Genomic DNA, 887,217 nt, shown 5'->3' with positions numbered 1-887,217 from the left:
TACTAGTACACCAAGCCCACTAATGCATTAGGTCATTGAGGAGACTTTTCAAAGTGTCTTCAACCAGCCTGGTGCAATATCCAAATCTCTAAAGAAGCCGGACGCAGGATTTTAATCAGGACCAAGATTAAAACATTACTACAATTTTCTTTCAGGGTTTTCTTTTCATGTTAAACCTCTCCCTGTCACAATTTTGCACCCCCAGAAATCTTGTGCCCTAAACTATAGCCTAGTCAGCCTATTGGATAATCAGACCCTGAGTATATAATGTTGGATTGAGCAGTATTTTAGGAGCAAAGTGTAAGTGCATACAGGAGATGTTCCTGCGGTGTTAGTGGGTTGGACTTTGTAGCGATATTTTAACTATCTCCACCCCATGTCCAGCCAGCCAAACAAATCCCAGAAAAAGTGCAGAGAGTTATAATGGCGACAGTTCCAAAAAGCAGAATGTAATCAGTCACCTGCGCAAGACGGACATATAGATGCATTTGCGCAAACAAAAATATACTGTATGGTTGGCGCTTCTGGTAAATGACCCGTACTGAATCTGACATGCCCATTTATATGCCCTATATCTACTGCACATGTATCACACATGGATAAATACAATGTACAAACTATGACAACGATTTATATAGAATCCTCTCTTCTATCTTACACTCCGTGGCTGAGTCTCGTCGTCCTGGTTGCTCTCTGTGATGTTTCCAATGAGACTCGGGAGAAGAGATTATTTTGTCTACGTCTGCAAGTTTCACGGTTGACACAACTCATCCATGTTTATCAGGCTCTCGGTGGTGGAAAAAAACACACACACACACACATGGCACGGAGACCTCTGGGAGCCACCGACGGCCAGATTGTTATTATATAGCGAATTTACCCAGCGGTAAAGTAATGGTGCAGAGTCAGCAGATATGAGAGGGTAGAAACTCAACAATGGTGTCTTTAAGAATGCTGTGTTCAGCATTATCAGTGTTTTATCATAGCCCTGTGGACCAACTTTACAGACCCCAGGGTGAAAGGACAAACTGACCGTCATAGGGAGATAGAATTATGTTACGTATTCCTCTTTTTTCCCGTCTTATGGGCAGTATTCACCTGACGATTAGATCGCTTCAAAAGAATGATTAGTGGGCAGTGTTGGCACAATCATTGCCATCTGTATGTACGCACAGAAGGTGGGCATAAAGCAGGAGACACTGGATAGACAGAGCCACGCGTTTTTGAGTTTGGACACGTGTAAACTGCGCAGCAGCAGGCGTAAGTTCTCGCGAACTGCAGACTTTTTTTTTATTGAAACAAGTAACTTTATTTGTATAAAGGTACAAAAAACACAAGATACATTGCATTCAGGTGTACGCAGTACACAGTGAAACATAATCATTCATACATTTTAGTACAATGAAGGCATAACCGTACAAGATATGACATCCTGCACTAACTATACAAACTTAAACAATATAACATTTCAAACAAGCAATGGATGTGAGGGGACGGTAGGTGAGAGGAGCGGGGCGTCCCAGGCCCAAAGCTTTATTGAGGGCAGAGACAAATATAGGGAAGGATGCATAAATAAGGCAAGATATTCAATAACATTTCAAACAGTGATGGGGGAATGGGTTGGAGGGGGTAAGGGAGGGGAAACACAAGTCCCAGGTTTTAATGATAAAAAAAAAACTCACGTAGGGGGAGAAAGAGAAGAGGGAGACACCAATCAATCATCCTCCCTCTTACTCAGGACTGTCAATGGTGTTATAGTCTCTTATCAGGCTGTGGATCAGCCTGCGACAGTCCTGGATGGTCATCTTCTCCCTTTTCAAGATGAGGCGATTCCAGACATGCCAAATAGTGTTCTTATAGCAGTTCATAAGGCGCCAGGCCTCCTGGATTGCCCCAATAGTGTGGGTCCCAGGAAATAATCCATAAAATACCGAATGGTATGAAAGGCAAGTCCTGAGCACACTGTCCTTATGTTCATGTTCCAGGGCATCCAACAATGCCAGTGCAGTGGGGCAGTCCCAAAAAATACGCTGTGCTGTTTCCCTTCTGGTGATGCAGAATGGGCAGTGAACATATCTGCCCAGGTTCCGGGAGCGCATGAATGTCCTGAGACGCAAACCCCCCTGGATGGCCATCCATGCAATGTCTTTGTGTCTATTAGTCAGCCTCTTAGAGGCCACATTCTCCCAGACGTGTTTGGCTATAGCAGCAGGGAGTCCTGGAACAGACTCCATAATGTCTTTCGCTCTGATGATCTTGTGGATAGTTTTTGGCTTCCACAAGTCTGGTTTAAGTCCCTCCAGATGGTTCTCCCTCACAAATTGTCCAACATCCAGGTAAGACCAAGGTGTAGTCCAGTTGTAAGGGAAAGAGCTGTCCCACTTGTCCCAACCAAGGTTCCTCCAAAAAAGGCAGGAGGAAAAAGCTAGACATGGACTTCCCAGCAGGGCAAATGTCCTTCTCAATAACAGTTCTGTAGATGCAGTTACAGACAAAAGAAGGCCCACAGGCTGGTGGGGATATCCGGGATCCCTTTCCCACCTTTGAGGGGCTCCTTGTCAGTGGCGGATCCAGGGGGGGGGCGATCGCCCCCCCCTAGCAGACACTTGCTGCCGACGGCTGCACAGTATGTGCAGGTCCGTCCAGTCGTGACAGGCAGGGACAGTGTGCTGCCCGGCTGCTCTGACAATCAGAGCAGCCCAGAGGACTCTGAGGCTCCACAAGCCAATTTTCTGTCTCACAGTAGCGAGTCTCTCTTCCCAACACTTTAGGGCCACCTCCTCTCCACCAAACCAGACTCCAAGAATCTTGATGAAGTCCGGCTTGATTGTGAAGGGGATTCCAGCGGAGGATGACATTTGCCACTCCCCGAAGAGCATCGCCTATGACTTCCTGCAGTTGACCTTTATCCTTGAAGCTCGGCTGAAGTTCTCGCAGGTCTGGACAAGTACTGTCATCGAACTGAAGACGTTAGTTGAGTGGAACAGTCAAACTTCTGCTAGATGGGGGCAGGGGGAAAAGTCAGCTGACAAAAAATGTATTGAGCTAGAATTATTCTTTCAACTTTTATTGACATATTAATTATAAGTTTTTTTGTGCACAAATAGACTGTTATAGCAACCAATCAGGTTGTAGAGCGGCCCGTACACAGCTGGGCACATGCAGCTCTGGTGGTATCAGGCTGCCCATCGCTGAGTATAAACCATTGATGGCAACTCACCGGACAGGATCTTAACATACTGTATTTTCTAGACCAAGGGCTAGATATACTAAGCTGCGGGTTTGAAAAAGTGGGGATGTTGCCTATAGCAACCAATCAGATTCTAGCTTTCATTTATTTAGTGCATTCTACAAAATGACAGCTAGAATCTGATTGGTTGCAATAGGCAACATCCCCACTTTTTTCAAACCTGCAGCTTAGTAAATCTAGCCCCAAGTCTTTAACTAAATATGCTACATTTATCTAGATATATTACATTCACTGCCGCCCTCTTGCGTGAAATAGCCCTACGCATGCTCTAGAACGGGACCTAAGCCAGTGAAAGCAATTGCATGCAGACGTAGGCGATGTACAGTAAGGGCGTGCTAATGCAAATGCTGCTGATTGAAATCAGAGCATCTATTAGGTTTGTTTCTTTCAGTCGTATCATTTGCACCAGCTGCGGGACAGGGATACGTGCCACTAGATAGCGCAGAGCGTGTATTTGCAAGTTAGAGAAATTATAAAAATGCATTTTATATACAGTATGCTTTAAGAACATCCTGATTTATGTATTTATTGTAAAAAAAAATGTATTGATGATTACAGTATTAAGAGTTGTAAATTTATTTTATAAAAAGTATTTTTTTCATGCGTTCTGATGTGCATATCCTGCACTGTGTTCTGTCTGCATTGTATTGCTAGAACGTACTTATACCAGATTCAAATGGCACCATATCTTGAGATTCACCTGTATTTGAATACGGCCCACGTACCTACAAGGTACATGTGGGTTTTTTTCAAAGCAAGTTCCGTTCAGGTCACGCCCGAAGACTAATCAGGCTCATTAAGTTCTAGAACATATTCTTGATTGTGGTTCCTTAGCAACACCTCAAAGATGTTAAACTGGGTACACACCTATGTAATCTTACTTCAGATATCTGTGACGATTTCAACAAACACTGAAAGTCCCGATGAGCAGAAGATTCCTGTGTACACACCTACACGATTTACCTTCAGATCTGTGATCTTCATCTGTCATAACCATTTGCTGAAAGATCCTGACTCTGTACACTGTACAGATATCTTCATCTATTTATTTATATAGCGCTACTAATTCCGCAGCGCTGTACAGAGAACTCATTCACATTAATCCCTGCCCCATTGGAGCTTACAATCCAAATCCCTAACATACATACACACTGTCCAAGACATACTAAGGGCATGTTTTTGGAGTGTGGGAGGCAACCAGAGCACCCGGAGGAAACCCACGCAAACACAGGCAGAACATACAAACTCCACACAGATAAGGCCATGGTCGGGAATTGAACTAATGACCCCAGTGCTGTGTGGCAGAAGTGCTAACCACTAAGCCACCATGCTGCCCGATATCTGCCTACACTTCTGGTCGTGAGTGCGTACACACTGCCACATTTACCAGACATCGTTCCATCGCTGATCGTGATTTTTAGGAAGTTTACAAAACCAAATCAAATGATACAATGTGCTCTGCTATGATAAAACATGATGGTAAGAGCGCACACACTAATGCGATATCTGAACAAATGGACTTTCTTGTGTCATCTGTACGATCATTGCATCAGTGTGTATCCAGCTTTAAACAAAGTGATCTATATTTACTAGTCAGAGACCCCATTCTGAATTAAGCCACATTACTTTTTCTTGTATTACTTTCTTCTGTAATACATTTTAACAGACTTGTGTCTTTTATTAAGAAAAAATCGTCCCAGTCTTATTGAATGCAAGCTATTTTTCTCTGATGTCAGCTATCTTATGGAGGCTTAAGCTAGCACTCGAACTGTAGTAGAACCGCCCACAGATACTTATTCTATAGTGACAGGAACTGTACTTACAGTAAGTTTTACAAACACCAAACAGTGGTTGTGGTTTTTGCATATAACTAGAAGCCCAGGATACACATTTCATCATTTCCTGATGTTGATCTAAATTTGTTTCAGTTTTTAGTCAAGTTTTCTTTCAAGCAAATATCATTAAATCTATAGGGGAAATGATGAATGTGTGAATAAGTGCTTTACTCAGCCCAGTACAAGATCCATGCGTTGAGCAATTCCTTCCATCTACCAGTAGAGGTCAGCACATTGTAAGATATCATCTAATTCCTTCCTGCCATCTTCAGTGTAAGGCTTTGTGCACATTGAAGTTTTGTCTAATGTAACATCCCCGCTAGTGTTGCATCATTATCTTTACAATCTCTACAAGAGAAATTAACAGACTTATAAAATCCGGGCATGTCCAATCCTTTAATGGGGCTGACGCACACTGAATAATCAGTAATATACATTTTCCCTCTCTCTGAGCAGGAGAAGTCTATACATGTATATAAATGGGTTCTGAGTTCTGGGCATTAAATTACATTTCAATAAACAAAGCAAAAAATAATTCCTGTTAGCAGCTAAATCCATGATGCTGATAGTTAGTGGTCTGAACTGCAATTAACATTTTGAAATGGTTTTTTTTTGCATTTCCAAATGGTTTAATTACACTTCCTTTAGGAGGAAATTCTCATCATTTATAAAAGAAAATACATATTTCTGTTCTAAATTAAATTTGTCTGGTGTCTGCGTATTTACTTTGTTCCAGCTTAAAGTGGACGTATTTCCTTATTAAAATTCTCCCAGTATTTCATACTTTAGTGTCTTTTCTGACCATACCCTGCAAAGCTTACAGCTAAAACTTGAAAAAAAAACTATATCCAAGTAACTGAAAGATGTATTTTCCAGCTTTAAAGGACAACGAAAAATTTAAATAGAAGTTGGTCGAATATAAAAAATTTAAAATTTACTATGAAGTAACTTAAATGAATAGTCGACCCCCCAGACCCGCTATATACCTAGAGGACTCATCCCATTAATTCGCTAGAACAGGGGTGTATAGTAAACCTGATGGTGGCAACTTCTGCTGTACTGTGACGTGACTTTTTTTGCACCAGTTCTAATGGGGAAGGGCACATAAATCTGCAGAACAAGATGGGGGTGTCTGTGGGGGTGCAGCCCTTGGCACCTTCTGACGGGAGGAGCTGGGCGTGCCAGGGGCATTTCCTCCAAACTGTGGGAGCGGTACATGAACACACGCCTGCCAAGGAGAGATTTTGTTTTGCTAGAAGAAAATATTTAAATGAGATCTAAGTAATGCAGGAGGTACATTATGGGGGCATTTCCTGATATGTGGGGTCCGCACACCTTCCAGATATAGTTCAGCAGCATAAGACGTGACACAAATAATACAGACAGCCCTGATGTCTCCTCACTGTTATGATCAATTAAGATATAGTTGTCTTTTAGGAGCCCCATAAATATAATATATATATATATATATATATATATATATATATAGTGATCTTTATTCATTACTTGCCTCATCGCGGTGACTGTGAAATGTAAATATTGACTTTGAGTCTCAGTAACCAGCTGTAATAAACTCGTTCATTTATCAGACATACAATGTTACTAATTGTACTACTTCTCTTTTTCCCTGTGCTGGGTGGAATTCTCGCTGGTTCCTCTTATTTTATATACCTGCATAAACGGCACGGTGACAAATCTTTTGTGGTGTATGCGGTTCTCAATATCTTCTCTTATTTTACATGAATGGACATTAGCACAGTTGTTTTTTTGCATAAAAGTATGCATTTCTGTACTCCGCATGCACAACATAAAACCCCTCCTACTAAAAAAGCAGCAATCCCACAGAGACTTGTTTTCTTTAAATAGCAAGATAAGTACCTTTTAGACTTGCATTATTTTTCTTAGCTGTCCTTCTATAAATCATTATCTCCTTTTCAAATTCTCTCTGGATGTTGCAAAATATGGTTGCCAGTAACACAGACACAGGCTCACAGCTCTCAGCGTGGCACGTGATGGCAGAGGGGTGAGAAGAAGGATGCCACAGGCCAAACAGAGCTCAGAGGGGTGTTCCAAAGTCTCTCTCTTCACTAACTTATGTGCCATATGACTGTGGTTACCATGGTAATCCAGAATCATAAATCAATAACAGCAGCCTGAAGAAAGCAACCAAAGAACAATGGTTAATATCAACATTCTACATATAGCCCTGCACACTGATTTATGTTACAAAAACGCCTAACTTTTTCATGGGATTACAACTTTAATTCATTAGTGTGACGGTTATATTATATGAAGTCACAGCAATCTATTTACATTACTTAACTGATATTTCCAATTTGATTCTTAAAGGGGTAAACAACAGACGCTTATAATATATTACATGAGAAATGTGAATTTCACATCGTCAGATGCGTCCGTCTGAACACACATGCACATGACTGCACATTTTCATAGGTGTACCTGCTCTTGCTTACGCTTTCGGCACAAATTCCACCAGCGTTACAGGAGCACCCGGAGGAAACCCACACAAACACAGGGAGAACATACAAACTTAATCATTGTTTGTGATGTTTGTTTCATACAAAAAGGTTTCGGTGGGAGCTGAAGGTGTGTTTGGGTCAGTAAAGAATAAATCCGTGCCTTTATACAAGCAATGCGAGCTTGGCAGTTAATCGGTTAAAGGCACAGAAGCCAAAGGAGCCGGGAACGGAGGGTTCTTTCCATTACGCAGATATCTATTTGGGATCACAACACGTGGGGAGGTTTTGTTCGCTCTGTTATACGAGTGACTCAGGATTACTCTTCATCGTCTGTGATTACGCAGCTCAATGTTAGCTTCCCTTATCTCTGTTACCGGTCCATACATTGATGCAGCAGATTACATGAATGTACAATGTACATGCATCCCGCTCGTTGCGTGACCACTACACATGTAGTTATTCACTTTGCTCTCCTTAATAAATCAGGCCCCAAGTGGAGGGGGAGGGAAGGGGGGAATTAGGGAATGCCTACCACTTCAGAGAATCTAGGGAAACCCCAGGGATGTGACACTCCACCAATAGGAACCCGGCCACCACTCCCAGCATGATGTGACCATGTCCGCTTTCAGACTTCCTGTCCCTAAGAGCTTACTGCAAATCTGGGAGGTTTGGGATCAGTATCTCTACCGCAGATGCACACGCACCAACACCAGCGACCAAACGGTATGTTTTTTGGCCCTTGTGAATAAATCCGAGTGCCCAGAGGAGACCCACACCAACGTATTTGAATACAAGTAAATGTAATCATAGCGAAACGCGTCTCTCTGCTTTGTACAGAGATGCTCATAGTGCTGGCACCAGAACCTCCCAACAACAAATGGAGATTCCGGAGTGTACGGCGCAGTGCACCCCACTGAGCCCACTCTCTGGGGCTTTGGGGGTGAAGCTGGAGGGGAGTTAAGTGCCCCCATCACCTCTGTTTGTTAAATGTTGTGTTCAGGCAACTTGGGCCCCAAGCAGGCAGAGAATAAACATATTGGACAATATATTCCGACTTTATGCATATTATGTCTACATTGAGCGTACTTTTAATTCCAGCATACGACCTGTTCATATAACGATACTCCAGCTGGGTGCCCTGTAAGTTCTCCCTCTTGCTTCATTTCAGTTGTGACGGTTAAATGTGTGTGATGGGCAGCGACAGACATGGGAGACGGTGACTCAGACGCCCTTGAGCACGATGTGAATTAGTGACACATCAGTAACATTTATGTGTCTTACAATTCACTGTGTTCCGGTCAGATGATATCTATGTGTACATTACTTAGGGACTCAGCGCTGGTCGCTGCAGCTTCTCAGCAAAAAAAAAACCTTAAATACTGTGGACATGAATCCAGACTACAGACCTGAGGCACAAAAAACTAATGGCATTAATTGTACTGTGATTATACATGTTCCACGTTCATAATTGTCATCTGTCCCTGTTTTCTCTATCCAATATCTATCGATGTATCTAGGAGTGTGAGACTTAATCCTAACCTTTAATTTGGTTTTCATAAACACACCCGACGTTCAAAGAATATTTCAAACTGGACTAATTCTATAGAGACAAAATCTGTCTAACTCCAATGGGTAGAAAGCTCATTGCACCACTGACGCTAATGTCTGGTATAGACTACAGGGTTGTATTTATTAACCTTAGAAAGCTTATTGCACATTACAACTCAATCTGCTCTTTTATTTTGCCGTGTGACTACAAAACACACCATTTTTACTAGTTATCGGATCTAGACCAGCTCTCCATGGAGTCCAAATGTAGAGTTCACTTTACTGTTTATTCTTCAAATACTTCTTGGAAAAATTACCCAGCCACTGGAACAGACTTCTTACCCCGAAGCTACCAGCACTTATCACCTAAGATCTACTTCCAGAAGTCGGCTAACGGTTCCTATGTTCAGTAAGGATTCTGGACACACCGTCTTCTCTTTACTGGACTCCCCATTACAGGAACAACCTACCTAATTCACTTTCAAAACCTCTGTAATTTAGCTTGGCATGTTTACAAAGTGTAACAACTCTTTGTTTGTCATTAGGAGAGAGCAGAGCATATTTATGGGGCCGTTGCCTGGTTTGCGAGTAGAAGCAGAGCACTTTGTCTGGTGCACGAAGGGAGCGGGAAGGGGTTAGAGGCGTTCCAGTGCATACTGCAACATTAGTATCCAATAGCGCATATATATTGTTTGGATGTAACCTGCATGCAACTTGCAATTAAAAAAAAAGAGCACTGAACGTGAGCGTACTTCCAACCATATTTAAATCCAAGCGGATCTCGAGACCGTTTCCACTTAAATCTGAATGGTAGTACGTTCTGCCTAAATTTTAATTGCCGCATGGACACAGATAGAACAGACTGCAGTATACATACAAACGTCTATTCACTAAAAGGTCACCTCAGAAAACATAAAAAAAATAATATAGCATAAACTAGTGGTGGGATTCAAATAAATTAACAACCGGTTCTCTGCCCTCTAAGTCCTATAATATAACCCGGGAGCCGTGGGCTTCATACATTTTAGGTTAATGTCATGCCTATTTTTTGTGATTTTTCTCCAATGCTCATACTAATTTGTTTTGCACAAACATTTAATATTCTGTTGCTATTTACTGTTGAAATGATTCATCTTATGCTGCTTCCTAATCTGTGCCATAACCAAGGGCGATGTAATTAAACATCTAGTCCTAAATGATATAAAGAACTTGGTGAAAGACACAGCCAGAGAGAAGAACAGTGTATTTAGCAAAGGAAAGCAATATGTTGTATACATCAGACTTTGACCATCGTGGGGCTTAGAGTCCAACAAAACCCTTCTTCATCCTAATATCAGCTCAGTGCTCTCTCCGGTCATGCAGAAACCTTTCCACATGATTGGTCCATGATACAAACTGCAGAGTCAGGAATTCTTAGTCAACACCACCCAAGACTCAAGGTGCATCGTGCACTCCCATTGGTGGAAAGTAGGGAGTGTTTGCCTCCTTGAAGCCGGACCATTTAGTCTTTCAACTGTGTTCTATTATAAAACGAACACTGGAGCCAGGTACAGAGTGTAAAATATTTATAATATCATCTGCAGGGTGTGCAGATAACACAGCACACTGTGCAAAAATAAATCAGATTTCTGTAAAAAAAATATTTATACATGTTTACAGTAACAATAACCGTGCACATTAATTAATATCTTAAGAGAGTCCTTGGCCTGTGGTACTAGGTTTTGTCTTCTGTCACCATTGTAGCATCTACAAACTGCACTCCCCTTCAGCATTGCGCTCCGGGCGGTTGCCCCTTTCGCACGGCGCTGGCTACGTTCCTGGTACCTAGACCCGTATTCAACAAGAGATATTTCTTCAGATTGTAGATGAATACGGATGTGCGTGTGCCCGAAATACGCGCATTTTTAAAAAAACAAACAAGCAAAAACAAAGTACATTCATCTTGCGTTCAATAATGAATCAGGACCAGAAAGTACGAAGCGAATGAAGTGCAAATAAATATGTATCCATGCGTGTGATCGTTTTTTCCATACTTTATATTAACATTGTGTTTTTCCACTATAAAAAGCCACAGCTGATAAACAGATAACTGATCTGTAGAACACATTTTATAATACATTGTATCATATTTTTTTTTTATGTGTCTCTATCTGTAACTTTTTTGTTTCACCATTGTCTCATTTACACTATAATGTTCTTTTGTAACTGTACTGCATGATAACAGGTGTTAGGGGAGATTTTATTGCAAACAGTAAATTATTTATTACAATAAGTTAAAGCAAAGATCTATAAGTACAAATGTTTTTGGATTTCTTCCTAATGAACATGGAGGAATTATGCAGGACCCTACAAGGGGGTCTTGGCCATTTACAGCGAGCTCCAAAGGACGGTTTAATTCTATGCTCAAGGGCTCAGCAAGGACACAGGGATCATTCTGCAGTTTGTGAAAACCCACTTAGCACCTAGAAGCGGAATGTTACACAGTTTGTCTAATAAATCAGATGTGTGGTACGATTGTAGCCTTGCGGTATAAGAATGTCGCACCAGGCAGGAATCACAGCCAAACACAAAACATCACTTTCTATGGAGAAGGGGTCACTTCTAACAGTGCAAACTGCAGCACGAAGGAGCTTTCTTGACGTCACGCGGTTAATTTGGCACAAACGATTTTACGGGTATGCTCGTTGATTTTCAGGTCGAGATCGCTCCGTCTGTTGGCAGGAATTGGCCGGATCAGGGACAGTCCATGCAAGATGGTGATTAGGTGCATGAGTGTGTCTTGTTTTCCACTTATAAACAGGATTTTATATTTATTTAAATGAGCTGGCAGGGTGGAGAAAACAAATTTAGGAAGGGGACCTCTGATGTACAGGTAGAAGCAGAGCTTAATCCTCCCCACCCAAGGACTTGAATTCAGAAACCTAATTTTGTCCTTTTACTCTCAATCAGATACATACTGATGTGAATGAGTTCTCTGTACAGCGCTGCGTAATTAGTGGCGCTATATAAATAAATGATGATGATGATTCTGCATATTTCTGTTGCACTTTTGACTTTTACATATACATTAGTGAATGTTCCACAATTTATGTCCTTTTTTATATTGATTCACTATCTATTTTTTTTTTTTACATTCTACATTATATCAGTAAACTGAGAAAATGACAGAACTATTCGGCTGATGTGGGTTGTGGGACTTCTATCTACCTGATTTCAGAAAACAAGTGAGAGAATCAACGTTGTAACCAGAGATTGTGAGTCCGCAACGCCATTCAAAGGCAGATCCAGAAATGTCCATGTTAAACAAACGAAAGTAGCTATAGAATCACCACCTCTGGCATGTTTTACAATTTATCATCTTACATCATATATAAGGTTATAATCATCGATACACATACATAAACCCTGATGTAATGATGTTGTCTTCAGGGGTCATATAATGAATTGATTGTAGCCCGTCTGTGTGCAATTAAAGTGTTTCAACTGATTTCAGTTTAAATACACCCGTCTGTGTGAGATGGTTATTGGATTTCCAAATAAGAACTTCATCATGAAGATCAAAGAACATTTCAATCAAATCCAGGAAAAGGTGATTAAACATGGTAGAAGATATTTAGTACCGCACTCAGCAATCCACATTATCAAGGAGAGTTTGTTTAGAACAGTCTTTTGACACGGAGTACTCATTCGAGAAGGGCGCTGGTTAGAGAATCCACCAAGAGATCTACAACAACTCTAACAGAGTTTTCGATGGCAGAGGTGGGAGAAACTGTTCATGGGACAATGAAAGTCTGTAGACCTCTGTAGGAGAAAACTCCTATGAAGTCTCGCAGTAAAAAGCAGATGGGGACCCTCATACCAAGACGAGAAATATTCTGTTGCCTGATGAAACCAACACTGAACATTTTGGCCTCAATGCCGGGTGCTATGATTGCCGCAAGAAGCATGGTAGCGGGAGCATAACGCTTTGCGGATGATTCTTTGATACAAAGTAAGATACAGACAAATCTTTAAATAAAACCTACTACAGTCTGCAAGGTACTTAGGACAGAAGGGCAACGACCCAAAGCATACTGCAAAATCAACAATTTTGCAGGATCAAATACAACAACAACAAAAAACAAATGGAGTGGCTCAAACATAGCTCAGACCTCAATCACAGTCAGCATCTACGTAATGATTAGAAAACACTTTTTTCCCATTGAACTTGATTGAGCTTGAGCGATACTGCAATAAGGAATCGGCCATAATTTCGGTGTCCAGATACACAAAGCTGGTAGGGACCCAATAGACTCACAGCCGTGATTGCAGCTAAAGGAGCCTCTACCAAGTTATAAAACAATCATGTAAGAGAACAAATCATGAAAAATGTCAGAGGAGCTAAATGTTGCTGTATACTATATACTGTATACAGAAGGGGGGGCATACATTATACAGCCCAGCGCTGCATTCTCTCATGTCATGAGAAATACTTTGTATACATATTTCCTGGAGAGTGGGATGAATCATATTACTGTCTCAAGGATACCATATTTGCAGCAATTTTCTGTGCGCTTTCAGTGCCGCGGTGCATGGGTGAGTCCGCTAGATGCCTCACACATACATGTATTTCCAGAGACTGGCCAAGAGATGAGTTAACTCTTACAGCTCAGGGACGGCGGACTTTGCGACATTTCTCAATAAGAGATTTTTTAACTCCCTGATAAGCGGTGATTAAAAAAATAAAAATAAAATAAATCATTATCGTTGCTTTTTCATAATTAGACCCCTTAGAATGTAAGCCCTTGTGGGACAGGGTCTAATGTGAATGATTTAATATTCTTTGTACAATGCTGTGTTATATCATCATCATCATTTATATAGCGCCACTAATTCCGCAGCGCTGTACAGAGAACTCACTCACATCAGTCCCTGCCCCATTGGGGCTTACAGTCTAAATTCCCTAACAAACATACACAGGCACAGACTAGGGTTAATTTGTTAGCATCCAATTAACCTACCAGTATGTTTTTGGAGTGTGGGAGGAAACCGGAGCACCCAGAGGAAACCCACACAAACACGGGGAGAACATACAAACTCCAATATGGTGGAGCTGTATGAATAAGCGATGGTGAATTTGAATATAATGCAGACTGTTTTCTATGCTCTCTCACAACCGGCCAGGAGACAGTAAAGGAGGAGACGTTCACAAATAGTGACTCTGTGCAGGAATTGTTAATATATTGACTAATCTGGCAGATATGTCTGGAATGTGGAGAGAACAGCAGATCCAAATCCTATTACGCTAGACTCACCGTAATACTATTCCCACAGGACAAGGCTAGTTGTAAAATGTATTTTATCAGCATTGTGAATACTGATATGTCTGAATGAAGCATCTCACAGTATTCGTCCATCACTGGGATCTCACACAGCAAAACAAGCCAGGTACGATCACAGTAGTGGCACTGGGATTATCGCAAAAAGAGAGATCACTAGGGAGGGATTTTTTGGGGAAGGAGAACCACTTAAATGCCACACGTGGACAGCAGGTTAGATAGTCAGGTGTTGCCCTTAAAGTTCTATATCTGTGGTGGGTAACATAACATTTGTAGTAACCTGACAAGTATATCCCACAGGATAGAGGCATATTGGAATAGTGATCTGAAAGTCCAGACTCTTTGTAAATGGCAACAGAAGGACACAATTTAGGGAAAAGTTTTACTGTATTCAGTGTTCACAGAATAACTTCTGTTTATCTATAACGCCTCACAAGGACCATTACTTAGAAAAAAGAAAACACAAGGTCACAGGCAACACATTAAACTCACATTACCAAACAGCCATCCCCAACTCTGCAGGAATCAGTTATATGTAACTATGAATACATCAGGTACGGTGGGATAATCTTATGTCTGTTGTAACTCTACACTGCAAATATTACAAGAACGGAGCATCTCTAGAACAGACTATGTGTGACTGCGCTCACTGTGTGACATCATCATCCAATCACACACTAACCTGCTACATAGACTATGTGTGACTGCGCTCACTGTGTGACATCATCATCCAATCACACACTAACCTGCTACATAGACTATGTGTGACTGCGCTCACTGTGTGACATCACCATCCAATCACACACTAACCTGCTACATAGACTATGTGTGACTGCGCTCACTGTGTGACATCATCATCCAATCACACACTAACCTGCTACATAGACTGTGTGACTGCGCTCACTGTGTGACATCATCATCCAATCACACACTAACCTGCTACATAGACTATGTGTGACTGCGCTCACTGTGTGACATCATCATCCAATCACACACTAACCTGCTACATAGACTGTTTGACTGTGCTCACTGTGTGACATCATCATCCAATCACACACCAACCTGCTACATAGACTGTGTGACTGCGCTCACTGTGTGACATCATCATCCAATCACACACCAACCTGCTACATAGACTGTGTGACTGCGCTCACTCTGTGACATCACCATCCAATCACACACTAACCTGCTACATAGACTGTGTGACTGCGCTCACTGTGTGACATCACCATCCAATCACACACTAACCTGCTACATAGACTGTGTGACTGCGCTCACTGTGTGACATCATCATCCAATCACACACCAACCTGCTACATAGACTGTGTGACTGCACTCACTGTGTGACATCATCATCCAATCACACACCAACCTGCTACATAGACTGTGTGACTGCGCTCACTGTGTGACATCATCATCCAATCACACTCTATCCTGCTACATAGACTGTGTGACTGCGCTGTGACATCACCATCCAATCACACACTAACCTGCTACATAGACTGTGTGACTGCGCTGTGACATCACCATCCAATCACACACTAACCTGCTACATAGACTGTGTGACTGCACTCACTGTGTGACATCATCATCCAATCACACACCAACCTGCTACATAGACTGTGTGACTGCGCTCACTGTGTGACATCATCATCCAATCACACACTAACCTGCTACATAGACTGTGTGACTGCGCTCACTGTGTGACATCACCATCCAATCACACACTAACCTGCTACATAGACTGTGTGACTGCGCTGTGACATCACCATCCAATCACACACTAACCTGCTACATAGACTGTGTGATTCAGGAAGACATGGTCACTAGATCACACAGGCCGGTGCTGCCTGATTCCCATTGCTGTTCTGCACCATTATCACAGTTGGTACAATCATATGTCGGTGTATTTGATGCTTTTGCTGACATCACTTTCTTTCTGTTATTTAACAAGCATTTACCGCGCCCCATCTTCAAGTTTAAGCCTGGCTCCTAACCGCCCTGTCCTGGTATGTACAGGAGGAGAAAGCTGAAAGATGGACATTTTAAAAGTGAGATAATTTATGGATTAAATCAAGTGCATAAAAACATCACCACAGGGCACATTTTAAATAAGGAACAGTTGACACCTAGTTGTCTGCAGCTCCATGTCTCAACTGGCAAAGTGTTTATTGTATTAAACAAGGGAATATACGTTAATTAGTCTCTGTGAGTCTAGGCAGGAGCCACTCGGGGGGAATGAAAAGAAACTGGTGACGTTCTGAGTGCGGAATGATGGAGGTCAGGAAGAGTGACAACAACTGACCTAGAGCTATTCATTTCTATCTTTCATGGTTAAGAATTTACAATGAAAGGTTTCAAAGTGTACACTCACTGAAGGCAGCCATTCTGTCAGCTGTTATTCATGGGAGTGCAGCCTATCCAGTCACTACGAACCAGTGACATCACTGAGTGCAACCTATCCAGTCACTAGGAACCAGTGACATCACTGAGTGCAACCTATCCAGTCACTACGAACCAGTGACATCACTGAGAGCGCAGCCTATCCAGTCACTACGAACCAGTGACATCACTGAGTGCAACCTATCCAGTCATTAGGAACCAGTGACATCACTGAGAGTGCAGCCTATCCAGTCACTAGGAGCCAGTGACATCACTGAGAGTGCAGCCTATCCAGTCACTAGGAACCAGTGACATCACTGAGAGCGCAGCCTATCCAGTCACTACGAACCAGTGACATCACTGAGTGCAACCTATCCAGTCACTAGGAACCAGTGACATCACTGAGTGCAACCTATCCAGTCACTAGGAACCAGTGACATCACTGAGAGCGCAGCCTATCCAGTCAATACGAACCAGTGACATCACTGAGTGCAACCTATCCAGTCACTAGGAACCAGTGACATCACTGAGTGCAACCTATCCAGTCACTAGGAACCAGTGACATCACTGAGAGCGCAGCCTATCCAGTCAATACGAACCAGTGACATCACTGAGTGCAACCTATCCAGTCACTAGGAACCAGTGACATCACTGAGTGCAACCTATCCAGTCACTAGGAACCAGTGACATCACTGAGAGCGCAGACTATCCAGTCACTAGGAACCAGTGACATCACTGAGTGCAACCTATCCAGTCACTAGGAACCAGTGACATCACTGAGTGCAACCTATCCAGTCACTAGGAACCAGTGACATCACTGAGTGCAACCTATCCAGTCCCTAGGAACCAGTGACATCACTGAGAATGCAGCCTATCCAGTCACTAGGAACAAGTGACATCACTGAGAATGCAGCCTATCCAGTGACTAGGAACCAGTGACATCACTGAGAGTGCAGCCTATCCAGTCACTAGGAACCAGTGACATCACTGAGAATGCAGCCTATCCAGTCACTAGGAACCAATGACATCACTGAGAATGCAGCCTATCCAGTGACTAGGAACCAATGACATCACTGAGAATGCAGCCTATCCAGTCACTAGGAACCAGTGACATCACTGAGAATGCAGCCTATCCATTCACAAGGAACCAGTGACATCACTGAGGGTGCAGCCTATCCATTCACTAGGAACCAGTAACATCACTGAGAGTGCAGCCTATCCAGTCACTAGGAACCAGTGACATCACTGAGAATGCAGCCTATCCAGTCACTAGGAACCAGTGACATCACTGAGAATGCAGCCTATCCAGTCACTAGGAACCAGTGACATCACTGAGAATGCAGCCTATCCAGTCACTAGGAACCAGTGACATCACTGAGAGTGCAACCTATCCAGTCCCTAGGAACCAGTGACATCACTGAGAATGCAGCCTATCCAGTCACTAGGAACAAGTGACATCACTGAGAATGCAGCCTATCCAGTGACTAGGAACCAGTGACATCACTGAGAGTGCAGCCTATCCAGTCACTAGGAACCAGTGACATCACTGAGAATGCAGCCTATCCAGTCACTAGGAACCAATGACATCACTGAGAATGCAGCCTATCCAGTGACTAGGAACCAGTGACATCACTGAGAGTGCAGCCTATCCATTCACTAGGAACCAATGACATCACTGAGAATGCAGCCTATCCAGTCACTAGGAACCAGTGACATCACTGAGAGTGCAGCCTATCCATTCACTAGGAACCAGTAACATCACTGAGAGTGCAGCCTATCCAGTCACTAGGAACCAGTGACATCACTGAGAATGCAGCCTATCCAGTCACTAGGAACCAGTGACATCACTGAGAATGCAGCCTATCCAGTCACTAGGAACCAGTGACATCACTGAGAATGCAGCCTATCCAGTCACTAGGAACCAGTGACATCACTGAGAATGCAGCCTATCCAGTCACTAGGAACCAGTGACATCACTGAGAATGCAGCCTATCCAGTCACTAGGAACCAGTGACATCACTGAGAGTGCAACCTATCCAGTCACTAGGAGCCAGTGACATCACTGAGAGTGCAGCCTATCCAGTCACTAGGAACCAGTGTCATCACCTTTGCCATCTTGGCCTACAAATCCATATATTTCCCCGTAACACTAGACACAATTGAACACATACAGGCGCATGACGTCACACAAGCGCATTTGCGCCGCCATCTTGCACTTTGGCGGTTTGTAAATAACCCTTATTGCCTGCCAAACCTTCCATATTCTGTCTTCGTCCAGTCACCGATTCATATAAGCTCAGGGACAAAAACTGCAACACAATAAGTCCATTAAAACGCTGCTGGATTTCCTTAGTTAACTGACTGCCCTGAGCTTGAAAAGACTTTTATTGCTCAAGCGGTGAATTAGTTAACGAAAAGTCAATGTTTTCTGGTTTCCCTTATATTTCATTTCCTGCAATGTTATTATTATTTTTTTAAGCAAAAGAATTTGTTATTTTTCCTGTTTCTTTGAAATCCATTTTCTGTTCTAGACAAACGAGCTGATATTTCACAATGTCGCTGTGAACGATTCTTGTGGCTGTACTGAAAACAAAGCTACAGTTATGAAAACCAAATGGTCCCAAAGACTTCTGTAAAATGTTACAAAAAGACAGTAATGTGATCTTCATAGCCGTATAATATACCGGGATATAATTCTCAGTCACATAGAACATAAAAAGAGCAAAAACTGTGATTTACATCAAGAGTATGAAACACAATAAGCGATACTGACCAGCTGTTCATATATGTAGTATAAAATCAGATCCTGCATACAGAACAGACGTCATATTGTACAGTCATGGCCAAAAGTTTTGAGATTGACTCAAATATTATTTTTCACAAAGTCTGCTGCCTCAGATGTTATGATGGCAATTTGCATATAATCCACAATGTCATGAAGAGTGATCAGATGAATTGTATTTAATTTCAAAGTCCCTCTTTGCTGTGACAATGAACTTTATCCCAAAAACAATATTTCCACTGCATTTCAGCCCTGCCACAAAAGGACTAGCTGACATCAGGTCACCGATTCTCTCGTTAACACAGGTGAGAGTGATGACAAAGACAAGGCTGGAGAGCACTCTGTCATGCTGATTGAGTTAGAACAACAGACTGGATGCTTTAAAAGGAGGGAAGTGCTTGAAATCATTGTTCTTCCTCTTAACCATGGTTATCTGCAAGGAAACATGTACAGTCATCATTGCTTTGCACAAAAATGGCTTCACAGGCAAAGGTATTGCTGCTAGTAAGATTCCACCAAATGCAACCATTTATCGGATCATCAAGAACTTCAAGGAGAGAGGTTCAATAGTTGTGAAGAAGGCTTCAGGGCGCCAAAGAACATCCGGCAAGCGCCAGGACCATCTCCTAAAATTGATTCAGCTGCAGGATCGGGGCACCACCAGTGCAGAGCTTGCTCAGGAATTGAAGCAGGCAGGTGTGAGTGCATCTGCACGAACAGTGAGGTGAAGACTTTTGGAGGATGACCTGGTGTCAAGAAGGCCAGCAAAGAAGCCACTTCTGTCCAGGAAAAAAACATTAGGGAGAGACTGATATTCTGCAAAAGTTACAGGGATTGGACTGCTGAGGACTGAGGTAAAGTAATTTTATCTGCTGAATCCCCTTTCAGATTGTTTGGGGCACCTGGAAAAACGTTTGTCTGGAGAAGGAAAGGTGAGCGCTACCATCAGTCCTGTGTCATGCCAACAGTAACGCATCCTGAGACCATTCATGTGTGGGGTTGCTTCTCAGCCAAGGGAGTGGGCTCACTCACAATTTTGCCTAAGGACACAGCCATGAATAAAGAATGGTACCAAAACATCCTCCAAGAGCAACTTCTCCCAACCATCCAAGAACAGTTTGGTGATGAACAATGCCTTTCCCAGCATGACGGAGCACCTTGCCATAAGGCAAAAGTGATAACTAAGTGGCTCAGGGATCAAAACATCGAAATTTTGGGTCCATGGCCAGGAAACTCCCCAGACCTTAATCTCACTGAGAACTTGTGGTCAATCCTCAATAGGCGGGTGGTCAAACATAAACCCACAAATTCTAACAAACTCCAAGCATTGATTAGACAAGAATGGGCGGCCATCAGTCAGTATGTGGCCCAGAAGTTGATAGACAGCTGCCAGGGCGAATTGCAGAGGTCTTCAAAAAGAATGGTCAACTGCAAATATTGACCCTCTGCATAAACTTAATGTAAATGTCAAGAAAAGCATTTGACACTTATGATATGGTTGTAATTTTACTTCAGTATAACATAGTAACATCTGACAAAAAGGTCTAAAAACACTGAAGCAGCAAACTGTGTGAAAACCAATATTTGTGTCAGTCTCAAAACTACATCACACTAATTACATCTTTACCAATCTGACACAGGTACCTGATCTATATACACATCCTGTTATCCTCAGTATCTCCATCCTATAACATCACCCAACACTACATCACACTAATTACATCATTACCAATCTGACACAGATACCTGATCTATATACACATCCTGTTATCCTCAGTATCTCCATCCTATAACACCACCCAACACTACATCACACTAATTACATCATTACCAATCTGACACAGGTACCTGAGCTATATACACATCCTGTTATCCTCAGTATCTCCATCCTATAACACCACCCAACACTACATCACACTAATTACATCATTACCAATCTGACACAGGTGCCTGAGCTATATACACATCCTGTTATAATCAGTATCTCCATCCTATAACATCACCCAACACTACATCACACTAATTACATCATTACCAATCTGACACAGGTACCTGAGCTATATACACATCCTGTTATCCTCAGTATCTCCATCCTATAACACCACCCAACACTACATCACACTAATTACATCATTACCAATCTGACACAGGTACCTGATCTATATACACATCCTGTTATCCTCAGTATCTCCATCCTATAACATCACCCAATACTACATCACACTAATTACATCATTACCAATCTGACACAGGTACCTGAGCTATATACACACATCCTGTTATCCTCAGTATCTCCATCCTATAACACCACCCAACACTACATCACACTAATTACATCTATACCATTCTGACACAGGTACCTGATCTATATACACATCCTGTTATCCTCAGTATCTCCATCCTATAACACCACCCAACACCACATCACACTAATTACATCATTACCAATCTGACACAGGTACCTGAGCTATATACACATCCTGTTATCCTCAGTATCTCCATCCTATAACACCACCCAACACCACATCACACTAATTACATCATTACCAATCTGACACAGGTACCTGAGCTATATACACATCCTGTTATCCTCAGTATCTCCATCCTATAACACCACCCAACACTACATCACACTAATTACATCATTACCAATCTGACACAGGTACCTGATCTATATACACATCCTGTTATCCTCAGTATCTCCATCCTATAACACCACCCAACACCACATCACACTAATTACATCATTACCAATCTGACACAGGTACCTGAGCTATATACACATCCTGTTATCCTCAGTATCTCCATCCTATAACATCACCCAACACTACATCACACTAATTACACCATTACCAATCTGACACAGGTACCTGATCTATATACACATCCTGTTATCCTCAGTATCTCCATCCTATAACACCACCCAACACTACATCACACTAATTACATCATTACCAATCTGACACAGGTACCTGATCTATATACACATCCTGTTATCCTCAGTATCTCCATCCTATAACACCACCCAACACTACATCACACTAATTACATCATTCATTACCAATCTGACACAGGTACCTGAGCTATATACACATCCTGTTATCCTCAGTATCTCCATCCTATAACATCACCTAATACTACATCACACTAATTACATCATTACCAATCTGACACAGGTACCTGAGCTATATACACATCCTGTTATCCTCAGTATCTCCATCCTATAACATCACCTAATACTACATCACACTAATTACATCATTACCAATCTGACACAGGTACCTGAGCTATATACACATCCTGTTATCCTCAGTATCTCCATCCTATAACACCACCCAACATTACATCACACTAATTACATCATTACCAATCTGACACAGGTACCTGAGCTATATACACATCCTGTTATCCTCAGTATCTCCATCCTATAACACCACCCAACACTATATCACACTAATTACACCATTACCAATCTGACACAGGTACCTGAGCTATATACACATCCTGTTATCCTCAGTATCTCCATCCTATAACATCACCCAACATTACATCACACTAATTACATCATTACCAATCTGACACAGGTACCTGAGCTATATACACATCCTGTTATCCTCAGTATCTCCATCCTATAACACCACCCAACACTATATCACACTAATTACACCATTACCAATCTGACACAGGTACCTGAGCTATATACACATCCTGTTATCCTCAGTATCTCCATCATATAACATCACCTAATACTACATCACACTAATTACATCATTACCAATCTGACACAGGTACCTGATCTATATACACATCCTGTTATCCTCAGTATCTCCATCCTATAACATCACCCAACACTACATCACACTAATTACATCATTACCAATCTGACACAGGTACCTGATCTATATACACATCCTGTTATCCTCAGTATCTCCATCCTATAACACCACCCAACACTACATCACACTAATTACATCATTACCAATCTGACACAGGTACCTGAGCTATATACACATCCTGTTATCCTCAGTATCTCCATCCTATAACACCACCCAACACCTCATCACACTAATTACATCTTTACCAATCTGACACAGGTACCTGAGCTATATACACATCCTGTTATCCTCAGTATCTCCATCCTATAACACCACCCAACACTACATCACACTAATTACATCATTACCAATCTGACACAGGTACCTGATCTATATACACATCATGTTATCCTCAGTATCTCCATCCTATAGCACCACCCAACACTACATCACACTAATTACATCATTACCAATCTGACACAGGTACCTGATCTATATACACATCATGTTATCCTCAGTATCTCCATCCTATAACACCACCCAACACTATATCACACTAATTACATCATTACCAATCTGACACAGATACCTGAGCTATATACACATCCTGTTATCCTCAGTATCTCCATCCTATAACATCACCCAACACTACATCACACTAATTACATCATTACCAATCTGACACAGGTACCTGATCTATATACACATCCTGTTATCCTCAGTATCTCCATCCTATAGCACCACCCAACACTACATCACACTAATTACATCATTACCAATCTGACACAGGTACCTGAGCTATATACACATCCTGTTATCCTCAGTATCTCCATCCTATAACATCACCCAACACTACATCACACTAATTACATCTATACCAATCTGACACAGGTACCTGATCTATATACACATCCTGTTATCCTCAGTATCTCCATCCTATAACACCACCCAACACTACATCACACTAAATACATCATTACCAATCTGACACAGGTACCTGATCTATATACACATTCCTGTTATCCTCAGTATCTCCATCCTATAACACCACCCAACACTACATCATACTAATTACATCATTACCAAACTGACACAGGTACCTGAGCTATATACACATCCTGTTATCCTCAGTATCTCCATCCTATAACACCACCCAACACTACATCACACTAATTACATCATTACCAATCTGACACAGGTACCTGATCTATATACACATCCTGTTATCCTCAGTATCTCCATCCTATAACATCACCCAACACTACATCACACTAATTACATCATTACCAATCTGACACAGGTACCTGAGCTATATACACATCCTGTTATCCTCAGTATCTCCATCCTATAACACCACCCAACACTACATCACACTAATTACATCATTACCAATCTGACCCAGGTACCTGATCTATATACACATCCTGTTATCCTCAGTATCTCTATCCTATAACATCACCCAACACTACATCACACTAATTACATCATTACCAATCTGACACAGGTACCTGAGCTATATACACATCCTGTTATCCTCAGTATCTCCATCCTATAACATCACCCAACACTACATCACACTAATTACATCATTACCAATCTGACACAGGTACCTGATCTATATACACATCCTGTTATCCTCAGTATCTCTATCCTATAACATCACCCAACACTACATCACACTAATTACATCATTACCAATCTGACACAGGTACCTGAGCTATATACACATCCTGTTATCCTCAGTATCTCCATCCTATAACATCACCCAACACTACATCACACTAATTACATCATTACCAATCTGACACAGGTACCTGAGCTATATACACATCCTGTTATCCTCAGTATCTCCATCCTATAACACCACCCAACACTACATCACACTAATTACATCATTACCAATCTGACACAGGTACCTGATCTATATACACATCCTGTTATCCTCAGTATCTCCATCCTATAACATCACCCAACACTACATCACACTAATTACATCATTACCAATCTGACACAGGTACCTGAGCTATATACACATCCTGTTATCCTCAGTATCTCCATCCTATAACACCACCCAACACTACATCATACTAATTACATCATTACCAATCTGACACAGGTACCTGATCTATATACACATCCTGTTATCCTCAGTATCTCCATCCTATAACATCACCCAACACTACATCACACTAATTACATCATTACCAATCTGACACAGGTACCTGATCTATATACACATCCTGTTATCCTCAGTATCTCCATCCTATAACACCACCCAACACTACATCACACTAATTACATCATTACCAATCTGACACAGGTACCTGATCTATATACACATCATGTTATCCTCAGTATCTTCATCCTATAACACCACCCAACACTATATCACACTAATTACATCATTACCAATCTGACACAGATACCTGAGCTATATACACATCCTGTTATCCTCAGTATCTCCATCCTATAACATCACCCAACACTACATCACACTAATTACATCATTACCAATCTGACACAGGTACCTGATCTATATACACATCCTGTTATCCTCAGTATCTCCATCCTATAACATCACCCAACACTACATCACACTAATTACATCATTACCAATCTGACACAGGTACCTGAGCTATATACACATCCTGTTATCCTCAGTATCTCCATCCTATAACATCACCCAACACTACATCACACTAATTACATCATTACCCATCTGACACAGGTACCTGATCTATATACACATCCTGTTATCCTCAGTATCTCCATCCTATAACATCACCCAACACTACATCACACTAATTACATCATTACCAATCTGACACAGGTACCTGAGCTATATACACATCCTGTTATCCTCAGTATCTCCATCCTATAACACCACCCAACACTACATCACACTAATTACATCATTACCAATCTGACACAGGTACCTGAGCTATATACACATCCTGTTATCCTCAGTATCTCCATCCTATAACACCACCCAACACTACATCATACTAATTACATCATTACCAATCTGACACAGGTACCTGATCTATATACACATCCTGTTATCCTCAGTATCTCCATCCTATAACACCACCCAACACTACATCACACTAATTACATCATTACCAATCTGACACAGGTACCTGATCTATATACACATCCTGTTATCCTCAGTATCTCCATCCTATAACACCACCCAACACTACATCACACTAATTACATCATTACCCATCTGACACAGGTACCTGATCTATATACACATCCTGTTATCCTCAGTATCTCCATCCTATAACACCACCCAACACTACATCACACTAATTACATCATTACCAATCTGACACAGGTACCTGATCTATATACACATCCTGTTATCCTCAGTATCTCCATCCTATAACACCACCCAACACTACATCACACTAATTACATCATTACCAATCTGACACAGGTACCTGATCTATATATACATCCTGTTATCCTCAGTATCTCCATCCTATAACACCACCCAACACTACATCACACTAATTACATCATTACCAATCTGACACAGGTACCTGATCTATATACACATCCTGTTATCCTCAGTATCTCCATCCTATAACACCACCCAACACTACATCACACTAATTACATCATTACCAATCTGACACAGGTACCTGAGCTATATACACATCCTGTTATCCTCAGTATCTCCATCCTATAACACCACCCAACACTACATCACACTAATTACATCATTACCAATCTGACACAGGTACCTGAGCTATATACACATCCTGTTATCCTCAGTATCTCCATCCTATAACACCACCCAACACTACATCACACTAATTACATCATTACCAATCTGACACAGGTACCTGATCTATATACACATCCTGTTATCCTCAGTATCTCCATCCTATAACACCACCCAACACTACATAACACTAATTACATCATTACCAATCTGACACAGGTACCTGATCTATATACACATCCTGTTATCCTCAGTATCTCCATCCTATAACACCACCCAACACTACATAACACTAATTACATCATTACCAATCTGACACAGGTACCTGATCTATATATACATCCTGTTATCCTCAGTATCTCCATCCTATAACACCACCCAACACTACATCACACTAATTACATCATTACCAATCTGACACAGGTACCTGATCTATATACACATCCTGTTATCCTCAGTATCTCCATCCTATAACACCACCCAACACTACATCACACTAATTACATCATTACCAATCTGACACAGGTACCTGAGCTATATACACATCCTGTTATCCTCAGTATCTCCATCCTATAACACCACCCCAACACTACATCACACTAATTACATCATTACCAATCTGGACACAGGTACCTGAGCTATATACACATCCTGTTATCCTCAGTATCTCCATCCTATAACACCACCCAACACTACATCACACTAATTACATCATTACCAATCTGACACAGGTACCTGATCTATATACACATCCCTGTTATCCTCAGTATCTCCATCCTATAACACCACCCCAACACTACATAACACTAATTACATCATTACCAATCTTGACACAGGTACCTGAGCTATATACACATCCTGTTATCCTCAGTATCTCCATCCTAATAACACCACCCAAACACTACATCATACTAATTACATCATTACCAAACTGACACAGGTACCTGATCTATATACACATCCTGTTATCCTCAGTATCTCCATCCTATAACACCACCCAACACTACATCACACTAATTACATCATTACCAATCTGACACAGGTACCTGATCTATATACACATCCTGTTATCCTCAGTATCTCCATCCTATAACACCACCCAACACTACATCATACTAATTACATCATTACCAATCTGACACAGGTACCTGATCTATATACACATCCTGTTATCCTCAGTATCTCCATCCTATAACACCACCCAACACTACATCACACTAATTACATCATTACCAATCTGACACAGGTACCTGATCTATATACACATCCTGTTATCCTCAGTATCTCCATCCTATAAACACCACCCAACACTACATCACACTAATTACATCATTACCAATCTGACACAGGTACCTGAGCTATATACACATCCTGTTATCCTCAGTATCTCCATCCTATAACATCACCTAACACTACATCACACTAATTACATCATTACCAATCTGACACAGGTACCTGAGCTATATACACATCCTGTTATCCTCAGTATCTCCTTCCTATAACATCACCCAACACTACATCACACTAATTACATCATTACCAATCTGACACAGGTACCTGAGCTATATACACATCCTGTTATCCTCAGTATCTCCATCCTATAACACCACCCAAACACTACATCACACTAATTACATCATTACCAATCTGACACAGATACCTGATCTAGATATACACATCCTGTTATCCTCAGTATCTCCATCCTATAACACCACCCAACACTACATCACACTAATTACATCATTACCAACTGACACAGGTACCTGATCTATATACACACATCCTGTTATCCTCAGTATCTCCATCCTATAACACCACCCCAACATTACATCACACTAATTACATCATTACCAATCTGACCACAGGTACCTGATCTATATACACATCCTGTTATCCTCAGTATCTCCATCCTATAACATCACCTAACACTACATCACACTAATTACATCATTACCAATCTGATACAGGTACCTGATCTATATACACATCCTGTTATCCTCAGTATCTCCATCCTATAACACCACCCAACACTACATCATACTAATTACATCATTACCAATCTGACACAGGTACCTGATCTATATAACACATCCTGTTATCCTCAGTATCTCCATCCTATAACCACCACCCAACACTACATCACACTATATTACATCATTACCAATCTGACACAGGTACCTGATCTATATACACATCCTGTTATCCTCAGTATCTCCATCCTATAACACCACCCCAACACTACATCACACTAATTACATCATTACCAATCTGACACAGGTACCTGAGCTATATACACATCCTGTTATCCTCAGGTATCTCCATCCTATAACATCACCTAACACTACATCACACTAATTACATCATTACCAATCTGACACAGGTACCTGAGCTATATACACATCCTGTTATCCTCAGTATCTCCTTCCTATAACATCACCCAACACTACATCACACTAATTACATCATTACCAATCTGACACAGGTACCTGAGCTATATACACATCCTGTTATCCTCAGTATCTCCATCCTATAACACCACCCAACACTACATCACACTAATTACATCATTACCAATCTGACACAGATACCTGATCTATATACACATCCTGTTATCCTCAGTATCTCCATCCTATAACACCACCCAACACTACATCACACTAATTACATCATTACCAAACTGACACAGGTACCTGATCTATATACACATCCTGTTATCCTCAGTATCTCCATCCTATAACACCACCCAACATTACATCACACTAATTACATCATTACCAATCTGACACAGGTACCTGATCTATATACACATCCTGTTATCCTCAGTATCTCCATCCTATAACACCACCCAACACTACATCATACTAATTACATCATTACCAATCTGGACACAGGTACCTGATCTATATACTCATCCTGTTATCCTCAGTATCTCCATCCTATAACACCACCCAACACTACATCATACTAATTACATCATTACCAATCTGACACAGGTACCTGATCTATATACACATCCTGTTATCCTCAGTATCTCCATCCTATAACACCACCCAACACTACATCATACTAATTACATCATTACCAAACTGACACAGGTACCTGATCTATATACACATCATGTTATCCTCAGTATCTCCATCCTATAACACCACCCAACACTACATCACACTAATTACATCATTACCAATCTGACACAGGTACCTGATCTATATACACATCCTGTTATCCTCAGTATCTCCATCCTATAACACCACCCAACACTACATCACACTAATTACATCATTACCAATCTGACACAGGTACCTGATCTATATACACATCCTGTTATCCTCAGTATCTCCATCCTATAACACCACCCAACACTACATCACACTAATTACATCATTACCAATCTGACACAGGTACCTGATCTATATACACATCCTGTTATCCTCAGTATCTCCATCCTATAACATCACCCAACACTACATCACACTAATTACATCATTACCAATCTGACACAGGTACCTGATCTATATACACATCCTGTTATCCTCAGTATCTCCATCCTATAACATCACCTAACACTACATCACACTAATTACATCATTACCAATCTGACACAGGTACCTGATCTATATACACATCCTGTTATCCTCAGTATCTCCATCCTATAACATCACCCAACACTACATCACACTAATTACATCATTACCAATCTGACACAGGTACCTGAGCTATATACACATCCTGTTATCCTCAGTATCTCCATCCTATAACACCACCCAACACTACATCACACTAATTACATCATTACCAATCTGACACAGGTACCTGATCTATATACACATCCTGTTATCCTCAGTATCTCCATCCTATAACACCACCCAACACTACATCACACTAATTACATCATTACCCATCTGACACAGGTACCTGATCTATATACACATCCTGTTATCCTCAGTATCTCCATCCTATAACACCACCCAACACTACATCACACTAATTACATCATTACCAATCTGACACAGGTACCTGAGCTATATACACATCCTGTTATCCTCAGTATCTCCATCCTATAACATCACCCAACACTACATCACACTAATTACATCATTACCAATCTGACACAGGTACCTGAGCTATATACACATCCTGTTATCCTCAGTATCTCCATCCTATAACATCACCCAACACTACATCACACTAATTACATCATTACCAATCTGACACAGGTACCTGATCTATATACACATCCTGTTATCCTCAGTATCTCCATCCTATAACACCACCCAACACTACATCACACTAATTACATCATTACCAATCTGACACAGGTACCTGAGCTATATACACATCCTGTTATCCTCAGTATCTCCATCCTATAACATCACCCAACACTACATCACACTAATTACATCTATACCAATCTGACACAGGTACCTGATCTATATACACATCCTGTTATCCTCAGTATCTCCATCCTATAACACCACCCAACACTACATCACACTAATTACATCATTACCAATCTGACACAGGTACCTGATCTATATACACATTCCTGTTATCCTCAGTATCTCCATCCTATAACACCACCCAACACTACATCATACTAATTACATCATTACCAAACTGACACAGGTACCTGAGCTATATACACATCCTGTTATCCTCAGTATCTCCATCCTATAACATCACCCAACACTACATCACACTAATTACATATATACCAATCTGACACAGGTACCTGATCTATATACACATCCTGTTATCCTCAGTATCTCCATCCTATAACATCACCCAACACTACATCACACTAATTACATCATTACCAATCTGACACAGGTACCTGAGCTATATACACATCCTGTTATCCTCAGTATCTCCATCCTATAACACCACCCAACACTACATCACACTAATTACATCATTACCAATCTGACACAGGTACCTGATCTATATACACATCCTGTTATCCTCAGTATCTCCATCCTATAACATCACCCAACACTACATCACACTAATTACATCATTACCAATCTGACACAGGTACCTGAGCTATATACACATCCTGTTATCCTCAGTATCTCCATCCTATAACATCACCCAACACTACATCACACTAATTACATCATTACCAATCTGACACAGGTACCTGAGCTATATACACATCCTGTTATCCTCAGTATCTCCATCCTATAACACCACCCAACACTACATCACACTAATTACATCATTACCAATCTGACACAGGTACCTGATCTATATACACATCCTGTTATCCTCAGTATCTCCTTCCTATAACATCACCCAACACTACATCACACTAATTACATCATTACCAATCTGACACAGGTACCTGACCTATATACACATCCTGTTATCCTCAGTATCTCCATCCTATAACATCACCCAATACTACATCACACTAATTACATCATTACCAATCTGACACAGGTACCTGAGCTATATACAAACATCCTGTTATCCTCAGTATCTCCATCCTATAACACCACCCCAACACTACATCACACTAATTACATCTATACCATTCTGACACAGGTACCTGATCTATATACACATCCTGTTATCCTCAGTATCTCATCCTATAACACCACCCAACACTACAACACACTAATTACATCATTACCAATCTGACACAGATACCTGATCTATATACACATCCTGTTATCCTCAGTATCTCCATCCTATAACACCACCCAACACCACATCACACTAATTACATCATTACCAATCTGACACAGGTGCCTGAGCTATATACACATCCTGTTATCCTCAGTATCTCCATCCTATAACACCACCCAACACCACATCACACTAATTACATCATTACCAATCTGACACAGATACCTGATCTATATACACATCCTGTTATAATCAGTATCTCCATCCTATAACATCATCCAACACTACATCACACTAATTACATCATTACCAAACTGACACAGGTACCTGATCTATATACACATCCTGTTATCCTCAGTATCTCCATCCTATAACACCACCCAACATTACATCACACTAATTACATCATTACCAATCTGACACAGGTACCTGATCTATATACACATCCTGTTATCCTCAGTATCTCCATCCTATAACACCACCCAACACTACATCATACTAATTACATCATTACCAATCTGACACAGGTACCTGATCTATATACACATCCTGTTATCCTCAGTATCTCCATCCTATAACACCACCCAACACTACATCATACTAATTACATCATTACCAATCTGACACAGGTACCTGATCTATATACACATCCTGTTATCCTCAGTATCTCCATCCTATAACACCACCCAACACTACATCATACTAATTACATCATTACCAAACTGACACAGGTACCTGATCTATATACACATCATGTTATCCTCAGTATCTCCATCCTATAACACCACCCAACACTACATCACACTAATTACATCATTACCAATCTGACACAGGTACCTGATCTATATACACATCCTGTTATCCTCAGTATCTCCATCCTATAACACCACCCAACACTACATCACACTAATTACATCATTACCAATCTGACACAGGTACCTGATCTATATACACATCCTGTTATCCTCAGTATCTCCATCCTATAACACCACCCAACACTACATCACACTAATTACATCATTACCAATCTGACACAGGTACCTGATCTATATACACATCCTGTTATCCTCAGTATCTCCATCCTATAACATCACCCAACACTACATCACACTAATTACATCATTACCAATCTGACACAGGTACCTGATCTATATACACATCCTGTTATCCTCAGTATCTCCATCCTATAACATCACCTAACACTACATCACACTAATTACATCATTACCAATCTGACACAGGTACCTGATCTATATACACATCCTGTTATCCTCAGTATCTCCATCCTATAACATCACCCAACACTACATCACACTAATTACATCATTACCAATCTGACACAGGTACCTGAGCTATATACACATCCTGTTATCCTCAGTATCTCCATCCTATAACACCACCCAACACTACATCACACTAATTACATCATTACCAATCTGACACAGGTACCTGATCTATATACACATCCTGTTATCCTCAGTATCTCCATCCTATAACACCACCCAACACTACATCACACTAATTACATCATTACCCATCTGACACAGGTACCTGATCTATATACACATCCTGTTATCCTCAGTATCTCCATCCTATAACACCACCCAACACTACATCACACTAATTACATCATTACCAATCTGACACAGGTACCTGAGCTATATACACATCCTGTTATCCTCAGTATCTCCATCCTATAACATCACCCAACACTACATCACACTAATTACATCATTACCAATCTGACACAGGTACCTGAGCTATATACACATCCTGTTATCCTCAGTATCTCCATCCTATAACATCACCCAACACTACATCACACTAATTACATCATTACCAATCTGACACAGGTACCTGATCTATATACACATCCTGTTATCCTCAGTATCTCCATCCTATAACACCACCCAACACTACATCACACTAATTACATCATTACCAATCTGACACAGGTACCTGAGCTATATACACATCCTGTTATCCTCAGTATCTCCATCCTATAACATCACCCAACACTACATCACACTAATTACATCTATACCAATCTGACACAGGTACCTGATCTATATACACATCCTGTTATCCTCAGTATCTCCATCCTATAACACCACCCAACACTACATCACACTAATTACATCATTACCAATCTGACACAGGTACCTGATCTATATACACATTCCTGTTATCCTCAGTATCTCCATCCTATAACACCACCCAACACTACATCATACTAATTACATCATTACCAAACTGACACAGGTACCTGAGCTATATACACATCCTGTTATCCTCAGTATCTCCATCCTATAACATCACCCAACACTACATCACACTAATTACATATATACCAATCTGACACAGGTACCTGATCTATATACACATCCTGTTATCCTCAGTATCTCCATCCTATAACATCACCCAACACTACATCACACTAATTACATCATTACCAATCTGACACAGGTACCTGAGCTATATACACATCCTGTTATCCTCAGTATCTCCATCCTATAACACCACCCAACACTACATCACACTAATTACATCATTACCAATCTGACACAGGTACCTGATCTATATACACATCCTGTTATCCTCAGTATCTCCATCCTATAACATCACCCAACACTACATCACACTAATTACATCATTACCAATCTGACACAGGTACCTGAGCTATATACACATCCTGTTATCCTCAGTATCTCCATCCTATAACATCACCCAACACTACATCACACTAATTACATCATTACCAATCTGACACAGGTACCTGAGCTATATACACATCCTGTTATCCTCAGTATCTCCATCCTATAACACCACCCAACACTACATCACACTAATTACATCATTACCAATCTGACACAGGTACCTGATCTATATACACATCCTGTTATCCTCAGTATCTCCTTCCTATAACATCACCCAACACTACATCACACTAATTACATCATTACCAATCTGACACAGGTACCTGACCTATATACACATCCTGTTATCCTCAGTATCTCCATCCTATAACATCACCCAATACTACATCACACTAATTACATCATTACCAATCTGACACAGGTACCTGAGCTATATACAAACATCCTGTTATCCTCAGTATCTCCATCCTATAACACCACCCAACACTACATCACACTAATTACATCTATACCATTCTGACACAGGTACCTGATCTATATACACATCCTGTTATCCTCAGTATCTCATCCTATAACACCACCCAACACTACAACACACTAATTACATCATTACCAATCTGACACAGATACCTGATCTATATACACATCCTGTTATCCTCAGTATCTCCATCCTATAACACCACCCAACACCACATCACACTAATTACATCATTACCAATCTGACACAGGTGCCTGAGCTATATACACATCCTGTTATCCTCAGTATCTCCATCCTATAACACCACCCAACACCACATCACACTAATTACATCATTACCAATCTGACACAGATACCTGATCTATATACACATCCTGTTATAATCAGTATCTCCATCCTATAACATCATCCAACACTACATCACACTAATTACATCATTACCAATCTGACACAGGTACCTGATCTATATACACATCCTGTTATCCTCAGTATCTCCATCCTATAACACCACCCAACACTACATCACACTAATTACATCATTACCAATCTGACACAGGTACCTGAGCTATATACACATCCTGTTATCCTCAGTATCTCCATCCTATAACACCACCCAACACTACATCACACTAATTACATCATTACCAATCTGACACAGATACCTGATCTATATACACATCCTGTTATCCTCAGTATCTCCATCCTATAACACCACCCAACACTACATCACACTAATTACATCATTACCAATCTGACACAGATACCTGATCTATATACACATCCTGTTATAATCAGTATCTCCATCCTATAACATCACCCAACACTACATCACACTAATTACATCATTACCAATCTGACACAGGTACCTGATCTATATACACATCCTGTTATCCTCAGTATCTCCATCCTATAACACCACCCAACACCACATCACACTAATTACATCATTACCAATCTGACACAGATACCTGATCTATATACACATCCTGTTATAATCAGTATCTCCATCCTATAACATCACCCAACACTACATCACACTAATTACATCATTACCAATCTGACACAGGTACCTGATCTATATACACATCCTGTTATCCTCAGTATCTCCATCCTATAACACCACCCAACACTACATCACACTAATTAAATCATTACCAATCTGACACAGATACCTGATCTATATACACATCCTGTTATAATCAGTATCTCCATCCTATAACATCACCCAACACTACATCACACTAATTACATCATTACCAATCTGACACAGGTACCTGATCTATATACACATCCTGTTATCCTCAGTATCTCCATCCTATAACACCACCCAACACCACATCACACTAATTACATCATTACCAATCTGACACAGATACCTGATCTATATACACATCCTGTTATAATCAGTATCTCCATCCTATAACATCACCCAACACCACATTACACTAATTACATCATTACCAATCTGACACAGGTACCTGATCTATATACACATCCTGTTATCCTCAGTATCTCCATCCTATAACACCACCCAACACTACATCACACTAATTACATCTTTACCAATCTGACACAGGTACCTGATCTATATACACATCCTGTTATCCTCAGTATCTCCATCCTATAACACCACCCAACACTACATCACACTAATTACATCATTACCAATCTGACACAGGTACCTGATCTATATACACATCCTGTTATCCTCAGTATCTCCATCCTATAACACCACTCAACACTACATCACACTAATTACATCATTCATTACCAATCTGACACAGGTACCTGAGCTATATACACATCCTGTTATCCTCAGTATCTCCATCCTATAACACCACTCAACACTACATCACACTAATTACATCATTCATTACCAATCTGACACAGGTACCTGAGCTATATACACATCCTGTTATCCTCAGTATCTCCATCCTATAACATCACCCAACACTACATCACACTAATTACATCATTACCAATCTGACACAGGTACCTGATCTATATACACATCCTGTTATCCTCAGTATCTCCATCCCATAACATCACCCAACACTACATCACACTAATTACATCATTACCAATCTGACACAGGTACCTGATCTATATACACATCCTGTTATCCTCATTATCTCCATCCTATAACACCACCCAACACTACATCGTACTAATTACATCATTACCAATCTGACACAGGTACCTGATCTATATACACATCCTGTTATCCTCAGTATCTCCATCCTATAACATCACCCAACACTACATCACACTAATTACATCATTACCAATTTGACACAGGTACCTGATCTATATACACATCCTGTTATCCTCAGTATCTCCATCCTATACCATCACCCAACACTACATCATACTAATTACATCATTACCAATCTGACACAGGTACCTGATCTATATACACATCCTGTTATCCTCAGTATCTCCATCCTATAACATCACCCAACATTACATCACACTAATTACATCTATACCAATCTGACACAGGTACCTGAGCTATATACACATCCTGTTATCCTCAGTATCTCCATCCTATAACACCACCCAACACTACATCACACTAATTACATCATTCATTACCAATCTGACACAGATACCTGATCTATATACACATCCTGTTATCCTCAGTATCTCCATCCTATAACACCACCTAATACTACATCACACTAATTACATCATTACCAATCTGACACAGGTACCTGATCTATATACACATCCTGTTATCCTCAGTATCTCCATCCTATAACATCACCCAACACTACATCACACTAATTACACCATTACCAATCTGACACAGGTACCTGATCTATATACACATCATGTTATCCTCAGTATCTTCATCCTATAACACCACCCAACACTACATCACACTAATTACATCATTACCAATCTGACACAGGTACCTGATCTATATACACATCCTGTTATCCTCAGTATCTCCATCCTATAACATCACCTAACACTACATCACACTAATTACATCATTACCAATCTGACACAGGTACCTGATCTATATACACATCCTGTTATCCTCAGTATCTCCATCCTATAACATCACCCAACACTACATCACACTAATTACATCATTACCAATCTGACACAGGTACCTGAGCTATATACACATCCTGTTATCCTCAGTATCTCCATCCTATAACACCACCCAACATTACATCACACTAATTACATCATTACCAATCTGACACAGGTACCTGATCTATATACACATCCTGTTATCCTCAGTATCTCCATCCTATAACATCACCCAACGCTACATCACACTAATTACATCATTACCAATCTGACACAGGTACCTGAGCTATATACACATCCTGTTATCCTCAGTATCTCCATCCTATAACATCACCCAACGCTACATCACACTAATTACATCATTACCAATCTGACACAGGTACCTGATCTATATACACATCCTGTTATCCTCAGTATCTCCATCGTATAACATCACCCAACACTACATCACACTAATTACATCATTACCCATCTGACACAGGTACCTGAGCTATATACACATCCTGTTATCCTCAGTATCTCCATCCTATATCACCACCCAACACTACATCACACTAATTACATATTTACCAATCTGACACAGGTACCTGATCTATATACACATTACTGTTATCCTCAGTATCTCCATCCTATAACATCACCTAACACTACATCACACTAATTACATCATTACCAATCTGACACAGGTACCTGATCTATATACACATCCTGTTATCCTCAGTATCTCCATCCTATAACACCACCCAACACTACATCACACTAATTACATCATTACCAATCTGACACAGGTACCTGATCTATATACACATCCTGTTATCCTCAGTATCTCCATCCTATAACACCACCCAACACTACATCACACTAATTACATCATTACCAATCTGACACAGGTACCTGATCTATATACACATCCTGTTATCCTCAGTATCTCCATCCTATAACACCACCCAACACTACATCACACTAATTACATCATTACCAATCTGACACAGGTACCTGAGCTATATACACATCCTGTTATCCTCAGTATCTCCATCCTATAACACCACCCAACACTACATCACACTAATTACATCATTACCAATCTGACACAGGTACCTGATCTATATACACATTACTGTTATCCTCAGTATCTCCATCCTATAACATCACCTAACACTACATCACACTAATTACATCATTACCAATCTGACACAGATACCTGATCTATATACACATCCTGTTATCCTCATTATCTCCATCCTATACCATCACCCAACACTACATCACACTAATTACATCATTACCAATCTGACACAGGTACCTGAGCTATATACACATCATGTTATCCTCAGTATCTCCATCCTATAACATCACCCAACACTACATCACACTAATTACATCATTACCAATCTGACACAGGTACCTGATCTATATACACATCCTGTTATCCTCAGTATCTCCATCCTATACCATCACCCAACACTACATCATACTAATTACATCATTACCAATCTGACACAGGTACCTGATCTATATACACATCCTGTTATCCTCAGTATCTCCATCCTATAACATCACCCAACACTACATCACACTAATTACATCATTACCAATCTGACACAGGTACCTGAGCTATATACACATCCTGTTATCCTCAGTATCTCCATCCTATAACATCACCCAACACTACATCACACTAATTACATCATTACCAATCTGACACAGGTACCTGATCTATATACACATCCTGTTATCCTCAGTATCTCATCCTATAACATCACCCAACACTATATCACACTAATTACATCATTACCAATCTGACACAGATACCTGATCTATATACACATCCTGTTATCCTCAGTATCTCCATCCTATAACATCACCCAACACTACATCACACTAATTACATCATTACCAATCTGACACAGGTACCTGAGCTATATACACATCCTGTTATCCTCAGTATCTCCATCCTATAACACCACCCAACACTACATCACACTAATTACATCATTACCAATCTGACACAGGTACCTGAGCTATATACACATCCTGTTATCCTCAGTATCTCCATCCTATAACATCACCCAACATTACATCACACTAATTACATCTATACCAATCTGACACAGGTACCTGAGCTATATACACATCATGTTATCCTCAGTATCTCCATCCTATAACATCACCCAACACTACATCACACTAATTACATCATTACCAATCTGACACAGGTACCTGATCTATATACACATCCTGTTATCCTCATTATCTCCATCCTATACCATCACCCAACACTACATCATACTAATTACATCATTACCAATCTGACACAGGTACCTGATCTATATACACATCCTGTTATCCTCAGTATCTCCATCCTATACCATCACCCAACACTACATCATACTAATTACATCATTACCAATCTGACACAGGTACCTGATCTATATACACATTCCTGTTATCCTCAGTATCTCCATCCCATAACATCACCCAACACTATATTACACTAATTACATCATTACCAATCTGACACAGGTACCTGATCTATATACACATCCTGTTATCCTCAGTATCTCCATCCTATAACATCACCCAACACTACATCACACTAATTACATCATTACCAATCTGACACAGGTACCTGAGCTATATACACATCCTGTTATCCTCAGTATCTCCATCCTATAACATCACCCAACATTACATCACACTAATTACATCTATACCAATCTGACACAGGTACCTGATCTATATACACATCCTGTTATCCTCAGTATCTCCATCCTATAACATCACCCAACACTACATCACACTAATTACATCATTACCAATCTGACACAGGTACCTGAGCTATATACACATCCTGTTATCCTCAGTATCTCCATCCTATAACATCACCCAACACTACATCACACTAATTACATCTATACCAATCTGACACAGGTACCTGAGCTATATACACATCCTGTTATCCTCAGTATCTCCATCCCATAACATCACCCAACACTATATTACACTAATTACATCATTACCAATCTGACACAGGTACCTGATCTATATACACATCCTGTTATCCTCAGTATCTCCATCCTATAACACCACCCAACACTACATCACACTAATTACATCATTACCAATCTGACACAGGTACCTGATTTATATACACATCCTGTTATCCTCAGTATCTTCATCCTATATCACCACCCAACACTACATCACACTAATTACATATTTACCAATCTGACACAGGTACCTGATCTATATACACATTACTGTTATCCTCAGTATCTCCATCCTATAACATCACCCAACACTACATCACACTAATTACATCATTACCAATCTGACACAGGTACCTGATCTATATACACATCCTGTTATCCTCAGTATCTCCATCCTATAACACCACCCAACACTACATCATACTAAATACATCATTACCAATCTGACACAGGTACCTGAGCTATATACACATCATGTTATCCTCAGTATCTTCATCCTATAACACCACCCAACACTACATCACACTAATTACATCATTACCAATCTGACACAGATACCTGAGCTATATACACATCCTGTTATCCTCAGTATCTCCATCCTATAACATCACCCAACACTACATCACACTAATTACATCATTACCAATCTGACACAGGTACCTGATCTATATACACATCCTGTTATCCTCAGTATCTCCATCCTATAACACCACCCAACACTACATCATACTAATTACATCATTACCAAACTGACACAGGTACCTGATCTATATACACATCCTGTTATCCTCAGTATCTCCATCCTATAACACCACCCAACATTACATCACACTAATTACATCATTACCAATCTGACACAGGTACCTGATCTATATATACACATCCTGTTATCCTCAGTATCTCCATCCTATAACACCACCCAACACTACATCACACTAATTACATCATTACCAATCTGATACAGGTACCTGAGCTATATACACATCCTGTTATAATCAGTATCTCCATCCTATAACACCACCCAACACTACATCACACTAATTACATCATTACCAATCTGACACAGGTACCTGAGCTATATACACATCCTGTTATCCTCAGTATCTCCATCCTATAACATCACCCAACACTACATCACACTAATTACATCATTACCAATCTGACACAGGTACCTGATCTATATACACATCCTGTTATCCTCAGTATCTCCATCCTATAACATCACCCAACACTACATCACACTAATTACATCATTACCAATCTGACACAGGTACCTGAGCTATATACACATCCTGTTATCCTCAGTATCTCCATCCTATAACACCACCCAACACTACATAACACTAATTACATCATTACCAATCTGACACAGGTACCTGATCTATATACACATCCTGTTATCCTCAGTATCTCCATCCTATAACACCACCCAACACTACATCACACTAATTACATCTATACCATTCTGACACAGGTACCTGATCTATATACACATCCTGTTATCCTCAGTATCTCATCCTATAACACCACCCAACACTACAACACACTAATTACATCATTACCAATCTGACACAGATACCTGATCTATATACACATCCTGTTATCCTCAGTATCTCCATCCTATAACACCACCCAACACCACATCACACTAATTACATCATTACCAATCTGACACAGGTGCCTGAGCTATATACACATCCTGTTATAATCAGTATCTCCATCCTATAACATCACCCAACACTACATCACACTAATTACATCATTACTGTGAGAGATATACATTTTATGAACTTCTTAAAGTAATGCATTTTGTATAATTACTGATGAAAGAATAGTCTTTTCTCTACGAACTTTGCCTCACATTCTTATCTTTTCTTCAACATGTCTCTTCTCAAGAATGTGCACATCCAGCAAGTTTGGCACCAGGAGCCCACGACCCCCACTTGAGGCCTACGTGACTGTGATAAGACATCTGCTCTACATCATGCCCACAAACTGCTGACATGGACAAGTTGCCTTGAGAAACCTTGCATTCCTTATCTCTCTTTTTCTGTGAAACTATGTATAAATAAAACTACTCTGACTTAGGGCTGGTCAGAACCAGATACATTTTCAGCCTAACATCTGAAGTTGTCTGTTTTCTCTATCGATCGATACCCACAAGGTATAGCAGCTGGAGTTCAGGAGAAAGGACCCGTTTAGGTCATCTCTGACAGTTTCAGTGGGGGCTCGCCGCCGGGATCTCCAATACATCAGACCTCCCGACAACGGGGTTCTCCCTTTCCAGACAGACAGACGTTAATCCAGCTGGTGAGCAAAAAGCTTTATTTTTGCTCTTAGAGCTGTCTCTGTGGAGGGGGAATTATCCCAGCTCGAGGGTACTGCAGTCTGATTGACGGAGATCCCTGAACTCTGGCAACAGATACTATTAAGAGTATCAAGGTACTTGTGTGTAATCTGTCTTGTATTGTTACATGTATTGATATATTGTCTTCTCTATGCCATACACCTGATACATATATGCACATGAATAACACCACAGAACTCAGTCAGATCACACAGTTGACCCTGCAAATAATCTTGATTGTATACGTGATTGTGTTTTTTTGTTGGATTTTAGTAAAAGTAGTCAGGAACATTCAGAAAGGCAGACCAGCTGCAACCTTGTTGTAAAGCAAGACAGGAACAAATAAAAGTTTTCTCATTCAAAATATATTGGACCATAAGGTAATCCCAGTGTGGGAAATAAAGGGTCCAAGACAGGAGAGAAATCCGAAAAGTACGGGGATCTAGACCCCATAAAGTATATGCGAAAGCATAAAGGCAAGGATTTCATAAAAGGGATGAGAAAACTGTTCAAAGCTGCAGGGGTGTCTGAGAACGGTACATTAAAAGTTCCATTTTTGAAACAACTAATTAAAGACAATGAGAAAGCACTGAAAGAAAAAGGTTATTTTGACAGATGTGTTGCATGGTGTAAAATGTCAGAAGAATTAGAGAATGACAATGATTGCTGTGATATGTTACAGTTAACAAATTTAAGTGACACTGATGAAATAGAAAATGTATCACAAGCTAAATGATATAATGACTAAAACAATGAATCAAGTAGGTTGTGTACTAAAAATGTATGTTTAAATGCTGCGCAGCTGAAGAGTGAGATGTGCCCCTCCCTTATTCTGTGTAAAAGATTTCAGTGTGTTGAGATAAGAAGCACTCTGTGTTTTTTTGTTATCTGACAATGTATGTAACATTGATAAAATGGTTCTTCCAAGTATGTTTCTATTTTTCAATAGGAAAATATGTCCTGAGTGCTGATTAATATTAGCATGTTGAAGCTAATGTGTATTTAATCTAATGCTGGGACTTGTAGTTCCACAGCAGTAGGCTGGAAGATAGCAGTTAATTTTTCTTTCTCTGTATGTGAGTTTTATCTCCTTCTTACTGTGTGTGAGAGAGATCCGTGTTTGTCTGTCTTGACCGTTTTACAAGAGACATGTTTCAAGGTTGAAAAAGCTGTACAGTTGTAAATGTAATGTTTTTGAAGAGATGCAAAAGAAGTTTTAAAGTCTTTGGTCCGTCACAAGACTGTAAATAATGTACAATATCACTATTACTGGTTTCAGAACAAAGTTGGCTGGGGTCCAACAAGCCGTTTCTATATTTGAACAAAGTAATTTTTTTTATTTTTTTTTTGAGAAAAATAGCTTTCTCTTTAATGAAGTTGAGAATTGTGGGAGTGAGCTTTACATGGAGAGATATTACAAGCTGTTTTTATCTGTGTAAAATGGCGCTGATAAATGTTCTCAGAAATCAGGAGGGTTTGTTATGCCCATAAAGAAATGTTACAAGATAAAATGTTGTCTATGAGCGAGAATTGTGAATATATATTTGTACTTTACACATGGAAATCACAGAATCTGGAAATATGTGTGAATATTTGGTTTACAAAGAGATGATGAGAAAGGAGTGGCTTTGAACACTCGACCAGGTCTCGTCACTTTGACATTCCCTGTTTGTGATATTGGGGACTGCCTCTTTGAGGAAATCAGTTTTTCATTGCATGGAACGCATAGCGTCACAGTTAAGCTACAAAGAGAAACTTTTAAGCAAGTGTCGTATTAGCAGCTGTTCAACGTGAATTAATAACAGTTACTGTAATTACTAGTGAATAAATGTTAATCTTTATGCAAAGGTTTTTTTCTTCACAGATCTCCAGAAAAAAAGACCATTTAGGCAATCCAGATTGCATTGATCCAACTTCCAATGAATAGAAGTTGCAATATGTTTTGGTCAACAGCTGAACAAAAAGCAGCTTTTGAGCTAATCAAAGATTTAATCACAAGCGCCCCAGCCCTTGGGCTCCCCAACTATGAGCTTCCCTTTAATTTGTTCTGCCATGAACAAAAAGGATATGCCCATGGGGTGTTAACGCAGGACCATGGGGGCAAACAAAGACCACTAGCATACTACTCCCAGAAGCTAGATTCTGTCATAATAGGAGCCCCAACATGTATAAAAGCAGTAGCAGCAGCCGCTTTATTGTTACAAAAAGTTGCAGACATAGTGCTGGATCACCCTCTCACCATTCAGGTACCACACTCAGTCATGGAAATACTGAATCAAGCCAGAACAAAACACATCTCAGTGGCTAGATTAACTAAATATGAAGTAGCACTACTGACACCCTCAAACGTTACACTAAAAAGATGCACAGTTTTAAATCCAGCAACATTGTTCCCAAGTTGCATGGATATAAAAGAGGGGAGTAACAGTAGAGATACTACAGACACAGACAGTAACACTATAGATACCGCAGACAGTATAGAAAGTGATGCTGAAGACACACAATATAGAGAGTGTTGAGACTGTGACAAAGCAGGAAACACAACTAAAAAAATTTTCTCTGTGATCATGACTGTCTAGCCTTAATGGATCTGGAAACTAAACCTCCCGGGGATGTTAAAGAGACATCTTTTAGCAACCCTGATTTACTCCTGTTTGTAGATGGGTCTAGGTACTATGAGGAGGGCTCTCCCAAAACAGGTTATGCAGTTACAACAGAAACAGACATTGTACTCCAGCAACCCCTCCCACCAAGTCAATCTGCACAACAAGCTGAATTAGAAGCACTTATAAGTGCATGTCAGTATGCAGAAGGGAGAACAGCTAACATTTACTCTGACTCCAGATATGCCTTTGGGGTTGCACATGACTATCGAAGTATTTGGAAGAACAGACACTTTATGGCCTCTAACGGTAAACCCATTAAAAATGCAGAAATCATTTTGAGGTTGTTTGCTGCATTAGAACTGCCCAAGGAAGTGGCAGTCATAAAGGTAAAAGCACACACCAGAGAGCAGACTATGGAAGTAAGAGGAAACAGACTAGCAGACCAGGCTGCAAGAGCTGCAGCAGACTTACCGCTAGTACAACACTATTTAGTGTCCACAACACCCTCCACCCTCCCTATAGATCTGGAAATGCTAAAAATCCTACAAAAGCAAGCAGCAGTATCTGAAAGAGAGGAGTGGAAAAAGAGGGGGGCGGAACACATAGAGGGCATATGGGCCACAACAGACAGACACTGTCTCCCTAGAGTCCTTTTTCCTACACTGGCTGCTCTAGTGCATGGGCCTTCCCATGTCTCAAAAGACGCAATAATTAACTCGGTATTCAGACACTGGATCGCGCCAGGCTTCAGCACAGCTGCCAGTAATCTGGTAAAGGCCTGCGCCATCTGTAACACACACAACCCTGGTCACACAGTAACAGTACCTCCCAGGGTGACACTGGCTGCAATGCCTTCCCCTCGCCCTATACTCAGTCAGGACAACACCTAATAAGAAACACAGGCTAAGCCCCTATGAAATACTGTTTGGGGGGCCGCCAAAGACAGGGTGTTATTTTCCACAATCTCTAGTGAAACACCAAGGTGAACTGACTAGTTATGTGAAAGAACTACAGAAGTCCCTCACTAACATACATTCTCGAGTTTTCTCTTCAATCCCAGATCCAGAGGATTGCACTGGAACACATGCCCTGGTGCCAGGAGATTACGTCTTCGTAAAAAGACACGTGAGGAGGTCTCTGGAACCACGATTTGAGGGGCCATATCAAGTTCTGTTGACTACACCCACTTCTGTGAAACTTGAAGGAAAGGATCCTTGGATCCACGCCAGCCACTGCAAAAAGGCTACGGTGACCCAGGAAAAACCATGAAGGGGAGTAAGGTCCTTTAAAATATTGTTTCAATAAGGGAATAGAATCCAATAGGGCTATAAATGAGTCAATATGGACCCCATATGGCCAAATACGCATTAGTTACCAAAATAAGAGTTTCCCTTTAGGGTCCGTCCCTAAATCACGCTGTCAAGTTATAGTGAATTTCACCCAATCTTATTTATCACACTGTAATTCTGAATGCAACCAAACAGTGAAGATGAAACCCGGAAAAGGTACTATTTTTTCAAAGAGCCAGGAGTGTATAAAATGTCAATATGATAGATATAATCTCACCTGGAACGGCACACTGCCTGCCTTTGACAATGACAGAGCAGAAAATGACACTTCATGTCACTTAGGACAACAGGTATCTACATATTGCCTGTTTTATGATATCCCCTACCTTTTACCAGATGATGTTTATTATGTGTGTGGACGCAATGCCTACAGGTGGCTCCCCCCAAATTCCATAGGGGTATGCTACTTGGCCAGATTGGTTCCTGAATTCTATGTCATGACCCATGATGACCTCAGAGGAGTATTCAGGAATAAAAAGGACCATAGGCTTGAGAAAAGGGAAATTAAGACAATAGATACTGAACACATCCCTCTCATAGCAAAGTCCAAAGGGCACAATGTGGGCATTGGATTTGGTAACATCATTTCAATAGGAACAATGGGGTACATGGCAAACTATAATATGATATTAAAGGTTGCAGGACTTTTAGATAACATAACAGAAATTTATGACAAATCCTTTAGGTATGTTGGAAAGGAACTGCAGGCGATGAAAACCCAGTTAATACAACATCAACTTGTATTAGACTACATCACTGCTCAGTCAGGAGGGTACTGTTTAACCCTAGAAACAGAATACGGAATACATTGTTGTAACTTTGTAACAAATGACACTGATAATCCAGAAGAAGTAATAGACAGGTACATGACAGAAGCTAAAGAAATGAAGGAGAATTTCAGGAAAGAGAATTTTGACCCCGATACGGTTAATGATGGCTGGTGGACATCAGCCTTCTCATGGTTAAATCCTAGCAATTGGGGCAAAGGTATTTTCGCATGGATTTCAGGCATTTTAATATGGATAGCTAAGATATTCGCTTTATTGTTGTTGCTATATGTCATTTTTAAACTAAGCTTATGTTTTTTCCAATGCTGTTTGAAAAGGTGCAAAAATGATCTCACGCTGAATAAAAAGTCTTTTAAAAGACATGTAAAGCCCAAACCGGTATCAGAGGTTTATCTTGTCCTCTCTGAGCTTTAAGGCTCTTTTGTACTCTCCCCCCCTCAGTCTTTCCCATTTTCTTTTTTTATTATTTTTAAGAATTAGGTGTACATGAACCATAGACCTGATTGAATGTATCTTTACCATCCTCTAAGGGCCTATTAGAGGTTCCATTGAATTGAATGAAGTAGGTCGGGTGCAGGAGTGCTTCATGCACACCAAAAGGATAGGCAGGGTAATTATAAAAATGATAAAAAGAGGGGTTTATGTGAGAGATATACATTTTATGAACTTCTTAAAGTAATGCATTTTGTATAATTACTGATGAAAGAATAGTCTTTTCTCTACGAACTTTGCCTCACATTCTTATCTTTTCTTCAACATGTCTCTTCTCAAGAATGTGCACATCCAGCAAGTTTGGCACCAGGAGCCCACGACCCCCACTTGAGGCCTACGTGACTGTGATAAGACATCTGCTCTACATCATGCCCACAAACTGCTGACATGGACAAGTTGCCTTGAGAAACCTTGCATTCCTTATCTCTCTTTTTCTGTGAAACTATGTATAAATAAAACTACTCTGACTTAGGGCTGGTCAGAACCAGATACATTTTCAGCCTAACATCTGAAGTTGTCTGTTTTCTCTATCGATCGATACCCACAAGGTATAGCAGCTGGAGTTCAGGAGAAAGGACCCGTTTAGGTCATCTCTGACATTACCAATCTGACACAGGTACCTGATCTATATACACATCCTGTTATCCTCAGTATCTCCATCCTATAACACCACCCAACACTACATCACACTAATTACATCATTACCAATCTGACACAGATACCTGAGCTATATACACATCCTGTTATCCTCAGTATCTCCATCCTATAACATCACCCAACACTACATCACACTAATTACATCATTACCAATCTGACACAGGTACCTGATCTATATACACATCCTGTTATCCTCAGTATCTCCATCCTATAACACCACCCAACACTACATCATACTAATTACATCATTACCAAACTGACACAGGTACCTGATCTATATACACATCCTGTTATCCTCAGTATCTCCATCCTATAACACCACCCAACATTACATCACACTAATTACATCATTACCAATCTGACACAGGTACCTGATCTATATATACACATCCTGTTATCCTCAGTATCTCCATCCTATAACACCACCCAACACTACATCACACTAATTACATCATTACCAATCTGACACAGGTACCTGATCTATATACACATCCTGTTATCCTCAGTATCTCCATCCCATAACATCACCCAACACTACATCACACTAATTACATCATTACCAATCTGATACAGGTACCTGAGCTATATACACATCCTGTTATAATCAGTATCTCCATCCTATAACACCACCCAACACTACATCACGCTAATTACATCATTACCAATCTGACACAGGTACCTGAGCTATATACACATCCTGTTATCCTCAGTATCTCCATCCTATAACATCACCCAACACTACATCACACTAATTACATCATTACCAATCTGACACAGGTACCTGATCTATATACACATCCTGTTATCCTCAGTATCTCCATCCTATAACATCACCCAACACTACATCACACTAATTACATCATTACCAATCTGACACAGGTACCTGAGCTATATACACATCCTGTTATCCTCAGTATCTCCATCCTATAACACCACCCAACACTACATAACACTAATTACATCATTACCAATCTGACACAGGTACCTGATCTATATACACATCCTGTTATCCTCAGTATCTCCATCCTATAACACCACCCAACACTACATCACACTAATTACATCTATACCATTCTGACACAGGTACCTGATCTATATACACATCCTGTTATCCTCAGTATCTCATCCTATAACACCACCCAACACTACAACACACTAATTACATCATTACCAATCTGACACAGATACCTGATCTATATACACATCCTGTTATCCTCAGTATCTCCATCCTATAACACCACCCAACACCACATCACACTAATTACATCATTACCAATCTGACACAGGTGCCTGAGCTATATACACATCCTGTTATAATCAGTATCTCCATCCTATAACATCACCCAACACTACATCACACTAATTACATCATTACCAATCTGACACAGGTACCTGATCTATATACACATCCTGTTATCCTCAGTATCTCCATCCTATAACACCCCCCAACACTACATCACACTAATTACATCATTACCAATCTGACCCAGGTACCTGAGCTATATACACATCCTGTTATCCTCAGTATCTCCATCCTATAACACCACCCAACACTACATCACACTAATTACATCATTACCAATCTGACACAGATACCTGATCTATATACACATCCTGTTATCCTCAGTATCTCCATCCTATAACACCACCCAACACTACATCACACTAATTACATCATTACCAATCTGACACAGATACCTGATCTATATACACATCCTGTTATAATCAGTATCTCCATCCTATAACATCACCCAACACTACATCACACTAATTACATCATTACCAATCTGACACAGGTACCTGATCTATATACACATCCTGTTATCCTCAGTATCTCCATCCTATAACACCACCCAACACTACATCACACTAATTACATCATTACCAATCTGACACAGGTACCTGATCTATATACACATCCTGTTATCCTCAGTATCTCTATCCTATAACATCACCTAACACTACATCACACTAATTACATCATTACCAATCTGACACAGGTACCTGAGCTATATACACATCCTGTTATCCTCAGTATCTCCATCCTATAACATCACCTAACACTACATCACACTAATTACATCATTACCAATCTGACACAGGTACCTGAGCTATATACACATCCTGTTATCCTCAGTATCTCCATCCTATAACATCACCCAACACTACATCACACTAATTACATCATTACCCATCTGACACAGGTACCTGATCTATATACACATCCTGTTATCCTCAGTATCTCCATCCTATAACACCACCCAACACTACATCACACTAATTACACCATTACCAATCTGACACAGGTACCTGATCTATATACACATCCTGTTATCCTCAGTATCTCCATCCTATAACACCACCCAACACTACATCACACTAATTACACCATTACCAATCTGACACAGGTACCTGAGCTATATACACATCCTGTTATCCTCAGTATCTCCATCCTATAACACCACCCAACACTACATCACACTAATTACATCATTACCAATCTGACACAGGTACCTGATCTATATACACATCCTGTTATCCTCAGTATCTCCATCCTATAACACCACCCAACACTACATCACACTAATTACACCATTACCAATCTGACACAGGTACCTGAGCTATATACACATCCTGTTATCCTCAGTATCTCCATCCTATAACACCACCCAACACTACATCACACTAATTACATCATTACCAATCTGACACAGGTACCTGATCTATATACACATCCTGTTATCCTCAGTATCTCATCCTATAACACCACCCAACACTACATCATACTAATTACATCATTACCAATCTGACACAGGTACCTGATCTATATACACATCCTGTTATCCTCAGTATCTCCATCCTATAACACCCCCCAACACTACATCACACTAATTACATCATTACCAATCTGACCCAGGTACCTGAGCTATATACACATCCTGTTATCCTCAGTATCTCCATCCTATAACACCACCCAACACTACATCACACTAATTACATCATTACCAATCTGACACAGATACCTGATCTATATACACATCCTGTTATCCTCAGTATCTCCATCCTATAACACCACCCAACACTACATCACACTAATTACATCATTACCAATCTGACACAGATACCTGATCTATATACACATCCTGTTATAATCAGTATCTCATCCTATAACACCACCCAACATTACATGACACTAATTACATCATTACCAATCTGACACAGGTACCTGATCTATATACACATCCTGTTATAATCAGTATCTCCATCCTATAACACCACCCAACACTACATCACACTAATTACATCATTACCAATCTGACACAGGTACCTGATCTATATACACATCCTGTTATCCTCAGTATCTCTATCCTATAACATCACCTAACACTACATCACACTAATTACATCATTACCAATCTGACACAGGTACCTGAGCTACATACACATCCTGTTATCCTCAGTATCTCCATCCTATAACATCACCCAACACTATATCACACTAATTACATCATTACCAATCTGACACAGGTACCTGATCTATATACACATCCTGTTATCCTCAGTATCTCCATCCTATAACATCACCCAACACTACATCACACTAATTACATCATTACCCATCTGACACAGGTACCTGATCTATATACACATCCTGTTATCCTCAGTATCTCCATCCTATAACACCACCCAACACTACATCACACTAATTACACCATTACCAATCTGACACAGGTACCTGATCTATATACACATCCTGTTATCCTCAGTATCTCCATCCTATAACACCACCCAACACTACATCACACTAATTACACCATTACCAATCTGACACAGGTACCTGAGCTATATACACATCCTGTTATCCTCAGTATCTCCATCCTATAACATCACCCAACACTACATCACACTAATTACATCATTACCAATCTGACACAGGTACCTGATCTATATACACATCCTGTTATCCTCAGTATCTCCATCCTATACCATCACCCAACACTACATCATACTAATTACATCATTACCAATCTGACACAGGTACCTGATCTATATACACATCCTGTTATCCTCAGTATCTCCATCCTATAACATCACCCAACATTACATCACACTAATTACATCTATACCAATCTGACACAGGTACCTGAGCTATATACACATCCTGTTATCCTCAGTATCTCCATCCTATAACACCACCCAACACTACATCACACTAATTACATCATTCATTACCAATCTGACACAGATACCTGATCTATATACACATCCTGTTATCCTCAGTATCTCCATCCTATAACACCACCTAATACTACATCACACTAATTACATCATTACCAATCTGACACAGGTACCTGATCTATATACACATCCTGTTATCCTCAGTATCTCCATCCTATAACATCACCCAACACTACATCACACTAATTACACCATTACCAATCTGACACAGGTACCTGATCTATATACACATCATGTTATCCTCAGTATCTTCATCCTATAACACCACCCAACACTACATCACACTAATTACATCATTACCAATCTGACACAGGTACCTGAGCTATATACACATCCTGTTATCCTCAGTATCTCCATCCTATAACATCACCCAACGCTACATCACACTAATTACATCATTACCAATCTGACACAGGTACCTGATCTATATACACATTACTGTTATCCTCAGTATCTCCATCCTATAACATCACCCAACACTACATCACACTAATTACATCATTACCAATCTGACACAGGTACCTGATCTATATACACATCCTGTTATCCTCAGTATCTCCATCCTATAACACCACCCAACACTACATCATACTAATTACATCATTACCAATCTGACACAGGTACCTGATCTATATACACATCATGTTATCCTCAGTATCTTCATCCTATAACACCACCCAACACTACATCACACTAATTACATCATTACCAATCTGACACAGGTACCTGAGCTATATACACATCCTGTTATCCTCAGTATCTCCATCCTATAACATCACCCAACGCTACATCACACTAATTACATCATTACCAATCTGACACAGGTACCTGATCTATATACACATTACTGTTATCCTCAGTATCTCCATCCTATAACATCACCCAACACTACATCACACTAATTACATCATTACCAATCTGACACAGGTACCTGATCTATATACACATCCTGTTATCCTCAGTATCTCCATCCTATAACACCACCCAACACTACATCATACTAATTACATCATTACCAATCTGACACAGGTACCTGATCTATATACACATCCTGTTATCCTCAGTATCTCCATCCTATAACACCACCCAACACTACATCACACTAATTACATCATTACCAATCTGACACAGGTACCTGAGCTATATACACATCATGTTATCCTCAGTATCTTCATCCTATAACATCACCCAACACTACATCACACTAATTACATCATTACCAATCTGACACAGGTACCTGAGCTATATACACATCCTGTTATCCTCAGTATCTCCATCCTATAACATCACCCAACACTACATCACACTAATTACATCATTACCAATCTGATACAGGTACCTGAGCTATATACACATCCTGTTATCCTCAGTATCTCCATCCTATAACATCACCCAACACTACATCACACTAATTACATCATTACCAATCTGACACAGGTACCTGATCTATATACACATCCTGTTATCCTCAGTATCTCCATCCTATAACACCACCCAACACTACATCACACTAATTACATCATTACCAATCTGACACAGGTACCTGATCTATATACACATCATGTTATCCTCAGTATCTTCATCCTATAACACCACCCAACACTATATCACACTAATTACATCATTACCAATCTGACACAGATACCTGAGCTATATACACATCCTGTTATCCTCAGTATCTCCATCCTATAACATCACCCAACACTACATCACACTAATTACATCATTACCAATCTGACACAGGTACCTGATCTATATACACATCCTGTTATCCTCAGTATCTCCATCCTATAACACCACCCAACACTACATCACACTAATTACATCATTACCAATCTGACACAGGTACCTGATCTATATACACATCCTGTTATCCTCAGTATCTCCATCCTATAACACCACCCAACACTACATCATACTAATTACATCATTACCAATCTGATACAGGTACCTGATCTATATACACATCCTGTTATCCTCAGTATCTCCATCCTATAACACCACCCAACACTACATCACACTAATTACATCATTACCAATCTGACACAGGTACCTGATCTATATACACATCCTGTTATCCTCAGTATCTCCATCCTATAACACCACCCAACACTACATCATACTAATTACATCATTACCAATCTGATACAGGTACCTGATCTATATACACATCCTGTTATCCTCAGTATCTCCATCCTATAACACCACCCAACACTACATCATACTAATTACATCATTACCAATCTGACACAGGTACCTGATCTATATACACATCCTGTTATCCTCAGTATCTCCATCCTATAACACCACCCAACACTACATCACACTAATTACATCATTACCAATCTGACACAGGTACCTGAGCTATATACACATCATGTTATCCTCAGTATCTTCATCCTATAACATCACCCAACACTACATCACACTAATTACATCATTACCAATCTGACACAGGTACCTGAGCTATATACACATCCTGTTATCCTCAGTATCTCCATCCTATAACATCACCCAACACTACATCACACTAATTACATCATTACCAATCTGACACAGGTACCTGATCTATATACACATCCTGTTATCCTCAGTATCTCCATCCTATAACACCACCCAACACTACATCACACTAATTACATCATTACCAATCTGACACAGGTACCTGATCTATATACACATCCTGTTATCCTCAGTATCTCCATCCTATAACACCACCCAACACTACATCACACTAATTACATCATTACCAATCTGACACAGGTACCTGATCTATATACACATCCTGTTATCCTCAGTATCTCCATCCTATAACATCACCCAACACTACATCACACTAATTACATCATTACCAATCTGACACAGGTACCTGATCTATATACACATCCTGTTATCCTCAGTATCTCCATCCTATAACACCACCCAACACTACATCACACTAATTACATCATTACCAATCTGACACAGGTACCTGATCTATATACACATCATGTTATCCTCAGTATCTTCATCCTATAACACCACCCAACACTATATCACACTAATTACATCATTACCAATCTGACACAGATACCTGAGCTATATACACATCCTGTTATCCTCAGTATCTCCATCCTATAACATCACCCAACACTACATCACACTAATTACATCATTACCAATCTGACACAGGTACCTGATCTATATACACATCCTGTTATCCTCAGTATCTCCATCCTATAACACCACCCAACACTACATCACACTAATTACATCATTACCAATCTGACACAGGTACCTGATCTATATACACATCCTGTTATCCTCAGTATCTCCATCCTATAACACCACCCAACACTACATTATACTAATTACATCATTACCAATCTGACACAGGTACCTGATCTATATACACATCCTGTTATCCTCAGTATCTCCATCCTATAACATCACCCAACACTACATCACACTAATTACATCATTACCAATCTGACACAGGTACCTGAGCTATATACACACATCCTGTTATCCTCAGTATCTCCATCCTATAACATCACCCAACACTACATCACACTAATTACATCATTACCAATCTGACACAGGTACCTGATCTATATACACATCCTGTTATCCTCAGTATCTCCATCCTATAACACCACCCAACACTACATCACACTAATTACATCATTACCAATCTGACACAGGTACCTGATCTATATACACATCCTGTTCTCCTCAGTATCTCCATCCTATAACACCACCCAACACTACATCACACTAATTACATCATTACCAATCTGACACAGGTACCTGATCTATATACACATCCTGTTATCCTCAGTATCTCCATCCTATAACACCACCCAACACTACATCATACTAATTACATCATTACCAATCTGACACAGGTACCTGATCTATATACACATCCTGTTATCCTCAGTATCTCCATCCTATAACACCACCCAACACTACATCATACTAATTACATCATTACCCATCTGACACAGGTACCTGATCTATATACACATCCTGTTATCCTCAGTATCTCCATCCTATAACACCACCCAACACTACATCATACTAATTACATCATTACCAATCTGACACAGGTACCTGAGCTATATACACATCCTGTTATCCTCAGTATCTCCATCCTATAACATCACCCAACACTACATCACACTAATTACATCATTACCAATCTGACACAGGTACCTGATCTATATACACATTCCTGTTATCCTCAGTATCTCCATCCTATAACATCACCCAACACTACATCACACTAATTACATCATTACCAATCTGACACAGGTACCTGATCTATATACACATCCTGTTATCCTCAGTATCTCCATCCTATAACATCACCCAACACTACATCACACTAATTACATCATTACCAATCTGATACAGGTACCTGAGCTATATACACATCCTGTTATCCTCAGTATCTCCATCCTATAACATCACCCAACACTACATCACACTAATTACATCATTACCAATCTGACACAGGTACCTGATCTATATACACATCCTGTTATCCTCAGTATCTCCATCCTATAACACCACCCAACACTACATCACACTAATTACATCATTACCAATCTGACACAGGTACCTGATCTATATACACATCCTGTTATCCTCAGTATCTCCATCCTATAACACCACCCAACACTACATCACACTAATTACATCATTACCAATCTGACACAGGTACCTGATCTATATACACATCATGTTATCCTCAGTATCTCCATCCTATAACATCACCCAACACTACATCACACTAATTACATCATTACCAATCTGACACAGGTGCCTGAGCTATATACACATCCTGTTATCCTCAGTATCTTCATCCTATAACACCACCCAACACTATATCACACTAATTACATCATTACCAATCTGACACAGATACCTGAGCTATATACACATCCTGTTATCCTCAGTATCTCCATCCTATAACATCACCCAACACTACATCACACTAATTACATCATTACCAATCTGACACAGGTACCTGATCTATATACACATCCTGTTATCCTCAGTATCTCCATCCTATAACACCACCCAACACTACATCACACTAATTACATCATTACCAATCTGACACAGGTACCTGATCTATATACACATCCTGTTATCCTCAGTATCTCCATCCTATAACACCACCCAACACTACATCATACTAATTACATCATTACCAATCTGATACAGGTACCTGATCTATATACACATCCTGTTATCCTCAGTATCTCCATCCTATAACACCACCCAACACTACATCACACTAATTACATCATTACCAATCTGACACAGGTACCTGATCTATATACACATCCTGTTATCCTCAGTATCTCCATCCTATAACACCACCCAACACTACATCATACTAATTACATCATTACCAATCTGATACAGGTACCTGATCTATATACACATCCTGTTATCCTCAGTATCTCCATCCTATAACACCACCCAACACTACATCATACTAATTACATCATTACCAATCTGACACAGGTACCTGATCTATATACACATCCTGTTATCCTCAGTATCTCCATCCTATAACACCACCCAACACTACATCACACTAATTACATCATTACCAATCTGACACAGGTACCTGAGCTATATACACATCATGTTATCCTCAGTATCTTCATCCTATAACATCACCCAACACTACATCACACTAATTACATCATTACCAATCTGACACAGGTACCTGATCTATATACACATCCTGTTATCCTCAGTATCTCCATCCTATAACACCACCCAACACTACATCACACTAATTACATCATTACCAATCTGACACAGGTACCTGATCTATATACACATCCTGTTATCCTCAGTATCTCCATCCTATAACACCGCCCAACACTACATCACACTAATTACATCATTACCAATCTGACACAGGTACCTGATCTATATACACATCATGTTATCCTCAGTATCTTCATCCTATAACACCACCCAACACTATATCACACTAATTACATCATTACCAATCTGACACAGATACCTGAGCTATATACACATCCTGTTATCCTCAGTATCTCCATCCTATAACATCACCCAACACTACATCACACTAATTACATCATTACCAATCTGACACAGGTACCTGATCTATATACACATCCTGTTATCCTCAGTATCTCCATCCTATAACACCACCCAACACTACATCACACTAATTACATCATTACCAATCTGACACAGGTACCTGATCTATATACACATCCTGTTATCCTCAGTATCTCCATCCTATAACACCACCCAACACTACATTATACTAATTACATCATTACCAATCTGACACAGGTACCTGATCTATATACACATCCTGTTATCCTCAGTATCTCCATCCTATAACATCACCCAACACTACATCACACTAATTACATCATTACCAATCTGACACAGGTACCTGAGCTATATACACACATCCTGTTATCCTCAGTATCTCCATCCTATAACACCACCCAACACTACATCACACTAATTACATCATTACCAATCTGACACAGGTACCTGATCTATATACACATCCTGTTCTCCTCAGTATCTCCATCCTATAACACCACCCAACACTACATCACACTAATTACATCATTACCAATCTGACACAGGTACCTGATCTATATACACATCCTGTTATCCTCAGTATCTCCATCCTATAACACCACCCAACACTACATCATACTAATTACATCATTACCAATCTGACACAGGTACCTGATCTATATACACATCCTGTTATCCTCAGTATCTCCATCCTATAACACCACCCAACACTACATCATACTAATTACATCATTACCCATCTGACACAGGTACCTGATCTATATACACATCCTGTTATCCTCAGTATCTCCATCCTATAACACCACCCAACACTACATCATACTAATTACATCATTACCAATCTGACACAGGTACCTGAGCTATATACACATCCTGTTATCCTCAGTATCTCCATCCTATAACATCACCCAACACTACATCACACTAATTACATCATTACCAATCTGACACAGGTACCTGATCTATATACACATTCCTGTTATCCTCAGTATCTCCATCCTATAACATCACCCAACACTACATCACACTAATTACATCATTACCAATCTGACACAGGTACCTGATCTATATACACATCCTGTTATCCTCAGTATCTCCATCCTATAACACCACCCAACACTACATCACACTAATTACATCATTACCAATCTGACACAGGTACCTGAGCTATATACACATCCTGTTATCCTCAGTATCTCCATCCTATAACACCACCCAACACTACATCACACTAATTACATCATTACCAATCTAACGCAGAGATGCCAACTGATCAGTTTAATAAGGGACACATGAATAACACAGGTCAGATCTGTCCTTTATCAGCTGTAGACAAAGCCCTTGTTTAGGCTGCACTAGGAGACAGGACAATAATCTATTCAATGGAAGCCACATGGTTAAATATTGTGGTTACTTCAATAGTACCAAAATATTCTGTTTGCATTTATTGGACAGGGGACATTCTTAAAAGTCAACGTCTGATTGGCTTCTGGTTCGGGGTGGATTTTATTCATTTTACATGGACAAGAGTCTGCAGGGCGATTATAACCACATGTGTGTTTTTCACATTACATTTGTAGGGAAGATCCTATTAGTTTAGTGGTATTGCACAATGTCATCGTATAATAAGACACAGTCCTGTTTCCTGATACCTCTGCTGACTGGATGACTAAACAATATACAGATTATACAGGAGGTCGCCCCAATTCCCATACAAAGCTACCAGAAAGGACACAAGGAGGCAGCCATGTTTCAGCTGAACCAACCCTCAGGTCTCAGTGATGTCTCTAACTCCTGGTGAATATATCGATCAGCCCACAGAATGGCCCTCACCACTGGGTGTAGGAAATAACAAGTTAAGGATTCTTTTAGCATCAAATTGATAACAATTGGTTTGGGCTGTGAGGATTCATCCTACTCAACCAAACTAAAATTAACACACAGTAGGAATGGACAAAACCATGTTACAATACAAGGGGTGCACACTAGTTTATTATTTTGCACAGAAGTTAAATACTGGCTGCATTTGTCATGTAGCACACAAATACTTGATAGCTTTATTTTTACACTGAAATTTAAAGTTGATCTAGGACATGCCCAACTCTAAAACTGTCCCCACATTTTAATTATCTCCCCTCTCCAATGCAACAAGGTTTTGCCCAGGTGCAAATTTACTCATTTGTTTTGCTTTCATCAATGAATCAAGCCCACTGTGTCAGTAAATATTAGAAATAAACTACAGTCACGCACCAGGCTCTCGGGTCCTGTTAGTTACCCTCTCGCTGTCTTTCCAAGCTGTCCCTGTAGTCCACAGGCTCTGCTGGTCTTAGATCTCTCTGCAGGTTCCACTCCAGAGATCCCTCCCAAACTAGTACATGGGTGCTGCCATCTTGGATCTAGTCACCTGATCCAGCTAAGCCAGTCAGAGGGCTGCTTCGGCCCAGCTGATCGCAGTCTCCAATCAGGTAACAACAACTAATATAAAAAGACTTCCTGGAGCCTTCACCTGTTGCCAGTGCAACGTTAAATCTTCAAATGCCAACATGGTGCCCAGCAGGCTGCAGTCTTTTCTGTTGTTCCAGCTCAGACAGTGCAGTCTGCATTCTGGCTCCGGTCCGGCTCCTGCCTGGGCTCCTCTGATAGTCTAATCACCATCTGTACCAGTCCTTTCACTTACATGCAAAGGAACTTAATAGGGCCACCCAGCTTTGTGCACATAGTCACCAGTCCAGCTCCAGTGACACAACCCAGTCTGGGCACAGACAGATCCTCAGGGGGTGATAACTACAATAAACTAATGTAATCAGTGAGGGCAATCGTGGTGGCTTAGTAAGTACTAAGCACGGTGGCTCAGTGGTTAGAACCTCTGCCTCACAGCACTGGGGTCATGAGTTTGATTCCTGACCAGGGACTTATCTGTGTGGAGTTTGTATGTTCTCCCCGTGTTTGAGTTATAAGTCTGCATGTGTGTGTGTTAGGGAATTTAGACTGTAAGCTCCAGTGGGGCAGGAACCGACGTGAATAACAAATATTTTTTGTAAAGTGATGTGGAGATAGTGGAGCTATATAAATAAATCAACTTGGAATTGTCCAAGCCGCTGGCCCTCATAGTTGTAAATTGGTGAAGCCCAGCGCTGGACTTTTCCCCCCCCTTTTGTCTCTCTTGTCCCACAGGTAAATCTCCTCCTCGGTTAATAGTCATTCATAGGCAAACCGAGGGAGGGGGGTTTTCTAGTGCCCGGAAACCCCCCTCCAAGCCTGGGGCACTGTAAAATTGAGGTGGCTGGACCCTGCCCCCGTTTCACACGGCTCTGCTTGAAAAGGGAGAGCTGCGTGCACCTAACAGTAGTGCAGGCAGCATTGCCCATGTATATTATAGGAAGAGTTGGAGAGCAGCTAAGCACTGTCTAATATTATAGCAACGTCCCCATGCATGCTGGTCACGCCCACTGGTGGCGTGGTGTGGAAACCCCCCTCTGCAAATACTACGTTTGCCCCTGTCATTTTAGATTTAATTTCAAAGACGTTTCAGCATTAATGCAGTTATAATATATCTCACCTCTTTGTCTTTTTTACCCAGTTTGTTTATTAGTGTACTGTGTTTGTCCCCAATTGTAAAGCGCTACGGAATATGTTGGCGCTATATAAACAAATGACGATGAAAATGATGGTTCATTGAGGCTGCACGACAACGAGAACTGAAATACCTGCTGAGCTGACAATCTATTTTTGAAAATTCAAACTAGGTGCGCCCATTGTTCCCACTTCTAAGGTAGTTCCATAGCGTTTAATGGTTCCTCTGACCTGAACTAGGGGTGTCTAAGGAGACTGTCTATACAATAATATTATGTTATGGATGTTTAGATACTGTCAGGAAGAGCAGACGATAACCCAACTAATATGTCCCATGAAAAATACTAAAAATAATTCTCGCATCAGGAACTTCCCAGAATTTGTTTCCCTTTTTAGTTTCCCAAACAATGGAACAAGACAAGGAGGAGATTTAGACTCTGGTTAAATGATCAAGGGCGTCTACGGAACGAAAAGGGACTTCAACATTCAGAAACTCCATCAACACAGGATTTCTAACATTCTGAACCTATAACTCTCCAGGTGTTGTGAGACTACAAGCCCCAGCATGCCGTGCCAGCTATCGGCTGGTATCTACTGGCAAAGCATGCTGGGGCTTGTAGCTTCACAACACCTAGAGAGTCACCAGCTCACAATGCTAAAAATCCTGTGTTGATGGAGTTGGAGAGCCACAGGCTGACCAAGCCTGATTTAGATGGCTGTAAAGGTGGAATTTATAGATGGAAAAAACAGGAGAAACCGGCAGGTTTTTGGGCATACTTATGTACAGTTTGTAAACTGCGCAATTTACTAAAGGCTGAACCGCACCGCAAATCGCATTATTTCAGATCTGAAACTGCAATACTTATTTTTATACATGGAAAGCATTCAAATTATGCAATGTATTAAGCTGTGGTTTGCAAAACCGCACAGAAAACTCAGACGCTGTTTGCGCTCTTGTCTGTCAGTCAGCTGGTAAAAACACTGAATGCAATGTGTATTTAAATACCCCTCCCTAGCAGTCTCTGTAAACATAGGCAGGTGTAGTGTGATCGATTTATGGCACAGAGGGGACATGTTTATTAGTTGTGTGTAGATATTGTTGCCTATATAATATACATACTGTAATATATTGTATATAGATCTTTACTGCTGTATACGTCTTCCATAGTTGGCTTTATGCAATAGTTCTGTTGTTTGCAATGCGTTCTCTTACCTTCAAGGGATTTGTTTTCATCTGCTCTGTGAAATCAGTGTCTTTACTGAAAATGACTGTTCTGCTAATTGTGAAACCAATCCCTCATTTCTGCAGCTGATTTCTCTTTAGCTGCTGCACAATTGTGTCCATATTTCACTCGGCAGGTTAGTACATCCAGCGGTTTGGCTCTGAAAACCGCATGTAATATGTGTCAGTTTGCGAATCGTGCGCAAAACTGCACATTAGCCATTTTCACCTGAAGCGTCCGACGCTAAAAAACAAACAAATCGCTCTGATCAAGTAGAGAGTGTTACGAGCCGCGGCTCGCTTCCTGTCGGTCCCAACGTCCCGGCCGTCACCATGACGACCGAGACGTCATTTCCTTCCAACTCCCGACCGTTGCCAAGGCAACGGTCGGACGCTTCCTCAGCGCCGTGTCCTGGCAGCCAGGCGCGCATGCGCTCTAGGGACAATCAGGCAGATTTAGCCTGTGGCTGAATTAGCAGGCATTAGCCTGCAGGTGTGGATTTCAGGGCTAAGCCCTGATTGGTCTTGCTAGGTGCTGGCAATTAGCCTACAAGTGTGGCCATGTCTAGGGGCAGGTTCTGATTGGTTGTGGGTTGTATTTAAAGCAATGAGGTCTGCTGCCTCATTGCCGGTTATAGCTTCTGTGCTCCAGTCTGCTGACCTGCTTGTTCCAGTTCCTGTTTCCTGTATCTACGTTTGACTTCCCGTGTATGACCCTTGGATTCGTATTTGACTTCGCTTGTGTTTCCTGTGACCCTGATCCTTGGCTCGTTTACCCGTTCTGCTACTTTGCCTGTGACCTCTGACCTCAGCTTGTTCATTGTTACTGTTACCTGCTGTCGACCTTTGACCTCTGCCTGGACCTGACTCTTCTTGCCTGGGTTCTCCCCAGCCGGTACACGCTTCACGACCCTCTGTCAGTCTGCGGCCCAGTCTGTCCCCACCATCAGGGGCTCCAGTGAACACCTGACTGGTAGAGTAGATTCCGGGTTGTGTTGTGCCGGCTGGAGGGGTTCCTAACAGAGAGTACGATTTTGAAGACAAGGCTGTGTAGTTCATAGCTGCAGAACAGTCTTTCAAAGTTGTGTCCCTCAGATTCTCTTTATCGTATCTGTTATAAGACATATATTGTATCTCATGAAAATTAATAATATGTTCTGTTCAGTAGAGGGTGGGATTAAATTACTAACAGGGCTGCATTAACCAATCAGAAACATGCTTTCATTGTATAAGTTGCAGCAGACAGACAACATCTACCGTCTGATTGGTTATTTTATTATTATTATTAATTTTTATTTATAGGGCGCCACAAAGTATCCGTAGCGCCGTACAAGGACAAACAATGGCACAGTACAAGGTGAAACAGCACAGTACAAGTAACAGTGAGCACTATAACTCTGGGGGCTCAGGCACAGCATGAAAGAGAGGGAGGGAGGGGAAAAGTGAGTATAGGCAGGTAACTATGGCCCAAGAGGGTGGGCACGGATGACAGGTTGAGAGTCACTGAGGGGATCGGAGAGAAGCGAGAGGAGACAGAGGGCAGAGGGTTGCTGTGGTTTGCGGAAAATTTTTGAATGGCAATATCAATGAGTTGTAAAAAGTGTTGGAGAACAGTTTTGGATGAGCGTAGGAACGCACGGGTGTCCCCAACTGTTCCTCTCATCAACTCACATCATTGCTCACACAGCTCTAATACCAATTGTGCTCAGAATCAGGATAATAATGATTCACATTTTTTTTGCGGATGCCTGTCTAATGTTGACATATTTTTTTATGACAGATATGCTGCATTTCTTTTTGACAATGGCTGAATATTATTTTTTACTAATATAAATTCCCACTGTCATAGGCTTAGCATATAGCAACCAATCAGATTCTAGCTGTCATTTTGTAGAATGTACTAAATAAATGATAACTAGAATCTGATTGGTTGCTATAGGCAACATCTCCACTTTTTCAAACCCGCAGTTTAGTAAATCTAGTCCTTGGTCTCCGATTGGTGGGTGGGTTTACATCTGTGATAATTTGTCTTCTGTTGTGTTTGCCGGGTGGTAATCGCAGATTGTATTGAGCGAACAATCGTGTTTAAAGATCATTATGATGCAGTGGATTGAAAATGCACTTTTATTAATTGCTTGACGGACCAAAATTAGACGCTGGCATCTCCGTCTGTTTATTCATTTTATAACTGTCACGTTCTCCTGGTTTACCCTGAATATCAGTTACTATAAAATCTATCTAGATAAACCCTTATTGTATGGAGACAGTTCTTCACTCACTTTTATTGCAGTTACTATCCCCAGTTTCCTGATCAGCTCTTCTCTCAGTAATCTCGTTCTCAGCCTTGGGGTATAAACAGACTTGTGACGTGGTATTGGGTGTTAGACATTTCTCAGTCACAGTCACCATAGAACCATCATGACCACAGCCAGTTTAACTGGATATAGAACTTTCTATACCTAAATACATCGCTGATTACATGGTGCTATATCCTACGGGCAAAAGATCTAAGAATCTGTGACGTAAATCTTTTTTAGGCATTTACGTTAGGCTGGGTACACACTACAGGGTTTTCAGCGGAATATTGGGCCAGTCACACGATAAATGATCGTCCAGCCAGATATGGCATTAGTGCGGCGGTTCCCAAACTGTGCTCCGCGGCTCCCAGGGATGCCGCGGCGCTGTCACTGGGGTGCCGTGGGCCAGACCTAGAAAAAAAAGAAAACAGGAACTTACCAATCAGCCGGGCCCCAGCAGCCTCCTCTCTCCTGCAGCTGTCACTGAATATCGACGTCAGTGACAGCTGCGGGAGAGAGGAGGCTGCTGGGGCCCGGCGCCGCGCGGATTGGGAAGTTTCTGTTTTCTTTCTTCTTTCTGTGGCTGGCGCCTGGCGCGGGGAAGAGTGTGAGAGGGATCGTAGCAGAGGAGGGGGACAGAATGATGGCAGAGGAGGGGGACAGAATGATGGCAGAGGAGGGGGACAGAATGATGGCAAAGCAGGGGGACAGAATGATGGCAAAGCAGGGGGACAGAATGATGGCAGAGGAGGGGGACAGAATGATGGCAGAGGAGGGGGACAGAGGGCAGAGGAGGGGGGACAGCGTGAGAGAGGGCAGAGGAGGGGGACAGCGTGACAGAGGGGGCAACGTGAGAGAGGGCAGTGTGCCTGGATGCAGAGGGGGCAGTGTGCCTGGATGCAGAGGGGGCAGTGTGCCTGGATGCAGAGGGGGCAGCAGTGTGCCTGGATGCAGAGGGGGCAGTGTCCCTGGATGCAGAGGGGGCAGTGTGTCTGGATGCAGAGGGGGCAGTGTGCCTGGGTGCAGAGGGGGCAGTGTGCCTGGGTGCAGAGGGGGCAGTGTGCCTGGGTGCAGAGGGGGCAGTGTGCCTGGATGCAGAGGGGGCAGTGTCCCTGGATGCAGAGGGGGCAGTGTGTCTGGATGCAGAGGGGCATTTTTGCATACAACTAAATAAGTATTTCTGTCGTGACCTAAATACTTATTACAATATTTTGACCCAACTACTTCTAAAACAGGACTGCTCAGTAATTATTTTGGAGGGGTGCCTTGAAAAAATTTGGAGACTCTAAGGGTGCCGCGAACTGAAAAAGTTTGGGAACCACTGCATTAATGTGTACGCTGCAAAAATGAACGATCATCCTTTCAAAGCTCATCGTATCGTTTCATTTGATTTTAAAACTGAACTAAAAATCTTGTTCAACGATTGAATGATGTTGTTTCAATCCTGCAGTGTGTACGCACTCAGGAGCGGCAGTGTCCATAGATCTCTATGGAGTGTGCAGAGTCACCATCTTTTCAGCAGATGGTTATGACAGATGAAGAGCACAGATCTGCCGGTAAATCGTGTTTAGTGTATAGACGTGAAACAGCTGCTGATCCGGTCCTCATTTTTTTTTTTCAGTCATTGGTAAAAATGTTAAGGATATCGCATCAGGAGAAATTGTCTGTAGCGTGTACCCAGCCTTACACTAAGGTGTCAGCTCTTGTTGTCATCATTTCTAGGTCAGAGATGTGTGCTCCCACGGCTCATATACAGGGGATGCACGTTTTATGGGTTTTTTCAAATCAATGGAAAAAGGCAACTAAAACTTTGAACAGAGGATTAAATACTTGAAAAGGATCCAGGATTGTTTTTATACCTTATCTTTGATTTATCTGGGAGCGAACTATATCTACGATCGGGTCCCCCCCGCACTCAGCGAATTACGTCTTATTGGCTACTCACACAATAGAGAGGTGTGGCTGGTTACGTGTGATATGCCCACCATATAGTAACACTGCGCTGTTACCAGAAGGGGGCAGTATACACCAATACAATAAAAGTGTGTGCAATAGAACTGGGTGGGACAGTCTTTTTAACAGAAACATAATACACATTCCCACACAAAATACTGACAATATCTTCATTAGTTTTAGTGGTCAACTTTATTTAGGGGAAAAGAAACAAAAACATTAAAAAAGAAAAAAAAAAAAAAAAAAAAAGCACAGAAAATCCAATATTATATAACACTACATCCAACGCTAACAAGAATACTGCAAAGGCCTCAAATATCATTTCTCATCTCTAAACAAATCATTAATACCGTTTCTTCTAGGTAGTACACATAACAACTGCCAGCCTTTAGTTTCTCTAGTAAAAATAACAAGTAACACACAGAAACAGATTGGTGGCCGTGAGGTGTTTCCTCTGGAGTGTTGATGAGACTGGCGCAGTCGGAGTAGATGTATCAGTGCTTCCAGCAGTTTGTGTTACAGCGATACTGATTTTACTTTAATATCAGCAGGAATAAATTGATTGTATAGTAGAAGATGGAGAGGTTTGATTTTAATGATTTGTCCTGTCATTGTAATTTTGCATAATGAGCTCCAACGTTTAATTCATATTCCCCAGATGACAATAAGATGATGTCAATCCAAATGCTGCTCATTTTCTGCTTTCAAATAAAGTACTTATACAAGTGGTTATATCATATCTACCTGTGTGCAGGAGAATCCAGCCCACCCATATGAAGTGTAACCCTCCTCCCTCCGGTACTCACTACAACAGACCCTGGCAGTCTGACTGTAGAGATCTGCAAACCATGGTACATTTTGGAAACAGTATGTATAGAATAAAGAGCACTGGTCAGCGATGACCTGGTTCTTACATATTGCGTTAAGGTTCAGCATGTAATGCACACTTTAATACAGCATTGATGTGCAATTTATCAATTGGGGATATGAATTAAAACGAAGAGAGGGGAGTTCCCCTTTAAGTCGGACATTTAAACGATTTGACTTTCCCTCTGGTTACAGTGAGGATACTGGTTAGCACATAAAGGAATGATAACTAGGAGACTCTATATTCTATTCAGTGCCTCTGTTCCCTCTAATCAGAGTGATCTGTTAATTACACTGTTTATTAGGAAAAAGCCATTCAGCAGAGTTGTCCTGAACGGTAGATTCTCAATGCAACCTTTCAGGGTATAATGTTGAGCATCTTCTATCCATTTGGCCCTATTTCGGTTTAATGGCCTCAGATTGTGAACCGTTTGGGTAGATTATCATGTGGTATTCAGTACTGATATCTGCGATCTTGGCGATAGTTTTATTCAGAAGCAATATGGCGGAACGCCAGCAAGACACAATGGTCTGATTCGCTGCCGATTGGGTGTGTGTGGTTAGTCTTACTGGGAACGTGGTGTTTAATGAATACCCTTTATCAATTAACAGTCATCTAATTAGTCATTGTCTGAGCCGATCGCCGTAAATCCAGCCCCATCTGAACCAGGAAAGTTCTGCAGACTGTGGATCGCTGATACATACAGATAAGGGAGTGTTTTCATTGCGGAGAGAGCATAAGACAGTAGAACGCACAGCTATCAACAGCAATGTAATGGCAAGGGCTAGGCTAATGATATACTGAAGGGAAATGTCATTACTTAGGGCTTTGTCGTTAGGCAGATACATTTTAAAATACAAAAACAAACAAAGGGGTAAGAAAACAACCCTAATAAATACATATAGTTAGGTTATTCTTGTTTAGTAAACTCATTAATGAAACTATTGAATGTACGCTGTCCGATAAACCCAAAATCAAACAAACATTTTAGTAAAACAACTAAAATTAACTTCCACGACCTAAGTTAAAACAATCAATTTTCAAATGGCAGCGAGTAAAATTCAAGTTATAAACATCTAGTGTTCCATATACTAGACCAATAGTGGCTGTTCTGTCCTCTTAGCCGACCACAGAGGCTATACCCATACGAACTGTATTATAATAATAATTACCACTAATAGAACTGGAATCTGCGCTAAGCAACTCGATAGACGGGTTTAAGACTACAGACATATATAGAAATAAATAAAAAAAAATAATTCTATAAGATTTAAGTAAATAAGTAAAATTAAATTAGTACAGTAGCAAAAATATGGAACAGAGCATTATAAAATTCTAAACATATACTGTACTGCTTATATACTGCATCGGAGAGGACAAGACGGAATTGCAGCTGGTTTGTAATCTTGGGATGAAACGTTATCGATGGAGGATAATAGTCCGGATTGTTTACGCAGTTGCAGAACAGAGAGGACTATAAACACGGGAAAATGGACTACTGTGTCTCCGGTTTGGCTAGTATACGGAATATATCAGTATTACAGGTCCTTGAACCACAAAATAACATTTTTAAAAATAGGAAAATGAAAATAGTAGTCAGATTTTCTAAAGCAGTTTGAATATCAGCTATGCCAGAGTATAAGTGCTATGTGGATTAAAGGAAGATTTGTTTTTTCTCTCTAATGACTTTAGAACAAAATGTAAAACTTTTGCAAACAAGAATAAACTTTGTGTTGTAGTGAAAAGTTTGGTCCAGAGGGCAATGTCAGTCTTCTGGAAAGTGATAGGTGTAGCCCAAAAAGTCCCTTTATAAGTGTAAGAAACAGCAGTTCTGGTTATTTCAAAAGAGGAAATTTTGACTTCCAGTTGCAAAGGCTCTTGGTCAACGGTGCTAAGGTTCAATGTCTTGTAGGTCCAAGTAACTGTGGGTAAAACGTCCACAAGAGAGCGAGAGCGTCATAGAGAAGTATCTGAGAGACGTCAGCTTGATTCTGCCGTAGGTGGAAGGAACTGGGGAGTCGTTATGCCCCAAGACACCGCTGTGGCTTCTTGTTTTGGAAACCGAGGTAACTAGACTCGAGTTTTATCCAAGACGAAACAAAATAAACAGCGACTGTAAAAAATGCCGCTGACAGCTCAGCCCGATCACAGGCCGGGTGGAAATTCTTAGTCGTCTGTTGGTTGGAAAAAAGAACCTGCACCTATGTATAGTGCAGCTGGTTTGTAGTCTGTGTTTGGGGTATAGTTGCTCCCACAGTAATCAGGGGAAGGGGGGGGGGGGGGCTGATGGTTCGTTTGCATCTGACAGAAACGCTTTTAATATTTATTGGTTTTCATTGTGCGCGCTGGGAGAGACAGGGCTTTGCTGCAGCTTTAGGACTCCTGAGGAACGACTTCCATCATCTTCTGGAGAAGAGCAGTCGTAGAGTCTACATGGAGGCAAGACGAAGAATGGTTAGTCTCGGCCAAGAGGAAAGAAACAGGTCACGTGTACAGCAGAGGCAGGCAACACGTGGCTCTCCAGCCCCTCGGGACTACAAGTCCCAGCATGCACTACCAGCCAGGTCACCCACACCCAAAGAGCCCACGTTGCTTAAGTCTGTGATAATTAAAAGGACTTGCTACGACATCGTAGCCATCAGTTGCCAGAAACGCTGTTACAATATGGCAGTTTTTACAACCCGCGGATGGACCGGCATGGACGGATCACGGTCTGCTGCACCAGAGCTTGTCATATTCATCATGTGATCACTATTCGTCAGCCCTCGGCTTCTGGTTAACACATTGCCGGACAAGGCACCAGGGTCAGGTGTCGGGCACGGACCAGCAGACCGTTAAACTAAGAGTGATCCGTGGTAAAGGGGACGGGACTATAAACTGATTTACATACATAAATAGCAGCATTCGTTCATGATTAATAAACAAAAATAGGTTTCCCGGTTCTGAGATCATATCTCACATTACATGCAAGTTTTTATGAAAAGGTCCCTTGAAGCTCATGTATAATGAGATAATAGGCAAATATACTCACATATACCATCCTGAATCCACAGGGGTTTCTTCTGCCACCGCACCCCAAAGAAATACACCGGGACCCCCGACAAGATTATGATGAAGCCGATCCCGCACTCAACGGGGGTCATGTAGAACGACACAACGATAAGGAAGATACAAGCCAAGATGAAGAAGATGGGGAGCAGGAGGTTCAACTAGGAGAGAGAAGAGGGGGCGTCATGTAGAACTTTTATATATTCAGTAATACAGATATACACACAGCACAAAGCCAAACGTTCACCTAGGTGTATCCTTATCTTATACATGTCAGATCTTGACCTATACACTCAGGCCATGCAAGTGTCCTAATCCTTGGTTTCTATTCCTGGATGTCTACCGGGTGTGACTTCAGGCTTGAGGCTGTGAGATGCTCCGTATTCTCAGCAGGTGAACGTCTGCAGGAAACTCCTGAACAATGGTCCATGGAAGAGGCCACGGAACTGAAGCCACGGCCCCCGAGACCAGCCTACGGTTAAGAGGAAAGGCTTTGTTGCCTAAACTAACTCATAACATCAACATGGGACCGGCAGGAAACGCGGACTTTGAAAACTGGTTCTCGCCGAGATCAAACAGATCACAGGATGCCCGGGAGACTTGTGAAGCAAATCTCCAGCACCTGTCTCGGGCCTCCGATCCGGAGTTCACTCGGGTCATGAGGGTTTGATGAACCTGTTGCCCTCTGACAACCAAACCACAGAGGGACGGTCGCCAGTTCGATACTAATAGAAGTCTAATGCTGATTATAACGCACTCACAGATGGGATCCAAGCTATGGATTTAGAGAGCGATAGACCCCAATTTCTAGTAGGGCGGGAGCCCCTTCATCATTTATTCTCATTAATATTTACAATCTCATTATGTCAATAACTGCTGCCTCAATGGTGACATATCCATGAGTAACTACATTAAATAATAATCAAAAAGACAAACAATTGTCTTATATAATATGTTTTTGCTTCTTTCCCTCTGGCAGGGAAATTCTTTCAGAAAATGTTTATCATACTTCAGTCTAACCTTAGACTTGTGCTGTAATTATGTCTCAGATTCATATGGTGACTTTGTACAATTCGTGGCTTAGAAAAGTCTTCATACAAAATTAATCTTTCAGCTTTGCCACTGATCCCTACACGACAACGCAGAGACTGTTCTCATGTGTGTAACGGCAAGATTGCACCATTGTTAAAAACGTACTTAAGTAATGCATACTGACATTGCGTAGATGGAATACGCCTGTGTGAGCGAGGTTACATATTGCTTGGCTTCGTAGATAAGCAAGAACAGATTTGAAGCAAAATATCCATTGATGGCAGAGAAATAAAACATTAATTAAAGGACAGAAGACTATCTAGAGCACACACTAAGCACAGAACAGGAATGTATTACGCTCCTCAGTTCACTGAGGTTCTCTGAAGCTCCTCTAATAAGAGTGTTCGAGCGCTCTGCAATGAATGGAGGTCTCAGAGAGCATCGTCGTTCTGCGCTTCTCTGGCCGGAAAACGCAGAGTTCTAAAATCTCCGATCTCAAGTGTCACAAAGCAATAAAACAGCTCTATCTGCAAGTAATCATGACAGCTACATGTTGTGTTGTATAATCAGCTTCCTCGATCTCTAGCATCTCAGTATAACACGCGGAAAGATCTGAGCTTCTGACATTTTATTACTGCTCAGAAGAATCCACGTTAGCCGACTCCCTCACAATACAACACAGCCTGCCCCCCAGCTAAAATTACTGTCTGCGTGAAGCTTTAATGCGATTTAATGGCCTGGTAATCTTTTATAGATGCAATTCTATATAAGCGTTCAAGTCCGTACAGGCTCGTCCGTCGCTGCCAGTCAGACAAGCTGCACGGTATTAGGATACTAAGCGCTATGGCTAATGTCCCATTAAAAAGGCCAATTGAACTTGCTCACACACACAATAATATGTTAGTGAAAGTTGTTTATCCTCGATAAATGACCACTAGAAACTAGGGATGTGCACCGGCGACTTTTGGTGTCTCGTGTTTTGGATCCGGATTTTCGCGATGTTTTGGGTTCGGATTTGTTTCGCAAAACACCTGCCGAAAGGTTTTGGTTCGAATTTAAGGTTTTGGATTCTGATTTTTTTTGAAAAAAGCATAAAAACTTCAAAAATCAAGTTTTTGGGCTTATTTTAACTCACACGCTATTATTAACCTCAATAACATTCAATAACAATCATTTACACTAATTTACAGTGTATTCTGAACACCTCACAATATAGTTATTAGTCCAAAACGTTGCAACGAGGTATCTTTCTGGACTGCGTAGTGGAGTTGTCCCCACAATATAATAAGAAAACCATCAACTGGTCTGAATCGCACCGAATAATGTACCTGGACTGCGTAGAGGAGTGGTCACCACAATATAATTTAAAAACCCTGAACTTGTATGATTCGCACCAAACAAGTATCTGGACTGCGTAGTGGGGTGGCCCCGGTACCCAATTTGATACCGGGGTCACAATACCTCCTCCAAGTTCCAAGTCAAGTGTTTATAACATCTTAACACTACACTAATTCTAGCACGTCAAAACCTCTTGTTTTAAATAATGACAGGGCATTTAACTTTTGATTTAATTTATGGAATTTGTTGGCATTTTCTTTTACTTTTTGAACATGGCAAACGACTGTTGAATGGTCACATAATGCCCAAAAAATAGTTGCAAGATGGAATTGTCCTTGGGCCCTCCCACCCACCCTTATGTTGTTGAAATAGGACATGCACACTTTAACAAACCAATCATTTCAGCGACAGGGCCTACCAAACAACTGTGGCTGAAATGATTGGTTTGTTTGGGCCCCCACACCAAAAAAAACAATTCATCTCTCCCTGTACAAACTAAACAGGCTCTACTGAGGAAAGATGAGGAAAGATGTCGTCCTCATCCTCAACCTCCGATTCCTCTCCCCCTACAGTGTGTACTTCCTCCTCCTCACACATCATCAATTCATCCCCGCTGGACTCCACAACCACAGGTCCCTCTGTACTATCTGGAGTGCAGTGCTGTACTTGATTGAGGAATTGATAATTCATTTTTATGAACATCATTTTTTCCAACGTTCTGAGGAAGCAACCTCCTTCGCCGCTCACTGACCAGGTTCCCCGCTGCACTAAAAACTCTTTCCGAGTACACACTGGAGGGGGGACAACTCAGGTAAAATAGAGCCAGTTTGTACAGGGGCTTCCAAACTGCCTTTTTTTCCTGCCAGTAACAATATGGACTGTCTGACATGTCTATTTGGATGGTGTCAGCAAAGTAATCCTCCACCATTTTTTCTATTGTGACAGCATCCAATGCAGCGACAGTAGACATGTCTGCAATGGTTGGCAGGTCCTTCAGTCCGGACCAGATGTTATCAGCATCCCCGCCAGTGGCTCTTTTAGGAAAACTGAGCTTTTTCCTCGCAGCTTTATCCAGCAAATTTTTGTTTTCCATTATAAGTAGCACAAGAGAGCGTACCCACACTCGGCAAAGCCTTTAAAAATTATATGCGGCACAGGAGAGTACCACTGGACTTATACTGCTGAATCAGTGAACTTTGTAATATTGCAGTACCAATGGACTTATACTGCAGAATCAGTGAACGTTGTAATATTGCAGTACCAATGGACTTATACTGCAGGATTGTTTTTGGATATTTTTTTTAATAATTATTTTATTTTTTATAACTTTTTTTAAAAATTTTTATAACTTTGGAATAATGGGGAAATAACAATGCCCATAGAGAGCACAGGACACAGCACCACTGGACTGAACAGGACACAGCACAGGACCCAGCAGCACCACTGAACTCAGAAGGACAGAGCACAGGACACAGCACCACTGGACTGAGCACAGCACAGCACAGCACAGGATATAGCAGGACAGAGGACCACCTAACACAACCTCCCTCTACCCTGATCAATGCCTGAGTGAAGATGGCAGCGGCCAGCGGGAAATTTATAGAATCCGAGTATCGCGAGATCCGACAACGGGATTATGACTCGGAGCCTCGCTTTCAGTTTTGCAATTGGCGGGAATACCCGGATCTGTCTCGGATCCGTCTCGGATCGGCAAGGTTCGGGTGGGCTCGGATTTCAGATATCCGAGCCCGCTCATCCCTACTAGAAACATGACAATCTGCTAGACACTTCCCCAACTACATTAGGTAACATCGTCACCCTCATTACATCCTCCTCGGAAGGAGTGAGCTCTCGTTTTTAGCCCTGGAGCGCTTAATAGACTCTGGCATCTTTGTGAAGAACTTTTGGGACTTTCTATAGAGGTATTTTTTCTTTTATTCATCTACATTGCCCACGGCATTTGACCTTGCTGGAATTTTTATTATTATTATTTTTATAATTATTATTTTTATAATTTTTTATTATTATTATTATTATTATTATGTTTTATAATTTTTATTATTGTTATTATTTTCGCATTGCTTTTTGTTTCATCTGTTGGAGTTTTTCTTTTCCTTGCTACATATCTTTTGGAACAATTTTGAGACATTTCAATATTTATCGCTGTATATTTTTCCCCTTTTTTTGCTTGATATTTGGAACCTATTTACTGCTCCTTTTTTTTTTTATTCAGTTTTTTAATAAACCCTCCTGGTTTCTATAGAGTGTCTGACTGGTTTAATTATTCATTTATTTCTGGTATATAGTTGTACCTCATTAGAAATCCTAATGTTATGGGTACTGGGATTAGGCATCCCTCCCACTCTCTAGCGCCGTGGGTCACTATCGTTTTCTATTAGTTTCCTTTTGGGGAGTTTGGAATTCGCCCCGTTCCGACCCACCTTGGCAGTTTTACACTTCTTTAGAGCAGCGCTGTTGTCCCATTATTTTTCTATTATCATTTATTTAGTACATACTACAAAATGACAGCTGGAATCTGATTGGTTGCTATAGTCAACATCTCCACTTTTCAAACCCGCCCGGAAAACTCTCAGCTTGATACATTTACTCCATATATCGTGGTCAGTTAACAAATAAAAGTAGACGCACATTCAGACGTCTTGTACTCTGTTACGGATAGAGGATTACACAAACACAGACGTAAATGTTACTATTTGTTCTTTCACATTAAATACATTTTAAGTTTACATTTATTGGTCCTATAAATCCTTCTGTCCCTCGTCTCTTACCTTGATGGGTCGTTCCAGTTCTGGTTTCTTGTACCGGAGCCACATCATCCCGATGATAGCCAGCCCCACGCACAGCCAGTTGAAGAAACTGAAGAAATTGATGACGGAAAAGATGTCGTTGGAGAAGGCGTAGAGGAGCGTCATGGCGCACTGTGGGGGGGGAATCAGAGACAAGCACTCAGCAAACGCCACGTAACGCGGTCTCGGCTGTGTTACTCTAAACATAATCCTGTTGTATTATGGGAACTTTTATGTAGGGTGATGTCTATGAATTGCCCGACATTCTTTTTATATCTGATGAACGTTCTAACGTCTTATACAGAGGTCATACCCCCGTCTTCCTCTCCATATTAAGATTATTTAGTGTTAATTTTACATTTAGTTTACCGAGCAGCGTTGTTCACATGGGGAGCAGCTGACTCGCTGGGTCTTGTGTTCAGACGACACTGGAGACCGTAGGCTGAGAAACTGAATAACTTCAGGCAGGAAAGAGATCACAAGCCGCACTCAGTGTGTGGGAGAATCTCCTTTATCACTAGCGCTGGAAAAAGTTACTATTAAGGGACAATTTTCTACTCGTCTGTGTGATATCTGTAGTGCTCCGAGTTCAGGACCTATGGATGTGTCTACACGTCAGCCGCATGCTGCATTGAACAGGTCTACTTGTCTGCAGAGGGACCTAGCTGGGGTTTAATAAGAGAATATTCAAAGATACCGGTCAGGGTGTTTTAAGGTTGCCCCCGTTCCCAAACCCCTGGCAGGCAGCTCTTACAGCTACACCAAATATTCTGGAAATCAGTTATACGTTAATTCTGCTAAGTTTAAATACTATTTTTACATATTCTTTATTTATGATTTGTTTAGTAGATAACAAAAGTCAATAATAATAATACAAATTTTTAACCATTAGGAGACTGCACAAAGTTCTCAGTATCATCACTAATTAGCTGATAGTGTTACTATGAAAACACATGATCCGGCCACACACTGAGCAGCAGGATCCGTCTCTGAATTGGCCACAAGTGCGGGTAGACAAATTGGAGAGATCCAGCTGGTCATCGCTCAGACACATACACGGATAACATGGGGGGGGTATTAGTGTGGTAGATTGGATGTCCCATATGACCCGTATCAACCGTCTGGGTCAGAATGTAACTAGCAGCTACTGGCACCTACCGTGAATATAAGAGACGGCATTGGAGTCATCAGCCTGGGGTGGATCATTGACAGGAGAGAGGGGAGATGACCTTCTCTGGACCCTACAAAAAACAGTCTGGGGGGGGACAAATAGCATTACCCTCGGGTTAGTTTGCAAAATATGTTTAACGAAGAAGAAAAGCACAAAATGCAGCTCAGAACCGTGATTGCCGACATGTTTTACTAAAATAATCCACATCTGGAGAGGTTCTATGGCAGGTTGAGGTGAGAATTACCAGCACATGAAGATAACCCGATTATAGATTTGTTGATAACACTCACTGTACAAACTTCAGATACATTACATTAGGGTCTGCTCATGGGAGGGAGACAATTTCATACCTCCCAGGCGCTTGGTATAGAAAGATGTGTATATATGTGAACTAAATAGGCATATACTGCTTCAGTCCCAATGTGGTAACAATGTATCAAGCAGGTGATTAATTACCAGTTCCTGTTCTGTTCTCCTCGAGATCCGTAATGAATTTTTATGAACTCTCCCCCTCTGGCTGTAGCACTAGTTGTCTATGGTTATACAGCACAGAAGTCATAAGAGACTGTTTCTCTACTTGGCCTTTTGCCCGTACTCGGTCATATGCCGCTGGTTCTGTTTTGTTTTCTTGTTGCTTTTAACATTACTTTCTGGCCAGAAGCGCTCCTAATTGTTTATTATATAACCTTATAATGCAAATGTAATCACCTGCTTGATACATTGTTACCACATTGAGACTGAAGCAGTATATGCCTATTTAGTTCACATATATATACGCATCTTTCTATACAAGCACCTGGGAGGTTTTCTTTTTGCACCTACAATGACCACAACAGCATGCAACGAGGAAGGTAATTTAAATATATATTTGTGAATGTTACAAGGTGCATTTTTCATGTTAGAGCAGTAAATAGATCAGGTCTTACAGCCTTTAAAGCAGCACATTATATTGATGCACAACTAGACGAGTAGGTACATAGAAATCACAATAAAAACTCAAAACGACAAGTTACCTGGAAGACGTAAAGAGCGAACCATTGACAGATCCAAAGCACGATAGCCCCACAAACACTGGGATGATCCAAGCCATGACCCCTAAGTGATAGTTCCCAAAATCCTGGTGGAAGAAACATCAATGTTGGCTCAGAGAGAGGGGCAACGTCTTACAAAAGAAACTGGAGGACTTTTATTTTACTTCTAAAAGTTGCTTCCTCCATGCTGCCATAACTGCACTCACGTGACTATCTATACATTAGTAAAGATTGAGGACTGGCTACTGCTACAAAACATGAGCTGCAAACATCACATAATACAACAACTTGCTACAAACACTGATCAATGCACGGCCCCTCCTGAATGATGCCGTCAGTAAACAGATCCATTCTGAGAGGTCAGGAAGGAATTAATCCGTACAGTTCACCTTCTACTACCATAGAATCAAAAACAAAGTCTTAGGTTTCCTTGCCCTTTAAAAATGACAAATCTTTAATACAGATGAGATTTAAGAGAATTCTTGAAAGAGGAAATGCGAATAAAGTACGATACAAATTACAGCTACGTGTAAAAGTATTTATGCAAAGTCTACATGAAAGAACTTGTGTTGAATGTGTCTTTATTATTGGTTGGTAATCCGCCGCGGCGGTCCACAGCGCCGGGCAGTATTGTATTCAGGTAGTGTACTGGCGAGATGTGGAATCATTTACACGTTTACAGCAGTCACTGACATCACTGTAACTATGGCTGAAATAAGTCCCTTACCACGGCCACGGCCTCCGAGCTCAGCATCTGCTCTGGCGTAAGGGTGGTGAAGTACGCCAGGTTGGTCAGGACGTAAACCAACGTTACGATGGGCAGAGAAATGATGATGGCGCGAGGTAGGTTCCTGCGGACAAGGAAAGTTATATGAGGAGATCTGTGTAACTTCTATAACGCTCATCTCCGTGCCCTGAGATCTACAGGGATTTTAGGGAACCTCTGTGTGACAGAACTTGCTGGGTATTGTAGTTCTTCTTGTAAAGGAAACCTGCTCCAAGCACCTGCATAAGTATTCAGGTTACGCTCTCTGAAGAACTAATGTCACTATTCCAAATTTACCGTGTGCAGACGCTGGTTCCCCAACTGTAATGAAAGTGTTTACTCAAGGTCTGTTTGCGTAAGGATTATACCAATGCCAAGCTCGATGGGCATAAATGTGGGCACCTTGGATGGGAGCCCGAACACTCGTATGAGCTAACCCTTAAATGATATACTTAGCTACATTTATTTTAGTGTTATTTTTATTTTCTACAAATGTTCAGTAAAACTAGGGTAATATGTTTTGTTATTCTTCACAGAAAATGTATTTATTTTATTGCTGCAGATTTTAATACAAACGGGAGATGACAGATTCAATCTAACATGAAGCATTATCCATAGATGACAGTAGAACAGTGCCACCTAGTGGCCAATTTATCAGGAAGATTAGTAATATGCTTTCTAGGCAATAACAAGTGAAAAATACTATTTATGTAAGTTAATATCCCTTTAATAACTGGGGGAATTATAGAAAGAACGGGTGTTACAGGTTTCCGCTGGACCCTGCATCAGGAGAGTGAGAGCTGGCAGTTTACTTACTTGTAAGGTTCGATCATTTCTTCGGTGACGAAGTTCAAGTAATTCCTGCAGACAGGGAGGAGAGGGGTCTGTTAGTAACAAACGATTTCTATGCTCTGCCTATAGAACATGTAACACCCGAGAGGGGTGAGCAACCACACATTTAGTCTAATCCACTCAAGACGTCCTATTGTTTGACTATTGTCCTGTGGAGGAAGATCTATTGACCGGCAGGGTATGCTGGGACTTGTAGTTCCACAAGTACTGGATAGCCACAGAGATCTCAGATAACACATAACATTTGTACACACAATTTCAATTATCCTTATGAAACCACAAAAAATATTTATGAAATTCTTGCAGGGAATTTAAGGAAAACTGTTGTTTCATTGTTTTTTTCCACAGTATTTAGGAAAAAAAAAAATGACAAACAAATAGTATTAACTACATTAAAAATTAGGGTTATTGACTAAAACATTGAGAAATTGATCATGTGACCTACATCAACCAATCAGAAATGGGCTTGCACTGTCTAACCAGCCGATCAATCGAAGCTCACTGCTGATTGGCTGATGTGGTTACTGCATATTTGTACTACTGACTAATGTGTATTATCAAGGTACGATGTCCTTACCATCCGCCGTAAGCGAAAAGCCCGCTATACAGAGCCAGGACCCACTTCCCCACATCTTTACTGGTGTTGTCAAAGGCATGCTCTGGGCTCAGACTGGGGACGTCTTCTGTAGAAATATAAACATCCGGGGAAATTAATAACATACCTTTAATTCAAGCATCAATTGACACATGGGAAGGACCCCTGGTTTCCTCAGAAAGAAGCAACATACTAATCGTATATATCTTTTCTAACTAAGTTACAGCCATTGGAATAACCCTTCAATAAGCATTAAAAATGCATACACAAATAATTCATATATTCATGTAAAACTCATATATTCATGTAAAACTGGCCACACAGAGCTTTACTTGTAATGAGTTAATTTCTCAGAATCTCGTCACCGACCTTCCGAATCGAGACCAAAATTATGAATTTCAGACTATTATCAGCATCTAAGCCGTACAGTGTATTATAAAGTATACAACACTGTACAGGGACACACATCTCATAACTGTCCTTGAATTTCTGCGGTAGCTGGACGGCCAAATACGATTCTCATGGTCAGGCTCTTCATAGAGCGGAAGAGCTCAGGAGTCAGAGATTAATATATCGTCGGCATCTGAACCTCACTTGGTCGGAATTCTGGTCAGCGAGGGGTTAACAGCGGCAACGATATTACATTCTGTGCAGACTATGAAAGAGGTCTGCAATGTTCCTATATTTAAACAAGTATTTGAGTGTTTTACCACCTGCATAAAATAATTGTGAATAATGCAATTCCAAAATCATCCTACCTAAAGCAGAGAGATGGAAAGAGCTAAAATAAAACATCTATTAAACATATCCATTACTATTGGAATGTTGCAACTTCCCTTTAATTACAAAGTGTCTACATAGATGTTGGTGTTATACACAGCTGTACGACGGACCACCTACAACATATTAATATACTGCTAGAGATGTAGTAGATAATACTATACTATGTCTGGGGGTACATAATACTATACCGTGTCTGGGGGTGTAACGCACAGCATTGTGGGACAAACGGCATTTTATTGCCCTGTGATCAGTGTCAGAGACCCGGAGCCGGCTCCTAATTACTGGCTGCGGAGCACAGCCTGGGCCTCAATCATCTGACCGGCTGCTGGTGTCGCCAGGTGAAGCCTAATCTGCTGCATGGCCTGTACCATGTGCTCTACCCCCTCCCTCGCCAACGGGGAAACACCAGTACCACCGACCAGTTAACCCTTACTTACTGGGAACAAGCTGCGGTCTCTTTGTCGGTGGGGGGTTTCCACACCACGCCGCCAGTGGGCGTGGCCAGCATGAATGTGGGCGTGGCTATAATATTAGACAGTGCTTGGCTGCTCTCCAACTCTTCCTATCCCCATAATATACATAGGCAATGCTGCGTGCACTACTGTTAGGTGCACACAGCTCTCTCTTTTCAAGCAGAAGCGGGGGAAGCGGGAGCAGGGTCCAGTCACCTCAATTATACAGTGCACAAAGCTTGGAGGGGGGTTTCCAGGCACTAGGAAACCCCCCCCCCCCCTCGGTTTGCCTATGTGGGGGCGGCACATTATATAAGGCCTCCCATGTGGAAATCAGTTTTATGCTTCACCTTCCAGACAGAATATCTCTGTCTGCAGCTAAACAACCAAAGGACTCTGAACCTCAAACATTATCAAATATGAAACACGAAGATCTGTAATAAACTTTGTCTCTGTCCTAAGCTGAACTTACGGTTACTAGTTACGCTTTTAAGAAACGGAGAACTTATTAATTAACAAGTCGTCCGAGGGGAAAAAACAGCTTAAAGGAAAACTACCCTCATCATGTTGTGTCAAATGAAACGTAATGAAGTTTATTTAAGTAGAATACGTCTGCTGACGTCTTACACATGACGGACCAGGGATGCCTTAATTGCCGGAATTCGTGGTCGGTCATCGGTTATGTAACGTCAGTGGGTATCCACATGAAGATCACTGACCCTCATCTCCGTAAGCGCTCGGTTCCCATTACTGTGAAACGTCAGGACCTCGGCGCTCAGAGAGGTGACAAAACGGCCACAAATATGAGCACGGGGAGGACAAACATTGAAGGATGAAACTAAGGGGTATATTTACTAACCTGCGGGTTTGAAAAAGTGGAGATGTTGCCTTTAGCAACCAATCAGACTCTAGCTGTCATTTTGTAGAATGTACTAAATAAATGACAGCTAGAATCTGATTGGTTGCTATAGGCAACATCTCCACTTTTTCAAACCCGCAGTTTAGTAAATCTAGCCCTAAATGTGATTCAAACTCAACAAAGTTTGATGGACTGTGATGTTCTCAATTGAATGCACTTTTGTATTTTCTTTCATCTGCTGTATGTACCCCTATACCTTTTATTACAATAAATTACACCAAAAAAACTCAGCAAGATTAGCACTGTGGCTCAGTGGTTAGCACTTCTGCCTTACAGCCCTGGGGTCATGAGTTTGATTCCCAACCATGGCCTTATCTATGTGGGGTTTTTATGTTCTCCCTGTATTTGCGTGAGTTTCCTCCGGCTGCTCCAGTTTCCTCCCACACTCCAAAAACATACTAGTAGGTTAATTGTCTGCTATCAAATTGACCCTAGTCTGTGTGTGTGTGTGTGTGTGTGTGTGTGTGTATGTTAGGGAATTTAGACTGTAAGCTCCAATGGGGCAGGGACTGATGTGAGTGAGTTCTCTGTACAGCGCTGCGGAATTAGTAGCGCTATATAAATACCTGATGATGATGAGATATATATATATATATATATATATATATATATATATATATATATATATATATATATATATATATATATATATATATATATATATATATATGGCTTTATATGTTCTGCATTGTATGTTTCCACCTTATTGGTCACAGGAATTAAATGATGCAGACGTCCTCATTTAACAGGAGCTGATATTGTTGGGGTTAAGGGAGGATGACTTTCTGCTCACGCACTTCTGGGAGAGATAAGAAGTCTTTAGACTTTGGAAGTCTGTTACCATATGGGGATCTGATAAGAGGACACCTCCTGCTGTTCACAGCTGACATGTTGTGTATCTGCCTCTACAGTGTGATTAATCGGCTGACTGTGTATAATACAGCCGGACAGACCACTCCTGGGGGTAAGTATACCAAGCTGTGAGCTTTCGGCCATTTTGGAGATGTTGCCTATAGCGACCAATCAGATTCTAGTGATCATTTATTTAGTACATTCTACAAACGGACAGCTAGAATCTGATTGGTTGCTAAAGGCAACATCCCCACTTTTCAAACCTGCTGAAAACTCGCAGCTTGATACATTTACCCCAGAAGAGGATAAAGGACCAATAATCATAAAATAGGCCTAAATGAGCTACTGATAATAGTCACAAATATATACTTGAAAACGTTGCAGGATCTTTCCAGAACTGAAGATAATGTGATGGTGGAGGGAGATATTTTCCTGTACACAGCTGACATCCTGTACAGTATTCCCACTGGGGAGGGGGGGGCACTGCCAGTCTCTCCAAGGCATGAAGTGTTTGATAACAGAGAACAACAGCTCGGCAAATGTAAATACAATGTGAAATATCTCAAGTTCTGACAAGGTACGAAATCTTTTACCTATATTTCTGTCAGCGCTATTCATGTCTCTTTTATACAAGGTAACTTTTATACTAGGTTTAGTGGCCCTTTAATTTAAAGTACAAATTGAGCTTATACATGTTGTGAAACATTTGCAATAGGAATGTAACAATTGCAGTAGTATATAAATATCTGATGATGATGACTGGAGATAAGATGTTCCACAGATAAGATGTTATCTGTGTACACAGTTTATATAACCTTGTTATCTGCCACTCAGTAAGCTATTGATCTCTATTATCCCCTAATTTAGGCTCAGAAAAGGTTAATTCAGTATCATGCAACAAACTTCCTGACACGACGTCTGATCTACATCGGAAAAATAACTCCTCTAATACTTGTAGTTTTCTCATCATTCCTGAATCCCTTTATCCCAGATATATTAAGCTTTTTGTATCATAGAGATTTCTCTCCTTCCAATATCAAACCGCTCCAGTCATTTGCAATTCAAATCGCAGTAAAACGAGTCCCCTTAGTGACCCAGTTACACCATTATATCATTAGACATAGATCCGAGGTTTTATAAGTTAAACCTGAAACTAGATCCCCTGAGATGAGCGGGATCAACCACCTGCCCATTCATTAACATTTATTTATATAGTCCCACAATACCCTGCAGCACTTTCCAATCAGGAACAGACACAGTGACAAAACAAGACTGGGTACTGATAGAGGGGGCTCGGCTTGCAAGCTTACAATCGGATCCTTTCATTAGTTTACCAGGATCAGACCACACATGCTCTAAACCAGGCCTGTCCAACCTGCGGCCCTCCAGGTGTTGTGAAACTACAAGTCCCAGCATGCCCTTCCAGCTATCAACTGGTTGTCTACTGGCAAAGCATGCTGGGGCTTGTAGTTTCACAACACCTGGAGGGCCGCAGGTTGGACAGGCCTGCTCTAAACCAAGTGTTTCTCAAATCCAGTCCTCAGGGAGCCCCAACAGTGCAGGTTTTCCATATCTCCCTGCTGGAGCACAGGTGTAATCGTTACTGACTGATACAATGTAACAGACCCACAGGTGATTAGTGACTGATACAATGTAACAGGTCCACAGGTGGTTAGTGACTGATACAATATAACAGATCCACAGGTGGTTAGTGACTGATACAATGTAACAGATCCACAGGTGGTTAGTGACTGATACAATGTAACAGATCCACAGGTGGTTAGTGACTGATACAATGTAACAGATCCACAGGTGGTTAGTGACTGATACAATGTAATAGATCCAAAAATCGGATTCAATGTGTAAAATAATTGGAATTATTATGTATGCTTTTTCAATATTGAAAAATAGGGACATTTTGATGGAACGAGATTTTTTTTTGAAAATTTGAGACTGTCCCTGAAATTTAGGGATGGCTGGCAAACAGCCACACTGACATCACAGCTACTACCCTAGAGGTTTGACACATCCACCAGTTACACCCATTTCATCACAAATGATTGACATAAGAAGGGTTATTGTTACATCATAGTAATAACTTGCCTATATAAGAAATATTTCTGGGCACCAAACAGCATTTAGGACCATGCGAACGTGGTGCGGGAACATGCGGAAGTGGTGCGCGGGGGGAGCCCGTGCAGAGGTGGTGCGCGGGGGGGAGCCCGTGCAGAGGTGGTGCGCGGGGAGAGCCCGTGCAGAGGTGGTGCGCGGGGGGGAGCCTGTGCAGAGGTGGTGCGCGGGGGGGGAGCCCGTGCAGAGGTGGTGCGCGGGGGGAGCCCGTGCAGAGGTGGTGCGCGGGGGGGAGCCCGTGCAGAGGTGGAGCGCGGGGGGAGCCCGTGCAGAGGTGGTGCGCGGGGGGGAGCCCGTGCAGAGGTGGGGCGCGGGGGGGAGCCCGTGCAGAGGTGGTGCGCTGGGGGGAGCCCGTGCAGAGGTGGTGCGCTGGGGGTTGTGTGCAAGGGATACCGTGCGGAGGTGAGCACGAAGTTGTGCGACTGTCAGTGAATGGAGACATGAAAGGTGTGTGAAAGGTTAATAACAATGGTTGAAGCCTTGGCGTGGCGTTACTGCTCACATGGAGGATATCCATGTGCTGGAACATCAGTATAGCTGTATGTACCCGGAGGTGGCTCACGCAGCATCAAATAGTTACTAGATTCAGGGCAGACTCAGATGTAGGCAACTATACATTGCTTGCAAAACAGCAGAGAACAAAAGCACTCAATATATAACAGAATTTACTTCTATCACTAAAAACACAACATTAAGGAAAAAAATAACACATAGAACTATATCTGTATGCCTCCAACAATGACCATGTGGCCCTCCGTACAGGGGCCAAACAATAATCTGCAGAGGAGAATTGCAGAGCACATCAGAAACCGAGCCCAGGAAGCACAAACACAGCGGATTAGAAGACTTCTCTGCTGAGCTCTTTGCCCCATGACCTGGGGGAGTGACCTGGGTGTAGTGGGAGAGAACAGTGAGAGCTGTGTGTGACTCTCAGTGAGAGGAGACATTACAGCTGTGTGAAGGGTCAGTGACAATGGTTGAAGCCTTGACCTGGCGTAACTTTCCTTTTCTGTTTTAACACCAATTTGTCTCCACTGATGTCTTATCCTCTCTCTGTTTTCAGTGTCCAACCTTTACTTTATGTCTCTCTTATCTGTATTCCGCGTTTCTCCCCCCTTCTCTTACTCCTTTCTCTGTGCAGCTGCTCAGACCCTCTCCTGTTATCTGTGCTGCAGATGTACTTAGGTATTGCCCCCTCTCAGCCGTTTTGTTTTTCTACCCTTCCCCACCCTGCTCCTTTTCCCCCACTTCTCCTTCATGCCCCTACTCGATCTTCCCCAGCTTCATTCATTTTCCCGCGCTCCCACCTTTGTCTGGCTCCGCTTCCCCGCCGATGGAGCCATCTCCGATCCCCCTTCTGGTCAGCAGCGCCGGCTGACACTTGTTAGTATCCGGCGGCGGTATGCCCAGTGCCGGCCGCTGGGATGGATTTGTCCCCCCCGTCCCTTTTACTTACCCAGCACATGACTATATATCCTGCGCCTGGCCCCGCATCCCGGCATAGAACATATTATTTACCTTTAAATAATAGATGACCAATAACTGAGGCCATCTGCTGATATAAATAGCATTTTCAAAGTGGAACAGAAATAACCCACATGTGTAAAGCAGCCGGTCATACATGTGACATGGGTGTTCTACAGACTGATTTACAACAGTTTTGTAATGTCAGCCTTTGCTGACAGCTTCCAGTATAATCTGCCTGGAGTTGGACGATAGTGTAATGTATGTACGGAGAGAAGATCTAATAATGATGGAGATTGTTTTGCTGTGTGGACAGTTTGTTCATTTACATTTGTGTGTGTGCTGGTGTGGATACGTCATGTGTGTCTACATTTACTACTGCAGAAATAGTGCAAATACATAGTACATGGGGTGTGTATAGACAGATGGATAACAGTAATAACTGGTGGCACAGATAGACTTCATTAAGCCTTTAGAAGAACGTTCTGAAAGAACACACAAGCGCTTTCTTTAGCACTTGCTTCGTAGGGTTTAATCGCCCTTAGTTTTGCATTAACCACACGGTGAACACAGCGCTGAGTAAACACATCACAGCTGCAGGAACGCTCCTGTGTGTACGAGCCCTTCAACAACTCGTGGCTTAACCACGGCTGCTGAACTTCACCATCTAGAGCAGAACGTTCGGAGAGCTTCTGGCTCCCACTCTCTGATCTAGAACGTGGATCATGGGTGGGATTATTTCTACAAGCGATGGCGGCACATTTCTGTACATGGAAGTCATTTCTACACTATACATGGAGTAAGTCCGGTGTAAATCACAGACCTAGACTGTAGAAACCTTGTTTTATATACTTCTTGCACATTGCGGTGTGATAAATGGGGCAGCAGATCTGCACGGAGAGGCGCAGTACAACACACAACCAGCACTGCAAGATAAACTGCAATAAAAAACTAATTAACATTCTGGAGGGAGAGTTATAAACACAGGGTAATTCAATTTAGTTGCAATGCTGTCACCAGATCAGGTTGCTGAGTGACCGGATCTGTGGCCAATTTGGCTGAAAGACACCCTCCCCCTCCCCTCGGCCAATCCCACCAGCACCCTCTCCAAGATGTGCCAAAAATATAAGCTCAGCCCACCGCCTGCGTGTGACTTCTGAGTACACGATATAATAGTATAATGTGTTCTAATTTGTATTTTGGTTACTTGCGAGACAATCCTGAGCTCTGAGTAATTAGATAAACATTCTGGCTGAGTTTAATCAGACTTTGAAGCGGGAAACAAACGAGCGCAGACAGCAGACAGGTTGCTTTAGGTACAAATGACTGGGATTTGGAGGTAATCCTCTTAGGGTGAGATTTTCTGATGAGGCAAGCAGCGGCCTTATCATATTAATTCCAGCCGAGGCGTTCAACTCTTGTGACGGCTGCTGGCTGCGCGGTGACGGGGAGAGGGGGGCGACTAACGCGGCGGGGGGGAGGGGGGCGGGGGAGCGACACGCGTGCTTCACAGCTGCCCAGGAGTAATGACATAAATCCACCAAAACTAATGATTGCTAATAGTAGCAACCTAATCCCTACCTCCTAAACTGAACATTTACCCTGGATTCAATTATTTTATTTTTATATAAAACTTCACTACATTTGGGTATAAATTATAATGTAGAAAGTTCGTTTTATTTCTCTTTATGTTGATATTTATGGTAACTGCCAGATTCCTTGCTCTACAGAGGTTAAAGGCTAATTCCACCAAAATTGAAAGTTCAGCTCTCTCCTCCCTGGTCGCCCAGATTCTTTCCAGAGCAGCAGAGGTTAATCTACTGATAACACGTGGCCTCCGAGAGATGGAGGAACAGAGGACCCAGTAGACAACTGGGACGCCAGAGGCCAGATAAGTAAACTTGGAGAACCAGAGTTTACTTAAGGACACTGCATACAAAACTGAATTTTCAACCATATACAGATCAATGCCCCAGAGGCCAACACAACATATTTAGAGGGTCTTTAATCCTAAAATATAAGTCATAGGAAAATCACCCCCTCGCCACAGCTTGAAATGGATTATTAATAATCTTGAATAAAAGATACTGGGCCTTACGCCGTGTAAAATGACTGATGTGCAAATGTCTTCCAGCGAGTCTGCCGAGAAGCAGTCCAATATTTGCGGAGGGGTAGAAATTTGAACCAGCTGATTAGGAAAGGTGGCCAGAATCCCCAGCAAAAGCTGCTGCAGGGGGTCCCACACAAGTACTCGCCCTTGAACCCCACAGATACCAATCTAACCCTGTGCGCCATTCACCGATCCAACTGGGGTCATTTAAAGGGACTGCGAAAATCAGCGCTGAGATCCAATTACTACATAGGTTCTATTTGTTCCAACTAGAATCCTTCTGGAGAACTTGTTTGTCATTACGAACATGAAGGAGGCTGCCTTACCGCTTTCTAAGATAAAATTAAATATTAACCATAGATTACAACGGGAAAGGTGAATTTGGTCCCATTTACTAACACTGCACTTACCTACAAAATATGTACCAAATAAAAAGCAACCGATCACGATGTGAGTGAGTTCTCTGTACAGCGCTGCGGAATTAGTGGCACTATATAAATAAATAGATGATGAGGATGATGTAACTCGCAATAGATGGATGAAAGCTAATTGCCGATTGGCTGCTGTGGTTCAATGTAAACTCTGCTAAACTAAGCAGATGAACGCTAATACTTAAACAAATACATGGGAGTACCGACGTTTAACAGAAAGGGATCACGCAGAGAAGTATCCCTGACAGCTGCCTGCTTTGTGCTGAAGAGCTGCCACCTGTAGCGTTAGATCCATACATTGTGACCAGGCGTAGTTACATAACGCACATCATGATAAAGTCAGGAAGGAACTTGCTCACCTCTACCCAGCTGCACGAATCCCAGGATGATAATCAGACACAAAGCGAGCAGCTTCGCGGCAGCAAAGGCGTCCTGTACCCGCGTGGCAGCTTTCACGCTGTAGCAGTTTATCGCCGTCAGTAGCACTGAAAGACAGAGACGTATAATAAGCACAAGTGGGAAAGACAATACCCAGCTGTATAACAGATGGAGAGAGAACTCAGCAACAAAATAAAGGTAAAATCATGCACTTGGGTCTCAAAAACCCCAAAAGGTTAAATATAATATTAACAGTTCTATAATGGAAACTACCGAGAAGGAAAGGGATCTAGGAGTCACTATTTCAGGTGACTTAAAGGCAGGTAAGTGATGTAACAAAGCAATGAGGAAGGTAAGTCAGATGCTTGGTTGTATAGGGAGAGGAATCAGTAGCAGAAAGAAATAATAATACCACTGTATAGGTCATTGGTACGGCCTCATCTAGAATACTGTGTTCAGTTCTGGAGGCCAGAAGGATATAAATACATTACAGGCAACTAAAATGGTGCATGGCCTACAGCCCAAAACTTACCAGGAAAGACTAAAAGATCTTAATATGTACAGTTTGGAGCAGAGAAGCGAACGGGGGACATGATAGAAACTTTCATATATATCCAGGGTTATAACAAGGTGCAGGAGGGAAACATTCTACAAAGGAAGAGAAGTATTAGAACACGAGGACATGTACTGACACTGGGGGGAAGAGAAGTATTAGAACACGAGGACATGTACTGACACTGGGGGGAAGAGAAGTATTAGAACACGAGGACATGTACTGACACTGGGGGGAAGAGAAGTATTAGAACACGAGGACATGTACTGACACTGGGGGGAAGAGAAGTATTAGAACACGAGGACATGTACTGACACTGGGGGGGAAGAGAAGTATTAGAACACGAGGACATGTACTGACACTGGGGGGAAGAGAAGTATTAGAACATGAGGACATGTACTGACACTGGGGGGAAGAGAAGTATTAGAACACGAGGACATGCACTGACACTGGGGGGAAGAGAAGTATTAGAACACGAGGACATGCACTGACACTGGGGGAAGAGAAGTATTAGAACAGGAGGACATGTACTGACACTGGGGGGAAGAGAAGTATTAGAACACGAGGACATTACTGACACTGGGGGGAAGAGAAGTATTAGAACACGAGGACATGTACTGACACTGGGGGGAAGAGAAGTATTAGAACACGAGGACATGTACTGACACTGGGGGGAAGAGAAGTATTAGAACACGAGGACATGTACTGACACTGGGGGGAAGAGAAGTATTAGTACACGAGGACATGCACTGACACTGGGGGGAAGAGAAGTATTAGAACACGAGGACATGTACTGACACTGGGGGGAAGAGAAGTATTAGAACACGAGGACATGTACTGACACTGGGGGGAAGAGAAGTATTAGAACACGAGGACATGCACTGACACTGGGGGGAAGAGAAGTATTAGAACACGAGGACATGTACTGACACTGGGGGGAAGAGAAGTATTAGAACACGAGGACATGTACTGACACTGGGGGGAAGAGAAGTATTAGAACACGAGGACATGCACTGACACTGGGGGGAAGAGAAGTATTAGAACACGAGGACATGTACTGACACTGGGGGGAAGAGAAGTATTAGAACACGAGGACATGTACTGACACTGGGGGGGAAGAGAAGTATTAGAACACGAGGACATGTACTGACACTGGGGGGAAGAGAAGTATTAGAACATGAGGACATGTACTGACACTGGGGGGAAGAGAAGTATTAGAACACGAGGACATGCACTGACACTGGGGGGAAGAGAAGTATTAGAACACGAGGACATGCACTGACACTGGGGGAAGAGAAGTATTAGAACAGGAGGACATGTACTGACACTGGGGGGAAGAGAAGTATTAGAACATGAGGACATGTACTGACACTGGGGGGGAAGAGAAGTATTAGAACACGAGGACATGTACTGACACTGGGGGGGAAGAGAAGTATTAGAACACGAGGACATGTACTGACACTGGGGGGGAAGAGAAGTATTAGAACACGAGGACATGCACTGACACTGGGGGGAAGAGAAGTATTAGAACACGAGGACATGCACTGACACTGGGGGGAAGAGAAGTATTAGAACACGAGGACATGCACTGACACTGGAGGGAAGAGAAGTATTAGAACACGAGGACATGCACTGACACTGGGGGGAAGAGAAGTATTAGAACACGAGGACATGCACTGACACTGGGGGGAAGAGAAGTATTAGAACACGAGGACATGCACTGACACTGGGGGGAAGAGAAGTATTAGAACACGAGGACATGTACTGACACTGGGGGGAAGAGAAGTATTAGAACACGAGGACATGTACTGACACTGGGGGGAAGAGAAGTATTAGAACACGAGGACATGTACTGACACTGGGGGGAAGAGAAGTATTAGAACACGAGGACATGTACTGACACTGGGGGGAAGAGAAGTATTAGAACACGAGGACATGTACTGACACTGGGGGGAAGAGAAGTATTAGAACACGAGGACATGTACTGACACTGGAGGGAAGAGAAGTATTAGAACACGAGGACATGTACTGACACTGGGGGAAGAGAAGTATTAGTACACGAGGACATGCACTGACACTGGGGGGAAGAGAAGTATTAGAACACGAGGACATGTACTGACACTGGGGGGAAGAGAAGTATTAGAACACGAGGACATGCACTGACACTGGGGGAAGAGAAGTATTAGAACACGAGGACATGCACTGACACTGGGGGGGAAGAGAAGTATTAGTACACGAGGACATGCACTGACACTGGGGGAAAGAGAAGTATTAGAACACGAGGACATGTACTGACACTGGGGGGAAGAGAAGTATTAGAACACGAGGACATGCACTGACACTGGGGGAAGAGAAGTATTAGAACACGAGGACATGCACTGACACTGGGGGGAAGAGAAGTATTAGTACACGAGGACATGCACTGACACTGGGGGGAAGAGAAGTATTAGAACACGAGGACATGTACTGACACTGGGGGGAAGAGAAGTATTAGAACACGAGGACATGTACTGACACTGGGGGGAAGAGAAGTATTAGAACACGAGGACATGCACTGACACTGGGGGGAAGAGAAGTATTAGAACACGAGGACATGTACTGACACTGGGGGGAAGAGAAGTATTAGAACACGAGGACATGTACTGACACTGGGGGGGAAGAGAAGTATTAGAACACGAGGACATGTACTGACACTGGGGGGAAGAGAAGTATTAGAACACGAGGACATGTACTGACACTGGGGGGAAGAGAAGTATTAGAACACGAGGACATGTACTGACACTGGGGGGAAGAGAAGTATTAGAACACGAGGACATGCACTGACACTGGAGGGAAGAGAAGTATTAGAACACGAGGACATGCACTGACACTGGGGGGAAGAGAAGTATTAGAACACGAGGACATGCACTGACACTGGGGGGAAGAGAAGTATTAGAACACGAGGACATGTACTGACACTGGAGGGAAGAGAAGTATTAGAACACGAGGACATGTACTGACACTGGAGGGAAGAGAAGTATTAGAACACGAGGACATGTACTGACACTGGAGGGAAGAGAAGTATTAGAACACGAGGACATGCACTGACACTGGGGGGAAGAGAAGTATTAGAACACGAGGACATGCACTGACACTGGGGGGAAGAGAAGTATTAGAACACGAGGACATGCACTGACACTGGGGGGAAGAGAAGTATTAGAACACGAGGACATGCACTGACACTGGGGGGAAGAGAAGTATTAGAACATGAGGACATGTACTGACACTGGGGAAAGAGAAGTATTAGAACACGAGGACATGTACTGACACTGGGGGGGAAGAGAAGTATTAGAACACGAGGACATGTACTGACACTGGGGGGGGAAGAGAAGTATTAGAACACGAGGACATGCACTGACACTGGGGGGAAGAGAAGTATTAGAACATGAGGACATGTACTGACACTGGGGAAAGAGAAGTATTAGAACACGAGGACATGTACTGACACTGGGGGGAAGAGAAGTATTAGAACACGAGGACATGCACTGACACTGGGGGGGAAGAGAAGTATTAGAACATGAGGACATGCACGGACACTGGGGGGAAGAGAAGTATTAGAACACGAGGACATGTACTGACACTGGGGAAAGAGAAGTATTAGAACACGAGGACATATACTGACACTGGGGGGAAGTAGGTTCAGAGGAAATGTGAGGACAAACTACTTCACAGAAAGGGTAGTGGATAAGTGGAATAGCCTCCATCAGAGGTGGTAGAGGATAATACAGTAGAGCAAATTAAACATGCTTGGGATAGACATAATGATATCCTTACAAAGAACTAAGGATCAAATAGGGTTTAAATTACCATTGCTCAATAAATAAATGGACAGACTAGATGGGCCAAGTGGTTCTTATCTGCCGTCAAATTCTATGTTTCAATAAGAGGAAAACACGAGCTGTACAAAATTCCGCGCTCTGTACCGCTACCGGCAATGAATACATCAAAGCAAAACATGTTCAATTAGACGGACAAATGTATTATAACTATATAGTGAAAGTATGTACATAATAACACAGCTGTGTGACACACTTTGGGAGATAAACCAACATTATACACTGCAGTCTGTCCTTACTCTTCGTTCTGGTGAAATCAGTGGCCTAGTGGTTAGCACTTCTGCCTCACAGCACTGGGGTCATGAGTTCAATTCCTGAACATGACCTTATCTGTTTGGAGTTTGTATGTTCTCCCTGTGTTTGCGTGGGTTTCCTCCGGGTGCTCCGGTTTCCTCCCACACTCCAAAAACATACTAGTAGGTTAATTGGCTTCTATCAAAATTGACCCTAGTCTCTCCCTCTCTGTCTGTCTGTGTGTTAGGGAATTTAGACTGTAAGCTCCAATGGGCAGGGACTGATGTGAGTGAGTTCTCTGTACAGCGCTGCGGAATTAGTGGCGCTATATAAATAAATGATGATGATGATGATGATGATGATGAACTGTGATACCTGACGATCTGCTATTAATGTTACTGCAAGTCAGTCAACTAAGACTAGCAGCCAATATCTTATGGAAGAAAAGTCTCGTGTGCAAAGGACAAATGTCTCCCTCTGTGGCGATGAAACCATATTTCAATTATCTTCAATAATAGTGATAGTTATTTAACAGCCTATTACAACAAATATCTTATATTTAGTGTCACTTTTCTCTCGGCAGTGACAAACTTGCAGGATAAACATTTTTAATGACTGTATGTCTGGTACAGAATAATCTTCGCACTATGAAAAGAAATTCCGGTTAATTGCACAGCCCCCCTCAATCCTGGCAGTAAGGACCTTATATTCCTCCTATGGTCTAGAGTCTAATAATGCAACTCTCCAGCCCACCCACCCTAGTTTTCTTATTATGCTACGGAGCGATTGGCCCAATCTGATTGCAACAAAGGTTCCATTGTGCAATCTGGCAGGTACGGTGCTACATATTGCCAGCAATTCATTCCTGCACAAACTAGCATTGGGCATTCAGCAGAGCACCATACATGGGTACGGAGCTTCGTGCGATAGTCCCCTGGTGTTCCCTATCTCAGACTACCAGATGCAACACTGAGAAAACTCTACTATAATTCATGCAAATAAAAAGATTGTATTTTTGGATTCCCGTATTCTATTCTGTTGTTACAGGGAAGTTATTTAACATGTTCCTGTCGCCTACACACAGTGGATGTTTTGGGTCTGGAACCAACATTGATCAGTTCACGTCACAGTAAATTCACGAATTGATAGGCGGAATATTGGCTCAGCACACAGATGAGCAGCTTCCCGTTAATAATCCTGTTCACATAACAGTAACCCCTTCACTGCTAGAACTCCAGACACACACTGAGCTTGTGATGCTATTGCAGCGAGAATTATAAGCCGCATTTCGCATGCGGCCCACCTATAGTGTGGAATATGAGCGGTGTAAGGTTTACCCTGCTTATGTCATACACAACCTGGAACTGTTCAGCAAGTGACTCACTGGAAGTTACTGTGAATCTCCCCCACCATGTAAAAGAATAGATTGGCCCCATTCCATGTTTACATCCTTTACAGCGTCCTGCATTAGTCACCTAATACGTACACTACGGTAATATCTACTTCTAGTGTCAATACAGAGCTGCTTCTCTGTGTCCCAAGTGTTCCAGAAAGCACAATGTGTACTGACGACACACAGAATGAACACACACAGTAACAAGCAATGAACACGGACAGTTACGCGGGAGGAACGCGGACAGTTACGCGGGAGGAACGCGGACAGCTACGCGAGCACCTGACTCAGCGGAACACTCGGTAAAAGGAATCCATGATCTTACAACCATCATCTTCATCATTTATTTATATAGCGCCAACATATTCCGTAGCGCTTTCTAGCTCCTTCTGCCAGCGCTGATAACGCACTCAGTACTCGGGGTCTGAAGAAGCAGCTCCTACATGCAAACAACAAAAATAAATCAACAGTAGCCGTCGTCTGTCACATGCAAACGTCATAAAGCCAAATACTATCAGGGCCCTGCCTGGCTTTCCCAGGTCTCATGCGGGGGCCCTATAGTCACGGAATACGAGGAGGGGGGAGACGCTGTACAACATGTAACACCTGATCCCTCTGCATGTGTGTGCGTGTAGTACTGTCTGCTCTCTGCCTCTTGTCAGGATAATAATACTGACATCCGCTGACATCGCTGCCTCGTTCCAGACTTATGACATTATTATACAGTACCGCTTGTTATACCGTAAGGAGATATCATCTCTCTTCCTGCTACCAAGTGCATCAGGAGCCTCAGGGGATTCTATCTCCGGAAATACCACATATCAGAGCACACGTCACATAGATTCTCACTTTCTCACAAAGGAGAAGTGTTACCACAGCTCTAATTACACATATAACTGGCGATGAATAAACAAGAGTTAATTAGCAAAACATTTCTATGGACCAGGGTTTCTAAGGTTAATGTTACAGCATATTCATGCTATTTGCATCATGTAATTAAAGTGTATCTCCCTCCCCCAAACTCACTGGAAGCAGCCATGTTGTGGGCGGGACCACTATTTATGAGACTGCAGCCTATCCAGTCACTAGGAGCCAGTGACATCACTGAGAGTACAGCCTATCCAGTCACTAGGAACCAGTGACATCACTGAGAGTGCAGCCTATCCAGTGACTAGGAGCCAGTGACATCACTGAGAGTGCAGCCTATCCAGTCACTAGGAACCAGTGATATCACTGAGACTGCAGCCTATCCAGTGACTAGGAGCCAGTGACATCACTGAGAGTGCAGTCTATCCAGTCACTAGGAACCAGTGACATCACTGAGAATGCAGCCTATCCAGTCACTAGGAACCAGTGACATCACTGAGAGTGCAGTCTATCCAGTCACTAGGAACCAGTGACATCACTGAGAGTGCAGCCTATCCAGTCACTAGGAACCAGTGACATCACTGAGACTGCAGCCTATCCAGTCACTAGGAACCAGTGACATCACTGAGACTGCAGCCTATCCAGTCACTAGGAACCAGTGACATCATAGACTGCAGCCTATCCAGTCACTAGGAACCAGTGACATCAGTGAGAGTGCAGCCTATCCAGTCACTAGGAACCAGTGACATCACTGAGAGTGCAGCCTATCCAGTCACTAGGATCCAGTGACATCACTGAGACTGCAGCCTATCCAGTCACTAGGAACCAGTGACATCACTGAGACTGTAGCCTATCCAGTCACTAGGAACCAGTGACATCATAGACTGCAGCCTATCCAGTCACTAGGAACCAGTGACATCAGTGAGAGTGCAGCCTATCCAGTCACTAGGAACCAGTGACATCACTGAGAATGCAGCCTATCCAGTCACTAGGAACCAGTGACATCACTGAGAGTGCAGCCTATCCAGTCACTAGGAACCAGTGACATCACTGAGAATGCAGCCTATCCAGTCACTAGGAACCAGTGACATCACTGAGAGTGCAGCCTATCCAGTCACTAGGAACCAGTGACATCACTGAGAGTAAAGCCTATCCAGTCACTAGGAACCAGTGATATCACTGAGAGTGCAGCCTATCCAGTCACTACGAACCAGTGACATTACGGAGGTATACGCTCCTAAAAAATTCATAGGATGCATTCTTATTGATATAAGTCCAGACCACAAAATGGCAGTCCCTTGTGTTCAAGTCACAATTGTCTTTATAATTTATTAATTCAAATATATCCTACTGAATTTTTTCATATAATCCTCATTGTCCCTGAATAAAAAACAATGATAAGGAACCCTACCAATTGGAATATATGTATATCTACACTGAGAACCTCCTGGATTCCAGTTCACAATCCGTCTTTTCCCAACTACTGATCCTTCTCGCTCTCCCGGAGTTGTCCTTCTCAGAAATACACCCTATCCCTTCCCCCCACACCCCCTCCCATCTACCCTGCTTCCCCTTTTGTCCCCATTCTCATCTTTTTATTCATTTAGAATTCTTTGCATCAACCGACCAAATGCTGCTGCATCCACCGGACACCGTATTCCTGCTGTACCAACAATGAATGTTTCTTGCAGTCACCAAGATATATGAGAAATCAACTGTGACAATGTATCTCCGTAGATTGCACTAAATGCTCCCAACAATCAGTATTATTTAAAAATGAATAATAAGTATTGCGGTGAATAATGCACCATAACGTCAGCGCTGAACAAGGCAGAGAACGGCCATTATCCAGGACGTATTAGGAATCATTTGACCGAGTCGTGTGTAGTTTAAGGTCCAGATGCTGAGAGCAGTCAGACAATTCTCCAGTCTGCCCGACCCGGGTCCCTGCTGTGATAATATGGTCACAAGACCACCTCAGCGCGTCCAATGATCACCCGAAAATCAGCCCCAGGCTGGCCTCAGATTCTCAGGCAGAAATCGTTCTTCAGTATAGACAACGTAGGTTACAGTCCTGAGATCTGCTCAGCCCAACATAACGTCCAATCCCCTTGTGCTGAGCCTGCTAGATCCAGTCAGTGATTCCTTTCAGTGAACCTCTATAAGTGTTTTACATAGGTCAATAGTTCTCTATAGCTCTAGATGAAAGCAGCAGTGTTATTACTGAACATTACACACAGAACCCCGACGCCTCGAGGAGCCACGGCCAACATTTCATCCCAGCTTTGGAATTATCAATAGAAAAGGAACCATGAGCTGCAAAGTAAACAAGATTTTCAAAGGATCTATTCTTCTTAATAATGTCGTGTCTTAAACCCGTTCACCCGATTACTGTATCTCTTCATCCCTATAGTTTTAAGCTGATGCCCTAAAGTCACGATGAACAAATCAGGACTGAGCATCGATACCTAAGTTACAATGCACCCTGAATTGTATTACATTTTACCTAGAATATTTAAACATCATTATTTGGTACAGGTTTGATTGAGATGGGCAGTACGGTGGCTCAGTGGTTAGCACTTCTGCCTTACAGCACTGGGTCATGAGTTCAATTGGCGATCATGACCTTATCTGTGAGAAGTTTGTATGTTCTCCCCGTGTTTGCGTGGGTTTCCTCCGGGTGCTCCGGTTTCCTCCAACACTCCAAAAACATACTGGTAGGTTAATTGGCTGCTAACAAATTGACCCTAGTCTGTCTGTGTGTGTTAGGGAATTTAGACTGTAAGCTCCAATGGGGAAGGGACTGATGTGAAGGAGTTCTCTGTACAGCGCTGCGGAATTAGTGGCGCTATATAAATAAATGGTGATGATGATGAAGTGCGGCTCTTGTGCGAGACATCGGTTTTATAGCGACCATAAGCTACAGCTGTAACAGTCGTTGCCGATCCCATATAAAACCATGATATTTGTTGTACAACTAAACTAGCTACTATCTGTGCACGTTAGTCCGAACATCAAAACTTGCAAACTTGATCTGTAACTCAGAGGTATAGTGGGAAATATAACTGTATGTAATTTCCTGCATGGATGGTACTCCCATCTCCGGCAGTGTCATCTATCACGTTAGGAGAGGACTGAAGTCACTCAGACACAAATACCCAAGAGATCGCCTTGTGATATTTGCAGCAGCTGACGCTGGTGATCAGTCACACAGACAATTAATTCATTTACATTTCTTTACTGAAGATCCTGTAACAGGATTTTTAAATAGTATGTACAAAAAAATACCGATATTATGCTTTCTACTAACTATAGAATTTATTTTATTTCCCCGTTCCTGGTAACCCTCTGAGTGCCAGTGGCACTATATGCAAACACCATGAAAGTAGCAGTTTCTGCAGACTTTTTGCGTCTGTCTAAACAAGATAAAACCCTTACACAAGAGCTAGTTGAGGTCACGTCAACAGTCACTTCCTATCTGTAACACACAGTCACCTCGGCAAATCCATATTTAAAGACGCCGATGTGTTTTACACAGGGAGGACGACTGGACGTCTCTCTGGCTTTAGAGCATCCTAATTGTGTTCTAGCGGTGAAGGGGTTAACGCCATCTGTCGCCCCTCGCGGCACAGGTCCCGATGTCTCAGACGTTAAATCGTCTATTGTTTTGTTTTTGAAAGTCCCTGGGTTCTCCAAGCGATTTAATGCTGTGTGAAGCGTATACCCTTAACTAACCGTCTGTGACAAATAATAGGAAGGGGCCTAAGGGTTTAGTCCCAGAGCGTGCCCTGTAATCCTGGATTTGTGTTACTGCGAGGCCAGGCTGGGTTGTGTGCTCTATATATACAGAAGCCGGTATCCCAGACTGAACCGGTTTGGGTAGCAATGTGTAGTGTGGGAAGCTGATGTAATTCTACTGAGCCGAGGGGCGGAGGTACCAGGGTATACAATGAATGGGAGGTGGGGCCCGTCCCAGCAGAGACATGTGCTATAGTAATGCCGGATATTTCGAAAAAAGAGATGATGCAAGCCACAAGCAGAGGACGGCGTGGCTCACGGTGCAACGATGTCTGCAACTCCTCAGAAGGACAAAGGAAGCCATTCAAGCAGGAAATAAATGTTGAAATATCTGTACAATTCAAGATGACTTGAGAGGAACATTATAACACACATTGCAGTTGCTTGGGGCAGCAATCTTGTGTGGAACAGCAAGTCCCAGCAGGCTGAGACTTGTAGTTCCACAACGGCAAAATATGCACCGGTTTCCTACCTCTGCTCTAGAGGGCCGTATCCTTTGTCCCTCACACTAGCCAAGGGTCCCTAGAAATTGCACCCAAATGTTGGTGACTGTATTCTCAGCCTCTATTTAATTCATTTTATCCATTGTTAATTGACATTTTGGGTGAGAGTTCTCCGCAAGTTTCAAATTGCGCCGGGAAGGACATCCTCAATCCCCCCTGTATTCATTTAAGTAAAAAATCTAAAGGTCACTTCTCAAAAAACGTGTAATGAATAGGATGTCCTTTCTGGAAAATGTATATCATATAGTGACAACTACACACAAATAAATGCGTATATACACCAGTCAACCACAACATTAAAGCCACTGACAAGTGAAGTGAATAACATTGATTATCTGGTTACAATGGCACCTGTCAAGGGGTGGGATATATTAGTCAGACACACAGACAGACCACCAGCACAGTACATATGATATATTAGTATATACAGGTGTATATTAGTATATAGCAGAGGTGTCCAAGTTCAGTCCTCAAGGGCTACCAACAGGTCATGTTTTCAGGATTTCTGTCTGTAGAAACAGGTGGGATAATTACTGTCCCAGCCAAATAGATTAACGCACCTGTGTGTGAGTGAAGAAATCCTGAAAACATGATCTGTTGGTAGTCCTAGAGGACTGAACTTGGGACACCTCTGGTATACAGGTATATATTAGTGTATATATAGCTGAATATAAAGGTATATAGTGGCAGACATATGATATATTAGTATATATAATTAATATATATTGGTACAACATTGTGCCATACTCACAGACACAGAGGCAGGCCACCAGCACAGTACATATATTACTATATATAGGTGTATATAGGTACATATATCCCATAGATTGTAAGCTTGCGAGCAGGGCCTTCTCACCTCTTTGTCTGTTTTACCCAATTTGTTTATTAGTTTTTTATGTTTGTCCCCAATTGTAACGCGCTACGGAATATGTTGGCGCTATATAAATAAATGATGATGATATAGGTATATATTAGTATATATAGGTGTATATTGGTATATACAGTGCCATACTTACAGACACAGAGGCAGGCCACCAGCACAGTACATATATTACTATATATAGGTGTATATTGGTACATATAGGTATATATTAGTATATATAGGTGTATATTGGTACATATAGGTATATATAGGTATATATTAGTATATATTAGTACATAGTGCTATACATTACTCACAGACACAGAGACAGGCCACCAGTACAGTATTATTATTAGTATATATAGGTGTATATTGGTACATATAGGTATATATTAGTACATAGTGTCATACTCACAGACACACAGACAGGCCACCAGTACAGTACATATATTAGTATATATATGTGTATATTGGTACATATAAGTATATATAGGTGTATATTGGTACATATAGGTATATATTAGTACATAGTGCCATACATTACTCACAGACACAGAGACAGGCCACCAGCACAGTACATATATTAGTATATTGGTACATATAGGTATATATTAGTATATATAGGTATATATTAGTACATAGTGCCATACATTACTCACAGACACAGAGACAGGCCACCAGTACAGTATATATATTAGTATATATAGGTGTATATTGGTACATATAGGTATATATTAGTACATAGTGCCATACATTACTCACAGACACAGAGACAGGCCACCAGCTTGGCAGCATCATCTGGCACAGGGCAGGTGGGGAAGATGGGCTTCAGCAGGTAGGTGGCGAAGACCAGGGCCACGATGTACTGTGATGACGGCCGGATAATCAGCAGCTCCACCCAGAGCTTGAGGAAGGCGGGCAGCGGGCCGTACACCTCCAGCACATAGGCGTAGTCCCCCCCGGACTTGGAGATGGTAGTGCCCAGCTCAGCATAGCACAGAGCGCCCACGATAGAGAAGAGGCCGCACACGGCCCATACCAAGAGCGACAGCCCGGGGGAGCCCGCCTCCCGCAGCACGCCGGTCGGGGTGACGAAGATGCCGGAGCCGATGATGGTGCCCACGATGATGGCCACCCCGTTCACCAGGGTGATGGAGCGCTTCAGCTCCACAGCCTCCTCCTGCGGGGCGGCGCTGCCATTCTCCCGGAGCATCTTCTCACTGGCCTCTTCCTCCGGGGCCCCCGGGGGCCCGGGCTGCCTGCGCTTCAGGCTGCCACCAGACATGGCTGTCCTGCTAGTGTACCCAGTAGTGTGTGGGTGCTGCCCCTAGTGCGGGTCCCTCTGTTAGTGAGATAGACAGAGTGCCCACCCCCTGTCCTGTGGTCCCTGTACTGGGGGTGCCCAATGTGTCCAGGTGGGTGCTGGTCCTTACACTGGAGGGTGCTGTGCCCAGGTGCCCAAGTGGGTGCTGGTCCCTACCCTACCTTATGGGTTTAACAGGGTGCTGATCCCTGTAGTGGCTGAATGCTCTGCCCAGCTGCCCAATGTGTCTAAGATGGTGCTGGTCCCTTCAGTGGGTGCTGGTCCTTACACAGTCCCACTGCCCTATGTGTCTAACAGGATGCTGGTCCTTCAGTGGGTGCTATGTCCTCCCCTCTCTGGTGCTGGGCAGTCAGTGAGTGCTGTGCCCTCTTATGTCCCTGGTGCTGTGTGCTGTGCCCTCCTCTGTCCCTGGTGCTGGGTGCTGTGCCCTCCTATCTCCCTGGTGCTGGGTGCTGTGCCCTCCTATCTCCCTGGTGCTGGGTGCTGTACCCTACTATCTCCCTGGTGCTGGGTGCTGTGCCCTCCTATCTCCCTGGTGCTGGGTGCTGTACCCTACTATCTCCCTGGTGCTGGGTGCTGTGCCCTCCTGTGTTCCTGGTCCTGGGTGATGGGCCCTCCTATCTCTCTAGTGCTGGGTGCTGTGCCCTCCTGTGGTCCTGTGCCCTCCTATCTCCCCGGTGCTGGGTGCTGTGCCCTCCTATCTCCCCGGTGCTGGCTGACACGTGAGTCGGTATCTTCTCCCTCCACGTGGTCCCTTGTTCTGCAGTCCCTGGGTGCTGTGGTCCCCGCTGTCCCCCCAGACAGCTGCAGTCAGCTCTCTCCGCCCTTGTACAGCTCCTGGGAGTGATGCTCAGAGAGCTGCTGTCCCCGGGTCACTCTCTTATATATCTGACACCCTCCTCACCAGCCGCACCGGTTTTATTCCCGTCCTTCTACAGACGTCACGAGAAATATATATATTAATGATGATGCAACGGAGAGCAGGGCGCCCCCTGCTGGCAGCTGCCAACAGTGCCCACTTAAGGAATTCCTGCAGCTATTTGCACTGAGGATAACAGGTGCAGCTACTCAGAGCTCACCTGGATTAATGTACACAATGATTATCACTTTATTACCATATATTACCATGGACAGCAGCCCCTGGTTATATGCAATGTAGTGTGTCTGGAGCAGCAGGGTTTACCTCTCAGTATGAGGGCTGGAAACAGATGGACAATAGGGCAGGGTGATAACAAAGTGGTTCACTGTTTATACAAAGGTTGGAGTTGGATTAGGTCGGACATCTACAAACATTCATATCTTAATAACCTGTGATTATGCTGGAGCCTGGTTTACAAAGGGTACAGAGTAGTCATTGTAGACAGGCGCCACCTGCTGGTGCAGAGTGATAGCACCTCTGCATAACCCTGTTTACCTACAGTAAGGATTCGTGGGACATAAAATAGAAATATCCTACAGATTGAATATTATGCGTTTTATAGACGGTCAAGCCAAAAATCTGTTGCTACTCATCATACCGGTCATTTTGTTCTTTGCATTAATTTAATTTAAGCAACTAATGCAGATCACATTATTTTGTGCAGATAATGCGATGGTAGTGTAGAAATAAATGACATCAAGCTTTAATAGAGCATCGGACCACAATGTGTACGAGTCTACTACTGTCTGGTATTGTGTAGGAGATGCAGCACCTTTATTCCCCAATGGATTTCTTCCCCCATGCTGAGCAGGGTGCCTGTTATAATGTGACTAGCCAGAGTCTGGTGTTGGTTGCCAATCTTTGCAGAGGTAGCCCACACCATTAGATTTAACACCATTCAATTGCCAGAATGGGAACCGATAACAATAAAAAAAAATGCAATGTGCGACATTGGAAATGTAGCAACATTATATAATGTCAACCTGGGGCGAGGAATTGTGCCACTAACAATGTTTCTATGTAACAGTAATTTTCATCCAGTTTCATGTGTCCAAAATCCATAGAAACTCGATAGTACATCTCTGTGTATCCAGAATTTGGAGTGGGCCCCTTGGCTCAGCTTGTTCCCCTGCAGAATATTACCAAACCCTCTGCTGGACATCATGTCACACACTAGAATCACATCCACGCTGACAGGGACACTTTGGGGATTGTTATAGCAACAGACCCAAGTAGACCTCAACAAGGTAACTAGTGTGCAACTACAAGTCCCAGCATGCTTTGTTAGCTCATACACCCTTGCTGTAGAAAGACACACCTCTCCATCATGGCCTGCATGCTGGCACTTGTAGTTCCACAGCACCTGAATCCTCTTAAGTAACATCTACAAGTTAAAATGTCTCATAGATTGTAAGCTTGTGAGCAGGGCCTTCTCACCCCTTTGTCTGTTTTACCCAGTTTGTTTATTAGTTTACTATGTTTGTCCCCAATTGTAAAGCGTTACGGAATATGTTGGCGCTATATAAAGAAATGATGATGGATGTCATTGCTGTGTCTGGCTTCTATGAATACTTGTTGTTTCACTACAAGTAATGTGAGAAACCACTTCAAAGATGACAGCCCTGGGCCATTTCCAACCGCAAACAAAATGAGCAAAGATTTTCTTCCCTAACTGACAAATGGAGAATATTTTTTTTTTTAAATAAATAAAAAAAAAATGCAATTTTGTCAACAGAGAAAGAGTTCAACAGTTTTGCCCCCAGGTCTGACGATGGAGAATACCCCCTCCACTGTGAGAAAGGGGGGGCGCAATAGATCTTTGTTTTTTTTATCTATTTTATGAGCAAAACCAGAAATTCCCCCTTTGTTGATGGGGTAATGACAGGAACATTTTGTATTATATCCATTGGGAAAAGCCAACAATGTAGAATTGCTTTTGCTAAACCTGCACATTTTATATGGCTCTTAATGCCAACCAGGCACAGTGGGACGTGTAGTTCAACCTATGATGGCACCTTTTAAGACTCTGGTAAAAAGCCACAATAAAACACAAACTAAATATTTCTACATAATTTTTAATATATTTACTTTGTTTCTCAAAGTGCTAAATAAGACAATTTTTTTTTATATTAAATTCTTTATTTGACGACAGTATGAACGTTAAAACCAGCAGCACAACATTAGAATCTGCAACATCGCTTACATATAAATGACAGAGAGAATACATACATGAAAACAAGGGAAAAATACAAAAGATTTAAGGCATTCTACTAAGTCATGTGATAAGGACATCTGCGAATAGAGGTGTGGGAACACTAGCTCCCACACGTGGCCCCTGAATGTCTGGAGCCACTGTGACCCCAATATAACATGTCATCTCTTTCTTTACAACAGCGGAAGCAGAACGGACTATGTACCAGTTACAGGAGGCTTGGATCAGGATCTCTACTGAAAGGGCCACATATCTGCAAGGGGCCCTGGTGTAGATTTTGCACCAGGGATAAGAGGCCTTCAGGTACAGCACTGTGTGAACCCCAAGTTCTCAGAAGATACACAGACTGACATGTAACAGACACAACAATTTAGCCGTTTTCTTTAATATTCCATGTAATTTTTCCAGCAATTTTAGTCCTAAATATTTGCAAAGTAATTAAACAAGAGACCTCTATGGACAATCTCATATTCATATGTTGTACAGAACAAGTTGAACACTATTAAAGTTAGATGTATTTATACAGCGCTATTGTTTACACAGCACTTTACAAGAGACAATACAGGGAAATATGGTACAATAAGTCAGACAATAGGAGGGGCGGTCCCTGGGCCCAAGAGCTTACATTCTAATTGCAAGTCAGGATACATACAGCGATGGAAGGTGGAGGACTAAGAGTAGTAGATTCCATTAAGTATTTTCAACAATGAAATGCCCAGAAAAGAATGCAATAAATGGCAGCGTAAACATTACTATTGTTATGGCAGACATTAGAAGCAGTCAGTGTTGTGTAACCACTGAGGTACAGCAGAGAACGAGTGATCGGACGATGGCCAGTACAGCACAAGACCATCATTTCCCTCTACACCCACTGACATATTTGGGAGAGGTCAGTTACTGAATGAAAGGGGTTTCTTGTGGTCAGAACGGACATTCAGGTTTTGTTGAGTGGACTCCTACTAAAAGACAGGTTTGGCAAGAGCACAGAGGCAATATTAAGAGGCGACCATTGGCCGGGCACCCACACAGGTTCTCTCGCTAACAAGCCGTCCTTTTAAACCGATTATATGGGAAACACTTCACATCAATGTGGGGATTCTTGTACAGATCGTAATCTAGAAGGTTCAGCTGCAGGAATTTCAGATGAGGGGATTGGACAGTTTCAAGCTAGATCTGTCCTATGGGTCTGCCCAAATAAAAAAAAAATATATATATTAGAAACTCGTAAAGGCTGCAATGTGAAAGAGATGGTTTCAAACTTCAAAATAACAAATATCTCCGTGGAATTTTGCAGATAATGCTAGGACTTGTGGTTTCACAGGTTGCTTAAACACAGTGTAGTTTGCAATTTCCTAGCGATAATTGGACAATCCCCCCCCAACACTGCAATTAAGCGGGGTGCAAACAGCATCTTTCTATTATTTGAATCCAGCTCACACTGGATGTTTTAAACGGCCCAGTAATACCCTGAACAGGATCAGCATTCCAAGATCACAAAAGAAGTTTTGGAGTTTATTTATTACATATGGGGGTTTCTGGATATTTTACCAACCAGGGGCAAATCTTTCCATAACGAAAAACATTTGCTCCCTATAGCAGTTTACATTTAGAAACAAGAAAAAAACACCACCAGATTTCTGCAGAGAGGAAAGTGGCGTTCTTATAAAATACATTTAGGAACGTTGTGCAAAGAATTGCTGTCTCCAGAAATTAAAGTCATTGGACTTTGCAGGAACTTCAGTATGGTAGAGAACAGTGGAGTTTAAAAAAAAAAATAAAAAAAATATACAATGAACAGCTCCCATCTCAGAGTGCATTCAGTACTAGGCACAGACAGATAACCGCTAGATACAAAGACACAGCTACAATCTGCGTTCTGCCTCTAGGTAATCTCATATACCCAATCCGCCTAATCAAATATTTGCCACTACCCTTTAGAACAGTCTATTCTCCTCCCGTAAACAATCTCACAAAGCTCATTATATAAACAGCAGAATTTGGCTGCACCTGAATGCATTCCCTACCAGCTATGAATTTAATACTACACATCTGGACTTTTTTCCCAGGCATTTATAATCTATAAAACATTAACCCCTAAACACTTAGCCCTGTCCATCCAGGACACGCAAGACTAAGTTTGTTGGCTCTAAAGTGCATGCCAGTATGCCAATCATTGCATGCCAGTATGCCAATCGCTGCAATAATTACAGTGCTAATTGGATTATAAATGACTTGACGATTCAGTAACGTCCAATTGCACTTTGTGGCGTCGACCTACATACAGCAGAGAGCAGAGATTAGGCCACAATACCGTCCCCTCTAATTACCTCTAGATATATGAAAAGATTCTGTTTCCCACAAAGCCAGAGGAAGCACAGTTAATCCACACAGAAAATACTCAATGGCTGGATTGTTACAGGAAACAAATAGGTCGGATTGTTTTATGTACAGGAATCCGAATCTCATCCCCACGGATTTGTGTCGTACACCAGGAGCTGAGAGAACGTTTCAACTACAAACCTACATTAAGAGAGACCGGTGCAGAAAGAGCTACTAGACCCAGCATTTATCATGTCACAAAGCTCCCCCTCTATGTACGGCTTTTAGTGGCACTAACGATGGGGACGCCAAGAGCCAAAAATAACAGGCAAAAAGGAAAATAGTTTGCAGAAAGACGACAAGCAAAGAGATAAGAGATTTACATAACTTTGAATTTTATACAAAACTTTTGGTTCATTTAGTTATTAGTATACCAAGATCACTCCTTGTGAATCTGGATTGGGGAATATAATAATAAATTTTCTTTAATTTAGTAATTTATTTTATTTTTTATTTAGTGGGAGAAGGTTATAACATCCAAATCATGTTTATTTTGGGGCATGATTTTTTACTGTGTCAGAAGAGGGGTCTAATTAGTAATAACCTTCCATAAATAAACTGAAAATGTGCAGGATTGAGGCTAAATATACAAGCTATTCCCATGTCGTACAGTGCAACGTATATATCGTTACATAACATGATTCTTAGATTTCCTACTAGCGATACAAAAACACACATCTCCACAAAAGAAGCTTTCAAAAGATAGTTCATGTATATATTTAAAAAAACTAATTGAGAAGAGTGTACACCTTAAATGTAAGTCACAATTTCACCCAAACAAAATTTAAAGACCTAAATGTACTAATCTATGTGTATTAGGCCAACATCAAAGGCAAACAGTTAATGATTTGTTTGAATATAAACACTACGTGTGCTATAGAAATGCCAGACCTAGTGCAGTAAAATTATGTAATCATAACACCTTTTCCTATACATTAAATCATATATACCAACTTCAACTCAACAACCCAGATGCTGGCAGCTTATAAAGACAACAGCATAATTAAGGACATTTAAAAAAAAAAAAAATATCCATTTACATTGAACACTAAGTACATGTTACCTACACAGAGGCTGCCATATTGTAGACTGAACCAATAAATTCACAAGGAACAAGTGACATCACTGGGGAACAAGTGTATTTACTTCATGGCTCAGTGAAGAATACGGACTCCGACAAAATGGCCGACTAATGACAAACATACAGACGTGTTGGGTACAAATGTGTTTCAAGTGAAAACCGCTGTCAAGAATCATCGTGGAGATACTACTCTAAAGCTTTCGTGTTCTTCCCCTGCCATTCAACCACAAACAAACTCTACGAAATAACACAGAGTAAAGTGAAGTGTGATTTATATACCAGATATACAGTTATAAGCAGATGGGTGACCAGGAACCATCTCCTATACACACACAGGATATACAGTTATACGTTAAACTACAAATCAAGGATATGTAGGTTTATGTATTGTAAAAGTTATCCTAATGCTAAACTCTCTACAAGTGATTATATATATATATATATATATATATATATATATCTCTTTTCTGTTATAAGTAAACTGCCACAGACGCGCGAGACTGAAAATACTGCGCTATATTCAACTGCGAAATTATAACAGAGGCAGCATGCTTTGCAATTTACGAAGAGTAACAGTATGAACAGGACATGTTCAGCAATACTCACTATACAACTAAATCCGCCTGTGTCCTCCCCATCAGCCTGAGAAGATTCCAATTACACCAAGTATGTTTCTCATCAATTAACAATAATCAATTGCAGCCATCACCACACAGCACTTTGCTTACAAAGTATAAACAGGACATGAGAGTTGTTGCGTGCGAGCTTAGAACAAAAGAGGCGTATTCTCCGTGAATTAAGGCAACGTGGAAGAGGCCAGATATTGGATTAAGCCCCAGTACTGTAAAACGTCATTCTGTATTACACCCATTACAAATGGTCCACATCCACCATACTTTACGATTCTGGATTGTGCTAGTAAGTATGTAGTCTAAAGCACCTCTAGAAGACACAGACAAATAGAGGAGTCTTATTGAGGTAGGAACAGGGTCAAGGAACCTCCACAAATGCTAAAAACTAAAGGTTGGGTCAATGAGAATCATGTGACCTGGTAATGTATAATATGCTCTGGGTTTAAGGCCCCTTATAAAGCAGTAAGGACACTTAAACCAGTTAGTTTACAGAAACAAACGACATATTATACTGTATATTGTGCGTATATGACGTATTCTAAAGAAACAAATTATGATCCCGGTCTGGATTTCTGAAGCAGATATCTGGTTCTATGGGAACACTGAACTCTATGGTCATACACAGTATCACTATATATTGTTCAGAACGGGCAGATATTTCCACGCACACTGGCGTTTTCAGGACATTACACAAGAGGATATGGCCGCCGTTTCAGCGCCTGATCTCTGGCGCAGTGCGCAGTTATCCAGCTTGCCGCTTCTGCGAGGTATCCCCGTCAGCCTTTTTGAAATCGGACAACTTGAGCGCCGGCTGGAAGGTCGAATGGACAGTGCGGTTCATCAGCGGCTGGAGGGGACGGAAGTTGTCCACCATGTTTTTCTCTTCTTCCCCCACTGCAGTGTAGAGTAGACTGCGAAATACCGCCAGCTGCAAAGGTAAGCGGGAGAGTTATTGGCGGGGTAACGTCATAGGTACCGGCTCTGTGCTTCTTATACAAAGAACACTTTCTGCTTTTATAACAGAGGAAGGGAGGGGACACTATTTTAAAAACGTAAAAAAGAAAATATTTGCTATCCATATTAATTGACTACATTTTGGGATAACGTTCCATTATTGCCCCCAACATAGTGTTACAAGATGATATGAAGGTCTTGACCTTTGTTATTTTTATTAGAAAATAGAATTAGAATTCCGCTTTTGGCGGACTGGTCAATAATTAAATAGACTCCACAGACAAGTAATGGGTTTGACCCTTTACCGGAAGCAGAGAACCTCATGACCCAAAATTGTTAATGGACCTTAGTCCTCCAGCAACAAGAGCTACGGCTGGGCGTTTTAGTTTGGTGGTTGCTGTACGGAGAACACTTTTAATTAGTAAGAGGCGGTGTGGACCTTTATTATTGGGGTATAGCAGGCTACAAATCCCAGTGACAATGACGGTGTTTAACAGGAGGGAGAACGGGATTTAAAGATCAGCCACAGAGCAAATATTGACATGACAGTGTCACATTTTGAGGGGTGAGGGGTCAGGTCACGGTGTCACAATGTTCTCTAGACATGGAATGTTACAAATCACCTGACTGTGGTCAACTTCAATCGGTTTCTTCATTATAATCCAGGTCACAGACTCGGTCAGGGGTGGGGTGGTCAAAGAGCCGGAGTAAGTCCAGTAATCGCTGCAGGTCGGCAGAAGGCAGGACGGGTCGAAATAGTTGAATCCTGTAAGAGAATCCTTAAAACACAACACAAGAAATATCAACTGTAGAAGTAATTTAAAACAAACAAAACTGCACATTTTTTTTTTTTTTAGTTTTTGGTAATAAAACAATGTGCTACCGCGTTACAATACAACAGATGGCGACTACCTGGACCTACTAACTGGAGACAGAACTTAGCCTCAAAATGAGACACTGAGGTTCCAACACACATTAGAAAAACAATTATGTGAATAAATCATCCTCTGCTAAAATGAGGAGACTTGTTGCTGTGAGCTGAAGTCATTTCTTAAATTCTGTTGTATTATATTATTACCTTTGCACCTATTAATGTGTGTAGCCAGAGCTCCCCCCAGTGGCCGAATCATGAACAACCCATCTTCATGTACAGACTTTCCCTTTATTTAAGTATAAAACTATCTTCCACCCTTCAAGCAGAACCTCTTTCAACAAATGCAGATATGTAGTTGGCACTGTCTGGTTGGAGCGGACTAGCCCATTCAGCACTCGGCCATCAGTGTAGGGGGAGGGGAGGGGGGGGCACACCCCCTTCAAAATATTTAGTTAAGCCAGTGAAAGTTAATTGAACACTGCTCACTCACATCTTAGAGACAGAAAAACTTCCCTCAAGTAGGGAGATAAAAATAAAAAAAATACAAAAAACAAAAACTCAGAGGGATTTTAGAAAATAAAACTAATCACCAGCTGACCAGAGAAAGTAAAAATCCATTTTTGTATAAGTGTAGAAATTTCTCAGAATAATCCTCCTTACAGCTCACTGCTTGTTTGAAAAGTGGAACAAGCTTAGACTTTAAAAGCCCATGGTGGCGCTCTATCGCCCTCTCCTGGCCAAACATGTCAATAGACTTCCCAAAATATTTTGCTAGCGACAGATACTCTAAATCTAATGTCACTTTAGTAAATATTTACCTTATATCGGACCGTAGGCAATATGTGTACCAAATTCTGCAGTTGCTGATGGTGTTTCCCGAGCTGTAGAAAGACATCATGTTGAGTCAGAGAACAAGCTAGACCAAGTGCAAACATCACATAGGTAGGAATAAAAGACTAATTAATTACCTTTAAAAATATACCAATAACGGCCAAACCATTTCCTTCCATAATGGCTTCCTCGAACGAACGATATTTGGAGCAGTTCCAATGTACCAGATGGAGCTGAAATATTATAAAGTTTGTAAATTATTTGAAAGGGGGGAAAAAAAAATAAACAAAAACAAAGCCCTTGTTGATAAAGGAACAATGGATCTTTCATGTCTTTGTGGATTTAATGTTCAATCTCTGAATTACATCAAGTAAACTCAGCCTTGTAAAATAATTCTTTACAAGTTGATTGTTAAAAAGGCACCAAGAAGTTTACTCTGGTTATATTTGCATAATAAACTTCAGTGTCCATGTATCTTGCTCAATAATGAGCCACTAAACCTCAAAATTCGATACGTTCAGATATAAACTATGAAAGTAAAATACACTGTTCAGCTCTTTCAGAAAGCTTTATTCTGACTCCCCATTACATTATTAATTCTTTAGAACAGGAGATATCGAGTTGCTGGTTCCCTGTGTAGTAATCAAGCAACCCACACAGTGCATTTATACAAAGCAAGTCTACAAAGCGGTCAGTCATCATGAGTCTGCTCTGTTATAGAAGCCCCCTTCATCTTCACCTGGCCAAATGCTGCAGGGAGGGTGCCAGAGACCATGGCAGACTTATTTAACTATAAACACTCCAGCTGCCAAGTATATTTATTCAGCTCAGTAATAGACTTTCATTGCAACAAAGTCTAGAGTTTGCCCCATCACCACCATCACTAGATCACTTCCGTGCGAACAGCCCACGCAACAGCAGGACCATGCTTACTGTCATCTTTAAAGACTTCCTCCGACAGCTTTAAATCCATTGGCTCAGAGCGATCATGTGATCTCAGCACCACATGAAATTGTGCCCTCGTCAGCATCTTATTTAAATAAGGTCCAAGACATCTATGAATTTTATATTTAGCGGTTTGTAACACACCCACCCACAATGCCACCTACATAATATATACAATATGTGCATAGGATTTTTTTTATTTATTTATTTTTGCTTTCAACTTAATAAAAACAGGACATAAATAATCTCACAAGGTTTAGCGGAGGCTGCCAGTAACTGACCTCTGCAGGATACACTTTGCTGTCCACGGTGTGCTCCGACCCCCAGTCATTGTTCACCCCCCAGTGGAAATGAAACTGCTTCAGTCTGTATGGGTTTTCCAGGGGACCCCCACTCACCACTGAAAGAAGAAGAGCAGAACATCAGAGGGGACAGACGTCATACATACGGTGCAGCGAGTTTATTATATGGCAGCAGATTACACAGCGCTGTACAGAGAATGTTTAATCACTGACATCGGTCCCTGTGGAGCTTACAATCTAAACTCTATAACACACAGACTAGAGTCAGGTATTTACCGTCCTACATCACATTAAAGGTACAGACACACTGGAGTTCCAGTTAAACATTATGTTGCATTTTTTTTATTTTTTTGAGCAATGCTTGTTCCATTTCCGCTTTCCAATGTAAAAGCGGATATTAAACAGGGCATATATTATATATTATGCTTTTCTTTCACTAGCGCGTTCAAATATCTTACATGGCACCAGGTATATACCCTAAAGGGTTTCTCCACCGAGATAAAGTAAGAATCAAAATAGAGTACCTGGGAAAAGTGCAGAGATTATAGAGGTAACGGGCAGTGCGGGAATCCAGACAGTTATTATTACTACTAATTAGACAAACACAATTCTGACCCACTGTGTTAGGTGCCCACACATCACATGTGTGAAGGACGCAGGGGTATTCCACCTCCAAATATTACCATTGGACTTTTCATAGGGTAATGTCATTGGATTTAAAATCAACTTCATTCAAAATAAATAACACATCACTGAGAATTGCATCCAGCAGTTGTACAGACAGATTGAACAAGGAGATACTGAAAGTTACATCCAGAATACAGAACACGAGACAGCACGGTGGCGAAGTGGTTAGCACTTCTGCCTCACAGCGCTGGGGTCATGAGTTTAATTCCCGACCATGGCCTTATCTGTGAGGAGTTTGTATGTTCTCCCTGTGTTTGCGTGGGTTTCCTCCAGGTGCTCCGGTTTCCTCCCACACTACAAAAACATACTGGTAGGTTAATTGGCTGCTATTAAATTAAATTGACACTAGTCTGTCTGCGTGTGTGTGTGTTAGGGATTTAGACTGTAAGCTCCAATGGGGCAGGAACAGATGTGAATGAGTTCTCTGTACAGCTCTGCGGAATCAGTGGCGCTATATAAATAAATGGTGATGATGATACTGTGCGGCTGTTCTCCTTGTGGATCTCTGAATCAGATATTGTGGGTCAGAACAAAACTTCAACAAACCTAAATAAATATCGGATCTAATAATCATTTATTTTGTGACTGGCACGATAATCGGTTGAAAAACCTGTAGTGTGTACCCAGCTTTACCCAAGCTCTAAACAATTGCGGTTGCAGTTCTGAGAATTTAATTTATCAGCGGCGAATGGTGTGAATACAATCTCCGTGTCTGCCAATTGATTACGGAGCCGCTGATAACTTAGTAATAGCTGCCACACTTAGATTACATGTAAGCAGCTTATTCAAGCACACTTAGCAGTCTGGTAAATAAGAGATGAAGTGTAAATATTAGCACACCAAGTCCGGAGCAGGTTCTGTAATACATTTATTCACAGGTGGGATGGATTCAAAAGAAAATTAGAGAATTCTGTAGATTTAAATAAAATTTACACAGGGCAGGATTCCAGTTCAGGAACGAGTCAATGCTGTGTTTGTATTAGTCGTTTCTCTCCAGGCACTGAATAAGCTGAACTAGGAGGTAAAGGCAGGTGTTGCAATGCCCCCGGGGGGTGTTGCATCACGTTCCGGAGAGAGATGAGCAGGACGCGGATCACGCGCTGTTCACGTTCTCATCAGATAAGATTCTAAACCACAAGTAATTATCCCAGACAAATAAGAATAAAGGGTTTTTGGTGGTGCTTTTGGACCCCCAGCAGACCCCAATTGTGAAAAGTTATTATAAAATATATTGTGCCTATAAGGAAATGCTACTAAAAATATTTAAATAAATATACAAATAAATAATTAACAACATTTGAATTGTTTTTAAACTTTATTGCAACTCTCTGTGAACGGTGAACGCAGCATGAAACAGCACATGGGCTGTCACACATTAGGAAAAGTTCAAATATTTCTAAAAGGAGTAAATATAACTTAAAAACTTTTTTTTTGTTACATATTTAGAGTCCGTATTCCACTGACATCACAATCCCTCCACACTCTAGAATGTATATACTACAAAATAGTTACTTTCAATTAATCCACTTCAAGCCACTAAGGATCTAGACCAGTGATGGGCAACAGGCAGCCCCCCGAGCCTTCATCTGTGGCTCCCCGAGCCTTCATCTGTGGCCCCCAGCTCCGTCCTGCTTCACTGTCAGATGTGTTTGTTATAGATTGTAACATGCTGCTGATATGTTATTACAGATAGGCGTCTCCTATGATTAAATGTATTGTTTTGTCTTATTATTAGGATTAGGGGTAATGTGTGGCCCTTCTGATGGTTAGAGGGCCACCCGTGCTGCCCCTGAACCCAGTCCTCATGTACTCCTAACAGTGCAGTTTCCAGGCGCCCAGTGATCTAATTATACCACCTGTGTATCTGTTACATTGTATCAGTCAGTAATGACTACACCTGTGGGTCTGTTACATTGTATCAGTCAGTAATAACTACACCTGTGCTCCAGCAAGGAGATATGGATAACATGCAGTGTTATGGGGCCCGGAGAACTCCCTAACCAAAATGTGACCCAGCTGCTCCAGTACATAAAGACAAACAAGCACAGAAATGTTACATATGTGTAAAGTAATAATATTTCTGGAACATTTAGCTACGTATTCTTTACATGCTGTTGAATCAGGGCTTCTTTTCGACAGGTCAGTATTTGTAAGAAGGTCATTAAAAGGTTTTGCTCAGGGCAGAAGGGGTGGAATGCAATGCCTAAAAATCAAAATTAGAGCTGCTCATTAGGAAGTCAAAGTGACCTGAATTAGTTTGGGAGCTGAAAGGAAATGCAAAAATAGGAGAGTAGCCAGTGATGTAGGATTGCGTGAAAATTAAGCAAATTTGAATGCAAAAATTACAGATGAGGCGAGAGAAGAAACATTTATTGTCTTAATAATATAGTGCTATAGTGTGGGCAGCAAGGTGCTCAGTGGTTAGCACTTCTGCCTTACAGCACTGGGGTCATGAGTTCGATTCCCGACCACGGCCTTATCTGTGTGGAGTTTGTATGTTCTCCCCGTGTTTGCGTGGGTTTCCTCCGGGTGCTCCGGTTTCCTCCCACACTCCAAAAACATACTGGTAGGTTAATTGGCTGCTTTTAAAATTGCCCTTAGTCTCTCTCGGTGTGTGTGTGTGTGTGTGTGTGTGTGTGTGTGTGTGTGTGTGTGTGTGTGTGTGTGTGTTAGGTATTTAGATTGTAAGCTCCAATGGGGCAGGGACTGATGTGAATAAGTTCTCTGTACAGCGCTGCGGAATTAGTGGCGCTATATAAATAGCTGATGATGAGGATAGTGCTATAGGCCCTAGATAACATATCAGATGTTTGCTTTTATGTTCGAAAAGGACCTAGAAAGATATCAGAGTCTGATTGGTAACTATAGGTTAGGTTGGACTATTTTAGTGAATAAGTATCTTAATTAGTGTTGGAGATTAATATGGCAACAAGCTTTACTTTCCTCTAGTTTGAGAGCATTAGAGAACCTTGGGGCTCGGATAGTTTTCTACACTTTGATTCTTAGGTGATAACGTCTCAACAAAACATCTGACCTGACTTATCAGTGGAGTCATCGTACTCTACAAAGAAGGAGTATCCATTGTTCCAGACGTGAAGACACGTATTTGGGTCATATTGGGTGCTGATGGGTGCAAGCTCAGGGTGGTAAACACTGTCACGCACACGGATGTTGATAGGAGACTGGCGGGATCCTCCAGGTATATCTAGAGGTCCTTTCCACAAAGGGTGCACTGGAGAAATAAGGAAAACATGGAATAAGCAAAATATTAGCAGAGAAAGAAGAGACTAACATTAGCAATATAGATAAGGAGCAGTGAAACATTTATATATTTAATATTATGGATATATTTTTATACACCACCAAATTGCACTGAATATAAGAATATATGAAGGCATAAATATATGGAACATGTTATGCAGCAAAGTCATTTACCATAAGAATTTACTTTCTACCAAATATCCAGATAATATGTGCCACGTGTTGCAATCTGATTGGATGCAAATTGCACAGATCCCGCTGGATTCCAATAAAAACTGTCAATACCAGATGTCCATAACACTGGTGGGTGTGCTGACATAATCACAAATGCATTTATAGGGGAGAATGTCCAAAGTGGTTTACATACTGTCAGATCAGATCCTGTCTTACAGCATCCAATCTGACTTTGATTGGCCAATATGCTCCAAAATTTCCAAATTTAAAGACAGAATCTGCACATACGGCTAGTGTTAAGTTTCTGCAAAACATTCTAACAAACAGTACATCACCCATGGTAATAAACCCCAATTGCAGGAATTATCTCAGACACAATCTCTTGTGTAACATGAAGCAGCATAAGGAGCTTCATACAAGCCTGCAGGGAGGTGTGTATATACTTCAGGCAATAAGGTGATAAACACACAGTTATGTTTTACAAGCGTTGCAGCAATAACACAATTTAAATGTTTTTCAAATAAAATATATAGGTGAAAGTTTGAGAGCAGATAAGGGCACCTGTACTAGATGAACTCATTGGAGAAAAACAACTTTGACTGCGGTTGTTTGTAACAAGAATTTTGTGGATCTGCTGAACAGTCACAAACACAGTACAAGACAGGCCTGGGGCGTGTAATCAACCAATCCTGAATATGTTTGTGTTACATTGTCTCATGCAGCAAGGGCTGGGGATACAAGATAAAGCTATAGACATAAACCTCATTTAGATATACCTGGCACCATATATATTCCTTTTGTAAACTGATCTAGAGATAGGCTGGTTATGTGACCAACAAACCCTGTACACTGACTGCATTAGTGTGATTATAATAACCTACTGACTTTGTGCTTCACCAGCAGAATAAAGACTGAATGTTACTATTCCATGCATGCTAGATGTTCAGCGTATCCTGTGTTACAAGTAACGTGTTCTGATTCTGTCAGTCCCAGGTATGAACAGTCCAATCTCCATAGTTATAGAATGAATGGATAGTAAATAGTGTTGTATACAGTAACCAGAATTATACTTTTCTGGGTTATAAGATTGAATGAATATTTTATACATGAATATTCAGTGCTACAAGAGAGACTGCAAAGTAATAGAACAGATTGATCCATAAAGCAACAAATAATATATAGTATCAACCATGAAGGCGGAGCTGTATAACACATTATATAATATACAAAAAGTGCAATGTACACACACACACAAACACACAAGATAGACCTTATACAGCCTACATCCATAATCATGAATAGATCAACACAGTACAAAGCATATCTGAGATTCAGCAGGTATAACATCATGAGCAGCACTTGTTCCATATTGCAGATTCCTTGTTGAAATATACTGCATAAAACACTATGCAAGTGTCTAAAAGAACTTTCAGCATGACAGGAGACATGTATGATAACCACAGTACTGTCAGCATGCAAAGTGTGTGTGTGTGTGTGTGTGTGTGTGTGTGTGTGTGTGTGTATGTGTGTGTGTGTGTGTATATATATATATATATACGCAGCTTGTAGGAGCATGCAGAGTGTAATATATAAAATATAAATAAATAAATATATATATATATATATATATATATATATATATATATATGTATAGTATAATATAATATAATGGAGAGGTCACTCACGGTCCACGTTCCGCAGCTTGTAGGAGCAGGCAGTGATATTACACATCCGGGCGGGCACAGATATAGGGGGTCTGGGTTTTGAGTCCCGGCCCGGCCACCTGGGGCCCAGCACCGCCGGTAGGAGCCTGCTGCACCGGGTGAGCACCATGACCACCGGGTACCTGCGCCCGTATAATGCGCCCGTGTGAGGGCTCCACAACAACAACACCCGCTGCCTGACCACACCCAGCGCCCCCACCCTCCCACCGTGCGGCCAATCACAATCACCAGTGGATGCGAGGCCTGGAACGCACACTTCCGGGTTCTGTCACTTCCTAGCAGAATATCAGCCAATCAGCGTTCGTTTACCTAAAACCATGACTGTAGCATGTTATTCCTGTGTTACACTGATCCACAGGGGGCCCAGCAATAACAACAGTAAATCAAGTCCAACATTTCCAATAAAGTGTTTATATCCATTATTATGTCATCCAGATCACAGTGTGATAATATTCTGCTCCTGCTTTTCTGATTGCTACAGCTACCCAACTGGCCTAATTGTAATTAAAGGTGTTTACAAACAGTTCAGAACCTGTCAAATTTAATATAGTTTTCCTAGTGGGATCTCTGCAGCTACAGTATATACACTTACTGTGCCATGCATAGTGTTCTAGAACAAAAATGTAAAAAAAATGGATTGAAATGATGAGAAAGAAAGAATGTACTTTTGTGGAAAAAAAGTGAATGGCTAGCTTGTTCGCTTTGGTATAAAGGAGATATATATATAGGACAGGATGAAAGAAATGTCAGTTATTTGGTATAATATGGTAAAATGTAAATACTATCCACAAGACCAAGGGGTAAATGTATCAAGCTGAGAGTTTTCCGGCGGCTTTGAAAAGTGGGGATGTTGCCTATAGCAACCAATCAGATTCTAGCTATCATTTTGTAGAATGTACTAAATAAATGACAGCTAGAACATACTTGCCAACTCTCCCGGAAAGTCCGGGAGACTCCCGAAATTCGGGTCAGTCTCCCGGGCTCCCGGGGGAGATGGCATTTCTCCCGCATCCCGGATTTTACAGAGAATCGCGTCCTTGACGAGATTCTCGGTGAATCACGCCATTTTGGAGGGCGGGAGGGGGCAGGACGAGGCCAATTGCGTCATCTAAAGCTCCTCCTCTCTAGGGCAGTGTCCAGATTACATCTAATGCAGATCAAAAAGCTTTGTTTACTCAATTTAGGACTAACATTGCTTTAATCAACAAGAGCTCCACAAATAATGACCTATTGGGCATACCTGTTCCGTCTGTCAATCCATATGTACTCAAACAGGCCCCACCCACCATGGAGATTACTACGAATCTGAAAATGTGGAACCTTTGTGGAGATGAACTACACCCATACATGTTGTCTTTTATAACCTCCCCTGCGAGAGATCCCAGGGAGGGTCAGGTGACAAATGCAGGACGGGACTTTGGAACGCCATGGCGAATTGTGTCATTAAGCCCTGCCACTGCCGGGATCCGGGAGGAGGCCTACTCCTGGAGACCTGGAGGACTCCCTGAAATTCTGGGAGAGTAGGTAAGTAGGGCCACACCTAGTGATGAGCATTATAAATGCAATCCACCTCTATACCATGAATACCGACTGTGCTGTGTATTATATGAGGAAGGCAGTTTGCATGGTGGTCACTAACAGCATGGTACAAGACTGGCTGCTCTGTGCAGAGCAGTGTGACTTGCAGACTTTTCCATGTCAGGATACAGATCAGGGGCAGAACAGTATATTGCTGGACCCCTTGCAAAATTTGGACAAGGGCCCAGCATTGCTGCTCAAGCCTCCTAAAGTCTTTTACTAAGCATGCACGTATTTCGGTGCATATTGCCACGACTTGTCAGTCCTCGTTCCAGCACCGTCTCAGTCACGCTGCTGCCCGGCATTTCCGGGTGTTGGCTCACGTGACGGCAGCTTGGAGCCGGTTTTTCCAAACTTGCTCGGCTATTTAAACAGCGCTGTCACGGGCACTAGGAGTCTTTACCCAGGGATCACCAGGTGATAGGCTTACCAGAGCAGTATAGGTGGTAATATGGTACTCTGGTAGCAGGGTGATCACGGAACAGGAAATAGCAGATGATGAGATGCTCAGGAAAGTCTATGACTAGCAGCACTGGCAATATGGAGGTAGTAATACACGAGGAACTGTATGGACAAAGGACACGTGAAGGTAGTCAGTGGTCTGCGGTAGCAAGTTGTACCACTGCTATAGAGAGGAGGAATGTCCAACAGAAACGAGGAGGTGATGAGAGTCAGCGGTCTGCGGATAGCAAGTTGTACCGCTGTCTGAGTGAAGGAATGGAATCCAAGTGGAGGTATCCGGGAAATCAGTGGTCTGCGTTAGCAAGTTGTACCACTGCTATGTGAGAGGATACTGGAGCAGGTGAAACTGGAAACAGGGGTCAGTGGTCTGCCACTAGCAAGTTGTACCACTGAATATATATGTGAGGAGGTGCACGGGGAGAGACTGCAACACAATATATACACGGGCACCTTGACTTTGATCCACAGTAATATGCACAATATAAATGTATAAATGACTGAACAACACTGCCAATATAGAAAGTCTCTTGAAGTAATCCAGCATGAGATAACACAGTCAATGATGGCAATAGACTCAGCGGATAGTACACTCCAGAGGAGAATCAACTCAGTCCAGCAAGGTATGCAATACACAGCACAGTCAATGGGAAGTATGCATACCGTGGTTCAGGAGAAGGCAGTCAGACAGAAGTGCAGAGATACCTGAACGGCAGGAGGCCGGCAGGATGCAAAGTCCCTGGATGGGTGAAGCGGTGGTCTAGCAGGTGCAGCGCACAGGTAGGTAGACCAGCAGGGAACCCAGGAAGGCGTGGAGAGCGGATCAGCAGTAGATGGATGCGTAGCGCTGAGAAGTAACAGCAGCGGGTCTCTGCGGGAACACGGAGGTAGCCAATAGCAACCAGCAGGTGCAGTAACGATGGGACACCAGAGCAGAGTTGAACTGGAACAGTTGATCACGGAGAGTAGCGGGTAGCAATAGTGGCAGCAGACTCAAGGAAACACGGGAGAGTAGACAAGGGCTGAAGACTGCAGCGCACAGAGGCGGCGGATAGGAATCAGCTAAACAGTCACGATGAAACACAGACGGGTTGCAGGTTGAAGACTGTAGTGCACGGAGGCAGCGGATAGGAATCAGCTAGCAGTCACGATGATGAAACACAGACGAGTTGCAGGTTGAAGACTGTAGTGCACGGAGGCAGCGGATAGAAATCAGCCAAACAGTCACGATGATGAAACACAGACGAGTTGCAGGTTGAAGCCTGTAGTGCACGGAGGCAGCGGATAGGAATCAGCTGGCAGTCACAATCATGAACAGGTGAGTGGCTGTGAATGAAAAGACTGTAGTGCACGGAGGCAGCGGATAGGCATCAGCTAACAGTCCCAATGATACATGGTAGAGTTGAAGTGATTAGAAGACTGTAGTGCACGGAGGCAGCAGATAGGCATCAGCTAACAGTCCCAATGATACATGGTAGAGTTGAAGTGATTAGAAGACTGTAGTGCACGGAGGCAGCGGATAGGAATCAGCTCACAGTCACGATGATACAGTAGATGGTAGAAGTGGTATGGGAACCACAGTAGTAGAAGTGGTTTGGAAACCACAGAGGTAGAAGTGGTTTGGAAACCACAGGAATCAGCTGGGCTGAATAACGAGGAAACACAGGAACACCTTCAGAGACTCATGGGGAATGAGACTCCAAGATCAGGCAACGTGGTGTTGACCACAGGTGCTTAATATAGGGAGGTTGCCTGATCTGCCAATTGAGTTAAAGGGACATACACTGAAGTATAGGAAAGGGCTGCGCATGCGCAGTCCCTCAGGATGGAGGACGACCACGGTTCCTAAATGTCCGGGAAGAAGCACTCACAGTCCGGTGAGTGACAGTACCCCCCCTTTTAAAGGTGGGCACAGAACGCCTGGAACCGGGCTTGTCCGGATTTTTGGAATAAAACTTCTTCAGAAGGGCAGGAGCATTAAGATCTTCAGCTTTGATCCATGAACGCTCTTCAGGACCAAAGCCCTTCCAATGAACGAGGAAACGGAGGACTCCTCGCGAAATTTTTGCATCCAATACCTCAGTAATCTCGAAATCCTCCTCCTGATGAACTTGAACTGGCTGCGGTGCTGAGGGAGGAGTCGAGAAACGGTTGATAATGAGAGGTTTGAGCAAGGACACATGGAAGGCATTGGAAATCCGAAGATTCTTAGGAAGAAGAAGTTTAACACATACTGGATTGATAACTTGAATGATCCTATATGGACCAATAAAACGAGGGGCGAATTTCATAGATGGAACCTTCAAACGAATATTTTTGGTAGATAACCAGACACGATCTCCAATTTTTAGTGGTGGAATAGCCCGCCTCTTCTTATCTGCGAAAGACTTATATTTGTTAGATGTCTTCTTTAAACAGGTTTTGACCTGAGACCAGATATTTTTGAAGGTCTGACAAGCAGTCTCCACAGCAGGAACTTGGGTGGGAGGGAGGGCAGGAAATTCCGGAAAAGACGGATGGTGACCGTGAACCACCAGCACTTGACTTTTTGAAGATGACTCCTGAGATCCATCTTCAACGTCCGATGACGTCACGAACGCCCGATGAGGAGGAAGGCGTTCAGACTGAACCTTATCACACAGATCCGTAGATGAAGGATCCTGTGGAGGAGGACCTGGTGGAATAGACGAATGCTGTCTTTTGAATGAAACCACTTGAGAGAGACAACGATGATGACATTCAGCTCCCCAAGATGTAACTTGAGAAGTGCGCCAATCAATCTGGGGAGAATGACATTGAAGCCATGGAAGGCCTAAGACAATCGGACTTGTCGTAACAGGAAGAATTAAAAACGAAATCTCCTCATGGTGTAGCCCACCAATCTGAAGCGTTACTGGAGACGTACTCTGGGTGATGAGACCATTGATGAGACGTGATCCATCCATAGCAGTCACAGTAATGGGTGTTTTCAAAGTAATCACTGGTAGGGACCATTGATTCACTAGAAATTTAGAAATGAAATTTCCTGCTGCTCCAGAATCAATCAATGCCTGTGACTCAAATGATTTGGTAGCAAAGGAAATCGTAACATCAAAAGCGCAGGCTTTTACTTTCGTAGAAGATGGAGAGGACTCCAGGAACCCTAACCTTATCTCCCCAGTATTGGTTAGAGCCCGGCATTTCCTGGGACAAGAATTGAGCATATGCGTAGAATCGGCACAATAGATACAAAGTCTATTCTTTATTCTTCGGTCCCTCTCCTCTAAAGTTAATTTGGAGCGACCTATCTCCATGGGTATCCCCGGAGATGAAGCTGGGTGAAATTGAGGATTTGAGAGAAGAGGTGTTTTAACCGAAGTTGTTTTCTCAGGTTCTCTTTCACGAAACCTCAGGTCTACCCGATGGCAAAGAGAGATCAAATCTTCTAAAGAGGAGGGTAGTTCTTGTGAAGTCAGTGCGTTTTTAATTTTATCGGAAAGCCCCTGCCAGAAGGCGGCAACTAGTGCTTCAGTGTTCCACTGAAGTTCAGAGGCTAAGATCCTAAATCGAATGACGTACTGAGCCACAGTGCGAGATCCTTGGCGAAGACGGAGAATGTTAGATGCAGCGGAAATAACACGACCTGGTTCATCGAATACACTTCGGAACGTGGAAATAAACTCGGCACTATCCTGTAACAATGGATCGTTTCTTTCCCACAGAGGGGAAGCCCATGCAAGAGCTTGTCCAGAAAACAATGAAATAAGATAGGCCACTCTGGAACGATGGGTAGAAAAATTTTGAGGTTGGAGTTCAAAATGGACTGAGCATTGAGTAAGAAAACCCCTACAAGTTTTGGGGTCTCCATCGTATTTTGACGGAGTAGGCAGGTGACGCGTGGAAGCTGTAAACACCTGGGATGGCACTGGGGAAACGGAGGAAGGCACAGGAGCATCAACAGTAGTTGTGGCATCTTGCACAGACGGTCTTTGGGAGGCTAACGCCTGGTAACACCGCAGTAAATGCCGTTGGCGAACTTCCTGTTGCTCAATACGGGTAACCAGATGCCGCAGCATCTCTTTGGCTGTAGGTTCCGTATCTGGGTCTGTCATGGCCTGATCTTACTGTCACGGGCACTAGGAGTCTTTACCCAGGGATCACCAGGTGATAGGCTTACCAGAGCAGTATAGGTGGTAATATGGTACTCTGGTAGCAGGGTGATCACGGAACAGGAAATAGCAGATGATGAGATGCTCAGGAAAGTCTATGACTAGCAGCACTGGCAATATGGAGGTAGTAATACACGAGGAACTGTATGGACAAAGGACACGTGAAGGTAGTCAGTGGTCTGCGGTAGCAAGTTGTACCACTGCTATAGAGAGGAGGAATGTCCAACAGAAACGAGGAGGTGATGAGAGTCAGCGGTCTGCGGATAGCAAGTTGTACCGCTGTCTGAGTGAAGGAATGGAATCCAAGTGGAGGTATCCGGGAAATCAGTGGTCTGCGTTAGCAAGTTGTACCACTGCTATGTGAGAGGATACTGGAGCAGGTGAAACTGGAAACAGGGGTCAGTGGTCTGCCACTAGCAAGTTGTACCACTGAATATATATGTGAGGAGGTGCACGGGGAGAGACTGCAACACAATATATACACGGGCACCTTGACTTTGATCCACAGTAATATGCACAATATAAATGTATAAATGACTGAACAACACTGCCAATATAGAAAGTCTCTTGAAGTAATCCAGCATGAGATAACACAGTCAATGATGGCAATAGACTCAGCGGATAGTACACTCCAGAGGAGAACCAACACAGTCCAGCAAGGTATGCAATACACAGCACAGTCAATGGGAAGTATGCATACCGTGGTTCAGGAGAAGGCAGTCAGACAGAAGTGCAGAGATACCTGAACGGCAGGAGGCCGGCAGGATGCAAAGTCCCTGGATGGGTGAAGCGGTGGTCTAGCAGGTGCAGCGCACAGGTAGGTAGACCAGCAGGGAACCCAGGAAGGCGTGGAGAGCGGATCAGCAGTAGATGGATGCGTAGCGCTGAGAAGTAACAGCAGCGGGTCTCTGCGGGAACACGGAGGTAGCCAATAGCAACCAGCAGGTGCAGTAACGATGGGACACCAGAGCAGAGTTGAACTGGAACAGTTGATCACGGAGAGTAGCGGGTAGCAATAGTGGCAGCAGACTCAAGGAAACACGGGAGAGTAGACAAGGGCTGAAGACTGCAGCGCACAGAGGCGGCGGATAGGAATCAGCTAAACAGTCACGATGAAACACAGACGGGTTGCAGGTTGAAGACTGTAGTGCACGGAGGCAGCGGATAGGAATCAGCTAGCAGTCACGATGATGAAACACAGACGAGTTGCAGGTTGAAGACTGTAGTGCACGGAGGCAGCGGATAGAAATCAGCCAAACAGTCACGATGATGAAACACAGACGAGTTGCAGGTTGAAGCCTGTAGTGCACGGAGGCAGCGGATAGGAATCAGCTGGCAGTCACAATCATGAACAGGTGAGTGGCTGTGAATGAAAAGACTGTAGTGCACGGAGGCAGCGGATAGGCATCAGCTAACAGTCCCAATGATACATGGTAGAGTTGAAGTGATTAGAAGACTGTAGTGCACGGAGGCAGCAGATAGGCATCAGCTAACAGTCCCAATGATACATGGTAGAGTTGAAGTGATTAGAAGACTGTAGTGCACGGAGGCAGCGGATAGGAATCAGCTCACAGTCACGATGATACAGTAGATGGTAGAAGTGGTATGGGAACCACAGTAGTAGAAGTGGTTTGGAAACCACAGAGGTAGAAGTGGTTTGGAAACCACAGGAATCAGCTGGGCTGAATAACGAGGAAACACAGGAACACCTTCAGAGACTCATGGGGAATGAGACTCCAAGATCAGGCAACGTGGTGTTGACCACAGGTGCTTAATATAGGGAGGTTGCCTGATCTGCCAATTGAGTTAAAGGGACATACACTGAAGTATAGGAAAGGGCTGCGCATGCGCAGTCCCTCAGGATGGAGGACGACCACGGTTCCTAAATGTCCGGGAAGAAGCACTCACAGTCCGGTGAGTGACAAGCGCTCTCACACTCGTCCAGTGTCAGAGCTACTTAGTTGCCAGCTCCTGACCCCTGGTTTTGATTCCTGTGTCTGATCCAGTCCCCTTCCTTTGGATACGCTTCTGATTGTCTACTGTGTGCCAAACCTCTGCCTGCTGACCACGCTTCTGATTGTTTTACCATGTACTGATCCAGACTTCCAGCTAACTCCGCTCCTATATATCGCTAGTGCCCAGTCTCAGTCTGCACCTGTACCGCTTTGGCTTGGATGACCCTTCTTCCATTCCTCCATCTCCAGTGTACTCCACTAGTACGGTTCCTTTCTCCTGAGTACTATTCCTCGGGGCAACCCAGAGGTCCGTGACCTGCGAGTTCCCAGCAGCAAAGTCCTTCCTGCCTTGCGGCAGTTCTTTGTGAATACCGGGGAACTCGTTAGACTCCGCACCTCTGGGCCTACTAGCGTCAACCAGGGTTAGTACCTGAGTCCTTATCTTCGTGGACTGGTCCGTAATACATATGCAGTAAACCCCTGTAGCGGCTGAAACCAGGGCAGCCAAGAGAAATTTCGGGTCCCTGATACAGAAACTTCTTGGAGCCCATTCCATAGCCACAAAGGGGATGGAGCCACACCAAGTTGATGATTCCTCCTGCTTCACAGGCAAGCCAGGGCCCCGAAACTTTGTAACTGCTCCCCCTCTCTCTGGGTACCCCTAGCTGCAAGCCCTGCAGAATTCTTAGTTGCCCACTAATATAGACTATATATAGGTATAATAGTTTGCTGCATGCTGAAATGATAAAGTATATTGTCTAGTGTTTCCTTATCCTTCCCTCCCCCACCCAATCAGGTCTGTGCCTGGGTAGGATTCGGCTGGTATAGAGAGAAAGTTATTGTCTGCCTACGGTGGTGGATGCTGTGAATTTCTCTATTTGGAAAGAGCAGCCTATGCTGTAACTCTATTACCTCTTTACCCACCAGGCGATTCACGTCTGAGTCACACCATGAAAACATCCTGATTCCCCCCCCCCTCTTTCACTCCACTCAGAACTCGATGTTCATAGCGGCCCTTTGTTTTCATGTGAAAATGTGCCAAAAATAGCTATAAAAAAAACACACACCCAAAACTAACCTGCCCGGCTGTGCTTCCCATGGTAACCAACCCAAATCCAGCCAGCGATTCTGTGAGATGTACACACCCAAACAGGGCAACTGCTTGGAAATGGTGTACAGTTATGTGACCACATCTATTTTACGTAACTTTATTATGTCTCGGATCTTCATTTTCAAAGTTGTAGCTTCTGTTATGTCCGCATGTAATATTCTCACTTGTTATTTCCACATGTACTAATATAATATCAACTTTAGCCACACACTGTTAGCTGGCCTCAGAAGTTAAAGAGACACAAATCTTGCATATTTTTCATTCAAATTCTATTTCTTGTCTAAGGAGATCCTGATATCCTGGCGTGTTTTGCCTTTGCTAACTTTTTGCATTCTCTCCAGAACCTTTTCCAAATTTATAATGTGACAAGTGGGTGTGGTCTGTGTCTTGGGTTTGAACGAAGAGATCAGAAGATCAAAAAAGTGGTTTCTTACCAAAACCTAAAGATGTTAATTGTATAATTAAAAATTAGGTTAAAGAAATATGCAAAAATGTACTTATAGTCTTTGAAACTCATAATATGACATTCCTACTGGTTGTTCCGTGTTCATCTTAAGTCAGGTTAGAAAGAGAAATATTACTGACAGATGAATTCCTGCAGGTGAGCAGCGAACAGGACCCACGGTAGCAGGTCTGGGAGGTCACGGATTAGGTAAACATTAAAGGCTGCGCTATAGAGTAACATACACAATTCATACACAGGTGAACTTTCTCCTACTTTCCTCGAAACTCGCTGTCCTGAGAGGTCAGAATTGTCAAAAGCAAAGTTTAGTGGGTACATTAAATCACCATCTTAGGGTGTCAGTTTAAAGCTTTGTATTCATCAATAAATAAAATATATATCTAAAGCAGAGACCAAAATGAGTACAATTTGTTACGCATTGAGGTTGTAGATGTGTTGATCCAGAAGAAGGCATAGCAAAACCTTCAGAAGCATCTGCCAACTTGCCCTCATAGAGGGGCAAAGGTATTCCTTCCTGATCCCACACAGGGCAATTCCAGGATCAACCACTCCAAGTGCATCATTTTTATAACTATTGATACCAATCCTTACATAAGAAAGGCTCAGTCAGAGAGCAGAGCCATTGTACCCGCTCGTCCATGGCACGTGCAGGCGCTCCCCTGGCAAAGCAAATTTGGAGAAGAGCGGGGGACTGTGGAACGCACTGCACGGAGAGTGTGCGCACTTTACAAATAAATGAGAGAATGGAGCGTTAGTTTGCGTCCATGCTGTGTAGGAAACACAGGCTCCATGGGGGTAAGGTGGAGTCACTGGGCAGACCAACACAAACCCAGCCCCTCTTCTCCAAAGCAAACATCCCCAATTTATCACGTCTTTCATTATAATTTATATAATTAGTTAGGTCCATGAGCCCAAGTTGTCCTAGATCTTTCATTACATTTAGGATGTAACAGGTTTAACAAGTGATTTATATGAAAGAAACTTGTATTTGCTTTTTGTGCATCTCCAGTCAGGATTGGCCCAGCCCCCCCCCTCCCTTCATGCCACATGGACGTTAGAATAGACACAGAATGAGTTTTAAGTGCCCTCTATACCATGGGATATTAGGCGATTGCCTAGAATTGACTAATGGTTGCACTGGCCCTCTCTATGTTATGCTCCATTCTACGCATTCCAAGAAGCGGACTCTCAGCTTATAAGATTACCTAAGTCCCACTTGTATCTGATTTAATGTATAAGTAGCACAGCTATAACCACAGCCCAAAAAGGGGCGGCAATGTAGGATCTATGAGCATACTTGCCAACTCTAACTGAATGTCAGGGAGACTCCCTGAAATAGGGGGAATCTCCCTCACTCCCTGAAGAGTCTGGCATTCTCCCTGATGCTGAGCCAGTACAACACGTGGTTGGCTTCGGCATGATGACACAGTTCAGAAATTGTGTCCTTTGTCCATGTATTGATGTTCATGGAGGTGGCCATTTTCATGGAGACCAAGATTTAATCAAAGACTGACAGGTAAGAAAACATGACTTCAGTAATGGAGACAGAAATGTAAAAGACACTTCAGTCTCTAGAGATTCATTAGCTGCTTTTATTTAACGCATAGTTGCCTACTCTCTCGGAACGTCCGGGAGACTCCCGCATTTCTGGAGACCTCCCGGGCTCCCGGGAGAGCAGGGCAACCTCCCGGTTCTTGCCCCCGCAATAGATAAATGGTGGTGGGGGGGAGGGCTTAATGACACAACTATCGCATCATCTTAGCCCCACCCCCTGCTGTAATTGTCCAACATTATGACAAACATTTAGGGGGTGGGGCCAAAATGATGTGATTTGTCAAGCCCCGCCCCCACACGCCCACCTCCCTGAAGCCAACGAGGAAAAGTTGGCAAAAAAACACACAAAATTAGGTACTTTTCTACTCATTAACACTTCGTCAGAGTCTGAAAAAAGTCCACATATTTAATATCAGTGGTTGTAAATTCAATTAAATTGTGTAAACAAAGGGCGAAAATGTTTTCCTAGTTTTACATGTCTTCCCTTGCAAATAAGAAAGAGATCAGTTCCAATATGCTGCCATAATAAAGCATTATATGCAAACACACATGCAGCATAAAAGAAATAAAGGTTATTTCTATTAAAACTGATGCATTCCAAAAAAGTTACATTATGTCAGCTCACGAGTAGGTGAAAAACCTCCAGTCACCAAGTGGTTAATTGTAACTTCCTGTTTGAACCTGAGCCATCCCGCAGTGCAATCATATTCTGCTACTGTTTTTTTCCACTGAAATAACTTGGGCTGGATTAATTAATTCATTCAAGTTGTTTTTAAAGTGTACTCATCAGGTGTAACGTATGCAATTTTCTTGCCCTGTCTATTAACATGTTTTTGAGGTATATTATGTAAAAAGCTATTTTTATGCATTTTTTTCACACAGGGATGGCCAAATTTTTCCAAACAAATTTCTCTAGACCTGTGCTAATATATTGTATATTGTATAACCCACATGTTTGGTGCAGTTTAAGCCAATTATATCAGCCCTGTTTATTGCAACTGGATAATAAGTACAGGACATCATTGCAATAAACATACTTGCCAACTTTTCCTCGTTGGCTTCAGGGATCTCGGTGGAGGTGGGTTAGCGGGGGCGGGGCTTGACAAATCACATCATTTTGGCCCCACCCACCTAAAAGATTGTCACAACTTTGGCGAATTACAGCAGGGAATGGGGCTAAGATGACGCAATATTTGCGTCATTAACGCCCCCCCGCCACTTATCCATTGCGGAGGCGAGAACGAGGAGGTTGCCCTGCTTTCCCGGGAGGTCTCCCAGAAATGCAGGAGTCTCCCGGACATTCCGGGAGAGTATGCAACTATGTGTTAAAGAAAAGCAGCTAATGAATCTCTAGAGACTGAAGTGTCTTTTACATTTCTGTCTCCATTACTGAAGTCCTGTTGTCTTACCTGTCAGTCTTTGATTAAATCTTGGTCTCCATGAAAATAGCCACCTCCATAGGCAGCAATACATGGACATAGGACACAATTTCTTAACTGTGTCATCATGCCACAGATGGCGAAGCCAACCACGTCTTGTACTGGCTCAGCACCAGGGAGAATGCCAAACTCTTCAGGGAGTGAGGGAGATCACCCCTATTTCAGGGAGTCTCCCTGACATTCAGGGAGAGTTGGCAAGTATGGCATTAAAAGGCTGGTAGTTATTATGTAAGATGCAAAATAAACATGAATAAAAAGACACAATATTAGATTAGACAATATAGTAATAGAATATAATATAATATAACATAATAACACCATTATGCTGTGTGTTTGTTCTGAACAGTAATGGAAATAATTTCATTAGTTGGGATGGGTTTGTTTTATACATTTGTTTAATTTACAAATTTTGTATATAATATAAGAACAACAAAAAAATGTAACTTCTGCAGCAACAGAAAAAGGAGAGGAAAAAAAATTGTTTCTTTCGTTGTACAAATGAATAATGAAGACAAAGTCATCAGTTCAAATCAATGCTAATGTAGAAAACTGGTGTTACGGATGAACTTAATCGGAATGTTAAACATCCTCAGTCACAACATTGTATATCTCATTTGTTGCTGGGTGAGAGCACATGGTGGGTATGAATACACCAAAAATGTTACCTCTCTTTCGCTCAACTTTATGGTAGACATTTTGCACAGCTTCCCATTGGCCAGACACCCACCCAATCACGAGTCCAGCTACTGAAACTTCCTGGTGGGTCCATAATCTGTCCGTCTGTATTTTGCGAAATCTATTATTAACTTCCGCAAACAGAATAAGAGATGCTGAAATCATTTTGAAAACTGTTCTAAAACTAGTTAGTTGAATCTATGCAACAGTTCGAAAAACCTGCAAGAATTGGTCAAACCTTTGCAAATTTGAAAGATTTGACCACAGCAAGTTCAAGGCTGTTCAAAAAGTCTTGTACCTCTTCTAATATTCATTATAATCATGTTCGGCATATATAGAAGATGAATGCATTTAAATTCAGTTCTGGGGGAAATGAGAGGTTGAACCCTGAAAGAATTGGCCTAAAAAATTAACTGCAAAAAAATTGAGGTGTAGAACCGTCCCCCAATTGAGTTGCAAACAGGTTCAGCATCCTTAAGCGCAGGTGCTTCACTTATATGATGCTGCCTAGGAAGCCATTGATTCCTGCACACAGTAGACAGCGCACACCCCAAGTGCTCTTACACGCCATGAACAACACTGTGTCAGCTCATGAGACCAGGAAAGAGGCATTCTCACTGGCAGCAGGCAAGTACTCCGTGTGTGCACCAGATTCCATGGGACTGGACCACGTGAGCCACAAAACACCCGTCTGCCCCTAGCCTAGAACGTTGGCATCAGACAGGGGTTCAGTGTGCAATCTCTCCAAGTGAGATGGCTGTAAGGGTGAATAGGATCACGCAGCTACTTTGTGTACTTTATGTAATGCAAAATGTTTAACTGTGCGAGTTAAGAAGATTTGTTTTTTCATTTTTTTTAGTTTTTTTCCTTTTAGGTTCTTTTTAATGAAAGGGAACATTTACACACAAATATTCAGTAAACACTATGAGTCATAAAAGCCTACCAATGAGTCACAGCGAGAGAGATGGAACTTTATTAGGAATCCCAGCTATTTATAGAGAACCTGCACTTATTCCACGGATTTAAATACTTTTTCATGCTTATTTGAACACCGGGGGGCACCGGCTGAGTAAGTGGAATAACCTTACTGTTATATAATGCAAATGTGCAGAATATTTACAGAATACAAGTAACTGTTATTAGGGTTTATTTCAACCTTAATGGTGGTGACACACGGGACAATACTACCGCTTGGCCAGAACAACAAGTAACAGGATCAGCGTCCAGGTTGCCCTAGGGCGGCCGCCGGGCACAGGGGCGTAGCTGCTGGACCTGCCAGTGTGGTTCAGATGGTGATAGCGCACATCATCTTTCACCCACAATTACCAACATGTCCAATAACGATCCCATCAGATTATCAGGCTCATGCCAGGACCGCGGCCTCTCAAACATCAGTCCTCTTGCCCCTTATTGCAGCAACTGTGGGCAGCGCAGAATCTTGCAATTAACAGAATTTTAGGTAATGGTGTAAATGAACTTCATTTGCATGATGCGATTCTTGCGCCTGTGAATACGACTTTTTGTAGACGATATTTAAATATTGGACAGATAAGAAAACAAAAAAAATCATAGACTAACAAAACATCGAGTAAACGCCAAATAATTAAAGTTTGAATTTGCTGATAGCAAGGTTTACAAATAAGAATATTTAGCAGACACATGTTGGAGGCTGTAATGTATAACGAATGTCTCTCTGACTGCAGGCCAGTGGGTCATTAGAAATCCCGGGAACGGCCAGTGGTCAGAACGTTGGTATTAGTGGGATTCCCTGTAGGACGAGCAGAGGCATGCAAGGAACAGGTGGGCAACGAAGCGTTGGTGTTTGAAGGCTATGTTGATAGTAGGTGAAGGAAAGTCGTAGGACGATAGGATGAATTTATAGTAGAGTAGGTCAGCTTTGGAGCCGTGTCGGAGGACTTTTGCAGGTAGCGGGTCCGTTCGTTGTAACATGGTTGAAGTTTGTAACGCCAGAGACTGTTAATCGAGTCTGGAGCGTGGATTTTCTAGGGCTGACGTTCTTGTGGACGAGGCAGCCTGATCAGCGCAAGATAACGAAATGTAGGAGAAGCTTTAGTGAAGATGAGAAGTGGATCGCGTTGAGAGCATTTAAGAGTCGCTGTGTGATGTGGATTTTGATCCCGAGGAGGGTGGGGGGGGGGGGGGCATGAGGTAAGGTGAGACTGAAGGACAGGTCAATGAGCAGGAAGGCCAAGTTAGAGATGGACTATAATCTGGAGAGGACAGGGTCTACAGAGTGACCATCTATTGGGGGAAAGTCTACTGCAGCCTTACCTACTGACATGTAGTTGAGGCATGTTGTTTGTTTGGTATTACTCAAATAACTGTGACTTCCAAACCACAAAGTAAAATTGCAGCACAAAAAGCGCTTTAATTTTAATGTGACGCATTTCGCATCTTTCTGTTGCACTTCTGCAGGAAATCGCATTTCGCGAGGCACTTTCACCAATGTATTAAAAAGCTTCCAGCACACAAAAGTGACCCATGTGATAAACACAACCTATGTCCCCTCACTCTTTACAATAATCTAAGTCATAAGTGAGGCTAAACCGAGCAGTGATTAAGGGGGACAATGGAGAAGGTGACATACATAACGGGCATGTCCTAGAGTAGGTTGGACTCTATAGTGCCGTTCATTCCTCACTGCACATTATCAGGGAGATCTGTAAATCTGCCAATAAATAAATATTTATCTCCCAATAAATATGAGGATTTCTAAGTCATTACTTCTCACTTAACATATATGCATTTCCAAATATGTAATGTTATAGTATCATTTTTTTTTTACACTTTATGTAGGAATCCAACACAGAACTTTAAGGACTGAAGTCTTTTACTCTCTGATAAACATATTCTCCTATCTCAGAACTCTGCAGTCACATTACAAGTTTTATTTATTTTCTCTTGCAATAAAATGTTAGTATTACAATATTTAGAAATCATATGTATAACTACAGTTAATTTTTTAACAAACCATATGCAATATAAGCGTTAAGCCTATCCATGGGTAGCAGCAGAGACGCCCAGGGCTGCAGATGGTTGGTGAGGAGGGATGCTCAGGTATAGGAGTACTCACGGTTTGCACCCTTGTGCTGGAGTGAACAGGCTGCCAGGCTGCAGTGTCTGACTTGAAGCTTCCTTTGAGCGAGATGGGCACATTTAACCAGCTGCCTGGTGAGTGCCAGTATAGATCTACCCCTCATCCTTCATACAATGTGCAGGCTGGGTGATGTAGATCTGGGCTGCTTTGCACACTAACACCGGCTGTGCCTGCAGAGGATGATGCTCAGGTTCAGCAGGGACAGAGATGTGCTTTATATATACAGATGCTGCTGCCTGTCTGTTTGTTCAGGACATAAGAGTTAATATTCCACTGGGACCTCCCCATTGGCTGTAAGTTTGTGTGGGCGGGGCCAACAAACTGGCATTGAGCTGTGGCTGGCATTAGGTACAGGGTATGAATATAAATGGGAACTGTACTCTGACTATTCTCACTTTTAACATTTCACATCTAATAGTGTGAGGAGATGATCAAATAGCTTTTGCACTACATTTTTTAATCCTATTAAATGCTGAGATTTGATGTTTTGTTTTTTTTTACTATTTATTTTTTCTCTCCTACCTGCTTCTGTCTAACAGAAAGGCAGTGGTTCCTCTTTTCTTCTTTATTTTTTTTTTGCCAAAATCAGAATGCAACTGCTAGGGTCACTAAAATGCAACCTACTATGCAAACAGAAGTGACCTCTGGTTACAGTTCAATTCCCTGTATTTTAAACACACCTTTTTTAATAAAGCTTAACTGTAAATATGTAATTCCTGGGGGTAATGCTGCCGATTCACACGCTGTCAGTTGGATTGTAGACCCCTTTAAATGTGAATTTGCTGTTGTACCAGAAGAGCCTCAAGGGTTGGCAGAGGCACTTCTTGAGCTTCGATGCAATAATGAAGCACATATTGCATTTGAAAACAAAGCAGATCTGTCATATTTTTGGATGTCAACAGCTGCAAAGACATCAAAATAGCACATGTGGATGCAGTCAAAAAGTTGCCGCCTTTTGCAACAACCTACCCTTGCAAACAAGGATTTTCCATTCTGGCAAACATAAAAACAAAGCAGAGAAATTGATTGGACGCTGAAGACTGTATCCAAATTGCTCTGACATCAAAATGCCCCAATATTGATGCTCTTGTATCAAAAATGAAGCAACATCATTTCTCCAAAACCTGAAGTTTTGAAGTTGAAGCTTTCAAAGAAATGTTGAATAGAGTCAATCAAATTTTAAATTCCAATAATTAAAAATATATGATTTCCTTCCTTTGAAATCAAGGGGGTAACGTCGGCGTATCTAAATATATTTTTGGGTAAAAGGTAAAAAAAGTTCCCCGACCCCTGGTGTAGAAGGAAATTGAGTACTGTGCAGTGGTGCAAGCATACAGAATAATAACATATACAGAGAATTATACAGAGAATTGCATTTAGCACACAGATAATGAGATTACATGATAAGAGAAGTGGGACCAAGGCATTTGTAAGGGAGATAAACAGCAAAACGCTCCAGGGAAAGATTTTCTAAAGATTTGTTTTACTTTTCCTGGAAAAGTAGGGACAGCTAATCCCTTCTGTTTCCCATCATTCCCATACAGTAGACCTCTAAAGCAAGAGTTTCACTGCCAGCGCCCTAATGGCCAATCTGTGTTCTCCATTCCAAACCTGTCTCATTAGCTTGTAGTCTAGATGCACAAAGAGCTGGAGAAATAAAAAAAAATCTGTGTTTATTAGAAGTAATATTAACAGCTGTAATGTGACCGTGAACTTACTTACTCCTGTTTGCCAAAGAATCAAACTTTACCCTGTGATGACTTTTTATTTTTATCAGGAGATTCTTCAGCATTAACTAGGTCGGGCTGTTTTCTTCTAATAAGTAATAAGAGGACAGTGATTCACTTGTCCCCATTGGGTGAAGATTTCCCCCGTATTAGTCAGATAGATCTGGTAAGTACGTCTCTGAGGTCTCCTCTAAGAGCGGGGGTGCCTGACTAAGCACCATAGTTTGGAATTGGGGACCCTATCCTTATGGAGGACATACATGCACTGATACTGGCATAACTTCAGCACTTATATGATGGCAAAACCATCAGCATAACGAACACTATCCAATCCAATAGCTCTCTCTCTCTCTCTCTCTCTCTCTCTATATATATATATATTAGAGATGTTCACTGTTTTGGTTTTGGATCTGAAATCGTGTTTTGGTTTTAGTCTTGGATCACGATTTTTTCTAAAATCCCTATTATCATTAACCTCAATAACACTAAATTCAAGTCATTTGCAGTTAATTTCAGCAATGACAATTAGCAATGGAGCTCTCCTGAATGTCACTGGAGACTTTGAAGAACACTGCTACCCCTCCTCTTTCTTTTCTATCTATGACGCTGCTCAACTGCTCTACAGACTGCTAAGAACTGTGCTACCCCTTCTGTGTCCCTCTGTGAAATGGCGCTGGATCGCCGTGGAGGGCGGTACTTATAGAATCCAAAGCTTGCAAGATCCGAGATTCGATGACATAACAATGACTTTTACCTCGTTTTCAATTACGAGGGCGCGCGAGAGAGACGGCTTGGTACTTGGATCTGCTAAGTTCGGGTGTGTTCGGTTCTCGGGGAACCTGAGCCTGAGCATCACTAATATATATATATATATATGTTATATTATACTCATGACCGTTATACCAGCGTACCATAGCTCAGCCCTCCTAGTCCAACAGACTGGTTACTTGTTGCCGGGTCCAGGAACAGATATGTACAGCCGCTTGGGGTATCTGTCCTACCTATGGCTATTTTATCTGATAATTTGGTAGCAGAAACGTATTCGAGGTTAACGCCGTGCCAGGGGCTTGGTGCCAAATTTTAGGCCGGGTGGTGAGACTGGGTTCAGCAGCCTGTTTGGAACAATATAAAGGGAAAAAAATGCAGGGGGCCCAGTGACCCAGCCCAGGTAGCCCAATATGGGACCGGCCCGGGGGGGAAAGGGCAGATGTCCCCTGCACCCCAGCCTAGCCAGTTCCCGCACTGGGGACTAATGACAGCATTTCTTCTTCTGATTGGACAAATGGCCTGACGTGCTGTCACACATAGTAACCACCAGTTTCTTTTACTAGCACTTACTGGTGTAGGAACAGGCAGGGCGGCCAAGAGGATTTTTAGGCCCCCGGTGCAGCAACTTCTTGTGGCTCCTTCCTCAGTCACCGAGGGGGCGCTAGTGGCTCCTCCCACTACACAGGCAGGCCAGGACCCCAGGACCCCCCCCCCCCCTCTCTGAGCTCCAGGTGTGGAAGTGTTGGCACCGACACAGCCACTTGGCAGTTGCAGCGGGCTCCCTGAATCTGGGGCACCGTGTGATGACATAACAGTAACATCTACTAAACAGACTGCGCTTCCGGGGCCTCAGATTTTTCGAAGGAGACCCAAAGACCTTTAGCTCCGTCTTTCACTAGACTGACAAAAGCCCAGTTAACATCCTCATGTGGCAATCGTGTAGCCTTCTACTTTTCAATTTCCCAGTTCGGCCAAAAACAAACAAACATAAAATGCTCTCCTTGGGCACCTGTCTGTAGCAATATTGAAGGCCCCATCTGAGCCGGATTGTGGGTGGGCAAAATGACTGCTCGGACCAATAGCTTCCTTGGGGTGGTCCACGTCGTAGGCAAACCGAGGAAGGGGGGGGGGGGTTTCCTAGTGCCTGGAACCCCCCCCCCCCATCCAAACCTGGGGCACTGTATAATTGAGGTGGCTGGACCCTGCCCCCGCTTCACACGACTCTGCTTGAAAAGGGAGAGCTGTGTGCACCTAACAGTAGTGCAGGCAGCATTGCCCATGTATATTATGGGGATAGGAAGAGTTGGAGAGCAGCCAAGTACTGTCTAAAATTATAGCCACGCCCCCATGCATGCTGGTCACGCCCACTGGCGGCGTGGTGTGGAAACTCCCCCTCTACAAATCCTGCGTTTGCCCCTGCACGTGGTAGTACCAGCTGTAGCCAAGGCTTAGCCTAGAAGGGGCTCCCAAAAAGCAGATGTGCCGGGGCCCGAGGTTGCTCCTCATCCATGTGGAGGGTAAAATATTATCAGCTTATTATTACTAAGCAGCTGTGTGATTATACCATGCGTGTGACCGCACCCAGAACACGCAGATTGGTATGTTGGATACTAAAACTCCCAGTCATAGCAACAAGCATTTTTTTTTTGTACTTGGCAACCAAAATAATACAAGGTGTGGGAGCTATAGGCCCGTGATTTAATGCTGTGACGCACAGTCGTCCTAGCTTTCTGTTTCCAAATAATGTAAGGCTCATAATAACTTTATATGTAAATATTGTGAGATAGCTGGAGATGATCAGAGCTGTGACAGGCGTCCCATGGAATGTGTCCTGCAGGGCACGGAAAGAGGAATTTAGGGCCAGAGTACAGCAACTTCTTGGGGCTACTTCCATAGCTGTCGAAGGGGGCGTGGGCTCACCAGATTGAAAGCTCCTCCCACTACACAACGACAAAACACCTAGGCAGGTAGTTTGTACCCCTCCCCCCCCATCTCAGCGCCCCTGGGGTCCTGCTAGAAGCTTGGTCCCCTCCATAACGAGGTCTGGGCACAAGTATATACATTTCAATGTAGATCAATTAAACTTATACTTCCATCAGCTATCTGTAAACTGTAATACAGACATGTAATATTTTAGGTGTTGCTGTTGTGTGTCATAGGCAAACCGAAGGGGGGTTCCTAGTGCCCGGAAACCCCCCTCCAAGCCTGGGGCACTGTATAATTGAGGTGGCTGGACCCTGCCCCCGCTTCACACAGCTCTGCTTTGAAAGGGAGAGCTGCGTGCACCTAACAGTAGTACACGCAGCATTGCCCATGTATATTATGGGGATAGGAAGAGTTGGAGAGCAGCCAAGCACTGTCTAATATTATAGCCACGCCCCCATGCATGCTGGCCACGCCCACTGGTGGCCTGGTGTGGAAACCCCCCCCTCTACAAATCCTGCGTTTGCCCCTGTGTGTGGTCTGGTTTTCTGATTTAGAAGCACGGAAGTCGTCTCCTGGACCGAATCAGGAACCTTTCCATGACAGAAGTCACCAAATCATGTACATTTAGGATACCATCGCTGCAAAGGCTCAACATGGAGCGACCCAGTTGACCACTGCGGACATTTAGTTACCCTGAAAAACAATAACTCTGTACCGATATCACTAATATTCTATCCAAAATCAAGGGCTTTGAAGAATAAAGAATGCACCCAAAAAAATGCCATTTTGTGCTGTATAAATATTTGAATAAGTAAATCTGTCTGGAAAGAGAATTTCCATTTAGAAACAGTAATGTAACCACTGACGTTTTCCCTTTAAAGTCATCCTTCATTTCATTTGTTTTGAAGTTGATTCTGAAGCACATGATTGATTGCACAATGGGAATTGTAGTATCATATGTTTGCTAATAGGACAGAAAGTTCTTGTATCTGATATTGGGAATCAGCAACAACTTGTGTAATTTCATGTACCTGTGATTCTCCAGCAGCTGCTAAACTCCATGGGGCTGATTTATTAACAAACGCAAAACTCAATGTTGCTTTTTAAAAAAAAACGTACGTACCTCGGGCATACACACATCTGAATTCTACAAGGAGCGGACGTGAAGGTACGTCTGGTGATGACTACGGGTCTAGGTCCGCTCTGCTCTAACAGACAATACACTGCAGGATACGTCCAATACTATGTGGAATATAAAGCCATAAAAGAACGCACAGGAAAAAAACAACTATTCATTTAATGTCACTTGTCAATAATATAATCATTAATGATTAGTCATTAAAAAACATTAAAATAATAATTATTTTTTTTACATAAAATATTTATCAGGATGTTATTAATGTCTATTGGACAAAAATGCTTTTTTTTATAGCTGTCCTGATTGCAAACACATGTTCTAGCTGCATCAGTATCACTCGGCCTATACTCCGGACCTGTAGCTGGAACAAGAGATATGGCCAGGGCCGGTGCTAGGGTTTGCGGCGCCCTAGGCAAAATTTTGCCGCCGCCGCGCCCCCCGTGCCCGCACCCCCGCCCCCCCCCCCCCCCCCAGAACACACTAAATAAAAAAAGAATTCGATTTTTTCTTACCTTATCTTCCTCTAGCTGCATGCTGAGAGGGGAGGGGAGGGGGACGTCTGGAACAACTTCAGAGGCGCCGCCGGACAGACTAACACATGATCACTGACGTCAGTCAGTGATCATGTGTGAGATGCACTGCAGACATTTAAAAACAGCGGCGGCACCCCGCCGCCGCTGCACTACGTTCCCGAGCCGCTGAACCGCTGACTAGATTAGAAAATCTAGTCAGCGGCGCCCTGCAGGTCCCGGCGCTCTAGGCAACTGCCTAAGGTTGCCTAATGGGAGCGCCGGGCCTGGATATGGCAAAAAATCACCTACCTTAGAGATGCCCAAAGCTTGAATCTAACACTGCTGCGTGCGTTCAAGCTTGGCACCCCCTTACTGTACACTGACTACATGCATATGCCCATTTCCCACCCCATTTCGCCCATGAAATCGTAGGCTGTAGTAAGTATCCATTGCGCTTGAAGGTGAATTGGACACCTCTGCGTTCACTGGCGCAGTTCTGGGCATGCGCAGAGTAATTGTGTGCAAAATACGCAACGTATCCCCAGTTACATTGCTTAACGAATCAGGCCCCATGTGTCAGAGTATGCTGAGGATTGTAGTCCTACATACATTTTATATTCTGTTCACGTTATATAACTCCTTTACTCTGGCTGCACATTGTTTTGGATCTCACTGTTGTGTCTAATTGGTCCGCGCCACCCACTCTCTTACTGTGCGGTGTGAGTAGATACAACCACAAACTCGAAGTGTGTCTTGTTTGCAGGTAGGGGGAAAAAAACTTAGAAGCGCACTTTGGAAGCGTGTAAATGTCTCATCAGAACACTACCTCCAACCACTAGAGTCACCCTTTCATGAAACAAAGATTTTCTATTTATCTTCTAAAATACTGCTCAGTTTATCCTGATGTTTTTCTTAAATAATCATGAGAAAGAAAGGACATTGGGGAGGGTGGGGGGTAAATGTATCAAGCTGTGAGTAATTGGCATGTTTGAAAAGTGGAGATGTTGCCTATAGCAACCAATCAGATTCTAGGTATCACTTAGTAGAATGTACTAAATAAATGATTACTAGAATCCCGTTTGGTTGCTATAGGCAACATCTACACTTTTCAAACCCGCCGGAAAATCGCAGCTTGATACATTTACCCCTGGGGCTTTTTATTGCATTTATTGCATAATGCAAAGTGATATTGGGTGAACCGTTCAATGGGATCTTCCATCTCTACTTACGCTGTCTGGCTGCCATCACTTGGCCCACATATATATGTGGATTTCCAGAAAATCGGGCGCACTTAAGTAGGTCAGTGACAAAGAGCATTTGTGGTTCTGCAATTTTCCATGGTCGTAAATGAGTCTTATCTTTACTCTATGAATGAATACATTTCTGTCTGTCTTCCAGAGTCCAGCCGGACCTTATCTAATCCCAGCTCTTACATGGGCAGCTGGTTAATTTTTATCTAGTGTATCTCACCTGGTCCCGTGTCTGGAGAAGAGAACATAGGACGATACGATGAGGAACGAGCTGGCAAACACAAGTGACAGGCCTGCGTAATAGATGCCCGTGTGGCATTTCACCAAAAACAACAAGGGGTAGCACAAGGACAAGTCCTCACACCACACAAATCACGCTTTACTCGTCCACGTTGGTATAACGCCCAGTAACAAAAAAATACAAAGAAAATCAGTTAAAACGGCAATTTTGTAACATTACCCAATAGGTCTAAACCATTTCTCAAACGGATGTAATTAATAAGAAAAACCTGTAAAAAAAATATGTTGGGGGACGTTTAAGAACAAACAATAAAATAAAACTTGAATGAAAAGTGAAGTTAATTAAAAATACTATAATCATGAATCATATTTCTCTTTCCTTCACTTTTGCAAATGTCCCACATTGGTCATATCATTTATGCTTCATGGGCTTCTGCTAGAAGACCGGGTGATTTCACATTCACAGTACAGTAAGTTGGACATATTGCAGGACTGAGTTTGGGAGATTGATTCCTAATGTTGGCATATATGAGAAGTAGATACTAATGTACACAAATCCATTTATGATGAATGAACACACATATACTATTAACATGTAACATATTTTGTAACGGTAGCAACTTCTGTATCTAAAATGCTGGATGGATTTGCTATTAAATGTCTTGCCATCTAGTGGCTAAAACATATAATAAAATTATCATTGAATACTCTGCTATGTTTGGATTTTAAGGCTGCAAACTATTGTCACCTTAAAGCTGAAATCCAATGAAAAAATTATATCTGTTTATTTTAACATAAATCACTTTCGTTGAAAGACATACTAAGGCCTGACAAGGAGGCTCAGGAGCTACGCTGGGAGGAGGAGATGGCTGAGACCTTGGACCCCGAGGAGTGGACGGAGATTCGTGAGGCAGTTGCCAAATCCTCTATCTGTACGCAGATAAAGGAAAATTCTTACAAACTCCTATTCCACTGGTATATAGTCCCATCCAAATTGAAAACAATCTATCCGACAACCTCTGACCTCTGCTGGCACAACTGTGGCCAGCGTGGCTCCCTGTCCCATATCTGGTGGAGCTGCCCAAAAATCATCCCCTTCTGGAAGGAGGTAGCTGACCTTATTCACAAAATAACTAATTTAAGATCCCCATTCCATCTATCTTGTTTTCTCCTCCCTCGACTACCCCCTGATACCCACAAAATAATGTGGCTACTCCCGGGCCATATTCTGACAGCAGCCAGATGCTTAATAGCCAAGAAATGGAAGCAGTCAGAGAGTCCTTCTATTTTGGAATTAATTCAGAGTGTTTGGTATACATATAACCTAGAGCACATGACTAGTGTAGTTAACGATCGCCCTTACAAATTTCTCTCCACTTGGCATAGAGGGCAGGATTATTTCACCGCTACACATTCCGCTTCTTAAAATATGAAAACATAGACATTTCAATAACTCTTTGAGCTGAGTCTCGCTAGGACCTATTTTCCCCTCCTTTTCCTCTATTCTTCCCGCTATTAACATACCCCCCCCCCCCTACTACTCCCCTGCTCCTCTCTGTTTTCAAATTCTGAAGTTTTCTCCTCCTCTCCCCTCTCCGCCTTCCCTTTATGGTACTCTGGAGACTCCATAACTATTATACTTTTGATTCACGTCTGTCTTGATGTTATTGCCCTCGTGGTCCACTCACCCCGGCAGTGGTTCCTAGTTGTATTATATACTCTTGTTGTTAAATTTGTTATGAGTTGTATTATTATAACATGTGCTGTAACGTTTATATTTGACAAAAATTGAATAAAATATATTTAAAAAAAAAAAAAAAGACATACTAAGTTGTTAATTATTTCTTAGTGTTTTCCTTTTAAGCTGCTAGTAATAATTTAGTTTACTACATAGTATGATATTACTATGGCAACCACAGTCACACGACATATGAAGAATTAAGCAGAGAGGCTTTGCGCTGCTACTCTTCTCAGGATGAACATTTATAGCACAATATTCCCCCCCACACGTGCTAAACAAAGCTAAATGCATATTAAACTGATGTATATTACCAAATTAGAAAGTGTGGCAAATTAGACCACACTGTCAATCCATATGCACCATATCCTGAGTCAGCCTGACTACGTCAATTTACTTGTCACAACTCTGTAGGACTACAGAAATAGAGACAAAAATGTTGAATTGCCAACACATAGGTGAGCAGGTGCAGGAATATCTGTCCACCTTGCCAGTGGGACCACACTTCACAGCCTCCTACAGCATACTTGCCAACATTTTTTTTTCTTTTTCCGGGAGATGCCGGCTGGGACGTGGGCGTGTAGGGGGCGGGGCTGCGAAATCGCGTCATTTTGGCCCCGCCCCCGTGACGAAATGACGCAAATCGCGTCATTTTACAGTGGGGGCGGGGCTAAACGCCGCGATTCCGGGTGAATCGCGGCGTTTAAACTAAATTTTTCCCCCTTCCTATCAGGGAGATTGCCACACTCGTCCGGGAGACTCTCGCAAAATGCGGGAGTCTCCCGGACAATCCGGGAGAGTTGGCAAGTATGTCCTACAGTCAGAACAAAAGTAAAAACTTTCTGGAGTCCAGGGAAGTCAGTTGTGCCTCTCCTACCTAAATTGGTACAGTTGGGCGGTATAATATATAATATATACATATGCCAAGACTTGTTTTCCATGCAGTAGGTCCTGTTGTATCTACTTCTCCAATGTCATAATTATCACCCCCCCCCCCCCCAAGCTGATACACACGTATGAGCATATTTCTTTAGAATTCGGTGTAAGGGAACAGAGTGCAGCTAAAGCACTACAAATACGCTCCACAAGAAAGTCCACCTGTATGTTCCTCTAAAGGACCCCTACAACTATAACACAAACTGCCCCATACAAGCTGGTGGCACTGATGTTCAGTAGGTTTACTGACAGGAAGTGAATGTGCATAGGAAAAATATCTTTCTGACTGTTCACAGCTTCATCTCCAATGTCATGAGTTCTGCTAAGCTCTTGGAACATTGACATGAATACAGGTGGAAGTTAACAGTGAGAGTAAGTCAGGGCCATCTTAACAACATTATGGGCCCCCAGGCAAAGCAGTGCATGGGGGCCCCTAGATATAGATATATAGATGTATACAGATATAGATATAGATAGAGATATATAGATGTATACAGATATAGATATAGATAGTGATATATAGATGTATACAGATATAGATATAGAGATAGATAGATGTACTTGCTCAGTGACCCTTGTAGGTTTTTTTGCAGGTTTTTTTCTTTTGCAGGATTATTTATTCTCATTAAGAGCCGTGCCTATGGGGCCCCCTTGCCCGCGGGGCCCCCGGGCAGCTGCCCATCGTGCCCAATGGAAAAGATGGCCCTGGAACAAGTGTACTTTCAGTGTGACTTGTAATGCTGCCACAGCTGGAGGGCCAGAGACTGTATTAGTTAGTTCTAGATGACACAATATTACAGGTCCTTATATAATCAGTCCCTGTGTACAGAAATCGTCGTCAACAGCTACAAGGAGATAAAGGGAATTTCTCACCATTACGCTGTATAGGAGCTGCACTGCTCCGCTGCGACCGGCAGAGGGCGCTGACTCCCCGCGCGGGCGCAGTGGTGAGACTGGGCGCGCGAGCGCAGTGGTGTGACTGGTCGCGCGAGCGCAGTGGTGTGACTGGCCGCGCAGGCGCAGTGTGGTGACTGGGCGCGCGGGCGCAGTGGTGTGACTGGCCGCGCAGGCGCAGTGGTGTGACTGGTCGCGCGAGCGCAGTGGTGTGACTGGGCGCGCGAGCGCAGTGGTGTGACTGGGCGCGCGAGCGCAGTGGTGTGACTGGGCGCGCAGGCGCGGTGCTGTGACTGGGTGCGCAGGCGCGGTGCTGTGACTGGTCGCGCGAGCGCAGTGCTGTGACTGGTCGCGCGGGCGCGGTGCTGTGACTGGTCGCGCGAGCGCAGTGGTGTGACTGGCCGCGCAGGCGCAGTGTGGTGACTGGGCGCGCGGGCGCAGTGGTGTGACTGGCCGCGCAGGCGCAGTGTGGTGACTGGGCGCGCAGGCGCAGTGCTGTGACTGGTCGCGCAGGCGCAGTGTGCAGCAGCGGCTGTGAGGAGGAGAGGTGCCGGGGATTCTCTCGCGAGGACGGACGCCATTATCGCCAACAAAACACCACGAGAACTCGCCCCCAAAACGGTAACTGGGAACCTGCGGCCTCGCCGCACCCGAGCTGCCGGGTCACAGGGCTCCGGGGGCCTCACCCGACCTCTCCCCCCGGCCCCCGCCGGCCCACAGGCTGCACGAGAGACCGGGGAGGGAGGCGGGAAACCGGCCTGAGGCGAAGTGTCCGTGTGAGGGGTCTGTGTACCTCAGCGGCCGGGCTGGGCCTGTGTGTGGGGTGTCTGCTGAGGTGGAAGCCTGGTACCCTGTGTGTATATGTATATAATATATAGTGTGTGTGTGTGTATATATATATATATATATATATATATATATATATATATATATATATATAATCTTTATAATTTTACGTCTAGTGCACTGCTTTTCCCAGGGGTTATATATAATCTCTTGTATATTTTATATATGTATATTTATATATATATATATATATATATATATATATATATATATATATATATATATATATATGGGAGGGGCAGTGCTCTAGACACACAGGATAAAGGATATATACATAATATATCCTTCACTATCATCTAGTTTTGTAGCTCTGTTGAAGATTCTCATATAATGATTTTGTTGCCTCACAATATACTCAAGTGTTTTAAAAAATAATTGTGTGTGTGTGTGTGTGTGTATATATATATATATATATTAGTGCACTCATCTAGGGCATGCTCTTATCTGTAACCTTATGTCTATATATTTAGTTTCTTTGTATGATTGTATCTCCCTCACAAACACTCTCTTTGACCCCCCCCTCCTCCAATAACATACTGGTAGGTCAATTGTCTGCTGGCAAAAAAATGAATCCTAATCTGTGTGTGTTAGGAATGTTGGACTGTAAACTGCAATGGGGAGCTGCGGAATTGGTGACGCTGTATAAATAAATGATATCACTTGTCTAGTTTTGTTGCTCTGCTGAAGTCAGCAGCTCTTCATTCATAATTGTTTTGTTGCTGCCGTCATACATACAGTTGTGAATTTTTTTATTAGCATAATAAAATAGTTGTTTTATTTAACAGGTCTTTGCAGGTTCTAACTAAGAATTGACCATTTTTTGACAGTTGTGTAGGTGTAAATATTATCATATTTATAGATGGCAATTGTCTCTTGGATTTCATCTTATGTTTTTATTTTCTTTGCAACTTTCATGGATACACTGTATAGAAAGTTGTTATTAAGTAGTCAAGCCTTTGTTTTGATATTGTTACACCTCCCTAAGTCATCATTTACAATGTTTACAATTTGCTTTATAATATATACAAAATGGGGAGCAGGGGATATGCATTACATTGGGGCTTGGCTGTTGCCAGTAGACAGCACATCTAATAAAATACTTCTGCTTTCATTTTTGTTAAGTCATTTGCATTGAGGTCATCCATTGACCGGCTGCTGAATTCTGCATTATTTTGGCCACCCTGATTTAAATGGTCTGCAGCATTACTAAATATTATTGCATATATTTGCATAGAGTCCCTGTGAATATTTTCTTTTCAGTTCAACTTTAACATTTTGCTATTTGAAGTCACTGATGCTTCTTGATGAACTTTTTTTTCATGAGATACTATGTCCGTTGCATGCGATTGATTGGTCTGCTTGCCATTTAACCTTGTGAATCCTGAAAACAGAGTAGTTCTTGAGGATTGGGTTTGAATACCTCTGGTGAAAATGTTTACACACCAAAGTTTCTTAGTTCCCAGTAATGTGTAAATTATTTACAAGCCACTTGTTATACAAATTAAGATTTTGAAGAGACCGTATCTGATTCAGTTATCAGTTTCATTATTTTCAAATAAACGTATCCTTTGTTGAGGACCTGGGAGGTACAGTCAACACAGTGCTGATATAGTCACAATAACACTACATTATACAATGCTTTTTTTTAGCTCCATGATGGCAGAGCCAGGGCTGTCTTTCCCATTGGGCACAATGGGCAGGTGCCCGGGAGCCCTGCAGCCCAGGGGGGCCCGTCGGAGGCAGCATAAAAAAAAACCTGGGGAAAAAAAAGGACAATACTTACCTTGCGGTCAGCTGGCGATCCGGCTCCCTCCATGGCCTCCTTCGTACGGTGCTCGCAGTGCATGTCGGGTGTGACATCATCACGCCCGACCGACATCCGTTGCGGAGCGCGACGGAGGAGGAGACCATGGAGGGAGCCGGATCGCCAGCTGACCGCAAGGTAAGTATTGTCTTTTTTTTTTTCCAGGGTTTCTCTTTTTTTTTTGCTGTCACCGGCGTGCCCCCTGGGCTGCAGGGCCCATATATATAATAATTTTTTATATATATGTATATATAGGGGCCCTGGTGCACTGCTGTGCCCGGGGCCCCAAGATTTTGTTAAGAGGGCCCTGGGCAGAGGCACTTCCCACATCTTTAGGACTGTGGTCTAATGACATCTTATGCAGGTAAAAAAAAGCAGACAATAGTCATTTGAATTCCTGTGGTGTCACTGGCCCTGCTGGTAGTTGACAGAAAATGTAGATGCCTATATAAAGTCACTTAATAGAGTTTTGGGCTCACCAATTGCGACTACTATCCACCATGGCGTTGTCTACCGATGTCTAGAGTTGTACAGGAGAAATACAGCATTGTTCTTGCACAAGAAAGTCACTCCACTGACGCCTGCTTGGCGGCTGTGGAAAACACAGCAGATCTGGTGACTGGAAAGGCTGTGACTTCTGTGTAAATGTCGTGCTTAGCAATTATTATCTTTTATTTATAAGATGCCACAAAAGGTCAGCAGAGCTGTACAGAGAGCATAGGATGAAACTGAATGGCACACAGGGCAAAAACAAAACAAAGTGCAATTAAATTATCGACCCAGCTGAGAAGAGGTGTACTGGGCAGAGAGGTATGAGTAAATTCCAGAGTACTAGAAAAGGGATGGTGGAGGGCGGGTGCGCACCAAAGCAAGCTGAACCTGTGCCCAGAAATGTGGGTGCAGCTGACCGGAACAGAGCGTGTGGTGGAGATGCAAAGACAAAGGGGAAGAGGATATAAAGGGAAGCAGCCTAGTTTTGAGACGCAAAAATGAGTCTGGGCTGTCGAAGTGTCAAGAGGAGGAGGATAAGAGGGCGCTTATCGTGGGAGCTTTTAGTTCAAATTTTTGGTTGTCCACACATGCTTTGTGGATGGGGACATTGTCATCCAGGAATACACCCCTTACTCCTTCAGTAAAGAAATGCAGGAACGTGGTGTTGAAGCCGATCTCTTGTTATCATTAATTAGTGATTAGCATTATTGCTTTCTAAGGAAATGACTGCATCCACACGGAGTCAGGAAAAGGGTCTCCACAACATTATGGAGCCCCCAAAACTCTTCTCTTTTGGAAAGACGTGATCGGCTGTAGAGTTCCTCAGATTGGCACCATACATAAACTTGTTGAGTACATGGTGAAGGATGATTCATCTGATTATATCACTTTTTTTCTGTGACTTAGTAGTCCATTGCCTGTGGTCTTCATCACTAAATGTGCTTTGCCAGGTATTATAATGAGCTGTTTATGCACTATAATCCAACAGTGATATCATGCTCTGTGACATTCTTGTCAGACGGTTTTTGTTAAAATTGATTGCGCTTACCACAGGTTAAGACTTGTAGTCAATTGATCTGCAGCTGTTTTCCTGTACTGACTTGAACTTTGAATTAATTTGTGGCTATTACAGTCCTGGACTATCATCATCACTATTTTTTAATATAGCACCACAAATTCTGCAGCGCTGTACAGAGAACTCATTCACATCAGTCCCTGCCCCGTTGGAGCTTACAGTCTAAATTCCCTAATATAGACAAACACTCACACACAGACAGAGAGGGAGAGACTAGGGTCAATTTTAATAGCAGCCAATTAAACTACCAGTATGTTTTTGGAGTGTGGGAGGAAACCGAAGCACCCAGAGGAAACCCACACAAACACAGGGAGAACATACAAACTCCACACAGATAAAGCCATGGTCGGGAATTGAACCCAATGGCCCCAGTGCTGTGAGGCAGAAGTGCTAACCACTGAGCCACTGTGCTGCTATGACTATGCTCTTCAGCCCACTGTTGCACTTTGGTTTTTTCCTCTCAGAGGTCAATTCTAATGTTATCTTCAGACTCTTATTAGTCATGAAACATTTGCAAGTTGAGTTATGTTGGACACTGCAATGTCTGTCCAACATGTCCCAAAAATGACTGCTCTTTTGAAGTCACTGAGTACATGTAAAATCATGGACTCATGCTAGCTGTAATTATAGGGAATCTGGACAGTCTAGTAACTCTATACATGACCCTGACCATGCTGGGATTTATTTTGTATAATGTATGAGCATTCATGGATCCCTCACTTTTTTTATGAATGATGTCCCTCCTTTATCCAGGTCTTCGTTTTTTTGGTCAACTGCCAGCAATTTACACTGTACAGCTCAGGGATGTTGTAACACAAAACCATGCCTATATTGGTAGAAAAGCACCTCTCCTGAGGCGGTGAAAGAGAGAATGGTGAACACATTTATTTCGGCATATGATCACAGGCATGCCATCTGGCAAGATGAGGGCTTGTACAAAAGTGACGGCCTGCACCCATCTTCAAGGGAACCAGAATACTAAGTGAGCAGTTTAGAAGCTTCATCAGGAACTATTTAAACTAGCAAAGCGAGGCAGTAAGTGAAATAGGAATAAAGTAATCTGTTCCCCAACCCAAGGGGTATCGTTTCTGCATTTTAATGGAACAGGAAACAGCAACCGAAGACCCTGCAGAGAAAAAAAACAAATGAACATAGCTAGGAATAGGAGATATACAAACAAAGCCCTTAGTGCTGTTTGCGCTAATGCTTGGAGCTTAGGAAATAACATCCCAGAACTAATTGCGATTATTGCAAGAGATGATCTGGATATTGTGGCTACTACAGAGTCATAGTGCAATGAAAACCATGACCGGGCTTTACCGGGATATCCTTTATTTAGGAAGGACAGAGTGGGAAGAATTGGAGAATTGATAGTAATGTATGTAGGAAAAAAAGCCTAAATACTACTTTAATTCAAAGTATTGAAGAAAAAACTGAGGCCCTTTTGGGTGGCAATAGAAACGGGCGAAGGCTATTCTTCGTACTGGGGTGATCCATAGACCACCAGGCCAGGAAGAGGAACTGGACAGGGCATTACTAAAATGGCATTAAAAGGAGAAGTAATAGTCAAGGGAGACTTTAATCTACCCAATGTGAACTGGTAGCAAGTTCCACTAGACTTAGGGCCATTCGGAATTCCTTTCAGGGAGCATCCCTCAAGCAATTGGTGAGGGGGCCCACTCACAAAGACGCAATATTAGACTTAATACTTACAAAGGGTGACAGAATATATGACGCAAATGCGGGTGAGAAGCTAGGAACCAGTGACCATCAAGCAGTGTGGTTAAATATAAATACAGAGACTGACATATATCACAGAAAAACAAAGGTGTTAGATTTTAGGAAGGTTGACTCTGTAGAAGTGGGAAAGTGTGTACGAGACTCCTTGGCAGAGTGAAGGATAGGTGGGAAAATGAGAATGTGCAATACTAAAAACAGACCTTTGTATCAAAAGGGTTAGGAAAAGCAGAAGGAAAGGGAAGCCAGTGTAGTTTGCAAAAGAATTAGTAAGTACTGTGAGAGCAAAAATGATGGAATTTAGGAAATATAAGCAGATTCAGAATAATGAAGATATGTTGGACGGAAGGAGGCTAAGAGGGTAATCAGACGTGCAAAGGCACAAGCTGAAGAGAATATGGCCCAGTCAGCAGGTAAAGGAGGCATAACTTTTATTTTAGGTATATAAGTGAAAAGAGAAAAACAAAAGGACTAATAATAAGACTGAAGACAGGTTGTGTGAGAGTCTTCTTGAGGGAGACAAGAAAAAAAACAGATCATCTTAATAATAATTATTTTGCTCAGTGTTCACTACAGTAAGTGAGGGTGAAAGATCTGCACTTGACTTGCAAGTTTATTAATAAAAATGAGGTAGATACAAGTACATTTACAGAGAAGGTCCTTACAGAGCTCTCAAAACTGAAAGCAGATAAATCTATGGGGCCAGATGGGATACATCCAAGCATACTAAAAGAGCTTAAATGGGTGCTGGTAACACCATTAACAGAATTATTCACCCAGTCACTAGCTAATTTCAGAGGACTGGAATGCAGTCCCACTGCACAAAAGGGGAGGCAAGCAGCTACCGACCAGTGAGCCTTACATCAGTAGTAGGGTAATTGATGGAAACACTCTTAAAGGAAAGAGTTGAGGAATATCTCAAATCCTGCAATTTACAGGATCCCAAACAGCATGGATTTACTGGAGAGTGAACGTGTCAAACAAATCTTATTGACTTTTTGGACTGGATGACTAAAGTATTATATGTAGCTTATCTAGACTTTACTAAGGCTTTTGACTCAGTCCCACATCGCAGACTGTTAAATAAACTTGAAAGCTTGAGATTGGATTTTAGGATGGTTGAATGGTTAAGATCTTGGCTGCAGGATAGAAAGCATAGTGTCGTAGTAAATGGAGTACATTCACAGGAGGGAAAGGTTACCAGTGGAGTACCCCAGTCATCCCAGTTATTTCATGTATATTATTCAGCACTGAGTTAACCTGCCTTTCATATATATTGATTTCAAATAGTATCTTTATTTGTTCTTGAAGACTACTAGTGGTGACATGGTTTCAGTGTTGTTCAATGGGTTTCTGTTGCAGAAGTGATTTTTGGAAAATGTTGGGGGCCGCCATGTTGATGAAAGGAGATACTGTACATTTTAATTAACCGTTCCCTCTTTAAACTTCTCGTCAACATCTGAGAGCCAGGAATATTCTCTTAATAAAATTGCATTAATACGTACAATGCTCTCACTTTATACCTGCAGCATAAACATAGGCCAAAACTAACGTGATATAAAGCAGTGGTGGCCAACTAGTCAGAAACCAAGAGACAAAAAATATCTACTGCAAACATGTGCATGCATACTATACACACATACATTGAAATTGTAACTTACAATATCTTAAGCAAAAAAAATAAAATATCCAGCATTGCCAAAATGTTAAGAATAATCATAAAATCAGCACAAATCATTTCTGCTGTGTGCAGCAGAGGAGGGTTTAAAGGGCTTCCTATAGTCTCTTCATAGTAGTTCACTTTGCTACTGTATCCACGATCCTTTAGACCAGGCCTGTCCAACCTGCGGCCCTCCAGATGTTGTGAAACTACAAGTCCCAGCATGCCCTTCCAGCTATCAACTGGTTGTCTACCTACAAAGCATGCTGGGACTTGTAGTTTCACAACATCTGGAGGGCCGCAGGTTGGACAGGCCTGCTTTAGACCTCTTAATGTGCCCCTCTGACCATTTTACATGCCCATTGGAACTCCCACATGCAATCAGATCTCCCCACATGCCCCATAAATGCCCATCAGATATTCCCTGATGCTCTTCAGACCTCCCCAGTTGCCCCTTGCATGCCCATCATATCTACCCACATTCCTCATACATGCCATAATACATCCTCACATACCCATTGCATGCCCCTTAAATGCCCATCAACCTCCAATGTCATTAGATCTAACCAAATATCCCATACATGCCAAGCAAACCTCCCCACATATCTACAGACCTACACACATTCCATCAGATCTCCTTACACCCCCGTCAGCCTCTTCACCAGTTATCAGATCTCGAATGCCCTTACTGGCTCGAGCAGAGGAAGGAGGAAGAGCACACTTCACTGTCTTCCTCCTTTCCTGATTGGGTTGTCGCTGACTGAGAGCAGCCACTTTTTGTGACCTCTGAATAATGCAGGGAGGTCACAAGACGTGGCTGCTCTCAGTGGAGAAGCTGAATGTTTTCCGATAGGCCACCGCTGATATAAAAGGTCCATAAAATGGATGTCAAACATATCTATAATATAAATGTCTAGTGGCGTGTGTTAGTCTGTCTGTGTGTGTGTGAAAAAAAATAAAACCAAGCTGCAGCGCCACCTGCTGGGCGGAGTTATACACTGACCTACTAAATTCTTAGTGTGTGTGGGGAAAAAAATTCAGAAAGGGCTGAAATTTGGTATACTAAGATGTTTTTAATTTGTTAATTTAATTTGTTAATTGTTAAGTGTTTATAAAGATTTTAAAAAAATATATATATATTTTTTGAAGGAGAAGTGACAGTTGGGAGTGGTTGGTGGTTGCCGGGGGTGACAGTGGGGAGTAGTTGGTGGTTGAGGCCTGGGCTAGGGCCCAAATGCATGACAAGAACCTTTTTAACACCTTAAGTAGCTTGATTTGACTAGAATGCATGAGTATCATGCACGGGTTAACTTGTTAAAGTATATTTGTGCAGAGAATATACCTGGTGATGGCGGGGTGTTAGAAAGAGGGAGCACTGTATTCCTTCTATGTTATCTCCTTCCTAACATTGCCCACTTTATAGTACCTGTTTTGGTTCGTGAATGTGCGTGTAATATTTGGCTAATGTATCGGGGAATGTTATGAATCCGTACAATAACAAAAGGCAAATACTTTTATTTAAAGTATGGTGCTGGAAGTTACCACCTGTGCAGACACCGCTGAGTCTTGTGTGTCTTTATTTCTTTTACATTTGTATTATATTGGGTCAGCATAGTCCGAGCTGTGTGGCGCTCACAGTCCAGCATCTCTCATGGCTGTGTTTAGATACATCACTCCGTATAGTGAGCGGACTGAAGTACACAAGCCTTGAGCAGACACTGATGGATAACTAATGCCTTGCACGCACAATACCTGTCTCCTGCCTTAACACCTGTGAGTTTTTTTTGTTTTTTTTTACTATACATTCTAGTAATATAAAGGTTAATGCCAAACCGAGCACATCTGCACAGCTTAGTTTTAATATAAATTCTTGTTATGTAAAAGCTGAAGCGTCACTGTGTACAGCAAATTCCTACACTGAAATCTAATGGCATGAATGAAAACCTTCATTCCCTCTCAGGTCGTAAAGTAATATAAAACCTGTTTATTTTATCTGACTCTGGAAGATTTGATGAGGATCCAAGTTCATAGAGAGCACCTGCGCTGTCTCCCGTACACATCATTTTGTATCTGGCGGTGCTAAGTGTATGACTTATTGCATTGCAGGGCTTAGAGTGTGATCTGTGTCTGATTAGACAGGAGGCCCACTCATACACTGGGATTTCAGCTGGAATATTTGCCTGGAAGTCATCTGCCATCATGGGATCCCAGAATAACCAAGGGATGTACATCTCGGTGAAAGTGTAATCCTCCATTTCTTAAGATGTTATTCTGAGCTAATCTTGAATCGACTGCCCAAAAATGCTTTAAAAATGAAGTAACACCCAGTTATAACTGCCAATGCCCCCCCTTTTCAAGAAAAAAAACATTTCCCCCTTATTTTTAAAATGTAGCATATGCTATTATATTGCCAAACTGAAATAAAAGCGCTGAGATCTCAGAGAAGTGCTGTTTGTTTTGGACGGAGGTTGACCTCTGCAATGTTGCGTTTGGCCAGCTCTCTCTAGTAGCTTAATATTTAGATTGAAAACAATTACCAAAAGAATTCCTAGATCGTTTTATGAAGCCTGCGGATGCTTCAAGTTTGGATCCTGCTCGTTTTGCAGAAGATTGAAAGATATATTCAACAAAATTCTGGTGGCTACATCCATTCTAATTTGATAACTGCGATTGGCAATCGGAGGGATTTAAGATTGATGTCGTACAGTTTTCCTTGGTTCCATGGTGATTATCATTGATATGAACAATACCCCCTGGGTCTCAATGTGAACTTATTTTTCTGCGGATTTGCATATATCCATATGGATGAGTTGCAAAGTTTGAGGTGAAATTAATTTTCCCCGGAATGCATCCCTCCAAATGCACCCCATGGGAAAGTTATACTTATGGCTCAAGTTGTGTTCAGTTTGGGGAAAACCCTCGAAACTGTTACATAAGCAGGTTGGACAAGCTTCAGGTAGTCACAAAATATCTATTCTTTGTGAAAGCATCTAGTTTATCGTCTAGCCTTGTTTGAAAGTGTATTCCTTACTGTCCATAGTGTGATATCCTCAGTCACGTGAGGGAGTCTGTTCTGAAGATCCTGTACCGACCTGATTCTCTCTTGTGGCTGGAGAAGCGCGTTTCACCTTTAGTGTATAATGCAGTGTCCCAAATTACAGTGAAAACATTCATTTTCTTTCAAGTATGAAATGATTCCAGTGTGCAATCATCATATCTATGTTAGAAAACATTGTGAATAGGTCATTTTATATGTTTATAAATATGTGATTTAGTTAATCATTGTCCTGTAGTTTAATTGGTAGTGTGAGCATGATTACAGACTTTACTCATTAAGTTCCTGTGAGGACGGCACGTCCTAGTGGGTTCTTTGAAATCACCTGGGCAGAGTGGTTTTCCATAGATGATAATACAGACAGGTGGATATACAATCACCAGGTAGATGCTATTCCTTGCGGGAACAGCATACATATGTGATGGAAGCGCAGTTCCTTGTCGCTAATCCTCCCAATACAGTCAAAATACACAGGTTAAATACCCTTAATTATTACCCCAGTGATTGAGCTAATGGTGGGTGGATTAGGGTGGTAATGACTATGTGATAGGTGGGGGATTGATAATGCTGACCCCTTAGTATCCCCATACTGATTGGGGACCGTTGGTTCCCTGGGGAGAAGATGCCTTGGTGTCTAATCCAGGGTACTAGTATACAATGACCTTGTTGCCCAGATGACACATTTGATAGTATTATAGTTGCATACGCTAATTATTTAATCCAGACATATTGGTCTGTTGTATTCCTGATAACACTCCTCCTCTTGTATAGCAAATAGCATAAATATACATGACGTAAAATAACATACGTCAACAAACACATAGGAACAACAAATGACAATAAACTGTAAAGCTGCGAGATGATGACAGCTCAGAGTACGCAGGAGAGGGGCGATGGATCGCCAGTGTCTGTCCTCTTTAGTCATCAGAGTCCAGAACTCGCACAGTTCCCTTATACGCTGATTTGCTTTTATTGCCCATCGCTGTTTATAGTATTCTGTGTCATTGTTGCACAACCCATTGGCAGGGACCCTAATTTGGGCTCTCACATTCTGTTTCCTATGTCCACTGATGGTCAGATAGGCAATAGATTATATTGACATACTGACACCTGGGGTCCCAGCTAAGAAAAGGTTGGGCACCACAGTAAAATGTATAGAAAGTCACAATTCTTCCTTCATCTCATTCCTGTTTTATCCATATTTATCCTTTTTCCGTCCTCTGCTGCAGATAAACACTGAACACTACACAATACAATCAACATGCAGTGTGCTGGTCCGCTGTGTAATTAACAAGTGCTAATTCTTTCCCTAGTGAAGAACTTATTCTGCCAGGATTATTTATTTTTTTCTTAAGCTTCCAAGTATAATCTTCTACCAGATGATAATTATTGCAATAAAGGTATAAAGGGGTTGAGTGAACCAGTCACATTTGATCTTGCACTGTTTTATTTTAGGCAACGTTTCTATCCACGCCAAGCAATCAAATCTGTTCCCTGGATTCTCTGTATAAACGACTGTGGCGCGTCTCATGTATACAGCACCATTGAGAGCGCCACACTCCCACAGCCTGGGGTAGCAGCGTTCGGCTCTGTTTATAACATGCATTCAATAGGGAATTATTTATCTTACTGTTTGGAACTTTTCAAAAAGTACCTCTGTTGAGCCGCACCCACAAGGGAAACATGTTTTGTTATGTTTTCACTGAGACCTCTATAAACAGTTTATATTGTGAATATAAATCTAGCAGTGGATTACAATTTATTTTCTCCATCCCAACTGGCACCGTAACATTAAAAAGTTTAGTAGTCATAAAAGTTTCCACCGATTGAAGAAATGTAGAATTGGAACGGTGGTGTTTTTCAACATTGTAAAAAGATATTTTTGTTATCTTCATCCTAACTCAATGGAAGGAAAACTGGCGGCATATTTATGTTCAAATTCATGCATGTAGGCAACACTATATTCAGACAATAGTACACGTTTATCTTATACTCATCGGGAAGAACATTAAAACAAATCAGTAAATATCAATTGCATTGTTTCATTACATTTAGTTTTATACCCCATTTAAAATGTTTGTTTACTATGTGTGGGTTATTCGTTTTGGGTTTATTAATCCGTCCCGCCTCTAGTTGACCGCCATGCAGATGTCAGGGCCGTAGATCCCTTTCAGTGTCGCCATCCTGTTACTGTGCGTGCATCCACTAAGGTCTAACCAGTATTCATAAGAATATACCAATCCATTCACCATGTGACATAATTGAGAAATATGTCATCTGGATCCAAAGACTGGTGACCACTCTGCATACAAGGGCAACTAGGGATTTTATTAGAATTGTCACATATTTGTTTCAAAGCTCCTGTACCACGTGGAGCTCATTAGTTCTGTCACAAGGGCTCTGGCGGATACTGAAGATGTGAGATCGTGCGGAGGGGAGGGTGAGCAGGTGACACAATCACTAACATTTGAAAGTTGCGAATGAAAATGTTCATCACTTTAGGTGGTAATGCAGCTTTAATGCATTCTCCCTTCCCCGCCATCCCTCCTTACTACTTCATAGTGAACTGATAGGGTTCGTTCTTATTAGTGATGTCACTGGTTCCTAGTGAATGGATAGGCTATATTCTCAGTGATGTCACTGGTCCCTAGTGACTGGATGGGCTGGACTCTCAGTGATGTCACTGGTTCCTAGTGAATGGATAGGCTATATTCTCAGTGATGTCACTGGTTCCTAGTGAATGGATAGGCTGCACTCTCAGTGATGTCACTGGCTCCTAGTGAATGGATAGGCTATATTCTCAGTGATGTCACTGGTTCCTAGTGAATGGATAGGCTATATTCTCAGTGATGTCAGTGGTTCCTAGTGAATGGATAGGCTATATTCTCATTGATGTCACTGGTTCCTAGTGACTGGATAGGCTATATTCTCAGTGATGTTATTGGTACCTATGAATGGATAGGCTGCATTCTCGGTAATGTTACTAGTACCTATGAATGGATAGGCTATATTCTCAGTGATATCACTGGTTCCTAGTAAATGGATAGGCTGCAGTCTCGGTGAGGAAACTCCTGAAGTACAAAGTACACTATGCTGCAGAACATGCGTCTAATTCTCCGTGAAAGAGAGTAAAAGGTACAAGTGTTTGTCAAAGCTTTGAGCAAGCATGATTTTACCGCATCAGTGGGAACGAGCCTTAAGGTCTTCATAGAAAACAAGACATAGTTGCCAGAGCAAATGCTGAATTCTGTGGACAGGCGATGGTCTCAAAATTTCAGTATTGCTATTTCTTTTCACGCATGCTATGCACTACTCTCTCATTCCCTTATTTACTTACACATATCTGCCGGCAAAATAAGTTATTTATGAAATAGTACTTTATGCTACTGATCATAGTTGCTAAATTGTCATTTTAAATACAGTCCTTCAGCCGAAATACTATTGAGAGATGTTCATGTGCTGCAAAGGGTGGGCAAAACGGTCAGGGCGATAGAGGTGGGGCACTTCTCTTTGCTGTCTCTTAGAAGTTTTTGGATCTTTCAGACGCCATTTCAGTATTAGTCTGACAGGGAAGCTTGTTTTTTTGCATTGGAGATGAAATTAAGTACAGAATACAGGATTGACGTAACTTTATATTCTTTCTCATTTTTATGCACAAATGAGTTGGAGTTAAAGGGCCATTTAGATGTGTGTCCCGGCATCTACTATTTTAGCCTGTTAGTGGACCTGTGCATACGCCTCTTAGTGCATTTCAGATTCATATAAATAAATGCCTTGTGGGAATGTCTGTAGATTTGCCACATATATCATTTCGCAAAAGAGTTAATGGCTGAATAATTGCTGTGGAGACAAAAATTTCTCTACCTTGATTTATTCCTGCGGGCGATATTTGTATTAATTTGTGAGCTGCAGCTGCTGATAATTGGTCAGGAAATTATGATTTTTGGTAGAGTGTCAGTGTGCATTACCTGGGTGTGGATGATATCCATGAAAACTATCCTTGTTGGCGGAATGAATGTATTTCAAACAGAGCCTGCAAGCTCTGATGCTAATTACACAAGAGTGGAGAATCTGTCCCTGAGGTTCATCTGATAGCAGCTGTATCTCCAGAAAAACACATTTTTGCCTTCCCCGTTCCCCCTTTGTATCTGAGTCTATTCACCTCATTTGCTGGTCTCTACAGAGTTACTACCGTAAACAAAATGCTGCTTAATCCTCCAATTAGGTTTATAATTAGATAATCGCTTGCCAAGTAAAACATAAGGAATTTATTTTGTTTTCTTGTTCTAGCCTATTGTCGCACCTGGCGCTGTAGCACGTTTGCATTTTAACAATGTTAAGAGGAGAGAGACCAGTGTCAGTACCAAGAGACATTTATTCTAGGTTGAACGGGATGTAATTTGTGCAGATGTGCTTTTCAACTATTGATCATTTCATAATATAAAACCGTTGTTAGATTCTGCCCCCGATGTTTGGTGGAAGTTGTAGGTAAAGGACATAGTCATTGTGATAGAGGCTTTTTACAGAAGGGGCCTTTAATAACATTACGCAATCATGTCCTATAACCAATGTCAACCAACCAATCAGGTAGGCTACACATTACTCTGAAGACTTACACACCATCCCAAAACACCTTCATTTGTTCCAAAATTCCACCACATGCCATTCGAATCCCCCACTTGCCAGACAAAGTCCCCCTATATCGCCTCAGATCCCACATGCACTCAAATACTCCGCCACATGCCCCCCTCATTATTATTATATTTGCTTTGTAAGTCACCATAGTGTGTCTCACCGGTATGTCTCACTGTTCTTATTCCTGGTTTAGTATCAGGAGCTGCTTAACCGTGTGATCCAACTGGCCCCTGTCTGATAGAGCATTGAGCGGTTCTCAGAATTCTTGTTCCAATAATGTTACAAGGTTCTCAAAAAAACTACAGAACCCAAACAAAGCTTAATTGTCTCAGATTGTGAATTTTTACCCAAAAATCCAGCCAACGTCAAAGGAGGGCAGCAGTTCAATCTCATATGCACCAGAAGTGATATCAGCTTTAGATCGATGACCAAGCAGTTTTGTACCTTGAATAAAACAGAAAAGCCAATTGTGAGGCTAAAGGTCTTACCCTGTCATTGGTTGTCTGTAGCTCGAGGAAGAAAACTGCAACTTGGTCTGTATCGCTGTCTCCTCTGCGTTGCGCTGGATTTCTGCTCTGGAGTATGGATGGGTTCTTGTCAATGATGGTCTCCTCTAGAGTGTTGTGGGAATAAATTCTTTATTAAAACATATTCCAAAGTGGTACAATTCCACCATAAAATCATGTTTTAAAAGAGTATAGAGACTCATGTACCAAAGTTCACAGACTTGTTCCAAATGGGACCGGTGCCTGAAAGAAATGTTATTGTTGCGGTGCATTCCACCTTACTTCTGGCTCATAGTCTGGTTCAATATAGTGCTTCTACGGCTTCAACGCGTTTCAGCCGTGGATCGTCCTTCCTCAGGTAGTAAAAGGGTGTAGTGGGGAAAACAGGACATACAAGGTAGACAAAATAAATGCAAATTCCGGCAGTTTTTCTAAGGTGGACGTGACAAGATTGAATGTGAGGACGGAGTGACTGGGAGGAGGGGAAGATAATCAGCTCTGTTTTGGACATACTGAGCTTTAAGTAGCGTTGGGACATCCATGTGGAAATAGCAAATAGGTAGTTAGTTACATAATATGGTATAGAATGGGAGAGGTCAAGGGTGGAGAGACAGGTTTGGTGTGGTCAGCATAGAGGTGGCACTAGAGGCTGAATAAGTTAATTTGTTCCCTACGTGAAGAGGTGTACAGTGAGAAAATCAGAGAGACAAGAACAGTATTGTGGGACCCCAACAGATAGTGGGAGGGGAGGATGTACCAAAGGTAGAGATATTAAAGTAGCGGCTTGATAGGTAGTAAGTGAACCAGGAAAGAATTGTATCGTGCAGGCCAAAGGAGTGACGGATGTGTAGGAGAAGATGGTGGTCAACAGTGCTGAAAGGGGCAGAGAGGTCCAGGAGGAATTGTGCCAGTGGACCACTTTATCCCATCAGGAAGATTGCTATGGGATTTGTTAGTAGTTCTCATGTGTGCTGTAATCTTGTGTTGCTTTCATGATGCTGAATCGTCAGAAACAACACAGATAATAGCTGAATAATTTTATATATTATACACAGACAACAGGATGGCTAAATGTGCATTTCTTACGTCTAGACATTTCAGGTTTATGGCAATATAACTCGTATATTTGCATATATTCACACAACAAGATGCAGTAACATTTATGATGGATGGACCTGTCCTGTCTTACATCTCCTAATCATGTGTCTTGGAAACAATACTTGGAATTTCATGCTCATGGTTTTCTTTTAGGCACAAAACTGCAGAAACTTTTATATTTAACAAGTCCAGAGAACATACAGTTATGTACATAATAGAACTTAATGTCATAAAATGTTCTAGTCATAAAATTGAGGTACATTAAGTCCCACATAAAAGTAGTTGTAAAGATATTAAACAAGAGTCAATAAATGTTTCATTTACTTTAAATTGCACCTCACATTAGTAGTTTCTCATGTGGGGGACACATTTTACATCCTATTGTTATCTAGAATGGATGGGTAAGCTGACGTTGGCTTTCCATGTAAGATGTTATACTGAAATCCCATATATTAATAGTGCTGCATTAGATGGAGCGATCTATGACAAGTAAAATGTTTTGTTGCATTGTAACAAGTTACCAAGATTACTATCCTGTAATACTAGCATAAACAATGAATGATAAACTGACACAAAATGTGTTTAGAAAAAATATTTACTTAACTTTAAAAAATAAGGGTGGCACAAATAATTCATTTCCAGGATTAGAACACCAGTTTCCCCTATTAGAACAGGCACTATCTGAGCACTACAGCCAGCAGTGTGTGTTACACACATTTTACATTATTATTGTAAAGTATTACAATGCCTCCACCTGGCTAATTTTTAATGTCACCCGCTGGCAAAAATTTCAGGGGAGAACACTGATATGTGTGCGTTATAGTTTATGGATATAGCAAATATGTTAAGGGGGGCACTGGTCGCCACCGAAACTGAAAGAAAAAGAGGACACACTTCCCAATTATACGCACAGTTCCTTGTCCCTATCTTTCCCTTTTAAGAGGTGAAACAAATAATTAGAATAGGGACCCTAAGCATTTCAATGGAGATTACTACTTAGATTCTCTGGGAAGGGAAGCAGCATCAAGAGCCAAGAGTCAGGCCACTTATGAACGTAGGGAGTCTTTTTAGGAGAAAGGAGTTGGTGCAAGAGGTATGGGGTTATAAGTAAAGCCAAGGAGCCCAAACCTGGTGAAATTTATCATCCTTATCATGTAGGTGGTATGTAATCTGTTCCATCCGGGCAATGAACCAAATATAAGATCGCAGGGCCGCCAGAGTGGGGGGTTCAGGTTGTTTCCAAGACTTAGCTACTAGGCATCGCGCGTACTGGAATAATTTTAGCTGACAAGCAATGTGGTCCCTAGCTGCAATAGTCAGTTCTTATACACAGAACAGGCCAAAGTCTAATGATATCCTAAAAAACAATAAACCATTGTATCCCACCATGTTAATTTATGTAATGCAGGGGTGTTATGTGCATTATTATCCTGATATTCATATTACATTGTTCTTTTCTGAGACTATTTAATGTCTTGCAAACACCCTGTGTAAATGATTATTCATTTCTTGTATGTATTGTCTTGTGTGTTTATCAGAGGCAGTAGCAAATTATTAGGCCGCTTCAGTTACTTCTTTTCACACCATGAGATTAGCTGAACATCTGTTAGCTCTGCCCAGTGCAAATATAGAACATGTTCACAAGCACTTAATGGTGGCAGACTGTGATCAATTATAGCAGGTTCAGTGTCTGCCGAGACTAGATCTGTCATCCCTGTCCTCACTGATTGGTGTGCAGGCTGTACAGCCCGCCTGTAGGCAGCTCCTTCACTGTAATATCAACTAAGTGGACCTGTCGCCTACACTGGAGGCAGCCTGACAATTCACCGGGAGCTGGTGTCATTACTGAGGGATTAGACACTTTGTGGACATAGGTTAGAATTTGCCAAACGTGTTGAAGCAAAAATTACAGAATACAAATTATTATTATTATTATTATTATTAATTTTTATTTATAGGGCGCCACAAAGTATCCGTAGCGCCGTACAAGGACAAACAATGGCACAGTACAAGGTGAAACAGCACAGTACAAGTAACAGTGAGCACTATAACTCTGGGGGCTCAGGCACAGCATGAAAGAGAGGGAGGGAGGGGAAAAGTGAGTACAGGCAGGTAACTATGGCCCAAGAGGGTGGGCACGGATGACAGGTTGAGAGTCACTGAGGGGAGCGGAGAGAAGCGAGAGGAGACAGAGGGCAGAGGGACTGAGAGGAGGTGAGCTGAGTAGCTGGAGAGCGCAGTTAAAAGTGATGGAAACAGAAGGTAGGAGAGCCCTGCTCAAAGGAGCGAACAATCTAAAGGGAGGGGAAGACAGACAGACACATGGATGAGACGGAGAGACGGGAGGAAGGGGGAGAAGGGAAGAAGGGATGAGAGAGAGAGGTAGCCGACCGGTGGGAGTTTAGGCATGAGACTGGAAGGCTTTAAGGAAAAGGTGGGTTTTTAATGTTCGTTTGAAAGAGGACAGATTAGGGGAAGTTCTGATGGAGCGGGGGAGCTTGTTCCAATGGAGGGGAGCGGCGCGGGAGAAGTCTTGGATACGTGCGTGAGAGGAGGTAATCAGAGGGGAAGAGAGGCGACGATCGTTGGACGATCGCAGTGAGCGGGAGGGAGTGTGAATAGAGATAAGGTTAGAGATGTAGGGAGCAGTGGAGTTGGCGAGGGCCTTGTAAGTCAGAGTGAGGAGCTTGAAAAGGATTCTGTAGGGGAAGGGGAGCCAGTGAAGGGCTTGGTAGAGTGGGGATACAGAGGTGGAACGGCGAGAGAGGAAAATAAGCCTAGCAGCGGCGTTAAGTACAGATCTAAGGGGAGCGAGATGGGAGAGGGGGAGGCTGATAAGGAGAAGGTTGCAGTAGTCCAAGCGGGAGATAATCAGAGAGTGGACGAGAGATTTGGTGGCATCCTGGGAGAGGAAGGGCCGAATGCGGGCAATGTTGCGAAGCTGGAAACGGCAAGATTTGGCGAGAGAGTGAATGTGAGGGGCAAAGGAGAGAGAGGAGTCGAGGATGACACCTAGGCAGCGGAGTTGGGGAACAGGGGAGATAGATGAGTTGTCAACAGTGATGGAGAGGTCAGAGGGGAAGGAGGTACGAGAGGGAGGAAAGACAATGAGTTCAGTTTTAGCAAGATTGAGAGGTCGAGGAGAATCAGGAGGGAGTAGTGGCCCATGGCTTTAGCCGAGAGGAGATCGTTCGTAACTTGAGCCAGGGCAGTTTCAGTGGAATGGAGGGGGCGGAAGCCTGATTGGAGAGGGTCAAGGAGGGAGTGTTCAGAGAGGTAGGTGGAGAGACGGTTGCAGACAAGTCTCTCGAGTATTTTGGAGGCAAATGGAAGAAGGGAAATGGGGCGGTAATTAGAGAGTGAGGTGGGGTCAAGATTGGGTTTCTTGAGAATGGGTGAGACGAGAGCATGTTTAAAGGCGGAGGGGAAGATGCCGGTGGAGAGGGACAGATTAAAGAGGTGAGCGAGGTGGGAGCAGGTGGAGGTGGAAAGGGAGCGAAGAAGGTGAGAAGGGATGGGGTCCTGGGGGCAGGTAGAAGAGGGGGAAGAAGAAATGAGAGAGTGGACTTCCTCACCTGAGGTGGGGCGGAAGGAGAGAAGGAGTTGGTGGCTGGAGGGAGAGGGGGGGAGAGTGGAGGGGGGAGGAAGGGCGAGAGGGGGGGTGGCGGAAGAGTGGGTGGAGGAGGAGATTTCAAGTCTGATGGCCGCAATTTTAGAGGAGAAAAAGGAGGTGAAGTCAGTGGCAGATAAGGAGGGGGGGAGGTGGGGGGGACAGGAGAGTGTTAAAGGTAGCGAAGAGGCGGCGGGGGTTGGAGGACTGGGAGGAGATGAGGGATTTAAAGAAGGATTGCTTAGCGAGCGAGAGGGCAGAGCTGTAGGAGGAAAGGATAAACTTGAAGTGGAGGAAATCAGCCAGGGAGCGAGATTTTCTCCAGTGGCGTTCGGCAGTACGAGAGCATTTTTGGAGGAAACGGGTAAGTTTGGAGTGCCAGGGTTGGGGATTGGAGCAGCGAAGGTGGATGGGCTGGGCAGGGGCAACCGCATCAAGGGCGGAGGAGAGGGTTTGGTTATAGAGGGAGGCCGCCTGATTAGGGCAGGACAGGGTGGAAAGGGGAGAGAGGAGAGTTTCGAGAGAAGAGGATAGAATAGCAGGATCAAGGGTGTCGAGATCGCGCCTGGACCGGGTAGATTTGGGTGAGGGTTTACAAATGATTTTTAGTACGTATACGGGGAAGACGTTCCTGCGGTATTAGCTTAGATTATTCACATGTAAATGATGCTTCCTATCAGTTGAGTTTTGTAACCTATAAACTAAAAGGCTTTTGTATATGTTTGCAAGTTGCATGTAAGCGTCTGAGGTACGTCTGTCACACGGTCGCATCTGCTGCTCATTCAGACGTGGACGTATGATCAGCTCTGAATACTATGTACATACATCTGTGTGTGAGCTTTATCAATCACAAGTTACTCTAATGTTCCACTGTGAATCAGGCCCTCAATGCTTAGTACAATAGTAGGCCAAATATCAACAATATCCTCAAAATGGCTTCACCTGCTCTGTATTTGAAGGATCTGCTTTAATGTATGGGATATTGCTTCTCATTTGGTCTTTGTACTTGACTTGTGTACTTGTCTATGGAGGGAAGTTTGCAGAATTAGAGGAAACATAAAGTGTTTGTAAAAACAGACCTGGGAGTGTGGAGAGTAGACGGATTGGGTGTGGGAAGGGGCGGACAGTCGTAGGCCTTATAAAATAAGAGTGTGACGACGCTGATATGGCCAGTTGCAGAATGGGGTTTCTCTTAAGTACGCATATTTTCAGTCATTTAAATTACAGCAGCTGCAGTGCAGGTATAAGTGCCGACTAATAGTAATGACGGACATGGCATACTCTTTGGAAAAGTACTATCTATACATGCCAGTAACTAGCATAAAACATGAGTATACAGGTAAGAGAGACCATAGATCAGGCTGGGCAACCTATGGCTCTCCGGGTGTTGTAAAACTGCAAGTCCCAGCATGCCCTGCCAGCTATCAGCTGGCTATCTACTGGCAAAGCATGCTGGGAATTATAGTTTCACAACACCTGAAGAACCATAGGTTGCTCTGGCCTGCTATAGACCATAAAAAAGCATTGTACATTATGAATTAATAACATCTTGATTTATGTACTTAATGTCAAATAAAGATGATATAAAATATATATTTTTAAACCAACCATATTTTTAATGATTATACTTTTTCGAGTTAATTTATTTTAGAATAAAAAAATGTTTTTGTACGTGACCTTATAGCGCACATACGCTTGTGCCTATACTGCAACTGTTCTGTCTGTTAATATACAGCAAGTAACGTTTAGACAGAAGCGTACTTACACCCAGATTCAAATGGAAACCATCTTGACATCCGCTTACATTTGAATATGATCAGAACTACACTCAAGTTCTGTGCCCTTTGTAATTCGCAGTTTGCGTGCAAGTTAAATTCCTGTTTGAATCACGAATGGTTGTATGCAAGTTTTATTTTATTTTTAGCTGTGAATTAAGCTTTGAATTGCTGCAGTTTGATTGGATTATTATAACTTTAACAACAAATATATTACTATAACCATGTGCAAAAGAGCAATAATATGTGTGTGAAAGAAAATATTAATAAGACAAGTAAGTAAATCTATCATTAAGATTTTAATTCCTGCAGTACTCGTTTTGTTCCACTAGGTGGTGCTGCAGCAGCATCTCTTACACTTCAGAATACTACAAACAGTTTATGCCTGGTCATGGCATTCCAATGAAGCACGTAGACTGAATATGAAAGGAGATTTCCCCAGTATCAGAGCATTTGCTAGTAATTATCCTAGAACAATAAATAGGTAAAATTCCAGAACATTTTTTAATGACCCTAGTTATTTCCTCCTGAGAGGATATTTTATATATTTTTGTAGAAATGATATTGTTTTCTTCACACTAATTAGTATGACATCATCCACAGCTGAGACGACTGCCAGTCCTCCTCCTTAGGGAGTCATTATGACCCTGCCACATGTGCATTTATGAACCCGGCGATTTGGTTGTTTGGATTATTTTTGTATTGGCCTTCCAAAAACCTATGTTTTTGATGACTGAAAAAAAAAAGAAGCATCGAACACTCAATTAAAAATATGAATAATATTAATTACGATGGTGTGGAAGATTGCTGTCTCAACACAATAGCTGTTTAAAAGTGTTTTTTTTTAAAGCAGAATTATCCTTTACAGTTAACCGATGTCATTTATTTTATTGTAGTGGGAGAAATGTATTCATATTTCTCACTGAATGCAGACAACGAGATGCGTTTCTGACCTCAGTGATAGCACAGGCTTTTGTACGGTCTTCCTCTAATGTTTGCCTTTGTTCCATTCTCCCATCCTCCTTGACCAGTTTAAATGATCCATTATGACTTTATTTTGTTGGCATGTACATACTTGTCTGCACGGTTTACTAAATACACTGCTTCATCTTTCTTCCTTCTCTATGGTTCTATAAATCATCAAGATAACTTGTTTATCTGATACAGCTGTCCTACGCTCTCTGCATAATTGTATCCAGAGAGGAACTGTCCCATCCCAGGACAACACATATATGAACATTATTTACTTAGTATGTCATTTCTTTATATCTTTGGCCACAGAATGGCCTGTATCTCTAAGAATAGACATCTCACTCGCTAGGTTTTGTGATCTAAATTGTCATGCTAGCTGCGTCATTACATGCTACAGAAAACCTTTTCTTTACCAATTCACAAGATTAATTTCAAAGTAAAAATTTAAATCTTATGGAGTTTTATGTTCTACTTGGACAGTATTGTCTGAGAGGTGATTATTTGTTCCCATCAAGAGGCTACGTTTGATGAACGTGGGGAAATGGGCAAGTTAAGTATTGCAGTTGGAAGACCTTATTTAATGCTTCTAACATAGATTTTTAATACGGGTTTGGTCTAGAACTTATTCAACGCATGTTGTGTCTGCATGTTCGGTTTCCAGAGGAAATGTCATGTGTTCAGCATCAATTTCATGTTGTCCAAACCAGGGTCTGTCTTTGAGATGCTCTACAAGCTCAGACTAACCGCAAATCTTTGGTGGCTATTGATTTAGTGAAATCTCTTACTTGTTACATTTATTAGAACAGACCTTTTTTCTTTATTATAATTTAATCTCTAATGTGGAATAAACCGAGAAAAACAGTTTGCGTGTCTGCTTTCAGTTATGTAACGATGTATAAGTGGTATCTGGACAGTGTCCGTTGAATAGAGCACCGTTCAGTGAGTTAGGGGGGCTGACTATGTCACCTGGGAGCACATCAGTCACTGAAGCAGTGTCCCTGCCTGCGCCATAATGCCTTAGCCCTCTGACATCTGTTATCTGTTACACTTAGTCTCTATTACCTGATGTTCTTGTGCAATTATTCCAGTAAATTGTACAGCTTGGCATAAAAATTTCCCCTTAGATCAGCATTAAACATGCCATTAACTGTTAAAGTTGTGTGATCTTGTGTGAAATAGGGGTCAGTGTAAAATTAACAACAAAACGCCGTTCTGGGGACAGATAATGACATCTATATAAAGTTACAGAGGTTGTAGCTCATCAGATATGTCTGGGAATGTTTTTTTTTCTCTATAAATGTAAAAATTCTGATTGATATTGTTATATAATTGAAGACAAATTAATACAAATAAGCTAGATGTTTACATGTTATGTTCAGAGCTAAAACACTGTACAATGTGTAACCCCCGTTTCACTTTCCATTGTAGATCTGTGTAAGTGAGGTGGAACATTCTCCCTCTGTCCGTACAGCAAAAACTTCCCACAACTTGCAGTCCATGAGGAAACGGCTGCTGAGGTGGGTTCAAAGGCGAGCGCTCATTTATACAAGTTTCAATATGTTTATCCCTATGAAGTCCACTTTACTGATGTCCATGTGTTTAAGTCCACTAGTTTGGAGCATTCTTGTTTCCTAGAAGATCTTAATCCTACGTAAACCTGTGAAGCTTTCGGCTGCAGTGCGCTCCTCTCTACACAATTCTCTTTATAGGTAGGACAGTCTTTAGGGAATGGACGGGATTGCTGGCCTAGGGAGGTTTTGTAAAGTGTAATAATTTAGCAACTCTCAAATGTCCATCCAATCAGGCACCTCATTGACTGCACACCCCCATCTCTGTTGTCTGAATTTTAGAAGGGGGTCAATGCACCAGTGTTGATGGCTTTTCCTGTTGGATAACCCCCACTAAAATACTATTGGGAGGAAAAGAAAGATAACTTAAAAGGAAAATTGTTGAGAAAGTAGATAAAATTGTGACGATCTCTGTAATGGTCCATAGTGTATTTAATAGCCATATAACAGACACATCCACATCCAAACGTGGTAACCTTTTTCAAGTGCACTTTTGTACCCTTGTCTCATCTGAATCAAACATCCTTCACCAAGCGTCACATGATTGAATTCCCAGTACTAATGAATGGATATTACTTGTTAGTGATAACTTCCATTAAACATAAATATACAATATACAGTTTACATTTATCTTAAGTTTGTTCTTACCACTGTAACATAATTGCTTATGATTGAATCAGTTATGATATTGTTCCATGAGGCCTACAATAATTCATAATAATCCTACCACAATTAGTAGGATCGTTATCGGGCATGCTGGTAACTGCAGTCGAAAGGTGATCGCTCTCCGGCTGTGTGTGGGGTCACTTTTCGACCTCCAGTGAAATGTCCCGAGCCCCAATTGCCCTGTATGTGGACAGTAATCTTTCCATTCCTTGCCTTTTTTCACGACAGACTTTGATTCCGAATTTCTGTAACAGTTTTAAAGGGACATTGACATAAAAGTAACAAATCGACTTCCATCACATTTTACTGTGCTGTAATCTTACACAGAAATATTACATTCTAGCTCTGCTTTAGAAACGTAATATGTTTTAAACAGCTGAGTTCAGTTTGCGTATTAAAAGTAATTACGTCTGCCAGCATTTAAATCAAATAATTTTAGAAGACAAATGGAGACATTTACTGAATTTGTTTTCTAAACCGCACTATAAAGATGATACTAACGTCTGGCTGCTATAGTATTTACTGCTGAAGTGAAAAGTGAAGTCAGATACCATTCATTGGAAAGATACACAATGCTCTGATATGCAGTCATGTGACCAGTGCGGCCATCGTCTTCTCCATCTCATATGATGGACTGACGCTGCGATCATCCTAATCCGTCCTGACACCATACAACACAATTCTTATCCTCTGTGCTGATCAATACTCGGAGAATTCAATTCTTTCTTGGCATCTCATGTCAAGCTTGTAAGGAGGGGTAGGCTGTATTTTTGTTCTTAGACATTTTTATTTTGGGGTCTGTGAAAGAAACAGATTGTACCATTTTATAATCGAATTTCTAATTTGTGCATTTTTGTGAAGAAACAAAGCGATCGTTGTGATAGAAACATTAGTCATTTGAGGTTCAGCCCTTGGCTTGGGATTTGGCTCTTTGCTGTGTGTGCTAGACAGCTGTTCAGGAGTTGAGTCAGTCGGTGGACCCTAGCAGCACGCCGAAATCTCTTTACAGGAGTGAGAGATCAGAGCCAGGTCTCGCTGTTCCTGTGTTGTCGCTATATGCCAGCTTCTTACTCCAATTGTATCTTATGAGCCGCAATCTAACTGCGTCTAACTGCTGCCAACTACTAAGTAGATTGGAGGTTTGATTTGTAAACCTATAATCTGCTTTTTGACATGGCGTGCAAGTAAAACTGGATTATTTCTTTGAGACTATTAAGCAAAAGTTAGCACCAAGGTAACAGTATTATAATAAGACGGACCTAACACTCCTTCCTTTTTATGTCATTTCACATTTATAAGTGTGGTTTATTTTCTCTTATAGTTTCAGTAAATGTTCAGTAAAACTTCTGGCCGTCTTTTATTGTTCTCAGTGAGCCCCCACATATACCGTTAGTAGGATGAGTGGAAGAAGAAGACATGCGGCTTGTTTGGCTGATGATAAACACACCTACGCCTGATGTCTAAGGCTGGATACCACACTATACAGATTCTCTCCCGATGTGATGTCCTTAACGAATTTTCCAACAATTTAAAAAAAATAAATAAAAAAAAATGTCCCGATCAGCAGCCGATTCCTGTAAACACTAAACACATTTTGCATGATTTACCTTCAGATCTGTGCTCTTCATCTGTTATAACCATCGGCTGAAAAGATTGTGACTCTGCACACTCCATAGAGATCTATGGACACTGCTGCTTGTGTGTGCATCACATGAAACCATACGATGAGCTTTGGAATGATGATCATTCATTGTTACAGTGTGCACACTAATGCGATATCAGGCCGAATGGTTGTATATTGGGTGATTGACCCGGTAAATGGCTGAAAATACTGTAGTGTGTATCTAGCCTAAGAGATTTGCCAATCACTCTTCATCACATCTGATCAAAATCTATCCCAAATGGATCATAGTGTCTTCAGGCCGAGTCAGACCTAACAGTTTGGCCAAAATGCATCTGCCTTAATCTGATGATTCACCGATCAGTCTAACGCTTGTTATGTCACTGTGCAGAGCAGTGATAGGCAACCTCCATACACTTCAGGGACCTCTAACCTTCTAAAGGACCGCTCATTACCCTTCATCTCAGTAACAAGTTAAAACAATACATTTAATCAAAGGAAGAGACAGCTATCTGCAATATATCAGCTGCATTGTACACAAGTGTTACAAGCTGTAACAAACATATCTGACAATAAAGCGGGAAGGAGCTGGGGGTCGTAGGTGACCCTAGGCCGCCTGATGCCCATCACTGGTGTAGAGGCAGCTTCAGACCTTGTATTATACGTATGTATGCATAGGTTATATAGCCACAAAAGTGTACGCAGTTGCCTTGGAAGATTATAAGTTGCAAAGTAAGAAGTGTATAATGTAATGGAATTTGCTTGATAACCACAAGAGAAAATTTGTGTTCCCTTTTCCTGTTTAAATATTATATATGAAATCATACACACACTTTATAGAGGACTCTTCAAGTACACATTTAACTATTTATTTATTTTCTTCATTGGATCATGTTTCATTTTCCAAAATACCAGGTATAAAAAATAAGAAAGGAGGGATAAAAGGTGCCAGTGAGAGGGGATGTTAATGTAGGTATGGATAACAACAGTAATAGACAATACATTGATTACACAGTCACAGTCCAGAGTCAAACAAAGGGGACACATTCCCTTTTAGATCTAATAAATCACTTTATAAAGCAACCAGTTGTGGTTCTCCTGTGTAATTGGAGATTTGCAGCTGATTGTGCTGTACGCAAAATCAAACCAGTAGATTTAAGCCGTATTCTTTCTGTGTGTCATTGTAGGGCCACCCAGGACAGCGAATTGTTCTCGAGTACACGAATGTCGATGATGTCAGGACAGGAGTTGGCGGACGTTGTTCAGATAGCGGTTGAAGATCTACACCCCGACCATCACCCTGGTGAGTATTTTGTGCGCAGTGTCCAGAATCTATAGGTCTCCCGAGCTGCACATACATGACACACGGGCTTAGTCATTAGAGATAAGTTCCAGCAAGTTACATACATACTCAGGATATAACAACAAATAGCGAACAGGCTCTTTAATGACACTATTGTTTTGCTGCAGGAACGGTGGATCTCATTTTACGGCTGCTTAGTGACTGTTGCCCTGTGCTGTATTCAGCAGGAGGTAAATGCTTTGGGTGTGAGCCTCTAGCAGAGCCCTATAGATCACTGAGGATCTTGTCCCTATAAGTGGGACCGACTCCCTGATAGACAGGAAATGCAACTGCGTCCTCGTCCCGTCCAGCGTTTGAAACGACGCCAACTATTCAGTCAGACACATTATGAGCCATACAAGGACCTGCATTTGTTTCCAAACGTTTACCACCTGTTAGGTGTCAAACTTGTGAACCCCACGTTTATACTATATTCAAGGCTGGCCATTCATTATATGGTATTAGTAGATGGAGCTCTTTAAATATGAGTCACTTTATATGGAACTATAGAAGAACACGCTTCTGAATAAGCTTTTAAGGTTGTCATGCTCGGCTTTATTGCATTTTGTAGCGAATGCAATCATACATGTGTCACGCCTACATGTCATTCTGTGACGGTCCACATGTCGGTTGTCGTATGTGGTTCTACAACAATAGGTACTATAAAACCACCAAATGAAGAATATTGTCTGTTGTGTTTATGGGAGATTCACAATCTGTGCTGAGAGATCCTTATACAAGAATGATATATATATGTGTGTGTGTGTGTGTATATGTATATATATATATGTATATATATATATATATATATATCTATCATTGTATCAAGCAGCCTGGAATTACTGTCATTCTCCACTCTGCAGGTTCCATGGAAATTGTTTTTATAACTTGGTCAAATATGTAAAGATATTCCTAAATATTCACACACATAGATGTAACATTTCCCATAGGATACTAGGACTTATACCGCTCTGCCACGTAGGCTGATCCGATCAGTAAATTTATGGACAAAAGAAAACAATGCTTCCCTATAAATCATATTTTTATCTTGAATATCTTTGCTTCTGATAAGCATCAGATAACGTATGCGCCTATAGGGGAATGTTATTAGATCCTTCACATGAAACAAACGGCCTCTTACATTTATCAGCCATTTAATATATTGCATGAGAGCAGACTGCATGAGCTTTTGTATTGAGCACCAAGATTCAAATTGTTATTGTTCTCCTAATTTATTTTTATTGGGCAATAAAATGTTGTATAGATCGCTGGATGTTTATTAGCTGCTATCCTGCGTTTTATTTGTAAGTTAATTAATCGTACTGCTCGCTGTACTCTGCTGCGCACTACGTAGCCTATAAATGAACTTGTTTCATTCCCGGTCCTGTGTTTAAGATGTCTTAAAGATTTGTGAAGTGGGATCTTATCTCTCTTTCAATTCCATTATAAAATACACATTATCTGCTCGTGCAGCTGGGACTGGGAATCCGCACATACGGGAGGAGAGGTTGGCGCTATAAAATGGTATAATCATTCCCTACAGTGTATGGGGCGCCCCTGTTTTTGTTTGCGAGAGAGATTATAATTGGTGTCTTAGATTATGATCCTGTTACTATAACACTTGGCCTGCCCTTATCTGCCTCCTGGCTGCACTGCTGGTAGGCGCTCTATTGGGTGCATTACCCGGCAGCTCCAGTAGAGGCCGCTCATAGAGTTAATAGGAAATGATATCCTTCATTGTTAATAGTTACAAGGCTGTTAATATCGTGGCCCTCCAAGGCTTCTGTGTGGTCCCCCAGCTTCCTAGAAAACCTATCCAATGACGAAAAGGTTTAAGGAGATTTTCAGTAGGATGTGAACTCTTCGTTCTCCTATTGTAACGCTTATAATTTACACTGTGAGTGTGTTATTTCATTTATAATCATATACTTGAGGTTACAGTAAGATCTGTGACTAAACAAAATAAAAACACTTATTGTTGTTATTTTTATTATTATCTTTTATTTATAAGGCACCACAGGGGTCTGCAGCTCCGTACAATTGAGGTTTTAACAAACAACAGAGTTACATAAATAGAAACAAAGTTACATAATTATAACCCACAAAATGACGTAAGTACATGAAGAAAATACTAGGAGAGAGGACTCTGTTCATCAGAGCTTACATTCTAGAAGGGAGGGGCGGACACGAGGGTGAAACTGAGTGGTGGAGCCACTAATGTATTCTCTACAGACCGATCAGTTAACTCCTCAGCAGCCGGCTTCCATTCACGTCTCTTGCACTGCTGCCTTCACGTCATCCAATGTCTGTTCTTGATCTACAGTTATGACTGACAGTTTCTCTGTGTCTTTGTTTAAGCTAGCTCAGTGGCTGAAGCCCAAATGTGGAGTCACTTGAGGGATGAGACACTTGGACGATGCGTCGATCTAGTGCTGAAGAATTTATTCTTTCTAGGTTTTACAAATTGTTTACTCGTTGCTCTCCCAGCAGAGGAGCGGCGTTGCAGAGAGCCAGAAGAATGCGCTATCGCGTGCCACCACCCCACCCATTCTGTCTCATCTATAACAAGGGCGTGTTGGGTCGCAGGGTCACTGAGTGGACAACGCAGCTGACCCACTCATTGTCCTGGATGATAAACTCCAGTCCTGCTCACACTTTCATTTTATATTTCTGTTTTTCTTTTCTTTTTTTTTTTTCCTCACAGTTGTTCTAGAGAATCATGAAATGACTGAGGAAGACATGGTCCCTTCACTGAAACGACAGCGGATAGAAATCAACTGTCAGGACCCATCCATTAAGGTTGTAGCTTTTGCCATTTCTTTCCTTGGCTCATGCTTTGATATTGATACCCTGTGATGTAACGAATCAGTGATACTGGGGGGATAACAAAGCCAGGTCATTGTCACACTTTATGGAGAGCTGCTACATGTTGTCCTGCAAGTATGGACTTATATTAACCCTATGACTAGGGTCATTACAGACTAATGTGAGAATAACATTAGCACATGGTTCATATCTATTATCCTCATAGATTTGTAGGGTGCCTTAGTGCTCCACAGCGCCATACAGTGGCGAAGACAGGGACATATAAGGTAGACAATCTAAATACAGACGTGAAAACAAAGGGTATGGAAGGCCCTGCTCATGAGCTTACAATGTTAATGTAGAGAGCACAGCTGAAACAAGAGACTGTTATTAAAGTACCACTAAACCTGACATTTAAGTTTCTTTATTAAAAAAAAAAAAGAATTTACTACTAAAAAAACAAGCCCATAAAGATGCCAAAGGTTTTGGGAGCTGATCTGAATATAATTTCTACCACAGATATTTAGTTGTCCAGTTATGTAGTTGCCTATATACATTACTATGATGTCAGCCTGATAGTAGATGAACCTGTTGGTGGTGATACTAATGCTGGGTTCACACCAGCTCTAAAATAATCCGATCACTGTCGTACACGTTGCTTAGTCCCTTCAGGAGATGGCTGCTATTGGTCTGTGTGTGGTCATCTCCCAAGTGCATTTACAAGCACATCAGAACCGAGCCGGCCAAAGGGTCCAGCTGGCCAGATTGTGTCCCGTTTGGCTACCAACATGTGGATAATTGTAACTCTGATCCTGACGGTTGCACAGAGTGTGGCTGCAGGAGATACACTCAGTCTCAGTGCTATAACCGCATTGGGAAAAGTAGTTAATTACTTTAATTATGTGTTTGTACCAATTTCGTGCAAGTACCATGGACAGGATCCGGGAATAATGTAATTTATCTGTATTATCCAAGTAATGGCGCTTTACTGTGTATCAGTGTGACGGATGGTGGATTGTAGCGAAAGAGTTCTGGAATCTTAGCTTCTATCTATCATGTGTACAGAATTAACCCCCCCACTATTTTTTTTTCTCTGTGCATGCTGGGTATTCTGTTGGATCCTCTGAAATGGTGCAGTACAGTAATCTACCAAACAAGTTATAGTTTTAGGATAAGCGGCTCTTAGAGTACCTGTCACCTACACACAACTGAACATTACACAGATATCTGCAAATACAGCATATAGCACTATACATAGTGTTCTCTACACTGACCTTTGTACATGTCTGCATGACGTTATCCACCCACTGGGCAGCTATGAATATTGATGAGAGAACTGTAACAGCCCACTAACTGGCAGGAGCGTGCTCACTGTGCTCCTGAGAAGCCTCCTGTGACACCAGCAAGCTGCCAGCTCGCAGTTCATTGGCTCAAAACAGTCACATGAGATCAGGAAATCCTGCCTACACCAATAGCTAATTTAAATAAAGCCCAATGTGTGGTAGTAACTGTACTTTGCAGTTAGGCTTTTACTCTGCCTGTACTATTCTTGTTGGGTTTTTTTTGTTTTTTTTTTAAGCTGCATTACAGAAAACAAATGCAGAAAAATAAAATTTTGCAACTTAAAACGTACCTGTTTTCCACCACAAGATGGCAAACTTGTCATTCCTTAAGGTTATTGCACAAAATTATATTTTAATGCAGATTATTTCTACGCAAGGTCAGAGATGAAATTCCTCCCTTTACCTATATGTGTCTGTCAGCGAGTCTGTAAAGAATGAAACTGAATTATGGCCCAGCTTTATTTCCTAGCAGGATATATTTCTTAAAATTCGACGTCTGAGTTATATGGGGGTCTATTGTAATAAAGGGTTTGATTTTTAAGGCCTTGCAGGACGCATAATGTGAGTTACACTAATAAATATTCGTCATCTGACCAGTTAAACTTTCAGTTTCAAACCCAGAGAGAATCACTATTTTTCAGTATAATATACTCATTGCTGTTTTACAAGGACAGGGTCGTGAAATTTCTTATTTTAAATGTTTGTTTAGTCACAACTTTCAGAGATGTACTGCTCAGTAATATGTTGTCCTTTAATTCTCCATTTGTAACGGTGCTATTGTTTTTATTGTTGCTTTAGTGGCATGTCACTGTTCTGCACAAAGTAGTTGATTATATTATCAATAAGTAACAATATCCGCTATTAAGTAACTAATAAGTAACTATTATTGCAATGGATACCAGATAATGTCTATATTTAGAAGCATAAAACATAACCCAATTGATTTTTAATTTTCACAGAGTATCTGATCTCAGTGGGAACCTGTGCTCTAATTTTGCCCTTTGCCCTTCTTCTGTACAGTCATTCCTGTTCTCCATCAACCAGACGATATGTCTGCGGCTCGACAGCATTGAGTCCAAGCTGCAGGTTCTAGAGGCCACATGTAAGTCCCTGGAGGAGAAGCTGGATCTCATCATGAACAAGCAGCCAAACCCCATCCAAGTCCCCATGGTGGCCGGGTCCCCGCTCGGAGCCACTCAGACGTGGAACAAAGTGCGATGGTAGGAGAACAATGCATTGTGTAGATAACGGCCGCAGCATTTGTATTGTTACTGGATGTGTTTCAACTTAAGTTTATGAGTTTAATTCTAGTGTGTATCTATCGATTTAGAACTCGAGCCCATTAAATTTCTGAAGGACATTTAGTCTGGTTGTACGCCATGTTACACAGAAATACCTTTGTGTTTTTTTAGATCATCTTTTGTTTGCTACGTTACACCGTAGTCTTGGGAGCCAGCAGGAAGTACTGTAACCTGAATTTCTTAATACCGTTGTCAGATGACTTTTATTTATTGCTCTGTACATACCTTCTAGTGACTTCTATTAAATGCATTTCTCTTGAGCTCCTTCTGCGCTTCTCCACAAAGCCTTTAAATCATCTCAGCAGAGTTGCCCAAGAATATGACAGAATTGTTCTCTTGTTACAATTGTATTCAATACGTACAGCAGAACTGTGCTGTTTCCAAGGGTAACAAACATAAAACCTTTGCCTGGCCGATAAAAAGGCTGCTGAAAAACACAGAAGAGAGGGAGAAAGAAACAAATGCTGGTGGTTTAGAATGGAAACAGACACTCTCCCTGGAGATGGTTTTTTATGTCTTATCTTCTGCTACAATTTTACTAATTTTGTGCAAGTAAAAATGTCTCCTGGGTGGGTGCTTCCTACACCCCCCGCTCCCCGGCCTCCTGCATACAGAGGATCTGTGACTGATGAACATTTACTTCAATGAGAAAAATTAGATTTGGTTTTGACATACAGCCCCTGTTACCTGTCCAATCTGCTTACTAATTCCCACCTACTTCCCTCCCATACCTGCCCCCCCCCCCCCCCATGTCTCCACCTAGCTACCTGGTATCTCATTTCTTCTCTTTTCTCAACAGCTATACCAAAATTGACATTTCTCATTAACTTATCCCTTTCCATTGCTACCTTCCCATCTTTTCATCAGACCCATCATTAAAAAGGTAAAAACCCTCCTCGGTCCCTTTCATCCCCCTCTCCAGCCAACACCAGTTCTCTCTCGCGTCTCCCCATCTCATCTAAAGTGTTTGAAAAACATGTTCGGTTGGAGTTGTTGACCGTTCTTTTAATTCCCTACTGGACTCTCTACAATCCGGTTTTTGATCTCCATAGAACCGAGGCTTCCTAATTTAGCCAATGACCTTACTGCTTAATCCAAAGTCACTACCTCATACTTTCACTGCTCCATCTATCTTCAGCCTTTGGTAGTCACTCTCCGCTGCCCCAAACTTGCTCTTTGGTAGTCTAAGGTCTGGCAGTATCTCCATATCCTCATCCTACTACTCAGGCTAGTGTCTCCCATTCTATCTCTTCCTCCCCCTCCTCCTCTTTCTGTCTGTGTACCACAGGGCACTGTCCTTAAAGCCCTTCTCTTCTTCATCTGTTTGTTTTTAGTCACCTTATTCACTACTTCTGGATGACTCTCAAATCTATGTGTAAGTTCTACTGAATAATGTACCTGTCGACCTTCCTTCATTCATGTCCTCTACATGCTTAAATCTGAGCATGGATAAGAGTAACCTTAAAACTTTTCCTCCTCCTCAATCTGTTACTTTCACTTACAAAACAATCACTGCAGATAATATTTCGGTCTCTCCTGTCCCCCAAGCTTGCTGCTTAGAGCTAATTGTTTAGCTCCGCACTCTCACATTTTGCTCTCCAGGTGCTACCTCGGTCTGTCAGATTCTACTCTGGCCTCCCTATCATGCACAGTACACAGTTCAGACTCCTAGGGGTAAATGTATTAACCTGCAAGTTTTGCCTTTAAAACCATTGCCGCTTTAAATTTCTACTTGCTAAATTTGCAGGTTAATACATTTACCCCCTGGTCGTATTCTACAAAGCCCTCAACAAACGTACCTCATCTTTTCTAATAGCCAGGTAGTGCCCCAAGTGTTACCTCCGCTTTATACATGACTCAATTCTCTCTTCCTTTCTGAGCACTAAGAGTTTCAACATTAATAGTTTTTATTAACTGTTTTAAGGTATGGGGTAGGGGAAGACAGGGGGGGGGGTTTACATAGTGGGGAGCAGACAGAACAATAAGCATCAAGCTATAAACATAATTTCTCAGATACAGAGCTGTACTAAGGGTGCCGGAGTTGACGTGGGTATGGAGCCATTAGGGAGGTGGGAAGGGTAAGGCAGCCAGGGCAGGGGTGAGGGAGTCAGTTGTCCATGGAGCACATAAGATCCCAGCCCCTTCCATCAGTTGTGAACTCGTGCCAAGGCAGCACTCAGAGCCTTTACCTGCTCCATCATCTCTTCAGACAACCATAAACCTGGCCATATAATATATTGCTCCGCTCTCCTGCCTGATCTCTCACAATGTTTCGCGTCCCACAGTCTGATTTGCAACTTTACATTTTTCCCACTTCTTTTCTCATTTCCTTTCCTTTAGATTGCAAGCTCTTAGAGCAAGGTTCTCATTCGTATTATCTTGTCTTGTGTATATTTTAAAGTCATGTAATTGCTATAATGCACTGTATTTATTACTCTGTGAAAGATGTTAGTGATTTAATGAGTAGTAATACTAGTTCTACACCAGGGATTCTCACAAAAAAAATATATTTAAAGTTATTGTTTGTTAGTTGTCTTGTTGTCCCACAAGTCTTTATGAATATGTGTTCATGCCTGAACACTGCCCAATAAAACTCTCCAGAGCCATTCACTTATCTTCCCATGTACTATATAGTTATTTAACCCTACTGCGCAAAGAGCAAGTTTATTTTGAGCCCCCCACTAGACTACCTGACCAGTCAGAGTACCGGTTATAGGGTCTTCACCGTTCATCCAATTATCAACATTTATTTATATAGCACGTTCAATTCTGCAGCACTGTACAGCAAATATTTGTTATTCGCATCAGTCCCTGTCCCATTGGAGCTTATAGACTAAAGTCCCTAACGCACACACAGACTAGGGTTAATTTTGGAGATTAATGTATTTGTATCATGGTTTTGGAGTGTGGGAGTAAACTGGAGCACCTGGAGGAAATCCACGTAAACATGGGGAAGAACATACAAACTCCACACGGGAAATGAACTCATGACTGCAGTGCTGTGAGGCAGAATTACTAGCCACTGAGCCACCGTGCTGCCTAATGTATTTTTGCAGACATCTCTCCTAGGAGGATTCTAGAATTATAGGGTAATGCGCATTCCAAGTTATTGTTACTATCGGTGAAAAAAAGCAGGACAGAGAACGCCAGAGCGAACGTATTTGAATTTAGGCCAAAATTGTCCTGTGTTCTCCCAGCTGCTCCTATTCCCCATGCGTTGTGCACAGTGTTCCATCCTTTACACATCTATGGTTACTTTCTGGTTAGCAAGTCTTCCAATGTACTGACATACGCCTGCATGGAGTGCGTTGTGACACACTGGACTCCCTACTCTCGCTGTACATTGGATCTTTCTGCTTGAAAATAGATATAGTCAATGATTGTTAAGATCCCCCTCCACTGGAGCGGCACTGCAGATACCTTGTGGCTCCTTATAAATAAAACTTCATAATATTAATTATAATAATAATAAGATGCTTTTTGGTTACCAGTGTATGATAGAGGACGAGGGTGAATGATCGTTTGGGAGGGATTCTCTGTAGCAGGTAGGGACATAAACTGAATGCACGAGACAGACATGTAATTCCTGCCCCTATACTGCAAAAACACTTTTTTAGGATGACTCCTCCTTTGTGGAGTTTTTAGGGTTTAAATGTGCACAATAGACTTACGTTTTTAAATAAACCAACTACCTTATATCTAACCTTTGGTTAGATACACTCTATATATGATTAGAGGTTATATGTACAAAATCTAGGTCTCTTTGTGGCATCTAACCCGCAAGAAAAGGGACTTCTGGTGATTATTAATCAGTGTAACAATTGTCTCTTCCTGTAGCCAAGGAAACTGTGAGCGGATCTGTCCTAAGGCCACAGCACTCGCTTAAATCCAGTTTATATTTCTCCGTCGTTTCCTTTAAGTGTTGCAGACTGAAAATCAGCCGTCATTGAAGAAGAAGCTTCTTAGAAAGATAATCCACTAGAATACTCTGTAAATTGGTCAGTCTAAGCAAATGCAAGGGAATCCGGGTAGTTGTTATAATTGCGCTTTTGTGGGTGTTATGGTGTATTGTCAGCTGTGTTTTGATGTGAGATTCAGATGCACTTTTACATCCTGCCAATTGTTAGCCCCTGAGCTCCTGGTAAACTGATCCTTTCAATACATTATATCCGAGTCACAGATGTGTAGTTATTTTCTTATTTAATTCTGATCAGAATCAGGATGAATCATTGTTCTTGAGGAAAAAAACCCTTAAGTCGCAGATGGTTGTGATTGAACTGCTCAATGGACTTTGTCATAAGGGAGACATGTTGGGTCCAGGTGGTAGGTGGAAAATTAAACACTTTATTAGATTATTCTGTTGTACCAGAAGGGAATAGGCAGCCAGGCATTGTTTCTGTTAGCTCAGTGCATTGTGGGTGAACGTTTAAGGCCTTGCCAGGCCAGGCTTGTTAATTTCTATATAGCCGCGACGTCCAAGTTCTTTCTATTTTCCTTGGTGGCTCTTGTGACAAGTAAGCGTCTTGGCTGCTATGTGCATGATCGTCTAGCTTAATGCATGCATGTTATTTTCCCTTGGTCAGTTTGGAGTCTAAGTTTTGCCTGGTGACCTCCCACGCAAGCAAACTGCCTAGTCGAACCTGTGTTTAATCTGCAGAATGACCGTGCGCACGTTGACGTGGAGATGCTCACGAGCTGTGTTTGAAGTTTTACAAGTTCGTGGCTAAGCTCAGCAAGACAGCTCCAGCTTTTTTTTTTTACGAGCAGAAGACATCAGTGCAGGATTTGCTGGGAAATAGATGAAATAATGGCTTTTCATCGACTGATTTTTCCAGGAGGTTCATGTTTTCAATGATACTCCAGCTATTGTTCGCTCCCTGGCTCCAGATTAATTTTTTTCCCCCCAGAATCTTTTCCATGGGTTCAATTCTTTAGAGCCTGGTGTTGGTTATTGTGTGTGTGTGTGTGTGTGTGTGTGTGTGTGTGTGTGTGTGTGTGTGTGTGTGTCAGAGAACGTTATACATAAACTATAACCACATTAAAGAAGAGTTAAAACTAAAACACTCCAGTATAAAACTTCATCTTGTAACATGAACAACCCAAGGCTTTGGTACCGGTGCAGAATGTGAAATATTTATTGTTGTATGTGCCAGATAGCCTCATGAATGCAAGGGGTGGGGCTTCTTCATGGGGTGGGGCTTCTCCATTCAGGTGTTCTGCTGCAAATTAAAGGCTAAAGCTATTTGCATAGCATTTTTTTTCTATCATTCTGCCTGTAAGTGTTTTTGTTTAATATATTATCTTTACCAGAGAATGTATATAGTGTTTTATCTTAACCTCTACCCTCTTCGGTGGGCCTACCACAATGCCTCCTCTGTCTACGGCCGGAACCCTTTTCCTTGTCATCTTACCGACATCATCGAATTTGAAAGAGTGGAGTGAATATGTATCATATGATACATAATGTACCATAGACAGAATACTCACTGCTGTTGACCTACCGAAGATGCCGGAAGTCTTCAGTCTGGTAATTGCTGTATAGAGTCTGTTAGACAGTGTATATAGAAAACACAGATTGGGTAAGAGCTATATTTGCAATATTAACTCCTGGGGTCTATTTTGCACCTTTTTACCCCCTAATAGAAATAAATGCCAGAAAACTGGAGTTAATTTGACAATTCTATATGTCAATGTTCAGGAGTTCATCAGACATAAAATTATCATGAGGGGAAATATATTTACGATACACAGCAGACCTCCTGACAGTAATATCAATGTTACAGTCTCGCTCATGTCCTGCGTTATTACGGCAGGTTGTGCTGGTGCTTCTATGTATGCTCTCTATGATACCCACGACGATGACCCAAAATACCTTACATTTTGTGAAGTGGAAGAAATCCCTCTAGATAATTGTGGTGGAGACAGGATAACTTCCCTCCGATTTATACATTGGATACTTTTATTTTCCCTCCTGGTTCTAATGACTTTGATTTTAATGTGTTCAGACCGGAATCCTTTTACATTGCCTGTGGAAGGCTCGCTTTACACATTATTGACTTTATAGTCTTCTCTTTTTGTATAGTAATATATTATTTACATATTAGAAACATTTATATATGAGTTAAATTACTTCAATGTTTTTATTTTCTACAAATGAGAGTCAATTTGTGCTGAAACTGTGGAAAGCTGAAGAGGAGGAGAGGGAGAAGAATCCACAGAAAGTGACCCGGTGCTGCAAAGGAGTGTGTCTATATATCTATATCCTGGCTATGCTTATATGGAGAGAATTGTGTCCTCAATCTATATAGTGTTCATCCAGGATGCCCTATCAATTTGCACACTTGATATAGTGTGCGTGTGTAAAAGTCTCTCTGATGAAATGCGTTGGAGATATATATATATATATATATATATATATATATATATATAGTTACCAACGTGTTTCGTCAGAGGGGTGGCTTGGTACTGGGTGCTCTGAATTTGGATAAAACAGAATTCTGACCCTAGCTCTCTCATAAATTACCGCCCCATCTCCCAGCTCACATGCCCCTCCAAGCTTCTCGAGATTATTGCCTACACACGACTCACACACTTTCTTACAGCAAACAACCTATTGGATCCTCTTCAGTCAGGCTTTCAGTCAGGCTTTCGCTCTCAACACTCCACAGAGACTGCGCTGACCAAAGTTGTCAATGATTTGATCACAGGAAAAAATAATAACCAATACTCTCTTCTAATTCTCCTGGATCTCTCTGCTGCATTTGACACTGTTGACCACTCTCTCCTCATACAAACGCTGCAATCCCTAGGTCTTGAAGGCACTGTCCTATCCTGGTTCTCATCCTACCTATCTAATCGCTCTTTCAGTGTTAATTTCTCTGGATCCACCTCTGCTCCGCTTCCTTTATCAGTTGGAGTTCCACAAGGCTCAGTCCTAGGTCCTCTGCTATTCTCTATCTACACCACTTCTCTTGGAAAACTAATAAGCTCCTTTGGATTTCAGTATCATCTCTATGCGCATGATACACAAATTTATCTATCCTCTCCTGATCTTTCACCATCTGTGTTGTCTCGCGTTACTGACTGTCTTTCTGCCATTTCATCTTGGATGTCTTCTCGCCAACTCAAACTCAATCTTTCAAAAACTGAATTAATAATATTCCCACCCAAGAACAGAAGCTTCCTGCCTGACATTTCTATTTCTGTCAATAACATGACCATAAATCCCAACCCGCAAGCTCGTTGCCTAGGTGTAATCCTTGATTCACAACTGTCGTTTATTCCCCACATCAACTCTATATCTAAATCATGTTACATACACCTAAAGAACATTTCCAGAATACGCACATATCTGACACAAGACACCGCAAAAACATTAATTCATGCACTCATCATCTCCCGCATCGACTATTGCACTTCCCTCCTTACTGGTCTTCCCAAAGTCAGACTTGAACCCCTACAATCTATTTTGCACGCAGCGGCTAGACTGATTTTCCTTACTAACCGTTATTCCTCTGCTGAGCCACTCTTGTCAGTCTCTACATTGGCTGCCTGTATTTCAACGAATCCAATATAAAATTCTTCTACTAACATACAAGGCCATCAACAAGATTGCACCGACATACATTTCCTCACTTGTCTCGAAATATCTCCCTACTCGACACCTCCGTTCTGTACAAGATCTACGTCTCTCCTCCACTCTCATCACATCCTCCCATTCTCGGTTACAGGATTTTTTCTGGGCTGCACCTACTTTGTGGAATTCCCTCCCACGCACAATAAGACTTTCCTCTAGTCTTCAAACCTTCAAGCGTTCACTGAAAACCCACCTCTTCAGACAAGGTTATGATATTCCTCAACCATCATCTTAATTTCCCTAGATTACCCTATTACCATCCTCTACACAGCTAACGCAAGACAACAACCTTCTGACCAACATTGCAACACACACAGCCCACTCAGTACTTTTACCTTTGCAGTCTGGCTGGTCCAGTGTGCAATATGATGTAGCACATGCCCTTGTGTTTCTAACTCCCATTGTCCTATAGATTGTAAGCTTTCGATCAGGGTTCTCTTACCTCTCTGTCTGTATGTATTACCCAGTATTGTCTTATTAATGTTTGTTCCCAATTGTAAAGCGTTACGGAATTTGCTGGCGCTATATAAATAAATGTTGATGATGATAGTACGACATTATCAATCTGTTTACAGAGACCTTTGAATCATCTGCAATGAAAAGTTATAGATTGCACAGCCACTCAGAGGAAAAGGGGTGTGTGCTCATCGACCAATCATTTTAGACAGACATCCTTCTACTGACTGGTTTCATGTGTGAATTTAGTGTGCACTGCTCACTAGTGTGTTACTAAATTCTTAAAGTTATGTTGGTCAGTGTCGAGTGATGTATGTGAGTGGTCAGATTGATTTGTATGTCCCGGTGATATATTATGTGACAGCTTACTTGGATATGTCAATCAGATCTGTTGTGCCTCTTCGCCACCATCAGCTCCTAGTGAATTGGCAGACTGTCTTTTCAGTGCCCCGCTGGTCTCACTGGTCCTTACTGAATTGATATGCTGTAAGTTATTGCCACCGGTGTGTATGATTGATGGGTGAGCGTTAAGATAGAGTCAGCCGTGGTGCCACTTGTCCCTGCAGTAAAAGAGTAGATGGCTTTTTGGGGGGAGGATGGGACCCTTCCATAAGTGGCTGCCTCAAAAATATCCTCACACTTTGCTGTATTGGTTATTGACACTGCCGGGACCTAATTTGCATTCCCTAAATCTCAGAATGACATCTACCATGTTTTGGTCAGGATTGTCATGCAAAGAATGTACATTGTGTTGGAAACATTAGTCAGTGGTGTGAAAATAAATATTCATGATGACAGAGAGCAGACTGCATGGGATTCATTGTCATTTCACTGCCGCTCCCTCGAATTACCGATAATGAGCAACTTTATACAGCTTCTAGAGCTAACTGGAGCAAACCATGGCTTTCCTGCATTTGTGGTATTACAATGCTCAGCTGGGCCTGCAAACCTATGGGCAGACTTGTGCTTACACAGCTGTAAGTTGCCCAGCTCTGATCTAGATAAACATGTGTCCCACCTAGCAGGATGGCAGAGATGACTTTGATCTGGATGCCGGTCCTGAAACTTATTAGCTCTTTGTAAACAATAAAATAAATTTTCTAGCAGTAAGAGCAGTTTTTTCCTTTCTGTCTTAGTAGTTTTATTCAAGAGCTGAGTGACAATCCAGGGCCCATAAAATGAAATGTGTTCCCCTGCCACAGCGCGATCTAGTGACTAAACGCCATTGTGTCCTCCCAGGGAACAGCTGGCATTGTCCCCCGTAGTACAGGCCTAAGTGTTGCAGACAATTTATTTGGCAGTAATAACGGAAGATAAAACCGCAGGGGAAAAATTTCTTTTACTTAAAGATGCTTTCGGCTCTAATAAAGCTCGTAGAGGAGAGACTGGTAAAGTGTAATGCGTTACACTTCACAGACTATCTTGGGAAGCCAATTTCTACTGGGCTCGGGCCAACAGCACAGCTCAGTGAAATACTTGGCTTTGCTAATTTATTTAGATTTTCACAATCCCATCAGACTTCAGAGAGAACTCGGCCGTGATCTAATAGACATCCACTCTGCTTGATTATTTGTCATGTTGTTTAAGCATAGAGGTGTTGATATGGCGAATTGCATGTTCTTGTACCCTTGATAATAGTTTGTTTGGCTCTGCATTTGAGGACGCTTTTAGGATGTCAAAAGTGATGACCATTGGTAGGTAGACTGCTGGAGCGGTTATTGATCTTTGTCCCACTCCTTGAAACCAGTTGTCCAAAAACAGCTGGAACCTTGTTCTCCTACACCCTAGTATATACAGCGATGACGTGTTGTCATTATCAGCTATTTATATAGGGTCACTAATTCCGTAGCGCTGTACAGAGAACTCACATCAGTCCCTGCCTCATTGGAGCTTACACTCTAAATTCCCCAACAAACGTACAAAGCGGGAGAGACTAAAGTCAATTTTTTAGCAGCCAATTAACCTACCAGTATGTCTTTGGAGTGTGGGAGGAAACCAGAGCACTAGGAGGAAACCCACGCAAACACGGGGAGAACATACAAACTCCACACAGATAAGGCCATGGTCAGGAATTGAATTCATAACCCCAGTGCTGTGAGGCAGAAGTGCTAACCACTGAGCCACCGTGCTCCCAGTTATGACCAAATCACAGTCTTAATTGTGAGTTAAAAGGTACATTTTATTTATAAGTTGCCTTTTAGTGGATCTTTTGTTTAATAAACATACCCCACGTGTTTAGATAATAGGGCAGTTCCCTTTTCTTTTCTGGGCTCCGCACTAAACTGAGAATAGATTCGGACACAGCTAGCTCTTGGTGTTGGGGGAATGTGTTCTTGTATGGCTGTATTTGCTGCATATAAGGACCCTATGTCATTAACGAAAACATCAGTAAAGGTGGAGATATCCTGTATATTTAGTAACCGACAAACATATTTTGCTTGTTGTTCTCTTACAATTGTGGATTCTATGATTTGTTTTTCTTAATAGTTCTAAAGGTTCTGCTTTGTAAATACAAGTCACTCCCTATGTTTTCCATAGATCTAATGGTTATGCATGTGTAGCCCATCCGCCTGCCGCCAGTTGCATGTCACTGGCATCAAAAGACACTCACGTTGTACTCCAGGCAAGCTAAATGTGGTTTACTGCACATTAACCAACTAAGTAAAACAAATATCTCTACAAAGACAGTAAAGTTAAAAGTCCCTTTATAAAAAAAAAAAAAAACTCCCAAAAAAATCAACAATTAACATTTGCTTTTTACATCCTAAAACAGTTAGAGGACAAAGCGTACATTAGTAGATTGATTATAGGGATGTATGCTCCATTTAGAAGATTGTTTTCTCTACGTGTTCAGTGAAACTTGTGATTCTGTGCATTTATCTGCGTATGTATTGGTCTGACCTTGTCGGTAGTCTGTTATTTGCCTGTTCTTCTGATGTAAAATAAAATCTAAAGCAGAGATCAGTGGCCAATTGTTGTAGAACGAACAGTCCCGACAGCAGCCATTAACCCATCTTTTATTGGAGCAAATATCCCCTTTAAATGACATACTAATTCCATTCCAGACCTATTCTGTCCGACGTTCTGGAAGTTCACATTGTCCAGGACTTGGTCGTGTTTGTGAGGAAGATGATTGAGTGTCTCATGTGACGGAAACAACTGAGATCCCCCTGTCTGTCTTTTCCTTGCTTGGGTTGTACGAGAGATTATGATCCAGTAGGAAAATGCATAGCAAAATAACTATTGTAATTAGGTTTATTGTAAGTATAAGTATTGTAATTTAGGTATATGTAATACCTAATCCAGTCCCTTATGGTATTCCGCCCAAAACATTTAATGTTAAAATTAACATTTTCCCAATTATTCAAAAGATATAAACGCAATGTATAGAAGGGGAAATATACAGATTAAAGTAACTGATTCATCCTCCAAAATTTTGTAATTTCAGATGTCATACAGTAAACCAATATGCCACAAAGAAATTCCATTGAGCTTAAAATTAGCAAGTAATATTTCTTATTCTGTTAAATATGCAATTACTATTCTATGCCACTGCCCTTTTATTCCTGTTTGCATGATCAGCATATACGTAAGGGAATAGATCAGTTATTGATTTTAACCTACATTGTTTCACTTTTATACAATTAATTTATTGATTTTGGATAATTCATAAAATGATATTTTAAGTTTCTCCTACCTCATTTTGGATACTGCACAATTAAGGGCCACATAAGTCGACTCTGAGGTCCAGAAGTTACGTCCAGCTGAGGTGTAAAGAAACGTTTTGATAATATTGATCGACTCATCTTTTATGCGTCACATTACGTTACGTGCAACTTAAGATACATATATTCATGGTCACATTTTTGCAGCCAAACTTTAACGTTTATTTTCAGCCTGCATATTTACATCCTACATTAAATGAGGCCCTGGTGTGGGGCACTTTACTTAGTTTGTCATTGGCTGGTTCCACCTTCCCCAACAATTTTGGTATATTTGTAAGTGTAATATTTGGCATTGTTATGTACTGTACTGCAAACATTTGCAGACAATTTAGGCTTCAGAAGGCTGTATCTTGTGGTTTTCAGTAGGGTTACTGTACAGGAAGGTGCGCAGCGAAAAATGATTTCTCAACAAGTGCGTTCTTATTTCATATTTATACCTTCAGGTCACAGCATGCTTTATATATTTCTGAATGCTGCAAATGTCTCTTATATCAGATTTTAGGATATTTGGTCCTTTTAAGGCCACACACATGAATGACGCACCTTCCTGGCTGTTACCATGTTATGGATTGTAAACATACATGGGAACAATTATTTAAATTGCTCTCCTTAAGAGGATACGTTCTGTACTATCAGACATCAAGACTGCATAATTGTCCTTTACTACCTTGTCCCATATGTGAACTTTTGCTCTAGATCGTTTTATAATGCTATAGGATTTTTATTATTGCAGTGGGAGGGGGGAGCTGAGGATGATTGAGTGACTCTTAGACGAGTCTTGGAGGATGACGGCACACCTCTTAGCCAGATTTCACATTTACTCTGACCGCCACCTCCGTGGTTGTGACCTTTTTTCTGTGTTCTGTTATTGTCCAATAAATGTTTGGTTTCTGACTTATTCAAATTCCTCGTCCCTTTCTGCCAGTTTGCGTATTCCAAGCTTTAAGATTATCTCCGTCAGTGGGTGTGGATGGACTGCAGGGGAAGTTTTGCCTGTGAGTCAGAGAGATATGGCCATTTGCAATCTTTGTGCGTTTATATTAAACAAACAACATGTTATATCTGAGTAAGATTGTGCTGGCAGGAACACAATGTGTAGACCCAACAAACATGCAATTCCTAGAAAATGAAAGGCACGTTCGTCCTTTTTTCTTTCTACGTTTTTGTAATTTACTGATGGTCTAATAGAAATGTTATGAGATGGATGTCTAATATAATAATTTTCATGTTACCAAGCTTTTGTATAAGGTTACAAGCCCTGCTTTTTACCTTGTACTAGAGCATCATTGTTGTAGTCTCCACTCCTAGTCTTCTCATGACGTCCTCCTGCTAATTGTATGTATTTGTAACACAATAGTCTGTGGTGTGGTCCAATATAATGGAATAAGAGCGTGCAAAGGGAAGACCAAAACTATCCTGTAGGTCGTGACGCAGTCTGTACAGAGGGGTAAAGTAACTTTATATCTAATGTATTAATCTCCATCTACAAACTTCAAGGTTTAAGTCCAATGTAGAACAGGAGATTCTTAATCTAACGAAAACTTGTTCATTATTAAAACGTTGTTAAGACTCAAATCATCCCACGTTATAGGTTTACCCCGGTATAGTGGGATGTTTCACATTCTGTTTTGTAAGCAGATATGAAATATAATCTGTATGGCACTTTGTAATATGTAGGCACTATATAAAATACAGGTTAATAATAGGAACGTAATATGGTTTTCTTTGTTGCAAATGTCTAAATAATTGTTTCGGTGGTTGGAAGATTTAATTATCGGTTAGCAAGTTCCTCATTGCTTGACCATGAAATCTGAAACCCCAACAACTGTGTATAAAAGAGGGAAAGACTAATTGTTCTCTCTGAGGTCTGCAGTGAGTAAGACTGGAAAAAGGGGTGGGGTTTGGATCCATCAGAGGAGGAGCCAGGAGGAGAGGAGCAGGCTCCTCGCTCATTCCCTGTCTCTGTCATGGTTAGCGCCATCCAGTGGTGAAGTTGGGTATGAAGGAGTAAAACCTCTTAGTAGCTAAAACATTTACATTTTCCTCTCCCCCGTACAGCTCTATAGGGGCTTTACATAACGAAAAGGGGTTAACTGTCCACTATAGCAGCGGCATTAAACCATTGATACATAGGTATGAATGGTATTACTGTGCATTCAGTTATCTACACAGTAAACATACTATATCAAAGCTTGGGTAAACTTTATATACATATTTTGTGATCTTATTTATTTATTTTTATTTTAGATTTACCTTTTAATATTATATCAACATATATTTTACATGTTTTAAACCAGGAATTCCTATTACTGGTTGTGGCCCACAGAAAGTTCAATGTTATTGTGTTCTACCAGATAGTTAACTAATGATTCATAGGGGCGTATTCAATTGTCGGCGGAAACGCCGAAAATCCAGTGGTCCGCGCACGATTACCGTTATTACGGTAATCGTGCGCGGAAAAACAGTTAATACAGTAATTTACTCACTGGATTTTACCATATTAACTGTAATAGTTTTAACGCCGCAGGACTTTTTAACAATTGAATACGCCCCATAGGATGTTAAATAGTTTAGTAGTTTTCTAGAAAATGTTTTTAACTACAGTATTACAGTATATTAAGCTAAAATATAGAGTTTTACTTACCTGTGCTGTCGCGTTTCTCCGCCGCTGCCTTCAGTGACCTAGAGCTGCTCTGTTATAGGCTGGTCTAGTTCAGTGTTTTCTGTCACTCTCCCACGTAATATGAGACATCAGCGATTTACAGAGCCGTAATGCTGGACCCATGACCTCAGCAAGATGCAGCACCCCAGATAAATGCAGCATCATATTTTGCCTTGGAATAGTGAACTACACTCAATACTAAATTTGATGCAAAGAGTCATTGTCTGTATACATGTTTATACAGGTTTCATATTGCCTCTAACCATGGCTGTCCAAATATCTATACAAATCTAATTAGAAAGGTGCACATTTTGCCGCTGTAGACTTTCCCCGTGTGTTTATTGTCTCTTTAGTAGAAAAGAAAACCTGAATGAATACAGTAATAGTATTGCAATGTGTTATCCAGTTGCAGAGTTGAATAGCCACAAGGCATTCCTTCTCTGCTGAAGAGATTTAAAGGGCATTTTAGGTCATTTCTTGTGAACACTAAAACTCTCCATGCTGCAGAATTTGCAATTCTCTGATATCTCTGGCATTTTCCTCGAAGCACTGTGATTTCCTCCTTTCAATTGGTAGAGGAACGATTGTTGCTATATGGAGAATGGATTTTAGCACGGCTGTTTTTTCTTCCAGTAAAGGTCAGGAAGGGTCAGAGCTTATTCTGTTGGTGAGTTTTACAGGACTATTTTCACTTTAAGCAGGATTAACTGGATCATTTGCAAAATTGGGTATGAAATTTTCTCCCAATCACAGGAAAGAGTTTCACATGTTTCATTTTAATAAAGACCCTATTTCGCCAGACTTACCTTTTACCAGAACAATTTAATTTGGTGTTTTATATTCGCTTCTTAGCTCCGAGCCATTTCTGTTTACTAATGTGTTAGCATGAACAATAAAGGCTTAAAAAATACTTTTTAATGAAAAAACGTTTTAATGTTTTTCTCTCGCTAGAGGGTGTTAAGACCTAAAGAAACACATTTACAGGTAATGTGTGGTAGTTTTAATATGTTGCTATTTTAAAGCAAATATCAATACTAAAGCTATGCTATCTTACATGATGACTAAACCCCAAACCTAAGTTTTTTGTGCACAATCAGGTAAAGTATGCTAAAAAATGAAATGTCACGTTCCTGCCTTCTCCGAATCCTCCGATTTTTATGGGTCACCCAAGGTCTCCATTGGTCCAAGCAGGAAATTAATTCTCCTGCTTTAAGTGGGATTAGTTTAAATCGCTAGCAGTGTTGTCAAAGCTCCACCCCTCTACGGGCCTATTCACCTGAATAAGAAGTGGACAAGGCTGTGAGCTGTTTCAATAAAGCTTGTTGTAAGCAGGCGACATGATCTCCTACCTGGATGTTAGAGACTAATTTGCACTAAACTACAGCAATCAACCAGCAATTAGCTTCCATCTGCTTACAGCAAATTAGACAATGAAAGAAAATAGCTGATTGGTTGATGTGGTTAGTGGAAATTTGCATCTAAATGTAGCGTTGCTAAATGACCGTTATCGGGTTTTCTTGAACCATTAGTGATTGTGTGGGACAACAAATGACACTTATCCAACTTATATTGGTTCATGGTGGATAAACAGGCTGATGGGTAACTCTGTAAGACTTTGCACTGAACATAGACTGACCTGACAACAGGTTAAAAATATAATCTGTAACTTGATTTTTCTTCTCTATTTCCCATTGAAATAAGTTATTTTTATGTTAACTGGACAAGTAAAATCAGCTTACATAGTTTGTAATGAATTGCCTACAGTGTAAAGAGAGGTAATAAAGATTCTGTAGCACTTTTGCTGATATGTTTATGCACCACAAAAGGAGCTAGATAATTAATGCCTTTATCTTCTTGTGACATTTGCCTGGAAAAGTGTGCAATGAATTCACAGCGTGGCTGTTCTTTGCCATCCTGCTGTAGTTGTGCGACATTGTGTGTGGCGGAGGGAGTGTTGTTGCTCTGTGTGCATTGTCTGTAGAACCACTCAGAATGCACTCTCTGTACATACCCTAGGTTAGTAGTGTAATGGCCATTTCCCAATCACCTCTTACACTTTGCAATATCTATCTTTTCCTACTCTGTAAGAATTATACCCCGAGTGTTCTGATCATGCTATGGGGGGGAGGGGGGGGGGGCTACATGTCGGCTTGGTCACCAGTGTGACTCGCAGTGTACTGTCCAGCTGTACATTGTCCATAAATACTGTGTTTAGATATTGTAGCAGACTGGTAACACTAAAACCAATGTAATGCAACTGTAACAAGTTGTTAGAGATCATAGGAATCCAATATACTGTAGCAGCAAGGTAGTTGTAGCCTTAGGTGGCTTCTGAAAATACTCAAAATTATTTCTAGGGGGCATTATCCATCATTTGACACTTATTTTGTGCAGAGGTGGTATGTTTGTCATGTGAATTTTTCATATCTCATATATGACCATTTTTAGGAGGCCTGTGACCACCCAAATGTTGGTTGTTCCCTCCCCTAACTATCTACTTCCACACAATATAAAAGTATTAGGGACATAGATATTGTCGCATGATCAGGCCATTTCCTGGGGTAAACGGCAGCACTTCCCATGCAGCAACGAAGTAATGTCACACCAGTCCAGGGACTCGGTGCAAGTAGCTGCAGCTAGTTTTATTTAGCAGCATAAAACACACAAAACATAACTTAAATCCTAGCCTGTCCAGCTATAACTAACTTAGTTGAGAATTCCCACACCTAATGTCCCCATACACAAACGCACACACAAAATAACAGTACTTACAGGTAACAATGGCAGTGCCTCTCAGCAGACCTCTGTCCTGTTCCCCAGGTAGTGAGAGAACAGCCTCACAGTGTTTTATATACACCTCACACATGCAGCTCCTAATTAGCCAGCAATTGGCTACCAGGTTGGAAGACCTGAAATGGGCCTATTAATGGAGCCCGCCCTTCTTTCCATTCATAACCGCAGGGACCTTGACACCGAATTACTGATATAGATATAGATAGATATATATATATATATATATATATATATATATATATATATGTATGTATATATATATATATATATATATATATACATACGATATATATATGTATATACATTAATATTATATGTGTGCTACTTCTGTCTCCATGCCGTCAATGGAACTACAACTCCCAGCACACACACTGCTGGCCAGGGTCATGTCCTAAAGAATATCTGACTCGCTTGTTAGATCAGTATCCTTGCAAACGGCAACCGCTTTTAATTAGCCTCATCAAGAATATTTTGCCAAGGCATTTGTATTTTTGCTTGCGCCGTAAAAAATGTATTAAACAATAACAGTAACTTTTTCTTGGCTCCAAAATGCCCATTTCTGACTAAAACAACGATTTTTAGGCATCTCAACTTCTCTTTTGTCATCTGTCAGACTGTAAAATACTATTAATCAGCAAATTTTCTCAATTTAATAAAAAAAATCTGATATGAATCATCTCTCTGGAGCCTGAACGTGTTTGAGGAAGAAAAGAATTTAAACATCGGCAGATGGATGCGTTTGGAGAGACTTTGCTATGGGTTGAATGTGTTTGAGCAGTATGTAATGTTCTATAAAATATGTAGGTTGCACGAGGGGATGGGTGAAATTAGGTCAGGAATAATCTGATACCTGGAATCCAAAATCTGAAACACGAGCGGAGAGAGGTGTTTTCCAGAAATGTCGGGGCCCCCTGTTTGAGCAGACGTGACTTCACAGGATTTTCATATTGCTAGTATAAGCATTTACACTACAGGGTTTAATAGATCATTACATATGTCAATAGTATAGTATAACATAAGCATTTGGTATGTATTGTTACACTAGTCAGAACTTTGGGATAATGAGCATGTAGAGTAGCCTGGAGCTATTTTAAATAAACAGGATTTTAGATGGTGGGAGATCCACTTATTGATTGCAGTTGCAGATCTGTACCTTGGGTCAAGGGGTTAACTCATGTACCAGATTAAAAGGAAATTGTTCTTGTGGTGCAGCATAAGTTTCTGTAGCTGTTTCAGTTCCATTGTGCCTTCACATTCCTTCATTGTTATACCATGATGTTACATATCACAAGATACATTTGTATGTTGTCCCTGTGTTTGCGTGGGTTTCCTCCGGGTGCTCCGGTTTCCTCCCACACTCCAAAAACATACTAGTAGGTTAATTGGTTGCTATCAAAATTGACCCTAGTCTCCCTCTCTGTCTGTCTGTGTCTGTGTGTCTGTGTGTGAGTGTGTGTCTATATTAGGGAATTTAGATTGTAAGCTCCAATGGGGCAGGGACAGATGTGAATGAGTTCTCTGTACAGCGCTGCGGAATCAGTGGCGCTATATAAATTGATGATGATACATTGATCTGACATCCGGATATTGCTTATCTTTTGTTTAAATTTAAGTATTTAGTGTTCCAGTTTCACAAATTAACCTTCCACAATCATTGAATCTACAGGATTTTGTCTCGTTTTTTAAAGTTTACTAACATCATTTTTTATTTGCCTGAGCTTGACATGTAATATGTTTTTTATGCATAAGGAATGATTTTATATTGGTGGATAGTTCTAACATTATGTGCAGTAGGAGACTTACGTCTAGTTGTTGACTCTCTACGGCCTGTATTGCATTTTAAGAAACAGTCTATTAGTAGTAACATCATGGAATTTTGCATTCGACTGAATATGTTGTCCTGAAATTCCTTTGTCTTATTCGCAGCGTTGTAATAGTAAATGTTGTTAATAATGTTAGTGAATCTTAGGCGTAGACTGATAAGTTGTCATAAAGCATCTGGCCGAGATTTGACCTGGTGAATGTCACATCTAAAGCCAATTGTGGTAACAAATGATTAAGTTCTTACAATAGGTTTCTGGTTGTTATATATCCCTCGAGCATTTATAAATAGTAATAATAGCCAAGAAAAAGTGCCGTTCTAACAGCAAATCGCTGTTTTATTATCAGGAAATTTGATAAGTGCCAAGTTGCAAATAATTTCATAGCTTCATTGAGCGTATTAAATGTTCACATTTGGGGAACGTAGTTTTATGATATCCAGTATTTGTAAAACGTTCTCAAAACACGGTTTTATTTGGGGAACCCTTTCGTTTTGTCCATTGAATATTGCCATTTAAGATACAGAATTACGAGCGCCCCAATGATCGTTCCTCTGCGCACGAAAGGTGGGGATCATTTGCCAGGAAGAGAGTTGGGTGTTCTTATGATGTAGGTGTTTTGTAGGCTGTGGCGTCCTAAATCGTTCTCCGTGGACTCGCTGGATAAGCTGTCTTTATGTCGTTCCCTTATACATCTCCTACTTCCCGGAGCCAGAAACACATTGCAATATTCAGCATCAGTCAGGAAATATGTTTTTAATTTGTCTGGAGTGCGTTGTGATCAGTACGGTTCCAGCGTTTTACCTCATCATTGTGATTCCATACGTTTAATCATGGTTCAGAATTAACCACATGAGTGCCAGGTTATACTGGAGCATTTGCCGAGTGATATACTATAGTCACTAGGATCTATCCAAAATTGTGTACTTGGGTTATCTATGCACTCTTGAGATAGATAGATAGATAGATATATATATATATATATATATATATATATATATATATATATATATATATATATATATATATATATATATATAAATGGGACAATGTATCTCCTTCTGTGGATTATATGGATATTAGATGGTCACCTTATAAGGTCTGTGATCATACTATAAAGATCACAGAAGTCCATGTGACTATAATAACTTACAGTAGGGGACACATTGTCCCTTATCATACACAAGCTTTCTTATTGATCACCAGTTCTAAGCTATGACATCAGAACTCCCTGATTTATACAGATATTTATTTACAGGAGTTAATAATGCAAACAATCTTAGTTGATGCACTGAAAGTGATAAACAATTCCTTGTGGCGCCTAACAAATAAATGATGATAATATAAGCCATAAAAAATCAAAAATTCAAATAGCTCCTTTCTTCTAAACATCCACATTCAAAATGGAATAATCTAGGATCAAAAAACATTGGTAGAAAGGGTGCTCATAGTGTAGTAATTAGTGTACAATCAATGAAACTGTTCAATGAAAGCAGAGCACATTTTTCAAATAAAGATAAAGCTTATCTGTCAAATGCTCGATAAACGTATGTTTTGGACAACATTTCCTGGCCTGGTCAGATTCCAGGCATCGTTAATCCACCCAGCCCCCCAAACACGCAAATGTTTCTCATTGTGACATGGATTCACTCCTACAATAGATAACACAATTGTAATGTAATATAAATACAAGATCAGATACTAAGACTTGCAAGCATAACATGAAGTTGTCCTGTTTATTAGGATGGATAATGAGATCCCTGTCCAGCCTGCAGAACATAATACATCATACTGTGCGCTGGTCTGTTCTGCATTACAGATTGCTGCTGACCGGCTATCACACGTAAAATTCAGGCACTGTTATTGTGAGTGACAGGCTCTTAGTACTTGGCGTGGAGTATTGTTATTTTCTAGGCTCCTTTTTAAAATAAACAGGCTGATTTTAGATGAAAACATATTGCACTCCTCTTTCCAATCTGCATTTTCTGTGCATGCTTCACTTGGGGAGAATGTGGGAAGTCTCCTTATAGCCAACTCAGCGAAGGGGCCAGAAGTGGCGAGGGTTGAAGTGAGTCGATGTCTATTTAGGCAATTAGTTACAGTGAGAGCACTCCAGAGGTGTGCACATGCCAGTGGGACAGAAAAGTGTTAGTCTTGTGCATGACTTGCATTCAGTGTAATCTCTGCTATCTACATTATCACTCTTGGCACTCGTATTGTTGACCTTCCGTCATCCTCCTTTTCTTGCAAATATCACTTTGGGACGGTCAATAAGTGACGTATAGAAAAGACCTCACCTAAGTGCCAGCCCTGAGATTCAGAGAGCTCTTGCTGACACTTCCAGGATTGTTGACATGGTTAATGTCACTAATTGTCTATAATGAAAACCCTGTTTGCATAACCTTTGCCTGTGTGAGTTAGGAGTAGGAACCGAGCTTGGTTGCAGCTGCCTGCAGAATAACACACTCAGGAAAAGTCATTGCCATGCACCGTGACACTGTCCAGGCGTACTTCTTCATTCAACTTTCCGCCACCACCTAGCCAAGCAATCCTACGGAGGGCTGGTGTTCCTGTAAATCACGCTTTAAAAAGCAGAGTCTTCGCATAAAGTCTTTAAAGAGATCTGCAAATCGCACCCCCCCCCCCCCCCCCCTTCCCCTGCAATATTCGCCAGGGACCTGCTAGCTCTCCTGTAGCGGAAGGGGTTACTTGTAATCTCTCGGATGGAAAAATGACGTTTTCAGGTTCTCTCACATATCAGTTCCCAGCCCCTTGGTTGCCAAAGGACCCTCAACACTTCTTATTGCTTCCTCAGAGACACTAATAAACAGCTAATAATTATTAATCAAAAATGAACGCTGGAAGTGTGACACTTCTTTAAAGAATTAAAGGGAAACTTCTTAGCTGAGCCAGAGCAGGCACATTGGGCTTTAGTGTTATGGGAATGAGCAGGAGGGGGGGGGGGAGGTTCACACAGGGTCAGGGGCCACTGAGTTTCCTGGATAAGACACAAAAAATGATTTTACCTCTCCAGCACAGCCCAGGATACAAAATTTGTCATTTTATAAATGTCTACTGTGACCATGCCAGCGTTAAAACAACTCGCCTCAAAGGGGAGCTAACCACAACAGAATTTGTTTAAACAGCTTTCTTATTGGTTGGTGAAGTTTGTCTAACAGCGGTTAATCACCTCTAAATATTCGTCAGCCGGATCAAAGCCTCTCTGTGTACAGTTCCAGCTCGCGGGATCGCTGTCCGTCGTGCAGAGACCGTGGTATAGATGCCTTTTTGTAGCTAAACACGAGAACAGAAAGTTTAGCTCTGTGCTTTAATAAACTCCGCCACTTCTCCTATTTTCAAATGCTGAAAATTCTTAGCAAGTTTATAAATGTTTTGTAAGTGTGAATTATCTAGGGAGCGTGGTTGGTACACTGAGCTCTATAAACTTATGATTCTCTTAACTTAAAATAAATGTGATGTTTTTATTGCACAGCAATACTTTATATCCTATTTTAATCAGTCCATTCTTTTTTGTGTACCTGTTAAATGTCCTGTATAACCTTTAAGTATCAGGCAAAACTGCAATTACTTTACAAAGCAAAATGTAAATGGAACGGACTGTGAGTTGGAGATCATATAATTGCGTGCTTGTTGCTTTAATTCTGTGATGAAGATAAATATTATTACAGTGTATAATGTGTGTATGGCCAACGACACACACAATGAATGTGGAGCAATGCATTGTGGACCCCTGTTACATACATACTGGATGCCTAGTGCACTTCTTCAGCACAATAGATACAATATGCATTGGGGTAGCGGTCACATCAGAGTTCAACTGCCTCTACAGTAGTCATAATAGTGAGGGGGCATCTGGACTGTCTGTATTCATCATCATTTATTTATATAGCGCCAGCAAGTTGCATAGTACTTTGCAATTGGGAACAAACACCGTAATAAAACAATACTGGGTAATACAGACAGAGAGAGAGAGGTACGAACTCCCTGCTTGCAAACTTACAATCTGTATTATATGTGTTAATTTTGTACAATTTTGAAGAATTGGGCAAGATCTGACTAGAAATGGGCATCTCTGTAGATGCAATATCGTAAGGATCAAAATGCGTCTATATATAGTATAGTACGTATAGAACGATCCCCGATATCCGCCAGCTCAGGGATGGGGCACAATGTAACTCTACACAAAGCAAAGAATGCCCCGAAAGATTAGCCTGGTCAGACACATGGTGGCAGACTGTTGCTGGAGCCTCCAATGTGATTGCCCTGATAACTGGCATAATAGAAAATCTCACAAACAGTGTTTTATTATGCATACATTGTAATTATCCAAGTTGGCTTAGCTTTATCTGTTGTTATACCAATTAAAATGCCATTATGTATTTCATGTGTTACTTTTGTTTGATTTAAGACAATTTCAAGGTGACTTGTGTAAGTAGGTTCTGCATGAACATTACTTTTTTTTTTTTTTTTTGCATTCTTATGTTTTTCAATGGGGTACCAAATATCTCAAAGCTTAGAGCCAATCTAGCAAACTGATGTCATATTCAGAATCAGCACCACAAAGTTACCCCAAATCACCAGTGTTATCAGTCTGTAGATTAATAAAGAAATTGCAATCGGGCAGTTATTTCCAATAGGTATTATAAACCCAGTGGATGTTATACACAGTGCTATGAATACTGAAAGGAAGTCAGAATGTGACCATGTATATGATGAGAGTGAGTCCATGTAAATGTATCCTTGTCCAATGAGCAGGTTCCAGGTGATAAAACATTTCATAAATGTTAGTTGGGTTGCAATACCAATTCGAAAACAAATTAAACTTAATAGAATACTGGAGATAGGGCGGGCGACACATTTGCTTTTTATTCACTTTGTTGCAACTTCAATATAAATAATTCCCCACATTTTTTGGCCCTTTTGGGTACATTGTTTTTGCCGTGTCAGGAGGTATAAGCAGACTAATGAGTTTTTCTGAAAATCCTAAGTCTGCTGAAGAAAACAAGGTATAATTTGTGTCGGTAATGCATAAACAAATTACTGATGCTGGCATCTGAACAGTCCCAAGAAGTGCCAAATTAAACTCTGCACAGGGGTGAGAAAAGCCTCAGAGGGGAAGGAGTTAATCTTTTTATGCAGACAAATTCTGCATTTCTAGGTACATATAAAACTGGCAATGATTTTGTAGAGAAATAAACACAGCCTATAAAATAAGGGTTTATTATTCCAAAAATACCAGAACAACCTTACATGGTATCGATCAAATATATTGTGAGTCTGTTATAAAATGTAATAATTTTAACATCTTACTTTTCTAATAGTAACATTTCCCGATATTGACCACAGGCCACACACATTTCTGGCCATAGAGCCTGTTAGTGCTGACTTGGTTATATTTAATGCCTTTTGGTGCTCAGTGGTAGTTAGCACCGTGAGTGATGAAAGGAATGTAGCCTTGGAAGCGGGCTGTGCTGGTGGGTTCAGTACCTCGCCAGCCCACTCCCGGCCCTCTCCTGCGGGAAACGGAAAGCCTTTGCTAGGCTTCTTTTGCAGGTTTAGTCGTAAACTGCTCTAGGTTTTCCTTTAGTAATCTTATATGAACAGGCCATAAATAATCGCTGACAAAGCAGCGTCTGGAAAAAAACTTTACCAATAAATCTGATTCTATTCTGGGAATTTTCTGATCCCTACCTGTTTTTGATTTTAATTAAATGATCTAGTTGCTTTCATGTGTGATGTCAGAAGCAATATCTATTTATTTATGTACAGAGATGAATAAAATGAGAATTTTAAGGGTAGTTTTGGAGCGATTTACAGTCTACCTGCTTAGTGCTGGTCTCATGCAACCTGATGTGGTGTGCTCAGATCCTAAATCCCATCAAGGTCTGATCATGTTGGCACGCTTGTGAATATGGTTGTTGTGTGATCCTGTCACTCAGCCTGAGCACTAAATGGACTGATCTGTTCAGTTCACGAGCGTGTGGCTAAACTAGGAATAGATCCTGGCGCTCGGTGCTAGGATCTGCGTAGCCTGGATACTCCTATGTCTGAGTGTTTCCTTGTTCAAATTTTAAAGTTTCCTCCTTCAAAAACTTCAATTCATTGACTTGTAGATGCCCGTCTCCAGCCCTCCAGCCCTTTGACCTGTCTAACACTTATGTCCTCCTACCTGGGGATGTTGGACTCTATATTAAGCATAGTTGGAACATATAACCGCTATTTCTGGTCACTTCTAACAAGTTGCATGATCCACTTCAGCAATCACCTATCTAAAGATAAACACATTTGTATAAGTCAGAAAGTGAGTTTTATATATACTTATTATTCAGGGATGGGTTATATCTGTGGTGTGTCTCTGACTTTGTGAAGATATTTCTTCTGTACATAGCAAACCTACTCTGCTGGAGACCACAAGAGAGGCACGATCTGGAGTCTTAAATGGAATACAAAAGAATCCTCTTAATGACCTGTTAGTGGAGGAATGAAAATACAGTTTATATAAAATTAGGGACGAAAGCCTCTGTTTCTGTTCCCAATTACAGGAGGAATTTCACATCCCCTCCAACGATTTCTATAAATATTTGCAATTGCGACATTGGATGAATGGGCTGACCCAACGCCAATGTCCTCTTAGATCGCCCCCGGCGCTGATACCTGCTAAATAAACTAAGAGCGATGGTAAAGGTGCTATCGCCTTCTGGTATTAACACTTGACCCACATGTCAGACCTACCCAAGACATCCTCCCATTCTAAATTAGATCTCCAACAGTCTTTATCCCCCTGAACAGTGGGATGTTATATATAACCATCTACAAAAAATGTCCAAATGTACTAATCGTCTGGAAATGTTAGTGAAGTTATTATAGAGACTATACCTTACGTCATCTAGGTTACACACAATATAACCTGCACACTCCAAAGTTTGCTGATGCAACTGTGGAGAAGTGGGAGACATTGTTCATGTATTTTTGACAAGTCTTCTTATTCAGTTGCTATGGGCAGAGGTCTTTGCTTTAGGATACAAAGTCACTGAGATATCCTTAGCAGTGTTTTTCCCAGCATCTATTTGCCGGCTGCCCCATCCGGCTGTTTTTATTTGCCACCTGGCTCTTGGACCCTAAGATAGTCCTAATATAATAGAATAAACCATTGTTTCTCCTATTAGAACAGGCACTATGTGAGCACTACAGCCAGCAATGTGTGTTAGACCACTGACCACCAGTCTGACCCGTCCTGACAGATGTGGGCAACATCTTTCAATATTATTGCAAAGTATTACACTGCTCCCACCCGGCTTTCAAAATGTCTTGTGGAGAACACTGCTTAACTTCCCCATGGCGATTGGCCCTCTATCACTTATTTCTGGAACAGACTGAAGCATTATAGGTACATATGGGGAGAAATCCTAATCGCTACCAGAGCGGCAGTAGTCCAACTGTGGAAAAACCTTCCCCTCACACAATCCAAAAAATTGTCACCAAAATTCAGTTTTGTTTTGAAATGAGATGACAGGACGGCAGCATCCCCCCCTCTGATTAAATGGTATAATTGACATGAGGTTTTTTCTAAAATTATTTTTATTGGGGTATTTAAATGGTAAGGGAAGGTTACAGAACAAAGGAAGGGAATGGGAAGGGGTACATAGTGGGGAGCAGACACAACACAAGCTTAATACAGTCAGAATTGTAAGTTGCATTAACAGATAAAGATTAATAAATCAGTCAAAACTTCCGGCAGATAAATACGTTACATACTCTAGGGCCAAACGGTTGTGTGTCCTTATGGCACAGCTTGGGAAGACTGTACATGAGGATTCAAGATCGCAGTGGTCAACCTGACTGCAGGGCCAAGCATCTCAACCCCTCCCCCCTCTGTAGCAAATTTATGCCAGGACATCCGCTTAACTAATGGTGAGGACAGGACCTCGTGTGTCTCCATCTCGTAGCTGAAATGGATTTTAGCTACAATTTTGTTGATGGAGGGAGGGGAGGATTGTTTCCACTGCTGAGCAATGGCCGCTCTAGCAGCAATCATGATATATCTATGATGTTGCGGTACCTGATCGTGGAATAGTTAGAGAAGGGCAATGAGTGGAGACGGAGAAAGGTTTACCGACGTGACCTTTTCTGCGAGAAAAACTTCAATCCAAATCGGTTGAATTATTGGGCAGAACCAAAAGACATGAAAAAATATCACCCACCTCTCCGCAACCACGCCAGCAATGCTGAGAGTGAGAGGGCCATGTTTATTGAGGCGGGCAGGGGTTAAGTAAGTCCTATACAGGAGCTTCATAAACATTTTCAGGTGGTTTGTGCATTTAGACATTTTGGCTAAATTATTATAAATGCAGTCCCATTGAGACGGGGAAAGAGCTAAATCTAAGTCAGATTCCCATTTTGCTTGGGAAGTATGTTTAGTCGTAATAGAGAGAGTGGAAAGGTAGGTATACCAAAATGTGATGTCTCTTTGCTATTGGCTCTAGTCAATTTGGAATAGAGAAGATTATTATTATTATCTTTGACTTATAAGGCGCCACAAAGGGTCCGCAGCGCCGTACATTACATATACAGAAAACAGAACCAAGATACAACATGATACACAAATATATACAAACACAGGTGACAGGGTAAAGCAAATCAGATTATATCTGACAGATAGTGAAAGGGATGGTAGAAATCGGCAAGAAGAAGGCCGAAGATTAATAAAACAGGGAAAACAGGGCTAGCGAAGCAGGACAAGAGGTACAGGGGGTGAAGGAACAGTAGAAGGAGCACACAAGGAAAGAGGGCCCTGCTCATGAGAGCTAACAACCTAAAGGGAAGGGGGAGACACATAAAGGGTGGTACTAACTAGGGGAGAGAGCCAGGACAAGAAAGTTAGGAGGACCCATAGACTTGAATAAAGAAAGGGCACGCTTGAAGCCTTTGACAGTAGATGCTAACCTGATGGAACGTGGAAGATCGTTCCACAGCAGGGGAGCAGCCCGGGCAAAGTCCTGAAGACGAGAGTGAGAGGAGGTGATACGTTAAGTAGTGAGGCGGCGGTCATAGGCAGAGCCGAGGGGGCGGGTAGGAGTGTAAGTAGAGATGGGGGGGGGGGGGGGGGGTTTACCGGGCATGACTTACGCAGAAGGTCAGTGATCCAATGCTGCAGCCGCAGGTACTTGTAAAAATCTCTGGCGGGGAGGTCAAAACTATCCTGCAGCTGTGCAAAGAAGCAAAAACCCTCCACCCCAAACAAATGTGCCAAGGAGCAAAAACTCAGAAACTCAGATCCAATTAGAGAGATCGAGGTCGGGGATAAGTGAATCAACACTGGAGAGAGAGATATTACTAGTGGGGGATGTAAAGTCTGGAGAGGATCCCACTGTCCTATCCCAAACTTTTAGAGCGTCTTGGATAGAGGAAGGGGGCTGGGGGTCTCATAGAGGGAGCTTAATTAGATCAGCTGTAGGGAAGGAGGTGTAAAGGGCACGCACCAGATCAACCCGGGGTTTGTGTTTAGCCGAAAGGGCCCAGTCCCGCATCTGAGAAATGATACCAGCCTCTTGATATTTTACTAAATTGGGTAACGCAAGCCCACCTTGCTTTCTGGGCAAAGCCATACGTGTGAAAGACAAACAAGAGGGCTTACCCCTCCAGATGTACTTAATCATACGGGAGGGCAACGAATCTAGATTTTTCTTGAAGAGCAGGTATGGAATTGTTCTAAAGATGTACATAAGCTTGGGGAGTAGCATCAATTTGAAAGCTGCCTTCCTGCCCAGCCAGGAGATCTCACAGCCCATCCAGGTAGTTGATAGTAAGTTGGGCAATCAAAGGCAGGTAATTTAAATCAAATATATCAGAAATGTTGGCCAGGATGTGAAGAGTGAGTGTTCCTTCCACGTGTATTTAAATTGGGCCTTCAAACGCGTCAAGGAATCTAAAGGGGGGTTAAGAGGAAGAGCTTCCGTTTTTTTTAGTATTTAGTAGTATTTTGGTATTTTATTTATAAAAGGACGCCCGACTATATTTATTAAGCATCTTGTGTAAATTTGGTAATGAGGTCTCCAGACTAGACAGAAGGAGCAGCACATCATTTGCAAACAGACAAAGGCCATGGTCAGTTCCCTGCAAGCATCTGAGCGACGTATCCGTTCTGCCAAAGGTTCGCCAATATATAAATGAGAGGGGATAAAGGGCAACCCTGTCTAGTACCATTAGAAATGGCAAATTTTTCAGAGAGGAACCCATTGCTGAACACTTTGGCAGAAGGGCCATCATATAATGCCAGTATCGCCTTCAAAATGCTACCAGTAAAACCAAATTTCAGCAGGACCTGTCGCATATACCCCCAAAGGAGTCTGTCAAATGCCTTCTCTGCGTCCAGAGAAAGCATCAACAGTTCATCTCGAGACCTAGAAATATACTCCACAGCATCCAGAACTCTTCTTGTGTTGTTGGAGGCCTGGCGCCCCGTGACGAAGCCCATTTGATCAGGATGGACCAGGTCAGGTATCAGAGGTCCAAGCCTATTAGCGATCATCTTAGGAAAGATCTTCAGGTCGGTATTAAGAAGAACAATCGGCCTATAATTACGGCAGTCAGCTGTGTCTTTGCCAGGTTTCGGGATAGTCACTACTTGGGCTTCTAACATCTCCTCCGGGAACTGACCACAGTCAGTTGCAGTGTTATATAGATCAACCAATATAGGAACAATATCTTTACCATGGGGTGCTAAAGGATTGTATGGCGTCTGCATTTAATGACGGGAGGATAATCTGCTGCAGGAAGTCTTGGATAAGGATAGGAGTGGGTTGAGAAATGTTAGTATGTTAGTCATTGCCAAGATTATAAAGGCCCTCATAGTATTTAGAAAAAAGATTAGTGATATCACAAGGGTTTGAGATCTTTAAACCCTCTGAGTTGGAAAGGTTCGGGATCCTGTTTCTAGCCTGTTGTCCCCTCAACTTCCTAGTCAACATCCTTCTTGCTTTATTGCCTGTGGTGTAGAATTTATGTTGGTGGCGGGAGAGTGCCGCCTGAGTACCACAAAAGTAATTTTTGTAGTTGTTGTTTAACTTGGGTCAATTCTAATTTCAGTGCTGGCGAGGGAGATGCTTTATTGCCGGTTTCCAATGTAGACAGCTTGGGTTCAAGCTGCTGTTGGAGGAATGTATGTGCCCTGAACGGGCATGAGTTTGTTACAGACTGAGAGGGCTCCCTGCTCCTTCACCCACCAGATTCTGTGGATACCCAACCACTTAGTTTGGTTGAATTGCCTCTCCATCTTTAGCTGTTTATTTTGTGTATGTTTTGCTAAACGTGATGTAGAGATCAGATTTGCATTGTCTGATCCCCACTATGTATCTCTTCCCTCTCCTTTTTTTTTTTCTTCTTTTGTACCCCCCCCCCCTCCCCCCGAGTGCAAAACCTTCAAATAAAAACTATTGATGTTAAAATAATATATAACATATAACTGTTTTTTTTGTTAAATACGCAGATGAGGTACACTTTCCATTCTGATCTTTTTTCAATCCGTAAAAAATGGAGTTGTTACTTCACAAATATTACAGTTTTAATCTCACAGAGCAGAAAGACATTTTCAGTGCATTCGCCCCCTAAAAATTCCATTCAATGCACTTATTGCGTATATGTATTCATTCGCAATCTCGCCTCCTGTAATCCAGCGCTTCCCCTTTTAGCCGTCTACTACCACAAATTCTTGTCCGTTTACTATGTCTCTAAGGTTATGAATTGAAGTTCCTCCGTGATGTTCAGATTTCGCATATTTGACACAAACCAGAGCTTTAAGTTTCCTGGTAACCTTATTACCTCACAATTACATTTATTTGGGGTGACACCGCCCAGTTTTGTTTAGAACGGTGGGATAAGTGAGAACGATACAGTGAAATAAAACAGATCTTAGTCACATGTTCACTTGTGGGGAATCTTTCTGGCTTCTTCAATAGAAAATGAAAAGTAAACATGGCCGCCAAATCCCGCAGGTCAGGTGGACCAAATAGAAAGGTGAATTGTTGCTGGCAGTCATGCTCGGCTTGATGGCTGTAACTTGTAGGTTCCATGAGCCAATGTTTCTTTCTGTACCTGCTTTCCTAATGCGCTGGCTGCCTCTCCTGTGTGCAGTGTAATCACAGGGATGTGTTCCTCGATTATTATGTAAATGTTATCTTTTCTGTACTCTGCAGCTGTCCCTGTAGTGGAATATGCCGCTTATCTCCTTCAGCAGATGGATATAACAAGTCCACAAACTGCTCCATTCACAAGGGAGATGTTTCAATAAAAAGATGGGTCTGCAGCTTACTGAGAGAATGCAAAACTTAATAGAGATTTAATATGTTCATTTGCTTCATCTAATTACTCCAGTATCTGGCCAAGAGTAACAGACAGTGAAGTATTCCAGTGCAGCTACGAGGCCTATTATGTGAAATGACAGTTCCTGGAAGGAAGGGATTAGGCCTTTTGAATATAGTGGATTTATGTAGAACCAATGAATGCAACATACATTCAGGTGAATATGATAAGCTGCTTGTCCGTCTAGAGCAATGTCTTCCTTGCGCTCTGAGCGAGGTAGTCTCTTCCTGGCACAATAGAGACCCGCTGTTCTAGTGCGCACCAATGGCCGTGGTTTTGCCGTCCCTTGACGCACCTTCATAGAGTTTTCAGTTCAAGTAAAGAAGAAAAAACTAAAACTAAACTTGTCAAATGAGCTAAGGATCTGTTGTCAATAAAAACTGATCTTCAGCTTACCTCTGTGGCTCAGCTTAGTGCTTTTTCCACCTTGTGTGCCAGTGTTTTTATGTGGAACAAAATACACTGTAATACTCTGTGGTGAGCTCTTGGAAATTCAAGCCTGACCAGTTCCCCTGTAAAGATGTTTGTTTTGGGGCAGCGTTCGGAGCGCAGGAATATCGGGACATATGCTAAACTCTGCTGCAAAGTGATAAGACAAGAGTGTAAAAATCCGGGAATGGACACAACTTTCGTGTTGCTGGATCGCTCTAATTTTACCTCATTTAATGCAGAATGGCAAATTCCACTCATAGACCGTTAACACAATAAGTTGTATCAAGACCTTCCAAGTCCAGTATTCCTAAACTCTTGTTGGCAGCGGAGGCAATGACTGGCCCCTTTGGCTTGGAGAAAAGACTTGACTAACATTCGCTTGGTCAGGAGACAAAACAATAAGGAATATTATGACTGGTAGATTTGAAGCCAATGATTATTTCCCCCTCAAGCCAGTAGTGAGCCCACAAGGCAGCAGAGACCATTCTGAAAATTTGTGCAAATGTAAATAGTGCTGTTGTGTATGACAGCCAATCAGACGGTTGCTTTAATTTTATAAATGAGTGAGAAAAATAACAGTTGCAATATGGTTGCTGTGGGCTACAACACCTGTTATAAAGCTTGGTGCAAAGATGTGTAAAAGTGTCCCTCGTTATGTCTTTATGTAGGTCTGTCAGATATGGACAGGGCAAACCTACAAATGTAATCTCCTTTCTCTCTCCCATAGTGTTGTACCTCAGACAACCGTAATCCTGAATAATGAGAGACAGAACTCTGTAGTGGCCAAGCTGGAGGGTCACGAAGAGTCAATAAACAGGACAACAGAAAGTCTGGAAAACATGCTCAATAGGTAACGTGTTTATGTGCTTCCATTGTATCTCTGTCTGTTATATGTGTTTGTCACAAGACTGTAATCATATAGTACCTCCAGGGGATGAGTGATCACTACGAGGTGCTGACATCACCATACTTTATATACACGTGTCTCACAGATGAGGACTAAAATGTATCCCAGTGATTTGTACCCGTCGCTTTGTTACAGTACAAATTTCCAAGAAATAGGCATTTATCTGACAGATGCAGCAGTTCAATCTGAGGCTTTTGTTTCCCAAATGCTGCTTTTCCCAGACACACAGACTCATCACGGAGCATTTTCTATAACACTTTTCAGCACTCTTCATAGCAGCTGATGAACAATTTAAATAGATTTTTGTTTGCTGCAGATTACCTCATGTATAATGAACTCCTCTGTATATTGTGTTGCTCTTGAATTACTGTGAGAAGCCTGTGTGGCATATTAGCTGGTTCATTTCTGAACCACTGGTCGCTATGGATGTAATGCCAGGGTCTGCAGTCTGACAGGGGAGATGTTGTCAGGTGTTAGGCTCATCTAAAATATTTAAAACGTATTGTCGTTACTATGCAGTCATGTTATATTTGTTCTCTATAGACTTTTCTCATCTCTTTCATAATTCTTTTTCACTGTCTCGTATTTCACACCTGAATTCCTGTATTGTAGGGATGGGCGACCTGATAGACTTCAGGGGCTGCGTGGCGCAGCTCTCTAACCTTTTTATTAATGAAATTATAGGTAATGTGCGGCCCTTTTGAAAGTTGGAGCACCGCACACACTGACCCACTAGACCCTGAATCCTGGCATTGTCTTTCGGTATGTGCCATCCCATCATTATAAAGCATTGCAGAATACGCTGGTGCTTTATAAACGATTGATAAAATGAACTCTCTCACATTGTGCAGACAGGTTTGGCCATAAAGACCAGTAAGAGACAGAGACAAGAATATTGTTTGATTGTGTTTCAGCGCTGTCACCGGACGGAGACACAACACCATTGTGGTCAAGGTGCCAGGCCCAGATGACAGCCACAACGACGATGACAGTGGATCTGAAGCCAGTGACACATTGTCTAACAGTGGTCACTCAGGGAACTCCAGCGTGGGGAACAATGTGACTCTCATCACACTTAACGCCGAAGGTAAGTTCTGTACCACCTGTTACACTAGGAATGAGTCCGTGTGAGATCTGTAGCTCAGGAGACACTGATCAGACTCAAGCCGCATCAACCTCTACATCATAAACATTGAGACAAGTTACTATGTGTGTTCTCAGGCTCCATCCATGACTCATTACACAGCCAGAGAGCTGCCTGTGCCTCATTACACAGCCAGAGAGCTGCCAGTGCCTCATTACACAGCCAGAGAGCTGCCCGTGCCTCATTACACAGTCAGAGAGCTGCCAGTGCCTCATTACACAGCCAGAGAGCTGCCCGTGCCTCATTACACAGCCAGAGAGCTGCCCGTGCCTCATTGCACAGCCAGAGAGCTGCCCGTGCCTCATTGACCAGCCAGAGAGCTGCCCGTGCCTCATTGCACAGCCAGAGAGCTGCCCGTGCCTCATTACACAGCCAGAGAGCTGCCCGTGCCTCATTGCACAGCCAGAGAGCTGCCGGTGCCTCATTACACAGCCAGAGAGCTGCCGGTGCCTCATTACACAGCCAGAGGGCTGCCGGTGCCTCATTACACAGCCAGAGGGCTGCCGGTGCCTCATTACACAGCCAGAGAGCTGCCGGTGCCTCATTACACAGCCAGAGAGCTGCCTGTGCCTCATTACACAGCCAGAGAGCTGCCTGTGCCTCATTACACAGCCAGAGGGCTGCCTGTGCCTCATTACACAGCCAGAGGGCTGCCGGTGCCTCATTATACAGCCAGAGGGCTGCCCGTGCCTCATTATACAGCCAGAGGGCTGCCCGTGCCTCATTATACATTATTGAGGTGCTCAGTTGAATCTGTTGGTTGCTATGCAGAGAAAAGGGAGTGAAGTGGTCTCTGAGCTGACATGAAGTGTGATCGCCTCGAGTTGCTTTAAAAATATCTCTTTTGCAATGATAACAAAGTCAATATTTAGTTGATTTGATCATTCCATTATTTGCCAAAATACTTTTCCTTACGTTAAATTAAGTTACTTTTTTTGCTTACAAAAAAAATAATCTGTTTTAAATAAAATAAAGTTGAGAGGTAAAAATGCCAGGTTTTATAATATGTCCTTTACACACGTACTTAACCCCTCTGGTGCTAAGCAGTGATATGATTGGTTGCTGGAGAACCGATAGGCTGCATTGCCATGACTGTTGGATCAGTCCATACAATGGCTGCCTCCACTGTTTGTATTACATCTAATTTCCCAGGCATTCGGCGCTCACTAATACTACGGTTTCAGCTGTCTCTTGTTTGTATGTTAATATTGTGGGCGTGCGTTTGATGATTGCGGATGGGTTTCTCCGGTCGGATGAAGGGCTTCGATCCAGCTTTCCCAACTTGTATACAGGGCGTCCAAGCCGCAGTTGGCTGCTCTGTGGTCGGGTATGGTTTCTGTCAGAAGAGACAAGAATGCGATGTTTGAGTGATTGGCCTTGGGCAGCTGCGAGCACACTGTAAACATGGCAGCCCGCGCAGCGCTCCCTCGCTCCATACAAGTTCATGTTGAATATACACTGATGGTTTGAAGTCTAAATGCCTGAAAGTTTATACCCACTGGCTGGAAGTGTGAATACGAATGGTGGTTACTGGAAGTTTTCGAGAACAAGCCCAGGGGCTGGTTGTATAGCTAATCATGCCAGGACGTTGGCACAAGTTACTCTTCTGAAAACAAACACTTACGTTGGCAACGCTGCGCTTCTCTCCGTGCAGGAAACTCACATCAGGACGTTATTCTTGTTTGCTGCTATGTCAGCTGCTTACTGGTTTTAATTCATTTGTTTTATGGAAAACGTGTGAGACGGGGCTGAGAGTTTCAACTATATAGTATAATTCCAATTAAATAGAACATTCCTTAGCAATGAATTTCTGAGGATCCCAATGTTTCCTCTCTTTTCCACTTTCATATATTTTGGACATCATCCATTGTGCAATAAAGTAGACAGGACGCTAAATATTGGGAGTTTTCATGAGGTTTGTAAAAATAAAAAATGGAACAAAATATCATATGTGAAAGTTGTTTAACCTGTGGAAACACAGCTCACACGTGTGTGTCTCCTGTTGTAGATTGCACGTTACTAGTGCTATAAACCACCTTTTTCAAATAGAATTTGCAGTCTGACAATTGCTTTCTGCAAATAATTTCCACAACTGGAAGATATTACTCGTCCCTGGTGTCCCTAGAAAAAAACAATAGCGTGACCTAGAATTGGTGAGAAAGTTTGTGTTCTGTGATGTATCTGCCTGGTCCTGCGATATAAATATACACGTTCATCTCAAAATTTTCGGCAATGTCAAATTACTTATTACAATCCAAATACCGTGTGTCGGGTCAAGCACAGTTCAAACGATTCAGATTTTTTGGGTATTAATCATTATATTAATGTTGTGTTTCTCGGAAAAAAGGAATCCAAAGGTAATATTGAAATATGAAATAGATTAGTAAGTTTCCACTTCCTCGAAGTGCTTGTCACCAAGGACATCTCAGACCCCATAAGACATTATCTGCCAGCACCAGGTTTTCAGGTACGGAGCTGAACTTGGATGCATTTGCAGAGTCTGTCGCTGTATTAGGAAAAAGACAGCCGTCACTTTGCAACTTTTGTGGTGAAACTCCAGTCCCAGCGCTTAGGGCCTTTTCCATTTGGATGACTTTGATGTCTCGCAAAGATTGTTTCAATAAAGAATAGGAAATTCCAGTTAGATTAACAGTCTCTTGTCATTTACAGTCCTGTGGATGCCCAGTGCACAGACCTTCCTAGTGTTTGTTATTCTTTAGAAGCTGTGCAATGTTCTCATAGGGAAAACAGCCACTCTGTGTTTTCATTTGACAAAGGAAGCACGTTCTGACAAAGGGCTCAAAAGGTCAGACATGTGATTGTTTTTTTATGAAGTGTAAAATCAGTGTTGTGAATACTTTACTAAAGCCACGGCTGTCACATTGTAATCTGGCTTGTCACACTTGCGCTATGGAGAGTTTTAGTGAAATTTAGTAGTTGACAAAATGACTTAAAAGTGGACACTACGTATGTTTAGCAGCTAAAAATAAAGATTTGTCTATTTTGACTGTATAAAAACTAAAAGCCCCCCCCCCCCCCCCCCCCACACACACACACACACACTTTACTGGTTCTTGAATCGCACAGCTGACAGAATGGGGTGTGGCCGTGTCGAGATGGAAGCATGACCAAGTCACATTGGGACTGTGGATACACCCCTGAGGCCAATCCTTTACCCTCCTACCCTCCAAACACCAACTCATTGCCGTGCGCACTAGTGGCAGATGAATAGAACTTTAACAGTTCCTTCTCATTCATCTCCCTGATGTTATAATGGTGATATCAATCTTTAATGTGTATCCATCTGCAGATTCTAAAATTCATTGTACAGCCTGAAAAAAGTGGTAATTGTGTTGTACAGTTATGACCGCACGTGGTATTCATTAGAAAAAAAGCTATCATCATCATCAGTGATTTATATAGTGCCACTAATTCCGCAGCTCTGTACAGAGAACTCACTCACATCAGTGCCTGCCCCATTGGAGCTTACAGTCTAAATTCCCTAACATACACACACACAGAGACTATACATCAAAGCCCCTCCCTCTCTTTCTTGTACTTCCTGCTCATAAGCTCATTATTTGCTGTTAGTGTGGGCTCATGTGATCATTCAGATCCAATCAGGTGCCTGTCACAATTCCTACAGTTTGACGTTTCCAGGAAGTTTCTCAGGAGTAGAGTGAGCTTTCTTATACATGGGATGTTTACACTATCATAAATGGCCAGGAGATGGCTAACTTTGTGCATATATGTTATAAGGTCAATACTGAAGGAAGTATACAGCTGTAACACACCAAAACACATAATAAACACATAACAAAGACCCACCAGCATCACCACTTCCACCCAGTGAAATATTATGTACTCCTGAATTTTCCATTTCGCATGCTGCGTGCCTCAGTGACATCACTGGCTCCTTGTGACTGGATAGGCTGCATTGTCAGTGATGTCACTGGCTCCTAGTGATTGGGTAGACTGCATTCTCAGTGATGTCACTGGCTCCTAGTGACTGGATAGGCTGCGTGCCAAAGTGATGTCACTGGTTCCTAGTGACTGGATAGGCTGCACTCTCAGTGATGTCACTGGTTCCTAGTGACTGGATAGGCTGCATTCTCAGTGATGTCACTGGCTCCTAGTGACTGGATAGGCTGCGTGCCTCAGTGATGTCACTGGTTCCTAGTGACTGGAAAGGCTGCGTGCCTCAGTGATGTCACTGGCTCCTAGTTACTGGATAGGCTGCATTCTTAGTGATGTCACTGGTTCCTAGTGATTTGGTACGCTGCACTTTTGTGATTATTGATTCGGTCAGTAATATGGTCCTACTGTGTCCACTTTACATCCTCTTATTCCATTTACTATGCTTCTTCTTTTAATTGTAACTCTCTCCGCTCCTCCTCTATGAATAGGAAGTTTTTAATGCAGTGAAAATATTTAGTATGGTCTGTTCTGTGTGCATGGTTACTTGGCACGTTCTCCAGCTCGAACAGATGTTTCCAGTCTTTTATGTGCTCGCTTCATATGTAAATATCGAGAAGACTGCCAATCCATTAATATTTGTTGGGAATGGCTTCCTTCGGATGCTTGTAACTCTCGGCTATGAAATATCTATTTGGGACTGATGGAGACTATGAGCAATTACTTCTCTCCCTTCTCTGTAATTAAGTGAGGCCGTGGTCAGCTACAACAAACAGAACCGGAGCTAGACACTCGCATTGGATTAGGCAATACACAGTTCATTTTTCAGTCTCTGCATTTAAATCTTGTAAGATTTATTGCTGTAAATAAAACAAAAACAACAACAACAAATCTTAATGTGTCACTTGTTTCAATTAGCGTTTCCTGCCCAGTGTCACCCAGACACTGGGCAGGAAACCGAGGAGATTATTCCGTTTTAAGTCCATGCGAGGTGGTTAAATTGTGCAATTGAAGGAGATTATCGCATACTACAGAGCAATTGCTCGTATAGCAGAGTACATATGAATAATTGGTTTACAAAATAAACAAATTCTGCAGGATTAATATCTTATTTAAAAAACACCTGTGTTGCCTAGATGTCTTCAAACATTGTATTTCCCCACTAGGCCACCCTTAAATCACCCACCTCCCCAAAACGCCCTTTAAATTACTGACACTCCAATTGAACCTCCCAACTTTCGTTTCCTTAAATCAGCACTGTTCTGTCAAAATTTGGGATGGTTGAATGGTATGGCCTATGGTAAAGGGCAAGTAAAGCCAGTATTTGAAGTTACTATTTATGGAAAACTGTGTATTACTGAGCTGACTACTTACTACACATGAAATAACTGGAGATCGGTTCATACACAGGAGCAGTGATGTCACAGGTGCTCAAATGACTGCATTCTCATTTTTTTTTTGTTTTTTTGTTTTTTTTAACCTCCTCCCCAGCGTGTCTTTTTCTTTTTGGAGTGGAGATACTCTTGTTGTCTTTGAATAATATTATTTTATGGATTGGAAGCCCTTAAATAATTTGTATAACTTCCTCCATTCTTCTAAGAACTTGAATGTAATCATGTTTAACCACTTGACTATTATTTCTATTGCGCTACATGATTGACATTACCTGACTAGCAAGACGTTTAGCATGTGTAAGGAACACAGGAGGGTCCACTATCTGGGTGTAATTGAGCACTCTTCTTCTTTAAATGTTATGTTTGTTTTTAATATAATTTCATTGTAATAGTATGATATGAGAAGAGATACAACAAGCTGAATTGCTATAAAATTGAAACAAAAGACTAATACTTAAAGGGTTTTTACTAAGAATCATCCACATATTTGGATCTTCAGACTATCAAATGTCGTCTTTGCCCAGGATAAAATCTCCACACGGACAGACACTTGTACAGCCAGATTATGAAAACCTGGCATTTTTGTCCTTACGGCAAAAATGTGGTTCCTACAGGGCTTAGTGCATGGTCCCCCCATCAGACTGTGTTTTCTGCCTGTTCAGTTCCACATCTGATAGATCTGTCATTTTGGAGCTGTTTGTACTGCAGATTGTGGCCAGGTCTAGTGACTCCCAGACTCTGCAAAATCGGTCCAATATCCTGATATAATCAGCGATATAGCAGCGTGTATTACCACCTTAATTGGTCACTTGACCTGACAACATTTTCAGAGGCTTCTGCAACTAAGACCATCGTCTTTATTAATAAATGCAAGTTGTATATAAAGTATTATAGGTATAACCCATTGTTTGTATGCTTGTATTGATTGGGCCTTTACTCACTTTCTGATTTTAATTTTGCAGAGCGAGTTTCCTGTATACAAACAAGAGTTTCGCTTTTATTACAATCTTTAGTGCTGATTTGATATTACATCTTTATTGGACGAGTGCAGGTGGAATCTATTATTTGTTCTCCTCCTCTATTTACGCCTATTGTTATAAATTGGTTGAGCAAATTCCCTCTTCTGTTTGTGGAGTTCAGAGTGGTCTGACTCTTAAGAGTTAGTGTAGTCTTGAGAAACACCGATTTTTTTCTTTTCTGTCTTTGGAGAAGTTTCACTCTTTGGATAGTAACTTATAGTCACCTCGAAGTGTTCTGTTGTTCTGTCTCCTTCTGTCAAACAGTAGCCTTTTATCTGATCCCTATTTCCTGTGACTGCATATAGAAAACAGACACAAGTCCGGTGGGCCGTTCCCAGATTTATATCACCGCTTCTCCATAGGTTGCTGGAATAACTGTCGGTGACATGGTTCATCCCTGCATGCAATGTGGGGAACAGAGGTTAAAGTTTATCACACTCCAGGGACATTCTCTGGCTAAACCATTTAACAGACTAAACATATGTACTGTGACTGTGCTCCCTTATGGTCTTGTCTGCAGTCGTTTTTAGAGCAGGTGCTATATTAATGATTATTTCAGCCAATTATCAGCGAATGATTAATGAATGCTGTCACTAAGTAACGCTAGAATGGTAGGAAACAAACGTCCCTGTTTTAAGTTCCTCTCTTCCTGTTTTTGCCTGCAACATATTAATGTCCTGGACAGTATATCGAATCATTTGCCAAAGCAATTTGCAGCCTGTTGCACCCCGTGAAGCAAATTACATCATTTTGGTTCCTAATTTTATCAGTTCCTGCCCTGGGGCAGCCGTATGAATGCAACGCTAAGTAATCCCAGGTGTATCTGGCTTGATTGTGTGTTTAATTGAGAACTGTAATATACACAAATGTGATCCCGTTGTACAGTCTGAGTGCCTGTCTGTCTCATAATGTCATGAAATAAAATATACCCTGCGACTGAACCGGTGTATATCTTTACACATTTTTTTTCGTGACATCCAGCTGTGATTCACGTTTTTAGATTGACATGTTAAGTGTCAGTAGTTCCATTAAACATCCATCTACAAGTATCGCCCCCACGTCAGTGTCATCGTTGCTGCCTGGGGTTATCGTCTGAGACATTTTATGGCTGATTCCATTCTCAATGTATAATAATCATATTTGGAACGCTGCTGCTCGTCTGCTCATCCAGATGTTGACTTTCTGCATTTTTTCCCTTTATTGGAAGCCTGCTCTAATTCCTGCCCAATATACATGCAATGTTTATAGGAGTTGTAAATAGTTGATCTCAGAGGAAAAACTAAGAAAAAATAAAAAATTATAGGGTGGAATAAACAATTTACAGCCATAAACACCGCTTTCCAGGCCCCTGATCCAAACAACATACTAATAATAGAGGCATGTAACGTGGACCCTTCAGTCCTAAGAATGCAGCCTATCGCTGGTGACATGACCGAGGCGTGAGGTATGTGCTACATTGGGACTGCAACTTTTACTAAGCGCATTGTACTTCGCTCACAAAGCTCAGCTATGCTCTCTGCATTAGCTGCAGTCGTACACATGCTGCAACAACAAAAATGAACAGAAAAATTGCTGTATTTATTAAAAGTTGTAGGAGGGTGTGTACTAATGACACATCTGAAGATGGACCATAAATGTACACACTCCGCCCACAGTTGTGCTAAACCCCACCCATTTTCATCACTTAAGAGATCTGCGATTTGGAAAAGCTACTTATAACGTTAGCATCTATATAATAAAAAGGTTTGTATATGTGTATGTATATATATATATATATAGGTGGGGTTGATTCTCCAAATTGTTTGTTCCAACTACCCTGCCGAGTTCCTTCAAAAACTGTGTGCCAGTATATCTAGAAGAATTGTTGTCGTTCTGAAGGCAAAGGGTGATCACGCCAAATAATGGATGATTTCATATATTGTGTGTGTGTGTGTATATATATATATATATATATATATATATATATATATATATATATATATATATTTTTATATAGTGCCCACATATTATACAGAGCATATTTATTCATTCTTATCAGTCCCTGCCCCAGTGGAGCTTACAATCTAAGATCAACATCATACAAAGACTCACACATTAAGTGTAAATTCAGAATCCAGTGAACCTGCCGGTATGTTTTTGTTTTATTCTAAGGAACATACAAACTTAAAAAAAAAAAAATGGTTTTGATTGTGAATAGAACCACATCAATGCTAACCACTGTGCCACCCGTAAATATTCATATTGCATTAACATTGGCTGTGTAGCTGAGTGCAAGCTATTGTTTTCCGTTATCAGCCACTAGAGGCTGACTGCAGTTTTCTCCAGTGGGATTATTGGCAGAGAATCTGATATGTGTAGAAAAGTATCTTTCTCCAATAGCAACTTTACCTCTTATATTTCTTTTTCCGGTAAACTTCTGAAACGTTTACTTCTATATTTGTGAATGTGATTAGTTGATGTTGGTGGACGGTTCATTAATTTGTCATCCACACAGTTATGCAGCACGAAGGGAACCTGCCCTTTCTCTTCTACAAGAGAGCAGGAGGGTAACTGGGAAAAGAGAATTTGTTTGCACTTAATACTTCATGATCATTACCAAGTTAAAGAATTGAATCCCCACAAGTATCTATGGACTGACCCAGCGTCCGCTGTGAATAGTAGATAAAACTGAGCTTTTTAAGGATAAATCGCCACAGAAGACCAAATACGTGATATCACAGTTTCCTCTCTGATCACTTCTGTGTATTTAGTAACAACACGTAGCGAATTCTCAGCTGGAATTGTGTCCGCACCTTTAGCAAAAAATAACACTGTCTACATTTTTTTAGTATTTAAATATTGTTTTCCCTCAAATAGTCTTTTATTAATATACAAGTCTTAAAGTCTAATTGTTTTGTTGGTAACATCAGTTTTTATTGTCAATTGTGGTGGCAAGTAAAAGAGACAGCATTGGGGGACAATAATATTTATTACATTTTCTAAAAGTATAGTATAGACAGATAAGTATAAGCTGGATGGCATGTGAGCCTCTGTATGTAGTCACTGTGTGTGTCTCTACACTGGTCACAGCGATACCTGGAAACCACATGTTCCAATGAAAGTCCAGAGACTTGCTAAATGCGATTCCCACCTAAGAATCATATGTAACCTCTGTGGAGTAGTTGCCAGGAGCAATGGGCTCATTCACACGTCCACTTAGACCCACACTATGAAATTATATTGTTACACATCCGCAAAGCTACTAATCTTATTTTATACTGAGATTTATATATACATATGATAACGTTGAGCCTGGTCACACAGTCACTTTATCTTCAATTTTGCTGTTTTATTTTGCCTTCTTGTCCCCGTGCCCCTTTTTCCTGTCTTCATATTATAAAGCCCTACAAAGAAGATGCTAAACTAAGCCAATACCACAGGTAATTGCACGAAACACCCAGGAAAGTGATTCACAGGTGTGTCCGTCCCAATAAAGTCCTTGGCTTTAAGCAGGTACATGCAGCTCTCTGCAAATTCCTCCCTTATGGGAAAGTGAATGTTTCCAGGAAGAAATGTTTATTTTATTGTCTTTATGGGATTCGTTTGTCCTTCTTTTGAAACAGATGTTTGTTCTTTTATTTATAATTGTATGTCTGCGGTTGTCTTTATTATATCCTCCTGTACTACCCTGCACCTCGCCGCTGGGGTGTTTTACCCACTCCCAATGCTGTATAATCATTTAGCTTTGAAGGGAAAATACAATCTATATTAGTAGAATTTGTCGTCACGCAATAAAACACATAGGTATAAAACACGTATAATCTCACCTGCATCTTTACTGGAAGTGGGCACACCGCTTTACCAGGGAAACACCAGGTGCCTTTAGGCCTTGTCTTGCTGCGCAATCACCTAAACTACTGGCTCTCTGTGGACATTGTGAAACAGCCATTGCAGTGTTCTGTAACAGGGTTACATTGATATAGGGCCTAGCAGGTGAGATCATTTTACCCCTCTTACCGTAACCCCCTTATTCCGTAAATCCCCGTCCCACTGGCCAGGCAGAAAGTGGATCTTGGAGTCCGCGCGTTAAGCGTCACTTTTTTTTGGCTGTACAGATGTCTGTCCACTTAGAGTCCACAGCAGCAGACAGCTGACCTCCAGATACATGAATACAACATAACAAATACACAGTAATTTAATAATAATTAAGCATAATAGCAGATGTTTGGTCAAAGCCCAAGTATGAGTAATGCTTGAGCAATTACAGGTGGCACAAAATCAAGTATGAATTCCATGTGAATGAGTAAAGAATCGTCGTAGGACACCACAGGGGCAAACAAAGTAAATAGACATGAGACAGGATAGAACGGACCCTGCCTGTGAGAGTTACATTCTAGAGGGAGGGGATAGTGAGACGCAGCAAATTGGACAGAAGTGAACGTGGTGGGAGGAGGAAGTGAATGGAGTGGAAATTGGCATCTAGGAGGGGGGGTGGGTGTAGGCCAGCATGAAGAGGTGAGTTTATATTTTAGGTTGGGGGGGGGGGGGTCTGTTGGGGTGAGACATGGAGTTCTAGAGATGAAGAGCAGCTCAGGAGAAGTCTTGGAGACGGGAGTGAGAGGAGGATGTAAGAGGACAGGGGAGGTGTAGGTCGGAGGCGGAGTGGAAGAGCTGGAGCGTTAGTGAGAGTAAAATATACATGTATATGTAAGTAGTGCCCTAAACAGTACAGTGCTACTAGTGGTAACAAAATAAGTATGGTTATACGCAGGCACCTTCTGCATGGTGCTGCCTGTACTTCACTTCTGCACAAATTATATTTGCTATGGAATTTTACAATACAAATTTAATAATGGAAAATAAAACCCTTATTTAAAGGGTGCAATAACTGACTTAGGGGCTCAGTGATAACTATTTTTTACCTTAATTTTATTTGGCATACTGACCTTTTATACGTGTCTAACACGGACTACTGAACCCAGAATAAAAGTCACTGCAGAGGAGAGCGTTTGCATCTACTATTATCATAGTTATTATCATAAGCTATAAGGCATTATGAAGTACAATCTATGTCATTGGTACACCCTTTTAGTGGTCTATGAGCCATGTCGGATTTTGCCATTGGAGGAGGGATAGGTGTGTGGCGATATTGCAGTAACTTCTAGGAATCGGCGTGCCTGAAAGGGTGTTTGTGCCTTATTAGTAATACTTTTCCTAGGTAGGAATGCGTCACTTGGAAAACCAATCTCTGGCAGCACAACCGATTAAACGATACAACTATAAAAAAAACAACATACTTTTCAAAAACGAATTAGACAGACATTCTCATACAGCTAAGTAAATGCATTTTTCCTTTGTCTCCATTAATACTTGTAATAATGCAGTAATATATACAGGGGGAGATTCAATTCTAAGAATCGCGTCCTTAGATTTTTGTTTTAGTGAAAGTACTGCTCACTTTTGCTTGCGCCCCATAGAGGTGCGAGCAAAAGTAAGCATTACTTTTTACCGTATAAATGGTAATAAAGTGCGGCCGCGACGTTCACAGCCAATTGAATCTGCCCCACATTGTTTTATATTGTTTTTTTATATATGGGGAGAGTCCCCTAGTGTACAAATGGACATTGAAAATGCTTGTGTGGCTTTAACAAGCTATAACTGTTGAACAAAGCATCTCTTAGACACGGGAATACCCCTATTTTTCACAACCACAAGAGTCCTGCAGAGCGTTTATTGATTTTTACAATGATGACGGGCAACACATTTTTCCCAATATGATTTGATACTGCTTCATTCTCTGTACGCTAGAGTGTTCTCTCAGCGTCCAGCAGGGGGAGCTGTAAATCACTTTTTCAGTTGAAATCTTCACATCTGCATAATTTCCCTTTGAAAATCACAGCTGCTTCTAAGGGGATTTGTTCCCCACTTAGAAAAGTTATAATTAGTTGATCCCCTAAGAATTTTGAATTATAATCAGTTTTATTATTGTTTATAAGCAAGGAATGTGTATGCGAAGGTTCAGTTTCAGTGTAAACAGAGTGAAGGCGAGGATCTGTCTGGCTGAGGGTTGTTCTGTATTCCTGAAATGTGGAGCGTCTCCTAGTTTGTCATTTCCAAATATACAGGACTCCTCTCTTGACCTCTCCTTCAGTTAGTAATACTCAGAACAAGACTTTCTCTTAACTGAGAATGTTTGTTTTTTTTCCCCTCTTAATTTTAATAAAATCTGTTTTTAATTGCTGTCATTCTTAGCGCCATCACACATCCTATCTGTAATAATTGATAGACTACGCTGCTGCAAAATTTCCTATTTAGAGCTTTTTTTCTAAAACCAAAAACCAACTGCTGTGCCCATCTGTCTTTCTCTATGTACCCAAAAAGCAAGCAGCACAGATTAGAATGGCAGTTTCAGTGTTAAAATATTATTAACATTATAACATTATAAAACTGCACAGAAAATCACGTATCCCATAACTCCTAGAAATCAATCTGGTCAGTGTAGTGTAAGTTAAATTATTGAAATTGACCAGATTTCCGAATGGAGCGCAACGTACACTGCTTGTATGTCTGCCTACATTGGCCAGTCTGCCTACATTGTCCACGCGGGCAGCAGTGATACTTGTACATATGTATTTGTGAATGTAATTAGTAACTTTTATATAAATCAATTTGTAGTTTAGGTGTAGTTGCCCTTGAATAACTATTTGTGCTATTGCACATGAATTTGTGCTTTATGTCAGGATTCTGCGTGTCGGTGGGAAATGTCTATGATTGTTGCAGCCTAGTATCTTGTGTAGTTCCTGATAATTTATCTTCAGCGACACAGTATTCTGTTACACTGCGCTAGCTCACATTATAACTAGAAATGCCAAGTAATTGGATGCATGAGCTCCTTGTCATTTCTCCAAGCACTGCATTACCAGCGAGCACGTCAATGCGGCATTCCACACAGTTCTGTAGTCTGGCCCTCTGCTCCAGATATCTTTTATATATACAGACTACAGCGTATGTAAATATAATATTCTAAACCAGTTGTTTAAAGATGTAATTAGAATATATATATATATATATATATATATATATATATATATATATATATATATATATATATATATATATATATATATATATATCTATATACATATCTGTGTGTGTGAGTGTGTATGTATATATATATATATATATATATATATATATATATATATATATATATATATGTGTGTGTGTATATATATATATATATATATATATATATATATATATATATATATATATATATATATATATATATATTATTGATACATTGTCTCATCTAAATGTGACCTAAAGCTTTGTGTGTAAAACTTGTGAAAGATTTATTATAACTGCTGCTTTCATGCTGCACTGGCCTGGATAACTTCAATAGCTGTGTGCGTTTATACAGAGAGGTTAATACTATAACTGTGTACATTTATCTTATTGCTCAATAGTTTATTTTGAGTTTAGACACTACATTGTCTTCTCTAAAAGTAATTTGTCAGATGTTTCTCTAATCTTACCACCGCTAGGCAGTCTTTATACAATGTGTTTATTACCAGATTAAGATGTTTAAACTCAACTTGAAACATTTATTATTGAAGCGCTAACTCATAATTGCAGTTGTAAAAGACACAAGATTTTATTGTTTCGTTAGTGAAGTTCTTTGCGCACATCAGAGGAGTTCAGTGTGCCTGTCATTTAGCCGGAGTGCCAGTAGTTACCCATCCCACCGCCGTGTGGTTTCTATCATGATTATAGTGCACGTAGAGCCAAGGAGAGTGCAAGAACTTTTCTGACAAAATGTATTTATAAATACAAGAGGAATGTTCCCAGTAACTTAGAGTGGAATTAAATGTGATAAATATTTTTCTATGTTGTGGAAGAGAGAGAGCTGTATAGTAATATTGTAAGAAACAGCAACTGTGAAAAAAATTAAGAAGCACCTTATTAGAAGCCATGGAAGTTGTTGCTCAAAACCCCTTGACATATTTTGTTTTGCATATCTTGTCAGTGGGATTTGTTTACTATTATTTCCGGTGCAAATTTTGTACTAAACCCTAGTAACCAATCAGTCACTTGCTATCCTTGTTCTGACTTGTACGAACGGATCACAACTAATTGCTGTGGTACGGTGTAAATTTTGCACTTAAGTGCAGTGTTTGTGAATGAGCAGTAAATAAGCTGCTCTGCTGGCAGTAGTTTATGTTAAGGCAGATTTTAGAAGTGTGACAGACAGTGGTCTATCTCTCATCCTCAGCAGTAAGGAGGAGTGTCTTCAGCCTCTCCCGAAATGTCCGACAGGAAGATCAGAGATATCCTTCTGGGTCATGGCAGAGACTGGGCTTTGTGTACGATGCCTTGAATCTCTGTATTAAACAGCCGGGGGGGCCTCCTCCTGCAATTACCACCTGACCCCCCCCCCCTGGCACAGGAGGGGAAGGTATAGCAGTTAATGAGTATGGTCTTATAGTCTTTGATTGCATATAGTCTTCAGATGCAGCTGAATTCAGTAAATGGTCAATCAACCAAACATGCCCCTATGTCAGGTACGTTCCCCCCCCCCCCCCCCCCCTTCCGTAACCTGAAGGTAAGAGGAGGCTCATGCTGAATTGAATTGCGGCAGCAGTCTATAGCTTTTCAATAAAGCTCTATGAGAGTGTTATGGATACATTGAATCAGGATGTGGAGAGCGCAGATGTTGGTATTGTTTTTCAGTCCATTGAACTGTATTGCTTCCTGAGACATGATTTATGCTGTAATAATGAATCTACGTTTAGTGTCTTTCGCCCAGAATAGCTGCGTCCACTCTCCGCTCTGGGGAAGGATAAATAATATGCAGGATGCGCCCACTAAGTGATCTTTCTGGCCGCGTCCACTTCTACTTGCTTACAATAAGTTAGGAATAACAGATGTTGTGTGTGGAAGATACCCAGCAAGGGCCCTGTCTGCTCTTCAGGTTAAACCATAGTCTGAGCCTTAATGCACGTCGTACTCTCTCTATGCATGGACATAGACATGTGTTAATGGGAAACACTGCTCAGAATACATTTAAAGTGCGTTTAAGACGTTTGCACTTTTCCTAGAAAAGTTACTTGGTTTTATTTGTGTTTTTCGGGTTTTTGTTTAGTTCCCTGGACACCCCCACCCCCTTCATACTGCTGCAGAGCCTCACGACCAACATTGTCCTATATCCCTTCTGATATAAAGATATATGAATGCTTATGCTGGCAGCATGTTTGCCGCACTGCCGCCACCTGTAAGATGACCATAAACCAGGAACGCTCCCCTCCGCCCTGTGCTGCTGTAGGTCCAGGCTATAATGTAATGAACCTCTGGACATTGCATGGAAAGTTTTACAATGTAACTGTATGATGTCATTATCCCCATAAACATTGTTGCAGTCACGTTCACCACGATATGCATCCCCTGTAACGTATATATGTATTAGCTCACATAGATAAAACGTTGTTATCACCATCTAACTAGCCCCGTGATAGAGGAACGGCAGCCAAAACATTTCACATCCTAATTCTGTTCCCACATATCAAAATCATGTTTTACTAAACTTAAATAATAATGTAAGAATAACCACTGAGCTTTCCAGGGGGACAAAGGTTAATGTAGATCCGTCACATCACATATAACTATGAATTATTAATCATGGTAACCCTCACTTTGCAATAAGCTCCTTCCTTCAAACTTGGTGACTTTAAGAACAGATTGCAGTGATGCATCTACATATAGTGATGGAAGGGACAGTTTGTCAGAGACTATTACTGATAATGAGAGGCTCCCATGTGTTCTATACTGGGCGCTCTGCAGATCTGAGCTCCGGATGCTAAGCTTTGCTTAGTGGAGTTAGCACCTTCTCTCTACTAAACAGTTACCTGGCAACATAGCAAACCAACACCCCAAGTCATGGGCTGGCTTCAGGCAGGATTTGGGAAAGATCTTCGTAAAACCGATGACCCCTTGGAAAAAATGTGTTTGTAGCATGTGAAATTCTCCGGATTGCAGCTGGTGCACTGTGAAATGGATGTTAGCAGATGTATTTTCCCCTTTGCTTTAAATTTTTGTTTTTCTTTTGTTTTTTGCATTTAAGCTTTAGTGGACAATTGGTGAGTGGAGAGCTTAAAGTGGATTACCAGTGTTATAGGTGCGTTTAACTAGGGTCAAAGCATCTATTGTACCAGTTTTTAAGTAGTATGGGACAGAATTATTAATAACCAATCAGATCAATGAAATGCTCACAGCAACAAATAGCGTTTCCTGAAGATTAAGTTGACAGTGATCCCATACGGAGAGCAGGATCCAGGATTCTGTGCTGTGTTAGCAAAATTAACTACTAAAATTCACTTTTGTATGCAACCTCTTTCATGACTACATAGAATCATCTTATGGATCTGCCCAAGGAGAATGCTCTCATGGGGGAGTAAATTAGATATTGTTTCTCAGATAAATGTGCTTTTGTCCCCATAGAGTAATGCTTTTTTAGGTAGGTCACATAGATCAGCCGTAATCACAATAAATTTGACAAACTCTGCGTGATGAGGTTCTAAGACCCTCAGGACTGATGACATTCCTACAAATATAACTGAAGTGTTTTATCTGAATGCACCAAGAACACATGAAAAACACATATTTCTAGGTTTCAGATGTTGGAATGCTTTTCGTTAGTCATTAACCTTTTAGTGTCTTAAAAAAAAATAAAAAAGTAAAACTGTGATTTAGTGGGGCAATGTGAATACGGGTTTTCAGGCATTTGCATGTTTTGTACAACCAGTGTGCAATAATGCTGCACTGAGAAATTACAGCACATGAAAGTAGTTCTATACATGTAGGGTCTGAGTCATTAAGGAAAGCAAAGCATAGAAAAGGAGTAACTTTGCACCTGGGCAAAACCATGTTGCATTGGAGGGGGGAGGTAAATTTAAAATGTGAGGACAGATTTATAGTTGGGGTAGGGCATGTCCTAGATCAAAAATAGCCAGTATTTAACTTATAAGCAAAATAATAAACTAATGTACACCCCTTGCACTGTAACATGGTTTGTCCCGTAGAACATTCACTCCTTTTTTTGCCTTACTTTCCTTAATGACTCAGGCCCGTAGTCTATTTGACATGTTTGTTTTATTTGGTTTTAGTGGGTACATAGACGTGAACCAATACCATAGATGGGTCCAGTGAACGGTTTCCACCTGGGGACATGGCTGTTTAACATGCTATAAACAACATTTGAAGCCCTTTCTCAGAAAAACCCTTAGAGAAACGTGCAGTGTTGTATGGAGTGTGTTGTATAATATAAAATGCTGGTTGTATAGACCTGCACGAGCGTGCTAAAAGTGAGGAATCCCAACGTTTGAGTGATTGACACTTGTAATGTGATCTATCAGCGATCTCTTGGGCTGTAAGCAGCAGAGGCGGCCAGTGAGTGAATCCCTCGCAGCTACGAGCCCTGCCCTCACAAAGATATTCCGATTATTTCGTACAAATCCTCGCCTCTGGCTTCTGCTATTGTTCTGGGCCCTTATATTATTTGAAAATATTAAAATACATATATTTATGTACACAATGTAGCACGTGCATTGCCTTTGCTACAATCATTACAAAAGCAAAGCTCTCCTAGTAGCAGACATGTTGAATCCTTGCATGTTGGAGTAATTCAATGGCTCTTCCTCCCCCCATTGAAAGTTTAATGTATCATAGAACTAAGATTCCCGAAACTGAAGATATTATATATTTGTCAAAGGGCTGGTTTAAGTTTGAAGCAAATCCAGATACTGGGTGCAACATTTTTGTGCTGCAGGGAGGATATTTAAATGCACAACCTGATATAGAGGTGTGAGGGGGGCATAACCTAGCCCATCTCAGCACGGTGGCACAGTGGTTAACATTGCTGGCTCAGTGCTGAGGTCATGGGTCAGACTCCAACCAGGGCCCTATCTGTGTGGCTTTCTCCCTGTATATATTGTATATATGTTTATGTAGATGAGTACAGATGGAGGTGGCTATTGGTTATGACACATGTACAGATGCATCTAAGAACGTCAAGCATAGTCTAGGATCCATATAATCTATCAAGTTTAATTTTACTGACCCTTGGATATAATTGTTTGTACAATTAATATTGACTTGGAAAATACAGAGAATAAGAATAATGACAATTGCATTCAGTATGTAGAGGAATTAACCTGGTAAAACTAAGTAAAGGCAGAAAAGTGGGGACATTTATACGCACAGACCTGTAAATCATGGCACTGGAAGTTAGGGACAGTTGGACACGATGACGGCACAGTTCCGTCTGCAATGTCTGTGTGTCTGGTACTCGGGAATGTGTACGAACGCTGCTCCACAGGCGGACACAGAGCAACAAATCACATTGTATCTGTCATTTTTGCTTTGTTTTTACATTTTCTTTGTTTGTGTCATGCAAAAATAAATACATCTCTCTTTTGACACATACATGACAATGACATTATTTTAAGATAGAGAATAGTAAAGAACACAGACTTGTATTATCGTTGTGCTCTGTTTAGTAGGTAGATGAGACAGTTGTGTATTGTAGGGAATCATGGGGTGGGGTGTGGGGGGACGTGGGGGGAGATTCATCAGGATCAATGTCCAACTGGAAGTCAGTGGTTGGTTACTTAGGACTGGAAGTCAGTGGTTGGTTACTTAGGACTGGAAGTCAGTGGTTGGTTACTTAGGACTGGAAGTCAGTGGTTGGTTACTTAGGACTGGAAGTCAGTGGTTGGTTACTTAGGACTGGAAGTCAGTGGTTGGTTACTTAGGAACGGGAGTTGTTTTTATGGTAAAAAACTGTGATTCCTAGGTTTCCTGGAATTCCCTAATAATATTGTTAGGAAGATTTGTAAGGTATAATAATACAAAGTTTTCCATTGAGATGATATGCTATATACGGATAACCACTGAGGTCGGAGGATCCTTTTGTGTCCAGAACTTGGCAATTTGAAATCTGGCAGCGTTGATAATGTTTATAAGAAGTCTATATATTGTCTGGTGGGAAAAATAATTGTCTCACCAGGTATTCTGATGTATATGATGAGTGCAGAGTTATTTGGGATCTGATAGAGGGACTTAATCTGGGATGAAGGGGGGTGGATAGAGTGTAGAGTGTGATAGTAGTTTGTAAATGATAAAATTACTTGACCCAAATCATGATGTAAGTAGCCGTTTATAACTTGGATTTTCGTATTTCTGAGCTCTTTCAGCTTGTTGTCATATAACTTCTGATTGAGCATAAAGTGTTTTCTGTGTCTCTGATAGGTTGACGTTCAGTTCCAGCTTTGATGAAATGTTTAGTTTCTTCTGAGAGTCTATCTCTATGGTCTTAATGTAACTTATTGATCTATCGTGTTAATTTGTTCTGTTACTGAGATTGGAGGTGTCGCTAATCGTGCATGTTATTGTCTCCTTCCTATACAGTAGCCAGGGGGTCATCTGAGGTGGAATTATTCTGGAATTACTCCATTAGGGTATTGCCTATAGATTAATTGGGGCATTATTCTCCTGGAAGGGGGGCTGATTGGTCAGTTAGGAAGTTGGTGGTGACTGGTGTGCCCAGGAAATACAGTCTGAAGTTAATTTGGACATCTGACAGTCTATGAAAATCACATTAACTCGGAGTATGAGTGAGTGTCGGAGTAACAGGAGAACTGTTTTTGTTGTTGTTGGGTGTTTATATAAAGAAGTGGTTGGTGGTTTATTACATATATTAGTGTGATTGTCTGTGGCTATAATAACATATTTTTTTGAGTTTTTGAAGTTCCTGGAGGTATATAGAGAAGAATGAGGTCTTACTAAAGTCTGTCCGAGTTCACCTAACAGAAAGAGGAGTTGTCGTTTGGTGTCCTAATCAACGTGCTCTCTTTCTAGAGGGAAGTTAGTTATTTACCCACTAACCGAGGGGGCTACCCTGTTGAGTTTATTATTATTATTATTATTAAGCTGAATAATAGAACTGTGTATACGTTTAGTAACCGTAGAGTGGAGACAAATCTGATCTCCTGTTTCTGAAATGTGGTAAAAGCAAGATCTCAAGATTTTGAGTTTACTTGAAGTTTGTATCTGACTACAAGATGATCTGTAGTTAAATATGCTGATCTATGAGGATAGTAAGAGTGGTGGTCGGCAGGGGGAGATACAGTTTAGTTCTCAGTTATGAGAAGAAAGTAGTAGCTGGCTATAATAGTGATATTTTGAGGTCGCAAAAAGACCCTAAAATGTGGTCAAGGCAGAGAATTTGTTTTAAACAAATAATACTTATTTGGAAAGGTGCTGTCTATCTAATGCTATATCATATCATCTAGTAAAATACAAGTAAAAACTAGAACATATGTGAGATTCACATTGTAGCTGAAGGATTTAAAGTATATCGCCTATAATGAAATTAATGTGGTATTTTTGTGATACTAAAACAAACATTTTAAACTTTAGTCACCCTTATAATATAATGGTTGTTTAGAAAAACCCCGCTGAGATGTGAGAAACAATAAAACATAATTTTTTTTCCTGTAAGTGTAAAAACAGGGGGGTGGGGGGGTTGTAACATTGAACATTAACACTGTAGGGTGAGAGATATAGGAACTTTCAGGACTACAGGGTGATACCTAGTCTACTAGTTCAGGTTATCACCAGAAAGGAAGCAGCAACCTCAAATCCCCAGGACACAGAGCCAACGTATGTCCATGGGTCTTCAGTGTCTGCTGACTCACAGTGCTGGGGTCATGGGTTTGATTCGTGCCAGGGTCCTATCTGTGTGGGTCCTTGTAATGTGATTGCTGTTTGGGGGAGGAAGGTATTTGTTAATGTTGTGGTGTTGTCACTAAAGCTGGGTGCACACTACACTGTTTTCGTCCAATAATCGGCTCAAACTGCAGACATACGACCGCTCGTTCAAAAGTCGGGTCAGTGTGTGCAGTGACACGATGGTTGAAAGTCTGCCCAAATGGACGATTGTCGCCTCATTTGGTTGGTCGTACCGTTTAATATTTTCGTTCCAATCTCGTTTCCGCTGTGTAGTGTGTACAAACTTCCGACCGATCCACAACAGTGAGTACAAAATTACAGTCATTGCTCACGACAACATGGCTGTAAAAAGTCGCTAACGGGACGTCCGCTCTTCCCTTTCTCGTCCTAAACAAGGCTAGTGTGTATGCAGTCCATGGACCGAGCGATCGGACCATCGATCACATGTAAAATTGCTTGGCATAAAAAGTGGGTCGAAATTTCTGTAGTGTGTACCCAGCTTAAGGGAGGTTGTTTGAGGCCTCTGATTGTTTTGCAGATTAGAAAATAAATGTTACAACCCATTTTCCCTTTGCATCAATTTTTGTAAATGTCCAAAAGGAGATGCAATTCAACAATGTTTTGGAGCCATAAGTCATTCCTTGATCTTATAGATTGATGTTTGGTTCTGACAGTTGTAGAATTGCAGTTTTAGCTGCTGTGATATTGTCCATAGTGGGTGAATCTGTACTGATTTGAGTATTAAAAAAAAATAGTTTAATCCCAAAGGTTTTCTCTGATCTGCCTCCTAAATCCGTGTAAACGGATAAAGATATAAAACAAAGTCTGCTGTAGCATACCTTGCACCTAACAGGGTATTTTATTGATTGACTGAAGCCATTGGGTAGCAACGGTGATAAGGCATTTACAGGAATATGGCAGCATGCAATAAGCAACTGCTGAATGATTATCTGAGTAAACAGAGGTTTTTTTTGTAATACATTGTAGTTCACCCTAGTTCACCCTTCTTCATCACATATCAAATTAGTTTTATCTGGGTTACATTCTGTTCTTGGATCAATGACGTTCTCCCACTAATATTGATAAATGCAACTAGTATGAAACATAGAGGTCTTGTACAGGTCACCCCCCTCGGCATCAAATCATTTCTTTTTTGAGGACGGAGAGGGTTGTTCCAATGCTTTTATACTAATTTTTTGGTTTAGCTGATACAGGAACCTGTGAATCTCCAACTTTGACTAATAAATAACCTACAAATATAAGTGTCATTGGCTCTGCAGCGATTTCTGTACACATTTAAGATGTTTTCGGGCCAAATATCCATACGGGGATTTGCAGAATGGATGGATTTATGATTGTAATATTGTAGTCGGGAGCCAGCATCCTGTAACGTGATTGTCGGACAGCTGTATAGCCAGATGGATGCTTTAGGGAATCTTATCACAATCATTTAGAAACATGTTCCTTGTGATCCCCTCCTTTACCAGTTACATGACACGTCCTTTGTACCTCCTGAGAATGGCAGGATTGTTATAGGGGCATCAAAACAAGTCCTGTAGTGTGAAAGCAACATGCGTTTTACAGATCTCTCATTGCTGCATCAAACTAGAGTAACTGCTGTACCGGAGGTAGGGTCTGTTGTACTTGGCCAGGCGACTTTCATTAACAAAATGGCATTGTTCTTTTTAGATGTGTTCTCCAGCTTCATAAGACATTCATGCATTGGGTTATAAATGCTCTCTTGAAACTTAATACATCATTTTCTGGCTTCCTTTGCTGTTCCTTGATATCATTTGGTCAGAGCTGACTTGTGATATTCAAGGAACCTGGAAGACAGAAAGGGGCGTATTTAGGTTCTGCGATTGCGGTAATGCGACGGAACGGGGCTCGAATGTAATCCGAGAGGTATCGTATTACCTTCGGTGATGCGCGTTACTGCAATACGGAACCTAATTGAATATGCCCCTAAGATACTGATAAAAAACAGAAGGAAGATTCGGCAGGGATTGTAAATGCCACTAAATTAATCTTATGATGGAAAATAACTTGAAATGACCCATAAACCTAAAGTTCTTGTTGCTTTATATGAAAGACGTTCCATACCTTGACAGAACTTGATATTTCTGATATTGCATTTGCCAAGCAGCCGAGTACAAGCTCCTGTCACCCATTTTCTGTTTGCAGTGTCCTTCTGTGGTGTTACTGTCAGGAAGTCTCCGTTCAATACAGTTATTGATGGAATAAGTTGGATGCTTTATATACAATTCCGGCTAACATTTTAGCTATAGCACTGGTGGTGAAGGTTAAGTTTCCTGTATATTGTATTAATCGTCGTTATAAATCATTGAGGATTTGACCTTTGCAATTGATGTAAAGACACCGGTGACAGCTACTATCAATGCTGCGAAATTAATCACTGTAGGGAAAAAGCCAACGGATTTCAGCGATTAATCTTGGGTCCCAAGGCACTTGGCGCTCACATTTTCCTACCGTTATATGTTTATTGTCTCTTGAGCTTGTAGCTGAGGGGTTCATTGCTGCTTTGAAATGTCATGTGATATATTGAGGCAGTTTGTCCCAAAATTTTAATAAAAAAAAAAAAAAAAAGAGGGAAGAAATGCCATAAATCTGATGATATAGGTAAGGTTTTTCTGGGTTTTTTTGATGTGTGCATTTGTGAAGTGTCCGTTTTATCCAATCCTATAACACATATATATTAAGCAGGTTGACGTTCTCTAATTTCAAGACCTTTAGCGGGCTCTCTTTCTGTATTTATTCTTCTAAAATCAGACAGATTCCTCGTGCCGATCATTTTAGATGAAAATCATTTGGAAATATAATTTCCATGGGTATGTTACACTGACCTTATCCTGACTCGGCTCAGCAGTCTATTAGGAACATTTTGATGGAAACAAATTGCAGATAGTCCACTATGGGAGCGGCCAGGGGGGCAGATGCCCCCAGCCAGCCCCTGAATATGTTATATAATTGCAGATACTCTAATGAGGTCAAATTATTTCCATCATCTCACATATTTATTTAATCCAGGTGAATTGTCGCCCAGTGACTGCATCTCATGGACTTGGAATAAATACATATAGGCAGGGCCTGGCTAAGGTTTCACCCTCCATGCCACGCTAATAAGCTGTAGGCAAAAACAAATTTGTCCTTAATTTAAAATCCGGCTTCCTTCACCTTCTTTCCTTTTTGAAACTCCGCTCCACTTTTTATACAGGTCACAGCGATTTGTGTCACTTATTTAATTTCATCAATAGCAAAACTGTATAGTGGAACGGGGGTGGGGGGGTGGACTGCACCTGTCACCATCTCCTACTCGCTTACCCTCAAGCACCCGCCTGAGGATGGCTCATTGTCTTCACCTCCCCCCCCCTCTCCCCCCACGGGAATATTATAGCGTTGCAATTTCTTTTATTTCTTCTTTTTACTTTGGGGGACTATAATTCTCTTTTATTTTAAAATCAATTTCAGTCTACGCCTCTCTGTCACAATTTTGCTCCCCTCTTGCACCCTAGGCTGCAGCCTAGTCAGCCTATTGGATAATCAGACCCTGCATATAGGTACAAATCAATGTCCGGAGATTATTAACTGTTCCAGCCAGGGACAGATTGTTGGCAGCGATCCTAGAGGAAACCTGCCCTGTATTGTTGGTGGGTTTTCAGTTACTTTCATGTTAATGTCTGAATCGTTCTCCGAAGCCAGGAAAGATTTATTATAATGTCTTTTATTACGCCTCATCCTATACATGTGCATGCACTTTTTCCAATTGCTAGAAGTAATCTCACTGCTCCATTTTCTCATATTCATTTTCCCTACATTTAGTGGCATTTCCTATAGATTCATAATAAGTGTTCATAGGTACAAAGAGTTTAATAAATCCATATTTTTTTTGTACTGCGGTACCGTGTGTGTGTGTGTGTGTATGTATCTCTATATGTATGTGTGTGTATATATATATATATATATATATATATATATATATATATATATATATATATATATAATGCCTACACATGGATGACTGTCCATGGAATGGGATCTGTACAGTAACATGAAATGTATAACTAGAGGGGGGGGTATAATATTTCCGTATCTCAGCCATTACAGCAAGGTCTGTGTACAGTATGGTGGGAACTATTGCCATTGGCAAAACACAAACTACTATACAGTACTGAACATTTCTACTAGCGCTTAACAAAAGAAATTGCTACACTATGAGCACACAAATGATGTGGGAACAGTTTTTAAATTTCACTTTTGAAAATCAGAGGAATAGGCCAATTAGGAAATCAGGGGACTGTGAAAAAATGTCACATCAGGGGTTCTGAAATAGGGGCTTTGACTGTATTTGTAACATCTTCTATGAATTATACTCAACGTTCAGAACCAAAGATATATATGTTACACAGACATCCAGCATAACCAAACATAACATAAGGCCCTGCACCATACATAACCGATATGGAGAATTACGCACAGTATATGCAATAGGAACAGATGCTGGGAATGACTATACAAGAAAAGTAGTACAACTTTGCATTTCATATACCACATATTGAACTAGGTAAAATAAACTGCATAGGGTCAGACTGTAGTTTTTATTTAAAGTGCTTGTCTGGCCCAGGGATTTATCAGACGTAGTGCTTCTCCTCCACTTCTCTCACTTCCAGTATAGAATCAGGAGAGTTCAGGGATTATCTGTCAGTGTCTATAAGAGCGCACGCTGGAAGCGTGAGAATGTGTTTGACATTCACAGTGACCAACTTCTTCAAAATGCAAACAGTGTGTAGACATATGGAAATGTTATCATCCGCTCTGATGGCAAAATCCATTATGAGAATTCCTCGCGTAGTTCTGGGCTGAAACTGGACCCATTTTCTGATAGGACATGCTGTTCCTGGCTGATTGCTCTTCCACATTGTTATCCCCGCACTGCTTCTATAATCCCCGTATTATAGTTACTGTACGCTTAGAGTTTACTAAGTGTGCAGCAACCGTATACCTGCGCCCAGGGGTCTCATTTCAGCGTAACTCGTCCATCTACCTCCACTGGCAGTGTAAAATGTCATTGTATTTCCTTTTCTCCCCATTATTGTGTGTCTGTACTGCTGTTCATTGTAAGCTGACATCTTTAAATACTACTGACACCGAGCACAAAGTATATATCTCCATACACATTTCCTACGTTGTCAGTGTGGAGTGATATTCATGTTTACTACTACTTTTTTTATATTTTAGATATTTCTTCATTTTTTGTTATTTTTCATAGCGATCTTTCCCTCTACAAATGTTAAATTAATAATATGGTTTGTGGTTATAATACTGTGCACAATTACAGGCAGCAGCCAACTCTTCTGACACATTACATAACATATCTGTGCCAACTTCAGACTTCTGTGTACAGATACATAATATACAAAGGAGACCTTGTAGCCCACCCAGTTAGTGACCGTTCTCCCATGGGACACGGGATCGGGGAGTTGCTTCTGAATATCGGGACTGTGATCTGGGTTAATTTTGACTAATCTCTTTTTTTTTTTTTTAACTAGAAAAACAGGTTTGGACCACAATGATTGGTATTAGTTGCTATAGCACAGAACTTACAATATGGGTCTAAATGTACAGGGTGCCAGTGTAGTGTTGTTGGTGACCCCACAAACACACAGACACTCCCATAGGTTGCAGAAAAACATAATGGGTTAGAATAACCTTGGCCCTCCTTGCCCACCAGCCCCTAGGCAGAATCCGAGCTTACTTATTGGATGAGGTTTAGGGCTGTACTAATGTGCTGATAATGTGACATAGTGAGGGGATTCCACACTTCAGCAGGGATGTTCTCAGCCGAGAAAAATGTTAAGGTATTTAATTCTATGTATATAGTGCATATGTGTGCTAATATAGATAATATATATATATGTGTATGTATGTATGTATGTGTGTGTGTATATGTATGTATATATATATATATATATATATATATATATATATATATATATATATATCTCTACATCTATATATGTGTGTATGTGTGATAATATATATATAGATAATATATGTATGTATGTGTGTATGTATGTATATATATCTATCTATATATGTGTGTATGTGTGTGTGTGTGTGTGTGTATATATATATATCTATCTATATATGTGTGTATGTGTGTGTGTATATATATATATTTATATATATCTATATATGTGTGTATGTGTGTGTGTATATGTGTATATGTGTGTATATATATATATATATATATATATATATATATATATATATATCTATATCTGATCATGATCAGTCTTATGGAATTTCACTTTGTTTTATGGAATGAATGCAATCAATAAAACATTGAGTTGGTAAATCTACATATTCACACCAGATAATAGGCTTTTATATCCATGTTGTTTTACTGATATACAGTGGCTATATATGAGCCCTGAATCATAAACCACCTTTACCCAATTGTTATATAGCGGAATATTGTATGTAACATACTTGCCCTTCAAACAATTTCGGTAGGTTCTGATTGTTAATTATCCAAAGATCATCACAACCCTTTAAATGTGCCAATATCTGCATGTACCAATTTATATACATAGTGAGCTGTAACCAGAGGCTTGGACAACGTGACCTGTGATTCCTCATTAACCTTCGTTGAGTGAATGCGCAATGTAAATTGTTTATAGTTTTTAAAATAAAATGTACAAGTGAATCATATGACACCAGTGACTGGGGCTTGCAGGCTCAGAATTGCGAATGTGATTTTTCCCTTATCCATAACTCTTACAAATTGGATAGGATGCACAGGATGGGATGATTAAGGATATGGGCAATGGAATAAGGACGACTTTACAGGTTCTTTGCTTTCTTGGCCTCGAAGTCAGAAAAAGGGAATAGTCTGGATGCACTTCAGTCAGTGACAGATTATTAATGTGTGAGATAAAACTGTGTCAGCCACAGCGCTTAATAAATAAAAAACGCAAGTTATTTCCTTGTGATTCTGTTTCCAGATCCCTTTTTTTTCTTCTTGCGATTCACATTTATCTCCAGCCAAAACTTTATATGTCCGAGGAAGCAGCGGATGATGAGCCCAGGGACGTGTGCTGTGCAGAAATACATTGGCTGAGTCAGTCTTACTAGCATTCATAAAGTATATCGGTAAATGGATTTGTATCACCCACCTTTCAGGTCAGACATTCTGAGGGTGTTGGCGTTTTCTGAATTAGTCAACTGTAATGTCTTTATATTTTCCTATAATCTTTTGTTAGGAATGTAAAGTGATAATGATCACATTCAGAATTAGAGCCGCTAAGTGCAAGATCAAGTGTTAAAAAGTGTAACATTCTTAAATGTTCCTCGACAATGGCAGTCTTTATAGTCAACGCATAGCATACTCAGAGGAGACAGCCATATTGTGTGCTGAACCAATATTCATGATAATGTAGCTAGGAATAAGAGACATTACTGAGAATGCAGCCTATCCAGTCACTAGTAACCAGTGACATCACTGAGAATGCAGCCTATCCAGTCAGTAGGAACCAGTGACATCACTGAGAGTGCAGCCTATCCAGTCACTAGGAACCAGTGACATCACTGAGAGTGCAGCCTATCCATTCACCAGGAACCAGTGATCTCATTAGTTCCAAGTGAATTAATAGGTTGACATTTGGATGTATATACGGTGTATAGGCAACTTTCTGTTATCAACTTCGTTGGCTGAATAGGACCCATTCCCTTATATACAGCAGCTAATTGACTTATGGGAGTGCCTACAGTGGTTTCTCAATGTGCGTGTGTGGAGGGGCAGTGGAGAAGAAAGTTATGAACCAGTGAGGGAGTGGGTGGTCATAAAGCACAGAGGTTTTACCAAAAGCATCTCCATTCTCACTTTTGCAAGCTGTAAGAAATCTCCCGTTCTCATGGTAGGTATGAGAAATCACTAGTTCTATAGACACTCTTAGGGAGCAGAGCTGTCGGCCATCATTCTACTTCACAACGGAGAACAACGAGTGACTCTTAAGTCTTCACTGCAGCTGCGATGACTCTCGTTTGTGGCTTTGGCCAAATGAATGACATGTCTGTTTTGTCTGTATATTTGGAGTTATGAGGCCGCCGGCAACACTGGAACGTTTCCCCCAGTCGTGGAAAGGCAGATGGAAGGCCTCTCTCCAAGGTTATGCAAGACTGAGTTAAAAAACCCCAAACATTAATCTTGGTTGGATAAAAAGCGTAAATTATTATTTTTGTGCTTTTTTAGCCCACTAATGAAGGTGGGTTTCTTAACAGGCCTTGGAGTAGAGGGTGGCATCCTGTGGCTTTCCAGCTCAGAGTTCTGGGTCTTGTGGTTCCACCGCAGGAGAACCTTAGACGGGGTTATCTTCTCATTGAATGAAGGAAATATTTCATCCATGTGTAGAGAAATTGAGACAAATTCATGTGAAGAACCTTTTTTGATCTGAGATTAGATAAGTAGGGAGCATCTGTGGTTTGTGTCCAGCAGAGGTTGCCCTGGCGCTCTGGCACAGACAGACATTTAGGAACCCTGCTACCGTTCACATCCAGCACGGCTGACACTGGGCCTATTTAGATAAAGATACATTTTTTAGATGCTGCGTCAGGTTCTCAAGTTCATTAAGTCTGAATACTCTCAGAGAGCTCCTGGCCTCACTGAACTTTTGTAACAGTAATAAAAAAACATCTCTGTAAAGCCAGTGGAAGTCCTTTTTTTTTCTCTCTTAAATAAATCCTTAATTCACTCACAAATCAGCCAAAGATATTATTTAATTGCTCCAGAGACTGGGTTTATTTTTCTTAGCCAGGAACGAGTTGTTTTGATAATATTAATGCAACTCTGTGTCTTAGTAACTCTGCTACCAGGAGTTTTCTTATTCTCTGCTGAGCCCGAATAGCACCCAGATTTGTAGTACAAATAAACAGAACGGCTTCAATAATAAAACACGTTGATTCCTGGAATATTTTTCTAGGCAGGTGGTTCGTCTTTCTCCAAGAGATGATTGACTGAGAACTGTCAGAAATTAGTGAAATCCCCTCTTTATTTGGGAAAGGAGCTCAAGATCAAAGAATATCTACAGCACACAAACCAGATTAAGGACACAATCAACCATTTGCTCTTGTAAAATATTAATTTGAGAGGATGAAATAAGTCTCAATGTTGGAAAATGTAGCATGACCTACTCAGAAGAAAACATCTTTGTATTAGGTATATACCCCAGATCACTTCAGCCATAGATGTGTTTGACAAACCCTCCCAGCAATCTATCCATGCAGCCAGAGGTGGGGAACTAGTTACATTGTATAAATGTTTGGAACCCTCTGTTAGCTCCAAACATTATTAATGTGATGCAATTATGTGTTCCCTAACAGTTTTTTGTATGTATTTCCTCTGGACCCAAGAAATAACATATAACTGAACATATGTGACATTTTCCTGGTTGTTACAGTTGTATAGTTCCTTTTGTATTCACCTGTTTTCATGTCTGCATGTAGGTGTCCATCATCTGGGCAGGAATGATACAATAGGGGGCATTTTTAACAATAAAACGTCAGCAAAAATAACTAGGCAGCCAACCGAAGACCTGATGTAATTCTTTATATATTCGATGTAATAGATGGCCTTTAAATATGTGCACTTCAATTTTATGGAGGTTAATATAAATTGTTTTCCCCAAATGGGTGAAAAGTGTAGAAAACTTCTAATCGTTGTTGATATTCCAGTATTATTTTGTGTAATTACGTTGTGGTACCTGAGACGCGTCTCCATTATGTGTATGCTCTCTGCTAGTCTCCTCCTGTGAGACTCACTTGTCAGCTGCTCAGCTTCAAACTCATTATCTCCTCTTATCCTTCCAAGTTCATTTTCATTATCCCAGAGCCGACTTTGAAGTGAAAAGATGCAATAACATCCAACATGGAGAGCAGTTCACAGAAAGATCTTATTACTTTATCAGAGGAATTCCACTGGGATTTTACTTTGTATGTCTACATTAATAACATAACTCAATTAATCACCATTACTGTTATTATACAATACCTAACAAAACATACCACAAGTCTTTGTAATGCATGACATTGTGGCAGACCCCCAAAGTCCGTGCGCAGGAGGGCGTTGCGTTCGTATAACACAATACTCCAGACCTCATTACTTAAGATGAGCAGATACGTTATCTGATTGTGTTCTACACCTAGGAATTCATAGCCCCAGTGATGGATAGAGCACATAGAACTGCTGTGCTAATATTTTAATGAATATATTAGTATGGCGGCTGAATTCAACCATTAGGAAACAAAAGTGAAGTCAAGAAAGTTTCTATCGAGCAGTACAAAAGTAGCTGGTCCCAAGTTTAGAATGGCACACAGGGGCCCTATCACCAGCACGGGGCCCCAGGTCACGGAGCGCTGTCTGCTGATGCTTAGCTTAGAAATCAATCCACGTAATCCTCTTAAATAATTGTTTCACTTTACAATTCCCATAATGGAGTCATAAAACTGAATTGTTCTGGCAATTGTGTTCATGTTCTAACATCTCTTTATTAAAAGCTTTTAAGCATTGAAAAGATTCAGTTTCATTTGTAAAATATTCTCTCTATCATCCTAAAATACCCCCCTACCCCCACACACAGTATGCATTTTCTACTACTAGTATAATAAACATTTATCACAATTACTGTCACTGGTCTCTAGAGATGTATCAGAGGTGATGTCCCAGGACATCTTTTCTGTGCTGGCTCGCACATAAAGGGATGCCTCTGATATATGTAATTACTGTCCATGACCCTGCAAAACAAATTCAGCCTCTAGCTTGAAGCGCAAGGAATACAGATCATAGAGAATATGGGTGCTAGAAGAACGTAAATCAACAATAGATAAAGTGCACTTGTGGTATTAGGAAAATGTATCAATAATATTATTATTATGGTATATTGAGCCGTCCTCTCACCATGTGGTTGCCTTGGTTACACCTCTTGGTGATTAAGTGCTGGTAGAAATACCAGGCCTTGAAACCATCATATAAAATAAACACAGCAGGTATTTGGGCAGAAGTATATCATATTTGGACCTTCGGCAGCCCCGGGCCAAACAAGAGGCCAGGAAAATAAGCAGTAGGTGAGAGGACTGCCGGAAGTACCCATCACTAATTATAACATCTCCTAATATCACACATGCGCTTGATCTATTGCTGGTTCATTTTATGTCTTCAGCGCCCAATCCCATTATTTTCTTATGAAAGATTACATTTTTTTTCATAATTTATTTTTTTTTTTTAAAACAAGCTGAGTTTTCTCAACACTTTGACATCTCAGTCTTCTGGGCCTCATCTTAACGCTTCTTTTCAGACAAGCGTTGACGGCAGAGTTACATTACTTGTCACTGCACCAGCTCATGGGAACTCTTCATATATTTATCTTTTAGATGCTTCCGTTAACAGCTCTGTTTGCACATGGAGCTGCCGCAGTGACTATGACTGACTGAGTACGATCTTTAGATTGCTTGACGTTGTTTCACACTACAATTGTGCAGCGCATGCTGGGATTGTTCTATAAGTCAGAGACGAGCTTGTTATTTAATCCGTCCATCTGTTCCATTCATGACTATCCTGAAATAAACTTTCTTAATCGAAAGATATAACCACATGGGAGGAAGACTGTGATCTATTCTCCAGAGGATTCCTCTCCTTACGGAGTTCAATTTCCTTGTGACTGCAACAAAGTCTTTGGATTGGTCTAACTTTCTCCACCTGTATTGTTCCAGTTCCAGATGTTTATCAGTCTGGATGGAAGGATCTAATTGCACAGTACAACCTTGGGACACATACAACGTGTGTACTATGATGAGAGCGGACGGGAGGTTGTTTGGGTGTAACCAAGGAAGTGCTGTAAACTCTCAGCTGTGGTGTGACTCAAGCTATTACCGCACCAGCTTCCAAACAGTGTTCTGTGTATGGTTTCAGCGAATGTTCATTTTTATCTGCACAGACACCTGGTGGTTACTGGATGTGGCCCTAAGGATTAATCTTTGTATATGTTTGGGGAAATAAAATAGGCCTTTAACTCAGACTGTTTAGCTTAGCTGCTGATGTATGGATTGGATTTGTGTGATCAAAATTCACATATATTTAGACAGATAGAGAATATACAGTGAAGCAAGGTACAGCTTTTATTTCACTAGAGAGAAATATTTCACTCAAACGTTGGCCCTAATGTTCAGGTGAATCCAGAAGACAGATGAAGGAGTTAAGATGTTGCCTTTACAGGGTTAGTGAATGAATTGTTCATGAAAGGTTTACAAGATAAAGAGTTTCACAGAATTGTCTGTATCTTAGATGTTATTGTACTGAAATAATCATGTGTAACCTTCTCTCCTATAGAAAGCTTAGGAAGATGACTGCTGTCCCGCTGGTTTTAGGTGTATTACACTTGGGTTTTTCAGGCCACCAATGTCCGTGTGTACCTGTTTTTAAACGGTCACTGTTTGGAAATTGCTATATGCACTTAGTTCTATTCCATGGAGGAGTTGCACAAAATACATGAGGGTCTCTGTACCCAGTGCACTGCATTACTTTATTCATGGACAGCTTAAGGAACATGCATGGGAGGTGTATGCGAGTTTAGCTGCTGATTTGATGACCACAGAGCTGCAGTCATCCAGCAGATGAACACACCTTTGTTGTCCTAAATTGGACGACCCTATGTGGGTGTGCCTAATGTCTGGATGTGCTAATCCAAGTAATCGCTCATCAGGCTGTTAGATTACTATGTGTGATTGTGAGCGGAAGTGTTTCATTAAAGTTTTTTATTTAAATAGATATTTATTCTGTTACTTTGTTGATCTTTGTCTATTATGCAGTTACAATAGGGTAATCAGAGTTACCACCAGCTGTCCAGACTGAGTAGTACAGAGATATGTTATAGATAGAAGGGAGACGTTCTGTCTTTAATTATAGATCAAAACAATGCTGATCATATTAAAGAAGTGGTAATGTTGTTCTTTTTTATAAATGACATAAAACATTTCCAGCTGTAAATGTTATATTGCGCATCCCAGCAAGGGTTAGCAGCCTCTAGTACCTAGGCTACCTTTGGAACTTATGTAGAGCTGATGTCTCCCCCCTTCAACTCTATATTTGGTGGCACAGAATATTTACAGGGTTCCTTTAATAAATTAAAGAGTACTTCCACCACTTCTTATTATTGGTTGCGTCCCATGTCGCCCCTGAAATACAATTGATGATCTGCTGATTATCACCCCCTGCTGAACTCCCCACCATTGTAGAGGTGATCTGACCAAAGATCTATACAATATGAATGAACAGTAGTTCCAGACCTCCGTTGGCAATGTGCTTAGCCCAGCGGTACTGACGCCCAAAAGAATCTTCCGGAGAGGGTTCTTTGGTGTCCAGATGTTTGTAGACCCATCAGAGACGAGGGCAGACACTGCCGGATGCCATATGAATGGTGTATTCATGTACGATGGGTGCGGCAATGACTGTACAACTGGCTGCGCTCTTAGTGTAATTCTTACTCCACATTATGAAAACTGTGAGTTCCTCTTACTTTTATATTGTTCCAGCTCTGCCTTCATTGCTCAGGAATCTGGGATGACGGGACGTTTTATTACAGCAGTAAGTTTGTTTTTAGGGATGGCATACATACCGAACACCAGTGACTATTTTAAGTTCTCTTCCTCTCAGAATTTGCTAGTTTTACAGTAGCAATAGGAGATGAACCAAAAATAAGCCGCAAGTTCCATCAACATCGCTGTGTAGTGTTTATCCCCAGATCAAACCGTCTGTTTACTCTTCAGCTTCATTCTTTCCATTTTTAAGGGAGTAGTAATTTTCCAACTGGATAACTGGATGGAAAAGTCAGGCGCTGCTCTGTCCATAACCAGGTAGGCTGCTGACATTGGCCCCGGCTGGCTCCTCACCCAGAACCCATTAGCGGGATATGTTTGAAGCATTTGGAATGATTCATTGCCCCATGTGAGAGACAGACCCGAGGCTCAGAATTCTAAATTACATGGTTTTCAAATAGAATTGCTTTGGACACAATTATTTTGTCAAAATATATATATTTGTCTGTCTTCAGCTTTTCCATTTTAAACAAATAAGATATATGAAGTTATAATTTAGTTCATCCTGCCACAAAGGCATACACAGCTTTTTATTTTACTTATTAGGTTAGACCAAATATGTCTGAGTAGCAAAACAAAGTATTAATATGATTCAGTTTTAATAGAGGAAATATTCAGTTTAGGGATATGTATGGTTTAATGTTTTGTGGAGGGAAAAACAGTGTATTAAATTTGTGTCCATGGTCTATGAATAAGTGAAATATTCCAATCAATTATAAAATGTACCTGACCTTTACAATTAAGGTAAACTCATATCAACAATTATCTATAGTATACCCTAACAAAAGGCTTTATATTTTGGCATGGGGGTCCAGAGCTTGCGGCCACACCCCTGGCAGACCTGGGATGTCTTTAGCACCCGGTACATTTAGAAGCTCAACAGGGGGATTGATCCCAGATTTGTCAGAGTACTGCAAAAGAACTTTTACATTTATGTTACATAGTTTCAGGACTTGTATTTTTTTTCCTGCCTGGAAAAGTGCAACATTGTAACACATCCATTGTGATACGGCCTTTAGTTTGAATTAAACTTGGAAGAACTTTTGATTTGTTGGTGATTTGTAGTGTAACCTGTACATTCCTTGAATATCAGCGTAGCTCTGTTTACTCATTTATCCAGTTATTCAGAATCTCATTGCCTTACTTCTATGTAAGTCTATTCCACATCTCAAATGACTAAATTGGATCCATAAATAAACTGCTTGTTGGTAGCAGTGTATGATGAGACGTAAGACTGTCCTAGTGTGTGAACTGTTTATGTAGATCAGACTTAAAATACCAGTAAAGAATTTCTGATATTACATTTAGTTTTCTCTCAGTATATCCTGCACAGATCTGCCTGTTTGGTGACCTCATCACCGGCAGCCTACAGTCAGCCGCTTGAATATATAAGCTTAATGTAGAGAACAATTTAACCCTTAAATCAAATCTTTTCAGTTCCACTTTAAGTAGCGTATATTTCTGTGAGGCCACATTGGCGGCCTAGCAACTCCGACTGACATTCCTCCTGGGAGTAACGCTGAAGTCTGAACTTTCAAACCATTAATTCCCTGCTCTGTTTTACGTTACTCTTGATTGGCTCCGCTAAAATAAATACCACATGATTTTCTGAATTGCAAAATTAGATTACTGTTCTAGTGTAGCTCTCAGTTGTTCTGTCAAATTACTAAAACTTCTAACATTTTAACTTTACGTCCATGATGTGTTTGTCCGTTTTATATCTCGAACCTGTCAACTTGACATTGATATCCATTAATCCAAATCTGGTGAAACCTGTTTAAATCTTTACTGATGTTGCTGACTTCAGATGCGAGGACTTACTTTGCCACAAGAGGGTGCCACTGAGATCTTTAGATGGAGAACTAGCCAGACTTCCACTATCAAGAAAGAATTTGATTAATAAATTATAATGTACGGTTCAAAGGCCACTAGCCCTAAATACAAGTTTATCCTTTACTGCTAGGGTCTTGCCATAGTCATTGATATATTAATAAGGAAACCCTATGTCACAACAGAAGTTAAGATGTTAGTATTTCTGTGTAATGGCATTGGTTATTGTCTGTAGCCATTTACAAGTGGTTCCCAATAGTTTCCTTATATATAATACTGGCTACAAGTTCCTACATACACACTTATAACAATCTTCAATAAAATTGTGTGTCATTTTCGTTTTGTAGTGTTTGTTTGCTTTCTACCATTCACGGGAGAGTGGGATTGTGGCAAAAATTGGCCATGACCTCGAAAATGATGGTAGCGCCTACCCAAGTTGTCCTGTGTGAGATGATTGGCCAGGTTTCAGGTGTTTAGCTTTCCGTGTATTTCATGCTAATTCCCCCTCACCTGTATGTATCAGTGTGTAGAAGGCTCCTCTGTGTATGTCTAGCATCGTATTGTCACATACGGGTCTCTCAGCAGCTGCAGATCTGGCTTCATTTACAATGTGCTCCTTAGAATATGCACAGATCTGTATATAATGAGTCACCAACTGTCATTCATTAGCTTCATTTAGTCAGAGGACATTGAATTAACAGGAAAAGAACAATTACAATTTTTTATTTTTTTTCACATTCCTCTCATTCTTGTGTCTATTTTCAGACAATGTGTGTCAGACTCAGAGAAAATGTTTCTATTTCCATGTATCTTATTACAGCTTTTATTAATATAGACCATGACATATATGTTCCTAGCTGAAAGCTATAAGTGATACCATACATTAATTGTTTTCCAAAGGAGCAACATCAGCTCAATGTAAAATTACCTTATACTCTATAACACCACCATAAACTCTGCATGCACAATATATAACGCTACCTCTATACACTGCACTACGCCCTTATACACACAATATAACGCTACCTCTATACACTGCACTACGCCCCTACACACACAATATAACGCTACCTCTATACACTGCACTACGCCCTTATACACACAATATAACGCTACCTCTATACACTGCACTACGCCCCTACACACACAATATAACGCTACCTCTATACACTGCACTACGCCCCTACACACACAATATAACGCTACCTCTACACACTGCACTACCCCCCTATACACACAATATAACGCTACCTCTACATACTGCACTACGCCCCTATACACACAATATAACGCTACCTCTATACACTGCACTACGTCTCTACACACTCAATATAACGCTACCTCTATACACTGCACTATGCTCCTACACACACAATATACCTCTACACACTGCACTACGCCCCTACATACACAATATAACGCTACCTCTATACACTGCACTACGTCCCTACACACACAATATAACGCTACCTCTATACACTACACTACGTCTCTACACACACAATATAACACCACTATAAACACTGTGCCAAGTCCCTGTATAAACAATATAACGCTCCCTCTATATGCTGCACATACACTTTATAATGTGTGAAATCAGTCATTTATGCTACACATTTTCACATATGCTAAAATTGAGTTAAAAAAATTACACATTTAATATATATCCCTATAATTAACAATATTAGTTTTATGATTTTTTCCTATGACTAGTTTTTCTGCAGCTTCCCTCAGGACTCAGCGGTAAGCTGCGTTCATAGCATGACCAGGGGTAACAGCATCACATACATTGTATAGGTGTTTGCAGATGGTCCGGCTGTGTCATGTGAGGCAGCCAATGGGTATCGCAATAAAAATATATTGTCCCCTTCACAACAGAGTAAGTGGTCAGTCATCATGCCTTGTGCCTCGATTTATACTCATACATCAGAAATTATGGGTAAACGTACTGGAGGTTTGTTGTGTAACACGTTTCATCTCTCCCTTTAGAGGATTACCCGACGGGCACCTGGCTGGGGGACGAGAATAATGCCGAGATGCGAGTGAGATGTCCGATCACAGCAGCCGACATGCTGCATATCAGCACCAACTGCCGGACAGCGGAGAAGATGGCCCTGACTCTGCTCGATTACCTCTTCCACCGGGAAGTACAGGCCGTCTCCAACCTGTCTGGCCAGGGGAAGCATGGGAAGAAGCAGCTCGATCCCTTGATGATTTATGGTATAAGATGTAAGTGGGATGAATGTAATTTCACTGTCACTTGTCCATAATGTTTCTGGATCTCTCCATTTCTGTAAAGGTTTAATAATATTAACACAATGGAAGTTATACCACTATCAGTCAGGTGTGCACAAGGCCACGGAAGTAATATGACGGTCAAGCAGATGTGCACAAGGCCACGGAAGTAATATTACAGTCAGGCAGATGTGTACAAGACCACAGAAGTAATATCAGTCAGGCAGGTGTGTACTAGGCCACGGAAGTTATATCACGGTCAGGCAGGTGTGCACAAGGCCACGGAAGTTATATCACGGTCAGGCAGGTGTGCACAAGGCCACGAAAGTACTTGGTTTTCTTGAAAACTCCTTCTCTATACAACAATAACATTCTTTTTCAATGCTCATTAATTGTATCAGAAGTATGAAGACACGTATGTAGACTGTTTGTGCTCAGGATCATTAATCCCTCTGAAATCAGGAAATGGGTCATTCAACAGAAGTAAACTCCTCCTTTTTGCCTGGTTGCTCCAAGCATCAGATTCTCGGTGCAGCTTGTTAGGATGGAGCTCTCTTGGGAGAAGCCCCTTCATTCCCGGATGTCATCTCTGGTATAGGAGCCTCTAATGCCAACACCTGGAAATTCACTTTAGCAATCAGAAGTTTAGACAACTTGTCATTTGTTTAATTCAGGAAACTCTACAGTCAAGTTAATGTAAATGAGATCACCGACAAATGTGACGATAGATTGAGCTTAAATAGCCTTGTTATACTCAGTGTTGACTGACTCATGTCTTTCTGTAAGCCGCACCCTACTATGTAACTTAAATCTCTAGTAGACATCTCTGTGTTCACATAGGCTCTATTCTCTAATATAGGTCAGAGTGCTGAGAATACAGTATGTTCTCGTCTCCTTTCATCTCCTGTGATTTCCCATCGCGCAGTTTTCCGCAGGTCTCTTACTGGGTGCGCTGTACCAGTAACAGCGTGTGTGGGAGTCAGCCTGGGTCAGTGCGGGGTCTGGGTCAGTGGGACTTGCCCCTCGGCTCTGTCTATTCTCAGTTTAAGGCTCTTGGGCTTCATGTGGGTTGGAGATTGTAAACAGCCTTAAGTGTGAGGAAGGGTCTCAACCTCCCTCATTTATGACTAATGATTTCCCACCCTGTGCCATTTTATTGTATTGGAGATCTCTTAAAGGAGCTTTAAGTACTTAGTTGTATGAATACAGAATGTTGCTGCGTGTTTAATTTAAAGGCGCAGTCCCCAGCTGTCTTTGTTTCTTTCAAGGAATTTTATTTCCCTGCATAAATATAACCATATTCTGTCCAAGTGGAATAGACAATGTGCTGATTCCAACTGTTTGTGTATGTAACACAAGCAAACAATGGAATAATGAAAACAAACAAATTGCTTTCTGGCATAAACAGTATGTGCGCAATCAAGACATGTTTCTTGGTCCTTCCTATAACGTGGGAGAGTTACACTGCCCACCAGATATATTCTGATCTTTCACATTCTCCCTGTAAGACACACACGGTGACCAAAGAAACTCTCCCTCGTCTTTGTCCTTTCGTTTCTCTCATCTCCTCCCAGAGCCCTCCTGTCAGTCTTACTGTACAATGACTTGAGTGCATGTCTCGGTACGGGGTCAGTGCATTACATCATTGGGGTTGTCACATGAACTCTTGGGAGGCTTAGCCAATTCAGGCATAGAAGACAGAGGCCCAGAGAGATAACACTGCTGGCTGTACAGTTATAGAAAATAATTTCATTTAAAGCTCTGGGGGTAAATGTACCAAGTTCCGATTTCTGCAAGTCACTCGAAATGGGTGACTTTGCAGGGGAAATTTAAAGCGGCGATGGCTTGTGAAGACAAACTTGCCTTTACAAGCCATCGTTGCTTTAAATTTCCCCTGCAAAGTCGTTGATTTCCGGCAACTTGCAGAAATCGAAATTGATACATTTACCCCCTGGTGTATATCTCTCTATAGAAGGTTGATATTGCGTTGTAATATGATGCAAACATTATATATGTGAATTCATGTGATGCAAAAATCAAACAAGGATACCTCTTGTATACACCAGAGCTCTAAATTAACGGTCACATTTTAGGATAATTTAAAAAAGCTAATTTCTTGCAACATCTGCACTGCAAAAATTTTGAGATGTGAGCGTCCCTTTAAATCTATTCATGAAAGATTTTCCGTCGTAGCGTTTGCCTGCAGCCTCCCCTTGCATAAATATTTCCATAGCACATCTTCAGCAATTTTCTGAGAGTTCATTAACACAGTAACAAAACGTTTTTAACAGTGGTGCTAGGGATATGCATTTTATGATGCTTGGAAGGATACTGTAGACACAGAGGGGAAATAAAGGGTGGTGTGTGTGTTTCCCCTTCCACAAAAATGGTGCAAGTTATGTGGAATTCCGCTGGACTTAATTCCATCGTAGAAATGAAGATCGAGAGAGAGACCGTTTGAGTCAAAACAGAGCTAGATGACAGCTGCCAGGTTTGGTGAAAGGAGAACCCGGAAACGCAGAACATTGGCTGGTTCTGGGGTGTTTTGATCCGCGTGGTATCAGTATCTCAACACCACATTGAAATAACAGTGTTTGCATAAGCCCAAAGCCTCCCATGTACAACTGCCTTGTCAGCAGGGTTGCATTTGATTTCGACTGCGAGAGATCTCAGTAGCTAATAAAAACACTTCGTTATGAGTTTACTTTGGTGTTCTGTGGTGCTCTGAAAACACTGAGTAGGCATAAATGTAAGTGCAGGCTGGAAACACACTTATTAACTGCAAGGGATGAAATGAGTGAGCCCCCCCCCTTCATCCCAGAAAACCACAGACCAATCCATGGAACCTTCTGTGTTTACAAGTCTTTGTTAAATTAATAGGCTTCTCAACCAACGGGGGTAATTGATAGCATATTAAATGATCTAACTCTTGAAGGAATCCTTTCCGGTCCAGGGTTTCAAGGCAGGAACGCTGCTGATGGGGCACTTCCACTTTCAAGCAAGTTGTTTGCTTTAAATCTTGCTCCTTGATACATATGAGGTTTAGGTTAGAATATTCAGCAATGTCTGGTCTCCTGTGGAGTAATGTCATTTTGTTCAGTTGCTCAGGGTATCAGACACTTCTAGGATTGTCCTTTTATTTACACATAGATTGGCCATAATCATCATCATTTATTTATGTGCATATTCCGCTTTACAATTTGGACAAACACAGTAATAAAACAATACTGTGTACTACAGACAGACAGAGAGGTGTAGGAGGGCCTTGCCTGCAAGCTTACGATCTAATGGCCAGTAGTATTACTGTAAAGCCTGTGATCATGCTTATGGATCCGTAAAGTTAATGCGCACCTCTGGGTTTACACGGAGCCCCCTGTAAAACTACACTACTACCTAGAGAGGGAACTAACTATAATGGTTCCTCCCCAGAGCCCATGGGGGGGAAACCCGTATATCCCCAGGCTCCGAGCTTAGGCTCACAGCCCTGGCTGAAAGTAATGACTGACGTTTTGGAAGGGGGTGTGAGTGGAGCAACCAATGAAAATCCACATTCACGGATATCGAGGCTTCTCATGAGTCCTCCCACTCTCAGCCCCGTTCTGCAGCTTTTTTTTTTCTTTTTTAAATAGTCAAGAAAAATATTCGATAAAGGATATTTTCTTTTACAGACCCACTGCCATTTATACAGGAATCTGTTGAGAAGTCGAGGCCCTCTCTTGTCATGTTAATCCATTCTTATAGGCTCTGACAGCTGTTCCGCTGTGCCATACGCGGTGAGGTTGCGTCCTCTGTACCTGAGCTCAGAACACTTTTAAAATCCCTGCCCCAGTGGCCAAAATATCATGGAGAATTATGGAATGCTGGCAGTAATATCTCTTAGATGGAGGGAAAAGTACCCCCTAAACACAGTGGCAGAAGTAATGGTTCATTTACGCCAAACATAGGTTCCTCCACTGTGCCAAGGACACTGATAAAGTATGTGCAAAGGTTATTCTGGATAATATCTCTTAGAATGTGAAAAAGTGCTTACACAGTAATTCTGACTATACGTTTGTGTCCTGCTGAATCAATCATGTCAGATTATCAGCCTGGGGAGCCATACTATTAAACTTCACACCTTTCTTTATGTACGATTTGTCATTCTGACATTATTAGACAGACACATATAAAATGTACATTTTTGGAATTGCTTTCTTCACCGAAAACTGGTTTCAATTCTGCACCATGATTATCACATGCGATTCTGCAGCTGACAGGTTTTATGGGGTTTTATTGTAGTTATTCTGTACCCGGCAGGGATGTATGGGCATAGTGGGAGTCCGTAGGGTGGGTTATAGATTATCCTGATTTGTTGAGTTTGAGTTAGGTGGGGGGTTTTATAGCCCGTTATAGGCCATATGCAGCCGTTATTCCTCCTTTTCTTTTCCTCTCTGTAGGGAGTTGCAGGGTGGCATCCCTGTCTGGTGGGGGTTGCAGCGGTGCTGTCCCTTGTCTGGAGGGGGTTGCAGGGGTGCTGTCCCTTGTCTGGTGGGGGTTGCAGGGGTGCTGTCCCTTGTCTGGAGGGGGTTGCAGGGGTGCTGTCCCTTGTCTGGTGGGGGTTGCAGGGGTGCTTCCCTTGTCTGGAGGGGGTTTCAGGGGTGCTGTCCCTTGTCTGGAGGGGATTGCAGGGGTGCTGTCCCTTGTCTGGGAGGGGGTTGCAGGGGTGCCGTCCCTTGTCTGGAGGGGGTTGCAGCGGTGCCATTCCTTGTCTGGTGGGGGTTGCATGGGTGCTGTCATTTGTCTGGTGGGGGTTGCATGGGTGCTGTCATTTGTCTGGAGGGGGTTGCAGGGGTGCCATCTCTGTCTGGTGGGGATTGCATGGGTGTGCCATCCCTGTGTGGAGGGGATTGCAGTGTTGCCGTCCCTTGTCTGGAGGTGGTTGCAGTTGTGCCGTCCCTTGTCTGGAGGGGGTTGCAGGGGTGCCATCTCTGTCTGTTGGGGGTTGCAGGGGTGCTGTCCCCACCTGGAGGGGGTTGCAGGGGTGCTGTCCCCGTCTGGAGGGGGTTGCAGGGGTGCTTTCCCCGTCTGGAGGGGGTTGCAGGGGTGCCATCCTTTGTCTGAAGGGGTTGCAGGGGTGCTATCTATATGTGGAGGGCTTGCAGCGGTGCTATCCCTGTCTGGAGGGGGTTGCAGGGGTGCTATCCCTGTCTGGAGGGGGTTTCAGGGGTGCTATTCCTGTCTGCAGCTTTTTGGTTTGATATTTTTCTCTACCATTTTGTCTCATTCTTCTCTAATCTCTTCCCACCTACTCTATTCTACTATAGCGGCAGAATGTTTTGTTTTGGACATATTACACAGTGTGTTTTCTATTGTACCAATCAGATTCTAGCTGATATCTTGGTCATGCAGTTTAGAAAATAAAAGCAAAAAGTGATTGATTGCTAAGAGCCACATAGCAGTTTTCCTGTGCACTAATGTTATTAGGAGACCACTAATAATGTTTACACATGACAAGTTGCACAAAAATCAATTATAACAATAAATATATGACTTATTGTCGGAGCCTACTTATAGATCTACAGCTTTGTTATGCAGATGACTGGGGCGCTGTAAAGTAAAGTGCATCTAGTATGTCCATGGAGACCCTTTATCTATGGTGGGCCAGACATACACAGTGCTCTGTATATAAATCGAACAGCCTCAGGTTTCTGTAGATGAAAAATTTGCAGGATAGGTAAGTGCTAAATACACTGCTAATGAATATATCTAGCAAACAACGAATTAGGATGGGAGTTATATTTATCTTATCTTCAAAGTTACAGTGGCAGGGACTTCTAACCACTAGAATTTCTGCTCCATCTGTCTCCTGTTGGAGCAGCATCCTCTATATTCATATAGTTATTGTTTCCTGCCCAGGGTTCACTGACAGTGCTGTCGCCCCTCTCAGCTGTCAGTCTGATATTGACTGGGGTAGAGAGGACCCCTTTAAAAAGGTGCTAAGAGAGGACTTCCTGTAAATATCAAGACGGTCCCTTATATTTTTTTCCACCAAGCCGCATATGTCACAAGTTTATATCACAACTACTCTGTCTAGTTAGTGTTTACAATTGACATTTTCAGGCACACATCACTTGGGTTCATGTCTGTGATATCTGTGTGTTCCCATGATTGCTCTTGCGATGTGCATGTGTGTTTTTCATGCCTTGATTTTAGTGCAATGATTGATATGTACACAAGTCTTTTTGTATGTGCTTTTCATGTGTCGAGCAGGTGATTCATTGAATTGAGTGGAATCTGGTAATTAGCCCTTTCCAGCTCTTGTATGACATCAATGCATGTAGAGTCACCGCTGTATGAAACTTCATGTGTTCAGGGTTTCAGTATGAAGTAGTAAGTGGGGTACCAGAGTGTCTGCTGGAAATATAAGTACTTTCTGTAGTGTTTGATCAAACATTGCTAACGTAAGACCTGGCTGTAACCCGGGTGACTGTGGACGTTCATTGTCCATTCTCTACTTATTGCTATATTGTTATATATGGTTTATATGTAATATGAGGCGTTATTGTGTTCTCCAAGTGATTGTTTATCCAATGAGCACAATGGTTATTGTTAGACCAGCGCTCTCTCCCTATTACTCACTCTAACACAGCAGCTCCATGCAGCCTCTTTTTTAGATATTCTTTCACATTAAACTGGCAAATGCAGACAAATCTCTCCTTAATTGAGAACATCCGATGCCAGGCATTGCACATAAATTTGCCAGTAGGAATTTTTTCCAAATGAAAGTTTGTTTACCTTCACAGTTTTGACATAGAGTATCGGTTACACCGCAGAGGAATTGCAGTTTATATCCCAATGATGAGAATGTCTGCGCTGGTCACTCAGAATGTGCTATTGATGCTTAGTCTATGCAGCTACAAATGGCTAATTACTGCAACCATAGTGAAGCCTTCTTGTACAGGAATTGCATTGTGCCAGGACTGTGTTTCCACAAGGATTATATCTGTCACAGTCATCCGCCTAACATCTGAAGTATTTGCAGACTTAAAGACAGATCTTGAAGCTGACTTTGGTCAGGGGACACTGACAGCAGCTCTCCAGCCTATCTCACTTATCAAGCCATAAACTGTGTCAGAGAGGGCTGTTTCCTGCTGGATGTTATATGTGTACAGAAAAGTCTGCTTTATAGACTGTTGGTAACAGAATGCTTGCTAATAAAATAATTTTTATAAAAATGATGGATAAGATATGTATGTTTCTTTTAAGTTTATTTTATTCAGGGCTTAAAATAGCCTTTTGGAGAGAACTAATGACCACAAACTTCCTTGAACAAAAAATAACAAGTTACCTTCTGATTGCAGGAAAGTGGAAATGTCTTTCCATGTATCAAGCAACTATTTATCTGTTTATTTCAATTTACAGTTTCTATCCTCTCCCCAAAACTGTGGTGCCTCATACCACTGTTTTATCATTACAACAGTATTAGTGATGGCAGTAGAAGCCCGACTGCCAGGGATTTGGTGAATGTGATTTGGGAAGTTTCAGGTAGTTTTAAAACCTGTATAAGTCCTGTTGGTCTGTCGGCTGTCCTAGGGATCACAGGCCTGGTTGTACCTCTGATTGCTGTCCAACCTGTGTTTATCTCACTGGTAATGTCAGATGTTCCCTAAGTTTATAAGTGATGATACTTTTGACAATCCATTAAATATCTTTCGTACATTAGCAGTTCAGAAGGTCCTCAGAGACCATGAAGTAGATGTTTGAAATAAGGATTTTCTGGCTCATGTTTGAGACAGGAGACCCTGGATGGATATTTGCATTAGACCCCCTAATAACCAAATGTTTTTCAACTCAATTGATTATATTCTACATTCCCTTGTCAAGGAGGGACTGCACACAGAATTGATGTCTCGGTTGACATGTGTTTCTTGGGGAACATGTAGCCCCTGACAGACATGGACTGAATAGTGTATAAGCGGCACCAGTTAGTGATCACATTGCAGTCATCCTTTGTGGCTGAATCTAAGGGAGAGAATCGCATGCCTATCGTGTGATTGGACACCCAGCCTTGCTTTGCCTGATGTCCTGGGTAGGCCGAGGTGCTGAGTTTTACTTTTCAAGACATTAACATCTACATACATCATACAGCAGAAGTGGGACATCAGATTCTCTTCCCAGGGGGAGGCAAATCACTGTATTATATCACACAGTAGCAGCTGCAGGGATATGTGTTCTTAACACCAAGAGAAAAAGGAAATATCCATAGTAAAAATCTTTTTTTTAATTCAATTTATTGGATTAAACTACTCACTGTCAATCACAGCTCTCTTGATTTCAGTTTATTAAGCTGCGGTTCACTGGGGATAGCAATAAAATACCCGTGAGCGATCTTGAATTGAGGGACCTCAGCCAATATAAATTAAATGTAGTATTTCTAACAAAACTTCTGGACAGCGGCCAAGGCAATTTGCAATTCACAAGAGCTTCTTGTACAAAAGACTGCATTTTCGGTGTCTTCCTACTATCCTTCCCACCAAAGGTGTTGTTTTCCCTACTGGGAACGATTCTTATTTTGATAGGCACTAACAAATGAATGCACTTGAATCCAAGCCCACTTTAGAAAGCCAGAGAAACAGAGTCTTTTTTTCTGCGGAGTTCATCTGTGAGGCAGGTGGGTGGGGGTCACTGTCAGCAGGCCATGCTGTGTACACACTTCAGCCAAATTGCATAGTGAACATGTGGTATACTAGTTTCCTCTTTTTTTTTTGTTGTTGTTATTTGACCAGCGATAAGCTCCTCTGAGCTGGGGCTCTGTGCTTGTTTTACCATGTGTTAATGTTGTAATACCTGTGTACATTATATCCTAGTGGTAATAAAGTCTGTGTTCATGGGCCCACTGCAGGCCAGGTTTTCCGGATGATATATGATGAGCGCAGGTGGAGTTATACGTTACTTAGTCGTTGTTGCTACTTCTGCTGGAGCTTTTGCAGAAGATTTATGAACCATTAATCATATTGAATATTTTTTTGCCTTGTTGAGTCTTTAGTAATTATATATACTTGAATACACAGCAAAATTAGGCAACTTTTGACTCTCAAACTGTTGTAGAACTAGTAGTCCCAGCATAACCCATCAGCCCCATGTCCATTAAAGGCGTGCTTGCCTACTTTTCTGGGAGATGCCTAAGAGAGGATTGAGAAGAAGAGGATGACGCCATTAAGGCAAATCATTTGATTACGCTAATTTCATCATGTCCTTGCCCACTTGGTGTTCGCTGACGTGGATGGGCAGGTAATCGCTTTCCCAGGAGTCGGGAGGTCTCACCCTAATCAGGTAGTCTTCCGGACATTCTAAGGACATAGGTATCTGTCCGTATCTTACAGGAGCGTTACACCTGCCTGCCACAGACGCAGATTGCTTATTTTTCACTTTGATAGGTTAGGAGAGACTAGAAGATTGGGGAGGGAGGTGTCTGGTGTGAAGCTGCTCACAACCAGTCACAGCATTTAAATGGCTGTCAATCAATCAGGATGTCTGTCACATGCTGATTGGGACAGTTAGTAATAGTTGAAGAGGTTATAGCCTACTTTGGATATACCCCTTCCCCTTTCTGTTATTCTAGGTTCCCATAAACGCTGTGATTGGCTGCAGATTGCAATGTTTATGGGCATCAAAATAAAACCAGTCCCAATTAACATCTCATGAGAATCTTCCATTTGTCAACCAGAAGACTTCTGTAATGCATCTGAAGGTCTCCACTGCAATTCCCAGCACACCCGCCCAGCTATCGGCCCTGCACCAACACCTGGAGAAATACAGGTTGTCAGGCCTGGTACATGTGATCTCCATCTGACTTCTTTAAATGGTTCTCTTAGGATTACGTTATCCTGTGCTTGGAAAGACCGTCTAGATCTTCTCACGTATGGTCACTGAAAGAGCGTGGAAATAGCTACATCATATAACATTATGTCACCATTCTAGTGATATTTCCACCCTTATGCACAGCCTTTGTTCACTGTTAAATACAACTAAATTTGGCATTTACCTTCATTTATGCGGTATTGGCTAATGGGGCCGGCCACCTACAGAGCAAGGAGATCTCTGTGTAGGAAGTGCTGTTAGATGTTGCAATTATTGACGTCTGAGGAAGAGACATTTTCTTGAAAACAGATTCATTACAGCATATGGAAATATGCTTATACAAGTCTTTCATATTCATGTCTCAAACGTTTTTTTGGGGGAATCTGCAGAATAAATCGAGTGCTGGCATAGAAGCTTCTGGTATTTTGACAGCATGGGCTTTCTCTTAAATTCTAAATGCAAATATAAGTCTACAAGTCTACAAATACAGCAAAAACGAGAGATTTATTTACTTTACAGCTTTGTTTAGCCAGGATTTTATGCGGTTCTCTCTCCTCAGCTCTCCCTGTTCATTACCCAGATTTTTTATATCATCTGTTTCATTAAGGTCTATTCCACTAATGCAACATTGCACAGTAGCTGAGATTTTGTTTGTGACATTGTGTCTGCTTTCTATGGGCCTGAGTCATTAAGGAAAGTAAGACCAAAACAAAGAGGAGTACATGTTCTCCAGGACAAACCATGTTACAATGCAAGGGGTGCAAATTAGTTTATTATTTTGCATATAAGTTAAATACTGGCTGTTTTTTCATGTAGGACACAAATACTGATAGCTTTATTTTTACACTGAAATGTAAAGTTCATCTAGGACATGTCCTACCCCAACTATAACTCTGTCCCCACATTTTATATTTACCTCCCCCTCCAATGCAACATGGTTTTGCCCAGGTGCAAAGTTTCTGCTTTTTTATGCCTTGCTCTCCTAATGACTCAGGCCCTATGTGACCAAGATGGTTTATTTTTGGTCATGTCATGGGTGGATCAGAGTGTTCCATGTACATAATTATATTTAGATGACTGACACAGTGTAGATACGGTATACCAGCATGGTGCATATGTGATTATGATATTTCTGTTTTTAATATGGGTTGCAACAGGACAAACCTGGAGTCATTTTCTTTTTTTTCCGAGGTATCTAGGAGCTTTCCAGATGGTCTTTGGGATGAGGGGGGGCGTCTCTGAATCTGGGATTTCAGCTGTAAGCAGCCAGTTACAGGTGCATTGCCTGCATTTGTAAATCCTGAATATCATTAAATGATTAAAATTATAATACCGGGAACATGAAAAGAACACACTTATTTCCTGAGCGCAACACGCAAACAGGTGTCAGTCACATCTCGGATGAAGTCAGAGACATTTCTGCACCCTGTCGGCACCCACAAGTATTCGTTGCAATAGCACAAAGTGACACCTGTATATTTGAACTGCACCAGCTAATAGTAAAAGTACTGTGTCTTTATCTACAAAGTAATTGAATGTGTTGTTGAAACTTTCCATTGTTTCCTACATATATACCTTTTGGCTGTGTTTTGTTTATTTTCTTTTTAGAAATTAAGGGAGAAAAGGAATTGAATGGCTCATTCCCTTATCTCACTGCACTTGAGTTATATGCAGAATGTATGTGCATTGGTTTGAGATGTACAAAAAGGCTGAAGAATCAGATTGTCCCTGTACCTGCCCAGCTTATCTCTCATGCAGCAAACACTACGCTGCACTGGTCTTAATGTTGAATGTAAATGGGGACAGCGCAGGTTAGAGATAATGATCCACAGACAACCTCTAATTATAAGTGATGTGCATGAGCTCAGTATAACCACAGGCAAAGCGCCTTCATCCATAGATGTCTCTGTTTGCCTGCACCAAAAACTAGAATTGAAGTCTCACTGGACAGGTAAACTGTGCCTGAATAACCCTGAGTATGCGCCATATAAAATAGAAAATATTTGCTGTGAATAATATATGGCTTTACATTTTAGGAGCAGTTTCTCTCTGCAGTGATCTGGGTTGCAGCAGAGTTCTTCCCTTTCATTTTCTTTAGGTTTTAGCTTTTCCAGGCTAATGCCAATTGTGACACCCTGGCGTTGCTCACAGGTATTAAGACTTGTCCCATATGCTGTTGCCATTCTGTCCCAAGTTTCTCAGGAGTGGTTATTATAACAGGGTGTCTGTTGTAATGTTCCATTATTCTGAAAACTGCTCCAATGTGCTGACCGGCCAAAGCTGAAAGTCAGAGCCCGCCAAAAAGAGGCCGCGAGGGGATGAGGTTAAAGGAGAATTGTGACAGGCATATGGGAAAATCAGCAGATCAAACACATGTGTCTCACCCACCGTCCTCCTCTTTCCTCACCCTATTTGTCTTCCACACAGCAAGACGTGCGACAGGACATAGCACACGGTATCCTGATCAACCGGCTGGTACATGCATGCGGATAGGAAGTCGGTCACTGCTCCTCAAATGCAGGTGTTATGCCTGAACTAGGGCCTTGAAGCTGAAAAGAATGATGGGCGTTTCCTGCGTGTTTGACTGATCTCACTATTCTACAAGGACGATGTGACAACAGACCATAAATCGCACTGTGCGCTGGGGCTGCAGCTTGCTCGTTAATCTGACTTTTGTTATATTAGGTGCTGTCGTTATATGAACCTCATTCAGGTTCTCATCCAGCTGGACAGTTCAGTACAGTGTGGGTGATTTTCCCCAAGGTTCTTATACAGAGAGATATCCCTATACCCAGTTTAGAAACCCAAGTCACCCACTGGAGAGAACTTGTCATTAGCAGTGTCAGAGCCTCTGTGAGCTCAGGATAAAATGCTTTTGCTGACTTGATGTCTGTAACAATCTGGCCAATCAGGTGCTGCCTTTTTTCTTGCACCATCATAGTTACAGACAGTGAGATGCTAAAACTTCTATTAGGATTGGTGTCTTATACCCGAGTCACTTCTTTGTATCCACGGTAGCGAGTGTAAACTGTTTTTGAGGTAATCAATTACAATTGGTTATATTAGTTCTGCAAGTTCTTTACCCAGTTTAATGTAATACACAGTATGAGACCTTTTCCTTTCTTTAACTACTCATTGCAAGAATTGCTTCACACGTTCATTATCATGCATTGCAGTCTACTCATCCTCTATGATTTATTGCAGGTATATACTTTCTGTGCCACAGTGGTAGGATTGACTTTTGCGCTTGGTGTTGTGTGCAGGCGCTACGTATATATGGTGGCCCTCCACCTAGTAATAAGGTAGATACAGTAACTTTCCACCATTGAGAGCTGAGTAGAACTGGTACGCGTTGCTGTTGGAGGACTCTAGTGCGGCTGCTTCTGTTCCTCTGTTTTTGGTCCAGTATGGTGTCCTGAGTGGAGTGGAGGGCAATCATTTTTTAGTTCCGGACGGGATAGTGGAATAGATATTAGGAGTTAAGTGACAAGAAAAAAATGAAGGAGTGTATTGGTGAGTGAGAGTTGGAGAAATTGGGTTATGTGGCTGTGGGGTGATGGGGTGAGATGTACTGGTCAGTGGAAGAGAAGTTAATGTGAAAGGTAAGGGGGAAAGGATGACGCGGACAGGGGGGAAATAAGAGGTAAAGCAGGATAAGACAAATTATACAGTGCATTAGTGTATTTGGTCAGTATTAAAAAAATAAATAGGGACACAAATTCTAAGGGGAGGGGGGGTTCTTTTAACTTTGTACTGTCAAAAATATAGGACAGTTGGCAGCTATGTTCTGGATGTTAGTTTTGGCCTAGTAGAGTGATCAGTATTTTATTGTAAGGTTTTACTTGTAACCCCATCCTGTTACTCTATTTACATGCCATGAATCGCTTTCTACAATAACATATGATTTCTATATAAGTGTTTCCTAAACTCTCCTCGTGAATCAGCAGAGATCTTCATGCTGATGACTGAGTCAACCACTGGTTCAAACCTTCTGAATCTCTCACCAAGCGCTTAGTCAGGATTATCCCAAAAATATGGCCTGTCAGTGGGATCCATAGTACAGATCTGTGAACGATAGCAGAAGTACGTTTCACAGTTCCCCTTAAATCATGAGTCGCGGAATTTCCATCACATTTTTCTGTTGCAGTTGCAGAACTCTCCAGATATATCTTTTCACCATTACTTTTTAAATGCAAGCCCCTTGGTTCAGGCAGCGAGTCGCACACTGGTCATTAGTCAGACAGAGAGATGTTTGATTTAACATTGGTGTAAGAAGACTCCAAAAAAAGTCTAGATTCTTAATGCTGCTAATCGTCACGTATATCAGCGTACTGGAATTCAGATAGCCGGAGGGGTTAATTCGCCTTCATTCCCTTAGGAAGACGCCTTAGAATTACAACTGTTAGGTGAAATGTCCTATTTAGGCTTCTTTCAAGAACCTTCATTTACAAAGCCACAAGGTCCCTCGGAAGAGCAGAAACTCTTGTTGGTGATTCATAACTTTGTTTTTCTTGGCGGACGACTTGACTGTTACTTGCCATCCAGATGGATTTCTGAGATGCTCTGGAAAGGGCTTATGTAACAGGATGTCTAGGGAGTATTTTAAAAAATATGTAACTGTATAAATATGAAACTGCGTGTGCACACACGTCTATTTATCTCTAGGTGCCTTAGTAAATGTCTATTTATCTGCGATTCAAAAAACCACTTATCCTCTATTAAAAGAGAATTCTGCACAGGCCTCCCCTGGCCCCTTTTAGAATGAGGAAATAATTTCTTCAGAAAACTTAGACGTTCGCCCTGTTCGTTCTGTACCTGACATTCATTCACCGACGGCAGTGCCCATCGTTTTCCCTTTCAAGTGGTTTTAGTGCTTGTGCCAATGCAGTTTGACATGTTCGGTATACTATTAAGAAACAAATTATCAAAAGCAAATCCTCTCGCTAAAAGTCTCTTCTGTATGAAGCTTAATATTGGAATACTTACCAATGTATTCATCTTTATACTTTTACCTTTAAATAAAATAATCACAAATAAAAGTTCATTGCAGCATAATTTTCTTTTTGGTCCCTAAATTACTCTGTATGACCATAATACTACTACTTTGTTTCAAAATGTATCATGCCTGCCAATAACAAACCAGATCTGTTCAAATGATAATGGTTCCAGTGAAGACATGTCTATGTATGTCCCATTCAGGAGCTAGAAATAACTGTATGGTCCGCCTGTCCCATCCACTTTTAGCTCTCTTAAGTCACACCTATCCACTGAGATGTGCCCCTTCCCAAAACTGCACTAATTACATCATTACCAATCTGACACAGGTACCTGAGCTATATACACATCCTGTTATCCTCAGTATCTCCATCCTATAACACCACCCAACACTATATCACACTAATTACATCATTACCCATCTGACACAGGTACCTGAGCTATATACACATCCTGTTATCCTCAGTATCTCCATCCTATAACATCACCCAACACTACATCACACTAATTACATCATTACCAATCTGACACAGGTACCTGATCTATATACACATCCTGTTATCCTCAGTATCTCCATCCTATAACATCACCCAACACTACATCACACTAATTACATCATTACCAATCTGACACAGGTGCCTGATCTATATACACATCCTGTTATCCTCAGTATCTCCATCCTATAACATCACCCAACACTACATCACACTAATTACATCATTAACAAATCTGACACAGGTACCTGAGCTATATACACATCCTGTTATCCTCAGTATCTTCATCCTATAACACCACCCAACACTACATCACACTAATTACATCATTACCAATCTAACACAGGTACCTGATCTATATACACATCCTGTTATCCTCAGTATCTCCATCCTATAACACCACCCAACACTACATCACACTAATTACATCATTACCAATCTAACACAGGTACCTGATCTATATACACATCCTGTTATCCTCAGTATCTCCATCCTATAACACCACCCAATACTACATCACACTAATTACATCATTACCAATCTGACACAGGTACCTGAGCTATATACACATCCTGTTATCCTCAGTATCTCCATCCTATAACATCACCCAACACTACATCACACTAATTACATCATTACCAATCTGACACAGGTACCTGATCTATATACACATCCTGTTATCCTTAGTATCTCCATCCTATAACATTACCCAACACTACATCACACTAATTACATCATTACCAATCCGACACAGGTACCTGATCTATATACACATCCTGTTATCCTCAGTATCTCCATCCTATAACACCACCCAACACTACATCACACTAATTACATCATTACCAATCTGACACAGGTACCTGATCTATATACACATCCTGTTATCCTCAGTATCTCCATCCTATAACACCACCCAACACTACATCACACTAATTACATCATTACCAATCTGACACAGGTACCTGATCTATATACACATCCTGTTATCCTCAGTATCTCCATCCTATAACACCACCCAACACTACATCACACTAATTACATCATTACCAATCCGACACAGGTACCTGATCTATATACACATCCTGTTATCCTCAGTATCTCCATCCTATAACATCACCCAACACTACATCACACTAATTACATCATTACCAATCTGACACAGGTACCTGATCTATATACACATCCTGTTATCCTTAGTATCTCCATCCTATAACATTACCCAACACTACATCACACTAATTACATCATTACCAATCCGACACAGGTACCTGATCTATATACACATCCTGTTATCCTCAGTATCTCCATCCTATAACACCACCCAACACTATATCACACTAATTACATCATTACCAATCTGACACAGGTACCTGATCTATATACACATCCTGTTATCCTCAGTATCTCCATCCTATAACACCACCCAATACTACATCACACTAATTACATCATTACCAATCTGACACAGGTACCTGATCTATATACACATCCTGTTATCCTCAGTATCTCCATCCTATAACACCACCCAACACTACATCACACTAATTACATCATTACCAATCTGACAGAGGTACCTGATCTATATACACATCCTGTTATCCTCAGTATCTCCATCCTATAACATCACCCAACACTACATCACACTAATTACATCATTACCAATCTGACACAGGTACCTGATCTATATACACATCCTGTTATCCTCAGTATCTCCATCCTATAACATCACCCAACACTACATCACACTAATTACATCATTACCAATCTGACACAGGTACCTGATCTATATACACATCCTGTTATCCTCAGTATTTCCTGAAATTTTTTATATCTATGAATATTACAAGTATCTCTATTGCAAGGAACAATTTGCATTTTATATTTAATGGTCCTTTAAGAGTTATTACAGTCATCACCTCCAGAGTATCATTTTGCATGTACTTATTCTCTAAGTTTTATTTTTAATTTCATTTTAGATGTAAAAAATAACATCAGGCATCTAAACATAATTAAATGACACAGCTTGAATTCTAATTCACCACCAGACAGAAATGATACCTTGGGGCTTACAACGCCATTCTGCAATAAAACGGCAAATAACATTTGCTAATGCTGGCAGTAGCAGAAACAGTTCATCACAACCACACCTTGTTTCATGGCTCTACCGTCTATAGCTTGGCACCTGCAGACGGCTGGGCTTGGCGCACTCACTTGCTTAGCTTGATATAGGCTGTGGAAAGGATTAGCAGTAGAAGATGGGATCTGTGGATCCTGCTTGTGTGTATATAGAGTCTTAGTAACTTCACGCTGCGCCAGTCAGTCCGCTGGTGATAAATCATTAAGATGTATTGTACTAAAAAGGAAATGTGCTCTGTCTATCCTGGTTTATTTTGACTTTATTCCTTTATAAATATCTGCTTAACATATGATTTTAGTTCCTTGTGGAGTTTGTATGTTCTTCCCATACTTGCAAACTTAACCTGTATGTGTGCGTGTGTCTGTGTGGTAGGGAGTATTAATTGTAAGCTCCACTTAGGCGGGGATTGATGTGAATGACTAAATATTCTCTGTAAAGCGCTGCGTAATATGTGAGCGCTATATGAATATCTGGTAATAAATAAGTAAAATAAATGTTCTGTGCACAGAGCTGTATTTTGAGTGGGGGTTGACATACTGACCCTGCTCCTTCCACTATATGACTCTGTCTGTGGTCACATGCATCTCCTGATATACTCTGTGCTGCTGGGGCCCCTGTTCCTTCCACTATATAACTCTGTCTGTGGCTTCCTGCTGCCTCCATTCCCCTCCTCACATCATGTCACTGCCCCTGTCACATGCAGCCCTGTCCTCACTAACACATTACTCATCTCCTGATATACTCTGTGCTGCTGGGGGACCCTGCTCCTTCCACTATATAACTCTCAGTCTGTGTCTTCCTGCTGTCTCCATTCCCCTCCTCACATCATGTCACTGCCCCTGTCACATGCAGCCCTGTCCTCACTAACGCATTACTCGTCTCCTGATCTACTCTGTGCGGCTGGGGGACCCTGCTCCTTCCACTATATATCTCTCAGTCTGTGGCTTCCTGCTGTCTCCATTCCCCTCCTCACATCATGTCACTGCCCCTGTCACATGCAGCCTTGTCCTCACTAACGCATTACTCATCTCCTGATCTACTCTGTGCGGCTGGGGGACCCTGCTCCTTCCACTATATAATTCTCAGTCTGTGACTTCTTGGATACCTCTCTTCCTCTGCTCATAGCATGACACTGCCACTGTCACATGCAGCCCTGTTGTAACTACTGCTGGCCATTACCACTGTGATATTGCAGCCAATGTCAAGTAATAGCTAAGTTGTAAATGTATGGTGCAAAAAATGAAGCCATTGTCCGATACTCTATTGCAGTATTATCAGTTATATCTGTAAAAGCAATTAGAAGATGACTGTTTATAACCTCTATGGTATAGTCTAATGTATGGGAAAGGGACCTCTATGGTAACTTACACCGCCCCCCCATGAAAAGACATCTTGTCCACCAATAGTAATCTAAAAAAGTGTCTCTCTGTTTTTAAAATGAATTTGTTCAATGAAAAATTAATTTTAATATCCAGTCTCAAGAGTTGTAGATAACAGTCTAGTGCCCTCTCAATTTACCAACATGGCCTGTAAATGGCTGATTGATTGATTGATTGGTTGGATCATTAGGGGGTATTGCATTAGCTTTGAAACTTTACAAGTCGATATTAAGCTAAATTATTGGTGATATTGGCAATATTGCTGTGTGCGTGGCCTTATTTGTACGTGGTTCTAGTCATCAGTTGTTTTTTTATTTCTAATGCCAAGTGTGTTATATTCAGTACATTTCACTCATGATTAATGAGACTAGAATCTGACAGGCCTTATTTTGGAGATGGGCCTGGAGATCTTGCTGTACTTTCTCTTGTTTCCTTGTTGTTGCTGCTCTCGGTCGGTCTCTGAGGCCATCAGAGGTTGCCTTCTCCCACAGGAAGCCCTTGGTTACAGCTGACTTTTCTCCAATACCATTGGTGAGAGTTGAGTGATAATTAAAAAGCGAGAGTGTTCTTAATGACATCAATTTCTGCTAATTATTTACAGATCTCCCTGTTCATTTGATATGTTGAGGCATGACATGTTTGTCACATTTCACATGTGTGTAAACTTTGAGGTTTGATTCTCAACCAAATGACTGTTTGAAGCGATCTTTCCAGAGCAGAAGATTCATATGTTTTGTGTTATAACTTTGGATCTGGATATCGCATTAACAGTAAAACTTTTATTTGTGCTGGAGTCGCCTCTATTTTCTCCGTTTGCAAATACTGTACACACGTATAATTAGTTCTGCAAGAGATATTCTCCCCTTTTAGATGTTGTGTGTGTGACTAATAGTGTTGGACCTCACAGGAGATCTTGATGGATTTTATCGGTATTCTACCATATAAATGCAAATAATCCATCACTTAGGTTTTACCTATTGAACTATCGCTCTCCCTGTCTTTTTACCCTATAGTTGTTTACTTATTTCTCTTTTGTTAGGTGAACGGTGGAGTTCACAATTTGGAACATCCCCTCTCTTCTTTAAATGATGTAGATCTTGGTAGATCGTTTCCGTTGACTGGACGAGGTTTCACCTAGGAATCCTTTCTAGTCAGTGAAAAATGAATTATCTCTACCTTTCTAGTCATTACATGTTATAAGGTCTCTGGTAAAGTTCCACACTAGATGCTTGCTTGGATTGTATGTGTAAACTGCCCTTATAGAAGCTTCAGTGTATGCCACAAGAATATATATTTAATAACCATGGTATAGCAGTGTTATATTCATTGATATTTCTTTATTCGTGGCATAGACAAGTTAGCGTCGCTTCAGGGGCTGGTTCACATCCATGTAAGTAAGTTTTCATGCATCCTGAACATAGGATTACTTCCTTATCACTCAGTAAAGGTGTATTCATTATATCACATGAACATTTCAGGATCTGAATATAACGTAATGGAGATTATCATGACAGCGTTCAGCAAATTATGTAACTGCTGATATGTTGATACTCTATATTCCATATGTGAGAGTTTAGCATTGTCATTGAGGGAGCTCGGTATTGATGATTTATGTACATGTAAGAAAAGAAGCTGAAGGAATGGTCATTTAGGTACAAGGCATTATTTGGCAACTATACAGCCTGCTTTATGTTTCCCCGTCATTGTTTTGTTTTTATAAAAGGACAGTGGGATAATTAACGCTTATATATTTCTAATACACACTTCTCTATCTAGCTGTACAATAAAGATGAAAATTATTTCCTTTTGTCCTCATGTTAACTGTATTAGTTTGTTTATAACCTAAGATTAATAGAGATTCTCAATGGAAAATGTAGAAGGCCGTTATCTTGGGGGCTAGCAAGTTTGGAAAGTGAAAATCCTTCGATTAAATCCCAGTTGTGACCATATAAAATTCTGTGCGGTTTTGTCAATTTCACACTGATATATTCACATCCCCTCCATACGGCTGTTTAGTAAATGTCCCCATATCAGCTATTGGATGTTCTCCATAGGAGACCGCAATGGGAGCAGCCATATTTTGGCTGTCACACAACAGAGTATTGCTTTACAGTTTCCGCCAGTATGTAGGCCCCCGAGGCTGTTCATTGTGTCTGTCTGTCTAGATCATGCCAGGGAAGGCTACCGGGACGTATCATAAGAGGGGGGTTCCTCTAAATCACACTGCAATGGTTTATGGCCCCCAGGGTTAGCAGCGATATTGTGGGCAGCATGGTCTCTTTGGTATGAAACCCGTGCAGTGGTAAACGTGCCAGTAAGGAGATCGGCCAAGAGCTGAGAAGCTACATTTTCCTTTTAATAAGCACATTTTTTTTTCTTCTCAATTTTTCCATTTATTTTTATAACCATTAAACATTTAAGTCCTGTTTATTTGAGAGTAGTAATTCAGCAGTAAAATGAGGGATTAAGGTGAGCACGAACATTCACGCAGATCCACTTTGTTTATCTTTTTAATTACCAGCCATAACTGGGCATAGCGCATCTTGAATACGGTACGATTTCTCAGAGAGCATCTCCGCACGCTTGAGGTTTTATTTTTCCATTTCCCGTAGAGCTTTGCAGTTAAAAATAAGTATAATGACCATTATTAATTGTCATTACATGACACACCATAGTGGAAGACAATGCTAGTTGTTTTTATTGTCTTTGTTTTCTTTGTGTTGTCATTGTTTTATTGCTCTTTTTCCGGTGTCCTGCCAGGCCTGTCCTTGCCCTGGTATCTGCTCTGCCAAGTCACTTTGTTTCGCAGACTTTAGATGGTAACGAGGTCATTTCATCACTGGGCGCTTTGCTGTCTATCTGGGACCACTGAATGAATCCGTTTCGGTTTGTGTAATTAGTCTCACAGGGTACAGTTGTCTGATCCCCTTACATTTCATTATTGTCCATTATTTCCAATCAGGTTTCTTGATTTCTTCATAGTCTCATTAATTGGCTTATTGTTTACAAGCAGGGTCACCCAGTGCTATGGGGGGTCTGATTTGTAATGTGTAGCAGTTTTTATATATCAGCAAATTATTTGGTAACTAGACAAAAAATGCTATTTAGAAAATAATATTTGTTGCCGTCTCGCGTGGTTGTTATGTCTTGTTGTCACGAGGTTTCCTTCCAGCAGGCAAGCAATTGTTTAAAACCAAAAAATGATGTTTTCAATATCTGTCTCCTTGTCGCATTGTCGCTATAAGGTCTAATAGGTTACTTTATCAGTACTAAATAACTACGTAAGATTTGGAAGCTTTACTTTGAGAGCTGTGTAAGAAATTCACCAACAAACAAAAAAAAAAGAAACAAACAAACTTATTTTTTTAAATAAATATATATATATATATATATATATATATATATATATATATATATATATATATATATATATATATATATTTATGTCACATTTGTTTTCTTTCAAAGCTTTTCACTTACGCCTCTATTATCACAAAAATTTTCTTCTCTGATTTAAAAGTGGTATTTTATTGTCTGCTCCTAAGCTCTTATGTCCCTCATATCGTCTGCTCTTGTTGATGTCCATGTTTCACCCTGATGCATTTGTGTCTTCGCTGACCTGTGTGCTTCCTACGTATTCCTGATTGTATAGCTGGGTCGCAGCGCAATCCAAGCAGTGGAACTTGTGTAACAGAACAAAATGTTTGGTGGTCTACAACTGGGAATTATCACTCCCCTCCTCTCCATGCTGATCTATACATCTATCTACTCTTGCTGGAAGCTAGACAAGAAGCGATAGAAGGATGTTACATGGATGTTGCTTATCTTACAGATAATCTTCATGCTTCGTTTTAATATGAGAGTTTAAACTTGGAAATATCACTGAAACTTTTGGAGATGTTATTTTTTGATTAGGAGGATGGGTGCAGTAGTTTTAGGAATGTTGCTGTTGTGATGTATATACTGCATATTCCTACAGAACACGGTACACAGGCTTCAGTAATGGGGTCCACTTTTTCGTTTAGATTGACTGCTAAATCTGTCACATTTGAAAATAATATACAGAGACCCTTTTCTGGGGGGAGAGAACAGATAAGTTTGTCACATGTGGTGCTGTTTAATTGTGTTTAGGACTGTATAAATCCCACCATGACGTACCCACTGAGCGTATCTAGTAGGTCAGTTTTTTTCCATTGAAATATTTCAATGTAGTGCCTATACCTGATTTTCTGAACCATTTTATAACATGTATTCCCATAAGACAGTAATAAAGTCTCTTCATTTATACTAAATACTCCCTAATCAGTGTAAAATGATTCTGAATAACCCCTAATATGGGGATATGTATACAAAGCTGCTCTGTCCTCTGACTGTTAGATTTATGTCTTATTATTTACTGATAAATGTATTGTCATTTTGAGTTATATTTAACAAATGGAAGTGCTCATTAAATCTGTCTGATGTATCTCTTGGGGTACACGTACCAGAGGGTGAGAACGTTGGGTCTAGGGATGAACAGTTAGAACTGCATGCCATATACAGAATAAGGGAAAGTGTTCTACACAATGGTTCAATACATTGTCCAGGATAAAACATATGAGGTATCAGGCGTAAAATTAAATGTCACAAATAGTAAACATTCCTGTAGCAAATGTCATGTATATGTCATGTTCCTATACTATTGAATTAACAAATATGATAAGCCAGGTCCAGTGTAAGCTGAAACCTCTGTTTTTCTCCCCCAGTAACCTCCGTAACATAAATGAAATTGTAGAATTATAGTACATGACGCTTTTACTGGAACTCGGCGGTTTCTGCTGATAGACGGTACTGTCAACGTGGCAGCCTTTGTCCAAAGGAGCCTTTTAGGCGGCCAGTGGTTCTTCTTTCTTTGATTACATTCGGTCTACCAGCGTGTGGGGTGTAAGACAAACGGCCAACACTGAGAGACACTGGCTAGCGCTCGGACAATAAGCCAATGTTTGGTTGTTTAATATTTCCACATCCATCTATTGGGTAATGGGATGACTTATAATCTCTCACAGACCAACACAGTTTTATATTTCCATCTCTGTAGAGCATGTCGAACAATGTGTGTTAAACAATAAACTGCTGCTTTGTTTACAGCTGGAAGCATCTCTCAGGAGACCTAATAATTATGTCCCAATCCACCTTTTAAACTTCCTCCTTTCTACATAAATCAGACTGACCTTTTCCTGCATGTCCCCTTCTTGTCCTGAAATAAGGCCAACACAGCGTTGAGTAATGCAACTAAACCTATTGACTGATGCTGAGATAGAAGTTTATAGTATTTACTGATGTCTGATTGTGATGCAGTGCAGAACTCTGGCAATATTTATAGGCTTTGCAGAAATACAGTACAGTCATTTCCCTTCACTCAGATCTTAAATACGGAATCTTTATTTTCAGTGTAACTTGCAGAGTTTTGTTTGATTTTTTAAATGGGGAACTGATCTATACCTGTTCCTGTTAGTATAGTGTTTGACAAGTAATTCATTTCATTTCAGTTATGCAATCAGACAAATCCTGCGCAATGTTTCTGTAGATCAGTTACTAATATAGATACTAGGTTTGTAATAGCAGAATAAATATTGTTTTTCTTGCATTTATATTGCATACTTTTGTGGGTGTATTTAATGTGGTTTTTTTTAGCTCATGCGCCCTATTTTCTTATTGGCTTTTAGAAGTCTCTGATATCAGGGTACATAGTTTTCGTAGTCTCTTACCCACAGCAACCAATCAGAGATTAGCTGAGTCTTTGTCGGGGCGGGTGGACAAAATAATGTGAAATGTTGGAGTCACTGAAACATACATAAAGCCATGAGAGCCTATATGGAATACCTCATACCCCAATACCCCAAACAGCCTGACTTTAGGCACCAGGCCTATGGCTCATGGAGTATGTCTAACTCTGGACTGGAAAGCTGCAAATGCTGTAATAATTGCTCCCCTGCTGTCACATCAGCAATCTGCTCTCTCTGCACTGATGTGTAAGTTGGTATTTTCACATAGCTGCCGTCCCTGGCACTCAGTAATGTGTAATACTTCAACGTTCTCTACCGTCAGAGATGTCATCAGCGAGGGGTTAATACAGAAATGAGAACAGGCTTCGCTGGCAGGAGGAGGGTTTGGCTGGATGTATATCTCCATTAGATGAGAACAGATCCGTGTCCTTTCCAGGCTTTTCTCATGTTAGTGAAGGTTTCGGCTTTGTATAATTCACACGGCCTGTTTCTTATAATGCAAAGTTCAGAATCAACCCAGAGCTATTTAATGATTTCGTCACTGGAAACTGGAGATAATTGTGCCTCATTAAGGGATTGTAATGGAAGATGATCTGGGGTACAAATGAAATCTTTGATCCATTATCCATGTGCAAAATGAAGGTTTAATGAGTGAAACGTGCGCAGCTAATCTTGCGATGTTATGGCCCATAAAGCATTTATATATGTTGTCCTGATCCTTGTTAGAGCTGCTGAGGCTTTTTCTATTAATTTACCTCCCCGGTGGGATTTGTGGAATGGCTGCACTTTACCATGAAATGAAAGGGACACGCTTGTTTTGGGGTAGTAAAACCACTTGGAGACCAGTTAGCAGCTTAGAGCATTTTCCAGACTGTTACATAACCAGCGTCTGGAGAGGATGAGCTGCATTAATCCTCTCATTGTTTATATTTGTCATGTAGTTAAGGTTGCACTATTTGTGTTATCCCGGTTTCCATCTCATTAGAAGAAGTGTAGTTAAAGGCCGCGTTATAGGAGCCGCCTCTGACTGCGGTGGTTACACCAGCATTTTATGGTGCATGGTAAGTTCTGGTTACTCTGTACCTGGCAGGTCAGGGATGGTTATAGTACAGCCTTAATCTCTGCGATTATGGCTTCCGATACACAGGAAGTGAGAGAGTTCCTTTCCTCGTTATCTGTCATTAGCGTCTGTAAGGAGATATACAGAATTAGGCCTGAGCAATGGAACACAACACATTGTAATGATTGGAAATATAAAATATGAACACATCTGTATATGGAAAGTATTCATATTTGGTCAGAATCTTTGCTGCGTCTCTGGGTTGTTGTTTTTTTTACATTGGTTTATAAATACATTTTATTATATAGATAACAAACCATACAATACATAGACTATGACTAAGATTTCTTGGTTTTGTTGCATATGACACATTTATATATTTTTTGTTTGCAACAAACCGCACTAGTTTGTATCGCAGCTTATTATTGTCACTGCAATCCCCCTGTAGTATATGCAAAATTAATTGTGACTTAAATAGCTTACCCCATTCTGTTCATGCCCTTAGAAGTGTTTTCTGCAACTCTGCTGCAGTGCATTGTAACTACTATCCTCTCTACCATGTGACTCTGCTGCAGTGCATTGTTACATTGTAACTACTATCCTCTCTACCATGTGACTCTGCTGCAGTACATTGTTACATTGTAACCACTATCATCTCAGCCATGTGACTCTGCTGCAGTGCATTGTTACATTGTAACCACTATCATCCCTACCATGTGACTCTGCTGCAGTGCATTGTTACATTGTAACCACTATCATCTCTACCATGTGACTCGGCTGCAGTACATTGTTACATTGTAACCACTATCATCTCTACCATGTGACTCTGCTGCAGTGCATTGTAACTACTATCATCCCTACCATGTGACTCTGCTGCAGTACATTGTTACATTGTAACCACTATCATCTCTACCATGTGACTCGGCTGCAGTACATTGTAACTACTATCATCCCTACCATGTGACTCTGCTGCAGTACATTGTTACATTGTAACCACTATCATCTCTACCATGTGACTCGGCTGCAGTACATTGTAACTACTATCATCCTTACCCTGCAACTCTACTGCAGTACATTGTTACATTGTAACCACTATCATCTCTACCATGTGACTCTGCTGCAGTACATTGTTACATTTTAAGAACTATCATCTCTACCAAGAGACTCTGCTGCAGTACATTGTCACATTGTAACCACTATCATCCCTACCCTGTGACTCGGCTGCAGTACATTGTTACATTAAATCCACTATCGACTTTCTCCCATTCCATTTTGAATGTTGCACAGGAAGACTAATACCGGTTCTTAATGTAAAGGTTGATCTCACAGGTAAAGGGAGCACATAACGTTCCCAGTCTTCCCATGATAGGATTAAGCTGTAGTTTACCTAGAATTTATATGGACCTTTCAGATCAACAGTTATGTTTATCTATGAATTAATGTAGTGATTAAGTTTTGACCGTGTTACAGAAGACAGGTTATCTCAGTATCTGTGCTTCTCTTCTGATGTTCTTCTATCCAGCAAGTAGTTATTCTGCTGATTAATACTCAGTATACAGATGCTCGTTGTATCCCTCTTTATGTACGGTTACAGAAGGTATTTTACACCTAAAGGTGCGTGCACTATCTTTGCGCTCTGGCTGACATTGCAATGAGAAACGCTTCCAATAAACTGCAGAGTTCAGTGGGCTGAATACGCTTCACACATTTTATTGAACTGAAATGCAATTGAATTGTTCCCTTCTGTGTTCACATTTGTTCTGAAAGAGTTGGCAGCTTCCTATATTTAATGTGGCACCCCAGGATCTCAGCTCGTACCAAAATAACCCATTTAACATATGAAATCTCTCAAGCTTGCAAAAATGCAAACTTAAGATTTAAGAATATGTGTATAGCCTGCCAAAGAGTGAGCCGTCAAGTAATAGTTTATTACAACTCTACAAGTTCAAGATTTCACGGCTACACGCCCTTGTGGTGGTGAAATGGTGTGGTACGAGCGCAGCCAAATCTTCTACTATAGGAACTCGCAAATTCTTTTATCATTTCTGCTTTTTTAACGCAGCTCTTATGTGTTATTGCAGTTTCCCATATATCCGATTTATTGTAACGGTGAGCAATATGAAATGTCTCAATTGTGATCAATCACAAAATTACTCATACAAATGTGTCCCAATCCTTACAGCAAATAGCTGAGAATGCATCTTGTTACTCCATTCTTAATCTTAAAACTTAAAAATAATATTGACTCGGGCCCAAGGGGGATCTCACTTCATTTTGGTTACAAATGTCCTTTGTTCATCCTGTTATGATTTATTATATTTCTGGGACAACATGAAGCAAAACTATCAGAAATCTCTGCTGTAAACTGTACAAGTGTTAGTATAACTCAAAGCAAAATCCTCTCTCTTTCCATTGGGTACATGGGAGAAGCCTGTGTGGCTTGTACAGCTGTACGTTACCCTTTTATTATCCACAAGTGATACACCTTTATGTATAACTCCATGTAAACAGTATTTGTAGAATTAGAGTTCAGCGAGTTCTGATGGCCTCACTTATAATCGGTGAGTTCTGATGGCCTCACTTATAATCGGTGAGTTCTGATGGCCTCCCTTATAATCGGTGAGTTCTGACGGCCTCCCTTATAATCGGTGAGTTCTGACGGCCTCCCTTATAATCGGTGAGTTCTGACGGCCTCCCTTATAATCGGTGAGTTCTGATGGCCTCACTTATAATCGGTGAGTTCTGATGGCCTCCCTTATAATCGGTGAGTTCTGACGGCCTCCCTTATAATCGGTGAGTTCTGACGGCCTCACTTATAATCGGTGAGTTCTGATGGCCTCACTTATAATCGGTGAGTTCTGATGGCCTCACTTATAATCGGTGAGTTCTGATGGCCTCCCTTATAATCGGTGAGTTCTAATGGCCTCACTTATAATCGGTGAGTTCTGACGGCCTCCCTTATAATCGGTGAGTTCTGATGGCCTCACTTATAATCGATGAGTTCTGATGGCCTCCCTTATAATCTGCGAGTATTGATGGCCTCACTTATAATCGGTGAGTTCTGATGGCCTCCCTTATAATCGGCAAGTTCTGATGGCCTCACTTATAATCAGTCATTTCCCCAAGTAAAGTTTTTTCTAAGGTCACAACAAGGTGTTGCTGTTAAACAAACTTTCTTTGGAAAGTGTGTGCGAGAGCAGTTCACCATTACCATTATATTAGTTTTGTACAGAGACGTTAGAAAATATAATATCATATTTATTACAGACATCAGCAATTGGAAATGTTCTGGAAATTGTATTTTAAATGACTATTTTTTGCTTTGCTCAAAGTATGCAAATAATTCTCATATTTCCTGTTTTGCTTCTTTTCTATGATGTCTTATTTGGGTGTTTTTGCGATGTTATGTTGAATCAGAGTTGGATGTATCTGCACTTTGTGCCTATTTGCATAACCCCGCCCTTTCAAGCACCTGCTATGAACCTACAGATTGATTGAGCTACTTCCACTTCTATATTGTTTGTTTGAGAAACATGTCATCAGTAGCTGATGGGAAGTGCTGGTGCTATATTAACATTTGCAGGAGTTTGGGGTACCTCCTGGTTATTCAGCTTTCAATTTAAAAACACATATATGTATGGCCCAAAAATTGGGACTCTCATTGATTAGAGTTAGGACCACCCCATTAGCAGAAGCGCCTGGAAGTGGCAGGTGGCTTTCCATACGTTTGCAAATGTGTGCAACTGAGATTTTTGCATTTTTGCAATTTTATGCTGGTTATAGCAGTGTGCTGGGGGAATTTTCTTTGTATTTTTACCTGCACTGTGCCAGCACTTGGGGGAACGTTCCCAAACTCTGTTAGAGAAATGTATGTATGCTATATCATAAAAATGTATCTTGATTAATAAAGATCCTTTTATCTCCTTTTTCAACCAGGTCACCTTTTCCACAAATTCAGGATCACAGAATCTGACTGGTATAGAATCAAACAGAGCATTGATTCCAAGTGTCGCACAGCCTGGCGCAGGAAACAGCGCGGGCAAAGCTTGGCAGTGAAAAGCTTTTCCCGAAGAACTCCCTCAAACTCTTCATACAGCACCACAGGTAAGTCCCCGCCAGGTGGTGTACCTTTCAGCCAGTGGATGAATGAGGCAGGGTTCCTCGCAGCCAGTGGATGAATGAGGCGGGGTTCCTCGCAGCCAGTAGATGAATGAGGCGGGGTTCCTCGCAGCCAGTGGGTGAATGATGGGGAGGTACCTCGCAGCCAGTGGATGAATGAGGCGGGTACCTCGCAGCCAGTGGATGAATGAGGCGGGTACCTCGCAGCCAGTGGATGAATGAGGCGGGTACCTCGCAGCCAGTGGATGAATGAGGCGGGTACCTCGCAGCCAGTGGATGAATGAGGCGGGTACCTCGCAGCCAGTGGATGAATGAGGAGGGGTTCCTCGCAGCCAGTGGGTGAATGATGGGGAGGTACCTCGCAGCCAGTGGATGAATGAGGCGGGTACCTCGCAGCCAGTGGATGAATGAGGCGGGTACCTCGAAGCCAGTGGATGAATGAGGCGGGTACCTCGCAGCCAGTGGATGAATGAGGCGGGTACCTCGCAGCCAGTGGATGAATGAGGCGGGTACCTCGCAGCCAGTGGATGAATGAGGCGGGTACCTCGCAGCCAGTGGATGAATGAGGAGGGGTTCCTCGCAGCCAGTGGGTGAATGATGGGGAGGTACCTCGCAGCCAGTGGATGAATGAGGCGGGTACCTCGCAGCCAGTGGATGAATGAGGCGGGTACCTCGAAGCCAGTGGATGAATGAGGCGGGTACCTCGCAGCCAGTGGATGAATGAGGCGGGTACCTCGCAGCCAGTGGATGAATGAGGCGGGTACCTCGCAGCCAGTGGATGAATGAGGCGGGTACCTCGCAGCCAGTGGATGAATGAGGCGGGTACCTCGCAGCCAGTGGATGAATGAGGAGGGGTTCCTCGCAGCCAGTGGGTGAATGATGGGGAGGTACCTCGCAGCCAGTGGATGAATGAGGCGGGTACCTCGCAGCCAGTGGATGAATGAGGCGGGTACCTCGCAGCCAGTGGATGAATGAGGAGGGGTTCCTCGCAGCCAGTGGATGAATGATGGGGGGGCTCAGATAAGATTTTCCACTTTTAGTGTTGATATTCTCCTGCTAAATGCTTGATTTTGCTTAAATGTGTATATATTAGTCTGCTTTATACTGTGCCCTAGCAAATGGTACAAGTTATTGCCGGTGGCATGAGTTTGCCAGCTGCTGGTGGTTTAGCTCCCAGATATAACTGAAGAAGAGCCCTGAATGTTACATGGCACAGAAAGTCTTTGGGCCGTAACAGAACATGATGGTTGAATTGTTTTCACTTTGTGTGAACAGGGTGGGACTTGGTGTTTAGCCATTATGATTTAGGTTTGTTGGTTAGTGGTTGAGAGTATTGTTTGCTTGCAGGCGGTGTAATAAACTTGGAATTTAGAGCGTGTGTGTCTGATATTAGCGCTGATAGTGGATGACCGTGTATATATAGCGCTGACAGTGGATGACCATGTATATATAGCGCTGACAGTGGATGACCGTGTATATATGGCATTATGGTAGTTTCCACTTTCAATAAATTTCAACTCTCCACAGTGAGTGTGTAAAAGCATGTGGCAGATTATATTAGGGGGATTGGGGCATTGGCGTAGGTCATTGTGTTAAAAAGAACCTGTCATGTTGAATGTTTATTTTACAAAGTGGTTTGTGAACTTGTTCCCCAGTAGTGGGGGAGTGACCACCGCTGCATGGGGTGAGGCTGGTACAGGGTCTGGGGGGTGAGGTTTGCTGTGTATATTGATATAATCATATTCAGTGGCAGATCCATAGGTGGCAATCGGGACAGTCGTTCCCCGCCTAGCAGCACTCTACATACCTTTGCAATTTTAGCTCAAAACATTTTGCTTTTCAGTCACTGAGCAGCGGTTCCTCTGCAGTGTTTATTTATTAAAAAAAAAAAAAAAATCCAGTTTGAGGCTGTAGTACAGAAGTGCCAAGTCATCTTCTGTATGTTTACAACTACTGTGATGCCTTGCGCTGCTTCAGAACCAAGGTGTAGCATGCAATTCTATTGGTTGGAGATAAAGGAGACGGGAGCTTGCACTGTACAATGTTCTCCTGATTACTGTGATTGGGCAGACTGAACACGATCTTGTCCGTATCCTATCGCCAGCCATATGAGTGGGTGCCACTGACTGCAGGCGGGTGTGACTTACTTAGTAGGTGTGTCTATTGCTTTCTAAAACAGAGATACTCAGCCAAATATATAAATATGTATCTGTGTGTATATCGTTGGAATAGTGCAATAATCTGAAGATCTCTAAAGAGACTTTAAACTTCAAATTATTAGTATAGCTATAAAGGGGACAAGGCTGTACAGAGTTTTTAGCTGTATACAGTTGTCACAGACGACTGACCTGTGCACCCGGCAGAGCACAGTGGCCAGCGCAGATGGCGCGGCAATTCTGAATTGAAAGGTAAGCGTGTATGGCCAGTCACTTGTATGGTTGGAAATCTTGGCTTTCCCGATGTTTGCATAGGGCATTCCTGGCTCCTGCCTGAGTTTTATAAGCAGAGTTGTGGAAGAGCTGTACATCTTATATTAAAAGCAGCATTTTGGAGACTCTCCCAGATAAAAGGGGATCAGAATTTATTCCCCGTACTGGTCTTTTGGCTGCTCATTATAAGTAACCACTGTATCTTCTGCACTGGGAGCCAAAATCTGATTGCAATGGAAAAATTCAATTCTCCAAATGTGACTTCATTCCAATAGCCTGAAATGAAAATACATTAAATATTATAATTATAATCTTCTTCCCGCGCATATGATCAGAGTCCTCTAGTTATCCCAGTTATGGTTACAGAGTGAATGTGTTTTGGGGTTTTTGTTTTTTTGGCAAAGGGAGTCCCGACCTTTCCTGCACCAATGTGCACTGCTCGCATTGCCAATCCTTGTAGATTGTCAGCTCTGCCGTTTGTGCCAGTTTGTAATTGTAAGTTAGATATATTTCCCATTTGTGCAGCCGTACAGACATTGCCTGGCACTTTCCAAATAAATCATAATAATACTTAAAATAATACATATCTTTGTGGGCTTTGGCGCTGTGGTGGGTTCTGTATTTACAGTAGTATTGGGATTGTCTCTTTAATGATCTTGATTTTGGCAAATGGCCTGCTACCAGTATTACATAAATACAATCTTACGTTAGTGTTTTTCTCTCTGTTTTTTTTTTTTTTTACTGCTATGAAATCACTGTGTCTCCATATTAGCTCTACACAGCAGTTTGGTCTCAGCTGGTGGTATAACTTTCAAGGGGTCCACCATCAAAATTCTTGTGGCCCCCCTACAACCTGCTAAGCAGGGCCCCTGTGTGTCCCATTCCTATTTCTGGTGATTACAATATAGTTCTCCAGTGTCTTTTATACAAATCAGAAGACATTCTGGTGAATAGTCTGTAAAAAAAAAAAAATAAAAAAAAAATTCCTCCCTCTTGTTCCACCCAGATAGTGGTCCATTGGCTGTTGGAAGTTTGCAAATCTCTGGGAGTAAAGCTACAAGGATAACAGCTGCAGCTTCATAATGTAGGATTAGTCCAAAACTACATAGCAGCTTTGTATGAGCTAAGCATGTTGTGTTACCCAATTACATATCAGAATGTTTAATACATCTTATTATAGAAATATTTATCTACCAGTATACTGCTGCCCACTCTGAGAGACATGACCCGTCAGCCTCCAGGAAGCCGGCCATCCCACTACTAGAAGCCTACTGAGTCTGTTTCCTCCCCTATCTGTCTACATAGTCAATGGCTTTACGCAGGGACTGCTTGCAAAGTTAAGAGATAACATTGATAATTTTTGCTAAAAAAGTAATTTTTAATGGGAATCACAAGAACGATGAACTTCTTCCCTGACACCTTTGATCTTTGCGCTGTTAGCTACATAGACAGTCGGACAGAGGGGCCGCTGGCGGCTTCGTCCCATTTACACACCAGCTGAAAACTGTGATGTTGGTCTTTAAAAATCTCTAAAACAAACAAGAGTTTTCGTTTGTGAACCATCAGTTCTGATCCTGCTGTGACATAATATATGATGTCTATTTTTGTGAGCTGATTTGGCTCAGACTGAGAGCTGAAAATCATCTTAACGGCTCCCCGGGGCCATTTTTAGGCCCCGATGTCTGCCAAGCACCCACCGCGTCCAGAGCTGCAGACTGTACACATCTCCCTCCCCTCAGCTCTCACTCGAAACATCCCAGATATGTGTTCATTCTGAGAACTGCACCAGCATCCAGGTATTCCGGGCGTCCCTTGCTAAGTACCTGGAATACTGAAATAAAGATCTGGCTTCTGATGATTGAACTTACAGCTGCTTCCTTTTGTGTATGAACATCTGCAAAACAAACTATGTCTTAGAGACAATCTTTCTTAGCACAATTCTGTCACCATGTAGATTAATCTTGTTGCTCTTTAACTCTCTGTACTATTGGCTGAAATCAACATGGTTCTGTATAGATATTGCAGAGTCGGTTGCAGTGAGTGGTGCTCTGTAACTAAAGGTGTTAGGACAATATGAATTGTTGGATGTTTTACTTATTTTGCAGGGGCTTGAAGGCGGAATCTGCCGATAGCGCCTATATGAGGTCTGTGATCCACGAGCTGCAAACACATAATACATTAAAGAACTGTTCACTTCTAACAAAATTATATTTTATTACAAAAATTATATTTTTATTTAAGAAAAACACTGTTTAAGTTATTCAGTGATAAATTAACAGTCTGTCATGACAGACTTATACAGAGTGTGATTTTGGCAGTCTCCTATTGTCACTTTAGACCTTATTGGCTGCATATTATGGTGTGGGTGGTCCCGTTGATCCTGGTCATTATCTGATTTGGCGAGACGTTCATTTTGTTTGGACAGTGACTGCATGTGAAGCTACGTTGTCTACGTTCATTGGTAACCTGAGCACCAAGCAGCTGGTTGCTTGGTGTAGTTGTGCAATATGGGAAATAATACTTTAATCTGAATAATAATGGGAGTAAGCAAAATGCAACCCTGGGCTCACTGATGGCAATGCGTGGCTCAGTGGTTAGCACTTCTGCTTCACAGCACTGGGATCATGTGTTCGATTCATGACCATGATTTTATCTGTGAGGAGTTTGTATATTCTGGGTTTCCTCCGGGTGCTCCGGTTTCCTCCCACACCCCAAAAATTCATACTAGTAGGTTAATTGGCTGCTATCAAATTGACCTTAGTCTCTGTCTGTCTGTGTGTGTGTTAGGGAATTTAGACTGTAAGCTCCAATGGGGCAGGGACTGATGTGAGTGAGTTCTCTGTACAGCGCTGCAGAATTAGTGGCGCTATATAAATAAATGGTAATGATGCTGCAACATCTGGCAATTGGCCCAATTTCCCGATGTCCAAAAATAATGTTATCAAGATCTGTTGGAGCTTTGTCGGTCATGTTTGGTGGCCCACGGTTTGACACTCGAGCAGGGTAGACTGTGGATGGTGTGAAGCAAAATCACCATACTCATGTCGTAGCTGTTCCAGCAATAATGTAGTTTATTAAGCTGATAAGCATGTAAGTTTATTGTCTTACTCAAACTTAATTTAATGGATTTGATCACTGGTGCTTCCATACCTTCATTGTGTCCTCACACGTTACAGTCCACTTGTTGGACTTGACCAATGTGAGCAATTTATCCATATAAGGGAATTTCTGAAGTTCTCTGATCTGCAGAACTAAACAGCTATGTATTGTGATCTGCACCTGCTCTTTCAGATCAAATGCTTACCGAAATTACATCGTGGTGGGCGTCATTGTTCTGGTATTCCGTCAAAGCACAGGATGGGCAGCAGAGGAGGCCAGATTGCAACATGTGTGTGAACCTTCTGTCAATCATTACTGGTCACCTGGATCCCTACACTCGTTCCCACACAAAATCTTGATTATCTATTTTTATTAATCTGTACGCTGTATATTTTGTTTTTTGGACATCACTACTGTTAATGAGAGAGTTGGAAACCTAGAAGCTTTTGAGCTCTGATGCAACCTGGACTCTGTATTCCCATCTGAATATCTTGTGTCAGACCGAGATCATCTCCAATAAATCTTAAGTGGATTAAGCATCTAATGGAAACTAGTCACTGTTTATGAACTTGGAAGGCACTGACAACAGCTTTTTGCTGAATCTAGAATTTCACTCAACAGTTGTGATGTGCAAAATAGATAAGTTCCAATGAACACAGGATAATACGCTTCCTCTGTGGGATTTCCAGAGACTGACAGGGCCAGTATGGTCATTTTTACAGTAACCTCCTGAATATTGCAGCACATTCGATGTGTTTAATATGCATGTAAAGTAAGAGCTCCCACATTATACTATCAGGCCTCGTGCTCTAATGTCCATGTGACCTTTGTACTGAACGCTTAAATCGTAAAGAGGATTTTGTTTATGGCCATAGAAGATGTGATATCCTTAACAATTTTACCAAGGCTTAAAGAAAGATAAAGTCCAATCAGCAGCCGATTCCTATGTACACACTATACACGGTTTACACCATTTACCTCATCTGTCACAACCATCGGCTAAAAAGATGGTGACTGCACAATCCATAGAGATCTATGGGCACTGCTGGTCCTGAGTGCGTTCACACTGCAGAATTTGCCCAGCTTAGTTCCATCATTTATAGAGATTTTTAGTTCAGTTTAAAAATCAAATGAAACGATACGATGGGCTTTGGAACAATAATCGTTCATCGTTGCAGTGTACACACTAATGCGATATCGGGCCATTCGGTGGTTTATCGGGTGATTGGCCCGATAGTAGGCTGAAAACACCGTACTGTGTACCCAGCGTTCCTAAACAAGTTTAATTATACCATTAAGGTCTCTTTATCATATGTTGTTGTTTTGTTTAGGTAGCAGCTGGTAGAGAAAATGAGCCATTCACATTGATTCCTGAACTAGAAAAACAAATGACCAGACACTGAAAACTGCCAAACCACATTAGAGTAGCCAGGTTATAGATCACTAACACTGCTGTGTTTTGTAGGCTATTTATGGAATGAATTATGCCTTGATTTTACATTTGGCTGAGCATTTGAAAGGCGATATTGAAAAAAGGAGAAAGGGCCAATCTTTGTTTTGATTCAGCACTAGACCACTAAGCCCAAAAAGTGAAATTTTCGTACATGATGAATGATGGTAAAATGTTGTTCACACTCATCACAAACACAAAACATTGCAGCTTGCAGGAAATGCCAGAGGATACTCAGCAGAAAGTGTAATTAACAAAGAATAAACTTGTTGTGACATAACTGGCCACGTCCATGTGTTTAAATGAGTCTATCAGTGCATATAGTATTTATCTTACCCAGGAGACTGCAACCAATCACTCAGGTCAATGAAGCTTTAGGATTTTCTGCGCTGTCCCTTCCCCCTGCCAGAGTGACGCAAATAATTCTATACAAAGGCTTCGTACGTTATTTTATAGCATTTAACTGCATTCTCATAACCTCGAGCGTCAATTTTTATGTTGCCAGAGCATTCAGAAATATTAACACTTGGTAACAATACAATGGATTTCTATGGGAACGCTCATTAAGTACAGACTGCATGAAAGATTTGCGACTCCTTAATGAACACGTCAAACACTCTGTTAAAAGCACCGACTGTTCCATTTCAACACAAATTAATGAAACCGCATGCAAACTATACTTTAGATGGTATTACACCGCGGACAAACTCTATTAAATGTTCCTTTATTCCAACCCAAGCTGCGGGTGGAGCTGTTGCCATACTGGCACACTTTTTCATGTATGGTGGACTTGCCCCTGTATTGTCCCATTCTGGGATAAAGTAGTATTTATTCTTAACTCACTGTTTGAACATTCAGTCCCCAAAAGACCCATGGACCTTCCCTCCCTCCAGATGTGAGCGACCAAATTATAAGATTGATCTCTCCCATCCTCGCAGCTGCTAAATCCCTAATTTAATAAAAACTGTAAATACCCCTGGCCCTCTTACCATCAGGGCTCTTATGAACCTTATTTGGCACAATGCAAGAATGGAAAGTATCAGATACATTCTTGTATATGAGGGAAAGTCTCAACCGTTCATCCTCTTTGAAGACGCCCTCCCCACTTTAACCATCCAAGCCTTTCCCCGAGCCCTCTAATGGTCCTCCACGAGGTGTCTTTACTGACTTTATAAACTATGAGGTTTGGCATCCCATTCCTTTTCTATGATCGTCTTGGTGATTTCTGTATATTTTTATATTTGCACTTAAAGTTATTTTGTTTTCTGTTTGTCTATTAATTATACCTGTTATGTACCTAGTCTCTCACCCCCCCACACCCGCCCCCTTTTTCCCCTCACCCACTCTTTTACGTAAAAGACAAAAAGCAAAGAAATTCTGTTATTATCCAATATAGTTTAGCGTGATTGTTTATATCAATTTCCTTTATAAATATTTATTTTTTAAAAAAATGCGGACAAAGTAAAAGTTATTGTCCATCCTTCAACTACTGTTCTCTTTCAACACTAATATTCGGGCCCTTAAGCAGCTTTATTTTATTTTGTATGTGTTCACTTTCAACAAAGGAATGGGACACACGCATGCAGCTTAAGCTATTTCAGGTTTAATATTTGTCTGAGGAAATTCAACTTATGTATATTGATGCCCAGTAGTGAGTTAATTTGCTCTTTTAAAAATGTAATACAGATACAACAAAAATGTACATTTATCTATTCCCACCCACCAACAGAAGTTACCTACCTGACACTTCTATTTCTGTTGACATCATGACCATAAATCCCACCCCACAAACTCGCTGCCTAGGTGTGATCCTTGACTTAGAACTATCCTTTGTTCCCCACATTGACTTTCTATCTAAATCATGTTACATACATGTAAAAAACATTTCCAGAATACATACTGTACGTATATCTCACCAGACACGACAGAAACTCTTAATTCATGCACTCACCATCTCCCGCATTGACTATTTCAATTCCCTCCTTACTGGTCTTCCCCTAAACAGACTCAAACCCCTACAATCTATTTTGCACGCAGCGACCAGACTGATTTTCCTTGCAAATCGTTCTTCCTCTGTGAGCCACTCTGTCAGTCTCTACATCGGTCGTCTGTTGTTTTACAGAATCCAATATAAAATTCTTCTACTAACCTACAAGGCCATCAACAAAACTGCACCGACATACATTTCCTCACTTATCTCAAAATATCTCCCAACTCGACACCTCCATTCTGCACAAGATCTGGGACTCTCTCCCACTCTCATCTCATCCTCCTATTCCCGGTTACAGGACTTTTCTCGAGCTGCACCCACTTTGTGGAATTCCCTCCCTCGCACAGTAAGACTTTCCTCTGATCTACAAACCTTCAAGTGTTCTCTGAAAACCCACTTCTTCAGACAAGCTTATTATATTCCTCAGCTGCCCTCTAACCTACCTTCGTTACCCTGTTACCACCCTTTGCACAATTCACACATAACCCTCTGACCCCTGACCAACATTGCTGTGTGACTGGATCACATAGCATGCAAATCACTTTTTACTTTTGTAATCCGGCTGGCCCAATATGCAACATGTAGTTTTAACCTCATGTATCCGACTCCTGTTGACTTACAGATTGTAAGCTTGTGAGCAGGGCCCTCTTACCTTTGTCTGTTTTACCCAGTATTTTTTATTAATGTGTTTCTCCCCAATTGTATAGCTCCATGGAATTTGCTGGCACTATTATAAATAAATGATGATGATGATGGCTGAGTGCAACAATGGAACTAATTTAGGGTAAATATAATTTGATGGTTTTATATCCCCGAAAGCCTTTGAGACTATATACCAGTTTCAGCGTAGAAAAGAATGTGTTTGAGTCAGGAACTGAAAACGCTAATTAGACCCTTATGTACAGCACAGATGTTGATTCTTACTCAGCTCAGTGTTCTGCGTCTTGTAGACATCATAAATAGCAATATCCAGATTTTCCAAAAATGTACTTCTTTTTTTTTTTATAATTGTTTTGATTCTCCCTTCCCCCCTCTCTTTTAGTACAATTATGTGGCTACTTCTGTTCCTCTGTCTTCATTGACGTTCTACAAATACTCATTTGACAATTACCTTTTTGGATTTTACTAATGTGAAACATACATTTTATTTTTAAATTTTTTTAAAAATGGCAAAAATTTTGGAAAGTGCAATTGAGTGTTTCCTCTGCACAACTGTTCCAAATGACTAATTATTTATTTGGTTGAACCTTTGCTGACTTCTATCCACTGGTCACCGGAGGGGTCAAAACAGTGGATCACAGAAATAACTACATGACCTAATAAATGTGATTTGAAACGCTGACAGCAGCATTGTAAATCAGGGTTAGAAGAGAGAGTCAGTGTGAGGTGCAGTTAGAAATCGGAGCTGTACACCGTATACCTAGGCGGGGGCTCATCCCAGGTCATTAATAGGTCAAGCTTTATTTGAACCGAACATGGCTGACTAGTCAGCAGAGATTTTTCTTTTTATTACCTTTCAGCTTCATTTACAGCAGAGTCAAATAGAAGATGGAATTGGCATGTACAAACACTGGCTAGTCGTTAGAATAGATTGGTACAATATGTTTTCAGCTTTTGATTGGCAAAGGTTTTTTCTGTAATATTTTTCTACGCGTTTGACCCGTCAAGCCACATTAGTTCTGAAATTCCATTTACAGGAGAGAAAAAATATATAACATTTTTATTTTTTTAGTAGGCAAGATTATTTTTTTTGTGGGCTGTTTAGATTTGATAGGCAGATATATATTGAATTCTTTTTTGAGGTATTGAAATTGTAAAATACAGATTTTGTTTTTGATCTATTTCACTAAATTCAAATTGTTTAGTTTTTCATAAGAATTATTCAGTTAAGCACTCAGTAATTAAACTAGCAAACACCTCACTCTCTCTATGTCTGTGTGTTAATGTGTATGTATATATGTATATATATGTATATATATATATATATATATATATATATATATATGTATACAAGTTAACCCGTGCATGATACTCATGCATTCTAGTCAAATCAAGCTACTTAAGGTGTTAAAAAGGTTCTTGTCATGCATTTGGGCCTAGCCCAGGCCTCCTCAGGGGAAGAGCGTTACTTCCCGACGCAAGCGCCCTTTTTTTAACGTGGTTTTGTCCACATGTCACCACCTCATCATTTTTCTCCATCACCTCATCCTTCATCGCCACATCCTTCATCAAGCTACTTAAGGTGTTAAAAACTCCCCACTGTCACCCCCGACAACCACCAACCACTCCCAACTGTCACTTCTCCTTCAAGAAATATATAGGTCAGTGTATAACTCTGCCCAGCAGGTGGCGCTGCAGCTTGTTTTTTTTTTTTTCCCACACACGCCACTAGGCATTTATATAGTAGATATATGTGTGTATATGTATATATATATATATATGTATATATGTATGTATGTGTGTGTGTATATATAGCCGAGTTCAACTCAATAATATATTTGGGAGACAGGCGTTAAAAGCTAATAAGGTACGTCAGTGCAGATATATTACAAGTTAACGTCGTTTACCATGCAGGTTTGAATAATTTTGCATTACATAAAGTCTTATTGCAGAGTATCATCTAGAGAGAATCCGCTAAATAACTACACCCATACTCTCTATCTTGTACTTATTGGTTTGTTGCATTCAGCAAACCAGCCTGGTGGATTCATACACACATGCACTGGGACAACAACAGTGATGTCACAGGAGCTTAACTGACTGAGATTCTTGCTTTTTACCCAGTTAAATTCCATTAGGACTCTGTCCTAAAAATGTGGGATGTTGTTGCAGTTGAAATAGGATGAATTGCTCAATCCCACCTTACTGTTGAGCAGAATTACAATGGAATGTCAGGGAAACACTGAAAGGCGCATTTGACCATCTTACTTCATAAAGTAATGTTCAGTTTCTTAGATTGTTTTTTTATCTTTAAGGCACAGATAAGTGAGGAATGTGGTTATGTTGCCATTGGCTGTAGAAAGGCATTTGAACGGGATTTTGTTAAGATACAAATTCTATCTTCCGGTATTACCTCGGCTGGTTTCCACCATTGGTTAGGTGAAGGAATAAAACACACAAGGAGCATTAATTTCACAAAGCGTAAATGATCCCGCACCAGGCAATTGGAACAGATTGTTGGGATCACAGAGAAGTTGCATCTCAGTATTTCCTCTGGCACGATGAGTTGGAAACATCACATTTGGTTGTGCAAGAGACTGACCGCTGTAGTTTCTACCGCTCTCCTAACAGCCAGCTTCTAATCTTCTCAGCATATGTGTTCTGTTTTATTTTTCTTTTCTCGAAGGCGGTGTTGCTTGGCCTTGTCAAAATTTGTTAGCTGTCAGCCTTTGTTACGGTGGTGAAGTCTTGCTGCTGATGCAACACGTAACGTTTTGGTTTCATCTTGTCCCTAGAAGGATTGCGAAGGTCATTTTGAACTTTGTTGCAAATTTTAGGTGCATCAAAGCTTCTCACTTATACGTCGGCAGTTGTTAAAAACTCCAGATTTGATCTACGCTGTAACACTATCTTCCATCATGCCAAATCCTTATTCCAAGCCTGCATAACAAATTATTTTGATTGTTTAACTCTGTTGACATTTTCCCTTGGGATCCTTTGTAGTGGCCGTAGCTCATGGTTTTTATATTACTGATCCTATCTGTGTGTTGTAGACTTTCGGTAAGCACCCCTTACTGTGTGTGTGCGAGTGCTGTAATTCAGTGTATCTCCTAACAGAAGTAGGTGAATGAAAACCACTGGCTTGTAAATACTAATAAGGTGTAACAGTGCAGATATGTTGCAAGTGGATTGATCATTTAAATCCCTTGGCATTTAGTAAAGCCTTATTGCAGAGTGTAGATATCATTAACTCATCATTTTAGAGAGAATCGGCTAAATAACTATGCCACGCCCTCTGACCTGTACTTCTTGATTTGTTATATTGAGCAAAATGCAAACTGACTTTGTTGAAGAACCTGTAAGACTTTGACACTTTCTCCATTAGACTCAACTAGTCAGTGAAATATCTTCACTCATAGCCTTGAGGACGTTCATTGAGCGTGTCTGCCACTGTATGGTATGATTACAGTCTCCGTAACACTCATGAATATTTTGTATACTCATAATAACATGAAAAAGATTATGTGGCTGTAACATACAGGGCCATACATCTCAACATCACAAACATTGAAGCAAATTTTTTCATGAACTTTCCATTTTTAAAAACATTTTGTGTTTGTCACAGACAGCACTCAACTGAGCCTGCATGATGTATGTGACAAGGGGTTAATCGCTACAAGACCACCTAGTCTGTTTAAAAATGGTTAAAAAAGTCCTTATTATGCTTCATTCTTAATTAATCCAAAACTTCCACCACCAATTTTTTTTGTCAAAGGTTCCACTTTGAGGCGTTCTTCAGTTACTCCTCTAACTTAATGTAATCACTTACAGTATATCCGACTAGAATTCAGCTTAATTTAACTAGTATCATCATTGGCCAAACAATCCTTTGTATTTCAGTTATGAAACGTTTAATAAACAAGCTGTCTTTCATATGTATTCATTAAGAACACAAAGGCAGAACGTTAGTAAATTAAATTTAATGTCACATATGGTGACAATGCTTAAGCTATATAAAAATTAAGATTACAAAATGACACACAGTAATATAAGATTATGAAAGCGAGTTTCTTATAAAATAAAAAGGAGAAATACAGAAATAGAATAAAACAATTTCCTGATGGAGGCCGCAGGAACATTGACCTGTTCCCTAACACAGATTGGCTGCTAGGAATATTACAATCTCTTTATAGTTTTGCAGGAGAGTTTAAAAACATTTATTTCTTGCCCAAACCCCCCTTTTCTGTGAGGTCACTCAGAAAGGCAATGTATTGCCTGTATAATAAAGTGTTACTAAGCTACTAGTTGTGCATGGTATTTATTAGAGAGATTTTATTAGTGTAATAGGGCAGATATTTACACCTGGGTGTGAATCACAGTATATAGAGAATAGACAAAAATTCTTATACAGGTCATAAGTTTTCTCATGTACATAACAGAATTATAATAATACATGCAATTAAGAGTATACATTTACCTACATGTAGACATGAAACATCACTATAAAATTTTGGTTATTTGGGACCATACTCTTTTGTTTCCCAGACAATTAGACTTTTCTGTTCAACATACTAAGTATATGTCTGCAAGGCTAGTAAACCCCTTTGTTATTACACATACTCCATTGTTATATTTTTAATCCCTGATATACATGCACAGAGAGACTTCACAGGTACTCCTCTCTTGTGGAGTGAGCATTTATATTTATTGTATATTATTTCAGTTACTCCTGCCTACGTCATAATTCACGTCAATTCCTATTTATGTTGCTCCTAATATATATATTATTCTGCATTCTTCTATAGTGATCTACGGATGATGCTTAGTTTTACACTACTTAGAAATAATTCATATTAATGTGCAAATATACAGAGTAACCAGATTGCTCTGTAGGGTCATTTTGTTGACTTGTTTTCCATTCTATAGGCACAGATATAGTCTATTATATATAGCTGTAATTGTGATGTGTAGGTTATCTTTAAATGCACACAAATCCTGTTTGCTTTTATTTTCCCGTTCACTTATGTAATGTAAATGGTAAGATAAATGCATAACACTAATTCTTGTGACATAGCTTTATGTAACCTCTATAAAGTGTTACTAAGCCTACTAACTGTGCATGGCATTTATTAGAGAGATTTTATTGTTGTATTTGTTCCGTAAATAATCCCTTTATATCCTTCTGGTGTCGTCCTGTCAGCCTAGTTCAAGTGTGATAATCCTCCCACAAAGCAACAGTTTTAGCATGTTTGATTTGTAGGGATAGGGTGAGTGGGATATATCCGCATCATCAGGGGAGGGGTTTAATGCCATGTACATTATATGCACATGAAATGGAAGAGTCAGGTTCAGCAGGAATTCTAGTACATGGCCCCTGATATTGTGTATTGGCAGAGAATTAAATAACAAAGGTAATTACAATCTGCTAGGAAAATCCATATTTGATGTTTTAAAGATAGTATTGATTTTATGCAGAGCCAGTGGGACCAGTTTTAAAGTGCATCTGTCACCTACACTCTGGGGAAGTAGCCATTTCTGGGCAGATTCGATCTTTATGAGGATGCAGCCTATCCATTCACTAGGTACATCACTCATTCCAGAATGCTCCCACATGATCTCTACTTGCTCCAAAATTCCACCACATGCCCCCCAAACCTCCCCCCACATGCTTCTGACATGCCCCACACACCAGCCCACAATACTTACCTGCAGAGCCAGCAGAGGAGGAAGGGAGAGCACATGGTGCAGAAATGTGCTGCACTAACTCCTCCTCCTCCGATTGGCTGTGCTGCAGTGTGCAGGTCACATGACATGGAAGCCGGCTGCTCCCATTCAGACTTGTTCTCTGCAACGTTATGAAGCAGAGGATAAGTCAGAGCGGGGGCATAGAGCTGGGGGCCACTAGTGACTGCTCGCCTGTAGCCCACCACTAGGGTATTAGGACACTTCAGATTACATTTTTTTTCTTCTAGATTCTTTTCTGCTACTTTTGATAAATGAAAGAGAGACGTGTCTTTAACTGGGTTTCACATGTAAAACTGCAGTACATTTTTTCAATCCAGAGATGTGCTGCCGTGATTGTCTCTTCTGTTCTATTAATGACCAAATTGCACCAGGAATAATCTTTATTCAACTTTTTTGTGGAAATTTATAGTAGTTACAAATCCCTTTGTTCAAATCACTAAATGAAATTACAGCTACTAATAGTAACATTTCTAAATATTTAATCAAGAGATATTTGCAGAGTTTGGATTAGAGCCAGATTCTCCAACCATACTTCCTATGATCTGCCAATTGTCTGTAATTTGTGCATTTGCTCTGTAGCACATCGAGAGACATATTGTGTTTCATTTGTCTCAAATATATAAGGGAGCTAGACAAGAAAACTCATACCGAAATTCATTCTTCGGAGGCATGCTAAATTCTCAAATATTTTTCATTTTAGGAATAAGTTCAGATGAACAGGGCTTTAAATAATGATTGATTCAAGGTGTGTGTGAGGTGCTGTGATATGGAAAAAGGCCCAAGGGATTGGCCCCTGGGGTAAGGAATGTTTATAATAATGGTTAAAGGGGGGGAGTGACAAGTTACACCTTATAGTCAAGTCGGAGCACGCCGGGGAATATGTAGCTGTGTATGTACTATAGAGAGAGCAAGGAAAAATGCTTTCATTTAGTGTTTGCGAGGAGTGAATTGAGAACAGATTGAGGTAGGGTTTTCAGCATCCAAAAAAGTCACTTGTAATAACTAGGAGGGTCATCTGCTTAATGGCCGGAATAATATGAACCAGCAAGTCATTCTATATAGCGTGTGCTTCCAAATCCTCTGCTGTACAATGTGGAGATCAGTACGGATTCAAAAGGAGATGACAAATATCTGTTATATTTTTTGTGGGAGTTATGTCAAATAAATCATTGTTTTATTAGTTGTTTTGTCCAATGTTGCAGCATCAACAGTTTGTCTGATTCTTTAAATTCCTGGGCAATTTCATGGCAGTCTTCATCCTTGTTGTATAGGGAGGCCCGGTATAGATACACAGTGATGGGCTTACCAGTATGATTACACGTGTATTATGTGATGCACAAGGAAATAATTCACTACTAGGCCCATTCGTGTATAATGTTCAGATAAAGGAGAGAGCCTGCTTGGTCCAGCAGTCCTGTCTGATGCCTAACACCTTAACAAAAATCTCAGGCTCTTTCTTTCTGTCCTGATGTTGGTGAAAGATAGAGAAACAGTGGAACTACTTAGTCTGTTCAGTTTACTTATTGATGGATTATTTTCTGGACTGAGCTGTGTTTGTCCAACAACATTAAACTACTCTTAGGAATTTCGTTTCAGTATCTGCAACTCTCCCCATATGTTATAGCGTTTTCCGCTGTCCCCTTTTTTCTGGAATTTAACTTAATCTTGAAAATACTCCACTGATGAAACCAGTCATTGGCACATCCTGCCCATGAGAACGGCTGAAGGACCAATTGGACACAGATCCAAACATTTGTCAAGTCTAGTAGACTCATTGGTCTATTTCCTTAACTATATTCTTTAGAGGCCAACGTCGTCCTATAAACCTATATGCGTTTTTGGGCACTTTAAAAAAAATACAGAGGCTGGGCTATCAGCTGATCATATTCAAGCCGTCTCCAGTAGGACCATGAACACTGTTGTCCTGCGATACTATGAATAAATAAGACAAGGGATCCTGGAAACAGCAAACAAGGGATAGGTGCCGACTATTATCTGAGGACTGTTATAACCTTCCGGGATCCGGCTTCATCCCGATTTCTGTTTATTTGTGAATGGAGATATAATAAAAGTGATACAACGTATGTTCAGCTGGCCACTGAAACGAGCCAATGAATAAACCGGGTGAGAGTTGAAGCGCTCACTCTCCGTACTCGCACTGTCTGCCAGCGATTCTCGCTCATATCAACATTGTACAGAGCCAGAGAGTTTAAATTATGTCCACTTGCTGAACTGCTGACCTATCCTTCCTTGCTCTTTATGTTTGTGTTTATTTTTATGGAAAGAAATGTTTAAAAATGAATAAATTTTACTTTCGCCTGGCCAGAGAATTTTTGGAGACGATCATCTTGTTGGACGTCTGTGAAGATGTTATCGGACTACGCAAATAAGTCCATAGATAACGGATTTCTTTTCATCTTACTTTATAAATATATTTAGCAGATGGTGTGGAACTGATATCAAAACAGTTCAAATATTTATTTTAAAACCGTCACATATAGTCTTCTATAATGGGGGCTGTATACTAAGTACTGACATGATATTCTCGGCTCTTTCTATCCTGGGCACTGGCATGGTGATAGATCGGTGCTCCGAGCTAGGCGGAGACGGAGAGAGCATTGTGGTTACTGGTATAAGACTATATAGTGGCTTCGTGCTGCATATGGTAGCATGGATTGGGTAGCCATGCTTGGACTGAAAGATATAATGTATATTGAATGCAGTATTGCCATTTACACCTTCAGTGCCATGGGGCACATTGGATAACAGGATCACAGCAGGGGGGAAATGAAAGTGACTGCCCTGGTAGCCAAATATAAATTGCGTCTGGGACGTTTGGATGTGTGTCTAAGGGATAGCACCAGTGAGCCTTAGTCACTGATACCAGGACGATAATGGCATTCAGTGCGCAGTTGAAATTGAAGACCAAACAGTGCCCCATCCTCTACGACACATGACATATTTATTCTTCTTTACTATTTTTGTGGTTCATTAAGTTTCCCATCCCTCCCCCCATCCTGTGTGTTATGATGACATCTCTGGCTGATGGATTTATGACTGTTTTGTAAATATAGTAATATTTGCATCCTATCCATGCCTGTCCTGGTAGCAGCTGCCTTGTATAAGAACAACGATATGTCCGTGCACATCTGTATAGACAACTGGCAGACCGCTAACACAGGCTCTTTTGTACAGTTCACCATCTCCAGAGTGACACAGAGGAAGAGGACCTCATTATAACCAGCCTCCAGCGCAGCCTCTTTCTCGGGGCACAGTTTGTTATGAGAGCTCTGTCTGGGGAAAAGCAGATTAGACCATGATAAAATGTTACGGGCCAGTGACCTTTCTGTCCTCTCAACTAATTTGGTATTAAGGTTGAGTGACTAAAATCTGTGTTTGGTAGACGGCTAGAAATGACAGTTGTATAACCAAGGAGAATCACATCTGTCTGTGTTCACTACCACTGACTGTGAACAGCTGTGAGTGTCAGTGAACATCCTCCCCTACTAATGCCACCCACTAAGTGCTGGAGGTTTATGGGCATTGCCCCAGCTAACGAGAGTACCTGTTTAACTCCGTCAGTGCTGTGCCATAAGCGTGAGAGATCGGTCATTGATAGCAGATCTTGCTGAACCTGCCAGTCTAGACACAGAAGGAAAACTTTGCATCTGTTACACTTTATAGATGCTTCCTAAGACTATGAGACTGAATACATACTGCCTTTTGCAACGTACTTTTTATTGCATGTTAAAATGCATATAAACTGTATTGCTTTTAATGTGGTTTTTTTCTTATTAATATGCGTTTAGTTTAGAATGTTTAATCGGTTTTTTTTGTGGTTTTTTTTTAAACATGTATCTGTGGCAAAACAGGAAGTTATTTTTTTCAAGCCCATATTATGTATAAATACTTCTTAACCACATCTCATTGTGTGCACGGGACTTGGACACACTGAAAGGGAACAAGAAGCATTCAAAAAACGCATAGCAGCGCTGTGCAAGTAAAACGCACATAAAAATGCAAGTATCTACTGACAAAAGAACGAAACGCGTTGAGCATATGGCCTTGCCCATTGTCGCTGTCCACTACTTTAACTACACACGCTCCCACCGGCCGCAGCTCATACATTTATTGGAAGAGCTGCGATGCTGCAAACATCTGAATGGACTCATCCATAATTAGCTAACGCGTTTTAGTGTGCTCCATTTTCACCATCATTCATTAGGTTCATTATTTTCACATCCATTCAGAAACACATAATAAAAGCAGAGTTATAACACAAGAGTGTACATAGCCTTAATGTTCCCCTTCGCAAAACTGGATTATTGAGGATAAAAGGCGAAAAAATGTAAAGATGAAGTTGAAAGTTCATAACTGACAAATGTGGATGTTGTTGACCTGTTGTTTTTGGGTAGGTTCTGTTTTTATTCAAAGCTATGTATGTTTTCTGCTTCGCTTTGTAGACGGTGTGCAAAATACGGTGTCGTCCTCCAGCGACCTGCAGCAAACTCCGCCCCAGGCGCTGCACTATGCGCTGGCCAACGCTCAGCAGGTGCAGATTCATCAGATCGGAGAGGATGGTCAGGTCCAGGTGGTAGGTTCATACTATCTCTTTCTTCGTAATAAGTATCACTTCCACTCTGCCACCACCAATACCAAGATCTTAATCATTATTACCAATAATATATCAGAATCGTGTCTAGGAAAGGATGCTGTGAGCATCCAATAGATTACTAGATACATTTCTCTACTACTCCGTAGGTTTTATTATGGGGAGGGGACTTTTTTCGTGCTCTCTTTAGCTCCATACGGCCTACTTGAAGGCTTGGGCCCTTTTTTAGTAACACACAGGTTGTTTGTTCAAATTTATCTATATTCAAGTGGGGAAAATGGGGCTAATTCCCCCAAAATACAGTATATTTACAGTCTCTGAAACAAAATCCTTACTAGGTACACAAAACAAGTCCTGAGTACACACACTGTGAATTCAGAGATATCCTTCCAATAAAGGGAAAGTTATTTCCTTTGGAGATGGATTTTTCCCAGAGAATGTAAGATTATCTCCAAGAAATACCTCTGCCTGCTTTCAGCCAATTAAAGTAAGAGTAAAGACATATAATTTCACAGATGATAGCTGGAACTTGGAGCAGAGACACATTGATTTAAGTGTTGTCGGCTTATCACAGAATCTCTTGTGTACGAGTGAAATGAATAAAGTGATATTTATGAGATCAGAGCGTCTCCTTTCAGACAGGTTGGGTTCTTAGTTTCACCAAACAAATCCGCCCCCTTTCTTTATACACCGTCCCATTAGCTGAAGTGAACTTTATCACAAAGAAAATAAAACCGTCTCTACCTATCAATTATGTGATGGATCCAGAGACTCCCTGTATACACGTGATGGCACGCTATAATACTGAGACAAGGACCGCAGCTTGGGAAAGTGTGGTATTGTCAGAGGGAATATAATTATATATTCATGTTTTCATGCTTGCATTTGAAAAACACACAGGGAAAATATGGGTAACGTATCTTTAAATAGAACTCTTTAGGACCAAGTGCAAAGTTGTATTCAACGTCTGACACATAGATTAAAGATTTGATAATTATATCTGTTTATTCATTTTTTTGCGCTGAACCAATAATAATCATGAGAATGCAGCAATTCGCTAGGAATTGGTGACATCACTCAGGTGATGAATGTTAATGATCTGTAAAATAAGATGAATGTAATTGCATTTTAAACGTATTCCATTAGAATGGCACAGACAGTTTTTATTGTGCATTTAAAATGCCCCTATCCCATCTGTAAAAACCGGCCACAGCAGTCTAAGGGTTAATTCCCGCCAGTCTCCTCCAGGCTGTGGGGAACGGAAGGCAAAATGTCTTTTATCAAGTCTGAATGAAGCACGGGTTGGAGATTTTCCTCGGAGTCCCTATTGTCAGTTTGATAAGTTCAGTCTGTTTTGTTTTGCTTCTTATGAATAGGATAACTTCCTTCCAAAGGAAATGAAGCTGTTTGATATAGAGGGAGCTGTGTTTCTTTGAAATTCACAGGCAATTGTTCTTGTTATAAAAAATAAATAAAAGAAGTTAAAAAGTCAGAAGGCTTTTTGGCCGAATTCCAAATTGAGCATCTTTAATCTCTCCTCTATAGAGCATTTTTATTCCTCCCAAACGAGGTCAGTGAGAAGATGAGAATTGTGATTGATAAGCAACCCAATTGTTGTAGCGTTCCAGTTACTGCAGTGCGCGGGTCATATAGTGTCACTGAAACGCGTGGGGTAGTTGTACTGAGATCTTTACTTAGAGACAAATATTATAACACAAAATTTTGTATTTCTCACCGCCTGCTTGCAAGACACTGGCCTCTACAAATAATTGTTTTTCCCAAAGAAATACATGTTCTCTTTCCAGTGCTCATCTATTGCCTATGGTTTATTATGTCCTCTTTCCTCTATTTGTTACAGGGACATCTGCACATAGCACAGGTGCCACAAGGAGAGCAGGTTCAGATCACGCAGGACAGCGAGGTAATTTATTTTCCGTTCTGACACATGACTGTAAGAGAAATTACTGCAATGCTCAAACTTTGTCCTAATTAGCAGAATCCGATTAGAGAGATTTCGTTACTGCGCGGAGTTCTGGGAAATGGCCGGGCTTACAGGACATCTGCAACTCACCCCTCGCCAGCTAGGCCTGGACAGCTTGTGTAGCTGTGCGGCAGGCTTAGGGCAAGCTGCAGAACTACAAGTCCAAGCATTTTTCAGGGTATAGAAAAGCCGTAGGTTGCCAAAGCCTGCCATAACATAGTGGGTGTTACAGAGCTTCTGATATCCAAAGTACTTCCTGCAGATCTAAAGACGCAGTGAGTGTCAGCTCTACTGTCCACAAGGATCTATAGTTGCTCTTTGTTACTGTGCTGGCTGTAAATGTAAAAAAAAAAAATAGTAGTGATTAATGTCATCATCTCATCTGCTCTCCGCAGTGCCAGTCCTTAAAACACACATGGAAGGAGAGTAAGGCTGCCATTTTGATCTCTTGGCGTTGAATGGCGTGCGGTTGGCCGCTGGTCCTGCATTATGAGCACGGCTACATACCAAGCGCTTTGCTGTAACCATCAGAATTTATTTGGGTTTCTGACATTGGGTGAAAACTGATGACATTTCAGGAAAATTAAATATTTTGGCTCCTGTGGTTTTGAAAGACCTGTTTCATATCTCGGCAGACTCACAATTGTTAGGTCAGTTTCCAGCAAGCTGTAGACTCGCTTGTACGTTTATATTTGTATGATTTGTTCCTTTTTAAGTAGGATTTCTACGGCTGAGTTTGCAGTGTGAGGACAATGGGACAGAAGGTGTTACATAGTTGAGTGGTTTTTGGAACGCCAATATATATTGTTAGTTGGCAGCTTACATCTAACCCACTCTGTAGCTGTTCAAATTGCTGCTATGGAATTAAAGGCATAGTACAGGGAAAACATGCAGTGTTTGCCGTGTTATACACACTTTATAACCGTGCACTTAGAGTCCTCATAATCTCACTTTAATCTGGTGATAACATGAGATAGTTTGCGATCTGCTCAGCCCCACAGACCACGTTAGTTTCCTGAAATCTAAAATATATCTAGCTGGCATTGTTGTCAGGGAAAATGTTCCCGTGGCCCTCAGTGAATTTAAAGATGCAGAGAAATATAATGATAATTTGGCATCACCCAAAGGCCCGATTTCTCCACCCCAGATTGGGTGCGATGCAGGCTGTCTCTCCTCTATTGCAGACCAGTGATTGACTGTTGAAGGTCAGTGGCAGAGCAGCGTCCGGCGTCGCTTTTAGTGACACCCCTGTATCTTCAGTGGTTCCCATGTCATGGCACAAGCTTGTTCCGTAGATGCTTTAGAACAGATAAAATTTCATGGGTCCATGCTTCAGGACCCCAGGTGTAGATCAGAGGTGTTAGGGTCCCAGGAAAATTTCACACTGACCATTAGTGTCCAACAGTAATTGCACTCTGACATTTGTGGTCTCAGCTAAGAAATAAAGTTTGACAGGAGTTTTTCTTTCTTCTCTTAAAGCCGCGTCTGCTGTAGCTCTTAGCTTTCATTTGCATAGAATTCCACTGGCATTAGATAGAAAAGCCTCCAGAAAAGCTGATGTGGGGGCTGTAAATAATTTCTCACTCCCTGTGGCTTACTAAAGCTCCTTCTACTGATCAGTCCATATATACTGTTCTAGTAACCAATAGGAAGCAGTACACACTGTTAACCATTCACAATTTTTTTTTGCTTACTATGACAGCAGCCATGATCTGATCCCTAGAGGGAGCTTCAGTAAGCCAAAGGAGGTAAACAGTTGTGGGCAGCCCCGCTGCTGCTGGATGGAGCTTTAACAGGGGAGGCCCTGGGTAACAATGGAGCCCAGAAGAGAGAGAATCCCACCAAATGTTTACTCTTGGAGGCATCATTTAATTAATAATTGTACTTTATGAAAACCCTTTGTAGGTAATAGTTATCACCTTTAGTCCATGTGTAATGGTTAGAGAAGAAGCTTTGTACCCAGGCTCCTATATATAGTATATGAAAGTCTTCAGTGCATACAGAGATCACATTAGAAAAACCATGGAGCTATACAAGCTGTTTCATGAAGTCTCAGCTCTCACTCGGAGAGCTAATGTCACTAAAGATAGATGAATCTGATTGAAGATCTGGGACCATTAGGGAAGCCAAGATCATTGCCAGTGATGAGAGTAAAGCAGATGATGTCTCTCTTGGGTTTTTTTTTCTCTTCTTCTATGCTTAAAACTAACAAATGTACATTTAGATATCAGGCCCTATAGTGATCTGCTGAAAGGAGGATAGATCTCTGTACATCTTAAAATTCTTTCTGAGTTCTCACAATAATCAACCATTTACACAAATGACAAAAATCCCCCAGTTAAACGTACAGGATTCAGAAACTCTGCAAGTACCAAGCACTGGCTGTGGTTAAGTCTTTTAAACACTGGCGCACATGACGGCATGTTTTATTGGCAACAAATGGCAGACGTACCAAGAATTTTCTGTGTTAATAGACTTCCTAAAGTAAACTGACATAAGCGTCTGTGTGAATAGTTGTTGTACCCCTGTGAGCGAGCAGGTCGGTAATTCCCTGGCTGACATCTCTGTGTTTTGTTTTCTAGGGTAATTTGCAGATCCATCAAGTCCACGTGGGTCAGGATGGACAGGTAATCGTTGTAATGATAATTACCGTCTACTGTGCGCTGTTTGTTGTAGGCAGACTGAACTCATCACACAAAACTCACAAACCAAACAAAAATACCTTGTATGTCACAGAGCTGCTTATAATGATGCCTCTGATATTCATAGCAAACGTCAGTGGTGAAATACTTTTGTTTTTCCGTTTATTATGACAACATTAATGTGAGTAAACTCAGTGTTTATGGGACCAGCAAATTGTTGCACAATCCCAAACTAACTCTCCCTGGTCCTGGAGAAAGACGTAGTGACGTGAGTAATATTCCATTCTGTGTCATTTGTCTGGATTCAGAGGATACAAATATGATTGTAATGAAATACAGTTGTCTCTGGATCATCGCCTTCTGTTCCCTAGTAAAACACAGGTCAGCTATAAACTGACTTCTTGGTCCTACTCCAGGATTGATGGGTCCTCTCCTCTCACTTGTTCCTTTCTTAATGCGGATTCTTACTGTGGAATTTTTTTTATTTAAGGTGGTGTTCTACCGGATGCTTATATTTATTGCTTTGTAAAACCCCTTCCTCATACCTAAGACTACATCCAGACAGACATAAAACAGGCCTGAAATTATATATTATAGAGATACAGGTGTTCCTCATTCTTAATTGGCTGCTGACAAAAATTAACCCTTGTCTGTCTGTGTGTTGGGGAATTTAGACTGTAAGCTCCAGTGGGGCAGGGAGTGATGTGAATGACAGATATTCTCTGTACAGCGCTGCGGTATTGGCGCTATATAAATAAATGAGGATGTTTCTTCATCAAAAAGTAAATCTCCTACAGCGGTATTTATTTTTTCCTTCTGATCTTTTCAGCCATGTATGTATCATGAAAATTTGTTTATTTTCTTTGCTTTGACATGGCAGCTCTGTACATTTTTGTGATGTGTCCAACAGCAACTAGTGTAAAGGCCATAGTGATAGGCACAGAAGGAAGACATAAAGCAATGTACACAGTAGAGAAATGTATTTCCCTGTAGGTGGAAGTCATATGTACTGTGAGCACACGTCTGTGTACCGCTGACCAGCGCTTTGTTCTGTTGCGGACAAGCAGCGATTCCTTGTGGCATCTGCAGATTACACGTCTGATGGAGAATGTTCCTGTCACATCGTAAATCCGAGCTGTCCAGGAAGATAACTGATTTGTCTGCCAATGTCTTCTAGCCTGAAGTAACAGTGTATTTTAGAAAGAATAGCCCCAGTTATCAGATAGAAAACATGTATTTTATTTTGTGTCTCCCTTTGAAGTGAGAATGTGAACTCAGACCCCAGGAACATGGTGTTTTGGGAGTTTACTCTGTTCCGTCACTAGATTCAGTTTCAGACAATAAAACACAGAGGGGTTGACTTACTAAGTGGCAGTGTGGTCAGAGCGTGCGCCATGCAGTTACCGCCATTCTTATTTGTGGCTTGGTGCAGACACCGCGCGGCTCCGGAAGGAGAGTCCCGGCGTCATGCAATAAAGAGGTTTATTCCTGTTTTAGATTGTATGTATTACTGTAAACAGTATTGTGTCACTAAAACTTGGACAGTCATAGTTCATAGCGGTGCCTGATGGTGGTAAGACAAGAAGAGGACACTCAGCAACAATACCAGTTGTGCTTGTTATGTTCTGGGAGGGGGGTCTGTATTGTAAAACTAGCACAGAACTGGCTCTGTGTTTTCTAATGGCCCCAGAACAAGGTTGGCACAGGAATGATCTTTGTGTTTTATAGTAATAATTATACAGCTAGATGCTATCAGTATTGACGTACATTGTAACCAGGATTATTAAACCTCACTTTTGTTTAAGGCTGGTTCACCCCCGTTCCTGCACATATTGTGAGATGACGACTAGAGCGATTGTATTACAGGTGTCGCACTGGTCTGTGACTACAATCAGAAGACAGATATTGGACGGCTTCTACAGCATAAATAACATAAGTGAGAAGGTCGGACAATATCTCTTTAACAGAGTCTGTGTCTGATTTAAAAATAGCAACCTGTGTTGTGAGTCTTCTGAGCAGCCTTTATGTGCACGGGGCTTTGATGTCAGAATAAAACCACAAAACCCGCTGTTGTTTTAAGTTTGGCAGTATGATTAGATTCAGCACTCAATTGCTTTTCCAGCAAAAAATAACAACAAAAAAAAAACCACCCGTTTAGAAAGAAAACGTTTTCCTTGTGCATTGTATGGATGAATTTTTTTTTTTGCTGGAATTTCTCTAGTCTCCGATTCCCAAGATCATTCATTAGTTGCAGGTTGCAGCTGGAGGCCTTTTCTAAGCATAGATGAATTAATACTCTGCAATATACGAGGGGCGTAATAGTTTTAGAAGGATGCCCCGATCCATTTCTGAATTCACAGAACGTCAGACTGTAAGAAAAGAATGATGTTATTTTGTAGTCATTACCAATATAGTTTTCTGTGTTGTAAAATTGGCAAATATATGAAAGAGATTTCTTAGAGATATTATAAAAAGTAATAAAAATGCAAATAATACATTGCTAGGAAATGATGCACAACTACAGACGAGCCACACAAAATAGGCCCCCTTCAATTTTGTTCCGATAAGTAGACTTGATGCATGTTCCAGGCATCCACTACCGCCCCCTCCCCTCACCCACTTTGGTTTAACTGGCCTCTTGCTGAGACGCTTCTATTTTCAAGTACCATTTAGGTCTTTAAAGTTTGCACATTTTCTCCCTCTATATTCTGTTATGTAACTTATCCATATTAAAAGGTAACAACCCCCTATTGGGCCCCTCTCCCCTCATATATGCCTGCAGTGTGGATTGTTCCCCAGCCTCCTCTTATGTGTAATGAGCCACCGGTCCAGTCGTGTAAAATCTCAGAGAAGCCTGTTAAAATCTGCTTTACTGTAGGTGTGTTCTATATGCAGCACCTGATTGGCTGGAGCTGCCCAATCAGGCGCAGCATACACTGCACACACACCATCCTAGCTACGTCAGCTGATATTCCCCACTTCCATACAGGGGTCTGGGGGTCCAGCCAAGGGACTGCATGGAGAGGAGGGGGATTATCTATGAGTGTTGTCCAAATATTATTATTATTATTATTATAATCATTTATTTGTTAGGCGCCACAAGGTAATCTGTTTAAGAATCTTTCTCATTTTTATAGTTTCCTAAATAATCTGTTGTGTAATATGCTGGAGAGGTGATCCCTTAGAGCTAAATGTAGATCTCTGCTCCCATCTGTTCAGTTTTCCTGGTAACATAAAGCTGATCTAATCAGGACTTGTGTTGGGTGATCTTAAACCTTCAAATATGCACATCTCTGTAAATGTTTCTTTTCCATTTAACAAGATTACAGATTAATCACAAGAAACATTATGACAGCTAATTTTGCATTGCTCCGTCTATTTAGTGGAAAAAAGCCACTGTATAGGCTCTCTCTGAATATAGAATTTGTGTACTTTCTCTGAACAGTAGAGGGCAGTAGAAGGTAGATCCACAGTCATTCTGCTAAGGGATTGTATGACTGTCCCATGCTGTCACAATTTATTTACATATAATACAGTCTACATTTCTCATCTCAGTCAGTTTTGCAGATTATCGGCTCATCTAATATCTCCACTTTTGCAACTAAAAATTGTAGCTGCAGAGTCCATAATAAGTGAAACTTTACATTCCTGTCGCAGCAATAATACAGCAGCTGTGAGGAAAACCAATGTTGCTAAGTCTGTATATTCATATATAAAATAAAGACCTTTTTTTATGCCGTAACATGTAGTGTTTGGCCTGTATCTATTTCTTATATCACACCCTTGTTACGGCACCAGCATTTAGTGAATTACGTAGTTGAAATGGGAACAGATATTGAGAGAGATGGACATAGATGATAGAGCAGGGAGAAGGAGACGATGCGATGGACATAGATGATAGAGCAGGGAGAAGGAGACGATGCGATGGACATAGATGATAGAGCAGGGAGAAGGAGACGATACCATGGACATAAATGATAGAGCAGGGAGAAGGAGACGATGCCATGGACATAGATGATAGAGCAGGGAGAAGGGGACGATACCATGGACATAGATGATAGAGCAGGGAGAAGGAGACGATGCGATGGACATAGATGAAGGGATCATAATGCCAGGAGAGGGAGTGAGATGATAAGGTGGGCAGGGTGGTCATGGATGATGGTATAATAAAGTGGGGAGAAGTTCTGGTGTAAAATAGGCATAGATGGGTGGAAAATAGAACAAGAGGGGGCGTGGAGTGATGAGGTGCGGCCATTTATGATAGGATGATAGAGTGGTCTGAAATGATACGATGGACATAGATGATTGTATCATAAAGCCAGGAGAGGTTGTGCGGTTATAAGGTGGCCATGGATAAAGGGAAGATCTGATATAAGATGGGCATAGATGATTGAGTGATAGAATTGGGAGAAGATATAATGGACGCATGTGGAGAACTAGAAGAGTGATAAGATATATGGAGAACTAGGATGGAGAACTAGAAGAGTGATAAGATATATGGAGAACTAGGATGGAGAACTAGAAGAGTGATGAGATATATGGAGAACTAGGATGGAGAACTAGAAGAGTGATGAGATATATGGAGAACTAGGATGGAGAACTAGAAGAGTGATGAGATATATGGAAACTAGGATGGAGAACTAGAAGAGTGAGGTTAGATGATTGGGTTGATGGAGTTCAAATACCGGTTACAATAAAGTGGGTGTAGTCAATGGAATGAGGAAAATATGAGCGAGGGGTTACGATGATATGATGGACATCCATGAAGAAACAGTAAGTGGGGTGAAATAAGATGGGTTTAATAGAGGATAGGATGAGACGCTACGAGAATTGGGTGATATAAAATGATAGTAGGAGTTCTCATCTAATAAAATGAGGGACATGGGAGGGAGGCAGATATTAGTACCTTACGTACAGAGTGATGTCATCTCTGTAAGTGAATTATTGGAGGACAGTTCTTTAGCAGTATGTGCTACTCTACATAAATCTGGTGAATTTCAGGGATCATGTTTTGCTTTGAGTTTGTGTATTTTTATCTTTCCATGGTAAGCCATTATCAACCAAAGGTTTATTTTTGTCCCCATGTTCCCCTTTAATTTCTGAATCCCTGAACTCTCAGACCAGCTGGGAATAGATCTGACAGGGCAGCTCCTCACATTCTGCACATCTGCTTTGAATAAGCGACACAGGGAAACAAACAGGATTGTTACAAAAAAAAAAGAGAGAGAAAATTAAAAAGTAAACATCGTACAGCTGGAAATCCAACGCTAGTACCTTTGTTTTGGGAAAGGGAAACAGATAATTTAGGATCATTTGTAACTGGATTGTATTTTAACAAGGCTTGCGGAGATGTTCCAGAGTTAATCATTGAGGAAGCAATAAACCATCTAATGACTCCGACAGACCTTTGTCTCAATATCCTAATTGTTTTAATGAGCCAGAATTCACAAATCACAGAATATTATTTAGGTGAAAGATGGACAATATTTAACTAATTGTAAGATAAACTTATAATGTAAGAATTATTAATTATATTCACAAATATATAAACAAATCTATATTCAGGGCCTTGTCAGAGTTGATTTTATGTAAAGGCCAACTCTACAATGGACCACTTCCCAATAGAGGAAAATAATAAACACAAATTAAATTTTATATAAATAATCAGCTTTGTGGACGTTGAAGGTCAGCCATGGGAACATTGGGAATGGGGGGCTGCTGTAATACTCACTATAATATAATATAACGAAGTGTTGGCGTGTGTAAAGCAGAGGTCCAGGGACAGGTGCACTAAACTGAACCTCGAGGTGTACCACAGAAATGTTCTCAGATTCAGCCACTTGTTAGGTGAACCATTGTCTCTAGACGAGCGAAACAGTCATAGGAAGAAAGTTTTGGTGCTTTCTCCAATTCCTCGTCTGAACCGAATGTCCTCAGTGAGTACAAATTGGATGAGCGATGCCCGTTATGTATCCCGTGTGGGGGCATGATACCAGTCACTAGTATTTCTGTGTAACTTGCATGTCCTGCTGCTACTATATAACATATACAAACTGTCTGCCTGTCTTCTATGGTCACTGTGCTCTGTACACTTGTGGCGCTATGTGAATGATCATAAATTATTACAAACACGTGTTCCAAGGTATTGCGCATTGTGTGATATAGGAGAGAGGTCTGTGAAGTTGTTTCTGTAGACCAGACTGAGGCAGCCCCACTGTATTGATACATACTTATAGAATTCTAATTAACCTGTGATTTAATTCCTACAACCTTCGGAAAAGCAAAGGGTGCAAAACTAAAAGCGACTTTTATAGCAAGATTTTTTTTCTACTTTTTTTTGTTTTTGTAAAGTTTAGAACCCCTTCCACTGATGGGTAGTATATAAATGTCTTCATGGGCGGTACTGGGATGTCTGGTGAGAATGTGTCAGTGATGCACAGTGGTAACGACATGGGTGGGCGGAGTGATGGCGCTGTTTGTGTTCAGTTACTATGGTAATTAAGGAGCGGCAGGTAGGAAAATGCAGAAGTTCGTCCAGTAAAAACAATCTATCTATACATCTTACATATATCACCATTGATGAGAAACACCGCTGGCAGTAGCTGCATATTGATTTGTGTGTGCACCTTGCTATACATCAGCATTATGACATCTCCATCATTCCTGGCACAGAGCCTGAGTTGTTGGGATGAGTATGGGATTAGGAAGGAGATAAGGTGGTTTGAGGGTTGGAGCCTTCTGTCTTTAGAACATTATTAACCTTTAATGTCGTGTCTGAACTTATAGTAGCATTATGTACAGCTGGAGCCAGCTTGGCTAGGACAGACGTGATAATGACTGTACATCAGTTTGTGCCTCTGTTGTAGTTTTTCCCACTTGTGTGCTCCATAAAATGTAATTTTTTCCAGTGGTGATGGTCTTCATGTTATGTATTTACCCCCCTCAGTGCCAGGTAGTGGTACCTCTAGTTCAGTGATGATAACAGGCAGTCCTACTTATGGCCCTCTGCCACTTCACCCTCGACCCCCAGCTCCTTCCTGCTTCATTGTCATATGTTTGTTATAGATTGTGTACAATGCAGCTGATATATTATTAGCAGGGCCGGATTAAGGGAATGGAGGCCCCCATTCTCCCGTGAGTCTCCCCCTCCCCCCAAGTGCTTACCTTCTCCTATCACTGTTGTCTTTACTGCGGAGATCTCGTGACACTCTCACAAGATCTCCTCAGTATGGAGATTACTGAGCGCCGCGGAAGGACAACAGTGACAGAGCTCAGTCCCCAGACCGATCGATAATGCTGCTGAGTTCTGTCAAGGGCCCCCCTGGATGCCCGAGGCCCCTGGGCTGTAGCCCAGTTAGACTTCGGGTTAATCCGGCCCTGATTATTAGATGTCTCTTTCTTTGATTATATGTATTGTTTTATCTTATTACAGAAATAAAGGGTAGTGTTCGGCCCTTTGACGGTTAGAGGGCCGCCATGCGGCTGCCTATCCCTGATCTAGGTAGTGTTATTAGCCATGCAGCATATGTCTGTAATCCCTTTATATACATAGATTTATTTGGGGTCCTCTCTCTCCTCTCCCACCTGCTCTCTTATGGCACAGCCATTGTTGGATGTCTAAGGGCCCCGAGGGAGCCCTGGATGCAGACAGTAGAGAATAGCAGTGATACACACCAGTTAGAGATGAGGCTGGATAAATGGGTATCGGGTACAGTTTATTTATAATTACTTCCCAAATAGTGCGGCTAAACACTGCAAATACAATAAATATATAAAACATCTTAATACTTGTTGAGTATGATGAGGACACTTGTGCTTGAACATAAAGACAAATAAAATAAGGTTTAAAAACAGCTAAATACTAGAGAGTAGAAGCATCACAACAATGCAGGAAGCATAATTAAAATAGTTTTTCTGCTAGTTAAATGAATGGATATATGTAAAGTTTTGTTACATTTCCTTTCACGCAGTGCTTTTTCCATTGGGATTTGCACAAACCTCTAAAAGAAGAAAGGTCCCTCTATCCCTGGACCCACTGGAGCATCACCCAGGGTATCACATCTATAGCTCCCATGAAAAGGGGGGGTCTCAGATGAGAGCCATAACACCTCTCCGTGAGGGCCAGCTGCAAAGGGACACAAAAAAAATAAATTAAGCTGAAAAGACAGTGAGAGTAAATGAAATCATATACATGGCATGCTGACCGACACCCTGGGCCGTAAGACCAATGTAAAGAGGGGTCCCCACTCCTAGGGCTGTCCTACCAGATGGTATAAGAACCGGTGCAGACTCAGGAGCTCTCCACGCTCACATGTGGCTGAACTTTCCCGTCTTATAGGATGGAATGTTCATGTTTAGAAAATTAATCTCTTTTGATCAATTAAAAGTCCTGTCAGTCGCATAGCACAGAGCCAAGCTCCCTGCTACATTTATACAAATCATCATCTCTGTAAAAGAGAGTTTATTAATATATCCTGCTAAAAAAAAAAAATGAAAGAAACTCATGTCAGCGAGTGGCGATGATTTAAGGCAGAGGTTTTGGTACTTACATTCCATAAATATGAGGAGAACTGTGAAGGAAAACAAATCGTGTTCTGCACTGCGGAGAAGGATAGATAAGCCTTGTCCCAACCATGTCTTGTTCCAGCGACATCAGGAATGCCAAAATGTGCCCGTAATTTAAATATACTTGAGATCTGGAACTTAAGCAGCAAATCTACTAAACTATGTGTATTGGTTGCTGTGGGGTACAGCACCTTTCTTTTGTACACCAGTTTTCATGAATGCCCCCTCCTCTGTGAAGCCTTGACCTTCTCCCTTCATCCCCACCCGACAGGTTCATTACTCTTGTTCCCTTTCCATCTCCACTCAGCACAGCACAGATTTCCTTGACGATTAATGGCTTAGATACTTTATTCTTGTTATCTTTTGCATTTCTTTTATGTATGTTTTATTTTATTCTTTACTTCTTTATACATGTTAGTTTATCCCCCTACATCTGCATATACTTCCCATCCAATACGTACATCTGTGTACAGGAAGATTATCATTTTATGTTCGTGATGCCTTCATTTATATATAACATGCGATTATCAAACTGTTGTATGGAGAACTACAGATGGCACGTTTGTGTCATTATCTGCAAGATTATGTGATGATTTGTATATTTCATATATCTTCTGTTGTTTTCTTAAGTACTTTATACAATAAAAAAAAGGGTTTTAAAAAACCCAAAACATTATAATTAATCACAATTAAATAAATTTAAATAAATAATAATGTAATTTAACAGTCAAGTCTACAGTCGTGGCTAAAAGTTTTGAGAATGACACAAGTATTGGTTTTCACACAGTTTGCTGCTTCAGTATTTTTAGGCCTTTTTGACAGATGTTACTATGATATACTGAAATAAAATTACAAGCATTTCATAAATGTCAAAGGTTTTTATTGACAATTACATTAAGTTTATGCAAAGAGTCAATATTTGCAGTGTTGACCCTTCTTTTTGAAGATCTCTGCAATTCGCTCTGGCAGCTGTCAATCAACTTCTGGGCCACATACTGACTGGCCGCCCATTTTTGCCTAATCAATGCTTGGAGTTTGTCAGAATTTGTGGGTTTTTGTTTGTCCACCCAGCTCTTGTGGATTGACCACAAGTTCTCAATGGGATTAAGATCTGGGGAGTTTTCTGGCCATGGACCCAAAATTTTGATATTTTGATCCCCGAGCCACTTAGTTATCACTTTTGCCTTATAGCAGGATGCTCCATCACCCTGGAAAAGGCAATGTTCATCACCAAACTGTTCTTGGATGGTTGGGAGAATTTGCTCTTGGAGGATGTTTTGGTACCATTCACTAATTTTTACCATTCACTAATTTTGGTACCATTCAATTTTGGTGTTCTTAGGCAAAATTGTGAGTGAGCCCACGCATGAATGGTCTCAGGATGCTTTACTGTTGGCATGACACAGGACTGATGGTAGCGCTCACCTTTCCTTCTCCGGACAAGCGTTTTTCCAGATGCCCCAAACAATCTGAAAGGGGAATCATCACAGATAATGACTTTACCCCAGTCCTCAGCAGTCCAATCCCTGTACCTTTAGCAGAATATCAGTCTGTCCCTGATGTTTTTTCAGGAGGAAAGTGGCTTCTTTGCTGGCCTTCTTGACACCAGGCCATCCTCCAAAAGTCTTCACCTCACTTTGCATGCAGATGCACTTAAACCTGCCTGTTGCCATTCCTGAGCAAGCTCTGCACTTGTGGGAGTGGGCTCACTCACAATTTTGCCTAAGAACACAGTAATGAATAACGAATGACATCAAAACATCCTCCAAGGGCAAATTCTCCCAACCATCCAAGAACAGTTTGGTGACAAACAATGCCTTTTCCAGCATGATGGAGCACCTTGCCATAAGGCAAAAGTGATAACTAAGTGGCTCGGGGATCAAAACATCGACATTTTGGGTCCATGGCCAGGAAACTCCCCAGACCTTAATCCCATTGAGAACTTGTGGTCAATCCTCAAGAGGCAGGTGGTCCAAAAAAACAACAGAATTTCTGACAATCTCCAAGCACTGATTAGACAAGAATGGGCGGCCATCAGTCAGTATGTGGCCCAGAAGTTGATTGACAGCTGCCAGGGCGAATTGCAGAGGTCTTCAAAAAGAAGGGTCAACACTGCAAGTATTGACTCTTTGCATAAACTTAATGTAATTGTCAATAAAAGCCTTTGACACTTATGAAATGTTTGTAATTTTACTTCAGTATATCATAGTAACATCTGACAAAAAGGTCTTAAAACACTGAAGCAGAAAACTGTGTGAAAACCAATACTTGTCATTCTCAAAACTTTTGGCCATGACTGTATAATAATGTTAAACAGTCGACATAATGTGGTCTGCACTAGAATTCAGCGATTCACTAGTAACTTGTGACATCCCCGGGACATAAGATCACATGGGATGTCAGTAGTGATGTCACTAGTTCCTAGTAAATTGGTAGACTTCATTCTTATGGACATTGTTTCAGCCATTTCTCTTCATTTTATTTACCAATGAGCTATGGTTTAAAGAGATAAAGAACATGTAAATTATTTTGGGACAGCTCAGTGGTTAGCACTTCTGCCTCACAGCGCTGTGGTAATGAATTGAATTCCCGACCATGGTCTTATCTGTGTGGAGTTAGTATGTTCTCCCCGTGTTTGCGTGGGTTTCCTCTCACACTCCAAAAACATATTAGTAGGTTTATTGGCTGTTATCACATTGACCCGTGTGTCTGTGTGTGTGTATCTTAGGGAATTTAGACTGCAAGCCCCAATGGGGCAGGGACTGTGAGTGAGTTCTCTGTACAGCGCTCGGAATTAGTGGCGCTATATAAATAAATGATGAATATTTGGTCACCGAAAAATATTTACTCACACAATTAGAGAGACTGGAATTTCTTTCAAAGGGGGTTCTCAAACCAGTTTTTCGAATTCTGTAGATAGACTAAAACATTTGAGCTAAATTCTAGCAAGGTGAACAGATTGAACCATATTCAAATCTAAAAAGGTTACATTGTGTGTTATATTTCCTCAAACAGGAAACTGTTTATAGTTTATTGTAACATATTTTGTTCTCATTGTGAACGAGAGCTCCGAACTCAAAGCCTAATCGACCTGGCCCAAGGACCACAGTCATACCACAAACAACTTAACTGGCCAAATTTGATCAAATTTCGAACTGGTTTGAATCATTTGAGCATCTCTGTTCACAATTACCTCAAATGTAAAAAAATCGTCAGTTTGGTTTTACATTTATTTAGCAGTTTGTCCTGTGGGAGGCGCTGTGTGTGTCTTTACTGGTAACTTACGTGATTTACCTGAGTTACTGGTACTGTGCCTTCTGCTGTACCGTGTTTCTAGGAATAGGTATTGCATGTGCCCTGCACTGTAGTGAGTTATTGTCCATCTTTACCATGTGGAATCTCACACTCACACAGCGCTCTGCATATCACTGGCCGTTCTGTCAGAGCTGATGGTTTCTTGGCACCATTTCTATATCTGTCTTCTTTTTATCGCTGAAATTAAATGTGTGCTTGTAGACCAAGCCATGATGGATGTATTCTGCCAGCTGGTCTTTATATTGGGGATAGCACTGACCTGTGTGATGTAGAACCTGCTCCTGGGATGAGCAGCACTCATGTATGTAATGCCTATCACAAATGCAGCACAATGCAGACAGCCCGAGGTAGAGAGAGGGGAATAACGCATAAAGCAGGGGTCAGCCTCTTCCAACCTGTAAAATGACTGCAGTTACGTTCCTTCAATGCCCAGACTCTCCGTAACGGAACTGTCACTGTTACTGGATGTGTTATTCTTTCCTGTCGGCTGCTTCTCCTCCTGACCTCCCTAGTTTGCACCTGAGATGTCTTTTGTAATTTAGAGTATTTTTCCATTTTCTCTCACTCCCCTGGTCCTGGTGAAACCACATATCATTCAGAGGGTCCCTGCAGATCTCTTACAAAGTTTAGCCATCTTTCTTCTCATGTCTGCTCTCAGAAGCTTTCAGCAATGTGACAAAAATACATTGTGAGTGATTACAGATGACGAATACAGCACCACTGCTGATGTGTAATCACTGCTTAATTACACTGAAGAAATGAATAGAATTGTAGCTTTCACTAAACATATTACCTTCTTTTTGGAGTCTTTGTACCATTTAACTGATAATTTTTACTGTCTTGGATACAACATAGTTCAGCTCTGCCGTGTGTCTTTAAACAACTCTGCTTACATACAAAGATTTTGAGAAGAATGGCAGAAAGATTATTCAATATGTTTCATCAGATTTGTTCGAGGGGCTGAACATATAAAAATCAAATCGAAAGTCATCTTGAAGTGTAATTAAGGGAACATGTTTACTTGTTTAAACTCTGTAGATTGTTGAGAAAGTAAGGTATTTAGAATAATCTAAACCCATGTGTTGAATGCAGCATAATAGATTGAAAAGAAACCTTGCTTATATATAAGGTACATTTCACTTTTGTAAAAAAAATTGTTATAATGATGTGCAGATGGATTCCAATTTCTTTTATTCCTTGTGTTGCTGTGATGGCGTTTTAAAGAACCCTCAGTTCTGATTGGTTTGTACAGCTTCCTGGGTGTGTCACGGATGAAGGAAACATCAATACGATTACAATGAACCAGTGGTGATGTCACATGATGTCTCTTCTGAGCCAGTAGTGATGTCACTTTGCGAGATGCATAATCCTGTTGTTGCTGAGCAGTGCATGCTGGGAGTTGTACATGTAAATATGGAGAAGTATGAAATTTAAGTGGGCAAGAGAAAATGTTGTCTCACACTCCTATTACTACTGTGTATAACTATAATTTGCTTAAAGAAACTGATGTTTTCAGAGATTTTTTTTTTGCTTTACGTAAATGCTCAATCCCATCTGTGGGTCGTCCGTTACTGTTTGTTACCTGATGCCCCACATTGACGTCGGGACATGTTTGAGTCAGGTGAGAAACCAGACACAGAGATATTAGGTTTCCAGAATGTCTTACCGTCAGCCTCTCTGTCATCCCTAGATTGTAGGTGTATGGGAATGAGAGTTTGTGCCGTGTTTCAGAGCTAGTTTCCCCTCTTCCACTGCTTGGCGTGAGCCGTCCGCCCCGGGGATCTCGCAGTGCAGCCAACGTGTGTAATCAGGGTTGTCCTACATTCCATGTTCTGGAGGATGTCGGCAGGTGCTCACTCTGTAGTGTTCCGCACAAAATGATTTAACATTCATGATTAAAGAGAGCGTGGAATCCCTCTATGCAGTCTGTGATTAAGTTGTCTTTCACTTCTTATGTTTCACTGAGTGCTTCATCAGACAAGTGTGTTTTTGTATGTCTGTTGTGGAGATGACTATCGCTGTGTAATTGTAGAACTTCTCAAATCAAAACACTTGAGGCGCATATCAGAATTAATACATGGCTGAGAATACAATAGAGATGAACTTTAGAAATGCATCCAACCTCTAATTCATAGGCCTCATTACGTATACAGGCGTCCCCCTCTACATTGGTTAGGAAGGGGGGCACAGCGAGTACTCAGACTGCTAAATTCTCACAAAGTAGTTGACACACTGACAAGAAGAATTATTTTTCTTGAAAAGTGTGTGCTATATGGTCCAAACCATTCATGTGAGCTGTAAAAAGCAACTCCCTGCAGGCTCAGAGAGAGGGGAGACAGATGTAACATCATTGTGATCACCAATGAAACAGACTGGAGATTGTCAGCCATCTAGAATACTGGGTAGGATGCTATTAAAAATGCAATAGTGAGAAATATGTACAGAAAACTCAAGTTAGATGTGTGAACTATGTTTTCTTGCATCAGTTTGCCTGGAAGATCACATTACTATTTTGTGCTGCTGGGGACCCTGCTCCTTCCACTATATAACTCACAGTCTGTGACCTCCTGCTGCCTCCATTCCCCTCCTCACATCATGTCACTGCCCCTGTTACATACAGCACTATCCTTACTAACGTAATCATGGACTGATTGGTTACAGGTTGTTCTGTGCATGTTGCACAGAACATAGTCAAGTGCATACAAACAACATTTGTCACAAAGTGTTGGTTTAGTTATCTTGGAGATTCATACAATGTAATGCATCAGACACTGATGGCAGCGTACCCTAAAAGCCACCTGCACAAAGGCTTAGAATTGGAGCTGAATTTGGATACGTCAGCAGACTCAGAGGCGACTGCTCAGATAAAGAGATGATTTAGCTAAAAACGCTCTATCAAGCTTTAAAATAGAATTAGGACCAAATGCGTTTCGTTGCCCAGTGCCACCATGTCAGGAGCACAGTGAGATCTTTCAAGTTTTGTTTTCTTTCCTGAAGCTGTAGTTTTCCTTTAAAGGGATGAAATTCTCCCCAGCAGTCTTTACCCTCACACAATGGAGATACTATTCGAAAAGACAAAACTGTGTTATGACTCATTGCTTTCACCACATGAGAGCGGCAGAGTGAGGTCTCAGTTTCCACGTGTGACGTCACAGAGTGGACATACCAGAACCATGCTCTGTCTGTGCTGCGGGCCATGTAACATTCCTCTGCCTGGCACTGCCCAGTGGTAGGAGTTAAACCACGTCGCCCACACACCAGTACTGGAATAGAAGGAATCTTTCCCGGAGAGAGATTCTGCGTCTGGTTTGCGTGTCTGGTGATGTGTCCAGTAATTTCATTAAATGCCTTCAATGAGGCACTCTGAGGCTGACAGACTAATAATAATACATTTATCACAGGGTTAAATAATGGTAGACATGGAGTGTGGCTCCATAATATACCTGACTGCAGATATTCAGTAAACATATAAGTCCTGTATGGGAGAAGTATTCACTCTCCCAGTTATTATAAGTCTATTGTTTGTGAGATCTCGCTACACAAGCTGTGATATAGCACATGATATATGAACTGAGAGGTTAAGCTAAATTGTGACTCTGCGATTATTAATATTTGTCCAATTCAGACTGGTCCTAGTACCCATCGCTCCGTGCATTAATCAGGTCCTAGTACCCATCGCTCCGTGCATTAATCAGGTCCTAGTACCCATCGCTCCGTGCATTAATCAGGTCCTAGTACACATCGCTCCGTGCATTAATCAGGTCCTAGTACCCATCGCTCCGTGCATTAATCAGGTCCTAGTACCTATCGCTCCGTGCATTAATCAGGTCCTAGTTCCCATCGCCCCATGCATTAATCAGGTCCTAGTACCCATCGCTCCGTGCATTAATCTGGTCCTAGTACACATCGCTCCGTGCATTATTCAGGTCCTAGTACCCATCGCACATGGTGATGAGGGGCCTGATTCATTAAGGATCTTAAATAAAGAAGTATCTTATTTCAGTTTCCTGGACAAAACCATGTTACAATGCAAGGGGTGAAAACTATTTTTCTGTTTTGCACATAAGTTAAATACTGACTGTTTTCATGTAGCACACAAATACTTGATAGATAATTATTTGTACACTGAAATTTAAAGTTGATATTTGTGTGCTACATGAAAAAAGTCAGTATTTAACTTATGTACAAAACAGAAAACTAGTTTTCACCCCTTGTATTGTAACATGGTTTTGTCCAGGAAACTGAAATAAGATACTTCTTAATTTAAGATCCTTAATGAATCAGGCCCGAGGTCATTGGATTATCTGATTTATACAATTGGATTCTGATTGTTTTAGAATGGGACTACACATTGTACAACAATTGAGGAGATTGGTTTAATTGACCAAATATACATGCAGTTGTCAATGCATGCAGAATGAGAACTGTTATTGAAAATTACATTCTGCATGTAGAACAAGAGAAGTGGTACTATGCAGTTGTCTTTGAATTCATTCTTGTATATCTTGCCGAGCAAATCTTGTTAAACAACCAGGTCCTGTGCAATCTATACTTTTATAAGACTGTATACAGGATAACAAGCCATATTAATAGCTCTATAGAATATACACACGATGGATTGCAGTGATGGGTCAGAAGTGCAGTATGACCGCTATGATTATATCTTCATCTATAAAACGTATGAATCATTGGTAGACTCCGTGTGTCTGACACACAGGTGCTTCTGGTACAAGGAACAGGAGTACAATTTATTACAAATTGTAGTGTCAGCTCCTACTGTAACATTCATCCTGTAATACATTAAGCAGCTCTGAAGTTATGTAACTTATTTCCATCTGCAAATGAATTCCTCCTCGTCCATGAATCTGATGGCAAGCTCTTGCTCTAACAGTATACACGTTAGTGGGGGATTAACTGTTTTAGTTGTATTACCCCCGCCACCGTTCTGGTGGCACTCCGCGGTACATCACTGAATCGAATCCTAAGGGGGAGATTAAATTTGGAGCGAGGCGTTTCCGGATCCTTGCTCATTTGAGTGTAGATTTCTACCAGAATTGCTGGCAATGTGCACAGCCAGACACTGCCGGCAATTGTATCTCACCCTAAGCATCCAGTTCCTGGCATAGAATCACCGACATGGTACTGGCAGCTTTTATTGTTTATACTGCCTGCTATGGACAGGAAAATCGCATGTATGCGCCAGGCACCTGGGGGCAGAGATGGACAGCTGTGCAAAGGGCCCCGCATGTCCCTCCCAGGAGCGTTATAGAGCAAGTTTTCTATAAACTGTTCCCTATTCCTCTAATGTACATTTTAGTGCTAGTGTTACACATCCAGATTAATCTCCTCAATACAGGAAGTTAATTTATAAGGGGACGGTAACGTGTTCATCATGTAGATGTATCCAGGCTCTGTGACCAGGCAGTAAGCAGTGTTTTAGATTAGCAGAGAGGGAGCAGGCACAGGGCCACAGACATGGTAAATTACAGTCCTGACACTACAGGGACTGCACAGGAGAGATCGCAGTGGTCAGGAATTCCTCCACTAATCTCCCACATCCCACTATCAGACCGTGCAGAAGAAATTAGTTTGACTGAAGCATGATCACTCTGGGAGGCTGATACTGAACACCAAATAATGGAAACTATTTTCAAGAATTTAAAGGGGTGGTAACGCTGTACGTCGCCCTTTCCCCTCTAACATTTCATATAGCAAAGAGGGTCATGGTTTTCCTGTCTGTGTCAGTGTCATGTGTAACATGATCTCACTCGTGTACAGTACTGAACAAGACAGGATAGTAAAGTAATGTGTGGAGAGAGCAATGTTTTAGTAGAGTATTATTTATCTGGCGATCTTAGGTTTTTAGACGCTGACACTGAATTATGTTGTTACTGTTAGTAGTTACTGGACGTGATTATTGTTCTTATGATGCACTGTACATACACATCCCAATCTCCTGCCTGCCCCCAGTTCTTCACTAAGTCCAGGTCACCCGCATATTGTCATACAGTAATGTATTTACATCATGCAGAATCACTGTTGTAAAATCCCACCCCAAAACACCATGTTGTTGTCTGCCCACCCCTGCTACTCACACAGAGAGATTTGGGCCTTTATGTGCTTTACTGTCGCTTTGTACAATCATCCAGCTAAAATAATTACCTTTGTTACTATTATCTCTGTGAGACCAATCTGTTATAGACAAGTTATATAAAGTATGCCGGGGAAGACTAAGGATTGCAATGTGCTGCAGCGTATGCTCGTGCTTTATAAATAATAAAAATATGTGAACTCGGTCTGGTCCAGAACGGGTATAAAGTTCAACTGCAAACAAGCAAATACAGGAGACGTCCATACAATATACGCCGACACAACATTAAAACCACCTGCCTAATATTGTGTAGGTCCCCTTGTGGCAGTAAAACTGCTCTTACGCGTCGAGACATGGACTCCACAAGACCTCTGACGATGTCCTGTGGTATCTCCCACCAAGACGTTAGCAGCAGATCCTTTAAGTCCTGTAAGTTGTGAGGCGAGGCCTCCGTGGCTCGGACTTGTTTTTCCAGCACATCTCACAGATGTTCGATCGAATGGAGATCGGGGGAATTTAGGGGCCAAGTCAACACCTTGATTTCTTTGTCATGTTCCTCAAACTATTCCTGAACAATTGTTGCAGTGGGGCAGGGAGCATTATTCTGCTGAAAGAGGTCACTGCCATCAGGGAATACCGCTGCCATGACGGGGTGTACTTGGTCTGCAACAATGTTTAGGTCGGTGGTACGTGTCAAAGTAACATCCACATGACTGTCAGGACCCCAGGTTTCCCAGCACAACATTGCCCAGAGAATCACACTGCCTCCGCCGGCTTGTCTTATTCCCATAGTGCATCCTGGTGCCATCTCTTCCCCAGGTAAACAACACACACACGGCCGACCACATGAAGTAAAAAAAAAACGTGATTCATCAGACCAGGCCACCTTCATCCATTGCTCCATGGTCCAGTTCTGGAGTTCACGTGCCCACTGTAGGCGCTTTCATCAGTGGACAGGGGTCAGCGTGGGCACTCTAACTGGTCTGCAGCTACGCAACCCCATACACAGCAAGCTGCGATGCACTGTTTGTTCTGATACCTTTATATCATTGCCAGCAGTAACTTTTTTCAGCAGTTTGTGCTACTGTAGCTGTTATGTGGAATTGGACCAGACGGGTTAGCCTTCGCTCCCCACGCACGTCACTGAGCCTTGGGTGCCCATGGCCGTGTCACCACTTCAGTGGTTGTTCTTCTTTGAACCACTTTTTGTAAGTACTAACAACTGCATCCTGGCAACACCCTACAAGACCTGCCATTTTGGTGATGCTCTGACCCAGTCGTCTAATCATTACAATTTGGCTCTTATCAATGCCGCTCAGATCTTTATGGTTGTCCATTTGTCCAGCTTCCAACACATTAACTTCAAGAACTGACTGTTCACTTGCTGCCTAATATATCCCACCCCTTAACTTCACTTGTCAGTGGTTTTAATGTTGTGGCTGATTGGTGTATAAACGTACAGTGGTGGAACCATGTTGGAGGGTTTCGATTTGGTTTCTTGGTGGCAGAATCGGAGACTGAGATTTATATGGTTCCAATAGATAAGGATGGTGGTGACATATTTGGCTCACCTAACCTGCCCACTTTCCACTCTGCTAAAACATTTCAGGGAATATTAGATCCAGTCTTATATATTTACACAAGTCTGTCTCATTGTTCTATTTGTGAAGTCTGTCAGTCACCTTTGTATAAAGTCACTTCCATGAAATGCTCTTTCCTTTCATCCTGCCAGAGGGATAATAAAGCTGCTCTCTGATATGAATACATATAGAAGTCTGTATTAATAAACTGAATAATATACATGAAATAAGTGTAGGTTTTATATATTGCTGAGTATGTCCATCGTGCCTTTTTCACACCTCTGCAGTTGGCTGCCATGTTTGGAGGAAGGAGCTTCTGTGTTGTAGCAAAACCAGAGTGACTGACATAATGACAGTCTTGCTTTAGAGAGAGGCTCATTATGAATTGATTGAGTAATACACAGGGCAGGGCCAGTGAGCCCAGTTCCTATGTCCCCACAACGTGAGAGGGGCTTCAGCTGTCCGTACTGGGTGGGGATGGGGATATTACACAGCTGCAGTGGAAAATTGCAGTGTAGAACATATATTTTATCATTGTGGTTCATACGTGAAAATTTCTGTTTAATTTCTGGTACATATTGGCATTTTGCAGAGTACATTGTACTCCATGACCAGGAATACACTAAAATTCAGATTCATTTTGACTAACATTTCTGGGCCTGGTGCAGAGTTGAGGTGTACAGTAGGAGTACAGTAGCAGTGCGTTCACAGAATTGGGAGCTGATGGAGACCTGAACACAGATGCAGCTATGCCTTGTACAGCCGTATTATTTACATGCAATGATGATGACAGTCGCCAGCGCTGGCTTAATCGCTTCTGATTGTGGTTTACTTTCAATCATTTATAAGAAGGAAGGTTGGTGTATAAGGCAGCAAAACCTGGTTGTTTGTATGTGGTGTAAGTACCAGGCACAGAGACTACGGGTGCAGAGGTGGGCGCATTTCAAGATGCAGATGATTCAGTGGGTGGAATGAAAGCCGCTATTTTTTCATGTACATTTTTGGGCCATAAGTTACGCCCATGTTGCGCTCACCTTGCATTAGATTCTTTAACTACAATGTTTTTACAGAACCCTTTCTTCCCAACCACATACAAATTGCAGAATCATGGGGCACTGACTTCTGTGTTCATTGATACAGGGGGGTCTCTGCAAAGTATCATTTTGCCAGCAGCAGAGGAGAGGGGAAACCCTTCACTAAAACTGTAGAAATCCTGAACAATTAGGGACCCAGAACTGTTTCACGATGGTCTGCAGTAGATCTCATCTCTACAAACCGTGGCTGGATATTTTCTCCCTTTATCCTGTCCCCCCAAGTTCTCTTCTTACCATAATCTCGCTCATACCCGTGTCTCTTCCCTCACCCAAGCTAATATACAGTCTGTCAGCTGGCCTTTGAAGTGTCCTTGTAGTTATTCCTCAAAGCAATGACAGTCACATGATAAATAAAGAGACTGATGGTCTATATCCTGGTCTCTCTCTCTAGGAGACAATACTCTTGTTGTCTCGATGGTATTGAGTCTACAACTGTATCTTTTTTTCTATTAAAACCTAGGCTCAGAGAAAATACTTTTGCACATCTGGGACCAGATTCCTCTTCTGCTCTAAATTATTTTTGTTTCCTAATCGCCAAAGGAAGAAGTTAAAATTAAACTTGAGAGGAAAAAAAAATCAGAAATGGGAGCTGTAATTTATGAGCTTGCAATATGTCTTTTGACTTAAACGTTCTCCACATCACACTTAGCAGACTCCTCGCCCCACGTTGCTCTCCAGGTTTTTACGAGCGCTGGAATTATCGTTGTAGGATACACAGTTTCGTCCGGTTGGTTGTATCTTTTTCAGATTCTTGCTCGGAAAGTTACACAGACAGAATCCTGTTTTTACTGACCATACGGCTTTTTGCCCTATGATAAATGTCTTTTATATCCATATATACCCAGAAGATGCTGACTTCATATATATAAGTAAACAGTTGAATATAGAAGAAACTGTACAGCTGTGACACAGTACATGCAACACGTTCATATTAGCTGCTATATTTATATAGTGTCTGCTTAATGTGTTGTGTGTAGGTGACGACATGGGGGAGGCCGGGAGCCCTGTAATATGATGTTATCTTGTGTCCCCATCATTATAGAAACATACATACATAACCGTATTTATTCTCCTCACAGGAGGTACAATGAAGAACAACACTTTCACGCGACCTCTTCTAGTTTTATCATATTATCTGTCTAGCGCCATCTCATCCAGCAATGACCCCACTGTCTCTCTCCATTATACCCCTCACTTCTCTGTGCTCTCACCCTAAACACAGAGTACTATGTGCCCTATGCGTCACTTCCCTTGTTTTCCACTAGACTCTTGTGATCAGGGCTGTCACTTTGTCTCTGGTTATGTTCCCAATGTTTTCTATCACACTCCGTACAGCACACTGACATATGTTGGTGCTTTATAAATAATGTCAGTATTGCTGAAACTCCGTTCTTGGTGGCATCTTCCTATTTAGCACCAAGGACTCAATAACAGGAACCAGATTAGGTATTTGATTGTATCAATGTAGCATCACTGGGCTCGGTAGTTCATGCTGAGAGGGGAAAAATGACATTTCCCATCATTCCCTGTTCTCTATGCATGTGTATACACTGGGGGAGAGGCTGGGGTAATACTGAGGATGGGGCAGAAAATACCACAGCGACCATTTGGGCAAAGCCAGAAAAAAACCATTTTATTTGTTCTCTGATGTTTAATAACTACATGTGCAGCCACTGATTATTGTCACATTCTGCACTCCCATAGCCCAGCTTCTGCTGCGGGATCCAGCTATTTCTGGATTCTAGACTTGTTTTCTGTGATCTCTGGCTACTGACACTCACATCTTGCTCTAAGACATTGTATCAGGCTTCCAAGTGTTAGGTATGTTTCCAGGCATGTGCTGACCGCTGTATTTCTGCAGACTTTGCTCTTTTCCTCGCTGCTTCCATCCTCTGACTGTTCCCTGTACACACGCTGGGGAAGCCACATGCAGGTACATATGATTTGTATTGTAGCTGAGCAGCTCCCGTCAGCCTTGATCAATGACTCTTCATATAAAGGCAGCCTTCTGCCTGTCAGCACTCCCAGAAGGAAGAAGTGACTCCTCAGAGCTCCATCTGCAGAAAACTGGCCAAAGGATAATTAACAAGATCGCTACGCTTTATCCCACCAAAATGTCACCTAGGGGTAAATGTATCATGGTCCGTTTTTTTCAACTCGCCGGAAATCGGCGAGTTTACAGTTAAAATTTAAAGAGGCGCTGGCTTGCAAACTGGCCTTTACAAGCCAGCGACGCTTTAAATTGTAGCTGTAAACTCGCCGATTTCAGGCGACTTGAAAAAACCGGACCATGATACATTTACCCCCTAGTGCAATATAAGCCCTTTATGAAACATTAAGCTTGCAGTCATCTCCCTGCTTGAGCGCAATTGAAGCAACAAGTGCTTGTTCAGACGAGAGCTTTCAGAAAACGGAGGATGTAACACGAGACAAGAAAATCGCTGTGAGAATGCTGCATTCACCGTAGCCCCGCACAGACTCGCAGCGTCTTACCTGTTAAGCATTTTGGTCTGGTCAAAAAAATCACACTTGTCTATCATTAGCACACTAAAAAGAACTGTTCGCACCCCATAGGAGACCATTTCTTCTAACTTACTTTCTGATGGCTAACAACCATGACCCATTCTCCACAACTGAATATTTGCTGGTTTTCTGGTTGATGCCTCCATTCCAGCTCTGTCACAGGTAATTAATAAGGAGTAAACTGGCTTTACTCAATCTATCAAATGTTGTTTACTGCCTGCTGCCATATGTCTGTAAATGTCCGTCTCGCTTCTAGTCCCTGACTTGGATCATTGAATAAACCACTCTCTTAAGAACAGAGCTTTTGCAATATGATGGAAATTTCTTCATTCTCAGTGTAGACATTACTATGTGGTCCTCTTATTATACACTTACATTTACCCAAGTTGCTATAAATTAAGACCATTGTAAGAGTTCAGCAGTATCAGACAATGTCCTGGAACATGATGCCTGCAGGAGCGCAGAGTCCCCCGCTACCAGGCTGTACCAAGTGATGGATGCGTCTGACCCGTGTTGTGAAAGGCTTCAGCGCTACAGCTGGGCGAGAAACATGATCTTCTCCTTCTCTGATAGCGGCAGCCTGAGTGCGATGAGTGAGGAGAAGTTACTGCAGGTGGAGAGTTAAGGAATGTTAAAACACAGATCTCATCTGAATATAATATGACACGATGTGGCTGAGCTGCTCCTGTAGGTCCTCGGTGTGAGAGATTACATCCACCAGGAGCCACATTACCCGGAGGATTCCTCTGACTAAGCACTGCAAGGACTGAAAGCATTAACGATATTACAAGACAGTGAGACAGTCGTGGAGGGCCACAGCATTTATATCCAGCCTGTAGTGAGGGGCCACATTAGCTGCATTTATATCCAGCCTGTAGTGAGGGGCCACAGTAGCTGCATTTATATCCAGCCTGTAGTGAGGGGCCACAGTAGCTGCATTTTTATCCAGTCTGTAGTGAGGGGCTCCTGTGGCCCCCTGGATAATGGCGCCAGATCTGCTGCTCTGTTTCTATGCAGTAGTGAAAGTTACAGGATTGGTATAAAGTGTCTACTTACTGTGGCGTAAGTCACATTTTACGCCATCTGTAATAAATCCGTATTACCCGCATAAAGTAGTAAACATTTCTCAGGGTTGGAAACCCCTTTCACCAATTGCGAAGCAGCAGTGTAAAACATCCCAGATAAATAGAGAAAAAATAACATCTGAGCTCATCAGTGCGGGCAAGCATGACATATGAGTAGATGAAATATGTGGAACCATTTGTCATGTTATTTCACATATAATATGCCATAACCAGACTTCTCTTTGCTGTCATTACACAGTAACAGAACAAGTAAAGCAATAACACTACACATAGGGGATAACAGCCTGAGGGGACACTCTCCAAAATCAGAAAAAGAGTTCAAAGGTCTCCTTTAAGTATCTGTCTATTTATGCATTAGCTTGTTAAGACAGGCTTGTCTTCAAAACATTTATTTAGATTAATTTATTCCTCTCAGGCCTTTTTTTTCAGTTTATAACCTATGGTAATTACTGCAGTCATTCTCAAAACAAAAGTAATTTATGTGATAACGATCGGTCTCCGGCACTCGCTAAGCAAAACATTTACTTACGTGCTGCCGATTGGCTGGGGGTAATCCCCAGGACTTCCTGAGCTGAGTGTGTTCTCTGAGAGCCTTCACATTTCCATCCAGCCCATTCAATACGGTCATTCTTAGTCTCTTCTCTGCTGGATCAGTCGTCCACTCTGCAAACACCAAACCACAGGCATGTTCTTGTCTACCCCAGGATGCCTTGTAAAACAATGGCGTCTTTTCTAAATTGTTTCCAGGAGAAAGTTAGGACAAAACACCGAATGACACATTTTTTTCATGCTAAGAGGTTTAGTACCTGATGTGGAATTATTAATGATGTAAGTAACAGAAGGACTGTGCTGTGAGGGCATATAGTGTGCTGTCTGCTCAGAAATACCTAGTACAACGTTTCTCTAAAAATAGATGGTTTTGTGTTTATTTCACGGAAATTTCCGTAGATATGAAATGTGCACAGGATTATTTTATAAAGTATCTTTGCAGTGAACCCAGTGCAAAATGTTCAAATAAAGACTAAGATGTAGATAAGATGGATTTTCATATGCTCGTGATCAATATTTCAATCGATACACACTAACACACATATATATATATATATATATTAGTGCACAGCAGGTGCTTGGATGGGTGGTGTTATCCAGAAGGGAAATAAATCAGAGAGAAGTCGCCCAGCGCACTGCTGTGAACAGGAAGATCATAGGCAGACAGTACAGTATGATGACACATTTGTCCCCTTCATCATACAAGGTGTCAGTCTCATGGTTGCCCAGAACAACAGTGTATCACAATATCTCCTGCTGGTGATTGGATGATTTACAAAGTCCTTTTATGGAGAAATGCTCAGGTGGGTGGGTACATCCTACTGTGCCTATAATCAATATAGTGATGTATTTAACTAAAAACTAATATAAAGAAATACCTCTGAAAAAGTTAATTCTGACTAAGGAGACTTCACAGATAACTAGCGGCAGTTTGCAGATCAGTGGAGGCGATCGCATATGAGAATGGCGTTTACATGTCTTTCCCTCTTAAATTGCTTATAGCATTCGCTGACTTGTTGTCCTACCTTGATAAGCAGCAAAATAGGTTAAAGCAGTGGTTCCTAAACAGTGCACTGTGGCTCCCTGGGGTGCCACAGCCATCTCACAGGGCCGGTGGTAAATAAAAAAGCGGGGGCTACTTGGTAAGTATTTAGACTTAGGGTCTCCATAATTTTTTCAAGGCACCACTAAGGGTGCCTCCAGCTGGAGGGTTTGGGGTCCACCGAGATATTCTGCCAGTGTGATTATGTCTCTGTAAATGTTCCTGTCATGCTACATATTATAGGTTTGTGAATCATCACATTAAGGCAACCCTCGCCTTCTGAGATGTCTCTGATGAGGCATAACAAAATGTACTAGAAAATTATTCCATGTGAATGGTTATTGCATTTTATCATTTAAAAAGTAAAATCAGACATATGTTAAAACATATGTCTGTTAGAGGAAAGTTATGGTCTAGGGTTAGGTTTGGATTAGAACCATGTCTATAGTTAGTTCTGTTAGTGCTTTATTTAAGGTTAGGCTTAGTTTTCATCTTAGGCTATATTTAGGTTTGACTGTCTAGGATTTGGTTTGGTTTATGGCTGTATCTAGTTAGTATTGGATTAGACCTATGTGTAGGGTTAGTATTGAATTAGAACTAGGGGCCTGATTCATTAAGGATCTTAAATGAAGAGGTATCTTATTTCAGTCTCCTGGACAAAACCATGATACAATGCAAGGGGTGCAAACTAGTTTTCTGTTTTGCACATAAGTTAAATACTGACTGTTTTTCATGTAAATACTTGATAGTTTATTTGTACACTGAAATTTAAAGTTCATATTTGTGTGCTACATGAAAAAACAGTCAGTAAAACAGAATGCTAATTTGCACCCCTTGCATTGTAACATGGTTTTGTCTAGGATACTGAAATAAGATACCTCTTCATTTAAGATCCTTAATGAATCAGGCCCTAGATCTATGGTTGGGCTTGCATTAGAGCTTTATCCAAAGTTCTGTTTGGTTCTAGTTTTAAGCTATGTCTAATGCTTGCATTGGATTAGGGCCGTGTCTAGTGTTAGGTTTGGGCAAGGGTTAGGCTTGGGATAGTGTTAGGCTAGGTTGTTTCTAAGAAAAGGCTTGTCTTATCGCTAGAAATAGGCTTGAATTAGGATTTGAGGGTTTGGGCTATATCTAGTGTTGCGGTTGGATTTTGTTTTGGCCTTTGTCTAGAATTGATTTTGGATTAGGTTTTGGGCTATGTCCAGGGTTTAGGCTTGATTAGGATTTGGGCTATGGCTAAAGTTGAGGTCGGATTATGGTTTGGGCTGTGGCTTGGGGTTGAGGTTGGATTATGGTTTGGGCTGTGGTTTGGGGTTGAAGTTGGTTTATGGTTTGGGCTATGTCTAGAGTTGAGTTTGGATTACATTTTGGGCTATATCTAGGCTTGAGGTTGGATTACAGTTTGGGCTAGTTGGATTAGGATTTGCGCTATATCTAGAGTTAGACTTGAATTAAGGATAGGATAAGGCTTTGATTAGGGCTTTGGGATGTGTCTAGGATTAGGGCTCAGTCTGAATGGGTAAAATCTGATGTAAGATCAGGTTTAGGATTTAGGCTAATGTTAAGAGAATGTCAGTGTTAGTGTTTAGATGACAAAGTTTGAGTCTAGTATGTAGTTAAATATAGTTACATAATAACACCTCCATGGAATATCAGTTTAAAACATGACAACAAGATTGCCTGAGAGCGACAGACATGAGACATAAGGAGATTGACCACCCGCTTGTAATATCCCCTTCCCCATGGACAGGTCACAAAATCCGGCAGTTTCACCATATTAGGGGTTTGTGGTGATTTTGAAAAGCGCAGATTGATTTTTACATAATAATCAGCCCTCGTTAACCGATTTGAGTTAGATTAAAATATTCTTCATTGCAGCAAATTATTCATTGTTCCTGTGTTAATATCATTGTTCACTTTAATATCTGTTTTTGTTTTGCTCTTCTCTAAAAGCTCAGCAATAATTGTAATTGGTGGTAATAGGATTTCAGCATTCCGTGTTGTCTCTCTGAGATCCTTTCGCACATCTGTGTATAATGTGTTTTCAGTGTGGGGGACAGACTGTACGGATCATGTGTGGCATGTTTATGAATCTAATGCTTTTGAATAACGTTAAATATAAACTATGACCACAGCCTCACTTAATCGGTTTAGATAATGTATCTGTGTAGTAGTGAATCCATCTTTACTTCTCGCATGTTTCCATACATTGATATAGCAGCTTTGTTAGAAGTACCATCGTTGTTGGTGTCGTAACACACAAAGGAAAATACAATATTTTAGTGTTTATGGGTGAAAGCACTCTCCCCCTTCCGTTGTCAGAACAGATCTGTTTACTCATTAAATAAATTCATCCTGTATAGTGCATCTCCTACTCCCAAACGGACACATCCAGATGGTGTAAATGGGCGTCCAATTTCTGTGCAGTACTCTGGCTCACACACCAGTGCGACTTAAAGGAGAAATTCAGTTGTCTTGCAATTTCTGAGGACGACACATTCCAAACTAATAAAACGGTGGGTCCTGTTCTCCCGTACCACCTCAATTCCAGAGAGGACCCCAGCAGTGTTCATACTCCAGGTTTTCATCTTGTTTTATATTTGTTATATAGATTGATAGACTCTTGTAAAGAGATTTAGTCATGAGCGTGTGAGGCGAGTGTAGACAATTCTCTCGAGAAGCTTGGAGGGGCTGAGGAATGGCACCGTAATTTAAAAGTGTGTTTGGGTCAGTATTGTGTGTTTTGTTCAGAATAGGAGTAATTACTGCGTGCTTGAATAATGACAGAAAGATACCAGTAGAGAGATTACAGATGTCAGTGAGACGTGGGATGAGCACAGGATACAGGGATCTACTGATTTGTCAGGGTATAGGATCAAGAGGACAGGAGGTAGAGTAGGAAGAAGAGTCAATAATTCATCTTCATTTGTGGGATCAAATGAAGAGATGGTGTCAGAGGGTGCTGGCAGGAAATTGAACTGATTGCTTGTTGAGGAAGATGATACCATTTCAAGATGGATCAATCTAGACTGCATTGACTAAGGCTGGTTACACACTACAGAAAATTTCTCCTGATACAATATCGTTAACGATTTTACCAACTGATCAGCAGCCGATTCCTGTGTACACAGTAAACATGTTTTACACCATTTACCTTCAGACCTGTGCTCTTCATCTGTCATAACCATCGGCTGAAAAGATTGTGACTCCATAGAGATCTATGGACACTGCTGATCCTGAGTACATACACACTGCAGGATTGGAAAAACATTGTTCCATTGTTTATAGAGATTTTTAGTTTGGTTTAAAAATCATATGAAACAATACAATGTGCTTACACACTAATGCGATTTTGGGCCAAACAGTCGTTTATCGTGTGATTAGCCCTATATTGACTGAAAACCCTGTAGTGTGTACCCCAGCTTCAAATTTGTCAATGATTTGATCACTTCGAAATCTAAAGGCCATTACTCTCTTCTAATTCTCCTGAATCTCTCTGCTGCATCTGATACTGTTGACCACTCTCTTCTCATACAAACACTACAATCCCCAGGTCTTCAAGACACTGTCCTATCCTGGTTCTCATCCTACCTATCTAATTGCTCTTTCAGTATCTTTAGATCCACCTCCGCTCCGCTTCACTTATCAGTTTCTTTATCTATACAATTTCTCTTGGAAAACTAATAAGCTCCTGGATTTCTGTATCATCTTCATGCAGATCATACCAAAATGTATCTATTCCCTCCTGATCTCTCACCATTTGTGTTGGCCCGCATTACTGACCGTCCTTTTGCCATTTCATCTTGGATGTCTGCTTGCCAACTCAAACTCAGTCTTTCAAAAGCAGTTAATATTAATAAGCATTTTAATGTAAAATATTCATACTTAGGTATTCATACCTAAGGTCATACAAACTTATATTTATATCTTTCTTCCATTTAAGTCATGTGATCAAAACTGACCAATAACCTTAGTCCTCCATATCAAACTTGATTACTGCTGGCCAGAAACTTGCAATGCCCAATCTACTATAAGTATGAATATTTTTAATTATAATGTAAGATATTAATAAAATGCTTTTACATGTGTCTAGATCATTATATTATTGAACAATATGGAAGTTGTTTAATACAATAAGAGAAACATCTATGTGGTTTAAAAGATGGTTCTAGTTTCTGATGAGACCTGTTGTATATATATATATATTTGATGACTGACACTTTGTCATTACTCCTGGTGGTTGTAATGTAGGTTGTTAAAATTATTGATGAAATCTTGCAACTACTAGTGACAGAGATTGATAATCCCCCATGATGATTGGCTCTAGAATCACATGTAACATGAATGGCAATGATGGGCTACTAGCGATCACATGTCTCCATAGGGGTACATGATTGGTTAGATTTAACCATGTGACATTGTTTACAAAACGGACAGAGGATAGTCTGCTTTTAAGGTGTGAAATATTATTGCCGATTTCGACTAAATTGTAAGATGAAATATAAAACTATCTGTTAATTGCTAATATATGTGAAATGCTAGAATGAAAGATATTTTTACTGTTATGGAACCTGATCATTACTCTTATTACTTCTGTTGTTGCTAGCAAATTCTGCTTTGTATTTGTGTAACTTACTCTGAGGGTATATAAGATGCCTTTCTAGATTAGAGCCATTACCTCTGATGAAACCGCCCTGTAAGAGGCGGAGAAACGCGTCAGTTGACGCTAATGTGTGCAGGTTTTTAAACTAGTCTTAGCTCCAGTATTAAATTATCCTGAATACCATCTACCCGTAATTGTTCCATATTGGGAGTCCTGGCCTCCATTACATTTGGGGATGCCCCTTGAGGATATAAGGTACAGAGTGATTATAATTCTTCTATAATCAAGTTAATTTACTTTCAAAATGACTTTATTAGTTGCCTAAAATGGATTTGATCAAGTGTACCTAATTGCTTCTGAACTTATTCTGTTTTGCTGTGTAATCATGCAAATTATATGAAACATAGGGGGGAATTAGCAGCGTTAGAAACGCAGCCAACGCATCATTACTGTTAATACAGTCATTTAAACCCGGAAATCAGCGACAAACATTACCGTACTAACAGTAATAATGTACAGGCACACGTTACTTTCAGCAGTAAGACGGCAGATAAAAACCGCTTGGCCCATCTAGTCTGCCCATTTTTTTTTATTAACCTCAAACCCTATTAGATCCTTAGTTGTTAGGATATACTTATGTCTACTGTATCAGCCTCTACCACCTCTGATGGGATTCTATTCCACTTATCCACTACCCTTTCTGTGAAGTAGTTTTTCCTCACATTCCCTCTGAACCTACGTCCTCCTAGTGTCAGTGCATGTCCTCGTGTTCTAATACTTCTCATCCATTGAAGAATGTTCCCTCCTGTACATTATTCTAAACCTTCATATACTTGAAAGTTTTTATCTTGTCTCCTCTTTCCCTTTTCAGCTCCAAACTATACATATTAAGATTGTTTAGTCTTTCTGGGTAAGTGTCGTGATCATAGAGGAATTACGGTTAAAAGGATTAACCTATCACATAATTGTGGGGAATAAGGCTTAAATCATAACTGCAGTGATTATTTGATATATCAACTAAATCCATTGATAAATTGAGCTACTATGATGTAAAATGTGAAGTCAGAAGTACTGTCGTATGTTTATTTGATGGCTCTGCACATCCCGTTGTTAGAAGATAGCAGTGTCACCTGTGGCAGCTTGAAAGGCCCTTGCAGTGAGCTATATCCTGACAGAAGTTAGGTTTTGGACACCTGAATAGACTTTTTTGAGTCGTTCACAGCTTGACATCCTTGCAGAAAAAGACAGCATTCTAAGGCTGCCTATACAGGTATATAGAAATATGAACTTCAAAGAAAATGTCTTTGTGTTTTGAGTAATCTGTGTGCCATTCCATACTGAGGAGCAGAAATTACACCAGGGTTGTGAATTATACTTACTAGAAGTACCCGGAAACAGCTGTAATCACATGTCTTTGGGAAAGGGATGTCCCATTGTTGTAATTCAAACATGTTTGGTATCTAAATGTGCGAGAGATTATGACTGGTTTATTGAAGGGGGAGTTATGTCTCTGGGATATATTTGTGAAGAGTTACCAAAGGTAAAAACTTTGGGAATATTTGTGAGCAAACTATAGTGACACCCAGGGGACACTATTCTGTCCCCTTATTAGCATCAACATTGCCCCTGTAAAGGCCGTCACATTTCATTTGCTTAAAAAACCTGTATTGTGAATGAGGCAAATTGTCAGTTTCTTGGGGATCAATCTAATTGAAGCACTGACCATATTTTCTGCCTACCCCGAGGCATACAGATTATTATATGTAAATAATGCTCTGTACTTTCATCCCATTTGTTTTTTATAACTGTTTGCAATTTTTTATTTTATGTCAAATCTTTAATTGTTTTTAATTATCTGTAAGCATTGTATCTTTGGTATATTAAATCTAACAATTTAATAGTTCTGTCCTTATTGCTCTAAACAAAATCATTGCTTGTGTAGAAGAGAGAGATTGCTTGGCTGGGTTAACTCTTTAGATACCAGAGTGTAAAGGGTTAACTGTTTAGCTACCAGAGCACCGTGTGTGCGCAATTGGATAATTAAGTCATAGGTTTGCTACAGGCCTTATATGTAGCTGGTGGCAGTTTGCCGAGAGGTGTGGAAGCGGGTTTCTGTGTTGGGAAAGGGACCAGTAAATCTATAGCCTTAGATAAAGTGGTGAGTGTGAGATTTGGACTGGTATCCTGTGTGTTCCCTTACAGTAAGCTTCAAAGTCAGGAGTGCGCAGAGGGCGGTTTGTGACTGGTAAAGGTAGGATAGGTTTTCCTGACAAAATAGAGGTGATATATTGTCTAACTGTAAATATATGATAAGATATTAAATTAGGGTGTAGCCAGAGAGGCTCTGACAGTAAGTTTTGTGCTGTAGGCCATGCACCATTTTAGTTGCCCTTCTTTGTAGTGTACAGTCTCTAATATATTTTTATTCTTCTGGAGATATGGCCTCCAGAACTGAACACAGTATTCTAGATGAGGCCGTATCAATGACCTATACAGTGGCATTATTACTAGGGTGGGCTCTCCCATTGTCCCATAGATAGTTAGCTTGCTTGTTAAGATGTGTTTCTTACTCAATTGCCCTGGAATTGCAGGAGTGGTTTTTAGGGCTGGGGGTAGGGACAGACTAGCGCTTCAGACATATGGCTTGGAGAATGTGATACACAGTGTCATGACTATGCCCCCTTTTTGGAGGTATGCACTCGATGCACTAATTCTTATATTGCGCTTCTATTATTGTTGTTGTCCGGTTTTAGAGATGCTCTGACCCAGTGGTGTAACCATCACAATTTGGTCCTTGTCAGAGTCGCTCAGATCCTTACGTTGCACATTTTTCCTGCTTCCAACACATCAACTTCAAGAACTAACTGTTCACTTGCTGCCTAATATATCCCACCTCTTGTCAGGTGCCATTGTAATGAGACAATCAATGTTATTTACTTCACTTGTAAGTGGTTTTAGCTAGTGCATATATACTTTACTGTCTTTTTAAGCGTCTCACAAGCAGGCACAAGTTCTTACTTTTCTCAGCACAAAGTGTTGACTCATCAGTAAATAGACAACATGCAAGTAAAGCAAATGAACATGTGTATTCCTTTAGGAGAAAATGAGTGATGTTCATAAACCCATGTTAAATGAAATACCCACCATTTCAGCTCTATTTTTTCCTTTAATAAATAATCTGTCTACCAGATTTTATTCATTAGACGGCAAAACCTCAAAACAATCCAAGACAGAAGGATTGCTCAAGCTCAGAGACCGTAACCTTGTCTGGTCACCATTTCTGTGTGACATGATGTGGTGACTTGTGGAGAATTTCCATCTCGGGTTTGTATACGTTATATACTGACAGAGAAGTATACGTCTCCTTATCTGTGCTCTGCTGGTTCCCTGGTGCTAGAATTAGGACTGTACCATCCATAATCTAAACCATAATAAATAACTGCAGTTATTTGTTCTTGTCTGACCAATGACGTATCAGCTGGATGTACAGATGTATGTGTGCTAGTAATACAGGAGACTGGTGATGTATTTATTGTAGTGCATATCTGATTTCTGATACTAAATTACTTATATCAATATTTGTACATGGTAATGACGAGACAATGTAGTCACAGCCACAGAATAATAAAATGTGATTTCTTTGCATGTATCATTCCTTATACTAACTGCTGCTGTATATGAGTCTTGTGTACTTTAAAAGACAAATATTGTCATTTTATAATTATTAGATTTACTGACGAGGCAAATACCAGTAATTTAGACTATTTTGTCAAGAAGATTGGCATATTTCAAATGAATTCCTGCAAGCTCCCCTGAACTTGCTACCCGAGACATCTACACCCCTGGATTGTATACTCAAATGTAATTGTCAGGGATACTTCGTCCCTGGTGCTGCCCCCTACTGTAGACACAGAGATTGCCCTCAGCCTGCGGTCACCTGAGGCACGGTGCTCACCTTGCTGTGCGGTCAGCACTTGTCCCAGTAATGATCACAGTCTATGAGAATAGTCCTTCTGTATTTATACCTCATCAGATCCACTGTACAGCCCAGACATCCATCTTCAGCCACGGCAGCAGCTAAATCCGACAGGTTAAGGGTCATATGGATAAATGTAAAGAAGTGTCAGAGCCGCCCCAGTTCTCCATCATTATCTGTAAGTGCTGAAGTAGATGTACTCGTAACGTTTCTCTCCTGATCATTATTCATTCTGCTTTGGATGAATGTGCGGATTTCATGGCATTAGTGGGACTTCCTGCCGTCCTGTAAGAAAACACTTTGTGTAAATGTTTGGCGACTGCTCTGTAGATTTACCAGCGCAGCCTTCTCCGTTCTGGATGGATTGTTCCCTTTCAGATCAGTTCAGTATGTGCGGTTCTGAGGGGCACGCCATTAGTTAAACAATATGTCAGCCCCCAGCACATTGCTTATAGGGTCAATAAATCACTATAGCATGATAAATTGTGAGTAGAACCAGGAAGTCATGGCTGGTTTATTTGAGAACATAATTTTTTCCCTTATTTGTGTATACAGCAGTAATCATACTATGGATCCTATTAATGAATGGCCACATATCCCCCTGTTAGTTGTCATCCCTTATAGCAACGATAAGGGATGATATTATGTGGACATTTACTAAAAAATCATCCTGGGACAGCGCATCCAACAAGAGGCTGTTCCAGCGATGACTGGTTAGTTAATGGAGGGGAAGATTCCTCTCCTGCGAGGGCAGAATGGAATTAGCCATCTGGGTCTAGCTCTGAAAAGGTGAAAGATATCTATATTATCTCCTGCGCTTGGCTTTTTTAGGCTTAATAAATAGGCCCCTATATAACTGTTGTCCACATATTTATATCACTGAGTTTCTTCCTAGTGTAATGTGAAATAAAGTATCAGCCATAAATGAAAGTGGCTGCACTTTCAAAGCAAATAATAGAGCATATTGGAACACTAGTTTGACTTTAACCATACCTCCCAACTGTCCAGATTCCAGTGGACTGTCCCACCTGACTTAGATCGTCCCGATAAGTGAGGAGAATGGTTTTGCTATGGACAGCAAAGTATCTTTTAGTTGCACTAGTTATAATCATTTGCCACTAATATTTGGAACCGTACAACAGGGAGTCACTGTCTCCATAGCAACACTACTTCCGGCCTTTTGCAACAGATGTTTAGTGATGCAAATGCCCTTTTACCAATATGGCCGGTTATGTAATTTCGGTGCGGCTATCGTACTGTCCAATCTCGTCTCTGTGGTAGTTGTTGGGTTGCATTGGAATTTGTGTTGTCTGAGGACCCGAAAATCACGTCTCTTTCTCATTCCCTTGTAAGCTGGTGGCAAGATGGCGGCAACCGCGGACTGCGATGTGATAATGGAGAGAAGCGCGGATGAGCTGGAGAGTTATATGGGACAGTGGGTGTGTGGCACACTGAGGCAGAGCAGGAGAAGTGGATGGGATTAATCACATGTGATGGGGTCATTTCTGGAGCATAGAGGAAGGGGGAGGACAGCATGATTGCTTGAGGCCTGGCTTACAGTCTATCACCCACAATGTGACATCTACCAGTTACTACCGGCAGGCCTGTTATCTGATGTATCATGTCATGCTTGCCTCCAATAATGCAGGACTGATATTGGAACAGCCTCATTCTGTTGTAATATTGCCAGCTGGCAACTATGTCAGTAAACAGGGTAAAATATATTGTTTCTAGACATCACGTAGACATTAGTAATGTAATCAGTCATATATTACATGCTTGATGACATACCTCCCACTTCTCCCGATTTTGGAGGGACATTTCGATTTGCGTGCCACAAAAAGGCTTAACGGGAAAGTGGGTGGGCGGAGATTAGGCTGAACTGGGGCTTGACTTATTGTGTCCCGATTTCGGGACTTTAAATGTTGAGAGGTACGCTTTAACAAGTTATAACATTTGAGAAAGTCTCGGACGTTATTGTTGTTATGCTGTCATATTATACAGCACTGTACAGAGAATGTTTCATTATTCCCATCAGTCAATTTATGGACTGGGAGGAAACTGGAGCATCGAGTTAAACCTGTATGAAGATCTCTGTAATGTGTATTTGTGAGGGTCCTACAATGTCATTGTCAGGAGTGTTAGCCGCCCTCTGAGCATACAGCCGGCACATAGGACGAGTAAACACCACACTGACTGTCTGCAATATTGGGCTCGGCACAGTTCGTACTAGGACAGCTTTGTGTGAACTTGACCTGCAGTTAGTAATCCGTCTGGGACCAGACATTTACACTGATAAGTAAAGTATATTTTTGGAAGACTTTTAATGCATTGTAATCAGTTAATTTGAGGTTGACAAGCAGGATAAAGGATTATGTCCATGTTTGTTTGCAGTATGACTATATATAAGATGAATGTCACCCTGGGCAGCGGCCTGTGCCAGGCTCGGTAGCATTCTGCACCCTGAGAAAGGGCCATACTTTACCATAAGTGTTTCACAGCATGAATATTCCCCATTACTCACTGTAGGAAAGTCCCAGCACACATGGGCGTTCTGATGAGTAAATACAATACCAGCTCCAGGACACATCAAACAGACAGCAGAGAACCAATAGATTTTCCCCATGTGTTTGTCCCCTTGCCAGTCATAGTGATTTCTCTGCATTGTAGACAAACACAGAACTGCTTCTCATACAGAAGCCACGTAACCGGAAAACCGCACTGCTAAGTGGTATCCTAATGTCCTATGTAGTCGGTACACTTATTGTGTAATGTGGTACAGCAATCAGACTGATAAATGTCAGGTTACAGCATGTAATAGTCTTCCTGTTTCTTGAAGGTATCAGGGTTTACGATTTGTATATAAACAAATATTTGTCTTTTAATTAGGTTATTTACCTGTTCTAGATCTTCAGCAGCTTATTTCAGCCATTGACAGCTGAGCTCAGTGTTGTAGCTGATAGTCTCTGATTCCTGGAGCAAAACCTGAGCCAGGTCCTGCACATGCAGATATTGGAGAATTTATAACTGCTGACCAGGTCGCTTCCTCAGAACCGTCCATCCCTAAAATGCAGGACCCCCAGATCCCTTACCCTTGCTACACCCCCGAGCATACGAGACTGAGGGGGATATTCATGTGTCTCTGGAACAGTCCACAGAAACAAATCACCTCTATGTGCAGACTGAAACCTCCGCTCGTATTCCCTCACGTCCCATAGAGGTGCGCAGAAAGTAGGTGGTTATTACTGTAACTGGCGGAAGTATGCGCATCCGAACATTGAGGCGATGTTCAGCAGCACCTCGTGTGGACTGAATCTCTACCTTTATAGTCTACCAAAAGCTGGAATTACAGCCTATTACCCCTGGCTACTTATAATTGTATGTGGCAGTTATCACATTCTGCCTTTGTCACATCTTCCTGTCTCTCCGACACTAGGATGAGGATCTGTTAGACTCACTGAGGCACATTTACAGAGCCGCCAGCTATTTGCGCGTTAGGCAAAGTGTAAATGAAAAGGTCATGTGACAAATCGGAAGCTGTACACTCATACGCGTCAATGACAACAGGGTTTATGTTCGGTTGTCTTATATTTGTTGCGTGCGTTACTTTTCCACGTCATGTGCCCACGTGAATAAAACACTTGCATCAATGAAGTGACGTATATATTAACTGAATTGTGTCACGTTGGCTGGGAATTGCTTCAGAAAATGTCTATTCAATGTTTACCGCCTTAAAGTGCTGTTGTAAAGACACATATCAGAAGTCGCTGATGTTTGTGAATACATTGCAGAGTGTCAGAAAAAATAATCATAAATACAAGAGCTGCAGAAAGACACATGGTTAATGTCACTCACTGGATTCAGCAAGTTGTGGTTGGTGTGTGACGCAGGGATTGTCTGACATCAGCATTAAACCCAGGTAGACACATATTCTGCTCATCACAGGCTATAGTTACATTTAGTTTCTAGAGTCAGTAAGTGTCTGCAACCGTCAGTACTCAGTGTACATCACACATCATGGTATTAACACTGGTCATGACCACATACACATCATATACAACATGCACTATTGGAAGAAAGACAGCAGTCATCAGACCATAAGTGTTCTTTTCTATATGTGCTTGATGGCCAAGTGAAATTGTATAGATACTACTTACATAAATCTGTATTTACTGTGCAGAGAGCACATAGGCTTAGCTATTAATATTGAGGTTTATTTATACCCCTTGAAACAATTATTATACCCGACAAAAGCCCTACAGAATATGTCTGCAGTCTTAATCATTGTGTTTGTTTTGGACGGAGTTCTTCAAAGGGCTTAGTCAGAACATTCACTTGTTTATCGCTTGTTGCCAAAAAGCTGGAAACATTGGCTAAGAACTCGGAGTTATAATTAAGCTCTGCAACTTTCACATTTGTTTCCAGTACTTTGGTGCAGGATTTCTTCACCAAATAATAAGCCTCAGTATTTTCTAGCCCATCTTAAAATTAGTTTAAAAAATCCATTGCCGTGCCCATGGTTTTATGTTATCTGTGAGTGAAACCGCCAATTTCTCCACTGATTAATGCAGTAAATACTGACTGACTGAATGGTCAGTATGGTTATTCTGAAGGTAATCTTATGGAAATAAATACAAGTTTCAGATGTCTTATAGAGTGTTGGGAATATGAACATATGTTGTTGGTCTTCAGCAAAAAAGATTCTGAATATATTTTGAAGCCAGTTTATGAAAGAAGTAGTGTTAGAGCAGAAGTCAGCGACTGATGGCTTTATGAACTCCTATATTTGTCCTGAAACAGACTTCCAGTGTCTCTATTATTTAAGGAACGCGTCCTATAACCAGGGATAGGTCCACATATAGGTTAGAGTGGGTGCAGGTCTCTAGTACACAGGCCCTACAGGACAGGCCTCTGCCTTCACCACCCAACTCCATGCAGTACACTGGACCTAGCATGTACTATACCTATCACCTAGGTCCTACTGTAGTGGCCCTGGTTTACTGGTCTATCACTATGCGTAACTGTGATCCCCAGTGAAATATAGGATAGAATGGTTGAATGAATAACACCCATACATATATATACCCAATAACCTTGTTTTTAAACTCCATATAATGTTGCTCCAGCTTAGGAAGAGATACCGGAGATGTATTACGGATAAGCTTCCTCCACATACAAGAGGAGGAATGGATATCTTGCCATAATGTACCTATAGGATGGTGCCTCTTTGTACTTTTGTATATATTACCATTTATTCCCCCTCTTCTTATGCTGGTAAATAGTAACACAATAAAAAATTCCATTTATAGAAGAACATTAAAGTACATTATAAAAGTAAGAAATGATAATGTCTTAAAAGGGGAGAGAGTGACCATAAAACATCTATTTCCTTGGGAAAGCACAGAACAAAATACTTTTGTAAGCACTGAAACTGGAGAAAATTGGACTTTTACATTCTAAATGAAGACTTTGTAATTAAATATGGTGTGAAATGTTATCATTGTTGTTTTCAGACTTTTGTAAGAATGATTTTGATTCCTCACAGAATACCCCGTGTGTATTTATACCTTCAACATCCACAAATCTTCCTTCCTTGAGCTGGGAAAGTACAGTTTATACAAACATCATTGTGTGTATTTTGATAAATAACACTTTTAATGTAGGTAACAAATACAGCCAGTGCCAGCGGGCACAGAAGGTTTGGCTCCCTATGTACTTGAACAAAATTATCCAATTAGTAAAATTTCAGGGTTATTCGTTCCCACTAAGTTACCGGAGGCAGGATATCAAACTCATGAATACGGCTGAGCATACAAAGTGCAGCTACTTGTATTACTATACAAAGCACGGAACGTGGCTTTTTCCCGATAACCATTATCTATTACCTGTCTAGCTTCCAAGTCAAATGCCCTCTTCTCCCAAAAATATGATTATTCCAGACACTGCAATTAGCTGCATCCCAAGAGTGATAAATAAGATGATCCCAAGTCAAAAAAATGCTACATATTTGCAAACTTTTGTAATGCTGCATTATAGCTTAATTTTGATTAATGGAATATTGAAGTTAATTTTCCATCTTCTAGTAAGAAGAGAACAGGCTTTCTCAAGTTTAGTGACAGTGAAATTTGTTGCATAAATAGAAATGGAAATTGACTAACTACTGTAGAGAACTGATGGACGTGGAGGGCTTAAGGGATTATGTTCAGGATTTGTACTTTTTTCTTAAGTTCCTAATGTAGAGCAGATGCTTGTGTGGAGGTGAGATCAGCGATATTGTTCTTGATTAGTTGTTTGTCTGGAGTGAGGGTACGGAACCTCGCAGTTTATAGAGGAATATTGTGGATCTCCTGACTAAGCACATACATCGGAGCCACAACATTTATTCCAGGATGAGTCACATTCTGAAGGTATTTTTAGTGCTTTTAAAAAATAACATTCAGGAATTTGGGGAAAAGTGGTCATTTTTCATCATCTCAGTGGCCATTTGTGAATGTCAGGGGACGACCATGGTGGGAAGTGGAGAAAATGAGTAATGCTTTAGTGTAGAGTATGAGCCATAGCTCAACCTTGCGGCTATTGAATTGCACGTTTTCTGGGCAACATAAGGTTTCTGGTGTTCTACCGGTTGGGGTGCTTTTGTATTAAAGTACAAGCAAGATATTCTATTAATCAGATGCCTTTTCTGAGCATATTGTTACTTAAATATCTTTGCGGGTGGTTCTGTAGTGGGTAAACTGTTACACCTATTTTTCGTGAGACAAGTATCTCATACTAATAAAGAAGTATGGATTATACTCTAATATCCTAAATTAAGCCCATTCCAGAAAATATATTACCTGGCAGAGACTAGGGGTTTGCAGCAGACATCAGGGTCTCTCCTTGTTCCTGACAGTCATTTCTCAAAATAGGAACCTTGTCGGCTGCCAACAACGCTGTGACAGCGGGAGCGCAGGGGGATTGTGTGAATGCCAGAGTCTAGGTAAGTAATCTTATCAGAAGAAGGTTTTCCTGCCACAATACTCTGCAGAAGTACAATGCAGACACATAGCACAGTTGTTCCTGAATCCTTCTCCTGTGGGGAAGGAACTGAAGAAGGGAGTTTAGGGTTAAGAGTCACAAAGGGTAGTTAGGAGCAGGGGAGGATTTGGTAATTTTACCTTAATAACCCAAGGTGGGAGATCCATCACTGTTCTCTGCAGTTCCTTGCGATTAAATGACCCGTGCAAAATTGTCTGCAAACCAGTGTAATGAAATATCTATAGACCACAATGGAAAAATCGCCACCCAGCTGCCTGGTAGTCAAATAAATAGTGAAATATTTCTGTTAGAAAAGCATTTCTCAACATACATTACATCACATTTACTGTCTGAAGCATAACTATATGTTTGTTAATAATATGGCCGATTGAACATATGGACAGTCATAGCTCTGTCATTTGGTTGCTGTGGTTAAGACATTTTAGCCATGAGACCCAACAATAAACAGCCTTACAAGAGACATCTCAGTACAGTCTTACACCTTAATCCCATACAGCTGCACGGACCTGCAGACCGCTGGTTCACTTTGCACACTCTTGTCCTGACGAAATATGTTTTTTAGTCCATACAATGGCAAATGATTTACTTTTGTGTTTTCTTTAATCCATGATGACAGTCCTGTTTTATTGAACAATTCCCAGGTGTTACTGAAAAATGTTATTTATTTCTGGTGGCTGACAAGGACTGTACGGTATCAAACCAGAAGATTATTGCCTGAAGTGCTCATTCCCACTGCATTGCTGACCGAGCAACGAGTAAAGACTCTGGGCCTGATTCATTAAGGTACTTAAATTAAGAAGTTTCTTATTTAAGTCTCCTGGACAAAACCATGTTACAATGCAAGGGGTGCAGATTAGTATTCTGTTTTGCACATAAGTTAAATACTGACTGTTTTTTCATGTAGCACACAAATACTTGATAGCTTATTTGTACACTGAAATTTAAAGTTGATATTTGTGTGCTACATGAAAAAACAGTCAGTATTTAACTTATGTGCAAAACAGAATACTAATCTGCACCCCTTGCATTGTAACATGGTTTTTTGTCCAGGAGACTTAAATAAGAAACTTCTTAATTTAAGTACCTTAATGAATCAGGTCCTCTAATTGGAGATTACATTGTGGTTTCCAGTTTGTGTAAAAGAGAATTCACGTGTTTGGGATACTGGACATATCTCGCGATCTCGGGATCTATAAAAACCTTTTCCCAGGGGTAGGAAAAATAATATAAAATTCAGGGGCCAACCACTCCTATCTCTGAGTCCGCAGGATCATTTAAGGAGCCGAGGAAGCTGTGTATTCATTGAAATAAATGGAAATGACTCAAAATATCAGTAGTAATTTTATCATTGGGATATCTCCAGCGCTGCCCAATCTTGTATATGAAGCAGTCTGCACAATGATTACATGAGAGCCATTGGAGACCCCTCTGTAAGAGGGTAGAAGCTCATTCACAACGTCCTAGACCAGTACTTATAACTATAATAAGAGGTGACTGGTATTTTGTTGTAATAGTAGTTCAGACTTTAGTTATAGAAACAGAAAAATCCTTGTCTTGAAATCAGACCCTATTCACACATCATTTTTACATCACTTGGGCAGCGATGGGTCAGTTAAACGCAGGGACTTCATACCGGTAACGCTATAAACCAATACCATGCACTATATCTAATTTTTCGTATAGTTTTGTTCGCTGTCTTCTTCCAAAGCAGTTTAGTAGCACGTTTAAGTCTTGCTATATGACAGAAGTTTAATATATTCTTCAGGAGTTGGTGAATTTGGCCACTGGAGTAATACCCGTAAATCCCTGAAAGTGGATATTTCATTCCGTGCACTTTTATCATCTCTCACACATTCTCTCCTTTCATTTAATCTTCCAGTTCTGACATCTCCAGAGCTACGGATGGTATTTTCAGCTGAAATTGCCACATATATCATCATCCAGAGCCTTCGCCAACAAAATGCTCAGCATGACTGTAATTGGAATCTGTAATGTTAAGAAGAGTGATTGTAAATAGTGACCTCGGGGTCCTGTGAGTCATTTATACCATAACATGATCACTTTTACTTGTAATGTGTCCCAATGTATCACCTATATCTGACTCTGGGCTCTCTGGGACTTGTAGTTCCACAAATGCTGACATGTAACAGATACTGAAGAATAAGTCTTGCAGCCTTGATGCAGTGTAGGAGCCTGGCACTGTGGCCAGCTAGGACCTTGCTGTGTTATAGTCAGACATCGGGTTGATCTTATGTGGGAATGGTGATTCCCGGCTTCCAGTACTTGTCACTTTAATTGGGTATTATGCAGGTCTGGACTGAGTGTTCAATGTAATGCCAGGTTTTACATTGTGGTGTATACTGTGTACAGCAGCCAATGCTGGCGGGTACAAGAGAGTCAATGAGAGGTGTCTGGCTCTACGACGTCTCCATTGTCTCTGTAACACAACAGGGAGTCTGGCTCTTGATTCACAAGTAAAGGGCCCCAGATAATTTGTAAAATATAATTTCTAATTATTGAGAACCACAATTCTTCTAACATGACAGACGCTCACCCAGTCAGCAGACACACGGTTAAAAGCAAACACCAAGGACTTGTGGTTAGAGACTTGTAGCTGTACTGCAATGGTTCATTATTTATTATATTTATTATATGACTTGATGATTTTACATTACCCAACCAAGTTGTGTAAGTTTCTTTGGCTCTGTAATGTAACGCTGCACAAGAGGGACCAGAGAGAACCGTATTACTAGTGGCGTGTTACAGTTATTGGTCCGGTCTATCGGTCCCGCAACCAGTCAGTCTGTGCTTCCCGCTGTCTTCTAGATCTCCTGAGTGCTGTCACTGAAAGTGTTAAAGGCTTTTTATTCCCTTTGACCACTCTTGTGTGGAGTTGAGGTTCGTTAAAGCTGTGAAAGACTTCTCCGTTCCCCGTTAATGATCTAGCTGGGAATAGTCATTTGACCTTCTCTCTAGACACAGCTCTGTGGCCAGCTGGATCTCACAGGCTTCTCTGTCTGGCCTTGGATTGAGTTTGACGTCTTCCTGTTTTAATAGGAGATTGCCTTTCTTCATCTGGAGAAGTCTGTGATGAAACAAATGTTATGTCATCTCATGTGCCATTCAGTGGATGTAACAGCAAATGACAGCTTCAGGTTTTGTTGATGTGAGATATTCAGACATAATATCATGTTTTCACTGAGCAAAATGAATGTACTCCCAGTGCTGTAAATGTTTTTCAAAGGTTAAAACAGATCTAACCTCCGAGACAAGCTTATAACATTCCTCAACCGCCCTCTTAACCTCCGTAGGTTACCCTATTAGTACCCTCTACACAGTTCACACAAGACTACATCCCTCTGACCCCCTGACCAACACTGCTGTGTAACTGAGCAAATAGCCCACTAGGCACTCTGTAACTCTGCAATCTGACTGGCCCAGTATGCACTATGCAGCTCTTACCCTCATGTATCCCCCTCCAATTGTACGATGGCATGCAGTGCCCTCTTATGTCTGCATTACCCGGTATTGTTCTATTACTGTGTTTGTTCCCAATTGTAAAGCGCTACAGAATATGCCGGCACTATATAAATGCTCTGTGCGCAGAGCTTTGTATAAAAGTTTTATTTTACTGGAAGGCCAACTTAGACTCTTCAATGTACACGCCAACCGTTACATGTTGCATGAGCTGCAATTGTATGTTAATTGCAATCAGTGCTTAAAAAAATGTATACATGCTGTATAAGTTGTACGTGATTGGGGAACAGACAACACCATCACCAGAGGATAAATAGCATTACCCCATACAACCTGATAATAGTGCTCCAGTCACATACATACAGTGGAGGCAACCATTGGCATATCAGTGTAACACACCCTAGTGACAGTTCTGAGGTTTTTCCATATATGTGGATGTCATTAAAGGACTTGTTATATAACGTCATCTTGGTTTAGTAGTAATGACATCTCCATGTAAGGCTGCATTTGTGTCTACAGCTTCATATAAAACTTTAATTGGCGGTATAAAACCCTAAAGGGACTGTTAAGTTGCATTAGTGCACACTAGTCCACTGTCTGCTAAGTCTGTGTCGTTCCTCATTTGCATACAGTGCCACTGGCATCAGGGAGGAGCTAGCAACAAAGGAGTGGAGAAGACAATGTAATGGTGATCGTTCCTGGAAGGGATGTGTATATATATATATATATATATATATATATATATATATATATATATATATATATATATATATATATATATGAAACCCAATAAAAATTGCTGAGAGCAGCCAATACCCTTCTTATATGATGAATTAGAGAGTGCTCCCGGCTCTGTGAACGGTGATGAGCTACAGACCCAAATTGAATTAAACTATCTAAACTATGGATGTTTTAGGTTTCCTATTAAAAATATTGTTGGTTTTTCATGTACAAATTTGATTTTTGAAACTAACACCAACAGACAAAACTTAAAACCGCAATATGTGAATCTCCTCATCAGTCTAAGGAACAAGAAATATACAATATGGGGACCTGTGTCAGACAATCACAATATAGTTACACCAGAAACCCGCTGTGCTCCTGACAATGAGTTGACGAGAATGATGTTATTAATGAAAATTTACTTTTCATCTCACAGCTGTGTAACCTTTAGTTTGTCTATGCCTAGCGTTGAGTTATTGTTAGCTGGTTATAAACAGTTTTTTGCCACTCTGTAACCGGACATACGAGAAAATTAATCTGATTAACGGCGTCACTATCAGCAGAGCCAGAATCACGTTCAGCTGGAGGATATTCTATATAGCTCTTCCTCCTTATACCGTCATCTAAACTTGGGTTCCAGCGAGGGTGACATCTCATATAATACTGTTACTAAGCAAGGTGGTATCTATAATATAAAAGCCTAGTGGCGTGTGTTAGTCTGTGTGTGAAAAAAAAAAACAAGCTGCAGCGCCACCTGCTGGGCGGAGTTGTACACTGACCTACTAAATTCTTAGTGTGTGTGTAAAAAGAAAAAAATCAGAAAGGGCTGAAATTTGGTATACTAAGATGTTTTTTTATTTGTTAATTGTTATAAGCGTTTATAAAGATTTTACAAAAATATATATATATTTCTTGAAGGAGAAGTGACAGTTGGGAGAGGTTGGTGGTTGCCGGGGGTGACAGTTGGGAGTGGTTGGTGGTTGCCGGGGGTGACAGAGCGAGAGGAGTGTGATACTCAGGACCGCTGAAAAAGATCCCTGTGTCTGAATAGACATCTGGATAGATGTGGCGATAAAGATGAAAGATGAGGTGATGGAGAAAAATGATGAGGTGGTGACATGTGGACAAAACCACGTTAAAAAAGGGCGCTTGCGTCGGGAAGTAACGCTCTTCCCCTGAGGAGGCCTGGGCTAGGCCCAAATGCATGACAAGAACCTTTTTAACACCTTAAGTAGCTTGTTTTGACTAGAATGCATGAGTATCATGCATGGGTTAACTTGTTGGTATATAAGTATCTACAATTAAGAATTACTTCCTTGTTTTGATGTCCAGTAAAGTAATTGCTAGGCGATGGTCATCAAATGGTATAGGCCAAGGGTATGATCATGTTATAGGTCTGTGATGTATTATTTTCTACAAAATAACCTTTAAATCTGTGTTTGGTATAAAAAGTCAAGATGTTTAATGGCTTGTTAATAGATTGAAAACACATTTAGAAGATATTCTGCATACATACGCTATAATTTAAACAAACTAATCTTCTTATCAAAATGATTGGTTTAGAATTTTGGATAACCGCCAAGTAATCTATTATAATATATATGTGTTAGTGATCTGAGTGGGAGCCATTCTCATACATAGACAGTCATTTAAACATAGGTTGTATTTATTACACTATTTAGTATTAATGCCAGAAACCCGTCCCTGTGACATCAGTACCTCTTACTGCTGGATTGTGACCCTGCTCGATGCAGCATTGTGTAGGAGAGCTTTCATTTAGTAGTTTCATGTTTAAGTGTTACACAGCTTACTACCAGTAAATAAATATACATTTTCATGATTCTTCCTATAGTTGCAGGGGCAAACGCAGGATTCGATGAGGGGGGTTTCAACGCCACGATACCAGTGGGCGTGACCAGCATGTAGGGGCGTGGCTACAAACACACATCGGGTCAAACACACAAACATGTAAATTGTCCCATACACAGACAAGCACAGACTCACATATACACAAACACGTAGACGTGTAAACTGTCATATACACGGTTAAGCACAGACACACACATACACAAACACACAGGATCAAACACAGATATGTAAACTGCCATATAGACAGACTCACACATACACAAACACACACAGGATCAAACACACATACATGTAAGCTGTCATATACACAGACACATACACACATTCTTACCTTCTGCTGCTGCCTCCTGCATTACACCCATGCTGGCTGTGTGGGAGGAAGGGGCGGGGCCAAACTGCCGGCAGAGAGCTGTGCTCACACAGCAGGGGACTGACTGGGAGACGATCCTCCTAAGCTACAAGCAGTAGTGGCTGGTCCCGGGAGAGGGGCCAGCCACTGTAAGCGTACAGCATCCCAGGTAGGACAGGGGTTTCTGGGGACTAGGAAACCCCCCTGGGTGCGCCCCTGAGTTGCTTTAACCCAATCTGTTACCCTACAGAGTGATGGGCTATTCTCCTGGTTGTACCTCTATGTGTAGGTCATGTAAGGCGGTGGTCTCAGGGACCACGTCCCCTCACAGAATCACTAGTGAAATAATTAGTCCCAATTTCAGTAATGAAGACACATCTCACCATGATCCAGCTAGGACTAAATATGAGAAACACTGATAAAAGTAAGATGGAGATTTTGGGACAAAAAAAAAAGGAGGTTAAAATTTTAATGAATGGAGCCTGTCTTGGGTCTCTCATATTGCCAGCACTGATGGATTCAGTGTAACCTGCATCTGAAATATCAGACACTATTACAGTGGCTCTATTAGTGCTGACAGACAGGGGAGATCTGAGACAGCTCGATGGGAAATCTCCGATGTTACTATTGGGTAATGGCCAATCCCTGTTTTCCCAATGAGATTTACATAGCGTTCCTGGAACCTGAGGCAGTCATGGACTCAGTGTATGGGGCCACGTACAATTAGCTTCTTCCATAGCGATGACTGTAAATGCAGGAAGGGGCTATGATATCTGCCATCACTTAGGTCCCTCCTAGTGATAAATTGCTCGGTCTCTCAGCTCTACATCAGGTCTGCTAGTAAGCAAGAAGGGATTACAGACAACGGCTACTTTATATGTAAAACCTATTTAATTATGTACTAACACCATACAAGCACAATTTACTCTTCTTGGTCACAGGACTAGCTGCTGCTTGAGTATGAATGAGACGGAAAGATAACCAGACACAAAGATGGCAGCCAGCTCTGTTGCTATAAAAATTGTTCCAGGCAGAATGTTCCCTGAGATGTTCCAAGACCAAGAATCCTGAGCACTTGTATACTGGGATCTAACCTGCGGCCAACGTCCCCTATAGCAGCACAGAGCTTCTGGTCGTCCTTAACCCCTCTTGGCCGTAACGCTTTACAGAGCATATTACCGTGAAGGGGTTACATTAATACTGAACTAGTTGGGTTGTGCTGAAGGCCAGGAAGCCATGGAATACAATAAAACCCACAGTTAGATGTTTTGGGCTTCATTATATTGTGTTTGGCTGTGACCAGCTGGGAGGGACAGGAGTGAATTTGACAAAATTCTACTTCTGTCTTTAGTCATTTCCTCCTTAACAAGAGATGGCAACTTCTGTTCCACTGAAAGTAATCGCGCAGCTTTCTGACAGACTGATGTCTGGCATGTTTCACCTATTTCCACAGCTCTGGATATATCAGAGTAGTGTGACGTGTTAATAGTGGAGGAAAAACAGTTATACAATTACTGTAGAACTACCTATATTATACAAAGCTGGGACTGTTCCATGTATAGACAATATTGCGGAAATTGAGGATCCATTTGAGGAAAAAAACAAACAAAACAATGCTGGAAGCAAAATTGTGATATTTTTTTGAGATATAAATGACCGACAGACCCACGTGACATAGGCTGCAGAATATATCTTCCTTACATGGGATTCCACATACATGTGTCCTGACTACAGCAACCTCCTCCACTCTCTGACACTTCCGCTCTGTGTCAGAGCCTCCAATGACCACCTATATACCCCTCAGAATGAAATTAAAAAACCTTTATTTACAAAAACCCCAATCACTCGACTCTTCCTCTCTCACCTCTCCTCATTTACGGAACTTCAAACCTCATCATAATCAAAATGTTCTATCAATCCACCTCTAACATTTTATAACACAAATCAAATTGATAAAAATTTAACCGTGTCAGGTCCAGAGACATTAGGGCTGCAGACTTTATAAAAACATCTTTTCATATTACTTAATACAAGTTCCCAATGACCTGATAATTATGTTTATTTTACCAGTGATACATTTAATTTATAAAAAGCACAAGGCAATCAGATGTTTAATGATAAACTAGAGTCACAGACATTATATGGGACTCTGTAAAAGACCATACAGAAATAGGTAACTCCAGCCGCACCTCAGTCCTGCAGGGTCCACAATCTACACATATCCCAAGATCTGAGATATTATCGTTTCTCCATTGTCACCCGGACCAGGGGCACAGAAAGAGAACACTCGTACTGTCCTCACGTCTAATTCACAGCTTCTCTATGCAGCATATACACATTCTCTTGTAACATATAACTGATATTTAGCCAGGCAGCCAGCCGATGATCGTCCGTAACCTCACCCCACACTAGTACAATTCATCAATATGTAACTGCTGAAAGTAATTATGTTCAGAGAATGGTAAAAGTTACTTGGAAACTTAGAGGGACTATAACTCAGTTACAGATATGTTTGTTTTAACTAAATTCAATTACTGTTGGTATTTGGCTTGATGGGCAATCCCAACGTGGGGATAAGAGACAATTTGCAGTGACTAATCTGCACCGTTTTGTACTCTCAGACTTATTAATTGATTCAGCTCTTTATGATGATAAATGAGTGGATGTCTGCTGTCTGTGCAGTGTATCCACATGTTATTTCTGAGTAATAGCCCATTATATTATACCTGGAATATAGAGGTCTGGTGAGTCATTCATTGTATATACAGCAGCTGCTGCTTTCACATTGTATTATATAATAGTACATATAAAGTGTGATTTAGTAATATTCAGATCCTGTGTAGATTTCTGTAGCTTTGCAGACTGAAGTTGATACATGTTTATATTTGCTCTTAGCGCTGACATAATTCAGCAGCCACAGGTTTAGGAATAAATATCCTGAGTACTGATATCCTGTTTGAGAATAACATCATCTATAATTTGGTGTTCTTCCATTGACATTTAAATGCTTCGTTTTGAATTTCCTCTATATTAATTGCGTTGCTATTTGTAAAATTTTTGTGACTGTTTTACTAATTGCTGATACAAAATAAGACTCTTTGCGCATGGATCTTTCCACAGCCTCATTGCAGTTGGCTATTAGTGGTTGGCTCCCCAGTAACCGTCTTGTCCAGTCAGAATATGATCAGGATCAATTGGATTTTGCTGAGGTTCACTGGAAAGTACAGTTGTGTGATGGTTATACGGCTATGCCTTTATAAGCCAGCGGTCCCTGTATAACCTATATATGTGGCCCTATCGGTCACAGATTTGGTTTTGGTCTTATTGCCAGACATCAAGATTGGTTCACGTGTGGTCAGTGTAAATGATAATTGTGGTTATATTTCACAATCAGCAAAATAATGCGGTAAGTGATTTATATCTGTCTGAATTGTTTCTATGAGACCAGATACAAGATTCATTCCCTATTCACTGTATAAGAAGAGTAAAGTGATAGTCAGCGAGCCTCAGGCAGCAGTGCGGAGTGTGTCCAGCTGGGTGGTCTATCCCCGTCCCAGTCACGCTAGGGTTAAACCTAATAATACAGATAAACCCTTTATACATCTCACTGGTGTAATACACGCACAGATTGTGTCTGTAAATATTTATACACAGGAAGACTGGTAGATATACAGTATTTCCTGTTATCTGCCACATTCAGGCAATTCATTTTTAATGTCCTAACCACTTAGTAGTCAGACATGGATAATACCAACATTGTCCCTCTAATTGCTGAAGATGACTGTAATAAAACACCTCCAGTAGTTATTATTCCCTTCCACGTTCCCAGCTTCGCTCCATTTATACTTCTACGTAATAGTATATTTAATGAGATGACTTTCTTATAATAGACTCACATCACATGCAGACTCTAGAGCTTACTGTGAAGAAAAGATATATAGAAATATATATAGAAACCAAGACCTTACAGTGAGCTGGTCTGCAGTAAAGAGGGGTGGCAGCGTGTGAGGCAATGTGGGCACCACCAAATAGCCTGAACGCTTAACGCCTGGTATATGACATTTCTACAAATTGTACTTGGACCCAAATATAAATTTTTCAGTAATTTCAGATGTTCATTTAGCTAACAGAGTAAGAGAGATCTTAAATAGGTAAAAAAAAAAAAAAAAAAAGGTGAGATTTCAAAACATGACATGTCCGTTAATCTGCTGTGACATCACTAGCCCTACCGCTGTGTATGTGTCCATCATCCACACATACTCATGGACCATACAGAGAAGCACATCCCTCCTAACATGGCAGCCTTAGCCATACGTAGTCACATACTTAGTTATGTATACACATGTGTATTATTAAGCTCATTATCTCTGCCATCAAAATGGATTTATGTGATTCAGGATTAGGGACGCAGATCAGTCTATGCGCTATTATACAACATTCACTGCACCCTGTATTTGTTGTGGCAATGAGTTAAGTTTTAGTTCAGATAAAATCTGGGAGATGGATCCTATAAAGAGAACAGAAACAGAGTTAGAGAGAAGGTATTTTATCAGGCTGTTGGCTTGGTAATAATAATAAACAGATTAAAAAGACTGTCATTTTGTAGGAGATCAGAAGCAGTTGTGAGGCTGTGTCTTGGTGGTCTATAGTCAGGGCTGAAGAGGAAATCTCTCATTTCATATCATTTGTGTTTGTGTCCCCATGTTTTGGGAAAGGTTTGGATTCTCCATAGAGGGTGGTGCAGTGTGCCCTCCATCCTGTGGGAATTAAAGCTGCCGTTGGCCCCTGGTGATTCTCAAGCAATGTGCTCGTCTCCACATATTGATCTTAGGATTCCTTAATATTCCATGTGGGGCATCTGAGCTTAAATGTTAATTATAACACATCTGTTGTCCAGCGTGTCTCAGTATTATGCAGCAAGTTATTTGCTCCAAGTACTTTGCAGTAAAGTGTACGTTAATTAGAATGAATATATAGCGAGTCGCACGTTGAATGGGAGAAAGGTCATTGGGCTCCCTTACTGGCGAGTTCTACAGGCTGACTGCACCACTGCACCCATGCAATATGTCCTCCTTATAGACACACTGTGGTATCTCATCCTCGGGTATCTGTGTGGATGATTTTCAGTTTCAAATCACTACATCCCCTTAATGTATTAATGTCTATGTATATCTGCATATATGTGGTCTGGAAGCTGACCGTACAGAACAGATCCAGAGTGGGACAACGCTCTGTCCATTCTATAGTGGTTATCTGTCCTGGTGACAAATTCTCCACTGAGTATCCTTTCTCCCTATACTGTGACACTAGGCGTGATATTGGGTGGTCTAGACACGTGAACCTCTGTATAAGAAGTTTCAATACTCAGTATTCAGCGCTTATGTGACCCCATAGTATTTTAGTGAACATAATGCGTGGTCTGACTTTGTGCTGAGATTTTAATTGAAAAATGAAGATTTCATGCAGCGCACAGCTCCCCAATATAATGTAATTCATAGATTTATAGAATTTTTGTTATCAACGGGAATTGTTACTTTTGTTACCATTTATTCAATGAAAACACCAAGAGGAGGAAGCCATGTGTGAGATAGTAAGTGCACCCTCACTGCCTCTATATCTCTAAAGAAGGTCATGTGACCCAGGTGCTGCCGCCAGGTGGTGGCGGTCATCATGTGACCACCAGGCAATGCTGCCACCGGTATATAACAGCAGAACATTTGTCAGTCCAGTCTGCAGCGTTCGGGTCGTGTTACCACCACAAGGAAAAAAGACGTCTGGTCACAGAGAAACAGTTGCTGCTCCTCAGTCTGAGAGGGTTATACGGCCATTTACGTTCTACTGCGAGAAACATTCTTTACAAATGCAGAACATTGAAGAAACGTCCCGGAAAATACACCCAAAGATCAGACCATGTGATGCTCCGAGAAAACACAAAGAATCCAAATAAATATCATCCACGGAACAGCACAGTACATGTTAGAGCATCATTTTACCATCAGAAAAATACTGTGTGGGTTTGATGGAAGAATATCCAGATAGACTTCTCTACAAAGTAATGAAACACAAGACCTCTGGACAGATGAACCCTCACACCAGCTGTCTAGCACTGTAGTGGATGCGGTAACGTTTTGCAGCCACAGGACATGGATATCTTGCAAATCACAAACTTATATTTTTTATTTTAAGCAAAGTATTGTAGAGGAAATTGTGAGGACTTCTGTCTGACACCTGAAGCTTCACTGAAACTGGATTGTCTCGGTAGTCTGTTTTCTTGATCTGATTTGGGATCCTTGGGTCTTGCTGAAACAGGAGTGTAACAGAAACTGGAGGCCTTGATTCCAGATGAACTTAACTCCATTCCAGATGAACCCTTGCACCAGAGTTCAGAACTGGAATCCACCGTAGCAACACTCTAGAGCTGTTTTTGGAACACAAACTGGCACCTGTAACGAGGCACACAGACCTGGAACCCCCACACAAATACACAGAACTGGAAATGAACCCTAGAGACTCAGAATCAGCCCCAGCTACAGGACTGGAGATACCAGCAAATACCCCAAGCACTACAGAATAAGCACTAGATGATGCAAAGTTTTTACTGAGGTATTAGCACTCTTGATAAATGCAGAATTCTTGCAGGAAGATAAGCAGTTTGGCAAAGGCAAGGTATTTGCAGAAAGTTGGGCACTTTGGGAAGTACAGGATGCCTTGCAGAAAGATGTTCGCTTAGAAATGCAGAGTAATCAGTAACAGTGCTGGAAACAACTGGAGCCAAGAAGTGTCCTCAGGAGAGAAAGTGTGGTGTTCTGGCAGTGAGCAGGTTTAAATTAGAGATGAGCGGGCTCGGATTCCGCTAATCCGAGCCCACCCGAACAGTGCGGATCCGAACGGGATCCGAGCACTGTTCGGATATTTATGGCGGGTTAAAAATTGAAAACGAGGCTCTGTCGTCCAAGTCTCGCGTCGAATCTCGCGAGGAGTGGGAGGGAGGGCCCAGAACAATTCCATCTTGTACCTCTTTTTTTGGCATTATGTGCTCAAGCTACCTCGGTGCAACCTTTTGGCCTAAAAACAATATTGTGAGGTGTTCAGAATAGACTGGAAATTAGTGGAAATGATTGTTATTGAATGTTATTGAGGTTAATAATAGCGTAGGAGTGAAAAAAAACCCCACAAAACTGGTTTTTAGCACTTTTTATGTTTTTTTCAAAATAAATCCGAATCCAAAACCTTAAATCCGAACCAAAACCTTTCGTCAGGTGTTTTGCGAAACAAATCCGAACCCAAAACCAAGCAAATCCGAATCCAAAACACGAGACACCAAAAGTGGCAGGTGCACATCCCTAGTTTAAATAGGGTTTTCCTAATAGCTATTGGTTGCACAGATCATGTGATCACCGCTGCTGAAATCTGGTTGGGCTGGAAAGATCACCTGACGGAATCCAAGATGGTCATGTCCATGCAGCAGAATAAACAGTAGGTGTTTTGTTTTTAATTAAGAAGTGGTGCTCAGGAATGCGGCAAGTGACCAGGAGAGACCCGGATAGCTGTGATATGACAGTGAAAGACATGGTAAGTGCAACTAAGACCTCAATGTGTGACATGGATCATCCAACAGGACAAAATCCTCAACTCACTGGCACATCTACAACTGAACCTCTCTATCTCTCTAATCCATCTCTCATATCTTTCTATCGCATATCTAGCTCTCTGGAAATCCTTATTATTTGTAGTATAGGAATAAATGGACCAGCACAGTCTAGAACATATTTAACTGTAAACAATAACAATGTGTCTGATGCTTTATTAGATTTCCGGTGGCTGTGGGCGGAACATGAATCCGTCCCAAACATCCTTATCTTGAAGTTACTGATGTAACGAGTCGTTAAAGAGCTTTAAATCATTAAAGTTTTGTGGGATGAACAATAGCTGCTGTTCAGAAACATGTTCCCATCGCTTGCAGATGTGTAATAAACGCATGGCAAGCTGGATGGTAATTGTTTAACAGCAGGATGTAATTGTTAGCAATTTATTTAAATAAGCTTATCTGGAATTCTAATTAAACATTCCCAGCTTTTAACGCGTAAGTATTTGAAGCGCAGTCAGACTTTTTATTACAAGATGTTGTCCTTATATGATATAAAATGAATGCAAAACGACATGACTGGCAGCACAGTGGCTCAGTGGTTAGCACTTCTGCCTCACAGCACTGAGGTCATGAGTTCAATTCCCGACCCATGGCCTTATCTGTGAGGAGTTTGTATGTTCTCCCTGTGTTTGCGTGGGTTTCCTCCGGGTGCTCCGGTTTCCTCCCACACTCCAAAAACATACTGGTATGTTAATTGGCTACTATCAAATTGACCCTAGTCTCTCTCTGTCTGTGTGTATGTTAGGGGAATTTAGACTGTAAGCTGCAATGGGGCAGGGACTGATGTGAGTGAGTTCTCTGTACAGCGCTGCGGAATCAGTGGCGCTATATAAATAAATGATGATGATGATACTCTGATACCAGCTAATACACGGCGTATAATTTATAGCACCAAATAGTTATGTAGCTTGAGGCTCCTTTTTATATCCCAGTTTCTATAAGATATGAGCAGGGCCACAATGATTAACGGCAACTGTTAATATTAAACAAAGTTGTAAAATGTCTGCACTTACTGGGAGAAGGAGAATACTTCCATGTGTGAGGATGGTTTGATAATGTCAGCTGTGAAACAGTGATACAGACTCCCATTAATGTTTCTCTATATATCAGTGGATGAAACCATTGGGGATGTTTATTATATCTATATGCCTTAATGAACATGCAAAAGAATAAATCAGTACACTTTCTTACTATTGGTCATATATGGGTTTGATTTAACTAATGGGGGAAATAGGCAATTGAGGAGAACATGAGCCCGCCAGTATATTTACTAGTTATGTGACCGGGATGAGGGTAGTGGCGTTATCTGTCACCCACCATGGAGAGATAATCACAAAGTACACCTTACAAAGCTGCCTTCGACACCGTGGACCACCCCCTCCTCGTTCGGTCTTCAGTATCACCTATATACTGATGATATTCAACTCTACATTTCTTCTCCTGATCTTTCCTCCTCCCTCCTCTCTCGTGTAACTGACTGCCTCTCAGCCATCTCCTCCTGGATGTCCTCACGCTTTCTTAAAATTAACATCTCCAAAACTGAACTCATTGTCTTTCTCCCACCCAGACTCCCTTCCCACCATGACCTCTCTATCGTTGTTAACAACTCCACTATCTCCTCTGTCACTCAACTCCGCTGCCTGGGAGTCACTCTTGACTCCTCTCTCTCTTTTGCCCCCCACATTCAATCCCTTGCCCAAGCCTGTCGCTTCCAACTCCGTAACATTGCCCGCATCCGTCCCTTCCTCTCTCAAGATGCCACCAAAACTATCATCCATGCTCTCATCATCTCCCGCCTCGACTACTGCAACCTCCTCCTTACTGGCCTCCCGGCTCCCACCTCGCCCCCCTCCGCTCTATACTCAATGCGGCTGCGAGACTCATCTTCCTCTCACGCCGCTCCTCCTCTGCCTCCCCTCTCTGTCTTTCCTTACACTGAAAAGGATTCTGTAGGGGAAGGGGAGCCAAACTCCTTACCACCACTTACAAGGCTCTCTCTCCCAGTCTACTGCCCCTTATATCTCTAACCTCCTCTCCATTCATACTCCCGCCTGCTCCCTGCGCTCGGCCAATGATCGCCGCCTCTCCTCCACTCTGATCACCTCTTCCCACTCTAGAATCCAAGACTTCTCGCGTGCTGCCCCCCTTCACTGGAACGACCTCCCTCGCTCCATCCGTCTCTCACCCAATCTCTGCTCCTTCAAGCGGGCACTTAAAACTCACCTGTTCCTTAAGGCCTACCAACCATCCACTTAACCTCTCATCTCTTCTGTTTCTCCCCTGGCCCCTTTTTTCTCTCCCCTTTGCTTCACTTGCTCCCTTCTGTGCCTGATTTGTTTACCCTCCCTTAGGATGTAAGCTCGTATGAGCAGGGCCCCTCTCCCCTCCTGTCTCCTCACCTGTTCTTCCGCTCTGTCTCTACTGTATCTGCCTGCCCGGAGTCCCTGAAGTACTGGTACTTTTTGTTTATTGTTCTGTACTGTTTTACCCTGTATAGTCCACTGTTGGTACCGTGTACGGCGCTGCGGAAACCTTGTGGCGCCTTACAAATAAAAGATAATAATAATAATACAGGAGGGGTATCTGAGGGTCTCCTCTTTCATAGAAGGAGGGGGCATAAGGTGGTTTATCCAGGTGATTTAAATCTTCCATATGTCACAAACAGCCCAAACTATAGGTCCTAACCTGGCTCCATCAGAGCTGTGATCTCATCCCAAACTATAACATTACCATGAAACCCTGATGCAGAGTAATCTGTACTACTGATCACTTACTATTCTTTCATATGACCATGTGCTACATTTTGGGTAGGGATACAAGTTACCCTTCATATGCTCGAAAGGGGCGACAGGACCTCTAATGGGCTATGTCCCCAAGGTCAACTAAAACCATTTCTAGTAAGTCTGTGGATGGATGTGAGACTGAGGTTTTTGAAACCCCAATATCTCCAGGTCAATGTGCAAACTTCAAATATTCCCCTTTACACCAAAAGCATGGAGCACCCGACATAGATGTGTCTGTCATAGCCCTCTTCATATGTGATACCAGAGACGTGTCCTGAATCAGTGATAGCCGCACAAGAGGAGTCTAGATGTGGCCTCACTTTAGGGCCTCATGTATATGCTGTATGTGTGTCAGTGACGGGATAAGATGTGGGTGTCATCGCCCTCTTTCTGGAAACAATGACAATGTAACGACCTCTCACGACAAGCTGCTGTCCATTTATATCAGGATTTGTAATACATAACAAACTCAAATATTTACAGTGCAATAAACTTCCATATTCTACGTATAAATACAGAGGATTATGTATGTCCGGCGGTGCAGCTGTTCCTCCATTGGGTTAACTTGCCCCTACATCACCAATTTTGTCTTTCCCGTCATTAATAGCAATCATTTTCTCACCCGCTCTGACTGCTCTCTCAGCAGGAAGGTGAAGCACATTATTTAGATATTTTTATATCTGGAACATAAAGTCGAACGTCCTGGCAGCAGTTTGTGCGTGTGGAATGTGGAAGGCTCCTAAGCGGTTAAGTAGGGTTTGGATGGGATTATCATTATGTTATAGAAAACAATCCCTATTTTCTTTCTTTCTCAGACGTCCAGTTGACCTCCCTGGGACACATCCAGCACTAAACTGCTCAATTTGAAATACATAAAAACTTATGACGGAAAATCATTTACTGGTTAAGAGTTTGTTATTGAATAACAAGTTTCACATGATTTCCTGATAACTGCTAGAACCTGGAAATAAGATTTTCTCAATAACTTATGTGCACATACAGTAGTGTTAGATGTGTCGCCTCTATGTACATTACAACTCCCCTAACCCATTCCCACACACAGATTATAACGCCCCTGTTCTTCTCCCCAATAATACATCTTAAAAGTTGTCAACATTTTGAAATAATTTCTAGACGCTTTTCTGTGTCACAGTAATCACTGAAACACTGTAATTCCGTCATGTTGACTGGTTTTCAGTATGACATTCTGTCTATGTAATCTAGTTTTCCTTACCCTGTCCTATGGTTATCCATGCTGTAATACCCTCTGCTGATCATATCATCATCATTATCATTTATATAGCACCAGCAGATTCCGTAGTGCTTTACAATTGAGAACAAACCGTAATAAAACAATACTGGGTAATACCATAGATACAGAGAGGTAAGAGGGCCTTGCTCACAATCTATCGTATGGCTGTTCCCACAGGATGTGCCATTTAGACTGAAAAGCTTTCTACTTACAGTGGCGCCTATCACTACAGTTGTAGAACAGATGTTTTATTTGATAATTATCTATAGATTCCCAAACCATTCTCATCTGTACGGATTCCAGTTGCTATCAGGGGCATGCTGGACTGGGGGGCATCTGCCCCCCGGGGCCGGTTCCACACTCTGCTACCTTGGGCTGGGTCACCTGCATTTTTTTTCCCTTTAAAATGTACCTAATATGCTGCTGAGTTGAGTCTTGCCCCTCAGGCTAAAATGTGCCAGCCCTCCCCTGGTTGTTATCCATGACCTGCACACAGGACAGGAAGCTTCTTGTACACACTGAGCTATAGCAGATCACGGCTGCCCCCCCTCCCCCCGCTTTACACTTATCTCTGAAGTTCCTCTTTGGAGGGGTTGGGAAGTGACTTTGAAAGGACGTCTTTGTAGATGAGACTTGTCACCACTTTGGAACAGATTTGAGAGGGATGTTTAAGGGACAAAGTGAAGCTTTCTACATCCAAAACAAATGTCACTGCAAAGGCCAGTGCACTGGTTGGATAAACGGACACCACACACAGCCATTACACATACTCAGAGCTAATACCAAGGGTTACGGCAGGTTCAAAACGGCAGCACTATAAGGAGGTGACGTAGTTATTCCTCATCTAACGGCAGCTAGCACTCCATGCTCTCATTCTACGCTACAAAAGGGAGCTGTATTATTATCATTCAGCGATCTAATCTTTGTGCAGCTTTTACAAACTCTACATAGTACCAGGCATTACAAACTTAAACCATTGTGAAACGCTGAAGAGGGTCTGTTCATCAGAGCTTACAATCTAAGAAAGAGAGAGGGCACCAGAATGGTGCTTTAAACCCGTAAGAATTGAGGTGGGGTATTTCTAATAAGGTGTCAAAATAGATTGTGGAGATTACGTCTAATGGCAATGTCCTGTTGCTTACAGAGATGGCATCTAACTAGCTTATTGCCCCGTTAATAAAACAAGTGGCTGTGTACCGAGTGAATATCATAGTTAGGTTTATCCGTAGAGGGTCCTGGGGATTCTGTATCAACATCAGCAGGGTCCTCATTCTCACTATTGGTAATGGTAAGGATCCTGTATGGATAAGCTCAATATTCACTTGTTATTGTTACATGATTATTTACTACACTAGAAGGCGCCTGTCCTTTCTCCCTGGTTTACAGACTGGTGTATCCGAGTGCTGCTGCCACCATAATAAATTAAGAGAGTGTTGAGGTTGTATTTTATTTATTTTGTACATGTATGTGTTCTATATTACATTATATATTATATTTTATTCTATATTACTGCACAGATTCAGTGTTTGAGTTTTAGAACAGTACGTTTTACATTGTTAAAAGAAAATCTTATTTTACGCTTTTGGTTGGTTTGTTATTAGGAAATGATTTGTATAGTGTTTCCTTTTCCTTCTATACAAGAACTAGTGATTGGTATATTAACATTTAAATAGATTAACATCCCAGCTGCATAAGTTGAAGCTCAGCAGGTTCATGGAGGAGAAAGCTGTTACTTGACATTGATCCATCAAGAACGCCGGAGTTCTAGAGTCTGTTCCTGGGAAAATCTTATTTGGAAGCAGAATGCAACAGGAAATTCTTCTTGACTTCTCTTACTATGCACAGACATTTCATTGTGCTTTAAATTGAGATTATTTTAGTCTTTTCTATAACACAGATGCATCTTTACTGCAGTCTTCAATTCTCGCTGGAATCTTTATATTTATATTCTGTGTATCTTTGGCTCCTTCCATTCCCGGTGGGCTCCAGAGCTCAGCCGCAGAGCTTGACTTCTAGGCAGCCATTTTGTACCTTGGGGATCATTCGACGTGTGAGGGAATTCTTTTCACATTTATTGAGGAAGAAGAGCATAAATTGGGGACTTTGCACTTCTGTCACTGACGTTTTCCCGAGCCTCGTTCCAGACGGAGACGTTCTTGCTTCATGGAGTTTGATTTCATTGTGGCATGTAATGCTCTGGTCCCATACACCTACGATGCCCGCGAGCCTGGCAGCCTGGCGCAGTGTGTTATGTAGCTGGCCGTAGCACGACTGACAAACAGATGTGCTTCCCTCACTTTTTTTTTCTTTGTCTTTGGAAGGTATGCACCAGATTCACAATTTCTCTGGTGGGCAGTAAAGTGAGTAACAGCGCTGGCAGCAGTGTGGGGAAAACAGATGTGTACTCGAAGAAAGCAATCATCTTAGCTCAGAGCTTTCATTGAAGTCTGCTTTAAATTCACACCCCATATTACTCTCCTATTGTCTGCAGAAGAAAAAGAAAACTGCAAAACTAAGGGGAAAAAAACCCCAACGCAGTGAGTGGAAAGCCTGGTGTGTCTCGCACTAACTGCATATTCTCGTCTGAAAGGAGAGAACTTTGGCTGGCCCAGACTCTTGGCTTTTACTGCTGCAGATCAGGAGTCCAGTTCTAACTGTTTGGACTCTCAAACCTCAAGCCAATAGCAGCTGGGAGCTCTGCAGACGGGTCATACTGAGGAAGAGAGGCCAGGAAAAAAATGCCTTATTATTTTGAAATTATGTTGTAGGAACAACTTTATGATAGCTTGAATCACATCCAAGCGCTGCTTGGAGCAGTATGGGAGAGTAAGATTTAGGGGCTCACTCGAGTTTTTAAAAGGAAGAAGTGTCCGGACTTTGCCCACCAGCGTATGCTGTAGACTAACGCACTATGGTATCTGGACTGTTTATTAAACATAATGTGATCAGATCGTGTCTCATACCTACAGTGTTGCTTCTTATACGGTCATCAACCCCATAGTGATCATTAAAACCATTTACACACAAGAATGGCAGGACATGCTGCCTCCTATAATCACTGTGTGTCCTATACATCCTTTCATCTATGAGCAGATCTAGAAAACATGCGCTGTTTTATAAATAGAGGGCACATTTTCTGGTAATATAAATGTCTAGAGAGGGCTTTATGTGATAAATGAATGCACTGGAAAGGTTACGTAATATCTGGTGTTCTGTGCTACAGTCATTTGTACATCTGCTGACTGATATTAGCTGGTGACATGCACATAACAGGGGCTTACATTTTACGACATGAGACGGAGACATCAGAGGGAGCAGCTGTACGGGGACAGCGCAGATGTCCAGTCATCTCCCTCGTGCAGCTGAGGAACCGTCCGCTGATTATACTTAATGTGTCTTTGTGTATTTACCACTAATTCCAGTAGCAGGGAAAGGACGGGACAGCTTTCTGTAGTGCTCCTAGTGAGGATTTGGTGCTTGTTGCTTTGGATGAGGCCTGTACTGTACGGTGTCCATCCTATTCTCAGTAATAGACTTTATTTGAAAGATAATGGTATAGAGGACAGTTCTGATACTTGTTCACAGTGTTCCGCAGTATTATCTGTGCAGTAATGCTGGTGTGCTATGTGTGTTATAGGGGGTGATTCAGGACAGTTTTTGTTTGGTATTCTGCCATTTTTATCATTATTTAGCCACCGTAATGTTCAGGTTTATGTCTGATCTCTCATTTTATTGGAATGTTAATAAGGACAGACATCACAGATAGACATCTTACTAATAGTCCCAATTGTAGGACCGTAACCCATTTTACAATGTTGTGAGGTAACAATTAAGGGTCTTCTAGCCATGTGTTTTATTGGGGAAATTGTAGCACCTGCTTGTATGCAAAATAATAACATGTTACTTGAACTGTTTCTACTGTTGTGTATAGGGGCAGTTTCCTTACATCTGCCAATGTTTTATATTTACATTACATAGTAATCTCTCCTTAGGCATAGCGGGACTGAAGGCACATTCTCCTTTAGTCACTGTAACATTGTTCTTTCCTTTCAGTGTTTACTCCTTTTCATTTGTCCGTCACAGAGGTTCTGGGGCTCGTACAGATTGAGTAAAATAACAGTGATTATTTCCCCACCTTTCCTCTCCAAGTCCCCCCACCCAGTCTGTAAGACACATATTCTGCGATCACTATCTGATTAATGACAGCAGTCTGGCAGGGTAGAGTAGAATATAGGATAAAACAAGTTTGTTTACATATGGAGAGGAAAGTCCCTGCAAGCTGGAAGGATAGTTACTAATGTTCTATTCCTATGAGTGACACATTTATAATGTTGTGTCACTCTACATAGTGACTGACCAAGGCTAGGATACCTGTGCTGTGTGACGGATCATAGTGACTGACCAAGGCTAGGATACCTGTGCTGTGTGACGGATCATAGTGACTGACCAAGGCTAGGATACCTGTGCTGTGTGACGGATCATAGTGACTGACCAAGGCTAGGATACCTGTGCTGTGTGACGGATCATAGTGACTGACCAAGGCTAGGATACCTGTGCTGTGTGACGGATCATAGTGACTGACCAAGGCTAGGATACCTGTGCTGTGTGACGGATCATAGTGACTGACCAAGGCTAGGATACCTGTGCTGTGTGACGGATCATAGTGACTGACCAAGGCTAGGATACCTGTGCTGTGTGACGGATCATAGTGACTGACCAAGGCTAGGATACCTGTGCTGTGTGACGGATCATAGTGACTGACCAAGGCTAGGATACATGTGCTGTGTGACGGATCAGACCTACTGAAGTCAGGATATATATATTTAAAAACTTCTACACTCCCTCAACAAGGGGCCAATCTGTATGTATTACACTGGGTCCTAAAACCCACACAAACTGCCAGTCTGTTGACAATATAGGCTCCTGAAATAGTTTTAGAGGGAAACTAACAGAAAATACCAGTTTACTGTAGAGATAAAATGGGAGAATGATGTAGTTATAAGATGAACTTGTAGAATGTAAAGTTAAGCCGGCGTATCTTGTCAAAATGTACCCAATTACGCAGGGCCCTGACCGCGTGTAGTGTACGATGTAGCAGATGGTGTAAAAACACTACAATTGTGCACTACTTGCCATTATTATTAGTATTTATTTATATAATGTTTGAGTTGTAATGATGGATTACGAATGCATGGACACATAGATGTAACCCCTCTGCCCTCACCGCATTAAGCACCTTCCACTAAGCTGTGCTATGCTCCAGAGAGTCCAATACAGGAGAGACAAACCATCATCATATCCCTGACTTACTAGTGTAAACACATGGTTAAACAAAACTTTCAAATTATTATATTTTTTGGGGGAGGTGGGAATAATGTGCCTGTGGGGACTTGGGATCTCTGTAACTTAGCCATCTGAATTCCTCTTGGTAAATGGCCATGAGATTGAAATTTCCCACCAGCTGAGACATTGCGATTAGTCATCTACAAGTAGCTGAATGTGACTCATTCCTTCAGTTATCTGCATACGAGGACGGAGAGGTTACACATCTCCCGACTTCCTGCTCTAGAAGACATCTCACAGCCTTTTATCATGCAGGGAAATATTATTATTTTGTGTTGTTTTTATTCAATGAGTCATTTGTTCTGCAGATCAGTACACTGATGGGAAGTTGATATCAAAGCAAATGTACTACATACAATACTGAGTGTCTAAACTGTCAGTGGATTGATAGGGCATGTTTTGACTGGTGCCTCCATTAGTTTATGAGAGGTTATTTATGAGAATCACAAAAAATAATTCCACTAGACGCACAAAAGGATGAATAGATAAAAAAAAAAAAGACTTAATTAGGAAAAAAGCTGCTGCAAAACAGCAACACCATTCTTATTAAACTATTATATTGGGCTATTCCAGTCCACAGTTGCTCATTGAAGGATCTAATTTATTTTTGCTATTGAGATGTGCACAATTTTTATGTGGAGTCTATCATAATTCTTGTCAAAAAGATGTCCTTTTATGCATCTCGTGAATCGGATATACTAATGAGAATCGCTCTACCAATGTCTCGATAGACAAGGACTATACTGTTTATTTTCCTGGTTAATCAATTTTTTGGGCCCATACATTTTATACTCAGGTTTCCAATATATTCTTGCTGCCCTTGATTCTATTTATTCTTTTGATAGGACATATGCTTGATACATTGTTTTAGGGTTTTTTTCTTGCTTATGTTCATTTTTATTGCATTTGTGGTATTTTTATGCTTCAGTTTGTGTCATCATTATTATCACCGTTTATATAGCACCACTAATTCTGCAGCGTTGTACAGAGAACTCATTCACATCAGTCCATGCCCCATTGGAGCTTACAGTCTAAATGTCCTAACATGCACACACACACACACACACACTGGGGTCAATTTGATAGCAGCCAATTAACCTACTCGTAAGTTTTTGGAGTGTGGGAGGAAACCCACGCAAACACGGGGAGAACATACAAACTCCTCACAGATAAGGTCATGGTCGGGAATTGAACTCATGACCCCAGTGCTGTGAGGCCGAAGTGCTAACCACTGAGGCATCATACTTATTTTTTTATCAATGGTGTTACATGAGTCATCTTCTTTGACTGTTCGGGATTATTTTATTTTATCTATGAGAATACCATATGATATCCTAAATTGTCAGACAGACATTCTTATGAGCTGCAGTACCACCTCCAGCCAGTAGTCTTCACATTTCTTTGTTTCTCATTAGGGGCAGGTTGCTGTGTAGATCAGAACTAAGTATGGCTGAGTGCTGCTTGTATTTTCTTCTTTACAAAGTGTCCTCCGATCAAGGGGACAGAGAAACCTAGAAAGGCTAAATGGCCCATGACCCACCATATTGGTACCCGTGGTCCAGTGTAGACTGTGCAACTGTGGTCCTTTAAAGCATTTTTGTGGCCTATAGCTTCCACACATCCTCAGAGATTCTGCTGTGTGATGTATTGTTTAATTATTCATCACACTCAAGGGAATACTCACCGGGTACTGAGCACTTGCCACTTATGTATGTGTACAGCATCTGTGTGTCCTGATATATACATCTTTATTTGCTCCGGAGCTTACAGTCTAGTATAGTCACATATTTTATACCATACAGCATATTTTGTGGAGATGAGGGGGCTGCGAGTCCTACAAAAAGACCCTCGGACTTGAACCCTGGAGCCTCCTGGTTAGTAGAAGGTAGAAAGGCAGCACAATATAGGGTTTATATTGGTCTGTGTACAAGATATTATGCTGGTGTGAGGAATTACAACAACGAGCACAGATTCTATCTGTCCCAGTTCCCATGATGTAATGTTAACAATCATGTTGTATTTTCTGGAGCATGTACATGTTATCACACATCATAAGGATCTAACAATAGGAAATAAAAAATGTCGGCTCAGAAACGCACATGAAGTTTGTATTAATTTTAATCCAAAGTTCAGATAGAAACTATAATTCAGCAGTTACAAGACCCGCACGGCCTGAGAATGGAGAGTGCATTGAGTCTGGGTACTTTACCTGTATATTCGGTGGCAGATGTCCCTGTTTGTGAATAGACGGGAGACTGCTGCAGGGCTCAGTGACCACTATGTGCAGTCTGTATCACTAGTCACACTCACGCTGGGGGACCTTCACCACCATTAGCCCTTTAACTCTTCTACTTAAAGCCCTCTGTGAGTCTCATAGACCCGCCCAACAGTATTTATCAATGGATCTACTTGTATCGATAAGGGAACATTATTATATGTATTTCTAGTAGGTAAGCCCCCCTTGTGCTGGGATCTCTTCAGCCGACCCCAGTGACCATTGCTTTATTACTGGTATAAGAGCTGCCTCTAAACCTTCAGGACCAAAGTTCTCTACCAAGATGGAATATTGACCCATTTGCCTATATCAACAACTGGAAAGTCTCCCTGTCTGCCAGACCTTTTGTTTAGCCAAATATGTAGAATCCGCATGTGCCAGGAACTTATATACAGCACGTTTTACACCCAAACACCGCAGAAAGATGAAAGTGTCATTGGTTTACAGTAGATATTAACTCACAAGAGATAAGCTGTGGAAGCTGGGACCCCAATCTCACAATGCAAAAGACTACGCTGACTTTATACACCAATCAGCCACAACATTAAATCTACCTGGATAATGTCGTGTAGGTCCCCTCATGTTGATGAAACATCTCTGATCCATCGAGGCATGGGCTCAACAAGACCTCTGAAGGTGTTCTGTGGTAACTGACACCAAGACATTAGTAGCAGATCCTAAATCTACACTTGAAAATGATAATGTTTTATTTCATTAACATTTATTACATAGCACCAGCATGTTCTGTATTGCATTACAATTGGGAACAAATACAGTAATAAAACAATACTGGATAATACAGACAGACAGAGAGGTAAGGGGGGGGCCAGCTCGCAAACTTACAGTCTTTCTAACAAACATGCCCTTGAGTTTCTTGATGCCAGAATGGGGCATATAAGGCACTTTTAGTTCCCTGGCTCTCCATAATCTTTCTGTATGCAGCTTGTTAAGGGATGAGGCTAGATGATGTCATCACGTATGTCGGCCAAATTAGCTGTAGGAAACGGGTAAGTATACTTTAAGTACTTTGAACCTCTGTGTGCTAAAGATGAATCCCACCCACTCAAAGGAGTTAATTTAGCACAAAGCCCTGCGTTTCATCACTGAGTCTTTACGCGTTTTTGGAAGAGCTGCCATTGGATCTTTTCTGAAACAAGCTTCAGAAATCACTGAAACTGAGGACTCCTGTTAGTATTACTGTGTCTAAGAGCATATACTTAAACTACATTACAGAAGCCTACAACTACTTTCAATGATCTTTCTATATTCTACTTCCCATCTCAACAAGTCTCTGAGCCTCCTACTGTTCTGGTTGTCGGTCTTCATTCATCCTTTAAGTATTGCCCCCAATCCTAAATTAGTATTTAGTATTAGTAGTTGGAAAAGGGAGATTATATGAGAACAGTTCAGTAATAAGACAGAAACTAGTCACAGAAGGGGGAACTATAATGGTACATGGGCTGCACAATACAACATATCAGGACAGTCTCCAGGAGCCTACAGCTTACAGGATTATATGATAGAAACATTCAAATACATCAAAGGTATTAATAGAGATGTGAAGGGCAGTGCGGTTATAATTGGAGGGTTTTTAGGACACTTTGAGGCATATTCAATTGTGCACTATTACCACTACTAACTAACTACCATCAGTACGGTAATCTTTAAGGCTGGTTTCTGCCGTGAGCAGAAATCAGGGTTAAAATTACCATATTAACGGTAATATAATGAAAGCCGCATTGAACGCAGCCAAATTGAATTCTCCTCTTTGAGACTGGCACCCAGAGACAAGTAAAGGGTTGTATTTGTATGGCCCCTCTATAGCAAATGTACTAGTTACCTGATGCAGCGATGCCCATCAAGGAATCCAGCTGTATGTAGGTTAGTTCATGTTAGCATGTTTGTCTGTATCTAGATCTACGCAACGGATATGTCAATCTTTCTATGCACTGCTTCATCATCTGAGTGTTGGGGTGTTGTGTCTTATTTAAGTTATATAAAAGAGAAATAACTAAATATAAGCATTTTTGGAGGAACGAGGAAGCATGATATATTTGTAGTCCTTCGATATGTCTTTACTGTATGCTTACTGCCAACAGTAGTAGTTTTATGTGTTCGTTCAGGCCAGACCCCTTTGCCAGGTTTGTGTATGTGGGCTGTGACATCACACTGTGTATGATCCCTTAGATTGTACGCTCCTTTGAGCAGGGTCCTCTCTCCTCCTGTCTTCACCACTTTTAACTCTGCTCTCCAGATAGGTCGCCCTCCTCCTCGAGGACCCTCGTCCCATTGTCCCCTCTCGCTCCCTCCTCCCCCCTCTGGGGGTCTCCCTGCCACCCTTGCCCTCCCTCTTGGACTCTGTCTTAGAAGGACCTTCCCCTCTCCCCTCCTCCCTAGCTATGGTTTGAGCTCACTGAGTTACTGTGCTGTCTCACCTCGTATTATAATGTCGTTTGTCCCTGTACGGCGCTACGGACACCTAGTGGTGCCCTATAAATAAAAATGAATAATAATACTGGCCTACTCTTTGGGCCCTCCCCCTCCGGGATCTTAAAAAGGACAGGTGCTCCACTTTCAGAACGGCATGGCGGCTCGCCCCTTCACTGTGTGGGAGAGGGAAGGACTGCCGTCAGTTGGGCAGCTGCTGGACAGGATTGGGAGAAGGCCACTCCGCCACGCGGAGGCATTGGAGCTGTTTCCATTTTTGGGCCTGTGCGGTCTTTCCTTCATTCAGGTCCAGCACTATGTCCGAGGGGTGATATCACTCTTCACAGCAGTGGATTGGGATAACCCTCTTGATACTTTATTATTAAAAGTATCCTCCAAGAGAGGAGCAATTTCATCCAACTATGCTTTTCTGAGAACCATAATAGATCACACTAAAATAAAATCGGGCCTAAGTGGTTGGTTGCGTCATTTCCCCCAATTAACAGAACAGATGTTGCTGAAGGGATTAGCCACCTCGATAAAGCTTTTCCCGGCTTCTACATATGCAGAAATGTTCCTCAACATATTTCACAGGGGTTACCTCTCACCACATCGCCGAAATAGTATTGGTCTCTCAGCTGACTCTAGATGTCCTAAATGTGGTGAAACCCAGGCAGATCTCTTTCATTGTCTATGGGCATGTTCTATTATCAAGGCTTTCTGGACCCGGGTATGGAGGTTTGCAACTACAGACTTAATTAACTATTTGCCATTCACTCCTGATTGGGCAATACTGGGTATTTTACCTTCTGATACGCGAACATCTACAGGAGGCAGAAAGTTGCATATGGCAATATCTGCTGCGGCTAGGAAATCGATTCTCCATATGTGGATCCAGAACTCCCCTCCAACACTTGAGCTATTTAAAGAAAAAATGTACTTTCTCCTGAGAATGGATTGGCTGGAAGCTTCTCTTCAGAAAAGTACCCTAACTCGCAAATTTTTTGAGACTTGGGAAAGCTATATTAATATCCTTCCCTCCCAATTACGTAACCAACTATATGAATGCTTTCACCAGACACTGTGGTATGAAACAAGAGTATTCCTTCAAGACCCCCCAATTTTCGTGGGGGATGATGGGGCGGGCCTGTCATCTTCCTCTGGTCCCTTCGCACCTTGATGGTGGATAGGGGAAGGGGAAATTGTAATGTCATGTCTGCTCTTTTTATTGAGAGATGATGGCGTATTTATTTTCACCACTAATATTACCATTACTGCAATTTTGCTTTGTCTTATATTTCAAAGTGATAATATATTAATATCGGACACACCTATTTTAGAATGTTTGTATTATGGTCGTCAAACCTCCTCAAGTGTTATCCAAGGAAAAAATGTAATAATACCCATGTACATTTATATTGACTGTATTTACAATGGAATGTTTCTCTTCTTTTGTGAAATGAACAGTATTACATAATTGATGTCTGAATGTCTTCAATAAAATTGTTTTGAAAAAAAAAAAGGACCGGTACCCACCTCAACTGCACAATGACCACGTTGCGATGGCAGTGCAAGTGCCTAATGACGCAAATCGAATCATAAAGGTCCCCATCCTCTTTGTAAGAAGGAGATGCGGGATCTGGGAGGGTGGCCTCCTATGTAGGTTCTGGGTGAGTAGGTAAGTGCTGTGTATTTATGCACTACAGGAGATAGTAGGAACATTTATATAGCTTATTTAGTACGAAGTTTGCACATAAGCAAAGTAATAAGGTGCTGCCTAGTTTATCCCATTGTAACATGGTCTAGAGATTCCTACGTCTCAGCTCTCGCACCCCTGGTGCTATTATATGTGTACTCGTTCTCTGGTCGTGGGCAGGCCTCTGGCAGTGCTACAGCCCATTATGGCAGAGCACTTGGAAAAAGAATGAAGCTTTGTTTAAAAGGAACATTACACTTTGACTTTGAAGCTGCATATGGTTTAAATACAGCACACCACAACATACCGCAGCTCCAGATAAATACCCTTCAGCAGCTAACCACAGTAGCCTACTTAGTAACGTGGGTATTAACTCCTGTGTCCCTGCCACATTCCTTTATCACATTTGTTATCATAAGAAGGCGTAATGGAAAATGCAGCAGCTTGTCTGTCTGTCATTCTCACACAGTGCAGTCAGATGATAGAGCAGTACGTCACTACACTATACTCTGCTCCTAGTGGTGCAAAATAAAATAACAGTTTCAATTTCAAGCAATTCATGGAATACTTTTTAATAGATTTTTTTTTTGCCAGGGTTTTGTATTTTTTTTTAACTATAATAAAACATGTATTATTTTCCTGGTCAAGAAAATCTTGTAATTGAAAGTTGCCTCTTTTACAAACCAGGTTTACAGTCAACAAAGTACTTTGTTATCCAAACGTCGTGTCCAATCAGTGTCGGACTGGCCCACAGGACTACCGGTAGGCCCCTCTGCCTTACGGCCACACCCCCTTCTAGAAGTGGGCGGAGCCCATTCAGCTCACATGTTCGGTATCCCTGCTGCCCTCCCCGGCGTCCATGCTGCTATGTGTACAGAGTTCATCTCGTCTGCTTGTTATAAACCTTTGTAATCATTCTCACTGCCGGCCTGGTGTGGAGAGTTCCCCAATCACCATCCTGATATCACACGTAATACACGCAGTATGTGTGCCCAGATCCTGCCAGTGTGTTAGACAGAGGAGCGTGTGCCTGCTGGGAGACCTGGACCAGGGATTCTTGTCAGATATTTCCAGATAAGGTTTGACCACAGGGAACAGTTCCCCCTACGCACATCAGACTTCTTGTCAGTAAGTGTGTTACACACAAACTGTCTGAGCGTGAGCGGAATAATAAAGGGAATACTCGTAGAATATTTAGCTTAAACCAGGAATTAATGAATGGCTGCTGAACATACGTATCCTGTCATCCAGCCGGCAGCCACGTTCTGGATCAAAGGGGGGGGTCAGCTCACCTGGTGATCGGCGTCCCTGCTGCTACAGATGACTGGCTGCAGTCATCTTTCAAATGCGATCGCAGCTGCGATCATGTGACCTGCCCCCTCCTCCTCCTGTCAGCTGACTGTCTTATGCTCCCGCCGCCGCTGAAGGACTAAGGAGCAGAGGCTGCATCAATCAAAATATGGGTAAGTAGATTTTCTTATTTTTATTTAATATTATTGGATATGTCTTTTAATTTCCTCCAAATTCCAGGACTTTCACTTGACACAGAATTATCTTATATATATATCCTCCATCTGTTCTCTAGCTACTGGGTAAGCAGAGGCTTACTGCAGAGAATAAATATATATATATATATATATATATATATATATATATATATTAGTGTGTGCGCGAATTGAGAGAGCACTATTCCATGGCATATGTGAATTGGGGGGCACTATTGAGGGTATAATTTGAATTGGGGACACTATTGTGGGCATAATATGAATTGGGGACAGTATTACGTGGCACATGTGAATTTCGGGTACTACTGTGTGGCATAATATTGTTTGGAGCACTACTGTGTGGAGTAACATTGTTTGGGGCACTACTGTGTGGCATATTATTGTTTTAGGGGCACTACTATGTGGCATAGGGAGGCTGCCTATCTATACTAAACTATAGTGAGGGGGGGCTGCCTATGCTAAACTATAATTAGAGGGGGCTGCCTTTGCTAAACTATAGGGAGGGGGGCTGTACAGAGAACACTATAGGGAGGGGTTGATGGGACCTTTAATTTAATGCTGGGGTGGTTTGGGTCTATAATTGAATGCAGGGCTGAGTGTGGGGAGGAGGGCTATCTATTAAATGTGAATATTAATATTTAATGTGGGAAATGGATGTATTAAACGTAAATGCTATTAATTTCTTGCTGGGGCTGTTTGGAGGGAGGGTAATAGGTTTATTTATTAAATGGGAATAGTATTAATTTAATGTTGGGGTCGGTTGGAGGGAAATAGATCTATTTAACAAATGTGAGTACTATTACTTTAATGTTGGGCTGGAGAGAGGCCTATTTATTAAATGTGGGTGCTGTTGATTTAATAGCGGGGATGGTTGGTGTTTTCTAAATGTATCCATTATTTTTTCCAAATAGGACCCTCAACATTCCAGGATACAGACAAGCCGCAACTAAAGAAACCAAAAGCCACAGGTGGTAAAAGTGACAACAACAGGTAGGACAGTCTGTCAAATGTTCTGAGTCTAGTGCAAGCTTAGCTAACCTGTGGCACTCCAAGTGTTGTGAAACTACAAGTTCCAGCATACCCTTCCAGCAATAAGCTGCTATATATTGGCAAAGCATGCTGGGGCTTGTAGTTTCACAACACCTGGAGTGCCACAGGTTAGCCAAGCCTGGTTTACTGGAACAATCCCAATTTTTGGTGACTGTTCTACCCAATCTAAGGGGCAGGTCAAGACTGTGTACTCTATATACACACTGCATTCTTTATATACTAAACTATGGTACTAGCTGTCCTTCGTGAGCTGACCACTCCCCCTCTAGTGTCTGGTCCCGCCTCTATGATGGCCGGCCACACCCCCACTGGTGGGCCCCTAGCGTTGCAGTCCCCCGGTGGGCCCTTTATGCCCCAGTCCGACACTGTGTCCAATTATATTTCAGGAGAAAAGAAAGCAATGTTAGGGGCCCATATAAGAGACGCAAGGGCGTGGCCAACTCATGGGGCGTTGGACTAGCATTTAACAGCAGCACTTAATACATAATACTGTACACCCGGGCGACCCAGAGCCACATCGAGTCAGGGTGTACATTTACACCCCGGTACACCACAGTGTTATTTTTCCTATTGTAGTCCGTACTGATTGCATTTATATTCTTTTTTTTTACCTTACGCTTTCACACTCTGACCACATCCCTAATTCACACATCCTATATCTATATATACCCCCCCTGTGTCCAGTCATGTTATGTTCACCCCTAAATGTGTCCAGTTATGTTATATACACCCCTCCTCCATGTCCAGTTATATTAATTACCCAACACCCCGTATCCAGTCATGTTATATACTCCCCCCGTATCCAGTCATGTTAATCCCCTCCCCCCCGTGTTACCACATTTTGGGTAAATTTTCTGCTGCAGCGGAATCGTCCCTGTGTGCAGGACACCACATGTCTGTAGGCCATTATACTGCAGAGTCTTTCTGAGCCTAACATGGCTGATCAGAGATTACATACAGAGTAAGGGAACACTCTGACGTGTAGTGACCGCAGATCATTGCTGGCGGCTGCTCATTACACACTTTCCATACAGCGTTCCTTTGTGTCAGTGGAAACAACCCAAAGGCAAAAAAACAGTCAAAAATTTTATAGTTCTTTCTAGAGGTAAATTCATATCCACCACGGGAGAAACTAAACCGCATGATTTACAATCATTTGTTTTCATTTTTATGTTGGGGCAGAAAATGTTTTCACTAAAGTCTCTGCAATCTGAAAAGTTTTTGAATTCTTCAGATAAGTTATTGATGCCAACCTAGAAGTATTTACTCTCCCCCTGGGTGGTCTCCTAGCTGTCCGCTGTATACTGCATGACATCACAATCACTTTGTACATGGTTACATATCTTGCATTAATACATTATAAATTACATATTTTTTACATATTTATATTTATTTTGCTAGAAATATCTTACCAAGTGATTGTAAAAGTAAACAAACAACTAAAGTTAAAATGCAACATTCAGAAGTATAAATGCAAATATAGGAGTGTGAGGATGGGAGAAGCCGCGTTATGCGCACATTAGAGCGGTAGCTGAATGTGGAACCGCCGTCTAGCCATACATCCATTTTGCATTTGAACCAATAATCATTTCATTAGTGACATCATTGAGGAAGGAGGCACAACGTGCCTCAGGACTCCGTATTGTCACTAACAATTAGTAAAATGATAGTCTGCAGTCTCCCTGGTTCAGTCACAGAATGATCCAGTGTGTATAGTCGGTCAGTGCAATTTAAATTCTTCTACATACATATGTGTGTTAGTATAAGATTAACCCCCGAAGCCCCCAGCTTTTTCCTGCTTTATTGTCAGATGTTTGTTATAGCGTAACAAACATATATAGCGTATGTTTTTATAGTCTACCACGTGTGTAAAATGCTGCTGATATGTGATTACAGATGCCTCTTCCATTGATTATTTGTATCATTATAACTTATTACTGAGATGAAGGGTGATTTGTGGCCCTTAGAGGGTGTAGAAGTTGCCCATCACTGATCTAAACAATGTGTATATATCATACTTGTCTACTCTCCCGTAATTTCCAGGAGGCTCCCGGACTTCCGTAAGAGTAAGCAAACCCCCCGGACCCTGTAAAATGCAGAAATTCACGGGGGAGGCTTAATTTTGGCATTATAGTGACGCAATGACGATGTCACGCCCCCACCCTCTGTACATGATCTGTACTCCGATCTCCCGGAGTACAGATTTAAAAAGTAGGCAAGTGAGATATATATATATATATATATATATATATATATATATATATATATATATATATATATATATATATATATATATATATAAAAGCAGTGGAGGTAACGTCGTCTCTCCACTTCTTAAAAAGTACTTTGTCAAGAAGAAGACTAATTAATTGTTAAAATGACAAATTGTTATTAAACTCCCAGCAAAACATTCTCCACATTCTTATTGAAGTCTATATTCTGTGGTGAGAGCTCAGATGTCATTCTCAGCCTCTTTCCTGTGGTGTCTGCATTTATATACTCTACCTGTGGCACACTACTCTACTGAACTCTAACCTGATCATATATCCTGCCAAATAAGAGCTTTAGTAGTATCTGTGTATAATTTGGCATTAGTCCAAAAACCTCTATTTAATATGTTTTGTACCTACTTTTTTACATTATCAACATTTATTTATATAGCGCCAGCAAATTCCGTAGCGCTGTACAATTGGGAACAAACATTAATAATACAATACTGGGTAATACATACAGACATAGAGGTACAAGGGCCGTGCTCGCAAGCTTACAATCTATGGGACAATGGTTTGATACACAAGGGCATGTGCTACATCATATTGCATATTTGTCCAGCTAGAGTGCAAAGGTTACAAAGTATTTATTGGGCTGTGTGATCAGTCACACAACTGTGTTGGTCAGAGGGTTGTTGTCTTGTGTTAGATGTGTAGAGGGAGGTAATAGGGTAACCTAGGGAGATTAAGATGCTCAATTATACATCATATATAATTTGTTCTTCACCAACATGTTCAGTAAATAAATATCACTGTAGAGAGTATACTCTACAGATATAGGCGCAGTCTATTTTACCTGTTACCACCGGACAGACGGATCAGTTTACGATGGTTTTATAAAGTGATGCTAAGGCTGCAGCATTTATATGACATTGAGAGAGTCTTAAACTGCAGATTATAGATAAATCTATTCCACAAGCTGGCGTCTGGTGAGATGCTCTGCAGAATATAGCAATAAGTGGTAAAATATACACTAATCGCGTTCCAGCACTGCCTGGGCTGCAGGGATGAAGAGTAATATAAAGCTGGTGCTAACAGGAATGAGAATGTACACTATAATGTATATAAATATATATCAGATAGTTGCAGATAAGGTATTTTTCCTTATGCTGTTTACATCAGTGCTTGGCTGGGACATGGAGATACTTTGCAGGTCTTTGGGCATCCAAAACAATATATATTTGTCCTCCTGGATGAGGAGTAGTAACCTGGGTTCATGGATGGTATTATACTGTACAACACATGGCTATGTATCAATGTGTGATGAGTATGTGTGGAGATACCCCATGGAGATTGTGGTCAACATTGGAGGAGGAAAGTTGCAAACTCTGCCCACTTCCATCTGATAACCAATGTACGGGGCCACTGCTGGAAAGGGATAGGAGGTTGGAAATTCCTTTCCTGTTATCCCTCTTCATTCCTCATTACTGGAACGGTGAACCGCCCATTCTGAAGAGCATCACATTTCAGATTCACACTTCTTTCCCCTTTGTGCTATTCCGCAGAGTTGTTGTTTCCACAACCAGTAAAACCTTCTCAGTTCTAGAATAAGTCAACGGTTAAGTATCAGATATCGTCAGAGTTGTCCACTTTGATGTAAGCAGGAACAGGCCTGTGTATTGTCTACTCTTGGCCTGGAGTCTCCAGCACATTACTACTCTGTCCTGGGTTTTCTCTAAAAAAAATAAGAAGTCATAAAAAGACAATTTAAAGGAATCTATGACCGTATGACCTCATTTCTACAACTCGCATATCTTTCTGATCTCTCAATTTACAAGGAGAGGGCATCCCTTAATCCAGAAGACATTTACTACTTCTATTCCCTGTACCAACAAGCATCTGCTCTTCAGATCCACCATTTAATATCTTGTTGCCAAAGCATTCATCCCTAAACTAATCCAAATTTTATGGAATAAAATATCTACCCGCTAATTAAAAAAATAGATGGAATAGTTATGTAAATATATAAAAAAAACATTTCCAGCATGTCTAGAAAATCATTCTCTGATTTCAGATGCATTGAATAAGTTATGGTCTGAGTTCACCTTTCAGATCAGTTTATAATTTTTAGCATTTACTTAAACCATCACAGATTTCAGCTTCCTTAATGGTTATGTTAGGGACAGTGCACTTGAGTGTGTCATGGATAGATAAATATATAATGTAAAATGTGTAGTTCATAATCTTTATGGGAGTTGGGTCACTCTCTCCGTCTGGAAAGAATGTGTAAATAGGTGTCATAAATCTAATTTATAGGAGTGGGATTTATGTTGAGAGAGCGGCAAGGGCTTTGAGACTGAGTAATGCAACTTGGGTTAATATTGTTCTTTTTGCTTTGCTAGCAAAAGTGAAGCCGAGTGACAGATGTGTGTGAACATCTGCATTTCAATTAAAAGCAGCACTCAGTGAGTCATCAAAGACTAGCTTTAATTTTTGCCTGTAGGTCTAATCCAGACTCCCCCCCCCCCCCCCCCCCCCCCCCAACTCCCTAATATTTAATTACAGAATAACATAAAAATCCTTCCTTGGGCCGTCACCATTGTCTTCACGGTCTGAGTTAAATCAGTTATCTGTTTATTAAAGATGAGCTTGGTTGGAATGTCCCAAAATCCTCTGGAAGGGGTGTGGGCTAGGAGGGGGACGGTAACACTATTGGGAGAGACTGCGGGGGACTCATCTGCACAAATGGAACATGTCTACTTTGTCAGATTTTGGTGAAATAAAAACAACCTTGAGGGAAGTTGATTTACAGTTTTCTGTTAATAGTATTTGAGGTTTTGTCAACATGACGTCAAATAGACAAAATAGCGTTGGTCAGACTCAGTGCGATGGAATACAGAGCACAGAGGACTAGTGTGTACCGATCTCACAGATCCCCTGCTGTCTGACATCAGGTGCACAATGCACATATAATTATTTCATGCTTACAGCATCCTCTGCTTGTTTTCTTGGGCAACGCCATCATCTGTTTCATTCTTAGTATCATTTACTCAAAATAAAAATCTATAGAAGGTTTATACACTGAACTGTATAGTGCTCAACAATCACGCGCTAAATCTCAGCAATAAAGAGGTTGGTCGCTGTCCAGGGCCGGCTTTTGCCAGAACAAGAGCTGTAAAAGATGCAAGTCCTTTGAAATAAAAATTATCTAATAGAAAACACAGACAGTCAGAGCACTCTTAAAATATTCTGCACTCATAGAACACATATGTCACCAATCAAAGCAAAGCCATGACTTCATGAGCAAGAACCACTTTATGTAGCATGTATTCATCTAAATGGGCTCGCCTAGCACTGGCCCCTCTGCGACCTTTCATCTCCGCCGCCAGAAAGCGTGGAACTCAATACTGACATAGTAAGGTACTGGCCATGGCTAGGTATGATATCAGTAACATTGGATCTGTGGCACAAAATTATTTATTTTTCTTCCTTTGGGGGGGGGTTCTTTTTGCTTGTAATGTATGGAGACAGAAGCCGGCGCCGAACAATCTGTCAGGTGGCGTATATCAGAATACAGTCTGTTGACTTACTGACAGCGTGTGACATCACAAAGTTACTCCTTCTTCTTCTCTACAGCAGGTATTTCACAGAGAGTTGTCACAACAGAGTTAGGAGGTAGTAGAAGTGCTGGTTGCATGTTGGTTCCATCATAGTGACGTTGGAAGGTGCAAAAGCTCAGATTTTCATTTTATCAGATTTAAATTATACAGGTCAACCAAGATTCCCAGCTCACATGTGTGGAATAAAACATTGTGTAATGTTATTTTGGAAAAGGATGATTGAAAGCTTAGCCTAAGTTACATTATAAGATTCAGCTTGGGTACAAAGGGCACCAAGAACAACTAGGTAAACTCAGCATTTCATCTCTGGTTGGTGCAATGTCTCAGAATAGGGGACCGTGGGTCATTCACCTCCAAGTAGTCCCAATATTGTGACTACCGCCACCAGGAAGGGACACCTTGTATGAAGGCGCTCGGTGATACAGAAATGTAATTAGATTAACTGTCTGCAGAATTTTGCTGTGTGCAGTTTTACAAGGACTTGTGGTGCATTCAAATGATTTATATCCACAGTTTGAACATATGCAAAAATTATAGTGGACAATTGCTCAGTGTGATGGAACGCTCCTAGAAACACCGTTATAGAAAGGTGTTGGTTACCATTACTCCAACTCTTCACACTCTGCATATAGAACGCCCTTATCTCCTTGCTGGACTTCTAGCTCATGACAGCTTCCTCCTATTAGACTCACTCAATGTCTAACCCTTGTGTGTGGGAATATGTACCGTTACCTCCTCTCAGCATGTCCCAGAGGTAGTTGGGATACATTTTGCATCCCACCACTTTGCATTCTAATTCCCCCTATGACTGAATCCACAGCACCCACCACATACAGTACCACAATTATTACACACCCACCTCCTCCCTTCTTTCAGTTTTTATTTTCCATTTCTCTTATTTTGCACACAGGTTACCTAAACAGTATCACTTGTTAAGACTGAACCCCCCTCAATCTCTGAAGGCGACATTAAGAGACACAGGCTAGACTTCCCGACCTAAACGTGAGCTCTGCATTGAAAAAAACATCTAATTAAAATCCGCTTCCCCTCCTTGTGATTTATTTCAGGTCAGGGGGTCAGTTCAGATGAATAGTTTATACAAAGGTTCACCATGCCCGTGATGTATAGATGTGACCGTTTATCTGTGTGCTGGGATTTGCTACAGAAATGGGTTAAATATTATTAATGAGAGGTTTCCCAGACAGATACGATGACAGCTTATAGGCTTCACTATTTAGCTCCCTCAGGGAGTAACAAATTTCACTGTCTTATTAATCTGCTTCCTCTTCATTCCTTCCCCACCAAGTCACACTGACCTTCTATGTGAAATCCTTTCTTGCTTCACATGTTGGGTTCTTGCTATTAAGGTTTTGAATAAAGACTCATGAAAATACAGACGTCACTGGCAGATAACTACTTAAATAGAGTGTATAGAGGGATTCTTATTTACGTGCTTGACATATTTTCGTCTTCACTGCTGTTAATAATGACCAAACTGCATGTACCAGTGATGAAATGGCTTTTCTATGTGTAAATGGGGACACCTATCCCAGCCCTGCTTCATTAAACCCTCTGCCCCCAGTGCTCATCTTGCTCTATCCTTGCGGTATATTGGCTGCAGGCGGGGTCACGGAGGCTGCATGCACTGGACACCTGCAGCATAACATGCTCTGACTCTGCCTCCTCTATGGATGCTAGTGGCTGCTGTCACTAAGATGCACCAGGACATGGAAATAGAGGGGAAGTGTGACTAAGTAGCATTTTAAAGCCATGTCGGAGAACGTCATGTCTGAGTAAACTTCTTTGATGTTTTTTTCAAGCTGTTTGTGGGACTGAGGGGGTTATGTTACCTATATTGTGAGATGCCTAGACTTGTTTCAGATTAGTAATGTGTAGTGATAGTAATTTCAGAACACACTGTATGTTTACATTCAACATGCAACCAATGGTGGATTATAATAAGGACAGTCAGGGCAGCCTGGGGGACAGAGCAGTGTAATCTGCAGGTACTATGTGTGACATTCAGTGCTGTGAATTAAATAGAGGTTTACCCATTATAGGATTTAGCAAGATAGTCCCCCATTCTAGGTTCGAGTTTCTCCTAAATAAAGCTTAGTAATCTGTGTGTGGAATGAGAATTGCTAGATTGCTGTCCTAGGCCCAGTCCAGTCTTCATCCCACCATGGTATGTAACAGAATAAGATGTCATCTCCACAGCCTGTGCTGGGATCTTTGTCATTTATTTATATAGCACCAGCAAATTGGGAACAAACAGTAATAAAACCAGTGTTCTCTCCAGCACCTATTTCCCGGCTGTTTTTACCTGCCATCCGGCTCTTGGGAGTCCTATTATAATATGTGTGTGTTACACCACTGACCACCAGTCTGATCACCCTGGCTGATGTGGGCAGTAACCTCCAACATTTTATAATATTATTGCAAGGTATTACAACTGCCCTCACCCGGCTACTTCTTAATACCATCCGGCTTGCAAAATTTAGTGGGGAGAACACTGTAAATACTGGGTAATACAGGCAGACAGATAAGTAAGAGAGTCCTGCTCGCAAGCTTACACTCTATGGGACAATAGCTTATATTGTGTCTAGGTATAACTAGGTAAATATTTTTTTATTATTGCTTGGTATATTATAACCTTGTATATATGTGAAGCAAGTAATGCTGGATGATGTTCCTCAGGACACAAACACAGTGGGTATTTCACATGTTAGGAAAATCTCTCCAGACGGAATAATGACTGAGAAAAAAATATGCTGCAGAAGTGTGTGTATAAAATGAGTATACAGACCGAACATAACACAACAATTGTTGGTGAAAGGAAAGGTGGAACCCTTCAGACAATCTTGTTGTGTTCATATGGTCAACCGCCAACTAGGGGCGGAGAAATGCGTTAGAAATCTTCACTTCCGGATTATAGTGTTGCCTACATGCCGGCTGATTCACATAGGAGTAAGAAAAACTGAATCCTTTACTGTTTCCATGGGCTACAATCAGTTAAGTGACTCCAGACTAAGCACAAATTAGTGAATTTTTATCCCTCCCCCTCTGGCTTATCATAACACCTATGTCATCCTCTGAACAGAGGTTGTAATGGGATTAGACTACTAACACTCTGTGTCTTTCAAGTCTATCCACTAAGGATGCTATCCTGTAATCAATCACTTATGCTGGATTTACACAATTTCTCAAAGCAGTGCAGTACACATATATGCTTATATTGGATCTAATCAGACTTTTTCATCAGTATCGTTCTAATTGTTTATCAAAAAAACGTTTTTTGAGGAGTATACTGAGGAGTAAAGATATATATATATATATATATTGTGGCAAGAGCCCGCTACTGCAGAAGCACACGTGTAAAACTTCTTCCTTTTTATGGTTCTTTATTGTCAGGATGGTAATAATGTTTTGACACCGTATACTTGCACAGCAATTATGGAGACCCTCAACGCTTACTATACATAGTCCAGCTCTCTGTCCAGATCAGCCAGCTAGCCCAGCATTGATCTCCCTGAACAATGAAACAAGCAGGGTTTTATACCCGACACTCCTCCCACAATCCTAGCTTGATGGACAGGTGACACACCCACCTTCTCTTTAAAAGGATACCCCCCATCCCTGGCTCTGTTTAGACTATCAGACCCACCCTGTCTGTTTGCTGAGAGGAAGCAGCTTTTAAATCATGTAAGTAAACCAATTTTAAACTACACATATGTTTTTACCTGGTTTAATCTCCACCTAGGTACATAACTGTGCCAATGTTTTACTCTACTTCCCTGCTTTCTCTGCATATTGCCAGCTAAATGCCTCCTTTTGTTACAATATGTGTATATATATATATATATATATATATATATATACATATATATATATATATATATATATACATATATATATATATATATATATATACATATATACACACACACACACACACACACACACACACACACTTATCTGTCTGGCACCTCTAAAAGAAGGAATGAAAGGAAATGTTTGGCCAATTGGTTGAGCTCATGTGATTCAATATAATGCCCGCTTCATATATATACACCGGTGTAGTGATTTTTACAGCTATTTATCTGTGGATTGTATTGTGTATTTATTTATTTTTTATTATATTTGTTTATATATTTAAAATATTTTTTTTTAAGAATTGAATAAATAGCATCAACTATACCATCGCTTTCATCTCTAAATTATGGTCAGAAAAGAGGTTAAGGAGAGTTAGAAACATGAGAGGAGATTGAGCATGTGAAGAAATAATAGTAAGGTGAGTCTAATTAAAGGTCAAGGAGGGCAAAACATCTGAGATTGTGAGACAGGATGAGGATCATTATAGATCTAAAGCTGGGTACACACTACAGAATTTTCCACCAACTTTTTATGCCGAGCGATTTTACATGTGATCGATGTTCCGATCGCTCGGTCCATGGACTGCATACACACTAGCCTTGTTTAGGACGATAAAGGGAAGAGAGGACGTCCCTTTAGCGACTTTTTACAGCCATGTTGTCGTGAGCAATGACTGTAATTTCATACTCACTGTTGTGGATCGGTCGGAAGGTTATATACACTACACAGCGGAAACGAGATTGGAACGAAAATATTAAACGGTACGACCAACCAAATGAGGCGACAATCGTCCATTTGGGCAGACTTTCGACCATCGTGTCACTGCACACACTGACCCGACTTTTGAACGAGCGGAAGTATGTCGGCTGATTGAGCCGATTATTGGATGAAAACTGTGTAGTGTGCACCTAGCTTAAAGGTGAGAATAAGGAACATGTAAGAGGTCAGAAAGGATGAGGAATGATCAAAGCCTTGAGGTGAGAGTGAGGTATTGGTAAGAGAAGGCTAAAAGCCATGAGGAATGAACTACGTTTGAAGGTCATGGAGGAATGAGAGACATTGGCTGCCTGTTTTTCAACGAATCCAATATAAAATTCTTCTATTAACATACAAGGCTGTCAACAAAATTGCACCAACATACATCTCCTCACTTGTCTCAAAATCGCTCAACACCTCCGTTCTGCGTCTCCCATTCTCGGTTACAGGACTTTTTTCGGGCTGCACCCACCCTGTGGAATTCCCTTCCTCAAATAAGACTTTCCTCTAGTCTTCAAATCTTCAAGCGTTCCCTGAAAACCCACCTCTTCAGACAAGCTTATTATATTCCTCAACCGCCCTCTAACCTCCCTACGGTACCCTATTACCACCCTCTACACAGCTAACACAAAACAACAAACCTCTGATCAACATTGCTGTGTCACTGATCACACAGCCCACTAAATACTTTTTACCTTTACATTCTAGCTGGACAAATATTCAATATGATGTAGCAGTTACCCCTGTGTATCAAACCATTGTCCCATAGACTGTAAGCTTGTGAGCTGGGCCCTCTTACCTCTCTGTATGTCTGTATTACCCAGTATTGTTTTTACTGTTTGTTCCCAACTGTAAAGCGCTACGGAATTTGCTGGCGCTATATAAATAAATGTTGATGATGATGACAGAGTGAGATAATATAATATAAGTAATATAAGGTCAGATAGCATCAGGCTATCGCTAGGTGTAAAAGTGTGAGTGAGGCATCAGTAATATAAGGTCAGATAGCATCAGGATAACGCTAGGTGTAAAAGTGTGAGTGAGGCATCAGTAAGAGAATGTTAGAAAGGATGAACGATCATATTATAATATACATTTGCTGCACCCAAGTCTCAATAGTAAAATTATTTTCGATATAGCTAGCTTATGCTTTCATATTTTAAAGAACATATTAACCATGTTATAGTTCTCATTATTAAGTGCAGATTTATATACATAATGCCGAACAGTTTTTAATGCATTGACATAGTGGGTGTAACACCTGTACTAACTCCAGTGTAAACTATTACACTACATATTCCTGAGCACTCTGAGGTTAATCTGTCGCTTTCTCAATAAATTCTCACATCTGACTCTTATAAGAGTGCTGGGAGGTTTTTGCTCAATCGTTTATATTAGAAATGTGTTTGAAGCTTGTTCGTGCCTTTGTTTTCCATTAAAAGCACATCAGTAACAGTAATGAAAGTCAATCATCTATTAAGGCTAATTTCATTAGAAGTAAAACCATGTATACCTCACATTTGTTCTGAAATCTTCTATTCTACAACCCAGTTTTCCTATGTCGCACCTTTACCCTTCAGTTCTAAATTCTGTGCCTGGCTTATCATTGATGACTCTTAGAGTTGGGATCTCTAAAATACTGTAAATCACATAAAACTGAGACAAGTTTCAGCAATACAAAGGTGATTGATGTTGAAGACGCATCAAGTTTGAAGGAAACTTGGAACTAACTCCACCTTCTACTTGTGTGAGGGAAACAGCCAGCAGAACACCTTCTACCAACAGATCTGATCTACCAATACTAAGACAGTCATCAAACTGACACACAATCGGCTTTCATGTGATGCCGAGCTGGCTAATTGTAAAAAGATGCTACAATCTCCATCAGATGCTTCATTTAAACCACGATCTCTCACAAATGTAATCTCAGCCAGAGTCTTTTTCCTCACATTTGGTAACCTGGCAAAAGACATGACAGAATATTTTCTGCATCTCATTTATCTATGATGGGAGTCTTTCCACATAATTTGGCAAATCAGACCTGGTGTACTCTGCAACCTCTACATGACCTGTTAATGAAATCCTTAGAAAAAATGCAAGTGTAACTTGTTGTGTGATCGTTAATCATTGGGAGAACTGGATGAACTAGTAGCACATTGCAGACAAATGTTCCTTGGTTACTGCCTGAGTGATATTTGCAGTGCGACGTTATATGCTGGAACACCTCAAGCTGTTATAAATAAGTTTTCTAAACAAACTCTTGGGGAAAAATAGCAGCAACATTTACTCCTCATCATCCAGATATCCCACCCCTCAACCTCTGAGTCACTGGACTGTACCTCCATTGTAGAATGTAAGGATGATTCAGCATCTGTAGCCAGACTGCTGAGTGTGACTCACTGCAGCTATCAGACCAATGTTCCAGGATGGTGCGGTTTGTGTACGAGACTCTGAAGTGTTACATTCTACATTATAAAGAATGCGTTTCTGGCCCACACCGCCAGATAATCCAATTCATCAATGGACTGGGCGTTATAGGTAACTGCTTAATTTGACTCTGGCAGTCAGCTTTGGCAAGCCACCACTCTCCACCCATTATTCCATTAGTCCATTTCCAGTTATTGGTGAGGAGATCGAATTACAGAGGTATTGGCAGTGGACCCAGAGAATTTTACTATTTTATAAAATGAAAGTCTTATCTGTGCACCGTTTCCAAATATCTTTCCTGAATCTGAGGAACAGTCAGCAATTTGTATATATCTCTAGTAATCTGCATATAAACTTTAACTTTCCTGACTTTAATTCTCTAAACTGGTTAAAAGTCTGATTGTTGCGTCATCTGCTCTTTAACTGTGACCATATGCCATATCCGTTAAATGCTGATCTATTGAGTATTTCCAGTCTGTATCATTATGAGCAAATCATAATTAGGAATATGCTACGCCATTATAACCACTAACCAAATGGAAACCATACATGAAATTGGTGGTGAACATCAGTTGATTGTAGTCTGTATTGCTATTTTAAAGTATACAGGAAGCATGTACATGTTTCCATTTTTATAAACAATGAGGCGGGGTTCTGATTGGTTTATTGCATCCATGTGACTATCCCTTCCTAGAGCATTGTTACAAACAAATAACCCAATATATCTGCCACAACAATGTAAGATACCCTAGAAACTACAGGTTGGCTATAGGTCCATGTCTTCTATGAGGCCGTCTGATAAACCTGGTGTTGTGGGAACAGCAGATATGCTCATAAAATGCTGGGCTTTTATGTTCATGTTGTTGAATAAAATTGTTTTAAAGCCTACTGGATACATGTTTATTATAGTTTACTGCAGGAATGAGTCACTAGAACGCCCCGATCAGTCCTCACAGCGCTGGCCACCTCTGTGTCCTACTAATTGTTGTCTTCATTTGGCAAATTATCTCCAGAGATAAAACCTGGGATTTTCCATGAGAAATATTTTTTTTTAGGATAATAGCAATGTTTAAATGGTTTAGTTTAGTAGCTGCAGAAATCGTTTTGTAATTACACATTTTACTGGCTAGTGGGATGAGAGAAATGTTATACTTTCACAGGACTTGAAGGGGGATTTCATCCTTTGTCTTCTTTCTGTGCTTTCAGCCAGGTCTTTATATCAGCTGCACTATGCCCTTTGCTTCGGATACAGTTGTATCCAAACCCCAGCTCTGTGTTATATCCAAGATTAACAGCTGTCTGATTATAGAAGATGTGGCCCAAAAGTACAAACTGGGAAAATAAAGTCATGTATTTAGTACAAATTACAATCGATAAGTGAAAGTCATTGGGAGGGAAGGGAGAACCCCTGAATTTTGTATATTTCCTGGTTTGTACAACAGAACATGCTGTTTCTGCTCTTAAGCAAAACTGTATTGAGCATTGAAAGCCAGAGTCCTGTGCACACAACATACAAAGAGCAGAGCTTATATGTAGCTACATGTAATGTCCGTAGCCGCCCTCTTATAACAGGAGCGCTCCCCACCTGGCTACCGCTCTACTAAAAGACTAGACCTAATTTTATATAAAATATATACAAGTGCTGCAACTAATTACTGTGCATATTGCATTTTCTCTTAATCAGAGAGTGGTCAGACCCTTCTATTAGCCACAAAAACATGTTAGTAACTGACAGAATATAAATTAAAAAGAATTTTGGCTTTAAGAGCTTCATCTTCCTGGACTATAATTTAAAGGATTAATGTTAATCTTGGAATGGGAAAGTTGACATAATTCTTTGTCAAACATTTGCTGAGCTTGATGCTTGGATGGAAATTAAACACTGATTTAGTTTGTTTTTAGGATGCCTGAAAAAGCAGATTCCAGTGGACTAAACAATGTTTTATTATTTCATCATCGTCACCTATACATAGTACTGCCAGTATACTCAGCATAGTTTGTCTGTAGGAGCGGTTGTTGATTAGAAGTTGGGTCCCAGCAAGCCTGGAGACTAGAAGTGATCCCTGGGCCTGATCTAGCCATTCCGTGTTATCCCCTGTGTTCTGTAAATGTGGACACTTCTGTTGGGGTTCACAGTTGAGGCTCACAGCTGCATTTTACAGGAGGTTTCATGGTTTGGCACAAAGTACCATGAGGTGCCGGGATATGTGTAAAATCACTTGCACATGTCTAATATTGTGTGAGGAGCCACAGAGAATATGCGTCATATCCAACAAGCCATAAATGAACATATAAAATATGAATTAATAAAGAGTCTCCAACAGTGTGGCCAGCTGGAAGCCGCCTTAATGCCGAGTACACCTGGAAGACAAAGAATCTGCCTCCATTGACATGTGACACCCCCCCCCCCATCCCCCATTAGATGCCATTAAAGGCTTTCAGGACACTCCCTCCCAAAGCTTGGTAATGTTAATAAGCCCTAAATCTGCTTCTTGTTTGATATAATAGAAGCATCAAGAGAACAAACTCTGCAGCTAAAGCTTCATTGTAAAGGAAAAGAAATGGGCGTCTTGCTCTGAGTGTTCTCATGTGATGTCTGCATTTTGCATTTATTTAATCAAATCTTAGATGACGTCTGCTATGTACGGTAATAGAAGTCATATGCACAATATGATTGGTTTTATACATCGGGGCCATAGACCTGTGTCCAGGTAACACAGATTCTGGATCAGTTGTCTGTTTACCATTTGTTAGGATGAAGTTATAACAGCTGGGGGGAGGGGTAATTTTATCTGTTATTGGCAGGCAGGACTAAGTCATCATCTTGTTCCATTTGGCTTTATTCACTTCCAAGCAATTTTATGTCCTGGTTCCATTGTGTAACACTAACTAGACAGCTCACGCTTGTACTATTCCTCCTCACATAGTGATTCATTCTTTTCTAAAGCTTGTACATGTCACATAGCTCTGCAGTTCTTTCCCTGAGTCAGTCACGACCAGGAAAAGACCCCTCCGATTGGCTCATGTTTGTACGGGAAAGTTTAGACTTTTTAAATATTTTGGTTTCATAAATGGCTGAGGTTCTATTGGGTTAAGAATGAAATGCTACATTGAGACCTGAATAAACATCACAGTATACAAATCTAGAGATTCAACTATTAGTAACACAGCCATGGTGTCTGTGGTAATGGTGATGAGAATCTACATATTACCTTCATTTTCTATACAACTGCAGAGTTGCCCTGTTTCTTATTAGTGCCAGGATCTGTTTTAATGTTCTCCACATTCTGCCACATTTCCTGCCCCTTTATTCACCCATATACTGTATATGTAGATAAAAAAATGACTTCATAAAATACACTTTCTGTACTTCTCTCTGTAAACAAAAGATACTGTAACTAATGATATTTAATTTGGTCATCCTGTAGAAGCTCCTGACCTGACCACACAAAACAATCAAGTTCTTGGAGGGACCATAGAGATTGCGGGATGTCCACTATTTGCTACGTAACGGGCAACACAATTTGAAGGGTTTTATATCTATATATAGTGCCTAGTACAGAGCTGATTTATTCTTATTTTTGAGCAGTGTTTTACTAAGGACATATGGGGTATAGATTTAAATATCAATTAAGTTAGAATGTTTATTGTATTACATCAGTGTGGTTTGTGTGCACCCTGTGACCTGCACACATCAATCAGCCAACAATTTGGTACAGTTGTACCAATATCAGCATGAAGAGAAGACATGGGGGGGTGGTGTTTGGCTTGGAAAGGTGCAGCATGCCGAGTCGCTACTGAACATTCCTAGCGCTAGTATTAATATAAGATAAACACATATGGAACTAGCAGACTTTTCATACTGACTTAATACAAATGTTTCAACTGTCTATTCTTAGGGGGGAATTGAATTGACCCGCATTGCGGTAATAGTGGTCATTATTACCATTAGTACGGTAATTTCGACGCTGACTTTTGCTCACAGCTCTGGGAGCAGGTCAATTGACCCCCCTTAGAGTGAGGTTTTTTTTATATAATGCTGCTTTTTAATATGCTGTAGGTATTTCTAGCTCTTATGGGGTTAAGGACATTTTTTGTTCCCTTTCTAGACCTTACCGGACTCTACACGTTATGCAACGTAATTGCAGTTTTCATCAGATATTTTCGCAGTTTTCCATACATATTTCATCTTATTTGCCATTAAATTTGGTGACATGTATATCAGACGGAGGAGACCGCAGTATATGTGACCATGTTATCGCTCACTTTCTCTATCTGGATCTGTGACTAGAGACGATGTTGGTGGCACGGCAAGGGTTAGGCTTTGCCCTTCTGTATACACAATGCCACTCAATATTTCCTGGCCATTTCAGAAAGTACAGTGGTTGTCTACTCCGGAATTCCACCCCTGTAATCATTACTGTGGTATGCTTACTTGGCTGGCATTGAGTATACAATGCTTTTCTGGAGTCTCTCCCAAATCTCAGTTTTACCTCTTCACTGCTGCAATGTACAAGAGGTCAGAGAGACAAACCTGGGTGTCCAGATCATTGTACAACAGCGGTCAGTGATCCATCCCAATAACTGTTATAGGACAGTGATGGTGTATTGTGGTGCGAATGACTTCACCAAATATCTCTTACTCGTTCTAGGTACTTCAAGGAGCCCAACTCATTGCCGTTGCCTCTGCTGACCCAACGTCTGGCGTGGTTGATGGTTCTCCCCTTCAGGCTAATGACATCCAGGTCCAGTATGTTCAGCTTGCACCAGTTACTGAGCCGTCGGCAGCAGCGCAGGTAAGGACTATGCAAAAAGGTCATTAAAAGCTGCAGTAGCAAAAATATACATATTTTGTGCTACTTTTTGAATTTCTGGTATATTAACCTAGGATCGCCATGTAGTAATGTACTGGTCTGCACATATAGAGGTCAGCATGGCACCTCTGTACCTACATATATAACAAACACATCCTATGGCTCAGACAGCCACTGTTGTTACATCACACATGCAGGACTCTTTCACCCATTGGATCATTTAAATAGAAAAATGTATCTGAAAAATCCTTTAAGACATTGATTCTTGCAATCAGAAGAAACTAGATAGTTTTCCTTGAAGACAGCATATGAGCTAGCATATAAATGATCTTTCCACCATTCATTTATGCTGTACAGACAATGATCAAAAGGTCTATAAAGTTATATGACGACGAAAGAAGAAAATTTCAGAGGGGTTTTATGAAGTTTTGGAAACACATCAGACGGTCTTAGAAGAGGAAGTCGCAGTTTAGCAAATTGCCCAAGAATTTAAAAACAAAGTTTTAACTAATGTGAAGTACTTGGAATTTGAAAGTTTTTTTAAAAAAACCCCAGTTGTTATTTCTCAGAGGCATCATTCCTGAGGAACGGAGCATTGAGCGAGCGATATATATATATCTCCTGCTGTTATGATATAGAATAACCCAGCTCAGTGCTCCAGCCCAGCAGGAATTGCTCATAAAGGTTTTATCAATGCCAGCAATGACTTGTATTAAGCCAAGAGCTAAAATCTTGGTTTTCATTATTCAATTCCCTAAAAAATGATTCTACAAAAAAAAAAAAAAAAGTCATAAATTTTTTACATTTACATACCTGAATTAACGGCATTAATAATTAATTAATTAACCTTGTCAACCAGTCATTAATGTATTTATTTTTTTGGCTTGACCCACTAATTTTATGCTGTACCTGCCTAAATCTATATGCATACTATACATACATGCCGAATAAACCCTGTGCAATATTCAAAATTTGCTCATAGGATTATTTAATGCCTGAGGGTGAGTATATTTAGTGCATAGGGATGAATGGTGATGTGCTTTGCTCAGTGGTCTAATGTGAAAATCTGCCACACGAACAGCCACATACATTAGAGCATCGCTGCTGATTCTAAGCTATATTTGCAGAGTCATGATCACACTGTGTGAAGATGCTGTAAGGATTGGTGTAAATGAGGGACATTTATCTGTCTTTCAAACACGTCATTCTCCCCTCAGTGAAAGCAGCAGTAATTGAGCTGAGCATAGGGTCATTCATTCTAGGTACTCTTATTTCACAAGACTCTTTAGAAGACCATCTCGGACCATATTTCTCCAGCATCCAATTGGGGGACACTGGAGTCATTGGGGTATGGAGGTGCAGCCACGAGCGTGGGCACCTTTAAAATTTGAATATGGCTCTAGCTCCTCCCTCTCCATACCAAACAGATTCCGGAGCTTCAGTTTTTTTCCAAGTGCCAATCAGGTGGTGTTTTATTTTTCTGTCAGCTGCATAAGCAGCATCGTTTTTACTTTTATTTAATATTTATTTCATTTTATTTTTAAATTTAATTCGAGACTGCTGCTTTTGTCTGGAGGGTGCTGGGCGCAGAGGTGCCTCTGGTTATTGGAGCCTGCCACTTTAGGTAGGTGGAGTTCCCTGGTCTCTGTACCTGACCTCAAGCCACCGACAGACCACGCACCTGAGGTAGTGCTCAGAGGTACGGTCTCTCTCCCTGCTTGAAGGGAGAAAGTAAGGAAAGCTGCAGTTGGCTCCACTATGGGGTTCTGCGGCATTAGAGTGCTAGACGCCCGGTTTTCATAGGGGCCAGGTGGGGGCAAGTAGTGAGTGAGCTCCCCCTAGGCCCTTTCGCTGGGAGTGAAGCACACCCAAAGCAGTAAACATCGTCAGTCCAGCTTTCATTTTCTATACCACTGGTGTCGTGAGTTATAGATTTGGGGGTTGTTCTCCGAGTTAGGTTTTACTGGGCTTGGTTCTGTATATTAGGTTCCCTTTCTTTATTTTGATTGTGTTCTGATTTTGTATTCTAACTTTGCTTTTCTACCATCTCTGGGATGGTGGCTTTTGTAAAGATATTTACATGTTTTAGATGCCATGATAAATTGCCTCTGGGACAATCAGACATGGATGCCCTATGTGCAGCTTGCCAGTTTGGGGATCAGGTGCTGTGTATGCCCTGAGTGTTCTGGTACCGTTGTGGCTGAACTGGCCTGGGCTAAACTTTTGGCCAACTCCACTGCTTACTCAGCTGACCCACTTTTGTGAGGGGAGCGTTTCTCAGGCTCCTCAGGTTCTGAGGTCGTTCCTTTGGTCACACTGACCCAGGCTCCTCTATCTCAGAAGGAGGATGTGTGGGAGTAAAATCTAGCGACTTTGGTTGTTGATGTTGGAATGTGCTCCTTCTACCACCTCTCGAAAGTGCAGAAGTCTGGTTTTACCCAAGCCTGGGAATGAGTCTGATTCTGACTGTTCCTCCTAGGAGGGAGTTAACTGGATGTTCAGGTTTAGTGAATTCTTTATATGTTGAGGAAGATCCATCTAGCCAACAAGGGATGTATAAGCTGATATGGGCTGTGCGCCAAGTATTGGACATCCAAGACACAGAAGTTCTGGATGTTTCAAAACTGCCCTATTTAAAAGGATGACAGAAAACCTGTCTCTTTTACCCTTCTTCTACCCAGCTAGATGACTTGCTTGGCGAGGCATGGACTACAAGTTCCTGTGGTCCCGTAAGCTACTGAGCTGTTATCCTCTTCTTCACTAAGCAGACTCTAGAATATTTTCCATTGTCTCTTATTTTGTTCTGGTTAATACTTCCAACGGCTAGGATTCACTCCTTTTGTTTCACAGGAAAAATAAGGAGTTGCTACACCACAGTGCAGCCTTCTGTCCCTAGGGGAGGTATGCAGAGGGGAAGACAGGATTGGGCTGCTAAGGTATTCAGACAAGCCATCTGCATGACAGGCATTTTGCCAACCCGGAGGACTACTGTGGTGGTGGGATACAAGATCGATTTCCTCAAATCCCCAACCAAGGTGGTTCTTCACCACGGGGCTTTCTGCTGACAAGACAAAGTGCCCTGCTCTGCAGGAAGTCATTCAATTATCCAATTTCCTTAGATGGTGTTTTTTTTGCAGTGTATAGTATAGTCTCTTTTGGCTCACAAATAGACTTCTGTACATTTTTGCATGAGAGTACTTACGCAAGATAGTATCGACTTTCGAAGTGGTCCAGTTTCCACAGTCTTACATGAGGCAGTTCCAGATACAACTAATGTCAAAGTGGACAAAATCACACCTTTGTCTTTCCAGCCAGGAGTTCTTTCCCAAAGGGTGCATCACTCGCTCCTTTGGTGGCTGCGGAGGGAGAACCTCATTGTGGACTGTAATGACTGTGGACACCAGCCTTTGGGATTTCACTCTTCACACCCACTCTCAGGGTCTTTGGACCCTAGAAGAGTAAAGATTGCTAATAAATGTGAGTTTACTAGACAACGCAGCGCAATTGTTGCTGGGAAGGGCAGTGAATATACAGTTGGACAGTGTCACAACTGTGGCATACCTCAACCACTAGGGAAGTAACAAATGTCCTCTCTCCATGTGAGAGACCAGCAAGATCTTGCACTGGGTGGAACAAAATGTTCAGGCCATCATGGCTGCCTTCAACCCGGAGGGTAGAAACCTGGGAGGCAGACTTTTCACCCAGGGATATGTTCTGGTCACCCAGTTGTCTTTTCACCAGATTGTGGACAGGTGAAGTCACCTAGACATTAACATGATGGAGTCTCAGTTAAACCACATGGTGAAGTTATTTTGTTCCAAGGGCAAGAAACTCAAGGCCTCCCCACCCTTTGTAAGAATGCTTTCACATATCTTGAAGATGAGAGAGGCAGGTCTGGTCATTCTTATGGCTCCAGATTTGCCGCAAAGATTCTTGTACTCAGACATTCTCATCATGTCGGTAGGTCCATAGTGGAGTTTGCCTCTTAGACCAGACCTACTTATTCAAAGGCTGTTTCTGCTCCAAAGTTTAGAGCAGCTAGCTTTAACTGCATGGCTGCTGAAGCCATGAATCTTAAAGCTAAAGGTTTGCCTGACAGTGTAGTGTGTGCATGCTTTTTTTTTTACCTCTCCTCTTAGGTTGTTTTTTGTCTTCTTACAGGACTGGTCATGCTTGGTTGAAGCTTAGCTCCCTGAAAGTACATGTGTCTGCTCTCTCCCTCTTCTTTAAAAGGACGCTGGGTTTTAAAAAAAAAATTCTGACTTGAAAAACTTTTTTCCTTTTAGAAATTTCAGAGCTGGCAGGTATGTCCTGCAATTCTAGTGCGGTCTGTTGGATCAGCCTAAGGTGGTCTCCAGATGTCACCTTGAAAAGATATTGGGGTATATTTACTAAACTGCGGGTTTGAAAAAGTGGAGGTGTTGCCTATAGCACCAATCAGATTCTAGCTATCATTTATTAGAATGTACTAAATAAATGATAGCTAGAATCTGATTGGTTGCTATGGGCAACATCTCCACTTTTTATTTATTTAGGATAATAAAAAAGAGGATTTTTGTACTTACGTTAAATCCGTTTCTCTGATTCCGTCTGGGGGACACTGCTACCATGGGTTGTGGAGGGGAGCACAGGAGTTGGCACCTAGTTAGTTAACTTTAGGAACTGCAGAGACCCCTCCCCTCTACGATCCCCCCGCCTCTTCCTCTCAGTTAATTAAAAAGCCCCAAGGAGAAAAGGCCAATCAACCAAGAGCACACAGAAGAAAAGCAGAAGGGATAGATCGCAGAGGAATCAGAGAAACGGATTTAACGTAAGTACAAAAACCCTCTTTTCTCTTTCATCCAGTCTGGGGGACACCGCTACCATGGGGACGTTTTATAGCAGCCCCCTAAGGTTGGGACCGATCTGAAAGCCTGTAAAGCACTACGGGCAAAACACATTAAACTGATAGAATTTAGTAAAAGTATAGACAGAGGACCAGGTGGCTGCCCTGCAAAGTTGGTCCTCATAAACCCCATTTCTCGCTGCCCAAGACGCCCCCACCGACCGGGTGGAATGGGCCGTATGTGTCTCTGGCACATGATGTAAACCTGTCTAATAGTTTCCTTAATCCATCTCGCAATTGACTGCTTAGAGGCTGGCCAGCCTCTTTTATGGGAATCGAAAAGGACAAACGGAATCAGTACACCTAATTTGGGAAGTTCTTTTAACATAAATACGGAGAGCACTAACCACATATAGGTACTCCATATACTCTTGATCAGATTGAGAATCTCCTGATTCAAATGAAAAGCCAAAACAACCTTCGGAACAAAGGAAGGGATAGTTCTTAATACCGCTCTGTCCTCGTGGAACACCAAATATTGTTCTCGACAGGACAGAGCTCCCAACTCTGTAAAACTCTGCGAGCAGATGCAATAGCTAAAAGGAAAACCACTTTCCAAGTCAAAAACCTAAAATCCGCTGAAAGTAAGGGTTCAAAAGGTGCTGTAGGCGGAGCGTAAGGAGGCTGGATATGCAAGACCCCGTGAAGAAAGGTCTTGATGTCTGGCATATACTCTAACTTCAGGTGAAAGAAAACTGAAAGGGCAGATACCTGTACCCTTAAGGAACCTAAGTGCCTTAAGACCATCCTGAAGAAAAGCCAGTAGTCGAGAAGGACGAAAAGAGGACGTATGACAAGACCTCTTTCCTCTTTCCGCACCATCTGATATATAGGCTCACCAAATTCGATGATATATGTGAGCCGAAACTGGTTTACAAGCTCGCAACAGAGTGTTCACTACACTAGGGGAGAAACCCCCTAGACCTCCACAGCCTGGCTTCAACAGCCATGCCGTTTAATTCAGCTGAGGTAAATCCTGGTGATGAAAGGGACACTGAAGGAGAAGATCCTGTCTTTGCGGAAGACGAAGTTCTCGCCCTACGACTATAGAGATTATGTCCGCATACGACACTTGACGTGGCCATGCAGGTGCTACCAGTATTACCGGCGGATCTCCCTGCCTCACTCATGAGTACTCGAGGAATCATGGGAATTAGAGGAAACAGATAACCCAATCTGAAGTCCCATGACACTGTCATGACGTCTACTGCTATTGCCAAGGGGTCTCTTGCCCTTGCGCAGAACCTGGGAACCTTTCTGTTGTGCCTTGAGGCCATAAGATCCGGCAGACCCCACCTCTGAACTAGAGACTGAAGACTTCCGGATGGAGGGACCATTCTACTGGCATTATCGCATGGCGACTGAGATAATCGGCTTCCCAGTTCTTTATCCCTGGGATGAACACTGTCGAGATTGCTGGAACGTTGTGTTCCGCCCAGGAGAATATCTGAGCTGATACCCGCATTGCAGCTGCACTTCTCGTTCTTCCCTGTCTGTTGACATATGCCACAGCCATAGCATTGTCGGACTGGATCACCCTGAGGAAGGGTCCAGACCAGTGAAGGACCAAAAAGATGGCCATCAACTCCAGCGTGTTGATGAAAAGGGAGGACTCTAGACTGACCACAGGCCCTGGAGCCGGAGATGAAGAACGACGGCTCCCCAACCTTTCACCTGGCGTCTGTGGTGACTATGATCCATGACCATGGAGCAAAGGACCTGCCCACCGACAGATGATCCTGAACCAGCCACCACTGAAGCAAATTCCTGGCATCCAGAGACAGGGAGATCCTCTGGCGATCCTTGTGTAGGTGATATCCTGACCATTTTGTTAAAAGGTTCCACTGAAAACACCGGGAATGAGCACGACTGTAAGGGATCGTCTTGAAGAAGGCCACCATCTTCCCCAGGAGATGCATGCACAAATGCATCGAAGGGCTGGGAGAGGACAAGACCTGAGATGTTATTTTCTGTACAGACCAGATCTTCTCTTCTGGCAGAAACATGTTCTGCTGCTTGGTGTCCATGATGAGTCCCAGGAAGATTATGCGCTGCTGCGGAACCACCTGGGATTTCTTTAAGTTTATTAACCAGCCTCATGGCTCTCGAGGAAACTGATGGTGAGAGACAAGTGCTGTTCTAGGCGAACCTCTGAGGAGGATTTTATGAGAAGTTCATCTAAGTAAGGCACAACCTGAACTCCCCTGGAATGAAGACAAGTTGCCATTACCGACATGATCTTTGTGAAAACCCTTGGAGCCGAAGGGAAGAGCCTGAAACTGATAGTGAGAGACCCCCAGAGTGAATCTCAGGAGAGACCGATACCTCCACGTTCCCATCTGGAGAGGTCATGTGTATTTTATGTCTAGTGAAGCCATAAACTGATCCCTTTCCAGGCCATTTATTACTGACCTCAGAGACTCCATCCGAAATTTGTCCACCCTTAGGTGTGCATTTAGGTTTTTTAGATTCAAGATGGGTCGAAAAGATCCGCCTGGCTTCTTGACAAGAAAAAGGTTTGAGTAGAAGCCCTTCTTTTTCTGGTCTTCTGGGACCCTGCAAATGACTTTTGCTGAAAGAAGAGAAGCGACGCAATTCTGCATCGCCTGCCTTATTTCTGGATCTCGGGGTAGTGGGGTTACAAAGAAACGACGTGGAGCAGGATCCAAGAGATCTAAGATATACCTCCTTGTCATAATGCCCCGAATCCAAGGATTTTGAGAGGACGCTGTCCACTGTTCCTGAAAAAGAGACAAGCGCCCCCCCCCCCCCCCCCTATCGCCACCTCCTGGCAAGGAGAGTGGCAGTCAGGATGCAGGCTTCTCCTGAGTCTTGGAGGCCTGACGCCTAGCGGAGAAAGAGGACCTACCTCTGACTGAGAGGTTTTTAGAATTTGGCTGTCTGCCTTTGGATGACTGACCTCTGAGAAAGGAGCTCCTGCGAAAGGGCTGCCTAAAGGAGCAGAAACGTGGGGGACGGGCTTGGCCTGTGCTCACTGGCAAAATGGCGCTCTTGCCACCTGTTGCCTGTGAAATCATACTTTCTAGCTCTGGCTCAAACAAACCTGATGCTGAAAAGAGAAGGGTTTCCAAGGATTTTTTAGATTCTGAAGGTCCTTCTTGCTGAAATAGCCGAAGCTTGAATGGAGGAAGAAACCAAAGCTGCATTCTGAGCCGCCTCGTAAAGATACCCAGATGCCTCTTTTAAATGTAAAGCCAGGGTAAACAATTCTGAATTTTGCAAACCCTCAGCCAGCAGTTCTGCCCAGGCTTCCATGGCTCTAGCGACCCAAGCCAAAGCAAAATTGATCCTAAAGGAAGAACCCGCTGCCACAAATATAGACTTCAGCTGTGATTCAATTCTGCAGTCAGTGGGATCCTGCAGAACTGCAGTGCCCGGGACCGGCAGGGTAGTGTGTCGAGCTAAGCGGGCTACAGGAGTATCCATCTTGAGTATTCCTTCCCAGTGAGCCAAATTCTCTTCCTGTAATGGATATAAGGAGGAGAATATCTTAGGAATAGAAAACCATTTATCAGGTTGCTTCCAGCCTCCCTCAGCAATATCTCTCCGCTCTACCGAAGGAGGAAAAAGAATAACTCTCTTTCTGGCCTTCTTAAAGAGAGTCCTGTCCATAGGGCTAGGATTCTCTACCTCAGGGAGGTCCAAAGCCTGCCTCACCGCTAATACCAAGTCATCAATGCCCTGATATCTAGTGGCCTCTTCCGGGTCAGACATCTGAACCTAGTCAGGATCAAAATTTGTGTCCCCTTCATCTGAAAAACCCTCCGTAAACCACTTTCTTTTGAGAGAACCCAAATTTGGGGATTCAAATAACTAGTTTAGTCTGTCTAAACCCTTCATTAATGATGAGGACCATGCTGGCTCTATAGAGACAGGGGCCTGGACCGTCATCAAAGAAGAAAGGCCCTCAATAGCAGCACCAGAAGCAGCCGCCACCGCAGGGACCCCCGAAACTGTAAGGGCATTATCTGATACTGAAGGAAGAACTGCCAAGCTTGTCAGTAACTAAGATTCAGTGAGAAGCTGGGCTAGGGAGGAAACAGACTGTGTCAGAGAAGCTACCCAGGCCGGTTCCTCTGACAGAGGGGCTGAAGTCTGCTGGGTTTGCGAAGAGGGGGACCCACTTTCGCAATCAGAGCAAAGCGCCAAGGGGTCCTTCTGTCCACATGGTAATTTAACCTTTAACATTTAGAGCAGGTAAAATACTTTGCCACAGGCCCCTTCCCTTTATCTGACATTTTATAAAGGAAAGAACCACCATGTTCCCATGAAGATGCCTCTGTTCCCGGGCTTCCTTTGGCGCCAAAAGACCGGACTGCACCAAGTAGATATAAGAGCAGGGGAGCTCTATAGTCTTAGTTCCCCCTCTTCCTCTCTCTATCTGTTCTCCTTTTTATTTTTTCATGAAAATATATAATATATATCTATCTATCTATATCTATATATCAGAGTATTGGAGACCTCCGATATTTTGGAGGTCTCCTGCAGCAGAAGGACCCCGTTCTCCCCCTCCTCTTCTTGAGGGGGGAACTTAGTCTGCCCCTTCTCCTCACTCACTCCAAACATGGCGCCCGGATGATGATCCGATAACCGGCGCTCTATGCCTGCAGTGGCCGGTTATCGGCGCTACCACTGCATCACTAGCCTAAAAAAATAGCCCAACTCCTTGGGCATCTAAAACAAACTGAGATAAAGAGGCGGTGGGATTGCAGAGGGGAGGGGTCTCTCAGCAGTTCCTAAAGTTAACTAGCTAGGTTCCAACTCATGTGCTCCCCTCCACAACCCATGGTAGCAGTGTGCCCCAGACTGGATGAAAGAGAAATGTATTTATTCTAAACAGTTTAGTAAATATACCCCATAGTATTTCTGGCCTTGGATCAAGAGGAAAGGGACTTTCTTCAGTCTCTGGATGTCATCAGTGCATTGAGGACCTATGTTAATAGGACTCGTGATATTTGCAAGACAGAGAGTCCTTTAAAAGTGCCTGCACCTCCAGCGTCTCCTGTGTCCCACAATGGATAACGAGAAAAGGTTCTAACTAACAATCCTCCATTTTTTAGTATACGGTCCATCACCTGTTTTGTTTTTGTGTACAGGTGTCCTTAAACACTTTGTTCATCACATGTAATCCTTCCATAAGATAATTAGTACTTGAATACAACATTGCAGTGATTGCAAATTCTAGGTGTAAAGCTGCACATACACAACTAACGTTTTCTATTTTGTGCGACACTGCAGTACATTCGTTAGTTCCATAAGTTTCCTCATATGTTGTGAGCAGATGAAAGTATCTTAGAATGGCCACAGGTTAATAAAACTTATTTATTTCAACATAAACCTGTAGGTGGTTACCTGAATCCTGTAATAGTAGGTTTAGGTTCACTTACATGAAAGCTTAATGTACAACTGTTTATGACTAGTCCACATTTTCTTGAAAAAGACAATTGTTACTCATAGAGGACACTGTATAATACCCATATTTCCTTCTGATGTTTATTATGCAGGCAGTGGAACCTCTGCAGTCCGCTCTGCAGCCAGAAATGCACATTGAACACGAAGCAATTCAGATCCAATAGCAACTGCAGCTATAAACGTGTACCCGCAGACAGCAGCATGGTGGGACAACGGCTTAGATCATGTGACTCATTGGCTTCCACTGGTAATCTCACAGGACCAGACTGCAATGGATGAGACCAGCAGTGTGGATTGGAAGCAGAAATCATAACATTAAACCGTTTGTACTCTCTGATATGCTATTTTTTTATCCTGTACTATTTGTATCTAAAAGAACAATTCTATCTTTATTAACAACAGGTGTGATTTCTTTTTTTGTTAATATAGATTTGTTTTCATGCTTTGTTGTGCAGAAGAGTTGTTCTGAACATGCTGTAAATGGATTCACAATAGGGCAATAACAGAGTAAGAAATCTGCCTTTCTGAGACACTTCAGTGGCCACTTATTCATTATTTCAATTCTAGGTTATTTGTTCCGACCACAAACATGGCTGCCTCCCCTGGGTGCAGACTGTGGGGATGTGTAACATTCACAAACTTCCATGAAAAGTTTCCATACCTCGAATGGCCTTCAGATATTTGAATCTATATAAATCCAAATAACTGGTTTACTCCAAGCCAGGATGTCTTCTATAATTCTCAGTGAATGGTAGCAATCCCTTTAATAACTTAAGTACTCACAAGTTCCCTTATTTTAATTTTACAAACCTGGAAGTCACTGTTAGCTGACGCAATGGATGCACATGAATTTTAGGTTTAGTTAAGTGGTAGAGAAGAACTGGAGAGTGCAGTATTTGTCTAGTATATGTATTAGGGTATTTTCCAAACTATCTGCCGAAGTAATCCAATAGTTCTGCTTTAATGTTTGTGTCAGAACAAAACATCTGTGCAGCAAACACTGTGAAAATGGTAAATTTGGAACCAGATAATTACAATATTTATAAAGTTTCAAGCAATGTAATGCTCTGTAATGTATTGATTATTTGAATTTGCTGATAATGACCCTTTATAAGAATATACACTGTTTCCATATAACTTGTGGTTGATGAAACATTGTTAGCAACTTCGATTGGACATTTCTGAGCAGCCTCAATAAATGTGTATTTATCAGCAATATGGGCGCACAGTAATTTCTCTCCACCCGCCAGCAGTGGACAGGTTAATAGAAAGGATGGACATGACGGACTCCTTCTTGTCTGTGGAGGTGAAGCCTTCGGGGGGTTTTGTTTATAAATACGAGCGGCCTCTGTGGTTTAAGACACCACCTCATGGCTGGCTGAAGGCACAAGATGGAGCCAGCTGGCACCAGAGAATTTCAATTTTAGAATGACCACAGGCGCCTTGTTGTGAAACATGAATGCACATGGCACCTTCAGCAACAGTACAATATAAACTGATCTTACTACTACCTGTCCTTGTCACCAGTCATGTATATAGCTGGCTCACATTAACCCCTTCTAACCTCATACTTCTGTTTATTGCTAAGTTTCCACACAATAGAACATAATCAGAAAATCACTATATGAAGGATTTTGCAGGATTGCCTCACTTAGTACAGCAGAGTTTGAATATATTGTATACATATAGATGCATTTGGCTTCTCAATGTCAAATACATGTAGGGCTGATGGAAATGTACAGACAGATAAAAGAAACTGCATCACATTTCACTGCTTGAAATAGCAAAACTGACCCTGTGGGTCTAGTTCTGATGAAGGAAATAAGCCAAGGTGGATATTACAGTTAGTGAAAATAAATGTACTTGTTCCACAGACTCAGAACTGAAAGTGACTGATATAGAAGACTAGAATCACTGTAACATGGCGGATAAGATGTAGAGTCGGGTAGCTGGATGCGGCTCAGGGTTATACAAACCTGAACTTGGCAGCTGGTATAAACGGAGAACCACTTGTGGGCCCTGGCTGCCCTAAAGTAAAGTCCAAGCCACTGAGTTACATGGACCCTGACTGCAGTTACATTAGTTATATTGTCACTATTACATAGTGCCAATGACACGATGCATAGAACCTGGCAGAATAGTTCTGTCTTTCTGCTCCTAACATTGTGACTGTACACCAATCAGCCAAAACATTAAAACCACTGACAAGTGAAGGGGATAACATTGATTATCTTGTTACAATGGCACCTGTCAGTTCTTGAAGTTGATGTATTGAAAGCATGAAAAGCATAAGGGTCAGAGAGACTTTGACAAGAGCCAAATTGTGATGGCTAGACGACTAGGTCAGAGCATCTCCAAAACGGCATGTCTTGTGGGGTATTCCCGGTATGCATCGGTTAGTACGTACCAAAAGTAGTCGAAGGAAGGACAAGTGAACTGGCAACAGGGCCATGGGCACCCAAGGCTACTTCATGCGCGTGGGGGAGCGAAGACTAGTCCATTTGGTCCAATCCCACAGAAGAGCTACAGTAGGACAAATTGCTGATAAAGTTAGTGCTGGCTACGATAGAAAGGTGCCGGAACACTGACTGATCTGCAGTTACGCAGCGAGCTGCGATGCACGTACTCTGAGTGCCCATGCTGTCCACCGGTGAAAGTGCCTACAATGAGCACATGAGCCCCTGAACTGGACCATGGTGCAGAACATGATCTGGTCTGATTGCGTTTTCTTTTAAATCATGTGGACGGCCGGGTGCTGTTATGTACTTTACCTGGGGAAGAGATGGCACCAGGATGCACTATGGGAAAAAGACAAACCGGCGGAGGCAGTGTTATGTTCTGGGCAATATTCTGCTGGCAAAACTTGGGTCCTGGTATTCATGATGATGTTAGTTTGACACGTACCACCTTGTTGCAGACCAAGTACACCCATTCATGGCAATGGTATTCCCTGATGACAGTGGCCTCTTTCTGCAGGATAATGCGCTCTCCCACACTACAAAAAATGTTCAGGAATGGTTTGAGGAACATGACAAAGAGATCAAGGTATTGACTTGGCCTCCAAATTCCCCAGATCTCAATCTGATCGAGCATCTGTGAGATGTGCTGGAAAACAAGTCCGAGCCATGGAAGCCCCACCTCACAACTTACAGGACATAAAGGATCTGCTGCTAACGTCTTGGTGCCAGATACCACAGGACACCTTCAGAGGTCTTTCCATACCTCAACTGATCAGAGCTGCTTTGGCAGCACGAGGGGGACCTACACAATATTAGGCAGGTGGTTTCAATGTTGTAGCTGATCGATATAGAGGACACTATAATCCATTACTGCATGCATTATCTCATGCTGCCACGTGTGTATAATATTATATGTATAATGCTCAGCGAGATTGAGGAGTGACTGGGGAATGAGAGCTGTGACAGGACCAAATATTTAACATACATGACGTGTGTCCCTGATGTGCTTCTACTTCCCAGTGTGCCTGAGGCGAACAAGGGAGCCAGGCTGTCTATCATGTTCAGATTCAAGTGTGCCCGAGTTCACAGAGACAAAATGGGGAAATTGCACAGATCAAGAGAGGGGTAAAAGGGTGTGAAGTCAGAGAAGGGTACTGCTAGCATGAACTGCACGTGAGTCATGTGTTGTGAGCTGTCAGATACCCAAGACACTGGAGGGCATATTTACTAAACTGCGGGTTTGAAAAGGCGGAGATGTTGCCTATAGCAACCAATCAGATTCTAGCTATCATTTATTTAGTACATTTTCATAAATGATAGCTAGAATCTGATTGGTTGCTTTAGGCAACACCTCCACTTTTTCAAACCCGCAGTTTAGTAAATATACCCCATAGACTTCATTTATCTGTGTCCTAAATGTAGGAGAGACCAAGGAAACAGTGTGTGAACACGCTAATGTGGAGGCTTCAGCGTGGCACATCCTCAGCCAAGTGTTACTTTCTACAGAGTACTACTGCCATATGATGTAATGAGATGTGAAGTATTTGTAACTGTTCAATAGCTTAATGCAACTAAGTGATGTATGCTGCATATGACAAGAGACTGTAAATAAGAGACTGTATATAAATAAATTGTTACCGTTTATCTAATAAAATGACCTGGTGCCCATTCTTTTCATAAGAGGTAACAGTGCTAAATCCGCCGCATTACACCTCTTCTACTGTTAGCAAACCTGCAGTGGCTACATATAAATACACACACATCCGTCTTCCCTCCCATGTAACTGACTGCCCAATATGTGCATGAAATGCAGCCAGCAAAGGAGCTACTAGAGCGGGAACAGGTAAGGCCACACATTTAAGTGACTGCATTGAGTATGGCAGTGTGTGCGGATATATCTGCATCAGGAATATCCACATAGCACAACTGTTGCCCAGAGCCCTGTGCTCGAAGAAAGATGTAGATAAAGCAGGAATGAGATACAGCCGAGAACAACATTGGCTCTCACCAGCGACTGAGCAATCACTGTGTGCCGCCTTCTGCCGTGTGTGAGCTCTGCAGCCAAGAATGGGAGGAGTAATGGCATCATTAAGGGTATACATATGTTATATACAGATTTGTGTTTGTTTTCAAATAACAATTCCCTTCAAAGGAATTGGACAACACCCACTATGTTCTTAAAAGAATCAAAGTCTTGTCCTAGAATAATTGGTGGTTAAATGGATAGATTGGAGATATTGAGCTATCAGACTACCATATTTGGAGCAGAGCGTCACCATATAGAAACTCTTTTATTGAAAGCCAAAAGTATTCGGTAAAAAAAAAAAAAAGTCAGAACAATAAAGGGGGAAAATCTTAAAAACAAAGAAATGAGGAGGGGGGAGGGGGGTTCTTGTACTCCCGCTATACAACATAGACCAATGGAGGAAGAAACATCCACCAGGCACAGTAAGATGTACTAAAATAAGCGTAACTTGATCTAGATATAATAACCTCTAAAGGTCAGCCAGCTGAACGCTGCATTTCTATCTAGTGCAACCAAGGCGACATCATCCATTGACATATAGAAAATCTAGTCTATTAAACCAAACCTTACCCGACGGGGGCCATGTGTATATTTAGGGATTACAGATAATCGAACTCTGCTCAAAAATGAGGGTGACTGAGGATCTCTGCACAGGGAGCATCACAAGAGGCCACATACTAATTATATTAATGACTAACATGTACGTGCCCTCGCGCTGTCTCCGCTCCTCCATATACTCCAGTGGTTCCAGCATAATAGTAATGCGGTAATACATAAAATGGCAGAGTGACAACACATTTGTAAAAACTAAAGTGTAATGAAATAAAAAACTCATCTATATATAGTTGTTTAACCACCATTGTGCTGTAAGTGACAAACTGCTTGTGTACCATAACACAGGGTAGCTGTAATGCAAACACACACACAGGTGCAACTATGTAAGTGGTGTCTCTTATAAAAGAAAAATAAACCTTATTACAAATATATTCTTTCATACAGAGTATAATTCCATTCCTCCACCCACCTTGCAGAGCCTGTGAAGAGGACAGCGGATGCTACGCATATGTAAGACACACACACACACACACACACACACACACACACATATAAACAGCTGGCTGGAATGTCAGACTCTTGTTTACAGAGAGAATAATACAGGGAACAGCTCCTTCAAGTTAATATTTCAAAGTTGGCAACAATGTTTTACAGTTCTGTAATTGTAGCAGAACTGCAATCATATTCCAACCACCAAAAAGAGGAAGCGTATAAATATACCTAATCATATATTCTGTACAGGCCACGGAGGGGGCTACAGAATCAGTCCTTGTGTTGTGAGGGATGGAAATCCTGAGTAATGTGATTGTCATCGTTTATCAAGGCTTTTCTGTTGATTTATGATTATCCATACCCGTAAAAATATTCCACTATTTATATTTGGTTGAAGCTGTTACTCTTCCTTGATATCAACGCAATATACTGTACAGTTACCTATTTTTGAATGCATAATAGATACAGGTCATTATCTACCAATGAATATGTGTTTTTCTCTCTTAGCAATTTCCTGTGATTATGTATATAAGTTTAACTCTTTAGAACCTATAATTGACAATAAAGATAAAACATTTGATATATTTTATAGATTTTTTAATTCAGTTAGGTATATGAAGTTTGTATGTCCAACGAAAATGTCCGGTTTAAAGCCTAAATACATTTCAATATTTGCAGTTGACCCTTCTTTTTGAAGACCTGTGCAATTCGCCCTGGCAGCTGTCAATCAACTTCTGGGCCACATACTGACTGATGGCCGCCCATTCTTGAATAATCAATGCTTGGAGTTTGTCAGAATTTGTGGGTCTTGAGGATTGACCACAAGTTCTCAATCGGATTAAGATCTGTGGAGTTTCCTAGCCATGGAGCCAAAATTTTGATGTTTTGATCCCTAAGCCACTTAATTATCCCTTTTGCCTGAAAAAGGCAATGTTCATCACCAAACTGTTCTTGGATGGTTGGGAGAAATTTCTCTTGGAGACCATTCTTTATTCATGGCTGTGTTCTTAGGCAAAATTGTGAGTGAGCCCACTCCCATGGCTGAGAAGCAACCCCACACATGAATGGTCTCAGGATGCTTTACTGTTGGCATGACACAGGACTGATGGTAGAGCTCACCTTTCCTTCTCCGGACAAGCGTTTTTCCAAATACCCCAAACAATCAGAAAGGGGATTCATCAGAGAAAATTACTTTACTCCAGTCCTCAGTAGTCCAATCCCTGTACCTTTTGCAGAATATCAGTCTGTCCCTGATGTTTTTCCTGGAGAGAAGTGGCTTTATTGCTGGCTTTCTTGACACCAGGCCATCCTCCAAAAGTCTTCACCTCACTGTGCATGCAGATGCACTCACACCTGCCTGCTGCCATTCCTGAGCAAGCTCTGCACTGGTGGGAGTGGGCTCACGTCCTTCTCTTACTCAATATGCTAACAAAACTCTTATCCCCTGTCATGACTACTGCAACCTCCTGCTATTTGGCATTCCTGACACCCATATATCCACACCTCAATCCATCCTAAATGCTGCTGCAAGACTGATCTTCCTCCCTCACTCATTGCTCCAAATCTGCTGCACCACTTTGGAGGACACAAGGAGCCAGTGTAGGGAATTGCAGACTCAAATTCAAATTACTCACCCTTACATTCAAAGCCTAGGGTAACCTAGGGAGATTAAGATGGTGGTTGAGGAATATCATAAGCTTGTCTGAAGAGGTGGGTTTTCAGAGAACGCTTGAAGGTTTGAAGACTAAAGTCTTACTGTACGAGGGAGGGAATTCCACAAAGTGGGTGCGAGGGAGGGAATTCCACAAAGTGGGTGCAGTCCGGACAAGGTCCTGTAACCAAGAATGGGAGGATGTGATGAGAGTGGAAGAGAGACGTAGATCTTGTGCAGAACGGGGGTGTCGAGTTGGGAGATATTTTGAGACAAGTGAGGAAATGTATGTCGGTGCAATTTTGTTGACAGCCTTGTATGTTAGTAGAAGATTTTTATATTGGATTCGTTGAAATACAGGCAGCCAATGTAGAGACTGACAGAGTGGCTCAGCAGAGGAAGAATGATTTGCAAGGAAAATCAATCTAGCACTTAACCTTGTGTATCAAATCATTGTCCCATAGATTGTAAGCTTGCAAGAAGGGCCCTCTTACCTCTCTGTATGCATGTATTACCCAGTATTGTTTTATTACTGTTTGTTCCCAATTGTAAAGCGCTACGGAATCTGCTGGCACTATATAAATGATGATGATGATGATGTTTATTCCATTTCTCTAGTCTACTTAGATCATCAGTCATTTGTTCTACCTCTCATGCTGTGTCTACCTGTTGCATATCTTTGTGTCATCTGCAAAAAGGCATACTTTCCCTTCAGTACCATTTACAATGTCACCAAAAAGATAATAAAAAGCACTGGTCCAAGTACAGATCCTTGGAGTAATCCTTTGGTAACATTTCCCTCCGGTGTATGCACTCCATATACTATAACTCTTTTTCTGTCATGCAACTACGATCTTATCCATTCAACCATGTTAGAATCCAATCCCAAGCATTCCCGTTTACTTAACAGTCTGCAATGTGGGAAACTGTCAAAATCCTTACTAAAGTCCAGATAAGCTACATCTAATGGCATATTAGGATAAGGAAACTCTGCTCCGTCTCATTAACTTCTCTTAGAAGAGAGGTTAGCATCTCCTACTGGCTCGGAGAGCTAACAAAGAGAAGGGGTTGTCCCTCTCCTGGGTGTCTCCACTAACCCTAAAAATTCAAGTCGCCTTATACCAAATATACAGAGAACATTCACAAATCTGTAAGGAAAAGTTTCTGGCACTTATTAGAACAGAGGACATATATTGTGATGAATGGGGGAAGAGATTTATCCTATACACATCAGACTTCCTGTCAGTAATGACATTGTACACAGCCCCTTTTAGTCGATGATGGCGGACAACAGTGACCAATATCTTGCACTCAACTGATTAGCAAATATAAATAAAATGCCAAGTCTTGGCTAGGTATCTATATGATATATGTTTGTGAATGTTATCAATCATTATTAATATTTACTTATATTCCATAGCACATTATAATTGGATTATCAATAGTTTTTTATGTAAGGTAACCTGGAGTTTTGATGTATTAGTCCTTTAATATTTTACTTTAAATGGAATCCTACATTCTTTATTTATTTCGAGATAGGTACACAGTATTACATAGTTTAATATTTATTAACAATTACTTCCATTATGTTTCTTCATAAAACCTTTTAACCTGTGAACATTTTTAATCAGCCTTTGTCCTGGTTATGATCAGATTTTGGCATCTGTGAGATTGATTTGGCTTTGACCTCTGTATGCGTAATATTTCTGTAGAAAAAACAGACTCAGATTCTTGGTCCCACAGAACCAGTTCTAGAAGCCAAGACACGATGCAGAGAATGAGACTACATCTGCTGAGAAAAATGCTACTTATCTACCACTAACTTAATTTATCCTAAACCCCATGTTATTTTGTCAACCATCACCATAACTCATATAGGGTTTCTGGTATATTTGGAGACCTCTTTGAATAAAAGTACACGTTTGCTTTGTTTGTCTTCCTAGTCCCTCCTATAATCCCACGTAAATCTATATAGTCCACAAGCATTAAGACGTGATAGACTGAGTCTCTCGCCTTCTGCAGCTTCACTTTACCACAAGGATATGTGTTTGGAGGTTATAGTATAAGGGGAAGAATCAGTATTTTGTTGTCACTCACTAATCCCTGATCTGTATCAATACGGGACAGTATCTGTGTTACTAATGTGCCATTATGTAACACATACAAAGCTGTCCTTGGCTGACGGGTAATGGAGGAACAGACACGTCAGAACCTTCGCCACCAATGGCTGGTATCCTAACTATATATATTTATACAAGTTAACCCGTGCATGATACTCATGCATTCTAATCAAATCAAGCTACTTAAGGTGTTAAAAAGGTTATTGTCATGCATTTGGGCCATAGCCCAGGCCTCCTCAGGGTAAGAGCGTTACTTCCCGATGTAAGCGCCCTTTTTTAACGTGGTTTTGTCCACATGTCACCACCTCATCATTCTTCTTCATCACCTCATCCTTCATTTTCATCGCCACATCTATCCAGATGTCTATCCAGACACAGGGATCTCTCTCAGCGGTCCTGAGTATCACACTCCTCTCGCTCTGTCACCCCCGGCAACCACCAACCACTCCCCACTGTCACCCCCGGCAACCACCAACCACTCCCAACTGTCACTTCTCCTTCAAGAAATATATATATATATATATATTTTAAATCTTTATAAACACTTTTAACAATTAACAAATTAAAAACATCTTAGTATACCAAATTTCAGCCCTTTCTGAATTTTTTTTTCCACACACACTAAGAATTTAGTATGTCAGTGTATAACTCCGCCCAGCAGGTGGCGCTGCAGCTTGGTTTTATTTTTTACACACACACACACACAGACTAATATAAATGCTTAGTGGCGTGTGTTATAGATATTATAATATGCACCCAAGTGTATAAATGCCAATGCACATGACAATGGTATGCTGTATATGAATACTGCTTTGTATAGCTTACAAGAAAATACAGTTGTTACATAAACTATCATCAATGTCTATTTAGCGCTACTAGTTTACACAGCACAGAGAATATTTAACAAATGGACCAGTCCCTGCTCCACTGGAGCTTACAGTCTAAATTCTATGCCACACAAACATACTGGTAGGTTAGTTAGGTCCTGACAAAATAAACCCAATGTATTTTTGTACTATGGGAAAACAGACAAACTGCACAGATAGGGTCCTGGGCAGGATCTGCCCCATGCTGTGGACCAGCAATACTAATCACTGTGCTACTGTTCTGCACCTGTTCTATTACACAATGCTGTCTGTAAAATGATCCCTTCAGATGTACAAACAAATAACATATTATAACACAAAATACAAAGTAAAGATGGCCTGCTCAAACGAGGACAATCTAAGAGGCTGTTAGTGGGTATTTATGTTATTGGACACAGCTACTGTGCTACTTCCTGGTTCTGGGCTCTTGGTGATTACAAGTACAGCGCTACTTCCTGGCTCTGCTCAATTGATAATTACAGGTAGAGCGTTAGTTCCTGGTTCTAGGCTGTTAGTGATTAGATACTTGCCTACTTTTTAAATTTGTACTCAGGGAGATCCTGGAGTACAGATCATGTGACAAAGGGCAGGAGGGGGCGTGACAACGTCGTTACGTCACTATAGCCCCACTCCAAGTATAAAATGCAAAAATTCAAGGTATTCAACAGCGGGGCTGGACTTAATGACGCAATTAAGCCCTGACCCCCGCTATTTAATGCCGTATATTTCAGGGAGGTTTGCCTACTCTTCCAGGAGAACTCCTCAAAATTCGGGAGCCTCCTGGAAATTCCGGTAGAGTAGGCAAGTATGGGTGATTACAGGTACTGCAATACTCCATGGATCTAGGCAGTTGGTGATTACAGGTACTGTGCTACTTCCTGGTTCTAGGAGTCTAGTGATTACAGGTACTGTGCTACTTCCTGGTTCTAGGAGTCTGGTGATTACAGGTACTGTGCTAGTTCCTGGATCTAGGAGTCTAGTGATTACAGGTACTGTGCTACTTCCTGGTTCTAGGAGTCTGGTGATTACAGGTACTGTGCTAGTTCCTGGATCTAGGCAATTGGTGATTACAGGTACTGTGCTACTTCCTGGTTCTAGGAGTCTAGTGATTACAGGTACTGTGCTGGTTCTAGGAGTCTGGTGATTACAGGTACTGTGCTACTTCCTGGTTCTAGGAGTCTGGTGATTACAGGTACTGTGCTACTTCCTGGTTCTAGGAGTCTGGTGATTACAGGTACTGTGCTACTTCCTGGTTCTAGTTAGCTGCTGATTAAAAGCACTGAGCTAGTTCCAGGATCTGGGCAGTTGGTCATTACATATACTTGCCTACTCTCTGGGGGCTAATTAATTTGGGGAGTCCTTCTGGACTCCCAGAAGAGCAGACAATCCCCCGGATTTGTATCATTAAGCCCCACCACTAAACAAAATGCGTCAGGGTGAGGGACTACGTCGACATGATAACGTCACCATGCCACATCCCACTTCTGCCAGCTGACCGCCCTTCCCCTCCCCACGGAGGGGAGAAAGCAAAACATGGCAAGTGGGTATTATGCAATGTTTGAAAGGGAAAGCTTTGCACTACCTGCTGGAGATGTGCAGTTCTGAACTTTCTCAGCATGTTTTGCACCAGTTTCAGTATCACTAAATATCTGTGGAAGACAATCAGTCTCTGAGAACTTTGACTTCATTTAAACCACTGTTGCCACGAATCAGAAAGCTACACAATGTCACACTGCCTGGGACATGCATCTAGTCACAGAGATTCAGAACTTGTAACTGCAGGATTGTTAGAGATTCCAGCCAGTGTGCAGACACTACTTATCGTCACTGAGAAGAGGATGGGAAAAAATAAGATGTAAGATAAGGTGCTGATGGAGGGTTTGGAGAAGCTGTTTTTTATTTCTATTTAAGCGGTACCCACTCACCTTATCCACCAAAGCTGTAGTGACTGAATATTACTGTGCTGCACAAGTCCCTTGACCTGGGGGGATTTCAGACAATTTTTATTTCTTGTCCATTATGTCAGGTGAGATATGTCACCAAACATAGATCAAGGAGATAGAAGGTTTCCAGGGAAAATGCAATGTCAGTCAGGAAGACTAAGACAACTAAGCTACAAAAAGGTGCAAGTGTCAGGTGGCTGCAATTGGCTTCTAGGCTTGTGTGTCTGAGCTACTGGAGAAATCTTATGTTCCAGATCTCTGGTGATCCTGTGATCCGGGTGTTATAATGGCCCAGTAATGAGCGTGTGCTTCCATGCATAGCGTGTCAGTGCAGACAGACAGCATTCTATGGGATTCTACTATCATCCAATATATGTCATGTCCCAGAATCCTCTGTACCCGCCGGTTCATAGACCTGTGTTTGTGATGGCCTGATATTTTATTTCCTGCTACTTGTCATCTTGTGAAGTGTTTTAAATTATAACTCATTGGATTTTGTAAATGAGGTTGGAGGAATTAAGAAACATTCCTAAAACACGTCAGAAGTGGTTAGTAAATGCTGGCAGGGATGCTGTCATATGCTAGGAATGTTCCATGGCATTTGCACGCTGCAGAGAAAGCAGCAGCGCCTTCTATGATACTGCAGATATGTCGTCCTTGTGTTTATGGATTGCCATTTCTGCTGGAATATTATGAGAGCTTGAGCGTAATAAGCCAGATAATTCATGAATATATGCATAATATTACTGAGCCATACTGACAAATGCACATGACAGGAAGAGATATCTGTAGAATAAACAGTATTAATGTTAATATATAAATAATGCACATGATGTAGAATGTAGAGACCAGAATGATTAATGTGCACCAAATGTACAGAACATGATTTTTATCACATATGTAATGGAAAGAATGGTTAGCATGTGCATAGTGTATAAGATAGGACAATTATCATAGTTAGAATATACAAGATAGGATTCATGCATAGAATGTATAGGACAAGATGATTATCATGTATAGACTGTAGGTACAGAGTGGCATTGTGTACAAAAATATATGGGAGAGAATGTTTTGTGTACATATAATGTGTAGGACTGAATGGTTAGTGTGCGTAGAATGTACAAGATTGTTTGGTTAGCATGCATGACAGGATTGTTTACATGAGTAGTGTGTACAGGACAGGATCTATTGTTTGTGTAGAATGTGTAGGGCAGGATGGTTAGTATTCATAGAGTGTACAGGACAGAATGATTACAGTGTGTGTATGGGGTAGGATGGTTTGTGAGTGGAGAATGCATAGAATAGGATGTTTAGCAGAAGCAGAATGTACAGGGCAGAATGGTTAGTGCGCAGAATGTATAGGAAAGTATAATTAGCATGCGTAGAATGTACAGAAAAGAATGCTTCGTAAGTATATAATATATACATACAGGATGGTTAGTAAATTTATATATACAGCCAAGTTGGGTAGCATTCATAGAGTGTACAGGACATAATTGTTATCATGCATAAAATGTACAGGACATGATGATTATTGTACAGAGACTGTATGGTACAGAGTGGTTATTGTGGGTAATAATATATGGGAGAGATTGTTTTGTGTACATATAATGTGTAGTATAAATGTACAGCCAGGATGGTTATTATTCATAGAGTGTCTTGGACACGATGATTATCATACGTGGAATATAGGACAGGATTGTTATCATGTATTGAATTATCTATAAGTTATGGTAAGATAGGGTAATATCCTTGCCTTACATTAGCATATCAATGTTGATCCCCTTATAAACATTCCTTTGGCCCGCTCTAGTACATCACACTAGGTCATTCCCCTGGGAACCAATAGTTTACGTAATACAGAAGGGTACGAGTAGCTCCACCAAAAACTAAAAATATGGTTTTGGGTTGAGTTCAATTATAAAAAACAAGATTGTACTTGTACCATGAATGTGTCATTCTCTGGAGACTCCAATAGCTCTAATGGTCCCACACTGTACATCTTTCTTCCCTTCCCCATCCCATGTGAATTTACCATTCATGCAAATGTACAGTTGATAGGTCAGGGACATCAACACATTTGGCTCCTGATCTTTCCCGTCTACTAAACCGTTACAGAAGCTGCGACGGACATGTACCCAGTCACAGTAGTATAGGGATTCTGCTGTATTGGGCAAATGGTGTTGGTCCTGAGGGTGGTACTCTGGTAAGTGGGAGTACATAAGTCTTAATTCAACAAGAATAACTCATAAGACATAATTTAGCATACAATTCAGTTATTATGAATACTGGAAAATACAAAGTAAGTAATAAAACTGAGAAGAAACTGTTTTCTGGCCTTCATTGCAGTCAAGTAGTTAGTATTCAATTCATCATAAACAATTATTTTTTACAATTATTGGACTGGAACACTGGATAAACAAAAACTATAGGATTTTTTCATTTTTAAAAGATGGATAATTAAATGTGAAGCCATGTATAATTGTGCTAGTGAATGTGTCAATGAATATATCTGCTGGGACAATGAGCTCATTCTGGATGTGTAAATGTTGTTGATTTTACAGTTATTGAACCTGGAGTTAATAAAATGTAGTTTAGTGAAAGAATACCAGCTTTAGGTCCTCCAGAGCTTGTTTAAACCTTCACGTTTAATAGACAGAAGCCAGGAAAAACCCACAGGAGACGGTGAGAACGTGGCTTCAATTTATTGAAAGTGATACGAGCGGTGATTTTCCAGACTTTGAAAAATGTCTTAGTCAGCTATTTTCCATAGAAATAACATCTCATATGCTGGGGATCTGGGTGACACAGGGCAGTAGCACCAGGGTATTTAAAGGTACTACTCACCTCCAAACAGAAGAGACAGCCATTTTCTGGGCTGAACCAATATTCATTAGCATGCTATCTATCAGATAACTACTGACATCACTGAGATGATGCCTCAGGGATGGCACTAGTAGTGGCTGGCTCCACTTACTAACGGATATAGTAAAAGCAGACTGCGGATGTTGTAGTGTCTTCCTATTGGTCCTCTAAGTGATCTCACAGTGAGTGCTGAGACTTGTCTACAACTTGTCTGAACTGGATACAAAGTTGCAAATTACACCCCAAATCAGACCATGTTAATGGAGGACCAAGGTGATATCACCCGGAATAGGTTTCGTGCCCATCCGCGGCCGCTGACGGTTTCGTGCCCATCCGCGGCCGCTGACCGTTCCGTGCCCATCCCCGGCCGCTGACCGTTCCGTGCCCATTCGTTCTGCCAGTTTGGAGGCAATAAGAAACCTCCTCTCATCCCACCAACCCTCCTGGCAAATTAATCTCCACTGCGCAACTGTCATTTACAATTCGAGTTTGTGAAAAATGAGCAACAGACTTTTATTTAATCCATATTTAAGTGGGAGAAATGTGAAATATTTAAACTATATGCAGCACGGAATCTCTCGTTAGCAGCTAATGAGTTGTTTAATCATTATGAATAGAAAGTTGTGGATCATTAATACTGCTGGTGAAATTATAGCTATTATAAACTGGACCCTTATTAGCGAATACTAGTCACCAACATGAGCTATGCAATGCTCATCTAATTTACTCTACAATATTTAATGGCCATTATGTGCGTAGCAGTAAGAAATAAATATAACATGCTAATGAATACAATTTGCTGGGCAGAGCTAAATAGAGTATACTGGGTGCTGCTAGGCTGGGCAGTACATGTATTGCATCCTTTTTCAATACTTATTTGTGTTTCGCAAAAAATGTGTATGGGGCACATTGGACGTCACTGAGTCCTCCTCTTACAATACATTTACATTGCAGAAAAATGTTTTCCCCAAATGTCAGTCAATATAGGATGGGTATGAGGAAGCACAATTAAAACTGTCAAAAATCTGTATGCGCTGAGAAAATATATACAGTATTCAGTTACAACATTATATAGAAAAAACAATGCACAGGACAAGCTTGATGTAAGGCAGAGGAAATCTGAGCCCGGATCCGTCTCTTAGTTGGATGCAATGTGTTATCTTATGGACATCATGTGGTTTATATTATACTTAATTAAATACTCTTTCATGTTACTAAAGCTTTATTCCATCACACAATTAAGGGTGGGGTGTCTCCCGTTTCTTTAGCTTCTTGACATTTTGCGGAATTTAAAATATGAGAATTAAGGCGTTTGTTGTGTTTATTCACTCTTTCAATGGATTAAAGGTCCCAGATTGTCTAATTCCATTGTCTGTAACTAAATTATTACATTAGCCATGTGTTGCATGACAAAAATGTATCTCAGCCCTCTTTTTAATCTTTAATGGAAAAAAAGTCATTATCCTTCATGGGGAAACATAAAGAATAATCAAGTTTCTCAATATATTCCAGATTTCTGGGCACAACCTACACTCTAAGTGGAAGCTGGAAAATATAGAATTACTTAGCTAATAATATCTCTAACAGCATGGTATTACTATAATCACACTGAGTAGCATATATATACACACACACACACACACACACACCATAATGCAGGTGCATGAAAACAGTTATATGAACTCTGTACTATAAAATCTAGAATAAACTGTGCATGCGCCTCTACCACGCCCAAGGGCCCTTATTCAATATAACAATTCAAACTATATGCTGCTCTATTTAAAAATATGTATGGGTAGATGGGAGGAAGCTGAGCAAAGAGGAGACAGTCACAACTACAAAATACGCAAATTCCAGGAATGAGGTCACTTAGGCATCAACACCTTGATTAAAATGTGCACTATCTGTAGCACAAAGAACCTCATGTTTATTCTAGAAGTTATATTATAGAATTTCTATCATATCTCCTAACTTTGGCCTCCTGGGAAAGAACCTCTTTCCCATCCCCAAGAAGCACCCTTGAATTGCCACGCACCAGAAGCAGGTGTACACAGCACCCACTCATCGGCACGGCAACAATATAATCTTGCCCCAAAAAGAACAATTCCTTTAGACATATCAGTCTCTGCCTCGCTGGAACTTGCTTTCTAATTTGCCTATCACACACAAACATGGGCAAATTTAAGTCAGAAATCAATTAAGACACCTTTATATTTGTATAATGCTACGCACTGTTCCACCATAAAATGACTTTGCAGCATCAGAGCCCGACATGTTGCTGATAAATACATTTTAAAACCGTTAAATATCACACCAATGTCCCTTTAAACAAACTTAAACCCCATAGAATGTTTGGAATAGCGAAAGTTTAACTGTAATTAAACAGCCAAAAGTACTCCCAAGTATAACACCAGACCTGGAATGATTTGCTTGAATCTCTCTCTGATTTATCTACAATCTCTCCGTCTATGTATCAACTAGAAAATTAAGCAATTATGGAGAACAGTTACTGTTCCATATGTATCAACAAAGAACACTGAACAGATTTCCAAAATATTTTTTCCTGACCCATAAGGGACGCATATGTGTGTGAACGGGATTATTCAGCCATATTTCTGTGTCAGTGGCAATGAATACATGTAAGTTACAGAATAAAGACATATATACATAAATCGATAAAAAAAAAAACAGACAGGTCCATCACGTTTGCAAACAAAATTATCAGCATAAATAATGCAGTAATATTGACGTTCCAGTTGTTTTTTTTGTAAAATAACATATAGGTAAGATTTAAATAAAAGATCTGACTTACCTGATTTCTGCTATGTAGCAGTCAGCCCCCCTTCTCCTGACATGTAAATGATGCTTTAGTTCCTATCCTCTTCACTTCAAGACTGCACAGGAGACAAGTTCTCCAAATTCTTAAAAAGAAACAAGGAAAGTATAAGAAATTATTATTTTAAACTACTATTAAAGAGATTAATACATTATTTCCAATCATGCATTTTTTTATTTTAAAAAAAATAAAATCAGAAACCCAAGTAAGAAAACCTTCACTGAATGTGAATCACAAAAAATTAGTTGTTTTACACTTACAAATATTTGTATTGTGACGCTGACATGAGGCCTAGTTATAGAGTATAGTGTTAGAATAGAAACTCCAGGAGGCGAATAACAGGATTTATAGTGTATTCATCCCAGATGTAGTAGTGAATAAAAATACCTGGGAATAATTTCATCATGGTAGGATGTGCATAGTTTTCACAACCGAATTATAAAGGATATATAGAATTTGGTTTGTGGAGGTTTTCTACTTTAATATCAGCCTGTACCTAAGATACTTGAGTTTAAGCCAAGAGACACATTGGCTGAGATAATATTTCTCGGCGTCTGAAACACTCAGGTTGCCTAACCTGGTAGATCTAAGGAGAGAACAGAGCTTAATCCCAGGTTTATTGCTGCCCTTTACCAGATTTCTCATAGAATTTAGGAGCAATAACATCACAAACTATGCGAACTCTTAAAAATGAAGGGAAAAATCTTCTTAGCAAGCTCTTGCTGTATGTAAGTGGAATTAGAAGCATGCACTGGATTCTAACAAAAGGTTTACAGTTGACCTATCTGCCAATAGCCAGAAATCTTACCCCCAGGGTATATAGAAGGCCACTTTTAAGCTACCTCTGTTTCACGTTGAAATTGGTAATATATTACCAGCCTCACCCCAACACACCACCTATGCACTACAATCTGGTGGTGCACACTATAGGATTTCAGCAAACATAAAAGATGTCAACTCGCTCCCTTCACTTTCAAGACTTTAAATTTGCCCTATAGAACGTTTGCTCTGTAATCAAAAACTTACATCCCCTGAAATAACTTCAACCATCAGCCAACAAAAGAAACATGGCTCACACAATCAGACAAGTCCTCCCCTACAGTCCATTCACATGGTGGTCTCCACTTCACCCACACCTCCAGGCCTGGAAGCAGAGGAGAGGTGGGAGTTGGTCTCCTCCTTCCCCCCGTGGTGCACGTTCAAAGTTCTCCCACCTGTTCTATCACTTACGGTTCCAACATCAGTAGTCCATACTATCTGAACTCCCTCCTATTCTCTAGGCATGTGATCTATCTTGATCACCCCACCCCAGCAGTTCTTTGAAATTCCCACCATCATCTTGGGTGATATCCTCAAACGCAGAAATATCAACTTCGTCTTCATTTTCAACAAATTTCTACCTCTCTTCAACAACTTTGAACTCCCTGATTTCTATATTCTCCTGCCCATATCTGGCTGTACCATCTTAGTCACACCCCAGCAGTGGCTTTTCATCAAGTGGCTCCAGCTCCTCTTTCTTCTCAGCGTGGAACATGACCTCAGCCATGGCACACAAACTCAACTCAACCTGTCTGCTCTGTCTCTCATCCCCTGCTCATGCTGCCATTACAGGCCTTTTGCCAGGTTGACACACTGTGTGCCATTCCCATCCTAATACAACAACACTTTCCCCTAGCCTCCAAATCTGCAAATGTTCCCTGAAAAATCTCTTCCGACAAGCTTATCAAATTCCCCAAAATCCTATTGAACCTCGCTAGGCTATTCTACCTGTACCACTATACTACATAGTTCACTCAAAATATACATTTATCCTCTATCAACACTTGTGCAAAGCATTGATCCAAAACCATCACTGCTCTGTGACTGGATAATATAGACCTTACGAAGCACGTTTTCCTATTGCAATCTGGCTGGACCAGTATTCAATCTGCAACACTGAACCTCGTGTATCAAACCCCTGTATTGTCCTATAGATTGTAAACTTGTAAGGAGGGCATCCTGTCTAATACCCAAGCGTACGTTATTAATGTGTTTGATTACAACTTTAAAGCTCTGCAGAATATGTTGGCGCTATATAAATGTCAATAATAACAAAACCCACTTCTCCCAGATGGCGTTGCAAAGGGTTGTTCCTGGTTCTATGGTGAAAATGGGGACATATGTAAATAGGATTGGTAACCGGGCTCTATAAGGTGACTCCAGAACATGTTTGCCCAAATAAAGGCTAATTTCAGTAATCCCAAATAAACTAAGAAAAACTAAGTGAATTTAGAATTCCTTCTGGCTCAGGCAAACCCTCGCCCACATCACAAGCAGAGCGTGTACAATGTAAGGACAGACATTTACCCTGGCACATGGTTAATAGGACTAACATGTAAGATAAAGCAATGTAATAAGTATCCATATTCAGCAGTGGGAACAACATCATGTACATTATCGGGGAGAGAATACTTAAATGATTATGGGCCACTGATTTCACAATATAGATAAGTAATTTAACACTTGTGGAAACAGCCAGATTGCTTATTCAGCTCACTTGGTGCCTGTTTCATGGACAGAATCAATTTAAGGAAATCTGGAATTAGCATTCAGTTCAAAAATACATCCATCGTGTATAGGGTATGTACCGTCTATGGGGTATGTTCCGTCTATGGGGTCTGGAATATGTATGGGGTCTGTAATGTCTATGGGGTCTGTACCGTCTATGGGGTCTGTAATGTGTATGCGGTCTGTACCGTCTATGGAGTCTGGAATGTGTATGGGGTCTGGAATGTGTATGGGGTCTGTACCGTCTATGGGGTCTGGAATGTTTATGGGATCTGTACCGTCTATGGGGTCTGGAACGTGTATGAGACTCAATATGTGTCTCTTTAAAAGCTGCAAGGCAGTCAAAGCTTGCATCGAGACATGGCATGTAGGTATTTCTGTAGCGGTCATCCTGGTTATCTCTTTATCTGGTGCTTGCTGAGGCAGGGCTACTCTCAGTCTGTGTCTTTCTTGTGTACCTCTAATCCCCTCTCCCACCATGGCACTGTCCTGTAGAATGTAGACCTCATCAATGTATCACAGGTGATTGTCTTTTCTTACTACACATTCTGATTCTCTGATCGGCTACAGGTTGTTCTATCCTCACCCACTACAAAATGGAGGAAATCCCAGGCAAGGAGTTGAAGAGTGAATACAAAAAAGATGCTCATACCCTAGTCACACGCACCATAACAATGTATAACTGTATAAAAATGCATGCAAGTGTTTGATGGGATGAGCAGGATTTCATTCATTGAAGTAAAGGCCTTCTCAGTGTTTAAAAATGTAACATCCCTGTGAATACACAGGGATGTGTAATACTGACATGAAAATGATTATACTAGGCGCTGACATCCTAATATAACGCAGTAAAAGTAAGGGATGGATGAAGAACCATCAGTACTACTAGTAATACAATTTAAACATCACAGTTTGCCTTGGAAAAGTGACAAAATTAGATTGTACCATTAGGTGTAATTTGGCTAAACAAAGGGACAATTTAAACATGTGATAAAACCATCTCAATCTCCTGCTTTAACTACTGCAACCTCCTCCTCCATTCCCCTCACCCATTAATCCTTGCTTCAGTCTGTCCTAAATGCCACACTATTAATGAGATTCTTCTCTCTGTGTTACACAGCCACCCCACCACTCTGCAAATACAATTCAAAATACTCATCCTCGCCTACAAAGCCCAGCACACCACCACTTCATACAAGTGAAATCTCACCTTGAAATACTCTCTCTTTCTCACCCGTCTACCTCTGACCTACATCTCACCTCTGATACCCACCTCTCACTCCAACCTACAAGACTTTTCTCTTGCCACTACCCACCTATGGAATTCCCTACCACTCCTAGATTCTCCCCAGCCTTCAAACATTTAAATGTGCTCTAGAGAACCCACTTCATTACTTGTGCCTACACTGATACCACTTATAATACTACTCCAGCTGGAACACACTCCCTGCTGTCCCAATCTCCACTCAAAACCACACTTGCTCCTCTTGTCTCAGCTGTGCCCTTTACCCACTTGATTGTAAACTCCCTCACGAGCAGGGCCCACTCTAACCTATATATTCCCATCTGTATTTATTTTGTCTACATTGTAACATCCCTGTTGTACGTATGCTCTCCGACTCACAGGGAAGAATCCCAGATCAAGAGTAAGTTGTTCTGCACATCAATTTTGGGAAACAATACTAGAGATGTTCTGCAAGATCTGTGCACTAAATAAACCTGCTGGAGTTGATTGATCCAAGGTCCACACACATCTACAGTTTACATTATATATAACTCAGTCAATTCCATGTTTATGTCTCTGCAATTGGCACCATGTGGTTGGCTGGCTCCACAAATTTGCATTACGCATTTCTGAAAATTTGCAACACATTTTAATGAAATGGTGTTTAATATACTTGTAAACAAGTGGTTTTGGAGTGTATTATTTCAGTTAAATTGTTTGTAGCTCTGCATTGGTATCATAGTTTATATTATGACAGCTCACAGGACACTGCCTGACAGGGCATACTAGCCAGCTCCAGCATGACCATGCAGTCAATGGCTGCCAAGCTTGCTGAGACATATAGTTCCACAATAATTTGCAATATAATGTTACCTCCTGGCCCACACTGCACCAGGGGTGCTGGAAACAGCTCCAGTGTTATTAAAGTAGGGGCATGTTGTCTTACATAATCATCAGGGCCGATAGTAGTCCTACAGGACGGGCAAAATCTACACCACCTAGGCATATCTGGAGATGCTTAGAAGTCTAGCTAGGACACATCTCTAGAGGTCTTGCACACTGTTACTGTACTGAAGTTGGTCACTTACACCCCAAATCTGTCTCTCCAGACACAAGGGGCTGCAAGTGAAAAGTATGTACTACATTAAATTCAGGTGTTTTATTTCTGTACATGCACAATGCCACAAAGTGCATTGTTACACAGCACAAATACACTTGCATCTGGAAATCACCATCAATAATACACCATCAATTATAACAACACTGAATACTGAACATTAAACAAAAAGAAATAGCTCAGCTGGATGGTACCCAGATGAGGGCTCTGTAACCATAAGCCACCCTCCCTGGTGGGTGTAAAGCTGAATCGCAGCTGAGGATGATGACTCACACTGACAAGGAGCAGACAGGTAGGATTAATGTAAGAATCAGACACCTCTTTACAGTGAACAATGCTCTACGCGTTTCATTCACGCAGAACTCTTGCTCTATGGGTTTCATCCACACACAACTACTGCTCTACGCATTTCATCCACTTAGGAATCCATCAAGGATAGGGTTAAATACTCAAAACGGTGCATGTCCAATATAACCAATTCAAATTGTATTTAATAATTAAAGCCTCGTATTTGGCACCTGTATGCATACCTCCCAACTGTCCCAATTTAGATGGGACAGTCTCGGTGTAAGATGATGTTGATTTATTTTGGGAGGGGAGTTGGGGACAACCTTTTGCTAGATATGCCCCAAGCATGTTCAAGCCCCTTTTTGTTTGACGCTGTCCCAGGACTAACGGCAGGAGGTATGCTTTAAGCCATACAGTGCATATGCCAAGTGTGAACAGAAAGAAGACAGTCGATCATCAGATCCATTCCTACCATATTCCCTTTCAAAACACAGAGCGCATTGTTTTTAAGAAATCCAAAATGTTAAAAGATTTATCATCCTTTAATTGTTTAAGAGCTTAAAATACAGGTTCTAACATACATACAATGTGACAAGCGCTGGGACAGCCTATAATAATAATTTCAATTAGAATGAATTGTACCCCATGTAGAGGGACTAAGACCAATTCGCAATCAATATTTATTTATACAGCATACAATGCACAGGATAAAATTACAATAAAAGTGTCACTAAATAGAGACATGGTACACCGCTTAAAGATGACTACACCATATAATACTGTTATGATCCCTAATAGAGACAGATATATGTATATATCTCTCATCCTTCGGAATAAATACAGTGAGGACCAGATTCCTGCAAAATCTATACGGTGTCAACAAGTAGAATCACTTCCTGAACACTTGGTGATATCATCACATAAAAATGAATAATATAGATACGTATAAAACCAGGGGAGAAGTAAAAGTTTTCTAAAAAAACAAATACATGAAAAAAATAAAGATAAAAATATTAAAATACAGGTTCTGTCTGGCTATCATGTTAAAAACCTATCTGGATATTTTAAATGTAAGCAGTACAGTAACTGTAAATATAATCATGGAGTAAATAAGATATTTACTAATACTAAATATTAAAACATGTAATATTAAGTTGTTTGCTAACTGTTTAGTAAATAAGTAACTGATGTACATTTCCACTTTATATGAATATAACAGGGAGCTCCCAAATAAAGGACATTTATACAAAGTGGAGTAACTAAAGCACACTTGCAAATATCCAATTTTTATTAGGATTTGGACATTCTCACTGTACTTTACTGTGGTTTCTTGTGTTTTTATATTGTAGTTATATTTAGGTTTCCATAAGGTTCATTTGAATATTTGTCATTTTAATAAATGTATTTGCTTTTAGATTTACTATATGCTCTAGTTCCATAAGTTCTTTTTCTCTTTAGTTGTGTAGGGTGTGTGCGTTTATGAGTTTACTAGGGTACATGTATATTATATAGGCTTTAGGACCTGTTTTCATCTGGCTGCACCCCTGCTTCACACATAGGAATACTGTAGAGGATGGAGTAGTCTATTTGGCATTGTTGTTGTAGCGCTGTTGTTTGTCATCTTTAACTGGAGTTACTGCAAACCAAATACTTTTCTGTATAAATTTAGCATTATACAAACCAAGCCCATTAGACACATTAATTATTTAAGACTACAAAGGCAAAATGTTATTAAATGTGATTTAATTTGACAAAAACATCAATGCTTGAATAAAATGGTGAAAACTAAAATAAATATGTGATAAATAAATTAACATTTTTAGAAATGCAAAATAGTTTCTTAAAATTAAACAGAAAGAAAAGACAGAACAGAAGAACTACACTCACATACTTTATCACATAGTCTGATGTCTGGGGATTAGGTAGAAAGAAGGAGATACTCAGTAGCAGACTGATTCCCAACAAATGACAATTTCTAAAATCATTTCAATACTTTATAAACATTATTCTTTGCCCAAACCTTTGTGACCTCACTTAGAGTTATGCTGATATGCCAATGTTTGAGAACCGATTTAGCATCCTTTTGTCCAAGAACAGTTCTAATAATGATTTTTAAAAATATTTCCTCTAACTCCCTTCTGGCAGATAGTAAATATATGGCATTTATTCCACTAGATAAGGTTAGCCTCCAGATGCTATCAGGGCATTCAAACAACTGAAATCTGCATTTTCCTCATTTCCTATTTTACGTCAACCGGACTGTCAGCTTCCTTTTTTACTACAAGCGGGCGCATTCTCCTACGGTACTGGAGCTGTTTTGCCTCATCGGGAGTCCTTGGGGAAACTTCACCCCTGTGATTTCTTCTCCCGTAATTACTGCCTGCTAAAAAAAATGATGGAACTAGAGATAAAGTGCTGCTGGCGATCAAACTGTCTCTTTCCGAGTGCCGGCATCTTCTGGAGGGGGCCCTATTCGGTTCCTTAGATGGTATGTATATATCTTTGAAACATTTTTATCAATAAAGTGCTGACATATTATTCAGCAATGTACATTGAGTGGATCAGAACACAAATTACATTCAATGGCATGAACCAGAAAATATAAATGGTCCTGTCCAAATGAGCATAAAATCCAAGAATTATGGGAAACACTTGGTACATAAAAAAGAGCAATAACAATTGAAACTGACATTGGGAGAAAGTGGGCGTGGCTATTGTAAGGCAGCAGCATTTATCAGCCGCTAATAATAAAGCAGCCATTGGCAACTGGCATTCTGGTGCAGCACTGTTGGAACAAGGAGAGACAGCAGAATTCATAGTCACAAAACATGATCCTTTCACTGTAGAATTTTAAAAAGTCAGCAGTTGTCCTTCACCATTTATCTTAGTTGACCCTCCTTCCTCTTCTAGTTCTAGATAAGGCTTTTGCTTCCATGCGGCGAGGGCACTCTTGTGGTTATCCGCCCGCTTGAAGTAGCTGTTGTTTTTCTTTACTGCTTGCTGCAGGAGCTGTAAACAGAGCCAGGACACTTGTTCCCCATGTTCGACAGCAGCTGTTGCCATAAAGGAGGCAACGGAGATCACCAAAGGAGGAAAAGAGATGGCAAGAGCAATGACTGGGCCTGTCAGGAACTATATTGTCATTTCCCACTGCCTTCACACATTATGTTACTTTCAGCGGTTATAAGTTTGTACAGAGGTCTTCTCTAACATGTATTATGAAAATAATTGCTTTGATTGATTTTGTTTTCCATAAGGATTATACACTGAACTTGGAGTGACCCAAATAGATATTTTTGCAAATCTTTTCCTTGGAACTCTTAACTGGGAAATAAAAAAGTACTGATTGCTCTTCTGTGATAACAGCGCACATCTTAGTAAATAATGAGGATAAAGTGAGAGAAAGCAGGCCTCAGAAGAATTTCTGTTTCATTCATAAAATTACAATCATACCTGATTTGCTTACACAGAGTGATTTGCTGGAAACCACTTTGACTAAACTAACTTCAGATTTTAGGATATAGATCATGACAGCAGTACCACATTATTTCATAATTAACCTGATTATGATATAATTATCACAGACAGACAGTGATGGAGGTGAGAAATCAAAACCCACACAAAGTGCAGTGTATAAGCAGGAATGTGCAAAAACTGGTTTCTGTAAGAATTCCATTAAGGACTGCATATGTTCAGGGAGTAATGGGTCAAGATAAATCAAATTTGGTTACCTATGAAAAGATCTTTTAGATATATCTTTATGTATCTGTCAAAGTAGGGCTATAACACAGTGTTCTCCAGATCTTGCCGGAGGCTAGTAAACTATTCGTACAAAAAGTAAAGGCTATATCTGAAAAATGAGCTATCAGTGTCTGAGTCATATATTAATTGGCTGAAATGTTCACGTCCAGTAAAAAGATATAAAGAAATTCTTGCACATCTGGTTTGTAATATATAACTGACTATGCTGTTGACCTAAGGGTAGTGACCAGACTATCTATTCTGCATGAACTCTGGTGACGCTTACACCACTTATCTTTAATTGTAGTTGAGTCAGACAAATAAAGTTTTGTTTTGTTTGGGTTTCTTTCCACATTTTTATACTTTACAAACAAAAACGCACATATAGTAAATATAGTTATAAATGAGCTGCAACACCAGACAGCATGGTAATGGTCTCATAATGACCCCCCTATTATTATTATTATAGGGCAGGACAAAGGGGTCAGTCAAGTACAGAGGAGCGGCACATGACAACGCTGTACAAGAAACAAGGGCTTAATACATTTCTTATCAGTGATGACCAAGCATCACACAGTATGTGCAATCATCATAAAACAAACATTATGTAGGATCATCAACCTCCCGTTCCAAAATCATATTTGTCTATTACTGTCTGACGGAAATCTACTCCTCCAGCAGCTCTGATAAGTTTTTGGTCTGTGGAGGACCATGCAGGCATACAAGATCATAGATAAGTTACTAACATGATATAAGTGGGGTCAAATCTATAGAACAGTGAGATAAGTCTTCTGCCATCATTATTGGCCTTCTGTAAATTAATTTCCATTCTGGGAGAAGGGCGCCTGATACAGGTTAATAAAGTTGCAAAACAAAATTAGATCTAGGCCGCCTCAACAACCACAGCAGCCCCAAACAAATCGAATGGGACACCACCAAACCACTAAATCAATTCAAACATACAATGGTTTGTACAATGGCGGTCAGTAATTTGTCATACAAGGTGCAAACTAAATGTCAGAAAACACATAGGAAAATTCCTCATAGACACATGTAATATATATCATGAAGTGAATCAAAATAGCTCCATAAAATCTTTAAAGTACTCCCATGTCATATATCCTGAAAGGATAGGTGTCTTATGATCCGCCCTAGGTGTTATGCTTACATCAACAGGCAGATAACAGTCAACTTCAATAAAGGGTCTTTACATTCTTTCTTCTCTTGTATCCTCTTTCTTCTTATATTGATCAATCAACCACATCTCTATATCATATATCCAGATGGTCTCCCATCCAAATATTGACCAGATCCAATCCTGCATAGCTGCCAAGATCAGTCAAGATTAGGTTTATTCAGGGTAATGTGGCTAACTTTTTTTCTTGTATCCTCTTTCTTCTTACTTCCAAATATTCATTCATAGAATAGGAGAAAACAGAGAACAAAGGCTGAATCAGGATCTCTCCTTTCAGCCGCATATAACAAAAGAATCCAATATTTTCTAGATCCAATCTTGCTTGGATAGTGGCTCCAGGGTATTGGTGATCAGAAGGCAGTTCAACATATACCAAACAAAAACCAACGCGTTTCGATTTAAGCATAGACATTTACTAAACTGCGGTTTAAAAAAGTGGAGATGTTGCATAGATTCTAGCTGTCATTTTGTAGAATGTACTAAATAAATGATAACTAGAATCTGATTGGTTAGTATAGGCAACATCTCCACTTTTTCAAAACTCGCAGTTTAGTAAATCTACCCCAATGTGTCTTTAAAAATATGAAACCACTTGCAAAAACTTTACAGACTTTAGGGAATTTAATCAACATTTATAAGCTATCCATCTTCCAAGCCAATTTCCCTTGGGGCAGATTATACAAATTGTATGTAAGTTTATATTCTGAAACTTTGTCCTTTTTATTTTTAAATCTGTTTTGCCATATATTTTGTCATCTTTATTAAATATTTTTATTCCTTGTAAGCATTGTACTTTATGTATATTAAATCTAAAATTTCTGTCCTTATTGTTCTACATGAATTCACTACCTGCTTAGAAGAGGTTGACTGCTTGGCTGTGTTAACCCTTTAAACACCAGTGTGGGAAGAGTTAACTGTTTTTGCTATCAGAGTACAGAGTATGCGCAATTGAGTAATTAAGCCATAGGCGTTCTAGGGGCCTTATACGTAGATGGTGGCAGAACCTAAGTGTGGAAGAGGTGTGGAAGTGGGAAGTCTGTGTTGGGGAAGGGACCAGTTAAATCTGTAACCTAACGGACAGGTGAGCTCAAGGATTAAGCTGGAATCCTGTGTGCCCCCTTACAAGTCATGAGTGCGCAGAGTGCGTTTCATGACAAGTACAAAGGTAGTTGGGAGAGGATCCCTGATGAAATAGTGGTGATATATTGTGTGAATATTTGATAAGATATTAAACAAGGGAGCTGTTCAAGGCGGCAATATCGCTGACACTGACCCTGAACAACAGATTAAATATGCACAGGTGAGTTAAAGAAATCCTGAAAACATGAACTGATGGTAGCGCTTGAGGACGGAGTTTGGGCAGTTCTGCTCTAGGTGGTGCCTATTTCAATCTTTAGAAATCCAAAGACAAAGCGCTGCAAAGGGCGATATAGAATCTCAGTGTCTGTTATAAATCTGAACAAGTTGCCTGGCTACCAAGCAGCAAGCTTTTCCTCAGCTGCCACTAGGCAACACAATCATCTAGTAAAACACAAAGCATGACAAAAATGTCCTGGAGTATATATTCTTAGCTCTCGCGCTGGATCTCTGTGATTCACGCCTCCACTCTCCCTGTTGGCAGAGAATCCTGCGCTGGCAGGCTGCCCACATATAGCTTATACAGATTTGCTTCTGTGTTTGTACACATGTAATGTTAGCACACACATCACCTACCAAATGGGTTGGTTCATTCCAAGGTCACTGGCTTAGCAGATACCCAGTAGACACAGGGTATAGCACCCTGTGAGTTTGTGTAAGTGTGACAAGCATACAGCTCTCATCCAGAGTGCTGTGTAATCAGTATGAATTGCTGGGGGATCGGATAAGAAAGTTGTGAATATTTTCATCACAGCATGAAGCGATTAAATACACTGGAGGAACGAGAGGTATAAAGCATCTCACAAATTACTGGCACAGTCCCTGAGATCATCAGATGCTTTGAAAAAAAGATGCGTCTGGCTATCATCTTGTAAATTATATTATGCATTTTATCCACATATAAATCGTAACATTATCCGTTGAAACAGTTCCCACCTGTAGCAATTATGATAGTCTTTTAGTGACATATTGTGCTTCAAATTGTGTTTATTTGTTGCAGTTGTGCAATAGTGGAAGTATCAGCAACCTTTAATGTTATGCACCAAATGTTCAATGGGAAAGTGGCACTTTATTATCATATCGGGTAGGGTGGTCTATGCATAAAACTCGTTTATAGCACCATGATAATTTAGTGAACAGCGATAGATTTCCTCTGTCGCCTCTCTACCCTTATCCAAAAAACAATATCCACTTGCTGCTTTTATGAGAACCCAAACCTCCCATATAATACACACGTTGTTAAGGAAAACTGAAGCAGTTCCAGATAAGTACTGCTTATACAGATACAATACATATCAGACAATAATATGGCTTATGTGCTATCTTTATAATCAGACACCAACATTCACTACTTATAAAGATCTCATTACTTACTGCTAGTGTTACCTGCTACATACAGAGTGTACTCTGTTGTTAAAGAAACACCCTTTACTACAACATATGATTGCAAAAAGCTTTACCAAAAACACAATTAATAGGACACTGTCAGTTATCAGTAACGGTGCACAAAGGGATTCTTCTTAACGAGCAACAAACCAAATTAGAAACTTGGTAGGTGCTGCTTGCCTTTGACAAAACTCATTCCTCCTAATTTTTTATTTTCATTTTTTTTTTAATAACATCATCCCTCTAACAGTATAACCAGTATCTTCCTTATTTTACAGGCACAAGTGCAGTATTGTATATGGGATAAGGCATACCTCCCAACTGTCCCGGTTTCAGCGCGACAGTCTCTATTCTCTGTCTCGCAGTCCTGCCCAGGAACATATTTGTCCTGTGGGTGGGAATGCTGGGAAAAGGGAGGTAAGTAATGGACAGCCCAGTGCAGCCCTCTGGGGAAGGGGGATGGTCATTCCCCCTGGTCCGCTGCCGGGGACAGACATGTTGGGAGGTGTATAATGTCATCCATACTGTAAATTACAATAGATGTTAAATACTACAGTATAGTTCACAGTACAGTATAATAAGCGCAGTATAGTATGCTGTATAGTACAGTTCACAGTGCAAAATAGTAAGTAGTACAGTGTAGGAAGCTGCACAGTACAGTAAGTACAGTGTTAGTACTGTATAGTTCACAGTACAGTATAGTTAGTACAGTGTAGGAAACAGTAAAGTATAGTTCACAGTGCAGTACAGTAAGTACAGTGTAAGTAGTACTGTATGGTTCACAGTGCAGTATAGTAAGTACAGTGTAAGTAGTACTGTATAGTTCACAGTGCAGTATAGTAAGCAGTACAGTATGGTTCACAGTGCAGTATAGTAAGTACGGTGTAGGAAACAGTAAAGTATAGTAAGCAGTGCAGTATATTAAGAACAGTATAGTAAACAGTACAGAAAGCCTAAGCATTTCATATCTTTTGTTCCTGCTAATTTGGGTTGATAGATAACCTAACCAAAAAGGGAATTTTGGGTCAAATAATATGACTAATGAAGGTGGTAGATTGCTGATTAATGCTTCAGATTTTGATGCAGAACCCTAATAAATGCACAAACTCTTCTAGTAATGAGGCTTGACAAGCAGGCTAAAGGCTTCGTTAGGAGTAGACTGTCAGCATATTGATAGCGCTTATAAACCCCTTTGCCAATTTTAATTCATACCTGCCTGCTTTTTTGTTGGGGGTTGACAATGTAATTTACATCATAACGGCCCTGCTTCTTGCTATGCAATGACATGGTCACGCCATGATAACACAAATCGCATCATCAGGACCCGTCTGGAGAGTCCCATTAAGGCAAATCGCATCGCCCTGTCTCTCTTTACAAGTAGAACAAGTGTGATCTGGGAGGTTGGTCTTCTTTCCCGGGAGTCCAGGAGACCTCTCCAAAATTAGTTCTGGGCGAGTAGGCAAGCATGATTTAGTTCAATATGCTAATGGCTTCAATGGCTGCGGCGGAGGCAAAAAGTAATTGGATAAAGGGCAGCCCTGACATAAACTATTATTTACCTGGATATTTGAAAGTCTCAAAGGTTTTAATTAAACTTTGGCTGTAGGGGAACATAGGGGGGGGGGGGGGGGATTCAACTGAGAGGTTCTGTCCCTCACAAGATGAGGCTCCATGGGATGTTACAGTACTAAAAGCCACAAAAATCATAGATGTTTTACTTACAATAACACAAGGAAGTGCTCACATCATGCAAGGCTTCAACAAGACTGAATTGAAATCTCCCCATTGTGCTTTAGCCCATGGCTGAAGACAGACATACTTTCTCTAGCGTACAAAATAAATATTGCCGCCTGAGGGTAAAGCTCCATCTATATCAAGTATAAGTTCTTGTTATACAGATGTGGATCGTTCTGGTGTTTTTTGGAACCTTTCTATGTGGTATAAATCCCACCTGGTCAGGATGTATCAAATTATATAAAACATTATTTAATCTGAAGGCCAACATTTTTGCTAATATTTTGACGTCAATGATCAAAACGAAAACTGGGTGATCATTGGCAGGGGACTCACTCGTTGGTTTTAGGGGTAACCAATATATTTGTTGTAGGAATTTTGGCAGGAGACAATGTTCCTGCAGTAGGGCATTCATTTTTTGCAAGAAAGAGGCAAGAGTCCAACCAAAACTTTATAATACTGGACTGTTAAACCATCAGGGCTTGGTACATTCTAGACTGTAAAACTAGCAATTGCAGAAAAACACCTCTTTCTCTGTAATCAATTGTCTGAGTGTTTCCTCAGTTGATTCATTTAAATTTGTCAATTTAATTATGTTCGGAAAGGTTAATAAACTTTATTGTGAGGGCTTTGTTTGTTGGATAATTGTACATAAAACTTGGCAAATTCAGTCAAAACAGACTCTGCAATGTTATTCTCCTGTTGAGATTTTAGCGAGACTGTGAATGAAATAAAATATAACTCCCTTGACAAATGCATGGCCAGCAGCATCTGCTCTATTCGCTTTAGAGAAGAATTTAGCTACAGTACACTCACGTTTTTGTAAGAAATGTCATTGTTGTTTTAGCTTGTTTAACGTAAACCAACTGTACAGGGTAGGTAAAGGGGGTTTCTGGAATACCTGGGACCTCTAGGAATGTTTTAGTAGATAACCCAGTCTTGAAGCCATCTATTAAGAACTGCCTCCACCTGAATCAGAAAGCCTCCTATGACTGCCTTCTAGATGGCGCAATGACTGCATTACCAAACCCATGAACACCAAGAAGGTGAAGACATGATGAAGCAATTGGCATCACTGTACCCTTTATCCTGCCCATTTGATGGCACAATAGGTGTAATAAAGTCTCTTTTTCACACCCAGTATCTGCAGCTCCTGAAAGTGAGATATACAAAGAATCAGGTATGATAATGTTGTGGATCTGCTACCTGACCAGCAGGTGGTGCTATACATTACCAGAGATGCATTACTAACTATAGAATGATGGACCATTAGGAAACTAGTCATAGTTAAAGAGCACTTTCATCATCATTGTTTATTTGTAATTTGCTACAAAACCCTGAAATGCCAGACAGTTGGTATAACAAATCATGCAAATAAACTGAACAGGTAGAAAGATAGAGAAGAAGGTGCAGATTGAGCCCTAATTGTGAGAACTTAAATTCTACAGAGAGAGGGCAATGCTGAGACAATTGGAGCTAGCAGGATTGGAGTGACTATTTAGTGGGAGTATAGCTGGTAATACACCCTCATGGAATAGTATCAGGTGGGGGTACAATAGGCTATAGTGAAGAGGTGGATTTTGTGAGGTGATGTTTGAAAGACTGAAGTTTGGGAGAAAGTCTGGTCAGGAAGGGTATGGAGTTCTATAAGTGAGCATCAGCACGGGAGAAGTCTTGGAGGTGGAAGTGAAGTGATAATCAGAAAGGTGACAAGGAGCTGGCCAGGGGCAAATCAAAGAAAGAGAGAGGGTGTGTATCTGGTGAGAAAATCAGAGATGTATGAGGGGAAGCTGTTGGTGAGGACTTTGCAAATGCCTTCACTGGATCTTTATAACCACCAGAATGCTTTTCAAGCTGCTCACACTCATCTTCAGAGTGGTGCAGAGTATGTGCAGTGACGAGAGAGAGAGAGATCAGCTTTGTTGCGGCATTAAGGACAGATTGTAGCATGGACAGCCGGATAACGGGAAGGCCAAATGGGAGAAGGCTGCAATAGTCAAGGTGGGAGATGATGAGAGAATGGATAAGAGTTTTGGTAACAGCAACACTGCGACTAGAGTGGGGTAGTGACACTGGGGGTGGGAAAGATGATGAGCTCAGTTTTGGACATGTAGCGTAGGGACAAGATGGGATGCAGTTGGACCTACAGGATAGAAAAATAAGGGGAGTAGAGGTAAACTGGTTGTCACATAGAGGCACATTATCTATAGTGATCTATAAGGAGATCTGTGTAGCCAGTAATACATTTTAAACATTAAATATTAAGTGGCTCATTTGCATATCTTTGTCTTGCGTCTCCCTATGCCGTTCCTGGAGAGGCAGAATGGGTGCAGGCAGGGACAGGCCAGCGTACACTAAGGGAATGTAACTGCGACCTATCTGGGCGTGGCGATTTGCTTGCGAGTGCTGGAACAACAATACGCAATGTTGATGGCAATCTGGGTGTTTTTGATTGGCTGATTACATTTTGAACCCTCTGGTTGGACTTGACTCATTACCGTTGTGGCCACATTATATCAAGTTAGGGCTCTTACTGCATTACTTGACATTTCCATTTAGACGACTGCAGGAAAGAAGATTCACAATTGATTTTTTAAAAGAAAAAACAAGATGTTTGTATTTAATTTAACTTGCATTTAACATTTGATATTGAAAATGTGAGTTTTGCATTTATTAGTAACTGGCAAGACACTGTTCTCTGTTGTGTATATGACACATCATTACGTTGTTATATTGTGTACTAATAGGGTGATGCTGCTGTAGCACTGTTAGGCCACATATCTGGGGTATATATACACATAGATTTATAGTTGGACACATCTTTAGAAGATCTGAATTATTTTTCTAATTCTCCAATTATAATTCTGTTTCTTTCAATCTGCCATATAAAATCCTAATTTCTGTATCCTTCTCATCTTGGGCTTTTTATAGTGACTCTGAGGGCTAGATTTACTAAGCTGCGGGTTTGAAAAAGTGGGGATGTTGCCTATAGCAACCAATCAGATTCTAGCTTTCATTTATTTAGTACCTTCTACAAAATGATAGCTAGAATCTGATTGGTTGCTATAGGCAACATCCCCACTTTTTCAAACCCGCAGCTTAGTAAATCTAGCCCTAAGACATCTTACACTTCAGCAATCTGAATAATGATTCCTGAAAGTCTCCTCTAACATCTCCAGAGGAAATAAAAGCACAGCTGCCCTGAAGGAGTTTTGAGTTAGGCTGGGTACACACTGGAGCATTTTCATCCAATAATCGGGCAAATAAGTCGACATATGACCATTCAGTCAGAAGACAGGTCAGTGTATATAGTGACACGATGGTCGAAAGTAGTTCCAAAGTGTCGATTGTCGGCTCATTTGGTTGGCCGTACTGTTTAATATTTTCTGACCGATCACGTAGTGTGTATGTACTCATATCATAATCTCCATAGAGTTTACAGAGTCGGGCTCTTTTCAGCCGATGCTAGCGATGAATGTCCCGGTGAATTAATGTAGAGAGTGCTGTAGAAATTATCAATGATTTGTTCATTCTGAGATAGAATGTTTAATTTCAGAGAAACAGAAGCTAACAAAATTCTATAAGACATGTGGATAGCTATAACAAGTTGGTTTTAACCAGAGTGACAAGAATGATTGAATAAATATTGTGCTGCCATTCTCTGAAGTCTAGAGGACCAGATGAAATGCACAGATCTGAAGGTAAATGGTGTCAGCATGTATGGATGAATCGCCAGACTGATTGGACCTTCAGTCGTAGGTACAATCATTTGAGGTAAGACATCGGTCGGAAAATTCTTCAGTCTGTACCTAGCTGTAGTGTTTGAGACAACCTGCTGTTGGACCTGGTATAGCTGAATGTACCCCCTTCATACCGTCCTCTTCAGGAGTCATAAGACACGTGTGATCATGTAGGTTGTAAAGATGGCACGGTTTGGAAGAATACATTCAGGTGGCGAGCACAGTGTTCTTTAGTCTGTACCATCATTTCTAATTTGTGCAGAAGGATTTCCAATGTCTGTTATGACACAGCAGTAGGAGTAACAGAATCATCAAGTATTATCTGGTGGCGCGGAGTTCCCTGTTCAGACGGCCATCCTGGTAGCCTGCATGGCCACGCCCCCTTCGTTCCATAATATGATTGGCGAACTCCTCTGATTTCTCATACTCATAATTTGTAGCAAAGTCTCCTAGGTACGTAGAATGAAATCCATCAATTCTGTGTTCATCAGGAATTACAGCAGTCCCTGCTGTAATTATTTATGGATATTAGAAGCCACCTCAGAGAGTTGCAACCTGCATAAAAAAACTTTTTGTTTTCTATACATTATTTCTGAGTTACAATATATTTAGTCATAATTTGTTATTAGGAGCTCATAAGTCAACACAAGTGTATTGGACTGGTCTGAAGATGACTGTTATAGGCCTGTGAGTGCAGACAACACCCCTATGTGCTGCGGAAGTCATCTGATCATTCAATCCTGGAACCTAAGGGCTGGATCTCAGCCAATATAGCCACCCACATGAGTAATACCGGCGCTTGGTGCGAAGATCAAGCATCAGGGCCGGAGTGTTAAAGGACACCTTAAGCGTGAATGTGAACAACAGTTTGCTACACTTCTTCCTTTAAGCTTTCTGCGTCATCCTCATAGCTGTTTAGACACTGATATGCACCTTTTTGCTATATAGACGGAGAGGGAGGAAGTTCCCCTATCTCCCTTCACAATGTAGTCCCAAATGAAAATATACATTTTGGGGTTTTGATGTTCTGAGTTCTACAAAAGAGGACATTTTGGTAACTGGCTGTATAGTAATAGATAAAGATAGAGGGACAGAATATAAGTGTTACAACTTTGTATTTCATGTATACAAAATGAAAGAATGTAAGTTAAGTATTCCATAAAATGATATTTGTTATTTTGCATAAATTACGTCAGTCACTTCCTTGTTACACCAGATGCACAAGTATATTTTGGTGCATTCCATGCATGTTGGGAAATGAGACAAATAGAATACTATCGCAGTGGGATGATATATGCCATGCAGGTGAGTCTGTGAATGGTGATGTGAAAGCCAACCTGATTGGCACAATATTGACTGGTTAATGTTGTATCAATTAAAGAATACATTATACTTATATTTTAGTGAGGTAAATAAGTGTCCACAATTCTGATCTTTTCAGAATTCAACTGGAAGGGGTCAAAAGTTGATTAGTGACAGCTGAACAAACTTTATTTTTAAGTTTAATAAAGGTCAATGAGATAGGTCAAGCAAATTAAGGTGAAGTAAGATTTACGATGTCACCACATATGCTTTAAACAATGTGGATGTATATTGATCTTTATCTAAAGATAGCCAATGTCAATTAAAAACTTGTTAACCATAATAGGAAACTGTAAAATAAGAGTAAATGACATTACACTGTGTAACAAATGTTAAAAAGTATAAAAGCTTGTACTTGTCTAAACAAGGCCACACTTGTCTCTGCTTGAGAAGTGCCCACATCTGATGTGAATACAATACGGATTACATATTTATTTCAGAAGACTGCCAGACTTTGTGCCTTATCAATAGTATCTGCACTATTTCCATCCCTTTCAACAGACATTTCACCAGACTAATAAATTACTAGGATCTGGACCACATGAACTAACGCACTAACGCACTAACACATTTGTGTTTGATATTAGAGATTATGGTAGAACCAACAGCTCCTAGTGAGTTACATTTCGGCATGATGTATCAGAGGGCAGTATGTTCCCTCTGGATAGTCACATATCTCCCACCATTCGTTAAACAAGTTAGATGCATGACCTTTATTTCATATAGAGGTTTGTTTGACACCATAATCTTCCTGCATCAGTGTGATAGGAGTCTGACATCTCTACTATGTGCTCCCACTATATAACTCACAGTCTGTGGCGTCCTGTATTAATGTGCAGGAGCCTCACATCCCTATTCTGTGCTGCTGGTGACCCTGCTCCTTCCACTATATAACTCTCAGTCTGTGGCTTCCTGCTGTCTCCATTCCCCTCATCACATCATGTCACTGCCCGTGTCACATGCAGCCCTGTACTCACTAACACATCACTCATCTCCTGATATACTCTGTGCTGCTGGAGACCCTGCTCCTTCCACTATATAACTCTCAGTCTGTGGCTTCCTGCTGCCTCCATTCCCCTCATCACATCATGTCACTGCCCGTGTCACATGCAGCCCTGTCCTCACTAACACATCACTCATCTCCTGATATACTCTGTGCTGCTGGAGACCCTGCTCCTTCCACTATATAACTCTCAGTCTGTGGCTTCCTGCTGCCTCCATTCCCCTCATCACATCATGTCACTGCCCGTGTCACATGCAGCCCTATTTTGGGCAGAACGAAGCACTGACACAAATAATATTATGCCAAGGATACTATATACCATATATAGTATATATACTATATGTAAGTAGCACATACACAGAAGCTAGTGCAGGAATCTATTTATAAAGAAATATACATTACACCCCAATAGAGGAACATTTCAAGATGAGGCACAAGATGATTTCAGACCAAAAGATGGGAGATATGCAGCAAGTTCCCATAATAAAACGGCAATGGGTGTAAAAACTGATGGTATATCCAAAATGTTGAGAAACTACTTAACAGAAATGTAAGGATATAAAGATATGAATAATTCATTGTGATTTTAAGATGCAGAGTGGGTGCAAAATGGGCGCAATTTACCCTCATACAAATAGCGTGTTTATGCCCATATGCTGAGCTGTATCCATGTGAAGATCTGTGCAGGTCGGCACCAGTAGAATATACGCCAGGTTATGTCGAGCACAAGTTACAGTCACATCACATTTGCATCCATGTGCAACAAAAAGATTCACTATTAGGCATCAATAAAACTCAAAGTCCCCTTTAGTAGAGCAGAAAAAACTCCCCAGCTCATGTATGTAAAAAAATATATTGCTTAAACTCGAACACAAAACCATAATATATGCCCATGCCACAAAGACTGCACCAATCAGCAGCACAATCACAAACAGCAAACTGTAAGCAGCTCGCTAGTGCCAGAGACCGTCATCACCATCATCATCCGCTATTTGCACTGGTCCCTGACCACCTTCTCAGCGATGTATTCACATCTTTTACCCAGTCTGCATCCGTTCATAATTTCATCAACGTGCCCTTTATGCACTTGGCCTACGTTAGCGTGCCCCACTTCTTCAGGCACCGGCTGGTGTAACTGCCCGAATCAAGCATATTTGCATGGGCAAATATATGTGTACCCACTTTCTGGACATGTCCTGAGCAATTTCACGCAACATACTCACTTCTCCATCAGCGGCAGAGTCTTCACTACTAATGGGAAAATTCATCCATAAGTGGGAATAATAGCTCAAAATGGACAAGTAATATGCTCAATATGCTCACCCTGTCTGCCCTCCGATCATCGCTTACTGCTAGGCAGGGGGTCGTCAAAGTAGCTCTCGTGCTACAGGTTCACACAGTCGCCTCCCATGGACACAGGTTATTGTATCTATAGAAGAGCATGTATCCCCATATAATCTTCCCAATGTATCCACGACTGTTAGGACAAACAACTCTTATGAGTTATGTAGAGTAACATTACTGAAAACGTTCCCAATGTAGGCACTTTCAGCGGTGAATAGGGGTCAGCATGGGCTGTCTGACCGTTCTGAGGCTACGCAGCCACAAACACAGCAAGCTGCAATGCACTGTGTGTTCGGACACCTTTTCATCATAGGCAGCATTAACTTTTTTAGCAATTTGTGCTAGAGAAGCTCCCCACGCGTATCAATAAGCCTTGGACGCCCATGACCCTGTCCTCGGTTCACCAGTTGTCCTTCCTTGGAACAATTATGGTAGGTACTATCCACTGCATACCAGGAACACCCAACAAGGCCTTCAGTTTTGGAGATACTCTGACCCAGTCGCATAGCCATCACAACTTGCGCCCTTGACAAAGTCGCTCAGATCCTTACGTGTGCCAATTTTTCCTGTTTCCAACACATAACTTCAAAAACTGACTGTTCACTTGCTACCTAATATGTCCCACCCCATGACAGGTGCCATAACCAGATAATCAATGTTATTTACTTTACTTGTCAGTGGTTGTAATGTTGTGGCTGATTGGTATATGTAATGTATTTCTGGGTTAAAAGTTACATGTTACAAACTACAGCTGCATTACCACCACGTAGACTAGAGAGGATTAGAATCTGAAGCTGGCCATCTAATATAGTCTTCAGGGTGATTGGTTTTAAATCTCAGTAACAGAGGTGAAAAACAAAAAAATGAAAGTAGAGATTATCATAGGCTGAGGGTTCCCCTCATAATGTCACTCGGTGTCTGCAGCCTCTCCATTCCCTGCAGCCGAGGTTCAGCAGGATGAGGGTTAAGTGTCTGTGAGGGGGTGGAGAAGGGAATCCCAGGCTGGAACTTGAGACTGTTCAGCTGAGAAAGAAGGTTTCAGATGTAATGATGCAGCCCAGCACACAGTGTCTCTGGATGAGAAAGTCAGTCACAGTCTGAGCGGAATCTCCACATTTCCTATAGGGAAGACCTATAGCCATGCTTGTCACTCTGGCCTGCAGGGTAAGTGCACAGTGCCTTGATGGGCACATCCTGTTCATTGTACCTGGTGGGCACAGACTGCATGAGTGCTCTAGCATTACTCCGTTTAGAAGCAGAGCAGTTGCCTGCAGGGCTGTAATGCTACCCTTACATACCTACCTGTAGAGGTGATGCTAGCGATCACAGGGCTATTTTGGCTGTGTCTCTTGTTAGGGTATGTCTTTTCTCATTTACGAAAACTGCAGTTATCGGTTGTCAGAATGCCAAAGTGATTTTTCTGCTGTGCTAACGTGTTACTTGCTGCAGAAGGCAGGAAATGGTGTTAGTGCATGTACCTGGTAATCGGCTGACAACTTTTTAATGTCAATTGACAAAGCTTTCTGTGTACAAAGGTAGAACGCGTGCATGCTCCAATAGTGTTCTCATTCAGAACGTCATGAGTTGCTGAGAACCTGCAAACTGTCATCTATCTTAGGGAGTCACAGACATCTCTCCCAAGAGTGTGTATAAAGATTTTACTGCAAGAGACATATTTGTATATATGCTGGCTGGAAATCATTGTAAAAGAACTTAAACATATGTATGTTTATTTTGTACTTAAGACAGTTTTTGCAATGCTCATTTAGCAAATGATTGGGGAGAAGTTGACATCACAATTGCATATTTGAAATGTGAATTTAACTCGCAGGCAATTTTACGCCTAGCTTGTACTTACGCTGCGATCTGCCATCTCTATGCATCAACGAGAGGTGTGAAATGTTGTACTTCTGCATGAGAATGAATGGTATTGCGGTTCAGACTCTATGTGTTTATATAGTAGTACTGACATTGTGATGCAATGTGACACAGGATCTGATCCAGCTATATGAGGTTACTGCCCTGACCGTAGTCTCTGGGTGAGAAAAGAAGATGCTACATTTAGCATGAACTCTGTAATGGAAGTGTTAGGCTGTCAAGACAGAGCTTAGATAACTGCGGCTGAATAGGACGTGTTTACTTATTGACGACTCTTATAATAAACTCGATACACAAATATTCCCCAATTCAAAGAGCCCATAACTAAGAACTAATTCCGCCAGGCTGTATTTATAGTCTCTTGATTAATACAACAAGTACAACCACTTGATAGTATGTACTCTTTACATTGACTTTAAGTATAAACTGAGTCCGGTCAATGAGTCTTTCTCCTACGTTCTTTTATACATACGGAAAAAAATGTAATATAAATACAAGGTTTCACCTGCATAAATTATAGTGTCTTGATCTATTGGACTGTAAGCTCTTCTGCAGAATGCGATATGTATAAAAATTCACACTCCATGTAGCCACTGGCACCGATTTCTGTGCGACGCATGAGGCGTGAATTTTTTTTTAGCAACTGTTAATGCCATTCCCTCGGAGTTTAGCAAAATAAAAACACAAGGCAGATTTTTGGCACAGAGGGCTAGTTATTAATGGCGCTAACATGTTGGGTTATTACTTCCACCTGCTGCCCACTCTGATTTTCCTACTTCCTCTCCAGAGACAGCTCGCACATGGCGGTCTACAGATAACAGAAGGGAGATTCTTAAATACAGATCACTTTATCTGAAAGAAGTAATTACATAGGGGATATTAACGAGTTTGATCCAAGTAGCTTTCTTCTTCCCAATACATACAGTAAGTGTGCTCATATTAGTCTGTTTATATATTTAGTGGAGCTTTTGCTATAAATTAGTGCCTTTGCAGATAATTATGACTTTTTCCCCCAATTTTTTATGGTGCCAAACAAAATCCATGCTAAAAACAAAAGTAGTGATTTATAGTAGATCTAAATATCCATGAATTAGAACAGATTGTAAGCTCTGTAGGTCAGGGCCAATATGAGTCTGATAGTCATTCAAGTTGACAGCATCAATATTTCATACTGGCTGTATATCTGGAAACATTGACCAGGTTTGGAAGATTCTTAAATGCATTTGCCTTGATTGTTTAAACAACAACATAAATCTATTCTGCTGGTATCCAGGTCCCCTATGACAGACAGAATGATATTTCTGATAAGGGAGTAAAGGAATGTGAAAATGCTTCATTACTTTTGTAGGCCGATAAAGTCTAAAAGTATTACAAGTACCCTTTAATTATGTTTCATAACTCTCAATAACTTCTGACCGGACAGATAAACTCTCTGACTGTTGTGTAATAGAGAAAGTGAATTCACAGTGTATTATAAAGTCGCTGCGCAGGCAATGGATTAAGGGTTTATATTCTGTGCAACCCAGAGCAAATGTGTAGGTTATAGTATAGGTCAGTGATGGCTAACCTGTGACACTCCAGGTGTTGTGAAACTACAAGTCCCAGCATACTCTGCCAGCTATCAGCTAGTTATCTACTGGCAAAGCATGCTGGGGCTTGTAGATTCACAACACCTGGAGTGTCACAGGTTAGCCATCACTGGTATAGGTATATAAGGATATAGAGATGCCACTTTATGGAGTACCACTATCCAGAACCCCTTCAAGAAAGACAGCAAAGCATCACCTTTAAACTGGCTAATGGAACAAAGTATCTACAGATGTCCCGCTAACTTCATCTCCCGTTCATCGTAAATAAAATTAGAACCATCGGTTTGCTGTTATTTGTCATATTAATGGGACATCTACAGCTAAAGGTTTGTACCAGCTGTGAACAGAGTGAGTTTAACCTGTGACAAAGGCCTTGAATCCTTAAGCAACGTGTATGCCAATATATATGCCGTATTTTGAGCAAAATCACTCTGCGCATGCCCAGAAACAAACCGAACGCAGCAACGTCTAATTCATCTTCGAGCGCAAAGGACCCTTACTAAAGCCTATGATTTCAGGGGCGGAACGGTGAGGGGAATGGGCGTATGCACATAGTCAGTGTACAGTAAGGGCGTGCCTAGCTCAAGCGCCAAGCGCACGCAGCAGCCTTAGATTCAAGCTTTGGGCATCTCTAAGGTACATGGTTTTCAGTTGTATCACTTGCTCCAGCTACAGGTCTAGTGTAAGTGCTGACTGCTGTATAAAGATTTAAATAAATTGAATTTAAAAAAAAGAACTGGAAATGAATATTGTCCCCAATAAAGGATCATGCAACAGACCAGAATTATTTCTTCCTATGACCTGGATGGTGAAAAAAAATTCCTGTAATGTGTCAGGGATTGAATCCTGACCGTCACTCTGCAACTTTACGGATGTTTCTCCACACCCTATAGAGGTGCCCTGGAATATCAGTGGTGCTCACCGCCATGATGTCCTGCAGCTCATTGCAGGAAATTGTTCCTATTCTGTATGTATACACGGCCGCACAATACCGCTTCTCATGTTGTGTATGTCAGTTGTAATACTTGTCATCTGTTCTTATTCTGTATGTATGGACAGCCGCACAATACCGCTTCTCATGTCCTGTATGTCGGTTGTAATACTTGTCATCTGTTCTTATTCTGTATGTACGGACAGCCGCACAGTACCGCTTCTCATAATGTGTATGTCAGTTGTAATACTGGTCATCTGTTCTTATTCTGTATGTACGGACAGCCGCACAGTACTGCTTCTCATGTCCTGTATGTCGTTTGTAATACTTGTCATCTGTTCTTATTCTGTATGTATACACGGCCGCACAGTACTGCTTCTCATGTTGTGTATGTCAGTTGTAATACTGGTCATCTGTTCTTATTCTGTATGTACGGACAGCCACACAGTACTGCTTCTCATGTCCTGTATGTCGTTTGTAATACTTGTCATCTGTTCTTATTCTGTATGTACGGACAGCCGCACAGTACCGCTTCTCATAATGTGTATGTCAGTTGTAATACTGGTCATCTGTTCTTATTCTGTATGTACGGACAGCCGCACAGTACTGCTTCTCATGTCCTGTATGTCGTTTGTAATACTTGTCATCTGTTCTTATTCTGTATGTATACACGGCCGCACAGTACTGCTTCTCATGTTGTGTATGTCAGTTGTAATACTGGTCATCTGTTCTTATTCTGTATGTACGGACAGCCACACAGTACTGCTTCTCATGTCCTGTATGTCGTTTGTAATACTTGTCATCTGTTCTTATTCTGTATGTACGGACAGCCGCACAGTACTGCTTCTCATGTTGTGTATGTCAGTTGTAATACTGGTCATCTGTTCTTATTCTGTATGTACGGACAGCCACACAGTACTGCTTCTCATGTTGTGTATGTCAGTTGTAATACTGGTCATCTGTTCTTATTCTGTATGTACGGACAGCCGCACAGTACTGCTTCTCATGTTGTGTATGTCAGTTGTAATACTGGTCATCTGTTCTTATTCTGTATGTACGGACAGCCGCACAGTACTGCTTCTCATGTCGTGTATGTCAGTTGTAATACTGGTCATCTGTTCTTATTCTGTATGTACGGACAGCCGCACAGTACTGCTTCTCATGTCCTGTATGTCAGTTGTAATACTTGTCATCTGTTCTTATTCTGTATGTACGGACAGCCGCACAGTACCGCTTCTCATGTCGTGTATGTCAGTTGTAATACTGGTCATCTGTTCTTATTCTGTATGTACGGACAGCCGCACAGTACCGCTTCTCATGTCGTGTATGTCAGTTGTAATACTGGTCATCTGTTCTTATTCTGTATGTACGGACAGCCGCACAGTACTGCTTCTCATAATGTGTATGTCAGTTGTAATACTGGTCATCTGTTCTTATTCTGTATGTACGGACAGCCGCACAGTACCGCTTCTCATGTCCTGTATGTCAGTTGTAATACCTGTCATCTGTTCTTATTCTGTATGTACGGACAGCCGCACAGTACTGCTTCTCATGTCCTGTATGTCAGTTGTAATACCTGTCATCTGTTCTTATTCTGTATGTACGGACAGCCGCACAATACCGCTTCTCATGTCGTGTATGTCAGTTGTAATACTGGTCATCTGTTCTTATTCTGTATGTACGGACAGCCGCACAGTACTGCTTCTCATGTCCTGTATGTCAGTTGTAATACTTGTCATCTGTTCTTATTCTGTATGTACGGACAGCCGCACAATACCGCTTCTCATGTTGTGTATGTCGGTTGTAATACTTGTCATCTGTTCTTATTCTGTATGTACGGACAGCCGCACAGTACTGCTTCTCATAATGTGTATGTCAGTTGTAATACTTGTCATCTGTTCTTATTCTGTATGTACGGACAGCCGCACAGTACTGCTTCTCATGTCGTGTATGTCAGTTGTAATACTGGTCATCTGTTCTTATTCTGTATGTACGGACAGCCACACATAACCGCTTTTCATGTCGTGTATGTCAGTTGTAATACTTGTCATCTGTTCTTATTCTGTATGTACGGACAGCCGCACAGTACTGCTTCTCATGTTGTGTATGTCGGTTGTAATCTTGTCATCTGTTCTTATTCTGTATGTACGGACAGCCGCACAGTACTGCTTCTCATGTTGTGTATGTCGGTTGTAATCTTGTCATCTGTTCTTATTCTGTATGTACGGACAGCCGCACAGTACTGCTTCTCATGTTGTGTATGTCGGTTGTAATCTTGTCATCTGTTCTTATTCTGTATGTACGGACAGCCGCACAGTACTGCTTCTCATGTTGTGTATGTCGTTTGTAATACTTGTCATCTGTTCTTATTCTGTATGTACGGACAGCCGCACAGTACTGCTTCTCATGTCGTGTATGTCAGTTGTAATACTGGTCATCTGTTCTTATTCTGTATGTACGGACAGCCACACATAACCGCTTTTCATGTCGTGTATGTCAGTTGTAATACTTGTCATCTGTTCTTATTCTGTATGTACGGACAGCCGCACAGTACTGCTTCTCATGTTGTGTATGTCGGTTGTAATCTTGTCATCTGTTCTTATTCTGTATGTACGGACAGCCGCACAGTACTGCTTCTCATGTTGTGTATGTCGGTTGTAATCTTGTCATCTGTTCTTATTCTGTATGTACGGACAGCCGCACAGTACTGCTTCTCATGTTGTGTATGTCGGTTGTAATCTTGTCATCTGTTCTTATTCTGTATGTACGGACAGCCGCACAGTACTGCTTCTCATGTTGTGTATGTCGTTTGTAATACTTGTCATCTGTTCTTATTCTGTATGTACGGACAGCCGCACAGTACTGCTTCTCATGTTGTGTATGTCAGTTGTAATACTGGTCATCTGTTCTTATTCTGTATGTACGGACAGCCACACAGTACTGCTTCTCATGTTGTGTATGTCAGTTGTAATACTGGTCATCTGTTCTTATTCTGTATGTACGGACAGCCGCACAGTACTGCTTCTCATGTTGTGTATGTCAGTTGTAATACTGGTCATCTGTTCTTATTCTGTATGTACGGACAGCCGCACAGTACTGCTTCTCATGTCGTGTATGTCAGTTGTAATACTGGTCATCTGTTCTTATTCTGTATGTACGGACAGCCGCACAGTACTGCTTCTCATGTCCTGTATGTCAGTTGTAATACTTGTCATCTGTTCTTATTCTGTATGTACGGACAGCCGCACAGTACCGCTTCTCATGTCGTGTATGTCAGTTGTAATACTGGTCATCTGTTCTTATTCTGTATGTACGGACAGCCGCACAGTACCGCTTCTCATGTCGTGTATGTCAGTTGTAATACTGGTCATCTGTTCTTATTCTGTATGTACGGACAGCCGCACAGTACTGCTTCTCATAATGTGTATGTCAGTTGTAATACTGGTCATCTGTTCTTATTCTGTATGTACGGACAGCCGCACAGTACCGCTTCTCATGTCCTGTATGTCAGTTGTAATACCTGTCATCTGTTCTTATTCTGTATGTACGGACAGCCGCACAGTACTGCTTCTCATGTCCTGTATGTCAGTTGTAATACCTGTCATCTGTTCTTATTCTGTATGTACGGACAGCCGCACAATACCGCTTCTCATGTCGTGTATGTCAGTTGTAATACTGGTCATCTGTTCTTATTCTGTATGTACGGACAGCCGCACAGTACTGCTTCTCATGTCCTGTATGTCAGTTGTAATACTTGTCATCTGTTCTTATTCTGTATGTACGGACAGCCGCACAATACCGCTTCTCATGTTGTGTATGTCGGTTGTAATACTTGTCATCTGTTCTTATTCTGTATGTACGGACAGCCGCACAGTACTGCTTCTCATAATGTGTATGTCAGTTGTAATACTTGTCATCTGTTCTTATTCTGTATGTACGGACAGCCGCACAGTACTGCTTCTCATGTCGTGTATGTCAGTTGTAATACTGGTCATCTGTTCTTATTCTGTATGTACGGACAGCCACACATAACCGCTTTTCATGTCGTGTATGTCAGTTGTAATACTTGTCATCTGTTCTTATTCTGTATGTACGGACAGCCGCACAGTACTGCTTCTCATGTTGTGTATGTCGGTTGTAATCTTGTCATCTGTTCTTATTCTGTATGTACGGACAGCCGCACAGTACTGCTTCTCATGTTGTGTATGTCGGTTGTAATCTTGTCATCTGTTCTTATTCTGTATGTACGGACAGCCGCACAGTACTGCTTCTCATGTTGTGTATGTCAGTTGTAATACTGGTCATCTGTTCTTATTCTGTTTACTGTAGCAGGTTATACTATTTGGAGGAGACTATGTAAAATACAAAATACATGCATCATATTAATGCATCATCTTTAGTGTGTGCAGACGCACCTGCCTGGCAGCAAAGTGCTGGTATCTCTAGTATTACAATATCCCCAAAAATTGACATGATCTGTTTATTTATTGCAATATGTAACCTCATTCTCAATATGTAACAATAAGAAATGGAAATGTGTTACTATGAAACCAAATCAACTTATAACAAAAATACTGGACGGTGTGTGTGTGTGGTAGGGAATTTACACAGTAAGCTCCAATGGGGCAGGGACTGATGTGAGTGACAAATATTCTCTGTACAACGCAGTGGAATATGGTGGCGCTATATAAATTAATAATAATAATAATAATAATAATAATAAATAAGTAAGCAACCTGTGGCCTCGCAGCTGCTGCTGAAAGAGAGCCTCGGATTTACTTCCTGCAGCTCGGTAAACCTCCGCCAAAACTCTTCACACGATCTCCCTAAACAGAACTGGTATCCAGCTGTAACACTGATGACTTTCAATATAGAAATGCAGGTGCACAAACACAATACTAAGCTATCCTGCATCCCTGTAATATAATGACTAACATCACCAGTCTGGCGGCTTTGGTATGATCCATCTGTAATAAATGTGTATACTGTTGTCAATATTCCTGTTTGTAGAGTTATGAATATTTGGGGTGTCAACTGCTGATAATCAGTTGTATAGTATATTATTAAAGGTCAGTTTCCCCTAAGTCAATACACTAATTTTATGCACCTACTTGATGAGAGAATGTCCAAGGGACAAGTGCGGGGGGCCGTGATGATGCAAATTCAAGTCATCACACAGGGGTAGCAGGGAACGATGGCGATAACCCCAATATCAAGGCCTGCCTACTTCACAAGAAAGTGAAGCATGATCTGGGAGGGGGCCTACCCTCCCGGGAGTTAGGGGTTCCAGGAGAGTAGGCAAGTATAATGACTAAACAATGTCTGCTGTAAATCAAAAAGCTCAAATACCAAAGCTTTATTTGCATGCTCAGTTCATTCTTAATGTCCAGTTATTCACTTTCATATTTCCTGGTTAAATCTGTTGACATACATGTGTGTGAATCCACCAATCTGTATAGAGCATAAGAGACTGTTAGCCAGTCTCTAAGACATTTGGTGATTTACACTTCTGTGCACCAAAGTCCTCCCCATTCTAGTGATGTAAGATAGAGAAACTCCACCCTCTGCTCAGCTAATCGCAAAGATGTGGGTCTGAGCATTCCGCACAGATAAATTTATTTCAAGCATACTGTTTATTTCTACCATACAAAGGTTTTAATATTTAGTAATGTCCAATATTGAGCGTACTTGCTCTTTAACCATTCACATATTTATCAAGCAACTTAAAAAATAAAAACGAATCTGGATATGTTTAGGTTTCTGGCCACATGGTTTTGCCACACATGAAGTCTAAGTATTTAAAGGATTTAATGTGCAATTGAGACGTGAGGAGTTTAAATTTTATGAACAGGTCCGCGTGTTGTTAAGAATGAAGCCTCCTTGTGCCATAAATTTTCAGTACGCCAATGTCGGTTCATTCACCTTTAGACCATATAGACATATGCAGGCCACCTGATATCTACTCGATTGGTCTACAATTTGAACTTTGTTTTGCTATTATATCCGGTTACGGAAGACCTGTTTTACTTCTATACAAATTATCACCAGGTTAAGCGGAGGTTTTATGATGTATATTGCACACACGGTTCAGTATACTCTGCCAAAATGTTTTACTCTTTGGGGATGTATACATTCAGCATTACGGACCCTATGCATTGCATTCATTTACATGGGGTTTGGGAATGAAGTTACAGGGGGAATGTGAATTCTGATCTCTTGATTCTCTGTTGCAACACTGCATGATTTATTGTGGTTTGGGGAAATATATAAAATGTAAGATCTCTTACTTGGTGAGCTGTGTGAAATACTGCGGTAACCTAAATATCATACATTTACCTTTTTTTTTTTACATCTGCAACTATGCTGTGTTTATGAGGTTTGTTTTAAATAACCACGCTTACATCGGTGCACAAAGTATTCCTTAGTTTAGAACATCTGCAATATTCTGCATAACATGTTACTACATATTTTTGACATGAATACGTGTCATTTGCTTTGATACACTGATCTGACAGATGATGCAATACTGTGCTGCACAATTTGTTGAATTGCTGTATCTTTTGTTGTATACATGATATTGTGAATCCTTTTCATTTTTGTCTTAAGAAATAGTTTCCCAAAAATGCTCATTATCTCTGAAATGTAAGACTTGTTTAGTTAAATGACTAGTAAACCCTTGTGCAATGCTGCAACTGAACACAGCTCTGTTTATAACAAGAGTACAAATTGTTATGTTGATATTAAAACAATTTGGAGATCTTACTTTAAAGCAATATTCCCACTTAGTCAGTCAGTTTACCCTATAGTAAATCTCCAGGAACTGCATGCACAAACAGTTTTGGTGGTAAACATCTTTTAAGTTCACTACTTTAAAATGACTACAGTGAGAGCGTGAGCAAGAGGACCAATAAGAAGCTGCAAAATATGTGATAGTGGTTTTCTTATTAGTCCGCGTGGTCACACCCACAACCCACAGCTTCATACAGTCTGCAGATTCTGAAAGGACGGAACTCTGGGAAAAGCGGTAGCATGAAGCAGCCCCCATGGTTCTAGTGAGGCTCATTTTTTTTTTTACCCTACCTGGGAGAGCAGATTTATATAGTGTTTTGCACAATCTATTATCCACAGTGCAGAATCATTTGTATACAAAAAAAAATGTTATTAATTTATCTTGATTATGCACTGTGCAGAGACAAGGTAGACAGCGTGTTGCTGAAGGGTGCATTTATTGTTGGGTTTGTGTTATACCAGAGACCAGACTGTCCTCATTAAACCACAATCATCAGCCAACTAGATGGCATTTCTCATTGTCTAACATACAATAGATCAGAGTGGTTGTTGTGTGCTTCTTCACACTTTCTGTGTGTTAGTAGATGCCCTCTATTGTTAGGACATGGGGTTCTGATCCTAAAAGCTTGTTATAAAAGTTATGATTTAGAAATGTTACAAAGCACAGTACTTCTTCACATTGGATCCACCTGTTTTGAGTGGTAAGAGGACTTTTGCAGTGAAGCTGGAAACCTGCACTTGGGATTCAACTGTCACAAAAAAAAAAAAATATAGAAAAAAAATACAGAAAAAAATAAATAGAAAATAAGTGAAAAACATGCTTAATGTGCATAGTGAAACATTTTTTCTTCGCTGACCACCAGCTATCACTAGCCTGAGATGGTGATAGCGATAGGACAGTGGCTTTGGTAATAGCCAACACCGTCCTGGGGGCTTTGGTAATAAAGAATGAAGACATTACTATGTGATACTGTAACTTTGCGTGGTCACCTGTGCAAGAAACCAGGAGTATCGCAGTACAAAGGACCTTATCCAGAAAGGCAGCTTCATTTACCACAACTTATAACTAGACAAATGGACGCTGCTGACTTTTTCCTGTTTGGTATCTGACTCATGTTAATGTGCAATTAATCTTCGCCGAATGGCTCAAAATTCCTAAAACAAATCCTGCTGGCAGGGTGCAAGTTATGATTATTTAAAAGCTGGTCCAAGCAAAACGGCTGAATGTTTGTGTCTAGGAGTGCCAGGGATGATGGTCAAGAAGCGACGTCCCGTTGGGTCCATTTTACGTAACCCCGTTTGACAACCCGTCTGTTTTATCTTGGCTGTTACTGGGACAAGACGTTGAGAGGTTTCTGGCAGAACACAGACACCCATAAAAGTGCCAACTGTCTCTCATATTAGGGAGCCTGCTGGAATATGACTTAATGCTGGATTACCGCAACTCTCCTGCACCCTTCAACATGTACCATAAAGAAGCCAATCAAGTTTGTACATTGGGATGCCAATATCAACAGTGTAACATCATAGTGCTAGAATAACACCCTAAGTAACAGGAGGTGTTAATGTATTATTGGTCCATCAGATATGTTTGTCATTAGTGAATGCAACTTAAACATTGTATGGCAGTGTACTATCCAATATTCCCTACCCATCATTTATTTATCCCAGAGTAATATGAGATCTATTCCACCTTTGCAACGGGAATCCCTAACATATAAATACAGTGACAGAAAGCCATACCAGAACACCCCCCTCCTCTTATGAGAGCACTCCACAAGTATGACTAAAGATTCATGCTGACGTCAGTATGATGTAGACCCATGATGGCTAACCTAGAGGATTCCTCTACTTTTTTTAATCCTATAATACAATATTTATATATAATCACACAGCTCTGCATACCCTGTAGGCTCACCAGAAATGGAGTCTTTTTTCTATTAATAAAAACACTACATAAGATTGCTTGTGGCCAGTATCTGGTTACACCCTGTAGCCCAATGAGATTATATATACATATATATATTTCTTTTTTATTTCTTGAAATAACACGCGACCCGAGGAAGGCTACACTTTTTTCCGATTTTTGACACACCAAGCTGAAAAGGGTTAGCCATCACTGATGTAGACATAATATTTTAACGATTGAGCTCAGGATATTGGAGATGAGGTTTTGCATCTACGGATCAACATAATGTAAAACACAATGTTCATTTTAAAATCATCTCTCTTTGTAGTAAACTTACATTGCTGCTCCTCTATGCAATTACCCATGATGTAATGATCTCTCCTATAAAAGCAATTCTGATAAAAGTCCAGCAGTCATACCAGAGCTGTCACTTGTAATTTATATCGATCTTCCCGGGGAGGAATAGAGGAGTTTCCTCACATCACAGACCCCAATGAGAGAGGCAAGCAAGACTGTACAAGAATAAATACTCTAAGAATTTCCCAGTAAACTGCCTGCTCTGCTTATATCATATATGTTCCTTTCTACAGTATACATTTAAACATTTGCTTTCAGGCGATTTGTTCATGGATTAGTATAGAGTAGGTGCAGCTTAAAAATATGTAGTGCAGCCTTTTCTCACAACTGATGTCTTGATGGAAGAATTGTAGTTTTTATTTTGTCATTTCTTGTGGCGTATGTTTTATGGTTTTCTATTCTAACACTGTTTGATGGTCTGGTGGGGAAATAATGACTACCTCACACATTATATGACTGCATCCTAGCTGGAAAACACAGATTACTGCACGCCAACAGCTGTATAATCAGGATTTGTCAAGGTCCAGTGCAGTCAGATGTTCTGCACCAGAGTCCAGTGGGATCAGAGATTACCCGTTGCAGCACTGCTGAGTGAGCTGTCACACAATGTGACACTGATGGGCAACATAAAAAGGTCTGCACACGACCCATAATATCAGTACTAAAGAAACCAGCCCCCAAAATGATCTTCACACCTCAACATTACTCAACCCCAAATAAACCCACATCCCTCTCAGACCTACCTAGTGTCACTCAGACATTCAACTAGCCATAAAGTGCCCCAGGTGCCCTCAGATCCCACATGTACTCCTTCAGACTACCCCACATGTCACTTAAATCCCCAACATGCCACTCAGACCTCCACAAATGCCCTCTTTCACTGGGAGTACCAGTGACCACCCTCTATTACCCTAGTAACCTAACTGATGAAATCAGTCATTTCAATTACTTTTATTAAAGTGCTTAAAATTTGCTTACAGTCCTCTGTGCTGAGGCCAGAGCCTGTTAATATTGAATGATTAAAGTAGCAAAACAACATCAGACATATTGCAATATAATTATTTAATCTTTAAACCTTACAATAAATAATTAAAAAGGATATATATCATCACCATTTATTTATATAGTGCCACCAATTCCGCAGCGCTGTACAGAGAACATTTTTGCTGTAGCTTACAGTCTAAATTCATACATACAACATATACACACACATACAACATATACACACACACACGGGTTAATTTTGTGAGTAGCCAATTAACCTACCAGTATGTTTTTGGACTGTGGAAGGAAACCAGAGCACCAAAGCGAAAACCACTCAAGCACAGGGAGAACATACAAACACACAGATAAGGCCCTGGTCGGGAATCGAACTCATGACCCCTGTGAGACAGAAGTGTTAACCACTGAGCCACCGTACTGCTAAGAAACAACGATTTTGGGAGTAACAGATACGAAAATATTGATTTAGACAATAGCAGGTGACCTTTAGGAGGAACGTTGCTCTCTCGCTATATCTATATCTATCTATCTATCTATATATATATATATATATATATATATATATATATATATATATCCTTTAATAAATGTTTGCTCAGCAATAGTTAAACTATTAATACAAGAGTAGAAGTGTTTGTAAGTGGAAACTTCCTGGAGGAGAGAGCAAAACCCCCACTTCATACTTTCCAGCAAGGTTCTTGGAAGGCCTAGCAGGCATATCGCACTGCAGGAATGTCTGTCTACTGGAGACAATGAGAACGGATTTTGTGTCACTGTCCATTTTGCTTAAGTTTGGATCCATTAAGTGCCTCCATCTCTTGTTCTAACTGGCCCAGATAAATGGCTCTTTATTGGTTACAATGAATCAGCTGAATGCAGGAGCTCTGTGTCACAGCGACACAGACAAAATTAATCAGTTGTACCTTCTCCTAGATACAGATTATGCAGCGTATTCTATTTCCAGACACAGAATCCAGCACACTGTTCCCCCGGGAGGTTTGGAAAGAGCTGTGTTTTGTTGAACTGGACTTGGGGAGATATTGACAGTAAAAAGAAAGTTTACAGCTGTCTTAGTGTTTCTACTACAGGTCTTGTTCTTTACAGGAATAATCTGATAAGAGGGCAGATATGGGTGAGTAGACCTTGTAAATGAGTTGATTAACTATGCAAATCATTTGCCAAAGCTGGCAACACGAGCTGTAACATTGCCAGCGACTCCTGTCCCCACAGTATTGCAGCATGTGCGGCCCCCAAACGAGCATAATGTCTGTCTATCATCCATCTGGATCATTACTGGGTGTTCCTGTGTGACCTGAACACGTGTGGGGTGACTCTGTGACAGACAGCACTGAGACCGAGTGTGGGGTTGTATTGTGCTGTGACAATTGTGAGTTAGGGTCTGCCTACTCTTCTAATGGTACCCGGCGATTGTGTCAATCAACCTGTCACTCCATGGTCCAACCGCTGGACAAGAGGGCAACAGTCAGAAGCTTAAAAACATCTAGACGGCTGTCTGTCATGTGTGTGCAGGGATAATTTACTTGTACATTCACCAATAGGTGGCGTGTGCTGGATGAACACAGAAGCAGTGGATGTTTATAATAGACTATGGTGCTTTTTATTACAATAAATAACAAGTGCCTATATATTTCGCACAGAGACACAATGCCAACAGACCATCAGCATATCAGCGCAGGTCGACCTGAATCCGTGTCAGCTGGTGAAATTTCATTCAATGTAATAAATACATTTTGTTTCTGTGTTCATCCAGTACATTCCCCCTTCTATCTCTGGTGGTGTACAGGAGAAACACTCTGCAGCATTGTAAGACTCTACCCTGACAGAGCTGCAGCGGGCCTGTGAGAATCATTATTGGATATACTGTGAAATATTTGTCTTTGAAAGCTTTGATCTTTCGTTCTGTGAGATTTTTGTGTATTTTATTATTATTGTCTATTTATATAGCACCACTAAATTATGCAGCACTATACAGAAAATATTTCCCATATGTTTTCCTGCAGTCTTGCTGAACGCAGACAAGTTATTTTAACTCTGTAAACAGACTCTCCTAATTGGTGTGACATCACTAAGCAGGATAAAACCACTAAATCAGAGAAGAGAACACATCAAGGTACAGGGATCACCTCCAACATTTACAGGTACTTTCCGTGTGTATGGAAGCCAGGTCTAGTATCTAGCAGCCAGTTTAAGCACATGTTGTATATAATACTAAATTTAACAAAATAAATTGCATTTGTAACAACGCTCATCTTGCATATTTTATTAAAGCAGCCCTGTATAAGGATATGTTATTGTCTGGACATTAAGGTTTTAATTTTTGGCACCTTGGTAAAACCATGTTTCACTGCAGAGTGTGGTAAATGTAAAATGTGCGGCCAGATGTAGAGCTATGGGAAAGGTCCTAGCTCAACTCTAATTGCATTGTTAAAATAAAGTTACCCAGTGTTTATGTGCTTCATGCAAAATAGCATTTGCACCCCCTTGCATTGCAGCATGGTTTGTCCAGGTACAAACTTGTACCATTTAGTTGGATTTGTTCCTAACTCTAAATGAGCCCCTAAGTGCCAAAAAGAGGAAATATCTGCAACACTTGAAAAGCAAATTAAAAAAAACAACCCAGTTTTTCCATCATTCCATTTGTGCATGTGAATGTGTTTGATATAATCCATCTTAGCTGCACTGAGCCCAGTCTAAAATCCTCATCATACTTTTAATAACTAGATGCAGAATATCAAATATTTTTATCTGTGTTCACTTGTGGGTGGAATGGGCTTAATAGTTCAGGCAGGTGGCCAGGATCCTGAGCACAAACTACACTTCTGCTGCTCTCTAGTGAGTTTCCAGGCTACTTCACCAGTCATCTAGAAGTCACTGGAGTCTGATCACTTCACTGAACTGCCCCTTGTGATTGCATGACACTGTATGTCTCGGTGCATATACCTCAGTGTGTGTGGTCATCCAGTCCTTGGAGCCTGTATGATATGTCCTGTAATACCCTCCTTGCTACAAGTGGGTGCTCACCCCTACACTAGTGTTGCCCTCCCTTACTTCTTATCACCAACGTAGAAATGTCAAATAGCTATCCTGGTATATAAAATAAATTCTACCCTCATATCTGGGCAGCACGGTGGCATAGTGGTTAGCACTTCTGCCTTACAGCACTGGGGTCATGAGTTCAATTCCCGACCATGGCCTTTTCTGTGAGGAGTTTGTATGTTCTTCCCGTGTTTGCGTGGGTTTCCTCCGGGTGCTCTGGTTTCCTCCCACACTTCAAAAACATACTGGTAGGTTAATTGGCTACTAATAAAAATTGACCCTAGTCTGTCTGTGTGTCTGTGTTTGTTTGTCTGTCTGTTTGTGTGTGTGTTAGGGAATTTAGACTGTAAGCCCCAATGGGACAGGGACTGATGTGAGTGAGTTCTCTGTACAGCGCTGCGGAATTAGTGGTGCTATATAAATAAATGGTGATGATGATATCTGAGAGTTGCCTTGTCAAAAGCCAAGCAAGGAATCTAACATTGGCCACTAGGGGCAGTGTTCCACATTCTTGCATGGTTAATATTTAATTTTATTTTATCAAGTAATTAGTATAGCAGTAAATGTAAGTATGGGGAGAAACTAGGATGTGTGTGTGTGTGGTGACTTATGTCCAAATATTTACTGAACTTAAAATGCATTTACACAAGAACCCCTCTATCTCCCTACTGATATTCTGGGGACCCATGCTATCTATGTACACTATTGTAGAACATTTGCTGTAGAACTGCGTAGACACTGACGTGAATTACTGGATGGTAGGGACACTTGTGAAGTAAATGAGGACAGCTAAATCACACAGACAGTGGGGGAGGGGTCTCAGGAAATATTGTATTACACTGGGGAATGGGAGTTATGTAAAGGTTACTGATGAAAGGGTCATCATATTTATTATCCTTATTATACTGCTACAGATGTTGGGGGTAAATAAAGCCAACTTTCAAAGGAAGACTGAAATTACTTGGCTTGGACGGTGTAAATAAATTATGGATTTATTCAGAAAATGTCTGCAATTACCCAATACTCCCAGGAGCAATGGACAAGTGTCCTTCATCCTGTTCATGCTCAATATGGGAGGATGATTTTAGTTTCTCCATAACAATCAGAGTGGAGGGAAAAAATCTCAGGTATAACATTGTAATTAGTAGGGCGCCCACCATACTGATCATTTCATCAAATGTGACATAATTAAACATCTGGCAAACACAACAAAACAAAGCTACTTACAGAGCAATAAAGCTACTCTGTTACATTCATAGATATGAAAATTGTGTGACTGAGCAGAGTCTTTAATATATTTGCCATGCTCTCTTATCACTCCTATACAGCAAGCTGCCATGTTAGGAGGGAGGGGCATGCAGTGTTTGAGTGACAGCACATGGGGGCGGGGCCAGCTATGTTAATTCAAATGCTTGCAGAATTATTACACCTATAAGAAGGCCCATCGGTACATGATCCTAAAGATGTGGGAGGAGCTTCACATGTCTGTAATGGAGTGGGGGGAGGTAAAATGTATAGGTTGACTCCATTATAATCTTGTTAATTTATATTGTCTTAACAATACTGATTGACCTGTTTGTTTTTTTTTACAAACTTTGAGACTGTTACGCGAATTAAATCCTCATGTCCGCTGACAGAGCCTGAAACATTAAGGCAGGCAAGACAAACATATTTTGCGTTGTCTTTAAAGCGCGTATGTATTGGGCATAAGCACGTGCTAAATTTTCTGACAGTCATGAAAGCCTGGATGCAGCTTATCCCAATTTCTCCAGCCACCAGTTGCATATTTATAGTATGTACATATTTCACCTCCGCACTACAGTAAACATTGCATGCACCCAGCATGTAGACAGTGTCACCCTCCAGTACAGGATTGTAAATGATCCCTATCCTCGTGCATCTATTGGTATTCAGAAAAGAGGACAACAAATATTTGAATGAAATGTTAGCAGTAATACATATTTTCATAAATTGTAAGCGTGCTAGCAGGGCCTTCTTACCTCTCTGCCTGTTTACCTAGTATTGTTTTATTACTGTATTTGTTCCCAAATGTAAGGCACTATGGAATAGATATACTGCCCTATGTCATATGAACAGATATACTGCCCAATGTCATCTTTACTCAACATTTCCAAACCTAATTGTTTTAAAGAAAATAGAGATAAGTGTCCCATTCTTACTCAACATATGAGACTACTAATACGCCATCCAATCAGAAGCCTTGACAAGAGCAAATGAAAGTTCCTGTCATCTAAACCCTCATCAAAGTTCTAACTGGAAAACAAGATCAAAAGTCCATGAAGAAAAGAGCTCAGTTGACAATAACAGAAGATCTATTCACTGATGGAGAAAACCATGGACATCAGAGGGAATAGCTGCATATTCCTCCCAAAAAACAGTTCATTTTAGAGAATAACTTTAAGTTGATTATGGATGATTATAAACAACCTACAGTAAATGTGTGAGCAATTTTAAGAGATCCACATGATGACCTATAATGTTTCAGGCATGTAACCTATTTAGGACCTGCAGATTCCCACGGAGTTGTGTATTCTCAAATCAATACTTATTTGGTTATTGCAGATTTTCGATGTCTTCATGTGGGCGTTACCTTTGTTCTTGTACAAGAAATCCCACCAGGCCTGTAAACATCAAGATCTCTGGGTTCTTCCAGAGTCTCTCTGAATTACTGGGAACCCTCCAAGCTCCTTGGATACTTTAAATTAACTGGTATCTAAACAGTGTTGTCTATCAATGGCAGCCTTCCCTTTGATCATCTTTGTACCAGGACTGTTCCAATGAATCCTAAGCCAGGGGAAACAAGCGGCTTCTTATTAAATCTCCATTACTATTTATGGAAAAAGAGAGAACTTTTTTTACTTTAACCAATTTTAAAGGTTCTCTCTGTCTTAAAGTTTATTCCTGAATTGTTGCGTCTCCAAACACTGGTCATTTTCTAATAAATTCTAGATAAAATGGTGATTTCTGGGTTGTAAGACTTGCAGCCTGAGCCATTTGTTCATCTGTTTAAGCTGGGAGCCAAGGACTGGATTGCATTATTTGGGAAGAGCAGGAGGTTAATAAACACGGCAGGGTTTAGTATTTAACCAATTCTTCTCCATAGGGAATGCGCACAGCTCTCGCCATCAAACCTAACCGTGACATTATGCAGATAAATACCCTTACTGGCTTTTCACATGAATTATAATCCACTTGGAGGCTCCCAACATGATGTTACAAGAACTTATACTTTATTGCTGGCTGTAACTTCTCCTCGTTACAATGTATTATTCACTGAGGCTACAAGGCCCATTTCAACCTTAGAAACATTTTAATTACAGCAAAACTTAAACCTGAGTCAGAGAATATAAATCTTACTCTACTCAGTGTATTGTATAGAATTCTTTTGTGTTTAACTAAATCTCTTTACAGCAATACTAAGAGCCCTAGAGACCGGAGAGACTCTCGTTTATGCTTTATCTGTCATCTACGTTTACCGGTGAGATTTCTGATTTATCATAGGCTTTCCAGCTGTTGTGGAACTGGACATCCCAGCATGCCCTGCCAGCCAGAACCATTTATTTCTCTTCAGTCCGAGGCAAGTTTTAGAAAAGATCTTGGAGAATTTTTATGCACCAAATGGATGTACAATCTCAGGGTTTCTTGGCAGACAATAAGGCTCATTTACCGAAGTGCAAACCTGAAGCGCAGAAGCCGTTTGTTGACATCACGCACCTACTTCTATGCAGATGTACCTGTCTTTAAGGGGTAATCAATCCCAGATGGCGAGATCTATGGGGGTGCAAATATTTGCACCTTCTGATGAGATGCGTTATACAGATCGGGGACACTCCTTGCTAAGCAAGGATTAGGCACTCTCATCTCTACTTATATACCAACAAGTAAAAATTAGATTTTGTTTTACAGGATGAGATTATTTTAGAAGAGAGCGCTTTTCGGGGGGATGCACAGTTTTTATTTTTTATACTCCGCAGAAGGCCTTTTATGTGCTGAAGACTGGGGCTCATACAGACTTTTATTACACTTTTCCAAGAAAGGGCAAATGTTGACCAATGTACTAAAAAAAACAAATTAAAAAAACATTTAAACAAACAAAAGTGTGAATAAAAGGCAGGTCCAATGTCCAGTAGTACATTAAAGGGGGAGTATTGGGGAAGTTTAATTGAGGGTGGCCCTAAAGTGGGAGACAAACTTTGAAATTCATTTACTCCACCATGAAAATTTTCAAACATATCCAAAAACACCCAAAAGCTAGAGGCGGACAGATTTACTGTTAGTCGTTCCAAGGAACCAATAGTGGGGGTATGCCTTGAAATGTGCTCAACAATTAGCAGTTCTTGCGTGTTTAGCTTTTAGTATCGGATTATAATTACATTTTTAAAGAGATATAATAGGCCATTAAGATAAATTTTGAAAAACAAGTCCCTACCCTAACTTGCATGTTTGTTAGATAGATACCCCAGTAGAGTGTATCTAACAGTAATCTGTTGAAAACAAAGAGTCTGCTTTCTTCAGGGTACACAAAAGCCCATTACCAGTGCTGTGTCACCTCTCAGACATCAGAGGGTTTGAATTTCCCTGCACAGATATCTGGTGACAGATGCTCTCTCTATAATCAATAATTCTAGAGCAATCAGGTAAAATAAATAATTGGTGATTTAGATATACTCACCTGCTAAAGTAGAAATGTTCTTATTAATTCTGGCACCACGGCAGTTTTAATATAGGGACAAAATTGGCCTTGTGCCCATCATTAGACTTGCAATTAATGGAGGCTGGATGGTGACATTCTACAAGAGCTTGTATCTCAAACCCCAGATGTCCTAGAAAGACAAGAGACCCCCACATGACCAGTGTGACCCAAAGATATTCTTGGTCAGGTTGAAAAAAAACAATGTAATATTTTAATCACAATCCAAAACAGTCATAACGGTAAATCTACAACAAGCTTCAGAACTTTCTAACAGATCTCTGATCTTTAATTACTAGATAATAAAGGTTTAAAAAAAACCCTGAAGCATCAACTGTACCAGTGTTAATTTCGTTTGACGATTCTATATGAAGGAAACCTTCTCCCCTGGGTCACAGTTTCCCCTTGTGTGAGTATGGGGTATTTGCCCTAGGGCCACTTACTGTATGAACAAGTCAATGACTCCACACTAGAAACACACATGTCTAGAAGTCTATATAGTGATCCGAGCACAGGGGATAATTTAGTGCCCAAGCTGGAAAACCTCTTGTATGTTCTACAGTCCACCTCTGGCTTCAGAGACCACCTACTCATATAGAATGTTTAATGTGTTCCAGACACACATGCTGTTCTGCATCTCATGTCAATCAACCGTCTCCCAGAACACGCGCGTCCCAGGTGCCGTGCCGTCAGCGGAATAGCAGTCTGGGAGAGGCATAGACAATGAAAACCAGGATGGAGAGGACGCTAATGTTTATCTTTTTATAATAACTTTCCACACAGATGTATTTGCATTTCGTTCACACCAGGCCAGATGTGACCCATTTGTTAACATGGACTTCAAAACTAATCCAAAAACAAGGAGAGTATGAAAACCAGGCAAAATCCCATCTAATTCCTATATGGAGGAATAAGCCCTAATGTATAACACGCTTTAGTTTGTATGGAGGAGGAAAGAAAGCAGCTGATCCATAAGGGGTTCAGACCCCGTTTAAAGCAGGATATGCATAAACGTTCGTGTGATCTGCATGTATTAATCATAAGCATCCTGCATAACACCAAGGGTCCGCTATCCCAAACATAACCACAGTATTGGCTGTCAGTTCTGTCAACTCACAGATGAGGCTACTGCTTTGTGGGCTGAATCAATATTCAGTCTATTTAAATAGCTGCATCCATTTAAAGCAGTTGCATTACCTTACCTAAACAAGGTGCCCTCAAGATCCTACCCAAATATAAATTATTTTATACCCTTTCAAATTGGGATCCACAAACTATAACATAATGATTGTTATTATTTATTTATAAGATGCCACAAAGGTCCAGAGCTCTGCCCAATGGAGTAGAACAGAGTAGGCGATGGGAACAAGCTGGGAGCAGACCAACGTGAGACGAGACTGTGAGCAGGGACATAGATGCAGCATGCAGAGAGTGAGACACAGAGCTGACTGACGAGGGTGCACAGGATAAGGCTAGGCAGGAAACAAGAAGATAAAGGGCCCCGCTCACAAGATCATTCCCATGACCCTCACACCCGTGTTGTGTAGCAGATGATTAGACTGCACGTGGGTAATTAATTAGTGGAAAAAGTGTCATTGTCCAGGCACTCATAATTGATAAGACGATTATAGTGGATGTGTCCCTTCTCTTACATATGTTAAGTTCCCATTGATCTCCTCATCTACAGGAGCCAGCTATATCCCACTGTCCTGTTCTGTGCTCAGTTCCAATATTTTAGTAAAGGGACAAGATTTGGTGGAATATTTTGGTGCACAAAGTGCTGCTATTATTCTTGGCTCCTACAAATTCATAAAACGCTTTCTTTGTGATGTTGTTCTTACTGCATTTTTTTTTTACATACAGGACTTTTTTTTCCCTCTGACTTTTGATCCTTTGTCCTCCGGTTTTTGGTCCATGAGCTTATAAATGGTTTGTTTGAATTCAGTTTCTTTTTTTGGAGTGTTTGTACTTTTTTTTTGGGCTCCTGATTTCCGTTAACCTATTTAATGCAAGTTGAGCATTATGGGGATAAGCACTGTCCATGTCCATATAATCCTTATGATACTTATTATAAAACAAAGAAATGTATTGGGGAATACAGTTAAAGTGCTGCTTTACAAAGATGATTATATGTGTTCCGCTACACATGATCATACTTTATTGCCACCTCTCACTGCAGTGAGTGGACATATTGGGCAGAACCTGCTCACCTACATTGTATAAGACAACATAACATCTATTAAAGTGCTATGGAGTATGCTGGCCATACATAAATACATGTTAATGATAATCTATTAGAATAGATGAAGTGTTTTAGCCATCTGGGCATCCTGGGCATCCTCTGAATGGGCTCTCAGAGTGCACACATCTTCACGTAGGGCAACGACTATTCATGTGCGCAAAAACATTGTATACAGCCTGCCCTCCAAGCAGTCTGGCTCTACACAATAGGAGTGCAATATTGGAGAGTGTTTGGGATTTTTTTGTACTTTTTTATTTTGAACTTACTCTCCATGGAGAATGATCAACATATAAATATATTTTGTTGCACATTTTTACCTAGCTAAATCTGTCACATCTAGAAGCGTTTAAGGTGCCCCTAAGTTTATCAACTAGCTAAAGGCTTGAAACAGCACTGAAGAAAGGGATTTAAGAGACATTTTACTAAATCATCACATATGAAAAAATGTATGTTATACTTGTACTAAATAAACAAGAGTATGCAAATGTATTTTTGCTCAGAAGAAGCATTCTACAATGTGCCCCTTAAGAGGAACATTTAGTTCCCTTTTTCTAAAAGAACAATAAGGTAGCTCCCATTGAAGTTAATAAACCAATCATTTAAAAAAATATATATATACAGAAAGTAGCAGGGTTTATTTTTCCTATAATCATCTTACACGCGGACATGGCAGACGGATCTACCAAGGAAACCACAAAGTATCAGAGTGTGACTTCAAAACTGACCGTTGGACATATGTTCCTGCTTGACTGCGGGTTAATTACAAGATCTAATTTGGCTCACCCACCTGCACAAGACTATCTATAAGGAGGATCGCTGTTGGGGGATCGCAGGAATGCAGGGACATGTCATCCTAGGACACAGATCAGACAATGAATGGAGTGAGGTTTACACAACAGAAGTATTGTATTGGCCAGCAGTTAGTACAGTGTCTCGGAAAGATTGTTATTCCAGACCTCGTTGGGGTTAAGATAAGCATCTGTTCCATAACAGTTGTGGCCTTATTAAATGTTTTTCGGACATCTTTCAATGTCCTGAATCCTCTCAGAACGTGTTTATTTTGAAATGCTTTATACATTGTTACTGAATACATTGCTGTGTGAAGTACTGAACTTATTGTTTGTCATTTTGGAACATTTAGAGAAAAAAAAGATAAAATAGTATGCAAAAAACAACATTATATGCAATGCAAATATATATATATATATATATATACATACATACATACACACACATACATATACATACAAACAAACAAACAGGCTGAATTTAGTAAAATGCGATTTCTGTTATTTACGGTTTATAGATATTGAAGTGTGCAGAAAACATGTAGCTCACTGTGACCTTCTACAAATCCGCCAGCGCTTTTAATATCAAGCAAATATAATATGTAGCTGTCAAATAAAAAAAAAAACATTTCACACCTTATACTGAGAATAGGATGAAGCCGCCAGCAACAGGTTATTCTCATCCTAATACAAAACCACATTGGTGTGAACCCAAAGCAAAAAAAAGGGAGTGAGCATCGTTTACTAATGCTGAGGCTGACTCCTTTCTCTAATTTGCATAAAGTGCCCATGACATGGTGGGATGGGGATAAGGAGAGGTAGTAAAAACCTAATGTTAAATACCTAGAAACCTATCTGGGAGTAATTGATGACACGCTACTAAGATATCATCATCATTTATTTATATAGTGCCAGCAAATTCTGTAGCGCTTTACATTTGCTAGGTAATACATACAGACAGAGAGGTAACAGCGCCCTGCTCGCAAGTTTACACTCTATGGGACAATGGGAGTTTGATACATGAGGGTAAGTGCTACATATTGCATATTGGTCCAGCAGGATTGCAAAGGTAGAAAACCCTTAGTGAGCTAAATGATCCAGTCACACAGCAATGCTGGTCAGAGGCTTGTTGTCTTGAGTGAACTCTGTAGAGGTGGTAATAGAGTAATCTAGGCAGGTTAAGAGGGTGATTTAAGAATTTAATAAACTTGCCTGAAGAGGTGGGTTTTCAGAGAACGCTTGAAGGTTTGATGACTAGAGGAAAGTCTTACTGTGTGAGGGAGGGAATTCCAGTGCAAAAAAAAGTCCTGTAACCGGGAATGGGAGCTGGTAAAGACAGTGGATGAGAGACGCAGATCTTGTGCAGAACGGAGGTGTCGAGTTGGGAGATATTTTGAGACAAGTGAGGAGATGTATGTTGGTGCAGTTTTGTTGATGGTTATGTATGTTAGTAGAAGTATTTTATATTGAATTTGGTAATGAACAGGCAACCAATGTAGAGACTGAGACTGGCTCAGCAGAGGAAAGTCAATCTAGCTGCTGTATTACACTCTAATGAGAGGGCTATATTAAATGTACATTGGACAAATTTCCATAGACGACAATAGTACACATAATATATACAATGCTCTTTCTTCTTAATGACACTCCATCCCATATGGAACATAGGTAACAGGGGAAGGGGCTTAATTGTAACAGCTGCAGGGATTAATGGTTTGTACGAGAATGGTGTGCAGTATAACAAGAGATCCTTTCTGATGCCTCAGCTCCCATGCTTCTCCAGACTTACAACGAGGATGCTCATGTAATATGTTTTGTCTATATGTAGGGATGTCAGCTGGAAGTTGATTGGACAAGCCGTTTTTACTTAAATTTATCCAGGACTAGCCTTTTCTATTTAAATATATCCTGGCTGTGACCCGAGTGAAACTTGCGAGCTGAGGAACTTTCTGGGGTGTTTGCTAAACTGAAGGGTTTCTGAGCGTGGGACCCCCACTTAATCAACTATTTAGGGAGAGAGGTTTAGGGAAAAGTTTTTCCATGGAATTAACTTTTACAATAGTTTATAATTGTCGTCGTGCACAAAAGCCTCATTTTTGTCTAATGCATAGTATTGTGTAACCGATCTTCTGATGTTGCCCTCTGTATTCTGTATGGTTCAAACCTCACAGTTGGAAGATATTACTAGCATATTATGTAAATGTGATCCATTGAGAGTGACTGCCAAGATAAACACAATAATTAGATGATTAATTCCCAGCTGGGAAGAAGGTTAAATAATACCACCAGACGGTGTTTTCTTATTACAGGGCGTCTCTCTAATACTTTTTATAGGATTCTTATAAATGATTTACCTTTTTTGATGGTGCATATTCGTTTTAGGGGGAATTATCCAAAATCATTCTTGTTTTTCATAGAGGTGAAATAAACATAGATTAAGATTATGGAGAGAAACTGAAATATTTTATTCTGTGATTATTCAGCACTTTCTGGACTGTGCTGTTCTGTCATGAGTCGCCTCGGCGCTCCACATAGGTGCCGGAGACGGTCGCCTTGTTGTACACGCTCACCGTCTCGTTGCCTAGCAACGGGATGTACTTCCGGGGTATTGGCGGCGCAGCGCACGCATGCGCTGTGCCTCGCGTACTGTTGCTAGGCAGCAGGACGCCATCTCTCACTGTCTGTCGGCGATCAGCTGCGTCTGATCGCCGGAAACCCCTGCTTTCAATCAGAGTGCATCTGCATGTATTTAAACCATACTCTGGTGCCATTAGGGTGCCAGACTATTGGTTCACTCTACTCCAGCATCTCTGTTTGTTCTTCCGGTTGCCTGTGATGTGGATTCCGTTTTGTACTGCGCTGCCTGTTCTGATCCCTGGCCCCCTCCTGATTACTCTCCTGTTTATCTTTGTTGTACAGCGGTACCGTTGGCTCTGATTCAGACTGTCTGACTATTTTGTCGTCATCACTGCACTGGTGACTGTTTGGGAGAACCGCGACCTGCGCACCTCATGCAGCGAAGCCCAAACCTCCTTGCGGGGGTCCCTGGTGAACACCGGGGGTGCGTTAGACTCCGCGCCTCCCAGTTTAGTAGTGCTAATACCAGTCAGTGGTAATTCCTGTGTCGAATACGTGACATGTTCACATCGAAATACACACTGCAATATGACGTTGCACCCAAACGTTGTCAAAATCTTTGTGCACTCTTACACTATTGGGAGGATACTTTATAGCTATGATCCAGAGTACAGGATAGTTTGGAGGAAAGGCCCTATGTTTATTACACCAGACATATGAAGATATCCCCTCCACCTAACACTTTGTTTCTGTCCTAAATACACAACTGGTTGTAAAGTGCCATGTTGACATTTACAAATGTTACATTGTTGATGTATTAGTCCTATATTCCCCTGAGTGAAACCTGGTTGTTTACCACTTACCACAAAAAATACAAAAAAGTGTTTTTCTTTTCAGTTTCTCTACAGTCCATCCTCAGTTAACCTGTCCCGAAGTCCATCTCCACATTACGTTTCTCTGTTTACATAAAGTCATTAACAATATCAGCAGCCATAATGATTCATCTGGTGATGCCAACTGAAATGACAGCTGTATCTTGAAATGGGACATCGCCCCCTAGTGAAGTTGTCACAAAACTGGTGGAAGAGCTAATGTTTTGGTATAATGTCATTTTACAAGGCACCTGTTGTTTACACACAGTGGATAGGGCCACTTTATATTGGTTCACCCTACAAACACCCATGAGAAAAGAGCTTATTAACTCACTGAGAAACAAATGTCACTGGTTCCTAGTTGCATGTTCATGAAAACTGGTTCAGCCCACAGAACAGCCCCTTCGTTATGTGTGGGAAAACGGTGCACTATTATTAGTGTGCGGTAACATGGTCCAGTCTGGTGACAGATGTTGTGTTTATACTGGGAACACTAAGACCCTTCAAGCTATGTGAAGTCTCAGCATTCTGAAATACAAAAGTAATTTCCGTCAACAGCAGAAAATCAGAAAAAGTGTTAATTTTGAAAACATTTCTATAAAATGTCTCCATGTGTCTACAATAATAGGCTGAGCATTCATTATATTTTCTGCTCCCAGGGTTCATGTGTTGACGACAGAGGAAAATCCACCAAATACGACGTTTTAAGGGTATTCGTCAAGTTAACGCTCATCTGAATTATAACACACAGACATATTCTTGCAAAAGATCTAAATCTTATGGCTGGACAACAGAATAAGCCTATGACCTCACTGTCATTCATTAGGCCCAGCTGGTTATTACTTTGTTACAGTAATGTCTAATCAGGCTTTAATTACAGAAACAGAGCCGAAGTTTTAAAACTTTGATGTCACCATTAATTCTGGGATGACGCTACAGTTTGGAGTCGCGGGCCAGTTTTTATTGCTTAAGAAGTTCTCTCAAAGAGCCAAACTGGCCGGGAACTGATTCTTCTCAATGTGAATTTCCTGAGACAATTTTTTACTGCATTCCACCGAACACCACATAAATATTGTTGCATGATATAAGTGGTACTAACACCTCACAGAATTTGCTGGACTGAACAGCCCCACCAGATCCGTGTGGTTTTATTGTACCCACCTTAAGGCCCATTTGTGAATGGCAAAAAATAGACCTATACTATGTTCTTTTTCTCTTCACAACTCAATGTGATTTCTGGATGGCCAGATCTACAGTGCTCTGAAAGTCATGTGTAAGGCTGGAACAGGCACAGCACAATTCTATAGACAGGGTTCCATCCGACAACACACAGTGATTGTTACTTTTATGAGATAGAATGTAGTGCATATTATATGATATAAAATGTCTGTTCACATTGTGCCGCAACAACACTGCGGCACAATGGTACATAACAGGGCCGGTCTCTTTCCTGTAGAGGAAGAAAGGAGACCACATTGGGCAGAGCCCATGACCCTACTCCTCTGATCTCAGGTGTGCTGCTAGCACTACATGACTGCACACCTGTATTGTACGTGGTGTGGACAAGGTCATGTGATGTGGAACTTTGCTCTGTTTTATTATCTGTCAATCTTCATTTGTGGTCCAGGCTCTTACTCAACGAGAGCTGATGCCACAGTTGTAGATCAGCAGAACATAAAGCAAAGAATAAGAGCTGGGGTAGGCTGGAAACAAAACAGAGAAAAAAGGCCAATGGGTTATAAAGCTGGAAGCCGGGATGTTTGGAGGGTGACATCTGGGACTACGGCCGCCTGTTACACATCACCAATGTAGATACAACAATGATAAAGCTGTGCAGGTGTGTCCCATCTCCACGTGTAGCACAGTGATAAGCGACAGCTTCACAGTGATAATGCTGCTTCCTCATTTACAATGGTCAGTCATTCTCCACATCTCTGTTTTACCTACATGATGGACAAGGATGGCATATGCTACATAACAGCTTCACTAACCCGAAGCAGTGAGATTGGCGAGAGGGAAATGTATCCTATATACTGATCTTACAAAAACTCTAAAGTACAATAAAAAAATAAAGGATATGTTCTGAAAGACATGTCAGTAAGAAATATGGATAACAGTGCTTTATATGAATACATTTTCCGGACCACACATCATTGTAGAATACAAAATCATAACAAGAAGAGATAAAATGCCACAAGACAGATACAATCTCTTAGTTTGTCCATGGCTGCAGAGATAAATGAATGGGGCAGGTATTCGGGGCAGCTGTGCTGTAGTCCCAGCCAGGAAGTGAGCCAAGCATCCAAGTGAGGGTCCGGACATGGCCGTTGGGTTGGGCTAACAAGACAGGGATTTAAAAGGCAACTATCGCCTGTGTTGGGTATCTCAGAGTGAGGACCTCCAGTAGGATTCCCTACAATAATGCCACCAGCACGGCCTGGCATAGCCTACTGCTGGAATTGGCATTTTCAGGGGCCCCCACGCTTTTTGTCTCCTCCCCGATTTTAGCAATACCAGCATAGACAGGCAGCACTAGCGTTGATTTAGTTGTTTTGTGGGGGGCCATTCACTGTTTTTGTTTTAATTATTTATTTTTCTGGCTTATGGATTTAAGCGTATCTTACTGAAATCTAGGCATTCTGCATAATATGCAGGGTCACACGTACCTCAAGAATCTTAATGAATAGAAAGTACAGTCCATCTTTTATATGGACGCAATTTACGCTTACGTTTTGAAAGTTATGACGTTCAACTCTACATAAGACTCTAAGGGGTATATTTACTAAACTGCGGGTTTGAAAAAGTGGAGATGTTGCCTATAGCAACCAATCAGATTCTAGCTGTCATTTTGCAGAATGTACTAAATAAATGACAGCTAGAATCTGATTGGTTGCTATAGGCAACATCTCCACTTTTTCAAACCCGCAGTTTAGTAAATCTAGCCCTAAGTGTACACAGTTTGGATAAGCACATATTATTCCTCTTTTATTTCATCTGAAAGGTTCAGGCTCTGTGTGACTGTTATATTTACAAAATGTAAACGTTTGTGATATAAACTGTTCCTTTGATTATGTCTTTAGGTTTAATATGTTAAAAGTGCCTTGAACAAGCTTTTGCCAATACAACATAAACACTGTAACTTGTATGTTTAAAGTTCTGAGTGTGCTGCAATCTAACCTAATCTACAAATGGGAGGAAATCATTCATTAACATACAAACTCTCTTTGAGGCTAGCAGGGATGTTTCTGCTTATAGTCTGGGTTATGTCATTAGAGAAAGAATCATTTAATGCACATAAAAAATTTGGCAAAAGTACAATTTCAACTTTATAGCAGGGTCAAAAAAAATCCATGGTATATGATGTCACTATGTATGGTAAGTATATTAACCACACATCTGAGGCATGTTCCCCTCCATTCAATCCTTCCTCCCACATCCAAAGCATCTATCACATGTAATTGCAAGCCAAAGGTTGAAGAGCCAGACCAGACAGTTGTTAGAACATGTTTACGATACGAAGGACATCACTGCCAGAAAGAAAACAGGGAATGGGACTTATTACATATGAATGGTTCTGCTATGTTAGCTGTTTCTCTGTCTTTGCTGTGATAAGTAATTCTAAATAACAAAGCATGCATACCTTAGGACAAACAAGGCAGCCTATACACACACAAATTATAAACACTGAACTCAATGAGTGTACATTGTTTTAGGGTTTATTGCAGTATGGAAATTACTTTTACACACTATAGAATATCTCTATCTCTTCTAGTCCCAGCCATATTTTCTTTTCTGTAAACCTTTCCCGAAGCCTATTTCTATGCACATCAAAACTTGGTAAAGTAACGAGATACAATGAAACAAGGATCGATCAGACAGTATATAGTGTAGGAAGAGATTTGACAGCCGGACAAGAGCACGGTGGGTGGTCAGAATATTGTTTCCCATCTGCTGTCAAATTCTGCGTTTCTCAGATGTTTCACATCCTCCATCGTTTCAGGTAAATCCATGAGAAAGATGGAGCTTGGAAATGTGCAGGGCGTATATCACAAGCTTGGTATGTGCTGTCTGAATTCTTCCTTCATGGGTACTTACTTTGTACAGCTGTAGAATTACACATCGCTTCAATTCTTTGACTAGATTTTGGCACAAATGTTTCAACTTTCGTATGAGGACTATAGCTTGTAGCTGTGTATTATGATAGTTTCCTCTCTTACATGTAGAATGGTAACCTTCCAACTGAATGTAACAATTACTTATTACTCGTACTATCTAAATCTTCACCTTTAACCTCAACCTCCTCTCCAGCTTGGGACAATAGCCCCCCAGACTTTTACCTTCAATCTTAGACCTTCAGCAACAGCCCTACCCTTTCCTCTCAAACTTGGACAACGTTAACCTTATTTTATGACCTGTATGACCTTTATCTTCGCATAAAACCTTAATAAATTGTGATCTGTAAAACATTAGCGACAACCTTTGGCCGGCTATTCTGGTGACACATGCCATGATATTGCAGGAATCAGTCATTAAGCTTGTTAACACTATGTTACTACATAAAGATATCCAATCAAAATCATTAGAAGATGCCCACTATCAGCTGGTGTTTGCGATCCTCTTTTGATTGCACTTACAGGTCTCAGTGAAGTTGGAAAAGAGACATCTGCTTGGTCCATGTGACAAATGTCTGATCTTATTCAATTTGGCCACCTACATGTATTGCCAAACTGGACAGTAATTTTGTCACTCAGTTCTTGGGCGGAGGGGCAAGACTGCAACATGACGTTTTCCCTTGGCTGAGACCCTATGTTGGCTGCTTTTGAAGGCAGAGCGGGGACCAAGGAGGACGGTCAGACTGACTTACACTCAAATATTTGCTACAGAGGCCGGCAATGTACTGTTCTTCCCCTGGAGCTTGCCTTTGAAGTATTGCAAATAAAATAGAAAACAATTCCTAAAGAAATCACAAATGTATCCACTTAATTCAATCTCATTAGCCAACGGGAGTCTATTGAGTGTGTTAAACTCAAGAAAACAGTCACTTAAAACATCTCACCACCGGAGCCCACTGAAAAGGTCCCGCTTCTAGCGGAAGCCATGTACATGTGGTCTCTTCAATGAATCAATGAAAGACACAGAAGGAATAAGATGAAAGCAGTAAGATCACCGCCCTTGGGCTGATTAGTGCCTCACACTTCGTGCCTGACAAGTTTTATTGCAAATCCTGCCAATTTCTTCCGAGGCCTTTACCACTTTGACAGATTCCTATAAATCTGTTGATGTACAGAGCACCAAGTGGTAGATTTTTGGATGAATTTGCTGGGACACAAACTCCTGGGAAGATTGGTATCCATCTTTTATGTTCTCAGTTTGTAAATAATCTGTAGAACGATGGACGTCAAAGCATTGGTAAATGCCTTACAGCCCTCTCAGACTGAGGAGCAGCAACGATTGATTCTCTGAGACCATTAAATGTCTTTTCTCCTTCTCATGGTGGTAACACACCCTAAACACTACAGACCGGACTGACACAGATTCCGCTGTTATATACTGGTGGCAGCACTTCCTGGCGGTCACATAATGACCGCCACCTGAGTCACATGACCTTCTTTACAGATATAGAAGCAGTAAGGGTGCACTTACTATCTCAAACATGGCTTCCTCCTGTTGTCTTATTTTATTTAATAAATGATAAAAAAAAAAGTTAAATCGGTTATGTGTTATTTGGCCCATGATATTAGAATGATCACAATTTAGGACTTGGTGATGCCTAGATGATTGTTAATTATGTCCTGATATGTAAAAACAGATTTGAAAGAGGATGTACTTTCTTTTTCATGTGACTGTACATTGTAATAAAATTATTTAATTTTCCAGCTCTGGGTAATCACAAATTTTCTAATAAACTCCTTGTGGCTCCCTAATTTTTGGAATGATCAAAGCAATAATGTTTACTTGGTTATAACGAATACTTGTATTGTGCTGATAGCAACAATGTGCAATTAAAAATCAAATGAACATTAGACCACAGTTATTCTCCAATCTAAGAGGCATCATAGACTTGGCTATAGAAGCGCCAAGTCCCTCCACAGTGAATAACATATGTACTCCTTCCACAGATATTATATCAGTTACTTGTGTATAATACAGCAATGTTCTCTGGGGCTTGAGATGCTCACTGAGGAAACAAGTACAATTAGCTGCAGAAGGCATCACTTAGTTACTCAGAGAAAAATGACATAAAACTAATCGGGGTGCACTATTTGCTGCAAAACAAAAAAGAAAAGTAAAAATGCTAAATGTAAACCAAACTGTTCTAATAATTGATAATGTAAAAACAGACAGATAGGTGTGATACACAGTCACTTCAACGCACAAGGTACTGCCACCGGAAAACCAATCCTGGCACTGCAAATACAAATGACAACACGCATGGTGAGAGGAGTGAAGTGTTAATCTAAGCAACCCACAGAAATACTACTTCAGAACCACCCCTAGTTCATTCCAATTGTTCAATTTTTCTCCTAAAATAGAAGACCAGAATACTGGACGGAAAACCATAATTTACTGAAAAGTACAATATTTATTTTTAGTAGGGAAATTTTAAATTAAAATCGGTTATTGAGGGAACAGTAGATATAACTTTTTCTATATATAATATATGATAGATATCTTTAAACATATCTACTATACTGTTAACATATAAAAGCTGTAATCTAACTCACGCTCAGCTTCCATGGCGATAAACTGTTACACATAAATCGCCACAATAGTAACATTTTGATAAATACGTCTCAGTGTGAAACTAAAGGCACTCTGCCGAAAAGAATAGGCAAATACTCTAAATAGTAACAAAACAAAGCAAAATTTTCCATTGAAATAAATTAAAATTTCCAATTACATTTCCTATTCCAGGACTTTTAAAATCATCATCATCATCACCATTTATTTATATAGCGCCACTAATTCCGCAGCGCTGTACAGATAACTCACTCACATCAGTCCCTGCCTCTAAAATGACAGTTTTCCTTCATCCCACAAATTGCTGGAGGAGCAGATGTCCCAAGTTCACATGTGCTGCGCAGAACCTTCTGCTACATGTATGGGGTGACCTCAGTTACACAAACACTCCCTGTAAATTACGTCCAGATCAACTGTTCTCTTTGATCAGCTGCAGATCAGTTAATCTCCTGATATAAATATGTTCAGCAGTCATTGGTCTTTTCTTTCCATGTCTTGGATTGAAATAAATCAGGCCATTAGATTATAAATAAGAGAGAGAGGAGAAGGTGAAATGATCAGGATTCAGTCTGTATGCAAGTATTACTGGGATCTACTACCTCCTCTCTGGGCATTACGTACGTGATCTGAATTACTGGGATGAATCCACAGAGGTAACAGGGATCTGCAAGTAAGACCGAGTTATCCACAAGGTTACTGGTGCCGGGAACTGGTAACAGCTGTAAAGTGAATGCTTCAACTAGAAATATTGTTTTATATGCTCACCTCTACTATGATATCAAACTGTATCACTGTATGCACAATTATCTCTAATAATAATAAGGATAATAATCTCTTGTTCTGTATGCTGGATATAATCCTCAGTAGCCTGTCATTTTAATCAGTACTGAAATAAATGTAATTTGCTGCTATAGAGTTCTGCACATTTATAATTTTGAGCTACATTAGTAAATTAACCCTATATTACTTTTTACCATAATGCTGCCAGTCAGTTAATTGTGAATGTATTATACTTACTCATGTGATCACTGTTTTGACTGTTTGTCTTGACCAATTAAAATAAAGAGTACAGAAATACAGCTGCCAAACAATAGGCTTATCTGTAGCTTACAAGCTAATAAAACAATAATTAAAAGTAGACTAAAATAACACATTACATTAACTTTCTATCCTCCTAAACAATGGTTTTATGGTCACAGATTTTGGTGGTAGACTTTGATAAATAACCCCTAATAACTTTAAACTGATACGCCAGAGGACTGTAAAAACACTGAGATCCTTCAGAGAAGATTTACAGAACCCTGTTTGCCTGATTTGTGATTTAAAGGACAGGAGAGCTGAGACTCACAGCTTCTAAATCAGAAAGTGTCATTATTTTTCATCACCTCTGAGGTTAAAACTTAACTTCCTACTGACCTTTCCCTGTACAGAGCAATTACAGTGTATATATTGATATATGTGTATATTTACTCACATGTAAACATGTGATTACACAAATAATCATTTAACAGGGTTGTTTCAAGACTCGTGTTTACGGAGATGTGAAAAAAAGGTTAAATGTTAAGACCAGCCAATATCAAACATGCCAACTTTCAAAACTTCTCCCCCGGAAGTCATGTGACAGGAGGTAAGAGGGGCGTGGTGATGTTGCTGCGTCGCCATAGTCCCGCCCCCACTATAAAATGCCGAAATTCACGGCACTTAATAGTGGGGGCGAGCTTAATAATGCAAATAAGCCCACCCTGCCATTAAATGTCATGAATTTTGGCGAATCCGGGAGGTTTGCCTACTCTTCCAGGTGCCTCCTGGGAATTCCGGGAGAGTAGGCAAGTATCACACAGATCTGTGTAGAATGGATCCATGCAGTATGAACTTGTAAATACACAGAGTGTCTCATTCAATAGAAGGGTAGGGATTTTTCTGCCATTTTAACAGGCTTCTGCAATTGTACAGAAATTATTTTCTGCAACTAAAATTAATTGATTGGTAGATTGCAGGTGCTACAACTTAAATACATATGTGCGCATATACATCTGTTATCAGGATGCTCTCTGAATTGTACGGCGGTCAGTAGTATGCTCTCTGTATTGTATGGCTATCACTTGGATGCTCTCTGTATTGTATGGCTAGCACTTGGATGCTCTCTGTATTGTAACAAATTCTAGGATGCTCTCTGTATTGGATGGCGGTCACTTGGATGCTCTCTGTATTGTATGGCAGTCACTTGGATGCTCTCTGTATTGTATGGCTAGCACTTGGATGCTCTCTGTATTGTATGGCAGTCACTTGGATGCTCTCTGTATTGTATGGCAGTCACTTGGATGCTCTCTGTAATGTAACAAATTCTAGGATGCTCTCTGTATTGGATGGCGGTCACTTGGATGCTCTCTGTATTGTATGGCAGTCACTTGGATGTTCTCTGTATTGTATAGCAGTCACTTGGATGCTCTCTGTATTGTATGGCTATCACTTGGATGCTCTCTGTATTTTATGGCAATCACTTGGATGCTCTCTGTATTGTAACAAACTCTAGGATGCTCTCTGTATTGGATGGTGGTCACTTGGATGCTCTCTGTATTTTATGACAATCACTTGGATGCTCTCTGTATTGTAACAAATTCTAGGATGCTCTCTGTATTGGATGGCGGTCACTTGGATGCTCTCTGTATTGTATGGCAGTCACTTGGATGCTCTCTGTATTATATGGCTAGCACTTGGATGCTCTCTGTATTGTATGGCAGTCACTTGGATGCTCTCTGTAATGTAACAAATTCTAGGATGCTCTCTGTATTGGATGACGGTCACTTGGATGCTCTCTGTATTGTATGGCAGTCACTTGGATGCTCTCTGTATTGTATGGCAGTCACTTGGATGCTCTATGTATTGTATGGCAATCACTTGGATGCTCTCTGTATTGTAACAAACTCTAGGATGCTCTCTGTATTGGATGGTGGTCACTTGGATGCTCTCTGTATTTTATGACAATCACTTGGATGCTCTCTGTATTGTAACAAACTCTAGGATGCTCTCTGTATTGTATGGCTATCACTTGGATGCTCTCTGTATTTTATGGCAATCACTTGGATGCTCTCTGTATTGTAACAAATTCTAGGATGCTCTCTGTATTGGATGGCGGTCACTTGGATGCTCTCTGTATTGTATGGCGGTCACTTGGATGCTCTCTGTATTGTATGGCAGTCACTTGGATGCTCTCTGTATTGTATGGCTATCACTTGGATGCTCTCTGTATTTTATGGCAATCACTTGGATGCTCTCTGTATTGTAACAAACTCTAGGATGCTCTCTGTATTGGATGGTGGTCACTTGGATGCTCTCTGTATTGTATGGCTATCACTTGGATGCTTTCTGTATTTTATGGCAATCACTTGGATGCTCTCTGTATTGTAACAAACTCTAGGATGCTCTCTGTATTGGATGGTGGTCACTTGGATGCTCTCTGTATTGTATGGCTATCACTTGGATGCTCTCTGTATTGTATGGCTATCACTTGGATGCTCTCTGTATTGTATGGCCATCACTTGGATGCTCTCTGCATTGTATGGCCATCACTTGGATGCTCTCTGCATTGTATGGCCATCACTTGGATGCTCTCTGCATTGTATGGCTATCACTTGGATGCTCTCTGTAATGTATCGCAGACTCTAGAATGCTCTCTGTATTGTATTTCTATCACTGAGTATTCTCTATAATGTATATTAGCTGTTACTGTCAGGTATCACTGTACTGGCCAAATGGTCATGCAAAACACAATAATACCTGCTTTGTCCTACTTATTACTAATATTTACTTATATAGCACCTGCATATTCCGTGGCGCTTTACAATGGGCAACAAACACAGTTATAAATGATCCAGTCACACAGCAATGTTGCTCAGGGGTCAGAAGATTGATTTGAGTATAGAAAAAATACATGCAAGTGACCTGTGTAGAGGGTGGTAATATGGAACCCTAGGGAGGTTGGTTGTGGAATTTTTAAGCTTGACTGAAGAGGTAGGTTTTCACAGAACTCTTGAAGGTTTGACGACCAGAGGAAAGTCTTGTCGTGGGAGGGAGGGAATTCCACAAAGTGGGTGCAGCCCAAAAAAAAGTCCTTTAAGTGGAAATGGGAGCAGGTAATGAATGTGGGTCACAGACGCAGCTCTTGTGCAGAATGGATGTGTTGAGTTGGGAGATATTTTGAGACAAGTGAAGAGATGTATGTTGGTGCAATTTTGTTGATGGCCTTGTGAAAGTATTTTATATTGGATTCAGAAAAAAAACAGGCAACCAATGTAGAGACTGACAAAGTGTCTTGTGTGAGATGTATGTGCATTCTGGAAATGTTTTTTAGATGTATGTAACATAATTTAGCCATAGTCAAGAATCACACTTAGACAGCAAACTGGTGGAGTGAAAATTATTGTCATGTTACCCACAGAAATAGAAATGCCAGGTAGGTAACTTCTGCTGGTGAGTGGGATTATTATAAGATCTGTTTTTGAAAAGACACTCCGTAACGCGGACAACCACAGATAGTAAGAGATCCGGAGAGAATATATAAATTTGGGTATCATCCGCATTGTGATGACCTTGAAATGCAGGAGCTTATTAGTTTTCCTAGAGAAATTGTATGGATAAAGAGAGCAGAGGGCCTAGGACTGAGCCTTGTGGTACTCTAACTGGTAAAGGAAGCAGAGAAGTGTTTGATCGCTCTTTCAGTGTTCGTTCTTCTGGATCAGACAGGTAGGATGAGAACCAGGATAGAACAGTGTCCCGAAGACCTAGGGATTGAAGTGCTATTTACAATACATTTCACATGGCACATTCAAGTATTTTAATTTAATTCAAACAAAAAAACATTTGTAGTATTGTTGATGTTAGTGTTTACAGGTAGTTAAACACAAATATATTTGATTTTTTTTTTTTTTATAGTGAAAGCCACCTCTGTCCCCAAGGAAAGGTGCAGTGTTCATTGGTAGGGTGGAACTTCTTCTTGGAGTAAAGAACATGCTCACCACGATGGGCCACTCTAAGGTGTTTGGTTAGCACACAGTTATTCCAAGCCACATTGGTGATAGACGAAGCCAATGCAACACACAATGGTAGGCGGAGCTAAAACACAAGTAGGAAAGCCCTGCACTAGTGGGTGGAGTCTAAGTCTCACATAAACTGAAATCGAAATCTAAAGAATGCAATTTGGTGTGCATACACAGTATGGAAATGTGTACATTTAAGTCACAAAATTTGCTTTACTCTAATAGAGGCATTAAAGGAACTGAAGCGGTTTGGATAAGTCAGTGACCAATCATTGACCACTCACGCTCCTCAGTGTATGAAAAGCATTACACTGGCAGGGGAAGCTAAAGGTGATTGGATAAGTCAGTGACCAATCATTGACCACTCACGCTCCTCAGTGTATGAAAAGCATTACACTGGCAGGGGAAGCTAAAGGTGATTGGGTAAGTAACTGACCAATCACCGACTGACCACTCCTCTTCGTCAGTGATTGAGGAGCAGAAGTGAGTGGAAGCACTGGAACATTATAGAGGGCGGTGTAGTAAGCCCCAGAACTGTCCCCCCTACTTCTTGCGGTCATAGGCGAGGTGCTCACAAGCAAGCCATCATATGACACAATACACAGATTGATAAGAGGAAACTAAAATGATTCATACAGCCTAATGTAGCAGAAGACAAGTCTAATTGTTGATCTGGCATCCGACCACAAACCCTGATTTCACGTTGCTGTTTGAACTCGTCAGAAACTACATGAATTGCAGCCAAGAAATAAATCCCCCCTTTATGAGGCTCTCGAATGACATAGGGAGAAAGTCAAATGCTTGAGAAGGAACGTTAGGGGCGATTAATACAAAATCTTCTTCTATGGCAGATTCTCACCAGCAATGTGGAGGTTAATAGTGATATTCTGCTCCGTACTCTGCCACCTGAACGCAGTCATTAGGATAAAGTGACTTCAGCTGCACAATGACAAGTAGCGCGTCTTGGAATTCTGTTTTTAATTGATCGTAAAGCTGGCCTGATAAAAAGTATGGCTCTGTGTCTGATTTGTAATCTTTGGCAATGAATGAATTAGAGGGCGGGGAAAGAAGATATTTCCAAAAAACGGCTCACAAGGAATTTATTTTAACTCTCTCCTTGCCTAAGACCAGAAATCCGTCATCAGTGTCAAAACGATCACAACCAGCTGCTGAGATGATAATTTCACTGAGAAATGCTTTTGGTACTAAAGGCAGCTAACAATGACATCTACAATGCCAAACCTAATAATTAGGTAGGGGCGGTGTACACAACCTGTGGCTCCCCAGCTGTTGTGAAACCACAAGTGTCTGGCAGGCAGGGCATGCTGGATCTTGCAGTTCCACAACAGTTCGTTAACCACAGGTTTCCCAAGCCTGCTCTAGGGTAGGGATGACCAACTTCCAGGAGTTGCTGAGCTTCTGGTTTGCGAAGCATTATAGGAAATTTAGTTTAAGAACAGATGTAGTGTCAAAAGGTCTGATGTAGATTTGATTTAAAGTTACAAAAAGCAGGTTTTGGTTTTTTTCATTGATTACTTTCTCTTACTTGTCCTTTTAAAGAAAAGGACCCTTGTCTGGATGCCACATACATGATGTATTCTCCAAGCATGATGCCTGGATCATATTTACATTTAATGGGGCAGGAGCATCACGGCGCTGTGTATGTCATTCTCTCCATTCTTATTTTATCCGTAAAACAGCACATGAGCTCACAATACGATGGCACAGGAGCAATAAATATTCCTCTTGAGACTATCAATTGTCTTCAGAGAAATGAGGGGCTTTGCGTCAGGTTGTACTTCCGCTAAATGTATCAATAACCCACTGTCTGCATTGTAAAAAAAATAAGATTTCTGCTAATAGATGGTCCACAGTTATTCAGCAATTACTGAAGGATAAAAATCAGGGAATATCTTATAGCTAGTATTAAATGAACGCTAATAACACTGACACAATATGAGTGTTTGTTCTTCCCTTGAGAAAAGACACATCTGTTTCCCAGAATAAATGTTAAAGGTGGCAAATCATTTCATTTCTTTTCACAGTTTAAGCAGATTTCTGATGTATTAAGATCATGGTCTGTTCCACATCGATAGAAATACACTGACTCTGGGTGGGTGTGTGTGATGGCTATGGTGCCCTCTGCTGTTCAGAGTGAAAATAACACAATGACTGGACAGCTATTTTTGAACTTCTGTTCATACTTATTGGAGGGCAGTTGCATAGATGCCACTGATGAGTTATTGCTTAAGGTATAGGAATGTAATGGAAAAAGCTCAGATGAAGGCTCTGACCTATTTTCTAACTAATTTTGTGGTTAAATAGGATGCTGAAAAGTTTTATTGTCGTTCTAACACATTAGATCTAAAATAAATGTAGAATTTGAAATAATTAAGTTCAGAATATAGCAGCAAGGTATTAACTGCTGGCAGGCCATTACAATTACTTTGTATGTATATATAGTAGGGCTGTGCTCGGTTTCTTGAAAACAGAACCCACCAGAACTTCGGGGATCCGAGTACTGAGCGGAGTTGGCTCAGTGCTTTTGCGCTAATTCGGATTCCAAAACGAGGCAAAACGTCATTGTGACGTCGTCGGATCTCCCGATTTTTGGAATCTATAAATACCGCCCTCCAAGGCGATCTAGCGCCATTTGAGAGAGGGATACAGAAGGGGTAGGATAGAGTGGCAAAGAGAAGAGCTCCATTGCTGAAATACTAATCTACAAGTTCTTGCAGGCTTTTTTTCTGAATTTGCACTAATAAGTGTAGGGTCTAATATACACCCAAATAGAAGAGCTGCGTTGGTAATTTGGTCATTGCTGAAATACAAATCTACAAGTGTAGGGTGTTATCCAAATTGATTCACAGCAGTACACATAAGAGCAGGACCAGCAAGCAGCTGCTGCCACCAGTCCTGATGATAGTTATCCCTGTACGTCATCTGGTAAAGCCTATGTAAAAGTACATAGTCTTTTGAAGTCAGGGAAAAAACAAACAAAAAAACACCTTTTACCATGTTGAAGAAAAAAAAAGAGCTGTAATCCAGGAAAAGTTAACTGCCGATAAAAATTTTTTACCAATATGCCATTCATTGTTCTCTGCAGTCCTTCCTTTGTTCTTGTCTTACTCTGCTTTTTCAGCCCATATCTAACTCGACCACTCTGGCCCACTTCTGGTCCCCATTGCGGTCTTCACCTCGGCGCTAATTGCCCTTACCCTCTTCTTGCCCCTTCTCTCATTCCCAGTCCCCCCTGTCTCTCACCATGCCGTCCCGCTCCTTTCCTATACCCATCCTCTCCCCTAGCCCCTTTCTCTCGCCCAACTCTCACCCTCCCCTGATAATCTCATCCGCATCTCCCCTCTTCCCTCCCTCCCTTTCTCTTGTGCCCTCTGGAACTCCAGGTCCATCTGCAACAAACTTTCCTCCATCCATGACCTCTTCATTTCCAACTCTCTTAATCTTCTTGCCATCACTGAAACCTGGCTTACTTCTTCTGATACCGTTTCACCCGCCGCTCTCTCCTACGTGGGCCTCTCCTTCACCCACTCCACCAGACCAGACGAGCGTCCACGAGGGGGAGTGGGCCTCCTCCTATCCCCTAACTGCACTTTTCGTGTCATTCCTACTTTACCTTCCCTCTCCTTCTCCTCCTTTGAAGAACACTTAATCTGTCTCTTCTCCCCCATCCACCTCCGTGTCTCCGTTATCTACCGTCCCCCAGGCCCCTCCTCCCTTTTCCTTGACAACTTTGCTGCCTGGCTCCCCCACTACCTTTCATCTGACCTTCCCTCCATCATACTTGGCGACTTTAATATCCCTATTGACAACTGTTCTGACCCCGCCACCATTAAACTTCTCGCCCTTTCCTCCTCCCTAGTCCTTACTCAGTGGACCTCTTCCCCCACCCACTGTCTTGGTCACTCCCTTGACCTTGTCTTCTCTCATCTCTCTGACTTCTCCAACTCTCCCTTCCCACTATCTGACCACCACCTCCTCTCCTTCACTCTGTCCTCCTCCCCTGCTCCTGCCTCGCCCCAAATCCACCCTCACTAGACCTAACCTGGATGCTATTAACCCCACCTCCTTCTCCTCCTCTCGAAACTCTCCTTTCACCCCTTCCCTCCCTGGCCTATCCCGACCAGGCCTCCAATCTCTACAATCACTCCCTCACCACTGCCCTGGACGCTGTTGCCCCGGCCTCTTCTATTCACCGACGCCGCATTATTCCCCAACCCTGGCACTCAAAACTCACCCGCTTCCTCCAAAGATGCTCTCGCACTGCTGAACGCCTCTGGAGGAAATCTCGCTCCCTGGCTGACTTCCTCCAGTTTAAATTCATACTCTCTTCTTTCTCCTCTGCCCTCTCCCTCGCTAAACAATCCTTCTTTAAGTCCCTCAATTCTTCTCAGTCCTCCAATCCCCGCCGCCTCTTTGCCACCTTCAGCTCCCTCCTCTTGCTTCCCCCCCCCTGTTCCGCCTTCCCTCTTCGCTTCTGACTTCGCCACTTTCTTCTCTTCCAAAATTGAGGCCATCAGACAGAACATCTCCTCCTCCCCTTCTTCCGCCACCCTCATCGCTTCACCTCCCCCCATCAACCAACTCTGGTGCTCCTTCAGCCCTACAACAGGTGAAGAAGTTCGCTCCCTTATTCTTTCCTCTCCACCCTCTACCTGCCCTCTCGATCCCATCCCATCCCCTTCCACCTCCTTCGCTCTCTCTCCCCAACGGCCTGCTCTTACCTAGCACACCTTTTCAACCTATCACTCTCCTCTGGTGTAGTACACTCCTCTTTTAAACACGCTCTTATCTCTCCTATCCTCAAAAAACCCAATCTTGACCCCACCTCTCTTGCTAATTATCGCCCTCTCTCTCTTCTCCCCTATGCCTCCAAATTACTTGAGCGGATTGTCTGCAGCCGCCTAACCAGGCACCTCGCGGACAATTCCCTCCTTGACCCTCTCCAATCTGGCTACCGACCCCTCCATTCTACCGAAACTGCCCTGGTCAAGGTTACTAATGATCTCCTATCAGCCAAATCCAAGGGTCACTTCTCCGTACTCATCCTCCTTGACCTCTCTGCAGCCTTTGACACCGTGAACCACCCCCTCCTGCTGCAAACTCTTCTCTCTCTCGGCCTCTCTGGTTCTGTCCATGCCTGGTTCGCCTCATACCTCGCTAATCGCTCTTTCTCTGTATCCACGTCTGGTTCTTCCTCCTCCCCCTACCCTCTCCCCGTAGGAGTCCCGTAGGTGTCCCGCAGGGCTCTGTTCTTGGCCCTCTACTCTTCCTCCCTTGGTGCTCTCATCTCCTCCTTCGGTCTTCAGTATCACCTTTATGCTGACGACATTCAACTCTATATCTCCTCTCCTGATCTTTCCTCCACCCTCCTCGCTCGGGTATCCGACTGCCTCTCCGCCATCTCCTCCTGGATGTCCGAGCGCTTTCTCAAAATCAATATCTCTAAAACTGAACTCATTGTCTTTCCTCTGCCCAGACTCCCATCCCACTATGACCTCTCTATTGTCGTGAATAACACCACCATCTCCTCTGTCACCCAACTTCGCTGCCTGGGTGTCACCCTCGACTCCTCTCTCTCTTTTGCCCCCCACATTCATTCCCTTGCCCAAGCCTGTCGATTCCAACTACACAACATCGCCCGCATCCGTCCTTTTCTCTCTCAGGATGCCACCAAAACTATCATCCACGCAATCATCATCTCCCGCCTCGATTATTGTAAACTCCTCCTCACGGGCCTCCCTCACTCCCGTCTCTCCCCCATCCGCTCTATACTCAATGCGGCCGCAAGACTCATCTTCCTCTCACGCCGCTCCTCCTCTGCCTCGCCTTACACTGGCTCCCCTTCCCCTACAGAATCCTTTTCAAACTCCTCATCACCACTTACAAGGCTCTCTCCAACTCTACTGCCCCTTATATCTCTAACCTCCTTTCCATTCACACTGCTCCCCGCTCCCTGCGCTTGGCCAACGACCGCCGCCACTCCTCTTCCCACTCCAGAATCCCAAGACTTTTCCCGTGCAGCCCCCCTTCTCTGGAACGACCTACCTCATTCCATCCGTCTCTCTCCTACTCTGTGCTCCTTCAAACGTGCACTCAAAACTCACCTCTTCCTCAAAGCCTACCAACCATCTACTTAACCCCCATCTCCTCCCTATAGCTCGTCCTCCCTTCTCTCCTCTTGCCTCAACTGGCTCCTCTTGTGCCTGGTCTGTTTACCCTCCCTTAGGATGTAAACTCGTATGAGCAGGGCAGGGCCCCTTCCCTTCCTGTCTCCATACCTGTTCTTCCACTCCGTCTTTACTGCATATGACTAGCCGGAGTTTCTGAAGCGTTGGTACTTTTTGTTCATTGTTCTGTATGGTTTCACCCTGTATAGTCTAATGTTAGTACTGTGTGCGGCGCTGCGGATACCTTGTGGCGCCTAACAAATAAATGATAATAATAATAATAATAATAATAATAATAATAATAATAACTCTACACACGCAGTGTGTTTGTGTCGTTGCTCTGTCGCTTAACATACAGCCAGCTCGCTGCAGTATTTGGCTGAAAGTGTATGAAAAGCATATTATGACCTGTGAGATGGTAAAAATTGAATGGAAATCACTGGAATTTAGTATTAGTAAGGTTAATAATAATTTAGGTACAAAATAATACCGAAATTATGTGATTTTACCCCAAAAAATTGAATTTTGTAAAAAATAGCTAAACAAAACCAAAACCCGCTAGGGCGGTTTTGGCAAAACCAAAACACGGGGGTCAGTGAGCATCTCTAATATATAGTCTGTAGCACAGAACAGGAATGGATTACATGGAATGGCAGACACAGATTAATACAAAGTGTAGGGGAGGCCTCACAAGAGCTTACAATCTAGATGGAGAATAAGTAACACACCTGCTCCACAATGCTGAAGGATTGAGAGCATGTTCACTTTTTATGACTTTTTGTTAATTCTGTTAAATCTTTCATACTAATCGCTGAAATAAATGGCAGGTTCTACAACTGCTCTTCATTCCTTGGAATATTGAGGGGGAACTCTACCCTCAGAGAAATTGGTCTTCTTGGCAGATTTATTTTTCACATAACAAAAGATGTTACATTTGTTTCCACTGCAAAGACCTGGAGGATTGTAATATCCAGGGGCAACAAACATAGACAAATCTGTCCGAAAGAGAAGCCGGACTGAAAGTAGTGTTCCCCTTTAAGCAAGAGCTAGCAGTCAAATCAAATTCAAAGCCAGCATCCCATGACAATCCTGCAAGTCATCTTGCTGCCTATTCTGGGATGCTCAATGAAAATAAAGTCATATCAGACATTAGTCAATGAAAAACAGATTATGTCATCATAAAGTAAGTTATTGGGGTTAATGCTACCTTAATATAAATGACTATGGATAGTAGAATTCACCTTGGATTTCTGTGAGCTGTACAGAAGCACATAGCCTACAACTTTGTGCTTTTATATGGTCTCAAACCATGACTTCTAATATCCATATAGTTTAGAGTAGGGGATGGATTATGCCACATCTATGTAGGCATTCAAACAAGCAAAGGACTACTGCAGAAACCATTTATACTGTATTTCTATGTATGGAAATCTCATGTAGCAAACATAATACTACAGCTTAATAGTGAAATTAATGGACACTTACATAATAATGTGATGAAAAGAAAATTGACAGAGAACGGCACCCACCGCGGACCTGCCCCACATACATCTATCTAGAAACAGTCCCGATCTGATGTCTTATCTGAGACACAGAAAGTAGCTGGGAGAAACACATTGTTGCATTGGTGATTAATATTTATATAGAACAGTGAAGTTGGCTGGCGTTCTGGCTTGATTCTCTGCCGTCCCTTAGCATAAATAAATTATGCAGGTTTGAGCTGCTGTTAATTTTGGCTGCCAATCAAATCAGCTTTAAATAGACAAAAACAACCTTTATTTTGCTTGGTAATGAGAGGGAGCCTTGCGGCACAGACAGAGTTAAGCAGTACAATGGAGGTGTTTAATAAATAAAAACTGAGTGCTGGATCTGGAACCGATTTATACCAACTAACATGGAGGTCTTTTGATTAGAGACACAGATTCCTGGAAGTGACCAAGGACCAATCTTCCCTCTACCAGGAACTGTGGGGTGTTGGTGCATTTATAATGATCATTTGCTGAGCTTAATTCCTAGGAGTTAGTTTAAGATGATTGGAGATAGAGATTCCCCCCCCCCCCCACCAGCTGACGGGAACCTAATACTTGTTGCATCATAATGGCATAGTATGATAGTTTTTGAGATAGGACTTAAATAATTACCTCACCTAAAATGATTTCAAGACAGACACTAGAATTAAAATGAAGTTAAGAGGAAGATTAGCACATTCTAATCACACATGGGCTATAAAAATGTCCCCCCCCCCCTCCTTTTCTAACGTCTAACATTTTATTTTCTTACATCAGGGAATGTAAAGCATTTATTCTGGAGCTTTCACCACTGAGCAACACAAAATATGTAAGATCAAATAATAACCCCCACTCCCCTCCCCCCCTGTGTGAATGCTTATAGTACTGTTAGATGCAATCACATCGTCTCTACAGCTTTGCAAATCTGGGTAGTGCCATTTCCAACCATTCTTCATTGCAATACTGCTTAACCTGAATCACACTGTATGCTCCCATCACCATGCTTTGCAACAGGCATAGTGATCTGGGGATAATGTGCAATGTGAGGCTTGCATCAAATAGAACACATAGCATTGAGGACAAAATATTCAATCTTGGTCTCATCGAACTATAGAATCTTCCTTCACCTGCAACTCTAGACAAGCTTTCAGTTTTCTTTAACATTGCTTTTCTTTTTGCACTTTCCCATAAAAAGCAGATTTGTGGGGGAGGAGAGAGAGGGGGTTGTTACACTGATCTTTATGATGAAACTCTTGTTTGGAAATATTGTGTCTCACAGACAGGTGTATGTATTGTAAGATTAACTAAAACACTTTGGTGGGCTCCAATCAATGTGTGACCTCTGAATATGGCTACTTGCACCAGTCTATTTAGTTGTATCTTAGCAGAAGGGCTAATACTTAAGCAATCAATTATTGTTTGCCTTCATGTGTAAGTAAGAAAAAGCTGTGGTAAGTGTATTAACGTTAATATTGTAAATTTAACCTGACTCTCAGGGAGCCGCGAGTAAAAAGCTGTCATTGAAATTACTGTATTAACGGCAATTACGTGCACTATTACCATAATATCGGCAATAGGGCGCAGGCCATGTTACTTTTTACAGTAACACGGCCAATTGAATTCCCCCTCCTTAGAGTCATTCTGTGTATTTGACATTACAGAGCATTTTGTGTAAATCAGATTTGCAGAATAAATACATTTTGACACCATGATGAAAGAAAATAAAGTGTGAAAAATGGCAAAAAAAAGTGAATACTTTTTATAACGACTGTATATACAGTTGTATGCAGAAGTCTGAGCACTATGGACATAAAGGCAATTTTCACTGCATCGGCCAAAAGTTTAGCAGATAGGTAAAAACAGAGCAGTCAATGGACATTTTTTGCAAAAGTTTGGGCACCCAATCAGTCAATGCTTAGTAATCCCTTCTTCAGCTGAATCACAGCTTGCAAAAGTTTCTTGTACAAATACAAAAGTGGAAGCTGCTCAAATCAATTTTCAAAAAAAATAAAAAAAAAAAGTTTCTTGTAGCCAGCTAAGAAACGTATATACCCGCTTTATACATTTTTGCCTACCCTTCCATGCAGAACACTTGGAGGTCAGAGACATTGTAAGGCTTTCTTGCATGTGCTGCATGTCTGAGGTCCCCCCACAGTCAGTCTTTTAATAATATTCAAGTATGGGAACTGTGAAGGACATTTCAAAACCTAAATCTTCGATTTCTTTGTTGGCTCTAGGACATTGGCTTCTATGATTGGTTGATATTTTATGGAATCAATTTTTTCCACAACCTGACCAATATTTCATGGCCCAAAAATTAATTTATTGCTCATTAGTCCATACTACTCTGTTCCAAAAAGACTTTGACTTCTACAATGAGGTCATAGGGAAAGTTTCCTTCGCACAACTCTTCCATGCAGATCATGTTTGTGTAAGTCACTCTGTGGACCTATGAACCATTACTTTGTTGTCAGCTAAACTTTTCTACAAGTCCTTTGCAATGATTTGTGGGGTTTACTTTGCATTTCTGACCAGTTTATGAGCAGTTCTATCAGACTTCTCTTGGTCTTCCAGATCTTGTCTGGACTTTACAACTATCCATAACCTCAGTTTCTTAATGATGCTTCTAACAGTAGAAATTCCAAGCTGGAAGAATTTATACATCTTTTTATAGCCTTCCCCAGCATTGTAACAGTCAAATATCTTCATGTTCAAGTCATCAGTCGGCAGCTTAGAGTAGACCATGGTTATGAGAGTAAACACAACATCCTGAGAGGTTAGAAGAGTCAGAGTATTTATTCAAGTCTGGAATTGTCTTCGCCTGGCTTAATTTAAGTCCCAAAGAGTAAAACAAGTTTTAAGGCCGTAAAAAAAAAATAATATATATATATGAATGATATGACTGGAAAGGTGAACAAACCTTTGCACATGACACATTCACTGTTTTCATTTCAATCAATCTATTAACTTCAACAAATAAGTAATAATTGTGCATTAAAATGTGAAGAAAAAAGTCATGGTTAAGGTTGTATTCTGCAGAGGTTGTGTTAACCTAGCTTCCCTCAGAGATTCGATACACAAGCAATTTGACAGGGGTGCTCAAACTTTTGCATACAACAGTATAATATGTCAGTATTTATCTTTGACCCATGAGATTTTATGTAAAACAACTTGTTAAAAAGTCAAGATCCCTTTTTCTAAAGACGGGTCTTCTGCCACCTGTAGTAATAATGATAACATGCAAGGGAAGAAGCTTTCACCAATCCAGACTTCATTACTTACAGTGGCTACCCTGCTATCCAGCTTGTATCCAATCAGAAGTCACGGTGAGAAAATTATAAATCAAACTGCTCTGAAACGCTCTCAGTCCCACATATAGCACTAGCAGTTTTGTGCTAGAAAGAACTATATATGTCAAACGTAATTATCCATTGCCCAGCCATAAATAAAGCAAATATAAGATGGATATTAAATAACAAACAGACTTGATGCTGAGGAGACATACTTTACTCATAGAAGACTAAAAGTAAGAGTAGGGGACGTATTATATAAATGGAGTGATTAATTGGTAATATCATACAGAAGATATACTTCACTAAGACTATTCAGTAAAGCTGGGTCTGTATACACCACTTTATTTTAAATGTGAAGCTTCTAAACAGTACAGTTCACAAGCCCAACCGGTTTCAATAAGAAGATCATCTACAGTGAACGGAAAATGTTTAACGTCATTTCATGAGTGGAAACATCTGTGCTTTTTATATATGTTTTCATATTGTGATAGACCAATATTACATTAGACATTAACATTTAAAATAGTTCTTAACTTTGTGTGACCTGTCTGTGATTTGCCAAATACTTTGAGGGGCCCTTTCTAGCAGTCAATCCTAACATTGCGGCAGCAATATTTAGCAGTTATTTTGTTAGAGAGATGCCTGATGTAACTTTAGGCATAACATATGAGTACTTCAGATCTGGGCAATAATGACAGTCTGAAATCCAAACTGTTTCATTTTCTATTATACACTTGCAGCAAATCACTCTTGTTTGTGTTACAGTGTGTCAATTTGTATACTCAGTTGAGAACAACACATATTAGCGACACTCTGCACAATGCAGTTGTACATTTGTGTTGATTGATCTCAGGTTGTTTGTATTAGTCTGAGTAAATGTGACAAATGGTGAGAAGAGACATCTGCAGTCTGTTTGACTGCTAGGAAACATGTTGGTACCGCTAGAAGAACATTCACACTTATACATGCTCATGGTGTATGAAGACCTATCCACTGTCACTTCAAGTGTATATGATTTGTTCGGACATCTATTATTGGTACATCAATTACAGATCACACTTCACACTTTTAGATGGTAGAATTATGTGATGTGTATGAAATGCAACAGATGGAATGATGCCGATTTAGACACGTTTCACGCACTTTTTATTTTAGCTAGGTCTTTCATCTGTATATTGCCAACATTATAATTCTCTGATTGGCTACAGAGTGTTCTAAAACTGTGAATGTTTCAGTGGTGTGATTGGCTACAGGTGTGCTCAGCCCTGTCCATGTTCTAAATTGCATTTTTTTTTATGGGCACAGGTTGTTCTAACACTGTGAAGGTTCTAATGCTCTGATTGGCTACAGGTTGTTCTAACACTGTGAAGGTTCTAATGCTCTGATTGGCTACAGGTTGGTCCAACACTGTGAAGGTTCTAATGCTCTGATTGGCTACAGGTTGGTCCAACACTGTGAAGGTTCTAATGCTCTGATTGGCTACAGGTTGGTCCAACACTGTGAAGGTTCTAATGCTCTCATTGGCTACAGGTTGGTCCAACAGTGTGAAGGTTCTAATGCTCTCATTGGCTACAGGTTGGTCCAACAGTGTGAAGGTTATTAGTCCCCTCCTGGGACTACTCACTCCCTTCTGGGACTATTAACTAATTGAATTAAAACAAGAGTTTCTGCTTAAAAATGGAAGTTATTCACTTTGAAAAGATTGGATACTTTCAGCCTGCACATGAAATACGTTCAGTGTACATTGTGCAGGCAGCATTTGTGCAACAGATGGCAAACATCTGGTTCGTTTTCTTAATGAAAATATATATATATATATATATATATATATATATATATATATATATATATACACATACACACAAACTACACACTTGTTCCCTATTTTTCAAAAGGATCAACTTCTTCCTGTACATTCAATAAAATCATATATGATAAGTTTTCTTGTACACGCTCAGTGTATCCTTTTATATTTTAATACTTTTCAATGTGTGTGGGGAAAGTGTTGTTTAATGGTTTATGCCTATTATAAACACTCAAAAAAATCTGTTAATAGTATCCACATTCTGTGTCCTGTAGATCCTGCTGAATGTACTTTTTTGCCTAACTGAAATTCTTATGGTGGAATCTGCTTATTAGTTTCATATCATGCCTGCAGGAGAAAATCAGTCCTGACAGCTTGTAGCTAATATCTATTCTGTTTGCCAATCAAAATGATCACATTAACCTTTAATCTGCTTCTCTTAAGCGCTGTATAACAGTGTTCTATGAAACTTTAGCTAATATGATTTACAGAAGTATAGAGATGGGAAGGAACCCTACCCTTTATATAGATCTAGTAATTAAGGCTTGGACAATTATTGACAACCAAACTTACAGCTATAGATGAACCTCAGATTACCAAAATTGTTTGATTTACCATAGCTGCATTTGTGGGCCCACGTAATAAACTATTTGGTCACTTGTAAAAAGATGGTAATTTTCTTTCTTTCCAGGATCTGAATGATACTTTTTGGATACAGAATACCATTTTAAAGTATTTAAAAATGTGACACAATATTCAAGCACAAATCAATTAATAGGTAGAACTGTAAAATTTGACTAGGGTTGAGAAAGTGTCCAGGAAATCATTCTCCAAGAAATAAGTGTTCACATTTTATAAAACTCTGTACCATGGACCAGGCAGGTTTCCTGCCGCCCTTTCACAATACCCAAGGATTAAGCTCTCTGTTAATACATATACAATATAACCAAAGCCAAGTGATGATATATGTGATGAAAGTGGTTATGAACCTTCTTTCATCTGTAGTTCGGCAGTAACCAGCACTAGGGATGAGTTTACCTATATTATATAAAATCTATTACATGCCAGCTATAGAGAGACTTATGAGGAGATGCAGATAAAGTTATACTTGGAGTTTACTTAGAGGGCCTCTAAGACCTCGTGAAGCCAACAGTGTGTCCAACTAGTAAACAATACCCTGACCTTCTACTAATTAACCTAAACTGTTTGAGCCTATTCTATATATAGTCATGGCCAAAAGTGTTGAGAATTATTATTTTATTATTATCATTTATTTATTAGGCGCCACAAGGTACTCGCAGCGCCGCACACAGTACTAACAGTAGACTATACAGGGTTAAACCATACAGCACAATGAACAAAAAGTACCAATACTTCAGAAACTCCGGCTAGTCATATGCAGTAAAGACGGAGCGGAAGAACAGGTATGGAGACAGAAGGGGAGGGGGCCCTGCTCATACGAGCTTACATCCTAAGGGAGGGTAAACAGACCAGGCACAAGAGGAGCCAGTTGAGGCAAGAGGAGAGAAGGGAAGAGGAGAGAAGGGAGGACGAGCAAAGGGAGGAGATGGGGGTTAAGTAGATGATTGGTAGGCTTTGAAGGAAGAGGTGAGTTTTGAGTGCACGTTTGAAGTGGTGGTGAGGAGTTTGAAAAGGATTCTGTAGGGGAAGGGGAGCCAGTGTAAGGCAAGGCAGAGAGGGGAGGCAGAGAGGGGAGGCAGAGGAGGAGCGGTGTGAGAGGAAGACGAGTCTTGCGGCCGCATTGAGTATAGAGCGGAGGGGGGAGAGACGGGAGTGGGGGAGGCCAGTGAGGAGGAGGTTACAATAATCAAGGCGGGAGATGATGATTGCGTGGATGATAGTTTTGATGGTATCCTGAGAGAAAAGGACGGATGCGGGCGATGTTGCGTAGTTGGAAGCGACAGGCTTGGGCAAGGGAATGAATGTGGGGGGCAAAAGAGAGAGAGGAGTCGAGGTTGACACCCAGGCAGCGAAGTTGGGTGACAGACGAGATGGTGGTGTTGTTGACGACAATAGAGAGGTCATCGTGGGATGGGAGTCTGGGCGGAGAAAAGACAATGAGTTCAGTTTTAGAGATATTGATTTTGAGAAAGCGCTCGGACATCCAGGAGGAGATGGCGGAGAGGCAGTCGGATACCCGAGCGAGGAGGGTGGAGGAAAGATCACGAGAGGAGATATAGAGTTGAATGTCGTCAGCATAAAGGGGATACTGAAGACCGATTGAGGAGATGAGAGCACCAAGGGAGGAAGTGTAGAGCAAAAAGAGTAGAGGGCCAAGAACAAAGCCCTGCGGGACTCCTACGGGGAGAGGGTAGGGGGAGGAGGAAGAACCAGACGTGGATACAGAGAAGGAGCGATTAGCGAGGTACGAGGCGAACCAAGCATGGACAGTACCAGAGAGGCCGAGAGAGAGAAGAGTTTGCAGCAGGAGGGGGTGGTCCACGGTGTCAAAGGCTGCAGAGAGGTCAAGGAGAATGATAGGAGATCATTAGTAACCTTGACCAGGGCAGTTTCGGTAGAATGGAGGGGTCGGTAGCCAGATTAGAGAGGGTCAAGGAGGGAATTGTCCGCGAGGTGCCTGGTTAGGCGGCTGCAGACAATCCGCTCAAGTAATTTGGAGGCAAAGGGGAGAAGAGAGAGAGGGCGATAATTAGCAAGAGAGGTGGGGTCAAGATTGGGTTTTTTGAGGATAGGAGAGATAAGAGCGTGTTTAAAAGAGGAGGGTACTACACCAGAGGAGAGTGATAGGTTGAAAAGGTGTGCTAGGTAAGAGCAGGCCGTTGGGGAGAGAGAGCGAAGAAGGTGGGAGAGGATGGGATCGAGAGGGCAGGTAGAGGGTGGAGAGGAAAGAATAAGGGAGCGAACTTCTTCACCTGTTGTAGGGCTGAAGGAGCACTAGAGTTGGTTGATGGGGGGAGGTGAAGCGATGAGGGTGGCGGGAGAAGGGGAGGAGGAGATGTTCTGTCTGATGGCCTCAATTTTGGAAGAGAAGAAAGTGGCGAAGTCAGAAGCGGAGAGGGAAGGCGGGACAGAGGGGGAGGGAGGGGGAGAGGAGGGAGCTGAAGGTTGCAAAGAGGCGGCGGGGATTGGAGGACTGAGAAGAAATGAGGGACTTAGAGAAGGATTGTTTAGCGAGGGAGAGGGCAGAGGAGAAAGAAGAGCGTATGAATTTAAAGTGGAGGAAGTCAGCCAGGGAGCGAGATTTCCTCCAGAGGCGTTCAGCAGTGCGAGAGCATCTTTGGAGGAAGCGGGTGAGTTTTGAGTGCCAGGGTTGGGGAATAATGCGGCGTCGGCGGATAGAAGAGGCCGGGGCAACAGAGAATGACACAAATATTGGTTTTCACAAAGTTTGCTGCTTCTGTGTTTTTAAACCTTTTTGTCAGATGTTGCAATGGTATACTGAAGTAAAATTACAAGCATTTCATAAGTGTCAAAGGCTTTTATTGACAATTACATTAAGTTTATGCAAAGAGTCAATATTTGCAGTGTTGACCCTTCTTTTTGAAGACCTCTGCAATTTGCCCTGGCATGCTGTCAATCAACTTCTGGGCCACATACTGATGGCCGCCCATTCTTGCCTAATAAACTTAATGTCATTGTCAATAAAAGCCTTCGACACTTTTGAAATGTTTGTAATTTTATTTCAGTATACCATAGCAACATCTGACAAAAAGGTCTAAAAACACAGAAGCAGCAAACTTTGTGAAAACCATTATTTATGTCACTCTCAAAATTTACTGTACTATGCAATGTGTGTAGATAGAGGTTTGTCGTCTTAGATGCCGATGTTAATAAAGTTTCTCTATTTTAAAAAGCATAAATAAAATCTTTACGGAGATCTCTGCTATCTATGGCCTGATAGATCCTTTCCTTGGCAGGCCGGACCACACCTGTCCTCCCACCAGGAGGAACATAGTGACAGTCGGGGTCAGTGCTCTACTCCTGGGAATATATTACCATAGAGTGCACATACTTTCTCTCTATATACTGTCACCCCAGTATAAACAGGATCGTAGTGGCCACAAGAGTCCATCCTGGTTCGATCCCTGTAGACAGTTTGACACAGAAAAATTTACTCTCTCCCTCTAATGTCTCAAAATCATCAACCATATTTGTGTATACTGTAGACTGTTTTCATTATCTCTGGGCCATATCAGGATTTACCATTGAACACTAAGGGCCTGATTCATTAAGGCATGCAAAACAAACGTATTTAACAAGGAGCGGATGTGAAGATACGTCTGTTGATTAATACTGGTTTAGGTCTGCTCTGCTCTAACAGACAATACACTGCAGGATAAGACCAATGCATATGTGGAATATAAAGTCCCAAAAGAATGCACAGAAAAAAAAAATATTAATGTCATCTGTTAAAAATATAGTCATTAATAACAAAACATTAAAAAATAAAAAACGGTTTGTGTTATTTTTCCGTTTTTCCCCAGTAAATATGTTTATGCTATGAAAGTCTACTATACTTAAAATGCGTTTTTATAGTTGCTCCTGATTGCAAACACATGTTCTAGCTGTATACACAGCCGTCATTACTAGTAACTGGCACTTGCACCAGACCTGTAGCTGGAGTAAGAGATGCGACAGAAAAAAAACATACCTGAGAGAAGCCTAAAGCTGCATCGGGCATTACGGCGTGCGCTCGAGCCCGCTTCTGACCTCCCCTCTGGATCGCCCTTCTGTACTGCACTATCATTTGGCTTTTGATCCAGACCATACAACCATTCCTGTCTCTCCCGCTGCCCTGATTACCAACTGGGAGAACCGATACCTGCGCACCTCACGCAACCAAGCCCATACCTCCTTGCGGGGGTGTCTGGTGAATATCGGGGATGTGTTAGCCTCCACGCCTCACTGAGTAGTTGCGCCAATATCAGGCAGTGGCATCCTCTAAAAAGTCATTATCGGGACATATGCAAAATATGGAACATATCGGCATTTACGTTCCTTACCTAATCAGGCCCTACATGTGTTAAGATAGCTGCAATATTATCTTCATATCACACCTTTCAACTAGAAAGGGCTACAAACCTTACAGGTAGGAGATTAATAACAAATATTAGTGATAACAGTGCTGTTAACACAGCACACCCCCAAGGTTCACTTGAGGGCTCCAGATGAAATTTTGGTTTAGTGAAACTTCATTAACTAACCAAACCCCATTTCCGAGTTTATTTCCTCTCCACCGCAGCGCATAACATATGTGCATCTCTTTTAATTGCATCCTTTGGAAACAATTTGTTTCTGTAACAAGGGTGGCTCTGTGGTCCCAAGCATTTCTCAATGTGTGAGGCTCATTCTTTAGCAGAGACACGAGTTGCGCCTCTAGAAAACGAGAGCTACAATGAGTTTTGAGCTGGTAAGAGCTGATGTGAACTTCAGATTAAATAGACTGATTCATTGCACAATGTTGATGAAACAAATGACACAGGGTGAAGGTTAAGATAAAATAGCAAAACAATAGCAACAATCAATTAAAACTGAATTGTAAAAGTGATACAATGTATTTGATTTGTTAGATCCTCACCCATAACAATGATACGGACTCCACTCTCTCCATGATTGAAATGGGGGGAGTAGGAATGATTTCACCCTTACAGTTTCTCAATGCTCTTCAATAATATATAGCACATAAAGAAAAAGCTCTGTGGCAGATCAGTAACCAGGGAAAACCTTGTCCATCTTTTTGAATCATTTAATAATGTTTCTATATTGCCATTCATTAGTCAAATGTAGTCCTGCAAAACAATATTACTCCACTACAGCTATGTCTTAGCTGTGGATGTTCCAGACACGTTATCCTCGCTGATATAGCGTTCCAGCCGAGAACAACATGTGGATGTCATTTAAATGATATGGAATATTATGACAGCAAGATAAAGAAGCTTTAGTATAAATATACAGGTTTGCAGGCTTAGAAGATAATGTTTTATTTATGTATCTTATAGCGCCAATGTTGTAAGTGAAATGTAAAAAAAAAAAAAGAAAAAGAAAAATAGCTTTATGACATAACGTCACCACTGAACGTAAAACATAAGAAGGTATAAAACAAACGAGTGGCATACAAAACATGCAAGAGGAATAACACAGGACACACAGGTGAATGAGGCTGGAGCAGACAAGAAGACAGGAGGAGACAGGGCCATGCTCGTGAGAGTTTACAAACTAATGGGAAGGGGTGGCACTGAAACAAGGGGGGGGAACACATAGTGAGTCAGGCTGGGTCAGCGATGATGGAATTGGGTGGGGAACTGGTAGGTATTTTTTAAAGAATGTTTAAAACTTTGGAGTTCGTAGGAGGATCTGAATGAGTGTGTGGAAGTGTATTCCATTAGTGGGAGCAGCGGTCTTGGAGGCGGGAGAGCGATGTGGACCACAGTATGAAGTTGAGGTGCTACTGCCTGGATGAGAGGAGAGGACAGGATTGAAAGTGATGAGGTTGGAGGTGTAAGGGGAGAGTGGCTGAGGGCTTTGTAGGTGAGGTGAGGAGTTTACATTGGATTGTGTAGGTAATAGGGAGCCAGTGAAGGTGTTCAGCTGTATAACTGAAACCATATTGCATGGTAAAGCCAAACGATACTGATTTTAACTACAGATAAATACATTTCTCAATGTTAATAAATTATGTAAGTATGTTTCAGTGAATATTAAAAAATAAGGTGACAAATGATGAATCAGGTATATTTAAAGAGAATTGGAGCCCATGTATGGCATTAAACAGATATAAGATGAGCAGACTTGAATGATAATAGGAAAAACACATTATATAAAAATGCAGAGCTTGCACATCATAGCACACATCGTTTACAGTCCGCATAGCCAGATAATGTATGACGGAAGCGACCTTCTAACCCAGGAAACAGACAGAATTACCGCCTACATGGGCTGTGTTGATGCAGTGAGGTTTTGGAGATTCCGCGGATCTCTACTAATCTGACTTGTGGCCCTCGAGAGAAAACCACGGCCACGTGTGAGGCCTCAAAGAAATATCATTTTGCTTGTTCCTACTTTATAACCAGGGGGATAAGATCTTCATAGCTGACATAACATAGGACTGAGAAACACACTATTCCACTCAATCACAATGATTTATGAACACTGTTTAGGTGGCCTCTCGTAACATTACAACCCACAATGGTACATTGACATCGCCTGTGGTTCAGTAACAGCAGCAGATAGTCCTACATTGGTGTCTGCAGTGGACATTTGACGGAGACGCAACTTATTCCAGACTATAGAAACATTTGTCTGTGAAATGCTAGTTTGTAAATGAACAATCCTTTTTTTAAACTTAACAAATATTTCTGAATACCTTCGTCAAAAACATAATGCTGACAATGTATGGAATTCAGTAGATACATCCATGAGATCTCGTTCAGATAAAACAGAACTCTCATTTCTGGCTGCAATTATCATTTTTTGCTATTTAAAAAAAAACCTGCACACAACCCATTCAAACAGTAAATAACACAAATGTCCTATTAGTGAGGGACATGTAATAATATAAACTAGCTGTTCTTCATCTACCATTTTATAGTGAGATGTGTTTTCATGGAACCTTTAGGTAATTTTTGTCTGCCACAAGCACATCTTTTCCATTCAATCTCCAGGTGTAGGGTGTCCCCTTTTTTGAAATTAGTGGACTCAGCCCTTGCAAAAGATGTAGTCGATAACAAAACATTGTTTCTTTAAAACAATCATTGAAGTTTGTTTTCAGCAGCATTTTCTTACTAAGGACATTATTGTGTATTAAATTTATGATTTTAGGTTGCCAAAATAATGGAAACTCCCACAACTTGCTCGAGTCTCACTGTCCTCACTTGTCTCTCATTGTCGATTCTATAAACCAGCGCTGCGGAATTAATGGCGCTATATAAATGAATGATGATGATGATATACCGCTACTGGCTTACCTGCATTATACAAGAAATTTGTAGTCATACTTGCCTACACTCCCGAAATTTCTGGGAGACTCCTGAATTTTAGAAAGTCCTCCTGGACTCCCCAGGGTATGCCACCATCAAGGATTCTGCTTCAATTTCCTCTGAAGTGGGCAGGGCCTTGATAATGACATTCACATCATCATGGCCCGACCCGTGCTGGGAAATGAAGCGGGCAACACCGCTATGTTGCAGGGGTGGGGGCTGTGATAGCGCAAATTTCACTGCCATGTCCCCCACACCTTCCCTCCAGGATTTCCCTAAGAGGACGTCCAACAAGTAGACAAGTATGGTTGTAGTTCTTATTGCTAAATACTAACTGGAATATGACTTGTAACCAGGAAAGTTTAATTATGCCAGGATACAAAACACACTTTTATCAAAAGTGGAAACTGGTAACGTAATAGCAGACTGATAATGTAATGGGAATAGTCCATAGGAAGCTACAAATCCTCCAGGAAGCAAGCTATGTGGAGACAGCCTAGGATGAGTAAACATATGGCTATTAATGTGTGTATGGATGGTAACCCCCGCCGCCTCTCCAACACGAGGAATGACTCACATTCACCTTAAATTACAATAAAGTAGTAACTTTATCACCTCTTGGCTCTGAAATGCTTCAACTGCAGAACAGTCTGTGCCTATAAAATGTATGTTCATTGCTAAGTAGTCATTATTATTAGCTGTACTGTTTGTAGGATGGAATGACTGGAAGCCAGTTACTGCGGATCACCACTTGGCAGACACCATCAATGTCCCGGCTAGAGATGTACTCTATTTATTCAGTGATTAAAATGATTTGTGCATTGTACAGTTTTGTAGCATTTTCTGTAACAATATTATCTAACATGATTCTATTTAACTATGTATCAAATGTTAACCACAAGTCACATTCCCCTCAAACACTACAGACATTAATACAACTCACCCGGGAGGGTGCACATATATGCTCTGTATATTGTGAGAATATGTAGATCTTAGTTACATATCTTTATGTCAAACACAAAATAACGCTACATGTTTGCGCGTGGCGTGCGTCCAACTATAAATCAGGCTCCGGGTGTAAAGAATTATCAATCCAACAACAAAGTGTGATTTATGTGACAACATATTACTAGGTATGCAGAACACATTTTTTCCGATTTATCACTTTTTTCTATCCTGACCAAGTGTACAGTATAAATACTTTTATTCTGTATGTTGCATGTCATTCTCAATATATTTTATTCTCTACATCATCATTTATTTATATAGCGCCACTAATTCTGCAGAGCTGCACAGAGAACTCACTCACATCAGTCCCTGCCCCATTGGAGCTTACGGTCTAAATTCCCTAACACACATACATACACACACACACAGACTAGGGTCAATTTGAAGCAGCCAATTAACCTACTAGTATATTTTTGGAGTGTGGGAGGAAACCGGAGCACCCGGAGGAAACCCACACAAACACGGGGAGAACATACAAACTCCTCACAGATGAGGCCATGGTTGGGAATTGAACTCATGTGCTGTAAGGCAGAAGTGCTAACCACTTAGCCACCGTACACTTTATAAATAAATATTATTTGGGCAGCATGGTGGCTCAGTGGATAGCACATCTGCCTCACAGCACTGATTTCAATTCCCAACCAAGGCCTATCGGTGTGGAGTTTGTATGTTCTCCGCGTGTGTGCTTAGGATTCCTCCCAAACTTCAAAAACTTACAAGTAGGTTAAGTGGCTGCTGACAAAACTAACCCTGAAAAATGGTGATTATGATCATGATGACTTAGAGCATTTAAAAACCAGAAGACAATATAACTATTTTCAGTAATTTGCCATGCTGGTTATTGTAGTGCACGTGGTCTGCGTAAGACAATGTATGTTGGGTTTACATGCACCAGCTCAGCAGCAACATGTACCCAGAAATTTAAAAATGTCGACAAACAGTGCACATGAGCTGGGACACAATGCCTGCTGAAATAAAGGAACATTATAAAAGTATATATTACTTTTAGGATACATTTATTTCTTTTATATAGATGGAAAATGGAGGAATCATGAGAAATGCAGGCTATGTGGATAGAAAGAAAATGTTTATATAGGGCTCACCCTTATGTCTGAGAAGCAAGCAGCCCGGGATTATGGTCTTCTCCTAGGAGTATGTATAAAGGACACAGGGGGTTAAACAGAACCCTTGTTCACGCTGTATTTCTGTGCTGTGAATTATATAAGACACAATTGTAGAAATGACAAACTGACATGCCAGACACAATAGAAAATCACATAATTGGGGTCAATCTCCCTTCACATGTGCTGGATCGCCTTGGTCTCTGCTGGATTAGAAACTGAGGGTGAAAGTTGAAATCTATTTACTTTCCAGAGTTTGCCTTTGAAGATGCAGCTTTACGTCATTTTACGAGCAGTTTATTTCATGTTCAAGAGCCAAAAAAGCTGTGTGATCTGGTTGAGCAGCTTCTTGTCTCTAATCTCCATCTATTTTTAGATGTGATAAACCTCACCAGGGGTGAGAAGCACTCCTGGGGGACATGCATTTTTATCACTCCACTTTAAACTAGTTTTTCCTTTTATTCCAGACACCATCCCTGGACCGCTGGCGCCTCCTGCCTACCTGGACTAACAGTTACCAGGTAAGGAAACAGCAGTTATTTTAATCAAGCCTTCCCCCAGCTGAGTTTACAGACTGGAAACTGTCTATGCCTTCCTATATTTCATCATTTATACTGGTATGACAATAGTCTGCTGGGTAATCTAATGGTCTCTTCCATATTGATGATATAATATGACAATGATAGAACTGTATCAATATTCATGGTGGTTTATACAATGATACTTGACGGAGGATGTTAGAAACTGCATGCACATTCCAGGTGCCCATCCTACAGTTGGCACAGCTGGCATTGTTTGCTAAAAAGGAGTAATAAGCAGACACTTACTAGTTGTGATCTGTGCGGCTGCATTAGGAGTATAGGTGGGCTGGGACATCACTACCTCCAGAGTAGCACATCAGCCCAGAAAAGCAGAGCAGGCGCCTCTGGAGCGGATGGACACATATCGCTTGGTCTCCTCTTACACTTTGCAATGAGGCCTGGAGACTGCGTATTATACCCTCGTATGTGCGAAAACGTTTGCGTACTTTGACTGACACTTCCATGAGCACAGGAACGACCTGGACAGCTGGTCAATATTACAAACCAACTGCATTGTACAGGACAAAACTAACTCCTCTGCGCTGGTCCATATTTACTTATATCATGTCTGATTGGTTGCTATGGGAACAAATGCAACAAATTTGATAAATGCCTCCCAATATTTTCCAGCCGAAACGCAGGTACTCAGTGCTGGACTGTAGTTACATTGTATGTGCTAATGTTCTGTCATAAGCTACCTTAGGAAGAGGGGTTGGGGGGTGATTAAAGACAAAAAAGTGTAATTCTCATAATTCAAAAATGCATAATATAATTGTTGCTGACTTTTATTTGCCCATTTTATAATGGACTACAGAACAATCTTCAGAGCACTGCAGCCAATATAATGTTGAAGTGCATTATCACATCATGACTACACTGTAAGACAAAAAGTGTTTTTTAGATAAATATATATAAAATGTATATGAATCACAAATCAGGATGCTACTAATGTCTACTGCACATAAAATGCATTTTTACATGTTCTAGCTGTATACACAGCCGTCATCACTAAGCACTTACGATGTCCAAAGCATGAATCCGACACTGTTGCGTGCGCTCAAGCTTGGTACGCCTTTAATATACATCGACTACGTGCATATGCCCCCTCTCCCATTACGCCCATAAAATCGCAGGCTGTAGAAAGTGTCCATTGTATTCGAAGATGAATTGGATGCACTTGCGTTCACTGACATACAGTCCGTTTTGGGGCATGAGCAGCGCAATTTAACGCAAAATTCGGCACATACTGGCATTTATGTTCCTTAATGAATCAGGCCCAATCTGTTCACATTTTATAAACTCCTTTAGGACTATAAGAAACATATGAACCCAACTAACCTTGAAATGGTTAAATATGTGAGGTTACTGTAAGTGCTCCTGACACCTAAACAAAAAATATACTTCTGGAAAATGGGTCAAAGTTGGTCCATCCAATCACAGCAAGTTCACTGTACCCCGATTGAAGCTGGAAATGCAGCTCCCTCACACGGGTGGTCTGACAACTGGCAAGACCCTCGCCAGCTATTTCTGGGAAGATGACATCACAGAGTTTCCCCTCCCTGCGTTTCTGGTATTGTCTCTGGACCCAGATTCCGTGGCGTGGCAGCTCTGCAAATGGATGTTATTCCTTCTTTTCCAGAATTCAGACCTAGTGTCTGGGAACCAGACCTGATGCTACATAATGATACGGCTGTTCTCAGAAGTGGAGCAGCTAAACAAGCCTTTGAAGTTGAGAATTGGTTGGCCTAATGGTGCTGATAGATTATTTCCAAGTTAACTGTTATTTATTCTCATACTGGAGTTTCCATAATTATACATGAAGCTTTTCAACTAATTGAGTAAAAATACACAGTATATATAAAATAACTGCAGTCCTGCAAGTCTGAGTGGTTACACTGCAGGACATGTGTAAGGCATTAGTATAGAATGTATTATATTGTAGTTACACAGATAGCTAATGCTCATCCTTGTGCATTGCAGATAGCTGAGTAGATTGGTGACCAGCAGGAGACAATCACAACTGTTTATTGTCACCTCATTTTAGTATAGGTTTAAATTTAACTGTGCTCCTAACAATATACAGGCCTGATTCATTAAGGAAAGGAAAGCAAATTCTTTTACCTTGGCAAAACCATGTTGCATTGTAGGGGGAGGTAAATTTAAAATGTGGGAATAGATTTATAATTGGGGCAGGGGATGTCCTAGATCACCTTCAAATGTCAGTGTAAAAATAAAGCTATCAAGTATCTGTGCCCTACATGAAAAAAAACAGCCAGTATTTCCCTTATGTGCAAAATAATAAACTAATTTGCACCCTTCAAATTGCAACATGGTTTTGCCAAGGTGCAAAGTTACTCATTAATTTTGCTTTACTTTCCTTAATGAATCAGGCCCTACCTTTGTAAACTCTGAAAGGTATGGTGTATGTAAAAAGAATATGGGGACTGATATAGAATTACAAAGTCAGCAATATTGGATTTACATATGGGATAATGCACGCCCTACTGCAAAATATTAGAAGACACCAAGGAGTTCTGTAACCATATACAAGTATAAGACTGTAGGTTGTGGTGACCCTGTATAACCAAAAGAATTTGTTATCCCGTATAGAACAAATGAACACTCAAACAACGACATCGGAACTAGGAATTATAAGTGGCTTGTTGTTTGTGCAGATATAATTTCCAGATGATGGATTAATGGGCTTGTGCTCCTGTATACCAACCTCTCCAAAAGCAGTTACACCAACTGCCACTTGCATATACTGACGAGAAACAACCAATGCTTTCATTGTCTGCTCAGATTGCATATTCCAACAATAAATACAGCTGCCATAGTTCGTCTACTAAACAATAATAAGGACTATTGGCTGCTTGAGTTTACAAAATGAAAAACAATCCAATGCAGCCAATGGCGACGCTGATTGTATGTAATTAGCACATGCTAATACCAATAAGCTGAACAGCTCATGACCTGGATGTGACTGTAGTAATCATGGTCAGACAGTTCTCTGCCTTGTATGCTGGGCAGCGGAATGATGCTCTGCATTGTATAAAGGTCATCGAATAATTGTATATATTCAATCACTATAATAGGACTATGCACATTGTACTGGCCATCAAATTGAGCTCCTGACAGTTATTGGTTAGGCTCAGGATGCTAATATTGTGACCAGGTGGATTTCTGTATTTTATATTGGTTGCTACATGGGGGACATACATTGTATACTGGTCATGATGTATTTGATTTTAGCTCTTTGAAATAGCAATTTTTCAAAAAGTTCACTGGCTGTGCATTCAAGGCTGTGTCCACAACATGCCAAGTCATGCCCACAACCTAGCAAGCCATACCCATAAATCATAGAAAGATAAAGGTTCCGCCTAGAGGTTGGTAGCTCTACATACGACATTTAATCTAACAGACTCAAAAATTAACCAAAGTGGACATTTGGGCAAATAGAACTGTAACAGAATGTAACCAAAGAGGACGGCTGATAAAGCTTAGGTGAAAGAGCTGCAAGAAGAAGTTAGTTAATCTACCAGAGCAGTGCTACCAACGCTCCACTCTATACCATGTTAGTCTCAAAGATCTGCAATGGATCTGTAATACACAGTAGTTGTGGGGTTAAATGCCTAAAGTGCAGCTGCCTGGGAGACAGAGTTTCTTCCTCTCCTGCTTGACACCCACATGCAGTTATCGAATTGCTTTAGCTGGAAATAAACTTAACAAGTGTCAGAATGTCCAGGAGCTGCGGTATGTCCTACAAACAATGTTTCCTCGCAAAGCGTGCCGTACACACTCGCTCTGTGTATCACTGCTTTGGCTACAGTCAGTGATGCATTATCCAATGAGTCAAACATTTCACTCCACAGAGCCAGTTCCCAGTGTCAGCCTAATGGCCTGGAACCATAAGAACAAGGCCGTGGAAAATGGAATTTTTTACATGGAGAGTCTTCGGATCGGGCCTATTTATTTCGGAGGGGTTCATTGCAATTTCAGGAACAATCAGGAATGTAATGGACGCTTACAGAGTATATTTCGTTTACAGAATAGCTATAATATTGATAAAAATGCTTTGTCATTCAATCAAAGAAGCCAATTGTTATTATTATCGCAGAAACTAAATTCAATTAGTGAAAAGTAAGACGGACAGAACAAATAGTCTATATGAATGCTGCATACATGCAGGTTTAACTATGCAAACGTGCAGCATGTGTATAAACTCACTGCAGCCCATGTAATTGCCCTTATGGTTGGAAATCAACGCCTTGAGCAAAATTTGTGGGGGGATCCGGAAATGACACCTCACCATCCTGGGCCCCGATTATGGCTTCACTGAGCATGCGCTGAACACTTGTGATCCTGCTCTGCTAATTTGAGAACAAAGCGAGGAGGGTTCAGGGGTCTTTGGGAGGCTGACTAGCCAAACCCCTATTATAGTGATTATCCCCAGGCTCCACTCCCTGCAGTGACTGTAGTTCTGCCTCTAGTGTGAGAATTGACAGGGCTACTATAGTAACCCGGTATAAAATAATGCATATCAAAAATTTACAGAAGAGTTTGAGTATCATCGGTACTATATGTCTCATCTAGACAGTAAGCCATCCTCTCTACCCTGTGTCTCACGTCTGCATCTCCTTTGTCCTCATCCTGAAACGCACTTGTTCTATTTCTATGTTAGATTTGTATGTTGCAGGATGTGCAATGGACTGTCTAGTGATGCAGAGTTTTGTGGCAATGATGATGATGATTCCATGTTTGTAAGATATTAAGACAAATGAAAGTAATATATCACTAATGTACTTTTAATGCACTGCTAGAGGCTGACACAGGAACTGCTCATCATACTTGGCTACATTGTGGCTAGTTCACATGCACGCTGTTTACTGTATGCGTACATAGCAAAATGAGCAGCACATCTTTCAGCTAATTGCATTGCAGCAAGAGTATTTCATGTGTGAAGTTTTACGACGGAATAGAGTGAGACAAACACAGACATTCCATGGTTACTACTGGGTCTTACATTTTGTAGCTGAATAATGTATTTTGTAGTATACTGTCATGATTATAACCTAATGGATAATTAGGACACGAACATATTAATGTGGTCATGATCATTCCTAAAAATTAAGTTGCTTTAGATAACATGGTTTCCAGCAAATCTCTGTGTATATCTTTTGATGTATGATTCAGAGGCCTGATTTATGTCACCTGGCTTTGATTGTTCATTCTGAGATGCCTAGTGAACAGACAACTATGTGTTTATTGCCCAGTCCACAGATCCTATATGCTTGAAAGGGATAATTCCAAGTTCAGTGTATAATCCTTATATGTAAATATAATTCACCAAAGCAATCATTTCCATTGTCTATATTTGAGAATACCTCTATATAAATTTTAAACCACTGGAACTAGCAACATGAAATGTGTCTATGAAACATACCCACCCCATTAGAAACCTAGAAGGATAATGTATCGCCCCAATTAATCTGCATAATATAATCCCCTTTCATATGCATGCTATCATTTATATGCCACCAACATTGCAGCACTGTACAAAGAATATTTTTAATTCACATTAGTCCCTGCCCCATTGGAGCTAACAGTCTAAATTCTCTAACACACACACACACACACAGACGTAAGTTAATTGGTTGCTGACAAAATTAACCCTAAAGTATGTTTTTTGGAGTGTAAGAGGAAACAGGAGCCTGGTCGGGAATCAAATTCATGAACCTAGCAATGTGAGGCAGAAATGCGAACCACTGAGCCACCATGCTATGTGGAAAATCATACAATCATGCCATGATTAGGGATAGTAATATTTCTGCTATGGTCCAGAAGAGATATAATATATGAAAAAACTATATACACCAACGGCGCTGTGGAGTAGCAAATATAAACGTGTGATCTAATGATCTAATAAACATTCTACAATCAAATTATATGCATGGTGGAATTTATCTGCAAAAGGAATTGGTCACTCAAACACTGAAAAAACACTACTAGAATTGTTTATGTACTAAAGGCCATAAGACTGTTGTAAAACGAATTAGTACACATCTTGCTGTGATGTAACAAAGAAGTCTCCCTCCCTTATTGCAAAAAAGAGCAATCTTTAAAAAGTGATGAAATTATTTTAGAAATGGTATGTTTTGGGGGTCAGTCCACTATTGAAAATTGTACAAATCTTTTAGCTTTTCCACAGGTAGCAGATTACATAACTATAATTGTTCTGTTTCTTATTTGTTTAATTTTATTATTTTATTTATTTTGCTTTTATTTTCAAGAAAACAGTTTTGCATTTATATTTCTGTGTGCTATGTCCATTTTATACAATAAACATTGTGACTTTTGTCATATTAAATCATGTTTAATAACGCTCTGTCTTTGTGATCTTAAAGAATTCACATGTCAGAGAGGCTTGCTTTTTATAATCCTACATTTATGCAGGGAATTGTTTGGTGCACAGTAGTTCTCATTGAATTATGTTATGATTCCATTTTGGAGATCTGTCTGGGAATAACTGAAGACTTCCTAAAAGTGTCATCTACTTAACTAAATTGTAGTAGTGGCAGGACTTTGTATTTAATAGGGAGAGTGAAATATACTTTTGGGGCATTTTAGCAGGTGGTTTAGTATTAATTAACCATTTCACAACCACAAGTCATACATGTCGAGGTGGGACTTGTCGTGACACACATTTTCTATTTTGTGGCACAAAACATTTGCTAGCACACATTCATTTTGTAACACCTGAAGTTTTATTTTATTGCACAAAATTAATTTCTTAAAATCAAAACATCAATTTTGTGCATGAAAGATAGTTTCTTAAAAAAAATACTTGTAACACAGATTTATGTTGTAGCACAACAACTAATTATGTGTAATTATGTATAGGTTTACTCTTAATGACATAAACAAAGTAAAAATAATAACATGCACACATTTTTCTTTAAATTGTGAAGCTTTTATACCCTTGCTATGATTTTATATATATATGAATACTGCCCTAAGATATATGGGGTGATTACAAATGTGATAAGAAAGCTGTCTGTAAGATATGCACAGGATGATTCATTTGTGATAGGTGGTCTATCCAAATCCTGGTTTATTAAATGCATCATTGTTAATAAATACAATTTCTTGCCAGTCTTGTGCTCCTTTATTGTCGGACAATTAGGACTTTTATCCCAGCTGCTGGGACTGAAGGGAGGTGTGTGTCCTTCACTACAGCGAGAGGGTGAAATGTGCTCCAACGACTGGTGCGAGTGGAAATGCAGGGGTGGCTTTAGGGGACAGAGGTTGGGGTATCCAAGCGGCAGCATTCTGAGATGGTTACTGGCTAACAGAGCTTGCTGGGATATGAGCACTTAAGCAATGGCTACCTCGAACCCCACTGCCCACGGTGGTCAGGAGCAGCTCCTATGTAGTTTAGCGATGGCGCTGTTTTTTTTTTTTTAGATGGGAGAGGTCACACTTTTTTAAAGGCCCGAATCTCCTAGGGAATACAGTCCCATGCTCGGGCTAGAACACATTATGATAGGGAGATCTCCCCCATTAGCATTAACCACACCGGCCAACTATAAGCACTGACGTTTGTTACTATTTTGGGATTATAGGACAGGGTGACGATCTTTTTTTTTTTTTTTAATCAAACAACGACATACCAAAATATACTTAAATAAATAGATTTGTTTAATTTCAATTTTAACATTACAACAAAAAAGGGAAAAAGAAAAACTGTTGCTATACCATAATATCTAGTACACACCTCAGAGAAAAGCACATATCAAGAAATAGCCATCTAAAATTATTTACGGTTAACACAAAGAATTGTCCAATACGAAGGCCGAAATTGGTGTTATAGAAAGATTAGTATTATACAGAATGCACTTTTGTGCATAGAATATTCCTGATGCAAGGGAGGTATTATGAAAGGAGGGAGATCTGTAGTGAACGGTAATGTTACAAACCCAGAAATTCGCATATTGAAGAAAAATAAAATCTGCACAGTAGAAAAACAAGAGAAGATGCAGAGGGCTGTAAATCCTGAACATCATGACCTGGGCTTTGTGTTTGCGGCAGCACTGTAACTAAGCTGGTAGCAGCAGGGAACTGCAATTGTTCTGTATCATACTGCCACTGGGCAATATGTATCAGTAGAGGATAGGTAACTGAACATGAAAAAGGGGAATTTTTTAATTAATGAATCTGTTGTCTAAAATAGGAAGTTTATGGTACCATCCAATATTGTGCTGAAAGCTTGCAGACCCCCACCCTCCCAAAAAAAAAGCAAAGTATTTAGCTGCAGTGAGGGCATCCGGACATCCTTGGCTCTATTTTAAAGGTTTGAGGTCAATAAAGTGTATATATCCGACCAATTGTATGTGAATTCACACCGTCATATAGCCTGAATTTAAGCATCGTCTTAGCCATATATATTTTTTTACCTCCTGTTGTTATAATGTAAGACAGCAAAATATCCTCATAGATCATAGATCTTACTGAATGCTTGGACATGTTAGAATCTTTCTTAGAATTTCTTGAGGACATGAACAAAATAAAACCACTTGTCTGCAGACCAAAAAGATTTAAATACCCCTTCTAGCTATAAACATAAAAAAATTTCTTTGAGGTATGCTGTAAAAATCAACTTCTCATTTATTTACAGACCAGTGTTTTGGTTTGTTCTCCCTACGGAAAAACCTCTTGTTCAGCCTGCTGATTATATCCTGGCATCAGTAGACCTACAGTCCCTAATTTTGCAGCTACAATCCATCTTTTGCACCCATAATCAGCCTGTACCTCTTTCTAGACTGTCAATCTTTTGGGTCTGCTATAAATCTGAAGCAAACCCTTAAATGTTTGACAGATGTATTTTTAGCCCATATGTTTATAATAATATATCTACCATGTATTAGTCTATCTTTTAGAGTGTTGAGAAATATGTATAATATACAGTATATAACGTTGTCATGTAGAACATTGGTATCAAAGGCTCTGCCAACTTGCAAATAGTATGTGAACACGAGGAAAAGTGCCCTCAGGTGTTTCTCTTTGACCACTCCAGAGGTTGAGAAGACTGATACCTCCAACTGTTCTGGTACTTGTAGATATACTTTCCCACACTTTCCTTTGAAAATCCATCTCTATTCTAGAGGTGACCTTATTCCCAATAACACTATTCACACTAATACACCCTCACAACTGTCCCAATATCCACTCTGAGCCACACTCGCTCCTCTTGTTTCAGCTGTGCCCTCTTCCAGTTAGTATGTAAGCTCTTTAATTAGCAGGGCCCTTCATACCCTTTATTTTCATGCCTGCGTTTATTTTGTCCACCTTGTATGTCTCTGTTTTATGCATGCATTGTCTTCCCAACTGTACGGCGCTGTGGAGCACTGTGGCTCCTTACAAAATCTATAATAATAATAATACACATTCAAACAATTTTGAATTACACAGATCTAGAACCTGTAGGCAACCACGTCATTAGAACATTTATTATTATTATTATTATTAACATGTATATATATATATATATATATATATATATATATATATATATATATATATATATAACGCCAGCATATTTGTTAATGCTTTACAATTGGGAACAACAAAGTAATAAAATGAGAACTGGAGATTACAGACAGACCGGGAGAGAGATAAGAGGGCCTTGCTCACAAGCTTACAGTCTAGAGTGATCTGTGTAAAGGGTTGTAATAGGGTACTCTAGGGAGGTTAAGGGGATGGTTGAGGATAGGCTAGCCTGAAGAGGTGGGTTGTCAGAGAAAGCTTGTCTTGTGAGTTAGGTAATATATGCTAGAACAACCTGTATCCAAACAAAGTATTAAAACATTCAAAGATAATCATCATCAACATCATCATCCATTTATATAGTGCAGCTAATTCTGCAGCTCTCTACAGAGAACTCATTCACATCAGTCCCTGGCCCATTGGAGCTTACAATCTAAATCACCTAACAGACACACACATAGAACAAGATAGACTAAGGTCAATATAAAAGCAGCCAATTAATCTGCCAGTATGTTTTTGGAGTGTGGGAGGAAACCAGAGCACCTGGAGGAAACCCACGCAAACATGAGGAGAACATACAGACTCCACACAGATGATCTAGACCAACAAGTCTTTGTAGCCAATCAGAGCAGGATAAGGTTCACAGGTGCAAACCAGCATGTAGTCAATCTAAGCATGGACTAATTGATCTAAAAGCTAGAGCCAGCACTTTAGAATTAGACAATTGGCATGTATGGAACAGCGCTCATTACACAAAGTACTGCAATAACAGAGAAAACTTTATGCACAGAATGATTACATTGCATTGTCTGACTATCCATTGTGCAGTAACATGATGCCACGCATCTGTCCTCCGTGTGAAGGGGTTAAAGCGAGATGTGTTCTGTTTTGGTAGCGAGTAGTCTCCACAGTGGGTGATTTTACTATTTGCTTTGGCCAGTACTGAACCCAGTCTGTATTTTTTTCCTGCTGAATGAAAGCATCTTGTGGTTTTGTGAAAAACTTTCATCTTTGCTCTTTCAGGGTTGGGGGCTCACAAATCACAATTTCCTGCAGTGATTTTGTCTTTTTTGTTATTACTGTCTATATTTCAGCTCTTTGATAGCAACATTAAACTGTACACAAGCAGCTGTGGAGAAGAAACCACTGCTAGTATTATGAGGTTCTTATGAAACGTTATACAAATGTGGCCCCTACAAATAGTGAAGTCATGATGTCACAAATGTCAGCTTATAACTGATGTAATCACTTCGCTCCAGTTATATATGAGATAAAGCACCCCCCTGATGTAAACTACAGGGCTAGTCCTCTAGATTGTAAGCTCACGTGAGCAGGAGCCTCTCTACCTTTTGTCTGCACCTTCACTGCCATTATTGTCCTTGTTATCTTTCTGTGTATAATTTGTTGTTTCTGTAAGTTATTATACGGACTGTCCAATGCTGCAGAGTTTTGTAGATTCTTATAAATAAACGATGATGATGATGATGCTTCGCTTTATCTATCAAGGATAGAGAAAATGCAAGTCATGGGGAAACCCAAGTACCACCTCAATCCTTCTTTTATGATCACTATCCTAACAAAACACAATGAGTGCAAAAATGCATTCTTATTTCAATAAAGCATTTGTTTAAATGTCAATTAATCATCATCATCACCATTTATTTATATAGCGCCACTGATTCCGCAGCGCTGTACAGAGAACTCGCTCACATCAGTTCCTGCCCCATTGGAGCTTACAGTCTAAATTCCCTAACACACACACACACACACACACACACACACACACACACAGAGACTAGGGTCAATTTTGATAGCAGCCAATTAACCTACCAGTATGTTTTTGGAGTGTGGGAGGAAACCGGAGCACCCGGAGGAAACCCACGCAAACATGGGGAGAACATACAAACTACTCACAGATAAGGCCATGGTCGGGAATTGAACTCATGACCCAGTGCTGTGAGGCAGAGGTGCTAACCACTTAGCCACCGTGCTGTCCAATTAATTAAAAATATTATATCTATTTTTTAAAAAAAAAAAAAATTATTAGTGGGACTGAAAGCGCAAGTCTGGTCCTTCAGTTCCACTGATCATGCGAAAACAAACTAGCCAGGAAATGCTTACACATATCTTCTAAGACAGGCCCAGCGGAGGGGTAAGTTAAGCCTTACCCATACTTGCCGACTCTCCCGGAATGTCATGGAGATTCCCGAATTCCGGGTAGGTCTCTTGGATTCCCAGAAGAGCAGGCCATTCTCCTGCATCCTGCCCACTTCCTGGTGAACTGGGAAGGTTGAAAGACTCCATGACGTGATCAACGGTGAATTATGCAACTTTATCCCTACCCTCCGCGGCAATTTGCCGCTTTAAGGGGCGTATTCAATTGTTAGCGTTAACGCTAACAAACGAGCGCTCAAAAAATCTTACCGTTAATACGGTAATTACTTGCGGAATTTCAGCTCGCTGCTCCCTGAGCGGCGAGCTGAAATTCCGCGAGTAAAAAAACGTATTAACGGTTTTCGCGCGCAATATTACCGTATAAACGGTATAATTTTTTGAGTGCTCGTTTGTTAGCGTTAACGCTAACAATTGAATACGCCCCTAAGCGTCATTGCATCGCGTGACCAAAATGATGTGATTCCATGGGCCCCGCCCCTTTCCATCATCACATTTTAGCTCCTCTCCGAGATCTCTCTTACCCCTACCGCCCAGTATCACTGAGACAGCAGAGCATCGCTCAGCTGCCCCAGCGATATTTTATTAAAGAATTGCGGCAACAAGTGATTTTCAATTCAATCATTTGATAAAAAGGCCAGACACTGAGGAAATAGTGGCGGCAACAAAATGTATGGATATAAGAATGTATGTATTTCATACAATGCTGCTTTTTCATTTCAGAACCGTTATATGTTGGCTTCTCTCTAGACGATAGATATAATAATTAAAATGACAGAATTTGGTTAAAAGTAAACATCGTCTAGTAGATTATGTAAGGGTGGAAACAACAGCATAAGTTCATTTTGGTTTATAAAATTATGATAATAATAATAATAATAATAATAATAATAATATAATGTCCTCTACATCAGGCCTGTGTACTTTGAGATGAATGATCTTTATGCGGAATCACGTGCACTCATGTATAAAGACCATTATAATCACTTTATTACTACTGCTGGAATAAGAATTATTACCTGGAATTCCATCAGTACATTATCCTAATGGCAGAATCTTGACTTGGGGTTCCCGATCCATTGTCACAGGGCCATAGAGTTAGTGGAGAATGTGATAGACCATTTTATTACCTGGAGAATAATTGCCATGTGCCTGGTTACAGGGTCAGGGCTCACATTTCAGTGTCCACTTTCATCACTCTGTAATTCATGTTTCAGAGACCCTTCCCCAGGCTTAATGTGATTTTATAGACAGGATTTAAAGGCTGGGGTCAGGAGGACAAGCTCTGGGTTGTGCAAGTGATTATTTAACCTTTTATGCCCAATATTCCGCAACCATATTAACTACAGTAAAGAAGGACTATGTTTTATCATCATATTGTCTTCTGTGAGGATATTAAACATTTTATGAACCTTCTGCCACTTTACAGTCTGCAATGTATCTAGATTGTGGATCGCACCAGTCACATCTAACCTGATAATAGCCTGTATTATAGAGACAGATGTTTAAAAAGACAAGTAAAGCCACTGCCAGACATTATTAGCTGCAAGGTGGGTGTGGACATGATGCCCCGTCCAATTGATGTTGTCATCATCATCATTTATTTATATAGCGCCACTAATTCCGCAGCGCTGTACAGAGAACTCACGTTAGTCCCTGCCCCATTGGGGTTTACAGTCAGAATTCCCTAACACACACACACAGACAAGCAGACTAGAGTCAATTTGATAGCAGCCAATTAACCTACCAGTATGTTTTTGGATTGTGGGAGGAAACCCATGCAAACACAGGAAGTACATACAAACTCCTCACAGATAAGGCCATGGTTGGAAAAGGAACTCATGACCCAAGTGCTGTGAGGAAGAAGTGCTAACCACTGAGCCACTGTGCTACATCAAGACCTGTCCACCTCATATTTTCTCTTGGAAGCAAGGAAGGAAAAGTAGAAAGTATGCATTAATATATGCCAAGGCTGTATTACTGAGGTGACTAATATATATGCAATAACTGGTGTGATATACTTAACTAAATAAGTCTACAATGGGAGGTATGTTCTGTATAATGGTTTTCTTTATGGGTGAGGGTGTGATGGCGGTCTAGCACGTTCTAAACGATGGACACGCACCCACAGGGGGCAACCACTCCCCAAATGTGGTGTGACTCCTCCTTTTTGTATGCACCCACCACTTCCTGACTTTGGACTAGGACCATTATTGAGAGGTCTGTAGGAGGAAGGTAACAGAACCAGGCAGCTAGCCATTCTTTGAAGAAATGCAAACACAGGGATGGAGCCAATGATGTCACACAACTTAATCTCAGCATTGTTAGGGCACAGTCCTCGAGATGTGGTGAGGCTTCAGCTGTCGTCAGTGGAGGTGTGAAGTTATGCTGTACTTTAATATAGAGATGCTGTACTTTAATATAGAGATGCGGTGGAATTTCAGGGTAGCGTTGAACCATATATTTACCTCCATGGTTCATATCTAAAAATGTCAATGCTGGAATTTAGTGACCCTTTAAACACATCTGTATTTGTAAAATATTTCACTACTGTATTAGCGCTATATGTATACTAGATACTTGACCCAGACATATAAGGAATCTGCTTATTTCTTACAATTCTTCTGTTAAAAAACAAAGCCAAAACAAAAAAAACTTGACAGTCAGCACAGTCAGGAATAATATCATAGCACACTCCATCTCCTGCAGCAAATGATTCGTCAAACTATACAGGAGCGTGCACTAACTTTATTGTTTTTTGTTTAATCTCTCTTTATTGAGTAAAAAATAGTAGTGATCCTCATTTTATAATAAGTAGAATAAGTATAACAATACAAACAACACTTTCACAGCATGAGTAAAGTAACCATAACAGGAGAAGGGCATCTGGTTTTTTTCTTTGTTTTTAATTTTCAATATCTAATTATGTCCCAAATATTTTTTCTTACAGTGTAGTAAAAGCCTCAAATGGATGTGTATAAAAATAATGACTTTGGGACATGATGCAAGTTGTAATTTATATGTAACATTGAAGTTGTTCATCTTTTTTTAGTTGAAATTAGGAAACGTAGTTTATGTATCATGCGGTTTCTATGATAAAGTGTTTTTTTATTTCTTCTTTACTGGATTAACGCCAGTTATGTAAATCAGTTCTGTCCAAGTATTTATATTAAGAGGCCCAAGAGGGCTGCATATCACTGCGGGGTCCTGGGCCAAATGCTATTAAATGAAAAAATATGTCTTAAATAGAGTTTATAGGAGACTGTCAAGCATGGTGGGGGCCACAATAAAAGTCTTGAAATGCCCCATCCGTAGTTTGACAGCTGTGATATAAATCAACAGACAATAATAATTCTATACTTTGCCCCCTCCAACTTCTTACCTTGTGTGGAGCAGAGACAGCATGTTTTATCAGAATGTGGTGCCTGGATGTGACATCATAACCTGACACTGCACTCCTAGTCCATTACTAACATGGAGGAGCAGCAGTCACAGAAAGGTACCGACTACTGCTCCTCCTTGTCAGTGATGGGCGCTACAGTGACAATAGAGACACTGACCCTCAAGGTTCGCCCAGTGGTAGCACCAGCCCTGCTTGTCAACATATTATAGTACTTGTTACTTTGGTTGTTGTACATGTCCTGATATTCACTGATTTAATTTGATAGGTGTGCTCATTACTATGCAGGGTCACCTGGGGACCTGGAAACAACACCCAGCACCCTCCCCTCTAATCCTAGAATGGTTCTCCGGATTTGCTAGATGAAACACCAGCCTTTGTTTGGCATTGCCATGCTTGTGGAAAGACATGTGGTTTTTCTTCTGTTTAAATTCATTTAATTGGGTCTCATAATTTTGTGGAACTTCAAACATCTTGTAATTCCAAGTTGTTTATTTTAAATGCAGTCAAAATAAAGTGTTGTCGCTGAACAAACAGTAATGAAGACCTGGAGCCACTGATTAAATACAATCACTACATAATTGATATTTCTCCACACAAGTATTTGATGGGAAGGAAACGACTTTTTTCCAGACTATTATACCGCATTATTTCCACAATGTACATACTGGAATAATATATGTTATATATACTCCTCGGTTGGAGATGCTTTAATTATTGACTTCTATGCGCCAATCTAATGCCAAGTGGATTATCAAATTATCCAATTGTGCTACTGTGCAAATGCCTAAGAATTTGGGGCAGTTTAACTAAATAGTGGTTATGGAAAGAAAAAAATCAACAACTTATTTTTACATTTTGTAGTACAAATAAAACTGTACCAAATCATAGGAGACAGTAGCCTTTCAGTATAATGTAAGATGCACGGACTACCAAAGACTGAGAAACCTGCTGAACACTTTGCTTTTAACTGGACTGTAATTAGGGCTGTGCGAGAGGGGCGACCGCCCAAGGTACAACGCTGAGGGGGTGGGGGGTGCAGTTTAGGAATAGATTAGGTTAATGTGATTAAAATTGATGGCAAGGGGGCCTCAGTTTTCCATCTCGACCCAGGTGTTAAAAATTTAAATTACGGCTCTGGGTTTTAAGCCCCCTACCAGCTCCTTCAGACCTTACGCAGAGGAAGTGTGCTTGGAATATCCGCTGTACAGCACTTGTAAAACTGTGCACCAAGGCTGCGGTTTGTCCACATCAGGTGGTCTAAGATTGCTCGGTTTTGGGACAGCGTGGTCCTATTTATCAGCAACATTATTAGAATCCCAATTCCTAAATGTCCCAGGTCCTTCCATCTCGGTTCTGGAGTATTAGATAAACATAACATACAAATCCTCAATGCGGCCAGATGCTTGGTTGCTAGCCACTGGAAGCATCCAAAACCCCTTTCACAATAACAGCTCTTCAACAAAATCTGGGATCTGGCAATCATGGAGAAAACCTTGGCATACTTACATAATAAGTCTCACAAATACACCCAAGTCTGAAAAAAGGCCATCCTCTGAGAGAGACCCCAAGACTTTTCAGACCTCTTAGTATTACCACATCTTAGCGTTGGCTCTGTCGGCGACCATTCACGTAAACTAATCTGACTAAGTCGTGTTGTGTAAGCGAGTGCTTCTGCTTTCCATGACGCAATTTCGCTGGGGTCATTGTATTAGCCTCAATTCCCCTCCCGTCACCCTTCCCACATCACTCCTTTACACATCCTGTTATAGTTTATATTTTATTTAACAAATCCGGTCATACGCACAGGCCCTTGTTATATCATTTGCTGTTATATTCTGTAAAGATGGGTCTCCCATTTTGTACAATTTGATCAGCTTACAGCTTATTTATTTACCTTTACATTTGATACCATCATTGTAACTTGCAATTGTTATTGTTTTTGATAAATATTAATAAAGTTCTTCAAAAAACAAATGGTATGCAGTGCATAAAAAGTGGGAAATAGCTTGATATCCCCCCTCAACCTGCTACCATCCTCCGCCCCCCCTGCTTCTCTTCTACCTCTTGCTTTGCTTTCTTTTTCTTTTCTTCTTTTGGCGGCCTGCCACACCGCTTCCTAATCTATCTTGCCCACTTTTCTCTGACTATCCTCTCTTTTCTGTCTCTTCTTTCTTCTATTCTTATAGTTAAAACTTGGTCAATATCAAAACTCTATTTATTATGATATACAATGATTGTATTAGTCCCTGAACATGCATAACCTGATTGTAACAGATTTTGTCTTGGACTGATGCTCATTATTGACCTTCTCAAAAATAAAACTTTAAAAAAAAAAAGTGGGAAATAATACCTGGAATATGTAAGTGTAATATGATTGGACATTTGACCACAATTTCCAAATGCAGCAACACTGCACTTAAGGGGTTGTTCTGCCTCTTTACATAACCTGGACATGGTAAGGTGAATGGCATTTGTACTGGGATTATTGCCAGTCTGCCTATAGCTCTTTCCATGGTTGCTTTTATGGAGTAGGAAGCTGTAACTCTGCAAGTTATTAAGGTACATTAACCAGCTCAGCCACAGACCCAGATTACATCATTGCAACCAAATAACTCTGTGTCATCTGAATTTCAGCACCCACCAACACTTTATCCCAAACGCCCACCAGCTCCACAGGACCTCAGAATAGGAACATATGGTTATCCAATCATAGCGTGTCTGTGTTTGAGACAGACAGCCACTCCTGGGTTGGGAAACAATTAAGCAGAGCCAGATTATAACTGGAACTGATTCATGGACGCTGAGTGTTTTTGCTGGGTTTAAAGTGTTAGGGAAAGCCACAGATCTAGAATTATAAAATTTCTAGCTCAATTGTTTATACAAAACAAATATCTCCATGCAATAATTCACAGTATGTGCAATAAATCACTAGTGGAAACATGCAGGGCTCAATACGTCTGTCTGACACTAACCTGCATCAACCAGAATAAGACAATAGTGAAAACCAAAAACAGACTCCACAGACAAAAAAAAACCAAACAAAACCAAAAACACAACAAAAAAAGCACCGAACCTGTTACAGCTTCCAAGGTTTCTAAACCGCCTTATCTGATCAAACAGGAAGACATACAGTATTATTATTATTACCATTTATTTATATAGCGCCACTAATTCCGCAGCGCTGTACAGAGAACTCATTCACATCAGTCCCTGCCCCCATTGGGGCTTACAGCCTAAATTCCCTAACACACACACACACACACACACAGACAAAGACTGGGGTCATTTTGTTAGCAGCCAATTAACCTACTAGTATGTTTTTGGAGTGTGGGAGCAAACCGGAGCACCCGGAGGAAACCCTTGCAAACATGGGGAGAACATACAAACTCCTCACAGATAAGGCCATGATTGGGAATTTAACTCATGACCCCAGTGCTGTAAGGCAGAAGTGCTAACCACTTAGCAATACAGTACTGTAATTCAGCAACAGCCATCCATTCCTGGTGTCAAATAAAATATTAAAATTTAAATTTAAAACAAAAATGTATTTATCTGGTAATGTTGACATAAACTAATTAAAAAACTGTTGCTATTTCTTGCATTCCAAACACTCATTTGTTGCAATCAAAAAAGTGAGGTTTTATGTGAGAATGAAGTCATTCTTAGAGGGTATACTGCATGCAGTCATATGCGGAATCAGCCGCACTATATAAATAGCTGATGATGATGATGTGAAATTCCTACACATTCTGTGTGCGTACTTCTGATTAGTTTGTATGTTCACAAACCATGTGTGTGATTGATTGTCTTTCACACCATTTGTCATCCCAACTCATTAAATGCCTTCTGAAGTCATTACAACCCTCCATAATAAAATGAAAAAAGTAAGCGCATTCAGAAATTCCAGCCAGCCAATAGCATCTTAACGACTGTCTGGAACCAGCTTAGAGGACATTGGGCAATTTGCATCCTCTCTGTTCAATTACTTTCAAGGCCTGAAATAGCAAATGTAGCTGAACACATTAGTCAGTCAAATAAACTCTGGCAGCTATTTATTATGATAGAGAAGATGGTGAATATTACGAACGTTGTCTTCATCATGGATTCATACCTTGAATTCTTCAAGGGTAACTAAAAATATTTCTGTCATTATGTAGGAGTCAATGAGAAAGGGGAAGTAAGTATTCAATAAATATATTATTAAACAAGCATTCACTGCCTGCCCGAACCATTGTGGATTGTGGCAAGACTCAAAAACTAAACAAGCTTAGGCCACATCCCATTCAGCAATGGTTAATATGAATAGGATTGGTATGCCTATATCACATTGTGCCTCGTGCCTCAATAATGTAACTAAGCCAACGCACAAATGGCTGCTCCCCTGTACACATTACTAACACTATGACACACCTGAAAGTCTGCAGCACTGTGCTCCTAGTTCCCTGCTAGTAGGGAACACACATCCCCCGTCACTGAGTGTAATGTTAATCTAAGAGCATGGTCCAGGCTGATCCACGTGCAACATAATAGAACGAATCCAGAACCACTTAAAGCAGTGATAGGAAACAGGCGACCCTCCGAGCCTTCACCCGTGGCCCTCAGCTATTTTCTGCTTTATTGTCAGATTTGTTTGTTATTGCGTGTAACGTGTGTAAAATGCGGCGCCTCTTTCTGTGATTAAAGGTATTAGTTTAATTAATTACTGCTATTAAAAGTCATGTGTAGCCCTTTTAAAGGACAGAGGGTCCCAGATGTGTATCGGGCTGGGTTAAAGGAACAGGGGCTGGATTACTCCTTGCCAACCTGTGAGTGTAAAATTGTAAACTGAAAGCAAAAATGGCGTAAAAAAAAATAACAACATCTTCACTTTTTTTAAGTGTATAAACATGAACAATACATATCATTGTCCTGCATTGTTCCTATAAGATGCCTAAACCAGTTTTGCTCCTGTGACCTACATATAAAATCTAACACTCTAATCTGCCCCTGATTGAGCCCAGCATCCCAAGTCAAAATTGACTAACAAAGAGGTGTTGCAGCAGCTACACACCACCCCGAAACAAACAGGAGCCAGTGAAGGAGCCTTGAGGTTGCATCAACTGTTCTCCTACAACTGGGGGCAAAATGATGGTGCGCATCTGACATAGTGGAACCCCAAGGCCATCTATAGCCCCCCTGACTGTATGCAAGCCCATCCTGTCCTGTACACCAAACCAAAACAAGCTCTATGAAAGCCAACACATAAAGCCCCCCCCCCCCCTTCCACCCACAGGCAGAATAAAAACCAAAACCCCAGCACAATTTGCCATAAAAAGCAAAATAAGCAAAAAGGCACCATCATCTTTCCAAGCTGTTCACAGGCGGTGTCCATGGACTGTGTTTTCTATGGCGCGATAAGGAATGTAAAACAATAAACAAACTGTAAGTTGGAAACATCTAGACACTAAAACAGGTTTTTATGGTCATTCTTCTCTCCCCAATGTTTTAGCTACGTACAGTTAGAATTTTATGGCATTTTGCCTGAAACTCTGTTAACTGTTCTCAAAAACTAAATTGCCCAAACCTTTATGTATTTATAAAAGTAGCAATGCCAAAAACATTCTCATTCTGAGAGTTTCTAGGAAAGAATGATCAGATGAACCTGCAAGAGTATGGTCCGCCTGCGAACCCCCGCAGAGTCTTTACTTGAAAGGGCATAAAGGTGGAATTAACAATAAAAACATAACTGCAAAGGAAAGTCACAAGTGGCAGAAATGAAGAGAAGTTAACAGGGATTTTGTGCGGACAGTCACCTAAATATGAACCCAATTATATTTTGGGTAGCACTAAAACGGAGAGTCACATTTCCATTTTGAATCCATCTATTGGCTGCTAGTTACAGTTGTGCAGGGGAAAGGAGAGCTGAGCGGAAGCTGATCCAGCAAGAGACGAGAAGCAAAGGTAGAGTGGTAGGAAGGGTATTGAAAGCAAGGTGTGGCTCATACGTTAATTAAGCAAACAACATCCCAGCGTGGTTGGAGTCATGTATAAAATGCTGGATTGCCCTGCCCAACATAGCTAAACTGTCTCGTGAAAGTAACGCAACCTGCGCACTATTACCGATAGTACAGTAATTCTATCTCAGATTTCTGCTTACAGGTCAGAGCTGCGAGCGAAAATCAGCGTTGAAATTACCGTACTGATGGTACTAATGCGCACTATTACCGTAGTAACAGTAATAAGTGCACGGGCCACGTTACTTTCACGAGTAACGCAGTGAATTGAATTACCCCCACAGAGCGAGTGATGTTATTGTATAAGTTGGGCTGGATATTCAGCACAAACAGGCAGATCAGGGAAGAGCAATAACTACAGGTTTAATAGGCTTTGCCTGACATTTTTCTGGTTGTCCCTCTGCCAAGAAACGATCCGTGAAGGACACTAACCCCTCACCACAGACCAGAAACTGGTTTGGACAGCAAAAGTTGAATGTTGCCGAGTGGGGCGTCTCTTCTTCTGCTAGCCATTAAACAGTTAACGCCAGACTTTCATCTTAATTGCCTTCTAATGGTGAAATTTATATGAATCAAGCACATTGTCTGCAGCTAACAGAGGTGACCTGTTGAGTTATGTTCACTAGGCTGTACTCATGGAACAGCATGCTGAGAAATAACCACATAGTGAACCCAGCAAATATATTTTCATCCATTCTAAAGAGTCCAAGGGTCAAGTCTCCAACTTAAAAGCACTTGTCTCACAAACTGAACGCATGTTCTCCTCCAAAGGCTAAAAAAATGCCACCCGCCAGTTTAAATTACAGTAAAATCTGAGACTAGGTTTCCGACTATTAATTATGCGGGTGATAGTGGGTCCAGTCATTGGTAGCCGCACACATCTGGAGGAGCTAGGTTTGTTATTGGTAAATAAAGCACGTCTGTCGAGGAGATGATTGAAGGTCTGGCCAACTGATTATCATCTCAGCAATGAAAGGGGAGGATGACCTCACATTACACAGCACATTTTCTTTGAAACAAATAATATACATCGTGGATCAGGCATCTAAACAGTTGTTTCTAATAAACGATCTCTCCTGAGAAGCCCTGAGTCCATCACTGAGTCCCCGGGGTTAATCCTCTCATCTAAACTACATCTATTGTGAGTGGATTGAGATCTCATGTGGTAATAATATCAGTTATGTAAAACTAATGGCCTCATCAAACTTCTTTGATCTCCATGAGCTAAGTAAACAAATAACCGTTTATCCAAGTCGCTATGCCAAGAATTATTGAGCCTAAAGCAACGTTGTGATACTTGTATGAGGGGGGCGCAGAGAGAAGATATTATAAAAAGGCCACGTCTGCAGCAACCAATCCAAGGATGGCACTGCCGAGTTACATCCTCCATGTTATTTGGTTTATTAGAAATGTGGGTGCTAAATTTAAAAAATCATTTGGTCCAAAATAAAACAAGCAAGGAGACATACATCAATATATCCAATGAAAAATATTTTCATTTCATTTTCAGGATGGTAGAACAATCCTGAGTCTGAAAATGTCCCTTCGGATTATGTAGCGGTTGACACAGAATTAAACTAATAACAGGAGGAATTTTTCTAATAGTGGAGGAAGCAGAAAGTTTAGATAAACTGTCCTAATAAATTAACTCCATATTCTAAAAAAAAATAAAATAAGAATATTACTTTCTCATCTGGCTGATAAACTGGAGATTATTATGCAGTTACCTCACAATGTGCATATCAGTACATGCATAGGCACCTTGAACAGTATACTATACGCTTGTATCTATAGGCCTTGTATGTACATTATGTGAATACAACTTTGCAGCGAACAAAAGTGTTTGTTAAAGAGGTTTCCCTCCTTCAGGTGGACTTTATTAGCTTGTACAAGTCCTGCTGTAATGTTTACTGATTACAGCATCATTCTGCAACGTTTACTTAATACAGTGCTTTTAACCAAGTCTATAACAAGTTTATCAAATTCAGAGAAAACAACTGTGTCCTTCCGAACAACATAAATTAAACAACTTTCCATGATCATATAAACACATGGCTAAGAAGCACAGGAACCTAGATACACAAGACAATTCATTTAGTGAAAGTTTAAGGTAGACAGGTACACACTAATACAATAGTCATCTGAAGTGGACAACTTGTCTAATGGCTCTGTTTAATTGATATATTGTATCTCATATTATGTGCAACTCTGTAAAGTTTAGTATCCTTTTACCTAACATGAAGCAGTTCTTGTAATAAGAAGAGTACCCCCTCCCACCATACAGCAGGGCTGTACAGAGAACTCACATCAATGCAGTTAGACATCAGGAAATATATTGTATTTATCTGCCTGCATACCTCTGTCCATGGTACTGATAAGATTGATAGGACATGGGGTCCCCCCTTCCTGTTATTGTAGAAAGGACAATAGGTAAATGTGGACCACATTCGGCCCCAATGTTACCATACAAAGGACAACAGATATATTTATATGAAATATAATTATGTGCGGGGTGTTAAGGTGTCCCATTAAGAATATTGGTATAATAAAAGTAAGTTTAACATCAAGTAAACCTGCTCTTTGTCAACTGTATAAAGCTAGTCAAAAGAAATTAAATTAAAGTGCTGATGGCCACACAGAAGAACACACTGCTAAATCAGTAAAAAGGTGACAAAAAGTTCCTTCGATACATTAGTGAAAGGTAACAATATGAAGGCTAATAGCTGAAGGTGGTGGACACATGGAAGGGAACCAAAAAATTGCAGACTTTAAATATTTACTGTTTAAAATTCAAAGTAGTCACCCTGAGGGGAGAGATGTAACTTACTGTACTATAGACCCACATATAATTACTACAGAAGAGCTGTCACTGGAACTCCTCAGACTAGAAGTAGACAAGTGTATAGGTCCAGAGGTTATATATGTAAGAGCAGTAACTGAGAACAGTGCTGACCGCGCCATTTACCAGTCACTGCTGATAGGTGTAATTCCAGGTGACTGGGGAATGGTAAATGTTCTTCTACTACACACAGGAATCTGGTAACTACAGACCTGTGGGTCTCGTGTCAGCTGCAGGGAAATTAATGGACTTGCGTTTTAAAAAATAAATAGTATCTATTTAGAGACAGAAAAACCACCAAGTGAGCATGGATTTGCTGCTGGAAGATCATGTCTTGCAAATCTGGCAGATTTTTGGCTCATTAACGTAACTCAGAGCGGGGTGGATCTGCTATCTGATAGCATATTTAGATTTTTCAAATATTATTGTATCCCATAAATATTAATGTATCGCACAAAAAAAAAAATCAGAAACTGAAAAGCTAAACATTTACCCACTGACAATTAAACCTGCATCCAATTGCGTTTGTGAAGCACACAACTGCATGTAAAAGTAAACCCATTTTGTGTGTCTGTACCTATTTGCATTCATACCAATGTCTCAGTGCTTTTGCGTTGTGCGTTCAAAGCATGTCATTGCACTTGAAAAAGTCCATTTATTTATTTGGGAGTGCATTGTGTACAATGTATGGGGCCAAGAAGAGCGCTTATACCAAGATTGTGCTGTATTTTTCCAATTCATGTCAATGGGCAATTAATTTCAATGGATGTGTGTGCTACATGTAGTAACACAGTTAAAATGAATAGGTATTTAAAATAAAAGGACCACTGACATTAATAGGACTTCATAGCATTGTTAAATGTTTTTTCCCCACATCAAATATATTTATTAAGTCTCTATGGATGTGTTCCTGCCAGCCAATCACACCGTGGCTCGCATGGGAAAGTCTGTGAGTGATTGAGTGGCTAATGAGAGCCAGGGTGAATTCAGTACAAAGTCATTCTGTTGCCTGGTCCATGGTCGTCTGCTCTAATTTCAATTGGATAACAAATAAAGAATATTCCACTAGATAATAGATTACCAGTTAAAGAGATTCCTTTGAAATAAAATTTTTAGTTTTTTAATAAAAAAAAAAAAAAAGATCAGTGAACAAGGGTTTGGCCAGTTTTTCATTAAATTAATCTCTATCATATAAATGCGTGTATGTGTGTGTGTTTTATTTGCCTTTTTTTTACTGCTTTAGTTATTGGAACAGGGTTTTAGGGACCCCTTACTCTTATCATGGAATCACTGATGTGGTAAAGTTGCTACTTCAGAAGTCTCAAAAATCCTCATTACACCAGACTCTTAAACTTCCTAGAGGACTAGAAAGAGAGACGGTGCTTTTCAGCATGGAGATGTGGTCTATGGGGTGGTGGTGAAGGGGCAACTACATTGCCCTGTTTTTTTTATTTATTGTACAAAATGCCTGCTGTTAATTTCAATAGCCAATTAATTTCAAAGGGGTTTCTACATTTAGCCACACAATGGAAAAACCCAAATGAAATGAATGGGCTACTGAATTCAATGGGAATAAAAGCTCCAGAAAACTTGCATGTGAAACCTATATCAAATGCATTCACAAACTCATAGCTTTTATATGCCATTACACAAATACAAGGAAACTGGTTCATGGTCAGGGACTGGCTGGGGGAGATGGGGGGGACATCTTCCCCCCAGGCGAGTCCCATAGTGGGCTACCTTGCTGTGTCACCTGCATTATTTAATAGACTGCTGAGTCAAGTCTTGCCCCCCCCCCCCCCCCAGGCTAAAATTTGCCAGCCCTCCCCTATTCATGATATCATGATAACTATATTTAGCACTCCAAAGAATGTTAATATAATATTTGGAATCTATCTTTCCACTTACTCAGCTCAAGACAAAATCAGAAGAAGAGTCACAGAAACAAGTACTATCCTGTAGTTGGGAGAAAGTAGACCTAGTACAGCTTGTTGTGACCTATCTAGATAAGACTTCTGTCCCCCCCCCCCCCTATTCATCTAATCTGGGCAGCCAGTGGACAGATATTGGTTCAAATCAAATGCACATAGTAGAAGACATTCCAACAACAAATGGAACCATCTCTTCGAATCCAGAAAACAGAATGCAAACACAGACTGATGACCCACATGCTGAAGAGACTGAGTTTACAGACTGTGAAGAGATACTGGTGCCCGGGTGGAGGGCCTCGCTCTCTGACATCAGCAATTTAGATGACATTGAATCCTTGTCTGTTCGTCAGTAAAAGGAGATTTTGGTCTGAAACCTTGTAAATTAAGGCGAGCTCAGGGAGGACAGAAACGTCCCGTGGAGCAGATAGCAATACAAGACAATCATTCTATAAAATATAAATATATAAACTAGGACCCCTGAGTTACGGTTTGACAGGTGTACCACCCCAGTCAAACTCCCCACTTGCCACTGTCCTCGAAGCGTTAGGGCTTCCAGTCTTTGTTGTACATACACTTGTGGCATTGTTGTGGGACATCTGCTGAGTTCCTGGTTCATGGTGAAAGCAGAGTGATACAGTGAGTGGGAACAAAGAAGGAGGAGAGGCGAAACAGGTCTGTGTACGTAGGAATTGGTAAAGATCTGGAGGGAAGATCAGGACAGGCTATAGGAGGAGTACAAAGTACATGAGGGAGAGAGAGCAATGGAGCATAGTATTGGATGACAAATTGGATAAGGTGAGATGAAAGAGAGAAACAGATATGTAATGTGGTCAGATCAGAGGACTAATGGAATAGATAGGAAGCTATGGCACTAGCTAAAGAGCAAGTTCAGACATCAGAGCTCATTTACCACTGGGTTAAATATTGAACCTGAATTGTTCATACATAACGGTCTGTTCCATCATTTGACCAGTGATGGGCAACGTGAAAGAGGTGGAGGGCTGCATGTGTGGCCCTCCAGTCTTCAAGGGCACCGCACAGAAGAAGGATAGAGAGCACCGTGCACTCCTTCCTCCTCCTCCAGGTATGCCGTGTGATGCGAAAGTCGGCTGCCCTTTATCTGATAAGCAGCCGTCAGTTTGACTGCAGGTGAAGGCTCAACTGGGCCGATGTTGTCATTGCTTAGTAGGATGGGGCTTCTCTGTCTCATATCACTCAAGGACAGTTCAGAAACCTCCTAGGTAACAGAAGTCTTCTGACAAAAATGATGAAAGTACTTTGCTCTTCTTGTTCACACAGTTGTATAAAAGTACAAAATTTATACTGAAAGATTCCCTAAATGGCGGTCTTCTTAAATTCAACCTTAAACTCTCAGATGGTTTTACATCCTTATCTATTCCCTTAGCTCTAGGTAATTTCCATGCAGTTTCATTTTGTATATTTACATTACAAATGCTTCCCAACCAAGGAAGATAAATTATAGGTTCCATACTGCATGCATGGTCACAACCATTTCTGGAATATCTCTTGATTTAAATGGTCTCTCTCCTCCAGGTCACTGGGTTTAGTGTCCGATTTCCTCAACACACAAAGTGTTCCACAGTGACCTTTGCAGCGGGCAAGGCATTCAGCAAGAGGTGGACACAAGCAATAAGATCTTTAAGAATGTCTCGTTCATCCTAAAATATTTCCCTGTAGCTTTTGGCATGCTGGAATGGCCCAACACAACTGCATGCCTTTATAAACACTAATAAAAAACACTCTAAAAAGCCAACTGGCAAACTCCTTCCATTCAGAGAGTCTAGAATCCACAGCCTGATGCCTCATTTATCACCGGGAATTAATAAAATCTGCTTCAGAAAAAAAAAGCGAGAGAGAGTTAGAGAGAGAGAGGGACTTATTTAGAAGGAAACCAACACATGTCCAAAATAAATCATGGTGACAAACCTAGCTTATGAGCTACTTGAGAGGCCGCTGCATATACAGCAGCCTTAGACTTGTGCTGGGTATATAAACACACTGTGTGCCAGGATGCCACGGTGCCAGAGCTGGATCCTGTTACATATTTTGCATCTACATTTAAACTGTGTTTAGTGATGCTGTCACAACTTTGAATGTGTAGAAGAAACATTCTGCACAGTACACTGAGGCTCACAAACATTCCACACTGGAACATTTAACACTTTTTTATTGCTTAATGTGACACTTTAAATACCTTACTGTATTGTTTGGTATTAGTTTACTTAACCTCCTGCAGGAAACAGACAGGGTTATATCTATCAAGCATGCTGAAAAGGAACTGGCCGCACTGTGGAAAGTGTAGTATGCTTTATTATATTTTTTTAAATGATTTTTAAAGTGCATCTGATAAGAGTCAGAGCACCAATTGTATTTATTCATCAGAAATAGAAAATAAGGGACAAGCAGGAGATGGGAGGGTCTAAAACAACCTGCAGCTAATCAGAACATTTAAATATTGACAGCAAGACAGAGAATTGTAGCTAAGACAACTCATGTGTGGCCATGTGTAGACAAGTTTAAAGTGGTAGGAGCTAGGCCAACATGTAGCCAATCCAAAATCTTAACATTAACAGCAGTCCTTAGTAATGATGTGAGCATCCTTTTACACTGGATTGTGGTGTCAAACACAACTGTAACTAGCATAAAATATCTTAGTTTGAAACCAAGATCATACACCCCACACATTCTTGGATAGTGCTGTTATCATTTACTTATAAAGTGACAGTATCAAGCATCTGTGTGCCAGATAAAAAACAGGCAGTATTTAACTTATGTGCAAAATAATAAACTAATTTGCACACCTTGCATTATAACATGGTTTGTCCAAAAGAACATTTACTCCTTTTTTTTGCCTTACCCTCCTTACTGACTCAGGCCCAAGGAGCTTACAAACCTCAAAAAAGGACATAGGTCTGTGACAAATACCCTGCAACACAAACACAATACTATAGACTTACCCTGGCCCCAGCTTCAGTGAGGCCACACGGACCAGTCTGCATTCTATACGTTGTACATTGCGGGACCGGCTTATAACCTGGATCTTCTTATTATCCCTGCGGCTGCGAGAAATAATTGTATCTGATGCCTCAGTAAGCTTCACATTGAACTGTCCTATGTTTTGACTATAAAAGATGACTTGAGATTTTTTGTTTGTATTTTAAACTGAAAAAGGAAATAAGATAAAGAGTGAGGCCCCTTATGTTTTCACTTTTACTTTTCCCTATTGCAACTGGATTTCTTTAGAACTTACTTATGAAGATCTGCAGATTCTAAGGGAAGTCTGTGCCTGCAAATCATTTGTTGCAGGGACTGTGTTGCTGATAAATAAGGAATATATCTATATAAAATGGAGTTATGTGCTTACTTTCCGCTCTCATAAATTAGACTGAATAGATTGGAGGTGTCTTGCGCTGTGAGCTGCACCGCCATCAATGCCACGGTCCAGCTCCAGCTGTGATCAGGGGTGTTGTGAGGGGGAATGGGGGTGGGGGATGGGTACTAATTTCAGGGCCCCACACAGTCAGGCAATTTTTATTTTTTTTCCCACCCGCGGGTAGCGCATGCACACAGGATTTTTTTTTTGGGGGGGTTGGGATGTTAAGAGGGAGGGGAGGGAAGGAGCGAGTTGACAGAAGTCAGCAGCTCCCCAGTCCCTGGACAGTGACCTCAAACACTGTCCCAACAGCCTGAAGAGGAAGGAGGAGGAGCTCCAGCTCTGCACCAGCTCAGCTGACGTAAGTATGATGTGTCTGGTGGGGCTTATGATACTTGTGTCTGCGGGGCTTATGATACTTGTGTCTGCGGGGCTTATGATGTGTGAGGGGTGATTATAATGTGTGTGGGGGATTATGATTTGTGTGTGTGTGTGTGGGGGGGTTATCGTGTGTTTGGGAGAGTTGAAATGTGTGTGTGGGGGGGGCTTATGATGAGTGTGAGGGAGCTATACGTCTAAGGGGGCATATGTGTTTAGGGTGGTTGAAATGGGACTGTAGGGGTGGCAAGATGTGGCTGTGGGGCTGGCGTGTTAAATGTTATGTTTTATTATAAAGTGTGTATTAAATACTGCATGCTAAAAATTAAGGGGTGCTCAAAAAACCATAAAAAAATAAACATTATATATATACACATATACATACATACACACACACGCATATATACATATACCTATATACACAAATATATATATATATATGCATTGCGAGACATAGAGGGAGATTCAAGGTGTCTCAGGAACGTCCACAAGACACCCCGCTATGGAGATTTTTACAGTAATTGCCGGCAATATGTGAAGCAATGTTCACGTGTCATATTGTTACTTTATGAATAATTTAGTTTGAAGTTATATAATTTTCGCTCATCATTATTGAATTTATGTATAAAGGTTTTTGAGCGCCTCTTATACTACGTGATCTGTGCTGTGTTCACTATTTTCCATATTTCCTATTCCTATACATTTTCCAAACAGGTCCCAACATTCCAGAATCCATAAAAGAATCCAGTACCAGGTTGTGACTGCTAAGCACTTTCACTGCGGTCCTTCTCTGGCGCGCTGTAGTCTCCTTACTGAGGAGATCTCGCGAGTCTCACTCTCACGAGATCTCCTCAGTAAAGAGCATACCGCGCGCCGGAGAAGGTAGGGTAACGGGCAGCTCGGATCACGGGGGGGCGCGGGCAGCTCGGATCAAAGGGGGGGGGCCCTCACGGGGGAATGGAGGCCCCCTTAGCCCAGGGGCCTCCATTCCCTTAATCCGGCCCTGCCCAGCCCATGTTGGCCACACCCTAGTCATGTGACCACACCCCCTTCAATGGCGCCGCCGCTGCACATCCCTCTTCCTGCTATGTGTTGAGGAGGCCCCAGAAAGTTGCTGTACTGGGGCCCCAAATTCCTCTTGGCAGCCCTGGCTGCGACGGGACCTCCACCATATCTGGTGAAGGCAGGCAGGGCATAAAGCTGCCAGTTCATCCAACAGTGGACAACACCCATCCAAATTCCAATACAAGTTATTAACCTGCAGTCTTTGTGCATGTTATAGAACCTCAACAGACACTGTAAGATTCCTGTGTCCGCTGACTGACCTATTCTGATATGTAATGTCCATTTCACTTTCATCCAGGACTTCAATCGAACTGGATGTTATATCTGGCCCTGCAACTGCAGTGATAAATGTACTGTACCTTCCTGAGTGAGGTTTCATACCATTATTCTATATTTTTTCTTTGCAGGAGATGTGGGTCTGGGACAGCTGTAACTTATTTAGAACCTTGGAATGTCAACATTTTAATATGACACAGAGGGCAATGCATCCCTAATATCTTGTATAGACGTTGTGGAATGTGCTCTGACACTTTTAATAACCGCACTGATCATTTCAGATATTTTCTCACCGTTTCCTTTATTGTTTTCTCAAGTTGAACAAATTTTACAATTTTTTTTCAGTAAAAGACATATCAACACTTCTGCAGGTAAAATGCAAAACTGGAGGTAACATACACCAAAGCACGAAGGGGAATTGTTCCCCACACTCACACTTGTACAATGGTTACTATAATGTCATGATGATGAAGAGGGCTGACTGACACATAATACACTACTAGAAACACCAGATACCACTAAAATAATCAACAATATTCATGGCCAATGCTACATGCTAGTAAAAAAAAAAGCAGAGAAAGAATTATCCATATCCATCTATATGACCAATCCAAAAGGAGAAAATGTAGAAGTACAGATATACAATGCATGAAACAGTGCATGGAGTTGTCTTAACTGCAGGACATTGGAGCATATTTGTAAAAACTGGTGCTCAGTAAAAAGGTGTTATAACAGCCGGGAAGTTTGATTTCCTTTACTAATTTGAAGTAGAAAAGACATGGAAATTGGAAAGGTTGCTATGGGCTACAGCATTGTTTTCATAAAATCTCCCCAACGGTCTTTCAGATGCTGTGTGACCATGGGTGGTCTCAGGCAATAAACAATTCACCATCGAGATTGGAGTCATGGTTAGTTCATGTGGTTTTAGATGCATGATAACGTCCACACTCAGAAGGCAAAAAGCAGTAAGATTCTCAGATTCTTTTAGTCTCTAACCATGGAGTATAAGTCTTACACCAGCAACACTATATGTCTGTATCCAATGTGTTACAGAATATTTTAAGCAGTAAAAGGCGGACATGTCCTCTGTGTGGCAGGTGTGACGTACTTACTTGGTGCATCTTCCCACACACACAGATCACCTGGTGCAGTCCCCTAGTGATCTCCTCCTTCGCTCCATGAATGAGATGCAGCTGGAGCAGATCTCCTCCTTCTCAAACCTGACATATTTTAATTTCCAGCCCCAGTGTCAGCTGCTAGCCATCTCAGTGGTTTTCTGGTGGGAACAAACATTTGCTGCAGATTAAGTGAAGTCTGGGTCCCATATGCATAACTCTCTCTAGATCATCTCCCCGGGAACAGCGTGCATCATCGCTTCTTCATGTAAACACAGCGATGGCTGAACTCAGAGGAGCGGGTTATGATATGATTCCAACACCCAGCAGATAGAGTATTCTCTGTAGAGACTCAGCTAGGAAAATACTGCAAGAAGGACACACAGATGCAGCAGTTGTAGCTGCCAGAGACATCAAAGCAAGTGTCTGATATGTTCTTATACAAGTCAATTGTACAGTGCCCTCTCTTTAATCCGCCAACTTAAAACACAGACCAAAACTGGCACCACAGTGAGGGTACAGAGAAAGTACCTGGTGGTAAGTGAGGGAGGGGTTATATAATAAGTACATACATGCCAATTTTCAAAACTCCTCCCCTGGGATCTCCCGGGGGAGGAGTCATGTGACTGTGGGTAGGAGGGGGCGTGGTGACGTTGTTGCGTCACCATAGACCATAGCCACACCCCCGACATTAAATGCCGTGAATTTCGACGAATCCGGGAGGTTTGCCTACTCGTCCGGGAGTCCAGGAGGACTCCACGAAATTCAGGAGCCTTCCGGGAATTCCAGGAGAGTAGGTAAGTATGAATAAGTAATAAAATGGTCTGACATTAATAAACTTTATGGATGAAATGGATCAATTTGTTACTGCTTTATAATACTCTCCAACAACTTTCACTACACAGCTGTATTTGTCGGATTTAGTTCTCTTTTTACCAAAGCCTTTATCTCTTTCAGACATTGTTATTATACATTTATACAGCGCCAACAATAGACAACACTTTCAGAGAGTTTAATCATTTACATCTGTTCCAAGGGGGTTTATAGTCTAAAGTCTTTACAACACAATCACCCTCTAGGGTCAGTCTCCTCAGAACACCCTTCCAGTATGTTTCTGGATGCTGGGAGGAAACCCACAGGAACACAGGGACAACATATAAACTCCACAAATAGTACACTGGTCAGATTGGAACTCATGGCAGGGCTGTGAAACTGCAATGCTAACCACTGTGCAGCCCCCAAGAGTTCTTTACCCTGTCCTTGGATACAACCAAAATAGTGCTCTATGGATACAACTGTATGCAATGCAGAGAGCTGAGCAGAGCCCTCATATCCACGGGGAACAAGCAAACAACTCTGCCTGGTACGGACTGAAGATATAATGCTGGAGAAGCATGTGTATGCAGATAAAGTCATTCTTCTGTCCTTCTAGTTGATCTGGAATTACACTGGCCTCTCCTATGGCAACAAGGATCCGCTGGCCCCAGATAAAAAATATTTATCTAAAATAAATACCACCTAAATCCCCTGTTTCCGTCTTTATCTTATTCCTACATACTTTGGCTTCTTTATGACTTTTGTCCTGAATGAAAGAAAGATGAATCCAATAGTGAAAAAAAAAAACCAAAGCCCTGTGACAAGAAACAGGACCAACGTTATGTATGAAGAGTGAGATTGGCTGGAGCGTGAGAAAACTGCTCTGATTGGCTACTCACGTCCACATCCCTGCGGGCTATGATTGAACTTCACCTATAGTGTATCGTCATGAGGCCACATTCTGTAAATAGTGTATGGATGTTAAGGGTTCACAAATGCATCGTATAGATGCGCAGACGAGTTTGTGCAAAGTGCAAAAGAGGATGCACACTTTATGCCATGTTTGGCTCTCTGATAAATTATGCCAGCCTTTAAAATACATGTACACATTTAAAAAAATTATACATTTATTGGACCTGTAACCTGATTTTATGCATTAATGTGCTTTTTCAGTAATATATTTGGCCTTTAGATGGGAAAAATAAGTTAAGTAATTGTTTATTTTGGTATTCAGAGAAGAAGCAAACATTGTAGATTATACAGATTCCCGGAAGCACCTGGCAGTCATGCAGCCTTCATTTACATGTGTCCATAGACAAGTGCCTGCTATGTCTGCTGGAAAGTCTGCTTTGTACACACACGTGTGCGGGCAACACAGATTTGTTGCCTTCTAAATCATATTTTTATTCCACTGTGTCACTGGCAAAATTAGGAAAATAAAAAAAATGTAAATGCCAACCAAAGCTGTAAATCCTGCTGTAACATAGGATGCTCCGTGTAAAGGATGTCACATTAACACAAATATGCTGCCCTGGCTCGCAGCTTTCATGCGGTGGTCTGTAGATTTACTCACTGTAACCAAAAGGATTTCTGTAACTAAAATGCTACAAACAAATGCAAAGATTTAAAATACGTAAGAAAAATAACATTGTATGGGTGACGCTGTGTCAATCCCCCAGCGTATTAGACAATCCCTAAACTTTCGCTCCCTAGGGGACCACCTTGGTTCACCGAGTGGTTGCATCGGCCAAGGGTGCATAAGAAGGTTTTATACTGTATAGGAAAGTTGACAGGAAAGCAGAGAGAGAATAGAATGAAGGGGTAACTGTAGGATGAACTCATCCGTCCAGCTTCATGTAGATCAGACTGCAGAGGCCAGTGAGAAGGGACACAGCTGTCTATGTATCTGGATGCACACATGGCAGTACAAGGAGCTACTTGCAGTTCTCTATTCACACATCTTTAATTACATTCTCTAGGTCCTGGTTTATGAGACAGTGCTATTAAGGTACTGTATCTGTCTTCTGTTTTGAAAAGTCCTTGAATGTATTATATATATCAGTTAGCTCTAGTTAGCTCATTACAGCTCACTTGACATTACTGCTTGATCTATGTAAGCACCACTATAAAACAGTTCTCCTACAGTACGTTCATATTAACATTGAAAGTAAACATAATGAGAATGCATTGTTGTATCTTCCTGGCTTCCTCCTGTGTGTCTCACAGCAACAATTTATCATCCAGACACAGCACATTGTTCTTGCTGCTCTGAGGATACCGTTGTATCAAATGCACAGAACAGAGGACGTATCCAAGGACATCGCTCTATTTGGGTGACATAAAAGACTCCTGTACCTAACCAGTTTAGCAGTAATGCTATTAATGTCCATTAAGGCAAATAATGAAAACAGAAAGTCCAGAGGGCAGACCTAAAGACTATGCAGTCGCCGTACATAAGAAGTGACGTTGGCGTGATGTATCAGACCTTAGTACAATCCTGCAGCCTCAGTATTCCCCGCTCGCACACGGATGCACTGTGTCTGACAGACAGATGCTGCTTACAGGGCATGACCTGCAGTAAAAGCAGAATAGGATATTGCAGCTTGGAGACTTCCGATTCCCATGGAATGACAAGGACTCTCCAATTTATATCCCAAGGACTATAAACCACATTCAGATGTCCAACACTTGGAAGATGAGGCTAATGTCTTTCCCACCTGGCTGGACAGAGGGCAGACATTCATCTAGTCATTTTCAATGTGCTATTCTATGGTCAAAGGGACACTGCCATCAAATTGTGTATAATTCATCCTTCTGTTTCATCAATGAGGACGGAATATTGATCATCTGTTTTCTGTATGTAACTTACTTTTGCCCAAAACAATACACTACAATACATTACTGTTTTTAATGTTGCATCAAATATCTCTGCGCTGCAGATAGTATTGCTGAAGCTTCTCTTCCTTTTTTTTTAGACTGCACTTGATCGCTTCAGATAAGGGAAGCTGCCATTTTGTAGGCGGGGCCAGGCACAGCGTAATCTAACAATTTACTATGAACCAGAGTCTAAGGAATATTTGGTCATGAAATGTCTCAGTGACAACAAGAGTTTCTGGTAAAATTGCATCCTCTTAAATAATGGATCAACCCACAAAATGGCGGCCTACACTGTGTGTAGGTGAGACGGACACTACAGAGGACAAGTTGGATGTGGCCCAACAAATTGAGGGGTGTCTAAATTCTCACATTAGGAATGTTGACAAGTCTGGGGCGAGTGTTGCACAACGCTTGTGTACAGACAAAGGCGACTTTTCTCTTTCTAGAGAATGGGATTCTTAAAACAAAAATCCCACACTTGGATATACTATTATAGCTTTATGTATGGGAGGGCACTATTTTCCCTTCCACGGTTAACGTTTGTCAACGGAATTCCCACGTCCTCAACACCTTCTCTGCTACAGCTTCCCTTACACTATCAGCCAGCAGGCAGAGCGATCGCCAAGATTAAACCTATAACATGCCAGGAGTATGATTTAAAACTACATAGAACTATAAGTGCACAAGAAATTTACATAGCATCATACAACCGATGGTGATAACAACTATATCAATATATGTGCAGTTATATAGGGGAATGTTTAAGACACAATATTAAATACAACATATGTAAGCCATTTTACTTGTCACACAAATAATTATAGGGGATTGAAAATAAAATAAATGTTAAAACAGAGCAATTAAGCAGATGGAGAAGTCTTTGTTGAAGCACATGGCTCATATTAATGACCAAGGTACACCACTTAAGATTTACCAATGTCACATCTTTCCAACGAAAAACAGTAAGCTTGTGACATGTTGTGATATTCTGAGTCATGACACTAAAGTGGTTGGAAACATTTAATGCAGCCTGGACATAGGGGGGGGGGGGCACAATTAAAGGGCCGCTAAATACCAAAATTACAATGTTCATATATTAAACATGAAAGTAAAATACATTGTTATCTGTTACCCTGACATTCCCTTAAAACATGTTTAATTTAGTACTACCTCTCCATTCCATTACAGGCAGCTGAAAGTACGGCACCACAGAAGCCGTTCAGCAATTCGGTTGTACCCGTCTAGTGAAAGTTAATGAAAACAAGTGTCTGGATGCAGTTTAGTGCAAATTTTGCACCAAAAAGTAATGTCAGTAAATGAGACCAAAGTGCCCTAATGGGATATCATACAGGTAAAAAAAAACTAAAATGCAAAAAAATAAATTAAACAAACCCTGAAATTTCAGTCCGTTAAGCTGTGACATCTCTGGCCCTCCACTGTGTGTGCATTCATTGATACAAACAGTATATTTCATCTGTATTTAATATCCGTGTACGTAGAGAGGAAGCACAGCTTGTAATGCATGTCTGATAAATGTAACCATATATATGAACAGCTAAAGGTTTACAAAGGCAGGGTATACTGGAACTTGTAGTTCCACAACAATTGGAGAACACCCAAGTGGTACAATTTCAGACACACATCTGGCTACCTTTTAGATCCAGGCTTGAGTTTCTAAGATTCAACATATTTTGTTTTGTGTCTGGGTTTTACATGGTCTCAAATGCCAGTATAGTAACTGACAAAATGTAAGCTTTTCAAAGAAAGGACATTATGACCAAAATGTGTATTAAACTGTATACTAGTTACAAAAATACATATACAGTCATCAGTTGGAAATGTGCATCAACCGATTATTATCACTCTATGTGCTCTATACTACAGAGGAAGAACAATACATAAAACTGTACATAAGGAGATGATTTAAGAACAACAAACAAGAGTGTAAATCAGCAAGTACAGCAGGAAAATGTGCATTAACAGATTATGTTGGAACCACGAATGTCAAACCACGTCAAAAATCCCAAATTCAATACCATTGCTACTAGTGTTATTGGGACAAATGGTAACTTTTAATATAATAAAACCAGTTGCGGGAGATCTATAACAATGTGTTTAATAAATCTGTTTGACATTACTTTTTACAAGCACCAGGCTTTATAAAGGTCCCTCTCTCCATATAAACATGGTGTATACAGCCTTTAAACACTTTGCAATAGAGGCCTTTTTAATTTACAGGCTAGATATTCCCAGAGGACCTTTACTATTCTACAGGCAATTTAGCAGAAAAGTGTTTCCCATAGCAATAAGAAGCATTCATTTTCTCCACTAGAAATGAGAGAGAGAATCGTATTTGTTGCTATGGGCAACACCACTGTTACCCCCAGAAAAGTTCTCTTAGGAGTTCTAGAAGTTGAATGAAAAACTGATTGATAAACCTCATGGTTACTTCTGTAGCTAATGTAACTGGTGGAAATAAATGGATATTAGAGAAAAGATCATTTCACAGAGAGCTGATTTATTTATTTTTTATTTCATTTTTGTTAATGACCATGTTTTAATCTTATGAGTCTGCTTGTGTTTAAAGGTATATAAATGAGCAGTCTGTCATTATTAATGTGCTCTCTATCCATCTTGACATCCTGTGTTGCCCTGTGTGGTAGGAGCACAGCTCTGCATGCCTGCAGACCAGGTATTTTCTGAGATTCCCAGTACGCCTGATTTACTGTGGTCTAACCATTCACGGGTAATAAACACCGCACAGGAGAGGAGAACATAAGGGGGCAGGGGGGAGATTATCTGATGTGTAGGTGAAATTATAAAACATGCGGGAAGTTTATGAGAAATGATTGTTCAGAATCTGCTATCATATTATGTCACATTATTATCGCTCTATGTGCTCTATACTACAGAGGAAGAATAATGCATAACTGTACATAAGGAGATGATTTAAGAACAACAAACACGAGTGTAAATCAGCAAGTACAGGAGAAAAACAGAGTACAATACAGCATTTACAGACATTAATGGATGGCGCGGCGGGTTCTGAAACTAATTTACTCCCCCAGCACGAACAAGGCACTTATCTCAGAATTGAATTCTCCCCCTCGCACACTAAGAAAATGAAGGGAAAACCCAATAGTATTAATAGAAAGGATCCTTCAACATCACAAAATGTCTTAGAAGATTGAATTGCTTTTCAAAAACTGCAGTGGTGATGTTAGAATAAACTGGAGAAACAAGAATTAAAAGTATAATTAATAGGCCTGGAAGATTCCACACATTCCCCCTATCTCCAAAATGATCTCTAAAGTCCAATTGAGCTGTGACATGTAAATCATAGGGGTCCCGCACTCCTACTCTGCCACAACCCCTCACATGAAGTGGTTTCCGTGGCAGGAATATATCATAGTTGCCTACTCTCCCGGAATTTCTGGGAGTCCTCCGGGATTCCCGGGAGAGCAGGTCAACCTCCTGGATCATAATAATCTAAATATTAATGTGACAGGGGCGGGACTTAGAACGCAAATCATGCGTCATTGTGGCCCCGCCCTCTGCTACAATTGGTTAGAATGGGTGATTGCTGTTTAGAGGACGGGGCCAGATAACGCGACAAACAGAACACTGCCCAACTCCATCTTATCTCCCGGAGCTCTCCTTGCGATTGTTGGCAAGTATGGAAAATATTTTGAGCCACCCTATCATCTTCATTCCTGTTCTACGCAAGAAGCCCTCTCGCAGTAAAATCTACCTTTCTCCTCGATGTTGTGTTCCAGTCAGATTGGTCACTTTGACATGTTTCCTGTTTTTGACTGTATTGTATACTCACATTGTAATGTTTGAGTTTTTACGTGCATTGTACCCCCTTTCCCTCCTCCCTATTTTCTTTTTCCTTTGTGTACCCCTGACAATTAAAATTCTCAATAAAAATCATTGTTGGGGAAAAAAAAAAAAAGTATAACTAATAGACTTAAACAAATTACTTAGAATCAAGTTAATATAAAGGATGACTGAAACAAGTATAACACTTGCAGACAAAATAGAGAGTATGCAGTAAGAATCAGAGAACACTAATGCAACCTAAAAAGTCTGTTGTAATAAGAGGTCATTTCTGCATATGCATCCACAGAAACACAATGGCTTCACTGTGATATATGGATCTGTTAGGCTTAAACAGTTCTTGCTGCATATGTAGCTCATAACAAATCTTAAACATCCATTTCAGAAAATGGGGAAAAAATGTAATGTAATCTTCTTTGGTATTTAATGATTTATCGATGTTTGAAATTGTTTTATGATGTATAAGGAATCCTATACTTCTAATGCATGCCTACATATTTTCCTATTATGTGCTGAAAACGCAGCGCTTTATTAAAGAAAGCCCTATTGAGGTTTGAGGAGACTCTGACCAGATTAACTTTCTGCTGTTATATAATGCTCTTATAAAGAACCTGCACTGTTATTATAAACTGTTCCGTATGTGATGCCCTGAATCTTGATTCTGTTCCGTGATACAATTGCAGGCTGCACATTTTATAACTGGGAGACCATTAAAAAGCAGAGGACAGCGTGTGACACACTAGACATGGCGGCCATGTTTCAATCCACTAATCGGAGTATTTTTCATACTTCACAGACTACAATTATTACAATAATTATATAATAACCCTCATCTCTTTCCCCTTTCCAGTATGATGAAAATAAAGAGCCTTTTGCATATTATAACAAAATGGACAGCATATAAGGAGTCAGAAATAATCACTTAGGTTATTTCAGGTTTATTAATGAGCTCTATAATACATAGACAGTTACATATAGTTGGCTCTCAGTCACGCTAACTCATGATGACTTCACGTGAGTTGTGATAAAGTTGGATCACTGTCTACACCCAAGTAAGACACCCCAGGCTGGTGATTTCTCAGACAAGAGGATGTAAATGGAGGGGGGTAGCTGTAAATAAATAGTGAGCTCGGCAGGACACTGGGCCTCTATCTATAAATCATCTGATTCCAGGGCAGTACAGAATAACAGTCGGGCAGTGAGACATTGTTTCCACACACACAGAATCGCGCCTCCACATGTGCAGAGGTAACGAATATCTCCCTGGTGTCGCCTAATCCCATCGCTGTACAAGGAACTTTTCTCCTTTCCCGGACATCCTTTTAATAAAGCATTGTAACAAACCAGTCCTGTGTTTCCACCAATGTAATAAAATACCACCGATCTGCATTGGTTATTTCTCTAATCTCACCACTGAGAAGTTACCATTGTACATCAATATAGTGGCTTATTTGAAGGCGATTTGAAACGATCAGTAACACATGAAAAATATAACAAAACATCATGCTAGTCTTTGGTGTGGTCACTTTATTAGGAATAAAAGGCTCATACTAGGGAGGAGGGTGTTATATTTTATCATAGGTCCATACAGCGGCAGAACTAGCGAGCTGTGGGGCCCACCACCCTCTGTATATGCGGTGCAGTTGGCCCTATTAACTCCATGGACCACGGTCCATGGCACCTGCCACGGTAGTTCCACCACTGAACCCATAGTCCCCACCCCCCCCCCCCAGTTAGCTTAGTGTTGAGACAAGTAATGTGTAAATGGTAAGGACATGTATGTAACATGCACAGTAAAGAGCATATAGTTGATGTGCATGGTATGGGCACAGTGTGTACACAGCACATGGTATGGCACAAAGTTAATGACTAATCACTAAAACTGTGCAAGAGAACCAACATAGAACCACTTAGCACCTCTAGTCTGTTTTTTAACCTATGGTGACCTGATGGGATTCTATTCAACTTACCCACTACCCTTTCTGTCAAGTAGCTATTCCTCAGATTTCCTCTGAACCTCCTTCCCCCCAGTGTCAGTACATGTCCTTGTGTTCTAATACTTCTCTTCCTTTGTAGAATGTTGTTTAGGACGATAAAGGGAAGAGCGGACGTCTCTTTAGCGACTTTTTACAGCCATGTTGTCGTGAGCAATGACTGTAATTTCGTACTCACTGTTGTGGATCGGTCAGAAGTTTATATACACTACACAACGGAAACGAGATTGGAACGAAAATATTAAACGGTGCGACCAACCAAATGAGGCGACAATCGTCCATTTGGCCAGACTTTTCGACCATCGTGTCACTGCACACACTGACCCGACTTTTGAACGAGTGGTCGTATGTCGGCCGATTTAGCTGATTATTGGATGTAAACTGTGTAGTGTGTACCCAGCTTTACATTGTTTAGCTGCCTTTACGTTACCTGAAATAGTGACAATAAACACATACAATAACCAGAGCAGTTAAACCACTCCTACCAAAATTAATCCTCAGACTATTAAAAACTTCACTATTTTGCTAGTTTCCAACTCTACGTAGCAACACTGCACATTCCTGTCCCTGCGAGGTCAGCGTGAACGTACCTTGCACTTTATATAGGGATCACTGATCCCTTTCACAACTTTTATCCATGCTGAGAAGTGTATAAACTGCTCCTTGGCACAACACCTTCCTATATGCAACGTGCATTACTGACATTTTTTGCTAATACTATTTTTCATACTGATTTTGTACTGGTCTATTAACATCCTTTTTTTTTTAGTTACAATGTTGTAACCAGCTCCCTGACAGCTATATTCCCATTGCCAAGTATTTATTTTGTTTGTACACCAACGCTGAATTAATGTAAATGTATCTTGTAGTAAATAGAACGGAGAGATGTTCTTGTAATGTAATACTACATCTGTAGAACAATGCGGTCATGGAGGGGCAGCTCTGTACTGGATTACAACTTCCAAAGTGTTGAGCTTAATCTGCCTGAATTAGATAACGGACTCAGCATTCTGGCAGAGATGAGCTGCACCTGTGCCTTGGCCCTGATTCAGACTTGATATTTCTGTACAGCTATGAACAGGAACTGGAGCCAAACTCTCTTCTTTTTGATCTACTTCCATCTTCCCTTTGGCTGGAGGCAGGAGGGGGAGAAGCATGCGTTACGAGTGTGTATGTGTGAGGAGCCTGCATAACACAGCTCGGGGCTCCATTGGTCAGGGTTTAGGTATAAGGGGCTGGGAAAGACTTCATCAATGCTCCTTTCCAGCATAGAATGTAATATATATGTTACTGGCCTTCAGGGCTGAATGCACTAAGCCATTATTGAAAGCACTTTTTTTCTTATCTTCCAACTTGGCACCGTGCAAAACAGACAATTCCCAGAATTAACAGTTTGATGGCTCATGTGTGATCAATCGCAGCTCTGAAACTACAAAAGCTTGTGGGAATTACAGCCCTATATACTCTCTCTGATATTAATCTACTTGGTCAGGTGCTTCAATAAATCTACACAAGCAATTCTGTTCATTCACTAAAAAAAACAAAAAAAACACTTTAAAAAAGTAAAGAAATTGTAAATTAAAATATATTACTGTACTGTCAATCATTGAGACATTGACTCATTACTGATTTGTGCGTGGTCTGCAAGCTGTTTCACAGAAATTATCATCATCAAAAATCTATCAGTTTTTGCAATCACCAGGCTTTGAAATGCACCAGTCATGGACACAGATTGTCATGTAAAGATCTTTGCTTCCTGGCTTAGAAAATCAACTGGTGGTTCTAGTCCAGCACATACACAATGTGAATAGATGTTTAGCTCTGTGTAGCATAAGAAGTTCTACTTTGAAGAAGAAGAAGAGGAAAATTTTCTTTTTAAAACTATATTGTTGTCAGCAGCAGGACTTCCTGTTATATGGCAATCATATTGGTTAAAGTCCAAACAATCACATACTACAACCTATGGGAATGGGCTGGTGAAGGACTATGAGAGGGTCAATAGAGGTCATTTCTGTATTGTGACTGACTGTCCACTGAAAACCCAGCAGGGTCAGTAACAAAGGAGGGAATGGTGATTGGTTGGTTGGGAAGGCTGATATAACTGCTGCAATAAAAGTTAAATGAAGTATTATGATTTTCCATAGATAACTGTAAAAGTATTACATTTGTAAAATATTTTTGTTGGGTGTTAAATGCTCGGGAGTAATTTTATTAAGGATGGACATTTATCCGGTGCCTGGCAGAGAACAGTTACCTAGCAACTATTTACTGAGAGACAGAAGTATCAGCTTTAATGTGATGGTAAAATATTATAAAAGGTATACGTGTCTTCTAAAATATTTTCACCGACCTCTGAAACAATAAATCAAACACGAAAAGCCAGTAGTCACCTAATAGACTAAATAAAAGCAATCTAGGTCCAAGAGGACAGTTCTTAATTGAAAATGACTCAGGGAACCCAATTGACATAACCATTTCACATCCAATCAAAGCCGGGCTCTTCAGTGACCCCAGGGCCATCACAATAATTGCATCAATCTGTTATTTCGTACAGGGACTTGTCTTCCTCCTTAAAGTAAAAATGTATTCTTTTACAACTTTGCAGTTCTTCATTTAAAATGCGGCACTGTTAGATAAAATAGAATATACTTCTGGGTTTATAATCCCTGGAAGGTGATGAATCACGGCAGACTTGGTGCTCTCTCTAGTGGTCTCTGTGCTGGGAGTTGTGCAGAGGTTAAATAAAGTATTGCATTCAAATTGAAAACACACTTTGACTTACAGATAAGATGATCCATCTAAATGTTCTGGCTGTAAACATTTTCCTTCAAACTCCTCCATGGCAGATTATCTGAAACCACATGAAACAGAGATTCAGAGCAGCGCTGCGTACTTCCATCAGTCTTGTGCGGCCTGTGTGTCTCCTGGCAGGAGCTTCAGCCACATTTCAGTCCTCACGGTTATAACACAGGATGCGACACTTTGTGCAGAAAGCCCGATAGAGAAAAAATGATTCCGGCTGGTCCAGAATATTTATTCCAGGCATGGCACAATGCGCATTAATAACTGAATAGCAATACTTCAATGATCTGCTAAAATCTGGTTGTGCACAACTACAGTTCTGCAAGGTGAAGCCAGTAATCATTTCATGGTTATGGTGAAGCTATGACACCAGCATGTGACAGCACCACAATTTACAGAGCAAATAAAGACACTATTCAACATACAAGTGTATGAAAGGCTGTGTATTACAGAGCAGAGGACTTTATATTAAATAAATGGGTGTCTCTGCAAAAATGCACTGAGCAGGTTGGTAAATTCAGAGTCAACAATGTTACAGCATCTTAAACTAAATTTATAAAACGCACTCACCAAATCCATTCAAACAAAACTTGGGCACAAAAAAAGGGGCGACCACATATTCCAAAACAATGCAAATGTTCCTTATGTTCCAAATATTATTAGAACATTGTAGATGAAACAGAACAACGTAAAATACAATATGAAATGCAGAGAATGCGGCTTTAATATACTGAAATAAATGGTAAATTGGCCACTTGGTACCACTCTTCCTGGATCCGGCCAGTTCCTAATATAATCAGAACTGCAGCACAACGTGTGACAGAAAATGTTTAATCATTCACATCAGTTGCTGCCCCACAGGAGCTTACAATCTATATTCCCTATCACGCATACACTAAAGGTTAATTTTGTCAGAAGCCAATTAGCCTACCAGTATCCCTTTAAAGTGAACAATGAAATCAATCAGGCTATTTAAAGTCACTCTCCATTCCTGTTCTCCAGTGTATGCAAAAATAAAGCCTGTTTATTTTCCACATTCTTCAACCTCACAATTATTACTGGAAGAAATGCATCTTGATTACATATCTGGTATTATTAGTGCTATATTAAACCTTGCTTCTTAACAGAGCTGAAGGGTATTCCAGGCTTTAACCAAACATTGTATTTACCTCTAAATGTCGGAAAACCCCAATTTGGGGGTTTACTGGCCAATTAAGTATTTTAGTTCAGCAAAGTTAAGGGGATTCTCAATTCTTGCTATAGTTGTTTAATGAAGAAAAAAAAAAGTACTATACACACAGCATCTGTGAATATTTGGAATATTTATATACTTAAGTACATCACCTCATCTTTCTTTGACATATTGGTATGTACAAAGGCTGTAACACTCTCTCCTCCCTCATCATCACTGGACCTGTTTATGCGAGTCTCTGCTCACACTTATTTTTATGTGGACATAATAAACCTGATTCATTAAGGAAAGGAAAGTGAAAAAAATAAGTAACTTTTCACCATGGCAAAACCATGTTGCATTGGAGGGGGAGGTAAATTTAAAATGTAATGGCAGATTTATAGTTGGGGTAAGGCATGTTCTAGATCAACTTTAAATTTCAGTGTACAAATAAAGCTATCAAGTATTTGTGTGCTACATGAACAAACAGCCAGAATATATCGAAAGTGCAAAAAAATAAACTAATTTGCACCCCTTGCATTGTGACATGGTTTTGTCCAGGAGAAAACCTTACTCATTTTATTGCCTTACTTTCCTTAAGGATCCAGGCGCAATGTGTCTTGATAATGATATCAGCTGCAAGATTTCCTTCTTTGCTTTCAGAGTTGTCAGAATTTAACTAGCGTTGTTTCTTTATTAAATTAAAGTTACAATTCACATTGGAAGGAAGGTGAATGAAAAGTTTAACGTGTAGATTTTGATTAGATTCGTTACAGAATCTCATACAAATGAGTGATTATACTACACATGCTACAATCAGATTGCATCAGGAGGCACATTTTTTTTAATCCAATCACAATTTCATGAAAACTGTGTTTATATATACACTAAAGCTGGGTCCACAGTACAGTGATTTCATGCAATTATCCTGCAGATCACATGATAAACAACAATTTGGTCAGGTATTGCAGATATTGTCTGTGCTCCCACCATCAGTGTAAGTTATTGTAAAACACCTTTACCATCTAGAGCCATTCCTTCTGACACACACACATATATTTTTAATGCACTATTTCGTATTTTGGTCATTGAGAGCTGATTTAGCCACTGAATAGCAAACAAAGATCCACTGAGTCCACAGGGAATGTGTTTATTTTGATGAATGGATTTTGATGTACCGGGGGACTGGAATGTTACCCACAGTCTGTCTCCAGTTTATTCTGTCGAACAATCATCTTAGTGTTTTATTTTCAGACCAGGCACAAATGAAAACCGTATTGCTGTTTTAGGGTATGTACACACGGGTGTCAGTGTCGATCTAAACTAAGCACATTGGTACACTTGTACTAAGGCACATTCACATGTGTGTTAATGATGCGTTTGTAATGCATGTAATCAGCATTTCTTTGCATGTATTGTACTTTAAATTAAATGCGTCCTAAGCATATATTTATTTGTTCACATTGTAAATACACAGAAAATGTTTGAGGCCAAAATACACCAAGGGGCATATTCAATTAGGTTTCAGGTTCTCAGTAACGAGCGTTACCATGGAAAGTGCGCAGTATTGACGGTAATATGGTACCGCAATAACACGGCTTTACCTACGCAACCTTATTGCGGTACCGTGGATTGCCTCCGCGGTCCGTTCCGGCGCGTTACCGCACACCGGAAACCTAATTGAATATGCCCCCAAGTGTTCACCTGTATTTGTAAAACCTGCATGTTACACCAGGGAATAGGACCGCGCTCCTTTGAAACGCAGAGCAATTAATTTAGAACAAGCGTAAAAATATCTCCATCCTTATGGACATACCTTTCAGACAAGTCAGCTAATATGTATTTCAACTGTATAAGGAACGATTGACAATGGCAAAAACCTTGCGTCCTTAGAGTCAATTGCAAAGTAATCGTTGTGCCCTATTGCCACTATTTAATCCGGGTTTAACATTGTGAGACACTATAGGAGTAATTTACTGAGCAGTGGTTTTACCAAACCACAGGTTTTCATTTTATTTGTGAACTGTGAGATTTACTGAAAGCCAAAACGCACATCAACTCGCGTGCATCAAAACTGCCAGGTCTCAAACTGCATTTATCAAGAAAGTGTTTGTGGCAGTTTGAGGCACTTAAAGTGCCAGAATGCATTTGTGCCTATGTGCATGCTGGCACTTGTAGTGCCACAAGAGCTTGCACTGTAAATGCTGCCCCCATAATAAATAACAGATTATAAACAACATGCGGTTTAGGGGTTTGATAACTGTTACACAGCCTAAGAGCGATGATGGATTCTGCAGACTGAATCTGAATTCTGCATCCCATGTGTGGTCGTCTGCTTAGTCCCCATATATCAGTTACTGAACTACAAATACCTGCATTCTCTGCAAGCAACTTGTGACGGATGCTTTAAAGTAGGCTTCAGTTGGCTACACAAACATCTGTTATAGAACAAGTTACTGCATTTCTGTGCAGTCACACCAATGTAGAAGAGACATACAATCCTTTAAATGTAATCATATTGTAAATCACAACATGAGAGATTGCTTTACACACATTACAATTTATATTTGACAGAGCTGAAAGACTTTCAGTGCATGTATGAAGTTGTAGGATAATTTGACTTTAATCATACAATTAGGTTTCGTTCAGCAGGCAGAACCCTGGTTTATACGGGCGGTTAATGAGCTTATGGAAGAATTTATCACGCAAATTTCCACACGGAAGAGGAAGTGAGAAAACTGCGCTGAACTTTGCAAGCCATGGCGACCAACGTTGGCAATCACAGGTCAACACCATTTGCCATATTATGGAGCATTCAGATCTGACCCATGGCTTCCACTGCACATCAGAGGCACCAGGATCAGTGATCTCAATGTCTATGTGACATTCAGGATGGTCGTCTGTGCAAACCCTTACACAACACTCTTTTTGTAGCAGCATCAATCCAAGCATTTTATGATTACAATTTTCCACCCAATCCAATCAACCCAGATGTCCATTTCCCACTGAATCATTAGATAGAACAATGCTGGACAACAAAGAAGTGCATACAACACCACCATCATCCGGCACTTGCAGTACTACAAATTCCACAAGAGCAAATCACAGGTTGTTTTAGTCTGCTTTAAAATAAACATTTACTTGGACTAAAGAGAGGACAGGAGCCATTAGTATCAGTAAAACCAAAATGATGTGTATTTTCAAAATAAATCATTGTGCGTACCCAATCCATCTAAAACTACCTGAAACAATAAACAGAAATCTATCAGAATCTGAAAACTCAATGACATTGAATAATAAATAAAAGTGTCATTTAATTTTAGATTCACAGTTTATGACAGTGCTCTGCTTTGTGATAACTTGTTATTTGATGCTAAATTTAGTGAGCTGTAAGGAGCAACTTCCTGGTTTATTTGAATGACCCTCTCAGTTTGCTGTGTAACAGGGTTGCATTGGTACAGGGACCAAGCCCTCCTTATGCACTAAAACTATTATGCCACTGAATGCAACAGTGAAAAGAGTTCAGAAACAATCCACAGGAAAGCCTATATGTAAATCAAATACATGGGTTTTGTGTCACATGTTATGAATGACAGCAAATAACATATTTGCTAATTGTAGCACTGAAAGTAATCTGCAATGCTTCTTATACTGGGATTTGTAGATTCAGCCAGTATTGTGTGTCCTGGCCATCAGTCTGGATGGTGTTAGGATGAAGGACAGGTGGTAAGCTGCAGAGGTGGTATAGCTTTGGGCTTCCACAGTTGCTGTGACTTGTTTCCTGCAATTGGCTGCTTCCCATTATTTTCTGTCCATCACTATAAGACAGTATCATAAGAGGCGCACACTGTCATGTTCAGAGAAACGCCATTAGGAAAATGTTCTAAGAAAGGTCTTTCCAAGTACTGACACTTTACAGACAGTGCTATTGTGAAATATCACTTCTCGCACACCTGACACTCCTGAAGGGAAAACCGCTGCTCTGTATTTATGCCGGAAGAGAAAAACACATACTATGGAAGACAATGAAAAGTGAATTCTAATAGTAGACTGAAAGGTGAAAAGATGTTAGATCAGTGAGGACATGAATACAGTCTGCATTTCTCTTGACTAAAAGACTTGGGGCCTGATTTATATCTGGCATAACATTTTAAAATTTACCTCCCCGTCCAATTCAACATGGTTTCGCCAAGGTGCAAAGTTACTACTATTTTTGCTTTACTTTCCATAATTAATCAGACCCCTGATTCCTAAATGTGACCTACTATTCCCCTCTATTGTATGGTGTAAGATAAGAGCGCATTTATTTTTCTAAATAATAGTCTGGAACCCTCATCAGCTCTGGTGGACCTCCATTTTGGGACTTGAGTGGTCTACCTCTGCTGTAGGCCAGAAGTAAAACAAAAATAAAAAACTGAAAGAAAAGTAACCCAGTTTACCACAGCCATGATCCATTCAGCTAGCACAAGCACCTTGGATTTACAAAAACATGAACAGTCATGTCAAAAAGTACATTGTTAGGGAGGGAAGGGGGTAGGGGTTAGGTTTATTATGACTATGATTGTTACCAACTTAATAAAAACTTGTAAATTATCAAAAGCTATCTGACAGCTGTTTTTCATATACACAGTATCACAGTACTCGACACTGTGGGTAAGATTTAGCTGTATTTGCTTTCAGTGAGTGCTGATGCGTTATTCGTGTGAACATCCAAATGGCTTTGGCATAATTACCCTCTCTCCCAGTGTCCGGGAGACTGCCGAATTCCAGGTAGGTCTCCTGGACTCCTGGGAGAACAGGCAATTGTCCCGCATCCTGTCTGCCTCGACTCTCAAAGGTGGGATTTGTGGCGATTCATGTCATTTTCGCCCTGCTCCCAGCAAAAAAAAAAAAAAAAAAAAAAAAGGTGTTGGGGGTCATGGGGCAGGGACAAAATTATGCAATTTACCATACCCCGCCCTCTCCCTACGGTATCTCCCAGAGGGCAACACAACAAAGCTGGTAAGTATGGCTTTTGGCCCAGGGAACAAGAATATCATAAAAACATTCTGATCAAAAGCATTTTCAATGTGGTTTATAGGCGTTCACATTTGGTCAATATATGTAGTACAAAGTGTGTTTACAGATATCTACCCCATTCTTGTTTTTTACTAATTTGCTAAACTTTTATTTTCTCCATTTTATTCAGTCATTTGCAAATAATCTCTATGTAAATGTTATAACTGGACAGCATGCAGAGAAATAAATAAAGTCACATCATATTGTGAAAATTTTTCTTTTTCAAATGTAGTATTTACGTACATGATCTGTAGTCATACCTGAACTTAAGAACACACACACACTTTACAGCTGCGTTGCATTATTCACAAGATTTCTGCAAGTCTGTAAAATATGTTTTTTTTTTCCCCTACAGCCGTAAGGTGTTTTTCACTGCTGTATATGGATAGCTCTAGCTGCTGGCCAAATACATTCTATAGATAATTAGGCAACTGCAGCTACTGCTGAAAGAGTGACATGGCTTCTGAGAAAATCATAAAGCCAAAGTATAAGAATGTGAATCTCATTACCCAGTTTCCTGGCTGCATTGCCTTCTGGGAAATCTGGGTCCTGAGATGTTCATTTCTGCAGTCAGATAATGTATTGCAGGATCAGCAGTGTAAAGGATCACTAACATAGACAATGCTGCTTTCAGTGTTTGTACTCAGAGCATCACAAGGTCACAAACGTTTTGCTTATAGGACAAACACTAGAAAATGTTCCTGAATAAGGCAGGGTACACAATACAAAATATGCCCCCATGCGATATCCTTAACGATTTTACCAATTATTTATTAAAAAAAAAAAAAGTCTTAAATCAGCCTGCCACTTCATGTGTACACGGTTCACACGATTTACCTTCAGACCTGTGCTCTTCATCTGTCATAACCATCTGCTGAAAAGATCATGACTCTGCACAATCCATAGAGATCTATGGACATTGCCTGTTGTAAGTGTGTACACAATGCAGAACCGAAAAGACATTGTTCCACTGTTGAACGAAAATTTGAGTAGTTTAAAAATCAAATGAAACAATATGATGTGCTATGGAACGATAATCGTTCATTGTTGCAGTGTACACACTAATGCGATATCTAGCCAAAGATTAGTTTATCGCTTCATCGGTCCGATAATCGGCAGAAAATACTGTAGTGTGTGCCCAGCCTTACTAATATCACAACTATTTCAGGATTCATTGTTTCCAGACAGATTTCTCCAGGCCTCTCCTCAGCACAATCTGTACTGACCAGCAGACTTCAGGGGATCCCACAGACAGGGGAGGGAGGGAGTCTGATCTCATATCCAAAAATGCAGACGTTGCCAAATATATCCCCTAAATAATACTGCGGTCTTTGGTTTTACAAACCACACTCCGTACTGAACATCCATTTAACCGTTTGCTGCTGACTGCCAATAATCTCTTCTACAGTCACATTTGTATGACATCACATTGGGTATTAGCCATAGGACTGAGCTACAAGAGGTTTCTTAAAGTGGACCTGCCACCTACATACAATAAGAGAGATGTTATTCAGACTATGAGCCAGTAACATCCTGGCAGCATGAAGCCCTGGTAAGTAGAGGCCTGCAAAATGACGTTGTGCCCTATGTCTGACTGATGTCACTGGCTGTACTCTCATGAATATTGCTTCAGTCTAAGATAAGCAGGTGACCGATGCACTGTAATTATCATCCATATCATCAAGAAAAACTAACAATATCACCAAAAGAGACTTACAACTCTCTCCTTCAATCCACACATAAAACCACTGCAGTAAAATAGTCAAGTTGTATTAAAAGTATATAATGGTGGTAATTAATAGAGAAGTCCAACCACACCATTTCCCTTCTAGTCCGGCTCCAAATAGCTAAACTGCAGGGGTCAGATGTCCAAGACCTGCGCCTTATGGGAGAACCTCTCCCTTTGCCGCAATAAAATTATTAGCAGCTGCAATAAATCACATAAATGTCCCCCGCCACTATCTCCTCTATGCTCAGATATGACGCACGGCAGGGAATCATTTGTTTCCAAACTCACGTGGCTGAACCACAAATATGATCGATCAAATTCTCTGCATCCTGCTGACTTATTTATAGATCAAGAGGGACCACCTCTGCTTTCTGTCCGCCAACCTCAGACGCTGTGCCAGTGGGATGCCAGCCAAAATACAAAAGGGGAAAGCCTCAACTGTACAGCAAGTGAAGTCACTGTTCATATGGCTCACATTAACCCCCTCACTGCCGGGATAGCGTGCTGTAGGGTCAAAGCAAAAAAAATTGGTAGAATACTGAGGGGCTACAGATAAAGGATGTGTTATAAAGCAGTACATTATTATAAGATATCCACTACTGATGTCAATTGCACAGGGCATATACGTCAGAATATGAAATAACTACTGTGTACACTTTCCATTTTTAATGCTTGACAGAATAGAAATACAAGCAGCATTTTTCCAAACACATTCCCGAGTGCTAATTTTAGGAGAGGGGAAATGAGTGTGAGCAGCCTCCTTAGCAGACAGAAGTAAAAGTGTTCAAATGGTTATTTAGTTCTGAACTAACTTCTGTTTGATCGTCGGCTTTCCAAGAAAATAGAAGATCGTGTTCATAGTTGCATTCCAGAAGGAAGCAGTGGGAAAAGGGAATCTGACTGCTACGTTTCCATCACACCAAAAGCAGAAATTATTCATGACGGAATGAAAAGGAGCAATTTATTCAAACGCTGCTGTTTTGTCGCTCTCAGGAAGAGTTAATGTAGCGGAATAAGTCTCGTGTTTCAGAGGTGTTACCAGAGGGTTAAGGGGCGACTCCAGCAATATCCAACTTGAAATATTACCAACTCTTAGCATATGGATCCTATAGAAAGGAACAACATACGGACATGTAATAACAGTGCAAATAGCACAGATGTGCTGAACACCAAAAGCAACTAATCAGATATTTAACTTAATCAACGAATTGCTCGTTTGCCGTCTTATACAGCACAATATTTTCTAGTTGATGTCTAACAGCTGTAGATGGGAGATTAAAAATAAAAAAAATCACATAAATGATATATGAATAGGAGAGCAACTTGGAAACCGTGTATAATGCATAATTCTGTAAAAGACAATAATATACATGTAGTCAATGTAACAAGCTGCTTCAGTTCTTTGTAAGAAAGCATAATGGATGCTCCCTGTCTGCATATCCTGTTTTCCTTTCATAAAACCTAAGTATGCTACTACCCCAAAGAATTACATTAAAAGAAAACCAGCAAATTCGCTGTAATGTGCTGCGAAAAGATGAACAATGGTTGAACAGTACAATTTACTAAGGTTGCACAACATATTTTGCCGAAATTCTTTTAGACGTTCCCAGCTGCGCACAAGCAGCAAGTTTCTGCCACTGAACTAGACCACCAAAGACCAGATCAATAAGCAATATGACCATAGTGTGGCTCAGTGGTTAGCACTTCTGCCTCAAAGCACTGGGGTCATGAGTTCGATTCCTGACCAGGGAATGGCTTTCGTATGTTCTCCCAAGTGGGTTTCCTCCAGTTACCTTCCACACTACAAAAATATATCAGTACTCTAACCGCCTACTGACAACATGAACCCTCGTCTATCTGTGTGTGCTAGGGAATATAGACTGGAAGCTCCAACGGAGCAGGGAATGATGTGAATGAAATAGTCTCTGCACAGCGCTACAGAATTGGCTGCCCTATATAAATGACGATTATGACCACAGCCAAACTAAATTGATCTGGTCAGGCATAATGCTGGAGAGCCCACAACATAATTCTATACACTGCTGAGAATGCATGTAATGAAGAAGGTCTTTATTCAACCATGAAGTCTAATCTAATAGTATTGGATTTCTATCAGATAAAGTTACCATTTTCGGTGCATACATAGTACAATGGCTGGTCAAATAAACAAACCAAACATGTACCAGTGTGTGGTCAACTTTTACTGACCAAATAAACTCACTTGTTTCCCTGAAGTCCCACCAAGCGCTACTGTGCCTCTTTCCTGTTTGACTTTTGCTGACCCCCGCTAGAATACTCCACAGACCAATACGTCCTTGGCCTTTGTCCCCCTTTGCTAGAAGCAGTGCACATATGACTATGCACAGTACATGTTGCTGACTCTTTCTGTCCATCATAAATGTCAGATTAATTATTTTTGTAAGGACAAAATGAAAGGACAGTTTAAATTCTCAGAAGAAATGTGTTTAACTTGATGTTTGCAGAAAGGACCTCTTTACTGTATGTATATTCAAGAAGAAGTTGATTTATTTTTCCAGAATTAACATGAATCAAGAAGGAAGGGGCAGCAGACTGTCAAGTTCTAACTGTAGCACAGAGCGCTCGGCCCTCTGACTGATTGACATACTTAAATGGCTATTCGGAAAGACTTCCACTTGTATATTTACTTAGTAGTTCCTAAAATTAAATTTGTTATTCCACTAAGAATTTAATGCAATTTACCTCCAAACAAGGCAATATTTACACAAGCTGATTTCAAATTCATATCCAGTTATGTGAAATATACAATTTTTCTAAACCGTTCACTGTTCAGAGCTTGGTGACACTCTCGTGGTTTGCTTAAACAAACTTTCGTGCTTCAGAACACGGTTGCAATTCATCAAATAGCTATAGTTTGAAGATAGTTTCCATGAGCTTCAAATCTGAAGCTGACACAAAGTGCTATCTTATAGAATTTGTGGTTCGACATCTATTTGGTGTAACAGTCCCACTAATTGGATCTGTACAGTGTAAACCTCAGCTATAGCCACATGTGTGAATAATATGGGAATGATCATGAATTCCTCAAATTCTATGGATACCGCTTTTTAACTGTTGCACCCATGCCTTTGAATAGTATTGTCACTTTTACCGTTATGTTATTCAGACAATTCTATGATGTCCTTGGCTTGATCTAAGGACAGTTCTGCTAGCTTTCTATGTATGTTGCTTCAAGCATATCGCATGCCATTCAACCCCTACCAGTTCTTGAGGAAAATCACCTTTGTCGGTGTCAGTGCCAGGGACTGAGGAACAGGGAGGCTGAACTGGGCCAATGAAGATATTATAGGAGACAAGTGCCCTTTGTTAGCAGGTGGTCTTATTAAAGATTGTTATGGAGCTGGCCTTTCGACAAAGAGTAATTGCATCATAGAGCATGTCCCTACCTGTTAGACAAACACTGAGCCCTGTTCATAATACCAAACGGCTCTGATATCCATACTGCACATACATCCAAAACCTCTAATAAGTATTCCCCAGGTGAGCATAGCTTATACAGAACTGCCAATCACAGCTCCCTCTGACAAGCAACGCACCTGTGGCATAATGAGGGCAGCTAGAGCTCATCAATAGATACTTTCAGGGAACTAGAGACGCTGTAGTGAGTGTGTCTAATGACATTCATATAATGTGCAAATATGATACTGAATTCGACATTTATATGTTCCTGCAAATATATTCAAATTAAATGAACTGATCCACACTTTATATTAGGTGTTCTTGGGCAAGTTCTAAAACAACAGTTATTTAAATATTCTCGTAGAAACAGAGACTCATAAACCTATAAATGCAACAACACCTCACAGCCACTTGTTGGATTAGATAATGTTTCATTATAGAACCATGTACAAAGTGCGTAATGTTCTGGGACAAGTGACTGTGCTTTTGGTTGGGGCTGTGTAAACCGGAGGTATGGCTTATGCAGCATAGAAGCATATTTTTTCCTGGATAAATGTTGGCAGGTATGGTATAATAAATACAAGTATAATAGATGAAGAAGCTATAACTGGCCATATATTGCCGAATTGATGTTAAAATACACCACAGATCACCAAATGTAGACATTAAAAACCTATTAAATATTTTAGTTGTCACAGGATGAACTGAGAGATTGGTTTTGTATTTGTAACTAAACTGAATGGTTAGTTGGGGGAGGAGGGTGATTTGTTAGCTTTAAGAATAAAGGGTGTTAATTGAACTTGCTTCATATAAATTACTACTTATCGGCAAACTATCTGCAAGGTGCGCGACCATTTATAATGCTAATGGCTGTAGTTGCACTTTAAAGATATTTAGCACGTCCAAGCAAGGGAGGAGGAGAAGCAAGAAACACCCAGATTCTCTCGATGGGAGTTTCACCAAGAGATCTGATATTTCGATACATTGTATGTGATTTTTGTTTTTCTTTTCTTATTCATCAATAGAGATGTTGTTGGATAGTATCTATCTATATCTATATATGAAAGTAGTTCTGGGAAAGAGAAGTAATGGCAGAATCACTGGATGGATCTCACAATGAATTAGATGCCATTTCTACAAGGAATGGTATCAATAGTTATAATGAGCTGGGGTGATTGATCCAGACAAGAAGGAATATTATCCCCCCACCTCCTCTTTTACCTCCTCTGGATGTAGAAATTATAATCGGTTCTGATGGTTTTGACTCTTTCTACAACCTTACTATGTAGTTCCTATAGAAAAAATATACTTAAAATAAATTATATAAATTTAGTAATGCATGGTCCATCTGGGCACATATGATTACTTTATATTTAATGGATTTGTTTATATTGTAATTAAGAGGCTCCGATGATTTTGAAACAAAAACATAGTATTTTAAGGCGTTGGATGTTTGTCATTTCTGTCACCTTATCTGCATAGGTTCAAGCAATAACATGTTTGATATTTTTGTATATGATTGTTTTATAAAATAATCCTGCTGTGACTTTAGACTAAATATGGCATAAATAGGCTGTTATTGGGCGGTAAAAAGGGTGCATAATGCCAGTTTATTCCCCTAAACGATTCATAAACATTTCCTGATATTATCCCATGGCCTTCAGGGCAAATAACAAACACATGGCAGCTGCCCAGTTGGCACAGCACCACCTCGCACACAGGCAATCTACCCATAGCTGCGTTCTGCTATACTAGCGTCTACTAGAGCCGAATGCAGCTCAGAAACAGATTAGTTATGAGGATCACAGGGGTCATTGTCCTGGAACGTCTGGGAAACGCGGAAAAGAATAGTCGTATCTTACACTATGGGATTTGTGACCCTCAAAGAGATCAGTGATCCCAGTTCTGTCCGCGCTGTATTCTGCGCTGTTCACAGATCATGTGCACTGAAAGCGTAGATGATACAATATCTTTGCCTTCTACAGGTTATGGTTCATTTATCAGGATTGGTCCATAAATTGCAGCGAGGAAACATACAAAAATCTTCAAACATATTTAATTATTTTACTGCCACTGGGTCCAGCGTTTCAACATCCTGCCAAGCCAGCCACTGCTGCTAAACTGGACTTGTCATCTACATATTTTGGAGGCCATTAATGAATAGCAAATCATTTGTGACACAGAACAAAATCATCTTTGGATCAGCCTTGCGCCTTTGTTTAGGCAAGTATGCATGGATCTCCTACAACTCACGTGGGTTTGGCAGTGGTTGCGGAGGAGGCTTCCACAGAAGGCGTTAGGTGGAAATATGGCTGAGTATGGAGCAGGGAACATCCAAAAACAGCCACTACACATAATGTAACCAAGATTGTGGCAACTATAAGAACACAACAGCATGTACCAATTGCTGCATTGCAAGACCTAGTGGTGCCCTTCTCCCAGTATTATACACATTCAGGAGCCATTCAGTGGAGTGTAATCCGAGTGTGCTGGGTGCCTCGCTTACAGGATACTTCCAAGCAACACAGCTAAGATTAAATTAACAAAAGCATTAAAGCCACCTACGAGGGTCTCACAGGAAGGAGCCGTGGGCTGTGTGAAATCGACAGAAGTCACGCACTGCAGGACCATCTCATGCGGTGTCTGATGTCTGCGTGTATTCAGGAAATCTGGCTTATAACCAAAGCACACAACTCATTCTAAATGAAATAGTAATCTGTAATGCTGAGAGCCGAACCTGTTACTTCTTCTCCTTCCTCCTTCAGCACCTCACTCTGCCACTGTGCTGCCTACACAGACATGTATATATGCGGCAATAACAAAGCATATTTGTTTGCCTCTGGTATAGTGGCAGAGAAGCAGTGGAAATTTCCCCCTAAGGATGTTAGTTGACACTGGAAAGATAAATAGCATCACTCATTTTGACAGGTAATATGTACGCGTGTGTGTAAATGTTTGTGCGCGCCTCCGTGTATGTTTGTGTATCTGTTTGCGCACAAATCTACAACCCAATCAGTGTACATGTGTTTATGTACTGAGCGGTTGATGTGTATCTATTAGCATATAGATGTGAGTGTGGCTCTGTTTCTGGATGTGTATGCAGATTCATATTCAACCCTGGACCAATGTGTGCACCTATTCATTCTTCTCTGTGTATTTATTTAAAGGCGATCTTTACGGATCAGATTCACATGCACAGGAGTGAGGCTTGTGACGCGAGTTAATGTATGGGAGGCTTGTTAGTGCACTGTGATACTTCAGAAGGGCTGTTTTCACATGTGTTAAAATCAATATTTCATCAAAGTATTAAATAACAATATTATCACTTATGGATATTTTCTGTTTTCACCCAGCTGTATTTTTCTGCTATGATTAATGGAACTCTTTATGGTTACTGGTGAAAACATCCGATGACATCACCAGCAATTGTGATCGTCTCTGCTTCTCTAAGAGTAACAACATGCATTCATTGTGAAATGCATCTTCAGGCCACTTGCATCTATTCAATTATACAAGCAATATTTACTATATATTTACAAAATTGTTCATGTCTGCAGAGAGCAGAAGTGCGTCATCAATAAGGGCATGGAAAAGAATAAAAAATATCTTATTATATAAATACATGGAAGACTAAAAGCCAAAAAGAAATAACAAAGTAGTTTGCAAAAGCTGCAGGAGGGCATGTACCGGCCAATAAATTAAAACTACAAACACCTTTAAATCCTGTGGGTGGTGTATGATACCATAGACATATTCCTAGGCGTTATATCTCACTGAATTCAAAGGGACATTTCCTGATATGAGACAACTAAAAGTGCCACTCAACATACCCAGGATCTGGATGAAAAATGTAAAATCTCCAGTGACCAATATAAACTACATTAACAGGCCATAGATTGTAGAAACATAAAAATATTTGCCCATCTAGTTTTCCTTTTTCACTTAGGAAAGATCTGCATTTGTCCCCTTAAATTCCATTATTGCACTCAACTGCTATGTTGGAAGTTTATTCCATGCATCGAATATTCTTTCGCAAACAAAAACCAGATTACTAGTAGATCCATACCTCCCAACACTTTCTCTAATCATCACATACGTGCCGTTGCAAGCCTGCAGAGTGCCTCCAAAAAGTGGGCCTGGGCACGTTGAGGAATGCCACATCCTCGGAAGCGCTAGGCTGCCTCAACTACCACCCCTAAATATACACAATGTCACACCTCCCAATAGTCAAGACAAAAGATGTGTCACAGGGGCTACTGTCCCGTCACCTGGAGCAGAATACAACACATCACCCACAAGCTCTGCATATCTGTCTTGGACAGAAGATACATTGTTTCTTTATCTCCAACAAAATCACCTGACTAAATAAAAACATAAGAAGATATTGGAGGTCACTATTTCTTAAATATCTGACATGAATTATTGGGATGAAGAGGAGCAAAGTACAGAATCGATATCCAAAGAGTGGTCAGGGAAGCCAGAGGTCAGAAGTCGAGCAGCAGCAGCAGAACAGGAATCGGAATCCAAGAGAATAGTCACAATCAAAGCTGAGTCAGGAACCAAGGAATAACCAGATGCTGAGAACTGAGAGAAGGTAAGCAGGTACTGGACACGGGAACAAAGAGAAGTACTGGAGCAGAGTGAGACCCTAATAGTGTACATAGAACATACAACATAAAAAACAATTTTGAGCCATGTACCATCATCATTACTATGTCTACTTTTAAAAGAATTTTTTGGTTTAAAGATTGAGGTAATAGTAAGAATTTTACAACAACAAAAAAGAAGAGGTGCACAAATGCCAGCAAAAAATGCACCCGGTCCAGTGAATAAACAATGTTACTTTAACAACATAAAATGAGACACTTGTTATGATTGGCTGAGAAATTTGAAGCTTTATTTAATGCACTAAACGTGAAAATGTTAATTCACTGGATCTGTTGGACCTCAGAAATAATATGCTTTGTTCCAGGAGGACACTGGGAATGATAGGTTGTTGGCTTTGCTTCTTAATCAACCATTTTTGGCCAACCAGTCTTTCCCAGACAAGGGTCTTGGGCTTTGATGTAGGGAGGAGACGTTTCTGAGAACTTCTTCTTGCATTCCATTGTTGATTTTTAAGGATCAGATTAAATAAATAACTTTGAAATTGAAACAACTGTATGGAACAAATCTGTCATTTCATTTCCAAAGTGCCCGAAGAGGAGTAACATGGCTGTAAGTTTTCTTGGAGGGGTTGATACTTATTGCCGTGATCTCCCAGCTGAGGCAATGCATGTGTCATCACAGTGAGTGGTTTCATATTTCAGCTTGGTTTGTGGGAATGGACACTATTATTTAACACTGCGAGGCCTTTAAGGAGTCACGTCAGAAAACAAACAGCGTATAATGAAATACGTCTTCTCTTCCATGCTGTATTTAAAACAGGCTTTATTGTTTTTCTCTTGGCTTTGTGGTCAAGTTTAAAGTGTGAGCTGCAGCAAATGTAATTTCAATTCCATCATGGTGGTGTCACTGACAACAGGAGTCATTCCTAGTCCCAGCAGATTGATGGTGAAGTGGACAACATTCTGCTGAGTAGCTGGAAAAATAAAATAAACCTGTTCCCCTTAGGATACATGAGTAATAGGGAATGTGCATTGTCCCTGAGTGATCCGAAGAGTCATGTAATGTATATCATGTATTGTATAACATAAAAGAGGTACATTAATTGAGTAATGGAACAGCAAAGCCATTGAAGTCAGCGCTGGCTGAAACATTCAGGATTTTCAAAACAATTTGAACAATCTTTTTTTATACTAGGCTGACGAGTATCTACTACAAGTAGGGGGCACAAATACAGTTTATTCTATAATGATATTAGGGTACATTACTAAGCTTGCATTTAGGTGAACAACAGTAACCAATCAGCAATTAGCCTTCATCTATCTAGCGCATGTTAAGTCACTGAAAGCAAATGTCTGTTTGGTTATTATGGTTAAACATCAATTTTTGTACCAAATGTCAGAGTTAAGCCCTATTATATTATACACACTCACTCCATAGTAGAGCTTTCCTCTAATACATCAAGGTCATAAGTTATCCTTTAAATCTGGTATTTGGCTCTAGTAAAAATGTGATTACAATTCCGGTTTCCACATAAAGGGACTGAGTCATTTCTCTATGTAGCCCTTAGGGTTTCCCAACAAATGAAGACTGCAAGATCCCTCATAACAAAGCTATTTAACTCAACTGGTCAACTCATAGATTCCAACAGTCCAGAATTTGACAGGACAATCCAGATGTGAGGGCTCTGTTCCGCTATCCGGCTGGGAGGAATTCAGTTCGGCATGGCAGAGCTGCGATGCATGGGTGCAGAGCTGCGATGCATGGGTGCAGCGCGCATGGAAATGAAAGGTGTTGGAAAGGGAGGAGACAACGGGGAAATCTAGCACTTCAAAAGTGCTAGACACAACCCCCACGGTGTGGTAACTCCCCCATCGTGACATGGTCACTGCCCCATTGTGATGGTGATTGCAACTTTTTGGACTTTAGCTACAGCCTGTCTGGTCAATGGATAAATACAAATACATGGTAAAGGAAACACACTTTTTCATACACCACACCCTTAGGTGGTGATTACTATCAAGAACATTTCTGTACTCTGATTTATTAATGACAAAGTTTAGCTACAGGTTAAATCCAGGATAACTCTATTATCTCTAACATCTACTACAGTCTCACCACCCCATCTAACTAACAACCACCATGGCATGTCAGGGAAATTGTCTATGTGGGTGTATAATGGCATTTTGAATTCCTTGACATCTGGTGAGTTAGGTGTCATGGCAGCGCGAGTAGTATTTGCACGTACAGTTTGCATCCCGGGACAGATGTTATGATGAAGCGAGAGGAAGTGATAAGAAGTTAGCGGTGATCAAAAGACACGACAAGGAACTTGAAGTTCATTTACACCATTCTAGATACCTTTAGCTGGTGAAGAAAAAAATCTAGATGCTGGGTGAAAGGGGGTTCAAGAACTGGTAGAAATTAGTAAATAGTGTAAAAAGTGTAATTGTTTCTAAAAATGCAGTTTACTTTTAGAAAACATATTTCACATTAGCTGAGATCTAAAATGACATGTTAGTAAATGAGCTTGAATCCTTTCTCTGCTGTACTGAATGACCGGTTATTTGTGCTTATGTTACACTGGGTATTGTGCCATAACACAGCCAGGAAGCGTCAGATTTCAGGGAAGTGTCACTTCCCCCTTCCGCTAAGTACAGGTTGGGGTGGTGCTGGAAAAACTATATGATGCTAATGGGCAATATGTTGGGTCACAGGGCACCAGTATCATGTGGCCGCCTTCAGCTATTTTGGAAACCCAATGCTCCTTTCATAATAATAGTCTCATGAATATTCAATAGAACATTTGGATATGATTAGAGAGACTTCCAAGCTTTATGAATAAATGTGAAGCAATGGAACGGATTCCACTTTCATAACTGCCTGGTTCTTCTGGGATACAGGGTTCTCTGTCCTTGCCCTATACTATCTCACTCTCTCTCTCTCTATACATATATATACATATCATCATCAACATCATCCTTTAAACTATATATATATATATATATATATATATATATATATATATATATATATATATATATATATATATATATAAACACTTTACACATACTACCAGCTGGTGAATGGTAATGTGCCATAACTTAATATTACACCCACAAGATGTAATGTAGCAAGGCATCACTAATCAGAGAGTGGACTATATTTCGATTGATGCTGTGCGGTACCTTATAATAGCCAATAACTGGCACTGCGACTATCTGTCCATCATTTTACAGTTAGAAATATTACATTAAAGTTATTGCTACCAAAAGTGGTTCTACAAGGTAATGAATCTGGGGATGTGCCTACATTATCACATGTGGCTTCATTCATCACGTTAGCTTATGTTTTGTTGAATATATTACGCCAAGTAAAATCTGTTGTGTGTCATTTGCCACATGAAATTAGATGTATACAATTTTAGGACTAGATGATTTTTAGTTGTGTCCTGATATGTTAAAACAGATTTGAAATAAAAAAAAAAAAAAAAAAAAGATTATTTTATTTTTCACTTAACTGTGAAAACCAGTACACAGACATTGGACTGTATTCAGTTCATAGATAGCTACTGTGCAATTATTCAAACATGCAGAACAAAAGACGTACCATCTGTGCAGCGGTCCATGAGTATAGAACATAGACAGACACAGAGGGGCTGATTCAATTAGGCGCGAGGTTACGGCTATGTTTAGGTATGTGTTATTGGCAATTACGGTAATTAAAACTCTATGGGGGGAATACTATTTGCCGTGATGTTTCTCGGAACATCGCGGCTGCGCATTTTTTCCGGTACTGCAGCATCGCGGATGTCTCCTCGCTCCCTGCAATGTTGCGGAGTGCCTTCACGACCTTTTCAGTGGCACTCCGTGCATAATTAAATCCCCACCCCCATGGGGCATATTCAATTAGGAGGAGGTACATTGCGGCTGCGCACATTTGCAGGTACTATGGTATCTCAATATTGCAGATTTCTCCTTGCACCTCTATGGGGGTGAAGAGACATCCACGTTGTTACATCGATGCAGAATGCCATTCCGGCGGCAATCCGCGGCTAACTGAATATGCTCCTATTGGGTACGAGCAAAAAATGAGCAAAGATCTTATCCACAGAATCATAAGGAAACACCAGCCCACTGTCCACAAGAGAAGTCCAGACGAACGGAATAAGAACAGATAGTATTAAGCAATGTATACAGGACACAAGAAATGCCACAGGGCAGAATAATGATAAAATACACAGATACTGAAAAATATATATGCCATACAAATCTTACATTACTTTATAAAGTACAGAGTGATTGAAGTACATAAGGGAGATATAAATATTTGTAAACTAAAGAGAAGATTTATTTACAGAGAAACTATCCATTCTATGATTCATACATTGCAGATCAGTCATAAGTAGAAATTGCCAAACTATGCCACAAAACATCCTCCTCCCCCATTGATTCAAGCCAGGAGACCCCTTTCACCACCAGTCAACCTCTAGCAGTTTTCCACACTGGTTGTGTCGGATTGGCTGGATAATCATTTGATTTTTTTTTTGCAGGATTAGGAATTCCGCCGCCAATAAGAGCAGAATCTCTACATGTGTCCAATCTGTAATTGTACAAAAACATGTAATAATAAGGGGCTGGATGTCTGCCAGCTCTGCATGTAAATGAGCCATCTAATAAGGCCATGGAATGCAGTTAAATGTTTTAAACAGATGGGGAAATGGGCACAATGAAAAGGTAAAGCACTGCTATCTGTTGTGAGCTATGGATTCCAAATTGCCATTAAAAAAGATAAAGTGCAGAATGAGCGTAATGTTTGAATCTGAAAAACAATTAAATTAATATGTAATGTGTTTTAAAAATAGGAGCCGTGGAATCACAAGACTAACCATCTAAATCTGAGCAAGGGATACCTGAAGCCTGTGGAGGGAATTGTAGAATAGAAGACTTATATTATTGCAATTTAAGAGCCATTACTTAATGACATAGAGCTAGGATAATTAATGCATTACCATAGTGGGTATTTTAGGGTGATCACCCATTAGATATTTATGTAAAATTATTGTGTTCTACCACTGAAGTCACGAGAGAAGAGTGCAAATTAGAACATCACTTCTCTTTCCATTTGTATAAACCCACCAGTGTGCAACCCACACAGAGCAATATAATGTTTCATGCCACATAAACTTCTTATCAATATCAGGATATAAATGTTCAAATATAATTTTCTGCTAAATAAACTGGCTTTATTTCCTTTTTAAGGATCCTCACATAAAGAGAGTAAAAAATCCAGACATGAAAGACACAATAGGACAAACGCAGACTCATAATACTGAGGAGGTTAAAGTGACTCACGCTATATAAGCTGGAAATCATGTAGTAAAGTTTCCCTAACTAGGAAAAAATTAAACCAATCAAAAGGTCTATAAATCAGAGCTTCTGTCCCCTGCCTGGGGACTGGGCTTGGCACAAAGTGCATTAGGGGCTCTCTGCAAATCTCAATGCAATAAATTTATTTCACGGGTATGCCATAAAAATAAAGCACTCACAGCATTATTAGTAGATGGGTTAGTGGGTTACATTCTTTTATTTCTTTTATATTACAATATCAGTAGAGTTTTTCAAGGCTAACAGATTCCTCCACTGGAGAGAATTCCTTTTGTTTCACTGATGGAATAAGACAATAAAGCATACACTGGGGTAAGGGTAAGCTACCAATAGGGGTAAGGGTAAGCTACCAATAGGGGCAAGGACAGAATATATTTTTTATAGAGCCTCAATGTAAAATATGTTGATTAATGAAGCAGAAGGATGATTGACAGCTCTTCTCCAAGTATATTCTCGAAACACAATATGTGGAGATTAATTGCCAGAAAGAAAATAAATATAAACTAATCCTAGGGACTGTAAAACGGCTCTGGCAAATGCCTACAGCCAAATCCTGGCTAGCCCAACTCCTGGCTCTTCCAATTTGCCTACATACAAAGTGAGGGTGGATGGGAGGTTTACTTGAGCAGTGATAAACATAAAGCTCTGAGATTGCCTCTGGACATATATTTCTCATACATTCCTCTTACAATTCCCATAGCCTTGTGTCAACTCATATTTAGTCCCAGCCAAGTATGAGCAACGAATATGATTAGAGCACTTGTCACTCATTAACCCTCAGTTCAGTTACCCACACAGTTTCAGGACATTCAACAAGGGATTAGGCGGAAAGTCTAGGAACTTAATAAGGCATATAAAAGGTCTACAATAATAGTGAACCTAATTTGAACAATATTATAATATTTGTTGTTGTATTCAGTCCAGAGTAAAGTTTCATGTACTTGTGCCATCTGGACAACAAATGTGCCTTTTGCATGAGATGTTAATATTGATTTGGATTGTTTAAGATATGAGTAACACAATTAAACATGTATAAATTAGGAATAACAATTTATGCAGGAGATCTGAGGGGTAGGGGTTATGTACATGGGTAGAGAACAGGTAGAAAGATAAAGGAAGTTTTAATAACTTTATTGCTATCTGAATATATTCTATTAGAGTTGTACACAGGAATCATCATTGGGCCTTGTCCTTTTCAAATCCAGGAGCATGCAGAGAAAGCACAGGAGCAAAAGCCAAGGTCGGGGGGGAAGGAGGGCAGACCGTTCAGCATGATTGCAAGCAAGCCAGGTCAATACACAAAGCAGCAGAATACCAGACAATAGCTGAAGCACTAGAAACATAGACAACCACATCAATGCTCTGGGGTGATGAGTGATTTTCATGGAGGTGTTTAGTCCACTAATTACCTGATCATTAGCAGCTGAGACTTGATAGAGAAGCAGAGAGCAGGCTCCTAAGGAAGACACCTCAGCACTTAAGAGATTTTCCTAGTGCAAGAATAACGGGCATACTCGGATAGTATATTATAGTAATATGATTAAATTTAGAATGCTCAAGGGCACCGGCAGTCCAGATAAGATCATGACACTTCTTTTCACCATCAAGAGATATCTTCTGTGCATTATGTGATGACATCTAGGGCTAGATTTACTAAGCTGCGGGTTTGAAAAAGTGGGGATGTTGCCTATAGCAACCAATCAGATTCTAGCTTTCATTTATTTAGTGCTCTCTACAAAATGCCAGCTAAAATCTGATTGGTTGCTATAGGCAACATCCCCACTTTTTCAACCCCGCAGCTTAGTAAATATAGCCCCTAGACTTTAATGAGAAAGGAGTTATCCTTTATTGCTACATAGTATTCTTAGGGGCTTTCCTGGAACTCTAGATTATGATATCCAGACAGGCATGTGAAAATTATTGGGGTTTTTAAGTTTCATGTGGGGCATGCTGGGGTTAGTGGGAACATTTTGTGGTAAATGGGAGGTCCGAGTAGTATGTGAGAGCATTTTGTGACAAGTGGGGATCTGAGGGTATATGAGGTAATTTTGGAGCGACCAAGTGGGTCTGATGGGCATTTTAGAAGAAGAGATGGGTGTGTGGAGGTTATTTTGTGTCTCTTTTTTTAATTTATTTTTTATTATTCGGATTAAAGGGTAATGTGCAGCCCTTTTGACGACTAGAGGGCCACATAAGAAGCCCTTGAAGTGTATTAGACTGCCTATAACAGTGCCAGTATACACAGTTCATTGGTTTACAACATTAAATGCTCCCCTATTTCTGAGCACCAAGTGATCAGATCCCTCAAACTGGGTCACCCCAATGTGAGGGCAAACTGGATGCAAACCTGTTCACTTGGTGCTTGGGTAGATAACCAGATCTGCAGCTGTATGGGCCCAGGGGCGTATCCAGGGGGAAAAGGGCGATTGGGGCCATCAAGTTTGAGATGCAGATCCCTAAGAGGGCACAATTAGATCTATATATGTTTATTTTAGCCAATATGTGTGTTGATAAAAGTAGGCTTTGGTAGGCTTATCTACTTGAATAATGGCTAAAAGTCAGGCTCAGATATAATGAAATATAGGTTTACATATGAAAAAATAAATGTAATAAATCAAATCAAACCCAAGCAAATAAAGTAAAACAATGCAACTGCAATAAAAATGTAAATAACAAAATCTTGACACATGCAGGCATATATTGTACGTCAATGTTATAGCTCTTTTAGGATTCTGTGTTTGTATAGAGCCACTTAAGACTGTGGCACCACTCTTATCCTAGAAATCCCTATTTTTTCCATATGTAAACTTATATCTGATTATTTATATACCCTCATTTGAGCCTGTATTAACGGTAATAGTGAGCAGGTCACGTTTTTAAATTCCCCCCTATGTGATCTTATGGATTCTTGTGATAGGGACATATTAATTGGTCAGTCCTTTGTAGGGTCTCACAGACATGATCATGTGTTCATTCCCCAAAGACCTTACACATACGTATGACAGAGATATATTACTGGGTAAATCCTGTGTTTATTATCTATGCAAAAGAAGCCTTTATATGTCCTGAAAGATCGTCATAATTCACTAGGCCAGATTATGAAATAAAAACAATATTCCTGACAAAAACCGAGGAATCATGAAACTATAAAAATAGATCTGACCTTGAAGAGGTTAATGAGTAATGATTGCCTGAAATAAAGTAAAAATAATCACTTAGTTTTGCTCATTTACTTTGTGCAGAAATATACAAAATGATATTACTATTCAAAATCTATAGGCTCACGATGCATGCCTCTACAGGCTCATGGCTATATGCGCATATATCTATAAGCCAACGTGTCTATAGGCTCACAACGCACGTGTCTATAGGGGACTGCAGGCTAGGAAGTCTCTTAATGTCATGTTTCACCATATTTATCATAAGATCTGCCAATTTATTGCAATATATGTTGGTTCTGCCATTTAGCTTTGGGGCATCCATTGCAACAGGAACAACATTTCCACTACCAACATATAGAGGGTTTACTCTATGAGGGCTCTTAGACTGTGGAGTTCACTGCTAAGAGGGTAATGATGACACAATTACAGGATGGGTTTAAGAATGGATTGGTATTCAAAATAAACTACTGTTGACTAACAACCAAAGAGGGATTGTCCTTCCAGACGTTACAGCATTTACACGCTCAGCGCTATTCAGGTATGTCTCGTACTGGCTTCTGTGATAGGAACACTTTACTAACAAGACACTAGAAGAGAAATCTCTTGCTTCTTTCTCACCAGATACCAAAATCACATACTCTCAAACAATTGTTACAAAGCGTTCTTTTGAAGGACACATGTAAGGCATGGATCCAGATAAAGAAAACATTCAAAAGAAATCACAAACTCACAAGACAATTCTGGAAACTCTGAATTTAGAAAAGTCTATAAAACATGAATTTCCTAAACTGAAAAAATAAAAGGTATTACAGCGTTAAAAGAAGTGTTCAACCCAGGAGGCAGGTTATATAGCTTCCAACAATTAAAAAATAAATTTTATTTTTTTTGTCTGCTATGTCTGTGTTTACTATGTTGTAAATTGGCGTAGTGCATTTGGCTCTATAAGTAGCTAGTTTAAATTCATTGGGCCCCATTCATTATGGAAAGTAAGGAAAAAAAAGTATGTTTTCTCCTGGGCAAAACCATGTTACAATGCAAGGGGTGCATATTAGTTTATTATTTTGTACATAAGTTAAATACTGGCTGTTATTTTCATGTAGCACACAAATACTTGATAGTTTATTTGTAAACTTAAATTTAAAGTTGATCTAGGACATGCCCTACCTCAACTATAAATCTGCCATCACATTTTACACTTACCCCCTCCCCCTCCAACGCATCATGGTTTTGCCAAGGTGCAAAGTTACTGACATTTTTGTTTTTGCTTTACGTTCCTTAATGAATCAGGTCAATAAAACAATAAAAAATTGTATCTAAAGTTTTCAAGTAAAATATTCTTAGGTGTCACGACTAGTATAGCGTACCTGCTATCGTTGGCACTACTCGGAGGAAGGTGCGGAGTCTAACGTGCCCCTGGTGTTCACCAGGGACCCCCGCAAGGAGGTATGGGCTTAGCTGCAGGAAACACGCAGGTCGCGGTCCTTCCACGAGTCAGATAGCGAAGTACGAGAGGAATGTCAGACAGGCCAGGTCGGCAACGGTGCGGGCAATGCAGGTACACAAGGAGAATCCGAAGGGGTAGTGAGTCAAGCCGGGTCGATAACGTTCTGACAGCGAGGTACAAAAGGGAGATCCAAAAGGGTAGTTAAGGCAATCCGGGTCACAATGGTCACAGGCAAACGGCAATAAACTGGAGGAAGGAAAAGGTCAGGAAACAGATAATCACAGGAACACTGGAACGCTGGAGGACAGGAAAGGACCTGAAACTCTGGCACAGGAAGTTGGGTCAGAGAGGCTTAAATAGTGCTGCTAGCCAATGCCTTCAGCACTAGTAGTGCTGTCATACTCCAGCGCCGTAGCGCTAGTCATTCTTTAGCGCCGTAGCGCTATCTTCATGCAGCGTCCAGTTGCCTAGCAACGGGAACGCTTTCAAGTCTGTAGCTGGCCGGCCGGGCGGAAGAGGAAGTGACGCGTCTGGTTGCTAGGCAACCAGAAGTGCTATGCAGACGGGCGGGCGGCCGCCGAGCGGCGCCTGACATTAGGGGAGGTATTCAATTGTCAGCGAGTTTTTTTTTGACCTCGTTAAGTCATTTTAACGCAGTTTTTTTTTTTATCATTTTCAAGTGGGTTAACTTTACCATTGCGATTCATTTCCATTTTTAACGCTCAGATTTTTTCCATGAAACAGTCTTCTCGCACTCCAGTAGGTCTATTGAAAGCATAGGGTGTGCAAGAGGCAGCCGCGTTAAAAGCTATTCAATTGTTTTTTAACACAGCGTATTAAACAGGAAAATATGCTGTTTTATCTCGCACCTCCTTGGGGTGTGTTAAAAATAAAAAAAACTCTGAAAAGTATTTAAATTCATGTAATAATGTTGAAAAAAGTTAAACTTATGTTTATCACTAATGCCTAACTTGTGTAAGTTGATATTCTTGTGAAAAAATAATGAAATAAAACAAGCATAAAAAAAATGTAAAAAATAAAATCACTAATTAATTATATTTATGTATTTTTTTGGTACAAATATGAATGAGCAATGTGTTTTGATATGGTATAGATTATTCTATAGTAAAAAATAGTTCAATTAAAAAATGCCAAAGAAAGTACTGTAATGTAGATATTATCAATGTGTAATGCAATCTAATGTATGGAAATGTATGCAAAACTTTTTTTGGGTTATACATGACCACGTTAAAACTTCCCTTCACTCCCCTAAAAACTCGCGAACACAATATTTAACGCGCAGGGGGCAGCGTTCCTTCTTTTTCAATTGAATTGCACGAGTCTTCCTGCTGCGCTAACTCAAAACGGTCACTATTGCTGGCAAAAACCCGCAGGAGTTTTTTTTTTTTTTTTTTTACGCTGCTGGGGGAGGGTGGGGGGTTTGAACTCGCTGACAATTGAATACCCCCCTTAATAACAATGCTATTTTTATTTCCATGTAAGACATTTTGAAAGGTGAATAAAGATGTACTATTGTTTTTGGTTAAATCTCTGCTGTTTTCAGTATATTTTTGTTTTCCATATAAATCAAATAGCCTGTAAGTGACGAAGAGAGGGAAAGGCATAAAAATTAAAAACTCAATATTAAATATTGTTATTGTATTTCAATATTTATTGCACGGAAAAAGAGTTATATTATATAGATATCTCTAACTATAGAGGAAGAGTGCGAGAGAGAGAGAATAATAGATTTGTGTCAATAATTACAATGAACACATTAAGTGGGTTGGGTGATGGATCCAGGTAATTAACTTTGATTCACAGTATTTCAAACTGACTTCAAGTCACTTCTAAAGGTGGCCATAGACCAGGCAGATCTGGCTGCTCAACCTGTGTATCCAAATGAGACAGATGATAAAGATGATGACCACACACTGTCAAAGTGCTGTCCACATCCAACCACATTTACCGTCAATACTGATAGAGATCAGATTGGATGATAGGATTTATGGCCAATCAGGTCTAAGATTACCTATCTGATTATCGGAATCAGAAAATGTATGGGCACTTTTGAATCTTATATTTTTCACTGGTGACAACACCTGTTGTGGCCAGTGACTTACAGTTTACTTGCCAAGAGGTACCAAAGTGGTAATTCAAGCCTTTCTAATCAGTAGTACAGAATGTCTTTACATCCGAATATTAATAGTCATAGAGCTTCTCCTAAAAGGATTCTTTTAACGAGACTCCCTTATTTCCAGTGTTGGTCTAATGCTCTACAGTGCTATAATTCATATTAACTGCAAATTGAATGACCAAAGAACAAACAAATAAAATCTAAATATAAGGCACTACTGGAATTTTTTGCTTGAAAATATATGTTTCATCTGGGCAGGGGTGTCTTAGAATAGTGGTGATATGGACTTATCGACCTCCCACATCTGATTATGTAACCCAACAGGGAATCTGGGCAGAACGGCTGCTGTAAACCAGCAGATTGATAGACATATTTTTAAAGCTTGCTACAAAAACAAGATTGTGGAAGGCCGGGACTATGGAAAATGACTCAGAGCACAGTGAGGCAGTATCAGCTATGAGATATTCTGTGTGTCTGGTTACTACTTGAAGTCCAAGAATGCTGTGGTTTCATGGCAAGGATTAGACCCTGCTAACATCATGTCTTTGAGGGAAGCCTGGCCAGAGGACCGGATCGTGTGCGGTTCCGGCAGAGCTCTACTTCTACTGTGGAAAATCAGGGGCAAGCAGTTTTCCTTGAAGCACATTGAAACGGATGCCACCCTCCATGGCACTTGGGCCAAAAAAAAAACTGCAATGAACTCTGGCAAGAGACAACCTCTTTATTTTTAGGATTCATTTTCACTGGGGTTTGGAGGTCTGAATTAAGCACAGTCAACATTTTAAATAACTCGGAACAATGGGATTTTCATATCGTTCTGCTGTGAGCTCAGTTTGCCGAATGTATACCGCACATAACAGAGTGTAGTCAGGTCTACTTGTACAGAAATATATTTCAAAACCAACAGAAAAAAATGAACATGAGTTAAGTCTAAGGGTAAAAAGACTTAGGGGTTAATTTATTAAGCTGCGGGTGTGAAAGAGTGGTGATGTTGCCTATAGAAACCAATCAGATTCTAGCTATCATTTATTCAGGACATTCTACAAAATGACAGCTAGGATCTGATTGGTTGCTGTAGGCAACATCTCCACTTTTTTAAACCCGCAGCTTAGTAAATATACCCCTCAGACTAGCCAATAATCTGATGATCGACGATATTACCCAAATTGTCAACATTTAGATAAGTTGTTAAACATTAAACTCAACAGCAATGCTAATGGTAGCAAGCAATGTTTTTGACTACCTCTTATGAACCCCTTTCCATTGTGCTGGGACCACCATTGTAAAGGGGGGCAGGGTTCTTATCAAGCAGATGGAATATTGTAGAGACACCACTTTAATAAGCAGTTATATGTCAGGCAAAATGCTCTAGTAACTGAAAAGCCTGAGGTGTAAAGTAACAAGACTGATCTTTTTCTTCTTCCTCCAGATGATTGTGCAACAGACACTGTGAAGCGCAACCTGAATTGTCTTCCCTACTCCCGACCACCAAAGCACAGACATGGCTGCGAATAGGTTGTGACCAGGGTAAGTTGTCTAACGTTGTTCCTGTGACTTTCCTCCAGGAATCCAGATTTTCACCAGAAACTGGAAGAAAATGCATGTTTTCTGGCTAAATCATTAGAAATGGTGTACTTGTGTTTGTGTAATTGGAATGTGATAGTGTTACAATGAAAGCAGTAGGAGAAGTATTACATACCGCTTAGGATACGTACTTATAGGTGGTTATCAAGAATTTAAACAATGGATGTAGCAAGCACTCAACTTCCTTCTCTGTGTCCGAGGAATAGAGAGTGTTTAAAGTATTTGCAAAAACCGACAGAGCAAATAAGTTGACCAATAGATTACTATTACTGACCTCGTGATGAATGTGTTGAATCTCAGAACAACGTACCCTAAGCATCTCTATAACCACGCGTGAGCATGTAGCCTTAACCTCCTATTGCTAGGACACTCTGCTGAATTTGTTTTATATTACAAAAGGGAGACTGTGAAGAGGGCTCCTAACTGCCACTAAATTACATAACTTACTTGTCCTTCATAAATCCATTTGTCGAAATATGCAGGAAATATTAATTTGAGCTTTTACTATGATATAATTTTCCAAATAGGGATATAGAAGAACAAAACAAACAATAAACCAGGTGGATTACCACCTATAATTGCAAATAATCACTTTTGCCTACAGAATCACTAAACTCTACTAGTGCCCAAACACCTTGCAATTCATATGCTCAGTCTGACTGTTGCATGACAATAACAGTAAATAAATTTATGCAGAAATGGAGGCTCAGGTTCCGCATGGTACAACTGCATCGTAAGACAAACATGGGCACCTAAACTTTATGATCAAACAATGATACACATACACATGTGGCAAAAGGTTTGAATTTTGATTATGCAAAATAATTGCTTTGGGGCCTTTTGTCAAGCAATCACCAGCTTTATTTAAAATAACAGGAGGGTTGTTTATCTCGGTCCACGGTCTAGCAATGTAAGCTTCTTCTGGCACTGAATGGGTTATTATAACTTTATTTGATGTTGGGAGAGCCTCACAGAATGATATAATATCTTACAGCTGGTTAATGGAGGAGTGGGGAGTACTTATCAAAGCGTTTGATGTTGCTTCTCAGAGGAAGAGAAGGCATTAATTGTGGAACAAATAAACCTGTTTCTATTAATGTGGAAGGCTGTTTCCAGGAAGGGGCTGAGTGCTGCATGTTTATAGCTACATGTGGTCAGTGTACCCCTTCAGCAGCAGCATGATATTGTTTTTACACTGCAGGACAGTGCTTTACAGGGCCGGGCTGTCTCAGGTAGAAGCTGCCTTCTCTATTCTCGCTCATTTATCATAACTCCGTTATGTAGATTAAAGTCTTTGGACAAATTCCTTTCTATAACAAAGTTACATAAACGACAAATGTAAAGTAAAGGCCCTCTAATTTGTTCAGTATGTTCAATGCAATCCCAACACATGTTTGTGAGATAACCTGTGAACCCTGCAAAGTGCCGGAGAGGGGAACAGTCTGCACTCAAATACTATGTCTATGCTAATATCAATAGTTCTACATCATATAACCAGATTTTTCCATAGTTGTATCTTTCATTCTAGCTCTGTGGAAATTGAATAGTTCAGAAAAAGTAACTGAATAGCCTGAAAGTAATAATGGTGCTGGATTTGATATGGAAGATTACCTAAACAGATATATGATAGAAATCATAGGAGAGTACACACTATAATGTGCCGTCACATTAGACTGACGCAACTAGTACATGCAAATTAACACCCTATGAAATGGTAACATAGATGCAGTGAGACAGTAGTAGAAACACAGAAAGAGATGAGCACCATTATGGAGTGTTGAAAACAAAGAGTTGCAGTGAAAGTTGCAATTAGTTCTTGTTGGATAATTCCCATAATATGAGACTATGGGCCTGATTCATTAAGGAACATAAATGTCTGTACGTGCTGTATTTTGTGTAAAATTGCTCTGTGCATGCCCAGAAATGGACTATACATCAGTGCATGTAATTTGCCACTAGTTGCACCAATGTTGTCAAAACACTTTGCATAGCGTTCCTGCTGAATACAGGCTTCTATGACCCAAACCAAAAACTGTATAAATTGCTAAAAAATTTATTCTAATACTCAACTTTTTGGTTTCATTTTGTGTCATTTTAATATGGTGCACATCTGGACTGGCTTCATCAATGTTTCAGATGCCCCCTACCTCTATCTAACTCCATATTATAATATCCACCATGCTTTAATTACAGCAGGCAGCGCTATCCAGAATTGTGACACAGATAACTGGAGATACCATTAGCGTCTCCTGCCCATGACTTTAACTTTCAGCTGCTTCACTTCCAGTTACCACTTACTCTTTGATCTATCTAAAGATGGCCGCACATAGGCCATAAGCAATCGCCTTCTAATCACACTTATAAGCATGTCTAATAATGAATTATCATCATATGGTTTAGCCACGCACGCTGTGATATCAGGACAATTGTGTATATGCCCAGCTTAAGAGTCGCTATATTGTCGCCTGGCATGTCCCTTACCCATTTAACCCCGCCCGCTTCAGTCTTACTAAATGCCACAGCAAAACTTCCTCTCTCACTGCTATACATCCGCCACGCATCCCTACAAAACGCTACATTGGCTCCCATATCCTTCTGCATACAATTCAATATACTTGCCCTCATCTACACAACCCCTTCATACATCACATATGTTGTCATCTCAAAGTACTCTCCCTCACTCCCTCTTATATCTACCACTGACCTGCACCTCTCCTCCTCTCTGGTAACCACCTCCCACATAGTGGCTGCTCTACTGGCACTCACAGTAATTCCGCAAGTAGTAGTAATAATAATAATAATAATAATAATCATCATCAGTTTGGTAGAATGGAAAGAGGCTAGAATGCTGCTATGCTCTCCCACCAAAAACTCACCGACTGCTTGGTGGTGGATCCTTTGCACCTGCTATAGGGTAGGTGCAAATACTGATGATGATAACTAGTTGTAAACCAGGCACATATGATGCTGATGCGGACTCGTCTCTGCATATGAGTGGGAATACAATATTCATTTTATTATTAATTTACTCTCATTTTGTGCCCAATTCAGCATCATCTGTGGTCATACAGTGAAACAAATAGAAGACAACAAATAGAGTCAGGAGAATTTAATTCTTAATTAGAAGATCTATGAATCACAGGACAATGTCAGAAAGAATTTCTAAGTATGGTTTATATTTTTTATTTTTGGCATTCTCTCTTTAAAATGTGATTTTTTTTGCCTCATTGAGTAGTTCTACCTCTCTGCCATTAAATATTCCCATAAAACTGTCCAGCTGGGGATGGGGGATTACCATTCTAGCAGTCCCTGCACTCTGACCCAACAACTAATTTATTGAGAGTACTATGCAAGGAATTGGAGTGTTCTTCTTATAAATCATCCAGTTAATATGAAAAGATATGTCAAGTTTTACTATTCAAGTTAAGCACAGTCTAAGGCAGGGGCATAACTAGGAATGAAGAGGTTTCATAGCAACATTTGGAAGGGGCCCCAATCTCTCTTCATCTCTCTACACAACACTGCTCTGTGACATCCACGGTTATTAGGATATATAGATGCAGGAATTTTGCACTTATGGTGCCTGCTATGTATATACATGCACAGCATAAAAGTGTTCCTAACGCCACTGTATAGGGGAATGCTAAGGGCCCTGTACCGGCAACATAGGCTGATTTGGCATCTCAAACATAAAATCAGCTTAAAGATTTATTGAGTGGATAAATCTTAGTGAGGGTCACGTCAGTACCATGTGACCCACAGCAATCTAACCGAGTCATTACAAACTGAATGTGCAGTTTTCCCTCTACACCTGTGGCCACAGATTCAATTCCGTCATATTGTAATGGGCGAGGCGAGACCTGAGCCAAAGGGGAGAATTCATTTCCCTACCTGAAAAGAGGTCCTAGGTGTGTAATGCCTTTACCGGATACATTCCATCAGAAAACACTTTAATCGGCTCAAATATGAGGAGCCAGTTTCTGGAGCTCCGACATATGGATCAAACAAATGTGAACCTCTATTGATAGAACACATCCTCCCTTTAGAACGCAAGCGCTTACGGGCAGGATCCTCTACCCTATGTCTCATGTCTGTCCACACTCTGTCCTCAGTCACGTCCCTGCTTTGTCTTAATTCTGAATTGCTTCTTTATGCCATGCAATCTTCTCTGATAATAGCATCCATGCATTTATTATACTGCTTATCTGTTTCATTGTTCTCATCTGTATGTATTTATGTCATTTTGTTGTATGTTCTATGTACGATGCTGCGGAAGCCTTGTGGAATCTTATAAACAAAAGATAATAATAATAATGGTAATTGAAGAGGGAGGAGCTAAGGAAGAAAGTACAGAATAAGTATTTGCTAGAAGACTCAAAAACTCAAGTTTTAGTGGCGTTCAATAGGTGACGCAGAATGCTACTTGCTACCCTGGAACCGCGGGTCCCCCAATGCTAAGATATGCTAATAAATGCCTCTTTTTTTGGGTACCAAATACCTGTAATATTGCTGTGAATGTCCATTCCCTATAACTTCCTATTCATTCAAAAACATTACATGGTATTGGGGCACCACAGTGGCTCAGTGGTTAGCACTTCTGCCTCACAGCACTGGGGTCATGAACTCAATTCCCGACCATGGCCTTGTCTGTGAGGAGTTTGTATGTTCTCCCCGTGTTTGCGTGGGTTTCCTCCGGGTGCTCCGTTTTCTTCCCACACTCCAAAAACATACTGGTAGGTTAATTGGCTGCCAACAAATTGACCCTAGCCTGTGTGTGTGTTAGGGAATTTAGACTGTAAGCTCCAATGGGGCAGGGACTGATGTGAGTGAGTTCTCTGCACAGCGCTGTGGAATTAGTGGCGCTATATAAATAAATGGTGATGATGATGATGGTATTTGGTAACCAACTGAACTAAATGAAACACTGGACCCCAGGAAAGAGACAATTTATTTTACTAACTTAGCACAGTATAACATTTTGGATGTATTCTTTAAATTTGAAATAATATACATAGCACACATACATTATATCAAGATTTATATGTAGGTTACTCTTATCATTAAGTCTCCATAACGCTTATTGTCAGTTGGAGCCGTCTTCCAACAATGTAAGCCACATTTTCCTAGAAAGGGGGATGATAACATCGTAGTGTAATAGTACTAGTGACGATATGCCTATAAAGGGGAGGAATGTTGGCACACTGCTCAAATTAGGAGGCTGTTTTTGAAATCACTGATCAATGTGATCAAAATATAGAGTCCCAGAGAGACTAATAGAGCAGAGTTACAAAGTGTTAAACCTTCTGTATCCTCCCTGGTTTAGTGGTGGAGCCATCCTGCACTAATCTTCAGGGGCTACCAATCAGTGTGTCTGCAGGAATTATTGTGATGTGTGTGTAAGTGTTCCAAGCCTGCTAAGCACCTCTGCACTTTCCAGCCACTGTTAATATTGCAGATGGCTCTCAGGGGATTTGGTGTTGGGAACATACAGATAACAGCATAATAGCTTTTTCCAAGTAACAGAGGCTGTTCCTTTATAAATGAACCTTCTAGGAAATCCTCTCCCTGCGCTGTGCGCTGTGTATTCTTTAACAATATGATTTCGTTTAGGTATGGCATGCCTCAGTCTCATTTCATTTATAAGCTGCTAGAGTGAAGCATGGACCATAAGTAATTGGAAAGCAACGTCTAGACTCAAAACAAGTAGATGAACAGATTACATATTCCCCGTCCTCTGGAATATTTTAGGATCGGCATTTGAGAGCATCAAAAGTTCTTGTAACAATGATAATGACAAAATGATCAATGGGAAGGGGCACAAATTGGGTCATTAATGTGCCCTCCTCTGTATGGGGGGTGGAGCTAGAGCAGGGATATGTCAAGCTCATTGCCTCTGAAATGTGGCCCCTTCCCCTGGACTCGTGTATATCACCTGTCTTAGTGGGTTGTTATAATATATTGTTATATTATTGGAGGTTTTATGTTTTTATTTGTGTGTTGGACAAACGTTAGAATACCTATTGCATGCAGTGACTGCACGCTACTTCTTTCCCATTACTTCTACGTGTCTCACACTTCCCTAATGCAATGCTCCCTGTAAATAATCATTGCTCCTGTAGTCAGCAGAATAAGACAACGTCACCCTCTGAGTAGTTGTGATCATTGTGATTTCCTCTTAGCGGAAACAATTGGAAGCAACGAGTTAGAAGATTAATCTACAGGAAATTCCTTCCTGGAAGGTTGCATTGAATATCTGCTGTTCAGAGCAATCCTGCACAATGGACTTGTCCTGTCAAGTTCAATTGTTAACATTATCATCTCCAAGCTGATTATAGAGTCAAACGGTCAGAGATCTATGTGGTGCCCTACATGTCTTATTTTGGTTGGGGGTACACATTTTCGGGGCAGAATATTCCGACACAGAGAAGTCCTCCAAACAAAAGACGAATCTGTAAAAAAAAACAATGTCAAGAAAAGCAGACTTACCTATATACCGAAGTTGCAGGTGTCCGATTGGCACAGGATGCTGACCGCAAGTGAGTCTGACTACTGAGGTGTCCGTCAGGAGCCTTTAACGTTATTGCAATTTCTTTTCCTTTTAATTTAAAGCGGCAATGTTTGGTCAAGTGTTTCAACACTTAACCTGCGGAGTTTGACATTGCCGCTTTGAATTAATATATAGAAGTCGCACTGACGTTAAAGGCTCCTGACCGGACTTCTCTGTGTCGTTATGGTGGTAATCATAAAAACCATTACCATCGCTTATTTTTACATGAACGTTTAAAAGGGGTAAGTTTGGAATGCTGTAAAAGCATACTGCCTAGTACAGATCATGTGACAGAGGGCAGGAGGGGGCGTAATTGCAGCATTAAGTCACTATAGCCCCGCCCCTACCATAAAATACAGAAATTCAAGGTATTGAATAGTGGGGGGGGTCTTAATGACACAATTAAGCCCTGCCCCCGCTATACAATGCCAGGAATTTCTGCATTTTACAGGGGCCGGGAGGTTTGCCTACTCTTCCTGGAGTCTGGGAGGACTCCCCAAAATTCGGGAAGAGTAGGCAAGTATGTGTAAAAGTAAAGACGGCAAGTAAACAATAGTACATTCGCTCTAGCAGTTTAAGGAATTAATGACTAATTCCACCTAAAATACATAAACTTACTCACCTACACTCTATCAATAGCATCCAGCAGTCCTGTCTAAGAGATCCTCATATGAATGAGAAAATCACAGCAGAGGAGATTTTACAACCCTGTGTTAGTGTGAAAATTGCCTACCCAAGCAGGGGAGATACGATATGAATACCATCATATGTTCTTATGCTTTAGCTATAAAACAGATATCCAGTCCTCTTGCCTTCTTCTGTATGCTTGGTCCAATTTCCAGGATCTCTTATACGGTATATACAAATGTACAGTACAACATCTCTTGTGAGCATCTCTTTTCAATAAAGTAAATGTATAGAAAGGAGAGTGTTATGCAAAAGTGGCTCATCTTCTGCACCTGCTACAGGGCAGGTGCACATGCACGCGTATGATGAGGACTTGCTGTAAACTAGGTGCATATGCTGTGGACACATCTCGGTGTGTAAGCCTTAGTAAAAAAAATACATTATACAGGAGCTGGGTCCTCGCATTGCCCCCTTAATTGCAGTAATGTAACCGTTGCCATTTTAAGTGACGTACAGCACAGTGCCAGCTTCATCAGCTGTCTGCGTTTATAGGAACATTGCCGGAAATGTTGTGTGTAACTATTTGAGTCAGTCTGCATTTTTGTCAGAATTACAGCGTTCTGCATTTTGATGTCGCTGTAATTGATGCCTCAATTTCGGTAGTCGCAATAATGACTACCACCAGTTCTACCAGAAGTGACAACGAAGCCCATGTGGCCACAATGTGCTCACACTGATTTTATGTCAGTTTATGGGTACCGAGTAAAAGCGATACAGCAAATTGTAGGAATTGTTCTTTATAGTTGTGCAAACTGAGTTAATTCTGGTCACCACCCGGATGTCAGACTATTCTTCCATATCAATTACTTCACCTAACACATCTTACCCCTTTAACATATAGCTCTCTCTGGATGTTGATGCTAACTGTAGGGTTTGATATACAGCCAGTATAAAATCTTCTATTACTGCAAAGACCGAAAGTTTCAAAGAATGTTTCATTAGAAAATTTGTGACAGAGGTTTGGGGGAGGGACTCAATTCTGCACAAAGGGCCTCCATAAAGGTTGTAAGGACACTCTATGGTGATGCAACAATGCAGACTTGTCCTTGCACTTCACGGAGGTTGCGCAGGAAAATCTACAATGTTAGGGCGCCATAATACTGGGAAATGTGTGCAGCTGAAGATCTCGGTAGCACATCTCACCAGATTAAACTTTTATTTTAACCTAGGCTATTCTTCCTATCCAAGAGAATAAGTACCTATCCCATTCTCCAAATATATACAGATGGCTCTAAGCAATGGTGTAAAACTGTAAATACTTAGGCCTTTGGTGGTCCATGAAAAATGAGTTGTCACAAGTTTGTGTGTGTTTACAATACCCATGGCTTATGACTTAGCGTGATTGATTAGGAAGATGGACCATATGGTTTTCGGCAAACAGATTAGGTAGGGAGATTAAAGAGTTCAATAGAGATAATAAAATATTGTCTGCAAGTAATAAAAGCTTACACTATCTATCCTTAGTGGAAATGCCTACAATATCTGGGTTCTTGATTATCTTAAGAGTCAGGGGATTGAATTGAGATAATGAAAAGTAAGGAAGATAATGGTAACCTTAACGAGTAATATTCTTTATAAAAATGGTTACATGTTCCAGGAAGTTTTAAGGTAGATGTAGGTTTTGTATATAAGGCTGATATTACTCGATAGTATGAACCGGAAATACCTAGTGCTTGGAAAGAAACTAGCACAATTCTGTCAAAGGTTCTCTTTGCATCTAAAGGTAAAAAAGCAAGAGGGGGCTTACAAGTTTTGGCTATGTGGATCAAGTTATTAGAATGCATAGGATGAAACATACTTTGTCAGGGGCTATGAGAAATGGTAGGAAAGGGATCAAACTATGTGCTAATATTTTACTACAAATCTTGAGATCCGAGGGAGGTGTAAATTGGTGCACAAATGTAGGTACCGTATATACTCGAATATAAGCCGAGTTTTTCAGCACATTTTTTGTGCTGAAAAAGCCCCCCCTCGGCTTATACTCGAGTGATGCTCGGGGTGAGCAGCATCCCTAATGGGGAGAGAAGGTGCCGTATTGAGCGCAATACAGGCTGCAGCATAGTGGGCAAGGTGGGTGATGCAGGTGCGGCCTGTGCAGAGTGACCTCTGACATCACGTCACACTGCGCAGAGCCATCTAGCCTGGCACACTGGAGTCACTTTCCCATTCAGACGAAGTAAACTGCTACGCATGCGCAGCGGTTCTCCCGGGTCCCGTTGCAGACTGCTGTTCCTGATTGTCTGCGTCTTGGGCTCCGGCTGCTGCTGGGAAATGTCCACCTTTCACTGCAACTTCCGCAACTCTTACGGCTTCCAGATAGACCCAAAAGGCGAGTGCAGTGCCTGGGAAGCATCATCCTCCAGTCCCCAGAATGGAGCGCTTACTTATACGGGGTGGCGGGGGGGGGGGGGGGGGGGGGTTTAAACAAACTTTATTCATTCACACTTTTCAATTGCAAATTATGAATCCAAATAAAACAGATAATGGTAGAATTCTGTAAGCGGTCATGGAGGCATTTATCAGGTTTAGAGAACTTGTAGCACCTGTTGTACAAGTTTCAGCCTGTGGCAGCTGCTTATGGTCCAGAAGAACTGGAGAGCTGAAGGTTGCCCAAACCTGGAACATAGGCTGCAGCTCATTGATTAGCAAATTGGTATAATAATGGTGTACCAGGTAGCCATTAGCCTAATGTGGTGCAATATTTATTGGGGGCACTTATGTGTGGCATAAAATTAATTGTAGTTGCAGCATTTCCAACCCTAGGCTTATACTTGAGTCAATAAGTTTTCCCAGTTTTTTTAGGTAAAATTAGATGCCTCGGCTTATATTCGGGTCGATTTATACTCGAGTATATACGGTACTTCCAGTACCATGAATTAAACACATTTGGAAGGTGATAAAAGTATGTGCTGACATTCTTTATTGTACACTTCTGTGAAGCCTTTGGGACCTATGGTGTTATTATAATGTAGTAAAGATTATCTTCTGCTGGATTGTTCAGAGATTATAATTGTTCTTGTGCGATATGTGGAAGGGAACAAGAGCACAAACAGTGATTGGTAATACTGTGAAGAGACAGACTTGATGGATTCAGCACTATGCTTGATATCTTCTGTGGGTTTTAATGGAACAAAATCCAAATATATCATTTCTCAGTGTATTGTGGCGAGTTGTTTCTCTTTCACTATTGTTGTTAATTTGCTTCTTGTAACTGCCTTATGTGCTTCCAATACCCCAAAGTATGATGCGTCAGGGTTTAGCTTGATTAATTTCAGCTTTACCAGAAGATATATTTAAAAGCATTCATGTAATTCCAGGTATAAGGGAGCCTATTGATTACTGGGGTTTTAATGGTCCAAATATGTTGTGGTACAAATATCTGTCACATGGGATATTATAGAAAACTATCTATGCAGGAGTAGGTGTTACGTACATGAGAATTGTATACACAATATCTTGTGTCAGAGCTTGTGTGTCTCCATATGTCAACTAAGCATTTAGCACTAATAATCGCTTGATGTGAGGATTTGTGGTGAAGGGTTGGATTTAAGGACCATCAAGTATTGTAGGACTTGTAGAAGATTTGTCCCAGGGTGGATTGAATGGGACATTAAAGTCACCTGCTATTACTGTACAATCTTGAAAACTATGTTAAATGAGCCTTAACAAAGGTCATAAATATTTTCTATATTATATTGAGAGTTCCAAAGTGAATGGGGAAATGACTTGCTCTATCGCAATGTATAGATAGGATTTGGAAAGGGTTATGTCTAAGTATGAATATGGCTGCCACTCATCTTTTCAATAAAAATAAATCTGAGCATACAGTTAGTTGGACAATCTTGGCTCTTGCTCTGCCTGAAGATAAGTCTCTTGAAAGAATACAAAATCACAGAGGAATAAAAATAACTATTTAGGGCTAAACGGTGTTTGTTAGGGGGAATTGAATCCTTTGATATTTTAAAGGTACATTCCAAGTTCCTTTTAAGTTTGTATTAATGAGATTTTTGTATGTCAAAATTGGTGTGTAAAACATGATAGTATGCACCCTGAGGATTTGGAGGGGAGGATATAAAGGAATAAAAAAACAGTTAAAAAAAGTATTTTAAGAAGATTTAGGAAGACATTGAAGTTCAGGTACGATTGGTTTAATAGTGTATTTTACTCTGACTGGAAAACCCAGGGGCGGTGGATCCGGAATACTAACCAGGCACAAGGAATGTGATGGGTGACGCTCCTCTGAGACAGATAATAATCAGTGGTCATCAGATATGATGTGATGACAGGTAGAGAATTCCTGATGTCCATGATGAGAACTCAAAGACTTGCCTCCTAATCAAGGTGTAATTGCACAGTTGCTTTGTGCTATAGACAGTCCCTATCTCTGGCCATCTGTTACTACCTATATCTAAAAGCCCAACCAAGTCTCAGCACAAGATGATTTTACAAAGACTTACATCACATGCTGGGGGCAATATTTTCCCTTTGCACAGTAAACTTTCGGTTGGTAATTCAATTGAAAGACATTACAGTCAGCATTTCTTTCCCTGTCTAAATGACTGATAACAGAAAACAATCGATTGCAATTAGCTGCATGGTACATGTATATAAAAGAATCACATATCTTGTGTTCATATATCAAGTTCCATCACATTCTGTGCACTTTATATATATATATATATATATATATATATTTATTTGTGAATATTGTTAATAGCCCTTTTATAATCTAGCTGCTATTTCAGCTTTGATGCTCCTTTAAGTGGTTATTTAAGTGGATTTTGACCCTTTCAAGAATAAAAGGTCTGGGAAAAGCGATTGTCTCACAGTTTCCCACCATCTGGTGTTAACGGTGACAGTTAAAGAACAAAATAAACATGTCATTAACAGGAAAGGGTCACCCTAATTTTCAGACACTATGGGGTTCCCATTTCCAAATGGATTATCTATTTATGCCCTGTTAGGAAGGTTACGTGTTCCTAGTGTGTTTGGCAAAAAGCCATTCTCTATCTTTATTCTTCTACACAACTCCCCGATTCAAATTATTACTGGAAAATCACAGAACAAGATTAAAAAAGACAACTAGATATAGAAACAAAACAATGATATATAGTTACATTATTAGTGAGGTCCAAGTTCAACCTCTGTGTTCTGTGTTGATCGAGAGGTAGTCATAACAAAATCCTAAGTGAGAGAGCTCACAGTGGGGGGGAAACAGATCCCTCAAATACCACGGATCAATCACCCCAAAGATACCATCTAAAACTTATAGCTAGAGATACTGTTTCTAGTGAAACCAATTCAATGTCAAGTCCAATTATCAAGCTATCCAACACCACCTCCTTTGGTCCATTGTCTGGCTACCATTAGACCAGTATACATTTACATAATTCTAAAGAAAAATTATCACCGTATAACACTATATAGCAGGGACAGTGATAATCCCTGCCACAGCATGGTTCTAAGGTAGATATGTCTCTGCAGGGTTTTAGGTGGTAGCGTGATCTCAGCAACATAGGGCTTTGTTCAACTATTTTCACCCAAGTCAACAGAATATAAAAATCTGATGCAAATCTGAGTGTGGCTTTGGCAGAACAGGATTTCTTTTGTACCAGTTAAACTTTTCAAATGTTGGGTGTGTATGAATAACTGATCGCTGGTAACACAGACCACTACGATCTGTAGTCACAAATCTTCATATGCTACTGGATGCACAGAAATTGAGCCTAGCTAAAATTTCTGTAAGCTGCTGTACATATTTTCAATATTTAATTATAAAACCTGAATTAAGGAATGTTGTTAGAATGTTACCGCCTAGTATAAAAATGGGCACCATCACTGAAAGCACAAACAATCTCCAAACAACTCTTCCTGATCTTTTTAACTGATCCTGCAATAAATGTCCAGCAGAAGAGTAACAGTGATAGGTGATCTATGGAACGGACATTGGGCTCTTTATTAGAAATGACACATGGTAACAGACATCCTCTCTCTGGTTGGTGAGAAGCGGCTCTGAATATTTTCCAAGCTGCAGGGAATTTGCTCATCGGGAGCTGCTGGTTTTCTTAGTCACTCGATACCAACATAATCAAACACTTCTCTTATTCTGCAACTATCATTAACCTTAACCCCCTGTACAGATTTCTAGAGGATGCAGTAAGCAAAGCTTGTGCAGGCTGCTCGCTATATTAAATCACAGAGAAATGATGGACAGGGTTTTATTTACTCATATGAAAGTGAATGCATTCAAACAGACTAAGAGCCATAGATGTGAAGACAAATGACTGCAGTTAAAGGCATATGTCCATAATTGCTCTATGATCTATGACTCTGCTTTAATATTAGTACTTCTAAAAAAGTTCAGTGAAAATTACAGCGGAGGTCACAGTAAATACTATTACTGTAATTGAAGTACAAACTTGAAAATATCTAGATCAGGCTTGTCCAACCCGTGGCCCACGGGCCGTATGAGGGCTTGATTTCCAAGTAACGCTAACTTCATTTCCGAGTAAGTTTAATATGTTAACTATGTTTTCTATATTTTTTTGGATGATCAGCTATCGTCAGTGTATTTATGTGTGGCCCAAACCAACTCGTTGTCTTCCAATGTGGCCCAGGGAAGCTAACAGGTTGGACACCCCTGATCTAGATGATCTCCCTATAGCATGTGTGATGTCACCAACAAAGTCAGATCCTGGTTTAATAGGGATCATTGTCAGCTGGAAGTTCAGGTTATACCAACTAGCTTACCTTAGGACATACCTTACCACAGTGTTGGCTAACCTGTGACACTCCAGGTGTTGTGAAACTACAAGTCCCAGCATGCTTTGCTAATACATAGCAGCTTATTGCTGGAAGGGTATGCTGGGACTTGTAGTTTCACAATACCTGGAGAGTCACAGGTTAGCCAACACTGCCTTAGGAGCACATAGGATGCAGAGGGAAACTGACGCAAGGGAAGGACACCTAGCCAAGCAATCTGTTCATCATATTCAGCCCAGCATACATTACCCTGTTACGCCTTCAGGCAGAATATGGAACATATGGCCACTTTATCATCTGCCTGACACAGGTACAGCGAATTTCCCACTGACTAAGTCCTGCTCATCTGTCTACAACTTGATATTTTCTTATTGAGTCACAACTGATGAAAATGCTTACTGGCAAGAACCAGATGTGCATCTGATAAGCTTCCATCTCTCTGGAATCATCTCTTATTAAGCTGAGCTATTAACCTCTTCTAAATTTAGTCTTCCCTGATACTAATTTAAGATGACGTTTAAGGCAGCAGAGGTCAGGTATTTATGAAGGGTAATTGGATTTGTAGGAGAAGCAGCACATTTCTTGGTCTAAAACAGGTTCAAAACCTGTGCTCAAAGTCAGAGGGTGTATTGGGCAGCATTAGGTGTTCTTGGCATTAGTAGGTCTTTACAAATATACAAAGCGATCACACATTGATAATTAGCAGCATGTTGTGAATACCAAAAAGAGACCAATGAACCGTATAGTCACCGCTACTATAGCTGCTTCTACCAAGTGCTGGATGTGGTCAAACGTGGTGGTCTGTCTGTCTAGCCATGCCCCCCCTCCCCCCACAACAAATGGGTTTGGAGGGTCTCCATGCAGGTTCATGGGGCAAGCTCTCATGTTACTGCTTAGTTTGCAGGTATCGTTACTGCTAGAAATGTAGGTAACATCTCAGGTATACGGCGTCTCAACCGCCCTTTTGAGTTTCTCCTGCGAACGGTACCAGCAAAATTCAGTATTTGAATGTTTAAGCTCCAAGTCTGTACAAGCTCTGGAACTGCCCTTCGCTTTATCAGGGTGGGCTCTAGCCTTGTCCTGTGACCTATTTTACAGTTTTTATTTTCAGCTGCAATGTCTTCTGCTGAAATCTTTGTGTCCTGTATTTATCCTACTCCATGTCTTCCCAGTTAACAAGTATCGATAATACAGGGCTATGAGAAAAATACCTACATTTAGTGGTAAATGAATGCTAATAATGAGTTCATATGAATCTACATACTCTCCACTAGCTTCCTGTATTCTTGAGCAGCGCACTAGATTACAATATATACGTTATAAAACTTGATTGGTAGTAATCCAATAAATGATCATAGTAAACAATCTGGCAATGTTTTGATACTTTTAGCATAAATGTAATCTTTTCAGCATTAGAAGCAATAATAACAGGGAACCCCCAAGGGGTGGCTCTTAATAGTTTCTCCAGTTTGACACTGGAGCTTTTGAACAATCACACTTTGTACTGTGAAAGTAACCACCTCCTCATTTCCTCTTGGACCCCTGCTGGCTTCTAGCTGAGCAACAGTAACCCTATCTCTCCAGAGCGAGAATTACGTACATTTCCCTGGGATATAACTGAAAGGAGGAGGAAGAGGTAGAATAATGATGGAGAATTCATCTTCATAATGATAATCTTGAATTCCGCACAGTTCATGAATATCTTCCTCTCTGTTCTGTAGAACACATTGCTTGAACCTATTTACAGGGAGGAACACAGGGCTAAGCATGTTCTTTTCTATATCCGTGTTATTAGTATGTGCGACCATTCAGTTAGACCAGAAGGCACGTATGCCTCCCAAGGCCAGTCACTCCCCCAAATGGTCCCTACATCATCCTGATGACACTGTAACATAGTAGATTATAACAGACCCTAAACACAAAGTGCGCCCATCCCGTGGATCCCATTAGAATACTCTTGTTGCCCAGAACCCAAACTAGGTACATTTCAGTAACAACTATCTTCATTTAAATATATCAAACACAAAAATCATCACTTGATATAATATAAATTTTGCAATTGCAAATAAACATAGAAATACTGTAAATTTATGAATAAATAAACTAGGGATACATGGTTATCATATAATAGAGTCCTTATGTTTTTATGTCAGAAGCTCTCTACAAAACTTAGTAAGAGAAGTACTAGTATAGAAGTTTCAATACCCCATTATGGTATTTTCATTTGCATAATACTAAATATTTAATTCTTGTATTATGAAATGACATCAGCAATGACTGACTTTATAGTAGCACAATCAAAGAGCGCTAGAGGAAAGAATTAATGGCACACTGACCAAGTGAAGTCTTTTATTGAACATAATAGATAAGTTACAGGGATATAACAAGCAGATATTCCAGTTATGAGATCGAGCAATGTGTATGAGTAATGATTGATTCAATGATACTGGCACTGCATCTATGATCCCTTTGAAGTAATAAGGTTTGGAGGCATGGTCCATTTGTTAATGAATTTGTTGTCTGACACTGATTAGAGGCTGGGATTAGGAGGAATGAGGTGGGACTAACAAATGAAGGCATTGCTAAACTACAGCACTCAAGATAGCAGCAGCGTGATGATTTAATGCTACAATTAATGACCTGATGTCAGAACCACCACATAGGGGATAGCTGCTCTGCTAACCATAAGCAAGTACATGCGTGTGGAGATATCTTGCCAGGCACATATTACACATGATTCTGCCAATCATGTTATGGGCCCTTACAAAACGTAGATGCATGATGATAATGGTGTCCAAAGAAACATTTTTTTACTCTATGGGATAACTTCTTTTTCAAATTTTCAGATGACAATGTCCAGTGTCTAGCCACCATCATTACACTAAGACTAATGTGCAGCCACCTTGAGTGGGCGTGAATTGCACAATTGTGGCGGTGAAAAGTTTAAAGGGAAATGATGCCCGATATGAAGTTGATACAAAATGGAAATTCAATTTACAGCTTTCACAGAGGTACATGTAAACTGCTCCTAGCCACAGGCTGGAATGTAGGCCTATGACCTGCTGGTCCACACAATACATCTCTGTACACAGTAAGTTCTGATAAAACCTTCAGATGTACACATATTTGTTGAATAGAATTTTTAGTTATACTTCAATGATTACAAAAGTGCACAGTATAAAATAATTAAAAAAAAACAGTTATTCTCAGTGAAATGGGCACAAGTGCTGGGCATATAATTTAGTATAAATCCCTATAATATTCTGGTCAAAGATGTCTGGTAAATATTCAATATTTATGAACAGATATAGCGCTTTTATCTGATCAATCTCTGCATAAAACACATGAGCAGCTCTAAACCGACAGCCTGATTATCAGACCTTGGGGCTTGGAATCTGGAATGCCGATCAGGATGACATTGGCTGGGTCACGGGGTGATACAATGAGCAGTATGTGTGCAGCTAGTAGCTCCTAGGATGGAGGGAATGAGGTATTCTGTAGCGGCCGCAGGCTCCTCAGCTACTGTTACAATTACTCTACTGGAAATTCCACAAAGTGACAGCAAAAGGAGTATAAGATATTACACAATAAAAAAACCTTTTATGGACTTAGTTGGTCCCTTTATGGAAGGGACCAACTAAGAAATATCTGTAAGGCTGACAACATGTAATACACCCACAGTAATTTAATCCATTATCTTTGAAATACATAAGTAACTTCCATTATGTGATAAGCAACTGAAGAGAACATTGATATTGTCAGGAGCGTGGTGGGGCATGTATGCACCACCGTGCCCCGCCCTCCCCCTGCCAGGGGTATATGTATTGATATTAAACTGAAGGAAAACCAATATAGCATTTCATAAAAGTGGTTGGATAGGAAAACTATACTGACAGATAAATTGGTGCATTGTACAGCAGCTCGCGCTCTCTCTCTAACCCCCCCTTAAAAATCCTGCATTTGCCCCTGTAGTGATACAGTGGGAGTCATATTGGAAAGTTCGACAGTCATGGTGAGGAATTAATGTCAAGGTTTGTTTCTGCTCTTTGATGTGAAGAAGATGGATCTTTGACTGTTCTTGTCACATGTCAGCAGGATTTGAAGAGCACCCTCCCACACAACGGATGTTTCCTGACGTGTCTAATCCATACCAGGAACACTTTTAATGCCTATCCCTCATGGCTGAGATATTATGTAAATAAAGATTTAGAGCATACATGTGACCACTCACGGAAACATGAGGTTGAGACGCTTCGCTCGTACTGGGAGAGGCAGACAATGAGAGATGAGACGTCTAAGCAGCTGGTTCTAGCATTTTACTATATTTATGTACGTTTGTTAGACATTAAAAGCACGAGATGGAAAAATAACAGGCAATTTGCCGTGAAGCTTGTATCAAGAAGAATGATTATGAGGTTTCTTGAAAGCCCTTGATCTGTCTGAAGCAGTGGAAGACGATTGTTTATGGTCGGAGTTTTATTTTGATTCAGGAAATTATACAAAAGATCTATACGCTGGCAATTCATAGCATCTGTGCCTCACAGAGGCTTATGCTCCCATTGTTTAGGTATTCTGAGTGTTCATGGAAGGAATGGATAGGAAACAAACAAGTCAGGCCTGTCATTTGGGTGGCACACTGGTTTTAATATGGAAAGGTTATATGGTGTATTGAGCAGGACAGAACTGCTTTTAGAAAACTGTAGATAGCGGTGATGGTGTCGGAGCGGGAAATGGTATTGTATTTCTGGTGATAATAGCAAGCTATTACACCCTCAGCAAAAATGTACTACTCCAATTAGTTCAACTGTGTAAATTCAATTCAACCACGAATAGAGTAATGTAAAACTTACAAATCAACAAAGCCTTTATTTGTGTATTCCAGATAACACATTTATCAGAACACAACTGATATTTAATAGAAATGTTCGTCTATCAATTATTTATATTTCATAATGAATAGAACTGTAGTTAGTGCAATACTACTATTTCCTCCATACTTGGCTCCTCGCTGTGCTGTCTTTTACTTTGATTTTAATATCACCAGTCCAATATTCACAATGGCCAAATAAGATCTAAATAACTCATATACATACAACTCCGCTACTAAGGCAGTAAAACATAATAATGTACAGGGTGGGTGCTGTTAATATTACAGGAGACAAGCAGACAGTTTTGGGAGCAAGTGGAAGAGATTATCCATGGAGATAAATATGTCAGATCCAAAAGACAAGTGAGATCGGAGGAGTTTGGACATTTGAGAGTCAGCTGTTTCTGCCACTTCCCTCATCCGACAGCCATAATGTTCCCAAATGCCACCTAAGAAGATGTACGCTGTAATCACATTTACCATCCGCATGAGGTATTGCTAGATTTTACAGAAGATCTACTACACGAAAACTCTAACAATTAACTTGTATCCATCACATACAGCATATGCATATAATCCAATTACATACAGTCTACATACAAGTAAATCCACACTTCTACCCTCTTACTCCATCTGATCTGTAACATCATTAAAGAGTCGGAGCTGCCTTATTAGTGGTTATATAAGACATAGTGTACCCCCAGATTACAACAAAACATTGTAAGTTACAGAGAAGTGGCGTGCTATGATCCTGCACAAAGCTCCAGCTCAAATGTTAAAAAAAACATCAGTGAACTTTAAAATGACTTCTAATATACATGTACAGTAGTTGGCATGTTTGCATACTCTTTTACTACACTATACTAACACACTTTGCAATACCCAAGGGCTATTGCAAGAAGAAGTTACTTTCAGTGGAGCTTACAGATTTAACACATAAAGACATGATTATTGTATTTCTTAATTAAACATCCTATTAGGCTGCTTTGCAGCTCAATACACACTCTGGTAGAATGTACTTAATGGTTCCCTTATAGCCCCAGTTTGACAAAGCTCCATAGCAAACTTGGGACTACCCCCACCAGGGCAGAAATTCCTAGACATCAAGTGCTCCAAATCTCCTGCGAAAAATGATATTTGCGCTGGGTAAATAAAGCAGCCAGGTATGGTGTCTATTTTACAAAACTTACCATTGTCGTAAACTTTCTCTCTTAGAAAACACTGTGCTATTTTATGCTACTTTGCACAATTAATCTTTCTGAAAAATTGTTTTTCACCTTTTGATTTAACCTCCCTTTGCTCTGAAACTACACAGAATGAACTAAAAGTTCCTATATGCATGAATTAATTGCTTAGTTAATGGTCGTAGCTAACTGCTTGAAGAGGGTTATGGTGGGATTACACAGCAAATAACAATCACCTGTGTACATCACGCCATAGAAAACAAGCTACTACATTATCGGCAATCACTAATAAGCAATCACCAGCAACCAAGCAACTGAGAGTCATTCATATAATTTAGCCCTAAGCGGCAACTGGATCATTTAAGTGACGCTGTGTACAAATCATGACTGCCTACTACAGTTTAAGCTCCTGTGTAATGATGTCATGGCATCAATGCTCACCATCTAGACAGGCTATTATACATATATTCATGTGTATTTTATCGACTCCCCACATTTCTGAGCCTGTAGAAAAATCTGGGTGGAAAGTCTTAATGAGCAGTTTCCATGGGACTCGCAGAATAAGAAAAACTGCTGATTCTGCACAGTTAATGAATAAAGGAAAAAACCCCAAAACATGTCTAAACAAAACGGATAAGTACAGATTTGCCTTTGGTACTGATATGAGAAGTTTCCTCAATGCTTGTGGTTCTTTACCAATGTTAACATTGTATAACTACAGAAGAGGGAAAATCACAGGAAAATCTCGCAATAACACTCTGCTGCTTTAAGACAAGCGTCTGAGTGTAAGAATCACACGATCACTGGTCTATGGAGAACACATCAACCTGACTTGACAATAATTGTCCTGTAGCCCATATACATGTAAGCAATCATGTTCTAAGCTCATTTACAATGTAGAAGATATTGCTGTAATACAATGAAAGCTTACATCCATCATAACTTCTAATCCTCATAAAACACTCATCAAACTCAACTGCCATTCTACAAGTTCATGTATGTGTCAGGAAGACACTGACTCCCCCCTGTATAGGTTGAAATTCCCCCTGATCTTATTGAATAGCGAATGATGCATCACACAACGAGGCACTAGAGGTGTCTCTTGGCCATCCTCAGAATAACAGTGTTACCTTGACTAACACTGTATACTCTTGCATGCATGCCGGGGCAAGTTGTCTGGAGGCCCGGGGCTTGGAGAAACTTGAGCAGGTGTGCTTATAAACAGTGACCTGAGAAGTAGATATTCATAAAATGGGAAAACTGTAGCTCTGGGCTATTAGAATACTTAGTGTTCATAGCAGCCTCATTGAGGATAGAAGCACTCTGGCTCTTTGCCACTGATAACATTACCCCATCCTAAATAAACCTTTTTTTGACCTTTAAGTGTGAAAAGTTACATACAGCACCGAGAACATCTAAGATAGGTTCAGGATTGTTCCTAATGCTCCCATTGTTCAGAAAGGAATGGCAGGTTTCTGTTTTAGAAGCCTAAAACAGTTGTTATTATTATTATTATTATTATTATTAATAATAATAACAACAACAACAATCACACTTGGATGTAAAATCACAGTAAATTTTAAATGAGGTTAAAGTTTAAAAACACCCCAAAATGTTAGTAACATAAGAGAAAAACACATAAAGAATCTGCAATTCAAAACACTGCATTAGTCTAATAAAATATGTAATATGTCTACACAGAACGAACCTTCCAAGAAAATTACATCTGTACAAACAAATAACGTTAACTTGAGAAGAAAAAATCTTCTTATCTCATAAAACATAGCCAGACATTTGTACTGTATGTACAGGATTTGGGATTACTTAAACATAAATTGTAGCATAGTATTCAGTAACTGAAGCAACACATAAGTAATGTGGTGTAAAATGTGGGAAAGAGGTAGTGTAAGAATCAGAGAAATGAGCCCATTGATATGAATTCCAGGAAAGCGTAAAATCAGGGAATGTAACAATGGAATAATATGAAAAGAGTGCAGATAATGAAAAGAGGAGGACGAGCATGTGTATTCCCTTTAGGAAATGGACCACTAAATCACTGTGTGTTTATGAGACACTGGTCTTCATAATGGACAATGCAGATACTACTAGCACATTATTAGAAACATTACTGTACAATGGAAAATGTAACATCACATTTTCAGGAAAGTTTTAACTATGCCAAACTAAAAGGAGAAAACTTTAACCATAATAAACATTGGGGTAAGAATGTTACAGCTGACGTTCTGTCCATAGCATCAGTTGGTGATTATTTTTATCACATTTCTCTATTTCTTTGGGATATATTTTACATCTGTGCCTGGAATGCATGGAGGAGAATAGCATTATCACTGCTTCATTCATGTATTGTACAACTTTCGTTCATGTAATGGGTGTGTCAGTCATTTTTTCTGTGTGTTTTAATCCCCAAATCTCTCCAGAAATAAGTAAATTAAAATTCTATGGTACGTACACCCTCATTTTGGTTTCATCTCTTTCATGTTCTGTACAGACTTGTCTACCTTGGATTTTTTTTACCTCTTGCCAACTAAAATTGGAGTTTAAATCTTGTGCTGCCAGAGATAAACCCTCACTGCGTTCCTGGGCAATTGCCACCAGGATTTCCCTCAAGGTCTATATTACAGAAAGAACTAAAAATAGATAGATTGGGAATACAGATTATGATGGTTTAAGGTTTTCTAGTCTTCTGGCAAAGATCCGAAATGTGAGCGAAAGCAGAGTATAACCTTAATGGGGTGAAGATTGATACTCACTTGTCCCATCAACATTTGCCAGAACTGCTGATTAATAGTGCTTTCCTTTTACTTATGCGCTATGGAAACTATGTGTTACAATTCTTCTTTGTTTCTTAATGTACTTATTGCTGTAGGGCTTACCATACAATCAGGCACTCTGTCGGCCACTGAGCTGCTTCTTGGGCAAGTTGTTTCATGCTAGCTGTAATCGGCCAAATAACAGGTTTTGCAGGACTCATCCTTATTGACGGCCAAGCATCTTCCCAGTTTGATTAGGACGCTATACTTATGAAAGAATATAGCACCTGCTGTAATCAAACAAACTTGCTGGGAAAACTGTTTAAAGTGTCGCTTGTATGAAAAATGCAACACGTTCTACTTTTCCTTCACTGGTTTGTTTTATGATGATACTCAGGATGGATGTAGAATTGGGGAGATACTCTTAAAGCTCTCCATGTATGCAAAGATTTGGATGCCTATTCTGGCTACATGTCTGGGACCAAAACAACTAGTAAAACAATGACCACAATCTGCCGTATGTTCAGTCATAGGTCGACCGCAGTAACTGGACCCTGTGAAGTCAGTCCCTCAGATACCTGGTGGGCAAACGGTCCTATCACACTGCTTTCAGGCTGATTGGCAGGATCTACATACTATGGACTCAATTGCGGAATCATCTCAGCCTGATTTCTACATTAAAAACATGCAATGACATGTCTGCATATTAGAGGACTACTTTTAATGTATGTAATGACAAACTTAAATATTAATTTTGCATATTTCTAGCATTACAATACATGACTACTTTTAGCCTTGTAAATATTTACAAAAAAAAGGTGTGAGATGTAGGTGACAGTTTTCACAGTGGGAAAACGTGGCACAGTCATCTGTCAAGAAGCTGCAACATTCCCAAAGGGGCAGGACTGCAAATCAATATGCAAATGAGCACTGCCGAGAATATAAAACACCTAATCACTACATCAACTGCCAAGAGTAAAACAGGTATATTAAAATATGGGTACTATGTTTGTGTGCTACAAAGACACAGCGTCCTCCATTTAGTAATACTAGAAAGATTTATACTTATCCGTTCGTATTGGTTCATAGTTTTGTTTCCGTAAGTCTATAAACGGAGCAGAATAGCCTCAAAGAGCTGAAGAAAAACTCAATATATATTGTGACCAATATATTTACATGCCCGATATACTGTATTATGAGAGAGAAAATAGTCGTGTGTGGAGTTCCCACATAAATCGCATAAAATTGAGGCCAAATTCACAAGAAATGCACTCAGTCAGGTGCATGATAATGACTAAATTAATAAATAGGCAAATCGTTCTAAACAAAAACAACTCTCTCTGTAAACCACACCAAGGTGCTCCACAAATGTGCTATACTCTCCATACAAAACATAATATGGCATGACGTCACATGCCCGATACTGCACCATCAGTTGGTAAATGACCCCATATGTCTGAGACATGTCCAGTCACACATCAACAGACAGGAGAAAGACATGTCTACATCCAGAATAACTGAATGGTGACTGATCAATGTGTCATACAATCTGCAGTTCAGTCTCGGGTAAGAAGCACCTGTTTGACTGACTGTACAGTAATCGCAGAATGTGTCTTAAACGTTATTCCCAACAGTCCAAATGTAGTTGAGAAACACTGAGCGCACTGTTTGAAGGAACATTCAACAAGTTTCTCCCAGAATATACCACTGGGGTCTTTATTTTATTACACTCATTTAGAAGAGTTCACCCTTTGGTCTCAAAGCACTTGACAGATGCATGGAATTAATCCTTCTATTTAGCCCGTCATTTTACATACACAGATGTAAGTCTATTGGGAACTTGAGATAAGAAGCACGAAAATTCCAGGACTTGTTATTCACGAAAACACAAAACTTTCTAGATGAATATTTTAGGCCCACACAAGCCCCCTTAACAACATCTCATCTGTCTTTTTACTTTCAGACCAATGTGAATAAGACAGCTTCTTACAGTTAATTTGGTTTGAAAACCTTGTGAACAGTACACCCAATTGCCCCCCTGATTTTACACCTGTACACCTATATAACCAGATCAGAAGCCGTGTAACCACAAGTGTAGCCAAATTACACCAATCTTGTTCTTCAGGCACCGTACCAAATGGTCAGATCCTATGTCTGCCTGCTGCTGCCTTCATCACCAGGTAGAACAATAATCTCAAACTTCCTGCATAGCCGGTCACTGATCAACCCAGTATTTTACCATAATCCTAAAAAGACTGGATTTTGATCCAGTATAATGATCACACAGTTTAAGATTTGATCGGATTAAAGTCTGTATATGAAGGTTTGGTAGCACCTCGTATTGCCCCACAAAACAACAGACCCTGACCAAACACTGAATCTGTCCCTGAAACGTCTATACTGAGGAAAGTTTATGACAAGCCCCAAATCTACTTCCCTTTGAAATAGAGGATGCAGCGAACTCTGAACCTGCACGAAATAAAACAGAGTCTGTATAAAAATCCTATATTCAGTCACAGTTTTTGACATTCGTTTTTTTATTGGAAAATTTTCTGGTCTCCATATGTCTGCCATTTGACAGGGAGAGGTGTGTGTGGGGAGGTCTGGATCATATCTATTCAGGAATGTGACATTACTATTTTTTAAAATAATAATTAAAAAAATATCTGTTTTGGGGCCCATATGTATTTGCTGACTTGCACAAACCTGCAGCATTAAGTCTCATTTGAATTTGTAGCACTGCATAGGTCTGGCAGCACATCTGAGGTCCTTTATAACTGGTAGGTCATATTCTGCCAGTCTGTGTTTGTGAACAGAGAAAGAAATACTGTACGCATGTTCACATACACAAAAACTTACAGAAGAAAGATTTTCAGTCACATTGTTCATTTTAAATCACAATTTACATATATGACAATCCCATTTATTGTAAAAGAAGGAAGCAGTAGCCAATCAGAGCAAGGGATTGTCTGACCAATCAGTGTGAGGGGGTGTAGTAAGTCTCTAAAATGGACTTGCCAAGGGTAGATATACAAATGAACTGGCACCATAGAGTGTGCTCACTTTGACTATTTCTTAGCATTTGCACTAATAATAGTTGTATTTCTTGTAACCTGTGCAAATTATCTTTCAGTGACCCTCCCCCCCACTAGGGATTTCTTAGTGACTGCAGCCATTTTTCCTGGGCAGGTAAAATGGTGTATTTCCCACCTCAATGAGGGAAGAAAACTGAAACCAAGGGAAATATACAACTGTGAATCCTATCGCCCTATTTCTCTTAACGCAAATGCTAAAACATTAGCAAACACATATAGATATATAAAGCTGATGCAGGGGAACCTGGGACGACCGGGGGCCCCCTTTAAAACTCTAGCCAGGCTGTGCTTTATAAATGCAACCTGGTCACCAGATTTCATTGACACCTGACATACCATATGCCCAAACAAGCCAAGGTGCTTCCAGCTGCATAGGATGGGATAATTCATGCAGTGTAGACCAAGTATAACCAAGTTAAGAAACAATGGGAAGATGACTTAGGTACACTGGGGGAAAAGGAGTGAGAAGAAATATTAAACTCCTCACAAAATGACCTATAAATCCAAGGACTCCACTAGTACAGTGTCAGTATTTACATAGTGTCTAGCACACAACAGATAAACTACATCAAATGAAAAATATACCCAGCTCAATGCGTAACAGAAGCCTTATTGAAACCCATATCCTAATAGATTACATTCAGGATTGCCTATATATTTAAATATATTGGTGGGAGATCACTCATTTTTAGGCCAGGGGTGTAAACGCTTGCTCTATCTAACTGGATGAGTTTGGCGGATTGGAGGTGTGAAGGTGGCACACGTTTCATGCAGTTACCCATTTTACAGATAGGCGCACAAGCCTTTTCCTCCCCACAAAAAGACGTGTTGGAAACTCAGTCTCATCCCTATACCTTTAATGGGGCGCATTTTACATGTTCAAGTTTCCATTCTGGGCGCAATTCTAGGTACAATTTGATCAACAGAAAAAACATTTAATCACAAGCTATCAAAGACCGTCCTGATGTCCCCTCACATTAAGTTATGACCTAAATGAAATCAAACAGAGTAGGACTAGAAGAGACATAAAACTTGAAACTAATGAATGCGCTGGTCCCAGGTTGGACTTAGTAGGGACGTTTCGAGTACCTGCAAATATAGTGGCAGCGTATTATCGGGAACAGAGCATTCGGCACAAAAAAAAAGCAAGTTCTCTGGTTTGTAAACAACTCTTACTGTGTCCCATTCTTTATCTCATACAAGTGATTGTCAGCTCTTGATGACTCTTAGCTAATTTTCTTAAACATATATTGCTACAGACAGTGAATAATGATCATCATCATCACCATTTATTTATATAGCGCCACTAATTCCGCAGCGCTGTACAGAACTCACTCACATCAATCCCTGCCCCATTGAGGCTTACAGTCTAAATTCCCTAACACACACACACACACACAGAAAGACCAGGGTCAATTTGTTAGCAGCCAATTAACCTACCAGTATGTTTTTGGAGTGTGGGAGGAAACCGGAGCACCCGGAGGAAACCCACGCAAACACGTGGAGAACATACTAACTCCTCAGAGATAAGATCAATGATCTCTATGAAAATCAAATATCTTTAGTTCTGCCAAGTTCTCAGACACATATTTGTGCATGTTACAAACAGCTTCCTCATATAAAGCAAATGTGATGGTCTATAAGGGTATCGCTCCCCCTAAATATAAGTGCCACAGTTACTGCAAGTGGGGCTCATTATGGATTGTGTTTCAGTCTGCTGGGGCTTTTTCCTGGACCTAGCACATGGACACCAGATCAGACATTTGTGTGAGAGTCATTTTTTGTATCATAAGGTTCTCCTTTAGTGATAAAAGCCAAGCCAAGGGCTGACACATTTTGATTTAATTACATGATTAAACAGAAAAGTTCTCTCTGCCAGTAAAGCAGTAAAACGGATTGAGGTTTATACATTCATGAGTCTAGCCGGTTGCCTAGAGAAGAGAACACAGGAATAACCCCAGAGAGAGACAAGAACTACAGATTCATGACAACTTTATACATTCTCAAAACATAAATGAGTTCTATTAACAGATAATAATCTTTCTTCTAATATGTTACATTAAATACCATTCTACATAATATAGAATGAGCAGATCTGGCACGACCAATCTTTACCCCTTCCTGCACCTCATACACGCCTGTCCATCATAAGGAAAAAAAACAATAAGCTCTCCAGCTATGAAATAGTATATTTCTAGCAATGTCAGGCCAATAACCTGGAGCTAAGCATTAAATGCATCAAACGCGTTGGTCCACGAACAACATAGGAGCCTAAAACCTCACGTCATTTTCACGTGTTGCACTGTCGTTTTTAACACTGGTAAAACACAGAATAACAGGTACAAAAATGGAAACCATTGTTTCCAATCAACCTGTACCCACTTACAGAGTTTACCTCAAGTGAATCATGGGGAAGCCCAGGCAATCTCCAATGACCTGCTTGTTAAACAAGTTGGACATGTGGGTTACAAACACAAAAACAAACATCAGTGGTTATGAGCCCTTAAAGGGGAAGTAATATTGCACTTGTTATTTAAAGCCCATTTTTGTAGGCTCTCCCTTACATCTTTCCTGCAAGCTTATGCCTCTGCTCTGCATGGTATTAGTAGGCAGGCTTATTCTGAGAGGGAAGGCTTATAATACAATTGCTGCTCTCCAGGAGGGATAATTCTATTATAATGCAATAGTCCTCATTTAGAATCCGGTGCAAATCCAGCAAATTTGCACCTGCACAAACCATGTTGCAAGGTAAAGAGCGCAAATGCAATGTGTTTTACGCAGGAGAAAAGAGGGAAAGGGAAAAGACTGCCACTTTTTTTTTTTTAAACATTTTTATTGAAGACATTCAGACATCAATTATGTAATACTGTTCATTTCACAAAAGAAGAGAAACATTCTATTGTAAATACAGTCAATATAAATGTACATGGGTATTATTACATTTTTTCCTTGGATAACACTTGAGGAGATTTGACGACCATAATACAAACATTCTAAAATAGGTGTGTCCGATATTAATATATTATCGCTTTGAAATATAAGACAAAGCAAAATTGCAGTAATGGTAACATTAGTGGTGAAAATAAATACGCCATCATCTCTCAATAAAAGGAGCAGACATGACATTACAATTTCCCCTCCCCCTATCCACCATCAGGGTGCGAAGGGACCAGAGGAAGATGACAGGCCCGCCCCATCATCCCCCACGAAAATTGGGGGGTCTTGAAGGAATACTCTTGTTTCATACCACAGTGTCTGGTGAAAGCATTCATATAGTTGGTTGCGTAATTGGGAGGGAAGGATATTAATATAGCTTTCCCAAGTCTCAAAAAATTTGCGAGTTAGGGTAAGACTGCCACTTTTGACTATCACACACAAATATATTTGGCCAGCATTATTACACTATGAAGATTTTCAGCCCCTCCCAACTTTTAATCTGTCTACACATTTTAGAATTATTTACATTTGCCCCCACCTGCAGTGCAATATGCTATGCCAAGCTGCAAAAGTGTCTCCCCTCTTAGTCTATACTGGCCAAAGCAGATTGGTCACCTTGCTTGCTATACTGTGCCAGTACTATTATCCATATAATCATAAAATAAGAGCAGATTTAATGCCTTTTGTACTGCAAGCACGGTACAGAAGCTGTGGTGGAACAATTGTGGGTGCAGCCGATACGGGGCCCAAAGCACGCACACCTACCCTAGACTCCCAGCACTCCCCAAGGGCCCTTCTTGGCTATAAAAATAGCAGAGCTCAGTCCGCTTCTGATCAGTGCAGTCTCTGGACTGCACATGCTCAGAAGCCCCCTCTTTTCAGAGCAGAGTGTGGGGGCCAGGAAGCTACATCGGCATCACTGGGCTCCTACATAAGTTTTGTAATGGGGCCCGGCAATGCACTGTTCCACCCCTGAATAGAAGCAAACATCATCTCACTATAATAGACCCCTGAATAATTAAGGAAATTAAAAATATGACAGGTTTGTGGTATCTGAAAAAGGTTCATAGACTATCTACTACATATTGCGTGCAATATCCTAAGTAAAACTCTGTCCTAAAAGGCATTCAGTGTATTTGGAGGCGTCTCTGATTTCTTGTGCTGCCCCACTACCCCTACATACTTGAGCTGGCAGAGATTGGTGCATTTTCCTCAGTCCTGCAGACCTGATCTTTTCTCCAACAGGCAGCGCACTATCCATCCATGGCACAACCCCAGCTGAGTGTGCACCATGGAGCTGAGCAGCATGTAGCCAGGACACGGGCTGAACATAAGACACCAGGGAAACAACTTTTTAAAGTACATTTTTAATGCATTTTATGTGCAATTTAACGTAAGTTTATGTTGTGATCTAATTATTTTAAAAAGTGCGTAGTTATTATATTAAAGCTAGAGGTAGAGAAAATAATGTAAAATTCAGACTCCAGTCAATTAAATTTAGGATTTTTTAAGTAGCCATTGGGATCAGAAATGACTCCCATATGTTAGGTGGCAGCAGTAATATTTTAGGAGAGATGTTTGTAATAAAATGCTTATTTGGAAGGTGTCTGGTTGTGGCCCTCAGTCCCTCCTTTCTCTAGACCCATCTAATAGGGAGTGAGGAATTATGACGGTAGGGTCGACCTGCCCTGAGCTACCTCTGTTCTTCTCAGTGCTGCACCTGGGAGTCATTAATAAATGACTTCCAGTAATTGCAGAAGAGTCATCTGAAATCCCTGCTACACGCCTTTTTGCAATTATGGAGTTGTTAATGTTTGGGAGTTTGAGCTTTTTCCTAACCACTTGCAGCTAAAACCCAAAAAAACAAACAGTTTTGGAAATGATAAAGTACTTAGGCACAAGCTTGAGTCAAATAATAATATGGTATTTATGCTTTTTTGGCCTTCTAAATGATGATTTTAGAGCCAACAGAGGGGCTTAGATCAAACTTGAATTCCATGATGTTATAGCAGCCTGTGCTGTGCCGTCCAAGAGTTAATGGCTGATTTAATTGGAAAAGCCTTCAAAGTCAATGACAGACCCTGAAGGGAGCTGGAAGGAGCATGCTAACGAGGTGATGTCACCAGCAGACACTGCACAGTCTCCTCTAGCTGTGTATAGCACCAGCACAGGTGTGCGTACAGCCTTCTCCTTGGAGAGACTAGTAGCTGCGGACTGTCACTCCGGAGCTGATCCCTTGCTCTCTGCTGTATTTTTTCCATGCTTTCGCTTCCAATAGGATATTATTTTTTACATTCTACAAATAATGTCACGGTCTCTGGCTGGAGTGTGAAAGCTGGGAGGTTCCTGTGACATGAGACATCCTCCAGTGTAAGAAGTGAGGTGATGTTGCACACGTTCCCTGCAGACTTAACCAGCTCTCTTACACAAAGAAAGGAAAGACATGGCAAAAAAGAGGCACTCAGAATCTATAAGTGGAATAGCAAATAATGAAATAAAACATAACCTTTATTATCTGTAAAATATAGTGTGTTTCTCCTGATGAGAGAAAACTAGCGAAATATTAAAAACCGAAACATACAAAGTGAATTAAAATTGCAGATTAACTGCAGACGCTCTGTGGCCGTCTAAATTATTGTAAAGTATATAGGACAATTAATCTTCATATATATAGTACAATCTAGTACATTTGTCCACTAAATCATTTGTTGTTATATATTAAGGAGCTACTCATCCTTAGTATATCAGATAATTCCAATATCTTGCTCTGAGAAATTATATTTCTTATATTCTTTATGTTATAATAGAATTCAAGATAATTGGATTAATCCTTAGGAGTTTCAATTGGTTTAATATATAGTCTGATAGATACAGTTAATACTCAAGTTTTGCAATAATATCTCAATTTTCAAATTTAAAACACAGATCTATCCCATTATTTTGTCTTCCAGGCTTAATGAAATATTTCTCCAAAATTATGGTCTTTATTTGGTGTTTTTTTTTATAGTTTCATTCATCATCTGTGAAAATTGTACACCAGAGTCTAGTTTCTAATAGCCAAATGTCAATCCAACCTTAATACACAGGGCTAAATCCTTTTAGTAATGCCAGAGTTCAAATACTCCCCAGCCTGAATATACCAAGGTTTGGTTTCTCCATTTACAACCTATCAGGTTTATAGGATTAGCAATGTAATCAGCACAGTCAGCTGTCAGCTGTAGTGCACTATTATACAGCACAGAGAGACTGCTGGTTAACCCAGGGGGGTGGTGAACCCTGAAATGCATTGTCTAAATTTTGAAAATTATAGGATAGTTCTTTCATTTGTAGCCTGTTGTCTTAATATAATTAGCCATCTAAATAGGACTGGTGATCTGCCTGTCAGCTATTGTTACAGCTTCTACTGCACAGAGATAGATTCTAAGTACTGGTTAGATCTAAGAGTTCCCCAGTCTAGGCTGAGAGAAGATGATCAGTGTCATTATTGGAACATTAGTAGTAGACTCTTTAATCATATAGGACAGGTACACAGAGCAAACGCTTTCACTAGATAAGCTTTATCAAGGCAAACCAGCGCTTCATTATTGTAGCTGTTAAATAGAGCAGTAACCCCACCCTCATAATGACATCACATTCATGGAGCCAATCCTGATGCTTTGTCTCCAATAATGATAGACAGTGTGTTAATCCAATCCTGGGGCCACAGGACTAGTCAGATCCGCCCATCGTATCCCACTATTGGTCAGAAAGAACATATATATCCACACAGAACATAAATCAACTTGCAGGGTAAGTAGCATTTGTGTACAAAGTGAAGAAGTGCATAGGGACACATCAAATTTATCAGGAATAGTATGAATATAGCCCAAGATGGAGTAAAAAATAATACCTCTATTGATACAGATATTTCTTATGGTTATTAATACTAAGATATGATACTTCATTTATCTGCTATTTCTGATAAATTCGATGTGTCCCTATGCACTTCTTCACTTTGTACACAAATACTACTTACCCTGCAAGTTGATTTATGTTCTGTGTGGATATATATCAACATAGTTCTTTCTGACCAATAGTGGGATACGATGGGCGGATCTGACTAGTCCTGTGGCCCCAGGATTGGATTAACACACTGTCTATCATTATTGGAGACAAAGCATCAGGATTGGCTCCATGAATGTGATGTCATTATGAGGGTGGGGTTACTGCTCTATTTAACAGCTACAATAATGACGCTCTGGTTTGCCTTGATAAAGCTTATCTAGTGAAAGCGTTTGCGCTGTGTACCTGTCCTATATGATTAAAGAGTCTACTACTAATGTTCCAATAATGACACAGATCATCTTCTCTCAGCCTAGACTGGGGAACTCTTAGATCTAGCCAGTACTTAGAATCTATCTCTGTGCAGTAGAAGCTGTAACAATAGCTGACAGGCAGATCACCAGTCCTATTTAGATGGCTAATTATATTAAGACAACAGGCTACAAATGAAAGAACTATCCTATCAGTTTCTAAATTTAGACAATGCATTTCAGGGTTCACCACCCCCCTGGGTTAACCAGCAGTCTCTCTGTGCTGCATAATAGTGCACTACAGCTGACAGCTGACTGTGCTGATTACATTGCTAATCCTATAAACCTGATAGGTTGTAAATGGAGAAACCAAACCTTGGTATATTCAGGCTGGGGAGTATTTGAACTCTGGCATTACTAAAAGGATTTAGCCCTGTTTATTAAGGGATTAACATTTGGCTATTAGAAACTAGACTCTGGTGTACAATTTTCACAGATGATGAATGAAACTATAAAAAAAAACACCAAATAAAGACCATAATTTTGGAGAAATATTTCATTAAGCCTGGAAGACAAAATAATGGGATAGATTTGGGTTCTAAATTTGAACATTTAGATATTATTGCAAAACTTGAGTATTAACTGTATCTATCAGACTATATATTAAACCAATTGAAACTCCTAAGGATTAATCCAATTATCTTGAATTCTATTATAACATAAAGAATATAAAAAATATAATTTCTCACAGCAAGATATTGGAATTATCTGATATACTGAGGATGAGTAGCTCCTTATTATATAACAACAAATGATTTAGTGGACAAATGTACTAGATTGTAGTATATATATATATATATATATATATAAGATTAATTGACCTATATACTTTGCAATAATTTGGACAGGACCACAGAGCGTCTGCAGTTAATCTGCAATTTTAATTCACTTTGTATGTTTTGGTTTTTAATATTTCGCTAGTTTTCTCATCAGGAGAAGCACACTATATTTTACAGATAATAATGAAGGTTATGTTTTATTTCATTATTTGCCTTTCCACTTATAGATTCTGAGTGCTCTTTTTTTGCCAAGTCTTTCCTTTCTTTGTGTAGGAGTATTCTTACAGTGTTAGGGTGCACCACTCAGCAGTTCCTCTATAATTAAGTACTCTGGGATATGAGGTGGTATATTCATCCACTCATATAGGGATCTATAATTGATGATATACCTTGTGCGGTATGATCTTCTCCTTTTTACCCAGCTCTCTGCCAGTTTAATGAAACAACGACTCACAATGATAGAAATAGGGAATGAGGGAGCTGTACTTTAAGGGAACATCACCATTTCAAAGCACTAATGCAGAGGAAGGAAACCTATTGTCCTCCGTGTGTTGTGGTACTATAAGTTCCAGCATACCCTAATGATCACGTTCCACAACATCTGGAGAGTTATAGGTACACAACCATGCAGAAAAGCCCTAATTTAGTTCTGTCATGTCTGATCAATGCTTCAATGCCTTCCATTTTCTAGGATATTTGGCCACTTGGGGCGCTGTTCCATTGGAATGTAAGCTTAATATTTCAATTAGGTCAGCTAAGAAAGTATCACTTGGACCCTGTATGTTGTTAAGTGCAAAAAGGAGAGAGATTATGTTCCTTGTACAGAGTGATTGACATAAACATATGCATGGAAAATAAAGCACACTTATACATAGGCTGTAGCTGTGCTGCCATTTTCAAGAATTTAGCTTATAGACACAGAATAACGTCGCTTGCAGGTTATGTACAGTCTAAATTGGCGGCACCATCTTCTTATCAGGCATGAGCAACGTAAACAAATAGAACAATAGGTTTTTAAGGAAAATAAACTCTATATCTGAGCATATTGGCATAAATCATTCTGTCACTTTGTGAGTGCTGCTATAGTTGCTTAGATTAAACACTATGTCAATCATAGTAAAATATTGGTTAGATACCATATCCTGTGCCGGTATGTTTCAGAAGTACGAGGCGCGATTTGTTGCTGTGTTTATACACACACACTAAGAACTAAGACTGCAGGCAGATTAACATTGTAAATGGGTTATTGTGCTGAATTTCTACTTTATTTAGAGCTCCCGGCAGAAAATGGCATTTAGATGGAAACGTGCTGATTCCTATCAGAGAGTCTCCACTGCTGTCTGAGACCGCTTATGCTAAAAGTTCCCTAAATGAGAGCTAATCGGTGTAAACCAAAGAGTCCTGATGCGTCTGGATAAGTGAGATGAATTTGTGGTGTATGGGCAGCTGACAAGCATACAGCTTTTTCCTTAACCCTTTATTTAGCTGTGCCTTCTAATTTTCTGGAGATAATGAGCAGTAAATGGTGCTGATGTCAATCTACTGTGTTTTGCAAGCTCTGCTCTCTGTCTGTATATTTTAGGATTTGCAATAACAAGGTAATAGGGTAAGTGATGGATGAACTGAAACAGTAATGTGTGAATTGGGAATCCCTGCTTTGTTTTATGTACTGGGAGAGATTAGATGTGGGCTGAGCCTGCCGAAACACAGAGTGACAATTTGGTTATTATTGTCCAAATTCATCCAACACTGTTACATACCTGGGCTCTTTTTGTATGAATAATACCACTGGAACATATTTAATATGGCAGAATAGAAATGTGAATGGCAGATTATCCCTGTAAGCGAATCCAAGGTCATTGGCTGGCTGACCAGGAAGAAGAGTATGCTGGAGGCAATATGCAATTTGATCATTCATCCTAACCATCCAGTGACGGTATCTGTGTAAATGGCTCTGCAAGTTTGTGGTGAAATTGCCCACAGATATTTTTGTTTGGCACTTGCCTGTGTCCATATATAGGCAACATTAAGCTAGGTGTAATAGTCTATTTCAGGCCGGGCCAACCTGCGGCTCCAGGTATTGTGAAATTACAAGTACAGCATGCTCTGCCAGCAGATAGCAAGATGATAGCTGGCAAGGTATGCTGGGACTTGTAGTTTCACAATACATGGGGAGCCACAGGTTGTACAGGACTGGTCTATATTGTCACATGAGCTTGAAGCAAATTGGAGCTTCTCACTGAAAGTCACAGCTGAGGACTGCAACAGAACCTCTGGAGACACATTAAATGGGAAAAGTTTGTATCATTCACTTCGGACATTTCTTTCCACTCCTCACTCAGGCCTGGGCTTCATTTACATAAACAGGCATTACTCACAGCAGAACACCTAAAAACCATAAGCAAAATATAGCTTGATAAGGCTCACTGATTATCTGGAATCTTAGCCAATTGGACCAATATCATTGCATGAGGCCCCAAAACAAATCTGCATGTTTCAGAAAAATCTGATTGAGAGCCAATCAGATCATTACAAGGATACATGTAAATCTGGTCAGCGGATGGGTGACCAGTAGGGGTGCGGAGAGTAGAAATGTGTAGTAAAGAGGTAACAATAGAGAGTGACTGCAAGTATAATGTCAGTCCTGGCTGAAGAACAGAGTTGCCGCTCTCCAGTGTCACCTCCCACCTGCATTACAGCTGTAAACAATCTTTAGTGGTCTAGAGCATGACTGACAGGAGTAAAGGGCATGTGCCATTTTTCCAATTTACATATTGGGAGTACTTTACTGGGTTGGACGGGATCTCTTGAGGGTAAAAGCTTTTTTCACTTGATTAAGTGCCATAAACATTAGTGTTAATAAATAAAATTCCCATGATGTCCTGATTAAAGAGATCTGTTCTGAAAACCCCCAAAAAGAAAGACAATATGTTTCACCGTCTCTATAACTCGCCAACATTGCTTTGCCCACTTGAGTTGTCGTTTCCAAATTTCCCACAGTTTGGCTCAAGTAAGTGAATAAACGATCCGGTCAGCCAGGCAACAGGAGTTGTGCAAACAGCTGCTTTGCCGACTGTGACGTGCCAGTGCTGCTTAGTGCTACCTAAAAACTCAGACCGCAACCAAAATCCCAAAAAATGGTCAAGAGAATGGCAGCTGCTAACAAATCCAGAGATTTGAAACTGTGAGTTACAGTGGTGCCTGTATAATTAACAAGTATCAACATTACTTCAGTTCCTCGCTAAATATCCTTTGTAGTTAATACGTTGGTCTGAAAACTGAGAGGGGAACTGATTATGTAGCAAGGAAGATGCTTCTTTAATACTTTGGCTTCTTCTGTTACTTAAAAAAAAGTTTATTTTTCCTTCTCTACCAACTTTACTGAGCCAAATTATAAAGAACGTTAAGTGTGAAATGAACCATGTGAACATCAGTTGTTCTTAAATATTCCTATTTGAGTATTGCCCCAACACTACAATTAACCTGCCAGACTGACATGACCTTGGCAACTGTAAAACCCAAAAGCCTTTTATGTAATGTGAGTTTAACTTATGAGCATCAAGTCATGGTAGAGAAGTGCAGCTGTGTTTCATGAGGTGTTTAATTTAATGATAATTACTACAACAAAAAAGGTAATTTCAATTCAGAGTGTAATGTTAATGGAGTCAATGTTAAATGTGGCAAGTAAAACAGCTTTGCAACACTGTATTTTGGGGGAAATATGACGTCTTATTGTCTCTACAGAGCGTAATGTTTGCTCAACACATAGGGGCTGAGAGATGGATGTAAAACAGAAGTAACTTACTCTTACAAAATAGAGAACAGAAAATGAGCGTCTTTCCACCCATATAAAGAGCAGAACGCATCACGAGATGTGTCCGCCTCTATCAGCAGCACATTCTCCTGGTTTACATTAAGTCTTCAGCAACAGCGCCTAGTTTCACCTGCACTATAGCTGAAGCTAAATAGTTGGTATGTCTATTAAATAACTCGCCTTTATTTATTGGTATTACAAATTTAATGTTTGTCCCCTTCAATATACCCCCTATTTGCACTAATACATGGCTGTAGTCTTGTTTTCCACTGGTGGAAGGCATGGAGTAAATCAATTTCTGTCACTTGTTTCAACATATCTGTCATTTTCTTCTTTACAGCATCAACTGACTCAAAATTTGTCCCTTTAAGCACTGATTTAACTGTTGGGAAAAGATAAAAAAATCGCAAGGTGCTAAATCGGGCGAATTTGGAATTTCAAGTGTAGTAATGTGTTTGTCTGTCAAAAACTGCTTCACAGAAAGTGCTGTGTGATCAGGCGCATTGTCCTGGTGAGGAAAGAAACCATTTTTCCACAGTTGCGGCCGTTTCTTTCTGACTCTTTCCCTCAGCTTTTGCAAAACTTCCTTATACTAATGCTGATTAACTGTTCTGCCTTCTGGAACCCATTGCTAAATCTTTTGTGCCACACAGACACACGCGCATGAGACAGGCCGTCATTCCCATAGATCATAGTAAGCATTTGAAAACATTCGGTTGGTGTTTTGTGCAATTTTACTAAAAATTTCAAATTGACACGTTCAGCTTTTAAACTTAGCATTTTTTCGGCACTCTACAGAAAACACAACCAAACTAAATGGCGACTCACTGAACGTCATAGAGTGTTGCAGCTTGTCATGCAGGTTTAGACCGGTTCAAGGTTACTACATATGCAGTTATAACCGCTTCTGACTGCTTTCTTTACTAGGTGGAATCACCATCTCGTTATTTAATAGATATACCTCGTATATGCATGTTTCTACAGGTCTGCAAGAGCCGCATTTAGTGCACTCGGCCTACAATTGCACACCCCGTCCCTCCTCTCCAGGCACATGCGGGTGTAAGTGCCAGAAACACTGCACAGGAGCAGATGCTTGTCTTCACTTTCTGACGGTGTGCAGATCAAATTCACACAAGATACCCACAAGCGTATGCCCCACTGTCCATCAACTCCATATTCTGAAGTTGATGGACAGTGGATAATGTCCACTAGATTATTCAAATATCTAGGCCTAGAGTTGAAGAAGAAGGAAGCAATAGAGGAATGAACCACACTGTTTAATAAAAGAAATTATTTCTTCATATTTGAAATAATTCTTATTTTCTGTACCTTGCAAGGTCATATTCATTGGAGAGGACTACTTCAAAGGGAAGAAAAGTATATACTAACCCAGTTTAGTAAACATGGCATGATGGGGATTGTAGTGCTCCACGTTCTGCTGGCCTAGTATTGGGGGTAATAGGTTTGGAAACAGAGTAGCAGCAATGTATACAGCAAGAAGCACCAACCTAAAAGTACATCATATGGATTCCAATACAGATTTAGAAAAGAATATATTCTGTATAAATAGATATAGATGACATCTTGTACTGTCCAGCTGGAAGTTCTCATCAGCGTTGCCAACACTTGACACATATTTTTACTGACAAATGTAAAAAACTTTATTGACTTTCAATCATTTTTTCACAAACAATTTGCTCAAGTTACTCTACCTGGACAAAAAAGGAGGTAACAGAAGGGATACAAGAGGTTCTGAGCTTTGGTGTGATGAGTATTATGCGTTATTTAGTATTGATCTCTATTTTTTCTTCCTGACAAATACTTTCTTATTATTCATTACATTTACTGACTGTTCGCAACCATGGTACTCACTCTAGTTAAAATTATTTTAAGGGGGCAATTACCGCACAATTACCGTTACTACGGTAATATCAATGCTGATTTTTGCTTGCACATCCCTGAGCTGCGAGCAGAAATCTGTGTTAAAATTACTGTAGCAACGGTAATTAAGCGCGGACCGTGTTGTTCTAAAGAATTAAAAATGTAAGAATCATTGCATAGTTATGTCTTCTATAAATGTGTTCCAGTCCCATATATTGTAAAGATCAAAGAATATTTCTACATCATATCAACGGATAATACTAAAAGACTGTAATATCTGCTAAAGTTAAAGTTCAAGACCTTGTATTATTTATAGGCTTGTAATAGGAAAGATCTAGCTACATGAAAAATAATGAAGATGATGTTTCTCATACGTAGGATGACGTTGTGGAGTGAATGTAGTGAGGGGTTTACAAATCTGGGGAACCTTTCAATCTATCATCATCATCATCATCATTTATTTATATAGCGCCACTGATTCCGCAGCACTGTACAGAGAACTCATTCACATCAGTCCCTGCCCGTTGGAGCTTACAGTCTAAATTCCCTAACAAACACACACAGACAGACAGAGAGACTAGGGTCAAATTTATTTATTTTTTTTTTTTTTATAGCAGCCAATTGACCTACCAGTATGCTTTTTGGAGTGTGGGAGGAAACCGGAGCACCCGGAGGAAACCCACGCAAACACAGGGAGAACATACAAACTCCACACAGATAAGGCCATGGTCGGGAATTGAACTCATGACCCCAGCGCTGTGAGGCAAAGGTGCTAACCACTTCGCCACCGTGCTGCCTATGTATTAAATTATGTAAAAAATTCACTTTAGTTTTTCAATATATATTGAGTATAATCATAGCAGACAGCTCTTATCTCATAACCTGGAAACTGCAGTTAATGCCACCTCCGGGGTCTTTCTGATCAGTTATAACTTTAGTTCACTGTTTAGCTCCCTCCACCTGCCAGAGTCGGAAATATATCTCTGCATCCCAAAGTGCAGGAGGACCTTCCTAGACTTTTTAGTTAGTTGAGATTAGAGTTCAAAATGGCAAGTGTCTGGTCTATTGCCAATTACAATTTTGAAGCCTAAGCTATAGAGGGGGGGGAGGGGGGTGGGTGGGATTAACTGATAGGATCAGGACTTTCTCCAGGACTTGGCCAGGGGCTGCTCCTGGCACCCTTGATCTTGGAAGACTGAGGTGGAGAAAAGCCCGGATTTACCATGACACTTTTAGGATGGAAATTTTTCAACTACTATACTGTTAGAAAACACTGGCATCCATAACGCTGTGTCTGTTGTGAGGAGTCAAAGTGCATCGCTACACAGTGGGCGGAGGAGATATTCCTGTGTTACATCAGATGCAAACTGTGATCCATAATACTTCCCAGGCACTTGCCCACATGTGAAGCACAAGTAAAAGCTCAGAGACTCATTAGGCAATTAATTAAACATCATTACAGAAAGTAAGGTCTATGGATGCAGTGTGATATTACAGAAAGTACGGTCTATGGATGCAGTATGATATTATAGAAAGTAAGGTCTATGGATGCAGTGTAATATTATAGAAAGTAGGGTCTATGGATGCAGTGTAATATTATAGAAAGTAAGGTCTATGGATGCAGTGTGATATTACAGAAAGTACGGTCTATGGATGCAGTGTGATATTACAGAAAGTAAGGTCTATGGATGCAGTATGATATTACAGAAAGTACGGTCTATGGATGCAGTGTGATAATACAGAAAGTAAGGTCTATGGATGCAGTATGATATTACAGAAAGTAAGGTCTATGGATGCAGTGTGATATTACAGAAAGTACGGTCTATGGAGCAGTATGATATTACAGAAAGTATGGTCTATGGAGCAGTATGATAATAAAGAAAGTAAGGTCTATGGATGCAGTGTAATATTATAGAAAGTAAGGTCTATGGATGCAGTATTATGTTACAGAAAGTAAGGTCTATGGATGCAGTGTGATAATACAGAAAGTACAGTGTATAGATTCAATGTGATATTACAGAAAGTACAGTACAGCTATTGTTTCTGTTTGTAAGCAGCGGAGATACACTGCTTCTAAAACGCTGCCACTTTGTAACAAATATTTTTCTTATACCCTACCCTTAAACACATAACGAAAAGAGTTTGATAACAAATGTATTGTTTCTGTGCTACCTGTGATTTAGGAAAGTCCCTATTGATGTTTTCAGTAAAGAATGTTATTTTATAATAACTATCAGATTGAGCCCCTGGTCACTGTACCCTTGATGTTCTAAATACATTGCTCCAGCTGTCAGCTCTGAGATGAGATACATCATCTCCTCTGACATTCTCCTTCTGGCCTAATCTGTACTTCAGAAGAAAAGACCCTTCACATGTCAGCTTTCAACCAAAGGTGAATCCAAGGTGAGCACCTGACCTTGTCCCGATGGCCACTCTCAAAGTTTCTATCTTCATAGTATCAAGGTGCCATCTACACACCGTGGCCATTTCGTGGGCTGAAACAATAGTCACAAAGTTCATGAAGTTTCTCAGCGAGGACGAAGTTCCAGTAAACTGACAGGCTACGTTCTCATGGATAATGGCTGCCTCCAATTTCTGTAGGTGACAGTTCATTTTAACAGCTTCTTTTGAGAAAGTTAAGCTGAGGAGGGGTTAACGAGGCATGCAGAATGATATACTACCGCAACATAAAAACTCACAGCCTGTCGGACAGCAGCATTCACATATATCTGTCATACTAAACTTGTATCCCCATCAAGTTAGAACACGCCTTGCTGTGGGTTCAGCTACAGCACCTGAAAGTGAACCAAGATTGATAGGGAGAGAACTAAGATGATCTAGTTTAGATAAGTCACAGCCGCTGGTTACTGAAGGCAGAGCTGGGAATGAGCGGTCTCCCTATGTGCATGTTTCACATCTGAGATACAGGTGTAAGATGAAGGGTACCTGCACATGGAGCTGGTTATTCTCTTGTGTGAGAGAAAACAGCACGGGTGCTGTGTGATCCTGATAAGCTGTTTAACCCTTCACAGCTAATCTAACGCAGGGGTAGAATATGTCATTAAATCAATGACTAGGGGGCTTATTAGAACTGTTCCAATGAAAATTAAACAAGATTTCTGGTGATCAATGCGGTTTGCTGCTAGAGAACAATATCGCCATCTGCATGACACATGGGATACTGCAGCTGGATAAATCAGATTCATCATCAGCTGTATCTGGACAGACCAGAAACGTTATTAATAGAAACTGCAGCTACAGAGACACATATGGTTATATTCATGTAGTATAAACTTAAAAAGGAAAAAAAGAAAAAAACTACTGGATTTAACCTACAATACATTTATGGAATCAGTTTTAGAGATACGGCTGGCAGCAGACCAATCTAGTATTTGTGTTTATTACAGACTTGGAAGAGAGCTATTTCATGCTGCACCAAGGGTCTTAAAAGCAAATGTTTGATCAGTTTCCTGTGGGCTAAGGGGGTACATATACAACACATCTAACTGCATTGCTCATAACCATCAGATTCTCTTGTGTACTATTACAGGGGATCCTTAATGTGTTGATATTATTATATTATAGACATAAGTCTTAATAGCAGCCATATGTTTGTCCCATACATTCTTGAATTCTTCTATCGTACGAGTCCCAACCACAACTGCTGGATCTGTCACCCTTTCTATAGAGAAGTTCTTCCTTATATTACCTTTCAGACTCTCTTCCTTACAGAGTTCCAGATTTCAGAGTGTTCCCTTGTCATAGAATCTATCTAAAGGAACTTCATCCTGAACTTAATATCTTTGGCTTATTTAAATGTTTGTATGATATCACCTCTGTCCTCTAAGCTGTACGCTCAGTACCTGAGGTGAGGTCCTCCCGATGACTATAAAGTAGTAACACCACCTTCCTCCTGCTACTAATACATCCTCCTATGCAGCCAAGTGCCCTACAGACATCTCCCACTGCTCGCTGACCTTCATATCGTCTCTGTTGTTGTTGTTGAATTATATCACCACTCATCTATCTTATGCTTCCAGATTTCTGTCTCCCACATGCATTATTTTGATGTAATATCAGTAATAAATACATTATGCAAAACAGCAGCCAGGACTGATCCCCAAAATACTGGTTACCTAACCTTCATCTGAGCTTGATTACAACACTGCTATATTTTAGACAAATATGCCAATCCAAGTCAAATCCAATCACTTTCAGTTTCTGAATGAATTTATTGTAAGAAACGCCATGTTTTCAAATAAGTATTATAATGCGACACATTTAAGGCACAAGCAATTGTGCAGAAAGAGGAGTGGTTCATAGCTACCAATCAGATTCTGTCAAATACCTTGCTAAAATGTAAATACATGATATCCACTCATCCACCATGATCACATTACAACAAAACATCCAATAGACTGATTTAACATGACCCACAGCACTAAATCCATGCTGCCTTAGATCTTGAAATACGTTAGTCAAATTTAATTAATTTAAATGAGAGTCCATTCATTTCCTGCAGCTGACACGAGACTCACAGGTCTGTAGTTACCAGATTCCTGTGTGTAGTAGAAGAACATTTACCATTCCCCAGTCATCTGGAATTACACCTATCAGCAGTGACTGGTAAATGGCGCGGTCAACGCTGTTCTCAGTTACTGCTCTTACATATATAACCTATGGACCTATACACTTGTCTACTTCTAGTGTGAGGAGTTCCAGTGACAGCTCTTCTGTAGTAATTATATGTGGGTCTATAGTACAGTAAGTTACATCTCTCCCCTCAAGGTGACTACTTTGAATGTTCAAAATTAAACAGCAAAAATAGTTATTCACACTCTGCAATTTATTTGTTTCCTTCAACATATCAGCACATTCAGTGTTTAGTATTAATATTGCTCCCTTTGTTTATTTTTCTTTACACTATATTACCTAAATAAAGCTTAGTAATCTAAATTACAAAATGCTGTACATGCAGCATATACTTTCTCAACATTTTTGGGGGTGCAAAATTATGACAGGTATGAACTGAAAGTAATTTTATTATTATTATTCATTTTTATTTATAGGGCGCACAAAGTATCCGTAGCGCCGTACAAGGACAAACAATGGCACAGTACAAGGTGAAACAGCACAGTACAAGTAACAGTGAGCACTATAACTCTGGGGGCTCAGGCACAGCATGAAAGAGAGGGAGGGAGGGGAAAAGTGAGTATAGGCAGGTAACTATGGCCCAAGAGGGTGGGCACGGATGACAGGTTGAGAGTCACTGAAAGGAGCGGAGAGAAGCGAGAGGAGACAGAGGGCAGAGGGACTGAGAGGAGGTGAGCTGAGTAGCTGGAGAGCGCAGTTAAAAGTGATGGAAACAGAAGGTAGGAGAGCCCTGCTCAAAGGAGCGAACAATCTAAAGGCTATATTTTAGGCTATAAGAATGGTAAAATAAAACCTGAAAGAAACATGTAGAAAAGTTTTAATCTTGACGTATTCCAATGGTAACGGTTGAAGACAATGAGTCATCCTTGGATGGGCAATCAATGATAAACAAGTAGGAGCTACAAGGACAGTGACAGGCGCAGGCATGACAGCCCCCTCCTACACCTTCACATTTTCACCCTTCAGACCTACGCTCTACTGTACAGTTCTGATTTTAATGAAAATTAAATGAGTGGCCCTTTTAAAACGCTAAGTGGATCTTCATTTCAAAATCACAGGAATATAATTTGGTGGTGGGTGTGGGGGCGGTAGGTACTAAGAAATAAAATGTACCTGCTATGTTTATTTCATTCTGACATTCTGCTTGCTGAGGGACAGAGGGTTCAAAACAAACACTTTTACATATCAGGTAACTCAGTTCATGTCAATAGATGAACATGGAGGTTCATCTGATCCATGCATAATTCATTGAAGCATACAAGTCCCTGGATTCTAATTTATTGAGGTCCCTAGCGGTCTGAATCCATCACACATGGTTGCTTCCCTCATCCGGATCTTACTTGCATGCAACATAATCATATTGTATTCTATGTATGTATTATTAATCTCTAGTACTCAATTAGGACTCGATGTAAACAATCTCTAGAGCTTAATATACGCAATTTATGAATACTGTATAGGTATATAATGCAACACTTTCTGCTTTTATACACTTTGTATATAGAATTGAGTGCTTAATATAGGTTTATCTATCATAATGAAAAAAATGATGATAAACATTTAATAATGTAAAGCTAATTAATTGCTGTATAATTGTCTAATTCTCTGCCTGCACTATTAAAGGGATTTATACCTCACCTCCGCTCAACCTTGGTACATCTTTGGAGTCCTCAGCACTTGTGCCTATACTCCCTTTTACCGGTGACTTGTGCCTATACTCCCTTGTACCGGTGACGTGTGCCTATACTCCCTTTTACCGGTGACTTGTGCCTATACTCCCTTATACCTATACTCCCTTGTACCGGTGACGTGTGCCTATACTCCCTTGTACCGGTGACGTGTGCCTATACTCCCTTGTACCGGTGACGTGTGCCTATACTCCCTTGTACCGGTGGCGTGTGCCTATACTCCCTTGTACCGGTGGCGTGTGCCTATACTCCCTTGTACCGGTGGCGTGTGCCTATACTCCCTTGTACCGGTGACGCGTGCCTATACTCCCTGGTACCGGTGATGTGTGCCTATACTCCTTTGTACCTATACTCACTTGTACCGGTGACTTGTGCCTATACACCCTGGTACCGGTGACGTGTGCCTATACTCCCTTGTACCGGTGACGTGTGCCTATACTCCCTTGTACCGGTGACGTGTGCCTATACTCCCTTGTACCGGTGACGTGTGCCTATACTCCCTTGTACCGGTGACGTGTGCCTATACTCCCTTGTACCGGTGACGTGTGCCTATACTCCCTTGTACCGGTGACGTGTGCCTATACTCCCTTGTACGGTGACGTGTGCCTATACTCCCTTGTACCGGTGACGTGTGCCTATACTCCCTTGTACCGGTGACGTGTGCCTATACTCCCTTGTACCGGTGACTTGTGCCTATACTCCCTTGTACCGGTGATGTGTGCCTATACTCCCTTGTACCGGTGACGTGCTCCTATACTCCCTTGTACCGGTGACGTGCGCCTATACTCCCTTGTACCGGTGACGTGTGCCTATACTCCCTTGTACCGGTGACGTGTGCCTATACTCCCTTGTACCGGTGATGTGTGCCTATACTCCCTTGTACCGGTGACGTGTGCCTATACTCCCTTGTACCGGTGACGTGCGCCTATACTTCCTTGTACCGGTGACCTATGCTGGAGAGCTGCAGAAGCGCAGGTTGAAACTAACAGCAGCATTGTGCACTTTTGAAGCTACGGAAGCCTCTACACAAAGGGTGCAAACAACATCCCTATTTCAGTAAGCGCACAGGGAAGCAATTCATCCATCAAACTGAGCAGACCTGCTTCTGCTAAACTCCCGTGTTGCTCGCTCATGTGTGATACATTGCAGAGCACCTGGAAGGGGAAATCTGTTTCTCAATAACTTCCTTGGGCGAATCTAAGTTGGCAACGATCAACTTGTGTGTGTGTATGTATATATATATATATATGTATATATGTATATATATGTATGTATATATATATATATATATATATATATAAAACTTTTGTTTGTTTTAAAATGGAACTGAACAAAATAATATATATTTTTATATGAAGTTGCACACTGCCACATTTCTGTGAAGGTCTGTTAATCATTCCTAGTCAATGACTTTGATCAATTAAAAAAAAAATCTGCTTGTTTTAACATTATATCCTTAATTAAACATATCGTACTTCCAAAATAAATAGAAACTAAAAACCATGAATTTTACTGCATCTCTATGTATATGGCCCAGGGCATTATAATGACAAGCAGCCAGTCCTCAGGCTCTACACCAGTGGTGGACAACAGGTGCCCCCGAGCCTCCTCCAGTGGTCCGTAGTCTGTTCCAACTTTATTGTGTATTATAGCTTGTAACACATGCTTCTGCTGATGTGTTACTACAGATAAGTTCTTCAACATATCACTAAGATTAAAAGGTAATGTACGGCCCTTTTAAAGGTCAGAGGACCGCATCATGTGGCCACCGGGGTGTATCAGGCTGCCCATCATTACTCGCCAGGGACACAGAGTAAACTAAGTCTTCTCTGCATACTAGTCGGCCCATGCCAAACACTGTTGGGGTCATTTAGAGGTGAAAGCATTTGCGCTCTGAATGTAACTAGGAAAAGACACAGGTAACAATACGGCGTATTTACTTGCATGTGTTGAGTTGTATGCTCTGAACATGCATCCAGCTCAAGAACTGTGACATTTGTACAAGATATAATTCCGGTGTTACAAGCTTGTATACTTAAGCACCACAATAGCATAGAGATAGTGTAGGGATAGTGTAGAAAATACAAATTAAATATAAACATTTTTGTTTTCCCCTTTACAAGTAATATTGGAATCTTACTTCCTGCAGTAGTAGAAAATGAAAATGGATTCAACTAGCTGAAATAACCTTTAGGAACCTTGTACGTTGGTAATAATCTATGCTCATGTTTGCTCGGCCCAATGTAAAACCCGATTTTGTTTTAAGGGCTTGTGGCTAACTGAATTGGCCACCATTTGTATCCGATTGTACCAGCTTACATTGTTTGTATTAGGAGGGTATTTAAGCAACCACTATCACTCCAATATCTAGCTGCGCTCATTTCCGGGAACTGCGGTACCCACACATGAGAAGAAAAATCAGTGAAGATAGAACGTCGATGAGTGTCTTTATTTCTTTATGTTTATGGTGGGAATTGAATTCCCACCATAATGTATCTTTTAGGAGAAAAATATATTTGAGATTTAACCATGATCATATCACAGACACACAATAGCTTTTATTTATAAATTAAGTTATATTTACAATATACAGGTTCATTTTTCATCTTTGGCTGTCAAATGAGTTCAATAGGATTCCTTGAGAAACATTACATCATATGTAAAACGAAAAAGAAAATCTCTCCTCAAAAACGTGATTGTTTGGTCTAAAAACATCACAATTGATTAGTTGTGAAAGGCCCTGAACTTACATACCAGTGAGGGGTAAAGGGAGTGAATAATGGTAGTACAGTGTTTGAGGCATGCCCGCTTTGTTATGGTTTACAAAGATGGTGTAACAGATCTGGTATCAGAGAAGCCAAAGTGAAAGGAGGAAAAAGCCAAAGTCAGTGCAGGCAGAAGTGAGGTGTTGTTAAACAAGACATGGGACATCAAGCAGGGACATAGACTAGGACAAGTCCATTCAGTACACAGGTAAGGATAGTGGAAGTAGCAAGGCAAGATGTCAGACACAAACCACAATAATCAGCAAGGGCTTCCCCTGATTGGCCACTGATTAAATACAGGTGAGGCCGATTGAGTAATTAGAAATCCCTGGGAAAAGTCTCTCAACAACTGCAATTCAAAGAATTTTACTTGCAGACAAGCATGACAACCGACTTGCAACAAAGAATCCAGGGTTCGACGTCCCACCAGGTTCAGTTCTTAAAATTATTCCTCCCCCACTTTATCTGGAATGCTACAGAGACTAAACATTTCTTGTATCACCAAATCAACTGTTCATTCTGCAGTGGCTAGATGGCCAGTGGAAGTTAAGTGAGACATTCTACTAAAACGATTTACAGGAATTAAAATAGTAATATCTCTTCTGGAATTGGAAATATCAACAATAAAATCCATGGAGGTGAACACCCAAGGTTGAGAAGGCTTAGAGGAAAGGGGGGGGGAGAGTGCAATAGAGTCATCAGCAGAGCTTAATAAGTCCTATTCAGAGCACAAGTGGTATAGGAAATTACACAGCTGTGGACATCCTAAAGCAATTTAGGCCATCACATTTATGACCCTTCACTGTGGATTTAAGTCACTGGAATGGGACAGTGCTTGTATTCTTGTTGTTCCTATGGTAGCCTGTAGGTTTACACTTGTGATCCCATAAAGGACCTCCAATGTTATAGCCTCTTTTAATATGAGGCAGAATATCAGAAGGTTAGATCACCCATAAAGAGTTGTTTTCTGGAACAATTGTAGTAACAGGTTCAATGTCTTTAAAAAAGTCAAAAGACAGCTGCAACAAAACATCAGAGTTTCCCAAACAGACCTGGTCAACAAGGAAATTAAAATTATGAACAGTTGAGAGTCCACATAGCTTACCTAGCTGACTATATTTTGGCTGAAATACTGAACTTCTAATTCCAATAATCTGCAAGAATTGTTATTAGCTACGAGACATAGGACTAGATTTACTAAGCTGCGGGTTTGAAAAAGTGGGGATGTTGCCTATAGCAACCAATCAGATTCTAGCTGTCATTTTGTAGAAGGTACTAAATAAATGAAAGCTAGAATCTGATTGGTTGCTATAGGCAACATCCCCACTTTTTCAAACCCGCAGCCTAGTAAATCTAGCCCATAGCCTCTGGACCCGGGCTGGTCTTACATTTTCAGCAGGTCGATGGCTCCCATTAGGAGAGCTTCAACGTCGCTCCCCATCCCAGACACTCAGCCCCTTTGAGTTTTTTCAAATCAGTCACTTCCTACGATCCCTACCGCCCAGCCATGTACTACAAGACCTCACCCATATTGAAGATGTCTGTAAACATCACCCCATGGCCAGGGGCATGATCTCCCAACTCTACACTATATATTTCTTACTATTGCCCTTCCCTCTCCAAGATCCCATGAAGACGATTGGGAGAGGGACCTTGCCCCCCCCCCCACCTCGACAAAGAGGCCTGGGATGATATGAGACTGGGGACAGCTAAAAGTTCCATATCAACCAAACTCAAAGAAACTTCCTACAAAATGTACGATCTTTGGTGTTATACTCCCACTCGACTCCATAGAATATTTCCCTCCTCCTCGCCCGAGCGCTTGCAGGGCTGTGGCCTCAGGGGCTCTATGTTCCACATTCGGTGGACTTGCCCGATTATTGCCTCCTTCTAGGACGTGGTCCATGACGTCCTAAAAACTTTATTTGAGGCTCCTGTTGCGAATGACCCCTGGGTATTCCTACTGTGTTGCCCTCCCCAAGATCTTGACAAATTTTCCAATAAACTAACAGAGCACGTACTGATGGCCGCCAAGTTCTTTATAGCACTCAACTGGAAGAACACCAAAAAGCTGATTTGGCACATTGCAGCTATGGAAGAGATTACCAACTACACCTTCAAGACAGGGGCCATGCACCAGCTGTTTCCACACACATCCCCTCCATTTCTCTGAGCTACCTATTCACTGTTCACTCTTCGAGAGCTCACTTACAGTTCTCGCTATCTCTACAATCTACTTTTCGACACCATTTGTAAAATCCTAAAAGCTGGTCACTCTCCATCCTATGTTCCATTTGGATGCAACATGATGGTCTCACTGTACCATTTTCTGTTTCCCCATAATTGTACCACGGCTCTACTGTTATGTTCCTTGTATATTCCTGCTTGACCATTCAAAATAAAGAATTATAAAAAAAAAAAAAAGAATTGTTAGATGAAGTGCTCCCCTAGACAATTGACAGAGGGCAAATTTTAAGGAAAATAGTTTTTTGTGTTTTCTATACTATAGTTTATTTCTTCTGATGACACCTCATGGTAATAGTACTCACAAGAATATAACATTATTGTAGGCACTTGGAGAAGGGCAACTCTCAAGAGCGGATTCAGATGGCTCCACAAATGACAATTCTGGATTAGAATGAAGGAGAATACGATTGCAGGTTCCTCATCAGGAGACCAGTTACACAGAATATCCTTGTGAGTAAGGCAGGTACTAGGAGCAATAATTCTGGAAAAGGTTTTAATAAATGATTGGTATTCGTTTTCAAACCCTACAAATCTCTACACTTCTTTCTCAATTTTGGAGAAAGGGCATTCCAATAAGGGCTTTACTAGAATGTATCTATCCAAGAAATTTGAATAGAGTCTTTAGAATTTCACAATTTCCTATTACAACATATAATTTATGTTGGCAAATAAAAAACATCTATTACATGTTTCTGCTGTTCTTTAAGGCTATCTTAAAAATATCAAGATAGGTCAACACAAACTGGTCCAAGAAATCCTGCAGAGATTAATAAAGTGCTGGAATGTTGTAGAGGTATTACTGAGGCCAAAAGGCATCACTAAATATTCATAGTGCTCCTAACAGGTGCGAAAAGTGGTTTTCCGTTCATCCCCTGGTCTAATAAAGGTCAAGCTCTAGGCCTCTTGACGATACAGTTTGGTAGACTACACTCTTTCCAGTGACTCGGGAATCAATTGGAGATGATATCCATGTTTAACAGTTAATCGATACAGGGACATAATGTCCATTTTTTCTAAGCTGCTCCAGCCATAGAGGTTGAAAGTCAGATAAACTGCTTGGCTGTATTTTCCCTTGAGCACATTTAATTCAAGAAAAAGAGTAGAGTAAATATGACTGAAAGTTTTTGCAAAAGTCCAATGGGACAATCATAAGGTTTATAAGGCAGGAGTTCATCAGTATATTTTGTGAAGCCCGGTAGTATACTCACAGCGGCATTAGAGTGTCTCAAGATGATAGCAAAGGTGACAATTTTCAGAAAAAAATTTAATCCATGGTCTACCAATCAATGGAGATATTGTGAGTCATAAACCAAGTAATGCTAAGGATAAATCGGTGACTGTGAGGAGAGAGAGCTGAGATAAAAACAGATGGCTTTGTAGTACTGACTATTTTCTATGGACAACTCCAGTGGTTATGTCTTATGTCGTTTATTCCCCACATCAACTCTATATCTAAATCATGTTACATACACCTAAAGACCATTTCCAGAATACGCACATATCTGACACAAGACACCGCAAAAACATTAATTCATGCACTCATCATCTCCCGCATCGACTACTGCAATTCCCTCCTTACTGGTCTTCCCAAAGGCAGACTTGAACCCCTACAATCTATTTTGCACGCAGCGGCTAGACTGATTTTCCTTACAAACCGTTATTCCTCTGCTGAGCCACTCTGTCAGTCTCTACATTGGCTGCCTGTATTTCAACGAATCCAATATAAAATTCTTCTACTAACATACAAGGCCATCAACAAAATTGCACCGACATACATTTCCTCACTTGTCTCGAAATATCTCCCTACTCGACACCTCCGTTCTGCACAAGATCTACGTCTCTCCTCCACTCTCATCACATCCTCCCATTCTCGGTTACAGGATTTTTTCCGGGCTGCACCTACTTTGTGGAATTCCCTCCCACTCACAGTAAGACTTTCCTCTAGTCTTCAAACCTTCAAGCGTTCACTCAAAACCCACCTCTTCAGACAAGGTTATGATATTCCTCAACCATCATCTTAATTTCCCTAGATTACCCTATTGCCATCCTCTACACTACTAACGCAAGACAACAACCTTCTGACCAACATTGCAACACACACAGCCCACTCAGTACTTTTACCTTTGCAGTCTGGCTGGTCCATTGTGCAATATGATGTAGCACATGCCCTTGTGTTTCTAACTCCCATTGTCCTATAGATTGTAAGCTTTCGAGCAGGGTTCTCTTACCTCGCTGTCTGTATGTATTACCCAGTATTGTCTTATTAATGTTTGTTCCCAATTGTAAAGCACTACGGAATTTGCTGGCGTTATATAAATAAATGATGATGATGATGATGAGTAACAGATCAGAGGTTCAGAGGTGAGCAATCCACAGTTTCCATTATCAAAGGTGATTATTTGGAGCTGGACAGGATGTGGTTGTCTTTCGGAAAAAAATTGCCCCCAGCACCAAACGTAATCATTGCTGTAGTAGAAATTGTATGTATAGGGTCCTTAATTAGTATTGGCAGCAATAGATGGAAGAATATATGGTCAGCCTATATTTATCTTCCTGACAGAAGTTGTTTGGTAGAATGAATTACATTGGTATAAAAGCTCCCGTAAAAGTTTATATTCTTCTCCTGTAAATGTTGTTCTTGGCACTGTCAGGACAATTAGCTACATAGTGACCAGGCTTCCTGCAGCACATACACAGCTCTTCAGAGTGTCCTGGAATCAAATTCATCAGCATTGGTTCAGGCTTGAGATCCAGACCAGAAGTAGTTTTAGAAAAGAATTGAGTACTAGAATACAAATAACTCTTATACCCAAGGCATGGTGTAGATGCTCCTTGAATCTTCATTCGTCTCTTAGAAAGCCTTTCCCTGCTGTGTACATCTTCCATTCCAGAGAGTTGTCAAGATGGCTTCAGTTGTGGTGAAAAGTACATTATCCAAACCACTTCATCTCTTTCGGTGAGGGACAGGGAAGATTATAGTTGGAAATATAACCTGCACTGGTTTAGGTTTAGCAGTGACATTGGTCTCTGCTGAAATATGGAGGGATAGTTGAATGGGTCTCCTGAGGAAGTACAGGAAAGACAGGATGGACGTGTATTTCTTCAATCTGCTGTTGCTAAGCAATGGTTTGATATGTATAACTGCTGACCTGGCCAGTAACATCCTGAACTTGATATTGGAAAAGGTGTATAACCTGGGCCCAAGAGTGCAAGTTCTGAGAGAACACCCGCACTCTCCATGGTTGAGGCCTTATTATTCTATAACTGATAAGGTACCAAAGAAAGAATTCAATTGCCATAGTGGAAGGAATCAGGAACAAACCAATGTCGGTGCAGGCAGAAGTAGCATAATAGCTACAGAAACCGAAATCCGTAAATAGGAAATCAGAGACGTAGTTAATGACAAGAAGATTGGAATCCAAAAAAACAATAATTGAAGACACAGAAATAACAGGTACATAACTGCAATAATCAGGCAAGGGAAACGGGAAGCTACTGGTTTTAAATAGCCCACCCACACCTCCAAAGAGACCCTCAGACACCGACCCCCTGGGATCTGCGGCCTGCAGCAGATAGGGCACTAGCTCCAGAATTAGTTATGGAAGATAGCAGAGCCTCTTGCTAGAGACACAGTTAGTGATGGTTCAGTAAAGTATTTTCAACATAATTAAGTATTGGACAGTGTAGGAAACTGGTGATAATTGATAACAGGCATAGCGTAAACCAGAGGAGGACAAATACCAGGAGCAATGTAGCACCTAAAAAAAATGACTGCTGGTGGTTTATTTTATTATACTTTTGGGGATTATTTGTATTGTTGTCAATGGGTCCATGTCTTCTCTGGTTCTTTAATAGATCCTGATGGCTCCTAACTTCGACGGTCTCCTGAGTGTATATTATTTTGGCCACAATTGTAACATAATGTGTTGCTTTAAAAAAATGAATTCTACTGTGCTACCAATTTTGTATAGTGTATGTGCAGATTAATATCAAAACAGTTTTTGGCACTGAAAAAATACTCTTCTAATAGTAACAACCGTACACACAGACTAAGCTGAGCTAATCACAGGTGTTTGTTATGGATGAGAAAAGGAGACCAAGGTTCTCCGATTTTGAGCTGGTGTTGTTGAAAGGGTCTCTAACTGTACGCCTGTTGTCCCCTCACTGGTTATACTGACCATATTATACAACAATGGGGATTTGTTGTTTTTCTACTATTTTTAAACTTGAATAAATTCAAAATTGACAATTGTTAATGTCACAAAATGAACTATTGCAGAAGAACTACTGTGTGTTTTGTCCTGAAGGATATGACTGACAGCTCTGTTGCCTACACACAGTGTACAAAATGAATAGTCATGTAAAATTGATCAGAATGGATGAGCTGAATATTGTTTCAGCCCGCTAACTGGCTGCCTCCACACATAGTAGGCAACCGGAACAGGGGCAACTGTCTGTCTCATAGGTCCGACTTTCTTATACCCTATATTGGATGTTTGCCAGGACTGTTAAGTAAGTATTTAGAAATTAATCCTCTAGATAGAACGCAGTGACGTCCTCACGCCACACCTAGAAATATAGCAGGCATGGGATCATGGCCATAACCAGTAATTCTGAGGGGCAAGAATCTCCAAAATCAATCAAAGCAAAAAATGAAGCTCAATATTATTCCCACTTACAAGTGAAAGGAGCAACAGAGCTAGGTGACGGCAGATGCTTTAAGGAGAGAAAGCTGACATTGTCTCTGCCTTGGTACACAGAAGCAAAGTCGCTCCCAGAACCTGCAGCAGCTTAACTCATGCATGTTTGCATATGTTAAAAATATTTAGTCCGCTGCTAAAAAAAATATTAAGGCAGAGATGTGAGGCCAGATAAATATAATAGCATCTATGTGTGTGAGGGACTCTGAGCACAGAGAGGTACTGTGTCCCCTGTACCTTTTAACCATTCTGTGTAACTGCTCTGAAGCAAAGGGGGGGGGGCAGCAGAGAACAGGTTAGAGGAAAAGGCTATGAGAGCCCAAATCAATTGCTCAGGTTCCCCTTATATTGGAAAATGATGAGTTGAATATCAAAACATCAGAGAGGAAGAGCCAGCCCGTGAATCACTGTGGCTCAATGACTGCTGCAAGTCACTATCAGGGTGGAAATGTTGTGTTGGCCAAAATGTAGCACCATTATTCACAAAATGTTTCAAACCAAGCTATGGTCAATGTAGGAGACTGGTGTGACCCATAAACCTTTGATAAATTCAGCACATTGTTTGCACATCTGGGGGTAAATGTATCAAGCTGAGAGTTTTCCGGCGGGTTTGAAAAAAACAGAAAATCAGATTCTAGCTATCATTTATTTAGTACATGCTTCAAAACGATAGCTAGAATCTGATTGGTTGCTATAGGCAACATCTCCACTTTTCAAACCCGCAGGAATACTCTCAGCTTGATACATTTAACCCCTGGGGGTAAATGTATCAATATGCGGGTTCTTCAACACCCGCGTGTTCAGCCTCTTCCGCGATTAAATTTCAAGCTGTGCTGCATTGTAAAGGGAAGTTAACCCTTTACAATGCAGCGCCGCTTGAAATTTAATCGCGGAAGAGGCTGAACACGTGGGTGTTGAAGAACCCGCATATTGATACATTTACCCCCTGGTGTCTTAAATACAGGGGTTCATAAGAGGTTTGGTTAGTGCTGGTGTGTCAAACCCACTGTGATAACTTACACCAGGGAAAAGGTAAATATGCTTGTGGGTATCAGTGATTAGAAGCAGCTTCAGTTCCTTCCAACATGGATGTGCCAGCACAAACTGACTCCACTAAAGTCTGGTAGGAGCCCTTCCTAAAACCTAGGACTTAAGTTGACAGCATCAGTATCAGAAGCAGTCACTGAGCATCGTAAGCTAAAGAACAGTGGAAACCATGTAAAGTAAATGTTTTGCAAGGGTATATTGCTAGAAATCCTAGTCCTTGTACTTATCCCTACTTCACCAGAATACTCACCTGAATCTACTTTTACACGGGAACCTACCCTACCATGATTTTAATTTTTAACAGCCGCCTTGTCTTTGAAACAAAATGGTACTTGATAGAACTTCAGCACATAGTACCAGGTATTCTCTGGACCAGGCTTGGAAACTGCAAGTCCCAGCATACCCTACCAGCTATCAGCTGGAGACATGGAAAGCTACAGGTTGTCTAGGCCTACTATAGACATTCAGGAAAGCCTGAAGTATGGAATAGTAGGCAGGAGAAACACTTTGTCTTCAGTCTGGTCCAAATCAGGTACAAGAGATTGCTCAGTACAGTTGATTAGAACAGGCAGAGGTCTAGTGAAGTCACAGGCAGAAATACACTTAGGTTGGAAACTAAAAGAGCAGCCAGGTTCATTACAGCAGAGCCTATAATAGACAATGTACAGGACTCATATTTGGACTTATATACTGCTTTTCTAGATTATCAATGTCCACACAGAAATGTGCATAAGGCTATACACACACATGACCATGGGCATAAGTAGCCAATGGCTAAAACCACAACAGCTAAATAATTCTAGCTCACATACATTAGTGTATTTTTCACATATACACATTTTATTAAAAGGACTGTAAATTTAAGCCTGGGAGTTAATATGGCTGTTAATAGTCTAAGATCAGTTCTGCAATTCAGTACTTCCAAGAACCCATTTGAAATACGTCTGACCTTTTGTACTGACATATTTTTATTCTTTTGTCAATTTACTCCCAAAAACTGTCTGACACATCCGCTCATTTACCTTGAATCTGGAAGCAGACACAAAGGAAAGAGCAAATTGGTGACAGAGCTGTGAGTAAGAGCCAGAAAGTGTTATATAAAGTTTTTCTATACACTCCTCTCATTCATACTGCTCCCACGATCGGCCTTGTTTATATATACAGAGTTTATAAAACTCACAATGTGGTTCAATGACTTGGTTGTTTCTCAGATATTTTACAGAGATGTATGCAAAGTTTTTCTACAGAAATATCAATGTCCTTAAGAATAGCTGCTATTCTACTCTGATGAATATAAAAATGATTAACCCTTACAGCTATAGCACGACAGGAAAGCAATGAGAATTAACCTCTATGGTGCCTGTGGGACCAGTCTATGGAGAACTGCAGTAGAAATGACTGACTAAAAGGACCATTCATTCTATTCTGAGGCTACAGAGCAATATTACAATTACGTCTTAATCATTCTAAGCTATGTGTCTTCATATTTTCCCCAGTGTTTTCTCCTGCCTGGCTCTTGCAGTGGAATCCTTGAAATTCTTGGGTTCTGTGGCAGTGGCCTGCATAGCTGGACCAGAGTGAAAGGGTTTATTCATGGTTGCCGCCCTGCCGTCTTAAATTACCACACCTTGGGCCTCTGCTCTCCAGGCTGCTGTGTTTTTCTTTCACTAGAAGGAATCTCCGATTCAATGTCTAGGTTAGGATGCAGGAAGATGCTGCACCTTTTTTTGCTGTCCCACTCTAAGACAGGGGGGGTAACTCCATAGCTTGGAGAATAATCAAATATAATGAATACTCTACTATTTTGTCACATACTCCAGAAAGAGAATCCTGATAGGAGTGAATACGTAACAGACTCTGGCTCACAAATAGGTCAGCTGCAGACCTACTGACCAGAAGTGATTTCAACTGATGATCAACTGCTGCCTGGGATATAAGAACACAATGCATTGTGGATGATGCACTACAGAGTATTCTGCACATAGCAATTCCAAATAAAATCTGCAAATGTAAAGTGTGCCCCTTTTATGAAGCAAGGGCCACCCATGAGGCTTGTGGAAACCCTCATACCCATGATCCTTATAAGGCTCTGCAATTCATAAATCTACCAACCCGACAATATATAGTATATAATGATACAAAGACAAGTAAGATATGTGCCAAGACTCCTCCTGAGCTATTTCACTGTTGGAAAGAGTAATATGTATTAAGATATATTGCAATACTCACTAACTTCTGTTTCTTTTTATGGCTGCATAAACCTGTCTTGGCTTATGGTTACGTTCCAGCCATCACTTATAACATTGTGTACATGAAACAAAAATATTACGAAACAGTATGTATGAATGAACACTTAATATAAACAGTTCAAGCATTATAAGCCTGTTCTGCTATAAGTCTCACAGTATATGGATGCCAGCTGGGGGCCACAGGTAAAGGCTCATTGGGCCGCTGGCACACGACTGATCTAAAGTCTCACTAGGCTTTGAAAGCAAACGTTTGAAGTTCCTCAATAGCTGAATATCCACAAGCTGAGCCTGGTTTAAGTATATTTAGAATATTGAGTCGCACATATCTCAAGATCTGTAAAGTTCAGTAACAGTAGCATTTTCGTCGGACGTATCAGGTGTATAGTTACCCACCACTATAGACTGAGATGTGGCTTGATGGTGTTAATAGAAAATGCTAAAATGTCAATTAAGTAATATCAATAGATGATAAAGCACCCCGCTCGCCCCCATTTCTGCTTTTCCAAGCACAAGGGAGTGCAAGTCAACTATACTTGCCTGGAATGACCGGGAGACGAACAAGTTTTGGATAGTTCCCCCGGAGTCATAGAGAACAGGCCATCCTCCCACTACCCGCCCACTTTCTAGCGACGTGAGTGGGACAGGGGGGCCTCGATGATGCTATTTGCAATGAATCGTGGCAATTTGGCCCTGCCCTCTGAGGCGCAAAGATGCTAGTGTGGAGCCAAACTTGATCTCACATCTGGGATCTCCCGAAGGGGAGGAGTAAAGTTGGTGAATATGATATAGTCCACATCTGCATTCGCACTCGTGCTGCACATCTCTGTACTGAAACGCCTAACTTATGCAAAAAACAATATTGACAAACATCCAACTCTAAATTAATTCCTCAATGAGATATCATTTTGGACAGCATGAGTACTGAAATTAAATAAAGGGGAGAAGGAAATTTTGGGAGCATTCCTGCAGATCGGCCACAAGACCACTTTCGCTTTGCAAAAGGACTTGAATTTTGCACCCACTCAGAGCTGGAAGTCTTCAAGCAAAGTTTCACACACAAGTGCCACGTGTACTAGAGACGGTCCCGGCATCCCTTTATGCTCGTGATTAAGTTAAGCCATTAGTGAGGCTAAACCCAGTAGCATTGCAAGAGAAAAACAGAAAAAAATCATTTTGATGAAAGGTTGTAATGTGGCAGGAGATCGCACTTGGATGTGAGGGTAACACTTCTGCACAATGCGCCTTGTTAGGTTTTTCCACCACACCGAGGCACGCTTCTAGTTTGCAGAGGCCTTTCGAGAGCACGGGAAGTAGGTGCGCAACCTGATGCGCACTGGGTGGACCATGCTCATAAATGAGGCTGCATATTGTGCAACCCACTGACTGCGAAGAAGAAGCTAAAACTCTGCAGACATTGCACTGCTACCAGCACAAATAAACTGTCTACCCACAGATGATGAAGGAACAATTTATTTAAAGAATACCTAATCCACCAAGTATTTTGATTTGTACAGTCTAGCTCCAGACATGAGTGTTTAGTGCCAGACTACTGCTCTGCTTAAAAAAGCACCTGTTACTTGATTAGTATTTTACATTTAAACCACAGAATGTATCTCTTCGGTATATTATCCACTATATACAACTTTGGTACTATTCGTGAAGACTGAAGCAGACTATTAGTAGTGCTTTGCTGTAGGATAAATAAAAGCCAAACTGATATTTGTTTACAGTACATAGTGAACTTCGCTACCCTTGGTTACTCTCTCACTATCCGGAATCATCCTGCAAGTTCTACAATGAATGAATGCCGGAACATTCAATGAATCAAGTACTAAATCCGCTCCATTCCTGATCATACTTTGGTGTGGGATCCTCCACGGATATCCTACCATTTGGTGTATGTATTGGCACTTACATACAATCTCTCAGAATGGTGCAAACAGAACAAAAACATTATTTCTGAAAGAAAATATCTCATCTATTTTAAAACTATACTTATCCCCTGCCCCCATTAATGGAACTAAAAGGCCAAACATCTTGGCTTTCAACTCCAGCGCACATGTGCGGGCTGCGATACTAAACAAAACCCCATTGCTGTGATCGGGCTTTGAATGATGCCTATATCTCCATTATATTTGAGTGACATCATTATCCACATTAGACTGCTAATATTAGGAAGTAAGATTTTGGTAGAGTCCGTAAAAACAAAAAGAGGACAGTGACCAGAACATGGGTTTGTGGTTAAAAAGACAGGTTATTTTGATTGTTTATGTATGGGACTGCCCGTTCCAAACTGAGGGATCAGAACAAAGAAACTCTGCCTCCATTTTTCCAGTGGGAGCTACTCTGTCTGACCCTGTATGGAAAAAGGTTCTCTATATTAAAATGGAGTTGGCAAACGCAAGCCGTTTAGAGCAGCTGTTAGTGATTGAGGTTTTGGTAGAGTCTGCGTAGAGCTGGTGTTAGTGAGTAGTTTCGGTAGAGTCTGTGTAGAGCTGGTATTAGTGGCTGAGGTTTCGGTAGAGTCTGTGTAGAGTTGATATTAGTGAGTGAGGTTTCGATAGAGTCGTGTAGAGCTGGGTTTAGTGAGTGAGGTTTTGGTAGTCTGTGTAGAGTTGATATTAGGGAGTGAGGTTTTGGTAGTCTGTGTAGAGTTGATATTAGTGAGTGCGGTTTTGGTAGTCTGTGTAGAGTTGATATTAGTGAGTGAGATGTCAGTAGAGCCTGTGTAGAGCTGATATTAGAGGTTGAGGTTTCGATAGTCTGTGTAGAGCTGGCATTAGTGAGTGATATTTCGGTAGTCTGTGTAGAGTTGATATTAGTGAGTGAGGTTTTGGTAGTCTGTGTAGAGTTGATATTAGGGAGTGAGGTTTTGGTAGTCTGTGTAGAGTTGATATTAGTGAGTGCGGTTTTGGTAGTCTGTGTAGAGTTGATATTAGTGAGTGAGATGTCAGTAGAGCCTGTGTAGAGCTGATATTAGAGGTTGAGGTTTCGATAGTCTGTGTAGAGCTGGCATTAGTGAGTGATATTTCGGTAGTCTGTGTAGAGCTGGTATTATTAATATTCTTCTTTAATCTATGTATAGAGTATATTAGTGACAAGTAGATTATGTGCTGAGCAGGCATTAGTGAAAATGACTGTGAATGCAGTTGACTCCAGATGAGTGACATCGTCAATTTGTTTATTGCTGTGAAACTTCTACAGACAACCACCCACTGTAACCTGCATGCAAGGAAGAGCACTGCAAGACAGTGTTTCCTAAATGCACATGCTAGTGTGATACTAATGCCAAACTGACATTAACCATCTCCTGCAGAGTGTCCCCTTCCAGTGGGTATACATCCACCAATCACTGTCTTTTCTTCAATGTCCAACATAGCTAATAAGTATGCACATCGGGAAGTATACTTGTGTTTGTAGGCCATGTTTCTAAAGTGGAAGACAGAAAACTGCAGCCTGAGTTGGAATGACAGTATAGTAAAGAGCTTATATAAATAGTCCATAAAGCAAGAAGCCTATACACAGTGGAGGCAGCCACTGTGTGAGCTGAACCCATATTAATGAGAATGCAGAGTGCCTCATTAATGATCCTATTTCCTAGTGAACTGGGTGGCTGAATATTGATTCAGAATGGTTTTCTCCACTGTGTGCAGGAGACAGGTCTCCTAGCAATGGCCGGGCTACACAATGATTCTTGCTGTGGAGAAGTGTTTTGGAGACATATATAGACTGATTATTTATAGTGCATGCGTTTATCCCTCCTGCGGTGACTAAACAGAGTGACAGGGGGATGAGTTTAAGGAATGTGTGTCCTGTTTAGGCTAAAACATCCTCTAAAAGTAATTTGCAGAAACTCTGATCCTCCCCTACACACAAACAGTCATATAAATACATTAAGATGAATCCCTTCAGCGCCAGAGGGCTTTCTAAATCAGTGCACGCTATGTGTACAACCCTTGCATGCAGTCACATATACACCTGACAAGTGAACCAGAGGAAAATAAAAAGGTAATTAACAAAAAGACAATTAACCCTTTTACTGTCCTGGTGGTGGCGTATAAGTGGAGGGCTGGTCACATGACACTAGCTATAAAATAACTTACAGGAGCTCCAAAGGATTGAATACCTCTTATTTGTTTAAAATGTTAGCAGGAGCTGTGTATATAAACGCGTTTGTAAAATATGGCCAACAAGTCACTGCCCCAAAACCCTATATACCAATCTAACTCTAGCTCCTGTTTTCTGGTAGTTTAAAGAATGGAAGCAAGCATTCCTCTATGGCGGGTTTCAGCACCTTTCTGTGCACCGGTTTCCATAAATGTCCCCCAACATGTTTACTCTCTGGGAACGTCATTGACTTCAAGTAACTAACTGATGTCACTCAAGCTCCATTCTCGTGAATGCGCAAGATATCGGCCTCCTCTGTCTGCAGGCATCAGATATTACGGACTTTATGAATGATTTAAATTGGATACAGCCCATTTAAACTCACACTTAATCTGGTGCATATTTTCAACATACTGTGTGCCCTCCATCTGATCCCCAGTTTTCCCAGCTGGGAGAGGTTTGGAAATCTGTAATAAATTCAGCTTCAAAAAGAAAAAAATGTTTGCCTATAAACACACGTGATGAGCAAAAAGGAAAAAATAAGGAAAAGATAAGGGTACGAGCAGTAGGTAATGACAGATGACAGCAGAACTAAGCACTGCAGCACAGAGGAGAGAAGCAATCGTTCAGCAGCTGAGCTGAGAATGAGCTTCTTTAGCTCTGTGTATCTACAGCCCTCTGAATATTGTATGTTACTGGCTGATGCAGCTGGAGAGGGCGTGAGCTACACTGCCAGCGACTCTGCTCAGTAATGAAGCTTTCTCAGTCTGTTCATACATTACTACGGAACTAGCACACTGCTGCTGTCTTTCACTCCCAATTATTACTGCAGCCGGAGGAATAAGGCAATCCCACTAAACGGCATGCTGCTGATGAGGTAAGGCATCTCAGCCTCTATATATCCTAATTTAAACAACATTTTTACATTTTCCATATACAGAGTGCATGCTATAGGAATGCCTGTGATGCTGGTGATACAGTAGTTGGCAGTGATTGGCAAATGGCACACAGCTGAACAGGATGCTGTTTTACATAGATTGCAAGTTCTGTTGCTCAGAGGCAGCCTTACTGTCTTTAGTGGCATACATTTCACCTATTCCTCTACCAGTAGCAGGAGCTGTGGTTAGAGCTGGTAGCAGCTGTGCTCTGTTGGCACTGTGTGCAATGGGTAGTATACGCTAGTAGGTTCTCATGCATAACTCTGACACGCAGCCAGCCCATGATGTTGTATGATATAAGTATCACCATGCCAGTAACGTGTCTGCATTCATGGAGTAACTAGAAACTGAGTTTGTTTGAGTATGTTGTATATAAATTGCAATATATACAAAATAAGAGCATTGACATTTCTGTATATAATAAAGTGAAATGCCCAGTGACAGAGGAGGCTAGCAGACAGATGTGGTTATAGCACTATGGTGCTGAAAATGTGTCCGGCTTTACTGGTTCCAGTGTTGCCCTCCTGCTATGGCTATAGATATACCCTGTCTGTGCCAGGTGGAGTCCACCCCCACCCCAGTACTGAAGGCTGGCGCAGGACCTGTGTGTGCGTTGTCAGTTCTAGATGACAGATTTTGAAGCTGTCGCTAGCTCCCCCTGTCTCCTTTTTCGGAAGTTACTCGATTTATTTGTTTCAGCTGTACAGACATGTAACCCTTCAAAGCACTAAGATGGTTACTGTATGCTAAATGCATCAAAAGATGATATTAACTCCTTCCTGACTGGGAGTGCTGACACCAAAATAATGCAAGTCAAAGTTTTGGAAAGTTGAACGCAATATGATACACATATTTTGAGCACATGAGGAAGGTGGGGCGTCTTTAAAACCCCAGTCAATTAAGTCATGTGATACCTAGAGAGCTTTAAAACAATGAATGAATGAATTTATTGCAAACATCTTGATATATATATATATATATATGAGAGAGAGAGAGATCAACGTTTTGGTCTTATATTTTTAAAACCAGGTAGTTTCTACAATGAGGCTGCTCTGAAATGGGAAGGAGTGTAAATCTGTGCCTGCCCTGGAGAAGGGGAGTGGGATCAGCATCAGCTGTAGGGGAAAGCAGCTGTCTTCTCAAGGGGAGTTCCTAATATTACTGAGGTGGTTTCATACAAAACACTTAGAGGCATTCCTTTCTTCCTGTTGCATTCTGTGCTACTGTCATTATTAACCCCAGCAGTTCCAATCCTCGTATGGTATAAACCCCTTCACTGCCAGTCCCTATACACTGATATGGTAACTATTCTTTTACTTGTCAAAGTTCAGTTGATAGATAAAAAGCAGTCTGTCTGGCATCATTGAAGAGTGCTTCTGTGGGGAACGACCTATTTCATAGAGTTAACCTGTCACTCCCACACAGGAGTAATTTATGATTCTAGAAAGGAAAATTTCAATGAGGGCCCATTTTTGTGTGATTTCTTCCACAGATAATGACAGCAGTTAGCAGCAGTATTTAGACTGAGTACAGTTGGGTTATTCTCCAAGCACACGTGCAACTGTCTCTGTAGCGTAGGTCCTGTCCAAGCTACGCTATTTGCCACTCAGCAGCACCAACGCTGGAGATTTGGCTACGCAATGTGGGCCTTCACTAGTCCACCAGCTTTGAACCTTTTTCCCTGCTAGTCCAATTGCTCACCAACACACTGGTGTGTCCCATTGGCTTCCTCTGACATGCTATTAATGTGTCCCTACGCAAGAGTTGTAGGATATCTGTTTTGGTAAAGCAAATAAGCTCCTACTGCCATTACTGAAAGTTTTAACACCTTCGCTGTTCCTCACCTAGTGCAGTCAGGCTTTGTGATGAGTAACCACCAGGGAGCTGAGCACAGGCTGTCAGATATGACATTGCTACTGGTATTTACTGCTACACCATGCTGGATGTGTACACTGGACGCTGTCACTGAAAGACGAAGCACTTAAGCGAATTCCCATTCACTGCTGGGCAAAGCAAAGCTTGCGGTTTCCCAGATTTCCCAGATGCTGTTGCTTAACCCTCTCTAGGACTGTTCTGTAGGGCCTTATAACCCTATAGAGTGTTACTAAGGTCCACCTTACCAATATCTTCTAGTTCCACATATGGAGAGGACCTGGGTAATTATATATATATATATATTTTATACATATACACACACACACACACAGCGGGGGATATACAGGGGTATGTCAAACTGCCACTTCTCCTTCTGCTTTAACTGTAAAACTATCAAGTTCCAGTCCTCAATATGTCCATTACACTTATCAGACCGCCACTTCTAAATGTCCACATACACTATATATATATATATATATATATATATATATATATATATATATATATATATATATGTGTGTGTGTATATATATATATATATATATATATATATATATATATATATATATATATATGTGTGTGTATATATATATATATATATATATATATATATATATATATATATATATTTATTTTAATACAAATAAATTACATGCAATGACATTAAGCATAGAGATTTTAATATTGGGGCAATCAGCATGTGGAGACGACCTAAAGATTTCAGGAAATGTCGAATTTCTTGGAATATCACCATTTTGTAACTAGTTTGCGAAGGCCATGCCTCTTTTTATATATACATGGGACAAATATGTATTACATTCACGGTTTATAACTTTAAAATATATTTTTTTAGTTCAACTATAAATAAACGAATTGTAAATCTATTCTGTGAAAATCAAACTATGAGTTGAAAATGTCATTCCACAAGCTGAAAGAGTGTGTGAGCAACTGGTAATCTTTAAAGCATCAAATAAGGATTTGTCTTGTTGACTTTATGAAGAGCAAAACTAATTTTAGACCTACGGATCATCATTGAAAACCTGTGGCAGCAGGGTGGACTAGCTGGAAGTTCCAATAAAACCTATTTCAGTGTTGATTTGATTGACTTGGTGAGATTCTGGATTATAAGGTCTGCTTTCTTGATGGCCTAAATGCATTTCTGTGGATGTCATAATTTATAACAGATTAATATATACTGGCATGGATTTGACTGGTTGTGCACCGTGCATACGTCTCCTCCATCAGCTGTTCTAAATCCTTACGGGCTGCTCTGAACGCAAGCTGGGAGCTTTGTGTGATGAGAGTAATGTTTTTCCATTTAGCATTTATTTTTCCTCTCGTTGTTCCCTCTCTAAGAAATGAGGTGTTCTGGGGTTAGCTCATAAAGTTAAGGACAAGCAGCGGCGCCTGGAGCCAGTCATAATTCAGGACGTTAGTGCGCAGGCCTCCCATACACACTGTCTCTCTCACTCTCTATACCAGATCACCTCACCCCTTCTCTCTCACTTCTTCAAAGGACTAAACGGAAGGAGACAAAGATAACCCGACATGTCAGCTGTCACTGGAAGATGGGAAGTATACTCCAAGTATACAGAGAGTCTGAAGTACAATCCTTCAGAAATATTATATTATATACACACACACACACACACACACACCACTCACTAAGGCCTCATCTACACTGAGAGTTGTAAAACATTTGCCTGCATTGTGTTTGCTGAGGGGAGATAACTTGTGAAGTGGACAAGCACTGCTTGTTACAGAGAGGGACACAGTTTTCAGGCACTTCACAAAAGCTACAATAATCTTTCGCTGAATAAGCTAGGCTGGGTTGTTCAAGCCAAAAATGAAACTCTCCTGTGAAATTAAGTTTACTTAGAGCATGACAGCTGCCGCTTGAGAGCGGTTCCTGTTGTTTCTACAACACTTCACATATTGAGCAGGAATATCTACCCTACACTGATAGACTCTAATTAGAGTGAAACAGTTTGTCTGCAGGAGTTTCAGCACTGTCCTCTGTCATGCCTGGAATTTCAGTATGTATTGGCTGAAAATGTGGTCATGTAAATGGCATTTACCAGACGCCAGTGGGCTACAAATGTAGTGGTGTATAGTCAACAAAAGTGGACATCCTAAAAGAAAACATGACACACTGACAAAACTTTATTCTGACAGCTCATTCCTATTCTGCATTGTGCTGTGCTACGAAGTAATAGAATCGTGTCATATTTTAGAAACTCTGGGTGATGTGTAAAAAGTCTGGTTGATTTGCTCTAGGGACATACACAGAAAGTTGATCTGTAGAAACGGAAGTAGGCCAGTGTGTCTAAAATATACACTAATGCTGCCCTTTAGCAGCTCCTGCTATTACATTACAGTCTACACAAGTTTAAGTCTATACCTCGATCTTGCCCTAGAGCCCCTTCTGCTATACTGCAGCTGACCTTTGCTTTACCCTCTCTGCACTGCTGGTTACTGCACCTCACTAACATAGTATAGAATCACTGACACAGCAGCTGTCACTTACGAATACCCTGCAGAGCTTGCAATCAAACAAAAGTAAAAACAGCTTTGAATTTCGGAAGCACTAAGGAAAGAAAAGGAGTGTATTTCAATCTCCTACCCGTTGGCGTATAGCATATACGTGCTGTGGAATGAGGATGAAGGACTCGTTGCTTAGCGGCCTCAGTAAATATACAGCTTCCGTTCCACATCTGTGTCTGGTCTATGCCTCCCAGACCATGTCTGCAGTGTCTAGGATAGAGAAGCCTCACACACTCTACTATTCCCATGTAATTGGGTTATTTCAAGTAAGCTGGAACACAGACATTAGTTATAGTACAACTCACCTGTTGGCAATGAACTTTTATATTTAGTTATATTTTTTCCCAAGCAATTCAACAAAACAGCACATGATGTGTATCCAGGATTCCAGTTCTTGCCACAATCCCCTTTCTGGTCCGTTCTAATACACAATTCTCGATCTTCTTTCCATTACACCATGCACCAATGTGGTATAATAACCTCACTTTTTAACACTGACTCAAACACATAAAACAGATATCTGATAATACGACACACAAATAAACATGCTACATCTGCAGAGTTGTCTCCTCACTTCATCCCAGCAAGTCGGGGGTATAAACATACCATGTAGATACAGGAGTACTCACAGTGCTTAGAAACTTCCTGTGACCTCATCACACAATGTAGGAAGTGTTAGAGCACAAACTCTCCTCATTAGTTCTTAGGGATAACAGAAGATTGCACTGATAAGCCGAGTCTAAATGAGCATTTGCAAATCCCTAAATCTTACCTGTTCTTCAGCAACTGTCCCCACCAAAAACAAATGAGCACTTTTTTGCCCAAGGCAAAATAGCCAAAAATTCAAGACAAATAGAAAGGGGCACATCTTTAAGATGATTCCCTCAAGAAAGGTGCGTAGACTGGAATTAGATTGAAATAATAATCGTAGATTTTCAAACGTCTGTGGTACCTTTCATGGAAACACCTTAATGCTTTACAGACAAATGCCTTAATACAATTTGAGACCACTATAGGGTATCGTGACAAAGAAGATTACCAGAAATAGTTTAAATTAACTCCAGATATACAGCAAAATCTGTGAATACAGTGTTAAGCAGATCAGTCCTTGGATTGTTAACGTACAATAGTTGATGTTTAAAGTGTCTGTTTTCAATCTGGGTTTAACGTTCTTTGCAGCACTTTTGAATTTGGATATGAGACAACTATTTTGACACTGTTTTGTGAATTTGGCCACGCATCTCTCTAAGTAAAGTAACATCTAACAACTAGAACCCACTTGCATTAATGATAAATTATTTCTGATCACCATATGAAGCCGTATGATAACAGAATTTACAGCATACCTTGTTGGGGTTGAAATATGGGTGTGATTTGAGTACATATAGGTGATTTGGGATGTGGCCAATTCTGCTCCAATCAGGAATATTGTTAGGTAAGTATAAAGCTGGGCTCTCCTGTGACAGTCTCCTCATTTATAGTTTGTGCTCATACACCCTGGGATCCAGCAGTACATACATGTGTGTGGGAATATCTGAAATATACTGGTCTTTTGGTGCTGAAGCGGGCTGGATGACAGTATACACTATAAGATGCAATCATTATTTGACAGCATTTACTGTCCATCATAAAAGACATCTTACAGCTTCCAATCATATGTTGTCTTTTAGGGCCCATAAACACTATCATCTGCAGCCAAATAAGGCTAAAGAGAGCTACCCAGCTGTCAAAATTGAAGAGTCTATGGGCGCTTTAAGGAGCAAAATAAGTCTACTGTTCTCTCTGATGAGAGAAAAAGTTGCTGTCACCATGAATTAAGATTTTCTAATTGTACAGTATATGCACAACTACCTGACATATACGTTGCATTTAGGAATAACAGAACATGTCATGAGAACAGTTCCTCTACTTATCCAGACAAACTATTATTCAATTTTATGAAGAAATCAATGTAGTGTATTGTGTGCATGACGGGACTGCTCTAAAGTCCTGGACATGTAGTGTTAGGGGCTTCTATCCATTATACTGGGGCCACTGGGGTGCCACTTCAGGGGTCCAAATCTTGTTAATTACCCGGCGCTTCCAGCCCAGGAAGGGGTTTGGAAGAGCACCTCACTCCCACAATCTCACTCTGCAAAACTAAATCGGCTTTCTGCGCTACTCTGAAAACGTCTTTCTGTATTTTAACGGGAGGACCTTCATCCATCCAAATTCCCCCTCTGCATGTGCAATCTGCTGTTGGGTGTAAGCATGGCTGCTTTCACTGAGCGTAGTTGACAGGTACACTTTAAGTAATGATGTCTGCCTTGTAGTAATGAAAACGTGAAAGTAAAGTGGATCAGTTGGAGGAAAAGCTTCACAAGAGGCTGCTCAATAAAATATATTTTACAATGCTACTGCTCCAGCTGCATTCTAGTGAATGAAACATTTGGAAGACATGTTTGACAGGGGCAAATAAAGACAAATTACATGAAACGAAGTATAATATATAGTGGGTAGGATAGAAATGAACCAGATGCAAGTTTGCCCCAGCAATTAACCCCATGACTACTGAAAAAGCATTCCACATGCTACAGTTCAATGCATTGTTGGATGGGGCCTGTTAAGAAAAATACTATACACCCTCTATAATAACTAAAGAAAATTATGTAAGCCACTAATTAAATGGAAATAAAGTTGAAATGATTCCCCCAGAGGCACCCAGCAGCTCATAGTTTCAATGCCAAGAACAAGAAACAGTAGCACCGTGTAGCGTTGCAAGAGATTGCACGGCTATTTAACCCTCACCACACCTGAGCATTATTTTATTTCTCTTAATTATCTACAGTGCCTCAGGTAAGGTGGCGAGTTGAGGTATGTTCTACTTGAGCCGATCACTAGACCAAATCTACTAAGCTGCTAATGGACAACTACACTAAGAATGTGGTCACTGTTTAACACGTGAAGCCCAATATGTAAACTCCTACACATACATCATAACTTGGATTTAGAGGTCCGCGTTCTTCTGTCAGATGTAAAGTTAGAAATGTGTAAAAAGATACTAAACAGTGACCACACTGAGATAAACAATATCTGTTGTCATAAAGCTCTTATTGGTTTTTCAATTTTGTGGAAGTTTTCCTTTAACAGGACCAACTTTGTCATATCCACTTGGGTAATGTGGACTGACTAGACACAGTCACACATTTCTACCTAAAGCCATGTTGTTATAGTATCTTCCATTTATGCCAGATATCAGAGTGGCAGGTGTCTAATGTCCAGGATGGCTCCTATTGGTTGTCAGAAGGATTATTCATTGTGAAGGGTTTATTATAAAAGATTTATTTAGGTGTACAACTCCTTTAACCTACTGCCCGATAGATTTAATTTGTGTTCCTACTTTGTAATACTCACATTTCAGAAACTCACAACTATTACAGCATGCTCTGTCGTCCTCAGATAGGAATATCACTGCAACAGACTCTAACAATATTATCTTTTATTTATAAAGTGCTCACATATATTACGCAGAGCTGTACATTGAGTGTCTCATGACGCAAACAAATTACATAGAAAGACATGAAACAGAGGGTAAATAGTGCCCTGACCAAATCAGCTTACAATCTAAGAGGTGTAGGGAACACTTGATACATAAGGTAGAGGAATAACAATTATAGCTGGTGGTGGGGAAAGTGGGTGTGGCAGCAATATCCACCATCAGTAATAAAGCAGCCATTGGCTACTGACATCTCTGTGCAGCCACCGCTGGTGCATCATTGTTGGAAGAGGAGACAGCAGAAGGTGGAGACGTGAAACATGAACCACTCACTGTAGAAATCTCAAACAAAACATAAATGTTCCTCGCTATGTATCCCCTCTGAACCTTCTTCCTCTTCTAGTTGTAGAAGAAGCTTTTGCGCTGCACAGGTAGTTATCCGACAGCTTGGGGTAGCTGTAAAATTGCCTTGTACCAGGCAACAACACTCATGAATAACAATTAAGTAGTGCATAATTTTTATACTTGTATCTATACACTGACCAAAGCCTCTTCCTCATTCACCCCATTGTGCAAAGGAAAACACTTGGAAAGTTGCCCGTAGTCTGACCAGATGGGATGGTACAGTGACGGCACAGTATACAGACATACAGGGCACACAGCAGAACTTTGGTAGCATGTACATTTTGTTTCCTCTGTAAAGCGATGCTTGCGGCGATGGAAGTGTATTCAGATAATCATTATTATTATCCAGCGTGTTCCAGGTTAGGACGGGATTACTATTCTGAGAACCTCCCCTTTCTTCCTTGAACTGCTTATTTAATTTTAAAGTTCTTTTAAAGACCTTCCTGTCACCCTACTGTCAGCTTCTACTGCTGTCAACGCTGCATGTTTAATTACCACCCTGGGCCTAAATTGCAGCTTAAGGATGATTTTTTTTTTCACACAACGCCAAGAATTTGTCCAGCTCTGTGAGGTCTGGATTGAAGACAAAGACAGAAGAAAAAGGTTGGATTCTGAGAGTTATTTTCTATTTTAATTAGCTTTTGAACACTGTACAGCACACTTCAGATTATAATCTAGACATAGAAATGTGATAGTTGGCTTGTGTTGAAAATATCTCAAACTGGACGATTGGCATAAGTAGCAACAGAAACTTTTTTAATTTTTTGTTGCATCTTTGCCTTCAATGCAAATCGCAGATACTCTGGGGGTAAAATAAGTATATGTGAGTCTTGTGTTGCGCTTTACCTCATTATTATGTGCAGATGTTTAGGCTTTTTAGAACTGTGTACTCTATGGCAATTCGACTAAATAGAAAATAAAAACTAACTTCGTTGCAGTTGTGACTGAAGCTTGAAGCTGACATTTATGAAAAAAAAAAAAAACACTATTACTCAATACTACACAATCCTATAGGCGAAACAAGCTATCAATGTGCTTTTTAACCCTGCCTGTTCCAGCCTCTAGCAGCAGCTTGCACAGCTAGGCAGCTCATCCAGCAAAGCAGGGGTTAGACAGCGGGGAAGGCTCGTGACTCTGGTTAGTGGGTGAGGAAAATCTTCTGTTTATTATTGGAAGGCATATTCTTTTTCCAGGCGAGAAACGGTAATCTCCAGCGTGCAGCCGAGTATGTGAGATGAGTGAACGTGAAGCCTTTTCTTTTATATTTATACAGGGCTCTTTTGTAGTGGCATGCTGACCCTGCTCCCAGCGGAGGGCAAGGCAGGATGATAGGAGCAAGGCAAGACCAGAGAAAGGGCTTTTGCAGACTTCTTAACAAAAACACTTCCACAAGATTGCTGTTAAGATCTGTGTTAATGTCCAAATTCCTCTGCTTGTATTAATAATATTGGGACACACAGCACACTCCAGTCTGGTTAACCCTGCTGCCTACTGTAGTAACAATATGCTGAACAGCTATATCTGATCTATGCATAGAAGGGGAATATAAGGACGCTGACTTACACAACGGTGACCTCGCTGTGCGTGTTGTGTATAAGACGCTAGTTAGTGCCTGACGCAGTGAAATCGATGGTAATTGTAGCATACATGGCTGACATATTATTAAGCTGCAAGCACTGCAGACGTTTCTTTGTCTTTATAGACAATACACAAACAGAAATTACACAGATCACCCTAAAATATTCCCTCACCTCCACACCTCTATCACAAACAGCAAAAACCATGGGTCTTGTTGCACAATGGGATCTTAATGTAAATAGCATTGGGAAGCCAATCACATAAGAACTAGCTTCATCATTTTTACAAAAAATGTAAGATAGAGAAACACCACCCTCCCACGGAATGGTCTCATTTTCTGAAGGGACAGAACAGCCAACATGCTGGACAGATTCAATTACATTAAACATATCAGTTATTTCAGGCTTACTTATTAGCTCAGTAATATATGTTATATGAACACCCAAAGAGGAGTTACTTGCTCTCTTATTCACCAAGTGATTATAACAAAATATAATCCTGAAACTACATTCATATTGTGGTTATGCAACTTATTAAGGCACATGGGTAGTTGGAGATATAATATATAGCAATACAAAATTGAAGAATAGAGAAAAATTGCAGAGAAATGGCCCTATACGCATATATAGATGTTTATACTCTGATTAGTAAATTGCTTAGAAAGAGGTTTAATTAAAAAAAAAAAAAAAAAAATCTTGTTTTGAGAAGTGAATTAACAGACTTGCCACAAGCAAGGGAAACAAAGCTTTATAGTAAAGTCAGTGATAAGGGAGAGGGATGTGGCCACATATTTAATAAAGACATAAAAGGAAACATACACAGGGTTATCATGGTTTATTGAAAACATCAAAAGCGTGTAGTTCTGGAATAATCTAATTGTTCTATCTGAATAAAGAAGTATTTTCCTCATAAGGGTCAATAAGTTATTTCTTGGGGAAATGTGCTGGTGGATATGGAGTCCATATTATCAACTAAATATGCACATCTTAGACTTGAAGATTAGAAGGGTGGAGGTCGGGGTAACTGTGTGCACTTTGCCATAGATCATGTCTACAATGAACATAATGTGATGACTCAGAGTATTTCACTGTAAATCTTACATTTGTACAAATTCTGGTGGGTGGATGCAGATTTGGGCATTTGACCAGGAGTTGTCTGGTTGGTTACACTATGCGCGAATACCTAATTGTCTGCGCCTCAACCACTGTGACTGAAAATGCGCATGGCAACTTCTACGTCCAACCTACTACTTCTAAAATACTGCTCCGTTTAACCTAATTGAAGTCTTAAATGAATGAGGGGACATTGGAACTGTCTTTCTTACATGGGTCACTTTTGTGTATTTGAACTGTGAGTTTCAGACAAACTGGCTTCCTGGCTCAATATATTTAGAAAATATTTCAATACTTTGCATATGTAGTAATTCATAAAACCCGAACATATGCATAAACTCTGTGCAGCACCAATTGCTCCTGTTTTATAACCAGAAATACAATTTGCTGCATAAATCATTGCCCTCTAACTGGTTAGAGAAGATTGAGCAAAGAGAAGGTTGACACAATGGTACATTGCTAATAATCACTTTTGTTACTAAACATAGAAGATAAGTCACTTCAAGCATATGATCACAAAGCAGTTTAGTTGAAATCCTATACGCAACAGATGTAATCCAGCCATAGATCTATATTTAGTTGTGCGCAGCTGCTGAGAAGCTTCTCCCCTGGACTGAAGATCTGACGTTACGTTAGGATCTCAAAGGTCGAGGAAGTGGCTATCTTCCAAAACACCAGCCGTCCAGCAGTGGTTACATCTATAGATATTAGACTATATAATGACATACTTTCCTGTATGCGGCTTGCTTGGGATTCAGCCAGTAGGCTGATACCTCTATTGCCACAGGCCGCTGATGTTCAAATCTAACAAAGAGGTTACTGATGATCTGCATATTTTTGGGAAATACCGTTACAATATCCCCAAGCCAACCTCTATACATCCTACACATCTGGCTTTTAACAGTTCCTGCTTACATAGCAACTTTTTACTAACAAGTATTAATTAAAACGGAAGAGTATTGTAAACGGAAACATGGTACATTGGACACATACATACAACATAAGTTCTATTTGCTGCACTGGTTATTGGATTATTATTATTGGAAGTGGGCTAGTGAAAACCAGGAGTCTTGGTTTGTAGAAAATGAAGACATGAGAATCTGGTTCCATAAGCTTGGCTCAGTCTCATAGCTCCATTATAATTTCAGCTCCAGCTTCAGTATGCCAGCTCCAGCACTGGTAAATAGCATAGTGGAAACTCCTGGCGATATGCACAGACACCGTTTTTAAGACTGAGGGCCTGATTCAGTAAGGAATGTAAATGCAGACATGAGCCGTACTTTGCGTAAAATCGCTCTGCGCATACCCAGAAACAAACCATATGCCAGAGAACGCAGCGACGTCCAATTAATCTCCGAGCGCAAAGGACCCTTACTACGGCTTATGATTTTAGGGGCGGAACGGGGGAGGGGAATGGGCGTATGCACATAGTCAATGTACAGTAAGGCGTGCCAAGCTCGAGTGCATGGGCAGCTCTAAGGTACATACTTTCTGTTGTATCACTTGCGCCAGCTACAGGTCAGGTGTAAGTGCTGATTACTAGGGATGACGGCTGTGTATACAGCTAGAACATGTGTTTGCAATCAGGAGCAACTGTAACAATGTACTTTATGTACAGTAGACATTAATTACATCCTAATAGATGTATTTTATGGGGGGGAAATGAAAACAAAAACACAACTTTTACAATTTTTTCTCATCAATGACTATTATTAACAGGTGACATTACTTGAATAGATTTTTTTTTTTTCTTTTCTGTGTCTTCTTTTGTACTTTAAATCACATATGTATTGAACGTTCGCTGCAGTGTCTTGTCTATTAGTGCAGAGTGGACCTAGACCCGGTTTCGTCAACAGACTTTACAGTAACTCCTTGCGTATGCCCGATTTCCGTGCGTTTTTAAAGGAAACGTCCCGAGTGTAAAAGTGTTACTCAAAACACATACACTCAAATGACTGCATGTAAATCTCTTCAGTGGGACAGATCTCAACCACCGGTGGATACACAGATTTAAGGATACATTAAATTGCAGAGTATAAAATGATCATGATTTCCATGAAGGACCTGGACGTTTTTGCAGAACAAAATTTGCAGCTCTTGCAGCAGATGAAAATTGCACAGGGTCAACTTGCAGATGCACAGGTTGGAGGTACACTGTTTTGTTCCCCATTCCAGCTCAGGTCTGGTACTGAAGCCTTTCATGTGGTTTCCTCCAAACTGTGTCTTTACATCAAACCCAAAATAGTATCTTAGAGGCCTGCAGGCTCCGCTTTCAGCTTTTAAGGATAAACGCTTGTCTAATTCCTCTTTATTCTCCTTTGTGGGGTGTCTGTGAAGTAGCTGAATAAAGGAAAATTCCCCAAAACAGAGACTGGAATAAATCAACAAAGACGGCAGTTCATTCATTCAAGAGACAATGTGGGCACAAGATGCTCCTTGGTCGCGTGTTGTGTAAATAATTCTGTCTGCTGATATGGGAGCTTTAATCTGTAATTCCAGCTCTGGGACTGAGGATGTGATCTGCTGAGTAAAGTCTCTTTTTCTGAATGAGATCTCTGTTTGCATGTGGTACAATGTTATTTTCTCTGACAGTACTGTGCTTATAACGAGATATGAATGGGGACCTATAAGATACAACAAGCTAAGACACTGTAGAATACAAAGTGTAACTATTTACTATTAACAGCTGTGCTAGTTCAGACCATTGTATGTAAAGGTAATGGTGGTAACTTTTTTTTAACTCTTTTTATTATTGTGTCTACATTTTTTATTGTTGTCTATATTGTGAACTGCTTTGTGAAGTCCCAAAGTGCAGAGAAATTAAACAAAGTGTTTGTGATTTATCTAAAGCAGTAAGGGTTTAATATAAAGATTGCATAAAGTATCAGTGTCACTCAGGAGACATAAACAGAGAAACAGGCCACACACAGACTGATAATGGTGCTTCGTACAAGCGCCTAGCGGAAGGATCTTTGGGTAAAATTTGTCCACACAGGTGACCGAATTGGATAAATAGTGGCCATTGGTCTCTTCATGCTGGTTCCCTTCTGGCATTACTGGAGCCTGCTAGTACAATCGGAAGATGACTGTACACACAGGAAAACAGCCGTCATCTTTTAAGCACAATTGGCAATATGTACAAGAATAATCTAAGCGATTTCATTCAGATTTTTAAAGGACTGTCACTCACCGGACCGTGAGTGCCTCTGCGCTGGTGCGTGGTTCTCTAGCCTTCCTGCCGGCGCCTGTCCTGAGCCGCAGCCGTCCGCCATCTTGATGGACTGCGCATGCGCAGCACCCAAGAACTCTTATGACCTTTGCTTTTAATCTTATTAGAGGATCAGGCACCTCTCCCTATTTAAGGCACCTGTGCTCATTACCTCGTTGCCTGATCTTGAGTCTCATTCCCTGTGAGTCTCTGAAGGTGTCTCCTGTGTCCTGCTCCTGTCTTCAGTTTCCTGCTGATTACCTGCTCTAGTCATCGGTGGTTCCCATACCCGCTACTGACTCCTGTGTCCTGCTCGTGTCTTCAGCTTCCTGCTGATTACCTGCTCTAGTCATCGGTGGATCTCATACCCGCTACTGACTTCTGTATCCTGCTTGTATTCTCAGCTGTCTGCTGGATTACCTGCTCCGCTCATCAGCGGTTCTCATACCCGCTACTGACTCTTGTATCCTGCTCGTGTCTTCAGCTGTCTGTTGGATTACCTGCTCTGCTCACCTGCGGTTCCATTACCCGCTTCAGCCGTTCAGCGCTCCTGCTGTGCCTGCATATCCTCGTGGACAAGCTTCTCTACTCATCAGCGGTATGCTTACTTGCTATTGACTTTCAACTGTTACCTTGCATATCCGCTTAGGACAAGCTTCTCAACTCAGCAGCGGTACATACCCCCATAGACTATTAGCTATAATGCTGCATATCTGTTTGGAGCAAGTTCCTCTGTGCTCTCATTGTATTTATACAATCATTGACTCTATTCATTCCTCCACTTATCCTCACCTGGACAAGTCCTCACCTCCTCGCAGTGGTACAACTTGCTGCCCGCAGACCACTTACGCCTCCTCTACCTACTTGCACCTGGACAAGTCTTCTCATCACAGCAATGGTACAACTTGCTGAACGCAGACCACTGACTCTCCCATTACCTTCCTTCACCTGCTCACGTCCACCCTGCTCTCCGTGGTTGAAACCTGCCTTCCACTATAGCTGCAAGTCGCTGACTCATCTACCAGTATAGCTGTAAGTCACTGACTATCATCAATTCCATTGGCATCCTCTCTCCATCTGCTGTTATATACGTTCCACTATTCACCCTGCTGCCAGAGGACCGCTGTGCAAACTCCGCCCCCTCTGGTAAGCATAGTCAACTGGTGAATCCTGGGCAGAACTCCTAGTGCCCGTGACAAGGGCATTGTAGTTCTTTTGAGAACACACACTGCAATATTGGACTTATTGCCCAATATTGGCTGTAATATCACAGCATTGTTGCCAGCATTTTATTATTCTATGACAGCCCAAGGACCTTGACTGTACACAAAAACAGCCTTTTATATTTCAGGCTTCTGGGGATATTTAGTGCAACATCAGTTTGCAATGTGATATTCCTTTTTTAATTGTCAAACATGAAGTAGATGGATCCAAGCTTGTTGACGATTGGTTGCTATGGGTTTGTGCACATGAACAACTATACAAGAGGACAGTTTTCTTTTTGTAGGGGTATAATCATGACCACACGAAATGCATCTTTACTGCCAATTTGAGACAGGGACTGTAAAATGAGATGAGATTTATCTGTGTGTGAACATCTGCAATCGGCACTTGGCCGTCTGCTGACAAGTTCTGAGTGAAATAGAAAAGCTGTTTGTTTTATTCTGTTGGATTATGCTTGGGGAAAAATGTTACATACTGGTGTTATTTAAAGGTCTGAAGTGTTTACTTAACGGACCATAAAAAGCTTTACTTTCTAAAGCTAGACCATGGCAGCACACCATCACCATTACAATTTATGAAAAGTTGATGTCAATGGAACGTCTTTTTATGTTACCAGTTATGTAACTGAGAGAAAACATCTGCACACAGTGTTACCTTAAACAACTAATTACCTATCCTTGTCACTCTCCTACTCTTCTATTACTTGGACACTAGAAAGGTTTTCACACAAGGACTCGGCCTCATCTCTGGTCTTGGGCACTGGATAATAACTGAGTGAGTTGGTGCTGTAATGCGACCAATTCTAGAAATAATGTATTTACATAGACAAATGGACCCTTATTGCGCAAACAAAATAATGTTTTTCTCATAATCAGCCAGTATTATTACTATTGTAGATTTGCAAGGCACCACAGTGCCATGGTTAACTAATGTATTCGATAGGGTCAATCTTCCCACAGTTGGAAATCATGAAAATCTAACAATTAATGGGTACTTGGACCCAGGAATTTAGACACATTAAGTTTGCTGCATTGAAACTTGGGATAGTGAAATCAAGATAATTTTTTTTCCAATGTGTTTTTTCACTTAATTGTACTCCTGATCTGAAGATACATGACAAACAGACTGCTGCCATTTTAGTTTTTATTCCAGTTCATGAATATGTCATACTATAGAGTTAACCTGATTTGCATGTAGATGCCTTGATGGACCACATATGGCTCCAATCTTTGGGATCATTGCATCTCTTTGCTGTGGAAGGACGTAATGCCTGAGCTTAGAGGTGATACTATATCATACCACACATATACTATACTTTAAGTACAGCTTCTGATTGTAGGAATCCAAGCCAAGACTAATAAACAGAAGCTTGCTTTATGGCCGCCATGGGCTGCTATAGATAGAGTCACTGATCTGAGACAACAGGGTACATTACAGAAAAGCTCTGCAGTGGGAGAGAACGATGAAACCATTCGTTTTCACAGGCTGTGTGCTGTTCAATGTATCAGAAAACCCTGGGCCCCATAATCAGAATTCCATCCAGAAGACTGGTATAGAACACAGTAATACACAACCACTGTAAATCTGGAAGGTAGCTTAGTTTTATTCCATTTCAGCAAAAATGCTATATAATCATTTGGCTTAGTTCGCAAGGCTATACATCCTAGTTACAAACAACCTTTTCTGTACAGCTTTCCCTTCAAACCAGGCCAATTTGCAGAATTCAACAAATGTGAGTGACAACTACTCAGGTCCTATAATCCAAACTTTCAAGGTCTAAAGAAAGTCACAATGAGCGTCAATACCCTGCTTTAGCAGAGCTGTAACGCTTCACTCAATTGTTATATATTAATTATGGGCACCCAACAGTAGTCATGCTATTACCACTGTAAACACTTTTTTATTTTCTTGCAAATCAAAATAGGTTAGGAGCTCTCAAAATACTGTAAACCTACTAACAGGACTTGTATCAGAATAGACTGGAAATAAAATATGATACTGAGGGGATATCAGAGAGGCTACACCGTATTGTACTGTGTTTTAACACTACAGTACATGTGCAGCAAAGATTCTGTAGCTTAGAAACTAGAAGCTTCACAAAGTTAAATGCTCAAAGAGTGATATTCAGTTGTTTATTTTTACATTTTGGATAATCACTCCAGGAAAGAACAAGTTGTCCATTGAGTCTATTCCCTGTCTTGGTTCTTCAGCAGTCACAGACCAGTACAGAGTTTTAGCGCTTCTTGAGTGTATTTCTAGAGGAAAATCTGATCGGTTTCGGGCCTGCTGTCAGACATACGCTCACATGATATGTGGATTCAGTGTAAAAGTATACGTGCTAGCCATGGGGATTCCCAACAGTAGCGCCTATTAGATGAGGTTAGTACCATGCTCTGATCCTGCAGCAAATCCCCGTCAGCCGCCTCGGCTGATTTGTAACATTATAAGAGGCATCTGTTTTTTATATGTGCTGTGTTTTAGTACTAGAGCCTGTTCTCTCCAGAATGATTCACCCGGGATTCAGGGAAGCATAGGTATTAACACTTCACCTGCTAGAATGCCTCTACACTGTTTTAATGGCCGCATAAGGCCTCAAATGTCACCAAAATTTTATTATGTTCCATCTAGTATAAGAAACATCCTTGTAACGCTCCATACTATATACCATCATTATTAATTTACAAGGTGCCAACTATTTTGCTGTATGTTGTACCCTTTGGACACAAACAGATACAGACAGTATCAGAACATGATTCAGTGGGTATATGCTCTAATCATGGCTATGCCTCACATCAGAATGACTTTGGTAAACAGAGTTCCAGTAATGAAGATCTAAACAGGTCGTCTCCTGTCACTGGGTCACATCAAGTAAGATGTAAAGCCCAAACTAGTGTATTTAATAATCATCAGCAGCTATCTATATAGCGCCACTAATTCCGCAGCGCTGTACAGAGAACACAGTCTTTCAAGTATTTGGCATTTGTAAGTACTATATTTCAATCATAAGTCAGAAGGCCCCAATGAAAAACATTAAATTATTATTGACCATTTGTTATGATTTTCTATACTTCATTAGCAGTTAAAAAATACGTGAAACAATGGAAAAGTTCTGTGACCTTGCCAAAGATCACCAATAGTTTGTCTGACTAGGCTTAGGCTGGATACACACTACAGAATTTTTTTCCCAAAATATCGTTACTGTTAACGATTTTACCAACAACTGAAAGTCCCGATCAGCGCGCCAATTCATGTGTACACACTATACACGTTTTACAAGATTTACCATCAGATCTGAGCTCTTCATCTGTCATAACCATCGGCTGAAAAGATTGTGACTTTGCACACTGTATGGAGATCTATGGACACTGCTGGCTATGAGTGTGTACACACTGCAGGATTGGAATGACATCATTCCATTGTTTACAGACATTTTTAGTCTGTTTATAAAATCAAATCATACGATGTGCTTTGGAATGATAAAACATGTTCATTGGAGCATACACACTAATGCCATATTGGGCCGAACGGTCGTTTATCGTGTGATTGGCCCGATAATCGGGTGAAAAACCTGTAGTGTGGAACCAGCTTTACAACATTCATCTTTTGAAATAACCAATCATATTTAAAATGGATAATTCCTTCTCATTTCAAAGTGCCCTCCTCTTTCCCCCCATTACTACTTTGGCATGGTTCCCTGTACATGGCAGAACCGTGACCTGGAATTCTTGAGTAGTAAATGCTACATAATTAAACCATTTTACTTTTCCATAGGAGTTATTTACTAACAGGGTGTAAAAGGTCAGTAACCCACAGCAAGTGAACATTCCTTTCACTGTCTAATTTAACCTTGTTTGTTTGAAGCTCATTACTGATTGGTTGTTGAGGGTTACCGTGGATTTGTTTGTTGGTAAATAATCCTCATTGTGGTCTATGGAAGAATATCAATCATTATAGGTAATTAAAGCCATTGGTTTTTATTCTGCTGATTGGCAGTTTATTTTTCCCAATATGGCATATTCTCTTTAAGTAGGATCTGTTCCACAAGTATATATAAAAGAACAGCATTCTACGTCAGAACCTCCATCCAAAGATTGCTCAAAATAAGTTCTGATTCAGTACAGAAACCAAAAAGTTCTCATTTCAATTGCAAATGTGTAATTTTGATGTCAGGCATCAGAGTTTCTTGGATTACTGCTGCTGTCAACAAGTCACGCAGCAAGGAAAGATTATGATTTTGGAAATGTAGGAGGTGTGGGGTCATTCAGAGGCTCATAGTGACAATGCCATTCTTAAAACAGTGTCAATATCAACTATCTCATCTGTAAAACTCTCATAATTATATCAATTATAAGCACTGACAAAATAACAGATGCTATGACAACATGGTAACTGATCGAACGGGGGCGGCACTGCCTTGGCCAGTAGAATGTATGCTAATGTAAACCACAAATCATCTAAGAGGTCCAGATCTATATATGAGAGTGGGGGCTACAAAGCTGTCAGCTGTATGGAGTTGATCTGGCCTTCTCTGAAAATATGACTGACATCTTGGTTTCTCTGACAAAGGATTTCACTAACCAAATATCTGACCACGATTATGCATGGTGACCCCGTATCGCTGGAAGCCTTCCACTTGGCGGGCGAACAGCAACAGGATTATGGAAGCAGCCCATCGCTTGGCTGCCGACGGATTTGCTCCATCTTGCGTTGGATCCGTGTACAGAGGCTCTCAGCACATGGGGAATAATATGAGGGTTATTGCCTGTAATTTAAGGCATATGGACGGAGATGTGAACGAGCCAATGAGAAACCAGTTCCTTACGGTCAGGATGTTTGTACAGATGTTTTATTTTATTATTTCTTTCAAATCAAATTGAGGAACTGAAAGTCTTGAAAGGAACTGTCTCAGTGACATGTGTAGACCTTTTTTCTTCAAATGCAACATTATAGAGTGTTGAGTTAACATCGCCATATAAAGAGAATTAAATATAATAAACAGTCTTACACCCCGCAACACCCTTCGTGCCTCAATTGTGACAAACAGAGGTTATAGTTTATGGTGCTGCTTTCAGTAGTCACAAAAGACAGCAAGTTGTTTGAGGTTATTGTTCTATGGATTTGTGCTTTGCCTGCATTCCATCATGGAACACAAACAGAATGTTGTAAAACCAAGGAGCGTATATGAATGACAGACTCCTCACTACAGGGAAAACGGACAGTCAGGGAAGATAGTGGGAGGAATCCATAAGGATCTTCATGTCACACAACCCTAAGCCGAATTAATGTTTTGCAAAACGGCCAAAATCCAGAGAAAAATCTTTGTGCATCTGTGCCTACAACTCTACAATGTGTAGTCTACAGAGCAAGACAGCAACATGTGTGGATAAGAGGGATTTGCACTGGTCCAGGGCAGAAGTCGAGTAGAGTAAGGGAGTGTCTTGGTAAGTAAAGATAAGGAGCACAAGTGATCCTAGCATCGCTAGATTACTGAAATGACAAAAATTACAATTTTATGGGGTGGCCCTTTGTTTCAAAAAAGGCACCTGATGCCCACTAAGCAAACGGCCTTGAAGTTTATGCAACCTCTGAGCTGGCGGAGATCGGATCTCGTTCTATACCTATAATGGGTCACATCTTGGGCCTTTCAGCTGCACTACAGCAGAGAAGGGCATATCTGGGCACTTTTCCCTAATGTAAAATCTGCAACACACGAAAGAGACATATGCAATAGCCAGTCCCTGTGTCACCTCCCTCTCATGGATAATATACAGCATAAATGGAGTTTAAACCGAGCAGTATGTCAGAAGAAAACAGAAAATTTTTAGAAAATTAAAAAGATAGTTCGTAAGTAATAGGTGGTCGGACTTGTGATGTGACGTTTACACTTTTGCAGTGTGTGTACTTTCAAATTCCACCTCGGCTCTGCGCACCTAAGCACGCTTCTAGTTTGTAGGTGTCTCGAGCAGAAAGTAGGCAGCACAGCATGCAGGGGAAATCGTAAAGGCTCATGGGTGCAACATGATGGTGGTGAGCACTGCGCACCAAGTGCACGTCACACATGAGATCAGTGTGTCCTGAATGGTTCACAACCAATGTGTCAGTTCAATTGTGCAGGAAAGGTTTCAAATGTTTTAAATGATCTGGCACATTATCTTCATTACCAAAAGTACAGGCCACCTGGAGCCCTCAAGTTGTACCAGTGTTATCATATGTTCAATGCCATCATCAGAAGTGGTTCAATCTAATCTGCTATTTAACATGGAGTTCGTTCTGCCATCCTCTGGATCAACACAATTAGAGTGATTACATTACACCACCAGAAGGTGAATCTAAGTAAGATATTTAACTTATAATAAATGCAAACAATTACACAACCAGAGAGTGAGGTGGGAATACCAATGGTGATCACTAGTCTAATCCCACAATGATTGTACATTCACAGAATGTAAGAGGGACTAATAATGGTGATCAGCGTCACAATCCAATGATACTTGTAGAACCAGAAAGTGACATGGGAGTACCACAGATGATCTTTAAAACAATTATATATTTTTGTGATCTTACGATATTATACAATATTGTGAATAACAGGTACTAAATTGGCAAATCTTGCCGCGCCATATCACAGGAAACAAACCATGTAGTTGGTATAATACAATATTAGTAGTCAATAAAGCAGAATTTCCTTAGTAAAATGAAGAGGTGTCACCCTTTGCTAAGGGTCAGTAAAATCTCCCCCTGGCCCAGCAGGAACTGCCTATCACTGCGATTCCTCCCAAAAAATGACAGAAGTCACCAGCTCCGCAAGTCCCACACAATTCAACACAGTGAACAGTTAGAAATTGTGACCTAATAAAATTAGTATGCCGACCTGGTGACAGAGGACAGAACGTAGCTTTATGTGTGCATTTGTTATGACTTCTGGGGAAATAACTAAACTGCAATGCAAGAGCTTCATTTATGCTGTCATTACAGCGACATATTTATCAGATTACCGTACAAAGACTAATCCACCTGTGGCGTCAACTCAGCAGGAGTGAAGGTAAAACTTTGAGCTTAACCCCTCACTCCATGGAGCTGAATAGACGTTAATACTGGCTTATTCAAGTGTGATGACAATCAAAATCCAGCTTTCGGTAGAATTTTCCATCATTTCATGCCTCTTTCCCATCAACATTGATGTATTTGGTCATATACGTAGCAGGTCGGAAACGCAATGTTTTCCGGGCTGCCAGCAGTCTAGGGTTTCAGTGGAATGTAAGTAGAAGCAAATGGTTTAGCGGAAATTACATTTTCAGCACTACTTAACCCTTTTGTATCTGCAACATATTGAAAGTCAGACCTCTATAAACAGCCATGTAGGATTTTAAGGAAATATTGCACTTAAATTCAAGATGGCAACCTCCAGTGTATCTATCAGCTTCTCAGTATAAACAAAAGAGTCTGTCTTGAGAATCCCTAAACTATACACATTCCTTCTGTGGGATTCCCCCTTTTATAGTGGGCACAGGCCCCAGCCTATTCAGCACAGAGCTAAAGTAGGCACTACTTGTCCAAGCAAGTCCTGGCAGCGATAAACTGCTTGGGTATGCTGACGCTTGTAGAGCTACAACCAGCATACCCGTGGGTGCCAGAGCATACTGGCGCTTGTGGAACTGTGTGTCCTGTCAGCTGGCCAACTCTGATGTGTCCGTTTCATCATCTGAGCACCTCTAATCTCTGTCCAGCAAGATGGGGAGTCCTGATCAGTGTGTCCCTCAATCCCGATCAGCTATGCAGCCCGTATCTGTATGTTCCTCTGAGATGCCTCAATCTATGTTGCTTTAGCTAGGCAGTCTCAATCTACGTGTTCCTCCATCTGCCTCTATCTCTGTGTTCTAACAGCTGGCCAGCATCCACCTATGTATCCATCAAGTTGGAAAACCTTGATCTATGTCTTTCTCTAGCTGAGCAACCCTGATTTCTGTGCCTCTTTAAGCCATCTTTGGTCTATGTTCTAATTCAACAGAACAACCCAGGTCAATGTAATCAGAGACAATGCTTTGGCCAAACAAGACCATCCTCAGGATGTGGTTCCCATTAGCTTTGCAGACTAATGGCAGCAGAAAACCATTTATAAAAGGGTGGCCATACTGTACACTCACACATAGAGATATGAGACACAGACAGAGATAGGCCTACAGACTGATATGAGATAGATATATAGATAGATAGATTTTCTTGCAGTGTTTATACAGCTGGGAAGAATATACAATGTTGATGTCTGTGTATTCATTTGGCTGACACTTACGCTGCTCAATCCATGCGGGGGTTTCCTTTCAGTCTCGGGTAATTAACCGCTTGGCTACCGGAGAAGTCCTTAATATCACACAGAACTATGGTCATACTGCTTATTTACCACACTGGGAATTAGTAGCCTTTGATTTTATTGTATTTTCTAAAAAGACAAGTCCAGATGTCTCTGTTTATTTACCCAGCAAACATTGTTTTTCAGGCCGCCCGCATGTATACAACTTTACTGCACAAGTGATCATTACACAACTTTACTAACAGGGCTGCACAAAAGTGTCTGTGGTACTCCCATTTCACTCTCTGGTCCTGTACAAATGGCATTGCAGTATGCACTGACAGTGGGAATAAAGGATCCCGTACACCAGGTCTTTTTGCCAGTATACATCCCATGTTGTGTTATTCTTTTTAATTTTATTAATTTAAATTTCCGCCTCAAATTGCTTGGATGTTAAGAGTTGAACATTCCTTTTCATCCAGGCCCCTCCGTATTTCTACACCTGCCCTGTTAATAAACTGTTCTAATGGACTATTCATTTTATACAACTCAAATATGTAGTTGACAGAAGTCTATTTTTTTTTTTTAATATCTATTGTACCCAGAGTCAACGATGGCTGAAACCATTAACCCACCTCAGGGGTAATTCCACCTACATTAATCTTGCCACGTACAGATCGCTGATGGCTGGCGCCTGAATTCAGCACTAATAGACTTTCTTTATAATCAGAGCTGCCTGTGTCTGATTCCTGACAGGGAATTTATAGGGACCATTAAGTCAGGTTAAGATAGTCTCCAGTGGAAGGCTCCTTTCCTTGTCTTCTTTTCATTGTCATTTATATAGCATTAACCCTACAAAAGTATCAACCATAATTGTCTTCCCGAGCCTGTAGAAGACGTTATACCTTGGAAATCAGTTCATCTAAATTCATGAATCTATGACTATTTCACTGCTCAATTACTGAGCTTCCATTTCCCAAGATAAGCTCAGCTGACAGTGCTGCGGATTATATAACTACGTGTAAACTCTACAGACTATTGGACTCAATAATATATTATTATATATACAGGAGCAGGGTTATCAGCACATCCTTTGTAAACTTATTTTCTGCTAATAGTAACCTGTACAACTTACAGTATTGATCTACAGTAGATGGTGAATAACTACATTTAGTTGAAATGCAGCTCTATGAGGCTAAGCTTTTTTCCACCTAAAAGCTTGCAATCTATTTTAAAGATGAAAACTGGAGACAGGAGTGTATCCTAAACCAAAGTGGCCCACATCAAAGTTGCCAGATTTGCAAGGTCTGCCGACATGAGTCTTGTGATTACAAGTGTCTATTTTAGCTGTCAGATGTGGCCAAGTTTCCCTGTATTGCTGATAGGGAGGGGCACCACTGCATGTGCTGTAACGTAGAATTCAGGAACTTATAATATGGGGTTAGCAAAGTCTGGTAGCGTCTATCCATTCATGCAGATGCCCACTAGTGGATTATAATGAGTAACTCCCACAGAATAAGTTGGCCTGTATATCTCCTGACTTGTAATTTACCATTTTACCTAAGATTGAACTTTGTTAATGTCTAAAGTGCACAGCAAACAATAAGATTTTTACTTTTCAGCATTGTAACATCAGCAAGATTTGTAGCATCTGCATTTTAAAATAAAATGTAGTTAAATGTTTTGGAAGAATGTAGATATAAACTGACAGCTGATACATTAAGTCTTTAAGGCAGAATTTTTATGACCCTCTTATGAAAGTCCAACATCAAAGTTTTGCTTTATGGCAAGCACTAACTATAATGCGCTGGTGTATTTTTGGGTCACTCGGTGCCCCAGGAGGGCACTGCTATGCGAAACAAAGTTCCCGAAAAATGTATTAAAGTTGAAGACACCCATTCAGGACATATACCGTGCTTAGAGAAGAAATGTGCAAGTGTGTGTGCAATATCCCTGTATAAACAGCATTCTTCCACTCTCAAGCTGCTGGAGATATTTCCACATTCAATGTTGGTGGTCCCCAAGCTAGCCTGAAATGAGTGACATGAAGGCTCTGCAGTGAACTCTTGACCCGGTCATGCATGCTGCAAACAGGAAGAGGGCCTGGAGTGTGACATCATTGCTCTGAGCGTACCATGTGTACATCACTGACTTGTACTGCCATGGACCAACAATACACGTGAAAAAATGCAATAACTGGCATCCAACACTGGCACATAAGGAGACACAGAATTTGCTACTGCTTGGGATATTAGATAATGAGAGTCATGATTCATGAAGCAGGAGATTAGGTAAGAATCCTACTGACGTTTACGGTTTCAATATTTTCCAAGACAAAACAGAGCCAGGAAAATGCCATGATACCACAATATATGTGCACCCCCTTCCCTCGCACAAATGGTTTTTCAATGAAGATCTGGTGTTCGGAGGCTCAATCCGCTGAGTCCCGTAGGAAAAGGTGTAACAGAGAATATGCAGATAAATCAACATCTGTGAGGTCATTCCGCATGGTAGATTCCTAATCCATATTTCCTGTAATCTTCCGTTTGACAGCATAAAGATCCGTCCTCTGAGAAGCCTGGTGTAGTCGCTGTGTCTGGATCTGACAGACATACATTGGGAATCCCTGACCTCAAAAATAAGCAGACGTTTTTGTTTTTCTTCCAAAAGAGAGGTCACTGTCATCAGATAATTAGTGTGTCTCTCCGCTAAAGCGCTTGCTCCTAGGTCTGTATGGCAATGGCTGGGCTGCCAGCACATATCTTACTCACAGTAATGGCCTGAACAGCTGTATTGGTCCTGGGGAAGTGTAGGCTGACGACAGATTATATTATGCGCTCAGTGTCCATAATTCTTCATGTACATCTCAACTCACCGCCAGACTGCTAAGGTGAAAGAATACCACGGGCAAGATAGAACATAGTTCTGGACATATTTTAGCTCTCAACACACATAGGGCAATGTATGTAAGAAGCAGTAAACGTTTCAGCAGGCCTTATTTTTAAAGTGTAATCTTCTTTAGCCTACGCTAATAGAAAGAATTTAAGTAGCAACAAAAAAAGACTAACTGGCAATGCTTAATTCCATACAGTCACATACTTGGTGATCATTTAAGAATATCCATAGTTGACAACTGCTTATCTCACAGTGCAACTTCTATTGTTGTAAAAATTTTTTACATCATCTGTTCTTATTCCGTGGACAACGGCATAGCACCCTGTTCTATATAATGCAGGCTATTCTCTTACTTGTCTATACTCTGGATGCAATTTTCAGCACCTGCTCTTATTCTAGTTGTATGGACAACTGCACAGTACAACTTCTCTTGCTCTATGTGGGGATACTGCCCTGAGTATCTGTTCCTTTTCTGCATACTGTACAAAATCATGTTTACTTTAGATAAATAATTAATATTCCAAGTATATTATTGCACAGTGATCGCATGATGTGATTTGCATACATGGAAACTGGCAAAGCTGAAAATGACACATTATGCCAATAGCTGTACGTGGTTTACAGGCCTTGAACTACAGCTCTAAGCAGATCAAAGCAACAAAATAATCCCTGCAAAACTCACTGCTGTCCTGTAACTTAGAGCTTAGACGAGTCTCTACTGCTTCCTTGGCACGATCCATTAAATCATAGGTAAGTGGTAGAGTTGGAACTGGTTGGCATGGGGCTATTAATCTCTACAACTCTGTATGTGATGGTAGTCTGTTATGCTGGGCACAAAGAACTGTAGCAAGAGTGAGGCTTTTAATCTGGGCACATGGCTGGACAAGTAGCACGGTTTGTACTGGTGGGCATGAAGGGAATATGAGACAACCATATGATGGGGACATGAAGCTATTACAGGGGGCACATGACTGTAACAATGTGCTGGGTTTAGAGTTGTATAAGGGGTGCAACAGGGCTATCTCAAACCATGAACTTTGCAAAACAGGTGGCCTCCATACATAAGAAGTCCGACATCACTGATGTAGACATATACATTACACATTTACACAACACGGCATCAAAGAAAACCATGAAACATCTCCACAGCAGAAGGGACACTACAAAGTCCTGTGCAAGTTGAAGCAATACTGCTTTCAGATATGTACTGTACAATTTCAAAGAAAAAAAAGAAGAAGAATGAAAACATTATAACAAATTATGCAGCCGTTTAAGTAAACGTTAAGTAACAGAAAATGCTACAAATGCGCTCTTTCAAACATGCAACCCACTTTTATTAATGCACAAGATTACATCCATTATATGTAAAATATAATAATGATAATAATAGTGATAAAATAGGTAAGAAGTGGCATCATCATCGGCCTGTGGCCATATCCAGCAAACTAAAGAGAGGTCGTGGGGATTCTAGAAGACTTTTTGACCAAGTAGCTTCTGCCTCCCTTCGGTGTAGTAGTAACACTGGATCCCTCTTTTGCTTCTGCACAGGCACAATAGGAACAAACAGCATACAGACTATGGCAAGATGAATGAAGTAGCACAGACAAGTGGAGCAAGTGTTTATTTCTACAGCCGGTAATGCTGTACAATAATAAACTAAGCAGTCTGGGCTGGAGAAAGAAAACGTGTGGAGGACTCTAAAGTTCATCACTGTACAAAAAAAAGGGAAAATTCACCAAAAGTTCATCAATTCTGTGAAGGGATAAAAGCCGGCGTATAGAGATGTCCACATCCCACCCAGCACCCTCTTCATATAGACGCTATAGATTTGCCACCTCTGCACAAAGTGCCGGGCCCGTGAGCTCGCCCACTCTCTGCAGAGATCCTACAGTATCTCCATTTAGTTCCTGTGTTTGCACATCTGTTAGTTGTGAAGAGCCCCCTTCACAGGGAACATGTGAGGAGCTGCTTTCATCCCTCAGCCCAGCGAGAGAGATAAATCAAACTGAAATGGTCACATAAAATATGCAGCTAAATAACAGGCTCCAGGGAGCCCAGAAATGTCAACCTTTTCCTGCCTTTTATCTGGAAATGCTGCTGAAGAGACGAGGGCTCTCTTCCTGGCTGGATCAAGACATTTGGATTTAAAAGTAGTACGGAGCGAAAGTATTAAAGGTTGCTCTTGATATTTATCACGGGGCATTTGTTAGCACAAGGTGAATATCCAGCTGAAGGAAAGGGGGAGCATGGCTGTTGTATTACAAAGACATGCTTGCTGCACGGTTTTAGTTAGGGCCCAAGTGTGCAAAGCTTATAATGGACCAATTTACAGTATAATCAGTATAATGTAATAAAGTATAACAGGTTGATGTCCTGTACAAGTAATAAGATGCTTAGCAGGGATACACTGTCATCAGTCAGAATGCAAACTCCCTCTTCCAGCTACTAGATTAGCACAACTGACAGATTTAAGTTAGAAAATCACAATTTATTGGGTGGGGGGGGGGATTCAGTTCTGCAACAAGTGCCGCCGGGTATCATGGTGATATTCAGCTATGCACACTACCAGTTACTAAGGTAGAGGAATTTCCGTTCCACGAGGTACAAGCATAAATGAGGGGAGGTTTCCATGGGGTTTCTTCACGTGGTAATCCAGCGACTCTCTGATCAGAATTAATTCTGCTCCATTAAAGCAGAATTATCTCAACCATCCCTTAGGCCCAAGTCCTAGACATCAGAGCGCAACAGCACCTGAACTGGACTGTCGGCCTCATTTAGCTTACATTTATATAGATCCCACTTTTCCTCACCCCTCCTTCCCTGGCATTTATATTGGTTGAACCGGTTCTGACTCTGACTGTCCTTTTTAAAACAAACCCATCTATTAAATAGTCAAGATAGTTCTAATAAAATGCTGATGCCCACATAGACACATGTTTATGGAGATGTTTAGCTGTCGGCATTAAGTGTGTTTAATTCATTTTTAGACTTCTGTAATGCACTAAATTCCATCTATAAATAAAATTACCTTAAGCAATATACAATCAGACAAAGAAGGTTGTTTTAATACACGTTTTTTTCATTGCAGAATGTGATGTGTCAGTTTATGAATCATTACTAAGGACAACTTTTTTTTTTTATCCAAATCATTTAGATGGCGAGACAGCAGCCTTATGCATATCTAGAAAGTAATGTTAATTACAAGCAACTTCCCTTTCTCTAAATCAATGGTAACCACAAGGAAACAAAGCATTAAGTGAAATCTGTGTTTACAAAGCTCCCAGCCACAGGGCAGGGATTCTTGTATCTTGTACAGCACACTGGTAGAATGGGGGCAGTTGCTCAATCCACCAAGCTTTATAGTATTACAATACACACAGTCTCACACGTTACCATCCTTATCATTTCCCATATAACACAATGGCCTCTGGGCTGGTGTAGAATCAAACATGTAACTGCTGCTCTCTCCATTATCTCCTGGAATTTTCTACTCTGAAATGTCTCACACGAGGCACCGTGTGGGTTTCACAGTCATCCTGACTGACCACGGATAAACCCACAATAAAACATATCAAGGAGGCGTCAAACCGTTGCTTACTCATATGCAGATTATGTAACTACAAGAAACGTGTTGATTTAGAACCTCTCCTTTACTAAATCACACTGCAACCAGCAGGTCTGGTGTAATCTTATCTGTACAGTGCCATGTGTTATAGTTAGCTCTGACCAGAACCTGCAAATAATATTTAATACTATTATTAATATTTATTTTTGCAATTTTAGGCTCCAGAGATAATCTGAAGTACCATTCATAACTATGAAATACACTTTCTTTAGAAAACATCACAATTATCTGTCCCCAGCCTTCTGTCTGTGTTTTTGCTATTTTAATTATGGCTGCAATAAGCTCTCATGCTGAGCAGCAGTAATAGTTTACGGTTATTATACTTAGGCTGGAAGAACTGCACAAGGTAGTAACGACTGAAATACAAGGAAACGGAAGATATTTTTCATGGGAGGAGTTAAAAGAGAAAAGGATCATTATGACGGAGCGTAGATAAATTGTAGCCTGTGTGTTTCTGTAGGAACACGTGTCAGCGGCCGTGACTGAACGCTCTGCACACAGACTGCCCTGTGTGGGTTGACAGTGATGGGAAGTTGTGGTGTAAAGTGATCCCATCATCCACAACACAGATCCTTTCAGACAGGCCTCCCTCCACCCTTCCTCTGTCCCTCTGAACAGAGCAGGCTGGTAATGACAGAACCATGCACCCGATAGATTTAGCAGATGCGAATGATACAATAACTTTGGTCTATGACACTAAACATAGAGCTGTGAATCTACTCATCAGAGCCCCAGTATTCTATATTACATTACTATACCCCAGAAAAGGGGAGTATACTCCATTTACAAGTAGTTTTTCCCATATATTTATACTTACTAGTTATTTACATTTTCCTCGTCCATAAGCATCAACTGAACACAAAGTGGTCATGACAATTACAAAACGCACATAAAACTCGTTAGAGGTAGCAATTAGGATATTATTAATTATATTATTAAAAATATTATTCGTCCATACCACCGTGGGCAGCACGGTGGCTCAGTGGTTAGCATTTCTGCCTCACAGCACTGGAGTCATGAGTTCAATTCCCGACCATGGCCTTATCTGTGTGGAGTTTGTATGTCCTCCCTGTGTTTGCGTGTGTTTCCTCCCACACTCCAAAAAAACATACTGATACATTAATTGGCTGCTAAATTAAATTGCCCTTAGTCTCTCTCGGTCTGTGCGTGTGTTAGGGGATTTAGATTGTAAGCTCCATTGGGGCAGGAACTGATGTGAATAAGTTCTCTGTACAGCGCTGCGGAATTAGTGGCATAATATAAATAAATAGATGATGATGAACTAAACAATTAATTTGAAAAAGCTGCTACAGCTAAAAAGTAGCATCTCGTTAATTCAAATGAGTGAATATTCATAGAGATGTGATGGGTAAAATGTAAGCAATAGGGGTACTGAACAGTAAGATAGCAATATACACAGCCTGGAGGTATAACTATCTCTGTGCTGCATGTTATCGCCCTTTCCTTTGCTGGGAACTCACATTTGAGGGGGGAAGAAACAAAAAAGAGTAAAGGTTCTTCATCTTATATCACTGGACTAGGGAGGGAGAAGAAGGGCATGGCATCAATGTCTTATCACTTATAAATGTATAGTCTCCTAGTTAAATAAATATTTCCTTGGACTGGTGAATCCAGATACGAATTCAATGACGCCCCAGCAGGGTTCACTTTGCTACTTAAGTTTTTTTGATCCATTGCAGTAATTTCCGTCTGATGCTTCACATATGAAAACTATACTTCTTGGGTTTAGTTGTGATTGTAACAAAAGTCCTGTATAATTTTAGTTCCTCATTTAAACTTCAGCTGTGACTAGTGTGTCCTCATGGAGACAAAGCTCTCCACAACTTAAAAGGCAACAGGAAAAGTACATATTTTTACAATGCCTTTTTCATCCTTGCACAAATATGTAATTTGTACTTTCTAACTTCTGCAAGAAAAACATGCAGGCAGGAGGCAAGCCATAGGCTTCCAGACAGAAGGCATGCCACACCATAGCATGAATATTGGTATTATTCTGTGGTCACAAATGGGGTTATGTAAAACTTCTAGCACTGCTGGATTCACCATAACGGCCACGATCCAGTGGGACATCCAGAGAAAGGGACAGTCTGTGTCGGCGATACGAAGCCATACTGGTTATAGAAATGTGGTTTGGAGTCCTATTGCCAAGTCCGCAGTGGCTTTTAAGCTCTCTGGATCATGAGGGAATAGCTATGCGTTAAAGAATGCAGAATTTGTATAGTAAGCTTGTAATGTTTTCCACCATTTACAACAGACAGATATACTGGCCCACAGTGGGAACGAGCTATGCAGCCTGTTGCATAAAACGTACCCTCCTGTTTTAAAATACGTCTTCTTCCCCTTTTATTTGGTGCAAGAGTTGTTCCTAATATAAACAGCATCTATACTTGCTTTAATTTAATTCATTAGTGTTTCTCCTTTGATCTAGAAGTTCTGGTGCCCAGATTGGGGATAAAAGCAAGATGTCTGTAGCACATACCTAGTATTCAGCTTGTACAATAATAGCTATTCGTAGAAGAGGTGCAGATAATTAAGACTCCCTGGGGGAAGTATTCGCTACCCTACAAACCAACCATGAACTCTACAAGACATTAACAAGTAAGGTACAGGGTTTAGTGTAAAATTCAAGCTAGAACACACAAGAAGCTTCACATGAGGTGTATTTCTTCAGAATAGTTAGGTTTCAATGTATGTACTTCAATATTTATAAATATCAGATCTGTCAAGAGACAAATGCAGGTTTTTTTCATCTTAAAAATGTACATGTGAACATCTGCAGCTGCAATACTCTTTGTACTTCATAATTATGCTGCCGTCTTCCTCTGATACTTTATATTTTGGTAACTTGGAAGTTTAGTTTTAGCGTGGGTACCGAAAATAGCTTTACTTTGCCTCCTTCAATAAAATACATTTAAGCTAAAAATTTAAGAGATATAAACTTGTACACTTATACTCATTAGACTGTCCCTCAGTGCTCTAATAGGACTGTTGATGTATCTCATCTAACCACCACCTCTCAATGGCTTCATATTGCCCCTAAAGCCCTAGATGCGACTGTGAGGTCTGATTTAGAAGCCAATTGTAAATGTTTCCTGGGAAGATGTGACACAGAAGTCCGTTAGAATTTGGGGTTATTCATTATGAGGCTATTCAGGCAGCGGGGTTAGTGCTGGTACTAGTGAACGCTAGGTTAGTGGTCTTGGAGCTTTTTGTTTGCAAATATATTACTTGTTAAAACAAGGGATGATCTGGAATACTAGGGAATTACGTTCCTTATATCACCAGATATTCTTCCTCTCTGCATGAGAGAAGACCATTCATCTTCTGAAGGCTAGAAAAGAAGCGGATATAAGGTAAAATAATAAAAATGCATATGTACTGTGAACATTTGTATGGGCAAATTCCTTATACAGAACCTCAATAAAAAGAATTAATCCAGGCAGAAGGTGCAATTTTGCACCTTGGTGAAACTATGTTGTACTGCAGGAGGGCACATTAAAAATGTGCAGATATATTTAAACTTGGGAGGGAGCATATCTGAGCTCAACTCTAAAAATAAAAAAAAGCTGCCCAGTATTTGTGTGCTACATTTAGAAACAGCCAGTATTTTCCCTTCATGCATATTTTCTCCAGGTGCAAATTTTAGCTGGATTTCCTTCTAACTCTAAATGAGGTCCAAAGGGCGTAACTATTCCCCTAAGAGGATAGAGGGCGCTTTCTATTTACTAGAGTGTACTATTAATCTTTTATCCTCATTTATAGAAATGTAAACAGCAATTAGTAATATTCATTTAGGCATCCCAAAGACAAAGCAGCACTAACGGATCAGTTGTGTACAGCAGATCCCCCAGTACTCCAGCTGTGCAAACTAAACAGTGCTCACTCCCCTGACCTCCCTGGAGGTGTAATGCCAGAGGCTCCTCTGCAGCCAAACCCATTGTTGTAGGTCACAGGTCAAATGCTTGTCCAATCCCTCTTTTATTGATGTTTGCTTTACAGCATGGCGACATTGACTTTGGCACAGTTAAGTACAATTCTCAACCATTTGGTCTGTTCCACATACTTTCAATCATCATTTTACATAATACTTGGCCTTTTGTCCAGCAATTTGCTTGTACAATTTTGATTGCTATCCATTATGCCCAACAGTTCTGCCGATAGGCTATTGCTAACAAGTATTACAATTGTGGGGAAGGAGTTCATTGGCATTCATAATGAAAAGTACATTTATTTCACTCGGCATCATGTAAGCTGTGTGCCCTCTTTATCTGTAGTAGGAAAGGGAAATCAAACTGAAGGTTCTCTCCTGCTGCATGCTAGGAGTTTCACAACAGAGACAAATCATTCTTCCGCTTCCATAGTGGATCAATGATACCAACATAATACGGGTGATAATGAGGCCAGAACAAAATATTACATATCCTTATATAAGCCTTATATTAATATTTACAAGACACTTGGAAAATGTACATGTAGTCCAGTTACTACTGCTCAAAATAAGTATTCTTCATTCCTTGACAAAGAGGGAGGGCATGATATAGAGTTACCGCAGGCACATAATTTACGATACGCAAACTTGCACTTTGCATGTCACTAGTTGCATTGGACACTTGTGTCTCCATGCGTATAGCGAGACAGAACGGGGGAGAAAAAAGGCCGTGCAAATGCAGCCTGAGCAAAGTAAGGGTGTGTTGTTGCAAAAGCGGACAGTTGCCGGCCTGCAGGGACACGTATATGCGCCGTCAGTAAGAGTATCCGTTGCGGGTGCCTGCTGGTACAAATATCCGTGCTGATGACTATCTAATCAGCACAAAGCTTTGCCATGTTTAAATAAAAATGGTGTGACCACCACCCCCTCCCCCCCCCCAAAGTGCACTGGCCATCATGGCCTAGGCCTTAATGCCGTATCGTACCGCTTTACTCATACACACGCAGTTATATGCTGATTTGCACAGACCGTAACACCCGTGTGACTCAGCACATAGGTGTAGATCACGATAGAGGTCATTTACTCTTTACTAATGGCAGCTTCAGAATGACTGTCAATGTCTCCACTAAAACTCTTTAGATACACAGTTCTATGCAGAATTGCCATGACATCTTTTTTAACTCCCTCCCTGCTCCCTCACAGTGCCCACCACTTGTCAGCGTTTCTTCCCAGCCACATCCACAGGACAAGGTGTGTGTGTTTTTCTTTAAGGGAGGGACTTTTCCAATTAATAGAGGCTGTCTTTTAAAGAAGACCTTGTTGGATAAATAGACACTAAATGGAACGGCCAGACAGGAGCCGGCTTCAAATCTCTCGCTGCAAGCTGTGAAAATTGGCAACAGGGTCCATTTTCCAGAGCTTGCCTGGAGTGTCTGTCTGACATCTGCGGGTTTATTAACCCCTGTTTAACTGAACACCAGCCTCAGCAATTGAAGGGTTAAACAGAGATATGCCCAGGTACTATCAGAGCCTTGCTATATATTCTATACCCTCCAACAGACTCCTCTCACATTGGATTTATATTGCAAGAGGTTCCACTTTCAATCACTGTTTTAGACAGCGCAGCTCATAAGACGGCTAACTTTATAGTAAAGTGGAAACAATGTGCATCAGAAGAGACAGCACAGAAACACACAGAGCTGAACTATAATAGCAAACACTGCATGTCTCTTCTATAAGTATAGGTAAAGTGTAGGCTTGCATGATAAAGTCACACTGTAATAACTAAAACACACAGCAGGGTGGATAATTCAAGTTGCATAAACACAGTGGGTCTGAAATAAAAGGTTGTAAGCCTAAAATCTATCTATTGTTAAAATGCATCTTTTAACATTCACTAATGAATCTGTAAATATTCCTATCACAAGACACTACTTATACACAAAGAATATATCTAGGTCAGGGGTCAGGGAACTTTTTTACCTTTTACCCCAAAATATATTTAGATACGCCAACGTTACCCCCTTGATTTGAAAGGAAGAAAATCATATATTATTAATTATTGGGATTCAAAATTTTATTGAATCTATTCAAAATTTCTTTGAAAGCTTCAACTTCAAAACTTCAGGTTTTGGAGAAATGATGTTGCTTCATTTTTGATACGAGAGCATCAATATTGGGGCACTTTGATGTCAGAGCAATTTGGATACAGTCTTCAGCATCCAATCAATTTCTCTGCTTTGTTTTTATGTTCGTTAGAGTGGAAAATCCTTGTTCGCAAAGGTAGGTTGTGGCAAAAGACAACAACTTTTTGACTGCATCCTCATGTGCTATTTTGAATGTCTTTGCACCTGTTGACATCAAAAAATATGACAGATCTGCTTTGTTTTCAAATGCAATACGTGCTTCATTATTGCATCAAAGCTCAAGAAGTGCCTCTGCCAACCCTTGAGGCTCTTCTGGTACAACAGCAATTTCACATTTAAAGGGGTCTGCAATCCAACTGACAGCGTGTGAATTGGCAGCATTACCCCCAGGAATTTCATTTTTACCCCATTTGGGGTAATTTGCCCCTGTTCCCTGACCACTGATCTAGGTGATAGAACAGGAGAACATTCCCAATGACCTAGTCATTACTCTCCCCTAAACTACATCAGGGGCCACCTTTCCTTCTACACTACTAGCATTCTGTTACATTTGTTCTGGAACAAACAACATGATATACAAGTAGTTTTTAGTGCAATATTAAAGATGGAAAGGCTGTGGCCTTGTAAGTAAACTATCATTCATTGCATCAGTCATTCAGGCCCAGAAAGGTTCTGTGGGATAGACTTACAGACAGTGTCTAGTGTTCATTGTGCTTCTGTCATTCTCACAATTCTGTTAAATCCCTAAAATGTTTACACCTATATTGGTGGCTGTTACTAGTGACAACTATATATAACATATATAAGGCAACTTGCTCTCAGGTTTTGTGGTCCGTTACAGACAATACATTGTTAATATTACAAGCTATTACTTCATAGATTGAATTACCTCTTAGAAGTCAACAGTGTCAGCCGTTCACATAAGTATGGCGTCTGGACCCGCACAAGTTGTCAACGAAACCTAAAAATGATGAATATTAATGTATTAAAGGAGATTATTGAGGCGTTTAATCTAGGAGGATATAAATTGTCATCAGTATCGGCAATGCTGGCCACACAACTTGTAATATCACAGCATAATTAGTTCAACATTGCAGCGAGGGACCAAAAAGAACCCTAATGCCCAAAAGTAATCCAAGTGAAATCAATGAGGTCATAATTGGGCACGGTTGTACAATCTGCCTGTGTGTGCTCATCCTCCGACAGCTCTAACAGGCAAGAGGCCAAGTGAACAGACCTCAATCAATACGACCACTACGGGTGCGGCCAAACTGGACAGTGGTCCTGTCAACCCGATGTTCATACACCTCAGCCTTTCCATGCCGTCTTGTACTGGGATATCAAACACCTTTTCCTATATACTTCCTACTGTTTCTGTGAATCCATGAAACCAGTGCAAGTACTTTGTGCTGAGATACATTAGGTGCTAATGTTTATGAGAACACACAGTGTTGCCCTGTTGTATTTATTGCCAGCTTTAAATTGGAGGACTGGCCCCCTTTTGCACTAATACAGGGCCAGGAAAAATGACTACTTAAAGGATTCATTGCTACTTATGTCACTGGAAGAAACATCTTCCCTTGAGTTCTCTGACTGGCTTCTAAATTCTCTCTACAAACATATGCCCACTGTATTTATAGTAGTGTGATTAGTTCGACAATAGATAAAAAAGCACAATGCTGATCTAGACATATTTAATAATTGCAGCTTTGGCAATGCCTAATCTCTAGAGAACTACATATAACATGATGTGATTTAAGCTTTGCTGGCTCCCTCTGCAGGAAATAGTAGTAGCTGCAAAGCATGGCATTGCTTGCTTGGATGAATACAGTTTTACATTATGATTTTTTGGGGGAGGGCAGTTTTGCTTAATCTAAGTCAATAGATATGTCGCCATTGGGGTTAGCGTTGGTCTGGGAAAATGATCTCTGGGATCTTATGTATTATGACTGGAATGTAAGAGAAGTCAACAAGTCAGTTGCTTTGTGTACTATGTAATGATGCTTACATAGTACTTGAGCAGGAACTTGAGCAAAGGACCATTTTTACCATTTGGGTTCAGTCTTGTCATGGCTTAGTAGGTTTGGCAATGGATAAGGTGACTAAACAAATCATTCCTGCCCTGGGTGTCCATATCTGTCCAGAAGCCTTTATGTGGAAAGTCCATCCACCTATACTATGTTTTGGCATTACATCACCTGAAATACACCAAGGCAAATTTTCCTGTGTCACATATGTGAGAACTAGAGGAATTCTCTGGGCTTGCTGGGGGTATATGAAAGGATTCACAAAACAGGTCTTAGACCACTAGAGGGTGATCAACCACATAATGCCTGTTTTTTTTTCTTATACACACATTTTCTAATATATATATATACACACACACATGCGTTAAAATTTTTATTAATTTATACACAGTTTTAAGTTTTCATGACACTGTGTACAGAAGAGAAAAAAAACACAAGGGGGTATATATACTAAGCTGCGGGTTTGAAAAAGTGGAGATGTTGCCTATAGCAACCAATCAGATTCTAGCTGTCATTTTGTAGAATGTACTAAATAGTCGATAACTAGAATCTGATTGGCTGCTATAGGCAACATCTACACTATTTCAAACCCGCAGATTAGTAAATATACCTCCTAGTATCCCTGTGCTTCATATTTCAGTGATATCACTCAAGAACAATGGTTCAGTCCCTAAAATGCTGTCTACGTTTGGGTGGCCCTCTAACCATCAAAGGGCGACAAATTACCCTCAATTACCTCAGTAATAAGTAAAGACAATACATTTAATCAAAGAAAGAGACACTAATCTGCAATAACATATCAGCAGGCCTTATAAACAAGTGTTACCCGCTATAACTAACCAATCTGACAAAGCAGGAGGGAGCTGGGGGCCGCAGGTATAGGCATGGAGGGCCAATCACTCATGTAGGAGAAAGGTACATTTTAAATCAGAAGCCAATGTACATTTGGGCCTGGTTTATAAGCCACAAGATCACCAGTCTGTACATCTGGCAAAAATAAACTGAATGGCATTAATACTCATCGTAAGACTTGTATTTATTCCACATGTTTGAAATAAAACGTCACATTACAGCCTGACCGAGGTTTTACCTGCAGTCTTTCAGTAAGAATTTAAAAATGTCATCGGCTGCTGAATCTGTGAAATTTCGGTTCTTTGCTCAGAGCTCCTCTGATGCTCGAGTGAATTTATGATTTATTAGAAGTTCATTTGCAATCCCCCTACATCGCTCACCCACCCCTCCTGACTATCAGTCCACATACAATATAATGTTCCATGTGGCTTGTCAATCAATACGGATCTTAATGTTCCGTTCTAATGCGCTTTACAGTCTGAACTTGCACATAGAGATCATTCTTTTACTGTAAAGAATATGGACGTTACTGTTGTTATAGTACCTCCAGTGGCTCTACACCAGCTTGAAAAAAGTTGTTTTCAACTTCATGGCTCATATATAACTAAAACGTAGTAAATGGTTCAAATACTGATGATTATTGGGCAATGAGCTACAGCTTCAAATATCTTGGATTCATTTTTATTATTTGAAGGTTAATAAAATATGCAGTTGTGGAAGCAGCAGACGACTCGTTCTGTCTTTGGAAATATATTCTCACACCAGTCCGCAGTGTTTTGTTGTTTGTTTGTTTTTTCCAATCTCAACAAGAAAAGGTTTAAAGTCTGTGTGGAACAGGAAACTCCGGCTTGACTCCTGTTATCTACTTAATCTTAAACGCCTCTCGTCAATGACTGGATTGCCAGCTCCACGGGCCTGTGAAATGATCTAGTAACACGGTCAGTCCTTTTACTAGTTAGGTTAAAAATGGCTCAGGAAGGCAGGGATTCCTATAGCCACAGGAGACTGTGAGAGATGAGAGAGAGCCCAAAAATACCTTCTTTGGTCAGGAATACAAGCTGATGTCTACATTATTTTTACAGTAAATCTAATTTCTCCGAGTATACGGCCCTGAACAATGGAGTGATTTATCGGTGGCCTATTTAAATAGAGGGGGCATGCTACCATAATAAGCTCCACTTGTGTAAATACCTAACGGGTGCTCTCTTATTAGCCCAATCCCTTCCAAAGGAAGTCATGATCAGGGGAAAGATCATTACAGTAGTCAAGAAAGCTGCTATTTTATGAAAGCTACTAGTGCTCCAGTAATATTTAACCCTTTGGATCTCAATAGAACCTTTCCAATAGGGAAAAGTTACATTTAAGTTCTAAACTGTAATTATGGCATTTTCAAATCACATCGAAGTCTGAGCATTCCATACAACCTGCTGCCCTCTAGATGTTGTGACATTACAAGTCTAAGCATTCCAGTCAATGGCCAAGTCCTGTCAGCCAATGTAGTTTCACAACAGCCAGAAATAGGTTACCTACCACTCATAATCACTGGAACACGGGGAAAAATGTCCAAAAATATCAGAGATGGCACAGTGTCCCAAAGAGGTCAAATTTGTATTGTGACATTTGAACAAAGTGTGTATGGGCAGCACGGTGGCTAAGTGGTTAGCACTTCTGCCTCACAGCGCTGAGGTCATGAGGTCAATTCCCGTACATGGCCTTATCTGTGTGGAGTTTGTATGTTCTCCCCATGTTTGCGTGGGTTTCCTCCGGGTGCTCCGGTTTCCTCCCACACTCCAAAAACATACTAGAAAGTTAATTGGCTGCTGTCAAAATTGACCCTAGTCTCTCTCTGTCTGTCTGTGTGTTAGAGAATTTAGACTGTAAGCTCCAATGGGGCAGGGACTGATGTGAATGAGTTCTCTGTACAGCGCTGCAGAATCAGTGACGCTATATAAATTGATGATGATGATGATGATGATGAAAGTGTGTAAGAGATGGAAATACATTTGTTTTAGAACGCATATATCATTTTATTAAAAATATATTTTTCAGTACATTTTACCAATCCCAATAAATCTGGTGCCAGTAAGGTTCCTTGTTTTGGAAGGATTTCACGGCCAAAAAAGCAGCAAATGATTATTTGGCTAAAAATATTTACAAAACAATTCCAGGTTTGCTAACAGTTTTAGTACATTTGGTTTAATAGAGGCTCAATGTGTTCCAGCCAATAGAGCAGGCACTGCTGGGATATACTCTTACCCAATTAAGATTAATGCAATAGATAATTTAGGAAGTATGTTTAAATGTAGTTGTCTGCACAGTATCAGCAGAGATATCACCTTACTCAGTGATTTATCAGAGGCTGTGGTAATAGATCTTTCTGCAAAGGGAGAAGACATTTAACCGTTTCAGCACCATGGGGCAGTGTGCTACAAATGGGATTCAAGGGGAGATATTCAATTCTGCGCAATGTGTCTCCAAAACGTCCATGGAGTCACATCGTTCCAATGTTATATCTTGAAGTAGAAGAGCACGTTCAAATGCATGTGCTATGAAAATAGATAAAAGGCATGAAAACAAAAGCATAAATTAGATATTGATGCCCCTTAATGCGTTTCCCACGTGCTTTACACATTTCCCATAAGAAACCGATCATCCTATTTTTATTGTGGATTTCAGGCGTTAGCAGCTGAAGACGGCATTAGCAGCAGATCGGGGCTCAATTATTAAGAATAAAAGTAGCAAGGTAACTTGAAATATCCTTATTACATTTTATACTGGACACTGTTTTACATGAAGCATGCATATGGCCAAAACTTGATTTGTATCTATTTCATGTCATGCGATATCCGACAATTCAGAGCAGGAGCTCAGTGAGGTATGGACAAAATGGCAGAAAATATGGCAGCCAGTCAGACCAATCTGTACGTCATCTGTGCCAGGACCTAGCATGCCAAGCGCCAGTTGCGATCCAGAGAAATTGCTCCATAAAGCGGTGACAACTGTTATTTTTTTTAGAGCAGTGACTACCTGGCTTCAGAAGAGTACAGCAACTTACTATACACCTGAATTTAAAGTATGACCCATACTTGCCTAAAATAAGACAGAGCAGCGGAAACATGCTTATAGTAAGATAATAGTACATGCAATAATACAAAAGCCTACCATATATTATCTTAAAACATAATGAGGCTCCCCAGCAATGTCCAGCCTGAAATCTTCACGTATATTTGCTCTCACCTCTGCAAAAATAAGCAAAGATTTCAGCATCATATTAACCGGAAGTGAACACAAGAGCTCATTACGCGAGGTTCCAGCAACACCACACATTTAATTGAGTTTCCCCCTAACTCTCCTGAAAGGATAATAACTAATCAGAATTTTTCTTCCATTTCTTACTGAAAGAATTAGTTACAATGTAGTTTCCTATGGTTTTGTCATTACGCGTACAACGCATTTCATGAATGTCCCACAGTAAATGTCTGCCTCTAAATGAGACAAAGTTTTACAGACTACCAACATCCTAGAGATCAGCAGAATGTACCTTAACAAATCCATATGGTTATATCCTATATAACATCTCATACTCAGGAACCAGGAATAGTCCAAGAACTGTCTTTATTTCCACTGCTTATTAATCCTGTGGAAATAACCACTTGTCTTACAACAGTGGATACTAAGAGACGGAGGCTACTGAAACATTTTCGGTAGGGGGGGGGGGGGGGCGACAGTTTGATTTAAACAAAGGCTCCTGTAGAAGGGTTGATCTATGGTATAGACAGAAGCACAGGATTATTGTGTACACCAACCTCCCAATAAATCTAAAAAGCAGCTCTACTCTACAAACAATTATTGTCATCAGACAAGGCCAAGGAATATGCATTTATAACATACAGGAAAGCCCTCCGCAGAAGAACCTTGAACAGCAGAGGTATAAATAGTCCCAAGTAACATGAAACAAGCAGATCCCCGTGAACCTTCAAAGTTAAAAGTATTCTGATTTAATTAAAGACCAGCCTCATTTTTTAATAGTTGTATTTTAAAAACATATTAAAAACAAATAAAAGAAAAAAAAATAGCTGCTTTATATCTATTTTTATTCTGTTACATAACAGATTAACTTACTTCTCTACACATATAGCTTTAAGAACTTGGAAAGCTTTGCCATTCAAAGGCTTTTGAACTATGAACAAACATTTACATATGAATGATGCCACTGAAATCCCAGCCATCCCCTTCATGCAGCTCAGGTGCTCAGTCATTAACAGAAATAGCTTACCGACCTGTAAAATTTAGAAAACCTGCAGCTAAAGACATTATTATTATTATTATTATTATTATCATCTAGATAGATTTTTCGGAGTGGGGATTTAAATGAGCCCCATGCACTATCCTAATCTTGTAGCCAGCAGGCAAGCACTAGCAGATTCCTCAAATAACTCAACTTTGACATCGGCTAAAGGAATTTCTACTCCATGAAGGGGTCGAGCTCCTAGCCAAGGTAGGATGTGAGGCGCTAAACAGCGGACAAGTAAAAGATTTAAACATGTTCTTAGGGGCCCGCCAACAGCCTTCAAAATATCATCAGGCATTCAACATTAATCCTTTATCTACTAGAGAGAACTGGTTACTAATGTATAAGTTCTAAGGACTTCAATACTGGCATTCAGAAATTCGGTGGTGAAGATAACTGATCTGTGTAGGCACATATATTAAGGCTGAGCAACTAGAAAGGTGTTAATCCTTTGTGGGTGAACTGTAAATAGTGCCAATATATCTTAAAGGAGCTAAAAATAGACTTTGAGATTATAATGATTAGCAAAAAGTAACAAAAAAAAACCGATGCAAAAAAAATAATAGCAATAATATTAACATTACTGACAATGCAAAGAAAATGTCGTTAAAGAAGACATTAGTCAAAAACAGTATACAGGAACTGAAGGTATTTAGCAAACTTATATAGCTATATAAAATAAAAAAAAATTCTAACTACTGTCAAATTCTTTGATAAAAAAAAAATAAAAAAAAAATTCTAACCCTAAAAATATCCTATGTATCATTTGAGCAGTACATATAACAATGACAGATACAATAGAATTAAATATATAAATAGGTTTCAAGTGTCCTCCGCAACCAAATGTAATGATAATCACTAATTGGACAGTTAACCATAACAGAATTTTACTAAACTATTCCAAATGTCCTGTCTGCTCAGGACCTCGTCATCGTCAGTCAATGTGGGACCTTATGTTCCAGCCCTGAAGGGGATAAGATGTAGTTGATAATTCTGTCTACTGGTTCAATCATCACTATGTTAGAAGCACAAGAGCCAACGTAAGCCACAGTCAGCTCCTGAGAGGGGTCAATTCACAGAAGGAAGTCATTTTTTGCAGGCAAGCCATAGACTTGGCAAGTTCCCAGAACTAAACCTGCTGCTGTATATAACTCATTGGTCTATGAGACTGCAGATTAATGCAGATAATGAGGAGTGTGTCAAACAGATCATTTAACCATATCAGTCTTCGATAGGCTATGTTCTTTTCAAGGTACTCAAAGATGACTGAATTAAGCTATTAGTGAAGTAAAGATAGGCCAGAGTTTGCAGATTTAACCTGGCAATGTAATGGTGTAGCTGTCACTTATAATGCTCTGAAAGTTTAGGAGTGTTTATTGCAAAGTGATTGTCCTGATCAGAAAGGCTGACCATTAATTACTGCTGGACATATAGGGCCCGATTCATTAAGGAAAGGAAGTCAAAAAAAGGAGTGCAAATTAGTTTATTATTTTGCACATAAGTTAATTACTGGCTATTTTTTTCATGTAGCACACAAATACTTAATAGCTTAATTTGTGCACTAAACTTTAAAGTTGATCTCAAACATGCCTTACCCCAACCATAAATCTATCCGCACGTTTAAACTCGCCTCCCCCTCCAATGCCGCATGGTTTTGCTAAGGTGTAAAGTTACTACTTTTTTTTGCTTTCCTTTTCTTTAATGAATCAGACCCATAGACTTCAGCTTGCAGTGCACACAAGTCAGAGTAAAACTTTTAAATATCTTTTTACATTAATGAGGTTAAATTTTGTAATATTTTCTTTTTACATTTGAGGTGGCTTAATTGTAATATTCTTAATATATAAACCAGTTACATCATTCTCATTCTGAAAAACCCCTTGCTATTCACGGAGATATCTAGGCTTTGAAAAACAGTTGTATATGACATTTTCCACTTATCTTCCAAGCTATTTGGTTAATAAATATCTGGTATAAGTAAAATGATTGCCATTCTACATTCAAGTAGCTAAATGCATCATGATACTCACATCAAATAAAATTAGTATTTTCTCGTTCAGTGGTGAATTGCCGATGCTTAAGTTGCCACCTAGTGGTCAATATACTTTATTTCACATGTGAGAAGAAGCGAAGGAAAGCGGAGGCACAGATGATAATACACCTGCTTACGTTTACTGCAAAGTAGCTGCATCACAGTCATGCAGAACAGACAACTTACATTAGTCTAGCTGCAAATGCACTAGATTGCATTATCTAAAAGCAACGCTAGAGGATAAAAGGGTTATTGTGGTTGTAGTCTAGAGATTTCAGATCACATAGGAAGCAATATCCGATACACTGTCCAGTCATTCATAAGCTAAGGTGGGTACGGTGCTCCACAAGTAGTTTAGTATGTTGCACAAGACGTAATTATAGCCAAAACGGTCTCAAGAGGTTATGCAGCTTCCAATGACATCACACACTGTATTCTGTATTATAAGTGTAATATCCTCTCACTTGTCTAAATGATCAAGAATTTACAGATGTCTCCATTACCCTCATTCCTCCAATCTTTACATACTGAACGAAGTCTGCAGTGTGATAATGATCCCATCGGTTATGCAGATGCTTCAGTCTGATGATGACTCTGCTACCTATCAGTTGCCTTGCTTTGCTAAGACTCAATAACAAGAACAGTCAGACCAGGAAACTTCCTCTTATACTTATACCTTACAATCGCACCGCTGTTTCTTTTGGCAATTTACAATATAATAACCTTTAATCAGGATTCCCTCACAATGGACAGACTGCACCTTTTTTACTAAATTAAGATACAGCCTCAAGTCTCAAAATACCTTCTTTATGCGACTGGAAGGCAACAACTGTGATAATGTGGCATGGATCGGCCGTCTACTTAGTCTTGGCAGGAAGCCCTTGCAGATTTGAACAGACTTAATAGTTACGGTAGTATTTGGTATAAGTGGTAGATTGTTGTCAAGCTAATATCATGCGCGAGGATTGCCTGTGGATTCAGCTATGTCAACTCGGCAGGAACTGAGTGAGAGCCTACAGCTGTATGGATAGTATCGGGATCAGAGTGAGAAATCCGCAGGAAGACTGTACTGGCGGTGGTGTTAAGAGATACTATACAGAAAAGCAATATCCCATAATCCATTCCAAGCAATGGTATTAACTGAGAGTCAGTATGGGACAGGCCACTTTGTGCAATGTTATATATTTTAAATTAAGTAAAATAGGTGTATCCCTAACAATACCCCAAAACATTTGTCACATACTTTGCTATGGTAGCAGTCGTATCCATACCAAATGCCCCACTAACAGATCTCTGGGCTTCCTGGAAACAAGTTAGCCATTTTGTTAGTTAAAAGATTTAACAATTGTCGTGTACGGTAGTGGGAGATCAATCATGGCTATTAAGTTGTACATATGTCTAGCAAAACTGCATATATGAATATTTAATTTATTAAGAGGAATAAAAAGAGTACACCTGTTTCTAGAATTCTAGTAAGGCAGTTGCTGGTGTCAGATATTTATCCCACATATCATAAAGTAGGAGAAAGTCTTACACCTGCAACTGCCTCATCAGAACTCTAAATGCAATTATGCTGTTTGCCAAGCATAAGAGTTTATTATGCCACTCAAAACATTATTTTACAGTACTTTGTTATTACCTGTAACCATAACATAATAAATAAAAGGCTTCAAAGTATGAAAATAAATATGTAATTATATTTTCCCACTAACGTTTATTTGTCTTTAATTGTAGGTTGATCCTGGATATACTGGAAGCGATGATCTCCTGAATTTGAGTCTAAACAGCAAAAATGAGAAAGACAACAATGGGGCTGTTTATGTGATCTCCCATCAGGATTCTTCTCAAAGAATGACAAGCTGCAATCATTATGTGAAGAACATGAGCAAAGAAAGGGTGGCTGGTAAGCCAAGTGCCACCTATCCCTTCTGAGTGGTACCATGACGGGAGAGACAAAACATGCGTATACCATCAATGCTAAAGCACCAACCTCCAAGGAGAATGACTCTGCTTTTGAACAGTTCAGCAACAAAGATGCAGCAAATAGTAAAACAAATGGGACCTCGGAGAGCTATGAAAGTGCCTTAATTGTTGAGAAAGTATCTCAATTAAATGGTAGGGAAAAAGAGACTCACAGTCAAAGGGAAGCTGTGATAAGACCTCAACAAGCAGGGAAAATTGACTTCAAGTCACTACATAACAGGCCAAAGTTTTCCAGTGAGGCGACATGGACTAATGGTAAAAGCAGCCCACTGTCTCCAACAGGAAAGAGTAGAGGGAAAGACAAAAATAAGAGGTCTGGGAAGGGAGACCGCAATCAACAACAGCTCTACAGACTCAGTATTAGCAGCTCGAGAGCCAACCCTACCATTGGAATTGCTTACCCTCAGCAAAAAGTTACACCGCCTAAAAAAGTAGAAGTCAGTCAAGGACCAGTCTCTGGAAGTTATCGCTTTCATGTCCCAAGTATTCCCGAGAGGGAGGCAGAACTCCATCAGGAAGACCTCAACTTCAACAGGTCTCTCCCAGAGCCCACCTCCAGCCTTACCTCCACCAACTATACCTCACAAACAGCTCCTGCTTCCAGGATTCAGCATGGGTTAAAGATCCAGCCGGGCAACCTTCATGACACAGCCAACTCTAATGGACAGTTGCATTACTTGGAATTTCAACCAAATGGAAACACATGGCATCCCTCTGATAAACACTTTCCTGGTGCCAGTGGATATGCCATCGCAAGTCAAAAACTATGTCCTTTTCCTGATGGGAACAAATCTGACTCACATAGTTTTGCACCTGTGTCATTTCAGTATCCATTTCCATCATTACAGGACCCAACTGGGAATTCTTTTTGCAACAATGGGAATAATCAGGACTTTGTGGATGTTGCACTGGCTACAAACCAGGCAGCTCATAATACTTTCTTCTTCCAGTCCTCATCAAGAGAAGGACCCGAGGATAAACAGGGTAATGGATCCTACAATACTGTTTTGCCAGACAGCCGGACTTATGGACTACCTTCTCAGCAGGCTCCTTTCTTATATGCCCAGCAGGGGGTTCAGCATCCGCCCACAACCCCTTGTTACGCAGGAAGGAATGAACATTCGGCTGATCACAGTGGTGCTATTTCTTCATCTGGTGCTTTATCTTCCTCTGGTGCTATAGAACAAACCCAAAGCACTTTTCAAGAAAACCAATCAGTTTTTAATCCTAGTGAATTTAGTTTACATGGTAACAGTATGCCAGCATTAATCAACAAAAGGCAACAGTCACCTAAAGACTTTGTACACAGTCAAAGACTCCTGGCTCCAGGGAACACATTACGAAGGACAATACCACAGACTTCTATAAACAAAGTGCAGTTTCCTAGCAAAGTCTGTAACAGTGTAAACACAGGACCTGTGCCTTTTGATAAAAATCTTTCCAGAATACCTCAGACTTGGGATGCCGCAAGCAACAGTTTTCCACCTCTGGACCAAAACTCTGTACCATATCCTAACGCTTCCGGAAACCTAATACCCTATCAATGCCAGCCAAGCGACCACAGACAGGCACTGAAAAATTCACGGATGTCTTGGCAGCAGGGTCACCTTACTTCTGCAACAGCAAACCAAAATAGCATGGAGTTGTCAAGGCACGTAGAAAACCAAAAACTTCCATATTCCATTAGCAATTCAGATTGGCAAAACAGCAATTTAATGCCAAAAATTTCCTCAAGCTATCACACAAACAAACACTTAATGGCGGAAGGGAGTTCCACACAAAGGACCGACACGACCAGACAAAGCTACAGCTCAAGTAATGATATATTGTATGACAGTGTGAAGGATACAAATTCTCAGATGAGCGATTCAAGAAGCAAAGGCATTTTATATGGCATGAGCCAAGCCATTCAACAGTCACGAAACAATAGCAACCAGTCTGGGCCACTGTCAGGAAATACTTTTGTAGCTGAATCTCCCTGTGAATCACCTCTTCCTTCTCCTGTCAATAATCCAGTCTCTGGTAGTACTTGCTCTTCACTTTCACCTATGTCCAGTAGTCCTGTGAATCCAAGTTCGGATGAGAACCAAGTGCCTCCCACACTTATATCTTCCCCATATTTTCACCAGCCATGCCACCCACCAGAAAAGTCCTTTCATCCAGCTGACTCGTTAAGTTCTGGTTCCCTTTTGTATCACAACTCAGAGCCTACAAAAAGCTTCAATTTCATACCAGATGCTAAAGATGAACAAGCATTTAAAAATATACAAGAGAGCCAATACCAAAAAATAGCTACCGAGGCCAGTAAAGGATGCCTGGAGAACTTTGAGAGTGAACCTCCACCTCCCTATTCTTCTCACCACTTTCTTGCCAGCTCACTTAGCAGTGCAAACTTAGACCAGCTTGATGTTCTTCTGACCTGCAAACAGTGTGACCACAATTTTGGCAATTTATCTTCTTTCCTGGAACACAGGCAGTACTGTAATTTAAATTCAACCCTCCAGAATGAAATGAAGGATTCTCCGCATGGTGGAGATATAAGGAAGTCTGCTGCTGACCCCTTAAAGTCTTCCCAAGCAGTACCAGGATTATCCCTTCCCAAAGGACAAATGGAATTTCATTCACATCTCGCTGGTTTTAACAAAGATTATCTTCTGGACAGTGATGCCAAAGGTGATACCAAAGAAGATCTTATGAAGGGTAATATTTTCCATAATTTAACACCAAGTTTACTGCCTTTGACTGCTTGTGACACTTTGGAAATGGATGATGCAAAACTGGACAGTTTAATCATTGAAGCACTGAATGGCCTGGAGTTTCAAGTAGACAATCCTGAGATAGATTCCACCTTTATCGATGTTTTTGTAGACGATGACCTCACCACTCCTAAGGCAATTGCATGCAGCCAGCCACACAAGGTGAAAGAGTCTACAGAAGCTAAAAAAAAGTTAAGTGCCGAAGAAAAACAAGCTCACCATAACCAAGTCTCTTATGCATATGAGGAAAATTATGACACAGGGACAACCTATAATCTCAAGAATACAATAAAATTGAGAAATGAACATAAAATAACAGAAGTAGGAACTGCTTACCAGTTCTCTGTGAATACAGAAGCAACCGTTAAGCAGTTGACAACTACAAAATCAGATGACCGGGAATGGCAGAAAACAGCAGACATTATGAAAAGTATCACAACGCAGGAGAAAACGAAAATTAGTCAAATTACAAAAGATTTTGAGTATTCTGATGAAAAAGACAATAAGTATTATGATTCACAAGGAAGAACCACGAGAAAAGACCCACAACATTTCCCAATCACAGATACCACAAAATCACGAAGGACAGGTTTGCAGGATATGAAGAAAAAGAAGCCACACAATGGAACTTGGAGTAAGGAACTTATACACAAAATTGTGCAGCAAAAAAATAAACTTCACAAGCTGCACGTCAAGAGTAATAAAGATGTGCAGTTTTCATTGGTAACTGAGAGACTTTTTACTCCAACCAAAAGTCATCTCTTTGGAGAATATGACTACATTTCAGATTCCGATGAAGAAGTTGTTGCTCCTTCACTGCCCAGTAAAATGACAAATGGCAGACTGAAATATAGCTTTAATCGGGATCTGCATGGGAGAGGTGGCAGGACCAACGTAAAGGAACCTGTGTGGCGTATGGGAGAAGCAACAAGATTCCAGCTGCAAAACAAAGATTTGAGGAACACAAATAAAGAGATGTCAAACAGAATTCGAAGAAGAAGCAGTCAGTCGTCAAACAGTAGTGACCAAAGCACAAGTATTTCAAGTGAAACGGGGTCAAGTCCAAAAAGCACTGAGCGGACTGATTCTGAAAACGAACAGGAAAGTGTGCTGAGGTGTAAAAGTTTTACTGCACGTACTCAGAAAACAGCAGCTGAGAGAAATGTGATAAAGCCTCTTTACAGAAAAAATCTATCAGAAAAACAAATACATTCAGACTTTTCCAAAGGAACCAAAAGGTTTGGGTCTGCTAAATATCTGCTTGCAAGTTCAAAAGTAAACCCATCAAATATAAATGCTGCAACACATTATGGAGAGAAGGATAAATTAAGAAAAAGCACTGATTCAATGGAGGAGAACACTAGTAAAACATCTAAGGCGCATTGCTTCAAGAATGCTGGAGAGGAGGACAGACTAAGCACTTACCAAAAAGCAATGGAAGGAAGCACCTTATCACAAGACAATTATACACCTGATTTAATGTTAGACATAGACAATGTGCCCCAACAACTTTCTTCTTTTCACGTGGACAACACAAATTACCAAGAGAAGCAACTCAGCTCCTCATCATGTCCACCTGCCATTCCTAACAATGAAGTAAATCCAGCTTACTCGGACAATAATGTAAAATACTTAAATGAAGCACTGTGCAGTAGCCACGAAGACTTTGCAATGCCCATGTCTTGCTACAACGGAGACTCAACTGTAAATATTTTGCCACAGCAAAACCACAAAACCTATAGCAATGAATGCCAACAGTTTACTGATCCCAAAGAAATGTCCGGTTTATATTGTAATGATATTTTTTCCAAAACCCAAAATGTTGGTTCCAGAGAAGTTGAGCAAATATATGTAAATCAATGCAATTCCAATAACATGAACTCGTTTGAGAATAAATGTTCAGATGTGACATCTTATCCGTCTGATAACAACGATAAAGTTTCAACGGCTCTTTCATTTGACTCCTCTTCTATATTTGCAGAGCTACCGATATCTGACTTTGAATCTCCATTATACAACAGCGTAACATCTTCAAAAGACAACTATGTGGAATTTGACCAGCCTAGCAAATCAACTCATTTTGAACACCAATTCCCAGAGTTTTTGCAAGAGAAAAGCTGGGAACTAATTGGGGACAGTGCGCAAATGTCATCGAATAACGTGTCTCCGTTTCAAGTGCTGGAGAATCAAGCCACGGAGAAATATGCTGAACATATACCTGTCTCATCTGAACAAATGCCAATAGATATGCCAAGATCCATCACAGATTATAATGTACCATTTATAAACAACATGTCAGAGGATGAGTTAGAAATCAAAAGATTGGTGACAGAATTAGAAAACCAACTTCAAACTAGCAAAGTCCACAGCGACGCAACTTCTCAAACCTTGTCCAATCATCAGATTACCCCAGAGCTCCCAGATTCTAATCTCACATTTCCAGAGATGGAAGAAAATACAAATGAAAGTTGCAGAAAGGATGCATATATTAATAAAAATTCAAACTATGTAAATGACATGAAGCATACAATGCATCCCGGTAAAGTAGATCACCTGCAGGATTCTCAACCACTTATAAAAGTTAATGATAGCTGTGAAAGTCTCAAGAGATCTTGGACTTCTTCAGCTCAATTTGATACTTTTACTTCAGGCCTCAAATGTCACAAACAGGCCAACAAATTGGATTCCTTCAATAACACAGAGACCTGTAACCAGTATCAGTCAGCTGTGAGCAATGTATGTCTAACAGAAGAACTGGAATGTTTAAGTAATAACCACAGTGACCCTTCTGTCCTTCCTGAAGTATGCCTGCCTAACTTCTCAAATCAAGTGGAGAGTCAGACATATTCTGATCCTGACCTTTTGAGAGAGACACTGCTCACGGCTGAAACACTGCTTTCTAAGATTCATAAAAATAAAGATAATGCTGAAAAAGAAAGCGATGCTGAAAATCAAATGGATAAACAACAAAAACTGGAAGATCAATTTGATGAACCACCTGAGCTGGAACCTTTTCAAAGTGTCTCAGAACTGAATTCTGAATTTCTTTTGCAAAATAATAGCACTCCAGTGATAAATATCAATAAAACTCCAGAGCACAATAATAGCGTATCTGAAAAGCCTCTACACAACCCAGTATTGGAATCTACAATTCCAACTACTGTAACAGATATAGAATACAGCAAAAATCATTTCAGTGTGGAAAATAAAGAATGTTTAGAGAAGAACAAGAACATGAGTCAACAAGATCTTGTCCTCCTCGATATGCCAGTCTTAGTGAAGGAAGAGAGTGCGAAACCTGGAAAGGCCATAATTGCAGAACAGTCAGCAGAAAATCCACTGCAACAGCTCCAACTGTTTGTGGCGAGAACAGCCAAAAATAACGAGGTAGAGATGCTTATGCCATGCTTCCCAATGGTGCTGGCAGCTTCAGGAGCTGCTGACAACAAGTCAGAAACAGAAAGCATTTCTTCACATACTGTAGAGAGCACATTAACTTCTAAACTGGAATCAGAAATTACACCAAAGGAGACAGAGCAGGAGACAATGCCGCAACTATCAGAAGCATGCATGCAGTCTGTGAAGATCGACGATCTAGAAACCAGTTCTGAAATGCTCCTGGCATCAATAAGCAATGAAATACAGCATGGTGACAAACAGTCAAACCATTTAGAAAACAAATGCTCATGGATGAATGTTATTGATACTGGCACAGACGGTTTGAGAATAGACCACGATAACCTACCATCTGAATGCAGGGTCCCTGAAAAACGGTCACAAAAGCTGGTACAGGATAGCAAAGAAATAAGTCATTATTGTGACAATAATGGGAAGAAAAAGAGAAAATCTACCAGCTCCAGCCATACATTTCATAATGAAACATACACAGCTGGTTCAATGATCACACCTAAGGTATTCAATGTCCAGGAGCTGTCACCTGATAACCCTGACGACGGTTGTCTGCATCCAGGTGCCTTAGATATTGAGGTAGCACAATTGCCCAAAAACACAGAAGATGATCAAGAGACACAAAACATGAACAATGAAGTGTCTGTTTATACAAGTCCAAGGAACCATCAGCAGCAGATGGATATCCTGCAAGAAGCAGAACTATTTTTGGGAATTGATAACATAAAAGAAACCTCTGTGCTGAGTGAAGACAAATGTGATGCCCCAGACAGCAGTGACAAGTCTTCTGCTCACTTTCCCTTGCATCCTGACACTAACAAAGTCCTATGTAGCAGCAACAATGAGTATGACACACAGCTCCATTCCCTCGGCTTACCTACAGCACATTCTATGTTGAGTTTTGATCTGCTCCCTCAAGTATCTTTAAAAGAATCAACACCACAGCAAACACTTTTGTTCACATCAACAGATGAGGATTTAAATTCAATAGAAAGAGATGCATTATCCAAAATCACCCAAAAATGCCAAAATGAAGTGAGAAATCTAAAAGAAGAACTAGTAAAGCATTCAGTTGAAGGGACAGATGTACAGCTATTTGTTAGTGAAAACAAAAGTCCGACATCTTCATTGGAAGCCGGACAACAACTGGTAGCAGAAAAGAATTCTATGACACCAAATGCTGAGGGCAACCTAACCCCATGTTTCTGCTCAGAATTAGTTTGTACGCATTACAAAGATCAACACGTGGAATCTGTTGCAGACATTATTCTTGGGTGTCCATCAATAGAAACAAACAATGCCTATCAAATTTATGCTGGAGAAAATAATCATGACTTTTCAGCTATCCAAAATAAACTTTTTTCTGAAAACACACAAACACCAGTAGGGCCCTCATTGTGTTGTCAAAAAGAAGAAACCCGAAAGTGTGACTGGAACAACACACAAGACGGACACAATATAGAACATGTATTTCCAAGTGAAGATGACAGGTCATCAGCAATGGTAGGTGACCTGATGGATATTGCAGACCCAGGGTTTGTGAATTTTGATTGTCACCAGAACACTGCAGAAAAAACAGCTGCAAGTTTAGTTCCTCATTTCAAAAACACTACTGAAGCTGGAAACAATGCTTCCAATGAGGAGTCTGGGAAGCAATGCACCAACGACATGCACTCTGTTATAGATGGTGTATTGCGAATTCTAGAAGGTGACAAGAGCAAAGAAATACTGCAGAGCATTGGAATGTCACTAAAAAGTAGCCCCATAAAAGAAAAAAAAACAGTTGGATTGTCACTAACATGTGATATATGCTCTGTATCCTTTCGTTCAAAACCAGGACTAACAAGACACAAGGCTGTTAAGCATAACGGGTCACTGACACCCCACAAAGATGGTATGATAAGTGATAAATCTCTCAATGTGAAAAATAAAATATCTGAATGGAACTGCAGCAATGATAGCCAACAAAGCACTCATTCCGACACATCTCAGAATTTAACTGCAAATCTTCAAAACCCAGACTGTAATCTTCAATCCCACCTCCTAATTTCAGAGGAAGAAAAGAGACCTTTGCCTGCAAAAACCAAAGGTGAAAAAAGAACTAATGGACAGTTTGAAGACACTGGTCCTTTAGATGCAGCTTGCAAAAAAAAATTGTACGGCAAAATAAAAAAAAGAAAGGTGAAGTTAACAAACAGGTCTTTGGATTCTCAATGTCTACCGGATGATGTTTTAAACATCCTCAAAACAAATATTTTGAAGGCTATTGGGCAGTCAAACAACTTTAACTCTTCCGAAGAAAAGAGAAGTTGGGAAGAGTCATCAGATAAAGACATTGCACAGAAGGAGACTGGCTTGGAAAACATCAGTTTAGAAACATTTTCTGCTGATTTAAGTATAGACGAGGATGAGAAGCTGGTGAGTGACGTTTTAGATTTGGAAATGAATGGACAGAGTTTACTTCATGAACAAATGTGGACAAAGAGCATTAAAGAGCATGTTGAATACATTATAAATGACTGCAAAACTCAACCTGCAGAGAGCATGCTGTCTAAAGACCACACTTTGCTAGCTGGAGGTGAAGAACTCTTAAATGCTGTAGAAACTGCCAAAGATCAAGAAGATAACCATGTGTCAAATTTATCCAAGGAAACGGTGACCGACCTCCATACACTATTTGATGATGACAACACATTTTCCCAACTATTTCCAAGAGATGATCATGTAATCAGAAGGAAGTGCACTCGAGTTTATGGGAAAAGAAGCAAAAAGCAAACATCATGTTTCGAAGCAAACTTGAAAGATGTAGACATGGTGGAACATTGTCTCCCCTCTCAAATAAACTATACAAGAGATCATAAGAGGATTTCACTTGATTCTACATTACTGGATGGTACAAATTCTTCTGCCCATACAGAACATTTTGCACAGTATGATCATGCTAGTCCTCCAAAGGAAACTACTGGTGACAATGAGAGCAAAATGCTCACATTTGTAGGTCACAGTCAGGCAGAAAACATGAATGTATCACTGCTGATCGATGGAATTCAAGATGAAAGAGATACAGAGGTCTCTACTCACGGTAGTCTCTACAAGCCACGTGTAGAATCTTTAGATTTGTCTGCAGAAATTAGCTCAGACCAGAGAGATCCAGATGTAGAAGAGATTAACACCTGCAAAATCAACGACGAAACAGGTCTCCCAGAATTTCCGACAATTGACATGAAGATGCTTAGTGCAAAGTTTGACATGAGAGAACTGTCATTTTTTAGTGCTTGTGGGGATGATTCTGACCAATCTGATTTAGACACACCAGATGATATCGCACAAAAGACTGTAAGACGTAAGAAGCATGCCAAAAATAAAATGGACGACAGGAGGCAGGCAAGAAATCGCAACAATGTTAAAATGAAAACCAAGGACAAACAGTACAAGTGCAAGGTTTGTTTTCAATGGTTTTTGACTTTGGGAGAGCTAGATTTTCATAAGCTTACTCATAACCCTTCACCTCCCCCTACCTGCTACATGTGTGTTCAGCGCAAGTTCAGTTCTCGAGAACAGTTGAGAGATCATCTAAAAGAAAAGCATGCAAAAAATAAGGCCGGTCTATGGATCTGTGGCATGTGTCTAAAAGAAATCTCTGATGTGTGGATGTATAATGAGCACTTGAGAGAGCATGCTACCCAATTTGCTAGGAAAGGCCAAGCTCAGAAATCTGTCATGGGCATTCCAGGATGTTTTGGAGAAGATAGTATGGTGAGGACATTCCTAAGTACCTTTATATACAGAACACCGAGCAAGCTGCCAAAAACTTCAGAGGCTGATGATAAAAGTCTAGCGATTAAAAAATCAGATCAAAAAGAGCCCAAGGTTGAAGATGAAGTGAATAGTGAGAAAGAACCAGATAATAGTGTCCACGTTGTTCCGTCTACGCCCATCCACGTAAAGCTTTCGGTCAGTCCGTCATTGGACAGTTCTCAAAAGAGTGACCACATCCATAAAAACGCAGCAATGCATCCCCACTGTAAAGATCCCTCTAGAGATTGCCACCATTGTGGGAAGCAGTTCCCCAAACCATTCAAACTACAAAGACACCTTGTTGTTCATAGTTTGCAAAAAATTTACCTATGCCACCGATGTCCCAAATCTTACCAGGAGGTACAGGAGTTGAGAAGCCATCTTAACAGTGAGCACCAATTTGCAGAAAAGTCTGAAATAAAGCACACCACACTCTATGCGTGTGAACTGTGTGCAGATGTTATGCACGTGATAAAGAAGTCCTTCATCTGCAGCACATGTAACTACACGTTCTCTAAAAAAGAACAGTATGACAGACACATGGAAAAGCACTTGATTGGTGGCAGTATGACATTCAAATTTAGAGGGGTAACCAGACCAGCAAATTCTGGAAAGGAGATAAAAGAAAGAGTAAGAGAATCCTTGACATATGATAATATGCCACCTTCCAAAAAGCGAAAGACCTCAAATTATTCTGACACATCTGAAAAAGTAGTAGGCATTGATCATGGTGATCTGTCTCAATGCCCAAAGCTCTCGCCTGGTGTGGTTTTTAATAACGAGATGGAGGAAAATGTGAGAAATGAACATGAAAACACAGTGAAAGTGGAGGAGATGCTGATGGATGCCCCAGAACTCCAGGCTGAAGGGAAGGAAGAGCAGACGGCATGGAGCGCTGACATGTATCCTTTTTCTCCTAAAACTTCTGTGGTAGAAGTAAAAGAGAAGGAAGATAACGATACAATCAGTGAAACATTGCCAAAGTTAGATTGTGAAATGACTATACCTTCACATGTCTGTGTAGCAAACAATTGTGACGTTACAAAAGACGATGCTGAGTTTACCAAAATGACAGAGATGTCAACACATGAGCTAATATTATGTAAACACGTGAATGAGATCGATGAACCCCCAGATATGCAAACTTCTCACATCATAGAAAACAATGATCTCTCACAATTGCCATTGGAAGAATCAACAGAGCTGTTTACAGCTGACAAAATGATGTCACACTCCAAGAATATCTGCAAAGAGCCCCACTCCTTAATACCTAGAATCGCAGGAGAAGATAAAGTAGATATGTCGCGATCACTGCTATTAGATGTGACAGAGCCAGTCACTTCAATGTCCCCCAAGGAAAAGTCACTGGTGACTAACACAAACGTTTTAGCAAAAGACCTCAAGGGCTTGAAAAAGAACAAGTCAGTTAGCCAACTAAATAGCAGGTCTGCAGCCCAGGCAAACGTTACAGCTGCTAATGGTGAAGAAGTGGTGAAGTCCTCTGCACAACGATTGAAAGCAGCATCCTCTCTAGCAAGGGAGAATAGTGCTTGTACTTTGAAGGAGACAACAAGTCAACAAAAGCTAGCCAAAAAGGAACCAACTGGCAACATATCGAAAAATAACGCCGATATCAAAACAGCTGACAAAATGTCAGCAGCAATGGGTACAAAACACCACCAAAAGAAGCGCAAGGAGCACAAAATATCTGGTCATAAGGGAAACACAGCATCCCAGGAAAACTTAGCTGGAGAAGTAAAGAAAAAAACAAACAAACTGGTAGTGACTGGAAAGAGTGAATCTTCTGGTAATGTAAAGAAGCCAGAATGGGTAAGCAGTCTCTCGGACACTAAAGATGAGGCACTGGGCTGTCGGCCTTACCCCAAGCCACATGCTGGAGGGATCAGTGGGCAGTTGAAAAAGGTTGTGTTGGACACACACAACCAAAAGAAAGTCAACTCCCAGCCCAGCAACGGGGACTACAAGTGCAAAAAAGCTGTTCTTACTAAAACTCTGCAGCCCTTCACTCCAAAAAGTTCTGCTTTATCTTTGAACAGCCCCTCACACAAACGCAAAATGGGAAACAACACAAAACCCACTGAGCCATCGAATTACAGGACAGCTGAATCACAGAACAATTTGCTAAGTCAACTTTTTGGACAGAAATTAACTAGCTTTAAAATTCCTTTAAGAAGGGAAATAACAGAATGACATTAGGTGATCCTTGTCCTTCTTTGAGAAGCAAACAAGGTCAACCAAGTAAAAAAAAAAAAAAACTGAATGAAAAGTGTGCAAACATTTTTTTGCTATTTTTTTAAAAAAAACTCTATTGCATCCCCCAACCCCTTTAAGCTTTGCCAAACTTGCACTGCCACCTCTCTGTAAAATAGTTCTCTTTGTGCTGTAATCTACTTCAATGCATCTAATATGTTATGCAAATGTCAACGATCAAATGTATTTTGATGTTACAGAACCAATATTTTAACTGCTTTGGACAAAAATAATAGTCAAAAGCTTTTTTCTACTGTTGTATATAATTTCTATTTTATTTTTCTGCAGGATGAAGAGCTGAGGTTACAGGTTAAAAATTAAACCTGTGCTCTTCCATAAAAAAAGTAATTTAAACCAGATATTTAATCTCTTTATAATTTCATGCTACTTTTTGTGAATACATATTAAATTATTCACAAAAAATTGAAATGCACAAAGCTACAAGCAGTCATCTTGATAAGGTTTTGGTGTATTCCTGACCATCTAGTAATGATGACAGATTTGAACGAACACATAAATGTTAACTGCATGTACGAATTATAAATGGGTCAGAATATGAACAATAATTCTGTATTAAATTAAATTATACCTAACATGTACATTTCAAATAGAATGATGGAAAGAAACACAACTTTTATGAAGCAAAATGTTAGTGGAGCAATAATCAATTTGCTATATGGCACTGTTACACATTACCGATTAAAATTTTCATTTTGGATGATCAGCTTTTAACTTTGCTGAATATTGTTCACCATGTTGGCTCCAAACATAGATAGAATTATACATTACAATGGACCTGACACTTACACATAGGGGAGGCAGCCGCTTATTCAATATTCATTAGAATGGTCAATAAACTAGGCCGTTGTGACATCACTAGGTAGTTATTGACGGTGATGTCAGTTGTTTGTATTGAATTGATAGTGCTGAACAAGTATTCAGCGTACAAAATGCCTGAATCCTGTGTGGAAAATGGGTACATTTTCATGTTGTTTTCAGGTCCAAAATCAGTGCACACTGTACTAAATTATATACTATCCAAACACACTGTACCAATATTATGTAAGAAATGCCTTACTGGCTTCTGCATATGTTGCCTGTTATGTGTTAATATCAGAAAGCATTGTTCATATGGACAACATCCTGCATGCTTACATGTAATGTAACAAATCAGCACCCAGGATTTCCTGTTATGAAACAATAGACATGAGGGTGCTGTGAGCAGGGGCAGCCCAGTACATGTTCCTGCACTAGTGAGCCTCACTGGGCTCACAGACACTGGAGGGGGCATGGCCTGTCAAAAATAAAATACAAAAATGACTAATTCATTGGCTTTTATGTGCCCTCTTTCAACTTGTATTAAAGCCAATTAACTTTCTGGTTGCCTTTTGTGCTTTCCAGCCATGTACTTATATTATCAGGCAGTGTTTGTTTTTACTGGCCTGGGATATTAAGCAGCGCTGCTGTTTCTCTGCATTGGATACAAGAGTGTGAAAATAAACTACTGGGCCTCAAGAAATAAATACACATGCAGATGAAGAATTATTAAATAGCCTAAATGTTGCTTTTTAACTATAAAATAATGTCAATCTTACATAAAATATTGTTTAATAATCATGAGGGTTCATTAATATACTTCATACAGTGCATTGTTCTATGTATCTCCTTTCTGTGACCACTGTAAAATAAACGGTATCAGTATTTTGCTACCCTATTATTACATAACATACACATGAGGCTTCACAGCTGCTGGTAACACAATAAAGCCTACAATTTGCTCTGGTAAAACCTTTCTGTAGTATAGGAAATGTCCCGTCTTTGAAGGACTTTGGTGCGCTTTATATTAATATCAAATGCTTGACAATCTTACTGTAACACATCCAGAATATTTTGCTTAATGAAATCCATGGTGCTATTTGTTCATAGTTCAAGTAATGTGAAAATAAACCCTTAAATGTTCATTGTCCAGTGCCGGAACAGTGTTAAAATCACCCTACCCTTTATGTAGTTTATATAGGCCTGTATGTAGATTTATCTTTTATATAGAGAGACATGGAAACTCAGATGCAATGGGCAGTCACCCTGGTTTAGCTGAAAACCTCTAATAGACATATGCGTTGTACGGCACTGATGTAGCTTGTGAGACCAGAGTACGCTTACTGCACAGAATCCTGAGACATACAAACACTTTGCAAAGCTTTAACCTGTTAATATGTATCATTAAAGTGCATTGTATAAAAAAAAATATTCTAGTTATTTGGTGCAATGACTAACTCAAAAGATTTTATTTTGATATGTGTCCAAAAAAAGCAGAAAGAGCATAATGTTTTTTATATTGTTATTTTGTATGACTAAAAATGCCTCTTTATATTGTTGTTAAATAAAATATGAGATGAAAAGAAATGGCTGATTATTTCTGGAGGAGTACACATGATGACAGTTGAATTTAGGACAAAGCATGTTTCAAATCCAAGTACATGATAAAATCAAGAATATCCTGGTACATTCGACTGGTATACCTTGCTGCAATACCAGACATAGTGATATATTTGTAGACTACAGTAATAACACAACAAGGATTTGAGTTACTAAAATGAATTTGGACACACATTCCTCTAACATAAAACCTGACAAATTTCTCTGAAAGTTCCCTTGATTTTACCATTAAAAAATTATACAAGTTGGGGAAAACAACCCACATGTCCCTCTAAAACACCATGATCTTCTCCAATGATTACCTATTCTTCCTCTCTCAACGCACTGCCCCAAGTCCCTCGCGTTCTCTCTAGATTGCTCCTTGTCGCTCTCTTCCCCATTAGCTGTCTCTTGTCCTTGTTCTCTCCAGTTATTGCCCAATGTCTTCCCTTATTCCTATTATCTCCCACGTCTAAACATTGTCTCCACTGATCTCTCCACTGTGGACCCACGTTTTGCCCACCTTCATTCACTGCTCCATGTCTACCCGCTCTCCATGCGTTACCCATTTTCTCCAGTCACTGCCTCAAGGTTCCCCATTCTCTGCCGTCACTTCCCCATAATACTTCCTCCTCTTCTGCTACTAACACACTGTACCCCTATCACACACCGCTCTCCGGGTATCTCCACTCGAGGATCGGCACACCTGCCCTCATCTTATTTCTCCCCATTGTGCATGCTGTCAGCAGCAGTCTGCACCTGTGCTCTGCTTCACCTGTGTTACCTGGCCATTGGTCGGTACTCCTTTATAAGGCTCCTCCCCTCACCTTTCAGTGCCGGTTCTTCGAGTCCTCACCTGGCCTGAAGCAGCTCCCTTCTCTCAGTTGTGAGCTACCCGTTACGTATCCTGCATGCACCGCTGACCTCCGCTGATCCGTTCCACGTCCAAGTGGTAATAGCTGTGGTTCACCGTCTGCTGCAAATCCTGGATACCGCTGGTCTCTGCTCACCTGTTCCACTCGTTAGTGGTAATCGCTGTGATCAACGCCCGCTACCTACTCTGCATGCACCGCTGATCCGTTCCACCTCCAAGTGATAATAGCTGTGGTTCATCATCTGCTGCATATCCTGTATACTGCAGACCTCTGCTTAGCTAGCTCACCGTGGATTGCCCTGTCCAAGGTCATCATCTTCTCCTCTCCAGTGTTCTACTAGAGGCTCGTGTACCTGCCCTTCTTCAAGTTGCCTCTCAAAGTCACCTCTCTGTTCTTCACACTTGGAACTTCCCTAGGGGGGCGCGACCTGCAGGGTGGAAGCCGCTAAGCCCAAATCTCCTTGCGGGGATCCCTGGTGAATACCTTCCGCTCTGTTAGACTCCGTGCCTCTGGGCGAGTCTAGCAAGTACCAGCTGAGACAGCAGGATCTCACTCATCCTTCGTGTACAACCCTGACAACCCCATTCTCTTCATTTATTGGTCCATGTGTCCCTCATACTCACCAATGTATGTCCTATGTCTCCTCCTCTTCTTTCTGCTAGTCCTCTCTCTCCTCATTGTACATACTGTCACTGCTCCTGTATCACTATTTCTCCCTTTGAAGCTGTTCAATAACTTTTAATTTAAATTGATAATGTTCATTCTTCATCATCATCATTTATTTATATAGCGCCAGCAAATTCCGTAGCGTTTTACAATCATTTATATATTCAATGAATTTATACATCTCTGAACCCTTCATAAAAAAAAATCCCTAGAAAACCTGCTTTCTGAGAGACCATGAGGAAAGATGTTAACTTACAGACCAGAGGGTTTATGTTGTCTGTGAGGCAACAGAGATGAGTTACTAGAATGAATTTGGACACACATTCCTCTAACACAAAAGTGTAGGAAAACACTGCCTTTGCCATTTACGTTATATCATGTTATTCTGCTCACTAAAATATGGCTTGAGCTGCCAATCAGCCCATAACAGTTATAGTTAGACATTGGTGATCTAAAAATGCACAAACACTGGAAAAGTCAACTTTATAGGTATCTACTCAGGAGTGGTTAATCATCCATGTGTGGTCTGTTACCCCAAATGGTAAGAGCAGCCTAACTATAAATCACTATAAGAGCTAGACTGTTAGCACTCATAAAATTGACTTTGAAGATCAGGCTGGATGCATTTTATACTGTGAGTATTAAGAGATTCAAAGTGGTCTATTGATCACTGTTTATGTGTGCACCAAAGACGGATGTTAAACTTCTCTTGAGTACACAATCTACAGCTTGTTCAAAAAATCAGTTTTAGTGGGAGATTCAATTCAGAGCAACGTGTCTCCTGAACAGTCCAAGGACAAGCATCGCGCCGATGTTGGGGCTGAAATCTCTGCTTATTTTTCCTTATTGTAATGGCCGGCAATGTGGGCAGCCGGACATCACAGTCAATTGAATCTCCCCCTTAGTGTGGGTGCTGAACTCATTTAACTTACTTTGTAGATCAATAGGCCATATGGATAGCTGGATCACACTTGTCTGAGGGCTCGGTCACACATTTTTCAGCCACTAACGCCTTTTGTAAGTCTACACTGTTAGAAGCACAAAGCATGAAACATACTTACGTAATGGAATACACAGTAAAAGCATATCACTGAAGTGCATTCGTTGTCATTGGTGTGTGAACAAGCTTGTGGTAGAATGGACAATGCACAAAATGCCAAGCAGAGATGTCAAAATACTAATGAAGCTGCTTATTTCTGCTTTGATATAAAGAAGTTACTTATTACAAAGTTCTACAGCGGAAGTTGTTCTGCTGAAAGAGTTGTGCTGCTATTCTCCAAATCTAATAAACATCTTAGAAATTCTGAGTAACCACACTGCACTAAAACCCTATCTCCATATCTATATAAGGACACATCTAAGCAGCATTCAAAGAGCATTATAACAATGCAGATGGATATCTCAGTGCTTATAGCAAGAATTTTGCACTATGCCAAAATAAAAACAAAATTGGCTTTCTATATGCAGTTAGAAAAGACATAAGATGACTTCTTCCTACACCAGTTTTAAGACATGAAGCTGGGAAAGGTAATTAAAAATATATCTAAAATACACAAAAATGATGACTGAAAATATTATGACAAGTAATAACAAGTAAGCATTTCCACAAACTAAAATAATTTGACCACTGGGTGGCACCGTTATACTGTATTCTACATGCCATTACAGCTAAATTAGAATACCAAGTACCACTTATAGTCAACTTAAATTTTTCTATTCATCTGTGCAAGCAAAAACATTGTTTAAAAAAAATTAAATATCAATATACACCTGGAACACTTGTTATTGTAATGCAAAATAACATTGAACCAAATCTTTCAGAAATTGAGGTGATTTTGTTTATATTGCTTGGAAAATGTATATAAACTTATGTAGTTAAATAAATATCCCTAGTATTATCATACCCATTGCAGTTTTTAATTGTATTGCAGTAGCCTTTTTGGAGAGCTATCTGTTCTCTTTCCAGGTGTCACACACGTTTCATAGCATTGTAAAGCATACACTTGCTAGTAAAGGGTTGGGTACAAATTAACGGTCCTTAAAACACTGACACGGACTTTCACAACAAAACATGACCGAAGATGACAAAGGCGACATTAAATAAATGCAGACTGACCTAAATTACCACAAAACAACTATTCTACAGTGTTCTGAAAAATCCCGAACAGAAGTAATGAAAGCAAAGCGCTTTTACATAATTTAAAATGGCGATGGGCATATTAGTATTTTTATAGCGGCAATGCCGGCTCCCAATCCCTAACCCTAATGCCAACCCTAAACTTACCTTACATGACAACAGGCATTGCCGCTTTAAAAGTGTTGGTCGCCATTTTAAATGACGTAAAAACGCTGTGCCATCATTACTTCTGTTCGTGATTTTTCAGAACACTGTCGGATAGTTGTGTTGTCATTGGTCAGGGCAGTCTGCATGTATTTAATGTCGCCCTTGTCACCGTTGCTCATTATTTGTTGTGTAAGTCAGTGTCGGTGTTATAAGGACCGTTAACGTGATTACCACTGCTAGTAAAAATGCATATCAAACTCAAAATGGACAAACATTTCTAGACATACTTTTTTAAAACCTGTGACTACCTTGGAAATCACATGTTTTGTGTGCCAAATACAAATGACTAGGGGGGCTATTTCTTAAACTGTTTCTACAGCAAAATCCCACGAAAATGGCAGTTTTCGGAGGACAGATGCATTTTAATGTATAGTTGTAATTTATTAATAAAGCACCTGCTGCTTTGCCTTTTTCTTCGAATTCAATTCATGATTTCTGCCTCACTACTTTGCTCAGTATGAGTGGAATATTTAACAATAACCATTTTGTTTGGCACAATCATTTTCGTTCCTTATCACAATGCAAAGGAATGAAAGATTGAGACCATTTATTAAAACTGTTGTGTTAGAAAAGCAGTCACGATAAACGGCTGTCCCGTCGAACACTACAGTTTACCCATCTCCTCTATGGTCACTATCGCAAAGTGACCACTTTTGTGATTAGTAACCAGAGGGGAGAACAGGAAGATACGGTGAGGGATCCGAAGATCCCTCTATAATGCAATGCTATTCCCATGGGCTTCAATGTCTTCAGATCGCGTTCGCCATCGGGCACAAGTTCTGAAAATTAGAGATGAGCGGGCTCGGATATCTGAAATCCGAGCCCACCCGAACGTTGCCGATCCGAGACAGATCCGGGTATTCCCGCCAATTGCAAAACTAAAGCCGAGGCTCTGAGTCATAATCCCGCTGTCGGATCTCGCGATACTCGTATTCTATAAATTCCCCGCTAGCCGCCGCCATCTTTACTCAGGCATTGATCAGGGTAGAGGGAGGTTGTGTTAGGTGGTCCTCTGTCCTGCTATATCTCGTGCTGTGCTGTTCAGTTCTGTGCTGTGTTCTGCTCAGTCCAGTGGTGCTGTGTCCTCTGCTCTGTCCTTCTAAGGGCATTGTTATTTCCCCATTATTCCCAAGTTATAAAAATTTTTAAAAAAAGTTATAAAAAAATAAATAATTATAAAAAAAAAATAAAATAAAAAAAAAATATCCAAAAACAATCCTGCAGTATAAGTCCATTGGTACTGCAATATTACAAAGTTCACTGATTCTGCAGTATAAGTCCATTGGTACTGCTATATTACAAAGTTCACTGATTCAGCAGTATAAGTCCAGTGGTACTGCTATATTACTGCATGCAGCTGTGCAGTGGAATTCAGACCATTTGAAGGCGGAGGTATTGTGGCCCCGATACCAAATTTTGTACCGGGACCACTGCACTATGCAGTCCAGAAAGCTACCTCAGTGAAACGTTTTGGACTAAAAACAATATTGTGAGGTGTGAGGTGTTCAGAATAGACTGGGAATTAGTGGAAATGATTGTTATTGAATGTTATTGAGGTTAGTAATAGCGTAGGAGTGAAAATAAACCAAAAAACTTGATTTTAACACTTTTTATGTTTTTTCAAAATAAATCCGAATCCAAAACCTTAAATCCGAACCAAAACTTTTTGTCAGGTGTTTTGCAAAACAAATCCGAATCCAAAACACAAAACAAGAGACACCAAAAGTGGCCAGTGCACATCCCTACTGAAAATCAAAGATTTTCAGAACTTGGTAACGAAAAATTGCAACCTCCATAGAAACCTATAGGGCCTGCTCTTGCTTACCATAACAGTGGGACAGATATCTGCTGCAATCCCCTAGTTATAAAAAGGTTACTTAAAAATGCAGCTATCCCCTGAAAATTGCTGGTTTCAGGGAAGGGAGGGGGGGGGGGGGTTTAAGCAAAAACATTGCATAATAAATAGACCCCCAAGGCTTCTCAATCCTATCATTTCTAACCAAAGTCACTACTGCTTGAACTGAGCAGAAGTAATGTCAGCCAAAGTGCAAGCTGAAGCGGCAGCATTTTGTTTCCATCATACCTGCACAACTTTGCCTTCCTTAATTTGTTTCACAGGTAGAAAAATTTAATGCAAATTTCAGGGTCTGTATTTAATAGATGTGCAAAGGCCAAATGCACTCTGACAGGAAAGCTTTAGTTGAACGAAATGGAGATTAAAAACAATTTAGTTTTTGGAACTTTTTTTGTGGTGTTTTTTTGTGTGTTGATACCAAGTGGTATTTTTGTTTTTTTTTTCTTGTGTTTATTTATTACGGTGTTCGTTTCCATTTGAAAAGCACTAGTGGTATCGAAATAATGCTAACAAATAATAATCGTACTAATAAAAAGCTTGATTTAAAAATTTAAACGGTTAAAAATGTTTCAAACCACGTATGTAACTCAGAAAATTAAGAAAAACTGAAATACACAATTTTAAGTCATTCTCCCTTCAGATTATTCATGTATTACACCCATTATTCTGCAGCTCTCTTAAGCCAATATTTGTGGAAATGTATTTAAATACAACAAATGACATTGCAGCTGTATGTCCACTGTTATGTTATAATCGGAGGTGTTTAGCAACAACGGCCACCCACTTCATACACAGAGTTTATTGGAGAAATATTTTGGCTTACGGCAAACTAAACCTGGGTTTCTATATAAATGGCGGACTGACAGGAATTTCACGACCCGTATTTCAAATAACCTATAAAAGAGAGTTTTAAATCAGGGGCTGCGTTTTTACTATCGGGCGTATTAATTTCTCCTCACCACTCTCGGTCTCTGACACCGTCACACTTCCATCTACCTCAGACGCGGTTCCAGAGAGAAGATGGCGGCGGGTACACCCCTCACTGGGCTCAGGCTCCGCCCCCGCCGGCTTCACAGAACCCTTCTGAGCGCGGACTTCGCTGAACGTGACGTCACGCAGCCCACCCTGGAGGCTCCTGCTGATTTCATCGCCCGCTGACCCCCCCACATTTTGTGATTTGGTAAGTTATTGAATGTTGACTGCACTGTAGCATTGTTCAGGTAAATACACTGAGCTTAACATTAGAATATGTGTGGCAAATTCCAGTCAATAGTGTCCTTCTCAGCCCCCATGTGTCACAATTATTAGTGGCCCCGATCTTAGCTCCCTATGTGTCTTATTAATTAGTGCCCCCTCCTCTACCCTGTGCCACATTTATTAGTGTTGTGTTAGTGTCCTCCCAGCTCCTGGTGTCAAATTCATTATTGTCCCCTCACCTCTCCCCTGTGTCATATTTATTACTGTTGTGTTACTGTCCTCTCAGCTCCCTGTGTCACATTCATTACCGTCCCCTCACCTCTCCCCTGTGTCACATTCATTACCGTCCCCTCACCTCTCCCTGTGTCATATTAATTTGTGTCCCCTCACCTCCCCCGTGTCATATTCATTAGTGTCCCCTCTGCTCCCTGTGTGTTGCATTCTTTACCGTTCTCTCGCCTCCCCCTGTGTCACATTCAATAGTGACTTCTGAATTATTATTAATATTGTTTATTTATAAAGTGCCACAGGGGGTCATCAGAACTGTACAATGGGGGTTAAAATAAACATTAAAATGGCATAAATAAAAACAACAAAATTACCTAATTGCAAATTGCACAATTGCATAAAGAAAACTAGGAAAGAGGGCTCTGCTTGCAAGAGCTTAAATTCTAGAGGGGAGGGGTGACACAAAAAGGGTGATAATGAGTGGGGGAGTAGAGGTGGGATAAGGAAGAGTTCATAGGAGGTACTGGTAGGCTTGTATTAAGAGATGAGTTATTAGGACACGTTTGAATTCTAGTGGATAGTCTAATTGGGGTTGCGATTGCATTTCGAAAGTTGGGAGCAGAGCTGGAGAAATCCTGAAGGCGGGAGTGGAAAGAGCAGAATGGGCGGGAGTGAGTGTGAGTAGAAATAACCCTCCCTGTGTATCACATTATTTAGTCCTTTTAGGCACAAAATAGTCCAGAACTTTTAAATGTCAGTGTTAATTCCGTTTAGCCTTCAATCTCCTTGAACACACTAAGAAAGCCACTACTGCTGGCAGACACATTTGAAACAATTTTATCACAAAATTCTTTATTGATTTTTTTATTGTCTTTTTATTTTCCATTACTCCTATTTATGTGTGCTCGTTACTTGTATTTTAAAAGCATTTATTCATTTAGTAATGTGATTTATGTCAGTAATTGTAAGTTATTTTTTGTTTTTTTTTCCATGGCTATATTTCAAGATTAACCCTTAGGGGCAGACTTCTCAAACTGTCTAAAAAAGAAAAAGTGCAGGTGTTGCCCATAGCAACCAATCAGATTCAAGCGATCATTTAGTTAGTATAGCGGTGGGCAGCAGAGTGGGTGGGTATTGCTGCATTTTACCTTAGCTTTAATAAAGTAGCCCACACGTATTGTAAGATTACTACAAGTAACCATGTTTCCTGGCTTCTCAGGGGGGCATTTAATTGACCGCAAGTTTTGGGGGGGGGTTTTCCCCCGCAGCATTACAAAAAAAAACAAAAAAAACACCCGCGGGTTTTTAACGGCTATAGCGACCGTTTTTAGTTAACGCAGTTGAAAAACAAGGAATGCTGCCCCGTGTGTTAATCATTGTGTTTGCGAGTTTTTAGGGGACTGAAGGGGAGTTTTAACGCGGTCATGTATAACATAGTAAAAAGGATTTGCATACTTTTTCATACATTAGGTTGCATTACACATTGATAATATCTACAATATAGTACTTTCTTTAGCATATTTTTTTATTTAACTATTTTTTACTGTAGAATCATCTATACCATGTCAAAACACGTTAGTGCAAACATATTTGTACCAAAAGACATACATAAATATATTTAGTTAGTGATTTTTATTTTTTTTATTTCATTATTTTTTCCACAAGAAAATCAACTTTTACATGTTAGGCATTAGTGATAAACATAGTGAATCTTTTTTATTCTCATTATTACATGATTTCAAATAGTTTTCAGAGGTTTTTTATTTTTATCACACCCCAAAAAGGTGCGAGATAAAACAGCATATTTTCCTATTTAACGCGCCGCGTTAAAAAACAGTTGAATAGCTTTTAACGCGGCTGCCTCTCGCACACCCTATACTTTCAATAGACCTTCTACTGGAGCACGAGAGGACCGTTTCATGAAAAAAAACGTAGCGTTAAAAATGGAATTGAATCGCGGGTAAAGTTAACCCGCTAGAAAATTAAAAAAAACAGCGTTAAAATGACTTAACGTGGTCCCAAAAAAAAAAACTTGCGGTCAATTCAATACCCCCTCTCAGTGTCAGAGTGGATTACCTTGATGGCTTCTAATATCCTTATTATAATTTGCAATCCTTACTTACATCATTTTGGTTAGTAATGTCGTGTCCACTACTATGCCTATAAGGTACCAGTTATAAGAAAAGTGATCGTTGCATGCATAAAACAAAAAGTAACTTTCTTCCAAATCCCCATTCACCCAGGTGAGTGTCCAGTAGCTTTTGCGTTCAGCGTGCCAATAATATTACCAGCACTTCCAAGCAGAGGAAGCCTCTTTATTTAACTGTACAGCTCACAGCATTAAATGTTAAGTTAATGTGTGGCTGGGATCTCAGGGCTGAAAGGCGTATGAATGGGGCCATGCCAGAGCAAATGTCTTCCACAGGTAAAGTTGCCAAATCTTACATAGTTATTTAGCATCGAACAGTAACGTTTTAGACCACATAGCGACAAAGCAACAGAGCGACAAGTATTGAAAACATCACTTTTTGGTTGTAAACAATTGTTTGATTCTTGGAAGGAAACCTCGCAAAACCATGACATAACGACAACATGACAAATCAACAAATCTTATTTTCTAAATAGCATTTTTGGTCTATTTACCAAATAATTTGCTAATATATACACATAGCTACACATTACAAAATGGACCCTGCTTATGTTGAATAAAATCAGTGATGACTTTCCTATATTAATGCCTTAGAACTGTTAGGCTGCTGGCCCTGATCACCAACCCACAGAACTAGATGACGGGGGATCTTCGCCTATAGCAGCCGCCTTTCCCTTAGAGCTTGACGCGCTAACCGGTACTCGGATGCCCCCAGGACTTAGCTCCAAGTGTAGTGTGGGTTGGTAATGCAGGACCACAGCGGCGGGCCAGGAGACTGGTAGAAAGCAGCGGGCAGTCAAACGATAGCCAAGGTCAAGGGTCACAGGCAAGCAGGATAGTCAGTAAACACGCCAGAAGTCGGGGTCACGGGCAAAGTAGCAGGGTCCAAAGTACAAGCCAGAAGGGTCAGGGTCACAAGAAAGCCAAATCCAAGCAGGGGGTCACAACACGGGAGATCCAAACAGAGCATCCACAGGAACAGGAGCCCAGGAGCAAGTCAGCAAACTGTTACAGCAAGCTATAGCCGGCAGTGAGGCTCAGTCCTCACTGCCTTAAATAGTGCAGCCAGCCAGTCAGAGCCTAGCTCTGGAAACACGCACAGGACTCTACTAATTAATTCCATTTAAACCTAATAGCCTACAGGCTATTACTAGGATTTGCGCATGCGCCCCCGGCTGTCCTCAGTTGCCAGGACGTGGCGCTACAGGGGCAAGCGTCCGAGCCGTTGCCTTGGCGGAAAGGACGTCCCGGCTGTCAAGGCGCCAGAGGGCACCAGAAGCAAGCAGCGGTGGCTGTGAGTACCGCAGCGGCTCGTAACAAGAACATGTTATTTAGGACCGATGACACTCACGATTTATAGAAGCCATTGTGTAGTATAAACCCCCTTTTTACTTTTTAACACAATAGCAGCGGAAAATCACAGTAAGAACGAACGGTGCATTTTACCTCCATGTATAAAAAGTTCAGTTCTGAAGTACAGTTACCTACTAGATGAGATTTAAGACATGAGTGTAGTAGTTTGCATGCAATATACTGTAAGCAATGCAGATTTGACAGAGCAACAGCGTCACCAAATCACATGGGGCCCGATTCATGTCCAAACGCAACTGGCATGTCAGTTGCCTGTTCCCTTTCCCCCTCTCATCATCATTTATTTATATAGCGCCACTAATTCCGCAGCGCTGTACAGAGAACTCATTCACATCAGTCCCTGCCCCATTGGAGCTTACAGTCTAAATTCCCTAACATATACACACACACACACACACACACACAGAGACTAGGGTCAATTTGACAGCAGCCAATTAATCTACTAGTATGTTTTTGGAGTGTGGGAGGAAACCAGAGCACCCGGAGGAAACCCATGCAAACACAAGGAGAACATGCAAACTCCACACAGATAATGCCAGTGTCAGGAATTTAACTCCTGACCCCCAGCGCTGTGAAGCAGAAGTGCTAACCACTTAGCCACTGTGCTGCCCATTCAATCTTAAATGAATACCATATACGAAACCAGACTTATTTTAAAATAATGCAATGTTTTGCAGAGCTTTTCTTGCTGAGCAGAGGTTGGTAAACTAGCACTCGTTTTATATTTGTATATTATAATCTGGCCACTAGGTGGCGATGGAGTTTATACTTAATTTTTCTTTGACTGATCAGGCAACTAAAAATTCTGAGAAAATAGCTCCTATTGTGGCACCAGTTTTCTCAAATTGCGTAATGCAAGCTTCAATTATGTGTCAAGTGTGTGTCCAGCTTATAAACAGAGTATATTTTCCTGATTGCCTTAAAATGATTTGTACCCATACAGGATCATCTTACAAGATTTAATTGACGCAGCAATAACAGTCGCAAAATGCTGTCAATACGAATTGAATCTAGGCCATGTGGACCTGTAAGTAAAACTTGCTTCATTTATTAGATTTACTTGATACAATTTGTGATCAGAGTCCTCTTTTTGTTAGTGAAGGCTTAAAGAGATTACAGTTCTCCTCTTCTTGTGTGTTGCATGGCAGACATAAAGCTGGCTGTAAAACAATGTTAATATAGCTTCAATTGGAGTACAGTTTGCCCTGAGTTTATTGGATAAATGTCCGTTTGCTTCCCTACATGTAATTACAACAAAACAATAAGGTTGGTGTTATTGATTGGGTATTTAATATGCAACATTATGCATGGATCTGTTTTCGTGTTCAATCTGTATTCATGTACTCTCTTCAATCAGTGGTCCCCATTTCACTCTGCTTTAGCGCTCAGCTCACCTTGTGTACACACAGTAGAGCTCTTGTGGATGTAACCATAGGCAAACTGAGGGGGGGGGTGTCTAGTGCCTGGAAACCCCACTCAGAGCCTGGGGCACTGTATAATTGAGGTGAATGGACCCTGCTCCCGCTTCACACAGCTCTGCTTGAAAAGAGAGAGCTGTGTGCACCTAACAGTAGTACATGCAGCATTTCCCATGTATATTATGGGGATAGGAAGAGTTGGAGAGCAGCCAAGCACTGTCTAAAATGATAGCCACACCCCCATGCATGCTGGTCACGCCCACTGGCGGCGTGGTGTGGGAAACCCCCCTCTACAAATCCTGTGTTTGCCCCTGGTAACAATGCCTATAGTTACACAGCAAGGGTGAAAAAAAAAGATCACGTTCAACCTTATCTAACTTCTAATTGTGTATATCCACAGGAAGGTAAAGAAAAATCCAACAACGTCAGCTTCAGTTTGATCCTTACATTGATCCCATACATAGCCATCAATTTAATTTCCCAAATAAATTACCCTAATTAGGATATTTACTAATTATAGCCATCAATCTAATTTCCTGTATTAAAGGTGTACAATAAATTTTTACATTCATTTAGTCAGTTTGCCATCATCACCTCTCCTGGTAGGAAATTCCTCAGCCTGGCTGCCCTCACAGAGAACAGTAACCTTCTGTCCTGGTGGCAAAAACCTCTTTCCTCTAATGGCAGTGGAAGCACCCCCCGCACAGACCGGCTTTTGTGTATTTACCTTGAAAATATTAGTAGTCATTAATTAGGGCCTACTATGCGGCAAGAAGAGAACCTTGTACAAGGCGGCACTGTGTAGAGGCTGCATGGTAGGCACAGCCCTTGGACTGTAATAAGGGGGGTATTCAATTGGCCGCGTTACGGGTAAAAGTAACGCGGCCTGCGCATTATTACGGTAGTTACAACGCCAGCTTTTTGCTCGCAGCTCCCTGATTTGTGAGCAGAAAGCCGGGTTAAAACTACCATAATAACGGTTATAGTTTTAACGCCGCCCAAATTCAGGGGGAATTGAATTTTAGTACATTTCTACCCTACATCACTGCAGATTTTACACAAGTTACATGCTTGGTTACACGTTTAGTCAGTGATTGACACTTAAACAATTTTTCACTTCTATGCTTGGAGTAATAAAATATGTTTTCCACCTTCAGATGACTAAATTATTGACTTCTACTTCTTGGTATTACTAAATGCTTTGTTCTTTCTCTCTAACTTCTCTGCTTTTCAGCCATATCTTTATATCTCAAGGCATAGTATAGTAGTATATTTTTAAGGCCTGATACAACACTTATAATTGTGTCCAGTGCAAAGAGCACAACAGAATTGTGGCATAATCTGCAATTAAATAAAATAGTCTGATGGTAACCTGTTTATAACAGTGCAGTCTGCAGCAAAAAAGCGACATCTACATATTTTGTCCAGTAGGTGGCATCACTGAACTAGCCAATTTCTCCTGAAACCTCACTTTATCTCCTATTATTACCTAAAATAACATCATGTTTTTTTCCCACAATCTCTGTTTTGTATTTTATTTTGTTTTGGGGTTTGTTTGGGTTTTGTTTTGTTTTTGGGTGCAGTCTGCAAGGGTAAATCACTTATTATTATTAGTAATTATTTACTCCGCTGTTAATCCTTAGAGAGAGATAGTAGTGTTAGCGCATTTGTTTTGTATCTTTAGCTGGTAGCCACAGTATTATTTGAAGCTCTAAGATTGAGGCATTGTTACTTTTCAGTGCTTCTACATTGTAAAATCCGTACACACATCCCTTATGCTGTAAAAATCCAGCTTCCTTAAACCCCCCATCAATGTTTCTGGTCCTGTGTTACGCTTGCTTCTGCTACTTCTTTCCTACTCATTTATCTTCAAGACCCAGCTCAAGGATACCTTTAGGATGGAAGTGCGGAAAGATTAAAACCTTACTAGGTTTTTTTTTTCATTTTTTCCTTTTACTTTGGAGCACAACTATTCGCTTATATTTTGAAATGAATATCAGTTTCTCTCTCTCTCTCTCTGTCACAATTTTGCACCCCTAACAATATTATTATTATTATTATCATTTATTTGTTAGGCGCCACAAGGTTTCCGCAGCGCCGTACATAATACAAACAGGAGACCATACAGGGTGACATAGTACAGAGCAATAAACACAAAATACCAAGACTTCAGAACTCCGGGCAGACATATGGGCGAAGATGGAGCAGAAGAACAGGTATGGAGACAGGAGGGGAGAGGGGCCCTACTCATACAAGCTCACATCCTAAGGGAGGGTGGACAAACAGGCACAAGAGGGAGCCATTAAAGTAAGGGAGAGAAAGGCGGGGCTGGTGGAGAGAGGGGAGAACGAGAGGAGGAGGTTAGCGAAGGAGCAACAAGGTAAGGGTTAAGTGGATGGTTGGTAGGCTTTGAGGAACAGGTGAGTTTTAAGTGCCCGTTTGAAGGAGCACAGACTGGGTGAGAGACGGATGGAGCGAGGGAGGTCGTTCCAGTGAAGGGGGGCAGCACGGGAGAAGTCTTGGATTCTGAAGTTGGAAGAGGTGATCAGAGTAGAGGAGAGGCGACGGTCATTGGCCGAGCGCAGGGAGCGGGCAGGGGTGTGAATGGAGAGGAGGTTAGAGATATAGGGGGCAGTAGACTGGGAGAGAGCTTTGTAAGTGGTGGTGAGGAGCTTGAAAAGGATCCTATTGTACCCTAGGCTGCAGCCTAGTCTGCTTATTGGAAAAGTAGTGAAGAGATTGCTCACATTGGGGAACATTCCTGACAATCAGTGCACAGGTAACTAAACAAAAATATACAACAACTAAACCACATTTACAAAAACGAATTTATTACCACTGTGTCAGTTACGTAGCGAGTTACTGCACAAGTGGTAGATTTACTAAACCTATTAAAAGGAAAAGTGAAGGCGTCCATCGCAACCAGATTCTGTTATCTAGTACAATTTAGAAAATGACAGCTAGAATCTGATTGGTCGCTATGGGCAACACCTCCACCTTTCCTTTTTAGAAGGTGTAGTAAATCTAACCGCTAGGTCTTTGGGAGATTATTTCTGATTACTTGTGGATTATTACACATTTATTTTGCTATTAAATAATGGTCACTGAATTTCTGATGTTTTTTCATCAGTTTTTCATGTGGGCAGACAGTATGTGTGATCGAGTCTTACTAAAGTGTACGTCACAGAGATGTTCAGAGGTATTTCAGGTCATTGATATACCAATTTTGTCCACGTTTCTAATCCTGAGCAGAATATTAAGTTTTGTAGTTGTTTTTTTTTTTTTGGGGGGGGGGGGGTTTACACAACACATTGTGTAACACTAACAAACTAATCTGCAGAATATATCACTATGTATCTGTCAGGGAGTAGATGGGACAGAGCAATGTTCTGCAGATCTCTAGAGGTCAGTAATGTAATAATCTGCAGAATATATCACTATGTATCTGTCAGGAGGTAGAGCAATGATCTGTAGAGAGGTCAGTAACTAATAACCCGCCAGTGATTAATATAAAAGGAAAAGGGTTTGGTCTGTAAAAGAGGAACTGTGAGAGGTTCTGGATGTAAAAGTTAATAGGTTGATACATTCAGTAAGTGTTATTAAATCTTGGCCGTCAGTATCTCTAATCCTTCAGACAGTAAAGCTGCTCCTGGCTTCTACACTTGATGAACTGAAAACGAATGAAGTCCTCTGTGTTGTGCACACACCACACCAGCGGCCATAACATTCCTCAGCCATCTCCACTTAGCTCTCTAATAATATCAGCACAGTCTAATTGGCTCTCATACAAGTGTGCAAAAGTATGTAAGAGGTGTCAGCCGGAGCATAATGGAAGCTGCGGTTCCTGTGCCATTATCTCCTCTCTGCAGACCTGAGACTCCTTTCTCTGCAAAACACAGCATTTATTTCCTTATATCCGAACAATAGCCCTGCAGATAGGAGTGCAGCGGGGGAAACACAGCGGCGGGGATTAACCATTGCTGTGGATACTTTGTATATCTTAATATGTGTTTGCATCCCATTTATTGTTGTGAAAGTTATTAGCAGCAGCACTCAACCAGGGATGAAATGAATAAATGGAAACGGCACAATATTGCTATTATTCTGAAAAAAGATTCATAAAAAGGAAGCTTCTCATGTACCCAACTTACATTTCATGTGTCAAACTGGGACATTTTTATTTTTCCACCAAATATTTTCTGCTCATTGCAATATGTTGCAGTTCCTGCCAGTTTCTTCCTTACACAGTGGTCACAAGAGTGAATTCCTCTGATTTCATGTGTTTTGAATGGGGTTTTTATTTGGTCTCGAACACTGTATCACATCTAAAGTGGCAATTGTAAATGAGCTATTAAAGGGACCATTAAATCACAGAACTGAATTTTTCCAACATGAGTCATGGAGGTGATCGTCATTGTTCATTGTTGACTTGACATTCCACTTCAGCTGTGTTTAAAACTAAAGTATTATTTCCCAACTCTAATAAAGACAGATTAAGCCCCTACCAAATCTTTAGGACTGTGTCCCGATGGGATCTAGTACAGTTTAAAGAGCAATGCAGTTATTTCAGTTGCTGTGACATCATTGTCATGCACCAATCCACACTTTGTGCAGAGTAAGACTGCCTGCTTGTCAGTCACTCCCTGACTGCGCTACTGTAGAAACCTGAGAAGTGAGAGAGGGCATGGTGAACATATTTATTTAAGTGCAAACACTCCATTTATTTAATGTCTATTAATTAGCTTAGTAATACACACCTTTCAAATATAAATTAATGTCTTTATTTACTAGGAGCTACAATATTTAAAATATTTGCATTTAAAGATGTTTATTAATAGTATATGTTGCCAGTGGCGGATCCAGGGGAGGGGCAACAGGGGCAATCGCCCCTCCTAGCAGGGACGGGCTGCCTGCGGCTGGACACTGTATTCATGTTCCTCCCAGCTGAGGGGCAGACAATTCTCTCCGGCCTCCCTAATTGTGTTTTAAACACCGGGCCAATGGGGACTGTCAAGGAGAATGGCAGGCAGCTAACAGCAAATGTTATGCTGTTAGCTGCCTGCTGTCACTGTAGTGCTTCCACGGCGCGCAGTGACCTGCTTACTGGGGAGATCTTGCGAGACTGACTCAGTCTCACTCTCACAAGGTCCTCCTTAGTAAGGAGCTTACTACGCGACGCGGAAGCACTACAGGGAGTGACGGAAGATCACCTGCACCTTTCAGACAGTGAGGAATGGACGGATCAGGAATAGGAGGTAAGCACGGGAGGGGGGCCACACAGTACCCTTAGCCCGGGGGCCTCCATTCGGCCCTGCAAATGCAGGAGATATCTGTGATATATAATGCATTAGGCTTTCGTTAGATATCTTGGTAACTTAAAAATACCTAAACCATGCGGAAAAAGCTGTTTCCTCATGGTTTTTGGCTTAATAAACAAACAGGCCCCAGCTGTGTTCTTCTGCACCTTTCTTTGTAAAAGTCTGGGTCATTTAGGGACTTAAATCATCAACTAGTCCAACAAAACGGCATTGGTCGCAAGATGAGCACATTTTTTTTAATTAGAATGGACATTGCTGAATAAGGGCAGAATTGCAGGATATCCATAATAATTTTATTTGGTGGGGAAAGATATTGTAGTACAGTTAGAGTGATGAAGATTGCAGATATTTGGAAGCGTATCCTATTTAGTAGAATCGTTGTAATGAAAACGGTCAAATATTCCTAACGCCTCGGATTTGGCGATAAAAGCAACAGAACACTCTTTTTAGTGAGACACGTTTTTCTTCAGCTTAGTGATTAAAAAAACAAAAAACAGAAAACATTATGTCAAATAGAGTCAGTGCCAATGTCCCCTTAACCCAGCCAAACACTATACCATCTGGTACATGTATAAACCATCAACTTGGAGAAGATCTGGCAGTTCGGCTCTCGGACCAAGCAGCTGCATATGTGATGGCACACGTGGCGGGCATCTCCCAACTGCATTTACCAGAATGCCTGATAATGTCTCGTTTGATATCCGTCTCCCATTCATCCAGCATAGTGGTGGTTTTAGGGCCACCCACTTTGCACTATTAGGCCAATTGCCCTTTATCTCCAAAGATATCACAGTCTGTTTGGCCAACTGTCATGGGTTGTATAGAACATAAGTTAATCAATGGGACGGACCACATAGTAAGCTGTACTTTGAGGTTAGGCTTTAACTTTAGCACATTTCCATCACAGACCATAACATGCACATATCGGGAATTTGGATCAGAAATTGAGCAGATGGTGGAAGGTGAATTAACCCTTAAAGTGAAACTTAAAACTTGAATGTTAAGTCTCCATGCAGGAGGTACATTGGTTTTATTTTTGGTGATTTACATTTTACTGTCTCACATCGAGTAGTATTGCGTTCACAGGGGCTCATCGCCCCTAATTCCCAGGAATAGTCCCAGGTTTTAAAAATATATTCTTGGAATTTTTCCTGACAATATTTCTATTTTTTTTTTTTATTACCAACTGCACAGTGTCACCCAGTTTATCCTGGGTGAGAATGGCTGATACAGCAAGTGAGGATAACAGAAGTGCACCCCATTCCGTCACTCCCTAGTGGCTGGTGCCGGGGTCTATTACACCCATGACAAAAAAGTCTACACATCAAGCAAAGGTGAGAGATGAACTAACCTAAGCAAACATTATTAGAGGAAGTCTGTAGAGAAACTAGTACAGGCACCAAAAAGTTAATGAAAATCTGAGAGACTTAAAAGTTATTCTGAAGAAGTTTCTTTCTGACTATCAATTTATGCAAATTTGGTGTGGTAACAATGTATGCATTTGCAAAATGACTGTGAATCAAGATTCCATCTTACGCCGTACATCTTAATACCATAGAATAATTTGCATAAAACTCTGCGAATGTGCTTTTCCTGAGAATACAAGCTATGTGATCTTATGTAATATGGCTTATACACATAGTACAATCACTACAAAATGGCCATTCAGTGTTAATATAACAATTGTACAGTAGCCATGCCCCAAATGGATGGAACTGTCAAAATGACAATGGTGAAAAGGAGGTAACCACCATCACAATGGTTGGGATTGTTATACCTGTGAAATTATATACAAGTGCATGGATCATAGACTAAGGCCCGCTATGCTTAGGAGTGTGTTTATAGATAGCATTTACATGTTTAATACATTTTGTGGCCCCTTTTAATAGTGCTACCCTAGGCATGGGCCTTTCAAGTAAACGCACTATATACACTTATTTTCACTCTTACAGACCGCACTCTAACAGTGGATGAGCTCTCCAGTTTCCAGAGAAGATTAGATACTTTAAAGCATGAGGAACAATTACACAGGAGTGCTCAAAATTTTATATAGAATATTATTAATAGACAAAAACATCCATTTCCCAGTATCCCAAACAGAAAACACCCTATTCATTCGAGGCACACTAACATTGCAGCACTTCTTGAATAGATACTTGCCACTGCACGCTAGGGTGCATATTTGAGGACATTAATGGTTATCTGTGGGTGTTTGAGATGTCCTCCAGGCTCTGTGACCTGCCATGAAGTGGGTTAAACATTTGGTCTCCACAATCCAGAGATGGGGAGTGACCCCAGAGGACTGTGGGAACTAGGATGTGGTAAAGGGGGGCCTTTCCAAAACTTCATGCCATCACCCTTGAGACATCCAGCCAAATGAAAATTTTTCCAGTTGGCTCCAGAAAGCACCACAAGTGAAGGAACGGGTGCTGGATCAGAAGCCTGAAACATCTGAAGAACTGCTGTCTGGCCACACTGGCAGAAGTGCCTCTCTACTGCCCACTTAACTTCCCAAGCAAGTATCCACCCGGATGCTTCTAGCTAGTCACCACTACCAACAGAGCTCGTGCTGGGGAGAAAGTGTTATGGCTGCAGGAAATATGGACATGCAGTGTCACAACCCTAGCCCATCAGACTCATTCTACCAAACACAGAGAGCCCAGATTGCTAGTCAGCCACTAACTGGTCATATAAAGAGTATATACAAGGATGTACAGGAGATAATGGATAAACTCCTGGGAGATGGCTCATCCAGGAGTCCGATTTTGTGAGGATGTGATCTGCATGGACAAGAGTAAGATAAGTGGGGGTATGTCTAGATTCCAACTTTCCTTGAGCCCACAAGATGTGGTAACTATCCGACCAAGAAGTAAGCTTGGGAGGTAGATCTAAAGAATAGATTTCCTTGCCCAGAGTGAGCAACGCTTATGCTTCGAGAGCCCCTGGCTTCTGGGTGTATATAGACAGGCAATGGATACTGGTCAAACCTGTGTAAAAAAAACTAAAACAGGCTAGTAATCCATGTCAAATTACTATATATTTGTGGTATGTACACTTGAAATAGCAATTAAGCGTTAATTAAGAAATTGTTATTCTGTTTGTCCCTGTGTGGACCCTTGTCCATGCACAGCTGCGTTGCTGTGACAAACAGATTAGAGATAATACTATCATGCACCCCGCGACTGTTCTGTATTAAACCCAGGGTTCCTGAGTCAGCTCTCTGCCAGCTACCCAGCGGTCAACCATAAGCGTTCAGGAGGGAATTCCTTGTCCAAATCAACTACTGAGTTACAACACTTCGGCTATAAAGCAATAGGACTCTGTTGGGAGGAGGTGGGGGAGAAACTGCAGGAGCAATGAATAGTTTCCTGCCAGAGGTCGGATACCTGGAAAACAGTAGTCAGTCTTCAAAGGCATGCCATAGACACAAAAGTTTTTCCCGTTTTAGATATTTATATATACGAGGAGATACATTTTCAGTTAGGGCAGACCCGTTTTTTTTTTTGTTTATTTGTTTTTTAAAAGATCAAATTAACAATGAACTATTGCTTCACACATTAGAACATTGTTAGACTATGCCTCTGCATCCCCATGGTTCAAGCACCAGTGTCAACTGTATGACAACCTAAAACGCGTTCCAGCCCTATAACGAATATGCGAGTCTTCTAAATGTAAGACCTTGATACCTCAGCCAATACATAAAGTGCCCACCCATGACGGTTTTAAAAAGCGTCTTGGCGGACATCTGCACAGTGGCATTCCTTGCACCTGTTTAATCCCAACCCAAACCACCACTCTCCCTGCCATTGTCATAAGATACCTACTCCTCTTTCACCACTTATCTTCTATTTTTATTTTCACCTGTTAAGCCTCTTTTTTTTTTTTTTACCATGCTTTTCACTCTATGCCTGTTTTTTAGATTTTTGATTATTTCAGATTGTATATGTTTGTAATTGTTTTACTTGTCGGCTTGGGTTTTTTAATATTGAAACAATGTAATTTTTGTTTTGTAATGTTGCTTCTTCCCGGGTGTGTCCGGAAATAGGCATTTCTAGGTCTACTGCACCCAGTGGCGGATCCAGGGGGGGGGGGGGGGGGCGATCGGGGCATTCGCCCCCCCTAACAGCAAAAAGCTAGGTCCCAGCCGCCGAGTAAAATGGGAGAGGTGGGGCTAAGCAGGGGGAGGGGCTAAATGTGGACCGGCCAGAGTGGCCCCAGTTGGCACTCAAAACGGGAGGGGGCGGGGTTTAACGCGGGCCAGCCAATCAGAGTAAAGGAGGGGCGTGATTATGCAAAATCGCCCCCCTAAACATAAAGTCTAGATCCGCCCCTGACTGCACCCAATCAGTCATCAAAAGCTAGTGAATGAATACAGCTTTTATCTATTCTTGATTTGTTTTATTGATAGATTTAGATGTCTACATCTGATCTGTCCTCCTCACAGGTTTGGGTTTCTTAGAGTTGGATTTTGACTTCTAGGCCAGCTTAAGTGTGCTCCATCCTGTATACATTACAATTGTCACTTTTACCCGTCAATGACCAATTCTGAAAATTAATTTCCAAATACACCCAACTCCCCACATGGTCTTTCTCAGTTGTCAAATCAGATAAGTTGCGCCTCACTTATCAGATCCTATACATTGCTTGCCTTCACTCTGTCGCATTTGTTTTTCGTTTGTCCTTTATTTTTTTTTATACTCATCCTAAAGCATTGTAGATGCCCACACAGTTCTCTGTGCCCATCCTTTGATACATTTTATTCACTACTGATACCGCTCCAAATGTAATAAATCATGTTTTTCTCTATAATTTTCTTCCTTATATTTCTTGTCACTTGCTTACGTTTCCAATGATATTTCTTGCATAGTATAACATTCATCATGTGTCTAATGTTTATCCACCTTTCATTCTCACTACTACTGCTGAAAACAACTGGTGGTTATATTATCATTAATCAGCTGATAGTGTCTTTGTCTGGATTCCTCTAAAAATGACCTTTGACTCAATTGAACAAGTGATAGCAGTGAGAACACCAAAGTATTATACCTTCATGAGGGAGAGGCAGGAATGAGGTTCTTACTGAGACGAAATTAGTCCATACACAGATCTGGATTATAGGAGGTGCCCCATAAATAAGTTGCCCCTCTGCCATGCAGAAATTACTATCCTTTCTGTGTGCCCGCTGTCCAGATCCGTGATGAGAAAATAACTGCAGGCAGTCAGCGAAGTGTTTGCCAGAACTGCACATGTGTGGGCATGAACGCTTAACGGTACGATTTACTTTTCAAAAAACGTCCTATCCCCTGTCTGTATGGGAAAACAGACACAATGCTAGTTGACACATTTAATAACACCAGTATATCATTTTGACAATGAAGTTTTTCTGGGAGTCGCCCCCACAAGCTACTTACCCTGGTGCTCCCCACAACGTAATCCGCTCCTAACCGTAAAAGGCTGAAAGCCTAGATTAATAATACGTCTTAAAAAAAATAAAACTCCCTTTTACTAAGAATAAGAACAGCACATGGCTGATTTTATTTCTGTCTTGTCTGCATTCTATTTTTTGACATGACAATGGAGGAAAGACTGTATAAGATCACGGTGCATTAATGATTTTAAGCACAGAATGTTCAACTCTCCTCTGTCCTGGTTCCAACGTTTGTTTCACTAAAGGGTCCATCGTCACGGTCAGTCTGTTCTTCCATGGAGATCAGTATCCATGTCTCTCCAATTTCACATCAAAAAGTGGAATGTGAGAGGTGAAAAGAAAATCACTCAATGGCACTGGCACATGGGTGAGGTCATCATCCAAATCTTTTGTGTAGGGCAACTAAAAGTGGACAGAATCTATATAAAGGTTAAGCCCGCTTGGCATCACCTCTTGCCCTGTACTGTATGAAAGGACATCTATTTTTGCATGTATGTATCTTACAGTGGTGGTTTATATCCTTAAATGTTGCCAGGTAGGTTCCCTAGGCACCTCTAGTTTCTCCAGCATGTCTCCTAAAGACATATTTTTGCCTGGGTTTATCAGGGTATCCGGAGAAGTTCTCTGCTAGCGGTCAGCCATGTTGAGCCGGAAATGCCGGTCATCTGTGGAACCACTATTGCCCAAAAAGACAATCAAGGGTTAATTCGGGAAAGGGATAACTTAAGTGAGTTATCTTTTATGACCAAACAGATGGGTGCTTTTTGTTCTTCTCTCAAACTTTTGCCAGACTTCCTGGATACTCACTGGCAACGCCTTGTTATGAAGGTACCCAATCCAGTGCTGAATTGTTATCCGAGACCAGCCCCGATGATGCCACACCACCATGTCAACCAGACTGGGCTTAAAAGAGGAAGCCCAGCCGTGCAGGCCCTGTTCTACATTTTACTTCGAACATACTGACTAGGGGTTACTGCTCCTGTTGGACTGGTCCAGGATATCAAACCCTCAGTGAACTTTGTTTGCTTCCATTTGGACCTGTAAAAAGCACGAAGACATTGAACTTAGTCTGTTCTCCTCTGGCAAAGGAGTCAAACCGTGTGGCTTGTTGATCGGGACACTGCTCCAGAGTAAACAGTGATTATAGCTCCTTTAGGGAACAGTAGGCTTCCTGTGCAATGGACACCTTGACTTTTGTGTGATTGATAAATATACATATATCTATTTTTTCTAGAAAATAAAAAGGTACATTCCTATAGTTCCAGTTGTTTTGCAAAACTCATAGAGGTACCAGGTACCCTCAGGTAGCACAGGAGGCTACCTCAAGCTGACCAGTTGGCTGAGTGAGCAAAAGAGCTACACGTAAGTCCATTAGCCTCACCCCAGTAAATTGCACAGATTATATAGTCCGTTCCTGTGCCCCTCAACCTCATGATTCATTTAAAATATGAGTGAACCAAGCGGTCCTTTAGGAGTAAAACCAAAATATTTAAATTAATGGAGGGGGCAGTTCTAAAGTGGTAGTGAGCTGGATTTTGAAATGACATATTCACTCTTTCTACCATACTCATTGACTCACCCAGAACATTCATGATACTTCCGAAATAGTGGGTGATCTCCCGGACTTCTGAGAGTGTCTGTCAATCTCCATACAGACACGCTAGACCAGAAAAAAAAAATGGTGGACAGAAAGCCAGTGTAATACATGCTCCATACTTCTGCTTGAAGTTATTTGCATAATCGCCCTTTTTTTAAGCCAGGCATTAAGACGTAAGTCGTGTTCTTAAGTCCCAACTTCACAGAGCTACTTTGACTTCCGGATCAGAGGCCTTGGCTAATATGATTTCCACCCAAACCTACAATTTCACAAAAGGCAGAGGTCAGATTTCCATTTTCTGGAATCAGTTGCAAAAGCAGTAGTGTGGGCTGTACCCATATGTGTATGTGGCAGATAAATCGGTTTATTTCAGCAAATAGAAATGAATGTAATTTTAGTACATATGCAGATGAACTGTAAAGTATTGTTGCTTTTTTTTCAATGAAACATCTTTCAGTTTCCCTAGTAAATGATCAGCATATATGTTAAGAATTAAATAAATCTAAACCATTGTCAACTACTTTTCTGCAGATACGATATAAATCTATTTTTTTTTTCTTATACTTAATCTTGTTTTTTACTTCTAGTCCGTTGAAAGCTGAAGTAATTTCTGACTGCACTATTGACAATAAAACTAATCTTTATAGCTTTTTTTTTTTTTTCATATCTAAAGCTTTGAGTGTATTGGAGCCGTGATTGGCAGACACTTCCCTTTGATGTTGAATTATAATACTCTGACAGAAGAGACAACTAGTGCCCGTGCAATTTAGAAATTGGTGTATTGCTCTAGGAGGAAAAAATTCTGGTGCTTTTTTTTCTCCAGCGGTTGTAACGCCATAAAAGCATTTATGCTGCTAAAGGTTGGCGAAAAAACTGGGACAAAGAACTGCTGATTTGTTGCTGTGAAAGGGGAAGAATGGAGAGTTTGTGGTATTTATTCTCCTTTTAATCTTATCATCTTAAAACCAGTTGAAAAAGCATCAGAAGATTATAAAATAACCAGGTCGCATTAGCACATACCAATACATATGCGGAGCTTCCATGACGAACGTTATTAATGTCTGGAGCTGGGGCCGCCTATTTGCTGACTCGGGAAATCTCAGTGTTCTTAGTGTCTACAAATAGTTGTGTATTAAAGGGGAGATTTCTAGGTTTATAGCACATATTTGATCATTTATCCCATACTGGTACATTGATGGGTACCATCTTCTGGAGACAGTCATTTGCTCAGTTCAGCATTACTGGGCACCTCCGTCTCCGTAACCATCTCTGAGCAGCGAAGAATCCCACACACGGCCAGCAATGATGGAAGCCTTCTCATCAGAAGGCAGTGTGGCGGCACAATGGTTAGTATTGCTGTCTCACAGTGCTGGGGTCATGGGTTCCTTTCCAACCAGGACCCTATTTTCATGTGTCTGAGAGCGTCACTCATTCTGTGTCTTCATTATCACCGCGCTGCCCCTCCATGTTTGTAATTGGTCGGATGTGTGGCGCTTGGCTATGATGTCACAGCCCAGTGCCACATTTCCAAGAATACAAGAAGCAGCCCTCACTCCACACTAGGCAAGAAGAGGAGGGGAGTGGGTGCCTAAGGCATAGCTCCTAACATACAGAATCCCAAATGCAGGACAAAATAAGCCCTGCCCAAATGCCATCCAGTTGCGACCAAACCCTGCCCATAGTTGATCAAAAACCCATCCACTTTCCCATTAAGCCCAACCCCTTTTGTGGCCTGCAAATCGGGACGACCCACCAAAATAGGGACAGTTGGGAGGTATGGCTTAAGGTCAATGTGTGGTGGGCAGCACGGTGGCTCAGTGGTTAGCACTACTGCCTCACAGCACTGGGGTCATGAGTTCGATTCCTGACCATGGCCTTATCTGTGTGGAGTTTGTATGTTCTCCCAGTGTTTGCGTGGGTTTCCTCTGGGTGCTCTGGTTTCCTCACACACTCCAAAAACATACAAGTAGGTAAATTGTCTGCTATTGAATTGACGTGTGTGTGAATATAACAGGCAAGCTCCACTGGAACAGAAACTGATGATTAAATTTTCACTATATAAATAACTTAATAAATTATCACTGTAGCTTTAAAAACACACACACTATATATATATATAGAGAGAGAGAGAGAGAGAGATAGAGATAGAAGGGTGATGGAGGCTGGAAAACTCCTTAGATAATATTAGATTTTATTTAAAAAGGCACCAATGTATTGCACAGAGCTGTACAGAAACAAAGACAATGCACATTGATAAAATCACAGGATTGTGAGCTCTCTGCTTACAAGAAGCTGACAATTCTTTGTGTAAACTTTATTCAACAAAAACAGAATTGTCTATTTAAAAGGACACGATCATCAAAATAAAGACAGGTACATAACCTTTAGTGTTTACTACACCACTAGCGACTACTTTCCTATATCTAGAGGCCGTTTAAGTACAAGTCTGTGTTGCAGTCACTGTGTAGATCTTTGCATGCGATAGCTGGTTATTGCTGCTCATCACCCTGCCCACATTTTCACTCTCTAGTTCCCTGGAGCAAACTCTCACTTCTGTGTGGCTGTAAAACAATCAGAATAAGACCACCCTGTTTACTTTAGGCTATAGCTGTGCAGGAGCTGTCGGCAGGAACAATGGCGGAGCTCAACAAGAATGTTGTAAAACTTGCACTTCTTACAACGGCGCCCGGAACAGCAGTCACCCCTTTTATTTATTGTAATAAAAGAAAACGTAACATTATTTGTAGCATCATCGTAAGTTTCTCTACACACAGAAAATAGGAACAAGTCATGAGAACTTCACTAACGGACAGAATGCACAGGATAGTTGTATTTGCAGTTTTACTAGAGCTATGAATGAAAGAGAGTCTACTAGATAGACCACCCTATGGGAAATGTAGATAGCCCCAGAATTTGTAACAGAGTGTCTGCTGCACATTTATATGTAACAATTTTATTGTTTTTTTTTATCTCCATAGGAAGGCCAGTAGTACTTCAATAAGAGATCCTACAATGCAGGACTAGGCTTGCTAACTAAATGAATAAATCATAAATTAATAATTACCACTACTGTGGTCCCTGTATAATGTAGGAGGAACCCCTGTCCATTAGATCATAAAGAGAAAGTGAGAAATAAAACACACACACAAACCTCTTAGTTGAACACAATACACACACTCCCCTGTTCAAAAAACTTCTTGCTCTCTCCTCTTGATCCGATCTAGCACTGACTGTTATTATTACAGGCGACCCCATGCCGTCAATGCTGGAACCTGTAGTTCCACAGCAGCTGGAACTGGAGATGCATGAGTTGCAGCCTCACTACACCTTCATGGCACGAGGATGTTGCCCAGTGCTGTGCATCCTATAGTGAGCAAATGCTGTACAACAAATTATTTTACTCTGCAGCTAGTTGGGTGGGGGACAATTGCCGCAGGTAATAAAATACATGAAGAAATAAGAGTAAATTTTCATTAAAAAAAAGTACTTTTATTAATGTTTAATATAATTCATAACTTATCCTACTATAGATCAGTTGTACATATAAAAAGGAATAAAGTTACTGAAATAATCCAGATTGTCAAAGTTTCAGGAGAGGAAGCACTGAGACTGGGTACACACTACAGGAATCACATCAGGAGAAATTTTCTGTAACGACTTTTAGACGTTGGTGTAATCCCGATGAGCAGCCGATTCATGTGTACGCACTTACATGATTTACCTTCAGGGGGTAAATGTATCAAGCTGATTCTAGCTATCATTTATATTTATCATTCTACAAAATGACAACTAGAATCTGATTGGTTGCTATAGGCAACATCTCTACTTTTCAAACCCGCCAGAAAACTCTCAGCTTGATACATTTACCCCCAGATCTGTGATCTTCATCTGTCAACCAACTGCTGAAAAAATTGTGACTCTAGACTCTATGGAGATCTGGCGGTCGTGAGTGCGTGCGTACACACTGCAGAATTTGCCCGACATCGTTCCATCGTTTATAGAGATTATTAGGCCAGTTATAAAGTGAAACTATACAATGTGCTTTGTTATGATAAAACATGATAATGGAAGCGTATACACTAATGCCACATCGGTCCCAACAGTCGATTATCATGCGATTGGCACGATAATTGGGTGAAAAACCTGTAGTGTGTACCCAGCTTTAGTTGGGCTGAGTAATGTGCATTGATCACTATATAAATAACCTAGACAAATGGAGGCTGTATAATAGATGGATGGTTAATATATAACTTGTTGGGCAACTAGGTATTATATAATAATATGGCTAAATGGGGCTCTCAAATGTACTGGTCATTGGGATCAGGTCTATATAATACAATGATTTTTTGGACCTGTTGGTGGCTATATATTATGCAGGTCAATTGAGTCACTATGCACTTGTTTACCTCTCTGTCATACTGTGTATCTTGTCACTACACAAAGTATATTCCTTGGATTATACTATAAATATAACCTGTAGCTTTGGGGGTATTTGTAGTTAGGAGATGTTCTGATGAGTATTTAAACATGTATCTAAAAAAGTGTGGTTGGATCAGAGCATTTCTATGAAAACTCAGACAGGTCAGAGAACTAATAATTTGTAATTACTAGTATAAAAAGTACAGGGACGCACCTCTAGAGAGGAAGTGTGAGGCTCTGGGTAGTTGACATTTATATAGTGATGCATTTGTTTTTAGTAGTAAAACAACATCAACTTGTACCCAGCTAAAGATTATACAGATATTGGAAGTCCATATGATTTACAGTATGGGTTACATACTGTAAGAACATATCATGGGGGTGAATAATAAGACAAAAAAACTTAATGAGCATGATTATTGCTTGTAATGATTTTCTCTGCTACTCAAAGTGAGTACTCAGTTTGCTGGGGGAGCATCATTTACAAGTAATGTAACCTTTGATTGCTCTTTTTTTTCCATAACCTGCTAGTGTTGCTGTTATTGATGTCTGTGGAGAGATTTCCTGCCTAATATTGTGTAGGTCCCCCTCGTGTCGCCAAAACAGCTCTGACCCATCGAGGCATGGACTCCACTATACCTCTGAAGGTGTCCTGTGGTATCTGGCACTAAGACGTTTGCAGCAGATCCTTTAAGTCCTGTAAGTTGTCAGGTGGGGCCTCTGTGGCTCGGACTTGTTTTTCCAGCACATCCCCCAGATGTTGATCGAATGGAGATCTGGGGAAATTGGAGGCCAAGTCAACACCTTGATCTCTGTCATGTTCCTCAAACTATTCCTGAACAATTCCTGCAGTGTGGCTGAGCACATTATCCTGCTGAAAGAGGTCACTGCCATCAGGGAATACCGCTGCCATGACGGGGTGTACTTGGTCTGCTACAATGTTTAGGTAGATGGTACGTGCCAGAGTAACATCCACATGAATGCCAGGACCCAAGGTTTCCCAGCAACACATTGCCCAGAGCATCACACAGCCTCCGCCGGCTGCCTTCTTCCCATAGTGTATCCTGGTGCCATCTCTTACCCAGGTAAATGACACACATGCACCCGGCCTTCCACATGATGTAAAAGAAAACATGATTCATCAGACCAGGCCACCTTCTTCCATTGCTCCTTGGTCCAATTGTGGCGCTCACATGCCCATTGTAGGCACTTTCGGCAGTGGACAGGGGTCACATGGGTACTCGGACCTGTCTACGGCTACACAGCCCCATACGCAGCAAGCTGCAATGCACTGCGTGTTCTAAAACTTTTCTCTCATAGCCAGTAATAAAGTTTTCAGCAATTTGTGCTACAGTAGCTCTTCTGTGGGATTGGACCAGACGGGCTACCACTTTTGTTAGGTACTAACCACTGCATACCGGGAACAACCCACAAGACCTCCCGTTTTGGAGATGCTCTGACCCAGTCTTCTAACCATCACAATTTGATCTTTGTCATAGTCACTTAGTTCCTTATGCTTGCCCATTTTTCCTGCTTCCAACACATCAACTTCAGGAACTGACTGTTCACTTGCTACCCAACATATCCAACCCCTCTAAAGGTAACATTGTAACCAGATAATATATTCACTTCACTTGTCAGTAGTTTTAATGTTGTGGCTGATTGATGAATATGTAAACATTTTTGTACTTTTGCAGAACCTACATGGGATTATTTTATTTTTTTTCAAGCCAGGTGGTGGCGCTGTTCGGTTTATGATTTTAGGTGTTAGGTGTTTAGGAGACAAACCAAACTACAGTTATGTAAAATAGGTAGCTGATATACAGATTAGCCAAGGCTGTCTGGATAATGTTAGGAATTGTGTTTTATCTCACAGAAATAACCTTTATAGTTTAGATTTTGTTACAGCGATGAGCAGACTTTGAACTACAGAAACTAATAAGCAAGGATGTAAATATATTTTATCTCCTTGCACTGCAGAATTTATATTTACTCTTATTACATTTGGTTAATGATTAGTATATTAGTTTACCATAATAGTGTTCAAGAATGAACTTTTTTATACTACAACATTAGCATATTACATCACTAGAGGTCTGCAGAACAATCTTCACAAATAATATAATATTTTGCATAAAATGTAATAGCTGTACGACAAAATTAGCTCCAAAATTTGATTCTTTTTCACTCCCTTCTGAAGAGCTGCAAAATTTAGGGAAAATATGAAAATAATTTCTTACAGGATTTCCAGTTCTGTATGTTCCCAGTTGCCTGAAGACTGGATACTAACTGAATTCTCACTTAAAGGATCACTGGCATTAACAGGGCTGGCTACTTCTTAATAAATCCTGCCAATTTATGTAGCAAGTAGAACGGATACCACTGTTACCTGAGTCTCATCGCTGAAAGACAGAGGGCTAGATATACTAAACTGCGGGTTTGGAAAAGTGGAGATGTTGCCTGTAGCAATCATCATCACCATTTATTTATATAGCGCCACTAATTCCGCAGCGCTGTACAGAGAACTCACTCACATCAGTCCCTGCCCCATTGGAGCTTACAGTCTAAATTCAATAACACATACAGAGACAGACCAGGGTCAATTTTTTTGTTAGCACCAATTAACCTACCAGTATGTTTTTGAAGTGTGGGAGGAAACCCATGCAAACATACAAACTCCTCACAGATAAGGCCATGGTCGGGAATGAACTCGGGACCTCAGTGCTGTAAGGCAGAAATGCTAATCACTGAGCCACCGTGCTGCCACCAATCAAATTATAGCTTTCATTTATCTAGTGCATTCTACCAAATGACAGCTAGAATTGTTTGCTATAGGCAACATCTCTACTTTTTCAAACCATTAGTTTAGTAAATATAACCCAGAGTCTGTTATAGATCTCAATGGAAACTTGTTCCCTGCAGCTAACACAATGCTGGAGAGCTAGCTACCCGATTCAGGTGACAAAGGGGGTCAGTGTAAGCCCTCCCCATCTGCTATAAGTACAGGACTGATTAAGAAGGGATTGTCCAAAAAATTTTAATCATATGTTTACGGAGGAGATTTTTGTTAATTATTTTGTGTGGGTAACATTTTGCACACAAGTTTACATTTTATTTAATGTCTCTAGATTGTGGAGCCGTAGTTGTTGTCCCAGTTGCTTTTCTCCCTCAGCGTTAATGTTGGACATGAATAAAAATGATGAAAGGAATGTACCCCTATTCCTGCACTACATTATTATGTGTTAACCTGTTTAGCTCCTTACCTGTTGCAGTTTTTTTTCTTTATAAGTGTTATTTACTATGCTGTTTGATTAGCCCTGCCCACTTTTGCTGGAAGACTTGCAGTTGAGTTATAAATATTGTATTTCTCATTATGAATAAGACACACCTAGCGTGACACATTCTGCTGCTCAATGTCACTCTTCTGTTTGCTACAAACAATAGGTGAATTTATTTACAGTAATTACCTTATTATTGTCATTGCTATAGCCTAAGCACTTGTACCCAGCAGGCTGCCTCTAATGGTTTCAAAGTGTAATTCAGGCTGTTTCAAATACCCTTAATTAATTAGTAAAGAGCAGTTAAGAATACAAACTAATCAGATGTAGTAATTGTAATGCTTTTAAATGCATAACGAGTGACTTAGTATACATTTTCTCAGATTAGGGGGTAGGGTGAGTAAATGTTCATACATTATGGGGTGTTAATATAAGCAAGCACACATTAGGGGTTACTTAATAAACATTATCATCATGCTAAGTACATTACTTTGTGGACCTCCCCTGGGGGGCGTGATGAGGCAATCTGCATGATCACGGCCCCGCCCCTGCTGAGCAAAGATGCAATTTGCATCATCGGGCAAGGGGGTGGGGCCATTAACTGCATCAAATCACGTCATTAAGGCACCGCCCGTTTTCAGGAGGGTGGCTTACTGTGTATGAAATTCTGGAGTCACCTAGACATTCCAGGAGGTAGACAAGTATGTGCGTAGTTGGTTAAAAAAAAAAAAGAGTTAAAAAATCCTAGTCCTATAGCAGACGTAAACAATGAGTGTTTCTCCAGCTCTGCGGAACTACAAATTCCATCATGCCGTTGTTGGCAGTGAATGCTGTCTCGTAGGTCCACGACTACTACAGATCCACAGGTTGCCTAAACCTGCATTTATTTTGCGTAGCCTGACCTTGGCTAACTGAGGGAATGTAACACCAGATGAGACCGGAGACACAGAACACCCCACCCACACATTTCATATGAATACAATTTCTGTAACAATTATCACACAACACAACAAAATCAACAGATCAAGTTTTCACAATTGTGTGCCTTTATTGAGAACTAAATTGGGTGCAGCAGCAAAAGAGTGATATGATCTCCCATGAGATAACATCTCCACATGCAGTGTTTTCTGTGAGCTGATTAATCTGACCTAATCAGCCCTATGCAACAACACAGCAGAAGTTGATATTATCTCAAAGGAGATATCACATATATTGTGAACCTAAGTGCATGTGTGACAAACAAGTGCTGTATAGACTAATGTGCTTGTTTATCTTCTCTAGGATATGATGTATAGAATGTTTGAAGCTTTTGCTAGTAACAAACAGGATTCAAAGGTAAGGTGACGCTTAACCACCCTTTAAAGTAGATCTGATTTTGTTGTAAGTAGTAAAATTACCTTTCCCTTTGCCATATTTCTGTGAAAATCCATTCCACATAACAAGTCACCGATTTGGATTGATACATACACTACCGTGATAAGCAGCAATGTGCAGTAATGTGTACTAATGCATATTTTGCACTTGCATAACAGGCATAGTTTTAGGAGTAGCTACAAAATCCTGAGCATTGGGTAGCAGTGTAAGAGGAATTTGCAAACAGCCATGCTGCCACCTATGGACAAGGTTTTTCTAATGTGCCTCCACCCAGGGCCTGATCAACCAATAGGCTGATCAGGCTGCAGCCTGGAGCGTTGGAGTCTGGGGGGCGCAGCGTCCCCGGGGTTAATTTTTTTTCTTTTTTCTTTTTATTTAGGTAGCGTTGGTCCTGAATCATCGGGACCACCCCTTGTCTAAAGGGGGCGGCCCGACTACTAGATGACAGGCAGTCTGGCAGCGATTGCTGCTAGCTGCCTGTCAGTGCGGCCGCGGGAGCTTCTTACTGTGGTCACATGAGATCAGGACTTCCACATCTCACGTGACCACAGTAAGAAGCGCCCGCGGCCGCGCTGACAGGCAGCTAGCAGCAATCGCTGCCAGACTGCCTGTCATGTATAGCGCTGGAGAGAAGACTGCTGCCCAGGAACAACAGGTAAGTCCTAATGTCTGGGGGCGGAGGGGCTGGTAACAAAGCTAAAGGGGCAACTAAAGAGGCTAATGGTGGCAGGTGACATTGCTAATGGGGCCAGATAATGCTAAAGGGGCAGGTGAAGAGGCTAAAGGGGCAGGTGAAGAGGCTAAAGGGGCAGGTGAAGAGGCTAATGGGGGCAGGTAACAATGCTAATGGGGCAGATAAAGAAGCAAATGGGGCAGATAACAATGATAATAGGGGCAGATAGCAATGCTAAAGAGGCTAAAGGGGCAGGAGAAGAGGCTAATGGGGGCAGATAATTCTAAAGGGGCAGGTGAAGAGGCTAAAGGGGACAGTTGACAATGCTAATGGGGTCAGTTGAAGAGGCTGAACGGGGCTGATGAAATGGTCGAGGGGACTATTTAAAAAAAATAAAGCAGCTTTGGGGGGGCATAATCTTTGTATTGTGTGACGGTTATGAGGATGGTCTCTGTGGTTCTAGGGTCATTAGAATGCAAAATGTTAGTCAGATGGGGCTGATAGAGGTTTATATTTGATTATAGCTCTTTGACAACAATTTTTATATATTTTATTGCCTACATATGCCTGTGCTATGGGGTAGTTTTATATATCCATAATGGACTGTTGTGTTTTGGAGCCTAATCATTCAGGCTTTGTTAACATTTAGCATTATAATACAATTGCTGCATATTTTCAAAACAGGACCCCGACTTTCCAGAAGCAGCTAGCAGACAACAAAGCTGCAAGAACAGGGAAGAGAGAGGAGCAAGAACAGGTAAGAGAGAATGCACAATCTGTCTAATTTTGAATGCTGGCGAATTCTCCTGAATATATATATTCAGGAGTATTCCTATACACACGCTGCGGCGGTAATAGCCTAGGGCGGCTGGAACCCTTAATCGGGCCCTGCCTCCACCCATAACCTGAGTTTTAGGGTCTGCTACATGCAGCCATTTTACCTTGCGTCCCTCTGTTCCTCTTACAGCATGGCTGAAAACCAGGATATGCATGCGGGAGGCACAATCACAAGCCACATTCAAGAAAAATATCTGGAAGGCTAGGTACACATTAGTAAAACTACAGAAAAGTAGGTGGTGATGCAGCTTTAAGCAAACTTGTATTTGATTTTTGTAAAGCAGTCTTACACAAGCTGTGGCTCAACTGCAGTGGACATCAATATTGTAAGACATCTGTTGTGAAACTAGAAAACCTAGAATGCCCTGAGAATAAATTCTCAAAGTATGCTGGGACTTACAGTTCCACAAGAGTTGTAGAGCCATAGTTTACCTGTGTTTTAAAGACACTTGGTGAAATGTGGAAATGGCAGACTTGTGCACTTTAAACATGGCAAGTGATGTAAATTAAAAATGAGCACAGCCAGACAATACCGTGTTTCATCACGAAGTCCCTTCTTGTCAAAATATAGTGAACTAGAAGCTTGTCCAAGGCAGGCACCCGTAGTCGTGTGGTCAGAGGGGCGGCAAATATGAAAGTCCTCTATTCCGATCCATGCTGCGTGCGTCCTGACGTCAGAGGCTGGGCGGCAGCTGCTGTGTATATCGGTGGGCGGGCTCTAGAGCTCCGCCTCCCTCCCGTGGTCACGCCTTGTTTGGAATGTTGCGCTCCGGCCGCTTTGATACATTTCAGGGTTTCATTGAGAAAGTGACAATCCCGGCGCGTCTATCCGGGGTAAGGCTGAGAGGAGGCCGGCCCACAGCGCCTGGACCACGGGAATACACACAGCCAGTGTCCTCCTGCCTCCCGTACCGTTATCTGTCCTGCCCCGGGGCTCTGCCTTCACTATACACCTGTTCTGCTCAGCTGGACCGCGATCTGCAGAAGCATCAGCCCTGGACTCCCACACAACTCATCACTGTCCCTGGAGCGCTCTGGATCCTGTTCTTAGGGCTTTATCACGCCCAGTTTGTTGCTAGCAGGGCTACTGGATGACATTGACTAGTGACACGCTGCATTTGGGTTACCTACAAATCTGCATCCCCAGATAGTCCTGGGGGGCTCTGTCTACCCCTTGGCTCAGACTACACCAAAAAGAGGGCTATTGAGACCTGGGAAAAAAAAGCTGTTTACAAGGGAACTGCCTCTGCCAAAGTCTGATGATAGACCAGAAGTCACCTACCACTGACAGGCTATTGATATGAGAGATTCTGCTGTCACAGCCTTCTATAAGACAATTGCCCCTGGCAAATGCTAGTAATATAACGGCTATTGCTGCAACAGTGGAGGAACTTACCCCTGTTGAGGCTGAAGACTAGGAACCTCTTGTCTTTTTCATGCGGATCGTTTTCCTGGCCTGAACATCTGTGTGGACTATTTACTGGGCTGAGGGGCTGGTGTGGGCATGAGGACAGCCTGATCCGTCCTGGCCACCCTGACTGCCCATCGCAGAGAAATGTCCAGAAGAAAACAGAGTAATCCTAGACAGATTAAACGTAAGTACCACATTGTTACCTGCCATGATCTCCATTGCTAGGAAAATGTGCAGTACCCTCTTATACATTGGTCATTAGTTTACCCCCTAGACTGTTCACTCCACACCTTTCTCTTATATTGAAGTTGCATTGGTAATGCATACTATTATACCCACAATATAGGTCAAATTAATACTTTGTTCCTTTTCGGGGCTCTGTGAGAAGTACCCTCTCTGCTCTTACATTAGTTAGTGACTGGTGGCAGGAAACAGGGATGCACAGTTCAGACGGGCTGGCAGTACACAGAAGTCTGAATCATTTTCTAGCCTATGTCTCTGTAAACTAAACACTTGGTGGTGTTATCCCACAGCTTCAGATATAATAGAAATGTACCTAGCACTAGAGTATACACACTCTGTGTTCTGTCTCACCTCTGAGGGGGAAACGGTAATGTTTTGCAACAGATCGTTTACAATTCAGGTGTGTGACAGAATGTATACAGGATAATTGGTATAGAGACAGTTGTTTTAGGGCTGTTGGTGTCTTCACTGCTTAATCTGTCCATTGCAATTTGGGCTCCGGGGTGACCTTTATAGTTAGGTTGGGACTTAAATGCAAAATGTATAGTGTTTTTTGTTTGATTTTGTTATATCCTTTTATTATTTTTGTTGTTACTATCAATAATAATAATAATATTATGTTACCACATTGTCCTTGTCTGACTGGTTTTATATTTTCACATTTTAAGTGAATATTAAGCAACTGTTTGTTGAACTACAGCTCCCAGAATGCCTTTAACTATTGCGGACTTCCATATATCTCCCACCTGTTAGAGCATACTCGGAGGGCTTATCTGCATCTAGAGAAACACGGCTTACCCGCTACCTGATGGTCTTTTATGTAATAAATGGCAGTGAACAAAGTTTGCCCCTTAAGGAAAAAATAAAATCTTACGATTTACATATTAAAGCCAGTTATTGGTTTAGGCTTTTGGTGCCGTGAAGTATTAATTTAGACCGTATCCAATTGTTCTGACAGTTGCAGACCTTGATCTTATCTTCTCTTACTTGGCATTGTAGGGTGTCAAGATGGCGGACCTGGAAAGGGCTGTGTATGTAATATATGTTCTCAATTGCATGGCGATTTAGATGAAAGCGCAGGATCTAATATCAAGAATGAATGGACCGTTTGTCATTTCTTTTACTCCGCTCTCCCTAAATCTTCGTGGCCTAGTCCATTAATAGTAATGTTTAACTCCTAGCATGCTGCAATGTTGTCTCCACTTTTTATTCTTCCTTCTCCTTTCCAAAGTGTATGCAAAGGTTTTGTCATAGTAACAAACTTTTCACCTCTAGAGGGCTGTGCACATATTATCCAAAGCTTTCTAAACAGGTTGCACACCATTCTATTCAGTAGTAATTTTCAATATATGTTTCTTTGATTGGATAGTCCTGAAATCTCAATTTACATTTTTTATTTTTTTTTACTCATTTAATGTTTGTTTGTTTTGTTTTTGTTTTTTAGTTTTTTTTTAATACAGTGCTGGACAAATGCCAGGAGCCAGGTTTTCAATGCGACCCAAAAATATATATACTACTGGTGCCTAAATGTTGGTAGTCCTTTCTATCTGTGTCAATGGATGCTCCTCCTGGCCCCTGAAATTTAGTATTGTCCACCCCTGGTGATTAGGGCCTCTTGGTTGAGTTATCCTGCGGCATTAAGATGTCTGTGGGTCCTAACACTTCCCAAGTACGCTTGTTGTGTCTTTCTTTGAAACCACCAAAAAGAAAGACCTGTCTTGAAAGTTTCATTTTCTATTATATACACACTGCTGGCCCATTGTCAAATATACACTGCTTATCATTTGTAAATGTAGAAGGAACAGTAAAAGGCGGGCTTCTTTTCAGCTAAGGTTTACTTTTGTTTGCTTCATTTGTTTTTGTGTGATCTGTGTGCCTAGGAGAAGCTGGAACGAGTCCTTCTTGCGCAGTTTGTTAGATAAGCCTTCCAACAGTTTCCCTAAACATTGGACTTCCATATTCGCACCCAGAGGGCCGTCTGTGAACTCTTGTGAGATGTTATAAACTATCATCTGCTCCAAGTCATGTGTTGGTTCTTTATCATGTGGTGTTCTGTAATTTTATTTCATTACCCTGTGAGTTCAGGCTGGAGAGAATAGTTGCGGTTCCTTTTTAGACCTTAATCATTGTAAGAATTTTAAGACATATCCAATGTAGTTATATTTGGAAAACACAGAGGTTACCATACTCAGTCCTTAGATTCACCAACAGTTTTTCTGGAAGGTCCACCAATACTACGCCGAGGATTATATCTTCCTCCCTGCAGGAGATCCTGAAAGCCTGTATTTATGGTTTTAGCTCTAGTGGTTTAAAATTTTGACCTATGGCAATGTGGAGAAGCCCGCAGAATGCCAAGCTGATTCTTTATAGTGGAGGCAGTCATTTTGTGGGTTGAACCAGTATTTAGATAATTGCAGCCTATCGAGTCACTAGAAAGCCATGACATCAGGGATGTCAAGTGTCTAACGATATGATTGGCTGAATATTGGTCATCCCATAAAGTGGCTGTGTACAGGTCATGGGCTCTTTTTAATGTATACAGAAGTCCCTAATTATGCACATCAGCCCCCTGGTTAGTTTCCTGTGGTTAGACTATATGTTCTGCTTTATATGAGGGATACTGGAGTGTGATTTTTCCAGGGGTCATGCAGGATTATGGATCTGGCACACTCTTGTGGAAATCCCCATTAGGCTTTTAGAAGACAATTTAGTTGTTAACTGACCCTTGGCTTTAAAAATATGGCCATGGTGATGGCTGAGGTCGCCTGTATGGTTCAGTTGATCATGTCTGGTTTTGTTATCGTATGTAAATCTCCATCAATTATTTTTCATTCATCTTTCTGAATGAATAGTCCCATTTATATTCTAGAACAGGGCTGGCTTATGGTCTTTTTGTGGCCCTCCCAGGACTTTCTGTGAGTCTGCATTACCTTCCCTGAAATCGTACAGAGGTCGGGGCCACAAAAAGCATCGGAAGGCAACATCTGACTCATGGGCCGCTAATTGGATTGCCATGCGCTATAAAACGACAGGAAGTGGCCCATGGTGAAAGCTAAGAAGACCTTGCCCTTGGCCATTTTGCTCAATAACCGTCATGACGACGACGGGGCAGCATAGCAATGCTCTGAGTGTTAGCTGGGCTGCACAAGGGGCAGATCCTGCCCATCGATGTGAGTGCTGGGCAAGCAGGATCATTGGCTACTTTGGTCCCCTGGACCGAGAGGCCGTATCCCTTCTGTAATGACACACAGGCTGATATTAGACCACTATGTCTCCAGTATATCCTCCTCCTAACAACATGTGTTTAGTGGGCAGGATTCACCTGCCGTAAAGCAGATACCCTGGACTACATGTAACAATCATCAACTGGCAACAGCTAGAATTCAGAAGGGTGCCTTGTAATTTGCATTTATTAAAAGAGGGTTTTTAGTGTTCAAGTTTGGTACTTGTTTTACATTTCTGTCCCATAGAGCCTCAATTAACCTCTTGGTGCTCTAACATCATCACTATCATCATCACCATTTATTTATATAGCACTACTGATTCCGCAGCGCTGTACAGAGAACTCGCTCACATCAGTCCCTGCCCCATTGGAGCTTACAGTCCAAATTCTGTAACACACACACACAAACACACACTAGGGTCAATTTTGATGATAGCCAATTAACCTACCAGTATGTTTTTGGAGTGTGGGAGTAAACCGGAGCACCTGGAGGAAACCCACGCAGACACGGGGAGAACATACAAACTCCTCACAGATAAGGCCATGGTCAGGAAATTAACTCGTGTCCACAGCGCTGTGAGGCAGAAGTGCTAACCACTGACCCACCATGCTCCCACATTTTCATTGTAAAACACTACAGAATGTGCTGGTGCTATATAAATAGATGATGATGATTGTCCTTTACATCTTATTCTGTATAAGATTCTGTGTAAGAGAGCCTATAACACCAGCAAGCCAGGTCTGCCGCCTCAGCTACATAGGGCTTCTTTTTGGGTCTATGTCTGCAATACATCAGAATCTGAGATGGGGGCAGGTTTTCATATTTTCCTTTTGGACACTACACCAAGGAGCTAGCGAGCACCAGGAATATTGCATATACATACAGTCACATGTAACCTTATCTCCCCAGCCCAGATACATGGAGGAGATGGAGAGTCCAGGAGCTCATTACTCCGCTTGCTGTTATGCAGATTATTTTGATAGGAAGGGGGGATGGGGGGCTGATGTGAAAGGTGAGAAGCTGCTTCTGCGTTTTCGGAGGCCCCAGCTCCCACCCAGATGCTGCACAGGATAACAGCAAGAGCTGAGATCAGCAGCCAGATAAGCTTAAAATATTCCATTATGCAGTCACATCCTGATACAATCAGTGTGTCGGGACAGGCCTGAATGCAGATCTTATCTCCTGTGACTCTCACATTCATTGTATTAAAAGGATCACGTGTGTTACAAAGTATTTCTTCTGAGATCTCGCAGCTGCTGCGATCTTATCTTCCCCACACTAGATATTACTCTGCAGCCAGCAGACATGTGTGTGGTTTTTTTTCTGATGATTCTGAAAGAAGATTAAAATCTAAATGCAAAATAAACCGGACTCCTATATTTTTTTTTTCCAGGAGCAGATGGTGAAATGGGATTAGATTGCATTTTGTAATAATTTTATTTAGCTAATCGGTCCTGATAATGGAGGTTTGGTGGCAGCTGTGTGATATTTGGCTGGGTTAGATGGGGTGGGGGGGGGGGGGGGGGGGGTGACCTGTTTCTCCCAGAACTTTGTCGGTGTTCTCTGGGCACCTTCTGCCTTGTTTGCTCTGCAGAGATCTAGGCTGGCGATAAGGAGCCGATTTAGGGATGGCAGGAATAACTGCCTGATAAAACTGGTTTATCTGACGGGGGAAGTAATTGCAATCCTGAAGTTCTATCTACCTGTCTGGGTTTTTCCAGAAGCGATTATTACATTGATAAATCTGATTCTTTCTCTCCTTCTGTCCCCTTTTCTCTCTTTCCAAATCCCTCAAGCCATTTCCTATTCCATTTCCTCTTACCAACTTCCTCCACCTTTAACCCCTTTTGCTAATGCCGGAAAGGGCTAACAAAACCGTTAAAAGAACGGCAAAACAGTCTTTCATTTCACACCTATGATTTACCGAGGTGGTGATTTGGTTAGTAATAATAAGCCCTTGTACTAGAACACGGTTTGCTATTGGCTAACGCAGAGCTCACACAAACGTTTGTGATGGAGGGCAAGGGGTTAATGAGCCTCCCACGCGTTTGTTGTGCCAGGGCGGAGGGGCAGCCATGCTGTCTGCTGTTCCTGTGTTTGAAAGACTTAGCTGCTGAAATACAATACTGATCTCCAGTGTGATAAGGTCGGGATTCTTACTAAAGGAAGCCAAACAGGTATGTTGCAGCCTCTTTGGGCGCTCCTGCCAGGTACCATCTGTTGGCCAAATGATGAGTCCGGTGTCACGGAGAGTGCTATGTGAGTGCCAGGGTTTGACCCTCTCATAGTTAATCTCTGGTCATCACAAAGCCCATGCACAGTGTGAATATATTGTCCATTTAGTCTAACTGACTTAATTATAATGGGGATTGATGGTAAATTCAGCTGGATAAAACATCTGGCTGGTTAAGAGTTCTCTTCCGAACCACTAGGGTTGTCCTCGTGGATCTGCTCCACATGTATATGTAACTTTTTTTTATATTTATATAGTGCCAATCATATTAATGCACAGTCCCTAGACCATACATGCCAACTCTCCCGGAAAGTCCGGGAGACTCCCGAAATTCGCTTGCATCCCAATCTCACCGAGAATCGCGTAATTTGACGCGATTCTTGGTGAATCACGCCATTTTGGAGGGGGCGGGACGAGGCCAATCGGGTCATTTTGCCCAAACCCCCCCCCCCCCCCCCCCCCCGCGACGTGAATTACGTTTTCGCGGGGGGGCGGGGCCAAAATGATGCGATTGGCCCCCTCCAGTCACGCCCCCTAGACTATAGGAGCTTACGTTCTAAATTCCCAACCACACAAACTAGGATCCATTTTTGAATGAAGCTAGTTAACCTACCAGTATGTTTTTGGACTGTGGGAGGAAACCAACACAAACACGGGGAAAACATACATGTGGCTGCATCACTTATAAATTACCTTTTGTATAAATTTATTTCAATTAGTGGCGATGTTTATCATTGCAGATGTACTGATGTTTGTTTTGGAAATGTATTGATTTCTGAAGCAGTAGGCATATGTTGGAGGAAATATGGTTATGTAAAAAAGGAAGTCCCGTGCTAATTAATCCTTCTGTGGGTGACCAACAGTTTTTTAGCCTGAACATACAACAGGGGGTTGTTACCTTTTATCCTGTCTTGTTGAAAAGATAGACAAACTACATGACTAATGCAACCAGCAAGTAATTTAGAAAATCACAGATTTGAATGTTAGTTTTGTTAAATTCAAGATTAGAGAATATATTACATCCTCATGGTACAGAGCTGTGAGCAGGCAAACCCGTAGCAATGCCTCTGGCTTGTTGTTGGACTCTGGTCCCACAGCTTGGCTATGGCAAGAAACTATTCATAGGTTCATCCAGCTGGGCCCTATGCAGTCCAGCATCAGTCTGTTCTAATACTGTTGTAAATGCTCCCAACTGTAACCAAAAGTGCGTAGGGGGTCACTGGAACAAATATGTTCAATCCCATACCTGTAACAAAACACTAGTGGGTAAGGGGCCTGATGCTGGGCACTAATGGTAGTTAATTTGTTTGTTAAATTGATAGCATTTGGTATTATGTGTACGGCGATTGATGGACCTGCTGGCAAATTTTAGCCCGGGGGCCAAGACTCGACTCGGCAGCCTATTTTAATGGGGGAAAAAATGCAGGCAGCCCAGTGATCAACCCAAGGTAGCCCAGGATGGGCCCGGACTGGCTTACCTCTGACCTGCAGATACCAAGGCCTATCATCATCATGAGCTATTTATATAGCGCTACTAATTCCGCAGCGCTGTACGGAGAACTCACATCAGTCCCTGCCCCATTGAGCTTACAATCTAAATCTCCAAACACACACACAGACAGAGAGACTAGGGTCAATTAGATAGCAGCCAATTAACCTACCAGTGTGTTTTTGGAGTGTGGGAGGAAACCGGAGCACCCGGAGGAAACCCACGCAAACACGGGGACAACATACAAACTCCTCACAGATAGTGGTCGGGAATCAAACGAACGACCCCAGTGCTGTGAGGCAGAAGTGCTGACCACCGAGCCACTGTGCTGCCCACAAGGCCTATGACTGGAGTGCATTCTGTGACTGCACTGAACAACTGAATGGGTACAATTTGGCCCCTCGCTGATCTGGGCTTTTCAGAACTTGTGCTGACAACCAGATTGCTGTGTGTGAGAAGAATTATGAGAGAAAACCGTCACCTTAAAATATATATAAATGTTTTGGTTTTTTAGCTGGATTGAGACTTTGTGGCAAAAAAAAAATCCTGTAAATGTGCGACTCCGCCTGATCCTCTTTAGGTATAAATAGATAAATCTCATGATCATCAAATGAGAAGAATTAATTACATCCAACAAAAGGGCCGTCCGCACTCTAACTTGATCTGAAATAAATCTGGGGGATTTGGAGGTTAACCCTTTGTGTGCACGGTTGGCTGAGCTCCATGAATGTAAAGTATCCATGATGGGTGAATCCCAGAAGTCCTGTGTGTCAGGTTTTTATTATATTATATCTGTTTAAGTAAAACAGGAGAGTTTGTGTGACTTCGCATTTTCAACATACACTATAGCTCTGCTGTCGCCTATCATAATATGTTTCTAATGTGCTCCACACGCTAGAGGGTAAGAGGTAGGTCAGTAACGTTTTACAGTCGCTGGTAGTGTGACTTTAAAAAAGGTCTTCTGTCTTTTAGAAACCATTCATTCTTTGGCTTGTATGTGCTCTCCTGCAGCCTTTACTAGTTTACATCATCTTTTTTGGCATCCTGCTAACTTTTCAGCGATGTCTTTATAACATCGGGCAGAGTTGAACTTTGTTTCTGTTGCCTGTCATACGACACAGAGCTGCTCTCTGTATAAAATGTATCTAATTCAGAGGGCGCAACGGGGGGGGGGGAAGAATCAATGCTATAAATACATGACTGAAAAGCAGAGAGTGGTTATAGAAACAGGATGTATAATCTGTGATCCTGTTCCATAGACACCCGTGCGGCAGCGGTTCCGGCTATGTGAGAGTACCAGGACCCTGCTGAGTACAGTGAATGCATATATTCCTACAAAGTTGCCTGGGAAATACCACATTGAATATATATAGGGGGGGGTTGAAATATTTCAGCTGGGGGTTTAACAATGTCAGTGTTTGATATCATCCAGAGATCTAGCTAATCTTAGATTTTTTTGGTATTTTTGGCATTATCCTTTTATGAATATATTGTAAACATATCAATACGGCTCTCTTACCTATGTCTACTTGTTAATACCCAGTTTTATTACGCTGGCGCTATATCAATAACAATGAATGAGATTCCATGCATGGAGAATATATATGCTTGTGTATGTAAGTGCTGTCATCTGCTCCCTATGATGGCACCTAAATATGCTGTTGGTCGGCTGAGAGCCTGGTAGGAAACTTTGTGTTGGAAGGTTGTTTTTTTTCTGTTTTTTGTTGAGATGCAACAGATTACGTTCTCTGATCTGATCGACTGGAGATTGCAGTCGGGGAGTGAAACCTTTCTATATTATCAACTTATCTGTGCGTTTTAACATTAACCCATTCAAAGGTAAATCTTCTGGACAAAGTTCCAGAGCTGGATTGAAACCTGAGGTCAAGCTGCACTTTAATAAATTATTCCAGCTGAGGAAAGATGTGGAGATGTTATCTCCCAATTCAGGCACCCTTTGCAAATCTTCTGCTATGTAATTCTTTCGTCCTTCTCTCCCAACAAGTTTTGAAGCCTGAAGGGTAAATGTATTAAACTGCGATTTCTGCAAATCGTCTATATTCAGCAACCTTAACAGCTAAATTTAAGACAGCCTTGTATTTAAGGGCAAAACAGCCATAGAGTGGACTATACTATTTTGTGGGCTGAACCAATTTTCATCTTGGCAGTTCAGACCCACCCCATGTGTCTGTATTATCACTAATTCCTAGTGAAGGGATAGGCTGCACTCTCAGTGATGTCACTGGTTCCTAGTGAAGGGATAGGCTGCATTCTCAGTGATGTCACTGGTTCCTAGTGAAGGGATTGGCTGCATTCTCAAGCTGGGTACACAATACAGGGTTTTTGTCCAATAATCGGCTCAACTAGCCAACATACGACCGCTCGTTCGAAAGTCGGATCAGTGTGTTTAGTGACACGATGGTCGAAAGTCTGCCCAAATGGATGATTGTCGCCTCATTTGGTTGGTCGTACCGTTCAATATTTTCGTTCCAGTCTCCTTTCCGTTGTGTAGTGTGTATAAATTTCCGACCGATCCACGACAATCCTCCGATACTTCCTCGACCTGGGGCTCTGTTGGGGGCGTGTGTATGTAAATTTGTGATGCCTGTATCCGTCCCATGTGGAGGGTATCCACACATCATTGACTTGTGTTTTGTATAGATGTGTATTGCACCTGTCTAGCTGCAGACCATTACACTTGTATAAAGCACGTTTGTTATTACCCTTTGCATCTATATTGGGAATCTATTCATATTTATCCTTTGTAAACTTTAACCTTTATAAACTATTAAAGTTATAAAGTCTTATTAACCTTTATTAACTAATATTTGTAAAATACCCAGAATAAACCACACAGTGTTCATGCAATAGTTTTATTGCAGGAAAAAAGTACAATTTTTTTTATTGCAGAATATGGCAAGTGAAAAAAAATAGTATTACACTTTAAAGGTGCTACTGGTTTGTGGCAGAACAGTTCCAAACAGCCTATCCCTTCACTATCCCTAGTGAAGGGATAGGCTGCACTCTCAGTGATGTCACTGGTTCCTAGTGATTGGATAGGTTGCACTCTCAGTGATGTCACTGGCTCCTAGTGACTGGAGAGGCTGCACTCTCAGTGATGTCACTGGTTCCTAGTGACTGGAGAGGCTGCACTCTCAGTGATGTCACTGGTTCCTAGTGACTGGAGAGGCTGCACTCTCAGTGATGTCACTGGTTCCTAGTGACTGGAGAGGCTGCACTCTCAGTGATGTCACTGGTTCCTAGTGACTGGATAGGCTGCACTCTCAGTGATGTCACTGGTTCCTAGTGACTGGATAGGCTGCACTCTCAGTGATGTCACTGGTTCCTAGTGACTGGATAGGCTGCACTCTCAGTGATGTCACTGGTTCTTAGTGAAGGGATAGGCTGCACTCTCATTAATTTTAGTTCATTTCCCACTATCTGCTGGTTACTGGGCCATTTGAAAAATGTATCTAGAGTTGAAGATGACAAAATTGCTTAGAATTCTAAAAGCAATATTGTTGGGTTATTTGAGTCTGTGGTGTCTTGCTAGCATAGACCCAATACTGCGAAAATATTTTATCGGGCCCACCTATATCTCTTCCAAGACTAGTGATGGGTGAAATATATGTAGATAGACAGACAGACATTTGTGTGACCAAGTTTATCCCTGGTCCTATTGCTTGTTTCACTGTATCTCTTACTGAGTAGAGATCACCCTCTACATAGTGCACACTTAAACATGACATATTCCTGCACTGTTTATTTCCTGAATTTACAGATTGAAAAAATGAAACCGTTCATATGGAATGTGCACAAGTTTGGGCTCCCTCACAGTAGATTCATTAACACACATTAAAAGAACTGCTTGTAAACTCTCCCGATTATACATAGTAGGAGCCACAACTTGTAGAAAGGTTAAAGGTCCACATACCGGAGCCACAGTCCACAGTGCAGTGTTTCTTACACAAAAATTATCCGCAAGGAAGCGTTTTGGCTGCAGCCACAGATGATCATACCTGACAAATTTTAATTTCAGAGGGCAGGTTGTGTGGGAAGGGGTGTGTTGCCGTAACCCCGTCCCTTAACACGATTTGTGGCGTTGCGCGGCAGGGGCAGGGCTTAATGACTCAAATTGCGTCATGAAGCCACCCCTCTGCACAGGATCTAGGAGAGGGCCTGCTCCTCCGGGAACAATCCCCATAAGCTGGGAGCTTCATGGCCAATCCAGGAGAGTAGTCAATGATGCGAATGCTGCATTTGTGAAAAGGAGGTTGAAGCATTGGAAGAAAAGAAAACGTTGCTAAGTGCTAAACATTGGGGCGAATCTATTATTATTTTTTTGGTGAGTAGCAGCCAGTGGCACAGAAAATATTTGCCGGGTGGAAGGAATAATGGATTCAACTGAAGCTATTGTCAGAGAAGAAATTGAAGATGATGTTAAAAAAAAAAAAAAAAGATCCGTGAACTACAGGTATGAAATATTCAGATTTTGGAATGGCCATTACCGTCCCCTCTGGAAAAACATGTAGCACCTGCAAGAAGACCTGAGAACATCTCTGATGTAAAAGACGTCTGCAGGGAAAAGGGGGGGATACAGGAAACACTTGGCTGTGATTCCTGGTGATGGAGGTGTCGCTGACTACGGAGACACTCCTGCACTCGCCACTTTCACTGTTTTGTTTCTTCTTTATTTATTGTCTAATCTTTAAATCTTGGCAAATAAATAGTTTAGGTTTGTGCTCTCCAGAAGTTGTGTTAAGATTTGGTCAAATATACCATCTGACCAGGGGTCCACCCATACAACCGTAATACATCATCATTATCATTTGTTTATATAGCGCCAGCAAATTCTGTAGCGCTTTACAATTGGGGACAAACATGCCTGATTTAAGAGTTAAGAAAAAAAAGTGCAGATTTGTTTATGGACAAACCATGTTGTAATGCAAGGGTTGCACATGTATTTATTTATTTTGCATGCGGGGGAAACGCTGGGTGCTCTGTTATATTGCACACAAGTACCTGGGCAGCTTTATTTTTACACTGCAATTTAGAGTTGAACTAGGACACTCCCTCTGAAAACTCTATGGAGTATATTTACTAAACTGCGGGTTTGAAAAAGTGGAGATGTTGCCTATAGCAACCAATCAGATTCTTGCTGTTATTTTTTTTAGAATGTATTAAAAAAATGCTAACTAGAATCTGATTGGTTGCTATAGGCAACTTCTCCACTTTTTCAAACCCGCAGTTTAGTAAATATACCCCTAAATTTGTCCGCCTACTTTAAAGTTACCCCCCTCTGCAGTGCAACATGGTTTTGTCAGTGTGCAAATTTATTCCTTTTTTTATTATTTGCACCTAACTGTAAATGTGGTCCAATGTGAGTAACTAAATAAATATATATATATATATATATATATATATATATATATATATATATATATATATATATATATATATATATATATATATATATATATGTGTGTGTGTGTGTGTATGCGAGTATGACATAGAAGGTGGGAGGGCCCTGCTCACTGTATCTTACAATCGAAGGATTAAATGATAGTGTCAGTGTTGATATCTCTCCATCTCTACTGTATACACCTTCCTGCTTCCTTTACTGTCTCTTGTGCAATGTGTTTGGAGATCTTGCTGGCTGATAGTGGCAGGCGGAATGATGTATACCTGATATTCTAGTACATTCACCTGCATGCCACTCTTTGGCCCTCATGTTAACCGTGTGTGCGGTATGTGTGAATGCCACGGTAATGTAATCCTCCTCTCCCCCTTGTCCCTTGGAAGGAACAGTCTAGGATTTTGTTCTCTTATTTTCTTGTTGGTATATTCCAGTAAATTAACTCTTTGGATGCTGCATAGTAGAGATGTAGGGGTGGGAGGGGGGTCATGTAGGTGCATCAGCCATGCTTTCCATTCACCTGTACCTTCCGTTCCTGACTCCTCACCTGAGGCTGGCTGCCGTATTGTGCCCCTAATGTGGTCACAATCCGTCCAGCCCCCTTTAGTAGAACTCTGTGGACAGGAGTGCCATTTGCTACAAGTTGGGGCTTTAATATTTCTCTTTGATTGCAAGCTCTTGTGAGCAGACCTGTCACTTCCTATACGTTATTTAATCTATATTTTATCTCCCCGTATTGGTATTTTATAAATGAGACAGTTATGATGCACCGTATACCGTATGTACGTGTAGTTCCTAATATTTCTCCCCCCCCTGCCCGGATTATGCATTTCTGTACATGCTGGATCTGCATATTAGTTCCTTGGCTAAGTTATAATGTAATATAGACCATGGATTCCAATGGAATGGAGCATTTATGGTAGACTGTTTATTATGTACAAGCTTAAAAGACAAAAAAAAACACAAGAATAACTGGGTTTAGTGTCCCTCTAAAAATGAATTCTGTCTTGTACGTCTGACTGTCTAGAGTTCAAGTCAACCCCAAGAAACACAGTTTGCCAACTGAAGCTGAACATTTCCAATCAACTAAACAAACGAGAAAAGGAAACGTGAAGTCAGGTCTGTTGGCAGGAGTTGGCCGGCCTGTTTTTCCTCTCTTCTCAGGCTCTTGACTAGATGTAAATTTCAGATAAGTTGTATGGGCTGATCTGCACTCAGATAAAGATCTCTCCGGCAGATAAAGGACCCTTATCTCCAGCTAGCAGACGGGAGAAGGATTCAGCTATAATAACAAACGGAGAATAGAGCCAAAGACACAAGGGCTCCACTCTGCTAGGTCACTGCCTGGCCATGATTAATGCCAACCACTCACTTATCTGGTAGGGGCTAGTGAGTGTGAGGGGGTTGGTGCGGTTACCTGCTTTGTCTTTATATATCCCTCATTGTCAGCTGCATCCGACACTGAAAGGATGTGTTTTTTAAACAATGCACATTATCGGTTTACCATAAATAAGAATACATTGTCTGATTTACCGGTGGCACAGGGAAAGATATTTGTAGCTCACATAGAAAGCATTCAGTGCCACCGAGTACCATCTTCTTCGGGGGCTCCTACTTCTCAGCCAGTCTTTCCCGGTATTTTTACCATGCCATGTCTGAAGATAGAGACCACAGCATTGGTCGTACGTTCTGTTGCTCGGCGCTAGGCTCGTAGATGAGAGATGGTGACAACACCACAGAATATATTTGTTCAGGATCTTGTACCCTCGGAGTTGCTGGAGATCTGGTTTGTTCTTGTGACCTTTCGATTCCCATCTTTGGCACCAAATTTGGATAGTGAACTCTCTTGGTAGGTCCATATTCTGTGTTGCGTTTCTCTACTCCGTGTCCTCAGTGTTCGTTCCAATTGAGTCTGAAAAATCAGTTTGACATGTTACATTTAGGCTGGGGGCACAAGTGAACAAATGCTGTATATTAGCAATGTAGCAATACTCGCCAAATCTGTACCATCTGACCTGCCGAAGTGTAAACCTAATTGCAGGACAAAGAAAAATCACTTGCATGAGCTAAATTATAGAGGGGGGAGGCATGTCCTGGCTCAACTCTAAATTGCATTGTAAAAAGAAGTCTGACCACTATCTGTGTGTGGTATGTAAGGAGCCAGTATTTTTCTTGCATGCAACAAAATTAATTAATTTGTACCCCTTACATTGCAACATAGATGCCTTTCTTTTATTTATTTTTTTCTTAAATAAATGCTTTGCTCTGAACGTTTAGTGAGGGCCTTTAACATCTCAGCTCCTCCTGTTAAACCATAATATGCAAATTAGAGGGAAAATCTCAGGGTTTTTTTTGAGTATTGTTGGCTTGCTAAAGGACACTTGGATATCTTTGCCACTGTTTGCTATGGGATTTGCAGCTTAAACATACTTTTCTTCTCTGCTTAGATTTCTCTATCTGGGATTCCGCTCTAGAACCCGTGCCTTCGTTCTGAATAAGTATATAATAATGATGATGTAGCATTAATTATTTTGAAATATATATCTATGGCAAAGATATGATTCATATTTTAGTTTGTGTTACGTAATATGTGCAGAGAGGATCCTGGGTGTTACCCCTAACCCAGAATGAGTCGCCACCCACAGGTTTAAAACCAAAATAAGATCTGACACTTCTGCCGATACACAATCGATTAACATTCTGTATTTACGTCCGTCACCGGAGGAAGCAGCCATTTTTAATGTTCTTGAGCATGTAGCCAATCATTTCACCAGGAAGTAATATAACTGGTGTCTCACTAATGTCTTTAGTTCCCTAATGAATTTGTAGGCCAATTATTAATCAGCCCAGAAAATGTCATCCTTCCTTGTGTGTAGGGGAGAGGTCCACTATAAGCTGCGCAAATCTTGCCCAGTGTTCTCAAATCATCACCAATCTAAAAATAAAAAATCTTGCCAGAGACATTTTGGGACCAGAGCCTCAATGCGTTTAAATGATATTAACAGATATCCTGCATTGTGTGTCCCTGGAGCCACTTGTGAACGTCTGCTAAAGTGATTTGCATTAGAACCGAAAACAATTGCAATATTTATTTATTTTTGTATGTGTTTTGTGAATCTCAAACCACCAACCAGAAACCTTGAGTTTAATATCAGATTAGTTCTCCATGTCGTCTTTCCGTGTTGCTGTTCCCACGCAGTATCTGACGTCCTTTGCCCCATGACACGGATCTGGTTGCACAGGTAGTGAGCACCTGGACTAGGTTCTTGCTACCTTTTCTATTTTGGTTTGTGTTTCATAACCTCTCCCTGTCATGTAGAGGCCGGTAGCCTTGGCTGCGTTTAGCCATAAAAATACTAATAAACCCTGGTCTTTTTTGACGCTGCTGGTTCCCACTGGCAGTGAGTGGGGTTAACATAGAGGATCAACACAAAATGAGAATAAAGTAATCTGCTAGCTTCCTAAATACACTAGATGCTTATTCACTCTCCCGGTTGTCTTGCAGCCTAGGTCCCTCTGGCTCGAATCAGTCTCCCTGATAACGCAGAAAGTTGAACTGGCCCCATTACTGAGCTGTGATGGTTGAATTGATAAGGCCTTGATAATGGTGAAGATAGGCAGGCTTCTGCAGCCAATCTCTTTGCTGTTGCTCCCATTAACATTCCCCACCAGCGATCGGCCTGGGAGCTGCCTATCTACTCTTATTTCCACTCCTCCACCAGATAAGGCTGGAAACACTGACTTCATAGCTCACTGATTAAAGTGTCTGGCTTTCTTGATAATGCACAGATAAATTATGTTTTTCTAAGAGAGGTAAGGAAAGGGAGTGAAATAAAAAGGACATTTTTTTTTATTATTTCATTTTGCCTGATCCACATGTATTATATGACTCACCCACCCCCATCCTCTGCACTCATAATGCAGATTGTGCCATTGACACTGTAACAACAGTATAATAAAATAAAAAAGCACCGTTTGTTGTTTGATTGCAGAGCAAAATGGGCAACCGTGCATTTCCTGTAATGAACTTAAATCCCCCCCCCCCCCCCCCCCACCACCAAGTGTCCTATCTCTTCCCTTTGCTTGTCTGCAAACTGGTGTTGGCCAATTAGGAAAAATAAGTGTAATTGTCCATATGCAGTCTTATTTACTGTCTGTAGAACAGATCGGATACTCTCTCTGCTAATTTGCTTGGTTGTAACCTTGTGTTGCCCATTTTGCAGCAGAATGCCTGGGTTTAATCTTTTTGAAGAACCTGATATGAATTTTTATAGTGTACATCGGTGGTCATAATTGCGGACTGCAAGTTGAGTAAACAGATTGGTCCTTGTAATTTAATACATATTGATTTATGATTATTGTGTGTAAATGTTGCTTAAGTCTGGTGATCCCATTGGGATTCCAGCCTGTCAGACATCGGAGAGCTTTTTATTATGTGTGTACCGATCTGCTACTGCAATTCATCCCTCGCCGTGATGGATAGTTGAGGGGTCCCTGTGTTCTTACTCTACCTCCATCTTCGTTTGCCATGTGAGCATTGTCAGCTGTACGTGACACTTTTTTATTTTCCCCACATTTATTACCCAGTGTTTGCATATATCCTGCCTCTAACCTGTGACCTAACCCCAACCTCTCGCCTGGACTCCCCTAACTTACCACCTCCTGCACTCCGTTATACAAACCTCTAATCTGTGTAAGTGAAAAATACAGATATGATCATTTCAGTCCTAAATGAGTTCAGGGTTTAATGATTTATACAAAAAAAATTACGTGAAAAGAGTACCGCCCCTAGAAACTGCCCCTCTTGGCACGAGTCTATTTTATTTTAATTATATAGTACCACGATACTACACATCATCCTCATCATCATCCTCATCATCATCCTCATCATCATCCTCATCATCATCCTCATCATCATCCTCATCCTCATCATCATCCTCATCATCCTCCTCATCCTCATCCTCCTCCTCATCCTTATCCTTATCCTCATCCTTATCCTCATCCTTATCCTCATCCTTCATCCTCATCCATCATCATCATTTTATATAGCGCCACTAATTCCGCAGCGCTGTACAGAGAGCTCATTCACATCAGTCCCTGCCCATTGGAGCTTACAGTCTAAATTCCATAATATAGACACACACACACACACACAGAGACAGACAGAGAGGGAGAGACTAGGGTCAATTTTGATAGCAGACAATTAACCTACCAGTATGTTTTTGGAGTGTGGGAGGAAACCGGAGCACCCGGAAGAAACCCACGCTAACACAGGGAGAACATACGAACTCCTCACAGATTGAGTCCTGATTGGCAATTGAACTCGTGACTCCAGTGCTGTGAGACTACAATGCTAACTACTGTGCCACATGCTGCCCATATGGCCTTTGTTGAGGTTTGTGTACATTTATGTAAGGAGGCTGGTTGGGGACCAGTCAGCTACTTTTTCTGTTAAGTTTGATGTTTTAATTTATTAGAAAACCAGTTTGCTTGCAGCTGTTGACCCTCTAATATGCCCTAATCTAGGCCAAGATATCCTGTGTATCTCTCTATCCGCCTGACCCGTTTAATCCCGGAGATCATTCTCTGCTCCTGGGTTCAGCACCGGCTTCTGAGCAACCGAACCTGGCCATTATTAACTGATGTAAAGTATAACCAAAAATAAAACCTTTTGCATTAATTAATTAAGCCCAGTTCAGTCAGACAGTTAATGAAAAAACAGTCGGTATTTAACTTATGTGCAAAACAGAAAACTAATTTGCACCCCTTGCATTGTAACATGGTTTTGTCCAGGAGACTGAAATAAGAAGTTTCTTAGGTTAAGACCCTTAATGAATCAGGCCCACTGTCTTCATTATACAATTGAGGCACACACGTTACAATGCAATTATTGCGAATCGAATTGTATGTAAAAAAAAAATAAATTACGGTGCATTTACAATGTCAGACACTTATGATCAGTATTTGTAGCACTTTTATTATATATATATATTTATATTGCACAAACTCTAATCAACTTTAATCCCATCCATTTGGGTGACATTTTTCTGAGTTATCCAGTTGGATTATTGATCGTTTCATTGTGTTGGATAGATTATCATCCACACATGCCCATTATTTATCAATTCAATCAAAAACCATATGATTGAATGATCACATTGAACTTGGCCAGCTTTAGTCTTTGCCCCCACATACCTGAAATCAGCGTTCCCCAGTATAATTAATTAGCTCCATGATAGCTGACCTTCTAGTGAAAGCAAATTGTTTTTTGTCTTCATGTTGTAAATGTCCATTTGGTTTCTGTGTAATCTTATCAGTGAATAATGGTATAAGCATTAGTGGCTGTTTCTGCTGATACACACATTGCATTCTCCTTACACGTTCCTCTCGCATTAACTTATTTCCCTTCCAAAGAAACATACAGGTAACCCTATAATGACTGTAAGAATCACATATATAATTCTGTATACTGTATATCAACGAAATCGGATCTTGTCTTGATCATCTCACCCATATACACTTAATTTACTGTACTACTGAAGGGAATGTCAAAGTGTTAAGGCTAGTAGCTCAAAGTAAAATTGCTTGTGGACCACTAGTGATATAACTTTGTCTCTGTAGTATCCATGGGACAATAGAGTTACCTTGCGGCAGAAATCTTTTTGCGCAAGGAAAAATGAGCAGAGATTTCTACCGTAGTATCAGGAAAAAGTGCACAGCAATCGCGGCTAATTGAATCTGCCTCCTTGAATACCCAGTATGGACCTTCATTTTCATCTCTATTATTATCGTTTATTCTATATAGGATCATTTTGTGTCTTTGGGGTGTTGCTCCTTTAAGAAGTCGGTAGTGTGAGGTCACACAGACAATTGTGGTATCTTGGGACAGCGGCGGCGAATACATGGGCTGTTGTGGAGGTTATATTCACACTGAATCATCACTGAAAGTTGCAACATCCCCAAGCAGAGATTTTAAAACCTCAATGGTCTCATCTTTCAGATACACTGAAGAGCTTGGTCATTCATAATATCTATGTAAAGTTCCTACTTCAGTTCCCCAAGTGTCCCTGACAGCCATCGCTTAGTTTTATGGTTAGAAGTACAGAGCACTGTTTACAGTGAAAAGCTGGGTTGGATCCATCCTGCTGTGCAGTGGGACTCTGTAGGTGCTGGGTGCATAATGTCTGCTATATGTTGCATTTGGAAATATGCTTATACAATGTATATGTAACCTTTGGTGAAAGAAAAGAGTGGATTGATTCTGGATTTATTGGGAGACCTATTGGATTTTTTAAGGCATGTTGTGTACATACAGGAATGCTGGCAATACCCTCCCATATTGGAGGTCTTATTGTCTACATGTGTCACCAGACTGGACTGCGATACAATCGCTCATCACTCAGGCCAAGCAACAGGATTGAAACGTGTGTGTGGTAGGAACGTCTGTCGCTTAGGAGCCACCTTCATGTCCTTGAGCCCCAGAGCCCAGCTGGAGCAGGATCTGGATTGGACTGGGTTCCGGAGCTGGAGCTCAACCTCTGTCTTGTGTGTGCCAATTACACGATAAAAGACTGTTCGCTCCGATATTGCATTAGTGTATGCGCTCCTACGATCATATTTTATCGTACTATAGTTTTCGCACTATAGTTTTTTTTTAATTGACTAAAAACCATGGTCAGCGATATCGAACAAATTCTGCAGTGTGTACGCAGTCACGACCAACAGTGTAGGCAGATATCTTTTCAGTAGATGGTTGAGAGATGGAGATCACAGATCTGAAGGTAAATCGTGTAGGTGTGTACACAGGAATCTGCATGCTTTTCGGGATTTTAAGCCTTTGGTGAAATCGTTACAGATGTTTCATTGTGAGACATTTTCTGCAGTGTGTACCCGGCTTTAGGCTAATGGAGCCACCTTGAAGCTGGCAAACCTGCAGCACTGCCACTACTAGTATGTGGTCAGCTTGGACAGTGGGAACAGGGAGTGACTCTGCCTTTAGTGACAGTTTCTCCTCTAAAAGCAGCCGCACAAAGGCAGCGATTGATGACCAACTTTGCAGACAAATTGACATGACCTTGCGATGACCATCATCACCATTTATGTGAGGTCTTCAAGAGACCTGGAAATTGTAGGGGAATGGAAAATCTGGTACCAGTGTGTTTGGGGCCAAATTACTGACAAATTCAGTTATTCAAGCGTCCAGATTGCATAGTTTATAATAGAGATATATACATTACTTGTCACATATGACTTATTCATAAATTATTTGTATAAATAATTTGTATTTTCCCTATATTTCTGTAAATGTTGAGCTAAACATCCATGCATATTTATTTTTCTGCAAAACGATCGTTATTTACGTTCTGTTAAAGCGCAATGTCAACGATAGACAATGGAGGCTGAAGCAATCGTCACAATAATGCAGACTATTAACTAAGAATATGGTCCAACCCTGCACAATAGCTGCCCCATTACTGTGTCTGGGATGGCTACACTTTAATGATCCGCCATAATTTATGGGCAACAAGAGAGTAGAAATAATCACAAGATGTTAGCGGTGTGCAGCCATGGATAGGAGTAGCAGATTCCTCAGATAAAACGTATAATCCTTGTATATACTTTAGCAGGCAATGGCTTCTGAAAACAGTCGCGGAGATCTATTGCTTTATTCTTAACTGTATGGAAATTTTGCGTTTAAAACAGGTGCTGTCCTGGAAGTTTAAAGTGCCCTCTTGAGTTTTTTGTTAGTTTGCAATACATGTGAACCACTTGCACTCAGTACAATAATGTGTAACCTGTTGGCACTTCATTAATATTGGATGATTATAATCATTTTAATGCTTCTCTGTTGCTCTATCTTATGTTTGGCCACAAACTCGAACCAGTGCTGGTCTGAGGGTCTAGTGACCGTGAAAATCTCCAGGGTCCTAGTCTGATTCGCCCCTCTGTGTTAAACACGCTCCCTCCTTCCACACTGAAACACGGATCAGTATCTCTCAAGTGTTCCGCTGTGGCTGTCCAAGTGTTTTGAAACTACAAGTCTCAGCACACCGTCTCGGCTGGCTTTTGGCTACCAAAGCATGCCGGAGCTTGTAGCTCCGCATCTGGAGAGCCGCAGCTTGATGTGGGAAATTGATATTATATCATATAAGCACCGGCAGAATCACCAAGCTCTCCGGCCTCACTGCTTGATAAATCCTCTTCCACCCAATACCGCCACGTGACGTGATAATATCTCACAGGAGCTAATGTTACCCTCTTTGTGAATATAATTCATTGTTCAGTATCTATGCCTTGCGTAACCTCCGAGCTGGGGCCAAACTGTCTGCATGTAAATAATACATGTAAATCTGTACGTGTGCTTGTTTATGTGGGAGAGGGGGAAACCTTTTAGTGAGGCCACCATCTTTTTATGTCCCCTGTGCCAAGTGCACACAGATCAACATCTGACCTTTTTGTAGTTTTTAAAAAACAACCATCAATAATGGACCTACTGTGACATGGATTCAATGGCTTGTTTTTCAGTGTTATCCCTGCTGATCTGCAGTGGGAAACAAAACACAAAAAAACAATGTAAGAAACCTCTAAGTGGGTGATAATTATATTATGCTTCTCTTACACTGTATACAGACATAGGACACTACACCTCCAACATGACCTGACCACTGGACATGATCATAATACAATTCTATGACTCTATACAGACATAGGACACTACACCCCCAACATGACCTGACCACTGGACATGATTATAATACAATTCTATTACACTGTATACAGACATAGGACACTACACCCCCAACATGACCTGACCACTGGACATGATCATAATACAATTCTATGACTCTATACAGACATAGGACACTACACCCCCAACATGACCTGACCACTGGACATGATCATAATACAATTCTATGACTCTATACAGACATAGGACACTACACCCCCAACATGACCTGACCACTGGACATGATCATAATACAAATATTACTGGGCAAAAATTAGGGACAAGTTGGGGTAAATTTAATCTTCATGGTGAAATCTTTTAAACCTTAGTTACTTTTTAAGTTGTTTCCTCTTTAATAAAAATATTCTGTTGGGCAGAGCATCCCTACAGGAATATATCTGTGTACAATGAAATAGCGCTCTCGCTGTCAGATATTGTGTAACTACAACCTTGGTCATCCATGATTTGCTAAGTATGTTGGGAGATACAGATCAGCTCCTTTTCATGGGTGGTGATGTGTCACTGTTTAACCCTGTGGGTGCCAAAGTCTCCTTGTTTCCAGCGTACCAGTCACAGGGCACAGACCATTCAGGGAAAGCGTGGAAACTCGTTACTATCTAACACAATTACAATTAATCTTGCACTTATCACAGGGCGATCATTACATGTTATTTGCACCTCGGTATCAAAAGCAGAGTAAAGTTCAGCTGTAAGGTTTTGGTCCACTCCTGATGAGGCTCCTGGGGAGGGGGGGGGGGGGGAGAGTCGGAGGGGAAGGGAAGATAAAAAGCCAAGATAAGCGTGGGGGCTGTTTGGTGTAGGAGTTCTATCAATGTTATCTATCTGCCTGTTCTCACTCTTCCAGTACTGCTGTTGTTTTTACCTTATCTCCCTCCACCAAAATGCCAGGAACAGAGAATAGCCACTCTGATAATTCATGGAGCCCATGATAAAATGTTAACAATAAATTAAGAAATATGCAGCGGTTTTGTTTTCCTTTTCTCTTTGTTCGAAAAACAAATTCAGTTTCTGGACATTTTTTTTCTTTTTTTTTTTTTCTAGAATGATGTTTAAAAATTCTCAATGTTTATATACATATTCATGTAGCTTGTGTAGCCAAATACCAAGAAATAAATAAATATATATATATATAACATTATTGTGTCTTTGGGGGATGGGTGGGGGGCTGTACTATTATTTTGTTTTTACTGCCTTGGTTCATTCTGCATGGGCTGCATGGTGGCCTAGTGGTTAGCACTCCTGCCTTACAGCACTGGGATCATGAGTTCAATTCCCGACCATGACCTTATCTGTGTGGTGTTTGTATATTCTCCCTATGTTTGCATGAGTTTCCTCCAGGTGCTCTGGTTTCCTCCCACACTCCAAAAACATACTAATAGGTTAATTGGCTGTTATCAAAATTGACCGTAGAGAATCTCTCTCTCTCTGTCTGTGTGTGTGTGTTAAGCTTCAATTGGGCAGGGACTGAGTGAGTTCTCTGTACAGTGCTGCGGAATCAGTGGCGCTATGTAAATAAATGGTGATGATGATGATTCTGAGTTACCAAGTCCTTCTTAAATGATTGTAAAATAAGTTCCCACCCAGATGTCTATTGACTCCATCTTTATAGGGATAAGGGTTGTATATGGTTGCAAGGCTCATAGAAACTGCGCTACTCCCATCTAAGGGAGTGTCGTTACTTTGCTGGGGGTGTTGGAGGATTAATATTTAGTTTATAGCCGTAGAGTGTGAGCTCCTAGTGGGAGAACTAATCTAATGTAGAACAGATTTTATGGACTCAAGTGTCTACTTTGCTGCTCTTGGTTTTATTTTTGAATGTTTGTATTCACTTTATGGTTGTCTATAAAGAACTGTCTGTTACTGTTAACAAATGTAAACTGTTTTGGAATTGGGTGCGTCTGTAATAATATTGTTGTTAATAATATCAACTGTGGAGGTTTACAGTGTAACTGAGCCAAATAAAGTCTGGCCTGTGCGTCAGACACAGCTCGTTCAATTTGGCCACCTATATGTGTGGACAAACTGGGCATTAGCCAATTGAAGCATGCACAGCTCTTGTGTGGTTAGAATTGCCTGCACGCACCGGCCTCGCTGCCCTGCGTGCCCTGGGCTGGCCCCCCAGCCTCGCTGCCCTGCGTGCCCTGGGCTGGCCACCCCCCCCTCCCCGGCCTCGCTGCCCTGCGCGCCCTGACCCGGTCAAAGTTTGATTTGTACAGCTCTGTTGAATTTGTTACGCTATAAAAATTGGTTAGGCCGCACAGTGGCCTAGTGGTTAGCACTTCTGCCTCACAGCGCTGGTGTCATGAGTTTAATTCCTGACCATGGCCTTATCTATGTGGAGTTTGTATGTTCTCCCTGTGTTTGCGTGGGTTTCCTCTGGGTGCTCCGGTTTCCTCCCACACTCCAAAAACATACTAGTAGGTTAATTGGCTGCTATCAAAATTGACCCAAGTCTCTCCCTCTCTGTCTGTCTATGTCTATGTCTGTGTCTGTGTGTCTATATTAGGGAATTTAGACTGTAAGCTCCAATGTGGCAGGGACTGATGTGAATGAGTTCTCTGTTCAGCGCTGTGGAATTAGTGGCGCTAGATAAATAAATGATGATGATTCAGGTTTGATTCGACACGAGAGAAAATCATTTTCCAATGGTTGATCTGTATGTCAGCAGACCAGCCTTTTCAATCTTGTTGTACAGACTCTTTATATGTACAAATAGGTGATGGATCCATTCATAAAGTAATTTGAACAAATGTAGAGATATTTTAGGAAAGGTGTTTATATTTGGCATACATAGCGCCTGCTTCCTGCCCATAGGTGGTTAATCCCACTTTAGCACCTGTTCTCAAGCAATATCTAGTGAAGGAGCAAATATATATATATATATATAATTTGTCTGTAGTTTCTAATTCTCATTTTGAACTTGTCTTACACCTCTGCTTCATAAATATGTCATTATATACGTGGCACAAAGTTCTCCTTTTCTACCTTCCTATTTTTCTTTTTTCCCTTTCTCCCAGTGTAGGCACTAACTCATTCTCTCCCCTGTCCAATCTCCTGCTTCCGCCCCCTCCTCTCCCTGCTGCTCGAGGAGAACGTGGGCTCACTATTAGTATTAGTAATTGTGTCCCGTGAAGTGTAACAATCTGCTGTAATCTATCAGACGTTTATCTGCTTTATCAGAGAGCTGAGAATGGCCGGGCCTAGAGATGGCGCCATGCTGCGGAGCTGATAAAGTTTCAGAGTTCAGGCAGTGATGAATGTTAAGTGAGTACACGCCAGTTACATGGGATATAGACTTGGCAGCCAGAGCATTTTCGTCTGAAACCAATCTCCCAGATATCATTGGAGCTGTTTTTTCTCAGGCTCCCTCACTCTCATCCTACCTCTGTCTCTCTATCTTTCCTCTCTGCGTCTCCCTCCTTTCTTTGCTGTGTTTTCCTTTTATCTTCCTGCTCCATCAGGGTGTCTCTTTTCTCATTGTTTTCTGCTGTCTCTTACCTCCTTGATTGCTGTCTCCTCATTCTGTCCATTCACTGTAAAGGTCTGGTGCAATTCTGTCACATAAAAGTATCTCCTTTGTCTAATCATTTAGTTTTATTTATTTAGCGCTGTGGGACGGTATTTGCAGGTCTCAGTGGAAGTGTCACAGTGGAGATTCTGGAGGGGCCACATCTGATGTCCGATAGGACCGTCCTCTTCTAGGTCATGTTACTTTCTCTTGGTGTACTAGAGGAGACTTACTGTCTGGTTAGAGATCAGTTATCGGACAACCTATAACCTGTGGTTAGGGCCGTTTTAAGATTTTAGTGGGCTCATGGGACAGATCACACTAGTGAGACCTGATACCTCTTTATAAACCCCAAGGGGGGTAACTTGCTACTGTATCCTAGTATATGCTGCGATATCCTCAATACAGAGAGCAGCACATCCCCACTGATACAGTAATAACTGCAGGGTGAGAGCTTCCTACTGGTTTACAATTTGTGGAGACTCTGAGGGGTTTTGTTATATTGGTATTATGGTCAGGACTTGCTGAAGGTTTACATTTAGAACAATGGATAATGAGAGGGCTGTGTAAGGGGTATAATTTGCACTATTAGTTTAATATTGAGTTTACTTCACCCATGGAACCTTGGGGTTGCCTTGATCATGCAATTCACCAGACGGGGGTGGGGGGGGGGGGGGGGTTTCGAAGGACATCCATTGGTGGGTCCGGGACAGATGGGACAAATGCCTCTTTTGCTTGTTTGTTAAAGAACCCAGGGACCAAAACTTTTATTAAATCTTTCTTTGTAGATCTATGTCCTCTCTAAGCCCAGGGTAGAAATACGAGATGGCCAAGGGAAGTAATTCCAGGTTGCCTCATTATAGTTTTATAATCTACAGTAAGGTTTGTATTATTGCTTATAATACACAATTGTTCCAAATAAATACCACAATAATCAGCGACGTCATTGCTGTATTATAATACGTTAAGTTGTACAAAGCATAATTTCACTGGTTTATTAATAAGACTTTGCTGTAAGAAATTAAATGTAACAGTGATAGGACTTTATAGCAATGACATGCGTGTACAATACAAATGAGAGAGCTGCAGAAAGAGCTGTGTTATAACTGGTAAGCGTCATGTACTAGGCTCTGAGTTAGAAGTAGAGATGCTCAGAAGTTTTGTCATGTTTGACGTGGTGAATTGTGACATGTTAGGTCCGTTTTTATTACTATAAGAATATCGTTTCAGCGTGTGCATAAGGAATAATACATCGCAATACTGCTGTAGACGTATAAAGGGGAAATGTCACAATGTTATGTCTTCATGAGCTTACAACAGTGTTTAAATGATCTCATATTTCTCAGTGTGGAAAAAACTTGCTAGCGCCCCCTGTAGGTTCTCTCACCACCTCTCCAACCTTCTTCCTTCCATTGTCCTCCTGTCCTTCCTCTTTGTACACGTCTGGCAATACTGCCCCCCCCCCCCCCCCTCCACACGCGTGTGAATGACAACACCTGGCTAGGCTGTGACACGGCACATGGATCACGTGTCTGTGTATAGCAGGATAGGTGCTACGTTACACCCCCATCTCCAGCCCCCACCCCCTTCCCTTTCCCCACCTGCCATTTACCATTTTAATCTCTAAAATTATTAATGACAAGAGGGCAATGGTGTCTCCATAGCAACCGATAGGAAAGGTCAGTGCGAGTTTATCTTATCTGGATAGAAAAGGGTTACTAATTAGAGAAAGGTGCTGCTCAGTATTGGGACAAGGCCGAGGCGATCAGCCTTCCACAGCGACTGCATAATGCTCTGCATCTGTCGGAGCTCCCGAAAGGGGGGATACGGTGATATTAGAGATGGGTCCAATGCAATCAGATTACTATTCTGCATATCGGATTCATCGCTGAAGGCTTATTCACATTTATCTCTTTCTATTGTGCTGTTCACGTTTTAATGAACCGATAAGAAAATAGGACAAATGAAATAGTGTCCGTTCCCATTGCATTCTAAAATGGTAATACCCGCGCGCTACCATGTTGAATTAGTAAAAGTGTAACGCATGAAAATCGCATAAAAGAAACTTGTTAAATGTGTTTGTATGTATTTTTACCCATTTTCCCAGTGCGTGTGTGTGTGTGTGAATGGGCCTTTAATCTCACCGAGGATCCTAAATATATAACCAGTTTTGAAGTTCACTTTGGGCCCAGCTGCTGACACTTTTTATGCAGGGTTTTCCGACTTTCTTAATGCTGGATTGAAGATTAAATTGATGTTACGCTGGAATCATAAACACAGTTTTACATTGTGTGCAGAGCTTATCTTCTGTCTGTTCGATGCTTCGATCCAAAGTTATTGCTCGAAATACAAAAAATCGTTCTGACCTTTCCGGTGATAATTCAGCCTTTAGAGCAGCTACCGTGTGTTCTTGTTTTTCCCGGACAGTCCCATGCGTTGGGGCTGAAAATGATCAAATCTGAATCCTGTATTCTTGTCTTGGAATCCTGAATTCTTTATAGATGGAAAGTGACCTATGGGACATACTGAATCGGTCTCTTTGATGAAGCTACAATGACACACACACCGAGAATGCATCTGGGATAGTCCCATTTTTTTGTCATTTGAAATGTTTAATTTAAATGTAAATTTTTTTATTTTTTTAAATATAATAAAAGGATTGTCCAGATTTGGATGGCGACTCCTCAAAAACATATTTTATTTTGTTTCCCCCCAAGTAAGCGTTATCTAAAACTGGACCAATCCTTAGCCCCGTTTAAACAAGACTGTTTATTTAAATTGATGGGAAAATGTGCATTGACAGATAAAACGTGAAGCACAAGACTTTGGAAAAAGGCCAATGTAATGTCCTGTGTTGTCTGTTTGTTTACACTAGTCCTTCTCTGGCTGCTATGCGTTACATTACATTATGGAGCTCTTGTCATGTGACATGTTTTCTTGACTTCATAAAAATGACAGCCGTACCAGAGAAGTTACAGGTACAACTTGATTATAGCACAACTTCTTTGATATCTGTAGTTGTAAATAGTCTGCAGATCTGCAGTAGCTCGAGTTTGGAGGCACAATATGGCTGAAACAATATGCACGAAGTTGGGGGATGTAAGGATGAGCCAGAAGAACAAGAAGCAGAGAGAGAGGTGATAACTTTTACTAACCTACAAGGCCATCAACAAAGCGGCACCAACATACATCTCCTCTCTTGTCTCAAAATATCTCCCAACTCGGCAACTCCGTTCTGCACAAGGTCTGCGTCTCTCATCCACCCTCATCTCATCCTCTCATTCCTGGTTACAGGACTTTTTTTGGGCTGTACCCACTCTATGGAATTCTCTCCCTCGCACAGTAAGACTCTCCTCTGGTCTACAAACTTTCAAGCGTTCTCCTAAAACCCACCTCTTCAGACAAGCTTATAATATTCCTCAACCACCCTCTTAACCTCACTACATTACCCTATTACCATCAGTTACACAATATCACATAAGACAACTACCACCTGACCAACATTGTTGTGTGACAGGATCATTTAGCTTACGAATCACTTTTATCTTTGCAGTCTGGTTGGGCCCAATATGCAATATGTAGTTTTAACCTCATGTATCCAACTTACTTTGACTTATAGATTGTAAGCTTGTGAGAAGGGTCCTTTCACCTCTGTTTGTTTTACCCAGTTTGTTTCTTACTGTATTTGTCCCCAATTGTAAAGCACTACGGAATATTTTGGCGTTATATAAATAAATGATGATGAAGGTGACAGCTGACGGTACTGTGACTGGTGTGGAGCTACAAGTCTCGGCTAACCATGCCAGTCAGACAGCTTTGCTCTTTATTACTGGGAAAGAAATAAGAAAGGTGTGCTGCAAGTTGTATTCCTATCTTTTAATTACCACCAGTTTTAGGGTGTGTATAGACTTAATATGGATACCAGGGGTTTTATTCTAGTGTAGTATGGATAACATTCCCTATTAAAAGTACCTTTCAAAAAAACAAAAAAAACAAATGTATGTTTTATGCAGCTAGTCCTGAATAATCTTCACTCCGTGCCTGAGAGGTGCTTTGTTATATAAGGCTTTGCTTGCTCAAACCCTACTGCATAGTTCTCTCGGAGGAATCTGTGGTTCACATTAAAGGCCAGTACACATTGACACTTGAGAGAATTTAGACTGTAAGCTCCACTGGGACAAGGACTGGGGTGAAGGATTAATCATGTTCTGTACAGTGCTGTGTAATATGTTGGTTATATAGATAGACAGATATAGATAGATATATATGGGATAATTATAATGTCTATGTGGATGCATTGATGGATCTCATAAGTGCACTCTATATACACACACACACACAACTATATTGTAACTTAAACATATGGTAAAGTACTTGTGTGTTTATTGAACCATTTGCAATCATAACTTGTAGGAACTCTCTAAGTTTGTTTCAGTCTAGCATTAAAAATGTGTTCCTAATATAAATACCTGTGTATAAGTCGTTATTATTGATGGGATTGATTTTCATAAGGATCACAATATACTATAAAGAGTAAGCTGTACATACACATAGGGCATTATTAAGTTTACACACTATAAAGATGCATTTGAAATAAAAACTCTTCCCACAAAGAGCTTACAATCTAAGTACATAAAGATCTGAGAAAGGAGGTTATCTATGTGGTATAAATTGCTGGAAATTTCCAGCTAAATAACCGTAAAACAGATCCTACTCTTAAATGTGGTTTGGCCTTTTTAAGAATAAAGACGTGAACTAGTGACAGGTCAATCTGACAGTGATAGTGCTGTAAGTATAGATCTCCGTGTCGGTAGGACATGTCCTGCTTAGAATTCTGTTACCATGTTTACACTCTCCTTTCCGGCGTCTGAAAGCAGACACATGTACGGCTAATTGTTATGGATCTATATACTTTGCTACAGGGTAGGGGCAGGATAACCATAGCCATTTCTCTTGTAAGCCCATTAATTCTCCAGAGGACACAAAAGAAAGTTGGAAAGCGTGCGTTAAGTAGTGCTAAGGTTGAAGTTATCTGTTGCAGCTTTAGTAATACCGTGTTTATTCTGCAAGTAAGGAAAAGCCTCATAATTCACACACTTGTGCCAGGCTGCCTCTGCTGTCTGCTAAAGATTAAGTCCCAGTTGTGGTCTTTTAACAGATAACAACTAAACCCAGCTCTCTGCTTTATGAGGCAGTGACCAGATCTCTTGGCCGATAAGGAGAGGCAGCTGGGAAGACGCTGTTACCAATGCTGGTGTCCCAGCAATCGAGAAATCGCAGACTGTAATCTGCATACAATGGTCAGGACCGCGTCTTGTTAATGCCTTTATAGGGCGATGACGGGCAAAGGGTTAAGTAGCAGACCCGTCATTGGAATCAATAGCACTTTGATAATAGAATATACTTCTTTTAATAAGTGCAGATAACATTGGTATCGTGTTGCGGTTATTACAAGGACCAAAGAGTATCAATAAACTGTGAGCTTTAATCTAAAACTATATTTAAAGCCGAGAGCACTTTTGTGAATTTTTATATACTTATTTTGGTGGGGGGTGTTCTAATTGGGGTGAGTGGCGTTTTTGGGCCTGATCAGTATTGCTGTAAAACCAGAAAATATTCATTTGAAAGGCGTATTGTCCTATAATCTGCATAGTGGAGCATTGTGTCGGTGGGGCGATGGTGCGGTGTGACGGTGCGATGTCGCGGTGCGGTGGCACAGTCTTGGAACGTGGTGCTTGAGGCTGTTATCATCATCATCATCATCATCATTTATTTATATAGCGCCACTAATTCCGCAGCGCTGTACAGAGAACTCATTCACATCAGTCCCTGCCCCATTGGAGCTTACAGTCTAAATTCCCTAATATAGACACACTCACACAAAGACAGACAGAGAGGGAGACACTAGGGTCAATTTTTGATTGCAGCCAATTAACCTACCAGTATGTTTTTGGAGTGTGGGAGGAAACCGGAGCACCCGGAGGAAACCCACGCAAACACAGGGAGAACATACAAACTCCACACAGATAAGGCCATGGTTGGGAATCGAACTCATGACCCCAGTGCTGTGAGGCAGACGTGCTAACCACTAGGCCACTGTGCTGTTATAACTGATAATCTGTTTTAATAACACCCAGCAGAGGCATTGCCAAGGAGCAAGAGAGAACAGTGATGGAGCACAAGCTGCTATATAATGTGTAATTTGCCAGAAGTGTTTGTCCAGCTTCTAAAATTGTTTGTTAGAAAATTTCTGTCACTAACTTTCAGACTTCCACTCTTTCCTCCATATTTGCCTCCTCCTGTCTGCCGGGGGTGTTCCTGGAGGAGGTGTAGGGGCAGATTATGGTGCACACACATGTTAATGTGATTAGTTATTACCGTACGGCGTGTGCACAGCGCTGTCCTCTCCAGCAATGAGCCGGCTGTGTTACATAATAACTCTTACTTATCTGCGGCTCCTTGTCCGCCTGTATTTGCTAAAATCATTTTAAAATGCAGATTTTTTTGTGCCACTGGTTGAGATTCCGGTTTAGGCCCCAGAATGAAGTCTGATCATATTCAATGTGTGATACAGGGACAGCCTGGGAAAGGTTTATTTTATTTCCCTCTGACATCTCGTTGTTTTCATGTCTAGATTGTAATAAACTTACAATTTATACAGAAATCTGCAACATGAGATACATCGCTTGTGCCCAATATAAGAGGATTGATTTGTGGCCTTGTATACACACTCCTGGTTCCTCTGTATACACAGTCAGGTGTCTGTATAAGGACAGGGGATGCCACTCAATCATCCACTTAAGTAGATCGGCAAACAGTTCAAACACTGCCCTTTTTACTCTGTTTGGGAAGAGCTGGTTTAAGCTAAGATAATACTCTCTCCCCCAGATCCTTAATTGCAAAGTGATTGATAAACATCAGACCCTTGTTTTACAAGCAGCAAAGTCCTATTTAAGCTCCCGAGGGTTTGATAGAAAGCATCTGCCTGCTGACTCCTCACTCTCCCTGTTTAATTTGAAGATGAATTCAGGGTCACCGACTGTGGAGCAACTGAAGGTCTCTGAAAAGATGCAGAAAAAGGATCTTATCTGTTTTCTATCAAGTCACTTTGTGGGGGAGAGGACCAGTGTTTTCTTCATTCCAAAGAGTTCACTACTCTCTGTACTATTCAGGGTCAAGCTCCGAGACTATCTGAAAAGGGAGTTTTAAGGCTTTTAGTTCTACTGTACATGAACACATTACATGTCCTCTCATTCCTGGGACCCTATATTAGCACAGTGTACCACGTAGCACATAGAAGCCTGTTTTATCATCTGCAATGCCAAGTTTCACTGGCAGCAATTCCACGGAGCTGTGTTCAGTCTAGAGGCCCATGTTGCATTGCAATATGGCAATTTATTCCTCTGTACCTCTCATGAATAGCATTGGGAAGCTGTCTGCAGATAAATCACTGCCCACAGGGCAGAAAAAGTAATTATATGTAAATACGTTTATTTGTAAACCTGAAAACGAAGTATGGCATGCAGGGAGTCAGGCCTGCGTGGCTGGGTAGCCCATCGCTCTCATGTCGTGATCATAAACCTGTTCTGTTGTTGTTGTTGGGGCAGCACAGTGGATTAGTGGTTAGCACATCTGCCTCACAGCACTATGGTCATGAGTTCGATTCCCGACCATGGCCTTATCTGTGTGAAGTTTGTATGTTCTCCCTGTGTTTGCGTGGGTTTCCTCCGGGTGCTCCTGTTTCCTCCCACACTCCAAAAACATACTGGTAGGTTAATTGGCTGCAATAAAAAAAATAAAATTGACCCTAGTCTCTCCCTCTCTGTCTGTCTGTCTGTGTGTGTGTGTCTATAGTAGGGAATTTAGACTGTAAGCTCCAATGGGGCAGGGACTGATGTGAATGAGTTCTCTGTACAGCGCTGCGGAATTAGTGGCACTATATAAATCAATGATGATGATGATGATGATGATGTTGTCCCAGCCTTATATATCTTATGTATAACATAACTGATATCGGCTATCTTAGTGCTCTAAATACATTGCCCTGCCAACCTGTGGCTCTCCAGGTATGAAACTACAAGCCCCAGCATGCTTTGTCAGAAGATAGCCGCAGGGCTTGCTGAGACTTGTAGTTTCACAACACCTGGAGCGCCACAGCTTGGCCAGGGATGTAGCTATCCTGCAGTTTAGTTCAAGAGCCGAACGATCACTCTCGACTATTGGTCACGTTGAGGTCACAGATGTGACGATGTTGCAGCTTTGCAGAGACGGAGCCCTGATCTGGATGCTCCAGACTGAGGGTGAAGGTGATCGCAGTGACCGGCCGTACAATCATTGCAGTTGTGCTTCTACCTCCACTGAATCTCAGAGTCTAACAATGGCGAAAGCTCAAATAGGACTAATGATTTGAGATAAATGGAAAAGGACATTTTATTTTTTTATTTATGTACATTATTATCATCTTAGGAAATAATCAGTTGTGTTTTTTTGAGCATATAATACTTCTTATCTGTTACATTCATTACATTTTGCTGCACTGTGCTTTTGAGCCTGTAAGAAAAGAAAAACATTAAATTATTAGATAAGGCGTTAATCAGAATGGCATTTTATTTGTTTATTACACAGGTTCTGCTTTAAAAGAAACCACTTGAATTTAACATAATATGTGGGAGAGATTCCTTACAAATGTCTTAAAGTGGACCAACCACCTACACTCTGGGCAGCCATATTGTGGGCGGAGCTACGTTAATCATGAGAATTTTTCTTAATAATGGACTAGCAACAACATCAAGGCAAAACATTGGATCAGTCCACAATACAGCTGTCTAGTTGACTGATCCATTATAATCCTCTTTTATTGGCTATAGTTGTGCCCATTTTATGTGAAATCCTTTGTTTGGGACAACTTTAGATGTTAAAAACTTGTGTTTGCCATGAAGGAAACATTAAATATATTTCCATTTTATTTTCACATTATTTAGCACAACTGATCAGTTCATCACACTTACTACATGCACTGTAATTATTATGCATTTTTCACTGTCTACATAAAGTTATTTGGAATAAACTTTATACATTTCTAGGGTATAATGTTGCACTGATAAATAAATGTGCTGTTGCACAGAGCACCACCTGCAGGCTGGGACAGGTAATGATAGGAATGGCGTGGGTGCTAAATGATCCAAAGTGGGTATATTATGCAGTTATGAGTGTCTCCTGTTTTGGTGCTTTAGGCTCAATTTTATTTTTTATTTTTACTCCTCACTACCAATAAGTGAGGGGGGCAAGGATGCACCCCTGACACATTTCTCACCATCCTCTTCTGCCACTTTCCTATTTCCGTTTAATGTGCACAAGTGAGAGTATGTGCTACACCCTCCAGACCCTGTGCTTCCCGTTCGCCCCCTGTGCCCCATAGACTGGATTGTGATGCTGCTCTATACTCATGATGGCCAACAGAGGTGACTATCTCGCTGGAGGGGCGAGCAGGACATGTAGTGCCGGACTGAAAGATGCCCTTTTCCACCTCTGTGGAGGGAGATTTTTACAAACCTTAGATTGCACCTTGGAGGCAGCCATTTTCTTGGTAACGCTGCATGCCTGAGTTATGTCCCCATAGGGAATGAACAGGCTGGGTTCTCGTGACTATTGGTTAGTCCCACACAGTGGCCGTATGATGTGCGTTTCTGCATCTTGTCCACTTTAATGGACCAGAACTTATTCTGGATACAATGTGGAGCTCACGGCACTCTCCGATACAGTGGTAATGAGATAAAACGGAGATATAGTGATGCTCCAGTACCCAATGGGTAGCAAAAATAATATAAAAGTTGGGGTTAACCCTGTGTTGTCTGCCCAGGACACCTCCATGCCCACCACTCTCTTTCCACTCCCCCCCCCCCCCCCACCCCTCAGAGGACTGATATTGAATCCTCCCTTAGAGGTTAATCTGCAGCATGTGAGGCACAGGGGGCAGCAGCAGATAACTGAGGGGAGGGGTACTGCCATCCTCCCATGATCTCCAGGCTGGTGGGAAAGTTGGGATGTGTTACTATTTTCTATCTGTTATCGCCTTCTCTTATCGGCCTGCTCTTGTCTGCATGCCTGGGCTCTGATACAGCGTGGTCTTTCACTTGCCAGCCTGGAATTCTTTCTCTTTAAACCAATTTTTTTTTTTTTTCTTTTAATTTAGTGGATAAACGAGGAGCATTTCAGAAACGGTTTATTATTTCACTGTTGAAAGAAGTTAATACGGCCTTTAATTTGGGTGAAGCTCTCAGACAATCACTCGGAATCCTTTTGTCCTTTGAACCGTGGCTGCCCCCCATTCTTTGTCCTGCTCGTCTCCTTTCCCCTGCCTTAGACCCCCGCTGCTGTTCACTGGGAAGTTGGTTCTCAGCCATCGTCGTTGGTTTAACTCCTTATTGACCAGTAAGTTAAACAACCAGAGTTGAAGTACTGACAGGTTGAAATAAAAATGGCATTATTGCTGACACAATGTCTATAATAGTAATGTTTACTTGACTGTCCAGCTGACCTAGGGCCGGCACTACAATTAGGTGAACTTAAGACAGTCGACTAAGGTGCCAATCGTTAGGGGATGCATAAACCACTGTAGGGACATAATATCACTCATCCAGTGATTTTGATGCCCCCGCGGCTGCCTTGCACAGGACGGCTTCTTACTTGTGAAGTTACCGGTTGTGTCTCCTCCATGTCACTGTTATGGTAGGAGTGTAGTGCTTGGCCATGATTACACAGCCAATCGCCACACTCCCAGTCTGAGGCAGCGGTGGTGGGGGTGCAGCTCCTGAGGAGGCCAATTCCTGAACTTGACCCTCTTTTGCTACCATATGCCTTTGTCCCTCATTTGGACCTTAGGTTTGTAAAATCTTTCATGGAATTCAGCTGTGTCTATCTGATTCCCAAATGTAACTTACTAGCACACATCTTGTTGTGTGAGGGGTCCTACAGATGATCACTTTGTGAGCATCTTCTTGAATCGCATCCCGATGGCACAAGCAAACCGCTCCGACAGTGCTGCAAGCACCGCCACTGGTCACGGTGCCTGTAGAAATTGTGAATATATAACGCTTGGATGATTTTACAACATTTAAGTCAGAACAGTATTTTGTACAGTTACTTTTGTGTTCAGTGTGAATTTATCAGGAGCTGTAAATGAGCCCAATATGATGATCACAGTAGTGTAATTTGTGTCTCTGTACTACACAGGCAGCAAGATAGAGACCAATGGACCTGGCCTATTGTATTGATTAGATCAATCGGAGAAACCTGTCACTTGGATGAGTCCCTAGTTGTGTGGTATCTTACAGATGCATATACTAATTATATTCATGTAATTATTATATGTCTTTCGTCCTTAAACTTTTCAATGCTGGTTCTAATGCAGAGACCTGTGTTGATAAATTACACCATAGAATAAAAATAGTGTCTGTTTGCTCTTTATGTAGTTTTGTTTTGTAATCTGTATCCTTACATCTGCCAGCGCCTGTACATCTATGTGAAGGCAAAAGTTTCTCTTTTATCATTGAAAGTATCAAGTTATTCATTTCATGGACAACCTTAATCCAAGCTGAGAATTAAACTGAATATGGAAGACTTTGGTGCACTAATAGTGTCGGGCAAGAGCTGCGTTAGACTGTGTAATAATCTACGCTGTCTTGCGCAATGGCTCCAACCAAGTGCGGACACTAAAACGCAGCAGTGGATAATTCAGTTGGCTACGGCCAATGGGGCAATTCTTGCTGGTAAAATACCATTATGCCAGTTTAACAAAATGTACATGTGAATGGACAGAATTAGCCAAATGGTTAATATGGGGATATCGTCGTTCATTAGGTTGCCTGAAACCGGCTGTGGATTTAAGCTGGCCACACATAAGGGAGGGTTAAGTGACGTTATTATCAACCAATTTGGCCACTCACATAGTTGCAGGTCGTTTCTGGCTGCGCTACAGCAATGGGAAGATGACCGCGCACATGGGCTGACAGCCTTCATCAGCCGACCACATTTTCTGCCGTGCCCAGTAATCATCCTACCGGACATAAGAGATTGCGTTGTTTTCAGCCCACAGACATATCTTGTTTTGTTATGATTATATCAGCCAGTAGGTGTTCTCCAGTGTTGTCTCAGTGGGTTGCATGATCTCACATGTCTCTTCCCTATGATCAAAACTTGATTTTGACTTTCTGTGCACTGATGTCTAATGGGATAAAATACATCCAGTTTTATTCAATCCTATTTTTTGGACACTTTTTGGAAGGTGCATCCATGTCCCGCCTGGTATTCTGCAATTGGTTGACGTTGATGTCTGTGTCTGACATATTATACATAAGGGCTCATGAAACCTGAGTTGCACTTTTTGGATATTGTAACAGACCATGAGATTATTGTTGGTCCAACTGATGAACCCAATGTACAGTGTGCAGGGTTTGTACAATAATCATTGCTGATAATTAGGTGAAGCAGTTGGCTCCATCTCCACTTGTACGGTCAGCCCTGAACTACAGGAGCTGTCTGCTATGATCTGGTTGTTCAGCACAACCCCTGGATGACCAGAGTGACCTACACAATCTGCACCAATCTGGTTATACTGAAGGGTGGTACTCCCTATGCCTATACTGGTATGTCCGACATGGATTAGTAAAACATAAACATTCTGAACCCAACAGCGCAACGTGGCAGAAATTCAGACTTACAATCACGCACCATTATCAACAGGCTTTCAATAAACTGCAAGTACAGAAATGGCAACAGTTGAAATTAACGCCACTTAAAATCACGACTGATATTTCTGGTTTTAAGAAGGCAATGCAGGGACCTGGCGCAATTTATTCTACTCTAAGGGTTAGGATTGGGGTCAAGCGCCGGGTCCGTGCATTGTCGCAGTTTATTGAAAGCCTGTCGGAAATGGTGCGTGTGATGGTAAGTCTGAATTTCTGCCATGTCGTGCTCTTGGGCTTCGGAATTTTTATGTCTCTTACTGAAAAGACGGATTGCAGTAGTCACTGGAGAGTTTACTGGTACTGCAGGCTCCACTCTAAGGGCATATTTAAACATATTCTAATATCGCCCTCTGATGAAGCCATTTCGGCTACTTTTAATGACAGCAAAACATTTCCCATTTTTATTTAGAAATGTGAATACAGAGGAGACTATTTTACCCAGTAACCTGAACATTTTATTAGACTTTTATCTGTCCTCGAACATTCATATTAAAATGTACCGGTCATTTATGAGGCCTTATGGCCTCATCGCCAGTCATTTTGCATCCGAAAATGTAAATTAAAATATGGTTGAAGGAGTAAAGAAAACATTGATGGTGCTGCAGTGAATAAGTGTGAACTTAAGGGATTTAATGAGTTAATTGCGTCTTATCTTCTGGAGTTAATTCCCAAGATGCCGTCGCTCTATCAAGCGAGGGGGCTGGGAGACCCCATTATAATGTAGTAATAATAGCAGAAGATTCTGTTTAATGGTTTGAGCTATGCTGTAAGGGGATTTTTCCTCCCCCCTCCTCTGCATTTCAGTGACCAGCCGAGTAATTCCGTTTTTAAACCATGAAAAAGAAGGTTGATGAAATTCCACTATCAGCGACAAACCAATATGCAAAATATCTCTCTGCAAATCAAATGGCTATTATGTTCTCATTCCCATTCCAGCGCATTTGCTTAATGAAGAATAGACAGATCAGTCTGTCGGAGGATGTCTGCAAGAGGTGATAAGTGCCAGCTATCCCAGCGCAGTGAGCCAGAGACAGACGTTTCTCTCTGACCCCCTCCCCAAACCCCCTTCCTCTACACTTCCCAGCCCTGGCAGCTTGTCAGCCCAGCAGCTGCTTATGTGTAACGTGGGCACGGCCAGCAGCTGATGGGTCTGCCAGTGGGATGAGTTTAGAAGAGGGCAGAGAATGCCATCACCCCTGGTTCTGCTTGTCCTATGGTATTGTAAGCTGTGGAATAATCTATCTACAGTATGTTCTGTATACAGTATATGTGCAACTGTGTTAATCATTGTTTGGTTCTCATAAACAATCATCAGTTATATAGCGACAGCATATTCCATAGCGCTTTACATTTGGGAATAAACACAGTAATAAAACAATACTGGGTAATACAGACAGGTAAGAGGGTTTAAGGCTTTAACAACATTTCTTGCCATCAGGACTTTCACGTGTCACGTTGGCTGTCGAGCATCATCCTCATTATCGTCTATTTGGGCGGATCTGACATATTACGCTTAGCTGTGCTCCTCACACCAATTCTTTTTACGTGCAGGACAGATTTCTTCAGGGGTTTCCATGGCACAGAAGATGGGGTCGTGGTGGCAGCCTCCCCCCCCCCCCCCCACCCCATCCACTAGGGTGGGCGGGGGACCATAAGAATTATACAGATTTTGAAATAATTTTGTGCCTTAGTTCATATGTTGGGAAAAGAGGTACAGGGCAGACAGGGATTCTGGGTAATGATAATATCTGAGAGCGCACATTTTTAAGGGCTCAGATTTGCCCAGGTTTTTCCAGGACAGTCCTGCTTTCTGTCTATTGGAATCTGTAACACTGTTCTTGAATTCAGTTTTTTTTAGAAAAAAAAGAATAATATATATATATATTTTTTTTAATTGAAAGGTACAAGAAAGGAAAACGTCATATGTGGTAATAAGAAGCAAGCTATGACCAGACATAGCAAGGAACCTTAGCATGGTATATACCGGTGGGAGCACATGGGCAGTCAGGTTCCCAAGAAATCAATAATCATCCACATTGTCATGTACATACGAAGACCATTCATATACCAGTAAACAGTTCAGCTTATCAACCGGATCGGATGAGGAAAAACAAGGCCAAACCTACAATTATAAATTCTAACCTAAAAACTAGAACTAGTGCTCCTCTGAACATAGAGATCAGCGGTTTACCCGTGGAGGTGGGATGTGTAAACAGCGTGTGTGGAAAGTGAAGCTAACATAAAGGAACGTGTAGATTCAGACTCTTCATGGCCCAGATCCTTCTACTTGTTTTTACAGTATCTGTCACCCAAAAGGATGCCTTGGGCCGATTTTATGGACAGAGAAAAGGTCGGGTCACGTGGATGTTCTGGTTTTCTTTTTGAAAATGATGGAAACCCGACGCATTTTAGTTTCTTTGTACAAGGGAATTGTCTAACCTCCCTGTGTCGTCGTTTTGTGATAATGTATGAGCATCCTCTTAGACAATTCAACATTTGGAATGGACATGACCCAACAGTGGGACTGTTTGGAACAAAGATGAACAAGGGATTTAGGTTCAAAATATGGGCCCATGAGATGCGGGCACCGGGGGCTTATGGTGTCTGACACTTGTGCTGCGTCATAATCCAGAAAAGTTTGAAAGGTCTTCAAAAGTGAGAATTCACAAAAGTTATGCTGCTAATCTCCCTATGTTATATATTCATATACAGCAGCATTATTCATAAGTCCTGTAGCTAATTTTCCTTCAGATGCAGTTATTGAGTTTTCTGCATTGACAAAGGCCATTTAGCTAATTTTTATCAGATAGTTGCCTCTTATTCTGCTGATATGATTGTTTTGCCCCATGGCTATAAAGCTGTAATTCTCTCACACTGACCTGTAATAATCCGGCTCGGAGAGACAAGACATTAAGACAACTGCATCCAGCGTGAAAAGGGGACGGGAAGAAATTTGGGTCAGATATCGCCATTTTCCTTTTTAATCTATTTTTTTTTTTTTAAAGTCTGCCAGAAGACTAAATTCATTGCATTGATCTGGGGCCTGAACAGCAGGCGTTTGATCTCAGATCGTTATCAGGAGAGAATTTAAAGTCAGCTGAAAAGATCCTTTGTTCCTTAACCGGGGTTCTTCTATTAGCCTCTGAGGGCAGTTTTTATGCGCTGCTGTTTCCTGGGCAGGAATCTAGACGGGGTGTGAAAATCTTACTATTATGAAAAGCTAAGTAACCCGTCCTCTGCTTGAATTACACAACTGGATATAAATAACTTTCGTTTTAAATGCATCCGTTCTAAGTGGGTTTTTTCTAGATTGTAGGAACAGCATAAATGTAATAAGACTTGGGAGTAGAAACTTGATGATACATATACAAAGGTGGCACTTCTGTAGGTGTAAACTATGGTTGTTTTTGTTAAGTCTGGCTTTAAATCTAGGACTATGGTCTACAACTCCCCCTTATTCAGCTTCATTCTGTCTGATACAGAAACCAGGGTGATTTGTAAAATGCAGGTGTTCCATGTGTACAAATAATCTCTCGTTGTCGGTGTAAAGTTTTGACCGCAGGTCATGTTTTCAGGATTTCTGTCAGTATGAACAGATAATTACTGATCCAGCCAAATTGATTAATTTACCTGTGATAGCTCTTGGGGACTGGATTTGGGCACTTCTGCCTTAAGGTGCAGTTCTTAGTAAAAGTTTGAAGGCACAGTCACCATCAGAAGACCGTTGTAGATGCTTATTGTCAGGGTGGATATGTCTAATTGTAGGTTATTGTGTCCTTCCCCTGTGCCAATTTAATGCCAACTAGCAGAGAAAACCTGTTCCAGTCCCCTAAACAAAGTGCCAGCGTCTCCTCACTCCTGGCAGAAAAAGCGGATCACGTGACCAGCCAGTCGAGGGTTAACTTTATCAGACACCCAGGAGCCTCGCAGCCGTGAACGAAGAAATTAGCTTAACGATGTTACATTTACAAGAGGAGAAAAGCGATTCGTTAGCCGCTGATTGTTTCTTAGCATTATCAGTGCCAACTTTAATTGTGCTGGAACTGAAATTAGCAGAATTAGAAAAATTGCCTGCGCCGGGTCTAGGGGTGGCTTTCTCCACGCTTATTGTTGTCTTCTATGTATAGATTATAGGCCCTTTGTTCTCTCTGCAGAAATATACATGCCTGCAGTCAGGGAACCTCTGAGGTCTGCAGAGAGTGTAGCTGTCAGTATCTCGTCTCCAAAACTTTCACAATACAGTGTGAAGACCTCCGCAGCTACCGTCTGTCCTAATATAACGCTCATAAGCCTGATGGGATATATAGGCCAAACCTCTATTGGAGAAGGACAATAGATGATCGACATTATTATTGGATAGAAGTTGTCTCTCGGCCCATTTCATATAATGGAGCAGCTCCATAAGTTCTACATGATGGAGAATACTACGTATATATAACCATACAGTGTAGGTGCCAGCTTTATGTAAAGTACATATGTGGATTCCCCAAACCCTTACCTCCAGCCTTGTGGCTATTCTTGTTGGATACATTTATTTGCAGCAGTGATGTAAAGGTGGTTCCCCCGGATTAAGTGTTTGAAATTCTGGCCTTACAATGTACTGAGCCAGGGATTTTGGAGGAGGCCTAATATTGATGTCACTGGAGAAAGATTTCTCTCAGCTGACCAAATTCACCAAAACATCTTGGTGCGTTTTTAGCAAATATGAGTGCAAGGATCAGGACAGCCTTTGTGGTAGTTTCTGATATCTTTTAATGTGCATTTGAATAGGATCATCATCATCATCATCATTTATTTATATAGCGCCACTAATTCCGCAGCGCTGTACAGAGAACTCATTCACATCAGTCTCTGCCCCATTGGAGCTTACAGTCTAAATTCCCTAACACACACACACACACACAGACTAGGGTCAATTTGTTAGCAGTCAATTAACCTACCAGTATGTATTTGGATTGTGGGAGGAAACCGGAGCACCCAGAGAAAAACCACACAAACACGGGGAGAACATACAAGCTCCACACAGATAAGGCCATGGTCGGGAATCAAACTCATGACCCCAGTGCTGTGATGCAGTAGTGCTAACCACTAAGCCACCGTGCTGGCCACCTTTATTGTATTCAGTCTTCTTCTTATCCACGTGCACCCTATTTACTAGTCAGTATTTCAGGAGATGAGTGTGATGTGAGGAGGGGAAAGGAAGTAGCAGGAAGTCACAGACTGAGAGTTCTATAATGGAAGGAGCAGGGTCTCCAGCAGCACAGAATAATATATCAGGAGATGAGTGATGTGTTGGCAAGGACAAGGCTCCATGTGACAGGGGCAGTGACATGATGTGAGGAGGGGAATGGAGGCAGCAGGAAGCCACAGACTGAGAGTTATATAATGGAAGGAGCAGGGTCCCCTGGCAGCACAGAGTAGTGATTCCTGTCGCACTGCTGTAGGAAGATTGTAGCGTCAAACTCCCCTCTATTGAAACTAACATCCAACTTATTTTTTAATTAAAAAATTCTTATTATACAACATTTCAGTTGAAAGAAAGTTGTATTATTTAGCTGTGTTTTACCTTCACTGACTGCTCTATATTTATATTTTACAGGATATTTCACATCGATTCATGTCACTTGTATTTTTGGTCTTTTAGTTTTTGTTTTTTTTTATATAAACTTTGCAGTATTTTTTAAAATTTCCTGGCTGAAGTTCATCCTCTCCTGTAATGTGGGCTGAACTGTATTTTCTTGTCTGTTTGTTTTTTTTAAATAAAGGTTCTCTTGGTGAAATGGAAGAAACGGAGGAGAACCTGGCAGTGGAGTCCAACCATTCAGAAAAAGATGGAACCACTTCTGATCTGGAAGAATCGGCAGATTGTGACTCTTCCAGCACATCGTGCAGCGACAGCCCAGGAGGTAACGCCGAGCACATGTTCATATCTTGGGGTGGTATCCAGTAGATCATATATACATTATAGTGAATTACAAGCCCTTGAATCCAGTAATCACTGTTTAACACAGAGTTCATCACCTGCAAATAAATTGTCATTTACATTCTCTTCTGCCTAATCTAAAGTTTTGTGCACATTGTGTCAGTACCTGACAAACTACTTGAAATTCTGTTAAAATTCCCAAGACTATTGAAGTAGATCACGTCACACATTGAGCTGAAAAGTCCCCTGTTTCACAACCAATGTGTTTAACAAAAATCACAAGATTCCCATTGTGATCTGTTATCTTCTCTTATCTGTAGGAGACAGAAGCAGCTCAGTGTCGCAGCCATTGGATCAAGACCTGGGAGAATCCGTGTCGTTGCCAAACTTGTGCCAACTCGCTCAAGTGCCCTCGTCTCCGTGTGTCTCAGGTAATCAAAGTAGATTGCAAGCTTTTTGGGACAGAAATGAACTTTTATCTGACATAGTTACAAGCTGTATCTTCCTGTAGAGAAGTTTTGTGCAACATTCACTCTCCTGTTGGACTGTTCATTGTTCCTGCTCTGAGATGTCAAGGATAAGGGGAGTTATAGTCTGATAACGGACCAATAAAGGGTTACTGTATGGTTGAGTCACTATTATATATTACATTAGCACTATAGCTAGTAAACTGTACCAATTTTGGCATTTTCTTACATTTTTTTATTAAAATTATTTTGGGGTGCTAACATGGGCAGTTTCCTCCATGTCACCCTTTTTATCAGTAGTCAGTTACATTAACTATACATAAATGCACCTTTAGATGACACTTGTAATGTCCATAGCAGGATCACAAGCAGCGTAGATGTTCAGGGCCACACAACAAGGATGCAAGATGGAACATGGATGGGTAATAGTACAAGATGCATGTAACATCATCATTTATTTATATAGCGCCAACATATTCCGTAGCGCTTTACAATTGGGGACAAACACAGTAAACTAATAAACAAACTGGGTGAAACCGACAAAGAGGTGAGAAGGCTGCTCGCAAGCTTACAATCTATGGGACAATGGGAGATTGACACATGAGGTTAAGTCTACATTTTGCATTTCGGCCCAGCCAGACTGCAAAGGTAAAAGTGACTCATAAGCTAAATGATCCCGTCGCACAACAAATTTGGTCAGGGAGTAGTTGTCTTGTGTGAAATTGTGTAACGGGTGGTAATAGGGTAATGTAGTGAGGATAAGAGGGTGGTTGAGGAATATTATAAGCTTGTCTGAAGAGGTGGGTTTTCAGAGACCGCTTGAAAGTTTGTAGACCAGAGAGTCTTATTGTGCGAGGTAGAGAATTCCAGAGAGTGGGTGCAGCCTGAAAAAAGTCCTGGGAATGGAAGGATGTAATGAGGGTGGATGAGAGACGCAGATCATGTGCAGAACGGAGTTGCCGAGTTGGGAGATATTTTGAGACGAGAGGAGATGTGTGTGGTGCAGCCCTGCTGATGGCTTTGTAGGTTAGTAAAAGTATTTTATATTGGATTCGGTGTATGACTTTCCATGCGATGTCTAGAATGGAGAACTGTCTCTAGTGCTATAAGGATATTACAAGCACCAGGAGCCTTCCTCTTCTGTTCACTAACAAAGTGGGGGGAGCGCCCATGTGTATATACCCATAAATAGCAAGTATGGCGCAGATTGGATCATGCATTTATTCTCCGACTGATACTATACACAGCTTTTCACCATTTAATTTTCAGTTCCCAACCACTCCCATTTCTATGATTAGACACTTTTCAGACTTGACGCAAGGCAACCCATAGTATTTGTTAACAAATAAATTAATCTTACATTTTCCATGGAACTATTTTTTTTTTTTTCTCGAGACAGTTTCTTTGTTCCACATGGACCGGTCCTAACACCTGGAGATCCCATCCCTTCTGCCTTATCTTCACTGCAGACAATGAGGTCATGGGGAGGGGCAGCTGTTCCTCTGATATTAATGGAGATATACTATTGTTTAAGTTGCTACAATTCACTCGGTGACATGGCAGGTGTCTGATAATAATCTTATGAACCTTAACACCTTAGCTCTACATTGTATAATGGGCGGATTTTCTGCCCTAGGAAATCCACACCAAATTCAGCAACTGGTTGTTTTGGGGGAACAAATTAAGGCCTCAATTATTAGGAAAGGAAATATTGCAAAACTGTTTAGAGAAACGATCACATACTCCCAGGATGATTGGAAACTGGTGGAGGGACTTGTACAGGACTTAGAGAAGAGTCCAAGAAGGTGGGATTCGCACCATACTCTAGACCACAGCTTGCTGGGTGTAATATCAGGAATTGGGGGTGAGTCTCACTGTTTCATCATGCACTGAGCACAAAGTGGGGGCAGCCGTTTTGTGAACGGTTTCCCATCAATTCTCTAGAGACCAACAATGTTTCCCTTCAATTTTGACCGTTTATATACAGTATTTGTACACTGGGATAAGGTGCTGAAATTAATGAACTTCCCAGCAACAAGACTTTTGTAGTAGTAATTGTGAAATATTCAATATCAATGGAAAGTCAATAGTGACTAATTTAGACCATGTTGCTGCTTTGCTATTTGAAAATCCCTGTTAGAGGGTATTGTTGTTTGTAAGTTTTGGGTGCGGTTTTAATTCCCATCCAGCTGATTTCTAATCAGACTCCAGGATAGCTATTAATAATTCTGACGTGTGCTTATGGGCACTATCGATCCGAGCTGTGGTTATCGTTGCAGTACAATATGCAAACATGCACTTTGTGCAGTAATCAGCAGCACTGTCATAGGCCGATAGGCTTATCACGCCATCTTTAACTGCAGTTAATGGGGAGAATTATTATCAGTCAGTTGCTAGGAATAGAACAAGTGAAAAGCCCAGTCTCTGCTCCTTGTTAACCGTTGAGCTGCTGTATGAAACTGGCGGATCTCCATGGGCTGTGATTGAAAGCACGTAGACCGATCCAAACTGTGTCTGCAGACAAATGGTGAAATAAAAACTAATGGGGACAATACTGGACAGCGATCCACAGCAAAATAATTCTGCAGGATGAGCGGATTCCTTTTTTCTTTTTAAAATAAATAATATGGTGAAGCTCACACAGCCTGTAGCTTTACAGTTGTCATAGAACTACAAGTTCCAGCGTATCCAGATCAGGCCTCGGAGTTCTGAACAGGAAACATTGTTTATATTTTTTCTGCGCCAATCCGTGTTGGTGGTCCTCCGCACCGGACTGGAGACAGGTAATGACAGATGTTACCAGAGACCCCTGCAGATTTACTAATAGGGGGGCCGACACTAGTGAAGGGATTTTGGAAAGTGCATAGTCCCTTTAATTGACTTCAATGACACAATGCCCTCTAGTGATAAACTTATGGTAAATGATAAACTTCCGCTTTGGCTCTACAAGCAAATAACAAACCTCTTTTGTGCACGAGGGTTTCCTTATTCTATTTGCGGGAAAGGGATATTTTTGGTTGTAGTATTTCTTTTTTTAATTTTATTTTTTAAAGTAACCTATAAAGTGATTTTAAGATTGTACTATTTGTTTTCGGATGCAGAGGCCGAGTCTCTGGAGGGTGAGGAAAACCTGAATTTCAAAGCATCTGAAAGTCCCCGGAGTGTGGAGAACGCGGAGATGCCGGAGAGCTGGAACGGTCCAGGTCAGTTTGACAACTCTCTACAATCAGTTCTCAGTGTAGAAGACTTAAGGGCAGTTTAAGAGTCTTTGTCACTTAACATTATCCTCCTGTAAAATGCATCCAGCAATATAAAAATGTGTGAGAGCAATTATTAGACAGATGAGGCCAGTTGTGCATCGACGGGAACCTCTCGTCCCCAATCGTTTGGTAGTATATTTCACTGGCTGATCAGAGGTTAACATCAAAGTAATTTACTCGGCCCCCACCTGGCTTTTTGGAACAGGTATTAATAGAGTCCTGACAAGGTGTGGTCCCCTGGAATACTGGTAATTACTGTTGTGGTAATTCCTGCCTCTGATTGGTCAGTGCAATAAACAGTCGAAATTCCAGGGAGAAAGTTCCTACTGACTCATAAGTGATATTTTAAGGATACTAATGTGTGTGGAAAGGATAGGTCACCTTTAAAAGAGCACTATTGCTTGTATGAAAGACTGAACTTTTAGGAAAGCTCATAACAGGACATAAACAGAGAGTGGCTTCCTTTTCTGCCCAATAGGAAGTCAGTAGGTCACTGTAACGATACTTGCTTAAAAGGGACAAGTCCTATTTCAGATAGGTTTAGTTTTATATTTTAAACACAAAATAATGATGTGCGCTGTGTTATTTGCTAAATAAATTATCCCTATGCTTTGACACAATGGTGTATCCTATTGTAACGTGGAGTACGTAGACTTCCTGAGGTGTTTCAGGGATACTAGTAGCGTACAGTACGCAGTGTGACGGGCCTGCTCTGGGATCCTGCAGGATCACATAAACAAGAAGTGAACGTTCAGATAGGAAATAGGTGGCACGTACACAGCAGGATACAGCGTTCAGACAATTGTAATAGGTAATACCGGTCACCCATATAAATCTGTATGTGTAAGAACAGGCTTAGGTCACCGTTCTTACCCTGGGGATTATTCCTCTTTCCCAAACTGCTGCTTGTGTTGACATGGAGAGGGATGTCCACTGTATACTATGTGAATTAGCAACGTGTGATGGGAGCTGGCAGGATTTTAGTGTTATAGTGATTTTTTTTGGGCAGTGTGTTGTCAACCTCGGGCTCATTATAAAAGACCCCATTGCAGACTGATGGTAGATATCCATTCAGTTTTGACACGTGAATCATGCACTTATTTAAACGGAGAGTGGTAACCTCTGGCTGTGAAGTGGTTGTGGGACAGCAAGTCCCAGCATGCTCTTCTAGCCTGGCAGTCAAAGCATGCTGGGATTAACCACTTTGGTTTTTTGTCATTCTTCTGTGCAAGAGCCACTTGGCCGCCCCTAGAACCTCGCCTGCTGTGCCCAATCCCTTCCGCTCCTGATCTGATTGGTAGGGTCACATGGTGCACACAATCTGCACTCAATTGATGACTAATCTGACACATGCAAAGGTCAGTAGATTAGCTAATCGCCTGTGTTGATTAATTGCTGATGAGAGATGCTGTGTGGTAGATTTCCATTGGCACTTTCAGTGTTAAAACACCCAGCAGCCTATCGCACTAATACACACCCGTGTAAACATGTGAGCCGATGTGATTACATAGTGATATTTACTTGTAGAAATGTCACAGACACAAACATTACAAGCATCAAAAACTCCTTACACATCAGGACGCGGGATTCTGCCCTACACTCCTCTGTGGGCTTGAGCCGGGTCAGAACATAAGAATAGTCCAATTTAAAGTCGCTCTAAAATCGTATAAATTAGCAAAGCGCTTATGGCGCATACTGCGGAGGCTGAATCAACATTTCGCATGTAGCCAGGATCTCTGGCCCTTGGTGCTGTTTGGCTGCTGCTTTATAGCTGCCAAGTGTGGTCTCCCCTGATATGTACAGAGCCAGACAGCGCCATAGGTCCATCATCTATGACAGTGCCAGCTGGCAGTTCAGGGACGCTGTGTAATGTCTGCGTTGTGAATTTGTATCACTTTTTATCATCTGTTCCAAATGTAAATAACAGAAAACACAAACTTACGTCTAGAGACTTTATACCCAAACATTCTTTATTTAATAAACATATTTTCTTTGCTTTAGGCCAGAGAGGAGGGAGTCTGGATTTACCTTTAAAGAGGAACTATCACCCCAATGTATTTTTTAATTCTTATCACTCCATTAACAAGATGCCTTTGCAATTGTTCTTTTTGGGCTACATTCTGGTGGAAATAAAGTACTTAATAAAGCTGTTTTTTAACTACTTCTAAATATCTGTAGAAGATTTACAACAAGTTTTATTAAGTAAATGGGACAAGGGAGTAATTAGGATTTACAGTCTTCCTGCCCTACTCAGTCTGACTCATTCAGTACAGCAGTCCTTGGCAGCCAGTCAGGAGTTGTCAGACTCCTGTTATATTCTCCAGTACACTCATCCCTCAGTGCTGCACGTTTAAATGCTGGATTTCAACCATAGTAAAGCAGAAAATTAAACAATTTAGTATTTAATTATCAATTGTTTGCTATGAATTAAAAATATGTTGGATATCTCTAATTATGCTATTGGATCTCCATAAATCCAGTAGCAGAATTATTGAGGTTCAACTAGGACTGTGCTTGTTAAACACGGCCATTCTCCTCTGGGTGATGCAGAAAAGTTGAATTTAGATTCACTATCTACAGCAGAGGTGTCCAAACTCAGTCCTTAAGAGCTACCAACAGGTCATGTTTTCAGGATTTCTGTCTATAGAAACAGGTGGGATAATTCCTGACCCAACCAAATAGATTAACTCACATGTGCATGAGTAAAGAAATCCTGAAAGCATGGACTGTTGGTAGCCCCTGAGGACTGCGTTTGGATACCTCTGATCTTCAGGCTTATTATGACTAGGCTTCTACACCTTCTCTGTTTATTTTTTATTTTAATTATTTTAAATACTGGTACAGCATTTTCTGTATGTGTAGTAGGTTGTATACTGAAAGTAACCTCCAGCCTAAGTGAGCATGGCAGGATACTAACTGGGATCCTGGTGGGTGCAGTGGTCTTTCTCCTCTATGAGATGGACATCCCCCCAGCCCCCTGCTTTGTCAATGTAAGAGATATTTCCCTATCGGCTGCCTTCAGCCTGCCTCTGTTCCGGTAATTGGAGTGTTATTAATTTCTGTCCTCCGCTCACACATACCCTAGTGATAGGCATTCTATCTGCTTCTCTGCAGACCACACTTATCAGGGACAGTTCTGGTGAAAAGGGGACAGGAGGAAATAAAGGAGAAACAATCATTTTTATTTTTATCATCTGCCTCCTCTGTACATGAGCAGTGTACAGTCACGTGGGCCGCCAGCTGCGGATTAGTGCTCGTAAAGAAATGTTCATTTTTAGTCTTTTGTCTTTTTCAGGTTTGCAACATGACTTGAAAAGAAAACACCGTTTATAAGCAGAACATATCGTTACATTAGTTATGTTTTTTTTTAATAAATTCTGCTTAGAGCATAGATTGTCAGCTCTTGGGAGCAGGGAGCACTTTCCTCCACTTATGCTCTCTATCTGTCTGGTATTATTGTTCCCAAATGTACGTCAGAGGGAGGCATTTTTTGAGGGTTGAGCTCATTGTTTTGGGAATGCAGCCAATCAATTCACTACAAAGCTATGACATCATCAGCGATTACTTTGCCTTCATTGTGTGCGGACGGCAAGCACCCAGCCATGAATGAGAGATATTCTCTCACAGCTGAGATAACCATCCATAGACTTTATTGAGATCTAGACTTTGATGAAAATCTGTATCTGAGATGGGAAGTTCCCTTGTTTCAGTAAAAACTACTTTTTTTTTCTATATTTTTTTAAATAACAGATTTGAGTGTAAGTGATGTGTAGCTGCAGTTCCTCCGTCCGTGCCCCGTACAGAGATACGCGCCGTGGTTGGCAGCCAGTGGATTACTTTACAGAAACCCCCTTTGCGGATATGTTAACAGTCTGCCCCCTCCTTTGTCTGCCCTGCTCTCCTGCCTCCTCGCATTGAGCCTGTGCTGAATAATTTAGGCTCAGATTGCTATCTCCATCCCATAGTGTTCTCCATCTCGGGAGCAGCCACGGGATCCCTGCTGTTTGCATTGCACAGCTTGTAAAACATGTCCAGAATCTTGCACAACGCCGACTTAGGTGACATTTGTGGGGAGAGAGTTATCGGATACAAGCCGCGACTTTTCTCCTTTCTACTTGGCAGATAGGTGACCACCGCTCGGTGCCCCTACATGTTCCTATACATCTGGGTGGATGAACCTCGTCCCCTCCATATTACAGCATTGCCGCTCTGAGATCTTATTCTATTTTTATTTGTGTCTCTGGGCCATTGTTTTGGAACCCCAAACGATTCTGTTCCCAATTGAAAGTATTACATATGACCTGTAGGACACCCGAAAAACAGATTTTGAGAACCCACTTGGGGTCGTGACCCATAGATCGCGCTCCTCTGTCCTAGGTTGGTTTTCAATCATGTTGTTGAAATTTTACCAAACTTGAGGGGTACAGAAACCAAATGGAGAAGGGTACATAGTGGGGAATGAACCCCATATCAGTCAGATCAGCCAGAACAATATGTACCCTCAGTAACGCCATTAGGGATGTAAGGTTGTGCTGGTTCTAAGGTTAGTGAGCTGCTGGTCTGGGTGTGTGATCCTGGAGGAGGTAGCAGTGGGGCAGCTCCATACCAAGGGTGAGCTGCACCTTGGAGATTACGTTTAAGAGTTGGGGGAGTTTTTCTGTTTGAAAAAATTTCAAGAACTCGCATCTCCTAATATCTTAGAAGGAAGTCTTGTCATACTGGGTCAGCTGATGTTTTTTAGATCCATTACAAGATATTTTTGTGTTTATCATGCATATATTATAATGTGCTTTGATATATTGTCTGTGTTATATAATGTGACACTTATTAGCTAATATCCCCTCTATGTCCTGCCAGTGCCCACGGATGGGCTCACTGTCTCTGGTCCAGTCTATACAGCGCTGGTTGTGAGCACTGCGTACTGTCCACAGAGCATATATACAGGTAACATTCTGTAGGACACTGATATTATCTCTGTCTCTGGATTACTTAAAGTTCTTTTTTTGTGTGTGTATATATAAACCTTCAGATAAGTTATAAAGTGTGTGGTCTTGTACATGCTGCTACCTGCTCTTTAGCGATGTCTTATTAGCATTGGACAGTTGTTTGTTTTTGTTATCCGGAAATATGACCCAATTTGTCTGTTCTTCCTGTGTCAGAGCAGCTTTGTGTCATGTCCTGACCAATCACACAGTCAGATGAAGGTGTGAACCCCCTTTGGGTTGACTTTGTTTTCTCTTCTCCTAAAGCGCCGTCTGGACGTCCCCTTTTCCCTCAGTAGCACAGATTCATCGTTCAATCTTTACTCCGCTTTGTTTTTATCAGAGATGCCACTTACATGAGTAATAGTGCGGATAAATCCTGGCACTGCCAATGTCTCAGCCAGCTCCAATCCTCCAAGAAAGAAGCCCGTTGTTCTCTGTCTGTTCTTAATACAAAATGAACAAAAACCCCCAGAGGGTTTGTAAGGTGCCAGCCAAAACCAACCGTGTGACCCGAGCCAGCAGTACGCTCGTTAGACGACACCAACTGCAGCAGCGTCCTGTCCCAGACTGAGCCGGTGAAGGTGTTTAGGTCTATGGGGGGAGTCTGAGAAAGCTCTTAGTCCGTGACAAATGTGTAACACAAACAAACGTAATCGGTTACACAAGATTTATATAAAGCTATTACAGTATAGACCAGGGATATGCAGAATTGTTGCTGGCATTATATTCATGAGACCATAAAACACATACCCATAAATATAGGAGTCATTGGTGCCATCACTGTCTGTGGGATGGTTTTAGTCTGCTCCTCATAGACAGCAAAAGCATCAGCAACACCTGCATGTCCCTTACTTGGCTGTTTTCCCACGAAAAGTCAGGTCTGAGTAACTCGGATGCCGATTTCATAGTTATCTGGTTTTAAATTGTTGTTCAGGCATCGTACATCTGGATCACACAGGTACTGTAGCCATATGGAGCTTCCAATAATATTCTTCCTACCTGGATTGAATCTGCCGCAGAGCATAAGTAGAACATTTTAATACACAAGTGACATCAATATATGTAAAACAATGTATATAGTCACTTAGATATAGAGCGTAGCGATAGTGTTCCCTAATGGATGTATCACTGTCAGCGCAGTACAACTAGATATCAGGATCACCTTGTAAACTATCTCTCCTTAAACTGCAATGTGTGTATTATAAGGACCAATGTAAAATATAAGGATATTAGTCACCTGAGTTCTGGGACCTGTCTAGAAGTACTTAGTCTGCAGGGATGGAGTAGGGGGTGGTAGACAGACGCGTGTGAGGCGCACAGTTGCTGATAAATGGCGTATTCACACACTACAGTGTATATACAGTGGCGTTAGATCTCAGCCTTCCAGGAGCTCTGGGGTTAAATTTATAATGTCACATTCAGCAAGACAAGTTGAGGCTGGGAATAAAAAAAAAAAAAAACAACTAACTGAATTTTTATCTTTGGAATGACCTTGTTTGCTGGAGGGGTTTGACTGCTTAAAATTCTGATATGCAAATAGCTGATAACTATAATCTATAATCCTCAACTTGGGAGCATTTACAGATGTAGGACTGTTTTTAATTTACTTTTATAAATTGATGAGCAAACTGTTCCCTGAAACCACCCCCCCCCCCACTACCCCTCACACACTACCCCTCACACACTACCCCTCACACACTACCCCCGCCCCCACTACCCCTCACACACTACCCCTCACACACTACCCCTCACACACTACCCCTCACACACTACCCCTCACACACTACCCCAACCCTAAACCTCACCTACAAATTCACTGATAAGTTTCCACTCGACACGTGCTGCAATGTAACTAATTTCTCCTATATGATTCATGTATTGAATAAGTAAAATAATTCTGGTTCCCTTCCATGAACCATGGTAATGTAACTGCATCTCTGTATGAATCCTGCAGCCTCCACCACTTGGGCCTCACGAGAAGCTGCCGAGTGCTCGGCTGGATAAATGGACCTGTGATACCTTTAGCTATAGTTGACCCAATGTGTTGGTCTCCAGTTTTGCCCCCACTGTATCTGGCAGATTTAGACCATCCACGACCAAGACAAGTAGCTGCTTTACAGGAACCAGCTGGCAGAGGTCGGGGTCCTGCTGTACTGATACCTGAAGGGGAAGAGAATATTGAACATTAAAAATAATTAGGTGAACATCTCCTTACGGGGTTGTCTGTTTTATTTCTAACCCTGTATGGACTCCTTCGTGAAGACATTCAATGTATCTGTATTCCACCCGGCCTTTTATTGGTTATCTGTAAGGCCTTGTACCCGCTAGCTTCAAACAAACATGTATTTATTACTAGTATAACGCCTGTAAACTGGGGTGACACTGGAACCAATTGTTTCCGATGTCACTATACCCTCTCGCGTCTATTCTTGCGATAAGGAACACAAAGGATTTTCAGGTGCTGCCGTCGCCGTTTTTTTGCTTTCCACGAAAGCACTGAGGTCAATGCAGCGTCCTCTATGGACCTCCCTGAACTCACGTACAAGCGTTCGTTGACCACCGCATTCCTTTACGTTTCACATCCGCTGTCGCTGGCATTTAAACTTGGTCGTTCAAGCACCAGTGGGTACCTGTCCTAAAGCTCATGGTTCAATAAAAACAGTAAGAGTAAACCGGTACTTTATAACGTGATGTTAAAGGGGTCACTTCTGTCCTCTCTAGAGCCGATGCAGCCCTCTGCTATCTTATCTGTAGGGAGAAGTTTCTGCTCCTTCACGGCCTCCAGCAGCTGTAGGGAGGGTACAATTGATCTTTTTCTCTTTTCTTTCTTTTAATGATCCATTTTCCACCCTTTTTACTATGCTTTAATTAAATCTATTTTAATGCTCCGTCTTGTCCCTTTTTATGGACACTTTGTTATTTTGCCTGGAAGCATAAAAATTAAAAGTTCATTACTGCGCGAGGGGCCGAGATGTTATCAGGACACGTTTCCATTGGCAGGGAAGGAGGAATTGCTGCAGATAACTGGGCCACGGGTTGCTCCCTGTGTGCCAGGGTGCCAGCGTTACAGCTTCCTCGCAGGCTTCTACTAGATTTATTGGACGGCTCTGCACATAATTCACAAACTTTGTACACAAGCTTTCCAAGTTTCATGCATACACCCGGGTAACGGTCTCCTGGGCTTCATTAACAACACATAAGTGCTTTAAAGGAACAGTAAAAACAAATTCTTCTACAGCAAACAAGCAGTGCCTTTATAATAAGGTATTTTAGCCTAAACGCCTTGTCATCTGGTCATTCGGCGAGAAAGCAATAAAACTGGATCTGTCAAGTTTTACCAAAGATCTGGTCCCCAGGTGATCACAACGGAGCAACGATTCTTTTGGCCGATGTACACGTACAGCAAAGCGGTCATCACCTATTATCCTCATGAAAATTAAAATAAGATCAGACACACGGAACAATTTAGGGTCCGTTTGGTAGTTGTAGAAATTGCCACATGTTGTCAGCCTTAGGACAATGATTGGATATTCCAAGTGTGCCAATATAACCTTTTTATAGGACAACTAGGAATAGTTTTTATTGACATTTCCCTCCCACTAGCGGAACAGTGATGTCCCAATATCTGAGAAGTCGTCTCTCCCATTATTCTGCTCCTTGTTACACACATTTATTGAATTGGATGTGCGACCTAGTCTGGCCACAAGGGTAACCTAACACCCGGCTTAAATGAGGATCACAGTGTCCCCTAACAGAGAACTGTGCTATTTATAAATACAATATAACATAGCTGCATGCCGACACATTGGTTGGTCTGGTAATATGACGTCCTCTGTAGACCGTGACACGAGTGTCGGAATCATCATCCAAATGGTGGAAGCACCAATAATTCTGTGACTTATAGATTTTGTTAACGGCTTGTGGAATGGTTATCGAGAGTGTCATCTGTTTGAGAATAGTTTTAGCCTTTGTTTTAAACTAGGCACCATTGTAACTGTTAATACTTATCAGAAGTTATCGAGGTGTCAAGGAGCAGCCAGGTTTCTAGACTACAGATCGCCATTGAGGTGGCTCTTTCATTGCTGTGTTCTACGTCCACACAAGTAGGGAATAGAGAGTGGCTTCTTGTTGTCTGGTTCATAGTGTATTTACATACCTCAGTATTGTAACTTTGTCTTATCTCATATTGGAGGGCTTGGGAGAGTCTTTCTTAGAAATCACTGTGTGTGTTTTGACTACTACCTTGACCGAGGTCATAGTGTCCCACTAACCTGCTCAGATCTAGGATAACCAGCCACGTTGCTATCACTCAGTCGACATTGGGAACATCCAAGGTAGTCGGATACAACAATCTATCCAACTATCCTCAGAATGCGCCGCCTGCATCCAGCCTGTCAGAAGTCTTCAGTGTTTGTTTAATTTCAAAGCCATTTTCATTAAACGCGATGAAAACTGGTTTCAGTTACTTTTTATCTCCCCCCAGTTCTCCTGCCTCCCTAATCTCCAAATGCCGGGAGTTTGGGTGAAAACCTCAAGGTCTCGCTATCTGTGGGACCAGAACTGGGTACAGTGTGTTCTGATGGACATGGGAGGGAGAGATGTGACTGATAGTGTTACTTTTTTGGTATGTGTGGGTGGGGAGAATTATTTAAGTTATTTTCTCTTTTATCGGGCAGAGCTTGCTTTGACGGCAGATAGAAGTATTTGTTTTAGATTAACACTCTGTATCCAACAAAAAAAAGGGGAAGTTTCAGATGGGTTAGGAAGAGTTTAAAGGGAGACGACCGTCTTGAAACTACACAGTGATAGCTCATAGAATGCTGTCGTTCTATAGGACAGTTCTTCTAAGTTCATTATTGATATTACAGATGTACAATGTCGCTTAGTGATGTCATAAATGCAGGATAAACAATGTATCACAAGGATTTGTATCCTCCATGTTAGATTATCCTGTAGGCTGCTCTAGTAGTTTCTAGTACCGTTTTCCATTATATTACCATGCGGTAAACACTAGTAGACCTAGCGTTCTTTTGAAAAAATGTATTTTCGATGTGTGTACCTCTTGCTGCTTGTAGGAGGGAAAGTTATTTGGTACAGTGGCATTTTTCCTCACATACCCATACACTAACCAGGCATGCAGAGTCTTACTAGAACCCGAACTGTGCCCTGTTTGGGTTACACTCTAAACCCTGAGCGGCCGATGTTCCAAATAATGCAGAACTGAGATCTGACCACAGCCAAATATCCTCCTCTGCCTGCATCCATGCTAATAAGCCACTGGTTCTAAATGCTTGATTGGCCGATGGGTAAAAGGTACAATTTGCATTTCTCTACCCACAGTTCTTAGGGTTTGGTTTAAACTTTTATCGCTGGGTTTTGTGGGACAATGTGAACTGGTGCAAACTGTCTGAGAGCTCTGTGATGTAATAACAGGGTTCTTACTGCATTATCTTTAGCGGAGAGTTTGTAGGCTCTTATAATCCACCTCTCCTGATACCATGCACCATAGGACAAGATTGCAAAAGAATTCACTATTGCAATTTGTATTAAACACTAACTCAGGCTAATAGAAAATAAATAATAATTGTAATAGGCTTCCTCCATCATGGCCGGGTCGGGTGATAGGAGTGTGGCAGCAGGTGTATTCGTATCCACAAAAGTTACATTAAATGCTGCAACAGTTTATTGTGTGTAATATATTAAATGATTTTTAATTCCTTAAGTGTTGGCAGGTAGAGATGAGCGGTGGTTCAGTGTGTGGGCAGTTTATGAGATCTTGCCAGCAAATTGCTTTACTATTCTTTTATTAATGGTTCAAATACGAAAAGCCATTTAAAAACAGATTAGAAGGAGAGAAGTGGTTTATAATGTCCCTTTCTGAGATGTGTTATCTTTGATTAGTTCAAGAAACAATGTTAGGACATTTCTTTTTCCAATTTTCCTTCCTTTAGTGTAAATCTAAGGCCCTGTAGTTGATAAAAGTTTTATGAATAGATCCATCTTTTTTTATATTTTAAGTGCTGATGGCTTTTTTGACTACGGGTCCAATCCCCCCTTTGTAGCTGCTTGTATGGGGTGAGGTCCCTCCGCCCTGTCACTCTCCCTGACAATCTGAAGTACCGTTTTTCACAGCCGTGCTCTGGCTATCAGCGATTGGGGTGACATCAGAGATGTGGTTCCCCCTTTCCGGCACAGGATATCAGGACGGCTCATCATATCTGGCACGCTGCTAATCGCTCTGCACTGAGCTTCCTTCTCCTGCCACGGTTTCCTGGGAATAGAAGTTTTGCTATCCTTGGAAGGCTGGCCCTCAGCTGTCTCTTCTACTTCCTGCACAGCAAGATCCCTCTCGCTCAGTACAGAGCAGGTTCATGTGATGCCAAAGTGCTGCCCGGCCCGGGGGTCGGGGCTGGTATACTACACATCATCTACAATCCTCGGTCATGGATTTAAATTCTGCTTTATAAGATGGTTATATAACTGCTGCCCATTAGTAATGGGAATCTGTAGATGTAATTAGAGCGACGTTTTGGTCTCGCAAATGGCATTCTTGTGAAAAAAAAAATTATTTTCTTCTATATCCAATCTCAATTCAATGTAGCAATTTGAAAATCTATACGGTATCTTCAAATTGATAAGACGACGTGCACATTATTAATGTTCCTGCTGCAGTTTCAGAGAAAAATAAGCATATATCAAAGTTGTTACCAACCTACCTACATAGATGGAGATTTCAGCTGGCATGGATCTAATATAAAATAGTTTGAGCTTCTCTCATCCCCTTTATTTCTTATTTCTTACAATTTGGTAGACAGTCAAAGCTACTGCGAGTTTTGTACATATCTCTAACAATGTATCTGTGAAAAACTGAGAAAGTATTGAGTTTAAAATCTTGTTTCCAGCTGTAGTGGAGCAGAAAAAGTTGGATGTAGGAGTTTTGTTTCATATTGGGGCACGTGTGACACCACAAGTTTCCTGTATTAGTGTGACAGGAGCCTTGCATCACTACTCTGTGCTGCTGGGGACCCTGCTCCTTCTACTATATAGCTCTCAGTAAGTGACTTCCTGCTGCCTCCATTCCCCTCCTCACATCATGTCACTGCCCCTGTCACATGCAGCTCTGTCCTCACTAAAACAATCACACTAGTAGACCAGTCACTCCCTCCTACATGATCAGCTCACTCACCTCCTGAAATACTCTGTGCTGTAACACACGGGCTGGTGTGAAATACATGGGCTTAACAGAAGAATCACAAGGGGCTCATTCATTCAGGTAGTCCAATGAAGCACTCGCCCTCTGGTGAGGTCATCAGTGAACTATATTTTTAGATCTACTCATTTTGTTCTGCACTACAATGGGTCTATTCCTCATATCTTTTCCTTCTTTTTATACCAAATTACCCAGATACAGTAGCTTTATTTTATTATGTACTACTGCAATAACTTATTATTGCTTGTTTCTGTCACTTTAATTGAAAAGCTACAACATACAGCAAGTATAGGACTAGGTCTATTTTACTGTACAAATGTGACACTTGTAGAAAGTCTCTAACAATTAACACACTGCAACAAAACCTTTAACAAAATAATCCATTGGGTCATTTTCAAAACCCTCCCCTTGTCTGTCTTCCCTAATATTACATGAAGCTTGGAGTCATTTTTAAACCTTTACCTTATTTTAAACTGTCTCAGAAGGTCGGCCGTATCTGTGTTCCCATCGGACTCGCTGCGTCCTTCTCTGCACCAACCCCAATGAAGGAAAACCTATAATTTTGCTCAGTAACTTTCTTTTTCATCTTGTCCACCAAAAAACGTTTTTGTACAGAACATAATTATTCCTGAGCTCCGTCATGGCGAATTCTACCTCTGCATCGTACGTGCAGTAAACACTATCTTTGTGCATATTAGATAATGTGAATACAGTACATCATTAAGTTCTCCTGAACGTTATTTCATTCTCATATCACAAGTAAGTGTATAAACCTAGATTATTACGCTCTGTCCCAGCCCCCACCCCGGATAATTTCTGCATAGTCCAGTACTTATATCTGCGCCGTGTACAGATCTCTCAGCTATTAGTGTGGGTCACAGTTCAGCGCTGATAAAGATTTCAGTTTGTGCTGTGTCAAAAAAATCAATAAATGTGAATTGTGATTCCCGAGCGTGGTGATCAGTCAGGGTGTATCTCTCCAACCACAGCACCCACGAGGGGGGGCACAGTCATATTACTTGTGGTCTGTGAGGGAACGTGTCTTTTTGCTTATAACACAGATGTATATTGGGGTTCATACCACAGAAGGAGCAAGACAGATGCAGAATGATTTGGAGGAAATAGAGGAATGTAGTATGGGTGGAATCCTATATTTAATATATCAAAAGTCGAGACACAAACCCGAAAGCAGAATAGAGGGTGAATGCGGAGGTAAGGTCTGTAATAAGAGAGGACAAGGACGTATGAAGGTCAACGAGCAGTGGGAGGAGCCAGCAGGATACTGGGGTGTATAGAAAGAGGTATCGGGACAACGAGCTGATACAACATTCAAATATATCAAACCAATTGGGTCCGGTTTTTAGAAAAGAAGAATTCTACAACAAGGGGACACACTTTGGACAAAGGGGCTCATTCACAATGACCCCCTGACAACCGAAATGTGTATTCATTAAATAAACAAAAAGCCATGAATGGTTTCTTATTGGCTATTCGTCGCCATTGTGTTCTAATATTGTAGCATGTAGCAAAAACTATTTCACATGTGTTAACGCATTCCCGGTACAGTATAAATTGTAACTAGTGAAAAAGCAACACCTGAAAAGCTCACGGAAAAAATATCACTAAGCAGTGGTTTGCTTTTATGCAATTTTATCCATTTTCCCAGCACCACCATGGCCTGCGTTCCCTCTTTAATTTATCACTCCCTCCTCACCTGATCAACAATTATATTATACAAGTTAACCTGTGCATAATACTCATGCATTCTAGTCAAATCAAGCTACTTAAGGTGTTAAAAAGGTTCTTGTCATGCATTTGGGCCATAGCCCAGGCCTCATCAGGGGAAGAGCGTTACTTCCCGACGTAAGCGCCCTTTTTTAACGTGGTTTTGTCCACATGTCACCACCTCATCATTCTTCTCCATCACCTCATCCTTCATTTTCATCGCCACATCTATCCAGATGTCTATCCAGACACAGGGATCTCTCTCAGCGGTCCTGAGTACCACACTCCTCTCGCTCTGTCACCCCCGGCAACCACCAACCACTCCCCACTGTCACCCCCGGCAACCACCAACCACTCCCAACTGTCACTTCTCCTTCAAGAAATATATATATATATATTTTTTAAATCTTTATAAACACTTTTAACAACAAAATAAATTAACAAATTAAAAACATCTTAGTATACCAAATTTCAGCCCTTTCTGATTTTTTTTTTTTCCACACACACTAAGAATTTAGTAGGTCAGTGTATAACTCCGCCCAGCAGGTGGCGCTGCAGCTTGGTTTTATTTTTTACACACACACACACACACAGACAGACTAACACACGCCACTAAGCATTTATATTATAGATTACATAATTTACCAGCAGGAATCTGATGAACAGTTCTGGATACTTTAGAAATTACATACCAGTTACCATGAACCATTTTGTGATGTTTCACCAGGAAAACCCCCTGTAAGGCTGGGTACACACTACAGGGTTTTCATCAGATTATCAGGCCAATCACACGATAAAACGACCATTTGCCCTGATATCGCATCAGTGTGTACACCCCAATGATGATTGGTTATCGTTCCATAGCTCATCTTATCGTTTCCTTTGTTTTGTTTTTTTTTAAACAAATGAAAAATCTCGTTCAACGATAGAACGATGTCGTTCCAATCCCTCAGTGTGTATGGACTCAGGACCGGCAGTGTCCATAGATCTCTATGGAGTGTGCAGAGTCACCATCTTTCAGCCAATGGTTGTGACAGATGAACACAATCTGAAGGTAAATCATGTTTAGTGTGTACACAGGAATCAGCTGCTGATCGGGACTTTTTATCAGTCGTTGGTAAAATTGTTAAGGATATCTCATTGGGGGAAATTTTGTATAGTGTGTACCCAGCCTAACTTGTACAGAAACAAGACACCACAGATTAATCCATGTATCCACTACTCATGATTTCAATGCGTCTGACCGCAGAGCTCCTCAAGGACAGGAGACTCTGATAATATTAAGGTACAAAATGTAGATCCATAGACTGTGAGCTTGTGAGCTGGGCCCCCATTACCTCTGTCTGGATTACCCAGTATTGTTTTATTACTGTTTGTTCCCAATTGTAAAGTGCTTTGGAATTTGCTGGCGCGATATAAATAAATGTTGATAATGATGATGAAATTGTACTCGTCTCCTTACAACGGAGGCAGCCATTTTGTAAGTGACTTTCACTTTATTTAGGGACTTTCTAGAGTTTTCTGCATTATTCTGTGATCATGTTTTACTGTCCATTTAAAGTGAAAAAGTAGCCTTTTAGGTTTTAAAGGAGGGAAATCTGTATTTGTCTTTCACAGAAGACCAGAAGAGCTGTTGACTCAAAAGAAATATATAGAAAGCATGCACTGCACACTGCCATATTTCTGTGAGAGTTCCTCTTACATCCCAATTCACTAAAAAGGTTTAGTAAATAAACTCTGCTACTAGCACTGAATAATCTTTGCCGACAAAGTACTTGCCCACTGTGGGAGACCTCCTCACGGCATAAAAAAAAGAACACATTCATGAAATAAACCCTTATTTATAAATGGGATAATAGTTTCCTGGTAGCAGTGGGGACTGTCCCTTTAACTGGCTGTTGCTGGCCCTGCTCCCGGCTGACATTGCTCCCATTCATACTCCATCTGTCGCTCAGGATGTGTAATTGGGCTGTTAGACCTCTACCTGTCTTCATTGTTTCCCTCTCCTTGCCCAGCTAATTACCTGATAGGGAATACTGGAGTATTTTCTAATAACACATGACTGCGCCAGCGAGCCGGCTGCTGGTTCCAGAGCCACCGAAAACAAGACTCCTGGGAATCTCCTGCGCTATTAACCCCTAAGCTGCTGTGTCTAACCCCACAGTCTTGTTGAGGAGCCGAACCATCCTACTCCGAAATCTGTGCTGTTCTTTTTTTTTTACTTGCATAATGGCATTGGCTAAATAATAAGCTTATTATAAGCTTATGGAGCTTTCAGGGGGGTCACAAAATGTTTTGGAGGGCCACAATCGCAATTGGACAGCCTTGGGCTATATATCATACAGTGGGAAGAAATAGACTGTTTAGACACAAGTGTTCTCCAAGAAGACAGTTTTTTGTTTTTTTTTAATGCACGTTTTATTAGGTGCATCAAAGCATAAACAAACACAAATGTGACAAAGTAACAGGGGTAGAATATTAATACAATTCCAGTACAATGACCATAAATATTAGACAAGGCCACAGTGAGAAGGGGAAGTCACCGGGAGAAAGATATTTGTGCTGCCAGATGCACAATGGAATATTAATAAGCCTGAAGCAGAACTGGCTAATTCTGCACCAGCGATGGACACCCGGGATCCGTAAATAGCCAACAATGTGTAACAATGAAGGCAATAGAATAATTTTCAGAAGACAGGTTATACAATTATACAGTATGAACAGCCAAAGATCCTATATTGTTACATTTTTTTAGTATAAAAAAATATTATTTCTTCTCCCCTTAGTGCTCAAAGAAAGTCACTAAAGCTGAGTTTATATAGAATATTTAATTATTACAATTTTTATAGAATGTATCTACTGCAGTATCCATTGCTTGGTAGCTCCAACTACTTAAGGTAGCAGTTCCGAAACAGCCCCTGTTGTAGCCGTTTTCCGTCAAATGCTTTTCCAATTTTTGCCAGTTGCCCTTTCTGCATCACATCCCAGTCGGGACAAGGGGCACAGTGCTGAAGGTCTGGACTTTCCCCCTCAACAATAAAAGCAGATTTTGTTTTCATACAATAACATTAACCGAAACATTATAATCTACAATATTGATTCCTCTGTTTTGGGGAGAATGCAGTGCACCCCTTAGTGGCAGGATAGGACATTGCACCCTATTTGTGTCTTTAATACATGTGTTACAATATGTAGGGACCGGTCTCCACACAGAACGGATTAGTTAGTGATGTTACTAACTCAAGACATTGATCAATTCAGCCCACACCGCCCCCCAGGCCCACAACAGCCAGTCTATGGGGCTAAGTACACTGTCAGCATTATAATAAGTCTCTCAATGACCTCCCGCCACCCTCTCCCAGGAAGCCCGCTAATAGTTTAAAGCTGTTATTATTTCATTTCAGAGTGACTTTTATCAGAAACAAACAGCCCCAGTTACCTGCAACATTTACTTAATGATCCCAGTGATAGGGAATAGTCTGATAATACGCAGACCAGCTGGCTGGCGTCAGCCAATCAGATGCTGGCCTGCGATGGGAGATTAGATTACGGGGGACTATATTTGTTGGAGAGTGGTGTCACCGAGAACCAACACTATTGATACAGAGATAGGATTCAGAGCGGACTTTGCCTCTTGTGATAATCGGGGGGTGGGGGGGAGATTAGTTTTAACTATTAGCAGACTGTGTTCTTAATATTAATAACTGCAAGGTCAGCTGTTATCTTATGCTAGCTTGCAGGCGGTGTGAGGAAAACAGACTGCCAAGCGGGGTGCAGAGTGCGCTGCCTCTTCTGACGTATCTGGGGCAACAGACTAATCAACAGGGATTGCCCTGGCAGCTTCCATAGAGACAGACTGCGGTATACAACCGGGACAGCAGGTGTTGTTGCAGAACTGAGACATCTGTCTGTCTTTCTGAGCAGCCATACTGCCTAAACAAGCCGTACATTATACACACGCGTCACTGACAAATAGACGGGATAAGGGACAATTCTGAAAACTGGCGCATAAACGCTGCTATAATCCACACCAAGAGGACATTTCCGTTTAAGTTTCTACATTTTACTAGTAAAATGACCGCCAACGACCAGACTCTGTGTTACAGCACCTTTCTCTGCAATTACCCGTGCACCAGTTTTTATAAACGTCTCACATTGAGGGACAGTCAAGTTTTTTATCAAACTTGTCACTTTTTTATCCGTTTGTAGTTTCACATATTAAAGGCTATTACAGTAAATGAGATCACATTTTTAAGCCAATGTAAAAATTCACCTGACCATAAAACTTAGACTGAACACTTGAAAATAAGGTGTCAATAATTGACATTTTATTCTTATTATAGATACATTTCTTTTATCGTCCCACGTTTTGAAGACTGTCCCGGTGTTCTGTTAGGTCCATGTTTGATGTGCGGCTTGGAGTGCTGTTATGTGTCATGATAATTTGACCACTGGGTGGCACTATTCTTTTGTGGTCTATAGATACGGAATATGTAGCAAAGGTTTGTGTTCAGAGTAACAAACGCCAGTGAGGTTTAGTGAACATTTTAAGAAAACTAAAGAGCAACTTTGAAAAGAGCGAATTGTTTCTTCCAAAGTATACTTTTAATGTTCTTATTTCAGGACCTTGTTATTGAAAGGTTGGTTTTAGAAATCCTCTGTGGTGTTACATAGAGGTGCATTGTTCTACCTGGAGGTCACTGTCCCCCAGACAGTGTCTGTGAGCGGTTACGTGTCCTGGGAACTATAACTGCTGGATTTGCTACTGTGCTGTGTTCCTGTTTTGTCAGTTTATCCTTCCAGCTTGCCTAGGCAGCCTTATCAGCGGCTCTGTGTGTTTTCCTTGGTGGGGTTTGATATAGAGAAGATAGATGTTGTTTTGACATGGAAAGTGTCAGCCCAGAAGCCTTATCAGTTGGACATGAGTGCCCTGACCTCCAGCTCTGATGTTAACCTTATATTAACAAAGAATTCTTGTTGTTGTTGATTCATACATTCTGCACACCACTCCAATCAGCTGCCCCTCCATCTGAGAGCCATGGTGGGCCAGTCCTACGGGTCTATAGGAAAATAGGATTATTGATAAATGGTGCTATATATGGAAACTCGGTACAGCTTTAATATATGACCTATAATCCGGAATACTTTGGCTTTAAGGCACGTGAAAACCTTAAAGCCAAACTGTATCAAATAGAATATACATTTCTACATTGAGCAAAGCTTCCTGCACCCTTCAGGTGACTTGTCACTCAGCAAAGACAGGTGCAACAGTGACCTCTGTAGGCAATAAATAGGTACTGCAATGATCACTACTGCCAGTGTAGGTCCAGGGATACAGTAAATTATTCAGCGGCTACCGAGGATACAATGAAGGTGTCTGTAGTTCAGGGATCTGGTTTAGATTGGTAACAATGCAGTTACAGTGCTGTTGTGTTGAGCGTTTAACAATTCAGTAGCTCAAGATAGATTGGGGGGTGACATTTTAGAGCTTGAGCTTCGTTTTAACATTACTCTTGGCTGTTATAGGCCTTTTTTTAAATTTCAGTTTATTTTTTATTGCGTCTAGTAATTTCTAGTTGTGCGCCTGTGTTTGTAAGTCCTAAATTCTACCAATAATTCATAAGAGTGTTCTAGTTGTAAACACGAAAGTCCAGAGAAAATGACAATGATCCCTCTGAAATCTTCCTCTTGAAGTCATTCTGTGTTTCTTCCCCTCCGCAGATGAGCTGGTTCTGGAGATTCCCTCACCGGGTGGAGTCGGTCAGGTTCGTGCGCAGGCCGAGATCGCCAAGGGCTTTACCTGGGGACCGTTCAGAGGAACCTTCAGCGGTAACGCATCTTCCCCGGACCGGACACAAATGGTAAGAGCCTGCTTTCACATAACGTAAACAGGATGGCCGAGTGCGGGGATGAGCAGCCTGGAACGATCCAGGTCTTGGACTCCGGCCAAAGATTCTTAAATGTATTAAGCAGCTTCTAGTGTGTTGCAAGTTACAGTGAGATTCTGTTTTTCCTTTCATTTCCTCCCTGCGTTATTCAGATGCTGATCTAGTAACAATGTGTTAACTCCATTATAAGCCCAGGGGTAAAAATAATCATTCGGGGGTGGTACAGGCATAGAACCACTTAGTGGTAAAAAGCCGTCATTACATTTATGAGACAATGGTCAGTGTTAAGTAGTTTAAGATGAGCTCCTCTCAGCTGCTCCTGTACTGATATTTGTCCATCGCTGCGTTATATGGTGGCGCTATATAAATATTTGCAGGTTCTCTTAGACAGCTCCTCCTCTCTTGGTACATGGTGATCAGACACAACCTCTGGGCCTTGTTCACACACAAAAAATAAAGGAGTTCTAAGTTCTATATTCCAGCAGTTGACAATCTGTGTATGACTGTTCCTGCTGTATCTTTGGTATTGCTTGGTAGTTTTTTGGTTCTAAAACATGCAGAATGTGAGAAACCACTTCATTAACGAGGGTCTATCTGTCGTGGATCTGTAATCTCAGCGCCTCAGTCTGGTCCATAGGACGGAGCGGTAACGTTCCTATTTATGTCCTACGTCGCGCCAAAAGCCGCTGCCTGGCGCCACTGAACTTCCGCCACAGTTTAATTAACAACTAATCTATCTTTCTGCTGTAACCGACTGTGATTTTCTAGAGAGAGATTGTTTTTGGTTGTAGGACAGCGATGCCTCATGCAACGGGGTTAAAACCAGAGTCTCTGCTTCAGGGGCAAAGTGAACCAAATATAACACAAATCTGAGCTTTCCTATCTTGCACAAAGAGGGAGAAAGGGGGGAGGGGGGCACAGGGTCGTTATCTCCTCCGCTTTAAGGTTGAAGCTCGAAATATTAGACGAGAGCAAGCTGGGTTTGTGATAGCGATAGAGTCGGTTATCTCTTCAGAATGAAATCCTTCATTAACCCCTTATCTCCCCTGTTTGGGGAGTTATGATCTTGTGGCGCCAGAACTCCAGACACAAGACAGCCGCATGATTGATTCCTATTAGATAGCAGCTGCCTTCCCGATACTTCATTTATTGTCTAAATATTTTTGCTAGTGTTTTCAACGATTGTCCGGCCCTTATCGGGTGTCTTGATGGTTTGCAGCCCTGCTCATCTCTCTTCCCTCACCCCCCCTGTTATCAGTGCAACCCTAGGAGGGGCAGGATGGGATCTGTTCATCCTTCGCACTTTAAACTTCCTCCCCTCTACCTCCCCCCCCCCCCCCCCTGTAGGCCAAAGCTTCTCTCTCTCTTCCTCCCGTTTCACTAATTGTCGCACATCCTCCTCTGGCTCAGATAGCCCTGTCCTCTGTGATAGGGGGCAGGTTACTACCTTCATATTAACCCTTTCCCAGATACCCCCCTGGGTACCAAACAAAATCCCATGCATCCGCTTTATATCCATGTAAATATTCAGCGAACTTACCCAGGAAACATAAAGTAAATGTGTAAAACATAAGTCCATTGGCGGAGATCAAATTAAATCGGAGTAAATATCTCAGTGACCGTCAACAATGCAAAAATGTTTAAAAAGAGAGTATTCCTTAACACTTTCCTAAATATGAAATATATTTCTCTGCATGACTATTTTCTGGAAGATTCCTAAATCTAAAATATATGGCTTATAAAATTTTTTAAAAAAAGGTAACGTTCACAGAGATAGGTCGGAGCTTCAGGAGTTTGTGAAATGTGAAGATATTTGAGACATAATCTTTCCCTACAATTAGAATTCTGTCTGTTGTAGAGCAGACTTCCTGAGTGTAGTCGAGGATATTGCAGTCAGTCTCTTCCTGCAGAATATCACTGATAGATCTAAATCTAATATAAAACAAACACCAGGGTTATTTAAAGTGTGGAGATTATATAATGTGTAAATGAATTAATAGCTAATTTATGTGAGGCAGTTTGTATTCTAGGACTAGTGGTCCTTTATTTGATCCAAGTACCCCCCATTCTTCCGTACACTGGTTGTCTAATGGGCTACAAATGGGAAATACTCTGTCTGTTAAATCTTTTTTGCTTACAAGGAATTTTGGGGTTCTGACAGAATTTGGGGGTATCCCGAATGTGTGCCTATAATTGGGCTGCCCCCTCCTCCATGCTGTCCCTGAATCTCTGCCAGGATTTAGAGCACACCTTCCCAGGATAAGCTCTTGCAGCGGATGCAGTCTAGATAGAGTTTCTGATGGTATCAGGCAAAGTTCATAGCGGAGACACTGACCTCTTTGTTCCAGAAGAAAACAACACATCTTGTCACAGACGCTGAGGAAGGGGTGTTTAAAGATGCAGAATCCTCTGCGCTTAATACACAGCACAATCATTATAAGCTTATTTCGGTTCAGCCTCTCTCCACTATTAAAATTGTCTTGTTGTTTTTATAAAGCAACATTAAACCCAAATTGGATCGATTTTAAACTCTGAATACAGAATATCTTTCCAATGCAGAAAACCAGTTTCTGTTTTGCCTAATTGCTCATGACATCATGGTGGCCGTACTTCTGTAGTGCATCCTGATCAGCGCCAGGAGAAGGTGAAGACGCCCGTCAGCTCAGGTTTTTTTCTTTTTTTTTTTTTTTTTTTTTTTTGCATCATCAGCAGTGCCCAACTCGTTATCGTGCCGGCAACACGCGGCTCATCACAGTTGATAAGCCAGAGCCGACTAGCGCCAGCGCTCTCGGTTAGAGGGTCTTAGAAATATTGGAAGGAATAATTAGATTTCATATCGTTACTGACGCAGCCATCTGAGGATCAGGCAGATTAATTTCTTTCTCTGCGCTCATTAATATTCATTAGAGACGTGGAAAGGCTGAATCGGTCCTGCACAGACTGGGTTCTGTAGGAAGACACAGGGCCTGTGCTATTGGCTGCCTTACAGGGAAGAGCTGAGAGCCGGGATTCTGTACAATGGATTTAAAGAAGTTGCTTTATAATGTAAATACATAAAACAGTCTTAGAAACATTGCTTGTGAGTTGGTGCATTACCCATATATGTGAAGTGTCTGCTGTCGCCCAAGATCAAGCAAATGCTTTGTGCCCCCTTGTGACAAAAATGTGATTTAAAGGATTGGGGGGGGTAGTATCCTTTCTGTAAACCTGCTGGCTGCAGAAAATAATTAGGAATCTTTTGGGGTCGGTTTATATTCTGTGGGCAGTTCAGAAAGCTGATGAAAATCATTGAGTGTGTCAAGTTCCAAACAAAGTACAACACGGTGACATTTCTCAGAATAACACTTGATCTTGGTGATAAGTCCAAGTAATGGATAACACTCCAAGATGCAGATTCTACATCTGAAAGGAGGGGGGCGCCACCTTCTGGCAAGTTGCTAAAAGGACACCTTTCACAGTCTAGCAGTTAACTTTTGCTTATCTCCTTAGTAAATTAAATGTCTTAATAAAAATACAAGATAGGATTGTCCATTGGGAAAGATATAACCATTCCACTATCTCCGTTTTATATAAATTCGAGCAGTACATACTGTAAAAAGAAAATAACTTCACATTCTTAAAATCCAGAATAAAACTGCAATTTATTTTCTTGCCATCTGTGTTGTCTCACGTTACTGACTGTCTTACTGTCATTTCATCCTGGATGTCCTCTCGCCAACTCAAACTAAATCTTTCAAAAACAGAGTTAATAATATTCCCACCCACCAACAAAAGTTATCCTACCTGACATTTCTGTTGGTAACTATAAATCCCACCCCCAAGCTCGCTGTCTAGGTGTGATGAGTAATATGTCAGTGAGGACAGGGCTGTATGTGACAGGGGCAGTGACATGATGTGAGGAGGAGAATGGAGGCACCAGGAAGCCACAGACTGAGAGTTATATAATGGAAGGAGCAGGGTCCCCAGCAGCACAGAGTATATAAGCAACGAATGATGTGATGCTTTGGTCACACTGATGCAGGAAGATTGTGTTGTCAAACGAATCTTTGTATGAATCAAAAACAATATTTTATATTTACTGGTTCTTTAAAGAGTAATTTGTGTTTGTTTCTGCAGAGCGTTGCTCTATCGCTGGATCTGGATGATGACTGCTGGCTGAAAAATATTACTCTAGTCCCGTGTGAACTAGAAGCCAACTCCGTCTTATACCGGAAAGGTGAGCGTCTCGGTCCGTGTGTCACGTTACTCGTTACGTCCATGTGTTTATCTCTGAGTATAACACCTCTCCCATCACCCTGTGTCCAGGGGACCAGATCTGGTGTAAGACCTCTCAGGTTATACAGCAAGGTGAGGTCATCAGAACCTTCCTCATGGCTGAACCTCAGGCCATCCCCAACTTCCCTGTGAAAGAGGAGCCCGGTGACTCCGCCCACGGAACCAGCGCCCATCCCGAATTCCAGCTGCTGCCTCAGCAAGCCGGCATGGCTGCCATTCTGGCCACTGCGGTGGTGAACAGTAAGTAGCGTGTGAACCGCACACAGCCATTGTGAGTGTTCAGAGGCATAAGGCACTTCGTGCCTCAGCAATGTCAACGGTTCCTAGTATATTAATTCAGCCCACAAAATCGCTGCCACCACGACACAGGCCTTGGGTGCTCATTAAGGGTAAAGCGACTAAGTTTAGACCCACAATTTTTCTTTTTTGATATTTGGTCATTTGATAATTTTGCTGAGAGATTCGTATTTTGCTGCATTTCCAAACATGACTTAATGTCAATTAGCTTATACTTAAATTTCATCCATAACAGCGCCCCCTAGTGTCCAGTTGTATTAGGAAACCTAGTAATTTTGTTGCCTAGCCCTAAATATACATCATGGAAACAGCGCCCTCTGGTGTCCATATGTATTATGAAACCTAGTAATATTGTTGCCTATCACTATATGGTTTTCTTCACATGAGTAATGTATCACATAACGTTCTTTTAGATGCCCCCTCCTGATGACATTTCTCTTTATTTCAGAGGACGTGTTCCCCTGTAAGGATTGCGGCATCTGGTATCGCAGCGAGCGTAATCTGCAGGCGCATCTCATGTATTACTGCGCCAGTCGGCAGAGCTCCACCTCCCCCTCAGTGGACGAAAAGCCCAAAGACACCTACCCCAATGAGCGGATATGTCCTTTTCCTCAGTGCAAGAAGAGTTGTCCCAGCGCCAGCTCGCTGGAGATCCACATGCGGAGTCACAGTGGTGAGTACAGTGACGTCACCGCGCTTATGTCACATGGTCTGTGACCTCGCACCAGTCCAGTGCCCAGTCATAATCTGATTTAAACCAACCACATCTTTATCTGTTAGTAAATGATGTCTGTTAAGATGACTGAACACACGAGGAGATAGCGGTCATCTCGTTGTGTGACGTTTCTACATGTCGCGCACTAGTCCACAGCTTCTCAGCCATTTGGAATAAAAGGTCTCATTTGGGGCCAGTATTTGATTTTTTTTATTGTTTTATTTATTAAGGGTCTTTCAGCGCTTGGACCCTTTACCCCGTGCCACAAGCATTGAACCTTTATAGTGCATCTTCACTTCCTGTTCTGCAGTCATCACCCAACCGCTCAAACCTAATACTCGTGTGTGAACGGAGCAGGATCAGCCCCTGTGTGCGGCCAGAGTTAGCGATAGGTTATATACAGGCTGCCTTATAGTATTCCTGAGTCCTCAACAGCCATGTTATAGGGTGAGTTAAGAGCCGAGGTGATGTGTTCCAGGATCCTGTCCCTACAAAGCTCTTACTCTGTGAGGTCGAATCTTGTACCTCTGCAGTTAGAGCAACGAACCATTGAGCCCCTGATCTATAATGTAGGCAGGTAATCTGCATCAGCTGGTACCGCTTTAACTCTTTCATAATTGGAGGTGACCAACTTATCGGGAATAATATACTACCTGAGGTTCTTAGTTTACCTTACAGAAACTTTGTGTTTTTATTTTATGTTTCATCTTTTTAATCGATGAGGGACTGGGGTAGGGGGGTTGTTTCCCTGATTCTACCCATATATTTACACCATTGGAACAAATCAAGAAAGTTACCCCAATTTGCAGTTTCTACCGTCTGCTCCATACCTCCCAAGTTCTGGAGTTAGGGCTCTAAATGTCGGGGGAAGGGAGATATATAATGGGCATCCTAGACACAGTACAGGAATCTCAGCTGCAATATGTCCTCCGCAGACTGTTCCGGAGACACATTGCGATACCTCGCCTTTAATTAAATCCCCCCCCCATTGCAATTAAACAAACATAGTCCAAGTTATAGGTTGAGAGACACAATTTCAACTTAGATTGCAGATTTTTTTAATTTCTCTTCATACGGAGTTGTAGGGGAGTCTCCTGTCTGCTTGTGCTGTGTCACATAAAATATCACTGGCAGCTACTAAGGAGATAACAACTAAAAGGCTTTTAAAAAATGGTTATTAAGTAGAAAGGAAAAAATAATGTTCACAGTTTGGAACACAGATTTTTTTGATGCGCCATCTGATAGAAATATCTACAAACATCTGCATATATTCTGGTTCTACATAATATAAGGACAACACGCCATCATCCTGGTACAACAAGCCTGCAGCGTGGTAGCATTGAGGTGATGTAAGGATACAGAGGAGCCAATCACAAGTGCAGATCAGGAGATAAATTTAGACCATTGACGCTTTGTACACATCAGAGGCTGATTTAACCCCTTAGCTGCTCAGCTGACTGTTAATATGTAGGAAAGGGACCTCTTGTGCCAGTGGATGGCACACGGCGGGTTAAGCTTTCTGTCTAACTGATGCAGAATCTGAAATATATAATCTGTTGTCTCCTCCTGGTTTATAATACACTCCAAAGTGACCTCCTTCAGATTAATAACCCCACAGGGCATTATCGTCCCATCTTAATCAGAGAGCGGCCCACTCTTTATAGCTGTGTGATAACGAGGACCCAGGGAGGCTAAATAACTGACTCTCTTATCTTTCACAGGCGAGAGACCGTTTATCTGCCTCATCTGCCTGTCTGCTTTCACCACTAAAGCCAACTGTGAGCGCCATCTTAAAGTTCACACGGACACCCTCAATGGTAACTTGGCCAAATCTTCATTCCCCTCACCCTACTCCATCTATCTATCTGCATTCAGGGGAATTAGTATCAAAAGATGAATTATTGCATATTCAAGAACCGCAACTTGTAAAATGAACATAGAAAGGTTATATAAAGTGGCTGATAGATAGATAGATAGATAGATATAGATAGATAGAGGGACTGTTTTCGGATGCGGTGAGAGTAGTTACATTACATACAAAGTTAAACTACTGAATCCCTGGCAGGATATGGTGAATTGTACATCTCTATCTGTGAATGGTACAAGGTGACTGCATGGAATTGGGTTGTATTTTAATGTGTCCTTTATATGAGTAATGTGAATGAGCCACAACATTGAGTTCACAGTTACGGACGATCAACGCGAGTATCAGTAGCGCAGAGATGAAGCAGAAAATGCTTCTGGTACCTGCTAGTTTTCCCCATAAGAAATGTCAGTGCTTTACTACAATATACAGCGGAGCTCTATAGTTACCAGGAGGAGCGCTGAGGAAAAGGTCTCGTAACCCACAGCAGCCAGATTTAGATTTTTATAGTGCAGTTTTGGAATAGAAAGTAAACCTCTGGTTGCCGTGGGTTACAGCACTTTTTCTGTGTGTTACAGCTTTCCTTCAAATTTATACACACACTATGTATGGCGCTAAGAGGTTTAACTGTCTAGCTGTACATAGGACGGAGTTCTACACTCTGATACAAAGTAGCCACATGTGTTGCTGTTAATGTGGAAAAGAGAACATGGTTGAAAAATAAAAATAGGTTCAGGATGATGCTACTTGGAGCAGATTAAAATAGGGATTTCCAGAAGCTGTTGTAGCTCAAGGGCACCCGAAATCAGAGAGAGAATTCACACTACTGGCTATCAAAATGGCCTGACAGAATTAATTAATGGGGGGCTGTACAGGTGTGTAAATAGAATCATCTGGGTAAATGAGGGACACTAAGTATATTAAAAGCAAGGGCATCCACACAGCTGTGGCCAATGCAATACTTGAGCATCCTTCCAGCAATTCTGAGCAACAACGTCTAAGCTGACACCAGCGTAGAACTCGGAGGGAAAACCCATTGGCAGCCAGGAGTGGGGGCAGGCGGGAGCGTATAGTCCAGGACTGAGATCTGCGCATTACTTCAGAGTGCAAAATACAGGAACAACGGCAGATTAGTTGATGGTAAACTTTAAGCCTGCGACGCGGAAGCCAGTTCAATGAAACGCAGTTCAGTGACAGCTCTACCGAGCAGGATGGTACCTATATATCCATCTTCTCAGTCACCAGATCTGGACCCAATCGATCTGAGACCGTGTTTTCCACCAGGGACTTTCTTGTGCAAGAACGGAGCCGTTTTCCTTCTTGCACAATTCCACTTTAATATACTCAATCCAGTCAGGGCGAATGTGTTGGACCAACGTCCTATTAAGTGACTTTATATTGGTGTTTTCATGTTTTAGCCCACTACCTGTATATGTCGGGGGGCATTTGAAAGCCAGTGGTGTGAATCTATTGTACGACTTCTTTAGCAACTGATGTACAAGACACATGAACCCCTGACATCATTCTTCTGTGCTCTTTGTCTCAGGTGTCTGCCATGGATGCGGTTTTATCTCCAAAACACGTGACATTCTGTACAGCCATCTGGTAACCAATCACATGATCTGCCAGCCAGGATCCAAGGTCGATGTGTATCCGGTTGTAAAAACACTACCCGCAGCCAAGCCGGCAAACTCAAGTACGTCTCAGTAGGCTTTATCTCACTTTTACTCTATGAATTGTCAGTATAACGATGACCTTTTGCATTTATTAAGTGGAAGCTGATATACAATGTATCAACTGGGACAAGCTGCATAATCAGCTGTAGATTTACTCAAACTTCTAAAAAGGAAAAGTAGAGGCGTTGCCCAGAGCAGCCAATCAGATTCTAGCTATCATTTTCCAGAATGGACTGATCCATGATAGCTAGAATCTGATTGGTTGTCCTGGGCAACGCCTCTACTTTTCCTTTTTAGAAAGTTTTTAAGTAAACCTACCCCTATTGTGTCTAAAAAGTATCCTTCTTTCAGACTTACTGCCTGGAATTTTAACTTTTTTTTGGAATGGGATTAGTTACACATTTATCTTTCTGACTTCTTGGGAACACTTTTTTGTTTCATGCTGAAAAGATATATATTTTTTGGGGGAAAGTTTCTCTTGCTGTAGAACCTCAGAGAGGGATATCTATGTGTACAGGTGATTCATTAATATGTTACACAGGTGGAGTCAATTAATTGTGTGACTTTACGGTAATGTTAAGTTTGCAGTTACAAGAGATATGGATACTTTTTAAATTTAATCATACATTATATATAAATGATAAAAATCCTAGATTAGATTGTTCCCTTCTTAGTAACGTTCTCCTCTTTCATTTCCACAGCTGTCAACCAGCTGTCGTCCTCCAGTCTTCTGACCTGCGGCCTTTGTGGATTCTTGGCTGATGGACTTCCCAGTCTCCAGCAACACGCCATCATGCACACTACAGTCCCTTTCACCCCTCAGTCTGTCAAGTCCCCGTCTGAGCCTGAGAGGGAGCAGCCTCACGAGCTCTTGAGAAATGGTGACGCTAAGTCGCCGATATCCTCCCCAGGTAGTGAGGAACCTCCTCTTAATGTCAAAATTAAAGAAGAACCGGAACCAGAAGAAGCCATCAGCGAACCAGAGGCGGCCGGTTGCGAGACTGGAGACAGAGCGGCATTGGCACCATCCCCTGTTGTGAAAGTTAAAACTGAAATCTCCAGTCCCACCCCAGGATCTAGCCCTGTCCCCAATGAGCTTGGAGGGGCAGCAGCGGGTGGTGGGACAGTAATCATGCCACACTACGTCTTTGGGCACGAAGCATCTCCGGCTATTGTTCCACAGGCTTCTGAGATCCTGGCCAAGATGTCAGAGCTGGTGCACAGCCGTTTGAAACAAGGACAAGCAATTACCTCCGCTGGCTTTTCAGGGACACCGGCACCCAAGGGTGCTACATGTTTTGAGTGTGAAATCACCTTTAACAATATCAATAACTTTTATGTACACAAGAGACTTTACTGCTCTGGGAGACACGTGTCAGATGACAGTCCAGCAAGTAGCCGCAAAGTGAAGGTAGCGCCTGTACGAGCCGCAGTAGCCCCTGGAAACTCAACGCTACCGGCTGTTGACGAACAGAGGACCACTCCACCTCAAGAAGAAGCTGGAGGAGAAAGCACTGCCCCAGCCGTTTCAATAAAAGTAGAGGAGGGTGTAGAAAATGAAGCTGCGGGGTGTGGACAAAACAGAGAAGGCAGCCAGACTCCCAGTTCACTGGAGGACCCAGTTGAAGATCCAACCCGCACTGTGTGTGAAGCTTGTAACATCTGTTTCAGCAGACACGACACCTACGTAGTACACAAACGTTATTACTGTGCATCACGCCATGACCCTCCTCTGCGCCGCAGCGGGGTAAACAAGCCTGGCCTGCCATATACGCCTCAACCAGCTCCACGAACACGTAAACGCCGCAAGCTTTACGAAATCCATGGAGTAACTCCAGCCGAAGTAACTGCTCCATCGTTGCTGCCCATCATGCCTGGCCTTATACCGGCTCCTGCTGTACCCTCCCCCAGTTCCAGTCCAGATGCTGCCGACGGGCCCATCGATCTAAGCAAGAAGCCCCGCCTATCGGTTGAAGCGCCGCTGACCTCTCCCGCTACTACCGTGGTTCCCCTGGCAGATTACCATGAATGCACAGCTTGTCGGATCAGTTTCAACAGCCTTGAGAGCTACCTGGCACATAAGAAGTTTTCCTGTCCTGCGGCTACTCTACAGCATAAGGCTCTGCAGCAGCTTCAGAAAATTAAATCCCCCTCAAATGCAGCTGGAAAGATAGGAGAAGACATAGCGAGAGTGAAAGTGGAGCGAAGAGCCACTTTAAGTCCAGGATCAGCGACTGAAACCATCCAGCCGCTCGCCCTCTCGTATGCTGCTGTCCCAGATTGTAAACCGATTCAACAGTACTCCCCTGCGGCAGAGGCATCTCCATCTGCTACCGCCACTTGTCCCTACTGCCCTCCCAATGTGGTCATTAGAGGGGACCTACTTGAACATTTCAGGGGAGTCCATGGCCTGCTGTTGGCAAAACCCACCGTTGGTCACCGTCTGCAGGGAACAGTAATGGAGGTTTTACTACCTGCTCGGATGCAACCGAGCAATGTATCGGAGAGCAGCTTGCCTAGTCCCCCCGTCTCATCTGCTTCTCCACTGCAACTAACTGGGCTCCATAAAGACAATGCAAACAACAACAAAGATGCTACATCCTCCTCCTCTTCTTCCTCAGCCAGTGGTAGTCCAGTTCTAACAGTCACCCCACGGCCCATGATGACCAGCAGCCCTAGACCTTTGTTGCCAAGTTCCCCTGCCCTTCCTTTAAATCCTTTGGTGGAAAACCATAGGGAAGAAGGACTCAGGATGTCTACTCATGCTCTGCTGCCTGGGGATAAAGCAATGCAGCCTCCAAAGGCAGGTCTAACTTCTCCATTGCCCAATGGGAACCACAGGTACTGTCGCCTCTGCAACATCAAGTTCAGTAGCCTGTCCACATTCATCGCTCACAAAAAATACTACTGTTCATCCCACGCAGCGGAACATGTAAAATAACCTTAGTTTTGGAGACTTTGTGGGAAGTGGTTTTAAAGCACTAAAGTGACTGAACGATTGGGGACAATAAGGTCACTGTGACTCTATATGTGGCCTGTACCATCCAAGTACAGCTTCTGGATGAGAAAATGATACCAGTGTAAAGACGATGCACTGTCTACATGATGCTTAATCCGTGGGTCGGTCTACTGGCACTGGACCGTTTTACTGGACTTAGTTGCACAGCGGATCGCTCATCCACTGACGTGAGAGAATCTGAGACTTTATTCTTGGAACCCTTATCTTACCTGTTCTGTGACAACAGAGAGCATTCTGGTTCTGATGCACCAACGCGTTTCAGGTCCTTCAAGACATGCACAGTTTGTTACTGAAACTCTTAATCCAGTTATGTAGTGAATGCCTCCCAATTGTTAAGCACAATAACTGTTACAAAGAATGAAAACCATGAAGACTAAGTGTCTTTGTTACAGGGCTGGGGACGGGAATAACTTTTTTAGTAAGTTATTTTTGAGCTGTATTTAAAAGAAAGTTGAGGGCAAAATGTCCCGTCTTTCAACTTTTTTTTTTTTGTTTTGTTTTTATCGTTTGGATTTTTCCAGCAAGCATGGAGTTAAAATCTGACTGTGGTGACCCTTTTTTAAAAGATTTTGGAATTTCTAGGCTTGTTTTGAGTTGGGACCATCAGCCCGAACCTTATCATGGATATATTGATCATCCTCAGGGCTGAAAACCAGACTCTGTCTAGGAAAACAACGCATTTCTTTGGAACCTCAAGGCAGGAGGAAGTGAACAATGTACCTCTCAACATCACAGCTTTTCTATCTTTGCAAAAACATCTGTTACCGGCTGTTCTCGTCTGTTTGCAAAACCATAAGATGAAACAAAGGTTGTTTCCTTTGTATCCCGATATTTTGCTTCAACGTCCGTACAGTACATAACACAAAAAAATGTTGCTAAAACCAAATTTGGCATTGATATGACATGTATCTCCCCTCTAAACCATAGGTAAATGGTAGGTGCTAACAGAGGAAGGTTTCATAGCCAAACTTATGTTTAGGAACGGTCCATGTTTATGAAAAGTAAAGGGCACTTATAACTTTTATGACCGAAGCGTATTGCAGCCTATATGTCACTATCAAATCATTAGTAAGTCTAGTGAAACGCGTGAAGTATGAGGACTATGGATCCTGAACCAGGAGAGGGAGAGAATTTATAGAAAGCACTAGAATATAGCAACACATTCGTATGGACTACTTGCCTTCTGATTCCTACGCAGACATTTTTTTTATGGGTGTATTTTTTACATGGCATTATATATATGACCAAAACTGGAAAAAAAAACAACAAGTTGTGTTTAAAATAGTCCTTAAATATATTTATATATTAATATAGATACCAGGAGCACTGATTCACAAATAAAACACACATTTCTGGTGACTAACAAGTGTGTATAATTCTGTACATAAATAAAGTCTGTGTATATTATATGTTCATGTTGTTGTATCTTTCTAGGAACAGATTGGCTGGGGAAGATCCAAAAGGGGGGGGGGGAGTTAGATACAGTTCTCTTATAACCCCTGGATTTGGGGGCTCAAAATGATTGGCTGTGATTGGACAGATTCAGTAATCTGGTCGGCTTATGTCTCTATTGCATATGTGGGAGAATGAAGTCATCAGCAGACAGTCAAACAATCTAGTTTTTAATCCTCTGCACATCCGGGTCTGACTAAACTGACCACAGACCCGGTCGTTTGTACGTCTGGCCACATGTATAAATATGCAAAAGTTCTCATATGTTAAATAAAAACTTTCATAATGTATTTAGATTTGCTGTGCAGCCTACAGAAAGAGCCTGGCTTGGTGTCCTTCAGAAAGACCTATGTATCTATGTACATTAATATTCCAACAGCCACGTTCATTGTGGCTCAGTGGTCAGAGTGAACAGTTAGAAGTAGCAGTGTGAAATATGTAATGGGAATGTAAGTTGGTAGTTTTACAGTGAACCCAGTAGAAGTGGCGTTATGACATACCACTGTATACACCCCACTTCCACAGCTTTTGTGGGTGCAAATTAATACTGGTATAGGAACAAACATAATTCAATTCTTGCATAAGTCTCTGATTAAAAGCACTTCAATATTATGAAAATAAGTGGCAGGGCTAATGAAACTATTATATGCGAGTCCCACTAACAGTTCTGCTTATGCTGCCAATTAATTATACTTTCTCTGAAGCTGCCACCTTCTGAGCCAGACATGCAAGTAGCATTTCTAAACTGAGCCACAGGGTGGCAGTATAGAGCTATATAAAACCAATTCCCTGATAGCTGGGTCCAATGAAAGAGATTAAAGGTTGTTTTCTAAAACATTTTCTGTTCTAATTTTGCTTCAGATAATAACAAGAGGCGTGAAATGCAAGAACAGAAAGTACAATGCAAACAACAAATTGCTTTGTAACTTGTATGCATCCTTAGAATTTTATCGCTTTGAAAGACTGCTTGTTACAGAATTACTGAGAGAGGGTCATTTATTAAATGGAAAAAAAGTGCCATTATTTTTCAGAATTCTTTTTTTGGTAAACATGTGCTATACCACAGACTGCCAGTTCGGGCTGGTATTAGACTGGCACTGCAAAACCACCTATTATAATTACAACTTTTCCAATTTAATATTGCAAAATGAGATCTCACTACTGCACATGTGCGCAGTTCGAGCTGCGTAAGTTGCCACAATTTGCAGCTTCGTAAATTATCTTTAAAATAAATCAAGGTTTCGACCGTTGTGACCCGGGCAGGGGGAGGGGCATTAAGATCTTTCTTTCACATGAAACCAGAGTATACTGAATGTTCGGATAGTCAAAGCTGACTTTGTAAATGACGCATCAGTGGCCATATTACTTTAGTGCTTAGGATGTCCGCGCATTCTCATTTGCCACTTGTGTCCTAGCATTAGCTGTGTAAGAGGCGAATGAGGCAGATAACAGGAAGATACACTTTGTGGAAGCATGGATTGCTACTGGGATATACAGGAATGATGATGGAATATTGAACTGGAACAAGATCACTATAAATAAATAGCAGGAAAGGATCCTATAGACACCATCGTCTAGTTCACGTTACATTCCCGCTACCTGGACTCGGACACAGTCTGATTATTATTGAGCTGCACTTTCTGATAACTCGGCAGGAGTTTGATTCCTATATTGACATTCCCATAATACTGCAATTATCATCCATTAGAGCTACACAGTATTGTAGTAATAATTACATATAATTGTATCTATTATTACTGATTTAATTAAGGCAGAGGATGCTCGAGGAATACTAAGCCTGTCACATATTATTTCTTACATAATTCATTTTTAACGGCGTATTACATCTTCAGATGAATAGTTATTGGCTTGTACACACCCTACTGCAACTTTTACTAAATACTTTGCTTTATCCAAGTTCCAGCCATTTATTTATAGGAGTTTATATTCATATCCCCAGCTCTGTTGTGCTCTCTGCATTGGAAACAACGGCATCATGACAGTAGCTTTGTGCCCCACCCTTGAGCAAAGATACAAGCTCTGATTTAAGTGAAGACATGGCTGAAAAGCAGAGAGTTAAACAGCAAAGCTGTTGTTTTAGTAAATGTTACAGAAGTACATGGACAGTACGAGCCAATATAGAAAAAGTTGCTAGAAAGTGGAAACTACTGGCGGGGCAACCTCACCTTGGTCAATGTTTGGCATATATACGTAGAGCAGTGGTTAACATCGCTGGGGTCATGGGTTAAATTCCTTTATCTGTGTGAGGTTTCTGTGCTCTTCCTGTGTTTGCCCGAGTTTCCACCCATACGCCTAAAACCTACTAGTAGGTTAATTAGCTTCTGACAATGGACCTGGTGCATACTTGCCAACTCTCCCGGAAAGATTCCGGAATTCGGGGTAGGTCTCCGGGATGAGCAAACAATTCTCCCGCATCCCGCCCACTTTCTAATGAAGCGTGCAGGATGGGGGCCTCAATGATGTGATTCGCTGTGAATCACATCACTTTGGCTACTACAAAACCACAATTTCTTCACGGGGGTGGGGCCAAAATGACGTGATTGACCCCAACACGCCCCCTATCCAGCATTTAATGGAGGGTCCCAACTAAAGGTAGGCAAGTATGCCATAGTGTGTGTTGGGTAGAGAGTTTAGATTGTAAGCTCCTATGGGGCAGAGGCTGATGTGAATGATTCTACAGAATAGCAGCCAAGCGCACCTCACCCTCTATGACAATGTAAAGTGCTTTAAATCGAAAGGGTGAAGAATTATCATATATAATATGTGTATGGCTCAGCTAAATCTGTGATAACGGCCGGTAACATGCAGATCTGTTCTATATTTATATCTACGATCTTATCATTCCCTTGGTGACGGGTAATGTCTCTTATCCTGTCTATAAATAGGCAACAAGGCTACAAACCTTACAACATTGTGAAATAAAGATAGAGAAGATGGACACTGTACAGAGACCTAAAGCTTCATCGATCTATCGGTCTCCTAGGTAACACAATGGTTTGTACAAACTGGTAGATTCAAGCCTTAGTATGAGACCAAGGAGGTCTTAAATAACTGAAATTAAAAGCAAGTAACTCCACAAACTTGATGAAACACTGGATTATCGTTTACCCCAAATTACCTGGATAGTAGTGGATATAGGGTAAAAATAGGACTGCAATATTGAGTCTGGGGGGATTTTCACAATTGAAACAGATTGGTGGCTGCTTACTCTGGATTAATTTCAAATATAAGTGCAGGATCGCAGGAGATCCAAAATAGGTTGAACTTGATGGACTGGTGTCTTTTTTCAACCTCATCAACTATGTTACTATGTTTTACCTATTCAGTGTTATTTTATATAAGGTATACTTTGGAATCTGAAGGGTTTTACCCATCTTTGCCGCTCTTCAGTTACTGGGGGATGTAGTTTTTGCTCCTGGAGGTGGAGAGAGTTAATGCACTATTACATTTTACTTTATTAACACAGCTGTGGTATAGTCATAGGACTTATCACTGCATTTCACTTTTATTTTTGTACCCTAGTCACCCGTACCACAATCAATCTTCAAATGTACCTTCCCAATGTAATAATGACCCATGCAAAATGTTCTGATGTCCTAAAAGCCAAACTACGCTGTGATGCAAAATCAGAATAATTGTTACATGTACCGAGGAGAGTTTGAATAAATGAGATTGACATGATTAATGAGGAGATTGTCTTCATCTTTGTAATTTAAATAGTGTTCACCTGTCCAATACCCCACCCAGCCCGTGTCTACGGAGATCTGTCTGTCTTGCTCGATGCCAAGAAGCTAAGCGGCACAGAGGTGCGTTACTGGCCACTTAGTACCCAAAACCCACCAACAGCCCATAACCAGCTGGGAGCTTCATTAAGCCCCTGACCTGCTATTCAAAACGACTTTCATTTCTGGCCACAACCGCTTGATGAACTCCACACAACTTCTTTTAAATTAACCCCCACCCCCCTTCCTGTGGAAAAGAATTACTGCTATTGCATTATTGGTTGCTTTTTGGCGGACAAATCATATTAGTTGTTTCTAACCCATCCACTTGTTGTGGAGAGTTCAACCTATTTCAAGCGAGTTTGAGAAGACCATAGTCTGGACTTTCCCGTCTCCTTTCCTAATTCACTACAATATAACTTAGAAGGCATAACAGGAGTTTAGATGTTCTTCTCAAATAATTATAACATGTTCAAAGGTCATTAGTATCTGGCTGTTAAGAAGGCCTCGATGTTGTACAATCTGCCAGCCGTGCCCACCTGGTCTTCAAGTGGTTATCCTTAAACTGTGCCTGTTATCTATATAATGTTACCCGTTCCACCTTAGTTACATTGTATAACGTGTTTAACAGGTTTGTTTTTTTTATTCCGTACAGTATAATTTACTACACTCGTGTTCTGTGTCCATATGGGAAAACAGCTAAAATACGATGTAGGTATTAAGCCTGAAATGGCTCAAGCATGATCACACCTGTTTCCCTAACTCGAATTTCACTGAAATCTGTGATCATTTCATAAGAAATACCCTAATCGCCAACTAACCAGATGCTTTGGCTCGTGCAGGTCCAGATTATACAGATGGGTCCCATCCAATGAGGTTTGTGAATGACCAATTCCCACCGATAAATTTACATCCAGCTGCATCAAAATCAGATTTATCATGATTTGATTTTGGTATTGCCAAGCCACCAAACGGCACACATGACCGTATTCAAAGTGCAGCGATCTCGGTTTAATGTGAGGGAAAATACTGAAGTCTGAAATCCTGACATCACTGAAGCGCACATTACTCCGCTGTTGGAACTAGTTCTTGGTGAATTTATAGGCTGTGGCACTGTGTAGGCAACGCATGCACTGTAAGGACATTGACAGACAGAAATCACAATACCAATAAACCAGCAAACTGACAAATGCTTACAGCACATTTCAATAATTATTCCAAGTTTCAGAATCATTAATTTGTTCTCTGAACCCCCGGGAGATGGTACAGAATGCGACAAGCTTAGATTTCTCAGATCTATGGAAGCAAGTCCTTAGGACAACGGGGAAAACATTGAATAAATCCCAATTATGCTGCTTTTTTCCTCATCTTCATCCAGTAGAGATCTAATTCTAGAGACGGGGTTGTGGAAATCAAAGGAATAGATTCCCACAGGGACAAACGTCACTGGCCGAATCTGTCCCTATTTTGCTTCAAAAGGCTAACGCCATTCTCTAATCTGCAGTAGCAGTCTCCCTCTTCATCTCTCTCTTCTAGAGTCAACACATATCGTAAGAGAGAAAACGGCGGATAACATGAAACATTTATGAATTCTGAGGGTTGGAAAGAATGACCTTTCTGTACAGTAAACGTTATTGCAAATTATCCATTTGATTGTGGTTACAAACTGGCTGATGAGTGTTGTATTATAAGAAAATATTTACTCTAGAAAATGGAGCCTCTCGGTTTTATAGTTGGGACGTTAAACAGTGTGCTTATATCAGGGACGGATCTAGATAATTGGTGTACTGGGGGCGATTTAGGCCCCACCCCCTTTCTGCCTTCTGAGGCTGTCGGCGGCTGCACACTATGTGCAGGTTCGTTCTGCAGTGACAGTGTGCTGCCCGGCTGCTCTGATTGTGTTTTAAACACAATCAGAGCAGCCGGGCAGCACACTATGTGCAGGTCCGTTCTGCAGTGACAGTGTGCAGCCGTCGGCAGCAAGCCCTTGCTAGGGGGGGCGATTGCCCCGATCGCTTCCCCCCTGGATCCGCCACTGGCTTATATATATTAAAAGTGAAAACCACGTTCAACTGAAATTACAATTAAGTGCAAGTGACTACATTCCGCAATTTGGGGAGGAGCACGTTGGGAGTTACTTGAGAGCCATCCTCAGCAAGATGGGCAAGATGAACAATTACTCTTGTCACATACTCAAATTTGATGAAGATTTACCACCGAGCGATAAGCCAAAATGCAGCACAGACCCCCCACCTCCTCCCCCCCCCAAAAAAAGAAAAGTCAAAGACAACTTCACTTTGCCAAAAACATTGTACAAGAAAAGAAGCAATGCTTGTGCTAGTGGCACTGAAGTAAAGAAATTAAGGGGTGATGGGTCGAAATTAAACTTGTTAATTTAAAAAAAAAAAAAAAAAAAAACATGAGTGGCAGATATTTGTCAGTTGTGCACAATATAAAGCAATCTATTCATACCTTTCAAAATCAACCTCTTTTCAGAACCTTTTTAAGATATCAGTCAGCATCGCTCAGCTAACCCTAAGGGTCTTGATAAATAGTCTGTGCGGACATTGAAAAGACCTTTATATGACTGTGAAGATACCAGGTTTTCTGGCCCAATTATATCCACTTCACCCTGGCTGGCCACCCATGGGTGCAGGACGCCTACCCAGTATCTTCTAGGGTTCTCAGTCACTCAGGCAAATGCAGTTAGAAAGTAAAGCAATAAAAACAATCACTAGGTTATTGTGTACACACAGTAAATAAATGCCAGGCAAGTTACCACATCATCTGTCCCTTACCCCACTAGTGTAAGAAGCTACAGTCACCTGGATGACAGAGGACATCGCTCAGGGTCTCTAAGAGGATAACTTCCAGTACGTTTTTAGAGCTATGAACAACAAATCAGATGCACTTTACAGCTGACAATTGGCTGTGTACTTTGTATGGAACAGAGATTGCTGGCTCAGTCCTTCAGATAGAGTCTGAAGTGTATCTGGTGGAAGGTAATTGTGCTGTAGAAATATTTGTGTTCACCTACTTTTGTGTGTTGCTGTAAACTCTGACAACCAGGTACATTGAGAAACATCTTTCTTGTTTGCAGAGAGTGAGACACATAAGTTTATTGGCAATATAATGTTAAATAAGATTTGCTTCATATCCACTGCAAGCTCAGTGTGAAGCCCAAGTCTTTTATAAATAGTTTGGGACTCTGCGCGGTCAGACTGGCTTTATAAGAGAACAACGGCAATCGACTTAACTCTATTGTGTTTCTCTAGTTACTTTCTGTAAGTTTCCTGCTGTCTTCAGCTCTTATTCCTGGAAGCAGGAGCAAGACACAGCGTACAATAGGCATTGATTGCTGCACGGTATTAAAACTTGTAACAATAAGACTCTTTTTTTTCTCCTTTTCACTAAACAAGTGAAGCATTGTTATATAGGAATAAAGTACATTCTGTACACGGCTTCTCCTAATCAACACTGAGCCAATAGAGACGCACTGGAGTGAGCAAAAGAGGACATAGCGAAGGGGACAGGAGAACTTTCTGTAGACGTCTGTTCTGTCTTATCTTAATGGTGGATAGAAAAGCCAGAGCCAACACTTTGTACATAGACATGTCCGGATCTGCTGGGATTAGGGCTGTTTTTAAAAATAATTAATGCGAGAAGTGGACAGTTGGCATCACAAGCGTATAGGTGCCAAAATTAGTATTAGCACCCCCACCCCTCCTCCAATTTCCTCTAGATCATTGATGGGCTACCAAATATACTTCACTCATCCCAAAATGCCTTCACATGACCCTCACGTGCTCCAAAATTCCACCACATGCCATTCAGCCGTCTCACTTTCCCCAAAATAGCTCCAAGTGCACTCAGACCCCGCCTGTACTCCAAACTAACGCATGTACCCATCAGACATCCCCACATGCCCCTTATATGCCCATCAGACTCCTCCTACTTTTACAGCTCCGTCTGCCAGATACTGCTCCCCCTATGTGGCACAACGGAGGGAGGACACGCGGCTCCCCAAAGGAGGTCACAGGATGCGTAAGTCAGGTAGAGGATATCAGGTTGGGAACAAATGGCTGCGGCTACAGATGACGGCTCGCAGAGCTCCTGGGAACCTGTGGGCGACCTGTTGCCCCAAATAAGCTTGTCACATTTTCTCTCTACCCATGACTCCTAATAATTACTCTTCGCCTCATGCGGGATGGGTGGAGGGTAAACTGTATAATTCAGTGCTATATTCATACAGGTGGGTATTTAATGCCTCTCTACCAACCAAAGAAATTGCCACGTTCAGTCAGCCACAGCCCATTAGCCATAGCCATACCTCCTTAAATGCAGTATACAGGATCATTGATACCTATGACAACTCTCTCACTCACAGCTAAATCTCTTCATTGCGCGGTGTATACAGTCCTAACGCTTAGTTTGACAGGTCATACATCTCAAAGAGACCAGATTACGCTCCATTTTTTACAGACGATATGGGCCAGGCTCTCAGTGGGCAAGTCAGTAAGACTGACACAAAAAATGAATTGCCCATTGAAACCAATAAAATGGCTTGGCGTACAGGAATACGTGAGCGTGTGTGGCGCAGGACAAGCCCGGAAAAGACAGCAAATATGGCAGATCGGGTGTCAGGCCCACCCCCTAAGGTTATTCTGAGTCTGCACAGGAGATAACATAAAACTATGTTCTATATAACCCCTGCACCAGGCACAGCTAAGCAATGACTTTTATTAAAAGTTACAGTTTATTTAAATTGCAGTAATGCGATATATAGGAATATGACTTATTCTAAAAGAGATCTGATATACGGGGCCATTCTTGCTTTGTTCCAAAAGTAAACAGTTTATGAATTAAATATTCAGTTTTTCCTGACCATCTGGCCACTAGGGGGAACTATTCACTTTGCTGTTTTTGGACAAATCTATTTACACTGGTAACTTCTACTCATTATTACTCATTAATACATTCCAATACGCAAAGGAATAAGGATCATTAGTCAGAATAACTATATCTGTTAGTGAATATGTCTTGAAAAATAAGAACAACAAATAAATAAGGAATAAGTCCAGAGGTTTAAATAGGATCATGTCCCAGTAGGCTGTACCACAAGTGTTTAAGCCACTTAACTTTTCACAAGGCCACACTCACTTTTTTAACGTGCTACGCCATCCAATGCAATGCCAACGTAGATACCAATACTAGAGAAGTGGTACTGTGCAGCTGTCCACACATCCACAAAAAAAGCAGAAATTGAGAATTACTATTGTAGAACATGTTGTGGAGAGAGTAATCCACAAACTTTATTTCAATGTAAAATTGCATCGTCCCACTGGCGGGAGGGATAACTGGGGGCAACTGGAATTGTCTGCACAAAGAAGCAGCAAACTGAAAACTTCCGTCGTACGTTTGGGAGGGCTGCTACGGGATCTTGGAGTAAAATAAGGACAGTACCGAATAAAAATGAAGATAAGCACAGCAAGTGGGCGGTGAGGAGATTAAGGAAGACGACTGTTTTCTAGGAAACTGCTGCAAGAGAAGATTAAGGAGCACAGAGAAGCGGGAGAATTCACAGACCGTGGGTGACTGATTAGGAGAAGGAGACCTGCGCTGCATACAGACACTGGCTACTCCAGATAACAGAGGGAAAGAAAACTATTAGCGGGAAACCTCTCCAAATGCATTATCACCAGACACCCCTCTGTATTACACACAGAGAGCTTTAAACCTATCACTAGTGAAATTGTTGTTAGCCGATTTGTCAAAGCCAGAGAGGGAATGCTGGGACTTGCAGTTCCACAAAATTTAGAGCACCACAATTCGGTTTAGATAGAAATGTCAGAATGTTTTAATGTTCTTAGTCTTCATAAAATTGTTTTATCTGCATATGTATTTTTGAACCAAGTACATTTAAAGGATGGGAGTACCATCATTTTACTTATGCAATGCTGACGACAGCAGCGACATCGCCAGCAAAAGGCATGTGACCTTTAAACTATTGTCCTGAAAAATGTACAGAGAGAATATGTAGTCGGTCACATCAGTCCCTGCCCCGTTGGAACTTACAATCTATATAATCTAACACAAACACACACACAAACACACACACACACACACACTAGATCCATTTTGTCAGAAGTCAATGAACCTATTAGTATGTGTGAACGGATCATATGGAAATATCTTGGTGTATAAATGTATTAGTGGTGCAGTGCACCAATGTACATCATTGCAACTGTCCTGACTTTTGCATTGGAAATGTAATGATTTCGGAGGTAGCATGCCATGTCGGAGGTAGTATGCCATGTCGGAGGTAGTGTGCCATGTTAGAGGTAGTGTGCCATGTCGGAGGTAGTGTGCCATGTCGGAGGTAGCGTGCCATGTCGGAGGTAGTATGCCATGTTAGAGGTAGTGTGCCATGTCGGAGGTAGTGTGCCATGTCGGAGGTAGTGTGCCATGTCGGAGGTAGTGTGCCATGTCGGAGGTAGCGTGCCATGTCGGAGGTAGTATGCCATGTCGGAGGTAGTAGTGCCATGTCGGAGGTAGTGTGCCATGTCAGAGGGAGCATGCCATGTCGGAGGTAGTATGCCATGTTAGAGGTAGTGTGCCATGTCGGAGGTAGTATGCCATGTTAGAGGTAGTGTGCCATGTCGGAGGTAGTATGCCATGTCGGAGGTAGTGTGCCATGTTAGAGGTAGAGTGCCATGTCGGAGGTAGTGTGCCATGTCGGAGGTAGTATGCCATGTCGGAGGTAGTATGCCATGTCGGAGGTAGTATGCCATGTTAGAGGTAGTGTGCCATGTCGGAGGTAGTATGCCATGTCGGAGGTAGTGTGCCATGTTAGAGGTAGTGTGCCATGTCGGAGGTAGCGTGCCATGTCGGAGGTAGTATGCCATGTCGGAGGTAGTATGCCATGTCGGAGGTAGTATGCCATGTTAGAGGTAGTATGCCATGTCGGAGGTAGTATGCCATGTCGGAGGTAGTGTGCCATGTTAGAGGTAGTGTGCCATGTCGGAGGTAGTGTGCCATGTTAGAGGTAGAGTGCCATGTCGGAGGTAGTGTGCCATGTTAGAGGTAGAGTGCCATGTCGGAGGTAGTGTGCCATGTTAGAGGTAGTGTGCCATGTCGGAGGTAGAGTGCCATGTCGGAGGTAGTATGCCATGTCGGAGGTAGTGTGCCATGTTAGAGGTAGAGTGCCATGTCGGAGGTAGTGTGCCATGTTAGAGGTAGAGTGCCATGTCGGAGGTAGTGTGCCATGTTAGAGGTAGAGTGCCATGTCGGAGGTAGTATGCCATGTCGGAGGTAGTGTGCCATGTTAGAGGTAGAGTGCCATGTCGGAGGTAGAGTGCCATGTCGGAGGTAGTATGCCATGTCGGAGGTAGTGTGCCATGTCGGAGGTAGTATGCCATGTCGGAGGTAGTATGCCATGTCGGAGGTAGTGTGCCATGTTAGAGGTAGTGTGCCATGTCGGAGGTAGTGTGCCATGTCGGAGGTAGTGTGCCATGTTGGAGGTAGTGTGCCATGTCGGAGGTAGAGTGCCATGTCGGAGGTAGTATGCCATGTCGGAGGTAGTGTGCCATGTTAGAGGTAGAGTGCCATGTCGGAGGTAGTATGCCATGTTAGAGGTAGTGTGCCATGTTGGAGGTAGTATGCCATGTCGGAGGTAGTGTGCCATGTTAGAGGTAGAGTGCCATGTCGGAGGTAGAGTGCCATGTCGGAGGTAGTGTGCCATGTTAGAGGTAGAGTGCCATGTCAGAGGTAGAGTGCCATGTCGGAGGTAGAGTGCCATGTCGGAGGTAGAGTGCCATGTCGGAGGTAGAGTGCCATGTCGGAGGTAGAGTGCCATGTCGGAGGTAGTATGCCATGTCGGAGGTAGAGTGCCATGTTAGAGGTAGTGTGCCATGTCGGAGGTAGTATGCCATGTCGGAGGTAGTATGCCATGTCGGAGGTAGTGTGCCATGTTAGAGGTAGAGTGCCATGTTGGAGGTAGTATGCCATGTCGGAGGTAGTGTGCCATGTCAGAGGTAGTGTGCCATGTCGGAGGTAGTGTGCCATGTCGGAGGTAGTGTGCCATGTCGGAGGTAGTGTGCCATGTCGGAGGTAGTGTGCCATGTCGGAGGTAGAGTGCCATGTCGGAGGTAGTGTGCCATGTCGGAGGTAGCGTGCCATGTCGGAGGTAGCGTGCCATGTCGGAGGTAGCGTGCCATGTCGGAGGTAGCGTGCCATGTCGGAGGTAGTGTGCCATGTTAGAGGCAACTTGTTCTGTAACATTAATGGAGAAAGGAAATCCCATGTTAATTAAGCTTTTGATAAGGGGATCATTGTCCTGTGAGAGAGAGAGACGGAAAATATCTCAATAATGTAACAAGGAATTTAGTATTATTATTATTAATTTTTATTTATAGGGCGCCACAAGGTGTCTGTGGCGCCATACAGGGACAAAACGAATTACAATACAAGGTGAGACAGCACAGTACAGTAAACATAAAGCTCAGTAACTCAGTAAGCTCAATGCACAGTAAGTGAGGGCGGGGGGAGTATCCACAAATGACGGGGCCCAAAAGGAGGGCGCGGAAGACAGGGAGACCCCCAGAGGGGGGAGGAGGGCCCTCGAGGAGGAGGGCAAAGTAGCTGGAGAGCAGAGTTAGAAGTGGTGGAAACAGGAGGAGAGATGGCCCTGCTCAGAGGAGCGTACAATCTAAGGGGAGGGGTGGACAGACAGAGAAACACAGGGGAGAGAGGGACGGAGGCAGGGAAGGGGAAAGAAGGGGGAGAGGCAGAGGAAATCATAGATTGATGTAAATTTCGTTAAGTTTAAATTATATTAAATCCAACTTTAGAGACTATATTACATCCTGATGCTAAACATCAGATGTAATATCTCAGACTTGGTGGTGCCAAGTATGGGCAGAGGGCGGGTTTACCCCCTGCTAATATGCAAATCAGAAACAGTATATAAAGAGCTGTATTTTGTATTTCAACTAACATACTGTCTATACTTCTGGATGAGTACTAGTACCTCCAATTAGTGTGTAAAAGGTCCTTATAAAGGACCCCGTGATCACATAAACCATCCATGCTTGAAGATTCTGTCTGACGCCCTTTTGCCTGCTGTATCCTGTGACCAACAGATAAGAACTTACACTCTAACCCGTTCTCAGACTGTCCTGTGTTGAACCCAGTGTCTCTGTATCATCGATCTACCAGCTACCCAGCAGTTCTGATCCATAGTAAGAGGACAGGAGGTACCAGCTACCCAGACGTAAGCGTTTACAGGTGCCGGTGAGCCTCCTCCTACGCCATTGGCATTTGCAAGTTGGGGACCCACACCTACAAAGTCAGGACACTATCAGATCCCCATGTCATCTGGTCACTCGGCCTGAGCCCCAAATTGCCACTACGACCACACTGGCCTGATATATCCGATTCCTGTCTCTTTGGTTGTGCCAGTGTGCCACCTTTGCCACTTAACCACCGTGCCATTATATTGTATTAATCCTATCCTATCGCTGCGCTGTAACACTGTGTATTGTCAGGATAATATTGCAGCGTCCCAAGTTACTGCAGTCATCTGAATCAGTGTGTGTTGGGGCATTACACCAAATTAACACCATGTCATCATTCTGAAAACCACTGTGCCAGCTTTTCTCAGATGTATTATAAAACGCCCCAAAGTCTTAAAAAAGTATAAATGCAATTGCATGGGATAGTGTTACGGGGAATGCGATCTCTGTCATATAAAACAATGACTTTATTTTCTTTACTAGTGAAGAACTGTCGAAGTTACTCACATTATAAAATATAGTTTTCCGGGCCAATTTACAAGGGCACTCTATATCCATTGTACACTATATAAACATACAGATGGAGAAAAAGTTGCGGGAACATTGAAGGGTTGTGCTGATGCTAATGTAACACGTGGTGGCGCTATAAGAAAATGCATCATCATGCCCCATTAGATGCGTTACATAAACCATGATATCTCAATTAGCATTTGTTTCTTCACATGCAATACCCTGTTTCTACCACCAGATGTCACTTCAAAAGAAAACAATCTGCGGCTGCGCTGGACACTCTACTGTTATAAATGGAAACATGTCTTAACAAGTAAATGAAGGCAGTACAACCCCCCTAAAATTATAACCATCACTGGACGGTCTGGGCTGGTTTCCACTAAAACTAGGAGACAAGTATTGTGCCCCCTACTAGTAGGGAAACCAGCATCAGGCTTCACAGGTTGGACTGGTCACAATATAACAAGAAATCCCCCCTCACTATCTTGCGCAGTGGCTTTTCCCGACACCCCCTGGGCTCTGGATATTATAATCAGGACCCTGAAGTGGCAAATTTTCCACCCCAGTGGCCTCAGTATAATGGGAATAAATAATTATGTGTGCGGCCAACTCTTCCATTCGAAGCACTGACACACTATGGGGCACATTTATCAATATTCACATAAAGTGAAAAGTAGTTTTCAATCCTTATCGCAATGATAAGGATTGAACTATTTCTCACATTTATGTACAGCCCTGCACAGAAACAGCAGTTCCGAAAAACTGCTGTTTCAGTGATAAAAAAAAATCACTGTCTCCGGGTCTTCTCTTCACTCTTCAATTGCGCATGTCCAGTTCCAAGAACTGGACATGCGCACACAGATCCCCTCTCTGTCTCTGCAACGATAGTTGCAGAGAGAGCGCGCTGAGTGACAGGGAGGGATCATGTGATCCCTCCACACATGCGCTGTCCAGCTCTGCTCTTCGGAGCAGAGCTGACAGCATTAGATTTCTTCCATTCCGAAAAAAATGTTTTTTTGGGACTTGTTAGATTGCGGCCAGGAGCAGTCACCATTCTGTTGAATGGTGACTGCTCCCAAAAACGAAGAGGAATGCAAAGCAGCAGATATCCATGATATCTGCTGCGATGCACCCTTAATAAATTTGCGGAGGACAGGAGGACACCTTAATGACCCGTTAAAAGCACTATCGTGCTTTATTAAATATGCCCCAATGTCTGTGAACTGAATTGACTTGGACAAGCTTCCACCACTCACAAGTCGTTTGTGATTGGCTGGCACATGGGAAACAGCTTGTGATTGGCTGGGTGGAGAAGACTCGTCCGGGTCTGTTCCCTGCCATTCTGTGGTGGGGCTATTAATGAGCAGTTTGCGTTATCCAATACAGGCTTTTTTTTATTTCCCATTGGACTATGATGGGGAAAAAAATAAAGATTTTATTTTATAATAAAGTGGGACAACAAGAGCCTCTCCGGGCATCTTAAATAAATACAAATAACAAAAAGTAATCCTTTTGTGTCCAAGGGACCTTAGGGACTGTGTTCTGGGACACTCAGGGTGCCAGAGCTGCCACTCCAGGGTCCTGATTTTTTTTTTTATTACCAGACAGGCTCCGGCCCAGGGCTGATCAGGCTGTTGTTGGTTCCCTCTCTAGCCTGGCACTGGTTTGCATTTTAGCAGACGGACCCCATGCTTGAGGTCCCCCTGTTTTTAGTGGGAATCCGCTTAGTTTGTCTAGTTCTAGTTATGTTTATGGAGTATTTTAAGGCAGATGGGGTGGGGCATACTTCCTGTTTGTTATTAATTTCAGAGTTTTTGGGGGGAAACAGCAGGAAAGTGGATCTTATGAATGAATCACTTTTGCAACATGCTCTAAGAATCCCCCAAGTGGCCAGTACCGGTACTACAACCTAAAAGCATTAATGATATTAAATGTTATAGTAATGTAAGGTGAAATGGTAACACACAAATATTTAAATGTTATAAAACCACCAGGTGTCCCCTTTCTGCTGCTCACTGTATTTATCCAACATGAACTGACCACAATATACAGACACTGATAAATGTGCACACAACATTTGAGCTATTACCCAGCAATTGATGCTGTAAGAAGCTCCCCGCAGTCTCCTTCATTAGCCTGAGAGAAATTGCACAACACAGGATGTCCCAACCATAGTCAAACCCTGATATTTAATAAGCTCATGAAACCATGACATAAATACACACAATACACAGGAATGTGTGGGTGTTGTATAGCTCTTTATAACGGTCAACTGCTGTATTTTCAAGTTTGGTAACTGTGCAGTGAGATTTTATGCCAGTTAATTGTACAGACACAGTATCATCATAGTGCAGTAAATATAAAGTACTGGGAGCGGATAGAGTATCTTAACAAGCGTCAAGACATTGAGCATTACAGAGCAGAGCCCCCGCCCAAGGACAGAGCTGGATTTAGCATAAAGTAGGTTTAGTAAACATGTTTTGCTCTTGGCAGGAGTCTGATGAATACTGTAAAATGCCAAGATCAGAACATGTCCCTAGGCCAAATCTCCAACCCTACACACTGCATCGCATTAACGATCCCTGCCGACTACACCAACAGCGCTGGGAGCGCCAACTATGCCAGTAATCAGCACATGGCACCATGGAACAAGGAGATATTTCCATTTATTTTTGATGATTGGAGCAGTTTGTGTTCAGCGAGGTCTCAATTATTACACAAGTGTATTAGTAAATTCTGTAGGGTGAAGGAAGCAAAGTTTGAGATTCGCAAAGTGGCAATAGATTTCACATAGATACAACACATTATATAAAAAGAATAACTAGAGATAAAATGAATGACCATGAGTGTTAGCTAATTGGAATTCACATTAAAGACAGGAAATGTATTATGAATGCAAAAAATTAATTTATGATGGAATTCCCGCAAAACAAAATATCAATACCTCTAATAGATTTCCCCATCCCGCCTTTCCTTCTCAAGGTACCCAAGTCAACCTCTCTCCATCGCGTCAGTCACCTTATGTCGGGGAATTAAAACTACCAGCGCAAATAAGAGAAAGTTGCTGATAGCTTGGCTTCCATGACATCTGTTTGACGCGACAAAGCTTAGTAATGTCAATGTAGCAACCAGAAGTAATATGATATAGTGTCGTCTGTTACAGACACTAACTGGTACTTGTAGCTTGAAAAGTAAAGACGTGGGGTTTGTAGGGGTTGGGTGGGAGTAGTTAGGTTTGGGGGTACTCTATTATAAGAGTTAGTAAGTAGCGGAGTTTGTCTGTAGTTGCATTGAGGGGCACAACAGGCACTCACTGGGATTCTAACAAAAAGTGTGCAGGAAAATAACTTTTAAATCTGATTTGGTGAAGGAAATTTTGGCTATAACATTAGAACATACAGCTGGCCACGTACTTTCACTTTTTAAAAAAAAAAATATGTTTATTGAGGCATAATTGCTATAAATACAGATTGTAAATCACAAATGGTTCTTTACCATTCGTGTGGGGCACATAAATAAATTAAAATCCTGGAAACGAGGGAAAGGATTTTATGTCAATGATTAAATATGATACAATGTATTCATTTGATGCAAAATAAAATCTGTTCCCCTTCCTTTTAAATCAGTAAAACAATTTAAAATTAAAAACAAAACAAAAAAAAGGGACATTTAGCTAGAAGTAAAAAACAAAAATAAAATAAAACCCTAAAAAACAAACAAATAAAAAAAAAAAACTGGGTCTGGAAATTAGATTCAGCTAGAAAAAAAAATGTACTAAATGCACTAACATGTAGGAACCCGCTGGGCGGAGGGTGTTCTATTGAATTAAACGGAGGCAGTGATGGGCTAAGAGGGAGACAAGACCGGCAGGGGGGCACATTTGGGTCACGGATCACTGCTGTGTAGTGCACATAGAGCAATAGAACAACATATGGAGAGATATAGAGAAAACTGCACTTGTTCCTGTGATTTAACACAGACATTATTAAAACCTGCCCTGTTGGGAGTTCTGATGTACCAACCACCGACTCGCAGCACTTTTACATTCATAAAACACAAATCATAAAGCCTGTGTGCTCCTGCTGGTCTGTTACACAGTCATCTCCATCTGAATGGGTTTTGTTATGTACAGCGAATTCAGCCCTCATTAAATCGATAGGTGCCATGGTAACCCCAGCGGCATCGTGTGACCAGCGGAGTATTAGGCAGAATAGGACGTTATTGTTTCAGCTCTGGGCACAATCAGCTGTGTAAGTGAATATACACAATAACCCCCAGCCAGGGGCAGATTAACCTCAGCCTCACCAGCAACCACTCATCCTGTTACTACACCTAGAGGAGATGTTCAGAAAGAAGCTGGAGGCCTCTATCTGTAATATCCGGCCAGTCGTAGCAGACGAGATCAGGATCTTCATGTTGCTGGATCCTACACTCAGAATTTATAGAGTGTTGGAATTAACTGTATAAACATTCCAGAGAGGTGAATCATACAGAGATCTCCAACCTGGAGGATGGAACAGAGACAGTAATGGTAAAACCTGGAATAAGTGACACAAACAGAGACCCAGAGGGGACCTAAATGTAGGTGACACCCAGAGAGCAGAGGGGACCCCAACGAATGTGACACCCTGTGCTGCCCCTGTATACCCTGCGCCCGGTGTACCTTGCACTTTACACTGCAGTCTGTTACATCCAAGGAGTTAACCAGCAGCAGTGACAGTCAGACCACACAGCGCAGATCTCCATCAGCGCACAGCGGCTCAGCTGTGTTTCAGTACAAGGGTAATTGGGAATTAGTGGAGGGTCAGCAGTTCTCCAAATATCATTTCTTGGCCTGATGACTGGACTTGTCACCTCGCCCAGGACGTGAGCCGCAGATATACTGTACAGAAGCAGTAACACTACCCTATATGATCACATCTAGTGCACAGAAAATGTAGCTGGTTTCTAAGCTCCAAAAGCAGTTTGTGTCATCCACAAATCCACAGGTCAAAGTTTCCATTATCAGAACCTACGGTACTGGCAGCTGTGTGCGCTCTGTATTCTGAAGACCAAGGGGCCTATTATCTAAGATCTGGTGATGGAAAACCAGCCCTGTCACCACTAATGGCAACAAGAGAAAATCACCTATAATCGTTATTTATTACTAAAATCTCGCAGAGCCAGCTGAGCATCGGCCACACTGGCCCAGCGCTAGAAGGGTTAACTGACGGCTCAGCCGGTCCAATTTGAGTGGCTTCTTCGTGGAACTGAAAGCCCAGATTTGGCTGTACCCCCCTGTGGACGCCCCCATTTTTACTTATGATTTTCACTGTATCCCACAGAAAGGCCCTTTAAAGGTCCAAGGGGCACATTTATCAATGTTTGCATAAAGTGAAAAATAGTTTTCAATCCTTATCGCATTGATAAGGATTGAACTATTTCTCAAATTTATGAAGAACCCAACACAGAAACAGCAGTTTCTGTGATAAAAAAACAAAAAACATACCACGTCCTCTTCGGAATGCGCTGTCTCCGGATCTCCTCCTTGTCCTCTTCGTTCCTTTTCTGACTGCAACTGCACATGCGCACAGACATCTCTGCTCTGTCTCTGCAACTATAGTTGCAGAGAGACAGAGCGGTGAGTGACAGGGAGGGATCATGTGATCCCTCCACACATGCGCTGTCCAGCTCTGCTCTTCGGAGCCAGCGGAACATACTTCAGCTGCTGTACATTAACATGACAAGTTTCCGAAAGAAACTATTTTTCGGAACTTGTTAGATTGCGAGAGGGAGCAGTCACCATACTGTAGAATGGTGACTGCTCCCAAAAACAAAGCAGAATGCAAAGCAGCAGATATCCACTGCAATGCACCGTTCTTAAATATGTGGGACACACAGAGGGCCGTGGATTTTACGGTAAGTGCACGATAGTGTAACATCACATATGCCCCAAGTGTCACACACAGCACAAACAAAATCTACATAAAAGTTTCTTAGGACCGCAGGCCACAGGTATTTTTTCTGTCTCCTAAAATATGGACCTATGATACAAGCAGTAATAAGGCACACAGACTGTTTTATAGCCGTTATTTTTGTCTTTTGTGCAGCCTTGCCTACTGTCCCCGAAATGTCCAGGTGACTCCTGAATTTCGGGGGAGCACTTCCAGACTCCTGGCAGAGAACCCCACCATGACACGATTTGTGTAGAACCGTACCAAGACCCCGCCCATGCTGCGTGAGGACACAAATAACGCTGCTGTGCAGCGGGGGCGGGGCTGTGACGGTGCAAACTGCGTTGTCGCGACCTCTGGACTTGGCTCTCGGACCTCTATTCCAGGATGTCAGCCGTGTGCACAGACCCTTAGAAAACCTTTAAAAATTAGGATACTGCCCCCTTGAATCAGCAAAGGTGTCGGGCCAGTGAACCCGATCAAGGTGTTACGTTAATATATCAGGTTACTATATTGTGATACTGAAGACTCTCTGAATATGGACAACGCTCTACGGGAATGTGAGGATATATTAAGCAGTGTGCGCAGATTCCTCGTACGGGAAACATGGACGGCACAGTGATGTCATGTGCTGGCGGGAGGGAAAAGCTGGATACACACCAAAAAATCAGCTGATGTTACATTCCCGCAGATTTATTTTTTCCCAGAACAAAGCAGCAGATTAAAACTGGCCCAAATCAGCCAGCGAAGTCCCCGCAGACCGAGTTTAATTTTAGATGTGGACGTGACTAATCAGATAATGGAACAATCGGAGGCGCTCTGTGCCTGATCTGCAGTCTTCGCTCATTGAATTAGAGGCTAATTAACAGTCCCTCTGCCAATTGGTGAGCGCGATGCCGGTCACTGTGGGCGCTAACACGACTGAGGTAGACACACAGCACACACAGCTCTTAAAGAGATGGTAACATCTCTATGTAACGTATAGTGCAATGAGTTTATTGATTCTCTGGCAAGAAATATATCATAAAGAGAAGGTATAGGGAACCTGTAGCCCTCCATCTGTTGTAGAACTACAAATCTCAGCATGGCAATAGTCAGGCAAAGCCCGATGGGACTACTTCTATATCCAATACAAAGTAAGCATTTGTCTAACAAACCTTTCTTACCACGTACCATACAGAGGACAAGGGGTCATCCGTAGCAATGAAAAATGGTTTCACAATGAAAATAGGGTTCATAGTGAAGAAGGGTTCTTTACTGAAAGAGTAGTGAAACTGTGGATTCCTTACCACACGAGAGGTAGAGAGAATTCACCAACAATGTCAAACACTGTTTGGATCATAGGGGTGTCCTTCCGGTACAGGGAAATCACCCAATTGCCATTTTTGGGGTCAGAATTGTTCCCCCTATGAGGCTAAATTTTCAACTATCACACCAAGGGGGCAAGGGGGGGGGTTGTTTGGCCTGCCTCCGCATCAACGTAATTACATTTTACTAATGATTAAACTTGCAGGTTTTTTTCGTGCAGAGTTGTTTGATTCCGCCACAAGTCAGACTTTCTCCTGTATAAGAAAGGAATCAATAAAACTTTAAAAAGACAACGTACTTTACAAACAAAACAAATATTTATAAACATGGGTGTACCTGTATATAGTGTCTGGCAGTAAACTTGGCGCATGCACTACCGATGCAGACTTTACGGCTCAGAGTACACAGAACTAGGTTCAAGGACGCCTGCGCCGTTCCGTCACACAAGAACGCCTGCGCCGTTCCGTCACACAGGAACACCCGCCCGCGCCGTTCCGTCACACAAGGACGCCCGTGCCGTTCCGTCACACAGGAACGCCCGCCCCCGCCGTTCCGTCACACAGGAACGCCCGCGCCGTTCCGTCACACAGGAACGCCCGCCCGCGCCGTTCCGTCACACAAGAACGCCCGCGCCTCTTCATTATGACTCAAAACTGTGTTCCTTGCCTTTGGTTAAACACAATAAAAATAAAGAAACAGAAATCAAGAAAGACCAGTAAACAAATAGTACTGTGTGAAGGAGGAATGCCGAAATTTCAGATATGCAATATAGTCTATTGGGAACCACCTCTTTGGGGAACCCAATTATGGCTCCAATTGGATGAAAAATAAAAAAGGTTTATCACTACTGGTCTAAGTCCTGGTTCATTTCAGAAAATAACATTCTGCAAGGCTAAGAGAAATATACAGTATAACCCCCGCTCGCTTGCGATATTTAATAGTTAATTAATCTGCAGTAAAATGCTCTATTCCCACAGAGCGGAGTTCCACCAGAGCCCGAGAGACGGCACAGTCAGTTTTCCAGCTCTCCGCACCGCTCGTCACTAAGCTCCTGACTATTAAACACTTGCAGATCAGACCGAGCACGTTCCTACGGATTTGTACAGTTTTAATCCGCATAGAATGCAGTGGCCCTATAGGAGACAAGGCATACATGTAGATGGACAGATGGATACCGATTACCAGGAGCCCTGTAATACTCCAGGATTTAAGAGATTTCCTGCATAAATGAACATATTACATTATATTTTATTCCCTCACCAGTATTTATATTGCTATATTGCTAAGTCTAGTTTGAGGACAATTGTGCTTTGTCTGAGAGGGTATAAGGGGAACATAAACTGATAACAATGTACATTGTACCTGGCTATTATTTCCGTGTGAAATGAAAGTGCTTCAATGTCAGAGAGAGGACTTCATGCAAATGTTATTGTCTTGGTAACACTAGTCTCGTGTTCTACAATTTATCATGATAATCTGACCACTAGGGGGCACTGGATCTCTTACTCTGCACAATGCACGGATGATATTTCATTTATCTGGAACACAGTATGGAAGTCTCTGTTGCGGGAAGACGAAGAAGGTTCTGGCTGCAGAATGACCTACAATCATGTATTTTGGTCGGTACAGGGACAAACGCAGGATTTCTAGATGGGGTGAGAGGGTTCCAAATGCTTAGTTTTAGGGAGAGGGGGGGAGAGCAAGACAAAAAAAATGAAATATTTGCTGCAGTAATAATAAAATTAGAAAAAGACAATATATAAATGTAATAATGCATGTTAAATAAAAAATGGGGAATAAATTAAGTTGTACACTAAAAACCCCACATAATGTTAACTTCATTTAAATAAATCTTGACCATCTTTCAAAAGTTATCTAATGTAATATCTTGTAAAGAAATATAACGCTACAAAATTCATTCTAATCTCCCTCTCACATCAACTAAGTAAAGACAAACAGAATTAAGGTTACACTCACTCAGTTACTCTCAGCAACCAAAACACTGCAGATTAACCAACTTTTCTATTCTCAACTGACCAGTGTGGGAGGGGGCTTGGAGGTGGCATCTGGTCACTGTAGCCAGCCCCCTTCCCGTGAGTATTGCGTGTCAGGGGTGGAAGCTTAACGATGTTGCATCATTAAGCCCCTCCTCTGCCCGCAAAAAAAGTCCCTGCCATTCCGAGAGGATTCCCCAAAATTTGGGAGGCTCCAGGACATTCTGAGAGAGTAGGCAAGTATGAGACTACCAGAAGTAACTTACTTATACCAAATTTTCTTTCTTCCTAAATTCACAAACAGTAGAGCCAAAAGTACAATCACAGCAGCCATTTTGTTGAAGCCAAAGATCATCTTAGCTGAGACCGCAGAGTACAGAGGTGTTTCCCATAGTAACCAATCAGATTCTAGCTATGATTTATCTAGTACATTCTATAAGATGACACCTAGAATTTGATTGGTTGCTATGGCGACACTTCCACTTTTTCTCTTTAGAAGGTACGATACATCTACCCCCTACGTGTTATCATTTATTTATTTATTTTTTTTTAACATTCTATTTATTTTTTACCTTCTCAGATAAATGCACCACATAACGTTTGGAGGGATAGAAGGGAGCGGGACTTTTGCTGGTAGGGTTTGAAAGAAATACAACAGCCTGAAAAAAAAACATTAATTTCGACAGTGTTGATCCTTTCGAACCAGGAGATGCAACAAGGACCCCGACGTGCCGGGTCATGCTTAATGGTGGAGAATACAGGAGAGTAACTGGCCTGATAAAGTTGACTGTATTTTTTGGTAAGAGAGATGCCTACATACAGTAAGACTCGGGGCGCCATTGGAAGTCAAAATTTGTGAAGAGCAAGTGCTTCAAATTTAGCGTTTATAAGAAAACATGTAAAAAGCACATAATGGTTAAGAATTATTAGACCTACCAAGACAATACGTATTGTATCAAGGATGGCGATAGCGAAAGGAGGCTTTCCTAATTTAAAATAGAATTACCCATGTGGAAGCTTTCACCAGAGAAACTCAGCGATAACATGGCGGTAACCACTGATAACCGCCATTGAGGTTTTTGTCTACATAACAAAGACCCGAGAATCTGCAGGGTGTAGAAGTGGTTAACAGAAGATATATGGCAGCATCTTGTGCTCTCGGTCTATTCATTTTTACATGCCTATAAAATCTCCTTAATCTCTGTTCCTCTGTGGATCAGTGCTGCAACCTTCTTAGATTTCTATCCCGAGATGAAACCAGACAACCACAATCCTGCCCGTCTTTGGCTCGTATCCGGTTTGATAATACGCATTAATTCTGCCGCTTACACATTCTGCCATATAAAAGTGCATTCTCTCTGTATATGTGTATGAGTTATTACAGCATACTGTATATTAATGGAAACTGTATCTACCAGGGAGCGTTATTTGAAATTAATATAAATATGCATTGATTTGCCGTTGTGGCAATCGATAAGGAACAATATATAGGCGTATTACCTTTCACATTGGTGGAGATTAATTGTCGGTGTGCTGGTAGCGGGTTTATAGTGTGAGGATTTCATTCCAGTAAACATCATACATGTAGATTGTATGAACAGAGAAAAGAGCACATGGACTGTTTATGAAGATCTTACGGAGCATAAATCATTTGTATATGTTCTAGAAAACTAAAGGGGGAATTCAATTCCCCCGAGTATCGCCACGCTAAACCTATTACGGTAAATTTAAACCGCCGTTGAAACTACCGTAATTACGGTATTTAAGAGCACTATTACCGTAATAATGGTAATAGTGCACAGGGCCGCGTTACTTTTTAGAGTAACGTGGCCAATTGAAGTCCCCCCCCCTAATTATAATTGAATCTTGCATGACAGATCCTTAGAAGAAAGTGATATTTTGTTTACATTTATTATTTTTTCAGGATCACCCCTCTGTGTAGTCTCTTGGGGAGAACATTTTTTTTTATTACCCGGAAGGTATCGATGATGAGATTGATGGATTGGAACAGGCCAATTTAAATTTACAGATTGGGACTCCTCCACACTGGCGAGATCGGGAAAGAGTGACGATACTGCAGTGCAAAATGAGGGCCATTAAGAAAAGTAAGGCAAAAAAAAGTAAATGTTCTCAGGGACAAACCATGTTACAATGCAAGGGGTGCAAATTACTTTATTATTTTGCACATAAGTTAAATACTGGCTGTTTTTTCACAAATACTTGATAGCTTTATTTTTACAGTGAAATTTAAAGTTGATCTAGGACATGCCCTACCCCAACTATAAATCTGTCCCCACATTTTAACTTTACCTCCCCCTCCAACGTAACATGGTTTTGCCCAGGTGCAACATTACTCCTTTTTTATGCTTTGCTCTCCAAATGACGCAGGCCCTGAGACTGCAGCAATGCATTCAGCAACAGCACCCCACGCCTTTCAATGCAGGAAGAGTGTGTGTAGCCGTCAGCGGGACCAGCAGCCGTCAGCGGGCCGCGGGACGAGCACGTTCTCTCTGCCAGGTGGGTGATTTAGCTCTAGAACAAAAAAAATAAAAATAATAGCTCAGTAGTTACTATATATAAAACAAAGATACCGCTATATACTGGGAACCCCTTTTTGAATCTAACAAAAATTTCCAGTGCCTTCTCAAAAAGTGACGGGGACAATTATCCGACAGAAATTTGAAGCTACAACAGTGTTATAGATATTATTAAATGGCGGATGCCTATATGGTCACATTAATTTATATAAAAGGGTAACCACCCTCTTGAAATTAAAACATAAATTACCTCTCAACAGGAGTAATCCTCTTTATTTTTCTATAATAAGGTTACTAAAATTAGACAATTAAAACTCAAATTGAGGCGGGTGGCACAAGGGCCGATTTGTGCTAATTTTGTTAACGGAAATGAAAAACAAATGACTTTTCAGTTGCAGAAACCAATAACGAGAGTATGGGCACATTAAGTGTGAAACTGAATTTATAAGGCACTGATCCCATTTGACTTTCATTATTATAGATGTACTGTAAATATAAGAGCTGTCACCAACTTACTTCACCCTTACTTACAGTAATTATCAATGACTCTATTCATATTTACGGCGCTCTGAGCGGTGACTGAGGTCGGCAAGTTCCCCCACCTGAGCTTAATTACGCCTGGTCTTGTTGCCATGGTTACAGATATTAATACGGAATGTTGGCGGTCTAGGAATATATTGGATTCCTGATATGTCATAGAAGTGATACATAGAGGTTTGTATACCGCAGCTCTATGGCCCATTATCCAGATGGTAGCAGCACATTGCGTATAAATGGTTTCCTGAAATGCTGATAAATCCACAAATCCAGACCCCCACGTATTGATGAGACAGATATTGCACATGAGCCTCTACTTTCTTTATGATACATCAGTCATCCAGCATATTAGCTATTTAGCATACAAAGGACTTTTCGCACCATTTATTATCCTTAATGAGTGAATATGAGTGAAAATCTATGGGGAAAACTATCGAACTGCAACACTGGAAAAAATGTTCCATTCAATCATGTTATGGGTTTCCTGTAAAGCTTCTGCTACAAAGCAAAAATTCAAGTTATTTTTTTTTCCCTTTATGCAGAACAAAAAAAAAAAAAAAAAAAAAAGAGTTTTGCAGGACGTGATGGGATTTGTAGCTCTACTACCGCTGAAGGGCCGCCAATTTCCTGACGGATTTATGCTCTTAATAAATAGACTACACCTATTTGCCACCAAACCCTTCATGACTTTGCAACAGAATAGATAAAGGGAAATTCAGGGATCACCTGTTAAAACACGTAGGAGAATTCTAGATGGACGCAAACACAAAGCAATCACAAAATATTATTATTATTAATATTTATTTATAAGGCGCTACAAGGCATCCGCAGCGCCGTACAGAGACAAACAAAATCACAATACAATGGGAGACAGCACAGTACAGTATAGTTAAGTACAAATAGTAACAGTACAAATAGTTGTCTACCAGACAGAGGGTGGGTGGCAGACGCTGAGTATCAGCAGAGGAGATGTGACTGTTTCCTGTACCTCTGTAAGAGCCTCGCAGAGCAAACATTTTTACCCTAGTAACTACCCCATTAATTAGTATGTGGCTTTAACAAAAATGAAAACAAACATTCTCTTGCCACTGTACTTTTTTCCCTTTTTGGAAAAGTTGTCCTCTGCATTGCAAATGCAACTATTATAAATATAAATGAGTAACAGAAGTAATAAGAGGTTTGTTAGCACAGAGAACGGCTGTAATGCAGCTGATGGTCACCCGTCACCTAATGAATAAGATGAATTGCACGGACCTTTGTCAGCGATGACACCATTTGTGTCCATGAACCGTATTGTACTTGTCAGCTCGATCTGCATCTGTGAAACGCGCTGGGTGTTATGGTGCTGAGCGCAGCAACGATAATGTAATTGGAAAAATGGATGAGTGCTACAGGAATTCAATGAATGTTTATTTGTTATTGATTTGATGCAGGGAACCTGCAGGAAACATTGTCTGTTGCTGATCCTGTTTATCTGTGCGGACATCAGACAACACAGAGACGCAGTTGTGGCTTCGCCTAATAACTGGTTTCTTTCCTCTCTGTCCCTCTGATTGCTGGTCTCAGGTGACATAGATAGGAGCGCAATGTGCAAAATATCCGTGACCAGAGATGACCATGAAGCCAGATACAGATATTTGTACCGAGTGGGAGAGTTACCGTTTCTAAACCAAATAACGCTTCATAGTGCAGCACAAAGGAATTTAAATGTTGTAGGAGGCCCAGTGGACATGGAAACAGGTAGGTGATCTAATAAGGTGGTTTTTGTTTTATTATTATTGTTGGAGCCCGAGGTACCGCCAATCACCATGTGCTGTGTTAAACGCCAGTGCTGGGGGCTGGGCTTTGAGTCTACTTTAAAGGGAAAGGTCCCACCCTTCCCCAACCTCTGGAGCCATAAGACCCCCCTGGGGGCATAAGAGTCTTCAGACCCCCTTCGCTGAAGCTAGGGGGTCCTTAACAACCCTGACTCCCGGAGCCATATGGCCCATTAGGGGGCAAGGGTCTTCAGGCTCCCCTCCGCAAGGCTCAGTTGGGCCCTTACCTCCCAGCCAAAGCTTCCCATGGGGAACTGAATCTTCAGTGCGGTAAGTGACAGCTATCAGGGCAGGGAAGAGGGTCTTTGATATCGGCAGACCCTTGATGAAGGCTTTGAAAGGTTTGCATCCTTGCTAGGACAGTCATCCGAACCTAAAAACAATTTAAAAGGCAATTAACACCATAGTCGTACCCTCCTAAACTACTGCAATACTTAATCCATAGTGTGTTGGAAGCGACTTTAATAGGGCCTATTTTGCACAACAATGTAGCGCCACTGTAGTAGTGGTGAAACGCGTTTCTAGGCACTTAAAACAATGCAACAAAAGGGGTCACATTGATGTGCAATGGGCAGTCTCATATGCAATATATGATGACTGACATGGAGTTATGTGACATATGATGGTCTTGCTTCCTTGCAGCAGCCAGTCCGTTAATAAATGCAAACGTTCCTTCAGTTATATCACTAGAATCTGATGCATCAAGTAATGTATTGCACTCACGTGGAGTAACTAATCAGAATCTCTGCTAATCTGCTCTACTCTAATTTGCCTTCAGAGTTTCAGTTATACATTTTGCCATATCACATCTACATATTGACTGACTGATTAATCAGGAGTCATTCTTGCCATTGCCAAATTAGACCACTGAAAAACACAGGAATATAAATAGTAAAAAGTAAGGTCCAATCTGATAGCTACATGGGTATCCCAGGAACACCCACAGATGATTATAAATAAATAATAACCAGAGGAAAATAGTCTTGGGCGCTCTTTCCCTAGAACAGCCTCACTATCCCTGTAAAGTTTCCCAAGCTCGTCCTCAAACCGGTCAAGCATGGCAAAGCTGAGGGTCAGGGCAGGCGAAAGGCAAAGCAGGGTCAGCAACATGCTCAAATAAGCCAAGGGTCAGGACAGGCAACAGACAGGGTCAAGAAGATGTTCAAATACAGGAATTACACAGAACAACTGCAGCCTGGTTTTCAAAGCAGAATCTGCACTATAGTATAATGCCTTGCTGGCCTTCCTGGTACTTAGTGTTCATTGGTTGTCACAAACTGCTTAACCCGCTACACTAGCTCAAAACTTGGGGCACTGACCTCACTACCATGAACTATAATGACCCTCAGTTTATATTCCTGACAAACACAGGGATCTTGGACCCTCATCACCCACATAACCTGGTGTGCAAAATACGAAGGGGCTTCTTCCCAGAACAGCAACATAAATTCTCAATAAATCAGGGATATTTGCTACCAGATTAAAGTGAAACCAGGAAACTTCACACTTACGAACCCCAGAACTTCTGTTTACCTTGAGGGGCTGCTTCTCTCTATAGCAGGTATGTACAACATTTTGCTTGATGTTGATGCCCTTGAAACATTTACTGGCTGCTGAACCAAGCTGGGAACTCTTAGCGTTGTATGTTATCAGACCCCCCTTATGTGGCCTCTTTTCCTCCCCGCTCCTCCATTATATTCAGGTTACATGACCTTTAGGGTCATGCAAGGCCTCGAAGGACTCCCAGAAAATGAAGACAGCGAGGAAGATCCCAGGAGGTTGATGGTACCGAGACAAGCGAGAGAGAACCGGCAAAGGGGATTGGTTGGACGTCGATATTTAATATACCACTTCGCTCCTCTATGTTAATGATTATAATTAAAGCCACCAAAGTGGGCGCCTCGTTGTTCCACCTACCTATAACGCAGTTGTCGATAAAGACCGTCAATTAGCTCAGTCTCCGCAATGTACACAAATAACTGTTTCAAGTGGAGCCAAACTGCCCTTTCTCCTGGATTTCAATAATTAGATGGAAAAAAATGTAATAATTGCCTGTAAGCTTTATTAACATATAGATATGACTGTATGACTAATGCTAATTAACATAGAAACAGTTGCATTTTCAAAGGTGAAATAACAGCTTCTCTCAGAGGACCCATTGTCTTCTGGTATTCCACGCGGTTTAATCTCCAGAACAAGCCTCCGACTGTACAATAACCTCGTTTAAATGCCAATGTTCCAGCTTAGTATCCAACCCCTGGGACCTATTAGGTGTCCCGGCTGCAATTCGGTCATATTTATTAGGGGTGAAGAATACTAACTTTACATCATGTTTTGACAAATAATAAACTGAAAGTGCGTTCGCTATAAAACCTCTCACGTCTGTTCCTACATACATGGAAGATCGTTTGAATACGCACCCCATCGAGTCACAATTGGTGGAGGTGTCACACTGGGGTATACTGTGATAGGACGTTGAAAAATAAATGGTCTTTTTTTTTTTTTAACTAATAAGATTAAAGGATCTGTGTTCCCTCAGATATCCCTGTAGAGTTCTTCAATTGGATTATTTGAACTAAAAAAAAAATAATAAAAAATAATAATAATCTCTTTGGAGAAATGTGGTATTGGTTTTGTAGGCTGGCCATGTTGGGTCATGACCTAGTTTATGTTGATTGTTTGCTTGGGGAATGCTCCGTCAATTAATCTCAAGTAAAGTACTTATAAAAATAAACCACAATAAAAAAAAAAGGTCTGTTGTACACAGTATAAAGGGCAATGGCACGAACGCTTTGGCCAGATAACATACGGATTAAGCAATCTTTGCCGTGATACATTGTGTCAACTTGTAATGTGATCTTAAATAGATTCTAGTTTTACACACTCAATCCATATTCTACATCCAAAACGCAGTCCTAAAACAACATGCCCAGGATGAAGGTTACTGTCACTCACCGGACCGTGAGTGCCTCTTCCCGGACATTTAGGAACCGTGGTCGTCCACCATCCTGAGGGTCTGCGCATGCGCAGCCCTTTTCTATACTTCAGTGTATACCCCTTTAACTCAATTGGCAGATCAGGCAACCTCCCTATATTAAGCACCTGTGGTCAACACCACGTTGCCTGATCTTGGAGTCTCATTCCTCATGAGTCTCTGAAGGTGTTCCTGTATTCCTCGTGTATTCAGCGCTGCTGATTCCTGTGGTTTCCAAACCACTTCTATTCCTGTGGTTTCCATACCACTTCTACCATCAACTGTATCATCAGGACTGTTTGCTGATTCCTATCCGCTGCCTCCGTGCACTACAGTCTTCTAAACCACTTCTACCATCAACTGTATCATCAGGACTGTTTGCTGATTCCTATCCGCTGCCTCCGTGCACTACAGTCTTCTAAACCACTTCAACGTTATTTTATATCAATGTGACTGTTTGCTCATTGCTATCCGCTGCCTCCGTGCACTCCAGCTTTTACTTCACTCACCTGCTTCTCATCAAGTCTGTTTGCTGATTCCTATCCGCTGCCTCTGTGCACTACAGTCTCCTGCTTGCAACTCGCCTGTGTTCATCATCGTGACTGCCAGCTGACTACTATCCGCTGCCTCCGTGCACTACAGTCTACTGCTTGCAACTCGCCTGTGTTCAACATCGTGACTGCCAGCTGATTACTATCCGCTGCCTCCGTGCACTACAGTCTCATCTCATCTTTGCTGTGACTTCCTCGAGACTGCCGCTTTCATGACCATCTGCTACACTTCGTGATCTACAGCTCCTGCCCTGCGCTGCACTCCTGTTTCCCATCACTGTTGGTTCCTGTGGTTGCTACTGGTTACCTCCGTGTGCCGCTGAGCCCTGCTGCTGTGGTCAGCGCTATCGTCCATCTCCTGCTGATCCACTCTCCACGCCTTCACGTGTTCCACTGGTCTCTACCCTCCTGTCAGCATTGGATTTGTATCTCATCTACTACCCTCTGCTGGATCATCTCTATTCTCCTGGGTCTCCTATGAGTCCAGTTCCACGTGTTGCTGACTCCTGTGGATTCGTGTCCCTGTTGGTCTACTCACCTGTGCGCTGCACCTGCTAGACCTCTGCCTCACCTGTCCAGGGACTTTCTATCCAGTCGGTCTCTAGCCGCTCAGGTACCGCTGCTATCCCATCTGACTGCTACTGCTGAACCACGGTATGCATACTTCTCATTGACTGTGCTGTGTATTGCATATCTTGCTGGACTGTGTTTGGTTCTCTCTGGAGTCTGCTATCCGCTGAGTCTATTGCCATCATTGACTGTGTTATCATTGTGCTGGACTACTTCAAGAGACTTTCTAGATTGCAGACCTGCTCAGTCATTTATATATATATATATCTATATTGTGCATATTACTGTGGATCGTGTATAAGGTGCCTGTGTATATCCTGTGTTGCAGTCTTCCCCCGTGCACCTCCTCACATATATATTCAGTGGTACAACTTGCTGATGTCAGACCACTGATCCCTGTTTCCGGTATCACCTGTTCCATCCTCCTCTCACATAGCAGTGGTACAACTTGCTACCGCAGACCACTGACTACCTGGATACCTCCACTTGGATTCCATTCCTTCACTCAGACAGCGGTACAACTTGCTACCCGCAGACCGCTGACTCTCACCACCTCCTTGTTTCTGTTGGACATTCCTCCTCACTATAGCAGTGGTACAACTTGCTATCGCAGACCACTGACTATATTCACGTGTTCTTGTCCATACAGTTCCTTGTGTATTATTATCTCATTATTACCAGTGTTGCTAGTCATAGACTTTCCTGAGCATCTCATCGGCCATCATTTCATGTTCCGTGATCACCCAGCTACCAGAGTACCCTATTACCATCTACATTGCTCTGGTAAGCCTACCATCTGGTGATCCCTGGGTAAAGACTCCTAGTGCCCGTGACAGTAAGATCAGGCCATGACAGACCCAGATGCGGAACCTACCGCCAAAGAGATGCTGCAACATCTGGTTAGCCGTGTGGAACAACAGGATGCCCGCCAACAGCTGTTACTTCAGTGTTATCAGTCATTAACCTCCCAAGGAACATCTGGACAGACTGTGACAGCTACTACTGAAGCTCCTGTGCTTTCCTCCGTTTCCCCATTGCCATCCCAGGTGCCTACAGCTTCCACGCTTCACCTGCCTACTCCGTCAAAGTACGATGGAGACCCCAAAACTTGTAGGGGTTTCCTTAACCAATGTTCAGTCCATTTTGAGCTCCAACCTCAAAATTTTTCTACCCATCGTTCCAGAGTGGCCTATCTTATCTCTTTGTTTTCAGGACAAGCCCTGGCTTGGGCCTCCCCTCTGTGGGAGAGGAACGATCCAATATTACAAGATAGTGCCAAATTCATTTCTACATTCCGAAGTGTGTTCGATGAACCAGGTCGTGTGACCTCCGCTGCTTCCAGCATCCTCCGTCTGCGACAAGGATCTCATACTGTAGGCCAGTACGTCATTCAATTTAGGATCTTAGCCTCTGAACTTCAGTGGAACACTGAAGCCCTAGTTGCCGCCTTCTGGCAGGGGCTTTCCGATAAAATTAAAGATGCACTGACTACTCAAGAGCTTCCTTCGTCCCTTGAAGATTTGATCTCTCTATGCCATCGTGTTGATATGAGATTTCGTGAAAGAGAGGCTGAGAAAACGACTTCTGCTAAAGCACCTCTTCGCTCTAACCCTCAATTTCGTCCAGTGTCACCTGTTGTGATTCCCATGGAGATAGGACGTTCCAAGTTATCTTCTGAGGAGAGGAGACGAAGAGTCAAGAATAGACTCTGTATCTATTGTGCTGATTCCACTCATGTCCTCAGCTCCTGCCCTAAGAGATCGGGAAATGCCAGGCCCTAACTAGTTCTGGAGAGGTGAAGTTAGGGTCCCTGGAGTCCTCTCCATCGTCTATGAAATCTAAAGTCTGCGCTTTTGATGTGACTATTTCCTTTGCTACCAAAACCTTTGAGTCACAGGCATTGATTGATTCCGGAGCAGCAGGAAATTTTATTTCCAAATCGTTAGTAAATCAATGGTCTCTACCAGTGATTACCTTAAAAACTCCCATTACTGTGACGGCTATCGATGGATCACGTCTCATCAACGGTCTCATCACCCAGAGTACGTTTCCAGTAACCCTTCAGATTGGTGCTCTGCATCATGAAGAGATATCGTTTTTAATTCTTCCTGTTACGACAAGTCCGATTGTCCTAGGCCTTCCATGGCTTCAGTGTCACTCTCCCCAGATTGACTGGCGCACCCCTCAAGTCACGTCTTGGGGGCCTGAATGTCACCATCATTGCCTTTCCCAAGTCATTCCTCTCAAGGTACAGCAAGCTTCCATCTCAGCTATTTCACCGGGACTCCCTCCTCAATATGCTTCATTTACCGATGTTTTTGATAAAGCTCAGTCTGAACGTCTTCCTCCTCATCGTTCTTGGGATTGTCCGATTGATCTTCTTCCTGGCAAGACTCCTCCCAGGGGCCGGGTCTATCCACTCTCGTTACCTGAAACTCAAGCTACATCTGAATATATACGGGAGAACCTCCAGCGTGGGTTCATTCGACCTTCCACCTCGCCCGCTGGAGCTGGGTTCTTCTTTGTCAAAAAGAAGGATGGATCATTACGCCCTTGTATAGATTTTCGTGGACTCAATGCCATTACTATCAAGAATCGGTATCCCATTCCGTTGATCACTGAGCTATTTGACCGCATCAAGGGAGCCCGTATTTTTACTAAGTTGGATCTTCGTGGTGCCTACAATTTAATCAGAATCCGTTCCGGTGACGAATGGAAGACAGCGTTTAACACCAGAGACGGGCATTACGAATATCTGGTAATGCCTTTCGGGCTATGTAATGCCCCCGCTGTTTTTCAGGGCTTCATCAATGAGATTTTTCGGGACTTATTATATGTATGTGTCGTCGTCTACCTGGACGACATATTGATTTTTTCACAGGACCTGCCTTCTCACCACCAACATGTGGCAGAAGTCCTCTCCAGGCTACGGAAAAATTCATTGTTCTGTAAATTAGAAAAATGTTCATTCGAATTACCCCAGATTCCATTCTTGGGGTATATTGTTTCCGGAGTTGGTCTGAAGATGGATCCTGACAAAGTAAATGCTGTACTACATTGGCCCCAGCCAACTACTCTTCGTGCGATCCAGCGTTTTTTAGGTTTTGCCAATTACTATAGACGCTTCATTCAAGACTTTTCTTCCATTGCATCTCCTATTGTGGCCCTGACTCGAAAAGGGGCTAATCCTAAGCAATGGGCTACTGAGGCTATTCAAGCCTTTCAAACATTAAAAGAGTCCTTCTCTTCGGCTCCAATCCTTCGTCAGCCTGATGTGACACTCCCCTTTTTCCTAGAAGTAGATGCCTCTAATGTGGGCTTAGGAGCTATTCTCTCCCAACGCTCGGAACAGCAAAAATTCCACCCTTGTGCCTTCTATTCTCGGGGTCTCCTACCCGCAGAGAAGAATTATACCATCGGAGACAAGGAATTACTGGCTATCAAAGCCGCATTAGAGGAATGGAGATACTTGTTGGAGGGAGCTCGCCATCCGGTGACGATCTTCACGGATCATAAGAACTTGTCATATCTCCAGTCTGCCCAATGCTTGAACCCTCGTCAAGCAAGATGGTCTCTTTTCTTTTCCCGTTTTGAATTAATAATTACCTTCAAACCAGCTGCCAAGAACAAAAAAGCTGATGCCTTATCTAGAGCCTTTGTTACGTCCTCTGATATAGAAGAGGTTTCCAACCATACCATTCTAGACCACAAATGTATCTCACTGGCTGCTTCATCCACCAAAACGCTACCATTTGGGAAGACCCTCGTGCCTCCTACTCTAAGGAGGAAAATCCTTTCGTGGTTCCATGCCTCTCGTTTTTCTGGACACGCCGGTGAACACAAGACTTTTGAGATCCTCTCTCGAAGTTACTGGTGGCCTTCAATGAGGAGAGACGTCAAAGAGTTCATTGCTTCCTGTGAATTATGTTCGCAATTCAAATCCTCCCGCAGAACCCCAGCAGGGTTGCTGCGACCACTACCCATTCCGTCCAAACCATGGACCCATATTAGTATGGATTTCGTTACTGACTTACCACCTAGTAAGAACCATAACACTATTTGGGTGGTAGTGGACAGATTTTCGAAGATGGCTCATTTCATCCCTCTGTCTGGTTTGCCTTCCTCGTCTATCCTGGCTGAACATTTCATTAAAGAGATCTTCCGTATCCATGGATGTCCATCTGAGATTGTGTCTGATAGAGGAGTACAATTCGTGTCCAGATTCTGGCGAGCCCTTTGTAAAACCTTGGGCATACGATTAGCACTCTCATCTTCTTACCATCCACAATCCAATGGACAAACCGAACGTGTCAATCAAGATCTTGAGACTTTTATAAGGATATTTTCATCAGCCAATCAAGACAACTGGGTAGAGTTACTCCCTTGGGCTGAGTTCGCCCATAACAACATGTACCATGAGTCATCATCCAAAACTCCATTCTTTGTGGTCTACGGTCACCATCCGTCTTTTCCGGAATTTCCTGCCCTCCCGCCCACCCAAGTTCCTGCGGTGGAGACTGTTTGTCAGACCTTTAAAAATATCTGGTCTCAGGTCAGAACCTGTTTAAAGAAGACATCTGTCAAATATAAATCTTTCGCTGATAAGAAGAGGCGGGCTATTCCACCACTAAAAATTGGAGATCGTGTCTGGTTATCCACAAAAAATATTCGTTTGAAGGTTCCATCCATGAAATTCGCCCCTCGTTTTATTGGTCCATATAGGATCATTCAAGTTATCAATCCAGTATGTGTGAAACTCCTTCTTCCTAAGAGTCTTCGGATTTCTAATGCCTTCCATGTATCTTTGCTCAAACCTCTTATTATCAACCGTTTTTCAACTCCTCCCTCAGCTCCGCAGCCAGTTCAAGTTCATCAGGAGGAGGATTTTGAGATTACCGAGGTACTAGATGCAAAAATTTCGCGAGGAGTCCTCCACTTCCTCGTTCATTGGAAGGGCTTTGGTCCTGAGGAGCGCTCTTGGATCAAAGCTGAAGATCTTAATGCTCCTGCCCTTTTGAAGAAGTTTTACTCCAAAAATCCGGACAAGCCCGGTTCCAGGCGTTCTGTGCCCACCTTTAAAAGGGGGGGTACTGTCACTCACCGGACCGTGAGTGCCTCTTCCCGGACATTTAGGAACCGTGGTCGTCCACCATCCTGAGGGTCTGCGCATGCGCAGCCCTTTTCTATACTTCAGTGTATACCCCTTTAACTCAATTGGCAGATCAGGCAACCTCCCTATATTAAGCACCTGTGGTCAACACCACGTTGCCTGATCTTGGAGTCTCATTCCTCATGAGTCTCTGAAGGTGTTCCTGTATTCCTCGTGTATTCAGCGCTGCTGATTCCTGTGGTTTCCAAACCACTTCTATTCCTGTGGTTTCCATACCACTTCTACCATCAACTGTATCATCAGGACTGTTTGCTGATTCCTATCCGCTGCCTCCGTGCACTACAGTCTTCTAAACCACTTCTACCATCAACTGTATCATCAGGACTGTTTGCTGATTCCTATCCGCTGCCTCCGTGCACTACAGTCTTCTAAACCACTTCAACGTTATTTTATATCAATGTGACTGTTTGCTCATTGCTATCCGCTGCCTCCGTGCACTCCAGCTTTTACTTCACTCACCTGCTTCTCATCAAGTCTGTTTGCTGATTCCTATCCGCTGCCTCTGTGCACTACAGTCTCCTGCTTGCAACTCGCCTGTGTTCATCATCGTGACTGCCAGCTGACTACTATCCGCTGCCTCCGTGCACTACAGTCTCCTGCTTGCAACTCGCCTGTGTTCAACATCGTGACTGCCAGCTGATTACTATCCGCTGCCTCCGTGCACTACAGTCTCATCTCATCTTTGCTGTGACTTCCTCGAGACTGCCGCTTTCATGACCATCTGCTACACTTCGTGATCTACAGCTCCTGCCCTGCGCTGCACTCCTGTTTCCCATCGCTGTTGGTTCCTGTGGTTGCTACTGGTTACCTCCGTGTGCCGCTGAGCCCTGCTGCTGTGGTCAGCGCTATCGTCCATCTCCTGCTGATCCACTCTCCACGCCTTCACGTGTTCCACTGGTCTCTACCCTCCTGTCAGCATTGGATTTGTATCTCATCTACTACCCTCTGCTGGATCATCTCTATTCTCCTGGGTCTCCTATGAGTCCAGTTCCACGTGTTGCTGACTCCTGTGGATTCGTGTCCCTGTTGGTCTACTCACCTGTGCGCTGCACCTGCTAGACCTCTGCCTCACCTGTCCAGGGACTTTCTATCCAGTCGGTCTCTAGCCGCTCAGGTACCGCTGCTATCCCATCTGACTGCTACTGCTGAACCACGGTATGCATACTTCTCATTGACTGTGCTGTGTATTGCATATCTTGCTGGACTGTGTTTGGTTCTCTCTGGAGTCTGCTATCCGCTGAGTCTATTGCCATCATTGACTGTGTTATCATTGTGCTGGACTACTTCAAGAGACTTTCTAGATTGCAGACCTGCTCAGTCATTTATATATATATATATCTATATTGTGCATATTACTGTGGATCGTGTATAAGGTGCCTGTGTATATCCTGTGTTGCAGTCTTCCCCCGTGCACCTCCTCACATATATATTCAGTGGTACAACTTGCTGATGTCAGACCACTGATCCCTGTTTCCGGTATCACCTGTTCCATCCTCCTCTCACATAGCAGTGGTACAACTTGCTACCGCAGACCACTGACTACCTGGATACCTCCACTTGGATTCCATTCCTTCACTCAGACAGCGGTACAACTTGCTACCCGCAGACCGCTGACTCTCACCACCTCCTTGTTTCTGTTGGACATTCCTCCTCACTATAGCAGTGGTACAACTTGCTATCGCAGACCACTGACTATATTCACGTGTTCTTGTCCATACAGTTCCTTGTGTATTATTATCTCATTATTACCAGTGTTGCTAGTCATAGACTTTCCTGAGCATCTCATCGGCCATCATTTCATGTTCCGTGATCACCCAGCTACCAGAGTACCCTATTACCATCTACATTGCTCTGGTAAGCCTACCATCTGGTGATCCCTGGGTAAAGACTCCTAGTGCCCGTGACAGTTACATTTTACCTGTACCTTTTAGGTAGACCAGTCCACGGCTGGATCCACTGATCATCTTATATTCCATAAATGGACACAAACCTCTTTTTATGGTGATAAAAATGACGTTTGAACTCCGGCGGAAAAACGCTCAACTTGATACATTTACCCCTAGGACACTACTAAACCCCATATAACAGAGTATAACAAAAATTTGGTCTTGCTGTCTATAGGGAGCGTACATTACCAGCAATCTAGCGGCACTGAGTATTTATAGACGCAAGGCCACTCTAATGTGACGTTTACCATCCTTATAATGTACAGCAGGATATATATATATATCCTCTATAATACAGACATTGTAACGCATGATACATGATAGTTAGTAGCTCCTAACAATCACTGTAATATAATATTGTATCAGTCAAATCCTACGTATCCGCTAGTGAAAATCTATACAGACATTCCATGCAATTCTGTGCCCTAATTAATAAGACAGTCTGATTACATGATCTAATTATAGAGCTGGCTGTATATATAGTTCCCACATTCTGCGTTCATCTTATTTAACCTGCTTTCGATCTAATCTAAAATATTTTCACAAATCAGTTTTATATGTACCTTACGGAGCTACTTTTTTACGGTGTCAATTTAGATTTAGATTTAGAAATAACTTTAAGGGAGGATACAAAAATGAAGTTTTAACATTAAATTTTAACATGAAATTTTAACTTGTTTTTACAGCGTCACCAACGCACACGAGGGCAAAACGCGTATAGTCTGCAGCCTAAACAGACGGATAGCAATGTGCATCTTTCGTACCGTCGTGCAGCGACTCTTTTTGAGACACACTGGAGCGTCCCATAAAGGGATGTCAATAAACTAGTGAGAAAAATATTAACTTGGCCTCATCATCATCATTTATTTATATAGCGCCACTGATTCCGCAGCGCTGTACAGAGAACTAACTCACATAAGTCCCTGCCCCAGTCTAAATTCCCTAACATACACACACACAGAGAGAGAGAGAGACTATGGTCAATTTTGATAGAAGCCAATTAACCTACTAGTATGTTTTTGGAGTGTGGGAGGAAACCCACGCAAACACGGGGAGAACATACAAACTCCACACAGATAAGGCCATGGTTAGGAATTGAACTCATGACCACAGCGCTGTGAGGCAGAAGTGCTAACAACTTAACCACCGTGCTGCCCACCTTTTCACTTATTTAATTTTTTGATCCGACTGGTAACAGAAGCATGGCTTCCAATTCTCCACCCAACCTCACCAACATCTATACGTAATTTTCTTCCAGAATATGGCAGTAGCTCATCAAGTCGGCCCGATTCACAGAGACTTCAGGAAACCGGGGCGCTTTCCGTCTGACCAAATCCAAAACACATCGGACACTTTAAACTTCGGGGGACCCATTAAGCAAAATTTATAGGTCTCATTAATGCAAGGTGAACGGGCTGGTGGGTAAATCTCGCTAAGAGTCGAGACAGATATTTACCAGGAAGCTGCGGTTGGACGGCGCCGATGCGCAGTTACTGAACAGTAAACGTGAAATCATCTCCCTGAGCAGTAAATAAGCAGTCTGTCCTCTCTACTGTAACATCACTCGCCTGGAATACGTACAGTAATGAATATTTACACGTAGCGCGGTTAGATATTTTCCTATTCAGTGTTACCAGCTGGATGAGATCCTAATATCGAGGCCCTTCTGGATTGAGCTCCATCTGGAAGGCATTGTCCTGCTTGGCTGGAAATACAGCGGGGAGAAATTGTCTCTGCATTATCCAGCTGTTTACGGCACTATAGAGAATTTAAACACAGGCTTTTGTCAGTGAGGATTACAAAAAATAAAATAGAGAGAGATAAAATCTTGTTATTTTCACATGAGTGTTATGAATAAATATACTTGGCTTTTGAGTTTGGTCCATTAATTGCATTAATTAAGAGCCACATGTACAGATAGAAGACAGCCAGCGGAAAGCAACTGGTTAAATGCGCAGAGCAGCTGTAGCCGGTTGCATGTCTCTTAACGCATTAATCGCATTATATGACTGGATTACACAAATTGCTGTAATTAGTCACAACTGGTGGGTTTGATTGTCCTTGGGAGTCAGATAATAATTTCTGCTTTGGGAGTAAAAATAAATTGTTCCCCCATTCTTTTGTATATATCTTAAACTATCTGTGAATTGAAGGGAAGTCCTAGTTTTTAATATTGATGAATGGAGGACTGCACAGCACCACTTCTCTTTCCCTGTATGCAATTCTCAGTATCCGTTCCAATTCTGTATGGTTGCACAGTACTACGTATCTTGTTCTGAATGCTGGATGTAATTCTCAGTCTCTTCTTCTGTCTGTATGGATTTCAGCACAGCGCCAATTCTCTTTTTCTGTATGGCGGATCATAGGCAAACTGAGGGGGGTTCCTAGTGCCTGAAACCCTCCTCCAAACCTGGGTCACTGTATAATTGAGGTGGCTGGACCCTGCCCCCGCTTCACACAGCTCTGCTTGAAAAGGGAGAACTACATGCACCTAACAGTAGTGCATGCAGCATTGCCCATGTATATTATGGGGATAGGAAGAGTTGGAGAGCAGCCAAGCACAGTCTAATATTATAGTCACGTCCCCATGTATGCTGGTTACGCCCACTGGTGGCGTGGTGTGGAAACCCCCCTCTACAAATCCTGCTTTTGCCCCTGGAGGATGTAATTCTTAGTAATTGTTCTCATTCAATATATATATATATATATGAATGATTGCACAGTACTGCTATTCCTGTTCTGTATGCTGAATGAAATTATTATTATTTGTTTGTATTAACATCTACACAGGAAGCAGAACAACATAAAATACACGCAGGATTTTACTATGAAGAGCAGAAGGTTTGGGATAGTCACCAAGTTACCCTACAGCCTATGACACAGGATGACAGGGAAAATCTATCAATCCCAACAATTCAGGATTTCTATGGGAAAAGGGGTGTGGCCTGTAGAGAAGTGGGCGTGTGGCTGGATGGTTTATGGTATGGTTTGGACAGATCCGAGTGGTGCCTTAATTTGTATCACAATACCGGGACACCTAGTTATTACCTACCAACACCAAGTCAGCGCTTACCAGATCACAAGCCCAAATACCATGGACATGGGAAAGTATTCTTACACCCAGGCAAATATCTGAATCAAGAATATATTAACAGAAGAGCACAGAAGAGCGATAACACTTTTATTAAAAGAATTAAAAATCACACTGAAACACTGTAATACAACATAAACGATACATTACAATTACCGGTCTCCTTACGTCAATCCCTGGGGGATCCTGCTTGGGCATGGTCCTATGAAACTGGGCTTTCCTCACTCTTACAGACGACAATTCAGCAATCCTGATCCTGTATCACCCTGCTTTTTGTAGGCGCACATCCTCACAATACTCACAGAGAACTGGTGAGAAGAGAATGCCCAGTTCCTACAGTCCTTTAGATCCTGATCCTTGATGGTCCAGCAGGAGCCTTAACCCCTAGCCATGGAATTTTCAGGTCTCTACGAACCTCCACTCTTTAGTTTCCTTGATTTACTCCCTTGTCCTCCGGTCACAGCTCTTTACCCTTGCTCTGGTTCCCACAGTCATGGATTCTGGTCATAGCTAGGGATCTACATCTTCTGGCTACTCAATTGGCATCACTTATCTCCCGGAGGACTGGTTAGTTATCAAGGCCGACACATCCATAAGCCACAAAACTACCGGCCAAAAGGCTGCTGTTCGCCATGTCAGTGTGGTGGCTCCACAGCGGAAATAAAACCACTGGATGAGTGTCATCCCGTCACTCATTCAGTATTTTAGTCACCCCATAAACTTTGACGCCTTAGGTTTGTCTAATGGCAGCGCCGGCCCTGACTAAACCCTAACTCTGGAGAACGGTGATAAGTCCTAGTTTTCAAACAGTTAACCATGGCAACGAATGACTCCACTTCATCTCTTGTCTAATCTAATAAAAGATTCTGAATGTCAAGACAGTGGCAGGTTATCAATAGGACTGGAAGTGAATCCAAATAATCTCAGTGACTCATAGCAGAATTACTCACATCACTGAGCGAGGACCTCAGCGAGGTTCCCGCGTCACAGACATGGGGACGTTTCAGGACTTAAACCCGCCCGACAGGCTCAGAAATCAGCATTAATTGGCAGAGTTTTGAATCGTTAAGCTCATTGTCATTGCCAGCCTGGCAGCCACAAAGCAGCTTCAACACCTCTGGCCCCTGGTTCAGTCATCAATGATTTATCTGCATCCGGATTCTGTAACTATTCCCGTCTACCAGGGTCATAAGAGCCCAGTAGGAGCCCATTAACATCCCTGTCTTCTTACATAAATATCAGCTGTTAAATCAATTTGATATGCAGATTATATGGAGCCGACAGGGGGAAGAGATGCTCAGTTATCGTGCTGGATGATGCCATTTCTTGATACAGGGACCAGTTTCAGCACAGAAAAAAATACTGTGACAAAAGTGTTACAAGAGCTCATCAAAAGCTCAACTGTATTCTGGGGGTCTATTTATCAAAAGGAGAGAAGCCCTAAACCCTGCTAAAAACTGGGGCCTTCTGCATTATGCACCGATAATCTTGCTCCTCAAATTTACATCTAATTTTTGCACCGTTCTGCGATACTAGGCACACCGGCGCTCCTATTCCGTACGTATCGTTAAAAATCCTGCTCATCCGCATGCGCTGCCATCTTGCACTACAACCCACGCACTTTGTTGAAAAACTAGGAAAAACGCCAACAAAAGTTGATTTTGCGCTGCGCCGTGGCAGTATTGAGCTTCCTACCCAAAAAATAAGAGCAGTCGGTGACAATCTCATTCAACATGCAGGAAAAGTGTGACGTCGTTGGAAGTTGGATAATAATATTGAAAACAGTCGCATAAAATTTCAAGTAAACAAATATTTAAACCCTGGGATAGTCGCTGGAAAGTCATTAATCCATACTTGCCAAAATTGAAGACCTGGGGGAAGGGGGTAGTTGGGAATACAATCTCGTTATTGGGGTCCTATCTTCTATTGTGCAATATTGAAACTGGGGGCATTATGTAGGGTGGGGCTGTAATGCAATTTGTCTTTAAGTGAGAGAGGGGCTCGCTCTTCTTGGAGGCCGAAAGAACCCAAATTCAGGAGCCTCCTGGGCATGCTAGGAGAGTAGGCAAGTATTCATTACTCTAATATGGATTACAATATACAACTGTGGCTTGCTGCAAATTCTGTATGTAAATATATATTTTCAGCTCTTGTGATTATCTCAAAGTGGAAAATGAGTTTCTGCTGTCAAATTCTATTTTATTTTATTCACTGTAAATTTCCAGATGGGGCATAGCCAAGTGCTTAATGAGAAAAAATAAAATAAAAATGATAACATTCGCCAAGCTCAATGACCGGGAAAGGCAGAGGGCTTTCATCCTCAGGCTCCAGCAGCGTTGTTATCTTGAATAATAAACTTATTTGTCAAGATCTGAGCAAGTCTCCTGCAGGCTGGAACAACACATGAAAATTGCAGGTGAGAATGTAGTAAAATTTAATACACAGAGTCAGCCGACTGCTATAAAATATTCTCCTATCGCTGCTCCCAGCCAACGTCTGGGGCTGGCTGAGAAGTGTAGATTACAGTGTACCTGACAGGACGGGCGTTTAAATAACACACAACTCCAAACTGCGGCATTGTGGATAGGAGATGTTCACGCTGGCAGAAAAGAGGGTTTCAGTTTCAAAGGGAAAACGATGCTGTAAGAGCGAAGGCAGCCATGAAAGATTTTGGGGCATATTTAACAAGTAATGATAGTGCACTATCGTGTACTTGCCGTGGAAATCGGGTCCCGATGTGTCCCCGCATATTTAATAAAGGTGCATTGCAGCAGATATCGTGGATATCTGCTGCTTTGCACTCCTCTTCGTTTTTGGGACCAGTCACCATTCAACAGTATGGTGACTGGTCCTGGCCGCTATCTAACAAGTTCCGAAAAAAATGTTTTTTTCGGAAACTTGTCTTGATAATGTACCAGCTGAAGCTGGCGTACATTATCATAATTGAAAAAATCCAATGCTGTCAGCTCTGCTCCGAAGAGCCCCTCATCTGCCCCCCTGTCGCACTCCTCTGCCCAGCTGAGCCCCTCCTCTGCCCCGCTGTCGCACTCCTCTGCCCAGCTGAGCCCCTCCTCTGCCCCGCTGTCGCACTTCTCTGCCCAGCTGAGCCCCTCCTCTGCCCCGCTGTCGCACTCCTCTGCCCAGCTGAGCCCCTCCTCTGCCCCGCTGTCGCACTCCTCTGCCCAGCTGAGCCCCTCCTCTGCCCCGCTGTCGCACTCCTCTGCCCAGCTGAGCCCCTCCTCTGCCCAGCTGTCGCACTCCTCTGCCCAGCTGTTGCACTCCTCTGCCCAGCTGAGCCCCTCCTCTGCCCCGCTGTCGCACTCCTCTGCCCAGCTGAGCCCCTCCTCTGCCCCGCTGTCGCACTCCTCTGCCCAGCTGAGCCCCTCCTCTGCCCCGCTGTCGCACTCCTCTGCCCAGCTGAGCCCCTCCTCTGCCCCGCTGTCGCACTCCTCTGCCCAGCTGAGCCCCTCCTCTGCCCAGCTGTCGCACTCCTCTGCCCAGCTGTTACACTCCTCTGTCCTGTTGTGCCCCGCTGTCATCCTCCTCTGTCCCCTGTTACACTCCTCTGTCCTGTTGTGCCCCAGCTGTCACCCTCTCTGCCCCTGTTACACTCCTCTGTCCTGTTGTGCCCCAGCTGTCACCCTCTCTGCCCCGCTGTCACCCTCCTCTGTCTCTCCCGCAGCAGCTTGTTACTGTCGTTGATATTCAGTGACAGCTTCGGGAGAGAGGAGTCTGCTGGGTCCCGGCGCCCGACAGATTGGTAAGTTTCTGTGTTATTTCTTTTTTTCAATGCTTGGCCCGCGGCACGCCAGTGACAGCGCCGCGGCACCCCTGGGAGCCGCGGCGCACAGTTTGGGAACCGCCGCTCTAAGGGGTTATTTACTCAGGATGGCGATAGTGGACAAAATTCCTTAAAAAATAAATAAATAATAATACATGCACATATTTATAGAGGCTGGCCCGACAAAGCGGTAAGTTAATCTTTAGGGCTCTGGGACAGTATTGCCAGGGTGGCGGAGTACTTCCCTCCAATGGGACACAGATATCTGGTGGTTTGGTGATCGGCCCCATACATGAGAGGTTCAGGCTACTTAAATATAATCAATGCACAATAGGTCAAAATTACACGCGAGAGAAATTTTAAAAAGCTGCCATAAGCGTTGCGCGTGAAATTTCCCCCATTAATTTTTCTCCACAGTTCTCCCTTACTATACCCACACCACGGAGAATGAATTGATGCCGTCGTCTCTTGAACTCTATTTTTAGACCAAGTTCCGCTTGCGCTTCGCTATTTTGCAGAGTTTACAAAGATTGTACCGCCAGAAATTCGCTCCTCTGCCAAATGGTCTCTTCTGCCGTCAATCTCTATCCACTGTGAAATTTGCCGCAACTTTTCTTATTTCTGCTGTGATCTATAAAAAAAAAAAAGTACAGTGTGGGATCTTTACATGAACGCCTTGATGACTTCTAATATCTTTCTAATTTACAGTAGGGAATTGATAACGCCATTACCGTCCCTCCTGCATTATAACAACGCTTACATAATTAAGTAGTGCCTCCAGTCCTCTAATAACCGTGACACAGGTACAGACATTCGTCAGGTAAGGATTATAAAATATAACTAAAATCTGACATGACTGCTCGCTAATCAGACCTCTACAGTTCGTATCCAGCACACTCCGGTAGTTCCAGAAACGCGTAACGATCAAAGAGCATTTCAAAAACTAATTTCCAGCATAAAACCGAGAAGGTGCTCGGAACCTGGGAGCTCATTAACTTCCCAGAGATTTATACAGACGTCTCTTGCTATTATTCCTTTTCCCCGTCTGCTGCAGTGAGTCACTATTTCACCCGTCTCTCCTGTTTACCTTCCATACATCTGGGGGCCTTTGGTAATCCCAAATTTACATGCATGCTGGTCTGGTGTACCAACCTTTTATCTTCCTGCTATCTGTGATAACAATTATACTTACCTAGCATGCTTAGAGTTTACGGTATTGTATAATTCCTTCAGGTTTACACTCACAAGCAAAATGCAAATACGTTCGTAAATTAGTAGGAGGCAGAAATGTCAAGTCTCTGCATCTTTATCTGCGGGCATTTTGCTATTTTTCAAAAGACGAAAGCAAGTAGGATCTTATCAGGAGTCACTCCGACGCATGCACAATTTTTCTGCCATTCTTCAATCACAAAAGGGTATTTTTCAGCTGATATTTACATAGCTCAGTATGGACAAAAATAAATAAATGCAACTGCAAATTTTTATTTTTTTTAAAAAGTCAATGTTTGAACGGGGCTCAATGCAAATCGCAGCTCGGCACAGACCTATACATATCTGCCTAATTGGCTGTAATTTCCAAACCAAATAATCCAGCTTAATCACGACATGCCATTACAGGCACATTTTTATTAGTCTCTCAATAATAATACGTCTTAAGTAGATGCTATTTCTAACACCAAGTTATCAGCCTGCGTTTGACAGATTAACAGCATCCAAGACCTTGTTAGACTTAATGATTATATCATTAAATGCAAGAGCTCTCAGGGCTTTTCAATACATATACATTTATATTTGCATATACATAATAATATATGCCAGCTGGGTGTAAATTCTGCCACACAATGATTGGCTACATCTCTACAGATCTATTAGAGAACAATAGATGAAAGTGGTGGATATGAGGTATTGGACAATGTATAACAGTCCACACAATGATCACTAGTTGCTGGACTGATGGTTTACTGGTGGCAGATAGTTCCAAAGTGCAGCCAAAGGGTGACAATCCTCTGGGATTGGCCATAGCGTCCTTACATACATAGCTGAACCCCACAGAACAGGGCCGAGGCTGTACAAAGCCTCTCTCTGGACTATACAAGATTGTCACTCCTACATCGAGATTGCATTCAATGTCTCTTAGCAGGAACTGGGCTATAAGCATGGCCGTTTTAATATATGGACATAGAGAACATTTGCTATAGGCCAGCTATAAATCTCCAGTACTAGCAATGGAGACTGGATAGTGAGGGATCCTAAAACCTCCTATAAGCCCCCCCAATGTCCTAACGTCACAGCACACCCCTTGGACTCCTTGACCTAGGTCAACCCCAGATTTCATCATTTATTTATATAGCGCCAGCAAATTCCGTAGCGCTTTACAATTGGGAACAATACTGATAAGACAATACTGGGTAATACATACAGACAGAGAGGTAAGAGAACCCTGCTCGCAAGCTTACAATCTATAGGACAATGGGAGTTAGAAACACAAGGGCATGTGCTACATCATATTGCACAATGGACCAGCTAGAATGCAAAGGTAAAAGTATTGAGTGGGCTGTGTGTGTACCAATGTTAGTCAGAAGGTTGTTGTCTTGCATTAGCAGTGTAGAGGATGGCAATAGGGTAATCTAAGGAAATTAAGATGGTGGTTGAGGAATATCATAACCTTGTCTGAAGAGGTGGGTTTACAGTGAACGCTTGAAGGTTTGAAGACTAGAGGAAAGTCTTACTGTGCGTGGGAGGGAATTCCACAAAGTGGGTGCAGCCCGGAAAAAATCCTGTAACCGAGAATGGGAGGATGTGATGAGAGTGGAGGAGAGACGTAGATCTTGAGCAGAACGGAGGTGTCGAGTAGGGAGGTATTTCGAAACCAGTGAGGAGATGTATGTCAATGCAATTTTGTTGACGGCCTTGTATGTTAGTAGAAGAATTTTATATTAAATTCGTTGAAATACAGGCAGCCAATGTACAGACTGACAGAGTGACTCAGCAGAGGAAGAACGGTTTGTAAGGAAAATCAATCTAGCCGCTGCATGCAAAATAGATTGTAGGGGTTCAAGTCTGACTTTGGGAAGACCAGTAAGGAGGGAATTGCAATAGTCGATGCTGGAGATGATGAGTGCATGAATTAATGTTTTTGAAGTGTCTTGTGTGAGATATGTGTGTATTCTGGAAATGTTCTTTAGGTGTATGTAACATGATTTAGATATAGAGTTGATGTGGGGAATAAACGACAGTTGTGAATCAAGGATTACACCTAGGCAACGAGCTTGCGGGGTGGGATTTATGGTCATGTTATCAACAGAAATAGAAATGTCAGGCAGGAAGCTTCTGTTTTTGGGTGGGAATATTATTAATTCAGTTTATGAAAGATTGAGTTTGAGTTGGCGAGAAGACATCCAAGATGAAATGGCAGAAAGACAGTCAGTAATGCAAGACAACACAGATGGTGAAAGATCAGGAGAGGATAGATAGATTTGTGTATCATCCGCATAGAGATGATACTGAAATCCAAAAAGAGCTTATTAGTTTTCCAAGAGAAGTGGTGTAGATAGAGAATAGCAGAGGACCTAGGACTGAGCCTTGTGGAACTCCAACTGATAAAGGAAGCGGAGCAGAGGTGGATCCAGAGAAATTAACACTGAAAGAGCGAATAGATAGGTAGGGTGAGAACCAGGATAGGACAGTGCCTTCAAGACCTAGGGATTGTAGCGTTTGTATTTATTGCTGAATGAAAAAAAAATTAAAATGGTAATCTAAACATTAACCTAAAACCTTAAAAAATCCCAGTGTATAACTAGTTAAACTCATCCAACAGGGCTCGTGTTAGTAATTGCAGCTTTAAAGGGTTTTGCAAAGTACAATACAATAGAAATCTAAGTGAATATGCCCAATACTAAAACAACCAAACAGCAGCAGACATAGAGCACAGATCCAGGACCATCATGAGATAATTAAAGTCCTGATTCCCAGATACCACAAAAGGATTATTTCTGGTCAGTGTCTAAAGCGACCATGTCCTATATCAGATCATTTAGTGCTACCCTGGGCATCGTGTGGCCAAGTCAAGAAGAAATATAATTTTGATGCAATCAATGTATTTGCAGACTATTGTAGAATATAACACTCCACCAAGTATGTATATAAGTGATTCTGCCTTTATATACATTCACTAGTGACATCACTGAAGTACGACGGACGTTCTGTGCAACAGGATATTAGGGGAGCAAAATAAAATTATTCACCTCCCCCTATAGAACAAATGCAAATGATATTTTTAAATCTTTTCCTAGGTGGTAATTTCAGCTTTAATATCTTTTGAAGTAAATAGGTTTTAATGAGACGTCTATGAAAAAAATATAAAAAATTGTGATAACTTGTTTTGACTTTAGCCTCTGCGTTGTCTCTGTGAGGTTTTCACATAAATGTTTAGAAATTCCGCTAATGATTCCTCACAACATTTTCAAAGGACAGAGGGGATACAACTGAGATATAAAGGTATAACTTGTACAATGCAGTACGCACACAGGAGGGATACACATAGAATATACAGGAGAGGATAAGGGCTGAGGACAGGAACCTGTGCAGGACATACCGAGCCCTGTGGCAATCACAGTCCTGCACCCCTGGCAGCTACAGCCCCAGAAAGCACAAAGTGCTAGAGCAGAATCCCCTTAATAACAGGACACAACAATCCCCTGTAGCACTGCACTGGTCACCATGGAAACCCGCAGCAATGCATTGTCTACAGTTATTATGTACATACTCATCTGCTGATAAGGGTGAATGGGGTACAGAGGATAGTGCTAAGTGTGATTTAAAAATAAATAAATTATATATATACATATATATATATATATATATATATATATATATATATATATATATATACACACACACACACATGAAATTAGTATTGAACACATCAACATTTTTCTCAGTAAATATATATTTAATGTGGCTATTGTAATGGAATTTAGACCAACTGTCAGCAACAACCCTTGCAATCCACACATGCAAAGAAATCAATCCATAGATGTCCATAAGTTAAGTTTTGTGTAATAATGCAAAATGACACAGGGAAAAAGTATTGAACACACGAAGAAAGGGGGGTGCAAACAGGCATGGAAAGCCAAGACTCCGGCTGAAATCTATCAGTAATTAGAAAGCCATCCTGCCAGCTGGTTCAGCTACAACTGATGGCCTATAAAAGGCGTCTTATTAAGAAGGTGTCACACAAGAGACATTTCCTGATGGGTAAAAGCAAATTGCTCTCTCAAGACTTTCACTACCTTATTGTTGCAAAATATACTGATGGCATTGGTTGCAGAAGGTTCACTAAACTGTTGAGCACTGTTGCGACCATAATTAGTAGTTATTGTGTAACTACAAGTCCCAGCACTAACCTCTGCTATTAAGCGGCAGTTCCGTGTTCACACAGTGCTGGGAGAAACCGCACAAACCTAATTGTTTGGAAATTATGTCACATGACAAAATCAGGGGGGTCCCCGGCAGCCCGCTCTGCTAATAACCGCACACACGCCAATCTGGTGTTAAAGTGTAATATTTAATAAATCCATAGGATTGTACCTTTAATCGCCAGTTCAGTGTATTTTATTGGGACGCTATAATTTTTCCTTAACAAAGATACAAAATCTCTTTCATTTACAGTCTCTCTCTGTCTTACGCTACTTTGAATATTAATTATAATCTCACGTATTACTTGTAACACCTAATCTATATGTAAAACCCAGATATGTACATATATTTAGTATGAACACAGACTTTTTTCGCATTCACAAGTCATATGTAAACACAGAAATAAATATGTTTCCACACTGAGACAACACACAATGATTATGGGGACCAGGCCCTGATTAACATTCTGAGGCAGACTGAAAACGTTCAATATCTTAATAATAAGATAAGTATTAAGTAAAAGGTTTAGGGGTATATTTACTAAACTACGGGTTTGAAAAGTGGAGATGCTGCCTATAGCAACCAATCAGATTCTAGTTATCATTTGTTTGGTACATTCTACAAAACAACAGCTAGAATCTGATTGGTTGCTATAGGCAACATCTCCACTTTTCAAACCTGCAGTTTTTATATACCCCTTAGAGTCTTGCAAAATGTCACAATCA

General features: G+C 41.1%; 5 protein-coding genes and 2 long non-coding RNA genes across 14 annotated transcripts; 4 read left to right on the top strand and 3 right to left on the bottom strand.

Moving 5' to 3' along the window:
* The first annotated feature begins 44,264 nt into the window (after positions 1–44,264).
* On the top strand, positions 44,265–50,033 carry LOC142104568 (uncharacterized). Its single transcript, XR_012679602.1, has 2 exons — positions 44,265–44,386; positions 47,958–50,033. It is a non-coding gene; the product is annotated as an uncharacterized LOC142104568 (long non-coding RNA).
* Positions 50,034–69,739: 19,706 nt separating this feature from the next.
* Positions 69,740–106,936, bottom strand: SLC7A5 (solute carrier family 7 member 5). The gene is made up of 10 exons (XM_075189305.1): positions 105,441–106,936; positions 92,575–92,700; positions 83,057–83,162; positions 82,444–82,488; positions 81,589–81,712; positions 80,844–80,947; positions 79,818–79,914; positions 78,642–78,791; positions 73,466–73,643; positions 69,740–72,863 (listed from the first exon to the last, which is right to left on the bottom strand). The coding sequence occupies exons 1-10, from the start codon at positions 105,961–105,963 to the stop codon at positions 72,808–72,810; spliced, it is 1,509 nt and encodes a 502-aa protein (XP_075045406.1). The 5' UTR covers positions 105,964–106,936; the 3' UTR covers positions 69,740–72,807.
* Positions 106,937–109,038: 2,102 nt separating this feature from the next.
* Positions 109,039–139,698, bottom strand: CA5A (carbonic anhydrase 5A). 2 transcript variants are annotated; one of them, XM_075189304.1, is made up of 7 exons: positions 139,454–139,698; positions 120,853–121,050; positions 117,111–117,229; positions 116,022–116,117; positions 115,872–115,934; positions 114,803–114,958; positions 109,039–114,153 (listed from the first exon to the last, which is right to left on the bottom strand). In XM_075189304.1, the coding sequence occupies exons 1-7, from the start codon at positions 139,578–139,580 to the stop codon at positions 113,968–113,970; spliced, it is 945 nt and encodes a 314-aa protein (XP_075045405.1). In that variant the 5' UTR covers positions 139,581–139,698; the 3' UTR covers positions 109,039–113,967. The 2 variants fall into 2 exon arrangements, with proteins under 2 accessions (XP_075045405.1, XP_075045404.1); XM_075189303.1 differs by lacking the exon at positions 139,454–139,698 and adding an exon at positions 122,939–123,167.
* An 11,006-nt stretch (positions 139,699–150,704) lies between these two features.
* BANP (BTG3 associated nuclear protein) lies at positions 150,705–417,669 on the top strand. Its single transcript, XM_075189302.1, has 14 exons — positions 150,705–151,227; positions 175,300–175,388; positions 178,914–179,029; positions 181,773–181,867; positions 184,237–184,436; positions 217,147–217,269; positions 218,241–218,413; positions 257,049–257,288; positions 286,901–287,068; positions 306,920–307,050; positions 308,927–308,989; positions 311,632–311,676; positions 403,088–403,231; positions 413,660–417,669. The coding sequence occupies exons 2-14, from the start codon at positions 175,369–175,371 to the stop codon at positions 413,729–413,731; spliced, it is 1,590 nt and encodes a 529-aa protein (XP_075045403.1). The 5' UTR covers positions 150,705–151,227; positions 175,300–175,368; the 3' UTR covers positions 413,732–417,669.
* Positions 340,593–724,295, bottom strand: LOC142104564 (uncharacterized). Of its 5 annotated transcripts, none has more exons than XR_012679598.1 (5): positions 724,218–724,295; positions 692,575–692,646; positions 431,357–431,465; positions 346,094–346,399; positions 340,593–340,786 (listed from the first exon to the last, which is right to left on the bottom strand). It is a non-coding gene; the product is annotated as an uncharacterized LOC142104564 (long non-coding RNA). The 5 variants fall into 5 exon arrangements; XR_012679599.1 differs by lacking the exon at positions 340,593–340,786 and adding an exon at positions 561,558–561,626 and having other exon boundaries at positions 345,549–346,399; XR_012679601.1 differs by lacking the exons at positions 340,593–340,786; positions 346,094–346,399 and adding exons at positions 354,202–355,138; positions 355,244–356,237.
* ZNF469 (zinc finger protein 469) lies at positions 655,002–715,043 on the top strand. Its single transcript, XM_075188505.1, has 2 exons — positions 655,002–655,300; positions 702,622–715,043. Exon 2 carries the CDS (start codon positions 702,828–702,830, stop codon positions 715,041–715,043), a length of 12,216 nt encoding a protein of 4,071 aa, XP_075044606.1. The 5' UTR covers positions 655,002–655,300; positions 702,622–702,827.
* Positions 724,296–724,378: 83 nt separating the features above from the next.
* ZFPM1 (zinc finger protein, FOG family member 1) lies at positions 724,379–835,276 on the top strand. 3 transcript variants are annotated; one of them, XM_075189300.1, is made up of 13 exons: positions 724,379–724,438; positions 729,147–729,230; positions 750,943–750,996; positions 798,329–798,469; positions 798,807–798,917; positions 802,055–802,156; positions 821,855–821,994; positions 826,138–826,237; positions 826,327–826,536; positions 827,042–827,266; positions 829,030–829,125; positions 830,719–830,868; positions 831,550–835,276. In XM_075189300.1, the coding sequence occupies exons 4-13, from the start codon at positions 798,343–798,345 to the stop codon at positions 833,787–833,789; spliced, it is 3,501 nt and encodes a 1,166-aa protein (XP_075045401.1). In that variant the 5' UTR covers positions 724,379–724,438; positions 729,147–729,230; positions 750,943–750,996; positions 798,329–798,342; the 3' UTR covers positions 833,790–835,276. The 3 variants fall into 3 exon arrangements, with proteins under 3 accessions (XP_075045401.1, XP_075045402.1, XP_075045400.1); XM_075189299.1 differs by lacking the exons at positions 724,379–724,438; positions 729,147–729,230; positions 750,943–750,996 and adding an exon at positions 753,300–754,140; XM_075189301.1 differs by lacking the exons at positions 724,379–724,438; positions 729,147–729,230; positions 750,943–750,996; positions 829,030–829,125 and adding an exon at positions 753,299–754,140.
* The last annotated feature ends 51,941 nt before the right edge of the window (positions 835,277–887,217 follow it).

Source organism: Mixophyes fleayi, chromosome 10 (assembly GCF_038048845.1).
Source record: "Mixophyes fleayi isolate aMixFle1 chromosome 10, aMixFle1.hap1, whole genome shotgun sequence".
NCBI classification, from domain to species: domain Eukaryota; kingdom Metazoa; phylum Chordata; class Amphibia; order Anura; family Limnodynastidae; genus Mixophyes; species Mixophyes fleayi.
Note: the sequence above shows the minus strand (reverse complement) of the source record. Positions and strands in the feature narration are given on the sequence as shown.

Bases quoted from the DNA above. Each gene is read 5' to 3' on its own strand.
- ZFPM1 (XM_075189299.1), top strand. From the start codon at position 754,101: ATGTCCAGAAGAAAACAGAGTAATCCTAGACAGATTAAAC. The intron at 754,141-798,328 runs GTAAGTACCACA...TTTTAAATAAAG, and splicing joins TAATCCTAGACAGATTAAAC to GTTCTCTTGGTGAAATGGAA. The intron at 798,918-802,054 runs GTAATCAAAGTA...TTTCGGATGCAG, and splicing joins CTCGTCTCCGTGTGTCTCAG to AGGCCGAGTCTCTGGAGGGT.
- CA5A (XM_075189303.1), bottom strand. From the start codon at position 123,086: ATGGTGCTCACCCGGTGCAGCAGGCTCCTACCGGCGGTGCTGGGCCCC. The intron at 121,051-122,938 runs GTGAGTGACCTC...TTATTTCTCCAG, and splicing joins CAAGCTGCGGAACGTGGACC to TGCACCCTTTGTGGAAAGGA. The intron at 117,230-120,852 runs GTCAGATGTTTT...TTCTTCTTTCAG, and splicing joins TGACTCCACTGATAAGTCAG to TGGTGAGTGGGGGTCCCCTG.
- SLC7A5 (XM_075189305.1), bottom strand. From the start codon at position 105,963: ATGTCTGGTGGCAGCCTGAAGCGCAGGCAGCCCGGGCCCCCGGGGGCC. The intron at 81,713-82,443 runs GTAAGTAAACTG...CCTTGTCCGCAG, and splicing joins GAAATGATCGAACCTTACAA to GAACCTACCTCGCGCCATCA. The intron at 80,948-81,588 runs GTAAGGGACTTA...TTCTTCCACCAG, and splicing joins GCTCGGAGGCCGTGGCCGTG to GATTTTGGGAACTATCACTT.
- BANP (XM_075189302.1), top strand. From the start codon at position 175,369: ATGAGGAAACGGCTGCTGAG. The intron at 308,990-311,631 runs GTAATTTATTTT...TTTGTTTTCTAG, and splicing joins AGATCACGCAGGACAGCGAG to GGTAATTTGCAGATCCATCA. The intron at 403,232-413,659 runs GTAAGGACTATG...TTTATTATGCAG, and splicing joins AGCCGTCGGCAGCAGCGCAG to GCAGTGGAACCTCTGCAGTC.
- ZNF469 (XM_075188505.1), top strand. From the start codon at position 702,828: ATGACGGGAGAGACAAAACATGCGTATACCATCAATGCTAAAGCACCA.